The following is a 1,153,433-nucleotide window of genomic DNA, read 5'->3' on the forward strand; positions in this document are numbered from 1 at the left end:
TGTCCACATGGATAAATGCAGTCACAACGATCTTCACATCTACAGGGCAAAGAGTCACCAGAAGTAAAAGTCTCCCACAGTGTTCACACTTGGTGGGGTGCAGGGGGAGTCACTCCAGATGTTCCTAGAGAATGCTGAGCTGTTTCCATGAAAAGCTGTAGGAATGGCATTAGCTCACATGGAAATAATGTTTTAACTAGCTGGGAGTGGTTCCTGGAGCTCGCCCTAATCCTGCCTGGATCTAACCCATCCTGAGCCACTGCAGAAACTATACCCAGGTACCAAACTGGTAGAACAGTTTAGCAGAACTCTGGTTGAAATAACCTCTGGTTGAATAAGACATGACATCTATCACTGCCAGCCTGGGCAGGGGTAAAAGTGCCTCTAAGGACCAGGAACAGTACTCAAAGGGTTCCAGGTCACAATAAATGTGGCGATAACATCATAGAGATGACCAAGGAGAGAGGTTTCAGAGGTACCAGGTGGATTTGTTACCTCAGTAGCAAAGAAAGGTGTCTTCTCTATATAACCACTAGTGAGATCTGCCACTGTTGGGCTATTTTTTGTGTGTGTGTGTGTGTTTTTATTCCTTCTCTGTAATAAACAATCCTGGTAACATGAATTGATTTTACATGATTTTAATTCTGATGAAATGTCAGATTGTCAGCTCAAATTAAAATCTCTTATTTCAGGGTGAATAAATATGAAAAGGTTCTTTGGAATTAGGCTTGGAGCTTCAGTCTAGAGCTCCTGAGAAAAATGTGCAACCCCCTCCTTTCTAGTATTTATAAAATAAAATAGTGTAAAATGGTTTCACCAAGCGGTGCAGGCCTCTGCTTTAACCACGAGATCACTAAGCACTAGCTCTTCACGACCCACCAGGCGGAGTCTGAGCCTCCTTCACTGTGAAAAATCTTGTAGCACTCAGCCCTCATGAGACAGCGTTCTGGAAGAGCAGCTTCTCTCCTGACCTCGACTGCTGTGGGCATGAAATATGGACTTGAATAGTTAGGGAGGATCTATCATATCTGTCCTGCTCACCGAGTAAGTGGGGTTCAGGGCACTATCTTGGCCATGATCCTTGAAGTCACCTACAACTTGGAAGTGGCAAGGCTGGCTCCCAGCTGTGGGTGTGAAACAGGAAATCTGATGAAAGGAGGCTCGCCTTGGGAAGCAAGGGACCGTCTGAAAAGGCAGTTGGAGACTGGGGGAGGGAAGACAAAAAAAACAAAAAGAAAGAAAAGCACATGAAGCATCTAGCAGACTTCGGAGGTAAAAATCTAGAGTGTTCCTTTAAGCCATAGGTATACAGGGGTATAGAGTTTTGTATACAGAAATTGGAGAAATAATCTGTGGTGGAGCTATTGAGGACACTTAATCAATTCAAACGAAAATAGAGGGTCTTTACCTTGGGCCCTTATGAGGATAAAAATACGTTGAATATAACCCTCTAATGAGAATAGATTCAGTTTGAGACTGTTGATAAAATACAAGATGGATATTGCATGGGATGTACTTACATCTAAAATAATTATTCAATGTTTATCTGAAATTCAAATTTCACTGGGCATTTTATATTTTTATTTGTTAGGTCTGGCAACCCAGATTCAATTTACTATGCATACTGTGATTACTTACACAAAATGAACTATAAAATCTACATGGTGGGTTTTGACACATACCTCCAATTCTTTTTCTCTAAGGAACTGGGAGTCGAGAGGGGCTAACCATTAACCAGTGTGGCTTGGGAAGGTCTCTCTTCATCTCAAGTCTGGATCCTAGAGTATGCATCATATGTGGCTTGTGAACCACAAACTGCACCAACGGAGCTGCAATGACCCCTTATTGTTATAAGGCCGGTATTGCCTAGTCTTCATCTCTCTATGCATTTATGCTAAGAACAGTTGTTCAATATGAAGTCTATAAAACTTTATAAATTAACTGCTACAGAAGGCCTTGTTTGCTTCCAAAACACCCTTCAGAAGGCGTCATAACCTGTATTCCTCATTAGTGAAGGAAAAGCTGCACCACGTTCTTTTCCTGTGCTTTTTCTAAGCATTCTCTGCGTCGTGTGGGTTCTCAATTGCTATACTTTCTCTCTCTCTTTCTGTCTCTCTCTGTCTCTCTCTCTGTCTCTCTTCTCTCTCTCCCACATGCAGACCAGGCTTCATGGAGCTTGTCCACACCTTCCAGAGGATTTAGAGTCTTGTGGAAATTTATTCCTATTTTCCATCTCTTTAGCTGACAATCTCACTCTCAGCTATGATGTCAATTAGTGACTCCCATGGGGATGATCAAAACCCACGTCTCCAGCTGTGAGGTCTCTCCTGAGGTCCAGACCTACATATTCAACTGCCTGCTTTACTTGGGCACCGAGGAACTTCATCAAGAAAAGAGCCAAAAAGATATCTGAGACCCACTGATGGCAGAACATGCCTAAAAAGGCGTGGTGGGAAGTGAATGCAGGAAGTAGCTTTATACCATAAGGAAGAGTGCTCTGAAGCTGGCCCCTTTCTCCAGGGACCTCTGAAGGAAGCATAAGAGGCCACGGAACCGTGGAAGGGAGTCCCACTTGAAACGGTAGATGCAGAGCAAATAGCCCCATTTTCCGAGGCAGAGGGGCCAAGGGAGATTCATTAGGGTTTGAGGAAAGTAAGAAAGGCTGCCCAAGGCTTGAATGAAGGACTGAGGGAGCTGTTCCATGGAGAGATGAATGCCTAATAAAACTGGAGTTGAGGTTGGCTGAGAAGGGCTTTCCCCCTCTTATTCTTTTACATGAACTCAGATGAGTTTTCTAATAAGCTCAATAGCATTCTTGTTAAGGATGACAGCAGAAGCAGTTAGCCAACACTATGCCATGCCGCGAGAGGCGGTAACCCTGAGAAGGATGGCCACCTCCATGGGTGAACATCTGAAAAGGCAGACTTGGTCAGTGTAGTAATTGTTTACAAGCTTAAAGCTTTGAATTAGACTATTGATTGGAATAATTTTCCATGGGATATTGGATTGGGTTTGCATTCCAACATCAGAGTTCATTAAAGTTGCATTGCAGTTGATTATCTCCCATTAAGAAGCCCGTTTTGAAGTTGCATTACTGGGAAATGTGCATCGACACCTCCTATTTCCAGCCCTAAGAATGCAAATACGGGAGCTTCCTATTGATTTCATTGAATTTCACTAGGCAGCCGAAATCCACATTTCACTTTAAATCCCTTTTCCAGTTTCTTGAAAAATTAGCACCACTGCCAGTACCACAAAGGGGCCGGAAAACTGTTGTTAAATTCTATGGGTCCTTTGCATAATCAACAAAGTGCCATTTAATGAATAAAACGACTTTAAATAATAGTTCTAGCTAACTTAGCAAATATTCAATCCAATAACTTTTGAGGACAACTTCACTTATAAGTCTATTTGTGAGTTGGCTTTTTGTTTGTGGGTTGGTTGATTTTGTATGGTTTTTGTTTGTGTTTTCCATATACTGCCACGTGTATCTAGGTTTTTAAAGCTATATTTCAGGTTGTAATCCAGGGGTAATACATCAAATCACAGAATCTGAGCTCTAGACAGCCATCGTTCTACATCACAAAAACATTTAAGAAGGAAGAGAAAATCATCTGAAAACACCAACTTAGCTTTGCAGACCTGAAAATCTTTTCCCCTCAGCCCTGGCTTTGAGCAATATAGGTGGATTTCCTCTTTAAGGCAAAAGAGTACATTGAAAGGCAAATGAGAATTTCAAAGGAAGAGTTCGCAACTTCTAAACTTTTTCTTTACTCTCTCACTTGCAAGAGATCAGGACTCCTGGGGATTTTAACCAAAGCTGTTGAGAAGTGGAAAGTTCTCGCTTTGTTTTGTTGTTGTTGTTGTTTTGACTGTGACAGTGAACAGCCCATGCCTCAGGGTAACAGACACAAAGTAGGGAAAGTGAGCTCCCATGAAAGCTTGTGGGAGCTCTACCTTGTTTCTAGATTCTGGAAGCTACACACTGTCCTTGTTTCCTTAATCATGAAATGATGAACAAGTGTAGGCAACCCCCAGGAGTCCCATGTTAGAGACTAAACATTCCAGAGTAAAAATGTGCCCCATGTCACAGTGCATTTCACTAAGGCAAAGCGTGAACTCTGCACACCCTGTCTGTATACTTGTTTGTACAAGGTACACAAAGGTGTACAAAGTAATCAGAGCACTGGCTGAGCTGGAGGGCCTTCCAAGCCACACTCACCTTCCAGCCCCCTCTTGGATCACCAGCTCAAGGAGTCATGGCAATGGCATGAACCCCAAAGACATGTTGTTATGGTCTTGGGGCTGTGATCCCAGATGCTTCCACAGCCATGCGTTCTCTTTGTTTAGTGTCTCAAAGCCAGAGACTAAAGAAAGAACCAGAAGATTAAGCCCTAGTCACGAGAAGCAAAGGTTCTACTGAAACACTTCTTGACTTGACAGGAGTTTTCTCCAGGAAAAACCATATTCAGGAAGACTAGGGGAATGCAGACTAAGTTAGCAGTAGGTTGGGAGTCCCTGTAGAGAAGACAATTTTTCAAAGGTCAGAGCCCAGGCAAATAAGAGAGTCAATTCAGGGTCAGCTCAATAGAAGTCAATACAATAGAAGCATAAGATAAACCTTTCACAGAACCCAGACACAGATTCAGATAAGCAGTGGTTCTCAGCCCTGGCTGTACATTAAAATCACCTGGGCTATGCTTTCATCCAAATTCAATACACAACTCTTCTCCATACCAGTCAAGTTCAAATTTGGGGGTGGCGGTGGGGCATGGGACTCTACATTGAAAAACTAATTTAACTCTACTTTGAAGTCAGTGTTGAGAAGCATTGAGCTAAAGATGTTCTTCACTATTTCCAGCTGGGTCAGGTAGTTGCCTACTATCATGGGTAGTGAGAATGATACCCTAGGGAAGGACAGGGAATGGGTCACCTGGCTAAAAGGGGAGTGAAAGGAGGCAGATCAAGTTAGAATTTGATATAGACACTTGGACAGCTGTAACCAACCTGGTCATAAAAGGAAAGGAGGCCAGGTGCGGTGGCTCACGCCTGTAATCCCAGAACTTTGAGAGGCCAAGGCAGACGGATCACGAGGTCAGATCAAGACCATCCAGACTAAAACGGTGAAACCCCGTCTCTACTAAAAAAAAAAAAAAAAATAGCCAGGGGTGGTGGCGGGCACCTATAGTCCCAGCTACTCAGGAGGCTGAGGCAGGAGAATGGCGTGAACCCAGGAGGCGGAGCTTGCAATGAGCCGGAGATCACGCCACTGCACTCCAGCCTGGGCAACAGAGCAAGACTCTGTCTCAAAAAAAAATAAAATAAAATAAACAAACAAATAAATAAATAAAAGGAAAGGAGACAGCCAAGGGGCCTATCTGGGTGACCTGCTGATGAATGCACGGTGAGCTGGTAGCGGCAGGGACACCTAATGTGAAAACAGATACACAGCCTACTGCTGCTCTGGTTGGACTGCAGCAGAAGCTCAAGCCAGAACAGCACTTTACTGAGGAGTCTCAGGTTCAGCCCACTACCCCTTCCTCCCACAGAGCAATGGCAAGTGCCGGCCCCTTTAGATTAGGATGAAGGCCAAGGTCCTGAAATCCCAATAAGAGCAATGGTGACCAGGGTATCTGGGGGACCAGAGGCCACAAGTAGAACTAATTATATATTGGTCACTTAATTGAACAGATTGCGTGCCCTAGTGGATACTGGAGCTGGATACAGCCTCATATATGGCAACTCCCATTGGTTCCAAGGGCCTATGACAGCAATAGATGGTTATGGAGAGAGGCTTTGGAGGTCAGACAGGTTGAACTAGTTTTACAAGTTGGGAGACTGCCACCAAACTTTGTTGATATACATAGCTCCCATCCCAGAATATATCTTGGGAATGGATATCTTATCAGGCTTGACCATTTAAACAACTGCTGGGGAATTCCAAATGAGAGTTAGGGTGGTGAAGCATGTGATGGGCGGGGAGGGGAATGCAAAAGCAGTGAGTAGTAGCACCAGAGCAATACCGCCTGCTGGTGGGGAGAGAGAGGCAGGATGAAACCACGAGGACCAAGGGGGAGTTAGCCCAGCAAGGCATCACAAGGCCAGCACACAGTCCATGCAACAGCCCTGTATGGCCCATACAGAAACCTGATGGTACATGGAGAATGACAGTAGATTACTGAGAATTAAATAAGGTGGTCCCTGAATGTGTGCAGCTGTTCCCAATATCGCCTCCCTTCTGATAAGGGTAGGAGAGATGCTAGACACATACCATTTGTTACCAATGTAGCCAACACTTTCTTCAGCATTCCCATTGCCCCAGAGAGTCAAGACCAATTTGCATTCACCTGGAAAGGAGAACAATGGACTTTTACTGTCTGCCCCAGGAATATTTGCCTAGCCCCACTCTCTGTCCCTGTCTAGTGGCTGAGGATCTTGGTAGATGAACTGCCCAGGAGGGGGTACATGTTTACAATTACATTGGTGATTTCATGCTAACTTCTGAGTCTTTTTCCAGCTTGCAAACTGCAGCCACCACCTTGCTGTCTCACTTGGCAAACAGAGGATGAGCAGTCCACAGAGACAAACTCCAGGGTCCAGGCTTGTCAGTCAAATACTTGGGTGTCCTCTGGTCAGTTAAGACTACAGTTGTTCCCTCTGCCATTATGGATAAGGTGCAGGTCTACCTACGTCCTACCCTACCAAAGCAGCTGCAAACTTTCTCAGGCTTTCCAGGGCATGGGTGTCCTTTTATTCCCCATTTGGCCCAAATCCTTAGCCCCCAGACTGCTTAATTAAGAAGAGGGACCATAGGTACTGGTCCATGAGGGGAGGATGAGGCCTAGAAACAAGACGTATTTGCAGTAAAACGAATAGCCTTGGTAGTTCTAGTGCAGGGACACCCTCGTGAATTTGTAGCCAGTTACCCTGAGGGGTTTGGGTGGGGCCTGGGGCAAAGGCAGAGACGTAAACATGTGCCTTTAGGATTCTGGTCCCAACTGTGGCAGGGGGCTGAAATTAGGTATAGCATCTGGATCCATAACTCTGTGCTGCATACTCTATGGCTGACAACGAGTGCAGGATGTTAAAGGGAGTCCCTGTGCTAGCACACACCCGGTGCCCCATAGCAGGTTGGCCGAAGGATACCTTCCAGAAACCCAAGTCTGGGAATGGCCAGACATAGCCTATGGCCAAATGGCATGCATGCCTTTAACAGAGGAGCACATTGACTAACAGCCTTTTGAGTGCAGAGTTCCATTTGGTGCTTGGCCCTGTCATCTACGTGACAACTGAAGGGCAGTCTTTGATAGAGGCCGCCGAACCTATAGAGATTCCCTCCCTCGTATAGGAAGAAAATGGCCCAACTCCTTCCAGGCCTGGTACACAGACCGCTCATCATGAGGGAATCCTTGCACTTGGACAGCTGTGGCCATCCAGCTGTCCACTGAGAGTATCTGGCTTGGTATAGGCAAAGGACATAGTAATCAATGGCCTGAGCTGCCCGCTGCCTGGACAGTCCCCCGCCATGAGCCGGATCCAAAAGCCCTGTGCACCCATAGCTGGGCCATCTTTTTTTTTTTTCTGAGACAGAGTCTCGCTCTGTCACCCAGGCTGGAGTGCAGTGGCACTATCTCAGCTCACTGCAAGCTCCACCTCCCCAGTTCAAACGATTCTCCTGCCTCAGCCTCCCAAATAGCTGGGACTACATGTGCCCGCCACCATGCCTGGCTAATTTTTGGATTTTTAGTAGAGATGGGGTTTCACCATATTGGCCAGGCTGGTCTTGAACTCCTGACCTTGTGATCTGTCTGCCTCACCCTCCCAAAGTGCTGGGATTACAGGCATGAGCCACTGCACTCAGTCCAGTTGGGCCATCTTTTTTATTTGTTTGCTTGCTTGTTGTTTTTTGTTTTGAGACAGAGTCTCACTCTGTCACCCAGGCTGGAGTGCAGTGACGCAATCTCAGCTCACTACTAGCTGTGCCTCCCAGATTCACGCCGTTCTCCTGCCTCAGACTCCCGAGTAGCTGGGACTACAGGTGCCTGCCACCTCGCCCAGCTAATTTTTTTTGTATTTTTAGTAGAGACGGGGTTTCACCGTGTTAGCTGGGATGGTCTCGATCTCCTGACCTCGTGATCCACCCGCCTCGGCCTCCCAAAGTGCTGGGATTACAGGCGTAAGCCACCATGCCCGGCCCCTAGCTGGGCCATCTTTAGGGGACTCACCATGTGGCTACTACAGTGGGAAGCCCAGGATGTGGACAGTACGGGCCATCCCCTCTGGGGTGCTGACATGTGGAAGGACATTCTCCATTGCACCTTGGGATGCACATAGCGGCCTACCACGTGGATGCCCACACTCCACCTACACCACCTGGAAACCCACAGGTGGATGGGCTTGCCTGCATTTGTCTCCTTGAGGAAGTCCCCACACAAGATGTAGCCCACTGGCTACCTGAGAAAACAAGATATCAGGGACAATGCACTCTTTGAGCCATAGTGAAGAACTGGGGCCTGCCACTGTGATATAAAGACATAGTACATGTCTGTCAGCAACGTCCTACCTGGCCTGAATGCCCCAGGCCCTGGCTGCCTGATACCTGAAAGATGGTCGGGGGCTGGAGCCTAGTGTAACAGTGGCAAGTGACTACATAGGACCTTTGCTTCTATCTGATGGCTGCCACTGTGCCTTGACTTGTGCAGTGACCTGCACAGGGCAACTGAAGGCATATCCTAGCAAGCATGCTACCCACCTTGAAAAGACTATAGCAGCTGTGTGCAGCCTACAGTGTCCCCACCAATATCGACAGCGATCAGGGCTTGTAATGATCAGACATACAGTACAGAAATGGGTGGAGGCCCTGGATAGCCATCAGCATTTCCACTTACAGCATTTCCACTTACAGATCGCCCTATGGCAACATGGCTGATTGAACAGATGAATGGACTGTTGAAGTAACAGCTTTGGCAGGAGGTGCACTTCCTGGCTCTGTGGACATGCTGCTTACCAGCAGCTGTCCACACCCTGAATGAGCGTGCATGTTCTCATCACTCCAGGTTGTACACTATTCTGATGCAAGGACCTGATCCCCCCATCATGATCCAGAGAGACAGGCTAAGGGACAGTATACTTTTGTCCCAACCTGGGATTCAAGGTAACCTGCTATTGCCCTTGCCAAAGGACCTGTGTACCAGCGAGCACATCTTTACATGGCCCTGGAAATGGCAAACCAGTCCCCTGATGGTTTGGTTTTTCTGCTCCATGGGGGAAGGGCCTGAAACAGGATATACAGGTCATACCTACTTTACACCCTACTCTTCCTCATGCTTTTATTTATTTACTTATTTGTTTGTTTATTTATTTTTTGAGACAGAGTTTCACTTTTGTTGCCCAGGCTGGAGTGCAGTGGAGCAATCTCGGCTCACTGCAACCTCTGCCTCTCGGGTTCTAGTGATTCTCCTGCCTCAGCCTCCCAAGTAGCTGGGATTATAAGCACGCACCACTATTGCCCGGCTAATTTTTTGTATTTTTAGTAGAGACAGGGTTTCACCATGTTGTCCAGGCTGGTCTTAAACTCCTGACCTCAGGTGATCCACCCGCCTCGGCCTCCCAAAGTGCTGGGATTACAGACGTGAGCAACCGTGCCCAGCCCTCATGCTTCTAAAATAATGAATCCTGGTCCTCCCTTTGTGCAAGGGGATGATCCTCTCATTACGGAACATTATGATACCCCCGTGTCTTACTCTGACCTCCCACAACATGTGGCAGAGCGGGGCAATCCATTTGGTATCATAAACCAGGCACCCGGCCACGGCCAGGGGTGGCGCTGTCTCAGAATAACACAACTTCCTGTGTCTCGTTAAACGACTTGCCTTTTCTTGTACCCACTAAACATCTAAACATCTCACCTTTTGCCCATAGATGGTGCACAGCAAACCTCTTTGCCGACTTGGTACAGATAGTGATCTTTCTCCAGAACAAAACAGACTGTTGGGGTCTGCTGGGTCTGCAGAAAGCTGCCCCTCTCTCCTCCACTGCAGGCCTGCCATGATGCATCCAAGCAGCTAACGTGAGTCCCCGGAGCCACTTCTGTACTTGGTGTAATGACCTTCACCCATTTCCCTTTAGCAACAACAGCACCTCATGCAGCGAGTTTCCCACCATCAATGAGACGTGATGACATATTTTCTGCCTAGTATGGGAGCCAGTTAAGGCTACCCCACTGGGGGGTACACTGTATACGATGGGCTAGGGTAGACAATGGTAGTGCAGATACAGGAGGGGGTCACATACCCTTCTTTGCAAAATCACATGGCCCTGGACATCTTAACTGCTGCTCAGGGCAGAACCTATGCATTAATTAAAATTGAATGTTGGGCTGGGCACGGTGGCTCACGCCTGTAATCCTAGCACTTTGGGAGGCTGAGATGGGTGGATCACCTGAGCTCAGGAGTTCATGACCAGCCTGCCAACATGGCGAAACCCCATCTCCACAAAAATTACAAAAAATTAGCTGGGCATGGTGGCATGTGCCTGTAGTCCCGGCTGCTTGGGGGGCTGAGGTGAGGATCGCTTGAGCCTAGGAAGTCAAAGCTGCATTGAGGCGAGATTGTGCCACTGCACTCCAACCTGGGTGACAAAGTGAGACCCTGTCTCAAAAACAAACAAACAAACAAACGTGAATGTTATCACTAATTACTCTCACAATGTAACCCATACTACACAGGTCCTAAATACTGATATTTCCACTACAGAATCCCTGTCATCCAACCCTATAACTATGTGGTTCAATCAACTCTCAAGTGCTTGGAAAAACTTTCTATATGGTATGATTGCTACTATAGTCATTATTCTTTGTTGTTGTTGTAGTTTGTATTGCTGCTGCAGTGTCTGGCTGCAGTGATCCTCTGCACACCTGGCCCCAGGGAACTTGTGGAAGAATGGTGTGATAAGAATGTGAGGGCCACTCAGGGGCATGCTGGGATGTAGCATACCCTCAAGTGGCCTGACAGCAATAATGTAACTTAAGCATAACTTGAGAGTGACCCTATGGTCTAAGAAGAATGTGTGTTCAGAATTATGAGCTAAGGAATCAACCTGGGAGTGGTCAACCCAGAAATTTTTTTCCCTATCTATGAGGAACATCTGAACGCCTGGCCCATCCTGTGGAACATGGGCCATAGATGGGACTGAGGCCCTTTGTTTTGGGTTAAGTGAAGGTTACCAGGTGGAGGATGCTAAGTGAAAATGCTATACAAACTGCATGTTTTTTTTTGTTTGTTTGAGACGGAGTCTCACTCTGTCGCCCAGGCTGGAGTACAGTGGCCAGATCTCAGCTCACTGCAAGCTCCGCCTCCCGGGTTTACACCATTCTCCTGCCTCAGCCTCCCGAGTAGCTGGGACTACAGGCGCCCGCCACCTTGCCTGGCTAGTTTTTTGTATTTTTTTAGTAGAGATGGGGTTTCACCGTGTTAGCCAGGATGGTCTCGATCTCCTGACCTCGTGATCTGCCCGTCTCGCCTCCCAAAGTGCTGGGATTACAGGCTTGAGCCACCGCGCCTGGCAAACTGCATGTTTTTTACAAGAGGCTGAAGTTCTCCTGTCCAGCCCGTCGCCACTGGACAGCGCTGCATGTAAGTCCCCTCAGTACACCCCATGTCTTGTTTGCTGGCTCTGGGTCTCCAGTTTGTTGAACATGATCCATCCTTACTGAAGTCAGCGGGGGTCAAACACAGAACCCCATTATCCCCCCAGTTTCCATGGATCCAACATAAAGATGATCTTCAGATCTGTTCCATATCTTTCTCTCTACCAGAAGAGAAAGTTAATGTAAATGTTTCTCCCAAAAGTGTCTTTGAGCACCCAAAAGTACTAGAATCTTGCCTTCTTCCTCATGTGATTATGAATATGTTGAAAGGTAGTGTGTCCTTTCAAAGTCATCTTGGAGAAGTCAGTCGCCAAGAGAAAAACAGGATTTTCTGGCCAAGTTCAAAGTCCTGAGCAGATCCCATGACTTCCTCCCCGTAGGGCTCCATTTATTTTCTCACAGTAAACACAATCAGTCCCCAGGTGATCTCTCTGTTTCTGTCATAATCTCCTAGGATGAATATATTGTGAGTACTTGCCCACATGACTGGAGCGATCCTGCTAGTCACTGTTCCACTTCTGGGCCTCACTTTGGATTAAACTGGTCTGGTGGTTGAAGTTCTGTGATAACCAAATTCTATTACTAAACCCGTTTAAGAAACCCCCATCTATTTTTAGTGTTGATGTAGCCATTTCTAGGTCAGAGGTATAATGTATCTAGCAGAGGTATCCGCCTGGCTGTAACAATATTCCCAAAATTGACCATTGCAGTTAAGAAAGTCAGCATGAATAGAATTATTTTCCCTCTGGCAGTCATATTCTCTTTCAAGCTCTCTTCTGCCTTCACTCTTATAAACCCTCAGGGGTTGTCCCTGTTACACCCAGAGACCCTCAGAACACAAAATTTAGCCCCTTCTCCAATTCCTTTAATAAATCTACTTGAGGCAGACATCTGACCAGTTTGTTTTTTCTTTACAGATTTTACTGGAGATTTGTGGTTTGCAAGAAGGAGTCACACGGCAGATCACACAGCCTTCAACTATATTCCTTTCTCCTTTTTATCCCCACCCGTATGTACCACATTGAAAAGAATGAATTAAATCTTCAGAAAATAATGTTCTCAAAGGAACCATCACGAAAATGCCTCATTTCTCTCATGTCGCTTTTAACTGGAAACCTTCACAAATCAATGGTTCCCATGCTTAATGAAAACAAAGACTTTCAGGCCGGGCGTGGTGGCTCACACCTGTAATCCCAGCATTTTGCAAGGCCAAGGTGGGCGGATCACCTGAGGTCAGGAGTTCAAGACTAGCGTGGCCAACATGGCGAAAGCCTGTCTCTACTAAAAATACAAACAAAAAACCCAAAAAACAAAAAACCTAGCCAGGTGTGGTGGCGGGCACCTGTAATCCCAGCTATTTGGAAGGTTGAGGCAGGAGAATCACTTGAACCCAGGAGGTCGAGGTTGCAGTAAGCCAAGATTGTGCAACTGCACTCCAGCCTGGGTGACAGAGCAAGACTCTGTCAAAAAAAAAAAAAAAAAAGAAAAAGAAAAAGAAAAGAAAAGAAAAAAAGGCTTTCAATTGAGTCTCTTTCTTTATTTTTTATTTCTGATCTTTTTAAAGAAAACTCCACTCTTTAATGACTCAATGTCCAGAGCAGACCCAAACACACTCAGGCTCTGCTTGCATGGGATGGGCCCAAAGTGGGAATGGTTTCTCCGAAAAATAAAGACTATTGTGTTTTTTAAAATAGACTTTATGACTAGTCGCCGTGGCTCACACCTGTAATCCCAACACTTTGGGAGGCCGAGATGGGCGGATCACGAGGTCAGGATTTCGAGACTATCCTGGCTAATACAGTGAAACCTCATCTCTACTAAAAATACAAATAATTAGCCGGGCATGGTGGCAGGCGCCTGTAGTCCCAGCAACTTGGGAGGCTGAGGCAGGAGAATCACTTGAACCCAGGAGGTGGAAGTTGCAGTGAGCCGAGATCACGCCACTGCATTCCAGCCTGAGCAACAGAGCGAGACTTCGTCTCAAAAAAAATAAATAAATAAAAAATAGACTTTATATTTTAGAGCAGTTTAAAGTTCAAAGTTAAAATCGAGAGGAAGGTATAGAGACTTCTCATAGACCCTCTGTGCCTACCCCCACTCATGCACAGACTCTGTCATTATCTGCATCCCCTCTAAACTGGTACATTCATTGCAATTGATGAGCCTACACTGACACATCACCGTCACCGAAAGTCCATAGTTTACATGAGATTTCTCTCTTGGTGAATGGAAGCATTTTTAGCAAAGTATTTTGTGACCCCTGTGATGTGGGCTCTGCCGTAGCTCATGAATTGATGCTCGCCTTCCTTCCCCTATCAGAGGAAGACAACACAAAGGTAAAGGCCTCAATTACAAATTCATTGTACTTCCAACGGCCTTCAGTATTCTGCATAGACACTGCAATGCACTTATCCTGAAGTTCTGGAATGTACAAACTCCTCCGCTGACATGACTCATTTTATTTATTTATTTATTTATTTATTTATTTATTTATTTATTTGAGACAGAGTCTCACTCTGTCGCCAGGCTGGAGTGCAGTGGCACAATCTCGGCTCACTGCAACCTTCGCCTCCCGGGTTCAAGCGATTCTCCTGCCTTAGCCTCCCAAGTAACTGGGACTACAGGCACATGCCACCATGCCTGGCTAATTTTTGTGTTTTTAGTAGAGACGGGGTTTCACTGTGTTAGCCAGGATGGTCTCGATCTCTTGACCTCATGATCCGCCCGCCTCAGCCTCCCAAAGTGCTGAAATTATAGGCGTGAGCCCCCGCGCCTGGCCGACATGACTTTAAATAAGTCATCAGGGGCTGTTTTCATGACATTATGTGGGTGAGCTTTCAGGAGAGGGATTGTCTTGCCCTACAAGGCCAGCCAGTGGGAAACACTGATATTACTTAAGCAATACCAGATGCAGGCCGTTCAACTCAAACTGCATTGTGATAGCGTCGAAATGCAGGGGAACAAGTTACAAGTGCTGTTCACAAAAAAGAGAGTCTTGCCCCTGCTTCTTTCATTACATCTGGATCCTCAATTTATTTCTAAAATAGTCTTAGTTCCAAAGCAAACACACTCCAGTTAATGTGCCCTGAGTTGTGCTTCTTAATCAACCAGGCCTTGACAGCTGAGCTCTGTGGACGCTTGAAGACAATAGTTATTGTCGAGTTTGTCACTGTGCAGTTGGAAGAGCCCTTTGTATTTAAATGACTCCAAAGACTGAACCTACTTTAGTTGACTTTCTCAGGAAGCTCATGTGTAGTAAACTGTGAGAATCTGGGGAACAGTTCAGCTTATTATTTCATAACCCCTGACACTCTTGCTAACACGCTGAAGACAGAAAATACTGCTTTTGGGGACATCGAAATCCAAGACAAGAAGGAGGCAACTGGCACTTGTTTTCAGTTTGTGGAAAAGCAGGTTTTCTTTTTGGAATCATGGCTAACTTAAGTGATCGAAAGACTGAAAATTATTCTTTCCACTTGGTTTTCCACAACGCATAAAGCTCATTTCAACACAGTTAAGGAGAGTGCTTCCTTATTTTTGCTTTCTTTCTTAAAAATAAAGCTTGGTCATACAACTTAACTTTGTAAAATACTATTTTAAAAATTATTATCTTTGGCTGGTAGAACTAAGGGTGATATATTTAGGCATTTTCACTTCTCTCTAGTATCTAAGTAGTCTATAATAGGTGTGTGGTGCTTTTATCTTTTTTGTTTGTTTGTTTTTGAGACAGTGTCTCACTCAGTTGCCCAGGCTGGAGTGCAATGGCGCAATCTCGGCTCACTGCAACCTCTGCCTCCTGGGTTCAAGAGATTCTCCCACCCCAGCCTCCCTAGTAGCTAGTACTACAGGCGTGCACCACCATGTCCAGCTAATTTTCGTATGTTTTGGTAGAGACAGGGTTTCACCATGTTGGTCAGGCTGGCCTCAAATTCCTGGCCTCAGGTGATCCTCTCTCCTCGGCCTCCCCAAGTGCTGGGATTACAAGCGTGAGCCACCATGCCCGGCCTCCTTTTATCATTTTTACATCTTGTTTGCAAATATTAATACATATATATTGAAAAACCCTAGGGTTCTTATAAGACAAATTGAAAACGGTTTTGAACCTCCTTATGGACTAAAGATAGGGACAAGCAGGTTGATTTATTTTAATGATACTACAAACTGTCCTAAAACAATTTGTCCACTCACAATTAGTCTCCAGAGGCTTGAGGCAGCAGTGCACAGGTAAATGTTTAATGACAAGTTTCCTAGGGGGAAAACAAAGAAAAAGCTCTGATTTGTAGCATTTGTCTATTTCAAGCTAACTCATGATGTCACTGAGCGCAGAGTTGAGAAGAAATGTGCGTAGTCACCTCTTACGCACACATACACACGTATCTGCATGCATACACATGGACACACACACTCGTCACTAGGGATATGTTACAATGAAAGTAAATCATGGACTGATTCTGCAAATATTTATTAGTAAACAGCCACATGCACAGTCACATCAGGTTGTCTGGAAGGTGGATAAAGTCCTAGATCTCTGCCCTTTTAGGCAGCCCAACAAGAGATTTCTGGAAAAGACTCACTTAAAGCATATATTCCCGAATCCTAGCAGTAGGATTCAGTTTACTTTCCCGTGGGTTTCAGGTAACAGAATCAGGGCCAAACAAAATGAGATTCCAAAGAGTGTAAGCTACTAGGATCGCTGCATTCCTACAGCCTGCTTGTGCTAGGGCAGAGGGGCCTGTAGACTATTCCTAGCCAGCCCACACATCTTGAACACCATTCATCTCAACAACGAAAAGTATTTTTTTAACACCTTTTACGCTAAAGCACAAAGCCTGTACTGCTGATGGAGATAGCCAGGAGATGATGCCTTGAAGGAGCTCAGTCTGGACTGTCGACAAGAGGACTGCAAATGCAAACCAATAATCCGAGGTTGGAGTAGAGGGTGTTTCTGATCGGGTCACAAACTAACCACTTCACAGGAGAGATTAAAACTAACATATGTATACCTCACAGGCTGTCCCTGGTGAGAACGTAAGGCCCTAGAACTAAGCCAAGGTGGTTTCATCCTGGTCACACACACTCCCCAGGATCTGCCCTCTGGAGCAGCCTCCCTCCCGTCCCCTTTGGGGCCTGTCTCTGTATGGGAAGGAAGATCCAGGAGCCAGAAGGCCCTCAAGTCCACAGATTGGGCCAGTTACCTCACTTGCCTAGTCTCCTGGTCTCCAGATTTGCCCATACAACAAGTCTCTGTTCTGAGTCTATGTCAATGGACTTAGGTAAGTAGCTAAGGATTTGAAAGCATAGAAGGCACATGGGAGGGTTTTTTGGGAGAAGAAAAGGGGATAGATGATAGAAAATAGCTGAGCTGGCTGGGCACAGTGGCTCACACCTATAATCCCAGTGCTTGGGGAGGCCAAGGCAGGTGGACTGTTTAAGGCCAACAGTTCAAGACCAGCCGGGCAACACAGTAAGATCCCCATCTCTAAAAAAATAATTTGTTTTTAAATAACTGGGCATGGTGGTGCATACCTATAGTCATAGCTACTTAAGAGGCTGAGGCAGGAGGATCCCTTGAGCTCAGGAAGTTGAGGTTGCAATGCGCTATTATTGCACCACTGCACTCCAGTCTAGGTGGCAGAGCAAGACCTTGTCTCTAAAAGAAAGAAAGAAAGAAACTAGCTGAACAGCCCACAGAACACCTAGGCTTGAACATCAACATTGAAGATACCCAATATTTCCACTAACCCATTGCATGGTACACTGGCCAACCTCCAATACACACTAGCATGGGACTTTGAGGCAGTTATCTGGTCTTTTGAGTCTCCATTCCATCATCTGTAATACAAGGAGTGTTACACCTTTCTTGGGGAGATGGTGTGATCACTGAGTAGTTAATGAGAAAGAGCCTCCAGCATGCTGCCAGGTACATTACAGGCCACTCAAATTGTCAATATTATTATTAATCTTGACTAACTGATATCAGGCTAAAAATCAGAGTCAATTTCGTATGACAAGAAACTTTAAGACCACAAAATTACACTCTATTTCCCTAAAATTTCCTCCTTCTCCCTCCCCTGGCCCTATCATTTCTTCTTAGCCCAGTTTGTTGAATCAATTTATCAATTCTCAACTAATGACCTCTTCTTTCTTTTTAACACTATTGATTCCAGACTTGAGGAATATGAGGAAGCTCTGGGCAAGAACTGGGAGAGAGGGCATGGTTATCATCATTTTTACCCACTAGAAAAATAAAGGCTAAAAATAGTTCATTGATTGTTCAGGAAAAAAGGATCTAGATTTGACAGTCTCCAACTGTCATTTTTATTTCTGCTAGACTATCATGCCTCCTACTGTTTTAACCCAGTTTTTAAAATTTATTTTACACACTCCAGCAGCATCCTGCCTGTCATGAGTAGTTTTTATTGCCATGATATATTTCATGCCAAGAGATTTGCTGCCTCTGAGAGCATCCTCAGGGGGTAAAATGATTTAATGGTTAAGCCTCTATAAGTAAATACATCAGCACAAACATATGCAAGAACATATCATCCATAGACACCCTCACGTTAGCAAAGATTTTTCAATTCCTAGAAACTAGCCCAAATCTCAGGACTTTCTTTGTTCTTTCTGTTTGTCTAGTTCCCCCTGATGCCCTGATTGTACATTCTGCAAAAGCAACAAGTAGGATCTGGCAGGCTTGTGACCGCAGCACCCTCCTACCCTGACAACACCAGCCTGCCAAGGGCCTGGGTGACAAGGAGGTGAGCGAGGGCACAGGCAGGGCCAAGACGGCCCAGGGAGAGGAAGGGTGAGCTCATTCCTTCCCTGCTCCCTCCGCCCCTTATGAGAAAGCCTGTGAGACCAGCAGAAGCTCGGGTTTCCAGTCACAAGATCCCCAGAGGCCTGGCTCTGCAGAATCCACCAGGGCTGTGGTTTCTGCAGATGCAACTTTGCCTTTGCAGAGCCTTCTCCAGGAGCACCTCCTGGCACATGCCAGGGATCGGCTTTCCACCCCAGGTTTTACCCCAAGACCTCAAAGTAGGGCCTTAGGACCCCAAATTAGGCCATCAAAACCGAGAGGCAGATAATACTCTATTTTCAATTTTGTGTCAGATAAGACGATGCCTATAACCAAATTAAAAGAGAGACGAGGGAGCTCGCTGGGATATTTAAAAGTCAGCTCAGTCGAGGGCAAGTGCACATAGCCCTAATCTATACAATTCTGAACAGGGGCTCAGAGCTGCTACAGCCAGAGGGCATTTATGGTACCTAGAAGCATCTGAGAATCTCCACCCTCTGCCCGGTAGTCGGAAGAGAGAAAGAGAGAGGGCAGGGAGGGGCTGTCTGTACTTACTCCAGAATTGGACTTCTCTGCCTGAAGCTCCACCAGGGTGTGGACCCCTTCGATGGCACTGGGCAGGGCAGAGAAGAAAATGCTAAATACAGAGTCGCAGAGACCACAGCATCGTGCAAGTGATTCTGTTCCTAAGCAAAATAGATAGTTGTTCATTTTTAGATACAAGGATACCCTCCTTGAGAGGCACACAGTGAAAGAGTCAACAGAGCTATAACAATACAAAGAGTAAAATATCTATCTATCATCTATCTATCATCTATCTATCAATCATCTATCTATCTACCTATCTTTAAAACTTGTTTCTTTTTTTGAGATGGAGTTTCGCTCTTGTCACCCAGGTATAGTGCAATGGCACAATCTCAGCTCACTGCAACCTCTGCCTCCTGGGTTCAAGTGATTCTCTTGTCTCAGTCTCCTGAGTAGCTGGGATTACAGGCACGCACCACCACACACAGCTAATTTTTGTATTTTTAGTAGAGATGGGGGTGTCACCATGTTGGCCAGGCTGGTCTCGAACTCCTGACCTCAGGTGATCCACCCGCCTTGGCCTCCCAAAGTGCTGGGATTACAGGCATGAGCCACTGCTCCCAGTTGAGAAAATCATTTCTATTTTCATCTTAAATAAAATGTCTTGATCAGCTCTTGGGATAGGGAAGAAAGAGTAGGAAGTGGAGTGCAGACAACATGGGACTGAGAAAGGTGAGGAAATAAGAAAGACACTACAGCAGAAATGAAATAGGGATTTGTGGGAGAGAAGTTTTAAAGCAGGTGGAAAGGGAATGTTCCTCACAGTCTTTGGTGTGGACTGACTGACCTCCAAGATACCTAGGGACAGTCCTCTTGGCCTCCTTCTCTCCTCTCAAAGCCTAGTTTCCTGCTGTCTTCCTGCTCCAGGCAAGGGCAGGGGGGCCTGGTTCACTGCTGAGAACCCGCCTTGCAGTCAGGTTCCACCAGGTTCCTGTCTGTAGGAGAGAAAATGCCCTCTAACCTAGCTTGTACTTCCCTCACAGCCCCAAGACAGTGTTATAAGCCTATAACTGTATAATAAAAGTATACCGAACCTATGTTTTCTAAAGGTCTTCCATTTGTACTGACTTGTGAAGAGTTTTAGCTCAGTCCTTGAAGTCTGGTTAAGAATGTTATTAAAGAATAACATGTAACTCTCTCATTGAAGCTGCTTTTCATTATTGGTTAAATTATGCTCCCTAAAACGATACATAGAAATCCTAATTCCCAATATCTGTGAATGTGACCTTATTTGGAAATAAGATCTTTGCATCTACAATCAAATTAAGGTCAATAGGGGTAATCCAATATAACGGTATCGTTATAAGAGAAAATACCATGTGAAGACGCAGACACACAGAGGGCAGATGGCCACCTAGAGACGGAAGTGGAGATTGGAATCGCCCTGCCACAAGCCAAGGAATACCTGGGGCTACCAGAAGCTAGAAAAGGCAAAAAAGGATCCTCCTCTAGAGGATTTGGGGGGAACATAGCTCTGCCAACATCTTTTTCTCTTTTTTGTTTTTTTGAGACGGAGTTTCCCTCTTTCGCGCAGGCTAGAATGCAGTGGCGCGATCTCGGCTTACCTCAAGCTCCGCCTCCCGGGTTCAAGCGATTATCCTGCCTCAGCCTCCCGAGTAGCTGGAATTACAGGCGTGCATCACCATGCCGGGTTAATTTTTTGTATTTTTAGTCCAGACGGGGTTTCACCATGTTGGCCAGGCTGATCTCGAACTCCTGACCTGGGGATCTGTCAGCCTCAGCTTCCCAAAGTGCTGGGATTGCAGGCATGAGCCACCGCGCCCAGCCACGCTCCCCCTCCTTTTTTTTTTTTTTTTTAAACAAATATTATTATTTTAAAAATATACCAGACACAACTATTAGTTAAATAACTATTTTTGAACAATTCATTAACTCAACTATTCATTGAATGTCATGAATCGTATTAGCAATTCATTATATTATAAGCTTTTTTTAAATTATACTTTAAGTTCTAGGGTATGTGTGCACAACGTGCAGGTTTGTTACATAGGTATACATGTGCCATGTTGGTTTGCTGCACCCATCAACTCATCATTTACATTAGGTATTTCTCCTAACGCTATCCCTCCCGGAGCCTCCCACCCCTTAACAGGCCCCAGTGTATGATGTTCCCCTCCCTGTGTCCATGTGTTCTTTGCTCAACTCCCACTTATGAGTGAGAACATGTGGTGTTTGGTTTTCTGTCCTTGTGATATTTTGCTGAGAATGATGGTTTCCAGCTTTATCCATGTCTTTGAAAAGGACATAAACTCGTCCTTTTTTATGGCTGCATAGTATTCCATAAAGTGTATATGTGCCACACTTTCTTAATCCAGTCTATCGTTGATGGACATTTGGGTTGGTTCCAAGACTTTGCTATTGTGAATAATGCTACAATAAACATACGAGTGCATGTGTCTTTATAGTAGCATGATTTATAATCCTTTGGGTATATACCCAGTAATGGGATTGCTGGGTCAAATGGTGTTTCTAGTTCTAGATCCTTGAGGAATTGACACACTGTCTCCCACAATGGTTGAACTAATTTACACTCCGACCAACAGTGTAAAAGCATTCCTATTTCTCCACATCCTCTCCAGCATCTGTTTTTTCCTGACTTTTTAATGATCACCATTCTAACTGGTGTGAGATGGTATCTCATTGTGTTTTTGATTTGCATTTCTCTAATGACCAGTGATGATGAGCTTTTTTTCATGTCTGTTGCCTGCATAAATGTCTTCTTTTGAGAAGTGTCTGTTCATACCCTTTGCTTACTTTCTGATGGGGCTATTTGTTTTTTCCTTGTAAATTTGTTTAAGTTCTTTGTAGATTCTGGATATTAGCCCTTTGTCAGATGGATAGATTGCAAAAATTGTCTCCCATTCTGTAGGTTGCCTGTTCATTCTGTTGATAGTTTCTTTTGCTGTGCAGAAGCTCTTTAGTTTAATTAGATCCCATTTGTCAATTTTGGCTTTTGTTGCCATTGCTTTTGGTGTTTTCGTCATAAAGTCTTTGCCTATGCCTATGTCCTGAATGGTATTGCCTAGATTTTCTTCTAAGGTCTTTTATGGTTTTAGGTCTTACATTTAAGTCTTTAATCCATCTTGAGTTAATTTTTGTATAAGTTGTAAGGAAGGGATCCAGTTTCAGCTTTCTACATATGGCTAGCCAGTTTTCCCAACACCATTTATTAAATAGGGAATCCTTTCCCCATTTCTTGTTTTTGTCAGGTTTGTCAAAGATCAGATGGTTGTAGATGTGTGGTGTTACTCCTCAGGCCTCTGTTCTGTTCCATTGGTCTATATATCTGTTTTGGTACCAGTACCATGCTGTTTTGGTTACTGTGGCCTTGTTGTAGTATAGTTTGAAGTCAGGTAGCATGATGCCTCCAGCTTTGCTCTTTTTGCTTAGGATTGCCTTGGCCATGCGGGCTCTTTTTAGGTTCCACATGAAATTTAAAGTAGTTTTTTTCAATTCTGTGAAGAAAGTCAGTGGTAGCTTGATGAGGATAGCATCAATGCTAAACATATTTATTATTACTTTTAAAAAGGAGACGAAGATTCTACTTTTGGGAAATTTATAGCCAAAAATTGAAAGTTACCCACCATGAGAGACTCAAGTTTAAAAGTGCAAAATTGTATGTAACTGATCTGCTCATGCTAATTTGTGAAGATCATTCTATAGTCATCTTTCAATCAAAGAGATGAAATAATTCGTCTTTTTGAATTTCATTATGAAATCACATGTTTTCCTTTAAATAGAAATGTGCTTTTCTTTTTTTGTTGTTTTTAATTTTTATTTTAGGTTTGGGGGTGCATGTGAGGGGTTGTTACACAGATAAACATGTGTCACGGGGGGTTGTTGTACGTATTATTACATCATCCAGGTATTAAGCTCAGTACCCCATAGTTATTTTTTCTGATCCTCTCCCTTTCCCCAGCCTCCCCCTTCAAGTAGACCCCAGTGTCTGTTGTTCCCTTCTTTGAGTTTATAAGTTCTTATCATGTATACATTTAGCTCCCACTTAAAAGTAAGAGCATGTGGTATTTGGGTTTCTGCTCCTGCGTTAGTTTACTAAGGATGATAACCTCCGGCTCCATTCATGTTCCCACAAAAGATGTGATCTTGTTCTTTGTTATGGCTGCATAATATTCCATGGTGTATATGTACCACATTTTCTTTATCCAGTCTGTCATTGATGAGCATTTAGGCTGATTCCGTGTCTTTGCTGTGGTGAATAGCACTGCAGTGAACATTCACGTGCATGTGTCTTTATGGCAGAATACTTTATATTTCTCTGGGTACATACCCAGTAATGGGATTGCTGGGTTGAATGGTAGTTCTGCTTTTAGCTCTTAGAGCTTTGCCAACTCTGCTTTACCAATATCTTGATTTCAGACTTTTAGTCTCCAGAACAACTGTTTTAAGCCACCAAAGTTATGGTACTTTGTTATTTTAGCCCTGAAAAAGCAATATATCCCTTCCATTTCTCACTGGTCCATGAGCCTTATCCCAGTATCACATCCCTTTCCTTTTTCTTCCCCCAAAGGCTACTGTGGGGGTCAAATGCTAACAGATTTTGGTAGGCCTGCCCCTACCAGTTATGTCTGAGTCCTAGAATGAACATGGCCAACACACTTAACCTGGAACTTCCACTATATTGCTGCGAAACACATAATTTTTAAAATGTTACAGGCAGAGAGAAGCCCCCTAAATACCTACCTTCAAAAGTCTCATTTCAACAACATTTACTAACAAACTACTACACGCTAATGACTACTTTAGATTGGTGTGAGGCTTCAAATGAAAGACATGGTCTCTGCCTTCAAGGAGCTGATGTTCTTGCTGGAGAGAACACAGTGAGATATGAATTTTTAAAGGGCACTGTGAAAAACAGTATGCAATCAAATGCTGAAATGCAGAATGGAGCTTAGATTTGGAGCAAGTTTCAAGAAAAGGGTTCAGAGACGTCAGGAACAGTTCATGAAGATGGGGGTTGAGGTGGGAGATGAAGGGAATTCTGGGAGTAAAGTGACACCCAGGGTTTGAGGCTGGACTATTGTGTATAGGACAGTAAAGGACACCTGCCTGCAGGTGAAAGCTGGGGAGTCCCAGGGGATAAAACTGCTCCCAGACTGCAGAGGAACCTCAAAATCAAGCAGGAGGAAAGTCCCTTTGCCTCTAAATTACTGAGAGAAGTTGACTGATGTGCAGGGTGGGACAGGCAGAATGAGAATTAGCCGGTCTGAGCCCCAAGTTGTGATTTAGATTCTGTTTCTATGGGTTTCTAAAATCCCTAGGGACCAGAGCTAAGTATTCACTTGTAAGAGCAATTCTCAAAAGATTAACAGAGCATTGAAATGTCATGGTGACTCTCCGGAACATTTCATCGTTCCTGGTCATAAACATAATCACAGCCTCCACTCCCAGGCTGGGTGGGGAGGGAGGCTAGAAATGTATGAGGTGTCTTAAGTGCACACTCAGAGATACGCTCCACAAATAGCCTGGCAAACATTCCTCTACTAAGGGTTATGGACGCCAGATGCTGTTAGCAGCTCATGAGTGGAGCGACTGAAACACAGACCTTAGCGAGATACACCATAATCTGTCTCCTGGAGTTAGGGCTCTTATCCCACTACTCATCCACCTACTAAGTGGGGAACATTCTTCTTTCCAGGAAGAAATCTCTTGTTTCTGTGCTTTGCTCTTTGCTTCTTCGTCTGTGAACATGAGGCCGCTGAGTTTAGGGTGCCGAGCTCTAGAAAGTTGTTGAGATGAATTTTCAGAATGCAGAACCACCCTGAAAGTGGGTACCCAGTGGTCATAAACGTCAGCCGCCACACCAGGGGGGACCTAAGGATGAAATGTTTGCAAGTGTCATCACGACGTTTCAATGTTGTATTAGTCTTTTGAGAGTGAACACCTATCTCTGGTCCCCAAGGTTTGTAGAAACTCATAGAAATGTTATGCTTTGAGCTGCAACTTGCAATAATATATTTGTGACAAACTGTCACTCCCCCCCTTCCAAAGGCCTAAAGCTGTACTCTTGAGCTCCTCCTTCCACTCGGGGTGGCCTGGGCACCCTTCCAGGATTTTCTGTAAGTGTCCGGGCATGTTCGTCACCCAAGTTATTATCTGGAGAAAGTCTGTGCGTGACATTTTAGCACCGTCCTGCTAGGCTTTGAGACCTTACCACCTGCTCTACCTGGTGGGGGATACAGAGCCACCTGCGCTTCCTGAGACAAGAACCTAGGACCTGTTCCCACTTCATGGCTTGCCCTCAGGTGGAGCTGACCGTATCTATGTCATTTCTCCTCCTACAGACACAATGCGTCCTTGAATATAAATCATTTCTTATTATAGATCAGGGTCAGCACTTTTTTTTCTGTGAAACACCAAATAGCAAATATTTTGGACTTTGTGAGCCATATGGTCTCTGTTTCAGCTACTCTATTCTGCCACTGTAGCTCATCATCAGCCATAGATGATGAGTAAACAAATGAGCATGGCAGTGTTCCGATGAAACTTTATTTATAAAATCAGGCAATGAACCAAATTTAGTCTGTGGGTTATAGTTAGGCCAACTTCTGTTATAGATGTACACATACGTAAGAATATTTTTGAATAGCCTATTATTATTTTTATAAATGGTTTCATAGACATTTTTGTTTCTCAGAACCATGATATGCAGGGAGGGCCAGTGTTTTGTATACCCATTTTGTATATAAGGAAACTGAGGCTCCCTAATAACTTATCTGGTGCAAATGGTCAGAAAGTCACAGAGTAGAGACCAGACATAGGCCTTTTGTTTCAAAGTCCAATATGTCTTCTACCTTTCCAATATTTCACAGAATGTGACTCTTCCTATAAATAAGTTTGGGGAACCCACATCAAGCAAGGTTAAGGAAGCTTTTTATTCTTGTTATGACTCTCCAAGGGAGGATTATAGTATTCTGAGTTTTCAAATGTATGGGATGCTAGAGACTCTTTCTTCTTCTTGTCAAAGAAGCTCTTAGGACTGGTGCTTTTTGGATCAGGACAGGGAAACCCTTCACCAAGCATAAACACAAGCTACAGAGAAAATGGCACTTCAGGAAAGAATGTCAGACAAGATCCTAGGCAGGTTAAGGTCCTTATACATACCCAGTAATGGGATTGCTGGGTTGAATGGTAGTTCTGCTTTTAGCTCTTTGAGCTTTGCCAACTCTGCTTTACCAACATCTTGATTTCAGACTTTTAGTCTCCAGAACAACTATTTTAAGCCACCAAAGTTATGGTACTTAGGCAGCCCACCTAAGTCAGACCACAGATTTTGATCACACCTTGACCCACCAGAGTTGTATCAGAATGAGATAGGGACCGTCACACCCACACCCAAGTTCAATCTGACCAAGGTAACCAAAAGAACCGAAAGAAGTACGGAGGGAAATGGGAAATGTTTTTTTGCTTATTCCAGAACATAATTGCCTTTGCTTTTTTTTTTTTTTTTTTTTTTTTTTTGCCTTCCTAGGAGGAATTGCTGATCTGATTGGTCACAGTCCAAGTTGATAATTGGACCTCTTTCCCCTTGCAATCTCTCAAGTACTTGGCACAGGCCTTGGCGAAGATGCAGCACAGGGCTTGGTTTAGCATTCACAGTTTCTCAAGAAGCACTCCTTTTTATGATGCAAGATGTCACTTAAAATTAGTAAAATATTTCATTGAGCCAATCAAAGAAACGAGTATCTCCTGAGAGAGGTTTTGATGGTGTTTTGAAGGCATCGTGACTGGGAACCCAGGAACATCTGAACTCTTACTGCAAACACCCCATCTTCCAAAAGGATTCTGGAGGAAGTGATACTCAAAGAACAATGCCAGGATAAGAATCAAAATTATCTTTTTTTTTTTTTTTTTTTGAGACGGAGTCTCGCTCTGTTGCCCAGGCTGGAGTGCAGTAGCCGAATCTCAGCTCACTGCAAGCTCCGCCTCCCGGGTTTACGCCTTTCTCCTGCCTCAGCCTCCCAAGTAGCTGGGACTATAGGCGCCCGCCACCGCACCCGGCTAGTTTTTTTTTTTTGGTTTTTTTTTTGTTTTTTTTTGTTTTTTGTATTTTTAGTAGAGACGGGGTTTCACCGGTTTAGCCAGGATGGTCGCAATCTCCTGACCACGTGATCAGCCCGTCTCGGCCCGTGCTGGAATTACAGTCTTGAGCCACTGCGCCCGGCCAAAATTATCAAATTCTTAATAATGGCAGAAGTATTCTGAAACTCCCAATGCTGGCTTCTCTGATGAAACCAGGATTGGAGGCTCCAGGTCTCAGTGAGGACTCCACTTACCCTTTATCACTAAACCCAAGAATCAGGACTGGCACACTTCACATGTTTGTGGGAGCTTGCATTTAACATATGGCTGGGCCCTGCGAGGGATCCTGACTCAGTTTACTAATAGTGCCATGCAGAGTAGAAGAAGATGTACAAGGCAGGAATGGCTTGTGACCGTCAGGGAACAGGGAGAAGAAGAAGCACATGGAAGAGGGGACATGGCTTTCATTGTAAGGCCTCGTCACTATGGCCATTTGAACTTGTTGGCTGCACTGTCTGTTGTAAGACAAAGTAGTGTATGATAGTCAATTAAGGCCCTCTGTCTCTTCATCTGTGGCCATCATGCCAGTGAGTATTCTGGGATATTGAGGACTTTTCTCCCCTTAACCGCCTTTAAATAACACAAGTCAAAAAACAGTAAACACGTATCTACAATTGCAAGACGGTAAAGAATCATTGTCTTTGAAAGGGCTTGTGGGAGAATCTTATCAGGAGATGCGGCACAAGTGAAATGATGAGGTTCTTGGTAGAATATGGACAAGACAATAGCAGAAATATCCTTTCCCTCCTTTTGTGAATGGATGCTCTTTGTGCTTGGAGAGCCCCATAAGGGCTTACAATTCCCAAAAAAGCATAGAGTGTATCTGCAAGAATAATACTAAACTAGATGACAAATCATTTCTCTTCATAAGTGATGTATGTTCTGTGTATTTATCTTAAAGCCTTTTTCATCCAACAAAAGACTAATATCCAGAATCTACAATGAACTCAAACAAATCAGCAAGGAAAAAAAAAACAACAACAATCTCATCAAAAAGTGGGCAAAGGACATTAATAAACAATTATCAAAAGAAGATATACAAATGGCCAAGAAACACATGAAAAAAATTCTCAACATCACTAATTATCAGGGAAATGCAAATTAAAACCACAATGAGATACCACCTTACTCCTTCAAGAATGGTGATAAAAAAAAAAAAAAAAAGATATTGGTCTGAATGTGGTGAAAAGGGAACACTTTATACTGCTGGTGGAAACGAAAACTAGTACAACCATTATGAAAAACAATGTGGAGATTTCTTAAAGAACTGAAAATAGAATTAGCATTTGATCCAGCAATCCCACTATGGGGTATCTAGCCAAAGGAAAATAAGTAATTATATAAAAAAGACACTTGCACATGCATGTTTATAGCAGCACAATTTGCAATTGCAAAAATATGGAACCAACCTAAATGCCCATCAACCAATGAGTAAATAGGGAAAATGTGGTATGTATCCACCATGGAATACTACTCAGCTATAGCAAGGAACAAAATAACGGCATTTGCAGCAACTCAAGAATGGAAAATCAAATATTCCATGTTTTCACTTCTAAGTAGAAGCTAAGCGATGAGGATGCAAAGGCATAAGAATGATATAATGGACTCTGGGGACTTGAGGGAAAGGGTGGGAGAAGGGTGAGGAATAAAAGACTACACATTGGGTACGGTGTACACGGGTCAGGTGATGAGTACACCAAAATCTCAGAAATTACCACTAAAGAACTTATCCATGTAACCGAAAACCACCTGTTCCTCCAAAATTATCGAAATAATTTTAAAAATTAAAAACATTTTTAAAAAACCTTTCTGGAACAAATTGAAACATATAAGTAAAGAAATACATTTATGCAGATCAACCAACCAATGTATAATAGTACATCTCTTCCAAGTACTTTCTTATATGAGCAAACATCAGTGTGGGGGTACTGTAGTGAGCTGAATAGTGGCCCCAAAAAAGATATGTCCACGTTTTAATCTCCAGAACCTGTGAATGTTACCTATTTGGGTAAAGGGTCTTTGCATGTACAATTAAGTTAAGGACCTTGAGAGGAGGAGATCGTTCTGGATTATCCAGATGTGCCCTAAATTCAATGACAGGTATCCTTAATAGAGACACAAAGAGAAAAAGGTGATAGAAAGACAGAGGCAGAGACTGGGGTGATACAGCTACAAGCCAGAGAATGTCAACATTCACCAAAAACTGGAAGAGCCAAGCACAGGTTCTTCCCTGGAGCCTTCACAGCTCTGTTGACACTTTGATTTTAATCTTCTAGCTCCAGAGCTGTGAGAATAAGTTTCTGTTGTTTTAAGCCACCAGTTAGTGGTCATCAGTTACAGCAGCCACATGAAACAAACACAGGTAATCAGTTGTTGAAATGGATTTTTTATTAAATTTCAAACACCGCCACACATACAGATGCTCACTTGTATTGAGCTTCTGCATTTCTGTTCCTCCACATACCAAGATCTCACCAGCCCTATCACACAGACCTGATGTCAACTCCTCTTTTGTTTCTGTAAAAGGCAAGAAGCATCTCTCTTGGTTTCCTGAGGAAGTGTTGTTTGCTTAGGAGGAGGGACTGCAGGCAGAGAGGAAGGGAATGTCCTCATGGGACCAATAAATCAGCCAAATTAAATAGAGCAGGAGGTTATTTTATTATGTTTGCCATTGCTATAGCTGAATACCTGAGACTGGGTAATTTATAAAGAAAATAAATGTATTGGCCACACCTGTAATCCCAATAGCTTGGGAGGCTACGGTGGGAAGATCAGTTGATCTCAGGAGTTTGAAACCAGCCTGGGCAACATAGCAAGACCCCATCCCTACAAAAAACTTAAAAAATAAGCTGGGGACAGTGGCACACACCTGTGATCTCAGCTACTCAGGAGGCTGAGGCAGGAGGATTTCCTGAGCCCAGAAGTTCAAGGCTACAGTGAGCCATGATTGCACTCCAGCCTGGGTGACACAGTAAGACACTGTCTTGGAAAAAGAAGAAGAAGGGGAGGATGACAATGACAACGATGATGATGATGACAATGATGATGAAGAAGAAGAGGAAGAAGAAGAGGAGGAGGAAGAGGAAGAGGAGGAAGAAGGAGGAGGAGAAGGAGAAATAATAGTGGAGGAAGGAGAAGAGGGAAGAGAAAGAGGAAAAGAAGAAGGAAAGGGAGAGGAAGGAGAATAGGAAATAGAAGAGGAAAAAGAAGGAGAAGAAGAGAAGGAGGAGGAGAAGGAAGCAAAGGAGGAGGAAGAGGAGGAGGAGGAAGAGGAGGAGGAGGAAAACAAGAAGGAGGAGAAAAGGAAGGAGAAGAGGAAAGAGAAGAGGAAGAAGAAGAAGATGAGGAGAAGGAGGAAGAGGAAGAAGAATAAGAGGAAAGAAAAAATAAGTTTCTTTCTGGTTTATTTCTTGCCGTTCTGGAGGCTGGGAAATCCAAAAGCATGGCACTGGCATCTGAAGAGAGCCTTCAGCTGAATCATAATGCAGATGGTAAAGGGCATCACGTGGTGCAAGGGCAAGAGCATGCATGCCAGCTCAGTTCTCTCTTCTTCTTATACAGCCATCAGTCTCATCATGGGTCCCCCATCATGATGATCTTATTGAACTCTTATAACTTTCCCAAAGTTCCACCTCTGAATATCACCAATATATAAATTTGGGGTTGAAGTTTTTCCACCCATAAAATTTCAGTGACACATTCAAACCATAGCAGAGGTGGTCACAATCTCTCACCAGGGACTTGGCTTGTGTTTCACAGAGAAAGAATTAAGGGACTGCCACCAAACTCAGCTCCATCCTTCCACTGTGCTCAAAACAGTGGGAACACCTCTACTGGTAGCTAGCTTCTGAGCTTCTGGAAGGGGATTCTATCTGGCTAATTTCCTGAAACTGTAATCTAAAGTGCAAGGTTCTCCTATTCTCCCTTCCCACTTAATCTAGTCCAAAGTTTTAGTTTTGTCTCGGTTTTATCATCTTAGAAAAAGCTGCTGGTTTACCGAGAATTGACTTCTGTCTCCTTTGAGAAGCTACAAGGCGAGGATGGACCTAGAAGAGGATAGAGGAGGATGATTTGGTTGAGAAAATTATCTGGGTTCCTGACTCACACAATTGCACAGAGGGTTTTTTAAATTTAATTAATCAGGTCAAAGGCACAGCAGATTTTGGAGAAATGAAACGACCAAAAGACCCTCTCCGCCCCCAGAATTTTTTTTATTTTTATTTTTATTTTTTTTGAGATGGAGCCTTGCTCCATTGCCCAGGCTGGAATGCAGTGGCGCGATCTCGGCTCACTACAAGCTCTGCCTCCCGGGTTCATCCCATTCTCCTGCCTCAGCCTCCCCAGTAGCTGGGACCACAGGTGCCCGCCACCACGCCCAGCTAATTTTTTTGTATTTTTAGTAGAGACGGAGTTTCACCGTATTAGCCAGGATGGTCTCCATCTCCTGACCTCGTGATCCACCTGCCTCGGCCTCTCAAAGTGCTGGGATTATAGGCGTGAGCCCCCGCGCCTGGCCGGCATTTAATTTTTCTAATAAGCAGGTATCCAGCAAGAAGCTAGAAGTAAGTAAATTCTAATAAGAAAGAAATAGGCAGTGTTTCCATTAGTCATTCTTAACTTTCAGGGTCTTGGGCTGTATTTTTCTATTTAAAAAAAAAAAAAAAAAGGAAGCTAGAAGTCACTGCCAGAACAGATCAGTTCCACCAAAAATGCACCAAAGAGCACTCTTTTCCCTGCCCTGGAAATTATGTGGCTATCTCCACCCTTCCAAATTACACTGTCCCGATGTACTTAATTTTCCTACTAAAATACAGAATGAAGATATTAGCTGATAACACTGTCTATGCTACTTTTGGCTGATGCATGTTTTTGAACAGAACCAAGTATTGGATCACAAAGCCTTTGGAAATAACGACCAGCATTTCTTTGTCCTTCGCAAAAATGTAGTATCTGCTTCTTCTCTTACCTCATACCAGAGGTGGGCCCCAGAGGCTATAGCACTAGTCTATATATGTAATAGTTTTGTAGAAACCACAGCTGAAGTAGGTGTGCATTAATATTGTATTTGAATCTTGCCCAATATGTGTGTCTCCCTCCCTCTGTGACTTCATAAATATTTTAGAGCCTTAGACAGGGAAAGGAGACACAGTGAAATCAGTTTCTAAGTTAAATGTAATCACAGCCTTGGTGTAAAAACAGCAGCCAATGGCCTCAAAGCTGGTCCTGGCTAGGTCTAGGTTGGCCTGCTAAGAAATCCACTAACAGACGAGCTCTAGCTGTTGACAAACCCTAGCTGTCCGAACACTTACTTACCACTGAAAGGAAAGCATCCAACTCCTAAATGGTAGCTTGGAATAAAGGCAATAATTTGTTTCCAGCTGGTACAATTGTTTAATAAAATGCCTGCTGGGTCTCCAGAAGTAATATTCTCCTCTCCTCAGCAACAATGAAAATTACCCTGTCTTGGGGGCCACTAACTCAATCCATACAAAATGTTCTCAACTTGAAGTATATAAGATTTCCAATGACAGTAATTTGCCATATGGAAGAATTTAAAAAAGTTTCAGAGATAATGTAGTGAACTGGAGGAGAAAAAAAAAAAAACTTAACAGACAGCTTAGGTCATTTCACTACTGTAATAATTATTCTTCTAATGTTTTAATCAAAGGAAGCAGCCTGTCTCTCTCCCCTCATCTCTATTCACCACCACACTTTGTAGGTGTTAATCTCCAAGCTTAAGGCTGTTAGGACAGAGCGGAAATTGGAAGTCTCTGAACTGCAGAAGACTGCAGGGTAACAGTACCTGGTACCGCCCTTAATTATCTCGATTATATTAATGTACGTTGTTTGTCAACAGCCAGCAAGAGATTGTGAGGCAGTTGGGGAGATTTGTTTTGACATGGATGTTTGGGCAATAAAGATTTTTTTTTCTTTCATTTTTTTTAATGGATTTGGTATTTGCGAGAGTGAAAGAAACAAAATCACCCATAATCTCAGCTAGTATGTATTTTCTCATTTGTCCAATGTAGATTCAGTAGTTTGCATTCTTCTTCCCCACAAGTGATCCAAATGTGTATACATATATAAACCAATATAAATGAACACATACCAATATTAGACACACAGGATACAGGGAATGAGAGTAATTTATTTCATAGGTGCTAAATAAATACGTAAAAATTAAACTAACGTGGCGATACCCCATCTCTACTAAAAATACAAAAATTAGCTGGGTGTGGTGGCGCACACCTGTGGTTCCAGCTACTAGGGAGGCCGAGGTGGGAGGATTGCTTGAACCCAGGAGGTGGAGGCTACAGTGAGCCGTGAGTGTGCCACTGTGCTCCAGCCTGAGTGACAGAGTGAGACTCTGTCTAAAAACAAAACAAACAAACAAACAAAAAACAAAATTTAATTAAACTAAGATAAAAATCAGTATCACATACTTTTGAATGCAAATGAAAACCATTTTAGGCTATGCATGTAAAAGACAACAATGCTATTCAGTAGTCAGAGTCTTCACACTGGTTGATCATTTTCAGAACATTATGGTGAAACATACATAATGTGAGTCCTGGTCAGTTTTCTAGCTTCTGGCACCAACAACCCCTGTAAGCCAGCCTAGGCTATCTAGCTAGAGACCACAGGGCTGAAATGACCTGTGGCCATCGAGTTATTACTAGTCACTGATCAAACACTCATAGAGTGTGTCCCCATATCAGCAACAGAAGAGGGAAAGAACAGCATGCGCTGTTTTCCCCACAGAATTTCTAGGAAATGTATGTGTCCTTCACTATGTATTCTGAGTTCAGGTTTTTCTCAGACTATCTCCTGAGCTGCCTGGGCTGAGCACAGCCTAATCGCTGGTGAGAGAGGATTCAAGCAGTGGCTTCCCTGAATGTCTGGACTCTAGCTTTGACAATCGGAAGGGCAGTCTCCTCAACTGTTGAAATAACACTAATCACGCTGGTTGATTTTTACCAGCAAGTTCCATATGCCTCTGGGTTGTGGCTTTCTGGAGAGCCCTAAAATAATAAGAATGCACAAAGTCAACTGTCTGACTAGAGATGGTAGAGACAGGCATGCTCCCATTCTGCTGAAAGCATCAAAGCCCACAGAGACCCTGTATATATGTGACTTCCTCCTGGAAGAAAAGCACTTAAACAGCAGCGGCAGGGGTGAAAAGAACAAGCTAAGTTTGGTTAAGGGCTTGGATTCCAGTCCTGGTTCTTCCATTGACCAGCTGGGTGAGTTGGGTAAGTCACTATTTACTAGCTGAGTGAGTTGGATAAGCCACTATTTACTAGTTAGGAGGGTGGTGTAAGTCACTATTTATTAGCTGTGAGAGTGGGGTAAATCACTTAATATTTCTAAGCCAAGTTCCTTACCTGTAAAATGAAACTCATATAATACCTCCTTCGATGGACTGTTTGTAAAACTTAAGCCAAACCAAAGAAAACCCCCAAAATTTTCACTTAAAAATTGTATAAGCTATCAAATGCTTTATAGATGTGATTTTCTTCCTTTTCCTTTTTCAGGCCAATCCTGGTTTTTGATTCAGAGTGTTCTTATTTTCACTGAGGTGCTGGATACGTCACCCTCACAGAGCTAATTTTATTCCAATGTATACAACGCTCAGACTTTCTGTTGAGGAGAGATCTACCTCCTTGGTCATATGTTAGAACTTAATTCCACAGGGAAAGAAAAAGAACTGTCTCTCTGTAGTGAAAGGGAGTTTAAAAAAACGCTAATGGAAAATGAGGCCAAATCAGATATAAATGTGAGCTTTTCTGCCTAGAAAGAGCTGGAGAGGATTTAGTTTGCTGTATCTAACAACGGGAGAGAGAAGCTGGGATGGTGGAGTCTTTTGCTGCTCCGCTGCGGGAGGACGCAGAGAGATCCAGGGGTGCAGAAGCCCCATTCTCCTTGTCCCTGCTTGCTCCTTGGCTAAGGGACAGAGCCAAGCGTAGCTAATCTCCTCTCAACTTTCTTTTTTTTTTTTTTTTTTTGAGATGGAGTCTCCCTCTGTTACCAGGCTGGAGTGCAGTGGCACGATCTCGGCTCACTGCAACCTCCACCTCCCGGATTCAAGTGATTCTCCTGTCTCAGCATCTCAAATAGCTGGGATTACAGGCGTGGGCTACCACGCCCAGCTACTTTTTGTATTTTTAGTAGAGACGGGGTTTTGCCACGTTGTCCATGGCTGGTCTTGAACTCCTGACCTCAGGTATCCAGCTGCCTCGGCCTCCCAAAGTGCTGGGATTACAGGCATGAGCCACCACGCCTGGCCCTCTCAACTATATTTTAACTGTTGTAGGCTTGCCTGATACAGTACAGAACACCCAGTTAAATTTGAATTTCAAATAAATGATGAATCAATTTTTAGAATAAGTATGTCCCAAATATTACTAAATCTAGTCATCCTAAACTTTTGCCTGAGGCAGAGGAATCATAGAATCATAGATTTCTCTTTCTTTCTTTTCTTTCTTCTTTCTTTCTTTTCTTTCTTTTCTTTCTCTTTCTCTTTCTTTCTTCTTTTCTTTCCTTTCTTTCTTTCTTTCTCTATCTCTCTCTCCTCCCTCCCTCCCTCCCTCCCTCCCTTCCTTCCTTCCTTCCTTCCTTCCTTCCTTTTTTTGAGATGGAGTCTCACTCTATTGCCCAGGCTGGAGTGCAGTGGCATGACCTAGGCTCACTGCAACCTCTGCCTCCCCGGTTCAAGTGATTCTCCTGCCTCAGCCTTCTGAGTAGCTGAGACAACAGGCGCATGGCACCACGCCCAGCTAATTTTTTTGTATTTTTAGTAGAGACAGGATTTCGCCATGTTGACCAGGCTGCTCTCGAACTCCTGACCTCAGGAGATCCACCCGCCTCAGCCTCCTAAACTGCTGGGATTGCAGGCATGAGCCACCACACCTGGCCTTTCCTTTTTTTAAAAAAAGGAATGATAGAAATTGAACTCATCCTCCTCATTTTATGTATGAGAAAAAGGAGGCGTGGAGAGGTGAAACTCTCGCCCTCAGCAGCAGCAGCAGAACCCAGGCCCAGAGTTCCCCCAAAGAGCCGATTTTCTATCTACAGTGATTTCGTGGCTGATTTTTTTAAAGCTATTTAATACGCAGTACTTTCAATTTTCCTATTTATTCACTTAAACCCAGGGAAACAGAGAGCTGTGATTAGTGGCCACTGTTTTTACACCAAAGCCTTTGTGGGTTTGTGGCCAACAGAAACAGCAAGCATTAAGAGTTTAATTAATGACTATCTCTTGCTACCTCTGCTGACCACAGGATGTAAGAACAGGAGGGGATTTTGTTTGAGGTCAGTTGTTTACTGGGCTTTCCATCATTACCTACCTTGAGATAATTATGCCATCAAGCATTGGGGCAGATTAAAGAGGGGTAAGAAAAGAGGCTGACCAGGAAAAACAAAACTCAGAACAAAATGCCTACATTTGCTTGGTCACAGTCACATCTTTGTGCTTCGCCTTGGCCGACCTGCAGACCCAAGGGCACCCCTGTCTTGTTCCCCTTCCGTAAGTGGGGTACCTGTGAGTGCATTCATCATCCACCTCAGTAGCTCCTTTTTGTCACTAGGAAGAATTGAGACTGGAAGTTGTTTGGAAGCAGATCTCTAACTCAAGGTCAAAGCATACAACAAAAATAATTGCGCAGCATACTTAAAGCTGGACTCCGAAGAAGGCTGGAACCCTCACTGTGTTTAAGGTGGGGTACAGGGAGGAAAAGATGATATTCAAAGGCTTCAGCTTCATGAATATAAGCCAGTCCTTTTTTTTTTTTCTTTTCGTTTCTTTTCAAATATTTTCACCTTGTGCTATGAGACCCCTGGTGCACACAGAATGTTATAAAAGGAATGCTAGGAGATGAGCTTTGTCTCCTCACTCTTTTCTCCCACACTCTGAAGCGGGCCAAAACACTCCGCCTCTGTAATTGGCCAAGACTCAAAGCCTGCAAAGTGTTTTTGGAACTGGTATTTATTGTACCCTCTTCTGCGACTTGCCTTTAACAGCACACACGGCCCACCAAGGGACTTTCCCCTTCATGTTCAGCAGTTAGCACCGAATCTCCTTGGCAAAGTGCTCAGTGACTGCACAATCTCACACCCACCAGCACTGGAAAGTTCTGGAAACAAGGACTCTGTGCCAGCTATTCCTTTGGAGCGAGCGCTTCACTTCTCCAGTTCCTCATTCTCCTGGCCATCTGACGAATACCATTTTCTTGAACTGGGTTAAACTTTTTGCAGTATTAGTATGCACAAAGCACACCCAGGAACTGATGAGGATGCCAAGTCCTGAGGGTTCTAACACTGGCACTGACTTTTGTAAGGCCTCGCTTTGGTATCCTGCCCCTCACTTCCCAAAGCGCCCTCATACCTGGCCTCACTTTGCTGTTTATGTTTTAAATGTTTGCCTTGTGCCAATTTTGTGCTAGGCATTTTCCTAGATTTTATCTCATGTGATCCTACTGACTGTTCTATGAGTGGATTATGGGAAGGTATCCACCATACAGATGAAAAACTTGAAGATCAGAGAGCGGAATGTTCCAGAGTTTCAAAGTTGACCTTTCTCTGGAGTTCATATAACCTATGTTAAATTCTGTGCTCCAGTTATAATTATTATAATTATTATTATTATTTTGAGATGGCATCTCTCTCTGTCGCCCAGGCTGGAGTGCAATGGCGTGATCTCAGCTCACTGCAGCCTACGCCTCCCAGATTCAAGTGATTCTCCTGCCTCAGCCTCCCGAGTAGCTGGGACTACAGGTGCCCGCTACCATGCCTAGCTAATTTTTATATTTTTAATAGAGACAGGGTTTCACCATGTTGGGCAGCATGGTCTCAATCTCTTGACCTTGTGATCCGCTCGCCTCAGCCTCCCAAACTGCTGGGATTACAGGTGTGAGCCCCTTGCCCAGCCAAATTATAATTATTTAATTGACTAGACTGAGCCCAACAGAGTACTGCAAAATGTGAATAATATCTCACAGTTTAAAAATAATGACTAGGCCAGGTGCCGTGGCTCACACCTGTAATCCTAGCACTTTGGGAAGCCGAGGAAGGTGGGTCACCTGAGGTCAGGGGTTCAATACCAGACTAGCCAACATGGTGAAACCCTGTCTCTACTAAAAATACAAAAAAATTAGCTGAGCATGGTGGCAGGCGCCTGTAATCCCAGCTACTCAGGAGGCTAAGGAAGGAGAATCGCTTGAACCCAGGAGGCGGAGGTTGCAGTGAGCAGAGATCACGCCACTACACTCCAGCCTGGGCGACAAGAGTGAAACTCTGTCTCAAAATAAATAAATACATAAAAACAATGACTAGTAATACCTGTGCCCATGCATGGCCTCTTTATTCCTGGACAAGAGTCTGGCCTATATCCAGCCCTTCAGTTGGCCAATATAGATTGAAATTAGAGAGAGGATGCTGGGGGCTTCTACTATGAGCTCACTGAATACCCTCCAACTTCCCTGTAGTCTTTGTCATGCTTTATTAAAACTGCTGATTGTTAAAACTGTATTTGATATTTTACAGTAACACAATACAAGGTGTAGGGGAAAAAGGTAATTATCTACCGGATCCCATCTCCTATGGTAACTAGATTAATATTGTGGTAGGTGTCTCTACACATATTTCTCCTTGATCTTATAAAAACATACACACTTATGCATATATTTATGAGTCTGCTGGTTTCTTTTCCACTAAAAGAGAATCATATCACTTTTATTACTCTGTAACTTTATTTACTTATTTATTTTTGCTTAATAATGTATCATATTATTAGATGATTTAGTATAGGAGAGAAAAAGTAGTATATGTTTCTCACTCATTGCAAGGTTTATGGCTGAGACCCCTATAACAACAACAACAACAACAACAAACGGATTAAGAAAGGAAAAGCATAACACATTTATTGAAATGCATTTGTACATTGACTTAGGAGCCTTCAGAAATGAAAACTCAAAGACCCAGGGAAAACTGTTTTTTATACTTAGATTAGCTGAATGAGCGGTCATGGCTGGATAAAAAGGGGATGTGACCTAACGGTAATACACTGGGAGAAACTTAGTAAGACCTGTTGGTTCAGATTCTTCTCTGTGTGTTCATTCTTCTCCTTCAGGCACAGGACAGGATACCTGTCACATGACGGTCTTCAGGGGAAAAGGGAGGGAAAAGGTCAGACACATCTTCCAGCTTTCGCTGTTTTTGCAAATGCCCAGGTGCCATATTTCAGGGTAGTATTTCCTGCACCCATCATTAGGATATTCCTGAGTCTAATTTTTCCCTGATTTCTTTATGCATATATAAGGAAGAAGCTGAGGCAATATTAATATAAGTAGAGAGTTTATTTGGGCAAACCTTTTAGGATTGCAACCTGGGACTGTAGATTCAAGTTGCCCTTACTATACACTCCCATGAGCAGCAGTTCAAATTGAGGGTTTTTTTTTTTTTCTTTTTTCTTTTTGAGACGGAGTCTCACTCTGTTGCCCAGGCTGGAGTGTAGTGGCACGATCTCGGCTCACTGAAACCACCGCCTCCCGGGTTCAAGCGATTCTCCTGCCTTAGCCTCCCAAGTAGCTGGGACGACAGGTGCCTGCCACTAAGCCCGGCTAATTTTGGTATTTTTAGTAGAGAAGGGGGGTGTCACCATGTTGACCAGGCTAGTCTCGAATTACTGACCTCAGGTGATCTGCCCACCTTGGCCTCCCGAAGTGCTGGGATTACAGGTGTGAACCACTGCGCCCAGCCCAAAATAGAGTTTTTGTTTGTTTATTTGTTTTTGTTTTTTTGACAGAGTTTCCCTCTTATTGCCCAGGCTGGAATGCAATCGAGCAATCTCGGCTCACTGCAACCTCTGCCTTCCGGGTTCAAGCGATTCTCCTGCCTCAGCCTTCTGAGTAGCTGGGATTACAGGCAAGTGTCACCATGCCTGGCTAGTTTTGTATTCTTAGTAGAGATGGGATTTCTCCATGTTGGTCAGGCCTCCTGACCTCAGGTGATCCACCCAGCTCGCCCTCCTAAAGTGCTGGGATTACAGGTGGGAGCCACTGCGCCTGGCCTCCAAAAGTGAGTTTTTAAAGGGAAAGAAGATGGCTGGCACGGTGGCTCACACCTGAAATCCCAGCACTTTGGGAGGCTAAGGCAGACGGATCACTTGAGGTCAGGAGTTTGAGACCAGCCTGGCCAACATGGTGAAACCCTGTCTCTACTAAAAATACAAAAACTTAGTTGGGCATGGTGGCAGGCGCCTGTAATCCCAGCTACTCAGGAGGCTGAGGCACAAGAATCACTTGAACCTGGGAGGTGGAGGTTGCAGTGAGCTGATATCGCGCCACTGCACTCTAGCCTGGGCGATAGAGCTAAACTCAGTCTTAAAAAAAAAAAAAAAAAAAAAAAGCCATAAAGGGAAAGAAGAGGCAGTTCCTAAGACATTCACCAAAACTTTACATAAAATCACATAAGCTGTTGATGGGCTATGCATCGTTCTTTGTACCACAGATTCCAGAAACATAAAGATAATGACGAGGTAGCTAGTCATGAACAAAATGACTTTAAACAACTGCCCCCAGGTATGGGGTGGGGGGCTTGACTGAAATCCCATACTCAGGTTTCTCTGGGCCTGCATACCTCACATAGCTTAGACTGCTTTGAGCTATTTTCCTTTTCTCATCACATATATGGGATAATATCATACAAGAAATGCTGAATGCATAAACATTCCCATGATGTGGCTGTATCCTAATTCATCTTTTGATCTCTTTGTTTCCAGTTTTTTGCCACTGTGAACAAAGCTGCAATAAACACTGTTGAATATATGTCCTTAAATACCGTTTCTATGGGATAAATTCCCTGGAGTGCTGAGTTAAAGTATATGTGCATTTTATTTTTTATGGACGTGACCAAATTACTTTCCTGAAAGGCTGTAACAACACTTCACGTTTCAGCCGGGGAGATGGATACCTGAGCACCCTTCTCGTCCACACTGTGGCTGGCATTTGGTATTTGTTGCTTCTTTGTTTAGTCTGTCTACTGGGTGTAAAGCGGCACCTCATTGTTATTTTAATTGCATTTCCTTCACTACTGGAGTGGTTGAACAACTTTTTATGTTTCTTTACCATTTTAAGTTGCTTTATGTTGAATTCCCTGCAAGTGCTTGCTTTTCTCTCTCCCTGGAATATAAGCTCACCAGAGCAGGTACCAAGTGTGTCTTACTATTCTGGTTGTTATTTCTGGTTCCTAAGATAGTTGGCAGCAAATAGTAAATGCTCAATAAAAAGTTTTTGAACAAATGAATGAATATCCTTCAACACAGCAATTCTCCTCCAAGGAGCTACAGCCATGCTCCACATAACATTTCAGTCAGCAATGGAACATATGTACTACCGTGGTCCCATAAGATTATAATGCAACTGAAAAATCCCTGCCACCTAGTGACATTGTAGCCATCATAACATCACAGCACAGACATAACTCACATGTTTGTGGTGATGCTGATGTAAACAAGCCTACTGTGCCACCAGTCATCTAAAAGTATAGCACATACAATTATGCACAGTGCATAATTGACAATGAGAATAAATGATTATGTTGCGGTTTATGTATTTACTATACTTTTTATTATTGTTTTAGCGAGTACTCCTACTTATAAAAAAAAAAAAAGTTGGCCGGGTGCAGTGGCTCACGTCTGTAATCCCAGCACTTTGGGAGGCCGAGGCCAGTGGATCGAGACCATCCTGGCCAACATGGTGAAATCCTGTCTCTACTAAAATACAAAAAATTAGCTGAGCATGGTGGCGTGTAACAGTAGTCCCAGCTACTCAGGAGGGTAAGGCAGGGGAATTGCTTGAACCCGGAAGGCAGAGGTTGCAGTGAGCTGAGATCATGCCACTGTGCCCCAGCATGGCGACAGGGCAAGACTCCGTCTCAAAAAAAAAAAAAAAAAAAAAAAAAAAAAAAAAAAAATTTCTGTAAAACAGCCTTAGGCACGTCCTTTAGGAGGTGTTCTAGAAGAAGTCATTGTTATTATAGCAAATGACAGCTCCCTGTGTGTTATTGCCCCTGAAGACATTCCAGGTGGACAAGATGTGGAGGAGGAAGACAGTGATATTGATGGTCCTGACTCTGTCTAGGACTAGGCTTATGTATATATGTCTTCATTTTTAACAAACAAGACTAAAAAGTAAAAAAAAAAAGAATAATAAATTTTAAAAATAGAAAAATGCTTCTAGAATAAGGTTATACAGAAAGAAATATGTTTCTTATAATGTGTTTGTGTTTTAAGCTAAGTGTTACTACAAGAGTCAAAAAGTTTAAAAAATTAAAAAGATTATAAACTAAAAATGTTACAATAAGCTAAGGTTAACCTATTATTAAAGAAAGAAGGCCGGGCACGGTGGCTCACACCTATAATCCCAGCACTTTGGGAGGCCAAGGTAGGCGGATCACCTGAGGTCAAGAGTTCGATACCAGCCTGGCCAACAAGGTGAAACTCCATCTCTACTAAAATTACAAAAAAATTAGCCGGGCGTGGTGGCTTGCGCCTATAATCCCAGCTACTCTGGAGGCTGAGGTAGGAGAATCGCTTGAACCTGGGAGGCGGAGGTGGCAGTGAACTGAGATGGCGCCATTGCACTCCAGCCTGGGTGACAGAGTGAGATTCCATCTCAAAAGTAAAGAAAGAAAAATAAAGAGAGAGAGAGAGAGAGAGAGAAAGAAATGTCTTGTTTTTACAAATTTTGTGTAGCCTAAGTTACAGCGTTTCTAAAGTCTACAGTAGTGTACGGTAATATCCTAGGCCTTCACAGTCACTCATCACTTACCAACCCACCCAGAGCAACTTCCCGTCCTGCAAGCTCCGTTCATGGTAAGTGCCCTGGGCAGGTGTATCATTTTTTATCTTTTATACCATATTTTTGCTGTACTTTTTCTATGTTTAGCTATACAAATACTTCCTATGTGTTACAATTGCTTGGAATTTTCAGTACGGTAACATGCTGTGCAGGCCTGTAGCCTTGGAGCAATAGACTGTACCATACAGCCTAGGTGTGTGGTACGCTCTGCCAGAGGTTTGTGTAAGTACATTCTATGATGTTTACACAGTGATGAAATTGCCTAATGATGCCTTTCTCAGAAGGGTATCCCTGTCATTAAGTGATACATGGCTGTATATTAAAGAAATAATAATGATTGTGTGCAAGAATTTATTCACAAGAATGTTCGTTATAACATTGTAACTAGAAACAAACTAGAAGTTTTAATAAATGAAGTTATAAAATAAAATAACGATATTTGATGCAGAAAGAAATTAATAATAATGACTGTAATGGCTAACTTTAATTTCATGGATACTTTTAGGGAGTGTGTTAAACGTTTTTAATACATTTTTCTTATTTGATCCTCATGATATATTAAGTTTTAAAAAGCAATTATAACACTGTATGCACAATATAATCCTAATCACTTCAAGAAACGCTTCGAGAAGCCTAGATAAATAACTGGAAAGATACACACCAAATTGTCCGTGGTGGTTTATTTGTGTGAATAAAAAAGCACAGATCATTTTTATTTTATTTTTTGCTTATACCTACTTGTATTAAGTCTTCTCCACATTTTGTAATAAGAAAAAGAGGCAGGCGAGGTGGCTCACACCTATAATCCCAGTACTTTGGGAGGCCGAGGTGGGTGGATCACTTGAGGTCAGGAGTTTGAGACCAGCCTGGCTAACATGGTGAAACCCCATCTCTGCTGAAAATACAAAAATTAGCCAGGTGTGGGGCGTGTGCCTGTGATCCCAGCTACTCAGGAGGCTGAGGCATGAGAACTGCTTGAACCCGGGAGGAGGAGGTTGCAGTGAACCAAGATTGTGCCATTGCACTCCAGTCTGAGCAACAGAGCAAGACTCCATCTTAAAAAGAAAAGAAAAAGAACCTAAGAAATGCTATCCCTTAATAATATCCTCACATCTTGTGGTTGCTTCCTGTTGTTTTTAATAAATATGCACATATATTATATATATATAAGAATCTATATGTAAGGCTGGGTGCGGTGGCCGATGCCTGTAATCCCAGCACTTTGGGAGGCTGAGACGGGCGGATCACCTGAGGTTGGGAGTTTGAGACCAGTCTGACCAACATGAAGAAACCCCCTCTCTACTAAAAATACAAAATTAGCCGGGCATGGTGGCGTATGCCTGTAATCTCAGCTACTTGGGAGGCTGAGGCAGGAGAATCACTCCACCCCGGGAGGTGGAGGTTGTGGTGAGCCGAGATCGTGCCATTGCCCTCCAGCCTGGGCAACAAGAGCGAAACTCCGTCTCAAAAAAAAAAAAAAAAAAAAAAAAAAGAATCTAGAATCTATAAGTACGCATTTAGAGACCTCTGTTTCCCTGTCCCCATATATAGATACGTGTGTATATATGTGTGTGTATATGTGAATATACTCATACTTTTTTTTTTCAACCAAATAAAGTTCTGCAATAAAGCTGGTAATATCCAATGCAATAGCTCATTGGCCACCTCATTTTTCCTAGATAATATATGACCTGGGGCTTGTTTCCCCACGAATGAGGTATATTTGTCTCCTCAGTCTTTTAGAGTTGGCCCAAGGGGCCATTAATCATTCTGTCTGGAGCCCGGAGAGAACCCGCAGGAAACAGGGGAAAGTGTAGAGCGTGGGCCTGCCACGGTGGCGATGATGAAGGTGCTGTCCCCCTGGCTGGAAGCAGCGCAGACTCTGTCTTGGAATGGAGAGCGCCATTTCCCGCCTCACCGGCCTGCGCCTCAGGTGAGGCCTCCACCCACCCCCTCACACCCCCAAAGCAGTTCTTGCCCCTAATGTAATATGACACGGAATGAGGTTTTTTTCTCCGAGGAAATTGAAACCGGGAAAACGCTGGAATCCGGGGAGCGGAATTGAAGGGAGGACCTTGAGCAGTTTCACAAGCAAACACAGGAGCAGCTGAGGAGGCCAGAGCGCAGGAGACTTCCCCTTTGCAGCAACCCCACCCCGCCAGAAAAACCACCTAAATCACAAAAACAAAAACTGAAATTTAAAATCCATACATCGGCTGGGCGCAGTGGCTCACGCCTGTAATCCCAGCACTTTGGGAGGCTGAGGCGGGTGGATCAACTGAGGTCAGGGGGTTGAGACTAGCCTGGCCAACATGGTGAAACCCCGTCTCTACTAAAAATACAAAAATTAGCCTGACATTGTGGCGGGTGCCTGTAGTCCCAGCTACTCGGGAGGCTGAGGCAGGAGAATCGCTTGAATACAGGAGGCAGAGGTTGCAGTGAGCTGAGATCACGCCATTGTACTCCAGCCTGGGCGACAGAGTGAGTCTCCCTCTCAAAATAAAATAAAATAAAATAAAATAAAATAAAATAAAATAAATAAGATAAGATATGATAAAATAAAATAAAATAAAATAAAATAAAATAAAATCCACACATCCTACTGTGGTTCTCCTATGTTTTACCCCACATTCTCTTTCTGTGTGACAGCAACCTCAACAGAAGTGGTCACAAGCAAGTCGCCTCCCTCCCACTCCTCAGAAAACTCGTGGGCTGATTTCATTGGCATTGATTTAATCTCTTTGTAAGGCACTCGTGGACATCAAGCAAAATCCACGGCCAGGCCAGGAACTTAAGGGATGCTGTATTGAGGCACAGTGTGAATGCCACAAGATCAATCCCCAGAGAATCAACCTAGAAGCCTGAGTGTAAGTATGGAAAAGGCCCTGGACCCTTGGTAGAGGGAGCCCAGCGCCCCTGCCTGCTCTGCTCCTTTTTGGCAGCCCAGTGCCAGGGCACCACCAGGCCCCTGCTGTGAGCCAAGTTCAGGAAGCAATGAGAATGGGTTTGGCCTTGGGAGTATATGTACTGTTTGCTATTAATAGTGCTAAACTTAAATTTCCCTTTCTCAAGAGACCTAGGTATGGGAATTCGGTTTGCCATAACTGTGTGTACCTCCCTTGGCGGGTGCTAGGTCCTCATTTGTTCTCAATTGCTTCCTCTTTTTATCAGTGCAGCCCTTCTGCTCATCCTTCCTTCAAAAAGACCACTGGCCGGGCGCAGTGGCTAACACGTGTAATCCCAACACTTTGCGAGGCCGAGGCAGGTGGATCACTTGAAGCCAGGAGTTCAAGACCAGCCTGGTCAACATGGTGAAACCTATCTCTACTGAAAATACAAAAATTAGCTGGGAGTGGTGGTGTACGTCTGTAATCCCAGCTACTTGGGAGACTGATGCAGGAGAATCACTTGAACCCGGGAGGCGGAGGTTGCAGTGAGCTAAGATCATGCCACTGCACTGCAGCCTGGGTGACAGAGTGAGACTCTGTCTCAAAAATAAATAAATAGATAAAATGAAAATAAAAATATCCCATCCATTTTCTTGTGTTTGTTTATTTGCCAAAGCAAGCTGTTGTAGGGGAGAAAACATTTCTTCTTTCTAGGTTCGTGGCTGAGATCCCTAAAACAAAGGACAGATTACTAAGATAAAAGCATAACCAAATTTAATCGATAGTATACATTTTACATGACACAGGAGCCTTCAGAAATGGAAACTTGAAGAAACGGAGAAACCTGTGCATTTTTATGTTTGATGAAGAACGGACAATTGTGTAGAAGTGAGATTGGACAAAAAGGAGGTACGATCTGATGGAAATCAACTGGGGTGAACCTAGCAAGCCCTGTTTGTTCAGTTTCTGCTCTGTGGTTTTGTGTCTTCGGAGATAAGGATACTCCTTTCCTCTGGGTATAGGAAGGGTACCTCTTACATGAGAGTCTTCTGACCCACTTCAGGCGAAGGTCAGAGAATTCTTTTGTGACCTGCTTCAGGGGAGGGGGGCAGGAGACGGTCAGAGAGCCCTTCCTGATTCTGCTGCTTTCTCAAACGCCAAGGGGTCCTATTTTGGGGTAGCATATTCTGAACCTCATCATTGCCACCTGGCCTCCACCGGACCTGAGAGTGTGTCCCTCCTGATTCCCCTGGCACAGTGTTGCAAAAACACAAAAGATCCATCCCCACCACAAAGGAGAAGTGACACAAGAGTCAGTGATGGAACCAGGAAGACAACCCATCACCTACATTAGGTATTTCTCCTAATGTTATCCCTCCCCTAGACCCCCACCACCCAGCAGGCCCCGGTATGTGATGTTCCCCTGCCTGTGTCCATGTGTTCTCATTGTTCAAATCCCACTTATGAGTGAGAACATGTGGTGTTTGGTTTTCTGATCTTGTGATAGTTTGCTGAGAATGATGGTTTCCAGCTTCATCCATGTCCCTGCAAAGGACATGAACTCATTCTTTTTTATGGCTGCATAGTATTCCATGGTATATATGTGCCACATTTTCTTAATCCAGTCTATCATTGATGGACATTTGGGTTGGTTCCAAGTCTTTGCTATTGTGAATAGTGCCACAATAAACATACATGTGCATGTGTCTTTATCTTAGAATGATTTATAATCCTTTGGGTATATGCCCTGTAATGGGATTGCTGTATCAAATGGTATTTTCAGTTCTAGATCCTTGAGGAATCACCACTCTGTCTTCCACAATGGTTGAACTAATTTACATTCCCACCAACAGTGTAAAAGCATTCCTATTTTTTCACAACCTCTCCAGCATCTGTTGTTTCCTGACTTTTTAATGATAGCCATTCTAACTGGCATGAGATGGTATCTCATTGTGGTTTTGATTTGCATTTCTCTAATGACCAGTGATGATGGGCATTTTTTCATGTGTCTGTTGGCTGCATAAATGTCTTCTTTTGAGAAGTGTCTGTTCATATCCTTTGCCCATTTTTTGATGTTTTTTTTTTTCTTGTAAATCTGTTTAAGTTCTTTGTAGATGCTGGATATTAGACCTTTGTCAGATGGATAGATTGCAAAAATTTTCTCCCATTCTGTAGGTTGCCAGTTCACTCTGATGATGGTTTCTTTTGCTGTGCAGAAGCTCTTTAGTTTAATTAGATCCCGTTTGTCAATTTTGGCTTTTGTTTTTGGTGTTTTAGACATGAAGTCTTTGCCTATGCTTATGTCCTGAATGGTATTGCCCAGGTTTTCTTCTAGGATTTTTATGGTCCTAGGTCTTACATTTAAGTCTTTGATCCATCTTGAGTTGATTTTTGTAAAAGGTTTAAGGAAAGGGTCCAGTTTCAATTTTTGGCAAAAGGCTAGCCAGTTTTCCCAACACCATTTATTAAATAGGGAATCTTTTCCCATTCCTTGTGTGTGTCAGGTTTGTCAAAGATCAGATGGTTGTAGCTATGTGGTGTTATTTCTGAGGCCTCCATTCTGTTCCATTTGTCTATATATCTGTTTTGGTACCAGTACCATGCTGCCTTGGTTACTGTGGCCTTGTTGTATAGTTTGAAGTCAGGTAGTGTGATGCCTCCAGCTTTGTTCTTCTTGCCCAGGATTGTCTTGGCTATGTGGGCTCTTTTTTCTTCCATATAAAGTTTAAAGTAGTTTTTTTCCAATTCTGTGAAGAAAGTCAGTGGTAGCTTGATGGGAATAGCATTAAATCTATAAATTACTTTGGTCAGTATGGCCATTTTCACGATATTGATTCTTCCTATCCATGAGCATGGAATTTGTTTCCATTTGTTTGTGTCCTCTCTTATTTCCTTGAGCAGTGGTTTGTAGTTCTTGAAGATGTCTGAGAAGCACTGATTTTTAAAAAACAAAACCAAACCCCAAGACCCTGTATGCTTAATAAAGTAGCTTCAGATGGATGTGGCAAACTGAAGACATTTAGCTGCTAGAACTTTTCTAATTGAGCCACAAAAATGAGCAGAAACACAAAAACAAGGATTCACCAAATAGGTGTACAAGAAATCAGGTTGAGAGAAGAGGTAAATTTAAAAACGCATCTTGGGTATAGCGGCCTCATCTGCTGATTCCGCCCCAATGCACGTAAGTAAGGATGGAAACACAAGAAATCCTAGTTACCTGATAGACCATTTATTTATTTATTTATTTTTCATGGAGTCTCACTCTGTCATCCAGGATGGAATGCAGTGGTGCGATCTTGGTTCTCCGAAACCTCTGCCTCCAAGCAATTCTGCCTCAGCCTCCTGAGTACCTGGGATTACAGGCACGCACCACCACGCCCAGCTAATTTTTGTATTTTCTGTAGAGATGGGGTTTCACCATGTTGGCCAGGCGGGTCTTGAACTCCTGACCTCAAGTGATCCACTCACCTCAGCCTCCCAAAGTGCTAGGTTTACAGGCGCGAGCCACTGCGCTCAACCCTGATAGACCTTTGAAATCCATTTGAGAAGCTGAAGTCCTTCAGAGCAATTATTCGGATGTTTTTGCTGTTTTTAGACAAAACTCTGAGAACATCCATGTGCAGATGCAGAAAGCTCATAGCTTCTCAAAGCTGCAAAGCTACTGTCAGAGCCAAACATTACTGGGAAGAAAGGGAAATCGTAAATACCCAGGTTTTTCCCATATGAAAAAAAGTTCTCTTTTGTCCAAGGCTTCATTTTCCGAAGTCGTCCCAGGCAAATATTCTAATTGGGCTTTCTGTTTCCAGCTTTGGTTCCTAGTGCACTGGGCCCCCTGCCTCCTTTTGGACTCTGTGACTTAAGATATTTATCGTTTCAGGGACAGACTGTGCCAGGAGCATTTTGGTCTCAGACAGAAAACAAAAATAGATGCACTTCAAAAATGATCCAAGTGTTGTTATGTTTCTGGCTTTTTTTTTTTAAATCCCCCAACCATTTTAAAAGTAATTCCTGCTGTTTGAAATAATCACCTGAATCTCCCGAGAAGCTTTAAACCGTGTTAGACAATTAAACAGATTCCTGGCATCACTGAGGCCATCTGTGTGTCTGGGTAGCCTATAAGCAACACAGTGAAGCCAGAGGTAGTGTTCGGAGAGAGCTCAACAGGAGAAAGTATATCTTTTTGCCCCCTAGAAGAGACCGCATCTCAAAGTTGCTTTGATAATATCCCCATGACTTCTTGTCAGAGTGATGCTTCCAGCACAGTTTTGTTGAAAAATGCCTTTTGTGCTGACAAGACCATGTGGGCTTTGACCCTAACCTTGTTTTCTCACGGTTAATAAATTACAAGAAAACAGAGCTGGAGGATACTCCAAAGAAATAAACTTTCTTTTCCATGATTATCTACGGTATAACATCCCTGAGAACATGGACAGGGGGTTACTACTGTAACGTGATCATCTGTGTACCCAGGAGCCGTGCGGCTCTGAGCACAGACATCTGTCTGGACAGGTAACTTTGGGTCACTGAAAGGTCAACTATAAAGCAGTGCTCAAATGGGTGACAGTAAGAACTCTTCTGTCTGGAAAACACACTGTAATTGTATCTTTTGTGTCCACAAAAACTATTTCTGCATCTAGAAGCAAAGGTGCGCTTTCTATGCCAATATCCGAAGGACACAATGAAATGGTGGAAATGTAGGCACCATATACATACACACACACACACACACACACACACATATATATAAAGTTTTTAAAGTAGACTGCTTTCAGAAATTAGTTGGACAGCTCTCACAAATATATAAAATTTTAAGCACGTCTGTTTTTAAAATTGTGATAAAATACACATAACATAAAATGTACGACCTTAACCATTCTTAAGTGTACAGCTCAATACTATCAAGTATCTTCACACTATTGTGCAAACAATCTCTACAACTTTTTCATCTTGCAGAGTAAAAACTATGCCCATGAAATGACCCTCCATTAACAAGTTTTGTTGTTGTTGTTGTTGTTGTTTTGAGACAGAGTCTTCATCTGTTGCCCAGGCTGGAATGCAGTAGCACGATCTTGGTTCATCTCAACCTCCGCCTCCTGGGTTCAAACGATTCTCATGCCTCGCCTCCTGAGTAGCTGAGACTACAGGCATCTGCAACCATGCCCAGCTATTTTATTTTATTTTATTGTATTGTATTTTTAATAGAGATAAGTTTTCATCATATTGGCCAGGCTGGTCTCGAACTCCTGGCCTCAAGTGGTCTGCTCACCTCAGCCTCCCAAAGTGCTGGCATTACAGGCAACAAGTTGCTTCTTAAAATAAGTTTGTGTATTACTCAATGAAAATTAAAAAGTACTTTAAAAAATTAAGCAAAATGTAATGACCTTAGCTATTCTTTAAAGAAGGCTTTTGAATTGGAAAATTTTTCAAGTCAATCTGACAATTGCTAGCGATTTGACAATTGGTTTGGACAGAATAAAAAAGGCCCATAGTCAACAATAGAATAAAGTCTGTGACTTTAGTACATAAAACACACATGGTAAGGTCCAGTACATTGCAAGAGCTGGGCCACACATTTCCCTGAAGGCCCTCTGACAGCTGATGTGAAGGGAGAAAGACAAGCAAATACAGAGGGTCAAAAGTGAATTGGCTACTGCTCTCTGGAGACCAAGAGAAAAGTGAGTTTCAGGAAAGGCAGTGACTGAAGGGTGTTGGCAAGAAGTGAGCACACCTGGATTAAGACAAAAAGAGCTGGGGGTGAATGGGAATGGTATGGACTCAGGAGAGGAGTCTAAGGGAAATTAGAGTGCCTTTCTAGAACTCACAGATGGAAAGAGTGTATGCAACTTCCTTGACCCAGGTTGGGGGGCAGGGATGAAGACAAGACAAAAGATCTTAATGATAGATTCTACAGCAGCAAGTCACTCTCGATTCTAAAACTCTGATTCTAAATTGGAGGTAGGTCATGAGAGAATGATGGATCAAAGAGGCACAGTTCATCTCCAGAAAGAACTTTCCTGATATCTAAGCTAGTGAGAAGAAGCAGCAAACTCACCTTTAAATCTAAGTTAAGTGCCTGAAATCTACATCCAAAAGGATAAGTTATATTTCCATAGTCTTCATTCCATAATACACATGGCACTTTAAAGGCTCCAAGATTATATTCTAAGGAGGAAAATCCTTTGGATGCTGGCACTAGAATCTACTTGAAGAAAATAGAGAGAATGTCTGCTAAATTCAGGCATAAACAGAGATGAAAATCTGTCTCTTAGGATTGATGGCATGGATGGTGTGGAAGAGAAACTTTTCATGGGTTCTCATAAGATGCTTTTAGATCCATGGAAGAGAAACAGTCAAATGTGGGTGTTCCTGACAGCATCTCACAGCTTTACTTGGAAGAATTTTAGCAGTGTTTCCTGAAATTTGGAGAGTTTTCAAGCATATTCTATGGCATTTTTATAAAGCTATATCCTATAGAGCTAGAATATTACTCTTTCTCAGACCTTTTTTTAAAAATATTTTTCCTTTTTTTAGGCAGGGTCTCACTCCTTTGCCTAGGCTGGAGTGCAGTGACATGATCTTGGCTCACTGCAACCTCTGCCTCTTGCGTTCAAGTGATCCTCCACCTCAGCCTCCTGAGTATCTGGGACTACAGGCACGCACCAGCACGCCTGGCTAATTTTTTTTTTTTTTTTTTTTGGTAGAGGCAGGGATTTCGCCATGTTGCCCAGGCTGGTCTTGAACTCCTGGGCTCAAGTGATCCACCCATCTCAGCCTCCCAAAGTGCTGGGATTACAGGTATGAGCCCCCATGCCCGGCCTCTTTCTTATATTGCCGTTGTACTTGGGTTGTAATAGGTGCCATGGTGGAGTGGAGGAAGAACTGGTGTTAGGTTCCAGGACAAGTTTCATTATTTATTAGCTATGCAACACTGGGCAAATCACTTGAACACTCCGAGCTTTCGTTTTCCATCTGTAACAAGAGGAAGGTCATACTGTCTTTTAAAAATCATCAGAAGGAACGTGAATCAAACTGGATGCAAGAAAGTACTTGATGGATTTAAGAATGTAGTGTGGAACTTCCAGCAACATGGCAAATGAACCTGATGTGAGCTGGCTTCTTCCAGTTCCAAAGACACCCACCTAGGGGATAAAATATAACATTTAAAAATATAGAGGGAGAGCTCAGTTTGAAAGAAAAGAAGGGAAACCACAGGTGCCAGAAATGAAAGAAACCAAAGCCAGAAGAGTGAGCAGAAGCAAGTGGAGAAGCCGCCCCTTGGGTTTTCACTGGGTTTCCAGAGTTCTTAGATGCAAAGCAATGAGTTTCTAGTGCTCATAGAGGCCAAGCCTTTGCCTATGGAAGGTGATGGAAGGGTGAAGTTCCGAAAAGGAGCTGTATTGGTTTGCGAGGGCTGCCATAAAAAAATACCACAGACTGGGTGGCTCAGATGACAGAAATTTATTTTCTCACAGTTTGGGAGGCTGAAAGTCCAAGATCAATGTGTGGGCTGGTTTGGTTTCTCCTGCGGCCTCAGTCCTTGGCTTGCCACAGGAACAGTGGTGTTAACAGTTGCCAGGCCCAGAACGAAGCACTTTACTTACACACACTCTCATCTAGTCCTTGCAACATATCCACCTCCTCTAGGTGTCCTCACAAAACACAGCCTTTCCTGTGCACGTGCACAACCCTGGAGGCTCTTTTTCTTCCGTTAAGGACATCAGTCATATTGAATCAGGGCCTGCCTTTATTCCCTATTTCCAAATACAGCCACACATTCTGAGGTCATCAGGGTTAGGGCTCCCACATACAAATTTTGGTGAGGATACAATTCAATCCACATCAGAGGCCAACAAAAACCCTAAACATAGGCCTAGAGAGGCAGCACCAAAGCATAAGACATCTTACCACTTATCAAGTGTTAGGTGGAATGGCCAGGCACAGTGGGTCACGCCTATAATCCTAGCACTTTGGGAAGCTGAGGCGGGCAGATGGCTTGAGCTCAGGAGTTCAAGAGCAGCCTGGGCAACATAGTGAGACCCTGTTTCTAGAAAAAAAAATTAGCCAAGCATGGTGGTGAGCACCTGTAATCCTAGCTACTTTTGAGGCCAAGGTGAGAGTAGCACTTGAGCCCAGGAGTTCAAGACTGCAGTGAGCTATGATCACACCACCGCACTACAATTGTCTCTAGAAGAGATTTAAACAGATTTAGAGATCATCCCATCTCAAAAAAAAAAAAAAAAAAAAAAAAAAAAAGACAATAGAGTCATTGAATGGAATAGACTGATGGTTTTCAAAGTGTGTTCCCTGGACCAGCAATCAGCATCATCTGTGCAATTGTTAAAAATACACATTCTCAGGCCCTGTCTCAGACTTCCTGAATCAGAAACCCTGGGAGTGAAGCCCAGTGGGGCTTGTGTTTTAAGAGGTCCTCCAGGCGATGGTGATGGCTGCAGAAATGTGAGAAGCATTGCAATAAAGGAATTCGCTTCCCAGCAACTGCAGATCCTGACACCTCCAAATGATAGTTCCTTCCTCCTCCCAGGAAACCACCAGCTTAGATGCTCATGCCATCAAGCACACTATCCCCTCCCCTTCCCCACTGGCATGATGTTCAAATCCCCTGGTCACCTTCCTAATTCCCAGCTAGGCTTTCTCCTTGGCTCACTGGCCCTCTCTGCTCTCTCCCCAGGGCCTGGCACATTGCCGGCGCCCAGTGCATTTTTCCTGAATGAAAGCATAAAGTAGGGCTGTGTGTGTTGTTGAGGTGCATTCTAAAAAAAACCTTCTCACCCTACATTTGCTATTTCAAATGAGGGTGGTGGGCTGCTACGCCCAACATGGCTAAATCTAGAAAGCATAACTGTGAGAAAAAGAAAGCAACTTCACAGGCATTCCTTGGCTCATCAAAGGCTGTCTTCTCCCTGTGTCTCCACATCATCTTCCCTCTGTACATCTCTGTCTCTTTATGGGGCATTCTTTCTATAAGGATACCAGTCATAGGGATCCCCCTACTCCAGTATGACCACATCATAACCTACCTGATTACATTTGCAATGGTCCTTTTTCCAAATCAGCTTATATTTTGAGGCCCTGGGGGTTAGGATTTCAACATATGAATTTGTGAACATATGGGTCCAACATATGAATTTGTGGTTGGGGGAGAGAATGATACAATTCAACCCATAAAAGATACATACAGTATCATAGGTAAAATTTCAAATTATATACAAATTCTTAAGACATATAAATGCATAGTGAAAGTACAAAAACGTGAATGGGAAGAAAAAGACCAACTTTAGCATACCGTTTCCTTCCAAGGAGGGAGAAAAGGAGGGAAATGGTATCAAGAAGAGATCTGGAAAGGAGATTCAACCGTATTTTTTACATTCAGCTCTTTTACAATACGAAGCAAATACAGCTAAATGTCAACATTTGTTAGGTGCCCATGGTGAGTACTATTTTATTCTCTGCTTTTTTCAGTTTGTTTATTTATCTGAGAAAATAGCACTAGGGAAGAAATGCTCCTTGCTGTAATAAACACTCCACATTAGGACACGCTTAAACACAAGGTGACATTAATTTTGTTCAGGTAAAGACATCAAAGAGTGCCAGGAGGCAGGTGGCAGTAAGAAAGGACCACTACAAAGGGTTGAAACCAAGAGCCAGGCCAGACTGCCGGGGGATGGATGTGTCCCTCGTCAGGCCACCAGTCACAGGAATTGGGAAATCAGGCAGGCTAATACAGGCAAAGAGGACAACAATGTTGTAAAAGAAGGGGATGCTGCCAAGGTCAGTGGAAAGGCAGGCGTGATGTAGGTGAGACCCAGGTGAGCTAGGTCTGGAAATGCAGTCCAAATAGACAGGCATCCAAGGTTCAAACTTGCTCCAGGAATAAGCCAAGAGTAGTTGCCAGAAGAGGAATTCCATTCTGTCAAGCAGGACTGGGTTAGGAATTTTGCCTTAGAATTCTAGGGAGGAGGTTGAATTCCTACAACTTCACAACTGATACTTGGAAAATGAATGACTGCAATTTAGCAGAGGTCCCAAACCAACTGGGCCCTGGGTGTTCACAGTTTTCCCTGCAGCCAAGGGCAACTACCTGGAGAAGGCAGAGGGGGAGCAGGGAGGTGGGATTAGTCCTGAGTCATCTCTGCCTAGTTGGAGAGGCCTTAACAGTTGCCAGGCCCAGAATGAAACACTTTACTTACATGCATTATCTCAACTGGTCCTTGCAACAACCCAGTGACATCGGTACTATAACCCCCATGTTAAAGATAAAGAAACAGGTGGAAAAAGGTAAGATAACTTGCCAATAACACAAAGCCCGTAGATGGCAAAACCGAGATCAAATCTCAGACTGTTTGATGCCAGGCCCCACAATCTCAGTCCCTGTGTTTTATGGTCCCTTTACATTCACATAGAAAGTATTTGTTGATCACACCTTAAACAATGCGGAAATACATATATTGAGTGTCAACCTGCTTCTGTTTCAGGGGCCAGAGATACAACATTGAACAAGTCTGATAAGGTCTCCATCTTCATGTGTTCTAGGAAGCAGCTCACGATTCCCATCCTAAATACTGTAGCAAATGTAGGAGTAGAGGATTTTTAGAACATGCTCCCTTAAGCTTAGCTTGACACTTTTTTAAAAAAGTGTGTGTGGGGGCCGGGCATGGTGGCCCATGCCTGTAATCCAAGTACTCTGGGAGGCCGAGGCAGGAGGCTTGCTTGAACCCAGGGGTTCAAGACCAGCCTGGTAACATAGCAAAACCCTAATTCTGTAAAAAATAACAAAAGTTACCCAGGCATGGTGGCACGTGCCTGTAATCCCAGCTACTTCAGGACGCAAGGTGGGAGGATGGCTTGAGCCCAGGAGTTTGAGGCTGCAGTGAGATGTGATCACGTCACTGCACTCCAGCGTGGGTGACAGAGTAAGGCCCTGTCTTAAAAAAAAAAAAAAAAAAAAGTGTGTGTGGCGATTGTAGGGGAAGAAGGTGTAATCTAAAGGTTGTACCTGCAGGAGGCCTTGCGACATGGAAAGGCCAAGATTTCTAAAAGACACTTCTAATCATTTTTGATGTGACAAAAGTGTAACAATGACCTTTGAGCTAAAAGGAAAATAAGGAGGCTCGTTCCGATGGAAGGCCCACCGACGGCGACACCATGGCCCAGCCGAGGCAGACGGTTGATTATTATTCTAGCCCAGGGAGAAAAAAAGTCAATTCAAAAATTGCTTGTTCATGTCATGGTAAATCCTTAATGCTTTTAATGAAAATTCTTCTCCTTCATGAAATATTTTCTATTTTAAAGAAGAACAGCAAATTAATACAGCGTTTCCAATAGCCTCTAAGTCAGGTTTAATTGGGGCAATTCCCTCCAGTGATTTGAACGAAAGATGACATTCGTCTTCATTGCCTGGGTGGAATGTTAAACTGGAAGCAGGGATGAAATGTCAAGGTAAAATAATGCTAATAATTATTCTGAATGTTACATTCTCCTTGACCTTGGAATGTAAAGGGCCAAAATGAAGGCTTTTTGTCAAAAGTCAAGAAGTCATCTAGAGACGCTGCTGACATTTATGATTAATGTAATCTGGGATTATTAGTAGAGAAATGAAGAATATGATTAGCTTCCAGTATCTTGGTAATTCATTTTTATATTATTATAGAAACCATATAGTATATGGACATAAAAAGAGATGACATGCTATGGATAATCCTAATCTCTAGAAATTTAAAGAGGAAACCTCTAAAGATAAGTAAAGACTTTTTAATTAAAGCAGCAGTGACCAAATAATTAAATTGATAGATCTGCAGTAAAAGAGGGTAGAAAATGACCTCAATCTAAGGAAAGATAATGATTTCTTATGCATAGCACACATGTGCACACAAAAGAAATCAAGCCTCTATCTGCTGGGTCCCGTCGCTTCAGAGAATTTTCTGGTTCATTTGCAGTGACAAGAGAGACTGAGTGCAGCTCAGGGAAGGCTCCCCGGCACCGTGCCCTGAGCTGGCAACTCAGGCTGCCCCTGAAAAATGACTGTGGCTGACAGCAAAGCCCCTCTGTAAAGCGGAAAGATGGCTTTCGAAATTTGTTGGGGAAAAATGCAGCTTCTGTTTTAAATAAAGCTTTTGGTCCAAAGCCCAAGCTGGGAAAAGTGCAAAGGTGAAAGGACCCCGCTCTTTGTGACCCAGTTTCCCTGATCCCCAGCCGCACCCTCTGCACATTCATCTCAATGCTCTCCCCTCCTCCCACTCAGCCTGGAAGCTGAAAGGCAGCGGGGAGGGGGCAGGGGCATTCTTAGAAAGAAACAAAATAGGAAGACTTGCATACAAATGAAAATCAAAGCAAAAGGGGGAAACAGGCTTTTGAGAGAGTAGGAAATAGAAAATATTTAACTCACCTATTTAAAAATCGAAAACCAGAACTAGGAAGCTTTACACCACACAATCAAACGATATATACAATTCTCATGTATGCCCAAACAGCAAACAGTAGGTACCATATAGATGATACATTACATGTATAGTAATTACGTCCTCAGGTTTTTCCCCAACAGGGACAGATGAGAGACAGCAAGGGAGCAGGGAAAGAAGAGGTGAGAAAAGGTGAGGAGATAGGCCGGGCACCGTGGCTCACGCCTGTTATCCCAGCACTTTGGGAGGCTGAGGCAGGTGGATCACTTGAAGTCAGGAGTTCAAGACCAGTCTGGCCAACGTGGTGAAACTCTGTCTCTACTAAAAATAGACAATTAGCCAGGCATGGTGGCGGGCGCCTATAATCCCAGCTACTTGGGAGGCTGAGGCATGAGAATTGCTTGAACCCGAGAGGCAGAGGTTGCAGTGAGCCAAGATCGCGCCACCACACTCCAGTCTGGGTGACAGAGTGAGACTCTGTCTGAAAAAAATAAAAAAAATGAAAAGAAAAGATGAGGAGGGACTATAAGGACAAAAGGCAGTGTGAAAAGGGGAGTGGGGAGAAGGAGAAAGCACAGAGAAGAGAGACCCCCATGGAGGGGCTTTTGTACATCCTGGTATATGTCGGAAGTGCTTTTGATAGCTTTTCATTTGCTCTTTGGTAACTGAGGACAGATTCTCTGGTTTGGAGCCTTGCTCTCAGCATCCTATAGCTCAGCCGCCAAGTAGTAGTGTGTCTGCATGTTGGTGCATACATCTGCACGTTCCCTGCATAAAATCTGTGTGGGCCAAGAGAAAAGCTCGCTCTTCTTCGGGTCTCTACTGTCTGCAGAAAGCTGCAGTCATTTAGCATTGCAATAAATAACCCAGAGGAAGTTAAGAGAGGCACTATTTGAAGAGAAGTCACAAGAGCATTTTTTATGTTGCATGTTGTATTTGTGAAAACAAATGAAAGTAATGTACTTGCAAAATCCCAATAAGGTTGAGAAAATGTTTGGAAATCTTGCTAAATCAATACAGCCCACATGGGGACTTCAGAAACTTTTAAAGCATCTGGAATCTAAGATATGGCAGTAATCCCAGTTTGTCCTACTCATTCGGACCCCCCAGATGTTACTGTCTTAGATAAACACGCCTCTGAACTGACAACACCAAACCTTAAAAGGCATAGCCGCAGTCAACACTGAAAAGAGGTGAACAGTGTATGCACCACATTTTTTTTTTTTTTTTTTTTTGTCAAACTCATCATTGACAGGCACACGTAGGTGGATTCTGTGTCTTTGCTACTGTGAATCGTGCTGAGATAACAAACGAGTGCATGTGTCTTTTTGGTAGAACAGTTTATATTCCTTTTGGTATATATGCAATAATGAGATTTCTGGGTCGAGTGGTAGCTCATGTCCTTTGTAGCAACATGAATGCTGCTGGAGACCATTATCCCAAGCAAACCCCAAAACAGAAAGCCACAGACTGCATGTTCTCACGTATAAGTGGGAGCTAAACAACGGGTACAGATGGACACAAAGATGAGAACAATCGATGCTGGGGACTCCTAGTTGGGGACAGAGGTAGGGGACAAGGGCTGAAAAACTACCCACTGGGTATTATGCCCACTACCTGGGTGACGGGATCATTCATACCCCAAACCTCCAGGTCACACAACATACCCATGTAACAAACCTGTATATGTATCCCCTGAACCTAAAACCAAAGTTGAAGAAATTATATATATATATATATATATATATATATATATATATAAAAATCCATGTAATTAAATATATGTCTATATCATCCTTGAGGAGAAATAGAAGATGGACCTAAAGGGGGAGAAGCCAGAACTTCATCCCCATGTGGATGGGGAGCTCTGATCCTCTCCAACTCCCCAAGAATTCTGAAAAATCATCACATTGTGTGAATTCCAATTCAGTTTGACTATATGATTTTTACGATCGCCAAGGCTTATGTGGTAATTAACTACTAAACTAAAAGATTTCCTCCATTTAACATCAATAGAAAATCCATCTCCATTTCAAAAAGAAGAAAAATCAATGCTCTGATATCTGTAAATACTGCCATTCCTTAAAACAGTTTGTAGGCTGAGCACTGTGGTTCATGCCTGTAATTCCAGCAATTAGAGAGGCTGAGGCGAGAGGATTGTTTGAGTTCAGGAATTCAAGACCAGCCTGGGTGACATAGCAAGACCTTGTCTGTACCAAAAAAAAAAAAAAAAAAAAATTATCTGGGCATTATGGCACATGCCTGTGGTCCCAGCTACTTGGGAGGCTGAGGTAGGAGGATGGCTTGAACCCAGGAGTTCGAGGCTGCAGTGAGCCATGATTGCACCATTGCACTCTAGCCTGGGTGACAAAGCCAAACTCTATCTCAAAAAATAAAATAACAGATTGTAAATCGTATAAAATCTTACAGGTAAACATCTCAATACTTAAAAGGGATATTTTGTTTATAATTTAAAATTATACTCTCCAGCCGGATAAACTCTTTTAATCATCAGTTTGGCCCTGAAAGAATCTCAGTTGTTTCCAAACATCAAGTTAACTTTCAAGGACAAAGATTTGTCAGTTTTACTATTTAAAAAAATCTGATCACGCTGTAATCCCACTACTTTGGGAGACTGAGGCAGGCAGATCACGAGGTAAGCAGTTCGAGACCAGCCTGGCCAACACAGTGAAACCCCATCTCCACTAAAAAAAAAAAAAAAGCTAGGTGTGGTGGCACACACCTGTAATCCCAGCTACTCAGGAAGCTGAGGCAGGAGAATCACTTGAACCCGGGAGGTGGGGGTTGCGGTGAGCTGAGATCACACCACTGCACTCCAGCCCAGGTGACAGTGTGAGATTCCGTCTCAAAAAGAAAAAAAAAACAGACAAGTTCTGACAGCATTTTTTAAAAAACAGTCAAAACTGGCTTAAGCTACAGAAACGTTTGAGCAACATTGTTTTAATAAGATTATAGTCTCAGAAAATGATGAGGTGGCAGAGCTTCTATGGGATATAATTTCTAACATGCATATTTAAAAAAAATCAGACTCGTGATGCATTGGATGATGGCGGAGCAAGGCAGAGATTATATGTATATATTTCATGAACTACAGACATTGTCAAAATTCTAACACAATGCTCCTAGAATCTCATTATTCTTGAGGTTATCAGTCAAACAAAATGTAATTATAATACATGCAAACTAGCCACAATATAACCAAGCACTCTGTTTGGTTTCACTTTTATAAAACATAAAGAAAGTGATAGTATTCCTTTGGTTAGTTTTCTAAACTTCTGCTGCTTAAAAAATGACACCAATTTGGATACATTAATATATATTAATGCAAGATCCCATTAAAAAGTCATAGAGAAAGACCAATTACTTTTGTTTCTGACAACACATCTTTTCCTAGCTAGCCCATAATGGCTTCAACCACATCAGAAAAAAGGCAAGATAATAGTTCCAGTCTATACTGCTGAGTCTCCTATGGTTCACTAAATATATTCTACAAATTGCAAAAGGTGGTTTATAAAAGCCAACAGTAAAACATAAAATATTGGGAGTAGGTGATAAATATTCTGCAAGAAAACTTACTGTTAGAATTAAATACATTGCATCAGCATCAGTACCAATTACCCAATTACACAATACACTTTGAAACACTGTTGGCCAGTAATACCACTTACTGCAGTGTGAGGGCTGTGCTGACACCAGAATAAAGTTCAGCTATGTCCAGCATTGAAAAAACCAACCAAAAGACAAAGGGGAATAGAAAATTTCTTGATTCTCCTCAGTGAATATCTAACCTGAAGGCATTTTTTAAAAATACCTTTATTGAGGTTAGGCGCAGTAGCTCACACCTAATCCCAGTACTTTGGAAGGTCGAGGCTGGTGGATCACTTGAGCCCAGGAGTTCGAGACCAGCCTGGTCAACATGGCAAAACCCTATCTCTACTAAAAACACAAAAAAATTAACTGGTGTGGTGATGCATACCTGCAATCCCAGCTACTTGGGAGGCTGAGACATTAGAATCACTGGAACCCAGGAGGCGGAGGTTGCAGTGATCTGAGATTGTGCCACTGCATTCCAGCCTGAGCAACAGAGCAAGACTCTGTCTCAATAAATAAATAAATATATATATATATAATAATAAGAAAACATAGCTTTATTGAAGTATAATGTACACAAAATTCATCCAGGATAAGTGAGAATTCAATTATTTTTGGTAAATTTATGTAGTTGTGTAATTATTACACCACCACCATGACCCAATTCTAGAACATTTCTAAGAAGTTTTGCAGTGCCTAGCTGCAGTCAGTCTTCATTCCCTATCCCAGTTGCAGGCAAACACTGGCATGTTTTCTATCTCTATGTAATTGCCTTTTCTAGACATCTCACATAAATTGAATCATGTCTTTCCTGATTGCCTTTTTTTACATAGCATAATGTTTTCAAGGTTCATGTAATGTGTATCAATAGTTCATTTTTTAAATTGCTGAATTTACAGCTACTCAGGAGGCTGAAGCAGGAGAATGGCGTCAACCTGGGAGGTGGAGCTTGCAGTGAGCCGAGATCGTGCCACCGCACTCCAGCCTGGGTGACAGAATGAGACCCCAACTCAAAAAAATAAAATAAAATAAAATAAATTGCTGAATTAAAAAATATGAATTAAAAAATTTGTAAATTGCCAAATAAGATTTCATTGTATGGATATATTACATTTTGTCTAGCCATCCATTTTATCTGTCCCAGCTGATGGACATTTGGGATGTTTTCAGTTTGGAGTTATTATAAATAATGATGTTATGAACATTCACATTCAAGTCTTTGTGTGAACATATGTTTTCATTTCTCTTGGGTAAATAAATACACTAGGGTGGAATCACTGAGTTGTATGTCAAGCCTATGTTTAATCTTTAAAGAAAATGTCAAATTATTTTCTCAAGTGGCTGTACCATTTTCCATACCCGCCACTGTATCAAGGTTCCAGTGTCTATGCACCCTCACCGACACTTGGTATTGTCAAACTTTCTAATTATAGCCATTCTAGTGGGTGCGTAGTGGTAACTTACTGTGGCTTTAATTTGCGTTTCCCAAAGGGAAATGTAAGTACTGGTGTTGAATACCTTTCCAAGTACTTGTTAGCTATTAGTATATCTTCTTTAGTGAAATGGTTGTTTAAATTATCTGCCAGCTTTCTAGGGTTGTTGTCTTCTTATTGTGTTGTAAGAGAGTTTTAAAAAATATATTGTAGATAAAAGCCCTCTATCAGATATACAAATATATGCAAATATAGGATTTGCAGTGAGAGAGAGAGACTGAGTGTAAATTATCAAATCAGATTTGCAAATATTTTCTCATTCTGTGGTTTGTCTTTTTATTTTCTTAATTGGGTCTTTTGAAGAGCAAAGGTTTTTAATTTTGATGAAGCCCAAATTATTATTTTTTTAAATTGATTGTGACTTTGGTGTCCCTTTAAGAAACCATTGGCTAACCCAAGGTCACAAACATTTTCTTCTTTATTTTTGTTTCAACATTTTAGAATGTTAGCTCTTGCATTTAAGTCTATGATCCATTTGGAGTTGATTTTTGTATATGGTGTAAGGTTTAGGTGGAGGTTTCTAGTTGTTTTTTTCCTATGAAGGAAATTGACAATTGTTCCAGCACCATTTGTTGAAAAGATTGTTCTTTCTCTCACTGAACTGGCTTTGCACTATGATCAAAAATCAGAAGATCATAAATGTAAGAATTTATTTCTGTACTCTAAATTTTGTTCCATTAATCTATACATTTATCCTATGCCAATCCTACAGTCTTAGCTGTTGTGCCTTTATAGTAAAAAAGAAAATTGGGTAGTGTAAGTTATTCAACTTGACTCTTCTTTTAAAACATTGTTTTGACAATTTTACGTCCTTTGCATTTTCATATACACTTTAAGATCCGTTTGCCAATTCCTACCAAAAAAAAAAAAAAAAGCCTGATGAGACTTTGACAGGAGGGTGTTGAATCTACAGATCAATTTAGGGAGCATTGTCATCTTAAAAATTGAGTGTTCCCATAAATGAACATGGAATGTGTCTCCATTTATTTAGATCTTAAATTTCTGTCAATAATATTTTTAATTTTCCGTGTAAAAGACATGCTTTTTTTGTTAATTTTTTTCTAAGTAACCTCTTCTTTTGGAAACTACTATGAATAGAATTGCTTCCCAGTTTCATTTTTGGATTTTTGTTGCTATTATAGAAAAACAATTGATTTGTGTATAGTGATATTTTATCTAGGAACACTGCTAAACATTATTAGTTCTGGTAGCTCTTTACCAGAGATTCTTTCTGGTAGATTCTTTAGTAGAGTTTTCTACTTGTAGGATTATGTTGTCTGCAAACAAAGGCAGACAACATAAGTATAAGTATATTTCTTAAGTAAAGAAAAGTATACTGCTTACTTTCCAATCTAGATGTCTTTAATTTCTTTTTACTTTATTTAACTGGCTAAAATTCCAGTGTGATGTAGTCTAGGAATGGTGAAAGTATTCAGTTCACTATTAAGGATTATATTAGTTCCAGATTTTTCATATATGCCCTTTATCGAGTTGAAGAATCCCCTTTTTATTCCTTGTTTACTGTGAGCTTTTATAATGCATGGGCGTTGGATTTTGTCAAATGTTTTTTTTTTTTTTTTTTTTTTCTGCATTTCATGAGATTATCATTAATTAAGCATGTAGGTTTGGCCTTTATTATAAATATGTTGCGTTACAGTAATTTATTTTTGGATGTTAAACCAACCTTGCTTTCCTGTAATAAATCCCATTTGGTCATGATGTATTATGTTTCTTTATAAATTCCATTTCTTTATAGATTCAGCTAAGTTCAGTTTGCTAAATTTTTGAAAGACTTTTGCATATATATTCACGAAGAATATTGGCCTGTTGTTTTCTTTTCTTGTGATGTCTTACTTAGCTTTGGTATCAGGGTAATACCAGCTTCAGAACGAGTTAGGAAGTGTTCTTCTCCTCTATTTTCTGGAAGACTTTGTCTAAAATTTGTATTATTTCTTGTTTAAATCATTGGTAGAATTCACCAGTAAATACATTTGGGATTGGGATTTTCTTTGCAGAAAGGTTTTTAGCTACTACAGGTTGAACAATCCTAATCTGAAAACCCAAAATCTGAAATGCTCCCAAATCGGAAACATCTTGAGCACCAACATGATGTTACCAGTGGAAAATTTCATGCCTGAACTCATGTGATGAGTCACATATATTATTTAAAATACTGTATAAAATTACCTCCAAGCTATGTGTATAAGATGTATATGAAACATGATGAATTTCATGTTTGGACTTGGGTCCCATTCCCAGGATATCTCATTATGTATGTGCAAATATTCCAAAATTAAAAAAAAAAACCCAAATCTGAAACACTTCTGGTTCCAAGTATATTGAATAAGGAATACTCAACCTGTATTTCAATCTTTTTCTTGTTATACTTCTATTCAAATGTCCTATTTTTATTTGGGTTAATTTTGGAAATTAATGCCTCTATAGTAGTTTATCCTTCTCATCTAAGTTGTCTAATTTATTGGCATAAAATTATAGCACATCCCCTTATAAGTCTTTTCTTTTCTGCAAGGTAAGTAGTAATATATCTGCTTTCATTCCTGGTTTTGATGATTTGTGTCTTTTCTATTTTTATCTTAGCCAGTTCAGCTAAAAGTTTATTAATTTTCTTGATTTATTCAAATAACTAGCTTTGGTTTCATTGGCCTTTTCTACTGGGTTTTTACTTCCTATTTCATGATTTCTTACCGTATCTTTCTTATTTCCTTCTTTCTGCTTGCTTTGGGCTTAATTTCCTCTTCTTTATGTCGTTTATAGTGAAAGTTTAGATGATTGATTTGAGGTCTCTTATAATATAGGTGTTTAAAGCTATAAATTTATCTCTAAGTACTGCTCTTTGTCTCTAGCAATATTTTTTTAAGTTTCATTTTTAATTGACAAATAATAATGGTATATATTTTGGGCGTGCAATGTAATGTTTTGATATATGTTTACATTGTGATTAAATCAAGCTAATTAACATATCCGTCACATCACATACTTTTTTTAGGCAAAAACATTTAAAATCTACTCTTTTAGTAATTTTGAAATATTGACACATTTTTTGTTTGTTTGTTTGTTTTATTTTGTTTTTGAGACAGAGTTTTTGCTCTTGTTGCCCAGGCTGGAGTGCAATTGCGTGATCTCGGTTCACCACAACCTCCACCTCCTGGGTTCAAGCAATTCTCCTGCCTCAGCCTCCAGAGTAGCTGGGATTACAGACATGCACCACCACACCTGCCCAATTTTTATTTTTAGTAGAGACGAGGTTTCTCCATGTTGGTCAGGCTGGTCTCAAACTCCCGATCTCAGGTGATCTGCCCCCCTCGGCCTCCCTAAGTGCTGGGATTACAGGCGTGAGCCACCGCACCCAGCTATGATGCATTATTTTTTGTTATAGTCACCATTCTGTACAATAGATCACTAAAGCTTATTCCTCTTGTCTAACTGAGACATTGCACCCTTTGACCAACATCTCCTCTTTCCCAATTCACTCCCCTCCCCTAACTTGTAGTAACCACCATTCTACTCTTTACTTCTATGAGTTCACCTTTTTTTAGATTCTACTTGTGAGATCATATAGTATTTGCCTTTGTGTGCCTTGTTTATTTAACTTAGCATAATATCCTCCAGGTTCACCCACATTGTTGCAAATGACTGAATTTTCTTCTTCTTTAGGGCTGAATATATTCAATTTGTATACATATTACCTTTTAAAAATCTATTTATCTGATGATGGACACCAAGGTTGCTTCCATATCTTAGCTATTCTGAATAATGCTGCAATTAGTATGAGAATCTCTTTGGCATATTGATTTTAATTCCTTTGGATATATACTTACAAGTAGAATTGCTGGGTCTCTAGTAATGATTTCTACTGAAAGTATGTTTTTTCTGATATTAATATAGCTTCTGCCTTTTGATTGAAGTATTTAGTCCATTTCATTTAATATAATTTTTGACTTGGGTGGATTTACATTGGCCATTTTGCTATTTGTTTTCAATAGATCTCAAGTATTTTTTGTTCTTTTGATCCTCCTTTACTACTTTCATTTGTATTAAATACATATTTTCTGGTGTGCCATTTTAATTCCCTTTTTACTTCTTAATTCAATTTTTTAAAGTTATTTTCTTAATGATGTTTTAGAAATTATTATATGCATGTTAACTTATAACAATCTATTTTAGGTTAACTCTAACTTAATTCTGGTAAAATATACAAACTTTGCTTCAGTATAGCTCAATTTTCTCCCTCCTCTTTTATGCTATAATTGTCAAATATTACATATATACATAATAAACCCAATAATGCAATGTTATGATTATTTACGCAATTTTAAATATCTTTTAAAGAACTTAAGAGAAGAAATGAGAAAAATAAATTTATACTGTCTTATACTTACCCACGTATTTGCTATTTCTAACCCTTAGTTTTATTTTCTCCCTACGTATTCTCTACCTCAACCTTCTCTTCTACTTCCCTCAAAGTGGACCAGCTACAGGAAGATGCAGTGACAACCACAGAAAACATCCTGACAGTAAAGGCTATTGAGAAGTCAGATTTCTGGTATGAATTCCAAAAGGAAGAAAGTCTCTCAAAAACATTTCAAGTACACCTTTCAAAATAGCCACTTCCTAGAAATGATTTTCCTGCATAAAATTAAAGAGCATTGCAGCCTATCATTCACATCCTTTTGTTTCGTGGGTAACATGCTTGAGTAGTTGCTGTTTTCCTTCTTCCAGCATATATTCTTGGCAGCCTCATTTGCTGTGCATTTCTAACATGCAGGTGTTTCCCTTTACCTCTCAGTGAGCTGGTTCAGTTCCTAGATCTGATTAGTTAGAATATTCTTCCTAGATATTTTTGAATGAGGGAGTTAGCAGAAGGATATCTTTCTGGAGTACGTCGACTAAACCAGACTTAAATCTATTATAAACACTACCCTGGAAAGCATCCTTCTGCATTCAAATTATTTCAACTCTGGGATAATTACTTTAACTCTTAGACTTCTAAGTTTGCATTCCAAAAAGAATTGTAAAATAATTATTCCTGAGCCTGATAAAACTTGACTAAATATTTCATTAAGATATTAATTATGGTTTCAGGACATCACTAAGAAAATATTCCAACATGTCATAGCTGTTTAAGCACGTATATAAACCCATGTATATAATTGCTTTACCAACATAAAAACATATGTGCTTTCTATGTTTTTCGGTTGTTGCTAATTACTGCTGGTTGTTTGGAGTTTCTAAAAATACTGTCCATACAGCTTCCCACTGGTTAAAAATAGGAATCTAATGTTTATAGGTATATCCTTGATAGTAGGGTCTGCATAATTCACAGTTAGAAAGAAAGAAGAGAGGGAAAGAAAAAAAGAAGGAAGGAAGGAAGGAAGGAAGGAAGGAAGGAAGGAAGGAAGGAAGGAAGGAAGGAAGGAAGGAAGGAGGGAGGGAGGGAGGGAGGGAGGAAGGGAGGGATGGAAGGAGGGAGGGAAGGAGAAAGGGGAAGGGAAGGGAAGGGAAGGAGGAAGGGTGAAGGAGGAAAGGAGGGAAGGAAGGGAGGGAAGGAAAGAGAGGGAGAGGGAAGGGAAGAAGGAAGGATGAAGGAGGAAAGAAGAGAAGGGAGGGAGGGAAGGGAGGGAGGAAGGAAGGAAGGAAGGAGGGAAAAGGGAAAGGGAAGAAGGAAGGAAGGGAGAGAATATTAGCTAAGAAATGCTAATGAGACTTGGGAAGATATATCCTGTGCCTGCAACCTCTGCTTGATCTAATTACTACCTGAGAAAGTGAAAAAACAGAGCCCGGAAGTGAAGGAAGTATAGACGATGGGGTTCAGAGGAAAGTCTAAAGAAATTGTATATTAGTCACCAAGGTGCTTTAATTAAAAAAGGTAAAAAGGACATTCTTCTCCCTCTAAACAAAAGGCCCATTGAAACGGAAACTAATGATATCTTCAGGAAAATAGAAAGGGCTTGATGCGGAAAATAGCTAACATCCTACACAGTAATATTTTGTTATTGGCAAACAGAAAGCAATAGTTCAAAATTTGTCAAGCTTATCAGTTCCACCTAATTAGGGCCATATCCAGAGGGCATAGTAAACAAAACTCTAATAACTCACTTCTGAGCTCCTGGCCCTAGTGGAATCTAATATCCTTCTTAAATTTGTGCTCGGTGGTCTCCGCTCATCTGGTCCATCGGAAAGGCTACCACATGGAAAGACTCTGCTCTGTTGAGGTCCAGAATGGAATCATTTGGAGATTACATTCTTGTCACCCAGGACAGACACTTGTCTCCAGCCAGAATATTGCCAGAGGATGCATGAAATTTGTATGTGATATCCTTTGAGGGAAAATGAGGTCTATCGAATCTGGAGGAGGATAATTTAAGAATTTCTATTTCAATTACTGCTGCCATGTCCCCACTCCATTTGTTTCAAAATGAAGTCCAACATTTTCCTAGAAAACCTCCGCTTTCAACATAGAAGACGTTTCAGTATGAAAGTGATGTGTTCAGCAGGGTGCTTGGATGTGGGTCAAGAGACGTTCTCTAAAGCTAAAATTAGAACAGTGGAAATAATAGGTGAATGCAAATTCAAACACCCCAGAGTCCTATTTCTCTTCATCTTTTACCCGCACCTCCAAATTCTCTCTTTTTCTCTGGAAGCCACTTCTTATTCCCCTTCAGTTATGGTCAGGACGAGAGATGCCCTCTGAAGGGATGGTTGTCCTCAGCCTGGAATCATAAAGTCTAGAAACTCAGGGCTTAGAGCAATCAAAGAGATCATTTCACTCCCTTTAGTTATACACAGAAAGGAAATTGAGTCCACAAAAGACTAAGTGATATTTCTCTACCAAAGTTACACCATTAAGGGTTTCAAAACTAGCTAAGTTACAAAACTTAATGCTCACTTCCGTGCTTTTCACACTATCCTGTGACATGTTCCTTTATCGATACCTGGAGTTTCCATGGTTACACATGAATTCAGCTCAGATCTGCACATACTCTGCAGGTACTCTCTCATCTCAAAGAAATGATTTCTTAATGAGGAAGTACCTCAGAGCCAAATTATGGAAGACCTGAATGCAACCTTATGGAATTTGAGTTTTTCCTTTAGGTCAAGATTTTTCATGTGAAACTGTTTAAGGATCTGAAATTATAAGTAAAGAGAGAGAGAGAGAGAATGAGTTTGCAAACACACATATTCCTGAGAATAGCTTTTTAAAAAAATTCTCATACCACTGTTGTAGGTAAGGAAAAGTTAAAAAACTTTTTTTTTTTTTTTTTTGAGACAGAGTCTTGCTCTGTCACCTAGGTTGGAGTGCAATGTTGCTATATTGGCTCACTGCAACCTCTGCCTCCCAGGCTCAAGTGATTCTCCTGCCTCAGCCTCCTGAGTAGCTGGGACTACAGGCATGTGCCACCACGCCCGGCTAATTTTTTTTGTATTTTTAGTAGAGATGGGGTTTTGCCATGTTGGCCAGGCTGGTCTCAAACTCCTGACCTCAGGTGATCCACCTGCTTCGGCCTCCCAAAGTGCTGGGATTACAGGTGTGACCCACCACGACTGGCCCAAAAACATTTTTAAGGGGGGGAATGTCATGACCCCAGAATCTTTTCTCTTGGATTACAAAGAAGTTGTAAATTCTAAATTATTACTTTTAACAACTATCCTTACTTACTTTTAAAGAAATTAAGATTTTTTTCTATTGCTTTTACCATCTCAAAGAAATAAATATTACCTTACTAGGTGTTAGAAACCCATTGTGATCAAATACCTCTAGGAACATAACTCACACCTTTCCCAACTGGAGTCATACTTTCACGATGAGGAATCCTGTCCCTAGGCCCAGTTGTGCTGCAGAACTTATTCTGAGCAGGGAAGGCAGGGCAGGAAGGAGCATTAGTCTCCCTAACTGAAGATCCATCTGATGATTTGGGAAATCACACCCAGGCTCTGGTTTGCTACTTCCTCTTCACCTCTTCATGATGTAATGTATGACAGGATGGTTTTCTGTTCCTAGTCCATTTGCGGGGCTACCCCTCAGCAAAACTGTCACGTAGGAAAAGTTTGCCTTCGTTAGTCTCTGCTATCTTCTGGCTTTGGCCATCTAAAAATTAAGTCTGACAGCCAAGAAGCTTGTGGTTTTCAAATCATGTTGCCCATCTCATTCGAAATCTTCCTTTTCACCCAGCCCTTTCCTCCCACGTTACTGACATCTCCAGCTCCTCCTCTCTGTCACTTCCATGCTGAGAAGCAGATCTCACAATCAGATCTGGGATATTTGTGCATTTGGAAATTTAAATCAATGAGTTACCTCTCCCAAAGGTGCTAAAACTGTAGAATATATCTCTAGTAGTGGAATAAAAGGCTTTGTCAGGGGGTAATATTGTCAATAAACAATTTGGAGAGGTGGAGGAGAAAAGCCTCTTTATCTATACGTAACCAGAAACTGAACTACTGGGAATTTTCCTGGAACACAAAACAATGTTTGGAAAGAAGGTGGACAATCTTGACTCCAAAATGGTTACCCAGTCATCACCACAGAATCTCCCCAAATATGTACTTTAAATCTGTTCACGACTCCTCTCTAAGTACCAGTGTGTATTTATGACGAATCAATTTCCTTAGCAAAAAAAAGAAGCAAACTTCAGTTTCTACATGCAAAATGTTTATTTTTAAAAATGCAGATGTTGCTTGGCTCACAGTTCCAACCAGGCATGTAAAAGATCACTTTACACCAGGACTCCTACAAGGAACTCTGAGGAGTCAGGAATCACAGGCTCATTTTTCATACGGGCTAAGGAATTATTTTTAAATCCCTTCCACACAATTTGTAGAAGCCCTGCTAATGCAAACCATACGGTTTTGAGTTCAGTAAACAGCAAACATAAAATGATGAAGGCTTTTAAAAAAATATCGTTTCTTCACCAATCTTGAGAGCAGGAATCAGAACACCATGTTGAACGCTGGAGGAACCCAAAGCCATGTCCCAAATCCTTCCTGTTAGTCACTGGTGTATGTTGGCCTTTCACCTTGATAGGTTTGAAAAAAGTGGCAGCATTCAACCATCTCCAATTTAAATCTGATATGGTTATTCCCACTCTGCTTCATCCCGGCCAGAAGAGTTCTGCCAAGTTTTCTGTTTTTCTAAAAGCTAAATAAGTATGGCTTACAGAAACGCAGTCTGACAGTCAGGGAGTTTGTGGACTTCAAATCACACTGTATGTCTTGCTGTAGAATTCTAATATTGTAATCAAGACATGATGTTTCTGTGAAATCTAATTTTGACCAACTAGTTACAAGCAATGGGCATTATCAAACAGGAATTCCGTAATTCGAATAGGCCATGTGTCCATTTTCTGCATTTCAAAAACCTCGATGGGATTTGAGTTTTTCCCGTTTTCTTCTGCATCCACGGATCCCTTGCGTGACACACAAAGTCCCTCCTCTAGCTTTAAATCCCATTGTCTTCACAAAGGAATCCTTATGCCTGCCCTAGCACCAGGGAAGTAGAAAGTCATTGGAAAGAGACCTTCGGTGCTTTGAGGTTTAAGAAAGCAGAGTAAACATGTTTTTATAGCTCTATCTTTTGAAAATAATCTTTCCAACACGCCTAAATATGGAAAGATAGCAAAGATATGGAAACACAAAGCCGATCTTTGATGAAGCCAGAAGATATCAGTAACTGCACCAACAATGTATGTAGATAGAAAGCAAAGGGAAGAATGGTAAACGCTTCACAGAGAAGGGAGGGCTCAAACTTAAGTCTTGGTAGGAATGATGCTGCTGAAAAATAAGCTGGGTTGCTGCCTCAGAAATTCAGAAAGGCACAGGTATTGGTGGCATCCATTGCAGCACAATGAAGGTACATGTGAGACAGGAGATAAGCATGCGGAAATTGTTTAGAATTCTGTATGGAAAACAAACTGGCCCTGCTTTCCTCCTCTACACTTACTGAGGAAAATCTCCAACATGGAGAAAACTGTTAACAAATAACTTCCCCCTTCCACTAGCAGCACCCCCCGGCCCCCCACCGCCTCAAAAAAACTCAGAGGAAATAAAAACAATGCAAAGAGAAAAAGAAAACCTCAAGATATCATATTTATGAAAAAAAATAAGATGCTGAAGTGGCTACATCGACTGGGGTATATACCCTGGGGTTTGTCGTTGTGTACCAGGAAAATTTAGGACATGGACACACACCAGGAGTTTAGGAGTGGACGTTTAATAGTTAGAAGAGAAACAGAAACAGCTTCCTCTATAGATGAAGGGGTCTCCTAGCAGAAAGGACCTGGTGGCGAGTGCATCACATTTTATATTCCAGTTTGAGGAGGCGGTGTCTGATTTACACAGGGCTCACAGATTGATTGGATCAGGTATGACATTTACATAGCGCTAAGGAAGGCGGGTTGCCCCACTCTAATCTTCTTATGCAAATAGACTTTTTAATTTAATTAATTAATTAATTTATTTATTTTTGAGATGGAGTCTCGCTCTGTCGCCCAGCCTGGATGGAGTGCAGTGGCGCGATCTCGGCTCACTGCAAGCTCCACCTCCCGCGTTCACGCCATTCTCCTGCCTCAGCCTCCGGAGTAGCTGGGACTACAGACACCCGCTACCACGCCCAGCTAATTTTTTTTTGTATTTTTAGTAGAGACGGGGTTTCACCGTGTTAACCAGGATGGTCTCGATCTCCTGACTTCGTGATCCACCCGCCTCAGTCTCCCAAAGTGCTGGGATTACAGGCGTGAGCCACCGCGCCTGGCTTATGCAAATAGACTTTCCAGTTGATCAGCCCCATCTTGTCTGCTTCTTCCTGTACACGTGGCCAGCCCAGAAGGGAAGATGGAGCCGCCATCTTGAACATGTCTAGTCCCTAGTTCCTGCTGGCATTCACCCCTGTGAGCTCCCAGCCTGCAGGCTGCTCTTTGTTAGGAAATGATTTGGGGCTGCTTTTTATTAAAAAGAAAAGCCTTACTGAGGACTCCCATGCCCTTGCTATCTGCCTAAGTGATTTCTCCTTAACTGCTATATCAATGCTACTTTAAAATAATAAGACTGCTCAGCAGCCAAGAGCTTCTGAAAGTTAAAATTATGAGACTCAAACTTACAAATTCAATAAAGCAATTGGAAGATAATGCAGAATTTTAAAAAATATATATTACAGAGGACAATCGGAGTCAAAAGGCAAGAAAATGAAGGGCTATATAAGAATGTCCAACGTCCAAATAATAGGAGTTGCAAAAAAAAAAAACAGAAAACATTAAGAATATTATAATAGTAATAAAAGAAAAAATTCTAGAACTGAAGTAAATAAAGCTGAAGCGCCAAATTTAAAATGTCCATTGAGTTAATCCTAAAAGGAAAATGGACAAGACACGTTATCTTATTTCAGAACATTTGAAACAAAGAACAGACCCTAAACACTTCTAGAAAGGAAAACTAGGCTACATGCAAAGGAGCTGGGATCAGAATAGCACTGTGTATCTCCCCAGCAACATTAGAAGCTAGAAGATTGCAGATACATGCAGGTGGGAACCATTAGGTGGATAATTCCTCAAACGCAGCAACATGTTCCAAAAAGACTATGCAGCTACAAAATGTGATAAATATCAACCACAAATTTATATAACATAGTAATAAAACAGAATGTAACATAATACATGGATTTAAGTTTTTAAAAAGTGCTATAACTAAGTTGGGAGGGGAAGATAAGGGAGGGGAAGGAAGGTGTAATAAAGTGCATACGTATCAAAATAGGAACTTAGGAATATAAAATCGAATGGTTATCACATAGCTTTATAGGTTACAGCAGATATGATCTAAGGTGACCCCTGATGTGCCATGCCCTTGTGTACTCCCCTCCCTTTAAGTTCGGGCGGCACCTGTGACATGCTTCCAGCTGTGAAAGGATTTAGTAGATCCAATTAAGTTTCCAAATTAGCAGATTTCAAGGTAAACCAAATGGAGTATCTTTGGTGGGCCTGGCTCAATCAGGTGAAGACTTTGAAAGACAGATTTCCTGCTGGTCTTGAAGAAATCAACTGCCTGTGACAGAGCCACAAGGCAAGGAACAACAGGTGGCCTTGAGGAGCTGAGAGGAGCACCCAGCCAGCAAGAACACAGGGGCCATAGGACTATTTTAGTTGTGGTTGTTATAAGGCATTTGTTATTATAATATTATTTGACTTTGTAAACTATATCCATGTACAATTTTGAAAAAAAATTAACTTTTCCAGAAGGTAACCTGAGGAAGATTTAAAGATGATCCAACTTGTTTCAGATGAAATGGGATAATACATGTAAAAATGCTTAAAAAATAAAACGTTCTATACAAAGATAAGGCCTCGTAATTAAGTTTTAAAATCTCAGTCTCTTATGGACTGAATGTTTGTGTCCCCCAGAATTCATATGCTAAAGCCTTAACCCCCAGTGTGACTGTATTTGGAGATGGTACCACTTAGAAGTAATTAATCTTAACTGAGGTCATATGGGTGGGGCCCTGATTTAATAGCATTAGCGTCCTTATAAGAATTCACACCAGGAGCTCATTCTTGCTCTGTCTCTAAACACATTCACCAAGGAAAGGCCATGCTATTGTCTGAATGTTTGTCCTCTCAGAAACTCATGTTAAAACTTAATCCCCATCGTGGCAGTATTGAACGGTGGGGCGCTTAAGAAGTGATTGGATCACAAGGGCTGTGTTCTCATTACGAGGCTGTGTTCTCATGAATGGATTAATCCATTCATGGATTAATGGGTTAATGGATGAATGGGTTATCATGGGAGTGGGACTGGTGGCTTCATAAGTGGAAGAGAGGCCTGAGCTAGCACACTCAGCCCCCTCGTCCTGTGATGCCCTCCACCACCTCAGGGCTCTGCAGAGTCTCCACTAACATGAAGGCGTTTATCAGATGGGTCCTTTGACCTTAGACTGCCCAGTCTCCAGAACTGTAAGAAATATATTTTGTTTCTCTGCAGATTACCCAGTTTCAAGTATTCTGTTACAAGCAACAGAAAACAAAGAAAGACGGGTCATATGAGCACATATGGAGAGGGTGGCCATCTGCAAGCCAGAAGGAGAGCCCTCACCAGAAACCAATCATCCAGAACCTTGATCTTGGACTTCTGGCCTCCAGAACAGCGAGGAAATAAAATGTCTGTTGTTTCAGCCACCGAGTCTGATATTTTGTTACGGCAGCCCCAAGCTGACTAGTATACAGTCTAATGCTCCAGTGTGTTTTGTAGCTAAATATAATGATTTCAAGTTCTTTCTAATTATTTAAATTTAAGGAGTGTTTTTAAAATAGAAAATAGATTTGCTTCATGGATGGGAGTAAATTAAACAAGAACTCCCTTAATATAGTACATAAGTACAACTTAAAATTGCTACTGTTAAGTGAATGCATCTATATCAAGAAAATAGCAAAAATAGGGAAAATACCACAACAAACCAATTATCTGATAAGGATGTGCACTAATAGTTTCATATGAGGATGCTTATTATAGCATTATTTATCATAGTGAAAAACTGGAAACAAGCTAAATGTCCAATAATTAGAAGGTTAGTTAGATAAATTATGTCACAGCCATACAGTGAAATATTAGGCAGGTATTTAAATAAAATATTATGCAGTCATTTAAAATCAGTTTTAAAGGAATAATTGACACCTTAAGAAAATATTGGCTGGGTGTGGTGGCTTATGCCTGTAATCCCAGCACTTTGGGAGGCTGAGGCGGGAGGATCATGAGGTCAGCAGTTCGAGACCAACCTGGCCAAGATGGTGAAACCCCATCTCTACTAAAAATACAAAAATTAGCCAGGGGTAGCGGCATGCACCTGTAATCCCAGCTACTTGGGAGGCTGAGGGAGGAGAATAGCTTGAACACAGGAGGTGGAGGTTGCAGTGAGCTGAGATCCCGCCACGGCACTCCAGCCTGAGACAGAGCGAGACTCCATCTCAAAAAAAGAAATTAACAATATTGTTAAGTAGAAAATGTTACAAAACACCATGAGCAATGCAATCTAAATTGGGAATGCAAGTGTGTCTACGAATGAAATATGTCAAAATGCCAAGAGTTATCACTAGCAGGTCAGATTAAAAGTAGTTTGGCCGGGCACAGTGGCTCACACCTATATTCCCAGCACTTTGGGAGGCCGAAGCAGGTGGATCGCGGGGTCAGAAGTTCAAGATCATCCTAGCCAAGATGGTGAAACCCCATCTCTACTAAAAATACAAAACAAATTAGCTGGGCGTGGTGGTGGGCACCTGTAATCCCAGCTACTCCGGAGGCTGAGGCAGAGAATTGTTTGAACCCAGGAGACGGAGGCTGCAGTGAGCCAAGATCATGCCACTGCACTCCAGCCTGGGCAATAGAGCGAGACTCTGTCTCAGGAAAAAAAAAATGTAGTTTTCTTTCCTTTGGGGAGCATTTCTCCACTTTCTAAATATTCAAAAATAAACATTTCATATTTTATAATATATATGTGTATATGTTTTTCTCTGGAGATCAGATTGGGATAATTTTGTTTTCATTAATTATCAGAGAATTAAACAAGTTTAGTTCCTCTATTTTAATGCAGCAGACAAATGCCAATTTCACAGCTCTAGCTAGCACACTCTTTTCTTCCAGTAGATGAGAAAGGCCAATGGGTTCTAAATCTTTTTTTTTTTTTTGAGATGGAGTCTTGCTCTGTCGCCAGGCTAGAGTGCAGTGGTGCAAACTTGGCTCACTGCAACCTCTGCCCCACAGGTTCTCCTGCCTCAGCCTCCCAAGTAGCTGGGATTACAGGTGCGTGCCACCATGCCCAGCTAATTTTTGTATTTTTAGTAGAGATAGGGTTTCACCATGTTGGCCAGGATGGTCTCAATCTCTTGACCTCATGATCCGCTCACCTCAGCCTCCCAAAGGGCTGGGATTACAGGCATGAGCCACCATGCCCGGCTGGGCTCGAATCTTGCTGACACAAGCAGTGCAATGGAAAGGGTCTAAATCTATCTGGGGACTTTGCAGGCTCTGCCATACTGGGGCACCCATGCTACCCACCCTGCTGTGCATTGCTTTAAGAATATAGCAAATTCTTCTGGTGGAAACTTCCTCTGTTTTTCCAGGAACCCTCAGGGGTTTGGGCAATGCCTCCTCCTCAGGCGTTAAGTGGAATTCCCAAAGGAGAAGAGAAAGTATCCACGTGCCACCCCAGCTCTCCCAACCGTCCAGTCTCACTCTCTCACTCTCTTTCTTCTTTCTTATAGCAAAGGACTCACTGCACTGAAAGAGGGAGACAGCCCGTTCTCCAAGGAGCAGGTAAACTGCCTCAAAGTCTAGAGCCAAGAGTTGTGTGAGCAGAGAGAGCCCTCTTCAAGGAAGCAGACGTGCCCAGGAGTTGGCAAAAATGTGGAACTGTAGTAGTAATAATCTATTTGTTTTAAAATTTCTCTTGCCAGTGGTAACTGAAATTACATGAGTAACCACAGATTTGACTCATTAATTTACAAAATTGCTATAAAAATATGAACCATTTAGCCTCATAAAGAAAGGACGGTATTTACAGTTGTAGACAACAACTGATAAGCCTGCAGTCAGCAGGAAGTGGTGTGTTTATCACACCAATAAGAAGGGAGGTGCTATCATCAGTGTTACCCTAAAGCTTCTGCATAAAACATCAAATGAGTAATGTCTGTTTCTAGACCCTCTTACTTACTGGTACCTCCCTTCCACTTCCATCTGAGATTTTCTCTTTCCACTCCACCCAAAGACCAGGAACCCCACAATGGAACTGCCTGGCAAATAGTTCAGGCAATCCAGATGTGGAAACAGTCAGTGTCCTTCACCTTAGGTACCTCCAGGAGTCATTCAGATAACCCAGATGACCAAGGTGGTCTTCCCTCTCCCCCCACCATTTTCTCCTCAACTCTCTGTCTTCCTCTCCCACCCTCAATCAACCCCTTCCAAAGCGATAACCTTAACTAAACTTGTAACGGAGCACCTGTCCTCAGGCGTGGGATGGAATACCTGTCACACGGCAGTAAAAGGGATATGGGGGATTCTTCAACAAGATCTCTGAACTCACACCACCCTAAGTTCCAGCAGCATATATTACTGCAGTGATTCTCAAGGGGGAGAGGAGGAGGGTACCCCCTCTCAGAAGAAGGCATCAGAAGACAGGGACCAGACATGTGCAGTTGGCCAAAGCACATTGAATTGATCAAATCTTTATTAACAAAAACTAAAAAAAGTAAGTCCAATGAAATCAGCTTGTCTGATGGGGCTACGCAGAGAATAAAGTTAGGTCAAGAAGCACAGCAGCATTGCAACTGAAACTGAATGAAAGAAAATCTAAAAAGAACTCATAGGGAATAAATCAAAACAGTGAACTGCAGCCTTCTCCACTCAGCAAGCAATCATTTCATCAGCAATGCTGCATCTTCATGCAAAACCTCCTAAAATATCACTGGGTATAACAACATGAGGTGACAACCTCACAACTCCCTAGTTCTTAAGAATTCTTGAGACATCTTCTCTCCAGTGATTCAGCAGGGCTGGGTTTAAGTTTTTGAGCATGGTAAAAATAGATCAAATGGTTTTTATGGATTAAACTATGCCTGGCCCAAAAGATATGTTGAAGTCCTAACCATCAGTAACTCAAAATACGATCTTATTTGAAAATAGGGTCAGGCCTGGCGTGGTGGCTCATGCCTGTAATCCTAGCAGTTTGGGAGGCTAAGGCAGGCAGATCACTTGAGGTCAGGAGTTCAAGACCAGCCTGACCAACATGGCAAAACCCTGTCTCTACTAAAAAGACAAAAATTAGCCGGGCGTGATAGCACATGCTTATAATCCCAGTTACTCAGGAGGCTGAGGCAGGAGAATCTCTTGAACCCAGGGGGCAAAGGTTGTGGTCAGCCAACATCGCGCCACTGTACTCCAGCCTGGATAACAGCGAGAGACCCTGTCTCAAAAAAAAAAAAAAAAAAAAAAAAAGAAAAGAAAAAAAGAAAGAAAGAAAGAAAACAGTGTCATTGCAGGTATGGTATTTAAATTAGGATGAGGTCATACCGGAGTATCATGGATCCTTAATCTAACAAGACCAAAGAGGAGAAGGAACGCAGACACATAGACACATGAGGGGAGAATGCCACATGACGTCGGAGGCAGAGGCTGAAGAGATGTATCTCCAAGCCAAGGAAGATCAGGGTCTACCAGAAGCCAACAAAGAATCCTCCCCTAGAGCCTTCGGAAAGAGAGCAGGGCCCTGCTGACACCTTAATTTCAGACTTCTAGATTCCAGAACCGTGAGAGAATAGATTTCTCTTGTTTTAAGCCACCTGGTTTGTATTGTGGCAGCCCTAGGAAATGTATGGGAACCCTTGCTCCAACATTGTAGTCAATGCCATCAATCCCATCATACAATCCATCTGGTTGAGAATTATGAGGAATCACAGCAGTCGGCGAGTTTCTCGTGCATAAAGTACAAATGAGGCAAATGTTTCATTTCCAGATATGAGGGTAGTGAGATTCCTGCTGGTGAAAATGTTCAAACATAGACAATGTTCACTTAGCAGAAAGGCTGGAACGAATGTAAGCTTTCTATATGAAGAGCTGGCTGGAGGAGGTCTCACCAAGTCTATGTCTCAGCCCAGAAGCTCCCTTGTGAGGGGTGTGCAGAATCCACCTGGATTCAGACTAAGTCATTTTGGCCACGTTTTGAAGAAAAATATGAGTGTTTGGTAAATTATGCCTAAAAAGCTGGCATATGCCTTGCTCGTTTATATCCTTTCTACCTGGAAAACATTCTAGGCCCCCAGACATAGACTTTTGCCAACACTTTCGAAATTAAGGATGATGTATTGAGCAGCTACTATGTTCCAGATTATATGTTAGGGTGGTTTTTGTGTATGTGTGTGTGTGTGCAGTTAAATTTAATCATGTTAAATTTAATCGAGTTAAATTTAATCATGTACATTTACTTCCTGGTGTGCTGCACTACATGAGTAAGGCACTATGATAACAACCTTCTAGAAAAACAGTACAACTTCACTATGAAGACCATCTTTCCTAGGGAGATAAATCATGTTCATGGTTTGTGAATCACTTCAACCCATACGATGCTCACTTGCAGACACTAGCCAATCTGGGATCTTTGTCCTAATCACTGCAGCAGTGGGCCAGGGAGAAGTTCCAATACCAGAAACTGGAGTACTGGAGTGGAAGTGGCAGACCACATCTGGGGACCTGCAGCGGTGGGAGACGCAGGGTATGATTATTCAATATCTCTCATTCAGACTTCCCAGCAAGTGCCATGCCAACAGATGGGGTGCTGAATGCACAGTGATCCAATTAGGGGCATGGGCTATTTTTCCAAAAGGAAATGCAATTATTATCCATTTGAATTGTAACTGCTTGGCTTGTGTTAGGACATCTTAAGAGTGCATTACAAAATTGGAATCTGTGTGATTTTTAAATACAGTTTGTAGAAGGTATAAAGAATCGTGCTATAGCTAGCACCGACGTTCCCACCTTCCGAGTTTAAGAAGCTGGCATGTTATTGTCTCCTCTGATAGAAGTGGCAGATTCTAAGAAGTATGAAAGACAACTCTGATCTCAGAGTCTCTAAATACAAGATGTAGTCAGTTAAAACTGGCCATGAACTGTGTAAACTTCAGAACAAAATGGGTCTGAGGTGCCCCCATTCCTCTTGTCATAGGACACCCACCTACCCTCAAAAGTTCCCAAGTCAGCTCATTTTTAAACATAATATTTCTGACTATGTGCCAGAGTACCTCGTGTTATCCTAGGAGTAAGACTCCTCTGTCCACACAAATGCAGTCTTCCCATCTCTGACTTACTGCCAATGGGCTCTTCCATTGCATAGTCCACCCCATTCTCCAAGCTCAGTACCGTCATGGTGCAGCAGTAATACTGGGGGAGATGGTGAGAAACTGGAGTCCCAGAAACCCCAACCTCATGGAATGTCTCTGATGGAAGATGACCCTGTGAATGCCCAAAACAGAACTACTCATGAACATTGACAAAACGCTAGCCAGACTGGCCAGACACATGCAACCTAGGAGAAACCTTCCAGATTTCTCTCCTGGAACCTCTTCAAAATCTCTCCACAGGCATGCTACTGGGACAAACTTTTTCCCATAGTAACTCCAACCTGCCAATGCCAGAACCAGTCAAAATCTCTGACAGCATTCAGTGGATCCATTTTCTCAGGAGAGTCACATCTTTCACATATCTTGCTGTCTGTCTCAGCATTTTAGAAGATAATGATGAGTCCTAACTCTTGCTTTCAGCAAAAGGACTCCATTCTTGTGATAAACTGGCTAAGAAAAGGACTCCGTGTTTGAAGTTTAGTCCTCAATGATAATTATCATTAATGCAACCATCTATTGATTGGTTGTGGACACTTAACATACTTTTAATTAATATTGCCATTAATTAATGTTAAAAGCATTTAACTTGCATCCATCAACTGACAATGGGTAAACACAGTGAAGTATATCCATACAATGGACTATTATTAAACCACCAAAAGGAATAAAGTACTGATACATTAAAACAGTATCTACATGGATACCTTGAAAATATTATGCTAAGTGAAAGAAGCTAGATGCAAAGGAACATATATTACATGACTCTATATCTATGAAATATCCAAATTAGGCAAATCCAGAGACACAAAGCAGATTAGTGGTTGCCAGGGGCTGGGGATAGAAGGAAAGGAGAGTGGCTGCTTAATGGATGTACGTTTCCTTTTGGGATAATGAAAAGTTCTGAAACTAGATAGTGGCAATGGTTGTACAACATTGTAAACATATTTAATATCACGAAATCGCACACCTTAAGATGATTAACATGGTAAACTTTATGTTATATGCATTTTACCACAATTTTTTGAAGGAAAGATCTAACCTCTGGGTGTCTGTTTCCCCAGCTACATTCTTGAATCTATCTTCTCTGATATATTACAGGAAATATATAATAAACTACTTTATGACAATCTTTGCAGATGGAAATGTGTATGTAAGTGGAATAGAAGAACCACTGTGCTAAGCACACACTCAGTGACCGAAACCACCCAGGACACCAGGACACTGGGACAAGATATTAAAGGTGGCAGCTGCACTCCCGCCATGGATCACACAATCCCGTCAATTTTCTCGTTCTCTCTTCACCCCCACTGCCAAAGTAGCTCCTAAGATAAATTGCTAGCCACAATTTACAATTGGAATACTATTTAGAGACAGAAACAGGCAGTTGTGCTTGTCCCTAATGTATTCTAGGTACTTGATATGCTGAGAGCACAGGACAATTTTTTCACACGGTTGAACTCCTTAGGGCCTGTCTTCTAGACCATTTCATTGGTTTAAAATACACCGTAGCTCAAGCATTGTGAAGTGGGCCTGTGTGCCTGGTGGGGAAAGAAGGGCAATTTGGTTCACCAGGCAGAAATTTTTCTTTTATTTAAATCGTTTAGATTTCAGACTACATCTTTTATTTCTTCCAGCAACATCAAGCATTAGCAAGTCACTTGCCTCTCTGTTTCTCAGAATGAAGACTAGAAATCTTAATATGAAACATTAACTCAGTGGGCCGGTCTGGCAGAGTAATAGATCTTCGGAACTGCAGTGGCAAAGCCTGCCTGGGCTTCCTCAAGTCACAATAAAGTACTATAATTCTTTTATTGAACCAAGAGCATTTAAGTCACAAATATATCCATGCAGAAAGCAACTGTGGCAGCTCCTCAAATTAATGACTGAAGGAACCGTTCAGAACCAGCACTGATGGGCCCTGTGCTAAAGGTGAAAATAATAGGGTAGATTAGAAAAAACTGCTCAGACCCAGAGCAATCAATGACACCTCAGAATTGTTTATTTGAGCTGTGATTGCTCTTATTTCACATGCAAAGCACACTGCATTAGCAACCAGATGGTATCTTCCTTTTCCTTGGTGGACTTCCTAGGTTTTCAGATCTCCTTGCCTGAATTAGTTCACTTTCTCTAGCCAGCACAATAAGGCTTCAGCTAGCTGACATGCCTGAAAACAAAGAAAAATGAATCCCAACAGATAAGCACAACTATTTATTGAACTTAGAAGAAAAGAGAAATAAAAAGAAAGAATGGTTTGGACATCAATAGAGTCAATACCTTCCAATATCATTTTTAATCCCTGACAACTCATAAAATCCTAAATCTGGGAGGGATACCAGAGGTCAACTATTCAACATGCTGGATTAATTATCTATTGCTACATAACAAATTACCCCAATACTTTGTGGCTTGAAACAGCATTTATCATCTCACAGTTTCTGTAGGTCAGGAATCTGGGTGGGGCTTAGCTGGGTCCACTGCTTTAAGGTCTCTCACAGGCTGTAATCTTGGTGAGATCACAGGCGCTGCAGTCATCTGAAGGCTTGACTGGGGAAGAATCTGCTCCCCAGCCCACTCAAGAGATTATTGACAGGAGTCAGATCCTCCTGGGCTGTTGGATTGAGGGTCTTAGTTCCTCATGAGTTGATGGCCAGAGACTTCCCTCTATTCCTTGTCATAAGAGCCTCTCCAAATGGCAACTTGTAATATGGTGGCTGGCTTTGTTACAGAAAAGGGGTCCTGATCTAGACCCCAAGAGAGGGTTCTTGGATCTCATACAAGAAAGAATTCAGGGCAAGTCTGCAGTGCAAAGCAAAAGCAAGTTATTAAGAAAGTAAAGTAGGGCCGGGCGTGGTGGCTCATGCCTGTAATCCCAGCACTTTGGGAGGCCGAGGTGGGCGGATCACAAGGTTGGGAGATCGAGACCATCCTGGCTAACACAGTGAAACCCCATCTCTACTAAAAATACAAAAAATTAGCTGGGCATGGTGGCGGGCACCTGTAGTCCCAGCTACTCGGGAGGCTGAGGCAGGAGAATGACATTAACCCGGGAGGCAGAGCTTGCAGTGAGCTGAGATTGCGCCACTGCACTCCAGCCTGGGCTACAGGGCAAGACTCTGTCTCAAAAAAAAAAAAAAAAAGAAAGAAAGTAAAGTCGTGGCTGGGCATGGTGGCGCACACCTGTAATCCTAGCACTTTGGAAGGCCGAGGTGGGTAGATCACTTGAGATCAGGAGTTTAAAACCAGCCTAGCCAACATGGTGAAACCCTGTCTCTACTAAAAATAAAATAAATAAATAATTAGCCAGGAGTGGTGGCAGGCACTTGTAATCTCAGTTACTTGGGAGGCTGAGGCAGGAGAATCTCTTGAACCCATGAGACAGAGGTTGCAGTGAGCTGAGATCATGCCACTGCACTCCAACCTGGGCAACAGAGCAAGACTCCATCTCAAAATAAAATAAAATAAAATAAAATGAAATAAAATAAAATAAATATTGAAAGAACAGCTATTCCATAAACAGAGTAGGTGTTCCCAAAAGTAAGAGGAGGAATGCCTCCACCCTAGGTACAACGTTCATGTATATAGGATGAAAAAAGATAATGAGGAGATGTGCTCTGCTACAAGAGTTTGTGATAATGGATTAATTTTCTTAATTACTCATTTTGCAAGAATTAATATTATTATCTTTAAAGCAAAATTAGAATGCCTTCGTTCTCAAGATATCAGGATATTAGGACACTCCCAAGTCTGGGTCTGTTTAGTGAACATTATCAATCTGTTCCCTGAACTGTAAACATCTAGAGGCTCCAAATGCCTGACTTTCTGGGAATGCAGCCCAGCAAGTCTCAGCCTCATTTTCCTAGCCCTCACTCAAAATGGATTACTCTGGTTTGAACACTTCTGACAGCGTCATCAAGTAAGCAAAGGAAAGGACAAGAGAGAGAATGAGAGCAAAACAGAAGTTACACTCGTATGCAAATTAGGATCAGACGTCATATCCCATCACTGTCTATTCTCTTGGAGAAGGTCATTAGATGCAACCCACACTTAAGAGGAAAGGATCCCATAAGAGCATGAATACTAGGAAGTGGGGTTATTAGGTGCCGTCTCAGAAGCTGCCTACCACCTGCGCCACTTGTGCCCAGTAGACACTTCTGTCTTCTCCACAGCATCCTCACCAGTTTCTGCTTTCACTTCTCCTGCCATGGGGAGACTCACTGCCTCTTGAGGCATCCAGTTCATTCCATTTCAGAACCTTAACTACTTAAGTAGTTCTAATAGTTAACCCGCTGTCTGGCCCCTTGAGATTCTGTTAAATATACAGAAACTCTTAAGAGACCATTGAGTTCAGGATATTTATAAAGGAGATGTTTAGAAATGGGAATTTTGCTTATGAGATGAGGTCCAGGAAGAGAAACAGAACATAGTTATTGCAAGGAGAAGTTCTCATACAATCACCTAAGGCAATATCAACATCACAAATATCACAGGCCACGTATGTAAGGGGAAGGCAAGTACCACGCCCATCCCCCTAATCAGCCCCATCCTGGGTTTCCCAAACCCCTTCTGCGGTGCATACAGGAAATTCTTAAAACAACTCTGGTCTGCGCTGTCCTTACAAAGGTTCAAAGGAAGGCTGATGAGGACAGTTGGGTTCTGATGCATCCCAGAGCTATCTGTAAAAGGGGGAGGGAGCAGTGACACAGCTCTGGTGATAAGTGGAGAAAGGCCTTCCAATCAATCAGGAAAGAGAAGAGCCAAAGGACCAGAACCCTGAGGACACAGTCACATAACAAGCTTCCAAGGTCTTGATTTCCCAAGAGACTGGGTTGTGACTGGTTGGGAGGGGTTAGATAAGCATGAAAGTGGGGTGGAGATAGGCAGTGGGAAGGGCCAGAGGGGCCAGAGGCCTGTGCTCCACCCAGATTCTATTCATTCCATTTCAGTGGTCACATTAATATTCCTTGTCACACCACACACTTCTGAAGGGCAGAGTACATGTGGGAGATGCGGGTGGGGTGGAGAGGGAGGAGTCATGTGACACATATCATCAGCTTGTTCCACACTCCGTCACCTCTGGGTTTTCTAAACTTCTGTGAACTGCATCCTGAGGCCTAAAAGAGTGAACAGTAAAATCATTCACTAGCTTGGAGTATGTGTGGCTAAAGTCTGACTAAACTAACCAACTTCATCTGATGAATTAGGAAAAAAATTGATTCAAATAGGCATGGGTTTCAAATGGAAAACTGTAGCAGGGGTACCCGGCTCATTTAAAGGTGATCGCTAAGTCATACAATGGGAAGATCGTTGATTGTGGATGTGTTCACTTGTTTCTGTCACTCACCTATTAACTTTCTTCTCTGCCATTTACAATTATATTCTCAGAAATGAACCATGACCTCCTCTTTCTGGGCAGTTTTCCTGAGCTTCCAGGGTGATGGTTAGCACCCAACCAGTGAAATTTCAATTTTTGTCTTTGGCTGAATCATGAGGATAAGAAACCAAAAATGCAAGGGCTATACACCAGCTCCTTAAACTCCAGCACTTTTCTAACATGTCCTTGGAGCAAATTCAGCATACTCTCATTTAGCCTCAAATGCTGAGTCACTAGTAGATGATGAACACAAATCCCAACCAATATTATCAACACCAGTGGAGGACTGATGAGAATATATAGGGGTGTATTTCTCCAAGGTTCTACCGAGAACCAGTAAGCAAACCATCAGCCCTTTAGAGATACGTACGTGATAGTGTGTACAGGGTATAACAACGCTGCACTCAGACACCCAGAGTGCACTTTGGCAAATCTGATGTAGTTTGGGAGTACAGGAATATTTGCATGACAAACCTAAATTAACACATGAGCTGTAGGACAAAGGTTTCCAGAACCTAAGGGGTCTCCAGGCCAGCCAACTGATATCTCCAGTCAAAATGACCAATCTACACTCATGCTTTCCACTCAGTATTTCAGATCTGCAATATAGATCAAAAAGTCAAGAATGGGGAATGATATGTTTCAAGATGTACTTTCAAGGAAATCAAGGTGTCTTCAACCAGTTTGATTTAAAATGGAGTCAATCTTCATTCATATATGATGTCATTTCTTTTATGAGTCCCATACCCTGGTTCACAAGGAACTAAGCCACTGATAAAAAAGCATTTTGTCCTTTTGAAAGATGTATACTTTAAAGAAAAACCTACTAGCAAATGAAGAGAAGGGAGCCGTGGAATGGCTTCTTCCCCAGTCTCTTGTCATCAGAACTGACACTCTGCAAAATCTCAAAAGTGATATCTCATCACTTTTAGAAGAAAATGCATGGTGGGCTTCTCCAAGTGTGGGCTGCAGAAATCCTCCTCATAGTTTGTCTGCTGGTCTTTTGTGAGATTTGAGATTACAATAAAACCAATCCATGCTTCTATTTCTGGCCTGACTTAATAACTTACTAATTGTAATTGACTAAACACCAGGCATCAACTCACACATGTCAAGACTCATTTTTATCACCATTTTGGATCTATTGTGTTCTACAGAGAAGCATGCAGGGAAGAGTCCAATGGGTCACCAAAACATGGCGGACCTGAGATCAATATCACGATCCAAAATATGAAGCCAGATGGCCCGAGAGCCGGGGGAAAGGAGCAGAGAGCTGCAAGTCAAGCAGACCCTGCAGGATGAGTGAATAAGGTCACTGAGCCTGGACCACTGTGATTGCACACTCTTAGTGATGTGTGAGTGAGCACAGCTCTTCTGAACAGCCACAGTTGGGGCACTGAATTATTGGATTTTAAAATAGGGCTGATCTCACACCTAGGCCCACTGCCCAAACTAGGTATCTTCATTTCTGGACACCTCTGGTCTCTTTAATCTCTACAATTGGAGTTCACTGCTTTGGGGGATGAGAGAGGGAGAGGCATGAGGCTGTCATCTAAAAATATGAATTTATCTAGATTTAAGTATGATGAAGATATAAAGGGGCAACATAGCCTACAGCAGCTTGTCTAGCCCATGAGCACACCAAAAAACAGGATGGTCCTGAGAAACTGGGACAGAGAGTTGGCCGATGAACTTTTGAATTTAAATGTCTTGGCCAATGAACTTTTGAATTTTTTTTTGCTTTTTTTTTTTTTGCTTTTTTTTTTTTTTGAGACGGAGTCTCGCTCTGTCGCCCAGGCTAGAGTGCAGTGGCCGGATCTCAGCTCACTGCAACCTCCGCCTCCCAGGTTCACGCCATTCTCCTGCCTCAGCCTCCCGAGTAGCTGGGACTACAGGTGCCCGCCACCTCGCCCGGCTAGTTTTTTGTATTTTTTAGTAGAGACGGGGTTTCACCTTGTTAGCCAGGATGGTCTCGATCTCCTGACCTCGTGATCCACCTGTCTCGGCCTCCCAAAGTGCTGGGATTACAGGCGTGAGCCACCGCGCCCGGCCGAACTTTTGAATTTAAAACATGGACTACAAATAGAACTCAGGGTTTCTGATTTATAATTCAGTGCTCTTTCCAAGACTACCCAACTACCTTAGCATGCAAATTGTTAGGATGCAATGCCTCTTTCCATTGCCTTCCAGCCACACATGTGAGACTGTGTCATTTAGAAGTATCCACAAAACTAAGCCCAAGAAACAGAGCAGACAACTATGCTCTTTTATTGAGCAGAGTACCATGTGCCAAGGACTATTCCAAGAACTAGAGAGAGAAAGGCAAATAAATGGTTATTCCTGCCCTCAAGGAACTTGCTCTGAGGAGCGACACATTTACTCCTTTAATCCAGACACCGCATGGAGATACTTTTTTTAAATTGTGGTAAAATACACGTTAACATAGAATTGACCACCTTCACCAATTTTCAAGTGTACAGTTAAGTGGCATTACATGTGTTCACATTGTTGTACAACCATCACCACCATCCGTCCATAAAACTCTTTTCATCTTGCAAAACTGAAATTCTGCATGGAGATATGTTTGTAATACTCCGCAGGGACCAATTTTTCCTTGGCTTCTCTTGAACTGCTGTGGGGTTAATCCCTCAACTATAGGAAGTCTAGTTATTTATGGACTTTGGTATCTCCTCACCCTGGTCACCCCTCCCAGCTCACATGGAAGGGCATCGGGCCCAGCCAACAGCCTTTGCCTCAAATCTTTGCGCGTCAGAGGAGACTGATAGCAGAGTCTGTCCAGATCCCTGTGAGTTTGCTTGGACAGATTTCTTCTCTCAACACTGTATTTATTACTGGGGCGTGAAGCACAAATCTGCAGATGCCTTTTCTACTTGCCTGCTCTTAAGAGCCTGCTCAATAATTTAGCTCTCTCTCCCTTAAAGACATTTGGTTTTGGGTTTTTATTGGTGATTGCAGAAGACAATGTGAGATGAGCCCTGCGGTATCCTGGATTCCTCCCGCCCTCTCTCCTGCCTCTCTTCTGGTTGGCTCTTGTAAGGTTGGTTTGCAGCTGCAGGAGCAGTGGCTCTTTAACTCTTGGGCAGCCATAACCGTCCCTGCTCTTTCACATACATCGGACTGTTCTATCTCCTCATTAGATTATCACAGCAAATTGATGGTTACTTGAAAAAAACAAAAAAACTGTCACAATAGGAGACCAAACACTGGCAACAGATAAAACAAAAGGAGGCACTGAGCTCTTTAATTAAGGTTCATGAAGGCATGTGAATCTTAGCTTCTAGTTACCCTGCTGTGCCTCTGCCTGATTAGCTACAATGCATCTGCTTGGTTTCCTGGTATCCATCTGTACTGCTAGGGAGAAATTTATTCGGGTTGCCCTGATTCTCAATAAGATGACTCAAATGCATCAGCTGTAGATGGACTAATGGTTATGCATGTTGACAGAGTGTCTCCTGTGCTCCTTGCTGTGTTGAGATGCAGAATCACACCACCTTACAAGTACCTGGGATTAACCCGTATTCACACAGACGGCCCTAATGAAATGCCTCTCCCAGGAAACCCAAAGAGTTTTAGCATGACTCATTTCACTGTGGTCGTGTTGAAAGTTGGAAATAGACCTTATCACGCCCTCTTCACAAACTCCACCTTTCTGTTCTGCAGCAGCTAATGCTGCAGAATTCCTCCTTTTGTCGATTAAAAGGACCGTGAGTATTGGGATGTTTCTGCACGTGACAATGTAAGAGATGCTTTCATTTCAATGCGGGATGAATATGTTTGTGCACACAAGGATTCTTTCTCAATAAGAAAAGGGCAGCCAAGAACAAAGCCAGCACTATTCAGAGTTATTTGGGCAGAGAATACTAAAGTTATGTTGACCCTGAATAATTTCAGGTTCTTCAAAGGACTTATTCACCTCCTTTATAAAACTGAGGATTTCTTTTAAAAGTAGCACTAACTATATGGGCTCTAAAATTCTTTCCTTATATACCATTCTGTGATTCAATAATATGATTCATCCCGTAAGCTCAGTTTCATAGAATTGGAAACAGCTGAGCTGACCTCGCTACATACACTCAGATATTTAGGACTTAAAACTATTCTCCTAAAACTGATGAAATCTGAATATAGTCTGGACTGTAGCCAATTTTAATTTCTTAGATTTGACAAATGTACTGTGGTAATGTAAGATGTTAATATCAGTAGAAACTAGGATATAAGGAAACTGTATTATTTTTGAAATTTTCTGCAATCTAAAATTATTTCAAAATAAAATATTAAAAATTTTTTTAGCCGGGCACAGTGGCTCACACCTGTAATCCCAGGACTTTGGGAGTCCAAGGTGAGCGGATCAACTGAGGGCAGGAATTCTAGACCAGCCTGACCATCATGGCGAAACCCCATCTTTACTAAAAATACAAAAATTAGCTGAGCGTGGTGGTGGGCACCTGTAACCCCAACTACTCGGGAGGCTGACACAGGAGAATCGCTTGAACCCTGGAGGTGGAGGTTGCAGTGAGCCGAGATCGCACCATTGCACTCCAGCCTGGGCGACAGAGCAAGACTCCATCTCAAAAAAAAAGAAAAAAAAATTAATACTTTTTTTCTCACTTGGGTTTAAATAGAAGCAGCATTTAGTTGAAACTGGGTATTATAAAATAACATTTTGCCAGCCCTCCATCTCAGAGAAGACAAGAGAATAAAGAGACATGGTTTTTCTGTAGCTATGAATTTAATGCTAATTTAGGTGATTCAGTCACTTCTTGAGCACTTCTTTCTTCTTCCATTGTAGCAGGAAGGACTTCAGACTTCCTACTTCAATGGAAGAAGTTCTCCAAAGAATTTCAGATTGCCTGCTTTGAGCTTTGAGAGTAATACTTGGTGTAAAATACTGAGGATAAGATAAACTATAGGAGGAATTTCCTTTATAAAATGACCAGTCCAGGAAGCCAAAGTGCAAAGCTTTATAAATACTAAAGCTTATTGAGAAGCAGGGATCAAGCATTGTTTTGTCATTGCACACAGCATTTCCTACTACTTGTTCACACTAGTATATAAATTAAACTTAAATCTGATGTCATTATCATTAGTCTAGCCCTCTCCCTTTTTCTCCACTTAAATACCTTATAGAACTCATAGCAGGTTGGGCGCGGTGGCTCATGCCTGTAATCCCAGCACTTTGGGAGGCCAAGGTGGGCGGATTGCCTGAGCTCAGGAGTTCGTAACCAGCCTGGGCAACACGGTGAAACCCATCTCTACTAAAATACAAAAAAAAAAAATTAGCTGGGTGTGGCGGCGTGCGCCTGTAGTCCCAGCTACTCAGAGGCTGAGGCAGGAGAATTGCTTGAACCTGGGAGGCGGAGGTTGCAGTGAGCCAAGATCAAGATCACACCACTGCACTGCAGCCTGGGCATGACTCCATCTCAAAAAAAAAAAAAAAAAAAAAAAAAAACAAAAGGAACTCACAGCAGTAGCTCCATAGGGGACTTAGAGGTGGCCTAATCCATTCTTCCCTGAGGCCCAGAGGTAGGTTTCAAACTAAACCAGGACACACAGGCAGAAGTACTTTGAATAAAGTACCTCATAATTATAAGATACAATTACTATTGATATCATGATCAGCCACTAGGCCAAGTTCACCCAGCTGCTTAGACCATGGAAGATTCTAAACTCCAAAGGGCCTGGCATGGGTCTTTGTAATTTAATTATGGACAGTACTGATTTCCACATGAGGAAATGTTTAATAAATAATCAACCGATTGCAGTGCAGACTCTTTAATCCCAAACCAGTACAGAGGCTTGTTTTCCTCTTTGGAAAGTCAAGCCTGAAAAGAGAGGGTTTGTTTACCAGGTTGAAAAGGGAGCAGAGAGAAGCCTATATTTATTCCTGGGGGAGAAAAATGTAACTGTGATAAGCTGCTGTGCTACATCAATTTAAAAGTAATTTTTCTGAATTAAGAGAAATTGAGTGGGGAAAATGCTTCTTTTCGGAAATTTAATTCCCAACTGAGTATATGCTAATACCCTTTGCAAGTACACAAGCAATACGCTGCTTCATGCAGCAACGACATCAAACAGGACAGGAAAAAAAGTCATTCTTTAGACATTTTCCTCCAGACTTAAACTTCTCCCCCATCCTCCACTTCTCTTGATCTCACCAAAACCCAAGCCAACTCCTTTAAAAACAGATCGGGATAAAATAATCAAGTTCCTTGCTGAATATCAACACAATCCCTGAATTTTTGTTGGCAATGAATGGGAATGAAGGAGAACATTTCATTTCATATTTAAAATGTTAAATTGGGTGCTTATAATTCCCCTGATTTAGCTTTTTTAATTTAAAAATTCAAGCTTTATTCAACATTTGCATATTCATGCCTCTATAATGTGCACTGATTGCATTAACGGTGGAGAAAAAGCATGTAAGTGCAGCACAAATATAGTTACTCATCAAGTGCACCATCTATGTATGCATAGATAAATATTTCCAAACAAATTAACATACACCCCAGCGCAGGTGCTCTGGCCTCACAGCTCCCTCCAGCTATTTCAGTCTTACTTCTCCTTCCATCAAGCTTCTAGAGCCAGAGCATCAGTTTAGAGATTGGATAATTTAGTGACTGGTAGAATTAGTGGGGCCCTTTGCTGAAGTCACTGGTCAGAGCGACTAAGTCTTTCATCAGCAATAGCTAGAAGAAGAAAAAAACATTCAACTGTACCCTTTATTAAAAACCAAAAGTAGGCTGGGCACGATGGCTTATGCCTGTAATCCCAGCACTTTGGGAGGCCGAGGCGGGAGGATCACCTGAGGTCAGGAGTTCGAGACCAGCCTGGCCAACATGGTGAAACCCTGTCTCTACTAAAAATACAAAAATTAACTGGGTGTGGAGGCACATGCCTGTAATCCCAGCTACTTGAGAGGCTGAGGCAGGAGAATCACTTGAACCTGGGAGGTGGAGGTTGCAGTGAGCCAAGATCATGCCACTGTACTCCAGCCTTGGCAACAGAGCGAGATTCTATCTAAAAAAAAAACCAAAAAAACAAAACCAAAAAAAAGTAGGCCAGGCACAATGGCTCATGCGTGTAATCCCAGCACTTTAGGAGGCTGAGGCAGGATGACTGCTTTGAGCTCAAGAGTTTAAGACCAGTCTGGGCAACATAGCAAGACCTTGTCTCTACTAGCTCTACTAAAACCCCCCCAAAATTAGACAGGCATGGTTGTGTGTGCCTCTGGTCCTAGCTACTCAAGAGGCTGACGTGGGAGGATTGCTTGAGCCCAGGAGGTCAAAGCTATGGTGAGCCATGATTGGGCCACTTCACTCCAGCCTAGACAGAGCTAGACCCTGTCTTAAACACATAAACACACATGTGCGCATGTGCACGTGTGCACACACACACACAAAAGTAGAGTTTCCATAATTCAACAAAAACCTCCAATAGTTGATAGATAGTTGTTATAGGGAGGGAGGGGCAGTTCCCATCCCAGAGAAGTAAATCCTACTGACCAGGGTGGCAGACACTGTGAATACCCACCAATAGCCAGTACCCTCTGGCTTTTAGTTTACAGAATCATGACTTTGTTTGGAGCTACGATGTGCCCAGGTCTTCAGAACAGGTCATGTTTGGTTGGCATGAGTTAGCAAATTACCCCTGGGTCAAATCCAGCCCACCTCCTGGTATTATAAACAAAGTTTTATTGGAACACAGATGTGCCCATTCATTTACTCATTTTCTATGGCTGCTTTTGCACTCCAAGGGCATATTTTAGTAGTTGTGACAGAGACTATATGGCCTACAAAGCCTACAATATTTACTGTTTGGTCCTTTACAGAAAATACTTGCCAAGTCCCAGTCCAAGCCAATGCCAGCCATTTTTCCAGCCTCCCTTGCAGCTAGGAAGATGTTGAATTGTATACAGTAGGCAAGGAAGAGGGTGTGGTAAAGGGCTACTCTTGGATAACAGAATAGATGGTAGAAACATTGACTGAAATAGCGGCTATAGAGGAGCACCACATTTGGGGGGTGGAATAAAGAGAGGAAGATGTAAGTTCAGGTCATTAGAATATATGATTTGGTTTGCTGGCTGTTTTGGTGCCCCCAAAAAAAGAGAGAAAGAAACAATATATGATTTAAGGTACCTTTGGGATGTCAAGTAAGCACACTGATATACAAATGTAGCACTCAGAAACTCAGAATAGGGCCTAGACTGAAGATCTCTAAGGTCAATTGCTTATTTAACTTAAAAAAAAAAAAAACTTTTTTGCATCTGATTCCCTGCAAACCAGTAATTCCAACTAAATCCTCTTGACTACTGCCTCTTACTTATAACTCTCTTGGTTTCTATGGCACTAGTCTCTTCTGGTTCTCTTCCCACCTGTCTGACTACCCCTTCTATTTGCTTACATTTTATCCTTCGATACCCAAATTGCGAAATTCCTTCAGGTTTATCATCAGGTTTCTGTGCTTCCCTTGATACTCTCTCCCTGAACATTCTCATCAGTCTCACGACTTTCAGCCAGATGACTCCTGAATGAACATTTCTAGCCTACAGTTTTCTCTACTTCTTGACTCACTGTTCCCCTCCCACTGCAGATCCCCAAATGGGTGTCATGTTGGCAATTCAAACTCTATGTACTTAAAATACTTGTTTATCTTCCCCCCAACAGAGAGAGAACACTGGCCATGGTGTCAGAATCTCTGGTTTGGATTACTGGCTTTGAATCATACTAGGTGTCTGAACTTTCAAAAATGTCTAATTTGTTTCAATTTCATCATTTCTGTGTGCCTCAAAAGAGGGACAAAGTCCTGTTCATGGGTGTACAAAATGAAGGAGCTGCTGATTTGGAGCCAACGGTGAGGAAAACCTGGAAAAGTATAGGAAAAGATAGTATTTGATCTTGAAAAGTGTGGGAAACTTCAAAAGTCTGCATGTCATTGTCTTAGAGTCTATCTGATATAAATTCTAGTATATGCTTAGATGGAGCACACTGTGACTTCCAGCCCCATTGAAGCCAGGAAGATGGGAACACCATTTTTACTTTTGTCCCTTGCTCCTGGCTACGTTTCCTACTTGGTTAGTTCTAACCTCTGCTGTCTTTCATGGCCTGTGCTACTTGATGCATATATAACTCACATTATCTCCTGGCTATTCCTGAACTCTGGGCTTGAAATCATCACAAATTTATCCTCAGGTCTGCATCTGCTTTTTAAGGGGCTTTAATCTCTCTGGCTTAAAAAACAAAACAAGGCCCAGCACAGTGGCTCACGCCTATAATCCTAGCACTTTGGGAGGCCAAGGCAGGCAGATGGCTTGAGTCCATGAGTTCAAGACCAACCTGGGCCACACAGCGAGACCCTGTCTCTACAAAAAATAGAAAATCTAGCTGGGTGTGGTGGTGCATGCCATGAATCTCAGGAAGCTGAGGCAGGAGGATCACCTGAGCCTGGGAGGTCAAGGCTGCAGTGAGCCATGTTCACACCACTGCGCTCCAGCCTGGGTGATAGAGTGAAACCCTATCTCAACAAACAAACAAACAACCGCAAATGAGCTTTGCAAAGAGGCAGACATTTAGGGTGGGTTGAAATCAAATAAAGCAGAGGATGTAAGTGCAACAGCCACAGATCTCAGGGGTGTTCCCTCGAGGCAGCCAGACAGAAAGCCACTCATGGCCCTTCCCTGCTGAGGCTGACCTCCTCCCGCTGGTCACCCTGGGATGCCATGCTGCAAATGAAGGCCAGTGGGCTTCTCTTGCCCTACTCTGTTTTCTATACTAGATTTCCATATTGTGTTTGCTGACAAGATCAACTTCCAGCCTTCACATTCGACCTGAGAGGAGTCCTTTACCAAAAAATGCATTTTCTGACTTGATAAGCAGCCAAAGGGCAGATTCAGAATGCTTTATGAATCTCCCTTTTCAAATATTTTCAAGGAGGTGATCATTTCAGAGATCTGCTCGTGGTGCATTTATTCCTACTCCTCACGTACATGAGAAAGTGAACCAGATATGGGAGAGAAAAAAATAAATGAACAATTGCCAAATCAGCGTAGCTCCAAGACACAGAAAGTAAAGATGGAATTCCTTGTCGCTGTCTCTTGACTTCTGCTTTAGGACTGCAAGCTGCCCAGGGAGACTGAGTTAACACAAAAGCCAACTCCTCTACGAGAGTCTAGGGCAGAGTTCTCTCTTTGTAGTGACGACTAGGTAGTTCTGCCAGTGAGAGTGGGGCCCCAGGCCTGGGATTTGAACAGGAAGTGAGGCCAGTCCTAAATGAAATCAAACTGTGAATAAAAGGAGGATTAAAATAAAAATTGACAGCATAGTTCACAGAGCCAGTGCCGTGGCGCAGCTGCCTGGAAGTCGCTGCCATCATACGCTTTGGACAGGAGACATGAAACACTGCCTGGATAGCTATTGGCTGAGGAGGTTGTGAGAAGTGCGTTTGTCTGCATGTTGTGGTGTCACCTGCCTGTGACACGGGGAAGGTACGAGGGGCTGGTGGGAACGCTGACAGGTTGATAGGTTTCTTTGGAAACAGCCTGTAAATGCTGCCAGGAGAGCAGGAGGCTTCATGTTCTAATTCAAAAGCTCTTCTCTCCATGCTTTCTAACCCAGAGATTCGACTCTGGAATAACTCTTTCAGAGAGGACACTGGATTAGGGATCAGGAAGTCCAGCTCCAGCCCTGCCTCTGCTCACTTGGATAACCTTGCACAAAATGCTTAACTTCTCTGGCTTCATGTGCTTAAAAGGGTGTTTCAGCTTTGGGAGGGAGAGTTGGGGGGCAGTGAGAGATTGGGGAGGAGAGAAAGGGAGGGATGAGACTTGGTGCCTGGGTTTCTGGGCCTTGGCTGTGACAGGTCCGGGGCCTGGAGGACACAGAAATGTAGAACAGAACCAATACTACTCCAAAAAGGTTTTAGCCCGTTTTCACCATGTTGGTTGAAACACTACCATAAGTAGTGGCGGGTTGACTGGCTGCCCCCAAAAGCATACGTCCAAGTCCTGACCACCAGAACTTGTGAATACGATCTTATTTGGAAAAGGGATTTTTTCAGATGGTCAGTGTGCCCTAAATCCAATGACAGGTGTCCTTCTAAAAGAAAGGCAGAGGGAGATTGGAGAGACTCAGACACACAGAGAGGAAAGTGATATGAAGATAGAGGCAAAAACTGCAGTGCTGCAGCCCCAGGCCCAAAAAATGCCTGCAGTCACCAGACGCTGGGAGAAGCATGGAAGATTCTCCCCCTAGAGACTTCAGATGGCACAGCTCTGCCAACACCTTGATTTCAGACTTCTGGCCTCTAGAACTGAGATGACTCAATTGTTTTGTTGTTTAAGCCCCACAGTTGGGGGTGATGTGTACAGCAGCCCTAGGAAACTACTAGGGGACAGACCAGCATCTTTTTAAAAATACTTCCACCTTCCCCATGGGGTTTTAAAAACATTCATTTAAACCAGCTTCAATCCCCAATTTAAACATGAAGCAGGAACATCTCTCTCTAAACGTACTGAACACTGGGGTGTTCCCAGAAAGAAGCGATCTCGCCACTTGAGCTCAACTCAGACAAATGCCGAAGTGGCAGACATGCTTGACGCTGCTCAGTGCTGGTGCTGGGAGGAGACAGCTTTTCCACCACCACTTCCTGTTGGAAGGCAGGAGATAGGCTGGCAGGACAGTAAAGATCAATAGGGAGTTGCTAGCATGAGGTCATTGTTGGTGTAAGCGTGTCTTCATTCAAGAGGGTGGTCCTCAGCTAGCACAGGCCCATGTACACTCTGGTATAGAGCAAGACTACCCGCCATGGTGCCTCCAAAAGGATGCTGTCAGTCTCTGCACAGGCCGGGGACACGGACCATCTTCTACATGGGTGCAAGATGCACCCTCAGGCCTCATTCATCCTTTGATTCAAGAATAGAACAAAAGTTTTCTGAGCTCCGATGTTTGGCTCTGCCTGATTGGCGCTCACCACCGCACACTCTCACTCAGATGCCCTTGTGACCCAGGATGCAATTTACAAAAACAATGGCAGAAAAGTGGCAGGAAGCAGAGACGTGGTGAGGCTCTAGCATATCCTGAAGTTCACAGTTTGACCAGCAACCAAGGAGAGAGACTGCAGTGCGAAATATAGCTGCTTGCATTTGGCAAGGAAGCTGAGGTGATCACCGATTTAAAATATCCACTAGGCCTTCAATACTGAATTCCGCAACCTCAGTATGCTAGGACCAAGAGAACTTTCTACATACAACTGAATTCAGGTAGAACTTCCTTTTTTAAGTTCCTGGGAAAGAATATTGAGAGCGATCAACTATGCTTCACAATGTACTGGTTTAAGAATAGGGAGCTAGACACTCCTGTAATCCCAGCACTTAGGGAGGCCAAGGCAGGCAGATCACCTGAGGTCAGGAGTTCGAGACCAGCCTGACCAACATGGTGACCCCCCATCTCTACTAAAAATAAAAAATTAGCTGGATATGGTGGCACACGCCTGTAATCCCAGCTACTCGAGAAGTTGAGGCAGGAGAATCTCTTGAACCTGGGAAGCACAGGTTGCAGTGAGCCAATATCATGCCACTGAACTCCAGCCTGGGAGGTTGCAGTGAGCTGAGATTGTGCCACTGCACTCCAGCCTGGGCGACAGAGTGAGACTCTGTCTCAAAAAAAAAAAAAAAAAAAGAATAGGGAGCTAGAGAAATACTCTTGGAGGCATTTTCCCTGACCATAGAACAAATAATTCCCATCTTAACTGCACATTTCAGTTTTGATGAGATAAATGTTTTTGTTTTTATTTTTTATTTTTAACTGTGGTCAAACACACATAAAGTTTACCTTTCGTTTTTGAGACAGGGTCTTGCTCCACTGCCCAGGCTGCAGTGCAGTGGCACAATCACAGCTCACTGCAAAAATTTACCATTTTTAAGTGTACAATTTAGTAGTGTTAAGTAACCATTTCAAACTACAGAGTTCAGTACCATTTTAGTGGTTTAATGGTTACCAGCCAAGTAACCGTGTTTAAGTGCATGATTCAGTAGGGTTAAGTACATTCACATTGCTGTATAGCCAATCCCCAGAACTTTCTCATCTTGCAAAACTGAAACTCTACGTCCATTTAAACAATAGCTCCCTATTCCCCTCTCCCCTCAGCTTCTGGTAACTCTAATTCCACTTCTGTATCTATGAATTCGACTACTCTCGATATCTTATATAAGTGAAATCATACCATATTAGTCTTGTGATGGGCTTATTTCACTTCATATAATGTCTTCAAGTTTCATGCATGTTGTGGTATGTGTCCCAATTTCCTTCCTTCCTTATTATTATTTCTTCACTCCTTATTATTCATTCCCTTCCCTTTCAAGGCTCAATAATACTCCATTTATGTATATGCCACATTTTGTTTACCTGTTTATCCCTTGGACATGTGGGTTGTTGCCGCCTTTTGGCTATTGTGAATAATGTTGCTGTAAACATGGATGTACAAACGATCAGTTAAATGTATAATTTTTCTTTAGTGGGTAAAATTCTCCTTGTACCTCTCTTTGCATATTCAGAATCAAAATATACCATCTAATTGTTAGTTAGCAATAATCTTGAAGAGATTCCTGGAGGTTTAAATCATGGGGCTCTTCTCATGGGGTCCCTTTCAGCCAAAGATTCTCTCGAAGGACCCACTGCACATTGACAAAAAATTTCTAGCAGTTGTATTCTTGTTTGATCATGAAGAATACATGTGGCCTCTGCCTCTTTGCCAAAGGTTGCTCTTATTCACACATCTGAAATGGAATTGATTTCTGTCTTCCACTTACACACACTTATAACTACTGTCACAAATATTACAGTATTTCTAAGTAATTTAAGACATCGTTTCCTGGAACTTTTGACTCCTTGGGTCATCCTAGTGAATTCTGAATGGACTTCAGTAAGAGGAAAGCTATACTCCTCATCCTTGAATTCCACGGGTTCCTCTACTACCTCAGCCTCGCCTGAAATAGAGATTTGAGGGCCCACATTTCCCCAAAACATGTTCTTTTCTTAAAAAAATAATTTATTTACTTTTTCAACTTTTACTAAGATTCAGTAGGTACATGTGCAGGTTTGTTACCTGGGTTTATTTCATGATGCTGAGGTTTGGGGTATGAATGATCCCTTCACCCCAGTAACAAGCGTAGTATCCCAACAGTTAGTTTTTGAACCCTTGCCCCTCCTCCTCCCACCCTTCTCTAGTAGTCCCCAGAGTCTACTGTTTGCATCTTTATGTCCATGTGTACCCAATGTTTAGCTCCCACTTATAAGTGAGAACATGTCGTATTTGATTTTCTGTTCCTGTGTTAATTCACTTAAGATAATGGCCTCTGGCTGCATCCCTGTTGCTGCCAAGGACACGATTTCATCCTTTTTTATGGCTGCACAGTATTCTGTGGTGTATATGTACCACATTTTCTTTATGTAATTCACTGTTGATGGGCACCTAGGTTGACTCCATATCTTTGCACTTTGTGAATAGTGCTGTGATGAACATACAAGTGCATGTGTCTTTTTGGTGGAACCATTAATTTCCTTTGGGTGTATACCAGGTAATGGGATGGTTGGGTCAAATGGTAGTGTTTTAAGCTCTTTGAGATATCTCCAAATTGTTTTCCACAGTGGTTGAACTCATTTAGATTTCCACCAACAGTAGGTAAGTGTTCCCTTTTCTCTGTAGCCTTACCAACATCTGTTGTTTACTTTTTAGTAACAGCCATTCTGACTGGTATGAGATGGTATCTCATTGTGGTTTTGATTTGCATTTCCCTGATGATTAATGATGATGAGCATTTTTTCATATGTTTCTTGGCCACTTGTATGTCTTGTGAGAAGTGTCTGTTCATGTCTTCAAACGCGTTCTGCTAATCTCATCAGCATAAGCTCAATGCTTACACATTGTGTTGATTTCTAAAGATGGTCCATTTCTGTTGAAGGGCTAATGCCCATTTTTAATGCCAGGCAGGTGGTCCCAGGCCAGGTAGCCCTTGAGGTCAACCACTCTACTACAGAGACCAGGGAGGACGCAGAGGCCACCATGTGAATGTAAGGACCAGTCCTCTTCTCTTTCACTACAGTCCTACCCTGGGTCTTCCTAGATGTTACGTTAAAAAAGAGCAAGGGGGTTGACGGGAACTCTCAAAGGCTGATCACTTATGTGTCATCAAAGAGGCTCCCACTCCACCAATTACTCACTGTGGCTTGTCATAAAACCTTGCTGTGCCACAGCTTCCTGATCTGTCCTAAGAGGTTCATTGTTGTACCCATAAAATTGTGTTATGATTGTTTAATGAACTGACATTTTTAAATGCTTAAGAGTACCTTGCACATACTTAGCTCTCTGCTAGCTCTTACATCATTATGAACAGATCACTACTTTGGAATGGATTAGAGCCATTTTTGTATTCCTTCCTCTCTGACTCCCTCTCCTTCCCCCTAGTAACCCAATGAGGTGGGAGTCTTCTAGGGAAATGCAAATCATTGAACAGGAAAATAAAGGAGGACCTGTATTTTCTCTGTAAGTGAATGTGCAACCCACACCATGCCAGCTTTGGTTGAGAGGTAGGAACCAGACTGAAAACACTGAGGACTTATGGAGACCCTGAAAGAATGTACTGCATAAGAAGAGGCTGCTTTTTTAAGATTTTACTGGGTGTTGATGAGATCTGTGAAATGAATGCCACCCTGAGGTGGGAAGGCTGCTCATGAAACCAGCTATGGGTTAGGAAGAATGAAGCCAGCTATGACAGCCTTTCTGACTGGGTCCTTCATCGGGAGCCTGGTCCCACATCAGTGTGACAAGCAGGTTCCTGAAGAAATAAATGACATGCTAGCCCCTGTGTCCATAGGCCACTTGTCTCCACTGCCTGGTCATCGATTCTGAATCCTTTCTTGTTATTCCTTCCTGCCAGATCCCCCCACTAATTCTCAATGGGTACCCTGACCTGGGCCTGCCTTATCTTTTCTGTAAACAGCCTTTAAAGGTAATGAAAGAAAGATGTTGACTTTTATGGCTCATAAAGCTGCTTGCAGATATCCAATTTAGCACAACCTACTTCCATTAATGGTATAGTTTAACACTTCCTTCACACTGCAGGGATCTTAAATTTTCAGTGGCCAATGATGAACCTAAAATGAACGGAAAGAGGCTGCATTGTGAAGAGGCTGGCTTGTAAATTAGAGGTTTCTCCCATGTAGGAAACCTGACACCTTTTGAAAATGACAAGGATAGTCTTTTGAGTGTCACCACAGAACAACAGCAGAAATTTATGATGCTTTTGGAGGGTGTAACCAAACTGTAAGCCTGACATCAAATCCCTCTTGGTCTCTCTTTTTTCTCATCTGTAAAATAAGAGGGTTGGAACAGTTGATTTTCATGTCCCTTTTGGCTCTCACATACTGTGATTCTAATACTGGAGTGCCTGTGGCTAGGTGATGTGGGATTACAAAGTCATTCACAATTCAAAGTGGGGAGCTGGCCCCAACACTTGCTGGCTACTTTTAGACATGATGCAACTGGCCTTTACGGATGATGCTGACTCATTCCAACCCCAGACAGGCCCTGCCTCCTTTGAGGACTTTTCTGCCCAGGCCACCCTCAGCTCCCACGACCCTTGCACACCTCCCGCCTCTTCATCTTCCTTCCTGGAGCAGCCTTTGTCACGCCCCAAAGCCCACCTTGCGAACCACATCTGCCCAGGTTTCTGGAGCGAAAAAGGAATTACCCCCGTTGCCAAGGAGGCAGCAGTATGGAGGAAACACTGGTGGCCCCTCTTTGGACACCCTACTCACCCCTCCAGAACACAAGAGCAGCCATTTTTCTGGCCGTAGGAGACTATGGCACTAGTGGGTGGGGCCATTTTGGTTCCGGCCTGGCCAGGAAGCTGGCTCCCAAGGCCTCCCCAGTCTGGCGAGGATGGCAGTGTGCATACCTCTGCTTCCACACCACATACTTCTCACTTGGTGCAGGGCACGGGGTCTGTCTTTTAAAAGCAGCCTTAGGAGCCCTCCAACTCCCACCTCCACAGGCTGGGGCAACTGAGACTCTGAGCTGGCTCAGAACCTTTGCTGCAGCCCCAGCTCTCCAGGAGGCGAGAACCAGCCTCCATCTTTGAGACTTAGGGAGGAGCAAGTCCATTGAAACTTAGGTTTTAGGTTTGCATTTGGGATGTGGAAGCCACATCCTCCACAGTTTCTCAGAAAAGGTGCGCTTTGGGTAATGAGGCTGTGCCTCGTTTGGCATCTTGTGTTTGTTTCACCTAGTTAAACATTGGAGTAGTTGAGGGGTGCAAGGTGGATACTCCAGACAGTCTTAAGGACCTGCCAGGTACCAAGTACTCAGCTTATCCAGACTTTCAGATTCATGTTCTTTTTCCTCATTGGAAGGTGCTCTCTAGGCCCGTTTTTCCATGGACTAAAGAGATCCTTCCTTCTCATCTCTGGAGCACAGGTTCCAAATTAAACTCTTTAATGAGGCCTCCAGAAATGATTCAAGTCAACAGAGATCACACCTCGAATTTCATTATACTTATAAGTGCTATGCGATGTATTAATTTTAAACACGTTTAAATCCCCTGGTTATTTCTTCATGTTCACCATCTCTAAATATGTTAAAATGTAGATAGTTATGAATGAGATATTTTCCAACACATTTCCTTCCCCTTACAAATACTCCTTACATCTAGTACCCTCCTACCCTGGGTTAGCTGACAGTTTCAATTTTGCATAATTTTATTAATTACTCAGCAAAACCTCTATTAAACACTTACAATGGGCAGGTGTGAGAGAGACAAGGATAACACATCCAAGCCCTTGAGGATTTCAAATTCTGTTATGGGAAAAGTTCCAACGGGAAATATTGTCCCAGAGGTGTGAACAGAGGTGTGAATACAGAAGAACAACTCCACCCTGAGAAAGAGTCGGTGAGGCCTTACAGAGGATGTGTGAGCAGGGTTTTGAAGGATGAATATGAGTACACTACAGAGATAAGAGGGAAAGGTATTCCAAGCAGAACACATTGTACATGCAAAGGCATAGAGTCATCAGTTGACCAAGCAAGGCCCAGAAAATAATGGAAATCTCAGAAGAGCTGCAATGAGTCGCAATGGAGATGACTAGCAAGCATTAGTTTGGCAGGGCAGGTTGTCAGCACAGAGGGACAACTTTTTACACTATGCTTATATGCTTAAGAGTTTAGATGTTATATGGTCAGCAACCAGTACCCAATAGAAGTTTATAAAATCACCTTTAGCTTTCAGGATGGTTTGTTGTTGGTGGTGGTGTTTGTTTGTTTTTTTTTTTTTTTTGAGATAGGGCTTTGTGACCCAGGCTGGAGTGCGGTGGCATGATCATAGAAGATTTTTTAAAATAGAAATAAACTTGGAATACATTTCTGGCGTGGAGATTGTGTTTAGATTGTGCACAATGCCCAGGATAATGCTGGACACACAGAAGACAATAAATAAATCCTACTGAGTAGGAGTTCAAGGAAAGTCAGAAAAGAGGAATCATGGAGAGATGATGAGGCCATATTTATCACTTTTCTAAATCTTAGCTGCCATTGCTCATTCTACTAAAGACTAGAGGCTCTGCAATGCTACAAATAGAACTCAATTTTATCAAAAAGAACAACTCTGTGCTTACAGGTGCTGTCAGTATCTTAGCTGTTGCTGTGAAAACTGTGCGTATATTATTTGGCACTGTGCCTCCCTACTGCTCTGCAGGGTTGACCATTGTATTAGTCCATTCTCACATTGCTAAAAAGAACTACCTGAGACTGGGTAATTTCTAAAGAAAAGAGGTTTAATTACTGACTTATAGTTCCATAGTAAGCATGGCTGGGGAGGCCTCAGGAAACTTACCATGATGGCAGAACGGGAAGCAGGCACACCTTACATGGCTGGTGAAGGAAGAAGAGAGAGAAGGGGGAGCCACAACATGCTTTTAAATAACCAGATCTCATGAGAACTCACTCACTATCACGAGAACAGCAAGGGGGAAATCCACCCCCATGATTAGTCACCTCCCACTGGGTCCCTCCTCCAACACAAGAGATTAAAATTCGACATGAGATTTGGGCAGTGACACAAATCCAAACCATATCAACTATGATACAACTTGCTCTCACCTTATAGCTGAGGAAATGGGGCATAAACCACATTCATTCATTCACTTCATACTTAGTGAGCACCTGTCATCATTACCCCATCTTACCATGGCTGATGAAATTATTATCCTGTGTCTAGAAATAAATGTGGAGGTGAAGTCATCAGATTAAAATATTTTGAGAAATAGGTACAGATGGTTGAGCATTTCTGTAACACTTTCTCAAACTTCTTTCATCTTCCTCCTACTTCTCCTTCCTCCTCCTCCTCCTTCTTTAACTAATATAATTAAAGGAACCACTTAAGGTGAGACTTGGTTTCAAATTCCAGCTCTGTCACTTTCTAGCTATGGGAGTCATTTTCCTCCTCTTAGTCTTAGTTGCTTTTCTGTAAAATAGGCTTGTAAGGATTAAATAAGATAATGTGCAGAAAGGGCCTAGAATAGCAGCTGGTGCAAAGTCAATCCTTAATACATGGTGCCTATTATTATAACAAACTCTTTTTGATACCGTTGTAAAGTGTATTAGGGTGACATTTTGGAGAATTGTCCAGGAAACTCCCACCTTATATTTGGTGTCACTTGGATTCTGACAGCCAAATCTATGTTCCCAATTTCAAAATCTTCTTTCGGCCAGGTGTGGTGGCTCACACCTGTAATCCTAGCACTTTGGGAGGCCGAGGTGGGTAGATTGCTTGAGCCCAGGAAGTTGAGACCAGCCTGGGCAACATGGCAAAACCCTGTCTCTATAAAATTTTTTTAAAAATTAGCCAGGTGTGGTGGTGCATGCCTGTAGTCCCAGCTACTTGGGAGGCTGAGGTAGGAGGACCGCTTGAGTGTGGGAGGTTGAGGTGGCATTGAACTGAGATCGTGCCACTGCACTCCAGCCTTGGTGACAGAGTAAGATCCTGTCCAAAAAAAAAAAAACCCCAAACATAATTTTTCTTTTATCATAATTCTGAGTGAGTCTGCAGTCTTATCTCTTTTCATTAGACTATTTCTGCAAAATGGTCTTAGCTTAGCCTGTCCCTACAACAAGCTTTTTTGTTTTGTTTGGGCCAATAGTCAAGCTCTGGAAATGCTTTAAAAGCATATTTTTTAATCACTAAGTCCTCTGAAATGATATATTCTGCTGTAGGTGAAATCATCCAGCTCAAACATAAGTGATTAGGCAATAACATTGAATTAATTGCTATTAATTATAATGAGTGGAAAAAATAATCTCATATTTGTTCTGACCTCTTTTTCAACTCAAAACAGGCAGATTGTGAACACAACACTTTCTCTCACCCATCCAGAATTAACAGAGTAGTATGACCACAGAAAAGAATTCATGGAAAATGAAATTCGCAGTAAAAGTGAAAAATTAACAGGCCTTACCCAGGAAGAAAAGCCTTAAATGCGGAAGATGTCCCTCTGGCCCTGCCCACAGCACTCTCAGCCTCTACTCCCCACAATTAAAAGGTGAAAATCTGACCCAGCTGTTAAGAAGGCTCACACATAGGGAAGACATGGCAGATGTAAAAATGTGGAAGGATGAGAAATCCTCTACAAAGATCTTCACAAATCTAAATGCTGATTGCTAGTGTCTTACCAAGCCTGTAGAGATTAAGTTACTCCCTTTTCTTAATATCTGTCCTTGAATAGCTTCCTCTCTGTGGTGTGTCTATAGGCGCAAGTGGTGTGGACTCTAATCGCAGCTGTTAAAAACAGGCAGGGTGCCTCCATCTACTCCCAACTCGCACCAATGAGCTTTCTGCTAAGGAGGGAGATGCCTTAATGCGGTGGTTCCCAGTCTTGGATGAATATTGGAATCACTTGGGGAGCATTAACAACTATTGGTGTCTGGAACCTAGCACAATGGTTTTCAAACTTTGCTACATATTAGAATCACTCCGGAGGTTTTTGTTTGTTTGTTGTCTTTTTTCTTTTTTCTTTTTTTTTTGAGACAGAGTCTCACACTTTCGCCCAGGCTGGAGTGCAGGGAAGTGATCTCGACTCACTGCAAGCTCCGCCTCCTGGGTTCACACCGTTCTCCTGCCTCAGCCTCCCGAGTAGCTGGGACTACAGGCACCTGCCACCACGCCCAGCTAATTTTTGTTGGCCAGGATGGTCTCAATCTCCTCACCCAGTGATCTGCCCACCTCGGCCTCCCAAAGTGCTGGGATTACAGACATGAGCCACTGCACCCGGCCACTCTGGAGGTTTCAAAACTCCCAATGCCCAGGCTGTACCCCAGACCAATCACATTGTTTTCTGTGGCACCCAGGTATCAGTCGTTCTTAAAACTTCTCAGGTGGTTCCAATGTGCAACCAAGTTTGAAAACCGGTGTGTTAGAGAGTCTGATAGGAATGGTCTGGGGTGTGATCTGGCAGTGGGATTTTTAAAGCTTCCTAAGACAGTCTCCTAGGCAGGGCTTCTTTGAGCCATGGGATAAAACAAGGACGTAGTGAAGATCAACAAGGACATATCCACGTGAAGGAATACTGTAGAAAGGAGAGAACTGTCTGGATGGCCTGAGTGAGATGGACACAGTCTTGGCATTCACTGCTAGTCCCCTCCATGTTCCCCTTTATCCTTCACTGAACGCTAATTTTGTTCTGGTGGTAAAGCACCTGCCTCCAAACCACTACATTTCCCAGCCTGCCTTGCAACAATGGTTGCACATGTGGTATGTCCCTGGCCAGTGAAAGTCACAGGGCAGAAATTCTGGGAAGACCTTTAATTAAAAAAAAGCCAACTCAGCTAGAAGTGCTTTTCACCTTTGTCCTTATTCCTGCCTGAAAACAAATAGGAGGCTGAAGATAAGACAGCCCTCTTATATGAAGAGGACACAACCATCACACTCTAAGAATGTTGGTGCAGAAAGCTAGGAAGAATTTGAGATCCCAGCATCATCAAGGAGCCCCCATACCTGCCTATCTGCAGGTTGTATGTGAGTGATTTTCCCCATAATTTGTTTATGCTTTTAAAAATATTTTTTTTTTCTATACTGGAAGCTATGTCATCCAAAGAAGAAAGGGACAAGATAAAGCTAATAAGAGAAAGAAAGTATCCACAGAATAAGTAACAAGGAAGTCATGACAGAAAGTGTGAATTAAAAACAGCATGGGGGCCAGGGACTGTGGCTCACACCTGTAATCCCAACACTTTGGGAGGCTAAGGCTGGAGGATCACTTGAGGCCAGGAGATCAAGACCAGCCTGGCCAACGTGGTGAAACCCTGTTTCTATAAAAAACACAAAAATTAGCCGGGCATAGTGGTGCATGCCTGTAATCCCAGCTACTCAGGAGGCTGAGGCACATGAATCACTTGAACCCAGGAGGCAGAGGTTGCAGTGAGCTGAGATTGTGCCATTGTACTCCAGCCTCGGTGACAGAAGCAGACTCTGTCTCAAACAAAACAAAAACAATGTGGGAAGAGAAAGAAATATTGTGGCAGAGAACTTTTATATTTTAAGGATAACCTACTTTGATAATGTTAGTATTTCTTTTCTTTTTTCCTCTCTTGGTTTGTCATGTATTCGTTTCATGACTCCTTTTGAAATTTTCTCCAGTCTAGCTACTTCTCAATCTTCACGACTCTAGACTTATGGGCTGTGTCATTTATTTCCAACAAACATATACAAATGAAAATCATGCAAATCAGATGAAATCATTGTTTTTCTAGCATTTTGCAGCACAGAACATATTCTTTAACCCCAAAAATGATATTGTTCACATGGCTTTCTTTCCTACTAAACACTGTTAGCTTCTCGTGGGTGTGTCTGCCTCTTTCACTTCCATATCCCCAATACTTAAGAGATCTTAGCACATAATAGATATCCTTAAATGCTTGGAAGAAAAGAAGGCAGAAGGATGAATATGTCAGGAGTTGGGCAAGAACCTTTCCTTAGAGGGAGGAAAATTTTAATGGGGAACTTTCTTTTTAGTAGTTATATGTATGTATATTATATATGCTATATATATATATTTTTTTTTTTTTTCTTTTAATAGGTATGGAGTCTCACTCTGTTGCTCAGGCTGGTTTCAAACTCCTGGGCTCAAGCAAACCTTCCACCTCAGCCCCCAAAATGCTGAGATTATAGGTGTCAACCACTGCACCTGGCCAGGAAACAGTTTTTAAACAACTTTCTGTGCTGGCCAGTGGGGTGGTGGAGTTGGTTTAAAGCAGCTGTGTTCAGAAAGGATGTGAAATGATCATGTATGGCAAGTTTTAAAAGTTGAGTCTTTGTAAATAGTGTTGTTTCATTATGAGTTCAGTTTCTCTCTGCTTCTAGGCTTCTTCTCTGAGTTTTGACAGCCATACCTGGGATTTTCTTAAAGAAAATACAACCATCTTTAATTTTGTCTTTGTCTAATTATTAGCAGGTCTGGTCTCAATACTGTATGGATTAATGAACTATTTCCAAATTTTGATAACTCTAAAGACTATTATTGTCTTTGTGTTCAGTAAGATTTCTCATGTCTTTATGTTCAGTAAGATTTCTCCTGTAAAGTACCTACTATTGTGCCTGGCAAAATGAAAAAGCAGATATGCTTTTCTTTCCGTGTATTTGTATTAATACATGTCTTCTAGAAGTGGTAGTGCATTGGTTCTAGTTAGTGGCAAGGACTTAGTCTTATTGAGATATGATTCTTCTAGTTCTACCGTGTGATATTTTGAATTCTTTGAAAAATTCTCAAGAATAATTGTTGAAATTAAATAGCAAATTGAAAATTTTTCCAGCTTTATGATAGTTCCTTTTTTCTCCTCTTTTTCATTAGTTTTTTTGTTTTTTTTTTAAGATGGAGTTTCACTCTGTCATCCAGGTTGGGGCCACCTTCCAGGTTCAAGTGATTCTCCTGCCTCAGCCTCCCAAGTAGCTAGGACTACAGGTGTGCACCACCATGCCCAGCTAATTTTTGTATTTTTAGTAGAGACAGGGTTTCACCACATTGGCCAGGCTGGTCTCAAACTCCTGATCTCAAGTGATCAGCCCACCTCAGCCTCCCAAAATTCTGGGATTACAGGCATGAGCCACCATGCCTGACCATGTTAGTTCTTTCTTTTTCTCGAATCCTTTCTGACAATAGGATGACTGATGATAATAAGTCATAGCACAGGGAGCTAGGAAGTGGCTGACAGCTGGGAGGACAACAGCTCCAGTATGTCTTCATGAAGGATGGTGAGACTTCGTCTCCTTCCCTGGGTGCTTTCCTCATGTGAACGGGAAGTGAACGTATGGCCCCTTTTTTTCTTAATTTTTTGTGGCTTATGACATAAGTAATTTCTAGAGAAGCATTGAAACTTCTTAGGAAAAAGCTAATGATGAATAGAGAAAGTAAATTCATTATTTTGTAAATGCCAGAGATGGTAATTATGGGAAGACACAATGACTCAAGAAACTCAGATCCTTTTAGAAGTAGGTAGGAGAATTAAATGAATATCATGACCTCATAGATCATTCTCTTTTCAAAAGTCTGTAGTTGCACACTAATGGCAAATGTCAACATAGGTATTGTTCTTTGATAACTATAAAATTTAAATACTGATGTTTAAGAAAATGTATTTTAAAGAGTATCATTAATTTTAAGAATTTATCAAAATAAATGGTCACCCAGAAAACTGAATCAGGCAATTCAAAGCAAATCTCCATTAGTAATTTGAAATGTATCTCCAAAGCCATTTTAAAACTCAAATGTTGCATTCATTCACAGAAAATGAAAGATAAGATTCATATGTTTTAGTGAAATTATTTGAGTAATTTTGAATGGGGCAATGATTTAACAAATTAAGAAAGGAATAATAGTTGCTAGACAATAAACACTATAGTTTTATAATAAATGTAGTTTAGTTAAGGTACTCCAAATAATCTGTTGCACAACTATACAATGCCAATTTCCATGTTTAGGACATACAGATAAAAATGTACAGTACCTGAAAACCACTGAATATTTATGGTTGCTAGTTCCAAATACTCAGAAAAGAAGCTGACAATGCATCAGTGTCCAAAATAAGGCATTTGATGTCCTCATTGATTGACATCACCTATTTATTGCCTTGTATTTGTTTTAATATGGAATGAAAGTGAAAATTAGTTAGCTAGCTTCATCCGTCAGATGTTGACTTAGCACCCTTTCCAGTGCTTTCTGACATATTTCACATCAACATATACAACAACGACAAAAACAGACAAAATGGCAATATCAGTACAGCATACTGAGGTACACTGAGAAGGCAGGTCACCTACCCCAGGACTCCCCTGCACTTCCCATGGCTGAGGAAATCAATATTTTGGTAGGCCCAGGTGGGAGCCTGAGTTTAGTCATTTTACTGGACAATGAAATTATGGGCAACTTAAAGTGTGATTAAATCAGAGCAGGGGATGGTGGGTGTTTATTTTTTGGTTTATCTAAGGTAGCATTACATTAGCAATATCTTTCTCATACTTGGTCAAGTTGGTTGGATAACTGAAATAATAATATGGTTAAAGTTGAGAAAGAACAAATGACTTTAAAATATATAAATGTCTTCATTTGGCAATCTTTTCCTGTCACACGTGAGAATTTTCTTTGAGTGTGGATGTACTGACTGGAATTGGCCAGGTCATATTTTTTGTATCAACCATAACCATAAGCAACATCTTCATTTCTGATATGGTTTGGCTGTGTCCCCACCCAAATCTCATCTTGAATTGTAATCCCCATAATCCCCATGTATTATAGGAGGTACCCAGTGGGAGGTAATTGAATCATGGGGGTCAATTTTTCCTGTGCTGTTCTCATGATAGTGAATAAATTTCACAAGATCTGATGGTTTCATAAAGAGCAGTTCCCCTGCACAAGCTCTCTTGTCTGCTGCCATGTAAGACGTGCCTTTGCTCCTCCTTCACCTTCCACCATGATTGTGAGGCTTCCTAAGCCATGTGGAACTGTGAATTCATTAAACCTCTTTTCCTTTATAAATTACCCAGTCTTGCGTATGTCTTTATCAGCAGTGTGAGAATGGACTAATATAACTTCCCAGTTTCTGTTTCTCTAAGGATGAATGAGAATTTGGTCACTTGTGAAGAAATCTGGGTGCAAGATTCTTCTACACTTGCACAGCATTTTCCTCTTTGATAGTTATCTTACTCACCATTTTTGTTAGCAACTGACCTTTATCATGTTTCTACAAAGAATTCTATTTAGTTTTCATTGAAACCATGACCATAAGTCTACTTCTTTCTAACTTCACATTTCACTTCCATAATATGATTTAAATAAATTGCATAGTTATAAGTAAAATGTCATTTGGGGGGACAAACAACTGACCCATCAGTTGGGAGCAGAAGTGCGGGCATTGCGTAGAAGTTTCCAGAGTTATTTTCTGGTCCTCAGTTGGTACATGACTTAAAGGGAAGGAGAGTGAGTCAGTGTTGTTAGCTAAGTAACTGGTGGCTTGCTAAAGGAACTTCTACAAACTTCTTTGTTTGAATATGTGGATTTTGATAGATAGTGTTTATTGCTTTTAGATTTTCTGTCCTGTTTCCTTCTTTTTTGATTTTTGCATTTTTCACTCAGTGTGCAGGTGATAGAATGATTTGTACCATACTTTCTCAAAGTGCACACACTCTGGAGAAACCTGTCTGGAGAGCGGTTCAGTGTTTTTCAATATCTATCCTCATGATTCGTTATTTGTCACAGCATAAAGACACTTGTAGTGGAAATTGCTATCTAGACAGGCTGAAGGAGCCACTGGGGGGCTTTTGTGAGTCTGGTGTGAACTGTGAGATATATGATTGTTTTTCTACCATTGGTTACTCTAATTATTGTGAATAAAATGTCTTCAGACATTTTTATATTAAATGTGTGCCACATCCCAGACCATTTCAATAATAAGTTTTCCTTAGCTATAAGAGCCCTCCTCTCTTTGTGCTACTTGAGGGTGTGAGATGTGAGGGAGGTGGTGGTGGTGGGGGTGGGTGTCACATTCATATTTGTTTGTTTGTTTTGTGAGACGGAATTTCTGTCACCCATGCTGGAGTGCATTGGTGCAATCCTGGCTCACTGCAACCTTCACCTCCCAGGTTCAAGTGATTCTCCCACCTCAGCCTCCTGAGTAGCTGGGATTACAGGTGCACACCACCACCTGGCTAATTTTTGTATTTTTAGTAGAGATGAGGTGTCACTACGGTGACCAGGCTGGTCTTGAACTCCTGACCTCAGGTGATCCACCCGCCTTGGCCTCCCAAAGTGCTGAGGTTACAGGTGTGAGTCACCACACCCAGCTGGTCAAATTCATATTGATTCAGTTTCCAGAGCTCATACACTACTGTGTGCTCTGAGAAATAGAAGACAATTCTGTGTTGTTTCCCTTTAAAAGAAAATGTATTAAAATAATAAAGAGATACCAATGTACCACTATAAGAAGGGATAAAATCCAAAAAACTAATAACACCAACTGCTGGGGAGGCTGTAGAATAGTAACTCTTTTATTGTTTGTGGGAATACAAAATGGCACAGCCCCTTTAGAAGACAGTTGGCAGTTTCTTACAAAACTAAACAGACTCTTACTGTATGATCCCACAGTCATACTTATTGTTATTTGGTACTTAATCAAATTAGTTGGAAATTTAAATCCATGCAAAACCTGTACACAAATGTTTATAGCATTATTATACATATATACTAAAATCTAGAAGCAACCAAATGTTCTTTAATAGCCAACTGAGTAAACAAACTGTGGTACATCCATACAATGGAATATTATTCAACGATGAAAAAAAAATGAGCTATCAAGCTACCACAAGGTGTGGATGAATCTTAAATGCACCTTGCTAAGTGCAAGAAGCCAGTCCTAAAAGGCTACAGATTACATGATTCCAACTACATGACAGTCTAGAAAAGACAAAACCAGAGACATGAGAAATAGATCCATGGATCCCAGGGATCCAGGAAATGGGCAAGAGAGCTGAATAGATGAAGAACAGGTTTTTTTTTGTTCTGTTTTGTTTTTTTGTTTTTGTTTTTTCCTCCTCAGGGCAGTGAAACTATTCTGTATGATATTGTAATGGTGACTATAAGACATTGAACATCTGTTAAAACTCATAAAAACATACAACACAAAGAATAAACCTTAATGTATGCAAAGTTTAAAAATCATTTTGGAGGTCAGGATGGAATGCAAAATGTGACAAAAGAATCCAAATGTATAAAACAACTTTACTGAAGGGCATGGCAGAATAAGGTGCTAACCTACCTTTGGAAATGAGCAGAGTCTCTAAGACTAAAGGCAAAAGGAACTGTACAGAAGAACTGTACTCTAATCAATAAAGTTGCTTTCCACAGCGTTACAGGTTAACAATTCTGATACTACTATACATACATACGTAACTGAACAATTAAGTAAATGACTAGCAGATGGTGGGAGTCAGGTTTCTCAGTGTTAGAGTGGGGATTTACAGAGGAGGCGGCTAGAAGGATACAAATGGTAATAGCTTAGAGTTGGAGCCATCAATATAAACTCACATTTAGCTTAATACAGATAGAGATGGTTACATATAGAAATGTTTACAGAAATGTGTATATATACAATTTAGTATACACACATACATTTCCTTGCTCTGTCAGCTGAGAGGGTCTTAAAACAATGACACCTTAATAGCAACAAGCATACTTGGCACCCAGATATTGGTTTCTAATAGCATTGTCTAATAAAAATAACCAGGGTTCCTTGGAGAAATGGCTGATCCTAGGATGGGGGCAGGAAATATACAGGATGTGCCTGGAGTATCTTGTGCCAGAAAGTAAAGGGATCAAAACCAAAACATTATGACATTGATGGTATATATTAAAGAAACACAATTACCTGAAAGATCTCCCAATGGCCAAAGCTGCAATAATTTGAGCAGCAAAATGAAGTAGTATTAGATTATAACCCAAAGTATAAAATAAGTATCCATGAGTTCATACTGATATAAATAAATGATTAAATAAATAAATGACATGGGGAGAAAAGACTAATCTCCTATGCCAAAGAATTTCAAATAATTCATATATACAATGGGTTTCAAAAATCTATGGAAAATGAATATTATGAAAAAAACTATGTATGGATTTCAAAAATTTTTTGCACTAAAATAAACTCATATAATTTGTTATAACATGTCCAAACAGAATCTATTTTGAGGCGCTAAGGATAAGATATTAGTTTGAAAAGATCCCTGATCAGAGCATAAATTCTGCTAAAATTTAAACAAGAACAAACATCAGATTTATAGTGAAGCTTGGGTGGCAGAATGGTGAAATTATTGATGTTTTATGAAAAGTTTATGGGGACAATACATCCCCAGAATTAGCAATTGACAAATGAATAACTCATTTTAAGAAGGAATGAGACTATGTTGAAGATGACACCAACAGCAGCCGACCATCCACATCAATTTGTGAGGAAAAAGTTCACCTTGTTCATACCCTAATTGAAGAGGACCAACAGTTAACACCACAAACAATAGCCAACACCACAGATAATCTCAACTGGTACAGCTTACACAATTCTGACTGCAGAATCAAAGTTGAGGAAACTTGTCACTTGATTGGTGCCAAAACTGTTGCACCCAGATCAGCTTCAGGCAAGAGCAGAGCTTTCAATGGAAAATTTAAATGGGTAGGATCAAGATCCTGAAGCATTCCTTTAACGAATTCTGACAAGAGATGAAACATGGCTTTCCCAGTACGATCCTGAAGACAAAGCACAATCAAAGCAATGGCTACCAAGAGGTGGAAGTGGTCCAGTCACAGCAAAGCCAGACTGTTCAAGAGCAAAGGTCATGCAACAGTGTTTTTGATGTTCAAGGCATTTTGCTTGTTGCATTTCTGGAGGGCCAACGAAAGATAACATCGCTTATTATGAGAGGGTTTTGAGAAAGTTAGCCAAAGCTTTAGCAGAAAGACATCCAGGAAAGCTTGGCTGGAGAGCCCTTCCTCACGCTGACAATGCTCCTGCTCGCATCTCTCATTAACAAAGGCAATTCTGCGAGAGTTTCTATGGGAAATCATTAGGAAATCATTAGTCACCTTATAGTCCTGATGTGGCTCCTTCTGACTTCTTTTTGTTTCCTAATCTTTAAAACATCATTAAAGGGCACCCATTTCTCTTCAGTTTATCATGTAAAAATGACTGCATTGAGTAAGTGAACTAAATGACTGGTATTGCTGCTTACAAAAGTGTGTTGAACCTGATGGAGCTTACATCAAGTGTATATTTTTAATTTGTATCTTAATTCAATTTTTCCATGAACTTTTTGAAGTCTGCTTGTATATCTACTCTCAGGCAGGTGGGACAGGACTCCTTACTTATTAAGAGTGGGCTGCACATAGTGACTTCCTCCCAAAGGGGGTCTTCATCCCAGAGCTGGTGGGCCCCTGATTGCTTCATCTGTCATAAGGAAGGTCCCGGGCCAAGGTGGTCAAATTTGGCCAAATTGTGAAGAGGGTGAAACCTGTTTTGTCTTCTCTACTAGGCCGCTGTGACACCTTTGGGATTCCATCAGCAGAACAGAGCTGTTTTTTCTAGTCATAGAGCAAAGGTGATCTGATAAAACTCCATTGCCAGAAGATTTGGTCCTTCTACCCTGTAATTAGGGACCAGCTGTATTTAAATTGCCTGAAAAGCTTGCTAAAGATGCAGATTTCTGGGCTACAACGTAAAACTTCCCAAACTCTCTGGGGTGGGGAAGGGAGCCTGGAGAGTGAGGGGCACAAGGGCCAGGAATCTGAATTTTTAAAGAAGTGTCTCTGGTGATTATTACAGTTGGGATTAAAGCTTGAGAGTGGCAGCCACAGGAACTGACTATATTACTATTGCAGAAACAAAATGTTTACTTTAAAAGAGTATATAAACAACACCACAAGAAAGACATTAGCCAGTTTCAGAACGGGAGACTTTCTATAAGACCCCTGACCTGGTTTCTTTCATAAGTCAGTAGCATAGATAAAGAAGAAAGAGATTAAAACCAACTTAAAGGACACTCCAGAGATAAATTAATCAAACACAATGGACCTGGTTTGCATCCTGATTCAAACAAATCAAAGGCAAGACAGTATTTTTATTTTAAGACTAGTAGGGAAATGTAAATATAGACTATGCATTGACTAATATTAAGAAGTTAATTAGGGCCAGGGACAGTGGCTCATGCCCATAATCTTAGCACTTTGGGAGGCCGAGGTGGGTGGATCACCTGAGGTCAGGAGTTTGAGACCAGTCTGGCCAACATGGTGAAACCCCATCTCTACTAAAAATACAAAAAATTAGCTGGGCATGACGGTGGGTGCCTGTAGTCCCAGCTACTCGGGAGCCTGAGGCAGGAGAATCACTTGAATCCAGGAGACGGAGGTTGTGGTGAGCCAAGGTCTCACCACTGCACTCCAGCCTGCACAACAAGAGCAAGACTCTGTCTCAAAAAAAAAAAAAAAAAGTTAATTAGTGTTAATAATTAGTGTTAATTTTATTAAGGCAATTATGTAAGAAGATGCCGCTCCCCATTTTAGTTGTACACTTAAGTTTGGGGGGGAGAAATTATAGGATATCTGGTATTTGCTTTGAAATTCTTCAGCAAAAATTAAAAAGTGGGGCAGTGGATAAGGGATACAGATGAAACAGGTATGGCAGAAAGCTGATGGCTACTGGAGATGAGTGGTGGGTGCATGGGGCTTGTGGTAGTCTCAACTTTTGGATACGTTTGAAAATTTTTATAACTAATTTTTAAGAGGATCTAAGGAAATAGAGATGCATAGTCCAACAGAATGAGTCGTCAAAGGTGAACTTCTAAGAAAACGGTTTGGTGTTTCCTCAGAAAGTTAAACATAAAACTGCCACGTGCCCCAGGAATTCCACTCCTAGTTATACATCCCAGAGAACTGAAAGCAGCTACTCAAACAAACACAGACAACATACATCTTCTTCTTATCAATGGTATTCCCAATAGCCAAAAGATAGAAACAGCCCAAATGTCCGTCAGCAGGTAAATGGATAAACAAAACATACAATAGACTATTATTCAGTCATAAAAATTATAAAGTTCTGATATGGGCTACAACATGGATGAACCTTGAAAACATTATACTAAATGAAATAAGCCAGACACAAAAGGACATATGTTATATGAATCCACTTCTATGGGCTATCCAGAACGAGCAAATTCATAGATACACAAGGTGGGTTACCAGAGGATGGGATTGGGAGAATACAGTTATTGTTTAATGGGTACCGAATTCGTGCCTCAGGTGATAAAAAAAAGTTTTGGAACTAGGGCCAGGCGTGGTGGCTCACACCTGTAATCTCAGCACTTTGGGAGGCTAAGGCAGGTGGATCACCTGAGGTCAGGAGTTCGAGACCAGCCTGGCCAATGTGGTGAAACCGTGTCTCTACTAAAAAGACAAAAATTAGCTGGGCGTGATGGCGGGTGCCTGTGGTCCCAGCTACTCGGGGGGCAGAGTTAGCAGAATTGCTTGAAGCAGGAAGGTGGAGGTTGCAGTGAGCCAAGATTGCGCCATTGCACTCCAGCCTGGGAGACAGAACAAGACCCTGTCTTAAAAAAAAAAAAGTTTTGGAACTAGATAGAGGTAGTGGTTGCACAGCATTGTGGATATACTGAATGCTACTGAAATGTTCACTTTAAAATGGCTGTTTATGTTATATGAGTTTCATCTCAATTTAAAGATAAAAGGTAGAATTCTAGCCATTAGGAGGAAGCATTTGGGAGGGGGACTGTGTGAGATCTCTCACCTACAAGGTGAGGTGCAGATCTGCTCTTAGCCCTTGTCTCCATGACCAATAAAAATCATGTATGAACAGGAAACAAATGCAACAAATGACTCCTCACATTTATAGGACACTGTATTTTATAAGCTTTCACAGCATTTTACCCACAATTAGCTTCTTTGATTTCTTGGACAGAAACGTTTTATGTGATTGTATTAACTTAGGTGTAGAGTTCTTAGTCAGGAAAAACTCAGGTGGAAGTTGAATTACATTAAATCCACAGAATCAGACTAAATTTTAACACATTATAGATTATAATTAACAACATTACTCCACTTAACAAATATATCTCTTAGATCGTGGGAAACGGGTGGTGTAAATGCCTTCTCCAACACAAATAAGCTCTCTCCAAAGTCTAATGTGTGAAAATGTGATGATATAAAGTCAACCAAGAAAATGTTTGAAGAATAGAAGTTGTCTTACCCCTGTACACATCAGAATCACTAGCCCAAGACACTGCCTAATACTAAGTGGCAGTTCTGTGTAAAAGATGAATCCAATTGCATTCCATCTATTACTGAATTTCAGTAATCTCTTTCTTTTCCTTCTTAAACCTAATTTTATTCAAGGTCATAAATACTTCCATTCTTTTGCATAATTATTTCTCCCTAGATTGACTTCAGGATCAGATTGTTGACAATACAATCGAGAAAGGGTAGGTGATGCTTCCCAAGGGATTGAGCCTTTGTGGGTAAGCTGGGGAGAATGTGCTGTTGGAACACACCAAGAAGTAACTACAAAACCAGATAGAAAGGCTGCAGAAGTCCGGGTGCGGTGGCTCACGCCTGTAGTCCCAGCACTTTGGAAGGCCAACGAGGGTTGATCAAGAGGTCAGGAGTTTAAGACCAGCCTGACCAACATGGTGAAACCCTGTCTCTACTAAAAATACAAAAATTAGCTGGGTGTGGTGGTGCACATCTGTAATCCCAGCTACTCAGGAGGCTGAGGCAGGAGAATTGCTTGAACCTAGGAGGTGGAGGTTGCAGTGAGCCAAGATCGCGCCATTGCACTCCAGCCTGGGTGACAGAGTGAAACTCCGTCTCAAAAAAAAAAAAAAAAAAAAGAAAGAAAGAAAAAAGAAAGACTACTGGAGAAATGGAGATTTCTCATCTTCTAAAAACTCATTTATTCCAGGACTATCGATGTACCAGCTCTAAGGCTGGCCCTGGACTTTTACCTATAGGTGATCTTTCCATTAAGTGCAGTTTTAAAAATGTAGTGGAAACACCTGTAATTCCAAGAATGGACATGGGCTTAGCTTGAAGAATTTAGACAAACTCTTAACAAGGCCAGGCATGGTGGCTCACACCTGTAATCCCAGCACTTTGGGAGGCTGAGGCAGGCGGATCACGAGGTCAGGAGATCGAGAACATCCTGGTTAACACGGTGAAACCCCGTCTCTACTAAAAATACAAAAAATTAGCCGGGCGTGGTGGTGGGTGCCTGTAGTCCCAGCTACTCGGGAGGCTGAGGCAGGAGAATAGCGTGAACCCGGGAGGCGGAGCTTGCAGTGAGCCGAAATCGCGCCACTGCACTCCAGCCTGGGCGACAAAGCGAGACTCCGTCTCAAAAAAAAAAAAAGAAAGAAAAACTCTTAACAAAAGAAAAATATTAAGTTGAAAAAGGAAAGGATAAAGTCACACAATGTGGTTGGGTAGCTGTAGAAAAAAGACCTGCTTCGTAATTTTCCTCTGAAAAACTGGTCAGAGCAAACATAACCCAGGGCATCATGGAACAACATGAAAATTAATCAGAGGCTCCTGAGCTCACACTTGCATCACAGGGCTGGGCACTCAGAAGGAACGAAAGAGGTCAGGGGCTGGGCAGGACAGCAACTGGCTCTGCTCCATCGGTGCCCCGACCATCATGACACTCAGGAGTGAGGAGTATTGCTGGATTCCTACCAATGCTCATTCGTAGGGGCTGCCTCTTTGTTCATGAGGAGGAAAGAAAATCAGTGTTACCCATGTTTACACTTGTAAACTCAAATCAGCGTCCAGGAAGTCAAGTAACAGAAAAACTCAGAGGGGTTGACTTGCTTCTCTGCTAGGTATACATCCTTCACTATTTTCAAATGTAAGAAGAAAATGAGGCTACAAGAAATGAAACAAGTAGGCTAATAAAAATGGACAGGCCCCCAAAGGTAGGCACAAGTGAACAACTGGTAGAGGTTGATAAGGATTGAGAACTCAGCTTAGTTTGGTTCCGATCTCTCTACCAGTTCTGTTTCTTCTTTTTTGTTGTTTTTTTGTTAACTGAATACCATAATACCGTAGCCTTCTTCAAGCAATGGTAAGTAGAGTTTATTAACGTTTCTTATTTTGCATTGTTTTAAATGGTAATTATGTGTGGCAAGAGATATAGGTTTCCCATTCATGATATGAAGTGTTCCTTTAAAATAAAGTTTCCAAAGTGAGTCACTGAAAACAAACCATTAAGTAAACAATTCTGTCGATGGTCATTGACTATGACAAAAGTTTTGAGGTTTGGGGAACCTCATGATTAGACAAGGTCTTTCTGTTTGTTAATAACAGCTAATATTTAATCGGCATCTGTGATGCATGGGCCGCTGGGAAGAGCACTTTTCATACCTGATCCATCACAACTCTGCAAGATGGGTATATGTGAGCTCATCCTACCTATGGGGAAGCTGAGTTTCTATTTCATCGTAAAAGATCACACAGTGCAAAAAAAAAAAAAAAAAAAAAAAAAAAAAAAAAAAAAAGATCACACAGTGAGTGGGTGGAGAAGGATGTGAATCCAGGTGTAATGGCCACAGCTCTGGGCCTTCTGATGCAGCGCACTGCCTCGGTGCTCTTCCCGGCACAGTGGGGGCTGCACCCTCTGATTTGTGAGAAGAGGATCTCGCGAAGGAAGGTGGAGAACCTGGCCCGAAGGCATTTACCCTCTGTGTCCTTCCCCAGATTAGATCTCAGCAGTTGTTGCATATTTCCTTCTCTCGCCACATGGTTCATACGAGAGCTGGGCCCACTTTTTGTTATTTTCATTCTCAGTCCAAATGCTGCTTCTTCCTCCTCCCAACCCTACTTCAGTGAAAATGCCCCTGTATTCCAGCATCTAGTGGTATAACAAATTTTGTTGGGTCAGTGCCAGCTGACCTTGGCGCGAATTAAAATATATCAAAGATTCTGAGTTTTAAAGTTGTCAGGCCTCGGTTTCCATGAAGAGGAACTCTATTTTCACTCATACTCCAGCGAGAGATTAGCAGCTTGAAATCACTCTGACAGTGTCAGTTGCTCTATTGCATACCACAGGGAATTTTAATTCCAGCCTGTGAAATTGTAATTGCTTCTCAAGGAGAAGCGGGGAATCCTGGGTAATGGCCACAGCCAAGCTCAATGTCAGAGCTGCCAGTTGCTGCCACATTAGATATTACTTGTTGTTATTCAGAAATCACTCCAGCTTTCCATATGGGAAAGTTGAACTGGGGAGTGAAAGTAAATTAACAGAAACTGTCAGCTGTTCAGAACAGCACAGACAGCAGTATGTCAGAGGTGGGTGACTTCCCATCAGAAAAGGTAACTTTTTCCCTTTTTTCGTTAAGATAAAGAGTTTCACAAACAAATTTCATTACTTAAGGTACATGAGGTACATGGCTAAATGATGTCATTAGTAAGAAAAAAAAAAAAATCTGGTCCATGGCATGATAAGATTAAAGTTGCCAATTTCTATTCACTCATTCCTGGAAGGAATGAGGCAAAAAAGTGGCCCAAAAGAGTAATTAAAATAATGAAGATAACAAGTCCATGTCAGGCTGATGTTTGCGATAGATTAAAATTACCTGCTATCAAAGTTAAACTGTCTGAGAAATTACTTCCTGGCTCTGTTTGGAATAAAGAGAATCTGGAACTACCACATCTGATTACAAAACATTTAGAGGCAGGAAAGATTATCAGCAGAGGGGAGGACCTGGTACCTGTCACTGTCTGAAAACAGAGGAAGTTCTGACCAGTATTAAGTGGGTTCTGAAATTAATTGTTTTCCCTCTCCTGAAGGTCAAAAAGGAAAGAAAAAGGGCTAAATATAATTTCTTAGAAAAATATTACCAGTCTGGGACATTGCTTTTTTGCTGTAGACATTAGAGAAAATTCACATGCAGGCCTTACTTTTCCTCATCTGATAATTTTTAGAGCAAATTTCATCTATTAGAATTCCTTTTCCAGGTAAAGGAAATGTTCCCTTGGAAGGTACTGACTGGTACCCACCGCCCACCCCTTGCTGTCTTTCTGTAAGAGGAGGTGGTAAGTGTTTGAGTTGGTTTTCGTCATTGTTATTTCTGAGTGCTATCTTAATGTCAATTGTTGTAAACTAAGGTTGACTAAGTAATTGAAAATCTGATGGTATGTTACTTTCCTGTGCCGAGTAAAGTTTTGTGTTCCTCCGAGTTCCTTTGGCTGCCAAGAAGTATTTGTTTTGTTTTGTTTTTCCTCCAAATGAACAAAATCTCTTTATTGTTTTAGGGAGATGGAGGGAGAGGGCTTGTTTTTTGTCTGTGTTTTTTGTTTTTTTTGAGACAGAGTCTCACTCTGTTGCCCAGGCTAGAGTGCAGTGGTATGTTCTTGGCCCACTGCAACCTCTGCCTCCTGGGTTCAAGTGATTCTCCCACCTTAGCCTCCCAAGTAGCTGGGATTACAGGCACCCACCACCACACCCAGCTAATTTTTGTGTTTTTTATAGAAATGGGGTTTTGCCATGTTGCCCAGGCTGGTCTTGAACTCCTGGCCTCAAGTGATCCGCCTGCCTTGGCATCCCAGACTGCTGGGGTTACAGGTGTGCTCCACATCTTCAGGCCAGGAAGGTTTTTGTTTGTTTGATGGTTTGTTTGTTGTCTCACTCTGTCACCAGGCTGCAGTGCAGTGGTGGAGTGCAGTGGTGCCGTCTCGGCTCACTGCCACCTCCGACTCCCTGGTTCAAGTGGTTCTCCTGCCTCAGCCTCCCAAGTAGCTGGGATTACAGGCATGCGCCATCATGCCCAGCTAATTTTTGTATTTTTAGTAGAGACAGGGTTTCACCATGTTGGCCAGGATGGTCTCGATCTCTTGACCTTGTGATCTGCCCACCTCGGCCTCCCAAAGTGCTGGGATTACAGGCGTGAGCCACCGTGCCTGGGCATTTTTTTTTTTTCAATCCTGTTTTCCTGTTCCCATCCCCAATGTAATCTTATAAAAACCCAATTTGTTTGTGAGAGGTTTCTCTGGGTCATTAGAATGGACCCCCAGAATACATAAAAAATGATATTGTTTGACAAATCAGCTGAGGTATGCTGGATTTTGTTTGTTTCACAGTGAAAGTCCAAGTGGTTCCTTTGCATAATATGTGTGCAGATACACTGTAATCAAATTCCTAGGGTCTGCCTAGGTATTTGGTGTGAAGAAGAGACACTCTGATTAGATTCAAAGGCCATGCCAAGCTCTTCCCCATTTCTCAGTCAACTTTTGAAAACTCAGGCAATTCAGCTCCTACTTTTTGGCAATCTGGCATTTAGATATGGTGGGATCTCATTCCCATTTTTCATTTATTTATTCGTTTGCTGAGTCTCCACTCTGGCATGGATAAACCAAGTGACCTAATGGTGAATACACTAAATACAACTGGACAGGTAAGTCCAGAGTCCTGCCCCAAAGCATCTCAACACCAAAGAGAATGTTAGGGATTCTTGTTCAGAAATGTCCTAAACTAGAAGGGTGGCCTCGGACAAGTCACTAAACTCTCCTAACCTCAGTCTCTCCGTCTGTAAAATAAAGGAGTCCAACTCCATGCTCTATGAGCGCCTCTTGCTCTTACTCGAGGTTGGCGTGCAGGGTTTACCACTCCTGCCTCTTCAAGAAAGACCAGGCTCCAGATGAAACAGACACAATTCCCTTTCATCGAGCGCTGAGAAAGAGCAGTCTTTCTGTAAAACCTACTCAAATCTTAACTCAAATTTTAAATATTACTATAAGAAAATTTAAATTCCCTGACACATGACAGAGGAACAGAGGTTGTTTAGGATTGATGACCAGATGGCAACCGGTGGTGACTTTCTGGGGCTTTAAATTTGTGACTTCGATGTTAGGTTGCCACAGGTTTTTCATTTAATATTAATTGGAGCTACTGCTGCTCCTTAGATATACAGCTTGACTTTGCCATGGAGCGTGAGGGAAAGCTGGTGTTAAATTGCCTTTTTTCCCCCCACTTTCTTTTTGACTAATATGTCTAGAGTCATTAAAAATATTCTTCTAACTAAACTGCAACATTTTTAGCTACTGAATTTTCTTGTAGCTTTTTATAATTCTGATGGCACAAGGCAATCTGGTTTGATGAGATTAAAATTTTTAGACTGGTATCCAACCAACTTCTGTTTTTCTAAAGATTGCATTGAAATTTTCAACCTTCCTGCCTTCAAAAATCTTGAAGAGGGAAGAAGAGAAGAGGGATCCCAGTTTAAGGCACATATGGGGTTAGAAGGAATGTATAAGAAGAAAAACTATCAGAGAATCGAGATGAAAAGATAACATCAGGGAAATATGGAAGTAGTCAAGGGCAACAGCCATTCCAGACCTTTCTTTGAGAGTCTGCAGATCATTCTGTTAAAAAGACACAAACCCCAACCCATCTTGAATGTTTCTCCACATAAAACATTTATATTTTATATTTTAAGTGGAATTTAAGAGATTCTTTACTTCCTGTGGTTGGGACCCAGACTCTATAAGCTCCATCTCCTGGTTCATTTTCTGTTTAACTTCTGATTTTACTCTTGAATATGGAACCAAATGAGACGTGATACTGACTATTCACCATTGTTTCCCGGGTGAGAGATTGTGCTATGATCAGGTTTCCTTACTCAGGCCCAAAACACAGGGTTGAGACCAAATTACAGTCTAGTTTTTCTGGTCTTGTGGACACCAAGTTTTAACACTTTAATGGGCCAATGATCAGAAATTTAGAGTTTTCCCGTGAAGTTTGGAATTAAGCGCCGTGAACCACGAAGTAGAGTCTATGTATGGTGGCAGAAGCTCTCCCCTTACATCTCAAATGATACCAGGTAAGATTGCAGAAATCACATGGGTTGAAAAAACAAAAAACAGAAACAAAAAACCAGAAGCATCTGCCTTCCAAGATCACAGCCTGAGATAGTTATCACAAGTGGCTTTTTTTGTAAAGCATTCGCATCCATTTATTAAGAATAGAGCACATGAATTGTTAACTGAACAGATGTAGTAAGAGAATTTGAGACACAGAAAATCAAAACCAGAAAGCTGGAGTCAATTATTTAAATTGCAGTAGATAAGGAGAGAAGGTAGCGGGTGCTGGAGGGATAGAGGGTTGCTAGGTTTCCAGAAGCTATTCAGTGTGGAAGTGTCCAAGCAAAGATTAAGTGGGGATCAAAGATGCTGAACTACAAAGGCAGGAGCTTGCCTCTTACTGAGGCACTTTCTTAATTAAGATAACAAAGGGATCTGCACATCCTTTCCAGCTATGTATTACAGCGACTATTGCAAAACAAAACTCCATTATCGGCAACAGTAAGATAAGATCTAGGATCAGTAATAGCAACGACAAGAACAAAAGCCACCACCAACTGGCTAAGTTGAGGCTGACTATTAGCTCTCCTGGAAATGGACATATTTGGAAGCTCAGCAGTAGAAATTTCACTTTTCCCAAGCATGAGAAAGTGACTACTATGTTGCACGTTTCCAAAAGTGTCAATATAGGGTATGGTAAGGGCACCCATTGAGCAGGATTATCAATAGGAGAACCAGCTAACCTCCATATCGTAACTGGTTATCTTTCCAAACATGAATCTCTTCATGGCCTGCAATGTTTACAAGCCTGTTTGGAAGCCTGTAGTGGCTCTCCCTTGACTACTGAATAAAGTCTAGATTCCTTGGCAGGGCATCAAAACCTTTCACAACATGACCTGAACTTATTTCTTAGTCTACTAGACACTTCCCTTGTATATTACTACAGTTAAAACTTTTTAGTCATACCCAACATAAACTCTGTATCCATTAAGCAATAAATCTCCTTCTTCCCACTCCCCTCAGTTCCTGATAACCTCTATTCTACTTTGTGTCTCTATGAATTTGCCTATTCTGGTACCCCATGTAACTGGAGTCGTACAATATTTGTCCTGTGTCTGGTTTATTTCACTTACCCTAATGTTTTCAAGGTTCATCTGTGTTGTAACATTTCACTCCTTTTTAAGGCTGAATAATATTCCATTGTATGAATATGCTACATTTTGTTTATGCATTCATTTGTCAATGGACTGTTGGGTTGTTCCCACCTTTTGGCTATTGTGAATAATGTTGCTATAAACATTGGTAAACAGACATCGGTTTGAGTTACAGCTTTTAATTCCTTTGAATATATAGTTAGGAGTGGAATATCTGGGTCATATGGTAGTTCTAGATTTAAATTTTGAGGCACCACTATTTTCCACAGTGGTTGCATCATTTTACGTTTCCACAGAAAATGTTTAAGGGTTTCAACTTCTCGACATCTTCACTAGCATTTGTTATTTTCTGTTTTTTTTTTTTTTTCAATTCAAATTTTATTTTAGATATAGGGGGTATATGTGCCAGTTTTAACATGGGTATATTGCATGATGCTGAGGTTTGGAGTATGGATCCTGTTACCCAGGTAGTGAGCCTAGTACCCAGTAGGTAATTTTTCAACTCACGACCCTTCCCTCCCTTCTCCCGTAGTAGTCTGAAGTGCTTAGTCTTCCCATGTTTATGTCCATGTGTGCTCAATGTTAAGCTCCCAATTATAAGTGAGAACATGTGGTATTTAGTTTTCTGTTCCTGCATTAATTCATTTAGGATTGTGGCCTCCAGTTGCAATCTATGTTGCTGCAAAGGATATGATTTCATTTCTTTTTATGGCTGTGTAGTATTCCATGGTGTATATGTACCACATGCTCTTTATCCAGTTCACCATTGATGTGCACCTAGGTTGATTTCATGTCTTTGCTATCGTGAATAGCGTGGTGAACATGCAAGTGCATGTGTCTTTTTGGTAGAATGATTTATTTTCCTTTGGGTATATACCCAAATTCATATGAAAACAGAAAGGAGCCCAAATAGCCAAAGCAATCCTAGGTGAAAAGAACAAAGCTGGAAGCATCACACTACCCGACTTCAAACTATACTATAAGGCTACAGTAATCAAAACAACATGGTACTAGTTCAAAAATAGACACATAGACCAATGGAACAGAAGAGAAAACTCAGAAATAAAGCCACACACTTACAACCATCTGATCTTTGACAAAGCAGACAAAAACAAACATTGGGGAAATGAGTCTCTTTTAAATAAATGGGGCTGGGATAACTGGCTAGCCATATGCAGAAGAATGAAACTGGACCCCTCTCGTTCACCATACACAAAAATTAACTCAAAATAGATTAAAGATTTTAATGTAAGACCTCAAATTACAAAAAGCTTAGAAGAAAACCTAGGAAATACTTTTCTTCACATTGGCTTTGACAAAGAATTTTTAGCTAAGTTCCTCAAAAGCAATTGCAACAAAAACAAAAATTGACAAGTGAGACCTAATTAAACTAAAGAGCTTCTGCACAGCAAAAGAAAACTATCAACAGAGTAAACAGACAACCTACAGAATGGGAGAAAAATATTTGCAAACTATATTTCTGACAAAGGTCTAATATTCAGAATCTATAAAGAACTTTAATCAACAGGCAAAACCCAAAAACTGTTAAAAAATGGGCAAATTACATGAACAGACACTTCTCAAAAAAAGACACACAAGAGGCCAACAAACATATGAAAAAATACTCATCATCACTGTCAGAGAAATGCAAATCAAAACCACAGTGAGATACCATCTCATACCAGTCAGAATAGGTATTATTAAAAAAACAAAAAAACAACAGATGCTGGTAAGACTGCAAAGAACATAGGGAAAACTTATACTCTGGTTGGTGGGAATGTAAATTAGTTCAGTCAGTGTGGAAAGCAGTTTGGAGGTTCCTCCAAGAACTTAAACAGAGCTGCCATTTTCTAATTTTTTAATAGCAGCCATCCTAATGGGTGAGATAATATCTCATAATTTTAATTTGCAATTCCCCAGTGACTAATGATGTTGAGCATCTTTTTATGTGTTTATTAGCCATTTGTATATCTTCTTTGGAAAAATGTCTATTCAAATCCTCTACTTATTTTTGAATTAGGGTGTTTGTGATTTGTTGTAGTTGTTTAGTTGTAGGAATTCTCTTGGATGTTAATCCCTTCTCAGATATATGATTTGCAAACATTTTCTCCCATTCTGTAGGTTGTCTTTTGCCTTCTTCATAGTGTTCTTTGATGCACAAAAGTTATTAATTTTGATGAAGTCCATTTTTTTTTTGTTGCCTGTACTTTTGGTGTCATATTTATGACATCATTGCCAAATCCAATATCAGGAATATTTTCCCCAATGTTTTCTTCTATGAGTTTTATAATTTTAACTCAAATTTAAGTATTTGATCCATTTTGAGGTAATTTTTGTACATGGCATAAGGTGAAGTCCAACTTTATTTTTTTGCACATGGATATCCAGTTTTCCCAACAGCATTTGTTGAAAATACTGTCCTTTCTCTATTTAATGGTGTTGGCACCCTTGTTGAAAATCAATTGATTACATATGTGAGAATTTATTTCTGGCCTTTCTACTCTATTCCTTTGGTCTGTATGTCTGTCCTTATGCCAGTATCACAGTTTTACTTACTGTAGCTTTGTTGGAAGTTTTGAACTTGCAAAACTTTAGTCCTCCAGTTTTATTCTACTTTTTAGAGACTGGTTTAGCTATTTGGGGTCCCCTGTAATTCCATACAAGTTTGAGGGTTGGCTTTTCCATTTTGGTAAAAAAAATGCTGTTAGAATTTTGATAGAGAGCGTGTTGAATCTGTAGCTCACTTCGGGTAGTATTAACATCTTAATGCTAAGTTTTCCTATTAATGAACATAGGATACCTTTCCATTTTTCAGATATTCATAAATTTCTTTCAGCAATGGTTTTCAGTTTTCAGCATACAAATCTTTTACCTCCTTGGTTAGATGTATTCCTAAGTATTTAATTTGTTTAGCTGCTATTGTAGATGGAACTGCTTTCTCAATTTCCTTTTTGGATTGTTCATTGCTAGTGTAAAAAAACACAGCTGAATTTCTTTTTTTGCATTGGTCTTATAGTTTATAACTTTGCTAAATTCATTTATTAGGTCTAGTAGCTTTCCTGTGGTTTCTTTGGGATGCTTTATACATATGATCATGTAATCTGCAAATAGAGATAGCGTTACCTCCTCCGTTCTGATGCCCTTTACTGCTTTTTGTTGTCTAATACTTCTCACTAGAACTCCCAGTACAATGTAAATAGCACTGGTGAAAGCAGGCATTGGGCTTTGGAATCAGACAGTCTGGTATAACATCTATTGTTTTGTGATTAACTGGGCATATTAAAAGCAGATTAGATAAACCTAGGCATTAAAAATTCATACTTCTTTAGGTTTTTCTGAACTCCAAGTTTTCCTTTACCTTGACCCAAGGTTGTTCTCCTCCATCTCCCCCACTTTTTTTTTCCTGTGAACTTGCCTCATTAATACTCATAAATGTATTCAGATACCCAGAAACTAGGAAGATCACGAGACACCAAGTGAAATCCTTTGCTTCAACTTCTACACTGTTGAGATATTTTGGTTATAGAACTCTAGGAAAAAGTACTGGGAGAAAATAATTGACAGAAAACTAATGAAGAATAATAGTCTGCATTTCCTTTTACTCTCAAAGCAGGCTGGGGGAGGGCATGACTTCTAGGCCTCCCTATTAATCTGGTTGCTCTTTTCATCTTTGGCCACAGAAAATCTCCTTCTTGATCTTAGATTGGCCACCCGAATCTGTGCTCCACACTATTCATTAATTTGATCTCCTCAAATACAGCTGCAGTCCATTTCCTTTGAATTTTTCTTCCTTTGCTGCATTTGTTAGAATCAGACTCTATGTCTCTCAAGGTCGGAATCTTTTTATTCCATATATAAATCTTTTGGGTGGTCATGTGTTGATATCAGAATTTAAAACATCTAACTTTATTTATAAAGGTATTTTTCACCTTTAAGTGGCTACAGTAATCATAAAAGAGGAGGAAATGACATGTGTCAAGAACACAGTATTTTATATGCATGATTTCACTTATCTTTCAATGACCCACAATGGAATCTTGTTCCTATTTTACAGATGTGGCCCAAAAAGAAAAAGTGGCCCGGCTGGAATTTAAAGTTCTGCTGATGTCAAAAATTTCATGCTCTTTCCTTATATTTTCTGCGTCAAATTTGTATCGGAAACAGCTGAGATCTGAATCCAGGTGATTCTGATTGTTAACTCCTTTACAGTTTCAACATCGTAAAATCAAACTCAATGGTAAGCCAAATGTAAATGTATCAAACACATGCTATGGATAATTTAACCTTAAAGTAAGGGGAAAGTATTTTGAGAAGCGATTAGGACTCCAGATGATAAATTTGACATGGATCCTTCAAATTAGGTTGTATCATAGAGCAGAGGTTTTCAAACTTTCTTGATTCGTGGTACCCCTAGGCCAAAAGAAACAGCTAACTTTCTGTTTAAATAGGTAATCCTGACAACGGAATAAGCATTTCTATCCTACTATCTTATAAGACCTGTTTGAAAAAATAATACATGTAACTTAAAGAAAACTATGATTTTATTCATTTTAATATTACTTATTAATGGCAGCTGTGCATCTGTTGGCTACAGCACCACTTCTCAAACCTTGGACTATGATCACAATTTTCATTTCTTGTTCCACATTGATTTTCACTTTATACTTGCTTTTATCACAGCAATTGCTGAAAATCCAGTTTTATAAAGACATGGTGTCATCAAAAAATTGTGAAATCTGATGTTGAAAACTGTGAACTATTTTGAGCTGGTAGTTGGCCTGGTAAATGACAGATGTTGCTGTGTTTCCTCAAAAATTTAAAGAATCCCAGGGTGCTCCTGTGAATGTGCTGCAGCATCCTGGGGTGCCTTGGGGGACCAGCAAGCCTTTTAGAAAATGTACGTATTCGTTTTTTATCGTATTTGAGGTGAACATGTATTCATACACATATACACAGCGAAATGGTTACTACAGTCAAGCAAATTACCATAGCCATCATCTCACAGTTACCTTTTTTGTTGTTGCTGCAAGCCTTAAAAATATCTTTTCTCCCTTTCTTTTTCTTCCTTTTCTCTCCCCTCCTTTCTTCCCTTCCCCCCGTCTCCCTTCCTTCATTTTTTTCCTATCTTTGTTTTATGATGACAAACCCTCTTGAAGCTTGATTTGTAACTCTAATTCTCCCTCCATGACATCTTACAATATACACTGAAATTTTCAACCTGGAGTGAAGTCAGTAGAAGTAGTATATGTTTTGACTGAATGACATATGGAAATCTGATGTTTAGACACATTTTCCCAGCAACAAAGCAAAGTTTTAATCCAAGAATTCTTTACATTGTCAAATTGACTATCTCATGCCGGGATGATAAGAAAGGAAGCAGGGATGGTAAGATGAAGCAGGGACGATAGAAAGGAAGGAAAGAAGGAAGGAAGGGGGGTAGGACAAAGAAAAAAAGCTTGATTAGTAAATCTTTATTTAAAAAGTAGATGAAATACCATGCACATTCTTGGAGCAGGACAACACAGACTGAGGGGCTGAAGCCCCCCAGCCTCAGGCATCCATATGATTGATCCTAAATGCGTATCTGTTGGCACAGGTCAAGTTTAAGTCAAAGATGGGACAGAGGAGCAGGAGGAGTTTACAGGAGAGGAGTATATGCTTTGGAGTCAGGCTGTGTACCAGTCCTGCCTCTAAACTTAATAGCTCTGTGCCTCTTGCACAAGTTACTTAGTCTTTTGAGTTTTAGCTTTTCTTCTCAGTATGATGGGAATAACAATACCTATCTCAAAATTTTTTCTTCAGGACTGATTAATACCTGTTAAGCGCAAATTATAACACCCAGCACATTTCATTTAAGGACTAGACAGTTAATGCTTGTCAATATTATCATTACTATTAAAATAGGAATGACTCGTGGAAGGGAGACAGCAGAGACGAGGTCTGCTGAAGAATATCTAAGGTCCAAAGAGAAAAAATAGTGGGAGAATGGCAGAGTTCCTGTGAACTGCTGGTGGGGGATGTAAATTGGTACAACTACTTCAGAAAACCATTAAGCAGCATCTAAGCTGAACATATGCAAATGCTATGACCCAGCAATTCCGCTCCTAGACATGTACTCCTCACATCATCACATAAACGCTTACCAAAACATGCTTGTAGCAGCATTATTCATAATAGACAAAAAATTGGAAAGAACTCAAATGTAGAATGAACAAAGACAATGTAGTGTACTCATACACTGAAATACTATTCAGCAATGAATGTGAAGTAGTTACTGCTACAAACAATAATCTGGATATATCTCACAATCACTGTAGAACAAAAGAAGGTAGACATGAAATAGTGCATACTACATGATTCTACTTATAGAAAGTTTAGAAACAGGCAAATCCATCTGTAATGTTAGAAATAAGGATATTGGTTACTCCTTGGGGGGCAGAGTTAATGGCTAGGAGGGTGCATGGGGACCCTCCTGGTGCTGGCTACAATGTGTGCTCAGTTTTAAAAAATCCCTGTATCCCTATGGTTTATGTGCATTTCATATGTATGTTTTATTCTAATAAAGAGTTTAAGAAAAAAATTGGCCAAAGCATTGAAAAGATCACTTCATAGGTTTCTTTCTCAGCAGAGAAGTATACACACACACACACACACACACACACACCCCTTGATACTAATGCAAAGCATACAAAAGCATACAAAGAAAACATAACAATTACATTTACAACCTGTGAGTCAAGTATCCTATCACAGCTAACACTTTGTTAAATCAGATTATGTATGCTATGGCTACGACCCCCAGATGCTGGTGGCTTAACACAACTAAAATCTATTTCTGGCTCCTGAGGCCTGTCTAGCACATGCTGGCCAGGAGCCCTACTCATTGTACTAACTCAGGGACCCAGGGTCGGGGAGGCGTCATTCTGACATATGGGTCCAGGATCACTACAGCAGTGGGAAGAGCACACGGTAAAGCGTACAGCAGCTCTGAACGTGGCTGCCCCAAAGAAGGACATGACCCTTCCACTCACATTTCACCTGCTAAAACAAGCCACGTGGGCAAGCCTAACTTCAACGGGGCGGGAGAAGTGCAGTTGCACTGTGGGCAGGAAGGAGATGGGCTGGAAAAGTAACAGCTCTACTGATGATCACACTTGCTCCCGTGGTTCCCAGACTCAGCCCTATTCAGAGTCCAGTGCTTAAGGGAACTGTTTTTGACTCACACCACATCCTTCTCTGCTCCCTTCCTTCCCCTCCCTGTAGATGGAGGTCAGAGGGGGAAGAAAAACCCTGGATTTCCAGAACACTGCTACCCCTTTCACCAATTGGTCACCAGTATGGAGACTGATATCATGAAGGTCCAGCGTCTGCTGCAGGCAGTGGCCTTGGTCCCTTTCTGGGTCAAACAGCAGAGTGAAGCTGCAGCCAAATTGAGGGTAAATAATGGTCACGGCAAGAAGTAGGGAGAATCCTGTACAGCTGAAACGATCCTTGAGGATCCATGCCATGGTAGGGCAGCAGGGGGGGATTTGGATGACTGGGTGTATGATTCTTTTATAGAAAGAAAAAAATAAAAAAAGGAGAGGATAGCATAGAGCTAGAAGGGAGGAAATAAACAGATGAGGGAGTTAGAGGAAAAGAGTAGGGAAAGAGTCAGAAAAGGGAGGTAGAAAAAATCCTTTTTGTCTCCAATCAGTTACAGGTGTAAAGCTTTCTCTCTGTCTGATCTAGTTCAACTCTAGGCTTTGGATGGCATTTTTATCTCTGCTAGGTTTTCGTTAAATGAGCACCACACTGGAACCCACTGTTTATTAACAAAGAAATGACTGCATGGAGCTCAGGAAGGGAAGCACATGGCAGGTTCTTGTCCTCTTCTCCCCATTCCTGCTAAGAAGTGAGGGGTGCTCCCAAGTGGATGTTTCGCTGTAGAACTAGAAGGAGCACAGGCGGATTTTTGCATTCTAAATGTGAGCACCTTTTAGAAGCACATACCAGTTCTGGAAGAAATGTCCTAACACTAAAAGCATATATATTTTATAATTTACCAACTAGGACATGACTGAATTTTAATTTGGGTTCCTTATAAGACACACAAAACACAAAACATTTTGAGTTAAATGGGAGCTGAAGAGGGGTATGGGTTTCAAGATGGAAAATATCCTATGGTAACCATAAGATACCTGGTTTTCCTGTACCCATGCAATCCAAATAAATTCTGAAAAACATAGGATTTGCTTCGTATACCAATTCCATTTATTGTTAAAGAAGTCACTTCACTTAGTAAAGACCAATGATGGCATACAGAAATAAAAACATTTAATCTGGGCTGGGTGGAGTGGCTCATGCCTATAATCCCAGCACTTTGGGAGGTTGAAGCTAGAACACTGCTTGAAGTTAGGAGTTCCAGACAAGCCTGGGCAACATAGTGACACTCATCTCTACAAAAAATTAAAAAATTAGTTGGGCATGGTGGTATGTGTCTGTAGTCCTGGCTATTAGGGAGGCTGAGGTAGGAGGACTGCTTCAGCCCAGGAGTTCGAGGCTGCAGTGAGCCAAGATACTGCCATTGCACTCCAGCGTGAGTGACAGTGAGACCTTGACTCAAACAAAAACAAAAACAAAAACAAAAACAAAAAAAAAACGAATGGATCAAAAATGTGAGAAAATGGGCACAATTTGTTTTCGACAAATCCAGTTTTTCAGTTTCATATTTCACAGAATGTTGCCAGGAGTCCTTTAGCTGGCAGACTCTCCCCGTGCATTCCAAAAGCATTCAAGTTCCCAGAACAGGTTTCTATATACTTTTCAGGAACATATCTGCTGTGAAAAATACAATGTTTGTAGCACTGGGACTCCAAACAAAGCCTGAAGGGGAAGATGCACTTAAAAGTGTTTATTAAAGAGGCTGGGGGCAGTGGCTCATGCCTGTAATCCCAGCACTTTGGGAGGCCGAGGCGGGTGGATCACTTGAGGTCAGGAGTTCAAGACTAGCCTGGCCAACATGCTGAAACTCCGTCTCTACTAAAAACACAAAAAATTAGCCGGGCTTGGTGGCGCATGCCTGTAATCCCAGTGAGAGGCTGAGGCAGGAGAATCGTTTGAACCCAGTAGGCAGAGGTTGCAGTGACCTGAGATTGCACCACTGCACTCCAGCCTGGGCGACAAGAGTGAAACTCCATCTGAAAAAACAAAAAATGTTTATTAAAGATAGAAAATCCTTCCACATGATGAAAAGATGGCCAGAGCCACTGTACAATTAGGTTCTGACTTAAAGATTGGAGATTGAAACAAACAAAAAAAATGCGACCGCTTGCATTTCTTGCTAAAAGTAAACCAAAAGCAGTTTAATTTGAAGGATGTGCTATGGTAGCCGTGATTAGGTTTTAGGTCAAATAACCAATGGGCCCAACTCAATGTGAGACAGGGGAGCCTCACTGAGAAGAGTGGCTGAAGAGGAGGCAGCATGACCAGTACAAATTATTGCCCTTTGAGAACAGAGGTGTCGCTTTCCTGTTCATTGAAGATTTTAATTAGAAATGTTTTCTTCTTTACAGATGTTTCATTTAGTTGTATTCTAATTATAGACCTTGACAAAAAACGCAAAAAGAAGAGCCAGCAGAGCCAAGCCCACGGACATCCTCAGTGCGCAGTCTTGATGTAGCCTTGGCATGGGCAGCACCATTCTAGAACTTGCTGAGTCACACTGAGATGCAGCAGAGGTGTGGGATCCTGAACTCCCAAGCCCATTTCTGAAGTCCTATAAAGAGAGAAACAGAGGAAAAATTTATTTTTAGATGCAGAGAAAGCCCTGTTGTGATATCAATCAAGTAACGGATTCCAGAAGGTGCTGCCTTTTATGTACTCCTTCAACAGAGACACATTTGAACAGCCACCATGAGCCAGGTGGCCCCAAGGTAGGTAGGAATGAGTCAGTTCCTTTGCTTGAAGGGGCCAGGCCAAGTTCATGACTCTCCAGACTACACATAAACCGTATGAGAAAGACGGGCTGTGTTTATAGAAAATCAAGGCAGAATTCATGAAGGGTAGAATCTGTGTAAAGTGGAGTCATACCACAGACATATTTAACTCTTAGAGAGATGTAATCATATCTTCTCAGCAATGGAAGAATGACAAAGAAACACCATTGGCCAGGTGTGGTGGCTCACACCTGTAATCCCAGCACTTTGGGAAGCCGGGGTGGGCTGATCACTTGAGGTCAGAGGTTTGAGATCAGCCTGGTCAACATGGTGAAACCCCGTCTCTACTAAAAATACAAAAATTAGCCGGGTGTGGTGGCAGGCGCCTGTAGTCCCAGCTACTCTGGAGGCAGGAGAATTGCTGGAACCTGGAAGGTGAAGGCTATAGTGAGCCAAGATCGTGCTGCTGCATTCCAGCCTGGGCGACAGAGTGAGACCCTGTCTCAAAAACAAACAAACAAACAAACAACCAAACAAACAAACAACAATGGAAGCCACTTGATTCAGCAAACACATCCCTAGGACAAAGATTCGCAGCTGGTCTGCTGCCACAGGAGGGCTGTGCCAAGAGTGACCCACCCCACATGACCCCCACACTCAGTCCCCTCAAAGTACCTTGTGTGCCATACAAGTACTATCATTTTCTCTTCATGCCAGACACAGAACAGGTTGGGAAAACCTGCTTGGGCAGAGCTTGAGAAGCTGGGGACCTGACCGTGCTGCTTTTCTCAGTGGTTTCTGTTCACGGGCTTCTTAGCTGGTGTCCAGGGAAGTAGAGAGAGGAGCACATGGCTATTCTCAGGGTGGCTCTAGTTTTGAAGTGCAATTGATGAGATTTTCACCTTGTGCACCTGCTTCAGAATCGGTGCCTCCCCCAATAACACAGGACTCCCCTGCTGAAAACTGAATAACATTTTGAGAGATGGAAGGAGGGGTGTGGAAGGGGCAGATGAGAAATACTGGATGGAAGGAAAAATGAGAGGGCAGAGGGGCAGCCCAGAGGCTGTGCAGGACAGGACAGGAAATCCACAGAAGCACAAAGTGTCTCGGAACAACCATGGTACTTTGCTCGGTCTTCCCTTCCAAGCTCTCCTGGTACCTCTTTGGCTTCTGTTTGGGAAGCTGCATCCCACCACGCACAGGAGAGACACTGGCATGGTGCTTTGCAGAAGGTAACACGAACAGGGAATGTGTGGGGTGGACTGAAGGGAGGCAGGAGAATGGGGTAGAAAATCCAGTGTTAAGTTGGAGCAACAGATGAAATGGTAGATAATGAGGACCTCTATCAGGATGACGGCAGAGGGAACAACAGACTTTTGATGTAGAATCAATAGGATTTGAGTTCAAAGGAGTGAGTAATGCAAGACACAAAGAATAGGAATGGGGAAATGAAAACAAATTCTACAGCCCAGTTTCCACAGGCTCCTATTCACATGCGATTGTGTGGGAAGAATTCTTGCTCTGTCTGTAGGAGGCTAACAGCAGAATTAAGAAAGCTGTTAGCCACAAGGAAAAGTCTCTCAACCCCAGTGACAGTTGAAGCGTTATTTACTGCTGCACTCCTCAGGTATCTGGGCCGATACCCTGCTGGTGTCCCTGCACTCTGAGTCCTTCATAAGGAGGCACACAGCTGGACAGAATGGGGCCGTCCTTCCCATGGCAGCGGGAGGCAAGAGCCGGAGCTCAGTGGTGCACCCAGACCTGTCCCCGCCCCCAGGAGACAGCTCTCTTATGAGGTTGGCTTTTTGTGTAATATTTTGGAGCGAGATCTATGCTGAACAGCTTCCATTTCAATTTAAAATAGCCTCAAGATCTCAAGGACAGCGCTCACACATATGTGGGAACCTGGAGAAAGAATGCAGAGTCCTTCAGCTGAATTGATAGGAACTATGTGAGTTCCTCAAAAGCGGCGAGTCTGCCTAATTCATCTCTGAAATACTGGAACCTAGCAGGCTGCAGGCACAGAGCAGGTACTCAGTAAGTGTTTAGGAATGAATGAATGAGTGACTGATTGAATGAATAATATGAGAGTGTGTATTCCAGTGAGATGAGCAACCATCAAGAACATTCTCATCTATGTCTCTGGTGATCAGTGTGTCCTGTGATATATTCAGGAAGCTGTTCTACTTGAGTCACAACTTGTTGCCTCTAGCAATTAAACCATCACTTAATAAGTGTGGTTTTATAAGACCAGAATTAAAAGGTTGATTAATTTCTCCGAGGCCTGAGTTCTTCAACCTCTGTAAGTCATAGAGATGGCTTTGAGAAGACTACAGACCCTTCCAGAAAAATATGGACGCATATTTACGTATCCACACAGCCACGCTCACATTCTCTCTTCAGGAGGTTCACAGATACCCTCACCCAGGAGTGGACCCAGATTTTGTGGGTCCTGCAGCCTTCTCTTTGAGACAAAAATAATGAATACAAAATTAGGTACAGGGTCTTGGAAGGGGCCCTTCAAATTGAGAGACCCTGAAACTGGCTAAACGAGCTTTAGGGAAAATCCACCCTTTTCCCTATCCCCAGTTCAGAATTCTTGACCTTGGTTCTGCACCTGTGTCATGATTAGTGGTGCCAGGCCAGGTGTCAGGCTGACCTGGGGAAGGACTAGGTGGGTCTTAAAGTCTTAAGCATTTAATTGGGTTTATAATACATTTTGTTTTTTGTTTCATGAAGCAGTGCAGGTACTGTGCCTTCTTGGCCTGGGTTAAAATAAAAGCAACAACTCTTCGACTTTTGATGACAATTTCAGAACATTTCTTCTCCTTTCAACTCATCTGTCATAAAACTTTGTTCAGAATAAAGTTACCTATTAAACTACTGGAGTGGATTATTTGTGGTCATGTTAAGTTCAGTCATTCTTCCTTGGGCATCCTTTTTTCTCTCCACCGCTCAAACGTTTACCACATTTGAACATAACTGATTCATAGAAGGTATTTTGGTGCTGAGCTTTCCTCCTGTGCCTGCTGGACAAGCCTGCACCATGCATCCCGCGGAGAAGCAGAAGCACGCATGTGCAGCCACAAGACACCCACGGATTTGCCACTCTCTTGAGGATCAAGGCAGGAGCGTGATGGCGGAGCAGGAGAGGGTAAATGAATCCTGTCTCTATTGTACTGTGCCCTTTTATTATTTTCACCTTTTACCACATCAAGATCTTGATAAGAGGATTTTGATGATACTATTTTTAAATATAATATTTAAAAAGTTTCTCAGATGACAGAGTAATAATCAGTAGCCAGCTAGCTTTGTACATTTCAATTGTCACTACCACTGAGATACTTGAGAAAAAGTAATTTAGAAATATGGGAAATACGAGATCTTTCTCATAAAGTCCAAGATGCTCAAACATGTAAATGTGCAACCATAGCAGTTGAAAGCAAGCATCATGAATAGAAAATAATGTAATAAAAAGTGCTTATAGGCGAAGTGATTATAAACAGCCGATAGAAAGAAAAAAGTCGACACACACACGACAAGCATAGTTCTAGAAAGTAAACAGAGGATCAGACCTTCCCTAAACCTTTAAAACCTTATCAAGATTGTCAATTCCTGAAGTTCAATACATATCTGCATCTCTCAAAGTATAATACACCAAATTTGAAAAATGTTACTGCTTATTAAAACAAACTGGAACATCAACTCAATTTTTAAGAACTCAAATTCCACTCAGAAATGCTTTTTTAAGAACAGAAATTTGAAACAAGGCAGAGTATGACCTTTGTTCACTCAAAAGGAGCTATGTATTTATCCTGTTATAATAGACTAAGGGACACACTAAAATTCCCATAGTGCATTCTGTGTTAACTTTGATTAACATGGGTTTGTCTTCCCTTGTAAATCTCACTGCTCCCTTGATTAATTTCTAAACCTACTTACTTGCTAACTCTTAAAAATAATCTACTAATTTTCAAAAGTGTAGCCTATCAAATCCTATTAAAGTAATAAATCTGTTAAAGCAGAACCAAGTATGTATACCAAAATTTCAAAAAAAAAAACCAAAAAACCAAAAAACACTTTCATATTCAGAAACTTTAGGGATCAGATTTCAATCAGTTAAAGATAAATACAGACAGTTGGGATGATAACAACAATCTATCTCTAACTATTTCCTTCATCCCTAGCAATTTTGCATGTATTGTTGGGGAAAGGAAAGAGATGCTTTTAACTTGAGCATGTTTCATGCCACGAGGCACAGATGGAACCGGTTCTAGGAGCAGTAAGTCCTCGAGCTCTGGGCTCTAATCCCAGCTCCATCTGAGGATTCTCAGGCAAATTTTATCCTCCTTTTTCCTCCATTTTCTCACCTGTAGAATGGAGATACTGCTAGTATTTGTGTATCATAGGGTTTTTTATGAGGATTAAATTAGATATATATAGATTAAGTGTCCTGAACATTTAAATGTCAATTCAGATTAACTTATTCCTTGGTATTTTGTGGTTCTAATGAAAAATGCAAATGTCCTCAGAAATTCTTTTTGTAAATTACAAAGTCATTATTTTATTTGCTTCTCAAATAGAATTGACCTGTGCTATTTTTGTTCCTTATGTATACCATCAAGAGGCACACACTATAATGAATGAGCATGGGTTTTGAATTCTGGCAGACCAAACTGAACCCAGGTTCAGACAGCCATGTGATCTTAGGCAGGTGGTTTAAACTCTCTAAGCCTGGCTACTCCTTCTGTGAAGGAGGAAAGCCATCTACCTTAGGATGTTATCAGAAGGAATAGAAGTAACGTGCCCACAGCCCGGCAGAGTGCCTGGAATACAGAAGGTTCACAACAAGGGCTGCTGTTATGGTGACATCACAGGAGTGCAGCTTGAAAAACAGAAGGCCAGAGCCTCCTACAGCACTTACTACCAATACTGAGATGACAATGTCCTGTCTTGAATATCCTCACAAGCACTAACCCATGAGGAAGAAGCTACGTCGGTTGTGAAGTCAGCACCTCTTACTCCCTGGGCTCTGAGATGGTAACGCCTGTGGAGTGTGCCTTCTGGAAAGCTCCGAACTAAAACCATCACCTGCTCCTGCTCCTCTAGTTACTGCTTGCTCAGGCCTCAACTGAGACAGGACGTGCTTTAGGAAAATCTCTCTCAACCACTGGCCACCCCGTGCGGGACTGCTCGCCTTGTCAGCCAGCCCTCCTCAGGGTGCGTGTCAACGGTGGTGAGCGCCCTGCTGGCTCTGGCTCCTGCACCACCCTAGGTGTGCTCCTTGTGAGCAGGGTTGGCCTTTCTCTCCAACGGATGCCCAGGGCCTGGCACCTAGGAGGAGCCAGTGTTAGCTGAATGCATACTGCCATTGCTACCTGTTACTTACTACCATATATTCACATTTTATACAGGAGCTAATATCCTTTCCATATGAACTGCCATTTACCTATTCTTGTATTTCTTATTAGACTGGCAAGTAAATAGGACAAAGAGTCATACATCACCAACACGACATAGTATAAATCTGAAATAGGGTTACTAGGGAAAAACCTTACCAGCACAGAAACAGCACGTTATATGAGTTCTCTGTTGCTACTTTAACAAATCACCACAAACCTAGGGTATTAAGCAATACGCATTCATTCCCTCTCAATTCTAGAGGTCAGAAGGTCTATGTCAAGGTGTTGGCTAGCCGGCATTCTTCTGGAGGCCCCAGGAAAGAATCTGATTCCTAGCCCTTTCCAGCTTCTAAAATTTGCCTATATCTCTTGGCCTGTGGCCCTTTTTTCCATTTTCAAAGCCAGTAGCATAGGGTTACTATTATTATTATTATTTATTGTTATTTTGAGACAGAGTCTTACTCTGTTGCCCAGGCTGGAGCGCAGTGGCACGATCTCAGCTCACTGCAACCTCCACCTCCTGGGTTCAGGCAGTTCTCCTGTCTCAGCCTCCCAAGTAGCTGGGACTACAGGCGCACGTCACCATGCCTGGCTAATTTTCGCATTTTTAGCAGAGATGGGGTTTCACCATATTGGTCAGGCTGGTCTCAAACTCTTGACCTCAGGTGATCGTAGGGTTATTTTTATAAGGACCCCTGTGATTTACATTGAACCCACTTAGATAATCCAGAATAATCCTCTCATTTCAAGATCCTTATCTTAATCATATCTGCAAAGTTCCTTTTGCCATGTAAGGTAACATCGTTGGAGGTTCAGGTGATTAGGATATGGACATCTTTGGGTGGAGGACACAACTGTGCCTACTAGTCCTGACATATGTGAGCCCCCAAGCTTGCATCCCACCAGAAAATAGAGCTGAACTAGCTGCCCAAGAGAACACACTCTGACAGAAGTGTGATGCTTTCCATGTTTACCAAGAAAGAGGGACAGGTGCCTCTAGGCGACTGTGTGGCTGGCTGACCATGAAGTTTCCTGGGGGAAGAGGACAGCAAACCTCCAAGTCTCAGCCTCTGCTAAGGCCTTTTCCTTCTGCTGAGCTAACAGACTGGCTGAGCTAGCTGCTTGCTAAGAAAATGGGGAGGGGCCGCGTGCGGTGGCTCACGCCTGTAATCCCTGCACTTTGGGAGACTGAGGTGGGCGAATCATGAGGTCAGGAGATCCAGACCATCCTGGCCAACACGGTGAAACCCCGTCTCTACTAAATATACAAAAAATTAGCCGGCAGCGGTGGTGGGCGCCTGTAGTCCCAGCTATTCGGGAGGCTGAGGTAGGAGAATGGCATGAACCCGGGAGGCGGAGCTTGCAGTGAGCCGACATCACGCCACTGCACTCCAGCCTGGGCATGACAGAGTAAGACTCCGCCTCAAAAAAAAAAAAAAAAAAAAAAAGAGAGGAAACAGGCCTCCAGGACCTTCCGATGTGTCCTACTCACAGGTCTTTCGACCCCAAGAGACAAGACTCTGAGGGAAAGGGCACCCAAGAGATGATCAATTAATGTTTTCTGAATTGGCGTTTGCATTTCTACTTATTCGTTTGCCTCCTATCATCATTTCTTCACCTAGTTGCAGGTATTCTTTTCTTGGGGGCTGGATGGGCTTGGGCTTCCAACGGAAGGAAGTCATGTCGTTTAGAGGCCTTTCTTCCAAGTCCTCTTCCTTCTCATACAAAATATTGATAAGTTGTAATATGGTACCTGGCTGGAGAACCAGAAGCACAAGGATTCAGTGAGAAAGGCAGAGGATAGGCTCTATGTGAAAATACTAAGTAGAAAGAATATTTAGAGAACATTCACCATGTGCCTAGCAGGACTCTAAGTGCTCTCGAATCCTTCAAACTACTCAATGAAGTAGCTAATAGGAGTTAACCCTCTTGTTAAGTCACTTGCCCAAATTTCTGACAGTATAAATGGTGAAGCAGATGAGTGGCCTGGCTTTAGTCATACTAAGTACAACCCCACAGCAACGCTTCTGAGATACATTGATAATTCCATAGAAATAAATGAGAAAAAAACAAGGCACTGCATAGTTATTAAAATGACTATCAAGACCAACAGTCCCACCAGATAGACTTTATCCATTTTACTTGCCACTGCACCTCACAGAGGTAATGGTGTTATGCTGAGTTTCCCTATAGAGGCCATTCCAGAAAAGTCAGTCGCAAGCGATGCAGAGACATTTCACGCTACCTGTCTTGCAGTTCTGAGCCACGTTGCGACTTTGTAATTGTGACCTGTAGATGGCACATCGCTGAGTATGCTCTGAACACACGCATACACACACACTTGATGCGCTCACATGAGAACACGTTGCAAAATGTGATTTAATGAGGAACAGTTGGTCTGGTTCTGCTCAAATAAAAGATATCCCTGTAAGAGAGTTGCCACCTGTCTTCCCATCTTGCGGTACAGCTTCTAAATGAGTTCTTCTGTCCCTGACACCTGCAGGTGTTGCCAGGGCCCTGCAATCACATTCCACATGCCAGCTCCCTTCCTTGAATTGACAAGACAACCGTGTCCCTGGGCTTCATGTTATTACCAGATACCAGGACGTACAGGGGATTATGGGTGCCAAGCTATCTTTCTCCCTTATTCTTCTAGACAGTCCCCAAATTGGGAGCTCTTTAATATCATATAAGTAGGTATACCCAATTATCTCCAAACCAAAAATGCTAGGATTTTATCTTGAAGTCAGTTAAAACAATGTGATATGCATAGTCCATCAGCATTATAGGTACACTGGAATGTAACAGGATCTACAAACTGAAGTTGGAATTAATTGCTCCTTTCCATTTCTTTTGGAAGGACATTTCCATTATAAGACCTCTGTCACACAGTCACACAATTAGAGCACAAAATGTCAGCCTTTCTGTTTCAATTCTGGGAATGAGAAATTCTACATCAGACATCGTTCTTGTGAAATTTTTCCCTTACGTGTAATTGCTATCAGGTCATTACAATTACGAACAAAAATTTTAAACTTGGACCCACACATACACACACACGCAAACTCTCTACTCTTAATATAATGGATGGGTTTTTTAATCTTATTTTGGTGGTAGCAGAGTAAACACAAGGCTTTGCTCATAAGGCTGAACATAAATTATTCAACTATCTACTGTATGATCAAATGCATTTCAGATTATATTCTGAGTAATTCTGCCTTGACGTCCACCAAAGGAACAGATCTGATGTGCCCCTGCGTGGTCTCAGCGATCCCTCTCTTTCAGAGTGCCCAACCCGCAGACTTGAACGGTGCCAAATGAAAGACAGAGATAATCATATCAAAAAACAAAGCTTGGCATCTGCCCATCACCTAATTATTACTCTCTGTAAGCCCGCATTTCATCTGACTCAAGAGATGGGAAAGCAGCTCTTAAGCTCTGAACTTATTTTAATGGCTTCAAAACATTTCTTATGTGTAAATTTTTCTCATGGCTCAGAGGCACTGTTAGAGCTTGAAATGCAATCTAACAGGGATGAAGAAAAAATTGTTTGATAGCTCAGATCTCAGGATAAATTAGAGTTTAGAACAGGCTTTTTCCCCCCACCAAGTCTGAACATATGGGCTCTGCAGAAAACCTACTGAAACCAAATATGTGACCAATGCAAGGAAACGATCTTCAAACATACATTAGAAATAATCTTACAACATACATTACGCAGTACAGTATACTATAGAAAAGAATCTTGAAATTGGCTGGGCATGGTGGCTCACACCTGTAATCCCAGCATTCTAGGAGGCCAAGGTGGGTGGATTGCTAGAGCCCAGGACTTCTACACTAACCTGGGCAACATGGCAAAACCCCCTCTCTACAAAAAAATACAAAAATTAGCTGGGTATTGTAGGGTGTGCCTGTAGTCCCAACTACTCAGGAGGCTGAGGTAGGAGGATCACTTGAGCCCAGGAGGTGGAGGCTGCAGTGAGCTGTGATGGCAACACTGCACTCCAGACTGGGTGAGAGAGAAAGACCTTGTCTCCCCCACAAAAAAAAATTCTGGTTTTGAATACAAAATTATAAGCTATCTCTATCACAATTACATTTTATTTTTATTTTTTGAGATGGAGTCTCCCTCTGTCGCCCAGGCTGGAGTGCAGTGGCGTGATCTTGGCTCACTGCAACCTCCGCCTCCCGGATTCAAGTGACTCTCTTGCCTCAGCCTCCAAAATAGCTGGAATTACAGGCATGTGCCACCACGCCCAGCTAATTTTTGTATTTTTAGTAGAAATGGGGTTTCACCATGTTGCCCAGGCTGGTCTTGAACTCCTGGCCTCATGTGATACGCCCACCTCAGCCTCCCAAAGTGCTGGGATTACAGGCTTGAGCCACTGTGCCTGGCCCACAATTCCATTTTAATCTCTCCAGTATAAACTTCAGGAAGCACCTCCCAAGGTAAGCATCCCTAACAGGAACTGCTGCATCAGCCCTTCATAAGAAGGAGCAAGCGAAGGTGGCCCCTCAGGCTTTGTAACGCCTTCACGACACTCCAGCTGTGGGCTTCTATCTGAATACCTTCATCTTTAGCTTTCTTAATCTTTAGCTTAGTACCAAATATTTATTCAAATGAGCTTATAATAGTTTCCTAATTTTTGGCTTGTTACATTTACCAAAATAAGGGGAGGGTATAGGGCAGAAGAACTAGATCTAGAATTAACAATACAGTATAGAAACCTTTGCCAACAGTGGTGCGCTGGCATTTGTTTATACATAACTTCTCCAATCCCACAAAGTAAGCCCTGCCAAGAAGGTATGCTATCAGAGGTCTGGCATCTTAGCTGGAGACACATTTATCTTTACTGCTTCCTCATTGTTGTTTAAATGTTTTCCTCCAAAGAGAGGTAAGTAGAGAAGGTTCTCTTAGTAACAACACGTAAGGAAAACACAAATTAGTTATTTACTGGGTCAAACTTTGGAAATTTGGAAATTACTCTAGAACTTGTCATGTAAGTCTCTTTTGCTAACTAAATATCAGCCTAAGATACACGGACGAGTACACATGTGCTTGCAAACACACACACACACACACACACACACACACACACACACACACACACACACACACGAGCTCTGACATAAAAAAGGAACCAAGAGGCACACTCACAACCATGAAGCCTGTAATCCCAGCATTCATGATAGCAGTAGAAACCTGAACTCATCTATTCCTCATTAGTGGCTGGAGATAAGCATCAGTATAAACGAAAGCTGGCCCACAGGTGTGGCAAAGTTGAAGACATAAAAAATGAATTGGGTCAAGATGCTTTACTGATGATGAAGTCTTTTCAATAGTCTCTCAAACCACACCCGAAACCATTCTCATTCCATGGAGTGCACACAGGAAGCACTGAGCTAGGATGTTGACAAACATAACAATTGGGTGTATTAAACTTCATCTTTAAGTAATCAATTCAACTCAAAATAATTGTTCCTAAGGGTTTCCTTCCAACTAGGTAACCATGAAAGTGTGTTGGCAGATGTTTGGTTTGTATTTTAAATGAAAAAGAAGCCATGTGTGATGTTAGCTGTTATTACAATACAACCCTCTCATCTTGTTCTAAGTATCATTTTCAATGACACTGGAAATGTGGTTTTAGCATCACTGAGCTCTATGAACTACATTAAACAAATAAAGAAGATGGCAGGTGCTTTTCTCTATCTCTAAGAATCTTATAAATGATAAGCTAATACATAAAATGTTTCCTATATATCACCATGATAGTTTTGCAGTTTGGAAAATGCAAATAAACTAGTTAGGAAAAATTACATAGTTTATACAGTTGGTCCTCCATATCTGTGGGTTCCACATCCATAAGTTCAACTGATCACGAATAGAAAACACTCGGGGGCAAAAATTCCACAAAATTCCAACAAGCAAAACTTGAATTTGTCACACACTGAATACTATGTTGAATCCATGAATCTGAAGTGATGTGTAGGCATTGTATTAGATATCAAAAGTCATCTAGAGATAATAAATGGGAAAATGTGTGTAGTTTACATGCAAAACAATGTCATTTTATATAAGGAACTTCAGCATCCATGAATTTTGGTATCCATGGGGGGTACTGGAACCAATCCCCCACAGATACTGAGAGAGGACTGTACTTACTATAATTACACTAAACTGAACCCAACCATCTGAAGAAAGATCACATCTCTACATATTTTCCTATCACTCCCAAAGTTCTATTATGCCTTCTTCCAAAAATCTGTTCCAAGACATGCCCATTCTCCCTTTCTATTTTGAATATAGTTTTTTAAAAGTAAAAAATAATGATCCTATGGAAAGCCACTTAAAATTAGATTAATATTAAAAGACTTAATTACTTATGTTACTATAAAAGTATGGTAGGCAGCCCTGAAGATGATCCCCAGTGATCCCCGCCTCCTGGTATTCACACCCGTATGTAATCCCTTCCCCTTTGCTATGGTCTGAATGTACTCACTTGCTTCTACTGCTCAACATAAATGATGGATGTCACTTCTAAAATTAGGTTACAAAGTACTATAGCTTCTCTCTCTCTCTCTCTGCTTGCTAGCTCTGAGGGAAGCCAGCTGCCATGCTGTGAGCTGCCCTATGGAGAAGTCCACAGGAGAAGGAATGGAGGGAGGCCTCTGACCAATAGCCAGCCAAGGACTAAGACCTTAATGCAACAACCCATGAGAAACTGAATCCTGCCATCACCACATAAGTGAGCTTAGAAGCAGATCCTCCCCAGTTGGGCCTTCAGTTAAGGCCACATCCCTGGGTGCCAGCCTGACTGCAGCCAAAGGAGCGGTACTGTGCCAATGGCACCCAGAGAAGCTGCACCTAGATTTCTGACCCACAGAAACTGTGAGGTAATAACGTTTGTTGTTTTAAGTTGCTAAGTTTTAAAGTAATTTGTTACACAGCAACAGATAACTAATACAAAAAGTTGTCAAGTAGAGGGCTGGATACCAATTCACACACATTTAGAAATCTGACTCATAACAGAGGCATTGAAGACCAATAGGAAAGATGGACTTTTAATAAAGTTTTCTGGAACAGTTGGTTATACACAGATAAACCAATGAAATTTAACCCCTACCTACCATGTTTAAAAATCAATTTCAGGTATATTAAATATTTAACTGGCAAAAGAAAAACTAGAAAAACTTTAGGACAATATGGGAGGAAAACCTTTCTAACCACAAGGCAGGGAGGACATACTTCTTAAACAAATCACAAAAATATACAAAGTTCTAAACAAAAGAACAAAAGTTCTAACCAGAGAGGTTAACAAGCTGCAAACTGGGAAGAGACACTTGCTTCACACGTAATTGACTCTAGACTACATAAATCCCACCTGGGCACAGTGCCTCCTGCCTGTGGTCCCAGTACCTCGGGAGGCCAAAGTAGGAGAATTGCTGGAGGCGAGCAGTTTGAGACCAACCTGGGCAACATAGTGAGTTCCCACCTCTGCAAAAATAGTCGGACGTGGTGGCTCACACCTGTTAATTCCAGCACTTTGGGAGGCCGAGGCGGGTGGATCACTTAAGGTCAGGAATTCAAGACCAGCCTGGCCAACATGACGAAACCCCGTCTCTACTAAAAATACAAAAATTAGCACACCTGTAATCCCAGCTACTTGGGAGGCTGAGGCAGGAGAATTGCTTGAACCTGGGAGGCAGAGGTTGCAGTGAGCCGAGATCGTGCCATTGCACTCCAGCCTGGGGGACAGAGTGATACTCCATCTCAAAATAAATAAATACATAAATAAATAAAACCAAACCTAGCTGGGCATGGTAATGCACGTCTGTAGTCCCAGCTACTTGGGAGGCTGAGGTGGGAGGATCACCTAAAGCCAGGATTTCAAGGCTGCAGTGAGCTAATGATCATGCCACTGCACTCCAGCCTGGGCAACAGTGCAAGACCCTGACTCAAAAGAAAAAAAGAAAAAGAAATCCTAAACATCAATGAAAAAGTATCGTCCAATAGAAGAAAATGGGCGAAAGACTTATACAGACTCTTCGCTGAAGAGAAAATCTGACTATATGTGTGTGTGTATATATATATGTATATATAAAACCCATAAACATATTTTTAAAAAATGCTCAACCTCATTTGTAATCAGAGAAATACAAGTTAAAAATACAAAAATACCAGCTAACATATATCAGGTTGGGAAAAAGTTAAAAAATGAACAATATCAAGTATGGGTGAGAATGTGGAGGATCCAGAACACTACGCCACTGCTGCTGGTAATGGCAGAAATTAACACAGCCACTTTGGGAGACAGTAGGACATTACCCGGTATGGTGGGAGCTGCGCACTCTGGCCAGCCCAGCAATACCACTCCTAGGTATGGCACCCAGACTAGAGAAATGATTGCAGATAAGTGGCCATCCCAAGTCCTCATCACAGCTGATGTGATGTAAGTTAGAAGCTCTAGCAAGATTTGGGCTGGAGATGAGGGTTGGGGAAGGGGTGGTCAAAGGAGGTTCAAGACCTGTGGGTGGGCTTCCTGCAAACATCAACTCTGCAAGCAGTCTCCCTAAGAACCTCTTTCTTTTCTTAGATGGGCCCCAGTCACTAACCTCCCTCTTCTCCATTAGCACGTTTCCTTTACCACCTCTCAGTGCCTAAGGTGTTCCCCACCCATCCACCCCACCTTTCTTACAATGATTGGTCAATGTGGAAAATAGATGGGACATAAACAGCCACTTGGTTGCTAATACGCACTTATTATTATCGTTTTTCTGGAGATGGGGTCTTTCCCTGTGGTCCAGGCTATAGTGCAGTGGTGCAATTATAGCTCACTTGCAGCCTTGAACTCCTTGGCTCAAGTGATCCTCCCATCTTGGCCTCACAAAATGCTGGGAATACAGGAGTGAGCCACCATGCCCAGCCTGCCAATATACACCTTCTCATTTTTTACATGGATTCTATGGGATAAAATCAGTCTGATAAGTTCCCAATTAGTTTCCAATTGCTGCTGTAACAAATTACCACAAACTGCATGGCTTAAAACAATACAAATTTATCATTTTTTAGTTCTGGAACTCAGAAGTCAGATGTGTTTCAATGGATGAAAATCAAGTGTGGTGCGGACTCCTTCTAGGGCTGTAGAGGAGAATCCATTTCCTTGCCTTTTCTAGCTTGCATCCCTGGGCTCACGGCCCCCTTTCATCTTCGAAGTCAGCATTCCCATCACTCTGACCTCTGATGCTTCTGCCTTCCTCTTTTGCTTTTAAGGACCACTGTGATTACACTGGGCCCATCTGGATAATCAAGTATACCCTCCTTATTTTAAGGGCAGCTGATGAGCAAATTTAATTCCACATGCAACCCTAATTCTCTCTGTCATGTAATCTAACATATTCACAGGTTCCAGGGATTAGGACATGATCACCTTTGTGGGGTGAAGTGGGGGGCATTATTCTGCCTACCACAGGTCCCCAGGGTGATAATGTGGAGTTGCTGGGTACATCTGTACCTCAGAGAAAAACACTGGATATCTAGAGCACTTGACATTTCCTCATAGAAAAGACTATGACAAGGTCCCTTAGCTTCAATTAACATTTAGATTTCAGGTTCTTTTTACCAGATTCAACCTTTCCAGCTCTAAACTCACTATCTAAAAACAAGACACTGAGTTGTAGAGCTGAAACGATTGGATCTCAGGTTGAAACTGAATGTGATTTCTTCTGGGGATGTAGAAAAGAAGGAGGAAGGTTGCAGAGATCACAGGCAAAACCACCAAGACTTCGTAGGGTGTGGCAGACCGAATACATTAATGTTTCCAATTCCTTATGCCTCCTTGTATCTGTATCTTCTTGTGACGTTAACTTTGTAGTGTGTTCCTGGTCTTGGCTCTGTGATTTACTTGGCCAACAGGATGCTATCAAACATCATGCGTGCAGAGGCTTGAAAAGCACTTGTGCGTGTCTGTTGGCTATTTCTCTGCCTTTACCACGGGAACGTGCGCAGGTCAGCCGGTTGAAGGATGAGGCATGCGGAGCAGAGCTGATTCACCCGCAGAGTCCCAGTTGAGGCCATCTAGATGCATCAAATGCCTGCTGAACCTCCATACGTGTTAGGAAGCCCCACTAAGCTTAGAAGAGCTGCTGAGCTACCCCACAGTGCACTGCAGATGTGTGAGTGAGCCAGGCTGAGACCAGCTGAGTCCCACTGCAGTTCTGTGGTTGGTGGTCATAGGGCATTCATCGTGGCAAAAGATAACCCATATCTAGGATAACCAGCTTTTTGGTCCTGCAGTCCTTTTCAGTAAGGGGTATACATATATCTCCGGAACAAATTCATTCACTCATTCATTCATCCATCCATCCATCCATCCATCCATCCATCCATCCATCCATCCATCCATCCATCCATCCAACAGACGTTTACTGAGCATTTGCTTCCTGCCAGGCCCTGTCCTAGTCATGAAGGACACAAAAGTGAATGAAGCGAAGTCCCAGCATTCACGGGGCTTCAATTTTAGTAACTAGAGACAAAAGAAACCTGTAAATATGTAATATGTCTGGTGATAAAACGTGCCATGGAGAAAATGGAGCAGAGTAAGAATAGGAAGTACTAGGTTGCGTTGGATGGTGAGGGCTTGGGGTTTTATGGAGGACTGCCCAGGGTGACCTCACTGATAAGCTGATGCTTCAGCAGAGACCTGAATGAAGTACGTTCCATGGATATCTAAGAGATGGGCATTCCAAGCAGAGGGACTGGCAGGTGAAAAGGCCCTCCTGAGGGAGCAGACCTCGTGCGTTCATGTTCAAGGAGCAGCATGGAGGCCAGTGTTCTCGAGGGCAGAGAGGTCAAGGCACAGGACCCTGAGGCTGTTGTACTTTCTCTGGCTTTCATTCTGAACATGTTGGGAAACCTTAGATGATTTTCATAAAAAAAAGTTTATATGGTTATCGATAACATTTGAACAATTTTTAAGTACACAATTTTGTGGCATTAACTATATTTACCATGTTGTACAACCATTACCACTATTTCCAAAACGTTATCACCTTAAGCAGAAACTCTGCAAACCTTAAGAAGAAACTCCCTATCTCCACCCCAAGCCCCTGGTAAGTTCTAACCTACTTTGTCTCTATGAATTTGCCTATTCTCAGTATTTCACACAAGTGGAATCATGGAATATTTGCCCTTTTTGGTGTGGCTTATTTTGCTTCACATGATGATCTCCAGGTTTGCCTATGCTGTAGCGCATGTCAGAACTTCATGTCTTTCTATGGCTGAATAAAATTCCATTCTGCCACAGACCACATTTTGTTTGTCCATTCATCTTCTGATAGATACTTTTGTTGTTTCCACCTTTGGGTTATTTATGAATAATGCTGGTACGAATATTGGGATATAAGTACCTGAGTCCCTAGTTTCCATTCTATTGGATATATATATGGAATGTCTGAGTCATATGGAGCACTAGATGATTTTGAGGAGGAGAGAGACACAATCTGATTTATATTCAGGGTAGAAACAGGGAGATCGGTTAGGCAGATTGTTTTATTTTCAGATAATATAGTACACGGTAGGGAAAATCACTTCCCACAAGAATATTTAAGAGAAAAAGACCTGTAGTGAATGCCACTATCTTATACCATAGATGCTTTGTGATTGTTCAGAGGAACTGTGCTCACATGAAGGATAACAAAAGAAATAGCTACTCAGAGTCAGTGAAAAGGGGGAACTGAAAAACACAAAGAATTTATTTCAGGCAGCTATCCTTTACAAATGCTATTGCTGCTTATAAAGACTGTTATGTTTTAAAAGACCAACGACCAATTCCTCGTCTCATGGCATACAGGTGATTAGGGCAAAACATCATCCATGTTCATAAAAGAGATACTATTAGCATCTTGATCAACCAGGCCCCAAGTAAATCTTCACTATCACCACGCCCACCACTCCACATCACATATTCACGGATCACTTCTACGTGTCAGGCAGCGTTCAGTGCTTCCCAAGCTTTATCTCACTTCGATGTCAAAACCATCCTATCAAATGGACTCTATTCGTCCCAATTTACAGATGAGGAAAGACACGTACAGAGGGTAAGTGACCAGACAATGATCACAATTAGTAAGCACCAGAGCCAAAATGCCAAACCCACAGTCTGACCTGACGTGCCTAAGGGCTGCTCTATTCCTTTAACATGGACGTTTGCAAGAAGGAAGCCCTGGGAGCCAGGGGCCTGTGGAAGGGAAAACGCTGATCTTCATAAAGTCTGCCAATGGTTCTTTGCCTTTATTGCCTTTTGACTTTCCTTCTCAGGGGTTGGTAAATTTGCAAGGTGCTACATCTTAATTTTTTAGGTTGGCTTCCTATCAGAAAACTGCCCTAGATAACTGATTTGACATATTGAATATTTCTGTTTCTCAATAATTTTATAGAGTTGCATTCAGGAGATACAGGGATAGGAGAAAACTTGTTTCTCCAAAGCCCTTTAAATTTAATACACTGCTTGCATGCATATAAGCAATCTGCACTTGTACCCCCTAAACACATAAAAATTTAAAAATAATGAAAAAAATTTTAAACATTGTAAACTATGTCAGAAAACAAACATACTCTATTTCTTTGAACATATCCTATTTTATTTATTTAAAAATAATGTTCTATTATTTTAGGTACAATGCAACATCCATACTCGGAGTCTCATAGGAGAAACAGGCTGTCACTTTCATCATTAGAAAGGGAGAAGGGAAACTAGGAGACTACAATTTATGGTTAGAAGAAAGTCTTGCTCTAAAGTACTCATCCTCATAGTTCCCATGAAAAGAATTTCAATTTGCAAGATTACTATCAGTTTAAAAAGGGGCCTCTGCAATCTGCTTATCAAGATGTCAAATGACTTCAAAAGCAGGTTGAGTGGCTTGACTGTGATTTTTTTTTTTTAACCATTGAAGAATATATTAATGTCCTCATCAGTTGGAGTAACAGAGGATTTCAACCTATCATGTAGGTTCCCTGCCTCTGGTGGAGAACCCATCCATTCCACCCTGCATATCACCGAGAGCCAAGTTCGTTCAATAACTGTGAAACAGGCACTGCACTGGGGCCTGGAGCCAGTGGTGGGCAGACCAGCCAGGTGGGGCCTGCTTTCATGGGCTTTCCCTCATATAGAAACTTTTACTATACTATGCTCATGCTCAAAAACTTTGCCACATGTAGCCAGGCACGGAGGCTCACACCTGTAATCCCAGCACTCTAAGAGGCTGAGGCTGGAGGATTGCTTGAGCCCAGGTGTTTGAGACCAGCCTGGACAACATAATGAGACCTCATCTCTACAAAAAGTAAAAAAAATTAGCCAGGCACGGTGGGGCAAGTCTGTAGTCCCAACTACTCGGGTGGCTGAGGTGGGAGGATCACTTGAGCCCAGGAAGTAAAGGCTACAAGTGAGCCAAGATTGCACCACTGCACTCCAGAGCCGGGGTGACAGAATGAGATTCGGACTCAAAAACAAAGCAAAACAAAATATTCCCACATGCATGATAGAAACTTCTAGTATTCACCCAGATCTTCTCCTTGTTAAAACAAAAGTAGGTATTTTCTAGACTCTTGTAGTTAGATAGGGCCATGTGAATAGTTCTGGTCAATGAATATGAATAGAAACACCATGTGCCACTCCTGTGCTGAGGCAGTAAAAAGCCTGGTTCACCAGCAATCGTTTTTCCTTTTGCCATGGAGATATGCAGTCAACTTGGGTCCCTGAGTGACTGTGTGGAGCAGACAACTACCTGACTCTAAACTACACACTAAATGGTACATCTTAGATGCTCAGTATGAGCAGGAAATAAACCTTTGTTATGTTAGCCCTGAGATTTCAGGGTTAATTTGTTACCAAAGCATAGCCTAACCTGTCTTGGATGAATACACGTGCTTGTCTAATGTGTTAGGTATAAATCCTATTTGACTTCAAAACCCAGAGGTCCCAGTCTTTATACTAAAGGTTATTTCCCTGTGCCTTCCAACTGCACACAACTGCTTATGGATATCTAAGTCTGTGCATTCTGTCACTTCGCTTTGGTTCTTTCCACAGTGAGAAAAATTTCCTTCTTTACTTGCCTGATTAAGTTCTTCTCACCTTCAGAGTCCCGTTCCAATCCTACCAAATCCATGAAACTCTCTGTAGTAGAAATGGTCTGAAAACCCTCTCCACATTGACAGTTCCCCAAGAATACAGATGCCAAAAATGATTTTCTAACCTCCTTTGTCCCCAGGGTGTAAACGTGAGACCTGGGTTCCACAATCAGATGTAATATATGTGAGACATTGATTGGGAAGCTTCATGAGGAAGCAGACAGGGCATGGGGCCTCTGCCTAGATAGGGCAGGTGGAGCAGAGGCGACACCTCTTACCAGAAGCTCCTGTGTGGTTTTGGGTGTTGTTTCTGAAAACTCAGCAAAGATTCTGGTCCCTGGCCCTTCTAACAATTCTGTGGGCCATCTAGCATCCTTTTATACGTTCCTTCCTTTCAACTAAACTGCTTTCTATTGTCTGCAAGGAATCCTGATCCATATATTTCCTAAAACCTCAAGTCTTCAGAGATCTCCTATCTTCTAACTTCTTATGATCTAATGCCAACCAATTTAACATTTGACATATTATAGATTTTGTTTCACAAGCACATACTGTCTTAGTTCGTTTGGGTGACTGTAACAAAATGCCATAAACTGGGTAGCTTTTAAACAACAGAGATTTATTTCTCACTGTTTTAGAAGCTGGGAAATCTAAGATCAAGGTGCCAGTAGATTTGGTGTCTGGTGGGAGCCAGATTTCTAGTTTATAGACGGAGTCTTCTTGCTGTGTCCTCACACAATGGAGGGGTCAAGGCAGCTCTCTGGAGCCTTCATTAGTGTGGTATAAAGGTACTTATCCTCATCATGAAGGCTCTGCCCTCATAAGCTAAGAACCTCCCAAAGGCTCCACCTCCTAACACCATCACATCAGTGATTAGGTTTTAACATTGAACTTTGGGAAGTCACCAACATTCACACCACAGCAGCACACATCTTCTCTTCCCAACTAGACTTTATCTCCTTGAGGGCAGGATGATATCTCAGACTTCTGTATCCCAAGCAGTGCTTGACACAGCGCTGGGTCAACTTTTGGAATTTATAGGATGACCATATAATTTACCATCCAAACTAGAACACTTTGAGGAGTGGAACAAGGGCCTATTATTAATACTATTAAAACAGGTATAAACCAGGACTGACACAGACAGTCCTAACACAGACAGATATTATTATCAAGGCACAATTAGTTCTTTGATGCATAGTGTGTCATACTCATCATTGATAATTGTTGACTGAGTAAAAAGGTAAAGATAAGTGAAGGGGAAATAGTGCAGTGAAAATGTGAGTGTGGAAGAGTGGTTCCCGATACCTGGGTTCAAATCATCACATGAGATCGTGGTCTTCTGAAGCCTTCCTAGTCCCATCCTGCAGGGATAGATGGTTGGGCTTAGATGACCTTTCAGGTTCTGCTGCTGCTGAAATACAGCTTTGGTTCTCCTAAGGAAGCTTTTTCCATTTGATGGTTTCATGATAAAGAATCCCTTTTACTCTTCAGAGCTTCCTTTTAGATTTGGGAAAATCATCCATAAAACTTTAACCACAGGAGTAATTATGTTGCACAGGTGAGCCAGCATACCTATACAAGACCACTTCCCTCACGCCAATCCCTCCCTACCAGCGTCACAACTGATTGGCAGTAATACCAGAAGAACAGTCAGACCAAAAACTTCTCAAAGATCAAGCCCATATTCATTATTTCTATCTATAAGATTTCATTCAGTTCCTGGATAATAAACACTGAAACATATTATAAGAGGCCAGGTGCTACCTGTATGTTGTCATGTGAGTTAATTCAGGCTCGGGGGCCTGGTTCTTTTCCTTAGCGCTGAGCTAGGGAAGTCGGTCCACATCTTTGTCCCAGGCTCACTGCTCCTTCTGCCTCCTATCTTGAATGTGGGCAAAGGATGGAGAGGTGGGGAAAACACCTGCTCAGTCCCATCCTGTGATGCCTCTATGTGGGTGTGTACAGCTTTGTAAAGAACTTCATTGTGTTCTAGCTACCCTAGGCCAGGCTAGAATAATAAACTGAAGTAATACGAGTAAAGAGCCTCAATACCAAGCACATAGTAGAGGTTCACTAGATGGTAGCTATTACTATTATCAAGGCACAATTGTTCCCTGATGCATGCAATTTCCCTCATGATGCTCCAGCTACAACCCTCAGGAGGAAGAGAATTATCATCAGTGATTGCACAATTAGTGATGCAAGTGAAATGAAAGCTAATTGTTTAGCATCAGCTTGCTCTGATGATACTTTGGATGGTACTCAAATTGGTACATGGAAGGTATTGTAAACACACTAAACACAGTTTGAACTGACAGTCACACTAGTTCAGCTGCAATGGCCAATAAAATATAGCTCAGCAGTACAGAATAAAAGCTATGTATCTAGACTGTGAAACTCAAATACATCCTAACCAGCCTGTAAAAGAAACTAACAAGATACAAAATGAAAGAAAAATGCATAAAATATTAAATGTACTATGGTTTTAATTGTTTGTGACATGAACTTAGCAGCGATGAAGAATTTAGTCTTACATAAAGTTTAATAAGAAAAAAAAAAGGAACTGAAAAAACTGCTTGGGGTTGAGGCCGGTATCTTGGGGGTGGAAGGAAAAATAGGAAGAAACACGCCCTCATTTGCTTCGAGCATGGTTAGCTGGTCTGTCTGAAATTAGACCTACTTTCAAGTGTTTTAAGTTAATTATTAAGCCATTTCTTAACCTCATGAATGTAGTTTTCATGTGCTTTCAAATCTGGCCTTGAACTAATAGACCCTTTCACTTCAGTGGTTCTGGAAATGAATGTCAGATGGGAGAGGAAAGCATTTTAACTGTGTTTTTCCAAGGGTCAAAGCTCTGAAAATATAGTATAGTTTGTACATAAAACTCAGTACACCTGAATATCCTGCTGGCCTTTGTCTGGTAATGAAGCAAACCATGCCACCCTTTAAAACTTCTGCTTCCTTTCCAAACACGGTCGGCTGTGTCGGTGCTGAGCTATCTAACTACTCAAGTGAATCCATTCTTAGGATCAAAGTTTCAATAGATGAGAAACAGGTGGCACTTAGGCACCCTGGGGCAGCCTTCTCTTAACTTGTAAGAAAGAGAATGGTAAGTCCAGGCCTCCATTCTAGAATATTCTCCTTTTTTTAAAAAAAAGAAGATATAAAGAGTAAGAGGAAGAAATGCCTGTCAGTAAGAATGGCCAACGCTGTAGGAGTATTACTGGAATCTCTTTCTGTTAATTTGTCATTCTCATGGAGGCATCTCAGCAGTTGGTCTGGTTTCATCTGCCATTGTCAGAAATCTATGGCTGATGAATACAACATTTGAAATGATAAAATATTGGGCAACTTTTACTTCACAAATTAAAGTAAAATAATGCCTTGGCTTGCATCACAAATTAATAATGAAAATAGTAGCCAATATTTATTGACTGCTAAGCCATTTCCACGTATATCCTATGAAGCAGGTACTATTATCACCCATTTACAGAGGGAGAACTGAGGTGGAGGTACATTGAGTAACTTGCCCAAGATCATATTTTTTGTAATAGTAGAATCAAGATTCAAACTTGCATAATCAGAATCCAGAATTCATGTTCTTAATTGCTATACTATAATGTACAGTGAAATCCACGAATGCAAAGTACTTGTTTTTTTTTTTTTTTTTTTTTTTTTAGATAAGGTTTCATTCTTTCACCCAGGCTGGGCTGTAGCGGCTCCCTGCAGCCTCGACCCTCTGGGGCCAAGCGGTCCTCCCACCTCGGCCTCCCATGTAGCTGAGACTACAGGTATGCACCATCACACCTGGCTAATTTTTAAAATTTTTATAGAGATGAAGTCTCCCAGTGGTGCTAGGCTGTTCTTAAACTCTTGGGGTCAAGCATTCCTCCTGCCTTGGCCTCCTGAAGTGCTGAGATTATAGGTGTGAACCACCGCATCAGGCTGCAAAGTACTTAAAAAAAAAGTGCTAAAAAAAAAAATTAAAGTAGGCCGGGCGTGGTGCCTCACGCCTCTAATCCCTGTACTTTGGAAGGCTGAGGCAGGTGGATCACTTGAGGCCAGGAGTTCGAGATCAGCCTGGCCAACACGGTGAAACCACGTCTCTACATACAAAAATTAGCTGGGCGTGGTGGCTCATGCATGTAGTTCCAGCTACTCCGGAGGCTGAGGTATGAGAATCACTTGAACCCAGGAGGCGAAGGTGGCAGTGAGCCGAGATCGCGCCACTGAACTGCAGCCTGGGTGACAGAGTGAGACTGTATCTTAAAGAAAAAAAAAAAAAAATTAAAGTAAAAGAAATAAAAATAAAAGCCAGGAAACCACTGCTTTTTAAAGCTATACTTATTGAATTCTTTCTTTAAAATATTTAACACATTTAGTATGCATTGTGCACTTTGTCCACATGATTTAACTTAATCCTCTGCAAATCAGTTGTTAGCTCCATTATACAAATGAAGACACTGTGAGTCAAGAAAGTTGTACTTCATCATAGGAACTGTCACTGTAATGTGAACCCAAACCTGACAGAGTCCAGGTCATTTAGAACTTTCATGATGCTACTCTACTTCTTCTTTCTTTAAAGCAATTTTTACTATTAAGAATTAATTCAATAAGAAAAAACTTTGCAATCAAACTATTCATAAGTTTAAAATTAGAAGGGAAAATGTTCTTTTCTATCTTGTACCAGGCAAAGAATAGTTCTGACTTCTTAAGAATCAAAGAAATGGTAAGATTCAAGTGATTTTTTATAACATAGGCCAGACAAGAAGAAAGAACATTAGTAGTAAAACTAGTTAGCCTTTATTAAAACAGACAGCAGTAATGTTCACATTCTCGCATATTCCTAAGAGAGACAGATCTCTAATGCCATTTTTAACTGAACCCACAGAGAAGATAATTAAGACTGTCCATTTTCTTGTTTTTCCCTCTTTCTCTTACTTATTATTTTTTTTGTATCCAGTGTAAGCTTACTTTGGTATACAAAAAGAAACTAGTGTCCAGAAGTTATCAAATAAGACTCCTGCAATTAAAATGGGTAAGGCAGTCTGGACCTGGGCTTAAAAATACAGGCTTAACTCATGCCGATTAGGATGGTTACTATCAAAACAAAACAAAACAAAAAAAAAAAAAGAGAGAGAGAGAGAAAATAAGTGTTGATGTGAATGTGGAGAGACTGGAACCCTTGCGCACTATTGGTAGAAATGTAAATTGGTACAGCTGCCATGGAAAACAGGATGGCAGCTCCTCAAAAGATTAAAAATAGAGATACCATACAATCTAGCAATCCTATGTCTGGACAAATACCCCAAATAATTGAGAGCAGGTATTTGAAGAGATATCTGTGCACCCATGTTCATAGCAAACATTATTCATAATAGCCAAATGGTAGAAGCAACCTAAATGTCCATCAAAGGATGAATGAATAAATGAAACATGGCATCCACATCCAATGGAATAGTATTTAGCCCTGAAAAGGAGAAAAATTCTGACACATGCTACAACATGGACGAACCCCGGGGATATTATGCTAAGTGAAATAAGCAAGTCACAAAAAGACAAACACTGGTGAGCATACAACTCCGCTGATACGAGGTACCAAAAGTAATCAAATTCATAGAGGCAGAAAGTAGATTAGAAGGCTGAGGGAAGGGGGAAATGAGGAGTTACTGCTTAATGAGTACAGGGTTTCAGTTTTGCAAGATGAAAAGTTCTGGAGATTGGTTGTACAATGAGAATGTACTTAACACCACTAACTATACACTTACAAATGAGTAAGACAGTACATTTTATGTTATGTATATTTTACCACAAGTAAAACACAAAAACAAAAACAAAGGCTTGAAAGTGGGGACATAAATCCTGGCTTCCCTCTTCTATCTTCAAACGTTGTGACTCCAGATAAGCTATTTATTGAGTGATGGATGTTCAGATTCCTTATCTGTGAAATGGGGATAATAATAGTGCCTACCTCTCAGGGTTATGAGGATGATATGAGTGAACACACGTAACAAACATATTTAGCACAGTATTTGGCCATGATAAGTGCGCCATAAATGCTGACTTTGGGTCCCAGCAGTAGGCATGGAATATTTAGCCAATGACAATTATGGGTAATGATTTTAAAATTTGATAATATATTTGATTATGTTTGTAAAAGGAATCTTTATCTTTTAGAGGTATTTACTAGTATATTTCTAGATGATATAAAATGTAAACGGGATTTTCTTCAAAATAATCAGGGTTGGGGGAATGGGGGATAGATATGAGCACAGATGACGTAAGATTGGCTGGTGATTTGATGACGGCTAAGGGTGGGTAATAGGTATGTGGGATTATTATACTATTCTCTCTACTTTTGTATATGCTTGAAAATGTTCATAAAATTTCCATAAATAGAGTTCCTTAACGGAGTTAAAACAAAAAAATCCTTGATCCCAATCTTTGATGATGGCTTTCAGATAATTTTTCAAACTAGTACATGGTCATGGATTTGGTATCGCTGACCCTAGGTCCTGTCTATCCACACGTTTTCTTCGGGTGGAGTAACTGAACAGCATAGCAATTTTTCCACAGAAGTCTTAATTGTATAAAAAGATCATCACAATAAGCAGGTTACCACAAAATTAGGCTGCATGTGAGCACAAGATGAAAATATCGATGTTCTTAGCATCTTAAAACTGTGTTTTTCTCAAATTTCCTATTCTTCTGTTCCTTTCACTAAAAATGCACACATAACTTTCACCCATTCCCACCATCATTTCGATAACACCCTTCTAGTCTGTTGTACTTCTCATCAGTTTCATCAAAAGAGGTCAAGTGATTAGCTGGGTGTGGTGGCACAAGCCTGTAATCCCAGCTACTCGGAAGGCTGAGGCAGGAGAATTGCTTGAACCTGGAAGGTGGAGGTTGCAGTGAGATTGTGCCACTGCACTCCAGCCTGGGTGACAAGCAAAATACCATTTCAAAAAAAAAAAAAAAAAAAAAAAAAAGAGGTCAAGTGAGACAAAATAAGTCCAAAGCATAGTATTTTGCTTTAGATGCCAGGGAGACCAAGGTAGGAAGACCACTTGAGGCCAGGAGTTCAAGACGAACTTGGGCAACAAAGAGAGACCCTGTCTCTACAAAAAATAAACAATATCAGCTGGGGCTGAGCACAGTGGCTCATGCCTGTAATTCCAGTACTTTGGGAAGCTGAGGTGGGCGGATCACCTGAGGTCAGGAGTTCAAGACCAGCCTGGCCAACATGGTGAAACCCTGTCTCTACTAAAAATAAAAAATCAGCTGGGCACAGTGGCTCATGCCTGTAATTCCAGCACTTTGGGAAGCTGAGGTGGGCGGATCACCTGAGGTCAGGAGTTCAAGACCAGCCTGGCCAACATGGTGAAACCCTGTCTCTACTAAAAATAAAAAATCAGCTGGGCATAGTGGCGCGTGCCTGTAATTCCAGCTACTCAGGAGACTGGGGCATGAGAATTGCTTGAACTTGGGAGGTGGATGCTGCAGGGAGGTGGAGGCTGCAGTGAGCTGAGATTGCATGCCACTGCACTCCAGCCTGGGTGACAGAGTGAGACTCTGTCAAAAACAAACAAACAAACAAACAAAATTAGCCAGGATGGTGGTGAGTGCCGATAGCGCCAGCTACTCAGGAGGCTGATGTGGGAAGATCGCTTGCGCCCAGGAGGCAGAGGTTGCAATGAGCTGTGATCACACCATTGCATTCCAGCCTGGGTGACAGAGGGAGACCCTCTCTCAAAACAAACAAAAGCCTTACTGTTTTTCTTAATGTAAATACCCAAATCAATATTCCTACCCCAGTGGCCTCATGCTCTGGCAGACCAGCAACCCACTGGCTTCCTCATCTTATCTGGGACTTTTGGGCCATTCTGGTTTAGAGTTGGGCTGCTGGTAGAACCGATGATACCATTGTCTGGACTAGAGGAAAGGATGGGAGAGTAGAAAGGGTGCCCCAGAGAATTCAAATGGAACTGCCCTTTTAGATAGTAACACTATAGTTAAGGAACAAATAGAGGGACACTACATTTCCTTATTTATGTATTATCAATGGTGATGTTTAGAATACTACCCTTTCCAAGAGGCAAACATGAAGGAATTAAACCAGGCAGAGTCTTTGAAATAATAATTTCCCCACTACTGTTACTTGCTGAGAAACCTTTTCACTGTGGCAATCTAAAATTAACCTTGTAAAACACACTATGTGGAAAAACAAAACAAAACAAAAAATAAGCTGACTTCTTAAAAAAAATTTCAAAGTATTGGCTAACATATCAAAAGCCAAATCTCTAGCAATATAATTTAAATGCCAGGTTACACTGCTCCTTCCTGGCCCCCCATCCTATCCCCCAAGTATGATTTTTTTTTTTTTAATAAACAGCAAAAATGAATGGTTATGCTTATCAAGTTTTAGAGTTAGCTCCTGATTGTGCAGGCTGATACATTTGGTAGAATTTTGACAAAAGCTGGTCTATACCATTCCACTGTGGGTTAGACGGCCATGCATGCAGATCCTTCGTGGGTACTTGTCAAGCACAAGAATCCACACAATCAGTGAGAACACAGACAATAGTACTGTCTTTGTTGCTATTGCCAGAGTCAAGCTGTATTTGCTTTATTTTAACGAACATGTCCTTGCAATTTATTTTGAGGAACAAGATTATACACAGATTAAAACAATTTTGGAATTACATGGCCAGATAAATATCAGAGTTTTTTTCCATATGTTAAATCATTGCTATATGCTTTCTTTTTTTTTTTTTTAAGGGCTTAACAATTGTGTTGGAGAAAGGACATCAAATGATGCTTAGAAATGTGATACACATTTTCATTTCACACTCCATCAGCTTTTACAACTGTAGCTCAATGAAATGTAAGAGAGAGCTTGGCAAACGGCCATATTTACCAAGGTATAAAATAGGGGTCAGGTTACTTTTTTATAGAAAGAAAAAAAAATGTTTAATTTTCACTCCACATGACTAAAGTAGATATCCAGCTAACACCCTTCTGAAAGGCACCGTAACTGCATATATGATACGGTTTAGTGCCTGTTCGGCTGTAGGTTTTTACTACAGTATAAACAGCTTTGTAAAGCAAGAAAACACTCCTTTCCTTACCCCTTCCACTCAGGATCTACTGACATAGAAACATACTGGATCAGATCATCTTTTGGTGTCGACATTTTCGCCTGCAAATAATGGCTTTTACCCCCTGCTTCTAAACTGGAAGCAGAAACAGCTTATTCCCTTTACAGCCAGAGAAGCAAAGCTATCAGCATCAGCAAAAACACATCTTTCTAATTCAGATTTCAATCTGTCAGAAAGGATTAAAGCCTCATGCATACATAAAAAGGGAACTATAAATGATAACAGAAACATGGTCTGGAATCACTGTGCTTCCACAGCTGCTGTTTTACTAGCAGTGTAGAGAGGAGAGCATCTTTTACTTACCTTTGTCAAGCCTGAGACTTCTCCCTTTGCTAGCGGTTTGCTGATGGAGGGTGTGTACACTTTGGCATCAGATACCGGCTGCCCTTTCATAAAATGTTTGCCTGATTCACAGATGTCCACTTCAACCATTTTCCCCATGAACGCAGGGTTCTTTGGCACTAAAACCTTAAACACATTTGTTTCAGAGGCTTAATTTTTAAAAATAAACATTTTACTTTAGAACAGTATCAGATTTATAGAATTATTGCAAAGATAGTATGGAGAGCGCCTGTATACCCAACTCCCAGTTCCCTTATTATTTACCATCTTACATTAGCATAGTACATTTGCCACAATTAATGAACCCAAATTGATATATTATTAATACTATTAACCGAAGGCATACTTCATTATCCAGGTTTCCTCATTGTCCCTCCGTGTCATTTTTCTATTCTGGGATCCCCTCCAAAGTGGGCTCTATCTTCTAGCTGCTCAAGGGTCTGGGGAGCCTGCAGGAAGGAAAGGCACTTCTGGGAGGGGACCCTGGGCCCCCTAGGCAGTGCTTTTCCAGTGCAGGATGCGCCTAATGTCCCGAGGCACGTGGAAGGCAGACCTGGGAAATCCCCCAGCAATCAGTCAGTCACTTCTGGACAGGCCTTTGATATGTTGCTCTTGGCTATTCCATGCAATGAGGAAAACCGAGACAATACTGATGAAAGCCTTATACTTTTAATACTTTCCAAGTGAGCTGTCAGAGTAACGGTTTGAAAAGACACTTCAAACACAGGCCTGTGTGTCTGTGTTCGCGCACGTGGGTGTGCTGTGTTTGGAGGGAGAAGAAGAAACATTTAAAAGAACCTTCCAATAGCACCGAACACCACTGTTTGGAGCTAAAGGACTCCTGAAACGAACGGCTGCCATTCCTTTCCCTGGCTCTGCTAGAAAAAGCATGTGTTTGTCAGTCCTGGGGATCTACCTCCATCTAGAACCAGTCCTCTGAAGGGTACTTTGGCTTGTTCACAGGAAACCGTCAGGTCGTCTCTTTCCACTAGAGATTCCTGATAAAAGTGCTTGTTTACCTCGAGCAAACGTTTCCCTTCCTTTGGGACCTGCAGGTAGCTTGCGTGCATGACGTCTCCCTCACACTTCTATTTCAGCACTGGAGCGACATGCCAGGCTTTTCAAGTTAGAATCCAAAATAAATAGACCAATTCTAATCCAGTAATGCTTGGATCTCTAGATGTAATCTTCACCTCTGGAACTCATCTTATTTAGAAAAATAATTCCTAGAAAATCTTTGATACGCTTAGTTGTAGAGACAGAAAAGTCAGATGAGAGCCAGGAGTTCCACAGCCAATCTCTCTGAGAGGCAAAATTGAATCTTGGTCTGAGTTTGATTTTTATGACCACTGAGTACACTGCTTCATCAAAGTATAAGAAAAAGGTCACCTGGGTGCTGAATTACTTATGGCAGGCAAAACGAACTAAAAGAGCTTTAGTGTTAGGATATAAAAAGCCCTTTTAAATCAGTTTTTATAAAATAAGAAAATCTCTAGACCAAACTAACCCTGGGAGATTTGGTACTATTCTGGGGAAAAATAACCCTCCTTGATCTGCTGCCTTGATCTGAATGAAGGGCTCAGTGTTTTCCCCTCCTCCAGTTTTAATAATTGGAAAAAGCCCGGCTGCTTTAAATTGGAGGAAGCAGCTAACGAGGCATGCCACTGCCTTTAAAATGAAGGGAAAAAAGTTCCCTGCTGAGGCAAAACCCAGATGGCAAGAGAAAGGAGAGAGAAGAGGCAACCAAAATGCAATCAAGCTCCTCCCCAGGGCTGAGCAGAAGGTTGGCCTGAATAGGAAAATGGCCCTCTGGAGTATATTAATGAGATGGGAAATGGAGAAGCGACGCAGTCCAGACACAGAGTGCTGGGAGCCCTTCCTCAACTGCAGTCTCCACTGGTACTGAACAGAGCACGTCTAGTCTGGGCTTTGAAAGCTCCCCTGTTTCCTGGGGACCCACTGCCCAGTCTGAGATGATTCCCTGGGGAATGTCAATGCTGGGGGCCTCTTCAGCTCCTGCTTTCCTGCCTTCTGACAGAGGCAGCCTGCTTCCTCTGCCCATCCCTCATCCGACTTGTCCACATTGGCCTTCAGCGTCTTCTCCAGCCCTAATTTCAGCCATGACCCACGGCAAACATTTTCACCTCTTATCTGATGAGAAAGAAGCAAAAAAGCAGGAAGCTCCATTTGATTTTAATACAATCCAGAATGATCAATGAAGATCTCCATATGCCCATGAGAGTCTCCCACACAGGCTATCATGAGATGGGAGAGGAGGGCGTATCCCATCTCTTCCCTGGCCTTGGCCCTTGACAGGGTCAATGCCCCGAAAGAGGCACTCTGTTTTCCTCAGTCACTTTGGAATTGCTCTCCCACCTGGAGGAGCAGAAACCCCACTGCTGAAACAGAAGTGAGGCTCCTCGGTGGGCAAATGCAGGCCAGCTTAGATGGGCAGGGAAGGAGGGCTAGTAAGCGGGGGCACCCCTAGGGATGGCCTCCAAAGCTCTCACACTGAAGCTGGTTTGATCCTCACACTGTTCTGCACAGTCGTTCATACAATTTGAGTTGAGTCCAAGGAATAGACTCTTTTTCCTCTGCTCCTAGCATTTTTATCAAGGTAGAAGTTAAAAACAAAAACAAAAACAAATAAACAAAAACAAACACGAAAACCAAACAAAACTAAAAAACCAACCAACCAACCGACCAACTAAAAAAACTGTCCGGTTGATGTGCCGGTGAGAGGAAATCCCTGCCCTTTCACACCGCTGTCGCCCATGCAGACATCCTTCCTGTCGTCTGAGCAGGACTTTCCCTCTGCTTTGCCAGGGTGTGGGAATTCTGGCAGTGCTAATTGCCTAGTTCCAAACGCCCAAAAGCCTAAGGCTGGTCCTGTCAAAGATTAATGTGAACTAAAACAGACTAAATACACCTATTCCTTTGTACAGAACATATTGTAGAGTAAGTCACAAAGATAGAGCCCATGTTAGCCTGGCTGGCTTGAGGCTATAAAACAGCCTTGTTGTGACAAGATTCAACACTCTCCCCTTTATGCCCTTTGCTTAAACTTTCAGAACTCTTTCTCGTTTTGGAGAAAACTCAAGAATACTGAAGTGCCTCTTACCTGCTCATAGAATCGATTGTGTGCAACATAAAACTTGGAATCAAAAGACTCTTCTGTTACTAACACTTGCTGTCTTTCACCAATCTGTGGAGAGAAGGGGAGGGAAAAAACAGGTAAACACCTGTGCATCCAAAAATAAAATTAAAATAAAGGCCAGCCCAAGTAGGTCTGGACCAAGTAGCGTCTTCTTAAATTTAAAGTAGACTCTACATTGCTGGTTATTTAACAGCGAACACTGCTCAAATCACGGATTCAAATTTTTTGAAAGACATTAATTATCTGGCAACATAAAATTAGCATAGTATAAACTCTTATTTTCTTACATAACTCTGAAACAGAACTTAATCTCCTTCAACATAAGTAAGATAATTAAAGCTTCTATGACATACAAAAATCTTCTAAATATCACTTTGTTTCCTGAAACAAAGTTGCAAAACAAGCCAGAACAAGCTGCTTCTAATCCAAACTCATGAAAATATTTTGGCAATATAAAAGAATAGTAATAAACATTAATTTGAGTTATAAGGGATGTAACACTAAAGAAAATGCCTCTGGAAACCAGTCATTAGGACCTTGCACCTCCACATTTCATATCTTACACACAATTCTGAAAGTACTGAGTAATTCACAGAGCTATTTACTTATTATATACATTTTCTCTGTCACAGTCAACTGTCTTTATGCTGCAGTCATGGCCCCATGTTCATTTATTATTTTTTAAAGAGAAAGACAGCAAAAATATGGAACTGCTAATTTTCTACAGGATTGATGTACATTATGATCTAAGCACCCATTTTTAATAGCAAAGAAGTAAATCAGCCAAAACAATGGGTAAAGAAGTGTGACTATTCTCAGGAAATTTAAAATTTCCAAGTTTATTCTACTGTGAAATGCAGCATTTAAGGTATCAATTACTCTTTTTTTGTTTGTTTGTTTGAGACAGAGTCTTGCTCTGTCACCCAGGCTAGAGTTCAGTGGTGTGATGTTGGCGCACTGCAAATTCCGCCTCCTGGGTTCAAACGATTCTTCTGCCTCAGCCTCCCGAGTAGCTGGGATTATGGGCATGTGCCACTATGCCCAGCTAATTTTTATATTTTTAGTAGAGATGGGGTTTCGCCATGTTGGCCAGGCTAGTCTCGAACTCCTGACCTCAGGTGATCCACTCACCTTGGCCTCCCAAAATGCTGGGATTACAGGTGTAAGCCACCATGCCTAGCCTCAATTACTCTTTTTACAAGATTGTCAAAATGTCTGATACAGCCAACCAACTATATTAAATGACTGTGCTGGGGATTATTTTTACCATTGCTACTTAATAATTATGACCCCCCAAATTAAAGCCCATTGGCAAGATAATTTTTTAAAATGCCTATTCTCATTTGTAGGGACTTGTCACCATGTTCAGGCGGTTACCATGAAGGAAACATAAACACAGCTGCACTAAATAGACCACCTAACAATTAAAAAAAAAATCAAACTCCCCTCTCCATCATACAATGCCAGTACCTAAATACACCATAATTTACTATCTAGTTTACTATCTCATTCAAAGTGTAGCCCTCTTAGCCAAAAGTTGTAAGGTCTCTGAGATGACACTTATTAAAGACTCTTTTCATTCTCTGAAAAACAAAGGAAGTTCTGGCAACATTAATCCCCTTAAAAAAATCAAGTGGCAAAAAAGAAATTTCCCCCAACTTCTATGTTGAGCTTCAATGGCTCTGTTTGTCGAAAAGGGCTGGGGAATATTGGGTCTCACTGAAGTATATTCTTCTAGAAGAAAACTTAGAATGTTTGCACACATTTCACAGTGTGAGTTGCTTATGACTTAGGATAAGTATCTGTCAATGGTTCTTAAGGAAATCTGCAATTACACTTCATTTAACATCAAGTTTTCAGGAAATTAACAACAATGTGAAATTGTAGATCCACTGAAAACTATGCTGCTTCTTTCTTCTTATTAGAATCAATGTGGAGAGTAAGGGCCATCATGTCTGGGCTGCTCTATTTCATCTGGAGATGATAACAATGACAGTAATATACACAGAGTTAAAAAGACTTGCTATGTTTATATGGTAGAAAGCTGGGCTTTTAATCAATCATAAGAGAACTATTTGTAGGTGAGTATTTAACTATTATTTGCCAAAGAGACTCAGGAGAACCACAATGTGCACTAATTCATAGTGGCAAACACTTTTTCAGTCGTCCTATTTGTGTCCTCAACTGAGGAGTCATCCTATTTGTGTCCCCAGTGTCACTGGCAAGGCCCAGTGGCTCATGCCTGTAATCCCAGCACTTTGGGAGGCAGAGGTGGGCAGATTTGAGTCCAGGAGTTTGAGACCCGCCTGGGTAACATGGCAAAACCCCGCCTCTATGAAAAATACAGAAATTAGCCGAGTGTGGTGGTGTGTGCCTTTCGTCCCAGCTACTCGAGAGGCTGAGGTGGGAGGATCGCTTGGGCCTGGCAGGTCAAGGGTGCAGTGAGTTGTGATCATTCTACTGCATTCCAGTATGGGTGACTGAATAAGATCCTGTCTCAGAAAAATAAGTACATAAATAAATAAAACATCTCCAGAGGCCAGACACAATGGCTCACGCCTATAATCCCAGCACCTTGGGAGGCCAGGGTGGGTGGATCACTTGAAGCCAGGAGTTCAAGACCAGCCTGGCCAACATGGTGAAACTGTTTCTACTAAAAATACAAAAATTAGCCAGGCGTGGTGGCATGTGCCTGTAGTCCCAGCTACTTGGGAGGCTGAAGTGGGAGGATTGCTTGAACCCAGGAGGCAGATGTTGCAGTGAGATGAGATTGTACCCCTGCACTCCAGGCTGGGTGACAGAGTGAGACTCTGTCTCAAAACAGAACAAAACAAAACAAAATCTCCAGAGGATACTGAGCAAAAATGAGCCTAGGAAGGCTAGGGCTTTGATCAAAAGCTGCTGCAATCCGTCCTCACCCCTTAAAGTAAATATATGTATACATATATATTCTAAATATATATGACTTGCCAGAGCCCGGGAGTTGGAGGCTGCAGTAAGCTTTGATCATGCCACTGCACTCCAGTCTGGGCAACAGAGTGAGAACCTATCACAACAAATGAACAAACAAAAAATAATAAATGCTTTCCTCAATATTTTTTAATGAATGAAGTCACACTGAAGTGAATATCAAATATAACCTTTAAGAGAATCAACTATTCCAAATAATATTAAAGTCAACACTGAAGTTATGGAAGAATGAGTTCAGATGACATTCGGGAAGATGGAACTTCACCTTGGTTGCAAAGGAACTTGTGGGCTAAGCAAATATATACAAGCCTCAAATTTCTTTTTAAAATGAGCCACTTCCCCTACACTTTCCAGCTGCTGTCTCTCCCACCCCATATGGTAGCCCTGTGTGGTTAAAGACCCTCATATAACAAAATTGAGAGTAATCATCCTGGCTTGCCATAACCAAAGAGTGCCACTGCTATCCGAGTAAGGAAGTTCTAGTCACAGAACTAAGGCAGGGCATCTGGAGAAAAGTGGCAAAGCTACAGATATCTTCAGGACTCTAGGACCGCACCACCCAGGTATCTATTATGCTAATGGCAGAGGTAGTCCACTACAAGGGATCAGAGTTTGTCTTAAGGAGACTCGACACTCATCTGAGAAGCAAACTTCTATGGCTGCCTCACCATCGCTGACAGATCCTTGCCTAACAGCTGAAACTACCAACAGGAAAAGGTTACATCATTGTGAAAAATGGACAAAATCCCACAAGTAAGGAAGAGGTTGAAAACCATGGTTCTCATAAAATGTGTGACTGGCAGCCTGCTATGGTTTGTCCCTGACAAAACTCATGTTGAAATTTAATTGCCAATGTCACAGTGTTGGGAGGTGGTGTCTTTAAGAAGTGATTAGGCCATTAAGATCAGTTAACATCTTTTTCCAGGGACTGAATCAGTTCTTGAGAGAATGGATAAGTTCACATGAGAGCCAGTTGTTATAATGTGAGGCTGCCTTTCGTGTTTGGTCTCTTTGAAAGCCCTTCTGCTTTCTGCTGAGTTGAAGTTCTCACTAAATGGGTTGCCTGATCTTGGACTTCTCAGCCTCCAGAATCATGAGCCAAATAAATTTATTTTCCTTATAAATTATCCAGTCTTGGGTATTCTGTTATAGCAACAGAAAATGAACTAAGAGCACAATAATTGTTCAGCAGAAATGATTAAGATACAACTGAAATTCTAAGTCCAAAGAATGGTCTAGTGGGTGGCGTCAAGAGAATTGTAACATTCAAGGTCAGGAAGAAAGCGGAAAGTGATGGATGGACAACAAAAGGTCAGAAGCAGAAGCACATAGTTCTAGAAGAATCCAAGGAAGAAGAGTCTGAAGAGCGTTCTTTGAAATCAACAGATGCCACATATATGGATTGGTCAGTAGGGGACAAAGACACAGGGTCTGAGTAGATTATTTTTGAGATAAAAGAGACCTATGTTTTGGGCCTTCACTTTCCTCATCTAAAAATGAGAGGCTGGTAGAAGTGGGACGGAAGTAGGGAGAAGAGAGTAGGGCTGCTGAAGGGGAGGTGGATTACAATATTTAAAGGATCTTTCAGTTATGAAGTTTAAGTCATTCTTGAAGGTAGATCTGTAGGTAGGGGATCAGGACATCCAAAGGTTTCATGGGAATCAGCTGAAGGAAAGTATGTACACTAAATCAAGCCTGTCTCTCTCATTCTCTCTCTTTCTGTCTCTCTCTCTTTCTTTTTTTAAACAGTAATATATGCTTAGAGCCCTCTGCAAATTACAGCTACCTTCTTGCTGTACTTAAACCAACAACTTGATTTTCAATACAGTACCTGCCAGGAAACAATTACAAGGTGTCTCAAGAGGCTATTGAGTGACTTGAAGTTTCCTTAGAGAAATCTGCCAAAATCTCAACAAAGCTTGGGTGGGTGTGGTGGGTGGCACACACCTGTAATCCCAGCATTCCGGGAGGCCAAGGCGGGGAGAATCATGTGAGGCCAGGAGTTAGAGACTAGCCTGGGCCACATAGCATGACCTTGTTTCTACAAAAAAATTTAAAAAATTAGCAGGGTGTGGTGGCGCATATCTGTAGTCCCAGCTACTTGGAAGGCTAAGGCAGGAGGATTGTTTGAGTCCAGGAGTTCAAGGTTGCAGTGAGCTATGACTGCACCACTGCATTCTAGACTGGGTGACAGAGAGATATCCTATCTCCGAAAAAAAAAAAAAAAAAAAAAAAAAGGAAATCTCAATAAAGTATTTTGTTTCTTTTTTTTTTTTTTTTTGAGATGGAGTCTTGCTCTGTTGCCCAGACCAGAGTACAGTGGTGCGATTTCGGCTCACTGCAAGCTCCGCCTCCCAGGTTCACCTCATTCTCCTATTTCAGCCTTCCAAGTAGCTGGGACTACAGGCACCCGCCACGGCGCCTGGCTAATTTTTTTTTTTTTAATTTTTAGTAGAGACGGGGTTTCACTGTGTTAGCCAGGATGGTCTCAATCTCCTGACCTCGTGATCTGCCTGCCTTGGCCTCCCAAAGTGTTAGGATTACAGGCGTGAGCCCCCAAGCCCGGCCCCAGAGTATTTTCTTATAATCCTAAGAAAGATGTCCTTTTCCTTCTGATTTGTTTGTAGGCATATAGTTTATGGCTGGTTAAATAAAATGATGTTTATTTAATTTCTGTAACATGCTAGAGGTTAAAAGCTTCTGCTGAGAATACAAATGCTACAGTATTTCCAGGGGAAACTCAGTTTCCATTTACAAAGCTTTGCCTTTTAAGAGATCTGTCAGGAAAGTAACTTGATTGTAGCTATCTGAAGTAAGGGACAATTCTTACCTTCAGAGCTTATTCTTTTACTTAATTCAGCTCTATGGACTTTTGAAAGTGGCTGTTGGTTCTGGCACCTGCTTTAACAACCTAGGCATACTTTATAATGTATTCATCAAACGTAAGTAGAGAAAGTAATTTTTTCCTAGGATGTACAGAATTTCATTTCATCATTTGAACGTTATTTAAAGACATTTTATGAAAAATGAATTATAAAAATATTCCTGTAAAACCATCCCTTGCTTTCTCTGACTGGGACACTAAAGTGAAGGAGGGCGCAGGAAACATCTCTACAAGACCCTGCATTACTGCCAACCTCGCAGGGCTGCTGGGAAATACGACCCCAGCTGTGAAAGAAAGAGTGTGCTACAATTTTCTAGGCCTTGTTGAAAAGATATGAGAAAAGCTCTTATACTTTTTTTTTTTTTAATGAAAACCACAAAGGCAGAAAATAAAAGCAGTATTCCCCTAGACAGACAAAGAAAGTAAGACCTTGGAGGCAGCTTAGCAATCTCTCTGATTCCACAGGGAGAGAACTAAGGTCTGGCAAGATGGGTGATTTGCTCAGTGGCAGTGGCAGAAGAAAGGGAAGTCTTTGAACTCTTCCCACTACTCAATGCCTCCTATTTAATTGCTAGCTGTGGAAAACTTACAACATCACGGATCTAATTCTGCAGTGTATGACTTTTCCTTGAGTAGAGAAACATCTGTGACAAACAAATAGCAATGTTTTTAAATTCAATTTTGGGGTAGATTTTTCAGTAAGTTACATAATCAGCTAGCTGTGTCATTTGTGTCACATCTATGCTTAAATTTCCCAAGTGCCTGAAGTTGTGAAAAACATCAGTTCTAACCATATGGCCGGCAGAGAATGCAGATAAAACACACACTTGCATTTAAAAAGCTGTGGTTTCCAACAGAACTTGGTTGCTGAATGAATGCTCCTCAAGTACACTCTAAGTCATCATTTGTCCTGAAACAAACAATATTCTACAAGGCTATATAAGGATATAAAGAGAGAAACAGAATTGTTTGAAGAAAGGCAGACATTACTCAAATTAAACAAAGACATCAGGGTATTTGGGCTAATACTTTTAACCCAGTAAGAAATGTTGCTTGCAAAAGTATTCTTTGGACCAGGAAAAGAAAAGGTTTCTCTTAAACTCATATATGGCTTTAAACATAAACTGTAAAGTTTGCTTTTCTCTTTATAACTTTTTTTTTCTTCTTACTTTTGCTTTACGTGAACAGAAAGCCTGACGTGGCTTTGGAAAATAATGTCAATCAATTTGTATTCTGAGATGCTGAGTTACAAAAAGATTTCAATATTACTATTTAGAGTACCAAAACATTCACAAAGGACATAGATATATGGACCTGTGCAAGACAGACATTTATTTCTTGAAAACAGTGTTAAGGAGAAAGAAACTATTTTGTTTTCCTTGAAGAACTGCTGACAATTATTTTTTCTGTCCATTCTTTGCCTTAGGAAAAGAATGGAGATTAAAACACACATAGTAAAAGTTCCTGTAATCATTTACATCATGGTCCTAATAAACTTGAATTTTATCTGTGTTTATCCTACAGAATATTCTGACATGCTACTTCTGTAGCTAAGTTTTTTCTTTTATTGTAGATAATAAAATACAATTTTTCGACCTGACTGGTTTCTGAATGCAAGACTCTGGGAAATGTCAAATGTCTTTCTTTCCTTAGCTCCAGTCAAATTAGGTTTTTTTTCCCCCCCCCAAGCTGCCTGGAACATGTTAAACACAAGGCTGTGACCTTAAACTCTGAAATAATATTTCTAGTGTCTGTGCAAAAGCCTGCCCTCACATACACCTTTAGACTAATTACTGCAGTGTAATGTTGCCAGTGAACCGCTGTAATTACACTTGGAGAAAAGTATGGTCTTGTTCTTTCCTAGCTAATGAAAATGATAACCTTTCCATTTTGATTCATCATTCACAACAGGCAGAGCATGCGATGCTGGGTCTCCTGGGTATACAGTAATTTTCCTGACTGTTTATGCACACTTCTATTTTCTGGCCCTGCAGAAGCTGGAATTAAAGAACCAGGCATACTTATGCTAAAAATGGTCAACAGTAATAATAGCAATAACATTAAAATTTAATATCATCCTTACCCCACAATGCCATTCTATAATGAAATAGGGCCACGACACAGGAATGTGTGTCAAAAATGATGACAGCATAGAAAACAAGTAATGAGCCTTTAAGTCCATCGTATTCAAAATGCTAGCCATCAGTTTATTGGTCTACTTAAGCGTTCTTAAGAGAAGATGTTGGACAGTTTATTCTCAAAGCGCTAGAACTGGTAACTGATTCTTAAACAATGACAAAAAAAGGCATTCGTTAGATTATTTGAAAACACTGTCCTCTGTGGAAAAAAAAATTCTTTAGATACACTTATTAATAGATATAAATGTACTCAAAAGGGGAAGAATGTTCCTTTGAAGTGGAATAGCCACATTTTTAAGTATATATGCTTATCTATTAATTGCCATGAGTATCTTAGTAACCTTATTTCTTCCTTCTGTGCATTTCAGAAATAACCTAAGTAGAAAGAAAAATTGCAAAACAATTTGGCTTTTCAAAAGTTCTTCTTCCCTTCTTTGTGCAGTGATACAAGATACAAAGACCAGACCCGAGGCAGTTCTACTGAATCCAATCAGACCATGAAGTTTCTTCTAACAAGAATCCCCTTGTGCTTTTCTTCACGCTGGTTGGTTTTCTTCTAGCCGTGTCTACCCTAGTAAGAGGAAGACAATCCAAGGTAGTCTCTTCCCTGCTGGGGGCAAAATCCCATTCTTAGTAACAAAGCTATTTTCATCTGCTGATCGAGAGCCAATAGTAAGAGTAAATAGTTACACAGGAAATGCCACGCTGATGCCTTCCTGCCTGGCATCAGGGATCCATATCTAGTGCTAACTAAACTGCCAGTTCAAAAAGCAGCTGCATTTTAACCACCTGCCTGTACATTCTGAGTATTCTAGAGCATTCAAAGGTATTGCCTATAATGCTTTTTGCGGAATTAAAAAAAAATTGTGGTAAGAACATATAACATGAAATCTACCCTCTCAACAAACCCAAACATGTTGACCCTCCTATCACGGAGCCGGCGCAAAGTACATCAGGTCTGTTTTTCCCCACACTGGGCAAGCTCTGTCATGCCCAGGCAGCCTGGGAAAGTGCTCAGCATTGAAAACTGAAGTCCTATGGCTAGATACTGCCAGTAAGATCTATCCATGAGATCTGATTCATGGAAAGGGCCAGTGGAACCAACACTGGATATAAGTGTAGAACTTTTTTATGAAAAGCCCAAACCTAAAAATTGAACAGAATTTCCATTCACTTCCACCCTCCTGATCTATTCCCATTGGTCTCTCTCAGCCATTACTTGGCAAGTCTAAGCCAGTCTTCTTTGAGAGCAGATTCTCAAAAAGGGACCTACTCATAAAAGTAGGTTGTACACCTTAAAGAGATATGATTTTATTTGTCAGTTGAAAAGATGAAAAAGAAGAAGCCACAAAATACTTGGAGGAAATATAAATTATTAGACACGTAACGTGTTGATGAAACATTTTTAACATAATGCCATGTTGCCATAAATGAGAAGTTTTTAACCACTGATTAAAAAAAAGTATATTAAGATTGTCATAAAGTCAAAAAGCAAATAGAAAAAATTGCAAGTATGATATATATAAATGACATGTTATATGTTACATAGTATATATAAAGAGCCTTTACAAAACAGTAAGAAAACAATAAATGCTCCCAACAGAAAAATAAACTGCTAAAAAAGCAATTCAAAACCAAAAATCTAAATTACCTACATACAGTACATATGTGAAAAAAGTTTCGCTTCATTTTCAACAAAGAAACACTAAAATAAGGAAATGTCCATTTTTTCACAAATGGGCAAAAATATGTATGAATACTGCGCTGTGCTTCTGGGAAAACATTTTTTTCATACATTCCCCATCTCCAAAAGGCAGACAAGTAACCAGTGATAACATTTAATAGGTCACTTTCTTGGAAGGTGCTTGTAGAAGCTTTGTTTCACTGACAATACAAAAAGTAAGCCAAATAAAAAAAAAAAGAAAAGAAAAGCAAAAGCAAAAGCATTGGAGAGAGAGATTGTTTATGTAATCTAGTAATCTGCAGCAACCACTTGCCAACTCCCCTCACATCTTCATTGCTCCAAGTCCTCATTCCAAAAGCACAGGGCGTCAGGCACCTCAGTGAGCTACACTACCAGGCATTACCAATGGTATAAAACTCAGAATAATTCAGAGAAAGATTCAGACATTTGCAAGAAAAAAAGGTGTGGGCGTGGTATGCAGGACACTTTCTAATTATCTTTATGGCATAAGAAAGCTTCTTTTCAAATACTAAATTATGAGAAAGGATGGATAAACTCCAGCCTACCCAACTTCTAAATGAGAAGTTTTAAAATCATGAATTCAGAGCTGGATTGGATAGAAGAGAGGACTTCAGAGATCATTTAGGACAAACTCTTCACATTACAGATGAGAATACAGGCCCCTTAGAGATTAAGTGACTTGGTCAAGCTCACGTACCTCATAATATTTAATCTATAATGTTAAAAATGGATTCTATCCTGACAGTTGTTTTAGGCAAGGGGTGAATTACTCAATGACTTTAAAACTGCACTGTGTATACAGTAGCCCCAGTCATATGTGGCCACTGGGCACTTAAAATGTGGCAAATCTAAATTGAGATGTGTTACAAAACACACACCAGTGCAAAGTACACACTGGATTTCAAAAATTTAACATGAATAAAAGAATGTAAGACATCTCATTAATTTCTATACTGAATACATGCTGAAATGATAATACTTCTGATATACTGGAGTAAATAAAATACATTATTCAAACACATTTCACCTGTTTCTTCTTACTTTGTTAATGTGGCTATCAAAAAATTTAAAGTAACATCTGTGGTTGATACCATATTTTTATTGGAGAGGGCTGCTCTAAAATACGATGATGTTGTTTTTAAAAATTTAGCAGAAATCTACCATTTCACTGTTTTAGAAACGATATTAGTCATTTTTCAAAAAAATTAAAAAAGAAACTCACCACACTCTTAATTGTGGTGATCGTGCAAACGTAATGTTTTAGTTTTAGGAAGGAATGTATACACGTCTATAAACTGTAAAGGCAGAAATTCTGAATAGCAAAATTGCTCTTTTTGACCATTAAATTATTCTTGCTTCCATTTTTCTGGTTGACCACAGCCTCCCTAAAACCTATGGCATGATCAACTTGCTCACTGTTTTTAGGGAAATCCAGGCAACCAAGGAGAGGCCATCTACATTTTCCAATCTGTCATTTTCCATTCAGTGTGGCTGCAAAAGCAACCATATAAAAAACGGTGGCATTTGGACTTAAAAGGCAGAAAGTAATCATTATCAAAAAATTCATTAAAAAAAAAAAAGCCAAAAATGAATGTCCAAAACACGTACTGCCTTTGGTAAGATGAATCTTACATTACCCCCCATTCCCCAAAGAACTCAGCATAGATGTGAGCAATAAATAACACGTGCAGTACACCCCACCATCTTTCAACCATTTGCCAGTCAGGATTGAGGCTGAGGAAGCAGAAAAGATTAAGCAGAAATCAAAGAGAGCCAAGCTCTAATGGTGTCTAATTAGCATAACAAAAGGCACTGCCACAATCTTTCAGCAGTGGGCAATACATCTCATTAAAGAAGACTGAATAACAATTATTCTCTCCTGACCCCCCCCCGCCCCACCCCCATACTTCTTGGCTTAGCTCCGGGAGACCCTGAGAGCCCCGCTCCAAGAGCTTCTGCATTATTGGCCAGGCATTCAGGCTTCACGGGAAAGAGCCCACTTGTATTACTGCGCACCTGCACCTCAATGCTTTATTCTGATTTCCTCTCCTGCGGTGAAAATGTAGCTTCTTCAAGCATGTACAAGTCCTGATATGCAGTTTATAGGGATATAACATTGAGAAATGTCAATGATGACCTAAAAAGTGAATACCACTTCTTCTAAAACATCTTTCTTGAAAGAAAATTGATCTAGTATTTATTTCTCTTCACCTATTCTAAATGAAGCTAAATGGAAATTCTAACAAATTTTATTGCAACCAGTAATTTGCTGTGTGCACACACAGGCATGCACATACACATAGATACATATACACATCATGCCATTTAAGTGAGAGTACTTTGGTTCAGACCTATCCTCTCTCCCTCTTTCCCCTTGATGTAGACAAGCAAGAAAACAGAGGAAATTCAAAGAAAATCAAGATTGCAGGTGAGCATGTGAGTAGTTTTTGTATACATTTAAACCAAGAATAAAAGACTTCACTTAAATCAGTAATTTAAAAATTCTTCCAGGGTAATTACCAAGAAAGATAAAAGCTTTAAGCAATCCTATGTACTCTTTCGTATCAGTCTACTTTGGGGGAAGGATTGAGTGAGAAGGTGAGAGAAAGGACACAGTTATTTAGTCCAAACAATTTTCAATTCTGAGCTATATTTTTTGATCAGTAACACCTTTCAAAAGAAATTTAGTATGAGGGCTGCTTTTTTTTTTTTTTTTTTAATGGCCTCTCCTGCCAAACACAATAGTACATCCTCTACTTAAACCTGAACATTGCCATGTCTGCAAGTTGTTCTAGGAAAAGCTGTTTATCACAGATGTAGATAGAAGCCACTGCAATGGTTCCTGAGACTAAATAGCAGAAACAGAGCCAACTCAAGGAGTAGCTGGGAAAACCTATTTAGTAAGTCTGGATTTTCAAACTGCTACAAAATTACTGCACTGTAGGAACTAAGAGACCTTGAGAATATTCAAGTCATTAAAATCACTGTGGCTCACTCTGTAATCCTAGCACTTTGGGAGGTTGAGGTGGGTGGATCACTTGAGCCCAGGAGTTTGAGACCAGCCTGGGCAACATAGTGAAACCCCATCTCTACAGAAAAAAAAAAAAAGAAAAAAAAATTAGCTGCACATGGTAGTGTACACCTGTGGTCCTAGCTACTCCAGAGGCTGAGGTGGGAGGATCACTTGAGCCCAGAAGGTCAAGGCACCAGTGAGCTATGAGCGTGCCACTGCACTCCAGCCTGGGAACAGAGTGAGACCCTGTCTCAAATAAATAAATTAATTAAATAAAAGCATTGGCTAGAGGCCTAAGGTGAGATATTTTAATGCTATAATACTTTGCACATGATAGTATACAGCTAAAATAAACCTTAGACGATCACTTGAATTCTAAAAGGCCTTTCTCTATGTGGTGAACTACTCAGCATTTAACAGCTGGTTTCTGCATGGTGGCTCACGCCTGTAATCCCAGCACTTCGGGCAGGCCAAGGCGGGTGGATCACTTGAAGCCAGGAATTAGAGACCAGCCTGGCCAACATGGTGAAACTCCATCTTTACTAAAAATACAAAAATTAGCTGGGCATGGTGGTGGGCATCTATAATCTCAGCTACTCAGGAGGCTGAGGCGGGAGAATCGCTTGAACCTGGGAGGTGACATTGCAGTAAGCTGAGGTTGTGTCATTGCACTCCAGCCTGGGAGACGGAGCAAGACTCTGTCTCAAAAAAATAAAAAAAAGTCAAAGAAATGTATTTGGGGGTAAAATATTTTTATTTCTTTTAGGGCCTGTTATCTGTCATGTGATGCTGTGCCAGAATCAGGTTGGAATCTGGTATCTTATTGTTACAAAAAGTCTGTTTTGTCAGTCTTAAGTTCTCTGTTTTAATGTTACTGCTGATCAGCTGTACCTGAATTCCAAACAGAGGAGAGCATAATGAGGCATGTCCAACCTACCCCTCCCCCAACCCCCCATCCCTGCTTCCTCTCATGGCCTAAAGCATCACAGTTTTTCAGGTTAACTTTGAATGCCCCTGGCCAAGAGGATGGGTCCATTCAGTTGGGTGGAGGGCTTAGAATTTTATTTCTGGTTTATAACAGTAATGATGTAGTTTTAGTCTTGAGTTGTCTTCAGATTAATAACCTGGCTTTTGGGAGTCACTGGCAGAAGTGATAATATGGAGGAGGTCCAACTGCAGGTGCAGGACAAGTTAGATTATTATTGGTAACATAACCCATAGCACTTCTACTATCTCCAGGATGGTCTATATTTAACTAAATTCCAACTTCACAGACATCTTCCATTTATTATAAGAAGACAGCTCTGTGAGCTGAAACACATTCATAACTTCAACACTACTACTGGACATCTTTATTCAAGTAGTCATGAGGGAATTTTAATTTCAAGTAGAAAACTGTCTTGGGGCTCTAATTGCTGCTTCAGAGAGGAGTAACTTTTAGAAAGCAACAGTGTATGGATATGTGACTAGTTACGTGGAGTCCAGATTATTGCTAAATATGCTAAAAAAAAGGAAAAGGCTGTAGAGGAATTAGGATCTTGGTCTTGAGCACAGGTCAGCATTCCTGGTAGGCATCCTGCCATTTCTCTGGGGGAACCCTGTCTGAAAAGCAGAGGGACCTCTTTGCTTTTCGAAGCCATGGCTCAAAAGGGTTGCAGAAACGTAAGACAAAACATATTTAATGGGAAGAGGGTAGGAAAATTCTCCAATATTGATAAATCTGCAATTCCATTTTTTTTCAGTGGCTATTGGAAAGATGAATTATGCTGGGGGGAAAAAAAAAACAACCCAGAGCAGCTTCCTGTCATTTCTAAAACATGATCCTATGCCTGCTTGAAAGAGTTAAGGCTGTATAAATATTTATCATTCTTCTTTCAAAAGGATAAGAAAAATTCCCTTTGCATACATGAATTTTAGATTGCAAGGCAAACATGAAGAGATGGTCAGGGCCCCATCATCTTAATGAGGATATGGTAATGATAATGATTTTTTTAAGCTTGCTTATATGTGATCAAAACCTAGAGATTTTGATTTTATACTAAGGCATGCACAGAGCCAAGAATAGTTAATGCTTTTAGGAGCATATGGATGGGATGACAGGAATACCATCAAGGGCTTACAGTGGGACCAGGGTGAAAGATTCATTAAAAGTGATAAATAGGATATGCCTTTCTTAATGTTTTTCAATTGCATATTCAATACAGCAGGCCAGTGACTATGCATTTTAACTGTCTTTATTTTTAAGAGAGCTGCCAGATTTTAATCAGATTAAACAGTTATTTGCAAATGAGTACCCCTTCATTAACATACCAGAATCATAATAATAAACAATTCTGTTACTAAACAGTACACGGGACAGCATGAAGTTTAAGAACCACACACACATATAGCACTACAGCAGGGTAAAATACTCCTTTTAATTTGAGAAAATTAGTTACCTTAAATTTTAGGGGAAATAACCTAGAAGAACGCTCACAAGATTCTAAATTCCAGGAGTAGAGGTTTTGTTTATTTGCAACTTTATCCCTAGTGCCTAAAACAATGCCTGACTCATTATAGGTTCTCAATAAATGTAAATGAATGAACCAGCTCTTTTAATAAATCGGGATATTCTTACAGTTCTACTGTCAAGCACTGAAACCTTCTGAAAAATTGCTAAACTGAAATAAATCAATGGTATTTTTCTCAAAAATTTAATTCTGTAATTTATTCTGAAGGCCTTAGAATAGCTGTATTTTTTGTTATCAACTGCATAACAAAGGGCAGCTATAATAACCATATTTCATCTAGTTTCTTATTTTTCATTTTCGCATATACTTTTGTTGTTGCCAACTTATAGAAGCACAGAGAATTTAAGTAACTTGGTTCAGGATATGGTGTAAGTTAGATAGGTCCTAGGTGCCAAAGTTCCTAGTGCACTGTTTTCTGCAGTAAACAATGCTGGACCATCTCTTTGCTACTTATCATGTGTCTTGAAGAAAACATAAAACAAGTTCTTTAAGAGAAAATAAGAGGTACTGTAATGACCATTAATAACAGGTAGTCTATCAATACAGTAAAGCAGAAAGAAACGGCAAATGAGAGAGAAATTTTCATTATTACCATTCACTTGTCAGTAGAGAAGGAAGAGAAATAATTAAACTATTTTCTCAAAATGGCCATATAAAAGTTCTCTGCTTTGTAGTAGGTCACAACATATAAAATACAGAGCTGTTGATATCAGAAAACGATCTTTAACATCAACATGTAAGATTTGTGATTAGATCTCTGCCTTAGTCTGTTTTGTGCTGCTATAACGGAATACCTGAGACTGGGTAATTTATAAAGAAAATGTATTTATTTTGGCCAGGCGTGGTGGCTCGTACCTGTAATCCCAGCACTTTGGGAGGCCAAGGCGGGCGGATGACGAGGTCAGGAGATCAAGACCATCCTGGCTAACACGGTGAAACCTCATCTCTACTAAAAATACAAAAAATTAGCCGGGTGTGGTGGTGGGCACCTGTAGTCCCAGATACTCGGGAGGCTGAGGCGGGAGAATGGCGTGAACCCAGGAGGTGGAGCTTGCAGGGAGCCGAGATCGCGCCACTGCACTCCAGTCTGGGCAACACAGCCAGACTCCATCTCAAAAAAAAAAAAAAAAAAAAAGGCCGGGCGCGGTGGCTCAAGCCTGTAATCCCAGCACTTTGGGAGGCCGAGGCGGGTGGATCACGAGGTCAGGAGATCGAGACTATCCTGGCTAACACGGTGAAACCCCGTCTCTACTAAAAATACAAAAAACTAGCCAGGCGTGGTGGCGGGCGCCTGTAGTCCCAGCTACGCGGGAGGCTGAGGCGGGAGAATGGCATGAACCCGGGAGGCGGAGCTTGCAGTGAGCCGAGATCACGCCACTGCACTCCAGCCTGGGAGACACAGCGAGACTCCGTCTCAAAAAAAAAAAAGAAAGAAAAAGAAAATGTATTTATTTTCTCATGGTTCTAAAGGCCGGGAAGTCAAAGATCAAGGTGCCAGCATCTCATGAGGGCCTTCTTGTTGCATCATCCAATGGCAGAAGGTAGAAGGGCAAAGAGAAGGCAATAGAGGGAGGAGAGCAAGAGTGGGTTGAACTTGTCTTTTTATAAGAAACCACTCCCATGATAACAACATTAATTCACTCATGGGGGCCTTCATGGCCTGATAACCTCTTGAAGGTTCCAACACCCAATACCACCCCACTGGGAATCAAGTTTTAGTATGATCTAAATGTCTCCTCTAAAACTCATGATGAAATTTAAGTGCCATTGTAAGAGTGTTGAGATGTAGAATCCTTAAGAGGCGATTCAGTCATAAGGGCTCCACCCTGTGAAGGATTAAAGCTGCTATCTCCGGAGTTGGTTAGCTATCTCGACGGTGAGTTTTTATAAAGGTGAGTGTGACTCTCTCAGCTCTCTCTTACTCCTACCCTCTTGCACATGCATGCATTGTTTCTGTGTCTGTCTTTGTCTCCTGTGCTCTCTCACCACATGATCTCTCTGCCAGCAGTAAGCGCCTGGCCAGATGCTGCTGCAAGGCACTTGGACTTCATGGCCTCTAGAACTGTGAGAAATAAATTTATTTTCTTTATAAATGACCCAGTCTGTGGTATTCAGTTACAGCAGCAGAAAAAAAAAGACTAAGACAAGTTTCTAACACATAACATTTAGAGATACATCCAAACCAATGCAGAGATTTCGGGAAAATGAAACTCAGATATAAACAGTTCTTTTCTTACCAGATCACAAACAGAAGATAAAAACTACAAAAGGTCTTTCAAAAGATGTAATTGCTGTTTCTTGTTTAGTCAGCATACAAGATGAATAAAAATTAATGAAGCAAAATGAGTAGCCTTAAGGGTGACTCATACCTAGTCAAAAAGGTACCTGGAAAGAAGTTTTTAAATTCAAAATGTTAATTCAATTTCCTTACTAGTTATTTCTGATTGATTCAGGTGGTGTTCCTCTGAGGCTGTCTAGCAACCAGTGAAAGATCAGATAGTTACCACTGGGACCAGACAGTTAACTTCTGCTTGCTTCTGAAAACACTAGCAGCTGTAAATAGCTGAGTTAAACCAAGCCTGCTGGTGTGTTCCAGTTGACGTATTATTCGGTATCACAAGGACTGGCAGGTGTGGTATGAAACGGAAAGGCCTTAGACTCACTGTTTTAAATGAAGGTGGTGGTGGGTAAGAAGGATTCATAAGAAAGTTTGAGCATCAGATGGAGAAAATTTGATTCTTCTACTAACCACCATGATGACTATAAACACAGGCGTTACCATACCATTACTTTTGTTCTGGTGATGAAATGGTTTGCCTTATTTTGTCACCAAACACCCTACAGGGTGAGTGGACATTATTCTCATTCTACACATCAAGAAACCAACACCCTTTTGGTTGAGGTGGTCTTACCCAGAATCGTATAGTTCAAAATGGTGAAGCTGGTGATTTTTCTTTTTTTCTTTTTGAGATAGCGTCTTGCTCTGTAACCCAGGCTGGAGTGCAGTGGCATGAGTTCAGTGTACAGAAGCCTTGACTTCCCGGGCTTGAGCAATCCTCCCACCTTAGCCCCACAAGTACCTGGGACTACAGGAACATGCTACCACACCCAGCTAACTTTTGTATTGTTTTGTAGAGACAGTGTTTTGCCATGTTGCCCAGGCTGATCCTGAACTCCTGGACTCAAGCGATCTGCCTGCCTCAGCCTCCCAAAGTGCTGAGATCACAAGTGTGAGCCACCAGGACCAGCCTCTTTTTTTTGTTTTGCATAACATTTTAAAATTCAAAGTGATAGTATTCTATTACTTGAAGTATACGTGGAAAAAGACTAGTGCAGCAAATAAAAATGCTGTTTTAGAAAGGTAATAACAGCTTAAAATATTCAGTCCTCAAAACTTTATGTCTGATTTTTGTACAAATAAATAATGAATAAACAATTCTTTCCAAATTCTTTAGCTTGCAAGAAAGCTACCAGACAAAAAATATGAAACAAATTTAATGCTAATTATTAAAATACACCCTCCCAATAGCATTTCCTAGAAAATACACGGAAATAAATGCCCCTTGAGGAACTACTTGCCCCTGTATAGGCGTCCTCATGATCAGTGTGTGGCTTTGTTGAGTATTAGTCTTGAGGTTAAATAAGGCCCTAGACTGATAAATGAAGGAAACATCTACGAATAAGTAAACCCTGTAATGATAATGAGTTGTTGATTTGGGGTAATTTGTTTTATATGTCTATTTCAGGTAGTGTTTCTACTAAGGTCTCATTCTCTCCCACCTCCACTCCATGTAGGCACCCCACACTCTCTGCTCTCTTTGAAAATACGGGATTTTCTTTGCAAAGTTATTGTGGCCCTTCCTCACCCTGGAAAGAGGTGACAGCATAAAAGCAGTGCCATGCCAGGAGTGGGAAAATCTCTTCCCATGCAATGAGCACGTCACTTGCTGTGTCCTAGGTGAAAAGATAACAGGGATAATGGAAAATAAGAGTTTCTAAACTTCTCAAACTAACCTCACTGTCCGTCAAATTTTAGAGTTGAAATTTTGTTGTTCGGTTAAAAATTAAGAAAAATTGTGGCAGACTGTAATTATTTCCTGAGCTGTGTAGTCTGCTGTGAGCTATCAGAGTGCTGTAGAAAGACCATGAAACCTGCAGAGGTTGGAGATCAGCTTCAAGCCCTCCTGTGCTTAGGTAAGTCCTCTTGGATCCTCACTTAGAAGCAAGTATAACCAGTTCATTTAACAAATGAGAGCAGGTGCTATCCCTCAGGAAACTGAAAATTGCTATATGAATGTAGGTTGCTGGGATGTTAATATCACCCTTATAACTAGAAAGGTCCATGATGGCACAAGAGAGTAAGTTATAATCTGGAAACTTTTGTGGGGGGATCATTTTCAATCAAATTAACCCGTTCTGCGATGACTTTTAACAAGATCATCTTTCACCATGTGATCATCTCCTTTTTCCAAGTAAGGTCTTACTTGCAAGATAAAATTAACACTAAAAACAAATGTTAAGAAAAACGATGCTCCCACATTTTAAATAAACATGGCTTCCTCTTCACCATTTGAGTTCAAAATTATACAGGGCACATCATATTAACAGCATACTCATAATTCATATTTTCTCCAATATCATTAGAATTACAATATAAATGGTAATGGATTTACAAAGAAAATACAGGTACTGGCTTTGTACAGGAATTTTATATTATAAAAGATCCCTAAACATGTAACCCCTGTCATATAGCTTAGAACGATGATCAGAAATGTTAATTTCTTGACTGTTTCCTTTTCTCTATCATCTTATTCTTTCGCCATTATATGGCTTTTTCCTTGGATACTGTATGATTGTCCCTTAAATCTTCATCTCTCATCTTCTTCTCTGCCTTATGCTTGCAACATTAGCTAGAATTAGCCTTTAATAATAATATTTCATGACATATTTCATTACATAGTTGACAGACTAGAGAAAGTATCAGTGGGTGATAAAATAGGCTGGGTTCAAGTGAGATTCTGACTTTTGTTCGGACAAGCTGTTTAGTTTTGACATCTATAAAGTGGGAAAAGCTTAAAGAAGCATATATAAAATTATTAACTAAAATACTACAGAATGCATTTTAAAATCTTCTCATTTTGTTTGTTCAACATTCTGATTTAGTTGCTAGGCTAAGAGAACATTTTTATCAAAAACATACTATTTACACCACGTGTCTGCTCTCATTATCTTTTTGGAAAATTGTCAAATATATTCGTAAATAATGATTCTTCAATTTCCTTATAAAACCAATGTTTGGATAGATCCATTAGCCATTTTGGAGATAATATATCTTTTTGCTACTGAAAAAAAAAAAAAAGATCAGAGGAAAAGTTTAAATAATACCCAACCAGGTTGAAGACATATCATACTCTTTAAATCAAGCTTTGGTTTTATAAATCAAATGTTCTGGCTTTGTTGAAAACACCTACTTTCCTAATGCATTAATTTTTAGTAGTTAATGAAAGGACACTGAGAAACAAAACCACATAAATTGAAGCTTCTAAACATAATTAGGCAGTTAAATCAAATCTCTGAAAAATTCATAATCATTACAATGCAGAAGTAGTTCTTACTGTATTTGATAACAGATACATTCTCTAACAAAATTAAGTGTGTCTGTGTAAGGGGGGATGGGGAGTAGCAATTTATCAAAACAATAATTATCATGATATCTAAGAAATAGCATAAAAATGGAAATGAGCCAATGTATTAAAGTGGAGGGGAAAAAATCTCTCAAGTGAAAAGCAAGAGACTTTAAAAATAATACAATATTCGATCAATTTTCATTCTACTCAAGTCTATTTAAATTAACTGAGAATACCCAAAAGCCTCAAAAAGCATATCTCAGTATGATTCCAATTTAAGAAGGAGAGGCCTTGCTTATGTAAATAATTCAAATGAATAGCAGAGTTGTGGATTTTAAAAATCATAATTCTTATCTAATAGTTAGGTCTGTGAGGATTGCTTTTTAAAAACCAACATCCATCCCACGAAGACATTCTCAGACTACGGGACAGGAAGACCCTTTGCCTAAGCTGCCTTGTGCTTTATGAGATTTCACATTCTAGCACACATGTACTATCCTTCATGTGCAGGCGGCTTGCTACACAAATAAATTCCAAGCAACATTTTTGTCTCCTTTAGAGTATAATTTACAAAAGAAACCAAGCAGATCTAAAATTTCACCATTGAGGAGATGAGTTACATATTTAGCGACTCACTTGTCTTGCCTATGCATCGTTTTAAATGCCAGTCTGTGTTCACTTCTTTGTGACTCACTGTTTGGTCTTGCAACAGTAACACCAAATTCATCAGCATTAAACACCATAAACAATCTATGATTTTAAATTAATTAATGTATAGAAAAATGATTTCTTTTAGAACTGTACTTACATGCATACAAAAATAAGAATCAAGGGTTAAACCCTTAATGCTCCTCTTATCACATAGTCTTAAATGAAGTCATTAACATCTGTTCCACCTAAGGATGTACGCTAGGAAAAAAAGTCTCCATTCCATTTTATCACTTAACAAATAACTGCCGGGTGCGGTGGCTCACGCCTGTAATCCCAGCACTTTGGGAGGCTGAGGCGGGCGGATCACAAGGTCAGGAGATCGAGACCACGGTGAAACCCCGTCTCTACTAAAAATACAAAAAATGAGCCGGGCGCGGTGGCGGGCGCCTGTAGTCCCAGCTACTCGGGAGGCTGAGGCAGAAGAATGGCGTGAACCCGGGAGGCGGAGCTTTCAGTGAGCCAGGATCGCACCACTGCACTCCAGCCTGGGCGACAGAGCGAGACTCTGTCTCAAAAAAAAAAAAACAAACAAACAAACAAAAAAAAACCACAAAACTATGTTAAGCAATTTACAAATATCAGCCAGTTCAATACTCAAAACACCCCACGCAGTAGAGATCTCTTCATGAGGAGCCTGAGACCCAGAGGCATTAAGCCTCTTGCAAGCCCACAGTCCCACAGCTGGTAGGTGACGGGCACAGCCCACATTCAAAGTCTGGAGTCTGGCTCCAAAGGCCAAGCTCTAAACTACCATGCTACGCAACCTCTTCAATTTTACAGAAAAGTGATAGTTATAAAGTAATGTTACAAATGCTTAATTAATCTTGGGGAGCAGATTACTACCATGAAGCCTGCTGTGAAGTTAAAATGGTCCCTTCTTTATTAGAAGACTTTTGCTAAACCAATATGAAAAATTCACAACTTTAGGAGATAAAAGTCAAATGACAACTTTCAAGTCACCAAGGGATCAAAGAGACTATGCAGCTAAGATGGTAACTTTAACATTCATTTATTTATTAGTAATTTTAAACCTGTCTGGTTTTTAAAAATGGAGAAGTCAGTGTACAATAAATGACACACATAACCATGCAGCCTTTGAAACTAAAAATAAAAGACTAAATCTGTGGAAGAAAAAGTAGAAGCTAATTATAATCTAAACCTAAGTTTAGGTCACTATATTGAGTGCTAAATTTGTCTCTGAGCTTCCTGAGAGTCAAGGCAAAAAAAAGAGGCATGGTCACCCAGATGAGCTTTGTTGTTTCAACAAAGAGGGGTGAGCAGCTTTATTTGGAAAGCAAATTTAATAAAATGAATAGACTTGTAATTCTAACCAATTTAGTAAACAGATTTTATAGTCAGAAAACCTATTTTATCATCCCTGTCTAGGTAAGTGCTTTGCAAGTCGAAGCTGCCCAAAATACGTCAAAATAAAATACCACAATGTATTGCCATACCTAAGTATCTTTTGGCTGTGTAACTGCAGTTTCAGCTCTGTGATACCTTGGAGCCACCATTAATGCCCAGTTGGATTAGTGGCCTCCTAATGGGATTCTTGACTCTATTTTATGTCTCTCTGATCCATTTCCCCATAATCCATAATCCATCCAGAGAGATATTTTAAAAACTCAAGTCTGGTCATGTCGTCCCTCCACTTAAAACCCTACAATGGTTCCCCACTGCTCTCAGGAGAAAGCCCAACGCCTTATATTGCCACATAAAGCCCAACTTTGTTTTTCAAATGAGTGCACAGGAGGCCATATAATGAAGATGCCATAATTTATTTAACCACTTTCCTATTAATAGACATTTGGCTTGTTTCCAATTTTTAGCTATTACCAACAATAACACATATCTCTTTGGATACAGGGGTGAGCATTTTTCTAGAAGTGGAATTACTAGGTTGAAGGAAGAATAGTTACACTTTTGACTTTCATTCATATATATATATATAGCTAAATTGCCCTCCAAAATGGCCTTATCAATGTGTCTTTTTTTCTTGGCATCATTTAGCACTGTGACCACAGCCTCTCTCCACATAGTTTATGAGGGTTTTCTTACCTACACCCAACAATACTGTATATAACATTTTTTTAAGTGTTTTTGTTGTAGTTTTTGTTTTCTTAATTGCTATTGAGAGGGAACTCTTTTCCTATGTTTATTGAATCTCTTTGTCCATTTTTCTGTTGAGTTATAATAACTGAAATACAATTATTGAGACTATTTTTCCTTATTTAAACTTTGTTTATCATCAATCATTATATGTAAGTTTTTTACTAATTTGTACTAAAATTTATCAAAAACCCTGTTGGACTTTTGACTAAGATTATATTGACTCTATTGAATAATACAGGGACAGCTGATACTATCATCATCATGTTACACTGTCCTACACAAGAATACATTATCTGTTATAGTCTTCAGAAAAATATCCCTTTTCATCATAAAGGTCTTACAACATGTATTTTTTGTTAGATTTATTTCCAGGTATATTTGCTTAGTTCCTTGAGTGAATGAGATCTTTTTCTATTGTGTTTATTTAATTTGTCCCTTTCGGTTAATTTTTTCTTTCTTTCTTTTTTTAACTGAGACAGGATCTCTTTTTTTTTCTGTCACTCAGACTGGGGTGCAGTGGTGTGTGCAATCACAGTTTACTGCTGCCTCAAACTCCTGAGCTGAAGCAATTCTCCTGCCTCAGCCTTCCGAAGCTGGAACTACAGTTCTGTGCCACCACACCTTGCTAATTTTTAAATATTTCTCATAGAGACGGGGTCTCACTATGTTGCCCCAGGCTGGACTCAAACTCCTGCCCTCAAGGATTCCTCCTGCCTCAGCCTCCCAAAGTGTTGGGATGATAGGTGTGAGTCATTGCGTCTGACCTTAATTTTATTTTTGATGGTATCTTGCCAGTTAGCTCAAACTCAGTGGTCTTATTAGTTTTTCAGTTGATTTTCCTGCAGTTTCTGTAATTGTTTGTGTATTTGTCTGCATTCTCTGGTAGGCCAAAATTTCCATGAGAAAGGAAACTACTTCTGCCTTTCAGTTATAGTCCCACTACCTAGCACAGGTCCTCGAGCACAGTAGGTAATCAGTAAGTAGTTTTTGATCTAAATAAAATAGAAAATGTGGACTGTCAAGCTTCTCTTCTCATCAATGGGTGTCAATGCATGTTCATTTCTCTCTATAATGGTCAAATTTCTTGAACAAATGAACCTAGGATTCTACTATCCAAAACTTAATGATTAACTTACAAAAATAGCACCTATGAAAATTTAAAACACTTTCCTAAATAAGCACTGAATTAAAGTCCAAATAAGTCGACTGAAAAATAGAAAAGATCAGAACATTATGCACGGAAGAATTAAAAAACAAACAGACACAATATTCAACTTTAGCATTTAGAAAAATAAGAACAACTCCAACAACATCCACAACCTAAGAAATGAAGAAGTAATATAAAATATTACAAAAATAGAAAATAGAAAATATAAAAATAGGCACATTTACTCATCCAAGAGTATTTTTGGGAGTGGGGGGATGGAGGAGGAAAGGAGGGTGTTGCGGGGAGGTGAAGGAGGAAAAACCTCACAAAACCAAAACGAAATTTACAAAAAATTAATACTGAAGCAGACAAAACACTGGCAAAGCCAATCAAGAAAAGAAAAAAAAGATAAAAGACAAAATGAGGAATGAAAAGGAAATGCTGAGAACCAGGAGAATATTATATACAACTCTATGCTAATAAATGTGAAAAAGAATATAAATGAAATGGGTAGTTATTGGAGAAAAGAATTATAAAAATTGATTCAAAAATTTTAAAAAAAGGAAGCCAATGTACACACAAACAACTGAAAATGTCATTAAATAATTTCCTGCTAAAAGACTCTGGGGAAGAAAGCTTTAATTTTTATTTTTAATTTTTTTTAGAGACAGGGTCTTGCTGTGTCACCAGGCTGGAGTGCAGTGGCATGATCCTAGCTCACTGCAGCCTCAAATCCTGGGCTCAAGCGATCCTCCCCTCTCAGCCTTCTGAGTAGCTGGGACTATAGGTGCATACCACCATGCCTGGCTAATTTTAAAATCTTTTTTTTTGTAGAGAAGAAGTTTCTCTATGTTGCTTTGCCCAAGCTGTTCTCGAACTCCTGGGCTCAAGCGATCTGCCTGCCTCGACCTCCCTAAGTGTTGGGATTATAGGTGTGAGCCACCTCGCCCACCCAAGAAAGCTTTCAAACTTTCAAGAAACGCAATCTCCATGCTACAGAAAGAGATCCAGAGCACAGGAAAAAATACAGCAAATGATCCCACTAGATTTTAGGAAGGCAACATGACTATGACTGGAAAACCCTGACCACAGTGCATGGAAGGGGAATAATAAAACAGGATCCTTTGCCTTGGGGTATGAACATCACGAAGAGAGGAGGCTCTGGAGGGTTAGTCCCAGCTTGACCATTTCGTAGTGATGCCACTTTGACCTAGTCACTTTCCTCTGATACTCCCGATTGTGAGGGTTCAATGAAATAACCCCCATATAAAGCACTTCGTATCAGGTGAGCAACAAAATATTGACTGGCCTTAGGGAGAGGACTGTTCATGTCCCCTTAAAATATGTGAAAATCTGCATATGTATCAGTATGTTCATTTTTCTGAGAGGAAGGTTCACGGTTTCCATGAGATTCTCGAACGAGTCACAGCCCACAAAATGTTCAGATCCGTTGCTACACAGGATTCTTACTTCTGAACATAGATGCAAAACAAAAGTCTGGATGAAATATAAGCAAAATAAATACAATGGCACATTATACAAATCCTTCACCAATAACAAAAAAAGATTAATCATTGGAACTGAAGGCCCTGGGGTGAGAGTGCGGACAGCTTTTCTAGAAAGCAATTTGGCAGTTTCTACCAAAACCCCTTTAACCTAATAGTACCTGGGCCCTTTAACCTATTAATTGTGCTTCTAGGAATACATCTATAGTATGAGGGATTTATTATGAAGTAATTTATTCTAATAAAATATTGGAGACAACCTGAATGTTCAACAATAGTGGAATAGTTAATAAAGTGATGTATCCATTCAATGGCATAGTATTATGTAGCCATTACAGGAAAGGTTTCTGAGAACTTCAATGACACAAAATAGCACTCATAATATGATTTTTAGAAGTAACTTATACGCAGTATAATGACAGCATTGTAAAATAAAATAAATACCCAAGGTCTAAAGGAAGCAAATACTCCAAACTGATCGTAATGGTGAAACCTGGGTGCTGGACTATAGTGATTATTTTTTTCTTTTTTCTTCTCTTTACTTTTCAGATTTTCTATATAGTAGGTATTTTTTAAACAATCAAATCAAAGCCATTTAAAAATATCTTACTAATAAAAGTGGGTAATCAGGTGATCAGAGCTATTGTTCCCTGCATGGTGATGGTGACAATATTACTTTAACTTTTTATTTAGTATTAAGATAATTTAAAAATACTGCTGATTAATGACAGGGCTGTAAACAGATTATCATTGATAAGTCTTCTAAATAGCCTAACAGTGTCAACTAAAAGCAGTGGAATCTGTCTGGGGAGGTTAGGGTACTTATTGTCTTCTTCAGCCTCTGTAAATTACACAAAGCTTTCCCTACCTTCAACATGAAAATATCAGTAAAAAAAATTCATTGCATCAGAAACATTTTAGAAATAGTGTCATGGCTTTTTTAATGCCAAACTTAGTAAGAAAGAAAACCTTTAAAAACCTGTAAGTAGGGTCGGGCGCAGTGGCTCACGCCTGTAATCCCAGCACTTTGGGTGGCCAAAGCGGTGGATCACGAGGTCAGGAGTTCAAGACCAGCTTGGTCAACATGGTGAAACCCTATCTCTACTAAAAATACAAAGATTAGCCAGGTGCAGTGGCAGATGCCTGTAATCCCAGCTACTCGGGAGGCTGAGGCAGGTAGATCATGCCACGGCACTCCAGCCTGGGGGACAGAATGAGACTCCGTCTCAAAAACAAACAAGCAAACAAACAAAACTCGTAAGTGGATAATGTATTTGAAATAAGAAAACTAATAAAACTACTTTTGTTATTTTTCTTCCTAACCCCTGTATTACTGGAGGTGATTTATGCCACCAGTGCCTCTGCAGACAGTAAAATATGGTCCTGGTGACCATCTCAGGGGTGGCATCTCAGGTAGCATGCTTCCAGCATTTTATCAGACAAGGCTGGAGAGAGCAGACATTAAACTTCACTTGTGTGGTCCACAGAACATTAGCTGTCTTCATTATTGCTTTGCTTCTCTCAGTGATAGGTACGAATTTGTCTACTCATATGGTTTGGCTGTGTCCCCACCCAAATCTCATCTTGAATTGTAGCTCCCATAATTCCCACGTCATGGGAGGGACCCAGTGGGAGGTAACTGAATCATGGGGGCGGGTCTTTCCCGTGCTGTTCTGGTGAGAGAGTAAGTCTCACGAGATCTGACAGCTTTACAAAGGGGAGTTCTTCTGCAAACCCTCTCTTGCCTGCTACCATGCCAGATGTGACTTTGCTCCTTCTTACCTTCCGCCATGATTATGAGGCCTCCCCAGCCATGTGGAATTGTAAGTCAATTAAACCTCTTTCCTTTATAAATTACCCGGTCTTGGGAATGTCTTTATCAGCAGCACGAGAACAGACGAATATATCTACATTCATCAGAAATTTGATGACTTTTTTTCTGAGACAGAGTCTTGCTCTGTCACCCAAGGCTGGGGTGTAGTGGTGCAATCTCAGCTCACTGCAACCTCTGCCTCCCGGGTTCAAGCGATTCCCCTGCCTCAGCCTCCCAAGTAGCTGGGATTACAGGTGTGCACCACCAAGCCTGGCTTATTTTTGTATGTTTTGGTAGAGACAAGGTTTCGCCATGTTGGCCAGGCTTGTCCTGAACTCTTGGCCTCAAGTGATCCGCCTGCCTCAGCCTCCCAAAGTGCTGGGATTACAAGCATGAGCCATTGCACCAGCCAGAGATCTGATGACTTTTCTATCACTTTTTCATCTTGTCAGAAAACAGATGAACTCACCAAGGGTTACGCCAAATTATCATCACTTTTTAAATCACACAGGTTTTTGGTGGGGACACAGGTGCATGGCATTTGTAATATCTGCTCATCTGTATTTATCACCATGGGGCAGACTTTGTAAAATATTCCAGTTGTATTTTTTTTAATGACCAATTTGTAGACCATTTTAGTTTGCTTCTGCCTGTATTTCTTTCATCTGGATAAAAATCTTCCTATGTAGGTTCCCACTTTCTCCACATAAATAATCTCTCCTTTCCCCCTCACATGAATTTCTCACAAGTCTTGACCAATCTGGAACTTCGTCTTGCAGCCCAGGAAGTGTATCTACATTAAATTAGCTCCTGTCTTGGTCAGAAAAGAATACACTTACATATTTATGTTTTGGTGAAGGAGGATATTTATAAAGAAGAGGAGAGGAGAAAGGGTATATGAGGGAGAGATAGAAACTGAGATAGATGGGAATTAAAAGTAGGACAAAGATATAGAAAAATATCAAAGCTCTGCTGATCAAAGCTCTGTTGGTTAGCAAATACATTACCTAAAAGAAAACTGGTAAAAGCCTGATATTTATGTGGGCTATGGGTATGACAGTACATTACAAATTGTTTTTATAGCTCTTTGAAACTACACTGATTTTTAGAATATTCCCTTTAGCCCTTAGAAACAGATGGTATGATTTTATTTTGAAATTACCCTTCCACTTTTCCCAATTGTGGTGTATTACTTTCTGATTTGTAAGACAATAGCTTTGAGTCCAAGGAAATGTGCAATTATACAAAAAAGAAATTTTTCTCATGTGTAGCTGTGTCAGTTAAATATTAAAGGGTCTTCCCACTAGTGAATCAAAATTAATCTCTCTGTAGCTTCCATATGTTACCTGTAGAGCATCTGCTCAAATGAGTTGTCTTTCTAGGCTGCTTGACATTTTAGGACCCTGAAAATGATCCCATCTTGACTGAATCTCAAATGCCCTTCCTGAGCAACACTGATGAAACAGATGGAGCACCTGGATGTTATCTGCGTTGGATCTGGTTCTCAGGAGGAGGAGGAGGAGACTGGGCACAATGGTGTTTGAGGTTCTCAACTGCCCTCAGAAAGAAGGGTTGACTTGATTTACATTGATTTCAACTTGATTATCTTGATCTACTTAATTGCATTTTCTGCTTTTATGCTCAAGCCATTGGTCAGCATGCTTCCAATGGTCAACTGCAGTCTTTGGCTACATGCAGGATATCTCAAATGCAGCTTGGAACATAACTTCACCATTCCTCAGGTTTACTGCACAACGATAATGCTTTGCCAGTTCTGCAAAGCTGTTTATAATTTAGTATACTTTCTTGGGTGTGCACATCTACTTATCAGCTTGCAATAGTTTCAAGGGCTTCTGAAGACATCTGTGGAATGAGATGACAGAGGGCCTTAGAAGCTCAGACATAGATTATGACATCAGCTGGCAGGGCCTTGTGTCTCCTTGAGTAAGGCTTATGAAGCCATGAATTTAATTTATTAAATAAAATGGAATCTCCCGATTTATTTCACTGGTGAAGAATGTGTTAGACAAGGTACTGTTACATGGTCATCCATTAATAATACACTTAAGATTTTGGTCACTTAATCAGTTTATAAGCTTTGCAGTAGCCATCTGAGAGTGGGCATTCTTAATGTGTCAAAGGAAGGTCAAAGAATAGAATACTGAGAATCTTGGAGTTTCCATCAATTTGATGTGAACGACAGAGTGTGTATTCTTGACCATGGTGGGTCCCAAAAGAATAATTCCGGTGACATGGGCTAAATGATTTAAAGTTAAGTGGCTATTGTTGGATAGGGTTTTCATATCTATTATAAACTAATTGCCACCTTTGGTTCCAGGCTTATTAAATGTTTTCTAATATTTATAAAACAGTCCTGCCATAGTTCATATGAATCAGTCATGGTTACTTTTGGTGGCACATTAATTAGAAATGATTAAGTCAGTCACTTGTCAGCTTTGACAGTACCTTTGGCAGAAATATTTTAGAAAAGCAACTCTAAACTTAAAATCTGATGGCACTACTACTCAAACTTTCTCGTGGGCTCAAAAACACCACTGAAACTAAGCGCACATTTGTTAGAACTACAGGATATGCCATAAGCTAACCGTAGCCCATAATCGATGTATAGTTTGGCAAGCCACAGTGCCTGTTTTGCTTTTCTCATATCACATTGCTTTCACCTACATTATCTCATTTGTTCCTCATGACAACTATTTGAAGTATCATTATCTCTAGGACACAGATAAGGAAACTGAGGCTCCCAGAGGTTAAGTGACATACTCAAGGTCACCCAGCTGGTATGTGGTGGAACCAGATGTCAGTCTGGGTGTTCTGTCTCCACGGGTTGTTTTCTTTCCACTTTCACACTTGCCCCCCTAAGAGCCCAGCACTGATGCGGCTATGAATAGGAACATCATCTCACGAGACAGACAGTCACAGTGGGGTACGGAGAGATTAGCGGCTTCTGCATCACAGCTACTTGATTATCTCTCTGTTTTTTTTTAATCCCAAATTTAAAAATCCAAATATTTTTTAGTCGGTAAAACATTTTCCTTTTCAATCAAAATGTTCTACTATGCTCTCTTTGATTAGTCTATTGAAAGCTAAACCTTTGTCCACTTAAGTTTTTTCAATAGTGAAATTCCAGATGAGGAGATTGGATTTGGTTGATGGCTAGCGTGTCAAAGGACCTGGCCTATCAAGAAGTTATTAAAGCAATTAGCCTTTAACGAAGCTGCTGCAGGAGAAGCTGTAGCATCTTTTCCTCCGTCACTCCTGCAGGTCTACACCATTTCGTGCCTGGTATGTTATGTATGATCTACTTCATGCTATCCTCAATCTCACCCTACCTTTCCCTCTTCCAGCCTTAAAACTGGAAGGGGAATTTTCTTTACAAAGTCCAAATCTAATCACCTGAAACATTTTAACGGTCCCTCATTACCTAGAGAATAAAGTCTGCTTTCACAGTTCCCACCTCTCTGCACTCTTTCACGTCATACATCATTTTCTGGCAATAGTGAAAAACTATGTGAAGTTATCTGCACATGGCAGGCTCTCTCACACATCTGTACCCCTGCGACTACCCCCTGTTTCTTCCCAATTTACTCATCAGGTCAATTCCTAATAATATGAATGCTACTTCTGTACTTGGCTCTGTTCTGAGTACTTGTACCATGTAACATGTGTAATGCTCACAGCAGCTCTATGAGGTAAACACTATTTTATTCCCCATCTGATGATTCAGGACCTACAGCACAGAATGGTTACTTTCCGAAGGTCACACAGGTAGTCAGTGGAAGAGCCAGGATATGAATCCAGGCAGTCTACTTCCAGAATCACCTCCTAATCACAGAACTAGGCTTTAAGTTCAAGTGTTGCTTCCTCTGTGAAACTTCCCCTCAGTGGACTCCTGCCCACAGGTGAGTAAAGCTCTCTCTTTTAAGTCAGCACACTCATAGCACGCCACACACTGTGCTGTCATCACAGACTACAGACTCTCCTAGTAGCCTCCTTGACTTGGGCAGCGAGAAGTGTCCTACTCATCCGCTGTCCTCAGCAGCTTCCACATGACATGGTCAGTGCTAAAGAAATGCCTTTGGTTGAATGAAACGCAAAATACTATGAAAATGAGAACTATACGTCAACACAGTAATTTACTAATGTTGTTTCTTCTACGAGCTCTCAAATCAGCGCATTTAAATTCAATATTTCCTTCTCTGTAAAGCAAAATGAAGGAGATGGATAATTATAAAGATGTTTGATAATTATCCCAAATGTAAAAACTCCCAAATGTAAAAAGAGGCTATTAACATATTTGTTATATCCTTTTAGAACTGTTCGGAGTAAATAAAAAGAATCCGTTAGCTATCAGCTATTTTTCTGACTCTTTATATTTTGACCTTAGAATTCACAATAACAATATTATTTTTACTGTACAACACAACAAATTCAGCACCACATTTTAGGAGAGTTGGGCCGTAAAGAAGCAGCTGATGGCAGGAGTTGGAGTAATCAGTCAGAAATTCTTAGAATAGCATAGTCATTTCAATAACAACAAAATGGTCCTTCCTTTTCTGAAACAGAAAGTGGAAGGAAAGGGCTGAGGAAGTGGATGTGAAGATGTCATCTTTGTTGCTGTCAAAGCTGTGGTCAGTTACTTTGCCACAAGGTTTTAGCCAGGAAGGAAGTTTATTCCTTTGAAGAGACACTTGGGGAAGGAGGAAAGAGAGGGTTTTTGCATTCACATTGATTAGCCACATCTTAGCTGTCTATTTGTTCATTTCAATTTAAAGAGATATACATTTAAAGAGATATGGCGTGTGCTATACCATGAAGATGAATTGGTTTCCTCTGGTGGAGCTTTACAGCTTAGTGATAGGAAAGACATTCTTTTAAAAAGATTCTTTCCAATATTATGTGTACATGCTGTTGTTGAAGAGGCAAGCTATAATGGTGGCTTAAAGGCTGGCGCAAAGCTGGTCAAGTCAAGCTTCAAGGAGGATGAGTAAAGTGGATCTAGTTTATAAAGGTGAGACGGCTGTTTCAGGCAGAAAGTAGTCCGGGAAGATGAGGGGGCATTCTGACCTCATCTTTGATGCTGAGAATTTTTGAGTCTGTGTTTATGAATATAAGCTTCTAAGTGTACACTTGACCATCATGGATGGATTTTACCTGGCTAGCAATATTAGGCATAAATGGCATCAAGCCAATTTAGTTCCAGGACAGGGAATGCTGGGAGACAATGATGGATAGTGGTAAAGGGCCAGCCCGGGTCTGTGTGTGTTATGGTTGAAGCATCTGGACTTGCTTTTGTAGGTTACAATGGCTGCTACAGGGTATGAGGCATGGCAGTGAGGTTAAATCTGGGTTCTGGCTAGATCCTAGGTCCCAGTTTTCTGGGTTCTGGCTAAATCTAGGTCCCAGTTTTTGAGATTTCTAAATGCTAGTAAAATGAGTGGAAATTTTTTTAAAAAACCCAGCTTGTTCATAAGGTTGTGTACTTTTCATTCAACAAGCAGGTAGCTAATTTTTTAAAATTTCAAATCTGTGATCACAATCATTGCAAAATAGGAAGAGATTTGAAATCTTTTAAATAATCAATTTAAGCTATAAGTTGTATTGTCTTTGTTTTTCTTATCTCTTCTGCAGTTTGGTGAAAATGTCATCCTGGACCGGCATTTAGTAGACCAACAATTAGGAGCACTGGAATAGGTCATTCTGGGGCTAGGCAGAGGGGCAATGCTAGGGACAGGGAGCCTAATTAATAACTAAAAGAAACACATTATTTCTTTTTCTTTTCTTTTCTTTTTTTGTTTTTTCTTTTTGTTTTTGAGATAGAATTTCGCTCTTCTTGCCCAGGCTGGAGTGCAATGGTGTGATGTTGGCTCACTGCAGCCTCCGTCACCCAGGTTCAAGCAATTCTCCTGCCTCAGCCTCCCAAGTAGCAGAGATTACAGGATGCACCACCGTGCCTGGCTGATTTTGGTATTTTTAGTAAAGAAGGGGTTTTGCCATGTTCACCAGGCTGGTCTCAAACTCCTGACCTCAGGTGATCCACCCGTCTCGGCCTCCCGGAGTGCTGGGATTACAGGCGTGAGCCACTGTGCCCGGCCAAATAACGGCATTATTTCAAGAGTACAAAGTTTAAGATTATGACTCAACACCACATGCCTTTTTGTGATTTTCATCTGACAAATGCCTGTGGTTTAGAGGCTTCCACAGAGTAAGGATTTTGGATGATCGGTTAAAGAACTTTTGAGGGAGAGGGAACATGACCAGGATGAAAAAGAAACAGATGAGGAAAGTGAAAAAGATGGTGACTTGAAATCAAGACACTAAAGGCTACTGTATTCCCAGACCACAGTGGGTTCCACCGGTGGCCCCAAGCGGGTATTTGTTTTGGGTTACTGTGAAGATTAACAGGTCAGGATCCAGTCTAAAGAAGCTGGTGACGTATGGGAGGCCTCCGCATCACTGAGAGAGTGAAGTGGAGGAGGTTATAAAACCGACCCTAGGAAGATGGCTCATGAATGAGAACTCAGGAACAACTACCATATCTGCAGTAATCTCAAGAGAAGTGACTTTTGCACAAGGCAAGATTGTACTAGGGGTGAGGAGGAGGCAAAACGGGCATTTGCTAGCATTATACATCAGGCATAAATTTAAAGGCAGATTTTTGTGTAGGGAGTTGACTCCTAATATTGTTCTGTCCCAGGTGGCCTCACTGTGATTACCATAGAAGGGTTCAGCTGTGGCATTAGTTAAGCTATTCAAACTAGGCCCTCTCTCTCTTGTCCTTTCCTTGCTTCCTTTCTTCCATCAAGATGAGTTCTTGCTATGTTGCCCAGGCTGGAGTGCCATGGCTATACGTAGGTGTGATCATTGCACACTACAGCCTCAAACTCCTGGGCTCAAGCGATCCTCCTACCTCAGCCTCCTGAGCAGCTGGGACTACCGACACATGCCACTGAGAGGTGACAATGTGCTTGCAGCCCTCACTCTCAGCACCTCCTTGGCCTCTGAGGCCAGAGCCACCTCCCTCTGCTTGCAGGGAGGTGTGGAGGGAGAGGTGCGGGCGGGAACTGGGGCTGTGCCTAGCGCTCGCGGGCCACTGCGAATTCCGGGGGGGCGGGGGCTCCGCGGGCCCGCACACGGAGCTGCCCGCAGGCACCGCCAGCCCAGGGCAGTGAGGGGCTTAGCACCCGGGCCAGCAGCTGCGGAGGTTGTACCGGGTCCCCCAGCAGCGCCGGCGGGCGCCGCACTCAAATTCTCACTGGGGCTTAGCTGCCTGGGCAGGGCTTGGGACCTGCAGCCCGCCATGTCTGAGCTCCTCGCCCTGCGGTGGGCTCCCGCAGGTCCTGAGCCTCTGGGACGGGCGCCAGCCCCTGCTCCGTGGCCCCTGGTCCCATCAACAGCCCAAGGGCTGAGGAGAGCAGGCGCTCCACGTGCAGCCCCAGTGCAGGATCCACCGGGTGAAGCCAGCTGGGCTCCTGAACCGGATGGAGACTTGGAGAACTTTTGTATCTAGCCAGAGGATTATATGTGCACCAGTCAGCACTCTGCCTCTAGCTCAGGGTTTTTGAATACACCAATCAGCACTCTGTATCTAGCTAACCTAATGGAGACTTGGAAGACTGGCACTCTGTGACTCTGTGTCTAGCTCAAGGATTGTAAATGCACCAATCAGCACTCTGTGTCTAGCTCAGGGTTTGTAAACACACCAATCAGCACTCTGTGTCTAGCTCAAGGTTTGTAAATACACCAACTGGTACTCTGTATCTAGCTAACTTTGTATCTAGCTAATTAGCACTCTGTGACTCTGTGTCTAACTCAAGGATTGTAAATGCACCAATCAGCACTCTATCAAAACGGACCAATCAGCTCTCTGTAAAATGGACCAATTAGCAGGATGTGGGTGGGGCCAGATAAGGGAATAAAATCAGGCTGCCCAAGCCAGCCAGCGGCAACCTGCTCCGGTTCTCTTCCACACTGTGGAAGCTTTGTTCTTTTGCTCTTTGCAATAACTTACTGCTGCTTACTCTTTGGGTCCATGCTGCCTTTATAAGCTATGACACTCACCAAGAAAGTCTGCAACTTCACTCCTGACAGCGAGGCCATGAACCCACCAGAAGGAAGAAGCTCCAGACATTTGAAGGAACAAACTCCAGACACATGATCTTTAAAAACTGTAACATTCACTGTGAGGGTCCGTGGCTTCATTCTTGAAGTCAGTGAGACCAAGAACCCACCAATTCTGGACACACCACCCCACCCAAGTAATTAAAAAAACCTTTTTTTTTAGAGACAAGGTCTTGCTATGTTACCGGGGCTGATCTCAAACTCCTGGGCTCCAGTGATCCTCCCACCTCAGCCTCCTGAGTAGCTAGGAGAACAGGCATCAGCTACTATGCCCAGCAAGCCAGGCTTTTTCTAGGTCCTTCAAAGATAACAAGCGTCAGGGAAGTTACATACATGATGCTGAGCCTGATTGAGTGAGGTGGCTTTTGTTTTTATTTTCAATTCTAGAGCAAATTTCAGTTAACTGGAATTCTACTAACTCAAATCTCAAAGCCAGAGCTGGTTCTGGGCAAAACCGTGGAATGGGCCTCACAGTTCAATGCCGGAGTTACCTGTTTTCCATCAGAGGGTCAGCTTCCAGTTCTAGGTTTCTTAAATTTTAAAGTATTGCCTTTGTTGGGGAAGATTTCCATGACCCCAACTAGATTATTTTATGGGGAATTAGGAGTTAACAAGGAGAGAAGATGTTTAATCAGATGGCAGTTCAATGTTGCAAACAATTCCACAATTCATCCTGCAAAGACCTGGAATGGTCCCAGTGATTTCTTGAGTCAATAGTGAAACTAAAAACCTTACTTCTAAGACTTAAATTGGCTTGGCAAATTAGAATTCACTCACCTTTCTGGAGTTTGAAACAACGTCTTCCCTCTCTACCAGGACATATCTCAACCTCAAACCTCTACTTCCTGCAACTAACACAGCTTCAAGAAAATATCGGCATAAATTAACTCATGTAAGCAGCATCTGTATGACTTATTAAAAGCCTCCCGCTAGGCACAATAGGCACTTGCATTCAAGTGCTGAATTAATGAAAACGGCATTTCGAATTTTCCATTGAAACGTGCCTTTCCTTTGCACCACAGTTTAACTTCTTTCTAAATGCAGCTTTTAGTAGAAAATGACAACAATTATGAGCCCTTTGAGATTTAAAATCTGAAACTCAAATTATCAAGCCTTAATAAAAGCCTAATAAATTCCTTTATGTGTTATATTATGTCTGCTTAATTACTCCAAGCCCATAAAAGAAGCCATGTAGAAGCAGAGTGTATATGTTAGCTTTACAGAAGAGTGAATTTTGAGACTCTTTTCTCTAAATGTAATTTTTATGTGTATAGTTAAAAATATATATTCAGAAACTTTATAAATCTGAAACATAGATCACCCCTATAAATATATTAAGTGGATACATTCTCTAGAAAGGCAAATAAATGATTAAAACCACCAAAAAGTTCTTTATCTTAAAAACAGCATATTCAGTTCAATGAGCATCTCTCTATTATGGCTAACAATTTATCTCTTACACTGATTGAAAAGAGAGCTACAGCATGCACAAGCTGTAGCTTCTACAAAGGAACTACCATTCCATATTGTTTTTCTATAGCATAAATAATTTTTTAATGAAGCAGAAAGTCATTGTTACTTATAAGATGGTGTTTGCTGATCTGCTGCTGTATTGAAAAACATAGCAATCAATAATATTTTTATTCTGATAATGTTAATCTCTCATGATATCGTTGGAGGGGAGGGAAAAAATGTAGCCTTGTCAAGTACATAAGGAAGATGGGCCCATTCAACATAAGGTTTTCATGATGGCTTTTAACTCAGGAGAGCAAGGTGATTACTATGAGCTGACACCAAAGGTCAGGCTGGGTGTCACCAAGAGGTTGTCTTCCCTGTTCCTTGACACTACCTTCACTGCACCCCACCAGCCAACAAAACGGGCTTCCTGTATTATCATTGATTCTTATTTTTTCTTAATTTGCATTTTCTAATCTTCCAGGATCTAGTCTCTTGACTGGATTAGCCACTGTTTAAATGAAAATATATATGTGTCCACAGGGAGGGGAACATCACACACCAGAGCCCATCGGGGAGTGGGGGGCAAGAGAAGGGAGAACATTAGGACAAATACTTGCATGCGGGGCTTAAAACCTAGATGACGGGTTGACAGGTGCAGCCAACCACGATGGCACATGTGTACCTACATAAAAAACCTGCATGTTCTGTACCTGTATACCAGAAATTAAAGTTAAAAAAATATATATATATAGGTGTGTGTGTGTGTGTGTGTGTGCCCAAAAATTACAGTGAATTAATAAAAAATATTGGCTGGGCATGGTGGCTCACACCTGTAATCCCAGCACTTTGGGAAGCCAAGGAGGGTGGATCACAAGGTCAGCAGTTCGAGACCAGCCTGACCAACATAGTGAAACCCCCTCTCTACTAAAAAGGCAAAAATTAGCTGGGCATGGTGGCCTGTAATCCCAGCTACTAAGGAGGCTGAGGCAGAAGAATCACTTGAACCCGGGAGGCAGAGGTTGCAGTGAGCCGAGATTGCGCCACTGTACCCCAGCCTGGGTGACAGAGCAAGACTCCGTCTCAAAAAAAAAAAAAAAAAGAAAATCTTTATTTCCCATTCGAAAACAACAGATGGGATGAAAACAAAAAGGTGACTGCTCAGGAGCCGTTTTAAAGCCAAAAACAACTTATTGATTCTTTCACTGAAACTTTCAAACCTGGAGACAGATGACTTAAAGTGGGTCTGCAATGTGGACCACGAATATGCTATATTTTGCCAAATAAGCAAAGTGCTTCCTCAGAGAACTGTTGAAAACTGAGACATGTGAAAAGTAGCCCAAAATCACAAGAACAAATCCTATACATTTGGTGTCACAGAGGGTTTTTGCACATTGCTTGTTCTGGAAATACATGATATGAAAATAATCAGGCCTCATTGCAAAGATCTTTTTCAAGAGCAGCTAGGAAGTCAATAATCTCCCACTCTTGTCTGTTATATAAGCATATTCTCAAACCCAATCTGGGTTGGGTGGAACTAGAGAGAAATTTCTGAATCTCAAACTCTGCCTGAAGTAGGAGTTTAATTTTTAAAAGGCTAGCCTATGGTGCAGACTCAGAACAGGAGGTAAGATCTCAACCAAGTGGTGGTGAAGTGAATTAGGTGTCGCTGTTCAGAGTGGATTATCTGTAAGAACCATGTAAACCAGGGCAACTGAGGACATACTTTCACAACACAAAACTTAGTACCGATCTGACTGTCTTCTTTTAAGTATCCCATAACTCTTCACTGAGCATCTACCATAGGCCAGGCATGGCCTCTGCCCTTCTGGAACTTATAATCTAGTAAGGGAGATGGACAGCGATCAAATAATCACGCACATATAAAATGGCAACTGTGATGTATATTAAGAGTAGTGTCACAGGTTGCTATGACAGCTTGTACAAAAGATCATTCTAGTTTCCCTTGGAAGAACAGTTTCGAGAGGGGAACAAGAATGGGTATGGAGGGACCAGTCAGAAGGCAACTTCTACAGTCCAGGCAAAAGAAGAGGGTTGCTTGGGCTAAAGCTGATTTTAAGTAGAAACACAGGAATATTTCCTAGCTTATAATCAGTGTGAAATGTTTCATTATTGGCAGATATTCTCTTACCTAAATATGTTGTATTCCACCCTGGAAATAAATTTATCATCTCCAACTCTATTACACTCATTTTTCAAGAATACTATAGAAACTGCTTTTTTTGATGAGACATTACAGGGGTCATTAAAAAAATTGAAAAAAAAAAAAGAGGTTTCAGAAAACAAGGTCAAGAAGCCCCAGAGGAAGGCATTAGGCAAACGTCTACAGGTTATTAACTATGTTGACAATGGTCAAAACAGAAACGTATTTGGAAAGCACCTTTTGTCACAACAAAATTTCATCCCAGAAAGGTAAATCATGTATAATTATATACATGATACAATTATATAAAACTGAAAAGAAATAATTAGGTACATATATGTTTCTAACTGAAATAAAGGTTAGAAGTTGAAGTTTTAAACAATTAAATGGGAAATTCACATGAATGTTTATTCTAGTCAGAGTTTTAAAAGATAAACTCTATCTAAATCAAACTGTTCAGATTACAGAATACATATTTGTCAGTGACAAAATTCACATTAAGTTTCTAGACTTACACTGTCAATTCTTCTACAAATACTATCATACATGCTTTGCTTGTGGTTACACAGGTCTCAAAAGAAAATAAATGGAAGCATGAGAAATTAACAGATATTCATAAACTGAAGTGCATGTTTGTGGTCCAGGGAGTCAAATGGTGGGGCATAAACCCTTCCCAGCTTTAGCAAGGAGGTTAACCAGTGCTGCAGTTATCTGGCCTGCAGCTTCATCATGACCCTTTGAGTCTCCTCCAACCCACCCCCTGGCAAAGCAGGAGCAGCGTATCAGATCCCTGCAGAGGCTGAAAGCTGAAGGCAATGCAAAGAAAAGCTTTGACATTCTGCCACTGGAGTGACAGGACAAAATTGACTGTAATAAACAACAGTTTGAGCAAGATAATTTGATGCATTGGGAACTTAAGCTTCTCCAGATGCTGAACTCAGCTTGGGATGGGAGATAAGAAGCAGTATTTACTGTCCTCAATAAAGGTTGGGTGAAAACAGAAAAAAGAACCCTCCTTGTGTAAATTGAATCCAGTTCACTCACATGCATATCCTCAGATATGCACAGCAATTCACAAATAGAAGAGTACATACCATATTCATATATGTTATAAACACGTGTAAAGCATCACACTTACACATAAGTGTAAAATACAACTTGCCTGTTGGCCTAATAACCGATAGGAAAGCCAGAAAGAAAAACAAATGCATGTGAAGAATCTTTACAATGAAAAGAGCACTCCACCAATATTAAGCTCACTTAATATTATATTGCTCCACAAGTATTACAAATAAAATGCCTCTCTGAATAACATTTCTTTTCCAAATAAACAAGCACATGCAGACACAGATTTTGACTGTGAAGATTTAATTCACAACAGAAGGATGTTGCTTATGGAGTGCGAAGTGAAATCACGTCCCTCTGGGCACATCCAGGTGCTCTGCCAGTTTTCCATAACAAGGCTGAGTGATGTGCTTACATTTCTCAAAGACTGTTTTGTTTCAGTAAGGCCAGGTTAGGTGACTGGTAGATGTATGTCATAATGAAACAGAAGTACTATCAAACTACTGATTTTGGTTAGGATGATGAGGAACAAACAAAGAGTTTGATTTCATTGGTGAAGATTTTCACTTAGCTATTTTCTTTAAAAAAGCTACAAAAACAAAAAACAAGGTATCAACACAAGCATATGGCTTTGCAATGATACGATATACTATGTTTGTGTAATCAAGAAAGAACAATGAGAAAAGACAATCTTTCATTTTTTTGTTTCTTTGAGACAGGATCTCACTGTGTTGCCCAGGCTGGTCTCTAACTCCAGGCTATCCTCCCACTTTAACCTCCTGAGTAGCTGGGATTACAGGCATATATACTACAGCACTTGGCTGAGAAAAGACAATCTTGAGAACAACAAGTAACATTTACTGGCTGTCTATTATCCTGAAAGGAACTGACTTGGTGACTTCACATAAATGTATCTTGTTTAAAACCTTGCAAGGTGATTGTTATTAGCATCATTTTAACACTGCTGGCTAGGAGCATCGGAGCAATGTTTTCCAAGGTCATAGAGCTCATAAGTGATAGAGCAGGGATCAAATGTACGTCTGCTGAATTCTGCCAAGTTCAAAGCCTATCTCTTTCCACCCTACCTACCATCTCTCTAAGTATCACAGTAGAAACAAAGAATATGGCGCAGAAAAAGAAATCAATAAACACATATGAAGAGCCAAAGGAAAATATGCTTAAATCATATGCTGAAAAACCAACCCAGGCAGACAGTAGCCCGTTCTCCTTGGCAAAGCTTACCAGGTATACAAGGTTCTGTTTCCTACCTATTTTATATGGCTTGATACTCTTAGAAGGATTCCATGCCAAAGCAACCACAACAGCATGCACACCAATCTTGCTCCTAGGGATCTCTCTGCACCTCTCCAGCTGCTTGAACTCTAGTAATCCTACCACACAAATTCTCCAGCGGCTGCAGGTCAGCGTTGACCCATGTCTCACTATCTTCCTTACATCCATCGTTCTCCCTTCTAAACCTCCCATTCCCGTTTCAACTCCTTTCAGACAAACTTGTCCCATCACTCCACAAAATGGCACTGGAAAATTTTCCTTTCTTTCCAAAAGGAATAAATGTTCATTTTAGAAATTTTCAAAAACATAGAAAAAGCACAAAAAGGAAAAAAATGGATTGTGCTAAAGATAACTAGTGTTAACGCTGTAGTGTATATTTTAGTCATCTTATTTTTCCTTTTTTTTTTTTGGAGACACGGTCTCGCTCTGTTGCCCAGGCTGGAGTACAGTGATGTGATCTCGGCTCACTGCAACCTCCGCCTCCTGGGCTCAAGCGATCCTCCCATCTTAGCCTTGCCAGTAGCTGGGACTACAGGCACAAGCCACCATGCCCAGCGAAAATTTTTTTAGATTTTTTTGTAGAGACAGAGTTTCACCATGTTGCCCAGGCTGGTCTCAAATTCGTGAGCTCAAGTGATCCACCTGCCTTGGCCTCCCAAAGTACTAGGATTACAGGTTTAAGCCACCATGCCCGGCTCAGTCTTATTTTTCCTAAGCAAATGTATAACAATCATTTTTATGAAATTAGGATCACATACACGTTATCTTGCAATACTTTTCCAGTTTTTGAAATATCAGTGAACACTCCCCTTCCTATCATTAAATATTCTCCTATAACATGATTTTAGTGACTGCCATTATGCCATATGAATGCAACATTTATTTAACTCATCACCTACTAAGGGATATTTAGGTTGTTCTTTATATTTTATTACTATAAACAGTTCTGCAATGAACATCCTCACAGATTTATGTTTACTCAGATCCGTTCCTGTCCCTTTATAATATATTCTGGAGCACATTTGGAAGGCCTGGACACACACTGTCAGGCTGCCCTTCTCACGGATTTTATGAAATTTCATTCCCAGCAGGACTAATTACTAATGCATGGGAAATGGGTCTCTTGAACATAATGAATAATCACCAAATTGCAAAGTGACTTATAAGTGAATCAACTAATTGATTCAACAAATACTCATTAACCTTCTATACGTGCTAGGCACTGAAATACAGCAAGGAGACATGGTTCCTGCTCTTATAGAGCTTTCACTGTCTCAAGACAGAAAATGTAGTAAGTGATAGCAACAGACCAGGAAAGGTGCTACCGTGGGAGGTGATGTCCTGGGTGAGAACAGGCTTCTCCAGGCGCTCTTCAAATCAAATTCCTCCTCCTTCCTGTCATGGCTATGCCCCTTCTCCCTCTGTGTTTCTGATTTCCATGTCTAGCTTGAGCTGGGGAAATAGAATATTTTATTTCAAAAGTCCCCTCCCAATTGTAGAAGGAATTGCTACTAAATGCAGCAGCTTCTTAAAGCTGTCCTCCCCATCCTCACACACACTGATGACACGTAGCATAATTCTGGGAAAAAAAAAAAAAAAAACCCAAAACAAACTAGATAAAACAATTGCTTAGGGAAAAATGTGTTGTAAACATTTTAAAATCTAAATCTAAAAGTTTTCTAAAAGATTTTGCGGATTCGAATTATAAAATTTTTCACAACTGAGTTTCTAGATATATTGTAACAAATGTGGCAAATATTCTAAATGGCTACCAATAGGTCAGCAGTAAATGTTTTAAATAAAAGCAATCAAAATAGACAGCAATTACATTCTTAATGTCATCACTCTTGTATTTTTTTTTTGGTGGGGGGGAAGGGGTCTTGCTCTGTCACCAGGCTGGAGTGCAGTGGCATGATGGGCTCACTGAAACCTCCGCCTCCCAGTTTCAAGTGATCCCCCTGCCTCAGCCTCCCGAGCAGCTGGGATTACAGGCACGCGCCACAATGCCCAGCTAATTTTTTTTTTTTTTGTATTTTTAGTAGAGGCAGAGTTTCACCATGTTGGCCAGGATGGTCTTGACTTCTTGACCTCGGGATCTGCCCTCCTGGGCCTCCCAAAGTGCTGGGATTATAGGTGTCAGCTGCCACTGCGCCCGGCCCACTGTTGTATTTTAATATTTTACATCATAGAGTATTTAGTCACCATTGAAGCTTAACAAGTTTTACAAAGCAATTTACATTTCTATTTCATGTAGACAAGAGCCAAATGATTAAAATATTTAACATTATATCGAAAGACCTAGTTACACCATTGCTTCAGAAACTAAGCAATATATTTTTCTCAAGGAGCAAATGTCTAAGGATTGTTTAATATATCCAGATATTGATAAAATTTTGGTCTTTGAAAATACATGATGACATATGGAGTTAAACATTGTTTTATAGATAGTAAGTTACTCATTAGTTAATTTGTATAGGGCACAAAATATTGTCCATTTAAGGGAGAAATGAAGTTGCTAGAAAGTAGGGATAGTGGGCCAATTTTTTTCCTTAGAATGGGTTTTTGATGTATTACTTCTTTGTAGTTAAGTTTAAAGCATACACATAAAAAGCAAACCCAAATCTTCTGTCCTATGTATGTTCCCATGCGTATGGATATGTGTGGCATTTATCCAGTACTTACACGCAAAACATTTTTCCAACCTCTTCCACATGCATTAATTTAATCACCATGACAACCTGTTAAAAATGCACTTTTGAGATTCCCATGCTATGGATGAGGAAACTGAGGCACAGGGCAATTAAGTATCTTTCCCAAAGATACACAGATAGTAAAAGGCAGGGCTGGGAATCAAAGGCAGGCATGAATATCTATGAAACCCAGATGTCATTTGGAGTCTCCCCGCCCCTTTGGATTTAGTTAGATTGGCTCTAATTTCCCCATCCTTGCCCTGTGTGAATCAAACAACTTGAAACATCCAGAGGACCTGCATTCTCAAGGTCTTATCTAGCTCCCAATTTTTTTGTTTTCTGGCTTAGTTCTGTCCACACAGGTAAAAATGCAAACCATTTACAACTGAATATTAGTTATTCCCCACTTCTTCCCTCTCTTTTATTACCCTTTCTCTCATATATGCTGAGAGAAAAAAATCCCTCTTTTTTTTTTTCTACTGCTGAGCAGTTCATTCTATCTTTCCTAGCCTTGTTTCCTTGTAACTCATGTCCTCAGGTTCTAACTTTGTCCATTGAACTGTTTATCAAGATAGTTTCCTAAGCAAAGCCAGCTCCTTTCCTAAGAGGAATCCTCTTGCTAGCTAAGAGAATGATACCTTTCTACTCATATGGGCACACAAATCTAGAGGTGATACAGCCTACATTATGATTAATATAAAATATTACTATTGATGATTAAACAGTTGCTATAATTGAATGAACGTGACATTATGTTCGCTAACTTATCAGAATAGAGGCAGAAGCAATCTAAATTCAAATGGCATTAGGTTAATTCATTATAGTCCTAAATAAATCCACACAGAGGCAATTCTTTTCTTTGTATTTGAGAATTCATGGTTAAATGCTTAACGATTAAAAAAAAAAAAAAGAAATCACATACCTCTACCCTGCCAATGAGGTTGTCAATATAGATGACAAGTGTTAAAAAGTCATGTCAAAACACTATTAGAAAAAACAGGTTAAGAATATAATTGGGGACATATACAAATTACTAAATCATATATATCTAATTCATATAAAAATGAATTTTCAAAACATCACCTACTTCTGAACCAGTGAACATGAATTATTCACATGGCTTTATATAGTAGGGTGATTAAACAGAATACGAGAGATAAAAGACTCAAAAAAATTTAGAAAACAGAACAGTGTTTCAAAAATTGCTGGTACTCTAAGAGTCGAATGGAAATATTTCTTGAACACTGATGTGCAAGGCCGCCTAAACTGAGATGTGTTTGGTACTCCTTCCTTGGATCTGCGTAGTACATGGCTGGAGTGGCTGAATAATGGGGATCTGTGTTTAGGTGCTCTGTTAAACAAGGACCATAAAAGATAAAAAGTAATTCCGTTTTTGAAAACCAGTCTTTGTCCTCACAGTAATAGAAGAAAAGCTGCATTAAGCATATTACAGTTACATATAAACCATAGATAATCATTATTTGCAGTAAATAAGTAAAAGTTCAAAATGAGAGGTATAGCTAGCATAAGCTCCAGGAGTAGCATAGACTGCGAGCTCCTTGAGGGCAGCGGCTGTCATGAGCAGTCATTGCGTCACCTGAATTGACTGGATGAATGTTGGTGGGGTTCATGTGACAGGCTGCTGGTTGAATCGGTGTGGCAGTTGTGAGCTGCTTAAGAGAAGGAACTTCATCTTACTCAAGAGTATACCCTTATTACTTGGCTGAATGCCTGTACCTATTGCGTGCTCAATTCACGTTTAGCAAATTAACGGTAATTAGAGAAGACAGCAGGTTAAATTGGAGACTACTACCATGCCCATCTGAAAGCAAAGGGGAGGAGTCAGAAAAAGGAAGACAGAGACTGCTGGGGAACAACTGGTGGGATTCCAGGACAGGCTGAAGGGATCTGATTGAGAGTTTAGGGAAAGAAAGAGCTTGGTGAAGAAAGAGAGGACCCTCTTCTGAGACAGGAAAGAAATAAAAAAGATCATGAATGAAGCACAGAATTATTTGCAAGGGCAAAGGAGAGAAGAGCAAAAAAGGCACAGATGTTTCCATCTTCCTACTTAGTGGAGATGATAATACGTATTTTTAAAGTGCATAGGTCACCGTCAGCGAAGACTATCATTACTACTCAATAGGAGTTAGGATGGAGCAAGTAGAATCTAAGCCTTGAAAATGGCAAAGTCTGAAAATAATCATTGTGTGTGCTGAGGGTGGAGGTGGCATGCTAGTGAGAGCTAGAAAGTTAAAAAACAACTGTAGATATGAACCGTAGTTTTCAAACTAATGTTTCAATTGTTCAATACTTTTATCAAAAACTGTACTAGGCACTGCGGAGGATTTAGAGAAATGTAAGATATGGCTCTTGTCCTGAAAAGTTAAATAACAACCCAGAGATATTACATGATAGAATGTGAATATATGCCAAAAAAGGGGGAAATGAGATAAGGGCAAATGTTCCATAATGAGAACTTTATTTATTACATATTTATTTTTCTATTAAAGTCTAATAATTAAAGTCCTCTACTGTTTTTGTTGTTTACAGGCAATAAAAGTCATTTTCTGGCTTTCATATTGGAGTAGTTATTTTAGTAGATATTTGAGTTCTTTTGTTTATGAAAAAATTGCTTCTCCTCAAGGTTCAGTGAACAAAACAGGTCACAGGGCTTTGGCTGAACACAGAGTCATTTCTTAGGTAGACAGAATAGATTCTTTTAAACAAATACCCTTTGTGTGAATGCACGGCTGCTTTCCAGAGCTGGGCAACACACAAAAACTGTTACTACTGTCCAGCCACCCTGAGGTTGGGTCTGAGAGGGTTAAACTAAAAATCAAGTTATTGTTGCCTCTCCTTTAGTTCAGTACAGCTTTTCTATAATTCTCTAGAGCTAGAGAGCTGACAGCATGGATTTTTATTGAAGAAATGCTATGACATTTGTGCTAAATGTCACATTTCTCCCCCACAAACTAAAAATAGCATGTCACCATACCCCTACCCCTAATAAAATTGTTGGCTTGGAAATGACATTGATAAGCAAAATGAAGCATATAACCTTTTCTCTCCTTTTCTATAAATGTTTTATTTATTCCTGAGTAACATTTGGTATGTTTTGTAGGCTGAGATCAGAGGGACAAATCAGTAAATTTTACTGCTGAAGTAGTCTTTGCAGTATGGGGCTGTCATTTTTAAAGCATGTTTCAGGCAGGCACTGCTGTCATTTGAGTAGTGATCTAGTGACTGATAGAAAATATCTGTAGAAAGAATGCATGCTCTCATAGTAATGTGACATTTTATGAGCAGTTTGACTGTTTTCATTACTCTGATTTCAGTCTGGGGAAGAGTAAGTTAGAAAGCCAGTGATGGAATATAGAAAGTCTGTCAGGACGAAGTTGACAGGACAAAACCTGAACTTGGGCTGTTGTATTTCACAGGACTTCATGGGAGTTATCTGAAGCCATTTTAAATATGAAGTGGACTTGACTGCTTCCTCTGATCAATCCCAAGGTCACTGGTTTAATTGATAAGACTGTTTGGCTAACTGACACACACTAAAAGCCAAGTTTAAAGCAAGCTTTACGGAGGCTTTGGCTGTATTTGCTTTCATTGCCCCAACTAGGTTTGGTTTTAAGGTGAAGATTTGGTCACACAGGGAAAATTTCATTACAGCAAACTTCATAACTACACTGTTCCCTTTAGAGAACACGGCCCGGGACTAAAGGAAATGGCCATGGAAGCAAGCTTGTACACATGCTAAGGAGGCATCAGGGGTTTTGTTTTTTGGCAAGGCCAGTAAGGAAATACCTGGGTATTTCTGTGAATACCTGAATACCTTGCTGGGTACTCATAAATACCTAACATCCATTCTTTTCTTGCTCCTGGAAGTGTGCTGTTTGGTAATTGCTGCAGTTTATGTGGGAAATCTACAGATCCTCGCCATCACTAGTTGGAATGGAAACGTCCAGGACAGGCCGGGCGCGGCAGCTCACGCCTGTAATCCCAGCACTTTGGGAGGCCGAGGCGGGTGGATCACGAGGTCAGGAGATTGAGACCATCCTGACTAACACGGTGAAACCCCATATCTACTAAAAAATACAAATAATTAGCCAGGCGTGGTGGCGGGCGCCTGTAGTCCCAGCTGCTCCGGAGGCTGAGGCAGGAGAATGGCATGAACCTGGGAGGCCGAGCTTGCAGTGAGCTGAGACTGCGCCACTGCACTCCAGCCTGGACGACAGAGCGAGCGTCTGTCTCAAAATAAATAAATAAATAAAAAATAAATGTTCAGGACATTCATTTGTTATTTGGCTGCTGCACATTTTGGAATTCCCGAATTACTCAAGATTGATAGATACGATGGACTCACTTAATGAGTCACCTTAGCCAACTTCCCAGTGTTTGCATCTATGTGTGGCTTCTTTACCGTCTGTCAGTGTAGGCAGTCACTTTCAGAAAGGCCTGCCGGCATCACTCTAAATGTTCAATTACTTTTATTAGCATAACTTAGGGATGTAATTATCCATTCCAAGGCTTTTTTGGGAATGTGAGGATTCGTGAGGCTTTAGGATGTATCACTAGCAAATGCTGCAAGACCACTACCTACAAATTATTGCAACCAGATAGGTAAAGTGCTATTTCTACATTGTCTATCACTGAAGTAATTTTATTATATAAATTATCATTTAAAAATGTTTTTTGGGGCCAGGTATGGTGGTTCATGCCTGTAATCCCAGCACTTTGGGAGGCCGAGGCGGGCGAATTACTTGAGGTCAGGAGTTTGACACCAGCCTGGCCAACATGACGAAACCCCATCTCTACTAAAACATACAAAAAAATTAGCTGGGCATGGTGGTGGGGTGTGCCTGTAATCCCAGCTACTTGGGAGGCTGAGGCAGGAGAACAGCTTGAACCTGGGAGGCGGAAGTTGTGGTGAGCCAAGATTGTGCCACTGCACTCCAGCCTGGGCAAGAGAGTGAGACACTGTCTCAAAAAAAACCTTTTTTTTTTTTTTTTTGAAGTAAATTACATTTCCTATTCTACTGTAACTCTTTGTCCTCCAAACCTCCAAATGTTTACTGACAGTAAGCTCCTTGAGGTAGGCCCCTATCTTAACGATTTGTATCCCTAAGCACTCAGCAGGCACACAATATATCCTGATATCTCCTTTATAATACTAAAGCTAATGCCCCTTATGCTACAAGATGCAAAACTTCATCCTAGGATAATAAGACTTTTAACTAAAAATGTAGTCTTCACTTCATATAGTTTATTCTTTTTTAGTCATGAATGGTAATCTTTTAAAATTGAAAAGTATGTGTACTTACTTTTGGTGAATTAGTCTATAGTTTGCCTTGTGTCTTGCCTATTACCTCTCCCCTGCAACAAAATTTTATTATTTATTTCTATGGACTTTGTAATCAATATACTATCACTCTTTGAAATTACAGATCATTTAAAACTAATCATTTTCTTCAACTTTGAAAACATAATCAGTGGTTTTTAAAAGCCTGCAGCAGTAGTTACTAGTATAAAAAGAAAAATAAATTCAGAAAAATCTGTAATTCAAAAAATAGGAAAAAAAATCTATTTATTTGGAACTCTCAACTATAATACTGTAATTCTGTGCTTTGTTCAGGATATACACAACACTAAGAAATAAATCCTTCTGAATTTCATAAAACAACCACACATTCTTCTGTATATATTCTGTTGTCTATGAATTAGGTTATTTAGATTTTTTGACTAGCTGGTGATTAATACTTTCTACTAGGTTGGATTTTTTAGAAGGATTACTTAAGAATATTTATAAGGTGTGGCAGAAAAGGACAACCCCAAATTCACGGTTCTAGAAGTCCAGGATTTTTACTTCATGGCTCCTCAGTTAAGACACAATCCCTTCCCTTTTGGTTCATTCATAAACACTCCCACCTTCCTGTCTGCCTTCCCATCCCCCTCTGAAACAAAACATTTATTAACTGAAGCTTCCAACTGTGACAGAAATTACAGTCATGTTAATGGTACAGATGGTGTAAAAAATGCAATCTAAAAACATGATTAAAAAACTCAGGAGCTAGGTAACCCAAGTTCATCTCAGACATGGCTGACCAGACATCTATGAGGAAGGAAATACATGTTTTTGGTTAATTAGTTTGCTTTTATCCATCCCTGTAATTAGAACATGCTTTCCCCCTACTTAATCCTAAAACAGTCATTAGATTTAATAAACCTTTCTAGATTGCCACAAATGAGAAAATGAATTAGTTAAAAAGTAAGTATTAAGCTGTATTAGCAATATGATTATAACATTCTGTGAATAAAAATGCTTTTGTTTAATTAAAGACAAAATACATCATTTTATAGCTTGTTGCAAAAGATTATACATGATTTTTTCCTTCTTCCTCATGTTGCTTCATAAGGTAGGAAAAACACCAATGTTGCCTCCACAGATATTATTTTGCCAAATGGAAGTGATTATTAATCATTCTTTCCAGAAATCAACCCATAATTAGCTTCTTCTCAAGTCAAAGTCAAGTCAGGATCCCACAGGACTCAAAAAGAGAGGGTGGTCTTGGTTGCAGGGCACTAACCAGGAAGCTCAGCTTCAATCATGATCAAGGCTCTTGTGAATTAACAATGGACAATGGACACAGAGCTACAAGTTAGCGTTTGTTATTCTTATTATTTCCACCTCTAAGCCTTTGTGTGATGGTCTGATCTCCCATGGAGTCCAGAATGGCCCCATTACCCCTATCATACTCTATTTGCCAATCTCACAAGGAACTTAGTTACTCGGGTGTTACGTTTTGGATGATCAAAGATTAAAACCATTTATTAAAAGAAAAAGCAACATACTAATAAAGTTGTGGACTCAAGCTTTCCAGGTTTTTATCTGGTTGAGCATTCTTTATACTAAATAAAATTATCTTTTCTATTTATCCAGAAACATTGGGGAAAAAAATGACCTTATGTGTTAAAAACTTGAATTGGTCCTTGCCTGGATTTGGTGATGCTTGCACAGCAAGCGACTACCTGTTGGACTGTAGGTTCTAGGTATTGACTTCCGCCCAACCAATCAATCCCCTGCCTGTGCTTGCTGAAGAAGCCTTTGGTCATGGCATCCATAAACATTATTGCTGATGGACCATGGATATGTGCAGGCTTCCAAAAATGTAGATTTGGATCTGAATCAGACAGGAAAACTGTAGGGGAAAACAGAAGGTTTATTTTGATTACAGAACCGAAGAAATACTGGATAGAAAGGTAAATTCAAGAGTATCTTAGAGGGACCAGTCTATCCTACAAATAACACTAGAGGCTGTCAAAATGATTCTACATGTTTTCCTCCTCTCTCCAATGTTTAACCTTAAGGTCCAATTGGCTCTTTTCACCTTTATTTTGAGCCGAACCTATCTGAATTTGAAGGACAGATTGGAAAGGTTAGGGTCAGAAATAAAAAACACCCTTTCCTCCTGGGCTCTGGGACATGGACTGTGATTTTTTTGGGGCAATTTTTATGGAAGAATGGTACTCCATGAAGATATTAGTTGTTCATGTCAGCCATCTAATTTAATGATTAAATTAATCTTTCCAATTTAAGAGCAGGGAAAAATCCAAGACCCAGAAAGCATGTGTTGGAGCTCAGACAAATGCCTGGTCCCTGATACTCAATGCAGTATTTGACGATGTTTTATTTTACCGGGTAACTGTAGTGCATGCAGTCCAGACCCACTAAGGAGAGAAGAAAGATGTAACATTGGATATTAGCAGTTTAGAAGGGTACAATCTCCAAGCCAGTTTTCAGACGCATTTATTTTATTAAAAAATGTTACATTCTAGTCCACTAGAACCTTTAGGATATACCACTCTTTGTGCTGCCTAGTGTCAACAGTACTGAACTATAGAATCAGCAATAAACCAGCCATGTAATTTTATTTATTTTTTTATTTTTTATTGTTTTAGGCGGAGTCTTGCTCTGTCGCCCAGGCTGGAGTGCAGTGGCACTATCTCGGCTCACTGCAAGCTCCGCCTCCTGGGTTCACGCCGTTCTCCTGCCTCAGCCTCCTGAGTAGCTGGGACTACAGCTGTCCGCCACCACACCCGGCTAATTTTTTATATTTTTAGTAGAGACGGGGTTTCACTGTGTTAGCCAGGATGGTCTCGATCTCCTGACCTCGTGATCCACCCGTCTTGGCCTCCCAAAGTGCTGGGATTACAGGCATGAGCCACCGCGCCCAGCTGTAAATTTTATTTTATTTTGTGGCAGGATCTCACTCTGTAGCCCAGGGTGAATGCCGTGGTGTGATCATAGTTTGCTGCAGCCTTGAACTCTTGGGTTCAAGTGATACTGCCATGTCTGCCTCCTGAGTAGCTGGGACTACAAGTGCCACCAGGTCCAGTGAATTTTTGATATTTTGTAGAGATGGGATCCTGCTACATTATCCAGATTGGCAGCCATGTAATTTTAGACAGAGACTTTGCTTCTTTGGGCTGTCAAGTGGTTAAGGTGATCTGTATGATTCTTTCTAATTACTTGATATCACTCTATTCCCTAACATCACAGATTGCAAATCTGATTTACCATTCTTTGTTGAGATTAACTTGGTCCCCTAAAAGCAGCCAGGAATTAAGAATAAGCTGCTCCTTCATAAGTGAGGTGGAATAAAAGAGATGTGTGTGAAGATGGGCACTTGACCTAGGGGTTACTAGAGAATTCTAGTTTTCTGAGATGTTGCTAACCAGTTTCACAAGAGGAGGGGAAAAAAATCTTCTCTCATAACAATGTCACAAAGCTTTTGGAATTTTTCTAAGCAGTTACTACAAAGGAGATATTTATTCTAAATGTGGAAAGATCAGTTCAGTAAATGAAGACATTTACTTTATTACCATAATTTAACATTTTTATAGACTTTCTGCTCTTCATCATTGAGAACAAACATGAAAATTTGCACACTTCCAACAGTTAGGACATTGTTCTGAGAAGGAAAATGTGACTGCCTGGAAATAGAGGCTGTGAATCAAGTGCATGCAAATGAGCTCCATGCCACCCAGCTCTGCAGCCCTCCTAGAAACATGTGTAAGACATTATAATCCTGAAGGCTCTAGGCAGCCTAGCGGGACATGACCACCTAGGGCTCAAGCCTAGCAAGCGAGAACTTATTTTGGACACGTCATGAGGTTGAAATCACTTTGTGTAAATCTCAGATTTATAGCAAATAAGAATACTTCAAACAGAAAATCTTAGAAAAGATGTAAAGCTAGGGCACATCCCTTATCTCCCTCCTCACCCCACACTCAATTTGCCTGGTCTCATCTTTTTCGTTTCTGGTTTTTCTGTTTGTTTGTGTTTTCTTTTTGGAGACAAGCTCAGTCTCACTGTGTCACCCAGGCTGGAGTGCAATGGCATGATGATCATGGCTCACTGCAGCCTCAACCTCCTGGGCTCAGGTGATCCTCCTACCTGAGTCTCCCAGGTAGCTGGGACTATAAGTACATGCCACCACACCAAGCTAATTTTTTTTTTTTGGATATTTTTTTGTAGAGATGGGGTTTCACCATGTTGCCTAGGCTGATCTCTAACTCATGGTCTCAAGCAATCTGCCCACTTTGGCCTCCAAAGTGCTAGGATTACATGCGTGAGCCACCATGCCTGGCCTCATCTTCAGTTTTTAAGAACAAACAGGTGATTCAGTATAAAATGTCACAGGAATGCCAGAATCCATTCCCAGTATATGAAACTGGACTCCGCTGACCACAGCACAGTACTTAGCATTCAATAGTTGCTTTAAGAACAGTTGTTCACTTATGTGACTTTACTCTGTTGCAGGGAAAACAACAGTTGCATCTCTAAGCTCTATTGCATTTGACCTTCACAATTCTGTGAGGCTGGCTAATAGGACGCTGTGTAATTTTATGTCACTTTCACAGATCAGAAAACTGAGGATCAAATAAGTCAAATAACTTGTTTGAGAGTTATTTGGCTAGGTGGTGAGATAATTCATAGGTAAAGTGCTTTGTAGAAAGTACTACACAAATGAAAGTAACTAACACGATGATTTGGGCACATATCTATAAATTAAGGCAAAATTTAAAACTTCGCATGGAATAGTATCTCAGTCTTTTCTGAATATAACGTACCTACTAAAATTGTGCTGTTTTTCACCATCCAACTCTCTCTTCCCTTAGCCATAAATGAGGGGCTACTCCCACTTTACACCAGAATGGCAGGCTACTCAGCATCGTGAAATGCACCATTCTACAACCTGAGTCGATCCAGACAGGCTGTCACCGGGTATTCAACAGAGAGCAGCAACATACACAATTACCCTCCTGACTAGGGTCCCTTGAGACACAGGTCTTGAGAATTCTGGCATTAAGAAACAGTGTTGGTGACAATCAATAACCTTTCAGGCTGACTTAATGTGGAAAGAAAACAGCATTAAACAATTATGCTGCACATGAACATTCTATATAACAGTGTATAGTTGATTATTTTTATGGTTTCATAAAAATTCATTTGCTTTTGGGTGTTACAAATACACTAGGAAACTGAAACATCTAATATGGGCAAGGCACCACCTAAAAAATAAAAGCCTGACAAATTAAAAAAATAAAATATCAGTTTCTAACCTACACCACATCAAGTCAATTTTGCTTGAAAACAAAAACTAAGCTTTTGTCTAAGGCTGCTAGTCACCCCCATTTTTCTTCAACAGAAAAATTAACAAAGGAACTTTTGTGGTGAAATGCTAGTATTAAAGGTTTATAGAGTCCTGCCCTACACTCCTGAGACATGTTCATCATTACAGACACACTTGCTTTCATGACACAACACTTAAATGGAAAAGAAAAAAAAAACCACAGACTAGAGAAATGCTCAGAGAAAAACAAACTTTTAAAGATTTGTTACTGTGTGTATTTCTAACTTTCCTAATTTAGGGTATCCTGACTTATGCTATTGGCTGCTTTTATTTTTGATCTTCTGGCAAAATTGTGTTTTTAGCTTCTAAGAGGTGAAATATGACTAAATGAAGTACAAATGTAGAGATTTTTGTTTCACCATCTGAGAATAAGGATTAGGGCAAAGCAGCAAATTAACTATGTTCCCTACATTTTGAGCCTGATAGAATGATTATTTGGCTACATGCTGCATAGATCATGCATTCTTCTCTGTAACAAGGCAAATTAGATATTTATGCTTCTATTCCAAACAAAGCAGACACACTGTCTGGCAGGATTTTTTTCTACACTAGTTAGAACTCTTGTAAGTAAAGCTTACGAGTTTTATCACATGGCACTTCAACCCTGCTACACATAAACAATCTTTATGAGGGTCATACTGTTTCTTACTTTACAGTCAATAAATGTACCACTACCATTACCATCTTCAACTTCTTCCAATAATTGTAAAAGTAACGTTGCCTTGCTTGAATTGGCACACAAACTAGTTCATATTTACTCTTTAAGGTTGCAGTATTACATTTTGTATTTCTCTTTTTCTCCTAAAGCATTCTATTTGTACTTTGGTCCACGCTTTTGGTTCAAATTGTCAACAACACTGCTCATGTCTGAATCTTCATAATACCTGGCACTATGCTCCTCTTATTCTAGACACGTCGGCCACTGCCTCCCATAACCTGCTGAGTTGCTGCCAATGAGGGTCCTTAGCCTATGAATCCAGCCAGTCTCATTTAGTTCTTGAGCTCATCATCATCAGAATGGAGGGTACACTGGCGGTCACCAGTCCACCAGGAGGTAGGTGCTAGACTTAGTACCATAAATTCTGCTGTTTGGGTAAAAACTGGGCACCCCAGATTCTATGGTGTCCCAGTCTCCTGCCAGACTGGCTTGATCCAGATGAGCAGATTTTTTTTTTTTTCTTCATATGGCAGCTCTGGCTAAGTATTATTGCCTTACCTAGAATGCTAGTCACTCAGAGAGGACCCTGTCCTACCTGCTTGCCTCTATCTCAAGTAAGCCATCCTCTTGCCAGGAGGGGAGAAAAGCAAGGAAAGAACTGGCAGCAAGTTTCTGATTCTTTGGCATCTAACTTGGAATCTGGTACAAAACAGAGTCACTGCTGGGAACACCTAGACCAGTCTGGTGCACAGTACTGAGGACCAGCTATTTAAATGTTTTTCCTTCCTTCTTTTTTTTGGAAAGAAAAATTTCAGATCCACCAGGAACCAACTGATTTATAAGATATGATAAATATTAATGACTAGAAAAAATGGCATTAAAGACAAGCACCAAAGTTTTCAGTATAAGATTTAAGAGACACAAAATTATTCTGTCAAATTTCTAAATGCTTACTCCAACTTCCGTAGTTACCTCATTTTGGGTCAATATGTTTGTGGACTGGCTGGGTCCAAGCTCCAAACTTTGAACAGTGTTGGCTGGGTCCCTCCTACTACCATATCCCACTCACAGTCTTAAGGGCTACTGAGCGAATAAAGCCTGAGCTAACCCTCTTATGTGGATAATTTCTCTACCCCTTCTTCCTACCTCACTCCTAAGGTTTCTTCCCCATCTGTAATGCCAGTGTTGCTTCATGCCAAGACTCTTCCTTGGCATAAAGTTATGAGGAATACACAGTGAATGTCTGTCAAATGAACTAATTCCTGTCTGACAATGTCACTGATTGAGTCATCCATTCAAAAATTATTAAGTACCCACTATGTGTCAGGCACTGAGTGAATTGCTAGGACATACACCTTATTCTTAAGTAGCTTTTAGTCTAGTGGGAGGACATGAAAATAAATAACCACAATTCACTGGGACAAATGTCACGGCAGAGGGAAGCACAGAGTGCTTATTCCAGATATTCCAGGCTGGGTTTGTGAGAAGCAAAGGTTTCGTGGAGGTGCCTGGGCTGAGTCCTGAAGGATGAAAAAACATTTGCTAGAAGAGAAAGTAGGTCAGGAGCCTAAGAAATAAAATCTGCAAAGATGTAGAAGTAGACAGAGCTTGGCATGATCCAGAACGAAGTAGCTCAGTAAGGATTAAATATAGCGTGCAAGGGGGGAGTGGTAAAATATAAGGCTTGTGTAGTGATATGGTTTGGCTGTGTCCCCATTCAAATCTCAACTTGAACTGTAACTCCCAGAATTCCCATGTGTTGTGGGAGGGACCCAGGGGGAGGTAATGGGTCCCGTGCTGGTCTTTCCCATGCTATTCTCGAGATAGTGAATAAGTCTCATGAGATCTGATGGGTTTATCAGGGGTTTCCGTTTTTGCTTCTCTCCTCATTTTCTCCGGGCGCTGCCATGTAAGAAGTGCCTTTTGCCTCCCGCCATGATTCGGAGGCCTCCCCAGCCATGTGGAACTGTAAGTCCAATTAAACCTCTTTTTGTTCCCAGTCTCAGGTATGTCTTTATCAGCAGCATGAAAACAGACTAATACATTTAGTAAGCAGGACAAGTTTTTAAGGAATCCAGTGTATTTTAATGCTGAGTGCTAGTGATACTGTGAGCACAACAATGCTTTGCTGTGACAGACTGTGCTGTGCAACATTTAGGATGTTTAGCATCTCCGGCCCCTAGGAGCGTAATGCCAGTAGTACCACTAGCAACAACCAACCCCTCCCTATTTCCATATACCCCCTTGATAGAGTGACACCAACCCTGACTGAGAACCTCCGGTAGATAGATAATTTGGTCAGAAAGTGGACAAGTCTCTTAAAAACGTGCAGTGATACTAGTTTGACTGAATTAAAGTTTTATCATAAAGGTATGCCCAAGGCAGGTGGGGAGGACATCAGCCACATCCAAGGTGTGTCCAAAGAAAACCACGTCTGGCTCCTCTAGTGTTTGCATTTGGTCTCAATGCAAGTAATTTGCAAGTAGCTTTACCATAAATACAATTCCAGTTGGCAAGAATTTACTTAGAAACTATTCAATGTCAACTACTAGCCTAGGTTCCTTTAAGGATGTTCAAAGACATAAGACATCGTCCTTTCCCCTGAGAAATGTACAGTATAGTTGCTAAGATATAATTAAGTGAGCACACAAGGCAGTATATAATCCAGTGTTGGACAGTGTATCATTCATATGTTTCATGGGAGCATTTAGCAATTAAGTGAATTCCTCTATATTACTTCTCCTTGATCTTCCGTATCTACCCAAATCCTCTATCAGAACAGTACAACAAAGAAAGAAGCAAAAAGTCAGCAGAAAGCTGAGATTATCAACAATTATCTGTGCGTTTTTGCAGTCTTTCCCTTATTAGGGATTGTGAAGAAAATACCCTTGTAATTTACCTGAGTGGAAAAAAGATATTTTTGCTTGTAATACATTGTCTTCATTATTAACAAGATTTTCATTTGCTTTCAGATATTTTCTAAAAGTAAAGACTTTAAAGAAAGGCACAGTAGGGTGGGAGCAGTGGTTTACATTTGTAATCCCAGCACTTTGGGGGACTGAGGTAGGAGGATCGCTTGAGCCCAGGAGTTTGAGACAAGCCTGGGCAACAGAGTGAGACCCCATCTCTACAAAAAATTAAAAATTAGTTACATGGTGTTGCGTGCCTGTAGTCCTAGCTACTCGAAAGGCTGAGGTGGGAGGATTGTTTGAACCTGGGAGGTTGAGGCTGCACTGAGCCATGTTCACACTACTGCACTCTAGCCTGAGTGAGAGAGCGAGACCCTGTTTCAAGGAAAAAAAAAGGAAAGGAAAGGCACAGTAAAACTGATTTTGCACTGAAGGTAGAAGTTATTTTCCTCTACCTTTTCTTGCTCTTTAAGTCTTTCTTGGGACATGTTGATGACCAGGAATAACCATAGCTAGTAGTTCTGCTGTAAGTAACATCCTCTGTTCTGTTTCCAATTCCCTTCCTTGATGACATTGTGCATTTTACCGGACGACTTGGTCACAAGTGAAATGGGCCTCTGCCAGAAGGGAACAGTTTCCAGTGATTTGTGGATCTCTTTGGTGGGTCAGAAGTCATCAAAAGTAGCCACTTAAGGCGAAAGAGCCAATTAAAAGCAATTTTCAGGGACTCCATAATTGACATGTTCCAGAAAGTCTGTTGGAAAACAGAAAGGTTCACTAACACATGAGAATCAACAATTAGTAGCTAATACTTTGGCTTAAATCCCATCTCTTCTGTTAAAATGAAAATAGCCAGGGAGATTCTCCTATTGACCCTTTTCAATAATGTATATCTCGTAATGGACGTGCTTCTCACATTCTCTCTTGAAAGCAGGCTTGACTGGATGACTGGAGACAGTGCGAGGTCGCCGAGTCCATAAGCAGCAAGAAGGGCACACAGAGGGGGAAAGGAGAAGCTCACTGCCGGAGGAGGCAGACTTGACTTCACAATGTTCTCTGGGGTGGGACCTGACTTTGACCCCATGTATATAAATGGGCTTGACTGAGTTAATCCATGCTTATAAGTGTCCAGGTGCTTGTGTCTTATGGTAATGTTTTTTTTTTCAGTTGCCATTGAAAGATGTGAGAAACGAAACATGAAAATATTTAATAATTCAGCATTTCCAAGTGTCTAGACTACTGAACATATTATCCAAGAAATTATTTAGAAGAAAGGGAAAGGAAATAGGCGAGAGATTTGATGAGTACTGACTATGAATCAGTGGTTTTCAGAGTTTTATTTCTCACAGAGTAGATACTATTTTCCCTGTTTCACAGATGACAAATGTGAGGGTCAGATAGATTAGGAAACGTGCCCAAAGTTTCACAGCTAGTCAATGAGAGAAAGCATTTTCCAAGCCAGGTTCACTTGGCTGCAAAGCACGCACTCTTTCTGATACACAGCATACTGCCTAGATGTTTTAGCACATTTGGATTACAAAAATGTTAGAAATAAAATTATGTTTGTGAAAGGATGGGCATTTAAAAAGCTCTGGGTTGTCGTTGCCTGAAGTTGAAATTATAAAATGATAGTTCCCCCCAGCACACACACACACACACACACACACACACACACACACGTACGTTGGTGATTATGGCTGAGTCACTGAATTTATTTGGAAGAACCATCTTCTTTTGCATGACAGAATACAGATGGCCATAAACTATTTACCCAGACATTTTGGGGTTGAGGGATGCAATCATCATTTGAAACAAAAATACAACTCTAGGAATACATATGAAAGTGAATTACATTGTTAATGTGAAAGGGAAAAGGGGGAAGATGAATAAAACAGCAAGAATACAGCTGAAAAGAGACTAAAAGGAACAAGGGGAAACTGTCTTTGAGCACAAGGCATATGTGTATGCTACACAGAGAGTTGGTTTAGAAATGTTTATAAACAATGGATGTTTGTGGAATGGAAAATTGAATAGCTGTGATATTAAGGCTTTTCACTCCTGGGAAAAATATGGACACCGTGGCTTGTAAGTTATTTGATTCTGACAAGCATCTTCCTACCTCCTCTAACATTTGGTTATATTAACTATATTAGAGGCTTTTCCTTTTATTAGTCTGTGTTTCTGCCATCTGAAAACAATGAGCTTAAACAGCTATCATGCTGTCATTTTACCCTGTGAATAGGCTCTTTAATAAAGAAACCTAATGAAATGATTGTTTTAAAAAAGAAAAAAATTTCCATTCTATACGTGTTTTATTTCTTAAAACATCCCTAAATTATAAAGATTCTCTGAAACGATAAAATATCTCACATATTCAGAGGATGACTTTAGCCTATTGTTTCAGGGCTTTTTCATGCCTTAACTCCTTTTAAAAACCATAACAGGCTGTGAAAAAGAAAACAAATTAAGGAGAATAATTCCTTCCTTTATATGATAAATCTGCATTTGGCTGTGACGGTCAAGTACAAACTGTAAATAACTGAAATAACTCACAACTAGGAATATACAGGTTAATCAACTACGATTAAAAATAAATAGGTTTTTCACCAAGAACAGTATCTTTAACTCGAAATTAAATAATTGCAGCATACTAGGTAAACTATAAAATAAGGAATTTCTAAAAGCAGAGAATGATGTTCTTTCTCCATTGTGAATCTGATGAGTCTTGGTGACCTTTTGCTCACATTAATGCTGACAAACTCTGCATAATGCATGACCATCCCAACCCCCTTCTCCTCCCAATAGTTACTGCTTTGATTCTAATCTGTATTCAAGGGTATGGGGTGGGACACTTTAGTAAGGGGTGGGGGCAAGGGGATGGCAATGGTAGACATTGGTCAGGGCTGTCAGTAATCTTGGAGGCCTTTGGGAAGAGCAGAGGGCAATAATTATTGCAGTATAGGAGAGACAGCTAGGAAGTAATTCCTCCGTGTTACCTTTATGATTTGAGAAGGCATCCAAAGAAATGACACATACGAGTTCAGTGCTATGAAGGAAAAAGCACTGGACAGTTATTTGGATGGGTATCCACTTGGTTTTCTTGGTTACAATTTAAGGCAAATATGAAACTCAAAAAGGTACCTTGGGACCATCGTGTTCTTGGGAAGTTGACACAAGAACCACAACAGTTTAGAGAAACCTCTAAATATTGATCTTAGAAAAAAAGAAGTACACATTTTTAGTTCTTAGGGGAAAGAGCAATAGATTTATTTGAATGAAATAATTAATGAGTCATGGTCCCCACAACCACTTTCAAGCATGAATCTAGCAGTGAATAATTTGTGCTTTCAAAGTTTCGAATGACCTTCAGTTAAACTTTTATTACAAGGTTCCTTTAAAACACATTTATGCTTTGCTGTTAACACTACTACTAATAATACAGTAATTACTACTAGTGGTAGTAATGGCATTACATATGAATCTTAGAATTAAAATTAGCTGTTCATCTCCATCCTCCCCACCAGCCTGAGAGTGTGTCAACACATGGGACCACACAGAATCTTATTGTTTGTATTTTCAATGTCTTGCATATAGTGACAATAAGTGAATGTTTTAAAAAACTATATATAAAGACTATTGAGTCCTATTACAAACACATTGTTTACATGCATATAAATCCTGTGCTATGACACTAGGTACAAGCATACAGAGGACACCTAACTTCACTTAAAGTCTAAGTAAACAGAAAACATGGCCTATAGTGATTTCCCTGAGTTGGAGAACTATACATAACCTGGTTGTCCTTCGGACAAGCTGGTAATATGAAGAAGAGGCAATACCAATGTAAACACTGATATATTCATGATAATGCAAAAACATTAAGATTCATTAAAATGTTACAAATAAGAAAATCCCTTGTGTTTTGGTATTTATATACTTGTAAGAGGTTTATTTGGCATTCTGGGAGTTTATTACATTTCGAATCAAAGTCTACTGACGACTCGGGGAGGGAGAGGAAAGCTGTCAGGTTCTCTAACTTATCCATCTGTTCATGCCCCCCTCCTGGACGGCACCCGTTCTCCAATGGAGGAGCGGAGGACTGGCCTCTTGAAAGCTGTCTTTCTGGCACTGCCTTCCTGAGCGAATGAAATGGTTTGGTTTAAAATACCTTCCCTTTCAGTCCTGTCCCAGCTTCCGGATGAAAGCCCTTAATTTTAAAGAAGCACAGTTCAATAGTTTCTATGTTGCTGGAAGAAGAAAATTAAATTATGCTGTAATTATGTAGTGAACTAGCATATGGTCCCTTACAGGGGAAAAGCAGTTTTTAACCTCTCCTGTAAACTCTAGAGGGAACTTACAGAAGAGAAATTCAGGCACCAGGAAACACATGTATTCATCATTTTATTGGTTCTTAAAATTTACTGTGACATGGGAGGAGAATGTATCATCGTGCATACTCTCATGAATGCAGCAGATGAAATCCAGGAAAGTTTAATCAATAAAAATGACAGTACATATATTTTTATAGTACTTAAAAGTTTATAACACATGCATTATCTCATGTGGCCCTCACAAACAACTAAAACTAAGGGCAGGGATGATCTTCCATTTCAAGATAAGAAACCAGGCTTGAGGTTATTAAACATTATTTTTTTTAAGACAAAAAGCTCACTCAGCTATTATATCTTAAAATGAGGGTTAATCTGGAAATAGGCCAGTCAGTATAAACCTGTTTTTAAGATCATTCAGCTAGTTTGGAGGCAAAGTCAAGACACAAACTCTGCCTTCTCCGAGCAAAATTAGCACTCTTCGCAAATTCCTAGAACTACATCAGTAGCTCATGGTCATAGACTATTTATATATAACATTTCCTACTCTCTAGTTTGGTTTGTCAATGCAGTGTTCTTAGGGGTGGGCCTATTTTTAAAAAGCACTTAATAGAAGAAGTTAAGCAGTAACAGGATCTAAACTATTGGAAAAAACAGTTAAAAGTAGTTTTAAAATAAGAGAGGGGGGAGCTGGACATTGAAGTCCTAATTTTCTGAAATTATTTTTTCCAGCTTTCTACATGGTGTTACCTTAGTATTTGAAACTCTTAAGATGTCATTTTGGATCCCTGCATTACATTTTATACAATTTCTGTTGGTATTGCTCATAGAGCTTATGTGACTAAACCTCACTGCAATCACCTTTTAAGCAGAAGCTGTAGTTTACTTATTTCTCAACAAAAACTATGACGATTTGCCTTGTTTCCCATGCATTATTCGATGATTGATTACTGTTACAGCATGGATTGTGTTTTGTATTCTGCAGCAGGCGAGCATTAATCTTCACTTATTCTGCAATAGTATAATTCATTAAAACACATGCTTTGAATTTGGGGCACATACAAGAAGATGTAACCACATAGGAATACAGTGTTGTTATGACAAAACATAATTAATAAAACATAAAATGTGTTTTATGAAGTTATGGTTTTAATTTGCTATCTCAAGAAATATGCTCCAGCAATTTTGTACAAGGTAACTTCCCAGGAGAATTTAAATCCCCTTCCCCTCCCTTCTCTAGGTACTGAAAGGATTATGATTAATGCACACTAAATCTCTCTTAAATGGAAAAGGTCCTAGCAAATTTCTAAAACGGAATTTGAGCTACCGATAAGTATGATAGTCCTAAATCTGGAGCAAACTTTCTTTGACTTCTGAATTCCTATCTGGCCTCTGCTGGCCCCTCTTTTTTTCTTGACATTATCACACAGCAGGGGACAGAGTGGGCCCAGCCAGAGGCAGCACAAAAGAGCACAGCCACATACGCCCCCATGACCCCGGCAAATGGATGACCTACATTTGATGCAAGCAGTTCACATGAGAAAAAATTAATCTGTATTGCAGCCTGCACTTAACCTGTATTTCAAGAGGCAATTAAAGATATATATATATATAAAGTAAATATGAGCAAATAAGTATTTCAGACATACATCACTCTAAATTTATAGGAGACATTAGCAAAACTATATGTGTTCATGTAAATGTGCACATGGCCTTCTTTCTCTTAATTATTCAATCTTCATAAACAAATGTACTAGTGGGAGGTTAGTACAAGTAAAAACAGCATTAATGGGTCACATATTAATATTTATGTTTTACTATATAAAGACCTTGCATACATTATGACTGTTTTGCAAGCTGAATGAATAACTAATGCTACATTATGTATGGGTACATATTAAGCAGACATGTCTACACTTTCTTAGTTCAGGATATGATTAATGCAGCCTATCAGAAGCCAGATGGTGCAGAACCAGAACCATCAATCAAAATGAAAAGACCACTGCGTGCTATCCACAATGAGGTTCTCACAAATGGAGATTCTGTTCACAGACCCTAACTGGTAATAGGCAGAAAACGCCAAGAACATAGCTACACTGTCCCACTGGGATAAAAAAACCGTAGCTCAGGCTTGGCTAGATCAAAAATCTGGTGTAGGAATATGCATGGAGTCCTGAGCACCAGGGCTGGGAAAGCCCGAACAAACCAACAGCCTGTCCCTAAGATTAGAAAAAAGAAGAAGCTTTTTAATTACTTTAATAATGTTTGTACTGATGACAGTATCTGTCAAACAGTACCCATTTCCCACTTGATTTAGGATGGGACAGTGCCACATAGTAACAAAGCAGCTGCCACTGTCTGCCTGACACGTGAATTGGCATCTTGTTTCTTTTGCACAGGCTTTATTATAAATAACCCCAAATGCTTTAGTGTTACTTTGCAGCCTTTCTCCAAGGATCTATGGAAAACAATTTTAGTCTCTGTTATGTTTAATACTAATGACTATTTTTGGGGGCAGTTGTAGGGAGAAAGGCTGCCGAAAGATGTTTCCTGTTCCTTTAATAGCTTTACATAAAAATAACTACAGAAACACAAGGTGCTTTGTCTTTGTAAATGGATCGTGTGTGCTTAAAAACTGTTAAATAATCCCCATGCTCTGTAGAACCTCTGAAAAAAAAAATTAAAACAAATATATAGGTTCGACTTCCTAACAGCTACTAAATACCATCTCAGAATTCCAGTTTTGTGGAGTTTTGTGGGGGGTAGACAGATGTGCAAGCAAGGAGAAATTACCAGGAAATATAATTTCTTCCAGAAGAGTAACGCAGCAAAATCATGAGATACACAAATAATACATTGAAAAACACAAATAAAAAAGGATAATGAAGTGAAATTATTTGGAAAACTTAAATGTGTTATCTAAAGATATTTCTGCTTTAAGATAAAAATGTTATTATCACCCTCATAACTTGGCATGTGAGATAATCTGGAAAGAGAACAGCTTACTTTTACTTTTGTATAAGCAATAATAATAAAAAGGAATGACTACATATTAGCATAAATAAGACCTTAAGTAAAATGGCTGAGCTTAAGAGATTTTTAAAATTTCAGCATCTCCTTCCATCTTCATTAATATGTAGTTCCAAAATAGGGCTGACTTCCTAACTTATACAAAATTGTTACTATTTTTTTCCTCCTAATAAGGAGTGTTTTCCACACTGTTATAAATTCTGCGTAAATCACATTTATCAGCTGGGTATTAATCTACTGCACGTGTACACTGTGATTTACTTATATAATTAATTTCCTTAATGATGGATATTTAAGTTTTTTCTTCTATTATTGATAATAATGCAGTGAACATTTTTGTGCAAAGAGATCTTTCTGTCTTTGAGATTATTTCCTCAAAATACATTTCCAGAAGCTGATTTGCTGAGCTAAATGACATGAACTGTTAGCCTCTTTCTAAAATTCACACGCTTATCCAGCTCTCAGTATTCTCCATTCAAACATTTTAGTCATTTTATAGGTGAAAATAACACTTTATTGAAATTTAAATTTGTATTGCTTTAATTACCAGATAGGTTACAATTTTTTTCTGTGGTTAAACAATGATGTTTTCATTTTAAAGTCTTATTGATGCCTTAGAAAATATTTCTTATCTATTCATTTAAATAATCACAAAGTAGGTTCTTTGGAATACTAAATTTGTGTGATTACTTGAAAGAAATAAACTATATTCCTTTAAAAAATATTTTTAAAATGGAAACATTTCACTAATGCAGAGGTCTCCCCTGAAACTACTTCAAATCAATGAAAACTTAACATAATTAACTGAACGCTCTGAACTGATCAATAACATTTTAGAGTAGCCATCTAGCTTTATGGTTCTTCCCAGTGTTAGGAATGTTAAATGACAGCTGTCTTCTCAGTAATCCTCTCTCATGAAATGTATCTCTGTTTCACTGCTAGCAAAACTTGGATAATAGGCAGTTTGCATCAAATTGCTTTTAACTTGTTTATGGTGACTTTTCTGTTATATACATAACAATACAGACCACACCAAAGTAATGAAGACACATGATATAAAAGTAGTTGTCATTACACTATGTAGGGGATGATCGCCAAAATGGCCTAACAAGAAAACTGAAATTAAACTGATAGAGAACTACGTATCTTTTTAGAACTAGATGTAATGGAGACAAACACCCTAAAAGGCAGTACCTATCATAAACCGGGATTTCTAAAATTCAGTGTTTATATTTAAACCAGAAGACATGGTTAAAAAATATATTTATATCTATATCTACAACTATATCTATCAGAGCCAACCAGATTTTGAACAATGCAGTCATCCAAATTTTCTCTGGCCCAGTCATAGCCTTTTTGAAAAAAAGTAGCACTTACTCCTTTTATGTCTTATTATGCAAATCATACTATATAAAAGGTAGACAATTCAGAAGTGCAGATATATACATGATATTGCCATTTACACTGAATCTGTTTTGTAATTATTTTTTGAACTTTGGTATATCGTAAGCCCTGTCCTGGAAGCAGCTTTTGGGATCACTTTCCTTTTAATTGCATCCTGGGAGCTGGTGCAGAAAACTGGGGGATAAGAGGACTTACAGTATTGCTGACGAAAGAGGAAATCCAAATTCACCACTAGCTGGCAGGTCCTTTTAGTCCTGGCATTGGTAATTTCTGCCATACCCTCTTCTCAACACCTTGCTGCCTCAACCCTAGCCACTGTACGCTTTGAGCGATGGCTGTGGAGAGGTCGGCCTTGGGACCAGGGTGGTGGCAGTTCTTTGAGACCGTGTCTACTGTGGCTTTCCACCAGTAGACAAGTAAAAAGGTCAAGCCAAAGAAGCTGTCTTTTATACAAACTCAAGTAGGTCTACAGAACTCCAGGTGAGTAGTTGTGTGATATTGTACCACTATAACTTCCCCTGCCATCTGTATGGGGGTCTCCAATCAAAGCCAACTAACCTGGAAGTTCACATTTAGTTGAGCAAATCAGGGGTTTATAAAAATGTTAGGTCCAGGCCGGGCTCGGTGGCTCACGCCTGTAATCCCAGCACTTTGGGAGACCAAGGCAAGTGGATCACCTGAGGTCAGGAGTTCGAGACCAGCCTGGCCAACATGGTGAAACCCCGTCCCTACTAAAAGTAGAAAAATTAGCTGGGCGTGGTGGCGGGTGCCTATTATCCCAGCTACTCGGGAGGCTGAAGCAGGAGAATCGCTCGAACCCAGGAGGCAGAGGTTGCAGTGAACTGAGATTGCGCCATTGCATTCTAGCCTGGGCAACACGAGCAAAACTACATCTCAAAAAAAAAAAAAAAAAAGAAAAGAAAAAAAGTTAGTTCCAACTTGCTAAAAGATAGAGTGTACTAGAGTTCTCAATCACAGAATACTTGGAAAAAAAGGGTGTTCTTGTCCTGTGAAATGCAAATATTAAAAGTCAACAATAGCTAGAAACAAAAACAAATAATGACCAAAAAAACCCCCAAAACGAACAACAACAAAAAACAAACACCCTGTGGTGAGGTGAAAGACGTATCAGACTAGGAGTAAGCAAATATAATTTCAAGGTTTCATTTTATTATTAACTAGCCAATTGCATGTGGGCCTTCGTTTTCATACCTAAATTAAAAAGAAAATAAAAAAAAAGGGGGGGGGGACTGTATTAAGCTGACCCTTACAAATTCCTAACTCCTTTCAGTGCTAACATTTAATAATTCCAAATATTCTGTTACTTGGATTATTTAAGGGACCAACTTAAAAAGCTATCTACCATCAAGACATTAGTATGTGAAATACTCTAGGTATTCTTATTTTGCATTATATCTAGAGTTAGTACAATTACTCCGTTTTTTTCTTTCTTTCTTTCTTTTTTTTTTTTTTTGGTAAACTGGAGTCAGAATGTATAGTCTCCTATAAGACAATAGTGTTTATATAAGTGGATGGCTGGAACACATCAACTTGCCTACAACATGTTATTGAGTCTACACACATCGAAGCAGAATTCTAAGGTGCAGGAACTGTTGGGAAACTGTAAGTTATGAGGTCTATCCTGGATTCACATATGTCAGTTAGCTTTTTGAGCCTTCTTACCATAGGCTCTTTTTCTACTCACAGTAGGTTGGAGACTTTCAGTTCTAGTCCAAAATGGACTTGTTTTAAAAAATAACAGAAAATTTTAATTGGCTCATAGAGAGAACCAGAACAATATTTTCATTTTTCTCCTTTAGATTTCCAGCTGGTTAGGTTTCTTTTTATCTAGTTGAAGGACCATATTTTTCAGTATTCAACCACATGCTTTCTTTAATCACAGTAAAATTATCTCACTGCTAATATTTTTTTTCAGATATCTAGTTACAGTAATAAATATTTATGGATAGAATTTATAATTCTTATTTAACAACCAACATTTATTAAGTACTTAGTGCATTCAGAGCACTGTGCCAATCTCTTCAACTACATTCTCTTGTTTAATCCTCATAATAACCCCATTGGGGAGGTACTATTTTTTTTTATTCCCATTTTAGAGACAAAAAGGCTGAGCCTCAGAGAAGCTAAATAAATTACCAGTGTTGTACAGTGAATGAACGGCAGATTCAAACCCAGGATAGACTGCACCTCCATTGAAAACTGTCCAAAATAGTTTCAAATCTTATTGGGTCCTTTAAGTTTTATGGTACAATGGTCCATTATGCTGTTCAACACCCCTTAACAGAAAGATTGATGGAATATATTCTATTTAGAGATTTGCCCTAAGCAAAGTTGTCATTCCTCTTGAATGATATACTTTCTGCTATTACAAAATGAGAGCTGTGCATTTAGCTGTGTTTGTCTTTTTGCCTTTGCTTCCCAGAAGCCCGAGCTTTTATTCTTAATTGTGGCAGTGACTCGGATTTTGTGAGTGAACAGCACACCTCTTCTTATTTTATCCTAAAATATCTTGTTACATATTTCTAATATAGGCCACTCTGAGGCTTCTTTAGCCAAAATAAAACGTGAAAACAAAAGACGTTTTAAGTAATAAAGGCAGTGTGCTAGTAAAATAGAATTATATTTAAACTATGACGATATTTTCTTTGGCCAGGTAAAGTCAATCCAATGAGGTAGGAAAATTGAATATAACAATTAACTCTGACTTTTCATTACAGATGCTTCTCAACTTGTGATGTGGTTACATCCTGACAAACCCATTCGTAAGCTGAAAATATTTTAAGTCGAAAATGCATTTAATATACCTAACCTACTGAACACTGTAGTCTAGCCTAGCCTACCTTAAACATGCTCAGAACACTTTTGTTAGCCCAGTTGGGCACTTTACTGCCTATACTACAGTAAAGTGTTAAATATCTCATGTAATTTATTGAATTGTATACTGAAGGTAAAAACAGAATGGTCATATTAACACTCCAAATACAGTTTCCACTGAACATGTATTGCTTTCCCACAATCGTAAAGTCAAAAGAAAGCTTGTAAGTTGGACCATTGTAAGTCAGGGACCATCTGTTTATGCTTTAACACATTATCTCATTTGATACTCACAAACTTTGAGATGTATTAGTTACATCTGCATCTAGCAGAAAACAAAACCAGTGATCAAAGAAAACAAATAACTTATTCGGGGTCATCCAGGTAGTTAAATGGCAAAGCATCAATTTGAAGTCAGTCTTCAGACTCTACTGTACCATTCTAATATTTAGTAAAGTAAGTTTTAATATTTGCAAAAAAGCTTAAATTCATAAATTCAATGACACAAGTTCTTTCCTCCCTCCCTCCCTCCCTTCCTTTTTTTCCTGAGATGGACTGTTACTCTATCGCCGAGGCTGGAGTACAGTGGTGCAATCTAGGCTCACTGCAACCTCCACCTTCTGGGTTCAAGCAATTCTCCTGTCTCAGCCTCCCAAGTAGCTGAGATTACAGGCACCCACCACCAAACCCAGCTAATTTTTGTATTTTTAGTAGAGACAGGGTTTCAACACGTTGGCCAGGCTGGTCTTGAACTCCTGACCTCAAATGATCTGCTGACCTCGGCCTCCCAATTTGGGATTACAGGCGTGAGCCACTGTGCCTGGCCTTCTTACATTGTTTATAAAAATAAAACATATTATACCTTTTTCTGGCATTCACTTAACTAGAAATTCAACATGGTCCAACATGGTTCAATCAAACAATTCTTCTATATCGACATGTATGACATTTTGAATTAAATATGTACTACTCAAATGTTGATGGAACACTTTTTGACAGATAATATTTTTGACAGATAAAATACAGTGAATATTTGCTATTTGCCCTTGCTATATTCATTCTTTACTCCTAGGGGAATTCGCCACTGCTTCATCCTTCACATCTCAGTCAATGCTTGGGTTAGTTGCACCCTTAGCTCCTGGGGTAAAAATCTTGATTGGCTTAAGTCAATCAACACATTAATATCCTGGCCCAATTCTGAGAAATGTACATAATCCAAATCGACCAGGTTTGATGAAACTTTGGTTGGCTATTCCAGGAAAGATGCCATCTCTCTTCTTCGTATTTGAAAGTACGAAGAGTGTGGTGTGGAGCTGGGGCAGCCACTTTGCTACCTCTAAGGAGGTTAGCCTGAAAATAGTCAATATATCAAAGACAGCCAAGAAAGGGCTGCTGGTGATACCATTTGAGTCCTGAATCAAGCCTTGCTTAATGCAAAAACTACCTTGACAGTTCAATTAAGGAAGCCAATAAATTATAAATATAAATGATCTCTTTGTTGAAACCAGCATGAGTTGGGTTCTTCATAACATAGTCCTAAATAAAATATCTAATAAGCTACTTAATATCCTTAGGGAAGTGTCAGGTTATCAGATTAAGCAAAATATAGGTAAAACTAGAAATTCAAAATGGCAAGCTCATGTCTGCGATTTGATCAGTACAAATAGAAACTGATTCATGAGGGGCAGGAGCTGCAGTACAAGCCAAGGAAAGGGAAGAGGACTTAGGCAAGTGGTGAAGTTTACAGAGGAGCCAGAAGCGGGAAAATGAGCTGACTGCAGATGCATAAAAGGAGCAAGGTTGAGTGCTCAGCTGAGATGGGAATGGGTAACGATAACAAAGCCAATGAGCATAACTTATTCTGCAGAACATTTGGAAGCAACACAACACACACATTGTGTATGTGTGTAGGACCCAAGCATAGTATATCTTAAAGCACCCCCGCTGATTCTAATGTGCCATCAAGTTTGAGGATCTCTGGAATGGAGGGGGAATTGCTCCATTATAAAGAGCTTTACTCTCTTTATATAACTAACGAGGAAAGAACAGACTGCTAGTAAATCATTCCCCTTAATTTCACTTAAATGTAACATAATTAGGAATAGAAAGATTGATTTTAAATATGAAATATGGAAATACTGTGGAAACACTGCTGTCCACACATGCTTTTTAATTTCCTGTGTGTATGAGAAACTCTGACCTTGGAAAACATCATGCTCTTTCTCTAAATGAACTTTTATTGAACATCTGTTATGTGTCAGCCACTGTACTAGTCCTCCAGAGCTGCATATAGACTTTAGTTAACACAAGCCCTGCCCTCAAAAACTTCAGTTATGTAGGGGAGACACACAATGAGGTCGGGGAAGCACAGAGATTGTGGGAGCACATGAAAGGGACACCTAACTCCCCAAAGCAGCTGAGAGTAGAGGAAGACAGGAGAGCTCCTAGAAGGAAGCACCAGCTCTGATTTCTAATGGTGTATTAGTCTATTCTTACACTGCAATAAAGAACTGCCTGAGGCTGGGCAATTTATAAAGGAAAGAGGGGTTTTTTTGGTTTGTTTTTGGTGTTTTTTTTTTTGAGATGGAGTTTCGCTCTTGTTGCCCAGCCTGGCGTGCAATGGTGCAATCTTGGCTCACTGCAACCTCTGCCCCCCGGGTTCAAGTGATTCTCCTGCCTCAGCCTCCCGAGTAGCTGGGATTACAGGCAAGCACCACCATGCCTGGATAATTTTGTATTATTAGTAGAGACAGGGTTTCTCCATGTTGGTCAGGCTGGTCTCGAACTCCCAACCTCAGGGGATCTGCCTGCCTCGGCCTCCCAAAGTGCTGGGATTACAGACGTGAGCCACTGCGCCTGGCCAAGGAAATAAGTTTAATTGACTCACAGTTCCTCATGGCTGGGGAGGCCTCAGGGAACTTACAATCATGGCAGAAGACAAAGGGGAAGAAGCAAGAAGAAGCAAGGCACCTTCTTCACATGCCGCTAGGAAGGAGAATGAACGCAGGAGGAACTACCAAACACTTATAAAACCATCAGATCTCATGAGAACCCACTATCATGAGAACAGGATGGGGGAAATTGCCCCCATGATTTAATCACCTCCACCTGGCTTCTCCCTTGACACGTGGGGATTATTGGATTACAATTCAAGATGGGATTTTGGATGGGGACACAGCCAAACTATATCATATTGGGAAAGATGAAACAGATGAATGAAGTAACAGTGGCTTCTAGAAACAAAAAACAACTTATGCATAGACACCGAAACCAGAGAGAGTGTAGCGTACTGGGGAAAGCATGGAAAATGAGCTAAAAGGTAAGGAGCTACTAGCCAGGAAGGGCCTTATGGATCATGCTGGGGCTGTATCCTGCAACTGACTGAGGGCTACAAAAGAATTTTACACAGGGGATCAACAGTCTGGATGGCATTTTATAAGTATCCCCATCAAAGCAGTGAGAGAATGGATTGGGTTTTGGGAAAAGTCAGTGAGAATGGAAATAGGAAAATCAGTTTGGGAGAGATGAGGAAATTCAGGAGAAAACTGCCACCAAGTGAACCTATAATTTATCTAGATTTGACCTCATTCTCTTTGTGGCCATTGCCATTGCCACAAAGAGAAAGAGGTCAAATCTAGATAAATTACAGGTGTAGATCTGGGAAAATGACAGCAATCAAAAGTAGTGGGTAAAGGGAGTGGGAAGAGTCTAGGATGACATTCTGGTTTTGGCTCAGTAGCTGGAGAGATGTAATACTCATCAAGGTAATAAATACAGTGATGAATTCAGTCCTGGATATAGTGGGGCTGGGGTACCATTCAAAAGCAAATGCCCCGAGTCTGTTGCATGTAATGTCTGGGATGCATCTGAGCAGCCACGGCCTACCAAGGAACAGACCACTATTGTGAATGGGCAGCAGCAACATCAGAGAGACACAAATGAAAAGAAATGTGAAGGAGGAAGCCAGAGAGGCCAGAAGAAACCCTGTTAGAGACATATGCTAACAAGCACTATTCCATTATCAACCTATTCCCTGAAAATTACAAAACACACGCACACACCTATGTTTAGATAAGTATTTTGCAATTCTTGAGTGCAGTTTTAAGTACATATCTATTACATATTCAAAATTTATCATGAATACTCGATTTGAAAATGATTATGGATTTAAAACCCATTTGGCTTTGTTTAAAATGAGAACATGTGCATGTTACAACTGAAGTGAGAACTAGTGAATGTTTAAAGCTACCAAGTACAAAAAGAGAAAGCTGAATCACTAATCAGTCCTAGAAAGGTATTCATAAGACGGGAAGTGTGGGAAGTGTTCGCAGCTACTGACCTTCGGGGCACTAATTTAGTGATAGCTGGGTAGCAATTTAAATCTGTTGTTCTAAGCCCTAGTGCAGACTGTGATAGTACAGGAGATAATAGGTTTGCCTCAAATTTTCAGAGCAAATTTTCAGGTTTGGACCTTATCTTTTTCAAGTAAGTGAAAGGTTAGTGACTGTAAAATCATATAAACACATCAAAAACAGGTCTGTGATAAAAGTGGACTTGTTATAACATGTGGGAGTGAACTTCACCCACGTGGAGATGCTCACGCAAGTACAGGTTCAGTTCCTGGACACAGGGCCTCAAAGCAGGACCAGGTTGTACTGTAAAAGACAGGCTGAGTTTTTTTTTTTTTTTTTTTTTTTTTGAGACGGAGTCTTGCTCCGTGCCCCAGGCTGGAGTGCAGTGGCGCGATCTCGGCTCACTGCAAGCTCCGCCCCGCCCGGGTTCACGCCATTCTCCTGCCTCAGCCTCCCAAGTAGCTGGGACTACAGGCGCCCGCCACCTCGCCCCGCTAATTTTCTTGTATTTTTAGTAGAGACGGGGTTTCACCGTGTTAGCCAGGATGGTCTCGATCTCCTGACCTCGTGATCCGCCCGTCTCGGCCTCCCAAAGTGCTGGGATTACAGGCTTGAGCCACCGCGCCCGGCCAGGCTGAGTTTTTAACAAGACTCTGACTCAAGCCCGATCAGCTAAACTTGAGGTACCAATATCCACACTTAATTTGGAGTACACTCAAAGCCCTTCAGAGTTTTCCGGTTTTTTTTTTTTTTTTTACTGTTTTGGGATGGAGTTTCGCTCTGTTGCCCAGGCTGAAGTGCAGTGTTGCATTCTTGGCTCACTGTAAACTCCGCCTCCCAGGCTCAAGTGATCCTTCTATCTTAGCTTCCTGAGTAGCTGGGACTACAGGTGTGCACCACCACACCTGGCTAATTTTTCTATTTTTTGTAGAGATGGGGTTTTACCATGTTGGCCAAGCTGGTCTCCAACTCCTGGCCTCAAGTGATCCACCTGCCTCAGCCTCTCAAAGTGCTGGGATTACAGGTATGCCAATGCTGTGCCCAGCCACCGTTCAGAGTTTTAAAGACATTTATAAGGTGGGGAAAATAATATTAGCCAGAAAACCTGGGCTATCTGTGGAGAATTAAGTCATCCCAGCTAGTCTTGAAACCAGCCAGAGTTCATATTTTATACAGCATGCACATCTATCTATATACACACACATATATATACACATACAAATATTCATAAAAACACATAATGTATTTCCTATCTCCTCTTTTTAAAGCAATTAAATACAGCCGGGAGAGGTGGCTCATGCCTGTAATCCTTTTAATTTTGAAGGGTCAAGGTGGGAGGATCACTCAAGGCCAGTAGTTCGAGACCAGCCTCAGCAACATACCAAGACCCTCCTCCTACCAAAAAACAAACAAACAAACAAAAAAACAAAAAAAAACCTAACTGGGGATGGTAGTGTGTGCCTATATCCCAGCTACTAGGAAGGCTGATGTGGGGGGACTGCTTAAACCCAGGAGTTCGAGGCTGCAGTGAGCTATATCATTGTGGCACTGTACTCTAGCCTGGACAACAGTGTATGATCTTCTCTCTAAATGAATAAATAAATAAAATACAGAAACAAATCAGTATTACATCCTACATTATCAAAGGTCGAAAACAGAGAGATTTATGCAATATGGAAATATTCAGCTATCTACGACCAAACTAACCAAAGTCTATAAAACCAAGTAGTCTAATGTGAGAAAAGTCTGAAATTCAAAGAGAAAAGCAAAAAGGATATAGACTCTATGAAGTAATAAAGACTTTCTTAAAGCCCATACTCTTATAGTTGAGATAAAGGAAAAAACTCCTATGAGCTCATATTCCATTAAAAAACAAAATAAAATGTGGTACTTCAAAAAGAAGGCTTTATTTCTTTATACTTTCTGTAGTGGAAATATATACTGAATAACAATAGTCCAAGACCACATGATTTGTACAGACAGTGCAATATATTTTAAAAATGCAAATTCTAAAATGCAGGACTTCCACAAATCTTGCCAAATTCTTATTAGGATCCTGTACGGATTATGTAAAAACATTTTGACTCTTGTTTGGATAAAATATCAACAATATTCTGAAGAACTCTTTCAATTCAAAGTTTTTGGTTTTATTAATAAAAGTTTTTAAATGTTTACACTGAGCTCCACAGGGCTTAGTTATTTTTAAAATGAAATCAGGTGGTTTGTGATAAGGTCTAGAGGTTTTGATGTGTATGGGGGACAGGGTGGCAGAGGTAAAGACCACATAACCCCAAAGCCCACGACCACTGCAGCTGTTAGGAAGAATGAAGATCTGTATACACACTCTGCTGAAGTTTTAGAAGAGGAAACATATTAATTCTTTCAATCAACAGATATTTACAGAGCACCTCCCACATGTCAAGAACTGCTTTGGCGTTGGAGAAAAAAACAACATTGAACAAAATAGACAAAATTCCTACTTACATTCTAATAACTATAATTTCACATTAAAATAACCAGTTATTTATTGAACATATACCATGTGGTGAGTACTAGTGGTAGAGCTGACATTCTAGAAACTACAACTTTACTGCAAGAATAGTCATTTATTGAGTACTTACTGTGTGCGCTTTCCATTTAATCCCTATGATGACCTTCTAAGGCAAGTATTAGCAAATTTCATCGATTCTAAGATGCACATTATTTTATATTTTAGCATTTCTCAATTTAAGACACTGTTGTAATGGGCATTTTTTTCTTAGTGTTATGTAAAATTAATGGCGAGTTTTACAGTTAGTAAGACTTAATAATGGCTTAGAGTCTATGGAATGAAGTATTCTCATTTTACGGAGGAGAAAACCAAGGCAAAGAGAACTTAAGAATCTTGCCAACATCATCTAGCTTGCACGTGGAAGAGTCAGAAATTTTGAAATGTGGATTTTAAAAGTTTAAAATCAAAGACCAAATCACTCTGTTTTTGTGGCTATTTCTAATAAACGAGTGACCACCATTCATGAGAGAAATACAAATTAAAACTACAAGAAGTTATCTTTGTTTTCCTAATAGGGAAAGATTTTAAAAGTTAGTTGACATGGTGTATAGTGGAGGTGTGGGGAAACAAGCGCTCTCTTACCTTGTTGATGGGCACGTACACTGGAACATCTTGCTGAGTGGGTCTCGGCCAATATCTATCATGATTTAATATGTACACACCTAATATCTAGATATTCACTTCTAGGAATTTATCCTACAGGTAACAGTTATACATGAATGAGATGACATGTTTGTAAGATTACACACTGCACAGCACTGTAAGATCAAAAACATCAGATACCACTCAAAGATCCACCAGTAAGAGTCTAGTTAAATAATATGGTGAATAACTGATATATAATATATACAGCTTTTTTTAAACAAAGAATGAAGCAGCTCTTTGTGTACTGTTTGAAATTATCTCCAAGATACACTGTAAACTGAAAAAAGAAACAGAAGACTTTCTAGTATGTTAATATTTAAATTTTTAAAAAGCATGTATCTATATAAAAACACATACTGACATTTACATGAAGGTATGTATTTGTGTATGCATAAAATAACTCTAGAAGCATATATACAAAACCAGCAACAGTGGCTGCCTCTGGAGAAGAAAACGGAGGTCTCTGGGATAAGGTTACAAAGGGAGAATTTCTTTGAATAGGGTATTAAGTGCATGCATTACTTAATTTATAATTAAAACCAAGAGTAAGCTTACTTAGGTCATACTCCCACAGCTGTGGTTATTACTACTGGGACATTCCAACTGTATTAATTTTTGCAAAGACAGAGCACAAAACTGGGAATTAAAAGACTGGATTTTAGCCCCGTATTTGCTGTGGGATGATGGGTAAGTGCCTTGTATAGTTATAGTACCCAGCTTCAAAGAATAGTAAAATATACTTCATACATATAACACATTCAATTCCAGTCCATAATTCAAGGTCTTCCCCTGGCAGTGGGGAGATGGGGCCCCCGCCCCAATGGATTGTAAGCATCTTACTCTAGTTATTCTGCCTGCCTCCCAGGAAAAACCTCAAATGTTTGTTAAATGGAACTGAATTCTATGAGCTCACAAAGTCAAATAATAAAGGTATATACAAGTCAGAGTGGCAGCAAGAGGTGAGAGCAATCCTCTGTATGTATCAGAAAAGAGGCAAAGAAGGTGAAATTAAACTGGGTCCTGAAGGGTGAGTATTAAATCAACAGGACAAAAAAGCCTTTCTTCCCTGAACAACAGAGGAGGGATGGAGTAGGGCAGTGGGACTCCATGAGCTCTAGGGGCCTTCCCAGCTCTATAGTGTAAGACTCTTACCAGGGAGAATGGATAAACCTAGGATTGAACCTAGTATTGAGTTTTCACATGACTGTCTCCAATAGAAGAGAAAGAAGTACCCAAATGCACCATGTTGAAGAGCCCAAGCTCACAACAGAGGGAAAAAAGCAAGAATCCCTAAGAAATTATGTGGGGAAATGCAAAAGTAGGTGGGATACTAAGAAAATGTAAGTATAAAGAATGGTATAAGAAAATCATCAACAAATACGGAAGGAGAAACTGAAAGCAACAAAATCCATGGCCACTGTAACCATCAGGAAGAATGAAGATTTCTACACACACTCTGCTGAAGTTTCAGAAGAGAAAACATATTAATTCCTCCAATCGACAGATATTTACAGAGCACTTCCTACATGTCAAGAACTGCTTTGGGTGTTGAGGAAACAGTGAACAAAATAGACAAAATCCCTACTAAGTTCTAGTAATTGTAACTTCACATTAAAATAACCAGTTATTTATTGAACATATACCATGTGATGAGTACTAGTGGCAGAGCTGATATTTTAGAAAGTATAATTTTACTATAAGAATCATAGTCATTTATTGAGCACTTACTGTGTGCTAGATGCTATTCTAGATACTTTCCACTGAATCCTTATGACAACCCTCTAAGGCAAGTATTAGCAAATTTCATTGATTCATACTTTCTAACAGAAAGTAAACCAGGGAAATGGAGTTCTCAACAGGAAGAAAGAGGAAGGGAGAGGAGGAAAGGAGCAGAGGAGGGGAAGATGGTCGGGAGGAGTGGGAGAGGGAGCGAGGCAAATCCTAAAAACATCAGCTACATCCAATGAAACTTTTAAGTTAGAAATGAAAGTGTCCATAAGAAATAAAAAGTAAATAATAAAGATACAAATAAGCAGCTTTAAAAAGACACCCCCCCACCGCCACCCACAAAGCCTAAATGAATTAGAGATTTCTGTTTTAAGCATTGTAGCTGGATTGTTGTTACACTTTAATGTAATTAAAAGTGGAATAGTCTCCTTTCTTACCCATGTGTCTACCACATAACGATAGCTAAATTCAAACAAAGTTGAGTCTTTAAAATTCCTTTATTTTTATTTGACACATGTGCATTTAAAATGCCCCTGGAGTTCTTAAAGGCACCCAAAGGCAGAGTGTTGAATAATGGAAAATATTAACAATCATTAGGAGAAGCTGGTTGACTTACTTTCTTTCCAGATGCTAAAATTCTCTAGTTTCCCAATTTCAAGAGTGTTAATGTATACGTTTAAAAGTGCAATAAATGCTAACTGTAATCATGTCTTCTTAATCTTACACGAAAACCCCAGTGAGAATAAATTATTGGCCCATGGAAATACTTTCATCTCACTATTCTTTGTAAACAGAAATCTGGAAATGGTTTTGTGCAACCCTGAATCTGTGTTGAAGGCTGGTAATCATCTGAGAGTGGCCTTTCAGCTGCTGTTAAAAATATTGCTGAGGAAGACAAAGGCAGGCCTGGGGAGCCCAGTCGGCAAACAGCATCAGTCCAAACTACCAATCATAGGACCCTCGACAGTCTTCAAACATGAGCAGCGAAGCAAAAGGAGGAAAAAGCAGTAATAGCCTCCTCACTTCTCTAGTGGATGCCTATGTTCCTTGTTTGAAGCCTCAGCAGCATTAATGTTTCTCAGTACATCTCAACATAAATAACTTCAGCTACAAATAAGTTATTAATTATATTTTATGATAAAATGTGTTACAGAGAAACAAAGTGTACCTCCTGGGGGTAGGGAGAAATTGGAAAATTCTTCTTCCTGGAAAATATAGTATGGACACTTTTAAATTTAATTTTTCATTGTGCCTTCTGAACAATTTTCCAAACAGGTTCCCCAGGTTAAAACTTTGTCAACATATTTGAGGGAACCAAAGTCAAATGAAACCTTTTTCTTCCTAAATGAACTAATAAGTTTGAAAAACTGTATCTGACACATGTGTTAGCCTTTGATGGGGAGACCAGGTGCATTATATACAAGGATAGGATTAGGAATAGGAAAAAACTTCCTCAGGTCCTTTGTAGTAAACGAAGGGGAAGTTTTACCATCATTTTGTGTTTCATTCCGTTGTGGGTGCTGTTTGTCTTTCGAGCCTCAATTTGCCCAAGTGGAATGTATAATGCTCATGCAACTAGGGTTTCCAGCTAAAAATAGGGCACACAGCTGCATATAAATTTCAGATAAATAATGAATAAATTCTTTTGAGACAGCGGTCTCTCTCTGTTGCCCAGGCTGGAGTGCAGTGGTGTAGTCGCAGCTCACTACAACCACCAGCTCTTGGGGTTAAGCCATCCTCCCACCTTAGCCTCCCAAGGAGCTACAGGCGCCCACCACCACACCCAGCTGATTTTGTAGCTTTTTTTTTTGGTAGAGATGGGATTTTGCCATGTTGCCCAAGGTGGTCTCAAACTTCTGGGTTCAACAGATTTGCCCACCTTGGCCTCCCAAAGTCCTGGGATTATAGGCGAGAGCCAACTGCGCTCTGCAATGAATGAATTTTTAGGATAAATATGTCCTACATATTGCATGGCATATTCTAAAAAAAACAAACACACACAATTTACTGAAATTTGAATTTAAGGGGGTGTCCTTTGTTTTTATTTGCTAACTCTGGCATGTAACAGGTCTTATATATCAAGTAGATGGTGTGCCAGCCAAGTTTGTCCTCTGGATGGGGATGAGAAAGGTTAGTAAGCGCACACTGGTGGGGAGATACAGGAAAAAAACCAGAAAGAGTTGATGGGGCAGGGTATGTATCAAGACCCTGACATCGTCAAGAGAGAAAGAGAATGGGGATACATCTTAACTGGGTGCAAAGACTGATAACCAAGGACACACCCAGGGCAACTGGTGGCAGAACAGGAGGTGAGCAGCCCCGGGATGGATGGGAAGTACTCTGGCTCTTGGCACAGTGACGTTCCTCTTTGTCCCTTTGCTAGTTTCTTCCTTATGTTAGTGAATTTCATAGAGGAAGTATATAACCAATGACAGTTGAAACACAGATACTTTTAGGTATGGTAAACAATCTGAAAATACAGTAACTGCCATACCTATGTAGACTTATTGATGAATTCATTAATACTTTTATACTGAATGTTAGCAAAGGATTTCATCATGAAATGTTGCCTTTTCCCTATTACTGATATTCCTGGGAGTTCTTGGATAGGGACGTGCAGGGGAGAGAATATGCTTCTAAGCAGGGTATTCTTAAATGATGACCTGGGAAATTTTCCAATCTCTGTACTATGACCCCACCTGTCCATAAAAGGCAGTCACAAATGCAGGCTAGTGTCCAGATCAACTGAACAGGATGGCATCCTGTCTCTTCTCTCTTGCCCTGCTGCCATTTTCCCATCTCCATGTATCATCACTTTAGCTGATTTTCTTTTCAATTTTTCTATGTTTTAGGTTTTTAGGCTCTGGCTAAGCCTATTTCTCTGGCTTGGAATATCCCTTGTAGTGTTGGTCCTAAAACACTTCAATCATTTGGCTGGGACCACTGTGCTGCCAAACTGCCTCAACTCTACTCCTCATGGGAGGGGTGTCAGGGAGAAAAGCAAGCTGGACAGGATTCTATTAGAAACCCAGTGCTCAACAGGGCCTACCAGCCACCTGCTAGTCCTTGTGTGGTATGAGCCCTAAGGCCTGGCTTAAATCATGTTTCCTTTGCCCCAGTGCTGATGCTGAATTAATCAGGCTGGGGAAGAGTGGAGGTGAGGGTGGGTGGCATTTTTAGGATAAACTTGACTGCTTTATTGTCTACTTTACTGGGCAATCATTTAATGGAGTCCTCAACGCTTTCCTCCTGCCTAGGTCTATCTTCTGTCTCTTCTTATTCCTTCTCACACCTCTATTTCTGTTTTTTCGTTTCTTTTTCTTCTTATTTTTTTTTTTTTTTAGAGAGAGAGATAGGATCTTTCTATGTTTCCCCGGCTGGACTGCACTGGCTATTCACAGGCACGATCATTGAGCATTATAGTCTCGAACTCCTGGGCTCAAGAGATCCTCCCGCCTCAGCCTACCTAGTAGCAGGGACTACAGGCTTGCAACACCATGCCCAGCCACATCTTTATTTCTAGATAGTTTACCTACTTAGGTTTAGCTTTGGGGTAAGGGAAAGAAAGGCAGTGGAGGAAGGCTCACTTTGACCTTGAGCTTAAGTTGTGATTGTCAATCCATTGTTCATTAGAGCATTTGACACGATTTTCAGCTACTTGAAGCCTAGAAGTGATGAGCACGGACTCCAGAGCTAGACTGCTCTGTAATTTACCAGCATATTCACCTTAGAGTGTTGGTATAAAGATAAATGAGTTATATGCATAGGTAAAGCTGTGAGAATACTGCTGGTTACATGGTGTGCTTTAAATGGTTGCTTTATTACAAATTAATCATCATAATAAAAGTCTACTCAGATTTCAATCTTTTTGTCAATCCTCAGGGTAATCAGCTGAGCAAAATTCTGGCATCGATGGGTCTCTGGATATATCATCTTAAGAGCATCAAATTCCTGCCATTTGTAAATACCTCCATTCTACCCATCTCTGCAATTACAGTAAGAAAACAAAGTAAACTCATATGTAAAAAATAATGCTTAATTGTTAGAATAATGCCAAGTTAAAAAGGCAAAGGGAAACATATACAGGTATGATATCAAAATTAGGCTAAAAATGTATAGGTATAATTGTTAAACATAATCTGCTACTCAAATCACAAGCTGATGAGGGTTAAAAATGAGAAAAATGCCTTCAGATTAGGTTGGCATTGATGAGGATGCAAGGAAGGGCTAGGGTTACCCTCTGCTGAAGCAGGAAACAGCTCAGCTATGTCTGCATCTTTGGCAACAACTCTATGGTCAGCTTGAGAGGGAAGATACTTTAATAAACAAAAGCACAGATTTTACACCTAAAGAGCGCTCCAGTATGTCCGTATTTCAAGGCTGGGTCGTTCATTTGGCTTTAGAGTGAGGATGAGGAAATGGATTTAACACTTATTGAGGTACTGACTTCCCTGTGTTTCAAGGGCATACCCTGAGCATGGTTTTCGTATAAGGACACGTATCAATAAAACAATAGGGAATCTCATCAACTAGACATTTATTCAATTGTTCCTGATATTTAACAACATCCCTAAAATTACTTTTTAAACACTTTTTTGTTTTTGCCAAAGATGAGAAATAGAGTTAAGTGCACAAATGGCTTTGGACAATCTGCTGCAGAGAACTGTTTTAAGCATGGCATAAACATGCCAAATCAATAACTTGTTTCTTTATCTGCATGTGCCATGAAAACCTGGCTATCATAGAGTGCCGGATCCATTAAAAACTGAATTTGCTATTTCCAGACAGCAGATAGCTCAAAGCTCAACAGGGCCAGCAGGCAATAATCCAAACCCACATCTCTCTCTCTAGAAAAACAACTCAAAGCACTCTGTTGCTACATTATGCTATTCAAAGCACAGGAGATAATGAAGGCTTGACAATACCGTGGCTCTCAGGATGGAGTCAAATGGCCATTATTCTTCAAACAAAAAGAGCTGGGTGAAGTGACTTTTGTAATCTTAAATCACTAGATAAATCTGATTAACAGAGAAATGTAAATCAATAAGTGACATCTGAAATGAAACTGTCCCTTTTACACATTTAAGAAGCTTGATGCCACAGAGACTCCTAGTCTTTCAGGGAAGAAGGGATGGTAGTATAACCCAAGGCTTTTGATATAAATTTTTGCTATATGCCTCTGCCCAAAGCTATAGAAAATATTTTACATTTTTATTATATAATAGTTTACTGTACTCTAGTAGATGTGAATTCCCTGTACACTAGCAGATATGAATTAACAACAGTTCTTAAGGTAGTCATAGGAAGTGTGATTATTGAAATATATGTCAATATTTTTTATATATTTAATACTACCATTAAAAATTCATTGTACTGATACACTACTTAAAATTATCCCACTCAAGTTATGCCTAGAGCAGTCTTTTATCTTTTCTTTTTTCTTTTTTAGAGACAATGTCTTGCTCTGTCATTGAGGCTGGAGTGCAGTGGTGCGATCACAACTCTCTGCAGTCTCGAAATCCTGGGCTCAAGCCATCTGATCCTCTCACTTCAGCCTCCTGAGTAGCTGGAAACACAGGCACATGCCACCACACCTGGCTAATTTTTAAATTTGTTGTAGAGACAGGTGTCTCCTTATGTCGTCCAGGCTGGTCTCAAACTCCTAGGTTCAAATGAATCTCCCACCACAGCCTCCCAAAGTACTGGGATTACAGGGATGAGCCACCATACCCAGTCTTTCTTTAAGATAAAAATATAATAAAAATCTCAAAGACTAATATTTTATAGCATCTAATTATTTAAGTAAATAATTTGGGGTGATAATGATTCTACTTTCCTCATCTTTTATCTCAAACACTTTTTTTTTGTCCCTTACTCAGCCATCAACACTTACTCAACCATTCTTTCACTGCTTTTTTTTTTTTCTTTTTCTTTTATATATGGGCTCTTGCTCTGTTGCCCACACTGGAGTGCAGTGGTGCAATCATGGTTCACTGCAGTCTGTACTGCCTGGGCTCAAGAGATCCTCCTGTCTCAGCCTCCCAAGTACCTGGGACTACAGGCACACACTACCACACATGGCTAATTTTCTTTTTAAAACATTTTTTGGCCAGGCACAGTGGCTCATGCCTGTAATCCCAGCGCTTTGGGAGGCCGAAGCGGGTGGATCACCTGAGGTCAGGAGTTCGAGACCAGCCTGGCTAACATGGTGAAATCCCATCTCTACTAAAAATATAAAAAGTTAGCCGGGTAGGCTGAGGCAGGAGAATTGCTTGAACCCGGGAGGCAGAGGTTGCAGTGAGCTGATATCATGCCACCACACTGTAGCCTGGATGACAAGAGTGAAACTCCATCTAAAACAAAACAAAACAGAACAAAACAAAACAAAAACAAAAAAACCCACATTTTTTGTGGAGATGGGGTCTTGCTATTGCCCAGACTGGTCTCAAACTCCTGGCCTCAAGTGGTCCTACTGCCTCGGCCTCCTAAAGTGCTGAGATTATAGGCATGAGCCACCATGTTTAGCCTATTATTTCTTTTATTCAACCACTCTCCGTAGTAATACTTCATTTACCCTACCTCATTAAGAAGCAGCCGTTCCTGAGACTTTTCAAGGTAAGTAAAAGTTATTCCTAAAATACCAGTTTCTAAAAATTCTATTTTTAAACAAAACATCTGTTTCTAAATGTAAACTGATCCCAATTAGTTTACCCTAAGACTACTGAAATATATGGGGGTATCTGGGTCTAAATTAAGTGGTCTTGGGCAGCTGTACTTTTGGAGTTCCTCTGTTAATGACTTACGGTTTTTATGGCCTGTCCTTGCTCTCATTTAGGATCCTGTCACTTCTTACTAGAGCTCTGAATTCTTGAAGCAATAACCACCCTCATTTTACCTGCTATTAGTGTTGACTGTGTTTTGGGAAACCAGGCATCAGTTTGAACTGATTTGTTTTAAAAAAAAGATTGAACTGTTTGTGGATGAGGGACTGAAGAAGTAATGAGGTGGGTGAGGAGAATTACACAATAATTTTAACAATCTGGGCCCAGATAGGCTTTTGTAGAGATTCTGAGCTGTTTTAAAAAGGTGAGATTGCTGCACAAAACATGCTCTGGAGGAGAAAAGTGCTATAGTTAGTTTTCTTTCTACTCACAGGCTAACTTATCAAGCACATAAACACATACATATTTAATGACATATGAATTTGCTTCTAGTTCAGTTGATACATGCATACATACGTAGAAAAGTAATTAAATAATGAGAGTTATCAAAAAAAAAAAAAAAAAAGAAAAGCCCACTTCACCAACACAGGAGCTAGACAACAATGTTTCTTCTCAAGTGTGTCCACTGACTTGTATATGCAGAAAAATTATTAATATAACAAGCCACTAAAAGAAAACAAGAAGCCCACTTCACAAAATACAGAAAAATAGTGACTACCTGTTAAAGACTCACTTTTAGTGGTGGAGTACGCATTAATTCATGCAGATTAACTGTGTTTAGAAACTAACTTTGCAGATGTTAAAAACCACTGTAGATGTAAATAAGAACATTTTCCTTCTAAGCATTTCAATTTTTTAGAATAACTTTTCACATTAGCAGATTATAAACGTGTGTTTGGCTAATAAACCTAGATTTCCCCCTAAACACATAATTCTGATAAAGTCTAACAAAAAAGAAAGAGAGAAAGAAACAGGAAGACATTTTTTTTATGTGCAGAGAAATGTCTTCTTCAGGCCAAGGTCACATAGCCCATGCTAATTTGCATGGTTTTAAAAAAAGTGTTCTAATTATAGCCTACTCTAACATATCTGTGATTCATCAAAAGAAAAAAAAAATCAACTCCAGGTTGGACTTTTTGTGACCTGGAAGCTCTCTGGCCCTGTAACCCTCCTTCGTACTTAGTATGGTGTGTTTTCAGAAACTGTAATACAAGTTATGTTTATTACCTGCTTATTAAAATGACAAAGGAAATAACATAATGCATAAAATATAACCAGATTATCCGCTAGTTTGGATTCCCTTTACTAATGTTCTCTTTTAGAAGGACAGATAAATGGGAATTAACTTTTGTCAAGCCCTTTTGTATGAGTCTTTATTTATTATAAGAATTCCTGAAAACGACTTAAGAAATGGACATGGAACCAGAGACAACAAACAAAAATGAAATTCTTCTAGTCTCAGGTAACATTTCTTAGTGCAAGAAATAAAGTATTTTCTAAGCCTTATTCTGGGTACACATTTTGCTCTGAGCTTTATTTGCTTTTTGCAACAGCATTTAAGAGAAAACCAACTCACCATTTACAACCTAAACAATGGCTTTGGGGTATGATTAAGAAATGCACCTGGGCTCACTCAAACAACACGTTTGTTTAACCTGGTGACTTTCCTGTGTCTGGGGTCAGGCAGGAGCAATCTTGGTTGGGGGCAGGAAAGAAAAGCAAATACAACTGACTCACTGAGAACAAAATGGTTGCACTAACTACCCTTTGTAATTACAACTGTTTTAACAGTTTCTAGTAGGCAAGGCTATCATTTCAGTGACCCACTGTAATTTGGGATGAAACCCCAGGAAATTATGCCAACTTTGGGATAGGAGTTGCATTTCTGAGTTTACTCAGCATGATGAATCCACTAAAATGCTGACTATCCTTTTTTTGGCAGAAACTTATGTCAAGGGGAAAATGAACATTAAAATGAATATAGCTAGAGAGACAAACCATCACAGCATTCACTTCCAGGAGCAGACCATAGTTTATTTTACTTTCTGGATCTTTTTATTATGGAACATTTCAATCATATAGAAAAATGCAGAATAAAATAATGAACACCCCCCCAATATCATTTAGTTTTGATAATCACCAATACGTGGCCAATCTTATTTTATTGTACCCTATCCACTCTGCTCTTCAAAATTATTAAAATATATATATATATATTCTTTTAGAGATGGGGTCTTGCTCTGTTGCCCAGGCTGGAGTAAAGTGGTGCAGTCATAGCTCACTGTAACTCGAAATCCAGGGCTCAAGTGATTCTCCTGCCTAAACCTACCCCGGTGGCTAGGACTACAGGTGTGCAACACCATGCCTGGCTAATTTTTAATTTTTTTTTTTTTAATAGAGACAGAGTTTCACAATGTTGCTCAGGCTGGTCTCAAACTTCTGGGCTCAAGCGATCCTTCAGCTTCAGACTCCCAGAGTGCTGGGATTACCGGCATAAGCCAATGCATCAGCCTGCATTAAAGCAAATCCCAGACAACTGATGTTGTATTTCATAAAAGCTTCCACTGACAATATATGTATATATTTTCATAAAGATCACTACAGAAATCTCACTGAGCATGAGATGTCTAAACCAACTTTAACCACATCTTGTAAAACATTTTACACTAAAACCTATCTGCCTACAAAACCAATTTGCTTGAATATAAGTGGGTAATTAAAATGACAAAATAAGTTTAAACACAACCCTCTATTAATTTATGGGAGGAAAAATAGTAACATTCTCAGATTGGGAAAATAGTGCATGTTACTTTATCCCTATGGTTCTAGTCTTTGTGGACATTCCAACCAATGAGAGACAAGATTAAAAGTAACATGGTTAGATTTGCCTGGATGGAGCTTAGAAGAGTAGGTAGAGGCTACTAAGGGGGCCAGGAGCTGCCTGGAATAAAACTTTTCCATTTTCCTTCACTACTGTACATCCAGAATAAAACAGAATGCCAACAGGCCAAAACTTAGGAGCTTCAAAAGGCACTCATCAAGCAGTCTAGCTATTTACAATAATTTATTACCAATCTTAAAGATCAAAAGGAACTCCATCAAGCATTTAGATTCAATTCCTCACTGCCTGATGACTAAGTTGTAGAGGAATGAAGGGAAGCCAAAATAATCTGAGGTGACTTTGATACAATGCCACAAAGGATATGAAGAGGAAGCTGGTAGAAGCTGCAAATGGCTAGGTTCCATTAAGAGTTCTAATAAAAGAATGGAATTTCCCTTAACTGAGAATTTAAAAATGTTAGAAGTGGGCGAAATCTAGACAAGCCAGGCAAAACCTGTGATTTGCCATTGCCTTTTTTTGGTTGTTGTTAAATGTTAACTTTAGCCACTGCTGCACTTATGTTCATTAAGTGGCTTCATCTAAAAAAAAAAAAAATGCAATGTTACCTTCAGAAATCTGGCCAATCTCATTCCTTTTGCTGTTGTATTACTTATCAGCCTGCTCCTTCTGTGTGCATTGTCAGACACTATTGGCTCTCTCAATCTCTTTCAAACAAATTGCTGCATTCTGCAATGTGATTGATTTAGCTTGAAAAATGTAACTTGGAATGAGATAATTTTTAGTATTACATATCACCATGGTCACATGAAGCATAAACATCTCTTTTACAAGTTTTTGCTGCTTAAGTCAATTGGTCACTATAGAAACACTAGAAGCTAGTGTTTCAAATTCTTTTCAACTTCTATGAACTGGCACAATTTTTCCCTCCTGAATCCAGACATCTCTGTATTTTCAACCGAGGAAAGTAGTTTTCACACTACTTATTTTGGCTAGTTAAAAAATCCCTACCACATGTCTCCCTGTAAATTCATAGATAAAGATTTAAGTTTATATTAGCATTTCAACTGTGCACATTTTTTGTTTGCTTCTGAAATCACCTCGAATTAACAGATTTACTGGAATCTTACATGGTTTAGAAGTTTTGCGCAAGTCTCAGAAACCTTGTAATCTATTTCCCCATGAAGATGTGGTGTTAAGCATTTTCTTAAAAATGGCTACATATTTTTTCTTTTTAAAAGAGTCCTTATCTTTTACAAATATATTGTAAAATACTTACAAGTGAAAAGATGTCTAGGAATTCTTCAAATATGAGGGATGGAGAATGTAGGGTATAAATGAAACAAGACTGACTATGAATCTATGAAGCTGTGGGAGGGGTACATGGGGGTCGTTATGTTATTTGGTCATTTTCTGTGTAGCAAAGCTCTAGGCAGTAGATATTTCAGATATAATGCTAGGTACTAATTTTTATTAGGATTTTTATTTAGAAAAATAATCTATCAGGAGCAATGAAGAATCAAGTTTTGCAGTCAGCATTTCAAATATCTTTACCAATCCGAAACCTAAGTTCCTCCAGTACAGTGTTCAGAGAGAAAACACAAAAACTAACCAAACAAAATATACCCCAAAATGTATCTTTTCACTGTCTTTGAGATTTCAGTGCCAATATATAACTAGATTTCAATGTGAATAAAATATAATTATTATAGTTCAGAAATATAACATTTCTGTTTTCTTTAAAAGGGATAAAGAGCTAAAAAATTTAAATTGAAATATAAATGTAATTGGCAAGTGTATTTCATAATCACCGTATCTTGGTGAAAATTGTACTATACATTCGGAAAGACTTTAATACTTAATATGCTATTAACATGCTTCTCTTACCTTGTGATTATATGGACTGTAAGAATGAAATACCCGAGAAAGATCTTTTGTCCTTTGCTTTTTCTGTGAAAAGAAAAAACAAAAACAACATACAAACAATTCAGTTGACAGCAGATAAAAAATATACGTGTGTATATATCTCTATCTACATATATAAAGATATTGTTTATTTTTTTAGAGATTCTTCTTTTGTGGAGGCTGAGGAGACACAGGGATGCAATTAAAAACCAAAGTCACTTTACGGTTATGTGGGTCATTGTTACAGAACAACCAGGTGACCTCTTCCTAGAAGATTTCATAACTAAAACACTAATCATCATCAAAAACTGTATTTGAAAATACATAAAATAGATATCTAAGACTAAAATGAAGAAAAAACTGAAAAAGAAAGAAAATTTAATACACAGGCACTTCTATTTTCATTGTAATACCAACTGCTGTTACTCAGAATTGGGCACAGACATTCATTCATTTAAACGATACGCCTCCTTCAGGCTTCCTGGTTATGGCTTGGGTCTGTCTGCTTGAGCTTGCAGCTGTGAGGATACCTTTATTGTGTCACTGCTATATAGCCTAGGTACCTTGCATGGTGTTTTACACACAGTAGGTACTCAATAAATATTGGCTAAGTTAATGAATAAAAGAATGTATGAGTTATACAGGCATATAACTCTTAATATCTGTAATGATGACACATAAGCCTCATAGATTAGTTATGAAGAGAAGGTTCTTTTGGCCAAGCATGGTGCCTCATGCTTGTAATCCTAGCACTTTGGGAGGCCGAAGTGGGCGGATCGCTTGAGGCCAGGAGTTCAAGATCAGCCTGGCCAACATGGAGAAACCCAGTCTCTACTAAAATTACCAAAAAAATTAGCCAGGTGTGGTGGTGGATGTCTGTAATCCAAATTACTCAGGAGGCTGAGGCAGGAGAATCACTTGAACTTGGGAGGCAGAGGTTGCAGTGAGCCAATATTGTATCACGGCACTCCAGCCCGGGTGACAGAGGGAGACTCCATCCCCCACCCCCCAAAAAAAGAGAAGGCTCTTTTCACTTCTAATGACATGCTCTTCTTAAGCTGAACCCAGGCATTACATGAGTCCCCTCTCCATCCCCTGCTCCTGGGTGTGTCTGTGGCAAGCAAGAAGTAAGACGTTTTCTTACTACAGCCAATTAGTTAATATAAAAGTGGCTTTTTCCTCATCCACTGTGATCCCTGCCCCATAACCACCATGAGCAATTTGTGTACGGGTCTGAATCTTCTATGCATACACGCATGCGCGCACGCACACACACACACACAGATTACCACTGCTTTCAAAGAAAAGAGATTATTCTATGTACAGCTATCCCTTAGTACTCCCCGTAGATACCAAAATCCACTGATGCTCAAGCCCCTTATATCAAATAATGCAGAATTTGCATGTAACCTATACACATCCTCTTGTACGCTTTAAGTCATCTCTAGATTGCTTAGAATATCTCATACAATGTAAATACTATGTAAATAGTTGTTATACTGTATTTTATGTGTATTATTTTAAATTGTACCCTTATTATCGTTATTATTTAGAGACAGGATCTCACGCTGTGGCCCAGGCTGCAGTACAGCGGTACGATCATCGCTCACTGCAGCCTTGAGCTCCTGGGCTCAAGTGCTCCTTTTGCCTCAGCCTCTACCTGGGATCACAGGTGCGACACACCAAGCCTGGCTGTTCTTTTTAATTTTTCTAAATATTTTTGATGCCCTGTTTGTTGAATCCACAGATGTGGAACTTGCAGTTATGGAAGGAAGACTATACATTGTTCTGAAATTTACTTTTTCCACTACACAATTTGTCCTGGCAAAACTTCCTTGATTGTACGTACAGATCAGCAATTCTCTAAAGGGAGTTTTTCAAAGTTTTTGACATCCAAAAACTTTACAAATGCAAACTTTTCTGTAATTCATTTCAGTTTTTTAATATAATCATAATCTTTGCACAAACATCTTTGCCAGCCTGAGTGTATTTAAAAATAATAAATTATGGAAATCCAGTTTCAGGATCAGACAATACACACATGTATTACCTTAACAGGTAAAGTCAAATTGCCTCCTCCCCACAAACATTGCACCAATTTGTCCCCCTCAGCAACAGTGAATGAGAGAAGGGATCTCAGCTTAAGTTGGTAATTCTCAAGAATTTCTCTCTTCCATTTAAAGGTTAGAATGTTTCTAAATTTACAGAGGCAATCAATGTTTTTAGAACAGATATTGAACATTTTCCTAGCTGGCAATAACAGAATTTATTTCTTGTCCATCATAGGTTAGCCCACAACCACATCTTGAAATTCTGTCACACAGGTGGTCTGTTGGTCCTTAACATTGCCCCTGTCTTGCTTCTGTTTCTACTCTGATGTTATTCCAACTGCCAGGAGACTGCTTCTGTCATCACTTGTGAATGAATCCTAGACTGCTATCCTGTGTTCTAGGGAAGTATCTTCTACCTCCTCTAGTGTCCTCAAGGACACAGCTATCATACCTCCCCAGTGCCGCAGACCCCTGCCTAGCTCTACATAATCTTCTGCATCTCCTTAGTTAAGCAGTTGGACCCGATATTAATAAGCACCTTGTAAATAAAATCATTTGTGCATACTCATAGTATGAGTTTCCTTGTAGATCAGTTTCCCTATTTCAGAGCTGTCTTTGAAGTCACAATTCCAGTGGCAGTCCTTCAAATCACCTGGCCTTGTTGCTACCATCTGACACCCACTGAAAAGTCATCTCTCCTGCAGCTCAGTCAAAATTCCTGCCTTCTCTCTCCACCTCTGAGCAGTGCTTCTGACCACCAAATTCTAAAGTAATTTAACACTCCTTTCCCCTGGAGAGCAAAAATGTATCAGTAAGATAACTGGAAACAGTTCCTGTGGCTAATGAAATGTTAGTTCTGTGAGCCTTGGAATCTGCTTTGAACAGGTCATTTGCCCATCAAAATTTCATTAGCTTATAATTTTTTCTTTTCTTTGCATATGCCCACTTATTCGGTGAAACAGTTCTTGGCTTATACTTCAATCAGAAGAAAAATGATGGAGACTAACACTTCCTTTGTTAAGAGACTTGATATAAAACACTGGGGAAAATATTTTCAGAAAGGAAATTATGCTAGATAAAATAAAATAGGTAGCATATCAGTATTAAACTTAGGAGGTGCCCCAAGAACTGAGGCTTATCAGAAACGGCTGAGTGACCAGCTTGCATTGGCAGGTGGAAAAGGAATATTCAGAAGTTGTTTCGTGTGACCTAATGTAGGTTTTGATTTTACTTTGATGGCTAACACTTATACATGCTTTTTATCCTAAGTACCTCAATTTTGGGAAATAAATGGAGGATAACTAAATAACACTATGCATATTAGCCTCAAAGACCCAGTAAAGAAACAATGCCTTTTCTGACAACAAATTTATTATATACAAATACTGTGAAGTCTTGGCATATTGAAGGTTATAGGCATCCACCCAGTTAACTGAAAACCACTGCTATTCTTCCTCTGAGATCAGTCACACAACAGTGGAGTATCTTCTGGAATCCAGAACAGGGGTTGGCAAACTATGGACCTGTAGCCAATCCGACCTGCTGCCTGTTTTTATTTTTTTTTAAAAAGTTTTATTGAAATGCAGCCACAAATCCTAAAGTCCTTACTATATGGCCCTTTATAGAGAAAGGTAACCACCCCTGATCTAGAATCTCTATCCCTGACCATGTCTGCTTCTGGAAGTCGTCCCTTAACTCCAAACCCCATGAATAACTAGCTACCCTGCAAAATTCCTGGCTCCTTCTATTTGCTCAATGGACAGTTCCAAGAGCCAATCGTAACCTATATACTGAAACACTGGGATGAATGTACCAAGCATAATAACAATTAGCTGTCTTGTTTTCAGGATATCTCCTCAGTGCTTCGATGTACAGGCAAAAAACACTCCAAGTGGCTTTCTAGAGCATGCTGAAATAGATATGGGGCTTTCAGGGCTGTCTGTATTCACACTGTAACTGCTGATGACAGAAGCTCTGAGAAGAAATCCTTTACTAAGTTCTAGCACTAAAGCCAAGTAAGTTTCATACACAAGTAACTAAAACACGGCCATTATGACTAGTGAGCCAGTTTCTCCTATGTAGGCAATGTTAAGAGAACTACTCTACAAAACCTGTCGAGCCTTGCTATCAGCAGTTTTAACTGAAACGAAAAGCTGAGCCAAAAATGGAATAATTAGGTATTTTCCTATTGCATCATAGCGTATGCCTAAATTACCTCCCAGTTTTTAGCCTGTTAAAACAAACATCTCAGTCATGTAACCACCTGTTAGTTCTCCAAACGTTTAAAAAGTAAACATGTTAAGTTGCGTGATGGACTTGTAACAAGGGTGGCCAGAGTACTGTGAGTATGGCAAACATTTTTCCCCAAATTGTACAAGGTACCTTGAAGTTACCTTCATCATTAATCCCAAGGTACAGGTCACAGAGATGAGAGGATATTTAAAAGTAATTACATGCTGCGTCCTGCATTCTATGTGGGCTGCCGTGGGTTTAAAAAATGAGGCAGTATGCATGTTTGGTAAAACTTCTAGATTCCCGAGAAGCTGAACCTCTGTAATCTTCATCTTACAGGCACTTCATAAATTGCTTTCATATTCCACTCTCCAAGGACAGAAAACACTGATGACCTTTTTTTTTTTTTTTTTCTTATACTCATGTTTAAACTCCTTTACAGACAAAACCAAACAAAACTAAAGACCCCAAGAGAGTATTTTTAACAGTTCAGGTTTCCAGACAATGTAATCATTTCAATTTTTATCAAAGATACATAACAGAGCTCAGTTCTAAAAGAGGCTCCACATGTTATAACAGCTTGTATTCTGAATGTGAGGTTATACAACCAATCAAATTTTAGCAGTATCCACGAACTTAACTTCTTTTGGTTCCCCAAACCAATTCAATGCTTTCTGTATCCATTCTCTAGTTGTTGATTAAAGTTTTCCCAAACAAAACGGTGTTATTATAAGGAAAAGCTATAATAAGACTATGGACTTCATTTCTACATACAGAGTCTTAAAAACGATAAAGCCTACAAGTTTTCAAAGGGTTTGATATGTTTAAGGTATATTACAATACAATTTAAATGTTCTGCAAGCCTTCATCATACTTTGTGGTAAGAAGCCAAAGGAGCAGGGTTGAGTTTCAGCATGCTGCATTTTTCCTGCTCCCTTTCTGGTAGAGAGCCTAGGTAGTTAGCCTGTCAACTGGCAGGTAGCAGAAAGGTAGGAGGAAAAGATAAGGAACTAAGGCAACTCATGAACTGGACAATCAGGTTCGGAATAGAGTCACACAGGAGTGCCTGAGGCAAAAAGGCAATGGTGGTCTAATGGGGACCAAGAGTTATGCCCGAAAAAAATTCCAAAAGAGACTGGAGTGCAATTCCAAGTAATACATGCTAGGGCTCCAGGACTGGTGAGTTACTACATGACAGAAACAGACAGTAGAAGTTAGAAAACTACATCCTAAGGCAAAAGGGCTGAAAGAGCCAAGAGGTGCAAGATGAAAACAACAAGTGACTGAGGGTCAAGGGGTCCTTGGTGAAGAACTAGTCAGGAACTGGGAGAGTCACGCAGAGAACAAGGGCTTACTAAGATGCAATAAGAGACACTGAAGTCAGGGATAGGAAATGAAGAAGCCAGTAAACACTGAGTGCAGTGAAGGTGTTAACTACCAAGGATGTGGACTGACGCTAAGGCAGGTCTGATGTTTACCTTGGGAACTTCCTGCGGGGGTGGGTTCCAAAATAAGGGTGTGGGCAATGCTGGGCCCATTACATTTAGTCAGCAATGTGACAGCATTTGGTTGAAGAAGGAAAATGTTATTTCTGATGGGAGAGTTCAGTGTTTGATAAAAGCAGGCATAAAAGAACTGATTCCATAGATAGATTATGCTTTTATAGACTATAACGAAGAAGACTGAATATAGGTACATGGAGACAGAGAGAAAAGGGAGTACCTAGTTGGGCTGAAGAAATGGCTAAATGATTAGAACACATAATGCAAAAAATACAGTGACAAATGGTCCAATTTGTGCTTCAGAAAGAGCTTCCTAATGGTGTTAAAGATAAAGCCCAAGTGGGACAAAGGCAAGTAGCTGAAGACAGTAGGAGAGGCTGTTGCAAAATCACTCAGAAAAAAAATAACACCTTAAATTAAGCTAGGGGCAAGGGGAGAAGGCGGGACAGATCTGATTAACAGCTGGGAAGCAGGATGGACAGCTCTTGGTAACTGATTAGATAGGAGTACAGAGAGGCATGAGCAGAAGAGGACTCCCAGGCTACTGGCACAGATAACCAAACAGGAGAAGTACCCCTCATTGACAGAAGAATCTAGACTGAGACGGGTTTGGAGACTGGGGGAAAAAAAGATAATTCAGTTCTGAATATAGGGCACTTGAGGAGGCTGTAAGACATTTGGAGAGAAAATAAGAAGGAAGTTAGATATAAAGGACTTGGGAGTCATGAGCATATTGGTGTAATTTAAAGCAGGACAGGGATGGGATCACACAGGGAGAATGTAGAGCGATGGAGGCAAGAAGATAAGAAGATTGAGGTTAAAATCCTAGCGAACAATAGCTGTTTGGTCTTGGGCCAGGTATCTGCTCCGTACTTCCTATATAAAATGAAGACGCTAGATTTGGCCACTGCTTCTCAATCCTTGTTGCAGGTTAGAACTATTAGCGAATCTTTAAAATATACCAAAGCTTCAATCCTAATCCCCAGTGACTCTGACTTAATTGGTCTTCTGGGGCCTGGACAAAAGTGTATTATTTAAAAGCTCTCGGGTATTTCCAAAGTGTGGCCAAAGATGAGAAACACTAGTCAAGATGATCCCAAAGGTCTCTTCCAACTGTTAGCCTCTATGATTCTGGATCGGTTCCCCACTGTCTTTCAGCTACTGCCATTCTGTGTTCTGAATTCTATCAGTCATTTTAATCTCTGTATTATGCCTGCAGCTTTGCCTTATTTCTTGACCTCTTCCTTTCCATAAAAGAATGGACTCTCTATGTAAGAATTCCTCTGGGGCACAGTAAGGCTGTGGCTGCAGTACAACCTGCTACTGTATATTTAGTTCCCTAGCTGGTAAGTGCTTCTGAAAAATAAATGGAAAGCTAATTTAATACACTGGACTTTTTATTGTGTTATCAATGTGTAAAGCATCAGAAGCTTAATTAAAAGTACTTGAAAATATCAGCGCTCAATCACAATCTCACTTTTATATTATACATATTTTGATAGTGTCCCTAAGATGATAATACTCATTTAAGATCAATGAGAAGAAGGGGAAAAAAAGTCCCTGGGATTTAAACCATGAACCTCAAATTTTAGAAATCAATTATAACATCAATGATGTAAAATACAGTTAGTGATAAAAAAAAATCCCAAAATACACAAGGAAACAGGCAAACTCTTCAAAATCTCATCTGCTTTTCCTTCATAAGGCACATATAATACTTCCTTATTCTTTTATGAGAAATTACTGTGAGGGTGGCAGGGAAAACAAAGAACAAGGAGGCTGTGGCTCTATGCCATATATTTTTTTTACCCCTTACTCTCATAGGTAGGTCTGCAAAATAACTAAGATGACCATAAATGCTTTTGACTGCTGTCTTGAATTTCTTTCTCTCCATCCATTTACAGCAGATTCAAGGAAAGTTATCAGGGTCTTCAGTTTCTCCCATATCCAAGTGGTGGGGGCATAGAGTAAGCATTTCTTAGAGGACACCAAAACAGTAGACTTCTCTAAGAGTGGAAGTTAGAAAATAGGTAAGTGAATTTGTTCACCCAACTGTAATGATATTCAAATAAAATAACCAAGCAAATGTGCAAATGTATAGCTGATTTTAAATCACAGTAGATATCAGTGGGAAATACTTTTTTTTTTTTTTCAGCCTTACGGTTTCTAAAATAACCTTAGAGGAAGGAAGTTGCAACCATCAGCCTCTCATTTTCACAGGGGACAGGGAGTGGGGGTGGGAGAGGAGCAGGCACCATTTATCCTGGCAGGTATTTAACTAGGCAACAAATGCTGAAGAAAATGCAAATAGAGAATTCTGTGTTAATTCAGTGATGTGTGATAAAATGTAGGTTGCCATACCTTCTCCTATCAACCCCATTTTATTTTCTAAAGAGAACATTTCTTTGCAAGGAAAGGTCATTATTTGGTAACAAAGGCAAGGCTACCACATGAGGAAAGCAAGAGACTTAACTAATTTATAGTAATAAGTGTTGCCAAAATGATTAGCCTTTACTAGCAGTTAGGCCAGAAACAGCCTTAAAACATAGGTCAAATCCCTGCAAAATAAAAAGACAAAGTCAAAGGGCAGTAAGTACACCACAATAGTTCATTCAAACGTCCTTTGTCTGACAACTTCTGGGTGCTCAAAAGTAGCCCACAAGAACATGAGTTGCCATAAATCTCAATTCAATATCACTAACCTTCACTCTGCCCTTCTAACTGACCACAATTGTTAACTGTATGTCTTATCTGGATTATTATAGTATTGTTTTCTTTCCTGGACTACCTGTGTCCAATCTTCACCCTCTAAATCAATGGTTGGCAAAATATGACCTGTGGGCCAAATACTACTGGCTGCCTTTTGTATAGTCTGTAATTTGTCTGTACATTTAAAATGGCTGAAAAAAAAATAAAAAGCACAAGAATATTTGTGACACATAAAAATTGTATGAAATTCAAATTTATATACATAAAGTTTTATTGGAACACAGTCATGCTCATTCCTTTATTAACATTGTCCATGGTTGCTTTACTGCTGTCATGGCAGAGTTGAATGGTCGCAATAGAAAATGTACAGCCTATAAAGCTGAAAATATTTACTATGTGGCCCTTTTTTAGAGTTTGCTAACCCTTGCTCTAAACCGTTGGTTTGCAACCCTGGCTACAAATTGGAATCACCTGGGGCTTTAAATAATACTGAGGTGTGGGTCCCAGTGCCGGATATCCTAATTGATACAGGGTGCAGCCCAGGAGTCGGGTTTTAAAACTTTCTCCAGGTGATGCGAATGTGAAGCCAGAGTTTAGAACCTTTGTTTAATCCCCCTTTACTGAGGCCAGAGTAAGCTTTACAATGCATGGTCAACTAAGGCACTCTTCCGTTTAGGACTCCCTACTGCTCAGAGAATCGAATTTCAACTTCTGCATTCAAGCTTGTCCCACTTTTCCAGCTAACACCAAAGGCAATGTCTTGTTCCTTAGAGACCCTGCATTTTTCTGACTCCACATCTTGCTAATGCTACTCCCTCTGCCTGGAATGCCCCTGCCACCATCTCCATGTATTAAATTCATTCCAAAGGGCCCAATTCAAAGATCACTTCTTCCATGCAGGATCCTCCCAAACAGAAAGAACCCACCTATGTGCTTCCAGAGATCTCTTTACCACTTTCATCGTGAGTTAACTCCACCTCGAAGAAAGAAACTACGTGTCGGTCATCTGGATAGCATCCCTTCCTTCAGTAACACTTTATTCAAGTGCCTTGCATATGGGAGATGGCAAAAAAAAAAAAAAAAAAAAAAAAAAGGCCGTGTACCCCTTTAAGTTCACAACATTTCAGTTTTACCTTCATTGAAACTTCTAGTTCTTCAAACTATCCATTCAGGTCACCTTTTCCCTCCAGGTTCTAAATTCAGACACAACACTTCAATCTATTTCTTGTCAGTAACCTGAGCTTCCACATTGCTTTGTCCTTCATTCCCCCTACAATCTCCCACTCCCACCTTATATAGTTAAATCACTCAATCCCTGAGCACTTGGCGACTTAGGCCACCTCAGCACTACTTGGTCATTCCTCTGTGAGTAGATATTCAATTGCTGTTTCTATTCCTCATAAGAGCCTCCCAACCAGTTTCTGTCTCCATTCTCATCCTTTATATCTAAAATCCATTCGCCGAGCTCTAAAACTTAGGTGATTAATTGAATGACATATTCATTCGACATATTTACTGTGTGCCCATTGTGCAGGCATCATACTAGTGAGACAGAAAGAAAGCTGGATGAGGCCACTGGACTCAATAGAGCTTTCAAACCAGTGGGAAGAAATAATTACTATACTTAACCAAGCAAGCAGGCACACAATAAGTGCATAAATGTTTGTTGGATTAATTCCAAAAGTTCTGAATATTGACATTTGGTATTAACACTGCTCACCAGATTACTAAGTCTAATGCAAATTTTTGTGCTGGATGGAATTATTACTTTTATAACTATAAATAGTACTTCAAGACAATAATTGTAAAAATTCCAGAATTTGAAACATGTTTCCCAGGGATTTTGCTTTGAGTCCATTTATATTCAAGGCATGAATTTCTTTTTACTATGTTTGCACTCTCATAAAGATTGCTCCTTTCTCCAATGACAAGTTCCATAGAGAACAGGGGAATGACAGCATTTAGTACCTTTTGTTGAGAGAAAAATATTAGGAAAGGAAAAAATCAACAGCTATATAGCATGGTTAACCCTTACCTTAAAAAAGTAAGTAAATAAACAATCAATTGCAGTCCAGAATGTAGCCAGACAACTGATTTGCTGCCCACATATACATATATTAGGCACTAGTTTTTTTTTGTATTTGTTTTTTTTTTATGAGACAGAGTCTTGCTCTGTCACCCAGGCTGGAGAGCAGTGGCACACTCTAGCTCACTGCAACCTCTGCCTCCCAGGTTCAAGCCATTCTCCTGTCTCAGCCTCCCAAGTAGCTGGGACTACAGATGCCTGCCACCACGCCCCCTTCTTTTTGTATTTTTAGTAGAGACAGGGTTTCACCATGTTGGTCAGGCTGGTCTTAAACTCCTGACCTCAGGTGATCCAACTGCCTCAGCCTCCCAAAGTGCTAGGATTACAGGTGTGAACCACCACGCTGGGCTGAAGACACTAGGTTTTATAACGTACCCAAATAACTGAGACTACAAGAATAAATACTGTGTCCCCATCAATGTCCTCGCCCCTTTGAATATCCCGAATCTAAACTGTTTGATAAAGCAAAGCAAATAGGGCTTAATCCAAGACTTGTTGAATTTTACTTTCCAATAATTTTAGTATTTCTGGATACATTCTTGATATAAATATTACCAATGCATGAAGAAGTTTCAGTTATTTCTAAAATTTAAAATGTTCCTTTAACACATGACAAGATAACTATTCTCGCACTGCTATTTTAGAAAAATTAGCAGTTACGGTGCTAAAACTCTCAAAGTCTGTCCCATCCTCAAAACCCAGCAGATAGTGTGGGGCAACAAATTCACTGCTATCTATGTACTACACTGTTTTTAATTTCGTTTTCAAAGTTCAAATTAGGAAGGGTGACAACAAGTGGTTTTATTTATTTAATTTTTTTACCATTTGCTTAATAATAATAATGCCTGATACCAATAAATTATTTTGGTAAAGACAGACAATATAATTAAACACAAAGTTAAAAAAGGAAGTTATGTTAGAGATGTAACTATGAGAGAGTAACACTGTGCAACTGGATAAAATAAATGCAGTGTGAGTTTTGCTAATTAGTATCCTGGAGTTCTATGTATTTCTATATTGTCATTAAGTATTTCTCTTCCTTTTATGTATGGAGAGATGGTAACGTGCCTTTACTGAATCTAACATTCAGTGAGTCTGAGCCTGAGCCCAGTATTGTGAAAACAGAGTCTGGATCTGTGCAAACTCTATTAATGCTCAGAGCCTCATATCAGCTTCCAGATGCTAATCCACATCGCACCCAAGGGAAAAAGTGATGAGAAAAGAATGGAGAAAACGAAATTTCTCTGACCCACAGATAAGCTGCTATACAGTTCTAAAAACTGATCAAAGCCAATGCATCTCCCTCATGACCCCGAATAACCCCCGGTGTCACCCCATTTGAAGAGAAGCTCGAAAATTGTTCTCTGCCAGTTATTGCTGCGTCTCTAGATAAGCCCACAACTCGTTTTTATGATGATTCCTCGACTGGGACCTGGAAGGTCAGACATGACAATGTAGGTTTGATAACTCTCCTTTCTACATCTAATTTAGCACCTACTGTAAAAAATCATTTCTATCAGCAATGCAACCATCACTGATATCTCTCTCTGCCCCATCAAACCAATAATAAGAGTCTAAAATTCATTTCAGGGGTGGCTGGGCTTTTTGACCTATCTTCCCCTCAAGTACTGTGTCAAAAATAAACTTATTTTTGTTCCATATATTAAACATACACATTTTCTTTTTTATCTTTGGCCTTTATGACAAAGGAGTCTTTATTTGATAAGCACAAAGCAATTTAATATACAGCTCAATCTTCTCCATTCTCTCGTCTTTATGTCACTTCAGAAATCAGTCGATTCTTTTTTATGTTGTAGAGCAAAAGATACTACGGAGATAGCCAGTGGACGAAAATTTCTGAAGTTGGCTCTTTGCCAAGCAACATTGTCAGCCATCAGCAGGAGGGGTACAGGTACTTATGTGTGTAGGGGCAAGAGGCGGGTGGGGGGTAAAGGCGGGCCAAGAGGCTAGGAAATTACAGAAGAGCAAAGCAAGAGAAAAATAAAGTAGCTGAGCTTCCCCCTGCACCCATTCTAACACCTAAAACAACTCCAGTTATATATAATTTGTGTTATATAATCACTCTTTCAGAAATCAACCCATGTTCACACAAGCGGGAAAAGGATGCCCAAACAGTGTAGGTTTCTGTATCAAATGACAGGCCTGGCCATTTTAAGTAACAAGCAACCAGGCAGAAAGTGATGCTTCAGGTCCACCATCACAGACCTCCTGAAGGTTAAAGTCCTACTATTCTTCATTCATCCTCTCCATACTTTCAGAGGCTTAGCCTAGGCCTCGCCACTCAGCCTTGGGATACTGCTCTCCCATCCCTGCCAACCTCATCTCCACCTTTCTCTCTTTTCCTTAACTCTTCAGAGAGACATAACGAAGAAGCAAGAGGTCCTAACCATCCACTTATTGCATATACTGTATGCTTTCTGTTTTCTCATTGGAAGAGGATCCTAAGGTGTTTTTTAAGAAAGTCAGTTGGTTTAACACAAAACATGTTTAGAATGTAAAACACACAACATGCTTAGAATGTAAAATGACAGGACTATCTTAGAAGAGCTCAATGAACTATCTGATTGTGATAATTTTAAAGGAGTTATGCTTAAAGTAAGTTTAATCAGTGTCAAAGTCCAAACATTCTTTTGACACAGATAGTGCTTTATATTTTCAAACTATAATAACTATATGTTAATAAGCATTTATTAATTTTAAAGATTTGAGTATCTGCTCTGTGTATTTTATTAGTAAATTAAACCCCATCTCTTTACCCATTGTCTGGATCTATCAGCTTCTATCACTGACAGCCAAGACCATAAACATCTTCATTTTTTCGTTTTAAATTCCTGGGCAGTTTAGAAGTTCTTTATCATTCTATTTATTGTAGAGGAAGCTACATGTTCTTTTTGTTTCTTTTTCAGCTCTAGCATCTTTTTAGCTCTTTATTTTCATGTACACCTAAATAAGATTCTATTTTGGAGAGTTTGCCTATTTTTGTGTATGTTGTTTGTTTTAGCAACTCTGTTAATCTTAAACCCCCTAAAGCATTTGCTTATTTTTTCAGTTTTTTTCAAAATCAGTTATCTGTGTATATGATCTAAGAACCAACCAGCTCCACATAGCTTCCCAGCTTCCCTTTCCCATTTCTGCTTCCTTAGAAGTAAATACCAAATTTTGGTATTTACCTCCATATTAAGCCAAGTAACATGTCATTTTTGCTAATGGTAATTTTTTACTACTAGATACTATCTCCTAACTTCCCTCTAGGGAAGATGAGCTTGCATTCCCTCCCCTGCCCACTCTATGTATATATTTCTTACCTCCACTTCCCATGATCATACACATGCCATTCAGATTTTACCCATGTCATATCTAATTATATTTTCTTGTCTGTATATTTTGTTTTCTCTGAAGAGTCATTTAAACAATATGCTTGATGGACAAGTGCAGTGACTTATGCCTGTAGTCTCAGCACTTTGGTAGGCCAAGGTGGGAGGATAGCTTGAGGACAGGAGTTTGAGACCAGCCTGGACAAGATAGTAAGACCCTGTCTCTACAAAAAAAAAAAAAAAAAAAAAAAAGCCAAGTGTGGTGGTGCACCTACAGTCCCACCCAGCTACTCAGGAGGCTAAGGTGGGAGGTGGGAGGATTACTTGAGACCGGAAGTTCAAGGCTGCAGTGAACCATGACCATGATCATGCCACTGCACTGCAGTCTGGAACACAGACAGGCCCTATCTCAAAAAAAAGAAGCAGCTCAGTTAGTTATCTATGTCTTTATGACCAATTCAATCCAAGTTCTCTTCTACTTATCTAAATCACCTCTCAAGAAGTACATTCACAATAAACATTCTATCCTTTTCATCTTCTTGAAGAAGTTTCCTCTGGACCTTTCTGGCACATTCTGGTTTAATCTGTCTATTCTCAAGCTCTGATACATGGCTGTCCCATTTACTACCATCCTGGAGATTTCGCTCACCTCTCATCTGTGCTGAGTCTGCTGTTTCCTTTATCCCACATATTTGTATCTTCTTTCTTAGCTTACTCTCTTGTGTTCATGATGTCCAAAATTCTCTGAAGGCTTCCTGAGAAAGGAGTATCCTGAAATCTGATGAATACTTTGGTGGGTACAAAATTCTAGGATGAAAAGCATTTCTCTTCAAAATAGGGAAGGAATCACTCATTTCTTCTCTGGGTGCTGTTGATAAGTTTGAAGTCAATTTGAAATTTGAGTCCTGGTCCTTTGAATGTGACCTGGCTTTTCTCTCTTGTCTTGGCATGGGTGTACATTTCATCCATAATGCTGGGTCCGTGGTGATCGCTTTCAGTCTGTTGATTCATGTCCTTCAGTCATTAGAAATGTCCTTGAATTATGTATTGCCAATTTCTTCCTTTCTTTGTTTACTCTGTTTTGGAATTACTATTATTTGAATGTTGGACTCTTCCCGGATTGGTTCTTTGATTTTTCTATATTTTTCCTACTATTTTTCATCTTGGTTTTTTTTGGTTCTACTTTCTCTACTCTAAAGTAGAGATTTTTTCTACTTTAACCTTCTAATTCTATTGAATGTTTACCTTTGCTACCATGTTTTTAATTTCTAAGAATTCTTTTTTGCTCTCCCAATCACTTTTTTGAAGATATCTCAATGTTATTTCATGAATAAAACATCTTCTCTCATTTATGTGAGAATATCAGTAACTTTTTTTTTTTTTAAGTTTTCTTCTTCCTGCCCAGTCCTATTTCTTTCTTATTTTTTATTTTCTTTATCACTCCATTCCTATCTGTTTGCTTTGGTCCTGTTCTTTGTGTTAGTTAGGGCTTTCCTCCGGTATTTGGTAATCCTTGATTGCTACTTATCTTTAAGAGTAAGAGGCTTAAAAAGTTGACTGATCATCCTCAGCAAATTAAAACAGGAACAGAAAACCAATGACCGGATGTTCTCACTCATAAGTCAGAGCTGAACAATGAGAATACATGGACATAGGGAGAGGACCAACACACACCAGGGCCTGTCAGGGTGAGTGGGGAGCAAAAGGAGGGCGAGCATTAGGACAAATAGCTAATGCATGTGGGGCTTAAAACCTAGATGATGGGTTGATAGGTGCAGCAAACCACCATGGCACGTGTACCTATATAACAAACGTGCACGTTCTGCACATGTATCCTGGAACTTAAAGTAAAATGAAATTAAAAAAAAAAAAGAATCGTTTAATCTAAACCCCGTCCCCCCAACCCAGAAAATAAAAGCTGATTGAAAGTTCTGAGCCTGTAGCTGCGTTTGTCAATTATGAGTCTCAATACAGGATGATCTGGCTGAACTGTTTAATTATGGAACCTCTGATGTCAACATCTCTAAGTACTGAACTGATCAGGTTTCCCAAAGAAACTCTTCTAAACTGTTGCCAACAAGGAAAGGTGTGCAAGATTGCCAGCATTCTAGCTGCTAAATGAACAAAGCGGGCATTCGATATCTATATAGGCACTGAATTCTCCTTGCCCTCAATTGTACTGCAGGTTCTTCCGTCCAGAGACTTTTCATTTTCCCCTCAAAGAATGAGCCTGCAGTCTTCTGTTGGTGTGAATGAGGAGATGCTACTTGTAAGCCTGAGCTGGGGAGGGAATGGGGCAATCCAGCTGCTGCTTCTTAAGTAGTTTTAAACAATCCTTATTTTAGTGCCCTCATTTCCTACTTCATTCTCCCTTTCAAAAGTGCCAGCCAATTCCTTGACCGTTTGAGGACTCTCTGGTATATATGAAGTTGGTTCATAGCTTGGGTTTTGGTTTTTCCCCACTGCTAGGTTGGCACTTAGGTTTCTTCAGGTTGGTGAGGTGAGCTGCCAATTTCCAGCTACTCCCCAGCTGTCACAACTTTGTAGTGGGGTTTCCCCTCCTAGCCTGTCCTCTTTATATTTATGGGTTACTAATTCCTGTCCTAAAAAGCTCTATGATGTACTCTGGCAGGATCTGAGAGACAATGAAACTAGACCTGTCTTAATCTTTCCTTCTAAATCTGAAATCAGACTTACTCTTGGAAGAATTGTTAGTACACTCATGGCCTGTAGTCACAGCACTTAGGGAGGCAGAGGCAGGAAGACCGCTTGAGCCCGGGAGTTTAAGACCAGCTGGAGCAACAGCATAAAGACCCTGTCTCTACAACAAATTAGCTAGGCATTGTGGTGCTCGTCTGGAGTCCCAACTACTTAGGAGGCTGAGGCAAGAGGATCGCATGACCCAAGAGGGTGAGGCTGCAGTGAGCCACTATCGCAATGCTGCAGTGAGCCACTATCGCAACACTGCGTTCCAACCTGGGTGACAGAGTGAGACTCTGTCTCAGGAAAAGGAAAAAAAATTGTTAGTGTACTTATAAATATATTCTTAGTTCACACATACACATATGACATTCATGAATTTCTCTTTTGAAATAATTGATATATAGAACAAGGTAAATAATAATCTAATATTAGCATTCCCTGAATAAATAAAAAGTGAAAAAGTTTGAGATAAGGCTAGAAATTCTGTTTTATGTATACTTTAATATATATACGAGTGGCATTCCTTTCTTCCAGAGGCTATAGAAAAATATATAACTCCGTAATCCATAAATCAGTCTCTATCAGCAAAGGGAATTATGAAAGTAGAATGTTACAACTCAGGTTTTGTTTTACTAAGCACAATGGATTTTGTATTTTATGAAAACCGTGTTCAAAGACAGAAGAAACTGTGTACGCTAGGTATGGAAAGCAATCAGATGTGCTGAAGTTGTGCTTACCCTTTTGGCCCAGTTGGCTCTTAAATACAGGCTTCACTTATAGCCTTGATATGCACACCGTCTACTGTAGGAATGCCATGAAGATGAGATGAAATGTCAATAAAATGCTTGGGACAGTGTCTGCATATAGTAATCACTCAATAAATGTTAATTCCTATTATCAATATACAAGGTTCTTAACTAGTTTTCCAATGAACATGACTGTGGTGTTCAATAATATCACTTGTATTCATTATCTTATGAGCTGAAAGGTAACGGATGTTTATTTACTTATAGCTACAACGATATCACCCTTGTAAAAACTTTCTTCATTAATGACTAGATGATGTCTCTCCATAAATTCAAAGAATGATGATAACCCTCACACTGGCATGCTATATAGCAATAAAAAACAAGAATAAGCTACTCTCTTCTCACCATGACCTCAGCTCATATGTCACTTCCTGTTTTAATTGGTTGTAGCTATGCATTCGCAATATTTCAGAGGCAAACAAGAATCCAATATCCTCAAATCTCACTATATATGAATTAATATTTATGGCTTACCTTGCTCTATAGACCTTATCCTGGCTTATAAACCTTGCCATGATCTTGACCACCTGGCCTACTTCATTTCCTACAAGTCTTCTCACCTATGACGCTCAAGCTGTAGGGCCTTCCTTTTTGTTTCTCCAAGCTCATTTTCTTTTGAAGGTGTTTGTGTGAGCGGTTTCCTCGGCCTCAACTCCTCTTTCCTAGTATCTTCACAAGGCTACTCCTTACTCACATTTAACTTAGATGTCACCTCCTCAGAGAGGCCATTGCTGGCCAAACCAAAGGATCTACACAGTCACATATTTATTATGTATGTCTATTTTAATTTGCTATTTGCACTTTTGTTTTTTTCTAGAGATAGGGTCTTGTTCTGTTGCCCAGGCTAGAATGTGGTGGCAGGATCACAGCTTACTGCAGCCTCAGCCTCCTAGGCTCCAGTGATCCTCCTGCCTCAGCCTCCTGAGTAGCTGGGACTACAGGTGTGCACCACCACACCTGGCTAATTTTTTTATTTTTTGTAGAGACAGGGATCTCACTATGTTGCCCAGGCTGGTCTCAAACTTCTGGGCTCAAGAGATCCTCCCACCACAGCCCCCAAAGTGCTGGGATTGTGGACATCAGCCACCACACCTGGCCTATCTGCAAATTTTTTAAGGCATTGGAATTTAAGAACATTCATCTCACCATCAACTGACGTTGAAAAGAATGTCAATTAATCTTTTTTGTTTTATTGCTTCAAAAGTCAATGGAAGTAAATGCTATGATTTTAATTTTCATAAGCATAATATACTGTAAAGTTGCATAATGCACGACCCGGTATCCATAGATAATGGGGGAGAATCATTTAACATTGTCTATATCATACTAATTTTATTTTATTTATTTTTTGAGATGGAGTCTTGCTCTGTTGCCTAGACTAGAGTGCAGTGGCATGATCTCGGTTCAGTGCAACCTCTGCCTCCCAGTTTCAAGCGATTCTTCCGCCTCAGACTCTTGAGTAGCTGGGATTACAGGCGCCTGTCATAACGCCTGGCTAATTTTTGTATTTTCAGTAGAGATGGGGTTTCACTGTGTTGACCAGGCTGGTCTCGAACTCCTGACCTCAAGTGATCCACCCGCCTCAGCCTCCCAAAGTGCTGGGATTACAGGCGTGAGTCACCATGCCCGGCCTATCATATTAATTTTAAAGACTTGTAGAAAAACAGTGTCAATTCCAAAACAAAAATAGTGTTGTGAAGCCAAGTATTAATTAATGAAAGCAACAGGAAATAATAAGGACATTTCCTAACCTTTGAACTGGCTATGCTCCATAACTTTGTTCTTTATTTGGCTGGTTGAATTAAGACTGCATCTTTTCCCATTATAAATAAATACAGTTTGGTAGAACCTCCACTCCCAAAAAACCCAAAATGACAACCGAAAACCAATTATTTAACTACATATCTGTAGATTATGGTTGGTTTTCAATTATACTTAACTACTATTTATGAACTCTTTCTATGGGGAAATGAAGTCTTCTCCAGTTTCAGGTTAATTGAACTAATTGTGCAGTGGTCTCTTACCTTTCTTTCCCAGACCTCTGTTGACCCAGATCCTGGAAGCACTATCTTTGTTTTTGAACCTGTTTTTCTCTGATAGGTTTATATAAAGTGTAGTCACTAGCCAGATGTTCAACTATGTTGTCTCCATTGATGGGGACAAGGGACAGAGAAATTCTAGGCAGAAAAAGGTGGGTCCCTGGCATAATCCCACCCTCAAGCCGAAAAGCCTGAAACCGTGGCCCCAAGTGAGAACTTATATCCCTGTTTTCCCGCCCGAAAATTGCCTTTTCCTAAACAACCCATGGCCCTGTCCCGCCCCATCCGGTACCTATAAAAACCCCAGATTCAGCCAGTAGACAGGATACGGTTGGACTTTAGAGAGAAGGAGCTTCATTTCAGAGCCACAGCCTGATGGCTTAACTTCGGAGAAGAAGCTGGCTGGAGACTTTTGGACAAATTTGTTTCTTTTTTCTGGGAAATGTATGTGTGTGTGCGCACGCATGCATGTATATCTGTATATTAAATATACATTTATATAAACACACATATATGAAATTATTCTAAAAAAATGTTAAGAACCATTGACCAAGAGTTACGGTTAAAGTGCTCTCCCAGGAGCCTTTTAGAAACTAGTTATTTGGTGTCCATGAAAGCCAATATTTTTAAAATATCTGATGTTTTTGGAGGATCAACTGAGGACTATAGGAAGGGAGTAGAAGATAATCACATCAGCAGTGATGTCCTAGCTTGTACACCCCACTTGGCAAATAAAAAGACCTGAAGTTGGCCAGGAGCAGTGGCTTATGTCTGTAATCCCAGCACTTCAGGAAGCTGAGGCAGGAGGATCGTTTGAGCCCAAGTTCAAGGCTGCAGGGAGCTGTGTTTGTGCCGCTGCACCCCAGCCTGGGAGACAGAACTAGATGCCATCTCCACAAAAACAAAGACTTGAAGTTAACTAGGTGCCCGCTCCTTAGAAGGCTGTTACAAGGAGCAAAGATGTTTCTCAAAGAATTAGTTACAACTGATATAGAGTCCTCCTTTAGAGCAGCTGTGATTTTAAAGTTTTTTCCATCTTACTCTATTTCCAATGATGTCTGGCATCCCTGCCTCGGTCTTTGGATACAGTATGGGGCAAAAAGCTTGCTCACAATTTCAGGCAGTTTATGCATTGTTGTCTTAGGCCTGGATGCAGAAAGAAAAGAGTTCACTAAACTAATGGAAGGGTGGATACATATGGTGAAGTTAAGGAACTTCATACTAATTAATAAACAAGAGAGTTATTGGGCTACAGAGGTTTGGGCTGCCATTCTAACCAATGCTTGATACACAAATGTTCCCAGAAAAATATTTTAGGACAATGACATTTAGATCTAGTGAGACAGGTAAGAATTAAAAATGAGGGACTATGATATTTTCTAACCTTTGTAAATTTCCTCAAAGTTTTCATTCTGTTTTTCTCCTGTCTTCTACAGAGAATAGCAAAAAAAGTCAAAGTGAAAAAGCAGTCTGGGCAAAGCAACAAGGAGCCTGGGCCCTAAATCATACTTAAAGCTGGTCCTGGGCAGTTGGGGGGAAACATGGCAGGTGGATAGAGTTTAAAAAAGAAAAGGTCTCTAGGAACTGTTAGGAAGGTAAAGGGGCTACTGGGAGCAAGCAGAGAGAAGACTCAGTGCCAGACTCTGACCCTAAACATCTACAGATGCCCCTTTTAACAGCCAGGACATCAGTGTTGGCCTATGGCTCCCACTAGGTCAACCACCTAGGTGCTGGCATGGATCAGGCATTTGGTAAGTCATTTTATCTCCTCAAACTTCTGTGAACATGGAATTTGTCTTTTAAGTTGCAGCACCAGTTAAAAGAATTTTGTCTTTAAATGAGTAAAATTTTGGCTCTAAAATCCTATAGATTTAAAATAGAAATTGAGGAGTCTATATTTTAATTAAGTTTCTCAGAACTTTATTTTAGGCACTAATTTTCTTTCCCCCTTGCCACTATAATTTATTATGATAGAATATTTAAGAAGCAGAGTATGGAGGCAGAATTCTTGGTTTTGAATCCTAAGTCCACCATTAGTTGTGTGACTTTGAGCAAGTTGTACGCTTTGTACCTCAGCTTCCTCTTATGTAAAGTGGGGATAAAAGCAATCATTACCCACAGGGTTGGTGTGAACATTAAATGAAACAACATACATAGAACACCAAAACAGCGCATGGCGGCAAGCACTCCACAAGGTCTATGTAAGCTACCAGTATTTTCCAGTTTATAAGTCATAGAGATTCTTCCTTTAAATTCTTTTGCCTTTCTGACTAGCCTCATAGTCTCATCAAGGCACAGACTCTTAGACTTCATAACAACACTGTTTCATTACTCTCTTAATTCCTGCCTGCAGCCTTTCTCCACTCTGATGCAATTAGCATATTTTTACTAATTTCATCTTTCTACAGCACTACTTAGATTGCGTCACTCCTTGCCTACTGAGTATAGATGTCATACTTCTGATGGCTCAGCGTATTATCTAGGAAAATTCCCAAGGGACAAAGCAGTTGTAGATCCAGGGGGATAGGGGGATTATACAGTTAAATTCTCTTGACGGGGCCCAAAGCACCTGGTAAAAAGTCTTTCTCATTGTTCACTAGAAACCCTGGATTTTAGAACTATACTGCGATCACTTTCTAAAAACATCTCATACCTCACTCCCAGTATCTTTCATGTAGTGAAAAGCTCAGCTTAAAAGTTACTTTTTTGCTAACAGTGACCTTGATCATCCCACTCACAAGCCCCCAAGTTTTAACAGCCCTTTGTATCACTCTTACAGCAGTGGAAACACAAGGTCCTGTGACACTGTCAGCACCATATTTCCTCTTCCTTTCTGGATTACATGCCACTTGAGTAAGGAGCACCCAGGGGTCATCTTGAGATGTAGTGTCCCACCCAGCACAGTTCCTTGCATGTAGTAGAAGCTTACTCAATACTAGGCAAATTAACAATTTTTATTCTAACTACAGTTTTGACTATAATTTCTAAAAGAAATGCAGTTCTGATGGCCAAAGTGATCAAGAGACTTACATGACTCCCGAAAGCCATGTTTTGGGTGATTACAGGAAAAAAGATTGCTGTAGTTACTACACACTAGTGAGATGCGCCAGCAGACAGCCTTCTTCCAATCTTCCCCTGGATAACTCTGGCTGTTAATGTAAGATAAAATCAAATTAAACTCTTTCACAGTAGTCTTTAGGTTTGTTAATGGGATAGGATTTCAGGTACCTGGCAAATTATCAGTGTGAACAACCTTTTCAACCCTTAGAGAAGAGACTGATTTTCAGTTTAATAGCATTTGACTAGTTCTGGGTTAACCTAGACAGAAGAATGAAGAAGGCTGCTCCCTGGGGATTGTGGGGCTCCTAGGGCTCTCTGCCAAGCCTTAATGTCAAGTTAGTTGGAAAGGAATCCATCAACTACTGCATCATATAACTTTGTAACGGCCCCAGGGATATCAATCATATATTTTTGTGCTTGATTTCAAAACCAACTGGAATTTACAGGGGGAATTTTTCTTCCACCTCTTTGTATTTGTTTATCCTAAAATAACAAGTTCAAAGCACCCAGAAAATAGTTAGAGGGAATACTTTGTGATTTCACTGATAACAAACATTGAGAGGAGTGGCAGTAAAGGAACATAAGGTACATGGAAAATATTTTTTACTCCAAGAGTATGCCTTTGACACTAAGTCATACCCAGGTAGATTTGGTGAGTCAGTATTATAGTACTTCAGGAAAAATTCACTTATTACCTATGAATTCCCCCTAAAAACTAAAAATTCATCAACTGAATTTACCTAGCTTCTCTTAACCCACATAGGTTTTGATCTGCACAGTTTCTGAGGATGAAAGATTTACATGCATTACCTGCCAAGTAAATGAACAGGCACTTCAATGAAATAAATTTCTGCCTTTCCAACTTTAGTTGCTCCTCCATCACTGTATATCCAATTAAAAATATTTTATTTTAAAAATATAGTCTAAGGATTAAAAACTGTTAGAAATCATCCAAAGATTTAGAGTAGATTAAAATTAATCTATTAGAAGTGAAAAATCTTTTGGACTATATAAGGTGACAGTTCAAGTCATCATAAAATTGCAAATGTGAACTAAACCACTGAGAATTTTGAGTTTTCAAGGCCTCCCTTTCCTTTCTTCTACAATCCTATTCAATACTTGGGATTAAAAGTTCTTACCCCAAAACAGATAACTATGTAGTGAAGAAACCAGACAAACCAGCTAACACCTGAACCAAATGATCAAATTTAACGTCATCAATAAAGGGCAAAAGCACATCGTATACCTTCTCAGATCTTCTGAGAAGGATACGACATCATTTTCATTTAGCTTAAGAGGACAAAGCATATAACCTGAATCTAATCATGAGGAAAACTCAAACTCAAATTGATGGACATTCCATTAAATAACTGGCCAGTATTCTTAAAAATGTCAATATCATGAAAGATAAAAAAGGCTTAGGAACTGTACAGATTCAAGGAGACTACAGAAATATAACAACTAAATGCAAGTCATGATCCCAGACTGACTCCTCTATTGGAAAAACAATTGCTATACATATTGTCGGGTTCTTGACACAATTAGAATATAAACTGTAGATTAAAGCACTGTGTCAGTGTTAAATTTCCTGATTTAGATAACAGTACTATGGTCATATAAGAAACTCATTCTTAGGAAATATACACTAAATATTAAGGGGGTAAAGGGACATGATGTCTGTAACCCATTCTGAAATTGTTTAGGAGCAAAATATCTATGACTACATCTGTATCTGTTGTCTTTCTCTTCAGAGAAAGCAAAAGCCAATGCAGCAAAATGTTAAAATCTGATCATCTCACTAAGGTGTATACAGGTTGAGCATCCCTAATTCAAAAATCCAAAATGCTCCAAAATCTGAAACTTTGGAACACCAACATGACTCCATAGAATTCCGCATTTGACCTCATGTGAGGAGCTGCAGTTAAATAATGCATTCAAACCTTTGTTTCTTGCACAAAAGTATTAAAAACATTGCATAAAATTAATGCTAGGCTATGTGTATAAGGTATATATAAAACATAAATGAGACCAGGCATGGTGGCTCACACCTCTAATCCTAGCATTTTGAGAGGCTGAAGCAAGTGGATCACTTGAGCCCAGGAGTTTGCAACCACCTCAGGCAACATGGCAAGATCCTGTCTCTACAAAAAATTAGCCAGGTGTGGTGGTGCATGCCTGTAGTCCCAGCTACTTGGGAGGCTGAGGTGGGAGGATTGTATGAGCCCAGGAGGTCGAGGTTGCAGTGAGCCATGACTGTGCCACTGAACTCCAGCTTGGGCAACAGAGTGAGACCCTGTCTCAAAAAAAAAAAAAAAAGAAACATAAATGAATTCACGTTTTGACTTAGTTCTCATCCCCAAGATATCACATTATATATATGCAATTATTCCAAGATCTGAGAAAAATCAGAAATCTGGAAAACTTCTGGTCTCAAGCATCTTAGATAAAGGATACTCAACTTGTACTGGAGGTCTTTGTATTATTCTTACAACTGTTCTATAAAAGACAAAATCATTTTTAAGAAGTTTAAAATTTTTCTAAGGCCTATAAACTCACTGTCATAATAGGAAAACAACTTTAAAAACTGACGCTTGTTTGGTCAAAATGTTCTAAAATTACTTTGAATTTATGGGATGAGTACTTATTTTACTGTTTATAAGAGCAAGAAACAATAAGAAAGAATGAAGTCTATGTCTCAAGCTTTTTACTTAATAGTTATGTAACCTAAGACAAATGAACTTAACTTCTCTGAGCAGAGCTAACTAACTCATGTGCAAAGTAAAAGTCATAAAAGACACCTAAAAGGACTGTTGAAAGAATAACAGGAGACAAAGTACATGAAAAGCACAGACTATGTTTGTTTGTTTCTGGCACATATTAACATCCAAACAATGGAAGGTTTCTTCCCCTGCCCTTCTAACTTCTTATCTTATCCACACTTCTCTGAAGGCATGTCATTAAGAGTAGCAAAATAAAGCACCAGGACATTCATCTTAGATTACAAGATCCCAGATGGAACAGAACTAGTACAGTACATTTTTGTCCATTTTGTTATTTGCTCATATTTGATTATATTGTTCTTAATTATGAAATAAATGTGGTTGCAAGGGGCAAGAGTTTTAAAAGAGTTTCATGTTAGATTACCAAATCTATTCCATTGACCTGAATACACAGTTAACATTATACTCTTATACTTGGAACTACATGTATAAGTCCTTTGGAACGTTATAAATATATGGAGTTATTAATGAACCACACTCCTCACAGAACAAAAATAAGGCTAAAAAATAAGGTATATTGGCTGGGCACGGTGGCTCACGCCTGTAATCCCAGCACTTTGGGAGGCTGAGGTGGGTGGATCACCTGAGGTCAAGAGTTTGAGACCAGCCTGGCCAACATGGCAAAACCCCATCTCTACTAAAAAAAAAAAAAAAAAAAAATACAAAAATTAGCCAGGCATGGTGGTGAGCACCTGTAGTCCCAGCTACTTGGGAGGCTGAGGCAGGAGAATCACTTGAACCTAGGAGGTGGACGTTGCAGTGAGACGAGATCGCACCACTGCACTCTAGTTTGGGCGACACAGTGAGACTCCGTCTCAAAAAAAAGATATATCATTATAAGGTTCTTTATCTTTAGAAGTTACTCCAAGAGTCTACTCACTTCGAAAGTTGTTATTAAGGTAATAAAAATGAATTCAAATTGAGTATTACAATTTTAATAAATCAAGTTCATATAAAAGGCATAAAAGAATTATTATATAGATCCTTGCAGTTTTTCTGAAACTTGTATAAAACAAGGTATGTAATCACCACTGGAGAAAAAGTTAGACTGAAATATAATAAAGATGACTTTTCAAAGGATAAAATTTATATTCTCCTTATTTAATATAAATTCATTCAGTCTTTCTCAACTCTAATACCTACCACCATTCAGCATGTGAGAGAAAACTTATAACCACATATCTTCTTCCTCTTTTGGTAATTACAAATTCATAAAAGAAGCAGGATAAAAATGAATGCCAAAAGGAAAGCAAAAAATTAAACAATCATAAGAAACAGGTTGAGTTTATTTCTTTGACAGGCCTTTTTTTTTTTTTTAATGATTTTCTATCACTACAAAGCACAAATTAAAATTGCTATCAGTGAAGTCAAGGCTCTTCAAAGCATATATGATTCTTCATTATTCTAAAAGTTGGGTTATTTTAGAAAACTTGAAATGCTAAGATTCCCAAGACCAATTATACATTCCCAAGTACAGCCATTCCTGACTTTTTCTAGAAATGGCTTATAATTAACAGAAGAGTCATATGAAAGAGCTTTTAGTAACGGTAACAATCTGTGGGTTTTATTCTTACCTTTACCATCTCAGGTAAAAACCAATCCCACAAAAACATTGCTCCATCCCGAAGTTAGTCTACACTTGTACCATACACATCTGGTCCTGTTGGTCTGACTACACAAAGTTGATTTACATGGTAACGGAATTTAGTTCATCATTGTCACATTGGGGCTAAACAAAAAGTTGGGCTAGTGCTCTGTCAGAGGGTAGAAAATTAGGGGGAACAGTGATAATACAGAGGGAAAAGGTTGGGATCCTGAAAGGATGATTCTGATTGAGAGGAATCAGGATCACAAGATTAAAAAAGATATTACCTGTGGCAGTAAAAACTAATAGAGTTCTTACGGGTGACATCCCTGCTGTGGTATCTCCCTGGTCCCCTTGTGCAGGTCCCTGGGAGGAGAGGTACTGCGTCAGCCCACACCCATGCACACTGTTTACACTGCTGGAGAGCATTTATGTCTTAGAAACAGTCTTTTCTTTCATGAGATCTTGACAATGTCTGCTTCCATTTACTCCAGATTAGTCATGTTTGTTAGATTCTCTATTATAGGTTCAAGATGGTAGACAACGCAACAGTATCATTGGCAAACTTCCCTCTATACAGCTGAGGCTTAACAACAATTTTTATTTTCACGTGTTTCAAAGTTCCAAATGTTATCACCCTCTTTTCCTTTAGTTTTGTTAGTGTGAGAATAGATATAAGGGAAGTGCTCAATTTAAGAAGGATTCAAAGGGAAAAAAAAAAGAATGATCCAATCAGGGCTCCAGCTTCTTCAAATGTTCCCAAATCGAGAGTTTTCTACATGGTTCACACACACACACACACACACACACACACACACACACACACACACACAGAGTCAATAAGCTTATCTTATGGTGCTTAGAACAACAAAAACAAAAAGAAAGATAAAGAGGCCACAAGAAAAAAGCCAATCCTGTAACTGGCGAGTAGAAGCAGCTTGGGAAAAGATAAAATCAAGTGGGGGAAAAGATAGGGAGTAGACAAGGAAAGAAGGCTGGAGGGGTTGGTGTTTATACTTCAGAGTAGAAGAGGTCGGGCCTGGTCCAGGGAGTAATCTCATGGCCATTAGAAAAGATAATGTCATCAGCACCAGCTGAAGCAAAAGGCAAAATCAATTTATATTGCCTTAAATTTTAAGCAATGTTCAAGGGTCCTTGCAAAATGTTCTTGCCTACCAATATTTGATCTGTTAAGTCTACAGTCAAGGAAAACCCAATTAGTGAACGTCTGTGGCATGAGTTAATGTTTTCCATAGAACACAGAATAATTTGCTGACATGCAACTAAGTCTGGGACTTGGAATTATTTAGTTCAAAAGAAGAAGGCCTATCTAAAGTCTCAGGAATAAGTCGCAGAGATTCTTTAAATCCACTTACTAGTTTTCAAATCTATCTCTTGCAGTATCTTCTCAATGGGCTTTCTGATTCCTTTGTTCCCCTGCCACCTAGACAGAGCTTTCCAAAACAAACACAAGATCACTACTATTCACTCCCTCCCTACTGCCCACAGGGTAGTTTAAAGCTATTTAACATGGCTTATATGGCCATCTTAATCTAAGCCTTGCCTATAGTACCTGACTCATTTATTGACACTAACCTATTCCTGCATATTGTTCTCCACTCCATCAAAAACAAACAAATAAAAATAATACATCTTACTGTCCCAATGGGAATGAATTTTATTTTCATTAATGTTCCCTGTTTTGTCTGTGCCCAGGTTCCATCCCATGCTGCTCCCTGTAACAGCCATTCTTCCTCTCTCATACAGGTACCCCCCACTTCTCACAGCTGATGGCATCTCAACTTTCAGAATTCAGTTTTACAGCATTTGTCAATCCAACACATACTGAGTTCCTGCTCTATGCCAGGTATTGTGCTAGGTGCACACGATAGAAAGATTAGCCCCCACATTTCTCATAACCAGTTATACATCATGATAAGTGACAGGGTATAAATAAGCACCGAAATTTATGGGAACATGGAAGAGGTAGGGAGGAGAACAGGGTGATCATGCCAGCCAGGGATGATCAGGGAAGGCTGAAGAGAGGTTTACATGCTAAGTGCAGATGATCCAGCTTCTCCTCCCCACCCGGTACCCTGCTGTGTGAGAGGACAAGGAAGGAATCTGAGGAAGGGGAGATGAATATAAAAGTATGTTGGGAACTACAAGCGGTAAGATGAGGAAGCAGAGAGTGACTTGGAAGGAATGGCAAGATTGAGGAGTGGAGAAGCAGGCAGGAGCTCCTCTGTATGATCTTGGGCTAGTTAATTAATTACTCATAGCCACAGTTTCCTGATGTGCAGAATGACAATAGTAACAGTTCTAACTGCAGAGAGCTGTGAGAATGAAATACATTAAAGTGCTCAGAACAACATCTGACATATAATCATGGCTAAATGTTAACGCTTACTCTTATTTTTGTTATGTCATTATTATGATTAGGCCCAAAGATTATTGTGACTCTAGGGTAGTATCTAGCTAACTGTTCACAGACCTAGGAATGAGCATGTGTCACCTAGTGACACAGCAAACCCTGGGTAACATAAAGCCCTGAAAGATCAATTAATTTAGCTGTCTCGAAAAGCCAATGTTCTCAGATCAAAATATCCCATAGTTAGTGTACAAGTTTCGGACAGTTGGAGTAACAAATTACCACAAAACACAAATTTGTTATATTACAGTTCTGGAGGTGAGAAATCTGAAATAAGTCTTCTAAAATCAAGGGTTTTGGCAGGGCTGTGTTCCTTCAGGAAGCTCTAGGGGAGAATCTGCTCTTGCCTTTTCCAACTTCTAAAGGCTACCTGCATTTCTTGCTCACGGTCCCTTCCTTGACCTTCAGAGCTTATCACTCTGACCTTTGTTTCTGCCCTCACATCTTCTCCTCTAACTGGGACCTTCTTGCTCCCCTTTATTAGGATCCTTGTGATTACATTGACCCCACCCAGGTAATCAATGAAAACCTCCCCAACTCAAGAGCTTGAACTTAATTGCATCTTCAAAGTTCTTTTCACCATGTGATATGGTTTGGCTCTATGTCCCCATTCAAATCTCATGTCAAATTGTAATTACTGTGTTGAAGAAGGGACCTGGTGAGAGGTGACTGGGTCATGGGGGCAGACTTCCCCCTTGCTGTTCTCATGATAGTGCGTGAGTTCTCACAAGATCTGGTTGTTGTAAAAGTGTATAGCACTTCCCTCTGCCCCTTTCCTGCTGGCCATGTGAAGATGTGCCTGCTTCCTCTTGCCTTCTGCAGTGATTATAAGTTTCCTGAGGCCACCCCAAAAGCGGAAGCCTTTACAGCCTGCAGAAACGTAAATGTAAGCATAATTAAGCTTTTTTCTTTATAAACTATCCAGTCTCAGGTAGTTCTTTATAGCAGTGCAAGAATGAACTAATACACCATGCAAGGTAACATATTCACAAGTTTCGGGATTAGGACATGGATATCTTTGAGGACCCATTACTCTGCCTACCATATTTGGTCTCATCGCTGCCATTTGAGCCCCTATAACAACTAATTTAATAATTATATTTTAGTATTCCTATTTGAATTCAAGAAAATTTGTTCAACTAATTGTACAAACGAAAAGTTATTAGAGTCATAATAAAATAGAAGTGAAAGAATGGGAAATGGAGATAACATATTTACACCAATCATCTAGAAAAAGAAAGCACCTAAACCTTTCTATATATATATAGGTTGAAAAGTGGCCTTAAAACTGTCTAATAGAAAAATCAAAGATTATTAGGCATTTCAAGAAGTCTTTGAGATCACTAAATTCAATTTCCCATATGTTAAATAAATATCCTCTGTATGAAAACCCAGACAAAGAAGGAGGCTCCCAACTATCTTTCTATTATAATCTGGCTCATACTTCCCTCTAGTATAGAGTCATTACAAAAAGCTCTGTTAAATGATCTGCTGAAATCCAGATACATCAAAATTATGGGCAGGCTAAAAACTCCATTGTAAAAGGAAGTAAGAAAAATGATGTGTCCAGAAGAAAGGAGATTGAAAGATCAACTGGAAGGGATCAAGTACAATTAAGTTGCATAAGAATAAGAATGTCAAGATAGTCTTTCTAAAAAAGAGAAGTTAAAATGAAAAAGTTCTTGAGAAAAGGGTTTTCCCTATGGGTATGTTTGGGAATCAATTTAGAATAAAATATACTTAACAATCCAGAGTATAAAAATTCTTCAAAATATTTTTTCTCTTTCCTCCAAGAAAACAAATTTAATTTGAAAATCTGATACAAAGTAAATAATGCAATTCTGTTACTGAGTAAGCTAAAAGCATCAGGATTCCTTCCATTAAGGCAACCTGATATTCTTTAAAACACTGAGTTGTTAAACTTAAGGATTACACTCAGAAACAAAAAGTTTTAAAAGCATTTAAAGAAAGTGATAAAGCTCTTTTATATGCTACGTTTCTCAGACATATATGTGCACACTCACGTGTCAGTGCGTGTGAAAAATAAAATATTCCTTGACCCATTGGCAGCTAGATTTGGGAGAGTCACTGTATGTCATTGAGTTAGCTTCATATGAGTTAGCTTCTATATATGATTTAAGAATATTCTTTATTCAACATCTGTTTCAAGTGATCACCCTGCCTTGGTATGAACACCCACAGCAACAATGTAATTCCTCACAAGGAAAATCTACCAGAGACAGTTTTGGCAAAGCTGTCTCTATCCCCCACAAGAATGTCCCTCCAGCCCTCTTAGAAACACTCCCTCGGCCGGGCGCGGTGGCTCAAGCCTGTAATCCCAGCACTTTGGGAGGCCGAGACGGGCGGATCACGAGGTCAGGAGGTCGAGACCATCCTGGCTAACACGGTGAAACCCCGTCTCTACTAAAAAATACAAAAAACTAGCCGGGCGAGGTGGCGGGCGCCTGTAGTCCCAGCTACTCGGGAGGCTGAGGCAGGAGAATGGCGTAAACCCGGGAGGCGGAGCTTGCAGTGAGCGGAGATCCGGCCACTGCACTCCAGCCTGGGCGACAGAGTGAGACTCCGCCTCAAAAAAAAAAAAAAAAAAAGAAAAAAAAAAGAAACACTCCCTCACATTCTTTCTTAAGGGTAAAAGTTCCAGAAACTGCAGGTAAGTGAACTATGATTCTTTTATGAGGACATATATTTGAATATATTGCCTCTACTCTCTGGTTCTAAGATGTAAGACAAGCAAGCAGGTAGATATATCACAATTTAATATCTTAAAGCTATATAAACATTCTAACAGCCACTCTTGCCATCTAATTTTTTTCAAGTCATAAGACTCCTAATATAAAGATTTCACAATACTTTCATTATTCGTCATCAATATTTTCTAAAAAGCAAAGTCTGGAATTGACTGCTGAGGATCAAAAGACTTTTTAAACTTAGGTGACCTTTCCTAGGCAGACCAAGAATCTCAGCTACAATTTAAAAATACTATTGGAATTACTTAAAATGAATGAAGACTAATGAAGGAAGACTTAATGGAACAGAAAATATAAACTTGCAAATCTGACCTTTCATCTAAAAATCTAGTCACTCTCATTTGGCTTAGGTGATTTCATTATTAACTCTCTTATACATTATAGTCTTGTAAAAGCTAAAAAAAATAAATTTAGTTTACCCTGCTCTTGAAAATATATTGTGTAATTTATTTTTATTATAAACTTGGGAGGATTATACTCTTTTTTTTTTTCAGTAGGCAAGCAAGGCAAAGAATTCATCTCTCCCCTATACAAATGCAAAATTCAACGAAAGGGTGTCTTATCCATTTGGGATTCAGATAATTAAGAATACAAATAATTCAGTTCATTTATTAGAGCTCTACCATAATACATCAGAACACTGAAATGTATTTATATTAATGCTAGTATTTATGTAAAAGTAAATATGAAGGGGAGAGTATACTTATCTTTATGTCATTTACAGGGGAAGAACATTTTTTGGGACTTGTTAGCAGAAATAAAATGTATCTAAGAAAATAGTGTATCTTCAACTAAGAGGCATTCTAAAGCCAAAACAAAAAGATATTATTTGAAAGCAACTGGTATTGTACTCGTCTTCTAATAATGGGTTAGCATCTACTTTCATTATTGATTTTTAAAAAATTTACAATTGGCACACAATAATTGTACATATGTTCACTGTTGATTTTTTTTTTTGGCAAGGAAATAGGCTTTGGAGACTCAGAAGTGGGGAGGTAGAAGTGGGTGAGGGATTAAAAAAAAAACACACTACATTTTGGGTACAATGTACACTACTCACATGATGGGTGCACTAGAACCTCAGACTTCACCACTATACAGTCCATCCATATAACCAAAAACCATGTGTACTCCCCTAAAGCTATTGAAATAAAAAATAAATAAAATTTTTAAGAAAAAACCAAAAAATCGTTGCCCATTTTGCAACAGTATTATATTTTAGTGAATTCTAGTTGCATATGGAGTTTCATAAACTACCTAAGACAGGTAGAGTAGACAATTATTAAATTTTGGTAAATTTAAGAGAACGAAGAAGACTCAGTGCACATCATATATCTTCTCTTTGACTGCAGATCTCTCAAGTTTCATCGTTTTTGCTTCTTTTTCTAAGTTTCTGAATTTTATAAAGATGAAACTCTTCCAGGCAACGATTTTTACCTAGAGCATAATTACAGGAATGTAGAAGAGTCTTGTGGATTGAATTGTATTGCCCCAAAAAGTCATATTGAAGTCCTAATCCCCAGTACTTCAGAATGTGACCTTATGTGGAAATAGGCTTGTTTCAGACATAACTAGAAAGATGAGGAGCAGGGTGGACCCCTAATCCAATATGACTAATAGGCTTTATAAGAAGACAGCCATGTAAAGACAAGAGACATACAGGGGCACCTTGTGACAATAAAGTCAGAGACTAGAGCTACACAGCTGCAGGCCAAGAAACACCAAAGACCACCAGGAAACCACCAGAAGCTGGGAGAGGCCAGGAAGGATTCTGCTACATGATTCTGAGAGAGAAGAGGCTTTTCTTTGTACTTGTAGCCTCTAGAACTGTAAGACAATGCATTTCTGTTGTTTGAAGCCCCATAGTTTGTGGTACTTTGTTATAGCAGCTTTGGGACATTAATACAAAGAGGTTTAATAAAGAGCTGCATGAGAAGAACAACGGTGCAGAATCCCAAAATATTGGCTCTTGTGAACAGAACAGTATAACAGAATAAAAAAAGGAAACAGCTTCACAAGTTGGCTTAGGACACTCTGAACCTAACTTTACTGTTTCAGATTGCAGTGCAGTGGAAAGTTCAAAAATTTCCAAGTGCTAAACAAAATAATAAACAAAATAAATAAAAAAAAATTATTCTGTTTCAAAAGAATGAGAAAACAGGCCATAGACTGGAAAAATATATTTGTTAAGCACATATCTAATAATGAATTGTTACCCAAAATATACAAAGAACTCTTATAACTCAACAATAAGGAAACAAACTCCATGATTAAAAATGGGCAACAGACCTGAACAGACACCTCTCCAAAGAAAACATACATATGGCAAATAAGTCTATGAAAAGACAGTCAACACCATATGTCATTAGTGAATTGCAAATTAAAACTATAGTGAGATACCATTACACACCTGTTACAATGGCCAAAATCCAAAATGCTGACAATACCAAATGTTGACAAGGATGTTGGCAAGGATATGGAGTAAAAGGAACTCTCATTCATTGCTGGTAAGAATGCAAAATGGCACAGTGGCTTTGGAAGATAGTGTGGCAATTTTTTATAAACATACTTTTACAAACATACTCTTACCATACAATCCAGCAATTATGCTCCTCTTTGGTATTTATCCAAATGAGCTGAACACTTATGTCCACACAAAAACCTGCAAATGGATGTTTATAGCAGCTTTATTCACAATTGTCAAAACTTGGAAGCAACCAACATGTCCTTCAGTAGGTAAATGGATAAATTGTGTTACGTCCACACAATGAAATATTGTTCAGTGCTAAAATAAAATGAGCTATCAGGCCACAAAAAGGTTCAAAGGAATCTTAAATGTATATTACTAAGTGAAAAAAGCCAATCTGAAAAGTCTACATGCTGTATGTTTCCAAATATATGACATTCTGGAAAAGGCAAAATTAGAGGCAATAGAAAGATCAGTGGTTGCCAGGGGTTTGGGGAAGACAGGGATGAACAAGCAGAGAACACAGGATTTTAGAGAAACGAAATTATTCTGATGATACTACAGTGGTGGATGCTTGTCATTTCACATAATGTATACCATTTAATCTAGGATGAATCCTAATGTAAACCATGGACTGTGGGTGAAAATGATATGTAGTGTAGGTTCATTGATTGTAACAAATGTACCACTCAGTGTGGGGGATGTTGACAGTGGGGATGGCTGTGCATGTTTAGGGACAGGAAACATATAGCAACTCTATGTGTTATTTTGTGCTTAATGTTGCTGTGAACCTAAAAGTGCTTTAAAAAATAAGGCAAAAACAAAAAGATACTCTATGCCAGGACTGGGTGACCGAAGTCTAAAAACGTGAGGAAGATGGTAAGAGGTTACGTTTAGAAGATAAAAGACAAGACAAAAAAGGCATTTAAAAGCTGATTTTATGCAATGAGTTCTGCTTCTGGCTAACTAGATTGTATCAGACCAATGTTCTTCCCAAGAACAATTAAAAAGGTGAATAAAATGTACAATCTGTACTATTTAAACATGAAAAAGCTATCAAGGAAGTAAGAGGTCAAGCTCCCAGAAAGAAGACAAGCCCATAGAGGACAGCTCAATATTTGGCGTCACTTTTTCCTTCTAGACATTTATCAATGTTAAGTAGTGCCTGAGGGGCTGAGCAGCCAAACAAAAGCTAAGAGGCAGAGTAAATACGCAGAACCTGATGCATTCTAATGAGCGCGAGATACAAAAATGAGAGTTGAAGATCTGCCACAAAGAAAGAGTCCTGGTAAAAACACCATAGAATTTCAGCTGGGTACTAGAAGAGCCACACTAGGTGGTACGTTAGTGTGGCATGTACCAGTTCACAAAAGCTGGCTGTGTGTATCGCTTCCCAATGCCACGTTTAGTGATGTAACATTGGTAATCTGAAATTGGCAACAGTGGAAGTATTCACACTATGGAAACTGGCAAATGCTACAGATCAGAACTCTTTCTCCTGAGAGTCACTTGTTAAACACTAGCACACGATTGGCTGCATTCAAAAGTAAGAGCAGTTAGAAATAAAGCAGTCATCAGAAAGAGTGAAAAGCAGTCTAAAAACTCCATCTCAGTCAGATTAAAATAATCAGTTCTTACCTTAGCACCTGGCAGAAGCAAAATAAAATCCTCCCTGGAGGAAGATACATGATAGCCTAGAAACTACAGGTTTTTAAAAAATAAACAATGGCCACCATTCAAAAAAAGAAAAAAATAGTAGGTACATGGAGAAAAAGACAAATGACCAGAATCAAGAAAAAACAAAACTAAAAAGCAGAAACGAACCAATATCAGCTCCAAATACTGGAGATTTTGTAATGGACTTTAAGATAACTAAATAATATGTCTGTATTAGTCCATTTTCACACTGCTATAAAGAAATGCCTGAGACTGGGTAAATTATAAAGAAAGGAGGTTTAATTGGCTCACAGTTCCGCATGGCTGGGGAGGCCTTACGAAATTTACAATTACAGTGGAAGGGGCAGCAGGCACCCTCTTCACAAGGCGGCAGGAGAGAGAAGAGTCAAGACGGAAGAGCCCCTTATAAAACCATCAGATCTTGTGAGAACTCACTCACTATCATGAAAACAGCCTGGGGGAATCTGCCCCCATAATCCAGTCACCTCCTACCAGGTCTCTCCCTTGACTTGAGGGGATTACAGTTCAAGATGAGATTTGGGTGGGGACACAAAGCCAAACCACATAAATGTTTAAAAACTATAAAGGAAAATATGAATAATTGAATTAGAACATGGAAATCTATGAAAATTCAAACTGTAATTCTAGAATTAAAAAACACATTAACTAAAATTAGAAATCCTGTAGCTGGGTTTGACAGCAGATTAAAAACAAATCAAGAAAGGATTAGGGAGTGAGATCAGTGCTTCACAAATTTTAATGGATACACAAATCACCTGGAGATGCAGACAGTGACTGAACAGGTCTAGGGTGGGGCCTGAGAGTCTGCATTTCCAGCAGCCTCATAGCAGATGCCAACACTGCTGTTTAGGGACTACAACTTCTGTGGTTGTTGGCCCAGGGACAATTACGAATACCAAGGAACTAGGAAACAGATAAAGAGGAAATATCCAGACAGACACACAGAACAGAGTGCACAAAGTATAGCAAAGAATATATCAGATATTGGGGAACAAAAGGAAATATCTAGCACACATAACTGAAATCACAGAGGAAGGGAGAATAGAGTAGAACATATATCTGAAGAAAGAATGGCTAAGGTTTCCAAACCTTCGGAAAGAAATGGGGACACAGGGCAAAAAAAACCACCAAGAATCCCCAAGCAGGATAAATACAAACAAAAGTACCCTCAGCAAGAGGCGAAGGTAGAGCAGGGATGATCTCATAACGATCTGTGGATGTAGCATTTGTTTAATGGAGTCAGTTCCAGTGAAATCCAGGGAAGACCCACATAATTTCTGAGAAAATTGTTTGAGCCAAAAAAAAAAAAAAAAAAAGAGAGAGGGAGAGAGAGAGAGACAGAAAGAAACAAAAAGAAAAAAACCCAAACAAACCAAAACCAAATAAACAAACAAAAAATTTGCACTGCCGATGTAGACTAAAAGGGACAGAGACAGTACAAAATAAATAGAGGCTGTAGGATTCTTAACATTCTCATGGCAGGATCAGGTCGAGAAAATTATTCAGCTGTACACATGTGCTATCTTTCAAGAAAAGGGAAAGATAACTACACAGAGTGGAATCAAACGATCAGAGAGTACAGCAAATATCAAATTCACAGTTCCAGAGATTAGAAAGGGTATATAACCTGGGGGTGAGGAGGATGAGAAAATCTGGGGGACCTGGCTCATGCCTATAATCCCAGCACTTTGGGAGGCTGAGGCAGGCGGATCACAAGGTCAGGAGATTGAGACCATCCTGGCTAACATGATGAAACCTCGACTCTACTAAAAATACAAAAAAATTAGCTGCGCATGGTGGCGGGTGCCTGTAGTCCCAGCTACTTGAGAAGCTGAGGCAGGAGAACGGCATGAACCCGAGAGGCGGAGCTTGCAGTGAGCTGAGATGGCGCCACTGCAGCACTCCAGCCTGGGGGACAAAGCAAGACTCCATCTCAAAAAAAAAAAAAGAAAAAAGAAGAAAAGAAAATCTGGGGGACCAACTTAGAATTCTGCTTATCACATTGGGCAATTCTTTCAAATATTTTAAACAGAAATAATTTACTTCTTTACAAACACTTCCAGAAAAATGTAAGTGCTAAAAACTCTCAATAAATTCGGTATTGATGGAACGTATCTCAAAATAATAAGAGCTATTTATGACAAACCCACAGCCAATATCATACTGAATGGGCAAAAACTGGAAGTATTCCCTTTGAAAACTGGCACAAGACAGGGATGCCCTCTCTCACCACTCCTATTCAACATAGTGTTGGAAGTTCTGGCTAGGGCAATCAGGCAAGAGAAAGAAATAAAGGGTATTCAGTTAGGGAAAGAAGAAGTCAAATTGTCCCTGTTTGCAGATGACATGATTGTATATTCAGAAAACCCCATTGTCTCAGCCCAAATCTCTGTAAGTTGATAAGCAACTTCATCAAAGTCTCAGGATACAAAATTAATGTGCAAAAATCACAAGCATTCTTATACACCAGTAACAGACAAACAGAGAGCCAAATCATGAATGAACTTCCATTCACAATTGCTTCAAAGAGAATAAAATACCTAGGAATCCAACTTACAAGGGATGTAAATGACCTCTTCAAGGACAACTACAAACCACTGCTCAGTGAAATAAAAGAGGACACAAACAAATGGAAGAACATACCATGCTCATGGATAGGAAGAATCAATATCGTGAAAATGGCCATACTGCCCAAGGTAATTTATGGATTCAATGCCATCCCCATCAAGCTACCAATGAGTTTCTTCACAGAATTGGAAAAAACTGCTTTAAAGTTCATATGGAACCAAAAAAGACCCCGCATTGCCAAGACAATCCTAAGTCAAAAGAACAAAGCTGGAGGCATCACGCTAACTGACTTCAAATTATACTACAAGGCTACAGTAACCAAAACAGCATGGTACTGGTACCAAAACAGAGATATAGACTAATGGAACAGAACAGAGTCCTCAGAAATAATACCACACATCTACAGCCATCTGATCTTTGACAAACCTCAGAAAAACAAGAAATGGGGAAAAGATTCCTTATTTAATAAATGGTGCTGGGAAAATTGGCTAGCCATAAGTAGAAAGCTGAAACTGGATCCTTTCCTTACTCCTCACACGAAAATCAATTCAAGATGGATTAGAGACTTAAATGTTAGACCTAATACCATAAAAACGCTAGAACAAAACCTAGGTAATACCATTCAGGACATAGGCATGGGCAAGGACTTCATGTCTAAAACACCAAAAGCAATGGCAACAAAAGCCAAAATTGACAAATGGGATCTCATTAAACTAAAGAGCTTCTGCACAGCAAAAGAAACTACCATCAGAGTGAACAGGCAACCTACAGAATGGGAGAAAATTTTTGCAATCTACTCATCTGACAAAGGGCTAATATCCAGAACCTACAAATAACTCAAACAAATTTACAAGAAAAAAACAAACAACCCCATCAAAAAGTGGGCAAGGGATATGAACAGACATTTCTCAAAAGAAGACATGCATACAGCCAACAGACACATGAAGAAATGCTCGTCATCTCTGACCATCAGAGAAATGCAAATCAAAACCACAATGAGATACCATCTCACACCAGTTAGAATGGCAATCATTAAAAAGTCAGGAAACAACAGGTGCTGGAGAGGATGTGGAGAAAAAGGAACACTTTTACACTGTTGGTGGGATTGTAAACTAGTTCAACCATTATGGAAAACAGTATGGCGATTCCTCAAGGATCTAGAACTAGAAGTACCATATGACCCAGCCATCCCATTACTGGGTATATACCCAAAGGATTATAAATCATGCTGCTATAAAGACACATGTATGTTCTTTATAGCAGCATGCACACGTATGTTCACTGTGGCAGTATTCACAATAGCAAAGACTTGGAATCTACCCAAATGTCCATCAGTGACAGACTGGATTAAGAAAATGTGGCACATATACACCATGGAATACTATGCAGCCATCAAAAAGGATGAGTTTGTGTCCTTTGTAGGGACATGGATGCAGCTGGAAACCATCATTCTCAGCAAACTATCGCAAGAACAGAAAACCAAACACTGCATGTTCTCACTCATAGGTGGGAACTGAACAATGAGATCACTTGGACTCGGGAAGGGGAACATCACACACCAGGGCCTATTATGGGGGGGGGAGGGGGGAGGGATTGCATTCTGAGTTTTACCTGATGTAAATGACGAGTTGATGGGTGCTGACGAGTTGATGGGTGCAGCACACCAACATGGCACAAGTATACATATGTAACAAACCTGCACGTTATGCACATGTACCCTAGAACTTAAAGTATAATAATAATAATTTAAAAAAAAGAAATTTATGATACTAGAAAAAAAAATTCCTGTCTCCCCAAGTCATCTGAATTTTACTGTTCAAAAGAAGAAAAAAGTGATTATATTTTAGTTGCCTAAGGTCATTTACCTCATCCATGGCCCCCTAGCCCCTGACCCCAACTTGGAAATCTCTTCATATTTTGTAATTTAAGGTTTATAACATGAGCAAGTTGGGTGAAGGTAGGCAACACAGCTGCATTTTTATAGCTACTGGCAAAAAACAATACCTTATAAGAAAAAGATCTTACCACTTGTGCTGGAACTTGTTCCATTTTTGCAGCAGGAGTTCCTGGTCTTGGGTAAAACTGATTAATAAAGAGGCTTGGGAATTTGTACTCTTCAACAAGTTTCACTGTTTCTTGAAAATCCTGATCTGTTTCTCCAGGAAAACCACAGATAATATCTGTAGCAATAGTTATTCCAGGAACTCTAGAAAATAACAAGACAAAAATGTAAAAACTTGACTATAAGCCATAATTATTCTATTTCCCTGATATTTTAAATACAGTTTTTGTGGTAATTAAAATTTACTTTTATAAAAAGCACACGTGCAAATAGTTTTAAAGAGTCCTAAATACTAAAAGTTTAAAATGAAAAACAGTGGCTGCCTGCCATTCCCAGGGAAATCCATCTTAAATTCTTTTAAATGATTCTTTGTTCTTTCCTTTATATTTAAAAACAGATGCCAATTCTGCCATTTCTAGATTTACTAATTTTTAGGCAATAAGTTACTAATTTCTCTATTATGGTAAATGAGGCTTTAACTCTTGAACTACTCTATCCCTAACCTCCCAAATAAATCAATGAACAACCCCTAGTTAAATCAGTAACACAGTACTTCCATTGGTACAACTGCAAAGATAACTTTCACTATAGAGCCAACTAGTATACTATTCAGTTTTGTTTTTCCACAATGTGTAATTTTTCCTAGAGTTAATAATTGCTTCTCTTTTTTAAAACATTAGCTTAATGTTTTAAATACCTATGTTGATGTTTTCCAGACTCCATTAGGCCTATCAAAACCCAATACTGCTTTCTAAACCTTCTATATATTGTATGGAAATGCCATTCCTTTCAGGTGTGTGTTGCTTTTATAGTGAACTGGCTATCATCCTTGAATGTTGCTTCTTGGTATCCTTTTTTCAATAATCTTTTTTTCCCGGATCCTATGTCTTCTTAATTCTTGATCAATTCCCTCATTCTGCAGTGGTGTGCTTTCTTTCAGAAGCTTCATCAGAAAGATACCAGGGAAATTTTGTTGTCTTTGCATGCGTGGTCTTAGGCCATACAACTGACCAACATTTGGTTGTGTGTAGCACTCCAAGTCAAAAAGTATTATCCATAAAAATTTTGCATTGTTCCTCTTTTTTTAAGCTGAAAAAATTGCTAATGGGATGTCCAGATTAACTTGGATGAACACTTCTTTAAATGTGCCCGCACCATTCTCTTTTTAGAAGTTTTTATTAACTTATTCTCAATGTGATAATATGCCTTGGATTGGGTTTTTAAATCTTTGTACAAGGTATAGTCTGGAGACTCATGGGCTTTAGGTTGAGGAAGTTTTCTGATATTATTTCTTTAATAATTTTTCTCTCAGGGAATCCTCTCTTTTTAATGTTGAAACCACTGGGTTGATCTCTTAGCTTTTTCTCCTTTCATCTCTGCCCTTCTATTTTCTGGAAAATTTACTTCAGCATACCTTCCAACTATTTTATTGCAAAAAAAAATTAATTCAATATTATTATTTACATTTCTCAGAGCTCTTTCTCTAATTTTCCTTTTCACAGCATCCTGTTTAGGGATGCAGTATCTTTTCTTATTTATCTGAGGATGTCAATTAAAGGTTTTTGTAATTTTTCTTCTGTTCACTGCGAGTTGTCTTTTGGTTTCTCTCATTCATGGTTGAGACTTTCTACCAATAAAGAACAATTCTTGCTGTCCTTTCATATTTAAGAGCAAAGCACTAAAATCTTTTTGTCATTGAGTGATTAGGTAGCAAGCTGCCTTTATTTTTGATAGGCCCAAATGTTGGCATCTTGGAGGTCATTTCTTTGTGGCCATTTAATGCCTCCATAAATATGGCACAGACATTGTTCTATTTTAATACTATAACAATAACAGAATTACATTAACTTATCTAAAAATCCAGTATTACTCCGAGTCCATAAACAATAGGGAAAATGGCTCCAAACGTCAAATCATAGAATATCAACTTTCCTATCATTTAAACGGGCCGGATGCAGTGGATCACGCCTGTAATCCCAGAACTCTGGGAAGCCATGGTGGTTGGATCACCTGAGGTCAGGAGTTTGAGGCCAGCCTGGCCAACATGGTGAAACTCTGTCTCTACTAAAAATACAAAAATTAGCTGGGTATGGTGGCAAGTGCCTGCAATCCCAGCTATTTGGGAGGCTGAGGCAGGAGAATCGCTCGAACCCGGGAGGTGGAGTTTGCAGTGAGCCGAAATCATGCCATTGCACTCCAGCCTGGGTGACAGAACAAGACTTTGTCTCAAAAAACAAACAAAAAAACCCAGTTCTACATGAAAGAATGAAAACAGTTTATCGAATTAAGATATACGAGATATTTGGGGGCATAAGAGGGAACAAGGGATATACCAATGAGGATAGTAAAATTATTATATTCCTAATATAGTTTCATAAAAACAACAGCTTTCCATATTTTCTTCACACACTACTTAGCACCTAGTGTGAAAGAAGCATGACAAATCTATTTTGTAAAATATTTTGTTCCTAATTTATTACTGGTCTCACCTAGCTATTTACTGGGTTGAACTTCAGTTAATAAGATAAATTCCAAGGACTGGAACTTTTCTCCATGATGATAAATAGAAAAATAGAGAATATTCACGCAGAAGAATAAAACAGTATATTTGGATAAAAATTTAAATTTTTATTGTGATATAAACATATTTTTCTTCTTTATAGGTAATTATCAAAATTACATTTGAAAAATCACAAATATCGTATCATTTTACATGTAAGCTATAGATAAAAAGACCATTTTTGTAGAGTAAAACACGTAGAATAGCTTTTTGGCTAGCTAGTTTTATACTTGCCTATTCAATAATTCTGATCAAAAGGTCTACAACTAAAAATTAATGGATCACAGCAGATCATAACAGAGAATAGTCCATCTCTCCTAGAAAATTTTTAAAAATAAATCGTAGAAACTGCATGGGAAATACTGTAAAAACAAAGGTTATTGTCTTCAGCTATGAATTAGAGTAAGTTTGGCACTGGATTATGGGGTATTCCCACAGGAAAGTACCTTACTGATTTTTCCTCTATCCTCCTTGATACATTATGGTGGAACCCAGTGTTATGCAACACCTGCTTACTTTGGCCTTAAGGGCCATAGTGACAAAAAAGAAACCTTTAGAGAAGTCACAGTACATGTTAGGGAAAGGGATTTTCAATGCATGGATATATTTGGCAAGGTAAACAAAAAGTTGCCTGATAGCAAGGGAGGAGGCAGGCCACTGTGAATAGTAACGTATACGAGCCAATATTGAAAAGTAAAAGCAGTTTAATGGTTGCAAAGTATATAAGAATGTGAACTGATTGCTTATAAAATGTTTTAAAAGTAGAGATTGCACTTTAATGTTAGATGAGGCTGATCCATACATTAATTTTATATATGCAAATGATCCTACTTACATTCTTGAAATTAATTTGACTCTTTAGGTGAACCAACTGAAATCTCATTTACACTGTTGATTTCCCTAGTAAACAATTCTCTTCAGTATGAGAAAATCAAAGAAGTCTGAAGTGGAACAAATTCTAAATTACTAGTATATGATTTAAATGGCTAGGAGGAAATTATAAGGGGTGTAAAACAGAATATTAATTCAAATATTTAAGATGCTAATTCTGGGTAAAAGCTATTTTTGAGATGACACAAATTTTCAAAATACTAAAAATTTTAAAATAATCATTTCCACAAACTTTTTAAGGTATAAGTGTAATGTATGTAAATACTAAGTAATATGTTATTCAATTTTAGGAACTTTATGTATGATTTCATACTAGTATTAGAAAATAATTCTGAAAGGAAGATGAAAATGAAAATGTTCATTTAGCTTAAACAACAGGAAAATTTTGGCCTGTTATTTTTTCTGTCCTATATTTACTGGCAAAATGGGTTTATTAAAGAGCTTGGGAATGGAGTAAGAAAGATTCCAATTATGTATCTGACCTTGTCAGAAGCAGTGCTATGATTACTTGTAAAGATATATCAAGGACATGTAAGGAACAGGCAAACTATTTGTTGGCTGTAGCCTGGAATTTAAGAAAGCCATAAATATTTTAAAAGTTAATTATTTCACCTTGAATAAAAACACAAACATACACATACCCCACAATTTAAACATTTATCTCAAGATTTTTATTTGCCATTTGGTGTTTCACTGGCAAAAATATGGAAAAGAATAATTCTACTTTATTCTTTAGATCAATAAATTATGAGCTTCAAATTCTACATGTGAATAAAGTAGGACTAATACACATACTAATTATCTCAAAAGACAAAGAGAAAAATGATCAGCAAAGGACTAGACCCATCAAAATTAGTAGACATAAACAAAACACATGATTAAAAGAAACAATTTTTATCCTGTGGTGGTTTATTCTAGGACAAATATTCAATACTTTTGGGGAAAAAATGAGGTAGGTAGGGGAGAAAATATCTTGAACTGAATGAAAATGAAATCATAATACATCTAAATATATGGTATGCAACTAAAGCAGTGCTTAAAGAAAAATCTATAGATATTAATTTCTATGTTAGATATAAAAATCTAAGTTTCCACTACAAGAAGCTAACGAAGAGAAAAAATCAAATCAAAAGACAAAATAATAAAGGTAAAATAAGAAATCAATGAAATAGAAAATACAGAAAAATCAATAAAAGTAAAAAGTGCATCTTTGAAAAAAGTCAATACAATTAGTAATGTACTAGTTAGGCTGAGAAAAGAAAAGAAGATACAGATGTCCAGCTTTAGGCATGAAGGATGGGACATCACTACAGATGCTACCAACAGTAAAAGGATATTAAGAGAATATTATGAACCTTATGCCAATAAACTCACAACTTAGATAAAATGGGCAAATTCTTTGAAAGACATAAATTACGAAAATGGACTCAAGAAGAAACCAAAAACCTGAATATTCTTTTATCTATTACAAAAACTTGTAATTTAATACCTTGCCACCCAAACAAAACTACACAAAACAAAACCACTGAAGACTAAATGGTTTCATGGTGAATTCTACCAAACATTTAAAGAATGATAAAATCAATTCTATGGAAACTATTTCAAAGACAGATGAGAAAGAAACTCATTTAAGAGTCCAGTATTACCCGGTTATGAAAACCAGAGGAAGGCAAATACTGCATGTTCTCACTTATAAATAAGTAGAAGCTAAGCTATGGGTACACAAAGACAGACAGAATAGAACAATGAACTGTGAAGACTCAGAAGGGGGAGGGTGGGACAGGAGTGAGGGATAAAAAAATACATATCAGGTACAGTGTTCACTACTTGGGTGAAGGGTACACTAAAATCTCAGACTTCACCCTATATAGATCATCCATGTAACCAGAAACCACTTGTACCCTAAAAGGTACTTAAAAATATTTGTAAAAGCCAAGGAGGGGCCAAGATGGCCAACTAGAAGCAGCTGCCATCAGTGGCTCCCACCGAGAAGAATGAAAAGGGTAAGTGAATCCTGCACCTTCAGCTAAGGTATCCAGGTTCTCTAACTGGGACTGACTAGGTGGTTGGCACAACCCACGGAGAGCGAGGAAAAGCAGGGTGGAGGGACGGCTCACTTGGGAGCTGCATGCGGCAAGGGGAGCTCTCACCCACAGCCAAGGGAGGTGGTGAGTGATTGTGCTACCCCACCCAGGAAACCATGCTTTTTCCATGAATCTGTGCAACCCATGGATCAGTAGATCCCCCTGTGAGCCCATGCCACCAGGGTCTTGGGTCCCAAGCACAGAGCTTTGCAGATGCTCAGCAGACACTCAGGTTGCAGCCAGCAGCAGCAGGCTGGAGACTGCCTAAGACGACCAAGTTCCTAGGGGTGAGGGTGGTTGCCATCACTGCAGCCTCAGTCTGCTGTTTTCTTCTGCTGGTGCTAGGAAGACTAGGCAGTCTGGACCAGGAGGAACTCCCCACAATGTGGCACAGTGGTTGTAGCAGATTGTGGCCAGACTGCTTCTTTAGGTGGGACCCAGATCCATTCCTCCTCACTGAGTGGGGCCTCCCTGTGGGAATTTTACCAACTCCAGCCAGTAGTTTACAGAGAGAACTCTGATCTTCCTGGGACAGAGCCCCTGAAGGGAGGGGTAGCTGCAGTCTCCATGGTTCAGCTGACTTAGTCTTTCCTGCCTGCTGGCTATGAAGAGGCCAGGCACTCCAGATGATGGGGATCCCCCTCAGTGCGGCAAACCCGCTCCACTAAGGGGCAGCCAGAGTGCTTCATTAAGCAGGTCCCTGATCCTGTGCCTCCTGACTAGGTGAGACCCCCACAACAGGAGTCACCAGACACCTTATACAGGAGCGTGCCCCCGGCATCAGGTCACTGCCACTATGGAAAAGAGGTCCCAGATGAAGGAACAGGCAGCCATCTTTGCTGTTCTACAGCCCCAACTGGTGACACCTCCAGGTGAGGGAATTTGTCACCACCAGGCCTGCCTTGCAACAGCTCCTGAAGGAAGCACTAAATATGGAAAGGAAAAACCACTATCAGCCCCTACAAAAACACACTGAAGTACAAAGACCAATGACATTATGAAACAACCACATAAACAAATCCACAAAATAACTAGTTAAGAGTCATGATGACAGGATCAAATTCAAACACAACAATATTAGCTGTAAATGTAAATGGGCTAAAGGCCCCAATTAAAGGACACAGAATGGCAAGCTGGGTAAAGAGTCGACACCCATCAGTGTGCTGTATTCAAGAGACCCATTTCATGTGCAAAGACACACATGGGCTCAAAATAAAGGGACGAAGGAAAATTTACCAAGCAAAAGGAAAGCAGCAAAAAGCAAGGACTGCAATCCTAGTTTCTGACAAAACAGACTTTAAACCAACAAAGATAAAAAAAGACAAAGAAGGGTATTACATAATGGTAAAGGGTTCAATTCAACAAGAAAAGCTAACTGTCCTAAATATATATGCACCCAATAGGGAGCACCCAGATTCATAAAACAAGGTCTTAGAGACCTACAAAGAGACTTAGACTCCCACCCAGTAATAGCGGGACACTTTAAAACCCCACTTTCAATATAAGATCAATGAGACAGAAAATTAAGAAAGATATTCAGGATTTAAACTCAGCTCTGGATCAGGTGGACCTGAAGGATATCTACAGAACTCTCCACGCAAAAACAACAGAATACACATTCTTCTTGGCACCACATGGCACTTACTCTAAAATTTATCACATAATTGGAAGTAAAACATTCCTCAGCAAATGCAAAAGAATTGAAATCATAACAAACAGTCTCTTAGACCACAGCATAATCAAATTAGAACCCAGGATTAAGAAACTCCCTTAAAACCACACAACTACATGGAAATTGAACAACCTGCTCCTGAATGACTCCTGGGCAAATAACGAAATTAAGGTAGAAGTTTAAAAGTTCTTTGAAACTAATGAGAACAAAGAGACAGCATGCCAGAATCTATGAGCTAACACAGTGTTAAGAGGAAAATTTATAGCACTAAATGCCCACATGAAAAAGCCAGAAAGATCTCAAAACAACCTCTTAACATCACAACTAAAAGAACTAGAGAACCAAGAGCAAACAAACCCCAAAGCCAGCAGAAGACAAGAAATAACCAAGCTCAGAGCAGAACTGAAGGAGAAAGAGACACAAAAAACCCTTAAAAAAAATCAACAAATCCAGAAGCTGGTTTTTTGTAAAAACAAAATAGATAGACTACTAGCTAGACTAATAAAGAAGAAAAGAAAGGAGAATCAAATAGACACAATAAAAAATGATAAAGCAGATATCACCACTGACTGCAAAAAATTAAACCAACCATCAGAGAATACTATAAACACCTCTATGCAAATGAACTAGAAAATCTAAAAGAAATGGATAAACTCCTGGACACATACACCCTCCCAAGAGTGAACCAGGAAGAAGTTGAATACCTGAATAGACCAATAATGAGTTCTGAAATTGAGGCAGTAATAAATAGCCTAGCAACCAAAAAAAGTACAGGACCAGATGGATTTACAACTAAATTCTACCAGAGGTACAAAGAGGAACTGGTACATTCCTTCTGAAACTATTCCAAACAATTGAAAAGCAGGGACTCCTTCCTAACTCATTTTATGAGGCCAGCATCATCCTGATACCAAAATCTGGCAAAGAAACAATAAAAAAAGAAAATTTCAGGCCATTATCCTTGATGAACATCGATGTAAAAATCCTCAATAAAATACTGGCAAACCGAATCCAGCAGCACATCAAAAAGCTTATCCACCATGATCAAGTCAGTTTCATCCCTGGATGCAAGGCTGGTTCAACATATGCAAAACAATAAATGTGAATCATCACATAAACAGAAATAAAGACAAAAACCACGTGATTTTCTCAATAGATGCAGAAAAGGCCTTTGATAAAATTCAAAACTCCCTCATGTTAAAACCTCTCCATAAACTAGGTATTGATGGAACAGACCTCAAATAATAAGGGCCATTTATGACAAGCCCCACAGCCAATATCATACTGAATGGGAAAAAACTGGAAGCATTCCCCTTGAAAATGGACACAAGACAAAGATGCCCTCTCTCACCACTCCTATTCAACATAGTACTGGAAGTTCTGGCCAGGAAAATCAGGCAAGAGAAAAAAACAAAGCATATTTAAATAGGAAGAGAAGAAGTCAAACTGTCTCTATTTGCAGATGACACGATCACGTATCTAGAAAATCCCATCGTCTCAGCGCAAAAACCTCTTAATAAGCAATTTCAGCAAAATCTCAGGATACAAAATCAATGTGCAAAAATCACAAGCATTCCTATATACCAACAATAGACAAGCAGAGAGCCAAATCATGAATGAACACCCATTCACAATTGCTTTAAAGAGAATAAAATACCTAGGAATACAGCTATTGAGGAAAGTGAAGGACCTCTTCAAGGAGAACTACAAACCACTGTTCAAGGAAATAAGAGAGGACACAAACAAATGGAAAAACATTCCATTCGGCCAACAAACATATGAAAAAAAGCTCAACATCACGGATTATTAGAGAAATGCAAATCAAAACCACAATGGCATACTATCTCACACCAGTCAGAATGGCGATTATTAAAAAGTCAAGAAACAACAGATGTTGGTGAGGCTGTGGAGAAATAGGAATGCTTTTACACTGTTGGTGGGGATGTAAATTAGTTCAAGCATTGTGGAAGACAGTGTGGTGATTCCTCAAAGACCTAGAACCAGAAATACCATTTGACCCAGCAATCCTATTTCTTGGTAAATACCCAAAGGAATATAAATGATCTTTTTATAAAGATACATACACACGTATGTTCATTGCAGCACTATTCACCATAGCAAAGACATGGAATCAACCCAAATGCCCATCAATGATAGATTGGATAAAGAAAATGTGGTACATATACACCACATAATACTATTCAGCCATAAAAATGAAAGAGATCATGTCCTTTGCAGGGACATGGATGCTGTCAGAAGCCATTATCCTCAGCAAACTAACGCAGGAACAGAAAACTAAACACCACATGTTCTCACTTATAAGTGCGAGCTGAACAACGTGAACACATAGACATGGGGAGGGGAACACACACTGAAGCCTGTTGAGGTGGGGAAGAGTACCAGGGAAAATAGCTAATGCATGCTGAGCTTAATACTTAGGTGATGGGTTGATAGGTGCAACAAATCACCACAGCACACATTTACCTAGGTAACAAACCTGCACATCCTGCACATGTACCTCAGAACTTAAAAAAAAGTTAAAAAAAGAAAAACAAAAACAAAAAAACAAGAACAAAAAAATTTTTAAAGAAAACCAGAGGAAGAGATTAGAATTAAACTATAGACCAATATCCCTCATAAACAAAGAAACAAAAATTCTTAACAAAACATTGGCAAACTGAACCCTGCAAAATTTAAAAAATGACTATATATCATGACCACTTTTTAAATCCAAGAAAGGTAAGTTTGATTTGATATGTGAGTATCAATTAATGTAATGTACCCTATAAAAAGAATAAAGGACAAAATAAAAACCACATAATGTTAACAGATTCAGAAAACTTTTGACAAATCCAACACCCATTCATGATTTTTAAAAATGCTTTTCCTGGCTGGGCGCGGTGGCTCAAGCCTGTAATCCCAGCACTTTGGGAGGCCGAGACGGGTGGATCACGAGGTCAGGAGTTCGAGACCATCCTGGCTAACCCGGTGAAACCCCTTCTCTACTAAAAAATACAAAAAACTAGCCGGGCGAGGTGGCAGGCGCCTGTAGTCCCAGCTACTCGGGAGGCTGAGGCAGGAGAATGGCGTAAACCCGGGAGGCGGAGCTTGCAGTGAGCTGAGATCTGGCCACTGCACTCCAGCCTGGGCGACAGAGCGAGACTCTGTCTCCAAAAAAAAAAAAAAAAATGCTTTTCCATTAGGATTGATAATAAAGCAAAGACTTCTGCTCTCACTTCTTCAATTCAACATATTACTGGAGGTTCTAGTCAGTCCAAAAAGCAAGGAATAGAAATTAAAGGCATATATGTTTAAAAGAGAGAACTTTTTTTTTTTTGGCAGGTGACATGACCTTGTATGTAGAAAATCTAAAGAATCTAATGAGCCTACTAAAATAAGTCAGTTTAGCAAAACTGTAGGATACAAGATCAATATATAAAAATCAATTGCATTTTTTATACTAGTAATGAACAACCTGAAAATGAAATAAAGAATCCAACTCCATACACAATAGCAAAAAAACTACTTGAGAATATCTTTGAGAAAGAAAGGTAGAAGTTGTATGCCAAAAACTGGGAGAATTTAAAGAAATTGTCTTAAAACTTGATGAGGGAAATTAAAGAAGATCTAAATAAATGGGAAAATATATAATTTTCATGGATTAGAAAATTCTGCATTGTTAAAATGGCAAGCCTCTCCAAATTGATTTATAGAGTCAATGCAACTCTATCAAAATAACAGCAAGTATTTCTGCTGAAAATGACAAGCTGTGCCTAAAATTTATGTGGAAATACAAATGACCTGAAATAGCCAGAACAGTTTTGAAGGAAAAAAAAGCTGGTGGAATAAATGAACCTGTTTTAAAGACTATAAAACTCCAATAATCAACGCAGTGTGGTATCAGTGTAAGGATACATCAATGGAAAAATATAGAGTCCAAATATATACCAATTCATCATATATGGTTAATTAGTTTTCAACAAAATTACCAAAGCAATTCAATGAGGGCGGGAAACAAAGCGTTTTCAATAAATGGTACTGAAACAATCCAACACCATATGCAAAAAAACCCCACAAATTACTAAACTCTCCACCTAACATTATACACAAAAATATTTCAATGTGCATCATAGTCTGAATGTCAGATGTAGAATTATTAAACATCTAGAAGAAAATATGGGAGGAAATCTTTGTGACCTTGGGTTACGCAAAGATTTCTTAGCCATAGTGCCAACACCAAAAGCGCAATCTGTAAAAGTAAAATTTGATAAACTGAGAAATCAAACTTACTCAAAAGATACCCTTAAAAAATGAAAAGAGAAGCCATAGAGTAGAATAAAATATTTGCAAATCATATATCCAAAAAAAGATTTGTATCCAAACTATATTGAGAACTCTATGATTCACTAACAGGGAGACAACACAATGGTACAATGGGCAAAAGATTTTACCAACACTTTACTAAAGAAGATATAGGAATAGCTAATAAGTACATTAAAATTTGCTTAACATTGTCACTAGTCAGAAAAATGAAAGTTAAAACCATGTAAAATGCCACATATCCAGTAGAATGGCTGTACCAAAAAGACTGAAAAAAAAAACAACAACAGATATTAGTAAGCATATAGAGAAACTGAAGCACTTATACATTGAAGGTGGGAATTTTAAATGGTGCAGTCACTTTGGAAAACAGTCCGACAGTTTCTTAAACAGTTAAACATACACTTACTGTGACCCAGCAATTCTACTGTAGGTATCCACCCAAGGGAAATGAAAATGTAAGCTCACACAAAGACCTGTACTTGGATTTTCACAATAGCAATCTTCATAACTGCCCCAAACTGGTAACAGTCCAAATGTCTATCAGTTGTTGAATGAATAACAAAATGTGGCATATCCATATGTGGAAATTACTTGCAAATAAAAAAGAGCCAACTACTGATACATACATTAACATGAATGAATCTGAAAAACATTCTTAAGTAAATGAAAGACGAAGGATTGCTTATTGTGATTCCATTTATAAGAAATATCTAGAAGACGACAGAATAGACAGAAAACATATCAGGCTTGCCTGGAACTGTGAGTAGAAGCAGGGACTAGCTGCAATTGGACATTAGGAAAATTTCTGACAGAATGAAAGTGTTCTAAAACTGAATTGTGATGATAGTTGCACAACTGCATTAATTTACTAAAAATCTTCAAAACGCTTACATGGAATGAGTATTCGGTGTTCTCTAAATTATCCTGCAGACTTAACGATGTAAAAAAAAAAAAAAAAAACTTTCTGAAGACAGAAAGATAGCACGAATCTTCCATAACATACTCTTCTAATAAGTTTTATTGAGCACTTACTATGTGAGACTCAATCATATTCTCTTATTTATTTTTTGCAGAGATGGAGTCTTGCTTTGTGGTCCAAGCTGGTCTCAAACTTGGAGCCTCAAATGATACTCCCGCCTCAGCCTCCAAAAGTCCTGGGATCACAGGTGCGAGCCAACTGCACCCGGCCAAGAGGTCTTAATAGTTGAACTATGACAGGGCGTAGTCAAAGAATTAAATGTGGACAAAGGAGCAGGTGTGGTGGCTCATGCTTGTGATCCCAGTACTTTCAGAGGCCAAGGAAAGAGGATCACTTGAAGCCAGGAGTTCACGGCCAACCTGAGCAATAAAGCAAGACCCTGTCTTTACAAAAAAAAAAAAAAAAAAAAAAATTAAAAATTAAAAAAATTTAAATCAGCCAGGTGTGGTGGTGTGTGCCTATAGTCTCAGCTATTCCGGAAACTGAGGTGGGAGAATCACTTGAGCCCAGAAGTTTGAGGCTTCAATGAGCTATGATCGTGCTACTGTACTACAGCCTGGGCGACAGGGCTAGACTCCACCTCTTACAAGAAAAAATAGACAAATCAGGACAAATGGCAAAATAAAAGGCAAGGAATAAAGGAATTATGTTTAGAACATGAAATCATGAAGGACTTGAAGAAGGAAAGTGTGGATCTATTGCCCAAGTAAAACATCATATAACAATAAGGAATCATTCTATTTATATTGAAAGAGAAAATTTAGGAAGAAACAATTCAACATCTTCAAATAAATTTCAGATTTTTTTCAGCATCTCTAAATTTATTCTCATAATTTTATTAAACATTTCTTAAATTACCTGCTCTAAAAAAAGAAAAAACACTAAAACATTTAGATGAAGCCTGAAAAGCCATAATGAGTGACTAAGACAAAGAAAGTGTAGTGTGACCTGGGCGTTTGTTCTTATTCTTTTAATATGACTGTCTGGGAGAAACACCTTCCTTGCATAACTAAGATGTTCTACCACTAACTAGCTACATGATCTTGGACAAACTATTCAGCCTTAGATGCTTCCATTTCTTCTTTCATAAAATGGATATAGTAAAAGTATTCATAGATTAGGTTAATCAGGTAATAGATGTACTAATTGCTCAGGATGGTGCTTCCCATATAGTGCTTATTATGTATTAGCTTTATTATTGTAACCTTGTCAGAGAGATGGTAACACCTGTCATTTATTATGTAACACTAAGTGCCAGGCAATCTGTTAACAACTTCATCTTGTTTAATATAACTTTCTCATAATATAGATTCTAATCCAGTTTTCATGAGAAAGGGGGAAAATGCCATTAGGGAAAGAGATACAGTAAATTGCCCATAATCACAGAATCAATAAATAGTAAAGGAAGCATCTGATCTGAAGCTTCTAATCACTACCCAAGGTAGTCCTTATCTCTTACCCATGTCACTAATGTGCTCATAGCACTGATGTACCATAAGCACTGGTTGATCATAAGTTCACGAAAACAAAACTTATTATTACTATTTTGGTGAGACATGGTCTCACTCTGTCACCTAGGCTGCAGCGCAGTGGTGTGATCTTGGCTTAGTGCAGCCTCTATCTCTTGGGTGCAAATGATCCTCCTGCCTCAGCCTCCCAAGTAGCTGGGACTACAAAGTAGCTGAGATTACAGGTGTGCACCACCACACCTGGCTAATTTTGTTTATTTTTGGTTGAGATGAGACCTCACAACATTGCTCTAGTTTGTCCTGAATTCCTGAGCTCAAGTGATCCAGCCAGTGTTACATTCTGCTACTTTAATGAGACCACATTTACACAGGTCACATTCCCTTTCCTAATTGGTTTTCTACACTGTCATGCCCACCTTTGAGTGGCGTCTTCGCTTTAACCTTTTTTGCATACTCACAAACCAATCAGCACACACTCCCCCTTCTGAGTTCATAAAAGGCCCCAGACTCAGCCACAAGGAAGGAACTTTCTGCCTTTGGGTAGGTGGCCATCCCCATGTCCCCTCTCGGCTGAAAGCTGTTTCACTGCTCAATAAACTTCTCTCCGCCCTCCTCACTCTTCAATGTCCAGTGTATCCTCCTTCTTGGGCGCAGTACAAGAGCTCAGGAACTGCCAAACACAGGTACAAGCTGTAACAGAGGCAAGCTGGGGCACGCCAGTGTGGCTGAATGGGGCCCAGGCAGGGCGTTGTCAGTCAGAGGTCCCCGGTTTGCAAAGCAACCGAGAAAATAATGCCTACAATCAATATTAGGCAAAATCGATATGCTAATATACAATTAACATATTAATTATACATAATATTTATAATCAAAGATAGCCTTTCAAGGTATCTCCCTAAAAAAATTTAGTAGCAGTTAATTTTTTAATGATTCCTTCTCTTTGAAAGTAATAAAACTTTTAATAAGCAAAAATAAAAATCTAGATGGGTTATTCAGTTTAAATTTGGTACAATTTTACCTTTTTAAAGTAAATTAGGTAAATGTATGACATAAGTAAAAGAAGAAATATATGAATAAATGGCAAATGGTTTGCTCAAGCTCTGCAAATTTCTGAATATTCCGAGAGATCAGAATTTAAAATGCAACAAACTCCAACTATTAAATATTTGTGGTAAAAAATGATCAAGTGTATGGAAAAATTGTTTCTGACACTTAGAAAAGTGGCTGTCAAATAGGCTAAAAAAAAAGGATGAGAGACAACTGGATGAGATGACACCAGAGAATTTAATGTCATCCATTACATTTCTAAGCCTGGTATAAATCCACAATATATCATTTGGCTTCAAGCACAAATCAAATGAATCATCACTGCTAACTAAAAATCAAACAAATACCATGTTAAATAAGTTTTTTATCCTGTAACACTATGCTTGCATTCCATAGCAAATATTTTGGAATAAGCACAAAGCCTTACATAAGACCAAAGATATTGCCTTAAAAATTAAAAGTAAGCATACTGGATAATACTGTTATAGTATTTAAAAGAAACCATATTAAATTTCACAGAATTTTTACACATCTGTTATTAAAATCATTTTATGATATTGCTGGTTAAAGTGAAGGTATTTACTATCTATGGTACTGCTAACACAATTCTTATATGAGTTTTTCTGTTTCTATGGTAACATGAATTATAAGGTTCAATGAAGCTGAATTCAATAATGTGTATTTTTCTGTTATTCAAGGTGAAAAGGAAATGAAACATTTCTAACATTCATAAACTGCAGCAAATGTCTGAATTCCATTTAGAGATAAGATGATAATTACTAAAGTAATTAGAATTCTTCCTGGATGGAATTATTTTGCACACAGTGGAAATTTAGATTTGAGAATGAAAGTAGGGGCCAGAGTATATTCAGCATCAGTAATTAATTACAACCCAAACCCATCCGCCATTCTGATACCTTGGAACAGACTATACCTTCTTCTGTCTGCTTCTGACTACAATATAAAAGAAAGCTCATCCTCCACCCCCACCCCTAAGTCAGAAAGATAAAGTGGGTGAAATCATTTTATTCAAGAAAAAATCCAATTACAGAAATAATCAACTTTTCTCTCTTGCTTTATTTTTTCATATTTGAAAGGGCTTTCACATTAGCAGAACCAATTAAACGAATATCAGGACAGGGCAAAATCTACAAAGTTAGGCAAGTTTCTTAAATCTTTTAAAATTAAACTTTGAAAAAACCACTTAGAGACTGAAACCCAGATCGTGGCATTCTTTAACGGGAAAACATAACTGGAAGGTAACTAAACATCAGGTCTCGGGAAGAATAATTTATAAAATGATACAGTCAAAATGCAGTTGCCTCTAATATCCAGTCCATTATTAAGAAATTAGGCAAATGATTACTTTTAATGGAAGTGTTGTTATCAAAAAATAGCACTCAGAAACATTACATTTCAAGTCTTATGTCATCCTAAAGTGCAATTGGTATAGCATCATCATAAATAATACTGAATAGGGATATATACAAATTGGAAAAAATATATATATATATATACACACACACACATACACACACACAGCAAACAAGTGAGAAAGAAGATGGGAAGCTATATTTATGGAATAGAAATTATAAAATCCTTTAAATCAAAACACAGATTTATAATCACTTTATTTCTTATGAGTTGAGCATGTTTTCTTATTGTGTTTTATTGTTTTAAAGGTCAGAGGTTGGCAAACTACAGCCCATGTGCCAAATCCAGCTGTTGTCTGTTTTTGTAAATAAAGTTTTATTGGAACACAGCTACACTCATTCATTTCATACTGTTTATGTCTGCTTTCACTACAAAAGCAGAGTTGAAGAGTTGTGACAGTTGCAACAGAAACTGCATGGTCTGCAAAGCCAAAATTATTTACCATCTGCTGAGATTCTAACCAACCAGGCCCACGACTCTGATTTTTGATAAGAACTCCCAGGAACACTCCAGGGTGAATTGAGGGCCAGTGGGTATATATAATGCTCTCCCGAATGTAGCCCTCATCAACCTTTCCATTATCACCCAATTCCGATTGATATGATTCAAATCAGAATACTTCCTCTCTGAGCAACCCCATTGTACAATCCCCTATCCACACTACTCACTGAAATCAGAAGACTTCCTCTCTGAGCAATCCTACTGTACAATCCCCTATCCATACTCCTGATATTCCCTGGGCCACCTCTCTGACAAAATTTTTCTTGATTTTATCTCAGCATCTTGATTCATTCACAGTCCCTCCTTTGTACCTCTATGATGTCCCTGTTATGATCTTCCTGACATTTTTTTACATCTGTTTTCTTGCTTTATGCCTCCTAATAAACTGTAAGCACCTGGTGGACAAGGATGGAGTCATATTCACATTCCTACACTCTGTAGTAATGAGGCAACAGCCACATAGACAGTTGAGGCTCAATAAAAGTACCCACTGACTTAAAGGTGAAATGTTTGGGAGAACTTGGAAAAACAGACAGTAAGATGAATACACGAATTTAATAAAGCAATAGGCTTTATTCACCAAAAGATCAATGATTAATCCCTGTTTTGACTAATATCAATTTCAATATTTTCCTTTAAGTCCCAGAAGTTAGCTCTGGTGGGGAAGGATAAAGTGGAGATTCACAAGGCTTTGTAAATGATGGCTTCTCTTTAGGAAAAGGGGATACTATCATTGTGAGCAGTACAAGTTGGCTCCAGCACCTGGTTTCTCAGCAGCATCTGCCTAGCCTTTCTGCAAAGAGAAGCTGTCATCTACAAAGCCCTTTGAATTTTCACTTTCTGTTTCCCTGGCTCAGTGGCACACACCTGTAGTCCTAGCTACTCAATAGGCTCAGACGGAAGGATCACTTGAGCCTAGGAGTTCATGACTAACCTGGGCAACATGGTGAGACTCCATCTCTTAAAAAAAAAAATCAGTTAATTAAGAATTGTTTCACCTTCAATTTCTATTTTTAGAATTAATCAGAACATTTGGTCAATGCTTATTTTGAACAATTTCAATTTATTTGCAACTTTCAGTTAAAATTTTGGGGAAAGGGGTACAAGATGGAGTCTTTAAGGTTGAAGCAAGGTTTATGAGGAGGAGATGAAGTGGAGATTTCATTCTAATTCTAGGTTACAGTTGCTTGCTTCTATTTTTGAAAGGTGTAAGTCTTGTCATTCTAAACTCATTTGTTAACTGGATGATACGTTCTCGACAAGGTTCTCAACGGTCAGCATCTATGGGGGCTGCTGTGGCAGGGAGGTGGCAGGTGGCCAAGAGCACTTTCCCCACGAAATTCACATGAAATGTGTCTGTTTGTTAGGCGTTGTAGCTTTTATGTGAAGGCCCTGTCACTTTTTATGACACTGCCTCTTGGTTCCCCATTTGGCCCAAATGTCTGCCTCAAAAGGAGCAGCTCCATTCTGTCTCATACCACGCCTGGCTGGCCTGTCAGCTGCAGCTGCTTCGCAGCTCCCCACAGCCATGAACACTGCCTAGGACAGGCTTCAATGACCCGCAGAGCACTCCTAGGCTCTTCCTGACTGTGAGTGACCGAAGTCCTTTCTTGCCACAACAGCGGCTCCAAGGGAGCCCACTACCCACCGCCCCCTTCTTCTTACATACCCAGGCAGCAGTGCTGGAATGCTGGGCATGGTATGAATGCTGGTGGTAGCTGACCCTACACCAAGAAACACTTTAAAACCTCAAGAACAAAGCCACTATATTACAAAACATCAGGACACTGCAACCATCCCCAAATGGAGGGAAGGAAATAACATTAGTCACATGTGTATTAGCTAATTATCAGGTTAATAGTGTGGCATCTTCTAACACCAGCCTCTCTGAACCAAGAATATGGAGGACACTCTTTTAAGTGTTTTTCATATATCAACTCATTTAATCCTCAGAGTAATCAGTGAGATATGCAATATTTTCCTCAGTTTACAGATGTGGCAATGGACACACAGAAAGGTTATGTAAGCTGCCCAATGTCACACAGCAATAAGCAGCAGAGTCAGGATCTGAATCCTTCCTGTCTGTGATCTGAAATAATAAGCTGCCTCCCACTGATGGAGGGCAGTGAATGTTGAATAGTGCCAGATGTATTTGTTCCAAAAGGCCCCTTTTCTCAGAAACAATGACTATCAGGTGTCATTGAACAGTGACTTGAGATGCCATCTGATGACCCACACAACTACTACATAAAAATACCCACATAAGGTTATTTTCTCAGCACCCCTCCATTATTAGATTGTTATTCTCATATCAAAAAACAAGGGCACTGAGGATAAGGTCACTTGTCCATGGACACAGAGCTAGTTTACAGTAGAGAAGTCCTGGAATTAGGATCTCTGACTCCTAGTGCTTTACTTATGCATTTACTGTTTTAGCCAAGGGAAAGAAATCTAGAAAAAATCCTCACCAGATAACACATCTGTGCTAGCAGCCAACAAAGAGATATTCGTGCAAGTTCAGATTTCATCATGCACATTTTCAGTGATGCCTCTAAATAAGGGAAAGGGAGAGAGGAGCCCACGGGAGTAGAAATGTTAATAGGTACAACTAGCCCCTGACTCACAGTCAGGGAGAAAACAAACACATCTTGTTAATTTTTAACACTTTACCTCATGCTCATGTCCCAAACCATGCAAGGTCTAGAAAGTAGCACTGATTACATCATTTTTTGGCAAAAGAATCTGGGATTATTTAGATAACTATAGCAGTGCTCGATACCAAGTCCTGAACAGTCACTGCCAGGCACACAAACCAAAGTATTCCTGCCTGCCTGCCATATCAATCCGATCCAGCTAATGACCATAAAAACCCAAAGAAGGTCACATGCTATAGTCCTTTTTCTATGCTATTTTGCCAAGTGCTATGGTTTGAATGATGGTGTCCCATTCAAAATCTATGTTGAAATGGAATCCGCAATGCTACAGTATTAATAGAGGTGTGGTATTTGGGAAGTGAGACATCACGAGGGCAGAGCCTTATAAAAGGGCAAGGCTGAAGGGAGCGCTCTCTTGCCCCTCACTCCCTTCTGCCATTTGAAGAAGCCGGGCAGTGCCATCTTCGAGGAACGAGCCTTCTCCTGACACTGAACCTGCTGGTGCCTTGATCGTGGACTTCCCAGCCTCTAGAACTGTGCGAAATAAATTTCTATTGTTTATAAATTACCCAGTCTCAGGTACTTTGTTAGAGCAGCACAAATAGATTAAGACACGGAGACATCAAAACAACCTTCTGAGAAGAAAGGGGGACATGTCCAGCTTACAGAGGTTTAGAAAAGTGAAATGTTTTCACAGAGAAACCAGGACTTGAAAACTATTGCCTTTCAAACCAGCTCAACTGAATATTTAGAAGAATCGTTAATAATCTATTAACTATAAATACTAATGATTATTCTATGTCAACATAAAGTTAGCATTTATAAAAATTAACAATAATGTCATTATTAACAATAATTTTGGCATGTGTGAAAGGGTTTTGGGCTATGAACTTAGAGAATCTGGTAAAGGAGAAAGTTTTGTCTGTGACCACCAATGTAAGAAGCAAGTGTATAAATGTGTGTGATGCTATCAGCCAGTCAGGAATCGGAGTGGTAAAGTCTATTAGAATGAAGGCTTGAGTTAAAGACAATTTGATTCAATTCCATCAATGATAAGTAAGGGGCAAGAAAACAGAATCGGGTGTAATAGAGGACTAAACAGGATTTCTAGCCACCAGTGGAGGTAAACAGTAATGTGACCAACCGTGCCAGGCTCAATACAAGAGAGAAGGGTGGGATGAGGAGATGTCGAGGAGTAAAGAGAATTATGAGCCTTAGAGAAGATAAAATCAAAGAATAACACAGGGAGGAAAAAGAAAAGATAAAAGGAAAAACTACAGAGGTTTTTTGGTACAACAGGGTATAACAGGATCACAGATTGCCCTCCTAATGTAGAATGTGCTTAAATTAACTGAAACAAAGGTAACATCAATAGAATTTATATTCCACTTCAATCTATGTATGTAGCTTCAATTACAGCAAACATTTCCCTTAGCAAACAGCTTTAACAAAATCAATTTCTGATCAGAAAAGCAAATGAAGAAACCTGGGGTGGCAAAACACAACTAATGACTATATCTCATCACAGCTAAAGGTCCAAGGCACAATGCTGTATATACTGTGACAATATGCTTCCTGTACAAAGTGATTTCCTCCTAAACACAAAGTCACATTCTCCAAGTGGCCTTGAATAAGAATTGCTTTTAATTCCATGATGATACTTTTAAAAGATGTTAACATAAATAAACTGAATACAACAGAAAGTCACAAGGAAATGACTCTGAGATAGCAAAATGCGAAGGTATGTATTGCCACTAAAATAGGGATGATGAATAATTTTCAGAGCCCATAAAAATGCAGAGACAAATGATGAAAGCATGAAGATAGGAGTTTTTTCTTAAGTGAGCCTAGCATGCTTTTTGCAAAAGGAGAGAAGAGTAGTCTTGGAAGTATCCTTACAAGTGTTGCCTACAAAATATCTCTAAGTAGAGTAAAATGGAAATGAAGAAACTGTGTCACGTAGATTTTTGGAGTCTGAAAGAACCTGAAATGTTCATGTAGATTCCCCTTCTACTGAATCATTTATACATACATACAAACATATATATGTAGATCCCCCTTCTACTGAATCATTTATACATACATACATACATACATACATATATATGTAGATTCCCCTTCTACTGAATCATTTAAACATACATACATACATATATATATGTAGATCCCCCTTCTACTGAATCATTTATACATATGTGTGTATACAAGTGTGTGTGTGTATACATATATATATATATATGATGTGGGTAGAAGACTTACTTTAGGTTTTGATCCTGAGGAAAATTCAATTAATCAATACCATCAATTAAACTGACAGATAATTTAACCAATATCATGGAAGGAAGACATTCTACGCTCTATAACTGTGCTGTGTGCTAAAAACAACAAGATACTATACCTTCCCTGAAAGACCTCACTCACAGCTAAGTTAGGTGTACACCAGCAGTAGTAGTAGAAGTGGTAGTTGTGGTAGTGATAATCAGTTATGAGAAACATTTATGATGCATTTTGTGTGAGGTTCAAGTGCTTTCCATATATTAACTCACATGATCCTCCTAAGCACTCCCATAAGATAGGTACTATTTCTATCTCTCTCTCTATTTTTTATATACTCTCAACAGAAAGAAAAGCCAGAGCAGAGGCATTCGGGTAAAAAGAAACCAACAACAAACACCACAGGATGCAGGGCCTATGAATGGGAGGATCGTAATACAGCTAACAAGGAGGGTAGGACCAGCATATAGAAGTTTGGGGAAAAGCAGCTATCAAAGGCTTTTGTGGGGAGGAAAACGTTTGAAGTTGTACATCAGTAAGATGATTCTGGAAATACCTTAAGAATGAGATCGATGAAACAGACATGATAGAATACAAGATAGTACTGGCCTCAAATAGGATAGTGACAGTGGGGCGGGTAGGGGAAGGAGTGTAAGAAGAGGTGTAATCATTGGAAGTGGTGGCTGATTAGGTGACTGCCTTGAGTGGAGGCAGGTGGTGGTAGAAGGAAGTGGAGACAGTAAAAAGGGACTGAACATGATTCTAGGATTTTAAGCTTGGACATGACTGGAAGGAGAGGCCATTAACCAAGACACCTACCAGAGTACCCAGTGCCACTAGAGAGGTGTTAGTTGTGCAAGGAATGAACTATAGGTGCAGGTAGGGCAGGGACCACATTACATTCAGCTTTTACCTCTCTGGTGCTTCATGCGCAGTGAGGTTCTAAAACTTCATGCGCAGTGAGGTTTGTTAGTAGAGAAGCAGAGACAGGGGCAAATGGTGGTATGGTGGTGGAGTAGGGTGGGTGGGAAATGGGGATGTACAGTTAAAATATTAGATAGAAGACCAATACATGAGATTTATGTAATTAATTTGTAAGAGACATTGGGAAGGAGCTACAGCAGACTCAAAATGGATTAAGACTTGAATGCCTCAACTAGAAATTTTCCCTGGTAGTTAAAACATTTAAAGGGATAAAAATAGTACAAAAAAAAAAAAAAATGAAGAAAACCACTTTCACCAGGAAACAAACTGCATTCTAGATGACTATTTTTTATTTACCAAATTCAAAATGCATACCAAATATCCTCTACCCTTAGAATTGGGTCCCTCAAAATTAAGTCCCACATCAAAGATTTGAAAAGAAAATCTCTAAATAGCTAAACCTGTGTTATCCATGTAACTTATTTTATCAAAAGCAATTTTACTGGTGCACATGAAACATGAAGGAAATGTTTCTTTGGACTTTGATTTGGTGTTACGTGATTTTACCAGACTGTATGCTACCAACCACATAAATTATAGTCCAAAGATATACTAAACATTAAGTACCTATTTATCAAAAATTTTAAATGCTATACAAAAACCTTTATCAAATTATCCAGTACCAAATACGATAGGCAAGTATTATATGTTGTGTGAGAAAGTATTTTAAAGAAAATAATCCAGAACACACACACACACACACACACAAGATTTTCAGAGTAACATCGAAAAAAAAAAAAACTAAGATAGAAGGTAATTTGATACAAAAACTGTATTTTATTACATTGAAAATTTGGTTTAAAGGAATTACATGATTTAAGCCTGAGTTTTTTTTATTCAATCCTTCTGTTTCGATTACTTTTTACAAAATTAAATCTGCTGATGGTGTGCATATTTCCAATAAATACAACAGCATGAGATTCCATACTAGCAGGACACCTGCTAACATCTTTTATTCATGTGCGTGTTCCCAGTGCAAAGCAATTATATTATTTCAAATATTTTAAAATGTTTTCTATTACTGCCTAACATAACGGCAGGTTACCTCACAAATCACCTGTTTCCTTTTGCACTCTCTCTAAATCTATGAGAAAAAGATTTATTTGTGGTGTTGTGTATAGAAGTCAATAAAAGATTGCAAGTAATCTCAGTCTGGTTTACTTGCATCTGATTGCAGATGTGAGAACACAGCTTCCTATCAAATGCAAGAAAAAGGCATGCATATATAGATTTTGTTTCTTATCCTTGATCCAGATCTTTGGAACTGGTTCCCAATGTTATAAGCTCTGGAGACAAAAATAAGTGTTAAGAGCTAGTTCTTACAGCTCTGAAAACCCTGCAACAATTATTGGTGCCTCCTGGAGGGCTTATCATCCACGCACAACTGCAGTCTTATCAGTTTCTCATCTTCAGGTGTGGGCAAAAAGGCAGATGTGGGCACAATGCTTGAAAAAGAGAGTGATACGAGGAATTAGGGAAAGAACAATGCATGTCCATGTATTATTCAATGCAATGAATTTCTGTATACTAATTTTAGGCCAGTATATCATAGGTATATTATGTCATTTATTCTTAGTATAAGTATTTGGGGAGAAAAAGTTAGCTTTGAAGATTACTTTTAAAATATTGTTTTAGGCACTGAAATAATGACCCTGAAGTATAATAATATTTTAATAAATTTTAAGTTACTCATTGACATGTGCCTAAATTGAATAAGAATTTTTAGTGAAGCTATTCAAGCTATTTAAATCCATAATTTTACATGACTTAAGTATTAATTGTAGCTAGTATCTAAATCGTAATAACCGATTATTTACCCCTTTCTGATCTAATTTTTCCTGGTGATAGTGTCTACTCAACAAAAATATCTATTTACTCTCAACCCGACTGAGAGACATTCATCTCAAAGAAAACAGTCTCACACAAAGCTTTATCATAGGGATACAAGACTTCAGCCCATTATTGTTTTATGACTAAAAATGAGTGACTTAAGACAAAAAGCTCAACATCCTTAAACTTCATTTCTATTCAGTCTCTAATAAATACCATCTGTTGTGTACTTTAGGGATCTAATACCCGTCAAAAACTCCATCGTATTATGAGAATCGGCACCAAGTTGATCTGAAATGCATATTTGAACAGATGTGTTTAAATTACATCTCCGTCTATCCACATGCATAAATTCAGAGCAAGTGTGTGTTGATTTAAAATGCATAAAAAAAGGGATTTGGAGATGCATCAAAAGTGAACAGCATCTCAACGGATCAAGGCTCACATTACAAAAGGTCAGTACTAAAAATAAAGTTTGCATTTATTAAGGGTTGCACCAGGGGGCTGTTCATGGGAACTGACTTAATGTTTACTGCACAAAATCAGCCACTGAAACTACACTAATTTTTCACAACTCCTCCATGTACAACATTAAAACTGTCATGCATGGACAGAAAAAATGGAATAGTAGACAACAAAATAGAAAAAATTATATGGCATGTCTAGTGACTGACATTAGTTCATATGGCTCAGTCCCCCATGTTTCAATCATACTTTGCATTTCTCTAAAAAAAAATCTGAGTGATTCTTACAGGCACGATACTGTTCTGATTCCATATTTTATAGAAATGCTTCCAAAAGTTAAAATTAATCAAAGCCTTTTAGAACTCTGAAGTTCTTCAATGTTTAGTGAGGAACTAAACATTCAAAAATACAGGTGCAAAGGTACTGACATGTAAATGTTCTCCATTTTCCACAAGGTGATAATTTTTATGCTGGCTCTCACTATCAATAAAGCTTACTGTTAAGCTGTTAAAGGTAATGGTAATGATGGCTTGCCCATTCTCCATTAGGTTAACAGTACAGAAACAAGAAAACTAATTGCTGAGTGAAATTCCTAATATTAATATCAATGTCATGGTGTATTAAGTTTATACTACTTATACCAGCAGTCCCCAAACTTTTCAGCTCCAGGAATCGGTCTCCTGGAAGACACTGCTTCCATGGACTTGGGGGTTTGGGGAGATGGTTTCAGGATGAAATTGTTCTGCCTCAGATCATCAGGTGTTAGATTCTCATAAGGAACATGGAACCTAGATCCCTCACATGCGCAGTTCACAATAGGGTTCATGCTCCTGTAAGAATGTAATAACATAGCTGATCTGAGGGGAGGCAGAGCTTGGGCAGTAATGCTTGCTCACCTCCTGCTGAGTGGTCCAGTTCCTAATAGGCCATGGACTGGTATCAGGCTGTGTCCTGGGGCTTGGGGACCCCTGACTTACACAATATATGTGCAGGCAGCTTTTGAAGATTCAGCTCTCAATGAAGAAGCTGAATGTGAGAATAAATATATAATACTGGCTCTTGAATATTCACACCTAGGTAGGTAATGCTATTACTGAAACCAGCGTTAGATATACTGGATAATATTTTCTTCATTCACAGATGAGAAAAGTAAAAATTAAATAAATGGACAACTGAAAAAAGCCTTATACACTGGCCATCTTTCAAATTAATCTTTATAGAAGAGGTGTCCAATATTTTGGCTTCCCTGGGCCACACTGGAAGAAGAACTGTCTTGGGCCATACATAAAACACATTAACACTAATGACAGCTGATGAGCTAAAAAAAAAAAAAAAAACTACAAAAAAACTCATAACATTTTAAGAAAGTTTACAAATTTGTTTTGGGCTGCATTCAAAGCTGTCCTAGACTGTGGGTTGGACAAGCTTTTGATAAGTTAGAGCAGTTTAAGAAAAAAGGAATGACCATTTTAAAAGTAATTTCAGATTGGTACAAAAAAGAGATCTCTGAATACCTTTGTAAAAAATGTTTGCTTTCTGTTAAAATTCTAAATATCTTCTAGGTTTATAGTGTGTGCTGATTATTCTGTTCCCTTCTGTCCCCAGCCCCGCTGTGTGCTCAGAAGTCTGACCCCTACAGAATCTATCACAGGGGCTCCGTATCCCACACATTACAGTTCAGCACCATTGAGCTTCAATTCCCTTCCTAAATCCCCATGCCTTCCAGCCTACTGGTCTCCACACATAGAATATTTGTCTTACTGCTCCTCTAAATCTATTTGATAGAGCTAAACTCTCCTCTGTTCAGGCCTCTACTTAAAGATTTTTTCCTCTGGGAAAGCTTCCTTGAAGTTAGAGTATCTTCGGTGGCCTTTCCAAGCTGCCAAACTCCCTTGTATATTTTAATGTTCCATTATAACTGCGTGTCTTTCTAAGTCTTCTCCACTAGGGCAATTAAGTTCCTTGTGGACAGTAATCACCCTTGTCTTTCATTCTACTATATTACCAGGGTCCAGAGCTCAGGTGCCTGACACAAAGTAGGCACTTAATACACATCAATGAGTCAATGGAAGAGTTACTAGCCCCCTTTCTAAGAAAGGAAACCCAAATTCCAAAAATAGTATTTATTGAGATCTCATTGTCAACTTTTAATATGTAATAGGTGAAATTAAATATTTATGTGACACATTTAACAAAATTAAGTAAATGTAAATCGCATAATCGTTAGTGGCAAAGTAAGGCAGAATCACTGGAAAATGAATCAGTTTGAACGACAGTGTAATCTAGAGCTAAACTATCCAATACAGTAGGGGGTAGCTACACATGGCTAGTTAAATTAAAATGAATGAAAAGCAAATAAAATGAAAGATTCAGTTCCTCAATTGCACTAGCCACATTTTAAGTGTTTGACATGACATACGGCTAGGCACCACCAGTTCCACAGCACAGACATAGAATATTTCCATCACTGCAGAAAGCTCTATTGGGCAGCACTGTTCCAGAGAGCTGAGATCCTATAACTGATAGAACTTAAGAAATAAACCAACCCATAATGATGTATTTGAATTGTACTTTCTTCATTTTATAAAATGGTGATAATACATATTGATTATGTTCCCATGAAGATTAAATAAAATGGTGTTTTAAAATAGTTCAGTGTTTAATACATAACTGGTGATCGAACAAGCATTCTTCCCCTTTCTCCTGTAATGCAAAGGCATTCTGCTCCAAGCACATCTTATCACATATTCCCCTGCTGTAGAACTGCTATTTTTCACTCTGTGCTAAAAACAATGGTTTTCAAACTTCTGTGGGAAAGGGAAAGAGCTTGTAGGGTTCTAGGCCTTCTATTTCCTGACTTTTCCATCAAAACAGTGTTAGATTAACTGTCACATATTGGGTTTCCCCTTTCGATTTTTTCCCCCATTAAAACATCATGAGTGAGAACAAGCAAATGAACAAAAAAAGTCCGAAAAAATCAACGTTCTAGAAGATACATCTCCAAACTTTATCAATGATGAGCAAATAAGGCCCATGATAATCCAAGTCCTCTTGTCTAATCTCCTCCCACTACCTTTCTCTTCTCAATGTTACATACATACTTAGTTGAGACATCAGGACAAACACCAACAGTCAGCCAGAAAACAAAGCAAATGATTTTGTATTTTTCCTTGGCTTTGATGAATTGACAGATGTCACCAATGCTGCTAAGTTGTTGTTTATTAGTGATGTGAATATCAAAATTAAAGTGAATGAAAATTAGCCTTCATGAATAGTTTGCACAGATTAACTACAGGCAAGAATATTTTCAAAGAGGTTGAGAAAATGCTAATTCATCACAACCTGAAGTGGAATCTGCTATGATGTGTTACAACTGATGGTGGCTAAAAACGTGTGAAATACAAAAAGGCTTAAGTAAATTAATTTACAAAAGCTTGTGAAAATGTAAGCTGATGGTGTTATTCATCAGTAGACATTTTGGAAAATATCTGAATCTCATATGTCCTTAAGTCAGTAGTATCAACAGTGGGTTTCATTCTCAAAGACTTAACTTCCATCACTTCTACAAATTTTTGTCAGAAACAGAAGCTTAACACCTTGACTTGCTCTGCCACAACATACTTTGATGGTTAATAGTCGTAGAGTTTTATTGTGATTTATTGGGCTTATGGCTGAGACTGAAATTTTTCCTCAGTAGGAAGACCTGCCTTCAACCACTACTATCAAACACTTCTAAACTAGCTTCTGTGACAGACTTAATGTTTCTTAATGTGTTCAACCTGAAGTTACATGGAAAAATTTTGCTTTTATGCAAAATGAATACTGCAATAAATCATTTTTAACAACAACTAATGTTTAAATCCCAAGTAATGTCAAGCTGCTTTATATAGTTACCATTCTGTCAAAGTCAAAGCATTAAGCATGCTCTACACTCCAAAACAAATTTGGAGCAGATATATTTTCTGAGATCAAACCACATATCCAACAGCATTTTTCAGATTTTGATGCAAGCACAAAGGAAATGTTAATATTTAAAAATCCATTTAACTGTGCAATTGAGTGGAGCTTCCATTTAACCATCAATTGCAAGTGATTGATCTGATAAAAGACAAATAGAGAAAGTAGAATCTAATAGAACTCTGTAAATGCCTTCCAAGCGCTAAATGCTCAGTTAAAACCATGTAATGCTGATATCATGAATTGGTATCAGTGTTTGGCAGCAAGAATCTGTGTGAAAATACAGTTTCAAAGATGAAATATATAAAATCTCATTACCCATCAGCACTGACAAATCAATACAGACAACTGATTTTGATGACAGGGCATACTAAACTTTGAACATCAGTAAGTGAACTGTTATCCCAAATAAAATCATTTCATTCTTCTTAGTAATAGACTTATATTTTTAAAATTGTACTGTATTAATATATTTTACAGTTCATCAATAAAAAAATCTGTATAAGTGTGTTTTCTTGGCCAGGCGCGGTGGCTCAAGCCTGTAATCCCAGCACTTTGGGAGGCCGAGACGGGTGGATCACGAGGTCAGGAGATCGAGACCATCCTGGCTAACATGGTGAAACCCCATCTCTACTAAAAAATACAAAAAACTAGCCGGACGAGGTGGCGGGCGCCTGTAGTTCCAGCTACTCGGGAGGCTGAGGCAGGAGAATGGCGTAAACAAGGGAGGCGGAGCTTGCAGTGAGCTGAGATCCGGCCACTGCACTCCAGCCTGGGCGACAGAGCGAGACTCCATCTCAAAAAAAAAAAAAAAAAAAAAGAAATGTGTTTTCTTTCTTGATAAACACATATACACACACAAGCTTGCTGACCCTTAGATGTTTTCCAATGATCCTGAATAGTTTAAAATACATGTACAAGGAAAATTTTTCTCTCAAATATGAGCTACACTTGAACAAAACCTATGGGTGCTAAATAGTGTTTCAAATGGTAAAAAGTAAAAGTGTGTAGGAGATCCCCAGCAGGGTAAGAGACTAGATGTGCCTTGTCTCAGGGATTGCCCGTGTTTTTTTTTGAATAATCCTATAAAGACAATTTGAGGGGGTTTTAAACCAGCCCAGTCTCCAGTCATTGGTTTCAGAATCTTATTTACTGAGGAATTTATTCTTGAAGCAATATTTGATGACACATTCCTGTGATTGGCTAAGATCGCTGTTGATAGAGAATATGATAAAATAAAATCCATATTGAATCTCAAGCACAACGTGCACAAAAATTAATAAATATTTCCAAAGCAAGAGCTCTTAATATGGTATCTCCATTTTGCTCTATTTCATTAAATGGACCCCAGGAAAAAAATTATCTCTTCACATGTGACATGTAGACAATCTACTACAGTGTAAACTTTATAGATTAAAAGATTTCAAAAGTAATTGAGTTTACAATTCACAAACAAGATTCCTAAAATGAATTTTACACCCTTGTGCCTTTTGTTTAGAAAGGGAAAATGTCATATGCGAATTGTTCATATTTGATTTCTTTGTATTTATCAAGCCAAAGCAAGATTGTTTTTTTTTTGTAAAACAGCAACAAAAATAATTTTCTGAGATTAGATTATCCATTTTTTGCTTGGATGAACAAATAGCTGTACTAAACTAACCCTATATTCACACGAACAAGTCTTTCATTGTGTTAAACTTGTAGGCAGTTTGTGTTGCCCTGATTTAATAGAAAAAATGTTTTCCTTAGTGCTTTGGCTAGCTTTATTAGGTACAGATCACTCTTATTATCAAGTTGCATGTGTGCTTTAGAAAACTGTATTTATCTCTGGTAAAATAAAAACCTATCAGTCCACCTGATCTATGAAGCTGCTTTAATTGGCCACTTATTTGAAACAAAACAGGTGTAATTCCAAACATTAATTTTTATTTCATAAATATTTCTTATTAAAAATCGTTAAAGGTTGCTAGATTCTCCAGTGATAAGACAATCATGGCACAAAGGTAAAGCTGGAACTCATAAAAGTTACAGAGCCAACAAGTGGATACAGACTGTAACACTGCTCCTTAACTGAGAAGATGGAGACCATCTGGCAACAGCAGAATTTTGTCTTCATCTATGTATCTCAATGTAGTTTGGTTTCATTTTCTGTATCTTCCTTCCAGATTCTGAGGAACTGGAATCTTGCTGTTTTCTTTATAGCTAGATCTATTCTTCCAGAACTCATGATGGGCTTTGTTTTTGTCCCTGCTTCTTTCTATAGCATTGTCTCACTCTTCCCTTGTAATTCACTCACCTTTATTAAGGAACAAATCAACCTAACTTATCTTACCTAACTCCACCATCCTCTTTCCCTAGCTTGTTCCAGATATTTTCCTTTCCAGACCTTTGGAGGAGCAGAACACAGTTGCTGCTGCTGCTGCTTCCTCACTATTAGCTTCCTGGTAAACTCTCTGTAACCTGGCTCCTGCCCCAGCATGCTGATGAAATTATGATTTCATCACCAGCAAATCCACTAACATTATTTTCTATCCTAATTCAACTTGACTTACTTACTGTATTGGCCATTATTAACCATCGTTTTCTTAACTGTTCATTTAAGAAATATATACTGTGCACCTGTGACATGTCAGGTTCCGGGGCTATGGCTACTACTTTCACAGAGCGCATCGTCTATAGTGAAGTGAGTACTGGGACAGATACAGCAGAGATCGTAGCCAGCTGGGCAGGCAGGGAAGGCATTCCAAGTAAATGACAGTAGGCCAAGGCCTTCTCTTGCAACACTTTTTCCGTAGCTTGGGTTTTATACTGATTTGGAAACTATTCCATATGTTTCCCTCCTTAGATTCTCTTAACCTTCCCATCCTCCTCTCCAGGTCCCTTTAAAGCCTATCCTCCATGTCCACCCGTCCCTACTCTCTCCCTTCTAAGGTTTTGTGTATCTTTTCTTCTGTGATATCAATGGTTTTTTGGTCATTCAGGTTAAAAAAAGCTTTCAGTAAACGTTAACTCATCTGTTCTATCCTTTATCACTAGTCAAGCACTAGTTAAACAAGAAATATCTCAGCAGGTCTCCTATGCTTGCCCTTTCTCTTTACTTCCATTGCCAGTGCTGATCTCAATGGTCACTACCACATTGTTCTCATCACCTCATCCTATTGGGAAAATATTGCAACAGCTTATTTATTTGCTACCCCAAGTATAAACAAACAGGCATAACTTCTAAGTCCCTCAAAAATCTGAATTCATCCTAATTATCTGGGCTATTCTTTCACAACTTCCCAACTGCACTTTCTTCTGAAACCAAATCAGTTTACCAATTGGCAAACGAAGGCGCTTTGTTGGTCTCTCTGCAGTAGATGTTGGGGATCCCCTCACTTGGACTGCACCTTTCTCTCCTACCTAGCCAAATATAAAATGTACATTGTAACTCTAAAGTGATACTCCTTAATAACAAATATTTACAAACATTTTTAAATTGACTACTATGGGCCAGGAATTATTTATCTATTTGAAATATAGTCATGCATCACTTAAATGGGGCTACATTGTGAGACAGGTGTCATTAGGTGATTTTGCTGTTGTGCGAACATCACAGAGTATACTTACATAAACCTACTATACACCTAGGCTATATGGTACAGGCTATGGTTCCTAGGCTACAAATGGGTGCAGTATGTTACTATACTGAACACTGCAGGCAACTGAAATGCAATGGTAAGTATCTGTGTATCTAAACATATCTAAACACAGAAAAGGTACAGTAAAAATACAGTATTATAATCTTATGGGACCACCAACATATATGCAGTCTGTCATTGACTGAAATATTGTGATATAGCACATTATATAAAAAGTTACTCAATTTTTATAACAAACTGGTGAGAATAGGTATTATAATCAGCTTTATTTGGGAGATTAGGGAAGGGAGAATGATTAAGTAACTTTAAACAAAAATGGATGGAGCTCCCCTGTTTTGAACATTTCTGGAGTAAAGAAATGAAGGGGAAATAGCCAGGCTCAGTGAGTCATGTCTGTAATCCCAGCACTTTGGGAGGCAAACCTCTTGAGCCCAGGAGTTTGAGACCAGCCTGGTCAACATGGTGAAACCCCATCTCTACAAAAAAAGTTTTCTTGCCTTTAGCTCTCTTCAACGTCCAATACAAATACAACGCTCGCAGACACCATGGGGCACAATCCCAACATACAGAGAAACCAAAATAGCCACACTTGCTACTTAGGGACAAAATGGGCTGGGAGGGGGTGAGTCAGAAATCTGGTTGTAGTGAGCCAAAGATCCATGGGTTGGTTGTCAGTATATAAATAGCATTAAGATGGTAGGAAGAGGGGCTGAGAAAGATAGGACATGCAGGAGTCTAAATGGCATGGATACTGTGTCCATATCACTTATCCTCCAAATGCAGACACTGTTGAGTGAAAGTGAGGTACCATTAATAAATATGCCAGGAAAACAGGCATAAACCAGGTTGGTCCTCAGCAAACAAAAACAAAGAATAGGTAATGGGGGAATAAAGGGTTAGATGACTCCACATCTTCAGGAAACTTTGGGGTACTGAAGTATTTTCCAAATGAAGTCCAAAAGCCATGCAAATAACGCGCTGAAAAAGACTGGGTTTGTTACGGGGCTAAAAGCACAAGAGGTAAAGGGGTTGTGTACCTCTAAAGCATGGGGCAGACTTACAAGTCAATTACATCATGGAAACAAACAAGTACATCAAGTTCTCCTCCCTCCCAATCCTGACTCCTACCTTCTAAGATGTTGTTTTCCATTATATCCAAGCCAGGCCTGGCCCTCAGAGCTCAAGATAAACCGTAAACCAGTGTGTGGTCGGCAGAATTCTAAGATGGTCCCCAAACTCCCAGTTCCTGGTATGCAGACATCTTGCCTCAGTTATTCAACCAAAACCAAATGTAGGTGTTGCTGTGAAGGGATCTTACAGATGTACTTAAGGTCCCAAATTAGTGGACATTAAGATAAGATTTTCCTGATGGCCCTGACCTTTTCAGGTGAACCCTTTAAGAAAAGCAGAGTGTTTTTTCCCCGTTGCAAGCAGAAGGCAAAGTCAGAGAGACACACTCTGGCTGGCTTCGAAGAAAGCAGACACCCATGTTGTAAACGATCGGTGGGGGTCACACGGGAATGGGCTGCTAGGAGCTGAGAATGGTCCCAGCCAGCAGCTAGCAGTAATATGGGAACTTCAGTCAAACACTGCAAGGAAATGATCTTTCTCAACAACCAGTGAGCTTGGGAGAGGACCCTGAGCCCAAGATGAGAGCACAGCCCCGACCAATACCTTGACTTCAGCCCAGTGAGACTCTGAGAAGTTTGACCCATGCAGTGCCAAACTTCTGTCCACAGAAACTGTGAGATAATACACTTGTGTTACTTTAAGCCGCTAAATTTGTGGCACTTTTGTTACGTGGCAATAGAAAACAAATACAGAGTTTGAAATGGGGGAAATGGACATGCACCAGCACCCCAGTCAGCTTCAATGAAGAGAGAATGGGCCAGAAGAGTGAATGAATCAACTCTCGCCCCCTCTTAAAATCCCCCAGAGAGAGCAGTTGGCATGAGAGACCGACTTTTCAATGTATCCCTTTAAACTTTTTGAACATTCCCCCTCATATGCATGCATTCCCTACTGCAAAATAAAGAAATACAAATAAAATTCATGACATAGAATCCGGTGAGTCCAAGAAAGCATCAAAGGAGATTTGATGGAAAATTGATGCTGATACTGTCACACAACCTTAAAGTTAGGGAAATTAACCCACATATCATACATTACTTACCATAAAGGGCAAACCCTAAAACAGAGATTGGAGAAAATCTCTAAGAAAACAATGCTTTTCCAAGAACATCTCTCTTTTTATTTTTTTAATTTTAAGTTCTGGGATACAAGCGCAGAACGTGTAGGTTTGTTATACAGGTATACGTGTGCCGTGGTGGTCTGCTGCACCTATCAACCCATCATCTAGGTTTTAAGCCCCGCATGCATTAGCTATTTGTCCTAATGCTCTCCCTCCCCTCACCAACTTCACCACCACTGGCCCTGGTGAATGCTGCTTCCCTCCTTGTGTCCGTGTGTTCTTATTGTTCAACTCCCACTTACGAGAACATGCAGTGTTTGGTTTCCTGTTCCTGTGTTAGTTTGCTGAGGATGATGGCTTCCAACCTCATCTATGTCCCTGCAAAGAACATGGCCTCATTCCTTTTTATGGCTGCACAGTATTCCATGGTGTATATGTACCACATTTCTTTATTTATCCAGTCTATTATTGATGGGCATTTGGGTTGGTTCCATGTCTTTGCTATTGTAAAGAGTGCTGTAATAAACATATGTGGCCATTTGTCTTACAGTAGAATGATTTATGTTCCTTTGGGTATATACCCAGTAATGAGATTGCTGGGTCAAAGATCCAAGAATCTAGATCCTTGAGGAATTGCCACATTGTCTTCCACAATGGTTGAACTAATTTCCATTCCCACCAACAGTGTAAAAGCATTCCTACTTCTCCACAGCCTCGCCAGCATGTATTGTTTCTTGACTTTTTAATAATTGCCATTTTGACTGGTGTGAGATGGTATGTCACTGTGGTTTTGATTTGCATTTCTCTAATGATCAGTGATGTTGAGTTTTTTTTTATTTCATGTGTTTGTTGGCCACATAAATGTCTTCTTTTGAGAAGTGTCTGTTCATATCCTTCACCCACTTTCTGATGTGTTTGTTTTTTTCTTGTAAATTTGTTTAAATTCCTTGTAGATTTTGGATATTACACCTTGGCCAGATGAGTAGATTGCAAAAATTTTCTCCCATTCTGTAGGTTGCCTGTTCACGCTGGTGATAGTTTCTTTTGCTGTGCAGAAGCTCTTTAGTTTAATTAGATCCCATTTGCCATAACCACCTTTATTACTCTGACTCCCAAGGCGCTCTCTCTACTTTTACTTTCATCTTGTTTCCCTTTCCTCTCCTTCATTCTGGGATTGATCAACATTACAAAAAGAAGGAGCTGGCCAGCATGGTGGCTCATGCTTGTAATCTCAGCACTTTGGGAGGCTGAGGTGGAAAGATGACTTGAGCCCAGGAGGAGTTGGAGACCAGGCTAGGCAACATGGAGAAACCCTGTCTCTACAAAAATAAAATAAAATAAAATAAAAAATTAGCCAGATGTGGTGGCACATGTCTGTAGTCCCAGCTACTCAGGAGGCTGAGGTGAGGGGATAACTTGAGGTTGGGAATGTCAAGGTTACAGTGAGCCATGATTGTGCCACTGCATTTGACAGAGTGAGACTCTGTCAAAAATGTAAGAAAGAAAAGAAAAGAAAGAAGTTAATAACATCTAGTTAGATGTTTGATGTAAGGGGAAGGAAGGAAAATAGCCCGAAGCACAGTATCTTCAAATTTTAACTCCTGGTGACTTTGAAAGCATAAGTACAATGAAGAGAAACAAAAAGGTCTCAAAGATGTGATGTTCGCTTGGAGAAGGGAATACGATTTCCATCTTAGACAATCTGAATTTGAAGTACCAATTGAACATTCAGGTTAAAAGGTCTAGCAGCACTTGGTAACTAGTTATGTGCCCTTGAGTAACTTTAAGTCTCTATTTTTTAATGTACAAATTAAGGAGAATACCTAAGTAGGTGTTATGAATGGATTGTGTCCCCCTAAGATTGATATGTTGAAGCCCTAATACCCCAATGTGACTGTGTTTGGAGATAGCACCTTTAGGTAACTAAGGTTAAATTAGGTCTTAAGGGTGGAGCCCTGACCTGATGGAATTGGTGTCCTCATAGGGAAAGGAAGAGACACCAGAGCTCTCTCTCCCATGTCACACACAGAGGAAAGGCCCAGTGGAGAACACAGGAAGAAGGCAGCCATCTGCAAACCAGGAACAGAGACCTGACCAGAAATAGAATCTACTGGCACCTTGATCTGGGACTTTCAGCCTCTAAAATGGTGAGAAAATACATTTCTATTGTTTAAGCCACTCAGACTATGGCATTTTGTTATGGTAGCATGAGCAGACTAATAAATACACTAGCTGAATGTTGTCAAGATCAATGAGATAATGTCTATACCGTTTTAAGATACTGCTTGGCACAGAGCAAACCCTTAAATGTTAAGTATCATTATTGTTGAAAATGCAGGAGGTGAGCCAGAGTTAGAAAAAAATGACCAATTAGGAATTTCTTTCAACATTCCAGACAAAGTATTGACAGACTCCTCGGACTTCCATTCATCACTGTGACTCCATTCAGCCCAAATGACCCTAACATACTGGGTTTCTTCAGATTCTCTACTACCTGGGCCCACCTACCTTGTTCTTGGATTCTCTGACTCCTCCTCAGTTCCTGTGTTTAGTCCACCCTTATGTCTTCCTCTCTGGTTCTCCTTAGCACCATGGGCCAAGTGAGCTCCAGCTCAGATTGCTGGGCCAAAGCTTTTGGCTGACGCTGCACAGGCTCTTATCCCAAATGATTCTGTTTTCCAGAACATGATCTACACTTACTTCTCCAGATCTGTTACTCCCACTGGTCTTACCTCTCCACTTATATTAGCCTGTTTCCTCCTGTTGTAACAGATTACCACAGACTGGGGAATTTATAAACAACAGAAGTTTATTTGGCTCTTAGTTCTGGTGACTGGGAAGTCCAAAACATGGCGTTCACATCTGTGAGGGCTTTCATGCTGTATCACCTCATGGCGGAGGGCAGAAGGGCAAGTGAGCACTTGAGACAGGAAAAGGGAGCTGAGCTCCCATGATAACTAACCCATTCCGGTGGTAACAGCAGTAACCCATTCATGAAGGCTTTAAGAGGTGATTACCTAATTCCCTCTCTTAATGTCATCAAAATAGCAATTAAATTTCAACATGAATTTTGGTGGGAACATTTAAACCATAGCACTGTCCATTAGAATCTACTTCAATCCACTGAAGACGGGAGAAACAACTTCTTAGGCAGGAAGAATGAAGACAATGGCCAGTATATAACTGCATTTTGGGGCTGATAAGGAGGAGACCTGAGGTGGTACTTGTGAGGTCCAATCTTGTTCCTGAGAATAAGTTAGGTAAAGCTGGAGTATTATACTTGAAGTAGATGAAAATTTGATATGGCTAATGTGAATATGGAAGAATGTACTGAAAAGGAAAATAGACTGATGAACAGCAAAGAGGGCTCTGTGGAGATTAAACACTACCACCCCTTCAGCCAGGATTTTTAGGAATCTGGAGGTGGGGCGGGGGTGGCCGTCAGTGCTGGTGGTAGGGCCATGGCTGGGAGATGAGTGGGTTTAGAAGTAAAGGAATGCCAAAGCTATTAAGAAAGGCATCCCTAGAAGGGAGGACCATGAAGTCCAGGCCAGGTAGAAGCCAAAAGATTAGAGAATGAGAAGAGGTCAAGTGATGGGAATTTATGACAAGGATGAAGAAGAAGAGAGAATACAAGGAAGGCTTAGGCTCATTGAGAGGTTTCTGAGCATGCTTGGCAGTTAGTCATTATTGTAAATAGACAAAATAATTCATAAAGTCATGTCCAATAACAGATAAAGACAACCAAACAACCTGAAGTGTCTGGAAGGGAAACAATTTTCTCGGATAACATCATAGTTAAGACTGCAATTGTGTCTGGTTTCATACACAAGCAGTCTCCATTATGCTGTACAATGAATTCCTGGAAAATGTATCATAAATGTCTGTCTTTTTTCATAGTAATAATAAAAACACTGATTGTTGCCCTCCTGACTGTGACTCAGTATTAAATTACAGATAAGGCCACGAAAACACCATAAAAGCAAAAATGCAATAATAAACCTGTATAATCATTTAAAATTGCAAAACTATGTAGCAAGTTATTAAAATGATGAAATTTTAGAGCAAAGGTGAACCTCAGAGGTTCTTTAATCTAGTCCTCTCATTCAAAAGATGAGACTCAAAGTGAAGTTAGAGAGATGAAATCCATGTTTCCAACTGACCACAACAAGAAACTTATTTCTTGACCCCAAATCAAATGTTTTTCACAGCCTGTTTCAAAAGAATTCCACAAAATGAGCAAAATTATAGAATAATTTGAATATATAAAGATATACAGTGTGCTTAGAGTGAACACACAGAACAGAAAAATACAACTGGACTCTATCAGTTTTGTATTATCTAACGTTAATATATTAGCTGCATCAATGTTACATATATTTATTTAACTTGCTTCTATGATCTCCACCTCAAATAAAGGAAAAAGAACTAATAGCCACCCTCCTCGCATGATAGTCAGAAACTGAAAACAATCCAAATGTTTAACAATGAGAAATGACTAAGCAAAAAAAAAAAAAAAAAAAAAAAAAAGAATGTCAATCAAATGTTATGTAACCTCTAAAAAATGATAAATTATATGGACCAGACTGAATCATAGAAATTTTCATTCAAAACAATGATGGGAGAAATGGAATATAAATTAATAGGTGTTCAGTTGTGAATTTAGAGAACAGTTTAAGTAGTTAAAATTTAATATGGATTGTATTTTTTTTTCCTATAAAGTTGTACCATGTCGGTAATATAAACCAATAAGAAGCAAGCAGATGAATTAGCAAGCTGTCAGAGAAGTTTGGAATGAAGCATTCTTTTTCTCGATAAACTTCTTTACAGCTAGAAATAGTAGCAGGGGTTTATAAAACCACTCTACTATTTATTTCAAAGAGAATAATTAGAGCACCTAAATACTCAGAGTGCCCTAAGAACCTCAGTTTCCAGGGCCTGCAGAAAATAACAGTTTAAATTCTTTTTGTTCCCCTTCATTTCACTAATCATTACATTCTTATCCCCAAACAAAAAACCCAAAATCTACATGCCTCCAAATAGAAAGACAAGTCAGATGGAGCAGCCTGAAAGTTCTAAAAGAAGAAAAACAGGAATATTCATCTACTTTTGCATTTTTTAAAAATTTGATTAAGTATATAATACAAATAAACAAACTAAACCAAAACAAAACAACAAAACTAGAGCAGCCATGTGTTTAAGAAAAACTGAACTGAAACATACAGCAAAGCATATAGAGAAGGGTATACTTAATAAGAAAAACAGTATGTTTGACTATGAATGACACTGATAAAAGATTATCTTAGCCCATTTTTATAGTCCAAAAAACAAAGAGAATTTTGGGGAGGAGAAAGGGTGGAGAAGAGGTGACTGATTGTACAAGCCACACTTAACCACAGCAAAATGTAAAATGATTTCTTTCACATCAACTTTGTAAGAACTAATTAAAGTTATATCAGACAAGTGGATTTTTAAAGCCTGTGGATCTGTCCTTATTGGGCAACAAAATACATTTTTAGTCTAAATATTGTTTGGATAATACAATACCAAGTTTTCTGCTACCCAATATTTTATCGAAAACATAGCCATGAGAAGTAGCGGATAACTGGCTGAAAGATGGGGGGTCCATCAGTTAATTCCTCCACCTGGTCTAAATTTGTTGTTGAATTAAGCCATGCTGGGAAAAGACTTTGTACTTGGACTTTTTTTGAACTGTGATCTGGCACTCTCACTTACAGTCAGGAAGAAAGGAAAGCAGTTCCCATGTGCCCAGAGATGAGGACATGAAGTATCACAAGACAGGCACAGGCAGATTTTCCATTCCAGTCTCAGGAGCAGGAACAGCTGTGTTCCCAGTCTCCCACACCTCTATCTTACAGGCTGTGTAAAGCATGTTACTGATAATATTTCCCTTTTTGAATTGGCTTCTAAAAATCTGTGATCAAATATGAAGTCTAATAAGTGTATGAGGCTGGAGGACATGTATTTTTGATGGTAATCTTATCAGTGTAATCATCTCATTTTTTTTTTACATTAATTGTGCCCTTTCTCTTGATTTCTTCAACCAATTTTTTTTTTTTTTTTAAGAGATGGTGTTTCACTACATTGCCCAGGCTGGTCTTGAGTTCCTGGGCTCAAGCAATCTGCCCGCCTCAGCCTCCCAAAGTGCTGGGAATACAGGCATGCGCCACCATGCCTGGCCTCTTCAGCTGCATTTAAAAAAATCTTAACCTCTTACATGTCTCTCTGTGAAATGCTTCCATTCCTGTGCATGGGTACAAATAAATAAATTCTATTAATATATCAACATTGCACAGGTTCATGTCACCTATAAAACCATTCTATACTTTGTCCTAGAAAATTGCTTCTTATATTTATACTTTTTTTTTTTTTTTTTTGAGACGGAGTCTCACTCTGTCACCCAAGCTGGAGTACAGTGGTGCGATCTCGGCTCACTGCAAGCTTTACCTCCCGGGTTCACGCCATTCTCCTGCCTCAGCTGCCTGAGTAGCTGGGACTACAGGTGCCTGCAACCACACCTGGCTAATTTTTTTGTATTTTTAGTAGAGATGGGGTTTCACCATGTTAGCCAGGATGGTCTCAATCTCCTGACCTCATGATCCACCCGCCTCAGCCTCCCAAAGTGCTGGGATTATAGGCATGAGCCACCGCGCCTGGCCATTTATGCTATTGACTCATCTCTAAAGTGAATCCTCATCTCATAATAGTAAAGTGTAACCTAACAGATATTAACGTTTGAGATGCAAGAAAATAGGTATTTCTCATTATTTTCTTGGCTAAAATATAACTGCCAAAATCTTTCATATTTTACTCTATATTTATTTGCAAATTAATAACAAAGGAAATGTACACATTAAAATTCATGAAAGTTTCTTCAACCAAGGACAGTTTCCCCTCATTTGATGACATTATGTAAACCAAAGAAAAACAACCGTAATGTTCCTTTCCCACATCACACCATGTGAGTAACTAACGTACCCACTAAAGTGAATGGCACAATAGAAAATGATGAAAGACCCATGAAAAAGCTACATGGATATGATCTATAGTAAATAAAAATACATTGTGCCATTCTGTTTATTGTTTCTATTCTCAGTGAAAGTTTGCACACTGTTCTAAGATAAACGAAAACCACATTGGAAAGTAAAATAAAAATCAGGAAGAATTTTAGCAGACATTCTCTAGAAAACAAAATAGTCATTAGAAAATGGAACCATCCACAACTGAGAAGCATATCATTTAAATGATTTGGAGACTTTCAAAATTATAAAAGGAAAGCGATAAATGTACAATGTTTGATAGGGGTATGGAAAAAGAAAGCCACTTGACTTATGTACTTAAAGGACTTGAGCTTTCTGGCTTTCCATACCAAAAACTAATTTACAGAAAGAACACAAAGGCAATTCATATCAAAACACTGCCCTCAAAGTCTCCTGAGACTCTGAGCCAGGTACTAACAGGAAAGTGTAAGGTTATGGTCACCTTGGATCACCTTCCCAGGTTCAGACCTTCACAGTACCTCATCACTAAATTAGGGTATCCTTAAATCTGACCTACTGAAACAAGCATACCAATATATGGGCTTTAAATCACCTTGGAGTAAATAAATTTAAGCTAGTATCCAAGGGGTAACACGTTTCCATGTGCATGTGTGGACAAACTTTACAAAAAAAAAAAATTGCTACTACCAACGTTCAAAGGCTAATGGTAAAAAAAAAAAAAAAATATGAATTGAGAAACATTTATCTTCAAACTTAAAAAAAAAAAAAACTTACATTAAGCAAACTGCTAATGTTTTTCCTACATTTATCCTCATGCCTTCAACTTTAGATCACTCTTCCAACCAGTATTTAACCTGAATGATCTCATCAAAAGGTAACAAGGATGATTAATGCTGATGCAATGTAATTCCTGCCCTGCCCTAGTCTAAAATATATTGGACAATATGAGATCTCTGTGAACAGCATTAAGTGCTGTACAGATATGGATTACAGTACAGTGAACAGTAACGCATTTCCTGTTAAACATCGCCAACAAAAGTTAGAAATGAACAGAAAGTATGCAAAGCACATACTGTATTGGCAGTTCCTCAGGCCTGTGGCTAGAAACCCACTGATGTGCATTAGAGGGATGAAGAGACTGAAATCTGAGCACAGTAAAAGTCACAAAGAGCCTCCCAGCCAGGCTGTGGAGTCTGCAGTGAGCTCGCGGAGGGAGACCATGACCAGAAGGGCCATCCCCCTTGCCTCCTTACACACAAAAGGAGCAGAGTTTACTGGTAATGGTTTACAGCCAAGCCAGCTGACCCAAACTGTTGTCAAGTCTAAGCATGAGTCAAGCCCTCTTGACAACTTAAATCAACAGTTTGGGTGCAGTCAACCCGCCACTTAGCTGAGTTCCTGCCACAATCTATTGTTTAGAATTAACTGAAACTGATTACATCTCTCAGGATTCTGGGCAGCAGCCAATCCATGAGCGTTTTGAAGATAATTTACCCCCTGCACTGCAAATAATGCTCAAAATTAACTCTATGGCTAGGCGTGAACCTGTAGAACAACTTGGGACAAATGTTATTTTTATTTATTTATAACCAAACAGTGGAATGAGTTAAGGTTTAACACTAACTGAAGATTAGAGAACTAATTCTGATTTTTAAATGCAACTTAATTTCATACCTCGGGACCTGGAAAGGAGGAGGCCATGCTGGGGGCCACTATCATTCCAAATCCTCGTAGCTTTGCTAAAATACGTTGGTGGGGTAGCCTTCTACTCAGTCACCGTTGCTGAAATTTCTTCCAAAACAAGATCTCGAACACTGGCCCTTCAGAGTTCCTGACCTATTCTGTTGTTTCTTCTTTTGCTTGATGACATTAAATACCCCAGCCAAAGGTATATTATATTTAAGAAAGATAAGTTCCCATGCATTCTCAACAAACAACACTTCAAAGACCAAAACCAACACTTCATCCAAAACCAACCAACAGCGACAAGGACTATAAGGTGTCCCAGGAAAGTAGACATTTATAAGAGGAACAACTGAAATGTCTGGAATGATGGCACTATGGGGGTTGAACTGATGTGTGGGGTGCTACCCTAGATGAGGTAAACAAAGAAAGGTGTAGAAATGGTGATGAAAACTCTGGTTTTGAAAAAATGTGTCTTTAATTTCAACTTTGACAACCCCAAATGATGGTATCATTCTTAGAGACATTAGTGGATATCAACTAATATGTAACTGTTACATATTTACCCTGCTTTCTCAATCTTTTGGGTGAGTTCTGCCCACTAAACTATACTTTCAACTTAGGGGCATTTTATAAAAAAACTTGTAGAAAGAAAATAAAATCAAAATATTTTCAACGTGTTTTTTTCCCTCCATATTTTTGTGTGCATTTTAGATTAAATGGGCTGTCTTTCACCTAATCTGCAACAAATTTTTGTCTTTATTTTTTTGGTATCATTTATTGACTGTGTTCTGTGTTGTGGTTGTTTTGTTATTAATATTGCTATGACTACATAAAAAAGTAGCAGCAATCATTTAAGGAGTGCTTACTAGGGACGGTATTAAGCCCATCTTAACACATCATATATCAATTCTCAAAAAAACACCTTAAAGAAAGGGTGTAATTATCCTCATTTTACAGAAAAGCAAATCAAGGTAAGAGAGGTTAAGTAACTTTGTCCACATACCACAAAGATAGGATTTAATCTATCTATCTAATTTGTATATCAGTTTATCTGGCCCTATGCCTGTGCTCTCAATGACTGGGCTACATTAAATTTTCTATCATCAGTATTGTGATTTTGATTACTCCCATAGAGAAGTTCTTGCTTGGAAGAAAATCCTGACAGTACCTCACTTCAGTATCTCTGTAACTAAGTGGCTGGGTTCATAAGATACTTGCTTAAGCATTCTTTCTCTGGCTTTTCATTCTTACTTACACAATAGTACCTATGTTGGGTACCGTGGCATGCGCACACACACATACATGCACGCGCACACACACACACACACATCTGTAATCCCAGCTACTTGGGAGGCTGAGACAAAAGGATCGCTTGGGCCCAGGAGTTCAAGATAAATCTAAGAAACATAGTGAGACCCTAAGACCCTATCTCTTAAAAAAAAAAAAAAAAAAAAAAAGGAAAAGGCCGGGCATAGTGGCTCACGCTTGTAATCCCAGCACTTTGGGAGGCCAAGGTGGGCAGATCACCTGAGGTCGGGAGTTTGAGACCAGCGACCAACATGGAGAAACCCTGTCTCTACTAAAAATACAAAATTAGCTAGGCGTGGTGGTGCACGCCTGTAATCCCAGCTACTCGGGAGGCTGAGGGAGGAGAATCGCTTGAACTCGAGAGGCAGAGGTTGTGGTGAGCCAAGATTGTGCCATTGCACTCCAGCCTCGGCAACAAGAGCAAAACTGTCTCATAAAAAAATAAATAAATATAAAAATAAAAAAGACAGAAGTACATAATAGTACCTTTGAACTTGTGAACTCTGTTAGAGTTCCTTTCTGTCAAAAACAGCTAAAAGTAGTTGAAGATATGGCACTATTTCTAATATAACCAACATATATTTCTGTCTAACACTGTGAGTGAACGAGCCTTTTATGGCAGCCAGGTGGTGCCATGGAAAACTAGACACTGCCCTCGCCACTAAATACATGTGAAAGGGAGAAGAAATAACTTCTCCAAAAAAATGAAAATGAAGGAAGCCAGACTATGACTTCTAAGTTACAGTCTAATTCCACACGCTCATAAGCATGTTAATTAAATGGGCAAAAACTATCTCATCCCTTAGTTTTTACTTTTTTTGGAGGAAAGTGTGAAAGAAAAAGGGAAGAGAGAAAAATGTGTTTCTAATTGGGTTAGCACCATGGCTTCTAGGGCTTTTAAACTGTATCATTTAGAACACTGGTGTTAGAAAAGCATTTTTACTTTGGACATAAAATACTTATCGGATAACAAAGAAACGAAAGAGACAGTGGCTACTGTATTAAAAAAAAAAGGTAAAAATTAAGCTGGAAGCAACTTCTAGGGTTCTTTCCTCAATGCTAGTTGAAAAAAGTAAACTAAATAGCCATACTGTTATTTAGCATCTCCTAGTGGCTTGTGAGCATATGAAACATTTTGAAGCATAAATTTCAGTGGTTCTATTTTGCCTATTGCTGTATGGATGATGACTCCTATATATATCCAATTAATTAAGAAAAAAATTTCGAAAATCACTGTAATGCATACCATACAAGACAGTAATCATTTCCAACAGCGGAACCACAGGCTGTTGCTACAACTGCATGAACCCCTCAGGCCTCTGGCAAAGGTATTATTGAAATTTCATATATCTAATCACAGACTACACCACTAATATTTGTGTTATATAGCCTCAAGTCTATTTTTTAATGCAAGACAAAATTCCTCTAGGAACTCTAATTCTATACACAGCACCTGACACAGCAGTAGAAAGAATACTATACAGGATCTTAATTAGAAAAAAAAAAGTGATACATTTGCAGTGTTGTCACAAATGGGCAACTGTAGAAATGATTTCTCTTAAAAAAGAAGACAGCAAGAAAGAGAGAAAAGGAGTAACTCCAGGTGAGGACAAAACAAATCAGCTAGCTTAACAAACAAAAAACCCACCACCACCTAACAACAAATGAGGAGGGGCCAGCCCCAGTGGCTCACGCCTGTAATCCCAGCACTTTGGGAGGCCAAGGCAGGCAGATCACTTGAGGTTGGGATTTTGAGACCAGCCTGGCCAACACAGTGAAATGCCATCTCTAAAAATATAAGAATTAGCCGGGCATGGTGGTGGGTGCCTGTAATCCCAGCTATTAGAGAGGTTGGGGCAGGAGAATTGCTTGAACATGGGAGGTGGAGGCTGCAGTGAGACGCATCTCACCATTACATTCCAGCCTAGGCGACACAGAGAGACTCTGTCTCTAAATAAACAAATAAATAAATAACAAATGAGGAGTATGACAGATGACAAAGCAAAGGAGGTAAAACAAGGTGGGGCATTTATATCCTCCCTTTTACCAAGAGGAGAAAACCCTACTTTATAGGCTACAACTTCATATAAATAGCCTGTGAGGAAGTAGAGAACAAAAAGAGTCACAACCTACCTTCACACAGAAAAACACTACGACAAATCATAAAAGTAATGACTGAAAACAAATAATAACGTAAAAACTTGTGTTATTCAATTTTAGACCAATAAAGGTTTGTTCTGATCTAAAAGAGTTAATTTTATCAACAGTACCCAATGTCATAATATTTGCAACAGGGTAAGCAATGTTTCAATTTTATATCTCATTATAATTTCCATTACTCTGGCTTATTCCAAACTTAAATGAATTTTATTTTAATAAGAATACTTTCCAATAAGGTGACATGAAATAAACAGACATCAGTGAAAACAGCAACATATACACATTCGTACTTTAAAAATCAACTTTGGTATTAGCACTCTGTCTTACGTAAATTAGCACCCAATTAGATCATTTTCACAGGAGCTCCTGCACAAAAAACAGAAATAAGACCCTCTCTCTAAGCATACCAGAGTGGACCAAACAAAGCCTGACTGCATACATTTGACAAAATTATTACATTTATTTTCCGTGGCTTGATATTATTTTTGGAAAAATAACCCTGGACTCTATCATTAGGTATTAAATAAGAAGTGCTATGAGTCCACACCTCTGATAAGAGGTGAATATTTCAGCAATTTGTTTTGAGGATGGTGTAAATTCACACTGCCCTTTCTGCTGGTACACCAAATACTGCAATGGTTTACCCCAGGGAGACTGTACAGAGAATGCGGAGCCTCCTGTTTGACCCCTGCTGGCAATCAATTTATGGCCTCAAGCATAGAGGTTGATAGCCCTTGCGATTCTATATTAGTTTTTGTAACACTTGATATTATTTTTATTCATATAAATGTCAAATTCCTATTGGTAACATGACCTAAAAGTGTTGGTAACCTCATCTAACACCCTTTACAACACCTCAGAAATGGAGGAATTAAATTAAATTTTATATATTTTAATTTATAAGAAATTAAATTAAACCCAAGAAAGAAAATTCACAATTTTTATTACTAAACCTGGGATAACAATGCTGTGTAAAGATTAATCATTTAAGAAATATAAAATAGCTTGGAAGAATAAGTCACTTTATAACAATAATAACAATGAAATCACTGTCATTTACAGCAGTAAAGAATTAGATAAACCACAGCTGGGAAAGCAATATACATTCCGAGTCTGTTTACTACAGAATACAGTTATTTCGCCTTAAACTATAGGGTGCATATAGGTGTGAAACTTCCAGTAGCAGGTTGTATGTACTGAACCAAACCCTAGAGATAGTCATCATCTTCACCCATTCCCCAAATTCTGCTACAATGAGGTGAGGATGCGGTTACAAAGACTTAGAAGAGGCGGCTGTTCTGGGTAACTGCTTCCTTTGACCAAGAACTAATATTCTGCCCAAGCCAGCAAAGCCCTTGCTATACCTTCCTTAGGGATTCTATTTCCTTCTACTACAAGATTCTGAAGTCTCCACATCCTACAAACATAAGTTACCTGCTTATAACTCCAACAAAAGAAATCCTTCATTCAACAAAGATTTAATGGATTTGTTTCAGGCACTGAAAACAAACATACAAAAATACTCCTGACATTATATGGGGGAGTCTGTAGGAGAGGACACATGCATACAATCAAACAGCAATGTGGTATGTGCCATAATGAAGAGATAATCTATATGGAGATTAAGATAATCTATATGGAGATTATGTAAAATACTTTGCATAATTGCTGGCATGTAGAACAAATCAGTGAGTGGTAATGGTATAACTGCCGTTGTTACTGTTCCTTGTACTGTAGGCAATGGGGAGCTATGAAATAATTTTGATCAAAGAAATACAAGGTTTCTATTTTAGAAAGAAAATTTCTGGCAATACAGTGAAGGGTGGATTGGAAGGAGTGAGGCTAGAGTTATGAAAGAGATTTGGGAGACAACACAATTCAAGAGAATGTCCCACCTATACTTTCTCAAAGAGGCAGTGATGGTGGGCATGAAGAAATTAGACATGAGTCATTCAGAAGACACATTGAGGGGACCTGGTGCCAGAGTAGACTGGGTGGGAGAAGGTAAGAAGGAAGTCCAAAAGAAGTTTCTGATGTGGTTGTTTGGATGTGTGCCTGAGGAACACTGAAGTAAATAAGATGGATAGATGGATGGATGGATGGATGGATGGATGGATGGATGGGTGAATGGAAGGTGCAGGGAGAGAATTGGTTGACTGAAATGAATTGATTCAAGGAGGAGGGGGTGGCCAACATAAGAAAGTGAACAAAATAAGGATGAAAGACTGCCTGCCAGAGTCCACAATTAGGAATTTAACAAGAGCAGATACAATAACACAGAGTTAACAGAAACCAGATTTCAGAGGATCAAGGAGTTGATGGAAGGTAGGGAAGGTGGAGACAGCAAGTGGTGTGGGGAGGTAGGTCACTCTTCAGAGGGGTGGGCAATGAGGAAGAGTGAAGTGCAACAGGTAAAAAGCATCAGCTCTGGAACTAGGCAACCTGGGTTCAAACTCTCTTCTACCTACTATCTGTGTAACTTCAAGCTCTCTGTGCTTCACTTTCCTCATGTATAAAAGATAGACATCCATGGGGTTCACTGGGATTCTGTTTCATAGAATCGTTGTAATAATTAAATGAGGTCATATATATATATGTGACTCATACATTTTAAGTGTTCAATAAATATTAGTAATTATAGAATTATTTGAAGGCAGTGAACATATTAATGTGGGGGATTACACTATAAAAGTTAAGATGGAATCTGATATTTTTTATAAGTAGAAAAACACTCTCCAAAAACTGAATTGTATCATGATTCTTTATTTATTTATTTATTTATTTGAGTCAGAGTCTCACTTTGTCACCCAGGCTGGAGTTCAGTGGCACAATGTCAGCTCACTGCAGCCTCCGTCTCCCGGGTCCAAGCGATTCTCATGCCTCAGCCTCCTGAGTAGCTGGGATTATAGGCGCACACCACCACGCCTGGCTAATTTTTGTATTTTTAGTAGAGATGAGGTTTCGTCATGGTGGCCATGCTGGTCTCGAACTCCTGACCTCAAGTGATCCACCTGCCTTGGCATCCCAAAGTGCTGGGATTACAGGTGTGAGCCACTGCACCCAGCTATCACGATTCTTTATTTATTTCTTTTTTTTTTGAGATGGAGTCTCGCTCTGTCGCCCACGCTGGAGTGCTGTGGCCGGATCTCAGCTCACTGCAAGCTCCGCCTCCTGGGTTCACGCCATTCTCCTGCCTCAGCCTCCCGAGTAGCTGGGACTACAGGCGCCCGCCACCTCACCCGGCTAGTTTTTTGTATTTTTTAGTAGAGACGGGGTTTCACCGTGTTAGCCAGGATGGTCTCGATCTCCTGACCTCGTGATCCGCCCGTCTCGGCCTCCCAAAGTGCTGGGATTACAGGCTTGAGCCACCGCACCCGGCCCACGATTCTTTAAAGTACAGATTATTTAAAAGGGGAAAAAGAAAGAAACCCAATTAGCAGAATTGTTGATAAGAGTCAAAACAAACTGGACAATGAAACAATTTTTTTCAAGAAAAAAACTCAAAAAGAATAATGTATTTTCCAAATGTGCAATTAAAAGATTGAATCATAGTAAATTAGGAGAAAGTACAGGAAAAAGAATCACTGTGGGACAGTTGAATTAAAATAGTATTTTCTATAAGAAAGTCGATGCTTGGTCTTATTTACATGGTTAGACTAAAAGCAATTTGCTCTAAATAAAAGTTGAGGAAAAAGAAATCTGTTTACTTCTTTAAAGACTGCTAACAAAAAAAAACACTGATTTCATTGATCAAAATCAACTAAAGCAGATCACATAAGTAACCCCATACAAATTAGAGGAAACACTGGGTTGAAAACAAAGAAAATAGAAAAATTGGATTTTCTCCTCTCCATCTCTTTTGTTCTGATAGAAATTATTTAGTAATTCCGGCAGCAGGCTGACTCCAATGTACTGGACACCTGTACTGGATGCCTGGAATTGTTAATAGAAGCAGTGGGAGAAACATATGCCTTAGATGGTTTCTAGAACCGCAAAAGGGACTCACCATGAGGCTGAGGCAATTGCTGCGTACATACTACAATAAGGAAATCTAGAATATAAAAAAACTGAAATAACACCAATTCCTGTCTGATATTGGAAAAAAACCTCTAGCAGTTAAATTTCTTTAAGTCTTATATCAAATGAAATTTTCTGATAGTCACTCAACATAGACAGCTGATAATCCTCAAGATATTGTTTAATTTGTGAGATTAAATTAGGAGATAGCATTTTTTAAAAATGAAGACTTTGTCATCATAAGAGAACAAAAACCAAATATTGAGTCATGTGCAAAATTCGGTATTGACACTCAAGAGAACATAATTAGTACTTAGAGATATGATAAAAAAAATTCAGTTCTTTTTGGGGGAAGTTATTACCCTACAACATGAGAACTTTTCTTTTTTTTTTTTTTTGAGACGGAGTCCCGCTCTGTCGCCCAGGCTGGAGTTCAGAGGCACAATCTCAGCTCACTGCAAGCTCCGCCTCCCGGGTTCATGTCATTCTCCAGCCTCAGCCCCCTGAGTAGCTGGGACTACAGGTGCCCGCCGCCACGCCTAGCTAATTTTTGTTTGTTTGTTTGTATTTTTAGTAGAGACGGGGCTCACTGTGTTGGCCAGGATGGTCTCGATCTCCTGACCTCGTGATCTGCCCGTCTTGGCCTCCCAAAGTGCTGGGATTATAGGCGTGAGCCACCGCACCTGGCCTGAGAACTTTTTAGAAGTACCTATTGTGGTAGAGATTTTCAGAGGTCCCTCCATATCCATTTCTTTCATTTTCCATATAAATGGATTCTGAGCTACATACATGGATGTCCAGAAGAAATGTGTTATTTTCTAGTTTCCCTTGCAGCTAGGGAAAGTTATGTTCTAATCAATGAGATATAAGTGGAAGTGTCATGTACAATTTCTAAGACAGTAACCTTCAAAGCAGGGTGGGGCACATACTTATTTAACTATTTCTCCTTCTTCCTGGCTGGAATGCAGATGTGGTGGTTGAATTTTCAGCAGTCATCATGGACCATGAGACAGAGGATAGCTGAGCAACAGGACAGAATCCTGAGTCATTGATGCTGTGGACTGTCCACCAGCACAAGATTGCTACATCTTAAGTTTTTTTTTTTTTTTTAAATGTGAGAAAGTGATATCTATCTATCTTGTTTGAGACACTGTTTTATGTTTTTGGTCATTGACAGCCCAAACCAATCCAGTCAAAGTGGAATACTATATGTGACAGAACCTAAAAGTGTGATACTCGTTTGTCACATTTTGGGCAGCAAGGCCTCACACTGCAGGCTGGAAAAGTAATTAATGTTATGTCAGCAAAATATCTGGTCACATTGTCCCCTGCTGAACCTTGGAAGACAGTCCAAATGTTAACTCAGTCTACAGCTGTAGAGATATTACAAAAAATTCAGAATGTTGAATATAGCTGGCTCCTTCTTATTGCTCTTAGTAACAAGGAACTCAGACTATGGCTAGCTGGTTGCAAGCTGAGTAAGAAAGCAGCTTTGCTGAAATGAAAAATTACTTGAGGTGACAGATACCTCATTTATCACAGATACCTCTGTGATTATTATGCAGTGTATGCCTAAAGTATCTCACGTGCCCATAAATATATACATTTACTATGTACCCATATAAATTTACTTAAAAGTAAAAAATTTAGAAAAAGAAATAAGATGGACTTATACCTGAAAAGAAAAGAGAAAGAAGAAAGAAAGAAAGAAAAGAAAAGAAAAGAAAAGAAAACAAAGAAGATAGAGAAAGGAAAGAGCTTTGCTTAGAAAACCACTCTCCTTGTGAATTAGAATTAAATTTGACTGAGGGTCTTGTGATTTTGATATTTGGAGGTCTGAAAAAGCCAAGCAAAGCAATTACAAGCATTGGCTACAGTATCATAGTCACCTCAGAAGACTGGTGCCCTATCATACATGAGCTGAGTTTCTTGGCAGAGACGTGATTAAGAGTGCTTCAGATGACCTCAAAGGAGTCATCAGTAAGTTCAGAGTAGGGAAGAAGGACAGAGGCCAGTAAATAAAAGACAGAATCTTTAGGTTCAAAACTATGTCCAGTTAAGACCTTTGCCTATAGTTGTTCATGGAACTGACAAGAAACAGACTAGAAGGCTACTAAGTTTGTGAGGGACTTGGACTGCCAAAAATGCAGGATGGTCTGCACAGCCCGCTACTGTACAACCCCTAACACAATTGCCAGGGCTCATGCTGGCACCAGAAAGAAGTGTTAGAACCCACTCAGAAGAGCATTCACCCTAATACCATCTCAGATATGGACACAGAAGACAGGAGCAACAGAGGACAAAGGACTAAGGCGTATCCGTCACAGAGGAAAGCCAGGGGCCATCAGACGGGCTACTAAAGACTGTCCTGCAGTGCTTGCACAGAAAGGCTCCAGGATTTCCACCAAGCAAGGTTTAATAATTCCTACTGAAAACTCACGTGTTTCTTATTCTCCCAGTTTTCAAATGGGAGCTTTAAATATTTTCTTATTTCCATTCTATTTTATATTGGGAATGTTAGGTTGCTTTTTAGCTTATACCCGTCAGCCCATGGAAAGCCACACCTGGACTTCCTGAAAAGCACAGAGCATCGCCCAGAGATCACGCACTTATAAAATGACAGGGTAACTAGATGGGACTGGGGTTCTCTCTCTTAGAGTAAGTTCTGTGTGTGGCAAGCACAGTGGACAAATGGTGACTGTGGCAAAGGCTGCTAATTGCTCCCCACCATTTCATCTCCCCTTCTTTCCAAGAGGCTCTTTAAAGGGAGACAAAAAAACTCAAACTAAACACTAAATTTTCTTAGCCTCTTGCAGGTAAGTGTGGTCATATGACTAAGTTCTGACAATCTGACATAATCAAAAGTGATGGGTATGACTTTCAGAAAGTATTAGAAGGGAAGAAACATGCACTCTTGTTTGCCCCTTGCCTTTCTACTGTCTGGAATGCAGATGTGATGGCTGGGGATTAAGTAGCCATCTTTGACCGTGAGATGAAAGTTCAATCCTACATCTCTGACATGCTGGAGCCTTACAGAGTTCCACCATTTGGCTCTGGACTTCATTTACATGACTGAGAAATAAACTTTTATTTTTTACGCCGTATTTTTTCTGTCGCTTGCAGATGAATCAAACTACAACTTTTATATACATAAATATATATGCATGCAAACGTGCGTGTGTGCATATGTAACCTAGTTAAAATCTTTCTCTACACTGGTAGATTTAATTATATCACAAATAAAATGAAACTTATAAAGTATAATTATGTGAAGAAAGGGGATGGATTTTCATCTAAGACCTCTAAATTCAGTATTTCTTTCTCATCCATACAAAACCTATAATAAACATTTACGTTCCTTGCATACTGGATTTAACACCGGGGTTTTACCATACTTACCAAACATTCTGGCTTATAAACATCTACCTAATATTAACTACAACTTAAGAATATCAGTCCCTAAAAGACAGTTACCAAGTTTTACTAATTTCTTAATATTCTATACCTAACAAGTGCTGGACACACGGTCTGTAACAAATAAATACTAATAGAATAAATGCAAAATTTAGTCTCTTTTGAAATTAATGTTAATTCACAGGGACATTTTGATCCTATTTCCAGAATTCAAATTGGTCAGATCTTATTTTTTTTTTTTGAGATGGAGTCTCGCTCTGTCGCCCAGGCTGGAGTGCAGTGGGTACAATCTTGGCTCACTGCAAGCTCCACCTCCTGGGTTCACTCCATTCTCCTGCCTCAGCCTCCCGAGTAGCTGGGACTATAGGCGCCCGCCACCACACCCGGCTAATTTTTTGTATTTTTAGTAGAGACGGGGTTCACCGTATTAGCCAGGATGGTCTCGATCTCCTGACCTTGTGATCTGCCCACCTCAGCCTCCCAAAATGCTGGGATTACAGGCGTGAGCCACTGCACCCAGCCCTGGTTAGATCTTAATAATCTGAGATTCAGCATTTTAAAAAAATCGTGGGTTACATCACCCAGTCTTCTTTTTCTCATTGTTTTCTGAGGACTTAATTAGGGCACCTTTTCGTATTACTGCAAAGTCCAGTAGAATATTCAAAAGTACACATACTGTACATGCCCCCTTGATTTCTTCCTGATTTTCAATAGGAATATAAGGTCCTAAAGTGGACCATTCACATAATGAGGACTCAGTGAACATGAGAATGATGATAACGAGGGGTACAAGGAGGCAACAGTGACCCTCCATTGACTCTCCCTGTGCCTGCAGCAAGTGATGAAATGGATGTGTGGTTAGGAATACAGGGTGCTTATGCGCAGGAGTTTAAGCTAGAGATGTAATATACTTGGCTTTAAGAAAGGAAGATAAGTAGGAGGAAGACATGAGGACTTACAGTTTTTGAAATGTAGTTTAGAATGGATAATAGCTTCGCAACATGTAACAACCACTGGCATTAGCATTTTATTTTAAAACATGTACACATACTTCATTAGGAAACTCTGCAGTTTTATACTTAAAGATGTTATTACAGATAAAACACTCATTACTTTTATTTGTAGTTTTTCTCATGTTCACATTCAAACATAGCTTCATTTTCTAAAAATGTCACATAAAAAATGGATACATAATATTATGCATATTTATGGAAGGTATATGTGATATTTTCATATATGCGCACAATGCGTAATGATCAAATTAGAGTATTTAAGATATCTATTCCTCAAAATGTATCATTTCCTGCGTTGGGAACATTTCAAATCTTCTCTTCTAGCTATTTGGAAATATACACTAAATTGTTGTTAATTATAGTCACTCTACTGTGCTACCGAACACTAGAACTTATTCCTTCTATCTAGCTATATGTTTGTACCCCTTAACGAATCTCTCTTCATCACCACCTGCCTCCCTTTCCACTCTCTGGTAAGCATCATTCTATGTTCTATCTCCACGAGATCAACTTTTTTAGCTTCAGCATATGAGTGAGAACACGCAGTATTTGTCTTTCTGTGCCTGGTTTATTTCAGTTAACATAATGACCTTCGGTTCCATCCATGTTGCTGCCATGACAAAATTTCATTTTTTTTATGGTTGAATAGTATTCTGGTGTGTGCTATATCTTTATCCATTCATCTGATGATGGACATTTAGGCTGATTCCTTATCTTGGCTATTGGGCATAGGGCTGCAATAAACATGGGGGAACAGGTATCTCTTTGTTACTGATTTCCTTTCCTTTGGATAAACAGCTAGTAGTGGGACTGCTGGAGCATATAGTCGTTCTGTTTTAACAAACACAGCTTCTTTATCGATCCCTTCACCCAGTGACTGGATGGAAAGTGAAGGTAAAAAGGAGGAGATATTGACTATAGAATGTTGTATTAAATGTCCAGGAGATGGCGTGTATAATATAACTTTTTCTATTTAATAGCGCAGTACAATTTTTAATTGGAAAATTATCATCCCTATTGTTTCCAAAAATGATCCTACTTGGAAATTATAATAGCAATGAATAAAGTTTGGAGATCCACAAGGTAGAGCTTGGATCTGAACTCCGGCAATTATTAGCACTGTGATTTCAGGCAAGTTATTTAACTTCTATGTACCTAAATTTCTTCACCCTAAAATGGGGATAATAAGATTTTGTATGTAATATGTGCCATTGTGAGAATTAAAGGAGTTAACTCATGTAAACCACTTAGTACCATGTAAACCACACTGGTTTCAACATATTATAGGCTCAATAAATATTGCCTAATAATTATTGTTAGCTATTAGCCAGCAGGGGTCCACAGAACACAGAATCTCTAAGAAGGCAAAGTATTATGTACTATTAAAGGGAATGTATCACTTTTTCTGCAAAGAGGATTTTCTTGTTTATGAAAAGAGAACTTTAATTAAAACAGACCAAGAAATACTGCTCTAAGCCTTTCTCTTATTAGTTCCAGAGTTAAGTGCCATTCATTCAACAGACATGTATTATCCCTGCTTCTTACTCGAGTCCCTTCCTGCCATATATACAGTGCAGAGTTGTGGGGGTGTCAACGAGGACAAACTGAGCACTGGGCTAGGAACTGGGATGCTGCAGTCCAAAAAGGACCATGAAGATTTCTGACTTTAGATGTTAGTACATCTCAATAACTTTTGAATACTCATGATATTTGGAAAAGAAAGCAATCTAACAATATCTTTTGTTTTTTTCATACTCCCCAGAGCCCCCAGCCCAGTGCTTGCTTATAAGAAGCAACTCTCAATAACATTTGGCCCTTATTCCTTTCCTTTTCCTACAGCTGTATTGTCTCTTGGCTTCCGCGGTATTATTTCCTCCTGGGTCTCCACCTCCACGGGCCTGACCCTGCCTTTTTAACCTGCCACAGAATCCTTTTTCCTTTCCCATTATTACTGAAATATTGGTGTTCCCGAGACTTCTGTTCTTACCCTTCCATTTTTCCTTCTGGATGATCTCATCACCTGTAACTTCATCTACTACTCAAATGCTGATTACTCCCAAGCATTTATCTCTAGACCCTCATCTTTCTTCTTGGCTCCTGACCCATGTTTTCTACAGCCTAAGGGGGGCTCTCTCCCAGATTTTCCAGATAGTCACTTCAAATTCAGCATGTCCAACATCAAACTCATCTTTCCCACCCAAACTCCTCCTCCTTCTCATTTCCCTATCTGGATTAACTACATCATTTTCTACTATGCCTTACTCAAGATACCAAGGAGTTACTTTTGACCCCCATGCATGCCTTCCCTCATCTTCTCTTCTAAGTCTACATTGCAAATTTCTTCTCCTCAGTATTTGCTGAATCCACTTTATTGTCTCCAATGCTAGAGGAAATACCTTAGATTAGACCAGCAGTACAACACTATGGATAAGAGTACTGGCCGGGTAACCACCTGGCCTGGATTTTATCAAGGTTCTATCACTAACTGCATGACTTTGGGCAAATTACTTAACATCTTTGGGCCTTGAGGATTAAGCAACCTAAAGCATACAATGCTTTAACAGTAGTGCTTGGCACAAAAGTAAACACCCAAAAATATTAGATAATTGTTTTATTATGATTATCATGTTACGTATTATTGGTATTCTTACCATTGCATTTATTACTAGTCTGGACACATAACTGATAAAAATATAAACCATTTAATTAATGTATGTTATTGGAACTGGTAAAAAGAACCACAGTAGAAACTGAGGGTATATAGTTACAGTATGCATTAATTCATTGTGGGCTTCTTTTATTTATTTATTTTTTTTGAGACAGGGTCTTGCTCTGTTGCCCAGGCTGGAATGCAGTGGTGTGATCTCGGCTCATGGCAGCCTCTGCCTCCCAGGCTCAACTGATCCTCCCACCTCAGCCTCCAAAGTAGCTGGGACTACAGGCGAGTGCTACCATGCCTGGCTAATTTTTTGTATTTTTTGTAGAGATGGGGTTTTGCTATGTTGTCCAGGCAGTTCTCGAACTCCTGGACTCAAGCGATCTGCCTGCCTCAGCCTCTGAAAGTGCTGGGATTACAGGCATGAGCCAGCACACCTGTCCTCAACAAATCTTTCTAACCATTCTGAACCCTGACATTTGCTTTATAAAATGCAAATTAAAAATACTAACCCTACCTACTTTGCTAAGTTTTTGTAACATAATGAGTTAATATGCAAACTCTGTGGAATATGAAAACACTCTGTCAAAAAAAGAAAAACGCTATTATTCTACCACTTCGTGTATATGTGATTTGACCCTTATATTTATGATATACCACTGAGGCAGGAAAAATGCACAGGAGATTAAGAGAAGATGATTTCTGAAAGGAATAACATAATCATATTGTAAAGGAAGGATACAAAGTGAATGAAAGTTTAGGAAAAATGAGGTTCTTTTCTTTACCAGGCTACAAGGAAATGGAAAGCAAGTCAACATAAAATAACAGTTGCCTTCAAACCAGTGAATCGAATTTGGGGTAGTCCCAAAATGATATGGTATTTAGCACATCATGCCATAATCTATTTAGCATATAATCTTCTAAATATAACAACACACTGGAGAAGCGAAAAAAAGTAAATATGTTTTTCTACTAAATAACTGATCTAATGATATGTATTTATTCATTTGAAAAGTTCTAAAAGTAGCAACGGAGAGAAGGGAAAAGAACTTCACTACCTCAGAAAGAAATTTGGCAAAAGATAAAAACAGTGAACAAGACCTTAGTGCTATCCAAAATAACAACTTAGCTAAAGATACTAGATATGATGACATAAGCCAGAAAACATTTTTCAGGGAAGTATTCTGCCTAAATTATTTTGAAGGTGGTTACTTAGTGAACAGAAACACATCTGGGAATGCATCTGGAAGAAAACATAATTATCTAATCCTTGCTGAATCATTCTTTTTTTTTTCTTTTGCATTTCTTTTCTTCTCTTCTACTTATATCCAAGCCACTAGGACTAAAACTAGATGAATAAGGCAGAATAAAACACTAATTTAACATAACACAGCTCTTATCAGATTGTGTTCCAATAAGCACACATGGATGACCAGCACTAATGACAGGAAAGAAAAATTACTCAGGATGTTAATAATTTAGCATCCTTTTTGCAGATAGGCTGGAAAAGTAGGTCATAGGATGGGCTGGACGATATATGTTAGCTCAATGACTCACTTACAGTCATCATCCTGCCAAAGTAATACTGGTTTTATGCCCTTGTGCCCCTTCCACTGAATGAGTATACAGTGGAGAGATCAGAGAATGAAACTTCCTCTGCAAGTCTGCTACTTTCCCTCTAGTTTGTTCTCCCCTCGCCCTGCAAAAGATTCCCCTTTACCTGTGAGTGTTCATTGCTTATTAGCTGTGGCATTTCACTGGGCAGTCTCTGGGTATAGTGAACTTAGGGGAATAATAATAAATATCACAGTGCTAAAATGGTTTATATTCTATAAGCAACGAGGGAAATTAACCCTGAAGTACACAGTACCTTAAGAAATGATAATGGCAAATTCTAAAATGAATGATATCATGGGATTAAAAATCAACACAGAGATGCCACAGTAAGACGCAACTTAACATTAGATCCATGCAACTTGCGGGTAAAAACAAAACTGTTTATTAATTCATTCGAATTGTATTTACCAAGTGAGAAAGATAGACATGGTGACTAGTTAAGGTCTAGTTAACATAAACCAAAAAGCTACTGGACTTCTAACAAAATAGTCTATCTAAACAGTTAGGTCTTTTAATATATAAACTGATTCATTTCTTAAGTATCTATCCAGAGGATATTCTTACATGTTTCTTTCACATTTTAATGTGTGAACTTGAGGACTTAAAGATTGCTTTACTTAGCATTAAAACATATGCTTAAGAACTCTGCATGTTGTCATTTTTTTGAATATATGTTAATGTATTGTTTATGTTGGGGAATGACTATAAATTCACTGCTGCTCAAATGATAGAGGCCCAATTAAAGTTCTTGTCTAATGCCTTAAGGCCCTGGGAACCCTAATTATATCATTCCCAACATAACGCAGTACAAAATCATTGAATTGGGAAGTAACTCTCTCAAAAATACAGGAAAAATAAAAAAAAAAGAATCATTCATGTTTTATACTTTAAAAAAACTCAGTAATAAGTTAAAAAGATAACAGAGACATCAGTTATGTGACAATGAATGATAGTAAAATATATAAGATACATATTTTAAAATATAAAAACACAAATTTTTTTTTTTTTGAAAGACAGGATCTTGCTCTGTCACGCAGACTGGAGTGCAGCAGCATGATCATAGCTCATTGTAACTTCCAACTTCTGGGCTCAAGTTATCCTCCTGCCTCAGCCTCCCTAGTAGTTGAGACTACAGGTGCACACCAGCATGCTCAGCTAATTTTTTTATTTTTATTTTTTTGTAGAGATAGGGTCTCACAGGCTGGTCTGGAACTCCTGGGCTCAAGTGATCCTCCTACCTCAGCCTCCCAAAGTGTTGGGATTACAGGTGTGAGCCACTGCACCCAGCCAATCACAGATTATTTTTAAAACCAGAATTGTTATCTCTTGCTTTGTTCTATACACTTTCTTCCCATAACCCTACAAATCCCATTTTATATTTCAAAAAAATCATCTTATCCATTTAGATAAAAACATCAAATTACTCAGTTAATGTTCAATTGGATTAATAAATCTGAATAGAATAATTTAAGTCACATGATTGCTCATGGCCAGTTGTTTGAATTAGTATATTAAGTCATTTAGACACTCTTCTTTGCAAAGGTTGCATGATTTAATAAATTCCCATATGCCTCAACATGTGCCAACACTGCTAGGTTATCTTGTATCCAGCTGCTGTTGTGATGATGGCTGCCAACTTTCAAACAACTGAAGAGAATAATGAACCAGCTTAGTTGGATCATATGTAAACTTACATTGCTCCCAGCTAAAACATGGGCCATTTTCAACTGTAAAGAAAATTAATTAAAAATATTTCACTTCCACTGTTTGAGAATCACAACTCTACCAATATCACAGAATTAGTGGTTTAAAAGCCTGCAGCTTCAGGTAAACTCCCATAGTTTGGATTTCAATCTTAAATGCTGTAGGTTGTCTTATAAAATGGATTTTTTAAGGAAACGGATCAGGAAATGCCTTGTCCATAACTCATAACACTAATATTTGAGAAGCCTCACACTGCTGGAGAAGAAAGACAGACTTTTATTTGTTAAAGGCACATTACAAAAATTTCTGGGGAAATAAGAGATGTAAATGAAATGGGCCACCATTTAGGAAGGATTTTTAAAAAGAAAACAGAAAAAGAAAGCACCAAACATACCACTTTAAGTCAGGATCATTTTATGAATGAGTGTTAAGCACAAATCAGGACAACATGATAGTGTTAGGCCCTCCAAGAGTGAAAATACTGTATTGAATTTTAATAAAGGCTGGACAAGACAATTTTGTGCTGGATCAGTTATCCAGACTAGTGACTCTAAAGAAAGCCCTGAAACTTTGGTGTTTCCAAAATAAGCACTCATCTATTTGGCATAAAGCAATACTAGTTTTTATAGGGGAAAGTAGGTCAAACATACGAACTATTTAAAATATTTCAATATTTCACTTATTTCTTTTTTCTTTTTTTGTTTTGTTTTGTTTTGTTTTGAGATGGAGTCTCGCTCTGTCACCCAGGCTGGAGTGCAGTGGCGTGATCTCGGCTCACTGCAAGCTACGCCTCCCAGGTTCACGCCATTCTCCTGCCTCAGCCTCCCAAGTAGCTGGGACTACAGGTGTCCGCCACCACGCCTGGCTAATTTTTTTGTATTTTTAGTAAAGATGAGGTTTCACTGTGTTAGATAGGATGGTCTCGATCTCCTGACTTTGTGATCCACCCGCCTTGGTCTCCCAAAGTGCTGGGATTACAGGTGTGAGCCACCGCGCCTGGCTCTTTTTTTTTTTTTTGAGATGGAGTCTCACTCTGTCGCCCAGGCTGGAGTGCAGTGGTATGATCTCAGCTTACTGCAACTTCTGCCTCCCAAGTTCAAGTGATTCTCCTGCCTCAGCCTCCCGAGTAGCTGGGATTACAGGTGCATGCCCATGCCTGGCTAATTTGTGTGTGTGTGTATATATATATAAATATACATACATTATTATTATTATTTTTTAGTAGAGATGGGGTTTCACCATGTTGGCCAGGCTGGTCCTGAACTCCTGACCTCAGGTGATCCACCCACCTCGGCCTCCCAAAGTGCTGGGATTACAGGTATGAGCCACCGTGCCTAGTCTAAAACATTTCATTTATTTCTAAATGTCCATAATAGTTGGAAATTATTCACTAGGTAGATGGACTTCCCCAAGAGGACAGGAAAACTCTTTTTCGCTAAATGGCAAAGCTGATTATACTGTCCTCATGGGAGTAAGTCTATATTATTCTTCGCAAGTAACAGATGGACTAGATAAAATACACAATTTTATGGTTCTGATGAACTGTCTAAAACTATGCAAGGATCACTTTTTTATTTCATTTTTTGAGATGGGTCTCACACTGTCGCCCAGGCTGGAGTGCAGTGGTGTAATCTTGGCTCACTGCAACCTCATCTCCCAGGCTCAGTCGGTTCTCCCACCTCAGTCTCCTAAGTAGTTGGGACCACAGGTGTGAGCCAACATGCCCAGCTAATTTGTATTTTTGATAGAGACAGGGTTTCACCATGTTGCCCAAGCTGATCTTGAACTCCTGAGCTCAGGAGATCCACCCACCTCAGCCTCCCAATGTACTGGGATTCCAGGCGTGAGCCACTGTGCCGGGCCTAGGACCACTTTATTAGCAGTGATTATCTGATTTCTTTTTTTAAAAAAATAGGTTACCTGAAGTTTTCTCAGTCATCTGCTATACATAAGCAGGTATGTCATATTGGCTGCCTACTACAGTTTTCCAATATATCTTACTTTTAATCTAAATGTGAAATTATATACCAGGGTTGCTTCTGCCCTTGCTGCATATACACAATACAGAGTTAATTTAAAAATCTCTCGGAGATGCTAACTGACTAGACTCATACTCTACAATCCAACTGACTCATGGCACTTGAAACTGAAATTATATATGGGTGGGTATGGGATGGAGTGTGATCTCCAGGCATCGCCAATATCTTCTCCAGGTATGTCTAATATTTTCATTGCTAGACATACTAGAGATACCTGGGAAACATAGTTGGTTCTAGGATCCTCCAGTTGGTCGAATACTTCTAGAAAAACTACATAGATGCCTCACAATAACTCAGAATCCAAAGAAAGGACCCAGATCCAAAGAAATCCAAGAGACTATTTCCTAATACCTGACATGATCATCTCTTTACCTCTATATAGCTCATGAAGGCTGCTGGAACTGTTCAAGATGGAACAGACTTAATAGACCTTCAGAACAACATAACTTGTGAAACTGTTGCCCAGTTAAGTAGCCACAGTAATTCCTCCAACAATTGAGTCAGCTCTCAACCAAATAAAGATAAAAGAGAGGTGCTGATTCCCTAACCTCATTTAATCACATGAATGCAACAAACTATCTGGAAAGTGTTCTAGTCTATTCTGCACAGGGGATGCATGTCTATACTTGGGAAAATATTGTGTAACAAGTATCAAGTTTTTATTCGCTACTGCTATAATAGGCAAAGAAGGAAGAAATTTCACAAGTGCAACAACTGACTTGAAATTTTGAAAATATTCCATTTGCCAGTGCCAGCGTGCCCAAAAGAACTCTCTTATGTGAGACAAATTTGCCTGCAATAATAGAAGAAAGGCAAGAAAGCGCTATAGGCCAACGGCAGACATTTCACATAAAAATCTATATTCTTTAGCCTAACACAGTTCGGTTCAAGATTTGAAAGTATTAACAAGGGTAGAGATCTATTTTCCATTTTTGACTTTGAAGGTTGTAGTACTTAATAAATACACCTTCTATGCACTGATTTGAATATTTGGACAATTAGCTGTATTTGTTTGAATGTACATTAAGTAGCTTTATTCTTGGTGGTTAGGATAATCAAGAAAGCCTAGAGGTTAAAAAAAACTTAGAAAGATACGTAAAGGAAAGGTATGGAAGAATAGAAAAAAGAAAAAGAAAGAAAATGATTTTAAAATGATCATACGCAGTTAGGATAAATGACTAATTAAAGGTGGAAAAAAATAATTTCTTACAATTTGTATAAAGCAATCGTATCCATGCAGTACTCTGACATAGTACAAACGTACATAATTATAAACAAGACGATGGAAATAAAAAGTTGTATCTTAATTAAGCAAAACAGCAGAGGAAAAGGCTATGGAAAAAATTTATGAAACGTAGGAAGACCCAGGCCACAAATATGCCAAGACAAATGACATATCCCCAGAGGGGAGAACAGCGTCACAGACTTGAGAAGGTTCTGTGTGACCCTGGCCAGTACTTCCATTTCCTGCCTGGCATAATCACAGAAGGCAGTCAATGTTTGGTGATGATGAGGTGCAGGGTTTTGAAGAACATAATTAAGGGCTGAAAGTATTTTCTGTGGAAACAAAATTATCATTCATGTCTGACATTGTGTAAATATGCCTTAATTTTGGTCAATAGCAATTTGAACCTTAAAAATTAGAATCCTCAAACCTTCTTGTAAATCACAATTCTTTAAGCAAACTACAGGGCTTTGTGTGTAAAAGCACAGACATTCCAGATACTCTTTAAAAAATGCTGTTTAGTAGAAAATTATCTATTTTTGTAGTGACACGATTTGGCCTCCGTCCATGTCAAAACCAGTTCATGACTTCAAAAAGCCACATTAAAGGAGATTTACACAGAGCAAAAGCTAAAGCAGTTTTCATCCACCAGGTCAGGTATAAAAATAATCACAATTCACATTACCTTAAAACGACTGGCAATCTTACACAAATTAATGGTGTGTCATGTACAGATGGAAGGTGGATATAAACTGAGGAGAAAGAAAAAACCACATCAAAGGTGCCAAGAAGACTTAAAGGCTTTGAAAGCTTCGAAAGTCTCGCCTTCTCTCTTGTACCTTTAATTGTAAGGCTGCAATAAGTGCATTTTTGCCACAAGCTCTTGAAAGAAAAAAGAAATGGTTATTTTCTTAAGTACTAACAGACTTACTTCTCTTTCAGAAAATCCACTACTCTTTTGAAGTCAGCCACACAGTATTCTCTTTTCATTTCCATGAGTACGCTGTCGGAGGCAGACTGGACTGGTATGTGCAGAAAAGCGTAGACTCTGGGGTGATTAAGGATTTTTGCCATTTCCTTAAAAAAATGGAAGGAGAAAACATTAATCATTTTAACAAATTGTGGAATGGTTTTCCTCACATCAACATCACAAGCACAAGCAAATAAACATACTAGTTGAAAACAGACCAATCATCAAGCCTCTTAAAGTGAACATCAATTGGCAATATTCTATGATGAGATTTGGGAATTCAATATCACTTTCAGAAGATTCCACAGAAGAATTATTTCCTCATGCTTTCTGTTTCTCTTAGGTGACAAAACAGAGATAAACTCATATAATGCCTAAAGAGTAAAAAGATTTTTCAGTACTCCAAAACAAACACCATTCCTACTTCACTTCAAAGGAGTTTTACATTCTGCCTTGTTACGTTTGTAGGAAAAACATCAATATTTAAGGCAAACACTTGAGATCCCATAATCCCCTATACTTGAATAGAGAAAATTTCCAAATTTAGGTTAACACATTTTTTAATACAAATATTATTGCCAGGACAGATGACATATTTGTAAAAAAAAAAAAAAAAAATGAGGGGGAAAAAACTCTGCAACTCACCTGTTTCTTTTTTTAAAAATTTCATTCACATATTTTTTGAGTATCTATTATGCAAAAGGCACATGATCAGACAGTAAGGCCAGCCACTTCATCAATGGTTCACCAATGGGCACCTACTGACATTCATACTTAAGATGCATAAAAAGAAGTGAAAGAAGAGGGAAGAGAAAGAAGAACATATCTTGCCATGTGAAAGAGAATACATTTAAGTGAAACACATTAAAAAACTCAGAAAGTGTTTAAAAATTCCTCCAAGGACACAAATGGGTCGAATAGAAAGAGTGACAGAGGTGAACTTGTGTAATGTCACCATTCATGCAAGCATTAGGTAAGTTGACTAATGTGGTCCTTCTCCACTGCTGCATGCTGTCAGGTCATCGATTTGAAAGAGAGGGAGGAAAGGAAGGAGAGAAAGAGAAAAAGAAAAAAGAAAAGAAACAGAAAGAAAAAAAGAAAAAGAAAAATGAAAAGAAAGAGACAGCAGGCGCATACAGCCTTCCAGAGTCCAGTAGTGAATAAAAACGTCATAAAGGGAGCGGCTCATTAATAACTTGCACGTGCCAGTGATTCTTAATTTTCAAAGTATTGCACTTTCACATCTGTTACCTAATTTCATCCTTCAGAAAATATTTTGAAGGATCTTATGGAATCAAAGAGCCAGCTAATTCCGTCCAGTTACCTCTTAGCTCTTCAAGAGTCAGTCATGCATATGGATCAACCATGCCCTGTGTTTCTCCATTTTCTTTTCATTGACTGTGAACATTAGCATTTTAGCCAAAGTGGAAGCCCAGAGATGAACTCAAATCAGTCACCTTCTTAGTAGCGGTTGTTTAAAATACTCCTTTTACTAAGAAGTTCAGATTATAAAATAAAATTATTCATAGATATCTTTTATCCACACTTTCTCTACCAGGAATTAATAGGTATATATACCTTACTAACCTTGTTACATATAGACTACTAAATTGGAATTGGAGTTGAAGAATTTATTTAGTAGAAAAACAGCTGGATACACTTTTATGAAACTGTTACACTTCTGGGCTGGGTATTCAGTAGGCTCTTTTTTTTTTCTTTCTTTCTTTCTTTTTTTTGAGATGGAGTTTTGCTCTGTCACCCAGGCTGGAGTGCAGTGGCACAATCTCAACTCACTGCAACCTCCGCCTCCCGGGTTCAAGCGATTCTCCTGCCTCAGCCTCCCAAGTAGCTGGGATTCCAGGTGTGTGCCACCACACCCGGCTAATTTTTGTGGTTTTAGTAGAGATGGGGTTTCACCATGTTGGCCAGGCTGGTCTTGAACTCCTGACCTCAAGTGATCCGCCTGCCTTGGCCTCTCAAAGTGCTGAGATTACAGGAGTGAGTCACGGTGCCTGGCCTCAGCAGGCTCTTTGTAGCCATACTGCACACCTAGACCTGGGTGAGGCGGAGCCACACTCACATTACCCATCCTGCAGTAAATATGCTGGCCTTATGCTAGGATCCTCTGCCTTTCAGGTTCTTCATACTTGAACATCAAAATTCGCCAAATTTAAGAAACATAATTGTACAAAGATCTTTGTTTTCTAAAGTGGCAGCACTCACAGCTTTAGACATATCTATTGTGGTGAGAAATGACATTTTGACACGTCATACACTTTGTGAGATGAAACTTCGCACTTGGGCTGTGTGCCTTTTTCTCATCTATAAAATGGAGAGAGGGATAATATTCATCTCATAGGGCTACTGGGCTATTGTGAAAATAAATTAAGATAACCCAGTATATACTAATAGAATAAGTACTCCATATGTAAATCATCTAATTTTTAAATTTTTTTCTTTTGGCAACTATTTTAAGTTCCCGGTAACACAATTTTATATGGATTACAGGGAACCTATGAATCAATAAATAAAACAGCTAGTTCCCGAACTAGCAGGTGAAGGAGAAGTAACTGGTACTGATTTGCATGACATAAATTTGAAAGGGGTTTACCAGCAAACATGACCCCGGGCCAGAGAGGGTGGTGCAGTTTCTCTTGGAAACACTCAGGGTGGCCTCCTACTATAAACAGGATACTGCGCTAGATGAAACTTTGCCCTGCTACAGTATGCCAATTTACAAATTAAAATGTTAATAGCAAACAAGTAGGATAAAAGTGGTGGTTTCCCCCTCCCCCCCACCACCCCCATGGTTCTCAAAATAAACCTTCCCACTAGTAATTATCTTTAGTTTCATACTACAGGCCTTGCAACTTCATACTGCTAGAACACAAAATAAAATTACGCTTGCCCCTTAATTAAAGTCTATGTTTCTGCCACTAAGAGAATCATGACTTAACACAGATTAACGTACCCAAGGAGACAAAATACATATTTTTTGTTTTGCTTTTTCTTCCATTCCTCTTCTTGCTCAGCACTCTTAGTTTAGGACAACTTGTGTTCTCTTCACCTTTCAAAAACTTCTTCCTTTATGACTTCTCAGCAACCTGTTCTGGGTATTACCAAAGTGTTTACTTAGCTCTTCCTGGCAATACAATAATGAATCTCCAGAACTGAACGCTACAAGGCCAGGAATTATATTTTACTCTTCCCTCTGGATCTCTACAATAGCTTATACTGTGCTAAGCACACCACTAAACATTTAAATACAGAAACATTTAAATACAACTACATCAATATACACGAAAAGAGGTATAAACTGTAATTTCAATAGGAAGACAAACTTTCATTTAGTAATATTTCGGTTGGGCTCAATCAGCTAAAAAAACATATATTCAAGGAGGTAAACAGGCATTTAATCAGCCTGCTTTAATTTCTGGAACAAATGAAGAATTATATGTAAATCTATAGGTATATACATAAGTACAGGCATACCTCATTTTATTGTACTTCCCAAATATTATGTTTCTTACAGATTGAAGGTTTGAGGCAACCCTGTGTCAAGCACGTGCATTGGCAAATTTCTTCAACAGCATGTGCTCACTTTGTCTCTCTGTGTCACATTTTGGTGGTTCTTGCAATATTTCAGACTTTTAAAATTATTATTATATCTGCTGTGATGATCTGTGATCAGTGACCTTTGACGTTACTCTTGTAATTATTTTGGGGTGCCACAAACCGTGCCCATATAAGATGGCAAATTTAATCAATACATGTTGTGTTCTGACTGCTCTTCCAGTTGGCTCTTCCCATCTTGGGCCTCCCTATCCTCTGAGATACAACAAGATTGAAATTAGGCCAATTAATAACCCGACAAAGGCCTTTACATATTCAAGTGGATGGAAAAGTCCCACGTTTCTCACTGTAAATCAAAAACTAGAAGGCATTAACCTTAGTGGGGAAGGCATATCAAAAGCTGAGACAGGTTAAAAGCTAGGCCTCTTGCACCAGTCAGCCAAGTTATGAATGCAAAGGAAAAGTTCTTGAAGGAAATTAAAAGTGCTACTCCAGTGAACTCACGAATGATAAGAAAGTCAAACAGCCTTACTGCTGATATGGAGAAAGTTTCAGTGGTCTGGATAGACGATCAAACCAGCCACAACGTTCCCTTAAGCACAAACCTAATCCAGAGCAAGGCCCTAACTCTCTTCAATTCTATAAAGGCTGACTGAAGTGAGGAGACTGCAGAAGATGTTTGAAGCTAGAAGAGATTGGTTCATGAGGTTTAAGGAACAGTTTCCATAACATGAAAGTGCAAAGTGAATAAGCAAGTGCTGAAGTAGAAGCAGTAGCAAATTATCCGGAAGACTTAGCTAAGATCACTGATGAAGATGGCTACAGCACACTCCAGATTTTCAGTGCAGACAAAACAGCCTTCTATTAAAAAATGGCAGCATCGAGGACTTCTATAGCTAGATAAGTCAATACAAAAGGCTTTGAAGCCTTGCTTCAAAGCTTCAGAGGACAGAAAGACTGACACTCTTGTTAGGGGATAATGCAACTGGTGACTGTAAGTTGACACCAGTTCTCATTTGCCATTCTGAAAATTCTAGGGTCCTCAAGAATTGTGATAAATTGACTTTGTCTTTCCTCTATAAATGGAACAACAAAGCCTAGTGAGAGCACATGTGTTGACAGCATGGTTTACTGGATATTTTAAGCCCACTATCGAGACCTACTGCTCAGGAAAAAAAAGATTCCTTTCAAAATATTACTGCTCATGGACAATGCACCTGGTCATCTAAGAGCTCTGATGGGGATGTACAAAGAGATTAATGTTGTTTTTATGCTGGGAAACACAACATCCATTCTGCAGTACAGGGACCAAGGAGTAATTTCAACTTTCAAGTTCATTATATAAGAAATACATTTTTGTAAGGCTATAACTGCCATAGTGATTACTCTGATGGATCTAAGTAAAGTAAATTAAAAGCCTTCTGGAAAGGACTCGTCATTCTACATGCCATTAAGAACCTTCGTGATTCATGGGAGGAGAACAAAATATCAATATAAATAGGAGTCTGGAAGACATTGATTTCAGCCCTCATGGATCACTTTGAGGGGTTCAAGACTTCAATGGAGGAAGTAACTGCAGATATGGTGGACACAGGAAAACAAGTAGAATTACAAGTGCAGCCTGAAGATGTGATGGAATTGCTGCAGTCTCATCATCAAACTTGAACAGCTGATGAGTTGTTTCTTATGGATGAGCAAAGAAAGGGGTTTCAAGATGGAATGTATTCCTGTTGAAGATGCCGTGAACATTGCTGAAATGACAACAAAGGATTTATGACATTACATAAATGTAGTTGATAAAGCAGCGTTTGAGGGAGTTGACTCCAATTCTGAGACAAGCTGCACTGCCACGGCTACGTTCTTAACCTTTAGCAATCACCACTCTGATGAGTCCACAGCCATCAACATCACGGCAAGATCCATCACAAGCAAAAAGATAGTAACTTGCTGAAGGCTCCTTTTTTAGCAGTAAAGTATTTTAAAATTAAGGTATGTGTATTTTTTACATATAATGCTATTTTATACTTACTAGACTACAATATAGTATAAACATAACTTTTATATACACTAGGAAACCAAAAAAATCATGTAACTTGCTTTATGGTGATATTTGCTATTTTGCGGAGGTCTGGAACCAAACCTGCAGTATCTCTGAGGTATGCCTATAAAAACCAAGACACTTTAAATAAAGGTAGCCCCATCACGGATTATATTTCTAAAGGTATGCTGAAGCTTGAGATTGAAATCACAATGCATTTTCTCTTTTCTTTTCTTTTTTCTTTTCATCTCGCTCTGTCACCCAGGCTGGAGTACAGAGGTGCAATCTGGGCTCACTGCAGCCTCCACCTCCTGGGTTCAAGCGATTCTCCTGCTTCAGCCTCCTGAGTAGCTGGGATTACAGGTGCGCACCACCATACCTGGCTAATTTTGGTATTTTTAGTAGAGACTGGGTTTCACCATATTGGCCAGGCTGGTCTCGAACTCCCGACCTCAGGATCCCCCCGCCTTGGACTCCCAAAGTGCTGGGATTACAGGCATGAGCCACTGCTCCCAGCCCATAATGCATTTTCTTATGAAAGTAATTTACAAGTGAAGGGAAGGGTCTCAGGTTTGACAAGGGAAATAGAAGAATTTAGCTCAAATTGTGGCTGATGAAAGAAAGGCAGTCACAAGCAGCTCGGTGCTCTGAGCTGGGTGAGTCTGAGCTGAAGGGCCGATTTGGTGGGCATGTATGTGCTCACATGGGAGGGGGAGCAGCTGAGGAGCTCTGGTAGCAGTTAGCATGGAAAAAGTATGTGTTTTAATATTAGGTCATTTACAATGGAAGGGCTGATGTTTCAAGGCTGCTTAAAATATAGATATTAACCATTTACAAGCAGGAACTGCAGAATGGCTAGCCAGATTAAAAAAACAGTGTTTCTATCTGGTACTATTCCATGGAGTCCTCATCTTACAAAGTGATAATCATCTCAGTGTTTGTTATTTTTCTCTGAACTTAAAATATAAAGAAAAAAATAAATTGAATGAAAACAGACTTAATTTTAGAAAGCAGTTCTATGTATGGTTACATTTTTAAAAGAACTGCTAAATTTCATTTTTATTGCCCTACAGTCATCAAACTCATCATTACATTCTACTTAGTTTTGAATATATGTACTACTGGCTTAACAAAATCCCTCAGTATGTGCTCGCCTCAGCAGCATGGCCCCTGTGCAATTACTTAGTATGTGAAGGTTTACAGAAGATGTTAACACTTGCATTGAGATGCGTTTACGTCCACACGGATAGTGATCAAACAGAAAGCCCTCTCAGACAACAGCTTTGTTATGAAGTACATGCATATTCAAAATTCTAAACTTTACACCGCTCTGTTGTTTTCAGCTCATATAAGTGATATGCTAAAGGAAAAAAAAAGCCTTCAAAAAAAGATAAACTATCCCATTTCCTTTAAACATTTTCAAAATAGCTTGAGATATAATTCATATACCATACAATTTATCCATTCAAAGTATACAATTAACATTTTTTAGTATATTCACGGGATTGTAAAACCATTACCACAATCTAATTTTAGAACATTTTCCTTCCCCCAAAACAAACCCTGTACCCATTAGCTGCCACTCCCATTTTCCCTCATTTCATGACCCTTCTAGCTCTAAAACAACCACTAGTCTACTTGCTAACGCTACAGATTTGCCTATTCTGGACGTTTTACATAAATAGACTCATATAATATGTGACTTCTTTCATGACTGGCTTCTTTCACTTATTGGTTTCAAGGGATAACCATATTGTAACATCTAAGGATTTATTTCTTTTTTTTTTTCCTTGTTTTTTCTTTGGGACAGAGTCTCATTCTGTTGCCCAGGCTGGAGTGCCAAAGTGCAATCATGGCTCACTGCAGCTTTGACCTCCTAGCCTCAAGTGATCCTCCCACCTCAGCCTCTTGAGTAGCTGGGATGACAAGCACATGCTACCACGCCAGGCTAATTTTTACATTTTTTCTAGAGACGGGGTCCCACTATGTTGCCCAGGCTCACTGATCTTGAACTCCTGGGCTCAAGTGATTCTCCTGCCTCAGCCTCCTAAACTGCTGGTATTACAGGTATCAGCAACCATGCCCACCATGCCTAGCTTTATTTCAATTAAATAATAAAACATGGGAATTTAGAATTTATTAAATATATCATTTAATGCAAAACTATTTCACATGTTCTGAATTATATTAGCTTGACTAAGGTGGTAAAGCAAGTTTCACCTATATTTCCTGGCTCTAACACAAACATTCTAATGGCATAGCCTTGCTAGAGATTAGCTGGTACATATAAGATCTTATTAGAAAAATTATAACAGAGACAAAAAAAACGAGAGAAAGGTGGGCTGGATGAAGTGGCTCACACCAGTAATCCCAGCACTTTGGGAGGTTGAGGCAGGCACATCACATCACTTGAGGTCAAGAGTTTGAGACCAGCTTGGCCAACATGGTGAAACCTCATCTCTACTAATAATACAATATATGTATTCGCTGAGTATGTTCGTGCGTGCCTATAATCCCAACTACTCAGGAGGCTAAGCCATGAGAATTGCTTGAGCCCAAGACTCGGAGGTTGCAGTGAGGCGAGACTGTGCCACTGCATTCCAGCCTGGGTGATAGAGTATCTCAAAAAAAAAAAAAAAAAAAAAGAAAAAAAAGAAAAAAAAAGATGGGGGAAAAGTATAAAAATTCCTTAGAAAAATTAAGAATCTCTTAAAATGAGCAGAATGTGACAATTAATGATAATGATATTATCTTATCATTTATTGATACTTATCATTATCAAAAGAAAGAATGAAATTCTTACTTTTATTGTTTTGTTGAGGTAAAATAGACATACAACTTACCATTTAATTTTTTTTTTTTAAAGAGACAGGGTCTCGCTATGTTGCCCAGGTTGGACTCAAACCCCTGAACTCGAGCCATCTATGCACCTCAGCTTCCCAAGTAGCTGGGACGACAGATGCATGACACTGACTGACCCTGGTTGATTTTTTTTTTTTTTTTTTTTTGAGAGGGAGTCTCCCTCTGTCACCCAGGCTGGAATGCAGTGGCACAATCTCCACTCACTATAACTTCTGCCTCCTGGGTTTAAGTGATTCTCCTGCCTCAGCCTCTTGAGTAGCTGGGACTACTTTTTGTATTTTAGTAGAAATGGCGTTTCACCGTGTTGGCCCGGCTGGTCTTGAACTCGTGACCTCAAGTGACCTACCCACCTCTGCCTCCCAAAGTGCTGGGATTACAGGCATGAGCCACCATGCCTAGGCTTGCCTGGTTGATTTTGAACCATTTTTAGGTATACAGTTCAGTGACATTAAGTCCAGTCAATGTTGGACAACCATCACCCACTGTCCATCTCCAGAACCTTTTGATCTTCCCAGACTGAAACTCTGTACCCATTAAACAACTCTCCCATAACTGCTCCCCAAGCCTCTCATAACCACAATTCTACTGTCTCTATGAATTGAACATTGCAATTGAAATCATATAATATTTGTTCCTTTGTATCTGGCTTATTTCACTTAGCATAATGCTTTTGTTCCTACTGTAGCAATATTATGTTTTTTATATCTTTTTCCAGACAGTTGATAGCTCTACTCTCAATGCCAAAGCACACTGCATAAATTTGTATTAGCTCTTACTTCCTTATCCTGCAATTAAACCATACGTCCTCATATCCCATGGGTATATCTTGTTTATGTTCATTTCCCTATTCCCTTGCTCAATTCCTGGCCCCAAATACTTACACTGTAGTTGAATGTATAAATGACTGATTGTCCCAATTAATTGATATGGTTATTTTGGCATAAGTCCCACAAAGACTTCTAGGCAATGGTCAAAAGACCAATGCCAGTGTTCTAGGAAATCCTATTTCTGGATTCACCTTCAGCACTTACCAAGTCATATAAGATAGAGTAAGACCAGAAACATATTTCATCCATTACTTCATTAACGACACTGTAACAGCTACTAAGTGAATTACCAATACCTACGTTTACTCTAGCAATTAATAATAAATTGTCATTAATAGCATCAGAAAGTGAATGAGGGAGCACAAGAAAGGAAAATTTCCAATTCTTATGACCCAAATGACAAAGATAAGATATTGTGAACAGATTCTAATTTACATTTGACCTACAATTTAATTATAACAGGAAATTCTCCTCTAAACTGCAAAGAGTTAACATTTTCAGTATTTGTGCTAAAACAGGTTGAGACAAAACATCTGTTGTAATTAGTGTTTACAGAAATGCAAAAGGACTTCAATGTTCCCTTACCATTACCACTTCATCTTAGTGTCACAGTCAATCACCAGGCTTTACATTATGAAGATGGAAATATACATCTTGAAACCAATGATAAAATGCTAACAGTTACAATTACACACACAAACACATTTATTTTCAACTAATATTATCAGTGTTTTCTTTTTTTTTCATTTATTTTTCTTTTTTATTTTTGAGACAGAGTCTTGCTCTATCGTCCATGCTGGAGTGCAGTGGTGCAATCTTTGCTCACTGCAACCTCCACCTCCCAGGTTCATGCCATTCTCCTCCATCAGCCTCCCGAGTAGCGGGGACTACAGGCATGTGCCACCGTGCCCGGCTAATTTTTGTATTTTTAGTAGAGACAGGGTTTTACCATGTTGGCCAGACTGGTCTCGAATTTCTGACCTCAGGTGATCTGCCTGCCTCAGCCTCCCAAAGTGCTAGGATTACAGGTGTGAGCCACCACGCCCAGCCTAATTTGTTTTTAAATTATTCTTCTGCTCTGTTAAGGACAAGAAATCAAAATAGAGTTTTTGTCTCATGATGATGGTGGTGGTTATATAGATCTATATGTATATATTAAAATGCACAGAACGGGACACATACAAAAAACTCAATTTTGCTGTATTAGTTTTAAAATAAAATAACAAAGAGAAAAACTAAAACTAACAGTGAAATCTTTGATGATTCAAACACTATATGAACAGGTATATGCTATAAAAAGCTTTAAAATCTACACACAATTGCCTTTGCTCCATTTAAGAAAAGACTACTACACACTAACAGAATGAATCAATAGCTGATCAATTTAATGAGGAAAGGGCAGTTCAGGCTGTACCTTCAGCTCAGAGAGTTTTATTGGCTTCTCTTAAATATGACATACATAATTGAGGAATCCAATGGAAAGGCAGATGTTAAAGATTTATCTTAAAATATTTAAGTCATTTATCTATGACCTGATTAAAATTAACTTGGAGTGGTGGTGCATGCCTGTAATCCCAGCTACTCGGGAGGCTGAGGCAGAAGAATCACTTGAACCCGGGAGGTGGAGGTTTCAGTGAGCTGAGATCGTGCCACTGCACTCCAGCCTGGCAACAGAGCAATACTCAGTGTCTAAATAAATAAATAAATAAAAATAGACACAAAAAACCAGTGATTCTCTCAGTCTCTTTTCCCCCATAATTCCATGGTCTAAATTCTCAAGTGGAGAAAACTCGAACAGAGCTTCAGCCAGTACATGATGGGTGTGTAACATAAACAAGAAATAAATTTTTGTTTCTATAAGCCACTGAGATTTTGGAGGCGATTTTACTATACAACATAACTTAGTTTATCCTTACTGTGATAATGTTATGTGTTGACAGGGCTACTGAATGCACAGATAGCTGATAAAACATTATTTCTGGGTGTTTGTGAGGGTATTTCCAGAACAGATTAGCATTTCAAGTAAAAGAAGATCCATCCTTATCAACGGTCGGTAGCATCCAATCCTTTGAGGGCTCGAATTAAACAAAATGACAGACCGAGGATGAATTCTCCTTCACTTCACACCCCCCCGCCACACATACCCCCATTATGTTTCTTTGAAGGACTTTGATTAATCTAGTGATGCATTCTCATGTTATGGATAAAAACACCAAAGTTTAGAGATGTTGAAAATGATATGCCTGGCCAGATGCAGTGACTCACACCTGTAATCCCAACACTTTGGGAGGCCAGGATAGGAGGATAGCTTGAATGCAGGAGTCCAAGTCAAACCTGGGCAACTAGTGGGACCCCATGTCTACAAGTGAGAAAAAAAAAAAAGTTGGGGATGGTAATGTGTGCCTGGAGTTCCAACTACGTGGGAGGCTAAGGAAGAAGGATCACGTGAGCCCAGGAAGTCAAGGCTGCCGTGAGTCATGATTGGGTCGCTACACTCCAGTCTGGGCGACAGAGTAAAACCCTGTCCCAAAAAATAAAATCAAATGATGTGTCTACAGTCAAGAGCAGTAAGTGGAATAACTGGATTTAGAACCTTATCTTGTCATAGCACAGAGTCTTTTTTCTTAACTAATTTTCAATAAATATTAGGACGGAAGTGTCTATCAACTATGAAGGTTACAACAGGGGAGGAAGAAGCAACAAAAGGTTTTACCCCAAGTAGAGCTCAATTTTGAAAGATAAAAATGTTTCCTAGCCAGGCACGGTGTCTCACGCTTATAACCCCAGCACTTTGGGAGGCTGAGGTGGGCGGATCACTTGAGGTCAGGAACTAAAGACCAGCCTGGCCAACATGGTAAAACCCCATCGCTACTAAAAATACAAAAATTAGCTGGGTGTGATGGTGCACACCTGTAGTCCCAGCTACTCAGGAGGCTGAGGACAATCACTTGAACTCAGGAGGTAGAGGTTGCAGTGAGCTGAGATTGTGCCACTGCACTCCAGCCTGGGTGAGAGAGTGAATGAGACTCTGTCTCAAAAAAAAAAAAAAAAAAAAAGTTTCCAGACAAACTGCAAAGATAACATATGTTTAATAAATAAAAATGGTGGCCACAGTTTAGATACACAAGGCCACTGTCCATAGGTAACCAAAACTTGAGGCATCTTGATTTCCTCAGAACAATAACCCCAAACACAAACATAGACTTTTTGTCCTTTTGAGTCAGTGAAGTGAAACCAATCAGCTACAGACAAATCAGCGTACACATCTTTGTTTGCCTTAAAGAAGAATATAGGACAGCCAGTCATGGGAAAGGTCAAAATACTTCCTATTTTACAGTCTATGAACCGTGCCGTAGTGGCTGTAAAATTGAGACTTCGTGCCATTTTCCAGTTTGAGGTCTTTCTGGTTCATAAACTTTTCTTTTGCATGCATAGTAAACTCTCAAAATTCTAACTTGATCTGATTTTGACACACATAATATACCTAGTGTCTTAAAATACAAGGCTGTGTATTTTATAAAATAACCTAGTGACCTGCCATATCAGTTCTTCTGGCTTTTCTAAGTCTAATAATACCACTGATATATCTTTAAAAGTATATTTAGGCCGGGCGCGGTGGCTCAAGCCTGTAATCCCAGCACTTTGGGAGGCCGAGACGGGCGGATCACTAGGTCAGGAGATCGAGACCATCCTGGCTAACACGGTGAAACCCCGTCTCTACTAAAAAATACAAAAAACTAGCCGGGCGAGGTGGCGGGCGCCTGTAGTGCCAGCTACTCAGGAGGCTGAGACAGGAGAATGGCCCGAACCCGGGAGGCGGAGCTTGCAGTGAGCTGAGATCCGGCCACTGCACTCTAGCCTGGGCGACAGAGCGAGACTCCGTCTCAAAAAAAAAAAAAGTATATTTAGAAAAACAAGTATACTTGGAGATCAATTAATGATTCTCTATCTATTTACTTTTTTTATTAAATATACCAGTTACTACACATTTTGTTAAAGTCCTAAAGACAGAGTTGTACATTTGAGGGTTGGGCTTATAGCATCTTATAAGGCTGAACCTGTCCCATTCTCTTAGACAAAAGACGCATAAAATAAGTAGTGCACATAAAGGAATGAAAAAATCTCCATTGTTCTTTAAAAATACACATTCTTTTCTCTATTAAAAGCAATGCATATTTCTTTAAATTTTGAAAAACTGAGAAAAATAGAATAAAAAACTAATCATTGCTGAAAACAACCATTATTAAAACAAAGATTCATTACTCTTGCTATCATCTTGAAACAACTAAATTATAAAATTATATGTGATACTATCTAGTGAGTTTGAGAAAAATGAAATGATTTTCAAAGACTAACATAAAGCTAACAGTATTTCTTGACAATAGATCATTAGGTCTGAGCTCAATTTCTTCAAAAACGAAGGAAAAAAAAAACCTTTCTTTTAAGCAGGGTCCAAATCACCCAAGCACTTAGACTCAAGGGGCTCATAATACTTCTACATTAGCATAACAGGAGAGAGAAATCTGAATATGAAAACAACAAACAAAGGAAAATCAGCGATAAGAATCAGCAAAACATCTTAGACTTATTCCTGAACAAGTTATTACCATTAGAACAATGTTGTCCCTGGAGCTATGATGAGAGAATGGAAAAAATAAATAGATATAAAAAGAAAAAATTTCTTTATTTGAAAAGCTATAAAAATGAGAAGGAGGATAAAAGAAGAAAACAGGGATAGACAATTCTCTCCTCCACCTCTTAAATGTATTGTACAGAAAGGGAAGTCTTAAAAGTTGTTTTTTGTTGTTGTTGCTGTTTTGAAACAGGGTCTCACTCCATCACCCAGGTTGGAATGCAGTGGCGTGATCACAGCTCACTGCAGAGTCCACCTCCTAAGTTCAAGTGAACTCCTGAGCTCAAGGGATCCTCCTGCCTCAGCCTCCCAAAATGCTGGGATTATAGGTGTGAGCCACCATGCCTAGCTTAGAAGTTATTTTAAGACTTTAGGTCTTAAGAACATGGAACAGGGCTGGGTGCAGTGGCTCATGCCTGGAATCCCGGCACTTTGGGAGGCAGAGGTGGGTGGATCACCTGAGGTCAGGAGTTCAAGACCAGCCTGGCCAACATAGTGAAACCCCATCTCTATTAATACAAAAAATTATCTTTGCGTGGTGGCAGGTGGCTGTAATCCCAGCTACTTGGGAGGCTGAGGAAGGGGAATCTCTTGAACCTGGGAGGCAGAGGCTGCAGTGAGCCAAGATCACGCCATTGCACTCTAGCCTGGGCAGCAAGAGTGAAACTCCATCTCAAAAAAAAAAAAACAAAAAACAAAAAACCAACATGGAACATAATTACAAAATTACAAAATAGCTAGAAGAGAGGCTTTTGAATGTCCACACCCAAAGCAATGATGAATGCGTAAGGTGATGTTCAAGCTAAATACCCTGTTTGATCATTATGCAACATATGTATGAATGGAAATATCAAATTGTACCCTATAAATATGTACAATTACAAGTCGTTGACCTAAAAAAAGTATTTGAAAAATGGGCCATAAGAAGCCATTTAATTGGAATGATTACAGAGAACAAAAAAGGCTCCCCAGCCCATTCCAAATTATGGTACTATTAGTGATGCAGTAGTAGTGATAGGCAGAGGAGGCAGGGAAATTCTGGGTAGAAAAGGGCAGGTCACTGGTGAGGGCTCCATCCTCAATCCTGGAACTGCAGCCCAAAATGAGAACTTACATCCCTATTTTCCTGCTCAAATGTTGTCCCTTCCAAAACCACCCATAGCCTTCCCCATCCCACATCCTGTGCCCATAAAAACCCCAGGCTCAGCCAGCAGAGAGAGGAGAAACAGCTGGACACTGGAGATTATAGTTGGACGTCAGTGAGAAGCAGCTTGACTTCAAAGGGACAGCCTGAAGGCATAGCTTCAGAGAGGAGAAGATTACCTTCCCAATCCATTCCCTTTTCAGCTCCCCTTCCCACTGAGAGCCACCTTCATCAGTAATAAAATCCTCTGCATTTACCATCTCTAATTCGTTCATGCAACCTCATTGCTCCTAGAAGCCGGACAAGAACTTGGGTGCCATGAGTGTGAGTGTACCCTCCACTGTTAACACTTAAGCTGTCCATGAATGGCAAAGCTAAAAGGGCACTGTAACATTCCTTCTGGGGCTTCAGGGGTCTTGGGCACCTCCCTAGAAACTGCCACAGGGCCTGCATGGAGATTTTTGCCTGCCGGCACCCACTTGCCCCAGCTCCTGCACCTACTTACCTGCACTCCCCCACCCATAAGGTGTGGAACACAGCAGGACCAAGCAAGTAGAGACTGCCCCTGCTGACATTGAAGCAGCTGGCTAGTTCTAGTGCCTGTGCACTCCAGTTCCCACCCACAAAGGGATCAGGGAAATAATCCTGCTTCAGTAGTAGTGGCATAAATAGTAACAGTAATGATAGCAGTTTGCATCTGTATGTGCTAGACAATGTACTGAGTCACACTCATTGACTCATTTAAACCTCAGAAAAAAGTAGTAGTTTTACTTCACTCGATCTTAGATTTAGAGAAATTAAATACCATGACCACGGCACAATGGTGGCAATGGAATATAAACACAGTGCCCTTGACATTGCTCAATCAAGTGTCTTTCACAGGGGCATCATTCCTATGGATTGATCTACCTGTAATCCTCTCTATACATATACTAATTCTTGAGGAATAGCACAAACTCATTTGTATGAAGGTGTTAACTAACAATAAATCATTTCTGGGAGTGGAAGAGGAAGAAAACAGTAGAAAGTAATCTTTCTAAAACAAGGCATAGAATATATACATATTATGTATATTATACATAGTCTTTGATATATATTAGGTAGTTTTTTGGGTTATTTTTGAGACAACATCTAGCTCTGTTGTCCAGGCTGGAGTGCAGTGGCATGATCTCAGCTCTGCCTCCTGGGTTCAAGCGATTCTCCTGCCTCAGCCTCCCGAGTAGCTGGGATTACAGGTGTGTGCCACAATGCCTGGCTAATTTTAGCATTTTTGGTAGAGATACGTTTTCACCATGTTGGCCAGGCTGGTCTTGAATTCCTGACCTCAGGTCATCCGCCCACCTCGGCCTCCCAAAGTGCTGGGACCACAGGCGTAGGCCACTGCGCCTGGCCTATATTATGTGGTTTCTGATATATAAAATATATGTAACATTATATATGTCAAAGATAATTTTTAATTTTCACAATTTGCAAAATTTTCCTTAGTTTGGTTATGTCACAAATGGGTGGGTTTTTAAAAAAAAGTCTCATGTGTTTAAACTAAGTAGCTCTTATGACATTACTTAAAATTAAATAATAAATTAATGGGATCTTTGCAGTCTTTTGCTACTGATCAATATGGATTTTAAGTACAAACTAATAAACAGACATATATTTTTTATAAGGCCACAAGGGACATATTCCATCCCTGTTCTACTTAATTGTTTTCACTTGGTAAAATTGTCTTCACATGTCAGTTCTTTAATTGGAATGTAAATGAAAGCATTTCTAGTTACAACATGGTAAGCTGGCTTGTCTAAGGACACCTTGTCAGAATATCTTGAGATTTTAACCTGCTTTTTTAAACACATGAGCTCCAAAGCTATAGGATCAGACAGCTCCTTTAGCAAGTAAAGAAAGATCAGGAAAAAGTTCCATTTGGGAAGCCAAATTTACTTTTAAGACTTGAGTTTTCAAAAAAAACGTTGTTTTTAAAAATGAAATAGAAGTTACAATCGTATGCATTTAAAAAATATAGATTTATTTATATTAGAGGGGGAATTTAAATTTAAATTTATTAGAGGGGGAACTGTGATTTTAAATTCCCCCTTTCTGGCAGTCTATGGTCTCTACAAATAAAAAAATCTAACTTACCCTTTTTTGCAAGGTTTTGCCCATGTTAACAGAAGAAATCATTTGATACATAAGCATTTTGAAATGTTAAATTTTGGAATTTTTGTAAGATTACAGTTGATTTTTTTTTCTTTTTTTGTATTTTGTTCTTTTGGGTTTTTTTGTTGTTTTTTATTTTTAAAGTTGATTTTTTTGTTTTTTAAAAGCAGGCTTTGCAGTGCTCTCTTTGTTTCCAATGATCAGAGCTTTCCAATGAGCAAATGTGTTATAAATTACATCATTAATACCTTATGTTAACCTGGCTAAAGAACTAGGTAAGCACAAGCCTAAATAACAATGATTAAGGAAATCCAGTACACTTTATTACATGCTAAGAATTTCCTTCAGAACAAGCACAGTGGCTCATGCAGGCAGATTGCTTGAACCCAGGAGTTTGAGACCAGCCTGGGCAACATGGTGAAATTCCATCTCCATAAATAATACTAAGATAAGCCAGGTGTGGTGGTGTACCCCTGTAATCTCAGGGATCCAGGAGGCTGAGGTGGCAGGATTGCTTGAGCCCGGGTAGTAGAGGTTGCAATGAACCAAGATTGCACCACTGCACTCCAGCCTAGGGAAGAGAGTCAAACTCTGTCTCAAAAATAAATAAATAAATAAGAATTTCCTTCTATCTTAGGTGAGAAAAAGTGATTTCCATGTCAAGTACTCTGACTTTTTAATGTTTCAAACTTAGAAACTGAAAATATAGAAGACAGCTAGGGAAAAAGATATTTCAAAGACGAGTCTAACAGAATGTGTAATATGCTGAAGTGAACTAGGAAGGACAGTAATGGGGACCATCAAGAATTTTCTTTTCTGTCTTTTTTTTTTTGAGACAGACTCACAGTGTTGCCCAGGCTGGAGTACAGGGGCGCGATCTTGGCTCACTGCAACCTCCATCTCCTGGGTTCAAGCAATTCTCCTGCCTCAGCCTCCCAAGTAGCTGGGATTACAGGCACCTGCCACCACGCCCAGCTAATGTTTTGTATTTTCAGTACAGACAGGGTTTCACCATGTTGGCCAGGCTGGTCTCAAAGTCCTGACCTCGTAATACATCCGCCTTGGCCTCCCAAAGTGCTGGGATTACAGGCATGAGCCACTGTGCCTGGCCCCATCAAAAATTTTCTGTATAATGTTTAGATGATTGCTATTGCCCTATCTTCATAGGATCATCTCTCCACAGAATTCACTAATGGGCACAATTCATCAGAGGAAAAACTGGGAATTATTTTGCAAGGGGTATCTAAGACTTAGTGTCAAAAAGTGCAAGAATGCATTCTAGATGAAATAACATATACCAAGTATGAAGCTACTCTGAGTAAAATTAACATTTTGAAACATCTTCAGCTGAGTGAAATGAAGAAAGGGAAATTCAATCCCTTACAAGTTTAATGATTACACATTCAAAATGACTCATTAAAACTAAAAACAAATGGAATACTCCCATCTGGGTGTTTGATTTTATTTTCTCCTAAATAAACTTGATTTATCATAATCACTGATTATATAAAAGAAGTTCAAAAATGAATGCAATATTTCCTTGTCAGAGCATGACAGCCTCCTCCTGCTCAGTTACCCAGTTTCAAAACCTCTGAATTTCTTGCCCTCATCCACTACACCCCACCAATTAACATGTATTTCTGGTGCTACCCAACCCTCAGAAGTCTCTTATTTTGCTACGTCCATCTCTCGAGCGTAACTTTGCACTATCCATGTCTCACAATTTTTTCTTACAAACCATAACGTAAGTTTGAGTCTTCAAATGGGCAAAGGATAGGTAGCCCTGGAGAAAACAAAGTGGTTGTAAGAGTATTTTTTAATTAGGCCCATTTCCAGGTCTTCAACTTCCTTTGTAGTCTTTCTTAAACTTGGATTGTCTGTGGTGAAGGCTTAATGTTGTGTATCCTGTCACACCTCCCTCTCCCCTTTACTGAATGGCATTAGGTCACCAAACACAGAACATGTGAAGTTGCCTTTTTTAAGCAACATAAAGAGTTCTCATGCCTATTCACCCCCAACATCCATGCCGTTAAAGACTGCATTTTAAACAATTGTAATATTTATGCTGTTTTGGTGACATGTGTACTAGTAATAATTTAACAACAATCCAAAAGAAATGTTTCTCTTAAAAATATTTGGAGGCTTCTAATCAGAATAATGTTTGCATTTTATTATATATATATATTTTGATACAGAGAAGGATGATACAACGATCAATAGAAGACTTTCAAGCTTAAAAATGTATTGAATTGGCCGGGCGTGGTGGCTCACACCTGTAATCCCAGTGCTTTGGAGGCTGAGGAGGGCAGATCACCTGAGGTCAGGAGTTTATGAGACCAGCCCAGCCAACATAATGAAACCCCATCTCTACTAAAATACAAAAATGAGCCAGGTGTGGTGGTGCACGCCTGTAATCCCTGCTACTTAGGAGGCTGAGGCAGGAGAATTGCTTGAACCCAGGAGACGGAGGTTGCAGTAAGCTGGGATTATAGCCCTGCACCCCAGCCCAGGTGATGAAGTGAGATGCTGTCTCAAAAAAAATAAATAAATAAAATAAAAAATAAATATATATATATGTATATATATGTGTGTGTGTATATATGTGTGTGTGTGTGTGTGTGTGTGTGTATATAAATTCTATACAGGAAGTAGAATGGAAATTTGAGTTCTGGGAAAAAAAAAGGATAGTGTAAATTTCCATATTTTTAAATGCTTTACTGAATATGTTTAAAAGAGTGATGCAATGATTTTATTATAAAATTTCTTATTTAAAATATGCCAGAGATTACGCCTCTTGAAAGTATGAGACCAGGCGTAAAATTTCTTATTTAAAATATGCCAGAGATTATACCTCTTGAAAGTATGAGGCCAGGCATGGTGGCTCACGCCTCTAACCCCAGCACTTTGGGATGTCCAGGTGGGTGGATCACTGGAGGCCAGCAGTTCGAAACCAGTCTGGTCCACATGGCGAAAACCCATCTCTACTAAAAATACAAAAAATTAGCTGGGCATGGTGACGGGCACCTGTAGTCCCGGCTACTTGGGAGGCTGAAGCAGGAGAATCATTTGAACCTGGGGTGCGGAGGTTGCAGTGAGCTGAGATCGCACCATTGCACTCCAGCCTGGGTGTAGAGAGCAAGACTGTCTCAAAAAAAAGAAAAAAAAAAAAAGAAACTGAAAAAATTTTAATGTCAATGTAAATCATTTAAAAAAATTATTTTGGGGTAACAGCAAACAAAAGTGTCAATACCACTCAGTACGAAACGCAGTCTGGACTTCATTGGCCACACTCCGTTCCCAGACTCAGACTCTTTCCATTCCTATCTCCTATTGGTGGCTTCAGGTCACAATGCCCCTTCTCACCCTCGAACACGCACCAACCCCTGGGACACATGTTCCTATCAAAAACAGACCTACTGCTTTTCCCAGAACATGCTCCTAGCTTTTTACCCTTATTCAAATGTTACCCTCACCCTAGAATGCAATTGCTCAACTCTAAGCGAACCCTGCCCACTAAAATCCCATCCATGCTTCAATTATCACTTCCTCCTGTTTCCCAATGTACCGAAAGTAGTAATCATTTATTTCTTGTTCTCACTTAGAGTGTTTTGTGTCTCTATCAGGCAATTACCACATTGTACATGATTAGTTGTTTAGCATCCTTCCCTAATAATCTCCCTCCCACCTCATATATGAAAAATGTTTGATAACTTTTTTTGTTGAATTGAGTTGAATAACAGCTAATTTTACCAAGAGTCAATGTGCTCAACTGAAACAAGCCATAGATTCAATATACACAGACACACAATTTTTCATTTTGACTTTTTCAATGACCTGGTATATGCCGCTAGGGAAACCTCAACTCTAGATTGTTTATACTTACATTTCTGCATTTTAAACTTGAAGATTACGCTCTTACTTTTTATACAGGAGAATTTTTTAATGATCAGTTAACCAAAAATAATTTTTAATCATTTGCAATTATGAAAGACTAATTATGAATACGACTGAATTATAGGAGCCTAAAATTAAAATCCCTTTTAAGATAAATAAGATGCAAGGAGGTCACATAATGAGGCAAATCAGTGGAAGAGTGGAGGATAGTGTACTAATACTATGCTAGTGCCCCAACAAAAAAAAACTCTATATTCTCAACAACAACAAAATAATTCCACAATCACTAGTCATTTTATAGTCATTCTACCACTCATGTTACCATTTATAGGAGATGATTAATTTCATTTTAATTTTTCACTGAAAATTTTAATTCAGTGAAAAATTAAAATGTGCAACATGAGAAATTCCTACAGGCCACTTCAAAGAAATCATACTGTATTTCATCACTCAGTAATAAAATTATTAACTTATAGTCCAAAGAAAGTATGAAAATCTGTTAGTCTCAAATATAGCTCATGTTTATAGCATCTCAAATACAGCTCAACTTTACAGCATCTGTATGTCTCACCTAACATCTGTTTCCTGTTTATATTTTTCACATAGTATTTTGCATTATTAGACATAATTATATATTTCTGCAGTAAGCAGAAGTATCAAATAGCGTCCTTCAGTCTCATCTGGATGTAATAAAAGAACCAACTTTTGAAATAGAAAGACTGTGAAAGGAAACGTCTACCTTTAATCATAACAGAAACAGCTGATTGCCCTTTTTCCTGCACTGTGGCACTTACTAATAACTTTAAGAAAAACACTCGCCACATGTGAAGCTCTGAATCAGTGCAGGATCTGAAGAGCTACTCACTGGTTAAATCAGTTTCAAGCTGACTTTACACAACCCTCCAAAGCGGAACCCTGGAACATTTTATGTGGAATGTCCTTTAGGATTCTGACTGCATAGTAGCTGGGTAGGCACATCTGTGATACATTACAAAACCAAAGAAGTTGCCAGCAAAGTTTTTAATATTTTATTTTAAAAGGCATACAATTTTAGTTTAGTAATCTCTATATCAAAATTTGAGCAGTATCAAATTTTAGATTTAGTCCCATGACTCTGAGTCTATAATTGCCTATTTTCTCTTAAGTCAGTGAAATTTAATAAATTAGATTAATTCATTAATTAGATATCAACAAAACAAAACATCAACTTTACACAAATAATGATTATTATGATCATTATTATTTTGAGACAGAGTCTCACTGTGTTGCTCAGGCTAGAGTGCAGTGGAGCAATTCAGGCTCACTGCTGGCTCCACCTCCTGGGTTCAAGTGATCCTCCTGCCTCAGTCTTCAGAATAGCTGGGACTACACGTGTGCATCACCACGTCTGGCTAATCTTTGTATTTTTTGTAGAGATGGGATTTTGCTCTGTTGCTCAGGCTGGTCTCAAACTCCTGAGCTCAAGCAATCCACCCACCTTGGCCTCCCAAATTGCTAGGATTATAGGCATGAGGCATCATGCCCAGCCTATAAAAATTATTTTTAAAAAATCACAGAATGAAGAAACTGGAAGGAACCTAGGAGATAATATAGACCAAACTCTTCTCTCATCACTTCTACTTCCAAAGACAAAGATCTAAATGGGTTATATAATTTGCCTACGTTCACATGGTTATATAGTACTAAAATTAGAGTTAGAACCAAGGTCTTCAGATTTTCAGAACAATGTCCTCCTTATATACAATTTGTGCCTTTCATTACCAATTTAGCTAAACTGTAACAAAGTGTATTCTAATAGAATATGTGGCCCAATTATTTAATCTGCCATCATATATCTAACATAAATAAAATCTCTATATTCCGAATTACTTCATGCTCTTGAATAAACTTTATGTTCATTACCCATGGGGAATAAAACCCCAAACAAATCCCAAATATTTCCCCTTTTCAAGAGGGATATTAATTACATTAGGTCATTTGTTTAAGGGTCTTTAATACTTCCCATCCAAAATCTATTTAATAGAATAGTAGCAACTTTTATACATGATGGGCAATGTTATTAAAGCCAAACATATGCTCACTCTGTGACCCAGCAATTCCACTCAGGAATATTCTAGAGAAATGAGTGTACATGTCTACCAAAAGATATGTACAGAATGTTCTCAGAAGCTTTACTCATAATAATTGAAATCTGGAAATTAACCTAATATTTAACAGGAGAATGGGCGAACTGTGATATATTTATAAAACAACACTTCACAGTAATAAAATAAAAACAGATTATTGAAACATAACAACAACACCGATGACGCTCATTCCATTGGCAAAATAAATCACATTCAAAAGAGTACATATCGTATGAATCCATTTACATGAAATTCAAGAACAAGCAAAATTAACAGTGACAAAATTTTCCAATTCAGAATAGAGGTCTCTTGGATGTGTGAACTGGGAAGGAACATGAGAAAATCACATGAGATTCTAGAAATGCTCTATTTCTTGATCAGGTGATAGTCACATCCAAGTGTACATTTGTAAAGGCTCATTGTGCGCTTAAGATCATTGCACTTTAGCGTGTTTATGTTATACCACAATAAAAAGTTTTTTAAAAATTGGGGAGGAGGTAGTGGTTGGCAAAGCTTAAGATCTAGATGAAAGTCAAGGAGCTACGGTCCAGTCATCATAAATGAAGGAACAAACGGATTCATTTATTCTAATTTCAGTGACCGATTTCAATTTCAGGAAATTTTTCTTGTTTTACAGTATTTACCCCTTTTGTAAACATCACTTTACTTAACAAAGAGTACATTTCAATAATATTTAATCATAAATGTCTTCAAAATGAGAATTCTACTACAGTGATAAGCTGTGATACATTCAGACAATGGAGTATTATTCAGCACTAAAAGAAATGAGTTGTAAGGCCAGAAAAAGACATAGAAGAACCTTAAATGACATTACTAAGAGAAAGCTCATTTGAAAAGGGTATTATTCCAATTATATGACATTCTGGAAAAGGCGAAACTATGAAGACAGTAAAAAGAGCAGTAGTTGTCTGGGGCTAGAGAGAAGGGAGGGGTAATAGGTGGAACAAGGTAGGGTTTTAGAGCAGTGAAACTATTCAGTATGCTACTATAATGGTGGGTACGTGTCATTATACATTTGTCAAAACCCAAAGAATATATTACGTCAAAGGTGAACCTTAATGAAAACAACGGGCTTGGAGTGATAATAACCTAGTAAGAGTGCCATAAAGTACAGCAACGCCAAGAATCGTGGCCCTTTAGGGAACAAATCAAGAAGTAAATTAAATTCTCTTAGCTATTTTGGGTTTCAGTCAAATATTCTTTGAAAGATTTGTATCTTAAAACTATTAACATCCATGGGAAGCATTCACTTTGTCCATGCTTAGCCATTTTTTTCAAATGTATGATTGAATATCTGTAGAATCAGTGCTCATTTTATGAAATAACTAAGTCAAAGAGACTATTTTTACTTTGAAAATAATACGTGTTGCTTAAATATCACTTCATATTCACACACCTTAGAGAAAAAATGCCCTGATGTTACTGAATAGATGTTATGTATGCAAAGACGGTGAATGAAATATATAATAAGCATATACATGAAGCATATGTATTATGTATGCAGTTGCCTAATGTAGTAGAATCAAATAGAATTATTAGCAACATCAATTATGTATCAGGGGATATCACAGACACGGTTTCAAAAAAAAGGGACTACTAAACACAAAGCAAACTTGTTCGAAAATGAAAGCACAAGAAAAGCACAGTCTAGATGTGAAATCAGTCAATTTGGAACATAAAATGAATCTGAGTAATCGGAGCATTGATATCTACAAGGCAGGGATATCTATCACCTGGAGACGACAGAGATTAACTGGTCAGTCAGTGGGTTCGTAGTTAGCTAGATGGCCAAAAGATCTGGCTCTAATTTGGTAATTTTTCCTCCCAATTAGCTCCAATTACAAACAAATGGAAATGCTGAGGTAGACACAGGGACATAAGATAAATATCTATATTAAAGCATTGCTGAAAGCAGTCTTCTTGTTTTGCAGCCATGGTCCAAGTATCATATTTCTTTCTTTTGCTTTTTTTTTTTTTTTTTTTTTGAGACAGGGTCTGTCTCTGTCACCCAGGCTGGAGTGCAGTGTTGAGATCTCAGCTGACTGCAACCTCTGCTTCCTGGGCTCAAGTGATTCTCCCACCTCAGACTCCCGAGTAGTGGGGACCACAGGAGCATACAACCATGCCCAGCTAATTTTTCTTTTTTTTTTTTGGTATTTTTTGCAGAGCCTGGGTCTTGCTATGTTGCCTAGTCTGGTTTCAAACTCCTGAGCTCAAGCAATCTGTCAGTCTTGGACCCCCAAAATGCTGGGATTATAGGCACAAGTCACTGCACCTGGCCCAAATATTTTAATTCTAAGAAGCAACCGACGGTAAACCACACCATCAACTTGATAACAGCCTTTCAAGGAGAAAACAAAATCCAGAAAAATAGAAACCTTATACGATATCAATGTAATATATTATTTGTAGAGCCTAACTCTGATTTCTCAAATATTAAAGTGAGTCTGAGAATAAAGAATAACTAAATATTAATCATTATCATGAGACAAAAGAAACACAATGTTCTTTTCATTTTCCCTATCCAATGTGAAGTTGTGGCAAAGATTGCTGGTTGCCCTAACATCCCTTCTCTCCTCTTGCTTCAGTAACAAAATTCCCAAATTTTAACTACACCTCTGACCACCAAGCTGGAGATTAATTGCTCATATGGCCAAATAACAAAGTTTGGGCAAAGTCAAAAGCTTGGATTTCATATGACTAGAAGAGATCTGCTACTTTGGGGTCAGGCTAGTAGAAGAAATGCATGCCATGTCTTTCCACTATCTTTTCCGCTTCTGCAGCCTGGGATGCAAACATGACGGCAGGATAAAGGAGAGCCATCTTAGACCTAAAGAGGGAAGACACACACTGAAGACAGCAAATCCTCTAGAGAATCTTGGACCACCCATCTGTGGACTGTGAAAGAGAGAAGTAAACTTCTATAAGCCACCATATTTTCAGGCCTCTTTGTTTTATCGTTTTCATGTTTTTCCCTAATACAGATGTTTTACTAATAAAAGACTTAAATGTAAGCGTTTTCTATATAATACTTCACAATTATATATCGTCTACAACAATAATTTCTTAAAAATTGTTTAGAGTCATTGCTAGTTAGAAATGATGACCCAAGCCAGGTAGGGTGGCTCACGCCTATAATCCCAGCACTTTGGGGCTGAGGCGAGCAGATCACTTGAGCCCAGGAGTTCGAGACTAGCCTGGGCATCATCGGGAGACCCTGACTCTCCTAAAAACACAAAAATTAGCAGGGCGTGGTGGTGCAGGCCTGTAATCCCAGCTACTTGGGAGGCTGAGGTGGGAGGATCGCTTGAACCCGGGAGGCAGAGGTTGCAGTGAGCTGAGATCACACCACTGCACCCCAGCCTGGGTGACAGAGCAAGACCCTGTCTCAAACAAACAAACAAAAGATGACCCACGTTGCTTATGATCCTATGTTGGATCACCTGGCAGGATGGCAGCAGCTGAAGTGGAGACCCAGGTGAACACTGGCACGCCTCTACTGCTGTTCACAGTGACTGGCACTGAGCCACCTTTCCCTCCACAGCCTTTGGGAAGTCTCACGTTTCCCCATGGGTCCTACTCCACTACCCCCTCACTGGCTAGCTTTCTCCTTCCCTACAGGTGCTTTTTACTTTGGCTTACCCCATCAATCATGAGAAAATAAAAATTAGGAATATGTGACCCAAAATATACCTTTACATAGAAAAGATACCTTTATATTTTCAGATGTGATACATTGCTTTTAAGGTAAAATTCCAAAATCTCAATATAATAACAATGTTAATAATGATAGCTGATAACTCTTGAACACTTTTATGTGCCAGACACTATTCTAAGCATTCTACATATATCAGTTCATTGTTCCACCAGTGTTACTCTATTATAAGCTAAAAAATGATACTCCATTATTTAAAGTCTTTTTTTTTTGAGACTGAGTTTCGCTCTTATTGCCCAGGCTGGAGTGCAACGGTGTGATCTCGGCTCACTGCAACCTCTGCCTCCCAGGTTCAAGCAATTCTCCTGCCTTGGTCTAAAGTCTTAAATTTATATAGCATCCCAGAAAGCACTATTGATATATTATCTAATATTCTTTGTATAGCGTAACTGCTAATATGACCAGTTGATGTATGAAAACGTCAAAACCCATAGAAATGTGAAAATCTGTCCAGTGCTCCACAAAAATCAGCAGAACATCCAGGCCCAGATCAAAGACTGGCCCTGACAGCAAACAATCAACAATACTCAGTTTACCTTTCATGGTCTCTGAGTTCTAAAATCAAGCGTGCTTTCCTAAGAGAAGGGAGGTCGATAAGCTACACAATTCCAAGGGCTATGGATTAATTCACTGATGACCCACGTTCCAAACAGGAAATGTGCCTGAAACGGAGGGAATAAACAGAGACGGGCTGCTCATTCCCTTAGGAATGCAGCTTAGGCTGGTGGAAGAGCAAAAGAAAAATAAAAATAAGTTGTTTATCCTGCTTTCTGTTTCAAACTTTCTTCAAAAAATCTGAAGGACTTGGGAAGATGAAACATAAAAAGAAACTGATAGGCTTCCATGGATAAAACTAGGCATCCAAAAGAAGAATAGCTGGTGCCTTGAGAAACTTAAATAAAGGCTAAGGACAAGCTAAGCGTGTCTCAAGCCTGGGTGATAAGAAGTGACCGCCAGGGGGGCTGTGTCTGAGGCCTCATGAACTCAGCCACCAAAATGAGCTCCAGTCCTTCTACAGGGCCACCAGTGTGGAACAGGAAGAGTATGCAGAACAATCCATCCTTGGCAATAGAGAGATCCTGTGATATGATTTTCTGTAAATTTCACTTTACACTGTATTATTTACAGCATGGAAAGCACTTGCAAGTGAGGAAGGCCATACTATCCAAAAGAATGTTTCTTTCTCAGGTATTGAATGGAGGACTCAATTCAAGTGAGTCTCTAGGCTCACTACAGAAACAGAAGCCCTTGGTGTCTCAGGCCTCTCTGACTCAGGGTTATAGAAATGATATGCCACTGTCAAAGCAAGTGTTGAGATGATTATTTCACACCAAATATCAGATAATAAAATGGAAAAACAGTTTTTTGACATGCTATTTTTTTTTTATTCTAGGTCACATCAAGTAAATGATTTTAAAAAGATTTTGGAAGGCCTGGAATTAGACGGCAAGTGGAAAATTTAAAATCTACATCATTCAGCTTAAATTCTTCAAAATGGTGCTCCCTTTTCAGAAAACTCAGATGTGAATGGAATGATCACGATTCAACTAATTTGCCAGATTAATGATAAAACTGATTCAGATTTAAATCTTCTACTTCTGTAAACACTTCAATACAATAATGGTCCATTTGGTTTGAAGGATACTAGAATAAAATAATAAAGATATAACAAATATGTTAGCAATAAAATTGATCTATTCTAAAATCTGTTACTTCTGTGACAGTAAAACAATGTTCTGCAGATTTCAAAACGACTCTTTAAGTTTGAAACTGATTATCCCTGAAATATCAATATTTTTCTAGTGTTCTGCTGTAAATTCTAGGGTTTATATCTATTAATTTTAAGTTTGATTATCTTTTTAATTTAGCAATGCAGCATCAAAAGCAAATATCTTTCCGATTAACAAATGTCCAATCACCTGATGTGCACAGCTTTTGGAAGACTATGCAGATGGCGTGACATGGCATAGTGACGGGGACATCATCTATCCAGAAAACAAAGCTTCTTTAGTGAATCTAGACCAACAGCAGCTTTGACATCATGAAAGACAGTAATTGTGGAACTCAATTATCTATTAGAATAGAAATAACAACATAATATTTGATTTGGTTCTTAAAAGTATCGATTTTCTAAAGGGAGAGAGGCTGTGCACAGTGGGCTCATGCCTGTAATCTCAGCACTTTGGGAGGCCGAGGCAGGCAGATCACGAGGTCAGGAGTTAGAGACCAGCCTGGCCAACACAGTGAAACCCCGTCTCTACTAAAAATGCAAAAATTAGCCGGGTGTGGTGGCTCCTGCCTGAAATCCCAGCTACTCAGGAGGCTAAGGCAGGAGAAACATTTGAACCTGGGAGGCGGAGGTTGCAGTGAGCCGAGATCACGCCGTTGCACTCCAGCTTGGGTGACAGAGCGAGACTCCGTCTCAAAAAAACAAAACAAAACAAAAAACAGAGAGAAACAATTAACCATCATAGTCAAGATTCAGTCTATCTATGCCATATTATTTCTTGTGTGGTATTCAAAGCCAGAAGTATCTAAAGAAGTATACATTTTAGTCTTTAAGTCTCCATGCTTTCTATAATGGTGACTCAGTGATCTTTTGCTGTCAATAACCAGCTAATGACATGAGTTCTTCCTCAAAAGTTTTAGGAGGAAGACAGTACCATAAGTGATTGATGCACCTTTGACATGGAGCACAAAAATTAAGCAAGAAAAGTGATTCAACTTCACATATTGATGGTCTGACAGACACAAGGCAGCCCCTTCTCAGGCATACATTTTTATTGACCTTAGCGGGAATGGTGGAGTAAAGACTCTGAAAATCCTCTCCTTAATAAAAACAATGAGAACGCTGACAAAAATCATCAGTCAACTTTTTCAGAACTCTGGAAATTAACTAAAGGTTTGCAGCAATCTGGGTGGTGGTCATTAAAAAATAAATAAATAAATCTTGGTAAGAACATGGAGCTATGTGGTATGTTTGGCCTACCCTAATCTTACCTCCCACTTTCTAGCTCCACGGTAGCCTTGAAAACCAACAGCCTTCAATCATGGTGAAAACCAGCAGCCTGGAAGCCACTTGAGGGGGCATAATAGAGTTGTAACTTCTTCAAAGCCCCATTCCCAGAAAAACTATCATTATTTGACCTCACTGGTGGTTCCAAGGAAGGCTCCACTCACACAGCTTGCTTATTTAACCTGACCTGGCACTAACCCAGTGAGAACAGTCTTTTGCCCAAGGGTATTTGTCAAAAATAATCAGCTGCAATTGTTTAACATCAGGGCTGCCTCAGGCTGTGATAACAGCTGGGACAAACAATAAGCAAATCAAAAAGCTTAAAAAAAAAAACAAAAAAAAGGCAGGGAATGTGATATCCATACAAAGCCTAAAAAACTGACATATTTCCTAGAATATAGAAGGTTCCATGTGTGCACAGGGCTGTGTGTGGATTTAGGTTATGCACATGCTCACCAAATACCTGACAACGTGCTAACCTCTCACCTCTGGCTAAACCTGATACTTGGCAGAAACAGGAAGCAAAGGCAAAGGTGAAATTATAAGCCACCTGATGGAGCATCCCAAGCAAGCTCCAACATATACAATCAGGCCTCCCTGCAAAAACTGAGAGACTTACTGGTTCCAGGCATTTAAGGAAATCTCTGTCCAATCATTAGCTGACTATTAAGCTAAGTGGGTAGAGATTTCACTGGTCATTCATGACAAAGAATATAGATTTTACAGAATTACAGTGGACCCTTAAAAACACTGGTTTGTACTGCGTGTACTGGTTGTACTGGTTTGTACTGAGTTGTACTGGTTTGTACTGAGTTCACTTATACATAGGTGTTCTTTTGTCTTTACCATCCCTGAGACAGCAAAATCAGCAGCTCCTATCCTTCCTCCTCCTCAGCCTATTCAATGTGAAGATGATGAGGATGATGACCTTTATGATGATCCACTTCCACTTAATGAATGGTAAATATATTTTCTTTTCTTATTATTTTCTTAATAACATTTTCTTTTCTCTAGCTTACTTTGCTGTAAGAATATAGTATATAATACATATAACACATAAAATGTGTATTAATTGATTGTTTATGTTATTATTGGTAAAGCTTCCAGTCAACAGTAGGCTATTAGTAGTTAAGTTTTGGAGGAGTCAAAAGTTATACATGGATTTTTGACTGCACTGAGGGGGTACCCCTAAGCCCTGCATTGTTCAAAGGTCTGAACTATACTTCAGTAAAGTCAACAAATAACAACAACAAACTGTAGGGAGTGAGAAGAATCTGATTTCCAGAGCTGCCACATTGTATTATTTCAAATGTCCAGTTTTCAACAACAAAAATTATAAACCATAAGAAAACTCTCCAAACAAGAAAATATGGTTCATGCACAGGAAAAAAGGAGACAAGAGAAACTGTCCCTGAGAAAGCCCAGATATTAAACTTTACTGGACAAAGACTTTAAATCAGCATTTTAAATATGATCAAAAAGCTAAAGAAAACCATGTCTCAAGAATTAAGGAAAATCAAGAGAATGATGTCTCACCAAATTGAGTACCAATAATGAGACAGAAATAATAAAAAAAAGAACCATATAGAAATTGTGATATAGAATGTATAAGAACTAAAATTTAAAAATTACTAGAAGGGCTCTGCAAGAGATCTGAACAAGCAGAAGAAACAATCAGCAAACTTGAAGATGGGTCAATTTAGATGACTCGATCTGGGGAACAGAAAGAAAAAATTAATAGAGTCTTAGATACCATCAAGACAGCAACAAACACATAATGGGAGTTCTAGGAGAGGAAAGAAAGGAGCAGAAAGAATATTTGAACAAATAGTGGCCAAAACCTCTCTAATTTGAAAAATAGCACTAATTGGCTGGGTGCAGTGGCTCACACCTGTAACCCCAGCACTTTGGGAGGCCAAGGCGGGAGGATCACTTGAGCCCAGGTGTTCAAGACCAACCTGGAAAACATAGTGAGACTCTGTCTCTATAAAAAATACAAAAACTAGCTGGGTATTGTGGCACAGGCCTGTAGCCCCAGCTGCTTGTGATGCTGACATGAGAGAAGTGCTTAAGCCCAGGAAGTCAAGGCTGCAGTGAGCCGTGACTGCCCACTGCACTCTAGCCTGAGTGACAGAGTGAGACCCTGTCAAAGAAACCCAAAAAACACCAGAACAAAAAAGAACATTAATCAACACATCCTAAAAGCTCTACAAACTTCAAGTAGGATAGACTCAAAGAGATCTACACTTAGACACATCATAATCAAACAGTTGAAAGTCAAAGAGAAAAAGAGAATCCTGACAGCAGCAAGAGATCAGCAACTTATAGATAACAGATCCTCAGTAAGATTAACATTGGGTTTCTCCAAAGAAACCGTATGGAAGAGAGGGAAGTGAGATGATATAAAACGCTGAAAGAAAAAGACTGCCAACCAGGAATTCTATATCCAGAGAAGCTGCTCTTCAAAAATGAAGAAGAAATTAAGTCATTCCCAGATAAAAGAAAACCAAGAGGAATTAGTTGTTAGCAAATCTGCCTTTCAAGAAATGCTAAATGGAACCCTTCAGGCTGAAATGAAAGGACTCTCCAATCCACAGGAAGAAATAAACAGCAGCAGTAAATGTAACTGCATATGTAAACATAAAAGACAGTATAATTGTGGTTTTTGTTTGTAACTCTTGTTTTTATATTATTTGATTTAAAAGACAACTGCACAAAGTGCTAATTATAAATCTGTGCAACTGAGCATACATTGTATAAATATGTAATGTTTATGACAGTAACAACAAAAAGAAGTGGGGAGGGAAGGGAACTACATAGGAGCAAAGTTTTCGTATGTTATTATAATTAAGTTAATATTGATCTAAATTAGATTGTTATAAATTAGAATATTAATTGCAATCCTTATGGTAACCACTATAATAATGACTTAAAAATATATAGTAAGAGAAACAACAAAGGAATTAAAATGTCATACTAAAAAATTTCTGGCCGGGTGCGGTGGCTCACGCCTGTAATCCCAGCACTTTGAGAGGCGGGTGGATCATGAGGTCAGGAGATTGAGACCATCCTGGCTAACGTGGTGAAACCCCGTCTTTACTAAAAATACAAAAAAAAAAAAAATTAGCCGGGCATGGTGGCGGGCGCCCGTAGTCCCAGCTACTCAGGAGGCTGAGGCAGGAGAATGGCATGAACCCAGGAGGCAGAGCTTGCAGCAAGCCGAGATCGCGCCACTGTACTCCAGCCTGGGCGACAGAGCAAGACTCCGTCTCAAAAAAAAAAAAAAAAAAAAAAAAAGAATTTCTATTTAGTACAAAAGGAGGCTGTTATGAGTTGAACTGTGTCCCCTACAAAGATGTAAATGTAAGTCCTAACCCCCCGCAGGTGTGAATGTGACACTACTTGGAAATAGGGTCTTAATAATCAAGTTAAGGTCATAATGAATTAAGGTGAACCCTAATTCAGTGACTGGTGTATAAGAGAAGGACATTTGGAAACAGAGACAGAGAAACTAACCACTAGAAGCCTGGGGACAAGAACAGAACAGATTCTCTCTCAGAGTTCCCAAAATACTCAGTTTGTGCTACTTTGTTACAACAGCTAAACCAATACAAAGGCAATAATGGAAGAATACAGAAACAACAACAAAAAATAACAAGAGTCTGTTGAGGTAGGAAAAATAAAGGCTGAAAATGTAGGAGCCACTTAACTAAAAGGTTAATATCTGAAATTTCAGCCAATCAGAAGGTAGGCTGATATGCCATATGACATTGCAAAATAAAAGCTGATACAGGGTATGCTTTTGAAAATATTTTAACATTAAACTATGAAGACCACTTCTTTGAGATTAAAGAATTTCTGAACTTAAATTTTGAAAGCTTAACATTTTCAAGTGGAGCATTTCTGTGGTAGGGTCAGGAAGATGTAGAGAACAGATATATATATATATCAGACCTAAAAGCAACAATTTAGTATCTCAGAAATAAACAGAAGCAGATGAAGGAGATGGACTTTGCTTTCTGACAAATATGCAGAATGTCCCTCAACTATTCTATGAACCATTAACTTCATTACGCACCTTTCTGTTCTAGATCATGAATCACCTGAAAATTCCATTACCTACCTGATATAAAATATGACGATTTCATTTTACCAAGTGCTGAATTAGCAAGTGCCTAAGGAAGCCTTTCATAGGCTATTAGAGCAAAGAAGTCAATACAGAGAGGATCGTAGAATAGAAAAGTGTAAAGGAAACTACGTAGATTGCCTTATGTGTTAGCCATTCTCTGTGCTTGTGAAGGAATGTCAAAGGCAGCTTTTCTCAATGCTTTGAGCATAAACTGACTTCCTAAATTAATGAGGAAGATAAAGCCACAGCTGGTGTATTATGGAGTTTGAACTACACTAATTTTGACAGGTGACATGAAAGCCTTCTCAGCTACTCTGGGTGAAATTAAGGATTCAGGGGACTGGCAATATGAAATGCCTTTTAAGATGTAAATTAAACCATACACATATCTAATGCCCTCCTATATAAACAGAAGTGTACACTAGAATACTAAAAGATGAGGTAGGAATAGATGTGTGTCATAGTTGAAATATGTAAATTTTTATGTTTTTCAAGTATGTTAGAGTGAGAGAGATCTTTGTATTTATTTTAAAAGAGTATTTTTCCTCAAAAAATATACACACAAAGAGACATGACCCAGGACAGATATTCAACTATGATTATAATACCTCCCTCTCCCTCCCCCTCCCTCTGTCCCTCTCCGTCTCCCTTCTCTAGATACAGGGTCTCAATGCTCAGACCAGAGTGCAGTTATATGATCATAGCTCACTATAGCTCTTCTCCTCTCCTCTCCTCTCCAATCATAGCTCACTACAGCTCCCCTCCCCTCCCCTCCTCTTCTCTTCTCTTGATACAGGGTCTCAATGCTCAGGCCATGGTGCAGTTGTATGATCAGAGCTCACCACTGTCTTGAACTCCTGGGTCCGAGTGATGATCCTGCCTCAGCCTCCTGAGTAGCTGGGACTACAGACGTGTGCCACCATACCCAGCTAATTTAAAAACACTTTTTGTAGAGATGGATCTCACTGTATTGCACAGGCTGGTCTCAAACTCCTGACCTCAAGCAATCCTCCTGTCTTGGCCTCCCAAATAGCTGGGATTATAGGTGTGAGGCACTGCACCTGGCCAAACATCAGTTTCTTTATAAAGGATTTGCTAAGGCCTTTTCACTCATCATCTTGACAACCGTTGTATCTCTATGTTCTTTTCCTCTCAGGAAAATTAATCGTCTCTTTCGGGAACAAATATCTATGCGTCACTGCATTTTATAAACAATATTAAATAATTTGGATCAACGACAAGAGGGAAAAAATGATGACAGTGGCTGAGAAGTTCAGAAGCTTGGTTGTTTTGTTTTTAACTTCTGTTTAAGTTCAGGGGTACACGTGTAGCCCTGAGACATAGGTAAACTTGTATCATGAGGGCTTGTTGTACAGATTATTTCATTACCCAGCATGCATTAGCTATTCTTCCTGATGCTCTCCCTCCTCCCACCCACCCTGCCATGCCCCCAGTGACAGGCCCCAGGGTGTGTTGTTCCCTGCCATGTGTCCACGTGTTCTCATCATTCAGCTCCCACTTATAAGCAAGAACATGTGATATTTGGTCTTCTGTTCCTGTGTTAGTTGGCTGAGGATAATGGCTTCCAGCTCCATCCATGTCCCTGCAACGGACATGACTTTGGTTTTTTTTTTTTTGTTTCATGGTTGCGTAGTCTATGTACCACATTTCTTGATCTAGTCTATCATTGATGGACATTTAGGTTGATTCCATATCTCTGCTATTGTGAATAGTGCTCCTATGAACATACCCATGCATGTGACTTTATAACAGAATGATTTCTATTCCTTTGGGTATGTGCCCAGTAATGGGATTGCTAGGACGAATGGTATTTCTGTCTTTAGATCTTTGAGAAATCTCCACAAAGTCTTCCACAATGGTTGAACTAATTTACACTCCTATCCACAGTGTATAAGCATTCCTTTTTCTCCATACCCTCACCACCATCTGTTATTTTTTGACTTTTTAATAACAGTCATTCTGACTGGTGTGAGATGGCATTTCGTTGTGGTTTTGATTTGCATTTCTCTAATGATCAGTGATGTTGAGTTTTGTTTTTTTTTTTTCATATGATTGTTGGCCACAAGTATGTCATCTTTTGAAAAGTTTCTGTTCATGTTTTTTGCACAGTTTTTAACGGGTTGTTTTATTCTTGTAAATTTGTCTAAGTTTGGGAATTCAGAAGGGAGATTATACCACAATGTGGACTAAAGCATTTCAAGACAAACATAAAGGATTTGGCTGTTTATATTCTCACACTAGGTTTATTCTCTCATGCCTGCTTTCTCATAATATAGACACTGGAACTGAGAATAACAGAGAAGCACATAAGATAGATCTCTGTATAAATTATTGATGGCCATATAAACAGAATTTTTAAGTATGATCCAGGCATGTTCTTGTGTTCCTTAGGAAGACAGAGGTACCCAATATTTTCAACATAAGAAACATTTACCCACAAAATAGCTCATTTTCCCTAGAAAATATACCTGGCACAATAAGGATAAAATAACATTCAGCAGCAACAAAGTGCAATCTGTTCTGAAACAAAGTCTATTTACAAGTTCATTTATTTTGGGGTCCTTCAGTCTATATATAATCATGAGCCTTACTCACCCAGATTTAACATTACAAACAAAGACTCAGTAGTAGGAAGCAACAAGCTTGGTAAATTTTTCTGAGGAGTAGCTGAGATCAAGAAAAGCTTTGGCCTCTTGGGCAGGGCTGGAATTAGGGGCTGAGGCCTGGACAAGGGAACAAGTGAGTAGTATCACAGAACAAAGAGGCTGAGACTCAGGTATGGGCAGAGATGCCAGTTGGTTTTTGTTTGTTTGTTTGTTTGTTTTAAGTGGAAAGGCCTGACTAAAGCTTCCTGATGCTCAAACCCAGATCACACAGAGAAGTTGAAGAGTTAGAATGTTGGGTAGAGCCTATAATCTTGCTGACGGGAAGTAGCATTTCAATTTCATCTTTTATCAGTATTAGATGGCAGGCAAGAAAGGACGTTCCTTTCATCCACCTCTTCCCTTTCAGAGAGGCTGTTCCCAGCTCTCAGAATTAGGTTCCCAATGAAGCCTGATAAACTTAAAAAAATGTGTATGAGCCCTTTTAATATCTGATAAAAGTTTTCTCTCTTTAATATTCGGAAAGACATAAACTTCTGTTTCTAGTTTTAGGTGTTCCACTGACCTCTTAAAATTTATTCGCAAGTGCCAGGATAAGAATCAAACGGAGCACTGATGATTATAGATGGCACAAAACAGTGCCAACTGTTGCCAACAGTTAGATCAAACCACATACTGATATGTCTCAAAAGCTATAGGTGGATGGTTGAAATAAAAGAGCTTTCCTTTCCATTTCCTTGCTGAAAACAAGTAATCTAGCATGTCTTTTTATTCATCAAAAGGGAAAAAAAATTTTGTATACAACAGTAGAGAATATATTTACATATTATTCTATTATTCCAGAAAGTATAAACCCTAAGGAAAAGAAATGTTTAAAGACACAGCTTGAAGTGCTGAATTCAGTCTTGAAAATCTGTATTGCTTTGATGAAACATAAGCGCAGCATGTAGTGAGTTTGCTATTATTTTGAAACTATGAGGTATTTTCTAAAACTCGGCAAAGGCAAACATATTATTAATGTTCATAAATTATCATGCAACAAAAGTCCTTGACAGGTATCTACTGTCTTTCACCAGATGAATTTATTTCACTAAATATAGAATTAGGTTAGAATATAAGGTCACTGAAGTAGAAGTAAACATACAAAAATCCAAGGTAGCAGGAAGCAACCAAAAACAGATGGGATATTTAAAATATCACTATTTGCAATTAACCTTATGATGACATGTACCATAAATATACTAAATGTAAATCTTGAGCAATACTACATATTTTAATTCAAGCTAAATAAAAGGTAGCACAATATCAACGTGAATGTTAGTGTCAATGTTTTTTGGCAATATTTTACAAAATAATATGTTTAAAAATATATAATTTGTTTTATTGTAATTTGAATATAGAAATAGTCCTTATTAAGAAGCACTTGCAACCCAGATTAATCAGTTTGCCCTCTCTGGTGCAGGTTGTAAGCAATGCACTAAAATTTTCATACAATTTTGAGACACGCAAGTCTCTTAAAGGGAGATAAGTTACTTTAAACTATTCATGAAAGAGGGAGGGCCAGGATAATTTTTTAAAGTAAACATTTCAACTTTTATTTTAGGTGCAGTGGTACATGGGCGGGTTTGTTATATAGGTAAACTTGTGACTTGGGGACTTGGCATACAGATTATTTAGTCATCCAGGTACTAAGCCTAGTACCTGACATTTTTTTTTTTCTGAACCTCTGCCACTTCCCCCCGATATCTGTCAAGTAGGTCCAGTGCCTGTTGTTCCCCTCTATCTGTCAATGTGTTCTCATTGTTTAGCTCCCACTTATAAGTGAGAACATGTGGTGTTTGGTTTTCTGTTCCTTAGGAAGGAATTAGTTTGTTAAGGATAGTTTGCTAAGGATAATGGCCTCTAGTTCCATCTATGTTCCTGCAAAGGACATGATCTTGTTCTTTTTTATGGCTGCATAGTATTCCATGGTGTATATGTGCCACACTTTCTTTATTCAGTCTACTGTGGATGGGCATTTAAGTTGATTCCATGTCTTTGCTATGGTGCATAGTGCTGCAATGAACATACACATGCATGTGTCTTAAATACATAAAATCCAGATACTTCCTATTTTCCTTACTGCCCAAGAGCTTTAACATCTTTTCCCTGTCAGCCAATCCATGAAACTAAAACCAAGACAAACTGTCTGATTTTAATTTCTCCTCTCTTGTGATTTTAAAAAGCAGTGAAAGTTAAGAGGCAGGAAGAGAAGAAAGAAGAGCCCAGATTATCTACAAATTCAATAATCATACAATAAGCTCATTTGTTCTAGACAGTCCTAAAGATACTATCTATCACAATGGCATTTTAGCTGGGCAAATAAAACACAACACATCCCTTAGATGAATCCCTAACTGTCCGGTACATCTTCACAGACGCGTGACTCATGAGAAACACATATGACAACCATTCCCAAACTCTTCTGAAACTGGATATTCAGCAGATATGACGGTACTTCAATACATGAGGCATGAAGCCAAGGAACAGTTAATAAGCCAAGCTTTGAAGATCATATCATTCAAGATATATTTATTAAGTGTATGAAGTGTGTGTTATCACAGGCACTGATATACAAAGATGGACAAGACAACATCTCCCTTACGATAAAAGTCATGTTGGATTTGTACATAAATAAGTAATCATGATGCACCATGATGAGTGCCCAAAGAGACAGAGATCTGTTGAACAGAGGTACTATGAAGCACAGAAAGTATGTGGGAAGAGTTTGGGAAGGCTTCCTTGAAGAAGCAGTAGAGTAGAAAGCATTTGCAAATTAGAATACATTAGAAACCAGTTCAGCGGCTAACTGGCTATGTCGTTTAGCCAGTTATTTAACCTTTCTAACCCATGGCTTCTCAATTAACGAAACAAAAATAATAGCCAGGCACAGTGGTGAAAGTGAAATCCCATCTCAAAAAAGTGGGCAAAAGAAAATTAAGGATAATAATATCTATATAGCTAGCCTGTTGTAAGAAGAAAAAGAGATCACACATGTAAAGCACTCAGTTTCCTGCAAACAAGAAGCACTTGATAAATTGTACTGATTTTATCAGTTAGGAGTGATTTCAGGTGCCTCATTAGCAGCAGCCATTGTACCACTATTACTGGTCTCATGGCAACTTGTTGGGTTCACATGTATTATTTTTAGTCTGAGTTAATACTTTAGCTGGAGGCTACCTATCACTAGGAGGACAAAACTAAGAAATGTAGTTTTAAGAGTAATCAAATTCATAAACCACTTCACTTTCTATAAGGTCAGAGATCATTAAAGAGGAATGCAAAGGTTATTACATTAGCAATATCAATAGGAAAGCAAACACAGGGAAAATACATCTTATTTGCCACTACAGGGGCAATATATAAGCCAGCACATGTAGTAGCAAATATTAGTATGTCTGATTAACACATCACTACCAACTGTCATCATATGGTAAGTATAGCATGAGAAAACGGTAATGTAAAAATTTCAGAAGTATGAAATGGCAAAAAAAGAAAAAAAAAAAGATATATAGGAGGTATCATTAGAGTACTCCTCAAGGGATAAAAGAATAAGAATGTAATAGAAAAAAAGAAGTACTCTGAACGTCCTAAAGGGCTTATTCTTATCCTTTAGGCAATAGGGACTTTAAGGTGACATAAAGCATGTTGATTGTTTTAACTATTGATTCTATTATCATATGCAAGTTTACTATAGCATTGTATAACCTCATAGGTATATTTCTTCAATTCCAGGGTGTCTTTGTCACAATATATATGTTTGAGATATCTTTTGTCAGTTATATCATAATTTAAATGAATCCTATATTGTTTTTTAAGGGCAGTGATACTAAAAATAAGGTTGGCAGATGTCCCAAACACATACTTCACTACTTGTCTGCCTATTAGTGATAAAAAGTTCTCCTTCCCTTCCTTTTATTCAGTACACATGTATTCGATATTTACTATATAAAGTGCCACACACAATGCTAGACTCTTGAAGAAACCTTCAAAGTGATCCTGTGTTAAGTGTAATATGCATCCTCTATTTCTATGCAGATTGAATAAAATGTGTTCTCAACAGATGTATCTTTCCACAGCATACTTTTAAATAATGATAAAAACTTTGATGCTTTCCTTTATATAACTTTCCCTTTAAACTGTTCTTTTTTTTTTTTTTTAAGTTGGTTAAAAAGGGTTTTTAAAAAATCTGACAGTCAGGTGAATAAGAAGTGAACAGAATGAAGAGGAGGGAAAACAGACCAGCCAAGTGCTCTCTAATTAAAGTCTGTTGTGTGAAGCATCTTCCAAAAACACAAGAAGGCTGAGTCTTACCAATAAAATTCTCAAGAAATCCCTGCCCTGAAGGTATTAAAGCATCAGGGTAGTTATTTCAAGAGTAGATTCCTTCAATCCCTATAGTTTAAAAAATCACCACCTTCATTTGCTGTTATTTTTTCTGTTTTCATCTTGTTTTTTTCTTACTGGTGAACTCTGTTCGGCACCCTTGAGATAAGTCATGTAATTTCTGTAGAGTGGTCTAAGCCTAGTGAGAGGAATATGGAAATTTACAAGGTTTTGCTGTGCACAGGACTGAGGAACACCAGATTTGGGCACCCTTCCCTACTGCCCTTTTTGACACTGGGAAGCCATGTAAACCTTCTGGGACTCAGTCACCTTTTCTGTTACATAACAATGTGTTTGTGGAATCCTGAGCGTTGTGGGCTCTGTCATGGAGAGGAGGATGAGAAGAAACAGCAAGGTGTGAAGGTCTGGTCCAGGAAACAAAGGAAGAGTTTAAAAGCTCTTACTCTGAGATGGTGTAGACCTTTGATACTTGCATATCTTTGTTTCCTTTTGTTCTATTTCTTTTGGATGGCTTTCTCCCTGGGTGTGGTATTGTAGCCTGGATTACCTCCTGCACATAAAGTGCATAGTAGTGGGTGGCTTTCTATGGGGAACAATTCTCACCCTTGAAGCTCATTTACTTCATCATCTTTTGCTGCCTCTTCTGGCCAGAGGTTAGGATTTCAAAGTTCAAGACTACAGTGTGGGACTCTATATTTTATGAAGAAGGCTCTTCTTTTTTTTTTTTTTTTTTTTTTTTGAGATAATCTCGCTTTGTCACCCTGGCTGGAGTACAGTGGCACAATCTTGGCTCCCTGTAAACTCTGCCTCCTGGGCTCAAGTGATTCTCCTGCCTCAGCCTCCAGAGTAGCTAGGATTACAGGTACCCATCACCCTGCCGGCTAATTTTTGTGTTTTTAGTAGAGATGGGGTTTTACCATGTTGGTTAGGCTGGTCTAAACTCCTGACCTCAAGTGATCCGCCTGCCTTGGCCTCCCAAAGTGCTAAGGATTACAGGTGTGACCCACTGAGCCTGGCCAGCTCTTCCTGTATTCATTCTCGTATTCACTCATGTATTGAGCCATCACTGGGTGGGATAGATCCACAGACAGATATAACAAGAGCATTGCCTCAAGATGACAATGTAGGAGGAAAGGCCAACATGATACATACTTCAAAGGATTTTAAAAATATAATGTCATGACAATCAGAACCTGTTATCACTCCAACTGCGATCTATGAACTAAACATCTGGTGTTTTCCAGGGAAAGTACAAAGTTATATTTCAGATCTTTTGTTGATTTTTAGAAGCTCTTCTGGAGCATCTATTCAGAGGTCAACAAGTCTGGCACTACTTCAGGTGCTGAGCACTAGGATTTGCTACACACACAGTATTGGCTGCGGCAATCTTACAATCAATTAAAATGCTGAATTTATTCCAAGGAGTATTTGGTTAGTTACCTCGGAGCCAACACAGGATTTTTTATCCTTGTGCTTATTCCTACTTGAACTTATCCGACTCTATCTATTGTGGGTCCCTGGATCCCTGATCAGATCTTTTCCAATCCAAAAAAAGTGGCTGTTATCATAAAGCTTATATTGATGGAGCCTGTTTCCCCTCCTACCCACTACACATCTAGTGCATCTCCTGGTCTTCACGATGCACGCCTCACATTTACTGCAAACACAGCAAGACTGTCACAGCTCTTAGCATATATATATATATATATATTTTTTTAACAGAGAATCACTTTGCTTTATCAAGTGTTGAGTCAGTGTTACGTAAAAGTTGACACGCCTGCGACTTATTTTTAACTAGCAAATCATAATCATCCCACACTGTCTAAAGTACTAAACTTAACATATAAATCATATACCCTTACTAGAAAGAGCTAGCTAGAAAAATGTAAATAAAAAAATTAAAATTGCTAAACTTCCTCATTATGTATTTATAATTAGCAGTCAAATTATTAACTCTGTTTTCAGAATTTCTGAAATAGGTTGTTGACATTAAGGAAGTTGTTCAACAAAAACCTCAACAAGTATAGTCTTAAAATCAAATCAGTGAAATAATCTTTTAAATGTTTAGCTAGCTATCCATTAGCATTTGCATTAAATTTCAGCAACAGTGGCTGTTTTAGCTTTTTGGGATGTTATTTTTCTGCACAAACATACTGCAAAGAACACACTTGATAAAAAATAAAAGTTATTTGTTTTCATACTTTACACATGACTTTCCAATAGCACTAATCAGATTTTATGTCCATAACTATGGGTATAAAGTAATTATTTTATTTCTCAAATAGTAGTCATGGATCCCCTGTCCATATTCTTTGATCATATTTACTGTGTCATTTGCCATCAGGTACCACAGTTACCTGGACATATGCCCATTTGCCTAGTTTGACACAGCTACTTAAGGGTAAGCATCCCAATCTGTGGAAGAGTATAAAAAAAAGTCAGGGATCACAGAACCACCTTTGTTCACAGTGATTACCATTATGTCGATAAATCAAAAATAAAGAAGGAAACTCTCTGAAAGAAAATGTCATGTATTCAGGGATGGGCATTACAATGGAAATACAGATGCCGCATGAGCGAATCAAATGGAAGAGTCTCTTGTTCTGTGTCCCTCTGATTCAACTTCACCCCTATGTATCTCCAGATGAAGGGAGGAAATTGAAAATTCATCCTCAAGCTTCAAGTACAGTACCCTTTCTGATATGGCGAACAGTAGTTTGGGTAACACAATAGTGACTGTGGGTTGCAAAATTAATGCAACATATCAGCAGTTCTGAATCAGACAAGGGGTCAAAATGGAGGAACTGAGGCAAATTTATGTGCTGGAAGACAGAAGGACTACAAATAAGAAACAAAGAACTGTGGCAAGGTGGCAAGTATTGAAAAATGGGGCAATGTCAATTAATGAAGAGGAAGCAAAAAGTGTTGGTTGCCAAAGAAGGGATCTGAAAGTCTTAATTCGTTCTTGGAAATGCGGGACTACAAAAATAAATAAATAAATAAAATTGTGAAAGAGTTTTAAATGAAGCTGATGCGATGATACTGAGGCTGCCACACTGTCTGGATTGGTTAGTGTCTATGTCAGCATGCAAATGGGGTGCTTTTCCTTACCTCCAGATGCTCTAAAATATAGGGCGGATTTGTCATGCCAAGCCTCAGCATTGCTCCCTCAGGAATCACTTCAACCAGTTTCCACAGGAGTGTGGGAAGATTGGTGCCAATATCTCTGCCATAAGCCCCCGTGTCTTCACTGGTCAACCATATCTCACAAACACCCTCTGTGAATCAAAGGAGATAATTAACAAATCTGTGGCAGAGCTGTTTCCTTCATCATACAGCTGCTCACTCTTTATAATGCAGTATTTCTCAACACTATTATTCAGGCAGTCTGGGTATTCAATTGCAAAGAAAAAGCAGCTTATCCCATGGTGCCAGTGGGTTATTAAGTTCATTTTACGAACACCAGAGAGTTACAACAATGCTGTAAATTATCAGTGTGTCCTGTGAAGTGATTAACATTCACAGCCAATCAGTTCAACTGTGCTTCCCCCAAAGCACTTTGATCAAGACTAAAGCCTCAGTCCCACCTCAGAGAATACCTATTTTATTGAATACTCTAAGCCCTGGAACTGAAAGTCACTTCACAGAACAGGTACTATCAGCAGTTAACTCATTAATCAGTATGGCACCAACCTAAGGAAAAATGCCAAGTGTAGTTAAGGTTTAGCTCACATATTATTAATTATTAGGTACCCATTTTTCTCATAGCAACCATTCTAGTCTGTCTTCGTTATTCAATCAAAAATAGTATTCATTTTATTGCTGCATTCAAAAAAGTTGGTTGCTGCCTAAACTGAGTGTTGGAAAACCTGTTTACTGACAGCTTGCTTTCTATTTTCCATAAATCAGACTTTAGGAAAATGTATATATATATTTTGTGGTTATTATTGTTATAAAGAATCCTGACTTCACATATTATACCCTGCAATGATACTGCTTCAAATGTCCAGAGGAAATACTTTGGGATGCCCCTCATGTTATTTAAAATGAATAAAACAGAGTTAGCAAGAGCCATTTAGGCTTTCATGGCACACAGAACTTTTCTGAACCCATATTCAGTGAAATGATCAGCCTATTTTAAAAGGCCAAATGATTAACAAGGCTAAAACAAACAATGAAGTGAGCCTGTGAAATTTGTTCACGCTCAAGTGGTTTGTTGCTTCTGCAGAACCTCAACACACACATAGGCACACAAACTGAAGACTTTAGCCTGAACTAAAGTATAAGTTTCTAGAAAGTGTCTTCAAATTATAATTTTAAATTATCTTTAGTTGACAGAACAGAAGAGTTTCAAAAATACATTTAAATATTCCTAGCCAAGAGAAACAACAAATAAAACACATGGCTTTTATGTGAGTGTGGACTTAAAACTTACAGAATAAAAAAGTATAAAATAAAGATCTTCGCTCCTCTTAATATGTTCCAAGAGGTAGAAAATAAAAATAGCATAAAGATTTCCAATCACTATTATTTCCTTTAGCATAAGAAATACAATTACTTTAGCAAAAAACTAAACCATATAAAAACATTTTCACTTTTTCCTGCCTATCTTTCTAAGACATACACATCCTCACTCACACCCACACAACATGGAAAATACAAGGATAGAAATAAGATTTTAGTTTCCCCAAATTAAAGAATCAATAACTTAGCATTGAGAACAGAATACACAGAAAAAAGATCACTTAAAAAGCTTTTTAAAAAATAAAAAGCTCAATACATTTAAAAAGCTGAAGATATTTTTAGCATCTGAAAATTAGTAGTATTATGGATATATGGGTTTTCATAGTTTAAATTAAATACCTAGTTCCAGAAATAATAAACCTTTGCTTAATCTTAATCATTTCATAAAAAGCTTTATCCTCCAAAGAAATAGTCTGGCATATCCACAGGCTATTTTTTAGAGGCATATAATTTTATAAATATTCTCTGTAGATGAAATAAATCTTTTTCTATTTAAAAAGTGAACTGAAATTAGTGGTATCATCTTTAATATTATGTCTGCCATTACACACTGGACTCATACAATCTTTTTTTTTTTAACAAAATCTTATCAGAAAATCCACTCCAGGAAAAGAGATGGCTAAGTAACAACATAAACAGATTTTAAAACATTCTGAAAGAGGTTATAAAAACAGGACATTATCCATGATTTTCCAGTTACTGGCATTTGAGCAACACAATATGAATATTTTTAAATGAACAGAATAATTTTAATTTATAATTTTTCCATCCAAATGGTTCCATGTTATGCCTTATGTAGAGAGCGCGGGTTCCTGGAACAGTGCCTTGTGTTGCTAGATGAATATAGAAGGGGAAAAATCGCTATGAATAGGAATGGAAATAACATCCATGGAGAAACAGCAGCCAGCTCTTCAAGCTGCATAGGTGGGGACCAATAGCCCCCTGGTGGGCTGAAACTTCAAATTAAATCACATAAAGAGGAAGCAGCTGTAACACTAAATCAGCAACAACAGGAATAATGGTCTTGATGTCTCCAAGATCAAGGCTGCTAAAATACTCTACATAATAGCAACCTGGTTTAAAACACAATGGAACGAAAGAGCATGCGCCAAGTGAAACCCTTGGACTTGAGGAGAATTTTGCTTTGCCAATTCAATTCAAAAATCTGTCAAAGATGATCTTGTTCTTAGTCAATGTGAGAAAGTTCAGCTTTTGTAAGGGTGTATTTCAAGCATGAATCCTAATGAGAATGGATCCCTCAAACAGTTAGGATATGGAAGTCATTACATACTAAAAGTGACGCTAAATGTGGAATCCCCATGCCTGACATCCTTTTCCCTGGAAAGTCTCCTGATTAGTCATAGCACAGGCAGTCCGTGCCAGGCCACGCTTGCATATGAAGTCACCAGAGCACCTGAGGGCTGCAGTAGTCACTAATGGACACACATTGGGACACAAGTTTGTATCCGCACACTTAACTGGCTAGACTTATGAACAGAAGTGCTTGCCTAAACAGCTTCATTTCTTAATGACTTCAGTTATGAGCTTTATTTCTTTGCACATTCAATTCTCAATTCATCCAAACATTTATTTGGCCCTTACCGTGTGCCCTGCAGCTCTTCCAGCTCACAACAGATATGGATTCACCATTAAAATGGCTATTAGCTAAGAGCTGGCAGGGGACACTTACTAACACTAACCTCAGCGACCCTTCGCATCCATCCCTATTGTCAGTGGGGATACAATGGGACAGCCTTCAAGAACACAGCCTTAGACCAAAATGAAGGGTCTGCTGGGCTGGCTTAAAATGGACACAATGTCGGCCTCAGTAAGATAGTCTCAGTCTGCACTAGAACTTGGAATTTGATTAGTATATGTCAGGAAAATAAACACGTGAAAATGAAAAAGAGATGCAAGCAGGAAGAACTAAGATAGGAGAAGTGAATGCCCATTAAAAACTCCCATGCCTGTAAAAATAAATACATGCAAAAAAAGAAAGCGGTAGGGTAGGAAAGTGGGAGACAGAAATTGGGGATTTTTTAAGCATCCAAGGGAAGATTTTACTTTTTTCTAAAATTGCTCATCTACCTTACTTTTGTTCGTTTTCCCAAAAATTGTTCAGTCAACCCAACTTTTTAAATGAACATTATGTTCATCAGATCATCCACCATCCTTTTGATGCATTAATTTTGGTAAAAGGAAAGGCAAATACTGGGAAGAATGAAATGTACTATACAGGAAAAAAGCCATAAGTTTAGTTATTAGATTCCATGATCATCTTACCCAAGCAATTATAGACCAGCCTGTAGTTGAAACACAAGCCATTTTTCCCTGAATAAACAGCAACCCCAACAGCTAGATTCCCATCTCTGCTCCATAGCAATTTGAGATGACAGGAGATGGAAGTAGAAGACCTAAAAGTTTGATAATAAAAGGAGAATAATATCTTCAATCAAATAGTCTCACCACAAAGAAAACTCTCTTTGAAAAATCAAACTTGGCCAAAATTCAATTTCAAAAGATTATGACTCACTATAACTTTATATATGAGCTTCATAGTAATAAATTAAAATATGGGTGAAGACTGATTTTATCTGGTCAAGAAGTAGCATTTCTCTAGTAGTTCCTGCTTTATCTATGAGGAAAATTTCCATGATAAGTTGTTTCAATTATTCATGAATAGTCTCTAAAAATAACTACAAACATCCAAAACCTGTAAATAATGATTACAGGGATCACTAGCTAAAGAGCACTGGATGGCAGGGAAACCTACATCAAGGACACATCATTTAAAAATCCTTGGAAAATCTGCTAACTCTACCTCCCACAACCCGGTGTGTGCTCTCCCCTCCCCATCTTTTTTTTTTTTGTTTTTTCTGAGACTGTTTCACTCTGTCACCCAGGCTGGAGTGCAATGGCACGATCTCGGCTCACTGTAACCTCCGCCTCCGAGGTTCAAGTGATTCTCCTACCTTAGCCTCCTAAGTAGCTGGGATTACAGGTGCACACAACCATGCCCAGCTAAGTTTTGTATCTTTAGTAGAGACGGGGTTTCACCATGTTGGCCAGGCTAGTCTCCAACTCCTGACCTCAGGTGATCCACCCACCTTAGCCTCCCAAAGTGCTGGGATTACAGGCATGAGCCGCCGCACCTGGCCCCTCCCCTTGTCTTTTGTTCTCCATTCCTATCCTTTGTTTTTTCCTCTCAATTTTATCCTTGAGTCTTTCTCCACCATCTGGTTTCAGCCTTTATTCTCCCACCAAGGAAAATACATGAAACATATATTATTTGTTATATTTATTTAATATGCATTAAATTGTCTGCTTTTACTTCCTGCTGCTTTCTTTTAACGGTCACAGTACATTATATTTTTAGGGCTTCTTCCTTCTTAAAAAATAATCTTAGAAAATTCAGAAATTAGGCTGGGTGAGGTGGCTCACGCCTGTAATCCCACCACTTTGGGAGGCCAAGGCGAGCAAACCACCTGAGGTCAGGAGTTCGAGACCAGCTTGATCAACATGGAGACACCCCATCTCTACTAAAAATACAAAACTAGCCAGGTGTGGTGGCGCATGCCTGTAATCCCAGCTACTCAGGAGGCTGAGGCAGGAGAATCACTTGAACCCGGGAGGCAGAGGTTGAATTACCTGTAGTTCCCTGAGCAAGTCACTATATTTACACCCATGCTGTTTCCTCTACCTAAAATGACCTCTACTCTTCTTTGCGTGAGAAATACCTCTTTGAGGCTGGGCACTTGTGCCTGTCATCCCAGCACTATGGGAGGCCGACGCAGGTGGATCACTTGAGGTCAGGAGTTCAAGACCAGCCTAGCCAACATGGTGAACCCTCATTGCTACTAAAAATACAAAAAAGCCAGGCACAGTGGAGCATGCCTATAGTCCCAGCTCCTTGGGAGGCTGAGGCAGGCGAATTTCTTGAACCTGGGAGGCAGGGGATGCAGTAAACTAAGATGGCACCACTCCACTCCAGCCTGGGAGACAGCATGAGACTCGGTTTCAAAAAAAAAAAGAAATACTTCTTCAGAAAACTTTCATGACCACTGAGAATAACTTACATGCTCTTCTCCTGTGCTTTCAACACTCTTGTACATAATTCTGTTAATACAATGTGTTATAATTACTGGTTTGTCTTCCCTGAGAGAAAAGAAGCATTTCCCAGGCAGAGCTGCAAAAATCTAAAACACACACGCCTAGGACCTATCATGATGCTAGCAAACAGCAAGGCCTCAATAAATTTTGGTTCCATCAATCAACATATTTGATGGGATCGCTTTCAGTAAAAAAAAAAAAAGAGATGCACAGATTAAGTATATTTCAGCTAACATCTGAAAAGCACCTCTTCCTATACAGACACATAAATATACACACATACATATAAACAGACATACACAAACACACACACACATACAGAGAGTATGCACAAAAGTGAAGGAGGTTATGTATTAGGCAATGAGGAAATACCAAAATGAATATTATTTGGACAATATGGAAATGCAGCTTGAATGTTGCAAACTTTCTTGCATAGTGTCTTAACTTCTATACAAGATTAACAGTCTTGCTTAGGGTTCCCTATTACCCTACAACAACAGCTGGCCAGCACGGCAACTGAATACAACCAGCTTTTCACTTACAGGTATGATTTTCTTTTTAGTTACAAAGAAGTTCAGACAGATCAATACCCAGAAAACAAACTTTATCACTATTTTTATTGCCTTAATAACAAGAGTTAACAAAGAGATGGTATTTCCAGACCTTACTGATATCTGTAATTATACTGGTTACAGAAAAAAAATTTGTTGGCATAAATTGATAATGCTGTTGCTAAACAAAAACAACTTGTTTATTTCTTTCAAAGAATATTGTTTATTTCCATACTTCTGCAGGAATTTGGAAATAATGGAAAGTTCAAAACAAACTAAATACCATAAAAGGATGATACAGTTTCTGAAAACAAGGCATCTGACTCCCTAGTCTCCAAAATCTGTAATAAGCCTCAATGAAGCAGATTGTTTATCCTCTTAATACTATAGTATGTTATGCTCCATATACGGGCATTTTTAATATCCCTAAAGAGAATATAGATAGCAGTGTCTATGAACAGGTCCTCTTGTGTTTCAGTAGGATGTGGAGAGAGGTGTAATTCTATCTTTAAAAATCACAACGGGCTCAACCGCTAGCAGTCCAAACACTATGGATACACAAAGGAGGAGGAAGAGGAAAGAAGAAAATCATTAGATGCCTGCAATGCAGTACATTGTTCTCAGAAAATAATAATAATCAGTTGATAATGGTGATAAAAACTTATCTAGATTTCAAGACTAACAAAGAGCTACAGAATAGTTTACAGGGTAAAGAAAAGTAAAAAAGCAAAAGATTTTTCATTATTTCAGCCACTGAGCTCAATTATGGAAGGAAGAACAAATAAAAGTTCAGATTTTTAAAGGACAGAATTTTTATGACTAATGTTTTGGTCCTAAAGGTCTCTCCCTTTGGGTTAGGCATAGTAGCTCATTCCTGTAATCCGTGCTCTTTGGGAGGCCAAGGCAGGAAGGAATCCCTGAGGCAAGGAGTTTAAGACCAGCCAGGGCAACACAGTGAGACCCTATCTCTATAAAAACTAAAAAAGTTAGTCGGGCATGGTAGTGTGCCCCTGTAGTCCTACCTATTTGGGAGGCTGAGGCAGGAGGATCACTAGAGCCCAGGAGCCGAGGTTACAGTGAGCTATGATTGCACCACTGCACTATGGCACTAGAGCCAGAGCAACAGAGTAAGACCTTGTTTCTTTTTTTTTTTTTTTTAAGTGACCTTCACTCAAGGTACAGTCAAACAGAACTGAAATTCTCCAGTTAAAATTAGAAAATTTTGTCTTTAAAATTTATACAAGTACAGATGGTGCCCGACTTACAATGGCTCGACTTAGGATTTTTCAACTTTATGACAGCGTGAAAGCGATATGCGTTCAGTAGAAACCATACTTTCAGTAAACATACAACCATTCTGTTTTTCATTTTCAATACAGTATTTATCACATTGCATGAGATATTCAACACTATATTATAAAGTAGGCTTTGTATTAGATGATTTTGCCCAACTATAGGCTAATAAAATTGTTCTGAGCAAGTTTAAGGTAGGCAAGGCTAAGCTATGATGATCAGTAGGTTGGGTGTATTAAATGCTTCTTCTTTTCTTTTCTTTCTTTTTTGTTTTGTTTTGTTTTGTTTTCAAGACAGGGTCTTACTCTGTCACCAAGGCTGCAATGCAGTGGTGTGACCATGGGTCACTGTGGCCTTGACCTCCTGGACTCAAGCGATCCTGACACCTCAGCCTCCCAGGTAGCTGAGACTACAGGTATGTAGCACCACATCTGGCACATTTTTGTATTTTTTGCACAGACAGGGTTTCACCATGTTGTCCAGGCTGTTCTCAAATTCCTGGAGTCAAAAAATCTGTTCTCCTTGGCCTCCCAAAATGCTGGGATTATAGGTGTGAGCCAATGCGCCTGGCCTTTAAATGCATTTCAACTTATAATGGGTTTACTGGGCTGTGACCCCATCGTAAGTTGAGGAGCATCCGTACTTAAACAGCAAAGAGAGTTTTCTATTTTCTATTATATTATTATATGTTCAGTTTGAAGGTATATCAGGTATATGGTTTAGGTGTCCTCATACAAATAAAACATCATTCATTCATTCATTCACTCATTCATTCATTGACTCCTTCTAGCAAGTAATTGTTGAACACCTATTATGTACCAGACACTGTTCTAAACCTTAGAGATAAAGTCTCTGCCCACATGAAACCTATTCAAGTAAAACAGACAATAAACTAAGACATAAAGAACATATTGTCAAGTAAAAATAAGTGCTAATAAAAAATTTAAAAGCAAGATAAAAGGCATGGATGATGAGGTCAGGTGCAGTGGCTCACGCCTGTAATCCCAGCACTCTGGGACGCTGAGGTGGGCGGATCACCTGAGGGCGGGAGTTTGAGACCAGCCTGACCAACATGGAGAAACCCCATCTCTACTAAAAATAGAAAATTAGTCAGGCGTGGTGGCATATGCCTGCAATCCCAGCTACTCGGGAGGCTGAGGCAGGAGAATCACTTGAACCTGGGAGGCAGAGGTTGCAGTGAGCCGAGATTGCACCATTGCACTCCAGCCTGGGCAACAAGAGTGAAACTCCATCTCAAAAAAAAAAAAAAAAAAAAAAAAAAAAAAAAAAAAAAAAAGGTATGGATGATGGTACTGGATTACATCCCAGTAAACCCACTGTATGTTGAAAATATGAGTTGAAAATGCATGTAAAGGCCAGCCACATTTGGCTCACACCTGTAATCCCAGCATTTTGGGAGGCCAAGGAGGGTGGATTTTTTGAGTCCAGGATGATGAAGTAATTGGGAAAAGACACTTATCTTTGATAGGGAATAGTTGAGGAAGACTCACAATGACACAAAACCTGAATGAATCAAGGTAGTAAGCCATGTAGATTAGCTATCTAAAGGAAGAGCCCTTGAAGCAGAGGGAGTATAAGTGCAAAGACACAATATGAGTATGCCTGCAGTTCCCAAGGCACCACAAAGAGGTCAGTGTGGTTAGAATGAAGTGAGTGAGGGGTTTGTGGTGAGAAAGAATTGTACAAGGGGAGCCAGTGTTAACGGAAGTTGTTATAAGGGGCTCAAGCTCACAGGGCAGGACTAAGAGAGCAAAGATGACATGTTGATAAGCTATGCGCTGTCATAGCCAATAAATATGCAATATATATATTATAGTTGCCAGTGAAAGCTCTCAATAATTTCACTTTAAGATATTCTCATACTTATGCTCATGAAAACTGAATGCAGTTTCAAAATTCTCAAATCACTAGATATGTTGTATAAGAAGGGGCAGGAAAAAAATAACAGATAATGTAACTGTCCAGTCTTTCTGAACAAAATTAATTTCATTCACTCTTTATTTGGAGGGGAAATTTATTATTATAATTGACCAAAATATACAAAACAACACTCACAAATGTAAATAGAAATAAATAGAAGGAACCCAGACCAGTAACAATGTACGCTTTTTAGTTGGTATCACCTAGAGGAAAAGGAAGTGGTGCTTGTCTTTTATCTATTCTCTTTTCTTATTTCTTTCCATCCAACAGAGCCTAAATACTACTACTGAGCCCCTGCTTCTCACTTAGCATTATTTAAGTTGAAATCCAGCAAACAAACCAATACTTGCCACAAACTCAGAGTCTTAAAGTTTGAACCACTGCTTTGGCTTCAAAAGATAGGACAAATAAGAATATGTGAAATAGAACCTTCTCTATGAGGCAGGAAAAGGAATAGAAAAATAGGCTCACCCTCAAGAACCTACTACCCCACAGCCTGGAAACTATAATTATAAATACAATAATTTGGATCACTTTATTCTTTTGAACTACAGGTAAATATCCTTAATCCAAAATGCTTAGGACCAGAGGGGTTTTGGATTTCAGATTCTTTTCAAATTCTGGAAAATTTGCATCATACGTATGAGCTAAACATCCTCAATCTGAAAATCCAAAATCCAAAGTGCTCCAATGAGCATTTCCTTTGAGTGTCATGTTGGCACTCAAAAAGTTTCAGATTTTAGAACATTTTGGATTTTGGATTTTTGGATTAAGGATACTCAAAGGGGGTTAGTTAAAATAGCCTTATGTGCCTTTTACAGGTTGGATGTAGGAGATGAGAAGATAGTTATGTTCTCTAGTAAATAAAAAGTAAAAAGGTTGTGTGTGTGTGTGTGTGTGCACGCGTGTGTGCACATATGCACTGTTTCTACATAATGAAAGAATAAAGTGCAATTCTAGGACAAATAAATATTGTTTAAAAGTTTTAAGAAGCAGCTAGTGATTCAGCCCTGAGGAAAGGAAGAATAGTCAGAATAGGAAGGTCTGATAGATATCCCAGTTAGCAAGAATTTAATAATCAGTTACTTCTTCAATTTAAAATTTCTAAGAACAAAACACTACAAACATTTGCATGTAATATTAACAAAAGGTAATTTTAATACTATTATAATAGAATAACATATATATCAACAACCAGTTCTATAACTTGACCAAAACTATGCCAATCAAAATGATAACTACCAACATATTTGCTTCTATAGAGGAATATGTAATATCCAGTACAAACTGTTGACTCTGACCTACTGATGATAGCAAACATTAATTAAAAGGACAGGTCAGGCACAGTGGCCCATGCCTATAATCCCAGCACTTTGGGAGGCTGTGGTGGGTGGATCACTTGAGGTCAGGGGTTTGAGACCAGCCTGGCCAACACGGAAACCCTGTCTCTACTGAAAATACAAAAATTAACACAGCATGGTGGTGCGCCCCCGTAATTCCAGCTACTTGGGAGGCTGAGGCAGGAGAATCACTTGAACCAGGAGGTGGCGGTTGCAGTGAGTTGAGATCACGCCACTGCCCTCCAGCCTGTGCGACAGAGTGAGACTCTGTCTCAAAAAGGACATATTGTGAGGGCTTCCACTTCTACACATGAAGGATTAACTGTTATAGAAACTACCCTACTGCTGTAAACAACTAGAAAAATTGACACAATATATGAGACAACAATAATTGGACAAGGAACAACATAGTGAACAAGGAACAACATAGTGAAGGAATGTGATTCTTGAGAGAAACAAAGGAGATGAGCAATATGAGTTCCCATATTACTATTTGGAGGCATTTTCCAGGCCACGATACAGACAGGTAGGAAAACAAATGATCTTTCTGATTTGAAAAGACAGAGGTTGGAGTTTAGAAGGTTACAATTGATAGGATTAAATATTATAGAGGAGAGGGCTGCATATGGAGGCAGAGCTCCAAAAATCAGAAGAGGGCTCCCTTCAAGTCTCTGGCTGAGTACTGATGTGGGCTAAACTATTGACTATGGCTATTTATTTATTTGGTGACAGAATCTCACTATTTTGCCCAGGCTGGGCTCACACTCTCAATCCTCCTGCCTTAAGCCTTCTGAGTACTGGGACAACAGGCATGCATCATTGAGTCTGGCTCAGTGTGGTTACGACCAGGAGGGGGAAAAAAATCAATCAATAGGAACACAGTCAGAAATGACAAAGATGATGGAATTAGCAGACAAGGACATAAAAACAGCTATTGTACATGTGGTCTATGCATTTAAAAAAATATGAGCATGATAAGAAAACAAAAGAAGATATTTGAAAAGATCCTAGTGGAACTTCTAGAGATGAACTTGAAGACCTAGTAACAGAAACTACCCAAAATGAAAGGAAGAGAAATAAAACATTCGTAATAAAAATGAACAGAACAGAACCACACCAAGCACACTAACACATAAGTAGAGTCCCTAAAATATGGCTAAATTTTCCCCAAATTTAGCAAAAACTATAAACCACAGATTCAATAAATTTAATCAACCTTCATCAGAATAAACAAAAGAAGCCACACCAAAGTACACAAACAAATTACTTTTTTTTTTTTAGAATAAACAAGGTAATGAGGAGAAAATCTTAAAAGCAACTGGGGGTTGGAAGTAATATTGTATATAAGAACAAAGAAAAGAGTGACAGACGACTTCTTGTCAGAAACGATGCAAGCTAGAGTGTAATGGAGACATAACCTCAAAAGACGGAAAAACTCTCAACCTAGATTTTTCTTGACTTTTCAGACAAAGCTCAGTGAACTCAATACCAGCAGACCTCTACTCCAAAGACTAATAAAGAAAGATCTTTAAACAGGAGAGAAATAATACTAGATAAAAAGCACAGTACCAGATGATACACAAAGAAAAGAATTGGACCAGAAATGCAAATGTGTGGGTATATATAAAATATAATTTTTAATCTTTTTTTTTTTTGAGACAGAGTCTTGCTCTGTCACCAGGCTGGAGTGCAGTGGCGTGATCTCCACTCACTGCAACCTCTGACTCCCTGGTTCAAGCAATTCTCCTGCCTCAGCCTCCCAGGTAGCTGGGATTACAGGCACATGCCGCCACACCCAGCCAATTTTTTGTATTTTTAGTAGACACAGGGTTTCACCATGTTGGCCAAGATGGTCTCTATCTTCTGACCTTGTGATCTGCCTGCCTTGGCCTCCCAAAGTGCTGGGATTACAGGCGTGAGCCACCATTAAAATGTAATTGCTCAGCTGGGCATGGTGGCTCACGCCTGTAATACCAGCACTTTGGGAGGCCAAGGCAGGCGGATCACCTGAGGTTGGGAGTTTGAGACCAGCCTGACCAAGATGGAGAAACCCCATCTCTACTAAAAATACAAAATCAGCTGAGTATGATGGCACCCACCTGTAACCCCAGATACTTGGAAGGCCGAGGCTGAAGAATCACTTGAATCTGGGAGGGGAAGGTTGCAGTGAGCTGAGATCACGCCATTGCCCTCCAGCCTGGGTAAAAATAGCAAGACTCCATTTCAAAAAAACAAAACAAAACAAAACTCTCTCTCTCTCTATATATATATATATATAAAATATATACACATACATAAAATTGTTTAAAGCAAAAATAATAACATATTATGGGGTTTACACCTGATGCAAAAGACTGACAATAGCACAAAGGACAAGAAGAAAGATGAAATGGAAATATACAATTGTAAGGTTCTTACACTATAAATAATGTAGTAAAATATTATTTGAATGTAGATTGTGATAAGTTAAGGGTATATATTTAAACCTGAGAGCAACCATCAGTCAATCAAAGTGGTAATTTTGGTAAGCCCATCTTTTTTCTATTTTATAAAACACTTAAAAGGAGCTAAATCAACAAATGAAGTCTACGTGTGTTAAACATAAGTTGTCTTATAAGCTAATTAAGTACAATGATCATTATTAAATTCTGCTATGTGAGGCTAATCTAGAGAGCTAATATTCAGTATTTTAAAACAGTATGTTAGTTATCCTCTTGCCGAAGGGGAAAAACCAAATGTCATTTTGAAATAGCTACCTCATGGAAAAAAAGTGATAATTTCTCATCGCCAATAATTCAATTTTTCACAGAAAGGTAAAACATACTTAGTTGCTGGCACTGAGGAAAACAACAAACCAACAACTTTGTTGATCTCACCTTTTCTTTGCCCCAAAGCGCCAATTCAGGGCTCTCCAATTTGTACCTAGATACGATGTAAGATTTTAATAATTCTATGCTTGAAAGTCAGTTAAGGATACTTCTCTCGCTCTTCATGGCTTATCACCATGGTTCACTAAAAATAGATCCCATTAGATAAGCTGCTTTTGGCACTATGGGTAACACAATGCATGAGTGTAATCAATCAACGTATTTGAATAACAAACACAATTTTTAAAAATAAGAATTATCCAGCTTGAAATGCCAAAACTCTTTATCCACTTCATTTTATAAATACAGACTGTGACAGAAAGGTCAACAGACTTGCCCAAAGTGATACAATAAGCAGCAGCACAGCATGGATTAGAATTAATCTCTTAATTTCCAAGAAGGAACTCCAACATAATTCTTTTTAATGCCAATTTAGTGACTCAAGGAGAAGACCTATAAATTGCTGACTATAATTATGATATGAGTAGTACCAACCAAAAATCTCAAAAGCCAGCTTTAGTAGCATTAGAAATAATAAATGATTGAAGAAAACCAAAACAATGTGTAAATAACATGAGATGCGTTAAGAGTAATAAACCTGTGCTATCCAATATATAACCTGTGCTATCCACATATAACCACAAGTCATATGTGGCTGCTGAACACTTGAAGTGTAGTTGGTTTGAACTAAGATGTGCTTTTTTTTTTTTTTGAGACGGAGTCTCGCTCTGTCACCCAGGCTAGAGTGCAGTGGCGTGATCTCGGCTCACTGCAACCTCCGCCTCCTGGGTTCCCGCCATTCTCCTGCCTCAGCCTCCCGAGTAGCTGGGACTACAGGCGCCCAGTACCACGCCCAGCTAATTTTTTGTATTTTTAATAGAGATGGGGTTTCGTCGTGTTAGCCAGGATGGTCTTGATCTCCTGACCTCGTGATCCATCTGCCTCGGCCTCCCAAAGTGCTGGAATTACAGGCATAAGCCACCATGCCCAGTCCTAAGATATACTTTAAGTGCCAAGGTACACATCTGATTTCAACTAATTAGTATGAAAAAAGAATGTAAACTATCTTATTAAGATTTTAAAATAATTTTTAAAACTGAGCTGGGCACAGTGGTACATGCCTGCAGTCCTAGCTACTTGCGTGGTTGAGGCAGGAGGACAGTCTGAACCCAGGAGTTCAAGGCTGCTGTGAGCTATGACTGAGCCATTTTGCACTCCAGCCTGGGCAACAGAGAGAGGCTCCATCTCCCACTCCCCGTCAAAAGAAATTGATTACAAATTGAAATTAGTATTTTGGATATAATGAGTTAAAGTATCTGATTAAAATAAACTTAACCTGTATATTTTTCCTTTTTTAATGTGGCTACTAGAACATTTTAAATTATACACATGGCTCATATATTTCTACTGGGCAGCACTGTTATAAGGTATAGAACTGCCTACAATGAAAAACGCAAAGAATTAACATGAATTTTAATTCACATAATATATATAAATTATACTTTCTCATAATTAATCAACAGAAACTGAAAATTCATCACAGTGAAGTGAAATGATTGATAAAGATTTTGTACTTCATCTATGTATATTTCTTGATTGTATTGACATATTTTATTAAAATTCAAAACATACTGGTTAATAAATTAAAAAGTGGCATTCAGAAATGCAACTGTACAACAATCATTTGTGTATTATCTTTAAGTCATCTTGGACATACACATTTTATACACTTCACAGTGTTTACAAAATAGAGACTATTGTATTTAAAACTATACTTCAAAGTTGAGTCCTTAATTCTCACTATTAAAATAGATGTTTAGTAGTTCTTACTGCAAATAGCATTTCTATCTACAAATTGCTTCCAACTGTAAACCATTATTTATAAGTCATAAATGAAGAAACACAGAAAATAGGTAAGATATGTAATTTGACAATTATTAACCAATACATGAGTGGCATAGAAATCTTTTAAAAAGCTCCTCATTTCCAGGTGTGATTTATACAACTTTTCTTGTTTAGGAAAAAATGAATGTCATTACCAAAGTACTCCTGTTAACTTGATAAAAACACCATCTCCATCTCTCAATCCCCCTCCATAAAACCTTTACAGAGAAACTCTCCACCTTTGTCTCCTCTGCAGCCAATATATTACTGTGGCATTTACTTACGAGGATTTAAAAAGAAATCGAGTACTTATAGTAATTGCACTGGTCCAAGCTTAGCCAAATACAGCAAAATCATTTTGTTATCTTTTATAAGTGTGCTGGTTAAGTTTTAAAAATGCTTTATTACCTCTATTAAGTCTGCCAAATCTCTTCTAGGAAAAACTGTTCTGATATTTCAAACTTGAGTTCACTTAAATATTCTACAAAACTCTTGCGAAATACATTTGCATTCTGTATTCTCTAACTCCCCAGTTCTTTTGTGTTATTTCCTGTGGCTTCAGCTGGTTAAGGATTAAGCTGAGGTCCTAGAAAGGGTGTCTTTCATTCATCATTTATTTTAAAGATCTCCAACAGTGACCAATGGAGAGAAATTACTCAGTAAATGCAGCAGGAGGAAGGAACAGACAGAAAAAAGTGGAGAGAAGTATCTCTAACATACTATATAATTTACTTCTAATTATGTTCATTGTGTATTGCCTCTCCGCCCCACCCCCAAATAGAAGGAAAGCTACAATAAGACTGAGATTCTCATCTGTTTTGTTCACCGAACTAACTCTTGTAATAGGGCAGTGACTGAGGACATATTAAGCATCCGATGAATATTTATTTATTGACTGAATGAATAAATTAATAAGAAGACAGGAAGAAAGGGAAGCATGAAGGGTTGGGGAAGGAGGAAAAAGAGGAGGGACATTGAGATGACAACATGAAAGGAAGAAGGAGCCTACAGGTGCAGTTCTCAGATTTGCTTACAAAGAAAAGAACATAAGAAAGTATTCAAGTTTTCACAGTGTTTCAAACAGAAAACAAAGCATGAATGCTCATTCTCATTGGAGTAGAAAGTACACAATCAGAAAATACCTATATGTATTCAACAGAAAAAAAAACAGATTGTAAAAATAATAAATTGTTTGAGTTTCTGTTAATGTTTCCTACTTACGCACCAATTTATCATCTTTTATATATCCACACAAATGGAGAATAGCCACCAAAATGGGAAGAAAAGGTTTCCTGAGAAATACAGAATATTGAGATGCTTCTATCCATTAACTTAATTCATTTTCCCTTTAAAATGAGAAAAAAATAACATTATGTCATTTTAATAGGAAAAAAAGGAGAGTTTTACTACGGAATCATTTGAAGACCAATAGTCTACACAGAAGTGCACTGGCTATCTATCAGTTCCAAGAGAACTCCACAAATTTGAAATTTAAAACATCAAGTTAGAAGATGATATCCCGGAAGCAATGAACACAACTAGCGATCATATCTCAGTTTCAAAACCCTTTCTCTCAACATAAAGTATAAGAATTGCTTAGAGAAATGGGTGATTCCAGGATTTTAGTTAGGGAAAGTACAAGGTAAGCCTAAAACACTTCCTGGTGCCAGACAGTAAGAAAGTACTAAAAAAATTATGAGGGCGAATCAAGAGAACAAAGGAGTCAAACTGAAGAAGCTCTCAATGGCCAATCTGGGACAATTTGATCAACAAAATAAATAATGACGGTAGTGGAATTTAAAGTATAGAACAAAATAAATATCCATGAGTCCAAAACAGAAAAGGTAATTCAAAAAATAAATGGAGGAAAAAGCAGAGGTCTTCCATATAATATAATTTTAATTACTGAATGTAAAAGGTAAGATACGAAAATCAACATCTGACAAACACCACAAGTAATAACTGTCAGAGGCAAGGATCATCCATGGATGTTAAAGTTAGTGGGCAGAAGGAAGATATTTACAGTTTTTAAGCATTTCCCCATAAGACATTAATTAAAATGAAAAAAAAAAAAAAACAAAAAACCTCACAGTGGAGAAACTTGGCATCACCTTAACTATGTAATAAAAATGAAACCCACCAGTAATGAGACTTCTTAACATCATGTACCTTGATGTTCTGAAAAGTGCATATCAATTACTTCGGTGATACTCTTGCCAAAAATGCATAACCTGAATTTAACCACATGGAAATACCAGACAAACTCAAATTGAGAGAGGTGCTATAAAATAATTGACCAGCACATTTCAGAAATATTAAGGTTCTAAAAGACAAAGACAGGAGACCTGGCCCAGATTGGAAGTGAAGAGACTAAGGAGACATGGTAACTACATGTAATGTGGGATCCTAGATAGACCTGGGACCAGAAAAAGAATGTTAGTGAAACAATGGGTGAAATTTGGATAGGGTCTGTAGATTACATAGTAGTATTTTACCAACATTAAGTTTCTGGTATTGATAATTAGATAATGGTCATGTTAAAATAGAAACATTTAAGGCCAGGCGTGGTGGCTCAGGCCTGTAATTCCAGCACTTTGGGAGGCCAAGGAGGGATGATCACTTGATCCCAGTTGGTTCGAGACCAGCCTGGGCAATATGGCGAAACCCCGTCTCTACAAAAATTACAAAAAAAGTTAGCTGGGTGTGGTGGTGCACACCTGTAGCCCCAGCCCAGGAAGCTGAGGTAGGAGGATGGCTTGAGTGAGGGAGTTCAAGGCTGCAGTGAGCTGTGATTGTGCTACTACACTCCCACCGGGGGGACAGAGTGAGACACTGTCTCGAAAAAAAGAAAAGGAAAAGAAAAGAAAAGAAAGAAGGCAAAGAAAGAAAGAAGGCAAAGAAAGAAAGAAAGAAAGAAAGAGAGAGAGAGAGAGAGAGAGAGAGAGAGAGGAAGGAAGGAAGGAAGGAAGGAAGGAAGGAAGGAAGGAAGGAAGGAAGGAAGGAAGGAAGGAAGAAAGAAAGAAAGAAAGAAAGAAAGAAAGAAAGAAAGAAAGAAAGAAAGAAAGAAAGAAAGAAAGAAGGAGAGAAAGAAAGAAAGGAAGGAAGGAAGGAAGGAAGGAAGGAAGAGAAAGAGAGAAAGAAAGACTTGAAGAAGGATAAATGTACTGTTTTTGCAACATTTCTGTAAGTCTGAGATTTTTATACAATAAAAGCAAACAAGGAAGAAAATGAAGGCAAGAGTATGGCTTATTAGGGCAAAGGACTCAGAGTATGTGAAACCTCTGGTAACCAACAGACTCTAGGAGCTTCAGGTGAAATTTAAGTAAGGCAGGACTAACATACTCTTTGTCTAATGGAAATCAATAACCTATTTCCTCAGAACTGAGTCTAAGTTTCCTGATTTAAAGTGGCTCCTGTTAGGATGCTTCTAAAATTATCACCTATTTTTAAAAAAACCATCAAATGAACACATTTTTCTTTAAATAAGAAGCCTGACACACTACATAAAAAAGGTAATTTTTTATCCTGTATTTGCAATTAGAAACTCAAAGACCGCATCCTGAAACATGTCCTGGTACTGCCATTGTCATCAGCAAGTGGTATTTATCAAGTAGTCGTCACCAAGCCCCCTGTGAAGTTTCCCAAGGGATATTAAAAAAAAAAAAATGATGAGACAGCTATGACACATGTTTTTTTAAATGTACAGAAAAGTTTTAAGTTAAATAAATTTATAAGATAGGTCAGTATAACCACAAACAGAAAGATGTGAAGATAATATTGTCAGCAGGCATTAGAAAAGAATAATTATTCTATGTTTTTGAGGTGTTAAACTTAGATACAGTAAAGATAAAATGCATTACATCTCTATTCATTATTTTATATCTACAGTAATACAAAGGAGAAGCTATGGGACAAGGTGCAGTGGTATGAAGAAATCAACATAACATTTGTATCTGAGGAAAAGAAAAAATCTGGTGGCTGGCAGGCTGGCACTCTTACACCAAGAGTGTGGTGAAGCACATCTGGTGTGCAGTGAGCAGAAGAGGAATCCATATGCCTATAATCCTAGCTCTTTGGGAGGCCAATGGGGGAGGATCGCTTGAGCCCAGGAGTTGTAGACCAGCCTGGGCAATGTAGCGAGATCCGGTTTCTATTTTTTTTAAAGTCTAATTTTGGTCAGGCATGGTGGCTCATACCTGTAATCCCAACACTTCGGGAGGCCGAGGCAGTTGGATCACTCGAGATCAGGAGTTCGAGACCAGCCTGGCCAACATGGCAAAACCCTGTCTCTACTAAGAGTTCAAAACTTAGCCAGGTGTGGAGGTGCATGCCTATAAGCCCAGCTATTCAGGAGGCTTGAGGCACAAGAATCTCTTGAACCCAGAAGACAGAGGTTACAGTGAGCCAAGACTGCACCACAGCACTCCAGCCTGGGCAACAGAGTGAAACTATGTCTCCAAAAAAAATGTCTAATTTTCCACACCACACAGGGCAACTTTAGTTGCTCAACAAAAATGAGAAGAATGAGGGGGTAAGGATCTGGTTTCCAAACAAATATATTACAATTCAGCCTTAGTAAACTATGCCTGTCATAATAATTTCCACTTAAGAGAAGACTAAACTTAAAAGTTCATTATAAATTACAATGCTATTAAAAGTCATTAGCAATAAAAAATGATGTGAAACATTTGATGTAATAAAAAGTACGTATAGGCCAGGCACAGCGGCTCACGCCTGTAATCCCAACACTTTGGGAGGCCGAGGCAGGCGGATCTTGAGGTCAGGAGTTCAAGACCAGCCTGGTCAACATGGTGTAACCCCGTCTCTACTAAAAATACAAAAATTAGCTGGGTGTGGTGGCGCGTGCCTGTAGTCTCAGATACTCAGGAGGCTGAGGCAGGAGAATCGCTTGAAGCCAGTAGGCAGCGGTTGCAGTGAGCCGAGACTGCGCCATTATACTCCAGCCTAGGTGACAGAGACTTCATCTCTAAAAAAACAAAAAGTATGTATAAGGCGGAATTAAGTAATTAAATACAGGATTGTTTTGTTTTGTTTTCTTTGAGACAAGGTCTCTCTCTCTTATGCAGGCCGGAGTACAGTGGTGTGATAATAGCTCATTGCAGAGCCTTGACCTCCCAGGCTCAAGTATCCTCCTGCCTCAGCCTCCTGAGTAGCTGGGACTACAGTGGCATATCACGATGTCCAGCTAATTTTTTTTCAGTTTTTCTAGAGATGAGGTGTCACTACGTTGCCATGTCTGGTCTTAAACTCCTGGGCTCAAGTGTTCCTTCTGTCTCAGCCTCTCAAAGTGCTGGGATTATAGGCATGAACCACCATGCCTACCTAGGACTTCTTTTTATTAATACAGTGACTTTATAATATGCCCTGAAGGTCAGAAAACAGACTACACAACTAAGAAATTGAGAAAGAGAAGGCCACAAATGAAGATAATCGGCAGAAAATGATTTGTTGATTCACTATTGGTCTACATGTTACTCATGGCAATAACACAAATATTACCTGAGTGAGCGCCAGGTGCTGGACACCACGCTAAAAGCACAAAGATGAATAAGACATCCGTCTAGCACTGTCTAGTGTCACGAAGCAGCAAGGGCGACTTGTATTTAAAAACTTAAATGGATCTCTACATCCACATTTCTACTTCTACTTAAAGTGGATGAAATCCACTCTAGTCCCCTGATTCTAGAAATGCCCTTGTCTTACCAGCTATAATCTGTCAAGGAGATCCAGCCATGCCTTCAATTATATTGCTCTCTCAACCTGAGACTCTCCAGCCCTCAAAGCTGTTTGTTTTATAACCTGTGTCAATAGAAATCTATTTTTAATCCCTTTACTGATCCTTGGTCTCTTCTAACTACTATGATAAGGACCATGTTCATATAATGCCTTGAATGTTACTGGCATTAGTAAATAACATAACCTTTTACTATTTAAAAAAGAAAAGAAAAAGATTAAACAATGAACAATGAGTCTAGACTAGAAATCTCTATTGACCACAGAATTGTTAGTGAACTAAAAGCTATTTAACTATAAAAGGTCCTTAAATTACAAAATATGCAAATTACCTTTATGCAAGAAATGTACCAAATATTCTAAGATTCAGAGTGCTTAAAAACATTCACCCAACTGGGATGATTTCAGATTAAAGAAAATAAGGACGGTGTAATTATATACACTTACCTTGACAAATAGAAAGCAATCTGTGATTAGAACATAGCAATTAGTTACAAAATGCTTCACATGGATTTAATTACCCATCAGTCTACATGTAGCTTAATTACTTTTATCTCATTGCATCAGTAAAAGATTTCTGCCTGAGGCAACTGCCAGTCATATATTTATAAGGTTTCTAGACTTTACAGTGAATACATTATAACATTCAGGCAAATGTGCTAAAGTTACAGTTGCAGAGGCATTCTTAATTTTCAGTCTCTCTTTTTAGTTAATAAAGGATCTCATCCCTTTCTTAGAGTCAACTACCATCTAGCTTTCACACTGACAGTGCCACCTATTTGGCTAAATAACATTGTTGACATAAACATCACCTTTGTTTATTTTAATCCTGTAGGAGCCAGAAGGAAAGACCTTTGAAACCAAAACAATTATCTTATTGCCCTGAAGCAAAGGGTATTGTTTTCTCATGGGGAAGGTAAATACTTAAATTCAGAAAGGAGATGATGCTCTTTCTTTAGGCTGGCTGAAGAAAGTCCTTTTCCTTCGTGTTGCACTGCTAATGGTGGCTTCCTGAGATGGAATGTTTGTGATTCAGAGTGAGAAGCACTATACTGCATTTTTTTCTCTCCTTGGGAAGACAGTTTTGAAATTCTGCCAACCAGGGTTTGATTCCTGGCTCCTTCATTGATTAACTCAATGTCTGGACAAGTTACTTAATTGACCTGAGGATAAATAATAACTATCTCATTAGGCTACTAAATACAATAACACAATCAGATTCATTAACACAAAAAACATCCAGTACAGGGCCTTGGCTCCATAGCAAGCATATAATAAAAGCTAATATTGTTTGCTGGGTTCCCCTAGGAGGGTTCTATGAGGATTATATGATTTCATTAGAAAAAGGGTTCTCTTTGGAACTAGGTAGATAATACCCTCTCCCTCATTTTTCTTTCTTTTTTTATTTATTTTATTTTATTATTATTATTATTTATACTTTAAGTTCTAGGGTACATGTGCATAACGTGCAGGTTTGTTACATATGTATACTTGTGCCATGTTGGTGTGTCATTTTTCTTTAGTGAAACGTTTTTGGGGTTGGTGGGGAAATCACATTCTCTAAAAACGGAAAGTTTTTAGGACTCTGGAATTTGGTGTTAGTGGACTCTGGCCCCATTCTAGTTTAGAACCACTGTAGAAATTCCCTTCTGTTAAAGAAAACAGCTTTTGGGAAAGAGGGCATTGTCTCAACTCAATTAACAGAAATCTAAAGAGGCTTAGGGCTCATGAGTCAGCAGGAATCCTTCTGTAGTTTCTTGCCCACACCAAAGTTTCTTCTGTTTATGCTTATATATAAATAAAATCGATAGGAAAAATGGGTCTGAAGTGCTACTGTGCTTCGGAATTGTCAATAAAGCATGTTACAACTTCAAATGGGAACGTGGGTGGACACAATTCTAATTAGGTAGGTCCAGTGTGGTGTCCAAAACTGTGTGCCCCAGTGATCCTGACACTCCAACTTTGAGAAACACTCAGTGGGTTCATAAGAGAACACAACACCAACTCAAATATTTTAGTTATCAAAATCCTTAAAAAAAAGAAAGAAAATAATTTTAGACTTTCAGAAAAACTTTTAAAATCCCCTCCTTAAATTTAGTTCTCATATTATTATTTCATTTGTCCCAATTATTGATCCCAAAAAGGAATACAGACTCCAGTTTCTTAAAAATAGCTTGGAAATGATTAATGTGTCACCATGATATATAGGTTTAACACTACGGTCGAAAGAAATAAAGAACTGGGAGAGATAAGTATATGATACAAAGGCAAGATTTTATGGTTATGTGTGGGCACTAATGCAGAGAGAAAGAACTTGACATTTGAGATGTGTATTAAATATATGAAGCTAACCTATACTGTAAAATTAATCGACTGAAGACTTTCTGAATTTCTACTCCTTAATTCATAAACTTCAAAGCAAGCACTAAATGACAGTTGCTCGAAGAATATTTTCAGCTTCTTTCGGGTAAGGAGCTGTGTTTTATTCATTTAGGTACAAACAGCACAAAGTAAGTTCTCAATTAATGTTTGCTAAAGGAAGGAAAGGGATGAGGCAGCAAGGAAAATACCTCAAATGTTTCATCTTTTAGGAAGGACAAATGTTTTCAAATTTTTTTTTCCCAATATTATTGTGAGTTGGAAATCATTTTTAGAATGTGTTCTAAAGATAATCACATGCCATGGAGACAAATACCACCACACATTTTTGGAAATAACTTAATTGCACTTTAATCCTTTTGTGTAGCTTGTTCAAGTAGTTCTTATTCAGCACCAGGAGAATAGTTTTGTTAGTAGCGAAACTCCCCTGAATCTGCCTCTTACCAGGCAATGACGATGAGGCCATTAATATCGCCTATGTCTTATTTGTAAAGCTGTATGGTGATACCAGATTCTTACCATTCAATGGCAGCAAATTTATCAGTAGAGAACATAGCACAGGGCCTAGTGTCTGGCAACGAGGCCAATTATGATATGTAGCAACTTTTCCAAGCTCAAATGACTTCAAAGATGAATTATAACTAGAAAACGATTGCATATATATCATTAAATGTACATCCCATATGTCAGTATAAAACAGTGATGCAGTTAGGCTAAGCTTTAGTCAGTATGGGTTAGAATTCTGGTTCTACTGTGTACTAGATAGGTAGCCAAGGCAGCCTTAATTACTGGTCTCTGAGCTTAGGTTTCCAGGTCTATGAGATTAAGACACATGGCCGGGCGCGGTGGCTCAGCCTGTAATCCCAGCACTTTGGGAGGCCGAGGCAGGCGGATCATGAGGTCAGGAGATCGAGACCATCTTGGCCAACATGGTGAAACCCTGTCTCTACTAAAAATACAAAAATTAGCCAGGCGTGGTAGCAGGAGCCTGTAGTCCCAGCTACTTGGGAGGCTGAGGCAGCAGAATTGCTTGAACCCGGGAGGCGGAGGCTGCAGTGAGCTGAGATCGTGCCACTGTACTCCAGCCTGGGCAACAGAACGAGACTCTGTCTCAAAAAAAAAAAAGATACACAAATTACCTACACCTCATAAAGTTAATGTAAAGATTAAATGAGAAAATCCATGTAAACACTTCCCACTGTTCCTGGCACTTAGTAAAAAACAAATCCTAGCAACTGTCACTATTATGAAAGATACTAAAGTAACAATGAGGGGATGTGGGTCCACTCCAAGTTTCAACATGGGTTTTGTTTACTGGACCAGCAGCCATTGCCTTTGGAAATTGGAAATGACAATATGTTTACTAAGGCATTTGAATTACTCTGGAATTGCCATTTGGAGACGAAAACTACTTCTTTGACAGTAAAGTTACAATAAAAAGGATAATTGTGGCATAGCCTGTTCAGACCTATGTGCAGAAATTGCCCTATTTGCAAATGGGAACTACCCAAGCACAGAAATAGAGCTTGACAGGGCTTTAAAAAACAATAGAGTTAATTAAAAGAAAAAAAAATACTTTTTATAGAGTTCAAAAACAAGTTAATTTTTTTTTTTAATTCACGTTCATGGTGTTAACAAAGAGCTGAAAAAACAATGAAATAAATGCTGGAAACCACTTCAACTGACTTCTCTTAAACAGCTTTCATTAGTTTGGTTTGAGTCTGTTTTTTAGCTCACTAAGTGTTTTTAAAATTAGATTTGTTGTTTTAAAGCAGCTTTTCTTGGTACTTTTTGTCAAGAAAAGTCCAGAAATCACTTATACTTTTGACCCAGAAAATCCAGATAAACTTGATAAAGAAATGTTCTTGTAAGCCAACTTTATGAAGACAAATTTAAATTAAAAGAAAAAAGAAAACACAGTTTCAGAGTATTTAAACAAGCACGAAAATCGTAAATCAGGTGCTGACATCTTAAAACAAAAATAATGTGCTAAGTCTCTGAGCCTTTTTTCCTTGTACTCTTTGGGGTCCAGGATAGGGAGAAGATGTTGACTCTGAGTCAGCCCTCAGCTGATGGGAATTAAAAGGAGCCATCAGCAGCCCAACTGCCAGTGGGGAAGAGCACACTTTGACCCCAGAGGCAGAGAGCTGGTAGATCTTCAGGTGTCAGCCCGCAAAAAAAATTAAATTAAAAGAATAAATCAGCCTCCATCCTGATAACAATACACCTGCCCGTTACAAAACTGCAACAACAACAAAATCTATTTTGACACTTTTGAATGGTAAAAGAGGTCAGATGTAAGGCAAAAATCACTGGTAGTAACGTCAAATAGATAAGGCATAAACAAAAAACATCCAATCTGCTATCATTCCTTCCTTAGGAATGAGTGCCTTCTCCAAACATCCCTGTCTTACTGCTTTTTTCTACCTTGCTTTTTCTACCACTGCCTCTGTGGGGGAACACCTCTGCTTTCCTGGTTTTCCCTTCCATTTACTTCTACGTCATGCTGCACAAGAAAATGCTATCCTTGTCCCCAAGGTTAATCTTTATTACCAGGAAGAATATGTGTCCCTTCCCCAGGGAAGACCTGGAGTAGTCCCAGAAAAAAACCACAGCTGACAAGTGGTTGTAGACATTTAAGTCATCTCTTGGCACCATCTGCCCAGAAAGTTATCCCACTAAGCTTGGACCTTTGAGTTGGGATCTTTTCCTATCTACTGGGATCCTTCCATACTGTCTGGAACCGTCAGGATTTATTCTAACAATTCCTGGAAGAAGGAAAGGCTACACTTCCACTGTAAAGGGTTAAAACTGCAGGGCGGCGAGCAGTGTACTCTCACTTGAAGATGTAATGAATATTGGCTGGCTTTATAGACATCATCCTCAAGCTCAGATGGAACTCAAAACAATATGCCGAGAGATTATGAATCCAGGACTCAACTTCATAAGTATTTTGAGTTGAATAGATTTGTGTATGAAAAAGCTTCATAATTTTTTCAATTCCGGAGTATTAACATCTAACTTATAAAAGAATACTGGTGAGCTGGGCACAGTGGCTCGTGTCTGTAATCCCAGCAGCTCAGGAGGCTAAGGTGGGAGGATGGTTTGAGGCTAAGAGTTCAAGGCCAGCCTGGGCAACATAGCAAGATCCTGTCTCTAACAAAAGTGAACAACAACAACAACAACAACAAAAGAATATTGCAAACCTCAGGGACAACCTACAGTAGAAGAAACTATTTTAACTGTAGTTTTTTCAATACTGCCTCACTTTAGTCGCTTGATTTTGTCAGATCTCAGATTCTTCATCTGGAAAATAAAGAGCTTAGATCAGACCAGCTTAAGGTTTTGGAATTAGAGATCCCCTTTGATACTGATGGAAGCTAAGGATACCCTTCCAAAAACATATCACATACAACATTTGGTTTGATTATTTCAGGTGATTCACAGATCCTGGAGAGCACATCTGTGAAAAGCTCCTGGGCTATGTTTAAATGTGATATTACAATCACTGCACATAATAAAACATTTTTTAAAATAAAGGTGTACAATTTTACCACTAGAAAATTAGTTTCTTAACATCCCCTAAAGAACTATTGAACAATTATTTGCAAAATATAAGTTTAAAGAGACTCTGATACTACCAGCCTGCCCATGGCACCTTCCCCCCATGACACCTTTATATTCTATGTGATTGTAAAATGATCACTCCATCAGCTGAGGATGGTTACTATTGATTGGCAAATGTCTGAAGTACTATAAGAGTCATAATTTCCCTGGCCTGAAACTATCAGAGCTCTCACCAAACATTAATGAAGTAGCTGGCTAAAGCTACATAAGATTTTCAGAGACAAAACATTTCCCTTTTGCATCACACGCAAGCTGTCTGCTTAGAAAAAACAGAGTAAGACTGTTTAAGAAAGAAACATCTCAATTATCAAATGATAATGAAGTCAAATTATACAGTCTAATAACCTTCTAAGATTTTAATAAAAACTGATAGAATAATTTTTACACTCAGTAACACTCCAAAAGGTCAAGATAACTATTAAAGAAAATAATATAATTAAAGACGTATAGTGTTTATAAGTTGAAATCAGGAGAAAACACTACTTTGGGGGGAAAAAACATTATTCCTGGATTCGGACTTCTTAGTTACCAAGGCAAATAGAAAATATAAAGCAAAAAAGCACATTCCTGTTTTAGGAAACGTTTCCTAGGATATAATTCCCCAAATATCTTTTAAATTCCAGAATCCGAATTCCAGAGTCTAGGATACATCTTCCCGTCCACCACAGGTCAAAGATTTGACTTTCCACTTATTTTTGCTACTATGCTTAAAAATCGATTAAAAAGTAATATTAATGCAAAAGAGGTGTACTCCTATTGCATTATTAATAGGCAATACAACTGTAACCGGTTTTGTTCACCGTTCTTCACTGCTCTTGCTAACAGTTTCAAAATAGGAGGTGCTGAAGCATGAAGACTGTTTGCAGCCATTGCTTTTTGAAATCACAGTGCTGGGAATTGGTGGAATTCTTGCCTCCTTGGGTTATTATCAGACACTGTGAACTTTCTTTGAAAGCAGACTATAAATTCACAAGGGGGTCCCCTGCCTTCAATCAAGGAAATGTTTAAAACGACCCCCATCTGCTATTTTAATGTATTCTTCCCAAAGACTGCCATAAATATTTAATATAAGAAAGGCGCTGTTTAAACACAATGAATAGCTTATGAAATTAAAGTTGGCTGACGGATTACACTGTATACATAATACACTGTAAATAATGACAAAGAATATATGAGCAGCATTACTAACTTTCTCTTATTTCTCTTGACATTTCTTAAGGAATGTTCAAAAGACATTTAGATATGGTCAGCTTAATTGATACCAAAGGCTGACTAACTCTATAGAGCCATTCTATTCATGTCTCTCTCTCTCTCTATAAATATATATACACATCTTGGTATATTACCTACTGAAAGGGTATGAAATCGATTTTCCATTTCTCAAGAAGTCTTACTTAGCCCACTATGTTCACAAAAGTCACAGAGCTATGATGGACACCTTCTATCAAGTCCCTGGTTTAGTTTCTTATATTCAAACAGGAATCAACACTTAATATTAGGCTTTTCTATGGAAGACATTCAATGCATACGTATTGAATGAGTACATACAGTTTTTATTAGATGCAATTATATATTGCATTCAAAATTTCCAAGGTAAGATGCTCCTTCTCTCTCGTACTGTTCCAATAACCAACCTGCATATTTTCCGTTCTCATGAATATGCATTTATTCTTACTCTGTTTTCACAGAAATAGAGAACAGCTGTGCCTCTTCTCCTTATAACTCCTAATCTTTTGATTCTTCTGTCCAAATCAATTTCAACTTCTTTTAATTTTTTTGAGGTCTCTTTTTCTAACAATTTTCACTGAATTTCTCCGCAGTGTAATATTAGAATTATTTCTCAATATTTATATGCCTCCAAAGTAATGTTAACTCTTACAAGATCAACATACCCTTGACATAAGATAAGTGTACTGATCAGATTATTTTTTCCTGCTGGCTCAGTGCCAAGTCCAAATTCTTTATGTAAACAACTATAGAGTTCAACATACCATATAGATTTTTGACCAACCCTTCAGCTAATTTCCATAGATTCTTTTATTTTCTTGATGCCATCAATTTCTCCCATACTGATGTCATGTGTCAATATCCTTTGTATGTTTTTCATTCTGTTTACTAAATAAAAGGCAATATTGTTCCAAGCTAATAATATCATCTTCAGAAAACCATCCTCAGGTTATTAACAGAGCTCTGTGTAATAGCCTGCAAAATGTAGCAATTTATTTTTCTAAAAATCTTATAGAAAAAATACGTTGGAACTTGTCAAGATTTTCATTTAAGTCTAGATAATAAAGATTAATTTCTTCCCCCATTTTTAGATGGAGTATCACTCAATCATAAAAGAGATGAACAAAATTGACAATAGTGTTGAAAATGTCACAGTACTCTGTAACTAATATCTTTGGCTTGATATTTTTACTATTGATAGAGGTTCTAGGATCTTCCCATTTGTTATCATTAGTATCATTTACAGGTAAGTCTATTTAAAAGAAGATTACTATATTTTCTGGAATCCAAGATAACAACAATGTAAAGTATGTCTTTTTAAAAAAGGCACTACTAAGGAAAAAACAATAAAATGTTTTTACATAATCACTAAATTCCCTAAATTATCAGATATATTTTCACTTAGCAGTAAAAATGTAAAATAAGTGCACCTTAATATTTTATTAAACAAGGTATTGTTATTTTTCTGCTCTTATAACAGTAAATTCTATAGTAAGTACATTCCTAAACATCACAAACATAGTACTTATAATGTAAGCCACAGAGTTAATTATTTCACACGAAAAAGTCAGTCTCTTACTATATTGATATTCTAGTAGAATTCTGAACCTCTTAAATATAGGCTATATATACCTCGAAGATATTGCAGGTTCAGTTCCAGGCTACTGCAATAAAGGAAAAAGTGCAATAAAGCAAATCGTACAATAAAATGAGTCACACAAATCGTCTAGCTTCTCAGTGCATTTAAAAGTTATTTTTATGCTGTGGTCTATTAAGTATGCAATAGTATCATGTCTGAAAAAGTGCACATACCTTGATTTTAAAATACCTTATTGCTACAAATGCTAATGATCATCTGAGACTTCAGGCAGTCATAATTTTCTTTTGCTGGTGAAGGGTCTTGACTCCAACGTTGACAGTTGCTGCATGATCAAGGTGGTGGTTGGTGAAGGCTGGGTTGCCTTTGCAATTTCTTCAAGGAAGGCATCAATAAAGTTTGCTGTATTGGTTGATTCTTCCTTTCACAAAAGATTCTCTGTAGCACGAGCATTTTACCCACAAAAGAACTGCTTTTCAAATTGGAGTCAATCCTCTCAAACCCTGCTGCTGCCTTAGCAACTAAGTTTATGTAATATTCAAAATCCTTTGTTGTCATTTAAACAAAGGTCCGAGATGGCATCTTCTCTCAATAGAAGGCTGTTTCATCTGTATTGAAAATCTGTTGTTTAGCATAGGCACCTTCATTAATGGTCTTAGTTAGATCTTCTGGATAACTTGCTGCAATTTCTTCATCAGCATTTGCTGCTTCACGCTGCACTTTTATGTTACGGAGATGGCTTCTTTCCTTAAACCTCATGAATCAACCTCTACTAGCTTCAGACTTTTCTTCTGCAGCTTCCTCATCTCTTTCAGCCTTCACAGAATTGAAGAGAGTTAGGGCTTTGCCCTGGATTAGACTTTAGCTTAAGAGAATGTTATGGTTCATTTGATCTTCTCTCCAGACCACTCAAACTTTCTTCTATCAGCAATAAGGCTGTTTCACTTTCTTATCATTTGTGTGTTCACTGGAGTAGCACTTCTAATTTCCCTCAATATCTTCTCTATTGCATTCACAACATGACCAACGGTACAAGAGACCTAGCTTTCAGGTTGTCTTGCCTTTTGACATGCCTTTTACTAAGCTTAATCATTTCTAGAGACAGGGTCTTACTCTGTCGCCCAGGCTAGAGTGCAGTGGTATGATCTCAGCTCGCCACAACCTCCGCCCCCTGGGCTCAAGCAATCCTCCCACTTCAGCCTCCCTAGTAGCTAGGTCTATGGGTACGCACCACTACACCTGGCTAATCTTTTATATTTTTGTAGAGGCACGATTTCACCATGTTGCCCAGGCTAGTCTTTAACTCCTGAGGCCCACCCACCTCGGCCTCTCAAAGTGCTAGATTACAGGCATGTGCCGCCATGCCTGCCCATTTCTAGCTTTTGACAAAAAGTGAGAGACATGCAGCTCTTCCTTTCACTTGAACACTTAGAGGCCTTTGTAGGGTTATTTGTTGCCCTAATGTCAATATTGTTACGAGTGAGGCAATAGGGAGGCCGGAAGAAAGACAGACAGAGAGAGGGAGAGGAATTGCTGGTGGGGGAACAGTCAGAACACATACCATTTATCAATTGAGTTCACCATCCCATATGGGCATGGTTCGTGGCATCTCAAAATGATTATAATAGTAACCTCAAAGATCATTGATCACAGATCACCATAATAAATATAACAGTGAAAACATGTGGGCCGGGCGCAGTGGCTCACGCCTGTAATCCCAGCACTTTGGGAGGCCGAGGTGGGTGGATCACGAGGTCAGGAGATCGAGACCATCCTGGCTAACACAGTGAAACCCCATCTCTACTAAAAAAAAAAATACAAAAAAATTAGCCGGGTGTGGTGGCGGGCGCCTGTAGTCCCAGCTACTTGGGAGGCTGAGGCAGGAGAATGGCGTGAACCCGGGAGGTGGAGCATGCAGTGAGCCGAGATTGCGCCACTGCACTCCAGCCTGGGCGACAGAGCGAGACTCCGTCTCAAAAAAAAAAAAAAAGAAAAACGTGAAATATTGTGAGACATACCAAAATGTGACACAGAGACACAAAGTTAGCACAAGATGTTGGAGAAAACAGTGCTGAGAGAATTGCTTGAAGCACAGTTGACAAAAAACTTCAATTTATGAAAAAACTTACAATATCTACAAAGGAAAATAAAGCAAAGTGCAATAAAAGGAGGTATGCCTGTACTCAAGAGTTATATGTAGGGTGGGCATGGTGGCTCGCGCCTGTAACCCCTGTACTTTGGGAGACGGAGGCTGGAGGATTGCTTGAGCCAGGAGTTAGAGACCATCCTGGGCAACATGGCAAGACCCTGTTTCCACCAAAAGAAAAAAAGAGAGAGAGAGAAAAGACTATACATAGATGCTTTTTCCCCCCAAATACCTTTTAAAATCACTTTATCTTTTTTCTATGACTTCTAGGTTGCCATAATAAAGTATTTCTGAGTCAAATACCATCCCTCCTAATTATGCCTGATTCTTAAATAAACTTACGACCTATGCCTTAAGCATAACTTAAGCTATTCATTCATTTTAATAGATCATCTCAAAGGATATACAGATGCAGCTTAAATTATAAATCATTTGGTAAATCATGGAAATTTCTGTGCATTATATGGACTCATTAAAACAAACTTTTTGAAATGAACAAAAGCTTCCCAAGTGATGGGTTACTGCTTAACTTATACAAACTACAAATACAAACTTCTATTTCTCTGTTCTCATCCCAGTTCTAAGTCACATCTTATAAACTGAAGATTGTTGTTCTGGGTGAAACGTATGAGTTGTTTGACTCGATTAAAGCAATGCATAGGGAAAGTAAGCACCCCTCAGTTTACCTTCCCTATTCATTCACCATAACAGGAGCAGCTTGCCTGTTATTTGTCACAGAATAGTACACACACCCGTACACATATCTATCCTACTAGATGTACAATGGCTTAAAATCTTAATTTAGATACCGTCCCCTCTTTATGGCTCCTATATGTCTTAGGTGAGTTCATTTTCTCATGTTCCTCTCCTACCCCTTCCAAACTTCCCAGCAATCAGGAATACTGTAAGAGGGTGAAGAAAGAAAAATTTCAAAACCAGGATTTCTTTGTAGCCTAAAATGTCAAAAACTCTTTACAATGATTCCTTTTCTGTCTGACTTTGAATATGTGATTCATTATGGAAGCACATTAGAGCCTCTGAATGCTGGTGGGACAGTGATTTATTCAAACACAAGATTTGTTCCAGGAATAGTACCATGGGGTCCAAATAAGTTTGAGATGGTTCTTTTCTCTGGCATTGGCTCAGAACGTATGCCTTTATCACAAAACCAGTTTGAATTTTGTTCGCGTATCCCGTTACACTTCGTTCAAATCATTCCGCACCTTTAAGAACACAGCGCAGGACCATCTGAAGTACTTCACTGACAGTTACAGTATACAAATAAATTAAGGCCTCTAAAGTAACTGCAAATCAGGCCTGGCATCCCTCAATCTGAGAAGAAAAGTTTAACTTATTCCTCCTTCCTAAAAGAAAATAGTAGAGATAACTGCAATTGTTGAGAAACTACGGAGAGAGGGTTTAAATTTTCCACATAACATTCTCTTACTCATTTGCTGTTTTGGCCAAATATGAAGAATAAGAACTACAGAAAGTAAAGCCCGAATCTGAGAAATTACATCACCAATAGGCAATGAAATGAAGTGATTCTTGGTAGTTACTGCCAGTTGCTAAAAGCCTGTGAAATCAAGCCACAGAGCTGGGCCAGAGGCTGAGGATTGGTAGAAACTAGGATGCACCACAGGACCATTCTACTTAGACTCTGAGATGAGGCTGGGAATAGGTAACTATTAAAATTCCTAACAAAAGTAGCTTAGGTTCCAAAACTGCTCTGAAACATCAACTTAAACCTGGATAGCCAGGAGCAAGTCATGTAACCTCTCGAGCCTTTGTTCGTTTGTTTGTTTATTTATTTATTTATTTTGAGACGGAGTCTGGCTCAGCCTCCCAGGGTGGAGTGCAGTGGTGCAATCTTGGCTCACTGTAACCTCTGTACCCTGGGTTCAAGCGACTCTCCTGCCTCAGCCTCCCAAGTAGCTGGGGCTACAGGCGCATACCACCACACCTGGCTAATTTTTATATTTTTAGTAAAGATGGAGTTTCACCATGTTGGCCAATTTGGTCTCGATCTCTTGACCTCGTGATCTGCCCACCTCGGCCTCCCAAAATGCTGGGATTACAGGCATGAGCCACCGTGCCAGGCCAGTTTATTTATTTTTTTAAAGACAGGAGTAACAACCTGGCTGGCTGGGGTGTGTATGGCTCAAAGATGAATTATGTAAAACATCCAACACAATGACTGCACCCAGTTCACCCTTCATAAATGGAAGTTTTGTTATCTAATATAAGAATTTAAAGAAGAACCTTTCAGTTACGTATCTAGGAGAGGGGCTTTCGCCATCAGAACCATCTGAATCTCAAGAAAGACATGCACACTTAGCAGTCAGGGCCATATTAAAGTAACACCGCTTCCTGACTGCCATATTCCAAAATGACTGGGCCAGTATCTCTCTACACAAAGGGTAAGTGAATCTTTCAATATGCCAATCAGTCTACTAAACTAAGAGCATTTGAATAATGATTTCTTAGGTTCACAATTCCTGGAAGAATTTTTTTCATTGTAAGTGCTTTCTTGGGCATACAGCCCACAGTTAGAAAATTAGCATTATTATTTTAATACTAACTAAATAGAATTGTGGATGGCAGTACATAATCCTAAAAACAATAAACACAATTTTGATTTACTTAATTCTGTATACAGTGAACAAAGAATCTGATTCTTTGAAACTATTTTAAGATTCACAATCTTGGAAATATGACAAAGGGAAGTAGGAATCAAAGAATGGTATTGAAATATAAAATTTTCTAATGCCAAGACAAAAGTCACATGGATTTCAACTTGTCAGTCGAGCATGAGTCTGATTATTCTATTCACTTCACTGACTTTGAGCCCTATCCTCACCTCATCTTGGAGTTAGTTTTTCCTATGGTGGGCTCCTATTTGTCATAAAACCTTTATTTTTAACTCAGTCTGCACTTCTTACTTATAGGCCTACATTTTCAGGTCCCGTTCTAGAAATGACATTATTCAAATTTTCAGCTCAGACCCTGTCCTCTGGCCTTATCCAAAACAGTCAGACCAAATGAGATGCTTCACAGTGCTAATTGAGAACTGATCTTTCAACTACTTAGTGATAAGCAACAGCAGCTGGTTCTGAGTAATCATACAGGAAAGGAGCCTCATACTAAGGCTCAATACTAAGCTTCTAGGAGCAATCCCCAACCCAGCACAAAACAGGCTTAATGAGAAAACTGTCACTGTTTTCAGCTGCACCAAGAATTCATCACTGTAAACACCACCACCCCTAAGAGCCGGATGCTACTACTGCCACTCTGGCTAGCAAACCTGGACTCTAAGCAGAGCCTCTCTCCTCAAATTGCTCATTTCAGAACTTAGGTTTTTTGATGGAACCTAGGTTACATTCTCATGCCCTAGGTGCAAAGCAGATTAGTTCTCTGAGTTCTATTGTGGGAGGACGGTTCTTCTCCTAAGGTTGGAAATTCCCCCAGATTATAGCAAGAGTGTTCAAAAGGTGCTGGGAAGCCAAAAAAAAAAAAAAAAAAAAATACCAATCATGCCCACTGTACAGGATTATAAATTGCTAATACCAAATAAATACCCACAGAAGACACAAAATGAGTTCATGTCTTTTGCAGGGACATCGATATAGCTGGAAACCATCATTCTCAGCAAATTATCACAAGAACAGAAAACCAAACACCGCATGTTCTCACTCATAAGTGGGAGTTGAACAATGAGAACACATGGACACAGGGAGGGGAACATCACACACTGGGGCCTATCAGGGAGTGGGGGGCTAAGGGAGGGATAGCATTAGGAGAAATTCCTAATGTAGGTGACAGGTTGATGGGTGCAGCAAACCACCATGGCACATATATACCTATGTAACAAACCTGCACGTTCTGCACATGTGCCCCAGAACTTAAAGTATTAAAAAAAAAAAAAAGAAACAAAATGAAGTCTTAATTCCTTCATGCCAGAAAAGAGATATGCAAATAATTAAATCATAAATATAGCAAACAAATACGGTGTGGATATAGCAATGTCTCTGATCGTGATTTAAATCTACTGTGAAGAATGAAGAAAAGTCTACAGTGTTCTGCAGTGCTTAGTGCTCAGTTCTAATACCTATCAGTTATCCTTCCCCTTTTCAAAATGGATAGCAGCTACCGATGCTGTAGACCCCATTCTGACTTGAGTCACATCGTGGCTAATTCTGTCCCCTTTAATACTCCGTTTCCGTTTCCCTACAGTAACCCACATGACTACTGACATATTCGTTTTTGCTGAGTTCTCATGGAAAACCGCTTCCATCATTAAGCGCACATATTTAATCAGAACCTCCTCCGTAATGAGAACACTTTGTTCTGACTGAAGAAGTGAGGAATTCCAGGATACAATATGCACAATATTGCTGTTGGCCAATACTGGAGGGTGGAAGTGCCCATGAACACTAAATGCGGGCATTCTTGCTCACCTCAGCATCTTACAGGGACAAACACAAGGAAGATGAATGATCAGTGCTTCTTAATGCCCCATCAGGAAGCATCATTTTACATAGCCTCCCATGTGCATATCAAATTTAGGCATAGGAATATGAGTAAGTAAAGAAACTGAGAAGCAGAAGTAAGAGAATTATCACCTCCAGCCTAAAGCCAAAACCAAACAACATGCATTTATATGCCTTAAAAATGATTAGAAGAACACACAAAATTGCACAGTGCTTATCTCTAGGTAGAATCATAGAATGTGTATGTTTTATTCTTCTTCATGCTCTTTGTGATGTACAAGAATGAGCATGTGTTACAGTTTCCAATCAGAAAGAAGGAGGCAGACTTGTTTACTGGAATATAGTCCCCCAAATACCACAAACTCATAAAAATATCTTCTAACGAAATTCAAGATTATTATGATTCTCATTTCCTTTTTTAAAATAACCATTTTGCAACTATGTCTTAAAACAGGTAAAGCTTGTGATAGTTGAATGGTATTGCTGTAGTCCATTTGAGCTGCTATATTAAAAAAACTTAGACCGGGTAATTTAGAAGTAATATAAATTTATGGCTCACAATTCTGTTAGCTTGGAAGTCAAAGATCAATGTGCCAGCAGATTTGGTGTCTGGTGAGCACCTGTTCCTCATAGATGGAGCCTTCTCTGTGTCCTCACATGGCAGAAGGGCAATAAGGGCTAGGTAGCTCTCTTGGCCTCTTTTTTCTCTGAGACACAGTCTCACACTGTCGCCCTGGCTGGAGTGCAGTGGCACGATCTCAGCTCACTGCAACCTCCACCTCCCTGGCTAAAACAATTCTCATGCCTCAACCACCTGAGTAGCTAGGACCTCAGCCATGTGCCTCCATGCCCAGCCAATTCTTTTGTATTTTTAGTAGATTCTTAGGCCCCTTTCATAGGGTCTCTAATCCACTCATGAGGATTCTGCTCTCACGACCTAATCACCCTACAAAGGCTCCTCCATTCCTTAATGCTATCATCTTAGCAATTAGGTTTCAATGTATGAATTTTGGAGGGACACAAACATTCAGAAAATAGCAAGTATATTTAATATTTCAAAAATACACGTGATACCGTATGTTCTCAATCCCATATGGGAGCTAAGCTATGAGGATGCAAAGGCTTACGAATGATACCACGGACTTTGAGGACTCAGGGGAAAGGGAAGGATGGGAGTGAGGGAAAAAAAAAGTACACATTGGGTATAGTGTACAGGTGCACCAAAATCTCAGAAATCACCACCAAAGAGCTTATTCATGTAACCAAAAACCATCTGTTCCCCAGAAACCTACTGAAATAAAAAAGAAAAATGTGTGATATAAATATGACCATAAGCAATCATAGAACAAGTATACTTTGCATTACACACTTCTACTTGTTAGTTTAATAAATGAATCCAAAAAGCCTATCACTAAGCGTTTGATTGTATTGCTTCTACCATTTCCTTTCTATCAATTATTACCAGTTCTTCCTTAAAAGAAAGGTCTCGGCCAGGCGCGGTGGCTCACACCTGTAATCCCAGCACTTTGGGAGGCCAAGGCGGGCAGATCATGCGGTCAGGAGATCGAGACCATCCTGGCTAACATGGTGAAACCCCATCTCTACTAAAAATACAAAAAATTAGCCGGGTGCAGTGGTGGGCGCCTGTAGTCCCAGCTACGCAGGAGGCCGAGGCAGGAGAATGGCGTGAACCCCGGAGGCAGAGTTTGCAGTAAGCCGAGACCACGCCATTGCACTTCAGCCTGGGCAACAAGAGTGAAACTCCATCTCAAAACAAAAACAAAAACAAACAAAAAGACAAATGAACTAATGCTTTTAGAATACTTCAGTAACAACATTATTAAGAACAGCCTTTCAAGCTTCTTGGTGCTTTGCATTTTTCAGATCTAAAATATAAACGTCTTTTTAAACTGCGATGGATCCTCAATTAGTGAAGAATCCCATGAACACTCCCAATTTTCTCCACTGAAGGTAAGTTTTCAAATGCCTTCAGCAAGCAACTGAGGTGTCTGAGAGGGTGCTATCCTCTGCATCCAATCTTCCTGCCCACCGCTTCTCAACACATGGACCTTCAATAAGCCATTTCCCTCGCTGACCTGCACCCCCAGTGTTTAGTCCCGCTTCAGTGCTATACTCTTGTTACTTCTTCTGCCGCCTGCCCACCTATTTGCCATTTATCAGTGACTTCTCTAACATCTATAGATTTTTCAATTCTTCCTCTATCCTTCCAAAAAACTCAAAATTTTGAATTAGTGTGACTCACAGAGAAGTTGCAAAAATAGGAAGTTTTCTTCCATTCTTCACCCAGGTTCCCCGAATGACGTCATCTTGTATAACCATGGTATCAATCATCAAAAACAGAAAATTAGCATTGTTACAATTCTGTTAACTTACAGGCCTTATTTGGATTCTACCAGTTTTTCCATCACGAACTCACTCTTTTAGAGGGAGAAAGGGACTGTGGTTCTATAAATTTTATTGCATTATAGATTCATGTAACTACTACTACAGTCGGCACATAGAACTGCTCCATCACTATACGAAAATTGCTTCAGGCTATCCCTTTATAGCTTTTATACTCCCCAACTCTAAACTACAGCAGTCATTAATCTGTTCTCTATCTCTATAGTTTTGTCACCTCAGAAATATGTAATCATTTGAGATTAGCTTATTTTTTTAACTCAACATAATTGGATCTTGAGATCCAATTAAGTTGCTGCATATATCAAGACCTGCTCCTTTTTACCACTGAGTAGTACTCCACTGTATGGATATACCACAGGTTGTTTATCCATTCACTTGTTAAAAGACACATGGGTTATTTCCAGTTTGGGGCAATTACAAATAAAGCTGCTATGAACATTCATGTGTATGTCTCTGTGTGAACAAAAGTTTTCATTTCTCTAGTGTAAATATCCAGGAGTAAGACTGCTGGGTCATACAGTACCTGGGATAATTAATTTTTATGTGATTAATTCAAGTTGGTTAGGCTATGGTACCCAGTTATTTGGTCAAACACCAGTCCAGATGTCATAAAGATTTTTTTATATGTTATTAATATCTAAATCTGTAGAGTTTGAGTAAAGCAGATGATCCCCCAAATGTGGGTGGGCCTCTTTCAATCAGCTGAAGGATCTAAGACAAAAGACTAAAGTTCAGAGAAGACAAAGGAATTCTGCCTTCAGACTCAAGACTTCAACGATGACTCCTGCTGAAATTTCCAGCCTGCCCAAGCCTGCCGGGAAAATTTCAGACTTGCTGGTTCCCACAGTTGTGTGAGCAAGTTCCTCAGTTTCTTAAAATCCGTGTGTGTGTGTGCGTGCGTGCGTGCGTGTGTGTAAACAACTGTGGTTCAATGGTGCTATTTCTCTGGAGATCCCTGACTGATACATCTCCTAAGACTGGGAAATAGGCAGGGATATCTGCTCTCAACACTTCTGTTTTCTGTTTTTTCTTTTTTTTTTTTTGCCATTATATAAATAATCTGTGATTTTAACATATAAACCAATTTACAATAAATTTATATATTTCTTTTAGATATCTACATACTGGATAGCTAAGTACTAAGAGTTTAATGGAGAATCAGTAAGCATGATATAAGAATGTCTTATTTTAAAGTCTGCTAGTATTTCAGAAAGTAAATTCTGTAAGAGGGAGTAAAAACAAACTACCATATATTCAATCTTATACCCACCATAGTAAACTAAGTAAAAAATATGTTCAGGCATATTATGTGAGTTTGGAGGTGAGCAATACCTTAATGATACAACTGATATTCAAATGTTGTCAAAGTGACACCAGAGCTATGAAAAAATCTACACATTAAAAAGGCAGGAAAATTTCAAATGTCTCCTAAAGAGCTTTTTAGGGGAGGCTATGTGCAGCTATAGAAAACTATTACGTTCTATGCAGTGCAAGCACAAATTTTTAAAAACTTACTTTAAATAGTAACATTTTAGAAGACAGTACAGAAATATCCAGGTAGTGTTAATACCTCTGCCATAAAGACATTCAAAACTTCAAAAACAAATTTCTACTGACCATCTTAGTGTACAGAGTACTGTTCTAGGCTCTGGGGTTATAACAAAAAAAATACATCCAGTCCAGATTCTCATGGACTCAACACTTAGCTAGGGTGGGGTAGAAGGAAAAAATGATAAACACAATAAAATGAGATCATGATAAATTCTCATAAAAAAATATCAAGCTTGGTAAGAGAGTAAAAGATGGAAGTGTGGGTGGTGGTGGGTGCTATTTTAGAGAGAGTGGATAGGCAAGACCTTTCTGAGAAAGTGGCATGCAGGTATAACACAAACATTTGTTGTTTTTCTTTTTTTTGGAGACAGAGTCTCACTCTGTCACCCAGGATGGAGTGCAGTGGTGCGGTCTTGGCTCACTGCCAGCTTTACCACCTGGGTTCATGCCATTCTCCTGCCTCAGCCTCCCGAGTAGCTGGGACTACAGGCACCTGCCACCACGTCTGGTGTATTTTTAGTGGAGACAGGGTTGCACTGTGTTAGCCAGGATGGTCTGGATCTCCTGACCTCGTGATTCACCTGCCTTGGCCTCCCAAAGTGCTGGGATTACAGGTGTGAGCCACTGTGCCCAGCCTCTTGTTTTTCTTTTAAGAGACACAGTCTTGCTTTGTCACCCAGGCTGGAGGGTAGTGGCACAATCACAGCTCACTGTAATCTCAAACTCCTGGGCTCAAGCAATCCTTCCTGCCTCAGCCTCCTGAGTAGTTGGGAATACATGGTGTGCCACCACCCACAGTTAATTAACTTTTTATTTATTATTATTATTTTTTAGAGATGGGATCTCACTATGTTGTCTGGACTGGTCTCGAACTCCTGATCACAATCAATCCTTCTACCTCAGCCTCCCAAAGCACTGAGATTACAGGCATGAGCCACCACCAACACAAACTCTAAATCTGGGGTGACCTCCTGGAAAAAGATGGATGGAAAGAGAGAACCTCAGAAATGTCAATCAGTTGGGCCGTGTGGAGTCGCACTGCTCCCACCCATGTGGTGTGCTCAGGCAAGGCCAGAAACCTGTCTGCTGTGTTGGCTGCAGAAGTGAGTGTGTTTTCCACAGAGCTGGGGCAGGATCTTGGTTGTGTTTCTTGCAGTAGGTCCTCTCTCTTGCTGGTTTTGATGAAGTTTCCATGTTGTGAGCTGCCATATTGGAGAGGCCCGTATGGCAAGGAACTGAGGGAAGCCTCCATTCAGCAGCCAGTGAGGAGCTGAAGCCCTCAATCCTACAGTTCACAAGGAGCTGAATCCTACCAACAACCACATAAGGGATTTTGGAAGCAGATCCTGCCCCATGTGAGTCTTTGGATGAGACTTCAGCAGTGACTAACTTCTGAGAGACCCTGAATAGAGGTAAGTTATGCCAGACTCCCGGAGACACTGTGAGATAAAAAATATGGTTGTTTTAAGCTTCTACATTTGTGGTAATTTGTTACATAGCAATAGATAGCTAAATTACCTTCTCACTGATTCTGTTAAAAGATTAACACTGAAAAAGTTAAAAAACAAATCTGTCTAGTAAGGTTGATCCTCAGGTTCCACTATTTGAACACGTGGGCATCCAACCCTGGTCTCTCAGTTACTGGGCTATCTGGCTTTTATAAGGTGCCTTTGATTTCATTCTTGATTACTTGTCTTCTTCAGCTGTTCCAGAATCAGGGCATCACCTCCACCCCATATGTGTCTAGACTCTTCCATGCCCAACCCTTGCTTAGGAACTGAAGGCCTGACCAACACATCACACTTCCCTCATAAAAGTACTCATTTGCTAAAACTAGGAGACCAACTTCATCTCAAGAGAAGCTTGGCTCCTTAACCCAGGACCCAGACCAGGGAACACTGCTACTTCCCCACCAAAGCAGCAAAAGTCAAATAGGTTTAACTCCAATTCAGATGAAGGAGTAATAAACAAATATTAGCTAAAAAGAAAGCTGAGGAGGGGATTTGAGGGGGAAGAACACCAGAAATTTTTATGAATTTGAAAGAAACAATAAAAAAATTGGTAAAAAAAATAAAAACAAACAAAACAAACAAACAAACAAACAAAAACAAAACACCAACAGCAGAAATAGGGACTTCTTCATGCACTCTCATTCAAAACAAAATGGCAGTGGATCCTGGGTACATCAACCACCATGTGGTGGAAAAACACAAGAACTAGCAAACTATTGGGTGGTCCTTCTCAGAGGAAAGTTGTCAGATCCATCTGACTTTGATCTCTCATTCACAGAAATAGCCTGGAGAAACTCCTCCACCCAATAAAAATAATAAATCTCATAAGCCACACACTCTGCAGGCCAGAAATCACCTCTGTTGAGAAACTTTCCTTTCCAACGCATGAAGCAAACATTAACTGTTAGAACGCTGGACTAGAAATATTACAGTGAAAATCCAAAGGAATAAAAGTCTGTGTCGCAAATCTCAGAGGTTGGGGAAGATACAAGAGAAAGGAAGAGCTAAAATCTGTATTATTCCCTGCATCAGAAAGGTATTGTTGCCAGCAATCTTTTAGGGAAACTGTCAGGAACTAAGAACATAAAACTCAGGATTTAAATTTAACCATGTTTATTCTGGTCTAGGGGCAACACTAAAAGAGCGTAAATAAGAATATCTGTAATAATGTGAAAACCTTACTTGTAAAGTAGCAAATTCCTTTAATTCTTGGTAAAATTCATGAACAAAGGCATTTTGGGGTGACCCTGCCCACATAAGACATTACTAATTCATGTGCACACATGCAAAATTACCATGTGAAACAAAATGTAGAATTCTCGGGTAAAGAAGACAATCTAATCTAACTCAACAGAGAGCCTCCTTTTCCTCATTCAGCCTTTTGCAATGTTATACACTAGTGGGCATCTTTCTTGTCTAGAAGTATAGAAAACAGTGCTTGGAACTGAAGGACCTGGACTTGATTCTTGGTTCCACTACTTAATGGGTAGCTACTATTTGACTATACCACAACATGTTCTCTTACTGAGCTTTAGTTTTCATTCATGAAATGGAGTTAATGAATAGTGTCTAACTTACTTGTTATCATAAATATCAAATTAGATACTCCATGTAAAGTATCTGGCACATGACCACTACTCTACAAAGGCTATTATAAAAAACATATATTCCATATTTATACATTAATAAATGTTGGTAAATATGAACTCCTTAATCAATGGCTTGAGTACTGTTGGCTCAGGTAAGTCATCTAACCACTCTGAGCTTCTACATTCGTAAAATACAGATTGTGCTACCTGTCCAGCCTACAATCCATAGATTTTCCACACTATCGAGAGTGGGAGCTCATCAGCCCAATTTCTGTACTGCCACATGCATTAGTTTGCTGGGGTTGCCCTAACAAAGTTCTATGAACAGGGTGGCTTTAACAACAGAAATTCCTGTTGAAGACTAGAGGTGCAAGCCCACGGGTGTTTCATTCTATAGCCCGTAAGGGACAATCTCTTCCAGGCCTCTCCCCTAGCTTCGGGTGGGTTACCAGCCATCTTTGGGGTTCCTTAACCAGTAGAACATCACCTTGATCACTGCCTTCATGTTCACATGATGCTCTTCTCTCTTTGTGCATGTGTCTGTCTCCAAATTACTGCTTTTTATAAGACATCAATCAGATTGGATTAGAGCCTACCCTAAATGACTTTGTTTTTAACTTGTACTTCTGTAAAAATCCCTGTCTCCAAATAAACTCACGCTCCGAGGTATTCAGGGTAAGAACTTCAAACTATGTATTTTGGGGTGACACAATTTAACCCACAACACCATGCTCCATCAAAAAAGCCAGCAAATCAGGGCACACAGAGGGGGTCTGGGGCAACACCTGCATTTAAGTCCAAGAGAACTCTAATCCAATTCCTGGCCAAACAGACTCTATCTGGCCCCAGGTAACGAATTTGAACAGCTACTTCTGCACCACGCATCTATTTTCTCCACAGGAAAAGTTGCCAGATAGGACACCCAGTTAAATTTAAATTTCCAATAAACAATGGACAATTTTTCAGCCTTGGCATATCCCATGAGCCTCCTGTATTTTTATTTCCTAAGCTGGCCCTCTACGCACAGGTGGGCTGCATTGCCATGCTGAGCTCTCAAGGTCAGGCAGCATTACCTAAATGTCTCCCATAAGAACAACCTGAGGTACTTGTTATGAATACAAATTCCCAGGCTCCATCCCAGACCCAGAGAATCATGTTCACCATTGAAGATGTCTGGAAAGCTACATTTAACCAGTAGCTCAAGTCATTCTTTTCAAAGACATCTGGGAAGCAATGGATTAGATGAGGACAAGGAACAGTTAAGAGTTATTAGTATAAGAAGTGAAAAGGAGAATGATAAAGTGAAAACAAAATCAAAACATAAACTGGTGGGATTAACAAATGCTTTTCTAATTCAGAATATGAGGATGAAGGAGAAATGACTAGATAACTACAAAAATGCTTATCTTCTGGGGAGGTGGAAGTGGATGTAATCATTGTATTAGTAAGACTATTTTCCTGTCGGCTTATTCCAATGCCAAGTGTAAACCTGCTAAACTCAGAGTACACTATAACCAAGGCCACCCTCTTCAAGGAAATAAGACCTTCTGCTCAGTCCCTCCTGGCACTATGCCTTCAACACTACCTGGGGCCTACCTAGGAAGGTGCTCCCTCTGCCTCTGCATTCTCAACCTCCCTGGCACAGGGAAATAATCTTCCTCCCTACAAGTATAGGCTCTGAGGGCAGAACTGTGCCTAGTTTGTGGGTGGTCTAGCTGTAGCTCAAAGCACTGAAATATGTTTCCAACACTGAAAAAATAACAAGCAAAACCAAGGCAAAAACCACACTAAAATAAAATCTGTGTTTTATGTTGATCTCAAATAAAGCACCTAAAGCATTTAAATAAATCTCACTGACTGCATAAGCAATAATAGCTTAGATGTAACTAGTGGCCTTTTAAAGCAAAACAACATTGGTTTACAAAACTAAATTACAGCGGGTAAGTAAAGACTCATTGGATTAATTCGAAAAGATGCTGAAGGCTGGATGGTCTGACCCATTTTTGGTCCCATCATCAATTCTGATTTCCTAATCCCAATTTTCTTCTTGTACTAGATGTTTAGAAGGATTTCTGAGCTCTGTGTAATTTGAACTCTGTCCCATAGGGGCTTAAATTCAACAAGAGTAATACACACACACACACACACACACACACACACACACACAGATACATATACATACAATTTCATAACACAAATCACACATACACACATTCATTATATTACAGATTATTTTAGCTTTAGGGTTTTAATTTATGGTGTTTGCATTTTTATTTCATATAGTTTGTTTATTAGAAAAGGATGTAGCAACAACTAAGGGGGAACAGCCAGAACGTTCGAAAATTCATTGAAACAGATCTAACGTCTGGTACTCATTCAATCACAGTGTAGCATAACACCCAAGGATGCAACTTCTAGGGTTCAATATGAATCATATTCTCATGACTGAAGCAAAACCACTACTTTCACGGAAAATACAAATGAGAATTCCTCTTAGAAAAATAACCAAGAAATAAGAGTATTTTTTTTTTTAGTATTTAAATTTTAATAAAAAGAACTGTCACATTGCAATCACTTTGAGACAGACAATGGAATTTAATATGTAATGCAGTCTATTCGTTAGAAGATTATTACTTAGGATTAAAATATTTATTGTATAAGTCAACTTCTTGTTAACTGGAGGAAAACTTTTTCCCTAAAGACACTGTGATATCTGAAGGTTTTATAATGCTTCATTGTTTCCACATATATTTTTATTTTTTGTAAATAATCTAAGGATAAAAAAACTAAATATTTCTGCCAAGTCACACAGTTGGTTTATGACATAGCTGCTTTTAAAACTAGATCAAGTGATGTCTAGACCACTGTACCTTTTCATTTGCCAACCAGTCAAGATTCAGCAAGGAGTTCCGTTTTAATTGTTTGATTAAATTTGTATTTATAATTCCTATCTTAAACAAAATGTGACATTTTTAACCAATGCTAAATATTTTCAAGTAATTACATTTAGGCCCATCCAAACGTGATAAATACAGACAGAATTCAATTCTTATTATGGTGATCTGCATATTCAAGACTGTCATTTACCTTCTAGTGAAAAATACATTAACCTTTCTTTTGTCTCCATTCAATAATTCTGGTATTTGAAGTGGTAGAGAAAAAAAAAATCAACTTTCAGAAGCCTACATGATTTATTTAGATTTCATATAGTGGTAGTTTGTTCTGTGCCCAATGGTTATGCTGGAGTTCCCAGAAGGCCCTTCACTGGTAAGGTTCTGGGTTAATATTGGCCCTAGAAGAAATCTGCACAAGTTTTGGAGCAGAAATGAAGCTGCAGCCAGTACTCTCTGAATGAAGGTCATCATGGGGAGAAGTGGTGGCAGAGCCATGGATGCCAGCATTCCCAGCTCATCCTTACTCTTCTCCATTCTGTGTCCAGCTCTTCTGCCCCAATGGACCCTGCTGACCAACAGTGGCATGGCGCCCACAAGCAACTACTTGGCAGCAAACCCACAGAAGCAGCTGCTACACAGGGGCATGTTCCCCAAGGCCCTCCGGGACCTTCCCATTCCCATCCACCTCGGGTGGTGGGCTATGCTCAGCTTCTGACTCCCTGGCTGCTGACTCCTCTGATGCCCCCACTCCCCACTGCCCCTCCCCACCGCCACCCAGCTCCTCACACACGGGGGAGCTCTCATTCCTGTAATAACCCCCTAGTCCCATGGCTCCCAGTGGTTTGGCTTCCCTTGATTAACTCTTAACTGCTGCACATACCTCCTAGTCCACAATTGTTGGATGACTACCTAGGAGTATTTTTTGTTTTGTCTTATGGAAGTTTTTATTACTATTTTTTTCTTCATAGTCACTTTTTAAAATTTTTTTAATGTTATGTTCCATATAACATAAAATGTATCATCTTAACTAATTTTGTTTTTGTTTTGAGACAAGGTCTCACTCTGTCATCCAAACCGGAGTGCAGTGGCACGATCTCGGCTCACTGCAGCCTCTACCTCCTGGGCTCAAGTGATTCTCCTGCCTCAGCCTCCCAAGTAGCTGAGACTATAAGCACATGCCACCATGCCCTGGACAAATTTTATATTTTTATGGAGACAGGGTTTCGCCATGTTGCCTGGGCTGATCATCTTAACCATTTTTTAAGTATACAGTTAAGACATATTGAATGATTCATATTGTTGTGCATCCATCACCAACCATCAATCTCCAGAACTTTTTCATCTTGCCAAATTGAAACTCTATACTCATTACACAATAACACCCCAATTGCATCTACTCTCAATGCCTGGGAATCACTATTTTACTTTCTGTTTCTATGATTTTGACTACTGTAAGTACTCATATATGTGTTATAATATGTATGTATAATTTCATATGAGTTATAATTACATAATGTGTTATGCATCTGTTATAATCTGTCTTTTTGTGACTGGCTCTTTTCTCTTAATATTAATATCCTCAAGGTTTATTTATGGTGCAGCATTTGTTAGAACTTCCTTCTGTGTTCTAGTGTATATCAGACTCTGACTGATAAGAAGGTACTTACTTCTTCCGCTTTGTCAATTTTTTCCCTCATTTTCCATATCACTACCTTCTTTTGTGTTTAGATGTTTTTTTTGTGGTGAAATAATGTCTACATTCCTTTCTCATTTCCTTTTGTATATAAATGGTCCCAGACTTTTAATGTTCAACTTATAATTTTTAACTTTATGGTGGGTTTATTTGGGCATAACCCCATCATAAGTTGAGGAGTGTAAGGACAACGGTTCAACTTACAATTTTTTGACTTTATGATGGGTTTTATCGGGGTATTAAATGCATTTTCAGCTTAGATATTTTCAACTTACAATGGGTTTATTGGGAAGTAGCCCCATCATAAGTTGAGGAACATCTGCGTATTTTATATGTATTTTCTTTGTGGTTGCATTATATTGAATCCTGAACTTACAGCACTCTAATTTGGATTTATACCAGCTTAATTCTAACAACATACAAAAACTCTGCTCTCCTTTAAATCTGTCCTCACTCCTTTCAGCTGCTTATATTGCAAAATTATACCTTTATATATTGTGTGTTCCAAAACATGAACTAAAAAAAAAAAAAAAAACAAACTTAAATGCATTAGTCTCTTAAATTATATAGAAAACAAAACATGGAGTTACAAACCAAAGTTATAACAACACTAGCTTTTAGACTAACAATTGCCTTTTAAAAAATGTTAGTCGTTACTCTCTAAAACCATGTAGAAAACAAAAAGTGGAGTTACAATCTGTTGTTACAATACTACTAGCTTTAATAATTTCCCATGCCTTTATCTTTACTGAGATGTGTATTTCTTCAAAGGGTTTCAGGTTATTGTCTAGTGTCCTTTCACGCCAACCTGCAGGACTCTCTTTGGTATTTCTTACAGGGTAAGTCTGGTGGTAACAAACTCCCTCAGCTTTTGTTTACCTGACAATGTCTTATTTTCTACCTCACTTTTGAAGAACAGTTGTTTTGTTAGATGTAGGTTCTTTGGCTTTCCGTTTTTTGTTTTATTTTGTTTTGTTTATTCTTTTTCCTTCTATGTTGGCCCACTGGCTTCTGGGCTCCAAAGTGTCTGAGGAGAAATCTGTGGAGAATCTCGTTGCGGCTCCTTCGCGTGTGAAGAGTTGCTTCTCTCTTGCTGCTTTCAAGATACTCTTTTTTTCTTTTGACATTTTGATTATAATGTGTCTCAACGTGGGTCTCTGAGATCATCCTACTCAGAGTTCACTGGGCTTCTGGGATGTTTACATTCATGTCTTTCATGAAATGTGGGAAGTTTTCCACCATTGCCTCTTCAAATATTCTCACTGCCCCTTTCTCTCTTCTGGAATTTCCACAATGCACATGTTGATCTGTTTGACGGTGTAAGGTTCCACAGGTCCCTTATACTCCATTCACGTTTCCTCATTCTTTTTTCTTTCTGTTCCTCAGACTTGATAATTTTGATCATCCTATTTTCAAATTCAAATTCTTTCTTCTGACTATTCACATTTGTCTTTGAATCTCTCTAGTGAATTTTTCATTTCAGTTATGGTATTTTTCAGCTTTAAAATTTATTTTTGGCTTCTTTATAGGTTGTCTACTTCTTTCTTAATATTTCTATTTTGTTTATACATTGTTTTCTTGACTTCCCCAAGTCTTCCTTTAGTTCATGAACATCTTTACGACAGTTATCTTAAAGTCTTTGTCTAAAATATAGGCCATCAGATTTTTGTCAGGAAGTTTGTTGGTTTTAGTTTTTCCTTTCAATGGGACATTTTCTTGTTTCTTTGTATGCCTTGTGATTTTTGGCTGAAAACTGGACATTTGAATCTAATAATGCAGTGATCTGGAAATCAAATTTTCTTCCTTCCCAAGGGTTTGCTGCAGCTTTTGGTTTTGTTTTGATTTGATTTGATTGATATAGGCAGTCTCTAAGTCAATGATCTGCCTGAGGTGTAAACTTAAGGTCCTCTCAGATCTTTTCTGAGTCTCTGCCTCTTCCTGGCCACATATAGTGACTTTCTTTTTTCTTTTTCTTTTTCTTTTCTTGAAATGGAGTTTCGCTCTCGTTGCCCAGGCTGGAGTGCAATGCTGCAATCTCGGCTCACTGCAACCTCTGCCTCCCGGGTTCAAGCAATTCTCCTGCCTCAGCCTCCTGAGTAGCTGGGATTACAGGCATGCATCACCACACCCGGCTAATTTTGTATTTTTAGTAGACACGGGGTTTCTCCACGCTGGTCAGGCTGGTCTTGAACTCCTGACCTCAGGTGATCCGCCTGCCTCAGCCTCCCAAAGTGCTGGGATTACAGGCATGAGCCACCGTGCCTGGCCCACATGTAGTGTATTCCTTACTTCCCTCATACATGTCCGGTTGCTTTGGAATACCCAACTTTCCAGAATCTGGCTCCCAAAATGGAAACAGAAAAAAATGAAGGGGCGAAAAAAGGACTGAATCTTTATTTTTTTCTTTACGAGATGGGGTCTCGCTATATTGCCCAAGCTGGTCTTGAAGTTCTGAGCTCAAGCAATCCTCCCACCTTGGCCTCTCAAAGTGTTGGGATTATAGGTATGAGCCACCATGCCCAGTCCTGGACTAGAACTTTAAATTCCCTGAAACTCACATCAGGTGAAGGAGGAGGGGCTTGCAACAATGCAGGGAGGACACAAAAACAATGGTTGCCCACCACTTTGTCTGCAGCTCTTGATCAAAAGCAGCAATCAGCACCCATATCTCCAATATCTAGATCCTTATTGCACACCCTGCATCCTGCAAGCTGCCTGCAAGCTTCTCTTAGACCAAGTGCATGGCTGCCTACCCCAAGGCTGAGGGATAGGGGTGTGTAGCTGCTACCATGCTAAGGACCAAACATAACCACAATTCAGCATCCTAGCCTTCCCCTGGAAACTGTACACCGTTAGGAGATTCAGAGTTCCAAAACAGTTACATCAAACAGGTTCTGTCACTGCATTTGTTGTCTAGTTGGTGCTTTCTACTCTGCCATCTTCCCAGAATCCTCTTCTGCATAGTCACTTTTCAGACTATAATTTCTAATCCCAGAAGGACTTAATGTTTATTATGAAAAAACAAAGCAAGCTCAACTCTGGTCCAGGATATAAATGCACATGGGCTTCAGTTTCATTTGTTTCATAGGGAGAGTTACAAGCACTTCTGAATAAAACTCTTTTTCTATTTAGAAGCAGAATCTTTGTTACCAGAATTTTCTCCTGTTCTCAGATGCTGTGTTCAAGTATATAGAAAATGCAATCATGATTGAGAAATCAAACTAAAGCATATAGGAGCAGAAAATCATCTCACCTTCTTCAGTAAATATATAAGAAGCACTGTGAAAGCAGCAAAGCTAAAAGGGGAACATCAAGATCAATCTCTGAATACTTCTAAAATGATATGTATTACTAATATTCAATTATAAAATCTCAAAGGAACTAAGGCTGAGTAAAGTAATGAACATGTATTTACCAATTCCAGCAGCACTTTATTCAAGAACACATCTCCAAATAATGATGCTTGGGAAGATGAAAGGAGAGACTGTTTCAAAGACTAACATCCTCAGGAAAGCTTTGAAATAGAAATTAAGTTATTCACCATTAAAGTTGTTCGTGTGTGTGTGTGTGTGTGTGTGTGTATGTGTTTTAGAGAGAGCAAGAGTGAGAGAGAGAATGACAGGGGAGGTGTTTTTGATTTGGCTGTTCAAATATAGACGTTTGGCATCGATTTTTGGTGAATAGGCCTGGCAAGTAGATATGTTAAAAATAATTTGATTTTTCCACCCTGAAGTCACATATTCAAATTTGCACATCCTCCCTCAAAAAACTGGTAACTTCCTGTTACAATGAATGTCATTCAGTCTATAGAATACAGTGACAGCCAAAGTGGAAGACAAAAAATGACTTACTACTTATGAGAAAAGCCCTAGGACCACCACTAAGCATATGGCTGCTCTCCTGGATGGGTTCTGTTCCGGTATACTTTTCATCCATCACCCATTTAGACCACCCAAATGACCTGCCATCACCCCCCTGCCAATAACCATTCTTCTGTTACTGCCTTTTGGAAAGCTCCCTCTTTTCTATCTCTCCCTTTTTGTATGCCAGACCCATATTATCATTTGTTTTTACTCTACACTCTGTCTTTAAGCGGTTTCACCAATATTATGGTTTTATATAGAATCTATATGTAAATAATGGTCAATTTTACGTCTCCATTCCAGATTCCTTTTTCAAACTCTAGATATAGCCATATATTCAACTGCCTGCTTGGGAATTCCCCTTTGATATCTCACAGGCATTTCAAAATAACATGCTTAAACTGGAACTCCAGAACTTCTTTCTCAAATAGTTGCCTCTTCCAGTCTTCCACGTTCAGTCTATTGTACCTTATCCATAAACCTGGGAACTATTAATGTCTCCCTCTCTTACTCACACCTCATAGCTAAACTCAGTTTATTAATGGCCCAATAAATACATTGCGTATGTGCACGTGCGTGTGTGTGTGTGTGTGTGTGTGTGTGTAGCCACCACGTGATTTCTTTAAGTAGCCTCTTCTCTGGTCCCTCCACTTAAATTCTGAACCTCTATAATTTGTTCTCCACACAGCAGCTACTAATACTTTGGAAATGCACATCAGCAAATCAGATGATGTCATTTCACTGCTAAAACCTTGAGATAAAGTTCAACATTTCTAACTTGTCCATTTATAAAGACAGTAATAATCCACAGTGTTAGAAGTCAGGGGGACAATGGTTACTGTAGATGAACACCTGAAAGACAAGAACCTAGTTTCTGGCTGAGGCAGGCAGATCACTTGAGACCAGAAGTTTGAGACCATCCTGGCCAACATGGCAAAACCCCATCTTGATTAAAAATACAAAATTAGCTGGGCATGATGGCACATACCTGTGGTCCCAGCTACTTGGGAGGCTGACGCGTGAAAATTGCTTGAGCCCCGGAGGCAGAGGTTGCAGTGAGCTGAGATTGCGCCACGGTACTCTGGCCTGGATGACAGAGAGAGACTCTGTCTCAAAACAAACAAAAAAACAAAACAAAACCAAAAAAAACCCACAAAAAACAACAAAACAACTAGGAAAGAAAAGAGAAGAACCCAGTTTCTGAGTTGCTAGAAAAGCTCTGTTTCTTAATCTGAGTGCTGGTGACACAGTTATGTCCAATTGTTAAAAATCACTGAACTATACACTGAAGATTTGTTCATTTTCTTGTATATATGTTATAGTTGAATAAAAATATTAAATAAAAATCCAAAAGGAAAAAAACAGTCTCTGCAAATGGAGGCAACAGTCACAGAAATACTATCTTCATACATGTACATCACCAAAAGGGCTACTTAATATGTATCTGTCTCTCAGACCAGTCTCTGCCCACATGCCTGTTCTCCTCTCCTCTCCTGGCCTCTCTCTCTCTAACCCACACAGAGCAAGCACCAGTGAGACAATCATCTCTAGACTTCAAAGAAAACCCCAACGTTCATATAATAATACATGAGCTCCAATGGACATTACCTTGTCATGAATATGAAAGAGGACATGTCTCACTGATTTTCAGTATATGTTTGCTACTGAAACTATTACAAATTATGCAATACCTAGAGGGTAATGATTTTCCATTTTAGTATTTAACTTTCAGGACACAAATTTACACACATGATAAAATATTCTATCATGTGTTTATAAAACATTCCCTTAAGAAATGTTATTCATTTTCTTAACTTCTACAGCACATAACTTAGCCAGGGATACTACAGTAAGATGTTGAAAAAGAAAGTTTGCATTTTCCTCCTTTACCAAGAAGTCCATTAGCAAAAAACAAGGTGACTGCATGAAGAGAAACTTGGAAATGACTACTATACAGGTGTTGCTTAAAAGTGACATATCTGACAGGGGAATAGATGTTTCAGGGAAAACTCTTTGAATAAGCACACAGTTAATGACACTCAGCCTCATCATTAAATTTAACAGCAGCCCTTTTCACTCAAGTAGCCCATATATGATGTGCCACTAGCAATATCTACTTACGGTGCTGGTGCTGTTATTTGCATACAGCATCAGAACATGGCCATGTGACGGTACTGATCAGGAGAGAAGCCTTGTGCTTCTCACAGCTTACTAAAGCAGCAGAATCATTAGCACTGACATATTTCACTACAGCAGTTGGAAGACTATCTTTTAAATGGTAGGAGCCATCAAAAAATGGGTTTCATTCCATCACTTTACATATTGGCCTTAGAAATTGGCTTTAGAATAATTTTATGGTTTTTTGCCACTTTTTTTTTTTTTTGTAAGGATTGGGCCAAACACACAATGTCTAAGGTAGCATCTATGTGCCAAATCTATATCGTATCAATTGAAAGGAGACAGGCTATTTAATTTTAAACCCTCTCAATAAAAGTTATTACGGGTAAAATGTTGAAGACTAGAATACTGAGAAGGTAAAGCAGAATTGTAATGGTTCTCTACAATAGTAAGAACAGAGGGTGCTAGCATCTCTAATCATTGAGCGTTTTATCAATGCTTAAAGCAGACACAGCATGGTCATAAAAGTAAATATTAAGGCCGGGCGCAGTGGCTCACGCCTGTAATCCCAGCACTTTGGGAGGCTGAGGCGGGCGGATCACAAGGTCAGGAGATCGAGACCACGGTGAAACCCCGTCTCTACTAAAAATACAAAAAATTAGCCGGGCGCGGTTGTGGGCGCCTGTAGTCCCAGCTACTCGGGAGGCTGAGGCAGGAGAATGGCGTGAACCCGGGAGGCGGAGCTTGCAGTGAGCCGAGATCGCGCCACTGCACTCTAGCCTGGGCGACAGAGCGAGACTCCGTCTCAAAAAAAAAAAAAAAAAGTAAATATTTATGTTACCTTGGTCGGATCACTTAGGTCCTCTTTAACTCAGTTTCCTCTTCAGCAAAATGAGGATAATAGTAACAACTTCATAGAGTTATGAGAAAAAAAAATTTTTTTAATGTTTTTTTGAGACAGAGTTTCACTCTGTCGCCCAGGTTGGAGTACAGTGGCAGGATCTTGACTCACTGCAACCTCTGCCTCCTGAGTTCAAGTGATTCTCCTGCCTCAGTCTCCCAAGTAGCTGGGATTATAGGCATGGGCCACCATGCCCAGCTAATTTTGTATTTTTCAGTAGAAATGGCTTTTTACCATGTTGGCCAGGCTGGTCTCCAACTCCTTACCCTGGTGATCCGCCTGCCTCGGGCTCCCAAAGTTCTGGGATTACAAGCATGAGCCACCGCATCCAACCAGAGAATAAAAATAAAATTATTGACATAGAAACTGCTTAGCATTGTACCAGATAAATATTATTTCACCAGTAAGTGGTTTTAAAAAGCAGCATCATTCTGTTCACAAGATCCACTGCAGCAAGAACAAGACAAATTATGCCCTGAAAATAACACCTCATTAATAAGATGCACTATGGTGTGGTGGCTAAAGAATTAGAGGGCCAGGAGCAGTGGCTCAAGTCTGTAATCCTAGCACTTTGGGAGGCTGAGGCGGGTGGATCGTGAGGTCAAGAGATTGAGACCATCCTGGCCAATATGGTGAAACCCCGTCTCTATTTAAAATACAAAAATTAGCCAGGTGTGGTGGCGGGTGCCTGTAGTCCCAGCTACTCCGGAGGCTGAGGCAGGAGAATCACTTGAACCCAGGAGGTGGAGGTTGCAGTGAGCCGAGATTGCACCACCACACTCCAGCCTGTCAACAGAGTGAGACTCTGTCAAAAAAAAAAAAAAAAAAAGAATTAGAAGAAAAAGGATCCTAGGAAACTGTGTCTTGATTGGGCTGTGTTCACTAGAGTTAGTTACTAGTGTTAGTTATATAACATGAGCAAGTCACGCAGCCCCCTGATTCTCCATTGCTATACAAATAAAATGCGGCATTTAGTAAGGTGATCTTCAAGATACCTCTTGGAACTAATATTCCGTATAGGGAAAACCCTGGGAGCCCTTGAATCTTAGCATAAGCTCCTTTGAGCAACACAAATTAGAAGAAAATTATTTTATAAAAGCTTTAATCATAAAATTATTTTAAATAGGGAATTTTATATGTAAAAATAAAAAAGTTTATATATGATTGACTTCACAAAACATTATTTTACTCAATAATTTTCACAATGAGATTTAAGTAATGTTTGAGTTATCAGTACTCTCAGTAAGTATTCCTAATCCTACTGAATCCATAGAATTTAGGAGGGACCGGGTTTCCATCTCTGACTTCAGATGCCAAGAAAAACAGTTATCAATAGTCAGGCTACTTCAGAATTATAATACCCTTTATAAAAATGAGCTCATTCTTGACAAGAACCCGGGGAAAGCCTAAGCACGAGGTCACTGTCGCAATGGCAGTCACATTTAGAAATGCTGCTCCACTCATGATCTAGCGTGCCTACATATCTCATTCAGAGTAACTGGAGATGGCTACACAATCAAGAACGAGAATACCAAACGTCATAGGAGGCATGGTTGGAGGTGAGGGACGTGAATGAGCAGACAGAATGAAATGTACTCTATAACTAAGGAACAAGAGAGTATCTAGAGGGATAAAGACAAGCAGAACAGGAACACACATATACAAATCAACAAGAGACAGGGAAGTAAACAGAAGCAAACAAAACAAAATTCAGTAAAAACAGTAAAAAGAGCCCAAGAAGTCCCCCATTACAGAATGCAGCTGTCACAAACTAATTATACACCCAAGAGGAGCTGGGCCATCCTTCCACACCCAGAAGTAAATGAGTAAAGGTCTGTTGATTAACAAGACTGAACCCCAAAGAGTAGCAACATTTTCATGGTTTTCTCCAAAGAATCGGAAACTTGATTTTATCGATTCATCAGACCTTTGACTAAGTCATTCATATAATCCAATCTTAAATAGACTTTTATTGTATTTTAATTACTTTTCAAATGTATTTTAATTAATAATGAAATAAATGTACTTTTAATTATTTTATAATTAGGAAAAGAAAGGTAATTCATGCTCATTGTAGGAAGTAAACATAATGAACACTTGCTGTAAATATTCCATCGAATATAAAATGAAAATAACTTAATCCCACCACTGAGAGAGAATAATCACTTAGATTATTTTATTTTAATTCAGTCTTTTTTCTACACATACATGAAGACTTTTTCCTATGTAATTAGGACAATATTGTAGTCCCTTACTAAAAAGGTAGACTTATCTGAATATATAACTGAAGATTGGTGGAAAAAAGACACAAAGTAAGAGCTATGTCTAGGAAGACCTCCCTGATGCTTGTTTTTCCTATATTATACATGTATGTTATCTGAGGCATCTGGGTGCCCACTAGATTCCCAAGGTCAGAAGAGGCCAGGACATGTGGCCTCATTCTCAGCCTGGCTTGTGGCAGGATTGGGAGGCCTCTGCTTTAAGGGGCTTGTCATACTAATCACTTCTTCATCTGAGCCTGCATCTTTCCACCTCCACTCATGCCCAATTCACTCCTACTGGGGGTCAGGAAATACAGTCTCTTTTCTTGTGGTGTCCCATTTGACTTACTCATTTCTGAACAAATGTCTACAAGTGAATCAACTTTAAAGGGCCCTTGGGTAGTGATTAGGTCATGGCAGCTATTCCATCAGGAATGGGATTACTGCCCTTATAAAAGAAGCCCGAGAAAGCTTGTTCATTCCTTCTGTCATGTGAATAAACAGCTAGAAGCCACCATTTCTGAAGGCAAGAGCATGCCTTCACAAGATACTGAATCTGCTGGCACCATGATCTTAGATTTCCCAGCCTCCAGAACTGTGAGTAGTAAATCCATGCTGTTTATACTCATTCTAAGGCATTTTGTAATAGCAGTCCAAGTAGAGTAAGGCACAGGTCCAAGTAGAAAATAATTTCTGAAACCATCCTCCGAACCCAAGAACACTTTCATCTGATTGAATTGTACATAACAGAGTTCCAAGGTCACAGCTCTCTTTGAGAAGACAGATTTATTTTGAGAAAGGTAGGGAGTGGGGAGGGAGGGAGTTTTCATCTCGGTGATCCCTCCTACCTTCCATCCCCAACTTGGTAATATCTGGTAAGTCTCAGTTTCCAACAGTGGTACACAGAATCCTAAACTGGAATGTTAACTGAAAAATGAATGAACCACATTAATTTGATGAGTTTACAAATCAAACGTGACTATATATATTTATTTCTAAGCCAAAAAACTCAAACCATGGTTTTCATTATTGATTTAAAATAAGTATTCTTTATTTTACTTAGATTAGAAACTACTCATTTAAGCAATTACAAAAATATGCATTTTATACCAAATGAATGTATTCAACTCTTGGACTTACTAATTTGATTTGGTAAAGATTTCTTATCTGTTCTTCCTACCCCATTTTTAAATTGCATAAAATGACTTCAAAAGAAAAAAAGAAGCGAAGTGTGGTGGCTCACACCTGTAATCCCAGCACTTTGGGAAGCCAAGGTGGGTGGATCATGAGGTCAAGAGATTGAGACCATCCTGGCCAACATGGTGAAACTCCGTCTCTACTAAAAATACAAAAATTAGCTGGGCGTGGTGGCAGGAGCCTGTAGTCTCAGCTAGTCGGGTGGCTGAGGCAGGATAATCACTTGAACCCGGGAGGCAGAGGTTGCAGTGAGCCAAGATCATACCACTGCACTCCAGCCCGGCAACAGAGCGAGACTCCATCCCCCCAAAAAAAAGAAAGAAAAAAAGAAGCCATTTCCAATCCCTTCAATTTTATCTGTCAGTGTTCCCTTTCAGTCATTGCTCAGAATGCTATTTTTGTTTGTTTGTTTTACATATTCCCATTAAATGTTGGAGACCAGATGTAAGTGGTGGCATATCAGAGGCTACAGTGGAGAGAGAAATAAGATATTTATCAAAAGGGCCACTGGATAAAAAAAAGTTGAGGAACAAAACTTTCGAGAGTGACTATTGAAATATACATATTTCCATGGTAATCATGCAACCAGATATGTTTTTGGGTATGCTAGTGCTTGCAGAAGGGTCGTTATAGGAAGCCATTCCCTTTCTTTCCAGGAATGAGTATAAACAGTGGCAGTTTAACCATGCTAAAGAGATGGAGACATGGCAGACTTCTCACGACTGCCGATGTTAGATGTTACTTGCAAATTCTGAAATCTCCTCTAGAAATCATCAACATGATGATAAGAACATACTGAATGAATGCATCTCTATTCATGTCTATCTTTCCTACAAAGATGTAAGGCATTTGAGTTCATTGTTCCGACAGACACTTTAGATTCTGAATTCTAAAAATGAATAGCCAAGCAACGGTATGGGGAAATGGAAACACATGCTACTGAGAGAAGTACAGGAGTGCATTTAGGTAATATCCAGCAACGTGGAGAATAAGCATATTCATTAACCCACAATTTCACTTACAGGTAAGGTATCCTGAAGTAACTCTCACATGCGTATAAAAGGAAATAAGTGCAAATGTTCATTACAATTGCATTGTTTGTAATTGGAAACAACCCAAATGTCCATCACCAGATGAATGAATAAGTTGTAAATTCACATTATGGAATACTATAGAGCTATTAAAATAAGTAAAACAGATATATGGACAAATATGGATAGGTCCATAAAAGAAAACAGTGAGTGAAAAGAGCAAAGCTGAAAAATATTTGAGAGTATAAAACCAGTATTTAATATTATAAACTTACAAAACATACACATAGAGAAAAAAGATACACAACAGATTCATGCAGCAGTGACTTCTGGTAGAGAAGCAGGGGAAGAGAACCTGGTAGGAGGTGAAAGGGAACTTCAACTTTATCTGTAACATATTATTTCATTAAAAAAACAAAAAGAATCTAAAGAGCACATGACAAAACTAAGATTGTTTATTCTCTGAGGAAAATTTACCAGTGTCAGTTATCTTACCTATTGTATATATATTTTAAAACACAGGGTCTCACTATGATGCCCACGCTGGTCTTGAACTCATGGCTCAAAAGATCCTCCTGCCTTGGCCTCCCAAAGTGCTGAGATTGCAGGTGTGAGCCACCGTACCCAGCCTACATTTTGTATTTTATGTGTTATTTTTATTTGTCAAAAACTAAAGTTTAGAAGTGTATAACTTAGAGTAGAAATTAAATTAATCGTTATCTCTATAATGGGGCCAGTTGTTAAACCTGTAACACTCAAACGTGAAGTGAAAGAACTTCTTCAAACTTCCCAAATGGAAAATCTCTGATTCAGAAGAGTAGCCTTTAAAAAGAAAAGCATCACTAAAACTTCTTTTATAAAACCAGAGCAGCTTACATTTAAAACCTGTAAAAAAAATTTGAAGTATTAAAATGTTTCTCCCTGATGACACATAAAGAGATATCCATTATATGTTTAAAACACAGCAAAATAATAATAATAATAATAACAACAACAATAATAATTGTAGGCTAAAAGGTTAATTCTTCCAAGTTCTAGTACTGGTAAATTTACCACTGTTAATTTAGGAAGACCATCTGAATGGTATGGTAAGGAGAAAATATACTGATTTTATAAAACAATACCTGACCAAAAAATAGTTAAGGTAATTTTTAAAAGAATCAAATAGTTGAGGTCAATAATATGCTGACCTAGAAATTAATGCATCAGCCTGTCACTAAAATAACACTTTAGATACTTAGTGTGCAGTCAATAAGCTAATGAACTACCAATATCCTTGACAGTAATTCCATTCTCTCTTTGATTAAAATGTACTCAGCACACAATTACATGTCAAAAATATGAAACATATTTCTTTTCTATGTATTTATAATTCCATTTATAATCACACCATTTGAATGCTTCGACAAGGACTGCATTATTAACATAAAATAATGTTAACTTCTGCTCCAGTAAGAAACAACTCAATCTTTTTGTTCACATACTACTACACAATTACTTATGATCATCATCATCATCATCGTGAGTTCTTGCGCACTTACTTCATGCCAGAACTGTGCTTAGCTCTCTGCATACATTTCTTCATTTTTATCCCTATCGCAACTCTATGAAGTTAGTTCTGTTATTATCCTCATTTTGCAGATTAGGCAATCGAGGATGGAGATACTAAATATATCATCTCAAGGCACATAGATTTAGCAAATAGGAGAATAGTTGCTTCATCTGACTAGAGAAGTATGTAACCACTGCATATTCTACATACTATCAGATAGAAAGCCTTAGAAACAATATAAATAAGTGTAGCTATGCCCAGAACAAAAAATTATGCAATGACATATTTACATTGTGAAATTTACATTATCCTTCCCCCACGGTCAGGCCCTCCCCACCTGAACAATCCAGTCATATATCCCTACACATATATCCCGTACTCTTTACTGTGATTATTGAAAAGCAGTTGCTACAGGAATGAGATATAAATTGAACCATTCAGTTATACAGTGGGGGAGCAAGCATGTTGAATGCTATTGTTCTTTTGCTTTGAGGGAAGCAAAAGGCCAGCGAACACCTCATGGCACTAGGCTGTAAACTGCGTTCAGTGCAGCAACTTGAATGAATCATGATTATCTAACTGACTCCAGTCAAAACCCCAAAGAATTAGTACATTATTAAGATGTCCTAATGTGCTTCTTTTGTGATGCCAAGTCAAAAATACCAGCTATTAAAAATGAGGCGGCACTAAGAGCTGCGTTTTTGGGATCATTCCAGACCCACCTACAGGGTAATGCTAGTCTGCTTTCAACAGCTGTTTCTACTTACCTAAGGTAAGGCAGGTGCAGGACAAAAGAAGCCAACGTCTCTGCACCTGCTCCCTCAAATTCAACTCAGGTAAATCAGTAAAAGTGACCTTTGTGAACCTGTCACTAGGAGCAGATGTTTAGTGAAAGACCAGGAGGTTTTCATCCACTTGACTTTGCCTGAGTTTAATTCATTCAATTTAACCAATCTGATCAGATTCTATTACAGATGCTTAAGGCAACTGCTTCCAAAAAAAGTTGGCTTATCTAGGAAAATGCTATCAGAAAATATTGGAACAAAATCTTTCCAGGCCAAGCTGGAAGTGGATAGTTAATATGAGGTAAATAAAACCTCCTTAGAATCAATTTTAAAGTGAGAACTGCTTTGTTAAATCTGGATGATTGTGTAGATGGAGAAAAGTTATGAGTACATGTTTTGTGTAATTTTTATGACAGGAAACCTCAAACATATATATATATATATAAACATATATAAATATATAGTATGGTATAATTAATCCTCATGCTCTTATCAGTCAGCTTCAACAAGTATCATCCCTTGGTCACCTAGCCACATGCTCTCACCAAGGATTTTGAGGCAAATCTCAGATATGTCATTTTACCTATAAATATTTCATGATTACCATACCTTAAAAAGTTTTAAAATAATTTTTATATTTTATCGGTATTCAATTTTGTACTTGTCTTATAATTGTCAACTTTTAAATAGTTTGTTTGAATGAGGATCCATATACAGTCCACATATTGCAATTCTCTTTTAAGTCTCTTTTCATCTGTGAAGGAGTCCCCACTTCTGTCTCTCTCCCTCTCCCTCCCTACTGCTCCCCACCTCTTTCTTAGTTGAAGAACTGTGTCTTAGGTTCAGTAAAGAGTTTCACAGTCTGGATTTTACTGACTGCATCCTTGAAGAACGGGAATGTCCCCAGGTCTCTTCATTACCTTAAACAAATTTAAGTTCAACTTTTCGGTAAGATTTCTCTGTCGGGGAGACGGTGCAAACATTTATTTTTAATACAGACACATATGCAACAAGAACAAGCCACACAAGCGCAGCAGAAGAAGAGGGAAGACATGAAAAAACAGCAACTCTAAGGATGCTGCAGTAATTGAAAGCAGAGCTGAGAAAAAAACAACTCTGTAGACAAGACTAAAATTAAAAAAGAAAAACAGATGACCATGAGAAAAGCAGAAGAGTCCCTTATGCATGTAAGAAATAAGCAGGATGGGCTGGGCGCGGTGGGTCACACCTGTAATCCCAGCATTTTGGGAGGCCAAGGAGGGCAGATCACGAGGTCAAGAGATGAAGACCATCCTGGCCAACATGGTGAAACCCTGTCTCTATGAAAAATACAAAAATTAGCCGAGTGTGGTAGTACATGCCTGCAGTCCCAGCTACTCGGGAGGCTGAGGCAGGAGTATTGCTTGAGCCTGGGAGGTGGAGGTTGCAGTGAGCCGAGATTTCACCACTACACTCCAGCCTGGGCAACAGAGCAAGACTCCGTCTGAAAAAACAGAAAAGAAAAAAGAAATAAGCAGGATGGGCAACAAAGAGTGAGATGGAATAAGAAGCAGAGGACGACTGACAGGCCACCCGGTGTCTGTCGGGTACTTTCACAGGTATCAGCTCCCATGATCTTCACTCCAAGGGGAGTGTTATTAACTCACAGTAAGGACAGGCTGCAGCAGCATGCCCACCTTCCTGCCACTAACAAATGATCATGTCAGAGCTCAAGCCAGACCCTTCCAACTCTTACTCAGTTCAAGATCACTAGTGCTAGAGAGTGGTGAGGAGATAAGAAAAGGACTGAGACACTGGGCTATGATTACACCTCATTACTGTCTTGTAGAAAAATTCCTTCCAACCCTCAAAATGAACACACCATACTGCCTGTAACTCATGCAGTAGCCATGTAAATTACTGGTTAAGCCAAGAGCTCTGAGGCCAGAATGTCTGGGTTTAAAGCCTGACTCTGTCATCTACTACTTTTGTGCCTAGGGTAGCGAGGGAAAGGGGAGGCGCAAATTATTTATCCTTTCACCTGTTTTCTCATCTGTGAAAGGAGATAATTACAGTACCTCCATCTTTTGTGAGGATTAAACGAGTTAATGGAAAAAAAGGATTTTGATGAGGAACTAAAATATGGTAATTGTTTCATAAATATTCAATAGTATTATCTTAAGTTACTATTGTTTTTATTATTATATTGAATTTTTAAGCTATTATTGGTCACCAATAAGAATTACAAGATGACTTCTTGTCTGATGCCTTTACTTATCATCTAAATGCAACGTTTCCCAAACAATTTGATGCAAATCGCCTGATGCACTAATTAAAAAGACTAATGGTATGACAGCATCTCAGAACTGCTAAGGCAGAATCTCCCCAGGGTAAGAGTGTAGAAAACAAATTTTAAGCCAACCTCCACGAACGTCAAAGAAACAGTAGAGAGCTCAGGAGAGAAAAAACCTGGAATGTCACCAGAAGGTTCTGATAACCACTACATTTATTTTCCATCAGATTGTATAAAATTACAATAGCCATCAATAGAAAAATGTGATTTTATAAACGTTTTTACTTTTCTGAAAATACATGGAATTATCTATTGCTCACTGATTTTTCCACATCTATTGCAGAGTACTTTTTTCCTCATGAATGTGTACAGTGTTCCAATCCAGGCACTAATGATTTTATCACTAGAGAGGAAGTTCTTGAGAAGGAAAACTCCATAAGCACTACTTGTGCATCTTGCTTAGAGGCTACAAATTGATAATAAGCAATAAGAAACATCAAGATGTAGCTTACAGCACTAGTGATTAACAAACATAGTGTGTACATTGTAAAACATCAGGCAGTAACTGCCCAAGGCGAGTGCTAACAATCCCATAAATATACAGGTGTTTTGTCACTGCGTGACTATCATCTTCAAAACTCAGGATTATTTTTTTCTTTCATATCATTAACTAGAAGTTTTTATTTGATGGAAAATCTACATAAAGGGAAATGCAGCCTGGGCACAGTAGCTCACGCTTGTGATCTCAGCACTTTGGGAGGCCAAGGCAGGAGGATCACTGGAGTCCAGGAGTTTGAGACCAGCCTGGTCAACAAAGCAAGACCTTATCTCTAAACATTTTTTTTTTTTTTACTCATCAAGCTACCAATGACTTTCTTCATAGAATTGGAAAAAACTACTTTAAAGTTCATACAGAATCAAAAAAAAGCCTGCATCACCAAGACAATCCTAAGCAAAAAAGAACAAAGCTGGAAGCATCAAGCTACCTGACTTCAAACTATACTACAAGGCTACAATAACCAAAACCGCATGGGACTGGTACCAAAACAGACATATAGACCAATGGAACAGAACAGAGGCCTCAGAAATAACACCACACATCTACAACCATTTGATCTTTGACAAACCCGACAAAAACAAGAAATGGGGAAAAGATTCCCTATTTAATAAATGGTGCTGGGAAAATTGGCTAGCCATATGTAGAAAGCTGAAACTGGATCCCTTCCTTACACCTTATACAAAAATTAATTTAAGATGGATTAAAGACTTAAATGTTAGACCTAAAACCATAAAAACCCTAAAAGAAAACCTAGGCAAGACCATTCAGGACATAGGCATGGGCAAAGACTTCATGACTAAAACACCAAAAGCAATGGCAACAAAAGCCAAAATTGACAAATGGGATCTAATTAAGCTAAAGAGCTTCTGCACAGCAAAAGAAACTACCACCAGAGTGAACAGGCAACCTGCAGAATGGGAGAAAATTTTTGCAATCTACCCATTTGACAAAGGGCTAATATCCAGAATCTACAAAGAACCTAAACAAATTTACAAGAAAAAAAATCAAACAACCATAGCAAAAAGTGGGCAAAGGATATGAACAAACATTTTTCAAAAGCATACATTTATGCAGCCAACAGACACATGAAAAAATGCTCATCATCACTGGACATCAGAGAAATGCAAATCAAAACCACAATGAGATACCATCTCACACCAGTTAGAATGGCGATCATTAAAAAATCAGGAAACAACAGGCGCTGGAGAGGATGTGGAGAAACAGGAATGCTTTTACCCTGTTGGTAGGAGTGTAAATTGATTTAACCATTGTGGAAGACAGTCTGGCTATTCCTCAAAGATCTAGGACTAGAAACACCATGTGACCCAGGGATCCCATTATTGGGTATTTACCCAAAGGATTATAAATCATGCTACTATAAAGACACATGCACACGTATGTTTATTGCAGCACTATTCACAATAGCAAAGACTTGGAACCAACCCATATGTCCATCAATGATAGACTGGATTAAGAAAATGTGGCACATATACACCACGGAATACTATGCAGCCATAAAAAAGGATGAGTTCATGTCCTTTGTAGAAACCATCATTCTGAGAAAACTATTGCAAGGACAGAAAACCAAACACCGCACATTCTCACTCATAGGTGGGAAATGAACAATGAGAACACTTGGACACAGGGTGGGGAACATCACACACTGGGGCCTGTTGTCGGATGGGGCAATGGGGGAAGGATAGCATTAGGAGAAATACCTAATGTAAATGACAAGTTAATGGGTGCAACAAATCAACACGGCACATGTATACATATGTAACAAACCTGCATGTTGTACACATGTACCCTAGAACTTAAAGTATAATTAAAAAAAAAAAAGAAATTATGTCCCACCAAAAAAAAAAAAAATTAAAGATTAGCCAGGCATGGTGGTCCACGACTGTAGTGCTAGCTATTTGGGAGACTAAGGCAGGAGGATCACTTGAGCCCAAGGCTGCAGTGAGCTATGATCATACCATTCTACTCTGGCCTGTGTGACAGAAACAGACCTTGTCTCTTTAAACTACAACTACAAAAAAAAAGAAATATGCACAGATCTTAAGCGAGTGAGTTCTGACAATCGTCCATTGTGTAGCCCAAACTACTCTAAAGATATAAAATGCTTTCCTCTAGAAAGTAATCCCATGCACCTCATCAGACCGTCTCTCCCTACTCTCATGCCTGCAACAAGTATTCTGATTTTTTTCCTACTACAGATTATTTCCAGAGATTCATGTAAATGAAATCATATTTTGCACTTTTTTGTGTAATGCTTCTTTTACTCAGCATAATATTGTTAAAATTAATTCCTGTTATTGCTTAAATTGGTAGTTCGTTCCTTTTAGTCATTAAATAATAGTCCATTTTGTGGATAAATTTCACTTTGTCCATTCTTCTACAGATAAAAACATGGGCTGTTTCTAATTTTTGGCAATTATGACTAAAATAGCTATAAACATGCTTATACAAGCTTTTTTGTGACTAATTTTGATAAATTTCTCTTAGTAAATGAGTAGGATTGCTAGATTACGGAATAAGTGCATGTTGACTTCAATAAGAAACTCTTAGACATTTTTCCAAAGTGGGTGGAAACCCCCATTCCCAGCAACAATGTATGAGAATTCCAGTTGTTCAACATCCTTGCCAACATTTAGTGCTGTTAATCTTTTAAATTCTGGTGGTTGTACTTAATGTACAGGAGTATCTTATTGTAATTCACATTTGCATTTCCCTTATGACTCATGATGTTGAACACTTTTAATGTACATTTTGGTCATTCATATCTTCTTTTTTGAAGAATCTGTTCAAATATTTTGCCCAGTTTAAAATTCAGTTGTTTGTCTTCAATTATTGAGCTGTAAAAAATATTTATATGCTGGATATCAATCCTTCACCAAATAAATGTGAATATTTTCTCCCAGTCAATGTCTTGAATATTCATTTTAACAGAGCTCTTTAATTTTTGTTTTACATTTCTGGGACATTTATTACATTCACAATGTTGTGTAACTATCACCACCATTTCCAAAGCTTTTTCATCACCTGAAACAGAAACTCTGTATCCATTAAGCAATAACTCCCCATTCCTCCCTTCACCCTGTCCCTGATAACTTCTAATCTACTTCCTGTCTCCATGAATTTGCCCACCCTAGATATTTCACATAAGTGGGATCATACAATATTTGTCCTTTTGCGTCTGGCTTATTTTATTTAGCATAATGTTTTCAGGATTCATCATGCCGTAGCATATATCCGAACTGCATTCCGTTTTATGGTTGAATAATATTAAATTCTGCATACATGCAATATTTTGTTTATCCATTCATGTGTTAATGGACACTTGGGTTGTTTCCAACCCAAGTTAGGGTATTGCAAATATCGCTGCAATGAACATTTGGGTATGGATATCAGGTTGAGTCCGTTTTTAATTCTTTGGAGCATATACCTGGGAGAGAAATTGCTGGGTCATATATTAATTCTGTTTAACTTTTTAAGAAACAGTCAAATTGTTTTCCACAGTAGCTGCACCATTTTACATTGCTACTATTCACAGCAATGTTTAAGGACCAATTTCTCCACATCCTCACAAACACTTAGTTTCTATTTTGTCTTTAATTAAAGCCATCCTAGCAAGTCTGAAGGGTTTTGATTTGCATCACACTAAAGACTAAGAATGTTTTGAGCATCTTTTCATGTGCCTATCTTCTTTTGAGAAATACCTATTCAAATCCTTTTTCCATTTTCTAACTGGGTTGTCTTCTTGTTGAGTTGTAGTTCTTTTTTGTGGGGGGCGGGGATGGCGTCTCACTCTGTTGCTCAGGCTGGAGTGCAGTGGCATAAACTTGGCTCACTGCAACCTCTCCCTCCCAGTTCAAGAGATTTCTGGGTAATTTTTGTATTTTTAATAGAGATGGGGTTTCACCATATTGGCCAAGCTGGTCTCCAACTTCTGACCTCAAGTGATCCGCACACCTCGGCCTCTCAAAATGCTAGGATTACAAGTGTGAGCCACAGCATCAGGCTGAGTTTTAGTTCTTTACGTATTCTAGAAATTAAACCTATATCAAATTTATAATTTGTAAATATTGTCTCCCAGTCTGTAGACTGTCTTTTCAGTTTCTTGATAATATCCTTTGATACATGACAGTTTTAAGTCTGATGAAGTTAAATTTATCTATTTTTTTCTTTTGCTGCTTGTGCTTTTGGTGACATATCTAAGAATTCACTGTTAAATCCAAGGTCATAAAGATTTACCCCTGTGTTTTCTTCTAAGAGTTTTATTATTTTAACTCTTATATTTAGGTTGTTTTTCAATTTTGAGTTGATTTTTGTATATTGTGTAAGGTAGGGGTCTAACTTTGTTCTTTTGTATGCAGAAATCTAGCACCATTTGGTGAAGAAATTATCTTTCCCCACTGAATAAATGTGGTTCCCTGGTCAAAAATCATTTAGCTACAGTTGTATGGGTTTACTTCTGGATCCAGTCCCATTCCATTGATCTATATGTCTATTCCTATGCAAGTACTATGGTGTTTTGATTACCGTAACTCTGTAGTAGGTTTTGAAATTGGGGAGTGTGACAAAGCAATGGTGACACTTCACCCCAAATACTTCAGCAAGCACATTATTAACCACAGCTGCTACTAGTCACATGGGGCTATTTAGTTTTAAATTAATTAAATAAATGAAACGTTCGGTTGCTCAGTCATTCTAGACATATTTAAATGTTCAACAGCCAAAAGTGGCTATATAATACCGGAGGAATAGCCCATTATATCCACAGGTTCCACCCACATTCAGGGGGAGGGAACAACACAAGGCAGGTACAGCAGAGGGTAAGAACCTTGGGAACCATTTTTAGGTTTTGCCTACCGTATGTGGGGAAAGGACATCTTCCTGGAACTAGTTACACTTGTCAACTAAAATGAGTGAGTCCTCTAATTGTGTCCCATTTAAAGATTGTTTTGGTTACTCAGGACCCTTGCAATTGCACATGAATTTGGGGATTAGCTTTTCTAGAACTGCAAAAAAAGGGGGCTGCCATTGGAATTTTGCTAGGGATTGTGTTCAATCTGCAGATTACTTTGGGTAGCACTGACATCTTAACAATATTAAGTCTTCCTATCCCTGAACATGTATGTCTTTACCTTTATTTAGGTCTTCTTTCATTTCTTTCAGTAGCGTTTCATACTTTATCACTTTTTTTCTTTTTTAAGAGATGGGGCCTTGCTGTGTTGCTCAGGGTGGTCTCAAACTTTCAGGCACAAGTGATTCTCCCACCTCAGCCTCCTGAGTAGCTAGGACTACATGCATGTGTCACAGCACACAACTTGTTTCATATGTTTTAGTGTACAAATTTTTCACCTCCTTGGTTAAATTTATTTCTAGGTATTTTATTCTTTCAGATGCTATTGTAAACAGAATCACTTTCTTAATTTCTCTTTCAAATTGATTAGGATTGTTCATTGCTGGTGAAGAGAAACACAACTGATTTTTGCATGTTGATCTTATAACCTACAACTTTGCTACACTCATTTCTCAGTTCTAGTAGTATTCTTGTAGATTCTTTGGGATCTTCTATATTTAGGATCATATTATCTGTGAAGACAGATTGTTTTACTTCTTTTCCAATTTGAATGCATTTTACTTCTTTTTTCTGTTTCACTGCTCTGATTGGGAATTCGAGTACAACGTTGAATAGCAATGGTGAAAGCAGGCACCTTGTCTTGCTCCTGATCTTAGGGGGAAAGCTTTTATTGTCTTTCACCAATGAGCATGATGCTAATCGTTAGTTTCTCAGAAATGTCCTTTTACATGTTGAGAATGTTCCCTTCTACTTACAGGGTTTTATTAGTGTTTTGTGTGTGTGTGTGTGTGTTTTGTTTTGTTTTGTTTTTCCATCAACCTCATCATTCCTGAGATGAAGTGTTGGATTTTGGCAAATGCCTTTTCTGCATTCGTTGAGATCATTCTGTTTTTGCTTTTGTTACATTAATGTGGTATTTTATATTGATTGGTTTTTGTTATGTGGAAGCACCTCATATTCCTTGGATAAATCCCACTTGATGATGGGTGTAAAATCCTTTTAATATGCTGTTGAATTTGATTTGTTAATATTTTTGCATCTATATTCATAAGGGCTATCAGTCTATAATTTTCTTTTCTTCTGATATCTTTATCTAGCTTTGGTATGCTGACCTCAGAGAATGAGTTAGAAAGCGTTCTCTCCTCTTCTATTTTTTAGATGAATTTCAGAAGGCCTGGTGTTAATTCTTTAAATGTTTGCTAGAATTCACCAGTGATGCCATCTGGTCCTAGATTTTTCTTTACAGGGTATAAATATTTTTTTCAGTAAAGTCCATCAAAAGGTTTCCTCCTGTCATGTTATTATAAAACATATTAAATATACAGAAAAAGTTGAAATAATTTTACAGCGAACTCCATATAGGCACCACCTAGATTCTATGATAAATATTGTACTACATTTGCTTTACCATACAACTATCCATTGTACTTTCTTATGCATTTCAAAGAAAGATGCATATATCAAGACACTTCACCCTAAATACTTCAGCAAGCACATTATTAACCACAGCTGCTACTAGTCACATGGGGCTATTTAGTTTTAAATTAATTAAATAAATGAAACGTTCGGTTGCTCAGTCATTCTAGACATATTTAAATGTTCAACAGCCACAAGTGGCTCTATAATACCGGAGGAATAGCCCATTATTATATCCACAGGTTCCACCCACATTCAGGGGGAGGGAACAACACAAGGTAGGTACAGCAGAGGGTAAGAACCTTGGGAACCATTTTTAGGTTTTGCCTACCGTATGTGGGGAAGGGACATCTTCCTGGAACTAGTTACACTTGTCAACTAAAATGTAACAACTGGGAAAACAATGTATGAGAGAAGGTGACCAGCATGGAGCTCAAATTCCCTACTGCTCCATTTCCTATCCAGCCACCTATTGAGAGGTGAATTTTGTTACTTGCTTCTATACAGATCTGGGAAGGTCCACTTGGCAGAATTACAGGTGGGCCCCTGTACCAATCTGTCAGAACTCATAGCAGTACTTAAAGTACCTAATTTTACCTCAAAAGTGACTGTAGGTTTCTCTCTTATAATGGATGAGCAAAGAAAAATTATCTCAGAGCATACAAAAGTTTCAGCAGCAAAAGAGAAAAAAAAAAAATCAAAGTGCTGAAGAAAGACTATTTCTTGCCAGTATGAAATGTAAATCAAAAAATAAAAGACTTTTTTTCAGTTTTGAACCTTGTTCTTAACAACACACAAAAGGACACTGACTCTAGGAATTAGAGGAAGCCATTATGAGAAAAGAATACATCACAATCAGTAAAGACTACATGAAAGTGAAAAACCTAGTAGGAAAATCAGAAACGACACTGGACATGTTCTCATAAGAATCTGTATGAGAATGTTTATAGTGGCTTTATTCATAACTGCCCCAAACTGCAAGCAACCTAGGATGCTTCAAGTGATTAACAGATTAAAAACACTATGGTACATTCATACAATGAACAGCACACAGCAATAAAAAGGAATGAACGTGCAACGACATGGATGAACCCAAAAATATTGCTCAATGAAAAAAGCCAGACTGAAAGAGCTTGTAGGGGAAGAAAAAAATATCCTTTTCGCTTACCCTCCCAAGTTCTCCGGCTGGGCCCTGTAAATTAGACTATCAAAAGATTTAAAAGAGAAAAGCAAACCCATCTGTTTAATAGAAGTGTTATATGATATGGGAGTCTTCATAAGGAAATGCAGATGGAAAGAAACAGTTAAACCTGGGTGTTTTTATGCTAGGTTTGATACAGAGTGGGAGGTTGTGAAAAAATGTGACAGGACAAAGGGTATGAGCTAACAGGAGTGAGTAAACTGGGGGAAACTTAGCAAGGCCTGTGGTGTTCATTTGGAATCCTCAGTGTTCCTCTGTCTTTGGAGACAGGCATGCCCCTTCCCTCTCCAGGTGCAGGGAGGGCACCTCTCATGTGACAAGTCTTATGACTTTCTTCAGAGGAAGGCCAGAGAGTCCTTCCTTACCTCCCATTTCTCAAATTCCTTCAGCTTAAAATATTCAATATGCAAGGTGCCATATTTTGGGGTGGTGTGTTCTGAATCCCATCAGGCTACATACTGCATGATTCCATTTATATGACATCTGGAAAGGGCAAAACCAAAGGAAAAGGAAACAAATTGGTGGTTGCCAGCACTTGCAGTGAGAAGAGAGTTTGACTAGAAAGGGATAAGGAGAAAATGTGGGTATGTGGTGTTAACTGTTCTGTATCTTGACTGTGGTAGTGGTTACAATTTCCAAAAAGACTGCATTTTAAAGTACATGAATAAAAAATTATTAACTACTTTGGAGATACAAACAGGAGATTTGAGACTGCATAAAAACAAATTAAAGAGTATAGACATAAGACACACAACCACAATAAAAAAAGGAAGAGAAAGAAAGGCAACACGTTAACAAATATGAAAGACATTTCACAGACAGCCATTTTAGGAATAGCTCAAAGAGGAAAAATAGAAATAATATGGGTGCTTACCTAGAAAGCCCAAAGAATCAACTAAAAAGCTACAAGATTAATAATTAATAGAAAAATTCAATCAAATGCCTAGTTAAATATAGCCAAATCAATAGCTTGCCCATGTAAAAGAGATCAAGTTAGAAAACAGAAGGAGTCCATTCACAGAAGAGTTAGATGAAAATCAATTCTCAATAAAAAGCATACAGAATTCAGAATGAAAAATGAAAGTTTATCAATTTATATGTCACATATACAAAAGATATGCTACGATTATATATGGCAAAGAGGGATTCATAAATCAAAGGTGAAAGCAAAGCCTGTTTTCAGTGTTTCTTGGAGTGTAGTCCCAGACCAGCAACATCATATTATCTTGGAACCCGACAGAAATGCAAATTCTCAAGCTCTACTCTAGACCCACTGATTCGCAGACTCTGAGGATGGGGTCCAGCAATCTTTGTTTATAATAAGCCAGCCAAGCGACTGTGATGTTCCTTAATGTTTGAGAACCAAGATGCCAATGCTGTTGGTTTGGGGATCACACTTAAGATATACCATTAGTCTGTTTAATGAACAGTAATGGGAGAAAAGCTTAGTCACATGGAAGGACACTGTATTAGATCATGTATGTATTAAGCTCCAGGTAACTGAGTTGATGGGTCTGTGGGAAAGGAAGATGCCTGGATGACTTGCCTTATCCTTAGAGGTGATGGTCCCTTGCTGAAAAATAAAAATTAAAAAAAAAAACCAACGCATTCAAGTCATCTGTAAATTTTCCTTCACCTGCTGAGTTGCTAACTGTGCATCAACCAATAGTAATACATTTTATACTCTTTTCTTAGCTTTATGGAAACTCATTTAGCAACCCTCCCCACCCCTTTATAACATGTCAATTATCTGACTTTTAGATAATCAACTGTCAAATATGTTCTCAGACCCCACATTATATATGAATTCAGGAGGTTTTGCGTATACAGTATAAGATACAGGTCACAGAGAGAAATTTATAAACCACAAAGAAGAGCAGTATTATGATATATTGTAGCATTTTACTTATGTATTTAAATATTATAATAACTTAAAGAATGTAGTTTCTTGGCCAGGCGCGGTGACTCACGCCTGTAATCTCAGCACTTAGGGAGGCCGAGGCGGGCAGATCATGAGGTCAGAAGATTGAGAATATCCTGGCCAACGTGGTGAAACCCTGTCTCTACTAAAAATACAAAAAGTAGCTGGGCATGGTGGTACATGCCTATAATCCCACCAATTCGGGAGGCTGAGGCAGGGGAAGCGCTTGAACCCGGGAAGCAGAGGTTTCAGTGAGCCGAGACTGTGCCACTGCACTCCAGCCTGGCGACAGAGAGAGACTCCATCTCAAAAAAAAAAAAAAAAAATTGTAGTTTCTTTGATGGAGTAAAAAAAAGTAACACCAGTTATGTAGAGCTTACTTACCATTACCTCGTATTCCCACTCTAAGCATTCTGAAGCCTGTAGCTAATTTCTTTATATTGATGCATGAGGAAATTACTTACAAAATTCTAAAGAGTAAAATACATCCCTCACTGCTTCTCTAGGTGTGATATGGAAGACACAGAATTTGTTTATAAAAAGATTTTTTAAAATCACTCAATTATTAAAGCCCCAACCTCTAAGAGAATTAAAACTACTATCTTGATAAATAAAACATAGTCTTCTCACAGGAAGACAAGGGCAAGAAAATGACAGACAAAATTCATACCATAGTTTAAAAATGGACAGTCAGAGCGAACCTTTAATTGACTGGAAGAAAAGGCTCTGCTTTCAAAAACTTGGTAGGCTTCCTGTTTGGGAGGCTGGATTCCCTCACTCAGCATCACTCCGAGGTGTGGGCAGCAAACAGCAGGGGTCACCACACAGAATAGGAACCAGAAGTGTGGGAATCAGGGATAATTTTTAGAACCAAAGAGGTCAGAAAAGTCAGAGGAGGGTACAAGTGAGAAATGCAGGACATCCAGCATGGATGGGAAAGAAATTGCCGATATCAAGTGTCAAAGGAGAACAAGGTTTAAATTCCAGACTAGCAGGCAGAGACAACAGTCAGCCTGACCCTAGGATACACATTTTTGCTTCCTGAATGAATCTCTGAATCTCCAGTTCTTCATCTACAAAAGTGGAAAGAATGATAATCCAAAAAGGTTGTACTGAAAAGTTAAACAGCATAAAAACTGTTGAAGTGACTATTACATAACAGGCAGGAGATATTTACTGAGAGTGGTTTTTAACCATCTGAGAGCAATGCTGAATCTAGCAGGTATACTCTACTCTTCCTGACCAGGGAGGACCAAGACTTTAAAACTAACTGGAGACTCTTACTGCCTCTTCCTCACTTTGGTTTTGTGGGTCCTCTACAGAAATGCAAAGAGTCCACCTGTACATCAGTCCTAGGGATTAGGGAGGTATTTCTATATTCTCTTGGTACAATCACCAATGGGGAATATTTATTTTCTTTCTTTATTTATTTATTTATTTATTTATGAGACAGAATCTTGCTCTGTCACCCAGGCTGGAGTACAATGGTGCGATCTCGGCTCACTGCAGCCTCTGCCTCCCAGGTTCAAGCGATTCTCCTGCCTCAGCCTCCCGAGTAGCTGGGATTAAAGGTGCCTGCCACTATGCCTGACTAATTTTTGTACTTTTAGTATAGACAGAGTTTCACCATGTTGACCAGGCTGGTCACGAACTCCTGACCTCAGGTGATCCGCCCACCTTGGCCTCGCAAAGTGCTGGGATTACAGGCATAAGCCACCACGCCCTGCTGAATGGGGATATTAGTTTAAAATCTGATAGACTTGCTATGGCGATTTATTTATTTATTTATTTATTTATTTTTGAGACAGAGTCTCGCTCTGTCACCCAGGCTGGAGGGCAGTGACATGATCTCAGCTCACTGCAACCTCCACCCGCCCCCCAAGTTCAAGCAATTCTCCTGCCTCGGCCTCCCAAATAGCTGGGATTACAGGCTTAGATCATCACACCTGGCTAATTTTTTATACTTTTGGTAGAGACAGGGTTTCACCGTGTTGGCAAGGCTGGTCTTGAACTCCTGACCTCAAGTGACCCACCTGCCTCCGTCCCTCAAAGTGCTCGGATTACAGGTGTGAGCTACTGCACGCAGCCGCTAAGGCTAGCTTTAAAGACTTACTGATTTATTGAACACTTGAAGGAGTCCGGGACAATAATACTGCATGTAGGAAAAAGGGCAGGGTAGGTTCTGAGATAGGTAAGCAAAGCCTATGGGCGAGGGGAGAGAGGAGCTTATTAGATAAGAACAGATAAGAAATTCAATCTTGTGTTCCCAGTTACTATTTAAAGTCTGGGTCTCCACTCCATTCCACTATGAAAATTTTACTGAGAATATATATGTATAAGACACTTAATGGGATACAGATAAAATCATCTTACAGTCTAGTAGGAGTGAGAAAACATAATGCAAATAAGTATAACACAAAGTGTAAAACCGTAAAATACCATTAAATACCACAATATTGCCAAGAAGGAAGAAAATCTTCCTGGTAGGAGAAATTAGAGCAAGTTTCAAAACTGATGTGGTAATTTTGAGCTCATCCTGAAGGAAAGAAATAGGGTCAGCAAAGACCCATCATCGTTGTAGGAAAGCTTGAGACACATACGGAAAAGTATAAGTAAGTGCATCTGACAGGACCAGCAGGAAGTGGGGTGGTTAGGGCTAAGGCTAGAAATAGAGACCACAAATGGCCAAAATTCCCAGCCTAAGGAGCTAGGATTATAACCATACAAAGCCAACTACAGACATTTTAAGCAGTCAAGGGCCAAGTCAAAACAGGATAAGAGGTTCTGCTTCTAGAGAAGGAAGACATAATTCAGAGCTACACTAATGCACAAGTTTAAAACAAGGACCAAGTCATGAGTCATGTGTGGATGAGTAAGAGTAAGAAATGAACACAGAACTAATTTCGGGTCACAAACAAGTTTTCTGAGTTCATACTGAACTACAGCTGAGGAAGCAGAGTCAAGGGCCAGCTGCGGTAATACACAGTGAGTCACTAGTAAATCAGTGACACAGGTCTTATCCCCAGGGCAGTGACCTCAGACTGGCCCGCATAATGGTCAGACAGGTACACCTCGGTCCTACTCAGCCTGTGAGGACACCTGAAGTTTCTGTGACAACAGGAACAAGACAGTAAGTTTGGACAAAGTGAGGATCTGAAAACTCCAAGGATATTTTCAAGATATTAGACTAAAAATTCCTTAAATCTCATCACAGTTTAGATTGCAAAGACTTGTAGATGACATTCACAAATCTGTCCAGGTCAGAATCATCATGCTTATTTAACAGTTGAGGCGTTTTCATATCCCTCAGTTGTAATTGCTGTTATGAACATATTTCTTGTAAAGTGCTCCACATTTTACATCACTGCCTGCAGGAATACTTCCCTAACCACGAAAGTCTTTCCCATCACAGGACTAATCACAATGTAAATGCTTATTGATTCTACTGTATTCACAGCAGTCTACGGCATCCTCCATATAGAATGTAAGCTTTCCGGAGGCCAGAATTGGAACCATCACCACCAGACCTTCCAACACACAGCACATACTATATGTTAAATAAAAGTGTTGATTGAATAAGTGTATTGACTTTTTAGCTGGTTCTAGTTAGCATTTAAATTTATAATATCTAGAAGTCTAATTTGTAATAAAAAGACTGGTAATAAAAGGGTAAGAGAGGAGATAGGTAGCTCTGTGTGTACCTTGTGTGTATATCATAAAGGAATTAGCCAACCTTTTAACTCGTTGTTTTTCATTAATTAAAGACGCTAAAGCAAATACTCAAAAGAAAACTGTCCTCACCAATGTGAGGAAAGAAAACAAAATGTTTAATGATTACACACTGAATTCTAGGTCTGCCTGTTACAAGTGGCTAAGAAGCAACAGAATTTGCATTCATATCTAGGTCTGCCTGACTTCAAAATTCATATTCTTTCCAAGAAATCCCTGTCTCCTGTATGCACAAAATAAAAGTTTTAGGAATAAAAAAGTACACAAAGAAAAACTATTAATGAATTTAATCCTTAGAATGAAGGATTAATCCCATCAATGCACAAATACTGTCATTTTGCCTAAAATATGTCCACAACATAACAGACAATTGCTAAAGAAGGTTTTGGGGATATTTTTCCTCCAAGACTGACTCCACACTGAACAGTACCGGCACCCTGAATGTCCTGTCATGTTAGCAGCAAGCAACAGTAGCCTATCCTCCACATTTGTACCAACAGCATCTTTATAGAAAGTACACCCTTACATCCTGCCCCAAGTGGAAGAATCTGCTGCTTAAAATTGCAGCGACTTTTCTGATCCCCAGTCTAGCTCTGCCAGTTTTAAACTACAGGTTCTTATATTTATCAGCAGAAACCCACCAGGGTGTTCAGATCCTGAGTCAGCTTCAAACACCCCAGCAGCAGCTGGTAAAAATGGAATGCTAATTCATTACAGATGGTAAAACACTGCCTACATTTTAATTTATTTACATTTTCAGAAATTTTGAATCTGCAGTTGGATTGCCAAATTATTTTAACACGTAAGTTTAGCCTTTTTCAATTCGGTCCGTGCTCGATAAAAATTAATGTTTATCTGTTAAAAATTCTTTCAACAAGCCCAATTAGTCCTATGTTCCCACAGTTTATATTTTTAAAGCTATTTAAGCTGGTAAGTCTTTTTTCAATTTCTTTTTATACAAATCACACACAGAGTCAGGAAAAAATTGGGCCTAAATCATACCAAAATGTTTCAAATAGATCCATTATATATGAGGACAATTTTCAGTAGCTTTGTATTGTCCACAATTGCCATGTTTAGTAATGAGAAACTAATATATTAATAAATTGTAAGATTATTAAATAGCTTTACAGACCCTATTTTTTTTTTCGTTACTGAAGGTAATAGAGACAGAGAATACATTATTACTTGATTTTCAAAAGCCAAGTGAACAGAGAAAGGATATACCCAAATTAAATGCTTACAGCGCTGCTGCCCTCTCCTGGAATCAGTCTTCCAACCCCCTCCCCACATCTCAGAGACAATGGTGAACACGAAATATTATAACTGTAAATACTGAAACATTTTATAAGAGTTGGAAGCACTTCATTTTTTTTTTCTTTTATCCATTCAAAGGTCTACAAAGATACAGAATGATCAAGTCATATACAACCATCTCTTCAAATGCTCACTGCTTACTTGGAAGCGTGTCTTGCCACCTACTTATCCAAAGGGCTAGAGATTATTTATTCTGAAACTCCTTAACCCTCCTCCTATCAGTTCAAAATATCTCAAGTTTTTTGACACAACCTCTCTTTGCTCCTTCTTGTGTCAGAGTAAGAAATGCCCCTAATCTTTTGTTTGTCTAACATGATCTTCCTTTCCCATCTCTTCTGAAGTCGCCCTCTCATCTATTACGATGCCTCTCTTCAGGATTATTAAAATATTGTGGCCTGGCGCAGTGGCTCATGTCTGTAATCCCAGCACTTTGGGAGGCCAACGTGGGTGGATCACTTGAGGCCAGGAGTTTGAAAACAGCCTGGCCAACATAGTGAAACCCCGTCTCCACTAAAAATACAGAAAATCAGCTGGGTGTGGTGGCGGGCACCTATAATTCCAGCTCCTCGGGAGGCTAAGGCAGCAGAATCACTTGAACTTGGAGGCGGAGGTTGCAGTGAGCTGAGATCGCACCACTGCACTCCAGCCTGGGTTACAGAGCGGGACTCCATCTCAAAAAAAGTTAAAAAACAAGTAAACAAAAAAACAAACAAATAAATAAAAATACAAATATTAAAACAAAATTAGCCAGGCGTGGTGGTGGGCACCTGGAATCACATCTACTTGGAAGGCTGAGGCAGGAGAATCGCCTGAACCCAGGAGGCAGAGATTGCAGTGGGCTGAGATCACACCACTGCACTCCAGCCTGGACGACACAGCGAGACTCCATCTCAAACAAACAAAAAAAAAGAAACAAAAAAAAAAACCACCTTGCTTTCTATTTCCTTGTTCCTTTTCACCTAGAAACATGGATAAATAGCCCCCGATGTATAAATGCCATTTCCTCCATACAATTTCATCACCTACCATACCATTTCCATTCTTTCCATGGTTGGGGGCACCAAAGGGTAGCTTTTATGGGGCTTTCGCCATCTCCCCCTGACTCTACCTCTAACCTCAAGTTATTTACTTCTCTATTCCAGGCCCAATGTCCTTCAAGCCTGTACAAACAAACATAATTCTAAGTAAAATCAGGCTGCTTGTTTTAAAGCCACAGCTCCCCCATCTGGGACTGCCACCCTTAAGCACCTTCCACACAGAATTCCGGACCTGCCCTACTACTCCTTAACCTCCAAATGTTAGCTACCTCGATTCCTTCACCTCCCCTTAGCAACTCCATGCACTGCAATCCAATTTTTTTCTGTAATCACTCACTAGGACCTCTTGGAAGTTAAGAGAAACCTGGTCACTTAGATTTCTTGAGGCTCAAAGAATATTAAAAATTAAGCAAGGTTAAACAGTGTTACAAGAATTGTAACATGAAACAAAGCACTGCCTTTTAAAATACCCGTGGAAATAAATACAATGTCTGGGGGCCTTGGTGGATGTGAGGCTAGGACAATGGCCCTCCTGCTAGTATCTCTAATGGTCCCTACTCTAAATACTGATTATTAGCACTTATTGGGAATAGCAGAGTGATCAAGATCATGGGCCACAGAACCACCGCTTCCTGGCTATGTAAATTTGAGGAAATTATTTAACTTCTTTGTGATTCTGTTTCTCATTTGTAAAATAGGAAAATTACATACATACTCAGTAAGGTTCTTACATGATCGTGATTATAAATATAATCACAATGTCTGGCAAATAAGAAGTCCTCAATATATATCAGCTACCATAATCATTATTTATCATCTGCATCACCTGAGAGTTTCTAAATGCATACTTCCAGGTCCTGCCCTAGTCGTAGAGACCTATGGCAAAGAGTTCCCAAATCTACATTTTTGATAAGCTTCCTAGGTAATTCTTATCACATTAAAGACTGAGAACAACTAATCTATTTAATTGTTCTCTTAAGTTCTCTAACTGCCACATCAATGATCTCTTAAACATCGTCCTACTCATCATCTCTTGCCCCTCATTCCCCCTCTTCAGCTTTTACTCCAATTTTTGACTCTCAAAACTTCATATGAACTTGAATTTTTAAACAGAGCCACAGATAAGAATTTGGAATGGGCAGCTGTATTTTTCTATAAATAAAGACAACACTACACTGAGCACAAGATTAAAATTACCCTTCCCTATAAGATATGCTGCTCCTTTTTTGATCTCTAGCTCCATTACTGACACAACCTTTGCAACCACTCAGGCTACAAACCTTGGTCATTTGTGACTGCGTTTTCTTCCTAATTCTCTAGTTTTTCAAAATCTGTATTCTAAAATATCCTTTGGTTCTAACCCATCCTTTCCAATAACCGCTGCCAAAGTTTAAGTCTCCCACCTGGAACATTTTAGTAGCCCTTAATAATCTTTTGTCTCCAATGTCTTCCCTTTTCCCACCATCCTTTATATTATAATCTGAATTATCTTCCTACCATGTAGACTGATTAATAAGTTCTCTCTGATTAAAAGGAAAAAGAATAGGACACAAGGCTTCAAGAATTTCGCCCCTACAGAATTGCATCCACCCAGCTATTCAGACTGCAGAACGTTCTCTGACTGAAATATGCATGCCCATTTCTTTCAGCATTTGCTCATATTTACTTCTCCAGCCTAGAATGGAAATGTCTTTTTCCATATAACTCTACCATCTTCTAAACCCAATGTGTTATTTGACACCCAACTTAAGGTCACCTCCTCCATAATCCTGTACTATCTTGAAAGCCAAAATTAATCTTTCTCTACACAGTGATGACCCTTGCTAGGATGTTGTTTACTTAGTTCTGAGCATAATTTTGATAATCAAAGCTATAAGAATAAATTAACCTTTAAAAGAGATAATCAGGAAATAGAAAAATAAACTTTTTAGGGATAATTAGGAAAAGTGGGCTTATTCAGAGTAACGAATTATTTTCACACGTTTTCATTTATTCATATTGCTGTTCTAAAATACACACTTTTAAATGAAAATATGTTCAATAATACAAGTTGTTGGTTATGTTTTTAAACATGATTTTTTTGTGTGGCTATTCCCTTCTATATTAAAGATATCTAGAACTATGCAGCTACAATCTCTAAGGAACTTGCTTGAGTATTTTCTGTTGTTTTATGTTTGGGCAAAATAATTTCAAGATTTTAGTTTGGCCATCTACTCAAGATTGGGCCAAATTAGTTGCAAAAAAAGCCTGTTGTGTCCTTAAGCATTCCTTGTTCACAGGTAAGGGGACACATATATTGTTTGCAAACTAATTGAATGTTATAGAGCTATGACACCTAGATTCAACAGGGAATGGTGTTAATTTCATGGAAAATTTGGATTCTAGTTCAGACAAAATAGTAAGTGCATTTAAAACCATCACCAAATAAGAAAGAACTATTTAGTACCAATTTCTAAGACATGGCTAATCTTCTAGAAGGGGGCTGAGAGAGGTAACCTTGAAGTATCTATCAACTAGAGGTCTTGGTCAAGGGCCAAGACAGCACAAACCTTCTGGCCTAATCATTTTTGGATTATTTTCTTGGTGTTGCTAAGCGCTTTTATTAATTTTTGCCATTGTTGTTGTTTATATGTTCATTAAGAAAGCTATCTGAGAATTACCTATACATCACCAGGGGTTCTTGGATCCAGAAACTCTGAAGGTACTGAACAGACTAAGAGAGTGGGAAGAGCCTGAACTTGGGTGCAAAAAATAAAAATAAAAAATAACCGCATTTTCATTTATTTCTTGTCAAAATTTACCAGTTCTACAATTGTGAATGTAGGTAACAAGTTACAGCTATTTGTAGTGGCTGTGATTTCACCCATGATAAATTATAAAAATTTGCATATCATATTACAATTACTCCAGGTATCTTGAAATATATACTACTTTGAAATTATGGTAATTATTAAGACACACAACTGCATCTTATTATTCAGCTTATTGATAAAGAAGCACATATATTATGAAAATGTTCACGTGCTGATAATGCTATTTCAATATAACTTGTTTTCTTTTAATCCTATGAATTTTATTTCACACATCTAAAAATATCATGAGAAGGAATCCACAGGTACTCCTCCTAATTGGTTAATGCCACTCAGTCAGTTGGCATTACTTGTGTGCAGTAAGTACCTTGGAATTGTGTGGGTAGAAGGCCACACCCTTCAACTTACTCTCAGATTTTTCCTGTGTAATGATTTCTTTGAAGATAATTTAAATATGAGGTTATGGGTTCTCGATCATTTTTATGCCATGGATCTTTTGTTGGTAAACATTCAGCATCTACTGAGTGCTTATGCCCAATCATTATGATGATTTCTCACAATTTATGCAAGGTAAAGAATTATTATTTACATGATGAAACAACTGACACTTGGAAAGGTTAAATTATTTGCCCAAAGTCACACACCTGGCTAGTGGCCAAGCCAGGATTCAACAGTGTAATTTCACTACCCTGGCTCTTCCTATACTCACAGCCTGTAAATAAATAGATGACAGAGCAAATGTCTACTGAATTATGAGGGGGAAAACGCTGATATTTTAATGCTTTGAAAACAAACAAGTAAACTTCAGGAAAGAAAGAAAATACTGCTGGTATGCTTTCTAACGCCATAGTATATATTAAGTAATAATCAAGTAAATTCCCAAGATGTAACTTAAAAGGAGTTTTCAACCAACTCTCGTTGCTGCCCTAATGAGTTTCTAGAAATATAATCGGGGAAAAATAAGCTACATTTTGTTAACCTTTTATAGTAGGCTTATTCAAAGTAAATGGGGAAAAAAGTTAGTTGGGCATTTTAAAGTACTAAAGTAGCTTATAACTCTATCCTCTCATGAAGCCTGAGGTATCTGGACAATAGGTTGGAAATGAGTGATGGGACATTCAGATGGCAGCAGCATCATTGACAGAACAGCTCTCCACACCTTCGAGGCACTACACTGACAAATACTGACCTCAAGGGCATCACAGGGAGCATTCATGTAGTGTTTGGAAGAAGCAAACAGGTTTTTCTCTCATTTTCCATTTTTGGAACATTCATGGAAATAAAATGACAAAATGCATGGGGATTCTCTCAGTGGAACATTGTAACGAGGACATTTCTATTATTTATAGAAAGCTGTTCAAGCACTCAGACCATATAAATATTATATTTGTACTTATTAAAGAAATAGTGAAATCACTAATGTCAGTTACCTGCAATCACAGATGCTAGATGGTCCAAATTATTTTGATACACTGCACTGTTATAAATTATACAGCATTAAAAATCAGCCATCAGATGCTACTTCATTGTGACCATTTGTGTTATATGAATATATACTACGGATCTTTAAAAATGTTTCATGATATTAATATTCATATTGACAAGGAAATCAACCATATATGGACTACCTACTAATATTATGCTAGAAATCTTATTTTTAATATTATCTGAAAGTATTCATATAAAATTAATTTGGCAAGTTTTAAGAATTTTACTTCCCTACACAATATACAACCTCAAATACTTTTTTTTGTTTTTAGCCATTTTACCCATTCTTAAGTGTGCCTTCTTCAGTGGTGTTTGGTATGTTTATACTGCGGGGGAACCATCACCGTATTTTCTTATTCTGAAGCTTGACTAAAAAATGAATTTTTGTTATATTTGAGACAAAAGCTACATCGGCCTCTAGAAATAAAACTCACACGTTAAAAAATGACCAAGGAAAATGCAATGCGGTTTACTATTTACTCTTTACATTATACTTTTATTTATAAATTATTTTGAAGAGCAAAGTTCATTTGGCTAATTTAAATCAAACAGATACTCTATTTTATTTTTTAAATAACTACAAGAGTGGTAAATAGTTTAGAATCAGACGGTCATGTGAATGTTACTACAGAGAGTTAGCTTTACTCAAAAAGAAAGTCAACTAGATGATTTGTTTTAATATATCTCACATGGCCGAGATTGTGAATTACATCATATCAATACCACTGTTGAGAGCAACTCCCAACTAAAATGAGATGAGATACTGAACAGATGAAGTGCTGTTCAAAGTCAATGTAGCCCAGACTTAGGGGACAGAAGAATTAATGAGAAAATGAGAATCTACCAGATGGTGCTGCAGTATTCCTCGCTGCACATCCGCCACCTCAAGCAGCTTCTATACATGCAAAGCCCCAGGGCCCCACCTGGTAGCAGCATAATTACCCTAAATGTGCACTTATGTTTCATTACACCTTGGCCATTACTATGTGCACTGATTACAAGTATCAATCCCTTTCATTTTCATACACCTCTGCAGTTCCATAGCATTCAACTGTGAAAACTCAGCACTCTAGTCACTTCTAACACACGGCCCATGCTGATAAAACCGCAGAGGGTAAATTATTTGTCACTCTGCAGGGTGCCAATTCAGTTTGATAAGGATGACATCATGCCCATTTTGCCAATAACAATGGCACTAACAAGAACGTGTAATCAACAAACCTCAGTCCTCCGCTAGCCCTGGCAGGTGCAACTCTTTTTATGCTAAAAATAAGCCAACATTAGCTTCCAGCTCAAAACTATTTCTTTTATCACAATGCTAAGCAGAAGTTGGCTTCCATAAGGCACTGCAGCTGCTGCTGCCACGGCCGCTTCTGCAGATGCCTGCATTAATTGTATCAAGGACATACTGAAATAAGTGCTTATTCAGCACAATGGCTATTGGGGAGCAGCTGGAAGCGCAAGGCAAACTGTCTTGAAGAGAATGTACCAACCCAGTGTGTAAATTACAATGATGAAGGACAAAGAGAGTCTAAGTTTAAGGGTCTATAACTGCAGAACAGCATGAAAATTTAGTGTTATCAATGGAGTCTGGATCAACTAATAAAGGAGCAGACCCTTTCAGATTTCACCAAAACTACTTTTAGAATGGGGGTGATATTTACTACCCTTTCTACACGGCAGAAATAGGAAAGTCATCATTAAAAATATCAACAGTATTGATACTTCCCTTCTTATATGTACAAATTATAATTCTCCTCCTGTATGAGTGTATGCCTATGTGTGTCTCTGAACTAATTAACAATATAAGATTTATTATAGAGAAGTAATACATAGCTCAAAAGAAAGGATCAATTTGCCCAGCTTTCTTCCTCATTCCCTTAATACCTATTCATGCCACCTCTATACATCCATACAGATGCACTATATATGGGTTACATACTTTGGCCATTTCCTTCCCATTTCCTAACCTCTACATTAGTGAGCAAAAATGAATTAATGGTGATTAAAGGCAATTCCAGGTGACAGGTAATTATGAAGCTTTTGATAGTGCTAGTTTGGGTTAGGGATAGGGGAAATTATTCAACAAAGATACTACTAAAATAAGTGCATACCTGGAGAGGAAGGAAAATGTAAAGTCAGAGAAATAGGTTAGTACCAGACCATGAAGTCCCACGATTCTGTGTCAGTCTTCACCATGGTTTCTGTGACAATACTTATCCTCTCAGAAGGGGCTGAGAATGACCACACTCCTACATTGGTTCTGAAATTGGCCTGAAAACATACTGTGACTCTAATAATACAATACACCTAATCTGACAGTCTTCTGAGATCTGTTAGATTAGTGATGTCTGGGCTGCAAGTATAAAGCAGTTTAGTCATCTAAACTGAACAGGATACACTTCAAACATAAATCGTGTTTTTTGAACATTCACAAAATGACCCATGCTGGTGTGAATCACACTTTTACATGTTAGAAAATGACCACAAATCAAAATAACTAAGTTATTTGACAAATGTTCAAATATTAACACAGTAGATCCTTATTGTCTATAAATCTCCAAATTGACAAAGGTCATACCATTAATAACTGTCTCCCCTTTCGGTGACATCTTCCACACAAATACAAAGATTTAGTAATTTACAACTAAAAAATTGTCAGAGACTTACTCTATATTACACTGAGATATAAATGCTGAGATGCTAGCTAAGCTCCTTCATCAAATAAATGACTTGATCCTCCATTTGAGCCTAAGAGTACAAGCTATTCAAATATAAATTCAAGCCTCAGGAAATTCAAATTGCTTCTCTCCACAGATTTTCATGGTATGAAGAAATAGTTAAAAACAGAATGGTTGGTCTTGAATGTTAAGGGTCTACTGTATAAGTCACTAATAAATGTCACATACAGTTTGCTTTAATTTTACCTTAGTGCAAAAAAAATATTTTATATACAAAGACAAGCATGGGTTTGTAGAAACATGTCCACGCATGTTTAGGGAATAGTAACTGTACCTGTAATCTGCATTGGGAACCAACCCCTCATTGCTTCAGTAATAATTTCCATTTTTATGTAGCATTTCCTAGCAAAATTGTCTTGATGCTAAAATGGTGTTACTGTCACAGTCAAACCATTATGTAATCAGGAATCCCATAAAATAACAATTGATGGTATATCTTCATCCAAAGACACATGGGTGAATTTTTAAATTTCTAACTGATGTAATCACAATGGACACAATTCTAATGATTCTATCCACTAACCCATGGCCTTAAAATCTATAGAATAATCTCCGTGTGAATGTTTGAGGAGTTAGAAAAGATACATTTTAAAAAGAATAAGAATAAATTTCCGGTGTAAACCACAAAGCAAGATGGCTCTTATGCCCAAATGGGTCTTAATAGTTTTTGTGTCTGAAACAGTTTTTTTTCTGAGTGTATTTGATATTTGACAGATATATTAGTTCGTGAGCATCGTTTATCATGTTTATTTTTAATAGGTTTCCCTTAGAACAGCTGCCTAAGATGCTAATCTTTTCTTTTTTCTTGGGTCTTTTGTAAATATTTGAAATAGCTACTCATTAACAGTTGCACATTTATTCAGTCCTGTTGTACAGCTTGTGAACTGGCATTAGCTTTTACTTTATGTTTTCTATGTGTTGGCCAGACTAGAGAAACCCTGCTGTTTGGGTTCAATCTGTCAAGGTTCAAATTATCCTCCAACTGAGAGCTAATCAAGGGCGTCTGACCTGGTTTGCAAATAAACTAGAAACAAAAGTAGATTTATTTTTTTTCTTTGCAGCACTAGTTCTCAAAAAGTAAAGCAAAATAAGAGCAGATCACAAATACAATTGTCTAAAATTAAAAACAGGCACACAACTACATTTACTCGGCACTTCTGAAGTACTCAGTTTCCAGCTATAAATCCATTTTTATAGAAATTGGTTTGCAAATAGGTTTCAAATTAAAATTCACAGTTCATTTAATGCAAGCCTGTGGCATGAGGGGGACATAGATTTTAGGCAATCAAGTTACTGTGATGGGTACACTGGAGACCTAAAGTATCTTCATGGATCCCAAGCCTCAAATTAATAGAAGTATATGTGGCAGAACTAACCTTTCTGCATCATTATCATTACTATATCCATTTTATGCACATTTCTAAAACATGAAATGCAGATTTTTCTTTTATTTTAAATATTTTCAATCTCAAAATTTGATAAAAACAGGGTTTTTTAAAATAATTTCAGCAGTTAGTTTCAATTGTACCTTACAGAACTACTTAGTGAATGTACTTAAATACAGTCTTGTTTACTAATACAAATAGGAAAACACTTTTCTCTTAGTATATTAAGGTTCCTAGAGACTAGAAGTTTTACTTGGCTCTGATTTTCAGTGTTCTGTTGTATTTAACAGGTATTTAATCTTTTTGCAACAGCTATGGACAACAAAACTGAGGTCTGGGGAAATATCATCAGGGCCACCATTCAAGAGCATTATGATTGCAATTCCACTAAGGGCTTCTCTCAAAATGATCCCAACTGATGAAATAACCCCAGTTATCATAATAAACTAAATTGCACTATAGCAACAAATGCATTTGCAATACCAACTATTTGAGCCCAACATTTTCCATGAGGAACAGCATGCTACAGTGCAAAGTGCAGAGGCCAATCAATCAGGAAATCTCAATTTTAATACTCTTCCTCAGACTCGAAGTGTAACCTCTCTGTGCTTCAGCAAAACAGAGATAACAAGCACCAGCAGCAATAATTCACAAGGTGAATATAAATATGAAATGAAAAGCTAGATGTAAAAGTGCAAGGAAAATTATTTGATACACACTTCTTAGATAATTTTATTTATATAAGGATCATAAAACAGCATAATGCCTGAATTGTATTTATAATCACACCTGTGCTCATAGAAAACTATCATCCTAAATAAGAAAAGAATAAAAATAAAGTAAGAGATAAAATCAGCCACGTGCTATTTTATGTTTATTGATGGTAGGATATAATAAACATCATGCAGCATGTACAGTATGTTTTTACTTATTTAGGGATGATAGTTTTCATTTTTGAAATCGATGTTTAAGAATACTTAGCAATAGAATGGTTGACTATATCATAAAATGTCAAGAAATAGCTGATACTCAATTTGAGAAATACCATTTTACCTAAAATACATTGGTACAAGTTTCCATTTAGTTTGCTCTTTATTTATTCTGAACAAGCCAGCCATCATTAAGTAGCACTTTATTTTTTAGCAATTTTATATTTTATGAAGAGAAAAATATATGTTTCATAACCTGCTATCAGTCACAGTTAGAAATCACAAATTGCTTCTTCTAACGTTCCAGAATTCATAATAGAAAATGTAAAATGTAAACATCATTTCACGATCAGAAACTCTCCACTTAATAGGCACTTGACAAATGTTTGTTAAATAAACAAATAATAGTAATAACAATTAGGATTAACATGCACACTAACCTTGGCTAATGTGCTTGAAAAAAACTCAATAATTTGCTTGTATTAACTCAAAGTAAGCTATTTTAAATGTCACCATTTTAAGTCTAGAAACACAATAAAATGCAAAATGTCAGTTGATGTAGTAAAAACATTACAGATTTTCAAAATTCATGAGGACAGTGATATTTTTCATGTGACTGCAATACGTATGAATTAATTTAGTTACAGATACATTATTGCTGAAAACATTCAAATGCTGGGCTAATACGGTAAGTGAAATTATTTTAAAATCTTTATTCAATTTATTCTCCAGTTAACACAGTGCCAAGTTTCTCCTAACCTCTCCCCTTCTTTCACTAAAACAAATTACATAAGTGAATTACATCTCCAAGTCAGCACGACTATAAATGACGATCAGACCACTGCATATAAGTTATTTCAAGTCTGAAAAAGCACAGATGTAACCAGAGTGAACAAATATAAATGTAAAAACAATCCAATTTTCAAAGGAAATGTATTTTCTTTTTAACTCCAGTTTTCTTCAACATTTTGTATATAAATGATTCCCTTCATTTCAAATATTACCTAGTTTGGCATTATTTGCTTACATATTACAGTATGAGTATACATTAATATTCATAAAAATATATAGTCTCAACTGTGCCCAATCCATATTATCCTCCTTAAATTACCTCACATCTGTGAACAACCCATTTTTCTCATTACCAATTATGGGTGCTAGTTGGGTATTCCTTTAAAACCAAGGATCCAGAGCCAGACATTTACAGCACTCATTCCGAGAATGTCCGCTGCTTCCAATCAGTAAGGCAAAGGATGAAGTTTCCATTTTACAGTTCTGAGAATCATAGAGGCATGCATGCATACATTCATTCAAAAAAACATTTATTGAACATTAATAGTGATATAAAGATAAGTATGACCCAAGGGGTCTTTACTGAAGAGGAGGTAGAGGATATAAACATCTAAACAAATCACTTTGTTTAAATTTAGTCAGCGCTATTGATGATGTATGAAGAAAAAATTACATGGTGATTGGAGAACCAATTATGTGGTATGGAATGAAGAGAGATGATAGCTGAAGAGACTTGAGACCAAAACACAAAGGGCCACAAGCCTCATGTCATCCTACAAGCCAATTCTACTAAGTGGGACCCACGCACCAGCAGTATCAGCATTACCTGGTAGCTTAAAAATGCAGACGCTCAGGCCCCATACGGGACCTACCAAAATAAAATTTGCATGTTAACAAAATTCCCAGGCGATCTGTACACACTTTATAAACACGCATATAGTCCAGTGGTTTTTTTTTTTTTTTTTGGTGCGATCTCAGCTCACTGCAACCTCCACCTCCTAGGTTCAAGCGATTCTCCTGCCTCAGCCTCCTGAGTAGCTGGGATTACAGGCACCTGCCACCATGCTCAGCTAATTTTTGTATTTTTAGTAGAGATGGGGTTTCTCCACGTTGGTCAGGTTGGTCTCCAACTCCTGGCCTCAGGTGATCCACCCACCTCAGCCTCCCAAAGTGCTGGGATTATAGGCATGAGCCACTTCGCCTGGCCTCAGTGTTTCTTCTTAAATGAAGCCCAGGCATATAGCTATGTGAGAGTATGCGGGTCTATGCACACACACACACACACACAAAAGTTGGAAAGAAGACAAGGCAGAAAGAATGTCAACAGTCATTTCTTAGGTGGTGACTTATTTTCTCCTGTTCCTCCTTTCTCCTTCTTGCTCTCTTGTTAATCATTAAGAACAGTAATAATAAGAATTCATTTATTAAGCATTTTCCAAGTATTGCAGACTTAGTATTATCTTATTTTAATTTTCAGATATTTAGTAAGTATGCTTTATCCTTATTTTTACAATGGGAAAACTGAGGTTGGGTAAGAGTAAGTAACTTTCTTAAGGTCACAGAGCTAGAAACTATGGAAACAGAATTGAACATATTGTTTTTAATCAAAATGTCATAGTATCACAAGCTTAACTGAATCACTGCTCTTATTACTCCATGATATAAAGACTTACATGCTAGGCTGTACACTGTAAGCCACTTGGCCACTCGCTGTGTGATTTTTAGCTTTCTCTGTGCTTAACAGTTCCTGGTGGTATGCCAGTAATTGTTAAAACTATAATCCTGATATTACTACATATTGAGTTTCATGGAAAACATAGCTCAATTTATCTAACTAATCTTATGAGTTAAATGTAATAAAGGTATTATGATATTTTACTATTAAAATACATGTCAAAAAGTAACAAAATATGTCTTGCTGCATAACACACCATACAAAAAATTACTGGCTTAAAATAATTATTCTGCAGTCTGGGACAGGACCAGGTGGGCAGGTCATCTGATCAATGTGGTGGCTGGAACATTCAATATGACTTCTCCATTCACATGTCTGGAGTCACAGCTGGGAAGCTAAAATTTCTGTGGGCTGGCTAAGCACCTCTCTGTCTACATAATATTGCCAATAAGGTAGACAGATCTCCTTACAATGGTGGCTCAGGGCTCCAGCAACATCCCACAAGAACAAGCCCCAGCACACAAGTGCTTATCAAACCTCTGCCCGCATCACGCTTTCTCATGTACTTCTGGCCAAAGCAAGACACACGCGCAAGCCAGCTGTCATGGGAAAGTTCTGTCTACATAGAACATGAATCCTGGGAGGTACCAAGTAATAGTCTACCAAGGATTTCTGAAGTTTATCCACTTTTTATATAGAGAGGAGAAAACAGGAATTGTTGCTTTTCCAGATTTGTTAAATCTTAGATTATTTTAAAATAGATTTATGAAATATAAAAGCAATAATGCAACATACAAAATCAACTAAAATTAAATATTTAAATAATTTTTATGCCAAAAGTGGGCTTTGCTCATGGCACACATGGCCTCTAAACCCTGAGTCAAGTCCAGCACTCCAAGTGGCAGATAACAGAACCCATTCAGTTAATCAGACGGGACCTTCTCTCATTTAATCTTCACATGCTTAGGTTTACGTATGCTTACGTTTATGGTTTCATATTCTGGCCCTGATTTCTGAATCAGATCTCTTTGTTTTCATGACATTCTGGGCTACCCTTCTGGTTTGGGACTTTGGGATCCACTGTTATTTGTGAGGTCTAATTATTTGACATATCAGGTGCACAGGCCCATGTGCAAATCCTCTATCAGGCCTAATTCATGAAACATGGCTACTACTCCTACCTCCACCATTGAAGCCTGTCACTTCACTACTGGCAAACGTATTTAGGGAAAGTTCTTACCCTCCTAATAAGATGAGGATGTAAAGAACCATTTACATAATTTACATTTATGCTTTTCTCTAAAAAAAAAAAAAAAAAAAAAAAAAGACCATACTAAGCAGAATGTTTCTAAACAGATCTAAATTCCATAGGATCCTATTAATTTTTAAATTATTTTTATTCATGTATTCATTCATCAAGCTTTTTTTTTTTTTTTTTTTAAGATGGAGTCTCACTCTGTTGCCAGGCTGGAGAGCAGTGGTGCGATCTCGGCTCCCCACATCCTCCACCTCCCGGGTTCAAGCGATTCTCCTGCCTCAGCCTCCCAAATAGCTGGGATGACAGGTGCATGCCACCACACCCAGCTAATTTTTGTATTTTTAGTAGAGAAGGGGTTTCACCATGTTGGCCACGATGGTCTTGATCTCTTGACCTCGTGATCTGCCCCACTTGGCCTCCCAAAGTGCTGGGATTACAGGCGTGAGTCACTGCGCCCAGCCCAGCACGTACTTATTATGGGCCTACTCTATGTACTATGCCATGCCAAGCTCTAGGAATGCAATCATGAATAAAAAAGGTATTCTCACTTACTTCTCATAATAGACAATAAATAAATGAATAGAAAGATAAATGAATACAAAGTACAGATTATGATAAGTGCTTTGGCTGAGCAAAGTGGCTCATGCCTGTAATCCTAGCACTTTGGGAGGCTGAGACAGGCGGATCACCTGAGGTCAGGAGTTTCAGACCACCCTGGCCAACATGGTGAAACCCCGTCACTACTAAAAATACAAAAATTAGCCAGGCATGGTGGCAGGCACCTGTAATCCCAGCTACTCGGTAGGCTGAGACAGGAGAATAGCTTGAACCCGAGAGGCAGAGGTTGCAGCGAGCTGAGATCACGCCACTGCACTCCAGCCTGGGCAACAAAGCGAGACTCCATCTCAAAAGAAAAGAAAAAACAAATTATGATAAGTGCTTTGGAACAAATAAACAGAGTGATATGATAGAGAATAAGAGAAAAAAATGTTCCCTTCAAAAAGGTGGTCACAGAAGGGCCTTATGAGGAGGTGATATTTAAGTGAACACCTTAATGTGAAAAAGACAGCCATGCAAAGACCACAGGAAAAAACCACTCAGGGAAAAGGAAATTGTGATATTCAAGGAACTAAGAAACAACAGTTGGATGATAGCAAGTTAGAGAAAATGCAGCAGGATGAATTTGGAATGGGAAGTGCAGCCAGATCACATGGGATCTCACGGACCTTGATGAGAAGTTGAACTGTATTCCTCTTCAAAGGTAGAACACTTCTCCTGGCCCTACTCAAGTTCTGTCTCTTCTAAGAAGCCACGGCTTAATCTTCTAGCCCAAAACTTCTCTTTCTGTAAACTCTCATACTCACCATCATTTTTTTCCTCCCATATTCTCTGAATTGTCTTTCCAAAAAGATGTTATCAATGCTATCACTGTTAGAGCTATTAGAGCTGAAGAAGCCACAGTGTAGTGGTGACAGACTGGCATTGGGTGACAGCAGCTTGGGGAGTCACCTCTTTGTAGGCTTCATGTTCCTCAGCTGGAAATGAAGGGCAAGGGAACTGCAAAGCCTTCCTCCTACTCTGCAGTTCTTGTACTTATTCATAGGTTTGTAGTTAAGACCATAGAGTCAGGCAGGAAATGGAAGACGGAAAGCCAGGTAGCTTCCAGATTTCTACTGAAGCAGATCCGCATAATACCAATTTTTTCTTGTTTTTTATTTTGTTTTTTTGTTTTTTAAGTTTTTTATTTTTTCTGAGACAGGATCTCACTTTGTCACCCAGGCTGGAGTGCAGTGAACACCATTTATTTGTTAAAAGAAAATTTTCGGAATATTAGGCTATCACATGATCAAAGAGAATCCACGAGCTTCAAAGTTAATCTACAAACAAATTTTAGTTTATCAAATGTTTCAAATAGTCAAATTTCTATTTCTATATCTTAGTCAAGTAACAAAAAGTGACTCGTTAAAAAGATACATATATGATTTAATTTTCAATACTAAAATATGGATAATATGCGATTCCTTAAAAATAAATTTTATTTTGTTTATGTAGTCTAACCACAGTGATATGTACTTATGGAAAATATAGAAAATATTAAAGTAGCAAAAATGTTTAATATACTCTTTGTCCCCAAGAAAAGTAACATTTTGGCTTAATTTCTCGTTTTTATCTGTTTTAAATTCTTTTTTATTTTTATTTCCTTTTAAAAGTAATTGTGATCATATAGTACATATGATATTACAGCATTTAAAAAAATCAACATTATAAGACATTTTCTGGGTTATTATAAACTTTGTAAACATTATTACATGCAATTTTATAACACTCCATCATATAAGTGTATCAAAATGAAGCACTTTCCATACTGGAAGAACTGCAGATTTTGACTACAATTCAGATTTAGCACTTCTTCTCAAATAAAGAGAAATAAACAAAGATATACCTTATCTCAAGGAAATAAAGTTATCTTCCAAAACTACACAAATTTACATATTATTCCTACATATCTATAAAAACAAATAAGCTAATTACTTCATTCATGCTGATAAAAAATGAAGAATTATTTTCACAATACAGGAGTATCACTTTTATTAAGACATGGATAAGGAAGTTCAAGGTCCCTTTTTTCTTCTAATTATATACAGTGTGATATTTTGCTTTGAAAGGCTCAACTGAAATATCAAATACCCATACCAAAATACTGATATATAAACAGAGAAAAAAAAAAGTCAAAAAAGAATAAAAAGAGCTAAATCCCAGAAAAAAATCTAGGCTAGTTATTCCCAAACTTATAGAGCTTTAAAAGTAAACATTCCCAGGCTTGTAAGCCTAGCTCAGTATCAGAATCTTTTGAGGTAGAGCCTGGAAATCTGTATTTCGAAATTCCCCAGAAGAGGCTGGGCACAGTGGCTCATGCCTGTAATCCCAGCACTTTGGGAGGCCGATGTGGGCAGATCACATGAGGTCAGGAATTCGAGACCAGCCTGGCCAACGGGGTAAAACCCTATCTCTACTAAAAATATACAAATTAGCCAGTGTGGTGGCATGTGCCTGTAATCCTAGTTATTCGAGAAGCTGAGGCAGGAGAATCACTTGAACCCGGGAGGAAGAGGTCGTAGTGAGCCAAGATCGCGCCACTGCACTCCAGCCTGGGCAACAGAGCGAGATTTCATCTCAAAAAAGAAATTCCCCAAAAAGAATGTGAAGAAGGTCTGGTGTGAGAGGAATGGAGTTGGTCCCTATCACAGAGAGAAAACTGGCCCAGATTTTTATTAGCTCACATAAATGGTACATTTCTTCCCCAATCCTCTTTAATACTTTGATCAAATGTCTTGGTATATGTAATCAAGAAAGTTCTCTAGACAAACGTTTCTAGAAGTGGTCTTTGTATCATCTGCCTCCCAAACATTTGGAATGGTTGTTTTGAAAAATGCAAATTCCTGGGCCTATGGCAAGGCTACTGAATTGGGAATGTGGCCAGATATTTGCATTTCAAACATATACCTCAATAATTGCCAATGACCTCAATAACTGCCAGGTCCAGAGGTTATTCTCAAAGATGGAGGTGTTTAAAATCTACTTTTATAAATGATGACTATCTCATCATCGTTCCTCTTCCTTAACTAAAATTCAACAACTCAGAAAGATCTACGTGGAGTGTATGATCACATAACCATTCATTCCTTATCCATTCATTGTTTCATCAATTCTTTCTCATTCTTACCCAATTATATTGTCACAGGTTAAAAACTCTTACCACCCAGGGTTTACTCTTGTGCACACCACCAGAAATGATTTACTAAGAGGACATGTTTTTAAAAGTCAGCAATCTAAATCAAACTTCTCTTTCTTATATTACAAATAACAAGAAATGTGTTGGAACTCACCAAGAGAAATAAAAAGCATGACTGAGAACAACAAATAAAAAGAAATACAGAAATTTATAACCTCTACAGAACAGCCAAGGTCCCACTAACAAACATTTTTTTTTCCAGACAGAAAATTTTGCTCGCCCTACCTGATACTGTGCAAGTATGTTTACTGCAGTTTAATATCCACACAAGCAGGAGAAGGAATGTAATAATTTTTCAACTGGAATGAATTGACAGCCAGTGTTAGAAAACTGCAGACTCTGCGGAATCAATAAAGGCTGCTGGCATCACAAAGTAGTACTTTTGCCCAGAAAACATCTCACTAAGGTCGGGTTTACAAACCACCAGGTAGCAGTATCACTTTCACATCTTTCCAGGGCTATTAAAATTCCATTAAACAATCTTCCAAAACCAACTTGCAGCCTTTAAAGTTCTCCAACATCATCCCAGAGACAGATCAGCCTCAGTTCAAATGGTAAAAGCAAACACTTGGTTAACTCTTGTTCCTGGTCACAAGAATCATTTGGAGAATTCTGTTTAGTAAAGGTATCAAAGCAAATATATATTACTTATAACTGTAAGTGTGGAACTAGGTAGACATACCCTTTTGGTAAAATGTTACATACCCGTTAACTATCAGATGATTTCGCAAAGTAAGTTATTTCTCTGTTGTAAATCTTGGAAAGCCACCAACTCTAAATATCTGGTGTTATAAAATCAAGCCCATGTCATAAGACACAGCATTCAATTGTGCTGGAAGAGCAGCTGAAACTAAGCAATATCTCTTGCCCACTTAAAAAATATGGTTTTTCCATACTTTTTCATTATGGGCTTCAAGTCATACCTGGAATTTCATCAGGCATAATCAATTCTAGATTAACCACTCATTCAACATTTATTGCGCACCTACTAAACCCATATTCACACTGCCACATGCGCCTGACCCCAATCCCCTCTTGGTTCAGTCTTCCCGTGTCCTAAAACACAGATGAAGAAATGGGAAACACGTGCTCCTGAGTAAGCAGCGTTTCTCTCCACCTCTGAACAGAGACACATGGCTGTCACCAGATGCAGGCAAGAGTCTTCATTAAATACAGCAGTTTTCCTCCAAAGGGCATAAACTTCATTATTTGCTTATTTGATCTCAAAAGCAGGTGGATTTGCACTCAATCAAAGCAGAATATGGGCACCTCAGGATCTTGATAGAGAACACAGAAGTCTGTTGCCCTATTCAAAGCAAACGTCTGGCAGAAAGAATTATGTTTATAGTGGAAAATGGGCAGGCTATTTGTTCCTTTAAGTCAGTGGTCTCCACATATCACTTTCTGAATCAGCTAAAAAGTTTTTTAAAAGTGTTCCCATAGATGTATACTTATTAATTATATTCATGTACTACTGTACTAACATATACAATATGAAACATACACACAATAAAAGAAAAATTTAAAGAATGAGAAAACACAAATAAATACAAATTCTAATGTTTTCTTCCTGGACCTAGCTATACCACCTCACAAAATGACCTACGGTGTACAAACCCCTAAGCTATCAGCCTCTATAACAGGAGTCTTTTACAGCACCCAATGGCTGTGGAATCTGCAAGAGGACCGGATTATCAGTGAGCAGCATACTTTGTACTGTCTTAGCACCCAAGAAATCCCTTCAGGGTGTTATGCTTTTCAAGACATGTCTGCAAGTTCTTTTTTTTTGAGACGGAGTCTCGCTCTGTTGCCCAGGCTGGAGTGCAGTGGTGCTGTCTTGGCTCCCTGCAACCTCCACCTCCTGGATTCAAGCGATTCTCCTGCCTCAGCCTCCCAAGTAGCTGGGATTACAGGCGTGCACCACCATGCCTGGTTATATTTTTGTATTTTTAGTAGAGATGGGTTTTCGCCATGTTGGTGAGGCTGGTTTAGAACTCCTGACCCCAGGTGACCCACCCGCCTCGGCCTCCCAAAGTGCTGGGGATTACAGGCATGAGTCACACGCCCGGCCGGCATGTCTGCAAGTTCTAACAAGAAACACCAAAATACGTAATTTTCAGAAACATAGTATGTGAGTGAGTGTTAAAGGGACGCTGCTGGGATCTACTCTATCCCTCACCACTCCCTATGTGAAAACTCTTTTGAACCTAATGCCAAGCTGGTATTACTTTTCTTTAAAGACAGTAAGTGTTCAAGAAGCTAAGAGTCAAAACTGTTGCTTGATTTGAAATACCACATGTGTGATTATGGCCAACTTTCCTGTGTTCCAATTTTCCACCAAGTTCCAAACTTTCTATTCTTATCTGTTTTCCCAGAATCTCATTATTTTAAATAACTTTTATACTTAACTGTATATTTGTAAATTGTTTTATAGAGCACAAAAGAGTAAAAAGTAAATAAAACTCACCAATAGCAGTGAGGGATGACTGCACTACGATTTCCATAAGGATAGATTTAAAAAGGTATTTCCAGAAGCAGCAGATTTTCTGTACTTTGGATTATATAGACTCTGAACTACGAAAACTCGGAATTATGAAAAAAGCGTAACCACCTTGGGATCGCATCCTTGTTTCCCATGGCAAGGATAAGCTGTTTGCTCCATTATCAGCAAACCTCTCCTTCTGTCCTCCTCATTGGCAGAAGTAATCAACTATTGATTGTAATAATGCACTGTTATCATACCTTTTCTAAAGCATGTGCCTATTAGCAGAAATAAGAACTGCTTCTAATGAATGCTCAGTAAATATTTGTTGAATGAACGGAAAAACAACAGCTACATAGTTCCAATAGTTACCTTAGTTAAAGAGTCACCATTTGGTTTCTTTCTTTCAGAGACTTCGGCATCACAGAAACCTCGGAATTCAGAACAGCAAGTAGATTTCATCCCGAATACTCAGCATAATCAATGGCAGTGGCTAACAAGAACTTAGTGAGAGGGATTCTGAGGAAGAAACCTGGTTGATTTGTAAGAATGACTTCTGTTATCCCAAATGTGGTGTCTGTTTTTGCATACTTCAATTTTCATTAGTCCAACAAGCTACTCTCTCTCTTGGACTAGGAGGGGATCCTAAAAGACAGGGACCATGTGGTTTTCATCGTAATTCCTACATATGCACAGTCAGGGCTCCATAAATGTCAGTCACCCTTTTGTGATGCCTTGGTTGATAACAGAAACAGCTGAGCCTTTTAACTTAAATAAGTACCTTTGGACTTTGAAACCATCCATTCACTATCTAGGGCATATTAGCAAATTAACAAGAATTGTGTTGCCCCTCCACCTTCCCTATTTGGCCATTATTTACTAATCAACCAGGGTTTCTCCTCGGAATCCTTCTCACTAGAATTGAGAGGGACAGCTCATTTTACAGCTTCAACCAAAAAATTTTCTAGAATAGCGGTTCTTAATTGTAGTTCTCACCTCTGACTATCACTGGAGTCACCTGTGTTTTAGAAAACGCAAAGCCCTCATCCATGGAAATTGTGACGCAATTGTTAGGGTTATGATGCAGACACATTTGGTTTTGGTTTTATAAGACTGCGAAGTGAGTTAAACAGCCAGATTGAGAACACTAATCTAGTCTACATCTATATTAGTTCTTAAAGGCTAAATCCTTCTTTTATGGATTGACAATATGTATTAACATATTAGACAAAGAACCAGAAGTTCTACCACGATGAATCTTGATTAATTTGTTTAAATTAACTTCCCCCAAAATTGACCATGAAATCCATTCATCAATAATCCCTATCATACAGGGGTTTTTATTTATTTATTTATTTATATTTGAGACAAAGTCCCCTCTGTCACCCAGGCTGGAGTGCAGTGGCACGATCTTGGCTCACTGCAACCTCCACCCTCTGGGTTCAAGTGATTCTTCTGCCTCAGCCTCCCAAGTAGCTGGGGTTACAGGCCTTGGCCACCACGCTTAGCTAATTTTTGTATTTTTAGTAGAGAAGGGGTTTCATCTTGTTTGGCAGCCTGGTCTCGAACTCCTGAACTCAAGTGATCTGCCTGCCAAGATCCTCTCAAAGTGCTGGGATTACAGGCATGAGCCACGACTGGCCTATCATACAGTTTTAATGGAGCACAGCCATATCCATTCATTTGCATATTTTCTGTGGCTGCTTTCATGCTACAAGGACAGAACTAAATAGTTGCAACAGAGACCTCATGGCTCACAAAGCCTAAAATATTTACTATTTGTCCTTGAAGGAAACCTTCACCACTCCTGGATTGCAGTGTTCAGCAATACCTTTAAAAATTAGAAACACTAATCTAAACCAGAAGATTCTGGCTGAATCCTCAAAGTTCTGAGGAAAGGCCTCATTAAACAGGGCCCCACTTCTACTTCAACCACGGTGGTCTGCCTCTACTTTTTCAAGTTTCCTTTGTAAAAAGGGTTCCCTTTGTTGCTAAGAAAAGTTTAACCACCACTGACAGAAACTCAGAGACCTGAATAGGCAAAGGTCACATAAATTATACTCTGTTTTTGCCACTGAGAGTCTTAGCTAACAGTCCCTGAAGTCACAGCAATTAATCTTAGCTTATTTAAACTGAGTGTCTGATAAATAGCTATTTAGGCACTGTGTTCACGATCAAGTCATGATCAAATGTAAATACATTACATTTATTTAGTTCTCCCAAAAAATGTCTTTTAAAGGTTACATTTTAATATTATATTTTTGGGTTTTGCAAGAATCAACAGAAGAAAAAGCTAGGTAGAGAATGTATCTTCAATCTCTATCTATCTTTAGTCAAAAACATTTCTACTATATCACTCAGTGTCTCCCAGGAAAGAATGCATGAAAATAATTCATAGTGTTTAGTGCCTAGAAACACGTAGGCTTCTCTTGGTAAAGTATATACTTTCTTTTACATACTCCTATCAGATTATATAAATCACTCTATTTCGCTATTCTTCTGAGGAGCCAGGACACATCAGTTGTAAAATCATCTTCCCTCTTTCAAAACACAATACAGCATTTAACATGGCTCTTATTTCCATGGTCTTTTACATACAATCATTTAATGTAAGCTGCCTAAAATCCTTTTTGGAAGTTGACAATTGTTACAACAAACATGTAAATTGCATCATTAATCGTACAGATAACATGCATTTCTCAACTGAATACAGCACATATGAAAAGATAAAGGAATTAAAGAGACATTTAATTTAACTGCCATATAAACAGAATGCAATTATTGGCCCCGTTTTAATCTTGGGTCGAAATCAATGTATACTAATCATCATTACAGTCAAATGGGACTTGAGGTAAAGTGTACAACTGAACAATTTTAAGCTTATACATAGAAAATCAAATATTGTTCATATTCTTTCCTGTCTAAAAAAGTAGGAAGCAATGTACTACAGCTGCATTTCATAATTAATCTTATACATACTAGGTAGTATCTTTGCAAGTCTTGAAATACAGAATCCATTTTTTAAATTCCAACAATAATATCGAAATCACTAGGCGTCAAGAAACTTTCTTCCTGTTCTGAGTATTTCATCCTAATTTATTTTACCTTTCCATAACCAGTTGATGCCACTTATCTTGCAGGGGATTTTCAGATTTATGAGGGAGCCAAAAAGTAGTAACACACAAATGAGATCTAGAAAAGCACACGATAGCTATAAAAACAGCACATCCATCATCTCTACATTTTGATTCCAGAGACAGCGCGGTGAAAGGTGTTGTTTCCACACCACTCACCCCGCACGTTTAAAAAGGTTTGCTCCATCACTTACACAACTGAAACTGATTGATTAGCTGCTAGAGAAAAATCAATACAAATATCCTAGAAAACACTAGCTTGTAAATTCATTCTGGCCCCAACAAAGTCCTGGTCACCACTTGACATGTTTGTCTAGATACCTAAAATGCAACCGTGTCAAACCCAGCAAACTCAGCCCCCAAACACTGTTAATCCTAGGCATTTTTAAAACCTCAATCTCATCAGAAGGGAGGAAGTGAGAAGGAAGGTTTTGCAACGGTCTGTGAGAACAACCAGATGATACCCAGAAGTTACCTGGTAAACCTTAAACTCACATGCAGAAGTCTCCTCAAAAATAAAACACACACTGAGAAGGTAAAAATAGTCAATTATGGAGGTTGAGAGAGAGAAAAAAAAATGCCAGAAAACCAGTTAAACAGATGTAATTGATATAGAAAAGAAATTACACTTATACTTAAACACAGAAATATTTACTTTAGTGCTGTCCATTCAAAAGTTAATGAGCTCTCTCATTTTTTGGCAGCTGAATGCATAGTCAGCACATTTTTAGTATTGTGGGAAGCCATTTTATATTCAGAATGACTTCATGATTATTTCAGAATCATTTCTGAATGCTTCCTTGCCTTTGGGTTAGCCTTTAGTCTCCTAATACATGAGACTAACAAGAAATACATTTTTATGAATATAAAATGCTCATAATCACACCTGTAATCCCAGAACTTTGGGAGGCAAAGGTGGGCAGATCACCTGAGGCCAGGAGTTCAAGACCAGCCTGGGCAACATGGCAAAACCCTGTCTCTATCAAAAATAGAAAAATTAGCCAGGTGTGGTAGTGCATACCTGTAGTCCCAGCTACTTAGGAGGCTGAGGTGGTAGGACTGCTTGAGCCCAGGAGGAGGAGGCTGCAGTGAGCCGAGATCATGCCACTGCACTCCAGTGAGATCTCACCTCAAAAAAATAAATAAATAAATAAAATGATAAACATGCTATTCAGAATAAAATTTTGATCCTATTGTATATTGTATCATATGACTGGAAAACTGGGTTCCAATCCTCACTCCACAGTTGATTCAGAATTTAAAAAAATAAATTTGTAATTATGACATACAGGAGCCATTAAAAAAATTAAAAGAAAGAAAATGTCACTTTAAGGATGGGAAATTTAACTCCCATCCACAGAGTGGCTTTAAAGCTTTATTGGTGGCATATTTAGGTTTTTCATTATAGAGTAACTTTTCGCAAAACCATGTTTGTTATTCATTATAAGACAGGCAATCTAATCATGGTAGAATGCAGAACTTAAGAGTTTCTGGTCCAAAGAATATTCCTATCACCTGAATGATTAAATAACTAAATGTGCAAAAGTCATAGTAATAAGAAAATGAGTCACTTCTTCTATTATGTTTATTTTCATAATTATTATTTGCAATTTTAAAGCTCAAACTTAGGATTTCTATAACAGCATTAAAATCTCAATTTCTTTTGCAGAAAAAAGATAATGCTACTAAATATCTTAAAAATATTAGCTTATAGATTGATACTTCCTATTTTTGAAAGGGATTATAAGGCCACCCTTAGCATGAATTTGCACTTCTCAAATTTAGAAAATGAAAGGTAACTGTCATACTAGATATCTATCTACGGAGAAATTTTTCATAAAACATAATTTGGACTCAAAAGAAAAATCTGTCATTTGATTTCAGTCATTAATGTTTTTGCTATGGATGTTACAACACTCTTACCCAAAATCAGACTTCTCTTCCTGGCTTCGGATATTAGTTTAAGTAATATTTCTTCTTCATAATATTGACATAGCCAATTACCTCATACACGTTATCTCAAATTCTTAAAACAAAAACATTAAGTTATAGTGATGAGAAAGCCATAAGCTTGGAGAGGAGAGATACTGTGTTCACATCATGTGGCTGGTAAGCAACAGTGCAGTATTTCAAATCTAAACTGCTTATAGCAAAAAGCAACAAATACTTGAGGACTTAAAATTTTTCTGGCTGGGCGCAGTGGCTCACACCCGTAATCCCAGCACTTTGGGAGGTCAAGGTGGCTTGAGACCAGGAGTTTGAGACCAGCCTGGCCAACACAGGGAGACCCTGTCTCTCTAAAAAATTTAAAAATTAGCCAGACTCGGTAGTGTATGCCTATAGCTGCAACTACTGGGGAGGCTGAGGCAGGAGGATAGCTTGAGCCCAACAGTTTGAAGCTGCAGTGAGCTCTGACTGTACCACGACACTCCAGCCTGGTTGATACAGTGTGAGACCCTGTTACCAAAAAAAAAAAAAAAAAAAGAAAGAAAGAAAAAGAAAAAAACAACTACAATTCCTGAACACACTGGGTTATCTCACAAGTTAGCTCACCAGTTCAAAAACTATTTTTTAGTTTCAATTCTAATACACAGATAATAACGCAACAGAAAAAACTGATGTTGCAAACATTCCATGGTTGGTAATAAAAAGATACTTATCTTACTTATGTTGGGAAGAGCAATCTTCTAATACTTTCTCTAAAAATAGCTACTACATTACTGCTAACCTCTGATATATTATTTCAATCACTCACCTTAACTAGTCCAACCCACTTGTATATGACAATGTTAACTAACTAAAGATCTACAGAAGCAATACACTGTAACTTGGTTGCTCAGAGGGCATCTCTAAAGATAAATCACAGAGCTAAGGTGGATATTGTTAGAAAAAGTCATAATCAGTTTATACAAACTATGTTTCTGAGGCAGTAGAACAGGGCCTGGAGGCAGGGAACCTAATGCCAATTCACCCTGACTTCCTAGAACTAAATCGAAAAAAAAAAAAAAAAAACTTTCCAGCCTAAGTAAAAAAAGGACCAGAGGTTACTCCCTTTGCAAACTCCCATATTTTCTGCAGCGCAGATGGGAAATTGAAAGTACCTCTGATTGTTGCTTTCTGCAACCAGTCAGAGATCTGTATAAGCATGCAACTTTGTAAGTTCACTTCAGCTTTCCACAACCAATCAGATGTTTGCATACGAGTGTGACCTTTGTAACTGCACATCAGCCTCTGATTGGTTGCTTTCCACAACCAATCAGACTGACCGTGGGGCCACCATTTCATTTACATGGGGTGAACACCAAGTGGCCAATGGGAAACCTCTAGGGGGTAGCTGGATCCCAGAAGATTCTGTATCCGGGCCCTTCAGCGCTGCTCAGACTTGCTCCCACACTGTGGTGTACTTTCATTCTCAATAAATCTCTGCTTTTGTTGCTTAATTCTTTCCTTGCTTTGTTTGTACGTTTTGTCCAGTTGTTTGTTTAAAATGCAAAGAACCTGGACACCATCCACAGGTAATACTTCTGTTCTGTCTTCTTTTTTTCTCAAGTCATGTATAATTCATAAATGTGTCCATATAAAGCCACGAAGCAATCATATCCGAATGTTGGTGTAAGTTACAGGTGAGAATAGATGTAAGCAAGTGAAGAGGAGATTTTCACTTTCTACATGGTGATTTTACAGCTTTACATTTTTCAAATAAATTTTCAAGTAAAATAAAATACTTTTCAAAAAATTATATGCAGTTGCACTTAGAAATGCATGATGTTAAAAAAAAAAGTACTAATTTGCATGCCTTCTAAGTTGCAGTGTTTGGTAGACAGATGTTTAATATCCCCATTATCTGACAGATATATGAAAAAACAAACACTAATTAAGAATGCCAGTAAATATTTTTTCAAATAGATTTAGTTTCTGGGAAAATTTTTGCCCCTTTTAAAAAATCCTTGGAAGTACTGGTTATGCTGTAGTAAAGACAACCACCCAGGCTTTTTCTTAGATTAGACAATAATCTGGCTCTAAAAGGAGAACACTGGCAAGAGTCAGTAAATTTCCTTTATTTCTCTCTCAATACTAGTTGAATGTGAAAGGAGGAGGGGACTGAGCTAAGAATATACAAGTGGAGAAAAACTGTTGGGAGGCATCAATAAATCAAGCAAGGGGATATTTTTCTCTATTAAAAGAAACATTCCAAATTCATGTTTCTAAAAGTTTTCTATAGACTAAACAAAAAAATGAATTTGGAACTCATACTTTCTGAGGCCCAGAGTAGGAAGTATTGAAATTAGCACTCCAAGTTATTTGCCAAAAAGAAAAGCACATTGCCAATAACTATTAACCTGCAAGATTATGAGACAACAGATTATCTCATGTTGGGAGTAAAAACACACCACTGTTACAGGCACATACTATAAACAAAGACAAAAAAGGAAGTTTATGGTTTGAGCAGTTGTATGTCCACACAACTGTGACTCATGTTAAAGATAAGTCTTATTATATGCTGAGAGAGACCTAGATAATCACATTTCCCAGCAAGTGATGATTCAGAAGTAGTTGGCCACCCCACACAAATCATTCTCATTAGGCCTCTCCCCCAGTACCACTCTTTACTGGTCTGACAGTTCTGTTAAAATGGTAGCCTCCTTTATTGGCTGATATGAAAACCTACCTTCTTCAAAGAAGTCTACAAACCCTAATTAGCTCCATTTTCTAAATGGTCCAAAAAAGTCAAAGAAAGAGATGAAAAATCTGAGTATTTCACTTGTCCACAAAAATCTTAACAGACATCAGAGGCTCATGGATTTCATTTTATCTTAATTTTGTCTTTTCCATGGAGTCTAGAGGTGGATGATAAAGTTCAAAATACGCCATTTACCTTACAGTGATAAGAAAATGGAAGCGTAGTAAAAGAAGAGTAATTAATGTAAAAATAAACTAAGTGATTAAATCTGGTCACATCTTTTATTAGTTAAGCTGATATATTTGTAAAACTCTTCATAAAACGAATGAAGTCGGTCTCTAAACTGAAGTATTACTTACAAGACTAACATAATTTCTTAAGAAGACTAATTTCACATGTAATTCTAGAAACTCTTACCTTGAAAAGATTGTTTGGCTCTATCTACTAGTTCATCAATTGGATAACTGGCCAAATTTCCTCTGGCGTGTTTAGTTTTGCAGTAGGTACAAGCATTGAGACACCTGTTGAAATGATAACAATAAATCAGACTCAAATTTCTAAAGATAGCATATACTTAACATGGGGGTACCTCAAAACATACACAAAAGTGCTCTTTCAGAAACATTTGCATAGTTTATACAAGAGATTCAAAAACCAAGTATCTACCATGTCTCAGAGTTATTTTATCTCTACCAGGCACAAAAATGTGTAATTTTTGGGAGTAGTTGAAAAAAATTTCAACTGCTCAAGAATGGCTGTACAAATCACATATTATCTAAAAGTGCACATATCTATGAGGAAGAAAGTTTAAAAATGCTTACAATGACTAATCAAAAGAAATTCAAGACCTACATTACTTTTCATAAACTAGTTTGGCCAACATAACTACAAAGTTCCGGTATCCCCTATACATACTATATTACTCAGAAAGGACACATACTCATCTAACTTTTAACTAATGATATAAGAATAAATAAGTAGATAATACAGCATTCTCATAAGAAAATACACTCTTAGAAATTTTTAGATAATCTTTTTTCACTCCTTGAAATCAGGAAAAAATACTAAAGCACGTTCAATGAATAATTCTCTGAGACTACATTAATCAAAGTAAAAAAAGTAGAATGGCAATATTAGCTTTAAAAAATTAAAAAATTGGCATATTTCCCAATAGTATTTAGACATGATATAGAATTGTCTTTTTTAAAACTAAAATATTGGTTCTACTCTTATAATATTAAAATATACCTTAAACAAAATTATTACAAAATAAAAGACACAGTTACAAAATAAAAAATAGTTCTATATCCAAAAGATCAGGCTCAATAACACTGAACCAAAGAGAAAGGAACATCTCTTCAGTGATTCGATTGCTATAATGAGTAGCAAGGCTTTAAAAAGACCATCAGTACACAAATGCTTTAAAATTTCATATTGAGAAAAATCGTACTTTTAACAATTGAATCTGACCCATGGGTAATTTTATTAATATATGACTTTAAGATACATATGAATCACTGTACTCAGCAGTCAAATATGCAATGCTTAATTTCTGAGAATTTTCACATGGGATCCTTAAGTAAAGTAACATACATTTTAAAATGTGTTTTACTATTTAACCGACCACATAATCTTGAACTGCTAACACTCTTTTCCTCCTAAGCAATTTACATTTTTAAAATAAACACAAATTGTGGCCTCTCTTCCAAATAAAGGTTCTAGTCTCCCAGTTGTTATATGTCTTCTCTTTACATTTTCTGCCCTTTCTATAACAAGGGGAAGGAGAAAACCATTCTATTGTTGTTTCCTTGGGAGAGTAATTCAATTTTGTTTAGCCCTTACTGAGCATCAGACACTGTTACTGGTATTTTCTTTTCTTTTTTCCTTTCTCTGTTGTTTTGTTTTGTTAATAGAAACAGGGTCTTGCTATGTTGCCCAGGTTGGTCTCGAACTCCTGGGTTCAAGTGACCCTCCCGTCTTCGCCTCCCAAAGTGCTGGGATTACAGGCGTGAGCCAGCGAGCCTGTTACTGATCTTTTATATGCCTTTTCTCATTTAACCCTTTCAGAGTTGGGTTTTCCCATCTCCATCTTAGAGACAAGAATCCACCTCAAAAAATCAGGTAAGTAGCTTGCTCAAGGCCATGTAACAGCTGAGATTCAAATCCAGGCCAGTGAGATTTCAAACTCCAAGATGTTTCCATACCAAGCTGCTCTCTCCCACAAGAACTGAGCGCCAAACATCTCAGCTGCACAAACATGCAAATAAAAAGACCTGCAAATCATCTGACATGAGATATAAACTAATATAGCATATACATTCAAATATATGGCCAGTACTTATCTTCTTGAAGCTAAATATGAAGCTATTTAATTAAAATATGTGTTCTCTCCTTTATTCTTTGGAAATCTAAGGTCAGGCCTCTTGTCCATCCACTGTCCTAAACCTGTCACTTTCACCCTTGTTCACAAGTTCTGGTTTTCATCCTCCTGCTGGTACTATGTGGAAAATGTGTCACTTCGTCGGACTTGCCACATCATTTAAAATTCCATAGCTCATGTTCTCAAAGCTGTTTACTGGTACACTGGAAGACCAAGGTTCTCTGCTTTTTCCTCGAGTGTCTTCATGGCCCAGTCAATGCAGCAGGCCCTGTCATGAAGCTGTGATTCCCACGTATGACTGGCATTCACCTAAGTTAAATCAGCATCCTTCCAGGGAACCTGTCATCTCTCCTTCTAATACTACCTCATTTATTGTGATCCCTTTCCCTTAATTGTCCTATTACCAATGGAAAGCTCCATAAATTAAGTGAACAATCTTAATGGAAGCTATTGGTCAAGCTTTCCTAATCTGAAAATCTGAAATCCTCCCAAATCGGAAACTTTTTGAGCAACGACATGACACTACAAGAAGAAAATTCCACACCTGACCTCATGTGATGGGTTGCAATCAAAATACAGTCAAAACTTTGCTTCATGCACAAAATTATTTTTAAAATATTATGTAAATTCCCTTCTGGCTATGTGTATAAGGTGTACATGAAACATAAATGAATTTTGTGTTTGGACTTGGGTCTCATCCCCAGGATATCTATCTATCTATCTATCTACCTGCAAATATTCCAAAATCTGGGAAAAAAAAAATTCAAAACGCTTCTGGTTCCAGGCATTTCAGATAAGGGATAGTCAACCTGTGCTAATATTTCTGACTCTGGCTGTTTCTGAAAAGTAACTGTCTTAAGGAACACTAGTAGGGGGAAAGGGCAGGGAAGAAAAACAGGAAGAAAAAGACAAAAGAAACTTATTTTAAAATTTATAACATAAATGAATTGATACATGTAAAATACTCAGAATGGTGTCTGTATCTAGTAAGCGATCAGTAAGTGTTGGCCACTGGTAGTTTAATGTGACTCTTATTAAACAATTCTGTGAGGAAATAATTATGCATTATCATATCCCAGGTGTACTTAACTTTATGGAACAGATGTGTTGCTGACAGGTTAGCTTAAAAGTCAACTGTGGAAACCAAATCACATTTTCCTACTGTCTCACTTAATAAAGATGGAAATGTATTCCCCGTGGAAAAGCACTAATGAAACTGTACCAAAAAATTTAAATAAAACAAAGTGATATTCTGAAACATTTATAATACTTAAGCAAGTAAGAATATTACATGCAGAATTCAAAAAGCTCTGTGTTAAACTGTTGCCTTGAGGTTAATTATAGTTGTTGACATGATAGTTTTTTGGTTTTTTGTTTGTTTGTTTTTGAGATGGAGTTTCATTCCTGTTGCCCAGGCTGAAGTGCAATGTCCTGATCTCAGCTCACTGCAACCTCTGCCTCCTGGGTTCAAGCTATTCTCCTGCCTCAGACTCCCTAGTAGCTGTGACTATAGGTACCCGCCACCACGCCTGGCTAATTTTGTATTTTTAGTAGAGACAGGGTTTCTCCACGTTGGTCAGGCTAGTCTTGAACTCCTGGCCTCAAGTGATCCACCCGCCTTGGCCTCCCAAAGTGCTGGGATTACAGGCCTGAGCCACCACACCCAGCCAGTGATAGTTTTGAAGTTCCAAACTCTTTATTGTATAAGATGGGTTCATCCTTATCCACAGTTATCAAAATAATACTGTATATAATCTCAAGAAAGTAAAAATTTCTTAAGAGCACATTTTTTGGCTGCTTGTATGTTTATTTTTAATTTTTGTGGGTACATAGTAGGTGTATATATTTATAGGGTACAAGAGTACACTTCTTTAAACTTGCTATAACAGTACCAATGCAAGCATTAAATTTGCTATTGTCTTTTAAAAGCTTTAAAAAGAAGAGATTTGTTATAATACACAGAAGAAAAACATGCAGTGTAAAATCAGAAAAGAAAGAACAAGCATTTTGATGCTATTTGGTTGAAAAACAGTTTTTCTAATCACCAAGAATTATGTCGACCAATCATTTCAACATAAGAAGCTTCCCATAAAATAAAGAAATTCTCAATAGAAACCTTTAGAAGATAGTTTCAGTTATCTGTAAACAATTAAATAATTGTCTAGGAGAAAGAATACTGAGCCAGTTTCTTCAACTGTCAGAAAACAAAAGATCTTTGAAGGTTGACTGCAGAAAGCCAAAACCCAAATGAGATGGCTGTTGAACTACAAGGAAGATGCAAAATCCAAATAGGCCTAGACTGTCCTGATGGAAGGATAAAGCTAGCACACAATACCTACTAATCTTTGCACAGGTTGTTACATGGCCAGAGACCAAGAATGACTAAAACCCTCCAAAGCAGAGAGAGTTTAAGTATTTAATTTGGCAGTATAACCCAAAAGAGCTTTTTTATTATTTTTATTTTTTTTAAAAGGTTTTTTTGTAAAGACAAGGTGTCACTATGTTACCCAGGCTGGTCCCGGGCTCAAGTTATCCTCCTTTCTCGGCCTCCCAAAGGGTTAGGATGACAGGCATGAGCCACTGCACCCAGTTCAACCCTGAAGTCTTAAGAAACGTCTGTGGTAGCATGTTTTTAAATTACATAAACTGAACAAATGAAATAACAATGAGTTTTCACAAATTAAAATACTTCAAAGGGTTTAAACACATAACGGTCAACTTAATATCCGAACCACATAAAGCAAGTGAAAACTAAAAGTTTGAACATACCTATTCTTTTTTTTGTAAAGAGCATCTTTAGATATTACAAATTCTGAAATAATTTAAAAATCAGAGTTATACTCTTAAAAAGTCACTCGTACTGGTATCTTTTTTTAATGGGGGGAAAAAAGGTGACTAATGTGACACAGCCTTCTGGTTTGCTCTGCTTCAGGTCAAAGATAACCTGAATACGCAAAAACCTTTTGGACTCAAGCACTAACACTTACAACCTCCACTTTCCATTCCACTCGCATGATTTAATCATTATTTGTTTTTCATAAACTGATAGAGTATGATCTTTCTCAAAGCTTCAAATGTTACAAAATGGCCAGGTGTGGTGGCTCACGCCTGTAATGCGAGCACTTTGGGAGGCTGAGGCAGGAGGGCTGCTTGAGCTCAGGAATTCAAGACCAGCCTGAGCAACATAGTGAGACCTTGTCTCTACAAAAACAAAAAACAAACGTTACAAAATAAGCCTTTAATAAGAACTAAATCTTGGAAAAGCCACACTGGTCTAGCCACATTCTTCCAAACTGAAACACCATCAAGCGAAGAAACCCAAGAAACCAAAAGTTCACACAATGTAGGCCCTGCCAGACTTGATTGTTAAATATAGCCTATTGTGAGTCCTCATCTTGGTTTAACCGTTTTTCCAGGAAAATTACTTTTTGATGTTTCAAATACAGGAGATACTCATACCAACAGAATAATATGATACCTGTTTGTCAAGATCAAAATTCTCAACAAACAATGGAAAAATGACATACTTGAAAAATTAGCTGAATATACTTCCAAAACCCTACATTCTTTAAGCTTCCTGTGCCCAAAATTCCTCTTGGCCTAAAATGAATCCCTCCACTTGGGTGACTGACTCAATCTTCTCTCCTGTATCTTCAATTGTGAACTTTCGGAGTTAGTTTCCTCTGCATTAAACTACGTGTACTAAATTGAAACATAACTGCAGCTGTATTTTCTCTTACTCTATTCCCATCAGCTACATACTTTGCTCCAAAATGTTGTTCCAGCATATTTTAACTCTGTACCTTTGTTTGTCATTCACTTTACTTGAAAGAATTATATTTATCACCTCTCAATCCCTGTAAAAATCATCACAACCTTTAAAATAGTTTGGGGGAAGAAGTGGCCAATGATAGTAAAAGATAGCTGCCAAATCCTTGCCAGAAACTCAGTTATGCATTTTATATTAATTGTTTCATTTACCCTCACAGCAATCTTGATAGAAGCATTATTATTCTTCTATAGAGGAAACTGAGGCTCAAAAAGATTAAGAAACTTGCTCAAAGTTATACAGACAGCCAAGTCAAAGATCCTTCCAATCGCATCTGAAGTTCCTTTATCACCAATTGTACGCTGTACTTCTCTTAAGAAACATTGACTTATTCTGTGTAAGAATACATGATGAGTTGTATGCTTATCTCAATATTCTTAAGGAACACGTATTATCTTCCTTATTTACTATCTGCTATAGCATTTAACACAGTGACTTGTATACTATTCGAATAACAATAAATACATAGATCTCTTGGTGACTTCATAATGAACAGACCAGTTGACAAGCCAATACTTGACTACACAGCTAGGAGGAGTACTAAGCAGAAAGGTATCGAGTAAAGTACAATGAAGCAGGGAAATGGAAGTCGGGAATGGAGAAGGTACACAGCAGTAATGCAGATCTTGCCAAAGGATCAACAATCTTGTCTTAGAGGTCAGGAAACTGGGAACAGGAAAGTAAACCTTGGAGATGAGAGCTGTAAGACAAGGGACCCTACACAGGGTATAAGCATACTACAATCTGTACACCATTCCAAGCAGACTATGCAAAAAGAGAAATAAAGGGCCTGAGAGTCTATTAAAGACCATCCATTTTCAATATTAACTATTTTTCCAATTTCTATCAGTAGTTTCTGATGCTGGGATGTCATAGAGCAACACACTTAAAATGCACACACACATAACTGGACATCAAATAGACTACCAATTTGTTATTTTACCAAGGGAAGACCAAAAAAAGTTAAACTATCTTGTACTATCATTACTATTTTACAAAAAATAGCATATTTTAAACAATAAAACAGGAGGAATGTCATAATGAAGTCTCACAAATGTAGCTTCATAAAAAAACTCATTATATTTTCCTTATATTCATTTTATAACAGGCCAGCAAAAAAATCCATCAAGTTCTACAGGAACTGTTGCTGTAGATGATTCTTTAACATCTTCCTAAGTTTTCCTTACATTTCTATAATGATCTTTAGAATTAAAGATGTACAGGGGGAAAAAAGCTAGAAAATGGCCTCTTTTAACTGGATATTGGTTTGAATCAGCTAATATGTCAATTGACATATAGTATGTAGAATAAACATAACTAATAAGTAGCAGTGATCATTCCAGTTGGATTTTCTTTTTTAGGGGGAGGATGGAGTCTTGCTCTGTCACCCAGGCTGGAGTGCAGTGGCATGATCTTGGCTGACTGCAAGCTCCGCCTCCCGGGGTCACGCCATTCTCCTGCCTCAGCCTCCTGAGTAGCTAGGACTACAGGCACCTGCCACCACACCTGGCTAATATTTTTGTATTTTTAGTAGAGATGGAGGGTTTCACTGTGTTAGCCAGGATGGTCTCAATCTCCTGGCCTCATGATTCGCCCACCTCAGCCTCCCAAAGTGCTGAGATTATAGGCGTGAGCCACCGTGCATGGCCTCTCCAGTTGGATTTTCAATGTGTTCTATTTGTAGCTAGTGGCTTACTCCCTGGGAGACAGAGTCCTGCACCCTTAATAGCAACAACTATTTTCTAAATGTGTTTACTAAAATAGCATGGTGAAAGATAATGAAATTCTGTCAACCATAAAGTTGACAAAAATTTTCTTTTGTTCCACCTTCATTGTTAGTTTTAGTTTTATAAAGCAATGATAGCAGACAAAAATTAAGGCTAAGATATTATCTATACCTTCCAAAGACAGCAGTGGAGACAGCTGTAATTGCCAAATAATGTTTGTGACGTAGACACCTGGTTGGCCATCCAAGCTGAGGCCCGTACAAAGTGACACTGTGCTACAGATTTGAGTTAACTTACCAATGTCCAAGCTGAAAACGAAACAGGAGCTATGAACACAACTACACATTCCTACCATAGGAGGAGATTTTATTTATATAATATATGTATAAATTATACATATAAGTAGACATATAATTTATCCTTTAAGAATATAATTCTGCCATGTAAGACATATTTCTAATGTACCATAAAGTTTAAAAAGCAGTAACAAATACTCTTTTAAAATTATGCAATATAATCAAGTAGATGTATACATATATATAAATCATACACATACAAGTATACACACACACACACACACACACACAAACACACACACACAATTTCTTCCCAGCTTCACCCCTAACTGTTCTCTCTGTCTGGTTTGTTTGGTTTTTGGGTTGTAGTTGTCTTTTCTTTTTTTCTTTTTAGGTACACATACCTGGCCCCTTATCAGATTTACTGAATTAGAATTTGCAGGTATGAAAACAAGGCATATATATATATTTATAAAAAGTATTATTATTATATGCTGAAGTGAAGCCAAATTTATGCTAGTGATAGAACTATTTATTTCTGCAGATTAATAGTTAACACTCATCTGCTGTTAAACTAAGCAAAACTAAATCTGTACTTTCAAATATTCTACAGGTCAACATACGGGAAAATGATCCCTAGCAAAGACTTACCTAAGGGTTAATCTGAAGATGTGATTAAGCCACAGGTTAAATATACCAACCAAAAAACCTGAATAATGAACCATAAAATATACTCTAAAAGCAAAGGAGTATTAGTGAGCAAAGCTATTGTTTTTGTTCTCTCAGTGGTTGTGGAGGCTGACGTCTCCTGAGGTGAAATCTCACAGGAAACAGTGGTTGAGGCTAATTCTATAACATGTAACAGGTACCATATTTTGGCGCCTGGGATAAAAGGTATTGTTCTAACGTGGGTCAAAACATCCTGTGAAAAGAAAAGAAAATCTTATATTTCAAGGGCATTGAAACTAGAAAGCTAAATTCAGATAAAACTTAAATTTCTAACCTGTGTGGGAAAAAACTTAAATTGTTTGGGTCAAATAATGGTGTGAGTAATTACATAAGAAAGAGAGATGAGGTGTTTTAAAGTGAAATGAAAAAGTAGTACACCTAAGCATTTATGTAATTACTCACCATTTTAACTTCAACAAATCCTTCAAATTCGAGAGCTAACAATTTTAATTAACATTGTAATAATTTCAGTAAAATTCAACTGCCCATCTTTGACTTGGAGATTACTATCTAATGCAGGGCCAGGACAAAGTAGCATTTACCAGAGAGAGAGAATGAGGGAGCTGGCAGGCCCTTAGCACACAGTCCACTGGCTGTCCAGGTGACCACCCAAATACTGGTGAGAAGCAAGCTTTCCCACTCAGACCTCAGCTGCACAGCGGTTTAGTGTCTCTTCTCCTACATACACATTACGTCTCTCTTCCTTGACTGATGGTAAGAATCCCTACAATTCAGTGAGAGATCTTTTCTTTCTTTAGTAGAACAGGAGAAGGGAGTGATAAAAACTATCCCCATTAAATACAACATGTATTTAAAGGAATGTATATTCCTTTATAAAGAACTGTGCTGTTTTCAGAAAGTCGCATGGAAAAGGGAAAAAATGCATCTCAATGGAGGAAATAGGTCAATTTAAGAATTTAAACACGAACACTAAAGAACAGTATTTCAGAGATAAGCAAGCAATATGCCAGCTGAGAACTTCCATCCCAAGAGGTGGTGATATTCATGGAGTATAACCCTAAAAAGCCAACCTACGACAGAGACGAAAGTGAATCAAAAGAAAGCCCTAGCTTCCCGGATTCTATTCTTTTCAACTGTAATGCCACTGAATTTGCTACAGAATAACTGCAACTTACACTGAATTTTTAAATATAACTAGCTTAGTGATGGTGCTGCTTTTATAAAAAAAGAAAATGTATAATATGTAAACATTATATTTTTGGTAATATGATGACTGGAACTCAGCAAATCAGATAGCCTTTGTAACATAATCATCAGTTTGATTTACTTCGATGCTTTTCTTTTCCCACTGCTAAATCTTAAGGTCATGTCCAAGTGAATCAAACAGTTACTCTACCAATTCACTATCAAAAGTGCAGGTGTGGGCTATTCATAGGAGGTACACTCTTGCTTTCCTTTTTCATCTACATAGCAGGGAGTAAAAAGGAGGCCTGAGGGAGCAGAAATCCATGGGTACCTTTTACAACAGCCAGGAGAAGGAAGGAGAAGAGAAAGGATAGTTGCTCATATAAAGTACACAAAGCAGGGCTCCCTCATACACATCTCATTTTGATAAGCACAACCAGCAGATTCTTGGTGCCAGTAATAGAAGCTCCATTTTTCAGATAAGAAAACTGAAGTTGAAAAGGGATTCCAGGCCAGGCGCAGTGACTCATGCCATTAATCCCAGGACTTTGGGAGACCGAGGCAGGCAGATCACTTGAGGTCAGTAGTTTAAGATCAGCTGGGCCAACACAGCAAAACCCTGGCTCTACTAAAAATACAAAAAAATTTGCTGGGCCTGGTGGTGCATGACTGTAATCCCAGCTACTGGAGAAGGTGAGGCAGGAGGATCACTTGAATTCAGGAGGCAGAGGTTGCAGCGAACTGAGATCATGCCACTGCACTCCAGCCTGGGTGACAAGAATTAAACTCTACCTCAAAAAAAAGAAAAGAGACAAGACGAGACGAGACGAGACGAGATGAGACAAGACAAGACAAAGCAAAGCAAAGGAGTTCCAGTACGCAGGCTAATTAACTGCCAGATTTCATGTCTGCATCTACCTCTTCCTACTTCTAGGAAGACTCAAAAGGCTCCTTTTGTGGGGAAGGAGGTACCTGTTTATTGCTTAATATGTATTACTTTAATAAATAATTATTTTAATACTCAGCTTTATTGAGGTAAAACTGATACAAAATAAACTCTACATATTTAAAAAGTACAATTTTTAAGTGTTGACATATGAATACATCTGTGAAACATCGCCACAATCATGATAATGAACATAGCCATTGTCCCTAAAGGTCTCCTTGTGTCTCTTTGTTACCTCTCCCTCCAAACCCTCTACCCAAGTGCCCAGGAAATTATTGTTCTTTTTTTCACTATAAATTAGTATGCAGGATAAATTGGTTTTCAATAATTTTATATAAATGGAATCATAGAGTATGTACTCTTTTTGTCTGGCTTTTTTCATCCACACAACACAGTGTGTCAATAGCACATTGCTTAGCACTACTCTGGATTTGTGCTTTGCTAGCTGTTTCCTGTGAAGTTATGGCAGTATGGGATGATAGAGGGAGAAAGCCTAGACAAGAGAGAATGGACTTGCCTTTTCTATTTTGCTTCCTGTCCTCATCCATAATGCCAATTTCTAACTCTGATGTGGGAGAAGGTAACATCAGAACTCTCAAACAATAAGCTAATGCTTTAAATTTCATGACTACTCTAAACATTGTATTATAGTTGCTTCAACTAAAAGAACCTTAAATGGTAGAAAAATTAACAATGATGAAATGTGTTGCCTATTTCTTCTAGTCTAGATAAAGATAAGCTTAGTCTGAAAGAAGAAAATACACCATTGACACGAGAGGCCCTCTTTGCCTTTATAACCCCCAGATGCTAAAAGTCTGGTAATGTGGACTCCAATAGGGTTAAAACAAAAATAAACCAACCAAACAAAAGGTCAAATCCCAGAAGCCAAACTTAGGTTCGTGAAAACAGAAGCTGGTATGTTAGAAATTCCATAGGAGATGAGATTGGAACCCAGAGGACATCTAACTCCCACCCCCACAGTTGTCCTTTCCCAAGCACAGCCAAGCATCCTCTTGCCTAACAAAGACAAAACAGCTCATTGTGAAAACGCAGCTGAGATGTAGCCTAAAGGCAAGGGACAAGCTGAGGCCAAAACAGGGTACTGGCCTTTCAATTAAGGTCCTGGAGTTTAGGTAGAGGCTTCCCGCTATAATAGAGAAATTCTCAAGTGCAGAAAGGATCACCAGGCAAGGTCTCTGGCTATTGTTACTGCAGATGGAACTGAGCGTAACAAACAGACTAATATTCCACTTAGTCCACTTAAGGGAGCTGATTTTCCAAAGAAACCACAAAAACCTGCTGAAGGTCTATGTCATTGATTCTTAAGAGAATGCATCAGATGCTCTGGGAGTTCTTATCAAAGCAAAGATCACTGGATTTCCTGTTCTCATTCAGAAAGTCTGTGGTGACACCCAAAAATTTGCCATTCAAATGATGCTATTGCTCTGGTCCCCTGACCATGCTGAGAACCACTGTTCCAAGGCAACCTGAGATTTCTCCTACCCAACCTTGCATTAACTGAGAGAGAGAGAGCTGCTGGAAGTGAATGGTCCTTCCCAAAAGCAGCCCCAGAGGTGGTATTAAAAAACAAGGAAAGCGGAGAGATTCTTAGAGCTAAAAATCACTTGCTGTCAAATATGCTAAGAAATTAACTTCCTACCAAGTACAGGGAGTGCTCAGCATTCCTGGATTATGAAAGAATGACCAATATGTGTTGTTTTCTATTATTTTCCTTTTAAGATGAGACTTTTCATTGCAATCATCCTGTTCTTCCTCCAGTATTATGAACAGACATAGGTGAGTTACTTTTTAGTTACAGGTTGCAAGACTATAAAGAGCTACACTAGATCCCACAGACAGGAGTATATACCACGCAGATACATAGTCTATGTATCATCTAAGATCTTGGTCTTGGAATTGAAAGAGACTTTGAGTATCCCTCTTCAGGGAAGTGGTGATGTTTTGTTTAAGAGCAAGTTTTAGTTAAGAACACGTATAGGAAGAAGGATGTGTATGAATGTTAGGGAGTAAAAGGTGTGAATTATAGTACATGTTGCTACCCAGGACTTATCCCCACTCCCTTTCCAAAAGAATACTGATTTTGTTCAGGAATCAACTCTTCTCTCATGCAGTCAGTAAAGCTCACGAAAAACTAATGCTAGAACCAGTTCTAGAATAGAGCATGGCTAATCAAAGGGAAATAACTTTTCATGTTCCAATAAATGCTTCAATAAATGTATTCCAATAAATACATCAGGAACTCAGACCTAAGCCAATCATAATGTAGCATTCTCATGGAAAGTGGGATTCATTCAGGAATGTGCCTGAGACAAAATTCGTATCAATGAAATGTACTGGGCATTCTGGGGAAAATACTGCTTTGCTCTTAAAATAGTGACCTTTTCTTTTAGAGATTGAGACAAAATTGCACTTAGGACCATTTAATCCTCAGACTAAAAGTCAGAGGAGATATAACCAAGAAAAACCACAGGAAAATGTGGTAAAGCCATTGGATTAAGGTACACTTCTTAACTTCAACTTATGCCATTATATGTCATTATCATTATGTTATTTATGATATGCCATTGAAATTTATACATCTAAATAACAACTGTACCTACTAAAAGCAATAAGAACTTCAAAGAACCAAATAAATGGTGTTTGCCAAAATAATTTTATATCGTCCTTAGTCTGAACAATTTCCATTTTTCAGAGACAGGGTCTCTGTCACCCAGGCTGGAACAGTGGCGTGATCACAGCTCAATGTACCCTCGAACTCTTGGGCTCAAGCTAACCTCCTGCCTCAGTCTCCCAAGTCTCTGGGAATACAGGCTTGCACCACCACACCTGGCTAATTTATTCTCACGTTTATTTTTTTTAGTAGAGGCAGGGTCTCACTATGTTATCCAGGCTAACAAATTGCTTTGTATTTGCAATCTTTCTAGGTGTCAACTTTGTGAAATGCTTTTCATCAGATCATTTGAGATTTACAAGATAAATAGATAGTCCCTGCCTTCAAATTAGAAAAGTGCAAAAGTAATTGCAATTTTTGCATTGTTGGAATCTGCCATTTGATATTGGAACACATTCTGACATAAATGTGGTCATGTTATAAATCATTTTAATGGGCATTTCTCACTTTATATTTTTTTGCTAAAGACTTATTACTTGCTGTTTGTTTTATGTTTATCTTAGACTATGGAAATGATGTTAGACATAAAGTAAATTTGAGCAATCTTCTTATTTGAGTTCAAAATGGGTCTTAAAGCAGCAGAGACAACTCAGAACATCAACAACACATTTGGCCCAGGAACTGCTAATGAAACAGACAGTGCAGTGGTGGTTCAATAAGTTTTGCAAAGAAGAAGAGAGCCTTGAAGATGAGGAGTGTAGTGGCCGGCCATTGGAAGTTGACAATGACAGATTGAGAGCAATCACTGACGCTCATCCTTTTACAACTACATGAGAATATGCCAAAGAACTCAATGTCGACGATTCTACGATTGTTCAGCATTTGAAGCAAATTGGAAAGGTGAAAAAGTTTGATAAGTGGGTGCCTCATGAGCTGACCGGAAATCAAAAAATCGTCTGAAATGTCATCTTCTCTTATTCTATGCAACAACAACAAACCACTTCTTGATCAGATTGTGATGTGCGATAAAAAGTGAATTGTACACAACAACTGATGATGAGCAGCTCAGTGTTTGGACTGAGGAGAAGCTGCAAAGCACTTCCCAAAGCCAAACTTGCACCAAAAAAAGGTCATGGTCACTGTCTGGTGATTTGTTGCTGGTGTGATCCACTACAGCCTTCTGAATCCTGGTGAAACCACTACATCTGAGAAGTCTGCTCAGCAAATCAATGAAGTGCACTGAAAACTGCAAGGCCTGCGGCTGGCACTGGTCAGCAGAAACGGCCCAATTCTTCTCAATGACAACACTCAACCGTGCATCGCACAACCAATGCTTCAAAAGTTGAATGAATTGGGCTATGAAGTTGTACCTCCTCCGCCACATTCACCTGACCTCTTGCCAACCAACTGCCACTTTTTTACGTATCTTGACAACCGTTTGCAGTAAAATTGCTTCCACCACCAGCAGGATGCAGAAAATGTTTTCCAAGAGTTCATCAAATCCTGAAGCACAGATTTTTACACTATAGGAATAAACACACTTACTTCTTGTTGGCAAAAATGTATTGATTGTAATGGTTCCTATTTTGATTAATAAAGGAATGTTTGAGCCTAGTTATAATGATTTAAAATTCATGATCTGAAACCACAATTACTTGTACACCAACCTAATATTACAGGGTGGACATAATATAGAGACTATATAAAATAGATTATGCAGAGAATCTGTTAGGCTTCCAAATTCTGGGTTTTGCTAAGACTCAAGAATCATAAGAAAAAAAATCAAAGTTGGAAAAAAATATCTAAAAACATACATTTGTCTAGTTCAACCTTTCATTTTGCATGTAAGATATGAAGACCAAGTGATTCAGCTAATTAGTTTGAAGAAGCAAAACCCACATTTTCTGAAATGCGGTTTAATAATTCCACACCAATAGTTCTCAACTATTTCTCCTGGACAAAGACAACACTGAGATATGCCCCAGTCCTGTGAACAGCAGTAATTCTTAATAGGAGAGGAGAAAAGGAGGGACAGGGTGGGGGCAGGGAAGGAGAGGTGCAGGGACACAGGGGAGGCGAGAAGGGACAAAGAAAAGCGAAGGAGGACTAGGAGGATGCAGTGGTAGAACATCACCCATGCTATTGGGGGAGATTATTTACTGTGGTCTTATTACTTTAGATGTTAGATGTAACTTATTGCTAGCTTGTACTATATTTTTAAATCTGGCCCCAAAATATGTAATTCTAAAATTTATTTATTAAAAAATATCTTTCTGAAACAGATCATACAAATTCTTTACCTGAGGAAACAGAGTACAGTGAATTATCTTGAATGGTATCTCATATTACTGTTCTCGACTTCATACAATCCCTTCCCCTCCCCTCCCCTCCCCTCCCCTCCCCTCCCTTCCCTTCCCTTCCCTTCCCTTCCCTTCCTTTTCTTTTCTTTTTTCTTTCTTTTTTTCTTGTGCTATAAAGATATAGGGCAAAACATATCATTGCATTTCTGTTTTTAATTTAATTTATTGAAGAAAGGGAAAAGAGAGTCATATGTCTACTATCATTTATTTTGTTTTGATAGTTATTCTAAAGTTTTGGTTCATAAAAGGTTCAGCTATGATCATGTAACTGGTAGAAAATAACCCATGTTAAAGTAAATAACAGGCCAGGCATGGTGGCTCACACCTGTAATCCCAGCACTTTGGGAGGGCGAGGCAGGTAGATCACTTGAGGCCTAGAGTTCAAGAGCAGTCTGGACAACATGATGAAACCTCATCTCTACTAAAAATACAAAAATTAGCCAGCTGTTCTGGCACATGCCTGTAATCCTAGCTACTCAGGAGGCTGAGGCACAAGAATAGCCTGAACCCAGGAGGCGGAGGTTACAGTGAGCTGAAATTGTGTCACCACACTCCAGCCTGGGCAAGAGAGTGAGACTCCATCTCAAAAAATAATAATAATAATAAAAGTAAATAACAGCAAACCTACTGTAAAAATCATTTGCATAAATGAATTCAATATCATATTCACATTGAGAATAGTTTATCAAAGTACCTAAAGAGTTTGTAGACCCACATCTCTTCCATTAATCTGAGAAATCAAAATTATTAACATTGGTCCAAAATAAAACATTTGATGCTACTTTTTCTTTTGTCAACTCAATCTTTTGGAGAGCTTGAAAAATAATACAGTTTTTCAAGATTCCTGCACACAAGGTTTTACCTAATTCTGGAGTTACCTATTTTGTTTAACCCATATGACTAAGATGAAGGGTGGTACTTTGCATTGCATCTACCCAAGAAAGTTTTTGTCATATGAGGAAGCAAGTAAATAGGCCTAATATAACTAATATCTGTAATACTTATTATATTGAGTATATAGGAATCAAAATGAATCTGTTAGAAACTAAATACTAGAACAGTAGATCACTTTGAGGTTTAATGAAATCTAAAGACTGATTCTCAAGAAAAATATAAACAACACAAAATTCCACAGACAGTGAGAAAGTAAAATGGTGTGTAGCTGCTGAGGAAAACAGTGTGGCAGCTACTAAAACAAAATAAAAAGTAAATTACCATATGATCTAGCCATCTCTGGTTAAATCCCTCAATTTCTAGTGAAATACACAAAAGAATTGAAACCAGAGACTTAAACAGATATTTCTATAGTAATGATCACAGCAAACATTATTCTCGATAGCCAAAATGTGGAAGCAAACCAAATGTCAATCAACAGATGTATGCATAAACAAATTGTACTATATATGTACAATGGAATCTTATTCAGCCTTAAAAAATTAAATGTGACATGTTACACAATGGATAAATCTTGAGAACATTATGCAAGGTGAAAACAGCCAGTCACAAAATGACAAATACTATACGATTCTACTTATATGAGGTACCTAGGGTAGTCAAGTTCATAGAAACACCTAGGGTAGTCAAGTTCATGGTGGGGCTACAGGGAATGGGGAGTTATTGTTTAATGAGTACAGAGTTTTAGGTTGGGAAGAGGGAAAAGTTCTGGAGATGGACAGTGGTGATGGTTGTACAACAACATGAATGTACTTAATGCCATTTAACTATCCACTTAAAAATAGTTAAAAAGGCCAACTTTATGTAATGTTTAGTTTACAACAACAACAACAACAAAAGACTGGTTAATGCTAATGTATCATAAAAGTTTCAAGAGGAAAATAAAATTCTATGGACAATTCCAAGAGTTCACCAATTACCTAAAGATAATCAAGGAAACCCAAGTTATAAATACCTGTCAATTTTCTTTTTTTTTTTTTTTTTTTTTTTTTTTTTTGAGACGGAGTCTCGCTCTGTAGCCCAGGCTGGAGTGCAGTGGCCAGATCTCAGCTCACTGCAAGCTCCGCCTCCCGGGTTCATGCCATTCTCCTGCCTCAGCCTCCCGAGTAGCTGGGACAACAGGCGCCCGCCACCGTGCCCGTCTAGTTTTTTGTATTTTTTAGTAGAGACGGGGTTTCACCGTGTTCGCCAGGATGGTCTCGATCTCCTGACCTCGTGATCCGCCCGTCTCGGCCTCCCAAAGTGCTGGGATTACAGGCTTGAGCCACCGCGCCCAGCCTAATTTTCAATATAAATATAATTAAACAGAGCCAAGCACAGTGGCTCATGTCTGTAATCCCAGCACTTTGGAAGGCTGAGGTGGGTGGATCACTTGAGGTGAGGAGACCAGCCTGGCCAACATGGCAAAACCCTGTATCTACTAAAAATACAAAAATCAGCCACTCATCCTGGTGCACACCTGTAATCCCAGCTACCTGGGAGGCTGAGGCACAGGAATTGCTTGATCCCAGGAGGTGGAGGTGGCAGTGAGCCGAGATTGTGCCACTGGACACCAGCCTGGGTGACAGAGCAAGACTCTGTCTCAAAATAATAATCATGATAATGAAACAGGCATCATAGTCCTATTTATAGAAATTAGTTTGTGTTATCCCTGTAATGATTGCCAACTAAATCCCATGCCTAAATATAATAAAAGTTTATTAAAACAGCAGAAATTGTTCTCCCTACTCTGAAGTTATGTTTCCCACACTAAAATAGAGCAACAGTAATTCCACATTTGTTGTTTGTATTTCATCACTGTTTTCAGACAGAACAAGAGATCTCCTGCCTACACACCATTTCTCAGCATCAACACCCATTTTCTTATGCAATTTTAAATTCTGTTGGCAGGTTAAAGACATTTTTTCTAACCACAAACAAAAACTTCTTTTGATACTCTAAGTGAATGTTCAAGGAAATGTTCCCAATTAAAAAAAAGACTATTTAAAACAATAACATAGAAGTATATCAACAGTCTTAAGAAAATGTAAGTGGTAATTCAATGAAAACCTCAGTTCTTGATATAAGACATGTAGGACTTTATTCTACCTCACTGACAAATCACCTATCTTTATGTCTTCAATTTGGAACTTTGCAAATGTTAAACGAACACAGAAAGCCAGAATGCTAAAAAACACAGAACCACATAACTTAGTCTTCCATGCCACTCCATAAACCTTTTTTTAATGTTTAAAACATCACTTTGTAATAGCCCTTGATAATGAAGTGTTTAGCTTCAATGTTCATCTCTTAAGAGTTATAGAAACTAGCTTTACTAGAAATTTTTAGCCTAAAAAACTTAAATCTTAGTACATACTTTTAATATCTCCTAAGTAAAGGTTTCTTTGCTATTGTTAAAAAAAATTGTACCACAAATAGAGACCATCATAAAGACAAACAATGACAGCTAAAAACATATACAGCATTTATAGGGCAGTGCCAGGTACTGTTATAAGCATTTTACAATTATTTAGCTAATCCTGAAAACTGCCCCACGTGGTAGGTACTACTATTCCTCATGTTACAGAGATGAAGCCATGAATGGAGAGGTAAAGTGATTTGCCAAATATCAAAAACATCACACAGCTGGTTAAGTGGTAGAGTCCAGACAGTCTGGCTCCAACATCGATGCTCTTAACCATTACACATACTACCTGTCATAACATATTGGGGAAATAAAGACAATTTTGATAATGCTGAACAAGCTCTTTAATAATAACATAAAATATATCATTGTCTTTTTGATCATAGTATTGGTTTTGTTTGTTTTTAACTATGAGCCACCGTGCTAGAAGAGTATAATTCACAGAATTAGATGTACTAATGAAATTAAGATTTTTGGTAATGTCCATGACCAAGGAGAAAGTAAGTCACAAAAATTAATGGCCAATTGTCTTAAGTCTTTTGCTAATTTTGTGAACAATATACAAGTATAAAAACAAAGCCAACAAGACTGGTAGTTTGCTCACCAAAAAAATAAATACAGAAGTCTATAAGGAAATGAAAAGTACAGGTGATTAATCAGAATATTTATAAACAGATATACAGTTGAGATTTTCAACATATAAGCTTCAAGATGTTGAGGTATAGGTAAATTGCCCAAAAATAATCAGAGGTTGGAGGAAGGACAGAGTTCATGCTTAGTATGACTCACACGCATCTCACAGCAAAACACAAACCACCAGACGTTTATCTATTAAAAACAAAAGACACTGAGTCTGGCACCAGCCTACAAAGCAAGAAATACCACGTGCGAGTCAGACACTCGTGTGCCGTTTAAAAATAAAGAAGGGAGATAGGCACATGACACATGATGACTTCTAAACTTGACCTTCTCTGAAGTACACAATTTTATTTATAACTTCCAAAACAATTCAAAACACCTGAAAATAGCAAGTTTCACAAGAAAAGCAAGCAAGAAAAACTAAAAAGATGCTTTAAAAGTCAGAGGATAAAACTATTACAATAAGAAAGGACTATATTTAGGGAGGAAAAAAACAAAAAGATTTTTGTGACGACTGACTGTACTTTTAAATGGTCTCCTCTCCTCCCTGTATTAACAAGAACCCAATGAAGCCAACCATTATCTTGTTAAGACACCTAGGTTTAGCCCATGAGAGTGGAAAACTGGCTTCTGCTTAGATAAACTGTTCCTCCAAACTCCAGTTTCCACTATGAAGGAGAAAAGCTGTACTTGGACTAAAGATTGCTACCTCTATTTAAGCATGGTTCTGTTTGAAAAGGACATGATATAATCATATGTAGCGGAAACATTGATGGGACCAAATACAGGTCATATTTGTGAGTAAAGAGAAAGTAGCTAATCTCCCAAATATGTAATGTAATAAAGTAATCCCCCCAAAATGATAGAGTAAGAAATAGGATGGAGAGGAGATATAAATCCAACAAAGAAATGCCTTAATAAGACTACAGGGGTCTTGGGGACCTCTCTAAGTAGCATACCCATATTTAGAATCTGGCAATAATTTATTAAGTTGCAACAAATAATCAATTTGGGTTAATATCAATAAACTGAGACCATTTAAAATTCATTAATTACACTCATATTGTTAGCAACAATTTTTTAAAGTATTTACAGTAAATACGGCCTGTCACTCACGGTATGCTTTGATGCCACAAGCACTACCAGGAAGAATCAAACCATACTTTAAAAGTTCATGAGAGCTGTTGTAAAAGCACAGTGTGCAACATAATGTTATTATTAATACTTAACAAATAAAGTACAAAAAACCTCACCAAACTCTACAAAAGTTTCTAAACACTTACCTTGTACTTCTGTTTATATCTTATCTTTGACCCATAATAATCTTCCACAAGCCAGCGCAGTCCACATTCTGAGCAGAACTGATTTACAGCTCATCTGCCTATCTTCTCACTTCTAACCCCTAAGAACCCTGCAGTCTCAACAGAACCCACTGTAAAAACCTTAGGGTTACTAAGGCAAATTCAAAATTATTATGTCATTTAAACCATACTTTCAACACACAATTAGAGAGCATATAAAATATGTATGGGGAATATAAAAGTCATTAAACTGCAGACTAAAAAAGAAAACAATCCAAAAGGGGAGAATGGAAAGGAACAAAGAAAAAGGAAAAAGGAAGAACCAGAAGAGGAGCTATCTGGAATGTAAGGGAAAGAGTTAAAGATGGCAGAAGTAATCAATCATTTCAGATAATACCAAGCAGTTGGGATTTGGCTCATGCTCTTTCCAGCCTACTCATGAGAAGAAATGGTAGGAAAAAGCAGAAATATAAATAAAACTTTAACATGAACTACCAATTAACTACAGCTTATCTGCTATAAGAGCTAATATACCTTGCTTCTTTTTCCTAATTATCACAAACATGCCATTTTAACAGTCAATAATTTTTTAAATAGAAATAAGAAAATCATAGCACTTCTATATGGATAGCTCTAATAAAAATATTATACTTATATAAGCCTCTTAGCAACAGACTGGAATATGGCCTCCATAATCCTGACTCCTGGAATTACACCCTTACGGAATCCCTTCCCGCTAAGTGTAGGTAGGATCTGTAACTTGCTTCTAACAGTTAAGTACGGTAAAAGTGATAGATGTCACTTGGATCATTACATTATATAACATTATAACATCCATCTAGCTAGGAAATTCTCTCTTTTGCTGGCTTTGAAGAAGCTGCCATGTTGTAGGCTGCCCTATGCAGCAGGTCACATGGCAAGAAACTAAGGGTGGCCTCTGATTGACAGCCAACAAGAGACTGAGGCCCACAGTCCAATAGCCTGTAAAGAACTAAATGCTCCCAACAACCATGTGAGCTTGGAAGAATCTACTTCCCCAGTCAAGCCTTCAGGTAAGACTCTAGTTCTTGCAGACACCTAGACTGCAGTCTGGTAGAGGACCCTACATTGTGCCCAAGCTCTTGACTCACAGACGATAATAAATGTGTACTGTTTCAAGTAGCAATGTTTGCAGTGACACTGTTATACACCAATAGATAACTAATTCAGGGTCTTTAGACTTGTCAAGCCAGTCTACTTATATGATTACCTCTGGCTCAAAAGAACATGGTCCTCTTCAGAGGTTCAAGAGGCTTCATATTCTTTTAACTGCACTACAGACTAGACAGCCTAAAGCAGTAGTAAGAGTAGAAGCAGCAGTGGCAGCAAGACACAACACCTTTGGTTGTTGTATCCATGCTTGAATCCACTTGAAAGTAGACTCTAAGGGAATCCTAAAACTCATAATAATAACAACCCATCTTGGCCAACCACAAAAATACCTTAACCTTTGTCCCATTTGCCCCATGAATACCCACCAGTGGTGCTTGTAGCTGGAACATTTACCCTGAGATAACTTTGCCACGAAATATTTTGCTTTTATTATTATTTTCACATCACTCTAGTATCTCGACTTTGGAAGCAAAAGACATATTCTATTTATGACATTCTGTTTTTAGTAGTGGTATTTCCATTTACAAAATGTAGTAATTCTCAATGGCTGAAAATGTCAAATCCTAGAAAACGCAGCATTCCTATGCATAATGTTAACATTGTTCCCAAATAATTGTTCACCAAAGAGTTATTTGATGAATCCAATTTTTCTGAAATAGACGATTCTGATAATTCAGACAGTTCTGATGTTCGTTCTGTTTAGAAATAACTCTAGGAACATTTTTTATATTTTATTTTCACACTGAAAATCAGTCAGATTTGCTTCAGCCTCATAGAGCATGTTTATATAAAATTAAATGAGCACTGGCAGCGAGCTGCACTTTTTTTTTCAAAACAGGAAAAGCAGTTTTCAAAATTATGAGTTGTTAGCAGCAATTTGCTTTTTATTGTTTAGATGAGAAAATATTAAAATGCATCACACACAAACATATCAATTCAATTTAATTCTATACTTACTGAAGATGCATTCTATGCAAAACACTATGTCATCTGTTAGAATCTAATAGGTAGAATAATATGAATGCACAGGTAACTGTAAGGAAACATGACAAGAACCATAGGAACGGCCAAATCAAGGAAGGTAACAACCATAACTGGAACCAGAAAAGCCTTCATAAAGGAGAGAGCATTTTAGACAGGCCTTGAGTAAGAAAGCAGAATTTCACAAATGGATACCAAGGGTAGGGAAAGAAACGACACTCTCTCTTCAGAAAGGGACAGACATAAACTGTCATATATGTGTGTGAGAGAGAGACAGAGAGGGAAAGAAAATGAGAATGTGTATGTGTGCTTATTAGAGAGTAGGAGTTATTAAGACAGAGTCTGGCTGGAGCGGCAAGTGAACACCAGGCTGAGAAGTTTGTATTTAATTTATCCGAGATTCACAGAAAAATTTTAAACATACTGAGTGTATTAGTACATTTTCACATGGCTATAAAGAACTGCCAGAGACTGGGTAATTTATAAAGGAAGAGGTTTAATTGACTCACAGTTCAGCATGGCTGGGGAGGCTTGGAAACTAAAATCATGGTGGAAGGTGAAGGCAAAGCAAGGCACTTTCTTCAGAAGGCGGCAGGAAGGAGAAGTGCTGAGTGAAGGGGGGAAGAGCTCCACATAAAACCATCAGATCTCATGAGAAGTCACTCACTATCATGAGAACAACATGGGGGAACCATCCCCATTATTCAATTACCTCCACCTGGACTCTACCGTGACACGTGGGGATTATGGGGATTAGGGGAATTACAATTCAAGATGAGATTTGGTTGAGATTTGGGTGAGGACACAAAGCCTAACCCTATCACTGAGCCAAAGAAAATGATGCTTTTTGCCACTCTGGCCTGGTGCTGTGATTCAAGAACTGTTATCTGAGAAGTATCACTAGGTCTGGACTTATGTTGTGGCATGTTATGATTATCGAGTATGGGAGTGAATGATGACCTAAAATATTCAGTGATACTTCAACTTGATTAATTGTAGGACTTTAAAATTCTGTCTTTTGATATTTTATAAATGAACTGATTTGGTGAAGATAAGTCTATATTGATTCATAACCAACTACTTTCCTGTTACTCAGTATTTGCTTTCATCAACATTACTTCATTATAATGTTGTCAAATGGCATTATGATCTATACTGCAAAATATATAATACCATATACTCAATATAATGCTCTCTGTATCAGGGGCTGGCACATTTTTCCTGGGAAGAGGCAGACAGTAAATATTTCAGGTTCTGAGGACCATAGGTCTCTGTTACAACTACCCAACTTTATTGTCAGAGAGCAAAAGTAGTCATAGACAATATGTAAACATAAGAGCATGGTTCTGTTGCAATTAAACTTTATTTACAAAAGCAGGCAATGGGCTATTTTGGCCCATGCGCCAGAGTTTGCTGACCTCTAATCTATACTTTCTTCTATTAATTTATTTTCCCATAGAAGAGTAAAATGCAGCCCTTTACTGCACATTGGCCTTATAATGATATATTAACGGTTTATTGAGGTTGTATTTTATGTCAGGTACCAAGTTACGTTTATTACCTCTGGTCTACTAGAATAACTTCCAGAAATGGACAAGAATGTCTAGAAGAAAATCCTGTTGGCTTTGTCTTCAAATTAAATCTCTTCTCACCTCCTCCATCAGCACTCAAGCCATACATTCAGCAAATACCTGCCAAGCACACACTCTGTGCTACGCTCTGGTCAAAGCATCTGGGACACATTCCATAGCAAAATAGAAAAATCCCTGCCCTTGAGCAGCTTAAGCTCTGGCAAGTGATAAAAGTCAATAAACAATAAACCTAATAGATAAGCAAATGAGACCACACATTAGAGAGCGATAAGTGCTATGGAGGAAAGAAATACAGAAGAGTAACCAGACTTGGGCATGCCAGGGAAGGAAGGGAGTGGTAAGGTTAAATAGTGTGACCAGATTGGACCCGGGCAGCTGGCATAAGAGTGTTCTGGACTACAAGCCTCCAGAGGAGGGGCTCACCCTAGGATGCGGGTTTCCGCCATTTCTCACCTAGACTATCACAGGAGCAACCCATTCTCTCTTCTTCCATTCTGACTCCACAACAGGATATCCTCCATACAGCGGCCACACAAGACTGAAAACTCCATCAGGTCAGGCCAATCCCCTGCTCATGACAATTCCCATTACATGATGAATAAAATGCAAAGACTGCCCTGGTTCCTGATTGTGTCCCAGTCTCATTTCCTACAGCTCTCCCCCTCAACACTCTACTCATTGTGGCTTCTTTGTTTTTTACCCCAAGGCCTTTTGCTTCTCCGAGACACTCTTCTCTAGGCATCCTCCTGGCTCACTCCCCAACTTCCTGCATATCTCAGACCAAACATCACTATCTCGAAGGCCACCCCTAAAAGTTCTCTGTCCAAAATAGCTCTACATCTCCTGCTTTATTGTTCCTCATTACACTGTTCACTATCTGACATTTTAATCTAGTCTGCCGTTTACCTCTCTGTCTCCACCACTAGAATTGAAGCTCCATGAAGACAGGAACTTTATCCCTAGCACAATATCCCTCACACCTCAAACAATGCCTAGTACATAGTCGGCCCTCAATAAACATTTTTGAATATATGAAGGAAAGTAGTACTATCTTATAAAAGAGGAATCAAGGCTTTCCCAAGGTCACACAGTGAAAGAGTAGCCCAGCCAGGACTTGAACTTAAGAATGTAGGACACTGGGGCCAACAGTCCTCATCAACAACCTCTTGGAGCAAATCCTCATGGAACTGGAAATAGAGAAGTCATTCACTATGCACATGGACAGGGTAAATCGCATCACGAGCAAGTTAGCCTGGTGGATAAGAATGCCAACCTGGTATTTTACTAGCTTTTTGACCTTAAGCAAATAAATTACTTAATAGTTATTTGCCTCACCTATAAATTCAGAATAATACAAGTCCTTAACCTCACCGGGTGGGTGGGAAGAAGAAAGAAGCTAATGTCTGTAAATTACTCAGAAAAGGCCTCAAACAGTATAGGTACTCATTAAGTGTTTATTATTATTAGAGCAGAATGGCTTCCAGGCATGAAAACTTGACTCCAACCAGACTGAATATGTGGACATAACCATAAGTGACTCTGATTGGAGTCAAAAGCCTACACCCTCTTCCACTAGCACCTTGTGTGGGAGGAACTGTGGGTGACAATGCAGCCTACACACTTTGAGGCCTATGACCCTCCACTGACTTTAGAGAATTCTGGGGAGCACCAAGAAGCAAGAACTCTTGGAGGGAATCTACTGGCCCCCATGGTAGGTTACACATGAGACTTCAGCCATGCAAAGGCGTTTCCTAAGCCCATAGGAGTTCTAGACAGAGAAAGCCTCTTCTATGTCGTGCTGCTACGGTTACTACGCAGCCTCCATATCTGTGCGAGGCATCACTGAAAGGGGTTGGCACTGCTATGTGAAGCTTCTAGCTGAGGGTGTGGCCCACAATGTATTTTCTTAAATATTTAATGAAACTAATAAATAATAATAAATATTTAACAAAAATTTCTGACACTGTATTTACTGCTATCTTCTGATCTCTATAATAAAAATCCATTTGTAAAGTAGAATACAAAGAAACTCATACACATTTTAAAATATTTTCATACTTTACATTTATTTTGAAGTATAGAAAAGTGCCCCATTTGTTGAATGATCAAAGCTTTCAATATAGCACAAGATAAATGTGTGACATGATTTTCGGAATACTTCATGCCTAGATACTTGGTCATCTTAGGATAACATCTAGTTGGTTAATTTTATTCTGTCACTAAAGGTGTGATGTAAAGTTCAGAAATGCGTTTGATCATCAGAAAAACAGGAGACAGAGTTCTAAATGAATAAAAGCAAAAACACATTTTGCCAATAAGAATATACTGCCACATCTTTTAAAAATGGAAAATCATCATATTCATAGAGGCCTGGAGTTAGAACAAACCTTTAAGGCACCCTTAGCAGAGATTCTCAAAAAATACACTCTAATTATTTTTGCCTGTCAAAGTAAGAGAGATGGTTGTGTAAAACTCAGCTAAAAATGATTAGGACATCCCTGAAGACTGTCATCTTGGCCAAAACTACCCATTAATGCCAGTCAAAAAAAAATACTATAAATAAGCATTTAAGCTTGCAAAGCATGGGAAAATAAAGCAGCAGACATTAAATCAAAGTTTTGCAATTGTGTATGCTAACTACGTGGAAGAGGAAAAAACCCAAAAATACCATGTGAAAATGGCACTCTCAGAAGTTGTTCTTTACAACCAGATCAAGTGAGTACCTTGTGAAGCAAAATAACTCTAGTTCAACAAAATGATTGTTTTAAAGTGTAAATCAACCAAGCACTTTTATTATCCATGAACTAAAATACACTCCTACGCCAGTTAATAACACACAGAGCTTTTTAAAACATTCTGTACAACCTAAATTCTAAACATAATGCAATAATCAAAAGGTACCATAAGAGGGTGAACAATGAACCTCTCTCACTACTCCCTAGGGTATTACAGCATCTCACTGTGACTCCATGACCACAGAGACACTTTAAATATATATATACATATGTGTGTGTGTGTGTGTGTATAGTTATTAAGTATCTAACTTTATATAGTTATACAAATATATTTATAATAATTTTATAAATTCTTAAATGTTTACTTAAGATTAATGTATCTGTTCTAACAAAACCTACTCTTTCCTTATGAATGATGCCTTGTAAATGTTATGTCCCAACTGGCCAACTATAAAACCACATTTCATTATTTTCAATGGTCATAATATAGAACTATATTTTTTAGGTCATAATACAGAACTATATTTTTTAAAGTAATTGATTTCAATTATAGGAGATAGAAAAGCTATGTTAGTTTGATTTTAGTAAGAATCTTAGCACTTTTCTTCAAGACAAAACACTCAAAAGAGATAATTATTGATACTGGATTGCTATTTATAATACAATCTGATAATGCATAATAATTTGAGTTTATTGCTGCATAGTATGTGAGTAGCAGAAGCAAAAATGTGAGTCATGTGACATTACTACTGCGGAACAGTTTATAGAACTAAATCCAGAAATAGACCTCAAGTGAAGAAATTGCTAACCCTAGTTTGAGACATGTTAGCAAAAACCATAATCTAGCCCTTGATTGTGATAGTTTGTCATTTGATCTCCCAAGACTAAAAAAGACATTGTGTAAGTTCTGAAACAAGCCATTATCCTAGAAATGACTCACTCACTTGAGGAGAGCACCGTTGGGAACAGCTGACACCACGCCATGAACTATAATGTAAATGAGTACTTGGTAGAGAGGACTGATGGGGCTCAGAGTGGAAAGAGAAGGCTCAAGAAATAGTAGTGGCCCCTTCTTCAGGAACAGGAGGCTTCAGGCTACAATCATGCTAATACAGCCTGTCATTATTATCATAAAGCATTCCTTGAGATCAAGCAGTTCTTTTTTCACAAACACCCTATGATAAAAGTTCCTTACTGACGTAAACCATAAAAACCCTAAGTAAATAATAGTATATCTTGGATCACACAGAGCTATTTAGACAAACGGTGTCTGTATGCTTGCCGGAGGTAGAAGACACCATATCACTGTTGCTTCAAACAACAATAATTAGTCAACGCTTTTTAGATAATTTTTTAAACACCTAAAATTCTCCATGTCATTTAACGTAATAATGTAAAAAAATTAGTAGCATAAAGGCATGACATCTTCCTGCAGGTTGTGAACAGTCTGCCAGGGCCACCCTGCACATTGTGTTCATGGCACATGATCTACTAGACTGACTGAATAATAGTCTTTATGCTTTCATGTTCAAAGTGTTTCTTTTTTCCCAGTAAGATTATTTAATTAGAAAAAAACATAAAATCTACTTTCTCTGACCTTCTAACAAATAAAGAACTTTTATTAGCCTATAATTTACTACGAAGAGACAGTGCATTAATAAGAATTTAAACAAAAGAAAACAACTAAGAAAAATTCCACTTCAACTTTTTAAAATGGGCTGCCATATAGAAAACTTCATAAAGGATGTTCATATATATTTCCTGTTTTTACACTGGAGCCTGCAGGTACATATATTAATAAAAGAACTAGTGCTACAAGCAAAAATCTCAGGAAATTAAGGCCTGAGCTCTAGTTTCAATTATACCGATAACTAGTAATATGACTTTGTTTTCATATTTCTAGTATTTAACATGAGTTTAATGCCTACCTTTCATAGCATTACAGGGGTTAAAGAAAAACAGCATATGCAACATAGCACAGTGCATAACACACAGTGTCCTCAAAGAATTTTGGGTGTTTTTCCAAACCCTGCCCTCCACAATCCTCTGTTTAGATTAGTTAAAATGCAAAGTGTTAAACACAGCCACAATAATACTTAATTCACCATTATTATACAGAATAGCTACTGACTCTTGAGATAACAAAAATAGAACTGGAGGTGGTAAACATTTGTTCAACAAATGAGAAAAATGTCTAAAGATATGTTGTAGTTTATGTAAGGACCAGGATGAGTACCAGGAAAAAGGGCCAGTAATGTCTTGTTATATACCACACCAAACAAAAACACTCACGCCACCATTTTTTTTTTCCAGTGTTCTGATCCAATTAGATTAATTATTCAGTTTTTTATGATTCACAATTTGGGTCTGAAAAATATCACATCCATTCATTCTATTCACTTAGAGATATAATACAATTAAATTATGTTCAAGAACATTGTAAGAAAGAGCATCCTCAATTTTCTAAAATTAACCAGGATATAAGCTCTAAGAAAATTTAATGAGCTCTGATTTGCTTTCCTATGATGAAGCACTGTCAGGTTATGATGGAAATCTGTGTTTATGGGTAAACTGTAGGTATAACTAAATGCTAGCACATTACAATGCTGATACACTCTAGTACCAATTTTGCCTAGCAGAGGACGCTAAAATTCACTGATAGAAATAAAAGTACAAAGAAAGCTTTGGAATCAACAGAAAGGAAAGTAACAATAGAATGCTGTATTGGGTTGAATAGTATCCCCGCAGAATTCACATCTGCCAGGAATTTGTGAATGTGACTTTATTTGAAAACAGGGTCTTTGTCGACATAATTAGGTTAAGATGAAGTCAGATGAGAATAGGGTGAGATCCTAATCCAATGACTGTTGTCCTTAAAAAAACCTAGGGGACATATTAAGTGTCCAGATATCAGTATGGACACAGAGAATGGAGTCATGCTGCCAAAGCCAAAGATCACCAAGGATTGCTAGCAATGAGCAGAAGCTAGAAGCAGGAAGAAAGGATTCTCTGCAAAGCTTTGGAGAGAACATGGTACTGCCTACACCTTGATTTTGGGTTTCTGGCCTTTGGAACTGCCAGAGAATAAATTTCTGTTATTTTAAACCACCCAGGTTGTGATATTTTATTATGACAGCCCCAGGAAATCAATACAAGAATGTGCACAGAAAACTGATCTCAGTTGTGTTAAAATTAACATGCAATTATATGCATACCAACACACCAGAAGTTACCAAACTGTTAACAATGGTTATCTCTGGGTGGTAGACTAGTTGATTTTTATCCAACTATTTGTGCTTTTTTCAAAATTTCTAAACCTTTTTTTAATGAACATGTTTACTTTCACAATCAAAACAAAATTCAATAAAGATGACTAATTTTTTTAAAGTGTAGTCAGTTAAACTAATCAGGAAGCAAAGCATAAAGTAAAAACCATGAAAGATTAGAAAGGGCAAAAAACAGATAACCATCAAAAAAGAGAAAGTTTATTTAAAAAAAAAGGAGAAAGAGAGATTATACAAACTTCTGTAAGTGATTTTGAAAACCCAGCTAAACTGGATAATTTTGTAGAAAAATACAATTTACCAAAACTGATTCCAGAAAAGTCTAAGAAGTTTAATTAGCACAGGAGAAACAAAGAATCTAAAGTACTTCTTCTCCTCAACCCTTTAAGACTAGATCATACGAGTACTATATAAACTACTAAAAACAGAGAAACAAAGAAAGTATCTGATACTTTTCTTAGGAAATAGACATAATAATTCTGAAATCTGACAAAAAAATTTTCAAAAGCCTGCAACCATTCTCAAGAATACCGATGCAAAAATGTTCAATGAAACTGGCAGAAGACTTTTGCTTCTGGCCAAAATAAAGTGACAGGGACTAGATTTACCTTCCTACATTAAAGAATTTTAAAATGTGACAAAACGTATGAAAAATATGTTCAGATATTAGACAAATGGCAGTGCAAAACAATAATAACTGAGAGGAGGAAAATAAACAAGATGAGCTCATAGATTCTCCAACATGCTGCCTGAACAGTTTCCAGATCTCAACATATAGATGGAGAACCCCAACAAAGCATGGCAGCCTTAGCAATGTAAAAAGAGTTCAGCTATCAGTAACACTAAGTCAGTGAAAATTTGTAGGACAGAGTATGAAAGATGAGCAAGTTTTAAAGAACTCTGGAGAATGACAGAAAGGCTCCCTAGAATACTGACCAAACTGTACATGTACAGAAACTACAGGGGCCAGGGAAAGAAGGGCTGGAAAGAAACAGGCAAAACAATTCCTTCCTAGCCAGAGGAAAAAGATTTCTTAACACATAGGGCATTGAGCAGAGTCAGCAAAAGACTTTTGACTTAGTAGTGAAGGAAAATGAACTGTAAACTAAAAGCTGTTCGATAGCTGCATAACAACATCAAAAGCAATCCGAGAAAAAGGTCAGGCATGTTGGCTCACGCCTTTAATCCTGGCACTTTGGGAGGCAGATGCAGGCGGATCACCTGAAGCCAAGAGTTAGAGACCAGGCTGGCCAACATGGTGAAACTCCATCTTTACTAAAATTACAAATGTTAGCTGGGTATGGTGGCAAGTGCCTATAGTCCCAGAAGCGGATCACTAGAGGCATAAAAGTCAAAAAGAATGAAGTAAAACTGTCTTTATTCATAGATAACATGACTATCAAAAAATTCTAATAAATCTATAAAACAACTGCACATAATAAGTTTAGGAAGGTGGTAGAATACAATGTTAACAAACAAAAATCAATTTAATTTTTATATAATAGTAATAAACCCTTGGAAACTAAAATTTCTTAAAATATCACTCATAATAACATGACAAAATATGAAACACTTAAGAGTAAATTTGACAAAAGATGTGCAAGGCCTATTAACAAAAACTACAAAACACTGTTGAATTTAAAGAAGACTTAAATGAAATAGAGATATATCACACTCATAGATGAAAAAACTCAATATTGTAAAGATGCCAATTCTCCCCCAAGTGATCTATAAATTCAGTGTAATCCAAATGACAATAATAAAAGTGGCATTTTTTGTAAAAATTGAGAATATACAGAAATGTAAATAATTTATAATATTATAATTAATTTTTTGAAAACAGAATGAAGTTAGAAGACTTACATTATGATTTCAAACAACACTGATCAACTCAGTGTGAAACTGGTGTAAAGAGAGATATACAGAACAATGGAACAGAACAGAGTTCAGAAATAGACCCACATATACATAGTCAATTGAGTACGGACAAAGTTCTAAGACAAAGGGAAAGGATTATCTTTCAACAAATGGTGTTGGAACAATTCCATATCCATATGTAAAAGAAAGCACCTCAACTCTTATTTCATACAACATGGAAAAATTAGCTGAAATCAAATAACAGATCTAAATATAAGAGCTAACATTACAGAATTTCTAGGGCGAAAAAACAAACAGGAGAAAGGGTTAGTGGCCTTAGGCTGGAGGTAAAACACAAAAAGTACAAATTACACTTGAAAATATCATAAACGGGACTGTATCAAAATATAAAACTGTTGATTTTTCAAAAAACAATGTTAAGTAAATGCAAACACAGGTAACCTAATGAGAGAAAAATGTTTTCAACATACATCCAATAAAGAACTTGCATCCAGCATATAAAAGAAATCCTAGCACTAAATAGCATGCCAAACAAATCAATAAAAAAAGACAAAAGATTTGAGTAGGCACTCAACCTGAAAATATACCTGAGGCCAGGCACCATGGCCCATGGCTGTGTAATCTAGCGATTTGAGAGGCCAAAGGGGGCAGATCACATGAGGCCAACAGTTTGAGACCAAGCTAGCCAATAAAGCAAGATTCTCTTGAGAGAGACAGAGACAGAGACAGACAGAGAGAGAGAGACAGAGAGAGAGAGAAAGGATGTTCAACATCATTAGTCATTAAAGAAATCCAAATTAAAATTGCACTGAGATATAGTAACTATATACTCACTACAATGGCCAATACTGACAAATCATATTGGGTGTTGGTGCCAAGGTAAAGCAAATGGACCTCTCAAAAACTGCTAGTGTAAATATAAAATGGTACAACCAATTCAGCCACATCACACCCTAGAAAAATGAGAGCATATGTCCACAGAAAGATTCACAAATAAATTTTTTAAAACATTGTATTTGTAAATCAGAAAATACAATCAAACCAGGTATCTATCAAGAGGTAAATGAATAAACAAATTTTGGTATAGCCCTACCATGAAATGCTACTCAGCAATAAAAAGAAATCAGTTATCATATATACAATGATACAAAGGAATCTAACAATCTAGGCTGTTAGGCTATATTAAAGAAACCAGAAAAATAGGGGAACATACTGGATGGTTTTATTTATATAAAACTCTAGAAACTGCAAGCTAATCTATACTGACAGAAGGCAGATCAGTTCTCTGCAGATGGGGATGCAAAGAAGAATGAGTTATAAAAAAGCACAAGAAAAATTTGGAAGTGATGAAAATGTTCATTATCATGATTATGGTGATGGTTTCATGGATGTATACATAAGTCAAACTCTTCAAATGATGCTCTAGAAAGACTACTGAGACCATGCCAAAATAATCCATTAATAAGAGCCAACTTGAAAGAGCCTCCACTAGCCAATAAGCAATGGTTTGAAGTACACCAGAAGTGCTTTTCTAAAGAAAATCCCCCAAGTGTAAAATGAATAATGGTTAAAAATTAAAACAAAAACAAACCAAAAAACAATTACCTTTGCAGAATGTTGGAGAACCAATTCATTTTTTAATATCTTAAATAAAATGGAAGCAATTAGGCATTCATCCTACCTTTTCTATAGAAACTATAAAGCAGGGTAACCAAATTTAAAAAAAAAAAAAATTCTTATCAGAGGAATTCCAACTAAAACATGAAGATGCAATAAAATTAAAATATCAAAATTTTGCAATCCTTAATAAAACAATGGATCCAAGCCAGAGGTCGACCAACTATAGCCAGCTTGCCAAATCTGGCCTATACCCTGATTATGTATGACCAGGGAGCTAAGGATGGCTTTTATATTTGTAAAGGGATATAAAAAGAAACGAAATTATTTGATAGATATTTATGTGGCTTGCAAAGCCTAAAATATTTATTATCTGACCCATTACAGAATATGTTTGTCTGTCCCTAATTGAGCCAATCGTCCAGTCTTTTTTTTACCACTAGGTAAAAAATTGAAAAAATCTTATAAAGGCTGGATCAAGTTAACAATGCATAACCCACAGATTAGCAAAAGGAAGACGAGTAGACATGAGCCCCCTGTTATGATGTAATATGCAGTGTACAGCACCAGCTATGACACATTCTTGCCAAAATGCTAAATTCTGATCAAGTGTCTAGATCGATTTCCAGTTTACAACACAACCTGGGGATAAAGACACACATTAAATAACACCATGATGATGCAATTAGCAAAATCCAGAATGTGGAAAACTACATCACAAATGAAATGGTTTCCTTAAATAAACTGCAAAAAAAGAAGAAAAAAATGAAACAACAGATAAAAAGATATTTAAGACATAAGGTGAGTAATGGGTTAACATTCGCCAGGGCTGAGTCAGACTTCCCTGGGAATGACTTCAGTGTCCCTCTTCCCAACATTTATTTCCTTGGTAACAACAGAATTAAGATAAATGCAGAATATTAAGTCGGCTTCATCTGCTGTATGGAATTGCCCCGGATGGAGAAAATGAGGAAGTGGTACACAGGCCATGGGCCTACTTAACTAAAATGACGTAAAAAAATTAGTGAAAAATCAAGGCTGGGTCTTTGCTTGATAAGGTAGCATCCACACATCTTGGCACTTGTCCATGGCAGTCAAAATATTCTATTTACATGAGAAAAGAGCTGCATATTAGGGTAACTGCTAGGTTTCCTGAGATGAAGATGTTGTACTTGCTATGTCTCCTGCTCATATTCCTCACACGAATCTAAATAAAATTAGTATTAAAGCCATTTCAGTCTTACGAGTCTGAAGGACAAGTTGGACAAAGAATCAGAGCTATGGTGGTGCAGACCCAAAGCATTGCAGGGATCTTGTTTGGGTCCTAATTCAAAACAACCAGTTGTAAAAACCGGGGGTAGGGTGGATGAGAAAAGGAGAGGAAGAGGGCGAATGAACAAGAGCACCAACTGTGAAAGCTTGGAGACTAACTAGGTGTTTAATGATATTAAGGAAACCTAATTAATTTTATTTTAGGTGTGACAATGGTATTGGGTTGTTTTGTTTTCCAGAGAGAGGAGAATGAACAAATACTTTTTTTTTTTCAGTAATATATAACATACACACAAACACACACCCATACATACACACATAATCTTTTTTTTAAAGACAGTGTCTCACTCTGTCAGCCAGGTTAGACTGCAGTAGAATGATCATAGCTCACTACAGCCTGGAACCCCCGGGCTCAAGCGATCCTCCCATCTCAGTCTCACGAGTAGCTAAGACCACAGGCAACAGGTGCATGACACCAGGACACCGTGTGTGTGTGTGTGTGTGTGTGTGTGTGTGTGTGTGTGTGTGTGTGTGTCAGAGAGAGACAGAGAGAGAGACAGACTCTCACTATGTTACCCAGGCTGGTCTCAAACACATAACTGGTATATTAACTAATTAACTGATACAACTCCTGGAATTTGCTTCAAAACAATTTAGTTGTTCTGGGGCAAGAGAAGGGGCAGGGGTGGTGGAAGACAGATAAAATAATTTGGACTGCCCATGAGTTAATAATTGTTGCAGCTAGGTAAGTACTTGAAGGTTCAATATACCATCTTCTCTTTCTATACATTTGAAATGTTCTACAATATTTTAAAAGGGTTAAAAATGTGGAAGAGCAGAGGGTAGAAAAATAGGACACAATTGAAGGATCACTATCAGTCTGCAGGGCTGTCCATCTAAAAGATTAGATGTGATTCAGCATCCTTAGAAATGTCTGCATCTGTCTTTAAACCAACTTGATGCTTCTTTTTCCATTTTGTATTTGTTAAAATTTGAATACTAAATATAGTGAATACTTCTGAATAATTTCTATTTGAGATCTGTAAGATCTCAAAAGTAAAAATACCTGTAAGAAGTTACATGTCTTAAAAGAGACAAAAATCAGCTAAGAATACAATAAAAAGTCAGGACATGCCAATCAATCTCTGACTTTCTCTTACTTGATATACTCTTCAAGAGCAACTTATCTGTGAATTCTTCCTTTCTACCTTTACTTATTCTTCAACTGTTAGCCTTCTATTTTGCTCATTTTATTCAATTCAATGGAACAAATATTTACTGAGTATTCACCAGAATGATGCATTCTGAGGAAAGCATATGAGAACAGAAAAAAAAGGAGAAAAGTATGTTGCCTCCTCAGAGGCCAGGCAGAAAGGGTTTCATTCCCAACTACTCCAGATCCCAAAATCATTCTGAGTATAGTAAAATACAATACATTAAATTCTCTGCTCTCAGATGGCTACAAAAAATGATATCTCTGCTCTCAGATGGCTACAAAACGTGATACCTAATCAGCCTGTTGTACTTCTAAATTTGATTTTAGAAAAAGACACCCAAAAAAGTTAAAAATCATTAGTGATATGAAGTAGAACAAAATTCTTCAACATATTATTTTAAGAGAAGAAAGGCGTGGCCCCTGGGTGCTAGTAACTTGAAATACACACTGCATTAAGGAAGGAATGGCCCTGTAAGTGATGACTGGGGTTGGGAGCTGTAGCTGAAAATTCTTAATTAGGAAATACTGACCTTAGATGTCTGTTACAGTAAGTTGTTTTGGAAAGAGTCCTCAGGCAAAAAGATCACAGATTTTGTTATGCTTTCCACTGTAAACAAGTTTTTGCTTTCCCTCTGATAAAAACACTGTGGTTTCTGCAAGCAATATTAATGGAGCCAAAATGCATGTATGGTCTTTGCCTTCAAAAAAGATTTACTTCAAGTGTTATAGCTAAAAATTAAAGTTTGATGTAGTAAAAGAGAATTATGCCATGTAGTCAAGAAGAGAATCTGAAACAGCTCCCTCAACACAAAATCAAAGACAGCAGTTACTTAGTGACCAGAGTCTATTTCAGGAGCCCAGTGAAAAATCAGCCTTGTTTCAAAATAGAAAACACAGTAGAAAAATATACTTATTTTGTGAACGAAATAAGTATAATGTACAGGATGCATTAAAATAGCATCCGTATTTTCTATTACTATCTCATATTAATGATACATACATCCAATCCCAGCCTCTCTCCTGAAACCCAGAACCAAATTTTCAACAGTTGGTTTTAACCAACTGTTGAAAATCTCCCACAGGCATCTCAAAAACTGGTCCAAAATTCAACTAACTTATATTTGTCCCACTACCAAAATTCTTCTTCCCTCTGAACTCCTTGTCTGCAAGAACAGTGCTATAATGCTCCAGCCAGAAACTGTGGGCATCATTTCTCCCTGTTTCCATCAGCCCCCTTTCCACATCCAATCAACTAACAAAGAGATGGCGATTTTTTTTCTTTAAAGGAACAAATAGTAAATATTTTCCATCACCAGACTTCCTAAGCCAAAAGTCAATGTCAAGATTATTATGTAGGTACTTACATAATAAGAGTGAAAACAATTACCATAAGCTTTTCATTGACAATATCCAAAATAAAATAATAAAAATAATAAATGCGATTTTTTGTAATACAAGTCTCTCAAGGTCAGAAGAATAGATTTTTTCTTCTCTGTGGGAGAATAATATTTAATTTGGGTTCAAAGGTAAAATGCCCCATCAACAAAATTAATTACATACGTTAATCTGTTAATATTGATACATGAAGAGATTTTACTTATTTCATTTTTTAAAATGTCTTTCACACAGATAAGTAATGGCAAATACTGATAGCAATCAACAAACGTGATTTTAATTGAGCAAATTCATCACTTGGAAGGTATTTATAGAATCCTATTCTTCATATTTACCTTTCAGCATGCAATTTACAATACAGATTAATCATTTCCAGTGAAGATTAGGTGCGAGTTCCTCACTGCACCCTTAAATGGATTTTGAAGTACAGAAATTTACTTTGCTCTTTATTGAAGTCCAAAAAAACTGTTACTGTAGGTTGAGCTCAGAATATTTACCTGCTGCATATTTGGAAGGGAATAAGGAGCTTGCTTCTTCATTTAACTTTTCATAGCACATGAAGTGTAGAAAGCAGCTTGATATTACATATGACGTGAACATTCATTGCTATCAAAATGACTTTACAGTAATATGTTTTACATATAAGTGCCATTTTGCTTTTAACTTTGGATTAATTTTATTAGGAAATATTATCAAGTCTCCAGTAAAACCTAATTTCCAAAACCATTTAGTGCTCAGAAACAGTAGAGAAGGGCGGCTCTTTTCATTCAGAAAAATTTCAGGCCAGGTGCAGTGGCTCACACCTGTAGTCCCAGCACTTTGGGAGGCCGGGGTGGGCAGATCACAAGGTCAGGAGTTTGAGACCAGCCTGGCCAATATGGCAAAATCTCGTCTCTACTGAAAATACAAAAATTAGCTGAGCGTGGTGGCATGCGCCTGTAGTCCCAGCTACTCAGGAGGTGGAGGCAGGTGAATCACTTGAACCAGGAGGCAGAGCTTGCAGTGAGCCAAGATCGTGCCACCGCACTCCAGCCTGGGGCAACACAGTGAGACTCCATCTCAAAAAAGAAAAAATCAGTTTTGCCCCGATCTCAAAAATAAATAAATAAATAAATAAATAACAGTAAAACTTTGCCATTACTAAACCACCAAACTGCTGTGTGTAGTAGAGCAGGTCAAAATATTCAGCTTCAGTTTCTGACAATAATTCCCAGAACTGACAAAGGCTAAGTCTTCATGAGTAAATGAAATGAAGTTCACCAATGACACTATCAGTTCAGTACACGACAGATACAAATACTTTCATCAGTATCTACTGATGAATAATACAATGAATATATGCTTTAAACACTTTATATTTTCACAGATTTGTAAATCTAAGACTTATTCTGCTTCACACATATTTTTGCCATATCAGTTGTAACACATCTTAGCAGATTCCACTTCAGCTTGTACTAAGTAATGCTTTATTAATTTTCTTGTAAATATCCTCGCTTGTAGTTGTTCTACACAAGATATTCAGATAAGCTAATTCTTCATTCGCTTCAAACTCATCATTGCCTCCTCTACTAAACAACGATTGAACAGTACGAGAAAAATCTGTTGACTCACAACCACAATGAGATACCATCTCAGACCAGTCAGAACGGCTATTACTAAAATGTCTAAAAGTAACAAATACTAGTGAGATTGTGGAGAAAAGAGAACACTTAAACATGCTAGTGGGAATGTAAATCAGCTCACTCATTGTGGAAAGCAGTTTGGCAATTTCTCAAAGAACTTAAAACAGAACTACCATTCGACCCAGAAATCTCATTATTGCGCATATACCAAAAGGAATATAAATTGTTTTACCATAAAGAAACATGTATGTTCAGCATAGCACTACTCACAATGGAAAAGACATGGACTCAATCCAAATGCCCATCAATGGTACACTGCATAAAGAAAATGTGGGGTATGTGGAATACTACACAGCCATAAAAAGAACAAGTTCATGTATGTCCTTTTCAGCAACATGGATGGAGCTGCAGGCCATTATCCTAAGCGAACTAATGCAGAAACAGAAAACAAAATACCACAGGTTTTCACTAATAAGAGGGAGCTAAACATCAAGTACATATGGACACAAAGAAAGAAACAACAGATACTGGGGGCTACTTGAGGGTAGAGGATGTAAGAAGCGTGAGGATCCAAAAACTACCTAACAGGTACTACACTTATTACCTGGGTGATGAAATAATCTGTACAGCAAAAACCTGTAACATGCAATTTACCTATATAAAAACCTGTACATATTACATACATTGCTGAACCTAAAAGTTGAAAATTAAAAAAAAGAAATAAGACCCCAAAAAACATTTGAAATCATTTGCCTTGCCTTTAAATTAAATATTGCTATATCTCCCCATATCCTTAACTCTTTGAGCAACTGGTCTCGCCATTAAACAGTCTTAAGTTTATTTTCTGTGCACATACTTCTTCAGTGGCTACAATCAAACATGATTTAATAAAATCACTACTGATAAATGGATCTCCTTGCTTGGGTAACAAATGTGCCAATCAGAAACTTATAGTGGTTATAGTCTCATTTTCATTTTTTTATACTTACAAAAAAAATTCTGTGAGAATAGATTTTCCATTTTAAGTTGTTTAATTTTTTCTGACTATTGCCTTCCTGTGAATTGGGAATACTGTGATGAATGCTTAGTCTGCTAATGTTAAAGCATATTGTATTATTTTGCCACAGTGATAGAGTTACCGCATAATAAACACAACGCTTTGCCATCTAATTTGATAACAAAGTAATCCTGACTCCACTGTGCCTTAAAAGTGAGATATTCAAAGTACAGTTTTCTTTTGGCATGATGGGTACGCCCTGCTAATAAAAAATACAGTAAAATAAAAACAGTGATATACTTCCACTCAAAACACTGTGGAGTTAGTTGTAACTACAATTTATAGTGTGCTGACCAGCAACAAAAACAACAAAAGCTCCAGTTTCAGGGGTCCGTAGACAACACACATATTTGGCGATTCACTAGAAGGACTCACAGACTCAGGAGACAGTTGCATTAATGGCTATAGTTTATTACAGCAATTAGTAAGAGAAAAAGACACATCAGGTAAAATCTGGAGGAATCTATGCACAGGCTTCCTGTGCTTTGCCTCTCAGGAGAAGCCATACGGAACACACTCCCTCCAGCAGTGAAATGTAGTAACACACATACATGAACTTTCTACCTAGAGCAGCCCTTTAGAGACTCAGAATCCCAGGTTTTAATTTTTCTTTCTTTGTCTTTTAGATGCAGGGTCTCACTCTCTCACCCAGGCTGGAGTGAAGTGGCATGAGCAAAGCTCACTGCAACCTCAAACACCTGGGCTCAAACAACAGGACTTTTATTCTGGGCTGGTCACAGAGTTATGATGACTAGTCACAACTATCCAGAAGGAAAGCAGGCGTCTGTACTCCAGGCAGGTAAAATGCTTTTATGAGCTTAGGGAAAATTCTAGGAGTCAGGCTTCCAGATACTATTCAATGGTTAACCTCACCCCCATGGCCCCAGTCCCAAGCAGATCCTTCTAAGGCTAGCAGCCCAGACCTGCTCTATTAACTCTTTCCTGTACAACATCATTGACATTGTCTGCTACAGCTGCTCAATTCTGCCACTGCAGCATGAAACCAGTCAAAAACAATTTTGAAATGAGTGAATGTGGCTGTTTCCCGATAAAATTAAAAATCCATAAATAGTAATGGATATTGAAACTTAAATTTCATGTAATCTTCATGTATTACAAATTATTACGTTTCTTTTAATTTTCCCCAGCTGTTTAAAAAATGTAAAAACCATTTTTAGATCACAAGCTGTTCTAACAAAAGCAACTGACTAGCTCTGGACCACAGGCTGTAGTTTGTTAATCCTTGAATTAACCGATCACCTGTATTCTTAGTCCCAGTTATTCTTGCCTCTCTCATTCTATTTTCTCTCCCTGAGTTCATACTGCCATTGTTTCTTTTCTGAATTTTTACAACTAATTCACAACTGCTTCTGTATTTCATCATTATATCTGTACACCTAACATCATAGCTGGCACAACAGTATGCACCCAATTAAGTCCTTTTTACTGCATGACTTAATAGGAATTCTTAAACCATTCAAGGTATTTTTCAAATTGGTACAGCCATTGTAAAATGTTATAGTGTAGTTGTATTCAAAGATTTAACAGAGTACCATAAATGTCAGTAGAAGAGAAAATAATTAAATATACAATATTGGAAAATTGTTGACCAGTAATATAAATATCACATTTCATTTTCCTTTTCCCCAAACAGGATAAAAAATAATGAAAATTCATCCATCCTTGTCGAGTATCTTCCTGCATTGAAGGTAGAAGTGTTATATTATCCTAAGCACTTCCACCTACATTCTCGATCCCATATGCTTCGGAAACTCACTCTACCAAATAGTCTCACTTCTTATTTGGTCTCTCTCTTTTCCCAGTAGCTATTTCTTTTAAACATAAAATTATTTTCTATTTCTGCCATTCCTAAAACCACAAGAATAACGTCAGCTCCCGATTCTCCCCAACCAGAGCCCCATCTCTACTCTTCCCACTGGCAACAAACTTCTTAAAAGATACTATCTTGCCCCTATGCCTCATCTCCTGTCCACTCTTCCGCCTACTTCAATCTGCATTTCACCTAAACAACGCTCCTGGAATTGCTGTCAGGTTATCAATGCTTTAATATCAACTCCAATGGCTTCATTTTAGTTCTCAATTATTCTCCTCTCTGCATCTTCTGAGAATATATTATGGTAAAACCTGTACAAACGTGATTAACAACTCTTTCTTGAGAAGGATGGTGACACTTGACATGGAAAAGGTGATATCTGACAAAGTTTTGAAAGATGACTATAGTTGGCTAAGCAGTCAATAGCAGGCCTAGCAGAAGTAATGGCATACACAAGGGCATTAACACATGTTACAGAATAGTATGTTGAGACAGGCAGGCTGGCATTGATGAGTATTAGTTGTAACAGGGAAAGGAGAGAAAAGGCTGGAAGAAGCCACGGGACTCTTATACCACCCTAAGGAGTTGGTAGTCTTCCTAATAACGCTGTTCCTCTACCTTGTTTGCAAACTGTCTGGAACCCTATCACAAATGCATACCCACACACAAGCAAATATTAAGTAAAAAAGTTTTCACCATTTCAATCCTATACACTTGAGAGATGGCAACAAATGTGGCTTCAGGGTATTTAATATAATTCCAGATTAAGTTTAGACATTCTGTCAGTTCCCTGTAGGTCAAGCCCATTACTGTCCCCAAATAATCCTGACATCTGTCAAGACAACATGTTAGGATGTCTCCTCTGCATTTTAAAAATGCATGTTCTTTCCTCTTAATTTCAGCAGTACTCTTCTGCTTCCTGCTATCCAATTAAAAGAACTGTCCTCAGACACCCAGTAATCTAAGACATTTAAGATGTCTAAGCCCCACCCACACACTGGCCTTCAGGGTCAGATTTCTTCACAATCATCTTTCTGTGCTCTGAGAAATGCACTGCATTTTTGAAACGAACATCAAAATTTTCTACTGAACTACCTGTAAATGCCTGGGACTCAAAGCATATTTAAATCAGTGTAAGGCCTGTTTTGTGGTACCCTCTTTGCAATCATCCAACTGGAAAGAATGCTTATGTTTAAGAACATATATATATTCTTATATATATATAAGAATGTATGTATATGTGTATGTATATGTTTCACATATATATCTCCAAAATATATATATTTGCCTAATCAAACAATAGATACAAAGGTTGAGAATACTGCAGTAGGAATTATGTTTTTCTTTCTTTTTGAGATTATAGGGTGAGGACATGCATATACTTTCAGTATTTTAGAAAGTAATATGAAGAAAATTATTTGCTAAAGAAAAATAACTCATTCATATTATTATTATTATTATTATTGAGACAGAGTCTCCTGCCTCAACCTCCCGAGTAGCTGGGACTACAGGCCTGCACCAACATGCCCAGCTAATTTTTGTATTTTTAGTAGAGATGGGGTTTCACTATATTGGCCAGGATGGTCTCGATCTTTTTTTTTTTTTTTTTTTTTTTTTTTTTTTTTTTTTTTTGAGACGGAGTCTCACTCTGTCGCCCAGGCTGGAGTGCAGTGGAGCGATCTCGGCTCACTGCAAGCTCCGCCTCCCAGGTTCACGCCATTCTCCTGCCTCAGCCTCCCGAGTAGCTGGGACTACAGGCACTCACCACCATGCCCAGCTAATTTTTTATATTTTTAGTAGAGACGGGGTTTCACTGTGTTAGCCAGAATGGTCTCGATCTCCTGACCTCGTGATCCGCCCGTCTCGGCCTCCCAAAGTGCTGGGATTACAGGCGTGAGCTGCCGTGCCCGGCCAATCTCGATCTCTTAACCTCATGATCGCCTGCCTCGGCCTCCCAAAGTGCTGGGATTATAGGCGTTCGCCACCACCGCATCCAGCCCTCATTCATATTTTTTAAAGGTTAACAGCAAATATTGCATGTGGTTAAAAACATATATTTTAAGAAAATATTTTATCAAGTTGTTGCATAATAGCACACTTAAAATTCTTAACACATTTAAGAAGGATGTTACACAATGGGCTAAAATAATATATTATTTCCATCATTACAGGGAGGAGGGGAGGGGAATACAGCTTTGTTCTCAACAAAGAAAATGCAGACAGACTATTTACCAATATATCCTTATAAATCAGGGGCGTTACTATATTTCCACTGCGAATATTATGTAAATACTATCTGGTCCACAGATTTTTTAAAAATAGAGATGGGAGTTACACAGGCATATGCATTTGTCAAAACTCAGCCATGTGCTCTTAAGATGTATATATTCCATGGTTTCAAAATTTTACATAAAATCCTACGACTACTGATCTCTAGAATGTCGTGTCTGATGAAGTATTTAGAGGAAGTGTTCTGATGTCTGCAATTTGGTTTGAAACATGTTGAAAAAAATAAGTTGGACTGATGGATGAATAGAAATGGATGAAGAAAGATATGACATAGTAAGGACGGTAAAATGTTAATGACAGAATCTTCATGGTGGGTAGACAGGTGTGCACTGTAAAATTTTTTCAACTTTGCTGTCCATTTGAAATTTTTCGTAATAAAATTTTGGGAAAAATTGTAAATAAGCCTGCTACGGTTTCATCTGCAGAGCCCTGTTAGCAAGCCTACAGTGGTGGACGAGGATAGAAATTTCTTTAGGGTAAAACCTAAGATGAAAGAATGATAACGGGCCAGGCACAGTGGCTCATGCCTGTAATCCCAGCACTTTGAGAGGCCAAGGTAGGAGGATCACTTGAGTTCAGGAGTCTGAGATCAGCCTGTGCAACATAATAAGGCCCTGTCTTGACAAAAGTAAAAATAATTAGCCAGGTGTGATGGCATATGCCCATAGTCCCAGATACTTGGTAGGCTCAGGTAGGAGGATTGCTTGAGCCTGGGAAGTTAAGCCTGCAGTGAGCCTTGAAAGCACCATCGTGCTCCAGCCTGGATGACAGAGCAAGACCTGTTTCCCAAAAAAAAAGAAACAAAGAGCTGGTGGGGTGTGGTGGCTCATGCCTATAATCCCAGCACTTTTGGAGGCCAAGGCAGGAGGATCTCTTGAGCCCAGGAGTTCAAGGCCAACCTGGGCAACATAGCAAGACCCATCTGTATAAAAAATTTTTTTAAAAATTAGCCAGGCAAGGTGACACATGCCTGTTGTCCCAGCTACTCAGGAGACTGAGGTGGGAGGATTATTTGAGCATGGGAGGTCGAGGCTATCGTGAGCCATGATCACGTCACTGCACTCTAACACAGGCAACACAGCAGGACTCTAGCCCCAACCCCCCTCAAAAAAGAAGGATATCAAATTAGTTTAAAATCCCTAGTAAGTATCAAAATAATTTTAAAAGCTGGGCATGAGAGTTTAGAAGTGTTTCATACATATATACGAAAACATCATCGTAATAGAGATAATGGACATATATGTAACCCTACAAAGTTTCTTTGTGTACCTTTACAATGCCTCCCTTCCCCACTCCCAGACCAATTTGCCTCAGGGATTCACTCATTTGCTTTCCTGAACTAGAGATTTGTTTGCATTTTCTACAGTTTAGTTGGAATAATGTAGTGTGTCATCAATTTGTCTGGGTTCTTTTACTCTGCATAATTGAGTTTCATCCATGCTTTTGCATGTACCCAGAGTTAGTTTCTTTATGTTGCTGGGGAATATTCTATTGTACCCCTATCTCACACTGTGGGTTGTTTCCCGTTTTTGGCTATTACAAATAAAGCTGCTATGAGGATTTGCTTTAAAAAAAGAAAAGAAAATTGAAAAAAAGCAGCTGGGCATCCGTATGCTGGTCCAGCAGCTCCAGCAGGGCTGGGTGCTCTGAGATACTGTAGGGAATCCATGCTGTTGCTTTTCCATTGTATAGATTTTCATAGGTGGCCCTGCAAAGGGGGGATTTGCAGTTCTTCCAAATATATGGCTAAGATGATTAAATGGTAAATATGAGGCCCTGATTAAGATTTCACAGTACCTACTAAGCTACAAAAGGGTAAATCTAAACAAATCATCATGAGTACAAGGGACCAAGTACTTTTAGATTTGTAGTTTTTACAGGCACAAGTTACAAAGCAACAATTATTTCTTTCTCTACTCAAAAAGTAGCAAGACAAATTGCAAGGCTGGTGTATACACGTGCATAAAGGTAAAGGGAGGATGTACACATCAGCTTACTGGTAAGCCAAATGATTTTCTTCTGTGGTATTTTTGTTCTAACCAGATTCCACCCTGGCCCAATCCTACCTCCAGTAGCAACAGAATACTTCTGAAAGTTGTCTTCTGATCAACAAATGAAGACTGGCAGGAATTGCCAAAACAAAAGAGTATTTCCTCTAATGGAAAATCATACATTAAAATTTTTTATATAATGAGTCAAATCATGACATAATCCTGCTATATAACTGTCTTTTTAAAAATTCTTTATTTATTATTTTAGGGGTATACAGTAGGTGTGGTAACTGTCTTATTAATCATCTCATATTACCCACAGGTGACATATTCCATTCGTTACTGAGGGTAAGTTCAATGATACCTCATTTATTCTTAGCAACAGTTCAAAAGCTCAGTTCTAGGCCGGGCACGGTGGCTCATGCCTATAATCTCAACACACTGGGAGGCCGAGGCAGGTGGATGACCTGAGGTCGGGAGTTCAAGACCAACCTGACCAACAGGGTTTAGGAGAAACCCCATCTCTACTAAAAATACAAAATTAGCCAGGTGTGGTGGCACATGCCTACAATCCTAGCTACTTGGGAGGCTGAGGCAGGAGAATCACTTGAATCCGGGAGCCAGAGGTTGCGGTGAGTCAAGTTTGCGCCATTGCACTCCAGTCTGGGCAACAAGAGCAAAACTCCATCTCAAAAAAAAAAAACCTCAGTTCTTCTCAAATATTGGGCCCAGGCCCATTTTCCTCTCAGTCCAGATGACTTTGCTTCCAATTTAAATGAGATGCAAACCTTTTAACACAATTTTCCATCTACCCTGGTTCTCTACCTAAATATTTCTTGATAAATATTATTTTCTTTGCAGAATAATTTTTTTAAAAACTGTCATAAATTTTGTTTTCTGGAAGGTGTACAGTTCTATGAATTTAGCCTATGTATTGGTATATGTAACCATCACCAAAGAATACAGAAGAGTTCCGTTACCCCAGAACATTCCCTTGTGCTATCCCCTTACCCAAACACTCTCTGCCATCCTTACCTCCCAATTTCTAACCACTAAAAATCCTTGATCTCTTCTCCATCACCATAGTTTTTTCTTTTTGAAAATGTCACATAAATAAATAATATAGGGCAGGTGAGGTGGCTTACACCTGTAATCCCAGCACTTTCGGAGGCTGAGGTGGGAAGATCACTTGAGCCCAGGAGTTCAAGACCAGCCTGGGCAACACGGTGAAACCTCATCTCTACAAAAAAAAAAAAAAAAAAAAAAAAAAAAAAAAGCCAGACATGGTGGCACATGCCTGTAGTCCCAGCTACTCAGGGGGCTGAGGTGGGAAGACTGCTTGACCCTAAGAGACAGAGACTGCAGTGAACCGTGGTTGTGCCACTATACTCCAGCTTGGGCAATAGAGCTAGACCCTGTCTCCAAGAAAAAATACAATACAATACAACACAACACAACACAACACAACACAATACAATACAGCAATAAATCATATATACAGCCTTTTAGTGACTGGCTTCTTTCACTTGGCATAAGTCTTTTTACATCCATCCAAGATGTTGGGGATGTCAATCATTCATTCCTTTTTTGTTTGGCGGTATTCAATTACGTGAATGCAACACAGATGATTTTTCCATTCATTCCCTGAAGGATACAGGAGTTGTTTTCAGTTTGGGCTAATTAGGAAGGAAGCTGCCATAAACATACATGCACAGGTTTTTGGGTGAACTTAGGTTTTTATTTCTCATACCTAAAAGTAGGATGTTTGTCTTATGATAAGTATATGCTTAACTTTTTAGAGAAACTGCTAATCCATTCTCCAAATGGCTGTACCATTTAGCATCTCCAACAATGTATGAGAGCTCTAATTGCTCTGCATCCTCTAGTACCTGGTATTAACAATATTTTTTATCTTACTTGGTCTAATAGGTGAGTTATAGGATCCCTGATGTTAATGATGTCGAAAAACTTTACATGTGCTTAGCTTCCATTTGCATATCCTCTTTTGTGATGTCTCTGTTCAAGTATTTCACCCATATTTTAATCCAGTTGTTTTCCTAGTGAGTTTTGAAAGTTCCTTATATATTCTGGATAGAAGTCCTATGCTGCGTATGTGATCTGCAAATATGTTCTCCCAGCCTGCAGATTGCTTTTTATTCTCTTAATTGTTTCATTCACAGAGGAAAAGTTGTTAATTTTGATTAGGTCCATCTTTTGTCCTTTTATAGATCGTGATTTTGGGTATCAGGTCTAAGAACTCTTTGCCTAACCATAAAAACAGAAACCTTCTCCTATGTTTTAGTCTACAATCTTTAAAGTTTTACCTTTTATTTTTTATTTTCATAAATTGAAGAAGAAAAAAGGTTTTACATTTTACATTTTGAACTTGGATCCCTTTTGGGTTAACTTTTGTATACATCTAACATTTGGGTCAAAGTTTTGTTCTTTTTCCATATGGATACTCAATTGTTCCAGTACAATTTGATGAAAACACTGCTTTATCCCTTGGATGAACTTTGCAACTTTGTCAAAATCAACTGCCCATATTTGAATGGGTCTGACATTGCTGGACTTGTTAGTCTCCTTCCAGTGATTTAATGCATCTGTCCATTCACCACTACCACACCTCTTGATTGCTACTTTATAATAAGTCTTAAAATAGGATGATGTGATTCCTCCAACCTTATTCTTATTCAAAACTGTTTTAGATAACTCTACTTCCCTTGCCTTTCCATATAAAATTTAGCATCAGTTTCTCCACTTCTACAAGAAAAATCTTATTGGAATTTGTATTTAAATTACTTTAAATCTATGTATCAGTTTGAGAATCGTCATTTACTATACTGAATCTTCCAATTCCTGAACATTGCATGATTTATTTAGATCTTCTTTGATTTCTTCTGTTTTATAAATTTCCACATACATATCCTATACAGAATTTGTACGATTTTTATCTAAGCATTTTTCTTAGAGCTGCTGCATAACATAAATAATTTTTGTATTTCCCTTTCCAATTATACATTGCTGGTATACAGAAAGATGGTTTATTTTTATGGATTTATGTTGTATCCTTGCTAAATTCACTAATGAGTTCTAGTTTTATTATGGACTCCTTGAGATTTTCTATGTAGACAGTCATGTCATCTGTGAATAGGCACAGTTTTCTTTCTGTATTTTCATAAAACTGGGCCCTGATATATCTAACATTGACTCCTTTGGAAATAAGAACCTAGGTAGTTATGAACCTTAGATGCCATGCCTAAATAGAGGGCTAACTCTCAAGGATCACTTACAGTGGCCAAATCATCATTAAACATGCTCAGTCTACTAGTTCCAGTCTCCTTCCTTTGCCCTTGGGATTTGTGTTGTCACAGACCTAACAAGTCCTACATAGAAGTCACCCAAGCACTGGCTAGTTTGACATTCAGGTAGTATATGCTTTTCAAGAGAAAAAATAGCAACATGAGAAATCTATTATATACTTTTTGTTTATGTTTCTTTTTAAAGATTAAACCAAATTTACTATAACCCATTCAGCATAACACCAACTTAGCAACAGCCCTTAGTAAAAACTAAGTCTATGTATTAAGAAAATGTGAAGTAAAAGAACAATTAAAATGAAGTCAGTCAATGATGGTGCTTCTTAGAAAAGTAAGCTTTAAGATGGTTATTTGGAATATCTGATGAAGTGAGTAAGTCAGCCTTTCTCAACCACTATTCCAAGAGAATTATGCACTTAAGAAAATAATCTGAGTGACTGCTTTTTAATTCACTCAAGGATAGTATGCAGCTAATACCATTCTAGATGCTTAGGAGAAGGGTTAATTCACTATATAATGAATGCCTTAGGACATTCAATCACATATGTTCAGGCTTAATTCTCTCAGAAAACAAGAACCGAGAAAGGCTGGAATAGAGATTCAAGACTCAAGAAACAGCAGAAGAGACTTTAGCGTGAAAACATACCATTAGCATTTAGAAACTGAGTCATAAAAACATTTTTATTGAGAGCTCCCATGAGCTAGTCACTATAAGGTACTAGAAATACAAACATACAAACCTATAGGAATTAAAGGAAGGTAAATGATAGAACCAGAAATGTGGATGGGAAAGGTAAATAATGAGTGAATAAAAGAGGAAAACGAGGTGATATGAAGTCCAGAACTTTTCCAAAGATGCCCTCACACCAAAACAGAAGTCTCAATAGCCTCTTTATCCCATGTAATCAAATTCACTTGACAGATAATCTCACTGTTTTCCTCTGATCCACCAAACAGTATTGGTCACAGTGATACCAGTTTCTGGTATTTTGACCTATATATATTTCAATACAAGTTAACATCAAATATCATTTTTATGATGTCTTGCAGACCACAGACAAAATCTAATCTGCTTTCTAATCCTTTCACCAACCCCTAAAATCCTAAAGATGAAGGTGTATCACCCGTCAGAGTAACCTCTATTTGTCATGAACCTTACTCTCCTAAAAGTGAGTGCAATCTGTGGGCCACCAAACTTTCGGATGTTAGTCCTTGAGACCTGTTTTATCATCTATGAAAAGATTTTAAATCTCTAAAATCCTTTCTGGTTCTAATAGTCTATGAATATGTGAATCTGCCAAAAAAGATTTTTAATTATCTATGAATAGTTTTGTATTAAGAAAGCGTGTGGGCAGTAGGTATTTGGCCATGGGGCTACAAAGAAACTTATTAAATATTTTACAAAGTCTATCCCTAATTAAAAGTTTTTCCCATTCCTTATAAAAAAAGGCCTCAGACCATTCTCATTAGCTGGCAAGAGATCTTAAGCAGGGTAGCCCAAAAATAAATAGCTTAAATCAAACTATTGCTCATTGTGCGAACTGTCATGCTACTCTATCTATCCAAACACTTGGCAAGGCAGTGTTACAAAAGACAAATCCATATATTTACAGTAGATATATTAAAATTAAACTACTTCTTTCTCATCTACTATACCAAAAAAGAGGCTTTTAATAAAACACCATTCTTACATAAAAGTCAAAAGTGAGGGCTCAAAAGAAAAAGCAGATACAGAAAATGAAAAAATAGGAAGAAAACAAAACAATACTTCAAAGAAGATTTTTTAAAAACTACAAGATAAGGGAACAGAAAACACAGACATTAAAAGATCAGTCAATTAAAAGTTGTTTAGGATCTACAGGTCTCTAAGTTTAGAAACCTTTAAGATATATATGTATAAGCAAAGCAGTATTGGGATAAACAAAAGAAACTAAGAAATTAGGCAAACCATACTGTTTAAATAAGCATTTGTAAAGTACATCAGAAAATATTCATGCATGACTCTTGGTCACAGTTGGATTTTGAATATATATATATATACACACACACATACACACATATATATATATAAAATATATAAAAGAATTAAATTTAAAATTTAAAAAATCCCTGAAATGTCTACATTATTCTTTCTTCCATCATTCATCCTGGAATATCTACCATACAAATCAAAACTTAACAGAGTATTAAAGTATATTATATTCCAAATAGAATATTTGGATGACAAATCTCCAATAAAATTAAGAAAAATAATTATTTGATAAATAATCATTTGGTAAATAACTGACAAATAACTGCAAAATATTTAAGTGCAAGTCAATTCACTTACACAGAAGACTCTCATTATGCCAACCATCATATTGCCATTATTAGGTATCAGGGAAACAACAGGAAAATTTGTCTTCAGCAGTAGCAGAATCTCAACCATACTCCATCCTTATGGGCATTTGACACCTCTTTTTCCAAGATGTGTGCAATGTGTCAACATCAATGCCACTACTGACACCTTGTCATTATTTTTGTTGCTTTGTCTCTTCCTTTGCATATAACTGAGAATTAAGGTAGGAAAATTTTTAAAATAAGCCTAATAGTAGAAATAAGAATGAGAAAGTTGAAGTAGACAGAAATGGGCTTTAACAATTGCAATTCATTTTGGAAGTGAAACTAGAGGCGTTAATTTTAGAGGTAAGTACAGAAATCTATACTCAAAGGATCCTGGGTTGCCTGAATTCCAGAGTGAGAACAATATGTGATGCTAGTGACAGAATTCTCAACAGTGGCAAACTACCAAAGAGTGTGCTGCTGGTTCACATGACACACATGTTGTACACTATTCATTGTATGAGCCTATTTTCAGCTATCATATTTGAAACAAGTCCGATACATTCTCCATATTTGTGGTAAACTTCTAGGTATACAACTCTAAGTCCTACACATATAAAACTACTATTATATCCCATGTAGACTAAAACAAAATTATTTCCCAGTTAACTAAACTACACTAGACTGTAAGGCTCCCAAGAGCAGTGACACATTACTAGGTCTTGTTTCTTTTATTGCACTTAGTACATTTTCAGATATATAGAGATGTTCTGCAAATGTCTGTTGAGTAAACGAGTGAATGAGTAGAGAATAAAACAAACCAATGAATAAAACAGACCACCAATCTTGATAGAGGATATCTTCCAGTTACAAGGGACTCCTGGTCCTAAATAAATAAATCCATCCTTGCATATCTTGTTCTCATAAACTTATATAGATGTATGGGAGAAAAAAAATAACAGAGATGGGAGAAAGTGGGGGAGGAGAACAGACTAAAAATTCCATTTCAGAAAGTTTATGTTTTTTGCAAGAGTAGTAACAGAACAGTACATAAAATATATTTCACAAGGGAGAAAGAATTTTGTAAACCTATATGATCTCACAATTAATACTTTAAGGTTAACCTAAAAAGAACCACAAAAATATACATTACAATTCACAAAGGTATATACATTGTTTAAAAATTGAAACCAGTATTTTTAAAAATGACCTTGTCTTAAACCCAGTTTTCTTAGTGGATTTATCAAAAAATAGACACTCCTCAGAGACTGTTTCATCAGATAAAGTAAATGAGGTCTTAACTACATGCACTATTGCCTTTTTAAAAAGCCAAACAAAACATTCTGCTTTGTCAGGGTTAGAAAAAAAATAAAACAACCAGTGCTACCATGCTGAGATGCAGTAAAATAAAAGCAAAGTGGTTTCAAAAATAAATATGGGATATATATTATTCTTGTATTGGAAAAAACTGACAGGCCCTCATCCACAATCACATGTGTATTCAATTATACTTAATTAAAGTTGGGCTACACAAGTTTCAGGGGTTTTTTTTTTTCTCTCTCTCTCTCTCTTGATAAGGCTAGAAAACAAGTTTTCTTAAAGCAACAGAAAAGCTGACAGATGGTGTCTCTTTGGATACAATCCAATGATCTGCTCCTACTGTGCCCTTCCAAGAGCAACTCACTTTCATGCACCTTAGCTCCAGTAGAAGTCGGGAAGAAAAAAAAAAAAAAAAAGACAAGAAAGGAAGGTACAATGGTCATATATCTCTATATGATTTAGCAGTCCCCTCCTTTAAAATAATCATAATAGGAATTTCAAATTCCATTCCATTGGACAAAATGGATGCATCTTAGGAGTCATCTGACAATACAATATAGATATACAGCAGGAATTCTCCTATCCTACCTCCATTTGACAGACTCACTACATAAGGCCGATGTTCCCCATTCTCTCAGTAAAACTCTGCTGCCTACAGCATGTTTCTCAGATTTAATAGGCTATCTTCTAGATGAGTCTCAAACTTTACTTCTAACTGGCTTTCCTTTCAATTAACTAAACAACTACAGTATAGACCCCGGAGTAGAAAATGGGGCTAGAGGCCACTGACGTTATGGTTTATTGAAAAAACTGGTCAGATGATGCGGTTCAAGTCATAATTCTGCCACTTACTAGCTCTGTGGTCTTAAGCGAATAGCAGTCTACTTAAGCCTGAGGTTTGCCTTCTTATAGTTGTCATAGTAATAAAGTTAACAATACTATATATTGAACAGATACTATGTGCCAAGCATAGTGCTGATTAAACCTATGACCTCTTTTCATTCTCACAACACTATTATTATTATCATCATTTTATAAATGAGGAAATTGAAACCTATAGAGAGGCTGAATAACTTATGCCAATGATAGCAGCAGGAAGCAGACAAATGCCTAGGCAGAGAGTGTCAGGTCCCCAGTGAAACCCCACTTTCAAACCAAAGACAGTTTAAAGCCTGAAAGCCAAGCTACAAGTCAAATCCACGGACCAGATTGAGAACCTGTCTTCCCATTTGGCATACTTTCCTCTGATTGATCCCCACCCTCCACCAATTTTACTTTAACCTACCCTTTCCTTACTGGTTTTCTACACCATGGTGCCCACCTTTGAGTGGTGCCTTCATTTTAACCTTTTGTGCATACTCACAAACCAATCAGCATGCACTTCCCATTCTGAGTCCATGCAAAGTCCCAGACCCAGACACACAGAGTGAGAGAGAGAATCCACCCGACTACAGGGGTGGGTGACCACCCCCTGCATCCCCTGTCCACTGAGAGCTGTTCCACCACTCAAGAAAATTCTTCTCTGCCTATCCTAACCCTTCTAATTGTCAGTGTAAGCTCATTCTTCTTGGATGTGGGACAAGAGCTTGGGAACCACGAATGCAGGTACAAGCTATAGTACAGGTGAATTGAGTGGGCAGGGTGCCTCCAGTGGTAGGCCCAGGGCTGAGTGAGGCCTGGGTTGGGGGGCATCATTGGCTGTGGAGGTCCCTGGTTGGCAAAGTGGCCCAGAAAAATCCAGCGTCACCAAGATCTGAGCCCAAGCATTCTCAAGCTACCTTTCTCCAACCATTTCCTTATTCAAAACACCACCACAGTGACTTATCATTCTCTGTGCAAGACATGGTGTTTCACAATACAATAACCACTGCTTATGGGTTTTGTTTTGGTTCTCCCCACCCCACTACTGCTTAAATTGCCTTTAAATCCACCTAGAAGATATTTTAAGACACAGCCTAAATATTACTTTCCATGGAAGCACTCTCCAACTCACCCAAACAATCCATCATACAATGTGAGCTTATAACTTAATTGTTTTGTGTTGTTTAACTCTGTTCTGTGGGATTCTCAAGGGCAGATACCACATGAACTCATCTTTTTATGTTCAACTACATTTGTTTAACAAATCGCCACACCTGTAATCCCAGAGCTTTGGGAGGAAAAGGCAGGAGGATTGCTTGAAGCCAGGAGTTCAGGACCAACCTGGGCAACAAAACAAACTGAGATCCTGTCTCTACAAAAAAATTAAACAAACAAAAAAACAAATTAATGTCCAGTTGTAGGGCTCGTTGGTCTTCTTAAAGAACAAACATATGAAATAAATAAAATTATTTTTAAAGATAACAAATATAATGAACTTTCTCAACTGTAAAAGCATCTCTAAATTGTTCTATCAATGCATATCCACTCCATGAACTAACCTGAAGAAAGTGTTGACCATTCTACTCAATTAACTTTAAACTAAGTTTGCTTTAATGATGTGTCTAAATTTGAGTACCTTTAAATTTTTGCTTTTTATCCAAATTCATTCTGCCTTCTTCAAATTAAATAGTTTTGTTAGAAATCTGATAAGCAAGAGGTACTTTTCAGAAAGGGCAAGAGAATCCTACAACATGCTAGAATTTGAAATGATTTTTTTAAATCAGTCATTTCTCTATGCTAGTAACTAAGAAAACTATATATATATATATATATTCATTTCAAATTTTATACAAAATAATGATTAAAAAGTTTACAAAATATAACATTAACTCCTAATATTGTCCAAGCTTTTTAACTGAGCTGCTCTCTTTAAAAGCATTCACTAAGCCAGCATTTGAAAGTTCTGCAACTTAAGGATAATTACTTTGCAGGTATGAGCCAATAGTGCCATCCACTGTTCCTATGAATGATCTTTCCCAAGTACAGTTTTACATTGCACTAGAAATAAGCGTTACTTTAAAATTTCATTTGTACAATATTTTAGTGAAATAAGATATTTTGGGATTCCATTGAAGACATAAAAAAGACTACAAATTTCAGGACAACTGGTTTGTGGATAAAAGAGTAAAAATGCAGTTCAGAATTGCCATAAATGCCTCAATTTCACACATTTAATTGTTTCATATAACTTTCACTTCATTCATAATCCAAACTATCATATTCTTTTTTTCTACAAAACAATCATCTATAGTAAGAGAAGCAATTAGAACTATATTCCAGGTTAGCCAGAAATATTTTTTCTGCATTTAAGAAACACTGCTGTCAACTGAAATACTTAACAAACATTTATGGAGTGAATACTGTGAAAAAGACACTGTGCTGAAAGCTACAGGAGAGACTAAGATGATTGTGTGTGTGTGTGTGTGTGTGTGTGTGTGTGTGTGTGTGTGTGTGTCAAACAATCACTTAAAACTGAACAGGTGAAATAGGAAATTGAAGAACCAACGTTGAATAGCATAAAGTCATAACCTCACATTCTGGTCCCAGCAAATTTCTTGCCTAAATAATAGAAAGAATAAAAAGAAATCAAGGGTAGAAGGAGTCTCAGAGAATGATGGTAGAGTAGAAGATACAGCAGCATCAAGATTTGAAAAAAAAATACGTATTAATCTGCTAAGCTATACATTCAGTAGGTAGCACTATACCCATGCCAGAAAAGACATCGTCTCTAAGATCTCATCTAATTTATTCAAGTCATGCTGCCAGAAAATACAGTGTCTATGACTCCAAACTCCAAGTGCAGAGCTCTTTCCAATGTATCATAGATTCTACTACCTTCTCCAGAATAGGCTGGTGTCATATTCTAGGCTCATGACAAAGATTAAGGTCCCTGTTGCCCATAAAGCTTACAGAAGAACACGAATAATAACCACAGATCTGTACTCATCTTAGGGTGTGCAAATAAAACAGTTATAATACCCAGATTTTAAGTTTCACGAGAGAGCCATGTTAGGAAAACTATAAATTTACTTTTGAAAGAATATAATGTAGCGAACATCATATAAATTGTGTGACTTGATGTAAGCTACAACTGTTAGGCACAGTCACACTCTGAGCTAGTATTTAATCAGAAAGGCCACCTTCCAGAGGAGATTGCTGTGTATGTTTAAGCTATCTTTTATCTTTAGTCAACACTAGAGGCTTTGCTAATTAGCATACTAAATAATAAGTTTCCATTTTTGAAAGTACTGGTCAACTACTAATTGCAAGTAGTTAATAGCATAAAAGACAGTCGAAATAGAGTCTCAGTTAAAGAAGGGACACTCGAGATAAGTAGATTGGCTAAAATATTTTCCAAAACTGAGTAAAGAATCTTGCAACACACACTTGCCTAAATCAGTGTTTCTCAAACTATGTATAATGACAGAGCAGGATTTTTACTTCCAACCTCTTATAAACCGGTATCTGTGTAAAATACAGTGAAAATGAATTATAACTCACTGCTGTGACCTTAAACTGCCTTAAAAGTCTCTAAAGTGCTTGCCCTCAATTTGTGGACTCATCACAGACCAGCAATCTGCAGTTAACTGGTCCACAGAACACACTTTGGTTAGCACTGGCCTAGACCTTGAAAGATGTGATTCTGGCTTGTCGCCGCCCCACTCTCACTTCAGACACTAGGAAAGGAATTCTGGTTGCCTGAGGATGCATTATCTGTAGTGAGACACTATATTGCTTCTTCTGGCTCAAGTGGACCTTTCTTACAAGGTTTGATTTCATCACCCAAAAAGAGAGAGAACGAGGACTCCACCAACATTACAAAAACGGCTGGACTGTGCCAGCTTGTTTAATAAATTCTTCCTGGAGACTGTGGACTAGGACTTGTTTTCATTAGAACCTGACAGCAGAGTTGTCAGGTTACAATGAAATAATGAGTTTGAAATATCCATTCAAATATTTGTAGATAGCCTACGCATCCAGGACTGGAATAGAAACTGATAAATTCTGTACATTACAGACATAAAGTGTAAAAATCTGAGTTAGTTTTCCCAAAGCCAGAGTGTTGCGGGGGGGAAAAATTACTTTTAAAAATGATAACAAATTCAAGAATATAATCTCAAAGAAAATTAGATTCCCCTTAAAGGTTCTCAGTTACCACCATATGTCTGACTGATGGCAAATAACAAGAAAGACAAGATAAACTTTAAAAGAGAAAGTATCAGTAAAATATCACAGGGTCAGACAGGATTTTCTAAGATGTGTTTAGCCTGAGGGAGGATTTCAGATCTTCGAGCTAAGGATAATCTGATAGGAGTATCTTAAAAATGATATAATTTATATAAGAACTGCAAAGCAGCATCTAACTCTTGGCTTTGGAAGATAAAAATTGCCAAGGGACTGTCAAAAAGGATGACTTTCATAGGGACAGAGAAGGTAAAATAAAGCACAGATGTCCTTTATGCCACAATTTCCAATTTTTTACTTTTGTCCCCTACACTAGCCCCTACCCTGTCTCCATACTGTATTCCTACTGCTAGAAAAAATAAGGGAGTCACGGCCAGGCGCGGTGGCTCGCCAGTAATCCCAGCACTTTGGGAGGCCGAGGCGGGCGGATCACGAGGTCAGGAGATTGAGATCATCCTGGTTAACAGGGTGAAACCCCGTCTCCACAGAAAATACAAAAAATAAGCCGGGCGTGGTGGCGGGCGCCTGTAGTCCCAGCTACTCGGGAGGCTGAGGCAGGAGAATCGCTTGAACCCAGGAGGCGGAGCTTGCAGTGAGCCGAGATCGCGCCACTGCACTCCAGCCTGGGAGACAGAGCAAGACTCGTCTCAAAAAAAAAAAAAAAAAAAAGAAAAGAAAAAATAAGGGAGTCACACAAATGGGAGACCAGACAAAAACTGAGCTTTTCAACCTTAGCTTATTTCTTCCATTCATGGACATGTTGACTCCCTGTGATACTGACCATAACATTTGATTGACTTTTTAAAAAAATTCTACATAAGTATCCACACACACCCTATCCTGCTGTGCCCACCCAAAATGCATACAATCTGAAATTTTCAACTTCTCACTTCGCTAAAGCAACTGATGTACTTTTATGTTTTGCTTTATTTTATTTATTTAGAGATGAAGTCTCACTCTGTCATCCAGGCTGGAGTGCAGTGGCATGATCTCAGCTCACTGTAACCTCCACTCCCTGGGTTCAAGGAATTCTCCTGCCTCAGCCTCCCGAGTAGCTGGGATTACAGGCATGCACCACCACACCCAGCTAATTTTTGTATTTTTAGTAGAGGCAGGGTTTCACCATGTTGGCCAGGCTGGTTTTGAACTACTGACCTCAGGTGATCCACCTGCCTCAGCCTCCCAAAGTGCTGGGATTACAGGCGTGATCCACCGCACCTAGCCATCCTTAAGTTAGAAATATAACAAGGCATAACAACTTTGCAAAGTCTAATGGTTCTAATAGTAACTTCAGTAATTTACTAATACGTATAATAAAAGTTGCTACAAATGGGACCCTTTTCCTAAATGAAAAATGAAAAATTTATGGAAAGTCAGATCTACATATTTAATCCAGAAGCAATAAAATTTTGAAAAGTGTTAGGATTTTACTGAGAAGGCTCATTTTTCTACTGAAAAATAATTATGAGTATAATCATTTTAAAACATTTAAAAGTAAGTGAAAAAAACCAATGAGCTCCACCAGCATGAAAAAAATGAAATCCGGCCAGGCACAGTGGCTCACACCTGTAATCCCAGCACTTTGGGAGGCCAAGGTGGGTGGATCACAAGGTCAGGAGTTCAAGACCAGCCTGGCCAACATGGTGAAACCCCGTCTCTACTAAAAATACAAAAATTAGCTGGGTGTGGTGGCGTGCGCCTGTAGTACCAGCTACTCCGGAGGCTAAGGCAGAAGAATCAACTGAACTCAGGAGGTAGAGCTTGCAGTGAGCCGAGATCATGCCACTGCACTCCAGCCTGGGTGACAGAGCAAGACCCCATCTCAAAAAAATAAAATAAAATAAATAAAATAAAATAAAGAAAGAAATCCAAGCTAATATGTTATAGAATGATAGTGTAGACAAATACTTATGGGAATGCTTTCATGTGAGAGCAAGTGATAAGGCTGCAACCGATTCAGGAAGATGATTAGCAGTCTGAGAAAATTAGAAGCTCATTTCTCATTCTGGGACAATATGGATTAAATTTTCTTAATATGAAAAGCATTATTTGCTAATGTACTGAGGATCAACACTCTAATGTGAGGGATACAAGGGGATGAGAGTGATACCAAATCCAGTGAGCTTTCAATCTTTTAAAGTGCAGGCCCATTTTGAAGAAAACATTAAGTCTATAAGAGGGAAAATTCAAATAATATACATAAAATATTTTACCTAAAGGCTATTTAAAATGGTTACCTAAAGCAAATTTTTAAAATTCTAAATTGTAAACATTAAAAAATTTTTAAATATTTTTAAAATTAATTTTTAATTAATGTACAGCAACAAAAACTAATAACTTATAAAACATTTACTCAACAAATATTTATTGAGTGCAGTCAGCCCTCTGTATCCATGTGTGTACTATATCTACAAATTGAACCAATCATGGATTGAAATTATTTGGGGCCAGGTGCGGTGGCTCAAGCCTATAATCCCAGCACTTTGGGAGGCCGAGGTGCACAGATCACAAGGTCAGGACTTCAAGAGCAGCCTGGCCAATATGGTGAAACCCCCGTCTTTACTAAAAATACAAAAATTAGCCAGGTGTGGTGGCACACGCCTGCAGTCCCAGCTACCCGGGAGGCTGAGGCAGAAGAATAACTTGAACCCAGGAGGCGGAGGTTGCAGTGAGCCGAGATCGCGCCATTGTGCTCCAGCCTGGGCGACAGACTGAGACTCCACATCAGAAAAAAAAAAAAAAGAAAAGAAAAAAAAAAAGAAAATATTTAGAAGAAAAAAAAAAACACTTAAAAATAATGCAACAATTAAAAGAAACTTAATTTTTAAAATATAGTATAACAACTATTTATGTAGCATTTATATTGTATTAGGTATTATTAGTAATCTAGAGATGATTTAAAGTATATTGGAAAAAGTCAGTGGGTTATATGAAAATACTACACCTTTTTTTTTTTTTTTTTTTGGAGACGGAGTCTAGCTCTGTCTCCAGGCTGGAGTTTAGCGGTGCGATCTCGGCTGACTGTAACCTCTGCCTCCCAGGTTCAAGTGATTCCCCTGCCTCAGCCTCCTGAGTAGCTGGAATTACAGGCACATGCCACCACACCCAGCTAATTTTTGTATTTTTAGTAGAGATGGGGTTTCACCTTGTTGGCCAGGATGGTCTCAATCTCCTGACCTCATGATCCGCCCACCTCGGCCTCCCAAAGTGCTGGGATTACAGGCAGGAGCCACCACACTCGGCCAATACTACACCATTTTATATGAGGTACTTAAGTATGCATAGATTTTGTATCTGAGGAGGTCCTGGAACTAATCCCCTGCAGATACCGAGGGACAACTGTACTCACTTTGTACTAAACACTGAACTCGAAGATAATAATGTAATGACAAATGAAACACATTCAGCACCCAAGGAGCTTATAATGTAGTGGAAGATCCAAATGACACAGTCTGTAAAGTGCCATAATCAGGATACATAGGGAATGCTGTGGACACAAATTAGAGGGAGGGATAGATGCAGCCTGGTTGTGGAGGGAGAAACAAGCACACATCCCAAGAAAGGAGCACATAGCTGAGTGCAGGAGGCTCACCCATGAGGTGAATGGGGAAGAACAGACACGCCAGGAAAACCCTTCAGCCTACGGGGAGGCCTGTAGTCAAGACAGAGAAGAATCTGGAGTTTTGAGAATTTCAAGTAGTTCAGGAAGACTGAATACTGGAGTGTGAAGTGGGGAGCGACAAAAAGAAGAAGAACAAAGGGACTAGAAAAATAAACAGTTAAAAACAGACACTCAATAGGCCAAATACGTACCTGGAAAGTTACCGTGCAGAGACCTAATGAATCCTAATATAACAGAGTTTGATAGACCCTGAAATACTAATGTTTTAAAGGAATGTGTCTAGCCAAAAGCCCCGCATAAACACACACACAAAACCAGCATTTTTCAGCCAGGCGCAGTGGCTCACGCCTGTATTCCCAACACTCTGGAAGGCCGAGGCAAGTGGATTGCCTGAGTTCAGGAGTTCGAGACTAGCCTGGGCAACACGCTGTATCTCTGCCTCTACTAAAGTAGAAAAAATTATCCAGGCATGGTGGCATGCACCTGTAATCCCAGCTACTCGGGAGGCTGAGACAGGAGAATCACTTGAACCCAGAGGCGGAGGTTGCAGTGAGCAGAGATCACGCCATTGCACTCCAGCCTAGGTAACAGAGGGAGACTCCATCTCAAAAAAAATAAAAAATAAAAAACAAAAAAAAAACACACTGCATTTTTCAGGAGAAAGCATGATTAGCCAGCAAACTCCAAATATTATTGTCCAATGTGCAAAGCAATCTGTACCATGATGATAGTTTAGCATAGTCCCGCTAAACTGTCAAATTATGTAACTTATTCATTCATTCATTCAGTAAATAAATATGCATTAAATCCCTACTGTGTATAATTTTCTACTTACTGGGGACAGAGTGGTAAATAACAAAATCAAAAAGGCCCTGCTCTCATGGAGTGTATATGCCAGTGAGGAGAGACAATTAAAATACAAATAAATGACCATTTATATATTTCAATGACACTTAAAGTTACAGAGGAAAACAAGGCAACTAAAAAAAAGAGAAGGAATGTTAGAACGTTTGAGATTTTAAATAGGATAATCAGGAGTTGTGGGAAAGTATTACAATGTTTGAATGAAGGAGAAAGAAGAACTGAGGCAGGGGAAAGCAAACAGCCTTGCATTTATAATTCAGCGCAGGCTGGACAGACAGAATGAGTATATGAGGTACTCAGTCAAGTGACAACTATACTTCTCACTGTTGAATTCTGCTTTAATTACTAGTTTCTGAGCTTGATAAGTTTGGGTTTCTGAATCTTCAACACTGAAGGCCAGATGCTGGTCCACCACAAATTCACCAAGTCACTGAATGCCACTCCATGGGGCTTTTTGGGAAAAACTAAAATGACTTTGGTCAACCTTTTCTAGTCTTTGACAGCAGTGTGGAGGATAAACCAGAAACTGGTGAGACTACAGAAAAGAGGGCTAGTGGCAACACAACTGCCACTGTTCTGGAGGAAGTAAAGGCATTGGATTCAGAGAAATAGGCAGATGGTGGACAAGGAAGCTGTTCACCAGTTCTCAATGAGAAGGAGCATGAAGAAAGAACGGAAGGAAAACAATTTCAAATAAAAGGGAAGGAAGATGAAGTAGAAAGGGGCAGAACAGCTTAAATCTGTGGGGAATGAGATGTGGTTGTATGGGTAATTAGCTGCTCCCTGTGATTTAAGAAACAGAAGGCCTTCATCTCATCAAATTTTCAGAAAAATGTTTCTTTTTCTGATGGACTCATAATTTAAAGAATGCAAAAATTCAATAAATGCTTACGAAACAAATGAGTATACCAAGAGGTATAATCAAGGACTTTAAATCAAGGTGTGGAAATTAAAAGAGTATTTAATATTCTGTCATGATGCTTCTTTTAAGTTTAAAGCTCAGAAGAATAACATTTTAAAATATGCATCTCAAATAGTGAATAATCAAAGTGTGGTTAGTATCTTGGGCAACATTTACTATACCTTTACTAAAAAAAACAGTCGAATATGGCAAGTGTCTTAATCACTCCACAAAATAAAGTGCTAATTTTTTTCAAATATTTTAAATAAGGCCATAGCTGGGAAATGAAATCCATGTTTATTACCAAAAATGGAAAGAATATTAAAGTTATAAAACCCTGCTGCAAATATAAGTGCAGTTTACATACAGGAAACATTTCAGAAAAAACTGCATTCGAGCACATTTTGTAATTTTTCTTTCCCAAGAAAATGTTCGGCTACTTTTCTATGTCACATGTCCAAGAAAAAAAAATTAAATTCATGAAATATACTGAATATTTTATGAGTAAGTTCGAGAGATGCTTACCCGGTATTGATGGAAATGATTTCTATCAATGGATTCTTCCTAATCTTCGGCAAATCCAATCGTGCTCCCCCCAGCCGCCTTCCATTATCCTTTTTCTGGCCCAGCAGTCTCACAGAGTGACCTTCAAACCAAGCACATAAATATACATTAGCAAGAGTCACACACTTCACTGTAACTTAATGCTTTCAACAAACATGTTCATTTAACTTCTTTTTGGGAGCAGGGGAAACAACATAAAGGAGTGAAGCGTGATCATTTAAACTTAAGAAATACTGTCCAAAGGGAAAAGAGCGGCGGGGTGCAGTGGCTCACACCTGTAATCCCAGCACTTTGGGAGGCCAAGGTGGGAGGATCACCTGAGGTCAGGAGTTTGAGACCAGCCTGACCAACATGGTGAAACTCCATCTCTACTAAAAATACAAAAATTAGCTGGGTGTGGTGGCGGGTGCCTGTAATCCCAGCTACTTGGGAGGCTGAGGCATGAGAATAGCTTGACCCAGGAGGTGGAGTTTGCAGTGAGCCGAGATGGCACCACTGCACTGCAGCCTAGGTTACAGAGTGAGACTCCGTCTCAAAAAACAAAACAAAACAAAACAAAAAACGGAAAAACAGCTGCTGTATTCAAGGCCTATTTGCTTTGCTTATATTGGAACAGATGAGAAACAGAATACCCTCAAAATATCATTTCTACAGGTTTATACTCTCCAGCATAGGCCAAATACGTACGTCTAGCAGGAAGGGGTGGCTTGGCCACTGGGCCTGCCTGCCACTACATCACAGAAAAAAAGAGTAATAATAATAACAATACAAAAGCAATCCCAAGTAACTGCTCAAAGCAAACAACAAATCAAAGAAGTAAATAATCGAAAAAGCTGAGACAAAATTGTACTTTAGGGTTGGATTTTTTAAACAAACAAACATTTTATTTTTACACAATGTCACAAAAGGAAATCAGATCACTACTAAGAGCCATTAAAACGTCTGTAATTTTTAAATTTTGATATAATTTCACACTTGTAGAAAAAGTGGAAGAACACAAAATACAAAAAAATCCCATACCCTTCAGATTCAATTATTATTTTACCATATTTATTTGTCATTTGTTCTTTCTATATGGACATATTGTATTTTGGGTTTTTTGGGGGTTTTTTTTGGATTTTTGGGGTTTTTTTAGTTTTGTTTTGTTTGTTTTAAGAGACAGGGTCTCGCTATATTGCCTAGGCTGATTTCAAACTCCTGGGCTTAAGCAGTCCTCCTGTCTCAGCCTCCCAAAGTGCTGCAATTACAAGCATGAGCCACTGCACACGGCCTAGACCTATTATTTTTATAACTTTACTGAGTTATATCCTATAGCCTATAAAATTCACACACTATGAGAGTAAGAGTCAATGATTGTCAATACATTTGTAAAGTTTTGACCAGGCATGGTGGCTCACACCTGTAATCCTGGCACTCTGTGAGGCCAAGGCAGGCAGACCAGCCCAGCCAACATGGTGAAACCTCATCTCTACTAAAAATACCAAAATTAGCTGGGTGTGGTGACATGCATCTGTAAGCCCAGCTACTCAAGAGAGTGAGGCAAGAGAATCACTTGAACCTGGGTGACAGAGGTTGCAATGAGCCAAGATCACGCCACTGTACTCCAGCCTGGGCGACAGAGTGAGACTCCATCTCAAAGAAAAAAGTTTTATAATCATCACAATAACTCAATTTTAGAAATATGATGTAAATGTTCTAAAATTGAGCTTATTAGAGTCTATCTCTATTCCCATACCAAATAGAGGGAATTTTGTTAATCCACTGACCAGCTGATTGACATTTGAATTGTTTCCAATTAACAGCTACCATAAAAATGCTTCTGTGAACATTCACATGCAAGTTTTCATATGGACATATGTTCTATTTCCCTTGGATATATTCCTAGGAGTAGAACTGCTGGATCATGTGGTAAATTTATATTTAACATTTTAAGAAACAACAGCTTACAAAAGCAGTCATACCATTTTATATTCCCACCAGCAATGTATGAGGTTTTGAGTTTCTTCATATCCTTGCCAATACTTAGTACTACAACTTCTTTTGATAACAGCCATTCTAATGGGTGTGTAGTGGTATGTGATTGTGGTTTGAATATGCATTTCCATAGTGAGGAATGATGTTGAGTACCTTTTCATGTGATTATCAGCCAAATGTATTTCTTATTCAGTAGAATGTTATGATGATCAATTTTATATGTCAACTTGACTGTGCCACAGGGTACCCAGATATTTTGATATTATCCTGAATGTCTCTGTGAGGGTGTTTCTAGATAAGATACCATTTGAATTGGCAGACTAGGTAAAGCAAATTGCCTTCCCAGTGTGCATGAGCCTCATCCAATTAAATAAAGGTCTCAATTAAAAAAAAAAAAAAAAGGCTAAGAGTGAGCTCCTCCTGACTGACTGTATGAGCTAGAACACAGGTCCATTTTGGCCTTTAGACTTACACTGAAATATTGTCTCTTCTTGGGTCTCAAGTGTGCCAGCCTGTGGACTGTAACTTAACACCCTTGGCTCTCCTGTTTCTTAGGCCTTTGAACTCAAGACAGCAACCACATACACAACAGCTCTCTGAGGTTTCCAGCTTGCTGAACGCAGATCTTGGAACTTCTCAACCTCCACAGTTGCATGTGCCAATTCCTTACACTACATCTCTTTCTATATATATACCCATTGGTCCCAACTAATACAAATGTCTACTCCAGTATTTTGCCAGTATTTTAATTAGAGTATTTGTCTTACTGAGTTGTAAGAATTATTTACACATTATGGTTACAAGACCTTTATCAGATATATGATTTATAAATATTTTCTCTCAGTCTGTGGCTTATATTTTCACGTTCATGATGGTGTGTCTTGAAAAGTAAATGTTTTTTCCATTTAATGAAGTTCAATGTATCCAATTTTTTCTTTTATGGCTCATGCTTTTGGTGTCACATCTAAGAACTCTTTAGCTATATTAAGGGTACAAAGATTTATCATGAGTTTTCTTCTACATGTTTTATTGTTTCTGTCTTATATTTATGACTAGAATTCACTTTGTTTATTTTTATGTACAGTGAAGTCCTAAGCTCTTTTTTTTTTATGGATATTCAATTGTCCTGATGCTATTTCTTTTCCTTCTTCCTCTTTCGTGCTATTGGCACACATATTAACATATATAGTGGTATACAGTAGCACCACTTATCTGTGGCTTTGCTTTCCACAGATTCAGTTACCCACAGTACAATATAAGAAGATATTTTGAGACAGGGAGAGAGAGACCCCACATTCGCATAACTTTTATTATAATGTACTGTAATAATTATTCTATTTTCTTACTATTGTTGTCAATCTCTTACTGTGCCTAGTTTGTGAATGAAACTTTATCATAGGTATGGACGTATGTATAGGAAAAAACACGGGATACACAGGGTTTGGTACTCTCCATAGTTTCAGGCATCCACAGGGGATCTTGGAATGTATCTCTCATGGTTAAGGGAAGACTCATGTAAAGCTAAAAATATGGTGCTATAATTATTGTTTGTTACATAATTATGTGTTTTTTTCCGTTTTGTTTTCTATGAGACAGGGTCTCACTCTGTCACCCAGGGACCAGAGTGCAGTGGCACGATCATGGCTCACTGCAGCCTCGACTTCCTGGGCTCAAGCGATCCTTCCATCTCAGCCTCCTGAGGAGCTGAGACTACAGGTGTGCACCACGACGTCCATCACTGTTTAAATTGTTTTAATAGAGATGAGGTCTTGCCATGTTGTCCAAGCTGGTCTCAAACTCCTGAGATTAGGTGATACTCCCACCTTGGCCTCCCAAAGTACTAAAATTAAAAGTATGAGTCACCGCACCTGGCCTATGTTTTTTTTTAATAATGAAAATGTGAAAAATATGTTTACTCATATAAATACCATTTCTAGCATGTTTCACTGTTCCTTGGAATCCAAGTTATTATTCAGTGCCTCTTCTTTTCTGCCTGACAAACTTTCAATATTTCTTACAAAGTCCATTCCAGTTTCTGCTGCATGTGCAGAAGAAACAACTTCTGGTTAACTTAAGGTATGTGGAGAGTTGCACAAGCCTCATAGCGCTAGCTCAGCTCCCAGAATTCCCTGCTAAAACCCCGGCTAGTCCGTCTGTCCATTGCTTGCACCAAACAGGTCAGTAACTTCAGTCCAGTAGAGCTGCAGACCTTCCCTACTGCTTGCCATCAAAATCTCCACCGTACCTGACAGTTCTCCAAATCCACTGAGCTGTCTCAGGAGCAGCCAGGAAGCTGCTGGCTTTCATGGCCTGTTTTGCCCTAGTTGCAACCTTGCCCGCTGAGCAGAGGAGGGAAAATGGAGCCGCCCCAGCATAAATACCAAGACTTACACTGTTTTTATCCGAAGTTCAGTTTTATCATGAATAAACACTTCTCAGTTTGTTGAATGCTTTTAGTTGATTTCCAGAGTACTGACATGATTTGCTTTCGACTGCTTGTGCAACTTTAGCATTGCTTTTGAGAAGGTTTGTTGACCTCCTCATGCCATCATGACAGAAGCATATCAAATGCAACTTTTAAGAAGCAATCATTAAAATAACTTCAAATACATAATTAGTACAGCTCTAAGATTCTAAGCACTTACATACATGTTTCATCGCCTGTCATTTAAGAAAGCTTTATTGCTTCAGTATCTCCGGTACAACTTTTCACAACCAAAAGTAATAAAAGCATCAGTCATAGCCTTTTTGCACTACTCACCTTACTAAGAAACATTTAGTACTTTACTCGTTCTGAAAATTTATGCTCCAACATAGAAACAGGCTAAAGTCAAGCAAGCATTTGGCATGTTGGATTCCACAGATTTTTCAAGATAAGTTAAACTCTCCAATCAAAAGCCCAGTTAATGAAGAGGTGTGCAAGACTGGCATGCTAACATAATAGTTCTCCAAGAGATGCCAAGAGTTCAATAATGACTATGCAAAGCCATGCTATTTTCATACTTGCATGAGACAAATTTCATTATATCCTGCTGAGATTCCAGTAATATGCAGCCTGTACTAATAACATTTGATAAATTATTCATCTTCACTATCTACATGCAAATAAAGGAAAGTATCTCTGCCTGATGATATAATGAGTTATTTTCCAATCCAATGATTCATTAAAGAGCAGCAGACCTAACAATAGTCTGGTTTTTTAAAATTGAAAACTATAGCACACTAAAGACAAAGTAGGAAATAACATAACAGTCACTTGTTATATCTGGCCAAAGATGAAAGGAGGGAATTTCAACCATAAAACAATTCTTTGTTTAAAAATGGAGTAGCAGAACAAAACTTTTATTTGTAATACACCCTTTCACTTAGAAATCCTCTTTCAAACAGAACTGCTGTTTCAAATTAATTCCTTAAATCCATAAACCATATAGTAAATATAAATACTGTGAATCCTTATCTATTTTATGTGCAGTTATCAATACTGTTGCCATCTAAAACAAACTAAAACTTGCCAGAATAAAGAATAAAACTGAAAAAGCAAGTCTTTGGAAAGAAAAGGAGAGAGAACAAGGACTCAGGATCAGAGAAACATGCTGAAGGATTTGAGATGTGAAAGGTAAAAGGCAAATTTTTGGAGCAAATTTGTCCTGAAAATCAGCACGCTATACTTACGAAAGGACCATGAGGCAAAGACCACAATTACACATTCACACATTCCTTCTTTATTTGATCCTTTCTCATTAGCCACTGAGGCCTAGCACTGTGACAGAAAAAGAATGGCTGCTCACTGAGCACTGGTTTATTTTGTGATGACTGTGAATCAGCCTTTTGGCTTGAATGAAGGGAAAGAAAAAAGAAAGAAGGCAAACCAGTATAGAAAAGAAAAAGGGAGTGAGTTTTTACATCGTTTCAATCCCATGTAATAAGAAATTAAAGGGGGAAATATTAATAGGAACAGATGGGGAGATGACGCTCAGTGTGACAAGATCAACTGATAATGACATGAGGCCACCGAGGAGATGGTGATAAATATGTAAAGTGACTAAAAGAGATATGCAACTTTAATAAAAAGATGAGAAAGGAAGACTGGCATATATTTAGAATGAGACATACTCAAAAACGTTTTATTTCTGAGATCTTTTATCTTTTCCATTTTAAATGTAAGTTCACATTTCACCTCCTCTAAATAATGGTCAAATATGTCTCGGTGGGTTTATTAACCCTCTTTAATAAAGATCTCTCTGAGTTGTTACTTACAAGTGTCAGACACAATTCAATCCTGTTAAAACCAAATTCAATTTTAAGCCCTGAGGTTTTCAGCAGTTATTCATAAATCAGCTACAAAATCTGATTCCATGCTGGTTTTTACATTTGATCTAATCCATTAAAGAATGTTACTAAACCATTTTACCAACTAAAATTACTATACGTTGTAAAAATTTGAGCCAAAAAGCTAGCTTTTGATACAATTCACTGTTGTGTACGCATTTCTGAATTCATAATAGTGAAATATTTATGAGAAGAGAAACCAAGGCATTGTATATTATTTGTACAGTAATTGCTACACTAGTTGAATCAATGTTCAACGCTGTCTATCGATCTTCAAGAACAAAAATGTTTTCTAAATCTCATGGTGCTACCTGCATTGAATGGTGTTAGAACCGAGGGAAAACATCCCACCCACATATACTAAAGTCCAGCTGGTCAGCATATCAGGAAGCCAATCATAATGGTCATTTACAAATAGAAAAGAACCAACTCCCCAAACATAAAGACATATATTAATTGAGTGATAGAAACATAACTAGCATATATCTATTAATTAAATTATGCTCCTACATACAAACCAATCTTCTCTGTTTGGTTCTCATGTTCTAAAGTGGGTTGCACATACTAGCTTTAGAATATCATTCATATTACAGAAACACCAATGATCTGGCAACTTGGACGCCTATTGTTTATTTTTTCCCTTTATTTTTTTCTAAAGGCTCTATAAACAGCCTGACTTTTCGTCAACATTTCATTCACTCCAACTAATTTTAAAGGCCATTCACTGTTTTCTTAATATATGACCACCCACCTCCACTACCACCAGAGAGAACTCATGCCAAGGCTTGTTGGTTTTATTTTTTATCTCTTGATGACTGGTCTCACCTCACACAGATTTGGTTCTATTAAGTACACACAGAAAAGACTTGTCTGAACCCTAGCTCTGGGTTGGCCTGCTGGAAATATTCCTAGTGAAGCAATCCAACATGATGATGGGGACAGACAGCAGAAGGCTGGCAGAACATTCAAGCAAAAAAGTTTTTTAAAATATGAATAAACGGGCCGGGTACAGCAGCTCACACCTGTAATCCCAGCATTTTGGGAGGGTGAGGCAGGAGGATCAGGAGGTCAGGAGAACAACACCATCCTGGCTAACAGGGTGAAATCCTGTCTCTACTAAAAATACAAAAAATTAGCCGGGCGTGGTGGCGGGCACCTGTAGTCTCAGCTACTCGGGAGGCTGAGGCAGGAGAATGGTGTGAACCTGGGAGGCGGAGCTTGCAGTGAGCCAAGATCGTGCCACTGCACTCCAGCCTGGGTGACAGAGCGAGACTCCTTTTTAAAAAAAAAAAAAAAAAGAATAAGTGTACTATACATATCAATTCTCACTTAAATTTGATCACATCAATTTGAATTTTATTTAAGAATATTAGATAAAAGTACCCAATTTAATCTGTTTTTCTACAAAATGTTCATAGTTACCATTTAAAGTGTCCTTAATAGGCATTTTAACTACTCAATTACAAAGAACAACAAAAGTGTAGTCTAAGTTTTTCTCTACTCCATTCAATATCATTCCTCATATATAGGTACTTCTTAGAAGAAAAAAACGTAGGTATTCATGCTAAAGTGTGACACTCCTTTGAAACACTTCATCTTAAAAGAAGAAAAGAATATAAAACACAGAAATTGGGTTAAATGGAAGAAGCAGCTTTGTCACAAGTCTAGATTGGAAAACTTTACATAAAAATGGTAGAATTAACTAAAAAACAGAATCATTACAACTCAAGCTCTAATTCTTTGCTACGGAGATTAAATAATTCCCTTTTTCAGCAAGTATGAAGAGTTTGCTAATGAGAGCAATGACACCTAGAAAAAGACATTAAAATGAGAAAAGAATAAGAAGAGACTGTCCAAAAAGACAAAACTGAAAGTATAAATCAGAGTATACGTAAAGAGAGCCCATGGAGATATTGATGTTACCAAGGTGCATTTCCAGAGTTTAACAAAGCATGAAGATTCCAACACCTTACCTGGTGGACTGGGGAGGACGCTAAGGTAAGATCACAGTACACAGTTTAAATCCCTAGAAATCTGAGAATTGTTTAATATCAAAACTCCTGTTTTAAAAAAAGTACCTACTCTATAATCTTAATAATATAAAATTTATTTATGGACAAGAATTATGGAAGAGAACATGGAAAGAACATTATTGGAATGGAATGTTCTTAGGCAATTTTTTTATTCCATTTGCACATTATCAATGGTATAATAAATAAGTTACATTAAACAAAGGATACGTATAACAAAGTAATCTGCATAAGCAAAATGTCCTTTTACTCTAATGGAGATACCTTCTGGGGAAATTACAATAAGTATTTAATTTTATGTTTTAATTACTATATCTTTTGCAAGCAGATGTCTTTTATGACAGTGGGAATAGATTTACATGGTGTCAATTCATTTTTTCAGAATCTAGATCAAATGTACATCAAAACAGTTAAAAGTCAAAGCAGTCCCATGTCAATAACTCAACGTTAATACTGACCCTTAGTAGAACTCCTTAGATCATTAGCTGTCTTGCTACAACAGACTCTCCTGAATTCTAAATTTATTAAATGGCTCCAAGCCTTTGATATTTACAGCAATAAAGCTATGAGCACTTCTGTTTCTGTATGTAAAGCATCCACAGCAACAATACAGAACATAATGATTTCTCATGCTCAAACCTGCATTCCCAAGGATACTGTAGCCAGTGATGAAAGCAAAGCAGACCTTACAAAAGACGGCACTCCAGCTGCTGGAAAATGAGAACAATAAAACGTACAAGACATAAGGAACTTGTAAGCCACAGTTAACTTTTAAAATTGAAGCTCAGAGTCCTACTGAATTAGACCATTTTATGCATTGCTATAATACCTGAGGCTGCGTAATTTATAAAGAAAAGAGGTTTAATTGGCTCACAGTTCTGCAGGCTGTACCAGAAGCATGGTAACAGCAATCTGCTCAGCTTCTAGTAAGGCCTCAGGAAGCCTCCAATCATGGCAGAAGGCAAAGGGGGTGCCCACCTCTCGGGGAGAGTTGGAACAAGAAAAGATGCAAAGAGGAGAGATAACACACACTTGTAAACAACCACCTCACGTGAGAATCCCCTATGGGCCAGAACAGCACCAAGCCATTGGCGAGGGAACCGCCCCCATGACCCAAACACCTCCCACCAGGCTCCAGTTCCAACAGCAAGGATCACAATTCAAAATGAGATTTAGAAGGGACAAACATCCAAACGATGTTGCACTCACTTTCAATCACAAATGAAAATGTCAAGTCTCCTCCTGCTAATTCAACTCAAGCCACCATAAAGTGTGACAGAAGAGATGGGAAGCAGTAAAGGCTGGGGAATTTTCCCGTCTATGTATTTTAAAAAATGCCTGTCTGACCTTGTTGACCTTCATTTCACTTCCAATCAAGAACTGAATAATCTTGTACTGTGGGCAGCATAAAGACAATCTAAATGAGAGGAGGCCCCTGGAGCTCACTTTGCTTTAAATTTACTCTCTGAGCCCTCAACCCCTTGAGATAAGTGTTATCACTGCCTTTCTATAGAAATGGCAAGAGCGAAGTAAGTTTAAAAATGTGGTTAAAACAAAGAGGATATACATTTTATATTGTAAGTCACTGTATTAATGTACACGCATAACTGAAACAAAAGTTCCATTAATACCATAGATGAGCTTAGAAAATGAAGCAAGTATGAAATATTACTTTTTAATATTTAAATACAACATAAAAACCCCCAAAATACACCCCTTACCAAAACAAAACAAAACAATCTTCTCTATCTTAAGTCACTACTTCGATTTCTGCCTTAAAGGGATTTAAGGTGTCGAGGAAGGCAGACTGTTGAACAAATAAGAGGAAGGGCGTGTCAGAGGTGATCTGACAGATGTTTCTAAGTACAGAGAGACACCACAACAAGAGAGTGGTCAACTCTCCCAGGGAAAATCAGGAAAGACTTCAGGGAGAGGTCACACTGAAGTCTGGGAGGCAGAGCAAGCAGGATACAAATTATATACATGATTGTATCTATTTCACAGTACCTTTTGCTAGAATTCCTGTTTTTGATTTTTCCACTTCTTAAAACCAATCTAGTTAAAAGCCTATCATTTTAACTGGATTTCACTGAAAAGATTTATTAAGACTTGGCAGGAAGGGGCCCCATGGTGAAAGACCACGCCTTCAAAAATGAAAATGCTCCTAAAAATAATTTATGAAGTAGAAATTATGTGGCCTTGAGATTCTTAGTTCTAGTCAAAAGACTAATCAAACATTGTCTTAAAATTTAATTTTGAAAAACAACACTGTTGGGCATGGACTGTTAAAGACTGAAAGTCATGAACATTAAAATACCTCTGATTACAGCTGCAAAACTTGTGAGAATACAAGATTTAAGGCATATCCTTAAAAAAATCCCAGGGTTTTGTTTTGTTTTTCTTTTTCTTTTTCTTTTTTTTTTTTTTTTGACCTATTTGACAGTAAAAACTCTATATACAAAATATGTTTTATATTAAAACTTTCAAAAGTTATTCTTACAACGCACAAGAATTTTCTCTATAGAATCTTTTCATTTGCTTTTTATTGGTTGGCTTTTTTATCAGTTGCTTACAGTTAGGGAATATGTTCACTCACTCATATCCCAGTTTAAGCACCTTTACAGCATGGTATGAATAAAACAGTCTACACAGAATTTTCTTTTAAAAAATTAAGCTATCTTTATGAACTCCTTACAAAAGAATGTTTTATGTTGGCACAAAATAAAACAGAAAAGAAAAAGAGTGAGAAAAGATCAAAGAGGAAACAAGACACATGAAGTAACAAAATATATAAGAGAGGATCTAAAGGGAACTGCAGAAAAAGTGAGCAGTGATCTTAAACAACAGGCATCAGAAAAGAAAATAATAGATGGACCTCACTTTCTCATTTCCGTCTGTTCAATATCAACAGCTTTACAGAATAGAAAGGAGGGTATGTGCAACAAGGGGACTAGGTTTCAAATTATAGTACACTGCTGTCTGGCTGCATAATCAGTAATGCCAGGCTTCACGTGGAGTAGAAATGAATTAATGTATATGAAAAGGGTAAGCCACAAAGAGCTAGACAGAAGTTAATTACAGTTACTACCATAATTAAACAACTGTACTCCTATCAAAACATACAGTGCTAATGACGTTTCTCAAAAGCAAGATGGCAAGGGAGTTTTCAAAACTTTCAAACACTAAAAGTTAAAGTCAGATCCCATTTCTTTTAAAAGCTCTGGAGGGCTAGGAAATAGGTCACAAATAATTGCATTGATAATGATGATCAAGGCTGAGCATGGTGGCTCACACCTGTCATCCCAGCACTTTGGGACAAAGCGGAGGAGATCACATGAGGCGAGGAGTTCGAGACCAACCTGGCCAACGCGGTGAAACTCCTTCTCTACTAAAAATACAAAAATTAGCCAAGTGTAGTGGTGCATGTCTATAATCCCAGCTACTTGGGGGGCTGAAGCACAAGAATCGCTTGAACCTGGGAGGTGGAGGCTGCAGTGAGCCAAGATCGCACCACTGCACTCCAGCCTGGGCAACAGAGCAAGACTCCGTCTTAAAAAACAAGAAAAAAGGATGACCACAAGTTTGTGAACGACATGTTAAATATACAAATTAAAGTAGACTGAAGGTCACCCCTATGAAATCACTCACTTGCACTGTGATGTACCTTCCTGGGTACGAGTTAGGGGAACAAGGCACAGGTAATGAACCTGGAACTGCACACGGTCCTGGGTAAGTGTAAGCGTATGTGTTCAGGAACCATGGTAGACAGCCAAAGTTGTTTTTCCACCTCAGGATACCTTTGAGTGATAGGATCCTTACCTGTCTAGAACGGTAGCTAACCATGGCAATGAATCTAGGTGAGTGGCTGCAGGGCCTACTCCCCAGCTCCCAGTTTCCCCATAGTCTGGGTTAACCAGTCTGCCATCTCCCCTCTCAGGTCATGGGTCCTCTCAGCCACCATCCCTCTCCCAGGAAACATTCTTGAGAATCACTGCCGTAGGTAATGTTACCTACATTAAATCCCCTCAAATCACTTTTTCCCTCAGCAAACTAAGTTACCAAGAGTAAAACTACCTCTCTCGAAGTCCTGAAAACAAACATGCTCCTGGGTAGCTGCTTCAAAGAGGCACAGTGTTTTTGAGCAACACTGGGAAGCACACTCCCTATCACTGCCCAGAACTCCATCACAACTGAATGGAGTAAGGGCAAAAGAGTTCAAGAACTGGGCTTTCCTCAAGACCCTCTTCACTAGAAAATATAGAGGTATACCAAACAAAAATACATGGTACCTCTGCCACAAACGTCTTCAATTTCATTTTGTGAGAAGGACGGCACAGGGAAAGAAAAAGTAAAATCTGGCATATAGAAATCAGGGTGTGACCATGGAATACTATGCAGCCATAAAAAATGATGAGTTTGTGTCCTTTGTAGGGACATGGATGCAGCTGGAAACCATCATTCTCAGCAAACTATCGCAAGAACAGAAAACCAAACACTGCATGTTCTCACTCATAGGTGAGAACTGAACAATGAGATCACTTGGACTCGGGAAGGGGAACATCACACACCGGGGCCTATCATGGGGAGGGGAGAGGGGGAGGGATTGCATTGGGAGTTATACCTGATGTAAATGACGAGTTGATGGGTGCTGCCGAATTGATGGGTGCAGCACACCAACATGGCACAAGTATACATATGTAACAAACCTGCACGTTATGCACATGTACCCTAGAACTTAAAGCATAATTTTTTAAAAAAAAGAAATCAGGGTGTGAGATAAGATAAAGGCTAGTCACATTCTAATAACTTCTGCTAGAGATCACTATCTAAAATGCCAAAATCTATTCTAATGACAGACTCTGAAACTCGATTTTAAATTACAGACACATGCACTTCAAGAATTTCAGAGTAAAAGTGACCTTCCACGTGATACAATTTGCAACTCAGGAAACTGAGAACCAATGAGGTCATATGGGCTGTTAAAGATAGCATTGTTAGTAGTACAAACAAGCACTTGCACACAGCTCTTCATAGTCTCAATCAAGGACTCTCACCTATCACAGCAGCACCCAACAGCACCCAACACATCAGCTGACTTTTCAGCGCAGCTTCAAGAAATGGTGCACTTTAATTTTCAGAAATACAATAAAGATTTAATGTTAGAAAGCATGCTTTATAAGGACATTTTAATTACTATTTCTTTATTACTCAATACAATGCATACTTTGTTATAAAATGGTAGTACTGAGATAAACTTCTTTAATATATCCAGATATCCAGAGGATATCCAGAGTTGATATCCTAATTGAAGATTCTCCAAGTGAGCTTTCTCTCCCTCAAATTAATAAGCGAAATTGGTATTTAGTCCCTCAGTCTCCAAAGTAATTGCTACATACCTGCTGTATACTTTGTAATGTGTTACAGAATGAACTTCTAAAAGAAAAAATGTACAAATCACCAAATATTGGAAATAAATGTTCAAATCGATAAAACATTCTTGTAATAATCCTGTACCCATTATTATCAATATTAGGTTTTCTAAGAAAAGATCCATAACATCACTAAAGTTTATCCTACACCTAATTAAGTTAATTATTCCAATTATCAAATATAATTTTTCAAGAAAAAGAGAAAGTCAGATTTAAATTTCTTTTCTAACTATATCTGAGCCATCAGATTACTTTGTGGTGCCAGTTTTCACTTGACTGTGACATAATAAATTATTTCTCTAACAATAAAATCTTTGTTTTTTTTAAAAAAAATTGAAGATGATAATTTCTATGTCCTATCAAAGCTTTAGATACTGCATTTCCAACATGACCTGGTTTCTACTTTATATTTCTATTTTTAGGGAAATCAGCTATAAAGTACTAAAGAAGAATTACCAATCCAATACAATTTACAATTTACAATTGCTGAGAATAATCAAAGCAAAACAGAAAATACCACAATTAACCTACAACTTTACCCTGCATTTGAAAAATGCAATGAAGTTGCTAGTATTTATTTTTTTTCTCTAACTTTACAGTCATCTATTCTCACTATATTTTACCAACCAAAAATAGTGCATTCTCTAATGAAGAATAAAATCTCTCCAGTCACGAAATAAAGCACGTGATACGTATGCAGTGTATAAAAGCAGTGTAGCAACTGTCAATTATCTTAAAAGTTAGTTATAATAAAGGAAGAATATATGATGAAAAAACGTTATTTTCATCTTTTCTTTTAAAGTATATTAAAACTCTTAAAATACAAACATTAAGTGAACATTTTGTATGGAAGCCTCAAAATATGATTAATTGATCTACTTGGTTTTTTTTTTTTTTAAACTAAATGACTCCTACTGTAGTAAATAGTATAACATTTAGGTATAATGCAAATTCTTTCTGGGATTGACGCTTTATATTATTTATTTGTTAAGAAAAATTAATATGGTTGAGAAACAAGAACTCTGGGAATCAGAAATTGCCATATCTGAAAATATTATGTACCAGAAATAAAAATGATTAAAATACAGATATAAAAGCAAGGATGTTCAACCATATATTTGCTCATGCTAACAGTTTCACAAAAGTCTAAATGATAATACATTTTTAGAGATTGAACAATACTTGTAGTCTCACTTTCATGAAATCTGCCAAAACACTACCAGGATTCACAAGAGTTAATGTGTAAGTGTAATTTAAGAGTAAGCAAGTCCTCATTAATAGTTAAACAAGGAAAGATGGGGATACTATACTGGACAGGTCAGTGGGACTACTAGCGGAATGGTCGGGTCATGGGAAGCCTGAGAGGTTCAAGCCTAAAGTAATTTCCTTTCCTTGCTTACGGCAATCAAATTTAGTAAACTACTATAAGAGTGTACTATGTGAAAACTACAATATGATTAGCAACCTGAACTATTCAACACTATGCACCAGCTCACCCCACCAAAACCCCAGAATTCAGAAATCAAAAGTTAGAGAAATACCCAAGTCCTCATATCAATAAACTCCATTAATGATGAAAGGTGGTTTCAAATAATAATAAAAAAAGTGCATCTTTGAGCAGAAAAGGAAATATAAGAGATAAATACACTAAAGCTGTATAATTAAATTTAAGATAAACAAAAAGCATATAAGACCATTCTGAAGCCACCATAAAACAGCAGAATGCACTTGGGGGATTCATTTAGGCATTCATTTGTGTTCTAACAGCCTTAATGACTAAAAATATTTGATAAATGTAAAGATACCATCTTCATTTTTAAAAAGCCAGTGAACTTGAGCATTTCCAATGTTTAAAGAATACTTTTTCTAGAGCATCTATTACATATTTTGTAGTAGATAAGCACTGCTGCTGCTTAGTATGTGTGTAGCTAAAAAGAGGACTGATGATTTGGCCAATACAGTTAAAGAGTTACAGAAATACAGACAAGACAACACATGCTGGTTTCTCTTACAAAGTCCTTTCTGTTATTATTCCAAACCAAGGTATAGAATGAAGTAATGTAAAAAATCAACTCAAAGTCTTATCATAGAATGTTTTTGTTTGGGGCCATAAAGAAATTAGCCTACTCTTATTTTTAAGAAAATATTATGGTTCGAAAAATGCTAAGGGACAGAATGAATAACAAGGAGTTCATCCTAGAAATAATGTATGTAGATGTACAGAATACAAATAAGTAAAGCTAGAATCCTTTTGTTAATGTGCGGAAACTAAAGAAGGAGATGTAAAGAAAAGAGGATAGCAAAGCAGATAAACTGACTGTATTTAAGAATGTAACCACAGACTTCGCAATTGGAAATGCAAGTTACCAAACTGTAATCGTATAGTAAAGTTAACTTTACTATATTCATAAACTTAAAACAAACAGGCTCATTGAAAAAAAACTAAATAAAGTAATAAATCCCTGGCTCCTTTACTTACTAGAAGGTAGAAGTTACCATGTATTTACTTATACCAATGAGACTGGAAAGTATTCCTAATATGTAAGGCAATCCACAAACTTTTTCCCACTACATTCAGACTACACTAACTGTGTCAGAGATTACATATAATGAGAGAATGCATACAAGTGTTCTTTCAAAGCATATATTAAAAATCAATAAAAATTAGTTTATTGAAATGCAACTATTGAAAAAGCAGATGTGCTTTTGTGGTCCAATATATCCCATATATACCACGCTACATATCTAAGCTCAATCACTTACTCATTGAGTTTGGAAAACATCCTCAAGTAAGTCTGCATTGAGCTCTGTAAGGTGGTTATTCAGTCACTCACACTGATCAAACCACACTTGATACAGTCCTGCTTCCCAGTCTCAACTTATGAACAGTTTATGCTCTAAATAAGTACCACATGCAAAAGTAAAAACCCTTACAGAGTTAAGATTAAGAGCAATGTCTTAAATAAGAAAGGTGCTTGGTGATGTGGTCTGAGAATTTAGGTCAGTCCGGTGCAAGATGGCATCAAATACTGAGAAGTTAGGAAAAAACAAAATCAGTGAAACTTGCAAATTATATACCACATTGGGAAAACCCTAAATTACCACCACTTGAGGCATTTGGAAACTGACTGATGAAACACCAGCAAACATATTAATTATAATAGGGATCTCAACAGAGGTTGACTGGTGAAGAAGTATGACTTAATGGCAAAAACATTTTTCTAATTTCAATAGGTACAATTTATTTGCAATAATTTGTCATAAGATATCCAATTAGACTATCTTTCTACAAATATAAGATTTTTTTAATGATTTTTTGTTTAGATTTCACATGCTCTTTCTGGAAGAAATGCATATTTATATTGCTTTCATAGTTTTCATACAAAAAAAAGTTTTTAATGACCATACGAGCCAAGACTAAGGTATGTATGAATATTTTTAAGAGACAGAAATGAATGTGAATCCACTAGACACTGTATTTCTTTCCTTACATTCAGTTCCACACCTTATAAAATTATCAAAGGGATACAGGAAAAAATCCTAAATTCATTATAATTACATATATCCTGAAGCCAAAACCACAAATGGAGTTTTCTTGTCACTATTAACATGATGAAGATCCATTCAGAATAATTTAGCAAGAATTTCCTGTTTTGATACAATCAAGACAGATAAATGAAAACAAGCTTTTATGGTTTTACGTTAATTACAATAGAGTTAAATGCTTTTATTATCAATGTACCTTACTAGTTTTAAAATACTACTTGGTGTAACATAAGCAGCAATAAGAAGAATGCAAACAGGCTGTGACAGAGGCTGTATGTCTAAATCCACTTCAAACATGAGATATGAAGAGAGCCCAACAGGGATCAAATGTGGAAACAAGAGGGTTATAGCAAAATCCTCTTGTCAGGCGGTATTCCATCTGGCCCTTCTGGGCAGAGCCTTGCTTCTCTACAGCTAACTTCTTATCAATCAGGGTACCGGCAAAGCAGATGGCTCACTGCATAACTAAGAAGATTTTCATAAAGGAACGATTTACTAAAATCTGGGCAGGGCTAGGAAAACCAACAGACAATGTGGTACTCTGAGGCTAGCAACAATGGGGTGCTGTTTCCATCCCAGAGGCAAGGAAGAGAAGAGCTGCAGAAACCTGGAGAAAGAGATAAACAGGGACGGAGGAGAACTGTGACCTTGAGGTAAGGAAAGCAACCAACCCAAAACAGGCAGGGAGGGAGGGAGAGACGGGAATGGATACTCTCAGCTCGCTCTCTCGTCACATCCTCCAATGAGCTGTGACCTTCGGGTAAGAAAGCAACCAACCCAAAACAGGCAGGGAGGGAGGGAGTGACGGGAATGGATACTCTCAGCTCGCTCTCTCGTCACATCCTCCAATGAGCTGTGACCTTCGGGTAAGAAAGCAACCAACCCAAAACAGGCAGGGAGGGAGGGAGAGACGGGAATGGATACTCTCAGCTCGCTCTCTCGTCACATCCTCCAATTGGCTAAATCCAACTGGACATAAGATGGCAAGAATCTTACTGATTCATTCCATACAGGTCAGGCTCCACGGACACAGATCAAGATGGAGAATGGATCTGGAAGGACAAACAGAAGATATCCACTTCTGTGGAGGACCATAAAGTAAATGTAAAGCACAGTGAAAATATATATAAGAAACATCAAGCAGCACAGTTGGCTGGAGCAAAGGGTATAATGTGTAGCATTCATGGACAAAAGACGTGAAAATGGTAGAAAGTCCCCAAATTAATTTGGTGAGTAAGAGGCACCAGTGAGAATATACATAGAGGAAAGTAAAATAATCCCAGGTTAATGGTAGCAGGATATGCAGTCAGATTGAAAGGAGTGTCACTGATGGCAAAGATCAGTTAGATTATTCCAGCAGTTCTTATATTAAGGAGGAAGTAAGAGGTAAGCATTAACATGAACTAACGCCCTAATATGTTCTGTGTACCTCAAAAGTCTTATCCATTTAATCCTGCTGATTTTAAGCTGAGAAAACTAAGCCTCAGAAAAATAACTTGCTAAAAGACAACCAACAACTGGCTAACTGCTGTAAAAAACACATTATTTCAATGGCATATGCTGTCTGAATGAAGTACTGGCAGTAGAAATAAAAAGCAATGAACAGAAGTTGACTGATAAGCCTAGTTCTCTATTAACTAAGAGATACCAAAAAGAAATCATGTAACTCCTTCACAGCTCAGCTTCCTGATCTGCAAACTAAGGAAAGCTATCAAAATTATTCCTTCCATCTAAAAAATTTTCCTGTTGCATTACAAAGACTTAATTATCAAACTTCCCATTCTCTAAACGAACCTGCCAATGAATATCGCCTTCAACTTCATCTTTGAGTCACTCTCATAGCTAAATGCAAACACAATCTCTCCAGCAAATCCACTCAAGTTCACACTCATCAGTAAGAAGCTATCCCTGATTAACTCAGCCTGGGAGTAACAGGTCTTGTATGATTTCCTATAGAAATTATATCTCTCCAAGCCATTTGGCAAACTCCTAAGCACACTGTTAACTACCATTAATTTCCTAAAATAGATATTATTTTTTTAGAGTAGTTTTAGATTCAAAAAAAAACTCAGCAGAAGTACAGAGTTTTCATACATCACTGCCCCCACTCCACACACAGCCTCTCCAACTATCAACAGCCCACACCAGAGTGGTACGTTTGTTACAATCAATGAACCTACACTAACACATCATTTTCATCAAGAGTCCACAGTTTACATTAGGGTTCACTCTTGGTGGTGTTCATTCTAAGGATGTGAACAAAAGTATAATGACAATTGTCCACCATTACAGCATCATACACAATAGAATTACTGTCATAAATATCTTCTATTTTCTGCCTACACATCCCTCCCTACTCTCTAATCACTGGCACCAACTAATCCTTTTACTCCTTCCATATTTCACCTTTTCCACGATGTCCGATTAGTTGGACTCATACAGTATATAGCCTTACAGATGGATGTCCTTCACATCATAGTATGCATTTAAAGTCCCTCTATATCTTTTCATGGCTTTTTTGCTCATTTCTTTTAGTGTCAAATAATATTCCATTATCTGCATGTACCAGTTTCTTTATTCACTTACTAAAGGGCCATTTTTTTGCTTCTAAGTTTTAGCAATTATGAATAAAGCTACTATAAACACTGTGTACAGGTTTTTGTATAGACGTAAGTTTTCAACTCATTTGGATAAATATCAAGTAGCACACCTGCTGGATGTAAGACTGTGTTTAGTTTTAAGAAACTGCCAAACTGTCTTTCAAAGTACCTGTACCATTTTGCATTACCATCAGTAATAAATGAGACTTCCTGTTGCTCCACATCCTTGCCAGAATTTGGTGTTGTCAATGTTTTGGATTTTGACCATTGCACCAGGTATATAGTTTTAACATACCACTATATTGCATTGCTGCTTCAATTTGTAATTCACTAATGACAGACATATGATGCTGAACATCTTTTTATACACTAATTTTACATTTGCATATCTTCTTTGGTAAATTGTCTGTTCAAGTCTTTTGCCCATTTTTTAACTGGGTTGTTCCTTTTCTTATTATTGAGTTTTAAGAGGTCTTCATATATTTTGGATAATAGTCCTTTATCAGATGTGTATTTTGCAGATATTTTCTCCCACTCTGTGACTTATCTTCCCATCCTCTTGACAGTGCCTTTTATAGAGTAAAAATTTTTCAACTTAATGACATCCAACTTGGCAATTATTTCTTTCATAAATCATACTTTTGATGTTGTATCTAAAAAATCACGCCATACCAAGATCACCTAGATTTTCTCCTATGTTCTTCATCATCATAACTTTTTTTACCTGGTACTTAAGACAAAGGATGAATAAGGCAACAATGCCCTCAAGTATCTTAAATCACTGCTTAAGACGCTCAATCAAATAACCTTTAAGGTAGTGAATCTCAACTGAGAGAGAGCAGAGAAATAACGGTATCATGTAAATCACAGTAGAACATACAGGCTTTGGAGCCAGACTGCCTGGACTCAAATCCCAATGCTGCCACTGACGAGCTGTATGCACTTATGTCTCAACTTTGTCCTCTGCAAAATGAGGAAAATATTTATGCCCACTTCACTTCACAGTACTATTATGAAGGTTAAACGACTTAACCCATGGGAAGTGTTTAACACAGCGGCTGTCACACTGTAAGTACACAATAAATGCTAGTACTTCTGGATTCTCCAAGATGGAGCTGAAGTAGTTTGTAAAAACATTCAAATTATCATTGCTATAAATTTTTAATCCTGATACTTCATTTTATTTTGGAACTTCAAAAGAAGACTAAGGGCTAAGCATGGCAGCTCATGCCTGTAATTTCTGCACTTTTGGAGGCCAAGGTGGGTGGATTGTTTGAGCCCAGGAGTTCGAGACCAGCCTAAGCAACATGGCAAAATGTAATCTCTATTTATAAAATAAAAAATTTTTTTAAATTTAAAAATAATAAAAAAGATTAAGGTATACTCTCATTCTCATATTCTCATAATCTCATTTATTAGAAATTGATTGTGATAATCTCTGATAAAGCAATGATTCAAAATTAATGAAGAGAAGCACATGGAAAGTAGTAGACACCACCCAGAAAGAAAAGTGCAGCATTAAAATTTCCAGTTCGGCAGGTGGAGACTATCTGGTTTTTTAAAATATATAAATTTCTCATTTATAACAAAACAGTATTTAAGTGAGACTTTCAATTCACTTAATATTTCAGTATCATATTATTGGTTTTCATTTGTGCTAATCTAACATAGGAAAAAGCTTTAAAAATTTTAAAATTATATCACAGAGTTAAAGATGGTTTATTTCAGTGACTTCAATAAGAATCTATGTCAGTGAGTGTCGGCTAACAAAATAACCAAAACTTAATTCTACTTTCTTTGCGTAATTTTTAGTGTAACTATAAAAAATTACACCTTGAAGAAGTATCAAAATTATTAGTTCAAAGTATAAAACAATTATGTGATATGAAAATGTACAAATAAAAAAAATTCCTAATTATTTATTTATTTATTTCGAGACAGGGTCTCGCTCTGTCAAGTGGGCTGGAATGCAGTGGTACAATCACTGATCACTGTACCCTCAACCTCCCAGGCTCAAGCAATCCTCCCACCTGAGTCCCCTGAGTAGGTGGGTCTACATGAGCACCCCACCACACCCAGCTAATTTTTCTATTTTTTATAGAGATGAAGTTTCACCATGTTGCCCAAGCTGGTCTCGTACTCCTGGTCTCGAACTCAAGCAATCCGACCACCCCAGTGTCCCAAAGTGCTGGGATTACAGGCATGAGCCACTGTGACCAGCCAATTTCTTTATCTTAAAATTGTTTAAATTCTTTCCATCTGAAATTCAAACTAAATTCATTTTACACAAAAATAAAATAACATTAAAAAAAAAAACTATTACCTGATTCATTTATTCTTTAAAGTCAGGATGTCACTGTGTCGCTCAGGCTGGAGTGCAGTTACACAATTATAGCTCACTGCAGACTTGAACTCCTGGGCCCAAGTGATCCTCCTGCTTCAACCTCGTAAGTAGCTGGGACTACAGCTGTACACCACAGCATCCAGCTGACTTTCTCCCCCAGAGATCCCAGGATCTCACTCTCTTGCCCAGGCTGAAGGTAAACTCCTGGCCTCAGGAATCCTCCAGCCTCAGCCCCAGCCCCCATTGCTGGGGTTACAGGAGTGAGCCATTGCTCTTGGCCTGATTCGTTTATAAGCCAAACAAATACACAGTAGAGTGCCTGCCTCCAATATTAGATTGGCAAATTCATGAAGCCAAGGATAACATTTATGATTTTATATCTAAAGCAATAACTTTCATAAAGATGCCTGGCAAGAGTTAACCAAGTGGTGTTTCTATTATGTAGTTCAGAAAATATATACATCTGTTTATCTCACTTTCAACGATTACCTTTAATTGTTTCCTCCACAACTTCTACCACACGGTCTATCTGTTGAACCTAGAAGAAAAAAAAAACAAACGATTAGACAAGTAATTTACACGGAGAAGAAAAATTTGTGTTTATCCTTATGGTTGAGTCAATATTACACATTTTCTAAGCACATCGATGCAGGTTTCCTTTAATGTATTTGGAGACATAAAAAATATTTTATATTAATATTTTGTGTTACAATGAAGTATGAAATTATCACCCTCCTGTCCTCCAATGATAACTGAAAAAATCACATTGCATTTAAATAAACTGCCTGGAGTTGTTTTAGGATAGCCTATCGACACATACTCAACACATCCTGAGACAGAAACTTAAGTTTAATTAACACATGTCTTCTCACACAAAGCTTCCAGAAAAAAATGGCGTAAAATAACAACTTACACAGAAAGAGCAGGCTAGTATTAAGGAGATCTGTCCCAGATTCTATCTTTATTATTTTAATACTCAAAACCCTTTTAATGAATTTCTATAATGTGCTGGGTACTGTACTCAGGTCCATGAAATGCAAAGTCAAATAATACAGCTTCTGTTCTATACACCAGAGACTAAGGAAGATTTCCCATGGGAAAACAGAGGAAAGGTAATAAAATCAGACCAAGTGATCCAGGAATGCTTCCTAGAGAACCAAGGGTGACTCCTGGGGTTATGATTAAACAAGATTATGATTGGAGAAGCCCACTGAGAATGAGAGAGCACGGCTAGAGTTTAAAAGGAAAATGAAAACAGAAAAGTAATATTATGATTCACAAAGCTAAAAAAAGAATAAGTCAAAGTTGATTCTTCTTTAAAAGTCCTTAAATTACCATTGTTTTATTACAGAAGAAATATCACAAAAAAAGTCAAACAAAATAGAATATAACATGGAAGTTAGTTAAAGGAAATCATAACATCTTTCATCCTGTATTTCCACCCCTCTGATGAAACCACTAATAATAGTGTGATGAGCAGATACCATGAAATTTTCTGGCATCAAACATTTACGTACAGGTCTGTTCTATAGTTTTATCCTTTTTTTTTTTTACAAATGATAGTGGGTGTGTGTGTGTGTGTGTGTGTGTGTGTGTGTGTGTGTGTGTGTGTAAACAAATATATAAAATAGATATACAAAATAGACCAAGACCAGCTGGGGCAACACAGTGAGGTCCCGAGGTCTTTGGTGGGGGCTATAAATATGTATAAAATACACCTCTGCCTTGATGTTTTTTCTATATATTGTCAGTCTATAGGTCCATTTCATTCCCTTTAATAGCTGCCTACTATCTCTCTGAATGGTTGCACCATGATGTGATGGATGCATCCATACCTCTATTGATGAAAGAATTTCTATTCTTTCATGATTATACAATGCTGCAATGAACTCAACTGAGACAAGAGGAACCTGTTTTTAAAACTTTATTAAAAATGTAATGGCTAGCTGGCCACAGTGGTTCACGCCTATAATTCCAGCACTTTGGGAGGCCTGGGCGGGGGGCAGATCACTTGAGGTCAGGAGTTCAAGACCAGCCTGGCCAACATGGTGAAACCCTATCTCTATTAAAAATACAAAAATTAGCCGGGTGTAGTGGTGCATGCCTTACTCCCAGCTACTCAGGAGACTGAGGCAGGAGAATAACTTGAACATGGGAGGTGGAAGTTGTAGTGAGCTGAGATCACGCCACTGCACTCAAGCATGGGCAACACAGAGAAAAAAAAAAAAAAGAAGAAAGAAAAGACAAGAGAAGATGGGAAGGGAAGGGAAGGGAAGGGAAGGGAAGGGAAGGGAAGGGGTAATTCTCTTAAAAATATTCCTTTGGTCTCAGTATCTTACGGAAAATGAGGAAAGGCTTGTGAGAGCAGACCTGAACTCCATTCTACCTCTGACCACTTAGCCCAACATGATGGCAGCAGCAACAATAATTACTGAGAAACTGCCAAAGGCACGTAAATCTCAGACAACATTAGGTTTTCAGCCCCCAACAAACCTACCTAACTGGAGATGCATCTATCAGGAAACAATGGAACCATTAGGTCCTGGTTTTGTTATGAGAGCCCGGTTGGCTTCCATAGAGAATGTGATTGAAGCAGCCAGCAGAAGAAAGATTTCAAAGAGGAGGAAGTGACCAACAGTGTTAAACACTACAGAGACATAAGTATACAGACTAAAATGAACATGTTTGATTTAACAATACGGGAATCAAACTTAGGGAAAGCAGTGAGTTCAGTAGTAATGAATTATACGTAAGCAAACAGTTAATTTGACTACTCTTAGTAAAAAGTTGGGTAGAAAAGGAAGGAGAAGAAAGACTCTTGATGGCTAGAGAATATTGAATATTTATGTTTTGGATTAGGTTAGTACAAGTAACTATTTATTTATTTTTTTTAGTTTGAGCGGAGAAAGGCAGTAGGCAAAGGAGTTGTAGACTGAAAAACAAGTGATGGAGCAACGATCTTCAGGAAGTAGAGATCAGGAAGTAGACAGAGCAAAATCTAAAACATGAATAGAGGATAAGTCAGAGTGAGAAAAGGGCCAAGTCTTTGTCTCCTGAAAGAAGAGGTTAGGGGTAAAGCATGGGAAAAGATGCTAGTACTCTTGTAGAGGTCAGGGAGGATCTAAGCAAATTCCCACCTGTTGCCCTCAATTTTTCTCAGTGAAGTAAGCGGGAAGTTCATCTGCTAAGAGGTAGAAAGCATATCGTAAAATCATAACAGAATGAACGTTTACAAATACCTATTACAGACAACAAGAGACAGTGATGACTAGGAACACATAAAATTCACCAGACAGTATTGGGATACCAGTTGAAATCTGAGACCATGAATTTACAACAATAACTCCAAGTCCCAGCAGTTCTACAGCAGGAGCCAAGCAGACAAACAGATTGACCCAAGGTTTGTTAATACCACCATTTATTCACTCATCAATTGTTAACCATCTAAATTATACCAGGATGGTTGAAGACTGATGAAACAACACTAAGAGATTTGTGGAATGGACTAGAAAGAAAATGGAACAAGGAAAGTTGACTAGATATTTTAGATGAGAGGAAGTTTGGCAAATAGGTTAGACAGGGAAAGAAGTAGAGCCAGAAAAGAAGACATGAAGTGGCTGGGTGTTGGAGAAAGAGAAAAATTGAAAAAAAAGGAAGGAGAAAAGAAAAAGGACAGAAAGTTATAACCAGAGTACAGACACAGGCATTTAGTATTTCTGAAGAATAGTAAGGTCCAATATCTGGCAATGGGAATAGGTTGCTGAAACAAGATGTAGGTGATGACCACTGGAACTGATGTATGATGAAGTGAGAGGTGACAATGTTGCCAAGACATTATATCCAGACACTCAGATTGCCAAAGATAATACAGACATGAATAGGATAAGAGTTGGTCAAATTTCCTACTGGATGTGGGTGAATAACCAAGATACCAATTAAGGATAGAAGACAGACAATAAAATGAATAAAATATAAGATAATTCAATGATGAAACCAGAAAGAAAAATATTTTCCTATGCAGTTAAAAATATAAAAGCTCAAAAGCACTGCATCTATTCTTATAGCACATGGACTGAATAAGAAGCCATATTTCTAGGGAAAAGTCAGAACATGCAGAGGAAGCAATCTGTTAAAAAGTTGAGGGTAAGCTAAAACTATAAAACTCTTAGAAGAAAACACAGCCTTAAATCTACATGAACCTTAGATTAGACACTGATTTATTAGATGTAACGCCAAAGCACAAACAACAAAAACAACAAAAAAATAAATAAATTGAGTATCATCAAAATTCAAACCATTTCATACTTCAAAGGACAACATCAATAAAGTAACATGACAACACAGAAAATGAGAGAAAACTTTTATAAATCACATATCTGGTAAGGAACTTATATCTAGAATTTATAAAGAACTTCTACAACTCAATAATAAAAAGACAACCCAATTAAAAATGGGAAAATAATCTGAACAGACACTTTTCCAAGCAAAATATACTTATGGCCAACAAACATATGAAAAGATACTTAACATCATTAGCCAACCAAGAAATGCAAATCAGAAACATAATGGAGGAATAGGGAGCTATTGCTTAACGGGTATAGAGTTTTAGTATAAGAAAATGAAAACATTCTAGAGATAGTGGTGATGACACACAATAGTGTAAATGTACTCTGTGCCAGTTAAAAATGGTTACAGTGGTCAATTTTATTTTATGTAGTTTACCAGTATTGAAAAAAACACAATGAGATACTACTTCACACCCAGTAGGATGGCTATCATCAAAAAGACAGGCAGGCCAGGTGCAGTTGCTCACACCTGTAATCCCAGCACTTTGGGAGGCCAATATGGGAAGATCACTTTAAGGCCAGGAGTTTGAGCCCAGCTTGGGCAACACAGCGAGATCCTGTCTCTACAAAAAAATTTTAAAAATTAGCTGGGCACAGTGGTGCTCATCTGTATTCCCAACTACTTGAGAGGCTAAGGCTTTCGGAAAGACAGCTTGAGCCCAGGAGTTCAAAATTACAGTGACCTATGATCACACCACTGCACTCCAGTGTAGGTGACAGAGTGAGACCCTGTCTCCTAAAATACACATGCACACATACAGATAATAACAAGTGTTGGTGAAAATGTGGAGAAATGGGAACCTTCATACATTGCTGATGGGAATGTAGTAAAATGATGCAGCACTTTGGAAAATAAGCTGCCTGTTCCTCAAATGATTAAACATAGAGTTACCATATAATCTAGCAATGTCAATCCTAGTTATAACTCCAAGAAAAATGAAAACATGTCCATACAAAAACTTGTACACAAATGTTCATAATAGCATTATTCATAATAGGCAAAAAGTGAGAACGCAAGTATCCACTGGTGAACAGATTAACAACATGTGGCATATGCATACAATGAAATACAGCAATGCATCACTAAGACAGAATATGTTCTGAGAAATGTGTTATTAGGCCATCGCTTCATTGTGTGAACTTCAGACCGTACTTACACAAACCCAGACGGTACAGCCTGCTACTCAGCTAGGCTATATGGTACAGCCTACTGCTCCTAGGCTACAAACCTGTACAGCCTGCTACTGTACTGAATACTGCAGGCAGCTGCTACACAATGGTAAGAATCTAAACACATAAAAGGTACAGTAAAAATACTGTATTATAATCTAAAGAGACCACTGACTTATATACAATACATCGTTGTTTAAAGTTGTTATGCGGTGCCTGATCATACTCCTAATCCATAAAAGGGAATGAAGTATGGTTACATGCTACAAATGCAAAGTGAAACAAACCAGACAAAAAGTTCACAATAGGAAATGTCCAAAATAAGGAAATCTACAGAGATAATGTCGGTTAGTGATTGTCTTTGGATAGGCAGAGGAAGAATGAAAGGCAGTGCTAAGAAGTACCTGGGGTTTTTTTTTTTTGAAATGATGAAAATGTTCTAAATTGATTGTGGCAATGGTCATACAATTCTATGAATAAACTAAAATGCACTGAATTGTACACTTTAAATGGGTGAATTGCATGGTGTATGAATTATATCTCAGTAAAGTTGTTATTACCAAAAAGAAAAAAAAAGTTGAGAGTGGTCAAAGGTTCTAACATAAAGGCCATGAAAGTCAAGGAAAAACCAAGGAAATGTTACAGATTAAAGGAGACTGAAGAGACCTGACCTGAATGCTACTATGAATCTGAGATTTTTCATTTCCTATAAAGTACAATATGAAACAATTGGCAATAACTGAATAAAGCTAATACATTAGCTTATAGTATTGTATTAATACTGATAATTGTACTATAGTGATTTAAGAGTGTGTCCTAGCTTTTGAAATATACGGGCATTTAGAAGTAAAGGGCATCATGTTTGCAACTCAGTTTCACAAGGATCGGGATGGGGGGAAAATGTGTACACATAAAGAGAATGAGAAAATGTGTTAAAATGTTAATATTTGGGGAATCTGGGTAAAGAGCGTATAGGAACTCTATATTTTTACAACATTTCTGAGTGATATTATGCCAAAATGAAAAGTCTGAGAGAGAGAGAGAGAGAGTGTGTACATGTGTGCATGCACCTAGAAGAAAAAAAGATGGCCCTGATGAAGATGGCGACCATCATGATCACATAGAATTTGCTTGAATGTATATAGCTGAAAATATATCCTCCAACTTAAAATAGTACTGATTACATTTGCTTTTAAGGCAGGAAGTGGGATACTGCCAACACATAATAATTTAAATCACTGGATGGTGTGTGGGAACCCCAGGACCTTAAAAAGAAAGGTCTGCCAAAACTGTAAAATAAAAAATAAAAAATAAAAATTTAAGTACGTGATTACAAACAGAAGAGAAGTTTATTAAATGATTTAAAGAAAATATTATGTCGATTTTGGTTTCCAGTAAGGAAGACAATGGAGGAAGCAGTGGGGAAAAGGGAAAAAAGGGGAGACCAAGAGGAAAGGGAGAGAAGAGTCAGGGGAGGGGGAGTTACATGGAAGAGGGGGAAGTCAGGAGGGAAAAAAATGAAGGGTGGGAGGCACAGAAAGAAGAAAAAACAATCGAGAGCAAGAAAACAAACTCAAAATTCACATACAGTAATGAAGAATATATTGAACTCATTCTGGGAGAAAAGGAAAGTTGTTATTAATTAATACTATAAATTGAGGCCCTGAATACACAAGAGCTTATTCTCTAGCATGTAATTCAAATAAAATAAATAAAACAGTATCTTGTGTCCTTCAGGCACTTAGTTATAAATATACACACAAAAAAGACATGCAGTATGTTCTATTACTGACTCCATATGTTCTCAACAATGAAGAAAGGAGTCGGTGTATAAACAATTCATAAATAACATTAATGAGTCATTCTACTGCAGAACTTTAAAAAGAAATCCACAAAAATGTTTTATTCAGCTATTATCAACTATGCCAAATTTATAACTAGACATGTATTGAAGAAACAAGCCTATACAATGGCATGCAAAGCAAATAAAAATGCTATTCTAAAGTATCCTAATCACTCAGAGCAGTGCTGTCTGCAGGACCTTCTGCAGTGATGGAAATGTTTATATGCTGTGCCATCCACTATGATAGTCACTAGCCACATGTGGTTATTACAGACTTGAAATGTGGCTACTGTTACTGAGGAACTTAATTCATATTTAAATAGTCAAATGTGGCTACTGCAGCCACACTGAAAAGTGCAGCTTTAGGGAATGGCTAAGGGAGCTACCCAGTTTAAAACAGTAATTTGTTATGGCAGCCTTAGGAAATGAACATACATCTCAAACACAATTTTGCCAACTAGGCTCAAAAAAAAAAAAAAGTCCACTCATTTGAAGCTGTCAGAGAACAAGCTGATATTGCTCTGCAGTGGAAGGCTCTGCTTTAGTATGCACTTGAAGGATTTTTTTCCTGAAAAACCAGCAGCTAGATAAGTTAATGACTAGGAATAACACCGTGACAGCTAACATTTCTTGAACAATTACTCTGTTTCATGCTCTACACTGACACTTCATGTGCATTATCACACTTAATCCTCAAATACTACTAGGCAGGAGGAGATAGTACTGTTATTTCTTCTTTTCTTTTCTTTTTTTTTTTGAGACAGAGTCTCACTCTGTTGCTCAGGCTAGAGCGCAGTGGTGTAATCTCGGCTCACTGCAACCTCTACTCCCCAGGTTCAAGCGATTCTCCTGCCCCAGCCTCCCAAGTAGCTGGGATTACAGGCGCACGCCACCACATCAAGCTAATTTTTGTATTTTTAGTAGAGATGGGGTTTCACCATGTTGGCCAGGTTGATCTCGAACTCCTAACTTCAAGTGATCCGCCCGTCTCAGCCTCTCAAAGTGCTAGGATTACAGGTGTGAGCCACCATGCCTGGCCAATAGTACTGTTATTTCTGAGGCTGAGAGAATTGAGGCACAAGGATATCAAGCTAGAGTTTTGCCAATGATTCCTAGTAGATCTTGTCCAGAAATGGCAGATAGGTGGTCCTCTTGATGAATCTCCCTTTTCCTATGCACATGGAGGTTATTATTAAATGATCATAAAATGTCATTCAACTGAACCTGAACTTTCAAGAGACTCAGACAACAACTATTTTCCCCAAACTCTCCCCCACAAATCACCATTGGTATAAATACATTCATTTTAAAAATATTTGTTAAACACTAACCATGAACTACAAAGTTATAGTAACTGGGGACATAATAGTGAAAAATACAATGTCCCTACTTTGGGAGGGCAAGGCTGGAGAATCACTTGAGCCCAGGAGTTTGAGACCAGCCTGGAAAACTACAGACACCATCTTTACAAAAATGAAAAAGTAGCCATGTGTGGTGGCATGTGCCTGTAGTCCCAGCTACTCAGGAGGCTGAGCTAGGAGGATCACTTGAGCCCAAGAAGTCAAGGCTGCAGTGTGACATGATCACATCATTGCACTCCAGCCTGAGTGACAGGGTGAAACCCTGTCTTAAACAAACAAAAAATACAACATCCCTGCTTCATGGACCTTATATTCTAATTAAGGGAAAGAAACATGCAAATAATGGAAAACCTTCATTTGCTACAATGACAGACACTATGAAGAAATTAAAATCTGGGGCCAGATGTGGTGGTTCACGCCTATAATCACGGCACTTTGGGAGACTGAGGTGGGAAGATTGTTTGAGCCTAGGAGTTTGAACTCACCCTGGGTAACACAGCGAGACCCCATATTAAAAAAAAAAAAATGGAAAAGAAAAAGAAAATCTGAGATTAGTGGTAGGAGGCAGAGAGCACAATTTTTCTACAGTGGTCCAATTAAACTTACTGAATAGGTAGCATTAATTCTGGGACCTGAACCACTGACAGAGGCATCAATGTGAACCTCCGGCAGAAGAGTAAGTACAAGGACTGAGAGGCTGAAATAACATAAATGGGTTGTGTGGTCAAAAGAAGACCAGCAATTAGGGACACAGTGGTAAGAGATGAGGTCACATAATGATGGTAGAAAGAGTATGTGAGACCCTGCAGTTCATGCTATGTGGTTTAGATTTTATTCTATTTGCAAACGAAAGCCATTGGAGGGTTAATAGAATAATATTAACAACATTGCTCAGGTTAATTATATTAAAAATGTGAAAAACTGCTCTTTGTCCATATTTCTCTATTAGTTGGTATGACTCTTATTAAGCCTGCATGAATCTGGCTGGGGTTTTATTATCTCTTGATTTTATCCCAAGATACCTCAAATCTTTTCAGGAGTAAAAGAAGTTAATACATTATAGATATAGATATAAAAACATACATGCAAAGTACTTTCTTATTAGCTGTCTTAATTTTGATTGTACATAAATAAATAAAAAGACAATGTCATTTTCATTCCAATTAAAAAATATCACAATCAAAACTTTAAAACTACCTGAAAACTCCACTCATCTATAAAAGGAAAAAATGATATCAGGGTCCAGTTTCATTCTTTTGCATGTGGCTCTCCAGTTTTCCCAACACCATAAAGATACTATCCTTTCCCCAGTGTGTCTTCTTGGTGGGCTTGTTGAAAATTAGTTGAGTGCATATGCTTGGTATGCTTGGATTTATCTCTAGGCTCTCTGTTCTGTTCCCATTAGTCTATGTGTCTGCTGTTTTTATGCCAGTGCCATACTGTTTTGATTACTATAGGGTTTTTTTTTTGTTTGTTTTTGTTTTTGTTTTTTTTTAAAGAAACAGAGTCTTGCTCTCTTTCCCAAGCTGGAGCTGGAGTGCTGTGTCACAATCACAACAACTCACCACAGCCTGGAACTCCTTGGCTCAAACAACCCTCCTGCCTCAGCCTCCCAAGTAGCTGGAACCACAAGAGTGTGCCATCATGCCAGGCTAATTGTTGTTGTTGTTGCTGTTGTTGTTGTTGTTGCTGTTGTTGTTGTTATTATTATTATTATTTTAGAGACAAGGTTTCAGTATATTGCCCAGGTTGATCTCAAATTCTCAGCCTCAAGAGATCTTCTCACTTCAGCCTCTTGAGTTGCTGCAATTATAGGCATAAACCACCGCTAGCCACAATAACTTTATACTGTAATTTTAAATCAGAAAGTGTGATGTCGCCAACTTTTTCTTTTTCAAGACTGTTTTGGCTATTCAGAGTCTCCTGTGGTTCCATACAAATTTTAGAACTGTTTTTCTATATTTGCAAACAATGTCATTGGAATTTTGATAGAAACTGCATTGAATCTGTATACTATACCATACACAAAAATCAGCTCCAAACAGATTATAGGCCTAAATGTAAGACCTGACACTGCAAAATTCCTGGGAGGAAACTCTCCCTCCTTAAACATAGGGAAAAAGATCTTTGACACTGGCCTTGGCACTGATTTTTTGGATATCACACCAAAAGCTCGGGCAACAAAAAGCAAAAATAAACAAATAGGACTACATCAGGCTAAAATGCTTCTGCACAGCAAGGGAAGCCATCAACTGAATGAAAAGGCAGCCTATGGATTGGGAGAAAATATTTGCAAACCATATACCTGATAAGGGATTCACATGCAAAATATACAAGGAATTCATACAACTCAATAGCAAAAAATTAAGTAACCTTATTTAAAAATGGGCAAAGGACCTGAACAGACATTTTTCCAAAGGAAACATACAAATGGCCAATGAAAATGGATATAAAAAGGTGCTCAACATCACTAATCATTAGGGAAAGGCAAATCAAAACCACAATGAGCTATCACCTCATTGAGGATGGCCATGCCAAAGAGACAATAAATAACCAGTGTCAGTAAGGAACTAGAGAAGACAGAACCCTTATGCACTGTTGGTAGGAAAGTAAACTGGTACAACCATTATGGAAAACAGTATAAAGATGCCTCAAAGACTTAAAAATAGAACTACCCTATGATCCAGCAATTCTTACATATCCAAAAGAAATGAAATCTGCACTCTGTAGAAAGATCTGTGCTCTCAAGTCCAATGCAGCATTATATACAATAACCAAGACATGAAAACAACCTAAGTATCCATCAACGGATGAATGAATAAAATAACTGTGGTATATTTAAGTAATGGAATATTATTCAACATTTTTAAAAGGACATCCAGTCATTTGTGACAACATTGATGAACCTGGAGGACATTACGCTAAGTAAACTCAGCCAGACACAGGGAAAAAAAAAAACGCATGATTTCAATTGTGCGTAAAATCTTTACTTAAAACAAGTCAAATACAGAGAAACAGAGAGTAGTGTGGGGATTGCCAGGGGTGGGGAGGGGGAGAAAATGTGACATAAATCAAAGGGTACAAAGTTGCAGTTATGTAGGATAACTCTAGGGATCTAATTACATCATCAGGGCTATAGTTAATATTGTATACTGAAAATCTACTAAGAGTAGATATTAGGTACTCTTACTACACACAAACATAAAAAGTAACTACAGAAGGAGATGGATAAGTTATTTTGTTTGACTCTAGTAATCATTTCACTATGTATACATAAAAACATTGTACACCTTAAATATATACAATAAAAAAGGAAAGAAAAGCCCTTCTTTCCATCTCCATTAAGAACTATACATATAAAGTCTTTGCCATCAAATGTATGTTCAGGTGTTTCCCCTTTACCATAACGAAGTTTGATTGAATAATCAGCATCTGACAAGTCAAAGTTCAATATTAACTTCTCTATTAAGCCAAGTCCCTACCCTACATAGTAATGGGGAAGGATCCAATTTCCAAATCCCTTACATGTGGAGAAGCTGACAGCAGTCACTAAGCTAGCTTAATGTGTTTCAACGCTGAGAAGACTTTTCTTGAACTCACAAGCCCGTGAGCAAGTTTGCTGTGTAACACAAAAGAGCATTTGATGTTATGTGTGATTTAACTTTAATACTCATCTCCCAGTATATTTTCATCTTTAATCTCTTCATTCAAAAGATTCTTCCCCAAAGGTAGAAATAGTCCTTTCAACGAAAGTTATGTGACAGCACATTCCTCATACCACTGAAGGCATATTTCACCTGAATGGTACCAGTGAGTGACTAATACTGAGTTAGAGATAAAAATTACTAATTGAAAGATGAGGCCAGGCTAAAAAGGTGCTAGTAAAATGAGAATCAGTACCAGGAACCTCTCTTCCTCTTAAATGCAACTAAAATACCTATTAAACTTTCTGTAGGGGTAAGGGATAAAGGAGGCAAAAAACCCCTTCAGCAATAAAAACAAAATTCAACAGGCTAAGCTCAATCACACACAGAAACAGTGTTTGGGACATCAGAATACTCCTATTAAGTAACAGAACATACTACAAATTAAAAGATAATTTAAAAAGTGATACTAAAGTTAAACACAGAGTAATATTATAACTAAAACACAGACACATTAGAGATGTAAAATACCAATTAATAAACAATTTTATACATCAAGCTTGTCCAACCCACGGCCTCTGGGCCCCACGTCGCCCAGGACAGCTTTGAATGTGGCCCAACACAACCTGTAAACTTTCTTAAAACATTATTAGATTTTTTTTTTTTAGCTCATCAGCTATTGTTAGTGTGAGTGTATGCTAGGTGTGGCCTCAGACAATTCTTCTTCTTCCAGTACAGCCCAGGGAAGCCAAAAGATAACTCCTATTATACATAATAGGCAGAATAATGATCTCCCAAAGACATCCAAGTCCTAATCCTTGAACCTGTGAATATGTTACTTTACATGGCAAACACAACTTTCTGGATGTGATCAAGATTAGGGACCTGAGATAAGAGTAACATGGATTATCCAGGTGGGCCCAATGTAACCACATGAGTGTCAAAAGAACCTGAGAACCTTTTCCACCTGGGGCAGAGTGGGTGGAGGGCAACATAGGGAGAACCTGTCCCTATTTAATTAAAAAAAGAAAAGAAAGATAAATAAATAAAAATAAACTACATTTGTGATACTCTGTTAGAGCAGCAAAGAAAACTAATGTACTAATTAAGAAATAAACATGAGCTGGGCACAGTGGTTCATCCCTGTAATCCCAGCACTTTGAGAGGCTGAGTCAGGAGGATCCCTTGAGCCGAGGAGTTCAAGACAAGTCTAGGCAGCACGGCAAAACCCTGTCTCTACAAAAAATTTAAAAATGAGCCCAGCATGGTGGCATGTGCTTATAGTTTCAGCTACCTGGGAGGCTGAGGTGGGAGGATCCCTTGAGCCCAGAAGGTCAAGGCTACAATAAGCTATGAGTGCACCATCACACTCCATCCTCAGGGACAGAGTAAGACCTTGCCTTGAAAGAGAGAAGGAAGGAAAGAAAAGAGAGGATAGGGGAAAGGAAGGAAGGAGAGGGGAAAGAAAGGAAGGGGAGGGGAGAGGAAGGAACACATAAACATATTATAGAGTTAGCATCATAAAAGGATAAAGGAAAAATGTTTAAACAAATGCTGCTCAAATAACTAGGAACAATATGAAAAAATTAAAGTTAAATCCATATCTTATAATTTAATAGTCACTCAAAAAGTATTTATTGAGCCAGACACTGTACTAGGCAGAGAAGATAAATGTACAGTATATATAAATATGTAAAATAATAATAAAATCTCTGGCTCTATAGAGCCTATCAGTAAGTGTCCATCACAGTAACATGCAAATGGATTGGCAGTTGGATAAATCCTTTTCATATTTTAAAAACAGGTGAGAGAGAGAGAGAAAACATTAGATACTTTATCAGACATGTTCCCTTGGAGAACATAGCTTTCAAGTGTTGAAACCACATTACAAATTACCCACCCACCCTCCAAAACTCCATGTTTCTAACTATATCAAAATCTTAAAACACAATAAAAAATGACAAATATGAGCCAGCAATCCCTCTTCTGTGTATATACCGAAAGGAGATGAAATCCCTACCTCATAAAGATATTTGTACTCCAGTATTCATTGCAGCATTATTCACAACACCCAGATTGAAAATAACCTAAGTGCCCTGTGGTGTATATATACAATGGAATATTATTCAGCCTTTAAAAAGGAGGAAATCCTGCCACTTCCAACAACATGGAAAGACATGGAGGACATTATGCTAATTGAAATAAACCAAACACAGAAAGAAACATAATGCATGATCTTACATATGTGTGGGATCCTTTGAAAAAAAAAAAAAAAAAGCTCAAATACACAGAAATAATTTTAAAACCGGTGGTTACCAGAGGCAAGGGAGGGAGAGCTGGAAATGGGTTAGGGATTGTGCTTAATAAGTAGATTTTGGCTGCTCTTGACACAAAAATAGTAACTCTGAGATGATTGATATATAAATCTGCTTCACTATATGTGTGTCCCAAACATCATGTTACAAACTGCAAATATGTACAACAAAATTTATTTTTAAAAATATATATAAAAGAGATATAATGGTTGAATATGAGAGGGCAATTTTTTTTTAAATGATTGCCTATAATCTCAGCATTCTGGGAGGCCAAGCCAGGAGGATCTGAGCCCAACAGTTTGAGATCAGCATGGGCAACAAAGTGAGATCTCATCTCTCTTTAAAATAAATTTTAAGAATTAAGAAAGAAAAAAAAAAGACAGACAAATATTTTCCCCATGTTAAAACAGATTGATTTCTTACTACTGAGTTGGAGTCATTATATCTCCTGGACATAGGTCCTGTAGGAGATGTATATTTTGCAAATTTTTTTCTCAGTCATGGCATTTTTCTTTTCATTTTCTTAACAGTATCTTTTGAGAAGTGAAAGTGTTTATTGTGATTAAGTAAATTTTATCAATTTCTTTTCTTTCCTGGGTTGTGCTTTTTGTGTCCTAAGTAGTAGTTTCCTAACTCAAGATCACAAAAACAGGAGGAAAGTTGCTAAGAGATTTGAATACCTTACCAAAGATATATAGATAGCAAAGAAGCACATGAAAATATGCTCAACATCATTAATCAACAGAGAAAAGCAAATTAAAACTACAATGAGAAATCACTAACACACCTAGTAGAATTGTCAAAATTTTTAAAAAATTGACAATACTAAGTACCGATGAAGACGTGAAGCAGCTGGGACTGGTGATAGAAATGCAAAATGAAATAGCCACTTTGGAAAACACTGGCAGCTTCCTAAAAGGCAAAAGAGATGCTTACCATATGACCTGGCAATCCCAGGTATTTATTTATCCCAGAAAAATAAAAATATGTATCTACACAAAGACCCGTGGATGAATGTTTATGGAAGCTTTATTCATAATAGCCTTTAGCTGAAAAGAACACACATATCCATCAATTGGTGAAGAGACAAACTGTAGTCCACAACACAGTGAAATAATTCTAGGCACTAAAAAGTAACAACTACTGATAAATGAAACAACATAGATGAATACTGAAGGCGCTGTGCTAAGGAAAAGAAAAAAGACACAAGTAATATATTCATTTATATGACATTCTCAAAAAGACAAAACTATAGGAACAGAGATCGCATCAATGGTTGCCAAGGACTGGGGGCATGGGAAGAGTAGGCATGTTTGAATACGAGAGGGCACAAGATAACTTTTAAGCACAATAGAAATTATGTGGTGACTGTCCAAATTCATTAAAAGTGAATTTAACTGTTAACTATACCTCAATAAATGTGACCTAAAATAAGAAAAGACTGATATCATGAATATACAAGAAAATAAAGGACAGATAATGAACAAAGGGCATGAAGAGACAACCAGTGTATTATACTGCTTCTCGCCTTCACCTGTTCATGCTGTCTTTCCCCGCTGCCCCAACACAGTGTTTCCCCCTGTCCTGTGGTTCACTGAGCACAACCTCCTTCCTTCTCTCACCCTCACTATTGTACTCATCACTCATCTGCACAACTCCACACTACGCTTCTTAACACTCCCCATTCCACTCACTCCTTTTCCTTTTCCCCTCCAGGCATCTTACACACAGGTGCCTAACTCTTATATTGTTGTTTCTGATCGAAAGACCTTTTTCCCTTCTCCACTCATTAAACCACTACGTAATATCAGAGGCCTATGTAAAGCATGGCTGCATCCTGTGTCTGCCCACAGCCCTTCTCCCTATGCAGATTAATCACAAAGACTTGCACCTCTCATCAGATTTCATGGTCTTTAGGGAGAATATATGTTGTATTCAGCTCAGTATCTCCAGCAAATGGTTTAGTTCCAGGCACACAGTTGTGCTCGATGTTGACTCTACTACTAAGTAAATTAGTTAATTTTTTAAAAAATAGCAAATACAGAGCACTATGTGCCAAGTTCCATGCTAAGCACAGTTACATGTATTAATTGATTTTTTTTTTTTTTTTTTTTTAAAGTAGGGACAGGGTTTCACCATGTTGTCCAGGCTGGTCTCAAACTCTTGACCTAAAGTGATCCACCCGCCTCGGCCTCCCAAAGTGCCGGGATTAGAGGCGTGAGCCACCGCACCCAGCCATATTAATTGATTTAACCCTTAAAAAACTCAGAGTCAGGTTCTATTATTATCACCATTTAACGATGGAAGAAACTGAGGTACACAGAGGTTAAGTAACTTGTACAAGGTCACACTGCTAAGAAATAGTGCAGTAGGGATATGAATCCATGCAATCTAGTTCCCAAATCTATGATATACTACACTTTAATCATTCAATAGGTGAAACATGTATGAATACAGGTGAGATAGATGATGCCAAAAAAAGTGAAACCAACAAGTCAAGGAAGGGAAAAACATAAATGGGTGTTTAAATTTACATGTCATTCTCTCACAATACTGCCTTTTAGACAACGGAAGGTCAAAAAATAGAACATGGCAAGAAGAAATGTTCAAATAGGGGCAAACAGGAGAAGGAGAGAGTTCCTCAAGCCTTGCCCTCAATACTGATCCCACCATTACTGTGACACTGCTCCACTTTGTGAATTCGTTTACCTTTTGCAACATGGTATACGATAGAAATATTCTCAAATGTAGCCATTCAAATGCAGCTTTAACTATACACATAATTTTCAAAATTAAAGTGCTCACATTTGAAATAGTCAAAAGTCAATCCTGTTTCACTTTTCAAGATTACAGCAGCCTGCCTGAAAAGAAGTTTAACCACTGCAAATCAACCTAGTAATAGTCCCTGAGATAAGTGGACACCTGTGTTAAACCACATTTCTGTTCAGCTCTCCAAATAAAATGTTCACCTGCCTGCAAGGCTCACAGCTGGCACATGAGGAAGCCTTGCCATTTACAAATTTTCAATATCAAATTGTATATTCCATTGTGAACTGCATGTTTTAACATTTTACCACCTATCTATTAATTTGTAGTTTACTTAGAATTTCTAGAGCTATAATTAGTTATAATGATCAGTCCAATGAATTAACACCAAGACCAACTTCAAATGTGGTCCTTGTTATTAACACAGAAAAACTACACAAAGCACACAATTTCACAAACACACCTTCTAGTAAAAGAGTGAGAGCCTAACTTCCAAATAAATGCTGTTCCTGTTAATAATGGATACTGTAATAACAGATAAATAACACTACCTTAGGAAGAAGAATTCAGCAAATAAATATTGTTTCACTCATCTCTCCCTAACACAACTCACAACCAGCAGACACAAAGCGTATTTCCATCTGAGCCTTAAAGAGAAATTCCCAACTAATTGATCTCACTATGGTCTAGGGACCCATCTGACTAGATTCTCTAGAAAGCTGGAGAAGTTCTGGACTCAAACCAGATGTCTCTCTCTAAGAACCAGAATGTAAGCTCAGTGAGGACAGGGATCTGGGACCGCTGCATTCCCAGCTCCTACATAGTACTGTGCTTAGAACAGTACACCAAGCACATAGTAGACACTCAGTAAGCACCTGATGAACCAAAGAAATAATGTTATGGCAGGTCTAGGATTTGAAGCCAGGCTTTCTGATGCCTAAAGTCTACTACTCTTTTTTTTACTGCAAATGTTAAGAGAACATCCTATTTTCTGGTTAATCTAAAAGAAACTTTCTGCCAACAAAGTAGCCTAAAAGAAAAACAGAAGCATTCAAACAGGTATATTCACAAGATATGAAACTATCAACAGCTAACATAAATGACATAAACAAATAGCAGTAATAAAAATGGCCTTGCATGAAAACTCTAAGGTAGATGATTAACCATAACTATTTGTTAAAAGAGAAAGGAAATATTTAACTGTAAAGTGAAATGTTTCAAGAGCCTGAAAAAAGACAAAAAGATCTTGATTCTGTACTGGTCACTGATAAATATACATCATCTAGATATAAAATTTAAACTTCACTTCATGCTAAGAAAAAGGTTTTGGCTAAAACGTTTTATTCAAGACATTTATGTTTTAAAATCTGTTCTTTCTTCTCTTCCATTGTGAAGAAATTAGACAGGTTTGTGCACAGATTTTTGCCCCAAGATGGGAGAAGTACAGAGGTTACGACCACCAAAGCCGGTGCATCTGGACCCAGAGGATGACAAGCTTTATTTCTGGTTTCGATGTTTTGTTATTTTCTTTCCACGCACCATCACACGAATAACATTAATCACAACTAGGTGATTTCAGGGGAGAGTGGGACAGGTGATAATAAAAGGCCCAGAGGTCAAATAACTGCTTACCATGTATTCTCACCACACAGCCTTACTCTGCTTACTAAAATAAATGCCCCATTCCTACAGGCTGATATTGATGGAAATTAGAATGTTATGATGGTAGTAATTTCTCTCTTTATTAATATCTTCTTAAATGCCTATTCTATGAGCACTTTCAAACATGGGTAAGTACAATATAAATCCTTTAACTCAGATATGCAATAAGTAGCTTGCTCACCCAATGATCCCCACCTCATGGAAGCTTTTGATTTTACTCACCTGGGTCAATAGAATTGACACATTCTTCCTGTACTGTAAGGTGACACAGATAAAGGCTAGCAGAAGGTAAAAGCAAAGAATGCAGTTACAGTTGTTCTTCCTTCCAATTCTATTAACATCCTCCCATCATAGAAATTTTGTGAAGGAATAACATTCTTTACTCAATCACACAATACAGTTCTAACCTTCCTGCTAAAAATCGTTTCCCAAGTCACTGAATTTAAACATCTATTCTTTTTGCACTTCAGAATTGCCTTCTCTTTGTATAAAATATAATTCATTTCTTTATTTCACTGTAACTCACTATATTTCAGCAGGTTTCTAGTTTTATAGCAATTCTACAGAACAATTCTATTCAAAAGTAGGTCTCTCTAAAGATAAAATTTAGATACTTTTGCTTCCTAATTTGTAATTTGTTTTCAAAATTTTCATTTATGTGGACATAATTTTCATATGTAAAAAGTCAGTGATGATAAATAAAATGTCATATACCTGTCACAGAAAAATATGCTCCAAAAATGATATTAACAAATAATAATCTTATACTTTAATAATACTTAATGCTGGTAAAGATATAATTAAATTACACCTCTGAAATGTTAATGATAGTGTGATCCCACTTTCAGAAACTTTTTTAAATACACTAATTTTAAATTAAAAATAAAAGACCAGTGAGAGCATTAATGTATTATGTATATTTCCTACAAACTAGAAAATTCTTAAATCCAATAATTAAGAAATAGGTAAATTATGTGATATCCTTCAATAGAACACTAATGACAGACTTAAAATGGTTACAAAGCTCATGAAATAACCTAGAAAAATAAGAATACAAAATAGTTTTGAGATTACAATTAAGTAAAAGATGCAAAGGTTAAGTCTGAAGGAGATAAGCAAAATTATAATTGCATTATGGCAATAGAAATACAGATTTTATTTCTATTCACTTTTCAAAATGTGTTCTTAAGTTATTTCTCCAATTGTAAATGAACAAAATAAAATAAACCTAAAGACTACTAGTGGTAACAAAATGGGACTATGTGACAGAACAAAACAGCAAAAGAAACTCTCAACAGAGTAAACAAACAACCTACAGAATGGCAGAAAATGTTTGTAAACCATGCATCTGTCAAAGGTCTAATAACCAGCATCTATAAGGAACGTAAACAAATTTACAAGAGAAAAACAAACAGCCCTATTAAAAAGTGGGCAAAGGATATGAACAGACACTTTTCAAAAGAAGACATACATGTGGCTAACAAGCATATGGAAAAAAAGCTCAATGTCACTGATTGTTAGAGAAATGAAAATCAAAACCTCAATGAGATACTACCTCATGCCAGTAAGAATGGCTATTATCAAAATGTCAAAAAATAACAGATGTTGGCAAGACTATAGAGAAAAGGGAACACTTACACACTTTTGGTGGGAGTGTAAATTAGTTCAACCAGTATGGAAAGCAATGTGGCAACTCCTCAGAGAGCTAAAAGCAAAACTACCATTCGACCCAGCAATCTCATTACTGGGTATATACCCAGAGTAATATAAATCATTCTACCATAAAAACAAATGCATGCAAATGTTCACTGCAGCACTATTCACAATAGCAAAGACATGGAATCAACCTACAATGACACATCGGATAAAGAAAATGTGGTACACAATATACACTATGGAATACTATGCAGCCATTAAAAAAAAAAAAAAAAAAACCAACAGCATGTCTTTGTAGGACTATGGATGGAGCTGCAGGCCATTATCCTTAGCAAACTAACGCAGGAGCAGAAAACCAAATACCATACTTTCTCACTTTTAAGTGGGAGCTATACGATGAGAACACATGGACACATCAGGGGTAACACCACACACTGGGGGCTGTTGGAGGGTAGTGAGTGGGAAGAGGGAGAGCATCAGGAAAAATAACTAACGAGTACAAGGCTTAGTACCTGGGTGACAAAATAATCTGTACAACAGTCACGTGTTTAACCTATATAACAAACCTGTGCATGTAACCCTGAACTTAAAATAGAAGTTTACAGAAAAAGAATGTCAACCACAGAACAACAAAGGTGCTGATTAAATAAAAACAAAATGTTTATCTGCCAGTGTCACAGCTTTGTGTTGGCCCTGAAAATGGGACTGACACAAAGCTATGACTTTGGCAAATAAACTCACATTAATAGCCCTGAGTGTCCTCCCTTACACTGTATCTGGAGAATCTCCTGCACATCCTAACATACGCTTTTCCCTGCACACAATGGAGGTTTAAAAAATGTTGCCATAATGTATGCAGAGAAGAGGCTTTTGCCACATTAAAGAAAGTCTGCTGTTCTCTAACTTTATTCCTTGAGATGAAATCTAAGATCAACTCTGAGCTTTTACCACATTCCATCTCTAAAAAGACTTCCAACTAGTTTCCTATTTCCCTACCATAGCAGGATTATGTTTATAGAGAAAGTTAGTCTGACATGAAAAGAGAACTCGGGAGTCCCATATTCATTTCATTCCTTAAACCAAGAGAAATCAAAATGTAAACAGACAAATGGTGAAAACAAACTAAAGTTACCAAACATTCAGGTTCTGTTTGTTGAAAGTGAGAATGTTTGTTCGAAGATTATTAAATTTGCTAGTGGGGTAAGGACTTCACAGCAGAAAACAAGTTCATTACACTGAGAACATGATACAAGAACCTGTCAGTAGTGTATCAAATAAGGAAAAATCTATTATAAAGTTCAAAGCAGATGCCAATTAATCATGCAAACTTCTTCTTTGAGCATATGATGTTTTTACACTTTTTTAAAATTAATGTAGCCTTTTTAAACAAACAATATTGCTGAGTTTATCACCTGCAGCTTCAGTAGAATGTTGGGAAGGAAAAAGCACCATCATTTGATCAACCAATATTGACTGAATATCAGCTACTTGACGGCATTTGGCAAAGAGTAATTGGCTACAAAGAACAAGAGAGAGAGAAGACAGTAATCTCCTTACTTCACAGAGCTCACTGCCTCCCCCTAAAAAAGTATGCTAACAACAGAATGGGAAGATTTTTTTCAGGCAATCAACAAACACTTATTGAGTGCCTCCTATGTGCCAGGTATCATGGGAAAGGCTAGAGAAACATGGTGAGAGTTTTAAAAAAAGATTGAAAGACTATTCTCATGAGGCTAGCAATTTAAATAGACAGGTGGGCTTTATTCAAAGAATTATATGACAGGTAACTGCACAATAAGCAAAGAGAAACTAGAGAAAAGAATTATGGAGGACTACACAAAGTAGGAAGAGAAGGCTTTACAGAAGGTCGTCATGTTGGAGTCAAGACTTGTGGTGGTAGGTATAAGGGAGGTGGGGCATTTGAAGAAAGGCATTGATGTACTCGGGGGCGAAAAGCAAGTAGCTGAGTGAGGTGGAAAAACTGTAATGATGTGGAAAGCGATGGTAATAGACAGCCAAAGACCAGGTTATTAAAGGATGTAAATTCCACACTATGGCTTTTTATTGTGCTGCTCTTTCTTAATGAGAGAAACGAACAACACATGTTTTTATGCTAAGGTGAAAAAGTTACACAGAAATGACAGTTTCAGGGACAATAAGGAAAATATGTTTAGGACAGCCATAAGTGTAACACAGCTTATAAATAACCTACAAATAGAAAATAAAATGTGGAGCTATTATAGGTGTTAATAATATAAGATTTTCTCTTTTTGCATCAGGTACAAGCTTACCCCAATGATACTTAGTCCCTTAAGGTAGTCCTGGCGAGGCTGGGCTTGAGGAACGCATCCAGCCAGTACGATCTTCTTGTTCTCCTCTTGAGCTTTCCTAAAACATTGAAGAGAAAACAGTGTGAATTCCTTTGCTCATGGGGATACTCTTGGAAACTGTTGTTAGTGCATATTAGTTCTCCAAATAAAAATAGGCCTATCTCACATGAAACAGGATTTTCTTACCACTGGTTAAAGACCACATAATAAAACTTCTGTACAATATGTCTATTTATCATAGCATTAAAGAACACAACAGCAGTCCAACCAGATAATGCCATTCATCCGTCTCATTACAAAACAAAAAAAATTCATTATTTTTTCTTTTATTCCCAAGGATATGAATCACTCTTGAAAACCGCATTTTCCAGACAGGCAAGCTAACTCTTCAAGTAGGTTACTTATGTTAAATGTTAATGAAAATATGCCTAAAACTTAATAGACTATTTCCTAGTCTTTTGACCAACATAAAAGTAAAATATACTTAAAGAAACTGAACCAGAGAAGAGTAAATAAAAGGTATAATGTCCTATGTGCTAGTAATTCGCACGTCTCCTCAGTCCTGCTCCCTAGAGACATGCTACAGTTGTTTGCATATGCTTACATCCAGACACCAGACTATCCCTCACATATGCAAGCATATATGGGAAAGTAAACTGGTGCTTTGTACATACAAACATATTTGAATGTTTGAGAAAGTATTTCTGGATTACAGAAACCTAGATGTGAAATCTACACTCAGTTGTGTAATTATTTCCTTAGTATAAATTCTAAGTAACTGGGTGGAGTGGTTCACGTCTGTAATCCCAGCACTTTGGGAGGCCAAGGCAGAAGGATCACTTGAGCCCAGGAGTTTGAAACCAGCCTGGGCACCATTGTGAGACCATGTCTCTACTAAAAATAAACAAATTAGCAAATCATGGTGGGGCATGTCTGTAGTCCCAGCTACTCTGGAGGCTGAGCCAGGAGGAGCACTGAAGCCCCAGGAGTTCAAGGATGTGGTGAGCACCACTGATGATGATGGCACCACCGTGCTGTAGCCTGGGCAACAGAGCAAGGCCGTGTCTCAAAAAAAAAAAAAAAAAAAACTAAGAAGTAGAAATGCTGGTTCAAAACTATACATATATGGCTTTTTTTTTTTTTTTTTTTTGAGACGGAGTCTCGCTCTGTCACCCAGGCTGGAGTGCAGTGGCCGGATCTCAGCTCACTGCAAGCTCCGCCTCCCGGGTTTATGCCATTCTCCTGCCTCAGCCTCCTGAGTAGCTGGGACTACAGGTGCCCGCCACCTCTCCCGGCTAGTTTTTTTGTATTTTTTTTTTTTTAGTAGAGACGGGGTTTCACCGTGTTAGCCAGGATAGTCTCGATCTCCCGACCTCGTGATCCGCCCGTCTCGGCCTCCCAAAGTGCTGGGATTACAGGCTTGAGCCACTGCGCCCGGCCTATATATGGCTTTTTAAAAGCCTTTCTTTACTCAAGAGAGTTCTAGCAATATGTTTGATGTGACATTATTCATTCGGGTATGTGTATATATAGCCAACATTTATTTTGTGCTAGAAGACAGTAGTGAACGAAGCAGAACTTATATCCTTTCCTAGAAATTACTCAAATCTTTTGCCCACCTTAAAATTAAATTTTCAAGTCTTTAATTCTTTTGCATGTGTATGGGTTTTGGAGTGTGTTTTGATGCTTTGTTCACCTTTATTGCTGAGTCTTTGGGCACTGCGTATTATATACCAAATTGGGTCGCTCCTCCCACCACTACAAGCAACCTCTAGGTTTCTGAAACCAACTGAGAAAGGTAAGGGTATTAGCAGCCCAGTTTTGGTAGGTGTGACATTAAACTCTACTACTATAAAGTGAACGGTCTCTAAGCCTGGCACACCTTTTTGTCTTTGTCAACTTTTTCAAGAGTACAAATTCAAAACTAGATGCCAACAAAAAATTGGGCTCTTTCTGATAAACAGCCACATCGAAATTTTCTGGGAAGTACAGAGAATGATTAAATAAATGAATAGAGTACAAAATACTATTTTAACAGCACCTGCATTTCATTTCAATAGCTTCTTAGAACACTTTGATATATAATTTTTCTTCTTGGAATCCTGAAAAAGCTTGTTAACGAAATAAAAACAAATCTGACTTTGGTAGATTGCATAACACAACCAAGAGAATTATGGCCTGGCTCTGCCACCTTGTTTTACTTTTTATCAGTACCAAGCACATCATTGCACATAAATACTTTTCTTGTATTAAATGGGAAATACCTTATCAAACAAAGAAAATCTTTCCATTTTCATTAGCCATGTATACAAAGAAGTTCACATCAAGTTGCTTTAAGAACTTTCATTATAACACCTAGAATCGCTGCCAAACTTCCAAGAGAGATGGAGATGACTAATAATTAAATCCAAATTTAAAAAGCTTACTTCCTATAATGCTATTCAATTACTTACTAAGCACCTCTAAGACATTATTACACTGAGTGTGTAAGAGAATACGGTAATGAAGAAGACAAGTGCCTTGCACTCAACGAGCTTATGGTTTACAATATTTGAAACATAAAAGAACATAAAAAGCACAGCACCCAGTAAGGTGCCCTTGGTGACAGAGAGATGGATAACTAACATACCACGAAGAGAAAAAGAATATGCAGAAAGGAAAACACAGGAAAAAGCTTCATGAAGAAATCTAGGAGGATTTTATTGGCAAGACAGGAGTAGGAAAAATGGAGATGGAGGCAGAGAAAGCTCAGGGCAGTTGTTAGAGCATGAACAAAGACAAGGAGGAGGAAAGCATTTCATTATATTCATAGAAATAATTTCTGTATATGGGAGAATGAGAGGCTTATATTGTAGAAAGAATCTTAAGAGGCTAGAGAGTCTCTTATTTCGTGGGCCGTATGGAAATCTCTTAAGTTTTGGTGGCAGAGTGGAACTTTGAGAACATAACACTGGTGACAGTGTAAAATGTCAATAGATTTGACATTGACATTCACCTTCTGTTTGCCCTAAATAGAAGGGGAAAAGAAGCCAGGAGGTGAGGAAATTAATTTAATACCCTAGGCAAAAGGATCAAAGAACCAGAATGCATGTGGAAGATTTTTTAAAAGATGATGATGATTAAAGAAACGGAGATTAGTTCTCCTGCTAGAATATACTTGAAAAATACCAGAGGAATCAAAGGTAATGCCAAAATTTTAGTCTAAAGTAGGGGTCAGCAAACTTTTCTTATTTATTTATTTATTTTTGAAACGGAGTTTCACTCTGTTGTCCAGGCTGGAGTGCAGTGGCGCGATCTCGGCTCACTGCAAGCTCCACCTCCTGGGTTCATGCCATTCACCTGCCTCAGCCTCCCAAGTAGCTGGGATTACAGGCGCCCGCCACCACGCCAGCTAATTTTTGTATTTTTAATAGAGACGGGGTTTCACTGTGTTAGCCAGGATGGTCTCGATCTCCTGACCTCATGATCCGCCCGCCTCAGCTTCCCAAAGTGTTAGGATTATGGGCGTGAGTCACCCCACCTGGCGGGGTCAGCAAACTTTTCTATAAAGGGCCCGAAAGTAAATACTTTCAGCTTTGCCAGTCATAAGGTCTCTGTTGCAACTTCTTAACTCTGCCACCTTAGTGCAAAAGCAGCCATAGACAATAGTTACATGAATGGGCATCTAATATTAATAAAACCTTATTTACAAAAACAGGCAGCAGGCGATAGTTTGCTAATCCACAGCTTAAGAAAACAGAGAGAGAGGAAAAAAAAAAAAAACACAACAAAGAAACAGTTGTTCCACTGGTTGTCAGACCTGACTGAGTATTGGGATAGAAGGTAATAAATTCACATAGGACACACTGAATCTGAGATTCTAGCAATGCCCATCAAATCTCTGAAATGCAAGTTGGCTGGCTGAGAATAAATGAGGATAGATTTCAAAGTGATAGCTGATGACAGTGGATGCAGCAGTGTCAAAGTGTGAGAGAATCTAATTGAATATAAAACGTTACAGTTTTATGGAGGTGTACAAACATTTCCATAGGATCAAAAATAATAGTGTGAAAACAAAGAACCAATGATACTATGACAATAAAAACTGTGGTTAGCACTTACATAGCACTTAATCAGGGTAATAACCATTATGTAATTAGTTATGCAGAATACTTGAAAACAGTACAGCCAATATATAACAACTCAGGGACAATGTTCTCATGACATGAAACAGGTGAAGGCTTATTTTAAGGGAATAAGAACACCAAAAAATTAAAAGAAAAATTGAGGTGCATTATTAAGTAATTCACACAAGATAGCCATTGATATCGTTAGGCTGTGTCCCCACCCAAATCTCATCTTGAACTGTAGTTCCCATAATATCCACATATCGTGGGAGGAATCTGGTGGGAGGTAATTGAATAATGGGGGTCGTTTCCCCCATGCTATTCTCATGATAATAAGTTCTCATGAGATCTGATGGTTTATAAGGGGCTTCCTCATTTGCTCAGCTCTCATTCTGTCTCCTGCTCCCCTGTAAAGACGTGCTTTCTGCCATGATTATAAGTTTCCTGAGGCTTCTCCAGCCATGCAGAACTGAGTCAATGAAACCTCTTTTCTTTATAAATTACCCAGTTTCAGGTATGTCTTTATTTGCAGTGTGAGAATGAACTAATACACCCATATAACAAACCTGCACATGCACCCACTGAATCTAAAATAAAAGTTGAAATTAGTTTTTTTAAAAAGGGAAGGCCAGGTGCAATGGTTCACGCCTATAATCCCAGCACTTTGGTAGGCCAAGGCGGGTGGGTTGCCTAAGGTCAGGAGTTTGAGACCCGTCTGGCCAACATGATGGAACCCGTCTCTACTAAAAATACAAAAAAATTAGCCAGGCGTGGTGGCATGCCCCTGTAATCCCAGTCACTCGGGAGGCTGAGGCAGGGAATTGCTTGAACCAGGCAGGCAGAGGTTGCAGTGAGCCAAGATCGCACCACTGCACTCCATCTTGGGTGACAGAGTGAGACTCCATCTCAAAAAAAAAAAAAAAAAAAAAAAGAGAAGAGGTGCAGCAGCAGCTTGCCCCTTTAATCCCAGCTCTTTGAGAGGCCTAGGCAGGTGTATAGCTTGAGTCCAGGAAGGCGTTTGAGACCAGCCTGGGCAATGATGTGGAATTACATTGGCTTTGGGGAAAAAAAAAAATTTCATTATTTCTTAAAATTTGGCTTTAAAATTCTAAGGCAGACCAGAACTATAATCTAAGCCAAAATCATAGCTGTCATGGAATATTAACGCTATACTTTACAAGTCACCAAATAAAGTAGCAAAGTTTTAATGCAAATTCACAGAGTATTTTTGTTCTCAACAGTCCCTTCTTATAGCTTGTTCTTTTTGTCTAGTTAGCTTTGTTCAAGTTAATAAAAGTCTTTAAAAATATTCCTTTAAAAATGTATCCATCACAGACATATTTTTAAAACCTTTTATCCTGCAAAATATGAATGGTGATAAGAATAATACCTTAAGAATATTTAAAATAGTATTAATTTCCATGTCTTCAGATAGTCTTGAAATGCTAATATAAAAACTGAATATAAATTTAATATAACGGGTCATTTTTTCTTGAAACATATTTCTAAATAAAGATATGTACTCTTGTCTAGAGCATTACCTTGAGTAATATAGAAAACATAAAGAAGATTTTCCCTCTTGTCTTCCAAAAACCAAATGGAAGAAACAATTTGTGCAAAATCTTTTTCTTTTTCTTTTCTTTTTTTTTTTTTTTTTTTTTTTTGAGACAGAGTCTTGCTCTGATGCCCAGGTTGGAGTGCAGTGGCACGATCTCAGCTCACTGCAACCTCCGTCTCCCAGGTTCAATTGATTCTCCTGCCTCAGCCTCCTGAGAAGCTGGCACTACAGGTGTGGGCCACCACACACGGCTAATCTTTGTATTTTTAGTAGAGATGGGGTTTCACCATGTTGGCCAGCCTGGTCTCGAATTCCTGACCTCGAGTGATCCACCCACCTCAACCTCCCAAAGTGCTGGGATTTCAGGCATGAGCCACCGTGCCCGGCCTGTACAAAATCTTAACATTCATAGTATAATAAAAAATACATAAAGATGACAAAATATCATTCCCTTATTTCACAGATGAGAAGATTAAGATTTAAGAAGATGCAATGATTGAGGCCTAAATTCCCACAGTTTCCGTAGTTAGTGCTGGAGCTGGCATGAGCACCCAAGATCTCCAGGTTCCGTGAATATCACATTTCAAAAACCCAATTGCATTCAACAATCAGAACTCGGCTGTGTTGGACAATCTGAACTAAGCAAGTTTCAATCCTTCATTTGCACAAATGGACCTGATTGGAAACCTGGGTGGGAACTTTTGTTACAAAATGCAAGCCTCTTCATTCTCTAGAACGCACCTTTGTTTTACACTAAAGGCTGCAAATTGTTCACTGGAATAAAATCTGTTTCCTCCAAATCCCTTTTTCAGAGAACTTTTGTTCACAAGCATTCATGTTTTCATTCTACAATTTATTCATGTATCACATGCCAGACACAAGGAAAAATAAAGATACAAAGATAGTCATTGATCTAAAGTTCACAGTTTGGAGCGAGAAGGAAGAAATATGCTTTAGAAGCCAATTTTTCGCGTAAAAGGGAAGAATGGAAGAACAGAGATGTGCAGGTGGCAAGAACAGCTGCAAGTAGCTGTGGGACAGTCATCATGCACCCTTGTCAAGAGACCCAAGGCTATCAATGTAATGCAGGAAAAGTGGTTTTGCCTTCATCACCCTGACTCCCACTGAGGTCCCTGAGGGACAAGGTCAGGGGCACTGGGGCAGCTGAGCAGCTGAGACTAGAGTCCTCCCAACCTACACTGCAACCTGTTACTGTGTTTCCATCTGCTTTACAAGGGCAACAAGGGTCTGTGAAAGATTAATTTGAAGGTTTTGTGGATTTTAAGGGGAAGAAATGAGGATACAGATACAGACTTCTGTGAAGAGGCTGAGGGTGTTTAAAAAGCTGGTTCACTATAGAAAGAGAAATTCAATGACACACACACACACAGTTTAAAAAAGAAACTACAGGGGGAAAATGATGGGGGGAAAGTAAACGATGGAAAAAAGTCAAAAGGTGGTACCTGCAGAAATTAGAAAATGGTGACTGTGGTGCTTGCACAATGAGTAACGGATGAGAAGTACAGTAAAAGTAAAATAAGCACCAGAGGGGCTTAACTAGCCTTATGGCTCCAAAGTGAACAAGGTGCAGACAATAGCAATGATTCCTTAGGCTTATAAGAAGATGCTTGTCAGCCAGACGCAGTGGCTCACACCTGTAATCCTAGCACTTTGGGAAGCAGAGGCGGGTGTGTGTGGTCAGGAATTTGAGACCAGCTTGGCCAACATGACCAAACCCGATCTCTACTAAAAATACAAAAAAAAAAAAAAAATTAGCCGGGTGTCATGGTGCACAGCTGCATTCCCAGCTACTCAGGAGGCTGAGGCAGGAAAATCGCTTGAACCTGGGAGGCAGAGGTTGCATTGAGCGAGATGGTGCCACTGCACTCCAGCCTGGGTGACAGAGCGAGATTCTGTCTCAAAAAAAAAGAAAAGGAAAAGGAGATGGTTCTCATAGCCAGGCAAGATGGTACACACCTGTAGTCCTAGCTACTCAGGAGGCTGAGGTGCAGGGAGAGTTTGAGCCTAAAAGGTCCAGGTTGCAGTGAGCTTGGACTGTGCCACTACACTCCAGCCAGGGGAACAGAGCAAGACTCCATCTCAAAAAAAAATTTTTTTAATTAAAAATTAATATTTTTAAAAAGAGAGAAGAAGATGCTTCTGAGTCCTACCAGGCTGGCTGCTACAGGTCATCCTCCCTGGAAATCTTTCCCCAGATGCCCTGGCAGCAAGGTAAGGGGAGAGATCCTTGTCATCCTGGGAGGCTGGCTGCTGTTGGCTATGGTCTGATGGGGCTCCATGACAAAATGAATGGATGAGACTGGTTACTTATGAGTTCTGTGCCTGGGCCCATTTAACTCTAGGTAAACCTAAAAAATCAAATTCCTCAACCTGCCAAACTGAACCTTTCATACCCTGAAAATTACTGTCAACACCTATTTATGTCACCTGATAGACAGCTTGTCTCTATGACACACGTTTCCACTTCTCTACAACTGAAACTACAATCCTTCAAGATAATGAAGCATATATACTACCTAGCTTCTCAGGCTAGTGACTTAAAAGCTGTATCTAAAGCACTAAAGGCCGTAAGTTTGTTCTTTGATTTAAAAATTCAATGTCAAGTCATTTGTGCAAGTGATCCCAATCAGTTAACAGCAAGTCCATCCTTCCAGTTCTTCCCGTAACTCTTAGAATTACTTTTAACTTCTCTCACACTCAATCCATCAGCAAATCCCACCCAGAAATATACCACGTTTCAACATACCTCAGAAATAAGTCCAGGTTTAAACCACTTATCACCACCCCCACAGCTACCACCGTGGTCTAAGCCAGTAACACTTTTTCCCTGCTGCCTTCCATCTTCATTCCCTTAGACTTTGGTCTCAACACAGCAGTGGTCATTTTAAAACAGAAGCCAGAACATGGTACTCCTCTCCTCAAAATCGTTTCATATATCATCATCTCATAAGAACTAACAGTTCATAAGAATCGCCTACAAAGCTCTAACTACCTGGGCATCCCTCCCTTCTGTGTTCCTTCCCTTATCTTCTCCTACTCTTTCCTCATTCACTCTGTTCCAGCCATAGAGGTCTTTTGAGTGTTCCTGAAAAAAAGTCATGCATGCACTTGACATTAAGCCCTGGCACTTGCCGTTTCTCCACTGATACGTTCTTGGCCCAGATGTCCACATGGTTCACTTTCCTTCATCTGCCTCAACTTTGCTCACATCACTCTCTTACCTGCTTAAAACTCTTACACCCCACAGCAACACCACTGGCTGCTTCCATGCTTTATTTCTTCTCCTTTTTTTTTTTTTTAGACAGAGTCTTGCTTCTTAGCCCAGGCTGGAGTGCAGTGGTGTGATCTCAGCTCACTGCAACCTCCGCCTCCTGGGTTCAAGCAATTATCCTGCCTCAGCCTCCCAAGTAACTGGGATTACAGGCACGTTCCACCACGCCCAGCTAATTTTTGTATTTTTAGTAGAGACAAGGTTTCACCATGTTGACCAGGCTGGTCTCGAACTCCTGACATCGAGTGATCTGCCCGCCTCAGCCTCCCAAAGTGTTGGGATTACAGGCATGAGTCACCACGCCTGGCCTATTTTTTTTTCATAGTACTTCTCATCTGCTCCTCTACCATGTAATTTTTCTTTCTTTCTTTCTTTCCTTCCTTCCTTCCCTTTCTTTCTCTCTTTTCTTTCTTTCTCTTCCTTTCTTTCTTCCTTTTTCTATTTTTGGGTCTGGCTCTATGTATCTTTCTTTCTCTTTCTTTTTTCAGGTCTGGCTCCTTTCTTTCTTCCTTTCTTTCTTTTCGGGTCTGGCTTCTTTCTTTTCTCTCTTTCTTTCTCTCTTTCTTTCTTTGTTTCCTTCTTTCTTTCTGTCTGTCTGTCTTCTTTCTTTCTTTCCTTTCCTTTCTTTCTTTCCCTTCTCCCTCTCTTTCTTTCCTTCCTTCCTTCCTTTCTCTTTCTTTCCTCTTTTTTTTTTTCAGGGTGTGGCTCCATCTCAGGTCAGTGAAACCTCCACCTCCCAGGCTCAAGTGATCCTCCTGCCTCAGCCTCCCAAGTAGCTGGGACTACAGGCACACGCCACTATTACCCAGATACTTTTTGATTTTTGTTTTTTGTTTTTTAGACACAGGGTTTTGCTCAGCCTGGTCTCAAACTCCTGAGCTCAAGTGATCTGCCCATCTTGGCCTCCCAAAGTGCTGGGATTACAGGCATAAGCCACTGTGCCAAGTCAATGTAATTTTCTTATTTAACCTTTTAATAGTCTGTCTCCAACCACCTCCTTCCTCCAGAGCATGAATGTCATAAAGATGGGGATTTTTGTGTATTTCAGTCCACAAGGATGTTACCAGACTTCGAATATGCCTGGCACATTGTAGTAGCAAAAAGGAAACAGGAGAGAACTCAAAGTACAACCACGAGGAGTAGCTAATATGAATCATGGCATAGGCACATAAAGGAACCTTATAGTCATTTGAGAAGCAGGGTAGTAAAATGGTTAGCCCCCAGACTTAAGCCAGGCTGCCTGGGTTCCAACACTGGCTCTGCTATTTACTAACTATATAGCTGTAGGGGAATTACTTAACCTCTCTGTGCTTCCGCTTCTTCACCTGTAATAGAAGTTCCTACCTCATGAGGTTGTCATGAGGGTTAAATGTTGTTAATATGTGAAAAGCACTTTAAAACTGCTGCCATGCAGTAAGTACTTTATAAACAGAGAATTATAGAGATCTACAAGTTCTGACAAGGAAATGTGTCCACAATATATGGTTACACGAAAGTAGCAAGTTATCGAACAGGACGTAAACTAGGTCCAATTTTCATAAAGAAGGTACATGCATAGAAAATTGTAGATTTTGAAAGATACATGCGTAGAAAAGGTACACTGTGAAAGAAAATACTCCAAATTGTAAATAACTACCTTTGTTGGATAAGACATTAAGAACAAAAAGAAGAAACTCTCAAAGCCTGACACCAAAACAGAGCAAGAGGAAAGAGTTCCCCAGCAGCAGTGGTAAGGCTGCATCCTGACAAGCTCCTTGGAAGGTATCATCCCAAGATTAAGACTAACCCAAGAGGACACAGATGCCATAAACAGTACCTCCTTATCTACCTGCCTAACTTGCTTTATGTAACCTCAAAGAGTTCCCCAACATTAGGGGAGTTTCTCTTGGATAGGAAGGTTGCCTGTTTGAATGGATTTTACCCAACTGGTCAATATTTTCTACAATATCCCTGATAAGTGGTCACGTGGCTTCTGCTTTATTTCATCAGATGCAGGGAGTTCATTGCTTTAAAATTTCCATATCACAAATGCCATATGTTATTATTATAAAACTTTAATTCATATAGCTTTCACCTATTCATCCAAATTTGCCCTTTTAATCTCAAAAAACTGAACCACATCCCAAATCATTTTTCGTCAAAAAAAGAAAAAAAAAGAAAGAAAAGAAAAAAAAGTAATCATTCTAATGAAAATGTTTCCATGACATGCTTATCTTTCTTATTACACAGAATATAGCGAATCTAAGTGACTTTGTAAGGTGATTGCCTCAGATAATCAGAGTACATGTAGAATTTCAAATTTTTAGAGGACATCAAAAGCTTTCTAGCCCTGTCATTTCGTTTTATAAAAGAGGAAACTGAGGATAAGAAAAATTAAATGGCTTGTCCAAGGTCAAAATAAAGACAGGGTCATTACTGGATATCATCTATCACTGCCCTTTGCTTCAAAATAATAATGCCCTAAGCTACGGGTTACCAAGCTCCATCAAGCTGTGTGGCCCCATAATAAATAATCTCAGTAAGCCATACCTATTCATTCTTCTGTTTCTTTTGTAAGGGTCACCTATTACTTTGCAATATGTCAATTTCTAACTTACCCACTCAATGTACTATCACCATTTCTAACTGCTATGTAATGAATCCATAAAAATTTCTGGAGTAAATGATGAAAATCAACAATTTCCTTTTATATATGATTTTTAAATTCATTAATGAATATTTATTTTGTGCCTATCATGCATACAATATAAGCTTAGATGCCTGTCAGATACCAAGAGGAATTTTTGCTTCAAAGAATACACATGAAGTTGGAAAGACCACCCTCCACTGAAATATAAAAATTATACAGAAATACACATTAACACTTAAATAAAAGGTTTGAACATTATTTGTACATTAATAAATACAAATAAGTTCACAGACCAGTGGCCACTAGACACTCACCAGTAAAAACAAAAGCAAAGAACAGAAAAGCCCTCATGTACCCCAAATACATGCAGTTACATATAAATCATATATGTGCAGTACTACAGTACTATATTGCACACATTATAAAACATACTTTGAAATTAGTATCTTTTTAAGTGAAAAACAGCAAAAGAAAAATTACTGTTCTGAGTTCAAATACGACAGAACTCACTGTAGGTCCAAATATGACCCTTACAAAGTCTGGTGTAATATTATCAGTTACCTCGAAACTCATTTACTCATGGAAGGGGACAAGAATATACCATCCAAAAATATGCCACTATAGCATAAGGACTATTTTGAGCTGAAAGCATGTAAGAAAAAGGAGACACAGAAAAAAAGCTCCCTGTCCTTCCCCATCTTACTAAAAACAGGACATAAAGTTCCATTTGTAAAGGTGTCTCCCTCTCCAGTATCAGGAAGAGAACTACTCTGAAGACAACTCTTGGCACCTGAAAAGATTCTAGTTTGCATTTTAAAAAACCTTACAAATGACCCTTATTTACTGTATTCTTTTTAGTCCCTTTCCCACAACTTACCCCACCAAGAAGCCCCAAACCTTTTCTTCTTTGTCTAACAAGACTCTATATTTCATTCCCTTTGTTAAGATGGTATATAAGCCCCAAATTCCTAACTGTGTCGTCACATTTATTTGTTAAATCCTGTATATCCATATGTAATTATATGTATTTTTTTATTCCTGTTAATCTGTCCTTTATCATTTTGATTCACAGTCCTCAGCTACTGAGCCTAAGAGGGTAGTGGAAGAGCTTTTTTTCCTCCTGTGACCTGCAAGATCAAAATGATGCCCCTTAATCAACTAAGACAAACCCTAAGGTTAAGGAAACAGTTACCTGTGGGTCAAGGGTTCAGGGCCTGGCTGGCATGCATTTTTCTAAATTCCTACGGCTACAAGAATAACCACCCTCTTGTTTAACTCCTTAACAATAGGAGCTATCAGGCAAATTATCAGAACTGATTTACAGCCCAGGCCGCTTGATTGGACAGATGATGGGCCTCATAAACATTCTTTTCTGATAAGCTACCAGAGACCAGAAACCAGTTTCAGCTAGCTTATAGAGGCTGCACAAAGTCTTTGTGTGCCATTGTTCACCTTTTGACATAAATAGTGAAATTCCACCTCATTTTAACGCTAAAACCCTACCACAAAGCGAATATGGGATATATGTTACATATATGTTTATTCATTATGCATGTATTCTGCTCCCCTCATAAATATGTATAGCTTTTCCCCCAAACCTGCTGAATATGAATGACTCCATTGTGTAATACAGAACTGGTAAGGCATAAAACACAGTCTGTCCTTTTCCTCTAAAGAGAGAGAGCACCTTCAGTCTATGCTGGAGACTTCCTCTTCTCAGCTTACATACCAGTATCACCAATAAAAGTTCTCCTTTGTACTATTTAGCCACCTTGAGACTCTTTGGGATGACACTTCCCTATACCATGAAATGTAAGGTTCAATGGTATTTTTGTGTTGTCAACAAAAAGAGTCAAACTCCAAAATATTTAAAGAAGTTTATTATGTGCTAAATATGAGTAACCATGGCTTCAGGCACAGTCTCAGGAGGTCCTGAGAACACCTGCCCAGGGTTGCTGGGTTACAGTTTGATTGTATATGTTTTAGGGAAATATAAGACATCAGTCAGTACATGTGAGGTATATATTGGATTGGTGCAGCAAAGTAGGATAATTGGAGAGCAGGTGGGGGGGGGGTCACACAGGTCATAGATGGTTTCCAAGATTTTCTGATTGACAATTGTTCAAAAGAGTTATTATCTAAGACCTGGAATCAACAGAACTGTCTGGGGGGTTGTGGAGACCAAGGTTATTCTGTAGACGAGGTCTTATAGGTGGCCACCCTTAGAGACAAATAAATGGCAAATGTTTCCTATCTAGACCTTCAAAAGGTGATAGACTCTCAGATGCAAATATTCCCCCCATAAAAGATGACTTTGCAGGGCCATTTTAAGATACGGCAAAAAAAAAAAAAAGGTATTTTAGGGTAAAATATTTTGATTTTTCTTACCTGTCATGTGATATTATGCCAGAGTCAGGCTGAAAAGTAAGGCATATTACATAGGGTTAAATAAAACCCATCTGACGAAATTTACAGGGTTTGTAGGGTGTGACTCCCTAGATCCCTTACATAAGAATTTGGGCAAGAGAGAAAAAAGGTTAGAGTTTAGTCCTCAGTGTAACATTTTTTTCTTTTTTTTTTTTTTTTTTTTTTTTTTGAGACGGAGTGTCACTCTTGTTGCCCAGGCTGGAGCACAATGGCATGATCTCAGCTGACCGCAACTTTGGTCTCCCAGGTTCAAGCGATTCTCCTGCTTCAGCCTCCCGCATAGCTGGGATTACAGGCATGTGCCAACACGCCCGACTAATTTTGTGTTTCTAGTAGAGACAGGGTTTCTCCATGTTGGTCAGGCTGGTCTTGAACTCCCGACCTCAGGTGATCCGCCTGCCTCAGCCTCCCACAATGCTGGGATTACAGGCATGAGCCACCGTGCCCAGCTAGTCCTCAGCGAAACTTTAAGAACCAAAGGAAAGTCAGTTGAGTGAGGCTTACGGAAGTCAGACCACGGCATATACGCCTCACTGCATTCAAAACTCACCTTGAATGCAGCATCTGAATCAATGCATGCAGCATCTGAATCAATTATTTCCTTCTTGTTAAGCAAGGTAAAGTAAAGCGCTCCATTCTTAAATGGATTAACAAAAGTAATCTCACGTATATGGCATGTATTCTATATTCCTATTATGAAGAATATCCTCATAAAATGAAAAAAAAATCTATAATTAGTTCACCTCCCCTAAGATCAATATCCTGATACTCTACTCACAGCAACACTGTAGAAGTTAATACCTTTCAACAAGGGCAGAAAGAGAGAAAAGAAAAAAGCGGAGGCGGGAAGGAAACTCAAGAATATATCAGTATATCAGAACACCTTCATAAAGTGACACTGAGAAGAGAAGCCCTGATCAGCTGTTACATTTACTGAATTCACCATCCAATTTGCACATCTCATTGTACTTTACCCTAATTATCACATTCACCAAGAATGACTAAAATTAAATGAAGACATGCATCTATATTTTGGGGTAGAGAAGGAAGAAATTTACAATTCTGGTTCCTACTAAAGATTTACTTAAAAGGATAAGGTTTATGAGATACTTATATTTTCTAGCTTAGTGTTAAAAAGTCCTGAAGGAAAATGCATACCTGGGCTTATTTCTAGCTCCATCTACCTGAATGCTATGTGAGCTGTAGTACTAAGAGATCCCAATCTGGTTTCAGGTGGAAGACACAGCCAAACAAATTTATGTGTTTGTTTGTTTGTTTGTTTGTTTGAGGCAGGGTCTCGCTCTGTCAGACAGGCTGGAATACAGGGTCATGATCTTGGCTCATTGCAACCTCTGCCCGCCAGGCTCAGCCTCCCGAGTAGCTGGGACTATAGGCACAAGCCTCCACTCTCAGCTTTTTTTTTTTTTTCTTTTTTAAGTAGAGATGAGGTTTCACCTTGTTGCCTACATTGGTCTGGATCTCCTAAACTCAAGCCATCTGCCCCCCTTGGCCTCCCAAAGTGCTGGGATTACAGGTGTAAGCCACTGTACCTGGTCTCATATTAAGAACCGGCCATATAATCTGAATTAAAATTTGTTTTTAATTCATAAAAGGTTATCAAACAAAATTTTACAAAGTTTTTCTACATCTTTATCAAAGTCACTTTTCAAAAAGAAAAGGTATTAATGTAAAAGCTACTTCCTTGCAGGGAGTAACAAAAATGCCCTTTGTTATTCAAAATAATACAAAATTGGCTGGAGGTGATGGCTCATGTCTGTAATCCCGGCACTTTGGGAGGCCAAAGTGGGCAGATCACTTGAGGTCAGGAGTTCAAGACCAGCCTGGACAACATGGTGAAACACCATCTCTACCAAAAAATACAAAAAAAAAAATTAGTCAGGCGTGGTGACGCATGCCTGTACTCCCAGCTACTCAGGAGGCTGATGTGGGAAAATCACTTGAACCTGGTAGGCGGAGGTTACAGTGAGCCAAGATCACACCACTGCACTCCAGCCTGAATGAGAGAGTAAGACCCTGTCTCAAAAACAACAGCAAAAAAAGTTGCAAAACAAGAGCCACTTGAGTCCTGGGAAAGATAAGAATCTGAAATGGTGTCTCCTTAGCAAATTTACATAGTCACAAAATTCCCCACTCTCTGAATAGAGGCAAAAGAAGAAATAAACTTCCTTCAAAGCTACCTCAACTGGGCTTCAGCAAGTTGTAATTCTGCATAATCAAAAAGTTCCACTAAAGGGGCAAGAGGCAGAGACTAACAGTATTTTAGGACACTTAAAAAAACTCATTTTTCTTTCTGTTCCCATAGCACTCCTATAAACATGGTAAACATTCCTAAAAACCATCAAACTTTCCATAACAAGTGTGGCAAGCACCAACCCTACAAAATGACACAGTACAAGAAGAGCAAGTGATGCAGGATTTTTCTCAGCCCCTTCGCTGGACTCCCAGCAGGGGTGCCCCCTCTACTCGGCCACCACACTCAACACCTTGTGGAGGGAACACATGAGCAAGCAAGTGCTGGACCTGGCCAGCGGCTCCAGACGCCAACACAGAAGCAAGCTCCGTGCGGGGCCCACGGCCAGACCAGGCATGTCGCCTCAAGGGGAACACAGCTGCACCCAGGTGAGGATGCCCATGACCCCGAAGCCCCAGAGGGGGTGATACAGTGCTCCTTTAGTTCTGCCATCCACAGGGAGCAGTGTATTAGCAGCTCAGTTGGCCCTTGAAGTGGCTTCCAGGTGAGGGTGCCCACGACCCTGAAGCCCCAGAGTGGGTGTTACAGTGCTCCTTTAGTTCCACTGTCCATGGACAGCGGTGTGTTAACAGCTCAGTTGGCCCCTTGCCTCATTGCATGGGGCAGCTGCCCTCCACTGGAAAGGGCAAAGGGCTGGTGTTGCAGCCTTTCTGGGTACCCACAGTTGATGGGTCCCAACCTCTTGTCCAGCATCCAAGAAGAATGAGGTCACATGGATAGTTGAAGGATGGTGAAGGCAGAGAATTTTACTGAACAATGAAAACAGCTCTCAGCAGAAAGAGGAGGTGGAGAGGGGACGGGAAGTACAGGTTATCTTCCCTGAAGTCAGGCTCCCGCTCCCTCTCTCTCACCCTCTCCCCCAACTGAGTCTGGGGTCTTTATAGGCACAGGAACAGGGCAGGGCAGGTCATAGGTAGTTCTGGAAAAGGCAGCAATCGATTGGTAAAAAGGCATTAATCAGAAAGAACCAACCAGAAGAGAGTGGGCAAACAGGAACAGAAGTTCTCACTTTGGGCTGCGGGTTTCAGGCTGTTTTTTCGTTTTGGTTTTTGATGGTGAGGTTTCACCAGGGACCGGCCCCTGTCTGTCTAGAATTTCTCTGCCTCCTGCCTCTATTACAAGGATTCTATGTATGCCCAGGGTAAGCAGCATTATGACAGGAAGTGAGTGGCTATGGTGGGAATACTAAACCCATTTTCTGGAATTCTGGGAAAATGCTACATCTAAAAAGAAGATTGTGCCGAGGCTTCAGTGCTTTGAGCCCAATTGCAAATATAAGAGAATGCTGGCTGTTAAGAGATGCAAGCATTTTGAACTGGGAGGAGAAAAGAAGAGAAAGAGCAAAATTAACTAGTTCTAAGCATTACCTTTTATGATGAAGACAATAAAATCTTGAGGGTACATTCAGGGGGAAAAAAACCCCTCATTTTTAACATACTCTACTTGAATTAACTATTTCACAATGTATTCTGGTCTCCCAAATTATCCATGTTGTTTTCACAGCAAATGAAAGCTGGCCTTCATAATTAAGATGGACAAATGATAATTTGAGTCCCCTGCCTTCACAGGAGTTGGCTTCCAGAGTAACCTGCAAGTAAGTTGAGGCCACAAGTATGGCTCTCAATATAAAAGTAGTTCTACATAAAGTAACAAAATTTGGCCAGGCATGGTGGCTCACACCTGTAATCCCGGCACTTTGGGAGGCAGAGGTGGGCAAATCACTTGAGGTCAGGAGTTTGAGACCAGCCTGGCCAACATGGTGAAATCCTGTCTCTACTAAAAATACAAAAATTAGCCAGGCCTGGCGGTGTATGCCTGTAATCCCAGCTATTCGGGAGGCTGAGGCAGGAGAATCACTTGATCCCAGGAGGTGGAAGTTGCAGTGAGCCGAGACTGCGCCACTGCACTCCAACCTGGGCTACAGTGTGAGACTCTCTCAAAAAAACAAACAAGAAGTAGAGAGTAAAGAAAGCCAGATAACAGAGGCTGGGAAGGGTAACTGGGGAGAAGGAATGATGAAGAAAGGTGAGTTAAATGGTATGAACACAGAGTTAGAAGGAATAAATTCAATATTTGATAGCAGAGTAGGATGACTACAGTTAACAAACATGTGCTGTACGTGGGTGGTGGACACCCTAAACGCTCTGACTTGTTTATTATGCATTACACACATGTAACTAAATTTCACATGTACCTCACACATTTGTACAAATTGTTTTTAAAGGAAAAGGTAGACAAACAAAAAATGCCTATATATGGGCCTGTAACCATTAGCATCGCAACCAGGAAAGCAGAACAGTGCCACCAAATGACTTAAAGCCACCACAGGGCCCAAAACCGCATCAAGAAGACCAGTAGCTTCCCTACGCCATAAGGAAGCCAATCGCCTGAGGAAGGCAATCCTCAGAGAACCATGATCTTGTCACCTTTGAATATTCAATCACCAAAATCCAGACTATGGAAAGGCTACAGGTCAAAAGGTTCTTCAAAAGGTAAATTGTAAGGAATAGAAAGAAATGGAGGGGAGCCTGTAGATTAAGAAATATTTAAAATATGTACCAGGCTTTTTTAAATGAGCAAGATTTCACTTTATTATCTAAGGACAGGCAGGGGAAAAAGCCATAAGGAAACATAAAGAAGTGGGCATTATAAAAGCCAGGAGAGTGGTTACTTGTTGAGGTAGAGAGAGATCTGTGATTTTCACGGGGAACATAAAAGGGTTTTCCAGAGTGGCTGGCAATGTTTCATTTCGTGAGCTGGTGGTAAGAGCTACAGGTTATCTGACTTAATTCGCTAAACTATACATTTCTGTGTGGTTTTTAAATTTTTTATTGTATTTTACAACAGAGGTTAAACATAAAATATTTAAATTAAAAATACTCTAAAATTAAATAACCTGAGATTTCCCAGCCCTCAAAAAGGAGAAGAGAAATAAAACCGTGGTAGCCGTCTCTAAAGTCTTTTCAACCTTCCTATGTATCTCAGAACCCACATGAAAGTGGTTTTAACCCATGGCATATAAATACGATGTCACAGTTAGCTGGAAGAATTCCTACGTATACTTGTATTAGTGGAAACAAAATGGTATTTTGTCCTCTGACCATCCTTATCAGAAGTAACTAGGATGACACTAAAAAGACCAAATAATTCAAAATTATTATTAAAGAGTTTTCAAAGAGAGCACAGCTCAAAGAACCTGTTTGTTTTCTATATTTTGTAGTAATGAGTTAAAACCATTGAGAAGACTGAGGCAAATTAAATGCACAAAAGGGACACAGAACTCATCTGCCTATCCCCCTCCTCTACTGTGTCTGGGTAACTTCACTGTTCTCTTTCTGAGAACACAACTGTAAACTTGAAGAGGCAGGATGGTTCAGGAAGGAAAACCCGACACACTGACTGTCCAGAGACCTCACCTTGAATCCGGACTCTGCCATGAACTGACAGAAAGACAAATCTTCTTCTCTGAGTCTTCATTTTCTCACATGTTAAATGAAAATGGTTTAAAAAGATGAACCCTAAGGTTTCTTTCAGGACTAAAAATCTATTATTGTGATGGGAAATATTTGCCCCGAGAAGTAGGATTAAGAAGAAATACCACAGTAGTAGATTACATCATTAGACATTTTTTTCTTTTCCAAATAGTAAGTTTTAATTATAAAAAAGTAAAAAAAATTTTTGAACACTCTCCCAAAAGCTGCAAGCTGCATTCAATTTTTACACCTTGCTAATAGAAGATGCTAATCTCTAGCAGATTTGAAAATTAGCAAAGAAAAACATAAGAAAAAAAGTTCATTTTATTGTCTTAAATTCAAGCTTTTTCTACCAGCTTTCATATATCCATTTGTGAAAATGTGATAAGAGGGAAGCTTGTGGTTTTAAAAAGTTAGAAGAATAATAAACTATTTGAAAACAGACAATATATTCAGCTTCTTTTCTTTCACCCCCAGTTTGGAGTATGCAAATTTGAACCCCATATATCAAAATCCTAAACAATACTCAAGTCACTATACTAAGCCCCTAACAGAAGAAATAAAACAAGAAATGGATGCCTCTGAAAGATGAAAAACAAGAGTTTAAGGGGTGGTCCTAGGGAACTGTCAATGTCTTCTAGAGAATAACAAAATTACCACCACGACAATAGGATTTCTCTTTTTATACTGGTTAGGCTTTTCCAGAACAATTTTCACATGCATCATAAGCTGCCTGATGAAGAACTCATGAGTGGGGAATTATTACTCCACAGATGAGGAAAATGTGGTTCAGGGAAATGAACTGGAAAATGGAATACAAGATTGAGAGATGAATTAACGTTGGTCTCTACTACTTACAGCTAAAACGGGCACTCGGAGTCCTCAAAGAAAACAGAATAATGTATATAATCTCTACCTGCAGAAGGGTGGCACTTCACTTTACAACCTGAACAAAAAGAACATCTCAACTCAGTCGTCTGTGTTAGAGTGGCAGGCCACTAGGATTTCACAAGGCTGGGACAGTTCACTGTGCAAGGGATTATGCTCAACAACTCTTAAGACCTGGAGGCCGCAGAACAGCTGAATGAGTACACTGAACTAAATGAAACCATCCTTTCTCCTTCTCTACTGTGCCTGATGAAAAATTAGAGAACCAGAAGAGGGAGAAGGCAAAAAACACAAGGTTTCTAGATTTCAAATTCCCCATACACAAAAAAGGTGGTGAGGGCTCCTGATTTATGCCATATGTGGCCCAGAGAAACTCAACTCTCCCCGTTTAAATAAAATATATTTAGACATATATTGCTAACCACAATAACAACCACAAAGCAACAGCTAAGCGAAGAATACATTTCTAAAGTAGCATTTGTAAAATAAAATATTTTATATTGCTCTAACAAGGCCTTCCCCATTAAGGGTCTCAGCAAATTACGTGGCTTCTGACTTCACTGAGAAAATAGAAACAAGAAGAAGGAACTACTGTTTCTTTACACCATCATATCTCTCAAACTACCTGTTCTGTATCAACATGTTAGTTTTCCCACCTGTTACAACAGATCAGCTGTCTTCACTCCCAAGTAAGCCTGATGCTTCTGCTTGTGTGCTAGATCCTAGCCTTTCTGTCATACTTTGGTCCTGTAAATTATCCTTTTCCCTTCTACAAAGCTTTTTTCCTCTATAATGGATCAGACTCAATAGCATACATATATACACATGTTTTGTATTAAAAATACAAAATACAAACTCTCCCTTGATTCTACGTCTTCCCAACCTCCGCCCAGATCTAGCTCCACTTCTGCTTCCCTGTATATCAAACCTCCCCTAAAACGCAATAAGTACTCTATCTCACTTCCTTGGCTCTCATTCTGTTTAAAACCCACTCAAATCAGTCTTCTGTGTCCACCTCTCCACTGAAACTGCTCATCAGAACAACCATCAGTTCCCTATTGAGAAATCCAGTAAGTCAATTTTCAGTCTTCATCTAACTCAGTTTCTCAGCAACACTTACACAGCTGATCACTCCTCCTTCTGGAAACGTGCTTCGCTAAAACACTTCCCCTGACTTCTTCCACCTCTACTAATCAGTGCTCCTCAACCTCCTGAGCACACTCTTAGTCCTTGGTTCTCTCTTCTCTGCCTACCCACATTCCCTGGGTGATCTTCTGCAGTCCCATGGATTTATACGCCATCTATAGTACACTGATTCCCAAATTTATATGCCAAAGTCCAGCCTCATACATATAACATATCATCTCAGGAATCTAGTAAATTCCTCAAATCAAATATAAACCAACAAATTATTCTTGATTTCTCATTCCCACACCCATCCCACCCCCACACAAAACAAAAAGAAAAACTCCTCTTCTGTTCTTTCTCATCTCAGTTAAATGGTACCAACATATGCCCAATACTCAACCCAGACCCAGCCACACCAAAACCAAATGAAACACGCAGTTACCCCTGATTGCTCTCTTCTTTTCATTTGTGCAATCTACCTCCAAAGTCTACCTTCAAAACAGAATTCAAATCCAAGCCCTTCTTCTCATCTCCATTGGCACCACACTGATCCAAGCCACACCATCTCTTGCTGTACTGTCTGTCCATCAGCACGACAATTTTAAAAAATGTCATTCCCCAGATCTTCACAAACTTTTGCTCTGTCACAACATTCGAGTCTCTGTTCAAATATCACCTCTTTCAAAAGGTTTCCCTGACCATATTATATAAAATAGGCCCCATTTGACCTCATCACTCTCTTTTACTTTATGCCCGCATGCTTATCATGAAGCCTATCAAACCTGAAATCCTGTTTTTATTTTGAAAATATTTAGTTATTTCCTATCTCCCCACTCCCCACAAGGCTGAGAAACTCTCTTATTCATCACAGTGTGCACAAAACCAGAACAGTGCTTAGCTTACTGCAAGTGCCAAATAACTCTTTATCAAATGCCTGAGATTCTATCAAATCCTTTTCCCTTCAAATGTCATATCGCATGAGTACACACTAGCTGTCTCTCACCTTCTCATTCGTCTTCTTACCTAAGTTGAGAAAAACTAAAATGACAAGTGAAATAGTAAAATGAATCCATATCAGAAAATAAATCCACAACAAAATGGTAAATTCTATAACAGATCCAATTTTTTCAATATGAAGTTTTCGTTAATGCTTTTGTTTATTACTAAAGCAATACATGCAACCTAGAGGAGAAAAGTCAGGAAATACTGACTAGGAAAAATAAGAATATTTTAAATATACTTAGAGAATATCCTACATAGCTGTTATCAAAAAGACAAAAGATAACAATCACTGATGCAAGTGTGGTGCAAAGAGAACCTTGGTGCACTGTTGGAAGGAGTGTAGATTGGTACAGCCATTATGGAAAACAGTATGGAGGTGCCCACAGAAATTAAAAACAGAACTACCATATGACCCAGCAATCTACCTTCTGGGCATATACCCAAAAAAGATGAAATCACCACTTCATAAAGATCTCTGCACTTCCATGTTCACTGCAGCATTATTCACAATAGCCAAGAGATGGAAACAACTTAAGTGTTTATGGACAGACAAATGGATAAAGTAAATATGGTGAATATATACAACAGAATATTATTCAGTCTTTAAGAAGGAGAAGATCCTGCCACGGATGGGCCTGAAGGACATTAGGCTAAGCAAAATAAGCCAGACACAGAAAGAAAAATATTGCATAATCTCACTTAAATCTGAAATCTTAAAAAAAAAAAAAAACAAAAAGGGCAGGGGGTTGGCAAATATAATACATAAAGGATAAAACAGTGATTCTGGCAGAAGGGAGAGAAAATAGGGAGATGTAGGTCAAAGAATACAAAGTAGCAAACACAACAGGATGAACAAGTTGAAAGATGCAATTATAACATAAGGACTATAGTTAATAATGTTGTATTATATTCAGAATTTTTGCTAAATGAGTAGATTATAACTGCTCTTGCTACAGGCAGGGAAAAATGAGTGAAAATTGTAAGATGACTATGTTTATTTGTTCCACTATAATTTGTTTCATGTTAATTTGTTACACTACAATATTTTTACTATACATGTGTCTGATCACATATATCTTAGATTTATACAATAAAATTTATTTTTTAAAGAAAAGAAGGCTGCGAGGACACAAAATAAAAACAGTTTAACAAATTCATAACATGATGCAAAGTGATTTCCTCACCTTCAAAAGTATCCCTAATTCTTCAGAATTAGGGATATATACTCTATGTAGAGTTTATACTCTATTAACTCTTATGAATGCCAAGCGTTTTGTTTTAATGTGCGAGTTGAAAATATTAGTTAAGTTAAAATTCTAGACTGGAAAACATTAGTTAACATTCAGTAATAAAGCAGCAGCAAAAGTCTGCCAATTTTCATTTCAGTGAAAGAAGAAAAAATGTCACCCATATCAGGTGAGTGGTTCATGCTAGTGAACAAGAATAGACAATAATACAGCTTGGACAACATTGGAAGACCCAGTCTACAAATAATAAAAAATTTAGCCAGGCATGGTGGGTGCGCACCTGTAGTCTCAGCTACTTGGGAGGCTGAAGTGGGAGGATCACTTGAGCCTGGGAAATCAAGGCTGCAGTGAACTATGATTATACCACTGCACTCCAGTCTGGCACTCCAGTCTGGGTGACAGACAGAGTGACACTCTGTCTCAAAAAAAAAAAAAAAAGAACAAACAACAATATCATTAATATTGACAAAAGCATTGAATTTCGGACATCATTGATTATGACAAACACTTAATATGAAAAAAATTAATAAAAATTATCTTAATATTAAAAATAAGAGACTAGCATAGCTAATAGTCTTATGCTATTATCTTCTGGATCAACCAAACATTATGAGAAATTTTTGTATCATAGCACTTTGTTTATATTTACTTCTTGCCCATAAGCTGGTGGTGATTTACCTTTCATGTTATGATAAAAAACATCTTTCATTCTGGTCGACATATCCTGCTTTTTCTTTATTTCTTAAGTCTATCTTGACAAAAGCACCTTTCATTTGTAAAAAGTATCACATGAAATCATTTTGCTTGCATTTATGTTTTCTTTTTTAAAGATAAGAAAGTTTGTTTAAAAGTCCAAATATGATCACAGTTAGCAACACTGATGTGTTTTTAAGTAGTCTACTAATAGAGTGAATAAAGTATATGTCTCACATTTGATTTTTACACAAACCAAAACAAGTAAGTGGCTCTAATTTTTCATACACATTCATCTTGTAATTTGTGATACGGTATTTAGAAACCTCTATAAATAAAGAATATGCCTGACTTCTATTTCAATTGTAAGTATTATATTTCCTGAGCTTAGGTTTTGCTTTGTTTTTTACAAGAAAAAAGGAAAAATTTTAAAAGTCAAAATCAATTATAAAAGTCTTAATTTTCATTGTACAGTGTATAAATTCTAGTTCATCAAGTATCTCTTTGTAAATGTGCTTCCATACCCTTTTTCCGGGTTACCTGAAATATCTGTTGGTTTGCCTTGCAATTATTCTCCATGAATATACTGGGCAGTGAATTATCCAAGTAATATGAAAAAAGAAGATCAGTCTCCTAATACGATGTCTATGTCTTTGGAGAGTGGAGAGTAAGTATTAGGAACCAAGAATGATTCACATCATGTACTCTTAGGGTGTGATATCATTTTTAAATAATTAAGATACAAGTATTATTTAAAAAGAAACAAAACATATAAAAATGGCAGTAGAGAGCAAAAAATACAAACTCACTCCTGGATCATTAGAAGAAAAAAACCCTTGTTAGTGTAAGCACTTTTCTAAATTAATTACTTCAATCAAAAAACAGCTTTAAAGGATGCAAATAAAGATATGGCAGAATGTCAATTCCAGGCATATGCTTTGCATTAACATCAGAGGGTAAATTCTCTTACCTGTGCTTCTTGAAATAAAGTCATCCTAGTTTTTGTTCTAATAAACACTTCTCATTACAGGCATCAAGTAAGTAATGATTGCTTTTTACAGAAGAACTACACAATCACAAGTCCTTTGAATCTTAGAATCTTACAAAGATTAAAAGAGAGTGTTTCATACTGTAATATACGGAATTTGTAAAGTTATATAGGCCAGGCACGATGGCTTACGCCTGTAATCCCAGCACTTGGGGAGGCCAAGGGGGGCGGATCACAAGGTCAGGAGTTCAAGACCAGCCTGGCCAACATAGTGAAACCCCGTCTCTACCAAAAACAAAAAAATTAGCCAGGCGTGGTGGCAGGTGCCTGTAATCCCAGCTACTTGGGAGGCTGAGGCAGGGGAATGGCTTGAACCCAGGAGGTTGAGGTTGCAGTGAGCTGAGATTGTGCCATTGCACTCCAGCCTGGGCAACACAGCGAGACTCCATCTAAAAAAAATTGTACAACTTTTTCTCGAAAAAACAACAATCATTTTGAACGTTAGTTGTTACACATACAGACAATGGTGCTTACCTCTGATTAGGTATTTTTGTCTTTTCCTTTTTTAAATTTTATTTCCTTTTCATTTCACTTCTTTTTTTTCTAACACATCAAGCACACTGATTAGGTACTGAAGCCAACATTTCTCCTAAAACTTTTCTTAAAATAGTCCTGAAACACCATCATGGCTAAGTTTTGTGCTCTTATCAATACAGAAGAAGGGTGTGCAGCTCCATGACTAATTCCTGCCTGGTTCCACCTATTCCTTAGGTGACAACTAAGATGTCATTTCCTCCAGAAAAGTCTTTCCTGACCATTGCAACTTTGGATTCAGGTTTTCTCATACATGCTCCTGTAGCACCCTGTATACTGCCCCGAGCGCAGACTGCTGCATTCTGCTACCACTCTCTCTTGGTTTCTGTGCATCTCCTACTGGCCTCTATGCAAGATGATGAGCTCATCACTTTTGTTTGCCAACTCAGGTTCTCCTCCCAACACACCCCATTTGCTTCCTGGCAGAGATCCGATTTGGTTTGTTGTTTACCCTATGAGGGACTGAGCTCAGGAAAGAGCCTCCCCGCCCCCAAATCCAAAGGTGGGGTTAAAAAAAAAAGTCTAAGTCAGTCATGGCATCTTCATTATCCTTGCTAGTGAATAGCTTTTATGTCTGAGTTTGCGACACAGTTTGAATCAATGGTGTGCACTACAGGTTTTGAGAATGGTTTTCTACCTACTAAAAAGAGATATAGGGGAGGAATTCCTCTCTTTACTAGCTGTCATCATGACTGCATATAATATCTTAAACTATTGCTACTACAGCAATATCACCACTCAAACGAAGATACCACAAACAAAGAATGGCAGAACCAAAAGTTTAAATACTCCTGTGTTGCAGAAGGTATCATTAAGCCATGGAATTAACATCGAAATACCAGTCTCCAGACCTCCTGTTATATGAGGTAACACACTTACGATTCGTGGTACTTTTGGTTGTTTTCTGCAACAAACAGGCCAGAGGTATCCAAACTTCCTTTCATCAAAATGTATTAACGTAAGTGGTGAAATCCGACTCATTCCTGCCTCTGTTTGACTCCAGCATCCGTATTATCATTTCACCATGCCACCAAGGTTTTTTCTAAACTAGCTGAGCCAGGATTCCAACTTGGTCTTCTGACTCTAAGTCCAAAACTCTTTTTACTATATTACAGGTGATTAGGGAATCTATGCTTCTGCCTTTTATTTACACACGTAGTAGTCTGACACTATTCCAAATGTCAGACATCATTAGAAGCTCATATTTGGCTAATGAGGTACTCGAAATATTGGGAAAATGTAATGTGTTTATACCTACAAAATACTTCCTTTCTAATGAATTAACATGTATATTTCAAAACAGAAATACTCTTTTCTACAATCACTGTATACACCAAGGACAGAACTGATATCTATCTCAAAACTTTTATTTGCTTTTTACCTGTTCCTTCTTGCTCTAATAAACTTAATAACATATCATCTTAATTCTACTAAAAAGCCACACCTCTAGAGGAAGGACATATGTCACCCAATTCCCAGGAAAACAGTGGTTACAATCAATGAAGACAAATAGACATTTTTAGAAAATTAAAAAGGAAGCATTTTACAAAGAAATGAGGGCTTACCGAGGTTGAATGTTTTACTGGACATCATGTCAATAGGTAGGACCAGAACCAGAAATTTGGATTCCAATTCCTGATTCAGTATTTTCTCCATAATATCATAATGCTTCCAAATGCCTATTAAATATTTACTGAAAATACTTGGCCAAACAAAAATAATCCATTACTGCATATTCAAGTAAATCAAAAACCTTTCAGTAAATTAAGGTAACAGATGCACACTACCTTTTATATTGACTCTATATTTTTTAATGTAAGCTTCACTATGTCCTAGTTATCTCTTCCACTTTTCTAGTCCACAAATTTCATTTTATTTAAATAATTCAAACTTATAAATTGTTATCAGTTTAAACAGACTTAAAGGGAAGTCAGTTCTGATTTTTACATACATTCATGCATCACTTAATGATGGAGACACATTCTAAGAAATGTGTCATTAGGCAATTTCATCACTGTGTGAATATCATAGAGTGTACATACACAAACCTAGATGGCACAGCCTACTGCACACCAAGACTATATAGTGTAGCCTATTGCTCCTAGGCTACCCATCTATACAGCATGTTACTGTACTAAACACTGTGGGCAACTGTAACACGAAGCTCAGTATTTGTGTTTCTAAACATATCTAGATATCTATGTGACTCTCAATGGCTGAAACGTCATGGGACCATGGGACATATGATTGTACCTACTTTCTACAAACAATGTTGCATGTAATATTTACTAAATTTAGGAAGACGGAACTTGTTATATTTTTTATTTAAATGCCACGATTTCCCTAATGAAGTAATTATCATAATGTTGACTTCACCCTGCATCCTCTTGGTTATAAGCCTAATTACTTGGGGAAGTTTTAACTTGAAGCTCAGGAAATCAAGTCTTTAGAAATTTATTTGTAAAGGTTAATTTACATGGGATTTTTTGTAAGTGTTGTAGTTGATTCCAACATCCATTTCACTCTCGATGATTACTCCAAGCTAACTGCTATAACTCCATTGCCTTTGCCAATATTCAGGAGAGAATAATCTGAGACCAATTTGGCCCAATAAACATAAAGAAATTCTTGCTCAGGTCTTCAAGGAAAGAAAGGCCAGCCTCTTTCCCACTACATATAAACAAGGAAAATGTGGATCTAATTGCTGCCCCTGTCCTCATAATCACAGAACACAACAGCTTGAAGGATAAAGCCAAGAAGGCAAAAGAAAGAAAAATATAAAAAGACCTAACCTAGGTCTCTTATGACAACAATGAGTTCAATTAACCCACTGTGAAGCCTTCTTGTACTTCCTGTTGTGCAACATAATCCATGTCCTTATTGTTAAGAGAGTTTCAGGTGAGACTTCTATTAACGAAACCAACAAGCATCTTAACTGATAAAGTAGTAAAATCCAGTCTAGGGATGACGAGCACTAGAAAGGGAAGAGACTACAGGTTGAGGATCCCTTATCTGAAATGCTTGGAAGTGGAAGTGTTCAGACTTGAAATTTTTTTTGCATCCCTAATTGGAAACTCCAAAATTGGAAATGCTCCAATGAGTATTTCCTTTGAGCATCACATTGATGCTCAAAATGTTTTGAATTTGAGAGCATTTCAGATTTTGGATTTTTGGATTAGAGATGCTGAATCCGTTAAAATAATAAAAAAAAAAATCTTACAGTATTACAAACAGAATCTCTCAAAAGTACTTTGTTCTTCATTAGATGGTTCAAATACCAGCCAAGGTTCAGGGGTGTTCTGTAGAGCAAAGAACTTCAAGACTCTCCCTAAATAATATCTAATTTGGGAAACTCTCTGAAAACTAAAGCATTTCTATTCATTTTTTTAAACAGCTGTTAGACACTCAGCACATTTCCAGGCTCTGGGGATACATTTGTAAAAAAAAAAAAAAACAAAAACAAAAAAACAAAAAAAAAAACCTCCTGCCCTTGGAGCTTACATTGCAATGCAAAGGTAATTAACAAATAAATAAATATCTTCCTCATGGATTTAGTTCTACTGTATAAAAATCATGAAGTAGAGAAGCATGTTCTATCATGACCAGTGTGTCTGAATATTATGATAAATCAGGGTAGATATAAACAACTTAATTAAGACTTGGTAAACTCTTCACTCAAGTGAAAAAAGTCAGAAAGAAAAAACATAAGGACAAGAAGAAAAAGGCTGAAAAATAAAGAAATTGTAGAAAAGTCAAAGGGAAAGATACAGAAAGAACAAGACTACAAGATCATCAGACACATGCACACATACAAAAAACTAAAATAAAATAAAGAAATGGAGATTTAAATAGATCTGTTTCAATTCTGTCATATTAGAATCAGAGTGACTAGGACAGATGGGATGTTAAACCAATTAACAAGGTCTCGAACCTGAAATTGTCTAACACCTTTTTTAAAAAATCTATTTCAAACCAAAAGAAAAGACCAAAGTTCCCAGCCCACATCATAGAGTCCCTCTAAACCACAAGTGACTTGCCAAAACCCACCACACTGTAACACACATTCCAGGGTTGAGCTAAATCCAATCTGTCTCATAAGCTGGCCAGGCAGGCAAGAAACACCACATAGAAAAGGATAGAAATTCCTACACCCTTTTCTATGTCATATATAGTAAAGTAGGCCTTGCAAGGAGAGAGGAAACTTTAAATGAAAGAAAATTTCTAAAGCGATAAACACAAAAATTGAAAATTCGTGAAAAAAATTTTCCAAAATTTCTTTCCGTACTATTAAAGTCTCTGACAAGGTACCAACAAGCAAGTAAATTAAATGACTTGTGTTCCTTATTTTCTCTCAGAGGAAATTTAAGGAAATGTTAAGTAGCCACTGAATTGTTTAATAACTTCAAGTAAAAAGGTAAAGTAAATAAGTTACCAGGATAAGTCACAACCACTTGACTAAACGGCTCACTCTTCTAGCACGCAGTTAAATTATTTTAGACAGAACAATACGTAATTGCAATTAAGTGCTTTTCCTACTCTTACACTACATATTAAAATGGTTTCAGAGTTTAGATCACAAGTCCATGGGTAATGCCACTGTGGGGATTCCTGACACTCGGTCTTAACATCGAGAAAATATAGAGGATGTTTAACTCAAAGCTCTTCCAAAACGTACATTTTTAAAGATTTTGGCAGGAAGCTTTAAGATTTCTTTAAGTATAAACAGGGCGGGCGCGGTGGTACAAGCCTGTAATCCCAGCACTTTGGGAGGCCGAGACGGGCAGATCACGAGGTCAGGAGATCGAGACCATCCTGGCTAACACGGTGAACCCCGTCTCTACTAAAAAATACAAAAAACTAGCCGGGCGTGGTGGCGGGCGCCTGTAGTCCCAGCTACTCAGGAGGCTGAGGCAGGAGAATGGCATGAACCCGGGAGGCGGAGCTTGCAGTGAGCCGAGATCCCGCCACTGCACTCCAGCGTGGGCAACAGAGCGAGACTCCGTCTCAATAAATAAATAAATAAATAAATAAATAAATAAATAAATAAATAAGATTTCTTTAAGTATAAACATTTATTCAATTCACAAATATTTATTGAGTGCCTACTTTATATGAGGCACTACCAGCACAATTAATAAAATCTAAAAATAAGAATTACACTTACATACATGAGGAATAGTCAGTTATTCTTGATCATGGAGGATGGCAAAAAATGGCTATGCCTTGTAAGTAAAATGACTACATATCCTTATCTACACCTTTCATCCTAGCTCTCTGTCACTGTCAAAAGTATCCCAGTTTAATCACTGAATTATATGGTTACCCCACCACAGTGGGTAAGCAGACAGGTGCTATATGGTAGCTAGTTACCATAATGCCAAATATTACCTAGATTTCTTTTTTATGTTGTAGATAAGAATAGGCTACCCTTAGATAAAATGTAAAGACTCAGATGTTATATCAACACGATAAAAGCATTCTGTGATTGCTGAATAATAACTTTTAAAAGGATTTGTTTTCTTACTTCAAACACCCAGTAGTCAAATATTTCATCATTCTGTGCTACTGGATTAATGGTTTGCAACTAACCCAGGCAGATCTCAACAGCCACGTGACCAAGGAAAGAACCAAAACACTGGGGCCACTTGCCAGACTGCCACAAGAACAAAGGCCTAGCAGGTGGCTATCCACTGCTCCAAATTAAATCATGCTGCACAGAACATTATCTCCATCATTGTATAATGTTGTTTTGTGTAACGTAACTCCTCATATCCAATTTTCAAAATTAAGACAAAATTGTTTTTAATGACAGACAAACCACAATAGGAAATAACAATGATCTAAATAACGTTGTTCAGGACTCAGTGAAAAGGGTCCCTCCCAGGTCCCAGAAGTAATCACCAAACCCCGCCCACCCTCACCCCCAATATTTGTTCAATGAAGCAGTGCTGTATCTGGAACAAATCCCCAGGCCTAGTTAAACACCAGGTGGTACACTAGGGTGATTTTTTTTTTTAAGTAACAGATGGCTCAAACTTTTCATCTTTATGACACACAGCACAGGACTTATGCAAGTTAAACTGTCTTCCAAGTACTTTATACAAGTAATACAATTACTCATGTGACTCATCACTTCACATCATAAAGAGAGCAGCAGGTGAAACAGATGCTGTACTCCTGGATTATTTATGACCCTGTATAACAGATATATAAATGATACACATAAATACAGATATACACAGATATATCTAAGTGTAGTTATATATTTGATGGTATTCCATCTCCCTAGTTGTAAAATTAGAGGACTATTTTAAATGAGTATTTTGGTTTGAGTAAATAAAGGTAAAATGTTATAAATCTGAAATGGTAGTAAGGAGAGAGGTATGTCCAGTGCCATTAAATACTGGATTGTAGGATATTTTACTCAAAATGTACGAGTGGAAACTAGGCTAGTTGGATCAGTGTATGAGCATCTGATCACTACTTTTAAATTCACCAAAAGGTTGGGGGGAAGCCTAAAGTAAAGTAAAAGAAGTTAGACTGAGAGATTTTTACTTCCCCTTCTTCTATTTCCACCCACCACACAACCCTACAGCGAAGGTCCAGCCCCAAACAGGTTTGCCTCCCCACACCAGGCAAGGCTAGTGAGAGGCATGGGTATCTCTGGATACAGCGGCAGAATTAAGGCAAAGGAATCTTCACGGGTAGCACCATAGGGTTTTCCATAGAGAGGACCTGCCTGTCCCAGTCTGCTGTGCCTGGCCTTCCCCACCTCTCCTACTGTCCTGTGAAGTGTGGACCAAATGCGTGGTCAAGGACGGCCATCATCATCACTTTGGCTTTCTGTGGCTGAAAATCATGAGCACAGGCACCCATGGAAGACAGTCTGCTGCTGTCCTTGGAAGAGTGACTGTAATGTCAATAACTGCCTCACTGGTGGACCTAACTCATAAAGCAACCCTGCTGTGAACACACACTACCAGACCCACCACACAGGACAACTGACACAGGCAGCAAACAGAAGAGTAATCCTAAACAGACTCGAGAAGGGCTGTGCTAGTGAAATATATACACCAAGGAAAGCTATAAGCTTTTCTATAAAATTAGATCTGCTAAAAACTAGTACTAGACTCCTCTAAAATCCATGAAATGTATACAGATTGCTGATACATTTTGCTTTTGCCCGTGAAGTGAATACCCTATATATGGTTCTCCTGAGTAAAAATGTGTCCTGAATTCCACCAACTCTTTGCAAAAGAGCTTCTTAAGCCCAGTTGTTTATACATGGGGGTCCTTCCTGGTGAGATCTCTGAATGTCTGAATGGTATACGTTTCATTTGTCTTGTCTTTACATGGTATTTAAATAATTATTACTAACTGCTGAGTGTCAAAAGCCTGTACTGTTCCACAAACTATAGCTAAATAATAATTGTGATTGATGCTGTTCTTTATAAAATATTTTGTGAACAAGCTTAATAATCTTATTATGCCAGAAACAAAATTTCATTTATTGATACTTGCTTTAAAATAGAAAGAATCGTAGTGAAAATCGTGCTCAGTAATATTTTAAAAATTAAAACACCATAAATATTGTCATTTGTAAAATGAAAACAAAAGTCAGTTATTTTTAAATATCTATTTTTGCTAAAGTATATTACACAAATCCTACGTTAATTAGCATACACCTGAGGTCAGCTACCTAGCATGCCTTGCAATTATAAATACCATGATCAGTGTTTCTGCAATTACAGGAACTTGATCATTTTGTACAACATTTCCAGGAAAAATTAACACTTGGAAAAACGCTGACTTTTAAATTTACAACTATTAATTATCATCCTACTTCTATTCTCCCCTTTACCCAAGTACAATGAGAAATTATTGCAGGCTACTCACATTTTTAATTGAATGTGAATTGTTATTCTCATTTTAGTCAGGCTTTCTGACCCATTTATTCCAAACCTCATATTCTTTGTTGCAAATTAACCAGATGACCACCCTATAACGGTATTGGCACACCATAAATTCAACAATTTACACAGGCCTCAGGGCACTGGACTATACCATCTAGAATTCCATTTTGAAAGAGTAAATCACAAAGAGATTCACAGAAGTGAGATTTAATTTGAGAAACAATGAGCAAATGAACTATTATTTCCTCACTTCTGGTCTAGGGACCTTTTCCATAGATTCTTGTTTTCTGGTTTTATACTGCCGTCACCTCATATAGAATTTAGCTTGGTCTCATGTGGCTTTGCCTCTGATATATATTCAAAGCTATTCATTAAGTAGAAAATAAACTCATCTCCTACCATTCTCCCTCTGGCACTTTCTATTCCAGCCACACCTGCCTCTCCTTGCTGTTTCTTGAACATACCAAGCACATTCCTCCCCCAGTGTGTTTTTATTGCTGTTTCCTCTATCTAGAATGTTCTTTTCTCGAATATTCCCATTACTCATTACCTTATTTCATTCAGGTCCCTGCTAAAATCATTTAACCAGAGAAGTCTTCCTTGACTATGCTATACAAAATTACACCCCTGTTCTCTCTCAATGCCTTGCTTTCGTTTTCTTCCTAACACTTGCTACCAGACTTACATGTTACCTTTCTCTAAGCTACATGACAGCAGAAATTTTGCTTCCTTCACTGCTATTATCTATCCCCAGGTCTTAAAAAAACCACTTGGTGTAATTCGATAAAAAATTGAGTCAAGGAATGTTTATTTGTTTCTCTCCCTACCCATATAAGCTCATTAAGTATTTTGTTTTATTCAGTACTGAAATCCCAGAGCCTCAAACAGTACTTAATACCTGAAACAATCAATAATTGTGTTGAATGAAATCCACAGCACAGGCCTGCACTTTTCAAATGCTCTCAAAATTGAAAACAACAATAAAGACATAATTTTATTAGTGTTTACTTTGATCATTAAATAAAAATTCACTATTTCTCAAGTAACTCAAACTTTTAGCAGTTTTCAAAGTTTAAATTCACACCAAAATAGACTACATCCACACAATTGCGTATTAAAAATATTCCTGAAAATATAATGTGTAAAACTAATTATATAACATTGTGTTTTTACACTTGCTACAGTCTCCCCTCCAAAAAAAGTTACAGCCCAAAACAAAAATGTTTTACTAATTTTTACTAATATTATATCATGTTTTTACTATTTATATTGTCATGTTTTTCTGTTAACTATTATAACCTTCCCTAGAAAAAAGCTGTAGTCATTGGCATACTAAAATTATAGCTCAATTGTATTCTAAGACGTAACATTTTAACTTCATTCAAATGGAACAATGACTATAAAATATCTTCAAAATCATCAAATAGCTGTATATATTTTTTAAATGAATCACAAATTCCCTTTGTTTTCAACAGCAAATACATTAGAGCACATAAAAGAGTTGTTTATTTTTTCCTTTTTCTTTTTTGGATATTAACCATCTACACAAAAGGTCAGCAAAATTTTTTATGTTAAGTGCCAGATAATAAATACTTTAGATTTTGTGAGCCATATAGTCTCTATCATAGCTACTCAACTCTACACTAATAGTGTGAATGCAGTCACAAACAGTACCTTAACTAGTGCAACTCTGTTCCGATAAAACTTTATTTATAAAAACAGGCAACAGGCTAGATTTGTCCTGAGGGCCACTGTTTGCCAAGCCCCAGTTTACACTACTTCCTTTATAGTAACTTTATTTAACAAAGCCCAGAACAACCCAAGCTATGAGGAAGCTATGGGTCGAAAGTCAACTTACAATGGAGGTTTTGTTTTCAACTTTTACTATATTTGCAACACATATTCTAATGGAAACCATATTACAGTAAGTTGTGAGATTCTTAGACAAATGAAACTCAGCTCTTCACTTCTCTCTATATCCAATTAGAAGCAAAGAGAAATCTTATTTCTGCCACAGACCCTGGTGATACGGGAGTGTTGGGAAGGCAAGAGTGTGGTCCCTTTAAATGACACAGCAGCGGGGCAAGGAAGTGCTGGGTAGAGAAGGGCATGGCCCCTGGCTAGGGCTCCACCCCCACGGACCTAGATGAGGACAGGCACTTCTGCCTTCACACCCAAATGTTACATTTCCCAAGACCACCCTGGCCCACAACACCCCATTGTGTGCCTATAAAAACCGCCGAGACCCTAGCAGGCAGACACACAAGTGGCCGGACATCATGAGGAACACATCGGCAAAGACAACACAAGTGGCTGCATGTCGAGAGGACGTCGAGGGGAGCACACGACAGACACCAGCAGACCAGCCGGCCATCAACTGGCGGAACAACAAGGAGTTTGGCCTGAGCAGTTGGAAGGCCCGAATCCACAGGAAAACCATCTCCCTTCTGGCTCCCCCATCTGCTGAAAGCTACTTCCACTCAATTAAACCTTGAACTCATTCCCCAAGCCCAGGTGTGATCTGATTCTTCCCGTACACCAAGGCAAGAACCGGGGATACAGAAAGCCCTCTGTCCTTGTGACAAGGGAGAGGGTCTAATTCAGCTGGTTCACACAAGCCTATAGAGGGAAAAACTAAAAGAGCACCTTGTAACACACGCCCACTGGGGCTTCAGGAGCTGTAAGTGCCCACCCCAGACACTGCCGTGGGGTCAGAGCCCCATGACCCACCCGTCTGTATGCTCCCCTAGAGGTTAGAGCAGTGGGACACTGAAGAAGCGAGCCACACACACATCACACGCCCTGCGAGGGGGACAAGGGAACCTTTCCTGTTTCACTGAGTGCTAAGAGTTGAAACACCAAATAGCACAGGAGTAGGGAAGAACAGAAGGAAGAAGAGGATCATTTCTTCTCCTTTTCTGAGAAAATTTAATCCCTGGCATCTTTCCACTTCTTCCTGTCCATGCTAGAAAGGATCCCATTGCTGTCAGCCTCTCCCACTAAGGCATCACAGCAGGATCTGCCCTCTCAATCTGCCCAGAGCTTTAAAAATGTCTCCATTCCTTTTCTAATCAATCTCTTATCCTTCAAGAAAGCTGATTTCTACTAAAAACAAGAAGAAAAACTAGATGATTAAACTACACATACAAATGGGTAGATTAAAGGTCTAGTAAACATTCACAAAACGCCTACACACCAGGTACATAGGATACTTACCAAGGGTGGCTGGGGGAACATAACTCAAAGTTCTGGTAGGTATAATTTTCCTAACGGTGAAGGGGAAAATTGAGGTATTATGTCGAAAAAAAGGGGAAAACCTTAGAGGGAGTGGGAGGGGGCAGAGGACTTGGGCACAACAAGCCTAACTGTATGAAGGCTCCACAAGTGTCCTCCTGAAAGCTGTCTTTTTCCTGCATGTCTCCACTTCTGAGGCACATATCCTCTCCTCGAGGGCTCATTAACTAATGTATCTACAGGAAGGTAACAGACATGAAAGTACAACAGGGAATGATAAGGACTGGAACAAATCAGAGAGTCTAAAAGTGAAGAGCTGCTGCTTGGTTCCAGCAATAGTGCAGTGCAGGCCCAGCATTGCCATTCATCGGTTTTTCCAAGAAAGCTAGAAACATTGATTTTTTAAAATGTGAAATTGGCAAATTTTCAAGACATTGGGCAAGCCAAAAAAAAAAAAAAACAAGAACAAAATTTCATGTATAGGTGAGATTGAGCCCATAAGTCATCAGAACCCTGTCCTTTCTAAACTGCAGCTTTCCAGGGTCACAACATGGAAGCTGCTAGCCAGCTTATTTATGAACCAGGAACAAATCTGGTGTCCTAAGGTGAAGAACTGTTTAATAGAACCTGAAGGTGATAAAATCTCATCAAAAATTTGTATTATTCTCTACAAAAACCTTGAAAAATATAATTCAGGTATTTCCAAGATATTAAATTAAAACTGCTTTCCTCTTCACAAAAGTCAGATATGCTCATAAGTCTAAAAATTAAAATGTTTTAGAAACAGATTACATAAAAAGTGTAAAAAAAAAAATTCAAAAACCTCCAGACCACCCTCCTCAGCTATAACCACTGTACACCATTTGGTGTTGAGTGATTTATTTCAGTCCAAATGTAAATTGATTTTAAAATGCATCTACACCAGTTCCATCTGGTCCTGAAGTCATACAAGAGGTGACTCAGTGGGCAGTTTTCTTTCTCAATATTCTGTATGTTACTCCCTTTTTGGCAAATATCTAGCCTCAATCAGTAGAATCTTTCTGTAGCAGAAGGTGAATTTCATACTATAAAACAAATCTGAGCTTGCCATGAAATTTAGGCTACTTAACTCAGGTCAGACCTGTCACAGGTCAGGCCTGCCAGCTGCTGTGCAACTTCTGTTCTAGTTTCTGCCCAGGCCTGTAATTATTTACAGTTTTGCACCTGTCAAAATCCTGAAACAATGACTTTCCTTGTTTCTGTAGGTTTATGGAGAGTTAAATGCACTCCTTTTCAAAATTGAACACTTAAGGCACACATGTTAGGGGAGTCATCATCATTTAGTCTAACTTTTTTTTTTCTTGAGATGGAGTTTCACTCTTGTTGCCCAGGCTGGAGTGCAATGGCACGATCTTGGCTCACCGCAACCTCCAGCTCCCAGGTTCAAGCGATTCTCCTGCCTCAGCCTCCTGAGTAGCTGGGATTACAGGCATGTGCCACCATGCCTGGCTAATCAGTTTAACTTTTTAAAAAACAGAATAAAATAGAAACGAGGTGGAAAAAATAAATTCAGTTTTGATGGTTAGTAAGTAAAATACTAAAGTAATTATTCTTCATCTTCACAAACATAAGAACTACTCATGAGTTGTTTAAAAAAAAAAAAAAAATGCCTAATCCAAAAGCCGGACCTTCACAATCAGAATTTAGAAATGGGAAGGGATAGGTACATTTTTAATATGTGTTCTGAACAACATGTTTTCAAAAATAATCAACAACATAATACACCAAAACACCATCATCTTAAAAGATTGATTAGTCACTACTGCTACAATTTAGTCAACAATTTTGGAGGCTATCTGTTAAATAACTCAGTAGACAGGTAAAATTAAAGTACTAAGTAAATCAAAAGAAGAAAGGTAAATAATGCTGTACGTGGTGCTGTGAGCTAAATTGACCACTCATTAAGAAATGTAAATGGTCTTCTCACTACAGCTGATTCTGCCATACAGAGATTGAGAGCTCCGGCTTGACGAGCTTTTATTCTCCTAAGTTATGCAACTCTATCCAGAAGGTGCATATTTCTTTAAGAAATCGGCAGCCCTGGGTAAACAGGGTGCATCTGGTGAACACATGTCCATGAGCAGGTAAACACATGATTTCGGTAATTACTTCTAACACCATCTGTCAAGCAGGTAGTTCAAAACCTACTCAACAGGAAAGGCAGTTTGAAGTAATTTTTAAGCGAGTATACTTCTCATCTGCTTAATAAAAGTAAAGATCAAAATACAAACCTAGAAACCTGTCTGCCTCTGCCGTACATTTACCAAGGGCAGAGGCAGACAAGTTCATTCTTGTAACTAAAAAAGATGATAATGCTACACTGCTTAAGAAGCACATGAATCTGATAAATTATCCCCAAAAGAAATTTTCTTATGATTAGAATGGCAGTAATTTATTCATCACTAATCAATAACTAACAAGTCTGTCTCTGTAATACATTAAGGTGTGTCACCTGTCTGCAAAACCACTTCGCCATTTATTAAGGGATAAACCACTCAGGTGACAAATGTTTTGAACTATTGCTCAATATCCTTAACTGGACTTGGAAAAACATAAATCCTAATGCAAAAGAACACAGGTAAAGAAAAATATATAGAAACAGAGGAAAAGAGGAAAAATACAATTAAGAATTTTCTGACTTTAAAAAAAATGGTTATACAAGAGACTTTTTAAAATTTATCATGGTAAATTCTGCCTTGATGTGTATCTATAAACCACTGACATTTTCATTGGTCTGATTTGTATCATTTAAACAGAATAAATTCTACCAACTCTTAAACACCCAAAGTGAGTCACTGACAGGAACACCAAGGACTGAATTCCCCCAGATAAATACAAATGATTATTTTAGATTCAGTTCCCTCACCTTATCTTTACCACAATTTTTTACCACGACAAGACTGACTGCTTTCAATTTTACCTCTTTACTCTTCCCATCTCTCCATCGTGGTATTGAAATACTAAAAATAAAGTTGTTTAGTAAGTATCCCTGATATGCTGTGATGAGAATGGCACTTCACCACTGTGGCCTTCCCCCAAAAGTCCATAACTCTCAACATGAGAAAATCATCAAACAAACCCAAACTGAGGGACATTCTACAAAACAGCTGACCAGCCCAAAACTGCCAAGGATCAAAAACGAAGATAATCTGAGAAACTGTCACAGACTAGGGAAGACTAAGAAGACATGAGAAGACAGGAGATCCTGGAACAGAAAAAGGACTTTAGGGGAAAACTAGTAAAATCTGAAAAAAAATGTGCATTGAGTTAATAGGAATGTACTGATGTTAATTTCTTGGTTGTGAGAAATGTAGCATAATAATGTAGGATGTTATTTAATAACAGTGAGAAACTAGGTAAGGGGTATGTAGGAATTCTCTATCTTTGCGACTTTTCTGTAAGTCAAAGATTATTCTAAACTCAAAAGGTTGTCTAAAATTTTGTTTGGTGGGTATTTTGAACGTTCATTCAACCAAAATTCATTGACTAGTCACTATGTTACAGACAGACACAATGCAATGCACAGGAAACCTTACCCTAAGACAAAGTCAAGGTGAATACATTGGAACATCACAAAACCGACTAAAACCCACCATTGGTAGGAATATAATTAAAAGGATTTGATTACAAAACAAGGTGCCTCACTGATATAAAGCATATAAATTATCTCCTGTTACAATGTCTATAGTTACTTTAAAGTACTTGTGCATAAAGAGTGAGACACATGTAACTCAAACTTCAAATCCAGGGGCAATCAATTACTTCACTCAAAAAGACAAAGCCCAGGACACTCTCATCAGAAAACCATACCAAGAGATAGCAATGATTAGTAGGCATCTTTGTGTAGCAGAATGGGGCCCGAGTCTTGTAGAAAAGTAGCTCACTCGCTTGAAACTTGTTTGGCAGAAACTAACCATTATTAATGACAAAATTTACCTATGTCATTTCATGACAGTCCCTACAGAAAGATTTTCTAATTTTGCATCTATGAGTGGCCTTCCAGAAATCCAACTGAAACTATATGAAAACTTTCTATGAATGTGTTTCCTTTTGGTAGACAGGATGTATATCGCTTTTATCAGATTATTAAAATGGTCTGTGCCTCAAAATAATCAAGAACCAGAGTCCTGAAAAAATCAAGTCCACCAACGATTTTTTTCTCAACTAAGTTTTTGCGTAGATTATACAACGCATATTTCCCCAAAAAAATGTGGCCTTCTCTTTTGATCTAAATTATCACATCATCTTTCAAAAATAGATAAAATCTTAACTAGTAGGAGATACAATTCCTTGACATTTCAAACATCTCACCAAAAGCAGAAATCAAAACTTTTTAAGAAGCCATTATTTTCCAACAATGATGCTCTAGGCATTTTTTAAATTTCAAACCATTTTACCTAGAAATACTAATGGTTTGCTCATCTCAATAAAGTTTGTTTTAAAAAATCAGTTTATTTCAGTCATGTTTCACAGGATCTTCACACCAGTTTTTGCACAACATCTTGTAGTTTCCAATACATCTAGCCCTAGAGAAGAACAGCCAATTTTCTTCCTTTTGCGTCTCTCTAATGATTTTTTTCATTTTGAATGAACTCTAGTAAAAGGAAATATCATTCTATATAATGACCAGTAATGCTCCTAAAGGTCAGATTACCATCTCAGTAGTCAAGTATGTGGTAAAGCAACATATAGGATTTTTTTTTTAATCTTCGTGAGTAAACACGGAAAATGCTGAAATTCATTACAAGTGAACATGATGAAAAATGACTACCGAACATGTCATACAAAACATTCTTCAACACATACTGTTTGCATCAAGTCCTAACTGGGGAAAGCTGGAAAGAAATGAGCAGCAAACAGGGTCACAGGCTACTTGCAAAAAAAGATTTACTCAGCTTTGCTTCAAATACTATATAATTATACATTGTGATTCTTATTCTCTGATACTACCTTCCAATTTAACACAGCTTACAAAGAATTAATTTTAGTAATACCTGGTCAAATTTTAAATAATTTTTATGTTAAAATACTTTTTTAAAACTATTAAAAATACAAACAGTATTTTTTTGTTGTTTGTTTCTAATCCAAGCATAAATCCATGGACAGAGATAAAAAGAAATTCAAAACAGAAGTCTGTATTCTAGCTTTACACAATCAAAGGAAATTGTTTTTGCTAACTGTTAGATTAACTTCTAATTTTTTTCTAAAGGATGGATTTCATTTCCTTCACTAAATATTTTCAGATGCTTTTAGCTACCTGATTTCTTCGAAAGTTCACAGTCTAACCCTAAAATCTCTGGAGTCCTGGAACCTAAGGAGTGCCTAGGTAACACGAAATTCTATTTGGTAACTGCCACTGAGCAATATAAAAATATGGTGGGAAAGTTGATTTGGTTTTTAGACGACTTCTTAAAATCAGCCTTTATTAAAAGGATGAGGGCCCATATTTCTGGGGTTTCCCCATGTTTTCCTCTCCTATGCCTAGCAGACCAATGTGGAATGCCTTTGGGACAACAGCTAAGAGAATAAATGCAAATTTAACTGGTAACTTAAACCATGCATTCAAGAAATGTGGCAGTGGCTTTTACAAATCTATTTTTTTAAATATCAGTGAAATATAAAGTCCACTGATATAAAGGAACCTAGAACGGTCAAATTCAGAGAGACAAAGTAGAATCGTAGTTATCAGGGATTCGAAGAAAGGAGGAATGGGGAGTTACTGTTTCATGGGTAGAGAGTTTTAGTTTGGATAATGAAAAAACTCTGCAGATGAATTATGGTAATGATCACATAACAATGTGAATATACTTACTGATACTGAACTATATGCTTAAATAATGATTAAATGGTAGAAATTGATAAAATGTTAAATTTTATATTATGTATATTTTACTACAATTAAAAACAAAAAATCAGTGAAAACCAGAATGGTTGCCTTCAACATTCAGCAGAATGGCTGACAATCCTGAGTATATCTGCCTGGCCAGAGAAAAAAAGGAATAAAACAAAAGAATGATGGAAATAGCAGGAACAGATATGAAGAAACTAGGTGGTGCAAATGAATTACCAGACATGAACAAGCAGAAGCTCTCTAGTAACGTATAAATATCACTTCTTCGTGTATAACTTGATATCTGGAGAAAATGATGTGTATTTTCCTAAAAGATAAAATGATATAAGAAAATGATGTCCATCCAAAGCATCTAGATGGATCTCTAACCTAAGCAGTCCTACAGAATCTACAGAATGGTTTCGATGGTGAGACCTTTCCCTGAGTGTAACAAAAAGAGAGGCTACATATGGGAGACATCCAACAAATAATAAATTATCAGTGGCTCTGGGCCAAAAGCCCTAGATATTTTTTAGGAAATAATTCTGGATACTCCCATCAGTGCCAAAGTTTGTTCAGAAGCATGAGAAAATCCAGTTCATAAGGTCATAGACAACTTGATTTTTTTTCCCAGAAAAACACAGTCTTAAAATACATATGCTAGACCTACATCTTCCAGAATTGCTGGCTGGAAAAGCAGCAGCACTGCATTAAATAGGGACTGTCTCAGTCAGTCTGTGTCACTATAAACGAATAGCTGAAGGTGGGTAATTTATAAAGAAAAGAGGTTTATGTGGTTCATAGTTCTACAGGCTGTACAAGGCCCAGGGCAGCAGAATCTGCATCCAGTGAGAACCTCAAGCTGCTTCCACTCATGGTGGAACGGGAAGGGGAGGCAGTGTGTGCAGGGATCACATGGCAAGAGAGATTTGGGGGTACCAGGCTCTTTTTAACCACTAGCTCTCTCCAGAACCAAGACAGCAAGAACCCACTCATTACTGTGAGGACTGTAAGGAGCTATTGACCATGACCCAAACACCTCCATTCGGCCCCTCCTCCAACATTAGGAACCGAATTTCAACATGAAGTTTGGAGAATCAAATATTCAAACTACAGCAGGGACTTAAAAACATTTCCTACTTTTTCACTGAGGTGGAAAGCAGTGACGAAGGCCTTCATTCTGGTGTTTATGGTATACATGGGGTCATGCTATGTCTCATTACTTTCATGGGCTATTTGGTGAGAAAAATGGGGGGGACTCCTTTAGCCCTGGCATTAATGCAACTACTGTTACCTGTGCTGAGTTGATGCCTCATAACAAGATTAATACAGACATGCACAATATGCAAGCTGTGGGAGTAGAACCTTCTCCATGCAACTCAAAAAAATGACATCCTCACGCACAGGTAGAGATTCCCATTCTTCTCCTTGTGTGGAACCAAAGGGGGTCTCCCTAGATCCAGAGTAAAACACTGACTCTAATAAAAGTAGCTGGCAGGGGCCAGGCACAGTGGCTCACGCCTGCAATCTCAGCACTTTGGGAGGTCGAGGCAGTAGGACTGCTTGAGCCCAGGAGTTTGAGATCCAGCCTGGGCAACATAGTGAAATCCTATCTCTACAAAAAATGTTTGTTTGTTTGTTTATTTATAAAGATAGTTATAAAACTCCACATAAACTTGGAGATTAAGTAACAAACTGAGAACACTTCTATACCAACCATCTATCTATATCTGTATTTATATAGATACACACACACACATTAAGTTAGCTGGGTGTGTTAGTCTGCGCCAGTGGTCCCAGCTCCTCGGGAGGCTGAAGTGGGAGGATCCCTTGAGCCTGGGAGATCGAGGCTGCAGTGAACCATGATCACCTCACTGCACTCCAGCTTGGGTGACACAGAAAGATCTTATCTTTTAAAAAAAAAAAAAAAAAAGTAGCTGGCAAGTTTTCAAGAAGACCCATGCCAAGCATGACTCCTATCAGTTACTCGTTAATTAAACTAAGAACTTTTCTGGGTTAAGCAATCTCAAGGTCAAGTTTAACCAGGTCTTATGAAAGCTTTTAGTATTACTTCAGTCATTCTTATTAAGTGGGTAAGACATGACAAGGAAAGGCAAAAGTATTTCTGTGGTCTCAACTTTCAGAAAGCCATAGGCGAGAAAGTAAGGCTGCTACAGTGTGCAGTGCTAGGCACTGGCTAACATAAAGTGCATTAACTAAAAAGAACTAAATATAGGACATTTGCCCCTGAAAGAAACACATCTATCTGGAAATATACTTCTGTCATTTGTCCTGTTTTGGGGGAAGGGAGAAAGTAACTATTCTTCTTCCTCTTGATAAAATGCACACAAAAAGTTCAGACAACTGGCAGTTCTGTAAGTTTGGTCTCAGAAGGATTTCAGAGACCTGGAATTGAATAAAAAGAATTATCTTATTTCAACTGGGCAAATTACCAGGAATGGCTACAAGTTTGAATAATGGTTAGTATTTCTGACCAAGCAGAAAATGCAATAAATACTTCTACACATTAAATATTTGAAAAGGAAACAAAGATGGAAGAAAAGTGAGAGGCCTTCTTAGACTGTGAAGGACCACCCACCACAGACAGAGCTGAGCTCCTGTCCCTTACTCATGTGCAAGCCCCAACTCCCCAACTGTCTTTCTTTCTTTCTTTCTTTTTTTTTTTTTTTTTTTTTTTTGAGATGGAGTCTCGCTCTGTCGCCAGGCTGGAGTGCAGTGGCGCGGTCTCGGCTCACTGCAAGCTCCGCCTCACGGGTTCACGCTATTCTCCTGCCTCAGCCTCCTGAGTAGCTGGGACTACAGGCGCCCGCCACCATGCCTGGCTAATTTTTTGTATTTTTAGTAGAGACGGGGTTTCACCATGTTAGCCAGGATGGTCTCGATCTCCTGACCCCGTGATCTACCTGCCTCAGCCTCCCAAAGTGCTCTGGGATTAAAGGCGTGAGTCACCGCGCCCGGCCCCAACTGTCTTTTAACTTTACTACATGACAATGCTCATTTTCTCCACATTGTGACCACTCAAAACACTGGCTTACCAAATTTTTCCAGTAGCTTAGGTTTTTTTTAGTGTTCTGAGCTGCTAAAGAAAAATATTAAATGAAGCCTTAAAAGATAATATATCCCGGAAAAAAAGTACAAAACCGATAATTACTGTTAATTTCCATAGCTGATATTCCCCACCATCAAGCTTTCTACCATGATTTCACTTTGGTTTTTGTGATTTTGAACCACAAGAATCATAAAATTTCAGAGTTCTAGAAATAATTAACCCCCTCTGTGACCCAAAAGAAAATTCTGTGGAATCCCAAAGCAAAAGCCCAGAATGGTTTCAAACATCACAGTCAAAGCATATAAAAATGAAGAAAACCAGAGATCATTACTATCATTTCATTAATTGATTAGTAGTAGGCAGAATTCACAAGATTTTATGACTATTGGAGCTCCCAACAGAAAGCTGATTAAAACAGTTATAAAGCTCCATATTAACTTGTAGGTTAAGTAACAAACTGAGAACACTTCTATACAATCATTTCTAAATCTTTAGTCATTTTGACATGTTTAACTTCAGTTTAAAATCCCGGCAAAGAAACAGTGAGAATTGCCCTTGACTTTATGCCCTTCATATGTACTCTATTTAGCCTGATTTACTCAGAGGGGTGAAAAAAACACTCCAATTGGTGGATAGTAATCTTATGTAAATGTCAAAATGTCTTAGTATTCAGGGTAAGCAAAAGCTGCCACATCTATACAACAAATCCTATAAGACAAAGTTCTACAAAATTTTTAAACTGCACACTGTGAAAACTTAAAACTTTTGTTTTAAAAAATTAAAAACTTTTGTGCATACCACCAAATTTATGTATATTTGCTTAAAAATTATATACATATTTCACTGTAGAAAAATTGGTTGTGTATATTATATAACATATACAAAATATAAATGAAAAAGAATGGGAAATAAAAAAGAATGAGATAAAAATGAAGTTTCTAATATTTTCTTCTCACCCAACTCCAAATCTAGCCTAAGGATATGTACGTCCCACTATGGAGACAACTACAAGAAAAGGCAAGAAAGCAGACTGAGGCGCATAATGAGCTTTCACAATGCTTTGGAGTCCTGTCTAAATTATGTAAGCATTGACAACTGAAAACCTTCTCAAACTCGGGAGAGCTGTTTTTAGCCCTTTCTCAATTATCCTCACCTCCCTGAGAGGATACACGGTAAGAGAGGAGGCAACAAGATGAAACAGCAAGCATGGAGACCTCTGGTTAATAAGAAAATGAGACCTCCTCTAATAAGGAAGTTTAATAAAACTACAGACTAAATTAAGTATACATATCCACTCTGCCAGTGATGACTTTCACCTAGCCAAGCACTCATGCTCGCCTTACCTCAGACCATTACTCGGCGTAAGCTCTATTATCAATCACCCTCTCCAACATCACCAAGCAGAAGGCAGGCTGGCCCCACCATGCCATCTGTACACACACCTGCTCTCAGCAGCAGTGGCTGCTCAGGGTCTGCCGGCCTAGAGATGCCCAGGCCCAGAGGGCACCACTGTGAATTCATATTTTCTGCAGGAACTAGTCCAAAGATTTGGGAAGAAAAGCTGGAAAGAGCCAAAGGCAAGAGACAGGACAATGAATGGCAGTTTACAAATGGCAGCCACATCATCCCCTGCAGGGTGTTGGGTGGGGTCGTGGTCATAAAGTGTTTACCTACTCATAGTCCCTAAGACCTTCAAAGTCATTATTGCCTATTAGCTGGGATAATACCTGCTTTTCTGAAAATCTACCAAAATAGTATTGTTGCATGCAGTACATGTTTCATTTCAAAAGTATATTCACCACCATGTATGAGCAAAATAATTAGCATATCAGAATCTTAATTTTTGTTTTTCATTTTTACAGTAATAAAGTCCTAAGCAGTCAGTAGTGGTACATAAGAATATTACTCAGTGAACTCACATGACATCTGTAAAATCTACTCTCAAGATCTGAAAGTTATATTCATTTTTTATCAGTTTTTATGAACATGGTAAAGCAGTCTTAACTTCCACAGTTCCCTTATAGCAAATTCTTAATATACAAGAAACTCATATAAGTATACCTGAAAAACATGAAGTCTATAATAAAGACAATACAAATAGTAAATAATCAAAAAAAACATTCTATTTTGTTTATAATCAAAGAATATATATTAAAACCATGAGCTATCATCCCAATCTCCATTAAATTAGCAAAACTAAAATTAGAAATACTAAAAGCACAAGAGGCAGGGGTGTGTCTCCCTCATTCTCACGCACTGCTGGTAGTAAGGCTGATGGATATCTCTTTTCTAGAGAACAATGTTGCAAAATATGTCTGGAGTTCATAAAATGCTCATTCTGTGACCCAAAATTCCACCTTCACGAACTAGATCTACATTTTTCAAAATGCAATACCAAAAAAGAAGGTAAAGACTTATGCCCAAAGATGTTCATTTATTTGACAGTTATAATACATTTATACCAGTGAGAAAAAATTGGATAAAATCTAAGTACTCAGCCAAAAAATATACACAACCTATAGTATATCCATAAAATGAAATATTACATAGCCATTTAAAAAATTATATCATTGAATACATATGTGTTTTTTAAAAAGTAGGATACAAAAATATGTAAAATATTATTTCATCGATGTAAAAGAGAATCCAATACAGAAAAAAGATTGGAAAGTCATATGCCAGCATGTTAACTATGGTAACCATTACATAAGGAGATACAGGTGACTTTGAAATTGTATTTTCCAAATGTTCTACAATGTGAAAGTTATTTTTCATAATTGGGAAGAAAAATGATTTTAAAAGTCCATGGATTAACAAACCATGAAATTTCAAAAAGTTAGCTATTCTCTAATACTAAGACCTTATACAATAAAAATAGAATTTCTTATCATTCAATTCTGAATGATTCTGAAATGTTCTTTTTGGGGAGAGGGGTAAATGGCACCCATTCATTGCAATTAAATACCTCTTTATTTTTTTGGTCCATTTTTCCATAAAGAAAATTAAAGCACAGATACATGAAATTTCTTTGAAAATCATCATTACAACATAAACCTTTAACAAGTAACAACCAGTAATAACAAAAACACCATTTACCTCTAAGTGGAAATTATATATAATACTCATGAAATGAACATTATAGTTTTGCCCCTAAAAATGATTGTGGGGACTTCAGGTTTCCAGTTCAGCATCTGAGAAGCTTGGAAGTTGCTATTCCATCCTACCAACAAGTAAAAAAACTAAACAAACTAACAAATCAACTCTTCTTAGATACGTAAGAGAATTGAGGTCATCAGGCAAATCACTGCCCCTAATATTGGAGACCACAACAGGCAGATACCAAAAATCACAATTTGCCTGAGCAGAAAACCACAAACAAACCTCCATGGGAACGAGTGTTAGGGTAGGAAAATCTAAACGGTAATTTATGTATTGCTGGAGGCTCAGTGTGGACAACTTTTAGAGTAAAGTTAAAAACTCCAGGATGACTCAGTCACTGGGGCCCCATTCTTGTGTGAATTTTTACCTCCAGGAGCTTGACCTGGTTCTCACAGTGAATACTGGAGAAAAATCCCCTCATGCTTCCAGTAGAGGAAAGGTAAAAGAAACTATATGGAAACTCACTAGAGTACTCTGTTCTTAAAATCTGCTCTCAGGAAAAACTAGTTAATTACAGCCTAACCTGCTGGGGTTTCACCAGAGCCTAAATGACCTGTGTGAAAACAAATGCCCAGCTCCAGTCAAGTCTAGCCTTCTAGTCCCTTCTGAAGGGGAGAGGACTAAGAAGCACTTGTGAGGGTCACAGTAATCACAGGCTTACTAAAGGACTGAGACCTAATCAGTGGATTACAGAACACTACCCCTTCCCCCACACCTTACTACCACATCACTGAAGGCCTATTTATACCAGTTCCTGTTTCTCAGTACTCTGTGTCTGTATATCAAGAAAAAAGTACAAGGTATACTAAAAGCATCAAAGACAATTTGAAGAGCCAGCAAGCATCGGAACCAGACTCGTATATGGCAGAATGCTGGAATTATCAGACAGGGAATTTAAAACAACAATGATTAACATGCTATGGGTGCCAATGGGAAAAATGGACAGCATGTAAGAAAAGAAGGGCAATGTAAGCAGACAAAAAGCAATTCTAAAACAGAACGAAAAACAAGAGAAATCAAAAACACTAACGGAAATGAAGAATGACTTAGACAAGCTTATTGGTAGACTAGACATGGCTGAGCAAAGACTCTCTCTCAGCTTGAAGATATCACAATAGAAATGTACACAACTGAAAAGCACAAAGACTAAAAACAAAAACAAAAAAAAACTCTAAACAGCATATCCAAGAATAATAAGATGATTACAAAAGCTGTAACATACACGTGACAGGAATACTAGAAGGGGAAGAAGATAAAGGAACAGCAGAAATATACAGAACAGTAATCACTGAAAATTTCCCTAACTTTATGCCACATACCAATCAAAAGATTCAGGAGACTGTGAATGCCAAGCAGGATAAAAACTAAGAAAACTATACCTATGCATGACATACTCAAACTACAGAAAGTCAAAGATAAAGATAAAAATCCTGAAAGAAGCCAGAGGTGGTGGGGCAGGGGGGGTGGTGGTGGAAATAACCCTTAGCTAGACAGAAGCAAATATAAGAATTACATTTGACTTCTGCTAGAAACCGTGCAAGCAAGTGGTAAAGTAAAATAAAGTGTTGATAGAAAAAAAGAAAAACCAGCATAGAATTCTGTAACCAGCAAAATCTTCTTCAAAAGTGAAGGAAAAATACTTTCTCAAACAAACAAAAATTGAGAGATTTTGTTGCCGGTAGATCTACCTTGCACGAAATTTAAAACAAAAAAAAAAATCCTTTACACAGGATAAAAATGATGTAGGTCAGAAATTTCAATCTAGATAAAGAAGCAGGGCAAGGTGGTTCATGCCTGTAATCCTAGCACTATGGTAGGCAGAGGTGGACAGATCACTAGAGCCCAGGAGTTCAAGACCAGCCTGGGCAACATGGCAAAATCCCCTCTCTACCAAAAATGCAAAACTTAGCTGCATGTGGTGGTGAGTGCCTACAGTCCCAGTTACTTAGGAAGATCACCCATGCCCAGGAGGTCGAGGCTGCAGTGAGCTGTGATCACACCATGCATTCCAGCCTGAGTGACAGAGTGAGATCTCACCTCAAAAAACAAAATAAAATAAAATATAAAAAACAAAGAAAAGAAAAAAAATTGATAAAAGACTAAAAGTAAAATATTTTTTTAAATTTTCTTATCCCTGATTGATCTAACAAATCAAAAATTTCATAACCCAGATGAAACGAACCAAATCTTGAAAAACAATCTACAAAACTCATGGAAGAAGAAAAAGACAATGTGAATAGGCCTATATCTATGAAATAAATTGAATTAGCAACATTCTAAAACAGAAAGCACCAGGCCCAGATTGGTTCAATGGTGAATGTTACCATATTTTTTTAAATTATGCCAATTTTCCATAACTTTTTCAGAAATTAGAATCAAGAGGAAATACTTCCTAACTCATTCAGAGGTCAGCATTATTCTAATACCAAACGACACAAAGACAACACAAGAAAACTACTGAACAATATTTACCATGAACATAGACATAAAATCATCCAAAAAAATTAGAAAATCAAATATAACAATGTACAAAAAGAATTATACACCATGACTAAGTGGGATTTACCTCTGATACGCAAGGCTGGTTCAACATTTGAAAATCAGTTAATGTAATTCATCACATCAACAGGCTAAAGAAGAAGAATCACATAATCATATCAATAGATCTTTCTGCATCTATTGATAGACACACTTCACAAAATCCAAAACCCATTCATGATAAAAAGTCTCGGTGAACTAGATATAGAGTAACTTCCTCACCTAAATAAAAAACTACAAAAACCTATAGCTAACACCATACTTAATGGTGAGAAACTCAAAGCTTTCCCACTAAAATCAGGAACAAAGGTAAAAATGTCCCCTCACTGCTCCTTTTCAGTATCATACTGGATGTCCTAGTTCAGTGGCCCCCAACCTTTTTGGCACCAGAGACCAGTTTCCGGGAAGATAATTTTTCCACAGATTGGGTGAGAGATGGTTTCAGGGTGATTCAAGCGCATTACATTTATTGTGCACTTTATTTCTATTATTACATTGTAATAGAGAATGAAATAATTACACAACTCAACATAATATAAAATCAGTGCACGCCCTCAGCTTGTTTTCTTGCAACTACAAGGTCCCATCTGCGGGTGATGGGAGACACTGACAGATCATCAGGCAACCTGGATCCCCCGCATGCACAGTTCCCAACAGGGTAGGCAACCTGGATCCCTCGCATGCACAGTTCCCAACAGGGTAGGCAACCGGGATCCCTCGCATGCACAGTTCCCAACAGGGTTCATGCTCCTGTGAGAATCTAATGCTGCCGCTGATCTGACAGGAGGCAGAGCTCAGGTGGTAATGCAAGCAAGGGGGAGCGGCTGTAAACACAGATAAAGCTTCCTTAACTCACCCACTGCTCACCTCCTGCTGTGCAACCTGGTTCCTAACAGGCCACGGACCAGTACCAGTTCATGGCCCAGGGGTTGGGGACCCCTGTCCTAGTTAATACAAGAAAAAGAAATAGCAGATATACTGATTGGGAAGGAAAAAATAAAACTGTCTTTGTTCGCAGATAAAATAACTGCATAAAACACTCAAGAGTATTGGCAAAAAAAACCTTCTTAAAACAAGCTATTTTAGCAAGGTTTCAGGATACATAATTAATATATAAAAGTCAACTGCTTTTCCAAATACCAGCAATGAACAAGAGAAATTTGAAATTTATAACAATACCATTTACATTAGCACCTCCCAAAATGAAGGGGTAAGCTTAACAAAATAGGTACACAATCTATAGAAAATAAACCACAAGAGCCAGGCATGATGGCTCACACCTATAATCCTAGAACTTTGGGAGATCAACACAAGAGGATCACTTGAACCCAGAAGTTCAAGAGCAGACTGAGCAATATAGGGAGACCCCATCTCTACAAAAACATCTTAAGAACTAGCAGGGTGTGATGGTGTGTGCCTGTGGTTCCAGTAAAAATAAAATAAAATTAAAAAAAAAAAAACTAAAAAAGCTCTAATGAATGAAACCAAAGAACTAAATAAATGAAGAGATATCCCATATTTAGGATAGGAAGTCTCAATATTGTAAAAATGTCAGTTCTTTCCAACTTGATCTATAGATTCAATGCAATCCCTATCAAAATCCCTGCAAGTTATTTTGTGGATATCAACAAAGTGATTAGAAAGCTTATAGGGCAAGGGCAAAGACCTACAATAGCCAACATAACATTGAAAGAGAAGAATAAAGTCAAAAGGATGACACTACTCAACTTTAAGGCTTTCTGCAAAGGAACAATAATCAAGACAATGTACTACTGATGAAAGAACAGACAAACAGATCAATGGAACAGAACAAAGAGCCCAGAAATAGACCCACAAAAATACAATCAACTGATCTTTGACAAAGAAGCGAAACCAATATGATGGTACAAAGACCGTCTTTTCAAAAAATGGTGGTGGATCAACTGGACATCCACATGCTAAAAAAACAAATCTAAACACAGACCTTACATTCTTGACAAAAATTAGATCAAAACGGCTCAGACCTCAATGTAAAACACAAAACTATAGAACTCCTGGGAGATAACGTAGGAGAAAATCTAGATGCCCTTAGGTTTGACAATGACTTTTTAGATATTACACAAAAGGCATGCTCCATGAACACAAGAGTCAATAAACTAGAGTTCATTAAAATTATAAAATTTTGCTCTGCAAAAGACATTGTCAAGAAAATAAAAAGCAGTAAGGAAAATACTTGCAAAAGATATGTCTGATAAAGAACTGTAATCCAAAATATACAAAGAAATATTAAAACTCAACAATAAGAAAACAATCTGATTAAAAAATGGGCTAAAGCCCTTGACAGACACCTCTCCAAAGAAGACATGCAAATGGTAAATAAGCATATAAAAATATGCTCCACATCACATGTCATCGGGAAAATGCATATTGAAGCAATGAGATACCACTACGCACCTCTTACAATGGCCAAATCCAGAACACTGCTAACACCAAATGTTGGCAAGGATGCAGAGCAACAGGAACTCTCATTCATTGTAGGTATAAATGCAAAATGATACAGTCACTTGGAAGACAGTTTGACAGAATCTGAACATACTCTGAAACTAAACATATCTTACCAAAAGATCTAGCGATTACCTTCCTTTTGCCCTCCCAGAAGAGCTGAAACCTTATGTCCATATAAAAACTGCACACAATGTTTATAGCAACTTTATTCATTTTTTGTTTGTTTGAGACAGAGACTCACTCTGTCACCAAGGCTGGAGTGCAGTGGAGTGATCTTGGCTCACTGCAACCTCTATCTCCTGGACCCAAGTGATTCTCATGCCTCAGCCTCCTAAGTAGCTGCGAATACAGGCACGTGCCACCACGCCCAGCTAATTTTTGTATTTTTAGTAGACACAGCATTTTGCCATGTTGGCCAGGCTGGTCTCAAACTCTTGACCTCAAGTGATCCACCCACCCTGGCTTCCAAAAGTACTGGGATTACAGGCATGAGCCACCACACCTGCCCTAAAGCAGCTTTATTCATAATTGCCAAAACCTAGAAACAACCAAGATGCCCTTCAGTAAGTGAATGGATAAACTGTGGTATATCCTGACAACGAAATATTATTCAGCACTAAAAAATGGGCTATCAAGACACGAAAAGATATGGAGGAAACTTCAGTGCATATTACTAAGTGAAAGGAACCCATCCAAAAAAGCTACAAATTATATGACTCCCACTATCTGGTATCTGGGGAAATATAAAACAGTGGAGACAATCAAAACATCAGTGGTTGCTAAGAGTTTGGAATGAATAAGCAGGGCAAAGATTTTAAGGGCAGTGAAATTACTCTGTATGATACAATAATGGTAGATACATGTCATTATTCATTTGTCAAAATCCATAGAAAATACCATACGAAAAGTGAACTTTAATGTAAACTACATTCTCTGGGTGATAATGATGTGTCAACATAGGTCCATCAATTGTAACAAATGCACCATTCTAATGGGGAATACTGATAATGGGACAGGCTGCAGATATGTGGGGGCGGGGGATACACGGGACATCTCTGTACCTTCCTCTCAATTTTGCTGTGAACCTAAACCTGCTCTAAAAAATAAAATCTATTTATAAAATCACTGTGAGAGAAATAAAAGAATCATTTTATTAATTCTGATTTTGAAGAGGATAAGACACTATCAATAAGCAATTTTCTGCTAATGAATCTCTCAGTATAAGTAAAGCCAGGACTTTTAAACCAAATGCTGAATTACTCTGGTACTCTAATGGTTCTATATTAACACAATAAAACTAAGGCTAAGAAGGCCGGGCGCGGTGGCTCAAGCCTGTAATCCCAGCACTTTGGGAGGCCGAGACGGGCGGATCACGAGGTCAGGAGATCGAGACCATCCTGGCTAAGACGGTGAAACCCCGTCTCTACTAAAAAATACAAAAAACTAGCTGGGCGAGGTGGCGGGCGCCTGTAGTCCCAGCTACTCAGGAGGCTGAGGCAGGAGAATGGCGTAAACCCGGGAGGCGGAGCTTGTAGTGAGCTGAGATCAGGCCACTGCGCTCCAGCCTGGGCGACAGAGCGAGACTCCGTCTCAAAAAATAAAAAATAAAAATAATAAGGATAAGAAACAAAATAGCTATATTCCAAAAACTTGGTTACTTTTTAACATCATCTGAATATTTAAGAAGATGAATAGGAGCAGGAATGATCCAGGTTTTAAAATGAACTGTGTAACTTCCTAGCTATATAAACATGGGAGCAAGATACTTAACTCCTCTAAATTTGTTTCCTAAGTTCCAATGGGATTAAACTAGACAAAGTATATAAAAGCACCTAACACATTGCTCAGTAAAAGATAAGACAGGCACAGTGTGTGCACCTGTAGTTCCAGCTACTCAGAAGGCTGAGGCTGGAGGACTTCTTGAGCCCAGGAGTTGAAGGCTACAGTGTGCTATGCTTGCACCTGTGAAAGTCACTGCACTCCTACCTAGGCAACATAGCAAGACCCTGTCTCTTAAAAAAAAAAAAAAAAAAAAAAAAAAAAAAAAAAGAGTTATTATTTTAAGTGGAAGGAAAAAGTAAACAGTATATAGCAGATTTAAATCAATTCAGTAAGCATCTGAGAGGTTATGTTACTAAGCACTAGTCATACTGAAATTAAAGAGCTCACAGTTTTCAGGAGGGAAAACACAAGCCAACTAAAAATTATAACGCAGTCTAATAGAATAACACATCTATGGTAAATCTCAGATGCTTTAAAGGAATTCAAGTTGGGAAATCTAACTTAGGCTGTGATATGATTTGACTCTGTGTCCCCACCAAAATCTCATGTCAAATTGTAATTCCCATTGTTGGAGGAGGGGCCTGGCAGGAGGTGTTCAAATCATGGGGGGCAGACATCCCCCTTGCTGTTCTCCTGATAGAGTTCTCACAAGATCTCACTGTTTAAAAGTGTGTAGCAACTCCCACCTCCTCCTGCTCTGCCATGTGAAGATTATGCCTGCTTCCCCTTCACCTTCTGCTATCACTGTAAGTTTCCTGAGGCCTCCCCAGCCTTGCTTCCTGTAAGAGCTGTGGAACCGTGGGTCAATTAAACCTCGTTTCAAGGCCGGGCGCGGTGGCTCAAGCCTGTAATCCCAGCACTTTGGGAGGCCGAGACGGGCGGATCACGAGGTCAGGAGTTCGAGACCATCCTGGCTAACACGGCGAAACCCGGTCTCTACTAAAAAATACAAAAAACTAGCCGGGCCAGGTGGCGGGCGCCTGTAGTCCCAGCTACTCGGGAAGCTGAGGCAGGAGAATGGCGTAAAAACCCGGGAGGTGGAGCTTGCAGTGAGCTGAGATCCGGCCACTGCACTCCAGCCCGGCGACAGAGCGAGACTCCGTCTCAAAAAAAAAACAAACAAACAAACAAACAAAAAAAAAACCTCGTTTCACCATAAATTACCCAGACTCGGGTATGTCTTTATAGCAGTGTGAGAACAGACTAATACAGGCTGGTGTTTAGGGAAGACTGCAAGAGGGAAGTGCTGTTAGATAATAAAAGGTATTTAAATAAATGTCATCTAGGCAGAGAAGGAACAGCAGATCAGATAAGTACAGACTATTACAGCTAGAACCAGGGTTTCTTGAGGGAGATGGCCTGTGTTATTGTCTGAATGTTTGTGTCCCCCCAAAATTCATATGCTGAAATATAATCACCAATGTGGTATTAGGACACGGAGCCCCTGCGAGGTGATTAGGTCATGAGGGTGGGACCCTCATGAATGAGATAGTGGCCTTATAAATGAGACCACATAAAGCTAACTGCCTTGCCCCTTCCACTGTGTGAGAATACAGCTAAAACGTGCCATCTATGAACCATCAAGTGAGTTCTCACTAGACATCAAATCTGCTGGTGTCTTATTCTTGGAATTCCCAGCCTCCAGCACTGTAAGAAATAAATTTCTGTTGTTTACAATCCACCCGCTCTATGGTATTTTGTACCAGCAGCTGAGCAAACTAAGACAGTCTGTAATGTCATGAGAAAGGAGGCAGGATCTATACTATCATGAGCTCCACCAGGCTTTCCATGCACCCATCTCTCCCTCCTGGAGTGAACTGAAAATGGAGGAAAACTGGAACCCAGAAGACAAGCGCTTTCCTGCTGCCATCACTTTGCAATTCCCCTCCAAGACCATCTACTAACATTATAGCAGCTGATAAAGGACAGCTATTACAGAGTCTAGTTATGTCACCCAAGGCAAGGCAAACAAGGCTGGATTAGGGGCTAAGAATAAGTAAACTGATAACTGTCACACTGTCTTTCCTATCAAATAAAAGATGAGAACTCTGCTTTTATACCTGCCCCCTAACACAATGCCTGGTACAAAGTAGTAATTCAATAAATTTGTGAAACACGCTAAAATGGAAAAAACACAAAATGTAGGCTCAGGCAAGACAGTGGTTGAAGCTGGCCTGGGCACAAGTGGGTGACAGTGCCAGGATAAAAACAAGCAACAGGAAAGAACCAGATTTCCCAAAGGTCAAGCACACATATGACTCTTGCTGCCTAGAAACATTTTAGACTCCAGTTGATGCTTAGGAGTTGTTATAATAACCTTCTACAACGTTCTTTATAGGGAATCACCTACAGAATGAGGCCATCTTTTAAAATAATTGTAAATGCATTCGCAACAGTGAAACAACTAGGATAAAGTGGGCCAACAGGGAAGAGGCTTAAGCTAAATACCTCCAAGTAACATGATACAACAGATGAAACTGAAACTGGGTATCCTTCCCCATCTGTTTTTTCATTGTTCACATATACTGATTATTCATTTAAGGCATTAAATACCTTAGTATCTTTGGTGCCAATAAGTGTTATTTTCCTCTTCTCGAAGTCACATCCTGATGTCAGGAAACTTTGATGATAAAAACAAGCTGCCTCCTTATGGGCTAGCAAACAAGAAACAGGTTTAAGTTTTGCCCTGTTACAAATTCCTTGCCTTGCTGAACAGAAGCATCATTGTTAGATTATATTTTTCAATATTTCTTAAGACTCAAAGTATGACCCGAAAGTGCCCTGTCGTGCCAGGTTTCTATATAAAGCTACATGCAGAAAGCAAAAGTTTTCCTTCAGTCAGAATGAAGCACTTTCAAGAGAATCACAGACAGAGACAGAGGGAGATAACATTCAGTATTAATAAAGTCTTGCTTATAGGAAGAACAATTCCAGACAAGTGACAATCTGTCCTAGTTTCAACCATCCTTAAAAAGGATCAGTCCTAGAATAGCAATGGTTTGAGAACCAAATGTAAGGAATCAAACATTGCTAACAGTGCTCTATTGTCAGGAAATTCTTCTTTAGTTTTCCTTCCTTTACTAACTATGTGTAAGAAATTTCAAATATAATGTCATATGTTTAAAAACACCTATATAAAATTCTAAATAAAAATTATTTTAAAACTCAACAAAATTAGGCTGGGAATGGTGGCTCATGCCTGTAATCCGAGCACTTTCGGAGGCTGAAGCATGCAGATCACTTGAGGCCAGGAGTTCGAGACCAGCCTGGCCAACATGGCGAAACCCCATCTCTACTAAAAGCACAAAAATTAGCCAGGCATGGTGGTGGGCACCTGTAATCCCAGCTACTCAGGAGGCTGAGGCACAAGAAACACTTGACCTGGGAGGTGGAGGTTGTAGTAAGCCAAGATTACGCCACTACACTCCAACCTGGGCAACAGAGCAAGAGCCTGTCTCAGAAAAAAATAAAAATTAAAAAAATTAAAAGTCAAAGAGAAAGTGATGGAATTAGAAAGCGAAAAAGAAAAAATAACATTGATAAAACTAGTGTCCCAGCAAAAAAATTTTAAAAAGAAATAAAAATAAATAGAAACAATATTTAACAAAACTTGAATCTGCATATTAAAAGGGTCAACCAATACCTGGGAGAATTTACCTAGAAGTCAACTGCAAGACACATCCTAGTAAATTCTTAGACTTCAAAAACAAAGAAAAAGTGTCCAAGGCCACTAGGCATAAAAGATAAAATAATGAATGAAGGCAAATAAATTCAACTGGTCTCAGAGTTGTCTAAAGTAAAATATAATGCAACAATGGAAAAGCATTTTTTTAGAAATTCAATAAGAAAGTACGAATAATGAACTTTAAAAACAACCAAGGTATCCTTCAAGTTTCAAGGCTATGTAAAAAGTTTTTAACACACAAGAATCCATAATCCCTTCTTGAAGAATCTAAATAAACAGGATGAGCTTCATGCAACCAAGAGGGGTCTGGGGAAATTTCAGCAAAAGGACTGATAATGAGCTCATTCCTACATAACTGTAGATCTAAAACTAAAATAAAGGGGGGAATTAATGTACAAATGCTATGCATTGTAGCAATGCACAAAACAAAAGTAGGAAAAAAGTAGGTCAATGTACAAATGTTATAATAAATAGAAATAATGCAGAAAAATGTGTAGGGTGAGAAACTGAGAAAGTAAAATACATTCTTTGGTTTGCAAAAGTCAGGAATAAAAGGATACTCTTGAACACTGACAAAGCAGATGGTAAATGCTTAAACAGGCAATGGAAACTGGGTACAGTGGCTCATGCCTATAATCTCAACACTTTGGGAGGCCAGGGCAGGAGAAGGGTTGCTTGAGGCCGGGAGTTTGAGACTGGCCTTGGCAACATAGTGAGACCCTGTCTTTACAATCAATCAATCAATCAATCAATCAATCTAGCCATGTGTGGTGACACACTCCCGTAGTCATAGATACTAGGGAGGCTGAGGTGGGAAGATCCCATGAGCCCAGGAGTTACAGGTTACAATGAACTACAACCATGCCTCATGACACTGCACTCCAGACTGGGTATGAGGAAGACCCTGTCTCAAAAACAAAAACAAAAACATAGGCAATGAAACTATAGGCATTTAGAAGTCATAAATAAAAGTTAACCACTCAAAATATGCAACTTCCTAAATAACACTTTATTAATTTAAAGAAAAAAACACACGTCACAGAGAAACATAGTAAATAAAAAATAATATATACAATTTTAAAACATCACAACAGAGCAGAGACCAAACAATGTAGTCACATCAAACAGTAAGTCCTCACTTAATGCCATCAATAGGTTCTTGGAAACCACAAGTTTAAGTGAAACAACTGTAGTATAAAGAAACAATTTTACCATAGGTTAATTGATATGAGCAAGAGTTAAGTTCCTACAACATACATACAGTAATTCATTTCAGTTAAAACTGTGTTTCCAAGAATCTATTCAGGACATTAAGTGAAGACTTACTGTAAAGAAGCTTAACTCACCTATTAAAAGAAAAAGATTTTAAATGTGGTTCACAAAGCAAGACCCAATTCTATTCCATATACCAGAAACATGCCTAAAGCTAAATAACTCAGCATGATTAAAATTAAAAAGAGACAAAAGAGTAACATACAAAGAATAATTCAAGCCAAAATTGATTAAACGTGAAAAGAAAAGCAGTTTGGTTTTTTCCATGCCCAGCCCAAGAACACTGTAGAGACACAATTGACAAAAAAATTATAACATCTATAGATACCTATGCACGGAATAACATAAAACCAAGTTGAGGCTGCAAGAAGAAATGCACTAACAATAACAGACCTATACATTCTCCACACAAGACTCAAGTAATTACAGTAGAAAGAAGATTTAAATAGAGTCAAAAAAAAAAAAAAAAAAACCAGATCTTATGTATCTAGATTCAGTGTTACTTCCTAATAACAGAAGAGAATACACCTTTTCAAGCACCCATTGAACATTCGCAAAATGATAAATCACAAATCTCTAGGATTTAAAACGGTAAAGAGAGAAAAATTCATATTACTAAAAACTTAGCAGCAAAAGTGCAAGAATAAAAGATAAATTAAACACTTAGCTCTGGCCATGCACAGGGGCTCGCACCTGTAATTCCAGCACTTTGGGAGGCCAAGGTGGGCGGATCACCTGATGTCAGGAGTTTGAGACCAGTCTGGCCAACATGGGGAAACTCCGTCTCTACTAAAAAGACAAAAATTACCCAGGTGTGGCATGTGCCTGCAATCCCAGCTACCAGGAAGGCTGAGGCAGGAGAATCGCTTGAATCTGGGAGGTGGAGGTAGCAGTGAGGCAAGATTTCGCCATTGCACTCCAGCCTGGGTGACAAGAATAAAACTCTATCTCAAAAAAAATAAAGACTTCGTTGGAAAATGAAATAAGCAAAGTAAACAAAAAAAACAAATTTAGCCAGGCACGATGGCTCACGCCTGTAATCCCAGCACTTTGGGAGGCTGAGGCAGGTGGATCACCTGAGGCCGGGAGTTCAAGACCACCCAGGTCAACATGGTGAAACCCCATCTCTACTAAAAATACAAAAATTACCCAGGCATGGAGGCAGATGCCTGTAATCCCAGCTACTAGGGAGGCTGAGGCAGGACAATTGCTTGAACCTGGGAGGCAGAGGTTGCAGTGAGCCGAAATCATGCCACTGTACTCCAGCTTGGGCGACAGAGCAAGACTCCATCTCACACACAAAATTATCAATAAAAAACAAGGCATAAATAATCATAAAAACAGAAGAAATTGTTTTAAAGTCATAAGAGGTCACTTTTGCAGACTTCTATGCAAATATAGTCATGTATCACTTAATAATGGAGATACCTTCCAAGAAATACGTCATTAGGCAATTTCATCATTCTTCAAGTGTACTTACACAAACCTAGATGGTATAACCTACTAGATACCTAGGCCCTCATATATTGCAGACAATTGCTCCTAGGCTACAAACCCAGACAGCATGTTACTACACTAGATGCTGTGGATAATTGTAACACAATAGTAAGTATTTGTGTATCCAAACATAAAAAAGGTGCGATAAAAATACAGCATAAAAGACTTTTTTATTTTATTTTATTTTGAGATGGAGTCTCGCTCTGTTACCCAGGCTAGAGTGCAGTGGCGCAATCTCCGCTCACTACAAGCTCCACTTCCTGGGTTCGCGCCATTCTCCTGCCTCAGCCTCCTGAGTAGCTGGGACCGCAGGCGCCCGCCAGCACACCCGGCTAATATTTTATATTTTTAGTAGAGACGGGGTTTCACTGTGTTAGCCAGGATGGTCTTGATCTCCTGACCTCGTGATCCACCCACCTCGGCCTCCCAAAGTGCTGGGATTACAGCCGTGACCGGCCGACTTTTTAAAAATGATACACCTGTCTAGGGCACTTACCATGAATGGAGTTTGCAGGACTGAAAGTTGCTCTGCGTAAGTCAGTGGGTGAGTGGTGAGTGAATGTGAAGGCCTAGGACATGACTGACAAGGCTGTAGACTTAATAAACACTGTACATTTTAGACTACACTAAAATTATTAAAAATTTTATATTTCAATAATAAACTAACCTTAGCTTACTATAACTTTTTTACTTTATAAACTTTTTCGTTTTAACGTTTTGACTCTTATAATAGCAATTACCTTAAAACACAAATTGTTCAGCTGACAAAAATATTTTTTCATTATATCTTTATTCCATAACCTTTTTTTTATTTAAAAAATGTTTAATTTACCTTTTGAACATTTTTCTTAAGAATGAAGACACAAACACACACATTAGCCTCAGTCTGCACAGGGTGGGGATCATCACTATCCCCGTCTTCCACCTCCACATCTTGCTCTACTAGAAGACCTTCAGGGGCAATAACACACTTGGAGCTGTGATTTCCTGTGATAACAATGACTTCCTCTGGAATCCCTCCTGAAGGACCTGCGTGAGGCTGTTTTACAGTTAACTTTCTTTTTTTTTAAATCGGTAGAAACAGCTCACTCTAAAATAATAATAAAAGTTTAGCACATTAAGTGCATAAACCAGTAAAATAGTCATTTATTATCATCATCAAGTATTATATATGTACACGATTGTACGTGCTATACTTTTATACAACTGGCAGCACAGTAGGTTTGTCTACACCAGCATCACCAGAAACACTTGAGTAATGCATTGTGTGACAACATTACAATTGATATGATATAACCAGGTGACAAAAATTTTTCAGCTCCATTATAATCTTATGAAACCACCATCACATATGCAGTCCATCACGGACTGAAAATGCAACGCATGACTGTAAATTTAAAACCAAGATGATATGGATAATTTCATACAGAAATACAGATTACCAAAATTGCCCCAATTAGAGATAGAAAGCTTAAACAGACCAATTTCTAAAGAACATATACAGAAATTTATATAGGAACCATCCCACAAAAAAAGCAAACGGACCAGATGTGTTCTCAGGGAAATTCTAAGTCTTCAAAAACCAGATAGTTCCAATTATCTGTAAATTGTTCCAGAGTGCTGAAAATGAATAAAGATATTCTAATTCTTTATATGAAGCAAGTATAACACTGATGCCCAAAGCAGAAAAAGACAGTTCAAAAAATATAACTACAGGCAAATATCACAAATGGACCTCAATGATAATATTTTATTGAGTATTTTTTTGCCAAGAATATATTTTTTAAAAAACATACCATATGAAATTTACTCCAGAAACACAAGGTCAATTCAATATCAGCAAATCTACTAACACTATATGTCATATTAATAGATCTAAGAGGAAAAATAATTCCATCAATCTTCTGAAATGCTTTCAACAAAACTCCCCACCCACACCTGATAAAACTCTAAGAGGAAGTCCTAATCAGAGCAATTAGGCAATAGTAAGAAATAAAGAGAAACCAGATTGGAAAGGAGGAAGTCGAACTGTCCGTGTTTGCAGATGACATGATCTTATATTTAGAAAAACCTAAAGACCCCACCAATAAACTGTTAGAACTGATAAATTAAGTAAAGTTGTAGGAGACAAAATCAACATATAAAAATCGGTGCTTTTCTATAAACCAATTGAAAATAAACTAATTTTAAAAAATCAAGAAAGCAGTAACATTTATAATAGCTAAAAAAAATATAAAATACCCAGGAATAAACTTAACCAAAGAGATGAAAGATCTCTACAATGAAAGCTATAAAACTCTAATGAAAGAAATTAAGAGGACACACACACACACACACACACACACACACACACACACAAAGGAAAAATACTGCATGCTCATGGATTGGAATAATTAATGTTCTTTAAATGTCATTACTACCTGAAATGATCTACAGATTCAAGGCAATCCCTATCAAAATACCAATGACATTCCTCACAGAAATTAAAAAAAAAAAAAAAACGTAAAATGTGTATGGAACCACAGAAGGCCCAAGTAGCCAAAGTAATCCTCAGCAAAAAGAATAAAGCTAAGGGTATCATGCTACCTGACCTCAAAATACACTACAAAGCTATAGTAACAAAAACAGACGTAAACCAATGAAACAGAACAAAGAACCCAGAAATAAATCCATTCAGTTATAGCCAACTGATTTCAACAAAGCTGCCAAGAACATATATTGGAGAAAGGGGAGTTTCTTCAATAAATGGTGCTAGGAAAACAAGGTATCTATATTCAGAAGAACGAAACTAGAGTCCCATCTTTCACCACATAAAAATCAATTCAAAATGGGTTAAAAATTTAGATGTAACAACAGAAACTATGAAAATACTAGAAGAAAACACAGGGGAAATGTCTCAGACATTAGTCTGGGCAAAGATTTCTTGGGTAAGATCTCAAAAGGACTGGCAACAAAAGCAAGAATAGACAAATGAGATTACACCAAACTAGAAGGCTTCTGCACAGAAAAGAAAACAATCAACAGAGTAAAGCGACAACCTACAGAATTCAACAAGAAATTAAAATCCAGAATATATAAGGAACTGAAACAAATTGGTCAGGCACAGTGGCTCACGCCTGTAATCCCAGCAGTTTGGGAGGCCGAGGTGGGCAGATCACTTGAGGTCAGGAGTTTGAGACCAGCATGGCCAACATGATGAAACCCTGTCGTCTCTACTAAAAATACAAAAATAAGCTGGGCATAGTGGTGCACACCTGTAATCCCAACTACTCACGAAGCTGAGGCAGGAAAATCACTTGAACTCAGGAGTCAGAGGTTCCAGTGAGCCAAGATTGTGCCACTGCACTCCCGCCTGGGCAACAGAGTGAGACTCCGTCTCAAAAAAACAACCGGGTGTTGGGGCGGGGGACGCTCAAACAATTCAACAGCAAAAAAAAATAAAAATAAAAATCTGATTAAAATATGGGCAAATGAATAGACACTCCTGAAAAGAAGACATACAAGTGGCCAACAGGTATATAAAAAAAGTTCAACATCACCAGTTATCAGGGAACTATAAATCAAAGCCACAATGAGATATCATCTCATCCCAGTTAAAATAGCTATCATAAAAAAAGATTTTAAAAAAAGATGTCGGTGCAGATGCAGAGAAAGGGAAATTCTTCCACACTGTTGGTGGAATGTAAAATAGTACTGACAGTATAGAAGATTAAAAAAAAAAAAAAAAAAACTAAAAATAGAAATATGATATGGTACAGCAATTCCACTCTGGGGTCCATATTCCAAGAAAAGGAAATCAGATGTTGAAGTATTATCTGTACTCCCATGTTCACTGCAGCATTGTTTTCTATAACCAAGATATGGAATTAACTGAAGTATTCATCAACAAATAAATGGATTTTTAAACTGTGGTATATATTCACAAAGGAAACTTATTCAGTCACTCAAAAAATGAAATCCTGTCATTTGTGGCAACATGGATGAGTCTGGAGAACATTATGTTAAGTGAAATAATCCAGGCACAGAAAGACAAATGCTGCATCTTCTCACTCATGTGTGAGAGCTAAATAAGTTGATCTAATGGAAGAAGAGTAGAATCATGGTTACCAGAGGCTAGGAAAGAACAGGGGAAAAAAAGATAGAAAGGGGCTGTAGAGTTAGACAGGACGAATAAGTTCTAGTGTTCTACAGCACAGTAGGGTAACCACAGCTAACACTAATCTATTGTATATTTAAAAATAGCTAGTAGAGAGGATTTTTAATATTCCCAACACAAAGAAATGATAAATGTTTGAGGTGATGAATATACTAATTACCCTGATTTGATCATTACACATTGTATGCATGTACTAAAATATCTATATGTACTCCATAAATATGTATGGATATTGTGTATCCATTTTTAAAAAAGAAAAACCTCTAAGAAAACAGAAATGCATGGATAGTTTCTTAACATGATAAAATAGATGTAGTGCAAAAGCCGGTATCTTACTTAATGGGAGATGTACTAAAGTCAATTCCACTAAGACAAGGAACAAGGCAAGATTATCCACTATCTCCACTACTGCCTAACACTATAATTAGACAAAAGACAAACTGGACAAAAGAAACTGTTATTAGACAAAAGAAATAACAGAATAAGAATTTGAAAATGAAGAAAACTCTCATTTCCAGATGAAATGAGAGTACCATAGAAAATTCTAGAAAAAAATGAATGATAAAAATTAACTCAAACTAAAAAAAAGTTCAGTAAGACAATATAAAATGAATATATAGAAATAATAGCCTTTATATAAACAAGCAATAACCAGTTAGAGATCAAAATGAGAGAGAAAACCTCTATGAAAGGCAGGAAAAAAAAACATTTACAAAGGCAACAAAGAACATAAAACATAAAGGAATAACTATAAAAAGATATCTGTATCCATCGTGTATTAGTCTGTTTTCACACTGCTGATAAAGACATACCCAAGACTGGGCAATTTACAAAAGAAAGAAGTTTATTGGACTTACAGTTCCATGTGGCTGGGGAGACCTCACAATCATGGTGGAAGGTAAGGAGTAAGTCACACCTTAAATGGATGGTGGCAGGAAAAAAGAGAGTTTGTGTAGGGCAACTTCCGTTTTTTAAAACAGTCAGATCTCATGAGACCCATGCACTATCATGAGAACAGCAGGGGAAAGACCCACCCCCATGACTCAATCATCTCCCATTGGGTTCCTCCCGCAACACATGGGAATTATGGGAGTTACACAATCAGATTTGGGTGGGCACACAGAGCCAGACCATATCACATGTGTTCTGTATCCATGGATTCAACCAACCGTAGATCAAAAATACTCAGGGGAAAAAAACTGTGTCCGTACTAAACATGTACAGATTTTTTTAAATTTTCATTATTCCCTAAACAATACACTAAAACAAGTATTATCTAGCATTTATACTATTAGGGATTACAAGTAATCCAGAGATGATTTAAAGTATACAGGAGAATATGCATAGGTTACGTGCAAGTACTACACCATTTAATATCAGGCACTTGAGCAATGTCAGATTTTGGTATCTTCGGGGAATCCTGGAACCAATCCCCCACAGATCTGGAAGGACATCTGTATATCCAAAGTCTATACTGGGAAAACATTAAGACACTGCTAAAAGACACAAAAGTAGAGCTGAATAAATGTAAAGCCATCATCTATTCTTACACAGAAGGACTTGACCCCATAAAACTCTCAGTTCTCCCTAAATTAATTTATTAAAAATTAATTTCCAGCCAGGTGCCTGTAATTCCAGCACTCTGGGAGGCCAAGGCAGGTGGATCACTTGAGGTCAGGAGTTCAAGACCAGCCTGGCCAACATGGTGAAACCCCCGTCTCCACTAAAAACACAAAAATTAGCTGGGCATGGTAACCCCAGCTACTCAGGAGGCTGAGGCAGGAGAATCACTTGAACGCGGGGGGCAGAGGCCGCAGTGAGCCAAGACTGTGCCACTGCAGTCCAGCCTGGGTAACAGAGTGAAACTCTGTCTCAAAAAAAAAAATTAATTTCTAATTTACCAATACAAATACTAAGCTGATTTTTCATGGAGTTACACAGATGATATTAAAGTTCATTTGAAAAAATTCACATGAAAGAATAGCCAGAAAAACACTTTAGAAAGAAAAACTAGGCCAGACACGGTAGTTCACGCCTGTAATCCCAGCACTGTGGGACGCCCAGGCGGGCAGATCACTTGAGGCCAGGAGTTCGAGACCAGCCTGGCCAATATGGTGAAATCCTGTCTCTACTAAAAATACAAAAATTAGCCAAGCATGGTGGCTAATAGTAACCCCAGCTACTCGAGAGGCTGAGGCACATGAATCACTTGAACCCAGGAGGTAGAGGTTGCAGTGAGTCAAGATTGCACCACTGCACTATAGCCTGGGTGACAGAGTGAGATTCTGAAAGAAAAAAAAAAAAAAGTAAGAAAGAGAGAGAGAGAAAGAGAGAAAGAGAGGAAGGAAGGAAGGAAGGAAGGAAGGAAGGAAGGAAGGAAGGAAGGAAGGAAGGAAGGGAGGGAGGGAGGGAGGGAGGGAGGGAGGGAGGGAGGGAGGGAGGGAGGGAGGGAGGGAAAGAAAGAAAGAAAGAAAGAAAGAAAGAAAGAAAGAAAGAAAGAAAGAAAGAAAGAAAGAAAGAAAGAAAGAAAGAAAGAAAGAAAGAAAGAGAGGACGGACTAGCCCTAGCAGAAGTCAAATTATAATATAAATAAAACTTCCTTTACAAACAGGGTAGATGGAATATAAATAAACAGAACCGTGGAGCAGAACAGAAAGCCCAAAATAGACCTGTGTAAATTTGGAAATTCGATATGACAAAAATGGCATCCCAAAACACTGGTGTAAAGACTAAATTTTTACTAAAGAGTGCTAGTACAAGCACCAGGTGTGGTGGTGTGTGCCTAGAGTCCCAGCTACTAGGGAGGCAAAGGCAGGAGAATCACGTTGGTCCATGATCTCAAGGCTGTAGTAAGCCATTATTGTACCTGTGAACAGCCACTGCAATCCAGCTTGAGCAATATAACAAGACCCCATCACTAAAAAAATGTTTAGAGATTTAAAAAAAAAAAAAAAAAAGCACTACAACATTTCTAGAGATAAAAAGAGCTCTAGAACAATTAGGTTACACAAAGGAAAAAGTAGACTCATACTTCACACCATAGATAAGAATAAACTCCAAAAGGATTGGAGACATTAATGTCACTATGTAAGTGACAAGTACCAGAAAAAAAGTAAACGTCTCTTTAGCCTCATTTTACAGAAAGGTGATAACTTAGCCATGACTCAAAATCCAAAAGAATTTGAAAAAGATTCATAAATTTAATGGCAAAAGAATAAAATATTCTGTATAACAAAGTAAAATGACAGCTGACAAAGGGGGAGAATATGCCTGTGACATATGTCACAGACCAATATAAAAACTGACACAAATTGAAAGACAATAGATAAACAATAAGAGACAATGAATGATTGACAAAAGTATATCTAAATGGCCAAACTATAAAAGATGGTCAAACCCACTCACAATTACAGAAATGAAAAATGAAAACCCTGAAATACCATTTCTTCCCTACTGAATGGTGAAAATTATAAAGAATGACAACAATAAAATTCCATTTGAGGGGCTGCAGGGAAACATGCAATTTTCACACTTCATGGTAAGGATATAAAGTGTTATAACCCTTTTGGAGGGTAACTAGGCAATATCTATAATTGTACCTACCTTTCAATCCAGCAGTCTGAACTCTAGAAATTCATCGTAAAGATATACCCCCAATAATATAAAAATCCATAAGCAAAAGTTCACTCACTGCCACACAGTTTGGAATTGCGAAATATCGGACAACCTCAACACCCACACGTGGTAAAGTAGTTGAATAAACCACTATACACTCACTCCATGGAATACTATGCAGCCATAAATGACGAAGATTTCTATCAACCGATGCAGAGTTCCCAGGTTACATTACAAAAAGTAAAATAATATCTATAGTATGCTATCATTTAAGTAAAAATCAAGAGGAAATTTAAAAATTTCCATGGATTTCATACAGAGAATTCTGTATATTTATTCTATGACATTATGACCTACAGAATAAATAACCATGAGTCTACACTGACATAAATAATTGAATAAATAAATGGGGAATAAGAGACCACTCTTCCTTACAGTGAAATTCCAATTAAAAAATGTAGAAGGCATTATCAAAATACAAAACTCACCACTGACTTCTGCCTGTTTATACAAAAAATAAATAAATGGAAGGAGAAGTCAGAAGCTAATGGGAGACAGGTGGGCTCAAGATGGAAAGAATGGAGTAATGGGAATGGCAAAAAGGACGAGTGGACAGTAATCATTCTCTGAGTAAACGATTTAATATCATTCTTACTTTGAGGGCCATGCTCATATTTCACAAACTCAAAAAATTAAAACCATCCAGGAAGTGGGGAGAATCCACAATGGAATACAAGTGGTAACAAATTAATCTAATTGTATTACAAATCAATAACAGAATTTGATTTGAGTGGCAAAGTAAAGAATTAACCCAAGTAAACTTGATAAAAAGGACTAAACATAAATATTATATTTGTGTTAGCAAAATTTCTTTTTCACAGAGATGGGGTTAGTAATTTTGAAACCACTGTATATGATTAATAGGATTGAACAAATAATGTAAATATGTTGTAGACTATGAGACTTTCTGTTTTTCCCTGTTAAAGAGCAGAGTTAACGTATAAGAAAAGGGAGATGCTAGAATGAAATCCTATGCAGTTGAAGTAGAATCAAAGGGAATAGTATGACCTTGTGTTTTTTTAATACATATACAGATGAGTAGAAATAGTTATAGATGTTTGTGTAAATATACACATTTGCTAAGTCTTAGTAGATATAAGTCTACTAAGAGTGCCTGGAAGCAATGACATCCTAGTAGCAATGAGCATATCTAGTGCCCAGATTGTGGTTTCTTCACACCATTCACCAATGAAAGGAACCAGGGCTTCTAGAAGAAATGACTCAAACCAGGACTTGAGGCAAGGAAAGTACAAGATAAGCCTGAACTATCTTATGATGCCAGGAAATAAGGAAGTGCTCAAAACAGAAGCATATTAAAAGGATACAGGAGCATTGGGTAACAGTGTGAATGGAGTTAATACTGTTGAACTCTGCACTTAAAAATGGTTAAGATGGGCGGAGGGAAAGTCAAGCCTTGTAGCATTCTCATTAGTGTGAGCTGAGTTCCATAGCTTGTCATTGAAATCCTCACTCAATAAGAAAACAAACAACAACAACAACAAAAAAGATAAAGGAGCCAACCTGAAGACACTTCCATTTGCCAAGTCCAGAACAATATGGGTGATAATGATAGTTATGGATTATGTCTCAAAAAATAAAGAACCATGAGGCTACACTGATATAAATAATTGAATATGGCCGGGCATGATGGCTCATGCCTGTAATCCCAGCACTTTGGGAGGCCGAGACGGGCGGATCATGAGGTCAGGAGATCGAGACCATCCTGACTAACAAGGTGAAATCCCGTCTCCACTAAAAATCCAAAAACTTAGCTGGGCGTGGTGGTGGGTGCCTGTAGTCCCAGCTGCTCAGGAGGCTGAGGCAGGAGAATGGCGTGAACCCAGGAAGCAGAGCTTGCAGTGAGCTGAGATGGCGCCACTGCACTCCAGCCTGGGTGAAAGAGCGAGACTCTGTCTCAAAAAAATAATAATAATAAATAATTGAATATATAAATAGAGAAAAGAGACTCATTCTGTAGCTCTTCTTTACACTCAAAAATTCAAATTAATAAGTGGAGAAGACATGATGGAAACAGAAAAATCACCACTTAATAATACAATTGTATTGATTGTTACAGATAAGAATAACCAAGGGATGCCAAAATTATAATGGTGAGAGCATGATGAGAAATAGGATATGTGCACAGTACCAAAGAATCCCAAAATATCTATTAATTCCAAAGGAGAAGACAGTAACTTTACAGTGGAGAAAACTGACAGCTACCACCTTAAATAAAGTTTACACCTGGTTACTAGATGTTAAAGTACAGAGGTATATCAACATCCTGAATCTTCTTGGTATGACACACTGGTATTTATCAATCTCAAGTGCAATATCCACCATTCCTATATTCTTGATAAAATGCATAGCATCTGAATCTAACCATGAGGAAATATCAAGCAAATGCAAACTGAGCAGTGTTCTATAACACAACTGACAACTATTCTTAAACAGTGTCAAGGTCATAAAAGAAGAAGAAAAAATGAGGATCTGTCCCAGATTGGAGGTGACAGTGAATGACAACCAAATGCAATGGAGAATCCTAAATAGGATCCTGAACCAGAAAAAAGACAAAATGTGAATTAAGTCTGTATCAATATTAATTCTCCAGTCTGATCACTGCATTATGGCTATGTAAAATATTTAAACATTAAAGGAAGCTGGGTGAAAGGTCCATGGGAAGTCTTTGCACCATTTTTGTAACTTTTCAGTAACTATGTTATTATTTCAAGATGCAAGTTAAAAACTGTTTACATACTCTACATAGTCAACAACTAAAGTTTCCAGTCAAAACATGTTTATAAGCTGGAGCAGTAGCACATGCCTGTAATCCCAGCTACTCAGGAGGCTGAGGCAGGAAGATGGCTTTAGCCCAGGATTTCAAGGCTGCAGTATGCTATGGCTGAACCTGTAAATAAACACTGCACTCCAGCCTGGACAACATAGCGAGACTCTATCTTCAAAAATATAAATAAACACTTTAAAAATTCTTCTAAGCAGTATTTATAATGTCAGTTACTACCAAAAAAATCAAGAGGTGACTGGTTAATAAAATTTCACGCACATAAACTGGAACACTAAAAATCCATAAATAAGAGAACAAACAAATATTTTATGAATCTACAAAGAATGAAGAACCTTCTTATATATCCATATGGAATTATTCCAGGATACACAATTGGAGGAAGAAAGGGAGGCAGGGAGGGAAGACAGAGAGAGGGAGGGAAAAATACAAAGGGAGGAGAGAGAAGAAGCGAAAGAGAGACAAAGGAGAAACGGAGGAAAGATACTTACATAGTCACTTGTACATACTATGGTAAAGGGCATAGGTGGCTAACATCAGAGCTGTAATGAAGTTTCCATTGCACGCCCTTTTGTTTTAAAATTTTAGCCATGAAAATCACATACACCAAAAAAGTAAAATAATATGGTAAAATATTAGCATTTGTCGAATCTGGGTAATGAGTATACAAAAACTCAGTGTACTATGTTTACAATTTTGCTATTAGTCTAAAATGATTAAAAATTTACCCCAAAAACTACATAGAGGAAAGAAATTGTTCCTCTACACGGGGGTGTCCAAAACCCAGGCAGCCACCTTATGAAAGTAACTTTTTAACTTCACTGAAGACCAAGCCATCACATGGAACATGGCAGAAGAGAAAAAATAAGGAAAAAATACAAAGTACTTAGTGCCTAGGGTCTTTGATAATATCTTTGAGCAACTGAATTAATAAAGTCAGAGCTGCCCTTCCTCAAGATTTCTTGTTACCTCAGATAGCAAAGTTGGCTTATTGTTGAGGGAAGGGGATGTACAATAAGATGCAGAGACCCAGGATGGGTAGAGACTGGGAAAAGACCCAGGATTTTAAAAACTGAAGTACATTCGTACCCATTCAGGTATCCCTGTCAACAAAGAAGCATTACCACACTTCCCTCACTGTATTATAATTATCTGGCTAAGACTCTGCCCTTTTTGCTAACCTGTCATCTCCTAAGAGCAGTGACTGCATCATTAATCTTTGAATTGCCAAAGCCTGTAACACGTAGTAGGCATTCAAGAAATATTTGTCAAATTAATGAACACTGACTCTCTTTAATATATCACATAAAAATGGCAGGCCAGATGTGGTGCAAACATCATTTACTTTGGAAAATCCTTAAGACTGCCATTCAGGACAAGTATATTTATTTCAAGGGCAGTGAAAACTGAATCAAATGCAATGGATATTTGCTGCCAAATGCAAGAGACATACCATACATATTTAACACAGTGGCCAGAGAACATAAACATTTGTTTTAGATAAAAGTTCCAAATCTATTATAGTAAAGAATGTTCAGTTAGTTAATGTCTGAAACGTGTCTCTTTTGACCAGCCCTGAAATGGAAAGATGAGGCAAATGGTACATGCTATTCCAGTGGTAAGATGATGCTCGAAGAGCTGAGTATTAATTAAAGAAAGAACTAGTTAAATCTTTAAACAGTGGCAAACAGAATCCAGACACTTCAAAAATGTCATCAGAGCATGCTTTCATGTATTTTGAAACAGTTCAATAAAAGGTAATGTCATCATAATCACTAATAAGTCAAAAAAAAAAAGGATTCTTTGGAATGCAGGGGTAGACCAGCCCTCAAGTTGCTTCTCAGCTGGGCAAATCTATGTAAGCAGATTCCAGGATCAGCTGCCGTAAAATGTATTAATATGTGCCCATAAAGAAGAATACCTAAGATGGCATAAGATTTGTTGTAACACTTTTTGTATCATAAATAATCATGCAATAAATAACTGTATGTTCCTAACCTAGCAAACAGATATTTAATGTCTGTAGGAGAGGGTCATAAAACACAGGATTGCTAAATCAATGCTAAATTTTTAATTTTTATACCTATCAAAAAACAACTTCCACAGAAGATTATAGCAATTCAAACTTCTACCAGAAATGTACCAGAGTAAACAACAGTTCCCCATATTCTCAGGAGCACTGGGCCTACTGGGGAAAAAAATAAATAAATCTAGTGGGCAAAAACCAATATCTCACTTAGTCTGTATTTCCCTGGGCACTGGTAAGAATGAAAATCTTTCCCTTTTTATTTGCACATCCTCTTCCATAAATTGCGTGTTTATGCCCTCTGGATATTTTCTAATTATGTTGTCTAATGTAAGGAGCTCTTTAATAGTATTTATTTAAACTTATAAACATAATGTCATATATACCTTCACATCCATATTCTCCTGTTTTTCTTTCATCTTGTTTTGTGTGCTTCAGGCCATACAGAAATTTTAATCAGTAAGTGGTTAAATCCAAATCTTTTTGGATATAATACTAACTGGAGGGTACAACTGCCATTAAGTGGGCAGAAGTCAGAATTGCTAGATGTCTTCTGCTACACAGATCTATGCTGTATAGAGAATTCCATATGACCTGCGTGCGTTCTGAAAGCCCCACTTAACATGCATATATGTAAAAAATATATTTATAATATCTCCTTAGAACCTATCTCCATTTTACATACAGTAGCTCCTGGAATAACCTTGTTTCATTCAACCGTTTCTTTATAACATTGCTAAGAAAAAAAAAAACTCATCTCTCTACACATCATTTCAATTAAAGTTATAGTTTCCAAGAACTTATCATTGACATTAAGTGAGGACTTATTGTATTTCTTGTACAGTTTCAGGAATCCAACCGCTGTGAAAATGGAAGGAAGAACACACTTTGTTTTATTAAGTCCTTTGCAAGAGTCACTATCCATTCTGGAAAGATGTGCATCACTAGATCACCAATGCTGTTCCTGGCATTTAAGCTGTTAAGGCTACACACATATCAGCTGCATTCATTACTCTCACTGTCACTGTAATTCTGTATACAGGCCATTTCCTCAGGTCTTCTAGTATATTTGTGCCTAAGCATTTGTATTTTGAAATACATATTACATTAACAATTTTTTCTTTTTTTCCTTATATTAATTATATTCAGACCACTATGCTAATTGATTTGTTAATTATGTGTGTGCATAGATTATATTATTCAACATTTTCACTTCAGTATAATAAAGGATATGTTGCAAAACACTTTTTATGTAAGAGGATTACTGGGTCTGATAAGTTTTAAAGACACTGCCCCCAGGTCTATGGGAGAGCTAAGACTCTCCAGATTCTAGGTACTGGACTCTGCTCTCCATCACCATAAGGAACATAGATAAGATCACTCCCCCAACTCCATCTATACATCACAACTTCTGCCCAAGACCCAGCATCTCAGTTGCGTATGTGCTCCCCTCTAACACCAGGTACAAAGGCTCTCACAGTTGTTCAAAGTTATTTAGGCAGTGTGACAATGAGGGGATCGAAAATACATACTCAGGCCACTATTTGCCCTGGATCACTCTGAGTTTTAAGTTCTAATTATGCTGTATACGCCTCAAGCCACCCATTACTGATTACCAAGTTGGTATATTGCAAATTTCTTGATATACAGGTATCTGAAATGACAAATAAGAAAAAGCTTGCAGCCTAGATAAAAGATAATTTTTTTAAATTTCTTAAATTTGCTCAATTAATACATTCCAGTTCTATTCTCTACTTTTTAAAATTACCTTGTAAAAAATTTACTTGATCAATGACATCAAATCCTTTGTTATTAAATTAAAATGGTAAAAACATCAAAACAGTTCACCAATGTTTCAACCATGGATGACTGAAGCACTACAAAATATGTTGACTCAAACCATTTTCTCATTTGAAGAAAAACAAGTCTTTTCCTTCAGTAACTATCATAAAATATTGACAGGTACTTAAGGAAAGCACCAAATTAAACTTTTTAGTTTTGCCATAAACTTGCTTATCTGATTCCTCTTGTAATGGAAAGAAAATTTATGAGCTGGAAAGCAAATTGTTGGTTGGCACAAAGGATGAGCTGTTGACTTCTAAAACATACTGTTAAAGCGATCCTTGACATCCATTTTAATTTGTATTTTTCCCAAAACAGTTTCTATCACGTGATTCTGTCAGTTTCTTTCTTAATGCATCTACATTGAGCATGCGAGCACACACACACACACACAAAGAAAAAGTAAAGAATGGGTCAGCAGAACCTAGTTATATCTGGGTAGTTCCGACAGTTTCTGTGTACAGAAACATAAAAAAGACACTACTGCAGAATGTGTAGGTTGTATCCTGAAATGAGAATTTGACAGGCTTAACTTCCCTCTGATAATATCCAATGGCACCAACCTTCAAAAAATCTCCAGCAAGTTTTGTAAGACTCTTTCCATTGGCTAGATTTTCACTTGTTACATCAAATTCTCCATTTTTTTTTTCAAGTGAAATCTAAAACATTAAATTTCCATCTTAGTGAGAGGTGGTATTTTTCAGCTGTACCTAAAGTTTTTTAGAATTAAACAAAATATTATTTTCTAAACATCTAATTATAAAATGAATTTAACTGTCATTCAACCTGTATTCCAATTGGTTAAGACCCTCTATGGTAATCATTATAAACTCCACTTTTGTTTCATGTCTAAATTAATGTATCTAGGTTTTAAACCAGGCTTATTATTACTATATCACAGAAATGAATCTCAGAACAATGAAAAATATATTTTCCTTATAGATTCCATTTCAAATATGGTCATTGCAGGTCTTAAGAGCAGAAAATATGTGCAGGTCCCATTTTAAAAAAAATATATGTGTCCAACAACTAAGCCATGAACTGCTCCTGTGTATTCTGTTATTCCTTCATCAGAGACCACTCGGAGTAAGCAAAAAGAGCAAAAGTTCTTAAATGTCAACTATGTTATTTCTTAAATGTTCTGAATACAGATTACAGGAGAAAGAAGTATAATTTGTTAACAAGTATGTTGAGGACCTCCTCCAATACAATGGCCCTGATAAATGATAGAAAGATAAATAAAATGTATATCTTGTCCCAAAGTTTATATCCTAAAGCAGAGATATCAAGCCAAGGAACATTATCCCCGTCTCCCCATCTTCCTTACTAACAGAACCCCAATTCTGTTGGGAGCAACAATGTGAGAAGTATAAAAACAAAAGAAAGAAAAAACACTACATTTCCCAGCCTCTCTTATAAACAGAGGTAGTCCTGTGATATGACTCCACACAATGAGATGCAAGCATAGGTTTTGAGTGGGACTTCCTATAAAGCTCCTTTAAAGAAGGGACAGACTCAGTTGGCACATCCAGTTTGGTACTTCCACCTTTTTTGTGGGGGAAAGGGCATGTGATGGCCAGAGAGCAATAACCATTTGACACCAACAGGGAAAGACCTTTAAAACAACCGACTTCACTCCTCACACCCTTAAATTGGTAAACCAAAGCCAGCAATTTCCTAACTGTGGACTTTGCAATATGTACGAAAAACAAATCCCCTAAGTCATGGAAGCCTCTGCTTTTTAGGTTTTCCATGACATGCAGATGACCTCAAGTTCAAAGTCCTAAAATCTAATAAGAAAGAGACACAGAAAAAGTTCCATGAAAATCCAGAGGAAGACATGAGATCTGACAGATGCAGAAGGTGGACGGGATGGGAAAGATAAACATACAAAGGAAGCATACATATGAGTTGGTTCATTCATTTGTTCAACTATTACTGTCAATCACTGTATAAGATGCCGGGATACAGATAAAAGATACAGTGGCTGCCCCTAAGGAACTCTGAAAATGCATGCAGACAGATAAAGAAAAGACAGTGTTATTAATATGGGACAGCCACACAGTGGTGCTGCACTGTGTCTATGCACTCTTTCTGACACCCACAAAAGTGCCATCCTTTCGTCAAAGGTACAGTAGGGACCAGCCTCAGCCTTAGAGCTACAAAAACAGTAAAATATGTAAACACAGGGTACTTTGAGTAAGATTTAGATCCACAGCTGTTAGGTAAAAGTAAGTTGCATATTACCTGCCACTCCTATCCAATTTTCCAGGATCATAGCAATCTATCCCTTAATATAGTCTACAATCTACATAACTTCATTAATGTGGCCCAGAGAATGACACCTAAGTGTAACCATAAGTAAGAAATAAAAAGGGTTAATATTTAATACTTTGGTAGTCCTATGGGTTTAAAGAAAATGTGTTTTTTATTTCACTTATTATCAGTTATTAAACAGTACTACTAACTAAAAATTACGAAAGATTACATTTGTCACTCTTAGAGCAAACAATAAGGGAAGAAAAAAACAAGAGGCTTTTTTTCTCTGCTGTTATATAAACACACACACCAAGAATAAGTAGAATGTCTTTCAAACCAAAACAATAGGAAATCACTCTTGGCTGAAAGAACAGACTTAGATCATGTTGATTTCTTCTTTAATCCTGCTAAAGCAAGTTTCTGCATGCTTTCTGGAGCCTCCACCTACAGAGTTGTTAGGACAACAGCCAACACATATATTAATGACGTAAGTATTTCAATGCTATCAGCCAGCTGTTGCCAGCACATAATACACTGCCCTCTTTCACTCACTCTCTTGCTTAAAATGGCAAAAACAAAGCAACTGTTGATGTAACATTAATCATAAAATATGCAAAATACTATTCTTCAAAAAGATTTTGGATATCTCGAAACTCAGTTTTGCATTTTAAAATGGCCTACTACCTCTGAACTGCTTTTTCTGTTGCTGATTTGCAAATTAAGTTACTAATCTTTTAACTGTAAGTTTACAGTTTCATTTTGTTGGGTTTTTTTTTTTTTTAATGTAAACCAGGAGTTAAACACTAAAATAGACTTTCTTTTGTATTTCCAATAAAATTGCTCACTGGCATACATCACATGATAATATCCTGCCTTTCCTCTCACTCATCTCCATGTTTTTCCAGAGTTAGAAGACAATTTGAAGCCTCTAACAGGAAATGGTCAGAAGCTGCTCTGAACATACATAACTCTCACCCCCTACTTTACAAAAAACTCTTCACCTGTTTCTAGAAAGCTTGCTCCTCAAATACCATTGTCAGCTCCAAACAAGCTCATGGGGGAAAAAATTACAAAATCCTAGCAACAACAGGAAACAGACTAAACAAAACCGTGACATAAGACTTGAATAAAATGAATTCACATATGATAGATAATAAGGCCTAATCCATGAACAAGAATTTATTTAGAGAAACTTGGCCTTCATCAAATCTTTCAATTCAATTCAATGAATAAATAACTCAATGCTGGTCATCAGGCACTGTTCTAGAGACCAAGGATACCTCAGTCAATAACAGAGACAACATCACTGTCCTTTTAGATCTTTTTCACTCATCTTACAAAATCCTCTATCAAGCTAACCTTTCCAACACTACTACTTCTTCCCCAACAACAACCGGTTGATTTTTTTTTTTTTTCAATTTTAGTGGTATATCTGGTGTATCCTGCTCACTCTCAAATCTGGACAATTTGATACTCAAATGTAAGACAAGTGTTCTGATATTAATGCAGTTACATTACTTACACAACTTATAACGCACTTAAATATATTAACGATGACTTGATGCAATGACAGCAGAATGATACTAAACCTTTTCCCAAAAAGAGGAAAAATCAGTTCAACCTAATTATATAAACATGTATTGAGTAATTATAATTGTGTGCCAAACTCAAGGCCAAACACTAACCAGGTTTTTATCCACCTTTCCTACTCTCTCACTCAAGACGGGATGCTTTAACTAATCTAATGGCCACAGTCCTAAAACTGGCCCAGAGTTCATTCAGGATAGTGAGGAGCACAAGATCCCGCCAGCATGACCAGGTGACTACTCCAAGTAGGGAGTATTCTTACTCCTTTTACTACTTGCCTCAGAAATACAATATTAGAAATTAGAAATTAGGAAGTTAGAATGTTCTTTCCCCTTTTTACAAATACACAGCCTGCATCTGTCAAGGGACTCACTACAACCTTGGGAGAACATTCTTACAACCGTTGACAAATGGTCTTTGTCTATTAATGGTATCTGTTTCCCAGGACAAGGAAAATCATTACATAGTAGAGTCAGAGGGTCAAAGGCTTTATAAAAAGAATTTTTCTGAGGTCAATATCCTAACCTCAAAACTCACAATCTAGTAGCAAGCCAAATATGTAAACAAATAATAAAATGTACTGTGCAACAACAGATGTTAATATGAGATAAAGAACTAGCAATGGAACATACCTTGGAGCTAAGAGGTGAGGTGAGGCTTAGAAGGGAGATGCCCCCTCAGGTGTTATCTCTGACATGAGTTCCAAAGATCAACTATTTAGCAAGGTGGGATTAATGTGGAATGGGTGGAGGTTGAGGGCATGCATTTGGAGAAAAGGGAAAGGATAGTCCAAGGAAGGGAAGAACATATGCAAATACATTATGTGCTTGGGAAATTTTCTAATGTCGGGGAGGAAGTAAAATTCTATAACCTAGTGGCAAGAAACGAGGTAGGAGAGGGAGGCATTGAACACATCTTTTTAAAACCCCTTGTTACAATAAGAAATGATGTGCAATTCCTGATGACCACAATCAAAGAAGAAGGGCACTACTAATGGAAATGCCAGCTGGAGAAAAGGTGAGGTAGATAAGGAGGAGGCCCTGACATGATGATTTGAGGCATCCACGGTCAAGGTCATCCAAATGGCGAAGTTAAGGAAGCAGTGGGATACACAAGGCTGGAGCCTGTAAGGAGACATAAAGATCAAAGACAAAGATCTGGAAGAAATCAGCATACAGACAATATCTAACAGTGGAAGCAGATGAGAAATGGTAGGAAAATGTAAATCCATATTAAGCATAGCACTGTTGGGAGAAAAAAAAAATCTTAGTAGATAATACCTAACCAATAATACTAATTAATTCAAGCAGTCTAATATTTTGAACTAACTTTCCATGTAAAAGGATACTTTTTGGAGGGCAAGGATAGCTGAAAAAAATGAGATTCTGACTGGGAAAAGCACACAACGATTCACTGAATCTGGCACTGACATTTTAAATTAGACGATGAAACTGATTCTGAACTATAGCCATTTCATATAATTAGAAGAGTTAAAATTAAAATATCTAAGTTTAACAAAAAATCAACAAACTATAGTATTATTTAAAGTATAACTCAAATAACTTGCATTATCTAACTTATTTCTCACAAAAGGCCAATCCAAAACCCTGTGATTTTTACCTTCTAATGCCAAATTTTTTTAATTAAAAATTAATTTTGGAAGTCAGGCAAGGTGGCTCATGCCTGTAATCCCCAACACTTCGGGAGGCCAAGACAGGAGGATCACTTGATTGAGGTCAGGAGTTCAAGAGCAGCCTGAGCAACATAGCAAGACCTCATCTCTACTAAAAACAATAATAATAATAATAATAACAGATTGGTTAGGTGTGGTGGCGTGTGCCTGTAGTCCCAGCTACTCAGGAGGCTGAGGTGGTAGAATTGCTTTGGCCTGGGAGGATGAGGCTACAGTAAGCCATGATCATGCTACTGCACTCCAGCCTGGGCAACAGAACGAGACCCGGTCTCAAAAAATAAATAAAAGTAACTTTTAGAAGTTTAGTTAACAAAAAAAAAAAAAATTACTAGTGAATGTGGTTAACAAGAGAACTGGAAAGGGGTTTTTTTTTAATTCCTTTAAACTGGATAATTACTAACTGAAAGGGCAACCACTTCTCTGTTCTTATGAAGTCAGCTTTCTTGAAAGCAATTTACTCTACAAGTTCAAGTTGAAATAATATTCTGGTACCTCCCGCAACTTCAATTTTTGAAGAAAAAGAACTCAAAAAATAAATCTACATAAAACAAAGAATATTTTCATAATAGGAATGACAATCCAATAATTTATGTTTTGCTCAACAGAATAGCATGTAAGGCGCTTTCCTATAGTGAAAAGATGTTATACAAAGTAGGTATCCTCTGTCTCAAACACACATTTTTTGTCTTTATCCAGTTCTGCCTTTATTTTCAATTATTGTTTCAAGTAATTACACTCAGATACCTAAGCCATCCCTTCAACATTACCATTTATTTCTACAGGCAAAGGCAGTTAAAAACAAGTGTCTCCTGTCTATCCACTATCAGTATGGCTAAACCACAGTGCCCATTTGGGTTAATAATGCACAAGGTCAAATAGAGGTTGACAGTCCATGATCAAAGCAAGCTGGCTATTCTTTCCATCATTTATATAGGACACACAAGATGTGTTTATTTTCACCAGCCTCTGAATGACCTCCTGTAGGTGGCATGGAAAAGATCCCACACTTTTATAAAGCATTAACCAAAGGAGTTTTCTGATGTGATATTATCATTAAGAGCAAATTTTATTTTTTGAAACTTTTGATCTTTTTCATTTACTCAAGAACCCCCCAAGTTAAAGGCTATATTGTCTAAATCAAAATGGTCTAATGGATAAAACAAAGCCAGGGCAACTGACAAATGCTCAAGAGGAAATAGTGTGCATCCAGTAGACTGCCATCATAACACAGGGGGCTTACTAGTGATTCTTTCTAAATTACAAAGGGCAATAACATTTCAGATTTCTAAGGTGAAAAGGCAACCAATAAGTCACTCTTATCTCTATTTTTGCTACTTAAAATTCTTACTCTTTTATCAATCTGAATATCAAGAATACAAACACTGTAAAACCTTGAAAAAAGTAAAGCCACAAAACAAACGACAAAATAATTCAGTCCATAACTGTTATGTCACAAATTCACAATTTCTGGATCTTAATCAATGAGACTGTATTAATCACATGAAAGACAGTAAATCCCTTAGAGTCATCTTTCTTTATTCCTGTCAAAACAAGGTGATCTTTTGTGTGGTGGCTCAAGAGAAACAAAATGATGTGATGCATAATTTAAAACAACTATTTAACACCAAGAAGTAATGAAGGAAAACCAAAGCAGATGGTGGAGAGATGATGACACACAGGAATGAGTAGCAAAGTGAAGCAATCATGGGTAAAGAGCCCAGGTTAGAAAAAGACAGGTCCCACCCCACTGCTGTAAATCTTTACATTTGGGTATAAAGGATTGGGAGCAACAGAAGGAGAAGCAATATCTTATCAGGCAGTCTTTGAATCTAAGCTTTACCTTACTCTCATGGAAAACTAAAATGCATGCAAGAGATAGCAAAGGGAAAGGATGGAGCTGGAGGATGAGAAAAGGCACATGTGTAGCACAGCTTAACATTTAACAATGTTACACTACTCATCTTTGTTGTTTTCTGTTAGGCAATGGTGACCACAACTGGGAAAATCTCTAAATAAAGCAAAATGCTTGACAAGAGTAATCCATCACAGAAAGATTTCATATGTATAAATGTCACCTCAATCTGATGTTTTCCCAATGTTAATTGTTATTGTACCTCTTACAGGATTGTATTTATTATGGAAGGAAATCAAATGTTAGTTTAAGTGTTATCTTAACAAGAATTAGTTGTGATGATCAAAAGTCTTCAGGGCCATTAAAAATACTTAATCATATATAATATCTTTTTAAATTTTCTTTCAATCAAGCAGAATAGTATATTAAAGTAACCAGTGCTTGCTACCACTAGCTTTGTAGTGTTTAAATGGTAAACTTTTCTTGTGTCATTTCTACTTAATAATTCAAACAGCATATCATTACTTTGAACCATATTCATAACACATATATAACAAAACCCACTGACACAAGTTATAGTTGAGTTTTTAAACTTTTAGAAACACTCTAGAACTATGTCCATTAATTACATTATAAAGTTGATAATCACAGAAACTATATTCTCTGGGTTCAGTACATACGGGGTATCAGTAGCACTAAAGTATCTTTGTATCTTGTTTACCTTTCTATAGAGAGAAAATAGATAATTTGGGATAATCACAGGCTTCTCATTTAAAAAAAAAAAAAAAGCATTCTCTGAAAATGAACAGCATCTGGTGAATAACATTCTCTGCCTTAGTTTAATTCATCCTTCTTCTGCTCCTAAATGTGACCCTAATTCCCCTCTTCCATCCTCCCTTCCCTTACCTCTTGCCATCACTCAGGTAAGAACTCCTCTGCTCCCTCCACCATTTTGAATTAAAGATGCCATCACATTCAACTATCAACTCTATGCAAACAATATTAAATCTATTTCTAGTGTTGACCTCTTTGATATCTGCCTCAATTCTGCAACCGCTTACTTGACATCTTTATCTAGGAAGCACAGTAATAAAATGGTTAAATGTACAGACTCTAGTCAGACTGCCTCAGTTAAAAACCCTCCTCTACCATTTATGAACCGAACAGCCTTAGAGACCTTCATCTGTAAAACAGATGCTGCTTCACCTATAAAACAGGAATACAAATGTAATCTACAACTCATTGATAGGTTGCAAGAATTAAGCTAGGTAATATCTAATTCATCTAAAGCACTTAGAACACTGCCTGTCACATAGAAGACACTCAATACAGTTCAAGTATATTCATCATCTTATTAAAATATTTATCTGTAACTTCAAATACAGCATGTTCAAAACCAAAACATGTCATCTCTTAATAACTCCCTTCCTAGAATTCCTCACTTCTTTCTAGCCAGAGTCCTTAGAGCCATCTCGGACAATATGGAACGTGTAAAGCAGCGGTCCCCTCAACCTTTTTGGCACCAGGAACCGGCTTCATGGAAGACAATTTTTCCACAGACCAGGGGTGGGGGGTATGGTTTTGGGGTGAAACTGTTCCACCTCGGGTCATCAAGCATTAGATTCTCATAAGGAGTGCAACTTAGATCCCTCACATGCACAGTTCACAATAGGGTTTGTGCCCCTGTAAGAATCTAATGCTGCTGCTGATCTAATAGGAGACAGAGCTCAGGCAGTAATGCTTGCTCGCCTACCACTCACTTCCTGCTCTGCAGCCGGTTCCTAACAGGCCACAGACGAGTACAGGTCCACAGCCCAGGGGTTGGAGACCCCTGATATAAAGAATTCTTCCTTCTCAAGGCAATGTATTCCTTCCAATTCTGAACACCTCCACTTTAGATGAGATCCTCTGTACCTGGACTACAACCACTCTACAACCACTACAACTACAACCTCACTGGACTCCTGATCTATACTATTCCTTACACACAACCATCCTTCACACTGCTACTACAATTAACTCCCTGACCAAGGCAGCAAACACAGAAAATGAAAAATTTTTTAAGTTTACCATTTACAGTAGTATAAAAATATAAAGTACATACTGTGCAGGCAAAAGAAGAAAGAGTAAGTTTATTGTGTTAATGGCACTGGAATAATTGAATATCTGCATTGGGAGAAAAAAGTCTAAAAGATGCACAAGAGCTACAGAAAGAAAAGAATCAATCCTTAAAAATCAGGATAGAACTGAGTTGGATAACTCAAAATTGTGAAGATTCATTTCTCCCCAAAATCATCTAAAGATTAAAAATATGTAATCACAAAAGCACAACAGTATTCCTTGTTGAACTTAAAAACGGATACACTCTTAAAGAAGAACAGAAAGCTACTAGCACTATCAGATAGGTAGCCTTGATATAACTCTATACTACTTCTGACTGTATAGAACAAGAACCAGAATAAAGAAATATATCAAAGGAATGTAACAGAGGACCAAGAACAGACTCAAACATCTATGGACGCTCAACATATGAGAGGGTGGGTGATGCACAGATAAAAGGAGAAAGAACAGAACTTAAAATAAATAAATCAATGATACTGAAAACAATTGTTTATCTACAGAGAAAAACATAAAATAAAATTGGACCCCTTCTGGTACCATAACAAAAAATAATAACAATCAACTCCAGATGAATCATAGACCTAAATGTAAAAGGTAAAAACCATGAAACTTTTAAACGAAAATATAGGAGAATATCTTAAAAGCTTCAGAGTAAGAAAAGACTTCTTAAACAATAAGAACACAGACCAAAAAGAATGGATTAATAAATTTTAAACCAGAATTTATCTTCACCAAAAGATACCACAAAAGAAAATGAAAAGATAAGCCACAATTGGGAGAAGATATTGCAACATGTATAATATCTAAGGATTAGGATCTGTAAGACACATAATATATGGCCACAAATAAATGATTAAAATGAAAAAAAAAAAAATAGACAAATGACCTGAGAAGCCATTTTACAAAAACAGTAAAATCTAAATAGCCAATAGATCTATTTTAAAAAGCTCAACCTCATTCATGATCACAGAAATGCAACTAAGGCCGGGCACAGTGGCTCACGCCTGTAATCCAGCACTTTCGGAGGCCGAGGCGGGTGGATCACTTGAGGTCAGAAGTTCGAGACCAGTCTGGCCAACACGGTGAAACCACATGTCAACTACAAATACAAAAAATTGCCTAGATGTGGTGGCTCACGCCTATAATCCCAGCACTTTGGGAGGCCAAGGCAGGCAGATCACAAGGTCAGGAGATTGAGATCATCCTGGTCAACATGGTGAAACTCCATCTCCAATAAAAACAGAAAAATTAGCCAGGTGTGGTGGTGCCAGCTAGTAGTAATGCCAGCTACTCAAGAGGCTGAGGCAGGAGAATCACTTGAACCCAGGAGTCGGAGGTTGTAGTGAGCCAAGATTGCGCCACTGCACTTAAGCCTGATGACAGAGTGAGACTCTCTCTCAAAAAAAAAAAAAAAAAAAAATTAGCCGGGCGTGGTGGCACATGCCTATGATCCCAGGTACCCAGGAGGCTGAGACAGGAGAATCCTTTGAACACGAGACGCAGAGGTTGCAGTGAGCCGAGATCCTGCCACTGCACTCTAGCCTGGGCGACAGAGTGAGAGCCTGTCTCAAGAAAAAAAAAAAAAGAAATGCAAATTAAAACCAAAACAAAATACCATCATCACCAACAGACTTGCAAAAACTTAAGTCTGGCCATATCAAGTACTGGCAAGAATGGAAACCAACAAATACACACATCCATTACTGGTGAGAATGCACACTACTACATCCATTTGTGAAAAGAAAATGGCGTTACCTAATAAAGTCTGAATGTACACAGATATGTTACCCAGTAATTCAACTCCCAGGTTCATATTATAGAATAATTCTTACACATGTGCACCAGAAAACATGTTTAAGATATTCACAGCAGGAATGTTCATGAAAGCCAAAACATTGGGAAAAATTCAAAACTCTATTAGTAATAAAATGAATAAACTGAAGCAAATTCTATGAATGACCAGAGTTATTTACACCCATTAACATGAATAAATCTCAAAGCGTAATGCTGAGAAAAAGATGTAAATCTCAGAAGAACACAAACGGTATACGTTCAACAGATAAAAGTTCAAAATAGAGCTAAACAAGGCAACACACTGTTTAGAGACATACTTAATAGATGATACATCAATAAAAGCAAGAAAATGACTCACAAAAGTCAAGATAAAGGTTACTTCTTGGGAGTTATGATTGAAAACACGGCAGTTTCTATGGTCTTGACACTGTTATATTTCTTATACTGGGTGGCAGATGTTTAAGTGTTTATTATTACTTAAACTGTATGTGTTTTATAAATGCTATTATATGTTTAATGTATTTCACAATAAAACCAATAAAGGGGAAAACGAATGAGTATAAGAATGAAATTAAGAAGAGAAGAACTTTTGAAAGTCTGGCTGGGAAGGCAAGAAAAAATGTAGGACAATAGCTAACAGGGGTACAGGGGGCTGATTAGACCCAGCTATGTTTAAATACCAGTGAAAAGGTTCCAGGGGAGTTGGAGAGATTGGAAATATGGAATGAGGAAATAATTTCTAGAATAAAGTTTCTAAGAAGATGCATGGGGATAAGATTCAGAGAAAATGTGAAAAAAGGATACTTCTTCCACGTTAGCTTGAAGGAACAAAGCAAGAAGCAAGGACTTAATATACCCACCTCCCTTCAACAAACTGCAATTCTATTGAAAACCAGGTACTGTAGCACTTAGAACAGTGCTAATGGACAGGGAAAAGAGGCAAGGACTGTGTCAGGCAACTTCACAAAGTATGCACCGATTCTCTGAGAAGAACACATAGTTAATACTTAACAAATCCTCAAAAATCACCTATTAGATAACTTCACAAACACTGAAATCACTTATTAGAAAAGTTCCCATTAAAGTGTCATTCTTAAGGAGATAGACACACACAAAAACCTTCAAAAAGCCATTCTTCTGAAACTATTTCAAACAACTGAAAAGAAGGGACTTCTTCCTGACTCATTTTATGAGGCCAGCATCATCCTGATACCCAAACCTGGCAGAGATACAACAAAAAAAGAAAATTTCAGGTCAATATCCATGATGAATATCAATGCAAAACTCCTCAATAAAATACTGGCAAACCAAACCCAGCAGCACATCAAAAAGCTCATCCACCATGATCAAGTGGGCTTCATCCCCGGATGCAAGGCTGGTTCCGTATATGCAAATCCATAAATATGACTCATCACACAAACAGAACTAAAGACAAAAACCATATGATTTTCTCAATAGATGCAGAAAAGGTCTTCAATAAAATTCAACATCCCTTCATGTTAAAAACTCTCAATAAGTGTTGATGGAACAGACCTCAAAATAATAAGGGCCATTTATGACAAACCCACAGCCAATATCATACCGAATGGGCAAAAGCTGGAAGCATTCCCCTTAAAAACGGGCACAAGACAAGGATGCCCTCTCTCACCACTCCTATTCAACATAGTATTGGAAGTTCTGGCCAGGGCAATCAGGCAAAAGAAAAAAATAAAGCATATTTAAATAGAAAGAGAGGAAGTCAAACTGTCTCTGTTTGCACATGACATGATCCTATTTCTAGAAAACCCCATCGTCTCAGCCCAAAAACTCCTTAACCTAATAAGCAACTTCAGCAAACTTTCAGGATACAAAATCAATGTGCAAAAATCACAAGCATTCCTATACACCAAGAATAGACAAACTGCCAGCCAAATCATGAATGAACTCCCATTTACAATTGCCACAAAAAGAATAAAATACCTAGGAAAACAGCTAACAAGGGAAGTGAAGGACCTCTTTGAGGAGAACTACAAACCATTGCTCAAAGAAATAAGAGCAGAAACAAACAAATGGTAAAACATTCCATGCTCATGGATAGGAAGAATCAATATCATGAAAATGGCCATACTGCCCAAAGTAATTTACAGATAGAATACTATTCCCATTAAACTACCATTGACATTCTTTATAGAATTAGAAAAAAAAAAAAAAAACTCCTTTAAAATTCATATGGAACCAAAAAAGAGCCCGTATAGCCAAGACAATCCTAAGCAAAAAGAACAAAACTGTAGGCATCACGCTACCCAACTTCAAACTATACTACAAGGTTACAGTAACCAAAACTTCGTAGGACTGGTGTAAAGACAGACACATAGACCAAGGAAACAGAATAGAGAACTCAGAAATAAGATGCCACATCTACAACCATCTGATCTTCAACAAACCTGACAAAAACAAGCCATGGGTAGAGGATTCCCTACTTGATAAATGGTGCTGGGAAAACTGGCTAGCCATATGCAGAAAATTGAAATTGGGCACCTTCCTTACCCCTTATACAAAAATTAACTCAAGATGGATTAAAGACTTAAATGTAAAGCCCAAAACTTCAAAAACCCTAGAAGAAAACCTAGGCAATACCATTCAGGACATAGGCACAGGCAAAGATTTCATGATGAAAACATCAAAAGCAATTTCAACAAAAGCAAAATTTGACAAATGGAATCTAATTAAACTAAAGAGCTTCTGCACAGCAAAAGAAACTATCATCAGAGTGAACAGACTACCTATAGAGTGGGAGAAATTTGTTACAATCTATCCACATGACAAAGGTGTAATATCCAGAATCTATAAAGAATTTAAACAGATTTATAAGAAAAAAAAACAAACAATCCCATCAAAAAGTGGGCAAGGCACATGGACCCTTTTCAAAAGACATTTATGCAGCCAAAAAACATAGGAAAAAAATTCAACATCACTGATCATTAGAGAAATGCAAGCCAAAACCATCTCACACCAGTTGGAATGGCGATTATTAAAAGTCAACAAACAACAGACGCTGGAGGGGCTGTGGAGAAATAAGAACACTTTTACACTGTTGGTGGGAATGTAAATTAATTAAACCATTGTGTAAGACAGTGTGGCGATTTCTCAAAGACCTAGAACCAGAAATGCCATTTGATGCAGCAATCCCATTACTGGGTATATCCCCAAAGGAATATAAATCATTCTATTAAAAAGATACATGCACACATACGCTCACTGCAGCACTATTCACAATAGCAAAGACATGGAATCAACCCAAATGCCCATCAAGGACAGACTGGTAAAAAAATTGTGGTGCATATACACATGGAATACTATGCAGCCATAAAAAGAAATGAGATCGACCAGGTGGGGTGGCTCACGCCTGTAATCCCAGCACTTTGGGAGGCCGAGGCAGGTGGATCACCAGGTCAGGAGATCGAGACCATCTTGGCTAACACGGTGAAACCTCGACTCTACTAAAAATACAAAAAATTAGCCGGGCATGGTGGTGGGCGCCTGTACTTCCAGCTACTCCGGAGGCTGAGGCAGGAGAATGGCGTGAACCTGGGAGGCGGAGCTTGCAGTGAGCGGAGATCGTGCCACTGCACTCCAGCCTGGGCAACAGAGCGAGACTCCGTCTCAAATAAATAAATAAATAAATAAATAAATAAATAAATAAAATAAAAAAGAAATGAGATCATGTCCTTTGTAAGGACACAGATGGAGCTGGAAGCCGTCAGCCTCACCAAACTAACACAGGAACAGAAAACCAAATCCTGCAAGTTCTCACTTGTAAGTGGGAGTTGAACAATGAGAACACACGGACACAGGGAGGGGAACAACACACAGTCGGGCTTGGTAGACGGCGGGAGGAGGGAGAGCATCAGGATAAATAGCTAATGCATATAGCGCTTAATACCTAGGCGATGGGTTGATAGGTACAGCAAACCACCATGGCACATGTTTGCCTATGTAACACACTTGCACATCCTGTACATGTAACCAGAACTTAAATTTAATTTAAAAATAAAAAAGTATCATTCTTTATCAGACAAATTCAAAACAGTCCAACTCATACTTTTTTAATATAAACTAAATAACTATTTTGACATTTTTAAAAAGCTAAACTTCTGGTATCAATTCTTACTTTGATTATACAAAATAGGAAAAAAATCAATTTCAACTTACTTAATTGAGTTTCTAAAGTGGTCTTCAGCTGGGTTTTTTACAGTGCAACTGTTCAGGAGCCATAAATCTGCATCGGAAGCATTTTCTATTTAAAAAAATGAACACAAAAACGAAGTAAGTAGCACATTTAATCATTCAAAAATATCCAATGGCACTGGGATTGCTGTGGTAGGGGAGAAAAAAAACAGTGGGGTTAAATGAACAGGCAATTACAACATAGTAGAAAATTGCTACAACATGGAAATATTTGTGAACAATAAATATAAAAATGTATAATATATATCTTTTCACTTAAAATGTAATGATGAAATATATATCTTTTCACTTAAAATGTAATGATGATAAGCATTCTCTTCTTTATTTTCAATGCTTCACAGTACTATTTAATAATTTACATAAACTGCAGTGGAACTTGCCCTAATCTTACCTTTGAGTATCAAATTAATTTCACCTTGGTGGATTCTGTGTTAAGCTTTTTAAGGCACAGAGCACACACTGAATATTCTTCAGGCTTGAGAAATTCTTAAAAACATAACTTGTCTGCCTTAAAAATTAATGATTTACCTCAAAGTGGACCTTTTATTCCTATCACCATTTTGATTAAATATTGTTATATACTATAATAAACTCACTGGCAATGCAACAAATAATCCAAAACCATCATATTTATTTTTTTTTCTTTTTTTTTAATTTATTTATTATTATTATACTTTAAGTTGTAGGGTACATGTGCATAACGTGCAGGTTTGTTACGTATGTATACTTGTGCTATGTAGGTGTGCTGCACCCATCAACTCGTCATTTACATCAGGTATAACTCCCAATGCAATCCCTCCCCCCTCCCCCCTCCCCATGATAGGCCCTGGTGTGTGATGTTCCCCTTCCTGAGTCCAAGTGATCTCATTGTTCAGTTCCCACCTATGAGTGAGAACATGCGGTGTTTGGTTTTCTGTTCTTGTGATAGTTTGCTGAGAATGATGGTTTCCAGCTGCATCCATATCCCTACAAAGGACACAAACTCATCATTTTTTATGGCTGCATAGTATTCCATGGTGTATATGTGCCACATTTTCTTAATCCAGTCTGTCACTGATGGACATTTGGGTGGATTCCAAGTCTTTGCTATTGTGAATAGTGCCGCAATAAACATACGTGTGCATGTGTCTTTATAGCAGCATGATTTATAATCCTTTGGGTATATACCCAGTAATGGGACGGCTGGGTCATATGGTACATCTAGTTCTAGATCCTTGAGGAATCGCCATACTGTTTTCCATAATGGTTGAACTAGTTTACAATCCCACCAACAGTGTTAAAGTGTTCCTATTTCTCCACATCCTCTCCAGCACCTGTTGTTTCCTGACTTTTTAATGATCACCATTCTAACTGGTGTGAGATGGTACCTCATTGTGGTTTTGATTTGCATTTCTCTGATGGCCAGTGATGACGAGCATTTTTTCATGTGTCTGTTGGCTGTATGAATGTCTTCTTTTGAGAAATGTCTGTTCATATCCTTTGCCCACTTTTTGATGGGGTTGTTTGTTTTTTTCTTGTAAATTTGTTTGAGTATTTTGTAGGTTCTGGATATTAGCCCTTTGTCAGATGAGTAGATTGCAAAAATTTTCTCCCATTCTGTAGGTTGCCTGTTCACTCTGATGGTAGTTTCTTTTGCTGTGCAGAAGCTCTTTAGTTTAATGAGATCCCATTTGTCAATTTTGGCTTTTGCTGCTGTTGCTTTTGGTGTTTTAGACATGAAGTCTTTGCCCATGCCTATGTCCTGAATGGTACTACCTAGGTTTTCCTCTAGGATTTTTATGGTATTAGGTCTAACATTTAAGTCTCTAATCCATCTTGAGTTAATTTTCGTATAAGAGGTAAGGAAAGGATCCAGTTTCAGCTTTCTACTTATGGCTAGCCAATTTTCCCAGCACCATTTATTAAATAGGGAATCCTTTCCCCATTTCTTGTTTCTCTCAGGTTTGTCAAAGATCAGATGGCTGTAGATGTGTGGTATTATTTCTGAGGACTCTGTTCTGTTCCATTGGTCTATATCTCTGTTTTGGTACCAGTACCATGCTGTTTTGGTTACTGTAGCCTTGTAGTATAGTTTGAAGTCAGGTAGTGTGATGCCTCCAGCTTTGTTCTTTTGACTTAGGATTGTCCTGGAGACGCGGGCTCTTTTTTGATTCCATATGAACTTTAAAGCAGTTTTTTCCAATTCTGTGAAGAAACTCATTGGTAGCTTGATGGGGATGGCATTGAATCTATAAATTACCTTGGGCAGTATGGCCATTTTCACGATATTGATTCTTCCTATCCATGAGCATGGTATGTTCTTCCATTTGTTTGTGTCCTCTTTTATTTCACTGAGCAGTAGTTTGTAGTTCTCCTTGAAGAGGTCCTTTACATCCCTTGTAAGTTGGATTCCTAGGTATTTGATTCTCTTTGAAGCAATTGTGAATGGAAGTTCATTCCTGATTTGGCTCTCTGTTTGTCTGTTACTGGTGTATAAGAATGCTTGTGATTTTTGCACATTAATTTTGTATCCTGAGACTTTGCTGAAGTTGCTTATCAGCTTAAGGAGATTTTGAGCTGAGGCAATGGGGTTTTCTAAATATACAATCATGTCATCTGCAAACAGGGACAGTTTGACTTCTTCTTTTCCTAACTGAATGCCCTTGATTTCTTTCTCTTGCCTAATTGCCCTAGCCAGAACTTCCAACACTATGTTGAATAGGAGTGGTGAGAGAGGGCATCCCTGTCTTGTGCCAGTTTTCAAAGGGAATATTTCCAGTTTTTGCCCATTCAGTATGATATTGGCTGTGGGTTTGTCATAAATAGCTCTTATTATTTTGAGGTACGTTCCATCAATACCGAATTTATTGAGCGTTTTTAGCATGAAGGGCTGTTGAATTTTGTCAAAAGCCTTTTCTGCATCTATTGAGATAATCATGTGGTTCTTGTCTTTGGTTCTGTTTATATGCTGGATTATGTTTATTGATTTGCGAATGTTGAACCAGCCTTGCATCCCAGGGATGAAGCCCACTTGATCATGGTGGATAAGCTTTTTGATGTGTTGCTGAATCCGGTTTGCCAGTATTTTATTGAGGATTTTTGCATCGATGTTCATCAGGGATACTGGTCTAAAATTCTCCTTTTTTGTTGTGTCTCTGCCAGGCTTTAGTATCAGGATGATGTTGGCCTCATAAAATGAGTTAGGGAGGATTCCCTCTTTTTCTATTGATTGGAATAGTTTCAGAAGGAATGGTACCAACTCCTCCTTGTACCTCTGGTAGAATTCAGCTGTGAATCCATCTGGTCCTGGACTTTTTTTGGTTGGTGGGCTATTAATTATTGCCTCAATTTCAGAGCCTGCTATTGGTCTATTCAGGGATTCAACTTCTTCCTGGTTTAGTCTTGGAAGAGTGTAAGTGTCCAGGAAATTATCCATTTCTTCTAGATTTTCCAGTTTATTTGCGTAGAGGTGTTTATAGTATTCTCTGATGGTAGTTTGTATTTCTGCGGGGTCGGTGGTGATATCCCCTTTATCATTTTTTATTGCATCTATTTGATTCTTCTCTCTTTTCTTCTTTATTAGTCTTGCTAGCGGTCTGTCAATTTTGTTGATCTTTTCAAAAAACCAACTCCTGGATTCATTGAATTTTTGGAGGGTTTTTTGTGTCTCTATCTCCTTCAGTTCTGCTCTGATCTTAGTTATTTCTTGCCTTCTGCTAGCTTTCGAATGTGTTTGCTCTTGCTTCTCTAGTTCTTTTAATCGCGATGTTAGAGTGTCAATTTTAGATCTTTCCTGCTTTCTCTTGTGGGCATTTAGTGCTATAAATTTCCCTCTACACACTGCTTTAAATGTGTCCCAGAGATTCTGGTATGTTGTATCTTTGTTCTCATTGGTTTTAAAGAACATCTTTATTTCTGCCTTCATTTCGTTATGTACCCAGTAGTCATTCAGGAGCAGGTTGTTCAGTTTCCATGTAGTTGAACAGTTTTGATTGAGTTTCTTAGTCCTGAGTTCTAGTTTGATTGCACTGTGGTCTTAGAGACAGTTTGTTATAATTTCTGTTCTTGTACATTTGCTGAGGAGTGCTTTACTTCCAATTACATGGTCAATTTTGGAGTAAGTACGATGTGGTGCTGAGAAGAATGTATATTCTGTTGATTTGGGGTGGAGAGTTCTATAGATGTCTATTAGGTCTGCTTGCTGCAGAGATGAGTTCAATTCCTGGATATCCTTGTTAACTTTCTGTCTCGTTGATCTGTCTAATGTTGACAGTGGAGTGTTGAAGTCTCCCATTATTATTGTATGGGAGTCTAAGTCTCTTTGTAAGTCTCTAAGGACTTGCTTTATGAATCTGGGTGCTCCTGTATTGGGTGCATATATATTTAGGATAGTTAGCTCTTCCTGTTGAATTGATCCCTTTACCATTATGTAATGGCCTTCTTTGTCTCTTTTGATCTTTGATGGTTTAAAGTCTGTGTTATCAGAGACTAGTATTGCAAACCCCGCTTTTTTTTTGTTCTCCATTTGCTTGGTAAATCTTCCTCCATCCCTTTATTTTGAGCCTATGTATGTCTCTGCATGTGAGATGGGTCTCCTGAATACAGCAGACTGATGGGTCTTGACTCTTTATCCAGTTTGCCAGTCTGTGTCTTTTAATTGGAGCATTTAGTCCATTTACATTTAAGGTTAAGATTGTTATGTGTGAACTTGATCCTGCCATTATGATATTAACTGGTTATTTTGCTCGTTAGTTGATGCAGTTTCTTCCTAGCCTCGATGGTCTTTACATTTTGGCATGTTTTTGCAATGGCTGGTACCGGTTGTTCCTTTCCATGTTGAGTGCTTCCTTCAGGGTCTCTTGTAAGGCAGGCCTAGTGGTGACAAAATCTCTAAGCATTTGCTTATCTGTAAAGGATTTTATTTCTCCTTCACTTATGAAACTTAGTTTGGCTGGATATGAAATTCTGGGTTGAAAATTCTTTTCTTTAAGAATGTTGAATATTGGCCCCCACTCTCTTCTGGCTTGGAGAGTTTCTGCCGAGAGATCTGCTGTTAGTCTGATGGGCTTCCCTTTGTGGGTAACCCGACCTTTCTCTCTGGCTGCCCTTAAGATTTTTTCCCTCATTTCAACTTTGGTGAATCTGGCAATTATGTGTCTTGGAGTTGCTCTTCTCGAGGAGTATCTTTGTGGCGTTCTCTGTATTTCCTGGATTTGAATGCTGGCCTGTCCTACTAGGTTGGGGAAGTTCTCCTGGATGATATCCTGAAGAGTGTTTTCCAACTTGGTTCCATTTTCCCCCTCACTTTCAGGCACCCCAATCAGACGTAGATTTGGTCTTTTTACATAATCCCATACTTCTTGCAGGCTTTGTTCATTTCTTTTTCTTCTTTTTTCTTTGGGTTTCTCTTCTCGCTTCATTTCATTCATTTGATCCTCAATCGCTGATACTCTTTCTTCCAGTTGATCGAGTCGGTGACTGAAGCTTGTGCATTTGTCACGTATTTCTCGTGTCATGGTTTTCATCTCTTTCATTTCGTTTATGACCTTCTCTGCATTAATTACTCTAGCCATCAATTCTTCCACTTTTTTTTCAAGATTTTTAGTTTCTCTGCGCTGGGTACGTAATTCCTCCTTTAGCTCTGAGAAATTTGATGGACTGAAGCCTTCTTCTCTCATCTCGTCAAAGTCATTCTCCGTCCAGCTTTGATCCGTTGCTGGCGATGAGCTGCGCTCCTTTGCCCGGGGAGATGCGCTCTTATTTTTGGAATTTCCAGCTTTTCTGCCCTGCTTTTTCCCCATCTTTGTGGTTTTATCTGCCTCTGGTCTTTGATGATGGTGATATACTGATGGGGTTTTGGTGTAGGTGTCCTTCCTGTTTGATAGTTTTCCTTCTAACAGTCAGGACCCTCAGCTGTAGGTCTGTTGGAGATTGCTTGAGGTCCACTCCAGACCCTGTTTGCCTGGGTATCAGCAGCAGAGGCTGCAGAAGATAGAATATTTCTGAACAGCGAGTGTACCTGTCTGATTCTTGCTTTGGAAGCTTCCTCTCAGGGGTGTACTCCACCCTGTGAGGTGTGAGGTGTCAGACTGCCCCTAGTGGGGGATGTCTCCCAGTTAGGCTACTCAGGGGTCAGGGACCCACTTGAGCAGGGAGTCTGTCCCTTCTCAGATCTCAACCTCCGTGTTGGGAGATCCACTGCTCTCTTCAAAGCTGTCAGACAGAGTCGTTTGCGTCTGCAGAGGCTTCTGCTGTGTTTGTTATTGTTTACTGTGCCCTGTCCCCAGAGGTGGAGTCTACAGAGACAGGCAGGTTTCCTTGAGCTGCTGTGAGCTCCACCCAGTTCAAGCTTCCCAGCAGCTTTGTTTACCTACTTAAGCCTCAGCAATGGCGGGCGCCCCTCCCCCAGCCTCGCTGCTGCCTTGCCAGTAGATCACAGACTGCTGTGCTAGCAATGAGGGAGGCTCCGTGGGCGTGGGACCCTCCCGGCCAGGTGTGGGATATGATCTCCTGGTGTGCCTGTTTGCTTAAAGCGCAGTATTGGGGTGGGAGTTACCCGATTTTCCAGGTGTTGTGTGTCTCAGTTCCCCTGGCTAGGAAAAGGGATTCCCTTCCCCCTTGCGCTCCTCAGGTGAGGCAATGCCTCGCCCTGCTTCAGCTCCTGCTGGTCGGGCTGCAGCAGCTGACCAGCACCGATCGTCCTGCACTCCCCAGTGAGATGAACCCAGTACCTCAGTTGAAAATGCAGAAATCACCGGTCTTCTGTGTCGCTCGCGCTGGGAGTTGGAGACTGGAGCTGTTCCTATTCGGCCATCTTGCTCCGCCCCCCCCATCATATTTATTACATGAATTTTTAAATACCTAAAGTTGCTACTATTCCACCTGCCTCTTGCATACTTCAGTTGCCTGAAAGGATCTTATACATTAAAATAGGATTACCATAAAGAAAGGAAAACCAAAATTGAAACCTGCAGCACCTTCAACAGTATCTGTATAAGAACAGAAGCTAAGATCAAATGACATGAAGAACTAAGAGAACATACAGATGTCTAAGTGTAGATTCTCCACCTAGGAAGGAAGATTCAAATAACAGCACTAGGTAGGAGCACTGGTAAGCACATCAGAGTTTCTGGTAACTTGGCACACACGCACACAAAATTATCCCAGTATTTTATTATAAACATTGCAAAAAAAAAATTTTTTTTTTTTTTTGAGACAGAGTCTTGCTCTGTCACCCAGGCTGGAGTGCAGTGGCATGATCTCTGCTCACTGCAACTTCTGCCTCCTGGGTTCAAGCAATTCTCTGCCTCAGCCTCCTGAGTAGCGGGGATTACAGGCGCCCGCCACCATGCCCACCTAAAAAAAAATATATTGAAACAATGAAAGGCATGGAAACTCCTTATATTATTTATCAGCGAATACTATGATCCTTGCTAACTTGACTCATTTCTTGCATTCATTTCTTCTACCTCCAGACCATAGTCTAATTTCCCACCCAGCAACCAGAGTGCAGTATATAAAACACAAATCAATTATGTCACTTCCCTACTCAACTCAGAAATGATCATTCAACTACCTTCTGTTAGTAACCTCCAAATTATTCCCAGTGCCACCTGAGTGATATTCCTCTACTATCAATCTGATCCTAGTACTCTTTCTTCTCTGAACTCCCATAACAGACAGTGTGTAGACAAATCTTGTACACTGAAAATCATTCATTTTTTTGGTCTGTCTTTATTACTATTTAAGAGATACTAAATACAACATTTTTATCTGCTGCTCCTTGAACGTTCAAATCCCAACAGAGTGATGGGCACAGAGTAGACATTCAGACTGTCATAGAGCACTAAACAATACGCAGGTAGGTAAAGGGTGAGGGGAGGATGACAGAGGGGCAATGTGTGGAACCACATGCATATGGCGCTTCTCCAGTCTCCTAAAGCTTGGAAGGCCATATTGATCTTTAGAAATAAGCTTCAAGAAATAAGCTTCACTGTTGTATTTAACGAAGATTTAGGACTGAGACTCACACCTTACTCATAACTATATCCCCAGCACTTATTACAGTGCCTGCTACATGGGAGATACTCCTTAAATATTTACTGAATGAATGTTGAATTTCAAATGACAAAGCAATACTCTACGAACCTTATTATGCAGATAAGAAAATGTCACAGATGTCTAGAGCTAACGATAAAAAAAATCTAGCAATTGTTAGTTTATTTCAAAACAAATACATAAGGGCCGGGTGCGGGTGCTCACGCCTGTAATCCCGGCACTTTGGGAGGCCGAGGCAGGTGGATCACCTGAGGTCAGGCGTTCGAGACCAGCCTGGCCAACATGATGAAACCCTGTCTCTACTAAAAATACAAAAAATTAGTCTGGCATGGGGGCGGGCACCTGTAATCCCAGCTACTCAGGAGGCTAAGGCGAGAATCTCTTGAACTCAGGAGGTGGAAGTTGCAGTGAGCCGAGATCGTGCCACTGCACTCCAGCCTAGGCAACGAGAGCAAAACTCTGTCTCAAAATAAATAAATAATCCCAATGACAGAACTATCTGTACCAGATGCCAGCTTTGTATCCCGGCACATTCTTTTCCCCAGTCATTTTGAAGTCATTACACAACTCTTACCATAGGACCTCTCGAGGAGAAGTATGGCAATGAATAAATAATGCAAATTATTGTACTTTGGAATTTTGCCAATGTTGGCTTTCAAAATAAAGGGAAAACATGTGCTGCATAATGACATTTCAGTCAACAATGGACCACATATATGACAGTTGATACACAAGATTATAGCGAAGCTTAAAAATTCCTATCACTTAGTATTTACTATAGAACACTTTTCATCACGATTTTAATGTACTCCTTCAACTTATTTAAAAAGAAAAAAAAAAAGTTGGCTGGGCGCAGTGGCTCACACTTGTAATCCCAGCACTTTGGGAGGCAGGCCGAGGTGGGTGGATCACGAGGTCAGGAGTTTGAGACCAGCCTGACCAAGATGGTGAAATCCCATCTCTACTAAAAATACAAAAATTAGCCGGGTACGGTGGCAGGTGCCTGTAAACCCAGCTACTCAGGAGGCTGAGGCAGAAGCATCACTTGAACCCGGGGCACAGAGGTTGCAGTGATCCAAGACTGCACCACTGCACTCCAGACTGGGTGACACAGTGAGACTCTGTCTCACAAAAAAAAAAAAAAAATTAACTGTAAAATAACCTCAGGAAGGTCCTCCCGGAGGCAGATTCCAGAAGAAGGAAAGGCATTGTTATCATAGGAGATGACAGCTCCATGCATGTTATTGCCCCTGAAGATCTTCCAGTGGGACAAGATGTGCTGGTAGAAGACAGATATTGATGATCCCAACCCTTTGTAGGCCTAGGCTCATGTGTGTGTTTGTGTCTTAGCTTTTAACAAAAAACACTGAAACAGTAAAAATAAATAAATAAATTAGTAAAATGTATTTTTATTTATTTATTTATCTGAGATGGAGTCTCGCTCTGTCGCCAGGCTAGAGTACAGTGGCGCAGTCTCGGCTCACTGCAACCTCCGCCACCCGGACCCAAGTGATTCTCCTGCCTCAGCCTCGCAAGTAGCTGGGACCACAGGCACCTGCCACCACGCCCTGCTAATTTTTTGTATTTTTAGTACAGATGGGGTTTCACCATGTTGGCCAGGATGGTCTCAATCTCTTGACCTTGTGATCCACCCGCTTCAGCCTCCCAAAGTGCTGGGATTACAGGCATGAGCCACCACGCCTGGTCATAAGTAAATAAAATTTAATTCTAAAAGCTTAAACAATAAGGAAATATTCTTGTTCAGCTGTACAAAATGCTTGTGTTTTAAGTGTTATTATAAGAGTGTGAAAACATTTTCAAAAATTAAAAGGTTTATAAAGTAAAAACATTACAGTAAGCTAAGGTTAATTTATTATTATGAAAGAAAAATATTTTGCATAAATTTAGTGTAGGCTAAGTGTACAGTGTTTATGAAGTCTACAGTAGGGTGCAGGGTATGTCCTAGGCCTTCACATTCACTCACCACCCACTCACTGACTCATCCAGAGCAACTTCCAGTCTTGCAAGCTCCATTCACAGTGTCTTAGGTGCACCATTTTAAAGTTTTCATACCATATTTTTACTGTACCTTTTCTATGTTTAGATGCTCTGTAGTGACTACAGTATTCAATACAGCAATATGCTGTACAGGTGTGTAGCCTGGGAGCAATAAGCTATACCATATAATGGCCTATATGTGTCATAGGCTGTACAATCTAGGTTTGTGTGGGTACATCTGATGATTTCACGTGATAACGAAATAGCCTGACACATTTCTCAGAACAAATTCCCATCCTTAAGCAACACGTGACTGTACTATTCTTGATGCAGTAACCTCAATCAGCAGGAATTCTGTGAATATGTCAAAATGCCAAAAAATTACATAATCTTTTAGGAAACTCCCCATCCAACAAATATTCCTTTCCCAATGAACACAGGAGATTCTTTTTTTGTTTTTGGTTTTGTTTTGTTTTGTTTTTGAGATGAGTCTCATTCTGTCACCCAGGCTGGAGCGCAGTGGCACAATCTCAGTTCATTGCAAGCTCTGCCTCCCAGGTTCCCACCATTCTCCTGCCTCAGCCTCCCAAGTAGCTGGGACTACAGGCGCCCGCCACCGTGCCTGGCTAACTTTTTGTATTTTTAGTAGAGATGGGATTTCACCCTATTAGCCAGGATGGTCTCGATCTCCTGACCTCGTGATCCACCCACCTCAGCCTCCTAAAGTGTTGGGATTACAGGCTTGAGCCACCACACCCAGCCAGGAGATTCTTAATTATTTCTAAACTCTATCAGTTTTGCGTTAGCACATCTTATTTAATATTATCAAAAGATAATTCTACTTAGAAGCATAAATCTGTCAATCGACAACCAACAGGCAATCAGAATTCACTATGTGCCAGGCTCTACTCTGGGTACTGGGGATACGACTGTGAATAGAACCTCTACCCTCAGGGAGTTTACAGTCTTAAAGAATCGATCTGATTTTTTAAATTTAAAAAAAAAAAAAAAAAAAAAAAAAGCAGGCAGGGCACGGTGGCTCATGCCTGTAATTCCAGCACTCTAGGAGGCAGAGGCGGGCAAATCACTTGAGGTCGAGAGTTCGAGACCAGCCTGGCCAACATGGCAAAATCCTTTTGTATTTTCTAAAAATACAAAAATTAGCCGGTCATGGTGGCGGGCGCCTATAGTCCCAGCTACTCAGGAGGCTGAGGCAGGAGAATTGCTTGATCCCAGGAGGCAGAGGTTGCAGTGAACGGAGATCGCGCCACTGCACTCCAACCTGGGCAACACAGCAAGAATCTATCTCAAAAAAAGAGGGAATAATTAATTATGTCAAATGCTAAGAATTCAAGACAGATATCTGTATAAATGTTAATAATGTTAACAAAAAGATAATGCTCTATACTTTTCCTTTCCCAATTGAGAGTATTTGCTAGCTCTGAGCCAACCCACGATCACCCAGCAGAGGCCTTATTTATGAAGTAACAGAGAAAACAAACTCACTAAAAATGAAAAGTGAGAAGGAAAACCGTCTATGGCTATTTGCCAATAAATAATGATGATTCCACGTGGCTTACCCCCTTATGAACACATTTCTGGGCTTCTAAGATGCCACCAACTATAAGAAACACCATCAACTTTGTAAAAACCCTTCCAGAGGGGCAGAAGTTACGTGCAAGTTCTTATCAATTTTAAGATACATCTCAATTTCATACATTAATTTGGACAAGTGGAGGTGGAATAAATAATAAAATAAATGTACAAACACACTACCGCTTTTAGATGTTTTGGTTATCAGAGCAAATATCTGCTAAGAGGTTAACACCTTCTGATCTTGCCTTAAAACATTCGTGCCAGGTCCTCCAGTGCCTTAGAAGGAGAAGCAAGATTAGAGAAGAGCACTGAGGGAAGAAAGGGCCAGGCAGATAGGCAAGAATGGACCAGGGAAGGGAAAGGTAGGAAGAAGGCACCAACTTAAGAGAGTGCCCAAAAAAGAACTCCACCTACTTTGAGATTTGAGTGTTAGAACCCCTCAGAGTGCTCGTAACCTCTGACGTGCAGCTGAAAACCATCTGCACAAGAGCCAAATACTGCCAATGCCAAAGTTGGGATATCAGATCTACTTTGGAAGGCTGCAAACTTCAGGTTAGCCAGATGGAATCTAGATTTCAATATGTTATTATTTACAGTCTGTTGCTGTCGTTGTTGTTGTTGTTTGAGACAAAGTCTCACTGTGTCGCCCAGGCTAGAGGGCAGTGGCATACAGTCTTTCTTTATTACAAACAGTACTGCAATGAGTAGCACTGTACGCACGTCATTTTTATGTTTCCCAGATTACTTTTGGAATCAAGTCCAAAAAGGTGGGAATGTGGGGTCAGAGGATAAATTCTCATGAAATTCCATTACATACTGTAAAATTCTTCTCCACAAAGGTGTACCACTTTGCACTCCCATGGGCAAGGCATGTGAGTGCCCTTTACCTGCAGCCTTGACCCTAGAGTCGGCTAGCAAACCTTTGGACTTCTGCCAATCTGGTGAAAAACAACAGTGAGGGTGTAACATGCATTTTTCTTATTATGAGTGAGCTGGGCATCTTTTCACGTATAAGGGTCCCTCGCAGTTGTTTTTTTTTTTTTCTTCTTCTTCTTTCTGTTTTTCATCTTTCCATCTGCAAATATTTTTTGCCCATTTTTCTATCAGGCTAATAGTCATTTTCATCTCATATTTTAATTTACTCATACACATACACCACAGAGGATATCAATTCTATCAATATCTATAATAGAAGTCACAGTATTTTTTCTAGGCTATCAATTCTATCCATATCTATAATAGAAGTTCACAATATTTCCTATTTTGTCATTTTACTTTTTTACAGTTTCTTCAAACTTTTTTATTTTTAAAATATCAAATGTGTCACCTTTTTCTGTTATCGCTGATGGATTTTGAGTCATTATTAGAACATTTCCTCTATTCTCAAATTACCAAGTAATTCACCCATGTTTCTTCTAATACACATATGGTTTTGCATTTATATCTCAGATGTTAGGAATTTATCCCGATATACATTGATCTCGCATAATTTTAAAATGCAAAATGAAATGAGATCCTATATTCTCATATCAAAATAGAAAATATTAAGAAGTGCAATACTACCCAGTGCAAGCAATAGAATGGGAAAACTGGCAACCTCTCCCTCTTCTGATGGCAGGCTATGCTGATGAAACTCTTTGGAACGCAAGGTAGAAAAAACTATCAGACATATATGTGCATGTCAGAATTTCTCCTACATATGCTTGTAGGATACTTACATCACAAACCCATACGCATGTGTACACACACACACACACACACACACACACAAACAAACATATATAAATAAGTAATTCTCATTGAAGATTATAGACAAGGCAAAAAACATAAAAAGCCTACTTATCCATTATAAGGAGACTGGTTAAATAAATTATGGGACTGCAGCTGAAATATCATGCCTGTTTAGAAAGCAACATACATCTCTAAGTGCCAATTTGTAATAATCTCTGTGATATTATCAGGTGAAACAAAGCAAGGAATAGAAGAATATGGCTAGAATCTACCTTGTGTTTTACAAAGGAAAAAGAAAAAAAGGAAATTCTGTTCTAAGCAAAGAAAATGTATAGGAGAATATATGAAAACTGGTTTGGCCTTGAAAATAAGATAAAGCTTTGTTCAGTGGGCTCCAATATTGTATTCACGTGCATCTTTTATATTCTTTCTCTTTTTTTTTAAACTTGCATGAATACTACTTTTATAATTTTTTAATGCTTAATCCTGAGAAGGGACACATGAATATTTAATTTATATCTATCTGTACTGTTTGAATTGTTAAAAGCATGCATTGCCCTTTCTTCCCTTAAAAAACTTATCAAGCCTTTTTAAATGTTTTTAAGTTTCCCTTTCCATACAGCTTGGAATCAATAGCTTCCTTTTATTTTAAGGTGAGAACATAAACTATTTTCCTGCTGTGATCCATCAGAAAAACAGTGACCTGATATACATTTTCCGAAGGACTTTTCCCTTGCCTGCTAAAAGCTTTTGGACTCACTGAACCAAGAAAATAATAGTTACCAACAAGAGAAATAAACTATTGTTTTAATTGAAACAGTTTTACTTTCCCAACTGTTTCTTTATATACAGAAAAATTATTTTTAAATCCAGGGTAATAAAAATCTGATTAGTAATAACGATAATAGCTAACATTATTGAGTACATATTATATATCCAGCAATAAACTTGGCCTATCACATTCATTTTTTCATGTAATCCTCCCATGTTGACCTTCATTTTTATTCCAGTTTTATAGAGGAGGAATCTAAGGTCTAGAAAGGAAAAGTAACTTGCCTAGAATCATACAGTGAGAGTGGGCAGGGATTACCAACCCAGACAAACTGACTCCAGAGACTGTGAATTTAAGGAAATTATAATGGCTCATTAGTAGCTCTTTGCCTATTGATCAAAAAACAATGTAGACAATATCTAAAAACTAAAATAAGTAATATTACATGGCCTTGCAGTTGTCTCATGATATTTCTAAGACTAATAATCGGGCTTCAAAAGCAGCCCTTCTGCTATTTTCAAAATGTCTAAGATCTTGAACATGTCATATCTTGGCCTTTGGTAATGAGCGGGAGACATGGAAGCAAAGGGAGATTAATAATGAATGCAGGATTATTACCGAAAGCACAGGCGGACTCTCAGAACCACCAATCTACCCTTCCTCCTGCAGGCCTCTGCATAATGGTGGCATTATAGAAGAGACAGCATGGCTCACATCAACATTACTCATGACAACAAACATTTATCTTACACAACTGTTCCCTTTGAAAATCAACCCAAGAAATAACACAAAACAATAAAAGGAGTCTATTCATGGATTTAAGTAAGGAGGGTATGGAGGTTGATACAAATAAAAATTCAGTAAGAACAAAACAAAGAGAGAAAAGAGTTTGATTGTCTTGAACCCAAAAGCATTTTTTGAGGGTTTCTTTACCACAGAACTCTGGAAGACAAGTCAAGTCCAAACATTTAAAGTGTGCAGTACGTTTACCCATACCCAGAGGGTTTATTTACATAATACAAACCATTGAGTGCCTACTAAAAACTGAGAATAGAGTATGCTTTAATAACAGAATTCGAAAGCACCCTTAAGGTACAACTTGAAAAATAACTTCTTAAAACCAATGAAAATTGTCGGGCATGGTGGCTCATGCCTGTAATCCCAGCACTCTGGGAGGCCAAGGCGGGCGGATCACAGGGTCAGGAGTTCAAGACCAGCCTGACCAACAGGATGAAACCCCGTCTCTACTAAAAATACAAAAATTAGCTGGGCGTGGTGGTGCACACCTGTAATCCCAGCTACTCGGGAGGCTGAGGCACAACAATCACTTGAACACACGAGGCAGAGGTTGCAGTGAGCCGAGATCATGCCACGGCACTCTAGCCTGAGCGGCAGAGCAAGACTCCAGCTCAAAAAAAAAAAAAAAAGAAAAAAAGAAAAAGAAAACAAAATAAAAATTCTGGTCAATAGATTAATTTTTTTCTTTACAGTTCATTTCTTTTTCTTTATTTGGACTTACACAATGCTCAGCATGGAGTAACCATGTTTTCAAAATCTGTTTTCTAAAAGCCATGAAAGTGATTCATGATAAAGTATTCTCCTTTAGCCAGCTAAGGTTGGAGCACTGGGAGAACGAGCAGAAAAAGGGAGAAAAAGTGGGGAAAAGGAGGAAAGAGTAGAGGAGAAATGAAAGGAAGACACTGACAAAGAGTACCTATGCTCCCATTCTGAAATTCTCAAGAGTATGAACCGGTCCTTTATATAGTGGTGGTGTCTGGTGTCCATAGAGTGAGTCTCCGACTAAAGGAAATAGAAGCTACTAGGAAGAAGCAGGTATTCTCAGAGATTACTTATATAATGAGTTTGTTCTCTTAAAATAGTCCCACTGAGTGCTTCATAAAAATAAGATGAGGAAACCAAGGGTCAGCTTGAAGTCTGTTCATTATATGAAAGACGATTTTTTTTCTTTTAAATGAAAAATTATAGCTGGAATTATAGCTATTACCCCATAACTAAGTAGGCCTGGTCACAGTCGAAATCAGGTACAAGACAGACGTTGTAGTTACCATGTAGAAAACAACATTATTACTATTCCCTGTCCTCGTTCCAAATTAAATGGCTCTATTGATTTTGACATATAATTATTTCAGAAGCTACTGCATCTAGAGAATCCCTAGGCTAGGCGCGGTGGGTGGCTCACGCCTATAATCTAGCACTTTGGAAGGCCAAGGCAGGCAGATCATGACATCAGGAGAGCGAGACCATCATGACCAACATGGTGAAACCCCATCTCTACTAAAAATACAAAAATCAGCTGGGCACGTGCTTGTAATCTCAGCTACTTGGGAGAAGAATTGCTTGAACCAGGGAGTTGGAGGTTGCAGTGAGCTGGGATGGCACCACTGCACTCCAGCCTGGTGACAGAACGAGACTCTGTCTCAAAAAAAAAGAAAAAAAAAGATCTCTAATAAGATATATATTTCTGTATGTTAAAAAAAAAGTTTTATAAACCAAGAGCCTGTAGAAACACCAAATGGACTTTACAGGGCCCTTCAGGATCCAGCCACCATGCCTCAATCCAAAACCACTGCTCACCAGGCCCATCTTGCAAGCAATGTTACAGCCACAGTGTGCTGTTAGGCCCTTAGGCCTAACATACAAAACTCAAAAACTTAAAAGACCAAAGCTAACAGAAAAAAAAGCCAACAAACATGAACTGAGAGTTCATGAAAAAATGAAACACATATGGTTCTTGAACAAAGAGATGTTCAACTTCATTCTTAATAAATGAAAACTAAAACTGCACTAAGTTTTTTTTTTAAATACTATTTTTCACTTACTAGACTGTCAAAAGTCCAAAAGTTTGATAGCACACTACACCGATGTAACTGTGAGAAAACAGGTACTCTTCATGCTTTGCTGGTGGGCATAGAAACTGGATCGCCACTAAAGGAGGTAATATGACAGTATCTACTGAAATGGCAGGTGCACATTCTCAGACCTAGCAGATCCCCTTTTAAGAAGTTAGCCTACTGTAAACATAAAGGTATTATTTGTAATAGTAAAAAATGACTGGTTACAAATATTTTAGTACCTTCCGAACAAAGACTCCAATAAACAAATGAATAACCTCTAAGTTCCAGTGCAGAAAGATCTCCAGGTCATATTATGCAGAGAAAAAAATAAGACAATAAAAATTAATAAAGTAGGCTACCCCTAGGGATAACAAGGAGAGAATCTAGAATACATAATCACATTTGCTAGTATTTGCATAAAATTTTTTTGGATGTATACCAGAAACACATAGCAGTGGCTATATGCTGGGGCTGGGAGAAGGGAGTAAAAAAGAGTCGACGGGAAACGAGGAAAACTTTTCCTTGTATGACTTCTATTTTCATTTAGAAACTATTCTAAAAATTAAATATTTTTAAAGTAAAAGGCAATCATAAAAACTGTAGCTTTTCTTAATACATCTTTCTGCTATCTCCTCATTTCTTTTTTGTTGTTGTTGAGACAGAGTTTCGCTCTGTTGCCCAGGCTGGAGTGCAGTGACACAATCTTGGCTCACTGCAACCTCTGCTTCCCGGGTTCAAGCGATTCTCCTGCCTCAGCCTCCCAAGTAGCTGGTACTACAGGCACCCGCCACCATGCCCGGCTAATTTTTGTATTTTTAGTTGAGGTGGGGTTTCACCATGTTGGCCATGCTGGTCTTGAACTCCTGAGCTCAAGTGATCTTCCTGCCTCAGCCTCCTAGAGTGCTCAGATTACAGGCGTGAGCCACTGTGCCCCGCCTTCCTCATTTGTTTACGCCCCCTTCATTATCAAACATCTCGAAAGAACCCTCTCTATGCACCAGCTATACTCTGTCACCTCACATTCAGCCATCTACCACTTCATTTTGGTGAAGACCCTCAACTACCCACCATGTCCCTAAAACTGCTTTTATCAAGGTAACTGACACCACAAACATTTGGCAGAATGCACAAAGCAGTGAAATGGTCCTTTCTTCTTTTTTGTTTTTTTGTTTTTGTTTTTGTATTTTTGAGATGGAGTCTCACTCTGTCACCCAGGCTGGAGTGCAGTGGTATGATCTCCGCTCACTGCAACATTCACTTCCTGGGTTCAAGCAATTCTCCAGCCTCAGCCTCCCGAGTAGCTGGGATTACAGGCATGCACCACCATACCTGGCTGATTTTTGTATTTTTAGTAGAGACAGGGTTTCACCATGTTGGCCAGGCTGGTCTCGAACTCCTGACCTCAGATGACCCACCCACCTCGGCCTCCCAAAGTGCTGGGATTACAGGCATGAGCCACCATGCCCTGCCAACAATCCTTTCTTTATGTTATCAACAGCATCACTCTCCCCGGCCTTTCTACTTTACCCATCTCCCCCCCACCCCTGCATCCCACCTCTCAGGACTCAATCCAAAACCACTGCTCACCAAGCCCATCTTGCAAGCAGTGTTACAATTTCAGTGGACCTAGATTTGGATTCCCTTCTCTCCTATTTACTAGATGATCCCATCCATCCCTCCCAGGGTTTGAAATACTACCATTTGGCTGAGATGATAGCCAAATTTATACTTCTAGCTCACACACAAATCTGAGCTCACTATCCAACTCACCTAAGAACATCTCCACTGGAATGCATCACAGAAATACTAAACTTGACACAAATAATTTCCAAAATTGAACTCTCAAATTTTCACCCCGTATTCATCAGGTTCTAGTTAGGAAAAAAGAAATCACTCTAAGCATTAAAACAGATAAAAATTAACAGAGAAATGTGGTTACATGGGCAATAGAAGATCCAAGACCCCAAACAGGGAATGAGAAGGAACCCCGAAATGAACAACAGCAGTGATGGAGCTCAGAGCACACTACCCCAAAATATACCACCTCGACACAGTGAGTATTTTAAACTAAAGAGATCTGAAAGATAGCAGCAGCAGGAAAGTCTCTCTGTCCTTGTCCCTCTTGCCCCCCTGAAACAAGCCATAACACCTAGAAGAAAATTTCTGACCTTCCCGTGAAACAGGTTATAAGTCCCTCATTTGAGGCGTGCCCTCCCTATACCCAGAGGAAAGGAACACCCTTATCTCTGAAGATGAGGGGACACAGAAGAATCTGGCAAAATCAGGCCCTGCTACATTTCCCCCAGTTTATTATCATTAGATCACACTCTTTTACCCTACCGTATTTTTCCATGGCTCTCTACTCTTCTTCAAACCTCCTATAAAAAATACTAAAGTTTAACTGTTTCTTTGGGTCTTCATTTCCTTGTGACAGTTCCCATGTCACATAAAACTGAAATAAATTTGAGTGTTTTTCTTCTGTTAATCTGTCTTTGGCAATTTGATTTTCAGACCCAGCCAGAGACCCTAAGAGGATGGAGGAAAATCTTTCCTCCCTTTTCCCAGCAGGAAGCTACTACCAGCCTAAGGGCTGGGGAGACCCACTAGAAGAGGTGGTACAGGTTGAGTATCGCTAACCCAAAACTCTGAATCTAAAATGCTCCAAAATCTGAAACTTTTTGAGTAACCACAGGATGCTCAAAGGAAATTCAACATTTTGGATCTTCGGATTAGGGATGCTCAACAAGTAAGTGTATAATGGAAATATTCCAAAATCTGGAAAGAAAATCCAAAATCACAAACACTTCTGGTCCTAAGCATTTGAATAAAAAATACTCAACTTGTATTACAAGAGTCCAATAGTTGATATTATTTGACAGGAGCTAGAATAGCAGGAGTTGCCCTTTGGGACCAGGGACTACAACGGAAGGAAGGAACTCCCTGATAGCTAAAGCCACAGGAATGAAACTGCCACTTCCTGGGATACCACCAGGAGTAAAAAGTGGGGGAGAAAAGAAGCCAGGCGTTGTGGCTCATGCCTGTAATCCCAGCACTTTGGGAGGCCGAGGCGGGTGGATCACGAGGTCAGGAAATCAAGACCATCCTGGCTAACACAGTGAAACCCCATCTCTAGCAAAAAAAAAAAAAAAAAAAGAAACACACACAGAAAACCGGGCCTGGTGGCGGGCACCTGTAGTCCCAGTTACTCGAGAGGCTGAGCCGCGTGAACCCAGGAGGCGGAGCTTGCAGTGAGCCAAGATCGCCGCCACTGCACTCCAGCCTGGGTGACAGAGCGAGACTCCATCTCAATCAATCAATCAATCAATCAATAAAAGTGAGGGAGAAAAATACCCTACCCTCTCCCTACTCCTACCCTCCAGTCTTCCATCAGTGCCTCCAATTGTCCTGATCTATTTACAAAAGCCGAATGGTAACGACACCTATGAAATGCAATACCAAACAGGACTGAGAGGGTCTGGGAGGGTCAGAGAATTGGATTTGAAGCCCAATAGGCAAATGACTAAACCTCACTTCTTCCAGTGTTCTACAGTTCCATAAATGGCACATCTCACAAATGGTGAAACCAGAACCCTAGGAATCATCTTTTTTTTTTTTTTTTAATGGAAGTTTTGCTCGTTTCCCAGGCTGGAGTACAACGGTGCAATCTCAGCTCGCTGCAACCGCCGCCTCCCAGGTTTAAGTGATTCTCCTGCCTCAGCCTCCCAAGTAGCTGGGATTACAGGCAGGAGTCACCACACCTGGCTAATTTTGTATTTTTAGTAGAGACGGGGTTTCACGATGTTGGTCAGGCTGCTCTTGAACTCAGTCCTGACCTCAGGTGATCCTCCTGCCTCAGCCTCCCAAAGTGCTGGGATTACAGGCGTGAGTCACCACACATGGCTGGAATCATCTTTAATCATTCCTTTCCCCTCACCATCTTCCATGGCAAATCCAACAATTCCCAATGTATTTTATCTCCAAAATAATGTGAAATACATCTGCTACTTATCACTACCACCATCGCTCTTGTATAAGCCATCATGTCACACCTAGACCATTGCTATAATCTCTTTTCTCCCTATGGTTTTCACTAAGGTAACTCAGGGAACTAGCAACAAACTAAAGGAAAGCAAGAGTTTGTTTTAATAGTCATGGATAAACTGTACATATGCATAATTGAAAACTGGGTCAATAAGATACACACTATTTGCAATTAGTTGAACACTTATTTTGATGAAAGAGAAAATAAGTCGTTGAGAATTTACTACACGTAAAAAAATAAAGTTGTTCAAAAAATACAATTGTATTCATAAATTTGTATGTCCCCAAAAAATCTTCCTTATTCAAATATTTGAAAAGTAATACACTGAAAATAGTCCTATTTAGTAAAGGAGCAGGCCCTAACCAAGAGAAAACCACTCACTAGCAAACTGCCAAAACATCTGGTTTCCATTCAGATTATACACAACCCTTAGCTGTCTGGCACAAATCAGTAACACAAGTCATCTGCTCTGAATGGGTACATTTCCAGGATCAGCACCAATTCTAGAGTATAGGATTTGTTGTTGTTGTTGTTGTTGTTGTTGTTGTTGTTGTTTTGTCTGAGACATAGTCTAGCTCTGTCGCCTAGGCTGGAGTGCAGTGGCGCGACCTTGGCTCACTGCAAGCTCCGCCTCCCGGGTTCACGCTATTCTCCTGCCTCAGCCTCCTGAGTAGCTGGGACTACAGGCACCTGCTACCACGCCCAGCTAGTTTTTTTGTATTTTTAGTAGAGATGGGGTTTCACCATGTCAGCCAGGATGGACTCGATCTCCTGACCTCGTGATCCACCCACCTCAGCCTCCCAAAGTGCTGGGATTACAGGCGTGAGCCACCACACCCGGCCTAGAGTATAGGATTTTAAAGAGACATCTTAAAAGAGATCTTAAGATTATCTGCAGAATATTATCTCCAATATAAGAACCACTTTTAGATTTTGACCTAGCAAACTTACTTGGTCAAAACAACTACCAATTTCACAATTAAAAAGAAAATACTATCACAACTCAATAATAAAAAGACAAATAATCCAATTTAAAAATGGGCAAGAGATCTGAATAGACATCTCTCCAAAGACATATAAATAGCCAATAATCACATGAAAAGAGGCTCAACATCACTAGCCATCGGGGAAATGCAAATTAAAACCACAATGAGATACCACTTCACATCTACTAGGATGGCTATACTTTTTTTTAAAGGTATTAAGTGTTGGCAAGAATGTGAACTGGAACCCTCATACACTCCTAATCAAAATGTAAAATGGTTTGGCTGCTTTGAAAAATAATCTGGCAGTTCCTCAAATTGCTAAACAGAGAGTTAACGTATAATCTAGCAATTCCTCTCGTAAGTATATACACCAGAAAAATGAAAACGTGTTCACATGAAAACTTGTACATCAATGTTTATAGCAGCATTATTCCTAATAGCCAAATAGCAGAAACAACCCAATGCTCATCAAGTGATAAACGGATAAATAAAATGTGGTATATTTATGCAATGTAATATTATTCAGCAATAAAAAGAAATGAAGTGCTGATACACATGATGTAAGTGAATCTTGAAAACATGTAAGTGAAAGAGGTCAGGCACAAAAGAACATATGTTGTCTGATTCTACCTCAGTGATATGTCCAGAAGAGACAAATCCATAGCACAGAAAGTAGACTGGAGATTGCCTAGGGCTGGGAGGGACAGGAGGACTGAGGAGGCTCAGCTAAAGGATGTGGAGTGTCTTTGAGTGGTATTGAAAATGTTTTAAATTCACTCTGTGAAAACTGTATATTTCAAATGAGTGAATTTCATGACATAGGAATTATTATCTCAATAAAGTTGTTAAAAAACAAAAACAAGGCCGGGCGCGGTGGCTCACGCCTGTAATCCCAGCACTTTGGGAGGCCGAGGCAGGTGGATCACGAGGTCAGGAGTTCGACACCGTCCTGGCTAACACGGTGAAACCCTGTCTCTACTAAAAATACAAAAAATTAGCTGGGTGTGGTGGTGGGCACCTGTAGTCCCAGCTACTCAGGAGATTGAGACAGGAGAATGGCATGAACCCGGGAGCCGGAGCTTGCAGTGAGCCGAGATTGCACCACTGCACTCCAGCCTGGGCGACAGAGTGAGACTCTGTCTTAAAAAGAAAAAACCTAGAGGCAAGCTGGAGCCACATTGTCACCACTGTTCTCATTTCTATGCCCACTGCCTAAATGTCTCTTCTACTTGTCTGCCCTAACCAACTCCTCCTACTCATCTTTCACAGAGCAGTTTACACACCACCTCCCCCAGGAAGCTTTCTCTACTCTCTTCAGAAAGGAAGGCACGGCTTCCCATGTGCCCACAGATGAGCTCGTGGTATATCCTGGCAACAATACAAAAATGAATAGTCCCTCGATGAACTAAGCAATCTTTAAGTCTTCAGAGCCAAACTCAGGAGATAGAAGAGGCTATGCTATTATTATTGGAGACTGAATAATAAAAGAACACGTACATGAATGAACAAACAAGCGAGACCAAGAAAGTAGAAAGGTAACTTAATGAGCAGGCATCATGACCAAGGTAGGAGGAAAACAGACTAGTTGTCAGCAATCAAAACTGAACACTAAACAAACACTCTCAGCAGAAGCTGGGGTTAAGCTCTGACAGAGAGTCTGGTATTTCTTGGAGGGGACCTTCTTGTTCTAACAGAAACAAGGATAGCAACTTTCATTCTATGAAGCAAAGATGGTCTCTAACTTACAATGGTTTGATTTACAATTTTTCAACCTTACAAGGGTGCAAAAGTGATATACATTCAGTAGAGCCCATGTGTCAAATTTTGAATTTTGATCTTTTCTCGGGCTAGTGATATGCACTACAATGCTCTCTGGAGCTGCTGGGCAATAAACCACTGCTCCCAGTCAGCCACGCGATCAAGAAGGCAAACAACTAATAATCTACAGTGGACTGTTTTGCCAGATGATTTTGCCCAATTGCAGGCTAATTTAAGTGTCCAAGCACATTTAAGAGAGGCTCGGCTAAGCTATGATGTTCAGTAGGTTGGGTGTATTACGCACATTTCCAACATACGTATTTTCACCTTGCCAGGATGTAACCCCATCCGGAGTCAAGGGGCATCCGTGTTATGCACCAATTTTTAAAATGCACTTACTAAAATATCATTAAAATGTTATTTAACAGATGTGATGAATGAATACATATAGGATAATTATAGACATGCAAAAGAAAAAACAAAAGAAAATACACCAAAATGTTAACAGTTACTATATTTAGATACTGGAATTCATGCTATACAGAACAGGTCTTTTCAGTTTCTAGATGCTTCCAGGCATGAGTCTGGGCCTAACAGGGTAGGTCCTCTTCCCCAAGCCTGAACACTACCATCTAGAGGTTTTTACAGGTCTCTGGAGACATGTTCTGTAACAATTGACTGCCTCATCTGGAAAGGCTGACTCAGAGAACTGACTTAGGCTCCACGGTCTTTTTCATCCAATTATTCAGCAGAGGACCAGTCTGGGACCTGGCAAGCTGAGGTTCTAACATTTGCCTTGAAGAAGGCTATTTTAAGAGTTCCGAGATTAGATTTAAAGGGCCAGAAATACACCATTAATTATGGGGAAATAGAGGCTCAAGTGGGGAAGAGACGGTTGCAAAAATAAAAGAACTTACTGACTGACTAGACATGGGAGATGGCAGAGGGAAGGGTTAAACGTTTCCAACCTACAAGGCTAATACAAAGAGTGACACCAGTAACATAAATGGAAGCCCTAGGGAGGAGCAGGTCAGGGGAGAAGAGTATAACTTCAGCATTAGACATGTTCACTTTGAGATCCCCTTCCAGTGATAAATGCAAGCATAACTGTGCAACAAGCAATTGTAGATGCATGAAAGAATTCATGTTAAGGCCAATGATGCTGATGTCACCAAAGATGACAGACAACAGGCACTGGGGTGGGGAGGACAGTTGTAAACCAGAGGTAAAAATCATCTAGAAGGTGGCAGTATGTCACAGAGGAATAACAGGTGGGCAGAACTTCAGAAGAGGAGTGTTTGCCTGGTTGAGTAATAGCGACAGCACAATGGACTTAAAGTAGCAGCAAAAAACAAAACTATGCCAACCTCTTATCTGCCTTATGAATCAGAGGGAATTTGCCTACAAATCACAAGTGCAATTAAAATGCTTGACTTAATTTCCTATACATTTCAATTTTGACTAGGTAATAAATTAAAACTAAATAACCACATTTGCATAGCATTTTCCCACTTGCAAAGCATTTTCAAATGCATTATCTCATCTGAGCTCTCCAACAACCCCATGACGTAAGTATTTATAACCCCCATCTTATGGATGAGGAAACAGAAATAGAAAGAGATGTTGTGACTTGCAAAGAGGTGTCTTAAGCTGGAAACCAGGAGGCAGAGCCAGGATGGATCTTTGGCTCTACAGGCTGAACTGAAGCAAGTTGAGTCTATACTAGCTGTTTGCCATCTGACATTAGGTACTGTGATATGGGATGTTTTCACTCCCATATTCAGGGATTATTTCTTTCAAAATATCCAAAATAATCAGGTTTTGCACATTTATTCAACAGTTTATAGTCATCTGGTTTTTTCTAAGAAAAATAAATTTTACATTTCAAATGTTATAAATTATCTCTAACTACTCTTCATGCAAAGGTAGAAAAAAAAGAGGTGAAAAAGCAAACAACAGGAGGCTGATTAAGAATATCAAGAGGGACTGTAGTTCCTTTTACCTCCCTACCCTTTTAGACAAATTCACCATAAAGACAATAGGTGGGACTGATAAAAGCAGGCGGTTGAGCTGGGGGAAGGCAGAGAGCAGCCTTAGGAAACACCATCAGAGTCCATCCAAGGGGAAGAGGGTGTCAGGGCACACACAGGATGAGGAAGGCCTCTGTATGGGAGGGTGATTCAATATGGCCTATCAATGCCAGAGACACAAGGTGGGCTGGGCTGACCACAAAGAGGGGCAGTTTGGCATGAGGTATCAAAGTCTGAGCAGGGACCCAGCACAGCGGCTCACGCCTGTAATTCCAGCACTTTGGGAGGCTGAGGCGGGTGAATCACTCGAGGTTAGGAGTTTGAGACCAGCATGGCCAACATGGTGAAACTCTACTTAAAAATACAAATCTCTACCTAAAAATACAAAAATTAGCCAGGTGTGGTAGTGGGCGCCTATAGTCCCAGCTACTAAGGAGACTGACTGAGAGAAGAGAATCGTTTGAACCCAGGAGTCAGAGGCTGCAGTGAGCCAAGATCATGCCACTGCACTCCAGCCTGGCAACAGGGCAAGACTCCATCTCAAAAAAAAAAAAAAAAAAGTACGAGCAGGATGAGAGCACCCACCAAGACAGGCAGCCCAGCACAGGGTCTCAGAACCCAAGAAGAACATGGGGCATCTCTGCAGGGGGCAACCAGCACAGCGTGTCAGAGCTGGGGCATAATGGGATGGGCGTCTGTATGAGAAGGCAGCCTGGCCTGGGGTGTCAAAGACCAGGAAGTGAAAAGGGCATCCATATTGGGCAGGAGAGCAGAAATGGAGTGAGGGAGGTATCCTGTCCAGGCAGGAGGATGGCCTGTGCAGGTTCAGAAGAGCCTCTCCACTGGGTGTTAGAACCAGAAAGGGTGAAAAGGAAATTCCTATAGAGGGACAGCAAGGTGCAGAGCACAGGAATTCAAGAGGGGTAAAAGTTTGAAGAGGAAAAAGATATTTACATAGCCTCAAAGAACCTCCTCACAAAATACATTTAACCGCAAAGAGGAAAAAAATAACCTTACACTGGAGAAACCTGGCAGACACCACCTTAATCAACTGATCAAAGTTAACATCACCAATGATAGGACATATCAAAGTCAGGTGTCATTTGATAAGATGCACTGAGAGAGAAACAAAGCATCACTTCTGAAGATCTTCCTGCCAAAGATGTATAACTTGAACCTACTCATGAGAAAACATCAGAGAAAGCCAAATCAAGGGACAATCACTCAAGTAACTGGCCTGTACTCTTCAAAAATGTCAAAGATATAAAGGCAAGTAAAGAGAGAGAAACTAGTCCAGATTAAAGAAATCTTAAAGAGACATTTCAAAGGGAATCCTTTCTTTTGCCATAAAGGACGTTAAGGGAATAAGATGAAGGAAGTCTGAGGATTAGGTGGTCGTAATGCCTAAATGTTAATTCCCTGTTTCTGATGGCTTTGTCGTAGTTGTGTAGGAGAATAACTTTATAGGAAACACACAAAAAAGTATTTGGGGATGATGGGGCATCAAGTAAACAGCTCACTATCAAATGGCTCAGAAGGCAAAAAACAAAAAAAGGGTTTTGTACTATTCTTACAACATTTCCGTAATTTTTTTCTTCTTTTGGGTTTTATTTTGAAATGAAGACTAAAGAGGCAGGCTGCTCTGCAATATAAGAATATATAGCTGTCACTGGAAAATTGCAAGAGCATGGAAGGTACTATAAAACATACAACATGACTCTTTAACCACATGAAGTACTTTTTTTCCCTGATAGTAAAATAAGGGTCAGTTTTATGGGAACAATATCAGTAGCGGGACCAACAAAGACACTGACAAAGTATGCTTTTTAAAAATGTTTATGTTAAAGGAACATTTATTTTAAAAGCCAAAATAAGAAACAACAGTCACATGTAATTATGTTAATAAATCTTTCCCTAAATAGAGAAATATATGAAGCTGATTCAGGGCCAAGTAGTGTCTTTGGTGCCTTAAGTATTGTATGTCCGAGATAACATTCAGATGTTATCATTCTAGTTCACATATTACTCTATTTCCAGCTAAAACAGAATAATGCAGTCTCCCTTCATAGTATCTTTAATATCTACAAAGTCTCCAACACCCATTCATGATAAAAACACTCAAAACAACTAGAACTAGACAAGATTTACCTCAAACACACAAAGGGCATCTACCAAAAAATCCTAGAGGTAACATCACACTTACTCATTGAAAGACAAATTCTTTCTCCCTAAGATTAGGAACAAGGTAGGGATGTCCACCCTCACCACTCATACTCAACACAGTACAAGAAATTATAGCCAGGAAAATGAAGAAAAGGAAATAAAATGCATATAGATTAAAAACGAAGAAACAAAACTGTCTCTTTTCACACATAATACGCGTGTCTATCTAGAAAATCCCAAGGAATTTACAAAAAAAAATAAAAAAGTAGAATAAAGTGACTTCTGCAAGGCCACAGAATATAAGACTGACAAACAAAAACCATGACCTTTGTATACTAACAACAAATGAAACAAAATTTAAAAGGCAAATGCCATTCCAATTATACTTCTTTGCTCCAAAGAAAATGAAATATTTAGGTATACAGCTAACAAAATATACACAGGATCTACATGCTGAAAATTATAAAATTGTGTTAAAAAAAATTAAAGTCTCTCCAGATTATCAGAGGAACTTACCAAATTCATGGATTGGAAGACTCAGCATAGTAAAGATATCAACTTTTCTCAAACTGATCTGTACCTTTAGCATAATTCCTATCAAAAATCCTAGCAAGGTTCTTGGTAGGCATCAACAAACTTATTCTAAAATTTATATGTAAAGGGGAAGTCCTTAAAATAGCCAAAACAATTCAGAAAAGAATTATATAGAAGGAACTGGTCTACCTGACTTATATAGCTACACCAATCAATACTGTGTGGTCAGATGTAACCAAGGGAGATCCTCCCAGAGATCATAAATAAGTACAGCAGATTGTTTACAGAATTTTGCCCACTGCCAGAATAGGAAATCTTCAATATTCACATCCTACAGAGTACGGTATATTTGTGGACCAATGACTATTTTGAGTTTCTAATTCTCCTGTTTTCTAAGGGAAAAGATTTATTTGAGTTATCTCATTCCTTTATCTAATAGTTTTTGATGTGCTAGAAGTATATATTTGTCTTCTTAGCTCTAGGTCACCAGATGACAACAAGCTACAACCAGACCTGATGGAGAAAACTATGTATCAAGCAGACATTCTGGACTTTGAAGTAGATGCAGTTATGTATAATAACATCTCCCTGAGAGAGATGGTGATTGAATTATCTATAAAATGTATTCATAAGAAGGATAAATTCGGATATTGGCTAGCCAAAGAGGTAAATTTTGCAGCAAACCCAGAATGTATTTCCAAACTCCTTCTCCCTTCCTCATCCACATTAGAGGCTAGAAAAGCTAACTCCCTTTCATAGCCTTCCTTCCAGAGGGAGGTGGCCATGTGAAACAGTCTGGCCATAAAGCTTAAGGGGATGTCTGTTGTACTTCAGAGCTTCCAGGAAGGCTTTTGGTTTCCTGGTAAAACAGAGATGCTGTTGTTGATCCATGCCCTTTCCCGGTGCTTCGAACAGAAAGGTGATGCCTACAGCAGGAACAGCCATTCTTGCAACAAGGAAGGAAAGGCCAAGAAAACTACAGAACAATAGCCCTGCCACTACAGAGCGGCTAAGTCAATGTTGGCAGATACCTACCCTCAAAATGTAAAAATAAATCCTCATTAGTTTAAGTCACTATTGATTGGGTATTCTGTTACATACAACGAAAAGTATCTCTATATCATCTAGTAATAAGTTTTAAAATATTATTAATGGTGACTTACTATTACACTAATACTACTAACAACAAATAACATTTCTAGAGCCTTTTAGTACTTTCATAACATATACTCATGATATTACATGTTATATATTCCCACGTATTACTTCACTTAGCCTCTCTGGATCTCATTTCCTTTCTCTCATTCAACATGTATTTTTGAGAGCCTACTATGTGCTGGGAAAACAGAGGAGGATCAAAGTTTTAGTGAAGGTCTCTGCTTCCATCTAGCCAACTTTCCAACAGGAAGCTTATTTGCAAAATGAGACAGATGAGGGATGATGTCTCTTAACACCAGTATTTATGAGTCAATGAAGGTAAGTTCTGCATACAACAGAGGCATTGGAAAAAAAGAAGCTATAAAGGAAGAGGGCTTCTGAACAATGAGACTAACTCTAACTCAGTGAATCAAGGAAGAAAAAAAAGTAACTAAAGTGAAGTTAGAAGTAAAATAATTACAAAAGAAGTAGGGGAAAGTAAACGTATTCATATTTGTGGGCCCCTCCACTACCCACCCAAAGTAACTCGAGAGAAGAAAACATAGATCCTAGTTAGAATTTAATGGCTGGGGATGGGGAGATCACAAGAAAGGCCGATCTTGCAGACATCATTATTGTTTTAAGCCTAAGCCAGTAAGAAAGAGTAATAAGTTAAAATTGGTCAAAGGGGTGCAGAGTTTCCCAGTTACAATTTCATAGAATCTGACCTTTTTTTTTACATAACAGTCTATATTTTCTTCTAAGATAATATTCTATAATCTTTACTACAGCAAAATCTGTTTTATGTTGAGCTCTACCCAGAAGCAATTCATTGACTGTCAATGCCTTAACTCCACCTAACCCAACAGGAAAAATAGATATAAATATTACAAATCACAGAAGAGGATTAAAGTACATAAAATGCATTTGAGCCAAATACTCTTAATGCTTATTAAACTATCCTGTATAACATATGTTGGCTTTTTATATACTACCTATATAGCTTGACTCATCAGAAAGCACTGATTTTCAGAGATTTGTCATAAGTTCAAGAGATATTCAGAACTTTTCAATTAATTCAGTGAATTCCACATACTACCCAGGCGATAACTATGAGAGCTGCGCAAGACTAACATACACCATTGAAATTCCTCTTCGACTAACCAACGCCAAAAATGCAAAACGGATGCATATTAACTAAACTATTTGACTTCACCAATACATTTTTCTCTAGCGGCTTTTTTATATTTGATAGATAAGAGCACCCAGGTAAAAAAATTTAAAAGTTTCATAATATACTCAAAAGAAGTTTGCTGAAGTGGAATAGAATATGTAAGAATAGAGTTACAAAAACAGATACCAGTCTCATCTATGGAATACTCTTAGAGAGAGCTATACCTTCTCCAATAGAGTAATTTTTCCTGGAAATTAACTTTCTGTAATATCTTAATCCAGAATGCTTCAGAGTTTTATCTTACTGCAACCAGAGCAAAGACAAATATTGTCTTTTTGAATTACATGTGCTAGGTATTCTGGGAAATCACATTATAACTCAGAAAACAGATTAAGAGAGGAGGTGAGTATATTTCCTAAACCACAATCATATGACCTGTGCCAAAAAGCATAAAAGACTTAGAGACAGAATTATGTTGCATTATTACCAAGAGGATATTTCCATTCTATAGCCTACCCTAATTCCAGTTGTTGATGTGAATATAGTAAACTCAAACAAACAGAAATTTGGCCTCTATATACTCTGCAGGCATTTGTTGCTATTCAAAATTAAATACAGAAGCTTATGTAAAAAATTGAGTAGCATGCCATCTTCATGGAATTTGAAATGCTTCTCAGTGTTCATGTCTCAGTTTTTTTTTCCCACTGTTCTCATCAATTGTAAAAATGGGTGGTTTTAAATTAATTCTACCATCAGATCTAATGAGTGAGATCACACCGAGTCATATGAGTTTGTGGGGGTCGTGGTGGTAGCAAGTTGTTAAGAACATTACGGTGAAGAGAAGCAGAGACCCAATTACATCAAAAGCGGGACCTTCACATGTATATAAAATGGTGCGGCAGCTATCCACCTATTATCTGCCTGGCCTGCCCCCAAGTCAGAAGCAAAGATACAAGAAGCATCCTCAGGAGAGAAAAAAAGACTTAGCAAAAAGAGCGGGGGGAAAACTTAAAAATCGAATGCATTTCCTTAACTAATGACGGAGAATGGTATGGCTAATGATGAACACTATGGTGGTGGCTGTCTACATGGGTATCAGTTCTAAACAGTATTTCCCAACTGTTTTAAAAAAAAGAAAAAGGTATCTACCAAGAGCTGACTACCTATCACTTTTCATACTTCCTCATCCTTGTAGTCACCCCAAACCACCAAATGTCTACTCATCACTTTTGAAAACAAACCGCTTGAATTAAGTAGTAAACTCTCCCAAATTGCACAAGATCTAATACCAAGAAAAGAACTCTACAACATGCTGCATGTCAAAGGTTATCAGTCTTTCAAAGAAGACACATAAATAATACACCAATATTCCTTTAAAAAAATATATAACCATAGCTATCATTTATTGAGCATATTCTTTGTGCCAAGATCAAAGAGATTCACAGGCATAAATTCACTCAATCTTTGTAAGATTCTACAAGGCAAGTACATGATTAGCCCCACTTTACAGATGAAGAACCTGAGCTTAAGTAAGCCAAGGCCAAACATTACAAATAGTGGAACACTGATTTGAACTTAGCAGTCTGGCTCCAGACTCTGCAACCTTAATCATCAATGCTATTAAAAGCACATCAAAATAGATTGATAATCAAATAAAGGACTACTGCATACTGCTATTTTTCTTTATTTCAGAAACCATGACTTAGGAACCAACAAATCTTCTCCTATTAAATAACTACCCTCCAACTTTGATTCACTTTGTAAAACATATACAGCAAACATTTGCACTGCATAAATATTTTTATAATCACTATACCTCTTCTGTAAACTATAGCAATAAGATTTTAACAAGATTTGAACATAACATAGCAATTTCCTTTCCTCACTGAGTTTGGGAAAGTGTATTGTAAAGGATCACATTTTAAAACCCTTAAAACACTGAATCACTTAAGTGCTACAAAATAAGTCTAAGCTGACAAACTATGCTATATAATGATGTCATATCCTATTCCAAATATCCCAAATGAATCATTGCATAAACTTAATAGTTTACTTTCTTTGCTTAAAAAGTTAGTTTTCATACTGATTATCTTAAGACTTTTCAAAAATTACCATTCTTCTCAAATAAATATATGTATTTTCATCAAAACTTTAGTTAAGCTCTTTATCTGTTGTTACTAAAAAAATGAATGGGCTTTCTGCAACAACCAAATTTGACTGGAACAATCTGTTTGAAGAGAAGTTATGCTTGCTTTGCCTTGGAAATACAAAGATTTATCTTTCATTACCTTACTAACAGAAGACTTTTAATATACATTTTTCTTCCCCCAAAAAATCCATACAAAAACAACATAATTAGTCACCACAAATATGCTTAGACATAAAAACATTTTATTGAAAAAAGCCTGGCAAAGAAAAGTAGTTTCCCTTTTGTTTGAGACAATTAGAGGGAAAAAAATTAGTGTGTCAGTTTCTAATGCAAATGACAGTCAATTAAGCTCCTTTATCTATAAAATGAGAGAGTTGTACCAGATAACAGCAAAGATAACAACTAGATACTACAACTGTACTTAAATGTAAATGTAAATGGTAAATTTGAGGAGGCAGTAAGGTACACTGGAAAGGCTTTGGGGGAAAGAAAACATTGGTCAAAGTAAAAGTAAAAGATAGCAGAATATCACTTCTCGGCCTTTTGGCTGAGATCAAGTGTAAATATGGCAGAATAATCCAGAATCACTGAGCCTGTATTTCTCTGAACCCAATGAACTAAACACAAGAAATAAAATTAGCAAAGAAAAACATCAACAGTGTTCTTAACTTGCGAAGAGACCCAAACTTAAACTATAAGCTTTTGAAAACTGTCATCTAGAAGCAGAGTAGACAAAACTAAAAACATTTCAGTACCAATCCAACATTACTCTCCATCCCCTTTGTCTAATATATCCATCCCAAATCAGAAAGCAATCCTGTGAAAATTAAAAGGTGAACAGATATCATTCTCAAATATCTCACTGATAGGATCCAATCCTTAGTTTTTTAAATATAATTTTCAAACACACAAGTAAGAAGTTAGAAAATATAGTAACCATGAAGAATTTTTTCCTTGGGGTAGGGGAAACTTGTGTATAAAAAATTAGGCAACCCAAGGAAGAATTAAAATAATTCAGGAATTGAGAAGTCCTTATAGGACACAACTGAGAGTGAAGAGTCCACCTAAATATAGAAGCAAGGCTAAACAAAAGAAAAAGGTAAAGAATAAAGCTGCCATAAACTTTAAAAGTCTTTTTTAAATCACTTAAATATGAGGAGTTGTAATAAATTATCATTGGAAACATCAGTAAGAACTAATGTTTAACTTCACAGAGACACATAGAAGTATTTTTACATAGAAGTATTTTTACATATGTATATATCTACAGATTGGTATACACATTTTTCCCTGACACTAGGAGAGTTTAAAAGAAATGACACCCCAGTAATAAGCACACCCAGCAGCCAGATGTTGGTTTCGAACACTACTCTTCAAAAAATGAATCAAGGCTTCTAGGGAAATGGCTGATTCTAGGACTGAGGCAGGAAATATGCAAGATGAACCGAGAGCATCTTGCAGTGCCAAAAAGTGGTTTAAAAAAAAAAAAAAAACTAAGGTATGCAAAGGGACACAGGAGCAACTGACACAGGACTGACTGACAGGGTCATCTCCCAATCGCCAAAGTTAGATCAATTTAAGTAACAAAATAAATAAAGTAGTATTGAATTATAACCCAAAGTATAAAATAAATATCCATGTCTCCACAGTGATATAAATGATTTAATAAATTAATAAATGCAGGAGAAGAGACAAATCTCCTGTGTAGAAGAATTCCAAATAAATTATGTAGATACACCACAGGGAGCAAAACCCCCCACCCCTTCAGTGCAAGCTCATGTAATGACTTCCAGTATAGAAGGGAGGGAAGAAAAGAGTAACTTCACAGTGGAGAAACCTGACAAACACTAATTCTGCCAGGTTTCAGGTTAACGCCAACAGTCATAAATCATCTTGACAATAGATACTCAGGATAGGATGTGGTGAAAATGGCAGCAGACTTGCGCGGTCTTCCTCCCAGTAACCCATATCCCAGGCTAATCACGAGAAAAACACTACACATATTCTAACAGAGGAACATTCCAGAATACATAATAACCTGGACTCCTTAAAAATGTCAAGGTATGTAGTAGCAAAGCTCTTTGAAAAACAACCACCAAAATATCTCAAGGTAATTAATAACAAATTACAATTGTACTTAAATGCAAATGGTAAATTTGAGGCAGCAGTAAGGTAGAGTGGAAAGGCTTTAGGAGAAAAAAAATAAAGTCTGAGAAACTGTCACAGCAAGAGGACCATAAGGAGACAAGACAAGCAAATGTAATACGGTGTCCTGCATCCTGGAACAGAAAAGGGGCATTAGATAAAAACAAAGAAAATCTGAATAAACTATGAACTTCACTAATAATGTATTAATATTGGTTTTTTAATTGTAACAAACATACCAATTTAATAATAGGAGAAGCTATAGCAGGGAAAGAGAGGCACCTATAGGAGTACTCCATACTACCTATTCAATTTTTCTTTAAAAGTGTTGAAAAAATAAAACTACTAATAGAAAAAAATGCACCTATTAGGAAGTCTGAAGTTTTCTTCCAGAAAAAAAAAATTAGGTGTTAGACAGGCAGGAAATATAGACCGAGTAAATAAGTGTGCTACTCTTCTCATCTTTCAAAAATTCAACAGATACTATCAAATGTCCAGAAGTAAGAAAGAGCATTATATTCAGAAACGTAGCTTCAAATCCTCACTCCATCACATATTAGCTGTGTGGCATTAGCCAAGATACTTAACCCCTGGAGCGTCACCTATTTCATCTATCTTATGTGGATAATATTTATTTTGTAGATTCGTTGCGAAGATTAAAGATGATATATGCAAAGTCACTACAAGAGCAAGATCCAGCATATTGCAGAAGCTTAACAAATGGCACAAACATTTAAATTATTTAAGAATTTATAATATTTTCAATAATTCTAAGTTCAATCATTCTAAAAGAATGTTAAATTTATAAAAATAGAAAGTCTTTTAGCTATGTTGTTAAATATATATTGTTTGGTTATGACTATTCCAGATTTCATCATTTCCCTACAAAAGATTAAGGTGCCTTTTTTTTTTTTTTTTTTCCTCCAGTATAAGCTATGGCTCTGTATATGTGGAAAATAAGGCTTTCAACCCAAGCTTTGTTTTACCCATTTAACCAACACATATGAACTAATATTAGGACTGAGAACCTACAGGAAGAAAACTGAGAAATTCTCTCTAAACCTGAGTCCACTTGCACAGATAATTTGCCTGTATTGAACAAAACAGACAAAAGTCGATTCCAACAGTTTATTCAAGTCAAAGAAGAGAGGTGTGAGTTAGCTTTCCACAAAAATCCTTCATTAAGAGACGGTGCTATAACCTTTCCAAGTCAGTTGAATACATATAGAAATTAGGGGGATATTTAAAATATAGAAGCAAAATACAGACATTTCATTTTAATTCAATCAAATGACTGGCTAGTGAATTCACAAACAAGTACCTCATTAAATCTTTTTTGGAACTGCAGGGCTCTGGGAGACCTAACCAGTCAAATATGTATGAGATTCACCAGGTTGAAACAAGGCATAGACACACCATGAAACTGGAGAAAAGTAAGGGGTTGCAATTTGTTCAGAAAAGGAAGAATTGCCAGTCAAATTGGATATATGAATGATACAAGTGATAACCGAAATCTGTATTTATTTTATATTGTTGCTAGGTATTTGGTGACTACCTGGTGATTATTAGGGCTATTTGGCAAAAATAATTTCTCATTTTTTTAACTAGAAGATAAAATTGTGTTTATCATATACAACATAATCTTTAGAAGCCTATATACATTGTAGAATGACTAAATCTAGCTAATTGATGTACGCATTACCTCACATAGTAATTTTTGTGATAAGAACACTTTTACATCCACTCTCTTAGCATTTTCAAGAATACGATATACTGTTAACTATTGTCACCATGTTGTAAAATGGATCTCCTGAATTTGTTCCTAACTAAAGCCTTGCAACCTTTGGCTATTTTTCAAAAGAATTTTATAGATGTAGAAGAATGTGAACCATGTTTTAAGTTTCTGAAGTTGCCTTTGGAGTACAAATCTGAAGATACATCTGAATTATCAATAACAAGTGATATGAGGGTAGCTTAGCTTTAAATAGTTTAAACTGAAAGGAAAAATACTATCCATGGAATCCAATTGACAAACGTAATCTAAACTGAAATGTATAGCTATGTAAAATATTTGTACCTATCAATATCATAGAAGTAGATTTTCTCATATGAAACTGAAAAAATCACCAGGCGCAATGGCTCACACCTGTTATCCCAGCACTTTGGGAGGCCGAGGAGGGTGGAATGCTTGAGCTCAGGAGTTCAAGACCAGCCCAGGCAACATGACAAAACCTCATCTCTACAAAAAATACAAAAACTAGGTGGGCGTGGTGGCATGTGCCTGTGGTCCCAGCTACTCAGGAGGCTGAAGCAGGAGGATCACTTGAACCAGGGAAGTCGAGGCTAGAGTGAGCCAAGACTGCACCACTACACTCCAGCCTGAGTGACAGAGCAAGACCCTGTATCCAAAAAAAAAAAAAGGAACTGACAAAATGAAAACTGAGCACAAATTTTAGTGTATAATTCTAGAATCAAATAGGGCATATATGCCTGGACACGCAAGAATGTAGTCATGAATTTGATCAAAATGTTATCAATTTCTAGCATTAAGCCTTAGGCACACTTTCAAAAATAGATTAGGCAATACCACAGGACACAGGTATGGGCAAGGACTTCATGACTAAAACACCAAAGCAATGGCAACAAAAGCCAAAATTGACAAATGGGATCTAATTAAATTAAAGAGCTTCTGCACAGCAAAAGAAACTATCATCAGAGTGAACAGGCAACCTACAGAATGGGAGAAAAATTTTGCAATCTACCCACGTGTCAAAGGGCTAATATCCAGAATCTACAAGTAACTTAAACACATTTACAAGAAAAAAATCAACCAAATCAAACCCATCAAAAAGTAGACAAAGGATATGAACAGACACTTCTCAAAAGAAGACATTTATGCAGCCAACAGACACATGAAAAAATGCTTATCATCACTGGTCATCAGATAAATGCAAATCGAAACCACAATGAGATACCATCTCACGCCAGTTAGAATGGTGATCATTAAAAAGTTAGGAAACAACAGGTGCCGGAGAGGATGTGGAGAAATAGGAAGGCTTTTACACTGTTGGTGGGAGTGTAAACTAGTTCAACCATTGTGGAAGACAGTGTGGTGATTCCTCAAGGATCTAGAACTAGAAATACTCTTTGACCCAGTGGTCCCATTACTGGGTATATACCCAAAGGATTATTAATCATTCTACTATAAAGACACATGCACACGTATGTTTACTGCAGCACTATTCACAATAGCAAAGACTTGGAACCAACCCAAATGTCCATCAATGATAGACTGGATTAAGAAGATGTGGCACATATACACCATGGAATACTATGCAGCCATAAAAAAGGATGGGTTTATTTCCTTTGCAGGGACATGGATGAAGCTGGAAACCATCATTCTGAGCAAAGCACCACAAGGACAGAAAACCAAACACCGCACGTTCTCACTCATAGGTGAGAATTGAACAATGAGGACACTTGGACACAGGGCGGGGAACATCACACACTGGGGCCTGTCCTGGGGTTGGGGACAGGGAGAGGGATAACATTAGGAGAAATACCTAATGTAAATGACGAGTTAATGGGTGCAGCAAACCAACATGGCACATGTATATCTATGTAACAAACCTGCACGTTGTGCACATGTACCCTAGAACTTAAAGTAAAATTTAAAAAAAAAAAATAGATTAAGCTACATTTGAAGCGCTTCTTTATTATTCCCTAGGTCCCATCCATACATTTGGCTATACTTAACCACTGCTCACAATTTTATTATTCATACTGCTTACACACAGACTGCTCATTAAGTGGCCCCCTAGGAAAATCATCTAGACACTTCTACGCTAATAAAACAATAAGCAATTAAAGGACTAATACGATACCACCTTCAGCAACTGAGTACCAGTAAAAGCACAGACATCAGCTGTTAAGCCTCCAGTGGTTTTTCTCTTTAATTTAGAACAAAAAGTCTTTTTTTTGAGACGGAGTCTCGCTCTGTCGCATAGGCCGGAGTGCAGTGGCCGGATCTCTGCTCACTGCAAGCTCCGCCTCCCGGGTTTACGCCATTCTCCTGCCTCAGGCTCCTGAGTAGCTGGGACTACAGGCACCCGCCACCTCGCCTGGCTAGTTGTTTGTTTTTGTTTTTGTTTTTGTATTTTTTAGTAGAGACGGGGTTTCACCGTGTTAGCCAGGATAGTCTCAATCTCCTGATCTCGTGATCCGCCCGTCTCGGCCTCCCAAAGTGCTGGGATTACAGGCTTGAGCCACCACGCCCGGCCTTTTTTTTTTTTTGAGACAGGGTTTCACTCATCCAGGCTGGAGTTCAGTGGTGCAGTCACAGCTCACTGCAGCCTCAACTTCGTGCACTCAGGTGATTCTCCGGCCTAAGCCTCTAAAGTAACTAAAACGACAGATGCACACCATCATGCCCAGCCAATTTTTGTATTTTGTGGGGGGTGGGGGGGTGGGGGGCTAGAGACGAGGTTTTGCCATGTTGCCCAGGCTGGTCTCGAACTCCTGGGCTAAGTGATCTGCCCACCTCAGCCTCCCAAAGTGTTGGGATTATAGGCATGAGCCACTGCTTCTGGCCATAAAATGTCAAATATTTGATTATCTTTTAAAAGTTCATATTTTTAAAGCTACACGCAGAACTATTAAGAGGCAAATGGCATGTTATCTGGGATTGCTTTAAAATTCTTCATCAAAAACATAAATAAAAGAAAAAAGATAAATGTTAATTACTGAATCTGTGACAAGTATGGGGGTCTTGCTGAACTATTCCCTCTACTTGCGGGTATGTTTGAACTTTTTTCATACTAAACAAACATAACTCTTAAATATGAAAGAAAGAATACAAATACATTTAGTAAGTTAGCTTTTGACGGGTGCATTCGAATTAGAGGAGAAAAGATAAATTAATAAATGGTATCAGGAGAAATGGCTAGTCATCCACGGGAAGGAGAGCTGGAACCATCAGTGATGCATAAATCAAAATAAATTTCATGTAACTCAAAGATTTAAATGTAAGAAAAGGAAACCATTAAAGTAACAGCAGAAACAATCAGAGAATTACCATCATCATCTTGGAGTAAAAGAAAACACTGATAAAGTGAACTATGTAAAAAATAATTTTTTATTCATGGCAAGAGCAACCATAAACGACATAAAAATATAGCAAAGGGGGAAAAAGTCTGGAAATCATATCATGAAGGGTTAATTTCCCAAGTAGAGAGTGCCTACAAATCAGTAAGCATCACTCAACAGAAAAATGATAAAGGGATACAGACAGGTCACAGAAAAGGAAACAAAAATCACTCTTGTAAGAAATGCAAGCTAAAAGACACTGAGATACCATTTTTCATTCATCAGATGGGCAAGGATGAAAAAAACTCATGATACACAGAACTATGCTGGCAAGGCTCTGGGGAAACCAGCAAGCACATACGTTGTTGATGGGAGCATAAATTAATATAATCTCTATGCAAGGCAATTAGGTGATATCTATCAAAATTAGAAATGTACACAACTTTTAACCCAGTAATTACAATTCCAGACAGTCTAAAAATATATTTATGCATATGCAAAATGATACATAAATACAAAGACATGGACATCACGGTAACAGTTTCGTTATTAGCAAAAGCCAAGAAAAGAAACAACAAAAATGTCTAGAATAAAGGGAATGGTTAAATAATATATATATTATATATACATATATATTTACTATATATAAATATCCTATATCCTCAAAATGGAATATACTACTACTTCAAAAAATAAAAAAAGAAATTTTGTCGCAGCCAGGCATGGTGGCTCACACATGTAATCCCAGCACTTCAGAAGGCCGAGGGGGGCAGGTCACTTGAGACTAGGAATTTGAGACCAGCCTGGCCAACATGGTGAAACCCTGTCTCTACTAAAAATACAAAAATCAGCCGAGTGTGATGGTGCATGCCTGTAATCCCAGCTACTTGGGAGGCCAAGGCGTAAGAATCTCTTGAATCTGGAAGGCAGAGGTTGCAGTGAGCTGAGATCACACCACTGCACTCTAATCTGGGTGACAGAGAAAGACTCCATCTCAAAAAAGAAAAAGAAAGAAATTTTGTGATGAACTGATAAAACAAGGTAACCAAACTATATTAGCCGCAATTACTTTTGCACCAACCTAAATAGTTAAATGAAAATCATGTGTATTATACGCTAACTTTTATGCAAAAGGAGAAAGCAAAAAACATTACATATGTATATATGTGTGTGTGTGTACATTTATTCTTATAAATCCATACCCTGTGTGTGTGTGTGTGTGTGTGTGTGTGTGTGTGTGTGTGTGTGTAGAAACTGTAACAATGAGTTTCTTCCCAAATACTTACCTGGAGCAGATGGCAGATGGATGGAGTCTTATTACTTACTGTATGTGTTTTGGTTCCCTTTGAATTTTGTGCCATATGAATATATTATCCATTCAAAAAAGTGATTTTACATAGGGAAAACATTCCAGGACATTGTTCTAGGCAAAGATTTTATCACTAAGACCTCAAAAGCACAGACAACAAAACCAAAAGTAGACAAATGGGTTTACATCAAGCTAAAAAGCTTCTGCACAGCAAGAAAACCATGAACAAAGACAACCTACAAAAAAGAAGAAAATATTAGCAAGCTATTCCTCTGACAAAGAATTAATAAACAGAATATATAAGGACTCAACTCAACAGCAAAAAAAATCTAATTAAGAAACAGGCAAAGGATGTGAATAGACTTTCCCAAAACAAGACATACAAATGGACAACAGGTATATGGAAAAATGCTCAACATCACTAATCATCAGGGAATTGTAAATCAAAACCACGATGAGATATCATCTCACCGCAGTTAGAATGGCTATTTTTAAAAAGACAAAAAATAACAGATGCTAGTAAGGATACAGAGAAAAGGGAACTCTTGTTCACTGTTGGTGGTAATGTAAATTAGTACAATCATTACGGAAAACAGTATTGAGATTTCTCAAAAAACTAAAAATGGAACTACCATGTGACCCAGAAATCTCAATTCTGAGTATTTATCCAAAGGGAAAAAAGAAATCAGTTTATCAAAAGGATACCTGCACTTCCATGTTCACTGCAGCACTATTCACAATAACAAAGGCATGGAATCAACCTAAGTGTCTATCACAGAAAAATGGATAAAGAAAATGTGGCACATATATACAATAGAATGCTATTTGGCCATAAATAAAGAACAAAATCATATCATTTGCAACAACATGAATGGAACTGGAAATCATTATGTTAAGTAAAATATACCAGGCAAAGAAAGACAAATTTTGCATGTTGCCACTCATGTGGGGGCTAAAAACATTGACCTCATGGAGGTAGAGAGTAGAATAGACATCTCAGGTGGGAAGGGGATGTGTGAAGGACTAGGAGGGATAACGAGAGGCTGGTTAATAGGTACAAACATACAGTTAGATAGAAGGAATAGGTTCTAATGTTTGATAGCAGAGTAGGGTGACTATAGATAGCAACAATATATTGTATATTTCAAATATACAACTAGAAGAGAGGACCTGACATGTTCCCAATAAACAGAAATGATAAATATTAATGGCAATGAACACCCCCAAATACTGACTCAGTCATTACACATTGTATGCACACAACAAAATATTACATGTACCCACAAATATGTAAAATATTATGTATCAATTTTTTCAAGTTTTAATATTCTTAGCTTTATCCAAGAGCATAACAGTAATAGTAAACACCAGTGTCTTCGTTACACATATTATTAATTTTAAACTGGAATACATAACAAACATGTTCATTCTGGGTCACAGGTAAAATCTTTCCCATCTTATCATATACCAATAATAGAGTTAGCCTCCTGAAAAATAACACCATCACTTTAAAATCATCTGTAATCCCAGTACTTTGTGAGGCTGAGGCGCGTGGATCACTGCACAAAGGACAAGTCCACAAAAGCTGCCATATATAATAGGATTGCCAGAAATGGAGAACATAAAGAAAATGACGGTATGGAAATTAAGGACAAAATTAAAACTTTTCCAGGGCTAAGACACGAAACCTCAGATTGACGGAATCCCTAGAGCCCTAAGCATGAAGAAGCTAAACAGACATTCACACCAGGAAAGTCCTTCTGATATTTAGATTACTAAGGCTAAAAATAAAGGCCTAAAAGGTTTTGAGAAATGAAAAACAAAAGATGCCTACAGAGAAAGAAAACAGATGGCCACCAGACTTCTTAACTTCTAAAGGAAGGAATGCCTCAAAGCTGTGAGGGAAAATGACTTTGAATCTAAACATTTACACCCATTCTAGTCTGGCGTGGTGGTGTGTACCTGTAGTCAAAGCTATTTGGGAGGCTAAAACAGGAGGATCACATGAGCCCAAGCTCAAGATCCTGTCTCCAAAAAAATTTTTAAATTTCAAAAACTAGACTCATTCCAACAATATGAAACAGTTTCAGTTTTGAAAGAGCACAGAGAATTTACCACCCAGACCTTTTCTAAAAGAATTACTCAAGAATTAGATTCTAGCCTAAAGTAGAATTTTGTTGCCATTCTCTCCCTACCTTTTATATTTTATTAATGTTTGTTTCCTCACTTGGATAAGATTTACTTACAGAAAGGAAAAGAAGAGAAAAGGAGGGAAAGCGAGGGAAGGGAAAGTATGGCCTGATATGGGTTACTGGTCCTATAAGTTGGCACAGGAGGGAAGAGGAGAGGGAAGACTGGGCAAAAACAGAGCCACACATAATTTCAAAGTTGTTACTACAAAAAAAAAAAAAAAACCTAAAAAACAAAAAACGTGTTCCACATCAGTCAGAACAACTATTATTAAAAAGTCAAAAAATAACAGATGCTGGCAAGGTTTGAGAGAAAAAGGAAAAGCTTATACAATGTTGGTGGGAGTGTAAATTAGTTCAGCCATTGTGGAATACAGTATGGTGATTCCTCAAAGACCTAAAGACAGAAATACCACTCAACCCAGCAATCCCATTACTGGGTAGATATCCATAGGAATAGAAACTGTTTTATTATAAAGACACATGCAAGTGTATATTCTTCGTAGTACTATTCACAATAGCAAAGACATGGAATCAACCTAAATGTCCACCAATGGTAGACTGAATAAAGAAAATGTGGTATATACACACCATGGAATATTATGCAGCCCTAAAAAAGAATGAGATCATGTCCTTTGCAGGGACATGGATGGAGCTGGAGGCCATTATCCTTAGCAAACTTGACACAGGAACAGAAAACCAAATCCCACATGTTGTCTTATAAGTGGGAGCTAAATGATGAGAACACATGAACACACAGAGGGGAACAACACACACTGGGGCTTATGAGAGGACAGAGAGTGGGAGTAGAGAGAGGATCAGGAAAAATAACTAATGGATACTAGGCTTAATACCTGTGATGAAGTAATCTGTACAACAAACCCTCATGACACAAGTTTACCTATGTAACAAACCGGCACTTGTATCCCTGAACTAAAAATAAAAGTTAAAAAAAAATAAAATTTTCCAAAGACAAACCTCTAGAAAAAGGAAAAATCGTATATATCATGCTTCATTTAGCAGAATATGGTTCCAATATTAAGGAGAACATTAAGATGAATAATAAAGGGCAGAACACTTGAAGTCAGGAATTTGAGACCAGCCTGGTCAACATGGTGAAACCCCATCTGTACTAAAAACACAAAAATTAGCTGGGCGTGGTGGTGCACACCTGTAATCCTAGGTACTCGGGAGGCTGAGGCAGGAGAATCACTTGAACCTGGGAGACAGAGGTTGCAGTGAGTCGAGATTGTGCCACCGCATGCCAGCCTGGGCGACAGAGTGAGATTCTGTCTCAAAAAAGAAAAGGAGGAGGAGGGGGAGGAGGAGAAGAAGAAGAGGAAGAGGAAGAAGACGAAGAGGAAGAGGAAGAGGAGGGAGGATGGAGGAAGAAGGGAGAAGGGAGAGAGGAGGGAGGAGGAGACGGAGGAGAACAAGAAGGAGAAAGAGGAGGAAGGAGGAAGAAGGAAGGGAGAAGGAAGAAAGAAGAAGAAAATAAAAAGATGTTTCAAGAGTCCAGGTGGAAATAGAAAAACACGTACTTGTTGCCAGCACACACACAGACAGAGGTCTGTTACGAAAAACCCAATGTCCCTCCAAGGCCAGTTATTCTGCTATAATCACATATGTGCAGTCCAAAGCATTTATAACACAGATAAAGACACAGACATGAAAAGAAATCAATGATAAATGTCTACTAATTTTATGCTTAACTTTATTAGTACAATACTCTCCCAAATCCATAAAAAGCCTATGAAGAAAATCATTCCTGTAAAGGTTTTGCCTCACTGTGAAAAGACCTTTACCAACTCTTATTATGCCAGCCGCAGTCACAAACCACAAACACCAATAGTGTGAGAGCCTTAAAAACAAAGCATATCATGCAAATCTTTTTGAATAACTTAATTATGTGTTATTTAATTTTATAACACATCACTCTTGCTAAGAGTACAGAAAGATGCTGAACAAGCATTATCATGTTCTTTCCTGACCTGGTTCCCCAAGGTAGCGCTACCTCCAATTATTTGACTACACCAGTTCTAAAGGATTTGACTGCCGGCAACTTCAGACATATTCTCATGTATCCCATGCTCACAAACTCAAAAATAATTGGCTTCCTCTCTACTGGTATCAGCCATAGTTTTAACAGATGGTGCTGCTAAATGAGGAAGGTATGGTACTGAATACAACTAATGACTAACCATATGTCAACAACAAAATAGTGTTCTCGTCAAGGATATAATACTGGATTTTATTTACTTGTTTATTTTTGTATAGAGGAGAACATACTACAATGCAGTTATACAAAGTGACACTCACTTAGAACTGGAAAGAAACCTAAAAAGTACTAAAAAGTAGTAGCAGATTTTCAATTTCTTACATTTTCAATTTCCTAAAGTATACAAACTATATATAGATAACTTGTGGACTTTATATGCATATAAATTACACATAGTAGCAATTTCACTCTCATATTCAATGAAAATATATTTTCATTAGTTCAAAAACTTTCTCAACTTTGGCTGTATACTTTTGACATTACTAAGCACAATAATACTGTTCATATGACACACTAAACTTCTTTCCTCAGTAAACTTCTATGTATCCAAATGGTGATAACTTAAGAGTTTACTACATATATGTTAATTTATTTCAGGAACAACAGAACATACTCAGATATAAGTATCCTGAGCTATTGCTGTATTTATTAAGAGCTATCTTGGGCTGGTTGCGGTGGCTCATGCCTGTAATCCCAGCACTCTGGGAGGCCAAGGCAGGTGGATCACTTGAAGTCAGGAGTTCAAGACCAGCCTGGCCAACACGGTGAAACCCCATCTCTACTAAAAATACAAAAATTAGTCGGGAGTTGTGGCATGTGCCTGTAGTCCCAGCTACTCAGGAGGCTGAGGCAGGAGAATCGCTTGAACCTGGGAGGCAGAAGTTGCAGTGAGCTGAGATCGCACCACTGCACTCCAGCCTAGGCAAAAGAGTGAGACTCGGTCAAAAAAAAAGAAAAAAGCTATCTCATTATTTTACATTCTTAATGACACAACAGCAACAGGTTTAAACAAACAAAAATAAATAAATAAAAGAACTGACTGTATTCTATTCCTACAAACCCCCACCAAGAAAAAATGGTAAATATCTATAGCCACGACTCCCTCTCCTGATAAATCTGTTTTTATTGTGTTATTTAAATTGTTCTTTAGAGTCACATGATTTTTTTTGGGAAAAGGGTCCTCTGAATCTTTTTTCTAATATTAACATTGTGACTCCAGGTGCCAACTGATATAAAAATCTATGATAGTCTATGAATCATTCAAAAGAATGTATAATTAACTAATTAACATATGCTCTTAAAATTATGTAACTATTTTATTTAGAAACACGTATGGCCTTTCAGCAAAATCACTGTGGTTATTTCAACAGAAATTACTGTAGTCAGAATAACAGGGAAAACACAATACCTACGTTAGACAGATTTCCCTTTTCCTGTTAATTTGGGGACTAGAAAAAACTACTTCTAAAAACTACTTTACATTCTTTCTTTTTTGCCCTTTTACTCAAGTAAAGAAATCTCCATCTACTACCTTCAGAAAAAGCAGCCCATGTGTGTGATGAGGTGTTAATACTTGCCTAGCAGTCAAAGACCCAGAGATAATCCTTGCTTACTACCAGCGACCTTAAGTCAACTACCTAAACCCTGTAAGCCTGAAAATCTTCATCTTTAAAATGAGATTAACACCACATACCTCACAGGATTTGTCAGAAGGACAAGATGAGATAACATATGTAAACCACCTGGTCTAGAGTCAAGCAAAAAGAAGCCAAATAAATAAAACCTCAATGCAGAAGACTCACACAAATAGCCAGAATGTCCATCAAAAATGCATTGGCAGACAGTTTTGCAATTTTCACCCTGAATTGAAATAGATTTTATGAAGCATCTCATGAAAGTTAGTTTTCTTTCCCATTTCACATCCAACTTTTCTGCAGTATTTTAGGATCAACTCTTTCAGCCTGATAAATTTTCTAACACGCATTAAGACGATCTCAAATCAATAAAAAACAAACACAGAAACATACCCTTAAAACAAGACCTTAGGAATATTGTGCTTCAAAAGCTTCTCTTTTGATTCTTCACTTTTCTCATCCTGTATTTATTTACAAATGATTCTTTTGGTGCTGAGATAAACTCTACTCCCCGACTTCTCAATTACCTTCTTGAAATTCTACACATTCAGCTTCTCTACGGACATAACCTTGCAGAAGCAATCCGGCCAATCTTAACTGTTCTCTCTTCTCTATGTTCTACTATTTAATAAGGAGAAAATCTAGAGGGAAATAAATCTTCAATAAAACAAAGTATCTTGCTGTGATTAAGAAGTGATTCTAAATAACTAACAACAGGCTTTCATTATGCAGAAAAAATTCGTTAACTTTCTAAATAATGTTTCTTCTGTTTAATCTTATCCTATTCACTGTTATACAAATATATGAGATTCAGAAATAACATTAAAAGCTTCTATATGAAACAACCAAAAAACAGACACAATATGTAAAACAATAATTTTTCAAGACATTGAACATAACACAATGCAGAACAGTGAACCCTGAGAGATGGAAAACAAATGAAGTGGGCCCTACAATTGTCCCAGCTTACTGCTTTGTCAGTTTCCAGACTTAGCTGCAGTTGAGCAAGGCAGTCAGTCCAGAACACTCTGCACTAAGACAGAGTTAATAATTTGAGGAAATCAAGGCTTGCTAGACTTTGTCAGACAGAGTACCTGAGAGGAGTAATTACGGTACTCAGTTGAGCATTGACCAGTGCATGTATGTGAGGAGACTAACCAAAGCTGGGGAAAGAATGACCTCAAAAGAACGGAGTAACGGTGCCCAGAGCTGACTCAGGACTGGGAATAATGCCTGTTCTTACCAGCCAGTCATGAGAAGATTTTCAGGTTTATAGGGTTTAGGTAGTTGACTTAGGTTGCTGAAGTTTCCATGACTGGTGGGGCACTGAGTAAAGCCCACAGAAGGATCTTGCCTCAGTAGCAAGGAATATTTAGCCCTTGACTGAGCATGGCTCCAGTCATGCTGAACAGAACCAACCTGCTTCCAAGTAATTTAACTGTATCCCAGAACAAAGCTCAAAAACATCCAGCAACCAAAATGGTAAAATTTACGATGTTCAGCATCTTATCAAAAATTACCAGGCACATACAAAATAAGAAACAGTAATACCATAATGAGAAGAAAAATTGGAGAATCAGAGCTGACTCAGAATTGGCACAGATGTTAGAACAGATAAATCATTAAAAAGTTATTATAACCACATTAATGTACCCAAAAGTTAAGCATAGACCTGGAGGATAGTAAAGAGAAGACCCAGATCAAAGCTCCAGAGATAAAACAACCTCAGCTTCTCTGAGTTCTTTACGTGGTGGAGTGACCCAAACCTTCCTTCTTGAAATATGAGCCATTAATCATCCTGCCCTTTTTTGGCTGATACTATTTTCTATTAACCTTTACTGTTGGGGATAGAAGTATTAAGAAGTGCCCAGAGAATTCCCTGAATTTCAGATATTGTCTCTTTGACTCCCTGTATCAAAACCTCAATTTTCCCTTAGTTATCAGTATCAGTTACTCCAGTGAATAAATTAGCTCCTCTTTCTGAGCATTTGTTCAGTAGCATAAGGACTGCAAAATGGCCAAGAAGCAGCCCCATCTTCCAATCTCATAGAACCACTCTTGTGTCCTCTAGTGGAAACACTATCCCCTTGAAGTCCAAGGTCTCCAAACCAGAGCTCGGCAAAGCTCAGTATTTCCAAGAAAGGAAATAAAAGATCTGCAAGTGAGTTATTAGGTGTAACAATGAGCAAAGCTACTCTCACTTACCCCTTGAATCCTAGAGTAATGAATCCTGGCTATTGAAGAGACAGCACATGTAATGGTCACAGATTCAAAGTGTATACTACATCTTGTAAAACAGAACCCCATCCTTTCATGGTACTGCCTTTCAGTTGGCATTAGGAGCATTCAGTAAGCCATTCTACCTTTCAATTAGGCCAGCCACTTTCAGATCATAGGGTATGGGACAAGACCAGTTAATTCCAAGGGCATGAGCCCACAGCTGCACCTTCTTTGCTAGAGAAGGAATTCCTTGATCAGAAGCAATACAATGCAGAATGCCCTAACAGTGAATAAAGTTTTATGTGAGTCCACAGATGGTGGTGCTGGCAGAAGCATTATAGGTAGAGAAAGCAAATCCATATGCAGAATATGATACTAGCCCTGTGAGAATATATCTTTGCCCTCTCCATAATGGAAGAGGTCCAATATAATCAACAACTAGCAGATGGCTGGCTGGTTCCCTCAGTGAATGGTGCCATATCAGGAACTCAATGTTGGACTCTGCAGTTGGCTGATTAGGCACTCAGCAATAACAGTAGCCAGGTCAGTCTTGTAAAGGGAAGGACCTTATTGCTGAACCAATGAAGAGCTCCCAACCCTGCCAATATAGCCACCTTTTCACATGTCCACTGAGCAAGCCCTAACGTGGCTGAATAAAAGGCTGACTGACATGCACAGAGCATGTTGTTCTGTCCAGCTCACTAGCAAGTATTCTTTGCAGTAGATGCCCTTTAAGAGGTATTCACATGGCGCTCAATTTTCACAGTTTGTGGACATTCAGAGAGGTCTATTCACACACCTCTTCCCTAGACTTCCTTGTCACCAGTCTTCACATCCTATTTGTTCCAGGTCTCTGACCACCAAGATAAAACATTAATCAATGTAGATCTTTATCTCTGGCCATCTCCTACTGCAGACATAGTAGGCAACAAAATATAATGCATAGAAGTTCTGCCCACTGGGAAGATTTTCCTTTACCACTGTCCTTCATGGTGAGTCTTCTGTGGGGCTTTAGTGTTTCAGTGTCTGCTTTTGAGTAACACTTGCGTTTCATCCAGATCTATCTATAAACTAGGCTCAAGTTTTCTTCCTCACTCAAATGGTCATAAGGAACATCCCAGGAGACCATAAACATGGAATGAAGGAGAGGAGGCAATGAAACAGAAGTTGGTATCAAAGGAGTCTGAGCCACCAGCTTGTTTAACTTACTTATATTATCTGGACCTGCCCAACCTTGGTCTCTTATATACCATTATCACTTGACAACAGATAGCTGCTGCTTGTTCCCAACCTATAGCTAAATAGGTCAGACAACAGCCAATTCATGATGGGAAACTCAGCCACATGGTCACCTGGCATCTCATGATTAGGTGTTCAGTTTCTAGCAAAGTCAAAAGCCAGGAACTGTTTCTCAAAAGAAAAATCATTATCTGCAGACAGGGCACAGATTTGCTCTAAAATCCTAGAGGTCTGCACTGTGATTCTTTTATTGGCGCTTGCCAGAAGTAAATAATACACAGAAAAAGAAAAAGGTAGAAGAGGAAGAAAAACCACTGAATAAACCTTTGCTCACAGTATCCTCCTTGTTTCCAAACTCAGTGGGAACTAGCAGATTCCACTCCCTACATCTATACCCTTCTGAGATTTAATCAGTATGACAGGACTATAGTCCTAATCAATAAGGAGACCCAAAACAAAAATTACCAGTAAGTTTTTCATCCTCACACTGAGAAACCGGATGTGACCATCTTCTTCAGATGAGAAAAGCATACAATGAATACGGTTAAAAGGAATTAGAGGCCACAATGGGTAAGAAGAATAAAGTATGCCTCACTGCTTTAAACCCAGTCCAGAAAATTGATATCCCAGGGAATGAAAGAATAACCAAGTGAGGCTGCTGAATCAGTAAGTAAGTAACCTCTGAAGAATCGCAGAGAAAGAAGAAAATATGGAAAGGCAAGAGGTAGGCAAATGTTCTAACTTCCCACGCAAAGGTAAATCAGGTAAACTGTTCATCTACCATCAATCCTCAAAAGACTATAATTATGCCATTTTCAAGATGGTTGATAAACCACTAAGCAGGAGGTAAAAGCCTAAAATCCTGAGGACCAAATAAAATAGCAAGCTAACCCCACTCCTCCCTGTCTAAGGGCTGGGAGACCATCCAGAATAAACTTGACATGACAATCTCTTGAAATCTGGGGTGAGATTCAATTAACTGACTTTCATATTATAGTGAAAAGAAAAATTTTCTTAGAAAAAGAGGGAAAAAACTTAAATTCCAGTAGTCACTGGACATGAGAGCTGACAAGGGCTTTGGATCTGTTCAAAGACCTTCCCTTACATGCTGACTGATAAATAAAGGGAAGCAGAATGGAATATGGTAGGAGTTCAAATATGTGCCCCCATACTGAGTAGATAAGTATCTTTAGCAAATTACTTCATCTATTTAAGACTTGGCCTTTGCATCTACAAAATAGCATTATAATACTGCAATCTACCTCAGAGAACTCTTTCGAGATTACATGTAAGTACACATGAAGCTCTTTGAACAGTGTCTCTTACCTAGCAAGTTCTCAACGTTATACTAGCTACTATTATTAACTGTCAGCAGCCCTAGTCTTCAGCAGAATTGTGAAATAAATTTTTCATTAGGTCTTCCTACCTCCTTTCTCAATCATACGTAACCATCTAGCAAGCCAGTAATAACTACTGTATGTATAACCAATAAACATGGAAAGAGAATAGTGCAGAAGAAGGCATTAGGTTGAATAAATATAATCTGGATTCTAGGCTGCCAGTAACTCATTCAATGGCTTTGCACACATCTTCCAATCTCTATGGGCCTCGGTTATTTTAGCTATAAAACAAATTTGAGTTAAATATTGCAGATTCTTTTCTTATCTGCAATGCTACAACACAATGAAATAATCACACGGATTTTTAAAGTTGTGTGTAATTAGTATACCTATGCTTGGTCCTTCCAGACTCTTGTTCATCTCATCATCTTCATCCTCATCAACTACCAGCACACTAACAGAGGAGAGGCTCTGAGAGTGCTGAATCCCCTCTTCTCCAAGAAGATATTTAAGTCAATTCTCAGTTTATTTTTCTTCCTTATATCCATTAAACTCAAAACTTTAATCACCACTTACGATTCCCATGCCTACAAGAAAAACTTTTGTTAAAACTTAACAACAAAAAACTTAAACACTAGTTCTGAATTAAAAATGTGTTATCCTCAAAGTCAAACATTAATTTATCTAAAAGAAAAAATAAGAATCACTATGATCTGTATTAGATGGACACCAAGTTGTGCTACCCCAGTAATCAATGACATTGGATGAAGCTATAATTAACTCAAAATTAAACAAGTTACCCTATTTGCATTTAATTATGTGTTTCTGATCTTTTTCAGAGGTAGGTATTGAGACTTTTATTATCATGTACAAGGCATTCGTCAATAACACTGATTTTCTCAGTAATCTGACCTAAGTATGAGCCACAGGGGGAGCAAGGAAGAAACAAAACTGAAGATTTAGCAATGCCATCCAGAGGAAACTGCCAATTCCCTCAGGGGATCCTGGATCAATCTGAGTAAATACATGACTGCTTCTCATTCAGCATTCAGCACTCAGAATTTGGTAACAAAAACATGCCAGACTTGATAGTGGCATGCCTCATTTTATATAATTCCCATCCTAATCTAATATTGTACATAAAGTTAATTATATAAATCTAATACATTAAATACACTAAGGGTGCTTGCAAGCTAGAAACAATGAATGTATAAACAATATTACAGAATAATCTATCATTCATGTATATATATATCTCCATCCAGTTTTTTTAAACCATCATAAAATATGATCGAGGCAACCAAATCATTACTAAAAAAGTTAGGATCATATCTTCAGTATTAGTTAATTATCATCTTATTTAAAAACTTATTTTAAAAGGCACAGAGACCACTCATAGGATAAAAAAAGAAACATTTTAGTAGAAACTATTCAAGAACTCATGTTTGTTCAGTCACTACCTCAAAAGTGGTATTTATCCCGAGGTCTTACAAACAATAATGATTTAAATGAAATTGACAGAATCAAACTGTTCAAATACAGAGGCCTCTTCAAGGGCCTAAAACCCTTACCAATATATTTACAATAGGTTTAACCACAAATGGAAAAAGGTAAAATAAGAAGTGTGATTTTCCTCAGCCTTTGCAAATCTGAGGCAATCACTGTTCTAAAAAGTAATCAACCTTTGTAAATAGCCAAAAACTTCATCTAAAAAAGAGATTTATATCAGCTCACTGCCCCAATAAATTATTAACACATATACAGTCATGCAATATTTAATAAAAAGAATCACCATCTCCACATAACCATTACAAAAAGGACCAAATGATTGGGAAATTATCCATTAATAGCAGATTAATGGATAAAGGCTACAATAAAGCAAGAGCCAATATAAAGTGCACAAAATTAGTATATTTTCTTTCAGAATTATACAACAAATCACACGCCACACTAGTGCTTCTAAGTAGATACTAAGTAGTACCAAGCATGATATTTACATAGGGAGGATTTGATACAGCTACCAGGACTTGAAATATGTCATCCACCATTTCTAGTATGAAAAGGTAAATTGTCAGACATGTTTCTGACATTTTGACATGATACTACCGCACATTTCTAGAAATGATTATCAGTATACCAAATGTGCTTAGATTAGCTTTCATCTTGACAATCATACAGTCACACATGCTACCCAAGGAGTTAACATTTTGCTCAGTATACTTAAGCTATCAAGATGACCAATTTTATGCAAATGTTTACCAACTGTAAATGGAGTTAATAATCATAGGTCTAGATCCAACATGCAAATTAGATTTGAATACCTAACACAGGTTTATCCTGAGAACATTGTCTACCACACCACCTTTTTATTTGGTATACACTGTAATCTTTCATATCCACAGCATTTGAACTCTTAACAACATACAAAGCTAAATGAGCCAAGTCATTATGCAAATTTTGCCAAAACTCCTTTGAGAAACACAAATAAAAAATACAGGTGGTAATCTTTGTATAAAGCACCCAGTGTTTGCATGAATGAGTAAGTTTGCATAGCATGGGTCAAACAAAAACAGTTCCAGAAACAGTAGGTCTTCTCCAGGAACTTTCTACTTTGAAGAGGAAGCCAACATGTACACTCAACCTGAAATAACTGGCGAGAGACATGTAATTAAATTACTTTATTTCCAAGTATAACAATAATGTAACTTTATTCTTTACAAGTTACTATCTGACATCTAACACTTATTATCTATTACTTAATATCTCTGGATTTATACTTTTTAAAATGTGATAAAGGAAAAAAATTATAATATGTATGTGTACCTAATTGCATTTGTACAGACTCTGGAAGGATATATAAGAAACTAATGCTTTTACCTGGAGATTAAAAGAGAACCAAGCAAATCAGGAATTCAGACAGGAACAAAACTTTTGCCTTTATATTTTGGGCATATTAAACTATGTAAAAATATGACCCACTTTAAAAATCAAATTATAAAAATATAAATAAAATGATATAACAACACACCACAGTAGCAGAAAAGACTTTTTTATTAACTGTAGAAATGTAAAATGAAATTATAACATTCCAACAAACTACAATTAAATGTAGGCTGACTAAAAAGCATTAAAGATATTTTATAATTAAAATTTCATAATAAAACAACTTAGTAAGTTCTTTTGTTATATACAAAATCCCCACAGAACAAAAGCAAAAATGCCAATGTTTAAGCATATGAAAAATAAATGTCCCCTTTCATCTTCCAGAGGCAGAAATCTTATAGCATGTAGTAAATCTATGTTAATCACCTTCATTCTAAATGCTAAAAACTAATTAATTATTAAGAGCTGATAAAATTAGCTACTTGAAATGTTTAATTTGATCCTAGTTTCATATGTACTTTTTAATGAACACAATAGACATCTCTCAATAGGCCATCATTTATGAATTGAAAACATGTGTCTATGCTCATGAAGGTAGGTCATATCATTAAGAACTTGCTTTTTAGCAAGACGTGTCAGACATGTGTCATAAGCCATGCTTCATGTAAAAGTCCAGTGTATTCTCTCTTCCAAGATGGCTGAAACCTATTTTTCAGTCACCACTACACAGTCCTCAAAATCAATGTGAAGCCCAGGAAGCTAAGGTTTCCATTTAGAAACAATTTTGTCTTCTAGGGAAAACAAAAATTGGTACGTAATATTAACAAAAGCAAATATGCATACAAAACTAGCCCACACCACAGCTTTCCCTATACTCCAAATTATTCTAGTGATTTTTGTTACTATAACCATCACAAATATAAGAATGTAAGGAAATGCAACTTCATGTTTCTTAAGTACTTCCAGAACTCTTGTAACTCTTCAATGCTTTACAGCTTTCCGTGGCCCCCATGCTATCACGCTAAAATGAAAGGACTGCAGTTCCTATTACAGCACCACCATGTCTGCACTATAACTTCAGATGCCATAACCACCTCACAACAGATACTAATGGACAGAGAGGAGGGAATAGGAGATAAAAGAGAGAGGAAATGTTGGCTCAGCACCCACATCCTTTTTTAACACTCAGTAGTGGAAACTTAATGATCATTACCACGTTTCTCTCACAGTCTGCAATTAAGAAAGACATTTATTTCAATAGTGTCTAAAGCCCTGAATCCCAAGAGTTCCTCCTTTTAGAAACTCTCTAGATATCAATTTAGCAGGATACAGTCAAATATTACAGTAGATTAAAGAAAAAGGAAAATGGCTATCAGGCAGGGTTTTCAGGAGAAAAAATTATAAAAACTGTAACTACAACTACTATTAATAAAATTACGGGGCTGGGTGTGATGGCTCACACCTGTAAAGTCAGCACTTTGGGAAGCCGAGGCAGGTGGATTGCTTGAGGCCAGGAGTTCAAGACCAGCCTGGCCAACATAGTGAAACCCTGTCTCTACTAAAAATATGAAAATTGGCCAGGCATGGTGGTGCACACCTATAATCTCAGCTACTTGGGAGGCTGAGGCATAAGAATCACTTGAACCCATGAGGCAGAGGTTGCAGCGAGCCAAAATCATGCCACTGCACTCCAGCCTGGGTGAAAGAGTGAGACTCTGCCTCAAAAAAATAAAAAATAAAAATAAAGGGGTGGCTGGCAAGGTGGCCAAATAGGAACAGCTCTGGTCTGCAGCTCCCAGTGAGATCAATGCAGAAGGCAGGTGATTTCCACATTTCCAACTGAGGTACCTGGCTTATCTCATTGGGACTGGTTAGACAGCGGGGGCAGCCCACTGGGGCGTGAGCCGAAGCAGGGCGGGGCGTCGCCTCACCTGGGAAGCACAAGGCGTTTGGGGAACTCCCTCCCCTAGCCCAGGGAAGCCGTGAGGGGCTGTGCCTTGAGGAACAGTGCACTTCGGCCCAGATACTATGCTTTTCCTGTGGTATTCACAACCCGAAGACCAGGAGAGTCCCTCGGGTGCCTATACCACCAGGGCCCCAGGTTTCACCCACAAAACAGGGCAGCCATTTGGACAGACACCGAGCTAGCTGCAGGAGTTTTTCTGCATACCCTAGTGACGCCTGAAATGCAAGCAAGACAGAACCGTTCACTCTCCTGGAAAGGGGGCTGAAGCCAGTGAGCCAAGTGGTCTAGCTCAGCAGATCCCACCCCCACAGAGCCCAGCAAGCTAAGATTCACTGCTTGAAATTCTCGCTGCCAGCACAGCAGTCTGAAGTTGACCGGGAACACTCGAGCTTGGTGGAGGGAGGGATGTCCACCATTACTGAGGCTTGAGTAGGCGGTCTTCCCCTCACAGTGTAAACAAAGCTGCCAGGAAATTCGAACTGGGAGGAGCCCACCACAGCTCAGCAAAGCCGCTGTAGCCAGACTGCCTCTCTAGATTCCTCCTTGCTGGGCAGGGCATCTCTGAAAGAAAGGCAACAGCCCCAGTCAGGGGCTTACAGGTAAAACTCCCATCTCCCTGGGACAGAGCAGCTGGGGGAAGGGGCGGCTGTGGGCGCAGCTTCAGCAGACTTAAACGTTCCTGCCTGCCAGCTCTGAAGAGGGCAGCAGATCTCCCAGCACAGTGCTTAAGTTCTGCTAAGGGACAGAATGCCTCCTCAAGTGGGTCCCTGATCCTCATGCCTACTGGCTTGGAGACACATATTCCTATCTGACCTCCCAGCAGGGGTCGACAGACACCTCATACAGGAGAGCTCCAGCTGGCATCTGGCAGACGAAGTTTCCAGAGGAAGTAACAGGCAGCAGTCTTTGCTGTTCTGCAGCCTCTGCTGGTGATACCCAGGCAAACAGGGTCTGGAGTGGACCTCAAGCAAACTCCAGCAGACCTGCAGCAGAGGGGCCTGACTGTTAGAAGGAAAATTAACAAACAGAAAGGAATAGCATCAACATCAACAAAAAGGACATCCACTCAGAGACCCCATCTGAAGGTGAACAACATCAAAGACCAAAGGTAGATAAATTCATGAAGATGAGGAAAAACGAGCGCAAAAAGGCTGAAAATTACAAAAACCAGAACGTCTCTTCTCCAAAGGTTCACAATTCCTTGCCAGCAAGGGAACAAAACTGGACGGAGAATGAGTTTGATGAACTGACAGAAGTAGGTTCTCACTTTGCATCTCATGTGCAAAGACACACATAGGCTCAAAATAAGGTGGGTAATAACAAATTCCTCTGAGCTAAAGGAGCATGTTCTAACCCAATGCAAGGAAGCCAAGAACCTTGAAAAAAGGTTAGAGGAATTGCTAACTAGAATAAGCAGTTTAGAGAAGAACATAAATGACCTGATGGAGCTGAAAAACACAGCACAAGAACTTCATGAAGCATAAACAAGCATCAATGGCCGGATCAATCAAGTGGAAGAGAGGATATCAGACACTAAAGATCAGCTTAATGAAATAAAGCATGAAGACAAGATTAGAGAAAAAAGAAGGAAAAGGAACAATCAAGGCCTCCAAGAACTATGGGACTCTGTGAAAAGAACCAAACCTACGTTTGATTGGTGTACCTGAAAGTGACGGGAGAACAGAACCAAGTTGGAAAACATTCTTCAGGATATTATCCAGGAGAACTTCCCCAACCTAGCAAAAGAGGCAAAGATTCAAATTCAGGAAATACAGAGACCACCATAAAGATACTTCTTGCAAAGAGCAACCCCAAGACACATAATCGTCAGATTTACCAAGGTTGAAATGAAGAAAAATATGTTAAGGGTAGCCAGAGAGAAAGGTCAGGTTACCCACAAAGAGAAGCCCATCAGACTAACAGTGGATCTCCTTGCAGAAACCACACAAGTCAGCAGAGAGTGGGGACCAATATTCAACATTCTTAAAGAAAAGAATTTTCAACCCAGAATTTCATATCCAGCCAAACTAAGCTTCATAATCAAAGGAGAAATAAAGTCCTTTACAAACAAGCAAATGCCAAGAGATTCTGTCACCACCAGGCCTGCCTTACAAGAGCTCCTGAAGGAAGCACTAAATATGGAATGGAAAAACTGGTACCAGTAATGCAAAAACATACCAAATTGTAAAGACCATCAACGCTATGAAGAAACTGCATCAACTAACAAGCAAAATAATCAGCTAGCATCATAATGACAGGATCAAATTCACACATAACAATATTAACCTTAAATGTAAATGGGCTAAATGCCCCAATTAAAAGACATGGACTGGCAAATTGGATAAAGAGTCAAGATCCATCAGCGTGCTATATTCAGGAGACCCATCTCACGTGCAAAGACACACATAGGCTCAAAATAAAGGGATGGAGGAATATTTACCAAGCAAATAGAAAGCAGAGGTTGCAATCCTAGTCTCTGATTGACCAGACTTTAAACCAACAAAGATCAAAAGAGACAAAGAAGGGCATTACATAATGGTAAAGGGATCAATACAACAAGAAGAGCTAACTATCCAAAATGTATACGCACCCAATACCGGAGAGCCCAGATTCACAGAACTAGTTCTTAGAGACCTATAAAGAGACTTAGATTCTCACACAATAATAGTGTGTTAACACCCCACTGTGGACATAAGACAGATCAACAAGACAGAAAATCAACAAGGATATTCAGGACTTGAACTCAGCTCTAGACCAAGTGGACCTAATAGACATCTACAGAACTCTCCACCCCAAATCAACAGAATATACATTCTTCTCAGCACCACATTGCACTTATTCTAAAATTGACCACATAATTGGAAGTAAAAAACTCCTCAGCAAATGCAAAAGAATGGAAATACTAACAGTCTCTCAAATTAGAACTCAGGATTAAGAAACTCACTCAAAACTACACAACTACATGGAAACTGAACAACCTGCTCCTGAATGACTGTGGGTAAATCACAAAATTAAGGCAGAAATAAATAAGTTCTTTGAAACCAGTAAGAACAAAGACACAACATACCAGAATCTCTGAGACACAGCTAAAGCAATGTTTAGAGAGAAATTAATAGCACTAAAGGATGCCCACAGGAGAAAGTGGGAAAGATCTAAAATCAACACTCTAACATCACAATTAAAAGAACTAGAGAAGCAACAGCAAACAAATTCAAAAGCTAGCAGAAGACAAGAAATAACTAAGATCAGAGCAGAAGTGAAGGAGATAGACAAATAACCTTTCAAAAAAGCAATGAATCCAGGAGCTGGGTTTTTTTAAAGATTAACAAAATAGATAGGCCACCAGCCAGACTAATAAAGAAGAAAAGAGAAAAGAATCAAATAGACACAATAAAAAATGATAAAGGGGAGATCACCACTGATCCCACAGAAATACGAACTATCATCAGAGAACACTATAAATACCTCTATGCAAATAAACTAGAAACTCTAGAAGAAATGGATAAATGCTGGGACACATACACCATCCCAAGAGTAAACCAGGAAGAAGTCGAATCCCTGAATAATCCAATAACAAGTTCTGAAATTGAGGCAGTAATTAATAGCCAACCAACCAAAAAACGTCCAGAACCATATGGATTCACAGCCAAATTCTACTAGAGGTACAAAGAGGAGATGCTACCATTCCTTCTGAAACTGTTTCAAACAACAGAAAATGAAAGACTCCTCCCTAACTCATTTTATGAGGCCAGCATCATCCTGATACCTAAACCTGGCAGAGACACAACAAAAGAAGAAAATTTCAGGGCAATATCCCTGATGAACATCGATGCAAAAATCCTCAATAAAATACTGGCAATCCAAAATCAGCAACATATCGAAAACCTTACCCACCACAATCAAATCGGCTTCATCCCTGGGACACAAGTCTGGTTCAACATATGCAAATCAATAAATGTAATCCATCATATAAACAGAACCAGTGACAAAAACCACATGATTTTCTCAATAGATGCAGAAAAGGTCTTCAATAAAATTCAACACCCCTTCATGCTAAAAACTCTCAATAAACCAGGTATTGATGGAATCTATCTCAAAATAATAAAAGCTATTTATGACAAATCCATAGCCAATATCATACTGAATGGGCAAAAGCTGAGGCCGGACACAGTGGCTCATACCTGTAATCCCAGTACTTTGGGAGGCCAAGGCGGGCAGATCGCAAGGTCAGGAGTTCTAGACAGCCCGTCCAATGTGGTGAACCCCAGTCTCTACTAAAGACACAAAAAATTAGCCAGGCATGGCTGTAATCCCAGCCATTCGGAAGGCTGAGGCAGGAGAATCCCTTGAACCCAGGAGGTGGAGGTTGCAGTGGGCCAAGATTGTACCATTGCACTCAAGCCTGGGCGACAGGGCGAGACTCTTGTCTCAAAAAAAAAAAAAGGTGGAAGCATTCCCTTTGAAAACCAATGCAAGACAAGGATGCCCTGTCTCACCACTCCTATTCAACATAGTATTAGAAGTTCTGGGCAGGGCAATCAGCCAAGAGAAAGAAATAAAGCATATTCGAATAGGAAGAGAGGAAGTCAAATTGTCTCTGTTTACAGATGACATGATTGTATATTTAGAAAATCCCATCATCTCAGCCCAAAAACTTCTTAAGCTGATAAGCAACTTCAGCAAAGTCTCAGGATACAAAATCAACGCCCAAAAACCACAAGCATTCCTATACACCGATAACAGACAAACAGAAAGCCAAATCAGGAGTGAACTCCCATTCACAATTGCTACAAGGAGAATAAAATACCTAGGAATACAACTTACAAGGGAAGTGAAGAACCTCTTCAAGGAGAACTACAAACCACTGCTCAAGGAAATAAGAGAGGACACAAACAAATGCAAAAACATTCCATGTTCATGAATAGGAAGAATCAATATCATGAAAATGGCCATACTGTCCAAAATAATTTATAGATTCAAAGCCATCTCCATCAAGCTACCATTGACTTTCTTCACAGACTAGAAAAAACTACTTTAAATTTCATATGGAACCAAAAAAAGGGCCCATGTAGCCAAGACAATCCTAAGCAAAAAGAACAAAGCTGGAGGCATCACGCTACCTGACTTCAAACTATACTACGAGGCTACAGTAACCAAAACAGCATGGTACTGGTACCAAAACAGATATATAGACCAATGGAACGGAACAGAGGCCTCAGACATAATGCCACACATCTACAACCAACTGATCTTTGACACACCTTACAAAAGCAAGCAATGGGGAAAGGATTCCCTATTTAATAAATGGTGTTGGGAAAACTAGTCATATGCAGAAAACTGAAACTGGACCCCTAACTGAAACTGGACCCCTTCCTTACGCCTTATACAAAAATTAACTCAAGATGGATTAAATACTTAAACATAAGACCTAAAACCATAAAAACCCTAGAAGAAAACCTAGGCAATACCATTCAGGACACAGGCATGGACAAAGACTTCATAACTAAAACACCAAAAGCAACGGCAACAAAAGCCAAAATTAACAAATGGGATCTAATTAAACTGAAGAGCTTCTGCACAGCAAAAGAAACTATCATCAGAGTGAACACGCAACCTACAGAATGGGAGAAAATTTCTGCAATCTATCCATCTGACAAAGGGCTAATATCCAGAATCTATAAATAACTTAAACAAATATACAAGAGAAAAATAAACAACCCCATCAAAAAGTGGGCAACGGATATGAACAGACACTTCTCAAAAGAAGATATTTATGTGGTCAACAAACTTATGAAAAAAAGCTCATAGTCACTGGTCATTAGAGAAATACAAAGCAAAACCACAATGAGATGCCATCTCACGCCAGTTAGAATGGTGATCATTAAAGAGTCAGGAAACAACAGATGCTGGAGAGGATGTGGAGAAACAGGAATGCTTTTACACTGTTGGTGGGAGTTCAACCATTGTGGAAGACAGTGTGGTGATTCCTCAAGGATCTAGAAACAGAAATACCATTTGACCCAGCAACCCCATTACTGGGTATAAACCCAAAGGATTATAAATCATTCTACTATAAAGACACATGCACACGTATGTTTACCGCAGCACTTTTCACAATAGCAAAAACTAGGAACCAACCCAAATGCCCATCAATGACAGACTGGATAAAGTCTGTGGATAAAGTATGTGGCGCATACATACTATGGAATACTATACAGCCATAAAAAAGGATGAGCTCCTGTCCTTTTCAGGGACATGGATGAAGCTGGAAACCATCATTCTCAGCAAACTAACACAGGAACAGAAAATCAAACACTGCATGTTCTCACTCATAAGTGGGAGCTGAACAAGGAGAACATACGGACACAGGGAGGGGAACATCACACACCGGGGGCTGTTGGGGGCTGGGGGACTAGGAGAGGGACAGCATTAGGAGAAATACCTAATGCAGATGACAGATTGATGGGTACAGCAAACCACCATGGTACGGGTATACCTATGTAACAAATCTGCATGTTCTGCGCATGTATCCCAGAACTTAAAGTATAATAAAATAAAAATGAAAAAATAAAATTACGGTGCCCTTACTCTGCGCATAGTAGGTAATTTGCATATCTAGTCTAGAATCATCATGATGACCTTATTAGATAAAACATAATATAATCTTGTTTTTAAAGATGAAAAATGAGGCTCAAAGTAAAGTAACCTAGGGACAGTCATATGACCATCAAATGAAAAAGCAAGAATGAAAAACACAGTATTAACAACTGTTAATACTTCATTAGTATTAGTACAATACAATAAGCAGTCTACTACTATTATAAGCACTTTTAAGTACCTTAAATATTTTAATTCAAATTCATTTACTACTCATAACTGTCATATGGAATAAGCACTATTATCCTCATTTTATAGATGAGAAAACTGGGGACAAAGAGATGGAACAACTTTCTCAAAGTCTCACAGCAAGCTAAGTGGCTCTTGGACGTACACAGCCTGGTGCCATCACCCAAATTCTTAACCCGTGCACTACTATTTTTCTAATTCTTAAAATAAAGCAATGCAATTTTAAAGTCAGTGTATAACTCTGTGAAACTTTAACATAAATTTGGACATCATTTTTAGCATTTCACCGAAATATGAGAAAAACTGCCTAATAAAATAATTAGGAAATGGCCGGGCGCGGTGGCTCACGCCTGTAATCCCAGCACTTTGGGAGGCCGAGACGGGCGGATCACGAGGTCAGGAGATCGAGACCATCCTGGCTAACACGGTGAAACCCCGTCTCTACTAAAAATACAAAAAACTAGCCGGGCGTGGTGGCGGGCGCCTGTAGTCCCAGCTACACGGGAGGCTGAGGCAGGAGAATGGCGGGAACCCGGGAGGCGGAGCTTGCAGTGAGCTGAGATCACGCCACTGCACTCCAGCCTAGGCGACAGAGCGAAACTCCGTCTCAAAAAAATAATAATAATAATTAGGAAAGTACTTTTAGTAGTATGTTCTTTTTCTGAATTCAATCCCACAGATGTGAAGGCCATCCACTTTCCTAAAGAGCTGAAAGGCAAGTAATGAATCATTTTCTAATCAAACAAGAAGTGTTATAAGATCCTGGAACGTTCCCTGAGAATACCTGCCAAAGGAAACTTGAGAAACAATATTATCAACTACAGAGTCAAAGAAACAGAAACTCTACTTACAAAGCTAAGCCTTTCAATTTCATTGGCTTTCAGCAAGAGTAGCGATTGCATCTAAACTCAAATAGGAAGCAATCTGAAACTTTCTTCTCAGAACGTGCAGAACATGTGTGTGTGATGTCAAGTACAAAAGAAAAAGGAAGTAACTAATTTCTTTTTACTAGTGTTTTTACTAACACTGAAGTAAAAATGTAAGATTAATATGCAAGATTAGTATTTTTTTCGTGATTAGTATCTTTTTCTTTACTAGTATCTTTAGTATTTTAATGGTTCTAATTAATGCTGTCTAGCCAGAACATTCATGATATGTGAATCTGATAACAAAAGGCAAAGAAAATTTATCAATGTGGCTGTAGATATTCACGGAGACAAAAAGACCACCAATAATTTCACACAGGACTACACAAATGAAAAATAAACAAGATATCTTCTTTTTGTAGTGATTTTTTAAATCACCTGAACCAAGACTGTTTGATTCACATAAAAGCACAAATGAAAACCTTGTAAGATTTCAAACTTTTCATTTTATAAAATAAACAAGTATATAATCCTATAAAACAAAAATGGGTGGTAGCTAGACTGGAGACATATTGATTAATTTGAGCTTTCTAGTCTACTCAAAGAAAATAACACATTCTTAGGGCTGTAATATCTACAACAGAAACAGCATTAAAATGTAAAATAGATGAGATTATTTTAAAAGGAGGTCTCTCTGTATCTCATGAACTTACTAGAGAAACAGAGTTCAAAAGTATAATTTTACTAATGTTGCCTCTTAACTTTTGAAAGACTGCCAAGGATACCTAAGCAAAAGGTAAAAAAATGAATTAAAAAAATTCAGAGCTACCAAACGTAGGAGTGCTAGAGGGAAAAACTGAAATAGAAAGAAAACTTCAAAGAGATTCTGTAATCGAAGATGCCTTATTCTTGACTGCCTCATCTCAGAGATTAAAGAAGATTTTTAAAGCTGTTCCATGGACATAGAGATCAAACATTATAAATGTTTATAATTTTACAAGTACTAAATTCAAAGGTGGGCTCAAAGAAATAAGTAGCATAGGCTGCTAGAAGCAAAGATGAATTTTTGGGTGAGGAGCCATGTAGAAGGTAGCTTTGAAGAATATACTCTTTGGGTTATAGAGAAGGAAGAGTATTTTTGAAAAGTTCACTCAACATCAAGAACACCTAAATGAACCACAATAAAATGCTAGGAAGAGGGAATCAAGGATCAACCTTAATTATCTCTACTAGATATTAACAAGTATTAAACTCATCAAATATACCCACAGCCACAATTTTTTGTTTGGTTGGTTTTTGTGGTGGTTTTGTTTTATTTTGTTTTAAGGCAGCGTCTTGCTCTGTCACCCAGGCTGGAGTGCAGTGGCATGATCTTGCCTCACAGCAACTTCCACCTCCCAGGCTTCAAGTCATCCTCCTGAGCAGCTGGGACCACAGGTGCATGCCACCATGCGTGGCTAATTTTTTGTGTTTTTCACAGAAACAGGGTCTCGCTATGCTGCCCAGGCTGGTCTCAAACTCCTGAGCTCGAGCAATATGCCCACCTTAACCTCCCAAAGTGCTGGGATTACAAGCATGAGCCACAGTACCCAACTTTTGGGCTTTTTTGTTTGTTTTTGGTTTTTTGGTTTTTGGTTCTGGTGTTTTGAGTCGTTTTTTTGGGAGGTTTTTTTGTTTTTTGTTTTCAGACAGGGTTTCACTCTGTTGCCCAGGCTGGAGTGCAGTGGCATGATCATGGCTCACTGCAGCCTCAAAATCTGGGGCTCAAGCAATCCTGCCACCTCAGCCTCCAGAGTAGCTGGGACTACAGGTGGTCACCACCACACCCAGCTAATTTTTTAATTTTTTGTAAGGACAGGGTCTCACTATGTTGTCCAGGCTGGTGGCAAACTCCTGGGCTAAAGCAATCCCCCCACCTCAGCCTCTCAAAGTGCTGGGATTACAAGCATGAGCCACCATGCCCAGCCCATAGCTTCTGTTTTGTAGCAATCCAAGATTATCATATAAATCTAACTAGATCTTCTCTTTTAAAATGAAAACCTCAACAATTCAGATTCTTGGTTTCTAGATAATTGATGAGTTTTGTTATCTCAGTTAGCTTGGAACTCTCATCCCCTAAAATGAAAAGGAGGCCGGCGTGGTAGCTCATGCCTATAATCCCAGCACTTTTGGAGGCCGAGGCAGGTAGATCACCTGAGGTCAGGAGTTCGAGACCAGCTTGACCAACATAGCAAAACCACGTCTCTACTAAAGATACAAAAATTGGCCAGGCATGGTGGCATGCGTCTGTAATCTCAGCTACTCAGGAGGCTGAGGCAAGAGAATCATTTGAACCCAGGAGGTGGAGGTTGCAGTGAGTCAAGATCTTGACATTGCCCTCCAGCCTGGGCAAAAAGAACAAAACTCCGTCTCAAAAAAAAAAAAAAGACACATGGAGGAAGAACATTCCAGGCATGAGGGAACAGCAAGTGCAAGTACATGCTTGGTATATTCAAAGAAGAGCAAGAAAATGAGGGTGACAGTGGTAGCAGAAGATGAAGTCAAGAGAAGTAGAAAAGGGGTTCAGTTCATCTGGCCTTTGTAAACCTCAGAACATGATAAAAATTTTGGCTTCCACTCATGTGGATATTTACATTTAAATCAATTAAAATAAAATTTAAAATTCAGTGCCTCAGTTGCACTAGCCAGATCTGAAGTATTTAATAGACACATAGCCAGCGGCTACCATATTAGCATAGATTAGAGCCCTTCCTTTTTTGTTTGTTTGTTTTTTGTTTTGAGACAGTTTCACTCTTGTCGCCCAGGCTGGAGTACAGTGGCGTGATCTGGGCTCACTGCAACCTCCACCTCCCGGGTTCAAGTGACTCTCCTGCCTCAGCCTCTCAAGTAGCTGGGATTACAGGCGTTGCCCACCACGCCTGGCTAATATTTGTATTTTTAGTAGAGATAGCGTTTCACTATATTGGCCAGGTTGTTCTCGAACTACTGACCTCCAGGTGATCCACCCACCTTGGCTTCCCAAAGTGCTGGGATTACACGAGTGAGCCACCCCAAGCCTAACCAAGTGCTTCCATTTTTGCAGAAAGTTGTACTAGGCAGCACTGTGAATTTTGAGCAGAAGAGTAAAATAATCTGACTTTGGTTTTTGAAGAATTTCTGATCACTGTATGGAAAACAGATGGTTAAGGGAAAAGTTAGGAGATAAAACAGGTAACTATTATAATCCAGGCAAGATGACGCTGGCTTAGACCACAGTGGTAGCCCAAGTGGAGGTGATAAAAATGATAGGATTATGGATGTGCTTAAAGGTAGAGCCAGCAGGATTTTCTGATAGACTCAGTGTGTGATGTGGAAATGAGCAGTTATCCTTGACTCCAAAGTCTTTGGCTCAAGCAACTGAAAAGACACAGATTCCTTTAACTGAAATACGAAGAACATGGAGCAGCAGATTTATGGGGGAGATTAGGAGTTTTGGACATGGTAAATAGAGATGGCTTTTAAAGATCCAAATTCAGATGATATGTAAGCAGAGAGCCCAGGGTTCAAAAAAAAAAAAAAAAAAAAAAAAAAAGCATCAGCATAGAGAAAGTACCTAAAAGCTGTGGGACTCCATAAAAATCCAAATAAGTGAGTATAACTAGAAAAGTAAAATAAAGTGCCTTGGGGACGCTCCAACATTTAGGTCTGATAAAACCAGAAGGAACCAGCAAAGATGACTGAAGGGGCAGCCAGTGAAATAGGAAGAGAACCAGTAAGCAAGGGGGAGTAGTATCCAGGAGTCCACAGTATTTCCAGAAGAGTGAAAAGCTGTAGCAAATGCTAACAGACAAAGACTATATAAGATAAGGACTGAGAAGTGACATTTGCATTTGGCCAAGCAGAGGTCATTGGTGAACTTGATGAGAGAGCTTTCAAGTAAAAGCGCCTCCGTGGAGTGAACTAGATAGAAACTGAAAGAGAAGCAGCAAGTCCTTCCAAGGAATTTTGCTTATACAAAGAAAGAAAAAAAATGGAATAGTTGGAGAGGAAGAATGTGGTGTCAAGAAGTTGGAGAGGAAGAATGTGGTGTCAAGAAACAAGATTATCGGCCAGGCATGATGGCTTACGCCTGTTATCCCAGCACTTTGGGAGGCCAAGGCGGATGGATGAAGTCAGGAGATCAAGACCATCCTGGCTAACCCCATGTCTACTAAAAATACAAAAAATTAGCCGGACGTGGTGGCAGGCGCCTGTAGTCCCAGCTACTCGGGAGGCTGAGGCAGGAGAACGGTGTGAACCCAGGAGGCGGAGCTTGCAGTGAGCTGAGATCACGCCAGTACACTCCAGCCTGGGCGACAGAGTGACTCTGTCTCAAAAAAAAAAAAAAAAAACAAGATTAGCTTAAGGTAGGATATATCACAGAATGTTTATGATAGGAATGATCCAGCAAAGAAAGAAAATGATCCAACAAAGAAAGCAGAAAACTGTAGGAGCAATGACCTTGGTGGGGGAGAGAGGATGAGTACACAAGTAATGGAGCAGGCCTCAGATGAGAGCACGTTATCAACAGCAATAGGGGGACCTCAGAGTCTACACGAAACAAATTCACTCCAGCAGGTAGACTTGGTGCGGGGAAAAGTGGTATTCTCATCTGGCAGGTCTAAACAGCTATGCACCTCACTAGAGTCACAGTTTTTCAGAGGAATGGGCTGTTTGTCATCTTTGGGTTCCCAGCACTAACAAGCTAGCTAAGTTAAGTTATTCAAATGTTCTACTGAACAAATACGTTCTTAGAACTACCCAACTACCCAGGGACCTCAGCTTAAGCCTTAACTCACCAAGCACTCACCAGCCAGTTCTCATTTGTGAACACTCAGCATTATAGAGAAGAAAAGGGATCACAGTTATCACCAACCACATCCCACCTTCCTTCCTCTCCTCACACTGGACTGCTCACGGATGGGGCAGGAGGGTTGTGTGCATTTCCAGCCTGCATGTACAGAAAGCACTTCCTGTCTAATATCCCAAAATGGTGACTACCCCCTCCTATTTTAACTCACCTCTCAGACACTGCCCTGCTTTCTCAGAACAGACTGACCAGGGCTGCTCTTTCTTAGAGCCCCCTTGCCTTTAAGCACACTGTAGAGTACCTATCAGATCCCCCTACCTCAGCCTTTCCATACAGTGATCAGAGATTCTTCAAAAACCTAAGTCAGATCTCAAAAACCAAGTCAGGAGTCCAGTCCACTGCGATCAAACTGGACTCCTGTGTGAGACTCCCTGCTAGGCCCCCAGACTTACAGACACCACAGACCTCTATTTACAAAAAGCCTTAAGAATTTGTACAGATATTAAAATAAGAATGAGATTAGGAACTAAACATATAAAATGTAATTCAATTTCCTGAGCCCCTTCCTAAGAGTAAGGATATTGAAAACAAATCAAATGTAAAATATGAGTAGTTATGTTAAAAAAAAGAAAAAAAAAAAAGAAAAGAAAAGAAAAAGAAAGCAGCAGAATGTTGCCAGCGTAGTTGACGTTCATTAAAGGGGCAAATCTAGATCCTGTAATCTGAATTACATCTGGTTTGTTTCCTAAACATACTTTCCTGACTTAAAATATTTTTAATAAAATAAATTTATGCTTATTAAATCTGCTGAAACTCGACAGATTAAAAATATCTTTAATCTCAAAAATTTTGTAAGTAGCAAAAATTGTTGAGAGGAGTGATTCTCTGCAAGAGCAGACTGAAACTAGTGGGGGGGACTTTTACTAACAAAAGTGTCTGATGAGATAAGATAATGCAATACATCTATTATATCTATTGTAACAATACCATTCATACTCCTATAGCTAAGACTCTTAGCATTTCCATTATAAAAACCTGTTTTTCAACTCTGCCACCTGCCAACCATTAAAAAAAAAAATAGTTCTCTCACAGCATTCAAGTGTTGATCCTGGAAACATTCTACCACCACTCCCACTAAATGTTTTTGTTCCGTAGATTATCATGCAAATATTTCAAGTGTGTATTTTGTCTTTCCACATTGCACCAGTCTGATTCAAATATTAACGTTTTAATCTGCAAGCTAGGATCACAGGAACCTTCATTCCAGAAATACATCAATATGTACTGAAAGTCAATTTGGTAGAATCTTAGCAGTACATCCGAACATTACTCTTACATTCAAAATAAGAGTTACAGATATTTATGATACTGAAGACATCAATACTGATTAAGTTTTCTTCATCTGACTCAAGAAGTAAAAGTCTAACAAGATACTATGAAAACAGAAATATGAAAATGACGAATCTGGTAAAAAGAGTACACTTCATGGCAAGGCAAAGCAGTACGCAGTAGCGAATAGAACAGCATGAAAAAAACTGGGTTAAACAGAACCTATCTACCAACTCCTCACTAAGAGATGTTAGCTGGCAACTCAACAAATGCCCAAGTGTAAGGCAAAGTTTACTTTTCCCAAAAAAAACCCCTCAGAAAATAGGAAATTGTTTTCTATTTCTATTAATAAAGTCCATAGAAAGTCTTTTTTATTACCAGAAGCTCTGTTTACTCTCTCCAGTCCTACTTTGAATAACAGAGTATCACTTGGAGAAGACATTACCCTAAGTAACAGGAGCTCTGGAAGCTTAGAGAAGTCCCCCAGAAACAATCATCTAAATCAGTAAAAATTGCAGTAAAAGCTGCAATGAGATTTAATGCTGATTTAACTCCTAGGGATATTGCCTCACATTGGCAAATATTGGATGTCATTGTAAACAAGCCTTGCAAAAATGACTTTTCAAAAGTATTTTTTGTTGTTTTTTTTTTTTTGAGATGGGAGTCTTGCTGTCTCCCAGGCTGGAATGAGTGGCGTGATCTCGGCTCACTGCAAGCTCCGCCTCCCGGGTTCACACCATTCTCCTGCCTCAGCTTCCCAAGTAGCTGGGACTACAGGTGCCTGCCTGCCACCATGCCCGGCTAATTTTTTGCATTTTTTTTTTAGTACAGACGGGGTTTCACCGTGTTAGCCAGGATGGTCTCGATCTCCGGACCTCGTGATCCGCCCGCCTTGGCCTCCCAAAGTGCTGGGATCACAGGCATGAGCCATTGCGCCCGGCCTTTAAGTATTACAATAAGTGGTTACACTACAAAGATCAACATACATGCTTCTACAGGAGGAAAAAGAAAACCAACTTATCCTTAATAAAGAGAATGGAGGGGCTCCTGAGAGAAAATTTCCAGTGACCACAACATAAATAGATTCAAAATAGGTTGCATTTCAGACAAGTCAAATGGAACCGTAGAAAACTGTGTCAGACAACTCAAAAAGAGGTTCTAGAGAGTTAAAAAACCCTCACATGTCGAAGATGCATTTGAAAAGTTTAGATAAAATCGCTTCATGAAAAGCCAGGAGAGAAGAGTTACATTTGAAAATTATCTCATATAATGCTATTTTAAATATGTATGTATAACTTAAATAAATATAGGGATATTCATCTTCATCTCTAAAGTTTATATATTCAAGTTAGAAAAAATAATTTATTTAATATTCTCATTGGGAAAATGGAGGTGTCACATTATATTGTGACCATCTGTGTTTGCCACCTGAAATAAATGAAAAAATAAAGACAAGGATCAAATCTTTTCCATTTGTTAATTGTATCCCTCAGCACATAGCATATCTCACAGATACTCAAATATATTGAATAGTTAAGGAACACATTCACTTTTACTTCATATAAATGTAAAGGTCTCCATAAAATGTCTTGTAAAAAAAATTAAATTTTGTGGGTTAGATACATAAATGAGGAAAACACTTGATCCTAAAAAATCAATTATGAATTTGCTATATGTTTACTTCTGAAAATACACTTATCTATATAACTTATACATATGCTTCATAAAGGGACTGGGGGCTTTCCAAATCCAGGGTCTACAAGACGGTATTATATGTACAGTGTTCAGAACAGTGCCTGGCACAGAGTAAAATCTAAGTAAGTTTTTGGCATTATCCTGAATTGCTAAAGCAAAAACTTGGGGTTAAGGGTTGTGAGATAATTTATTGATTCATTGCAAAGGAAAAAAAATGCAACTTCAAGACATTTATTATAAATTATTGATATGTAAAATCATACCAAAACTGGAGATTATATTTTAATGATTACTGCAGGCAGTTCATACTGGCTGTTAATCTCAAACTGCTCAGTTCTGAAGGCTACTTAAGAAGCCATCATTACTGACCCTTTTGCCTGTCACACTACTGGGGTCACTTTAACACTGACATTTCATAAAGAATGGCATTAAAAATGAAGGTTAATGAAACTTGTGATAAAATAAAAATTTAATATAGCATATAAAATTTTTCTTCAAATATTTACCTAAAGTCTAACAAAAAAATTATATTTAATTTGCCCCAAACATTAACAAGGAACTTAAAAGGATGAACACTTTGTAAGAATGAAAGGGCTTCATTTCTGGGGCCTCTACAGCATCTAACTCAGTATCTTTAACACCGTAAATGTATACTGCATGGACTCTATGCAAATGACTCTTGTAAAATTCAAAACCTTATAAGGCTTCTCACCAAAAAACAGAGTCAGCAAATTTTATGAGTTAGTAAATGGGAAAATCACTCCTTAACAAACAACATCCAGTGCTCTACTTTAGTAGGAAGCAAGGAGATGACCTACTACATCAGGGACAACTGAAGTTCTGGAGGCCAAGCTACAAAAATATCGGGGCTTCTCTTGGAAAACTTAATAATGCATTTTAAGGTTTAAAAAGTAAAAAGTATCACGCCTGTAATCCCAGCATTTTGGGAGGCCAAGGCTGTTGGATCACTTGAGGTCGGGAGTTCGAAACCAGCCTGACCAACATGGAGAAACCCCATCTCTACTGAAAATACAAAATTAGCCAGGCGCGGGGGCGCATGCCTGTAATCCCAGTTACTCAGGAGGCTGAGGCAGGAGAATCGCTTGAACCCGGGAAGCGGAGGTTGCGGTGAGCCAAGATCACGCCATCGCACTCCAGCCTGGGCAACAAAAGCGAAACTCCGTCTCAAAAAAAAAAAAAAAAAGTAAAAAGTTAAGTGCCAATGAAACCAGCCTAACCATGAGTTGAAAGGAGAGACACAAGGGCTATGGCACAATGATAAAAAGGAGAAAATAGTACCCAGAATGCTTTAACCCATAGCTAAGAAAGGTGATGGCCAAAAACAACCTTACTTATAACCTGGAGAGGGAAGTTTGGTAATTAAAAATAAAGGAACTTTATATTGAAAGACTAAACAGAAGTAGAAAGTAAGTGTTCCATGAAGGACAAAGGGGCAGAAGTAACTCTGAAGCCCTGAGTCTAGAGAAGACTCACAGTCCAGCAAGGACGAGAAGTGGCCATAATAGTGCACCCACGGCACAGTCTCTGATGCACTCTAAGACTCCCAAATGCAGAATGTCACAAGCAGACACGGGAGGACCTCTGCTAGGTTCACTCACTCACCAAATGACTAGAATCTGTATTCCAGCCTTCCAGCAGCTAACGCCTACATATATTATTTTTGTTTAATTCTCAGAACCCCACAACTCTATGAAACTGATATTATTTTCATAACAAACTACTAAATGTCATGGACTTTCTGGGGGCTTGAAAATAATCAAAACCCCAAATGTTAGATTATAAATGTCAATGACCTACTGCAGGTGTGCCCAATCTGAGTACAAGGACCTCATGTGGTAATAAAATACTTCCAATTGCCATTGCCTAATTCAAATGTACATACATTCACAGACCATCCCTGTGGTCTCACTCCCAGGGCCTACGGCCAACTAGCCAAGAAACACCAATCTACTATAAATACAGACTTGAATAAGCACAAAATTGGGTATGTAATTAGCTCTGCTGAGGCTTAAGGTACTTGCTCTTCTACTACCACAGATTTCAAATTATAAATCATCCCTTCCTACATATCCTTCCCTCCCCTGCAAAAACCAGAACTATGCAATTTTAAGATCTATTTTGTGAATTATAGAAATTATCAAAGGCCCAATTGCTACATCTGTTTTGATACGGTCAATCTTTACAAACCTTGAAATACTCAACCAGCATCATCCCTAGGATCAAGAATGAATGAGAAGCATGTTAGGGAGAGGGGAGGCTGAGGCACACGGTGTAGTGACTAACAGCACGGGCTCCAAAATCAGACCAGGTTAGAATGCCAGCTCCACCTGCACTGCCTATGTGACTCAGGCCTAGTTCTTTAACCTCGCATTGCATCAGTATCCTCATGTGGAAAACACGGACTAAAAAACCGAAAAAATTTCCACTTCGCAGAGTTTTGATAATTAATATACGTAAAGCAATCAGGACAATGAACTGGCACCATAACAGGTATTACATATGTGCTAGTAAAACAAAAGCTATATGTAAAAACTCAAAACTGGGCTGATATAATTCTGAACAAAAATAAGGGCACTGATTACAAGCATCTTTGAGAGGCTAAGCACAATTTATACATGCTTTTTTTCAGGCATCCACATTGTATGCAATATACTTTCATTCCTGTATATTTTGCAACTTTCTTCTATGAAGAAAGGCAATTTTGCCAGGCACAGTGGCTCACACCTGTAATCTCAGTGCTTTGGGAGGCCAAAGCAGGTGGATCACTTCAGGTCAGGAATTCGAGACCAGCCTGGGCAACATGTTGAAACCCTGTCTCTACAAAAAAATACAAAAAGTAGCCAAGTATGGTGGTGCAGGCCCGTAATCCCAGCTACTCGGAAGGCTGAGCCAGGAGAATCGCTTGAACCCAGGAGGTGGAGGTTACAGTGAGCTGATATTGCGCCGCTACACTCCAGCCTGGGCAACAGAGCGAGACTCTGTCTCAAAAATTTCATCATAGATAGTATATGAGGAATCTAATCTAGCTACTGCACTTCTTTCTTTCCCACCCAGTAACTCTCTTCCATTGTCCTTTTATACTTTTCCTCCTGGTTCATGACTTAAGCTCATCAATGTCTGCCATAAACAGTGCTTGGTACTTAGTCCTGAGAAAACAATCAGAATTTTATATGACAAGACAGTTTCTTTTGTCAAACATCAAGTCAGCTTCTTCATCGGATGTCAATGCTTTCACCAAACATGTCTGCCATAGAGAACTAAGTAAACAACTAAAACAATCCCAAAACACAATTAAATAAGATAATGTGTGTAAAGCACAGAGCACAGGGACTGGCACTCTATAAATGTGAGCTGCTGTGGAATACTCCTAAAAAGGCACTACTCAGTCTCTCAACTTTAAGGTAAAAATAAATTTGTATTTGATTTCTAGTATACACATTTCTGTTGCTAGAAGCAAATTGAATTTATACATGCAACAACATGGATAAATCCAAAAACAGTGTCTTGAATAAAAGAAGCCAGACATAAAAGTACATACTATGATTCCATTCATATGACTCCCAAGAACGAGTGGGATCAGAATCAGAAAGTGGCTGCTGCAGAGGGGAGGGGAAAGGAAAAGGAGGGTTGACTGGAGAGAGGTAGGAAAAAATTTTCTGGGGTGATGGAAATATCCCCTACCTTGTTTGGGGTAGTGTTTACATAGGTGCATAAATGGGAAAAAAAATCACTGAACTGAACGCTTAAGATATATACATTTTATTGGATGTAAATTATACCTGAATTTTTAAAAATTTAAAAGGCAAATGCATCAGTATCTATTTTTTGTAACTTAGAGTAGGAATGTTATACACACTTAGGTGATTTAGGGGAAGGAAGGTTACAATAATTGCATAAGAAATATGGAGTCAGAGATTTATGAGATATGGTCCAGGGAAGACAAATACATGTATTTGTTCTTTTTATTGTAACTACACCTAAGACTAAAACATTTTCCCCATCCATCTTCTTGACATCCATCTCCTATTGTCTCTCTGAGTTCTGATCATTGGCTCATTCTTCCACTCATCTTCCCTAGACTGTAGTCTGCTTACACCATGATACTAATAGAGTTAACAAAAAGAAAGACTATGAATACCCAATCAAAACAGCAATGTTTTTATTAAATAGACCAGCAGCTGTGTGAGCACAGACTTGTAAATGCATCTGTTCTACAGGATTTTATGTTTAATTCAATTTGTTCAAATCAGAGCACCAAGGCCCTGTAACTGTGGGCTAGACAAGGAAATAGTTTTGCTAAACAGAATCCTATATGAACATGGTATTTTGAGAAAAGAATTGTACCTATTCATTCATTCAGTCATTCACACAACAAGCACTTACTGAGCACCTATTCCATTCCAGCTATTATGTACGATGCTGAAAACACAAAGATGAAGTACAGCCTGGTAGAGGTGACAGACATCTGAACAGATGGTTATAATACATTGGCAGGTTTAATAATACACTTAGGCCTGGGGTAGTACTATGAAAGCACAGAGCAGGGAAAGATCTCTTCTGAAGTCTGAAGCTTTTCTAGAGGAAAAAGGTACAAAGTGAAAATGAAAAATATACTCCCACCTAACCTCCACCCCATACATGGAGGGCTGCAGCTATATCATTAATGTTTCACTTCTAAATCTGGGTAGGTGATATATAACTGGTCCTTATTCTGTTAATCCTTTTCTCTGTCAAATCTTTCATAATAGAATGTGTTAATACTGCCACCAGGTAGTACCTACAGACTCTGAAAGCCTTCCCCACTTACAGCTCTTTCTTTCACAACCGATCGCTTACGGTCACCAAGGTTAGGTCGCCAACAAAGAAGGGAAATGGGGAACACAGACAGAAGTCCCTTGTAATAGCAGTGTATATGGAGGCCTGAAAAGGCAAATGGAAATAGCCTACCAAGATTTCAAAATACACTACAAAAAACTTTTTTAAATACAAAATGGGTATGGAGAACATATTCCAACCTCATTTTATACATACACAGTAAAAAAATAAAATATATATATATACCTGTGCCATATAGAGAAAAAAAGTTATCACAAACAACTAATCCCATTCATTCTGACCACTGTTCTCTCAACAAACATTACTAAACACCTGCTCCACACCACACAGAGAGAAAAGCAAGCTCCTGCCTCCAAGGTGGCTGCAGTCAAGTGGGAGGTGTCAGTCCTGTGAGCTGACTCCTAAAGTACAATGGGTAGGTTCTATGACAAGGACTAGCATAGAGTTTGCTACGAGGAACACGGAGAAACAGAAGGTGCTAAGCATTGCAACATTTACCATCTTCACAGGTCACACAAATAAATGCGTTACCCGGGAGTAAAAATGCTACAGAATAAAATCTGAAAATGCAGAAGACGTGAAGTTAATAAAATAAGAATTGCTTTACCACAAAATCTCACAAAACTGTTGACTTTTATTATACTTCATACCCAATTTCAAAGAGCATAAAATTTTCAGCAATGATGAAACACCAATTGTTCTCCTATTCCATACCCAGGAGTCACACCATCTTGCTAACACCTCCTTTTAATGGTTAAAAAGAAAAAGAAAATTGACAAAATTCTGGAACTTGTTTAAAAGACAGGTGTCACTATCATGCTGCAAATATCCTAGCTTAAGCCAAAATGACTGATAGAGACATGTGCTGGGGCCTCCAGACAAAGGTAGACTTCTCATGACTGGAGTAACTGTGTAACATGTTTACATGTGTAACATAACTCAGCTATTTATTCTTCTTTTACAGTTCTCAGACACTAAATAATGATCTTTAAATCAGTGTTTTGGAATGTTCATTTTTCCATCCTCAAAACACTGTTAAATACAACATAAAAAATAAATTCCTTACATATATATGTCTATAGCTAAGTCAACTTAAGGTACTTTTGAGTTAATTAATTGACTTCCCTCTCCTTGTGATCCTATAGTTATGCTGTAAGAACAATGCTGCTCCTTACACACCTCCTCCTCTTAGCATTCGAGAGTTTAAAGGTAAGGGGCACGACAGATTTGTGATGTTTTGATAGAGTGTGTTGCCATGGAAATGGACTGCCTTGTTCCTTATGAAGCATCATGACCTCATTGCAAATGAAACAAGAAAAGGATGATTTCTGAGGATTCAACTGAAAGAAAAATTAATGGCTAGGGAAAAAAAGATCCAGAAACTAAGCAGACAATGTGAAAAATATTGCAATGTCAAGTGCTATACTGAAATATTTTCAAAGAACTTTTAAAAGCTATGACCTCCAAAATAGAAACCCTATAATCAAAAAGATATAATATTAATATGAAGATAAACCATAGAACTAACTTGGACCTGTGGTTCCTGAAAAAATATATTACAACTTCAATTCTGATAAATTATGAGCAAAATCATATGAATTTCTGTGGCTGTTATAAAATTAAATTCATACTTTTTCCCTTCTAAAAGCAGTTTGCTTTCCTTTTTTTTTTTTTTTTTTGTGTGGTGCCCCTGTTTATACAGCTTATCCCTTATCACACTGACAAGACTGGGAACCACAGCAGATGGTCCCCCCAGACATAATTCTAACAGGTTTTTTGTGCAAACAAAAGATAAAGAAAGCTACAGCAATGATTTACTGATATCGAAAGTTGAAAACTGACAAAACACAAACTGCTTTTTTCTTGCTGTTTGAACTGTTTATCCTTTAAACTACTAAATAAGATAGATATGGCCAAAATTAAATATGTTTTAAAAACTACAAAACCAAATACTCCAATCTTAACAGCCATTAAGTTCTGTCTTTGAGTTACCTAAATGTCCTAACTTTGTTTTTTCTAATTTTCACCATTGCCTTGGTCCCAGCAAAAGAAAATATTTGTAAATTTCTGCTTTATAAATCCTATTTAGTTATTATGTTGTGAAATAAACTACTCATCTGGATTTTTCTTAAATGAGGAGGATGCATTTGAACTGAAAATTCCAAAATATTTTCCCAAGAAAAACTCACTAAAGAATGAATTAACTGAACTAAATCTGGAATCTTAGCTGCAAAGTCTATCCTATTTCAAAATAATCTACCATTTGAACATAACACAACACCAAATGGAAAATGTCCCCAAAATTACTCACCCTTCAAGATTTAAAAGTGTTTTCATACCATAAAACAAAAGCTATTTCATGACAATCTAACTGCAAAGAGAACTGTTTTTATGGTGTACCTGAAAATCCAGCAAGAGCCCCAAACAAAAATATATAATGAAACTGACAAGGATCTGAAATAAACTACCCAGACATCAAGCAAAAACACACCAGACAGACCCACAGGGCTCTTTTAATGTAGGTCATGATTGTCAGCCCATAGCAAAAACATGGTGACCCTTGATAAAAATTAACCTTGATTATATGTAATCATGCACATATTTTGCCCTCAGTAAACAGTCCTCTAAAGTAAGTCCAAGAAGTGGATATTACAATCAACTATGAACTACTTTTCACCAAAGAAAATGTCTGCCCACCATATTTCCATCAATGGAGGTACAGGGGTGCCTTCCATCATAATAGCTCAAGATGTAAGGACCCCATACCACCTGAGCTAGGATTACGTCCTCTTACTTTCTGAGAGGCTCTGTTTTATCATGGAAAAATTATGAAAGGAAGCAAATTAAAATCAAATCAGGAATAATAGGCCCCATTATATCATCTATTTTATAGTTTATTTTTGTAGAAATCATTCACAAAGTCTCTGACTAGGGGAGAGGTCCATATTAAAATGTTTATATTCCAATTAATCCAAGCTAATAAAACACTTTATGAAACAATCCATGAGGACAAAAATTCTCCATGCAGAATAATAACAAATATGTTCATATAATATGAACAATTTAGCCACAACTAGTTAATTCAGGTAGTGACAGCATAATACTAACCATATCAGTGTTGCAAATTTGAACCAGTATGAGCCAGCTAGTTTGACTGCCTTCCACAGCCAAAAAGCAGATGTTTGATTTTGCTAGCCGGCCATCACACAGGACAACTGAAAAACAGGACCAAGTGGGATACTCTGCTCAAATCAGTGCAAATCCATTACTACCGGAAGAGCAGTGGGTCAAAAAGCTCATCTCTGTAGGGCATCCTTATTCAATAGGAACAATAGGTCTTCTCTGTACAACGCTTCCAAATCCAATCTAAAGTCACCGTACATAAAAATATGTAAAGGACACATTTTTCTGATGTTAAGAACATCTAAAATTCAGAAAATGATAAATATATTCAACATAATCTAACAGTTGTTATTTGATGTTCTACATCCTAAACCAAATACTGTCTTTATTTACGAACAGAAAACAAATTCTGTCAAACATAGAAGAAATCTAATTTTGAGTTTTACAGTAAAAGTATGGCATCTATTTCAATTCTAAGACAACATATAAATCATCATGCTGATGTAATAGATATAATTTAAAATAAATGCAGCATACTTTCTTTGAACACATACTAGGTTCATTTCCATCTGCCATCTTTTTGGAGCATAAAAAACTCCTCAGCTGAAATATGTTTGCTAATAAATATAACGAGGTTTTTCATTGAAATTAAACTGCAAAAGTGTTATGAAAACTGTCATCTGCATACAACTCCAATCACCTACTATTCTCATTATGGTCAGTATACTACATATTCTTAATACATAAATAACAAACACTGACCAGCAAGGTAAAACAACAACAACATTGAAATCCACAATGGAAATTTCCAATCTGAAAAAACAGATCTCAGATACTTTTTCAAAAAAGGCAAACAGGAAATGTGTAACAATGAGTTGCGCAACATGGTCCTTAAAATCCTGAACTTGCTAAATGTCATCATATTAGAAGGAGACTCTGGCTACAAGCTAATTTAATACTTAAATGTTAATATAATTTCCCCATTACTACATCTGCCACGAATGTTTTCTAACCAATAAAAGCAAGACTAGAAAATGGTATGTATGAGAGAAAAGGAAAATCAGCAATATCCTTTTACATGTAGTCACAAACACACATTACATCTGAGCCTAGTTTTTTTTCTTTTTTTTAACTACTACTATACTTTCAAAAATTGGTGTTCATTTGAGCAGAAATAAAGTATGGAATTAGCTTGATTTTTTTTTCATCTAAAAATAATATAACTGAAATTAGACTACTATCTTGCCAGGCACATGAAGATTTTTAAGTATAATTTTGCTTAAAACATGCAGAGACTAAATCCTGAAATAAATTAACTTCTTTAGCCACCACAAAACAAGGAACAAAAACAGCACTGGATAAATCTTGTTGCAAATACTGCAATGTGGACCCAATACATATGATAAATAAAGTATAAGAAAGCACTCAGCATTTCTATGTAAACTGCTTCTGAAGGATTATTATGGAATGCACACACTGGCTGAACTTAGAGTGTTTGGGTTTTAAACATTAATTTACTTTGACTATGTGCATGTCAAAATGAAAGATTGCTGTCTAGATCCAGACGTGCCATATTAATATTGAACACAGGCATTCACTTCAGGTCAGTAGTCACTCCAAGTCAACTTCAGCAGGTGGTAAAAGTAATGTACTCATTAAAATGTATGTGTTACAAGGTTATCTCCCCAAAACAGCTCTCAAATAGAGGTAGCCTTGAAACTTAAGCATTAGATAGGCTAGAACCAACCTCTAATTGTCACAAGTCTAGAGAAAATTGAACTTACTCTTGCTGCCTAATAACCAATGAATTTAGTTGCTTTCATCAGTATCTTGGGAGAAGTCAGAGGTTTACATTCAATAAAGCTAACCTGGCTGCCTCGAACAGGGGTGAAGTGCTCTTGAACCAACCTACACAGACTAGAATATCATTTTAGATCTAGAAGCCAAATAAGGGATTTTTCTTCATTTTGGATGCCTCACTGTGTTTCTAAGTTAAGTGAAATTTTACTCCTTTCATTTTTATTAACTCCATTCAAATTATTTTCCTCTTTTATGAGATAAAAAAATTCAATTTTCCAGAATAAAGGCATAAAACTCAAGATATTAGGCCTGATTTATACCAAAGACATTTTTCTACCAAAAATTTTTTTTTTAATTACACCTGATCTTCAGCAAATACATCAAGATGGGTAACTATTCTCAAGAAGCTCAAATGCCTTTTTTTAAATTACTCAACACCAAAGATAAATCCTTTCCATTTTATATCTGCTATACCTAAATATCTGCTATACCTAAATCTAGACTGAGCTAGAGAGTAATTTTGTCTCCCAAGTCAAATAGTTTTCACTCCCCAGTCACCCAATTAATTTACCACTAACTGATAAATCACTTTTTCATTTTAATAACATTTTTAATATATATGAACTATGTTTTTACAAGGTACTTTTCCCCCCAAAATGTCAATCCACTTCGTCCATAAAAGCAGACAGAGTCCCCAAATTTGTAATTAATCATTTCACATTGCTTCATTTCCTTATTATCCACCCAATTACTAGATAAGAGAACAGACAGAAGGACAGGTCAGCAGAGATAGAGGAAAGAGAAATCTTCTTACAAGGATGAGACTGTATCTGTCTTGTTCAACTGCTGAATACATAGCACAACAGGCGTATGATGAATATCTAAGAACAAATGACTTTATAAAGAACTGGGGAACAGAAGAGTTCAACTTGCTTATTTTATATATGAATAAACTGAGGCTCAGGGAGATTACATGGCTTAACTAAGATCACAAGGTGAGTTGGTCGGCCTTGCACAGAGTAACTCAATAGGTGCTCCTTTAAACATTGAGTTTTTTCTTATTCTCTCTTTCACCTATAATACTTACTTCGTAACATCAATATAGTTCTCTTTTTAGAGATTCACATAAGCTTCCCCTTCCAGAAATACAGGTAGAAGGTAATTCCTCTCCAATGAGGGTGATAATATTTCCGAAAAATCCCACAGCAGAATATATTGGGGGAGAATTTTTTAATCTAGTGGGAAGCTAGGATAAAGAGACCAAAAGTAGAAAAATAAACTATAGAAGCCTCTATCAATAATTTATAACTTGCCACAATAAAGATATTGCACTAAATGAAAAGACTATAAGGTGACATTTTACCCTTTTTGTTTGTAATGATCAATACTTCACTTTTTGGGATTCTCTAACCATCCCGTGAGATCTAGAAAATTCAGGATTTTCCTTCTACAGTTTCATTCAAAGGTGAGTAAATTTCTTTTAACTAGCCGCAGATAAAATGCATTCTAAAAAGTTGGCCGAGTGCAGTGACTCACACCTGTAATCCCAGCACTTTGGGAAGCCAAGGCAGTTGGATCTCCTCAGATCAGGAATTCGAGACCAGCCTGGCCAACATAGTGAAACCCCGTCTCTACTAAAAATTCAAAAATTAGCTGGCAGTGGTGGCAGATAGACTGCAGTTCCTGCTACTTGGGAGGCCAAGGCAGGAGAATCACTTGAACCCAGGAGGCAGAGGTTGCAGTGAGCTGAGATCACACCACTGCACTCCAGCTTAGGCAACAGAGTGAGACTTCATCTCAAAAAAATAAATTAATTGGCAGGGCACAGTGGCTCACCCCCGTAATCCCGGCACTTTGGGAGGCCAAGGTGGGCCGATCACGAGGTCAAGAGATCGAGACCATCCTGGCCAACATGGTGAAACCCCACCTCTACTAAAAATACAAAAATTAGCTGGGCATGGTGGTGGGCGCCTGTAGTCCCAGCTACTCGGGAGGCTGAGGCAGGAGAATTGCCTGAATCCAGGAGGCAGAGGTTGCAGTGAGCCAAGATCACACCACTGCACTCCAGCCTGGGCGACAGAGCGAGACTGTGCCTCAACAACAACAACAAATAATAATAATAATAATAATTAATTAAAAATAAAAATAAATAAATAAAAAGCTTTCACTGTAGCCAAACATTTTTAAGTCCTATCAATGCCTTTCTTACTTCATGATGGATTTTCATTTTCTAGGGTCTCACGAGGTCCCAGATACCCTCCAACGCAGCTTCCTCCCAGCTCTCAGATACAAGTATTAAAGCCCAGAAGAATCACTCTCCTGAGAAAAAGGTTAAAACTGCTACGTTACCTACCAGTCATTTTTCTCCCTTTCTAACTCCCAATCCTCAGTTTCCTCTTTTCTGAATCATCTCAAAAAGGAGTGACTTCGATATATCTAAGGAAAAAAATTCTACTGATTCTGAAAGACTATATAAAAGTAAATTTAATATAATCAACTGAAATTTCACACAAAGGAAAATGGTGCAGGGGTAGCGAGAGAACACCAAATGGAGTAGCTAGTTTCATATTCAGGTAAAGGATTTTTCCATACTTCACAACACCCTTAGAATTAAAACAGCATAGCACCTGAATTAAGCATTCTGGTGGCTGGCAGTCAATACTAATTAGTAATGACATGATTAGACTTATCAGGTGGTCCATAGCCTATACCAATAATGAAATCTAACTCACTCCAAATGCTCTTGACCAAAGTAAAAGCATTCCTTTGGCAGGTGGCAGAAGGGATGAGGAGTCAGGAAGAAATACTCAACACTGGCCAGATGCCTCAAGGAATCACCAGTAAGAACAGGAAAATTAAAAGAACCAACTGAAGAAACTAACAAAGAACAATGTGCCTATTTTACTCAATTGCTGTAAGCATGAAATCTATACTTACAGTGCCCATGAATCACAAAATCTGTAAAGCACCAACAAGGCCATTAATATAGTGAGGCTCATAAAAGTGTCTCAAAAACTGAACTACTTAAACAAGAAAAATGCTAAATTTAATTATGCCAAGTGGTAACAAATCATTCAATGTTTTACATCTAACAGTAAAAATAAGAGCAACACAAATTAGAAACCACCTCTGTGCTCTATATAATAAGTTTTACTTGTTTCTCATGAATGGCATGGATATTGGTATAAATTCATTCAACAAACACTGAGGCTTATTATAAGACAAATATGGTGGTAGTTACTTTGAACACAAGAAGAAAGAGCCATCTCTATACTCAAGATCAGTCTAACAAGAGACAAATACATAAACAAATAATTGCAATAGAGTCTAACAAGTGCTACAAGAAGAAATAAAGACAATCTGGGTCACAGCAGTGTGGTAAGGAAGAGCCTGATGAGGGGGCAGAGTGGCCAGCATAGGGAAGAGTGAAGTTAAAAATGTTCAAGAAGGATTTTACACCTCACATTTCTTAATATAGTACTTTATTTACCTTACAAAGCAATACAATGCGTGTGAAAGAAGATGACCTGTCCCCCACACTTTTGGAACAGTCAAATGGGTTCTTTCAAAGACAAGAATTTAAAAGCTAAGAATAGGCCAGGCACAGTGGCTTACGCATGGAATCCCAACACTTTAGGAGGCTGAAGTGGGAGGATCCCTTGAGGCCAGGAGTTGAAGAACAGACTGCACAAGATGGCAAGACTCTATCTCTATAAAAAAATTTAAAAATTAGCTGGGTGCCAGATGCGGTGGCTCACGCCTGTGATCTCAGCACTTTGGGAGGCCGAGAATAGCGGATCACGAGGTCAGGAGATGGAGACCATCCTGGTTAACATGGTGAAACCCCGTCTCTACTAAAAAAAAACAAAAAAAAACAAAAAAAATTAGCTGGGTGTGGTGGCAGGCACCTGTAGTCCCAGCTACTTGGGAGGCTGAGGTGGGAGAATTGTGTGAACCCGGGAGGTGGAGCTTGCAGTGAGCCAAGATCGTGCCACTGCGCTCCAGCCTGGGCCACAGAGCAAGACTCCATCTCAAAAAAAAAAAACTGCTGGGCATGGTGGTACACATCTGTAGTCCCAGCTACTAAGGTGGCTGAGGCACGAGGATCTCCTAAGCCCAGGAATTCAAGGTAGCAGTGAGCTATGATCATGCCACTGCACTCCAGCCTGAGCAACAAAGTAAAACCTCGTCTCTAAATTAAAATTATTAATTAATTAATTATAAAGCTGAGACTAGATAAATAAGTTCACCAACAATCAAAGTGATCTTTGGAGCAAGACCCCAAACCTTCCAACTCCTAATTCCATATTCCTTCTATGAAGACATCACCCTATTCTGTCTGACTGGCTACCAAAAGAGGCTATCCATTATATATCCTATTTTGGCTCGTTTCCTAACTTATGCTCTCCATCGGAAAAAGATGTGCAAGAGAGAAACACATTTAAATAGACTGAAATGGACTAAATGTGTGTTTAAATCAAATTTCATTAAGTTGCCAGTTAATTTCAGAGACTCAAACTTAAAACATTTACATGTAATAGTGAATTTTCCTTATTAATGCTTAATACCATAATAGCTAGTACTTATCAACCATTTATTAATCATAATAACAACTCTATAAACCATTTTAGAGACAAGTAATCACAGGCACAGAGACGTTTGTGAAATATAGGTTGGTGCAAAAGTAATCGTGGTCTTTGCCATTACTTTCAATGCTCAAATCAGTGCAAATCCATTACTACCGGAAGAGCAATGGGTCAAATAATTCATCTCCATTACTTTCAATGGCAAAGACCACGATTACTTTTGCACCAACCTACACTTAGTTATGCCAAGTATACCAATTTGAAAGTTACCAAGTTTTTCAGATATTTGAGTTGGTCATTGTCTTTCAGATCCAGATGAGGGAGGCAATAATGTCAAGACAAAGCTAAAAGAACATCACACTTTCTGATTAAGAGCTAAAAAATAAGGTAAAATACCCTTCCTAGTATATTCTCTGTAGAAAGAACACAAATAATTTATAAGGAGAAGCTTCTGTAGATGAGGAAAGATAATCAAGATGAATTATATTTAAGGTACATAAATTGTTTTCCTTCTACGGAATTTTAATTTTTTTTTTTTTTTTTTTTTTTTGAGATGGAGTCTCGCTCTGTCCCCCAGGCTGGAGGGCAGTGCCGCGATCTCCGCTCACTGCAAGCTCCGCCCCCCGGCTTCACGCCATTCTCCTGCCTCAGCCTCCCGTGTAGCTGGGACTACAGGCGCCCGCCACCATGCCCGGCTAGTTTTTTTTTTTTGTATTTTTAGTAGAGACGGGGTTTCACCGTGTTAGCCAGGATGGTCTCGATCTCCTGACCTCGTGATACACCCGCCTCGGCCTCCCAAAGCGCTGGGATTACAGGCGTGAGCCACCGCGCCTGGCAAATTTTTTTTAAACATTTGAGTTCTCCTATCTGTTTTAGGCCTTGGTCTCTGCTACCTTAAGGCCCTGAATTTATGAAACACATACAGTATTTTCCTACCATGGGAATTTTTAGATGCATAACCCTCAAAGTTTAGGGAATAGAAAAATGGATGCAATAAAGTAAAAACTGCCAATGATGTCTAGTTTTCACTCTTGTAATATTTTCTCACTCATATTAAACAAAAATCAAGAAAAAAAATCAAAAGATGTTAATAAGCCCTTGCTTAATAAAACAATGACCCACTCTCTTTCCTAATTAAAAGCCCACAGTACTTGGAGTACTTATTATTTTCAACGAATGTTCAGACATAAAGTCTTATTAAAATTATGTATATTTTATAATTTCCTCCATTACTGATACATGCTTAAAGAAACTGATTCTGAGATATATTTTTCTTGTCCTTTTTCAGTTCTTAACACAGACTAGTGAGTGGCACTATGGACTAACAAGCATATTCAACCAACATGGATGATTGAAATTAAAAAGCTATAACATATTAACATATCTAGGCCACACAGAAGGGTCATGAGGTAAGATCATCAGCATAAATTAGCACTTATTACAAGGCATCTAAAGGAACCAGAGAAAATCTGCATGATAGATCTTTCTTTCATAACAAATATATAATGCTATTTGGTTGGCTTTCTTTTAATCACAAGTATTATTTGGAGGGAAAATACTCGTAGTCTAATATCACATTTTACTACCTACTCAAAACTGAAATTATGGACAGCCAAGGTATGTATGGGGTTGGAGGGGGAAGTGTGTTAAAACAATTTTGGGGACACTTAGCTATCTTCGTCCATTTGTCCAGAAACAAAGGGGTTTTTTAAAAATAAAAAAATCACTGAGTGCATTTTTGCTTTTTCTGATTTTCCCACAAAAATCTGAAGGCATTAAATCATTTCGGAAAAAAGCCTTTGTTATTTACCAAACCCACAGAATTATACATCTACTAAAAGAGGTGAAATAGCAGTTGTTTGTTAATAAAGCCCTATTTTTTCATCTCTACAATAAGAATATCCTAAGACTATGGCCTCTGGGGTATTAAAGCATCACAGTATCTTCTTTTTATTTTTTATACTACTCATAGCTCACAGAACCACTGTCACATACTGGAAGAAAATATCTACATGATAGTCTTTAGCTACTGGAACTGTTGCTGAATAATCAAATCCTCCTGTAATTATGCATTTTTAGACAATTCAGACAAATCGCATATGTATCATATTACTAACATCAACAAACCCTGCTAGAAGAGTGAACATTTAAATATAAGCACATATACTCCCATGAACATAAAAACAAACCTCTAACTGCCAACTGTGTCTTCACTTTCCCCAAACTATATACATTTAGTAACTGAGACAGTCATTTCAGAGTTAGGAGGATGGGTTTTTAACGGAAAAAAAAAAAATGTAAACTCTTTCTTTCCAAGGCATGGTACCCTAAAAAGTGATTTTCAGAGAGAAATAAAAACTGAAACATACACATTATATTGGTTCAAAATAGTCCCTACTTTTAAGTAAAGGAAACAGTAGAAGCACAAACAGTAGAAACACATCTGAAATTATTGTATCTTAGACTTCTGAACTTACCCCCACAACAAAAGTAAAACATTTTATAATAGCAATGGAACTGTCTTGTGCTTTTTCACCCCTGTAAAAATCACTGACAAATGCTGTTAAAAAAAAAAAAAAAAAAAAAAAAAAACTATAGATAGCTTTGATAGGATAAAAAAAAAATATCCTACTTGGATTCCCTTTCTAGGTCATAAACTACATTGGATGTAATAGACTCTATAAATGAACAATCAGGAGGTTTCCATCTAACTGTATGGGAAGCGTATCCACCACATCCTGTTATATAAATAATCCTCACTTCAAGTCAAATTCATATTATCTAATTTTTGCATTTCTCACCTAGAGAGGCTCTTCATAGGACCTGGACCTAGATTCTCCTCTCATCACACAACTGCAAGTAGGAAATTCAAGCAATGAAAGGTTTCGCTACATTTTCAAAGGTACTTTTAAGATAAAATTTATTCCAAAATGAATAAACCTGGGCAGTGTGACCTAAAAGTCACATAAATAATTTACTTATGGCTGTTATGTTTTAATCACTGGACTGTTTTTAGAGGCTTAAAAAATTTAATGGTTTTTGTTATACAAAAGCAACTAGGTTTTCCATAAAACATTAGCTGTCACATTACTACAAGGTTTTATCATTAATTACAATGGATTACACAGGAGTTTATATCTACAAAATGATTGTTAAATACCTGAATTTTCAAACCATTTCAAAATAAAAATGAAACCTGGTCCTAGTAAACTTTACATGAATTAAAGATCCATTTACAAAACAGAAAATTAAATGTAAAAAATATAACCTCAATTTAAAACATTTGTAGATAAAACATTCAACACACTTTTTCATCAGAAAAAAGCAAATTAAAATATTAAACATAGGTAAACAGTGCCATCTTTTGGTAAATTTAGGAACTGAGCTAAATTGTACAAAAATATCTTTAACAGATCAAAGGTGAGTAGAGCAAAGAATTCAAAAACCATCAGTTTATCATTTTATAATATTTAAGCTTTATAAATATATTAGCTTTTCTGGAGATGGGGTCTTGCTGTGTTGCACAGGACAGACTCAAATTCCTGGCCTCAGGTAATTCACCTGTCTCAGCCTCCTGAGTAGCTAGCATTACAGGCACAAGTGCCAAGCAGGATATTTTTAAACTAAATATTTCCAAAAACATATTACCTCACATTTGTTTTCACTTCAATTTCATGAGATTAACAGAGCATCATTACATTTTAAAGACACTGAGGCTCAGAATATTTTAATAACTGATCCCAAAATCCCTCAGTTTAAAATGATTGAGCCATCACTGGCTTAAAATTGCTCGTTTTTAAATTCCAACATTAATTCATTAAGCTTAGATAATGAACCAAGTTATATAATTATTCTGTCTTACAAGTAATGAACAAATTTTTATATTAAGTAAGATTCTGTAAAAATCATTTTATTGTTTTTAGTATTTTTTGTATATATTTGGCAAGGAAAAGATACTTATGTTTATTAAATGAAGAATGCACATTGACTACATTCACACAGCTGCTTACACTTCACAAATGCAAAAACTTTTAATCCAATATAGTATTCTTCATATCTCTACATTAATGGGAAAAAAAAAAAAGCCATCGCTGGCTAGGTGTGGTGGCTCATGCCTGTAATCCCAATGACTAGGAAATTCGAGATGGGATGATCAGTTGAGGTCAGGAGTTCAAGACCAGACTGGGCAACACAGTGAGACATCATCTCTATAAAACTAAAAAAAACTAAACAAAAATATTTTTAAAAGCTCTTGTTTATGGCTTGCACATGATTTTACACCACAATATAAAAAGCCATTACAAATGAAATGGAAATGATAAGCTTCAAATACTCTCCCTAAAGCTTCTCTGGCTTAATTTTGATATTAGATGTGTCCATATACCATTTTCAATGTCTTCCACTTTTGTATCGTTCAATGATTTTCTGAATAGTTTTATTAAACCATAACATTTATTCCAGAACACTCTCACAGTTCCTTCATTTTTGTAAGCTAGCTAACAATGAACTTTCTCATGGAGAGAAAAAAATATTCTCAATGATCTATCCTTATCTTTGATTCACTTGCTACTAGGAATTTTACTCGAACTGCAATCATTAAATAGTTCTTTATAGAGCAGACTTGAAGATCATGGTTAAAACACAATCATTCCATCTTAAATCATACAGCAATTCAATTAAAAAGAACATCAGAAAAAAGACAAGTCAGTAAGATCACCAAAAAGGCTACTGAAAACACTGCTAAAGGAGTGAAAGCAGAGAAAGAGCCAACGGGATGAGCCATAAGAGTACATCTGCTGTGAAATGGAACTATGTGACCGAAAACAATTAGACACTAACTCAGAAATGTAGTTGGTTCACCCATTAGGCCTTACCTCCTGTCTACCGTATATTCAAGAAAAAGCACTCTATAGGACATGAGAATTGATAAACTTAGCTATCTCTAAGTATGATTTGCTGGGAAAGATTGAAATAACATGCTAACAATGAATTTTTTTTTTTTTTTAAATGGAGTCTCACTCTATTGCCCAGGCTGGAGTGTAGTGGCGTGATCTCGGCTCACTGCAACCTCCACCTTCCAGGTTCAAGTGATTCTCCTGCCTCAGCCTCCTGAGTAGCTGGGATTACAGGCGCCCACCACCATAGCCGATTAATTATTTTGTATTTTAGTAGGGACAAGGTTTCACCATGTTGGCCAGGCTGGTCTGGAACTCCTGACCTCAAGTGATCCGCCCACCTCAGCCTGGGATTACAGGCATGAGCCACCAAGCCTGACCAACAGTGAATTTTTTGATGGATTTAATTTCACCCCCAGGCTCTCCTTTTCTCATCTTTAGTAGAGCTGGATGCTGTTTACCCTCAAGAGTAAATAGCATTCCAGATCTTCTCTAGAAACTCTAAATTTCCTTCCCTTATTTCTGAGTGGATGGAAATCCCATTTTGAAGGCCCTTATTTTTATTTCTCTCTTCATTATTCCATGAGTAGAAAGGAAAAAAAGAGAATGCCACTTTCATTCCCACCCTTACAATATGCCTCTTTACCAACCGTTGCAAATAACTCAAGTGAATACAAGTAATACTCCAAGATCATTTCTCTCTGCGAGGGCACAGAAACACACACAAATAAATGGAAATACATATAACCATATTTTATTAAGTTTGAAGGAACATCAAAATTTCTAATACTGAATCCAATCCCATTAAATTGAAAGCAATTACTGCTTCCAATTGAATAAGAATGGATTAAATTAGATTTCTGATTCAATATAATTTGTAGTGTCCATGACAGGAAAAGTGATAGTATGAGGATCTTATCCAAGACATGTCAAGACTATGCAGCCTGGACTTGACAGCCACCTAAATAGAATTCTACTGAAAAACTCAAGGGATTCCCACACACACTACATTTATCTAACCTTTGGAATATAATTTAATTTTTATTCTAACTTAAAGATAAAAAGAATAAAATTACTTCTATACATTATATTCAAGAAATATACTTGTTTTTACTTGTTCACTAATGCACACACCAAAAAAAAACACCTGAATTACTACTTTGTGCCAGGTATCATATCTAATAATTATTATAATAAAACACAGTTTACTACTTTACATATACTGACTCATTTAATTCTCAGAAAGGACTACCATTGTCATCCTCATTTAATAAGGACACTAAGACACAGAGATATTATCAAAGTTATATAGCTAATAAATGGTGGTAGTTGGTTTTACAGTCTGCCTTAATATTAATAGCTGGCTACAGTCTCCTTCCTTCCTCCCTCCCTCCCTCCCTCCCTCCCTCCCTCCCTCTCTCTCTCTCTCTCTCTCTCTCTCTCTCTCTTTCTTTCTTTCTCTCTTTTTGAGATGGAGTCTTGCTCTGTCACCCAGGCTGGAGTGCAGTGGTATGATCTCAGCTCACTGCAACCTCTACCTCCCAGGTTCAAGCGATTCTCATGCCTCAGCCTCCCGAGTAGCTGGAATTACAGGGATGTGTCACCAAGCCCGGCTAATTTTTGTATTTTTAGTAGAGATTGAGTTTCGCCATGTTGGCCAGGCTGGTCTCAAACTCCTGACCTCCGGTATCCGCCCACCTCGGCCTCCCAAAGTGCTGGGATTATAAGCATGAGCCACTGCACCCGGCCGACAGTCTGTTCTCAATAACTAAGCAACAGTGTCTCTGACATGTCAAAGGTAAAGATGAGTAAGACACGAAGAACTCACACATCATAAAAAAGAAAATGTAAACCAGTTAAATTATCTTAAGACAGGAACTAGCTAAGATGTCACTCTAAGCCAGCAGAAATAAGCTAATGGCAGCAGTGCTAAGCAGAGCTGCATTTTATGCAAGGAGTTTGAATCTAAAATGATCAGGTTAGGTAAAAATCATGTATAGCCACAACTCTTGCCAAAAAAGTCCTTAATCAATCACAAAAATAATATACACATGGATTAGCGTACATAACACTTTAAAAGTTCTTAGAAACTCAAATTTGAGAATGACCAAGCTACAATGAAGAAGAGGTAAAAGCAAAGTGTCTGAAAATCCTGAGACATTCAAACCATTTCCCCCTTAACCATCAACACATGCTGGTAAAGTAGGAATTGGTGGGAAGTTTTAAAATGCAGTAGTTTACTACATTCTGTTTAATTATTAAGCCTCTTTAACTATATTATATGTTAATAGACTGGAAGATTAATAAGCTATACAAGTTGCATACTATGCAAAGGTTAGTTTTTAGTAAGTATGAAAGCAATGTAGTATTAAAGGTAACAAATGTTTGTTCTCAAATTCAAAAACTCCCACCTTCATATGCTCCTATGGACAAAGAGGACAACAATCAGATTCTAGGACAAGCACAGTCAGGGCCACAGAGCAATGAAGGTGTCAAGCAGTAAGCCAATGACTAAATAATATCACATCTGTTCTCCAGCAAACATATTGTAGACGGATATCTGCACAAGATCATACTGCCTCTGAAAGGGTCAATTTGTCCAATTTTTACATAAATAATGCTAAAAAGTTTTCTAACAAATCAATTAGAAAAAAGAAAGTGTAAACTAATTTAATGACATCTAATAATTGTAATAGAAGAACATTTGTAACATGAAATTCACTTTTCATATGTAATAGTGTAACTGCAGTGATCATGTAATGCAATATTGCCATCTCTTGTCCAATAGCTAAAAATACATCATGTCTTTAATCAAAACACATGACAATTTTAAATTGCAGGCCAAAAAGAGCCAACGTTACATGTTCAATTGTTAACATCTCGGAAGTTTTTTCTCCCCAAAATTAAAGAAGACAATACTAAAAACAGATTTTTAAATGAAGCTTTCATGGTAATTTATCATCTGCCCATTTTCTTAAAAAAGAAAATTAATATTTAAACACAGGCTATTTCTAAATGAATTATCCCAAAAATATTTCACAAATCTCTAAGGGTGATGGGAATTATTAAGCAATTAAGCAAATGTCAAGTTTCTGAAAATCTGGGTATATGTTTATCTGTCTCATGAAAATTCTAAAATATTATAAATATAAAATATTTTAAGTTCAATACCATAATGCCAGTAATTCTGAAAAGACTAGGCATCTTAACACATTTCAGCACTCCATAGCAATTTATTCACAAAAATTAATACAATTACACTTGAATTTAGAAGTATTATTTCTTACATGCTACAAGAAGTGCAAACCAGACATTTAGTGACCTGAAAAGGTCAGGCCAAAGGTTGAACAGGATGAAAAATGATCTTTAAGTTCACAAGAAAGACAACAAAAAGATTAACTTTTCCCACATCTTTACCAGCAGCAAAATTGAGAACAAGAACTTATAAATGTTATCAAAATAATTGCCGTGAGAGTTACTAACTTTTACTGGACATTCATTTTGGACACAATACCAGGGTAAGAAAAACTAGGACTTGGAACCAAAACATTTTAGAATTCACAACAGTGAACGAGATTTTTCCTTAATCCCTTTAGAAGGTGAAGATTCTAACCCACCATACAAGTTCACTCTCAAACATAAGAAAAATATTGCTTAAAAAAATTTTTAAGGTTGACACTATTTGATTTGTGTAAATAACATAAATTTAGCACAAAATCAAAATTAATACCACATAGTAGTCTGTTGGTTCAAAAATATTTAGTTTTGTGCTTCATAAAATAACAATACAAAAGAAATCACTGGGCCAAGATAGAAAAATATCAGAAACTAAGTACTTCTGTGCTCCATTTTAAAAAGAAAAGAAATAGAATGTAGAGATCAGAAAAATCATCATGCAACTATTGTGTAACACAGTAATGAAGAGTATTAAACCTCCTTTTAAAATATATTAAGGGCCAGGCACGGTGGCTCTCGCCTGAAATCCCAGCACTTTGGGAGGCCGAGGCAGGTGGATTGGTTGACCTCAGGAGTTCAAGACCAGTCTGGGAAACACTCGGTGAAACCCTGCCTCTACCACAAATACAAAAAATTGTATTTTTAAAATATAATAAAACACCATTCTGTAATGTTATATTCCACTAAAGCACTGTAAAACTTACACAAAATTCTCAACATATACAACTTAAGCTGTAGGAATTTGAACAGAGAATCCTATTCAGTTTTTATAATATAAAACATAATATAATTCCATATGTTATGAAAAGCCATTTTCTTCCATTTCTCAGTCCCTTGGACTCATTTTAAAATAAAGACAACCGGCCGGGCGCGGTGGCTCAAGCCTGTAATCCCAGCACTTTGGGAGGCCGAGGCGGGCGGATTACGAGGTCAGGAGATCGAGACCATCCTGGCTGACACGGTGAAACCCCGTCTCTACTAAAAAAAAATACAAAAAAAAAAAAAAAAAAACTAGCCGGGCGAGGTGGCGGGCGCCTGTAGTCCCAGCTACTGGGGAGGCTGAGGCAGGAGAATGGCGTGAACCCGGGAGGCGGAGCTTGCGGTGAGCTGAGATCCGGCCACTGCACTCCAGCCTGGGCGACAGAGCGAGACTCCGTCTCAAAAAAAAAATAAAATAAAATAAAATAAAATAAAGACAACCTCCTTATAAAATCTTAGGGGTATAGGTAAGTTATTCTTGGTAAATCTAATGCATACTTAAGGCGTTTCAAATTTTTAAAGCAAAATGTATAGAAAAAACATTGGTCACAATATGCCAATTAATCTATACAATAGCCTTACTACAGTGCTGTACTTAAGAAATGTATATACTTGGCTCCATTTTCAGTGACATAATATCATAACACTTCTACAAGATATATTTATCCCTGGGCCACATAAGCAACAGTGATAGTTTTCCAGAAAGTTACACACAACATATGGCAATGAATCATATGTATCAATGGCCTTTCCGATGGTAGCATTTTTAAGACCCTAGTATATAAATGGTTTTTCAATTAGATTTGTCCACATCCTTCCAAAGGATGCACTCATTAATACACACACTTTGCACACACGGAGCAAACAACATGCCCTAATTCTCTTAGGTCGACTTTTTTTCCACTCTTCAACGCAATTTCCTCTCTTAAAAATGTATTTTAACACCCTTAAATTGCTGCTCATCTTCCACAACTTTGACCAACACATCCTTGACCTTGTCACCATTACCAATCTATTTCCCTCAACAATATGGAAATGTGGTGTGATGAACAAATCTTCTTAACTCAATTCCTTCTTAGATTACAAAGGGATTTTTCCTGGCCCAGGCTAGCCATTCCACAATTCCAAGTATAGGATTCCCAAATTTCATTCACCTATAACACAGGTCAGATCAAAAAAAGTCTGTCTAGTTCACGCATTTACTGTTTCGACCCCAATTGTTTATTATACAGACCACACTGCCATGTGCCCAGAAATCCCATTTTACATTTAGATATCTCCAAATTAATTTATCACCCCAAATCCTAACATTGTGAACTGTTTTATTTTTGTTGTCTGGGCAGATAACAGGTAGAGAAGCTACCAAACCTGTTTAAGATTTGTATCTCTCCCTCCTTGAAAGGTGAGTCCCTTGGAGAGAACTGATAGAAAGAATACAGCTCGGTGATCCAATAACCACTGTCATCCCTGCAACAATTGGTACTTCACTTTTATTTTGTTGGGAGTTACCCCTTAAAAAATGTCTACTTCTACTGCCTACATGCTATCAGATCCTCACACAAAGGCAGCTTTGAATAAAATTCTCTCAACTTTCTACATGAAATAATAGTGGCCAAAATGAGTAGAAAAATATTAGAACTTAATAATCTCAGTTCATGCAAATAACCTAACATAAGCACATTTCCACAGGAAGAAAAGGTGAGAGTGAATTACTGGCAAGTTAAGGATGTACTTTTTTTTAGGGGGGGGGGACAGAGTCTCACTTACTCTGTTACCCAAGCTGGAGTGCAGTGGTGCAATCACAGCTCACTGCAACCTCACTTCCCAAGTTCAAGCAATTCTCATGCCTCAGCCTCCTGAGTAGCTGGAATTACCGGCATGCACCACCACACCTGGCTAATTTTTGTATTTTTAGTAGAGATGGGTTTTCACCATGTTGGCCAGGCTGGTCTCAAACTCCTGACCTCAGGCGATCCTCCCACCTCAGCCTCCCAAAGGGCTCAGATTAGAGGCATGAGCCACCGCGCCCAGACATGTTAAGGATATACTTTTAAATAACGATCTTGAGACTACAGTTCTGCAGTACATAAAACATATATATATATATATATATATATATATATATAGTAAAAGCTTGGAAAATTATCTGAAAATATCCACAAGGACATTTTACAGATCAGCAGAAATAGTTTATATTTTAATGTACGAAAGATTTTGTTTCTTTGTATATAATTCTATGTTTAACTTCCAAGCCTTAGAATAATGCTAAGATTCAACTATATCTATAAGCTGATGGTCACACCTTGCATTACAGATACTGCACATGATCAGACTACAATTTACTTGCACTGTAATTCCAGATGGACTTCAGAACCTTAAGATATTAACAACGGACATCATCTTTGGCTAGAGAATAAAGAATTTTGACAAGAAAACCCTGGGTTACATTTTTTAAAAGTTCTATTCAATATATAACTAAACACTTCACTGTAAATACTTATTACTTATACATATAATTTTAAGTCAGAAACCTTGATGTCAGGAATTTTTTTTTTTTTTTTTTTTTTTTTTTTTTTTGAGATGGAGACTTGCTCTGTTGCCCAGGCTGGAATACAGTGGCGCGATCTCAGCTCACTGCAAGCTCCGCCTCCCTGGTTCATGCCATTATCCTGCCTCAGCCTCCTGAGTAGCTGGGACTACAGGCACCTGCCACCAGGCCCACTGCAAGCTCTGCCTCCCTGGTTCACGCCATTCTCCTGCCTCAGCCTCCTGAGTAGCTGGGACTACAGGCACCTGCCACCAGGCCCGGCTAATTTTTTTTGTAGTGTTAGTAGAGACGAGGTTTCACCGTGTTAGCCAGGATGGTCTTGATCTCCTGATCTCATGATCTGCCCACCTCAGCCTCCCAAAGTGCTGGGATTACAGGTGTGAGCCACCATGCCTGGCCTATGTCAGGATTTTTTTAAATAATTTTTGTAAGGCCTAAGTTAACATTTTGTTCTTCCTTTATCTTTAGGTACAAGTTATATAAAATTAGCAGATCTAAACATATGTTACAAACTGTAAGACACTATATAAATGTGAATAATCATGGTGATGGTAAAGGAGCAAGAAAGCTAGATTAAAGATTTATGTGTAGAAAGTATAAGATAACAGCCCTATATTAAGATAGTTGATGATTCTGTCATTGAATTCCACTAGAAGTTCCAAAAATATCCTATTGAGGTTCCACTGGGTCAATGACTTTATACTCATGATTAAGGAGGTAGGAATGGACCGGGTAGCACTCTGCTGACACTGCTATCTACAACTGAAGAAACAGCTTACTTTCTTCTTTTTTTTTTTTTTTTTTTTTTTGAGATGAAGTTTTGGTCTTGTTGCCCAAGCTGGAGTGCAGCCTCTGTCCCCCAGGTTCTTCTCCTGCCTCAGCCTCCCTAGTAGCTGGGATTACAAGCATGCTCTATCACACCAGGCTAATTTTTGTATTTTTAGTAGAGACAGGGTTTCACCATGTTGGCCAGGCTGGTCTCGAACTCCTGACCTCAGGAGATCCACCTGCCTAGGCCGCCTAAAGTGCAGAGATTATAGGCGTGAGCCACCACGCCCAGCCAAGAAACAGCTTACTTTCAAATCCCAACTCAGCGCTGAAATTAACAAATGGAGCATGTTCCTGTGGTAGAGACTGCAGTGGGATATATACCCACTTCTTCCCTCCAGAAAAAAAGGAGGAAGTCTTCTAATAAGGGTTACAGATTTTAAAACTCTGGCTGGGCACGGTGGCTCATGCCTGTAATCCCAGCACTTTGGGAGGCCAAGGTGGGTAGATCACGAGGTAAGGAGTTTGAGACCAGCCTGACCAACATGGTGAAACTCCGTCTCTACTAAAAATTCAAAAATTAGCTGGGCATGGTAGTGCATGCCTGTAATCCCAGCTACTCAGGAGGTTGAGGCAGGAGAATTGCTTGAACTCAGGAGGCGGAGGTTGCAGTGAGCCAAGATCGCGCCACTGCACTCCAGCCTGGGCAATAGAGCGAGACTCCATATAGGAAAATAATAAAAATAAATAAATAAATAAATAATAAAAATAAAATAAATAAAAATAAAAAAATAAAGCAGGTCCTACCTTCGATATTACAAAGAGTGAAAGAATACATGATGAGACTAAGCATTTCCTAAAACAACTTCTAGGATTTAACATAGAATATGAAGGCCTTTCCTTTGCCAAAAAGGAATAAATTTCTTGTCTGCTGGAATCCATGGCTAGTTCATTTTCATATCTTCACACCTCTTTAACACTCTACTCTGTAACACATATCATGTTCACAGAATGTTTGCCAAATGAATAAACTATATACAAATATACAAAGAAACTATCAAGAATGTTAACAGCTCAGCAATTTTTAAATAACTGTTCTGAAAATGTGGGCATCCAGGCTAAACACTCTATTCTGACTTAGGTAAGCATGTCCACCAATATTTCATACACATAACACCATTATTCTTGAGTGTTTATGAGCTATAGCCTCAGTCAATGGTCTTTCGATGGACTTTTTTTTCCAGCTAACCAAAAAGCACATACAATATTCATTCACACCAGGCGTGGCTGCAAACTAAACATAACACAGCTGTATCTAACACAGCTGTATCTAAATGAGGACTGTTCCCAAAGCAGTCACCTTGGAAGCCTATATACCTTTATTCCACTATTGGGCTAGGGAGTGGTTACGAATTCCTTAACAAGATTGTGTAAGAATTGTGAGGTGCTGAAGAGATCCAAAAAGTGTAAGAATCACAGCTACTCTTTCAGAACTCTTTTAGAACTGTCTTTAGAATCACTTAAACAAAATTTATTTTCAACTAAAACAGCATTGTTCAACATCATAGCACATATCTTATTCACCAGATTTGGCCATTTTCTAATACTAGATGTGGCCATTTTCTAATACTAAATGTATTCTCAAGATATGAAGATTTGCCACCAATGAGGACACTGAAAACAATTTACCAATATCTCCCAAGGAAATAATACAAAAACAATAATTATTACTGGAAAAAAAAGTTTAATCTATAAAAACTGCCTACTTGGAGAACACATTCATTTCTTTAAAAAGCCATGGTGCTCACAGGAAAGTTTAATTGCTTCCCAAGATGCTAATCTAATGATATCACACATCCATGTACCCACAATACAAGTAATTGTTCTGAGTTTTAGGGGCTAACATCATTTCTCCTCAGTAGGTTTTATTCCTTGAATGAGAGACAAGCAGGCACAATTTTGTAATAGTTTATCTAAAAGCTGGCTGAACACAGTGGCTCATGCCTGTAATCCCAGCACTTTGGGAGGCCAAAGCAGGCAGATCACTTGAGGCCAGGAGTTAGAGACCAGTCTGGCCAACATGGCAAAACCCCATCGATACTAAAAATACAAAAATTAGTCAGTCGTGGTACCGCACACTGGGATCACAGCTGTGATCCCAGCTACTCAGGAGGCTGAAGCAGGCGAATCACTTGAACCCAGAAGGCAGAGGTTGCAGTAAGCCAAGATGATGCTACTGCCCTCCGGCCTGGGCGGCAGAGTGAGACTACATCACAAAAAAGTTATGAGCCACCTTTTTCTTCAAAATAAAAAAGGGTTTGAAAAGAGGCAATGAACAACAGCGAACTGCTCTGACAGTTCGCTGTATGAAGTTGTTGTTTTGTTTGTTTTTTGAGACAGAGTCTCAGTCTGTCACCCAGGCTGGAATGCAGTGGGGCAATCTCAGCTCACGGCAACCTCTGCCTCCCGGGTTCAAGCAATTCTCCTGCCTCAGCCTCCCAAGTAGCTGGGATTACAGGCATGTGCCACCACACCTGGCTAATTTTTGTATTTTTAGTAGAGATGGGGTTTTGCCACGTTGGCCAGGATGATCTCAAACTCCTGATCTCAGGTTATCTGCCCCCCTTCAGCCCCCCCAAGTGCTGGGATTATGGGCATGAGCCACTACACCTGGCCTTATGGAGTTTTAATACAGAATAATTATATCCTGAATTTGCATATTTAAAAGCGGCAATTTCAAATATATACCCACATAATCTTTCTTCCCCAAATAGTAAAAATATCTATGACTACTGAGAACTAATTTTGATATAATGTATCTGCATTCTGTTTTCAATAATCTCCACATATATTATACATAATCTATATTTTATACCTATTTTATATTATACATTTAATATTTTAGGTTTCCATTTGACTAACAAAAACATTATCAATTAGTAAGCCATAATAAACTTTATAAATTCTCATTATTCCACAGTAATGAAAGTGACTACTGGCATAGGTAATCCAGAAGTCATTCATATCAAATCTTTAAATATAAAATCTGTAGAGATTTCCTTCTCAAATGTCTTATCAAAGCTAATTCTGTTTATATTTCCTGGGCTTATAGCACCTAGACTAATGAAGAACGTATTCCCCACAGTCTGCTGCATGCAAGCCAGGCTGGAATCAACAACTATGAATTTCTAAAGTAGGAACAATCAATAGTTTATAAAATTAATACAAATATATATAATACAATATATAAAAGTAACAGACTATGCTACATTAGCAAAAGAATTTTCACATTCAAGTAATTACTTCCTTATTTTCTCTTTTTAACTATTCCCAAATAAGAAACAAAATTAGGTGTATATAACAAAACCTAATATTCTTGTATAAACATACCAGGACTGTTATTTTATACAGACGAGTACTGTTACAACACCAAACACAAACTGCTAATGGATTAAAATTTAATTAAAATGTATTAAATATTTAATATGACATAGAAAAAGTTAATATCTGATTTTCCTGAATGTTTTAGGAAATTATCTCAGGGACTTTTTTTTTTTTTGAGATAGGATCTCGCTCTGTTGCCCAGGCTGAAGTGCCGTGCACGATCACACCTCACTGCAGCCTCTACCTCTCAGGCTCACGCGATGCTACCACGTCATCCTCTCAACTAGCTGGGACTACGAGGTGAAGACCAACATGCCTGGCTACTTTTTAAGTGTTTTTGCAGGGCCAGGGTCTCACTATGTTGCCAACACTAGTCTTAAACTCCTGGGTTCAAGTGACCCTCCCACCCTCTCACTTTGGCCTCCAAAGTGCTGGGGTTGCAGCAGGCATGAGCCAACACACACAGCCTTTTTCAAATTTTATTTTACTTTTTTTTTTCTGAGGGTATTTTCTTAGCCAGGCACACGACTATAGTCTCAGCTACTGGGAAGGCTGAGGTAGAAGGACCACTTGAGCTCAGGAGCTTGGGGCCAGCCTGGGCAAACATAGTTAGAACCATCTCAAAAATAAATAAATATAAATCAATAAATAAATTCTATTTTCTCAACACTCAAACTACACCATCAAATACAGTAAGGCAAACCCAGGCTAAATTATACTAAAAATTACTAATGAATATAGTGAAGTAATTCTGAAAGCATATTTTGAGTATTTTCAACTTAAAGGACAGAAATACTAAGACTCATTTTGCCAACTAAAGAATACATTATAAAAAAATACAAAATCAATAACATAAGATATTTTAGGCCGGACGCAGTGGCTCACGCCTGTAATCCTAGCACTTTGGGAGGCCAAGGCAGGCGGATCACCAGGTCAGGAGATTGAGACCATCCTGGCTAACACGGTGAAACCCTGTCTCTACTAAAAATACAAAAAATTAGCCACACGTGGTGGCGGGCACCTGTAGTCCCAGCTACTCTGAAGGCTGAGCCAGGAGAATCCCTTAAACCCGTGAGGCGGAGCTTGCAGTGAGCCGAGATTGCGCCACTGCACTCCAGCCTGGGCGACACAGCAAGATTTTGTCTCAAAAAAAAAAAAGACACAACCTCTCCTTTCTCAACTGTAAAGCAGGGGTGCCAATATTTCCTCCTACCCAGGGACTAAGCAACATAACATACAAAAAGCTCCGGGTCAGTGCCTGTCACAAAGCATTCTAATTATAGTCTCATTTAGTACACATAACAGACAGATACAGAAACAGCTACAGATGTGCGCTTATGTGTGGGTTACTATACATACATAATTCCTACTCTATCCCCCAAGAGGACCTCACAGCAGCGACATCTCACGGCGGCAATGAGCAAGCATATTGACTGCCCAGATCCCCTTTTCTAAATGCCATTCTCTTAATGAAAAAAATCAGGACTCCTTGGAAAACTGGTTGCTTCCAAGGCTGGGGAAGGGAAAATATAAGGAGAGATTAGAACATTTTGTGGTTCCAGAAAATAAATAAGTGCTCAAAAAAAAAGGTGGGAGCATGCTGAAAAGACACAGGAGCCAGCCGGAACAAGGTCCTAATGGCCAACATTGGAACAACAGGCAGCATAATAATGATAGTATCAGACTATATACACAGGATAAAATAAATATCCATGAGTCTGTACTGATAGAAATAACTAAGATGGGCGGGCGCGGTGGCTCACGCCTGTAATCCCAGGACTATGGGCGGGTAAATCACCTGAGATCAGGAGGTCGAGACCAGCCTGGCTACCGTGGTGAAATTCCATCTCCAAAAAAACACAAAAAATTAGCCTGGTGTGGTGGCACATGCCTGTAATCCCAGCTACTTGGGAGGCTGAGTCAGGAGAATCCCTTGAACCCGGGAGGCAGAGGTTACAGTGAGCCGAGATCACCACACTGCACTCCAGTCTGGGCAACAAAGCAAGACTCTGTCTCAAAAAAACAATAATAATAATAATAATTAATTAATTAAGATGGAGAAGAATGGACAGCTCTTCCTTAGAGAAAAACTCCAATTAATAAATGTAAAGAGGAGGCTGGGCGTAGTGGCTCACGCCTATAATCCCAACACTTTGGGAGGCCGAGGCGAGTGGATCACTTGAGCTCAGGAGTTCGAGACCAGCCTGGCCAACATGGTGAAACCCCGTCTCTACTAAAAATACAAAAGTTAGCCAGGCGTGGTGGCGTCTGCCTGTAATTCCAGCTACTCGGGAGGCTGAGGCAGAAGAATCGCTTGAACCCGGGAGGCAGAGGATGCAGTGAGCTGAGATTGTGCCACTGCTCTCCAGACTGGAGAAAAGAGAGAACTCATCTCAAAATAAATAAATAAATAAATAAATAAAAATGTAAAGAAAATAAGATAGCAGAAAATCACCATTAAGTAAACAACACAGTAATAACTGTTGCAGACAAGATCCACCAGTAGGTGCTAAAATTAACAGGCCAAAGGTTGAGGAGAAATAGGATATTTATTAGCTGTAATGAGATAAACAGTTACTGTATTGGAGAGAAACCTAGCAGACATGGGTTAGTGTACCAGTATAAGACACACTGACATCATAACCCCGATATGACGCACTGAGAAAAATATAGTATCGTTTCTGTGCTCTCCTTGCCAAAAATCCAGAACCTCATTCTAATCATGAGCAAAAGACAAATTCGAGTTGAAGGACATTCTACATAATAATCATTTTCATTATTGATATTTCATTTCCAGAAATATCAAGGCAATGTTTTCTTCAGAAGTGTCAAGGTCACAGAAGACAAGAAAAATATTAAGAAACTGTCACAGATTGGAGGAAACTAAGGGGACATGAAACTAAATGTAAGGCGGGACCCAAGATTAGATCTTGGGACAGAAAAAGGAAGTTAATGGGAAAACTGGTAAAATTCAAATGCGATCTACAGTTTAGATCACAGAAATGCACTAAGGTTAATTTCCTGGTTTATTAATGATATTACAACTATGTAAGATGCTAGTATCAGGGGAAGCTTGGTGATGGGCATATGTGAACTCTGTAATTTTACTACTTTTCCGGAAGTCTAAACTTACTTCAAATTAAAAAGTTTTTTAAAATATGACATCCATGGTTATCTACACAATGTGTAATAGCTATCAGTGTTTCACCTTAAAAATCATTGTCATGCTAAAATACCCTTTAACTGCTAAGCTAAAATATTTATCTCTAAAAAACTTAATTCTGAAAAATTTAATCAATAAAATATATTATAGATCTCATTACCTGTAATTTTATAGCCATAAGCAGCTAGCTGTCCAGCCATATATTCTCCATCTGAATTATTATGAGAACAACCCCATGTTCGTATCCAAATTTTCTGTATGCCTGGAATAGTGCTGTTAAGGAATCAATTAAAAAAAAAAGTAAGTTTCATTGGGTGATTTTTTTTTTTGATCCAGGGTCTTGCTCTGTTGCCCAGGCTGCAGTGCAGCTGTGTGACCACGGCTCACTGCAACCTCAACCTCCCAGGCTTAAGGGATCCTCCCATCTCAGCCTCCTAAGTAGCTGGGACTATAGGTATGCACCAACACACCTGTTAATTTTTTTATTTTTTGTAGAGACAGTGTCCCACTATGCTGTCCAGACTGATCTTGAACTCCTGGGCTCAAGTGATCTTCCCACCTTGTTTCCCAAAGTGCTGGAATTACAGGTGTGAGCCACCACTACGCCCAGCCTCACTGAGTAATTTTTAAAATAAAAGCCACTAGATGATTTTAAGATATATTACACAAAAAACAAACTCACTACAATCCATTCAAGAGATATTCATTAAATGCGCTAACTTAACTCAAAATCTGCTGTTATATCAAAAGTCTAAAATCAAGATAAAATAACCACAGAATTCTAAGAAGACTCTACATAAAAAATATCTCCTTTTTCTCTGAATTGTATTTTAAATTCATACACTAACTTACTAAGTTCAACTCCTAGAAAGGTACATAATAACAATAGGAAAGAAAGTGGTTCTAGCAGCAACGGCAAATAAAGAAAAGTATGTCTGTTTACAAACTGCTATATACTAGTTGCAATCTTTAGCTTCCTTAAAACTTATAGATATAAATAACTTAATCAAAGTTAAAAACTGTCATCCTAAGGCATTATTAAAAGCACTCTATAAAATCAGAATTCTAAAAAAAAGGTAGTATTTTTAGGGAAAAAAAAGGGAGGGCTTTCAACTTGGATTACTCTAATAATTTATAAGCAAATAGAAATTACCTTAAGGATACATTTAGGACAAATTTTATAAACTGCAGTCATTAAAATATAAGCAAATGTTAAATTCAAAGAACTTAAAAGCTTAGTTTCCCAACAAAATAAGTATATTATAAATTTCAGCAGTTTACTAGACAAACAAATACAGGCTTATTAAAACCATATAATTAGATTATCCTTTCTGGTTAGGTTGTATCAAAATTTCACGGACTAGAGATCTACTATAATAGTGTAAATAGGGCAATAATTTATTTGTGCCCACTGCCTTTACCTGATCCATAGGTATTTGAAAATCAGCTAAGAAAATTCAAATGTCCAAAATACTACTGTCTCATAAGAATCACAAACTCCAGTAAAAATTTTATTTGGAAGTAACACAGACTTACATATCAACTACAGTAATATCAAAGAGATTCCTATTGCCCCAAGCTATCTTTTAGGAACATCCAATTTGACATCTCATTTCTTTTTAACTAATTACCTTGCCAGATTTAAAATCATTCAAACAAAAAAAAAAATCAACATATAGGTTGAGTTTCTTTAATTCAAAAATTCAAAATCCACAATGCTCTAAAATCTGAAACTTTTTGAGCACCAAAATGATACTCAAAGGATGCTCACTGGAGCATTTCAGATGTTTGGATTAGGAATACTCAACTGGAAAGTATGTAATACAAATATTCCGAAGTCCAAAAAAAATGTGATATCTGAAACACTTCTGGTCTCAAGCATTTCAGATAAGTGATACTCAACTTGTATTTCCTATCAAAAGTTCAAAAAGTCTAATGAAGAGACATTATATATAATCACACAGACCAGTAGTGTCAGCTTCTTCCTGAAATGAAAATGAATATAATTTCAGCCATGCTCAGTGGCTCACACCAGTAATCCCAGCACTTTGGGAGGCCGAGATGGGCGGATCATCTGAGGTCAGCAGTTTAAGACCAGCCTGGCCAACATGGTGAAACCCTGTCTCTACTAAAAATACAAAAAATAGCTGGGCATGGTGGTGTGTGCCTGTAATCCCAGCCACTAGGGAGGCAGAGACAGGAGAATCGCTTGAACCCGGGAGGCGGAGGTTGCAGTGAACCGAGATTACAGCACTGCACTCCAGCCTGGGCAACAGAGCAAGACTCTGTCTCAAAAAAGAAAAAAAAGAAAATGAATATAATTTCAAGGAAAAAAGCTTACCTGTCACTTGGTGGACTGTTTTCTTCCTCTTGCAAATATTTTTGGGTATTTCGCCTTCGTACCTTCGGGACAACATCCTTTCTTACAAAATGCCTATCTTGTGGTTTTGAATCTTCATGAGACACAATATCTTCTATGTCACCCAGTAGTGTATCACAGGATGCAGAAGGCATATTCTCTACCACATAAAAGTTATAAATAAAATCAACTTACAAAAATCTGCTTAGCGTAGCATCACTTATGAAATATTCTCACCAAATTTGAATCAATCAAGCCTTTGGATCTAACTTCAAATTTATAGAAAATACAAGAGATAAAGAAACACAAGGATGAAGTACTATCTTGGGTACATTGAAAAAAGAAACACAAGGAAACAATCAGATAAAACCCTAATGACAATGGGACATTCCAAAGTTCAACAGGAACTATTTCTTCAACAAATCAATGTCATGTAGGAGAGGAACTGTTTCAGATTACACGAAGCGTAAAAGCCTAACAACTAACGGCAATTCATGTTCTTGATTGTATCTTTCTTTGTCTGTCAAGCTCTAAGAAATTTTGGGAAAAACTAAGGACATCAGAATATGAGCTGGATATTAGATAATATGAAGATGTTACTATAAATCATTCGATATAAAGTATTGTCCTTATATTCAAAAATTTTATTTTTTAGAGATGCATACTGAATATTTAAAAGTGAAATGTCATTATGTCTATAATTTACTTTAAAAGGACCTCAGAAAAAAATAGACTGGCTGGGCACGGTGGCTTATGCCTGTAATCCCAGCACTTTGGGAGGCCAAGGCCGGTGTATCACCTGAGGTCAGGAGTTTGAGACCAGCCTGGCCAACACGGTGAAACCCCATCTCTTTTAAAAGTACAAAATTTAGGTGGGCATGGTGGTGTACACCTGTAGTTTCAGCTACTCAGGAGGCTGAAGAAAGAGAATTGCTAGAACCCAGGAGGCAGAGGATGCAGTGAGTCAAGAGTGCACCCTTGCACTCCAGCCTGGGCAACAGAGTGAAACTCCATCTCAAAAAAAAAAAAAAAAAGAAAAAATAGATTAAGACATACTAAAAAGAATTTACAACTCTTAAAACTAGAAAATAGGTAGGTTCATGGTCATTATCCCATACGATTTTTCTAAATCATCAAAATTTTTATAATTAAAAAAAGAAAATGTGGACACAGCTTGCAAGAAGAAAAGCACATTTTTCCCTGCCCCGCCAGCAAAATACAAATAAAACTCAGGACATTATAGATAAAACAAGCATAAGAAGACTCTGAAAGGTAGACAGAAGAAGGCAGACTGGCTACGAACCTCAGGACCCAAAGAATATGATGATGAGTTCCTTGGGTTTTCTTTGGCCTCCTACAGCTCACACATGGAACTGAAGATCCCAGCAATCAGAAATGGCAAGAGATGCCAACGATAAAAGCCCCCAATAAAAGCCTGCTTTCTCATTAAAGAACTATACAAAGGGCAGCCTAGGAAGACAGAAAAGTTTTAGATAATGATCATTCTACTCCAGCCAAACACAAACACACACACACAGCCCAAAAAAACTGTAATCCCACCCCCAGGCACACTACAAAGGACAAGCGGGGAGCTCTGACTTCCACCTACAATCAAGCACCCTAACACACTCCACTAGTATAGAATCTGAGAAGGCCCCGGAGGGATCCTGGACGTTCAAACCAACCACCCAACCAGTGATGAAGTTCTGCAGTGTCAGTGGAGACCAAATTGACACACAAGTTTAAAATAATCCCTATCAAAATCTCGGAAAGATTTTTTTGTAGGTATAGACAAGACTGTCCTAAATTTTATATGGAAATGTACAGAAACTAATATATTTAAAACGATTTTGAAAAGAGTAAAGTAAGAAGAATTGGTCTACCCAATTTTAAGACTTATTAGATAGCTATAATTGAGATAGTAGTATCGGCAGAGGGATAGAAATATAGATCAATGGAACATAACAATAAACCCAGAAACAGACCTACACAAATATTTCACAAAACCAATTAAATGAAGGGAAGATTGCTTTTTAAACAATTCGTACTGGAGCAAGTGCACTTTTATAGGCAAAAACTGAACCTTGACCTAAGTCTTGCACCTTATACAAAAATTAATTCAAAATGGATCATAGACTTAAATGTAAAACATACGCCAGGCGCGGTGGCTCACACCTGTAATCCCAGCACTCTGGGAGGCTGAGACGGGTGGATCACTTGAGGTCAGGAGTTCAAGAGCAGCCTGGCTAACATGGTGAATCCACATATCTACTAAAAATACAAAAAATTAGCTGAGTGTGTTGGTGTATGCCCGTAATCCCAGCTACTTGGGAGGTTGAACCAGGAGAATTGCTTGAACCCACAAGGCAGAGGTTGCAGTGAGCCAAGATCGCACCACTGCACTCCAGCCTGGGTGACAGAGCGAGACTCTGTCTCAAAAAAAAAAAAAAGTAAAAGTAAAACATAAAATTATAAAACTTTTAGAAAAAAAATCATAGGAAAAAATCTTTTGGACTTAGGGATAGGTAAAAAGTTCCCAGATGTGACACCAAAAGCACAATCCATAAAAAGAAAAATTAATAAATTGAATGTCATTAAAATTTTAAACTTTTGCTTTAAGAAGGACCCTTTTAAGAGGCTGAGAAGTCAAACTACAGAGTGGAAGAAAATATTTGCAAATCACATATCTGACAAAGGGCTAGTGTCAAAACACAACCATAAAAAGAAACTAGACAAAAGACATTTCAAGAGAATATACAGAGGGCAAATAAGCACATGAAAAGAGATTCAATATTAACCACCACAGAAATAGAAACTAAAACCACAATGAGGTATCAGTATACACCTTTCAGAATGGATAAAACAGACAACAGTGAAACCACCAAACACTGGCAAGGATGCAAAGACACTGCATCATTCATACAGTCCTGGAAGGAATGAAAAATGGTATAGCCACTCCAGTAAACAGTTTGGTATTTTCTTAAACAAATCATGCAACTCTGATGCAACCCAGCAATTGTACTCCTGGGCAATTATCCAAGAGAAATGAAGACTTGTATTCAGACAAAAACCTGTACGTGAATGTTTACACCAGCTTTCCTTGTAATAGCCCAAATCTGGAAACCACCTGGATGCCATTCAGAAGTGAAAGGTGAAACAAAGTATGGTACATCCATACCATGGAACACTATTCAGTAATAAAAAGAAATGTACTAATGATATATGCATTAACCTGGATGACTCTCCAGAGAATTATGCTGAATGAAGAAAGTCAGTCCCAAAAGGTTACATTCTGTATGATCACTTTTATATAACATATTTGAAATGAGAAAATTATGGAAATGGAAAACAGAATAGTAGTTGCCAGGGATTAAAGAAAGAATAGGGTGAGAGGAGAATGGGTATGACTGTAAAAGAGCAACATGAGGGATCCTTGTGGTGATGGAAATGTTTTGTATCCTGACTGTATCAATGTCAGTATCCTGGTTGTGATACTGTATCGTAGTTTTGTAAGATGTCACCAATGGGAGACCTGGGCAAAGCGTACAAGGATCTCTGCATAAGTTTTATAACTGCAGGTAAAGCTGTAATTATGTTAGAATAAAATAATTAAGAAAAAAATGAGGAGGGGAAGAATACACTCGTATATACTTACTGATAGTACTACTACTAATACTATATCCAGACACAAGGCAAGTCCTTTATAGGGTCATCTCATCAACAATTCACAACAACTCGTAATAGGTAGATAGTATTACTATCCTTGCTTTAAAGATGAGCAAACTGAAACACAGAGAAATTAACTTGCCCAAAGAAGCTAAACAAGGATGTCATGACAGATGAGTGCAAGCCCATACACTGTGTGGTACTCTACTACCTACTTAGTATGTGTGTTCTGAATGACCACTGTTTCTTTATCTGAGTTGCAGTGTTAAGGATCTTACATTCTTTCAGTTGTCCTCAAAGTTTCTGATGAACTTTCATTCTCCTCATTTGCTGGATTCCCATCCTTCAATTCATATCATTCAATTAATAAAGTGGCTGCCAGCCAGGCTCCTTTCCTCTGTAATGTACTCATTACAGCTATGACAAATTATGCACTGGGAATCTGAAAAATCTGTGTTCAAATCTCGGATAGCTTTATATTGTCAGTAAGAACAAAAGATTAGAAATAAACCAAACATCAACCTATCAAGGACTGGTTGGGTTAGAGTTAACATACATATCACATGGTCATGGTAAGACTGTCAATCGCCGGGCACGGTGGCTCACACCTGTAATCTCAACACTTTGGGAGGCCAAGGCGGGCAGATCACCTGAGGTTGGGAGTTCACGACCAGCCTGACCAACATAGAGAAACCCTGTCTCTACTGAAAATACAAAATTAGCCAGGCGTGGTGGCGCATGCCTCTAATCCCAGCTACTCAGGAGGCTGAGACAGGAGATTTGCTTGAACCCCGGAGGCAGAGGTTGTGGTTAGCCGAGATCATGCCATTGTACTCCAGTCTGGGCAACAAAAGCGAAACTCTGTCTCAAAAAAAAAAAAAAAAAAAAAAAAGTCAATCACAGATTTCCCTTTCCATAGACACTGGAATGGGGCACGTGACCCAAGCTTGCCAGGGTAACCCATCCTCCTGGCCACAATGACCAGTTCAGGGTAGGTCATGAGAAGCCTAGCCAGTAAGAATCACTGCGAGGATTCCATGCTAGTGTTAACAGAAGACAGCTTCTCTTGTCACCGAAGTGGCTAAGTTGGGAGGATGTCAACTTGGGGCTACCAGAGTCATGTTGTCTGCCACAGGGAGGAAGCCTACTTAAGGAATGAAGCCTAATAAGAGCCAGAAAGATAAAGAACCATACTGACATTATTTGAGCATCTGAATCCAACAAATGCCTGAAGCCAAATGCAGCCTTGCGCTGCCCAGTCATGCGAGCCTGTGGCTTAAATCAGTTTGAGTTGGGTATTCTGTTCTTGCAAAAAAGAGCCCTGGCCAACTCAGCCATCTAGGTAAGGTGAAATGAACCAGGTTAATCTTTCTCATATTGGTTCTAATTATTTACTACCTATCTGGGAAAAAAAAAAAATGGTTCTGTGGTCAAATAAATTTAGAAAATTCTGCTTTCTTACCGATTCACACTGTGCGTTATTGAAGACTGAAGAACTGCAGTAAGAAACTGCACTAGTTTCCAGGATGCCACACTCTCCTATCTCCAGTCTCCTCTGCTCATCTCTCCAACTTCTCACCATTAGAATGCCCCCATGGCTCTGTTACAGGAACTCTTCTCTAGTTTCAGGCACTCCCTAGGTGACCTCATCCAGTCCCATGGCCTTGAAATATCAACTACGTATATGCTTATATAACCAGCCCCATTCTTCCCCTGAGCTTCAGACTCAGACACTCAATTGCCTATTCCACACCACTGCTCGAATGTCTAATAATTACTTCAAACTTAAAAAGTTAAAGCAGGGCTGGGCACGGTGGCTCAAGCCTGTAATCCCAGCACTTTGGGAGGCTGAGGCGGGTGGATAACCTGAGGTCAGGAGTTCGAGGCCAGCCTGAACAACATGGTGACACCCCGTCTCTACTAAAAATACAAAAATTAGCCAGGCGTGGTGGTGGGTGCCTGTAATTCCACCTACTCAGAAGGCTGAGACAGGAGAATCACTTGAACCCGAGAGGCAGAGGTTGCAGTGAGCTGAGATCGTACCACTGCACTCCAGCCTGGGCAACAAAGAGCAAAGCTCCATCTCAAAAAACAAAAGTCAAAGTCAAAACAGAATTCCTGATCTTCTCCCTACCTTACTAGATCCTCTTACAACTTCTCCCATTTCATTTAAAGGCAATCCTAGCTGGGCGCAGTGGGTCACGCCTGTAACCCCAGCACTTTGGGAGGCCGAGGTAGGCGAATCACGAGATCAGGAGTTCGGGACCAGCCTGTCCAACATGGTGAAACCCCATCTCTACTAAAAATACAAAAAATTAGCTGGGCGCAGTGGCGGGCGCCTGTAAACCCAGCTACTCGGGAGGCTGAGGCAGGAGTATTGCTTGAGCCCAGGAGGCGGAGGTTGCAATGAGCCTAGATCTCACCACTGCACTCCAGCCTGGGCAACAGAGTGAGACTCTGTCTCAAAAAAAAAAAAAAAAAAAAAAAAAAAAGGAATCCCAATCTTCTACTGCTCAGGCCAAAAATCCTGCACTCCCTTCTTACACCCCAAATCCAACCTATCAACAACATCCTGTTGGCTATACCTTCAAAATATATTCAGACTCTATTTGTGACCATACTCACTGTTACACTCTTGGTCCAAACCAACATCAACTCTTGTCTGGATTATTGCAATCCCTAGTATCCTTGCTTCTATCCTTAATTCTCCAAGAACATTTTCAGCACAAAAGTCAGGGATCCCTTTAAAACCTAAGTTCATCTCAAGCTTCTCAATCAAACCCTTCCAGCAGTATTCCATATCAGAGTAAAAAGCCAAAATCACTACAAAGATCTGCAATGACATATATAATCAGCCTCCTGCTGCATCTCTGGCCCCATTTCCTATCACGCTCCCCTCAGTCATGCAGGCTTTGTTATTTCATACCCACTAGATATACATTCATTTCATAGTCTTATTCTTGCCTGGAATGCTCTTACTCAAGACACCTGAATGGCTCACTCACTCAAGCCCTTAAGGACTTTGCTCAAGTGTAACAAGAGAGGACTTTCCAAGCAACACCCCTACCTCACCACATACCCTCTTCCTATGCCCCTTTCTTGCCTTTTTTAAAACTGCAGCACTTAATCATCTGCTTCCAGCGTTTTAATAATTGTTTTAACTGTTTATCTTACTAGAATACATACTCCGTGAGGGTAAAGGTTTTTGGGTGAGGTATTCACTGTTTTACCCCAGGTGCCTAGAACTATGTCTAGCACATTGCAGGTTCTCAATAAAGCCTTTTACTGTAGACTACACAGTCAGGCAATATATGGATATAGATATTCTGAGTATGCCAAATTAGTTTCTGACTCAAGAGCCTTCATACTTGCTATTCCTCTGCCAGAATATCAGCCCCCAGATAAATATGTCTTCCTAGCCACTTCTTCACTCAAACAACACCTCCTCAGAGAGGCCTTTCCTACTACCTTATCTAAAATAACCGCGCTGCCCAAGCATGCCCACACTTTCAGTGCTTCTAACCCTGCTCTGTTTCATGTTTCTTCATTGCACTTACCTACCTGACACCACATATATAATTGTATCTTCCTCATTACAATGTAAGCTTCTTAAGCACAGAGGCATCATCTCTTTTTCAGTACTGTCTCTACAACGCCTCTAACAATGCCTAACACATAGCAGGTGCACAACAGTTACTGACTGAATGAATACAATGCTTAAGTTGAATTTAGCTAGTCTTTCTATGACATAGCAGGAAATTCTACACTGGGTGGGAAGCTGAAGTCAATGGCCAATCCTTGGATTTCTTCTATCACCACTATTCTATGAAATAATTAAATGAGAGAGGCTAGGACCAGGTAGTGCCTTCGGAATGCTGAAGAACTACTGACAGATCATGAATAATTAAATAACATTAATTAAAAGCCATATTTTTTAATTACACAATTTTGCCATCCCATATACAAGTGTGCATGGATCCACTGAAGAGAAATAGAAAGGAAAAAGACAAATGAAAGAAATCCACTGCAATAGACATCCCGTATCATTAGAGAAGTAGAAGTTGCTAAGCTTCTTATCTTACAGAACTGGAGTCCACTGAAGCAAAAGGATTTGTATATTGATAGAGCTAGAAATTAGAACCTAGGCTTCCTCTCAACACCATGCTCCTCCCACTATGGCTCTGCCTCACTGGCAAAGTACAAACAATGCAAGAACCTAATGTGACACTAATAAGTAACCACATTCTGGAAAACAATGGGCAAAGTAAAAACAGGCAGTTCACTTAAGAGATACAGATAGCCAAAAAAAAAAAAAAAGGAAAGAATGCTCAACCATACTAACAAGTACTGAAACAATAAGTTATTTTTCAGCTGCCTCACTGATAAAAAGCTGACAAAAACTCTGTTAGCTGAAAGCATAGAAAAACTGGTACACCCCTTCTGGAGGGCAACCTGACAATATATATCAAACATATGTATATCCTTTGAGCCAGCAATTTCACTTGGAGATACTCACTCAAAAAAGATAAATGTAACACTACATATCAGCATTATGCAGCATAAACCTGGCTATATATCATAAGTACCTAAATAATCTCCCTCATCACTATTAATAAGCTAAAGATTTTACTTTGAACTGACAGAGGGAATTGTTTAGCCTTCAGAAATTTTTAATTAAATCATATGGAAATGAAAGTTTGAGAATAAAAGGAAAGCAGCATAATAGCTAAATGGAGAAAAAGGATCACTAAAACTTTTTCTCAAAGGTAGAGGAAATCAAATTTGATAAAGGGAATAAAATAGAGTCAGTGAAAAGGAAAATACCGAAAATGGTAAGAAAGAGGATGCAATATCCTAGAGCAGCAGTTACTTACACAGGTGAGTTATTAGGGAGGCTTTTTCTTTTTTTTTTTAATTATGAGAGAGTTTTACTCTTGTTGCCCAGGCTGGAGTGCAATGGCACAATCTCGGCTCACTGCAACCTGTGCCTCCTGGGTTCAAGCAATTCTCCTGCCTCAGCCTCCCGAGTAGCTGGGATTACAGGCACCTGCCACCATGCCCATCTAATTTTGTATTTTTAGTAGAGACGGGGGTTTCACCATGTTGGTCAGGCTGGTCTTGAACTCCCGACCTCAGGTGATCTGCCCGACTTCCAAAGTGCTGGGATTACAGGCGTGAGCCACTGCGCCCGGCGGGAAGTTTTTTATCGTAGCAAATCTCCAGGTTCCATTCTGAATTAGAATCTCCAAGAGTAGTGAAGCACGTGAACCTAGAAACTGTCCAGATAATTCCACTATAGATTCCTAATTAAGAACCACTATTCTACAGTAATGGTTCTCAATCTTGAACACTCATTCTATTCACCTGAAGAGCTTTTGAAAATTCCCAACTAAGCTTGCAGTGAGCTGAGATCACGCCACTGCACTCCAGCCTGGGCAAAAGAGCAAGACTCTGTCTCAAAACAAAAAAAAAAAAAAAAGAAAATTCCCAACTAAGCCCCAAGATAGCGGAATGAATCTCTGAGAATGGAGCCTGGGCCTCAATATCTTTTTAAAACTTTCCAGTCATTCTCATGTGTACAGCCACAATTGCAAAGCAATGTCCAGTAGTTTTTTTTGTTTGTTTGTTTGTTTTTTTTTTTTTTTTGAGACGGAGTCTCGCTCTGCCGCCCAGGCTGGAGTGCAGTGGCCGGATCTCAGCTCACTGCAAGCTCCGCCTCCCGGGTTCACGCCATTCTCCTGCCTCAGCCTCCCAAGTAGCTGGGACTACAGGCGCCCGCCACCGCGCCCGGCTAGTTTTTTGTATTTTTTAGTAGAGACGGGGTTTCACCGTGTTAGCCAGGATGGTCTTGATCTCCTGACCTCGTGATCCGCCCATCTCGGCCTCCCAAAGTGCTGGGATTACAGGCTTGAGCCACCGCACCCGGCCTGTCCAGTAGTTTTCAAAGTGTAATTTCCACATCAGCTGGAGTAGCATCATGGGGAACTTGTCAGAAATGAACATTTTTTCTTTCTTTCTCAATTTTTTTGTAAAAACAAGGTCTCACTTTGTTGTCCAGGCTGCTCTCAAACTCCTCCCATCTTGGTCTCCCAAAGTATGGGATTACAGGTATGAGCCACCATGCCCAGCCAGAAATGAAAATTCTTGAACCCCACTCCAGACATACTGAATCAGATGTTTTGAGTAAAACCTAGCAATATTTAACAGGCCCTCTAGGTGATTCTGATCTGAATTAAAGTTTGACAATCACTGTCCCAGAATTATTCTTTCATAAAAACCACCTAGAATGCATGTCAAATATACATAACCTAGTCAACTGATTTTCAACAAAGATGCCAAGACAATTCAACAGAGAAAGAATAGGTTTTTTTCAACAAATGATGCTGGGACAACTGGATAGCAACATGTAAAAAATAAAGTTGGAGCTCTATTTCACATCATATACAAAAAATTAACTGAAAATGGATCAAATACCTAAATTTAGGAGCTAACATTATGAAACTTTTAGAAAAAAACATAAGTACAAATCTTTATGATGTTAGAGTAGGCCCTCCTTTCTTAGCTAAGAAACCAAAAGCACAAGCAACAAAAGGAAAAACAGATTAGATGAAGAAGATATAGAAATGGGCCAGGTGCAGTGGCTCATGCCTATAATCCCAACACTGGGAAGTCAAGGTGGGAGGATCACTTCAGACCAGGAGTACAGGGCCAGAGCCTAGGCAACACAGACCCTATCTCTCCAAAAAAAAAAAAAAAAAAAAAAAAAAAAACAGTAAAAATTAGCCGGGCATGGTGGCATGCACCTATAGTCCCAGCTACTTGGGAGGCTGAAGTGGGATCACTTGAGACCAGGTGGTCAAGGCTGCAGTGAGTTGTAATCGAGCCATTGCACTCTGGCCTGGGTGACACAGGGAAGCCCTGTCTCAAAAACACACACATACAAATGGCTGATAAGCACGTGAAAAGATGTCAACATAATGAGCCATCAGGGAAATGGAAATCCAAACCACAATAATATACCATTTCATACCCATTAGGATGGGTAGAATCAAAAAGACAAATAATTGTTGACAGGCATGTGGATTACATCACCCAGAGGGAAAGAAAAAGAGAACAGAGGTAGGAGAAGGTACAAGACCACGACTTGAGAGACTCCAAATTTAACTCTCATATAAAGGAAAATCAGCTTATAATGGATTCCAAGAAGCAGCCACCAGAGAAGGAAAAAAATCCATGGGCCATGGAAGGCAAAGGAAGAGGGCATGTCAAAAAAGTGGACATGGTCAATGCTGGTGAATGAAAACGAAAGGTTAAGTAAAATAAATGAAAATATCTCTTCAATTTAGTGGTATGTAAAGGACAATGGTTCCATAACACGATAGTGGCAAATAGCTAAGAAATTAAGCTACCTCTCTGCATTTTCTAATATGCAGAAATAGGTACAGCACTCAAACATAAAAGGTTTAAAATAAATCAGTACCTTAATTATCTGCAATTAATCTAAAGTCCTCTTGAAAGATGAGTCTGGAAAATAAAAATTGATTAGGAAAAGCAAGCACCAAAGAAGTTCACAAAACCACTGTAAGGATTCTTTACTTAAAAGGAATCAGACTCCAAAAAAGACTGCTTTATACAGCAGGATTAATGATGCTCCATACTACTTGTAACTTCTTACTGATTACAACAGGTGTGCTGACATCTGCCGTGACTGTGATCCAGTGGCTGTAGTAATGTTGTATTCAGCACTACAACACGTCTGCATAGTGCGAGTAACCAACCACTACAAAACAGGAATAAGTCAGTAAATAGGCAGACATCCAGATCACGTTCCATTCGAAAGATAACTGTCGTCCCGAGATTCAGAAAAAGGTTTTATGAGCAAAGAAGAACGAAAAGTGAAAAAGCAAGACATCTGCTTTTCTCAATAACTTCTGCTTAAATTCTTAAGATACTGATCTGGGAAAGCTATGTAACTGCGAAAGCCCTGTCACATCTACAAATTCACTAAGGTATAAAGTGGGAGAACAAATGAAGTTAAATTTGACAATAAGGAACGAGGTGCCCAAAATATTACTAACTGGAGAGCGGCACCTGAGGCCAACGACCCTACCCTCGCTCCTGGAAGCCCCATCTGCCTCCCAATTCCCCCATCCCAGCTGGCAAATCCCCCTTTTAACTGCGAAACAATTTTGCAAACAGCCCAAGAAAGACTGAAACTGGAGAAACAAGGCTTGCCATAAAAGGAGCCGTCGCCACACTCTGCCCCACATGGACCCAACCGCCACCCTTACCCAGAAGTCGGGAAGTAAAAACCAGTCCAAAGTGAGAGAATCAACCCGCCACTCTCCGGAAACTGCACAGACTTTAGATGGAGAGCGCCATGACACATACGTCCCGCCACGTTTATTTACGCATGCTCAGCGACGGTGGCCCGAAGAGATCAAATTACATCATTGCTGAAAGGGCTGGTTCTGGTTTAACTTAGTTTAGGAATGATTACGCTTCAAGTTCCTTTGATTCCAAGAACTAAAATAACAACCCCAAGTCCTCGGGTTCCTAGATACGCTTAATAGCCAACTTCTCCTAAGCTCTTATGTGTTAGACACTGTGCTAAGTACTTTGCATAAACATTATTTCACTATTTATTTATTGTTATTATTCCCATTTTACAAAAGCGGACACTGGAAGTTTAAGGACTTAATCTAAGTTACTCTACTAGTCGTGCTGCCCCGTGGGCTGGATCCGATGCTGTCTGACTCCCAAAGAACTTGCTCTTTTCACTGCATTTTACTAGCCTCCTCAATCGTTTGTGAAGAGGTCTCTTCTTTAATATTAAAAAACAGGAAGGAAAGGATAAAGGTCAGTTGGTAGGTTTCGCTTAATATACATTATTTACCACCACGCAAGTTTTTTTGTTTTTTGTTTTGGAAAACTTAGATGGTAGTTTAGCAGACACCTATGGAAAGAAAATACTTTCGGCCGGGCGCGGTGGCTCAAGCCTGTAATCCCAGCACTTTGGGAGGCCGAGACTGGCGGATCACGATGTCAGGAGATCGAGACCATCCTGGCTAACACGGTGAAACCCCGTCTCTACTAAAAAATACAAGAAAAACTAGCCGGACGAGGTGGCGGGCGCCTGTAGTTCCAGCTACTTGGGAGGCTGAAGCAGGAGAATGGCGTAAACCCGGGAGGCGGAGCTTGCGGTTAGCTGAGATCCGGCCACTGCATTCCAGCCTGGGCGACAGAGCAAGACTCCGTCTCAAAAAAAAAAAAAGAAAATACTTTCATGGAATACGAATTCTCACCCGCTTGCTCCACATATGTTATCTCACTTTAGTATTCATTACCCAAGACACTGTATTTGACCATGCGTTTACCAGAAGAATATCTTTACTTAAAAAAGTAAAGGCAATAGGAGGCAGTAGTTCGTGAACAAGGGTCAGAAATCGTGAGTTTAATGCCTGACTTAGGGTTTCACAGTGATTTGGGGCAATTACTTTGTTTTGCAAATGCTTCTGCTAGTACAATTTCATCTAATTAAAATGCCATCCATCTACTCAAGAGGCTGATGTGGGAGGATCACTTGAGCTCAGAAGTTTGAAAACAGCCTGGGCAACACAGTGAGACCCTGTCTCTAAAATATAGTTTTAAGAAAAAAAGCCACCCTTTTCTCTGTTTATTCATATCCATAACATAATCTAAACAGTGCCCTGGGATCCACTATTGTCTTTACCCATCTGAATTAAAATTGTGTATTTATGTTGCCCTACTTTTTTTTTTTTTTTTTTTTTTTTTTTAGATACGGTCTTCTTCTGTCACCCAGGCTGGAGTGCAGTGTTACAATGACAGCTCACTGCAACCTCCGCCTCCTAGCCTCAAGAGATTCTCATGCCTTAGCCTCCCAAGTAGCTGTGGGACTACACGGGCACACCACCAAACCCATTTAATTCCATCTCTTTCACTAGACCAAAAGTAGGACCTGGATTGTCTTCTTGGTTGCAATCGCACTAACACATAACCTGTGCTTACGTTTATAGCTTCTCAATAAACATATGTTGAATGAATGAATGAATGAATGAATGAATAACTCCACCTCTTTTACCCAAAGATCTAGTTGAGTTCAGTAAAGGAAATGTTACTGAGTATGCACCCCATGACCACAAGCACTGTGATAGATGCTAGAGCTAGAAAGAAAGAAAAAAAGTACTCCCTATTGCAATTGCAGGCTATTTTGAGGAAATTCATTTCAATAGAGAATAGCAATCACTATGAAAGATGAATGCACAGGAACACAAAGGTGAAGTAAGGGAAATGGATGAAGGCATTCCAGGCTGGAGAGTCAGCCAGAGCAAACGCAAGGAGGCCTGAAATGATGAATTATTCTGCAGTGTAAAAGCAGAGAAAGTGAAGCTGGTGATGGGAGAAGTCTGCCAGAGAAAGGGAAGCACAGGGACTAGATCAAGGTGAACCTCCTGTGCTCAAAGGCATTAGACTTAATCCTGAATGTATGTAGTAGGCAACATGAATGTGTTCGAGCAGATTATTCTCTCAGGACAATAGGTTTCAGACATGAAGAAATAGTAAAAGCCTAAATTGAGTTGTTGGCTGTGAGGAATGGGAAGGAAAGACAGATTGTAACAAATTGAGGAGGTAACATCAGCAAGACTTGGTGATTGATAGGTATGAAAAAAGAGGAAGAAAGAATGTTTCCAAGTTTTGGCTATAGCAACTAACAAACAGGTGAAACCTCTCTCTTTAAGCACCTTTAGTCTAAATCCTTTGAAGTCAGTAACCCTACCTCTAGGAATTTATCTTACAGAAATACACATAATGACCTATGTTCCAAAATATTTTTTGAAGCATTGCTTATAATGACCTATGTTCCTCAGTATTTTTTGAAGCATTGCTTATAACAGCAAAAGACTGGAAACCCTCTCCAGCTCCTCAATAGAAGATTGGTTAAATATATTTATAGTATCTGTACAGCTTTTGAAAAACAACCAGGTAAGGCCGGGCACAGTGTATCACGCCTGTAATCCTAACACTTTGGGAGGCCAAGGCGGGTGGATCGCCTGAGGCCAGGAGTTCAAGGCCAGCCTGACCAACATGGTGAAACCCTGTCTCTACTAAAAATACAAAATTAGCCGGGTGTGGTGGCACATGCCTGTAATCCCAGCTACTCAGGAGGCTGAGGCAGGAGAATCGCTTGAACCCAGGAGGTGGAGGTTGCAGTGAGCCGAGATTGCACCATTGCACTCCAGCCTGGGCAACAAGAGCGAAACTCCATATCAAAAAGAAAATAAAAAGGCCAGGCACGGTGGCTCACACCTGTAATCCCAGCACTTTGGGAGGCTGAGACGGGCAGATCACGAGGTCAGGAGATCAAGACCATAACTGGCTCACTGCGTGGAGATTGTAGCGAGCTGAGATCGCGCCACTGCACTCCAGTCTGGACAACAGAGTGAGACTCTGTCTCAAAGGAAAAAAAAAAAATGTATGCTTTGCTTCTTAAATTAGAGTTAAGCTTCATAAATATACACCACCCTATTTTGTTACTGTTTTTTCAGCCAACAATATAACACTAAATGCTTTATAAATATTCGATAGTAAGTAAACAAACCAGTTGGTGTATACCAAGAACATTGAAAATGCAGGTAAATCTATAAAGTAATAGTAAAGCTAAGATTTTTTCCAAGCACTTATAAATGTGTGCCAACAACTACCCATAAGTAACCCTATAAATGAGGAATGCTATTATTATCTTGTTATCTCTTTTAACAGAGAAAAAACCTAAAGCTTAGGCAGTCTGACTTCAGTTGTTTTAACAACTCTATGTGAAAACTTTAGAAGAAAGCAACAATAATGCAAAATTTCAAATAGAGAAAAAACACAGGAGAGAAAAAACAAAAGAGTGATCAAGGAAACGTGGAATAAAATCTGTTTGCCTGGGCCGGGCACAGTGGCTCATGCCTGTAATCCCAGAACTTTAGGGGGCTGAGACGGGTGGATCACGAGGTCACAAGTTCAAGACCAGCCTGGCCAAGATGGTGAAACCCCATCTCTACTAAAAATACAAAAATTAGCTGGGCGTGGTGGCAGCCATCTGTAGTCCCAGGTACTCAGGAGGCTGAGGCAGGAGAATCGCTTGAACCTGAGGGTCAGAGGTTGCAGTAAGCCAAGATCGTGTCACTGCACTCCAGCCTGGGTGACAAAGTGAGGCTCCATCTCAGAAAAAAAAAAAATCTGTTCACCTTCAATATGTTATGTTGGCCTTCACAGTAAAAATTGAAGAGAAAATATGGACAACAAAGAAGTTACACAATTCTTACCTTCTCAGTGATTAATCAATAAATAAAGAATAAAATATGAAAATTATAGAAATCTGGGGCCAGGCACGGTGGCTCATGCCTGTAATCCTAGCACTTTGGGAGACAGAGGCAGTTGTATCACTTGAGTCCAAGAGTTTGAGATCAGCCTGGGCCAGATCTCAAAGATGGCCAGACACCTGTCTGTCTTGTAGAGATGGCCAGACACCTGTCTCTACAAAACAAACAAAAAATTAGCCGGACATGGTGGTTCCAGCTATTCAGGAGGCTGAGGTGGGAGAATCACTTGAGCTCACAAGGTCGAGTTTGCAGTAAGCCGAAATCACACCACTGCACTCCAGCACAGGCAACAGAATGAGACCCTCTCTCAAAAATAAATAAATAAAATTAAAATTAAAATTTGAGAACTGTTTTTTAATATTATGTTTTTGGTGACAGGGTCTGGCTCTGCCACCCAGGCTGGAGAAGAGTGGCACCATCAGAGTTCACTGGAACCTTGAACTCCTGAGTCAAGCAGTCTTCCCACCTCTGCCTCCCAAGTAGCTGGGATTACAGGTGCATGCCACCATGCTCAACTAATTTTAAATTTTTTTTGCAGCAACAGAGTTTCACTATGTTGCCCAGACTGGTCTTGAACTCCTGGCCTCAAGCAGTCCTCCACCTCAGTCTCCCAAAGTGCTGGGATTACATGCATGAGCTACCAGGCCGGCTGGAACACAGGTTTTAGGTTTAGTTGATGGATCTGAGCAACTAGCCATTATACTTATACATCTGTACCAATCAATATTCCTTTTCATGAGAAACTATTCATGTGTTTAATTCACTCTTGAAAGATGATAAACAATATACATGAAATTTTCTATGTAGAACGTTAGGTAAATTTAGTAGAATGAGAGTTAAAAGATATATATATGTGTGTGTGTGTGTGTGTATATATATACACACACTGTATATAAGCAAAGTGAAAAGTATGACTATTAAGTGCTCTTAATTTTTTTTTACAGGCGCACGCCACCACGCCCAGCCTATTTTTGTAATTTCAGTAGGGACAGGGTTTTGCCATGTTGGCCAGGCTGGTCTCAAACTCCTGACCTCAGGTGATCCGCCCGCGTTGGCCTCCCAAAGTGCTGGGATTACAGGCCTGAGCCACTGTGCCTGGCCAACTAAACAGTTTTTTAGGAAGGTTTTTCAGGTGTTGGATGAACCCAAGAAGAAAGATTGTAACAGCAGAGGAATAGAGGGGGGCAAAAAGAGAAATACTAGATCTATGAGAAACGAAAATTTGCCCCAGATGGATGGATGCTTCAGTGTAGAGAATAAAAGGGAAGAACGCTGATATTCTTAAATAAACTGATAAAAAGATCATATAGGAACATGATGTGAAATAACCTATTGTCTTTGGACAAATGCTGAATTTCTCTGCATAATTTAACCACTAGGGGTCAGAGTGCTATACTTCTACTATCAACATTTTTTTTTTCTTTGAGATGGAGTCTTGCTCTATCACACAGGTTGGAGTGCAGTGGTGTGATCGCAACTCACTACAACCTCCACCTCCCAGGTTCAAGCAATTCTCCTGACTCAGCCTCCTGAGGCGCCCACCACTACACCCAGCTTGTTTTGTTTTTTGTTTTTTTAAGTAGAGACGCGGTTTCCCCACATTGGCCAGGCTGATCTCGAACTCCTGATCTCAGGTATCCGCTGGCCTCGTCCTCCCAAAGTGCTGGGATTACAGGCCTGAGCCACTGCGCCTGGCCCATTTTTGTATTTTTAGTAGAGACAAGGTTTTGCCACGTTGGCCAGGCTGGTCTCCAACTGCTGACCTCAGGTAATCCGCCCGCCTCGGCCTCACAAAGTGCTGGGATTACAGGCCTGAGCCACTGTGCCTAGCCAACTAAACAGTTTTTTGGGAAGATTTTTCAGGTATTGGATGAACCCTAGAAGAAAGATGGTAACAGCAGAAGAATAGAGAGGGGGAAAGAGAAATACTAGATATATGTGAAAGGAAAAATTGCCCCAAATGGATAGACACTTCAATGTAGAGAATAAAAGGGAAGAACGCTGATGCTCTGAAATAAACTGATCAAACGATCATATAGGAACACGATGTGAAATAAATCAACCTCCTGTTGTATTTGGGCAAGTTCTGAATTTTTCTCTGCATAATTTAACCACTAGGGGTCAGAGTGCTATACTTCTACTAATACCTTTTTTTTTTTTTTTTTGAGACAAGGTCTGGCTCTGTCACCCAGGCTGGCGTGCTGTCACGGTTTGCTGCAGCCTTGACCTCCCGGGCTCCAGCGGTCTGCCCACCTCAGCCTGTCGACTAGCTGGGACTATAGGTGTGCACACCACCACTCCTAGCTAATTTTTTAAATTTTTGCTAGAGACAAAGTCTTGCTGTTACTAGGCTGGTCTCGAACTCCTAGCTCAAGTGATCCTCCTTCCTCAGCCTCCCAAAATCTTGGGATTACAGGCTTGAACCACCTCTTTCAGCCTCACTGTCATCTATTCTATTCTATTAACTTACACAGATAGGTTTGGTTCAATTGTATAATTAATTTTATCTGTTCATTCTCCTACTATCAGTACAAGTGTTTTGGGGGTTGTACAAGTGCCCTGCAGCCCAGGCCAGAGAAATGAGAACATCACAGGGCATGTAACCAACACCAGGCCAGCGTGAATTCGGGGCTGTCGCTCAACTGTGAAATTCTGAGGCTGAAGCTTCCAGGACTGCCATGTGGAGAGCACCAGCCTCAGATTGAAGCTTTTTTTTTTTTTTTTTTTTTTGAGACAGACTCTTGCTCTGTCGCCCAGGCTGGAGTGCAGTGGCGTGATCTCGGCTCACTGCAAGCTCTGCCTCACAGGTTCAAGCAATTCTCCTGCCTCAGCCTCCCGAGTAGCTGAGACTACAGGCACACACCACCACGCCCGGCTAATTTATTGTATTTTTAGTAGAGACAGGGTTTTACTGTGTTAGGCAGGATGGTCTCGATCTCCTGACCTCGTGATCCACCTGCCTCGGCCTCCCAAAGTGCGGGCATGATTACAAGCGTGAGCCACCATGCCCGGCCAACTAAAGCTCTTTCAGAGGAAAGCAGATTTGAGAGATGAAGGGAGAAATCAGTAAGTTCCGAGGACAATCGTAAGGCCCCTATACCTAGCACGCCTGGAGCTAGCTTTCTTTTCGTGCTATTCAGTTATGTTAACAAGTAAATATTTTCTCTTCTTTCCTTAAACTAATTTGAGTGAATTTCTATGACTTGCAACCAGAAGAGCGCTGGCTAAACTTCTTGCTGTTACATATTCTCTTAATGATTAAAAATAATAATTTGCATCTGTTGTCTAACTCCCTGATTGCTTATAATTATCTGTGGGTAGGAGAGATGTGATATTTTCTCTGTCCTTCAGTAATATATGACTCATACATTGCAAACTTACTGAGTTACATAATAATGTATTTATTGTGTATATACAGTATACCAAGTACTGTTCTGAATGCTCGAAAAATAGAACAGACAAGATCACTCCCCTTTTAAGAATTTATATGAGGCCAGGCATGGTGGCTCATGCCTGTAATTCCAGCACTTTGGGAGGCTGAGGCAGGTCGATCACGAGGTCAGGAGTTCAAGACCAGCCTGGCCAACATGGTGAAATCCCGTCTCTACTAAAAATACAAAAATTAGCCAGGCGTGGTGGTGCATGCGTGTAATCCTAGCTGCTTGGGAGGCTGAGGCAGAGAATTGCTTGAACCCAGGAGGCAGAGGTTGCAGTGAGCAGAGATCGTGCCACCACACTCCAGCCTGGACATCAGAGTGAGACTCTGTCTCAAAAAAAAAAAAAAAAAAAAGTTTATATACTAATAGGTAGAGATAGACAAAACACAAGAAATATCATATGAAGATTGTATTGTGCGCTGAAAGGTGATAAAGATGGCCACAAAATTACAGCAGATTAAGAAAAACCAGAATCAGGGCTTGCCATTTTTGAAGATGGTGGTGAGAGTAGGCTTATTGAGAAAAAGACCTTTAAGTAAAGGCTCAAAAAATTTGACAGGGTCAGCCAAAGAATGTGTGGGGGAAGAGCATTCAAGGAAAAGGGGTCAGCTAGTGGAAAAGCCTTCAGGTAGGAGCATACCTGACCTATTTGAGAAACAGCAGGGTACATGACCAGCCTGGGCAACACAGCAAGACCCCACCTCTACAAACAATTTAAAAATTAGCTGGGCATGGCGGTACATGCCTGTATTCCCAGCTAGTCAGGAGGCTGAAACAGAAGGATCCCTTGAGCCCGGGGAAGTCAAGGCTGCAGTGAGCTATGATCGCACGACTGCACTCCAGCCTGGGTGACAGAGCAAGACTGTGTCTCTAAAAACGTAGATCAGAGTGGTTTGAATTAAGTGAGTGAGTGAGTAGTAAGAGAGGAGATCAAAGCTAGATCATGTAGAAAGTGAAGGAAACATGTAGGGTCTCATAGGCCATAGTCAGAGCTTTGACTTTTACTCTGAATAAAATGAGAACCACTAGAGCATTAGGAGAAGAGAAGTAGATCAAGGAGGCTGATTAGAAAGCTGTTGCAATAATCCAGGCAAGCACTGACAATGTCCTAGACTGGGAGGCAGCAAGAGAGGTGATGAGAAGTGGTTTGATACTGGAAGTATGGAAAGACAAAAGCCCATAAAATGTCTTGTAGATTGGAAATGAGGTAGGAGGGCAAACAAGAACTGAAAGATGACTTTAAAGGTTTTGGCCTGGACAAGAAGAATGAAATTGCCATCCATGGAGATGGAAAAGATTGCAGATGGAGCCGGTTTGGGAGTAGAAATGGAAGCGATCAGGAGTTCTGTGTTTTTAATTTTTAAATTTCCTTTAACCTTTCATTTTGAAATAATTTCAGATTTTAAGTGGCAAAAGTATTCCAATTAATTCATGTATAGCCTTCACCCACCTTCCCCAGGTGCTAATTTTTTTTATTATTATTATAATTTAAGTTCTAGGGTACATGAGCACACCCTGCAGGTCTGTTACATACGTATACATGTAGGTGTGCTGCACCCATCAACTTGTCATTTACATTAGGTATTTCTCCTAATGCTATCCCTCTCCCCTCCCCCCACCCCACGACAGGTCCCAGTGTGTGGTGTTCCCCGCCCTGTGTCCAAGTGTTGTCATTATTCAATTCCCACCTATGAGTGAGAACATGCAGTGCTTGATTTTCCGTCTTTGCAATAGTTTGCTCAGAATGATGGTTTCCAGCTGCATCCTTGTCCCTACAAAGGACATGAACTTATCCTTTTTTATGGCTGCATAGTATTTCATGGTGTGTATGTGCCACATTTTCTTAATCCAGCCTATCTTTGATGGGCATTTGGGTTGGTTCCAAGTCTTTGCTATTGTGAATAGAGCTGCAATAAACATATGTGTGCATGTGTCTTTATAGTAGCATGATTTATAACCCTTTGGGCATACACCCAGTAATGGGATCGCTGGGTCAAATGGTATTTATAGTTCTAGATCCTTGAGGAATCGCCACACTGTCCACAATGGTTGAACTAGTTTACGCTCCCACCAACAGTGTAAAAGTGTTCCTATTTCTCCACATCCTCTCCAGGACCCAGGTGCTAACACTTTATAGAACCAAATTACAATTATCAACACCAAGAAATTAACATTGACATGATACTACTTGGGCTTTGTCTTTCATGCTGTCTGTTAGCTACATCTCTCCCTGGATTTTTTCCAAATATTTTCTTACAAGTGATAAATCTGTAGAAGAAATTCAGGGACTGGCAATTCCACGAAAAGCAACTCCCTTTGAGAGTGAGTGGTGAGGCTCGGCACAGTGGCTCATGCCTGTAATCCCAGCACTTTGGGAGGCCAAGGCGGGCGGATCACCTGAGGTCGGGAGTTCAAGACCAGCCTGGCCAACATGGTGAAACCCCGTCTCTACTAAAAACACAAAAATTAGCTAGGCGTGGTGGCGGGCGCCTGTAATCCCACCTACTCAGGAGGCTGAGGCAGGAGAATCATGTAAACCCAGGTAGCAGAGGTTGCCATAAGCTGAGATTGTGCCACTGCACTCCAACCTGGGTGACAGAGTGAGACTCTGCCTGAAAAAAAAAACAAAAAAAGAGAGAGAGAGAGAGTGAGTGGTGGGAATACCAAAGGCCAAGGAGGGTTTTACTAGTGAGAAACTGTCGAAGAACAAAACAGAACTCCTACAGCAGCCAGTTTCATGAGAATGTATTCCCTGAACCTACAGAAAAGGCAGATTTAAATTGCAACAGCTGGGAGGGGAGGAAGGCGAAGGAAGTATTCCATTTGGTTTGTTTAATTATTCTAAATTTCTCGAAGGCCTCCTTGGGGGTTGTTGTCTATTCAACAGGAAAGTAAAAGCAGAGATCAAAAGTAAAAGCAAGCCAGAACAGAATAAAGGAAGCAAGGCTTTTTGTCTTATCCTTTGTTGTGTTCTTATATTTGCCCTCTATAATTTCTCAGTGATGATTGGTAGGGAGACAGAAAAAATGTTTAGTTTAGTAAAAAGGCACTCAGCGAATTGTTACAGCATTCCTTTTCAAAGCATATATTTAATTATGTTAGGTATAAATACGGGCAGAATTCATATCCAAAATGAATTTGCTTGGAGCAAAACGACTCCCTGAAGTCGATTTGTTTTCATATAATTATGATGTATTATTAGATAAATGACATATGGAAGTATATTTAATTGATTGCTGATTATCTTAGCTAATGGAGGGAAACAATGGTGTGGTTAGTCCAAAATAATCTAAAGTCATTTACATTTGATTTTGAAAAAAAAATTGCTTTACATTTAGCAACGAATTGGGTATTTTTAACATTCTAAGATTTTTTAAATCTTCAAATAAAGCAATGAAAACATACTGAGTAAAAATATATTCAGCTCATAGCCTGGCCCGGCACATATTAAACTGGCAATAAATACACGGCAATTAATCGCCAGGGAGTTTCCCAGCTTCCTTATCTATCTTCTAGCAACTGTGCCAGTCATTTCTTCTCATTCAGAAGACCCTCTTCTTACCTATGCTAATGGGCACAGACTATCTCAGCCTCTGCTCCTGGGCATGTGACTAAGGCTAGCTCAATCAGAGCCTGCTATTCTTCTGGCTACAGTTGTAGATTTCATGAGTACCTGTAACCTTGTACATTTACTCATGGACAGCGTATTGTATCTTCCCTGGCAATGGTTTCATGGAAGAGTACATGGTAACAGCTGTGAGTCTCCAGCTATCCTTTTATAAAATATGGTCTTGTCTTTCTGGCCCTAGTTGATTTATCTAGTGTAGATCCCCACCAAATCGGGCCAATCATAGCTCTTTCCCCCATGAATTAGAAACTAAGGCTAAGAGATTCCAGTATCACTTTTGACTTTGCTTTTTTTTTTTTTTTTTTTTTGTGACGGAGTCTCGCTCTGTCGCCCAGGCTGGAGTGCAGTGGCCGGATCTCAGCTCACTGCAAGCTCCGCCTCCCGGGTTCACGCCATTCTCCTGCCTCAGCCTCCCTAGTAGCTGGGACTACAGGCGCCCGCCACCTCGCCCGGCTAGTTTTTGTATTATTTTTTTTTTAGTAGAGGCAGAGTTTCACCGTTGTAGCCAGGATGGTCTCGATCTCCTGACCTCGTGATCCGCCCGTCTCGGCCTCCCAAAGTGCTGGGATTACAGGCGTGAGCCACCGCGCCCGGCTTGACTTTGCTTTAACAGGAGTTGCACGTTAGGAAGCTTCCACGTCACTGTGCGAGAACTGAAAGTTGTTCTAGAGAGGGAGAAAAAGAGAAGAAGCAGTCAGACAGAGAGAAATACTGATGAAAACTGAAGAGAGAAGTACTGATTCTGATCCTTTAAAGGCCAGCTTACATTCTTGATCCTTGGTTCCCTAAGGGTACAAATTTGAATTTTCATATTAATTTTTTTGAAGCTAGCTCCAGATGGATTCTCGTTGTCAATCAAGAGTCTTTACTAATTCTGCATTCCCTGGAGATAGTAGCAGGGAAGGCAGATGAATGTATTAATCCAGGGGTAGAAATTTGTAGGGCAGATAGAGTAGAAAGAGAGGAGGGGACGGCAACTAAAGGTATGGGTGGGAACACAGTTGAAGTGGCTAGAAATGAAGGCCAAGTTGGATTGAGAAGAAAGAAAATCAGGCATGGTGACTCACTCATGCCTGTAATCCCAGCACTTTGGGAGGCTGAGGCTCAAGTGATTTACTTGAACCCAGGAGTTAAAGACAAGCCTGGGCAACACAGGGGACCCTGACTCTACAAAAAAAATTTAAAAATTAAATTAGCTGAGTGTAGTGGCACATGCCTGTAGTCCCAGCTACTTGGGAGGCTGAGGCAGGAGGATCACTTGGGCCTGGGACATTGAGGTTAGTGTGAGCCATGATTGCACCGCTGCACTCCAGCTTGGGTGACATAGAGCAAGACCCTGTCTCAAAAAAAAAAAAAGAAAGAAAAAAAGGAGAACCCAAAATGGAATAAACCCTAGAAGAAGGGACAGGGCTGAGGCTGGAGGAGAAGGTTAGATGAATCTGCTGCCTTGTGAGTCAGAATGAGGGGAAGGAAAGGAGGCTGTGTTCTGGGCGTAAAGTGTCGAAAGTGGAGGAGTCCTGAATTATAACAAGGTCCAGGATGTGGCTGGGAAAGTGGAATAAAGTAATAATTGGAATGCAGGTTAGGGAACTCTCAGGCTAAGAAATGGAATGTATAATTTTCCTAGGAAAGTGGTAAAAGTTAGGCAGAGAAGAGTGTGAACCAGATGTCAAAACCTCAGTAGGTATGTGTTTGTTAGAAATAGAGGCTATTGACACAATCAAAATTATATTGGAGATTTTAATTCTTCGGTGTCAATAATGAGAATCTGAGTGGATAAAGTATTGTGTAAAAGGTCCTGACATTCAAATATAGACTTAATTGATATTTAGAATAAATTAAATGAGGTAGATTCGTATTGTATTTATAATGCATACAAAATGTGCTATATAAAATAGTATAGACATTATGGAATACAGTATGGAGATTCCTCAGAAAACTAAATATAGAACTACCATATAATCCAGCAATCCCACTGTTGGGTATATATCCAAAAGAAAGGAAATCAGTATATCAAATTGACATTTATTGACACTCCCATGTTTATTGCACCACTCTTTGCAATATCCAAGGTATGAAATCAATCTAAGTTTCTATCGGAGGATGGATAGATAAAAGAAAATGTGGTACATATATAAAATGGAATATTTAGCCAGTAAAAAAAAGAATGAAATCCTGTTATTTGCAGCAACATAGATGGAACTGGTAGTCATCATGGTAAGTGAAATAAGCTCGGTACAGAAAGACAAACATTCTCACTCATATATGAGAGCTTAAAAAGTGGATCTTTTGGAGGTAGAGAGTAGAATGATTATTACCAGAGGCTGGGAAGGGAAGGAGGTTGCAGGGTATGACGAGAAGCTGGTCCATGGGTAGCACAAAAATACGGTTAGGGTTAGGCACAGTGGCTCACGCCTGCAAACCCAACACTTTGGGAGGCCGAGGCAGGTGGATCATTTGAGGTCAGGAGTTTGAAACCAGCCTGGCTAGCATGGTGAGACCCCTGTCTCTACTAAAAATACTAAAATTAGCCAGCTGGATGGTAGTGGTGCACACCTGTAATCCCAGCTACTCTGGAGGCTGAGGCAGGAGAATCGCCTGAGCCTGGGAGGCAGAGGCTGCAGTGACCCGAGATTGTGCCACTGCACTCCAGCCTGGGTGAAAGAGTGAGACCTGTCTCAAAAAAAAAAAAAAAAAATACAGTTAGATAGAAGGAACAGTTATGTTATTCAATAACACAGTTGGGAAACTATAGTTTAAAATAATTCATTGTATATTTCAAAATAGCTAGAAGAAAAAAATTATAACATTTCCAACATGAAGAAAAGATAAATGTTTACGGTGATATCCCAATTACCCTGTGTATCATTACACAAGGTAAACAGGTATCAAAATATCACATGTACCCCAAAAACCTGTACAAATATTATGTATCGGTTTTAAATTTATATTTTAAATTTAAATCACTCAGCTGTGATAAAAACATAAATTAATTTAAAAAATAAAATAAAAACTACTTACAAGAAAAGTTAATTCTTCTAAAAAATAGACTTATCTGGCTGGGCATGGTGGCTCACGCCTGTAATCCCAGCACTTTGGGATGCTGAGGTGGGCAGATCACCTAAGGTTAGAAGTTCATGACCAGCCTGACCAATATGGCGAAACCCCGTCTCTACTAAAAATACAAAAAATTAGCCGGGCGAGGTGGCGGGCACCTGTAGTCCCAGCTACTCGGGAGGCTGAGGCAGGAGAATGGCTTGAACCCGGGAGGCAGAGCTTGCAGTGAGCTGAGACAGCGCCACTACACTCCAGCCTCGGCAACAGAGTGAGACTCTGTCTCAAAAGAAAAGAAAAAAAAAAACGTACTTAATGCCACTGAACTGTACAGTTAAAAATAGTTAAAATGGTAAAATTTAAGTTATGCCTATCTTACCAAAACAAAAAAAGATTTAATATTAATATAAAGTTAAATGAGTTTAGTTTAATCCTTGAACAACTAACATTGTTACAACAATGTAACAGAGAAATTATAAATTATCAAATGCTATTGAATTTTATACAATGTATCTATTTTTGAATAAATAATAGATTTATATGGTACAAAACAATACCTAGGAAAGAGTAAATCTCCCCTTGATCTACCCAGTTCCCAGAGACAACCCTGCTACCCGTTATTTTTACATCCTACCAGAGCTAATACATATAATTACTCCAATTACTGTATGTAGTACTGTATACACAGTCTTGCAACTTGCTACCAATAGAGTGAATTTCTTTTATCTTTTCTTTCTTTCTTTCTTTTTTTTTTTTTTTTGAGACAGCATCTCACTCTGTCACCCAGGTTGGGGTGCAAACACGGCTCACTGCAGCCTCAACCTCCTGGGCTCAAGTCTCCTCCTGCCCTAGTCTCCCCAGCAGCTAGGACTACAGCTGTGACCCATTATGCCTGGCCAGAGAGTGATTTTTTTTTTTTTTTTTGGATTGATTGATTGATTGACTGAGATGGAATCTCATTCTGTCGCCCAGGCTGGAGTGCAGTGGCGTGATCTCAGCTCACTGCAACCTATGCCTCCCAGGTTCAAGCAATTCTCCTGCCTCAGCCTCCCGAGTAGCTGAAATTATGGGCACGTGCCACCACACCCAGCTAATTTTTGTATCTTTAGTAGAGACGGGGGTTTCACCATGTTGGCCAGGCTGGCCTCGAACTCCTGACCTCAGGTGATCCACCCACCTTGGCTTCCCAAAGTGCTGGGACTAAAGGAGTGAGCTACTGCACCCGGCCCAGAGTGAACGCCTTAATCAGCTAAAATGGTCCCTTTTTTTCCAATGGGTAGATTTAAGGTAGACATTTGTGAGGATTTCTTTTCCTGAGGTTACGCCTCTTGAACACCAAGAGTGTGGCAAGTGCATTAGAGGTTGAGAGGTGAAACAATCACCAGTCTTTTTTTTTTTTTTTTTTTTTTTTGCCAGATGGACTTTAGTAAGTTCTTGCTTCCATGAAATTCTCTGAGCTAATAATCAAAGACAGATAACCGGTTGAGTCTAGAACTGGACCTCTGGGCCTCCGTCTCTTAGCAGCAGACTCTAAAGCTCCACCCTTCTTTTCAAACAGTTAGCTAATGACATTCATCTCTGCGTCTGTCTTGAGGCAATTTAGATGTTCTAGGGTAGGTATTTGGTGAGGCTAATTGGCTCCAGGCCTGCAGTCCAGCCACATTTCTGTAAATGAGAATTGCCTACTTTGTCAGCCATAAGTGCCTTTGGGAGGTAGTTGAATGGGACTTATGGGATCAGGAATAATTTAAAAATATTTTACCGGGCGCGGTGGCTCAGCCTGTAATCCCAGCACTTTGGGAGACCAAGGTGGGCAGATCACCTGAGGTTGGGAGTTCAAGACCAGGCTGACCAACATGGAGAAACGCTGACTCTACTAAAAATACAAAATTAGCTGGGCGTGGTGGCGCATGCCTGTAATCCCAGCTATTTGGGAGGCTGGGGCAGGAGAATCACTTGAATCTGGGAGGCGGAGGTTGCGGTGAACCGAGATCACGCCACTGCACTCCAGCCTGGGCAACCAGAGGGAAACCTCATCTCAAAAAAAAAAAAAAAAAAAAAGTCGATGCTAGGTCTTAGATTTCTGATGAGCTACTTTCAACGTAACCCTCCTTTGTGGGGGACCATGACATATGCCATAGGAAACAGCCAACACACTCTAAAATTCTGGCATTGCTGTACTATGTTCTCTAACAGTCCATCCTTTGTCAAGAAATGATCCATGTCCCAAGGCGCGGTGGCTCAAGCCTGTAATCCCAGCACTTTGGGAGGCCGAGACGGGCGGATCACGAGGTCAGGAAATCGAGACCATCCTGGCTAACACGGTGAAACCCCGTCTCTACTAAAAAAAAAAATACAAAAAAAAAAATATATATATATATATATGATAGTCATAGTCATTTGACCAAGTGTTTCCACTTCACATGAAGGGTTAGTAAGATTACCAACGTTCAGCCTAGTCCTGAGGGGTGTTTACTTTTCTTTTCTTTTCTTTTCTTTTATTTTTTTTGAGACAGAGTCTCACTCTGTAACCCAGGCTGGAGTGCAGTGGCACAATCTCGGCTCACTGCAATCTTCACCTCCCAGGTTCAACCGATTCTCCTGCCTCAGCCTCCCGAGTAGCTGGGATTATAGGCACGCACCACCATGCCCAGCTAACTTTTTATATTTTTGATAGAGATGGGGTTTGACCATGTTGGCCAGGCTGGTCTCAAACTCCTGACCTCAAGTGATCCGCCTGCCTTGGTCTCCCAAAGTGCTGAGATTACAGGCACGAGCTACTGTGCCCAGCCTACTTTTCTTAAAACTACCTTTCACTTAGATGATTCTACAATTTAGTGTCTTTTATACCCAATTCTGATATGAATTTCTCATCATTTCTTTTTTTTTTTTTTTTTTTTTTTTTTTTGAGATGGAGTCTCACTCTGTCACCCAGGCTGGAGTGCAATCTCAGCTCACTGCAACCTCGGCTTCCTGGGTTCAACTGATCCTCCCGCCTCAGCCTCCCAAGTAGCTGGAACTACAGGTATGTGCCACAACACCAGGCCTAATTTTGGTATTTTTTAGTAAAGACAGGGTTTCACTGTGTTGGCTAGGCTGGTCTCAAACTCTTGACCTCAAGTGATCCACTCACCTCCACCTCGCAAAGTGTGGAATTACAGGCATGCGCCACTGTGCCCAGCCTCAAACTTCTTTTTAGTTACAAATAACAGAAAACACTACCAAATTGGCTTATATTTAAAAATATGTATGTTATTAGCTTATGTAGCTTGATCTTATGATCTTGGTCTAGATTTTGCTTCAATCAAGGCTGTGAAGGAAACCGGAATATATCATCCCCAAGATATGCCTTTTGGCATACATATTTGTTGCTGTTGTTATTTTATTTTATTTTTTGGGACAGGGTCTTGCTGTGTCACCCAGGCTAGAATGCAGTAGCATGATCATGGCTCACTGCAGCCTCAACCTCCTGGGCTCAAGAAATCCAGGCTGCTTCAGTAGAATTTTTTGTAAAGACAAGGTCTTGCTTTATTGCCGAGGCTGGTTTCAAACTCTGGGGCTCAAGCTATACTCCTGCCTCAGTCTCCCGAAGTGCTGGGATTACAGGCATGAGCCACCACAGCCGTCCTGGCATAAATATTTTTATGCTAGAGACAATTGGGAAGCAAGAGTTTATAGAAAAGGTCTGTTTGAGCTGCTCCTTCTTACCTGTGGTTGGCCATAAAAATTCCTGTGAAAAAGATGCAGAAGGGATCCTGCCTGCCCTTTCTACATAAAGACAGACATGCAGATTATCATCCACTTAATTCGGAGACTGGGACCAGCCGGTCAGAGGAATCTTGGAAGACTTTATTACCTTCCCATAATTTCCCCACCTTTTGGGAGCCTGAAGCTGCTTATTCCTTTGTCTTGTCACTTCTAAATGTATTGCTCTTTGGTAGGTATGCTATCTAAGCCAGGACTCTTAGTCACTATTTTGAGAGATACTTTTAAACTGGAATTTCTCCCGCACGGTGGGCACAGCAGGCATTAAAAATTTTTTTAAATGCTTGTTTTTCTCCTGTTGATCTGCCTTTTGCTACAGAGATGTTCCAGCTATGAACTTATAAAGGTTGAGAAAAGAAATTACATTTTCTCCCCTTCACTGAATTGGGAAGAAGGTTAACAAAAATATCGTCAGGAAATATCTCTATTCCTTGTTTCAGGAAGATCGGAGTTATTCTCTGGCTCCACAGGGAAACAAGATGGTTGCCTGCAGCAGTATCTTCCCAGATTTAACTCAATAAAAACAGTTTGAAAGTGTGCCTTTCAACAATCCCAGCAAAAGTCTAATTTTTTTTATTCATTTGATTGGGTTACATAATTGTTCCTGAACAAATTCATGTGGCCAGGAGAGTGTAACATTCCAATTAGCTGGACTAAGTCACAGGAACTATTTTTTTTTTCTTTAAATGACAGTTTTATTGAGATGTAATTCACATATCGTAAAATCTACCCCATATGAACTCTTTGAAAGTAGGATTTGGAGTGATACCATCTAAAGCACTTGGACTGGCCGGGCGCGGTGGCTCACGCCTGTAATCCCAGCATTTTGGAAAGCTGAGGCAGGTGGGTCACCTGAGGTCAGGAGCTCGAGACCAGCTTGGCCAACACAGTGAAAACCCATCTCTACTAAAAATACAAAAATTAGTCAGGTATGATAGTGCATGCCTGTAATCCCAGCTATTAGGGAGGCTGAGGCAGGAGAATAGCTTGAACCTGGGGAGCAGAGGTTGCAGTGAGCTAAGATGGCGCCACTGCACTCCAGACTGGGAGACAGAGTGAGACTCCATCTCAACAGAAAAAATAAATAAATAAGCACTTGGACTGAAAGTTGAGGAGGCGAGGTTTCCCAGAGCAAAATGGGCACCAATATTATTAAAGAAAGGGTGAATGGATACTGGCCCCCAAAACTGAGTTTCTAAGGGTCTTACCTGAAAGGAACTGTATACTGTGGATTTGTAGAGTTTAGCAATTACTCTCTGTGTTGCCTCCCTGTGAGGTGCAGTTTAAAACACATTACTCATTGCTTTGCTTTTCTTATTTTGTTATCCTCCATGTTCATTTTTTTTTTCCTACAAATGTTGCAAAGTCTTAGTTCAGCCAGGCACAGTGTCTCATACCTGTAATCCTATCACTTTAGGAGACCGAGCTGGGAGGATCACTTGAGGCCAGGAGTTTGAGACCAGCCTGGGAAGCATGGCAACACTCTGTCTCTACAAAAAAAATTTAACAATTAGCCAGGCATAGTGGCACACACCTATATCCCGGCTACTCAGGAGGATTGCTTGAGCCCAGGAGTTTGAGGCTGCAGTGAGCTATTATCAGGCCACTGCACTCCAGCCTGGGCAACAGAGGGAGAGCCTATCTCCAAAAATAGAAAAAGTCTTAGTTCCCAGACTTACATTCACTTCTGTACCTGGCTCTGTGTTTGTGTATAGTAAAATAAAAGTTTTCTGAATTTCCTTATTTAAAACTCACTTTCTTTGTTCAATCGTAGTGTTAATTCTCCAGCAATAGCCTGGGAAGGCTGTATGGTTGATTGAGAAATACCTCTATTAGGGCTTCCCAATGAAATCTCTATGCCATAGCATGGTTCACAGGCTCACTTAATGTAGGGTAAAGGTTAAGAGCCCAGACTGGTCATCAGATGGAATCGGATACCACTTAATAATTCAGTAAATTAGGCCAGGTGCAGTGGCTCACACCTCTAATCCCAACACTTTGGAAGGCCGAGGCAGGCGGATCACGAGGTTGGGAGATCAAGACCATATGGGCTAACACTGTGAAACCCTGTCTGTACTAAAAAATACAAAAAATTAGCCAGGCATGGTGGCGGGCACCCGTAGTCCCAGCTATTCAGGAGGTTGAGGCAGGAGAATCGCATGAACCCGGGAGGCAGAGCTTGCAGTGAGCCCAGATCGTGCCACTGCACTCCAGCCTGGGCGACAGAGCAAGACTCTGTCTCAAAAAAATAAAAATAAAATAAGTAAAATAAATAACAATAATAATTCAGTAAATTAGGCCAGGCATGGTGGCTCATGCCTATAATCCCAGCACTTTGGGAGGCTGAGGTGGGTGGATCACCTGAGTTCAAGAGTTCGAGACCAGCTTGGCCAACATGGTAAAACCCTGTCTCTACTAAAAATACAAAAAAATCAGCCAGGCGTGGTGGTGCATGCCTGTTGTCTCAGCTACTTAGGAGGCTGAGGCAGGAGAATCGCTTGAACCCAGGAGGCAGAGGTTGCAGGTTGCAGTGAGCAGAGATCACACCATTGCATTCCAGCATGGACAACAGAGTGGAACTCCATCTCAAAAAAAAAAAAAAAATCAGCAAATTTGGGCAAGTCACTTGAACTTCCTGAACTTCGGTTTGTGTATATATATATATTTTTTAATTTTTTTTTTAAGAGAGGGGATCTCACTGTGTTGCCCAGGCTGGAGTACAGTGGCTATTCCAAGGCATGATTATAGCACAGTATGGTCTCAAACATCTGGGCTCACGTAATTCTCCTACCTCAGCATCCTGGGTAGCTAGGACTACAGGTGTGCACTGCTGTGTCCAGCTTGAACTCTGGCTCCTTAATCAGAAAACTGAAACTAAAATTATATCCCAAATGACAGTCATGGGGATTACAAATTAGAAGACACATGTATAAGGAAAGAGAGGAAATAACATTTCCTTGAACTCCTCTTACGATCTAAGAAATGAGTTTAGAAGAAATACTTGAATGTACTTCTTGGAGCTAAGGCCTTAGGAGTCAAGTTCTGGTATTAAAATACCTTCTAGGGAGGATGAATCCTGTTAACTGAAGTATTTTTGTTTTTCTGAGAGTTGAATAGGGTTTGCATATGCAAAGTTCCACTGGGAGGGCTGGAAGCTGGGTAAACCTGTGAGGGGAAAAAAAGGAATAAATGACGTTGGTGCTGAAGGGGAACTCAGGTGTGCTGGAGCTGGCAGCTATGCGCTTTCAAGGGCTGGTTTTTGGCATTTCTTCCCAACTTCATGTTCAGAGGCATCATGCTGGCAGTGTGAAATCAGTTATGGTAGGATTATTTATACTACAGAAATTGGCAAGTCTGCACATCAGCTCTTCCCACCCCCAAAGAGCTGACTAGTAAATATTTACCAGCACAACACTAGATAAAATACCTCTATGTCTGAGCAGTGAAAAAAGTTGCTTTGGAAAATAGGGCTATCTGAAGAAGTGGGTTTTTTGGGTTTTTTTCCAGTTTTTTTTTTCTCATACTTCCCTTGATGTCTTCAGGAATTCCCTCTTATTCACGAATGTTTTATGAAGGTGATTTTTTTTTAATTTTTTTTTTTGAGATGGAGTCTTGCTCTGTCACTGTTGCCCAGGCTGGAGTGCAGTGGCGGGATCTCAGCTCACTGCAACCTCTGCCTCCCGGGTTCAAGGGATTCTCCAGCCTCAGCCTCCTGAGTAGCTGGGATTACAGGCCTGCACCACCACACCCTGCTAATTTTTGTATTTTTTGGTAGAGACAAAGTTTCATCATGTTGGCCAGGCTGGTCTCGAACTCCTGATTTCAAGTGATCTGCCCACCTCGACTTCCCAAAGTGCTGGGATTATAGGGGTGAGCCACAGTGCCCAGCCTGGAGGTGAATTCTTGAAAGAGATGAGGACAAGGGTGCAACTGCTATCTAAGTACTCACAAATGGTAGCAATAATTGTCTTTATTAGTATTATTCGCTTAAAAATAACAAATGGTGCCTTTTCTTCCCCATAAGGCTGCTATTGGGGCTGCTTTCCTCGGCCAGAACACATTCTTCTTCACCTGCTTCTTGACTGGATGTAGCTCAGGGCCCCCAATTATGAGAAGCCATTGCCCTCTTTGAGTCCCAAGTCAGCTGGGACATTCTCTCCGAGGAGGTGACGTTTAAGCAAAAGGGTTGAATAAGAAGCAGCCAAGGGGAGGAAGAGTGTGAGGAAGCAAGGGAAAGCATTCCAGGCAAAGGGAACTGTAAATTCAAAGGCTCTGTGAGGGGCAAAAGGCCAGTGAGACCGGAATGTATGAAGGAGTTAAGAGCGGCATGAGATGAGGTTTAGAAGTAGGCAGAGATCAGCTACACTGGATCTGCTATACCCTTAGTCAGCAAGAGATATTTATTACCCTCAAGGAGTTTGTCAGGAATTATAATGTCAATTGTCCTGATGCTCAACATTGACTAAAGCTTGGTTGACAGATACAATATTAATAGAGGATTGCCTTAAGGGTATGGAGTGCATGCTTGTGTCCAAGATGACCCCAATGGTCCTTACCTTTGTATTTATGGCATAGTTCTTTTTTTTTTTTTTTTTTTGAGATGGAGTCTCACTCTGTCACCCATGCTGGAGTGCAGTGGCACGATCTCGGCTCACTGCAACCTCTGCCTCCTGAGTTGAAGTGATTCTCCTGTCTCAGCCTCCCGAGTAGCTGGGACTACAGGCGCCCACCACCACACCCAGCTAATTTTTTTTAATTTTTAGTAGAGATGGGTTTTCACCATGTTAGCCAGGATGACTCCATCTCCTGACCTTGTGATCCACCCACCTCGGCCTCCCAAAGTGCTGGGATTACAGGCGTGAGCCACCGCGCTCGGCCTACCTTTGTATTTAGAGATTCCCATCCCACATTGCATATGGCAGACTAGTATCACCAACAGGATATTGATGAAATGACACTGTGTGATTTCTGAGGCTACATCATAAAAGACATTGTAGCATATGCCTTTTTCTCTCTTGGATCATTTGCTCTGGGAAGTCAGTGGCTATGTCATGAGGACACTCACTCAAGTAGCCCTATGAAGAAGTCCACATGGGGTGGAGCTGAGTCTCCTGCCAACAACCAGCACAACCTGCCAACTTTCAGAATGAGCCAGCTTGTAGTAAATCCTCCGTCCCTAGACAAGCCTTCAAATAACTACCACCCTGGCTGCCACCCTGACTGCCACCTCATGAAATACTCAAGCCAGAACCACCCCAGGTAAGTCGCTCCTGAATTGCTGACTACAGAAACTGTATGGAAAAATAAATATTTACTTCTGTTTTAAGACAGTAAGTTTTGAGGTATGTAGTTATGCAGTACTAGATTAAAGCAGATATTAAAAGAATCCTAATTTGCTATAATAACAATAACACTGTTCATTAAGGGTGTTGTCTGTCAGTTTGGGCAAGTGACTTAACATTGCTATACTTCAGTTTTCTCATCTGTCAAAAGGGACTAACAAGGCCTGGTCAGGTGGCTCATGTCTGTAATCCCAACACTTTGGGAGGCCAAGATCAGAGGATCTCTTAAGCCCAGCCTAAGCAACATAGCAAAACCCCATCTCTACTAAAAATACAAAAAACTAGCCTGGTGTTGTTGGCATGTGCCTGTAGTCCCAGCTACTCAGGAGGCTGAGGTGGGAGCATCACCTGAGCTTGGGAAGTCGAGGGTGCAGTGAGCTGTGATCGAGTCATTGCATTCCAACCTAGGTGACAAAAGTGAGACTCTGTCTCAAAAAGAATCCATGTCTCAGAATGTTTATAACATTAAATTATATAATAGATATAGAAATTTTAAAGAATAAAATAGAATCGTAGATAGCATATAATAGAAACTCAATAAATGTCATCCATTATTATTTGCTGTTCTTCTTCTTCTTTTTTTTTCCTGAGACAGAGTCTCACTCTGTTGCCCAGACTGGAGTACAGTGGTGTGATCTCAGCTCACTGCAAGCTCCGCCTCCCGGGTTCAAGCAATTCTCCTCCCTCAGCCTCCTGAGTAGCTAGGATTACAGGTGTACGCCACCACATCCAGCTAATTTTTGTATTTTTAATATAGATGAGGTTTTACCATGTTGGCCAGGCTGGTCTCAAACTCCTGACCTCGTGATCCACCCACCTCAGCCTCCCAAATTGCTAGAATTATAGGCGTGAGCCACCACGCCCAGCTGCTGTTCTTTTTTTAATTAAAAAAAATGTTTTTGAAATAAGGTCTCACTCTGTTGCCCAGGCTGGAATGCAGTGGCCTGACCACACAGCTCACTGCAGCCTTGAAATCCTGGGCTCAAGGAATCCCCCAACCTCAGCCTCCTGAGTAGCCTCCTGGGGCTATAGGCACGCATCACGGCATCCAGCCTTTTTTTTTTTTTTTGAAACAGGTTCTCACAATGTTGCCCAATCTGGTCTCAAACTCCTGGCCACAAGTGATCCTCCTAGCTCAGCCTCCCAAAGTGTGAGATTACAGGCATGAGTCACCATGCCCAGCCTGCTGTTATTCTTATTACTATTTTTTTTATATTTTAATGTTAATTTTAACCAAATCTGCTTCTCCTTCTGTTTTTCAAAATCCATTACTAACACAACAACCACACAATTAAAACAACAGTCAAACACATCAGAAACCTGGACATTATCCTTGACTGATTTTACTTTTCACTCTTCACATCCGATCAATCATTATGTTCCAATGACTATATCTCCTAAAGACTTTCAGAGTATTTCCTTTATTCCTACTCCCACTGCCTTAGCTCAGGTCCCTATCAACTCCTATCTGGACTATTAAACAGATTCCTAAATGGTTTCCTGCCTCTAATCTTGTTTCCCCCAAATTGTTTTTCACACTGCAGCCAGTGATCTATCTACAATACAAATATAATAAAACCATTCCCCTGGTGAAAATCTTTCCCTGGTCTTCTGACAACTGCAGAAGGCAGTTGCTCACTGCTCACCCACCTCCCAGGTTCCAGTGATTCTCCTGCTTCAGCCTCCCGGGTAGCTGGGATTACAGGCATGTGCCACCACACCTGGCTGATTTTTGTATTTTTAGTAGAGATGGAGTTTCACCATGTTAGCCAGGCTGGTCTCAAACTCCTGACCTCAGGTGATCTGCCCGCCTCGGCCTCCCAAAGTGCTAGGATTACAGGCGTGAGCCACCGTGCCCAGCCAGCTGTGGATTCTTACTTATGCTTCAAAATTTGACCCAAGCATTCTTTTCTCCAGGAAAGAACTAACCAAATAACTAAATAAATGAAAAAGATTTCTCAGATGCCTCAGTTTGGGTTAAGCCTCCTTTCTTTAACATACAATATGTATCTGAGGTCCAGGTAAAATATTCAGGACATTATTATACCAAAAAAGTACTTGTTGTTTATCTGAAATTCAAATTCAACTAAGCATCCTGTTTTTGTTTACTGAATCTGGCAACACAGTCTCCTCACTTTCTACTACATATTGTATAAATTTTATCTCTTACATATATACCCCTCCCTTGGAAGGATTTGCAAGAAAGGGACTTAGTGGAAATCTCTTACAGGAAAGAACCATGTCTTTTTTTAATGGGCAGTTGAGAGGATGGCAGGATGGGAAACATTTATTTATTTTTTTAAATTATCTGACACACCCAGATACATTAGTTAGAATCTTCTGGTTGCAAGTAGTAGAAAGAAACTCAAGTCCAATTAAGCAGTGAAGGATTTATGGTAATGAGAATTCCAGAGCCAGAATGCAGCTGGCTTCAGGAAGCCCAGGAACCCATTGCTGTCTCTTCTCTCATCTGTTTCTCTCAACTCCTGAGCTCCCTTCTTCTCTAATTGCCAGGCCTTTCTCTGCTACTCAATTCACTTGGAAGATAGCTGAGCAGCCCTCCTGATGGTTACATCTCGTGTCTTCAGAGAGACACTAATATCTCTTAACCCCAATTCCAATCTCTGGGGAGGGTACTGGGTTCAGTCAGTTGAGTCTAGGAAGGGAGGGTCATGTAATAACAGGGTCTCACCTATAACCGTGTAGAGTATTTTTTTGGTTTTTAATGTTTTTTGGGGAGACAAGATCTTGCTCTGTCACCCAGGCTGGAATGCAGTGGTGTCCTTATAGCTCACTGTATCCTCAAACTCCTGGGCCCAAGGGCTCTTCCTGCCTCAGCCTCCCAAGTTGCTGGGACTACAGGTGCACACCACCATGCCAGGCTAATTTTTTAAAAAAATTTACAGATGGGGTCTTGCTATGTTGCCCAGGCTGGTCTCAAACTCCTGGCCTCAAGCAATCTTCCAGCCTTGGCCTCCTAAAGCACTGGGATTACAGGCATGAGCCACTGTGCCCTGGCCTCACCCTGTGGTTTGATAGCGGAGGAAGAACAGACACTGAGAAGGTTTCTACTGCATAGATGCTGTATTAGTCAGGGTTCTCCAGACAACAGAACCCATAGCATACGTGTGTGTGTGTATGTGTGTGTTTGTATGTGTGTATGTGCGCGTGAGAGAGAGAGAGAGAGAGAGAGAGAGAGATTGAGAGATTGAGATTATAGAGGCTGGCAAGTGCAAATATTTAGGGTGGGCTGGCAGACTGGAGACCCAGGGGAGAGTGGATATTGCAGTTCAAGTTCAAAAGCTGTCTGCTGGCAGAATCCTCTTCTGTTCCAAGGTCAGTCTTTTGTTCTACTCGCCTTCATCTGATTGTGTGAGACCCCCTCACATCAGGGAGGAAAGTCTGCTTTACTCAAAATCCACTGATTTAAATGTTAATCGCAACCAAAAACACCCTCATTGAAACATCCAGATACTCAAACATTTGTGGAATTGAACTACTTTTGTTGCCTACTACATTTAAACAGTGTTGCTCTGTGAAGAACCTCAGATAAATTGTGATCTCAGAATCTCAGAACCAAGAATAGTTAGGCCTTCTTCTGAGTCTTGGTTTTTTATCCCATGAACTCTGAATCATGTATCATATTTCTCTCTTTTGGTTCTAGAGAGGTTGGACTTTAATTAGTGTTTGTTTTCTAGCAAATGTGCAGTACCTTACAGATGCATTTTGTACACTAACCTCATTCCTGTGTACATATTACCTTCAAAACAATTCTCATTTTTCATTTCTTAATTGCCTTACAAATTTGTTTTTAAGTTTATTTAACAGGACTTTATGGGAAGAGTGTGAGTTAATAAAGAAAGCGCTTGTCAAAATTCTTGATCTCCTTTTCCTAGAGCCAAGACCAATGTCTTTCATTTTTAATGATTCTAAAATGAGCAGTTTGTAGTCTTTCAAAAGTCCTCATATGACACGATTCCCACATCCCTTCCATTTCAGCAGTCCTGTTTACAGGTTTAAAAGAAACCCAGCATGTATCATCAATCTCTTACCATTCGAAGCATAGTGAAAGTCAAGTGCTCAATGCTGCAAAACATTGAGCTGTTAAACACCTCCAGACATTTTTTTTTTTCACCAGCTTAAATTGCTCTTCTTTTACCATCTTAAAACATATGCTCTTTTCCTCAGATCTTCAAAAATGTTGACTTCTAAAAGTGGGCCTTTGTTCTGGGGTGGTAGAGCTGAAAAGCGAGGCAAAAATAAAAGAGCTGAGAGCAAAAACAGAACCAAGAGAAGGGGGTCTTTGAGATGACATCTGAATCTGTTCAATAAACATGACTGGCATAGCCGGGTGCAGTGGCTCACGCCCATAATCCCAACACTTTGGGAGGCCGAGGTGGGTGGATCACCTGAGGTCAGGAGTTCGAGATCTGCATGGCCAACATGGTGAAACCCTGTCTCTACTGAAAATACAAAAATTAGCCAGGTGCGGTGGCACATGCCTATGATCCTAGCTACTTGGGAGGCTGAGGCAGGAGAATCAGTTGAACCCGGGAGTGGAGGTTTCAGTGAGCCAAGATCATAACACTGTACTCCAGCCTGGGTGACAAGAGCGAAACTCTGTCTTAAAATAATAATAATAATAGCTCTATATAAGAGATTACGTTGCAACCACTATATTTTTGGCAAATGCAGCAATAGGATATTCACTATGAGTTGAGGTTTTCCATGTTGTCCATTTGGTGTCCCCGAAGCAGTCCTTGAGTACAGTAGCTTTACAAAGTACATGCCAAAAATGAAGAGGCCAGAGCATCATCTCCATTTTTACTTCTGTTATCATGTTACTCCCTTGCCCTGATTAAAAAATAAAAATAAAAATGAAAAAATTAAAAAAAAGGGTAGTCCTGGCCAGGTGTAGTAGCTCATGCCCATAATCCCAGTACTTTGGGAGGCTGAGGCAGGTGGGTCACTTTAGGTCAGGAGTTTGAGACCAGCCTGACCAACATGGTGAAACCCCATCTCTACTAAAAATACAAAAATTAGCCAGTGTAGTGGCTCAGCCCTGTAAGTCCCAGCTACTCCGGATGCTGAGGCAGGAGAATCTCTTGGACCTGGGAGGTGGAGGCTGCGGTGAGCCAGGATTGCACCTCTGCACTCCAGCTTGGGCGGCAGAGTGAGCCTGTCTCAAAAAAAGAAAAAAAAAAGTAGTCCTAAACAGAAGTTTCTAAACATGATACATAATTTCATTAAAAGGTTAGCACTGTGTATTTCAGATATAACAAATAGTCACCTGAAGAAATATGAGAGGGAGAAAATTGGTAATTTCACCATGAAATGAATACTTTTGTAATTATTCTTGAAAGAGCGAAATAAGTAAAAGATGAAAATAGTATATGGATTACGTGACATCTTCCCCCAAAGGACAAAAAATGGGGAAAACTGGCAGAGGTCTCAAGAAGATCCTAAGCTGAGGTGAGAGGCTATTTTGAGAAAATACTCGATGAGAGTATTACTTTCTTGCTCTGCTCTTCTGTGAGCTGTGTGCTGTGAAAGCCAGAGCTGAAATAATAAAGTCTAAGATGTCAAATCCAAACACAGGGCGGCAAGAGCGCATTTAGGCTTGCAGGGGAGCAGGGGAGGTAAAAGTATTGGTGCTGGGCAGGTATATCCAAATGAACCTGAGAGAGTAACAAAGTGAGGGAAAGCAAAGAAGATATGAAATACATCGTGAAATTTGAAGGTGAGACAGAGGCAAGAAGAATGGCTCAGGAAGGCCTTTCTAACACCAGGTTTTTTCCCTACTATTTTCATGAAGTTATCAGGAAAGGGGCAGGACACATAGCACAGTCTCAGTAGCATCTCTTGCTTCTCAGTTCCTCCTGCTCTTACTAGCCTTCCCTGTTGGAACCTGTCTATGAGCCAGCCATGCCTGGGGCTTTTGAAGAGAAGGCAACTGAAAACAGCTGGACAAGGGGCCTGCAGGAAAAGTAGTTTTTATCAAGGGCAGTTCCTGACGCCATCTGCACATATCAGCCCTTCAAAGAAGGGCTAAGCAAAGTGCTCAATAGTCCTGGTACAATAAGACTCTAACTTTTTCTGTCTCCTTGCTTCTCTTCTAGGTTTTAATTTAATTCTTGATTTTAAAAAGAAATTTAAAGTTTTGCCTTTCTTTTAATTCAACTCAATTCTCTATATTTATCTCTTTTTTTCTTTCTTTCTTTTTTTTTTTTTTTTGAGATGGAGTCTTGCTCTGTTGCCCAGGTTGGAGTGCAATGGCGTGATCTCAGCTCACTGCAATCTCTGCCTCCTGGGTTCAAGCGATTCTCCTTCCTCAGCCTCCCGAGCAGCTGGGATTATAGATGTGTGCCATCATGTCTGGCTAAGTTTTGTAATTTTAGTAGAGATGATGTTTCACTGTGTTGGCCAGGCTGGTCTTGAACTCCTGACCTTGAGTAAGCCTCTTGCCTCAGCTGCCCAAAGAGCGGGGATTACAGGTGTGAGCCACTGCGGCTGGCTAATTTTTGTATTTTTAGTAGAGACGGGCTTTCACCATATTGGCCAGGCTGTTCTAGAGCTCTTGACCTCCAGTGATCCACCCGCCTCGGCCTCCCAAAGTGTTGGGATTACAGGTGTGAGCCAGTGTGCCCAGCTAATTTTTGTATTTTTAGTAGAGACAGGGTTTCACCATTTTGGTCGGGCTGATCTCAAATTCCTGACATGCAGTGATCCGCCCACCTTGGTCTCCCAAAGTGTTGGGATTATAGGCGTGAACCTATAATATTAATAGGCACCCAGGCTATAATATTAATAGGCACCCAGGCTATAATATAAATAGGCACCCAGCCTATTTTTATCTCTTTTTATCAGAACCCTTTATTGCGGTGCACAGCAAGAAAAAGAGATTAACTCAATCCATGGTGTGTTATTCTTCTATAACTAATTTAGAAGATTAACTATAATTAGATTAGCTATACATTGCATAGTGAAACATCACATTTGGCCGTCTAAAGGCTAGTTGGTTGTTAAAGAACTTGTCAATCACCTACCTTTATCCTTCTGAAATTTTGGGACCCAACCATTAAAAAATTATTTTTAGTTTTGTAATAATTTCACATACAAAAACTGTATATGTAACAAATGTTAATTGTGATGCTTAGTAATAAAATGAATACCTGTGAATTCACTGCTTAATTTAAGAACAAGGCAACAATACCATTGTGTCAAACTATTTCCAACTTACCAATTTTTTTTCATAGCTAATTCTTTTGGTAATGTATCTCAGAAGTTATCAGCAAACTCAAGGTCATCTAGATTTTCTTCTATGTTATCTTCTAGAAGTTTTATAGATTTGCATTTTATGTTTAGGCTTATGATCCATTTTGAGTTAATTTTTGTGAAAGATGTAGAGACTGTATCTAGATTTATTTTGTTGCATGTGAATATCTAGTTATTCCAGCACCATTCATTCAAAAAATGATCCTCTCTCCATTGAATTGTTTGCTCCCTTATCAAAGATCAGTTGACTATACATTTGTGGGTCTAGTCCACAGATGTATCTGTCTATTCTTTCACTAGTGTCATGTTGTTTTAGTCACTGTAGCATTAGAATAAGTCTTCAAGTGTCAGTCCTCTAACTTTGTTCTTCTCTTTCAATATTTGTGTTAGCTATTCTGGGTCTTCTGTCTCTCTACATAAATTTTAGAAAGAGCATGTTGATACGCAAAAAATAGCTTGCTGGAATTTTTATTGGGATTGAGTTGAATCTAGAGATCAATTTGAGGAAAACTGATATCTTCAAAATATTAAATCTTTCTATCCATGAACATGGACTATCTCTCCATTTATCCGGATCTTGGATTTCTTTCATGAGAGGTTTGTAGTTTTCCTCATGTAGAGCTTGTACATATTTTGTTAGGTTTATAACTAAGTATTTCTCTTTTTTGATGGTAACGTAAATGGTGTTGTGTTTTAAATTTCAAATTTCAATTGTTCATTTCTGGTATATAGAAATACAATTGATGTTGTCTATTAACCTTGTATCCTGCATCATTGCTATAATCACTTAAATTACAGGAGACTTTTTGTTGATTATTTGGAATTTTCTACATAGATAGTCATATCAATCTGCAAACACAGTTTTATTTCTTCTTTCCCAATCAATATACATTTTATTTACTTTCTTGTCTATTGCATTAGTTAGAACTTCCAGTATGTTGTTGAATAAAGTGGGTGAGAGGGAGTATCGTTATCATGTTCCCAATTTTAAAGGGAAAGCATCTAGTTTTTCACCATTAAGTCTAATATTAGCTATTGGGTTTCTGTAGATGTTCTTTATTAAGTTGAAGAAGTTCCTTTCTATTTCTAGTTTGTGAAAGTTTTTATCATGGATGAGGGTTAGATTGTATGAAATTTCTGTCTGCATCTATTGATAGGATTATATGATTTTCCTTCTTTGGCCTGTTGATACGATCAATTACATTAATTGGTTTTTGAGTGTTGAACCAGCCTTGCATAACTGGACTAAATTCCACTCGGTCATGGTGTCTCTTCTTTTTATAGATTGTTGCATTTTATTAGCTAATATTTTGTTGAGGATATTGGCATCTATATTCCACAAAAGATATTTGCCTGTAGTTTTCCATTCTTGTAGTTTCTTTGTCTGATTTTGATGTTAGGATAATGCTGGCTTCATAGAATAAATTTGAAAGTTTTCACTCTACTTCATTTTCTGGAAAATATTACAGACAATTGGTATAATTTCTCCCTTAAATGTTTGGCAGAATTTTACAGTCAATCCATTTGTGATGGCGTGCTTTCGTTTTGGGTGATTATTAACGAATGATTCAATATCTTTAATAGATACAGGTTTATGCACATAATCTATTTCTCCTTGTATAAATCTGGTTGATTGTGTTATCAAGAAATTGCTCCATTTCATCTAGGTTACTAAATTTGTGGCCATTGAGTTGTTAATAATCTGCCTTTATTAGGTTTTTAACGTCCATGAGATCTGTAGTGATGGCCACTCTTTCATTTCTGTGAGCAATTTTTCTTTTCTCCCCCTTTTTAGGTAACCTGGCTAAGAGTTTCATTGGTCTATTACTTATTGGTTTTATTAATTTTATTGGTCTTTTCAATAAACCAGCTTTTGGTTTTATTGATTTTCTCTATTGAGTTCCTGTTTCCAATTTCATTGATTTCTGTTCTAATTTTCATTATTTTCTTCTGCTTACTTTTGATTTAATTTGCTGTTTTTCTAGTCTCGTAAGGTGGAAGCTTAGATGATTGATTTTTAGATCTTTTTTCTTTTCTAACATATGCATACAATGCTCTAAGCAATGCTTTCACTGCATCCCACAAATATTGGCAAGTTGTATTTTCATTTTCATTTAGTTCAAAATATCTTTAAATTTCTCTTGAGAATTCTCTGATCCATGTATTATTTGGAAGTGTGTTTTGGGAGTTTTCCAGGTATCTTTCTGTCATTGATTTCTAGTTTACTTCTATTGTGGCCCAAGAACACACTTCTTTTGACTTCTATTCTTTCAAATTTTTAAAGGTGTGTTTTGTGATTCAGAAAGTGATTTGTCTTGTGAATGTTCCATGTTAGTTTGAGAAGAATGTGTATTCCTCTGTTGTATGAAGTATTCTATAGATGTCAATTAGACTTAGTTGATCGATTCAGTTCAACTATGTCCTTGCTGATTTTCTGCTTAATGGGCTTGTTAATACTTTTTTTCTTTCTTTCTTTCTTTCTTTTTTTTTTTTTTTTTTTGAGACAGAGTTTTGCTCTGTCACCCAGGCTGGAGTGCAGTGGCATGATCTCGGCTCACTGCAACCTCCACCTCCTGGGTTCAAGCAATTCTCCTGCCTCAGCCTCCCAAGTAGCTGGGACCACAGGCACGTGCCACGACGCCTGGCTGATTTTTTGTATTTTTGATAGAGATGGGGTTTCACCATGTTGACCAGGCTGGTCTCAAACTCCTTACCTCAATGCATCCACCTGTCTCTGCCTCCCAAAGTGCTGGGATTACAGTCATGAGCCGCCACGCCCGGCCCTGCTGTTAATTACTACTTGAGGTGTGTGAAAGTCTTCAACTATAATAGTGGATTTGTCTGTTTCTCCTTATAGTTCTATAAATTTTTGCCTCATGTATTTTGACACTATGTTTTTATTTTTGTTTTTGAGACAGAGTCTTGCTCTGTCGCCCAGGCTGGAGTGCAGTGGCAGGAACTCTGCTCACTGCGAGCCCCGCCTCCTGGGTTCACGACATTCTCCTGCCTCAGCCTCCCAAGCAGCTGGGACTACAGATGCCCGCCACCACGCCCAGCTAATTTTTTTCTGTATTTTTAGTAGAGACGGGGTTTCACTGTGTTAGCTAGGATGGTCTTGATCTCCTGACCTTGTGATCCACCTGCCTCGGCCTCCCAAAATGCTGGGATTACAGGCATGAGCCACCGCGCCCAGACTCTTGACACTCTGTTTTTAGGTGCATACACACTAAGGATTGTTATGTCTTCTTGGAGAATTGACCCCATTATCATTATGTAATGCCCCTCCTTATCCCTGATAATTTTACTTACTCTGTAGTATGCTTTGTCTGAAATTAATACAGATCCTTCAGCTTTCTTTTGATTAGCGGTGTTCACATAGTATAGCTTTCTCCATCCCCTTACATTTTTAAAAAATTTTATTGTGGTAAGAACACTTAACATGAGGTCTACCCTCTTAACAAATTTATAAGTGTACAACACCATGTTGTGAACTATAGGCACAGTGTTGTATGCAGAACTTAGTAATCTTGTATAACTGAAACTTTAGACCTATTGACTAGTTACTTCCCATTTCTTCCTTCCCTAGCTCTTGGAAACCACTACTCTACTCTCTACCTAGATACTATGTGTTTCATTGTTTTAGACACTCATGTAAACAGAATTACGCAGTACTTGTCTTTCTGTGACTGGCTTATTTCACTTAGAATTACGTCCCCAAGGTTCATCTATGTTGTCACATACGGCAGGATTTTAAAAAATGTTTTTTAAGGCTAGTCAAGTGAAGCACTGGCAGGGGAGAAGGAACAAAGAAATCTGTAACTGGTTGTGACCAATTAGTAGAAACGTCACTGCACTTGGATCAGCTTAGATTTCCTTCTTTTTTTTAAGGCTGAATAATATTTCACTGTATGCACGCCTATAATCCCAGCACTTTAGGAGGCCGAGGTAGGAGGATCAGTTGAGGACAGGAGTTCAAGACCAGCCTGGCCAACACAGTGAAACCCTGTCTCTACTAAAAATACAAAAAATAGCGAGGCATGGTGGCGCATGCCTGTAATCCCAGCTACTTGGGAGGCTGAGGCAGGAGAATCGCTTGAACCCAGGAGGTGGAGGTTGAAGTGAGCCAAAATCTCTAACTTATGTTTTCGGTTGAATCTAGATGTTTTGTAACAGGTGATTTCTTGGTTATCCCCTTCTTTTCTTTTTTTTTCTTTGTTTTTAATGGTTCATTCTGAATCCTAGCTATCTAATCTGCCATACTGATAGAAGCAAAAGTCCATCCAATTATTTTTTCTGTACTTACAACTAAGTTTGTTCCCTACTTGCTGGATTTTTCTCCTTCCCAGAACCAGGTGTGAGAATTGCTTCTACACTTTGTACCTTCCCCTGTCCTTTGGTATACTCCTATGCTTGCTCTGTTCTATAGCACTCACTCTATCCCTTAAAAGATACCCCAACTCTCAGTCAATGGTGATGGTAGTTCCTTTTTGACTAAAGGAACACTCATTCTTTGGTTTCTTGCCAAGGACAGAATTTAGCTTGTGTCTCTTTTTAAACATCTTGGGTCTCCTTCTGCTTCCTCCCATTTCTGAACACACACACACATACACACACACACACACACACACACACACACAGTCTTCTTCCTACCCATTTAAACATGTTCTCTTTGTTGGCGTGTTTAAATTTTTATTCACTGACATCACTATTTCAGCTCTCTCTCCTATGGAATTGCAATACTCTTTTTTGTTCCTTGGGATTCCAGGTTATGGCTCAGAGCTAAATTCTTTTCTTCCTCCATTTACAGCGCTGCCCACATACTGTTCCGTCATTTGCAGATTGATTAGTTACTTCTGCAGCTGTTGCCATCAGTTACAAATGGCTTTAGACGAAGAGATAGGCATATGAAAATACTTTGCAAATTGTAAAGCCTTCTACAATGCTAAGGGCCATTCAGGCATAAGATATACACTATAATTTAGGTTTCAGCAGAGGCAAATGCCCCTGACTTTGATTGTGTAGAAAAAAATATCTTAAAGGCTTCTGAAGCTGAAAAGTGGTCTATACAAAAAGAGAAGTCTTTCAGGGGGAAATAGAGCACCCAGTTCAGAAGCTGCTGCCAATTTGATTCTTCCTACATTTGAATAAGCAAATCCATTTTAATCCACTACTAAAGAGAAAAGAAACACTGAGAAGTCTTCCAAACTTCTGTTTCTTAGTTGTTTCCATCTCTCCCAATTTGCTGTTGTGCCATAGGCTAAGAGTATAATGACCGCCATGCACCCATGAAGCATGGTTTGGAAGAGTAGAAGGAATTACAGGCCTGGTGGAAAATATAAACAGGGATCTCCCAGAAGTTCATGTTAATTCAAAATAATTAATTAATCATGACAGCCAGCCTGTGGTTCCAGGGAAAAGACTGGGAAGAGGCAGGTTTCCGATGTGCATATCTATGTAGAGAACTAAGAGACCTTATAGACACAGCAGAAAGAACATTGGACTAAGAATCTGAAGACTGTTCTTGACAAAAGAAAAATGGATCACAGAATTGTCCCTTGATGAAAACAGCTCCTTTCTGGCTGCAAGGTGGCCTTCCAACTCAGACACTATGATTCTCTGATCATTACCAGTTGACACGGTTTTGTCAGAGTTGAAAAGTCAGCCCTTGGTTAATGTTTTTGGTTTATTGGTTTATCTCAATTCCCTGGGCTTTAATATCTGTGTCTCTGTATTTGCGTGAAGTCAACCACTGTAGTTGATGTAGGCCAGCCTGTCCTTCACCAAGGCACTAACTCTATTCTGTGATACGAGAAACACCGAAGTCCTAAAACAGCATAATGGAAGCAAGACTGGATTTTCCAATGTTGCTTCTGAGGCAAGTCCCTGATTACATGCAACGTTGTCCCTTCTCTCTTTTCCACAGCACTTGCCAAACACTTCAGCATCAGGAGCTCCAGAACTTTTTCACAGTGCTCTTCACACACAAAAAGCGTAAGAGTAATGCCTGCTTTTCTAAACATTTCAGAATACTTTAATAAATTCTGTTTGTCTTTCAGTCTTCAAGTCCCAGATTTAGGGGCACAACGAGAAAGACTTGCCGTTTGTATTCTACGGAACACTGTAACTTCCTGCTATGAGCGTCACTTCCTTAACGTCTGATTGACTCCAGGCTAATGAAGTCTATGTAATCAGCGCAGAAATTCTTCTCAGTATCCCGGTGTATGACCTACAATTTAATTTTGTCATCTTCTTTCATATCATGGTTATAGATTAGATCTAGATTGGGGCTCCCCAGCTCCTTGATCCTAGAAAGGGAATCCATTGGTTTATTTTGAGTCATGCCTACTTGGAGAGCCATCTCCAAGCACTCTTGCATTCAGATGCACAGGCTTGGGCTGGGAATTGCTCCAAACCACCCTAGATCAGGACCTCTGTGGCTTTGTAGAGCTTTCCAGTGGCAAGGCTACATCTGTCTTCCATTTCCATTCCTGCCTGTAACCATCTGTCCTTCCAATTCTTCCAAAAATGGCTTCAGTCAGAAAAATAGCTCATTTGAGATCTGGCCTTCCGGTTTGCTTTTCCTAGCTAAAACTTGTTTCTCCCCTAACACTAGACTGCAAACTTCCTCTTCCTGACAGGACCTAGTAGGCCTTTTTAAATTTGGGCTCCAGCACCTAGAACAGTTCCTGGCATCCAGCAATCACTTTATATTCATTCAAAGAGTAACTGACCCTGTTTCCCTTAATGGCCACTGAATCACTGAATATAGTTCACTGTTCTGTGTTAGTTGTATATTCTATCTCGCAATATTACTACGACTAATCTGATTTCTTCTTCTTTCCCTCCCTACAGTCCTCTCTCCCTCCCTCCTCTCCCTTTCTCCCTTTGTTGGGATCTCCCTGCTGAAACTGATTTATAAATTTTCCCCAGAGTGAAACCCATTTCTAAAACAGTACTTTGAGTAAGGTTCTAAATTATAAAATATTCACATGTCCCAGTCCTATATCAACTTTATTTTTTATTTTTATTTTTGAGACAGATTCTTGTTCTGTCGCCAGACTGGAGTGCAGTGGCGTGATCTTGGATCACTGCAACCTCTGCCTCCTGGGTTCAAGCGATTCTCCTGCCTCAGCCTCCTGAGTGGCTAGGAGTACAGGCGTGCACCACCACACCCAGTTAATTTTTGTATTTTCAGTAGAGACGGGGTTTCAGCATGTTGGCTAGGATGGTCTCGATCTCTTGACCTTGTGCTTCCACCATGCTCGGCTAATTTTTTTTTTTTTTTGTATTTTTAGTAGAGACGAGGTTTCGCCATGTTTGCCAGGCTGGTCTCCTGACCTCAGGCGATCCATCTGCCTCGGCCTCCCATTTGCTGGGATTAAAGATGTGAGCCACCACGCCTGGCCTATATCAACTTTTTAAAGAATGCAGCACTACCAGGTTGATGCAAATTCATCTTGTCTACATTACCTGAGGTCAGGAGTTCGAGACCAGCCCAGCCAACATAGCGAAATCCTATCTCCACCAAAAATACACAATTAGCTGGATGTGGTAGCATGCGCCTGTGGTCCCAGCTACTCGGGAGGCTGAGGCAGGAGAATCGCTTGAACCCAGGAGGCGGAGGTTGCAGTGAGCCAAGATCAGGCCGCTGCACTGCAGCCTGGGCGACAGAGTGAGACTCCATCTCGAAAAAAAAAAAAAAAAAAAAAAAGAAGTTAAACACAGAAAGCCACATGTTGCATGATTCCATTTGTAGGAAACATATGGAACAGGTGAGTCCACAGGGACAAAAAAGCAGAAAGCAGGCACTGCAAGGTGTCGGGGATAGGGAGTAAACTGCTTTATGGACACAGGTTTCCTTTTGGAGTGATGAGAATGTCTTCTGGAACTAGACAAAAGTCATGGCTATACAACAGTGTGAATGCTATCAAATGTTACTAATGGTAAATTTTGTTACGAAAATTATACCACATAAAATATATAGTACCTTACATATAAGCATTCTATAAACTTTACATATTTTTTTTAATAGCAAAATGAACAAAATTGTCTCTCAAACAGGCACTCACCTAAGTATATTATTAAATACATTTTTAGGCCGGGTGCGGTGTCTCACGTCTGTAATCCCAGCACTTTCGGAGGCCAAGGAGGGTGGATCACTTGAGGTCAGGAGTTCAAGACCAACCTGGCCAAGACAGTGAAATCCCATCTCTACTAAAAATACAAAAATTAGCCGGGCCTGGTGGTGGGCACCTGTAATCCCAGCTACTTGGGAGGCTGAGGCATGAGAATTGCCTGAACCTGAGAGGCAGAGGTTGCAGTGAGCCGAGATCACACCACTGCACTCCAGCCTGGGCAACAGAGCAAGACTCATCTCAAAAAAAAAAATTATTTATTTATTTTTTAAATCACTGAATGTTATGCAGCCTTTGAAGAGCATGAACATGATCTACAAGTACTCACATGGAAAAATGTGACAGCGATAAAAAGCTTCAGATCAGCATATATGGTATGACTTATGTTAAGTCATAACACACATGCTCACCTATAATCCCAGTACTTTTGGGGGCTGAGGCGGGGAGGATTGCTTAAGGACAGGAGTTTGAGGCCAGAATGGGCAACATTACACGACTCCATCTCCAGAAAAATAAAAAAAAAAAAATTAGCCAGGCTTGATGGTGCACGCCTACTAGTCCCACCTACTCAGGAGACTGAGGAGGATCACTGGAGCCCAGGAGTCTGAGGCTGCAGTGAGCCATGATGGTGCCACCGTACTCAAGCCTGGGCAACGGAGTGAGATCCTGTCTCTAAACAAAAACAAAAACAAAATAAAATAGGTCGGGCGTGGTGGTTCACCCCTATAATCCCAGCACTTTGGGAGGCCAAGGCAGGTGGATCACCTGAGGTCCAGAGTTTGAGACCAGCCTGGCCAACATGGTGAAACCCCGTCTCTACTAAAAATACAAAATTAGCCAGGCGTGATGGTGCATGCCTGTAATCCCAGCTACTCGGGAGGCTGAGGCAGGAGAATCGCTTGAAACCAGGAGGTGGAGGTTGCAGTGAGCTGAGATTGTGCCACTGCACTATAGCCTGGGCGACAGAGCCAGGTTCTGTCTCAAATAAATAAATAAATAAATACAAATAAAATAAAATAAAATAAAATACACACGTTCATGCACAGATATGTGCCTAGAAAATGACTGGAAGGATAATACAAGAAAACTGAGAACAGTGGTTACCTCTGGCATGAATAGCACAGAGGGGCAGGTAATGACCCCCCTGCTTTTTTTAAATTTCATACCCTTCTATATTGATTTTGTGTGTGTACAATATATAGCACTTTGGGGTTTTTAAATGTAAGTTCAGAGTTAACAGTGTCACATGGCAGTCAAAAAATTCAAATCTGCTCCTAGATGGCGTTACTAGAAATAAACAATCTAGAACAAGGGAGGTAGTGACCAGATTTCAGAATTAAAGTGTACTGGCTTTATAACTCTTATGAGGCGTCAAACTTGTCACTTTCTCAGTGTAAAAATTCTTCAGTGTCCGAGAGTGGTTTCTGCACATGGTCACAGGGACAAGGTAAGTTCTGCTGCACAGAGGGTAGAGTGTACCAGAAGTGGTCACCAAATATTTGCTCAGTATTCTCAGAGTCCCAAATACCATGTAAGGCAAACGACGTTTTAAGCTTTTGTTTAGCCTTTCTCGTTAACTTGTTTAAGAATGTTTTTAAAAAATTCAATTAATAGGCTGGGTGCGGTGGCTTATGCCTGTAATCCCAGCACTTTTGGAGGCTGAGGCAGGCGATCACTTGAGGTCAGGAGTTCGAGACCAGCCTGGCCAACATGGTGAAACTCTGTCTCTACTCAACATACAAAAATTAGCCAGTCGTGGTGGGAGGTGTCTGTAGTCCCAGCTACTCAGGAGAATGAGGCAGGTGAATTGCTTGATCCTGGGAGGTGGAGGTTGCAGTGAACCGAGATTGCGCCACTCCACTCCAGCCTGCATGAGTGATCAACTCTGCCTCAAAAAAAAAAAAAAAAAAAAAAAAAAAAAAAAAAAAACGAGAAAAAGAAAGAAAAAGGAAAAAAAATTAAATTAATAGAGGAGCATAATATAATATTAAAGAAAACCCATCCACAAGCCTGAACTCTTAAAAAAAAATCATTTTATTGATCCTTTACCATACAAAATTTATTCAAATTACACCCATTTGAAGTGGTAAGATCACAGCTAGAGAACAGGTCACCCTGTAACAAATCTATTTACAAAATCCATCATAAAAGCTTTTTTTTTGTGGTTGTTTTTTACATTATATTACATATTTCCTTTTTTAAACTAGCATACAACACAAAGCTAAACTGATTCGTAGTTTGCCTACTCCCAATTTTGGGAGAAATACTTCCTTTTTACAAAATCACGTACCCCGTAGGAAGAGAAATTCCCACACCCTGACAATTGCCACCCGACTTACTCTGCAAGCCATCTTCCTTCAAATCCCTCCTTCTCATACACACGAGTTGTCATGCACACACTGAATTCTTATTTTCTTTTTCCTGAAAGCTTAAGCTTTAAATACTGCAATTTTATTTACAGATCTACACGTACAACAAAAAAGAAAACAAGAACCACAACAAAGAACAGAAAAAACAACAAAACGAAATAACACTCTTAAAAAATTACAAACCAGCTAGAAAGTATTCTGGCAGTGTTTACAAATTAATTGCTATTTTTGTACAAAATTGCTAAATAATGAAAATGTGAGTAGACTACATATCCACTTAAATAAAACGATTGCTATGCACAACTCTGTACATATAAACACATACCTAACACTGTTTGACAGCTCATGTGTTGCCCTTTATACATTTTATTTTCTAAGGCTCACGCAGTCATAATTCGCACACTTGTAACTTTTAGCCATTTCGTGTGTGAGCTTTAATAGCAGCAACTCAATGGTACCAGGAAACCTGCATACTTAGTACTTAAAGTAACGCAAATACTGTAGTACTAACCCACTTTGTGTGCCGGATACTAAGTCAAAAAGAAAAGTACTTAATGCAAACAAAATACAGTATGGACATCTAATTAATGTACACCAGTTAAGCCCAGTAACTGGAAAAAAAATCTTATGCATGAAGGAACTTTTAAGACTTATTAGTATTCCTTTCATTTTTAAAACAATAAATACGGCATTACATTATGAAAAATTTCAACAAAACACACAACAATCTAGCCAGGTGAGCTCAGTCTTTAGACTTTGGAAAAAATCAGCTTTGTGCAGCTGGCAAAGAGAATTACACAAAGCTGGAAGCAGAGGCAGCTAACCAGATGAGATAAATATGGGAAATGGGGAAAAGCTTGGCATAAATGGTTTCCCATACAGGAAAAAACCCCACAGTGCATTTCCAGTAGGCACTTGACACAAAGCTCCCTATCCCTCCCCCACCCCAATGCTTCATCTAGGACCACACCGACATTTTGTACCAAGTCCAGTGTGTGTGAGGGGAGGAGGCCAGGGATGGAGGCTGAAGAAGAAAAAAGGAAGATAGTCTGCACCTTTGTTTTTCTTCCCAAACATACACCCACGCATACCCACACAAAGAGTTTAAAGTGCTGGTGTCATCTGTCTCGACCCCACCACCACTTTGCATATTGTGGAAATCTACCTGGAGTAAACTGGCTGGGGCTCTTGTGGTTTTTTGTTTGTGTTTTTAAAATTTTTTCCTAAGGGATATTTTCAATTCAATTAAACATACGAGTTGAGTGCCTACTATGTGCCTACCATTGGGTCAGGCACATAGCGTTTCAATTTAACTGTTCGTTTTGAGGTTTGTTCTTGATCTGACTCCCTCATTCCCGCAGTCCTTAGCATCCAAGGAATGGACCGGAGATACTACGCCATATTCCCAGGGGGAGATGGCCACTGCCACTTGCCCGAGGGAAGGCCATTCTTGGACACAACTGGTAGGATTTGCAGCTGACACAAAGCCTCCAACTTGGGACACCATTCCTGAAGAGTAAAGCGGGAGACGCCCTGGCATTGTTTTGCTTCATGTTCTACGTCCCCGGCTTCCCTTGGTCCAACTGATTCCTTCATAGAGGAAGGGGAACAGGGTCTGGCCAGAACTATTCCAGCCCCCGACACAGGGCTGCTCCCTGTTCCTGCCAGCTTAAGGAAATGCCACTCACACAATGGGGATGTCTTTCTCCCTAGAGGTCTCTCCATCTGACCCCATCCTGAGAAGTGGTCTCCCTGAGTGCGGTGTAAGAGAGCCCTTTCCCCCGTCACAGGGGCCCGGGAAGCCCAAGGATGGAGGGACCCATGCTTGCTGCTCCTTGGGGCTGTTACGTCATCTGACATGGTTCTCCTTTCCAACGGGCCGCCCATGTCAGCAAGCCCCAGGACTGACTCGCTCCAAGCTCCCCCTCCTGGGAATGGAAGCACGATGGGACAAAGCTCCTTGCAGAGGCTGATAAACCTTAGATCACACAGGTTTAGATGCTCGATCAGTAGAGGTTCTCTCCCTCTGCTTAAGTAATGTGAATTTGCAAAAACCGCTTCAAAGTAAACAATTAAATTGAAATGGTGATGGGTGCCACAGGAATGCTTAAATGGCAGCTAAAACAATAAAAAGTCTAAAACAATCCACAAAGAACTAAGTAGGCATTTGCTACAAATCAACTGGAAACTCACAAACACATTGGGGACAGGGGAATGGGAGTGGTTCATGGAGACAGGAAAATCCACAACAGCTTAGAGTGGCAGAACTCTACTAGTCTTCTGTATCTGCAACAAGTATATTTGAAAACAGGTTCTTCATCCAGAAGGCTGTGGAGGTTTTCTTGACCTCCTACTGGGACACACAGTTCATAGCTTAAACTGAATTATGACAGTAATTTAAATATTCCTAAGAAGAGCTGAAGAAATCCATTTCATACTTTTGCATGACTTCAAGTTTGCATTTGCTGCAGTTCCATTCCATATTAGCAGACCCCAAAGACATGCATTCTGCGGAGAAGGCACGGCTTGAAATGCTATTAAGGAAGATTGCTGTTTCCCAGCGGGCCAGGTGGCCAGACCCCATTCTACAGCCCATCCATCAGGCACAGCAAGCCAATCCGGGGAGGAAGGAGGAAGGAAAAGTCGGGGTGAGAGACACCTGATTGCACATTTTCTCACTTGCTGACTTAGCCAGGAGATCTTGGAGCCTGGAGTAAAGCAGGGCTTTCCCAAGGGAGCCTGCAACTGTGCGTTTAGACAATTTGTTTATTAATTTTTTAAAAAATTCATTAAAATGTCAGCTTTCTTCTGAAGTTTGTAGTTTACTTCATGATACTCTCTTGGAGGAAGAAGGTAGGAAGGGACAACAGTGCATGACAGATGTTCTGGTTCCATGATAAAAAAATATCGGTTTTTAAGGAGAGTTCACACGAAGCATAATCAACTACACATGAAGTCTTCCACCAGTGGGAGCTTTTCCAAATCGTAAGCATCAAAGAGATCGCTGATGCCTTCCTCCTCCCCGAGGCTCAGGAGATAGTCCTCTTGCAGCAGGGGAGGCAGTAAGTTCACAAACGGTCCTTCTAGGTTGGAAGGAATTTGGTCCTCAGTCTGCTGTAAGAGGTTGGCTGGGGAGGCCAGAGGAGAAAGGTTTCCCATAGAAATTGAGCAATCGCTATGTCCTGAGTTGGTTGAAGCCAAGTCTGAAAGGAAAACATGGGCGGAAACAAAAAATAAGTTAGAAAAATCAAATGAATTTTTCTGGAAGAATGTATATGTTGCTGTTAGAAGAAAGCATGCGCCTTCTGCTAATAATGACAATGAGATGACTTTATGATGCAGATCACCTTTTATGCTAACAGGTACAAAAAAGTTCCTTGCCACCCCTCTCCCCCTTTTAATTTTTGAGACGGGGTCTTATTCTGTTGGCTGGAGTTCAGTGGTGTGATCATGACTCACTGCAGTCTTGAACTCCGGGGTTCAAGGGACCCTCCCACTTCAGCCTCTCAAGTAGCTGGGACTCCAGGTGTGAGCCACCATGCCTGGTTAATCTTTTTTTTTTAGAGACAGGGTTTTGCCACGTTGCCCAGTCTGGTCTCGAACTCCTGGGCTCCAGTGATCTGCCTTCCTTGGCCTCCCAAAGTGCGGAAATTACAGGTGTGAGCCACCACGCCTGGCCATCTTTCTTTGGCCCTAGTCTACTCACTCCTTTTTCAAATAACTAGTCAATAAACAAGAATGCATATAGCTTCAACGATGAGAGGATAACAAGTTCAAATACTTCTCTCTGCTATCTAGGTCATTGTTTAAAGAAAATCAAAACAAAACAATATATATATATTGAAAAGTTGACTTCCTAGTAGAAACTCACCAACTGAAAAAAGCACTTTTTCTTAAGAGAAGGCGTCTTGCTATGTTGTCTATGCTGGAGGGCAGTGGCTATTCACAGGCAAGCATAGCTCACTCTAACCTCGAACTCCTGGGCTCAAGTGATCCTGTTGCCCCAGCCTCCCTGTAGCTGGGACTACATGCAGAATTCACTGATTTTAACTCAGTCTTTTTTGAACAACCAGCTTATTAAAAAGATCTCTAAAAATACATTTAAGACATATCCACTTTGGATTTCTGTGGTGAAAAAAGATGGCCTTTCGTTTTACCATTTCAGGTGCTGTACTTTTGCTCAGTATTAAATCAGACTTATTCACTTAAATCACCCTTATTCTCGCTGCTATATAAGGAGACAATAAGAAAAAAAAAACTGCATGTATATCCTCAAGCTAGGAAATGGAAAAACATATATACTGCAAAGAGCTTCCTTTGCTCTTTGCAGAGCGGGAAGAAGTTAGACTTCTTTTCTTTTCATGTTTCTGAGACGGAGTCTCGCTCTGTTGCCAGGCTGGAGTGCAGTGGTGGATCTCGGCTCACTGCAACCTCTGACTCCCTGGTTCAAGTGATTCTCCTGCCTCAGCCTCCCGAGTAGCTGGGATTACAGGCACACGCCACCACGCCCAGCTAATTTTTGTATTTTTAGTAGAGACAGGGTTTCACCATGTTGGCCAGGATGCTCTTGATCTCCCGACCTCGTGGTCCACCCGCCTCGGCCTCCCAAAGTGCTGGGATTACAGGCGTGAGCCACCGTGCCCGGCAAGACTTATTTTCCTAAGGTTCTCCTCCCATATCCTTTCCCCATCTCATTGGGGGGAAAATAAGACAAAAATTCTCCAACAAAGGCTTTTCTCGGCAAACCTTTTTCATTTCCCTCTCTGATGAGCTCTGCGGTGTGTGCGGTCAAGTGTCTCTGATGATCCACCAAGACAGTTCACAGCTTTGCTCCTCACTTTAGCTGGTTTTCAAAAACACTGCGAGGAAATATTCTCTGCCAATAGCAAAAGTCTGAAGTGACTCCATAAGTGGGTGAAGGAGCCATTTTTCCAAAATCATTATTTTCTTCTGCAAACCAGTCAGAATGTCTTTTAGAACATGTTACCTAATAACAACAGAAGTTTTTGTTTCTTGCCTAGGCTTGTGGTTCCAATACAGATGGTTCTAGTCACCCTCATTTTTAACATAGTTTCCAAAAGACAAAAGTGGAATTTTTACCTTTGGAAGTGGGTTTAGGGATATTCCCATTGTGGTCTTGGTTGTTTGTTTTCATTGGACTGTGTGTTTCAGTCTCTTCTGGACATAAATAAACCTCAATGGGCCCTTGGGTACTTGCCAAATGTATTTGTAGGCTCTATGAACAGAAATGGGAAAAGTTCGAATCATAAGTTCTTTTAGAAATAAAAGCCATAGTAATTTTTATCTAAAAATGGAAAGTAAGAACAATGTTCACTGTTCACTTGCTTTTTCCCTACTAGTCCAACTCTGTCAAAGACGGTTACCCTCTTGAGCAGGGGTCAGCAAACCACAGCCTAAGGGCCAAATCCAGTTCACCAAGTGGCTTTGTAAATAAAGTTTTATTGGAAGAGAGTCACACTCATTCCCATTGTTTATTATTGCCTCTGGCTGTTTTCATATTCAGTGGCAGAGGTGCACAGTTGAACAGTCCAGACATAGGGTGTAAGGCTCGCAAAGACAAAAATATTTACCACCTACCTGACAGTCAATGAAAATGTTTGCTGAGTCCTGCCCTAGAGAAAGAAAACTTTTTTGGGAGGTTTGGGGGAGGGGAGAGTCAGTCTGAAAATAGCACAATGGGTGAGGTAAATTGTGTTCTTTGGATATATTCTTTTTCTGCAAATTATTACAAGGTCCTTTAAGTGTTCCAAATACAGTATTTCCATGTTATTGTTCCTTTATGGTAGGACTTTTTCATGTGGAACTGTATACTGATGAATAGTATTCTTAAGTGCTAGGAACTGCATCTATTAAGAGAATGCAGCGTACTAACAGTTAAAAATCTTTTTCATCTAGGTCAAAGAGCTATTATTATCTTTTAGGGTAAGAAGTCTACCCTAGATGGAAGCGTGTAACTTTTATTCTCTTTTTATCTCCTATGGATTTTCTTTTTACTACAGCTCTTTATGTTATAGTTGTAGTCTAGGCCTCTATTATCCAAGTATATCTGAAAATCATAAAAATATGCCCCCTACTTTCTTACAATATTCTAGTCTGTCAGCTAACCCAAAGCCCCATTTGATCTCTCAAAATGTTATAAACTAGGGAGAAACTTTAAAACATTTATATATCTGTTTGTGGTGGGGACCATATGCAGGATAATCAATATAAGCTTTCCAAAGCGATTCCAATTGATCAAAACCATCTGATGACAAATTATGAAAAAGAGAAAGTACAAGAGGGACAGGGTATCATATACCACTTTGAAGTGAACATCCTGCTAGGTCAAAGTTAGGCTGTTTGAATACTCAATGAACATCAAACCGTCGAAATGTTTTAAAATGTATGGTTAAGTAAAATAAATGGGAAAGAACCATCAAGTTCATAGGAGGGGGACAGACTTTAACTATGAGTCAATGACTCTTCAATTTCAGGCATTCCAAAAAGATCTTTGCAGATGAACAAAGACGCTGTCTCCTTACCTCTATTGAGTCAGGCACTTCAAGTCTTGTTTCTGGAGGGGCTTTCACAACTATAACAGTTTGGTCTTTAAGGCCACTAATTTTTCGAATATCTTGATATGTAACATAAGCTAACGTAAAGAGTGTCAAGGAATCTTCCATCTAATTACCTCAGATATAAGTATGACAAAAATGACAAAATAGGTGCATGGAAAATTTTAAAGTATTTTATGACTTAGAGAAGTATGCACATGTCTCCCCTTTCTGGACCTGCAAATGTTTAGGGTCTCCCATGAATCTTCATTTCTGGTTGACACTCTAAACAACTAAAGAAATGAATAGCTTTATCCCACCCATTTCTAAAAGACTATGGCTATGTAAAATATGAAACATAGAAACAGAATAGTTAAAATAAATGATCATATGAAAATCAAAAACTAAGTGGTCAGAAATTTTATCTTGAAGCCAGGGCCCTTTGCAGCACAGGCATTCCATGAACTCCAATAAAGTGTTCTGTCACTCAAACTGAATGATGGCAGATTCCAATTTGCAGGAAAAAAAAATGTAATCTCTATTAGCCATAATTTTTTTGAAACTCCAGTTACTTCTATCTATAAGCAAGTGTCAGCAGCCACCAAATAAATAAATAAGTAACAAATACATTAGTGGAAGAACTCAGAATACTGCTTAGGCAGACAGCTTGTTTTCTTAAGTGCACCTGGGCTGGTTGTGATTATGTATTGCCTAAAGAAAAGAGTGTCATTACTTCTGTTAGAAAAATTATCCTTTGCGTGGTACTATATTAACTCTATCAATATTTCCGTGTTCATGAGGAAGAAAGCAGTTTCCAGGTGCTCTGCGACCTGAACGAATTTGAGAAACACTGATTTAGGAAAAGAGAAAAGAATAATATCTCAGTACTCTTGGTAGTTATTTCTTTTTTCTTTTTGGGACAGTCTTGCTCTGTCACCGAGGCTGGAGTGCAGAGGTGCAATCTCAGCTCACTGCAACCTCCGTCTCCCAGGATAAATGATTCTTGTGCCTCAGCCTCCCAAACAGATGGGACTACAGGCGTGCACCCCCACGCCCGGGTAATTTTTTAAATGTTTAGTAGAGATGGGGTTTCACCATGTTGCCCAGGCTAGTCTTGAACTCCTGGACTCAAGTGATCTGCCTGCCTTCGGCCTCCAGAAGTGCTGGGATTGCAGGTGTGAGTCACGGCGCCCGGCCTTGGCAGTTTTATCTAAGCACCGAACAATTCTTTTCAATGTCCTGGCAGCCAAGCCTAAAAGGCTATCATGAAAGAATACGGTACTTACGATAGGACAAAAGTATTCAAGTGAGCTTGACACTTGGCACTAAAAGAGAGAAGTCTGCATGGCTTTCTTATATAAGGGACATGGAGTAAACAATTAATGTACAATGTCTTTAGCCAACTATTATTTTTTACATGAACCCACAAAAAATTCCTAGGACAAAACACCAAGTAACAAACCAATGAGGGCATTTCAGCAGGTAGTATAATGTATTTAATAGCTAAGAGTCTGTGATCTAATATGTTTAATATAAAAAAAGGGGGGGGCTTAGAGACCCTAGATGAAGTCTTGTCCCTTACAATAGTAGCTTCTGTCTTTCTTTTCTTTTCTTTTCTTTTTTTTTGAGATGGAGTCCTACTCTGTCACCATGGCTGGAGTGCAGTGCCACGATCTCAGCTTACTGCCACCTCCGTCTCTCAGGTTCAAGTGATTCTCCTGCCTCAGCCTCCCGAGTAGCTGGGATCACAGGCACGCGCCACCATAGCTGGGCACGCGCCACCATAGCTGGCTACTTTTTTGTATTTTTAGTAGAGATAAGGTTTCACCATGTTGGCGAGGCTGGTCTTGAACTCCTGACCTTGAGTGATCTGCCCGCCTCAGCCTCCCAAAAGTGCGGGGGTTACAGGCGTGAGTCACCGTTCCTGGCTGTGGTAGCTTCCTATTAGAAACTGAAGGCAGCTATGGAACTACTAATCCAGAAAAAAAGCATATTCACACAAAACTGCAAACATATGTAGGGGATCTATCACAGACTATCTCCTTCAAATCTTTACAGTTGAGATGATGGCTAATTCAGTGTTGAGCTTACAGCGGCTGCTCTTGCAGGATTCTGGGTTTTAGATCACTACATAACCCATCAAAGAAGCCAATGGATGCCTTTATAGAAGGCCAGGCAGTTCTGAGTTTTTACTGAGAACACTGGAAAAAACTGACAACCAGGTACTTACACTACAGCCCACTGTCAGAAAGCTGTATGACAAGAACTTATTAAAATAAAAACTCATCGCTTCTTGGCCTTTTGGCTAAGATCAAGCGTAAAAGAAAAACTCGTCTACAATTACTCAACATGCTGCAGGAAGGAAAATTTCAACACATTTGTGAACAAGCTGTACCAATTTGGGAACTGAATGGTGAACAGAAATAAATTGTGCAAATATATTTTCTAATCTTACAAACTTAAAAGTGCTTCCTTTGTGGCTCCCTCCTGAATTTACTCCTTGGGTTCGAAGTTCCCTGCAAGGAAGCTTTCATTTTTGGCAACAAAGGCCCCAGAGAAAGCTAATATAGGTGACAATGCCATAAGCCCACATGTCCCGGAAGGCTGCCAATCACATGCAACCACCGTATCTTCCGCAATAGGGCTGCCAACCAAACAATGACTGCAACAGCCCAACTGTTGGTTTCTTCCCCTGTAAACCCACTCTGCCCACCACTGGGGGCCCAAAACACTATACTTCTCTCTCTTCCATCTCACTAACTATCAGCTGACAAGGTTAATTCTCTATCAACAGGAAATGAACAACTGCAGGTTTGAAAAACTGCCAACATTGGAAGAAAATAAATATCTCCATATCCTCCAAGGGGAGGCCTATTAAAGATGAGACACTAGAAGAATCTGGGCAGAACACATTTTATTTTCTGTCAAATAATGGTAGATGTGGCATTCTCAGAAGTATGGAACTAAAACTAGAGATGGGATAACTTACAGTATTGTTTTTTGTCTTCTTCTAATAACTGAGAATATTGGCAAGTCTTGTTTGACATAATGTGGCAATCGCCCTCTTATTTTGTCTGTGGTGAGACGATGAAGAGCAGGTTTTCCTGAGATCGTCAATAGATTGTCAGGAAGTTGAGAACAAGAACTGACCTTTCGTATTTTTATTTCCAAGGACTAATGTTTGTAGCGGAACAGATGAATTAAGAGGGGTTTCTCAGGTCTTGGGGTGCTTTCGAAATCAGTTTTTGTATTGGGAATCAGTAGAATGTACTTTAAGAGTTATAGTATGATTTTTCTCTACTCTTTCAAACCCTTCAACTACAGCCCAATCAGATAGATTTAACGAATTGCAATCGCTACAATATCTGGTGAAAAGAAAATAGAATGTGAGAACCCCAACAGTGACAGCTAACACCCACCAAAAATCTGGGAAGCCAAAGACGAATCTGCTTAGTGTTGTCATTAATATTAATACTGACACCTTATGTATCTTTTAATAGTGTGGCCTTACGCTGAAGTGTACCCATATGTCTCAACCACACATGAAAAAATGCTTTAAAAAACAGTTCCCACCTGGTATCAAAATAGATAATAGGATCGAGTTGGTGTCCATCTTACCATAAATACTGACTTTTTAGGCAAAGCTAACTGGGTTTGCACACACATGTGCATACGCACACACATGTGCATACACACACACACACACGCACGCAGGCACACAGGTACTCATTTGCATGACATCAGAATAATAATCTACCTTGTGCATAAGTCAGATTGTCAACTCTGGAAATAGTCTACGAAGCACTAACCCCCAGTGAACCGGCGGCACAAAGGATATCTTTGATTCTCTGAATCCTCGGTTAACAGTTTGAGGTCCAGGGTGCAGCTTTGGATCAGTTCATCTAATTTCTTCTCTTCCTGACTGAGCTCGGTCACTTCTTTTGACAGGCCTTGACACTGGGCCAGCATGCCCCCATCCTCAGACAGACTGCAGCCCCTAGAAACCCAAACACAGACTCTTCATGGCTACTCATGGGAGGGAGGGGAAGGAGAAATGATCCTTTGGGTAAAAGTCTCCTCTTGACACAGGAGGTCACATTGCTTGTTAGCCAAGTGTTAAAATTAGAACATTTATACATATATATATATTTTTTCATAAATACAGTTCTGCACTTTTCACAGCATAGAAATTTAGTGAAAGAGCACTGCTATTTTCAGGATTCTTTCCTCCAGGGGAGGTCTGTTTCTTCAGAAGGTTCAAATTCAGAGGGCAAAAGAAGGCAACCACCTTCCTCCGCTGCCCCATGGCTCCCAGGTGATAGGGGGAAGAAAGGGGAAAAAGGATAAAAAGAGACAGACAGAGAAGATGGAATGGTTCAAAATTAAAAAAAAAAAAAAAAAAAAAAAAGAAAACAACCCATCCAAAAAAGCATGAAAAACCCAGGTAATTACTGATGGTCTTATACCAACAACTAAAAAGAAAAGAAAGTAAAGGAAACAGATGTATGTGATGTATGCAAGAACCGAGACCAGCACCCAATATATTTCTCTAAACCAGAGGCCAAAATGGGTTACCAAACTTTAAACAAAATTCCAAAAAGTGCAAAAAAGGTACCTATTCATCTTCTATCTGAATTAGTATTTTTTCAAAGCCCTCCTATAACGGAATTATTCCTTCTAAAATGCTTTAATAATTCAATACTGTGCTTATAGTGGCTATTTAGATGCTCTAAAAATCACAAAATATATTACATATGTAATCATACAGGTGGGTGTATAAGTATCATGCTACCATCCCTGCTCTACAGACGAAATGGAGGCATTTAAGTCTTGCCTTAATTTACTCAGAAAGTGAGTTAATCTGCTATTAGAACCATGGATAAAGATACTCTGTGACTATGCAGTTGTACATATACACATAGATAACCCACAAGCCATCATCTCCAGATTCTTATTAGAAACAAGCTGAAGACGTGTACACATCTGTCAGATACACATGTGGGTGCACACAGACATCAATGTAACAGATGAATAGCAGTCCATTTGCCAGTTGTAGGGACCTCTTTAAGGATCCCCTTGCTTGATGCTGATCAAATATAAATCCTTTTATCTCTGACAGTATCTAAACAAAGTCTCTTTGTAAAGAGACTTTGAACTTCTGGCTTAGAAGCCGAGGAGGGAAGAGAGAACGAGAGAGAAGAAAACAGTAGGAGAGAAAAGAAAAGAATGTGTGGGCATGGATGTGAAAGCGCGAACTAAGAAACCAGGCAGTTTGAAACGACCCCCTCAGAGCCAGGGCATGGGGAGGACTCCTACTCACATCCATTGGACGTTGTTTTTAGACTTCTTCTTAATGAGGTGGATGCCTTCCAGAACGTTGGTGATATCATAAATCCTTCTCTTTTGCACTTTTAGCACTTCTGCTGCCTTGTTCAAATCCAAGACCCCATCGGGTGACTGGCTCAGGAGCTGAATGAACTTCTTGGTGAGCAGACCAAGAGACGTATCATACCGCGTTTTTTCTGAGGGAGATTTTGGAGCTTAAAGAAAAACAAAAACCGAGCGGGTGGGGGATAGGGGGAAAGGTAAAGAAATGAAGGGTGTCTTTGCAGTCAAGCAAGCTCTCTTTCCCACTGCAGCCAAAGTATTAGTATCTGAAGCAAGGCTGTCATTGCTGTTGTTGTTGGCAAGTCATAGAAAGCTATGAAAGTTTTTTATTAGAACAGGAAGGGAGAGTAAAAATTCCAGGGTTTGATGAAAGCATTTCACCTTGAATTTCTCAAGTTTCTACCTTGGCTTACACGATTCCCTGTCTCTAATGAAGAATTTACACATAGCAGGAGCTAAAAAATATCTTTCAAATGAATGAAAGAGTGCTGTGACCTCAGGGGACCAGCACACATGAGGTCTACAGTGATGGAGCCAGGCTATGAATCTCACTAGCACTGCAGGACAAGGTCTTAAACAGACCCGTCTCAAATGGCCTTTCAGGCTCTGGTATCTGTGTGTGCATGTATCACCTGTTCACCAATTTTCCAAATAATGCTTCATTTTGATAAATAATTACCTGGAAAAGTCTTCTGCCAAATCTCCCCATCTCTCTTAAAGGAAATTTCCTTATTTAATATTGTACTTGTTCCCCCATAGGTGCACAAGTCAAGGTTTTAATTTAGTGTCACACATCATTTGTGGATTGCCTAACGCATGAACTACAGGAAGAGAGAGAACAAAGTCTAATTTAGCCCTTATGTTAAATGCAAACACATACATAAAGGGACTATTTGGCTATTTCTAACCTACGTTTCTCTCTCTCCCACAAGAAACGGTAAAAGTATTTGATAGAAAGAGAAACAGCCTGCAATTTATTGGGCTCAATCAATTCTTACGCTACCATATGCTGAGCTGGAGATTAAGGTCGGCACAGACACTAGTGACTCTGGCATAGTTCGTGGACATCCAGTTTGCCTCAGACTCTGAAGCAATGTCCATTAAGGGAAGTTAAAATTAAATTTGATGTAGAATGATGCCAAAAGCTCGTATTCCGAGTTGGAAAATGAAACTGCATACAGTTAAAAGAAGCCTTCCCTTATGGTACCAGCGTGACTCTGTAGCCTTTCACCGGTTGTCTGCTGACATTGTATTTATTTTTTTGGATAAGCACGGAAAGAAATGAAAAAGAACAAAACACGCCAGAATTATTCACACCTCGGCATCCTTCCGGCCATAAGCTTTGAAAGTTGGAAATTCCACACCAAGAAGAATAAGGAAAGAGATGAAAGGATCCTTACTTTTTGGACTATCTGGACTTCGTAGTGCAGCTCTTCCTTTGCCCTTGGGGGTTTTTAAACCATCTGAGAGGTACTGATGACCACTTTCTCCTAGCTCCAGCCTTCGCTTTGCCTGTAATAAGAAAGTGCGATCTCTCGTCACCGGTCATATGGACAAGAACAAGAAGGGAGGCAGTTTGTGGGCTGGCCTGCCAAATGCTGCAGGCTCATGCCAGCTCTCACCCCTCTGCTCCACCCAACTCAGCATCTTGTCATTCCCTAGAGCCAGGATTCTAGCTTTGGAGGCCGGGTTGTCATGCACACTCTCTTCACCTGCCGTGATCATCCGTCCACACCCAGATGGACAAACACAGCGATCCTTCAGCATTAGGTTCAGGAGTCACTTTGTTCATTGATTCAACACATCACGTGCCTGGCATGGGGCTGGATGCTAAGAATATCATAGGCGCCGTGGGACTTAAATTCACTTTCCACAGTGAGTCTTTCCTGCCCATCTCCTATTCTCTGACCTGGGTTGGACCCCCTTCCTTGTGCTCCCCAAACACTCAGTGTTTATTTGTATCATGACACTTATTCGGTATAACTGCAAGACTTATCTGTTTCTCATTTCCTTTAAGGCAGGGACTGTTTCCCATTTATCTTTGTATACCCAGCGCTTGGCACAGAGCCTGGGTTTCTGTAGATTTTCAATCACTCTCTCTATATACTGTATATTCAATGAGAGAAAGGGTGATTGAATAGTAACACAACTAGTCACAGACTACAAATGGTCCTTCATCGGGAAAACAAATACTGCAAACATGCAATTTTGGGCTTCAACCAATATTACTTTCTCCATTTTCTCACCAAGCCTGGCAAATGAGAAGTCCTTATCTAAGTGTTTAATTTAACTCCAATTCAATTTAAAAATATCCACAAAGTGTCTTCTAGGTACCTAGACATTGGGCTTAGTAAGCAAGATAGATAAGGGGCTTCAAGTCCAAGAGAAAAGATAGATGGTTAAGCAGTTGTTAAGTACCAACTGTATGGGTATGACAGGTGTTTTAGGAAATAAGTGGCACCAACCAGACACGCAGCACAAAAATATGTATTTAGGCTCATTTTCAGGCAGATTCTTCTGAGATTTGCATTTTTTTTTTTTTTTAGACAGAGTCTTGCTCAGTTGCCCAGACTGGAGTGGAGTGGCGTGATCTCGGCTCAGCAACCTCCACCTCCAAGTTCAAGTGATTCTCCTCCCTCAGCCTCCCCAAGTAGCTGGGACTGCAGGTGCACGCCACCACTCCCAGCTAATTTTTGTATTTTTGGTAGAGACGGGGTTTCGCCATGTTGGCCAGGCTGGTCTCGAACTCCTGATCTTAGGTGATCCACCCACCTTGGTCTCCCAAAGTGCTGGGATTAGAGGCGTGAGCCACCACACCCAGCCGAGATTTGCAATTTCAAAATAACTCCCCATGATGTGAAAATGTATGTAATAACTTATCAGTGGAAGCTGGATATTCAGCCCCTCTATGGAAAGTTACCAGCTAACCCTGCACCGTCTACTACAATAGCCACTGGCTGCTAGCTCATCCAAACTGACACGTGGTATAAGTGTAAAATACACGCTGAATTTCGAAGACTTAGTACAAAACAGGGTAAAATTATCTCAACAATTTTAGTAGTGATCACGTTAAATGAAATAAATAAAATACAACTGACCCTTGAACAACATGGGTTTGGATTGTCCGTGTCCACTGATTTTATTTTTTTAGAGACAGGGTCTTACTCTGTCGCCCTGGCTGGAGTGCAGTGGTGTGATCTCAGTTCATTGCAACCTTGACCTCTCAGGCTCAAGGAATCCTCCCATCTCAGCCTACCGAGTAGATGGGACCACAGGTGAACACCATGATGTCTGGCTAATTAAAAATTTTTTTTTGGTAGAGATGGGACCTCCCTATGTTGCCAAGGCTGGTGATGAGCTCTTGGGCTCAAGCGATCCTCTCACCTCATCCTCCCAAAGTGCTGGGATTATAGGCATGAGCCACTGCACCCGGCCATGAGTGTGTCCACTTATATGTGGGTTTTCTTCCTCCTCTGCCATCCCTGAGACAAAAAGACCAACCCCCTCCTCTTTTTCTTTCACCACAGCTTCCTCAATGTGAAGATGACGAGAATGAATTTTATGATGATCCACTTCCGGTAATTAACAGTAAATCTATTTTCTCTTATTTTTTTTTTTCATCCAGCTGTTCTATATGCCCATATGTCTTCTACACTTTGAACCCTGGATCAAGTTCAGCTGCTAGGAAATGCAAATTCTAGAGCACACCTAAGATGCATTGGATCAGAAACTCTGGGAAAGGGGCTGAGCAATCTAACAGGTCTTCCAGGTGATTCTGATACACCTTCAAGTTGGAGAAACCCGGCTTTAGATCTTAGGGGAAAAGAGTAAGACCCTCAGGCAAAGCCCCGCTCTGGCCAGCACGGCCTATTTCACACACCCTCACCTCTAGTTCTGCTTGGCTGATGAGGGAAATCTAGCCTGTGGATTCCACTTTCATTCACTCCAAACCTTCTTTTATTAATAACAGTTTCCCTCTAGCTTAATTGTAAGAATACAGTATATAATACACATAACATACAAAAGGTGTTAATTGACTATTTATGTTATTGGTAAGGCTTCCAGTCAACAGGAGGCTATTAGGGCTGGATGCGTGGCTCACACCAATAATCCCAACTACTCAGGAGGATGACTTGGGGCCAAGAGTTCAAGACCAGCTTGATCAACATAGCAAGACCCCATCACTGAAATAATAATGAAAACCCCAAACAGCAGGCTATTAGTGAAGTTTAGAGGAATCAAAAGATGTATCTAAAGTTTTGACTGTGTCAGGGCACCTCTAACCCCAATGTTGTTAATGGGTCAGATGTAGCATTAAAATTGTTTCACGTTTCTTTATATATATATTTTTACGGTGTGGCTTGCCTCAGTGGCACACCTTATTGTTCTACTGCAGTGCTGAGTTAAACATTACTCTAATGGCCCCGGCAGGACAATCTGCTTGCTGGACTTCATCTCCCGCTCCCAGCCATTCTGTCAAGTCCGCGTGTGGGCCTGCTGTGGTTGGTCCAGCAAACATTCCCTCTTTATCAGGCAGAAGCTCCCTGTTTGTTCCTTGGGGAGCCATCCCTTTCCCGGTCTAAGCGCATCTGTGCACACAGGTGATCCAGGCCTGGCTAATCATTGTGTCCCATCCTGCCCTCCCTGCCCCCACTGCGAACAGGTTGAATGGCTCATGACCAAGGCTGGAGGAGCAAAGGCTAACCCCAGGAATGTTTCTGGAACTGTCTGGCGAGAAGCAGGTATGTCTTTCCAGTAAGGTTGGTAAGTGAGGAGCCTAAAGCTGCCTGAGAATGGGGCCTCCCCAGGGGAAAGCACAGTGGAGAGAAGGAGAGAGAGGGGTCTGAGACCACCACTCAAAACTCTGGCTCTGGTCATGCCCTGGGGGCAACTGTTGATCTTTCCCAGACTTTCCAGTTACATTAGCCAACAAACTCTTTTTGCTTAAAGCATTTTTTTTTTTTTTGAGACCCAGAATCTCGCTCTGTTGCCCAGGCTGTAGTTCAGTGGCACGATCTTGCCTCATTGCAAGCTCCGCCTCCCGGGTTCACACCATTCTCCTGCCTCAGCCTCCCGAGTAGCTGGGACTACAGGCGCCTGCCACCACGCCTGGCTAATTTTTTGTATTTTTAGTAGAGACGGGGTTTCACCATGTTAACCAGGATGGTCTCCATCTCCTGACCTCGTGATCCGCCCTCCTCGGCCTCCCAAAGTGCTGGGATTATGGGCGTTAGCCACTGCGCTTGGCTGCTTAAAGTGTTTTGAGTCGGGAACCTAGAATTGTGCTGTTGCCAGTGACAGCTTGTGGAACTGGCTGAGTCAAGATGGCTATGGCGTGACAGGGAGCTGGCAGGCCTTGTTAGAGTGGCAGAGTGTGCTGGTCACTTCTTGTGACCGCCAGGAAGATACTACAGATAGAGAGAAACTACAGCTGAGGCTGGCCCGCCTCAAAGAAAACAGCTTTGCTATGGAGGCCTTCTCTACAGAAAGCAATCTAAGGAGACATAGAGCTGTATTCTCTGCCCAAATTAAAGTCAACAGATGGGCTGGGCACAGTGGCTCACGCCTGTAATTCCAGCACTTTGAGAGGCTGAGGTAGGCAGATACCTGAGGTCAGGAGTATGAGACCAGCCTGGTGAAACCCTGACTCTACTAAAAATACAAAAATTAGCCTGGCGTGGTGGCACGCACCTGTAGTTCCAGCTACTTGGGAGGCTGAGGCATGAGAATTGCTTGAACCTGGGAGGTGGAGGTTGGTGCCCCTGCAATCCAGCCTGGGTGACAGAGAAAGACTCTGTCTCAAAAAATAAAAATAAAGTGAACAGAAGGAAGACAAACTCAGAAAAGAGTCTGGGACCCAGAACTCTTAGGGACGTAGGGCTGTGCCTCAGCAGTAAAGAACCAACCACTGGCCAGTAGGCTGGGGGCATATTTGTTTTGTCTCTCTCTCCCAGGCTACTGTTTCAGACTGCCATGAGGCAAAGGCCTATGGAAGCATTAAACTGTAGTTCAGGGAAATTTCCAGAGGTCTACTGCTAAGTGACTGAGACCTAACTTGGAAAGACCAGGACTAGTCTTCACGTGTAACTCTGGTTACTAAGCACCAAATCATAAATTGACCAAATCTAAATGCTAGATGGACAAGCTACTAAAATTTAAAGGCACTTTTATTGCTGGAGAATCTCTCAGTCTAGAAAGTGAAGGCCCATGATGTTGAACCTCTAAGGAAGTCAATCACTAGGTCCAAAAGCCACACCAGAAACAAGTGAGGTGTGAAGAAGGGGCAGCCTCAGAATTCCTCCCAGGAGGTGGAACTCAGGGTGGACTTACAGGCTCTACAAACTGCTGTCCCTGTTGAGGACATGACAAGCAGGAGGTGAGCACTTTATGTCATTTCCCCTTTTCAGAATGGAGGTTCCTGCTGGGTTATCCTGTTGTTTTTCCTCCCCTGTTTAGTGAACAGGGAGGGCGGAACTGGATTTGTGGGGACCACATATTACCTGTTTGGTCTCAGATCTGAACATGGGTGCAATCATTCGAATCTCTTGAAAAAGGGCTAAGAGTTTTGATATTTGATGGAGCAGCATTATTTTAATGCTTAACTTAGCAACTTCAAGCACACATGCCTGGTAAGACAAAAAACTATATGGCAGGATTTAAATCGTGCGGGTGAGCTCTGTCTCCACCACCCTGCCCTGGGCTGAGCACCAGGGTGGACAGAAATCTCTTCTCTGGGTCATCTCAATTTTTGTCAGTTCACAGTGGGAGCATCGCGCTGGTTGGAGAGGTATTCATTGTTCATGCACAGATCTTTACATTACATGGCCCCTACCAGTAACACAACCAACTAATCCAGTGCTCAACAGAAGGATGAGCCATTTGGTCCCAAGCGGTGGGAAAGCCTGGCTCTGTGAGATTCTGTGTAGAACTCCATACGGCACCTTCCGGCAGGACTTCCAAGGGTAACTTGTACTATAAACAAGGTATGTGCTAACATTAAAACCTTAGCCCCATGGACAGTAACATGCCTCTGCAATGAAACAGTTGTACTGGTAAGCATTTCTGAAAATCTATGTAGGAAAATGTATGTAGTTAGAGCTGGGTGCAATGCTAATGCGCCTGTGGTCCCCGGTATTTGGGAGACTGAGGCAAGAGGATCACTTGGGCCCAGGAGTTTGAGACCAACCTGGGCAGCCCAGCAAGACTCCCATATCTCTCTCTCTAAACAAAAACAAATAAAACCCCAAAAGAAATACCACTGGAGTCAGTGGGGAACATCTATAGTCTGCCTGCCTGATATTTGTTGCCTCTATTTTTTTTCCACTGGAGAAGGAGCTCTATGGATGTTCTTAGTTTCTATTAGTCTCCAAGCATGAAAAGAAAAGACTTGAGACTGCTGAACATTTTAGGACGACTCTTTCCATCAAGGTTGCAGAGGTGAGTACTGAATCCTGGCCTCAATCCCGAGGTTCAAGTGTCTGGGGTAAGGATGAGACCATGACCAATGCAGGATGAGTCAGTCAATCCTGGGATTTTTCTTGGGAACCACTGGGAAAGTACTGGGTTCTTTTCACTGGGCATTATTAGGCCAGTAGGCTGCAAGCCTGGAGCTACTTGGGACGTGAGCCAACACAGAAGAGCTGGAGAGAGGCTGAGTCCCAATGCCTTCAAGGGAGGTGCTACAGCCATACCCAAAGGCACACATGCCACAGACTTTCATGTGTGTGAGCCCATAAATATCCCTTTTTGGTAAAAGGCAGCTGAGTTAGATTATTATTAATACCACTGATAGATACAGACTTTTAGTATTAATTATTACACAACAAACATTTGAGCGCTTATAATATGCTATGCACCATGTTAACTGTTTTCCACTCAATTTTGTTATCTTATTTTCACAACAACCTTAATAAGGCGGTTATTATTAATTCCTTTTTATAGAAGAAAAGGGAGGTTTAGTGTGATTAACTAACTTTTCCAAGATTCTATAGACAGTAAGCACACCTACAAGTCCATGCTTATAACTACTTAATGAAAAGATTGTGAAAAGTCCCATATAAAGGCATTTGAATAGCTATATATTAAATTGACATTGCCTTAATGATACACTCTTCTTTACATATAATAAATGTGTATGGTAATTTAAGCAGCATAAATGAGTATAAATGGAAAGCCAACTTTCTCCCTACTCCTGATCCCAGTTCCCTTCCTCAAAGGCAAGCACTATGAAGTTACTTGGCTATCCTTTCAGAAAGCCATATACATACCTGTATTTACCTAGACTATCTACCATCCCACCTTTAAAACGTCTTTCCCGTAAATCGTAGCAAAACACACACTTTTCTATTAATAACACATGTCTGAGTTAGACCCTATCAGAACACTTGGAATGATCTCATTTCTCATAGCTGCATAATATTGTATTAATTAATATGCCATGATTTATTTACTTAACCAGACATCTACTAATGGACATTCAATACTCCTCTCCTATAATGATTTTCCCAATGAATATTCATGCTGGCATTGTGGGGTAGGAATTACTACACCCAGCTTGCACTGAGACAGAAGTTAAGGATTTACCCGAGGTCTCAGTTAACAAGGGACAGATACTAGAATTTTCATTTTTCATTTTTTTAGAGACAGGGTCTACCTTTGTCACCCAAGCTGGAAGGCAATGGTGTGATCATAGCTCACTGAAGCCTCAAACTCTTGGCTCAAGCAAGCCTCCCACCTCAGCCTCCTGAGTAGCGCCACCACGAGTGGCTAATTTTTTTTTTTGGTAGAGATGAGGTCTTGCTATTTTGTCCAAGCCGATCTTGAACTCCTGTGCTCAAATGACCCTCCTACCTCAGCCTCCCAAAGTGTTGAGATTACAGATGCGAGCCTCCACGTTTGGCACAGATACCAGGATTTGAACCTCCGTCTATTCAAATAATTTGTCAGTGACCACGACACCCTTGGCCTTATTGAGATGTCCTTCCTCTGCTTCCATAGCAACATCTGTGCTGCCACTGCACGATTTTACCATGATGACAAATGCACACTCCAGGTTTCCTCACTGGACTCTAAGCTCAGGTCATAAGCAGCTTAGTTTCCCCAGAGCCTTGCATATGGCATGCACTCAGTCAAATTGACTTATTTATTTTGAATGAACTAAGGAATAAATTCCCAAAGTCCCTTAGCAGGTAAATTACAAAGCTCCAATGTTACCAACCTGCAGAAGGGATAGATGTGAGTGAGTGTGTGTGCATATGTGTGTGTGTGTGTGTGTTGGAGGGGGGCAGGCTGGAGTTTAATCTCTATAGATGACTTCAAAAGACTTTCAAGAAATATAAAGGAGAAAAATTAAAGTTGCAGAGATATGTGTAATATAAAAAACCATGAAACCACAGACTTCACTAAAATTTTTCCTAAATCCATAGAGAAAAAGGCCTGAAAATAGATCCACACCAAATGTTAATGATGGTTATCTCTGGGAAGTCAAATTAAACGAGCAATGACTTCATGTTTATATTTCTGCAATTTTTGATCTTATTTGAAAAAGCGATGTGTCTACATATACATTATACCATACTAACTGGCATTTCTACTTCTTGGAGTACATCCTCAACATTTAGGTTGTTTCTAGGGTTTGTCTATTAAAAACAGCACAGCCTGTTTCTTGAATATTTGATTTTTCCACATATGTCCAACATATTTTTATTTTATTTTATTTTACTTTTTTGAGTGGAGTTTCGCTCTTTTTGCCCAGGCTGGAGTGCAATGGTGCAATCTCGGCTCACTGCAACCTCCGTCTCCCGGGTTCAAGTAATTCTCCTGCCTCAGTCTCCCAAGTAGCTGGGATTACAGGCGTGCAGCACCACGCCCGGCTAATTTTGTATTTTTAATAGAGACAGGTTTCACCATGTTGGCCAGGCTAGTCTCAAACTCCTGACCTCAGGTGATTTGCCCGCCTCGGCCTCCCAAAGTGCTGGGATTACAGGTGTGAGCCACTGTGCCCAGCCTATATATTCAACATAAATGCCCAACCTCAGAAGAAAAATTCAGTAAGTTATTGTACATTTATATCTTGAAATGTTATGCAATTAATAATGATGTACAGCGACATATGTAACTTTTTAAAAAAAGCAGGTGTGAATAGTAAAACTATTTTTGTAAGAAAATTATATGCATAGAAAGCAAGTAGCTAAGGATACATACCACACACCAAATAGTTGAAAAGCATTAATCTTTGGATAGTAGGCTTATGGTGATTTTACTTTCTTCTTTTTAGCTTTTTATATTTGAAAATCATTTTAAAGTGAGCGTGGGTTACTTGCATAACAAGAAAAGCAATATCATTTCCATTTGGGGTTAAACAGAAGTCTGGTGGTTTATTTTCTAGACTGTTGAACGTCTTATGTACCATTCAATATGTACGGGTTCAAAACAGAAATAGGATATGCCACCAGAAAGGCCATCCAGCTCTGTGGTGGGGAGGGAAGGGATGTTCTTATCCACCATGCAACTGAGCCACAGGAAAAATTAAATCAAGCACAAGGCATGGCCTGCTGTATGTTAACAAACTGTGAATGCTAAAATAAACTCCCTTCTCCCTAGTTAATAGGAGATCAGGAAAGGGACAGAACTTGATAGATGATACCTTTTGCCTCAAAGCCAAAGATGAGACAGGTATTTTAAACAAAGGAAGAAGGAAAGTGAAATAAAATGGAAGTAAAAAGAATGAAGACCAAGTTAAGTACATCAGTGAAATAACCCAAAGGAGGGAATTTCCAGCTTCAGAGCAGACCACAGCTGAATCTCACTTGGACTCCGGCCATTAGGTTAGTGGGTCAGGGCATGAGGATTTTCAGAAAAGTTAGTTTTCAGCTGTAACTATGTATTCACTCTATCTGGCTGATCATTTTTGAATCCATTCAAATATTTATTGAGTGCCTGCTATGTACCAAGCCCTGCATGGGCATATGATTCTAAAGGTAGTCCCTGCTATCAACAAGTGTACAGGCAAGCAAACAATGGGAAATGTATTATGAATGAATACTGCAGTGAGCCTAGGGTGGGGTCCAGGAGGGCATGAAGAGGGGTGCATGGAGAAGTGGGTAGAGGTCTGGAGAGATTGTTAAGAGGTGACAACTCTTGAGCCGTGTGATGCAGATAAGGGAGTGAAGTCAGGGGAGTTGAATGGGCTGTCCAAATAACAGAAGCAGATCTTTTGAAAAGTCCTGGTTTGGAGATGCTTGTGAGTAGGGAGGGGCTTTGGGTACAGAATGATGAGGAAGGGGGACAGCTTATAGTCCCTTTCGTGCTAAGCTAAATGCACTCCTAGTGTCAACCTGTCATTGGGGAGGTTACCTAAGATGAAGCGCTCCAAAGTCTTCTCCAGCTTTTTACAGCGAGAGGTAAGTGCAGGATCTAACGAGAGTAGCATCCTCTGTGAGTCACTGGGTGAGAAGCCTAATCACAAACCAGACTATCTCAGAGAAGAATAACTGGTGAACTGAACAGGTGTGCAGAAAACTCCAACCGTATCCCCATCCTTGCTCACTTGGATTACCAGAATGGACTCCAAAATTGGTCATTTTTCTTCTTTTGATTTCTAAACTAGGATATCTTAATTTCACTATAACCTGTATTTGTGGACTAGTTTGGGAATCTAACCACATATATATGAATGTTTCTAAAGGAAAAGCCATCTCATTGACTTAGAACTTTTGGAATAAAAGCCATTTAACTTATGAACTGGTGACTGTGGTCCTTTCTATATACACTTATTTTGTTCTTAAGAATAATCTGAGACAATTAAAAAACAAATAGATGCACATGGTTTTTCAAAACCCACTAGCTCAGAGAGCCTATAATGGCTACCTTGCTGGGGGAACCACCTTTACTATTTCTCCTGGTGGTCACCTCTGTATCTCTAAGTGATGTGCTCACACAGCTATTTCTGGTTTAGCCATTTTAGTTCTAATGTACTGACATCCTTCAATGATACGATACCCATCTCACTTCTTGCATTTCCCCCCAATAGTTACCTCATTAGTTTTGGTTAAATAAAAAACCAGTGCTGTACATCATGACTATATAAACAGTGTTCACTGCAGTATCAAATAATATACTGAGACTATATATCCTTTCTTGTAAAGCTTGTTTGTTTTCTTTGGAGTTTCTAATTGTCTTTCTAGCTCATTGGTACCATTTGCCTTCACCAAATCCTCAAATTTTTTCCAACTCTCCATCATATCAGATATTCTACCAAATCTCCACTTTTCCTCCTGCCTGAAGCTCTCTGGCCTCCTGATATCCAGACCTGAGACTAGCTAGGGGTTCTCCAAGTCTGCTGCATGGCTGTCATTCTGCAATTTTCCTTCACTGCATACACTGTGTCGATGCCCGAGGGGAACATCATTTTATCTGAGTGTCCAGCACCTGAACTTTCTCTCCTATGTTTAGAAAACCCCTCACTTTATCAGTCTCGGTGGAAGGTAGGCCCGCTTACTATAGAAGATGAAGTATCTTTTTGTGTGCTGATGATTTGAGTGAAGGCCCTTAGGTAGCTCCAGGATGGACAATGGTCACTGGAAAAACCAAGGTAGGATCAGAGAGTGAGAACTTTCAGACCCATCTCTAAACCTCCAGGGAGAGGAGAGGGGCTGAAGGTTAAGTTGATCCCCAATGGCCAGTGATTTAATCAATCATGCCAACATAATGAAGCTTCCAAAAAACTCAAGAGGACAGGGTATGGAGAGCTTCCAGGTAGCTGAACACAAGGAGGTTCCTGGAGGGTGACGCATGCAAGGAGGTCATGGAAGCTGCGTGCTCCTTCCCACGTGCCTTGCCCTGTGCACCTCTTCATCTGCATCCTCTGTGATATCTTTTATAATAAACCAGTAAATATCAATGTTTCCTGAGTTCTGTAAGCTGCTCTAGCAAATTAACTGAATATGAGGAGTGGGGCGTGGGAACCCTGATTGACAGCAGGTTGGCCAGAGGCACAGGTAAAACAACCTGGGGCTTGCAACTGGCATCGAAAGTTGGGGGTGGTCTTGTGGGACTGAACCCTCAAATCTGTGTGATGTGACACTTCTCTGGGTAGACGGTGTCAGAATTGAACTGGAGGACGCCCAGCTGGTGTCCGCTGCAGAATGAATTGCTTTCTTGATGCCTGGGGAAACCTCCCCCCACATCTGGTGTCACAACTGTAATATGCGAAAATAGTGGGAGAAACCGAGTTTGTTCATTCCTCAGCATTTTCAGAATTGATGTCAGAATCGGGATTGCTAGAACATCCGTAGCTCACGTTTGGGAAGAAAATGGATAAAGGGGTTGGGGGGGTGAGAAAACATGGATTCCTGGGTGCCCACGTGGTCACCCATGGTATGGAGTGGCAGCTGGGCCGACATCAGTCACTAAAGGTAAAAGTTACCAATGGAATTTAGAGGTGGATCAATCTAACTCCCTGGCAGGTGGTTTGCTGAATGCATGAAGAAATGCAAACTAATAAGAAAAAAGCAAAATATGCAACTCCTTGGTTATTGTTATCTGTAATAGCTAGAATGAAAGTAAAAAGAGAGTGCTGGGCCAAACTTTGATGCCAGACCAAGTTCAGATTTCAGCCGGTCTATGCTTCAGCCAGTAGCCTCAAAGAACCCCGCTCCCGCAAGGGAAAAATTATGCAGCGACATCAGAAAGCACCCCTAAGGACTTTGGGCACCAAGAAGGCAGTGTGGGGAAAGGGCAAAATCAAGAGACCATTGAAAGCAGAGGGTATAGTGTGAAGGAACTGTTTCAATTTTTAGACTGGTATCATCAGTTTCCTGAGGAGCCTTTACTAAAATGCACTATGAGAGTAACTAATTCAGGAGCAGTGTCTTTGGTTTTGAATGTTGGAAGAAGGGGGACTGCCTGACTCCACCTATAAATGTCAAGCTGAAACAGCTGATACGCTTTGTATTCATGCCATGTGGGGCCTGGGTTTATGACCACTGAATTATTCAACCACTGAATATGCCTTGCTACCCAAGTCATGGTAAATGATGCGATTAGGGGCACCCCTTTAATGTGGATGCCCCGTTTAACCTTGTTGCCACAAATCGAGAGATAGTTCAAGAAACCTTATGAGATGTACTGGCTCAGCTTCCCCTCATGAGTCTTAGATGCTAATACAAACATTAGGTTAATTAAGAGAATGATGAAGGGTGGGCTGGTGGGGGGAGAGTCACAGGACTCCTCACAGGAAGGTGGACATTTTTTTATGGTTATTAAGAAATAAGGTGAATAAGAACACACTGGGCCAGGTGTGGTTGCTCACACCTGTAATCCCAGCACTTTGGGAGGCTGAGGCAGGTGGATCACGAGGTCAGGAGTTCAAGACCAGCCTGGACAAGATGGTGAAACCCCGTATCTACTAAAAATACAAAAATTGGCTGGGCGTGGTGGCAGGCACCTGAAATCCCAGCTACTTGGGAGGCTGAGGCAGAGAACTGCTTGATCCTGGGAGGCAGAGGTTGCAGTGAGGCCACTGCACTCCCGCCTGGGCGACAGAGCGAGACTCCGTCTCAGAAAAAAAAAAAAAAGAACACATTGATGGGGTGAAACAGAGGAAAAACAAAGAGAAGAGTCATGGGACTTGTCCCAGTAGGGTGGAAATCTTTAGGTGGTTATTAAGAAATGAGATGAATAAAACAAATTAGCAAGAAAAAATCCAAAAAATCCTGTCAAAAAGTGGGCTAAGAACATGAATAAACAATTCTCAAAAGAAGGTATACAAATGGCCCACAAACATATGAAAAAGTGCTCAACGTCACTAATGATCAGGGAAATGCCAATCAAAACCACCATGCGATACTACTTTACTCATGCAAGAATGGCCATAATCAAAACATCAAAAAATAATTGCTGGCTGTGGTGGCTCACGCCTGTAATGCCAGCACTTTGGGAGGCTGAGGTGGGCAGATCACTTGAGGTCAAGAGTTCAAGATCAGCCTGGTCAACATGGTGAAACCCTATCTCTACCAAAAATACAAAAAGTAGCCAGGAGTGGTGGTGTGCACCAGTAGTCCCAGCTACTCAGGAGGCTGAAGCAAGAGAATCGCTTGAACCTGGTAGGCGGAGATTGAAGTGAGCCGAGATCACGCCATTGCACTCCAGCCTAGGTGACAGAGCAAGACTCTGCACCCCGCCGCCACCTCCCCCCACAAAAAAAGATGTTGGCGTGGATGTGAACAGGGAGCACTTCTGCGTTGCTGGTGGGAATGTAAACTAGCACAACCACTATGGAAAACAGTGTGGGGATTCCTTAAAGAACTAAAAGTAGAAATTACCATTTGATCCAGCAATCCCACTACTGGGTACCTACCCAGAGGAAAAGAAGTCTTATTCGAAAAAAATATTTGCACACACATGTTTATAGCAGCACAATTCACAATTGCAAAAATGTGGAACCAACCCAAATGCCCATCAATCAACAAGTGGATAAAGAAACTGTGGTATGTATATACGATGGAATACTACTCAGTCATAAAAAAATGAATTAATGGCATTCACAGCTACCTGGATGAGACTGAACACTGTTATTCTAAGTGAAGTAACTCAGGGATGGAAAACCAAACATTGGATGTTCTCATTCATAGGTGGGAGTTAAGCTATGAGGATGCAAAGGCATAAGAATGACACAATGGACTTTGGGGACTCAGGGGAGTGAGGGATAAAAGACTACAAATTGGGTGCAGTGTATACTGCTGGAGTGATGAGTGCACCAAAATCTCACAAATCACCACTGAAGAACTTACTTAGGTAACCAAATACCACCTGTTCCCCGATAACCTATGGAAATTAAAAAAAAAAAAATGGGATGAATAAAACAGAAACTGAAATAAAATGTAATGCAACATTGTGAAAGGCTGGTTGGATCAAAGGGAAGTCCCGCTGGTCTCCCAAAATTAAGGGGTTCCAAAAATGTTTGCTACATTTACCCTAGTGTGGAGAAATTTAAAAAGTCAGAGGCAGAGATTACAATGAAGGATCTGATCTGAAATTGCCTGGGGCAATAGTCAGGCAGATTAATCAAGATAAAGACTGACAGACAGCAAGTAAGGGTGTCTTGGCCCAGTCCCCTGCTGGGGAACCACAGCCTTATGGACGCAAGTGGGAAAATCGTCTGGGTGGTGAAGAGTAATTCCCGGGACTCCTTGATATGGGAGCCTTAGGCACTGTGCTGCCAAAACCCTCTGCGCAAGCCCCGACTTGGGCTACAGTTAGATTGTGAGAACATAAAAATGTAAGGATTGCTAGGATGATCAAAGCTGGGATGTTTAAGTAGGCTTTATATAAGGAAGTTGGGTCTTTTTACCTAAATGATTTTAGGAATGGATATCATGTCTGTCCGGGGAACACTTCCCCTAGCTAGTACTGAACTGTACTAACGAAACCTGTTGATAAAGGTCTAATGAAGGCTACGGTTAGGAAAGTAAGGGTTGATGGAATTAAGGTAAAAGTTTAGAGAGAGGTGGCGTATTTGAACACACTTCATGAGAAATAGCTGTGTCTCTTTATCACGCAATGGACATTACATCTGAGTGGAAAATGCTCCCCCTACACAGTCCTCTAAAATAGAAGGCATGTAAATCCACCCTTTGAGCAACATTGATTGGATGTGCTAAATGGGAGCTAGTAAGATTGCCCGAGCCCACAGGGCGCAGAGTAGAAGCTGACTGACGCTGGAGACACATCCTGGAAGCATAGCCCTGTGTGGAGCCTAGACTGACCCTGACACCTGAAATAACCATGCTGTCTGGGGGTGATGTCAGAGGAACACTGTAATGCGGATGGCGGTACCCAGGAGAGTTCTATCAGAAAATGGAAATGGTTTATAAGGGATCAGACTACCTACCTGAGGAATGCAAGGAGGAGATAACCTCTCCCCTAGGCCTGACTCTGGAACTGTGTGAGGAGCTGATGGATTCTTCGGTGCCCGATAAACAGCTCTCTGATTAACTGACAAAGAGCCGCTGTGTTTATGATGCACTTCAAGGCAGTTTCAAGGTGAACAGATAACAGCCCATTTGATCACCAATGGCCAATGATGCAATCAACCATGCCTATGTAATGCAGCTTCCATAAAAGCCCCCAAAGGACTGGGTTTGGAGAGCTTCTGAGTAACTGAACACATGGAGCTTCCTAGAGGGTGACGTACCTGGGGAGGGCATGCAAGCTCCACACTCCCGCCCCCGTACCTCGCCCTATGTATCCCTTTATCTGTACCCTTTGTAATATCCATTATAATAAACAGTAAATGCTGTTTCCCTCATTTCTGTGACCTGCTCTGGCAAATTAATCAAACCCAAGAAGGGGGTTGTGGGAACCCCAATTTAGAGCTTTTCAGTCAGAAAAGCAGGTAAAACAATCTGGGGCTTGCGACTGGCACTGGAAGTAGGGGGCAGTCTTGCGGGGCTCAGCCTTCAACCTGTGGGATCTGATGCTATCTCTGGGTAGACGGCGTTGGAACTGAATTGGTGGACGCCCAGCTGGTGTCCACTGCAGAATGAATTGCTTCCTTGATGTCTAAGGAAACTACTCCCTCACCGGGCACATCTGGTGTCAGAAGCATGATGTGAAACTACAGTAGGAGAAACTGAGTTTTTAAATTCCTCTTTATTCTCAGACATACCCAGCGAAAACCTTTTAAAATTCAAAGGCAAAATATAGACTTTTTCCCAGAGATACGGAAGCTGAAAGAATTCTTCACCAGTAGAATAGAGAAAATATTAAAGGAAGGGCCTCAAACAGAAAAAAACGATGCCAAATGGAAAACAGATCTACGCGAAGGAATTAAGAGCATCAGAAATGGTAACTATGTGGGTAAATGTAAACTCCTCCTCCACATTTAAATCTCTCTCTTTGTTTTTACAGATACGGGACTTCACTATGTTGCCCAGGCTGGTCTTGAACTCCTGGCTTCAAGCTATCCTCCTACCTTGGCCTCCCAAAGCACTGGGATTATAAGTGTGTGCCACTGCACCCGGCCATAATTTATTAATTTTTAAAATTGATTATCTTTTAAAGAGATCTGGCCTGGTGCAGTGGGGCTCATGCATGTAATCCCAGCACTTTGAGAGGCAGAGGCAGGAGATTTACTTGAGACCAGGAGTTCAAGAGCAGTGTGGGCAACCGTGAGACTCGGTCTCTACAAAAATAAAAAAATTAGCCAAGTCTGGTGGTGCACACCTGTAGTCCCACCTACTTGGAGGTTAAAGTGAGAGGATCACTTGAGCCCAGGAGTTTGAGGCTGCGGTGAGCTATGACTGCGCTAAAGAGTGAATGGGGGCTGTGGTGGAAGGATTGCTTGAGCTCAGAACTTTGAGTCCAGCCTGGGTGACACAGTGAGACCCTGTCTCAAAAAAAAAGAGAGAGAGAGAAAGAAAGAGACAAAACAAAAAGAACAAGAGAGAGACCTGCCCTGCCTGATACCCAGGTTTTTATTGTGTAACTACAGGAATTAGTGAAATAGCCTGGGCATGGTGGCTCACGCCTGTAATCCCAGCACTTTGGGAGGCCAAGGTGGGCGGATCACCTGAGGTCAGGAGTTCAAGACCAGCCTGGCCAACCTGGTGAAACCCTGTCTCTACTAAAAATACAAAAATTAGCAAGATATGATGGCGGGCACCTGTAATCCCAGCTACTTGAGAGGCTGAGGCGGGAGAATCGCTTGAACCCGGGAGGTGGAGGTTGCAGTGAGCCAAGATCACGCCACTGCACTCCAGCCTGGGCGAAAGAGTGAGACTCTGTCTCAGAAAAAAAAAAAAAGAATTAGTGAAATATGTACAGGCATACCGATAGGTAAATAGACCAAAAGAATAGAATAAAAAACCGAGAAACAGCTCCATGCATACATGAAGATGTCATATATTGCAAATGAGACACTGCAGATACTGCAAAGAATGGACTATTTAATAAACTGTGTATCGGAAAAATAAAATTGGATCCCTCAAACTACATACAAAACTCAACTCCAGACCTACTGAGGTAAGCAAGAGACTGCACAGGAGGGCAGCACAAATGACACATGCTGTCTGTCAACAAAAGGCCACAGTAAAACAATGGAAAGGTAAGCTACCTCAGCATTATTATCCAGAATAGGTAAAGAATTAGGAGGAGCCAGTAAGAAAAGAACATATAACCCAAGAGAAAATTAGATAAAGGACAGGAATAGGGGATTCCTAGAAGAGACTACTAAATGGTTGAAAATATTAAAATATGAAGTCAGGGAAATATAAATTACAATGAAATAGCCTTCTCACACTTATGAGGTTGGCAAAAATGACAAAGTCTAAAAATACCAAGTGCTGAAAATACAAGAAACAGATACCATGCTTGAAGTCAGAGGTTGACAGGGAGGCCCCTTGGGAGAAGAGTTTTATCAGTATTTAGTGAAAACCACCAACTCCTCAATATGCACCATAAACTCTTGCACATATGCAAAAGGATGTGCATGCGAGAATTTGTAGAGCAGCATTAGCACCAGGCTATAGTCATCAACACAGGCCAATCACACAAACATAACACTGAATAGAAAACAGATTAAAAAAACCCCAGAATGTATACAGTATCTTTTTATAAAATTTTAAAAACACTGAAAACATTAAATACATAGTAAAAGTAGACATACACAACACAGGCAATGTATGAGAAATGAAGGGAAATGTAGTGGAAAAAACAATGCATTTGTGGAGAGAAACAAGACTGTTCAAATGTAATTGTCTCGCTCTGTTGCCCAGGCTGGAGTGCAGTGGCGCAATCTCGGCTCACTGCAAGCTCTGCCTCCCAGGTTCACACTGTTCTCCTGCCTCAGCCTCCCAAGTAGTGGGGACTCAGGTGCTCACCACCATGCCCGGCTAATTTTTTTGTATTTTTAGTAGAGACGGGGTTTCACCATGTTAGCCAGGATGGTCTCGATCTCCTGACCTTATGATCCACTTGCCTCAGCTTCCCAAAAGTGCTGGGATTACAGGTGTGAGCCACTGCGCCCGGCCTTCAAATGTATTGTTAATGTCATTCCATGGGTGCTATTCTTTCTATCTTTTGTATCTGAAATATTTTATAGTAAATTAAAAAAATTAAAAACAAGCGTCAATTAGTGAGGCAGAAGAATGGGCATGAGACAGTACAGCTATTTTGGAGGATTATCTGGCAGTATTAATATTTCAAACATGCACGGCTTTTTTTTTTTTTTTTTTTTTTTTTTTTTTGAGATAGAGTCTCACTCTGTCTCCCAGGCTAGAGTGCAGTAGCACAATCTCGGCTCACTGCAACTTCCACCTCCTGGGTTCAAGTGATTCTCCTGCCTCAGCCTCCCATGTAGCTGGGATTACAGGTATGCACCACCACACCCAGCTAATTTTTGTATTTTTAGTAGAGACAGGGTTTCACTATGTTGGCCAGGCTGGTCTCAAATGCCTGACCTTAGATGATCTGCCCACCTCGGCCTCTCAAAGTGCTGGGATTACAGGAGCGTGCCACCATGCCTGGCCAAAACATGCATGACGTTTTGACTCTGCAAGTGTACTTCTGGGAACCAATTTATCTTAGAGAAATACTAAAAAACACGCACAGAAAGGCATGTATAAGGATGTTTACTATAGCACTGTAATCAACAGGGGTAAGTTAAACATCTAAATGACTACTGTTCATTAATAAGGGAATGGTTAAATAAACCATTTTATTTATATACCCATATTATAAAACATTATGTACCTGTAGTATTCTATGGCCAAGGTACATCTTTCCTTTAACAAGTAAGGAAAAAAACCAAGTCAGAACTGTAGATAAGGCACGGTTTCCAATGTAAAGCAAAAACAACCACTGTTGAAAATACATAGAAAAAGGCCTGGAAGGAAGTCCATAAGTGAGGAGAAGGGGAAGGGCTGAAGACGCTAATACATCCTATATACTTCTGATAGAATGTGTGTGGGAATACATAATCTGTGTAATTTATTTGTAAAATTGGTGAAAACAGAATAAAAACAGAGGAAACACATGTTAAAAACAAACAAACAAAAAAGTCTAGGGAAATTGGAGGAACCAGTCAGCCCATGAGAAGTTCTGAGATGGCTGGGCTTCTGGGAGATAAGGCGTGGGAAGCCTCCATGAGCACCGACAAAGAATAACATTTAGTGAAAGAACAAATGAGCGGATGAGAGGAAAGAGGGGAGCAATGGGAGCCCCCAGATTCTAGGATTATTGTCCATTTCTATAACATCAGTTCTCCACTTCCCCAAAGGTCGGTAACTCACAAGTTTTCTTTTTGAGACAGGGTCTTGCTCTGTTGCTCAGGCTGGAGTGCAGTGGTAGAATCACGGTTCACTGTAGCTTCAACCTCACGAGCTCAAGCAATCCTTTCACCTCGACCCCCCAAGTAGCTGGGACTACAAGTGCACGCCACCATGCCTGGCTAATTTTTGTATTTTTGGAGAGACAGGGTTTTGCCACATTGCCCAGGCTGGTCTTGAACTCCTGGACTCAAGTGATCTTCCCACCTAGGCCTCCTACAGTGCTGGGAGGAAGAGCCTGGCTGTAACTCATAAACTTTCAAAAGGAAACAAAAATGTATCCAATGCCTACTGTATACTTCCATGTTGATTATTTTAATTAAAGGAAAGTGGATCCTCTAATAAACCTTTAATTTGTTAAGATAAAAAAAATTCTATGTATTAAAAAAAAATCGATGTAAACAGTGACATCAATTCTCAGCTACACTGACTGTTCAGACATATGCTTTTTAAACATAATATAGTGGTAACAGATTTCAGAACAGGCTCTTCATCTAATGGTATAGGTGGTAGTTAGGTTTTTTTTTTTTTTTTTGAGACGGAGTCTCACTCTGTCGCCCAGGCTGGAGTGCAGTGGCATGATCTTGGCTCACTGCAACCTCCGTCTCTGGGGTTCAAGTGATTCTCCTGCCTCAGCCTCCTGAGTAGCTGGGATTACAGGTGTCGGCCACCATGCCAGACTAACTTTTGTATTTTTAGTAGAGACGGGGTTTCACCATGTTGGCCAGGCTGGTCTCAGGTGATCCTGACCTCAGGTGATCCACCTGCCTTGGCCTCCTAAAGTGCTGGGATTACAGGCGTGAGCTACCGCCCCAGCCCTTCCAGGCTATATCACTAAAGAAAAAAACGACTGTGGCAAATCTGATGTAGACCCCATTTCATATGATCCCTGACAAGCTAAACAGAGGATTAAACAACTTGCGAGGCGACAGAGTCATCCAAAGACACCCAGCCCGGGGCAGATAATGGAAGAACCTCTCTTACTCTAATTGTTCTTCCCAAAACTTCTAGCGAAGCATCCTTGAACCACTTCTGGGGAATAGAATATTAAAAATGCAATCTCCACACAAAAAAGCAATACTTTTGCCCCTTTGTCACAACAGAGTTTTACTGACAAGTCTATTTTTGGGAAATCTCCTAGCGTTTAAAGGACAGAATGGAATCCTTGGAGAGTGAGTAAAGTTACACTGATAAGACATGGGTTGGCTCTAAGAAGAGAATTCAATTTTCTTAAAAACAATCAAGAATACAAGCTTATCTCCAAGGTCCACCAGCAAGCACCACTATGAGTGAGCTGTTTTTTCTAAGGCTGAGGAAGTGGAGAAATGGTCTGGGAGGGAGGTGCAGAGAGGAGCCAGTGGGCAGAGCAACCAACTCTGGTAGGTATTCCTTGACCTACCTATTTAATTTATAAATTAGGGGTTAAAGACCCCTCGGTATGGGCAAGACAAGATATAAGTCTTCTCTTTCAAAATCTCCCCAGCAAAACAGCACAACCATGAAAGTAGAAAAAGCACACACGGTTCTTTAAAAGGAGTCAAATTCCTCCACTCCCATTCTGAACGACTCCCTGTTACAGTGATGTGGGCAAACATTTTGATAAAGATTATGGATCTGAAGCCTCTTGCTTACCCACTGTAAGTTCAGAACAAGGTCTTAGTTAGCCTTTTTCTACTTCATAATGAGACACTATCTCTGAGGTTCAGAAGAAAAATCAAACGGAAAGGCCTACGGCAGTGATTGCTAATGAATACATATGAAGTCATGTTCATTTCTCAAATGAACATAAAAAGATCTTGAAGAAATACTAGACAAATTGCTATGAAAAATGTGGGCTGGAATAGTGATCCAAAAACTCTAAAAATACACAAACTTGATAATACTGAATTCAATGAAAATTATACTAAGAAAAATGTTCTCTACCTAAATTAATGTTGGAAAAAAAAAATGGCAGTGTGTTGCTGCAGGCAAGGGATGACATATTAACTTTTACTAGTGATAAAGTCAATAACAAACTATGATGTCTATCAAGGACCCTGGCTCTATTCAGCAGCTCCATGATTACAGGAAGAGCAACAATTTATTTGAACAAGCATTTAGCTCATGCAGAACGAGGATTTCTCAGGAGGCAATTGTGGCAGGTGTAGCTAGGGGACCACTCTGACAGTTTGTCTCCTTTTCATCAGTGTTATTTTCTAACCCACTTACCTCTTTACTACATCTATCCTATATACCTTCCTACAATTCTAGGTAATGGACGCTGCTGCAATAGATGTTTGTTAATTGGGAGACTAAAGAGAGAACGGGCCAGGTGCAGTGGCTGACGCCTGCAATCCCACCACTTTGGGAGGCTGAGGCAGTCGGATCACCTGAGGTTAGGAGTTCGAGACCAGTCTGGCCAACATGGTGAAACTCCATCTCTACTAAAAATACAAAAAAAAAAAAAAAAAAATTAGATGGGGGATGATGGTGCACTTCTGTAATCCCAGCTACTTGGGAGGCTGAGACGGGAGAATCGCTTGAACCTGGGGTGCGGAGGGTGCAGTGAGCCAAGATGGGGCCACTCTACTCCAGCCTGGGCAACACAGCAAGCCTTCATCTCAAAAAAAAAAAAAAAAAAAAAAAAAAAAAAGAGAGAGAACGAAGGATCTCAAAGCTTACACTAGCTGAACCTGACAAGTCAGGGAACATTTTTTCCCTAGATTATTTCCAGATGTAGGCAAAGGGGGTGCGGAGGAGAAACGCTCTCTTCATCTCTGAAGCCATACCTACGTCAGATCCTCCCACTGCCTCTCCTCCTGCTGGTTCGAAGCCTGGAAACCTCACCTGTGGGCAAAGTGAGTTCACAAACCCGAAATGCATTGCTTTTCTTGATGAATGACCCTAGATGAACTTCCAAGAACTCTGCATGAGATCTTACCTGCGAATTCATCTGGGGATTCTTATAACCAACTTTTTGCAATTAATCATTACGAATGCAAAGTAAGTACCTGGTTATTTAAAAAGCAACAAATACTTAATTGTGTGAGATACAAACCTCCATCATCTCTACAGTTAAGGTTTATGAATCTGAGACCATTATTTATAAATTAAAATTACTTAATCCCCCAAAAAGCCCTCAATACTTTTCTTAAACATAGTTAATGAATCTTGTAATGACTCTGATACTTTTTTAACCAGTGGACTGACATTAATTTTTTTTTAAACAAAATCTATTTCTATTTGTATTCGCACATTGCATTGCTCACTAAAATATGTGCGCGAGTGCGTGTAGGCAGTCATTTCATAAAAAGCAAGGAGGAAAGGAGACAGGACTATTTGAATCACATTCCAATTTAGGAGAATGCTCTTTATGACAATGTTCTCAGAATGGTTTATAAAGGTGAATAAAATAAGAAACTACAAGAACAGATACATTAAAATGAGTGTTATTTCCATTGTATAATTCTCCTTGTCAGTTTGCAAAATAGAACTTAATTTTTTTTTTTTTTTTTTAACTGGGAGACTGGAGGAATGGCAAGAAACCTTGGCTGAGTTCCCTGGGTCTCGGTTTCTTCATCTGTACAAAGTGTAGAGAGGACTAGAAAATTCATTGGCATACCACTTTCTAGGGCTTGAAGGCCTATGAGCATCTCCGAAGTTTCACATTCTGATCAATTACTTCTTTCGTTCATTTACTCTGACCATCTTTGGGTAAGACCCACCGGAACCTGGCAAAAGCTAAATTCACCAGAAACTTACGAGATTACAGGTAAGAACATAAAGTAAGGACAATAGATTTCAAAAACCATCATAGAATTCTAAGCAAAAATAGAAGAATACCAAAAGCCTCTTGATCTGTGACTTAGTTTGTAGCTACACACACACACGCTCTTTGCCTAGCTCCTTCAGTGCTTAACCCTGAGGTGTGGCAACGGCAAGCCTCAGCCAGCATATCATTTCAGAGTTCTGTCCTTGGGTTCTCAAGGGGTGGTTCTAGAATCGTCTGGAGTTGTAAAAGGGATGAGAGAATTTCTTTCTGTCTCCACCCTATTACCACACTGTTTATGACCAAATGGCACCCCTGTCAAAGCTTTCGGGACACCCTTGCCCCAGGGCCAGTGCAAAAGAATGTTCACTTTATTAAGAACAGTGCCCTGTCTTGAGGGAAAACAGGATGTTTAGAAAGTTTTGTACTTAATCTTCGACTCTCTCTTCAGCCAACTATGACTCGCTACAGGGAAAATTGTACAGCAGGGTCAATAAATAAAACCATAGACTTCTATGACGAATTGTCAAGTGCTGTTGTGGACAAGGCAATATCTGATGGGCCAAAAGGTGGGAAAAGATCTAGAAAGGTCCATAGCTTTCCCTGGAGCTCTCAAAGATAACAGACGCTTTTGTAGGTCAGAGTCTCCAAAGAGGGTTGGAATCAATCTGCTAAATGCATCAAAACGGAGCCAAGTGGGAAAGTCCAGTCCTGACCTCCCTGGCACAGGCATCCACTGGCATTTTATCACTTTGCTTGCAGCCAACAAAATCAATCAGCAAGACTATTACAATGAAGCACACAGGATATGGAGAGAAACACATACTACAACATGTGTTCTTCAACAGACAAGAAAGCCATCCAAATCAAAAGGAGTTGATTTCAGCTTCAAGCAAGTTGCTATGTATGCATTTCTTATTCTGATTATATTGGCACTCAGGACCATTTTCTTGCATTTGATATTTGGTTCCTCTTATAATTCTTATTATCATAACCAAAACTACTTTAAAACAAATGTGCACGTCCTTGGTTCTTAAACTAACTTTGATACACATTGTCATCAACTGGGTAATAAAAAAAAAATCCCGATCCCTCAGTTCCACCCCTGAGATATAGAATTAGTTACATGGATTTGGCCTGGATAGCTGGATTTTACAAAGCTATCCAGTGGAATCTAATGTCCAGAATAGCTTTAGAACTACTGCTCTGAGCTGAACCCTGGCTGGCAATTAGGCTCAGAGGTATGGGAACTCTGCCTTAACCTGCCAAATACAAGTACCATTACGGTGTGGCTAACAGTCATCAGAAGTATTCTATTCTGGTATCAAATTAATTTTAAAGGCAGAGGGGCAAGGGATGAGAAGGAACAATGGATGCTTTTGTGGGGGTAAGACAAGTCTTCAACGCTACAAAACTCCCTAGCATATTATAGAAACCAGTTTTGCTGGTTTTTTATTACATGACAAAGGGAAGCACTGACCCAGTGGCAAGATTCTGGATGGAAGGTGTACCCGTCCAAAGCACTAGCAGTCCTAGTGAGATATCTCTGTGACTCCTGGAAAAAACTCAGAGAAGTTTCCTTCTCTAAGAATACCACCTTTAAAGAACAGATATGGTCACTTCCTGCTGTGAGTCTACATTTTTACATGTCAAGAATATAAGGACCAAACCCATCTGGGCACAAGACAGTGCTATAGGGTTGTAAACTGCCATTATGAAATTAAATATTACCTCTAGGTCATGGGTCTCAATCTTGAGCATGCTCAGAATCACCCCAGAGGCTTGTTAAATTCAGATTGTGGGCTTGTCCACACAGGGTCTCTGATTCTGTAGGTCAACGATGGCAGTTTGCATTTCTGACAGTTCTCAGCTGATGCTAAGACTGCGGGTCTGAGGAAGACCACGCTTTGAGAACTCCTGTTCTTAGGGCTCATAAAAGGCGTGGTCCTTGAGTAACAAGAAATGTTTCTTCAGGCTTTGTGATAAAGAGACAAATACTTTGAGTGAAAGGAGACAGTGTCTTAAGATAAATCTTGAGAATTGTACCAAGAGGCAAAATGTTAACATTCCCCTAGGGAGAAGCAAGCAGGTGGGTTGTTAACCTCATTCATTCACTCTTGAGTAAATATTATCCTTGGAGGACAAAGTGGAAGAGCTGTCTTGAGTTAAAAAGAGAACTGAAACATTCTTTCCAAAAAATGGTGACCCATGGTTTCTTGTTTTACAAGGGAATAGTAGGCATTTTTCATTCACAAAATATTTACTTTATAATGGTGGCACTTCAGTGGGAGGAAAGGTGGGCATTTTGACTAAGTGGTTAGGGAAATTGGGTAGCCATCTACAAAAAATAAAGTTGAGTCAGGCATGATTGCTCCTGTCTATAATCTCAGCACTTTGGGAGGCTGAGGTAGGATCGCCTGTGCCCAGGAGTTTGAGACCAGCCTGGGCAACATAGCAACACCTCGTCTCCACAAATAATAAAATTTGCCAGGCATGGTGGTGTGCACCTGCGGTCCCAGCTACTCAGGAGGCTGAGGCAAGAGAATCGCCTGAGCACGGGAGGTCAAGGCTGCAGTGAGCCATCACTGCATCACTGCACTCCAGTCTGGGCAACAGAGTGAGAGCCCATTTCCAAAAACAGAGCAAAAGAAAAAAAACTTGAATCCATACTTAACAGAATATCAGGATAAACCTCAAATGAAGCAAATATTTAAATGTAAAAAAAAGTAATAGCATAGAAATTCTGCAAGAAAATATGGGTCAATTCTTGTACATGTATGTGTGGAAGGGATTGGTGGAAAATGCTTTCTTTCTGTTACTTGAAATCCAGAAGCCATAAAAGAAAGAATGGAAAATTGACTTCTGTTTAAGACCAAAAAACGCCACAAATACTAAAGGAAATGATAAACCAAGAAAAATTTGAAGATCATATCACAGACTTAGAGCTAATCTCCCTGTTATACAAAGAGCCCTCACAAATCAACAAGAAAAAGAGCAAGAATCCAACAGAAGAGTAAATCACGTACAGGAATTAAGTAAGTACAGTTTGCAAAAAGGAAAAAATAAAAGGAAACGAGAAAAACAAATGGCTTCTTTTTTTTTTTTTTAGATGGAGTCTCGCTCTGTCACTGGGCTGGAGTGCAGTGGTGCGATCTCGGTTCACTGCAACCTCTGCCTCCTGGGTTCAAGCGATTCCCTGCCTCAGCCTTGCAAGTAGCTGGGGCTACAGGTGTGCGCCACCATTCCCAGCTAATTTTTTTTGTATTTTTAGTAGAGACGGGGTTTCACCATGTTGGCCAGGATGGTCTGGATCTCCTGACCTTGTGATCCACCCTCCTTGGCCTCCCATAGTGTTGGGATTACAGGCGTGATCCACCGTGCCCGGCCAACAAATGGCCTTTAAATATCTTGAAAAGATGTCTAGCCTCTTCCTTCTTTAAAAAGGTATGCAACTCTAAACCATATCGATATAGTATATTTTACAAATGAGATTGGCAAAAATCCGAAAGTTTGATAACTCACTCTATTGGTGCAGCCCTCATTACGTTAGCAGGAGTGCAGAAATCAAACAGTACTTAGGGTGTCACTTCAGCAGCACATATATGAAGATTGGAAAAATACAGAGAAAATTAGTATGGCCCCTGTGCAAGGATGACAGGCAAATCTGTGAAGCATTCCATTTAAAAAAACAAAAATAGTCCACTGAAAGGGCAAGCAACACAAACTATAAAATCTAGAAGAAATGGATAAATTCCTGGACACATACAACCTCCCAAGAGTGAACCAGAAAAAAAGAGAATCCCTGAAAAGACCAATAACGAACTCCAAAATTGAATCAGCAATAAATAATCTACCAACCAAGAGAAGCCCAAGACCAGACAGATTTACAGCCAAATCCAAATTCTACCAGATGTACAAAGAGCTGGTACCATTCCCACTGTAACTAGTCCAAAAAATTGAGGAGGAGGGATTCCTCCCTAACTCATTCTATGAGGCAAGCATCATCCTGATACTGAAACCTGGCAGAGACACAGTGAAAAAACAAGGCCAATATCCTTGATGAACATCTATGCAAAAATCCTCAATAAAATACTGGCAAACCAAATCCTCTAGCACATCAAAAAGCTTATCCGTCATGATCAAATAGGCTTTATTCCTGGGATGCAAGGTTGGTTCAACACAGGCAAAGCAATAAATGTTATTCATCACATAAATAACTAAAAACAAAACCACATGATTATCTCAATAGATGCAGAAAAGGCTTTCAATAAAGTTCAACACTGTTTCATGTTAAAAACTATCAATAAACTAGATATCGAAGGAACATACCTCAAAATAATAATAGCCATCTATGACAAACCCACAGGCAACATAATACTGAATGGGCAAAAGTTGGAAGCATTCCCCTTGAAAACCGGCAAAAGACAAGGATGCCTTCTCTCATCACTCCTATTCAACATAGTATTGGAATCCCTGGCCAGAGCAATCAGTCAAAAGAAAGAAATAAAGTGCATCCAGATAAAAAGAGAGGAAGTCAAACTATCCCTCTGTTTGCAGACAACATGATTCTATATCTAGAAAACCCCATAGTCTCAGTCCAAAAGCTCCTTAAGCTGATACACTAATTCAGTGAAGTCTCAGGATACAAAAGCAACATACAAAAATCACTAGCATTCCCATATGCCAACAGTTAAGTCAAGAGCCAAATCAGGAACATAATCCCATTCACAATTGCCACAAAAAGAATAAAACACCTAGGAATACACTAGAAAGATCTCTACAGCAAGAATTAAAAACACTGCTCAAAGAAATCAGAGATGACACAAACAAATGGGAAAACATAAGCAATTTACACATTCAATGTTATTCCTATCAAACTACCAACAACTTTCTCCACAGAACTAGAAAAAACTATTTTAAAATTCATATGGAACCAAAAAAGAGCCTGAATAGCCAAGGCAATCCTAAGCAAATAGAACAAAGCTGGAGGCATTACGCTATGTGACTTCAAACTATACTATAGGGCCACAGTAACCAAAACAGAATGGTACTGGTACAAAAAGAGACACATAGACCAGTGGAACATAATGAGAGCCCAGAAGTAAGGCCACATACCTACAACCGTATGATCTTCGACGAACCTGACAAAAATTAAACAATAGGGAAAGAATTCATTCAATAAATGGTGCTGGGATAACTGGCTAGCCATACGCAGAAGATTGAAAGTGGACTCTTTCCTTATACCATATACAAAAATCAACCGAAGATGGATTTAAGCCTTAAGTATAAAATCCAAAATTTTTATAAAAACCTGGGAAGACAAGTGAGGCAATACCATTCTGAAAATAGGAATGGGCAAAGATTTCATGACGAAGACACCAAAAGCAATTGGAACAAAAGCGAAAATTGACAAATGGGATCTAATTAAACTAAAGAGCTTCTGCACAGCAAAAGAAACTCTCACCAGAGTAAACAGACAACATATAGAATGGGAGAAAATTTTTGCAAACTATGCATCTGACAAAGGTCTAATATCCAGCATCAATAAGAAACTTAAACAAATTTACAAGAAAAAAACAAACAGCCCCATTAAAACGTGGGCATAGGACATGAGCAGACACTTTTCAAAAGACATACATGTATGTGGCCAATAAGCATATGAAAAAAAGCTCAATGTCACTGATCATTAGAAAAATGCAAATCAAAACCACAATGAGATACCATCTCACACCAGACAGAATGTCTATTATTAAACAATCAAAAAACAATAGATGCTGGTGAGGTTGCCAAGAAAAAGGCTTATACATTGTTGGTGGAAGTATAAATTAATTCAACCATTAAGGAAAGCAGTGTGGTGATTTCTCAAGGACCAAAAAAACTACCAGAACTACCATTCGACCCAGCAATCCCATTTCTGAGCATATATTCAAAGGAACATAATTTGTTCTATCATGAAGACTAATGCACACGTTGGTTCACTGCAGCACTATTCACAATAGCAAAGACATGGAATCAACCTAAATGCCCATCAATGATAGACTGGGTAAAGAAAATGTGGTACATATACACCTTGGAATACTATGCAGCCATAAAAAGAATGAGATTGTGTCCTTTGCAGGGACATGGATGCAGCTGGAGGCCATTATCCTTAGCAAATTGACATAGGAACAGAAAACCATATACTGCATGTTCTCACTTATAAGTGGGAGCTAAATTATGAGAACATATGGACACATAGAGAGGAATAGACACTGGGGTCTACCAGAGAAGGTGGAGGGTGGGAGGAAGGAGAGGACCAGGAAAAATAACTGATGGGTACTAGGCTTAATACCTGTGTGACGAAATAATCTGAACAACAAACCTTCATGACACGAGTTTCCCTATATAACAAACCTGTAGATGTACCCCCAAACTTAAAATAAAAGTTAAAAAAAGGGGGGCTAGCCACATGATCACAAATACATATGCACATATCTGCTGGCCCAAATCCCAATCCCCTTATAGGAAACTACCCTACAGATACACCTGCACATGTATGAAGTGATATTCAAGGTTATTGACTGCAACTTCATAATAGCAGAAGATTGAAAGAATCAAAGAGTGTATTCATTCCATATGGTGGAATACTGCACAGCTCCAAAAAGTATGAGGCAGCTCTATAGGTACTGACCTGAAAAGCTGATTAAGGTATATGATCCCATGTAAAAACAAGGTGCAGAATAGTATCTAGTTGTCACCTTTTCTAAGAGGGAAAATAAAAAAGTATTTAAAAATTCAAAGATTTGCATAAACAGTAGAAGAATTTTCGAGAACCTAATGGATATGGTGAACTATAAAAGGCGTAGGTGGGCAGGGTAGATGGGAACAGGCTGGACAGCAAGATTTTCAAATTGTATATTGAAATTAAATTATGGAGCTATATAAAAAAAAAAATCAGAAAACTTCAGTGTACATGGACATTTTTTTCTTTAATGTATGTTTTCAGTACAACCCTAAGCCAAAAAAGAAAAGTACGTAGTAAATACGAGTCAAGCAATAGGGTTAGGTCAAAGTGACTGACTGCCAGGAGGCCAGAAATTGGATGGCAAAGTCCACTTTGCAGGCAAGGGATTTCCAGAACAGCATTTACTAAGGCAGGTCTCTGAAGATGAAAGAAGCCAGGCTTTTAGTTTTACTGGATCATTCAATTTCTATAAATACTCTATTCCAATTAAGCCAATGAATTTACATTTCTTTGCAGCCCATGCTTTTAAGTAAAGCTCAGATGTTTGCCATAGTGTTTCCCACCATGTGGCACTCCCCTCAACCCCACCTTCAGCTTTGTTTCAGTAAACAATCAACACAAGCACCTAATTATAGACTTTAGGAATATAAAGTTCCTCAGATGAGACAAGAAATACAACCTACTCTTCTCCCACCTCTCAAACCTGTCTTTTAACTAATTCAAAATCAGGCAACACCTTTAGATACTGTGTAAAATACACTACATGGAGTATACAAACAAGTCATATGAACCAAGGTTTTTTAGTACCTCTATGTCTATCTGAAGAGATGCCAGTTTTTACATATTCCCTAAAAAAATCGTATTTTAAAAACATCTATGTTCTAACCGTTGTGTGTGTGTGTGTGTGTGTGTGTGTGTGTGTGTGTGTGTGTGTGTATACATATACATATTAAAGGCAAACACATTTAACTTACTCTGGGCACATGACAAGGCACCAGAGTTACATTTCTGATTGTCTGTCATACAAAAGAGCAAGAAAGCAAGTCAGCCAGTTTCTCCTGTATGGGCACTGGATACCAGGGATTTACAGGAAGATATACACCAGCAAGCAAGGCAACATGCTAGTCTGCGAGAGTGCTCCTTGGAGAGCTGTTTATTATTTCTCTGGAGAGGTTTCTAAGCTTCGCATTGAGAGCACTCATAACAACCAAACCAAAAAGAGCCCACTACAATCTAGCTTTCACCATCCCTTGCTCAGTTTCTGAAATTACTACCTGTCATCTGCCTGGACAAGGAAAATGGGATTGGACTAGTGAAAAACCTTTCATATCAATCCCCAGGAATGAAACTGGAGTTTAAAATCCTGCCCATTATGTTAACAGGAAGTGGAGCAGAAAGGCTTAAGGACAGAATGTGATGGATTACCAATGTTCTAATCCCTGATATGGCCCTAACCCACTGTGTGACCTTGGGGAAGTCATCTGCCCTCTCTGGGCCTCCACTTGCTCACCTCTAATGAGGTAGCGGTACCTGAAGTCTCGCAAACATCTTTTCCAGCACACATGAACTGGGGCTCCTGGTTGCTTAATTCTGATGGCTTACTCTGTCACTTGAAAACCCAATTTACTGCCAAGAATAAATTATGGCAATGACTGTTGGTGATTGTTTACAGTGAATGAATGTGTTGTAACACAACTCATGGATAAAATGATTTCACAGCCTATTCCTTTAGATTTCTGACTCCTGATTATGTAGCAGTCTCTGCACCAGATGACACAATATAAAAATAAATTCTCTGTTTCATCTCGGCCCTTACCCCTTGGAGGCTAGATCAGTGCAAATCACTGTTTAAAAAAAAAAAAAGATTGCCGTGAGTAGTGTAGTCTGGTGCACTGGTGAACTGCCCCCAAGACCCGCTCAAGTTTAGAGGTGCAAGCAGAAAAAGCAGTGGCTTGGGGTTAAGACTGCATTCCTAGGCTGAGGGGTGGGGGTGGGTTGTCTGATAAAGCAAAATGGCAAGACTTACAGGCTCTGTTCTCTTTTCTCTTTCTCTCTCACACACACACCCCACTAATAATGTAGTACTGCTTAGCTCATTTGTCCCTTGGGCAAGAAAGCTCACAAGAAAGGCAGTGCCCTTCCCCCCAACATGTGTCCCAAGCCGCAGAACGCCAAGCACTGGCTGGTCATACTCTTCTTCAGTGTAACACTAAACAGGACAACGTGGAGGTCCCTCCTTCTTCTGTGTTCTGAGGATCTACCTATTTTCCCTGACAAGACGCAAGCTAATATGTTAACCTAACTTATTACACTCTACCCTGATACTATCCAAGAAAGACAATTGGCCACATTTCTTTATTAAGTTGCAGTAAAACAGTGACATTGCAAGAAGTTGCTTTTTGTTATTAAGACTTCTTTGCTTTTACTTTTAACTTTTTAGGTTCTCTCTAAATGTTGAACCACCCGTCCCATCAAAAATACAGAGGGCCAGGTGTGGTGGCTCACGCCTGTAATCCTGGCACTTTGAGAGGCCGACGCAGGTGGATCACTGGAGCCCAGGAGTTGAGACCAGCCTGGCCAACATGGTGAAACCCTGTCTCTACTAAAAATACAAAAATTAGCCAGGTAGTCCCAGCTACTAGGGAGGCTGAGGCAGGAGAATCGCTTGAACCTAGAAGGCAGAGGTTGTAGGGAGCCAAGATTGCACCACTGTACTCCAGCTCCAGCCTGGGTGACACAGCAAGACTCTGTCTCTAAATAAATAAATAACACAGGGGGTGAATTGCACAATTCATTTTCCATTTTCTTAATATGATTAAATCATCATCTTACTTGTTTAAAATTAATCTTTCTTAAATGTATGTATAGCTTACCTTTATTTCAATGTTTAATATTGTACGTATTTTGGAAGGAACTTAAGTCTTATTTATATCAATTAGCCTATGGTCAAATTGGTTTCATTATGCCTCATTCATTTAAAATTGCAACTTTCAAGAACCTATGGAGTGAAGACTTACTGTACTGTGCTAAACTGCCTTTCAGAGTGATGAGAAAATGAATTCCTCAGTTCTAAGAAGCTACTGATTACAAGATGTACCATTGTTTTATATAAACAAATGTAGAGGGGGGATCAACGCTCAGATACATATGTACAAATGAAAAAATGCATGTCTTAGAAAATGTAGAGGCCGGGCGTGGTGGCTCACGAGGTCAGGAGTTCGAGACCAGCCCAGCCCGGCCAACATGGTGAAACCCCATCTCTACTAAAAATACAAAAATTAGCTAGGCTTGGTGGCACGGGCCTGTAATACCAGCTACTCGGGAGGCTGAGGCAGGAGAATCGCTTGAACCCGGGAGGCAGAGGTTGCAGTGAGCTGAGATCGCACCATTGCACTCCAGCCTGGGGGACAGAGCGAGACTCCGTCTCAAACAAAAAAAAAAAGGGAGAAAATATACACATTCTAATTTTCTCAATGCCTTGTCATCCTGGGAAGGAAGATGACGTTGGGAGTATTCTATTTTTAAGTACAAGGCGCTGCTGCCACTAGGGATTCTTACACAAAAAGACCAACTCACCATGACCTGCTCTCGACTCTCCAGCCCGACTGAGGACGAACTTGACACTCAGGGTATTATTGGTCCAAGCTCTCAAGCCATGGCCAGGCCAATGCAATTCAGTTCAAAAGACATGTATTGAGCATCCATTATATGACAGAGACAGTGCAAGGCATAGGGATAAATAGACAAAACGGCTGTCCCCAGCATGACTGCTGCCCTAGGGGAAGTTATCATCAGAAGCAAAGCCCAGAGGTCCACATCCCAGTCCTACCACACCCATTCATGACTCAGGGGGACTTCCCAAGACCTTTGGGTTGACATACAACATTTTCCAAGACCTAGCAACAAAGTCTTGAATCGAATAGTTATGAAAACGTGTTTTCTTTTGTTGTTGTGTTTTTTTTTGGTCTGGTTTCTGACACAGCATTTCATTTCCAAGGATCTTACTTCTGGGTGAGGACACAAAAGTTGTACAAAACAGCAAGGAAAGGAGCTATGCTAATTGTCTTCATTTTCTTCTAGACACAGCAATAACAAGGCAGGCAGACACAATGCAATAAAGACAAACAGACCCACAACTCGACTTTCTAAAAAAGACTAGTATTTCTTGAGGGCCCACGGGGATCATATTAGATACTAGATGTTCTTGTTTTCTGTAGGAATGAACTAAGAAGTAGACAAACCTTTCATTTGTCTAAGGTATCAACTGTAGCTGCACTTAAAAATGGAATTCAAGGATTTAAATGAAGTTTATTTCATAAAGACTGAACTTGTTACGAATCATGAGTAGTTAATATTAAAAATCTCATTGCCTAAAAACACCATAACATATAATAAATATGGGTGTGTTCCTACAACATACAATATACCACGGGGACACTAACATATAAAAACCTTACACTGTAGCTGGGAAGAGCATTCTATTATTTTATTTTATTTTATTTTTATTTTTCAAGACAAGGTCTCGCTCTGTTGCCTAGGCTAGAGTGTAGAGGCACGAACATAGCTCACTGCAGCCTCTGCCTCCTCGGCTCAACTGCTCTTCCCACCTCAGCCTTCCAAGTAGCTGGGAACATGGGTGCACATCACCATGCCTGGCTAATTTCTTTTTTAGAGACCTGGTTTCACTATGTTGCCCAGACTGGTCTTGAACTCCTGGGCTTTAGTAATCCTCCCACCTCAGCCTCTCAATGTGCTGGGATTATAGGAGTGAGACACTGAGCCCAGCCTCTGTCATTTTAAAAGCTAAAAATTAGGTAGAGTACTTGATATGAAATCAAGGTAAAATAAATAAAATGCAATAACTTTTAATTTGATGGAAGACATGCAATACAGACACACACAATTAACTCTCTAATAATTTTTCTTTTGTTTAGACTAATTAAATGTTAGGGTCATCACGAAGCACTCACCTCGAAAGAGGTGAAGATAAATTGGGGAGCAGAATGGGAATACCAGCTTAAAAAAAAAAAGATAGACATTCTTGCCCCTAGCATTGCTCTTTTTAGAGACGGGTTCTCGTTCTCCCGAGTAACCAAGACTGCAGGCGTGCGCCACCATGCCCTGTTAAATATTTTTGAAGAGATGGGGGTCTGGCTGTGTTGCCCAGGCTGATCTCGAACTCCTGGGCTCAACCAATCAGCCTACCTCAGCCTCCCAAAGCACCGGGATTATGAGCCACTGCATCCGGCCTGTCAAATAATTTCTATAAGGCAATAATGCTACCAGAATTCACACAGGCTGAGACAGTATCTGAAGCACTACAGGCTACAAAAAAAGTTACTAATAATCCAAAACTGGGGATATCAGGTCAAGAAACTGTCTTTTGTAAATAGGAAGGCACAGGGAAGTTAGATGTTGGAGTGCAGAATCACTACACGCAGACCCCACAGAGTAATTCTACGAAGAGACAAAGAATGGAGCCAAGAGGGGCAGTCATGGACTTTGAGAAGAGCTGGTCCACAGACCCCTGCATCCCTCTTGTCTCCGCAACTGCCATTGCACCCCACAGCAATTCTGGAGCAGACCCAGCTTTCTGTGTTGACAGGCAGGCTAGTTTCCTTATCTGCCGAAAGAAGATGGTGGTGCCCATGAGCCACCTGCGTCACACAAATGTTTCAAAGGTTAAATTTAAAAAATAGATTTGAGGTTTTTTTTTTTTCTTTGTTCTTTGAGACAGTTTGCTCTTGTCGGCCAGGCTGGAGTGCAGTGGCGTGATCTCAGCTCACTGCAACCTCCGCCTCCTGGGTGCAAGTGATTCTCCTGCCTCAGTCTCCCGCATAGCTGGGATTTACAGGCATCTGCCACCATGCCTGGCTAATTTTTGTATTCTTAGTAGAGACGAGGTTTCACCATGTTTCCCAGGCTGGTCTCTAACTCCTGACCTTAGGTGATCCACCAACCTCGGCCTCCCAAAGTGCTGGGATTACAGGCATGAGCCACCTCACTGGGCCTGAGATATCTTTAAACATGATTATTGGAGAAACTTAACTGTCCTCTAAATGCTTTGTCTATACTGATCAATGAAAAGAATTGTGTCCAGATATAAATATACACACAACATATCAAATGAAGGTGTTAAAGTACTTCAAATAATTCTAAATTTTACTTTGTTTCTTATAACTACGGAAGGATAAAAATGCATGAAACACTGCATGTTGTGGAAACCTGCATCATTCTCAACTTTACTTTCAGAAATAAAAAGTACAGAAGTTACCGAGATAATTGGTGAAATAATATCTGACATGTGAGGAGCCTCTCCTTTGGGTAAGCAGCACAAGATAAATTTTTCATTCAGATGAAGCCACAGCTATTAAGAAGACAGTTACCAAGAGAATGAAAAGACTCAAAGGCAGATTGTTTCTGGAGGAGGCAGGGCAAGCACACTTCGCTGTGCTGGCTCAACTTAATACTAAAGAATACAGTCGAACAGCCCCCTGACTCCCTCAGCCAGAGAAAGCACCTCATAAACAGGCTGGCATGCATGTCCAACCAAGTCAGTAGCAAAACAAATAGGCTTCTTTCTCTAGCCAAAGCCAACACCAAGGGGCAGGCAGACTCAGCAAACAGCAAAAGGAGACCCAGTGATGAATGAGGGTGAGGCCTGGTGAGCAAACTGCTGGTTAGCAAAAAAAAAAAAAAAAAAAAAAAAAGGTTGGGTGACATGCAGATGGGTCAAAGCAAGGATCTGCCTCAACTCCCTTGTGCATGGCTAGTAGGATTGTAAGATGGGACACCCGCTGTGGAAAACAGTTTGACAGTTCCTCAAAAAGTTAAACATATGGCCGGGTATGGCGGCTCACGCCTATAATCCCAGCACTTTGGGAGGCCAAGGTGGGCGGATGACTTGAGGTCAGGAGTTCGAGACCAGCCTGGCCAACATGGCGAAACCCTGTCTCTACTAAAAATACAAAAAAATTTACCCAGGCATGATCTCAGCTACTTGGGAGGTTGAGGCAGGAGAATCGCTTGAACCCAGGAGGTGGAGGTTGTAGTGAGACGAGGTCATGCCACTACATTCCAGCCTGGGCAACAGAGCAAGATTCTGTCTCAAAAAAACAAAAACAAAAACACAAGTTAAACACAGAATTACCATATGACCAGCAATTCCACTTCTGGATATATACCCAAAGGAATTTTTAAAGGGGACTCAAACAGAAGATACTCTCATACATCCATTTTCATTGCATCATTATTCACTATAGCCAAGAGACGAAAACAACTCAAATGTCCATTGATGAATGAAAAGATAAACAAAATGGGGCCTCATACATACCATGGAATGTATTATTCAGAGATAAAAAGAATGAGATTCTGATACATGCTACAATATGAATGAAACTTGAAGACACTGTGCTAAGTGAAATAAGGCAGATACAGAAGGATAAATATTTTATGATTCCACTAATATGAGGTATCTAGAGTAGTCAAGTTCACACAGACAGAAAGTAGAATAGAACTTACCAGCGACTAGAGGGATGGGAGGGGAGTTATTGTTCAATGGTAGATTTTCTGTTAGAGATGGTGAAAAAAATCTAGACATGGATGATGGTTGCATAACATTGTAAATGTAGCTAATGCGACTGAATCATACACCTAAAAATGGTTAAAATAGTAAACTGTGTGTTTCGAATGCCCTCACCCCTTATCTGCCACACTGGATTTTGGGGTCTTCCCACCCCTGACCCTTTTCCCTCTCCTTGACCATCTGTTCATTTCCCCATTCAAGATGCCCACTAAATTTACTTCTGGCAGAAGTAGGCTCAAATAAATCTGGAAACCAGAGTTACAGCAGGAGGCTTATGATCCTTGGTCCTGATATTCCACTGCTAGCTCCAGCATGTGACCTCTCCTTCCAAAGGAAAATAAGTCATTTTTAATGAGCTTTCACAGAGATGGTAACTATCAACACTTCAGATCATTATGGAAAGAAAACTTCAGTTTCTCTAGTGGGTTGCAGAGAGCAGACCAAATCCTAAGTCAGAAAAAACAGCCTTTTTCTACTGGTATCATTGACTTCCTACCAAGAAGCCTGAGAGACAGAGAAGGAGCCAAGCCTCCCATGTACAGAATCGTGAATCATTCACTCGAAATACTCAGGAGCCAAGTTTTCGTCTCTCTTTCTTTGGACCAATGAATACATAGATCTGCAGTGAGCACTGCCTTAGCTGGAAGTAGGCTGGGGCTAAAGTTAAAAGTCACCGCAGCCATTTGTTCCTTTGGAACATTCTGGAAGAGTGAGTGTTTAAAGTAAGACGATGTGGACATTACTAAATTATTTTAATTTTTTTGGATAACTATCATTATGATTTCTTTGGAAGTCATGTACCTGTGGCAAAATATGCCTTGGTTAAGTATTTGTGGAATGAAGAATATAAGAAAAACAACTCCCTTAAATAAGAGTTCAAAATACGTGATGAAATCAATTTTACCACAACATGGCAAATCCTTGATATGTAATAAGTGGAGTGCAAGAAAGTATGACAAAGGGGGCCAGATAGCATGTAATGTTTGATAAGGGAGTTTCACTGCAAGAGATGAGGAAGTACGGATGGGGCACCTTGGCTGGGTTGTGGCGCCATTGCTTTCTCTATCAAAGTCTATAATCAAAACTCAAACCTACCGGAAGAAAGGGACCAATATTGGTCATAAATGTACGTATTTCCATTATATACACTTCAATGGGATGAGGACTGTCAGGTAAATGAAGTATGAATTCTCTTTTTTCCTAAGAAAAAATTGGAGGAGGGCCAGGCACAGTGGTTCATGCTTGTAATCTCAATGCTCTGGGAGGCCGAGGCAGGAGGATTGAGCACAGGAGTCTGACACCAGTCTGGGCAACACAGTGAGACTGGGCAACACTGAGACTGCAGTGAGCTCTGATCACACCGCTGTATGCAAGCCTGGGTGACAGAGGGAGACCTTGTCTCTTTAAAAAAGACGAAAGAAAAAATGGGCGGAAAATGATGGTTGCAGAGGGACATGTCACTGCACTTGTAATCAGTGGAAAGACTTGCAGTATTAAAATCAGATCTAACAGAGAAATGGCAAATACATAATCAATAAAATAAAGAAACAAATAAAACGTCTCAGTAAGCCTCTTCCTCCTCCCTAAAGAGCAGCTCGCTCCAGCAATCCATGCTAAAGTGTTGCTTTACGTTCTGGAACTCAGTTCAAAATGTGAGTAATTTTGCATTCTGTTTCACATTGACAAAGTTGTTCTTTCCTGCTACTTATTTATAATTTAATTCCCTCGATGGTCCTAAAATCAAGAGAAAAAATATTTTCAAACAAAAATCACTATTTATACAGCTGGAGTTTCCATTTAGTTAGGAAAATCAGTAGAAAAATGTTTGGTCAGAATTTGAGATAAGTTTCGAATGTTTCAGAAAACCTCATACCATCAACTTCTAAATCTCTTTTATAATATTTATGTCTTCCCCAAAGTCAACAAGGGAACCCCCCCTCAAATCAACTAAATTAATGGGTTCTGATCTGGGCAACTCCTTTGGCAAAGGGTGGGGGAATCTCTGAATCAGCAACAAAAATAGCTCAATTAAAATACCATTCTAACATGCAGTTAGTTTTTGTTTGAAAATGGAAACCAGCAACTTGCTTGCATGAGTAAACAGAAGACAATTACTCAGGCTGGGGTCTCCAGAGCAGAAAGCATGGGAGACAGCTGGCAATTATCTGGCTAACTTAACCAGATAATTCATGCCTAAAAATCCACTCTGGTGCCCAAATTGCCCAGATTGGTTATATTCACAGAAGAACTAAAGAGTGTAATTACCAAATTCCCTTCCAATCTGTGCAGCCAAAGCTGTGCTTGGGTGGTTTGTTTTAAGGTGGTGATTGTACTGTCCTCAGTGCTTCATCTCTAGCAAGGAATGTGCTAGGATTTTCATGATTGAAATTTGAACATCTGTTTAGATATTCTATGGTCTTACATAGGATGCAGCTTTCACATACTGAATGCAGTACTAAAAATTTCAAATATGCCAAGACACTGACAAACTGCACTGGAGATAATGCTTTCAGTTTATACACCTTGAGGCAAAGCCCAGATGAAGACAGATATTGTAACTCCTAACAGAAAAAAAATCTGAAGGGGGAAAAAATAGAGTTAAAAATAGAGAAAGAGAATGTGTAAGATTATGCAAATTAGAGCTTCCAAAATTTGAAACAAGTATGTCTTTTTAGCCTATCACCAAAGACAGGAGATTAACACCTTTATGTTTATATAGCACTTTATATTTTTACAAAGCCCATTACAATGAATCCTCACAACTGTGTAAGGTGAATTGGGTATTATTATTCCCATTTCATGGATTAAGAAAATAGGGTCCTCAGATTTGCAGAAGCAAAGCTAATGTCAAATCTGAAACTTGAACCCAAGTCTTCTGGATCACAAGTTTGGTGCCCTTTCCATCGCACTGTGCTAAAGGCTAAAGTTAACTTAAAGCAAATAACAGATATCACATTACCCAGTCAAATCTGTGGTATTCGCCATCACAAATAGTCTTAGGGTCACACGTGTCATTAAATAAATCTTATCGCCAAGCGCAGCTGGAGAGCACAGACTTTATGGGAAGGTGGTAGCAACGAAGGCTGCTCTCCATCGGTTCTGCCAGACCCTGGGCAGTGGATTTCTCTTGGACTTGGCTTCCTAACCAGCTAAGGGAAATAATAGATAGAGAATATCTCAAGTCCCTTCACATCAAGCTGATGATCAGCCTAAGAGGGTTCAGTATCTCCTGTTCCCACGAACTCAGAATGACAGGTGTCCGTTTTCTTCATCCTCTGGATATTACAAGCTTCTCCAAACCAGTGGCTCCCTGCTCTCCTTAACAAAAATAGGGTTCTAAAATGCATTTTTACTAACTTCTGCCTAATTTAAGCAGGAAAACAATATAAACATGACATTTTAAAATTATTATAATATTCACTACATTTTAATATAACACTACATTTTTAGAATCATTATAATATAGGTTACTATGCTGCTCAGTTCCATTTCCAAACTTGATTGGCACCTGCCAATTCTGATGCTCTTCAGATGGATAAAGGGTATTGGAAACCAGAATAATAGCCTTGCCCTGGATCGAGAAACAAAAACTACTTCTTTTACATTGATGCCCTTTTAAAAGCTATCAAATTTGGCTCAAATTACCAGTCATCACCTGTAGCTGGCAATGACTGTTTTAAAGTTTCACATAAGCTAGGTCCAACTGAGGGACTTCTATTTCTCAGCAGTACATTCCATCTGGGAATAATGACTTTAAATTTTTAAGAGACTGGGTCTCACTCTGCGCCCAAGCTGGAGTGCAGCAGCACAACCACAGCTTACTGCAACCACTGCAGCTTTGAACTCCTGGGCTCAAGGGATCCCCCTACTTCAGACTCCCAAATAGCTGGGATTACAGGTACATGCCATGACACCTGGCTAATTTTTAATATTCTCGTGGAGATGGGGTCTCACTCTGCTGCCCAGGTTGGTTTCAAACTCCTGGCTTCAGGTGATCCTCCCACCTCAGCCTCCCACAGCACTGGGATTATAGGTATGAGCCTCTGCACCTGGCCTGATGTTTTAAAAAGTACGAAAGATGTTCCCGCTCCCTAAATGGAATTAACCATTATGCTTTAGTAGAAGTCCGTATTAGAACCTTATTGGAATTCAAGGGCTTAAATCCCAGGCAGTGTGTTTTCATTGCCTTTATGCTTTCCTAGTCCTGCTTGGTCATTTAAGAGAGGAGGGGAAAAGGACTGCTAATGTGGGAAAGCATCTAACATACAGAGACAGAGGAAGAACGTCTAGAACAAGCTTGTCCAATCCCTGGCCCACGGGCCGCATGTGGCCCAGGACAGCTTTGAATGCAGCCCAACAGAAATACACCAACTTTCTTGAAACATTACAAAATTTTTCCGTGTGTGTGTGTGTGTTTTGTTTTTTTAGCTCATCAGCTATTGTTAGTGTTAGTGTATTTTATGTGTGGCCCAAGACAAGTCTTCTTCCAGTGTGGCTCAGGGAAGCCAAAAGATTGGACACCCTGATCTAGAATCTTGATTTTACCATAAATGTGCTAAAGTCAAACACTCCTCTATCATAAAGACAATTCTTTAGACCAGGCATGGTGGCTCACGCCTGTAGTCCCAGCACTATAGGAGGCCGAGGCGGGTGGATCACTTGAGGTCAGGAGTTTGAGACCAACCTGGCCAACATGGTGAAACCTCATCTCTACTAAAAATACAAAAATTAGCTGGGCGTGGTGACACATGCCTGTAATTCTAGCTACTCAGGAGGCTGAGGCAGGAGAATCACTTGAATCCGGGAGGTAGAAGTTGCAGTGAGCTGAGATCGCATAGGATGGTCTCGATCTCTTGACCCTGTGATCTGCCTGCCTTGGCCTCCCAAAGTGCTGAGATTACAGGCGTGAGCCACTGCACCCGGTCAAGTCAATAAGTTTTAATAATGCTTGTTTTCCCCTCTCTTTTGAAGTTAAAAAGTTGGCTTGATAACCCACTATAACTTTTGGCTTGATAACCAGCTATAACTTTTAGTATGTTGAAGTGTTCTGGTCTCACTAGCAAATCAAAAAGGCCCAGCAATACGTCGGTCTCCCATATATTCTGTGTTGTCTATTAATTTTGTGCATAATTTGGGGCATATGGGCCAGATGCAGTGGCTCATGCCTGCAATCCCAGCACTTTGGGAGGCTGAGGAGGGAGGACTGCTTGAGCCCAGGAGTTGGAGACTTGGGGCATGTGATCACCAACCTGAGTCTGAAGTGCTGACTGTAAAATGGATATACCACTAAACTACCTCAAAGAGCTATTGCCGGGAAGAACAAATACAACTCACCATAAAATATTCTTAAATAATGGCAGTAGGACCTCATTTGTCCACGGCCACACCCATTTACAAATGGGTGCTATGCAGAGCATCCAGGGCTGGTGCCAAGTCTGTTGGCCCTGGCACCATGTTCCTGTGCCCTCCTCTTCACTGCTGAGGCCTGCAGCCAGTCACCCTCTAGGCTCCCCACCCCTCTCCATCTGCCATGCTCTCATTTTATGTGTGTGTGCCTTTGTTCATTCTGATGAACAGAAGCCTGATTCTGCTTAGTGTTGCCCATGGTGGGGTCTCCACTGCTCATTCATACCAAGGATGATCACAGGCATTATAAAGCTTGCTGCAGTGAATGGGGGTGTCAGGACCGGGAAGGGATATTCAGCTACCTGGACCCCTTCTGGTCCTAAATTAAACAAAGAAGCAAAGCTGTACTATACAACAGTTAAACTTAATAAGGCATTTGAGGAGAAACCTGTGTTTCTCTCTACAGTTTATAAAGAGCAAGCAGAATATTTTTGGAAATAATAAAAAATCCACTGATACATTTAGAGCTTTCGGTGGGTCTAAGATTTAAGTGGCGTAGGAGAAAAGAAACTGAGATGTATTACTTGTACATTTTTCTTCTGACACCTTGATATTCCAGTCTAAACTGCCTTGAATTATGCCAGAAATCAGTGTCTTTAAGTCCACAGATGCTTAGGTCTTCGAGATCAATTCACCCCCAGTTATAGAGATAGCAAACTGTTAAGAAAACTAAAGTTTTCTTGCTCCTTTGTGTTAGGTTCACCAGAATTCAAGCCTCTGACTTCCACGATGGTGCTCCCTTTTTTTATACCACAACATGGATTTGCTCATGGTTATTTTCCTTTAATAAATTCTTGCCACAAGTGAATTTAGGCTGTTTTTAATTAAGGTCTTAACCAAAAGATCATTTGGAAAACTCTGTCCCTCCCACAAGGCAGGACAAGCTTGTTCTGACCAGCTGTTCAAAGATTTTTCTGCTCAATCATCAAAGCTTGCAATATCCTCTTACAGTCCTGATAAGGTGAGCACTACTTCCAACCGATCTATGAAAAAACTCTCTCTCTCAAATTTCCATCCCCAAATTGACAGAAGTGGGGAGAAGGTTCACAGGGAAGCAGTAAAGCTGGAGCAGGGGCTGGGAACCACGTTTGATAGGAATCTTCATTAACATGATTTTAAGGAGTGACAGGACTTCTCTTTTCACGTAATTCCACCAGAACTCATAATGTTTTCGTGCCATAGATGCCTCCTTTGGTCTCCTGATGAAGTCTATTGGACCCCTTTTCTCAGACTAGTGCTTTTTTATGCCGTTATATATATATATAATTACAAAGGAAATGCTTTGTATTGAAATAAAGCTATTCAAAATATTAAAAAGCAATTTATCATACAGTAATCTATGTTCTTCTGTGTTAGTGCATTAAATAAAAAGATTCAGCAGCAGGTCAAAAATTACTGTAATTTTGAAGTCATGATGAGCATAAACAATATTTCAAGACAGCTGCAACAAGTGTAATGTGATATGAAAATATCTATTTCTATGGGGTGACAGTCAAACACACTGCCAGTTCTACTGGGGTTTAGTGCCTACGTTCATACTAGAAGAAAATGCTAAATTTCAGTTAGAGGGTAGTCACAAAAAAATTAAGCAATATTTAGAATTCTATCCAGGGGTCCACATTAACAATCTGAATCACAGAACTGGTCTGTGATCTCCTTCAGGTCTAATTCATTAGATTCTTGATATCTAACTAGAATAATGCACGACACAGATAGGCACTTGGCAATTGCATGAATTGAACTGAGTCAATAGAGTCTGAATTTAAAAACAAAACAAAACATTAGAAACGGGCTGAGGCTGCCTTGAGTAACCTTCCAAGCCCCTTCATCTCAGCAAGTCCACCCACTGCCAGCTTCCTTCAAGTTCTTCATTCATTAAGCAAATATTCACAGAGCACCTAGTGAGCGTCGGGCAACATTGTAGGCACCAGGCAAACACAAGAGTCTAACTGCAGATGGTGATGAACTTTAATAAAACATGAAAATAGGATAAAGAGTGACTGGTAGACCAGATGGTAGCAAGGGCTTTTCTGAAGTGACAGGTGAGTCAATAGATGACAAGGAGCCAAAGTCACATAAAGACGTGAGGCAAGGCTATTCCTGGCAGATGGGACAGCAAGTGCAAAGGCCCTGAGGCAGCAAGAAGCTTGGTGCAGGCCTTTCTTACCTTGTGCTCTCTACATCTAACACACCTGGCCATACCACACCCTGGAAGAGCCTCATCAGAGTCTATGTGAGGAAACGTCGAACAAGGTCTTCCACAAGACCCTGGAAGAGGCCCTGTTCACCTCTGCTGTAAACTTCCCTCCATCTATCCCATTTTCACATACTCCAGACCACATCCATCTCTCAGAGAATTTCAGGGCAGAAGCTCTTCCAAAAATCATGTAATTCAACCCCAGCTGTAATCATCCGACCACACCTTCTGTTACAAGAAACTCAGACCACTGAAGCAGTACGCTTTCCCTAAACTAAAGGTCTGTGGTTTGTACTGTACCATACGTGAACAGAGGCTGCGCAGTTAATCTAAAAGAAGGTGCCCAATGAACACCATGGCTTCCGTGTTCACAGACCTCCCTCTCCAAGGCCCCAGAGTAGGTAAGTTCTAGACAAGATGGAAGAGTTTTTTGAAAACAGCCACAATCTGGAGGCCAAATAATTATGTTGGGGTAGCTTGTATTCTAAATCAGATTTTTCTCCTTCACAGGTGCCTTGGGCTAAATGCCTGCCCCCACATCCCCGTTAAATTCCTATGTTGAAGTCACAGCCCCCAGTGCCTCAGAATGTGGCTCTATTTGGAGAATGAACCTTTAAAGAGGGGATTAAGTTAAAAGGAGGCCATTGGGGTGAGCCCAAATCCAATCTGAAGGAAAAGACTCCCGGTGCGCTTATGACAGAGGGACGCCCAGGTGAAGAGGCAGCCACATGCGAGCCAAGAGGGGCCTCAGAGGAAACCTCCCTGACGACAGCTTGGACGTCCAGTTTTTTTTTTTTTTTTTTGCTGTTGAAGCAAAAAATTCCAGATTTTTGCTGTTGAAGCCACCCAGTCTGTGGTACTTTCTTATGGCAGCCCTATCAGACTAATGTAATAGGTGTCTAAATTTAGGTATTTCCAAAAGCAGAGGCTGAGACAAGGACTTGTGCACAGGTAGTTTACTGCGAAGTGATCCTAGCAGGAGGGAGAGTGAGGTGGTTGTATTACTGAGGAGTGTGTGTAGAAGGTCATGGCCACAGGTAACAGGGGCTTCATTCTGCTGAGGCCTGCCAAGAAGCATCCAGAATGCCCCCTGGAACTGTTCTAGGAAGTAGGGCCATTTATCCACTGGCTTCCAGAATGCCCCCTGGAACTGTTCTAGGAAGTAGGGCCATTTATCCACTGGCTTCCATTCCCACTGGTAGAGGGTGGCCCAGGGGCATTAACCCCCCTCCGATTCACAGGTTGTAATATGCGCAGTCTGCTCCTAGACAAAAATGCAAAAAGCAGTACTCCTGGCATCTGAGGCAGGACACCGTCAGCAGAAGGCAAATCTCAGCTCACGGGACACTGGGCCACGGGACGTGAGGTGGGCGCAGACGGAGTACTGTATGAAGTCAGCAGATCATCGATGACGCAGCTGGTTCCTTCTCCAGACGCAAAAACATCTTTAAGGTCACTGAAGACAGCAAGATTCTGCAATGGACCCATTTTGAGGCCACAGAGATGTAATGATACTGGCGTCCAGGGACAGTTGCATTCCTCCTACATAGTAGATTCAGGTGTCAGCGGATGGTGAGAAGTGTTGAGGAATACCGTGTCTCGGGTATGCTCATTTTCAGCATGCTCTTGTGAATTCTGTGTTTTAAGTGAGAATTTTGGTTGGGACTTTCTGCTGTTTTCCAAAGAGAATCTAATTCTTTTTTTTTTTTTCTTTTCTTTGAGACAGAGTCTCTCTTTGTTGCCCAGGGTGGAGTGCAGTGGTGCAATCTTGGCCCATTGCAACCCTCCACCTCCTGGGTTCAAGTAATTCTCCTGCCTCAGCCTCCCAAGTAGCTGGAATGACAGGTGCGCGCCACCATGCACAGCTAATTTTTGTATTTTTATTACAGATGGGGTTTTGCCATGTTGACCAGGCTGGTCTCGAATTCCTGACCTCAGGTGATCTGCCTGCTTTAGTCAAAGATAACCTAATTCTTTTCTAATCAACATGTCCCTCTATTGCAACTGGCCCTCAACTCTGAAGTGAAACCTATTGCTTATGAAAAGAGAATAAAATCACCTTACTTAAGTTCTAGGTAATCTCTAGAAGTCAACCCATAAAAGGGATTTTTCTCTCCCATCCAGGTTTCCCCTCTGGAATTGAGGTGTTATGTCAAATGTGGTACTTCTGAATGTCACATGAACAACTAACTCCAGTTTATTCAAGATACCCTTTAAGACCAATAAATGTGCTTATGGGACAAATTTTCTAAATTATCTTCAGGAATTTATTTCCCTTTCTTTGGCAAATAACTGAGACTTATTACTTAATACTTTGTAAAGTAAAACATCCAAGATAAAGTTATGTGGGGAGATGTCAGACGTGAATGGTATTTCCTGGTATTTTCCAATTACTCTGAGTCCTATCTTTAGAGTTATCAGATTGAGCAAATAAAAATACAGATCATTAGGTAAGTTAAATTAGAATTTCAAACAAACAACAAATTTTAAAAATATCTATATCCCCAATATTGCATGGGACCTACTTACACTAAAAAAGTTATTTGTTGTTTATCTGCAATTCAAATTGAACTTGGCATCGTGTATTTTATCTGGTAACCCTGTCTTAATATTCCAGAATGGAAAAATAGCAAAATTAGAATTTAAAAGTAGAATTTATATTTAAAATATAACCTCCTATTTTAACTTTGATTAACTACAGCAGAATACTCAAAGCATGATTAGGTAGAACAAGCTGCTATTTTAACAGAGAGGATTCATTTTAGAACTGATGGCTCACTGTAACAACTAGGGTGGTTCAATTTGAAAGGCAAAAAATAGGGCATTTTATTTAATATTTAATAAAATATTAAAATTCCCCTGGGAATCAATGTGTAAGAACAAAAAAACCATGTATTATTATTTGCATAAAAAAGGCAATTAAAATGTAGTAAACACACATTTTATTTGTGTAACTTGCCACTGTTTAGTGCTTACAGAAGCTAAAACATCAATGTGGGTTAAGATACTGAAAAAAAAAAAGAAACAAAAAAATAGAGCAGTTGGAAAAAAATTTGATTGGATCTCAAAATTGTACATATCTCAAACTATGCAGAACAGAAACAGTTTCCTCTCCAACCTTGTCCTTCTCTTAGTTTGAGAAATGGTCCTAGACACTCCAGAAAAAATACAGTAGTCTCTCCTCATCCTCAGAGGATACATTCCAAGACCCCTACTGCATGCCTAAAACCTCAGATCATGTCAAACCCTATATATGCCATGTTTTTTCCTATACAGTAAGGAGTGAGGGTTGGGGAATAGTGTAATATGGTGTGAATACAATGGACAAAGGGGATGACTCAAGTCCCAGGTGGGATTTAATGATGCTACTTAGAACAGTGTACAATTTAAAATGTATGAATTATTTCTGTAATTTCTCATGTAATAGTTTTGGACCTTAGGTAACTGAAAGCATGAAAAGCAACACCGTGGATGAGGGGGACAACAAATATACCCTTGTTTGAGATGGCTTATATGACACTGTAGCTGGGGACAAAGAATGCCTGTGACAGGCACAGAATTATCTGAGAGCAAGACTTGTTAACCTTGGCACTAGTGACATTTTGGGTTGGATAATCCTTTGTTGTGGGGAGGCTGTCAATATATTGCAGGATATTTAACAGTATCCCTGGCCTCTATGCACTAGAAGCCAGTAGCATCTCCCACCCCCAGTTATGAAAATCAAAAATGTCTCCAGACATTGCCAAAGGTCACCTGAGGGGCAGAACATTCCCCAGTTGAGAACCACTGGTCTACTGGTGTTTTGGCTCTGCCCTGGCAATGACAGTCTTGAGTTCCCAGAAATTTCTAAAAATATCACTGTAGGGCAGCTTGGAATAACAAAAGGGGGGAAAAAAAAGCTGCAATGAAATTTGCACCAAATCCATGCTGACCAAAATTGTTCTAAATATATTCACAGAAAAATTAAAATAGATTTATCTACCTAAAGATGCCTCTAACTCTTCATATGCGGAAGTTGTGTGCTAATCCAAGATTTAGGCAGGAGACCTCTTTTCAGCACCAACTCTACTCTTTGCTCACCACATATCAGAGCACTAACCTTTCTGACCCTGTCTATATTCCCAACACTGGTTCTCATTCAGCTGCCCTTTCCCCAGTCAACCCTGAGAAGTAGGTCATTAACCATCCCATATTAGATGAGGAAGCTTGGGGGCCGGGCATGGTGGCTCACATCTGTAATCCCAGCACATTAGCAGACCAAGGCAGGTGGATCACTTGAGGTCAAGAGTTCAAGACCAGCCTGGCCAGTATGGTGAAATCCTGTCTCTACTAAAAATACAAAAGTTAGCCAGGCATGGTGGCATGTGCCTATAATCCCAGGTACTTGGGAGGCTGAGGCAGGAGAATCACTTGAACCCGGGAAGCGGAGGTTGGAGTACACACCATTGCACTCCAGCCTAGCTGCTGCAGCGAGACTCCATCTCAAAAAATATATATAAATAAATAAATAAAAAATAAAAGAGGAAACTTGAATCTAGAAAAGAGAAATGACTGCCTGAGTTCCCGCAGTTGGTGAGATTTTAAACTCCAAAGTCCAAGCCCTTAACCACCTCCCTCACCTTGGGAGAAAACAAAATCACTAAATGTCTGTGACCTTAGTTTCATTTCCTCGCCTCTAACTTAGAAATGAACATTTCAGTACTTCAGAGTCCCTGTGAGAGCTTCAAGGCAGTTCACTGAATCATTGCAGGAGAGGGACCAAAGTCCCTTTGCGAACACCACTGTTCACCGAGGCCTGCTGTGCTGGGCAGCACCCATCTCAAAGGCCAGAAAAACCACACCCTAACTCAGAGATCTGCTTTAGAATTTAAATGAACGGCTGCCAACTCACTTGGAAAGAGCACTCTCAGGGATGCAAACGTAAATAGTAAATATCATTAAGGAGCTCCTAGGACTTCGAAAAGAGGAGATGCGTGGCATGGAAGGTGTGTGGCAGATGGCAGGAAGGCCAACTTCCACAGTGACATTCTCTCCAAGTCACCTCAAATGGTAGTCCAAAGGTGGGCAGTCACTTCCGCAGCAAAACCTCCCTGAAGTCCCCAAGAACTCAATGGCCATAGTGAGTCTCTGTGGCTTAGTGGACAGTCACAGGTCTGAGCAGAAGGGGGCCTTAGAAATCACTTTTATTTGACAAATGAGAAACTGGAGCCCAGAGGTGAAAAGAATTGATCCCACCCAACCTGCCAGGTCCCTGGTGCCTGCCTACACCGCAAACCCCAATGTAATCCCTGCCCTGGCCTACCCTTCTTGCCTAAGCAGATTTTGCAGGAGTAGTTTCAGGACGAAATTATTGTTTTGAACTTCTAAGAGGAAAGGGCCAAATACAAAGTGTTTGGTTAACTCAGTCAATGGAGCATAAATGAGATGTTTAAATCTTTGAGTTACAAAGCCTCATTAGGGTAAGAAGGCACTGTAGGAGTGGACGTAGGGAGGGTTTGTGATTCCCATTACATGATAAGAAATGCTATTAGGCTGGAGTCAGTTCGACATGCCCAGGGGAGGCAGGCAGGAGTGGTAGTGAACATTTGTCTTCTTTATTATATATGCAAAACCCCCAGCTAACATTGTACCATATGCAGAACTTTTCATTCTAAGTCACTTTTACACACATATTACCCCATTTTCTTCCCCCAACATCACAGTGGAGAAGGTATGGACGGGTGGTTTGGGGTGCCAATAAACCATAGACTATTTGAAGAAAAAAAAGGTCTCACCCATAGTTTCATGAAGCCACATTTAGATTCTAGGTCTAATTTCAACAGATATCAGCACAGCGGAGCTACAGTTACAGTGGACAGATCATTTGTCAAGAATGGAAAAAGCCAGGATGCCAGGGCAGTTGTATTGGGGGGGGATGGGAAGGAAGAAGTGAAAGTCTATTTTAAAGGAAATGTAGAGAAAAACTGCTAACGGAGCAGGCAGAGTTCAAGTTTAAGCCCTGGGCATGAGGGAAAGCCCAGTCAGCCGAGGCCATGCCAACACTTCAAGGTTACAAGCACCACTGGTCACCAACAGCACAGCCCTGGAAGGCCCATGTGTGGCCACGATCCCAAAATGACACTAGGTGGACATCAGGCAGATACCACCAACAGAGAGGCTGGGAATGGAATAGATATTTCAGCCATAACTGCAGACGTGAAAAACAAGATTGGGGCGGCAAGTGCTAAATGAATCACAAAATAATTATTCATCTACCTTTCAGTCTGGAAGTAAACCTATGCTTTCGCAAAATTAAGAGTGCAGTCATGCAGTAAAAACGAGAAGTCTTTGATTAGGTGCCTTCCACTGTGTAATACAAAATCGGATAATGTAGACCAAAAACCAAATAATGACAAAGCAAAACTATATATTTTTATAAAAGCCACTAAGATTTAATTTCCCTGTACTTACACCAGTAATTGTTGAAGAAAAGGTAAATTAAAGGACTCAGGATATGAAAACAAACTTGATCCCCACCACCACTGCCAATTAATTACATGCACATGAGAAATTCACTAAGCAGCTAATCATTTATATTCTGGTGTCGTATTTCCGCACAGCTATTGTATTAGATATTTAAATTTGCAATTGCAAATGGACTCATTGTCACAGGCGTCTTAGTCCATTTTACACACAAAATCTATAGCTATTCCTAATAAATAGGATTACTTTTCCAGAACTCCCAGTGGCATCTCGGCGGGACTTCTGTTCGGGAGGCTGCTTCAAACTTCTCCAAAGAAAATTACTTTCCTGATGTTCACCTCTATGAACCAACAGAAGGCACCTGAGAGAATCCAAATGAAGAGGCAACCACCTGAGGGGAAGGGAGGGCTCACACTGTTAGGTAATTTAGACACATGAACGTCCCAGTTTAAACGCCCCTCTACAGCAAAGCATTTCTGGATCCACCTGAGACCTGTTTCTCCACTAGAGAGCTAAGACACGTTGTTGCATTTTCTTCTAAAAGGTAGAAGGGGCTGGGTGTGGTGGCTCACGCCTGTAATCCCAGCACTTTGGGAGGCTGAGGCAGGTGGACAGATCACCTAGGGTGAGGAGTTGAAGACCCGCCTGGCCAACATGGTGAAACCCTGTCTCCACTAGAAATACAAAAAGTAGCTGGGCATGGTGGCGTGCACCTGTAGTCCCAGCTACTGAGAAGGCTGAGGCAGGAGAATCGGTTGAATCCAGGAGGCAGAGTTTGTAGTGAGCCAAGATCGCCCCACTGCACTCCAGCCTGGGCGACAGAGTGAGACTTTGTCTCAAAAAAAAAAAAAAAAAAGGGTAGAAGGCTCCCGGGGTTGTGCTCACAGCTCCTCCCAGCCTAGTGCCCCATCCTTAATGCCCAGGGCTATGTGTTCCTCACCTTTGTATTCCAAACCACAGACCCACCTCTAGAAAAGAGCCCAGGAAGGGTTTACACAGTGTCTGGCATTTTTTTTTTAAAAAAGCATTGGGTAAATAACTTCTCTCCCCATTCACTTAAACTTTAGCCTGTGGTCCCACCTTGACTTGTATCCTAAGTCTGAACAAATACCCTTAGGAAAGCCAAAATTTTCAACTCTTGTTGCCCCAATGGGTAAATCCTTTAGAGAGACTTTGCTAGGTTTTCCCTTCATGCAATAAACACTCTACTCTGTAAATGCCACTGACCGCCCTGCAGGGCATGGAGAAACACTTGATAACCTGCCCTAGACAATGGCCTGTCCTCATCCTGTGAGAAAACCCCACGTGTCTGGGTTGCATAATGGTTAAGAGAGGTTTTGAAATCTCCTGGACTTGGTCTGGAACCCTGGTCCTGCCAATGTCCAGAAATGCAGCCTTGGACAAACTGCTTCATCACTGAGCCTCACTTTCCTCACCTACAGATGAGGATATTGGCACCAACCCCTAAAGTTTGTTGTATCAGATGAAATAAAAAATGTAAACAGCTTACTGCTATTTCCAGTGCAGTAGACTATCTAATAAGTGCAGAAAGCTTTTATCTTTCTTCTAACCCTAAACTCACAATGGATGGGGGACAAGAAGCCCAATTTGTAAAAATGCAAGTAAGCATGAACATAAAAACTGTAATTTTAATGAAAAAAGAAAGTATATAACAGGAAGCAGATTCTCCTTATCTTTAGCAAATCATATCACAAAGCTACTGTATTCAAAACGGTGTGCTGCTTCTTTACAAAGGGATAAAGATATCAATGGAGCAGAATAGAAAGTTCAGAGACAGAACAACAAAGACACATGTGCACACAGCACATACATGCATGTACGCATGTACACACACACACGCACTCACTCACTCTCTCTTTAATACGAGAAAAGGGCATTTCAAGCGGGGAAAGCTGAATCGTCCAATAAATGGCACTAGTTTAACCGGCTATCCATTTAGGAAAAATAAAGTCACACCTTTAAAACACACACACACACACACACACACACACACACACACACACCAAACACACCCTTCTACTGAGGTTAAAGACCAAAATAATAAAATTATGAAGCCAGGAGAAAAAATATATAGAATATTGTTATGGTTTGCAGATTAGGAAAGGCCTTCCCAAAGCAAGCCACCAAACTCACACTGTCAAAGCTGTAATTTCGGCTGGGCGCAGTGGCTCACACCTGTAATCCCAGCACTTTGGGAGGCCAAGGCGGGTGTTTCACCTGAGGTCAGGAGTTTGAGACCAGCCTGACCAACATGGTGAAACCCCATCTCTACTAACAATACAAAAAATTAGCCGGGCATGGTAGCAGGCGCCTGTAATCCCAGCTACTCAGGAGGCTGAGGCAAGCGAATTGGTTGAACCCGGGAGGCGGAGGTTGCAGTGAGCCAAGATCAGGCCATTGCACTCTAGCCTGGGCAACGACAGCGAAACTCTGCCTCAAAAAAAGCGCTGTAATGGCCGGGCACGGTGGCCCACACCTGTAATCCCAGCACTCTGGGAGGCCAAGGCAGGCAGATCACGATGTGAGGAGTTCGAGACCAGCCTGGCCAACATGACAAAACCCCCGTCTCTACTAAAAATACAAAAATTAGGTGTGGTGGCGGGCGCCTGTAATCCCAGCTACTCGGGAGGCTGAGGCAGGAGAATCACTTGAACCCGGGAGGCACAGGTTGCTGTGAGCCGAGATCGCGCCATTGCACCCCAGCCTGGGCGACAAGAGCAAGACTTCGTGTCTCAGAAAAAGAAAGCACTGTAATTTCACATGTAGTCATCTGCCAAACAATGATGCTTTCAGTCAACAGCAGACTGTATATATTCCAGTGGTCTCATAAGATTATAAAACTGTATTTTTACTGTACTGTTGCTATGTTTGGATACAAACCACTGTGTTTAAGTTGCCTACAGTATTCAGCACAGTAACATACAGTCCAGGTTTGTAGCCTAGGAGAAATAGGCTAGACCACAGAACCTTGGTGTATAATAGGCTATACCACGAGGTTTGTGTCTATGATGTCTGCACAATGATGAAATTTCCTAATGACACGTTCTCAGACTATATCCCCATCGTTAAGTGACACATGACTTTATAAAAACTAAATAAACATATGTAGAAAGAAACACATCATAGAAAAATCAAAAGAAACATAATAGGCTTGGGCAAAACAATACAGGTATACCACATGTCACTGTGCTCCACAGATACTGCAGTGTTTTACAAATTGAAGGTGTGTGACAACCCTGCATCAAGCTAGTCTATCAGCACCATTTTTCCAACAGTGCTCACTACGTATCTGTCAAATTTTGGTAATTCTCGTAATATTTCAAATTTTTTCGTTACTATTATATCTGTTATAGTGATCTGTGATCAGTGATCTTTGATGTCACTATTGCAATTACTAATGTCACTAAACAATATACAATGGCAAACATTTAATCGATAGCCATTGTGTGTGTTCTGAATGCTCCACCTTTCAGCTGTTCCCTGTCTCTTATCCTCTTCTCAGGCCTCCCTATTCCTTAAGAAACAAGAATACTGAAATTAGGCTAATTAGTAATCCCACAATGGTTTCTTAAGTGTTCAGGTGAAAGGAAGACTCACACATCCCTCCCTCTAAATCAAAAGCTAGAAATTATTAAGCTTGGTGAAGAATATACGTCAAAACCTGAAATAGGGGAAAAGCTAGGCTGATTGTGCCAAATAGTTAGCCAAGCTGTGAATGCAAAGGGAAAGGTCTTGAAGGACATTAAACGTGCTACTCCATGAACACACAAATGACACGAGAGCAAAACAGTCTTCTTATCGATATGGAGAAAGTCTGAGTGATCTGGATAGAAGATCAAACCAGCCACAACACTCCCTTAGGCCAAAGCCTAATCCAGAGCAAGGCCCTAAATCTCATCAGCTCTTTGAAGGCTGACAGGTGAGGAAGCTGCAGAAATTGGAAGGTAGCAGAGGATGGTTCATGACCTTTAAGCAAAGAAGCCTTCTCCATATCATAAAAGTGCAAGGTGAGGCCAGGCGCGGTGGCTCACGCCTGTAATCCCAGCACTTTGGGAGGCCGAGGCGGGCAGATCATGAGGTCAGGAGATGGAGACCATCCTGGCTAACATGGAGAAACCCCGTCTCTACTAAAAATACAAAAAATTAGCTGGGCATGGTGGCGGGCGCCTGTAGTCCCAGCTACTGGGGAGGCTGAGGCAGGAGGATGGCATGAACCCGGGAGGCAGAGCTTGCAGTAAGCTGAGATCGTGCCACTGCACTCCAGCTAGGACACAGAGAGACTCTGTCTCAAAAAAAAAAAAAAAAAAAAAAAAAGTGCAAAGTGAGGCAGCAAGTGCTGATATAGAAGCAGCAGCAAGTTATTCAGAAGATATAGCTAAGATCACTCATGAAAGTGGCTACCCTAAACAACAGATCTTCAATGTAGATGCAACAGCTTTCTATTGGAAGATGATACCATCTAGTACTTGCATATCATCTAGTACTTGCATAGCTAGAGAGAAGTCAATATCTGGCTTCTAAGCATCAAAAGACAGGCTGACTCTTTTGTTACAGACTAATGCAACTGGTGACATTAAGTTGAAGCCAATGCTGATTTACCATTTCAAAAACCCTAGGGCCCTTAACAACTATGCTAAATTGCCAGGCGCAGTAACATGTGCCTGTAGTCCCAGCTACTCGGGAGGCTGAGGTGGGAGGATCGCTTGAGCCCAGGAGTTCTGGGCTGTAGGGTGCTATGCCGATTGGGTGTCCGCACTAAGTTCGGCATCAATATGGTGACCTCCCGGGAGCGGCGACCACCAGGTTGCCTAAGGAGGGGTGAACCAGCCCAGGTCCGAAAAAAAGAACTATGCTAAATCTACTCTGCGATCTATCAGTGAAGTAATAAAGCCTGACTGACAGCACATCTGTTTACAGCATGGTTTACTGACTATTTTAAGGCCATTGTTGATAACTACTGCTCAGAAAAAAAGATTCCTTTCAGAATATTACTACTCATTGACAATGGACCTGGTCACGCAAGAACTGATGGAGATGTACAAGGAGATTAATGTTTTCAAGGCTGGTAACACAACATCCATTCTGCAGCCCATAAATCAAGGAGTAATTTTGAATTTCTGGTTTTATTATTTAAGAAGTACATTTTGTAAGGTTATGGCTGCCATAAATAGTGATTCCTCTGAAGGATCTGGATAAAGTAAGTTACAAACTTTCTGGAAAGGATTCTCCATTCTAGATGCCAATATCAACACTCATGATTAATGGGAGGAAGCCAAAATATCAATATTAACAGGAGTTTGGAAGAAGTTGATCCCAACCCTCATGGATGACAGGGGCTCAAGACTTAGTGGAGAAACTGCCAATGTGGTGGAAGTAGCAAGAGAACCAGAATGAAAATGGAGCATTAATAGGTGATTGAATTGCTACAATCTCATGTTCAAACTTGAATAGATGAGGAGTTGCTTCTTATGGATAAGCAAATAAAGCGATTTCTTGAGATGGAAGAAGATAACTGTGAACAATGTTGAAATGACAACAAAGGATTTGGGATATTGCATAAATTTAGTTGAGAAAGCAGCAGGAGAGTTTGGGAAGGATTACTCCAATTTTGAAAGAAGGTCTAGTGTGGGAAAAATGCTATCAAATAGCATCACATACTACAGAGAAATCTTTTATGAAAGGAAGAGTCAATAAATGTGTAAAACTTGATTTTTTTCTTATGTGAAGAAATTGCCACAGCCACCCCAGCATTCTATGACTTCTTCCCTAAACAGCAACAGTCTTCAATGTGAAGGCAAAACCCTCCACCAGCAAAAAGATAACTCGCTGAAGGCTCAGAGGATCGTTGGCATTTTGTAGCAATATAGTATTTTTAAGTTAAGATATGGACGTTGTTTTTTGATATAATGCTGTTGCCCACTGAATAGACTACAATGTAAACTTTATATGCACTGGGAAACCAAAAACTCCATGTAACTTGCTTTATTGTGACATTTGCTTTATTGCTGTGCTCTGGAATCAGACCTGCAATATCTCTGAGGTATGCCTGTATTTACTACACACACACACACACACACACACACACCAGAGAAAGCCCATTATATATAATTCATTAAAAGTTCCAATAATTCAGTAAGAAAACTATAAATAGCCTTGGACACAAAAATGATAAAGAATTCAAAGAGGTTACTCACAGAAATGCAAATTAGGGCAGAGATACTTAAATTTACTAATTTGTCTTTTTCATCATCTGTAAAATGTGGACAATAATCACACTCACTTTATAGAGACGTTAAGGTTTAAATGAGTAATTTCATGTAACGTGCTTAAAACTATCCCTGACACATAAAAACACTCAATAAACAGTCAGTAGCAGTAATAGTAGCGGTGGTAGTGGTAGCAGCAGCAATAATTTAAAAAACATACAAGTAAAATAAGGAGGCAGCCTGGGAAACATGGTGAAACCTCATCTCTACAAAAAATACAAAAAGTAGCCAGGTGTGGTGGCATGCGCTGGTAGTCCCAGCTACTCAGGAGGCTGAGAAGGGAGGATCGCTTGAGCCCAGAGGGCAGAGGTTGCAGACAGTCAAGATTGCACCACTGCACTCCAGCCTGGACAATAGAATGAGACTGTCTCGACAAATAAATAAATAAAAATTGGCTGGGTGTGGTAGCTTACGCCTGTAATCCCAGCACTTTGGGAGGCCGAGGTGGGCAGACTGACTGAGCTAAGGAGTTCGAGACCAGCCTGGGCAATACGGTGAAACCCCATCTCTACTAAAATACAAAAAAAATTAGCCAGCCGTGGTGGTGGGCGCCTGTAGTCCAGGTACCGGGGAGGCTGAGGCAGGAGAACTGCTTGAACACCCGGGAGGCAGAGGTTGCAGTGAGCCCAGATCACACCACTGCACTCAAGCCTAGGCGACAGAGCAAGGCTCCGTCTCTAAATAAATAAATAAAAGGCGGTACTATCTAGCATGAGCAGCAACTGCAAAAAGACTAATGTTACCTAATGTTGGAAACAGTATGAGAAAACAGGCAACTCTCTACACTTGTGCTGGGAAAATTCGTTCAGCCTTTTTGGAGGGTAATTTGGATCTATCTAATTTATCAGCACTTTAATATACATGCCCTGTGATATAAAAATTCAACTTAGAAATGTAGTCTACAGAAATACACACAAGCACAAAAACATATGTACACAGATATCCAATGTAGCACTGTTCATAACAGCAAGAGTTAAAATGAAAAATGACAGAAATGACCATCAAACGGGAATAACTAAACACATTCTGGCGTATCTATATAATGAGTGGCAGCGCAGCTATTACAAAGAATAATGAGCATCAATATATACAGATAGGGAATTACGTCTCTGGAACGTAAGACGTACTAAGCAAAAGTGCAAGCCACGATGTGCACTTTTGTATTTTTGAATCATTTTTACTTTTATATAAATAAAATATAGATTTGCAAATGATTATATAAAGGAAAGGCCAAGCTGTGATTGTGGTTATCTCTGGGAAGGAAGCAAGATTAAGAGGGAATGAAGAAAGTATTTTCATTTTCACTCCACTTCCTTATGTATTTTTGGTTTTTAAAAAATAATAAGCAGGTACTAAAAACAAGTATTTTCTACCAAAAAAAAAAAAAAAAAAAAAGGGTAACAAATCCAGTGTTTCACACCAGAGTCATGGAACTGGACACCTGAGTGAATGACAGTGTCCATATGCTCCATAAGCAGAAAGCAGTACTCCCTCCGTTCAAGTTCACTCTAGAGAGGAGACCCCAGCTGGAAGACACTAATGGGATCATTCAATGCCTTTACTCTGACACAGTTAATAACCTTCTGAGCGGGAACACAGGCAATACCAATTTCTGCAACTGTCCACGTGGCAGTTATACTTCTCAGGGTAAGTATTAAGTTCACTCTCTAGTCTGTCAGCCTTTAGAACTCTGATTAACACAAAGTCATCCTCCAGAGCAATAAATTGGAATTCCTAATCCTGCAGTGTAGGGCTAGACCTACTCCTATTGAGATCTCCCTAGGGTGCAAAAATTGCAAGAGACCTACCTTAGCTAAAACAGACAGCCAAATGGCTGGCCATTTTAACAGTTATTTGCATATTATAAGAAATGAAAATCAAGACTCAAAAGAGCTTGCCACTTGTTACTGTCAAATGTGATAATGCATCTCTAGTTCCATCTGACAAATATTTACGAAAACTCGACTATATGGACAGCGCTGCTCTGTTCCCATTTCTTTCACTCCACAAGTCAGATGGGAGGCCCACACCTCGGTCCCCAGTGCTGGGTTTGGAAAAGATGACAGTGGTTTAGTCACGCTAGACCTCCAGAGGTGGCTGGTGTTTGAGGGTCGCCCCTTGTCTACCCTGACTACATAGGGCAGTGAACTGAAAGTCAAGGGATTAGAGAAGCTGATCCTTATACTCTAGAGCGAAGTAGGAAGCAAGAAGTGAGGACTGCTTGCCTTCCTCTCCCAGCCTCTATAATAGAACCAACCACAAATGGCAAACTTAAAACTGTCACTGTAACCAGAACTTGTTTTGGCTGTAGATAGAAAGAAAGAGAGAGGAAATGCCCACCAATGGTCAGAGAGATATTTTTAGAATAGAACCACCTGGACTATATATAACAGAACCTGGTCATCTTTCATATGCATTTTCAAGATACAGGTTTTCTTCAAAAGGAGCTACCAAACCATCCCAAACACTCCTTTTAACATGGCTGTAATTAATTAGTGTTTGTGAATTAAATGACGGCTGTTAAATGGACAGGTTACTTATAAGCATACCCAGGCTTTGGGCTAGTGCAGAAATAAAAGTATTTCTGCCAGTCTGATCTGGGCTTTTTTTTTTTTTTTAAATCCATTATCAGGAAATAAAAATCAAGTAACATCTTTTTAAGTTTAAAAGTTTATTTAATTACCCTTATTTTTTAAAAAAGTTATGAACTTTTAAAACACTTATTTTTATTAAAAGTTATTACTTATAGATTTTGGATTCTATTATTTTGGTTATAATTTACATTATGGTATTCAGCCATTCAGACTGCATGTAATCCAAAGCTTTTCACACAAAGAACCATGGTGTCTATGTAATGCCTTTATTGGTTTTTGTAATGAGTTAGGATGGGGGGAAAACTGTACCAGCATTTATCAAATGGTCACCCTGTGCCCAGCTCCACACTGGACACTTTCCCATGGTCTCTCATTTCATTTACTCTTCACTGTATCTTTAAATACCCAAATTACCAGACATACAAAGGAGAGCTACCATTTCATTTTCAGATAAGCCTTGTCCATCCAGTTGGCAATTTGATTGCAGCTATAAAACTTTTTAATGATGCTAGGTAAGAAGACAATAAAAACTGAAGGAATTAAAAGAAGAAAAAATAATTGTCAAACATGCCAAAAGTCTGGAGAAAAGTAGGGAAAGCAACTTCCTTGTATATCAGGCAAGGAAAAGCCCAGGGAAGGCTAAGAATTTCTGGTACTGAGCCCTGTGTGCTGTGGCGACTCAGGAGGCCTCCCGAAGCCCTCCCATTTAAAGGAGGGGAGGCCAGGCCCAGGGAAGAGATCAAAGGGTACTGCTAGTTTTAACTGTCTCAGTGTACCTAAGACTATCCTTTGTAAACTCTGACGTTATTAGAATCTCATATGAGCAACACCTTACTTGATGGCACCATATAACACTGCAACCCAGTTAGGGCCTGGGTTTCCCCCTACTCCTTTCTTTTCCCGAACACTGACTCACACACAAACTTGGTGCATTGGAATGACCTGGGGGACTTGTTAAGCCATACACCAGCGCTGTTCACCCCCACTTCCACTTCCTGAGTTTCTGACAAAACTTTCATTTCTAACAAGCTCCCAAGTAATGCTGCTGGTCCAGCACCACATACTTAAGAACCATTAAAAAAAAAAAAAAAAAAAAAAAGAATCCCTCCAAGACAAGACCAGGGTACTTATGATGTGGCAAAATCTTCATCAACTATGACACAAGCCACACAGAGGCAGGGAATTTTGTCTGTTCTGACACTGCTGTATTCCTATTCCTGGTGCCTAGAATGGTGGCTGGCATATGCTAGGTGCTCAACACGTATCTGCTAAATAAATGAGTCAGCTGGCCCTGTGGCTGAAACCGGGGCCCGCGTGGGTATAGGTGAGCAAGGAAAATAGCTGCAGAAGCACCAGCAACCAAGGGAATGGCTGCCCACTGTTAAGCTGTCCTGAAACGGAAGCCCAACTTGATGACAACCACAGTAACAATATACATGATGAAGACAACAAATGTCAGAGTGTTTAGCACATGGCCAGGGATGGAGCCAGCACTTTACACGCATTATTGCATTCAATCCTTAGAGTAACTCTGTGAAGTAAGAACCATGATTTTCCTCATTTAACCGACGAGGAAACAGGGTTTGGAGGGAAAGTGATGTGACCAAATCATCTAACTATGAAGTGGGATTAAAAACCATGCTGAGAAGTTGATCCTGAGCACAAAGTCACTCTTAATTACCCAGTTGAGTCAGTGATAAATGCAAAACTTCCGTCCCTGAATTGCCGACTTTGATCCTTTCTTCTGCAAGTTAGAGAGGCTTCTAGCAGCCAATTAATATCATGCCTGATCATAAAAAAGACGGGGCGGCCGGGTGCGGTGGCTCACGTCTGTAATCCCAGCACTTTGGGAGGCTGAGGTGGGTGGATCATGAGGTCAGGAGATAGAGACCATCCTGGCTAACAGGGTGAAACCCCGTCTCTACTAAAAAATACAAAAAATAAGCCAGGTGTGGTGGCGGGAACCTGTAGTCCCAGCTACCTGGGAGGCTGAGGCAGGAGAATGGTGTGAACCCAGGAGGTGAAGCTTGCAGTGAGCCGAGATCGCACCACTGCGCTCCAGCCTGGGCGACAGAGCGAGACTCCATCTCAAAAACAAACAAACAAACAAACAAAAAACAGGGCTTAGGTGGCCTGCACAGAGCACTACCAAGAGTGGGGGCAGTGGATCCCAGTTCTGGGGTGCCATGGAACAGTTAGGCATGCCAAAGTTAATCCAGCTATGAGAAATCATTTGCTTTTAAAATGTATATCATATTTTAAAATTTAAATATGTACTATATATAGAAGAGGCAAATCTGATATCCTGTTACCCTTTCTTCAAAGTCTAATTCAGTGGTTCTCAACTAGGGGTGATTTTGCTTTCAGGGGACATTTGAGAGTGTGAAGATAATTTCGATTATTGTTAACTGGGGGGTACTACTGGCATCTAAGTGGGTGGAGGCCAGGGATCCTGCTAAACTTGCTACAATGCACAGGACAGCCCTCCACCACTGTTGAACTGCCCAGAGTATCACCACAAAGAAGTATCTGACCAAAATGTTAAAAGTGCTAAAGTCCTGTTCCAGTTTAAAACTTCCTAAAGCCTCCTTTGTCCCCTCCATCAAGTTTGGATGTCTAAGAAACTTCACTGCTGTTTCCTTATGGTCTTCACTGCCCTTTCTTTTCTTAGTTATTGAAGAAAATGTGTCATCTCTCATCTGCAGATGAACTCCTTGAGGGCCAGAAGGATATCGTAGTAGCCTCTGAAACTCCCAGAGTATCAGGAAGTGCATTCTGCACAAAAGCGGGTGATCAGTAAGAGACTGTCCAATAGTCTGTTTTCCCTGAAGGAGGTAAAAATGCCGAGAGTTCAGATTCAATGAGTACTCAAGAGTTCCTACCATGGGGAGTGGCAGGGGGAGGGAACTAAGGAACACAAAGTACATTTCCTATAAACACTATCTCATTTAATCCTTCCAGCCAGTGAAGGAGAGAGGATCACTATTTTAGGTAACTACAGCTCATGGATGTAATTTATAAAAGGTCACCCACTGGTAATTAGCAGAGCCTGTTTCTGGAGCCAGATCTTCAAGTCCACACGCCTTCCATACCACACCACTGTGTGACGCACGGGTTTCCGAAGCTGAAAACCTTGCCTCCTAGAGATTATTCCCAGAATTGGGATGTCTGAGATGCTAACAAGGAAAACAGCAACATGAAAGGTGGGAAACTTTATGTTATCAGTGTGATGGTCACAAGTTCTGCTACCCAACATAGTGACCACAGTAGTCAACGAAAGGGGTGTTGCAAATTGGGTTTAAACACAAGTAACATATTAAAAGTCAATTATAGAGATACTTAGAATTTACATGGCTCTTTCCGTCACAGGAGTATTCAAAGGTTCATATGTTTAAACTTTAGGATGCTAGAGCTTAAGAAAATAAATTCAAAAAAAAAATTTTTTTTTTTAAATCAGAAAAATCAGACAGTGTAGGACATCATGGCAAAAAGAGCTATCTTGGTTCAGGACATGACTATGTGACCTTTCTGGATGCACAGTACTTTCCAGCTGGCTCTTTGCTTTGTGAGGCTGCAAACTGTGGGCTTTCTCACAGCAGCTAGGAGACGGGGTAAAGCATGTAATAAATAACATCTGATGGCTCGTCTCTGCGAGCCCTGACAGTATCGATCCCCAAAAATCAACCTGATGAATTTGTCTCGTCTTCATATTACAGAGGAAGAAGTGAAAATGATGAAAGGTTTTTGTGGCACCATGTTAAATTTCTTTTATTTGTAAGCTAGGGAGACCAGGTCTTGGCCTGCTATTGTTCATCAACACTTCCACTATAACCTCTATGCCAAAGTCCCATTTCCAGTGCTCAGACTCAGCCCCTTAGAAAACAGGATGGCCCACGGAGTCACTCACAACCACCCCATCCATTCTAACTAATCATGCCTTCCACACAGTGCACACCCCAGACGGAGGAGAAGCTTGGCCTCCCCCATTATTCCAGCCCCTGGAGTTAAACATTTGGGAGTCAAAGGTCTTGTATTTCTTTTCTCCCTTAACCTGCCCTTCACTTCCACCCGCCTTTTCACACCATCATTGCTGCCATCCTGCTTCCAGACTCATCAACTCAATAGCGCCGTACTCTAGATGGTGTGCTCTGGTCCTCTTATTCACATTTCTGGCTCTGTCCACTTGGTTACTTGTGTTCCAGGCAGGTCCAGACAAAACAGAATGAAAAGTCTTCCTACTGTAAAGGCAGAAAAACCACTCAAGGGTACCCAGCTGGTGCTGGTGCCTGGCGTGTAGCCACCGAGCCTACTTTGACCTCCTGAGCTTGGATTCTCAACCGCTTGAGAATCCAAGAAGCCACTTCTTGTTTCACATCTTTTAAGTTTTGGGTGACTCATCTTTGTATGTTTTGCATGGGTTACAACCTGGGAGTCCACAAGTTTTGGAACCACAAGAACAGGCATGAAGCTTGGGACCCTGGGGTCTTTCCCACCGAGGAAGAGCTGAGATGAGCATAATGTGAATGGATGCGGCAGAAGGCTCCTGCCTTCACCTGGCCAATCTAGATTCGATAACTTTTCCCGGTGCTCAACTAGCAGCGCTTCCAGAATGTTTCATCAGAAGATCTTAGTGCTTCTCTGACTGAGGATAGGGATGGAGCCTGGGAATCTGAATCTGAAAGAAGTGCTACAGGCAATCAGGTAAACTCGGAAAACACTGGATTATTTCTTTTTGACAGGTATCTTGGGTTTTTACTACTTAATACAATGCCAGAGACCACAGAGGATAAATACTAGGAATAAGCTGAGACTGTGGAGCCAGGCTCCTTGGGTTTAATTTCAGTTGCCCCACTTATTAGTGGGGCCCTGAGCCAGGCCATTAACCCCTGGCTGTCTGTTTCCCTGTGCAGAACAAGGATGATAATAATACCCACTTCATAGGTTGTTATGTGGATAATGTGCTAATGCGAGTAAAGCACTTAGTTTCGTGCCCTCGATACATGCGGGCACTCGATAAACATTAGCTATTATTATCCCATAGACTAGAGACTGCTGAGTGGTAGCCCTTAAGCCAAATCTGGCCTAGAGACCTATTTTGTTTGGCCTGCGCAATTTCCTTTTAAATTGAGCCAACATTTTAAAACTGGTAGATTTTTGGCATTTTGAGAAGGCTGAAGACCTGGTGAAACACAGGGCCTGCCATCCCCTCTGGCAGCCACTGCCTGTGACCAGGTCCCAAGGCCCCCTTTTGATAGTATGTTCCTTCTTTGTTTGTGAACAATCCCCATGCCACTCAAACATCCCCCCCCTCCAATTTACTCCCTGCACAGTCTGTGTAGGAAGGCAACTCCAATTCTAGATCAGTTTTGCCAACACATCCAACCTTCGGTCCTGTTATCTCCCCATACTGACGACTCTAGTCCAAATGCTACCTCCTGATGCCAATCTTTCTGCCTGCCTGCCTTTGACTTACGTCTCCCTGCCAGGAAGGACCTCCCCAATCTTCCCTTTCCACTGAGCCCGGAGGTTCTAACTGAGCACATTAAAAAAAAAAAAAAAAATCCATGTCTTAATCTCACCCCCAGATATTCTGATTAGTCTGGGTGGGGCCTAGGTATCAGTATTTTTAAAAAGCACCCTGGGAGATTCAAATGTGCGCCCTAATGTGCTCCAAGATTGACAACCATGGCAGCCGTGGCCTCCCTATCTCACGGCCCAGCTGGAGTCTGGTGACTCTCACCTGTTCCTCTGGCACTTCCTGTCAACACCATACAACTGAGGACTAGATGAGTCTTGTTTTCTCCCTACCGCCTGTTTAGTCTTGCTTGCAGATCAACTTGTGTTTAAAGCTTGTCTCCTCAACAGACTGTAAACTCAAGAGTGGGTGGATCATACCTCATACTTCTTTTGTATCCCCAACAGGACTAATGGGGTGCCAAGCACATGGAAGGTGTCTAATGAAAATGCCTCTTCTCAGATAGCTGAGTCTATAGTGTAGCCAGCACGGCAGGGACCACATGATGAAAAAGCAAGCCAGACCGATTTCTTGGAGCTTACAGGTTTAGAAGGGGAGTAAGTCATGAACATGCAAGATTAGGATACGAGGTGCTACAGGAAAGAAGCAGTAACCCAAGGGAAGGGAGAGGCCCAAGCCCCTGGGAAACTGGGGGAGGCTGTGCCTATGCCTTCCCTTGATGTGGGCCTCGATGGGCCAGTGGGAGGAGGGCAACAAAAGGAGTAAGGTGGGAGGGAGAAGCCACAAGCAAACACACCAGAGGGAAACCTGCAGGGCCTGCAGCACCACACCGTCGCAGCAGCCGGGTGCAGAGGAATGGGAAGCAAGACAGCAAAGGCAAGATTTCACCATCCCTTGATGCCAGGAAAAGGTGGTAAGTAATTTGGTGAGTCCGGGAAGCAGCCACTGAAGGCGGCAAGTCCGCTTCCTTCTAAGAGCCAGTCAAAGGGCAAGGTGAAGGGGAAGGAACAGATGTAACATAAAAAAGGAGGGGTGAGGAGATGAGAAGGGAAAAGGGAGGCCCAGAGGTAGGTTCCATTGTCTCTGGAGAGCAAGACAACCCCTCACCTTGCCTCGATATACACACACTGGCAGGGGCTCCGAGTCTGGCAGGGCCCAGGAGCTCAGACACCCTGATTCTTGCCATTCAGTCTTAAGCCATGGTTTACTGCACAGGAGTGAAATTATGTTAATTGTGTCATTCATGCTAATAGTACCACTTTATAAAAACATTTAATCACAGAAATAAAGGTTTTATTCATGAAACTATCACTACTGATAGTACTACTACAAGAAGCTTATTCTTCTGTTCTTTCTCTCAAGTCAATGGGCAGCTTATAAAGAAATACAAACACCCTAGACCCTAAAGACTACATTAGGCGAGAGCCATTCCATGGTTTACTTCTCCTTCCTATCATCACCATTTTTAGAGAGGTGCAATAGGGTGAAATGAACACTAAGGGCTAGTTAAGAAAACAGATCAGGCCAGTAACAGTGGCTCATGCCTGTAATCCCAGCATTTTGTGAGGCCGAGGCGGGCGGATCTCCTGAGGTCAGTAGTTCGAGACCAGCCTGACCAACACGGTGAAACCCTGTCTCTACTAAAAATACAAAAAAATTAGCCAGGTGTGGTGGCGTGCACCTGTAATCCCAGTTACAGGGGAGGCTGAGGCAGGAGAATTGCTTGAACCCAGGAGGCAGAGGTTGCGGTGAGCCAAGAATGCACCACCACATTCCAGCCTGGGCAACAGAATGAGACTTGGTCTCAAAACAAAAACAAACCAAGAAAAAAGATCACAAAAGGACCACCCAGGAGATGGCTGTGGAAAGGAAGGGCAATTCTACCATGCTTCTACTTAACACATAATCCGTCTTACGTGCGAGACACTGGTCTAAGCACTTTACAAATAAGAACTCATTGCAACTTCCTAACCCCATAAGGTAGGTACTATCATTGTTCCCAATTTACGGATGAGGAAATGAAAACATAGAGGCCAAGTTTCTTGCCCAAAGTCACAGGGCCAGTAAGCAGAGTCAGAACAACACAGGCACTCTGGCTCCAGGCTAAGTGGCCTGACCTTATACTGAGCTGCCCCTCACTATGCCGTTTAGGACAGGGTGCAGGTTATAAACCCATGAGCCTCCTTCTCTCCAAGGGACTGCCAGATGCAGAAAGGCACACAGGAGATAGTGTGGGCCTCAGGGATGCTGCTCTGGTTACGTATCAGAAGTGGAGCCCCCAAAGCATCAGACATGGGGAAGAGCAGAGTGGAACGAAATATACAGACCCTGAGTTCACTGCCCATTATTCTCAGAGTCCAGAGCTACCACCCTTCAGGATCATAAAAACTAGAGCAGACAGAAGCTCTCCTCAGCACAAAGTCAAGAGGCATTCAAATCCTCCACTCTCTAAGACAAACTCTACTTGCCAAAAAACTTTCCAGAGGAAATCAGCTTCACTGATCGCTACTCTCATCAGTTGGTACTTAATGCTCACTGGCTGTTAGACCGTATCTACACTGGGCACCTTTCTGGTTTGTGGATTACAGATAAGCCATATATTGCTGCCCCTAACGAGTCAGTGCACTACAGCCACGTCAGATTATGTTTCACTTTCAGGCCTCAGGGCTTGAAGCAATTCTATTTTTAAGCTTTCTCAGTTCCAAAAAGGAAAAGAAGGCATTTTAAGGAAATTAGCTTTGGCTAAAGGAATGACAGTTTCCTCTTAAAGAGTTAACTGATTAGCCACTTTGCTAAACCAGAAATCTTGGAGCTAACCACAGAGGAAGAACACCTTGTTCAATGTTACTGGGCAAGGGCTGGGGACCTCTGAAAGCGTAACAATCACTCAGGATGTGGGTGGCCCAGGACAAAACCCCGTTACTACCAGAGGGGCACTGTGTGTCCTTCTCCCCAAGACAGTCTCAAAAATCCTTTTAGATTCTATTCTCTATGGAGCATGTGTCACTTTTTGAGCAACAGGATATAACCATAGAAGACAAATTAGCGAATATTAAATAAATCTTTAAAAAATACTATCATGTTTTGAAGAGTCATTCTTTCCTTTTTTAAAGAATTCCCTTTCATTTAACATCCAAAGTAGCCTTGCTTATTTTGTATCTTTGGGAATAAGTCATTATCCCACAGCCAACTGTTTAAAGGATACCTCTTTAAGTGCACGTTTTTAAAAAAGGTAACCACTCCTGAAGGAAATCTAAAATGTGTTCTACACACCCCAATTTTCTCATATAGGGTTCATGAGACACAGTTAACCTCTTGGTGAACGAGGTTTCTAAGAATTCAAAAGTCTCCAGTTTCGGTTTTGGCTTTGCCACTAGCAAAGACCTGTGACCTTGGGCAAGTAATTTAACAGTGCTGGGCCTGCATTTCCTCACCTGCAACATGAAGGGGATTGGACAGATGAGGACTCTTTTGCCTTACACCTCTCAAACATTATGATTCCAAGACCAGTGTAAGTACCAACTATTGCCCATGCCAAACTAAACTATCATTCTCATGGGCTGTCAAGTTCTAAGAATGTTGTCTAGACCATACAAATGGCCCCAGAGAGCTGGGCTACAGTAATGGAAAGCAGACTGAAGTCAATTATTTTTTATTCTTCTCACCCCTTCCTATTCCATCAGCTGCCAATTCTCACTGCTTTCTACCTCGAGCTGACATAAACCCCTGCCTTAGTTTATAAAGCTAAGTGGGGGCCTGCATCACTCAGATTCTTCATCAAAGCAAAGTGCATCTGGCTTTGTGATACAATCTGGCAACCAGTGGCTTTATCACTTCTCCTTCAGTTATATTGCATTGGATACGAGAGTATTTGAGGGCAAAATTATATTTTTTAAAAGTTATATTGTAGACAAATATGGTGGCCATAAGACTGACCCCCAGTTAAGGTTGGGGAAAGAATGTATTCTTGTAATATACATTCCTTGAATTCCAAAAACACATTGTTTTTAGAGGAGAGGGTCTGAAACAAGTGTGAACAGAATATAAACCAATTTCCCTCTTACTGAAATAAAAACTCGGTATGTTATCCCTCTATAATAATCCTCACTCTGCAAGTTTCCTGTCCCCAAAGGCAGTTGTTGCTTTTCGGTACCTTCTGTGGTATAACTTTTCTTTGTGAAAGATACATTTTCCTCATCACTTTTTGAAGCCGAAGAGAGGGTCAGGGTAGGAAGGAGACACTATTAGTGGTTTCCTATATTTACTGCTTTCCCAGTTATCTTCCATTGTAAGTCCCATGAAAAATGATTAGTAGAAAAAATGCTTTTTAGCAATTGCAAATACAGTCCCTGAAATATTTTTAAACTGCTAACAAGAATGAAAATACGCATTAAACCACAGACTTAGTACCTCAAAGAATTCAGGGAAGATCCCCCTCTTTAAAAAACAAAATTCTGAAATCTACCTTCTTTACCTTGCATCATTTCAGCATGGGAATCTATCAGCGACCTGGTGAGCATAGGCAACTGATTTTCACTCATCCTAGTTAAAGCTGTTAGCAGGAAGTAAATGGTTAAAAAGGGAATCGAAGTTGGCTAGCTTGGGAAAGTGGATGTAAACTGGTCCTACAAATGGAGTATTTGTAAAATCAGGTTAAATTAGGAAAACCAGTCAGAAAATTAACTATGAGTACTTGAAGCTATTTGCCAAATGGGTCCAAGTCCCTAGGAAAGAGGTTAAAGGTATGGATGATATATCTTTGCAGATAGCATTAAACACAGAAGAGTTAAAGGAAAACTACTGCTTTATATATTTCTGAGAAACCACAATAAAAGCTTTCACCCTGTCTTTCAATCTCCAGGTATTGTTATTTATGCACGTCTAGGCTTAGAGTATTATTTTCTGTTTTCAAGTTAGCTTTACACGGTACAACATTAACCTCAGAATCTGCTCTTCCAAGTAATACACAAGGTGGTGATTTATAGAAAAACAAAAAATCCTTTCCTGTTCACAAGGTGGAGTTCTTCAGCTCCCAGTGCCATATTTAAGGGTGCTTTGTTTCAGAGGATGATTAGAGTGGTGCCCTTGGTACTGATTACAGTGGAGCTACTTGCACTGCCCAAGTCTGGGCACTGCATTATATTAAAACTTCCATTTTGGGGTATGTAGTGACTAAAAATTGTCTCCCAGCTTAAACTTGGCATCAACCATATATCTCAGCAGAAGCAAGATTATTGAGTATAGAACCACAGGAACCCGGCACTTTTCTTTTTATAATTGTACAGGAAAAGAGACCCTGCTGAAATAGCACCTATGGTTCCTCCATTCTTAGATGAAAATTTCAAGCATTGAGGGCTCTTTCCCAAAGTATAATCAGTAGGTTGCTATGACTGTGACAGGACATAGTCTCTTGCATTATTAAATCCCAAATTTTCTAGAAAAAAATAATTTCAGCTGCTTTTTAGAAGCAGCAGCAGAAAATGATGGAGCCTTGTCTGCTCCATTGAGTAGCACTTCTGACTACGGTTTCTCTGTAGTTCTTACATTTCCAACAGTTCACCAACTAAGATGGAATTTATCTAATGCATGTCTCTGACGTGGTGAAGATTGAGAGTTCAGGTCTAACAAAAGCCGCTAAGCATAAACTGCATCCAAAAGTTGGCAGGTCTGTGGAATCATGGACGGAGTGGAACTCAGGCAAAAAAGTGAGGATGACGTGGCCTTGTCACAATTCAAGGCATATGCTTGGCAGTTCAACGCCACTATCTCTGTATAGGCGTGTCTTACTGAAATATCCCAATTTTACCCCTAGGATGGCCATGTTTTATATATTTAAAAGCCCAAATTAATTGGGTATAAATAATTAATTACCTACCACTTAAAGACTTTTAACAGTTCTGTTCATATATGTGAACAAAGGGACAATGTGCAACTGGCCTTACACTATTTCACTAAGTCAGAAAAAAAATTAACATTTGTATAATAAATATGAATTGTACTGGGTGTCTACTTTTTGCCAGGCACTGTGCTAAGTATTTCACATCCATTATCACATTTAACTCTTCAAAAGAACCTTAAAGGTGACACTGTTATTGTCCCTATGTTACAGAGGAAGAAACTGAGTTGAGATTAAGTTATTTGCCAATGAACACACATTTTGTAAATAATAGATGCTTTACAGCTGGTAAGGTAGTACTCATATTTTTCCCCCCATTGAAAAAAAGGTGTAGAAGTTGCTTCTGGTTAAGTCCTTAGATATTCTTGAGACAGTACTTGGGATCAGAACCAGATAGGTCTGCAACTCTGGCCACCTGAAGACTTTTCAACCTCTTCTTGGACACAGTGTTTAGGTGGTCTTTATTCAGCCAATCACTTAGCCTTCCCCATCCTGTCGTTCCTGCTTAGGGAAAGAGTATCAACAAAATTCAGAATTCGAAGACTTGCATGGAAGTCTAATATAATTTCGATAAGAAAAACAGTAACTCAAACTTTATATTCAGTGCTTAGAACTTTGTATGCATTGACTAGATAAATTTCCTACACCCTTCCGGAAGAAATAGCTCTTTTTTTCTGAGAAAGAGTCTCGCTCTGTCGCCAGGCTGGAGTGCAGTGTCGGGATCTCAGCTCACAGCAACCTCCGCCTCCCAGGGTCAAGTGATTTTCCTGCCTCAGCCTCCTGAGTAGCTGGGATTACAGGCACGCACCGCCACGCCCAGCTAATTTTTGTATTTTTAGTAGAGACGGGGTTTCACCATGTTGGCCATGATGGTCTGGATCTCTTGACCTCGTGGTCCGCCCGCCTTGGCTTCCCAAAGTACTGGGATTACAGGCATGAGCCACCGCGCCGCCCGGCCAGAAGAAATAGCTCTTAAAAGTTTAGATAACTGGCCGGGCGTGGTGGCTCACGCCTGTAATCCCAGCTACTCAGGAGGCTGAGGCAGGAGAATGCTTGAACTCGGGAGGCGGAGGTTGCAGTGAGCCGACATCGCGCCATTGCACTCCAGCCTGGGCGACAGAATAAGACTCCGTCTCAAAAAAAAAGTGTAGATAACCAATGATTCAGCATACATTGCAATCTTATATAAAAAAAGCTTCTGAATATATATGAGTAACATTTATATTCCTGTAATGAAAAACCTTTTGTGTACACATAAACTCAAAAGGATATTATTATTCCTGGAATAATAATTTCATGTCAAGGAGAATAAAGTTTTGAAATAACTTGGAAGATGGTGAGGGTAATTTAGTATATTTTAAATACTTAAACACAATGAACTATATATAATAAACTTGGCTTGAAAAATAGTCTTAGGGACCTGGCCCAACAAGCACTGTTAAAATTTTTTAAAAAGCAACTTGAAGGTCTCATAATTTCCCATTATCAAAACTACCCCCCATAAATCTGTGAATCTAATCCAAGAAGTATGTCAGTTAGCTGGTTGTTTAAGGTTAGGTTTATGAAATAGTAACAGAACTTTGCAGGGGTCAAATATGCTTAAAATATGTCCAAACGTGCTTAGGTCAAGTCAGTAAGAGTATCTGAAGCTAATAAAAGCATGGAATATTCTTGTGACTGAAAACCCAACACACTGGATACTGTTATGTGTAAGCAGGTACTGTGCTCCGTTTCCCCCCTGCTGGCAGACCCTAGTCACTAAAAAAACGATGAGCTTCTTTGACTAAGACTACATCACACATGCCCAGCAAGTATCTCTGGGGCTGGAAAGCAGTTAAGACCGAACCCGGGGAGAAATTGGGAACACGAAAGAAATAAAAAACGCCTCATTATTCCCAAACCCATCCCATTTCCCAAAGTGCTGCCTATGTGCTGACTTTCTTCAAGACTCCCGCAAAATCTTGATTCTCCAAAAATTAAACCCATTTGGAGCGGAGACAAGGTGAGGTCCACGCCTGGTATGATCAGACTACCATGGATCTGAGTCTGGTTTGGTTCTAGCCCCGTGGAGGCCAAGCCTCACCACGAGGTGAGGACCCGGAGGCATGGAGGAAGGGAATGAAGGAGAGAAAAGGAGAAAGGGGAGACCTCCGGGCCACACTTCTTTCTAGTACCAACAAAAAGAGAAGCCGCATACTGACCTAAATCATCTCTCAAAGGCGCTTTATAAATTACAGGGACAAAGGGAGGGGGTGGCGGGTGGCCTGGGAATCCTACAGACACCCTACCCTCTGACCCGCCCCCCTCCCCCTCCAGCACAAGGGAAGGAAGACAGAAAACAGAGCTCAACTCGGCCATTGGCGAGAAGCCCCCTCCGGTTTTCTATCGCCCATCCATCTGCCCCCTAGAAAAAAAATCCACGTAAACACCATACCCACCCCCTGGGGCAGACACTCCCGCCCCGAGGTTCCTAGAACCGGAGGCCGGGGCATTTACTTAGTTAGATTTTTCTTGCTTACTCATTTCCCTCGAGCACCCAACCCCCCGTTCCCACTCCAAAACCCCGCTCAACCGCCTACCCTCACCGCTTCAGCCCCCAACAGAATCCGGTGCCCCCGCGGCGTCGGCGGCCCCCGAGCCGTCCCGGTCACTAACCTGCTGCTGTAAGGGCATTTCCGAAACCAGCCTGGCTCCGGGGGGAGGTGGGGGGCCGGCTGGAGAGGGGGCCCGGAGGGCCGAACAGACCGGCGGCGCAGGGCGAGGGCGGGCGCCGGTGGGGGGGTGGGGAGAGGAGAGGGAGGGTGGCGGTGCCGGGGGCGGGTGCGAGGGCGCCGGGACCGTCCCAGGCCAGGGAGCCGGCGAGCAGGAGGAAGTGGGTGCCCCCCTCTCCCCCTCCAGCGCCCCCTCCCGCCGCCGCCTCCTCCCCAGTCACAGGCGCGTCCTGCGCGCACGTGTGCGAAACGTCACCGGCGGGTCCCGGAGAGAGGGACAGACCCAGGCGGCGGGACGGGAACCCGGCTGCCCCCGCCCTCCGTCGCCGGGGGGCGGAGAGGGGGACAGGGCGGGGAAGGAAGGGGCAAGGGGAGAGGCGGGTCAAGGGCAGGCCCGGGGCCCGGCGAGGAAGGCCTGGGCGCTCGGGCCACGCGGGCGCCGCCGCTGCCACCACCAGGATGCGCCCAGGCCAGAGCGCCAGCCGGCAAGCCCCTCACCCCAGACAGCCCACGCCCCAGTCCGCACCCGGCTTCCAGCCCCACCTCCCCCACGCCCGACTCCCCTCCACCTCCCCCAGCCCCTTTGTTGCTGGGAGTTACTGATCCTAAAATGTGTCAAGCGCAGCCCCGCCGATCCCCTGCGCTCCGAGCACGCCGCAGGGACCCCCGGCCGCCAACGAGCCTTCAAGGCAGACTGGGGGCGAGCACCCCAACAGTCCCCCGGTTTCCACCCTTCAGAGCCCCCCACACCCCAGTTCACTGCTCCCTCCCCCACCCCCTTCTCCATCCGGGGCGTGACCCCTTCCTACGCCCGAGAAAGAGGAAGCTTCGGGTTGGAGGGGAAGGGAGAGTGGGGGTAGGGAAAAGTGCAGGAAAAGAAGGGGGGGCCGCGAAAAGTTTTGGAGTGTTTGATGTGGTTCGCGCCAAGGCAATCCCCGCCGCCCCGCGCGCCTGGCCGAGCCCCCCGACCCTCCTGGCGCCGGGGAGAGCACTCAGGTCTAACAATGAACCCTCGTTGGAGGGGCAGCCCCCAAGGCCCACGATGCTCGGCCCACTGCTCTCCCTGAGCGGTCCGCAGCGCGCCCACGACCCCGCGCGGTGCGAGCCCACCTCCCGCCGGGGCTGGGGACGGTGGGGAGGGAGGGTATTACCGGAGGGCCGCCGCCGCCGCCGCTGCCGCCGCGTCCCAGGGCTGGTGGCTGCTGCAGCAGCCCGGCTCTGCTGGAGGGTCCGTGCGGCGTGGTGTAGAGGAGGCTGCCGGCGGTCTGCTCCGCGCCGGGGGCACTGGGGAGGAGGGGGCCGGCGGCTACGGCGCCGCTTTGGAGGGAGGAGGAACAGGAGGTGGTGGAAGTGTTCGTGGTGAGGATCTGGATGTACGCGCCCGGGGCGGCGGCAGCGGCGGCGGCGGCGGCGAAGCCGGGGCTGGCTAGCAGTGCCCTTTTGTCCATGGAGGCTGCAGCGGCGGCGGCGACGACAGCCGCCCCCTCCCCACCCCCGGCGGTCACCAGGTACTGCTCCAGAGCGGGCTGGATCCCCTTTCTCATCTCTCGCTCCTGCTCTTTTTAGTGTTATGGTATATTAATGTATTGTTTTCAATTTCTTTATTATTTGCAGTCGGAGTTTCCAAGTCTCTCCTCCTTCTCTCCTCCCCGCCCGGCGCTTCCGAGCCCCCTCTCTCTCTTTTCTTTTTATTTTTCCGCACCGCACAGGCCCCGGGGGCCAAAAATAATCGGGGCTCTGGAGAGAGGAGGGTCCCGGCCGCACGGATATCGGGCCCCAAGCGGGGATGGAGGCGTCGGGGGCGGCCGATGCAACGGATTGCGAGGCGGCGGCGGCAGCCCGGGTGCTGCGGCCGGCAGCTGAAAAATGGCTCCAGGAAGCTGCTGCTGACAATGAATGAAGGGATACGGTTTACGCGCCAAGGTCCTCCCGCGAAACTCGGATTTCCCGCCGGCTTTTCAAACCATATTTGCATATCCCCGCCCCTCAACCCGCCGAGGACCGTTCCCACAGCCCATTGGGCCTCTAGCTCCTTACTTTAGTTCCAATCGTGGAGCAGGGCCGCGATTTGCAGGTTTCCATTGGCTGCCGTGCATCATGGTTACCGGGGCGACAGGGACCCTATTTGCATAGGTCTCCTTGATTGGCTGGGAGAAGAGCAGTTTTTAGGGGGTGGGGCAAAGACTTTCCTTCTCTCCCACGGAAGACCACGCCTGGCCTAGGCTCCGCCCCTGTCCCCGCCCCCCCGCCGGGCCGGCTCTACTGACCTGGGCAGGGACTCCGCGCCCCGCAGACTCAGTGTAGATCTAGTCTAGAGCGCAAGTTTCGCTTTTGGAAATTGTCAAGGTGACTAAGGGAACACTCTCTTTCCTTTGACCAGTCAGTGCAATATACGAACAGCAGCACGAGATTCTTCCAAATGTGTGCCAAAGGCAAGTTGGACCATGCGGACTACGCCTGGCAGGTGGAAAAGGAGCCCTTTAAATCGTGGGCTTCTCCCTTTCTGAAATCCAACCAATGACGCGGCGAGAGCTGATCCCGAGGCCGGGGCTGATAGACAGAAGCATGTGGGCAGACAGAATCGTGGGGGCAGAAGGTTCAGCAGACGCGATTGCGGGCACCAGTTAACATTCCAGATCATTCCCGGTACCTTCATTATTAGCCTGGATAGGGGTAAAGTACAAATTAACTCCTTTGTCTTACGACGAGTATTGGTTTGAGTCCGGCAGATATTCCCTCTGGCCCAGAAACACCTAGGGCAGTTAATCAGGGCTAACCTAGAACTGATCTGCGGGTTTCTAATCCGCCAAGCAGTAATCCGAAAAAATACACGCTTCCCACGATGACGTCGTGCCCCCAACAAACGCTGGCACGCCCGGGCATCAGCACTTTGTATCTTTAGTTTTGTAAGAAGTTCTCTGACTGGAAGCAAACACGACTCAAACCTATCCCAAAGTATTTTTAAAATAGTGTTGTTGTTTTTAAGTAAACTAGAAATTATCTAGTTTTAAGTAAACTAGAAAAATATAAAATGATTGTCAAACTGACCCCTGAATTTGTTCAAGTATTCAAGTGTCTTAAAATTAAAGCTTGCTCCTGAGACTGAGCAGGAAGAGAGACCCCTGCAGGAATGTGGGGAAAGGTATATATGTAGAGACTAGGTCATAATTTATAGTTATGTGCAAAACAGCTGCAAATTGGTGCTCATAGGTGATGAGGATTGCAACACCTTGAGCCCTTTCACAAGATTTTCATTATTATTAATTTCCCAAAACTCCTACTCAGAGTGCTATGAAACACCTGACAAGATGTGTCAGCTCAGGCTAGGACTCCTTAATAATTTAGCCTTATTACCTTTTCTGAAACAGATGAGTTAAAAGTTCCATTAAACCTTGCACCAGGCTCAGGAATATTTTAGTCTTACATTCAGGCTAGTTGAGGATCCATAGCCCTAAACATACATTTGTTGACACTGGTAGAAGTGACACTATCTTCTTATTTTATTTTTTTTGAGACAGAGTCTCGCTCTTGTCGCCCAGGCTGGAGTGCCATGGCGTGATCTCAGCTCACTGCAACCTCTGCCTCCCGGGTTCAAGTGATTCTTCTGCCTCAGCTTCCTGAGTAGCTGGGACTACAGGTACATGCCACCACGCCCAGCTAATTTTTGTATTTTTAGTAGAGACAGGGTTTCATCATGTTGGCCAGGCTGGTATTGAACTCGTGACCCTGCCTTGGCCTCCCAAACTGGGATTACAGGTGTGAGCCACCGTGCCTGGCCAGAAGTGATACTATCTTTAGGGCAGATTAAGTGGTACTCAGGGCATGAGTAATATACCAGCAGCTTCCCTGCTCTTGTTCCATCAGTGTTGCTTTCCTCTATGGATATACCTGTGGAGGAAACTAGTACTGTCACTACTTGGATATTACCATCTGCAGAACATCACTGGCAGCATGCATTTGGTGGCAGTAGTGGGGGTTGTGAGGGAAGAGTGGTGCAACATACACAGTAATTATAGACCTGCGCCTTATGATTAGAGACCAGCCTGGGACTGGGACTGTGCATAGAATTCCGGCTTGAGCTCCCCACAAGTGATTGCAGTAAGATAAATATGACACAGCCACAAGAAAGCAAGTGTTCACGCTCTAGACCCACACCTGCAATTCTGCTTTAGAAAGCTTTGAGATATTTATCAATCTATCTTACCCAAGTTTTTTTAATATAGGGTATTTGGTAGAGAAACAGATGTTTTGACATTTTATGTCTAGTGAACTCTAGGATGAGTAGGTGGAGAGAAGAGTTCAAAGAGAGAAGATAGTGGAAGATAAGATGCTAAAATCCAAGGTAGGCTATTAATTTGTGGAAGAGGTAGCATGTTTTAGCAGAAAGAATGAGCTTTGGAGTCAGAGTGATCTGGGTTTAAATTCTGGCTCAGCCATTTACCAGTTATATAGCTAGGGGTGGTGACTCACACCTATAATCCCGGCCCTTTGGGAGGACAAGGAGGGCAGAATCACCTGAGGTCAGGAGTTTGAGACCAGCCTGGCAAATATGGTGAAACCCCATCTCTACTAAAAATACAAAAATTAGGCCAGGCATAGTGGCTCAAGCTTGTAATTCCAGCACTTTAGGAAGCTGAGGCGGGCGGATCACCTGAGGTCAGGAGTTCAAGACCAGCCTGGCCAACATAGTGAAACTCCATCTCTACTAAAAATATAAAAATTAGGCATGGTGGCATACGCCTGTAATCCCAGCTACTTGGGAGGCTGAGGCAGGAGAATCGCTTGGACCCAGGAGGCGGAGGTTGCAGTGAGCCATGATCTTGCCACTTCATTCCAGCCTGGGCGACAGTGCAAGACTCTGTCTCAAAAAATAAAAATAAAAAAATCCGTTTTCTTATATGTCAAATGGAGACCCATGTTTCGACACCCATATTGCTAGGGTATGATGGAAAGAGGCAATAATACATGTAAAGTGCCAGGCATATAGGAAATGCCCAATAAGTGGCAGCTATTTATGAATCTACTTACTTGTGTGATCCTGCTTTGCATCTCTTTGTCCAACCTGACTCTCAGCGTCTAATCTTCCTAGAGCCCCCGGATGTCCACTTGCTAGGGCAGCTTAGCTTTTTCCCATACTAGGAGTGTAGTCATGTCCTGGTTAGTTGCAATTATAGAATCCTGACTCAGAAACTCAGGATAATAACATAAAGTCGGCTCTACTGTCTATCCCACTCCAACCTGCTGATCTGTTGGTGACCAGCATCTGACTGGTTCCTCAGTCTAAGCCCTCCTCACCTTCCCTTGAAGATGAATTTTTCTAGAACTAGAACCAGATGTTCTTGCCAACTATCACCCCTCTTTCCCTTGCTCTGACTGCCCCAAGGCTTCTAGTTTTCCCAGAATAGACCTGTGTGGTTGACTGACTGGTGGCACCCCAAAAGATGTATCTATATCCTAATCTCTAGAATCTGTGATTGTGATATTTGTGGGGAAAGGGTCTTTGTAGATGTAACTAAGGTAACGATCTCAGAATAAGACCATTTTGGATTATCTAGGGTGGCCCCTACATCCCATGACAAAGGTCCTTAGAGGGGACACCCAGAGGAGGCACACACAGAGGAGGAAAAAGCCATGTGAAGGTGGAGGCAGAGACTGGAGTGAGTGGCTACAAGCCAAGGAATGCCAACAGACACCAGAAGCTGGGAGAGGCAAGGAACAGAATCTCTCCTAGAGCCTCTGGAGGGAGCAGATTCCTGCCAACACCTTGATTTTGGACTTTTGGCCTCCAGAATGGTAGTGGAATAAATTTCTACGGTTTTAAGCCACCTAGTCTGTGGTAATTTTTATGGCAGCCTACGAAATGAACACAGCCTGTCTTCCTGCCTACCTGAACCTTCAAACCTCTTAACTCCTACTCATCTTGGTTTTCTTGAGACAGGTTCTCACTCTGTCACTCAGGCTGGAGTACAATGGCAATGAGACCAGGGCTCCCTGCAACCTCTACCTCCTGGGCTAAGTGATCCTCCCACATCAGCCTCCCAAGGAGCTGCAACTGCAGGTGCACCCCACCAAGCCTGGCTAATTTGTGTGTGTGTGTATTTTTTGTAGAAATGGGGTTTCGCCATATTGCCTAGGCTAGTCTTGAACTACTGGACTCGAGCCATCCGCCCACCTCGGCCTCCCAAAGTGTTGGGATTATGGGCGTGAGCCACTGCACCCAGCACCTATCTTGTTTTTATTCCTGCCAAGGTATCATTCCTTGCTGGACATCAATGATACTAACTGCTAGCCTGAGCTATAGACCCTACCAAAGAGTTTCCAACATATGACTTGCTGACCAGCAGACACAAACTCACCTAAGGAGCTTATAATAATGCAGATTCCTTCAACTGAATAATCAGAATCCTTTAAGGCAGTCCCCAAAAATTTGCTTTTCACAAGCCCCTCCAGAAAATTCCTTTGAGCACTGGAGACTAAGAGCCAGAGTCATGTGTATACCTTTGGACTTCTATAACTTCCCATTGCTACAGCTAGAATTGCTCCGACCCATGCCCCCTCCCCTCATGCCTAAATGCCTTGATGTATATTTCTGATATCCCTCTCGCTCCTTATCCTTCCTGTTAACATGAGCTGTGGATTCCTTTGCATACACACATTCACACACAAATGTTTATATATATACATGTACATATATATGTAAATACAAACTATCTATACCTAGAGTTTGACATTACAATCTTCTCTGAAAGTCTTCATTTTCATCTAGAAATACAATTTGGCCAACATCCATAAAATCTACATAAACAACTTCCAAGAAACAATGCTATTCAACAGTTGTATGAGAATTCAGAATGGAAAAATTATTGTTTAAGGAGATTAAGGAAACTGTTCATAAGCAAAAAAGGTCTTTGGAACATCCAAAGTTTAAATTGGGCCTTTAATTTAGTCCAGCCAAATCTGGTTGCCACATCAGATTTAGAGCCTACAGTTTTAAATTGTAGGATCTGAGGAAGACTAGTTTCGGAGTTTAAAGCTTTTTAATTGCAATCCAGTTAGTTGCCCACAAAGAAATAACATTCTGTTTTACCTTCCTGGTTTAAAAGGAGGAGGAGTATGTCCTTAAGCCATTACCACATGAAACACTCATAACAGAATTTCTAAGTGCTTATCCTAGAAAATTGACCATTATAGTTATTATAGATAGTAGTGTAGATACTAGTATAGAGTGTCTTCTCTTCAGTTCTTTGATCAGGAAGGTACTGTTTAGATACAGCTTGTGTTTTAATATAAATCTACAATGAACTTCTGGCGTAGAGCACTGTTCCCAAGTATGTCTTCTGAATCTGAACCTCTAGTAGGGATCCAGGAATCTGCATAATAGGCAGGATATTTTTGATGCAGGTGGTCCACAGAACACACTAAGAGAAATACTGCCATCTGCGACCTAGCAGTCTCTGCCCTATCCATTGACTTCTCTGGCAGCTATGGCATAGAAAACTCCCTTGTACATAGTATCTTTTTTTTTTTTTTTTTTTTGATACGGAGTCTCTCTCTGTCGCCCAGGTTGGAGTGCAGTGGCACGATCTTGGCTCACTGCAAGCTCCGCCTCCCGGGTTCACGCCAGTCTCCTGCCTCAGCCTCCCGAGTAACTGGGACTACAGGCGCCCGCCACCATGCCCGGCTAATTTTTTGTATTTTTAGTAGAGACGGGGTTTCACCGTGTTAGCCAGCATGGTCTCGATCTCCTGACTTCGTGATCCACCCGCCTCAGCCTCCCAAAGTGCCGGGATTACAGGCGTGAGCCACTGTGCCCGGCCTGTACACAGGATCTTTTGAGCAACTGAAATTATCATTGTTAGCAGAATCATTTATTTAGACGGTACTCTGTGGTTGCAAATAGCCTCTTTTACTAAAGCTCTTCTTGCTCAGTTAACAAGTATTGTGATTCAGACAAAATACACAGGATGGAAAAGGTATTATCTCAAAGGTTTGTGTTTCCTTGCCTTTGTGAAACAGATTTTTATTGTAACATAAAATATAAAGATAACCAAACAAAACAGATGCTTGGCTTAATGATTTATTAAGTCGAACACCTTTATAACCACCAACCAGGTCTGAAAATGGAACTTTGCCTGCACCCCTGAGGACCCTTTCTCATGCCCCATCCTGAGCACAACCCCCTCCCCCTCACATCAAAAATAACTACTAGCCTTTTTTTTCTTTTTTTTGAGATGGAGTCTCACTCTGTTGCCCAGGCTGGAGTGCAGTCACGCGATCTCAGCTCACTGCAACCTCTGCCTCCTGGGTTCAAGTGATTCTCCTGCCTCAGTCTGGAGTAGCTGGGACTATAGACATGTACCACCAACGCCTGGCTAGTTTTTGTATTTTTAGTAGAGACGGGGTTTCACTGTCTTAGTCTGGCTGGTCTTGAACTCTTGACCTCAGGCAATCCACCTGCCTCGGCCTCCCAAAGTGCTGGGATTACAGGCATGAGCCACTGTGCCTGGCCTTAGCCTGACATTTTTAGTTTTCACTACCTTGTGTTTCTGTAGTGTCATCACCCAAATATGCATCTCTAGGGAATAATAGTTTAGTGTTGCCCGTTTAAGTCTTAAAGATGGGAACAATAGACACTAGGTACTCCAAAAGGTGGGAAGGAGTGAGGGGTGGGGTTGAAAAGCTACCCGTTGAGTACTGCGTTCACTGTTTCTGTGACGGGTGCAACTGAAGCCCAAACCTCAGCATGATGCAATATATCTATGTAACAAACCTGCAGGCGGATCCCCTAGTCTAAAATTTAAAAATAGGCCAGGCACGGTGGCTCACGCCTGTAATCCCAGCACTTTGGGAGGCCAAAGCAGGTGGATCACTTGAGGTCAGGAGTTTGAGACCAGCCTGGCCAACATGGTGAAACCCCGTCTCTGGTAAAAATACAAATATTAGCGGGCCATGGTGGTGCACACGCTTGTAATCCCACCTACTAGGGAGGCTGAGGCAGGAGAATCGCTTGAATCCAGGAGACAGAGATTGCAGTAAGCCAAGATCGTGCCACTACACTCCAGCCTGGGCAACAGAGCAAGACTCTCTCTCAAAAAAAATTAATTAATTATAAATAATAAAGTGCAAAAAAAAAGTTGATGTCTTTTAAGTCTCTTTTACTCTATGACTCCTCATCCATTTCTTTCATATTTACCTTACAATCTGTCTTGATGAAGGCAGGAGGTTGAATGATGATTCCCCCAAAATGTATGTTCACTAAATCCTGGTGTGAGGTGACAATATACTAGCAGCCCTCGCTCTCGGTGCCTCCTAGCAGCCCTCGCTCTCGGTGCCTCCTCGGCCTCGGCATCCGCTCTGGCGGTGCTTGAGGAGCCCTTCAGCCCACCACGGCACTGTGGGAGCCCCTCTCTGGGCTGGCCGAGGCCGGAGTTGGCTCCCTCTGCTTGAGGGGAGGTGTGGAGGGAGCAGCATGGGCGAGAACCCAGGCTGCGCAAGGCACTCACGGACCAGCGTGAGTTCCGGGTAGGCATAGGCTAGGTGGGCCATGCACTTGGAGTGGCCGGCTGGCGCTGCCGCCCTGGACAGTGAGGGGCTTAGCACTCCGGCCAGCAGCTTCGGAGGCCCGCCGGCACTGTGCTTGAATTCTCACCGGGCCTCAGCTGCCTCCCTGCGGGGTACAGCTTGGGACCCGCTGCCCGCCAAGCCCGAGCCTCCCCCCTGCTGTGGGCTCCTGCGGCCTGAGCCTCCTCCATGAGCACTGGCCCCTGCTCTGCGGCACCGGGCCCCATCAACCACCCAAGGGCTGAGGAGTGCGGGCGCACAGCGCGGGACTGACGGGCAGCTCCGCCTTCAGCACTGGTGTGGGATCTACCAGGTGAAGCCAGCTAAACTCCTGATTCTGGTAGGGACTTGGAGAACTTTTATGTCTAGCCAAGGGATTATAAATACACCAATCAGCACTCTGTGTCTAGCTCAAGGTTTGTAAATGCACCAATCAGTACTCTGTATCTGGCTAACCTAGTGGGGACTTGGAGAACTTTTCTGTCTAGCACTCTGTCTAGCTAAAGGATTGTAAATGCACCAATCAGCACTCTGTCAAAACGGACCAATCAGTTCTCTGTAAAGTGGCCCAATTGCTGTAAAATGGACCAATCAGCAGAATGTGGGTGGGGCCAGATAAGGGAATAAAAGCAGGCTGCCAGCGCCAACCAACCCGCTGCGACACACTCTGGAGTTTTTGCGTGGTATGGAAGTTATGTTCTTTTGTTTTTTCAGTAAGTCTTGCTGTGGCTTGGTCTTTGGGTTAATACTGTGATTATGAGTTGTAGCACTGACTGTGAAGGTCTAGCAGTTTCAGTCCTGAAGTCAGCCAGGCTGTGAATCCACCAGAAAGAAGGAACTGTGGACACATCTGAAAGCATCAAGTTCCAGACTGCCATCTTTGAGAGGTGAGACAGTCACCGTGAGGGTCTGCCACTTCATTTTTGAAGTCAGAGAGGCCAAGAACCCACCAATTCTGGATAAGCTGGGAATGTGACCTTATGTAAAAAAGTAGTCTTGCAAGTACAGCTGCATAAAGTGGTCTTTGCGGGATAATTAAGGTAAATATTATCCCAAGATGTGATCATCCTAAATTAGGGTGGGCCTTAAATCCAATGGCATGTGTCTTTAAAAGAGTAGAAAGGCAGGTTGGGCCCAGCAGCTCCTGCCTGTAATCCCAGCACTTTGGGAGGCTGAGGTGGGTGGATTACCTGAGGTGAGTTCAAGACCTGCCTGACCAACAGAGTGAAACCCCGTATCTACTACAAATACAAAAAAAACCCCAGCCAGGCACGGTGGCAGGAGCCTGTAAACCCAGCTACTGGGGAAGCTGAGGTAGGAGAATCACCTGAACCCGGGAGGCAGAGGTTGAAGTGAGCTGAGATCACACCATTGCATTCCAGCCTGGGCGACAGTGAGACTGTCTCATAAGGAGTAGAAAGGCAGAGGTTGAAGTGATTTGTCCACAAACTGAAGAACACCAAAGACTTGGCAGTCACCAGCAAACAGGAGAGGGACATGGAACAGATTCTCCCTCAGACCCTCACTCCGTTGAAATGAACCAACCCTGCAGACATCTGAATTTGGGACTTGTCCTCCATCACTGTGAAATAATACGTTTCTGTTGTGTGTAGTAGTTTGTCACAGCAGTCCCAAGAAACTCATTCAAAGAACCTGGGCTGTTTAAACTCATTGTCTGGCTTTGGCAGATTGCAGACTCAGGATGCAATTCACCTTATTCCTCTGCATTTCTTGCAGAACTTTCAGGTTTGAACCCTTTGGCGAATCCAAGGCAAGTCTGGTCTGCTCGTCCTTTGTTCTGGGACCTTAGCAGTCATCATTATTCTCCTTTTCTTTTATTCTTATAATAATTTTGTATTTTGCTGGGCACGGTGGCTCACATCTATAATCCCGCCACTTTGAGAGGCCGAGGCAGGAAGATTTCGTGAGATGAGTTGTAGATCAGCCTGGGCAAATACAGTGAGGCTCTGTCTCTACAAAAAATAAACAAAATACGCCTGTAATCCCGGCGTTTTGGGAGGCCGAGGTGGGTGGATCTGGAGGTCCGGAAATTGAGACCATCCTGGTCAACATGGTGAAACCCCATCTCTACTAAAAATACAAAAAGCTGCACGTGGTGGCGCATGCCTGTAATCCCACCTACTTGGGAGGCTGAGGCAGGAGATCACTTGAACCCAGGAGGCAGAAGTTGCAGTGAGCTGAGATCACGTCACTGCACTCCAGCCTGGCAACAGAGTAACACTCCATCTCAAACAATAAATAAACAAAACTAGCCGGGCACGGTGGCCTGTGCCTGTGGTCCACGCTACTGGGGAGGCTGAGGTGGGAGGACCACTTGAGCCTGGGAGGCAGAGGTTGGTGTGATCTGAAATCGTACCATGGCACTTCAGCCTGGGCAACAGAGCAAGATCCTGTCTCAGAATAGTACTAACAATAACTTTGTATTTAATTTGCCTTGAATAGCAGTTACTCATTTTTATGTGAAGGTAGTTTTCTTGGACTTTTAGAGTGAGAAGTGTTCCAAAAAGCTTGACTCCACAGACCTCCATCCTCTCCTGCTTCCATGAATAGAGAGTCTTATTTCTGAGATTCCCCCACCTCCTACTTCATTCACTGTAGTCTACAGCTTCCCTTTTTTCTTAGCCCTAATCAATTTTGTGATCAATTGTCCTGATCAATTTTTTTTTTTTTTTTTTTTTTGAGATGCAATTGCCCAGGCTGGAGTGCCATGGTTGTGATCTCGGCTCACTGCAAACTCCACCTCCCAGGTTCAAGCAATCCTCCTGCCTCAGCCCCCCAAGTAGCTGGGATTACAGGTGTCTGCCACCACGCACAGCTAATTTTTGTATTTTTAGTAGAGACAGGGTTTCGCCATGTTGGCTAGGCTTGTCTTGAACTCCTGACCTCAAGTGATCTGCCCGCCTCAGCCTCCCAAAGTGCTGGGATTACAGATGTAAGCCACTGTGCCCGGCAATGTCCTGATTAATTTTGATTCCACTCCCAACAGTTTCTCCTCAGTGTGAGACCTCATCTTAAAGGGGAGACCTGCGGGTCAGTTTTGAGAGAGACTGCCCCAGTTACCTCAGACCTTCCTACCATAGTCCCCTGCTCTCACCTACCCCCGGAGGACAGGACCCTTCTCAGTTTTAGAGGCTGTCCCTATGTCAGCTCACTGGCATCCCAGTGAAGCTCTGTTGGCTGTTTGGGGGTTCTCCTATTCTCAGGTCCCACCAACATTACCTGGTTTCCCTTCTCCCTCACTGCTGATGCCACACAGCTCTTATGGCACTTGGTTCCCCCAAGTTCGTCCCCACTCACTGTACTTTGGCATTAATGTGGTTACTCTGTCACTGAGTTTTGCTGTAAACATTACCCATGGGTATTTGGTTTTGCCATCTAGATGTCCTTTCTGTTTTCATGTGGGGGTAAGGAGAGATGGAAGAACGATGCTGTCTCAGCACCATCTTCAGATTTACCTTCCTTTTCGTTTTATTTTTTTATTAATTATTATTATTTTTTGAGATCGAGTCTCATTCTGTCACCCAGGCTGGAGTGCAGGGGTGTGATCTCTGCTCACTGCAACCTCCACCTCCTGGTTTCAGGAGATTCTCCTGCCTCAGCCTTCCAACTAGCTGGGATTACAGGCACCTGCCACCACACCTGGCTAATTTTTGTATTTGAAGTAGAGACGGGAGTTTCACCATGTTGGTCAGGCTGGTCTCGAACTCCTGATCTCAGGTGATCTGCCCGCCTCGGCCTCTCAGAGTGCTGGGATTACAGGCGTGAGCCACCATGCCCGGCCAATTATTATTTATTTATTTACTTTTGAGACAGAGTCTTGCTCTGTTGCCATGCTGGAGTGCAGTAGCGTGATCTTGGCTCACTGCAACCTCCATCTCCCGGGTTCAAGAGATTCTCCTGCCTCAGCCTTCTGAGTAGCTGGGACTATAGGTGTATGCCACCACACCCAGCTAATGTTATTGGTATTTTTAGTAGAGATGGGGTTTTACTATGTTGGCCAGGATGGTCTCAATCTCTTGACTTCATGATCTGCCCGCCTCAGCCTCCCAAAGTGCTGGGATTACAGGTGTGAACCACCACACCTGGCCTATTATTTTTTTAATAGGATGTACTCTGGTTATGTTACTTAAGTTGGTCTCGAACTTCTGGCCTCAAGGGATCCTCCTACCTTGGCCTCCCAAAGTGTTGGGATAATAGGCATGAGCCATTGTGCCCAGTCCCCTTTTCTGTTAAACATGTGTTTTGAATCCGTACTGTAGGATTGCTGTGGAAATGATGTCATGTAGACAGACATTTTCCTAAGCATTAAGAGAAAGGAGAGTTATGAGAGGTTTTTTTTTCTCAGAACTTGCAAGAGTTGAGGAAGAGAATGGGAGTCGAGGTACTTGATTCACTTAGGCAATGATTAGGAGGAGATTTAGAACAGGGAGAAGCAGAGGAACACACTACCTTTTCGTATTTGGTAGGCTGGTTGTACCTCTTTCTTGTGGGTTTTAAATAGGGAACATTGTTGGCAGCATATCACAAACGGGCCTGTGGGTAGAAAATTCCTTTTTTCTTTCTACCTTGGTTTCCTTGGCAGCACTCCCTCTTCATTCCCATTCGACTGCTCTGACTTACTGGATCTCACTGATGGCTTCGTTTTCTTCTATTATTCCCTTAATATCTTCTTCCTTCTCTTCTTCCTGTTTTATACATTCTCCTTGGACCATATTTTTTTTTATTGTGGTAAAAATATACATAATGTAATATTTATCATTTAACCATTTGTAAGTGTACAATCAAATACATTCACAGTGTTGTGTAGTCATCACCATTATCTATATCCAAAACTTTTTGATCATCCCCAACAGAAATTTTGTTCCCATTAAATAGCAGTTCTTCATTCCCTTCTCTCTACTAGTCTCTTGTAACCAGGATTCTACATTGTTTCTGTGAATTTGACTCTTCTAGGTACCTCATGTCAGTGGAATCACACAATATTTGTCCTTTTGTGTCTGGCTTATATCAGTTAACCTAATGTTGTCAAGGTTCATCCATATTGTAACATACAGGCATATCTCTTTTGCTTGTGCTTTGCTTTATTGCACTTTGCAGATGTTGCGTTTTTTACAAATTGGGGTTTGTGGCAACCCTATGTGGAGCAAGCCTATCAGCGCCATTTTCCCAACAGCATGTGGTCAGTTCATGTCTCTGTGTCAAAACTTGGTAATTCTCACAATATTTCAAATGTTTTCGTTATTATTATATCTATTATGGTGATTTGTAATCAGTGGTCTTTGATGTTACTATTGTAATTGTTTTGGGGTACCACTAAACACACCCATAGAAGCCTGCAAAAGTAATCAATCAATGTTGTGTGTGTCAAAAACAACTGACTGTTCCCCTATTTGTCTTTCTCTCTGCAGGCCTCCTGACGCCCTGAGACACAAAAATATTGAAATTAGGCCAATTAATAACCCTATAATGGCCTTTAAGTGTTCAAGTGAAAGGAAGAGTTGTACATCTTTCACTTTAAATCAAAAGCTAGAAATGATTAAGTCTAATGAGGAAGGTATGTGGAAAGCCAAAACAGATTGAAAGCTAGGCCTCTTATGCCAAAGAGTTAATCAGGTTTTGAAGACAAAGGAAAAGTTCTTGAAGGAATTTAAAAGTGCTACTACAGTGAACACATGGATGATAAGAAAGTGAAACAGCTTTATTGTTAATATGGAGAAAGTTTGGATGGAAGATCAAACCAGCCACAGCGTTCCCTTAAGCCAAAGCCTAATCCAGAGCAAGGCCCTAATCTCTCAATTCTATAAAGGCCAAGAGGTGCAAGGAAGCTGCAGAAGAAAAGTACTACTAGCACATATAGTTTCATGAGGTTTAAGGGAAAAGAGCAATCTCTATAACATAAAAGTGCGAGGTGAGGCAGCAAGTGCTGATCTAGAAGCTACAGCAGGTAATTCAGAAGAACTAGCTAAGATCATTGATGAATGTAGCTACTACACTTAACAACAGATTGATGAAACAGCCTTCTGTTGGAAGGAGATGCTAAACAGGACTTTCATAGCTAGAGAGGAGAAGTCAATGCCTGGCTTCAAAGCATCAAAAGACAAGCTGACTCTTTTGTTAGGGGTTAATGCAACTGGTGACACTAAGTGAAAGCAATGCTCATTTAACTATTCCAAAATCCTAGAGTCCTTGAGAATTATGCTAAATCTACCCTGTGATCTGTTCGTGGAACAACAAAGCCTGAATGACAGCACATCTGTTTACAGCATGGTTTACTGAATCTTTTAAGCCCACTGTTGAGAAATTCTTTTCAGAAAGATTTTTTTTTTCAAAATATTACTACTTATTGACAGTGCACCTGGTCACGCAAGAACTCTGATGAAAATGTACAAGGAGATTAATATGCTGTTTTTCATGCCTGCTGAAATGACATCCATGCTGCAGCCCATGGATGGAAGAGTAATTTTGAGTTTCCAGTCTTATTATTTAAGAAATATACTTTGTAAGACTATAGCTGTCATAAATAATGATTCCTCTGTTGGATCTGGGTTAAGCAAATTGAAAATATTCTGGAAAAAATTCACCATTCTAGATGTCACTGTGAACAGTCATGATACACGGAAGGAAGTCAAAATATCAATATTAACAGAAGTTTGGGGCTGGGCACAGTGGCTCACATCTGTAATCCCAGCACTTTGGGAGGCCGAGGCAGGCGGATCGTGAGGTCAGGAGATGGAGACCATCCTGGCTGACACAGTGAAACACTGTCTCTACTAAAAATACAAAAAAATTGGCCGGGCGTGGTGGCGGGTGCCTGTAGTCCCAGCTACAGGGGGGCTGAGGCAGGAGAATGGCGTGAACCCAGGAGGCGGAGCTTGCAGTGAGCCGAGATCCCGCCACTGCACTCCAGCCTGGGAGACAGAGTGAGACTCCATGTCAAAAAAACAAAACCTCAACAAAACCAGAAATTTGGAATAAGTTGATTCCAACCTTCACGGATGACTTTGAGGGGTTCCAGATTTTAGTGGGCATAAGTCACCTCAGATATGGTGAAAATAGCAATAGAACTAGAACTAGAATTAGAAGTGGAGGGCTGGGTGTGGTTGCTTGCACCAGTAATCCCAGCACTTTGGGAGGCTGAGGAGGGAGAGTCTCTTGAGACCAAGAGATTGAGACCAGCCCAGGCAACACAGTGAGACTCCTATCTCTACAAAAAAAAGTTAGGAAGGCATAGTGGCATGTACCTCTAGTCCGAGCTACTCAGGAGGCTGAGGTAGAAAGATCATTAGAGCCCAAGAGATGGAAGCTGCAGTGAACTATGACCACCACACTAGTGTACTCTAGGCTGAAACATAGAGTGAGATACTGTCTCTTAAAAAAGAAAAAATTGAAGCGAAGCCTAAAGATATGATTGAATGGCTGCAATCTCATTGTCAAACTTGAGTGAATGAAGAGTTCCTTCTTATAGATGAGCAAAGGAAGTGGTTTCTTGAGATGGAATGTACTCCTGGTAAAGATGCTGTGAACCAAGCTTGTCCAACCCACAGCCCATGGCCCAAGGGCCGCATGTGGCCCAAGACGGCTTTGAATGCGGCCCAACTCAAATTTGTAAACTTTCTGAAAACATGAGATTTTTTTTGCAATTTTTTAAAAAGCTCATCAGCTATCATTAGTGTTAATGTATTTTATGTGTAACCCAAGACAATTCTTCCAGTGTGGCCAAGGGAAGCCAAAGGTTGGACACCACACTTTAAACATTGTTGAAATGGCAACAAAGAATTTAGAATGTTGCATAAACTTAGCTGATAAAGCAGTGGCAGGATTTCAGAGGTTTGACTTCAAATTTTGAAAGACGTTCTAGTGTGAGTAAAGTGCTGTCAAACAGCATTGTATGATACGGAGAAATCTTGAATGGAAGGAAGAGTCAATTGATGCAGCAAATTTCATTGTTGTCTTATTTTTGAAAATGGTCACAGCCATCCAAGCTTCAGTAACCACCACCCCTTATCAGTCAGCAGTCTTCAACATCGAGGCAAGACCCTCCACCAGCAAAAAGATTACAACTTACTGAAGGCTCAGATGATCGTTACCATTTTTTAGTAATGAAGTATTTTTTAAAGTAAGTTATGTACATTGTGTTTTAGACATAATACTGTTGCACAGTTAATAAATTACAGTGTAGTGTAAACATAACTCATATGCACTGAGAAACCAAAAAATGTGTATGACTCACTTTATCATGACATTAACTTTATTAATGTGATCTGGAACTGAGCTTGCGTTATCTCTGATGTATGCCTGTATGTCGAAATTCCATTCGTTTTGATGGCTGAATAATATTTCACTATGTATATATACACACACACCACATTGTGTTTATCCATTCCTCTCTTTATGTACTCTTGCATGGGTTCCACCTTTTGGCTATTGTGGACATTATGAACATTGGTGTGTAGGTATCTAAGTCCCCACTTTCAGTGTTTTTGGGAAAGTACCTAGCAGTGCAATCTCCAGGTCATAGTGTAGTTGTATGTTTACATTTTTGAGGAACTTCCTGCATAATCTTGACTTTAGCTACAAATTTAACTACAGTTTACGTAGTGTTGTCAAACAGGACTTTGTACAATGATGTAAATGTTCTGTAATTCTGCACTGTTGAATATGGTAGCCACTAGCTACATGTGGCTAATGAGCACATGAAATATAGCTAGTGTGACCAATGAACAGAATTTTAAAGTCCTATTTAATTTTAATTAATTTAAATTCAAATTTAAATAGCCACACGTGGGCTATTGTATTGAACTGCATACGTCTATAAACTGAGGCTTTTTCTAATTCTGTATCTTCAGTTCTACCATTTTTTCTGAGTTTCAAATACATACTTCCAATATGCTTCCATGAACACTTTCTTAATTCATGTGTCCCTTATTTCTTACATGAACCGTTGCTGCAGACTCCAGATTTATCTCCTAATGTGAAGTTGGCATCAAACTCCAGTCAACTCTACTGCCAAAATGATCTTGTCTACTTTGTCTAAGATACTTTAATTGGATCTGGGCTATCTACATGGGCAATGAGATCTTTCTAAACTTTCTAAAATGTAAATCCAACCAACTTTCTCTCTCTGAGGCTCCCCATTACCTGAAGAATTAAAACCCAGTTCCTTATATTAGCCTACAAGTTCTCAGGTTATCTCTCTAGCCTCATTTCACTTCATTCACTCCAGCCATACTAATACCAAACAGGCAACATTCACTCCAGCCATACTAATACCAAACTACCTGGAGCTCCTCCAATGCTCTCTCCTACTGCCATGTCTGATGTAGCTGTCACTCTACCTGAAAATGCCTACCACCCCATGGGTCAAAGGCAAGTAACTACTTATCGTTTAGGACTGCCGAGGGACTGCCTCCGCTGTGACACCTCCTCAGGTCATTCCTCCCCACCCCATATTATTTACCTCTTCAGTAAATGTTTATTGAGCATCTACTTTGTGCAAGACCCTGATTTAGAAAGTATGGATATAAGTAAGAAGCAGATAGACTTAAGGGTGCCCTCATCAAACTTGAAGATACTGGCTAGCAAATATGGATTTATGATAATAATATATATTATAACATATAATAAGTACCATGATACGAGGCAATTCACAGTGGTATCAAGACACTGCAGAAGAATATGTAGCCCAAGCTTAGAGGAAAGTCTAGGAAGGCTTCTTAGAGGAGGTAATGGTAGAAGAAAGAGTAGGAATTATTTGGGTAATACAGGATAAGGACAGGGAACACGGAATGCATGACTTGGTGGAGGAGATGAAAGCCGTTCAGCAGGCCATCCTAAAAAAACCTTGTAAACAATTATCAAGACATTTTGAAAAGTCATTACAAAATTCTACACAGCTAGCTATGTGACATGGTAAGATTTGGTCTAAGAGGCCGGGCACGGTGACTCACACCTGTAATCCCAGCCCTTTGGGAGGCCGAGGCAGTTGGATCATGAGGCCAGGAGTTTGAGACCAGCCTGGCCAACATGGTGAAACCCCGTCTCTACTAAAAATACAAAAATTAGCCAAGCATGGTGTTGGGCACCTGTAATCCCAGCCACTTGGGAAGCTGAGGCAGGAGAATTGCTTAAACGTGGGAGGCAGAGATTGTGCCATTGCACTCCAGCCTTGGTGACAAAAGCAAGACTCCATCTCAAAAAAAAAAAAAAAAAAAAAAAAAAAAAAAGATTTGGTCCAAGAAGGATTCCTTCAGTGACAGTAGGGAGAATGTGTTGGAGGGGTCAGGACTTTGGCAATAATCTAGGTCAAGGATGGGCAAACTGTGGTCCCCGGGCCAAATCTGGCCCACTGTTTGTTTTTGCATAGCCAACAATTTAAGAATGGCACTTATACTTTTTGGGCTTTTGAGTGGTTGAAAAAAAATTAAAAGAATACGCTATGACAGGTGAAAACTTAAATTCTAATTTTGGTTTCTAGTAATATTAATAAGTTTTACTGGAACACAGTCAGACATATTTGTTTCCCTGTTGTCTGCAGCTGCTTTCAAGCTACATGGATAGAGTTGAACACTTGCAACAGAGACAGTTTGACCCACAAAGCTGAAGCTATCTACTCTTACCCTTTATGGAAAGAGCTTGCCAACTCTTGATGTATCTAGGTGAGACATCACAGGGAATTAGGCCAGGCAACCCATGTTGACACAGATGTGTCCTCTCCTTTTCCATAATGTGTGAATTAAAGTGATCCTCTATTTTTTTTTTTTTATTGTTTTCTATTTTTCTTTCTTCCACTAACTGTGAACATCTTGGGAGTAAATTTTTTTCCTTTCTTTCTTTCTCTTTCCTTCCTTCCTTCCTTCCTTCCTTCCTTCCTTCCTTCCTTCCTTCCTTCCTTTCTTCCTTCCTTCCTTTCTTCCTTCCTTCCTTCTTTCCTTCCTTCTTTTCTTTTTTTTTTCAGATGGAGTCCCTGTTGCCCAGGCTAGATTGAAGTGGCGCGATTCTTAGCTCACTGCTACCTCCGCCTCCCAGGTTCAAGAGATTCTCATGCCTTAGCCTCTCAAGTATCTAGGATTACAGGCGAGCACCACCATGCCTGTGTAATTTTTGTATTTTTAGTAGAGACGGGGTTTTACCATGTTGCCCAGGCTGGTCTCGAACTCCTGGCCTCTAGTGATCTGCCAGCCTTGGCCTCCCAAGGTGCTGGGATTACAGGTGTGAGTCACCACACCCAGCCTAAATTTTTCTTTCTGTAGTCAACTTTGTCTTTTTGTGTTTAGCGCATAGGACAGGCTTAGTAAGTGTTTGTTGGATAAATAGATATATGTGGATTTATATGTGTGTGATACTCGTGTGTGTGTGTGTGTGTATGTGTGTATAAGCAGCTGCTGCTTTTGTGAGCACATCCTCTGTTCTCCACTGCTAGGAACCATCCATATCCCATGTGATTTAGTTGAAGCTGAACCCCACTATCCCCTCTCTAAAAGTGGGAATATGATCTAGGCCTAAGAGACTAGGCCTGGCTAATCTCCTCTAGTCCTTTGGCTTTTATCGTTGAAGACTCAGAGGGTCATCTTTCCCCTTATTTTGGTTTTACCTAGAGTTGATCTTGATCTGAGTTTCATCCTGCCCAAAGCTGGTGAGATATTCACCAGGAAAAGTGAAAGATTTATTCCTCCAAGTATTTACTATTCTTGTTCTCTCATAGCACCTAAATACATACATATATACATACATATGTGCATGCATAGAGGTAGAATCTATGCATGCACATATGTATGTATATATGTATGTATCCTCTTTGACCAGCCAACTTCAAGAGGAACATTTTGGAGCATGGAAGAAGGAAGGACCACCCACCTAGCACTATTTTCTCTACCCATGAAGCAGCTGAATCCATCCTGTTAATGAATGCTGTGAGGGGTGAGTAGCAAGTTGCATGCTAGCACCCTAGTAAGGAGTCAGGGCACACAGAGTTCTAGGAGCAGAAAGATAGGAGTGGATGCTTATGAAGTGATGAGGATGTGAAGGCACAGCTCAGAGGGGAGCAGGAGGAACAAAGAGAAAAAGACGCTCAGAGTGCCATATTTCCTATTAGTTAATTTTATCTAGAGTTGATCTTATTTTGTTCTACCCAAAGCTGGTGAGATAGCCACGAGGAACAGTGAAAATCTTATCTAACCTTCTAGCTAGCTATCCACTAGTCTTTTTTTTTTTTTTGAGACAAGAATCTCTCTCTGTCACCCAGGCTAGAGGGCAGTGGCATGATCTTGGCTCACAGCAACCTATACCTTCCAGGTTCAAGCAATTCTTCCTGCCTCAGCCTCCCGAGTAGCTGGGATTACAGGTGTCCGCCACCATGCCCGTATTTTTTTGTATTTTTTAGTAGAGATGGGGTTTCGCCATGTTGGCTAGGCTGGTCTTGAACTCCTGACTTCAGGTGATCCTTCTGTCTCAGCTTTCCAAAGTGCTGGGATTACAGGCGTGAGCTGTTGCACCCAGCCTACTAGTCTTATTCTTGCATGGCACCAGGAAAAAAAAAAAAAAAAAAAAAAAGAACCAAATGTGAAAGCTGTTCCCTCTGAGGCAGTCATTATTTTGACTTTGGACTGCAAGAAGAGATAATTTGCCCGTCACCATTGAAAACCTTCCTTCTCCTCAGATTCCTGAAGAGATTTCTTCCTCACCAGAGGTTTGATACACTTCTTGAGAATGAGGATATTGTTTTCTATTTTCAGGAATGTCTTCATAAATATTTGTCAATTGATTGATTATGTCTGTGTTACTCATCAAATCATATCTGTCCAAGGTATGTAAGTGTAAACATCCTGCTTGGATACACATTTGCTACATGTCATATTGAATATAAAACAGAAGAAATCAAAGCAAGGGAACAAGCACATGTTTCACAGGCACGCTTGTTTTACTGCACTGCGTGGTTCAGAACCAATGGCAGAAATATGCAAGGGCTAATACACTTCAGACGAACAAGTGTTAGAATCTGTGTTTGCAAATAAATAGGAATGGATTTCTGTAGGATGAAAGGGTAGCAGCAAGGAGATGGGAGTAAGAAGGAATGCATGAAATTACTGGAAGAACATCTGGTTTAATTAAAGAATAAAACCTAAAAAAAAAAAAAAAAAAAAAAAAAAAAAAAAAGCTGGAGGCCTGGATGTTCCATTTCTGTTGATGACAGCTTTGTAAGAGCTGGGTCTTTTTCTGTCCTTTTCACTGCTGAGGCCTAGTGCCAAAGCGGGCACACAATAAATGGTTGTTGAATTAATAAATGAATAAAAGAAACTCCAGAAATAATGTACGGTTTATGAGGAAACCCATTAGATCTATGGTTTTTCAAAATCAAAGGGTTTTCGTTTTTGTTTTGTTTCAGATAGGGAATCCCTGATTAAACAGAATCTTGCTAAACATAAATAAGGGCAGAGCTACACAGATGCAAGCCCAAATGGGAAGTCCAGTGGCTTCATCCAATCACTGCTCCCAGCCATGTCCTCCCCATTCCAGAAACTCCAATTCACTGGATCTGGGGAGAGGCACCCAGGGGTTTGTGTCGTTAGGAAGCTTCATAGGTGATTCAGATACAGAGACAGGCTTGGAAACCACAGCTCCGGGGTTCCACTGAGCACAAGACTGGATGCTCCAGGAGGGCAGAGAGTGTTCACATGTATCGCTCGCAACTGGGGGGCAACCTTCACCTTAGACCCCAGCACTATTTTCTCTGTCTTTGGTACCACAGTTGCATGTTTGTGGTCCACTAAGCTTCCCTCAGAGCTGATTTTGGATTATAAAGATTGTTAGTTATAATAGGTTCTTGTGAATGTCTGTTGACTTAATATAGCTTTCTCAGAAAATTTGGGGATAGGGCTGAAAGAGATTTTCCCCCCTTTTCTTTGTCTGAGACAGAGCTTTTTCCCTTTGAATTGTCTCTCTCAGATTCATTTTTCTTCACAGTATCCCTGGGAGTGGAGGAAGACAGGCATTTCCATTTTTATTTTATTTTATTTTATTTTATTTGTTTTCTTTGAGACGGAGTCTCGCTTTGTCGCCCAGGCTGGAGTGCTGTGGCTCATCTTGCCTCACTGCAAGCTCCGCCTCCTGGGTTCAAGTGATTCTTCTACCTCAGCCTCCCAAATAGCTGGGATTACAGGTGTGCGCCACCATGCCTGGGTAATTTTTGTATTTTTAGTAGAGACGGGGTTTCACCATGTTGGCCAGGCTGGTCTCAAACTCCTGACCTCAAGTGATCCGCCCGCCTCGACCTTCCAAAGTGCTGGGATTACAGGTGTGAGCTGCCGCACCCAGTCCTCCATTCTTATTTTATAGGTGGGGAAACCGAGAACTAGGGATATTTATTCATTTGCTTCCTGTCCAAAAGACAATTTGAAGCAGATCTGGGACTGGCTTCCATAGACATATTTACAATGTTTGGTTCTCCTTAAGCAACAAAAGTAAAGCTCTGCTCTCAGGAGAGTGCATCAGAACAAGCCCTTATATAAATGCCTTCTATTGAGTGGAAAACTGGTAATGTATGATTACAATACCATCTCATGATTTTGTTGAGCAACAAATGCAATCTTATGTTTTATCTGAAAGATTATAAACTTCACAATCAGTTAATGTTATTTTATACACTTTGGGCCCCTCAGTCCCTCTCAAAGTACTGCTTAGAATCTTCTTCATCAGCAGTATTTATACACTGCATTTCCCATTTATTTTCAGCAAGCTGGTTCTCTTGAAAAGATTCTAATAAGCTTCCCTTGTAACTGAATTCCTCTATTTCCTTCCCAGTACCCATTAAAGAACGTATCTCCTCTGAAAGGCACAACATTTAATGTATTAGCTTACACTCTGGTTCTCAGACTTTTCTAGATAACCTTGCAAGGGCATCAGCTCTATGGCATTCTTTACTGAATACCACGGGAACGTGCATGTTATGACCCAAACCATGAGAGGATTTCCTCTGGAACTTATTCCAGATTTGGGTCTGTAGATCATAAGAATGAGTTTATTTATGGACAATGATTATGTGAAATTTTCTGTAGAAATACAGAAAATTCTAATCATTGCCTCACTGTCGAGCATCTCTCCTCAATCTGAGCATAATTTCTTTCAGTTTTGATCAGGATGTGTGATGCATAACTAATGGGCTTCCCACTGCCATCTGGCAGGCTGTGTGAGTTCACAGCTCACATTACAGCAGAAGCAGGACCACAAGCCAAATTTAAAGTAAAAGTGGGCTGCAGGACACTTGTACCTGTAAAAATGAATTTTCCTTTTGCTACCTACATTCTTTTTGGTGGGATCACCATCTTTGACAGCTTGGAACTGTCTGCAGCCTTTCAGATACAGCCCTTTACCTGCACTGACAAAAGTAAATCTTAGTCCCAAATTGTTTCCTTACCAAAGAAAAGTTTACGCATTTGGCGTATTTCAAAGCTTTCTTTAGCTTGAATCATTCTTTCATCACTAATTTTTATACCACAATTTAATTATATTAGGGATGGTGAATTCTGAGGACTTTCCTACTTTTGAGAAGATGCTTGTGTAAACTAACCAATATTCAAACTTGTGTTTATGCTGGATAATTATAGGAAAATGTCTTAATTGGCTTGCTTAAAACTATCGTACTGTCATTATTTCTTCACCTCATGATGGGCCACTAGAGTGCTTCTGAGTTAATACTGGAGCAAATGAGGACACTGACAGTCACAATTACATTCAGGATAATTTATGCTCTTTATAATTCTTCCATGAAATAATTTTTCCCTTAAGAAGTACTTACTGCCGTGTCTTTTTCACATTATCGTATTCCCAGGTTGGATCTTTTCTCTGCATCATATTCACATATGTAAGTCCGTAATATATTAGCTATTCTTGTGATTGTACAACACAGCAAGCCAACTTGAATTTTCTTAGGCTCAGGGAGGAGTTGAATAACTACACTATTTCATTGATTTTAAAATTTGCATTACACTTCTTTTCAATATCAGAAATAGAATGAGTCTATAGTTTAATTGCAAGTGTATTTTAAAACACATACATAATGTAATAGTGCATCGTTTTTTTCTTTTTTCTTTTTTGAGACAGAGTTTCACTCTTGTCGCCCAGGCTGGAGTGCAATGGCGCAATCCAGGCTCACTGCAACCTCTGCCTCCCGGGTTCAAGTGATTCTCAAGCCTCAGCCTCCCGAGTAACTGGGATTACAGGTGTGTGCCACCACACCCAGGTTATTGTTGTATTTTTAGTAGAGATGGGTTTTCACTATGTGGGAGGCCCACCTTGGCCTCCAAAAAGTGCTGGGATTACAGGCCTTCTTTTTCCCTCTGGGTCTTGTTGGGTCACCCAGGCTGGAGTGCAGTGGTGTGACCACAGGTTACTGCAGCCTCAACCTGCCAGGCTCAAGCAATCCTCCCACTTCAGCCTTCCAATTAGCTGGGACTACAGGCACGCACCACTACACCTGGCAATTTTGTTCATTTTTTGTAGCGACAGGGTTTCACTATGTTGCCCAGGCTGGGTTTGAACTCCTGGGCTCAAGCGATCTTCCCACCTTAGCCTCCCAAAGTGCTGGAATTACAGACAGGAGCCACGATGCCAAGCCAATGGTGCATCTTTTAACGGATAGTTTCTTAGACTCCATCAGGTGGGGTAAGTTGTGAGAAGGCTGAATGCAGCTGTGTCTCAGGGACTACTTGAAGCAGAGCTCAAACACTAGTGGAACTCTCTGTCTCTGACCTGGGCTTCCCTCATCTGGGCTGATGTTATTTCTCTTGGACTGCAGACTGGCTTCCCCCAAATGGCAAGTAACAGTGCTACCAGTAGCTCTATAGTTTTATATCTCATGGGTCTTTCTACGGAGTCCCAAATTCAAAGTTACTGGTGAAGGCACTCATTGGCTTAGCTTGGGTCAGATGCCCATTCCTAGATCAGTGGGGTCACATTTGGCCAGGGACATGCAATCAAGCATGAATTATGAAGAGCATAAATGTGTAAGGCACATCCTATAGTAATCATGTAGAGGGAAGTGGCTGGGAATGCACTTCTCAGGAGCAGGGAGGTCAATGCTGCATGGACTATTAATGCATTGATATCCTCCCCTATTATAGCTTTATTCACAAGTGATCAGCTATCTTGGTTTGGGAACATTAAATCTTTACTGGTTTTCAGTTCTAGATTTTGTTCTGCTTACAGCTGAAACCACTCAATTCTCACTCGTAGCTCAGCCTTGCCCTGCAGTTTAGGACAAATTGCAAGAAGGCTAGCCAATTCAGGACAAAGAAAGATGTTTATGGATTGCATTTTTTTTTTTTGCATTCACAGAGGACAATATTTTATTGACTTCTTAGTGAGAAAAAGTATATGTTTATTTGTAGCAGAATCTGCCGGTTGCGTAGAACTCACTCCAAACCCTTCTGCCTGTCTCAGAGGCTAAGAAGCTAAAAATGACACTTCTCAGACTCCTTTGCAAGTAGCTTCCACTAGAAACTTGGAAGGTGCAGTGAACAACGTAAGTTGCAGCCCATGGGGAGGTAGGATCCTGCAGTTAATAATGTAATTTTTCAGGGTAGCTGTGATGGTGGCACAACTGTCTGCTGTCCAGTGGTCTTGGCAATAGCTAAGAGGTTTCCTTGGTTTTAGACAGGCTCCTGTGTGGTTGGGTATTTCTCCTGTTGACACTGTGCCTGGCTGTGTGGCCACCAAACTTGGTTCTGTTCCTCTTGGGAACTCTATGAGCTTAGAGAGCAATGATAAAATCTATTTCTGTTGCAACTAACTAGATTCTGTGATTTTACTGTCGGCAACTCAGATCCCTGAGTAATAGTCTTACACCATCAGCAAAAACATTAGAATCATTTGTTAAGCCACCGAAAGATGAATGATTGGGTCTATTAGAGAAGTGGCCAATTGGAGGCAACTTTCTAATAATTTTAAACTTTACATCCACATTAGAGCTCATATGGTATGTTCACTCACATTATCTCAAGAGATTGACCAAAAAATGCATAAATCCCTATTGTTAGTGGAGGTTTGTTAGTGAGGGAATGTAATAGATACATTCCCTCAGAGAAGCATATGATTAAGGACATGGTCTAGACTCCAAATAACTAATCCATGGATTTGGTGACGTTGTTTGACTTCTCTAAGCTTCTGTTTCTAAATAATGTAAAATGGAGACCAAAATACCTATCTTAAAAGCTATTTTAAGGAATAAACAAATTCATGCAAAACATTTGGGAAGGTATCTTGGGTACAATAAACTCTCAGTCCATTAGCTATAATTATCATTTACCTTTGCTAAAAGCATGAATTGCTACATGAACTTTGGAGGGGAATTTGGCCGTATCTATCAAAATGTCTGTATAGTTGGCTATACCTGAACTTTGTATCTAATCTACAGAAATGCACTTGCTGTAATGTCCATTAGTAGTGAAGTAGTTCAATAGATTGTGTCATACGATAGAATACCATGGAGCCAACAAAAAGAATAATGGAAGTCTGTATTTCTGACATGGAAAGGTCACCCATCTACCATTCGTTTCATCAACAAATATTTATTGAGTAGTTACTTCATCCTCTCTGTTGTAGGTGCTGAAAGTCAGAACTATTACATTATGGAATAGTCTATGTAGTATGAGCCAATGGGTGTTAAAAAATTATCTGCACCTGTGTTTAAGTGTAGGGTCAGCTGTGGGTTCTTCTGTCCAGGATGTGGAGAGGTCTCAAGCTGGCTTTCTCCAATCTACCCAATGAGGATGCTGGGGCTTGCTTTCCTACGCCACTACCTTTTCATGTATCCTGGCTTCCGTTTCCATGTTGGAGGCCTATTAATGACCTAGGCATAAACAGGTATCATATCTGCTGGATATCTGATGGCTGTCCAGCTAGCTGCTATTTAGAGGAAGTCCTTACCACAGGGCAACCAGAAAAGCTAAAGTGTTTCCTGGGTCTACTTAGTTGAATGGCTGCTGGGCTCTCTGTGGACATTGCCTAGGCTGCTGCTGGCTCTCTAGTGCTCCAGGGGAAGAAAGTGCGGTCTCCTCTCCTGTTGCTCTGCTTGCTTCCAGTCCTGCCCTTCATCCTGAGCCATGCAGCGCCCCCTTGTCATGGTCTGTTCCATCTATCACTCCACTCCTTATCTAGTCTCTGAGACGAGGATGTTGGGGTCTTTACCCGTTCTACTTCCAAACTGCTGTTCATGCTACAAGCTTTTACCCCAGATATATTAGGACTTTGATGTTGATACATAATATTAAGATTTGGGAACTGAAAATAATTTTATTTCTTCCAAAACTCAGGTCTTTGGAATTGAAAGCCCTGGCCATGAGTCATCTTGATGCCTGCAGTGACCCCATCTCATGGCCCTGCTTTCACCATGTGTGTATGTGGTGGGGAGTATGATGAAAAGAGTTCAACATAAACAAGAATAATATTTTTAAAAAACATCAATAACAAAACCAAGAAATATTGAAGACAAAATCATAGTGATTAAGATACCAAAATAGTATTCCACCACACATAGAAGAAAATCTGGGAAACTTGCCTAGCTGTTAGCGGGGTTTACCTCTGAGAAGTGGAGGAAGATTGACAGTGAGGTGAAAGCAGACTTTTTTTTTTTTTTTTTTGACAGTGTTGCCCTGTGTCACCCAGGCTGGAGTGCAGTGGATCCTAGCTCACTGCAGCCTCGAACTCCTGGCCTAGTGCAATCCTCCCACCTCAGCCTCTCAGAGTGTTGAGATTACTGGTGTGAGCCATCACACCTGGCCTACACATTCTATTTTTACTCTGAAAACCTCTTTTGGTTTATTTGAAGTATGTATAGACAGACGTGTTTAAAGTTATCTTTTGTAATTAAAATCATTGATTAAAAAACCAGACTTTAAAAAGTAAGCCATAGTGTTTGGATCTTGCGTATGGGATGTAGGGATCCTGTGCTTTTCACCCCTTTGATCATCTCCCTGCTCGCTATACTTAGCCCCAATTGTGGAGGCTGAATCAGCTTCATCTTGGTTGTGAATCCGCCATGTTGGCTTCTGATTAACTCCAGTTCCAGGAAGGCCTCTGAAATTTCCAGCTGATCTATTATTTCTTGTGTAAGAGCCCGTACTTACCGAAAACGCCACCCTTAGGTCAAACAATCTTGATGTTATCATACTTCAATTGTCCCATACATCCCTTGGGAACCACCTCTTCCCCATAGTATATAGACCCTGGAACTGAAGGTAATGTCATGGGGATCCACCATCTTGTCTCACCACCGCCCAAGACACAGACATGGCTTCTGTTCATAAATCCCTATTAAATGTTTCACTTTCTAAGAAACTGGATTTGTCAGCCACTTTCTTTGGTCTCTCAGCTTCCTCAGACTTTGAGGTGGGTCTATATAGACCTACCCACTGTGAAACACCAACTTTAAGTTGTTCTTCTTCATCTGGCTAGCTCTTTTAGGATCCCTCTAAGAGCTTGGGAAGTGTTTCTGGCCTTCCTCCTTATCCTCTCCTCCGGGCTGGATTGAATGACTCTGTCTGTTGGCGCTTTCCACATACCATTATTCTAGTACTTACCAGATGGCCTTGCAATGATCTGTTTATGTGTTTGTCTTCCCTCTCTGCTGTGATCTTTTTGGGGATAAAAATTATGTCTCATTCACTACCATGTCTCCAGATCCTAACACAATGCCTGGCGCATGGGAGTGCTTCATCAATGTTTATTTGAATTTGGTTCTTGCATCCAAGTCAGAGAATTGCTGCCTTGGCATACTATAAATAGTGCAAATGCAAACAAATGCTAACATCCACTCAGCTTGCTCTGCTAATCGACAGTTCTTGTTTCTATGTCTTCCATATCTAATCTCTCACATCAATTGTTCCAACTGTTCTTCACATTCCAAAGGCAAAATTCCCTTCTCCTTAATTTACTAGGAAGATTCAGGCCATTCTCTCTCCCTCTAATCCCTCCCCCCAACCACTGTTTTAGAAATAGGGCCTCGCTCTGTCACCCTGGCTGGAGTGAAGTGGCATGATCGTAGTTCACTAAAGCCTCAAACTCCCAAGCTCAAGCAATTCTTCCACCTCTTCCTCTGGAGTAGCTGGGACCAGAGGTGTGCACCACCATGCCTGGCTAATCTTTTTTTTTTTGAGACAGAGTCTCACTTTGTTGCCCAGTCTGGAGTGCAGTGGCATAATCTCTACTCACTGCAACCTCTACCTCTTGGGTTCAAGTGATTCTTGTACTTCAACATCCTGAGTAGCTGGGATTACAGGCTCGCACCACCATGCTTGGCTAATCTTTTGTATTTTTAGTAGGGACAGGGTTTTGCCATGTTGCCTAGGCTGTCCAGGTCTTGAATTCCTGAGCTCAGGTGATCCACCCACCTCTGCCTCTCAAAGTGCTGGGATTACAGGTGTGAGCCACCATGCCCGGCCGAGGCTAATTTTGTATACTTTTTGTAGAGATGGTGTCTTGCCATGTTGCCTAGACTGGTCTCAAACTTCTGGGCCCAAGTGATCCTCCCACCTCAGCCTCTGAAAGTGCTGGGATTACAGGTGTGAGCCACCACATCGGCTCTCCTCTAATCTTTCCCGACGTCTGCTTTTGGAAGCATGTCCTTCTAGCTTCTCTTGAGTTCATTAATTACTGCTACTTTCTGGTATCTCAGACATGTTTGGGCATGACTTGGCAAACTGTAGCAGGGTGACACATTTATTTATTCAACCTTTATTGAGCACCTACTGAATGCCAAGCACTATGCTGGATGTGAGGCTACAGAGGTAAATAAGGAATCATCTCTGTCCTTGTGTCAGGATTCCTGCAGAAAACAGATGGCACTTCATATTGGGTAACTTGAAGAGAATGTAGACAGAGTTTAGGCAACCACACAGGATAGTGTAGTCTCCTAAGGCTGGTAATAGTGGGAATCCATGATCATTCCTAGACCTGAAATGGGGGGCGGGGGAGTAGTTCCTGGAACATGGGAGGTGAAGGAGTAGTACCAGCAAGTTGTGTGGTGATGCTTCCTGACGAGGTGTGGTCTTGGTCTTAAATCAAGGGCGTAGTCAGTTGAGCAGGAAGCTAGGAATAATACCCTGACCTCACTCTCCTGGAACCAGTGAGGGAGGAAGCCGCTGGTGCTGTTCACAGATCAGCCTCCTGGAGCATAGCAGGAAAGAGATGTGTGGAGAGGGACTCTGGACCCAGCAAATGGAAGGTATCCACCAGGTCCTCAAGGAGCTCAACATCTAATAGAAATAAACATAGGCAGGAGAATGAAATGGTGGGCTGTGCATTCAGATGCCTCTGAGGATGTGGGAAGGATGGGCTCAAGGGAGGCAGGACTAGAGATGGGGAGACCGATAACAGGAGATTACCATGGTGGGGTATGATGAGGCTGGAACTCGGGCTGGAAATGGGGTGATGAACTTGGAAATGTTCAAGAGCCCAAAGCATCAAGTCTTGGGGATTGGATGTGAGTTATCAAAGAGGTTTCACAGGTTTCCAGCTTGGGTACTTGTTAGATAATGGTGTGTCCAGCTGAGAGTTCCAGACAAGAAGAATGAAAAGTTCCATAGGGAAAAGTTCCATAGGGTATTTAGGGGACTGTGGGATATTTGGGGGACTGTGGAGTATTTAGGGGAAATTGTTTAGTAGGTAGTTGAAAAAAGTGAGACTAAACCACACACACACACACACACACACACACACACAGAGAGAGAGAGAGAGAGAGAGAGAGGTCTAGGCAGGAGGAGTAGGTTTGAGAGTCTTCACCATGTGCAGGCAGGAGATGGTTGAAACTATGATACTATGATTATAGGTTGAATCACTCAGGGACTGGGCTGAGAGTGAAAAAGGACTCTTGATTGCACAGTAACTGAGGAGAGAGTAGGAGGGGGTTGTGTAGGATCCGGAAAGGACTTTTTTTTTTTTTTTTTTTTTTTGAGATGGAATTTCGCTCTTGTCTCCCTGGCTGGAGTGCAATGGTGCCATCTCAGCTCATTGCAACCTCCGCCTCCCGGGTTCAAGCGATTCTCCTGAGTAGCTGGGATTACAGGCATGCACCACCACGCCCAACTAATTTTTGTATTAATAGTAGAGATGAGGTTTCACCGTGTTGGCCAGGCTTGTCTCGAACTCCGGACCTCAGGTGATCCACCTGCCTTGGCCTCCCCAAGTGCTGGGATTACAGGCATGAGCCACTGTGCCTGGCTGAAAGGACTTTTTTTTTTTTTTAAGTAGCAAAAAGATTCAAAAGATGAATATTTGAACTTTTAGCTCACCCCGTCCTCCTTGAAACGTTCTACTCTGTTGGCTTCCATGGTTTTCCCCTGATTCTTCTCCTTTTCCTGTCCCTCTTCCTGGATCCTTCACAGCTGTCTGTCCTCTAACCATGTGTACATTCCAAACCCTCCTGTACCCACAATGTCCCTAAATGGTAGTAGTCCTTACTGACTCGTTTTCAATGGAATCTAAACACCGAAGATTGAATCGGGGATGGCCCCCAGAGTCTCCCAATATATGTGATTATTTCCTGGATCGATCTACCTCCCTCAGGAAGAGACTGTGACCTGTGCCAATACAGCTCTCAGTCACTGTCCTTTATTTGAGGTAACTACTACTTTCTACCTTCTATGTCTTCATAATTAACACCTTTACATGTGCCAACATGTGGATATGCCATAGAGAAAGCAGTAATGATAATAATAATAATATTAACAAAAAATAGATCACTGGAGGTAGGACCACAAACAACTTCTTCTATCTCTCCTATTCTCACAAGTTTTCCACACACTTATACATCAAAAATTTTAGAAAAAGATTAACGAGTGGCTGGGTGCGGTGGCTTATGCCTGTAATCCCAGCACTTTGGGAGGCCAGGGTAGGCAGATCACTTGAGACCAGGAGTTTAAGACCAGCCTGGTCAACATGGTGAAACCCCATCTCTACTAAAAAATACAAACAATTAGCCAGGTGTGGTGGCATGCATCTGTAATCCCAGCTACTTGGGGAAGCTGAAGCAGGAGAATCACCTGAACCTGGGGGCCGGAGGTTGTAGTGAGCTGAGATTGCGCCGCTGCACTCCAGTCTGGGCCACAGAATGAGACTCTCTCTCTCTCTAAAAAAAAAAAAAAAAAAAAGATTAATGAACACATAAGACAGAGGGTGCTAAACAGAGAGGAGGGTACGGGTACGACATTTGGATGGAACACTTTTGCTACCCTGCATGATGTAGACACTTCCTGTTTCCCCCATGTTTCTGAGCTGAGGGTCCTAACAGTGTCCTCCTTTCTTATTTTTAACTTGAGTTTGATACAAGTTAGGTACTTTCTTGGAGTAATCAAATTTTATCAGCTCACTTCTCTTCAGCAAACAGGTGGGAATGAGATCATGGAAAGATAAACAACTCTAGAACACCAGATATGAAGTGCAGAAAGAAAAACTTCTAGAGTCATTGATTTGTAGGGGCTTTCCTGCAAGCAACCTTTGGGTTTGTCATTGGATTTATTGTTAACTGGTGAACTATTACACCCCCACAGTGGACTTGTGATTACAAGACAGATCCCCACTTGCAGGAATTCATCACAATAAATGGCCTATTCTGCCTTCTGTTAATTTAATCTCCAATCCACAATGCTTCATGTTAGTACTCCTCAAGTAGAAAATGGATGTCATCCATGCTTATGTAATTTCTAGTTGAGCTCTTTATGCTCCAGCCATGCTTATTTGTGAGTCATAATTATGTCTGTGTAAAACACTGCTGCAAGCCCTGTGTGCCTGTGTGGGTGTTTTATGCATGGGTGTAGTCTACAGCCTGGGAAGCTAAACCTGTTGGTGAAGGGATTTTCATTTACCTAAAAGAAAGATCTTAACACTTAATAGAGATCAGATTAATTTCAGCTGGTTATTTACATAGAAAATATGGTTTGTTTGTTAGAGTGTAACCGGATGGGGCCACCGTCCTCCTTTCTACCCAGCAACTCTTGGGAGTTAGGAGTGGGGAGGAGGATCAAAGAACTCATAACTTCTCCCAGGCTGGGCAGTCTGTGGTTAGTTTTCCTGCCTACTTGGTAAACCCATGGGGTCCTCCACCTCTGGAGCAAGATTAAACCTCTCTTTGAGTAAAGGAGAGCCAAGGAAGTATAATGGATAGGCCTCTGGACCCAGAGCCTGCTGGGACCAGAGTTGTGTGCTCATGGGCAAGTTTCCTTATCTGTAAAATGGAGCAATAATCGTATCTATCTCAAAGGTTGTTGTGAGGATTAGATGAGTTCATTCATGAAAAGAGCTTACTGCCCTACATGTTGTGGTGCTCAAATAGCTGTCTTCTGAAGGGTTCATGGAAGGGTCCTAAAATGGGAGCTGACTTGCTCACTCCCTTGAATCATACAAAGGGATAAAAGGAAGCCTCCTGCGGATATTCTCTTGCCCTCTCTCCTCTTCTCTTCAATGTCCTCTCTGTAGTAGGTCTCTCCTGAAAACCCTCATCATCTGGTTGCTCTGCCTTGTCCTTGAGACTCTGGTAAGGGTAATTCCTTCTTTGCCTTTTTTTTTTTTTTTTTTGAGACAGGGTCTTGCTCTGTCACCCAGGCTGGAGTGCAATAGTGTCATCATGGCTCACTGCAGTTTCAACCTTCTGAGCTCAAGTGATCCTCTCACCTCAGCCTGCTGAGTAGCTGGGTCTACTCATGGGAAAAGATTTAGCTACCACGCCGGGATAATTTTTTTGTTTTTTGTAGGGATGAGGTCTCACTATGTTGCCCAGGCTGGTCTCGAACTTCTGGGCTCAAGCAATCCTCCTGCCTGGATCTCCCAAAGTGCTGGGATTACAGGTGTGAGCCATTGTACCCAGCCCCACTTCTTTTCCTTGAGTTGAATTTTCAGGCCGGCTGTGGTGTGTGTTTGTCTTTTGTGAGGCTGTGTTTCTTCCACCCCCACTCCACCCCCATCCCCGCAGGCACCACTGCCTCCTTGCCAGGGCTGATTCTTTTCATCTTGCTCAAGTTCGGGCAGCTCTGTCAAACCCCCTGTTTGCTCTGATGGAGTGTGGGTGACTTCGTGACTGCCTTCCCACCTTAGCTGAGACCAGTTTGTTTTCCCCAAAGTGCTATAATTTGCGGCTGGGTGTTTCCTGTTTTTTTGCACCCTCTGGGCATGGCAGGGGGAGCTCAGCTGAGACTATGTTTCTGTGTTTCTTCATTAGAAAACCTGAGCTCTGGGCTTATTTCTATCTCAGTTCATCCCCCTGGTGTACCCATTTCCACAGGCTTTGGCTCTCTTCTCCAATTAAGAGTACAGCCCGGGAGTCTTCTCATTCATGTTATTCCAGTTGACAGTTTCACCCAATTTCTCCCCAGCAGCCATTTTCATTCACTGCAGTCAGAAGACAGAAAAGATAAGGATAAAGCATACCGACGGGTTCTTTGCAGAGTTGGAATACTGATTAGAATGCTCGGGATTTTATGGCCCGTGAGTGAAAGAGTTGGGATTGGCAGCCCTGCCAAGATGCTCTCCTGCTTAGTTCCAGAATCTTGTTTTCTTTCTGTACCACCTTTTTGGAGGCTTAAGGTATTAGCATGTACTCCTTTCCTCATCCGATTGCTGCTGCTGGATTTTTGGAGGAGATTTTTTTTTTTTTTTTACTTTTTCTGTTACTTCCTTAGGAATTAGCTATGAAGCAACACCACTGCTCCATATTAATCCAAAGGTTACATTTTTTTTTTCTTTTAATATGGATGTAACCCCACTCCTTATGAAATAGAAACCCTGACCTTATTAAGCTCTAATTCTTTCCTGGGCTGGCGTTTTCTTTACAAGGCTCTGTACATAAACAGCAATACTTCTCCTTGAGCCACCCAATCAAAATGACAACATATTTTACCTCCAGCCTTCAAATATCTCCTCAATAACCGAAGTAATGGTAGATCAGGGAATCGGATTAATGAGCCACACTAACTAATTTGCTGTAACCAGTCACAGAATCAGGTGTCCCTGGAGAAAAAATGATGTAGTACGGTGTTTATCAGTATAGACTTTGGAGCCAGACTGCTTGAGTTCGGTTTCTGTTTTCACCACATACTAGCTAGCTGTGCGAATTTTAACAAATTGCTGTTTCCTGTACCTCTATGTCCTTATATGTAAAATGGGACGATGAGAATTAATTTTCCCCACCTCTTAGGGTCCCTGTGAAACTTAAATGAGTTATTTTGTATGATATGTTTAGAATAGTGCCTAGCTCATTGTACCTATTTAATACCTAGTTGCTATTATCTTCCTTTCTTCTTCCATTGCTTTTTATTTGTTTAGTGTCTAATCTGGCTGTTTCCGGAAAATCCTGGTCTTCCTCAACTAGGAGAAGCAAATGTGCTTTTACTTAAGAAGAGCAATATAGAAATACAGCAGCTTTGCTGGGTGTGGTGGTGCATGTAATCCCAACGCTTTGGAAGGGTGAGGCTGGAGGATCACTTGAGCCCAGGAGTTCAATGTTGCAATGAGTTAGGATCTGCACTCCAGCCTGGGCAATACAGTGAGACCCTCTCTCAAAGGAGGAAGAGGAGGAGGAGGAAGAGGAGGAGGAGGAGGAGGAGGAGGAGGAGAAAAGACATATAGCTGCTCTGCTGATAGGAAGTGGAAATCAGGGCAAGAAGCAGAAGAGATGAAATAAGCAGGAATTCTTGAAACTGGGTGATAAGTACATGGGTGTTCAATATATTATTCTCTAATTTTTTGTGAATATTCATTTTCTATAACAAAAATGTAAAAATAAAAAAAGATAAACTCTAAAATCTGTCAGTGCGGATCAAGAGCAGTGAGATGGGAACGCTCATATATACTAGGTGGGAGGCCAAATTGCTATGAGCTGCTTAGACAACAATTTGACAGCATATATCAAGAACCCTAAAAATGTTTGTTCCAGTTGCTACAGCTGTGTGAAAAATTACTGAGAAACTTGACTTTAAACAACCATTTTATTGTGTTCGCAGATGCTGCGGATCAGATTTGGATAGCATACAGTGGGGATGACTTTCTCTGCTCTGTAACATGTAGCACCTTGGCTGGGGGCTTGAAGGCTTGGGGTGACCCAGAAGCTGTGCTTAGAACCCGCTGAAGCTTTGTTCACTCATGAGTTTGGCACCTGGACTGGTGTGATACAAAAACTAGGTATGTGGAATGATTCATGTGGCCTTCAAGTGGCTTGGCTCCTCACAGCATGGTGGCCTTAGGGTAGCCAGATTATTCACCTGGTGGCTCAGGGCTCCAAGCATGGGTGCTGCAGCCATCACGCTGAATGGCAGAGTACTCTCTTGGTTGATGTTGTCATAAGTCTACCCAGATTCAAAGGGAGGGAAAATAGGCCCTGGTTCTCCACGAGAGGAGCGGCAAAGAATTTTCCGGTCATGTTTCAAAACTGCTACAATGTTTGTGTCTTTTGACCCAATGATTTCACTTCTAGGAATTGATCTCAGTGAAATTATTTGAAATGTAGACGAAGTTTTATGTATATATTTCAATATAATCTATAATAATGAAATATTAGAAATAAACTTAATGACTAACAAGAAGAAAATGAATCAATGTCAGCAAATCGCTAAGATGTTGCAAAGCCATTAAAATGGAGTTAAATACATAGAAACATGTTCATGCTTTTCCTTTCCGAGAGTTGCAAACTGTCATCCCTGTTTGCAGGGATGGTCCCACCATCTCTCCCAGTTTTCTCTTCTCGTGCCTGGTGTGTATTTACCAGTGGGTTGATGAGGTTGGTTCTAAATAAGCATTTGTGCCTAGTTTCATCAAAGGTCATCACTGGGACCCGGCACGGTGGCTCACGTCCTAGCACTTTGGGAGGCCTTGGCAGGTGTATCACCTGAGGTCAGGAGTTCGAGACCAGCTTGGCCAATATGGTGAAACCCTGTCTCTACTAAAAATACAAAAATTAGCTGGGTGTGGTGGCAGGCATCTGTAATCTCAGCTACTAGGGTGGCTGAGGCAGGAGAATCGCTTGAACCTGGGACTCAGAAGTTGCAGTGAGCCAAGAGCTTACCATTGCACTCCAGCCTGGGCAACAAGAGTGAAACTCCATCTCAAAAAAAAAAAAAAAAAAAAAAAAAAAAGGTTCATCACTGGAACCTGTTTGCCCAAAATCTATAGCTTCCAACAGGGTTCAACAAGCTGCTATGGCTTTCATCCCAGCCCCGACCTGACAGATGGCTGTACACCTTGCTTCCAGGGGATACACAACTTGTCCTTGTCTCAGTTGCCCTTTGATGACCTATTCCATTGTTCTCCTCCCCAAGGCCAAGGTCTCTTAGGATCCATCAATAAATTCAACAGGTCATAATACCTTAGACACATCATATAGCAGCTACAGATGTAGTTTTCTTATAATCTATATAGTCTATTACTTTTTGAAAAAGACCTCAAACATTTCAGCAGTCAATATATTCAGTAGAGAACATCTGAAATAAACTGGTGGCAAAGTGACATATTATTATCGATTGATATTATTTGCATAATAGTTTCCTGATGTGAATTACTTCCAATAGTGCTTTATGTTAAGATTCAATTATCTAAGATAATTTTTAAAGTATTTAAATAATCAAAATTCATGTTTTGTTTTAGATCACCTAGAATGAGTAACACTGGGCTTTTTAGCGTATCACAAAATTGCCCTCTGTGTTACCAGTGCCAGATACTTCTTTACTTTCTGGTTTGTTTGATATTATATGAGCAGAGGATTAAGGGGAGGGACAAAGTATAGTTTTAGATAGAAATGGAAATGGTTTATGATGCAAACTCTGACTAATATGGTTAAATCATTTGATCCTCTTAAAGGATTTTCAAATCAGGAAAGATTTTACTCTCCATTCCAACCCAGTTTCTACTGCCAAATTGTTTAGAAATTCAAACAAATAAACAGAGTGTCATCTGGGCCATTTGCAAATGTTCTGGTTTCTTTTGGGAATGTGCTAGGGTTGCATGGCAGGATTTCTGCTTTGGAGTTAGCTTGGCCTTGAGACTTCCTTTGGCTGATAAATGGTGAATGGAAGTAAAAACATGTATCACTTTAGAATGAAGCTTTAAGAACTAGGGTGTGCTTTGCTATATTCTATCTCTCTGTTGGGTGAAATAAATGGAGCCTACATCATGCTGGCTCCCAGTTGGCTAAATGAGCAAAGTCTTCCCAGCCTGCACTGGACATGTAGCACGATGGAGAAATACACTTCGTAAGATTCTCACATTTCAGTTGTTTGTTACTGGAGGCTAACCTAGCCCATCATCACTGGCAAAGTAAGTAGCTAGTTAGATGATGCATAGGTATGTATGTAGGTAGACAGAAATACAGACAGAGGGATGTAGATTCAGATGTACTGGGTAGGGCTGTAGATCTAAAAATCATGACTCCAAAGTTCTCACTCTAACATTGATTAATTCGTCTATTGGTCACTATTTTTTTAATTGCAATTCATTTGAGTCTCCCTATCCTAAATTATATTTAGATCCTTCACTCTTTCATGTGGAGTTTTCACAAAATATTTTGAAGTGAAAAAAAGATAAAGTATAATGCAGAATATACAGTATAACTCATTTTTTGGCAAAAAAATTATATATTAAAGACATGTCTGGACATACTTGTGAACTCAAACATGCTGGAAGTGTGTGTGTGATTAAAGGTTACATGCGTATAGGTGTGTGACAGTGACAATAGTGGGTCAATATCCTTACATTCTAGCCACCCGCCATTTCTCCTCTATTTCCCCACATCACCTAAATAGCATATTACTTGCTGATCTAGCTCCTTCCATGTGGTGACTCAGACTGCCCTAAGCAAGGGGCCACCTTTCTTAACATTTTGTTCCAATGCTCTCCAGCCTCTGGATGTTGAGACGGACTTTTGCTCTTGTCACCCAGGCTGGGGTGCAATGGCATGATCTCGGCTCACTGCAACCTCTGCCTCTGGGTTCAAGTGATTCTTCTGCCTCAGTCTCCTGAGTAGCTGGGATTACAGGTGCATGCCACCATGCCCGGATAATTTTTTGTATTTTTAGTAGAGATGGGGCTTCACCATGTTGGTCAGGCTGGTCTTGAACTCCTGACCTCAGGTGATCCACCTGCCTCAGCCTCCCAAAATGCTGGAATTACAGGCGTGAGCCACCACGCTCGGCCCGGATCTTTTTATATAATAGCTACTCCAGGAATATTATCCCCTTTCTCATCTCCCATTAAATCAATGTTTGCTGAACAAGTACTATGTGCTAAGAGATGTGCCAGTTGCTGGGCAGCCAAAGCAAATGAGGTAAGCCATTGACTTTAAGGAGTCTATAGGCTAATAAGGACAATGGGAGGCATGCCTCGATCCTTAGGAAACCCACTTAGGAAATGTCAGAACTTGTGATGCCATTACACTTTCTTCCCCTTTGAAATTAGGTGTAGCCACGTGACTTGCTTTAGCCAATGTGAGTGGAAGTAACATCTGTGACTTCTGAGGAAAAGCCTTTGTGAGTGAGTGCATGTTTACCATGTTAGTGACTGGCCGTGTTCCAGATGTGATGCCCTATTGGCTTGATCTTTTGGTAAAGGTGACACTTACCCAAGGTTAACAATATAAACATAACAAAACCTTCCTTGTTTTAAGACACTGGAATTTGGGAGTTTTTGTTACCCCAGCATGACCTAGTTTTTCTGACAGATACAGGGGACAACTTCCAGACCGGGCAGGAGTTTTAGTGGACCTGGCTCAGGCTATCTAGTGTGATTTAGGATTGGTGGTCCTGGGTGACCTGCACCACCAAATGAACAAATATAGCAGTGACCCTAGTCTAGCTGGAATGACAAGCAGCAGTCCCTTCAAGGTCTGAGTAATCTCCCCCTAGCCTCAAGGAGGCTGCCTTTGCACGTAGACATACCATGCACGTCTTTGGAATAACAAAACCCAAGGGCAGCCCTACCTGACAATAGTAAGTTCATACATGGTGAAGGGAAAGGAATCACCCCTGAGAACCATGATTGGAATTGTCTGTAACAAAATAGCTCTGGATAATGGTGTGCATTTCGAGATTAGAGTGTTTACTCTTGAAATGTGGACTTCCCACTTAACCCCGAATTCAGAATAAATTGTTGTAGCCACTTATAACATTTATTTCAGGAGAAAAAAAATGTTGCCAACATCACTAGAAATTAAATGCAAAATGAAATAGTGTGATGGTAATGTTCTTCACTTATTAATTTGGCAAGATATTTAAAACGTCCTGTGTTGGCAAGGGTGATGGAAGTGTAAATTGCTACAATCTTCCTGCAGACTGATAAGGGAATATATATCCAAAACCTTAAAAATATGGGTGCTCATTAACTTCTTCTTCTATGGTAATAGAATTTTTAGCCAGGCTACCAGAATAAAAAGGTTATATTGCCAGCTCCTCTGGCAGCCAGGAATGGGTATATGAAAAAGTTCAGGCCACCGGGATGAGAGCAGAAGTGATGTGTATAACCTCAGGGTGAAGCCCTTGAAGGGCAGGGCCGTGTAGTCTGTTGTTCCTCCTTTTCCCTGTTTTGCTGTCTGGAATAAAACTGTGATAGATCAGAAAGATAAGAGCAATGTCTAGAAATGGAAGACCTATGGGATAAGAACCTCAGTCCTTGCCACCACGGAACAGAATCACCATGCTAGCTCTGACTTTTTCTCACCTATAAATACATTTGTAGGCTACTTAAGCCGCTGCTTAAATATGTAGCCAAAAACATACTAAGTAATGTACCAGAATCTCTACTTTTGGAGATGTATCCTAGGTCGGTAATAGTGGATATGTGCAAAGATTTAGGTAACAATGAAATTTATCACAGACTTTACCATATACGTGAAAGTTGAAAATAAACTAAACAGTAGTTTGGTGAAAGAAATTACAGTTTATTTATACCATGGTATACATGAAACCATACAAAAACTGTTGTTGTAGAAAGACATTCACTTTTTTTTCTTTTTCTTTTCTTTTCTTTTTCTTTTCTTTTTTTTTTTTTTGAGATGGAGTCTCACTCTTTTGCCAGGCTGGAGTGCAGTGGCACAATCTTGGCTCACTGCAACCTCCACCTCCTGGGATCAAGCAATTCTCCTGTCTCAGCCTCCCAAGTAGCTGGAATTACAGGTGCCCGCCACTACGCCTGGTTAATTTTTGTATATTTAGTAGAGACGGGGTTTCACCATGTTGGGCAGGCTGGTCTTGAACTCCCGCTTTGGCATCCCAAAGTTCTGGGATTATAGGCGTGAGCCACCGTGCCTGGCCAAGACATTCACTTTTTAAAAGATGCATAGGCCAGGCGCGGTGGCTCATGCCTATAATCCCAGCACTTTGGGAGACTGAGGTGGGTGGATCACCTGAAGTCAGGAGTTTGAGACCAGCCTGACCAACATGGAGAAACCCTGTCTCTGTTAAAAATAAAAAAAAATTAGCTGGGCATGGTGGTGGGTGCCTGTAATCCCAGCTACTCAGGAGGCTGAGGCAGGAGCTTGAACCCAGGAGGCAGAGGTTGCGGTGAGCCAACATTGCACCACTGCATTCCAGCCTAGACAACAAGAGCGAAAGTCCTTCTAAAAAAAAGAAAATTCACATATAAGATAAGAAAATGATTTCTCACTTTCCCCCTCTCTCCACCTGCAAAAGAGAATTCTAACCTTGCCCACTAGGTTACTTCTTCTCCCTCATTCTCTGTGGAAAGACCTATCTTGCCAAAGGAACTCCTTTGGGCTTTTCTGATGAGAATTGAGAGGAAAGAAGGAGGAGAAAGATAAGAGGCACCTTGGCTAGGGTTGGAGGAGGATATTTTCCGAGGGGTTTTGAGAAGCAAGAGTTGAGTTGAGTGTGGGACAGTGGGTGGGAGAGGAAATTGAAGATTTTTAAAGTATACCCGTGCATGATGTGTCTGTTCAAGATATTTGCACTGCAGTGACTTCAGACTGCCACGCTATGTAGGCATTTAACCACAAGGTCTCTCTATTGTGGACTCAGAAAGCGGTCCTGAGGATATTTACGGAATACCTATGGCTTTTAGTGGCTTTTCCTTCTGGGTCAGTAGAATTCCATTTTCTACTTTTTATTTTTCTGATAGTATTTCTCTATTTGTCATTAAAAACAAATACAAAAATTTATTTTAAAAAAATGGTCACTGAGCTTTATTCATAATTGCCAAAACTTGGAAGCAACCAAGATGCCCTTAAGTAGGTGAATAAATAAACTATGATATGTCCAGGGAATGGAATATTATTCAGTGCTAAAAAGAAAGGAGCCATCAAGCCATAAAAAGACATCGAGGACAAGTGAATGCATTTTACTGAGTGAAAGAAGCCAGTCTCAAAGGACCACATACTATATGACTGCAACTTCATGACATTCTGGACAAGTCAAAGCTATGGAGATAGTAAATAAAAAGATAAGCGGTTTCCCGGGGCTTGGGGGAGGGAGGGATGAAGAGGCAGAGCACAGAGGATTTTTATGGCAGGGAAATTGTTCTTTATGACACTACAATGGTGAATACATGTCATTACACATTTGTCCAAACCCATAGATTGTACAACACCAAGAGTGAACCCTAAGGTAAACTATGGATACTGGGTGATGATGATGTGCCAATGTAGGTGCATCAGTTGTAACCAATTCACCACTCTGGTGGGGATGTTGATAATGGGGAGGCTATGCATGTGTCAGGAAAGGAGCTGTAAGGGAAATCTCTGTACCATCCTCTCTGGGTTGCTGTGAACCTAAAATTGCTCTTTTAAAAAGTATTTTTTAAGGCCGGGAGTGGTGGCTTATGCCTGTAATCCCAGCACTTTGGGAGGCCGAGGTGGGTGGATCACCTGAGGTCAGGAGTTCCAGACCAGCCTGGGCAACGTGGTGAAACCCTGTCTCTCCTAAAAATACAAAAATTAGCTGGGCATGGTGGCACTCGCCTGTAATCCCAGCTACTTGAGAGGCTGAGGCAGGAGCATTGCTTGAACCCGGGAGGCAGAGGTTGCAGTGAGCCAAGATTGTGCCACTGCACTCCAGCCTGGGCGACGGAGTGAGACTCCATCTCATGGGTAGCGGGGAACCTGGGGGGATGTATGTTTTTAAAAAGTCCCAAATGCTTTAGTGACTACAGGAAAAAAACAAACAAATAAAAAGGCTGTTGAGTCCTGCTAACAAAAGTGCAGGCATGAATCCATCTAGCACAGGGAGAGGTGACTGGAGAAGGGCCAAGTTTCCGTTTCAATGTCCCTGACCCACAGCACATACCCTCATTTGCTGGAAACAACTATCAGCCTCATCCCAAGCCCAGAGCCAGTTACAGCCAGGTCCACTGGGGGATGCCAGCATTTTCCTGCCCACTGGTGGGGAGGATGAGAGAGCTTGGCAATGGTCTACCATCTTATTTCTGGGGGAGAAGGAGCCATAGACACCCTCATGGACATCCACTACCATCTCCCTGTCTCTCTAACTACACTCTCATTATATGTGGTCCATCCACCCAACACACCTCCCACCCCCATTCCTAGTTTTCGCTCTTGGTGGGACTGCAAACAGCTCAGCTAGCTGGAGACCCAGTCACCTTGTCTATAGAAAGAGAATTAACTCTGCCTCTGGAATTCCAAATCTATAATTATGGCATATACCTGATGGCTATGCAGAACATTCTGCTTACCCCACCTCAGGAAATGTCTGTGGGGAACAATGGGGAAAATCCTGGGTTCTGGTAAGCTCAACCTAGGAAACAGATGTTGTTTAGTTTGTCCACCTCAGTGAAAGTTGATGAACTCTCACTCACTTGACCATTTTTAGCCACTCATGCCCTGAGAGGGACATCTTGAAGCCTTCTGGACAGCCAGAGAGATTAGATGTAAAAAGTATACTGTAGTAGGCTGTTCTTGCATTGTTATGAAGAAATACCTGAGACTCAGTCATTTATCAATAAAGGAGGTTTAATTGGCTCATGGTTCTACAGGCTGTACAGGAAGCATGGTGCTGGCATCTGCTTGGCTTCTAGCGAGGCCTCATGGCGAAAGGCAAAGGGGGAGCAGGTACACACCTGGCAAAAGCAGCAGCAAGAGGGAGAGTGTGCGTGCAGGGAGGAGGTGCCACACACTTTTAAATGACCAGATCTCTTGAGATCTCACTATTCCAAAGATAGCACCAAGCCATGAGGGATCCACCTCCATGATCCAAACACCTCCTACCAGGCCACACCTCCAGCATATAGAAGATTACAATTCTATATGAGATTTGGGTGGAGACAAATATCCGAACTATATCATAGAGCAACCAAGGCCATTCTATGTATAAAGGATCTCCTTTAGTTAGTTGCATTTTTTTTAGAGACCTCATACCAAGTCTTTGCCCCATGAATTGTATGCCAGAGATTGACCTGGAGCTTATGCTATAGGCCTGATTGTAATTCCGTGGTAGGTGGTGGAAAGAATGGCTGGGAGAAACCATAGTTACTGTGGAAGCAATGTTTTAGTTGGTCATATGGAAGGTATTAGTCAGTAGTGGGCTGCCAAGCTGCCCAATCATCTGGGTGATGTGTGGCATAGTTCTTGAGGTACAGATACACAGCTCTGTGAGTGTGATTGGCTGTTGTGATACAGATGGTGGGTGGAGTATACACAGGCTGAAATGGCAGGGTTTTAATAAGGAGTCTAACTCGGTTTGCAATCATCTAGCCCAGGATTCTGCAGGGCTGGAAAATTTCCCCGGTAGAAAGGCTGCTGTCTTAATGTCCATCTGAGAATATGTACAGTTGACCCTTGAACAACACTGGGTGGGGTTAGGGGCGCCAACCCCCAGCCCCATGTTCAGTTGAAAATCTGAGTATAAGTTTTGACTACCTAAAAACTGAACTACTAATAGCCTACTGTTGACTGGAAGCCTTACCAATAACATAAACAGTCAATTAGCACATATTTTGTATGTTACATTATCATATACTTTTTTCTTACAATAAAGTAAGCTAAATAAAAAAATATTATTAAGAACATTGTAAGAAAGAGAAGATTATTTACTATTCATTAAGTGGAAGTGGACCGTCATGAAGTTCCTCATCTTTGTTGTCTTCACATTGAGTAGACTGAGGAGGAGGAGGTAGAGGAGGGTTGGTCTTGCTGTCTTGGGGTGGCAGAGGCAGAAGAGGTGGAAGAGGTGGAAGGGAAAGCAGGAGAGACAGACACACCCTAGACTTTTATTGAAAAAAAAAATTCACAAATAAGTGGACCCACACATAAGTTCAAACCTATGCTGTTCAAGAATCACTGTATGCATGACATATACCATGTTATTTAAAATCAGAAGAATGTAGACCTCCAACAACAATGGCTATGCTGGTTTACATAAATACACAGAATAAATTCAAGGGACCCAAGGGCCTTGTGAAAAAAGTCGGAAAAATATAGTGACTTTAAGACTGAGATCCATTGGTAATCAAAGTCCAAGTTGCTTCTTTCTCTCTCTCTCTTTTTAATTATTTTTATTTTTTTATTTTTATTTTTTTTGAGACAGAGTCTCACTTTGTCATCCAGGCTGGAATGCAGGGGCTCAATTACAACTCAGTGCAACCTTGACCTCCAAGATTCAAACAATTCTCCTGCCTTAGCCTGGTGAGTAGCTGGGGCTACAGGCACGTGCCACCATACCTGGCTAATTTTAAAATTTTTTACATGGTGACTGGATCTTACCAGGTTGCCCAGGCTGGTCTCAAACTCCTGGGTTCAAGTGACCCTCCTGCCTTGGCCTCCCAAAGTGCTGGGAGTTACAGGTGTGAGCCACCATGCTTGGCCTCCAAGTTGTTTCTAAACATCTTCGCATGAATGGAAGCAGAAACATTTTTAAGTGAGACTGACTACATTATTTATGTGACTTAGTGCAAAATGAAAACATAGGGTTCCTTGTTCAAAAATTACTAATTTCAAGACAGTGACAGCAGAGCATTAAATCAAATACAGGATCCCGCTAAGCAAGGAGCCCTGTGAAGCTGTACAGGTCACAAGCCAATGAAGCCAGCCCTGCTTTGAAAATTTGCAAGAGAGTCTTTGAGACTTGTTGAAGACAGGAGGGCCAACACAGGGCTGAACTGTACCAGTAATTGCTGAGGTTATTGTTGCTCCAGTTTTTAATCTTTCTGGTTCTACTAGATATTTCCTCACAGACTATAAAATTTGCCCTTAGGATTCCCCTAGCTACTAATTCGTTTCTCTCATTTTCTTCATAGTCAAACTTCTTAGAAGAGTAGGCTATAATTGCTATCTCTACTTTTATTCTGATTAGACATTCATTAACATTTTAGAAATCAAGTTTTATCCCTCACAGATCTACCAGATCTTTCCAGCAGGGGCTCTTCTAACTACAAGTAACAGATAACTTGGCATAGGATGGCTTAAATAAACAAGAGGGTTTTTTTTTCCTCTCATATTCCAAGAGGCCTGGAGATAAACATTTGTGGGTGTTGGTTTAGCAAATCAACAACATCAAAGCCAACATCATGCTTTTACCACATGATGGTAAGGTGTCTCTGCTCATACCCCTGCCCAGCTCCTAGAATCCAGGCTGGAAGAAAGGAGAAATGGTAATGCCAGCCACATCTACATTCCAGTTACCAGAGTTGTGAAGCAAACCACCCCAACACTAAGTGGCACACATCAACCATTTTATTACGTCCACAGATTCCATGGCACAGGAATTGGTGCAGAGTGTAGTAGGGAAAGGTTGTCTCTGCTCCACAGTGTCTGGGGTCTCTGCTAGGAAGGTTCAAAGGCTGAGGATGACTCAGGGGCTGGGGCTGCAATTATTGAGTGATGTTCTCACTTACATGTCTGGTTGATGCTAACTACTGGCTGGGACTCAAAACATCTGCATGTGGCCTCTCCGGGTGGTCTCTTGGCACGGGCTAGTTTGGGCTTCCTCACAACATGGCTACTGGATTCCAGAAGCAAGTGTTCTGAAAGAACAAAGTGGTGGACATGCATGGAATTTTTATTATCTAGTTTCAGATGTCACACATTGTCACTTCCATTGCACTCTACTGGCTAAGACAATCATAAAGTTCACTCCAGGGTCAAGGAAGAGGAAAGAGGACACTGACTCCATCTCTCTCTCTCTCTCTTTCTCTCTCTCTGTCTGTCTCTCTCTCTCTCTGTCTCTCTCTCTCGACAGAGTCTTCCTCTGTCACCCAGGTTGGAGTGCAGTGCTGATCTCAGCTCACTGCAATCTTCACTTTCTGGGCTCCAGCCATCCTTCCTCCTTGACCTCCCATGCCAGATTACAGGCATGAACTACTGCACTCAGCCTGACCCCATCTTTTAAAAGTAGAAGTTTTGGGATTTGTTTTTGTTTTTTGAGACAAGGTCTGGCTGTATCACCCAGGCTGGGGTATAGTGGCGTGCCTCCAGGCTCAAGCCATCCTCCCACCTCAGCATCCGGAGTAGCTGGAACTACAGGCACGCGCCACCATGCTTGGCTATTTTTTGTAAAGACAGGGTTTTGCCATGCTGCTCAGGCTGGTCTCAAACTCATGAGCTGAAACAATCGGCCCACCTTGGCCTCCCAAATTGCTGGGATTATAGGTGTGAGTCACCGAGCCCAGCTGAGAGGGGGAGTTTTAAGAGCATATTATGAGAAGAGCACATAGGGTAGGAGATATTGCTGTGGCTATGTCTGAAAAACACAGTCACAAGTCCTTTATTAAGAAAGCAATACTTTCCCAGAAACAACCCAGCTGTTACACAACACACTTACATTGAATCCTTCTATGTCACATGCATGTTTAGTTGCTAGGAAGGGTGAGAGAGGGAGTACGGTATTTGACTTTCAAGTTGATGTAGTAGGAGGTGGTGTGGGGAAGGGGGAAGCATGATTGTTAGGGAGGCAATCAGCAAAGTTCAGCATACTCCCACCCGCTGCTAGATTCAACCACTCCCTCCTCTCTGCTGTTTCTCCTCCACACATGCCTCTATTTAGTGCCTATAACATCTTATTGATTGATTTGTTTCTTTCTGTTAGATTCCAAACCAATATTCTGCTAGATGGGAGGCAGGGACTGTCAATTATTTGTCTTAGTATCTCCAAGGTCTCTTGCTATGCCTGGCACAGAGGAACATTTAATAAAACACTCATTGAATAAATAAGTGACAGGTAAGTTTCTAGAATTTTCTGAGAGGACTAGCTTGTGGTCTTAGATGTTTTAGGGTCCAAAATTACATGTAATTTTAATGGAAAGACACAAAGAAGTCTACTTTCAATGCTCTCAATGGCTAACTTGCCAGACGGTCTGCAAAAGGCACAGGACCCCAAAGGTCTAGAAGATGCTTGAATAACAATCACAACTCCCTTCATTTAGATAAGGTGGTTTTACCAACATCATCCTATTTGCTCCTCGTAATCACCTTGAAAGCTCTGAAGGGCAGATATTATCATTCTCATTTTGTAAAAGTAACAAAGTCTTAGATTAAGTGACTTTCTCAAGCTACTATGCAAAGGGAAAGCATGGTGATCACTTTCTAAATTAACCACACGTACAGTTTAAGTCTGGAAGTCTGCGTGATGCAATCAAAGCACTTAGTGCCTGGTTGTAGTCTGCTCTAATTACGGGTGCAGTTTCTGAAAATAACCATGAAGTGTAAAATTACAAGTTTACACACATACACGTTGTATATACAGGCGTTAGGATGGATACACATACATACACATCTATACATATACACAGACACATATATACAAATGTAATACCATTTACCTTGAAGTTATATGATAGCACTATGTCAAATGATATTCTAAGGAAATAGCTGTATTTTCCTCAAACCTATTTCTTTTTTCTCAAAACTTAAGGTAGAGAGATGTCTATTTATTTTATTTATGTATGTATTTCTTTTTGAGACAGAGTCTTGCTCTGTCACCTAGGCTGGGGTGCAGTGACACGATCTCAGCTCACTGCAACCTCTGCCTCCTGGGTTCAAGCGATTCTCCTGCCTCAGCCTCCCAAGTAGCTGGGACTACAGGTGCCTGCCACCACACCCGACTGATTTTTGTATTTTTAGTAGAGACAGAGTTTCACCATGTTGGCCAGGCCGGTCTTGAATTCCTGAACTTGAGTGACCTGCCCTCAGCCTTCCAGAGTTCTGAGATTACAGGTGTGAGCCACTGTTCCTGGTCAGAGATGTCTGTTTAAAAGTTTGTGGCCAGGCACGGTATTTCACGCCTGTGATCCCAATTCTTTGGGAGGCTGTGGTGTGAGGATCACTCAAGGCCAGGAGTTTGAAATCAGCCTGGGCAACATAGAAAGATCTTGTCTCTGCAAAACATTAAAAAATTAGCTGGGCATAGTGTTATGTGCCTGTAGTCCTAGCCACTCACGAGCCTGAGGTGGGAGGATCCTTTGAGTCCAGGATTTTGGGCTAGCAATGATGGTGCCACTGCACTCCAGCCTGGGCGACAGAGCAAGACCCGGTCTTAAAAAAAAAATTAAATTTAAGTTAAAAATGAAAGTTTGGTTCATCCAATTCTTAAATACCTGGCTTGGAGCCTTGATGGTAGTTGATTTGTAAGAACATTCGTGTCTCTCATGACGAAGGAATAGGAAAGAATTGTGAAGTATGTTAACTCAGCACTACACAGTCTTTGCTAAGGTACTAGGGAAAGTCCTGTGGAAAGGAGAGTCACACACAAGAATATTGAAACTCAGTGGCCCAGAGTTTCAGGGCAACATGGAGCTGACCTATTGGAACTGGCAATCAAGTAATGAGAATGTGAAAAAGAGATTTTGCAGCTAAGGAAACAAAAGTTACCCAGGGTCATCCCAAAAATGTTCCTGCATACCCTAGGAGATTATCCCCCAACCCCGTGTATGTTCAAATGGGAACTCCAGAAGTGGAGAAACAAGAATGATGGTTACCAGAAGAATGTGCCTGGGTTAATTATGAAGGAAATGACAGGGGTATGTAATACCAAGTGAGTCAGTATTCCTTACACTCTGTTTAAAGAACAAATGCTTGAAAGTGTGTAGAATGAGTCATTATCATTTCAAACAAGTAATTTCAGTCTTCACCATTTCCACCCAGTAATTAATGGCCAACTTTGCGCCAAGGTTGTAGGTCTGTACATTTCTTCTAGAGTGTTTGCTTTAGTTTTCTTGTGTTCAAGTTTATGTGTATGCACCCTAACTGTTCCAAGACTGGACTGCTGAAGAACGAGTGACTACAGCTTATTTATCTTCATGTTTTGCAGAGGCCCAGCACAGAGCTTCGTACTTATTAGGAACTTACTAAATGTTGTTTGGATTGAATGGCTCTGTGTAGAGGCTGTGAAGGCAGATAATGGAGAGCAGGTCCTTGACTTAATTAGGTTCAATCAATATATCATAAAATTCCCAGGGAAATTCAATTACAGGTCAACGCTATGAAGCTAACAGTGGTATCTAAAACAGCCAGGATTATTATCAATCTTTTTTGACATTCAAAAGAATTTGACCCCAGCCCTGATGCCTACAAGGGGTATGTGTAAAAAGGATCTAGCTAGAAATATAAGAAAGAGAGTTCTAAAGTAGTGCCTTGAAATATATTTTAAGGAATCCTCCCATGTCTTTGGCAGCTTTTTAGAAGTCACAATATCCAAGAAAAAAAGTATATTCCCTCTATAGTTTCCCACCTGACCGATTTTTGATATGGCACAAAATATAAGTACACGTACCCAGAAGTCAGAAATATCACATGCAGAACATCTTTGTGCCTCTGACAGATGCTTATTATAATGTTGCGTGACCACATTGATAAGGATGAGTGAACCTTGAACTGGCTGGTAAATGAAAAATGACTTTTAGTTTCATGACAGCCCTGGAGAGATGACAGTCTCGGACTCCTGTCTTCTTCCTTATTCAGATATTGATCCCTGGCACCTGATTCTTAGGCCAAAGTTTTAAAAATCTACTTAGCTAGAACTATTTCCTATTATTGAGGAACTCAGTCAATGACAGAGCAAACTGTCGTCTCTTTCAGTGGTGCTATTTATCATGACTTTAACTCTCACTTTTGAAAGGAAACTCCAAGATCTTCATTTCCAGCCTAGACCTCTTGTCTGAGCTCAACCCTGCTTGCTAATTCATTGAAAATTTACTGATTGGGCATCTACTAGGTACCAGGTAGTATATTTGAGGCTGGAGATTTATTAAGACACGATCTCATCTTTTTTTTTTTTTTTGAGACAGTCTTGCTCTGTTGCCCAGGCTGGAGTGCAGTGGCTCGATCTTGGCTCACTGCAACCTCTGCCTCCCCGGTTCAAGTGATTCTCCAGCCTCAGCTTCTCAAGTAGCTGGGATTACAGGTGCGCGTCACCACGATCAGCTAAGTTTTGTATTTTTTTTAGTAGAGACGAGGTTTCACCATGTTAGTCAGGCTGGTCTCGAACTCCTGACCTCAGGTGATCCACCCCCCTCAGCCTCCCAAAATGCTGGGATTACAGGCGTGAGCCACCACCATGCCTGGCCACAATCTCATCTTTTAAGGGACTCAGACTGTCAGGAAGATGGAAAAGTAGATAGACCTGTATTCATAATATAGGGTTATCAGTTCTTGGAAAAAAGGCATAACCAGGGGATTCTGGAAGCATCAGACTTTCAGACTTGGATATGTGGTTGGGGGGAACTTCCCAGGGGAGACGGCTTTCAAGTAGTTATTTCATCTCACCTAAAATTCAACATTTCAAATAAAGAATTCATAATTTTCTCTCTACAACCCTCATTGCTTCTTAATTTTTCTGTTGCTATAAAAAGTACTATTTTCTCAGTGATTCAGGCTTAAAACCTTGTGCTTCGATTTTTTTCATTCCATTCAGCTATTAAGTCCTATCAGTTCTTTTCTAACATTTCAGGTCCCTTACGCCCTGGGCACAGTAATGCCTGGGGGGACTTTGTTTTCTGCCTTTAGTCATCACAATTCCAGGCACTTAGGATTACCAAAGTTCAAAAAACAGAACAAACTAACCAGCTAAAACCACCTACTAGTCCACACCTCCATCACCTCATTTATGAATCACCGACCTGGCCTCCTAGCTGGTCTCTCTGGCTCCCAGGCCTGCCTACCAGGATCTATCCCACATGCTGCTACCAAGAATTTATTTGCCTGGAGCCTGTCTGACGTGATAATGTGACTTTAAAATGAAGAGAGTGGGAAAGATAAAATATCTACCTAAACCTGTGAAACTAGCACACAGTAAATATGAGCACATATAACATTAAGAAGGGTAAGAGAACAGGAACTACAGTCGTCCCTTGATACCCTTGGAGGATTGGATCCAGGATCCAAGATACCCCTGTTAGCTTCATAGCCTTGACCTGTAATTTCATTTCTCTGGGAATTTTTATGACATATTGATCGAACCTAATTAAGAGCAGGAACTACAGTCATCCCTCGATATCCTTGGATCCAGGACTCCCAAGGATACCAAAATCTGTGGATGCTCAAGTCTTGAATATAAAATGGTGTAGTTTTTGCATATAACCTATGCACATCCTTCCGTATACTTTAAATCATCTCTAGATTACTTAAAATACTAATATGACATAATTGTCATGTAAATAGTTTTGATCCTGTGTTGTTTAGGGAATAATGACAAGAAAAAGATTCTGTACATGCTCCGTACAGACACAACCCTTCTAGTTCTAACTACATTTTCCATCTGAGGTTGGTGGAATCCGTAGATGTGGAACCCTTAGATACGGAGTGCCAATTGTACCTGGCAATTCAACAGGAAAGCCGACAGGGGAGCAATAAGGACGACATGAAGTACAGATGCCAAGGTACACGACAAGGTAACTGCATTTGTTTCCTGTAGCTGTTGCAACAAATGACCACAAACTTGGTGGCTTACAGCAACAGAAATCTATTCTGTCACCATTCTGGAGGCCAGAAATCCAAAATCATGATCACTGGGCCCAAATCAAGGTGTGGGCAGGGTCACACTCATTCTCTCTGCAGGCTCTGGTTGGGGGAATCTGGGCCTTGCCTCTTCCAGCTTTTGGTGGCTGCTGGTATTCCTTGGCTTGTGCTGCCTCACTCCAGTTTCTGCCTTTGTGGTCACATTGCCTTCTGCTTTCCTATCTGTGGGTTCTCTCTGTGCCTTCCTCTTTTTTTTTTTCTTTTTTTTTTAGATGAAGTTTCATTCTTGTTGTCCAGGCTGCAATGCAATGGCATGCTCTCGGCTCACCACAACCTCTACCTCCTGTGTCCAAGTGATTCTCCTGCCTCAGCCTCCCGAGTAGCTGGGATTACAGGTGCATGCCACCGTGCCCAGCTTATTTTTGTATTTTGTATTTTTTTTATTTTTATTTTTAGTGGAGAAGGGATTTCTCCATGTTGGTCAGGCTGGTCTCGAACTCCTGACCTCAGGTGATCTGCCTGCTTCAGCCTCCCAAAGTGTTGGGATTACAGGCGTGAGCCACCACACCTGGCCCTGTGCCTTCCTCTTGTAAGAACATGTGTGATTGCTTTCAGGTTCCACTCAGATAATTCAGGATGATCTCCCCAAGTCACAACCCTTAGTCACTCCTGCAAAGTGCTGTTTCGCATATAAAGTCAAGTTTACAGGTTCCAGAGATTAGGATGTGGAAGTCTTTCTGGGAGGCCATTATCCAGCTTACCATAGTAATAAACTAACTTTTAGATCATGACCTAGGCCTATATACCTGATCTTATAGTTACCTTAGAATTAGAGCTGGGTTTTAGACATGTGGATGAAGCACAGGACATTTCTTTGCAGAGAAACAACACAAGCAAAAGCCCCCAGGTAGCTACGGAAATGCAGGAAAGAGAATAGGGACCAGGCCACTGGATTGGAAATGCTATCTGTGACAATTTATTGTAGCTGGAGATCAGGCCAGCTACATCATGAAAGAGGGACCACATAACAGAAGAGTTGGAGTGTTGCGGACCTGCTCTGATAGAAGGAGGAGGCTGTTATTTCTTTTACAGGAATTACTGTCTTGGAAGCCCTGTTGTAGGAGGATCAGTCTGTGGGCCTTGTGAAGGCCACTCTATTTCTATCTAAGAAACTTTATGCAGAAGCTTAAGTTAATGGTCCAGAAACCCAGATTCCACCATCTGGATACCATCTAAGATTTTCCCCTCAAATTGCTACTAACAAGTCCAGACTTAGACAAAACTGTGAAGAAAATCTAAACTCTACCATAGCCCACCAGATCTTTTATGATTTGGCCTAAACACCCCTTCAACATCACACGTCATTTTCTTCATTCCCCATTAGTTCCCTCTCAATCCTTTTTTTTTTTTTTTTAGATAGACTTTTGCTCTTGTTGCCCAGGTTGGAGTCCAGTTGTGTGATCTCAACTCACTGCAACCTCCACCTCCCAGGTTCAAGTGATTCTCCTGCCTCAGCCTCCTGAGTAGCTGGAATTACAGGCACCTGCCACCATGCTGGGGTATTTTTTGTACTTTTAGTAGAGACGGGGTTTTGCCATGTTGGTCAGACTGGTCTCGAACTCCTGACCTCAGATGATCCACCCGCCTCGGCCTCCCAAAGTGCTGGGATTATAGGCGTGAGTCACCGCGCTGGGCCTGCCCTCTCAATTCTTTGAAGACATCAAACTCATTTCTGCCTCAGGATTTTTGAATGTGCTATTTTCCCTCCCCCACAGCATGGTCTTCTCCCTCAATTTGCAGGGTTGGCTCTATCTCCTTCTTTTAATCCCAACCTGAATGTCACTTGTTTCAGAAACTGCCCTTTGACCACCTGGAAAATCTACGTAAAGCAGGCTCTCCATTACTGTATCTCTTGGTTTTCTCACAGCACTTGCCACAATTGGTGATGATACGTAGTTGTTCTTCTACTTGTTTATTGTCTGCCTCTTATCATCTTTACAAAGGAACCATTTCTTGGCCTTCATGCATTCAACAAATATTTATTGAGCACTTACAATGTGCCAGACACTGTAGCAAATACTGGGAGGCAGCAATGAATGAAAAGATGCAATCTCTGTTGTCAGGGAACTGACATTCCAATGGAGGCAGACAGTCAATGTGCAAGTGAATGTACAACATGTCAGGTGAAGATGAACACCAGGAGGAAAATCCAGCAGGATAAGGGAATAGAAAGGTAGGGTGCAGGGTGCTGCTTTCTGAGAGATGGTCAGGAAAGGTCTCCCCCAGGCGACATCTCAGCAGAGACCTGAAGAATGTAAGGAGCCAAGCCATGCAGTTATCTGGAGCAAGAGTTTTCTAGGTAGAGGCGAACAGTACGTTGAAAGGCTGTGAAGTGGGAGAAGCTTGGCAGGCATGTTTGAGAAAAGCAAGGAGGCCAGAGTGGCTAAACTGGAGAGAGCAAGTGTATGAGGGCTGGTAGACTCAGTAAATACTTTATATTTCACTCAGAGAGACACGGAAGTTGTTGGAGAGTTCTGAGGAGGGGAATGATTTGCTATAACTTACATTTTTCAAGGATCACTCTGGCAGTTGACCTAAGAATAGGCTATATAAGAAGACAAGGATTATAGCAATGAGATCAGTTAGGAAACTATTGGCTGGGTGCAGTGGCTCATGCCTGTAATCCCAATACTTTGGGAGAATGAGGCGGGAGGATCGTTTGAATCCAGGAGGCAGAGGTTGTAGTGAGCCAAGGTTGGGCTACCGCACTTCACCCTGGGCGACAGAGCGAGACTCTCCCTCAAAAGAAAGAATGAAAGAGAGAAACAGAGAAAGAGAGAAGGAGAAGGAAAGAAAGAAAGAAAGAGAAAGAAAGAAGAGAGAGAAAGGAAGGAAGGAAGGAAGATGGAAAGAACAAAGTGAGGTAAAGGAAGGTCTACAGGCCAAGTGAAGCAAGGTTTTCAAGAAGGAAGAAGCGATGGACTCTTGGAAGGCTGCTGGCAGGCAGAGCCAGATGTCTGTCTTGTAAGCTCTTCTCTTCTCTTCCAGTAGTAGATGCTACTTGAATATTTTTTGAATGACTAAAGAAACAAGGTGAGGTTTGTGCCTTTATGAGTCTTACAAAGGGGTAATTTTTGCATTTTTGAGGTGGAGCTAGAGCAGGTTTATTGATCCAGATGAGAGAGTCTTAATTCAGAGCCTCGAACTTACCAAGGCAAAAACAACATAAGGTGTCTTAATAGCAATGCTGTCCCTCCAGAGTACCAACAGGTGAAAAACAGGAGGCTAAGAATTTCTGTTTCCTCACAACCAGGCAGTAGCCATTAGCTGGTGATGGGCAGACAAAGGCTTGGAGAGATTCTCAGCCACCTAAGTGTCCTGTGCGTCTGACATGAAGCGAGGCAGCACTTCTAAATCTAAAAGATTCCAGCAGCAGGGATAGAGGGATTGTACAGTTATCTTTGGCTGTCTGGGGCTATCACCCTGCCTCTCCCCAGATGAGCTGAATCTTTTGCGACCAGCCAAAGGTCAGGTACCCACCAGGTTGATGAGTCACCACGGGGGTGGCCAGACCTTTCGAGTGGGGGCTCCATGGGCAAAACAAACTCATCAATTTGTTTAAGACAGTGCTGCCTAACAGAAATATAATAAGTATTACATTGTATATTATATTGCATATTATCTATATTACATGTTATCATACATAACATGTATTATAATACAAAATATAGAATTTCAAAATTTTTAGTAGTCACATTAAAAACTTTAAAAAGTGAAATTCATTTTAATAATATATTTTATTTAACCTAACATATCCCAAATATTGTTTCAACATGGAATTAATGTACAATATTATTAAAAGACATTTCATGTTCTTTCATCCATTTACTTATTATTATTATTATTATTTAGTTTTTTAGAGACAAGGTCTTGCTCTGTCACCAAGGTTGGCGTGCATTAGCATGAACATAGCTCACTGTAACCTAGAACTTTTGGGCTCAAGCAGTCCTCCTGCCTTGGCCCAGTGTTGGGATTACAGGAATGAGCCACCACATTCAGCCACATTATTTTGTCTTTTTCATAATGAGTCTTTGAACTCTGTTGTATATTTTACACTTACGGCACATCTCAATTTGAAACAGCTACACACGGCTAGGGCCACTGTATTAGACCACACAGGTGAAAAAAAAACTTGCCTTTGAGCTCGCACAGTGGCATGCACCTTTAGTCTCAGCTACTCAGGAGGCTGAGGTGGGAGGATCACTTGAGCCCAGGAGTTTGTGGCCAACCTGGGCACCATAGTGAGATCCCGTCTCAAAACAACAAAAACCCTGCCTTTGCAAGCCAATCACACATACGCATTTCCAATGTGGCACTGACACCTAAATTCAAAGCTACCTCAGCTAGCTTTATAGCTAAGGATTACAGGTATTAGCTTCTTTAGGGGAAGTCTGGAGACCAAGGAAGAGGGTTGTATCAGATGCTTGAGCCCCAAGGAGAGGAAATTGTACAGTGTCCCTCTCCTTTTCTAGACCATCGTCCTCACAACCAGGTGCTGGTTGTCAAGCTGCTCAAGACCTTCTATGCCACAGAGAGAACTGGATGTATAAACTAGATCCCATGAAACCCTGCCAATGTCAGCAGGAAGAGGAGAGCAAACACTCTGTGAGCTTCCACCTTTTCCTAATTCCTTCCCAAGACTTCAAACTCCTACAGATGCTGCTTCTTCTCTTTCACCAGCTGCGCTGTGCCTGGGAAATGTCCATGCTTCCATAAGTCCTCTTGGTGAGTTGTAGGCATCTCAGCAGATCAAGGCCTGGATACACAAACTGTGAGTGACTTGATTTGTCCTACATCCTGCAACACTGACATTTAGAACAATTAGGCCTTCGGACAAGAATATTTAACTTGAATTAATATATGATGGTAGGCCAAGCGCAGTGGCTCACGCCTGTAATCGAGCACTTTGGGAGGCCGAGGAAGGCAGATCACAAGGTCAGGAGATCAAGGCCATCCTGGCTAACACAGTGAAACCTTGTCTCTACTAAAAATACAAAAAATTAGCTGGACGTGGTGTCACAGGCTTGCAGTCCCAGCTACTCAGTAAGCTGAGGCAGGAGAATTGCTTGAAGCCTGAAGCGGAGGTTGCAGTGAGCTGAGATCGCGCCACTGACTCCAGCCTGTGAGACACAGCAAGATTCCATTTCAAAGGAAAAAAAAAAAAAGAAATTAGTATATGATGGTAAAATTTTGGGGAGCACTGCCCCTGAATGAAGGAGAGAGGGTAAGTTTTGGATGACAGGGTGCACTGACTCTTTGCACAATGGGCTGATTTGTTACCTAATCCTGTGTCTCTTTCCTGTTTCTGCAAAGGCTGTTTGGACTCTGCCTGTAGGCTTAGTACTCCTCGAACCAGAAAAAGGACGGTAAATCGGCGCCTCACAGCTAGCTGGTCCTTCTCTGAACATGACATTCTGTTTGGGAAATATAGCCCTTGCTTTTTCCACAGGACCCAGTCCAGTCCTAGTCCTTGACTCTCCCAGCACCATCCAGCCTTGCACACGCAGGCTCAGCATCCCCTAGTTACTTTGGTGATCCAGCCCAGCCTGGCAGTGTATTTCAAGCCCCATCCCTGCTTCCCTCCCTGCAGGTGTGGTTTGGATTTAGTCTTAATGATAGTAATAGCTCTGTTTATGGAGCACCTATGATGGTGCCAGGCACTGAGCTTGGCGCGTCATACACGTTGCATCATTGAATCATCACAACAACCTTGCCAAGTACATGTTGTTATCCCCATCTTAAAAATAAGGCAACCACAACTCAGAGATGTTGATTAACTAGCTGATGGTCTCACAGTAAGTAAATGGCAGCATCAAGACTAAACCCCAATTAGTCAAGTCCAGAGTGTAGATCAAACTCTGCCACCCCAAAGTCTCACTGCCCCTGGCCAATATCAGTTACATCTGGGGTGGGTCCAACGAACTCCAGCTTCCCATCTCACCTTCACATGTGTGTGCCCTGTCTATGTGACTGTGTGTCTGCCCTGGGTCCTGACTTTTATTTCTGCGACTGAAACTCTGCCCTGACCCCAGGTTACTTTGCTGAGGACCTCATATCCCTCCTGGGGCCTTGCCTACCTCCCCTTCCTGGAGGCTGGGCCTGGTCCCTCCAGTTGCTAGATGGAGCCTTGTAGTCAGTTGGCCAGGACTTTCCCAGAACCATGAACGCCCTCCTGCTTGACTACATGCATGACCGCTACCTAGAGATGGTTGTGTGTTATTGCCTTGCTTCCTGTCAGTCCCCCTTTAATGCTCAAGCACATGTATGTCAGCCCATGTTGGGACTACTACCTATAAGGTCACTATATATATATATACACACACACACATATATATACACACACGTGTATATACATATATATACACACACACACTATATATATACACACACACACATATACACACACGTGTATATATGTGTGTGTGTGTGTATACATATAGTGCTTACACACAAGCTTACAGTTTGCTATGAAACTGCTTTGGGAGGTATCCTATATACCTGGATCCTCCATTCTTCTCTTGCTTCCTAGTTTCATGATTTCCCATCAAGCTCTTTAACTTTATTCTCAGTCAAACTCATTTGATGACCCAATTTTAGATTTGCTCTCGAAGACTCGATATTGACTCTCAGTCTGTGCTTTCATTCAGCTTTCGCCACAATAACCATCGCCCTAGGTAAGACCTGCCATGTCCAGCGACTTACCGTAGCTCATGGGATTTGCCCCTGCAATTTTGCCTGGTCCTGCCTGACAGGAGACACAGGCACCGGGCCCCTGCTGGCAGATTTGAACACTGGCACCAGCCCGTGTCAGACCTTAGTTTGTGGTTTGGACAGCTGGCTTCTTTCCTTGGGGCTGGGCCAAAAACCAAATTAATCCCTCTTGCTTGGTCACTGCCAATTTTTAGCTCATTCTTTCAGTGCTCACCCACCATTGAGATCCCACCATGCTGTGTAGCCAAGTCGGCCCAAATGACAGCCTCCACATTCCCCCAACTTTCAGAAAGTCCCTGACTAGACCTCGGTGCCCTGTTCTCACTTCAGTACTCCCTTCCTTCAGGGTTGGGGGGTTCCCAGGACCCAGTGCCTGGCTTTCCCCTACCATGCTGCCCACACTGCTGTTGGTCCCATCCACATATGGACCTCACTGACACCAACTGCCTGCCTGGATCTCTGCCGATTGCCTCACTCCATGGAGTTCTGCCAGCCAGCAAGACAGCCAACCAGGGCCAGGCTGTGCCCCCGACACTCACCACCTTGTAACTACCCCAATCACATGTTCCACGAGGTGGCCTGCCTGCCCATTCCTCATGTGGCCTCTCTCCGTGACTCTGTTGTTCAAAATCTTAATGTGCTGTGATGGAAATGAATGGCTGCCCATGGTTCTGAAAACGTGGGATCTACCTGTGGCCCTTCCCATGTGTCTTGCAACTTATCCCCTTTCCTGGATTGTACTGATTTCTAGAAGCTTCATCCATATAATTCATCACCTTCTAAATTGGGGTTTGGGCTCCTTTAAGGTGATGATCATGTCTTATCCTGAATTAATGTAGTAAATCCTGAGTCCTTACTATACCCTTTTCCCTGTGCTAGATCCTAGGGTGGGGTGAGTGGATAGGGGGCAGCACACACGTAGCATCATGAATAAGAAAGAGCCTTCAAGAGAGGGAGAGCATGTGACTGATCATCCACAATGGGAGATTTTGAGAGCAATAGCAATTCTAAAGAATCATTTGTTTTATAGCAATTGTAAACTAGGACTATCATGGACCACGGGAAATTATGATTACATTTCTTATGTATTGTTTGGTTCAGCCCTCACAGGCCCAGCACACTGAATGAACTGATCTGCAAGCTAGGGACAGTGCTGGTGCCAGGCACAGAACCTCCATCTCTCAACTCCCACCTCTTGCTGATTCTGTTGTCTTTCATTTGAATCTTTGCCCCTTAGAAATTTGTAATCTAATTAGCAAATCTACAAGAATCATGGAAAACACAAGGCAATGTATGATTAACTGCCAAGTAAATGATATAGACAGTTTGTTCTATACAAACTGTGTTCTGTGGTACCCTAGGGTTTCTCAGGCTTTCAATAGAGAGATGCCCAGGTGGCCACACTTTGCATCTACCAGAACCCCTCTTTGTGTGTGTGTGTGTGTGTGTGTGTGTGTGTGTGTGTGACATGGTCTTGCTCTGCACATCCAGGCTGAAGTGCAGTGGCATGATCACAACTCACTGCAGCCTTGACTTCCCAGGCTCAACCAATCCTCCTAACTCAGCCTCCCAAGTAGCTGGGACTGTAAGTGCACCACCACTATAGGCTAATTTTTTTTAAATATTCTTTTTTGTCGAGATTGGGTTTCACTGTGTTTCCCAGGCTGGTCTTGAAATCCTGGGCTCAAGCGATCCTCCCACCTTGGCCTCCCAAGGTGCTGGGATTTACAGGCATGAGCCACTGCACCAAGCCAGAATGCCTCTTCTTATATCTGGTTTTCATATTGGTTTCTGCAGATTTTTGTTCTTAATAAAGAGTCCTATGGCTTTAAAAAGTGTGCAACTTTTGTGGTAGAGAATAAATAGAATGAAGGGTCAGGTAAGGGAGGGTTCTCTTTGTGTTGGTGGCTTTCGGAAGCTAGGGTACATATGTTGGGTCTTAAAAGATGGGCAGAATTGAGACACTTCTAATGTACTTCCAACCACATCCAACTCAATATCATGATCCAAGTTGTTGCTTGATAGATGCTAGTTGACTTTCTTGGCCCTCATGTACACACGAGTACATTTTGTGGTTTAAAAAAGTGCTGTAATAATAGCTAACCAGCATGACCTCATGTTTATTTCTCTGATTCCTGCTTCCTGATTCATTACATGTTCTCACTCTTCCTACCTTATTCCTAATACACCCTTAGCACTGAATTTCCCAGTAATGAAAGTATGAAGGTGGACAGGACCACCCACGTCCCCCAGCATTAAGGAATACTGTTGACCTGATACCTAGCAATGACAGTGGCGCTGCAATAGTGCTGCCTGTCCACAGGTCGGACAGCTGGTGGGGGCCAGTGGCTTATGGGTAGTTATTGGTCTAATGGCAACTGACTGAATCCCACCTGGTAGGACATTGTGAATGACCTTTGCCCCATTCACACAGGAAACGGAAGTGCTCATGAGTTCCATTGGTGCTGGGAGCACAGCTCTCTGACCTGCAGTGACCCACAGAGCTCTCGACACCTGCAACAGAGTGAGCCTGAAGGAGCAATTCAGAGGCTCACAAATAAATCCCTGCTGGTTCGTCCAGCAGCCTCGTTGGTTGTAAATTCGTACGGATGGAGCACAGAGTTTCCTGCACACTTACAGAATACAACAAACAGAAAAGGCAATGGAAGAGAAACTGACTTTATGTTACATCTAAGCCTTTGGGCTCAGCCATTTTATGGCTACGGTGGTGTCAAAGGATGTGCAATAAGCTACAGTTCTAGTTCAGTGTTTAGTGAGGATTTTTTTTGGCCTTAATTTGCCCAGAGTTTCCGATTAGACTGTTTTCAAAAATAGCTAAATTCATTTCCATCACATCTACAAAGAGATTTTCAAAAAGTAACCAGCCTAGCTTTCTACTCTTCAAGGATGCATCAGTACCTTTCTGTGACCCTAGAGGAAGTGGAGGGAACCCTCTCTGCCCCTCTCTGCAAGATGGAAAATCAATTTTCTAATTTCTTATGGAACCATAAATCTCTACCACACACAAGACAGAGAACTAGACTGTTTATACTCATTCAAATGATAAACAAACAACCTAGTGCATTGCTATCTTATGCTTGATATATACTCTGTATGTAAAATGAACAGAACATGATTCAGAGCTCAAGTTTTCACTGATTCTCAGGAAGAAAATGCCTTGAATACTCTTACACACAAGGGCAATTAATAGCCTTATTTAGTTTCAAACATACCCTCTAACAATTGCTATTCCTTGAGTATCATAAGAATTTTACATATATCATCTCATTTTAGCTTCATCAGGACACTAGAAAGTAGGTATCATTAGCACGGTTTTATAGAAGAGGTGATAGGTACAGGAAACTGATTGACTTTCCCAAGGCTGCAGAGCTGAGCTTGGAATTCACATCTCTTGGAAGCTCATGCTGTCAATCACCATGCTGTACCCTCTTATCAAAGACCTAATCAAATATTGATTATTGATTTCTCTGTATTTAATTTTCAACAATACATTTTTGATCAGGGAGAAAGCACCTAGAACAGAGTCCTAGAAGGCAGTCAATTCTAAATGAATGCTTTTCTTTCCGGAAGATGCACTAGGTTAAAGAACAAATGAAATGATCAAGAAAAGAGCTTGGTATTGCGTGCAAGCCATATGAAGCACTGTGCTTGTCAAAAGCATATTTAAAAACCAAAGATTCAACCCTTTTGTCACCTAGCCATGATGAGGCATGGCAAAGACATTTTCCTGTAACACCTAAGGGAAGTTATTCTCTTGGGAAATTAATAGTTATTTAACACTGGCTGAAACAAGGTAAATTTATCAAATTTAGACATACATCGGGGAAAGGCAGACACATGCCTTCTGGAAATCAGCAGTGGGTAGCATAAAACCTGTATACTGGGTACTGGTACACCTTTGCATTTTGATTTTTGCAACATTTTCGGCTCCATTTAACAACCTGACTGCATTACAATGTGTGTTACAAGGATTTGGACTCATGTCTTTTAGGTGGTAAAATGAATGCATTCATGAGCTTCAGGAACACAAACAGGAAATCAATTTATACTGAGCGGCAACTAAGGATTAGAAAAAAAAATTGGGTGTCAGGAAGAGAATTGACATGCGGGAAGCAAACAAGAACAGGATTTCAAGGAAGACAGAAAAGAATAACAGCATGTAGAATAAAGGTTAATAAGTAAGCTAGACGGGTCTTAGCTTCTAAAAATATGAGTTGGTAAAGTTCTGGACTGACTGATAATTAAGGGATTGGAGTTGACTCCCAGCTTTATCTTTGACGTATGTGATTTTGAGAAACACAATTATTCTGTGTCTCAATTTCTTTATCTGTAAAATGGACTCATTGAACCACCTACTCAACTCTCCTTGTCGGTATAAAGATCACCAAGATAAAGATTACAAAATGTACTGCACGCATACGGGATACACCACTTATTGTAAGCAGCACTATGTTTTACTTTCAGTTTCCTGTAACTAAAGTATACTAAAGCAATATTCTAAGGCAAATCCTCAGGTACTCATCAAAGTTTCTTGTCCTGGATGAATTACTTCCCTGTTTTCTTTTTAAAGTTCTTATTTGGAATGCGTAAGAAATAGAAACTTTATTAGTTACTCCAAGGTTTATATATGAAGCCTGAACAGGGTTATGTATCTAAATTGAGTCCTCAATTTCAGGTTTATTTAAAAGCATATGGATTGTGAAAATAGGAAATTGGCTGTTTTATCCTGTGGAACACACATTTTATGATAAAGCCAGTCATTGTTATATACAATGTAAATTTTTAAATGAGGGCATTGTTTTTTAAAGGATAGGAAAAATTAATTCTTGAGTGTAGGAAAACAAAGAGGATTGCTAATATCTTGTCATGCTAATTTAGCATAGGAGTTTAATAGTATAGGAAGATTCCATCAACCCCAGGTTCTTTTGGGAGTTGTCAAAGACTGCCTCCAAAATCACAGCGGCCTGGAAATGGGTGTATGTTCTCATAGATGCTATACAGAGTTTAGCTATGGACTTAACTGTCTCAAGGCACAATATTCCCTAAGTGGATTGGCAAAATACTGTGAATGGAAATTTACCAGCAACACTATAACTATTTAGACACTGCTGCCATCTTGAAAGGTCACTGGATTCATTCTCAGGATATCATCCAGATAAATTGTGGAAAAGAGGTCATGGGCTGCTTGGAATGGGAGCTCTGTAGGATAGAATTTCAGTTCTGGCATTCCTTTGCTTCCCGTCCTTCATCCTGGTGTAACAATGCATCTGGCCCAACTCATGTTTCCTCAAGGCAGCTCAGTTCCAGTTGAGCTGTGTAGACCAAGGAGGGAGGAAACTTGGGCCCTGCCTTTAGAGAGCTCTTTCTCAGTTGACAGAAGATAGACTAGTCATGATTGGAAAATACATGGCATGCTGTGAAACAGAGGAAGGTACCCAGGATCAAGTGCAGCTCACCAGGCTGAGTGAGAATCACAGAGAAGAGTAGTAAGAGAGCAGAGAAAGCCGCGATGGGCATCTCTTACCAACACCATCTATACAGCAATGCCTGAATCAGAGCACGCTTTAAGCCCAAGTCCGCACCTGGCAGCACTTCCTTCTTCAAAATAAACTGAATAAAGACTTCTGGGTTCCTGTTGTGTGCCATGCCCTATGTTTGGCAGTGGGGCCGCTGCGGAAACATGTGTCATCTTGGTCGCTTACCATCCACTCCACCTTTTCTTCTGGTAGCAGCCCTTGAATTTCTTTTAGGGAGCCACTCCCACCTACCCTTGCTTAGTCGGCTTGGCTTAGATAGGCTCCACCCCCAGTTCCAGGCTGGAGCATGTGACTGAGGTCTGGCCACTCACGGCACTGAATTCCCGTTGCTAGTGATTCCTGTAGTGACTGAGTCACTCAGGTTCCTCCAATAGCAATGAACCAAGGGCCTAAGTGAGATGTACCAGGGAGATATTTTCCTCCCGAGGTTACTTACCGAAATGGTGACGTGAGCCTGGAATGGCCAGGAGCCACCACATAGTACCTAAAATAAACCCCCACTGCGGGAGGCAAAGCAAAGACAGAGAAAAATGGAATTCTGAAGATATTATTAGAGCCACTAGAACCAGGCTAGATCAATCTGGCCCTAGCCCTGAACTTCTCAATTACACGGGCCAGTAGATTTTCTCCTCCCACCCCATCTTCTTGGCTGAAGCCAGTTTGCATTAGTTTTTGTCTTTTGCCACCAACACTGAAAGAGTTTTGATATAGAGACAGATGAAAAGACAGCATCCCTGATCCTGAGGCGGCAGACATGTAAGCTCGAGTGTGGTAAGTGTGAATGTGGAGATATGTTCCCAGTGTGGTGCGGGCAGAGGAGAAGGAGAGGCTGATTCTGTCTGGGGGAGGAAGTGCCTTCATCCTGGGAAGGGCAGCAGTTGGTGGCTAGCCTATACCCCTGCTGACCATAAGACATACACAATCTCTGTTCCTCACATGCCTCAAGCTAATTAGTTCTAGGAAGATCCAGTGGTCTGGAAAAAATTTCTGGCAACTCCCTTTCCTCTCCAATTTCCCCTAGACTGTGCATTTCCATTAACTGGCAGATATTGCTGAAGACTGCACAGTCTTAGTCAAAGACCGAGCAGGTGAAAATGGCAAGAGAAAATGTTTTTCTCTCTTTAGAGAAGCAGTAATTGGCATTAAGCCCTCTCCGCTGCAAGAATAGGTCATGTAAATGACGAAAATAACAAAGGCAAATATTCTTATTGCACTGTCACGTATTTCTTATGGCTGGATATACTCTCCAAAAGGATCTACTGAAAAGTACTAAATTCCTAGATTCATAATGGCTCCTGTGCCTTCCTCCAAGCTGTACAGGCTACTTCAGCTTTCAGCAACCGCTGAGTGACTGCTGTGGCTATGCTTTGGATTTGCAAGGTTTGCTTGATAAAGACTGGCACAGGCGTGGTGGTGGGCACCGGTAATCCTAGCTACTTGGGAGGCCGAGGCAGGAGAATCGCTTGAACCGGGAGGTGGAGGTTGTAGTGAGCTGAGATCATGCCACTGTACTCCAGCCTGGGTGGCAGAGAGAGACTCTGTCTCAAAAAAAAAAAAAAAAAAAAAAAAAGACTGGCAATATTCTGTAGGACACGGTGTCTTTAGTTGCAGACTGGCATGGGGGAGGCAGAATAATGAAGTGGAAAGAATTCAGCCTTAGAGTCAGATGGATCTATTTTGCTTTCTTACAGCACTCCATCAAGATAATTCACTTCTCTAAGCATTGATCTCCTTGTTTGTAAAATGAAGATAACAGTACTTTGTTCCCAGGGTTTCTGTGGAAATTAATAAGATCAAGTGCCCAGCACATTGCTGGTCATATTCCATATTCATTATGAAATGAATGAACGAATAAGTGGTCGTAATCAGTGTATACATTCTATTTGACTTCTGTCCTTAGGAAAAAAAAATCAAGATTGTATAAATATTTAGCCAGACCTCTACTTCCCCTTCTCCAAGCTCAGTGTACCCCAGCTTACTCTGTTCTGTCCCCAAAGTGTGAGGGATAGAGTTCTTATCTGCACTTACAAAGTAACAGAAAAACCAGTGAGCCATGTGTCCAGCTGGGATCGCAGTGGGGAGGGCAGATTAAAATGACAGCTGGCTTGGGAGAGAAACCCTCTCTGAAAGAGTGCAGGACTCTATGGCAGGCTGTAGCGCCCTCACTGGCTGAGATCAGAGGGTGGATTTTGTCTCCATATTCACCTGCACAGTCACCTGAACTGGAGTGATTCTGTAACACCGCTCAGTTTCCTTGCAGAGGCCGCAGTAGAGTGCAAGCTCCATGAGGGCAGGGATCTTATCTGTCATTCATTGCTGCACCCCAGTGCCTAGACAGTGACTGGCATACAGTAGACATACAATATTTAGAAATCTCCCTACAAACACCTGAATCTAGAGCCCCAACTGCATTCCCTTCCCCAGTCTCTCTCTAGGGCTCTGTCTGGATTTCTGAAAACATGAAGGGGCTGATTACAAATCTCCTTGCCAGATAACAGGCTATTCCTCATTCTCCCAGCCTTGGCTACTCAGGTAAGTATCCAGAAACCTTAAGCAGTGCTGAAGATGGAGAGAGAGATTTTTGATGGCTCAAAAGAGATTGGATTGGGCAGGTGAAAAGGCCAAGTTGACTTTCTGGTGCCCCTTTTCCAGACCTGAAAAATACCCACAAAGTTTAATTTCAACCAGGCATGGTGGTGCACGCCTGTAGTCCCAGTTACTTAGAAGGCTGAGGCAGGAGGTTCACTTGAGCCCAGGAGTTCCAGGCTACCCTGGGCAACATAGTGAGATTCCCCTTCTCCAAATAAATAAATAAATTTTAAGAAAGTTTAATTTCCAGCTGGGTATTCTGCAACATACATATGTATATAAGGGAATGCATTAAACTCTTAGGAATTGAGACCTCTGCATAATAGTAGCTTAAGCTAATTTTGTTTTTCTTTCTCATAACCAGAAGTCTGGGGTAGGTGGCCCAGGGCGGATAAGATGGCGCCACAGTGGTATCAATATCCAACCTCCTTCTGGCTTTCTTTTCTGCTGCCCTTAACATGTGCTCCCATCTTCACAGGACGGCTGCTGGAGCTAAAAATACCACGTCTAAGTCAGAAGAGGAGAATGAATGAGTGCCTGCCAGCCGAGTAGACTCCTTTAAAGAGCTTTCCCAGAAGTTCTGTCCAAAGTCTTCCATTTCATCTCCTTGGCCTTCCATTCTGCAAGGGAATATGGAAATAGAGCATGTTGTGAAGGCAGGACATGTTTATGCCTCCCAAATATAGAAGTTAGTGAAGAAGAGAATGGATATCAGGCAGGCAATTAGCAGCTTCTGCACAATTATTGTATCCCTCAAGATGAGTAACGACGATGACAGAAATCATTTTGTAATTTTACAGAGAAATTGTTGGGAAGATTGAAAGAGCAGACACGAGGAGGCTATGCTTCAAGAGCAACTTTCCAGAGCCACGCCACAGGACTGGCTGCTTCTGGGGCCCACAGTCATGATGCCTCTGCACCAATCAGGAAGCTGCTGGTTTTAGAATAACCAAATGTCTTCACCCTTGTGTTTGCCAGTAAAACCATCTCCCTACACATGGTTTCCTCCTCATGAGGCTTCATTTTTCCTTCCATGTTTTGTGAGGAGTCTGTCATTATTTTTTGCCATTAAAAGTAACAGCAAAAACCGCAATTACTTTTGCACCAACCTACTACCTTCCCAAGAGAGAACCTAGCTGCATGGGAGTCTGGGAAATGCAGTTTTTACTGGGAAATGCAGTTTTTAGCTTTCAAGATTCTATTACATAGGAAGTAGGTTAGAATGAATGTTGAGTAAACCAATCTGCAATATTTAGCCCAGTATTTTATTGTATTTTATTTTATTTTTCTGAGACAGGGTCTTATTCCCATCACCCAGGCTAAAGGGCAGTGGTGCAATCACAGCTCACTGCAGCCTTGACTCCCCAGGCTCAGGTGATCCTCCTATCTCAGTCTCCTGAGTAGCCAGGACTACAGCTGCATGCTACCACATTTGGTTAATTTTATATATATATAATATAGTAAATATAAATATATAGTAAAACTAAATATTTTACACACACACACGTATATATATAGTAAATACGGGGTTTTCCCATGTTGCCCTGGCTGGTCTCAAACTCCTGGGCTCAAGCAATCCATCTACCTCTGCCTACCAAAGTGCTGGGATTACAGGCATGAGCTACTATGCCTGGCCCATTGCACAGTATTTTATTCTGATCATGTAATCTACACATTTGCCATTTTCAGTAAGCACAGATTTATTCTTTATAAATTAATTCATTCATTCACTCATTCATTTATTCAGTCAGTCATTTATCAAGTGTCAGGCAGCGTGCTAGGTGCTCTGCATAAAAGATGATGAAGTTAAGGTCTGCGTGGGTGGTGGAATTTCAGAAGATGAGGGCCAACAGCAAAGCCAATTGTGGAGTACTGGAGGGTGCTGACAGCCACTTCTCATGGCCAATCTGTTATTTCCATGGAAGATTGCAGTCTCCATGTGGTCAGATTCCCCCACAGTCAAGCGAAGCCAAAATCTAAATTTTCATGCAAATGCTTTTTTTTTTTCCTTATAACACAGATTTTATTTATTTGTAGAGACAGGGTCTTGCTATGTCTCCCAGGCTACTTTCAAACTTCTGACCTTAAGTGATCCTCCCACCTTAGCCTCCCAAAGTGCTAGAATTACATGAATTCTTCACATCCTTAAAATCAATGGTTCTTAACACTAGCTGGACGTTAGGATAACCAGAGTATCTTTTAAAAAGTACTGATGCCTACCCCAGCCTAATCATGAAAAAAACATCAAACAAATCCCACATGAGAGGCCTCCTACAAACACCTGACCAGCGCTCCCCAAGACTGTCTTGATCATCAAATCCAAGGTAAGTCTGAGAAACTGTGATGACCAAGAAGAGCCTAAGGAGACGCACCAACTAAATAGAATGTGGTGTCCCAGATGGGACCCTGGAACAGAAAAGATCATCAGGGAAGAACTGAGGAAATCTGAATAAAGTATGATATTGATTAATAACAATATATAAATATGAATGTATTAATTGTGACAAAGGTAGTATACTGATGTAAGATGTTAATAAGAGAGGAAACTGAACGTGGGATATATGGAAACACTCTGTATTGTCTTTGCAATAATTGTGTAAATCTAAAACTGTTCTAAAGTAAAAAGCTTATTAAAAACAGATACTGACATCTAGGACCCTTCCCAGGCAAATTGAGGCTCAATCGTTAAGGGGGTGGGATTCAAACACTGACATGTTTCGGAAAGTGTTCCAGGTGGTTATGGTGTGCAGTTGGGGTTGAGGATTAGTGCTTTACATTTGGCAACTAACTTATATATTTTAAAAACACTGTGATGGTAAAATAAAACATCTGTGGGGCCATATGCAGCCTGTCGCCACCAGTTTGTGAATTCTGCTCTATGCTTTCAGGAAAATGATAGTATAGTTAGGGAGAAGCACATATCATCAAATACACAGGCAATGACTGAAACTTCTATAGCCTGTGAGGAGTCCGCAGGAAGGAGCAGTGGTGCCAGTGGGAGAGGAAAAGGTGGTGGTGTCTGAGTAACTGAGATGACATTCCTGAAGCACCTGCTGATGTATTTTCCCGTTGCTCACCTATTTTCTTTCCCTGCACCTTGCCTGCTGTCACTGTCCTGCAGACGTGGAGTCGGGGGAAGTAAATACAATCTGGTGAAAGAGAAGGATTGATCAGGCTTGCTTCTCAAAAGGTGGTCATTGACCAGCCTGGTTGGCATCACCAGGGAGCTTGTTAGAAATGCAGACTCTCAGGCCACATTCCAGAATGATTGAATTGGAGTCTGCATTTTAATGGGATCCTCAGGCGATTTATATTCGCTGATGTAGAGGGCTCTTGTAAATCAGGAAGGGAGATTAGAAACCCATTCCAGCACTAACAGAAGGCACCCAGGAGAGAACAGAAAAAGGGCAAGAGTTTAGGGATGAATGTTGGACTCCCCCTTCAGAGTTGAGGAGGGTGTAGGAACACCCAGGTAGTTTTGTGGCAATTTAGAATATTGGGGTAGATTCCTGCTTCTTTGGACATTATTTGGGGGTAATTCATCATATCACCACGTCCAATATGACACAGGAACAGCAGAATAGCATTGGCAGAGGACAAATCTAAATATAGGGGTGTGAGACAGTGCACCAGGTGTCTACAGCCTGCACACAGCACTGAAGACACCCAGAAGCTCCAGCAGCCTCAGTGCAGGGCTCTAAAGAGTCAAAGGATGGGGGCCAGAAAAGCCTCCTGGGCTCAGAAATGAGGAGGTTTCAGAATATGGGTCTTCTCAACCAGGGATGCCAGAGGTCTTGGATTTCTCCAGCTGATATCATCACCATAGTTAAAACAAACCAAGCTGGACAAGCCACATCTCAGCAGCTACCACTTCAGGATATTCAGAAACCTGCTAAGGCAAATGACATGTCGACACAGCCAGGGAGGAATCTGAAGCATGTCACCTCACTGGAATGAAATGATGTATTTTTCTGCATCCAGAGGCCATCTTGGGAAGCGCTGGAAGTGCATGAGTTCCTTTGAAAGGAAAGAAATTGGCTGGGCGCCGTGGCTCATGCCTGTAATCCCAGCACTTTGGGAGGCCGAGGTGGGTGGACCACTTGAGATCAGGAGTTTGAAACCAGCCTGGCCAACATAGTGAAACCCCATCTTTACCAAAAATACAAAAATTAGCCGGGCATGGTGGTGGGTGCCTGTAATCCCAGCTACTTGAGAAGCTGAGGCAGAGAATTGCTTGAACCCAGGAGGCAGAGGTTGCAGTGAGCCGAGATCGTGCCACTACACTCCAGTCTGGGCAACAGAGTGAGACTCTGTCTCGGAAAAAAAAAAAAAAGAAGAAAGAAAGGAAAGAAATTGTTTAATAAAATATTGTTTCATGAATTGTTTCATGAAATGCTGGATCTTCTGGTCTCAGGAGGAGGTTCTCTGTCTTCCTTAAAGTAGCAGTTTTAAAGCTAAAGAAACAGAATTACTTTTAATGGACAAGTTGGGTTTCTCCCACTCCACTACCCCTATTATTAGCAGGAATAATATAATAGAAAGAAAGTAAATAAAATCACACATTTTTGCATACCTTAGTGGAAGTGCATGTCTTTCAACCTGGCTACATTAAGAGGGGTATATGAGGACTTGAAAGTTGAGTTAAGGTTAAAAGATGAGGAGACTTTGTCAGGAGGGTGAGAAGGCCAGGGAAGGCAATCTAGGCAAAGCACGGGGTTGTAAAGAGCACAGACTCGTTGAACTGTAAACAGTCCAGATGGTTAGTGAATAAGGTGTGTGAGGGTGAGGAAACAAACCGGTAGGTAGGGTCAGGTCTTGGAGGACTTTGGACGCCATGCTGTTTGGATTTTAACTTACAGGCAATTGTGGGGAGAGGCACCAGGAGGCTTGAATTTCAGAATTAGCACTGTGGCACCACTGTGGAAGATGAGCTGGAGGAGGGTGACATTGGAGGCAGAGACCAGTTAGGAAGCTAATACATGGGAGAGGGTTGGAATAAGGTAAAGGAAGAATTCTTGGGTTTCTCTGTTGGGTTACTGTTTGGGTGGTGCTGTTATTTGCTGAGTCAGGGCATGTAAGGGACAAGAGAGACTTGGCGTGACATTTACAGTCATCTGGTGTAGGCATCGCTCACTGTTGAGCATTTGGGTATGTGTGGCTGCTGTTTCTAACATGTTGCTATTAAAATGTCACCATAAACATTCTCGTATGAATTATTTTTAAAATTTGGAATTTTGGGGGAAATGGGATTATATATCTAAATTATTTTTATTTTGTCAACTTGCAAAATCATCTTGTACTGCTTTTTATTTTTTTCAGACAGGGTCTCACCCTGTCACCCAGGCTGGAGTGCAGCGGTGTGATCTTGGCTCAGTGCAGCCTTGACCTCCTGGGTCCAAGTGATTCTCCCATCTCATCCTCCCGAGTGGCTGGGACTACAGGTATGCACCACCACGCTCAGTTATTTTTTTTTTTTTTTGAGACAGAGTCTCGCTCTGTCTCCCAGGCTGGAGTGCAGTGGCCGGATCTCAGCTCACTGCAAGCCCTGCCTCCCAGGTTTACACCATTCTCCTGCCTCAGCCTCCTGAGTAGCTGGGACTACAGGTGCCTGCCACCTCGCCTTGGCTAGTTTTTTGTATTTTTTAGTAGCGACAGGGTTTCACCAGATTAGCCAGGATAGTCTCGATCTCCTGACCTCGGGATCCGCCCGTCTCGACCACCCAAAGTGCTGGGATTACAGGCTTGAGCCAACACGCCCGGCCTGTTAATTTTTTTATCTTTTGTAGAGACAGATCTCCCTGTGTTGCCCAGGCTGGTCTCAAACTCCTGGGCTTAAGCGATTCTCCCACCTCAGATTCCCAAAGTGTTGGAATTATAGGTGTGAGCCATCATGCCTCACCTTATAATGCTTTCAAATATTGCCTGATTGCTTTCTGGAAAGGCATACCACTTTACAGTGTACCAACTATTGTTAGTATACTTGTCTATATACAGTCCCAATTGTATAAAAATATACAGTATTTTAAAATAACTGTATAAAATATATACAGATTTTGTATAACAGTACAAAAATACCAGATTTTTATAATATGAATCAATTGAAACACTATAACATTTAAAAGAGTTTAATTGAGCAAATAGTAATTCATGAATTGGGAAGCGCCAAACTGAAAGAGGTTTTAGGGCTCTGTTGAAGAAGTGTCAAGAACAGACTTTTATAGAGTGAATTTGGAAGTAATACAAAGAAAATATTTGGTTGGTTGTAGTTATAAAGTTGCCTTACTTGATCTATCCCTCTGGAAAGTCCCTAGTTACATAATTTAATTTTGCTGGCTGCTTCCAATTGGTTGAGCTTAAGTTCTGCTTTTCTTTGACATAAGTATTTGCAAGACATTGCTCAAGCTAAGTTTGGCTTATGTTAACAAATCAAGCAAGGTTAAAGTCACTCGTGGGGCCTAACTGGCTTTGTCTGCTCAGGGATTCTTCAAGTCTGGTCTCCATTTTAATTTACTGCAACAACCTAATTTAAAAGATGGATCCTAAGGGTATTTATTTGTTTGTTTGTTTATTTATTTATAAACAGTGCTTTGTTCTGTCACCAGGCTAGAGTGCAGTGATGTGATCATGGCTCACTGCAGCCTTGACTTCCTGGGCTAAAGCAATCCTCCCACTTCAGCTTCTTGAGTATCTGGAACCACAGGTACCTACCACCACACCTGGCTAATTTAAAAAAAAATTTTGTAGAGACAGGGTCTTCCTATATTACCTAGCTGGTCTCAAACTCCTGGGCTCAAGCAGTCCTCCCACCTCAGCCTCCTGAGTAGCTGGGACTACAGGCACACCACCATGCCCGGCTGATATACTTTTTATTTTTTGTCAAAACAGGGGCCTCACTGTTGTCCAGGCTGGTCTTGAACAACTGGCCTCAGTTGATCCTCCTGCCTTGGCTTCCCAAAGTGTTGAGATTACAGGTGTGAGCCCCTGCACCCAGCCTGAACATTTCTAATGTTCTATGCTAAGTGTAATAGTTACTATCAGTTTTAAATATATATTCTTTATCATAATAAGAAAGAAGAATTCCTAGGGTTTTAATCAAGATAATATTTTGTATTTAATCAAATACTTTTTTTGGTACCTGCCTATGTATAGTTATATGATTTTTACTCTGCCTTGTTAATATGATGAATTATCTTGATAATGTTTTATGTGTTATATCAACCTTGCATTCTTGGAATAAACTTTCCTTCATCATCAGTGATAATTTATTTTTAAGTATTTGGAATGATTTCAATTTTTCTTCCTTGCTTCTTTCCTTAACTTCCTCACTTCCTTCTTCTCTCCTTCTTTCTTCAGCCCTCCTAACTCCTTTTCTTCCTTTGCATATATGCTGAAAATTAAAATTTTCTCTTTTTGATATTGGTCTTAGGATTGGGAAATAAATCCATGTTTAATTTATAAGATCAGTTCAGAAACATACTGCCTTTTTCAATTTTTTGCAATAATTAACATGTGACACAAATCTTTGTTATTGAAAGATCCACAAATTCAGCAGGACCAAATGCCTTTCTCCTCCTCCTTTTCTTTATTTTTTTTTCTATTTATTTATGTTAGTTTTTTTTCCCTACTATAAAGAGTCTATTATAATAAATCATCTCCTGTTAGTTTTTCACTCAAGGGTGGATTGATGCTGATAGACCACTTTTTAATGAAGTTCTTAGGAAATCTCACGAGCTGATGCAGGAGGCTTTATCAGTGGGAATACAGTCTTTATCAGTGGGAATAAAGACTGTATTTGTGAAGCTCTATTAGCTTTTATGTTTTATATTTTTAAAAACTCACTCATTTCATGTTAGTTGTAAAGGGTTTTTTTTTTTTTTTTTTTCAGAGTTGGAGTCTTGCTCTGTCACCCAGGCTGGAGTGCAGTGGCATGATCTCAGCACATTACAACCTCTGCCTCCTGGGTTCAAACGATTCTCCTACCTCAGCTTCCCAAGTAGTTAGGACTACAGGCATGCACCACCATATACAGCTAATTTTTGTATTTTTAGTAGAGACAGGGTTTTGCTATATGTTGGCCAGGCTGGTCTCGAACTCCTGACCTCAAGTGATCCACCCTCCTCAACCTCCCAAAGTGTTGGGATTACAGGTGTGAGCCACTGCGCCCAGCCAGTTGTAAAGGGTTGTAACATAATAATTGAAAAAGAATCTCTCCATTTAAGTGAAATAAAAAATTTGGTTTAAATTATAGCTTTTTCTTACACTGAATATTAATAATTTGGGTTTTCCTTTTATTTCAAAGATTAACACTTCAAAAAATTGTCAAAGAACCTTCTGTTACTGATTCTACAGTTTTTTCCTACGTTATTTATGCTTGCTTTATTAATTCTCCTTTTCCTACTCTTTTGATGCCTTTCTTCTTTTTTAAAAAGGAGGTAGGCTGGCACAGTGGTTCACGCCTGTAATCCTAGCACTTTGGGAAGCCCAGGTGGGCAGATCACCTGAGGTCAGGAATTTGAGACCAGCCTGGCCAACATGGCAGAACTCCATCTCTACAAAAATATAAAAAATTAGCCAGGCTTGGTGGCACATGCCTGTAATCCCAGCTACTTGGGAGGCTGAGGCAGGAGAATTACTTGAACCCGGGAGGCAGAGGTTGCAGTGAGCTGAGATCACGCCACTGCACTCCAGCCTGGGCGACAGAGCAAGACTCTGTCTAAAAAAAAAAAAACCAAAAAACCAAAAAGGAGATAGTTTAGAAAATTCATCCAGTAAGAAAAATTATGGCTCACTTCCACAACCCAAAGACACCATGATTATTTTGATGCATTTCCTTGTATATTGCTTACACAATTATGCATTAGCCATATGCACAACTTTATATATTATTGATCAGTGTGTATGCATTATATAATATGACTACATATTTTTTAGCATATATTAGGGTTATGTCGTAGATTTATTCTCTAATGTGGGTTATTATTTAGGAGATTAGTTAAACATTTTAAGGAATTTTGATTTTTTTAAATCTCAAATTGTATGCCTCTTTGGGAAGGTAGTATACAGAATCTGTCCTTTTCTTTATAGGAAGAAAATTTTCTGCTTTATTTGATATTTTTGATGACACGTTCATGGGAAAAAGTATATTAGCTTCTGATATGATTCTATCATGTATTCTATCAAATGCATGACTGTTAATTCTGTCTAATTTATTACACTAATCAACTCTGCACTTTCTTCATCAAATCTGAATACTCCTGATTTGTTATATAACACTGACATTTCAAATGATCATTCTGTTTCTGCCTATTTTTTCCTTTTATGATGTTATGGTATTCTCAGGCCCTTGTTTATTATACCTTTTGTGATTATGTAATGATTTTATTTATTCCACCTTGAAATCAAATAATGAGATAGTTACTCTTTTTTACGGTCCATCAGGCAAGCTATGCTGCCCCTTCCTCAGTGTTTTCCCTAAGCGTGTTCCGGACATTTGTTTTCTGGGTCTGCTGTAACCAAGTGCCACAGACTGGGAGGTTTATAGAAATGGATTGTCTCACAGTTGTGCTAGAAGTCCAAACAGGGTTGGTTCCTTCTAAGGACTGAGAAGGAAGGATCTGTTCCAGACATCTCTTCTGGGCTTGTGGATGCCCATTTTCTTAACATTTCTTCCTTCTGTGACAGTTTCTGTGTCCAAACTTCCCCTCTTTATAAGGATACCATTCATTTTGGAATACAGCCCATCCTCATGACCTCGTTTGACTTGATTACCTCTGTAAAGATCTTGTTTCCAAGTAAGGTCTTATTTTGAGGTATTGGGGTTAGGATTTCAAAATACAAATTTTGAGGGGGTCCCAATTCAATCCATAACAGCATATTAATAGTTAATGGATGAATATTAATAGTTAATTGAATGAATTCTGCAATTATATATGTTTGGGAAACATCAGTTTAAAGTTTTTTTTTTTTTTGAGACAGAGTCTCATTCTATTGCCAGGCTGGAGTGCAGTGGCTACAGTGGCATGATCTTGGCTCACTATAACCTCTGCTTCCTGGGTTCAAGTGATTCTCCTGCCTCAGCCTCCCAAGTAGCTGGGACTATAGGCGCATGCCACTGTGCCTGGCTAACATTCGTATTTTTAGTAGAGATGGGGTTTCACCACGTTGGCCAGGCTGGTCTTGAGCTCCTGACCTTAAGTGATCCACCCACCTCAGCCTCCCAAAGTGTAGGGATTACAGGCGTGAGCCACTGCTTCTGCCCATTCTCACCATTTTACATCTTTGTCTCCACATTCTTCTCATAAATTCATGCTTTCCTCAATTGCAACATGTTCTTTTCATTCCTCACACATGCAGTTCTCTCCTCCTGCCAAGCCTTTGCTCCCACCACTGTCCCTTCACCCAGCTAACTCCCACTCAGCAGGTGTCAGCCTTTCCTGACCCGCCCCCCCCATGTTAGTCATGCTTGTCCTGTGTCCCAGAGCCTGGGACCTTCTCCTTCACAGCCATCATCACACTTCATTCTTTGCAATCTCTCTTCCCTAGAAAAGCTATGAGGTGAGGAACCATGTTTTTCCCTTTTTGCACTATACCCCAGTGCCAGGGCTACAGCTACCACACACTGACCCATTGTGCAAACCAGGAGAAGGCCTTTCTGCAGGCAGATGTGTCGCAAAATGTTTCCGTCTCTGTATTCTCTATGACTGCTTTTGTGCAAAGCACAAAATACGCGATGGTTTTGAAAAGCAAAAGCCAAGTGGAACCAAAGGAAAGAAGATATCCACAAGTAGATTTGGTTTAGTCATTGAAATATGTGTAAAAGGATTGCTTATCATCCTCCTACAATGAAATGGATGTCCAGAGAAACTGAAAAATCCTTCAGAATAAGCAAAAGAAATGTCAAAGTAAGAAAGCTAGGTGTGTCAATTCACATATCTAATAGGACTATCTTGGCATTGTGTTATAGCATAATCGGCAAGATTTGTTTCCTTAGTAGTAAGTTGTGCACAAAATAATGGGGCATCTTAAAGTCTACAGCATTCTAGACTTGATAATATGTAGAATGAACATCAGTTAGGGATTATATTCACCTGCATGTAAGAGAACCTGAATAAAGGAACATAATCAAATACAGTTTATTTTTCTCATGTTCCAAGAATCATGGAGACAGGCAGGCCCAGGCTGGTCTAGCAGCTCCATGACATCATCAATCATGGTTTCTGTCAATCACCCAGGTTTCTTCAACTTTTCTTCTCTGCCTTTCTTAGCACATGGCTTTCTTCATCTTGGTTCTCTCATGCTCTTAAGAGTGGATATAACATTAGCAACTAGCAGTGACTGTACACGGTGATTTACATTACAGCCTCATCTGTTTAGTTTCTCTATTATCCTTAAGTTGGATCTTCTTGTTCTTTATTTTCAGTATGCCATTTAATTTTCCATTTTTATTGATTGCTGTGTTATTTACCTGCAGTTTCTGTTTTCTAAGTGCACCACGAAGCATTTGCCTTTAATTCTATCCTTTACAAATTAATTACTTTTGTTATTTCTTCCCAATGTTCACAAGTTTATTGAAGTCTTTCTGTTTTGGTGCCTGTTCTAATTTTGTAGTCACACTTTCTTCTTTTCTCTCTCATAACCTAATTGATGTCAGATGATTTCTTGTTGTTTTGGAGTCTTTCAGGGAGGATTGCCAGTTATACTATTGTGCATAATTTCTGTTTTGGGATTTTGCTTTTTGTTTCAGTTTTGTAATTCTTTTTACTTAATACATGTAATAAAAACATTTAGATTTGTGTGTTGTCTTGAAAACTTGTCTCTTTATGTCTTTGTTTTTGTTTTTGTTTTTTGCCAGAAATTACAACTTAAAAAAAAAAGATTTTGTCAGAAGGAAGTGACCTACACTATTATTCATAAAATGCATGTGAAAATCTAACATAGAGTATTTGTGGAAAACCTTACATATAGCTAAAGAAAGATTAGAATCTTCAATGTTTTTTACTTTATATCTCATCTGTTATCAATTATCTTAATTAAAAAGATTGTTTCTTACTAGAGCCATCATTTATCAATATCTACCAGAGTAGGAATTGGCAAATTATGGCTTATGGACAAAATCTGACACACTACCTGTTTTTGTGAGTAAAAGTTTTTTGGAACACAGCCACACCTATTCATTTAAATATTCTCTATGACTGCTTTTGTGCAACAAGGGCAGAGTTGAGTAGTTGTGACAGAGACCATATGGCCTGCAGAACCTAAAATATTTACTATTTTAACCTTTAAAGAAAAGTGTAGTCAAGCATGGTAGTGTATACCTGTAGTACTAGCTACTCAGGAGGCTGAAGCAGGAGGATTGCTTGAGCCCAGGAGTTCAAGTCCAGCCTGGGCACCATAGTGAGACCTTGCTTTTAAGAGAGAGAGAGAGAGAAGCTGGCCGACCCCTGTGCTAGAGTCTCATTGAAACTCCAGCAGCACTGTGACATATGAATCACAGCACCTTTGAAGTTCAGAGAAGTTAAATAATCTTCCCAAAGTCACCTAACTAATAAGCTGTGCCTGGATCTGATCCCAAGTCAGGGGTTCCTCATCACTATTATGTTATACCACTTTTATATACATGATGCCTCACATTAAACCTCACAGAAGTCCTCTCGGCTGGGCGCGGTGGCTCATGCCTGTAATCCCAGCACTTTGGGAGGCCGAGGTGGGAGGACCACGAGGTCAGGAGTTTGAGACCAGCCTGGCCAACATAGTGAAACCTCATCTCTACTAAAAATATAAAAATTAGCTGGGTGTGGTGGTGCACGCCTGTAGTCCCAGCTACTCGGGGGGCTGAGGCAGGAGAATCTCTTGAACCCGGGAGGCGAAGGCTGCAGCAAGCCGAGATCACCCCACTGCACACTAGCCTGGGCGACAGTGTGAGACTTTATCTCAAAAAAAAAAAAAAAAAAAAGGAAATCCTTTCATTCCTCTTTTGTTGATAAGGAAACTGAGTCTTACTAACCTGTCCAAGGTCATACAGCTGATGAGTGGCAGAGCCAAGATTTGAACCTATGTCAGTGTGAAGCCAAACACTCCCTTTAAATATGACATTGCTAAATGTATTACTTCTCAAAGATTAAAAAGAAATTTAAGACAAGTTCTCACAGTGTTGCCCAGACTGGAGTGCAGCGAATATTCACAAGTGTGATCACTGCACACTTTGGCCTCAGACTCCTGGGCTCAAGCAATCTTCCTGCCTTGCCTCCCGAGTAGCTGCGACTCTAGGCACATGCCACCATGCTCAGCTGCGACTATGGGCACAGGCCACCATGCTCAGCTGCGACTATGGGCACAGGCCACCATGCTCAGCCTTCTCAAAGACTTTTTGAGGAGCAATGATTTGATCCTAGGTTTAAAAAATTTATCACAAAATTAATACTAAGCCTAATTTCCTTTAGAAGTAAAAGTAAGGAAAACTTCTGGCAGGGTTCATTCGGATTGTTTGACAGATCCATTTTTGTCTCTCCAGCACTGGGTTTTTCTAATCCTTAAGGCATATGAAGATATCATTTACCTAACAAAGCAGTCATGGCAGGAACTTGTTAAGCCTAAGCTAATTCACTGCATTAGAGCACTATCATTCCCCCTATTTTTTTCCAGATTAGCAGCAAATAGATGCAAAATTACTTCCTTACAAATTTACCATAGAATCCCATTGAATTGATTGAAAGCATACGGTTAAAAAAAAAAAAAGAACTGAATAAGACTCTGCCTCCTATATCTCTTCATGACCTTTGAACATGTAAACTAAAAAGTAATCATCATTTTATGATGTCCAAAGATTCCCATTTATCTAAGTACAGATAGGATGTAAAGAACAAGTAGGTAACCCACTTGCACCCAAACCATGCAGCGTTGGGTTGTAATTCCATCTGGCTTTGCGGGACAGAATTGGCGCCCAGATGGAAGTTAGTAGAGCCAGAGAGACAGCATCAACAGCAGGAATAAGAAAAGAGGCTGTAATGAAGACAGTGAAAAAAACAGACGTTCCCCTTGCACATTTCTATGTTGGTCTTGTAGGCGCAGGCAAGTAAAGAGAGACAGACACAGAGACACGGCTGTGATACCAATCCTTGATGACATGCCTAATGTGTGAGCTTATCACTGTGCTTGTTTCACACCTGGAAGAGCAGAGGCTTCCTCTGAGGGCTCACTAGGGACATAAGAGGAGAGAAGAGCTCACAGCAGGACTGGTGAATTGAACTGATAATGCATTGAAGCACCTCAGGTGAAATCGTCCATCCGTGACTTCATATGCCTGGTAGTGCCTTTTGTTTACATGTTGGTTTGTTTTGCTCCCAGTAAGAGTGAGCAGCATAAGCGTGCTTTGCATCACAGACAAGAATGCATCTGCCCATTTCTTGTTTGGCATATTCTAACAGGAAGGATTTTTAGGCTGGTAGTCCATTCCACAGAGAATGAGAAGGAAATAAAAAACACCCTTCTAATTATTTTTCCATAAGTCTCCTGTTTACTTCCCAGCTGCCCTGAATCAAGCCTTTGGGAACTCATAAGTGGCAGGTGAAATTCACACCATGAAGTCTGTCAGGGTTTGGAATTGACACCAATAATTCTCGGCGGGTTATTTTTGCAAAGGTGTAAAGTTTGTTTTCTTAAATTACTTTGAACATGCTTCTCATGATTTTAAAGACACTTTTAACAAGACTCGAAAAGTCTGGCAGGAGGTATGAGTGGAGATGGTAATTATAAGGACTTTCGAAATGACTTATGACATCAGCCTTAAGTACCCAAAACATTGCTATCATAATTGTCATGCTTTTTTCTTCAAGAGTCACTGAAACAGGACAGATACTCAGCAGATCATTTATTCTGTCAGCTTCCACATACCACTGAAAAGAATAATTTGCAAAATTTGTGGCAGAGTCTAACAATGCACTTAATGAGAGAATAATTTGTTGATGTTTCATTTGTAGTAAGCAGAATAAACAAAGAAATTCATGAAACAAAAACAGACTAAGTCACAGCAGAGAACACTCTTGTTATGGGAGAGCAATCGAATGATACTTAGTGGTTACTGGGCAGACACTGATCTGAAGGAAAGTGACCCAGCAGACTTCTTCTCAGACTCATTTAGACAGAAAGTTTTGCCTGTGTGTGGTTACAGTGGCATGGTACAGGTCAACTGGGTAAGCTTCTAGGATTTCGACCACTGCACACATGGACACCATGCTCTAACTCATATAATTAACAAAAAAGATGCCTTGATTTAGGTAATAATTGGTAGGAGGAAGACAACAAATAAAACATGTACAGCTTGTATTTATTTCTACTTTGTTATTTTTAAGTGCTAGAGTAATCACATCGTCCCACTGTAGGGAGAATATAGAGGCCCCCCTCATGAAGTAAGGCTGGGTCGAGGCACTCTTGGGGCAGGTATTGGCACATGATGTCTCCCAGCAGCCTGTCACTGGTGCCTGAAATAGTGCCACCGGGTTCATTCTTTTGGATTTAGAGTGGTTATTAAAAAGCTGGTGCCCAGATGGTATAAAACCTTAAGCCTAGGCTAGCTTGCTCATGAGAGGTCACTTTCTGTAACGTGACAGATGATTGGCTGGGGAGACGTGTACAGGCTTTCCAGGGGGTGGGTCTGAGCAGTCAGGGAGTCACAAGGTGGCAGCGGGGAGAAGAGGAAGCTCTGAAGGTGCTAACGGGATGTTCCAGTACAACCAGAAAGGGCAGATTTCACCTGTTTCACAGTGGGCTAGTGGTAAGTCTAAGAAGGATGACAAAATACTGTTCAGACATCTGCCCAGCTGCTTCCTGCAAAGTTAGAGAGCCAAGCAAATGTCTCTGGATTTCAAAGGCCAACTATCAAAGTTATTTGTAAAACTGAAACAGGGCAGGGGATATAAAGGATATAAGAAACAATCCATTGTTGGTAAGATCTTCACTTTTGAATTGACAAACATTGTCAATCAGAGAGCTTTGGCCCCAGTGTGGTAGAACAGATTGAACCGTGATCTTTGCAAGATGATGGATGCAGGGAAAGCCAGCAGATGGTTTATAGTGATCTGGCCAAGGGACTAATAGCAACAGAGCCCAGTGCTCGCAATGGCTTAGTCAGCTGAAGCTGACTGCACAGACGAGGAAGCGGGTTGTTCCAAGGTTGTGTAAGGACAAGAGCGGCATCCGAGTCCCGGCTGGGCAAAGCAGATTTTCCCTAAGCTCCTCAGCACTTGGTCATGTGGGTGCAGCGCTATAGAGCTTCACAAATTCTTTAAGAATGTCCCTAACAGTTTTTATAATTTCATGCTCTTAGGATATCTCAAATCTTTTGGTAATATTCAAAGCTTACCAGATTAGAAAGTTTTCATGTGTATGGAAGTTGTCTTCCAATACCAACTCTCTAGGTTCTCTTTTTTTTTTTCATAATTGATTGTGGCAGTGTAAAAGAGACAAAACTGAACCTATTATGGAAACCTAGCCGGGCTCAGTGGCTCATACCTGTAATCCCCAGCACTTTGGGAGGCTCAGGTGGGTAGATCACTTGAGCTTAGGAGTTCCAGACCAGCCTTGGCAACATGGTGAAACCACATCTCTACCAAAAATACAAAAATTTGCCAGGTGTGGTGGTATGCGCCTGTGGTCCCAGCAACTAGAGAGGCTGGGGTGGGAGGATCCCTTGAGCCCAGGAAGTGGAGGTTGTAGTGAGCCAAGATCGTATCACTGCACTCCAGGGCAACAGAGAAACTTACACAAGTAGTTTACAACCAGTGGGGAGGTATTAGGGACTTTACATAAACATGCACATACACGTACATATACGTAAACATCCCGGGCCAACCCAAAAATATTCTGATAGGCCCAATTTTATCCTCCAACCCTTTCAACTTGAGTTATTTCATTCTCATTTTCATTGCAATAATATTTAGCTACAGGAAACAAAATACATCTACAGTGGCTTAAATTAAAATATTTGTTTTCATACAACAAGAAATCTGGTTTTCGTTTATCAGTTAGACATTGTCAGGACCTACGGTGTGTGAATCCCTTGTCCTTTTCCTTCACAAATTCAAGATGGCCCCTGAATTCAAGTCATCTTGTCCAGAAGGAAGAAAGGGAAATGGGGGAGATGGCTATGCCAACTTTCAGGCATTTGTGCAAGGAGACTTCCACTTGTGTCTCATGGTCTTGTATTGGGTCACTTGACCGCCTCCTGTTGCAAGGAAGAGCTGCCAGCAGGAAGGACAGGGAGAAGAGGCAGTGAAGCCTTTAGGAGTAGCCACTCAAAGGATCTGCCACCACTAATTTCTGGAATAACAGAAACATTGCTAGGGCTGATTGACCGTCATGCTTTCTTCTGCCACTAATAGAATATTTTCATTGCTGAGAGCAGTCACTAAATTTTGATCCTCAGGGACACCCTCTGATACTACTTTTCCATGAAGTAGGAAACTCATTCAAGACTAGCCTTCGAATGGTATTAAAGTCTAAAAAACTTTAAACCAAGGTAGAAATGGCTATAATTTTTAATAGGTTGGTGCAAATGTAATTGTGGTTTTTGCCATTTGGCCGTTAAAAGTAATGGCCAAAATCGCAATTACATTTGCACCAACTTAATTGTAGTGTGAAATCTGAACGCACCTTGGAGATCATATCTCGTCTCTCTAGCAGTTCCACTACATATTCAACAGCCAGTTACATTTTGCTGAAATGTAATAAAGTGAAAACTCAGTGTTTGACAATGGCTTCACTGAGTGAAACAGATGGGTAACTGCAGGATATCTAGGTAGCCTTGATATTGATGAACTACAGCTCAGTAACAATGAACAATTTTTTGAAACAACTTTCTAACTTTAGGGGATACAAGTGCAGGTTTCTTACATGCACATATTGTGTAGTGATGAAGTCGGGGCTTTTAAAGTACCCATCACTAGAACAGTGAACACTGCATCCAATAGGTCATTTTTCAAACCTTACCCCCATCCCACCCTTCCATCTTTCTGAGTCTCCAGTGTCTATTATTCCAGTCTGTATGTTCATGTGTCCCCATAAGTTAGTATCCATTTATAAGTGAGAACATGGGGTATGTTTTTTTTGTGTGGTGTTCCAATAAAACTTTATAGCCACGATGATTTGTATTTCACATAATTCTTTTTTTCTTTAATTTTTCTATTTCCAGATTTTTTTTCCTTTAGCTTTCAGAGGTTTAATTATGATGTGCCTTGGAATGTATTTCTTTGGGTTCTCCTATTTTGGATTTGCTCAGCTTTTTTGGAAAACTGTTTTAAATATTCTATAATATAGAAATTTGACTTATTTTAATATTTGGCTTCTTTTTGTTAACCCTTGCTCCTCGACTCCTTTCCCCCTCTATTGGTGTCTATCATTGCCATCTTTATGTCCATGAGGACCCAATGTTTAGCTCTTACTTGTAAGTGAGAACATGTGGTATTTGGTTTTCTATTTCTATGTTAATTCACTTAGGATAATGGCCTGTAGCTGAATCCATGTTGCTGCAAAGGACATGATTTCATTCTTGTTTATGGCTGTGTAGTATTCCATGGCATATATGTACCACATTTTCTTTAACCCACAGTTGGATAAAGCACCCAGGTTGATTCCGTATATTTGCTATTGTGAATAGTGCTGTCATAAACATACAAGTGCAGAACATGCAGTATTTGACTTGCTGTTTCTGAGTTATTTCAGTTAGGATAATGGCCTCCAGCTCCCTCCATGTTGCTGTAAAATACTTGATTTCATTCTTTTTTATGGCTGAGTAGTATTCCATGGTGTGTGTGTGTGTGTGTGTGTGTGTGTGACACAGAGAGAGAGAGAGAGAGAGAGAGAGAGAGAGAGAGAGAGAGAGACAGAGGGAGAAAGAGAGAGGGAAAGAGAGAGACTTTTTCTCTATCCAGTACTCTGTTGATGAACACACAGGTTGATTCCTTATCTTTGCTAGTGTGAGTTGTGCTGCAATAAACATACGAGTACAGGTATCTTTTTGATATAATGATTTCTTTCCTTTTGGGTAGGTACCTAGCAGTGAGATTGCTGGATCACATGGTAGTTCTATTTTTAGTTCTTTAAGAAATCACAATGAGCAATTTTGAAGGAGTCTTCCAAAGATATACTGAAACACAAATGAAAACAATGTGCCCATAATTATGAACTCTTTATCCATCCTTTATATTTGAAAGAGATCTCCTAATCCAACTCTCTGGGATTTTATTTCTTCATGTGTCAAATGATGAGGTTGGAGTAGGAGATCTCTTTTAAATATAAAGGATAAAGATGCTTCCATAGAGGCTGAACATTAATTTACATATTTAATTAGCCAGATTGAAGAATATATGGCCTTAAGATTGGATATCCTTCATTAAAGTTGATCCAGTTACAATAAAAAATTACTTTTTATTTATTTAATTTTTTAAATTTTTTAATCTTTAAAAAAATTTAAATCCCTTTTCAGTAAAGCAATACTTTTTATTTTTAAGTAGACGTTTCATTTCCTGCATTCCATACACATTTTTTAAAATATGACCAGCTTGGCAGACTATGAAAGCACATGAGTCTGACATTAATTGGCAACATTGAATATGTGCATTCAAGTACTTATTCAAATGTATAACCTCCAACTAACTGCTGCTTCACAGTTATCAAAATTTCATATTGTTATATTAACATATCATAATGTTATATTTATGAACTGCTAAATCTACATCTCTAGCCCAGAACTCTCTGCTGAGCATATCCCACTGCCCACTGAACATCTCTACTGGGATAGTCTGCTGAACAAGTTCAAAAACCAAGCTCCTTCTCTTCTCCTGAAAACCTGCTCCTCCTCCTGAGTTTCCAGCTCAGCGAATGGACCCTGCATCCAGCCTCTTGATTCTCTCTTCTAAAGGTCTCTGTATCCCTAAATTTCTTTGTGGCCCAGCTGCCACTGTCCTGGCCCTCTCTACTGCTTGCATGAGTCACCACCATCCAGCCTCCTATTGAGACTCCCACTCCAATCCACTCTCACAATCTTTCTAAGATGCACATTCAATCATTCTTTTATTCAGCAAATATTTATTGAATGTTTCCCACGTGCTGGGTACTGTTCCAGTCCTGTGTACAAAGCAAAGTCCTTGCCTTCACGGAACTTACATTGCAGAAGAGGCAGACAATAAACAAACGAACAAGTGGATATGTAATAAAATGATGGGTAGGGGTAATTGCTACAGAGGAGAACAAGGAAGGGATGTTTTTAGATTGGATGGTCAAGGGAGGGGCTTGAAGAGTGGTATTTGAGTAGAATGAAGTGAAGAAGCAAACTAGGCGAATATCAGAGGAAAGAACATTCCTGGGTGAGAAGATTCTAGAGTGGACCCTTGCTTTGTGTGTTCGAACAACAGTGAACAGGCCAGTGGGTCTGCAGTGGAGTGAGCCAGAGGGAGAATGGAGGCAATGAGGCCAGGGAGGTGAGGAGGGACCAGACCAGGCAAGGCCTGGCGTCCACTGATAACTTTTCAGCAGAGGGGAGATGAGACATGCCTCCTGTTTCAAAACAACTGTCTGTTCTGTGGAAAATACATTGTAAGGGATCAAAAACGACGGCAGAGAGACCAGTCAGGAGGCTTATGCATAGTTATAGAAAGAGATAATGGTGGATTTGGCCAGGCGCGTTGGTGCTTACACCTGTAATCCCAGCACTTTAGGAGGCCAAGGTGGGTGGATCACTCAAGGTCAGGAGTTCAAGACCAGCCTGGCCAACATGGTGAAACCCTGTCTCTACTGAAAATACAAAAATTAGCTGGGCGTGGTGGCAGGAGCCAGTAGTCTCAGCTACTTGGGAGGCTGAGGCAGGAGAATCACTTGAACCCGGGAGGCGGAGGTTGCAGTGAGCTGAGATCATGCCACTGCACTCCAACCTGGGTTACAAGAGTGAAATTCTGTCTAAAACAAACAAACAAACAAAAAACAAAGAGATAACAGTGGATTTATTTTATTGTATTTTATTATGGTAAAACATACATGACAAAACTTGCCATCTTAGCCATTTTTAAATGTATAGTTTAGTGGCATTAAGAACATTCACATTGTGGGGCAAGCATCACCAACATCCGTGGTGGAACTTGTTTATCCTTCTAAACCAGAACTCTGTACACATGAAACAGTAACTCCCCATTCCTTCCTCCCCTCAGCCCTGGCAGCCACTGTTACTTTCTGTCTCTATGAATTTGACTACTGCTGTTATGTCACATAAGTGGAATCACACAATATGTGGCCTTTTGTGTCTGGCTTATTTAACTTAGCACAATATTTTCAAGGATTATCCTTTTTTTTTTTTTTCTTTTTTTGAGATGAAGTTTCGCTCTTGTTGCACAGGTTGGAGTACAATGGTGTGATCTTGGCTCACCACAACCTCTGCCTTCCGGGTTCAAGGAGTAGCTGGGATTACAGGCATGTGCCACCACACCCGACTCATTTTGTATTTTTAGTAGAGACGGGGATTCTCCATGTTGGTCAGGCTGGTCTCGAACTCCCGACCTCAGGTGATCCGCCGTACTCAACCTCCCAAAGTGCTGGGATTACAGGCGTGAGCCACTGTGCCCGGCCTAACTTTCCATCCTTTTTAAAGCCGAGTAATACTCCATGGAATGTACATTTCCCATCTGGTTTTTCCTTTCATCTGTTGATGGACATTTGGCTGCTTCCACCTCTCAGCTATTGTCAATAATGCTGCCATAAATAAGAGTGTACAAATATCCCTTTGAGATCCCGCTTTTAATTATTTTGGGTATATATACACCCAGAAGGGGCATTGCTTGATCAAATGGTAATTTGGGTGGATTATTTTCAATATAGAGATGATAAGAATCTATTCCTCTGCCTAAAATTTTTCAATAGCTTTCTATTGCTCTCAGGCAAAAGTTGGTTGAATATGGTTCAAACATCTTGCAAGATTTCACCCTTGCCAATCTTTTGTAATCTCCCACCCCCACATTCTAAATGCTAGGGAATATTTTTGAAACCCTAGATTGGGCTATGCCATTTTCTGGGAACTGGCCCCAACCCCAGCTGACTTGTCTCTATCCTTAGCCCTCCTGGAGACGGCTCTTTCCTATCCCACAGAGTCCAGATTAGGCTTTCTAGAGCCACCTTCCTGGGTGCCTGCTGTGCCCTTGCTCTTCCTCTGCATTGTGCATCTTGCGTCCTGCAGTACCGCTGTCCACCTGGGGATGTTCCCTCTTACGTGGGAAGTGCTGTGTCTGACAGAACTGATACCAGCCAGGTAGGAGTATCTGTTGGGAACATCACACACCGGGGCCTATCATGGGGAGGGGGAGGGATTGCTTTGGGAGTTATACCTGATGTAAATGACGAGTTGATGGGTGCTGATGAGTTGATGGGTGTAGCACACCAACATGGCACAAGTATACATATGTAACAAACCTGCACGTTATGCACATGTACCCTAGAACTTAAAGTATCATAATAATAATAAATAAAATAAAATAAAATAAAAAAGAAAAATGAACACAAGAGGATGCACAACCTGTCCATTCCTTGAGACACAGTACTTTAAAATATCAGTCGCAAAGCTGGGCTCAGTGGCTCACGCCTGTAATCCTAGCACTTTGGGAGGCCCAGGTGAGTGGGTCACTTGAGGTCAGGAGTTCGAGACCAGCCTGGCCAATATAGTGATACCCCGTCTCTACTAAAACTACAAAAATTAGCCAGGCGTGGTGGTGGGCACCTGTAATCCCAGTTACTTGGGAGGCTGAGGCAGGAGAATTGCTTGAACCCAGGAGGTGGAAGTTGCAGTGACACACCATTGCATTCCAGCCTGGGCGTCACAGCGAAACTCCGTCTCAAAATTAAAAACATAAAAATAAAGATAAGTAAAATATGAGTCACAAACAAAAATACCTTTGGAGGCCAGACACAAAACCAAAATGTGTGATGCTGAGAGTGAGGGGCTGATAAAGTAGGGAATGGTAGGACTTGTGACCTTCCAGAGCTGTACTATGCAATTGGATTGTTACTAGTCACATGTGACTATTACGTTAAAATTAAATACAATTGAAATTCATCCCTTCCATCTCACTAGCCACATTTCAAGTGGTCTGTAGGTAGCCACATATGGCTATTGGCTACTATATTGGACAGTGGAGACACAGAACATGTTCATCATTGCAGAAAGTGTTGTTTGACAGCGTTATTCTAAAGACTGCACGTCTCATGTAAGGTATTCAGATTTTAAAGTTTTAGCTGGGCATGGTGGCTCATGCCAGTAATCCCTGCACTTTGGGAGGCTAAGGCAGGAGGATCTCTTGGGGCCAGGAGTTTGAGACCAGCCTGGGCAACATAGTGAGACCTTTGTTTCTACAAACTGTTTAAAAAAACATGAGCCAGATGTGGTGACATGTGCCTATAGTTCCAGCTACTCAAGAGGCTGAGGCAGGATGCTCACTTGAGCCTAGGAGTTTGAGGCTGAAGTGAGTTATGATCATGCCACCGCTCTCTAGCCTAGGTGACAGAGCAACTCTGTCCCTTAAAAAAAAAAAAAAGAAAATGTGAAACACTGTTCTGGCCAAACGAAACACTTTGGGTACACCAGTTTCTCACTCTTCCTCTTAGAAATGAATCTTCAGATAAAGCACTTAGAGACTTGCACTCATCTTTGAGGAAACAAGACTCAGTCCTACGGACGAGAGAATGAGGCTGACAAAGTTGCCTACCACCCACCTTGCATGGTGGCCTCTTTATGAAAGTTCTGGAGGAAATTTCTCTCTGATCTTAGTGCCAGGAATAGTTGCATGTTTTTATAACACGGTCTAATTCTGTCATTGATCACATTTCCTTTTTTACATTGGCCGCTACATCTTTAGAGCCAAATCATGACCCAGCTCTGGCAGGGGAGTCAAACCTTGAGTTGTGCATAGCAGGAACCCTTAGTGTAATCTTATTTTTTTGATTCTATCTCCCTTTTAAAAAATCCTGTGGCAAGTGTTTTGTAAATACACAAATTTCCCAGGGAATCTAATTTATTTATTTTGGTGCCATGTAGTTCGTATTCTATGGTATATATGCACTGCAGCTTGATTCTGCATCCCTTCATTGGTAGGTATTTGAATTGTTTCTATTTTCCTCTATTACAAACAATGCTAATGAAGGCTCCTGTGCATGCGTCTTTACTTGTATATGTGACAGTGCACTGGGAAATGGAACTACGAGGTTGTAAGGTGTACTTATTTTCAACTTTGAGGTGTTGCCAAATTGCACTCCAAAGCTGTTGTTATCAATTTACATCCCCACCAGCTGTGTATGAGATTCTCATTCTTACATCCTGCTATCACTTGGAATTATTATAATTTTTCCCAATATAACGGGTTTAAAATATCTTGCTTTGTTTTGCATTTTCCTGACCACTCCTGATATTGTGTCTGTTTTCATACTTATTTGTCCAATTGTGGTTCCTCTTTTGTGTGTTTCTAACACATAACCTTTGCTCATTTTCTAGTGTATTGTTTATTATTTTCCTATGGACTGATGGGAATTATATAAATCATTTTTTAAAATCACAGCTTTATTGAAACGTAATGCACATACCATAACATTCACCCTGTTAAAGTGTACAATTCAGTGGCCTGTGGTATATGCACAGAGTTGTGCAACTATCAGCACTTTCTAACTTTGGAGCACTTCATCCCCCGAAAAGAAACCCCATCCCCTTTGCAAGCTCTCCCCACTGCCCTCATCCTCCCCGCCCAGCCCCAGGCAACCTCCAATCTACTTTCTGTCTCTATAGATTTGTCTTTTTTGAACATTTCTTACAGATATAATCATACAATAAAATACATTTTGAAATAAGGTGGGAATCCAGATAGTTATTTCAATGAGTTAGGGGATCATTTTGCATTTTTGAGTTATGTAAGTGGTCCTCCATGCTTAGATACTTTTTACTTACATCTAAATGTCATCTTTTATTCCCACATAAGTTATGATGAACAAATATATATTTTTGAAAATCCAGGCTTCCTATTTCTGGTATCTTTCACCTTCAAGGATTCTCCAGAGATCAAAATCTCCTCTTTGAAAAGCATTGGCCTGGAGCAAATCATAGTCCAAACACAACTCTTATAAGAGCAGAGCTAAAATTCAGTTTTGTTTACATTTGGCTGAACTAAAAGGGGTCATTTCAAGAAAGAGACAAGGACTAGAAAAGGAAATGGGCTGGAATGAGTCTAAAATATTTTAAAATTGGGGAAATATCTAAGAGAACTTCCAGCTATTGTGAACTGTATGATCAAAAAGAAATCGAGTGTTAGGGGAACCATACAAACCAAAGTCCTTTAGGGGCAAAAATCATACAGTGCATATTTCCGTGTATACATAATATAGTATATAGTGCAGAAATGAGAAAATAGATCATAAAGTCCCTCTGGGGAGTACATACTTTGGGAGTAAAAGGTGGGAGTGGGGAAAAGGAAGAGCATTCCATATTGGATAGGAAACTGAGACTATTTCAGCTCATGAGACAAAAAGAATTGGGTTAAATAGAAAAGCAAGCTAATTTTAATCAGTAAGTCAAACACAATGTTCACATATCTTGTTTTGTTAACTTTTCCAAAGCAAAACAACGGAGGTGGTTGTTGGTATTTTTTTTTGGGGGGGGGCACATTCTGATAGGCAAAATGGTGCTTTTAATTTATAGATTTAAAGTTTAGTGTTGTTTTATTTTTAGTGGAAATATTCTTCCTATTTTTCCATTGAGTTTTAGAAATTCAGGTTATTCCAACGTGTCTTTCAATGTTAATGGTGTTATTTTTCCTCCCACAGTGTAGACTCATAGATGCTTTCTAACACATCCAGCATTTCACACTCTCCACGGGGCTTAACAAATGCCATTTGCTGCCAGACACAGACAAGGCCTTTGGACATTGTTATACAAACTGCCATCTTCTCCTAGGAAGTATATGTGTATCAAGATCTTTGGCTATGAGATAGATCTAAGCATAAAGGTGATTATAATATAAATGCAATATATTTTCTTGACTTGAAACTTCCACTTATTTGTCACTAGTTAGCCTCATCTACTTACCCTGCTTTTAAAGAGAAAATTTCCAAATCCTCCACAAGTTTCTTGAAGTAAGAATAAGGAGATTCATGAATCATCGACTGTAACACTCCAATAACCTTGACTAACAGTGGGAGCACATCTAAACCACAGAATACTTTTAAAGAACTGTAGTTTACTGCTTACTTTCAGGCACATACATAAACTAAAGCTGGAGGCAAGGTGTTTCCATGTCAAGGACCTCCTGGTCTGTGTTTATGTCTCATTTGTGATGGATAGTGTAGACACTAACATGTAGTATGCTAACATTCTCAAAGCAGATCATTTGGGCAATTACACATGAAAATACTATGAATCATCTTATTGTCTTTATTAATTTGCTTATGAGTTTTTTTTTGTTTAGAGATGAGCAACCATTCAGCTTCTTTTGTAGACTACAGACTTCAAAGTATTTCGATTCTCAAAAAGTAGTCAATAATACCAAGAGTTTGCACCTTAGTTCTTACCAAAGAACTCAAATGGACTGCCAAAGCACAACAGAAGCAATTAATATCAAAAGAGAAGGTTTCAAGGACATGTGAATTATTCATTTTTCTAAATTTTTCCATTTCTGTTTTTGCATTACTACAGGACCTCAAAGCAGGCATACTATTCTATAGAGGTGGTTCTCAAAGTTTAATGCGCTAGATTCCTGGTCCCTGTCCCCCACCCACCACCAATTTTGATTTAATTGGTCTGGGGTAGGACTTAAGAATTTGTATGTTTACCATGTAGCTCCAGGTAATTTTGATCCAAGTGATATCTACTGACCATATTTGGGAAATTGAAGGTGAATGGACCGAATTTCTGCATGACCTATGTTCCACTAGGTCATGTTGAAGGTGGATACAACAACTTTTCATATGAAGAAATATTTTGCATCTCTTACAAAACTGTTGTTTTTCATGGTGCTATTCTATATTTTTTACGGGTCTTTTATTTTATTTTATTTTTGATATGCAGTATCGCTCTGTTGCCCAGACTAGAGTGCAGTGGCCTGATCTCAGCTCACTGCAACCTCCGCCCCTCGGGTTCAACTGATTCTCCTGCCTCAGTCTCCTGAGTAGCTGGGATTATAGGTGCACGCCACCAGGCTGCTAATTGTGTGTGTGTGTGTGTGTGTGTGTGTGTGTGTGTACTTTTAGTAGAGACAGGGTTTCGCCATGTTGACCAGGCTGGTCTCAAATTCCTGACCTCAAGTGATCCGCCCGCTTTGGCCTCCCAAAGTGCTAAAATTACAAGCATGAGTCACTGTGCCAGGCCTCTTTTGGGTCTTTTTTTTTTTTTTCTTGTTTTTTTTTTTTTTTTTTTTTTTTTTGAGACGGAGTCTCTCTCGTCGCCCAGGCTGGAGTGCAGTGGCGCAATCTCGGCTCACTGCAAGCTCCGCCTCCCGGGTTCACGCCATTCTCCTGCCTCAGCCTCCCGAGTAGCTGGGACTACAGGCGCCCGCCACCGCGCCTGGCTAATTGTTTGTATTTTTAGTAGAGACGGGGTTTCACCGTGTTAGCCAGGATGGTCTCGATCTCCTGACCTCGTGATCCGCCCTCCTCGGCCTTCCAGAGTGCTGTCTTATGGGTCTTTTATATCAGAAATTATGTGACAAATATATCTGAGGATTTAATGACAGAAAAAAGTTTTCCTCTGCTGAAAAACGGATGTTCTTTCAATTAACAACCAAGAGAATAAAAGTTATCTCTTTTTGTCTTAGACCATAGGAAGCCCAGAAAATAAATAAATATCTCATTTCAGGTTCTTAGCTGATTTTTTCCCCCTTGCCTTTTCCTCAATATGGCTTCTGAATTTTCTTTATGATTCAGTTTTTAGCTAGTTTGATGCAAATAGCTTTTTATGATAATGCTTTCTCAGAAGCAAGGAGGAGAAATTATAAAAATATAAATAAAATATTTAATGTGATTGTAGCTTCATAATATTACCAACAGTTCTCTATTTCCTGCACTCAACTGCAAGCCAGGATCCAGTGTTGACCTGGGCAACTCTTCTGGCTCATCCAGTTCCTCATACGAATTTTTTGTTTCTCTCATTCCCTGTATATATATCATCCTAATTGAGCTGAGCCCATGGTGGCCTTTCTTTCCTCTTTCCTGATGCCTGTTCTTTACTGACTCTCTCAAACATAACAGTGCTTCTTGAATCTGCTGTCTTCGACAATGTTTAATGTTTTGTATTAATTCATTGTGAAAATTGCATTTATTTCCCAAAAATCCTCATTACCAAAAGCTGGAAACAACAACTTCAGTGTCCTTCAGTGGGCAAATGGATAAATAAACCGTGGTGTATTCATAGAACAGAATACTACTCAGCATTATGCTATGTGAACTAAGCCAGTCTCAAAAGATTACATGCTATATGATTTTATTTATTTGAGATACCGGAAAAAGCAGAACTACAGGGACAGCGAATATGTTGCCAGAGGTTAGGGTGTGGAGAGGGTCTGAGCAAAGGGGGAACATGAGGGAATTCTTCAGGTGTTGGAATGTCCCTTTTGTGATAGTAGTGACAACAATCTATGTATGTATTAAAACTCATAGACATGTATACCAATGTGAATTCTATTGTATGTAAATAAAAAAAGGCAAGCCACAGACTAGGAGAAAATATTTGCAAAACGTGTATTTGATAAGGATGTATATCCAGAATATTTAAAGAATTCTCAAAACTCGATATAGAAACAAACAACCCAATTAAAAATGGTAAAAGTTTTGAATAGATACTTAATCAGGGATCACGTACAGATGGCAAGGAAACACAGGAAGGGATGCTCAACTTTGTCTTTAGGGAAATGCAACTTAAAACCACAATGATTCAATGAAATCCAACATTCTTCTATGATAAAAACTCTCAACAAATTGGGTATAGAAAAAACATACCTCAAAATAACAAAGGCCATATATGACAAATCCACCACTAACATATACTGAACAGGGCAAAATTCAAAGCCTTTCCTCTAAGATCTGGAATAAGACAGGGATGCCCACTTTCACCACCTCTATTCAACATAGTACTGGAAGTCCTGGCCACAGCAATTAGACAAGAGAAGGAAATAAAGGGCATACAAATTGGAAAGAAAGAAGGCAAATTAACTTTGTTCACAAATGACATGGTATTATATTTTGAAAAACCTAAAGACTCCACCAAAAAAACCCTACTAGAACTCATGAACAAATTCAACAAAATTGCAGGATACAAAATCAACAAAAGAAATAAGTAGCATTTGTATATGCCAACAGTGAACAATCTGAAAAAGAAATCAAGAAAAAAAATCCCACTTATAATAACTACAAAAAATATAAAATACCTAGGGATCAGTTTAACCAAAGAAGTGAAAGATGTCTCCAAAAATCATATAAAACACTGATGAAAGAAATGGAAGAGGACACACACACAAAATGGAAAGATATCTCATCATCATGAATTAGAAGAATTAATAGTGTTAAATTGTTAATACTAACCAAAGTGATCTACAAATTAAATGCAACCCCTATCAAAATACCAATTGTATTCTTCATAGAAATAGAAAAAAAATTCTAAAATTCTCATAGAACCACAAATGACCTTGAATAGTCAAAGCAATCTTGAGCAAAAAGAACGAAGCTGGAGACATTACACTATTTGACTTTAATTTCAAATATTTGACTATTTACTACAAAGCCTTAGTAACAAAAACAGTAGCCCGGGTGGCTACTGCGGTGGCTCACACCTGTAATCCCAGCACATTGGGAGGCCAAGGTGGGTGGAATACCTGAGGTCAGGAGTTTCAGACCAGCCTGGCCAACATGGTGAAATCCTGTCTCTACTAAAAATACAAAAAAAATTAGCTGGGCATGGTGGCGGACGTCTGTAACCACAGCTACTTCGGAGGCTGAGGCAGGAGAATCACTTGAACCTGAGAGGCAAAGCTTGCAGTAAGCCAAGATCATGCCATCGCACTGTAGCCTGGGTGACAGGAGTAAAACACTGTCTCAAAATAAACAAAAACAAAATCAAAAAACGACAGCATGGTACTAGAATAAAAACAGATACATAGGCCAATGGAACAGAGTAGATAAGCCATAAATAAGTCCATGCATTTACTACCAACCCATTTTGACAAAGGCTCCAAAACCATACATTGAGAAAAGGAGAGTCTCTTCAATAAATGGTGCTGGGTAAACTAGATAACCATATACAAAAGACATTAAACTCCTGTCTCTCACCTTGCATACACAAAAAAACTCAAAATGGATTACAGACTTAAATCTAAGTCCTGAAAGTATGAAACTACTAGAAGAAAACACTGAGGAAATGCTTTGGGACATTGATCTGGGCACAGAGTTTTTTGGGTAAGACCTCAAAAGCACAGACAGCAAAAGCAAAAATTGTCAAATGGGTTTACATGAAGCTAAAAAGCTTCTGCACAGCAAGAAAACAATCAACAAAGGCAAGAGACAATGTACAGAGTGGAAGAAAATATTTGCAAGCTATTCCTCTGACAAAGAATTAATAAACAGAATACATAAGGAACTCAAACAACTCAACAGTCAAAAACACACACACACAAAATCTAACTAAGAAACAGGCAAAGGATCTGAGTAGACATTTCTCAGTTGAAGACATGCAAATGGACAACAGGTATATGAAAAAGTATGCAGCATCACCAATCACCAGGGAAATGCAAATCAAAACCACAACGAGACATCATCTGACCTCAGTTAGAATGCCTTTTATCAAAAAGACAGAAAAATAATGGATGCTGGTGAGAATGTGGAGAAAGGGGAATGCTTATTTGTATACTGCTGGTGAGAATGTAAATTAGTATAGCCATTCTGGAAAACGGTTTGGAGGTTCCTCAAAAAACTAAAAACAGAACTACCATATGATCCAGCAATCCCACTGCTGGGTATATATCCAAAAGAAAGGAAATCATATAATGAAGAGATGTATGTTACTTTATTGTAACACTGTTCAAAATAGCCAAGATATGGAATCAACCTAAGTGTCCATCAACAGATGAATGGATAAAGAAACTGGGGTGCACATACACAATGGAATATTATTCTGCCTTAAAAAGACTAAAATCATGTCATTTTCAGCAACACGGATAGAACTGGAAGTCATTACGTTACATGAAATAAGCCAGGCACAGAAAGACAAATTTTGCATGTTCTCACTCGTGTTTGGGGGCTTAAAAAGCGTATCTTATGGAGGCAGAGAGTTGATTAGTGGTTACCAGAGGCTGGGAAGGGTAATGGTGGAGAGAAAAAAGAAAGGTTGGTTAATGGGTACAAAAATGCAGTTAAATGGAATAAGATCTCTTGTTGAATAGTGCAGTATAGTGACTATAGTTAACAATGATTTGTTGTATAGTTCCAAATGGCTGGAGGAGTGGAATTAGAATGTTACCAGCATAAAGTGGGTGAATGTTTAGAGTGATGGATGTCTCCATTGCCCTGGTTCAATCATTACATATTTTATGCATGTATCAAAATACAAAATGTACCCCCAACATTTGTACAACAATTACGTATCAATAAAAAACTCATGAACAATTTTGAATATTGATTGTAGATGGAAACAATAGTGTTTTGCATATATTAGCTTAATTTAAAAATATTTTAAAATTTAAAACCCGCAATAAATATATCTATTAGAATTGGTGAAATAATAAACATTTTAAAAAACTGACAATACTTTGATCAATAATGAGGCATAGAAAAAAAAGAAAAAAATGGGCAATACCTAGTGCTGGTGAGGCTCTCTTAGAAAATAGTTTGACATTTTCTTAAAAAGCTAAGCATGCCACACGATCCAGCGATTCCACTTCTATGCATTTACCCAAGGAAAGTGAAAACATATGTTTATACAAAAACCTGGACATGAATGATTATAGCAACTTTATTTATAATTGTCCCAAACTGGAAACAACCCAAATGTTCTTCAGCTGGTAAATGGATAAACACACTGTGATTTACCCATACAAAGAAAGACTGCTCAGCAAAAGGAACAAACTATTGATATATACAACAAAATGGATGAATCTCAAATGCATTATGCTAAGTGAAAGAAGCCGGATTCAAAAGGCCATATACTGGATGATTCCATTGTGACATCCAGAAAAAGAAAATCTATAGGTACAAAAAAACAGATCAATGATTGCCACAGGCAGGGGGAGGAATTGGCTACAAAGGGACACCAGGAAATGTTTAGACACAGAGGAATAGAACCGATCTATATCTTGATTGTGAGGGTAGGTACATGACCATATGCATTAGTCAAAACTCAGAGATTTATACACTATGAAGAGTAAATCTTTTAGTATGTAAGTTGAATTTGTGTTATGTTCAGAAATCAATATGGTCCTCAGAGCTGGAAGAACTTGACAGCTTGTGAGTTTCACTTTTGTTCTTTCAATTTTCTTTTCTGTTCATATCAATCCAAAAAGTGTTGCATGTTTACATGTATCATTCATCCTGCTAAGCATTTCTGAGATTACAAAAGAAGTTTAAAACTAGGTTTTCGACCTCGAGTTGTTCATAAGCATGAGGAAAGGCATTGCAATTAAGACTTTATCTGGTAAGTAATAAATGGTCGTTATAAGTCCTTAAATATAGAGATGACTAATGAATGCAAATCTTAGGAAGGTCAATCAGAAAGTTCTGTGTTGTATAGATTATAGCTGGGAGGTACTGAAGGGGAAAAACTCTTTAAGAAATAATTGCACTAACCTGGAAGTGAGGTGGGTGATCAGAATGCAGACAGGGAGATAGTGCTTCTGGATCCCTGGCTGGCAGATTAAGCACATATTCAGGGACAAAGCTGGGGCACCTAAAAATGAGAAACCCTCAGCTTTCATTACAGGTTTTACAGACCTTTGTAACTTATAAAGAAGGACACCATGCACTTTTTTGTCCTGGGCCAGGCCCTCATCTGTCTCTGTCATGACAAAGGAGATGGAAAGAAAGGACTAAATCCAAAGACACTAAAAAGAGAGGGAAGAAAAAGACTAGAATTTAAGGAATGAAGCAGAGATGGGTTAAAACAGTGATTTCAAAGTTAACATCTTGGAAGAATTTAGCATCAATAAACAGAGAACACTAATCAAAAAGGAGAGCGGAGATGTAAGATTAGAGAATGGGCCATCCAGTTTGGAGATGTTCTCTTCACCCCAGCTGCTCTGGACTCCTTTGCCATTCCCAGAACAAGCAGACACACTCCAGTTGCAGAGCCTTTGAAGTGGCTATTCCCTTTGCTTGAAATGCTCTTTCCTGGGCCAGGCACGGTGGCTCACACCTGTAATCCCAGCACTTTGGGAGGCCGAGGTGGGCAGATCACCTGAGGTCAGGAGTTCGAGACCAGCCTGAACAACATGGAGAACACCCGTCTCTACTAAAAATACAAAATTAGCCAGTCCTGGTGGCGCATGCCTGTAATCCTAGCTACTCAGGAGGCTGAGGCAGGAGAATCACTTGAACCCAGCAGCAGAGGTTGCGGTGAGCTGAGATTGCGCCATAGAACTCCAGCCTGGGCAACAAAAGCAAAACGCCATAAAGAAAGAAAGAAAGAAAGAAGGAAGGAAGGAAGGAAGGAAGGAAGGAAGGAAGGAAGGAAGGAAGGAAGGAAGGAAGGAAGGAAGGAAGGAAAGAAAGAAATGCTCTTTCCCCCACAGCTACGTGATACTCCCAAACTTTTTCCACTTCTTTATACAAGCCACACCTTCTGCATGAGGCCCACCTGACCAACCTGTTTAAAACTGTAACCACCCCTCCCAAGTCTCTATAGCATGCTGGTTCTTTTCTTTTTCACAGCACTTACTGTCTTCTTGCCTGCTAGCATGCTTTACTCACTTAGAACACCTGTTGTTTACTGTCTGCCTTCTTTTGCTGGAATGCAAGCCCTCAAGGGCAGGGATCATTAACTATTTTGTTTATGGATACGTTGCAAGCACCCAGAATACTCTGCACATCCTACCTAGGATAATACATATTTGGGAATAAATAAATCATGCTAGTTAACATTTACTGAGCATATTCTGAGACTACATATTTTGTCATGTGCTTTACATCAGGCATCCCCAAACCTGGGGCCATGGACTGGTACCCATCCGTGGCCTGTTAGGAACAGGGCCACACAGCAGGAAGTGAGCCGAAGGTGAGTGAGCAAAGCATAATCTGTATTTACAACTGCTCCTGTATTTACAACCGCTCCCCATCACTCATATTACCATGAGAGGTCTGCTTCCTGTCAGATCAGCAGTGGCATTAGAGTCTCATAAGAGCATGAACCCTATTGAGAACTGCGCATGTGAGGGATCTAGGTTGTGCTCCTTATGAGAATCTAATTCCTGATGATCTGTCACTGTCTCCCATCACTCCCAGATGGGGCCATCTAATTGCAGGAAAACAAGCTCAGAGCTCCCACTGATTCTACATTATAGTGAGCTGTATAACTATTTCATTATATACTACAATGTAATAATAACAGAAATAAAGTGCACCAATAAATGTAATGAGCTTGAATAATTCTGAAACCAACTCCCTCCCTGTCCCATCTGGGGAAAAATTGTCTTCCAAGAAGGCAGTCACTGGTGCCAAAGTGACTGGGGACTGCTGCTTTACATTATTTATATCACTGAATCCTTGCAATTGCTCTATGGAGCAGGTACTATTATTATTCCCATTTTACAGATAAGGAAAGAGACGGGCAGAGTAAGAGACTGACCCATGGTTACACATAGCTACTAAGAAGTGGAGCCAGGGTTCAAACACAGACACACAGACCCCAGAGCCCGCTCTGGCCACGTCCTAGTTGGCTGGCGCCAAGAAGCTCAGCAGATTCTTGGTTGGCTGGTACATTGAAAAGATCAGATCTATGGGTTGGAAGTGTCAGTGGAAGCCATTTGAAGGAATGACTTATGCAAGAGCAACCTGGTGCTGATGATATGGGTTGATGAAGAGGCTAAGACAGTTGCTACACTTGCACCCTTTGAAAAGATAAGAAAACTGGAATTTAAACTCATTTTCACTTCTCAATGTTTTATAAGGAACACAAGGCTTAAATTCACATTTTTAAAAAAGGTACATCCAGGTTGAATCCCTTTTAGTCTCCACTTTTCAGCAAAGTTTACCGAAAATGAAATCCATTTACTGCTGACACTTACTGGAATTGCCTTATGTGGGTAGTTCATGTGGCTTCTATTTTACTCTATAGGCAGGAAAATTTGTTATTCTTTATATACTATCTCTAAGAATTTATTATTGAAATGGGATTAACAACACAAAAATAGTACTGAAGAAAAGCAGATCTTAATTTGGATGGTGTTTTATCAACTCCAGGAGCAGCCCCTGATTATAAAAATACCCTCAACCTCCTTAAACATGGATTCACTCTTCCGGTGTGGGCTTAGGGCAGGGTGACCTTTCACTCCCTTTTGATGACCGCCCTCTTGTGGTGGACTGTGAGTATGCACGGCTCCATCTTTAAGATTCTTTGTGAGCCGGGAACAGTGTTTTGTCTAGAGCATTCCCTGACATCCGGGGTGAGGAGAAGTACTCCCTGCATGATCCTAGTTCTTGGGTAGTCTCTGATGTTCTTTAAACATAAGGGCAAATGTGCTGTTTTTATTTCTAGACTTTATTTTTTGACCGTATATTTTTATGCGCACTGCTGTTACTGTGACCAATTTTAGTTATAATTATTTTCTCTTTTTATTTTATGGAGGATAATTAGGGAATGGAAATAGAAAAAATTTAAATAGGTTTAAAAAGGCTTTACATTTTAAATTCGAACTTCAAGCCTTATCCAGAAAACTCCCCATTTTTGTGTTAAAAGCATAAAAAATGTTATGTTTAAGGATGAGAAATAACAGAATGTCTTGGGATTTTGAATTCTTCTCATTCAGAAGCTGTCTGAAGGTCAGCGGGAAAATGAGGTTTGGAGGTGATATAGAATGATTGTGTAAGCTCTCAGCATGTGTCGCTCATGCATGGACACTTGATACTATGCCTCCTGGAAAATGATCATGGATAGTATCCATAGACCCCTACTCCTGATTGCAATCCGTGCTATATAATGGCTGCCATTTTAATTTCACTAAATCAAGGGTCAACGTCTCATGCTTATTTCATGATACACTGAAAAATTTTGGATCTTTGGAATCAAACAGAACTGAACTTAAATCTAAACTCTGACACTTATTGTGACTTTAGGCAAATTATTTAAACTCTCTTCTTGCAACAAAAAGACAACAATCCCCACTTTGTAGGGTCAGGTAGCTCAAAGGAGTCAATGAGTGTGTGAGCCCGGCCAGAGCCTTTTGCGGAAGTCATTCCACGAAAGCTCCCTTCCCTTCTACCTCCCCACTCACTCATCGCTGATTTTTTATAGAGTAACTGGGAAGACAAGACACACACTTAAATATGGAACAGACAGGAGATAATAAATTGAAAATGATTTGGTGTGTACACCCAAATTTCCTTATCATATTAATAATTTGCCTTTATATGTTTTGAGACTATATCAATAAAGTCTATACATATAGAATTATATCTTCCTGGAGAGTTGAGGCTCTTGCAAATACCTTCACGTAAGGTAACCCCTAATAGTGTTGTTTTCCTGAGAAGCTCATTTGTTTGATATTCCATGAGTACGCCAGCTCTCTTTCGGCTAATATTTGCCTGGTTCAGGTCTGTGATTCAGTATCTGCAGTTCTGAAAACCAAAAAGCTTGGAAAACAGAAAGTTATTTTTATAATTCTTTTGGCAGCAAAACCTGATCTATGCCAATGTAACACTATTTATAGTCTTTATTTATTCTACTTAGTGTGAATATTTATGTTTCTTTCAGAAATATTACTGCGTTTGATTATGGGGTGCTGCCTCAAACTCCACTGTGCTATATAATGTATAACACAGACCCTGTATTAATTTCTTAAATTAATCTGAATTTGAAACACATTTGGCTCTAGGGTTTGGGTTAAGAGTTTGGGGTGCACTCTCTATAAATGTCTTTTTCTGTCTTCTTATGTTTTAGGTATGTATCTTTAAGTAGCATTTAGCTGGATTTGCCTTTAATCTAATCTAACAATCTATCTTTTAAATGGAAGATTTAGGCTATTTAAATCTCTTTCTGGCCGGATGCAGTGGCTCACACCTGTAGTCCCAGCACTCTGGGAGGCTGAAGCAGACAGATTGTTTGAGCCCAGAAGCTCTAGACCAGCCTGGGCCACATAGCGAAACCCTGCCTCTATTAAAAATACAAAAAAAAAAAAAAAAAAAAAAAATTAGCTGGGTGTGGTGGCATATGCCTGTAATCCCAGTTACTCAGCTATTAAGGAGGCTGAGGTGGGAGGATGGCTTGAGCCGAGAGGTTGAGCTGTGATCGCACCACTGCACTCCAGTCTGGGTGACAGAGCGAGACCCTGTCTCAAAAAAATAATAGCAATTATAAGACAAAAAATTAAAATAAATAGAAAAATCTATTCTTGGTGTGTTTGAATGTTTTTGTCTTCTCTCTCTTTGCTTTCTAAATATTCCACTTTGTCTACAGTTTTCTTATTTTGAACATTCTATTGGATTAATTGGGCTTCTCTTTTTTTCCCCAAGTTTTTGCTCAATTAGCTAGGAAGTTATATACCGTCTTTATTCTCTCAATGGTTACTTTTGAAATATTTTTCATGCATATTTAACTTGAAAATCCAAATTATTCCATATCTTTAGCCTATGTTTCAAAAATTCCAAGACCTTTCATTGCTCTAGCTTTGGCCACACTCTTTCAGCTTACAATGCTATTGCCTGGTATTTTTCTTTATATCTTATTTTTTAATCAAAAAACTAGCCATTATTATTTAATAAAGATTTTTATTTCAATTTGTGCCTCTATTTACTAATTTGTTTGCACATCAATCTGTTTATTGAACGTATATTTTTTTGAACAGTTACTATAGGCCTGAGGACTCAGCAGTGAGCAAAGTGAAGCCTCTGACATACAGGACTTAATTTCCAGCTCAAACTGTTTCTTCTTACCTTCAGATCTTCCCTCTGGGATCATTTTCCCTCTTTTTCCTGTATTTCTCTTAGATGTTCTTCTACTGGGGGTTTGTTGTATCTTAATTCTTTTTCATTTTAGATAGCTTTATTGAGATACAATTTGCATACCACACAATTCCCCTATTTAGAGTATAAAATTAAATGTTTTTTAGTATATTCACAGATATGTGCTATCATCACCACAGTCAATTTTAGGACATTTTTCATAATCTCAAAAAGAAACTCTTTACCTGTTAGCAGTCACTCCATAGTGGATTGAACAGTGTCCTCCCCAAATTCGTATCTACCTGGAACCTCAGAATGTGACCATGTTTGGACATAAGGTGTCTGCACATGTAATTAGTTAAAATGGAGTCATACTGGATTAGCATGGGCCCTCGAACCAGTAATGAGTGTCCTTATAGAAGGGGAGAGGACACACAGAGAAGACCACGTGAAAATAGAGAGGGCCGGGTGCGGTGGCTCATGCCTGTAATCCCAGCACTTTGGGAGGCCAAGGTGGGTGAATCATCTGAGGTCAGTAGTTCGAGACCAGCCTAACAGGAAGAAACCCTGTCTCTACTAAAAATACAAAAATTAGCCGGGCGTGGTGGCACATGCCTGTAATCCCAGCTACTTGGGAGGCTGAACCTGGGAGGCAGAGGTTGCGGTGAGCCGAGATTGTGCCATTGCTGCACTCCAGCCTGGGCAACAAGAGTGAAACTCCATGAGAAAGAAAGAAAGAAAGGGAGAAAGAGAGAAAGAGAGAAAGGAAAGAAGGGAGGAAGGGAGGAAGGGAGGGAGGGAGGAAGGGAGGGAGGAAGGAAGGAAGGAAGGAAAGAGGGAGGGAGGGAAGGAAGGAAGGAAGGAAGGAAAGAGGGAGGGAGGGAGGGAAGGAAGGAAGGAAGGAAAGAAAGAAGGAAGGAAGGGAAGGAGAAAGAGAAAGAAAGAAAAAAAGAAAGAAAGAAAAAGAAAGAAAGAGAGAGAAAGAAAGAAAATAGAGAAAGAGATTGGAGGGATGCTGCTGCAAGCCCAGGAACACCAAGGTTTGCCAGGAGCCACCAGAAGCTAGAAGCGGAGAAGGAAAGAGCCTTCCCTAGAGCCTCCGGAGATAGCATGGCCGATATTCGAGATTTAGCACTGCTAGCCTCCAGAACTGAGAGACAATACGTTTCTGTGTTTTAAGCCATCCAGTTTGTGGCAGTTTGTTATGGCAGCCCTGAGAAACAAATGCACTCTCCATTCTCCCATTCCCCCAGCACCTGGCAACCATTAGTCTGTTTTTTATCTCTGTGGATTTACCTATTCCGGACATTTCATATCAATGGAATCATGCAGTATGTGTCCTTTTGTATTTGTGTTCTGTATTTGTATTTGTATTTGTAACTGAGGATAATATGCTCCAGGTTATTCATGTTGTGGCATGTGTCAATGCTTCTTTTTTTCTTTTTCTTTTTCTTTTTTTTTTGAGACAGAGTCTCGTTCTGTTGTCCAGGCTAGAGTGCAGTGGTATGATCATGGTTCACTGTAACTTCGAACTCTGAGGCTCAAGGGGTTCTCTTGCCTCAGCCTTCTCAGTAGCTAGGACTATAGGCATGTGTCAGCACACCAGGTTAATTAAAAAAAAAATTTTTTTTTTTTTGGTAGAGATACCGTCTTGCTATGTTGCCAGGCTGGTCTTGAACTACTGGCCTCAAGGGATCCTCCCACCTTGGCCTCCAAAAGTGCTGGGATTGCAGGCATGAACTTCCATGCCTAGCTGATACTTCATTTCTCTTTACAGCCAAATAACATTCCACTGTAAGGATATACCACATTTTGTTTATCCATTCTTCAGTTGATTCACATTTGGATTGTTTGCAGCTTTTGGCTTGTATGCCTAATGCTGATATAAAATTCATGTACAAGTTTTTGTGTGGACATATGTTTTCATTTCTCTTGAGTATATACTTAGAAGTGGAATTGCTGGGTCATCTGGTAAATCCATGTTTAATCATTTTAGGAACTGGCAGTTTGGTTTCTGCCATTTTACTTTCCCACCAGCAGTGTATGTGGTTTCCAGTTTCTATCCATCCCCACCAACGCGTGTTATTATCTGACTTTTCGATTCTAGCCACCCTGCTGGTTGTGCACTGGTCACTCATAGTGGTTTTGATTTACATTACCTTGATGACTAATGATGTCAATCATCTTTTTAAGTGTTTATTGTCCATTTGCATATTTTCCATTGCATATTTCCCCAAACAGGGATTTCCAAAAAATGTCTGTTTTGATTCTTTGGCTAATTTTTAAATTGGCTTACTTACCTCTTTATTTTCGAATTGTGCTTTTTATATCTTCTAGATGAACATCCTTTATCAAATATATGATTTGCAGATATTTTCTTCCACACTGCGGAAGACATTGTCTTTTCAGTTTCTTAATTGTATCCTTTGAAGTGCAAGTTTTTAATATTTATGAACTCCAATTTATGTATATTTTCTTTGTTGCCTTTGTGTCACGTATAAGAATCCGTTGTCAAAACTGAGGTCATGAAGACTTACCCCTCAGTTTTCTTAGCTATAAAACTCTTATAATATTTATGACTGTTATTCATTTTGAGTTAATTTTTGTGTATGCTGTGAGATAAGAGTTTGGTTTCATTTTTTTGCATGTATGTTTACCCTCTGGTCCCAGTGTCATTTGTTGGAAAGACTATTTTTTCCCCATTGAATGGTGTTTTACCTTTTTCAAAAATCATGTGGCCATAGACACATGGTTTTATTTCTAGACTCTCGATTCGATTCCACAGATCTATGTGTCTATACTTATACTAGTACCACTGTCTTGACCACTGTTGCTTTGTAGAAGTTTTGAAATCAGGAAATGTGAGTCCGAAACTTTGTTCTTTTTCAAGATTGTTTTGACTATTCTGGGTAATTTGTAATCCCATAGCAATTTTGGAATCAGCTTGTCAATTTCCACAAAGAAGTCAGTTCTGGGATTCTGATAGAAATTGCATTGAATCTGTACATCAATGTGGGGAATATTGCCATCTTAACAATGCTAAGTCTTCCAATTCATGAACGTCAGATATTTTTTCATTTATTTACATCGTCTTTAACTTTTTTCAGCAATGTTTTATAGTTTCAGAAGTGTATATTGTACATTTCTTTTGTGAAGTTTGTTCCTAAGTGTTTTATTCTTTCCAAAGCTATTGTAAATGGAATTATTTTTTAAAAAATGTTGTCTTTTTGGATTGTTCATTGTGAAGGTATAGAAATACAATTGATTTTTGTATATTGATCTTATGTTCATCACCTTGGTGAGTACATTTATTAGTCCTCGTAATTTTTAGTGAAGTCATTAGGATTTTCTATATACAAGATCACATTATCTATGAAAACGTTAGTTTTACTTTGTCCTTTCCAATATGGATGGCTTTTCTTTTCTTGCCTAACTGCCATAGCTATTCTATGTTGAATAGAAGTGGTGAGAACAGACATCTTTGTACTTTTCTTAATCTTAGGAGGAAGGTATCCTGTCTTTCATCATTAATTACAGTTTTAGCTGTGGGTTTTTTCATAGATGCCCTTTATCAGGTTGAATAAATTATCTTCTATTCTCAGCTTGTTGAGTGTGTTTAATCCTAAAATGATGTTGGGTCTTGTCAAACACGTTTTCTGCATCTATTGAGATGATCTTGTGGATGTTGCTTTTTATTCTATTGCTATGGTGTTTTTCATTAGTTGATTTTTGGATGGTAAACCAACCTTATATCCTAGGATAAATCCCACTTGTCATGGTGCATTATTATTTTCATACATTGCTAGATTTGGTTTGTTAGTATTTTGTTGAGAATTTTTGCATTCATATTCATGCGATAATGTTCTTTGATTTTCTTGCAATGCCTTTGTCTAGTTTACTATTAGTCCAGTTAATACCAGACTCATAGAATGAACTGGGAGGTGTTCTTTCCTCTTGTATTTTTTGGGAAAAGTTTATGAGTTATTGGAATTAATTCCTTAATGTTTGATCAATTTCAGTGACGAAGCCACCTGGGCCTGGACTTTTCTTTGTGGGTAGTTTTTTAAGAAAATTATCTCAACTTTTATTTTAGATTCAGGGGTACATATGCAGGTCTGTCATACGGGAACACTGTGTGACACTCAGGTTTGGAGAGCAGATGATCCTGTCACTCAGGCAGTGAGCACAGCATGCAGTAGGCAGTCTCTCGGTCCTCACCCACCTCCTGCTCTTTCCACTCCCGCAGTCCGCAGAGTCCATTGCTCTCATCTTTATGTCCATGTGTACTCAGTGTTTAGCTCCCACTTGTAAGTGAGAACATGCAGTATTTGATTTTCTGTTACTGTATTAATTCACTTAGGATAATGGTCTCCAACTGCATCCATGTTGCAGCAAATAATATGAATTCCTTCTTTTTATGGCTGGATAGCATTTCATGGTGTACGTGTACCCCATTTTCTTTATCCAGCCCACTGTTGATGGGCACCTAGGTTGACTCCATGTCTTTGCCATTGTGAATAGTGCTGCAATGAACATACAAATGCATGTGTCTTTTTGGTAGAATGATTTATTTTCCTTTGGGTATTTCTCTAGTAATGGAATTGTTGGGTCGAGTGCTTATTTAAGTTCTTGGAGAAATCTCCACACTGCTTTCCACAGTGGCTGAACTAACTTATATTCCAACCCAAAGTGTATAAACATCCCCTGTTCTCTGCAGCCTCTTCCGCATCTATTTTTGTTTGACTTTTTAGTGGTAGCCAGTCTGACTGGTATGAGATGTAGTAGTAGTAGCTGGTCAGAATGGCTAACACGAAAAAGTTTTTATTTGCAGTTTTGATTTGCATTTCTCTACTGATTAGTGATGAGCATTTTTCATATGCTTGTTGGCTGCTTGTATGTCTTCTTTTGATAAGTGTCTGTTCATGTCCTTTGCCTACTTTTGAATGTTTTTTTTTTCCCTGTTGATTTGTTTAAGATCCTTATAGATTCTGAATATTGGACCTTTATTGAATGCACAGTTAGCAAATATATTCTCCCATTCGGTTGGTTGTTTACTCTGTTTATTATAGTTTCTTGCATTGCGCGGAAGATCTTTAGTTTAATTAGGTCCCCCTTGCCAATTTTTGTTTTTGTTGCAATTGCTTTTGAGAAGTTAACCATAAATTCTTTGCCAAGGCCGGTGTCGAGAAGGGTATTTCCTAGGTTTTCCTCCAGGATTTTTATAGTTTCAGGTCTTACATTTTAGTCTCTAACCTACTTTGAGTTAATTTTTGTATATAGTGAGTGGTAGGGGTCCAATTTCATTCCTTTGCATATGGCTCACCAATTATCCCAGCACCATTTATTGAATAGACAGTCTTTTTGCATTGCTTATTTTTGTCAGTTTTGTTGACGATCAGATGGTTGTAGGTGTGTGGCTTTATTTCTGTTCTCTATTCTGTTCCATTGGTCTTTATCTCTGTATTTGTACCAGTACTATCCCATTTGGGTTACTGTAGTGTTATAGTAGAGTCTGAAGTTGGGTAGCATGATGCCTTCAGCTTTGTTCTTTTTGGTTAGGATTCCTTTGGTTATTCAGGTCATTTTTTGGTTCTATATGAATTTTAGAATTTTTTTTCTTATTCTGTGAAAAATGATCTTGATAGGTTGATAGGAATACTGTGAATCTATAGATTGCTTTGGGTAGTATGGCCATTTTATTGATATTGATTCTTCCAATCCATGAACATGGAATGTTTTTTCATTTGTTTGTGTCATCTATGATTTCTTTCAGTGGTGTTTTACAGTTCTCCTTGTAGAGATCTTTCATTTCCTTGGTTAGATGTAACCCTAGGTATTTTATATTTTTTGTAGTTATTATAAATGGGATTTCATTCTTGATTTGTCTCCTAGCTTGAATACTATTGGTGTATAGAAATGTTACTGATTTTTGCACATTGATTTTGTATCCTGAAACTTGACTGAAATCATTTATCAGTTCTAAAATTCTTTTGGTGGAGTCTCTAGGGCTTCCTAGGTATAGAATTATATCATCAGCAAAGACATAATTTGACTTCGTTTCCTCTTTTGTGTGCCTTTTTTTCTTTCTTTTGCTTGATTGCTGTGGCTAACACTTCCAGTACTATGTTGAATAGGAGTGCTGAGAGTGGTCATCTTGCCTTGTTCCTGTTCTTAAGAGGAATGCTTCCAGTTTTTGCCCATTCAGTATGATGTTAGCTGTGGGTTTATCATAGATAGCTCTCATTTTGAGGTATGTTCCTTTGATGCCTAGTTTGTTGAGGGTTTTTATCCTGAAGGATGTTGGATTTCATCAAAAGCCTTTTCTGTGTCTATTGAGATGATCATATGGTTTTTGTTTTTAATTTTGTTTATATGGTGAATCACATTTATTGATTTGTGTATGTTGAACCAATCTTGCATTTCAGGAATGAAGTCTACTTGGTCATGGTGAATTAACTTTCTGATGTGCTGCTGGATTCAGTTTGAAAGCATTTTTTGAAGACTTTTGCATCTATGTTCATCACAGATATTAGCCTGTAGTTTTCTTTTTTCATGTGTCTTTGAGAGGCTTTGGTATCAGGGTGATGGTGGCTTCATAGAATCAGTTAAGGAGGAATCCTTTTTCTTTGATTTTTTTTATAATAGTTTCAGTAGAATTAGTATCAGCTCTTCTTTGTATATCTGGTAGAATTCAGCTATGAATTCGTCTTGTTCAGGGCTTTTTTGGTTAGTATGTTTTTTATCACTGATTCAATTTTGTAACTCAATATTGGTCTGTTCAAGGTTTCAATTTCTTCCTGATTGAATCTTGGGAGGTTGCATGTTTCCCTAAATTTATCCATTTCCTTTACATTTTCTAGTTTGTGTGCATAAAAATGTTTATAAAAGTGTCTGAGAATATTTTGTATATCTGTAGGATTGGTTGTAATGTCACCTTTGTCATTTCTCATTATCATTATTTGATCTTCTCTCTTCTTTGTTAATCTAGCTAGTGGCCTATCAATCTTATTTATCCTTTCAGAGAACCAACTTTTGGTTTATTTGATCCTTTGTGTGAATTTTTGGTTCTCAATTTCATTCAGTTTTGCTCTGATTTTAGTTATTTCTTTTCTTCTACTAGTCTTGGAGTTAGTTTGCTCCTGTTTTTCTAGTTCCTCTAGGTGTGATGCTAAATCATTAATTCGAGATCTTTGGTGCTCCACACATTCAGATAAATGTCTCTAGTAACAAACTGTAGAAATGATCCCTGAAAATATAGTCTTAGTTTTTTTAAAAATTACAAATTCAACCTCTTTATTCATTATGTGTCTACTTAGATTGTCTGTTTCTTAAGTCAGTTTCAGTAGTTTGTGTCTTCCTAGGAATTTGTCCATTTCATCTAAGTTATCTAATTTAGTGGCATACAATTGGTTATAGTATCCTTTATGAACTTTTTATTTGTATAAGATTGATTGTAATCTCCCCTTTTCCATTTCTGGTTCTGGTAATTTAATTCTCCCCTTTGTTTTCTTGGTTAATGTAGCTTAAGTTTTGTCAATTTCTTAATCCTTTCAAGGAGCCATCCTTTGGTTTCATTGACTTTCACTATTGTTTTTGTATCTAATATTTCACTAATTTCTTCTTTAATCTTTATTATTTCCTTCCTTCTGCTTGCTCTACTTTTTAGGTTTAGTTTGCTCTACTTTTTCCAATGTCTTAAGCGGGAAGTTTAGAATATTGATTTGGGACCTTTCTTTCATTCTAAACTGCATATCTCTTAATCTTTCCTTTATATTTTTCATTTGCTTTTATTTTGTGTCAAGTTATGCACAATCTCTTCAGATCTATCTACCAGTTCACCAATTGTCTTTTCAGCTATCACTTCTCTGTTTTTTATATAGCTATTCAGTTTCTTCTTTCAACCACCACCATCTTTTTTCCTATAATTTCTATTAGGTTATTTTTCAAATCTGCCTAGGCATATTTAATAGTGCTTTTTCCTTTGATATTTAAAAATCCCAATTTTTGTTGCTTTAAACATTTTATACAGTTATTTTATACTCTGAAAATAAAATATCTCATAATTCCAACATTTGCAGTCATTAAGAGCTCTAAATCTTTTGTTTGTGATTTCTACTGACTCTTGTTCATGGGGCTTCCTTCCTCAGATGCTTCACACATTTTGATTGTGACCTCATATTTGGCAGAACTGAATCTGTGGGAATATTGGGAAGACTGAGATGAAGATATTCTTCTCCAAAGAGGATTTTCATTTGTTTGGTTTTAGCCTTGTGTGGTACTAATAACCTGAGACCACTTTCATTTAATTTCTCAACTTGGGGATTTAACAGTTGCACACATATTTAAATTCAAAACCCAGATCCATATACAGACAAATGTAGTGGCACAAATTCTCACGAGAGACTTTTTCCCCGGTTCCTTGATAGAGATCAATTTCTTGTTTGCTCTTTTTGTTATACAGTCGGGGAAGCCTACCTTTTCACAGGTTTTGGTATCAGGGTGTTGGTGAAAGAACAAGGTGTTTTGAAGGTCCCAGACTTATGTGCACCTGGGGATTTCCTCCCACCTTCCTCATTCACAGGACTCCAGCCTCACTGGATTTGTTACAGTTTCTACAACATCCCAAGCACTCTCCTGCCTCACGATGTTGAAATCTGTGGTTTCCTCTGGCTGAACCCTCTTACCCCAGGATCCCACATCCACAGGCCTTAGGCCCCTAACTCCTTTTGTGTTTCTGTCCCAAAATCATGTTTTCAGCAAGGCCTTCTTTGACCACCCTCTAAAAACAAGCATTGCCCCTCTTCTCTGTGACCCCTTCAGTCTAGTTTATTTTTCTCTACAGCATTTATCAACATCTCACCTATTGTGTGTTTCTTTGTCTCCGTCTACCATCACTAAGATAAAAGCTCCTGAGGACTGGGGATTTTTGCTTATTCACTGCTGTATCACCACTGCCTAGAACAGTGCCTAGAACACAGTGGGTAGTCAATATATATATTTTCTGAATGAATAAATGTATGCCTTTAGGAATGAATGAATGGCAGGGCTAGGAGTGGGAGTGGGACAGCATGAAAAGACTGGTTATATTAGAAAAGGAATAGGTGTAGAGAGAGCAAGAAACCATGAGGAAAGGAGGGGCTGGGCATGGTGCTGTGTACCTGCAGTTCCAGCTACACGGGAGGCTGAGGCAGGAGGATCCTTTGAGCCCAGGAGTCTAAGGCCAGCCTGGGCAACACAGTGAGACTCCACCTCTTAAAAAGAAAGTAAAAAAGAAAAGAAATAAAGAAAAAAAGAAAGGAAGAAGGCAGGTAAAGTTCTCCTACTTTGCAATTTTACTTAGACTCTTCAGGGACAGCTGACGCCCTTGGCACTGGCTTCTTCTATTATCTCCAGCATTAGTTTCCTTCCTGAATGTTCTGAAGGCGGCTCTCAATAAATACTTCTTGACTGACAGCTTACTTAAGTCATTATAAGAGGATTTCTTCTGCATTAGTCAGAAAACGAAATCACTTTCTAGATTGCTTTGCTGGGCAAGCCTGTCCCCAGAGCTGCCAGGGGAGGGAAGGCGTGGGTGATCACTGTGCCCATGCTTGGAAGCCTGGAAATTAATCAGAGGAGATGTGGCCCTTGTTAGGAGAAGGCCTCTATTGGTTTTCCATGTACAAAGCCACCCAAGAAAAAGGCAGAACTCAATGAGATGGAACTCGGCTGGAATCTACAGTTTAGCTTTTTATTGAAAGCTATGAGAAAAAATAATTTAAGGTGGTTAAATCTCAACTTTTATTGGTTATCGTCTTTAACTTTGACATATCTACTCACTACTTTATATTTTTCTAGTACTTTGATTTTTGTGTACATATTTCGAGACAGTGTTGACTACTAGGATATACATGGGAAGAGAAGAGATCTACTTATCTAATTATCAGCTATACCTTAGGCAAAATATTTAGTCAGACTGTGGTTCACATAGAGTGGAGATTAAATAGTTAAAAACCAAAACTCCAAAGAGGGAGGAAGGAAGTAGCTTATTTTTAACCCCTGCTGTGACAACAAGAGGCTATCAATCAGAGAGGGACAGACTTCGAGGAAAAAGTTCTCCAGCCTGCATTTATGTACAAGCTACTCATTTTCTGCTGAAAGACAAGAATTAAAGCTTTTCATCACAGGAAAGAAAAAGTACCCAAATTTTGGAATCCTCCCTGAAGTTCCACATTTTCTTGGATTTGTGTACTAGCAATTAGACTGGAGCTATCTGTGAACTCCGAATATCTGAGACAGGTCTCAGTTAATTTAGAAAGTTTATTTTTGCTAAGGTTGAGAACATGCACCCGTGACACAGCCTCAGGAGGTCTTGACTAGATGTGCCCACTATGGCTAGGTCACAGCTTGCTTTCATACATTTTAGGAAGACATGAGACGTCAATCAATATATGTAAGATGTATATTGATTCCATCCAGAAAGGCAGGACAGCTGAGGCACGGAGGGGGTCACAGGTTGGTGAGAGACAAACTGTTGTATTCTTTTGAGTTTCTGATTAGCCTTTCCAAAGGAGGCAATCAGATAGCATCTATCTCGGTGAGCAGAGGGATGGCTTTGAATAGACTGGGAGGCAGGCTTGCCCTAAGCAGTTTCCAGCTTGACTTTTACCTGAAGCTTAGTGATTTGGGGGCCCCAAGATGTATTTTCCTTTTACATATCTAAAGCGAAGGCAATATAAACATTATATATATTATATATATAAACATATATACAAACATTATATATATTATATATAAACATATATACAAACATTATATATATAATATACATAAACATATATACAAACATTATATATATTATATACAAACATTATATATAAACATATATATACACGTTATATATACTATATATATATGTGTCTGAAAAACTAAACTTTGAGAATTGTAGGTATAAATGACTGCAACTTTTTCTGAAATACATGGATCAGAATACAGACCGTGTGGTACAGACAGATGTGGATTGGCACAGGACACGCACTGGCGTGGCATGTGGTCTACGTGGGATGCAGCGCCACAGCTGCTGACCCCTTGAGCAAAGACAGGGGCTGGCAGAGCTTCATATTGAGAAAAGAGTGTTGAGTTAGGACACTTTGAGCAGCAAATGATAGAAAATTAACCCAAACCAGGTTAACCAAACAGAATGATTTAGGCTCGGCGCAGTGGCTCACGCCTATAATCCCAGCACTTTGGGAGGCTGAGGCGGGTGGATCATGAGGTCAGGAGTTCAAGACCAACCTGGCCAAGATGGTGAAACTCGGTCTCTACTAAAAAAGCAAAAATTAGCCAGGTGGGCGCCTGTAATCCCAGCTACTCAGGAGGCTGAGGCAGAGAATTGCTTGAACCTGGGAGGAGGAGGCTGCAGTGAGCTGAGATGGTGCCACTACACTCCAGCCTGGGCAACAGAGTGAGGCTCCATCTAAAACAAACAAACAAACAAACAAACAAACAAACAAAAAGATTTAGCTGAAGAACACAGAGGTGGCTCAAAAGACCATCAGCAGGACTCAGAGCCACTCTGGGGTGCCAGGAACTGGAACCAGGAATCCAAACATTGTCAGCTCACTCCCCTCAACCTCTTTCTCCTTTGCTCCACTTAAGCTTCCTTCTCTGCTAATAGAGATGGACATTCTCTGCCCAGCAGGAAATGTAGCCAGCAGCAAGTGTCAAAGTCACATCCTGAAAGATCTGTAAGCAGAAATGAAAAGATGCCTTTTCTCAGTCTCAGTTTGAAAGATCTCAGGGAACGGCTCAGACTCTCCAGACTGGATTTTTAGTCCCATCTTTTGAATTATCACTGTGATCGAGGGGGTGGGCTCAATGTTGACCCACCCTGGGTCATGTTCCTGTCATTGATCCAGAGCAAGCAGGTTCCGTACTAGGATGTGGCTTAGCATCGACATGACCACTGTCCAGTACATTTGTTTGTGCTGGACAGCCCTTATGACAGGTCTCTGACAATCACCACCTTGGTCATTCCTAATACCTGACTGAGGAGGAGAGGCAGTTCCTATAAGAACCCCAGCTTGGCCCAGCGCGGTGCTCACATCTATAATCCCAGCACTTTGGGAGGCTGAGGCAGGTGGATTACTTGAGGTCGAGAGTATGAGATCAGCCTGACCAACATGGCGAAACCCTGTCTCTACTAAAAATACAAAAATTAGCCAGGCATGGTGGTGAGTGCTTGTAGTCCCAGCTACTCGGGAGGCTGAGGCAGGAGAATCGCTTGAACCTGGGAGGAGGAGGTTGCAGTGAACCGAGATGGCACCATTGCACTCCAGCCTGGGCAACAGAGCGAGACTCTGTCTCAAAACAAAAGAACCCCAGCCTGGAGGTATTTGTGGGTACAGCAGTCACACTGACTGGGTTCCCAGTGCTACTCCACCGCTTACTAGCCAAACTATCTTTTGACGAATCAGCTTCCTTGTTTCTAAAATGAAAATAATGCTGATACCAGTTTCATGAGGCTGTTAATTGGATTAAATGGTTTATTATATTTAAAGCCCTTAGAAAACAAGCTTGGAATAGGAAAGACGAGCTATCTTTATTACTAACGTGTATGTCACTGGAATCAAACCAGAAAGACAACCCATTCATAAGGACGATTTCTATGCTGTCTTCCATGCCCCATGCAGACCATGAAGTCTGTAAAGTTACCTCCCATTCTTCATCTCTTGCACACTATAAGCCAGACAGGCTTTCTGTGAAAAGTGCTCAATGGGGCTCTGAGGCTGCCCCTCGTCTTTCCAGGCCTCTGCTCCACAGCGAGAGTCTTTTTCATTTTATGTTGCAAAGCAATTTATTCCCCAAATCCAGAATCCCTATAGAACTCCAGAGAGAAAGCCTCACTTGAATGCTAATGATGTGTAGATCAGGTAGGACCGTATCTCTGGGCCGCTCCCTGCTGCTCTGCAGCAATGATCCCTCACTGCCCTCGTGGCTTCATGGGTTCTGTGGCTGTCAGACCCTCTTTTAGTGACCATGGTCCTCTCATTCTTAATATATCCAATCGTGCATTTCTAAGGCCTAGTTTTACTTTCCCTCAGCTTTTTTTTTCTTTGAAAGGGAACCCTTATACACTGTTGGTGGGAGCGTAAATTAGTTTGACCATTGTGGGTAACAGTGTGGTGATTCCTCAGAGACCTAAAAACAGAACTACCATTCAACCCCGCAATCCCATTACTGAGTATATACCCAGAGGAATAGAAATCGTTCTATCATAAAGACACATGCATGCAAATGTTTATTGCAGCACTATTCACAATAGCGAAGACATGGAATCAACATAATTGCCCATTAATGACAGATTGGATAAAGAAAATGTGGTGCATGTATGCCATGGAATACTATGCAGCCATAAAAAAGAACAAGATCATATCTTTTGCAGGAACATGGTTGGAGCTGGAGGCCATTGTCCATAGCAAACCAATGCAGGAACAGAAAACCAAATACCGCATGTTCTCACTTATAAGTGGCAGCTAAATGATGAGAACACATGGACATATAGAGAGGGACAACACATATTGGGGCCTACTGAAGGGTGGAGGGTGGGAGGAGGGAGAGGATCAGGAAAAATAGCTATTGGATATTAGGCTTAGTACCTGGGTGACAAAATAATCTGTACAACAAACCCCCGTGAACAAACCCCCATGACATAAGTTTACCTATACAAACAAACTTGCATATGTACCCCGAACCTAAAATAAAAGTTAAATGAATTTTTTTCTTTGCTTCATTGCACAAACTTCTGTGTCCCCATCTCAATCCAGCTCAACTCAACTAAATCTCTTGAGGTTCTACTGCATACCAAGTACTGTGCTTGCTATCATTCATATTACTTCCTTGTTCTTTTCTCGGTTTCTAGTTTTCTTTTTTTCTGTGTTTCCCTGATAGAGGGAGTAATACTTTTCATGTACTTGAAGTGAAACTCTCTTACAGGCTGAAAACGTATTAAAAATAAATTTCTATATATCAGAACTTTGCATGACAGCAAATTTCAGTTGAGAAGGGGTTATAGGTACCTGACTATATGACTATATTATTCGTTTCACAGTGCAGGTTCATTTTTTTGTAATTAGTCCTTTTGTTGAATTTATAAAGTCCTGAGTTTTGAAGAAGTTCCTTTGCATATCCTTAATGGGAGATACCTCACTAATTATTAGCATTTATGGTCTCCACTTAAGCTAAATGTGGTCAATCCAGTCAAGAACAGACTGATGCCTAAAGAGGGACTACTCTCATCTGGGTATGACTCCTTACACCTTCATGCCTCTTAAAGTGGGAATAATAATACTTCACCTTGGAAGCAAACAGGTTTATTAGATGCTAGTAAACCTCTTTTAATATGTTACTATGTAACTAAAGAAAGACATGATGATTAACTAATTTATCATATAATCACAAACAATTGGAAGGCAAGAACCCACAGATAGATATTATGTTTACAGAAATCTACCTAATTTCTTTTTCTTTTTTTTTTGAGACACAGTCTCACCCTGTTGCCCAGGCTGGAGTGCAGTGGTGCAATCTTGGCTTGCTGCAAGCTCCGCCTCCTGGGTTCACGCTATTCTCCTGCCTTAGCCTCCTGAGTAGCTGGGACTACAGGCGCCTGCCACCACACCCGGCTAACTCTTTTTTTGTATTTTTAGTAGAGACAGGGTTTCACCATGTTAGCCAGGATGGTCTCGATCTCCTGACCTTGTGATCTGCCCGCCTTAGCTTCCCAAAGTGCTGGGATTACAGGCGTGAGCCACTGCGCCGGCCTAAATCTACCTAATTTCATTGCTCCTACGTTTGTATCACATTTACTATTGAGTCACTCGTTCATCAATCATTGTTGAACATCTACTATGTGTGCAATTCCGTGCTATGAGCTGAGGACTGAAAGGTAAATAGGATAAAGCTATGCCCTTTAAAAGCTGACAGTTTTCTAGGGGAGATAGATCTGCAAATGAATAACTATAATGCAGGGAGGTAAATACTCACAGGCAAATGTACAATCCTGTGGGAGGAGGAAGGAATAAATGACTAACCATTCTTGGTGGGAAGCCAGGAACAGCTGTACTCACCAGTCTTAAAGGTGAGAGCAGTAGGCTCCAGGAGAAGATTGTGAGTTGTGGGTAGGTCTTTCTGGTAAAGGAAATACGTGCAAAGGTCACAGGGAATTGAAAGAGTGTGGAATGTTTAGCAGGTAGAGGGGAGCTCAGCGGGATAGTTAGGCAGGGTGGTACGTGAGAAAAGCTGGGAGTGAAGCTGGAAAGCTGGATAACAGATTGGGAAGGCCTGCGTGTTTCATGCTAAGGATTTTAAACTTTCTCTTGGAAGGAATAATTTAATGATATTTCATGGAGATGATTTGATCAGAATCTGATGGGAAATCACAGAAATGCTTAGTAAATAGAAAACCTCCAGACATAATTGAACAATTGCCGTTTAGATTAGCTTTCTGAGGATGCTCACTGAAAAAAGGAATTTTTGTTCAATTATGGTTGGGAAAAATTGCATTCTTTCTTTCTTGCTTTTTTTTTTTTTTTTGAGAGAGAGTCTCGCTCTGTTACCCAGGCTGGAGTGCAGTGGCACAATCTCAGCTCACTGCAACGTCCGCCTCCCAGGTTCAAGCGATTCTCCTGCCTCAGCCTCCCAAGTAGCTGGGATTACAGGCACCTGCCACCGTACCTGGCCAATTTTTGTATTTTTAGTAGAAGACCGGGTTTCACCATGTTGGCCAGGCGTGTCTTGAACTCCTGACCTCAGGTGATCTGCCCGCCTCAGCCTCCCAAAGTGCTGGGATTACAGTTGTGAGCCACTGCACCCAACCAAAATTGCATTCTTGATTCTCCTGTCACAGAAAATGTTATGTACCAGAACATATTAGTAGCTCTGTGAAGACCAGCAGAAAAGGTATTAGTTTAACTTTATTTAATTCAGTATTTCCCAAACCTATTTGACTATAAAATATGGTTTCCAGATAAAATATTGTATTGACATCTAATTATAGTTGAATTTCAGATAAACAAGGAATAAATTTTTAGCGTAAGCGATATTGCACAGGGCACAGCATGTAGGCTTAGAATGCTGAGGGACGCTTGTTGGCATCTTAAACTTCAAAGGTGTTTTCTGATGTGTTCCTGATGAGACAAGAAAACAGGCTCAACTCCCCAGAACTCCATGTATCCTTAAAAGCTCTGTCAGAACAGGCGAGGTGGCTCATGCCTGTAATCCTGGCACTTTGGGAGGCCGAGGTGGGTGGATCACGAGGTCAAGAGATGGAGACCAGCCTGGCCAACATGGTGAGACCTCCTCTCTACTAAAAATACAAAAATTAGCTGGGCATGGTGGCACACACCTGTAGTCCCAGCTACTCGGGAGACTGAGGCAGAAGCATCACTTGAACACAGGAGGCGGAGGAGGTTGCCGTGAGCCGAGATTGCATCACTCCACTCCAGCCTGGTAACGGAATGAGACTCTGTCTCAAAAAAAAACAAAAAAAACAAAAAAAAAGAAAGTTCCATCAGAGGCATTTGAACCAGAGCAACTCCATCTTGAATAGGGGCTGGGTAAAATAAGGCTGAGACCTACTGCGCTGCATTCCCAGGAGTTCAGGCATTCAAAGTCACAGGATGAGATCGGAGGTCCATATAATGTACAGGTCACACAGACCTTGCTGATAAAACAGCATGAGGTAAAGAAGCCAGCCAAAACACACCAAAACCAAGATGGTGACAAAAGTGACCTCTGGTCGTCCTCACTGCTCATTATACGCTAATTTTAATGTATTAACATGCTAGAAGACACTCCCACCAGCGCCATGACAGTTTACAAATGCCATGGCAACCTCCGGAAGTTACCCTATATGGTCTAAAAGGGGGAGAAACCTGCAGTTACGGGAATTGCCCACCCCCGTCCCAGAAAACTCACGAATAATCCACCCCTTGTTTAGAATACAATTGAGAAGTAACAAATAAGTATCCTTAACCGAGCAGCTTAAGCTGTCGCTCTGCCTATGGAGTGGCCATTCTTTTATTCCTTTAGTTTCCTATTAAACTTGCTTCCACTTTACTCTATGGATTCACCTTGAATTCTTCCTTGCAAGAGATCCAAGATCCCTTTCCTGGGGTCTGGATAGAGACCGCTTTCCCATAGCAGCTCTGTGAGATAGAATCTAAACCTCTTCATATTATTTGTGGTAGGTGCTAAAAGCTTTTATCTTTAATTAAGTATCTTTTGTATTTTACATTGTTTTTAAATTCATTCCTCAGTAACAATATGCTAATATTATTCTTGTCAAAATTACATTCCCCTCCCAGTGATAGGTTTAATGAATGAATTAATCTAATTATCCAGCACACATCTGTTGAGAGTTTACCATGGCCCAGACACTGTAGATACAGGAATAAATGAGGAAGGTATGTTCTCTACCCTCTCTGGAGCTTACAGTACAGGGGATAGGCTAAGCCAAAATGTGAGTCCTGTGAATTGAACTTAGCACATCAGCTCCTCGACGATCTGGCCCCAGATGATTTATGTGGTCTCACCTCCCACCACTGTCCAATGTGCTACATTTGCCATCCCCAAGACATCCCCAACTTTTATACTTCTGTGTCTTTGAATGTCCTAAGGCCCCTGCCAGGGTGTCCTGGTGACTCTTCTTCCTCTCCTCACCTCTTCCACATCACACTTGACCTTCGAGATTCAGTTTAATCCTGAATCTTGGAATTTCCTAATTTCCTGACACTCTCCTCCCCAGTCTGATTGGTGCCTTTTTTTTTTTTTTTTTTTTTTTTGTACTCCAAATATTTCTTTGTACTCTGAGTATAACTCTGTCATAAATAACACTTACCAAATAAACTTGCCATAATTACTGGTTTACTTGGGTCTTTCTCCCACATTAAACTATGAGCTACCTGAGACCAGGGACTATGTCTTTTTACATTCTATGGTCAAGATCCCTAAAGGCTCTTTGTTAAAGAGGCCAATTTGTAAACAGCCATGATGGTTCTGTAAATGGTAGCTATGTCTCCAAACCAAGAAACAATCTTTTCATATCTACTCAGATGGTTACTAAGGTGGCTGGGCTTGCCTTGGTGGGTATAGTCACATTCTACACTCAGATAAGAATTGTTCAGCAGGCCGGGCGCGGTGGCTCACGCCTGTAATCCCAGCACTTTGGGAGGCCGAGGCGGGCGGATCACAAGGTCAGGAGATCGAGACCACGGTGAAACCCCGTCTCTACTAAAAATACAAAAAATTAGCCGGGCGCGGTGGCGGGCGCCTGTAGTCCCAGCTACTCAGGAGGCTGAGGCAGGAGAATGGCGTAAACCCAGGAGGTGGAGCTTGCAGTGAGCCGAGATCGCGCCACTGCACTCCAGCCTGGGCGACAGAGCGAGACTCCGTCTCAAAAAAAAAAAAAAAAAAAAAAGAATTGTTCAGCAAATGGTAAGTGCCAGAAGGAAAGGTAGAATTAGCCCCTCTTAGAGAATAATGAAGTTATAATTTAGTTAATTACAACTTTATCAGATTAGGAGCTAAGAATGAACATAAGGGCATCCCTCTTCCATGTCCCATTCTTCTATTCTATTTCTGTAGCACCCAACTCTCCAGATCCCATTTTCACCACCCAACCAGGTCAAGTGAGTAGGTGCAGTGGGGTCATAGCCTGAAGCTAAAGATCCTAGCTTGAATGGCTTCCAGAACAGGGAGCTTATGCTATGTCCCCTGTTGCATCCAAACAGAAATGTGCTTCCTCCTCTTCTCCTGGTCACACCCTTAATTTTGAGGAGTTGTATTAAAACCAAAACCACCAAGACTAAAATGCAACCCAGCCATCTAGAACAACCTGCACATACCCTGGGAGGCTGGGCCTGGAGATCAGGGCTGGTTGTAGGTGATAAAGGGGTTTCTCTTTGACTGTAACATGAGACTGTTGGGCTGGGAAGATGGGTGAGAGCTGGGAAAGAGGGTGAGTAGATACCCACTGTAGTGTTGAAAGCATCCCTGCACCATTGTTTTTCCTAAATTTTGAGGTTCAGTTGAGTTCAAGGAACCTTTCTAAGACACTCACGGTGTGGCAGGACCAGGTGCTAGAGATGTAATCATTTATAAGGTACGTAAAATCATTGCAAGGTAGATAAAATCCCTGCTGTCAAAGAGCTTGTGGTCAAGTAAATACAAGGAGACACAGACAAGTGTTATTACAGAGGTCTTGGAAGATATTAAGGAGGAGGCGATGATATCACACAGCCTGCTAATCAGAGAGAATTAACGGAACTGTCCAGCCCTCTCTATAGAAAAACAGATGGCTGTTTTGACTCATTTAGCCCCGGTGAAAGAGCAAGGTCAAAGTTCTGCAGTGGGCAGATCCAGAGGGTAGACATACTCGCCCATATGTCCCTCTTTTTTTTTTGGTTTGAGACCGAGTCTTGCTCTGTCGCCCAGGCTGAAGTTCAGTGGCACGATCTCGGCTCACTGTAACCTGCGCCTCCTGGGTTCAAGTGATTCTCCTGCCTCAACCTCCTGAGTAGCTGGGACTACAGGTGCCCACCACCACACCCAGCTAATTTTTGTATTTTTAGTAGAGATGGGGTTTCACCATGTTGGCCAGGCTGGTCTCGAACTCCTGACCTTGTGATCTGCCTGCCTTGGCCTCCCAAAGTGCTGGGATTACAGGCATGAGCCACCACACCCAGCCATTTTTTTTAAAGCTTTTCCAAGGAATTAATGCTGTAAAGAGAAGACAGAGTCAGCGGTGGTGAAATCAGTGATGGCTGGTAGCTACCAGGCTGAGTAACATCATTGGCAGGGGTGCATCTGTGGTGGTACCTGGGGTCTATGCACTCCTTAGGAAAGGGAGAAATGAGGGAGGACCTCTTCCCTTCTTCTGAAGACTTTGGATTGGGCTGTGGATGTTCACTTTTGAAAAAGAATGATCTTTATTTGTTGGGTCTCCTCTGGATAGTGAGTGAACTCATTCTCTCCAGCACATTCTTTTACCACTATGCTTTGCGATACTAAACCCATCATCAATGGAATGAAATATCTATTACAGAATCATTAATTAAATGCACAAAGCCCAAATAAATATGGTGATCAAGCTACAAAAAGTGAAATAGAGTCTGCCTCTTTTTAAAGAAGACTTTTCAAAGCATTTTTCTTCATGGTAATTGGCATTTTACAATGAGTTGTTCTCCAAGATTGCTGTTAGGACCAGAGTCCAAGCAAGATCCCGTGATGACGAGGTTCCCTGGCAACTAAGTCCCTTAAACAGTGTTAGAAACAGACTACAAAACAGAATTCTGTACTGTGTCAGGATGCATTTAACAAGGCTTTGGTGTCTATTTGGTATTTTTATGATTTGTAGAGCAGCAAGACAAATGGGCTTAGCAGCCCAGGGTAGTTGCTATAGCAATAAGTAGTGCAAGTTTTGAGATACAATTAAATTTTTTTTAGGGTTAGAAATGTTTAAATATTGTGATAGTTCTTTCTCTAAAATAAATGAAAACACAGAAAATTCACTAATTTGCTAAATACTCAGCCTCACAAAGTCCTTTAATAAAGATACTTAGAAAAAGTCTAGAAATTTAAATAAAGAGAAGCTGTCACTACAGTTATTTCTTAAAGCCATAATCCAACCTGATACCTTCATTTTCCTTTACAAAGAAAACTATAGACCCTCTTCTGGTATTGTCATGAATTATTGATGTTAGATTAAATATTGCTCTAGGATATAGAGCCTGGTGATCCCTTTGACAGACTGAAAAATTGGTATGTATCAAAGAAGCAATCCTTCACTACTGACCAAATTCAAATCCTTCTGTCACCATAAAAGCAATAAATAACCAATCTAGGATGGAAATACACGGTGTGGTCACCCCACTTCCAGCATTTTCAGGGCCCAGGCAAGAGTACAAATGGAGGCCCATATGACATAGGTCTAAAAGTTATAAACGAAGCCTATAATTTGTTAAATGAAATATGGTCTATCCTTCGATATTGACAAGTCCTTCTTTCTTTCTTTCTTTCTTTCTTTCTTTCTTTCTTTCTTTCTTTCTTTCTTTCTTTCTTTCTTTCTTTCTTTCTTTCTTTCTTTCTTTCCTCTCTTTCTCTCTTTCTCTCTTTCTTTCCTTTTTTTTGCTTTTTGACGGAGTTTCACTCTTGTTGCCCAGGCTGGAGTGCAATGGCGTGATCTCGGCTCACTGCAACCTCCGCCTCCCAGGTTCAAGAGATTCTCCTGCCTCAGCCTCCCTAGTAGCTGGGACTATAGGCGCCCACTGCCCTGCCCAGCTAATTTTTTGTATTTTTAGCAGAGACAAGGTTTCACTTTGTTGGCCAGACTGGTCTCGAACTCCTGACCTCAGGCAATCCACCTGCCTCAGCCTCCCAAACTGCTAGGATTACAGGCATGAGCCACTGCGCCCAGCTGACAAGTGTACTTTTGTGACATTTGGAAGGCAAGGTCTGATTTAGAATTCTTGGGCTACTTGGTGTTGCTCACTGAAGTGTGGAGAACCAGTCTAGTCCCCAGGCTGCAACACCTACCTCCTGGGTGCCCTTCTTCTCTTCTCACCACTAGCCCCACCCCTGTACTATGTAGCACATAGTACTCGTGTGGACACCCTAGTCTTGCACAGACAAGCTAATGCCCCTTCCACCACCTCCCCACTGGCTGCCATGGCCACCTGCAGTGCCACGTTGTGTTCTCTAGCTGTTCTGTCCTTCCTTGGAGCAGACCCAGAGAAGAGACCAGTGCTGGGCCCGGAAAAGGGCTGAGTGCTATTTGCAGAGAGAATCCTGGGGCCTCACATACCTGGAGTGAGACCTAGAAGAGAGGGCATGAACTCCAGGCAGGTGTGTCCCTTTGGCCCTGAAGGAAGGGCATGATCACGGAAGAGCGAGAGTGAACTTCCTGAAGCAGGGGGTCCAGGGCAGGACCCCTTCATACCCACATGATGGGGGGTGGGTGTTAGGAAACCTCCTTGCACTGACTAAAGGCTCAAACCACCCCATTCCGACCTGACTGTATTATACTCTCCCAGGGTGTCTTGTTTACTTTCCTAGAATCATTACTTTTACTGGCTTCTGGACAAGCAAGAGGATATGCTATTATCCATGGGAAAATAGCCCAGGAGAAGACAAAGTGGCTTCCTAACAAACTGCCAGATATTACTGGAAGCTTGGGTTGCAGAGAGGATATTGAAAGCAGGGACCTGAAAGCACCCTCTTAGGTTTCAGGATCCATCTTCGAAGACGGCAGCCCTTCTATAACAAGGAAAAGCCTTGCCTCCTCACATCAGTCAGAGCCCCTGCCCAATGTCACCTATGCATCTCACCCCTCTGCTCTCTCTGCCCTTTTATGGGATACCAGCGGAGCTGGCTGTGTTAGATAATCTCCGCTCTCTGACAGCCATCTCTCTGCTCTTCTCATCCGTCTCTCCCTGTGTGACATCAGTGATTCCTTTGTGGGTCAAGGCCTGACCTGGATCTCTTGAAACCCGGTCTGTACCTTTTCTCACCTACAGGATGCCAATTCATCTTGCTCTGCTTACCTCTTGATGAATGACTCATCTGGGGGTGGAGTGGGGAGGCCAGCCACACCTTAAACATGTGCCTCTTGGATTTTGGAGATTTAAGTGCTCTGTACTTTGCATCTGATTTTGACTATTTCAACCAATGGAAGGAGAGAGATGAGAATAAAGCTACTTGTTGACACTTCCTCATTTCATATCAGGAACCAGAAAATGAAAAAAAGAACTATCTGTTTTTTGGTTTTTGTGTTTTTTTTTTTTTTTTTTTTTTTTTTTGGTGGTGGGCTTCTCCCTTTCACTTGCTCTGTGTTCCTCAGCTAATTTCCTGCCAGGGCAATTTCAGGTTCAACCTGCTTTTTAAAGTTATGAATCATACCAGTGACTCAAAGCCAATTTTAGTAGAGAAGAAAAGCTAAGCTGGAGGTCTATAAAGAATCAAACCTAGTAGGAAATATGAATTGTTATTTTTGGGACTTTTGGCAAACACCCACTAAAGCCTTATTCATTCATTCAGGAAAAATATGTTGAAGACATGCTCAATGGATGGTATAACATAAAAAAGCAGTTAAATACTTTTCTCTGAAAGATGCATACATTTTTTAAAAATTGAATTCTTATTTTTTCATGGAGTGAAACAAAACTTAGAAGTAGTAGTTACTATAAATTTGTCAAGTGTGTTGCTATTGAAAAGAACAAGAGGGCTGGGCATGGTGGCTCATGCCTGTAATCTCAACACATTGGGAGGCTAAGGTGTGCAGATCACTTGAGGTCAGGATTTCGAGACCTGCCTGGCCAACATGGTGAGACCTCATCTCTACTAAAAATACAAAAATTAGCCGGGCGTGGTGGTGCACACCTGTAATCCCAGCTAGTCAGGAAACTGAGACATGAAAATTGTTTGAACCTGGGAGGTGGAGGTTGCAGTGAGCTGACCGTGCCACTGCACTCCAGCCTGGGCAACAGAGTGAGACCCTGTCTCAAAAAAAAAAAAAAAAAAAAGAGAAATTATGGAGTTCCTCAACTAGGAACTAGGATGATGAATTCATAACATTAAACATTTATTTTCTAAATCTTAGAGCTGGAGAACACCTCATCGATTATCTCATCAATTATACACACAACTTTTCAACTTCAGTAATGAGAAAAGAGAGGCCCAGAGAGGGTGAATGACTTGCTTGAAGTTGCACAGTTGCTCAGCCTGTGGTAAAATCAGGCCTGGAGTCTGGATCTCCCATCTTTCTATGAGCGAGTGCTCTCTCCAGGAACAATCATGATAGCTATTATTCATCAATTATGCAAGCAAGGCACTTTCTCTTATGCAATACTACTTAATAGTCATACCTCAGAAAAGGCAAGAATCTGATTCCCAAGGTCACATTCTTTCCATTTGTCAGCTCCACTTTGCCCTGCGCTGCAGTGCTGGGAAGCATCTTCTTCTGCTTGTCACCTTTTCTTAAGCAGCCAAGACCAAATGGGGAAAATGAGAATCTGTCTCCACAATGATGTTTGCTTGTCCACTACTTCATTTCTTCCGTCTTTCATTCTCTGTGCAAAGTGTTGAGTTAGGTGCCATGGAAGATTGAAAAACAAGCAAACAAAGATAAGATATAGACCTACCCCTTAATATATCCAACGTCTAAAAGTGGATATAGGTCAGGCACAATGGCTCACTCTTATAATCCCAGCACTGTGAGAGACCAAGGCAGGAGGATCGCTTAAGCCCAGGAGTTTGAGAGCAGCTTGGGCAACAAGGAGAGATCCCATCTCTACCAAAAAAAAAAAAAAAAAAAAAAAATTAGCTGGGCATGGTGGTGTGCACCTGTAGTCCTAGCTACTTGGGAGTCTAAAACAGGATGATTTCTTGATTCCAGAAGCTCAAGGCTGTAGTGAGCTATGATTGCCCCACTGCACTCCAGACTGGGTGACAAAGCGAGACTCTGTCTCAATAAATAAATGAAAGGGAATATAAGACTTGTTCACAAATAACTATAAGATAAAATTTAATAAAACATATAAAAGAAGTAGGTAATGTCGTAGAAATTCCTGTGTTGGAGGAAAATAAAACTCTGGAAAGGAAGCCAGACATGGTGATTTATGCCTGTAGTCTCATCTCAGCTACTTGGGAGGCTGAGGCATGAGGATCACTTGAGACCAGTAGTTGAAGTCCAGCTTAGGCAACATAGTGAGACTCCATCTTAAAAAAAAAAAAAAAAAAAGAACTCTGGGAAGGAGATATGGAGAAATCTTGGAAAGATGAAGCATTGCTTTACTCTTTGGTGAAAGTGATTATATCCTTCGGGCGATTTTCTTCTTTGAGAATGGCTATAAGGCTTTATCAAAGAATAATTTGGTTTTAAAATTTTTATTGTATTTTGACAAATTATAATTGTATATATTTATGGAGTATAAAGTGATCTTATGATACATGTATATAATGTGGGATAATTAAATCCAGCTAATTAACATATCCATCATCACAAATAATTATCACATTTTGTGTGAGAACATTTGAAATTTACTTTCTTAGCAATTTTGAAATACATGATGTAGTATTATTATCTATAGTCCCTACACTGTGCAAATATGTCTCAAAAAACTTACTCTTCTTGTCTAATTGAAACTTCTTACTCTTTGGCCAGTATCTCCCCATTCTACCAAGCCCTAGCCTTCTAACCACCATTCTACTCTGTCTTTCTAGAAGTTCAACTGTTTTAGATCCCACAGGTAAGAGAGAACTGCAGTCTTTGTCTTTCTGTGCCTGGTTATGGCTTATTTCACTTAGTGTAACGTCCTCCAGGTTCATTTCATGTTGTTGCAAATGATAGGATTTCTTTACTTTTAAAGGCTGAATAGTAATCCATTGTAGGTATCTATTACATTTTCTTTATCCATTCATCCATTTATAGACACTTAGTTTGATTCCATGACTTGCCGTTGTGATTAAGGCTGCAATTAACATAAGAATGCAGATAACTCAACTCTTCGACATACTAATTTCAAATCCTTTGTATCCATACCTACAAGAGGAATTACTGCATCATATCATAATTTTATTTTTAGTGTTTTGAGGAACCTCCGTAGTGTAGTTTTCCGTAATGGCTGTACTAATTTACATTCCCACCAACAGTGTACAAGGATTCCTTTTTCTCCACAAACTCATCAACACTTGTTACCCTTTGTCCTTTTGATAATAGCTATTCTAAGTGTGAGATATCTCATTGTGTTTTTAATTTGCATTTTCCTAATGATTAGTGATGTTAAGCATTTTTTGTGTATCTGTTGGCCATTTTTATGTCTTCTTTCAAGAAATATCTATTAAGATCCTTTGCCCATTTTTTAAATCGGGTTATTTGTTTTCTAACATTTTTTTTTTAACGGAGTCTTCAGGGTTTTGTATATATAAGGTCATATAAGCAAACAGTGAAAATTTTAGTAACTTTCTTTTCTATTTGAATGCCTTTTATTTCTTAAAGAATAATTTAAAATAATGAACTTAAGGGGAAATCTAGATTTTCCAAATAGATCCTTGGAAAATAACAAAAACTTCTTAACTTCTAGACAGTCCAATCTTATAGGATGTAAAAATTCAGATGCTAACTAAAATTTAGTTAATAACAAAACACAAATTTCTATTATATTTACTGAGCTTTCACTGAGTTATATAACTTTGAACAAATTGGTGGATAAGTAAATATTCAGATTTTGATGGAAATGAATAAAAAGTGAGTTGAATAGAAAGATTTTGATTGGACAAAAGCAGCACCTTGTTTTTTGGCTTTTTTCTTTCTTTTTGTTTATTTGTTTAGCACTCTGCTACATTGCTACGCTAAATGGTTACTCTATGAGAAAATATAATATAAAACCAAATATCTTAACTTGTGAAATTACACAAGACCTCCATCATTAAGGCATTTTAAACCTTAATAATTTTTTTTTTTTTTCAGAGATGGAGTCTCGATCTGTCACCCAGGTTGGAGTGCAGTGGTGCAATCTCAGCTCACTGCAAGCTCCGCCTCCCAGGTTCACTCCATTCTCCTGGAGAGGCCTCCCGAGTAGCTGGGACTACAGGCGCCCGCCACCACGCCCAGCTACATTTTGTATTTTTAGTAGAGACGGGGTTTCATCGTGTTAGCCAGGATGATCTCTATCTCCTGACCTCGTGATCCGCCCACCTCGGCCTCCCAAAGTGCTGGGATTACAGCTGTGAGCCACCATGCCCAGCAAACCTTAATAATTTAGATTGAAGGCAGGTAGAAATTTTGAAGCAAATATAGATCCACTTTTTGTTCACAACCTACCAGTACTCAATGAAAAACTCTAATTCTGGGTTTGAGATTCTTTGAAAAAGGAAAAAGAATGGCACCATAAATGAGAAAGAACATATGGCCCTATCAGTAGTTAAATTAAAACTCGTAGAACACAATAATAGAATTTTCACTTTGCCTTTGAACGCTTCTTTTAGATTATTACCGCTATGTTCACAACCTAGGTATTTAAGTTTAAAGTTAAAAAAATAATAACGTGACTTCAAGAACAGGGAGAAACAGGACTTCAACTACATCTGTGATATTTTATTTCCTTAGAAACATGTGAAATAAACATGGGGAAATGGGAACATTTATTAAATCTGGATGGTGGTAACTGAGAGCTTGTTATTTTCTTCTCTCTGCTTTCTTGACTGTTTTGAAATGCCTCATAATAAAAACACCTGCACACAGGCTTTCTGAAGACCTGATCATTTTTATAAGCCATCAAATCATTCCACTTCTTTTATCATTGCTTTCATTTACCACTGAGGAAATTACACCACAAAAATGACAGTGTAGAGTGACTAGGACTTCCAACCAATTAGTAGAGATAGGGAAAGTGACCGGTAGGAGTGGACAATCTGGAGGGGTAAAAATTTGTTTATTCCTCAGGTCCCTCCAAAGCTTGTTGAGGGGATTGCTGCTAGATACGTGGTGTAGGCGGGGCAAACAGGCATGGTGGGTAATCCTCCCCGGGAACAGGTTCCCTCACTGCTGGGCATTGGCTGGGATACTTCTGAGGTGATTTGGCTGCCACAGGACCTAAGAATGCCTTTTCAAGAGTCTAGCTAAGGGGGTCTCACCCACAAGACTGGGGGAACATCTCAAACACTTTGTGAAACATCACGTCAAGTTTAGATTTTCAGAGGTAAAAGGAAGAAAGGTCAAACATATGATACCGAGGGACATCTGACTATCTTTTAATTATATTTTGTCCTCTTTCAGGCTCATAATGTGGTTTTGATGTGGGGGCAGGAGATTTAGTTGCGGCAGGCCCTAGCTAAAAGGATGGTGGTTAAGTTAAAGCACTTTAGAAGCTGTCCAAATCTCCCATGACACGTTCAGTCCACCACGAATATTCTGCGACTTGGCAGTTGTACCCAGTACAATTTATTATACGGTAGGCTTAGGGTTCCTCTTAGCTACCTGATAGAGTTCCAGGCAAATTCATGAAATAGGTGCCACTTAACACCATTGGCTTTCCCAGCTCTCAGACCTTCAAACTCAAACTGTCTCTAAACCAGCAGCTCTCCTGGGTCTCCAGCTTGCTGACTACAGATCCTGGGACTGTAGGAAATAAAATAGCTTTTTTTTTTTTTTTTTTGAGACAGAGTCTCTCTCTGTCACCAGGCTGGAGTGCAGTGGTAAGATCTTGGCTCACTGCAATCTCAGCCTCCTGGGTTCAAGCAATTCTCCTGCCTCAGCCTCCCAAGTAGCTGGAATTACAGGTGTGTACTACCAGGCCCAGCTAATTTTAGTATTTTTAGTAGAGACGGGGTTTCACCATGTTGGCCAGGCTGGTCTCGAACTCCTGGCCTCAAGTGATCCACCCGCCTCGGCCTCCCAAAGTACTGGGATTACAGGGGTGAGCCACTGCACCCGACCAGTAAGCAGTATTTTTAATAATTGATATGAGAGATTGAGTGCTTCTAACAAAACAGTTACTGCAGTATTTCTTTGTGTGCCTTGTTTAATTCTTACGCTATACTTTAAGATGGGTAGTTTCTTCCCTACCTAAATTATAAGGAATCAGAAGCTCAAATAATTTGACAAAAGTCACATGACAAATGGTGGAGACAGGATTTGAACCTAGGACTGTCTAATGCAGCAGGCATGCTCTTTTAAAATATCCCATGCTGTCCGCCATCTTTCACGACCATTTGGGAGTCTTTAGTCTTAACTTATTCTCTTTAGGAGGTGGGGGTGGGTCCATGGAGAAGGAGTAGCTACATAGTGGCAGCTTTAGGGCTGAAATGGGATATCTCTCCTCCTCTCCAAAAATGGTTGCTCTGAGTCCTGTATCTTCATGTCTTTTTGTCCATCACTGTGTAGCACCCACTCTCCCAGTCTATTAGCTATATCCCTCTCTGTATAATGTGTGCAAATCTCTCTTATTTTTCAGGAAGCTTCCATATGACACTGTATTTCCCTTTAACTACCACCCAATCTGGTAGCTACTCACCACATGTGGCAAGTGAGTACTTGAAATATGGCAAGTGTAACTGAGGGGCTGCATTTAAGATTTCAGAAATGGAAACAGTACAAAATATTTTTCTTCTCTCTCTCTCTCTTTTATTTTTGCAGAAATAGGGTCTCGCTTTGTTGCCCAGGTTGGTCTCAAACGTGTGACCTCAAGTGATCCACCTGCCCTGGCCTCCCAAAGTGCTGGGATTACAGGCATGAGCCACCAAGCCCAGCCAAAAATATCTGTCCATTAAACTTAACTCTACCATCTTGGACTGTATTCCACTCTGCATCACATAAGACATTATTGTACGTCAGTGGACGTGCTGAGTGTGTTCATCATCTAGCATTATACATTTGCGCTTCATCTATCTAGTCTGTCAATGGATTGATTCAGTTTCACTTTTTTTTTTTTTTTTGAAACAGAGTCCCACTCTGTTGCGCAGGCTGGAGTGTAGTGGTGTAATCTCAGTTTACTGCAATCTCCGCCTCCCAGGTTCAAACAATTCTCCTGCCTCAGCCTCCTGAGTAGCTGGGATTACAGGTGTGTGCCACCACACCTGGCTAATTTTTGTAGTTTTAGTTGAGATGGATTTTTACCATGTTGGCCCGGCTGGTCTCAAACTCCTGACCTCAGGTGATATGCCCACCTCGGCCTCCCAAAGTGCTGGGATTCCAGGTGTGAGCCACCGTGCCCAGCCTCAGTTTCAGTTATTTTTTACATGCACCCCTGTGTTTACATGCACACTGTAACATGTTTATTTGAATAGTTTATTCAGAGAGCATAGGTTATAGAGATACCTATGCATATCATAGTTGATAATTAAACTGAAATATTATTTTAATTATAATATCTTTAAATTATTTATCTAGTTTTTTATCTTATTGTATCAGCTGGGATTCTCCAGAGAAATAGAGCCAATGGCAGATATATGTTTATTATAAGGAATTGGCTCAGCAATTACAGAGATCAAGAAGTCCCAGGATCTGTAGTCAGCAAGCTGGAGACCCAGGAGAGCTGGTGGTTTCGAGCCAGTTTGAGTTTGAAGGTATGAGAGCTGGGAAAGCCAATGGTGTTAGGTGGCACACTGACCATTTCTAAGTAGTCCAGGCAGAACTCTCTGGCCTTTAATGTGAAAGAATAAATTCAACTCAACACAAATAAATAGGACTCCAGGAAGTTGAGAATGTGGGAATTGCTTTTGGCAATTTCACTTGGAGGTGACAGTCATTCTGGAGGATAACCTGGCAATAGGTAACATGAATTGTGAGAGGATCACAGATTTGGACCCAGTGAGGATTTATCTAAGGAATGATCTCAAAGATTTTTTTTAAAACCTACATATTCAAATATATTTATAGCAGAGATGTTGAAAACAGGGGAAATTGCAGGTAACTTTCATGTTCAAGAGGCAGGTAAAACTTAAATAAACAGATAACAACCTCTTCATGAAATACTAAGTAGTCAGTAAAATGAATAATTTTGAAGCTACATTGTTCTGTGGAAAAGTGTATGCGACTTTAATGCTCATTTCTCCCTTAATTTTAGGGGCTCATTGTTTCAGATATGTGACATGTGAACCAAAACCATTGTATAGTTCCTCAAAATCATCATATTATCCCCAAGGCACTATTGAGCAACACAGAATTTCTGACAGTCTTGTGGAAATTAAAACTGAAAGTTCTTTTCTCCAGTCTTTACCGCCATTTTTTTTTCTCCACTCTTTAATTTTGTTTTCTTTTTTTTCTTTTTTTTTTTTGAGACAGAGTCTGGCTCTGTCGCCCAGGCTGGAGTGCAATGGCATGATCTTGGCTCACTGCAACCTCCACCACCTAGGTTCAAGCAATTCTCCCACCTTAGCCTCCCGAGTAGCTGGGATCACAGGCACTCACCATCATGCCAGGCTAATTTTTCTATTTGTGTAGAGACGGGGTTTCACCATGTTGCCCAGGATGGTCTTGAACTCCTGACCTCAGCTGATCCACCCACCTCGGCCTCCAAAGTGCTGGGATTATAGGCGTGAGCCACTGCCCCCAGCCTCATTCTCCACTCTTAAGAGACACACTGACACAGCAGCTTACTGTGTACCTTCCAGACCTTTTATGCATATACAAACCATAATAAAAATAAATATAAACATATCTTTTTCTCTGTGCATAAATTGGCACACACTATACTCGGTACTCTGCAACTTGCATTTTTCATGTAATAATATATCATAGAAACCTCTGTAAATGTACAGATCTGTTTCCTTTTAATGGCTGCATGTTCATGTTCATGTTCATGCAGCCACTAAAAGGAAACAGATCACCAGGTGTGGTGACTCATGCCTATAATCCCAGCACTTTGGGAGGCCGAGGCGGGTGGATCACTTGAGATCAGGAGTTCAAGACCAGCCTGGCCAGCATGGTGAAACCCTGTCTCTACTAAAAATACAAAAACAATTAGCTGGGCATGGTAGCACGCACCTGTAATCCCAGCTACTCAGGAGGCTGATCCAGGAGAATTGCTTGAACTCAGGAGGTGGAGGTTGCAGTGAGCCGAGGTGTGCCACTGCACTCCAGCCTGTGCGACAGAGCGAGACTGTCTTAAAAAAAGAAAAAAAAAAAAAGGAAACATTTCTATAGATCCACAGAGGTTTCTATGATATATTAAATATCATCAATGCCTAAATATAGATATGCTGAATATCCATTGATGAATATGCTAAATACCCATCAATGCCTATGACTGAGCAAATTATTATACAATATTAATTATTATACAATAATTTACTCAATCATAGGCACTGATGGGTATTTAGGATATTTCTAATTTTTTATTAGAAATTTTTGTTTCTAACTTTTTATCTGTTAAGCAATGCTGTAGAGCATCACACTGATTCATTACATCTGTGATATCATACTGGTCAGGAAGGATGATAAGAGGTGGCTTGTGCAAGTTGGAAGCCTTGGTGAGACCCATGTACTCCAGAGAATGGGAAATAAATCCTACAAAGATCCAGAGAGCTGCCAATTCAGGAAGATTTTTAGAGGTCTAGTGGACAGGAGTGTATTGGTACATATCTTCCAAAGTAGAGGCAGATTGCTGCACCTTGCATCCCTTAACACGAAGAAGGAAGCACAGTGCCTGGTTGGCCTCCATGAATTCTAGAGGCAACATATTCTACACCTGGGAATATAGCTATGACTTACACCCAGGAGGCCCGAAGACCTATGAACTCTCAAAATTGGTCCACCAGGGCCTCTTTCCAAGAGAGCACTCCACTTTGAAGAAAATGTACTGGTAGTGAGTGCACAGGAATAAGAGAGAATAATAAAGAGAAGATCTAGGTACAAGTGAGAGAGGACACACCCAAGAAATCTCAGAAAGCAAGTCACTTGATTTTTGAACACTGTATTCATTACATTCTGTTGCTTTCAGGTATCAGAAGTGAGGGTCCTACGCAGTTAGAAGAACTACCCTGAACCATGCCTCCTTCTAAAAGTTCTAAAAAGCAAACCAATTTCACATAAAATGATTGTGGGAAATTGATAGCAACCAATTCCTACACAAAGCTAATTTAAGAAAAAAGATAACGAAGAGTAAAATAATGTCCCTACAGACAATGAAAGCATGGCAGAAAGCCATGTTCACAGAGAAGATCAAAATTGTAATCTATTTCATAATGAACTAAAAGGCAATAAGAAAGTTGTAGAAAAAGGTGAAAAAATAACACAAATCAGAATTTTTTAAAACTTAGAATGTGGTCACAGAACTAAGGAAAGAGCTAGAAAGAAAATAAATAATTTCTTAAATGAAAACTAAACCAGAAAAAATGCAAGCACAAACTCCTTAAAAGAAATAGAAGATGGAAAGGGAAAACGTTTTTAAAGGTTAAAAAATGAAGAAATATATGAAAAAACAAAGAGAAATTGATAAATATTGAAGATAGGCAAAGAGGATATAAAATATGGCTAATAGGAGTTTCTGGAAAAAAATACAAAAGCTAGGGAATAGAACAACTACCACAAATTATAGTTCAAGAAAACTGTATGAAATAGAAAAAGAATTGAAGTTCTATATTGAAGAAAGTGCAATGCACGTTTGAGAATATTGACCCAGAATGGCCAACACTAAGACATATTTTAGTAAAAGTACAGGATTACAGGGAGAAAAAGAAAGAAAATCCTTTGGGCCTCTAGCCAAAAAGATCATGTTATTCATAAGGGAAAGAAACTGAGATTATCATTTTTCAACACCACTACTTTACGTTAGAAGAAAATGGAGTCAACATTTTAAATACTCAAGGACAGAAAATTAGAGCCAAGAATTTTATATCCAGGAAAAATGAATTTTAAGTATGAAGGGTATAGACAATCTGTTTTCAACTTGTGAGAACTTGGAGAATATTATATTCATGAAACAGTGATCAACTCGTAGCAATAAGCATCTTTACAGCCCAGATTGTGGTCTTGAAATGCCATTTCCCTCTAAAAGAAACTGGGGAAGCTTTAGATCCAGGAACATGGGATGAGATGAATTTTGCCTAGCTAAATCAGTGGCAAACATTTTTTGCAAACAAGTCATGGGAGGAAGTAGATGTCATAACGTGATATGTGGGTTGTTCTGTTGGAGGAGGCTACAGAAAGGATGAGACAAAGGTTTGGTTTTATAAAACAGTCTCATCACGTTGATTTGTTTGGTCACTAACTTAAAAACATGCCCCAGGATGCCCTGAACCTGGGAATTTTGTTTTTGCAGGTATGCAAACTCTTCCTGAAATCATCTTTCTGGTTTACCTGGTGCTTGGTATGGAATAATGAAGTTTCAGTGTTTGGCTCTGATAAGGAGAGAGGGACCAGTATATATTAGGCTGAAAAATTACCTTTAAAAATTGAAAAAGTGCTTAGATACAGCTTAAGAGCTGTAGAATTATCTGGAATGTTTTATACACAACATCAATAAAGGTAATTACAAAATGTGTACATCATGTTTTTAAAGACTTCTTTGCTCACATTCCCTTACTTGTTGTTCCTGAAGGTCTTTGACCCAGAGCTTAGATGAGATTTATGGGGATAGTGGCATAGGCAATTTGGGAAGGAAGGAGGGAGGAGAAGAAAAGTGCCTGCCAGGTAAATGTCAGCCCTCAGTGTAAAGGTCAATTTGGGGTAAATAGGCTCAGGTGGAGTCAGGGCGGAGCAGCTCAGTGCAGGAATGAGGGTGTTCCACACCTCAATCGGTTCCAGGAAAGCCTGGCCCAGTATTTTTTTGTGTTTGGAGTTGCCTGTCTGGTGCATTTTGATTCAGCTTCCAAGTCATCATCTTTTCTGATGTGGCTCTCAGTCTCTCAGCAAGCTCAACCCTAGTCTTCCCCTCCTTGGATTTAATAAGACTTTTTGTTTTTCTGAAAAAGGGTCTTGCTCTGTCACCCAGGCTGGGGTACAGTAATGTGATCGTAGCTCACTGCAGCCTTCAACTTCTGTGCTCCAGCAATCCTCCCACCTCAGCCTCCTGAGTCACTGGGACTATAGGCACATGCCTCTATGCCTGGCTAATTTTTTAAATTTTTTGTAGTGAAGGTGTCTCACCGTGTTGCCCAGGTTGGTCTCAAACACCTGGCCTCAAGTGATCCTCCTGCCTCAGCCTCCCAAAGGGCTGGGATTACCGGCATGAACCACAGCGCCCAGCCTAATAAGACTCTTTATCTCTTCCTCACGTGCCTTCCTTTGAGAGTGCTGTTCATTGGCAGCACTCAGATACTTCAGGTTCTGGCCCATCAGTCTGGTCTCTTTATCCATCTCTCAACAACAGCACTTTGTCCTCCCAAGTCCTACACAGCCACCACCAACACCAAACTCTTTTCCCTACTTCTGGTGTGCCTCACTTGGCAAGTGCTGAGCGTTTGTGAGTTTAAGTACCTGGAACTCGGCCAGGCACGGTGGCTCATGCCTGTAATCTTGGCACTTTGGGAGGCCAAGGCAGATGGATCACCTGAGGTCAGGAGTTCAAAACCAGCCTGGCCAACACGGTGAAACCCCATCTCTACTAAAAATACAAAATAAACTAGCCGGGCATGGTGACAGCCCTGTAATCCAGCTACTTAGGAGGCTGAGGCAGGAGAATTGCTTGAACCTGGGAGGCAGAGGTTGCAGTGAGCCAAGATCATGCCACTGCACTCCAGCCTGGGCAACAGAACAAGACTCTGTCTCAAAAAATAAAATAAAATAAAATAAAATAAATAAAAAATAAATAAATTACCTGTGATTCCACCTTTTCTCTGTCTCTCATCAAGCCTAATTGCAATAACCTTCAAACTTCCCTCTTTCCTCAGCAACTTTCTCAACCTCATCTAGGTTTTATAGAATGGTAGCCAGGTACCCATGAGCTCTCAAGATAGGATTTTAAAATAACATGATCTGTAATAAATCAATATTGTTTATTTTGAAATGCTTTACTTTGAGAAACTACAAAGATAGCCTAGGGCTGCTATTGCTGTTCACATGTTTTTGGGATTCTCCTTATGAATCCAAAATATATTCTGGAAATTTTTTGGACATCATCGGATGGTAAAAGACCATCATTTGTGGACAGGCATGATTTTTAGAACAATCGAAGTTATTTCGAGCCCAGGATGGTAAATAAAGTTGCGCAATCAAATGGATCACATGTCCAATTGAGATATAGACAATAAAATGAGTCTGATTTTATGGAATGGGTGCAATTCCATCCTGCATAAGAACAGGCCCTATATTGGGCCCATGATTTAAAGGCCCATGCACATATCACAAATACACGAAAAAAACAAAAAACCAACAAACAAACAAACAAAACCTCACAGAGCCTCTGTCACTCAAGGTCCAGTGCTCAGCTTTGACACAGTACAGTTCATAACCTTAAAACATCTGCCATCATGATTAGCACTGATCAGGCCCCAGGATAATACTTCAGAAAAATTCCTGCACAATATCCTTGATACCTTTGCAACAAAAGGCAACTGCATCTGAACACTGTGGTTTTTCCTCTGCTGACTCCGCTTTGGAGAACCCAGTGGTTTTGAGTAGCAGAAATGCTCAAAAGATAAACTGAGAGAAAAGATAAATGAATGACCCCATCAAACACATTTTCTCAGAGGGCTGAATGCGGTAGCTTCTTGTGTAAGGAAGTATCATTTCTTATTTGTGTCTAGCGTCTACCTTCACCCATCTCTTCATGTTACAGCGTTTGAATGAGGAGGCTGTTCACAAGATTTACCCATGGTGGCTGGGAAATATTTCAAAATATTAAGCAATTCATATATATATATATATATATATATATATATATATATATATGTGTGTGTGTAGGTCTAGATGTAACAGGTATGAAGTATGAGGCTAAATCTTTACAATAGTAGCTACAGTCATCCCACCTTATTTGAGGGGAATATGTTCCAAGACCCCCAGTGGATGCCTGAAACTGTGGATAGACTGAACCCCAACCAAGAAATGCCAAGGTCATATTTTTGATATGGACAGGAGGCAGGAAAATACTGGGTAGAAGAGGGCAATTCCCCAGCAAAGGCCCCACCTTCAAGCCTGGAAACTGCGGCCCTAAATGAGAAGAGTTATCCGTTTTCTCACCCACATGTTGCCTTTTTGGCCCGCCCTGCCACCCTATGCTGTGCCTATATAAACCCCAGACCTCAACTGGCAAAGAGACAAGTGGCTGAACATTGAGAGGAGAAGAAGCAACTGAGCGTCGGAGACTACGAATAGACTTAGGCTTAACTTTAGAAGGCAAGACCTCAGAGGGGAGCCTGGCCGGAGACAGCCGGGCTTAGGGACACGTCACCTTCTTCTTGCACCATCCCCTTTCCAGCTCCCCTTCCACTGACAGCCACTTAATAAAATCCTCTGCATTCATCACCTTGCAAACTGTTTGTGCAACCTGATTATTCCTGGATGTTGAACAAGAACTTGGGTGTCAAAAAGGCAGGTGGAGAAGGCTGTCATACTGACTCTCCACTGAGCTGTCAATGCTTAGCTGTCCATGGATGGCAAAGCTAAAAGAGCATTCATTGCAACACACCCCTAGATGCTGGCTTGCATGCTCCCTCCCATGAGGGGTTGAGCCCAGTGGGTTCTAGGGAGTGAAGTTCATCCCTGCTGGCACCAAAGTGGCCTGCTAGACTCAGCCGGTGTACTCCAGTTCCTGCCCATGAAAGGGTCAAGGGAATGATCCTGTCTCATTTTCACTTAAAGGAAGGACTTTATGGCTTCTCTTGGCATATCTGCATTGCCAGCATCACTTCTCTTGCCCTTTAACACCATTATTAAATAAAATAAGGGTTACTGGAATAGAAGCACTGCTGTCCTGGGACGGTCCGTCTGAGAGCTGAGATGGCTACTAAGTGATAATGGGTGGGGAGCATGTACAGCAAGGAGACAGCTGGACAAAGGGAGCACCGAGGTCCTGGGTAAGACAGAGATTTCATCATCCTACTTAGATGTGTGCACAGTTTTAAACTTCTATATTGTTTATTTCTGAAATGTCGTATTTAGTATTTTTGGGCCGTGGATGACCCCAGGTAACTGAAATCTCAGAAAGTGAAATCCCAGATAAGGGGGACTACTGTAGATGGATATTGAAGACTAGAATCATGAATAGTTATAAATTGATAAAAATTGAATAATGTTTAATTACAATATGGAAAAATAGCAAAAATGTCAACTTTACATAATCTGATTTAAAATTTAATACTTATTATTATAATTTATAATTTGTCACTGATTTCTACAGATGACTTTTTTTAAGTTTGGAAGAAAAATGACATTTTTGGAAAGCTTACAGGCAAATCATGTTTTTTATTTTAACTGTTACTTTATATTTTTATGAAAATGCATTCAACTGATACTTGACTACAAATGCACTTCATTTTTAATCCTTTAAATCATTACCAAGAATAGAGCACAAACTTGATTAGTACAACTACTGATGTTTGCTGATAGGCATGAAAGAAAAATAACTTTTCTGAAATAACTTATAAATTTTATATACCATATTTAACTTTGTACTCATCCAAATTTGCCAACCCATCAACAAAATATCCAAACTTATGCAATAGCTATTAAACTAAGTTGCCCTTGATATTTTGCTGACTTTCAGGCATATAGAAAACATGGATTTAAGGCTGAACAAGGTGGCTCACGCCTGTAATCCCAGCACTTTGGGAGGCCTAGGCGGGCAGATCAGTTGAGGTCAGGAGTTCAAGACCAACTTGGCCAACATGGTGAAACCCCGTCTCTACTAAAAATACAAAAAATTAGCAGGGTGTGGTGGCACACACCTGTAATCCCAGCTACTTGGGAGGCTGAGGCAGGAGAATCACTTGAAATGGGGAGGTGGAGGTTGCGGTGAGCCGAGACAGCACCACTACACTCCAGCCTGAGCGAAAAAGCAATACGCCATCTCAAACAGAAAACAAAAAACATGGCTTTACACATAGTTTTCTTTTTTTTATTACAAAGGTATATCTGTCAAATGAGAAGAATGGAATATATTTTATTTTATTTTATTTTGATTTATAACTTTTAATTATTTAGACCTAAGGTATGTGGGTCTCAAGTTGTGCTCTTGTTCCAGGCTCTGCAAATGCTAAGGTTGGGTCTGGGGATTATAGCAAACAAGTTCTGGTACTGTTCCAAGCACTGCCATGTGAGTAGTAATATTTCCAAAGATGACCACTGAGGTCCACATTCACTGGCAGATATACATTTATTTTAAAAATATTCATATTTATTTTTCTTTCTAGCAATACCTATATATCACTGGTCATGCACTTCATCATAAACAAAAGATATATGCATTCCAAAAAGATAATGTGTAAACTAAATTTCTTTCTTTCTTTCTTTCTTTCTTTCTTTTTTGAGAAGGAGTTTTGCTCTTGTTGCCGGCGGGAGTGCAGTGGCACCATCTCAGCTCACTGCAACCTCTGCCTCCCAGGTTCAAACAATTCTTCTGCCTCAGCCTCCTGAGTAGCTGGGATTACAGGCGTGTACCACCATGCTCGGCTAATTTTGTATTTTTAGTAGAGACAGGGTTTCACCATGTTGGTCAGATTGGTCTTGAACACCTGACCTCAGGTGGTCCACCTGCCTTGGTCTCCCAAAGTGCTGGGATTACAGGCATAAGTCACCTTGCCCAGCCAACTAAATTTCTTAAGTAATTTAGAAGGCTCACTATTTGAAATATTGCTTGTGATTTCTTTCCTTCTTTCTTTCTTTCTTTCTTTCTTTCTTTCTTTCTTTCTTTCTTTCTTTCTTTCTTTCTTTCCTTCCTTCCTTCCTTCCTTCCTCCCTTTCCTTCCTTCCTTCCTTCCTTCCTTTCTTCCTTCCTTCTTCCTTCTTTCTTTCTTTCTTTTTTCTCCCTCCCTTCCCTCCCTCCCTCCCTCCCTCCCTCCCTCCCTCCCTCCCTCCTTCCTTCCTTCCTTCCTTCCTTCCTTCCTTCCTTCCTTCCTTCCTTCCTTCCTTCCTTCCTCGGAGTTTTACTTGTTTCCCAGGCTGGAGTTCAATGGGATGATCTCGGCTCACTTCATGCAACCTCTGCCTCCCATATTCAAGCGATTCTCCTGACTCAGCCTCCTGGGTAGCTGGGATTACAGGTATGAGCCATGACGCCCAGCTAATTTTTGTATTTTTAGTAGAGATAGGGTTTCACCATGTTGACCAGGCTGGTCTTGAACTCCAGGCCTCAAGAGATCCACCTGCTTTGGCCTCCCAAACTTTTCAGATTACAGGCGTGAACCACTGTGCCCAGCCTGCTTGTGATCAATTTCAAAGCACAGACTCTAAAAAGCAAGTTATCATCTTCTTAGTATATATATTTTTGAAAATTCATGCTTACAACAACAACAGCTCAACCCTGAATGCATAGTAGCATCACCTAGGGAGGGTTTAAAAAATACTGATATTCTGGTTCCTGCCTAGGAGATTTTGATATACCTGATCTGGGATAGGGTTCAGGCATGAGTTCCTTTCCCCTTCCTCTTCCCCTTCCCCTTCCCTTCCTTTCCTTCGACAGAGTCTCACTTTGTTGCCCAGGATGGAGTGCAGTGGCACGATCTTAGCTCACTATAACCTCCGTCTACCAGGTTCAAGCAATTCTCCTGGCTCAGCCTCTCAAATAGCTGGGGTTACAGGCATGTGCCACCAGGCCAAGCTAAGTTTTTGTGTTTTTAGTAGAGACAGGTTTCACCATGTTGCCCAGGCTGGTCTCGAACTCCTAACCTCAAGTGATCTGCCTGCCTCGACCTCCCAAAGCACTGGGAGGGTGAGCCACTTGCCCGGCTGAGTTATTTTCTTAATGCACTTTTTTTGCTTAAAAGTTTTACTCGAAACAATTATAAATTAACAGGAAGTTTTAAAAAATGTGCAGGGAGGCCTTATGTGCCCTTCACCCAGTTTCCCCCAATGATAACTTTGTATAACTATAGCACAATATCAATTGCAGGGAAATAATATTGGTATAGTTCACAGAGCTTATTCAGATTTCACCAGTTTTACATACACTCGTGTGTGTGTGTGTGTGTGTGTGTGTGTATGTATGCGTGCGTATGAGCATAGTTCTATGCAATTTTAACTTACATGTAGATTCACATAATCACTATTACAACCAACATACAGAAATGTGCCATTACCACAAGGCTCCCTTATGCTATTCTTCCATTTCTAATCCCCTGGCAACTACTAATCTGTTCTCCATCTCTATGATTTTGTTATTTTAAGAACATTATGTAAATGAATCATACTGTGCATATGATTTTAAGATTGGCTTTTCTCACTCAGCACAATTCACTGAAATCCATCCAAGTGGCTGCATGCATCAATAGTTTGTTTCTTTTTGTTGGTACATGATATTGCATGGTATAGAGGTACTGCAGTTGATTTAACCATTCACTCACTGAAAATTTTTGGGTTGTTTCCAGTTTGGAGCTGCTATGAATAAAGCTGTTATAAACATTTGTGTACAGAGTTTTGTGTAAACATAAGTTTCCTCTTCTCCGGCATAAATGACCAACTGTGGAATTGCTGGGTTGTAAGGCTAGTGTGTGTTTCATTTAATAAGAAGCTGCCAAACTGTTTCCCAGAGTGGCTGTACCATTTTACTGCCCACCAGCAATGAATGAGTAGTGAAAGAAACAAAAATGTTTCTCTCTAGAATACTGGGTATTGTTGAGCTGAAGAAGGTTAAAATGCAGGGGAACACTCTGCCCCTACCTTTGCTTGCCTGATGTTTGGACAGCAATTTACAGACAAAGGGATTCCTGCCCTCCTCTCTGCCTTTCCCAGCTGAAGACTGGGCCCTTTACAACACTTTCTTATCAGCTCAGAGACAGAGCTCAGATACAGTGACACAAGAGGATCTAGATGCATGCTCCACTCTTCCCATAAATGTACCTTCCCACATTTTCCTGCTTTTTGGAAGCCTGAAGATGGACTTTTCTTTGTCTGTCACTATACAGGATTCATGGCTCTTAGTTAAAATACTATTTAAGCAAGGTCCCTAAAATACTGCCTGACATTTTGAACTGCCTGAAGTTTTGAGATAGTTTTGAACTGAGGTCTCTCCTGCGTGATGGGTATGGCACACTTTAATAAACTTCTGCTGATTTTTCTCTTGTTAATCTGACTTTTGTTGTCAGGACAGTGTCTCAACTAAGAACCTATGAGGAAAAAGAAATAAATTATATTTTCTCCCCCATGGTAGTCTAGCTTCTTTGTATTCTAGAAACTGCCCTTGCAAAATTATAACAGTGAGAAAAATCTAACATAACTGACTCCATCCTATTTCAAACCTCACGAGCTAATAGCATTGGCTCATTCCTGGGTGTGGGCCATGCTAACTGTGAGAGAAATGTTGTTTACAGTTTCCTAACTTTAAAGCGAAGATGGTAATAGTCTCCAAATTCACTCCCTCCCTGTTCAGGGACTGAAACCACCTTTGTAAAACTAATGAAAGGCCCCAAAGTTAAAATTACATTAGGGGTCTGAATTCTGTTAAGATATAGGCATAGTTAATTCTGCTAATTCTGAATTCTGGTAAGATACAGGAATGGTTAAACAATAACCAATCATTGTTCCCTAACTTGCTTTTTAATAATTGCTTACTGCTCAAGGGTCACATAGCTGGTGGTCACAAGATTTGTAACTTCTCCAGTAGTTGCTTCTATGGATAACATTGCTATGGTGAAACTTAAGAATGGTATCTCAGATATTTTTCAGACTTTTTATTCTGGTGGACCAAGTGACACCACCAAGACCAATGAGCCACAACCAGAAATGGACTCAATTGGTCCTGTGACCCCCCACTTAGCAAATGACTCAGCACTGGAAGACAGTTTTGACACCCCTGTGATTTCATCTCTGACTCCACCAATCAGCAATAACCATTTCCTAACCCCTGCCCACCAAACCGTCCTTAAAACCCTAGCCTCCTAATTCTCAGAGAGGCAGATTTGAGAAATATCTGCCATTTTCCTTGCTCAGCTGCCTTGCAATTATTAAACTCTTTCTTTGCTGCAACACCTTCTGTCTCAGCATATTGGCTTTCTCTTTGCAATAGGCAAGAAGAATCCACTGGGCTGTAACATCCTTGCCAACATTTGATGATATCATTATTTTTTATTTTAGCCATTCTGATAGTACGTAGTGATATTTCATTGCAATTTAAATTTGTGGTTTCCTAATGGCTAAAGGTGTTGAATGGCTTTTCATGTGCTTATTTGATGCTATCTGTATATCCCTTTGGGTGAAATGTCTCTTCATAACTTTTGCCTATTTTCTTTTTTTTTTTTTTGAGATGGAGTCTCGCTCTGTCGCCCAGGCTGGAGTGCAGTGGCACAATCTCAGCTCACTGCAAGCTCTGCCTCCTGGGTTCATGCTATTCTCCTGCCTCAGCCTCCCGAGTAGCTGGGACTACAGGCACCTGCCACCACGCCCAGCTAATTTTTTTTGTGTGTATTTTTTTTTTTAAGTAGAGACAGGTTTTCACCATGTTAGCCAGGAGTATCTTGATCTCCTGACCTCGTGATCCGCCTGCCTTGGCCTCCCAAGGTGTTGGGATTACAGGCGTGAGCCAACGCACCCAGCCAACTTTTGCCTATTTTCTAATTGGATTGCTTGCTTTTTTATTTTGAGTTTTGAGAGTTCTTTATACTTTTGAGCTACAATTCCTGTGTTGGATATGTGGTTTGCAAATATCCTTTTTTTTTTTTTTTCTTTTTTGAGACAAGGTCTCACTCTGTCACCCAGGCTGGAATGCAGTGGTGTGATCATGTCTCACTGCAACCTCCACCTCCTGGGCTCAAGTGATTCTCCCACCTCAAGTGATTCAGCCTCCTCAGTAGCTGGGACTACAGGCATGCACCACCATGCCTGGCTAATTTTTTGGATTCTTAGTAGAGATGGGGTTTCTCCATGTTGCCCAGGTTGATCTCAAACTCCTGGACTCAAATGATCTGCCCTCCTTAGCTTTCCACATCTGCTGGGATTATAGGTGGTTAGCAAATATCTTCTTCCACTCTGTAGCTTGTCTTTTTATCCTCTTATGAGAGACTTACACAGAGTACAAGTTTTTCATTTCAGTGAAATTCAATTGTTCTATGTTTTTCTTTTATGGGTCATGCATTTGGCATTCAGCCTAAGAATGCTTCACCTAGCCCTGTGTGACATTGTGGTACACTAAGAAATATACATTTGGTCTTTGCCCTTGGTTCCTGGCACAGAGCACCTAGTCTTGTAATTTTTTGAGTAATAGGGGTTATAGAGCATCTCTTGTTATAATAGTTGGTCTTTGACACAAGAGCTTCTAAAATCCCTGGAATTTCCTGAGTGACAGAAGCAAAAGGAACAGCTTTTATTATCATGATAAGCCCCTTTCAACACACCTGAATTTATGCTAATTAGGTGACTCCTTGAGGGCCTCTTTGTAGCTTCAGGATGGGGCTGGTTGTCAGAGGAACCAACCATGTGATCAGCAGGTTGTAACTTTCAGCCCCACTGCCCCACCCACCAGGGAGGGGAGAGGGGCTGGAGACTGAATTAATCACTAATGGCTGCTGACATAATAAATCATCCCTGTGTAATGGAACTGCCATAAAACCCCTAAACAATGGGGTTCAGAGAGCTTCTCTATTGGTGAACATATCCACCTGCCAGGAGGGTGGTACACCCCAACTCCAAAGGGACAAAAGCTACTGTGCTTGGAACCCTCTGGACCTTTCTTTATGTATCTCTTTATCTGGCTATGCATTTATATTCCTGGTAATATCCTTTATAATAAACGGTAATGGTAAATAAAGCACTTTCATGAATTCTGTGAGCCATTTTAACAAATTATTGAACCTGAGGAGGGCATTATGGGAACCCCATTTATAGCCAGTCAAAGGTGCCACAGGCCCAGAACCTGCAACTGGCACCTGTTAAACAAAAATCACAGGAGGCCATGGTTTGGGATGAGGTTCCTGCACTAGGCCTCAACACACAAGACTAAAAACTAACATGGATTCACTCATACTAAAGTTGCATATCACCAAATCAAAACTAAGTTGCTTATCTGACCATTGGAGAAATCAGAGGAGAGAGATAATAGCCAAATTCTCAAATAGGTGAGTTTCTGTAGGCATGATAATGAAGTTTCCTCTGCTTTAATCCTTACAAAAAACAAGTAGCCCGAAGTAATCTCAAGTTAATAAATTAGTTATTTTTCTATTGTTCTGTTTCCCTGTTTCTATCTTAGAAAACAAAATGAAACGAAATAAAAAACAAAACAAAACGAAACAAAATAACACTGTTCTGCTCTTGCTTGGTGGGAGCTCTCATTCTATATCATTAAATTGAAGGCTGCCCAGTCATGAATTGTAAATAAAAGCCAATTAGATCTATAACTAAAATAGGCTGTAATTTTGTCTCTTGACACATCTAAAGTGAGGTCTTGTGGGACTGAGTACTTTATCTGTGGAGTTTAATGCTTGCTCTGGGTAGTTGGTGTCAGAATTAAATGGAATAATTGGACACCCAGTTGGTGTCCGGAGAGTTGGAGAATTGGTGGTGTGGAAAAAATCTACGCATTTGGTGTCAGAAGTATTGTGTGAGTAAAAATGAATCATACTTAGGTCTTGAGGATTTTCTTCTTCTTCTTTTTAATTAATTAATTAATTTATTTATTGAGATGGAGTTTCACTCTTGTTGCCCAGGCTGGAGTGCAATGGCGCGATCTCAGTTCACTGCAACCTCTTGCTATGTGCTTATCATTGTAGCTTAAAAATACAAATTAACATTTTACTAATTGAAGTTAGTTATATAAGAGTTCACAATATCTTTTATTTATTTTTTTTCTTTGAGACAGAGCTTCACTCTTATTGCCCAGGCTGGAGTGCAATGGCGCCATCTTGGCTCACCACAACCTCCGCCTCCTGGATTTCCTGCCTCAGCCTCCCGAGTAGCTGGGATTACAGGCATGCGCCACCACATCTGGCTAGTTTTGTATTTTTAGTAGAGATGGGGTTTCTCCATGTTGGTCAGGCTGGTCTCAAACTCCCAACCTCAGGTGATCTGCCCACCTCAGCCTCCCAAAGTGCTGGGATTACAGGTGTGAGCCACCATGCCTGGCCCCTTCTTTAATTTTTAAAATGAGATTTACAGTTTTATATTTTGTGTTTAGTTTGTGATCTGTTTTCAGTTAGTTTTTGCATAAGATGTGGGGTCTAGTCTTCAATTCATTTTTTGCCTAAGAATGCCCAGTGGCTCCAGCACCATTTACTGAAAAGCCTATCTTTTTCCAAATAAATTGTTCTTGAATCTCTGTCAAAAATCAGTGTCGGTTTATTGCATGTTTTCATATAGCTAGAAGATTGGATTTTGAGTGTTCCCAACACAAATGATAAATGTTTGAGGTGATGGATATAGTAATTACCCAGATTTGATCACTACACAATGTATACATGCATTGAAATATCACACTGTACCCCATAAATATGTATAATTATTATGTGTTAATTTTAAAAATCATTAAAAATATCACTTGGGCATATTTGTGTGGGTCTCATTCTGGGTTCTCTTTTCTGTTCCATTGATATATATGTTGTTCAAAATGATACAGACAGGAGGCAGGGAAATACTGGGTAGAAGAGGGTGGGGTCCCTGGCAGGGGCTCCACCTTCAAGACTGGACCTGCTGTCCAAAGTGAAAAATATTCATTTTCCCTCCTGAATGTTGCCTTTTGGCCTGCTCTGCCCCCAATCCTGTGCCTATAAGAACGCCAAGCCCCAGACTCAGCAGACACACACACACACACAGAAAAGAGAAGCATCTGAACATCAAGAGGGGAGGCAGCAGCTGGACGTTGGAGACTGGTTGGAGAGGAGTTTGACTGGGGACAGCCGGACTCCAGGAGAAGATCATCTTCCCGCTCCACCCCCTTTCTAGCTCCCCTTCTTGCTGAGAGTCCCTTCCACCATTCAATAAAGTCCTCCACATTCACCACCCTTCAACTTGTTTGCGTGATGTGATTCTTCCTGGATCCAGCCGGTCAAGAGCTTGGGTACCAAGAAGGCAGGGTGTCAAAGGCTTAACGAAGTCTTTGCTATCTTATCAAAGGCTAAGTGGTTAACACTTAGCCATCTGTGGATGGAAAATGCTAAAAGAGCACTGATTGTAACACACCCCCTCTGGGGCTCTGGGAGTTGCAGACATCCCCTCCTGGATGGCAGAGCTAAAAGAGTATTGTAACATGCTTGGACGCTGCTGCAGGGCCTGCACAGAGCCTGCTCCCACCAGAGAGGAGCGACTGGTCTGTTCCAGCATTCCTTCTGGTTCCTGCACCGATCAGCTTGTGTGCTCTCTCCTGTAAGGGATTGAGCTCAGCGGCCGACTCAGTGGCCGAGTAAACAAGCCACCCACTTCCTGAGTCCTGAGAAGAGGTCAAGAGAACTCTCCCATCTCAGAAAGATCACCAGGATGGCTGAATAGTAGAAGAGAGAGCTTTATTGGTGATATTGGTTTGCAAACCAGAAACAGTCTCCGATGTGGGCCAAAGCTGCTCTCTCCTTGAAGAGGAAAGTACTACAGGTTGAGTTGTATGCCTCAAGAGGCCTGTATCACACATTAGAGTCGTACATATTCAGCAAGTTTGGGGGAAAGTTATACATACTGATGAGGGTAGCAAAGTGCATGCACAGTGGAAAAATGTATACGTTACATAAGATCCATGTTCACTTTGGGGCGGGGTCTTAGCATTAAAATGAAGTGGAATTTGGCTCTTTACTTGAAAGGTGAACTATAGGACATAAAGACGGTTTGTGCATAACGTCTATAAGGAGTGCTGTTACTTTGCAGAAAATAATGTTTGTAAGGCCTGTCCTCTGTCTAATTAGAGTTGCTGTGGTCTAGGCTGTAATACAATCTCGTAGCTCCTACTGTTAGGTAGTGTAGCCAGGGTATGGTTTTTCTTGTAGCTGTAGAAATTTAGAAATTTGCCACAGCAGTTGGGCCCCGAACCCTCAACCCATAGGTAACTTTTGTTTCCTTAAGCTTAGGGTCTGTCTTAGTTGATATTTTGGTCTCTCAGATCACATATGTATCTAAACCTCCATTAGTACCATGCTGTCTTGATTACCATAACTATATAAGCCTTAATAGTAGTTGGAGTGACTCTTTCTATTTTATTCTTTTTCAAAAACTATCTCAGCTATTCTAGGTTATTTCTGTTTCCATATACCTTTTAGAATAAGCTTGCCTATATCTTGCTGGGGATCACCCCAGGAGATTTTTATTTAATTGGTCTGGACTACAGCCCTGGCATCAGTATTTTTTAAAAGCTCCCTAGGTGATTCTGACGAATAGTCAAGGGTGTGAACTTTGGTTTATGGCAAGACACACCTAAACAAAAATTTCTCTTGGAGAGCAAATTACTCAGGGGTTGAAAGTTTAAAGAATAGGTGGGATCGTTTAAGAAAATGAAATTTAAAGAAGTGAAAGGAGGAGAGAGAAATAGCAATTTATCTCCAGCCTTGCAAAGCAGTCTCCATTAAATGCCCGTACCTAGGTTCACAAATGTAGCTGAACTACTTTTGGTGAAACATTAAAAAAATGAAAAGAATTGGTCTCTAGCCACAGAATTCTTACTTAACTTGAACACACAAAAGACTTAGGTGTAGCCCTGGCCACACCCTTTAGTGGTAAAATACTCTAGATAGGTGTGGTGCAATTTAGCAATGGGAAAGCATGTATTCCTCCATGCAGAGGGTGACAAAAAAACAGTGTTGAGTGTTTAAAGGTTATTTAAAGCTGGGTTAACTCAGCAATAGAATTTGAACCCTGAACCACATCCAGAAGCCCATCTGGAATAAGATCAATAATGGCAGACATAGTTACATATTTGTTGCTGCTTTGCTTCTTTTTTTATTGTTTGAAAAAAATTTTAGTTGTGCCCAGTGTGCATCCATGTGGTTACTTTTCTCATAATTTGCCTAAAATTATAACAGCCATCAGTGAATAGGCAAATACATGCTTGAGGGAACATGCTCCCTTTAAGTGCTGTTGATAGTTCTCCCCATCGCAATGAATACATATTCTTACCATAGCTATAGAAGATACAATAATTCAATTTATATTGTTTAAGGGAGCAAAATACAGCCCTGTCCCTATCTTCTTGGTAAGCTGTTGCTTACCAAATATTCAGTGGCACAAAATTTTGAGTCTGAAAGCAGACAGTTTAGGGAATCTAGAATGTTTGTTAGCAACCACATTTGCAGTTCTCAAGGCTGCTGTCTGTCTGCAGTGGTCACAGTACCAGGAAACAGAAACAGAAATCTTTTTTTTCTCACGTTTTCTTCCTCTTGCCCTAGTTCCTTGATCTTCACCTGATGATGATGTGTTAATTTATTTTTAATGATCTCTCTAGCAGGGGAGAAAATGTGCCACCTTGGCTCTCAACTTCTTTTTTTTTTTTTTTTTTTAGGCTCTTGTTTAAGATGAAGATTCCTGGTCCCCAACTCTAGACATTCTGATTGGGAAGGTCTGACAATGAAGACCACCCCCACCACCTTCCAAGTCTGCCTTTTTAACAAGTATCTCAATATGATTCTGATCCTGGCAGTGTCTGAGCCTGCTTTGATGCTGCAGTAGCTGAGCACCACTATGATAAAGATGCTTTTAAAATACTCCTGACTTGGGGATGCAAAATGTCAAACCAGGGCTGGAAGAGCCTTGGGAAGAGGCTCTCCCAGTTGTCTGTTCTCTTTTTTTACTTTTTGAGATGGAGTCTTGCTCTGTCACCCAGGCTGGAGTGCAATGGCGCTATCTCAGCTCACTGCAATCTCAGCCTCCTGGGTTCAAGCGATTCTTTCACCTCAGCCTCCTGAGTAGCTGGGACTACAGGTGTGTGCCACCACGCCCGGCTAATTTTTGTATTTTTAGTAGAGACGGGGTTTCACCACGTTGGCCAGGCTTGTCTCCAACTCCTTACGTCAGGTGATCCACCTGCTTTGGCCACCCAAAGTGCTGGGATTACAGGTGTGAGCCACCACGCCTGGCCTGCCCCACCCTGTTTTGTATAGTTCCCTCTACCATGGAATTCTTTACTCCCACCACCACCACCACCCGAAGTGCTCACCTTACGGTTCTCATAACATCATTAAGAACTTCAACGATTGCTTTAGTCTTTACGGAAGGCCCCTTTTCTAAACTTGCTGCCTCACAGGGGATGAAGCAGAAGCATTTTGAATATTGCTTCTTTCCAGAAGCATGCTTCTTGCCAGAAACTTCATGAAGAGGGTTCCAGGCTCTGGTCTGACCATGAGGCGTCAGTACTAAGACAGGGTTCTTCTCCTGACGCCTCTGTGGCCGCCTCTTTTGCCCTTCAAAGTGCCCCTCGGCCTCTCTCACAGGACCTTACTGCCACTTTCTCCTCAGCACCAACCCCTCCTTCCCCTGCCTCTAGGACATCACTTTCTTTCTTCAACCCAACCCCCAAATCAGTTAGTTCTACACCCTCTCTATCTGTATCCACACAGCAAGTTGTCGTGTGACCACAGCTATGATAGCACTAAAATGTGCATTAGGTTTGCATAGCCAGGGAATTTGTAAACTGAGCACAGCTGTGGTTTCCATCATAGGCCTTTTCACTGACAGACCTGAACTGAGCACCCCACTGTACTCAGGTTGGTCTCGCCACCCTAACATCTCTGGAAGCTCCTCAAGAGCAGGGACCATGACTTTTACTCATTTAGAATTGGAAAATATGGTAGAGACACAGTGAGAGGGGAGTATGACATGAAGAAAAGAACATAGGCTTTAAAATTTGTGGAGGTGGAATAACAGACCCCAAGGATGTTCATGTCCTCATTCCCAGAACCTGTTCATATGTTAGGTTCCTGGGAAGGGGGGATTTAACGTTGCAGATAGAATGTTGGTTGTTAATCAGCTGATCTGAGAGTAAGGATATTATCCACGTGTGCTTAATATAATCATGAGGGGCCCTAAAAGAAGAGAGAGGCAGAAGAGTCAATGTCAAAGTGATGAGATACGAGAAAGGATCGACCAGCTACTGCTGGCTTTGAAGATGGAGGGGAGCTGTGAGTCCCGGATTGCGGGCAGCTTCTAGAAGCTAGAAAGGTAAGAAAATTGATTCTCCTCTAGAGCCTCCAGAAAGGAATGTAGCCCAGCTGACACCTGGATTTTAAACCAGTGAAACCCATTTTGGACTTCTGAACCTCAGAACTGTGAGACAATACATTGGTGTTTTGTTTGTTTGTTTGTTTAAACCAAGACTCAGTCTGTCACCCAGGCTGGAGTACACTGGTGTGATCTCGGCTCACTGCAACCTCTGGCTCCCAGGTTCAAGCGACTCTCCTGCCTCAGCCTCCTGAGTAGCTGGGATTACAGGCACATGCCACCATGCCTGGCTAATTTTTATATATTTAGTAGAGACGGGGTTTTACCATATTGGCCAGGCCGGTCTCGAACTCCTGACCTCAAGTGATCCACCCACCTTGGCCTCCCAAAGTGCTGGGATTACAGGCATGAGCCACCACGTCCGACCCATTTGTGCTGTTTTTAAGCCACTAGGTTTGTGGTAATTTATTGTAGCAGCTGTAGGAAACCAACAGAGTCTGACAGTTCCATGCTGGCACTTATTTGCTTTGTATGAATTCATGCAAGTTACTTGATTGCCTCATCTTTAAAACAGGAGTTTCAAAACACCGAGGCTGGAGGACTCTTATCAGAATTCAATGAGATAACAGTATGTGAAGGTTCTAGCACCTATGCACATAGTTGATGCTTAATAAATGTTAACTCTCTTTCCTGTAGAGATAATTAATTCCATCTTTTCATGTGATCTAGACATTTGTAATATAATACCCTTCATTAAGGGTGAGTCAGCCTTTACTTGAATACCTCAAAGGACAGGAAACTCACTGCCCATTCTGTTTTCAGAGTTATGATTTTTACAAACATTCTTCTCTATGGTTTTTAATTAATTTATTTATTTAACAATATTTTTTAGAGACAAGGTCTTGCTCTGTTTACCAGGCTGGAGTGAAGTGGTGCAGTCACATCTCACTGCAGCCTCAAACTCCTGGGCTCACGTGATCCTCCCACCTCAGCCTCCCAAGTAGTCCAGGTGTGTGCCATACACATAAATTTATATATATATGTATATATATATATAAAATATATATATTAGAGATTATATATATTAGAGTATACACACACACACACACACACATATTAGAGATGGGGTCTTGCTATGTTACCCAGGCTGGTCTCAAACTCCTGGCCTCAAGTGATCCTCCACGTCAGCCTCCCAAAGTGTTAGGATTACAAGCATAAGCCACCATGCCCAGTCTCTTCTCTACAGTTTTTATGTATAAGATTTGTTCTGTGTTTTGGACTTAATTGTAGTAACTAACCATAGGGACATCGCTAGCTTATAAGGTACTTTTGTGCAAATTAGGAAAAAAAAGGGCTGTTTCTTTTCAACACATTTTCTTTTGTTGGAAATTGTTAATTATCAATTTTGTGTCGTGAGGCATTTTGTTGCCGCCAGTCAGCGAGCTGTTGCAGTACACATACAAATCTATGTCTATGAAGTGAATGGTGTCCCCTTCTATACAGCCCTTTGTGCAATGCACATCTGCACATGGCATCCCTGAATGAGCATTGTTTTATACAGTGCCTTATATCTCAAGTTTTCCAAAAAGAGATTTAATTTGGTTTTCAGAATAATCTATAAAATAGGTAAATATATTATTATTTGAATTTTATAGTCGAGGCAGCTGAGGTTCCAATCGTTTAAGGAATGCCAAAGATCCATGCTGCCACTTATTTGCTGTATATGAATTCATGCAAGTTACTTGATCTCCTTATCTCCAAAACAGAAGTTTCAAAACACAAAGGCTGAAGGACTCTTGGCAACAGAAGATCTTTCGGGACTTCAACTGTTATCTAATATAATTCCTATCCCTTTAGTTTCATATCATTTATGATATCAAGGGAATGTCTCTATGCTTTTTAGACAAGTCATTGAAACAAATGTTTACAAGGTCAGGCCTACTGAAGAAAGAAGGAGAGTCCATTGAGTGACTTTCTAGGGGCTTAATTTTATGTGATCCCATTCTCTTGAGGTAATATCAGTATATCCATTTACAGAAGAGGAACAGACTCAGATGGGCTAGTAGGTTGCTCAGGTTTCTGCAACCAGCAAACAGTAAGTGCAGAGACAACCTGTACATGCAATTCTGTCTGAATCCAAACCTCTGATTGTCTTTCTCACACACCGTGTCATGTCTCACAAGGCATGCCTCCTGTTATTCTGGATTGTGGACTTCCTGGTATTTCTTATACATCAATATCATTTTTCCCTTCTGCTTTTTTTTTTCTCCCTCCTATCTTTCTTGAGTATCTTTTGAAAAATCAGAGTTTAATAGAGCCTGCAATTAAAACTATTTCTTTAGATCCCCATCTTCTTTTCTTTTTTGGTGATCATTTGCAATTATGAAATCAGAATTCCTCTCTTGAATACTTCCCAAGAGCCTTTTTCCATTTATAAGAGTGCTTGCCAATTAATTGATTGTAGGCACTCAATGACAATTTCTAGAATTTAATTTAGGGATTCCCAGGGAGCTAGCACACTTGAAAAACCCTATAGCCACAGGAATTTTAATATGATCATTGCTTCCAATTGAGAATACATTTTAAATCTTGTTTCCCTCCACTCACTTAACACATATATCACAAAATGAGGGAATTGAGAGTGAAAAGAGCTTGAGGATTATTTCGCTTTCTTCTCTCCTCTCCTTCATTTTAGTGAGTGAATTAACTCAGAGAGGTTAAATGATTTAACCAAAACCATAGAGTGAGCTATTGAAGACACTGACATTAGAATTAGGAAAATGGGATTCCCATTTCTAACGGGAATTAGAAAGATAGTAAACAGAGGTTAATATAACCAAAATGTAGAGCTGAAGTAGACATCTATTTTTATTGAAAGCCTGCTAACCATTCTCCCTTCTTTAGGAAACTACCCTTCCCCCACTTTCAGTCTAAAAGGATTGGGTTGAGACTGGGTTGAGTTAATTCAATTGCTAGCTCCATGGATGGGCACATGGTACAGGCCTGGCCAATTAGAGAGGTGCATCCCTTGCTTGGTTCAGAGATGTCACAAGAGGCGCCCAGAGCCAATGAGACCCCATTCTGGGATTTCTGTTGGGAAGACAGAATCACTGTGATTGTTGAGAGGATAGGGTACTAACCCCCAATTCCAGGCAGCCATCTTGCCACCTTAAGGGGAGCACTGCTTAAGCACAGAGCCTTCACAGAGGAAAGGAAACCCAACAGATGTCAAAAGGCCAGTCCTCAAAACATTGAGGGCCTGCACAGAGATGTGTCTGAAGGGTAAATGCCCTTGGACTTCCAGTTATCTGACTGGATTATGTAAAAGCCAGTAAATCTCCTTCCTGTTTTTTTTTTTTTTTAAATTGTCTAAGAATATTTGAATTGGGATTCCTGTCATTTGCAACTAAAAGAAACAATGGGCCAGGCACGGTGGCTCACATCTGTAATCCCAGCAGTTTGGGAGACCGAGGCAGGTGGATCACGAGGTCAGGAGATGGAGACCATCCTGCCCAACACGGTGAAACCCCGCCGCTACTAAAAATACAAAAAGGTAGCCGGGCGAGGTCGTGGGCGCCTGTAGTCCCAGCTACTTGGGAGGCTGAGGCAGGAGAATGGCGTGAACCTGGGAGGCGGAGCTTACAGTGAGCCAAGATGGTGCCACTGCACTCCAGCCTGGGCAACAGAGCAAGACTCCGTCTCAAAAAAAGAAACAATGAAAACATGACTCTAAAGGGTAGGTACTAATTGGTAAGTATAGGATTGGGAGACATGGTCTAACAGTTATTTGTGTGAAAAAGGCTCGCAGTAGAAGTTGAAATCTGATTTCCTGAAATACATAAAGATAGGTCTGAGTTCTGCACTGAGGAACCAAATGAACCAATGGAAAGTAACTTCTGTCTGAAAGGGATATTTTTAACTTCCACAAATAGCTGATGATAGTTTCCATCTACTCTGCACTGGTTATATCTCATTCGGGAGATAATTTTCAGTTTTGAAGGATGGTTTTCATGAGAGACAGGGATAAACAATGGGCTCTCAGGAGGAGGGTGGCTGGGAGAGCATAGGATTTAACATCGCCCCATTCTTGAAAAAATGGAGGTTCAGCCAAGGAAAACGAAGGCTTAGAAGAGAGAGAGAGGAAAAAATGCCTTTCACATACTTTAATTACTGTCAAATGGAAGAAAATATATTTTATTTCATCATTTTCTTTTCTTTGGCAGAACTAGGAATAGTCGTTAAGAGTTTCAGAAAGGCAGATTTTATTTTATTTTATTTTTTTGAGACAGAGTCTTGCTCTGTCACCCAGGCTGGAGTGCAGTGGTGCGATCTTGGCTCACTGCAACCTCCGACAGAAAGGCAGATTTTAAATCAATAACGAGCAAAAGTTTCAACCAATATGGTATTTCTACAGTATCTGTCATGGGTTACACATGAGTCCCATATGTTTGTTATTTTCTTGGAAGAACCAGTTGACACAAAGACTTTTCAGTCTTTAAATAGACCCCTCACCCCCACCCAGTTAATAACCAAAAGTAGGGACAGTGTCTGCATAACATTGTATCTGTATGGCCTGGGACAATGTTGGGTAAGAGCTTCATAGGTTTATGTTCACTAAATAAAACGATTATTGGTTTTATATCTGTCTTCTTATTTCAAAAGCAATTTTCTACCTCTGTTGTAAGATATTGTGAATGTGGTCGGGCACGGTGGCTCATGCCTGTAATCCCAGCACTTTGGGAGGCCAAGGCGGGCAGATGACCTGAGGTTGGGAGTTCGAGAGCAGCTTGACCAACATGGAGAAACCCCATCTCTACTAAAAATACAAAATTAGCCATGTGTGGTGGTGCATGCCTGTAATCCCAGCTACTCGGGAGGCAGAGGCAGGAGAATGGCGTGAACCCGGGAGGCAGAGGTTGCAGTGAGCTGAGATCACACCACTGCACTCCAGCCTGGGCAATAAGAGCGAAACTGTTTCAAAATAAATAAATAAATAGATATATAGCTAAATAAATAGATAAATAATATTGTGAATGCTTATATAACTGACTTCAATTAGTAAAATGTTAATTTGTACTTTTTTTTTTTTTTTTAAGACGGAGTCTCTCTGCGTCGCCCAGGCTGGAGTGCAGTGGCGCCATCTTGGCTCACTGCAAGCTCCGCCTCCCAGGCTCACACCATTCTCCTGCCTCAGCCTCCCAAGTAGCTGGGGCTACAGGTGCCTGCTACCATACCAGGCTAATTTTTGTATTTTTAGTAGAGATGGAGTTTCACCGTGTTAGCCAGGATGGTCTTGATTTCCTGACCTCGTGATCCGCCTGCCTCAGCCTCCCAAAGTGCTGGGATTATAGGCGTGAGCCACCACGCCCAGTGAATTTGTACTTTTAAGCTACAATGATAAGCACATAGCAGGACCTGATCCCTGTTTTCTAAGGAGGAATTAAATATTGCCTTAGTTTCCATACAACTTATACAAACTGTTACTGTATCCTGTCACAATGTACAATATTGATGTGTTTATTTCCCCCAATGAAGCACTCCAAGAAGAAGGACCATGTCTTATCAAATTCTGTATAAAAGTATTAGAGGGCCTAGCCAGTTTAACAGGATAAGAAGAAGAAATATATCAGTCTAGGTTGAGTGTGGTGGCTCACACCTGTAACCCCAGCACTTTGGGAGGCCAAGGTAGGAGGATCACTTGAGGCCAGGAGTTCAAGAACAACTTGGGCAACAAAGTGTGACCCTATCTCTACAAAAAACTTTTTAAAAATTTGCCAGGCCTGATGGTGTGGCCCTTGTAGTTCTAGCTACTCAGGAGGCTGCGGTAGGAAGAATGCCTGAGCCCAGAAGTCTGAGATTGCAGTGTGATATGATTGCACCACGTCACTCCAGCCTGGGTGACTCGGTAAGACCCTATCTCAAAAAAGAAAAAAAAAAAAAAAAACGTAAATTGCAACAAACAGAACAAGTAATGTTTAAAAAAAGGAGAACATTTATAATTGCAATAGAAAATGTAAAGTTCTGAAATAAATCTAATAAAAATTATAAGATATTTATGCATAAAATTATAAAACTTTATTCAAAATCTTAAAAAAGATTTGAATAAGTGGAGAGAAATATACTTATGGAGCAAAAGAGCGAGAACATAAATATTTTGATTCTCCACAAATTGAGAAATAGATTCAGTAAAATTCCAATGGAGTTTTTCATGAAATCAACAAACTGATTGTAAAATTTATGTGGAAGAGGAACATCCCAGGTCAGTCAATATGCTCCTGAAGAACTATGTCAGAGAGCATGTCCCACCAGATACCAAGACTTAAAACACATGTGTAGTCATTATGACATTGGGATATAAGCTAAGGGTAGACAAACAGTGGAAAAAAATAGTGAGCTTAGAAACAGATCAATGCATAGATATAAACTTGATATAGGATAAAACCAGAATTGTAGATCATGGGAGGAAAAGGGGAGAAAAAATAAAAAGGTTCTGGGAAAAATGATTATCTATATGGAAAAAAATTAAATGTGATCTCTACCTCATATTATACCCAATAATTAATTCCAGATCAGACAGTCACTTAAATATAAAGCCAAACTTTAAAATATGTTATCGCTGGGTGTGGTGGCTCACACCTACAATCCTAGCACTCTGGGAGGCTGAGGCAGGCAGATTGCTTGAGCCCAGGAGTTTGAAACCAGCTTGGGCTACATAGTGACACTCTGACTCTACAAAAAAAAAAAAAAAAAAGTAAAAATTAGCTGAGCGTGGGGGTGTTTGCCTGTAGTACCGGTTACTCATGAGACTAAGGTGGGAGAATTGCTCTAGCCCAGGAATTTGAGGCTACAGTGAGCTGTGATCATGCCACTGCACTCCAGCCTGGGTAACAGAGTGAGACCCTGTCTCAAAACAAAACAAAACAAAAAACATGTTAGGCAACTATACCAGTCAGGGTTCTCCAGAGAAACAGAACCAACAGGATGGATGGACAGGTGGAGAGAGAGAGAGAGAGAGAGATTTATTGTGAAGGAATGGCTCACATGTTTATGGACGCTAGAAAGTCCCACAGTCTGCCACTGCAAGCTGGGAGCTCAGAAAAACCAGTGATGTTGTTCCAGTCCAACCTCAAAAGCCTGAGAACCAGAGAGCCAAGGGTATAGGTCCCAGTCCAAGTCCAAAAGCCCAAGAACCAGGAGTGGTGATGACTGAGAGCAGAGGAAAGAGGATGTCCCAGTTCAATGAAAGAGAACAAATTTGCCCTTCCTTTCCCCTTTTGTTCTATTTGGGCCCTTAACTGATTAGAGGATGTCCACTTACATTGGTGAGTGAAATCTTTGCTCAGTCTGCCAATTCAAATGCTAATCTATTCCAGAAACACACTTACAGACACACTCAAATTAATATTTTGCCAGCTAACTGGGCATCCCTTAGCCTAATCAAGTTGACACATTAAATTAACTGTCAGATAAACCAAGATGTCCTTCAATAGGTGAACTGTGGTGCATCTCTGCTATTAATACTATTCTGCAATAAAAATAAATAAGCTATTAGGCATGTAAAACATGGAGAAACTGGGTGCCCCAGCATGCGTCTGTAATCCCAGCTACTCAAGAGGCTGAGGCAGGAGGATTGCTTGAGCCCAGGAACCTGAGTCCAGCCTGAGCAACATAGCAAGGCTCCATCTCTAAAAACAGAAAACTAAACCACATGGCCAGTTGTGGTGGCTCATGCCTGTAATCCCAGCACTTTGGGAGGCTAAGGCGGATAAATCACTTAAAGTCAGGAGTTGGAGACCAGGCTGGCCAATATGGTGAAACCCTGTCTCTACTAAAAATACAAAAATTAGCCAGGCGTGGTGGCGGGTGCCTGTAATCCTAGCTACTCGGGAGGCTGAGGCAGGAGACTCACTTTAATCCTGTAGGCAGAGGTTGCAGTGAGCAGATATCATGCCATTGCACTCCAGCCTGGGTGACGGAATGAGACTCTGTCTCAAAAAAAAAAAAAAAAAAAAATCAGTATTGGTCCATCAATTGCAACAAATGTACTACAGTAATACTAAATTTAGAAAAAGAAATAGGGAAAACTGGAAGTGAAAGTGGGGAAAGAAAGGAGATACCACTCTGTATCCCATAAATGTGTAGAAGTATTACATGTAAACTAAAAGTAAAAGAAAAAAAAATTATCATGTTGTACACCTTGAATATAAACAATTCTTGTTTTTCAAGTACACTGCACTAGACCTGAAAAATAAGAAAATAGACAAAACATAAAAATTATAGAATAATCTAGGCACAAATACATATTTCAGAGAAGAAGACACATGAATGGTTAAGAGACAAATGAAGAGATGTTTGCCTTCATTAATACGAATAAAAAATAATAAAAAGCACCTCACCCTCTCCAGTTTGACAAGAATCAAAAAGACTGACAATACCAAGTGTTAGTGAGAATCTGGGCTGTCTGTAGTCTGACACACTGATAGAGGTAGGTTAAATTGGTACAATCACTTTGGAAAACAATTTGGCTTTATTTTGTAATGTTGAATGTGCATTCAGCTCATTACCCAGAAATATTCACTCTTAAGTATATACTACAGAAAAATTATTGTACTTGGTTACCAGGAGTCAAGAATATTCATGACAGCATTGTTTTTTAAAACTGAAAATCTCAGCTGGGTGTGGTGGTGTGCACCTATAGTCCTAGCTACTCAGGAGGCTGAGGTGGGAGGATCGCTTGAGCCTCAGAGTTTGAGGCTGCAGTGAGCCATGATTCCAGCCTGGGTGACAGAGTGAGACTCTGACTCTAACAATAATAATGAAAAATAAAAAATAAAACTAGAAATCTGGAAACCACTCAATGTCAATTGACCAAATAATTGTTAAATCAGTTGTGGTATAGTTTATTCAAAAGTATATTATACAGTACAGAAAATGATTAAGCTATTTTAACATATCTGTGTATGGATGACTCTCACAAATGTAATATTGAGTAAAAAGAAAAAAGAAACCGACAAGTAACAAAGGAGTTATACAAAAGTCAAAACAGATAAACCTAACAATACATGCCTAGAGATATATAGGTGTGAGATAAAGCTACAAAAACAAGAAAGTAAATAACACAAAATTCAAATCATTTTTGCTTTAGGGAGATGGTGACACAGTGAGAAGGGGCATCTAAGGTTTTATAAAGGCACTGGCTTTCAAACATTTTGTTCACTTCTCCCTTAAAGAATTTTGAAAAACTATGTATTTGCTCCTACATTTTAAAGTCAACATCTAAAATTTTTCATCATAAATGGCAATAGTTGCAAAGAATGTAAATTCTAGCATGTTGCAAATATTGACATTCAAAAATAAAATAGGCTGGATGCAGTGGCTCATGCCTGTAAATCCGAACACTGAGGTAAGAGGATTGTCTGAGCCCAGGAGTTTGAGCCCAGCTTGGGCAATATAGTGAGATCCCCATCTCTACAAAAAAATTTAAAAAGTAGCCAGTTGTGGTGGTGTGCACCTGTGGTCCTAGCTACTCAGGAGGCTGAGGTGGCAGGGTTGCTTGAGCCTAGGAAGTCGAGCCTGCAGTTAGCTATGATTAAGCCACTGCAATTCCAGCCTGGGTGACAGAGCAAGACCCTGTCTCTAAAAATAAATAAATAAATTTTAAAATAACTTTGTATCTCTTTTAAGAGTATCCTATGGAATCTAAAACTATAAGTTGATACTACTACCATCCAACAATGGAAAACATTCATGAATAAGCTCTTTAGCATTACAAAAGTAATTCTTCTTCTCTACTTGAATCCTATTTCTAGTCTATTCCTCCATAGACTTTTATCCTAATATAATACATTTTATGGTTGAACGTCTTCTGTTAACACCATCATCTTTATTCAAAACAAAATATGCATATAATTGTAATTCTTTTTTTTTTTTTTTTTTTTTTTTTTTTGAGACAGAGTCTCGCTCTGTCGCCCAGGCTGGAGTGCAGTGGCGCAATCTCGGCTCACTGCAAGCTCCGCCTCCCGGGTTCACGCCATTCTCCTGCCTCAGCCTCCTGAGTAGCTGGGACTACAGGCGCCCGCCACCTCGCCCGGCTAATTTTTTGTATTTTTAGTAGAAACGGGGTTTCACCGTGGTCTCGATCTCCTGACCTTGTGATCCGCCCGCCTCGGCCTCCCAAAGTGCTGGGATTACAGGCGTGAGCCACCGCGCCCGGCATATAATTGTAATTCTTAACATTTATCTCATTTCCTGAAGTTAGAAAGCTCTAAGGTAAAAAATTCTTTGAGTTATCTTTATGATTATCAGTATGCATTTTATCAAAAATCCTTAAAAACGTTATAAATATTGATACTCATTAAACGTAAAAAGTAAAATTTAATGGAAATACATCTCTTGATGAGAAGAATAATGATTTTGCTTTTTCTATGGTTTTAACAAAGATAAATGTTTATACTGGTGAGAACTGCAAGGACTAGGGGTTACCTTAGTTTAAAATTTTTTATTCATAGGAGGTAGAAAATGGTCAGAAAATGGTTTTAACAAAGATAAAAGTTTATACTGGCAAGAACTGCAGGGACTAGGAGTTACTTTATTTAAAAATGTTTTATTCATGGAGATAGAAAATGGTAAGCATTTTATAGGATGAAATAAAATGAAAAATCACTTTAATTACAAAACATTTCTTAATTGCTGGAATAAGTTTTAATTACTACATTGAATAACACATACCAAAGCTGAAAGAAATTCCATACAAGTTTTATCTTTGGATTTTTATCCAAAGTTATCATGAAAATGTTGGCAGTTCCCAAAAATATTCCAGTTACATTGAAAAAAACCCAAATCACCCTTTCTGTTTCAGCTGATCAAGATGTTTTTATTTCCAGTAAATGACACATCCTAAGAAAGTATTAAGCATAGCTGAAAAGAACTCTTCCTACTTAAATATACAGAAAATAAAAGCCCAAGTGTCTAGTGCTGAGTATTTCTTACCCCTTCTCTTTTTGTTTTGCTCTCCCAGGACACTTCTTCATTCTTTGAAAATGGGCTGGAGAAGGAAGAGGTGAACGTTTTCATGGTCATCCCCTACACCTTTGTCCTCGTCACCGTCATACATCTGAATTCAGAACATCTTAACAGAGCCCCAAATACTCAATTCTAAAAACCATGCTTGACCCTTTACAGGAGTATGTATAAAATGGGAGACACAGAATGTCCTTTAGGTTTAGGGGGCCTTACTTAATCCCTCAGGAGAGAGGGATCATCTGGAGCTGAGCCAGTTCTCACCCAGGGCCCCTGCTCCCTTGTGAGATTTGCAGTGAATGCGTTGGTCAAGTACAAGGAGAGCTATTGTGAACTCAGGAGTTGTCAAGCAAATTGGTTGCAGGAAAGAGTATATATGGAATTGGGGTATCTAATAATTCCTAGTAGATTCCTAACAGCAATCTTTTTAATGGTGCCTATGTGCCCTCAGAAAGTCCTTGCGTACGTGGGGCAGTAGGGGCGGTGGGCTAGGATGGGGTGCTTGCTCAGCTTGAAGAACACTGTGGATGGAATTTCTGATGTTTTACTTCTTTTTTTTTTTTTTTTTTTTTTTGTTGAGATGGAGTCTCGCTCTGTCGCCCAGGCTGGAGTGCAGTGGCCGGATCTCAGCTCACTGCAAGCTCCGCCTCCCAGGTTCACACCATTCTCCTGCCTCAGCCTCCCGAGTAGCTGGGACTACAGGCGGCCGCCACCTCGTCTGGCTAGTTTTTTGTATTTTTTAGTAGAGACGGGGTTTCACTGGGTTAGCCAGGATGGTCTCGATCTCCTGACCTCGTGATCTGCCCGTCTCGGCCTCCCAAAGTGCTGGGATTACAGGCTTGACCCACCGCACCCAGCCTGTTTTACTTCTTAAAATGGGTGTCTGCTTTATTAGACTTTTAAAAATTTTATTTATTTATTTATTTTTAAAGACAGGGTCTTGGTCTGTTGCCCAGGCTGGAGTGCAATGGCATGATCTTGGCTCACTGAAGCCTCAAACTCCTAGGCTCCTGGGCTCAAGCAACCCTCCAGCCTCAGCTTTCCAAGTAGCTGGGACGACAGGTGTGGGCCACCACACCAGGCTAATAGACCATTAGACTATTTTAAATCATTGTATATATATAATTGGTTGGGCACAGTGGCTCATGCCTGTAACTACAGAACTTTGGGAGGCAAGGCAGGTGGATCACCTGAGGTCAGGAGTTTGAGACCAGCCTGACCAATATGGTGAAACCCCATCTCCACTAAAAATACAAAATACAAAAACTAGCTGGGCATGGTGGCAGGCACCTGTAATCCCAGCTACTCAGGAGGCTGAGACAGGAGAATTGCTTGACCCAGGAAGTGGAGGTTTCAGTGAGCCCAGATCACGACACTACACTCTACCCTGGGCGACAGAGCAAGACTCCATCTAAAAAATATATATATATATAAAAAATATTAATAGACTATTTTTGTTTAAATTATATATATTATTATACTTATACATATGATATGTCTCTCACTAAAGTTTTAAAAAATCTACTAAATCTATTAAGCTAATAGTCTATTTTTATTTAAATTATATATATTATTACACTTATACATACGACATATCTCTCACTAAAAAAAAAATCTACAAAGTTCATGGGGCAGTGTTATTTTACACACATGAATGCTGTAGCCCAGGAAGTTTGGGTTTATAGGCATTGTAGGGGAGGAAGGATTTATTTTCCTCACTCATTACTAGGTTCATGGCTGAGGCATTTATAACAAAAGACAGATCAACAGGAGAAAAGCATCTGCATTTATTTAATGTAAGTTATACATGCCACAGGAGCCTTAAGAAATAAAGACCCGGCCGGGCGCGGTGGCTCAAGCCTGTAATCCCAGCACTTTGGGAGGCCGAGACGGGCGGATCACGAGGTCAGGAGATCGAGACCATCCTGGCTAACACAATGAAACCCCGTCTCCACTAAAAATACAAAAAAATTAGCCGGGCGTGGTGGCGGCGCCTGTAGTCCCAGCTACTCGGGAGGCTGAGGCAGGAGAATGGCGGGAACCCGGGAGGCGGAGCTTGCAGTGAGCCGAGATCGCGCCACTGCACTCCAGCCTGGGCAACAGAGCGAGACTCCGCCTCAAAAAAAAAAAAAAAAAAAAAAAAAAAAGAAATAAAGACCCAAAGACACAGGGAAACCTGTGTGTTTTTATGCTTAGACTTGATGAAGTGGATAGTCCTGTGGAAGTGTGATTGGTCAAAGGGGATCTGATCTCATGGAAATAAACTCGGGGAACTTAGCAAGGCACGCATGTTCAGATTCCTCTCTGTGTCCCTGTGTCTTCTCCCAGGTTCAGGGAGGGCACCTCTTGAATGAGGGTTTTATGACCTGCTTCAGCAAAGAAAGGTGAAGGGGAAGTGAGAGTGACCTTCTGCCTCTGTCATTTTCTCAAATGCCAAGATGCTGTATGTTGGGATATGATCTGAACTCCATCAGTGTGAGAGTTGGAGGAAAACGTAAAATGTTCACAACTAGTAGAATTTCTTTCAGAACTGTCTTGTTTATGGAGGAAAACAATAAGCTCCTTTAGGGGCTGGATTTTAAAGAGCTTAGTAGGCAAAGAGATAGGTTAGTAGTTTTAAATTAAACATGAAAGAATTCAGGTATAGAGGAAAGCAGAGAGGAGTGGGAAGAAGAATAGGGTGGGAGGGAGTAACCAAGGAACCTAGCTGGGGCTGCACCTATAGAGAAAGGAGAAAGTGCAAAATTTGCTGGTAGAAGGGATGCCGAAGCATCTTCTAGAAATAGTGACATCTAATAAGGAATGTTAAGGCTTTTGAATGTCTGCAACATGGATTCCCTGGTCCTTTTACGTCTTCAGTATATGGTCACACACAGATGCTAAATGTGGGTGGTGGGAAAGAGAGAAGCAGGTGAGGACCCAGAAGCACTGGGAACAGGGGTCTAGATGAGAGAAATGCCCAGGCATTGGTAAAATCTTGCAGCTGGCATAGGACTTTGCATACAATATGCAATCTTAGGCTTAGGTTAATTTATCTGAATTCCACAACACAGAGTGACTTTGGTGGGATCTAGGATACATATGTGTCTGCACAAGCAGTATGCAAAATATGCCTTTGTCAACTTCAACTTAATAAATAAATATGCTAACCAAAGATGCTAGCAAATGAATATGCTGGAAAATGTCTTGAATTATTGGTAGGTATAAAGCGAGATAATTCTCCTTTACTGTGTTTAATATTAACAGAAATAACTTTTAAAGTATAATGCTTAAAAGCTTTTAAGTGATTAAGTTGGCTCCCCCACCTTCTCTTGCAATAAAAGACTCTAAGCAATAAAGGTTTGAATGCTACACGCAGGGGTTGAAAAAAAGAAAACGCAATAAAAGAAGTCCAAAGTGGGTAGGGTTAGTTCTATTTTTGGCAATAATTCCAGTGTGGTCGGACATAGTCATTATGCTTTGGTCTGAATGCGTGCCTCCAAAATTCTTATGTTGAAACATAATCTGCAACACCGTACTATTAAGAGATGGGGCTTTTGGGAGGTGATTAGGTCATAAGGGCTCCAGCCTCATGAATGAGATTAGTGCCCTTATAAAAGAGGCCTGAGACTGGACACGGTGGCTCACGCCTGTAATCCCAGCACTTTAGGAGGCCGACGGGGGCGGATCACCTGAGGTCAGGAGTTTGAGACCAGCCTGACCAACACGGAGAAACCCCCATCTCTATTAAAAATACAAAAATTAGCCGGGCATGGTGACGCATGCCTGTAATCCCAGCTACTCGGGAGGCCGAGGCAGGGAGAATCACTTGAACCCAGGATACAGAGGTTGCAGTGAGCTGAGATTTTGCCATTGTACTCCAGCCTGGGCAACAAGAGGGAAACTCCATCTCAAAAAAAGAAAAGAAAAGAAAAGAAAAAAAGTACAAACATTAGCCGGGTGTGGTGGCAGGTGCCTGTAATCCCAGCTGCTCAGGAGGCTGAGGCAGGAGAATCACTTGAACACAGGAGGCAGAGGTTGCAGTGAGCTGAGCTCGTGCCACTGTACTCCAGCCTGGGTGAAAGATCGAGACCCTGTTTCAAAAAAATATATATATAGTAATAATAAAAATTAAAAAATAAAATAAAAGAGGTCCAAGGGAACTTGTTCACTCCTGACAAGTGGGGACGCAGGTAGAAGGTGCCTTCTTTGAGGCTGAGAGCAATGCCTCACTAGATACTGAATCTGCTGGCACCTTGATCTTGAACTTTCCAGCCCCGGAACTGTGAACAACAAATTTCCACTTCTAAATTACCTAGTCTAAGATACGTATTTTTTCTTTTTTGAGATGGAGTCTCATTCTGTTGCCTAGGCTGGAGTGCAGAGGTGCGATCTTGGCTCACTGCAACCTGCGCCTCCCAGGCTCCAGTGATTCTCCTGCCTCAGCCTCCCAAGTAGCTGGGATCATAGGCACCCAACACCACGCCCAGCTAATTTTGTATTTTTAGTAGAGACAGGGTTTCACCATGTTGGCCAGGCTGGTCTCGAACTCCTGATCTCAAGTGATCCACCTGCCTCAGCCTCCCAAAGTGCTGGGATTATAGGCGTGAACCACCTCACTGACCTAGTCTAAGGTATTTTGTCACAGCAGCCCAAATGAATCAAGACACATTATCATCCAAGATTTGTAGCCAGAAGCTAATCACTTCTCACCTTCTTTCCTGTTACCATCCCCACTCCTCCCACTCCAGTTTCTTGTCTGGAGTCCTGAAATAGCCTCTTAATTGGTTTCCTTGCTTCACTCTTTGTCTTCCTTACTGTCTGTTCTCAACATGTGGCCACAGTGATTTAAAATATATATATATAAACCAGATATAATATATAATCCTCAGCTCATATCCCAGCAATAACTCCCCATAGCAATTAGAGGAACAGCTCAAGGCATTTGCAATTGCCCCCAATCTCCCATGGGCTGCCTCCTCATACCTCTTGGGTTCATTTCCTTTCTCTGTCTCCTCAGTCACTCTGCTCCAGCCTTACTGGCCAGACAAATGTTTTTCCATTTTGCTAGGCCTGCTCCTGTTTTAGGGCCTTTGCTCTAGATGGTTCCTCTTTCTGGAATGTTCTTTACCTAGAAATCTATTTGGTTAACTCCTTTACCTCCTTCCAGTCTTTGATTAAATGTAGCCTTCTCAATGAGGCCAACCCTGACCACCCTCTTAAATACCACAGCATATGGGCTGCAGCATTTACTCTGCTGTGCTCTTCTGTTTTTCTACACACTTATCATCATCTAACATCATAATTTTATTTTAAATGTTTCTGTTTATGTCTTTCCCTGGCAGAGTGTAGGCTCTGTGAAGGGAACAATTTCATTTATTAATTGATGTGTATCCCAAGCACCTAGAACAGTGTTTATAAATAATAGTTTTTAATAAATATTTGCTGACCGTCAAGTCCATTTTCATAAGCAAAAGCACTGTTTCCCGAACAGTAATCTGAGGAAGGTTTCTTCTAAAGGATGTACACAAAACAAATCCTGTGGTCAGCTAATTTTGATGGCCCCTTCTTCGAAACTGACATGAGTACTTATTGGTAGATTTTTTTGTGATCTCTGAATATCAAAACTTACTTTACAGGATACTCAAGGAGATCAACCAATCCTGATGGAAAAGTGTTTAGAAAGGAAATGAAAGTTGCAGCAATTATACATTAGGAGTATAAGAAGAGAGCCTAATGAATAGGGGCAAATACCTACTTTAGTGCTATAAATAACATTTCACTGTACACTCAGCATTTAGGGCTGGCTAGTCTAATGTGCTGACGGAAGCCCACACAGACTCAGAACAACAAGCTGGGTCATGAGGACTTAAGTGAGAAGAGAAGAGACAGTCATGAGTTCAGCTGGCTGCATTGATTGCCAGGAAACTATCCACCCATTCATTCCAAAACATTGTTGTGCTTGGTACTATCATTGGCCCTGGGAAGCGGGCCACAGAACAGAGTGAAGAGTAAAGGAAAAATACAAGAGTTGAGGGAGATTCCAATTCGTCTCCAAGGCAAATATAAAGTCTTGGGTTGAGGGGTTAACACTGTGCAGCTCCCTGAAGCCTAAGGTGGCAGTGGCCTCAGCAACAACACCCAAGGTGGAGTTAGGGTAGAGGACGGGGAGGGCGGGGCCAAGCATCTCGGAATACCCAGTGGTTCCAGGGCATTAGGCAAAGCCCCAGCTTGCTCTTTTTTCTTACTGCAGCCAACCATGGAATCTGGGTAGCACAGGTTTTTGTCTGTCTTTATGTACTCAAACATTATCTTCAATCAAGCTTTGTTATTCATAGGACACTTCTTTGGCAACAGTAACTATGTGGAACACAGTCAAAGAAGTAGGTAGTATGGAAAGTGCCTCTGAAACAATGGCATGGAGGGTAGAATGGCGTGGAGTTTATCTGCTTAAAATAAAAATACTTCACTTCTTTAGGAACTCCTTAGGCACTCTGCCAAAGCCGAGTGACTCTACGGCAATTTGTAGAGCTCCCCAAATCACAGGACAACCAAAGTAGCAGGCAAGGTAGGAACAAGTGAAATATGAAAGCAGAAGGGGAGATGGAAAAACTAGAAAGCAGATACAGTAGTCGAGAAAGTGTACCTCTCTGGGCATAGTTTAGTGCAAGGACAAACTCTTTATTTTTTATTTTTATTTTTTTTGAGACAGAGTTTCATTCTTTTTGTCCAGGCTGGAGTGCAATGGCGCGGTCTTGGCTCACCACAACCTCCGCCTCCCGGGTTCCAGCGATTCTCCCGCCTCAGCCACCTGAGTAGCTGGGATTACAGGCATGCGCCACCATGCCCGGCTAATTTTTGTATTTTTAGTAGAGACAGGGGTTTCTCCATGTTGATCAGGCTAGTCTCAAACTGCTGATCTCAGGCAATCCGCCCCCCTCAGCCTCCCAAAGTGTTAGGATTACAGGTGTAAGCCACCACGCCCTGTCGCAAAGACAAACTCTTGATGTGTCAGTGGACTTCAAGACACTGCTGTATTGCAGGATGTGTTCCTGTTCACAATAATGCCTGAGTCATCAGTAAGGATTAAGGTAAGATCACTAACTCTGTTTTAGTATTCAGGGTCATGTGCAATGCATTTTAGAAAGATCTCCCTCCCCTAAAACGAAGGCAAAAATAAAACGTTAGTGCATAAAGGGTAAGCTTCAGTTCTTTTATGTTTTTTGAACAAAATCTCTCCTTCAGTTCTTAGACCTGCTGCAAGGGATCATTATTCTTATTCCTACTTTACAGAGGAGGTTACAGAGGAGGAAGCTGGGGCTTCATGAAGTTCATCGATTTGCTCAAAGTCCCCAAACTAGTAAAAGGCCGCACTGGGTTTTCATACCCAGTTGTTTTACTCTAAAGGCTGAGTTCTTGGCCTCCTGTCCTCAAGACACCTTCCTGCTTTGGCCTCCCAAAGTATCAGAATTGCAGCATTGTAATTCCTGCACTGCGCCTGTAATTCCTGGTTTAATACAGTATTCTTAAACAAAAAATGCTATAACATAGCTAAATCTGGCAGATGTTCAGTTATATCAGTTTCTTCATTTTCTGAACATGTACAATGTTTAACTGTGATCCCCACTTGGAAAATATGTTAAGTAGGCAGGTTGCAATACAGGTTCCAAGCAAACACATATCAGTTGAGCTAAAACATGAAGAAATGGATCATTGATTGAAAAATATAAATTACCTGAAGTTTTGTGGATGATGCTTAAAGAAACTGCTCAAAAAACAATGGTGATACCTATCATGGGTCAATTTTGACCATTCTTTCAGATCAGCTCTCAAATGTTAAGCCTGGAGTTTAATGTCCTATGTAGGCAACAATTTCTGCTATTTCCTGAAGGAAAATAGTATTATCCTCTTAGCATAATAAAAAGTATAATAAAAAGATTTCTGTATAGTTAAAAAGAACAGTAGAATACCCAACTTTGAACCCTACACTTGCTGTTTACTGGATGGATAAGCTAGCTGCAATTTATTAGAAACAGTATTCATTTGAATGAAAATTGAGATGACATAATAATATAAATGAAAATAACACCTGCCCTTCCAACTTTATCATAGAGTTATTGGGAGGATCAAAGGGGATAAGTGAGTATGCTCTGTGAATATATAGTATCATTACATTAAGTAGTATTATTAAAATGGTAATTCTCTTTTTACATGGGTTATATCATTTCAGATGGCTTAAATTTAGTTTTATTGGTCATTGTTTTTGATTGAATATAGACTGAAGGTATCAGTAGAGTTTTATCACCTTGAGGGATTATACTTTTGTAAACTTTGAGGATGTATTTAATTCAGTTTTGTTCTTTGATTATCAGTTTTGTTGTTTGATATGATTTGGTATGTGAAGTAGGAAGTATGGAAAGTGCCTCTGAATATCCATGATAGAATGGCATGGAGTTTATCTACTTAAAATCAAAATACTTCACTTCTTTAGGAACTCCTTAGACACTCTGCCAAAGCCTAGTGACTCTACGGCAATTTGAAGAGTTTTTATCAGTCCATGGTAACATGCAGCCTTCCCAATACGCTAGAATCTTTTTCAGGTCTTTTTGTGCCTGGCTTTAATTTTTGACCAGTCTTCAGGATGTGCAGTGGATCTCCTGGATAATGTCACATTCTGAGTATGGCTCCATAAGGAAGATTTATAAAACTGACCTTGATATCAAGCCTCACTCTACTGCAAATAGAAAACAGGAGAGACAGACAGCGTGTCTGTGGCATCACCCCTAGCATCTCATTTTGAACAGTAAATGTAATGCCTTGTCTACAAAAATGACAAGGCTGTATCAGGTGTGTGGGCCGGCCTCTTGATAAAGAGAAAAATGCTATGTTTTAGAGGAGGCAATGCCTAATGAATAAAGAGCCCAGGCTCTGGAATCAGACAGACACATTTCCCTTAACCTCCCTAAATACAACCAAGTTACTTAAGCTCCCTTAACCCCAGGTTTCACATCTATAAAATAGATTATTGTAACTACCACAGGATTATTAGCACTGGTAAAGGAAACAGCTTTTGTAAAGTGATATCTAACATGTAATAATTATTATGAACCTACAGTTGACAGAGGATGGCAATAGAGATACTGATGAAGGAAAAGAGAGCAATGTGTCCATGGTGCTGCTGTTATACATCTGAGCATCATGTAAACAACTTCTTCAAAGTCTGTTTCATTCATCTGTAGTGTAGCTGAGCTACTGTCTTGGTTCTGGGTTATCCAACAGTAGTTTTTTTTTTCTTTTTTTAAAGCATTAATTATACTACAGTATCAATAGAACAGAACTATTAAGTTCTGTGCCATTTTGTTTGTAAGCTCTAACCATAGTTACTACATTTTTATTTTTATTTTCTTTTCGATGGAGTCTTGCTCTGTCACCCAGACTGGAGTGCAGTGGCGTAATCTCAGCTCACTGCAACCTCCGTCCCCTGGATTCAGGCGATTCTTCTGCCTCAGCCTCCCAAGTAGTTGGGATTATAGATGTCTGCCACCACACCTGGCTAATTTTTGTTTTTAGTAGAGATGGGGTTTCACCATGTTGGCCAGGCTGGTCTTGAACTCCTGACCTCAGGTGACCTGGCTGCCTCAGCCTTCCAAAGTGTTGGGATTACAGGCCTGAGCCACTGCACCTGCCATTTTTAAAAGAAAAATTTAGACTAGGTTATGAACAGTGTTTGTTGAAGAGAAAAAAACCTGTGTAAGGCTAATATATGTATATATTTTATATATACATATGTATATATGTAAATTAATATATTTATATATAAATTAAATATTTATTTATACATTTATTTATAAATATATAAATTAAAATATTTATATATAAATATATATACACACGTATGCACACACACACACATATATATATAGCCTATGTGAGGACTATTCTTTGAAGTCTTGAAAGACATAGCTTTGTGAAAATTATAAAGGGTTTGAGGCACTTGCTCCAGAAATACTTCCCAAAGTGACCTACTTCTGTTTTTCAGCA

At 39.6% G+C, this 1,153,433-nt stretch overlaps 2 protein-coding genes, 1 long non-coding RNA gene, 1 other non-coding gene and 1 pseudogene across 8 annotated transcripts; 2 read left to right on the forward strand and 3 right to left on the reverse strand.

Annotated features, from left to right (window-relative positions):
- Positions 1-137,001: 137,001 nt before the first annotated feature.
- CDKAL1 (CDK5 regulatory subunit associated protein 1 like 1) lies at positions 137,002-844,864 on the reverse strand. 2 transcript variants are annotated; one of them, XM_001098819.5, is made up of 16 exons: positions 844,747-844,864; positions 843,936-843,979; positions 832,772-832,949; positions 830,591-830,703; positions 724,461-724,545; positions 631,623-631,719; positions 609,058-609,106; positions 586,278-586,398; positions 521,457-521,560; positions 413,345-413,511; positions 369,056-369,201; positions 303,271-303,451; positions 262,405-262,467; positions 170,843-170,926; positions 167,683-167,847; positions 137,002-138,528 (listed from the first exon to the last, which is right to left on the reverse strand). In XM_001098819.5, exons 3-16 carry the CDS (start codon positions 832,942-832,944, stop codon positions 138,346-138,348), a joined length of 1,731 nt encoding a protein of 576 aa, XP_001098819.2. In that variant the 5' UTR covers positions 832,945-832,949; positions 843,936-843,979; positions 844,747-844,864; the 3' UTR covers positions 137,002-138,345. The 2 variants fall into 2 exon arrangements, with proteins under 2 accessions (XP_001098819.2, XP_077857474.1); XM_078001348.1 differs by lacking the exons at positions 137,002-138,528; positions 167,683-167,847; positions 170,843-170,926 and adding an exon at positions 229,237-230,837.
- A 40,626-nt stretch (positions 844,865-885,490) lies between these two features.
- E2F3 (E2F transcription factor 3) lies at positions 885,491-976,098 on the reverse strand. Of its 3 annotated transcripts, none has more exons than XM_078001349.1 (7): positions 975,352-976,098; positions 899,189-899,300; positions 897,721-897,940; positions 896,239-896,397; positions 892,389-892,503; positions 890,947-891,082; positions 885,491-889,049 (listed from the first exon to the last, which is right to left on the reverse strand). In XM_078001349.1, the coding sequence occupies exons 1-7, from the start codon at positions 975,742-975,744 to the stop codon at positions 888,787-888,789; spliced, it is 1,398 nt and encodes a 465-aa protein (XP_077857475.1). In that variant the 5' UTR covers positions 975,745-976,098; the 3' UTR covers positions 885,491-888,786. The 3 variants fall into 3 exon arrangements, with proteins under 3 accessions (XP_077857475.1, XP_077857477.1, XP_014991155.1); XM_078001351.1 differs by having other exon boundaries at positions 897,721-897,922; positions 975,352-975,880; XM_015135669.3 differs by lacking the exon at positions 975,352-976,098 and adding an exon at positions 974,145-974,362 and having other exon boundaries at positions 897,721-897,922.
- Positions 926,443-926,548, forward strand: LOC114677805 (U6 spliceosomal RNA). The gene has a single exon (XR_003729250.1). It is a non-coding gene; the product is annotated as a U6 spliceosomal RNA (small nuclear RNA).
- Positions 976,099-1,041,396: 65,298 nt separating the features above from the next.
- Positions 1,041,397-1,111,597, forward strand: LOC144340752 (uncharacterized). 2 transcript variants are annotated; one of them, XR_013417065.1, is made up of 6 exons: positions 1,041,397-1,041,757; positions 1,044,054-1,048,575; positions 1,048,895-1,049,016; positions 1,050,178-1,050,275; positions 1,110,700-1,110,771; positions 1,110,882-1,111,597. It is a non-coding gene; the product is annotated as an uncharacterized LOC144340752 (long non-coding RNA). The 2 variants fall into 2 exon arrangements; XR_013417066.1 differs by lacking the exon at positions 1,050,178-1,050,275.
- Positions 1,088,867-1,088,976, reverse strand: LOC114677955 (small nucleolar RNA U3; annotated as a pseudogene).
- Positions 1,111,598-1,153,433: the final 41,836 nt, after the last annotated feature.

The sequence above is a fragment of the Macaca mulatta genome, chromosome 4 (genome assembly GCF_049350105.2).
Source record: "Macaca mulatta isolate MMU2019108-1 chromosome 4, T2T-MMU8v2.0, whole genome shotgun sequence".
Lineage (NCBI taxonomy): Eukaryota > Metazoa > Chordata > Mammalia > Primates > Cercopithecidae > Macaca > Macaca mulatta.

Coding starts and splice junctions, on each gene's coding strand:
- CDKAL1 (XM_001098819.5), bottom strand. CDS start 832,944: ATGCCTTCTGCATCCTGTGATACACTACTGGGTGACATAGAAGATATT. Junction 631,720..724,460: donor CACTTTAGAAACTCAATTAA/GTAAGTTGAAAT, acceptor TCAATGTTTTAG/GAAAGCTCAAGAGGAGAACA. Junction 609,107..631,622: donor AGGGACTAAGTATCATTGGG/GTAAGCTTGTAC, acceptor TTTTTCTTCTAG/GTTCAACAGATAGACCGTGT.
- E2F3 (XM_078001349.1), bottom strand. CDS start 975,744: ATGAGAAAGGGGATCCAGCCCGCTCTGGAGCAGTACCTGGTGACCGCC. Junction 896,398..897,720: donor AAAAACAACGTCCAATGGAT/GTGAGTAGGAGT, acceptor TTGGGTTTCTAG/GGGCTGCAGTCTGTCTGAGG. Junction 889,050..890,946: donor CCCTAAACCCACTTCCAAAG/GTAAAAATTCCA, acceptor TTTTCCTTTCAG/ACTTGGCTTCAACCAACTCA.